The sequence below is a fragment of the Nomia melanderi genome, chromosome 5 (assembly GCF_051020985.1).
Source record: "Nomia melanderi isolate GNS246 chromosome 5, iyNomMela1, whole genome shotgun sequence".
NCBI lineage: Eukaryota > Metazoa > Arthropoda > Insecta > Hymenoptera > Halictidae > Nomia > Nomia melanderi.
In genome coordinates, this window is record NC_135003.1 from 18,327,623 (window position 1) to 19,328,793 (window position 1,001,171).

The window sequence follows — 1,001,171 nt, forward strand, 5'->3', positions numbered from 1 at the left end:
TCTGCGCATCACTCTCGAAATTCGAAACATAACAAATTGCGCGATAAATTACGACAGACCGCGTAACATTCGAGCCGCGACACCCTTCCGGCGAATCGCCTCGACGTGGAAAAGAAGAAAACGTCTACGACGGAGCGACGAGACGCGCGAGACGACGCTCGGTTCCGTTCGAGGAGAATTTTTCCGTTACATAAATAAAAGGGGGAATTACTTAACGACGAGCCACGCTTCCTAGGAAGTGAAACACGGATTCCGAGTTTCGGCTCGTTTTTCATTCGCTCCCGAACGCTTTGCGCGCGTAATTCTATGTAGGGATCTCTCGGCTCGGAAAACGTGCGCATTCGTGGAAAGCATTGTTTGCAAATGACGAACATGGCCGGGCAGGTGACACGACGCGTAGGTCAAGGCGGAAATGCTGCCACGTTTTCGATGACTTGACGCATGTGCTTTTCTGCGTCTTCGCGAGAAATCTTCGCACGTACGCGACTGTATTATCGCTCGATTAAGCGTGTGAATTGTTTCGACGATGACATAGACTTTTTGGAACTCGTCTAGATCCTTTGGTAATTGGCAAATTGAAAATCAATGCGACGCCCTTTTGGAGCTGCGGCTCGAAGACCGGCTCGGGTTCGTTTGGAGAAACGATGATTCTGCTGATTCCGGCCGAAGTCCTCGACTTTCTAGTGTGGACGAGCCTTAACCGATTACGAGGAACAACATGGTACTTTCTCGGGTCTATGTACCACTTTCTTCCACTATGCATCAATGAACAATGGGATCGTTTCAGCGGCTGTCTCGTTTTAAATGGATACCGTATCCTATTTAGGAGTCATCGAGGTGAAAATACGTCGCTGCCTGGCGAGTCTGGCGACAGTAAGGAGATGACTCCTGCGACATTCGGAGCTCCTCCGCGTTAGGATGAATTATTAACAATTTTACTATGTTACGGTACACGTAGCAACAATGGACATTAAACATACGCTACCAATGAAAAGATTGGTATCTCTTCCTGATTACGTAAACGTCTGAAAAATCAGTAAAACCGTCGAACTCGGTCAGAAACGACTTCAGTTTCTATTCCTCGAATAGAACGCGGTATACTGATTGCCGAAAGCAACGATGATTCAGGATGATACAATAATTGTCCAATGAAATAACGGACGCTGAACGAAACGCGCAGTAGTTGCATAGAGTCCCAGGAGTAGATTTCGTTCATCTCATTCCTTTAACACTAAAACTGCCGAGCACTTAATACGATTAATATGCAATTCCTATGAAAATTGCAACAATAGATTATTTCCAGTTTCTTCAGACATTCGTTATAGTACTCAAATGAAGCTATTTTCAAAATCACTTCGAATATTCAATGCTTCGAAGATGTCAACCGAGTTGCACTCTATCGTAGACAATAGGACCTCGTCACGGAAGGACCGAGAGGTCACGTGTACAAACGGAAAACACCTGACGAGCAGGGAAATCGAATGTCGCGATCGGAGATAATTATCGATTCCAATAGAAACATATCGCGGCGATTAATTAATGTCGCGGACCTCCGTGCAAGTAGGGGCCCGGTTATAAAACGGATCGCGAGAAATCGTTCGACCAGTCCGGTGGTGGTTCATCGGCTAGAACTCATCGTGTGAGTGGTGTGACAGGTGGGTGCCGATTCACGATCTCCTCCCCTCTCGCGACGACCCGTGACGTCGCTGTGCTCCGCTACCCCCTTTCTCGTTCCCCGACGTCGGAGTGTGCTTGTGGAAATCCTCAGTTAATTCAGTAATACCACTGAATCCCGTGTGTCGACGTGGTCCGCGGTTTCGCATCGAGATTTCTCGCGCAGTTCTCAACGTTTATCCAACGATCACTCGTTCGGCAGTCTCTCAAGAACACACGTAAATTTCTATTTCTCGATGGTAGTTTCAATTAGACACGATTGTACTCGATACTCGTAGATTTTCCTCCGCGTGAACGTTTAATCGTAGACCGCCCTCGCGAATTACGTTCATCAGGTTTTATCGGTCTTACAGAATAATCTATTAGTAGTCTTCTATTAAATAGTATTCTTCTAATATACTATTCTAGTATATCTACCAGTAGTCTTCAAGCGTTCCGCAGGCGAATTTAAAGAGTAATTTCATTTAAGAAGTTCATCGACCGAGCGAATATATTTGAAAAAGTAGGCAGACTTTCCCGATCGGTTCAATATTTATTCTCGGTGAAACCCGTCGACTGTCCCCACTTTGTTGTGCCTTCTATTCTTTTATCGTCGTCGGACGCGCCTCTGTCGATCGGAGGGATCAACGAGCACGCTTTTGCTTTCAGATACGGAAACATGTCTGCGGCTGGACCGGAAATAGTGACGGGAACGGTGGCAGCCGCTTCGGCCTCCGGGTTCTCGCCGACCGTGGTGTTTTTGTCGCTGCTCCTCCCTGCCGTTGTGCTCTATTACATCTACTTCCGAATTTCCAGGCGCCACTTGGTAGAGCTGGGCGAAAAACTGCCCGGCCCGCCGGCTTTGCCCATCGTTGGAAACGCTCTCGAATTGCTCGGTTCCTCGGACGGTGAGCGCCATTCGAATCTCATTTTACATTTCATTCTTAATTAATAGACTGCAGACTTCTGCGCGAATTCAAGTTTTCAACCGTTCGGCCGCGGCAAAACTTTCCGTCGACGCGTGTTTCTACGCAAGCTTGTTCGAACTATGAAAACACTGGATAGAACTGAATGAAACTGCTCTAAAATATTCACATTTATACGATATACGACTAACGGAAGACAATTGAAATAATTTTTGGTCGGCTCGCATTTGATTGCGTCGCGTGATCAAGCGAAGAATAAGAGTTAGATTATATTATATTTAATTAGAAAGTAATCATCCATTCGTCGATTACAGCGGTCTTCCAGAAAGTCTACACGAAATCGTTCGAGTACAATAACGTTGTCAGGCTATGGGTTGGACCGAAACTGGTGGTCTTCCTGACGGACCCGCGCGACGTGGAAGTGATCCTCTCTAGTCACGTGTACATCGACAAATCCGCGGAGTACAGGTTCTTCAAGCCCTGGCTTGGAAACGGTCTCCTGATCTCCACCGGTGAGTTTCCTCTAACTTTCAGGCTCTCCGCGAATTCATAGAGCTCAACCTTCGAGTGCAGACTAACGCCGTAATGATAAACGGCCGGGCAATCGGCATCATTCCACTTTCTAACCACGTTTGCCAAGCAACCATGACCAATTTCTCCGCAACGCGTCGGGTTTATCTACGAAACTCCCGAACGCGTTGAACTTCGCCCATTTTCATTCCCGAGCAGAGTAAAAGTCGATAAGGGAAATCGTTCGTGTTCGTCGCGTTCCTTGTAACTATCAAGTTTTCACGCGAAACTTAAATTTCCTCCGAGTTCGTTCGAAAAGTGAAACGCGACAGGTTCCTCGGTACTTCGTTCACTGTACATTTCAACCGTAAATAATTCTAGCAACAAAGGGGTGCCAGCCCTGCACGAGAAACGGCCGAAGGTAACAGTGACCCAATAATATTAGCGACGTTCGTTCCAGCGTTCGCGTTATCGTCGCTTTCCTGCTCGGTTCAGATGTCCTTTTTTCCTGTCCGATAGTCCACGTAACAGGGAGCGGTGGGACGCGTGCACGTAACCGCTTAAACCGGCGCGCGTGCAGACGTCGACCCATTCGCGTGAAACTTTCGTCCTGCCCGCCTAGATCGGTCGAGCCGGATCGTTCGATCGGAGGCCAGTTCTTCCAGACGAACGCGTCTCGAGCCTTATCCCGGCTCGCGAGCCAGCTGCTGGAGTCCCTTAATTAATTACGCGCCCTTTGACATTGTCCTTACTCGCTTCCTCCCCGGAGCGGTGATCGTCGCAGCTATGCGAGATGCACTCCAGAGACGGAGCAGGAAGGAAACTCTCGCCGAGTGTCTTTCTCCATATCGCCCCGCGTCGTAAACCAGCGTCGACCGGTCGCCGGACACCGGTTACATAATTGACGACCCCTCCCCTTCCCCGCAGCCGCGGCTTTTTCTATTTTCGCGGTAAACGCGTTTCCTCCTGCGTGTCTTTCCGATCGACCGGACGACGAACCGATCACTGCAGGGTTCAAACGATGCGGATGCAAGTCGGATAGTAGACGGTATCGTTAGCGCGGTTTAAGAGTTCTTAACTTAGAGACGATAGAGACTACCCTAATGAACTGTTGATGCTTAGTTAATTAAATGGGGAGATCTTCAGGTTGTCCCTTAGCGACCCATTGTCTTTTATTTTATACATTTCCTCTGTTTACTCTCGAATCGAAGTTATTCGCAATTCCTCGAACACCTTTCTTGCTTCCATAAAGTTTTTAAGGAAGGAAGAAAGTTGACGGAGTTAATTAAGAAAGACTAATGTGCCGCAACGGCCGGTAACCGCAGGAGCGAAATGGCGCGCCCACCGCAAGCTGATCGCCCCGACCTTCCACTTGAACGTGCTGAAGAGCTTCATCGACCTGTTCAACGCGAACTCGCGCGCGGTCGTCGAGAAGATGCGCAAGGAGAGCGACAACGAATTCGATGTCCACAATTACATGTCCGAGCTGACCGTCGAGATCCTCCTGGAGACCGCGATGGGCGTCTCGAAGAAGACGCAGGGCAGCAGCGGCTTCGAATACGCGATGGCCGTGATGAAGTACGTATATATATGTCCATGTGTATTTCTTCTATCCTCTTACGCAAACGTTTTCTTCCTCCGGAGAAAGTCGGTGCCCGCTAATAGTTTATAGCTGCGTGCTATACGGCGGCCGGTGTATGCCTAACGTTGCGTAACAACTGGAACACAAATGCATTTCTCGAAAGAACAGGACCATTCGACAATGCGCGACGCGGAACTTTCATAGATTCCGATATCGTTGCGCGATAGGCGGTCCGCGTTAATTACCGGTCGACCGTTATTCCAAGAGAAACTACTCGATTTCCCCGTGTTTGCCGATTTAATTCGCGATCGATCCGCAGGATGTGCGACATTCTTCATCTGCGCCACACGAAAGTCTGGCTCAGGCCCGACTGGCTGTTCAACCTGACCAAGTACGGCAAGAATCAGATAAAGCTGCTCGAGATCATCCACGGACTGACCAAGAGGGTCATACAGAAGAAGAAGGAGGACTACAAGAGCGGCAAACGTAACCTGATCGACACCAGCTCGCAGAAAGTGAGTGTAGACGTTGATCCGGTTGGGTTTATAGAAAGTATCCTCGATGGATTCGCGCCTAACGATCAATGAACGGTAACGAAATATTCTAGGACGGCAGCACGATCGCTGTGGAGGGCGTCTCCTTTGGACAGTCGACAGGCTTGAAGGACGATCTCGACGTGGACGACGACGTCGGCGAGAAGAAGAGGCAGGCTTTCCTCGACCTCCTGATGGAAGCCGGTCAAAGCGGCGTGGTGCTCAGCGAGGAAGAGGTCAAGGAGCAAGTGGACACCATTATGTTCGAGGTGAGTTCGCAAACGACGGTCGCAAAGTTGTTGGTTCCCCGGTTGGAAACTGGTAAATGAGACGACGTATCGTTCAGGGACACGACACGACCGCCGCTGGATCCAGTTTCTTCCTGTCGATGATGGGTTGCCACCCAGAGATCCAGGAGAAGGTGATCCAGGAGCTGGATGAAATCTTCGGCGACAGCGACAGGCCGGCCACCTTCCAGGACACTCTCGAGATGAAGTACCTCGAGCGTTGCCTCCTGGAGACGCTTCGCATGTACCCGCCTGTGCCAATCATCGCGCGTGAAATCAAGACGGATCTGAAATTAGGTACGTGAACGCTAGAAGGATGTTTTGCCTTTAACCTTCGAATACTCGAGCATTCGAGTATTATGCTAACGATCGACTAACCGTGGAAACTTCCGATACGAATCGTTAATGATTCCAGCATCCGGAGACTACACGATCCCAGCCGGTTGCACGGTGGTCGTCGGCACGATCAAGCTGCACCGACAGGCGCACATCTACCCGAACCCAGACGTCTTCAATCCCGACAACTTCCTGCCGGAGAACACGGCGAAACGTCATTACTACGCGTTCGTTCCGTTCTCCGCTGGGCCGCGATCCTGCGTCGGCCGTAAATACGCCATGCTGAAACTGAAGATCGTCCTGTCCACGATCCTGAGGAACTTCCGCGTCAGATCGAACATGAAGGAGTCCGATTTCAGGCTGCAGGCCGACATCATCCTGAAGAGGGCCGAGGGATTCAGGATTCAGCTCGAACCAAGGAAACCGCTAGTAGCCGCGACCGCATAAATGTTTTAGGCAAATTTTCTACGAGATATTATCATTACTATTATTATCTTATTATTATTATTATTATTATTACTACTATTATTATTATTATTATTATCGATAATTAACTTCGCGATGCGGACACCATTCGATGCGAAGCTATTATATTATAACAAATGTGATCACGTGAAAAAGAAACGAAGTGGAAGAAGGAACAGTATGAAAACAACCAATTCGCGCATTGTATGCAAATGTTGTAGGTATATGAACAATGGTTGCGCAACGTATATATAGACATATATACTTACGTTGATAGTTATCACGAGAAATAAATTATACAGCTTTTTCAGCTGTGAAATCTCAATTGTAATGTTGTTTAAGTTTTCTTCTCACGCATTACTATAGTCCGATGATTCTCTGGCGTAGCTGTGCTTCGACAAAAGCTTCTTTCGTTGCATCCATTCGTGACTTTAAAATAAGAAGCTCGAAAGTGCTCGCTTTTTCATGTTGGAGAGCTCGACGATCGACTCTCGCTGAGATGCTCAAGCTTTGGGGGCTAAGAAACCAAAGGAAAGTCGACGTTCGTTTCGACCATCGTACGACGGGAGTACGCGCGACAAGATGGCCGCTCGAGATCGCCGGAGCAAGAAGTACGATGTCCTGGAAACGTTGAAACAAGACTACAAGGAATGCTCGAGCAGTTCGAGTGGCAGGAAAAGCGAACGCATCGCGTACCCGGCGGGATTGAAGACTCTGCCGCAAGTGGACTACCACGAGATCAAGAAGGTTATGGCTGAACTGAAGGCGGCCTTGCCAGATTTAAGTCCTGCACAAGTCAGATGGTACCTATTATTGCGTGGATTTCGATGTGTCTCCGGTGATTCGATTAATCATCCGCAATGCTGTTGAGACAAACAGTCGATCTATCTGCGATTCGCTAAACAGGTTCTACACGCCGTATCATCGGGCGATTCTGCTCGAGCTCGAAGAGCGAGGCTACAAGGAAGCGGCCCGTCGAATGGCGGAATTCCTGGAGTTCGAGCAGAAAATAGCCGAGACTTCGACGGGTTCTCTGATAAGAAAGAAACAGCCGTGTTTGAGGGATCAGAAGGATCTCGTGGATCGGCTGCGAGAAGGACTGGTCGCTTTCGAGAAGGCGACGAGGAAAGGTAGGGCTGCAAACTTCCAGGCTTCTTGTCTCCGTCGAACGATTTCGTTTTCAGGCGATTACACGGACCGAGCTGTGTCGCTCTTGGACACTGCGTTGTTCTTCCAGACGAAAAATCGGGAATGCCGGTGGATAGCCGAGAGACTCTACCAGGCAGCTCTGTCGGCCGCGGAATTCGTCGAGGATGATGATCGTCAGACGATCACTCTGATTCGCTACCTGTACGGTCGATTCCTCTTTCTTGAATGTTAGTAATCAACGAATGAATTTCGAATTCAGCATTTGAATCCCTCGTTGAACCATTTTATTATCGAGTCAGCTAAATGACTCCCGGCACACGCGGAAACCTCGTCCGCAGCGAGCGCGAAGTAAAAGCTGCAGGATAGTCTCGCCTTTCGAATCAGAATACACGAATGACGAGAGGAGTCGCGAATAATTATGACTCAGTGCAGAGCCCGAGAGAAGCGTTGGCTTATCTGAACGAGGCGCGCGAGGCGTCCGCGAGGAAAACCTGGAACGCTTCGAAGAAGCTCGGAGAGAAGCAGGGTTCCATCTTCAGGGAGTGCAATGTCCTTCTGTACAAAGCTCTCCTGATTCTCGCGCGCAACGACCGGCCCGAGGATCCTGACGCAGCTCTGAAATCCTGCCTCGAAGCTTTGGAAAGGGCTACCGACGGTGAGTCTCCTCGAATCTCGGCGACTCGTCGCGTTTACAATGAAATTTCAGTCGTCTCGTAAATAACGCGATTCTTATACTTTTATTCTTCGAAATCGAGATAAGCGAAACTCCTTTAATAAGGATATTCCCTTTTACGAACGAGTCATCTACATTCTATAATGAAATTAGAACTTCGTTCATCTGGATCGTCACGATAGAATATACGGAATCGTGTAATTTATGGGGTAATCTAATGAATATAAACGCTAAATCGAATCGAATACCGTAGCTGGCACCACGGGATATCTAAACGAAACGCTGCACGAGCTCGGGAAGTGTTACATGGCGGTGAACGACGTGAAACTCGCGTTGAAGACGTTCTCGAAGCTACTGGCGCTGGCGAAGAGGCTCCCGGATCCTGAGGGCATTTGCAACGCACACATGGAACTTGCGTTTGCGTACAAGGTACTTACAAGTATACCATCGCATGAAACAAAAAGCGGAATTAGAGATTTGGAAGAGTTCGGACGAAGATTAACGGAGTACTAACTTACCGGATCCTCGAAGTTTGAGGGAACGTTTCTCCCCGATCTCGAGACGATCTCCGAAACGACACTAGACAGCCGACCGATTCGCTGCAATTCAATTAGAAGTAATGTAAATAATCGTTACTCGCCGCAGCAACTGGACGACGATGTTCACACGGAGAAACACTTACGCATGTTCCGGGAGAACGCCGAGAATTTCCATCTGTCCGAGAAACTCGCCGACGCTCGTTATTACACCGGCGAGCACTGCTTGAGTCAGGTATGCAAATAAATGAACACAAGAGAGACTCTCTATACTACGCTTGTTACAAAAGAATTTAGACTAATACAAAACAAAGTGGGAGAAAGTAAAAACGTAATCGCAACTGACGAACGCACAGGAAGCAAATACAAAAGTATAATGGCTACTCGTAACTTATCTGACTCGTGGATCAGAGACATTACCACCGATTCTCTTCCCTTGTCCAATAATTTCTCTAGAAACACTTGTACATGTCATTGTCTAAAACGCGTCGACGAAGATCCCCGGTGAAATTAACAATTCAAGTTCGATCTCGTTACGAAAAATAAAAGCTTGCATGAGAATCCGCAGCCTAACGGGCGAGGTGTATCGGTCGCGGCGTGAAGTTCGAATAATAAAATCAACGGTGCATGCCGATTGCAAACCAAAACAAAGGCAAAGAAAGCCGACGGCGGTTAGACTGCGGATTTTATGCATTCGTCCGAAGTGCCGGTGTACGAAGCGGAATACAACGTGACTTCGACTAAAATATAATATCATTTTTATTCAATTCTTGAACCTAATTAGAATCTCTGATCGAGCGTTATAATGGATATCCTTCGAACAAGTATCATTGTAAATTCATCTCTGAAAATGTATAAAGATCCGCAGTCGAGTGATATTCGTTTATTCGTGCAGGGCAAGCTGGACGTGGCTACCGTTCACTTGGAGAACGCTTTCAGGCTGTACAACGACCTTGGATTGTCCCACGAGGCCGACCGTGCCAGGTGCATCGCGGGAATATCGAAAGGTACGAACGTTCGAGCCGAACTTCCCGATCGAACCGAAACGATGCTCCCGTGTGGCTCGACGGTTCGACGAGAACGGACGTTCGAAGGAAAGGAAGCCAGGCGTTCGCCCCGCGAACGCAGCCAGCGTTCCGTGAGACCTGATTCCTTAGAAATACAGCTACTCTTTATTCTATTTTACAGATGAACAGTATTATAAATATTAGTGCGACACGAGACAATGCGTCGTGCGGTGGGGATTACAGAACTAGACTTAAACGTACAAATAGATGTAGGATTACAATCGACTCCTTCTGTCGTTCGCGGGCTTTGCCTACCGATCTTAGCGAAAGAAAAAGCTTCAATAATATCACCGGCAGAGACACAGAGATTCTGCTGCGTGCTGTTCTTCCCAGGCGAGCTCGCTCTTCGGGGAAACGGTCAGGAAATTAAAATAGAAAGAGATATCAAACGAGAGGAAAGAGGGCTCTCTGTCTTCCGTAAAAAATAAACCGCGAACAATCGTTCCGGGTGGTCACGGGTGGATCGGTCGTCACGTCGATCGTTCGCATGATTGCAACCATCGAATTCCGTTAGAACTTCGAGAAACGTTCCGAATTTGGACACGGTATGAAAAGAAGACACGATTCGATCGGTTTCGCCGTTAGGAACGGAAAAGTGTGCGCTAAACGAACTCAACGTACAACGATCGCGAAGGAAAGATTTATCACTGGCGAGAGAAACGTTCTCGAGTTTTAGTAGATTTCGCGGCCCTAACGATTCGCACGGCTCCGCGTGTCCGCAGGGCACGAGAGGATCGAGGAGTACTGGGATCTGCTTCTGCGATGCGGCGCGCAACAGCGGCAACCCACTCTGAGGATCTGCCGATGGAAAAGTCTGAGGGAGCCATTCTGGATGGAGGAGATGCACGGTAACTAGGAAACAAGCCGCTTTCCGATCGGATTTATAAAACGAGCCGCGCGATCGGCTCCACTTCACGGCGATCGTGCAGCATAATTCCGCAATGTACAACGCGATCATCGCTTCGCGGATCTTTCTTTCCATACGCGATTACTTTATGTACAGCTATCTCGTTTTACCTTGAATTTCCTTTCAGTGATGCCTTAGCTTCATGAGACTTAGTTCCTAGTAATAATACGTATATGTATATATAATACACCAACACGCTGACTGTGTTACAATGGCCACCGTTTGTTTTGTTTGATCACTGATAACAGCATTGGCATATCTGGTTCGCGAGAGACGATGAACTCGCGAGCAGACCGACACGGCCGGCGTCGTCCCCTAATGATGATGTCCTTTGATTCTGAATCGAGAACTGGCATTACATTATCCCATAAACTCGTGTGTTCGCAAATCCTTTGTACAATTTCGCGATACTCCGTGGAGTAGTATTTCTACTTTCATCGTAACTTGGTCGATTTCCAAATGAAATGATACAATTCCTGGACCAACCTCCGAACGCGAGGAGAAGCGTTTAATAATTAGGACACGAGCTTTTGGGATGACCTAATGCACAGGTCGCTGACGAGTCTTCTTCCGGTTCCAGAAGGGAAATCCGACTCGGAGGTCCGGTACGAGTCCTCGGAGGAAACGATCTCGTCGCAGACCTCCAGCGAGAACGGCCGAGCCGCGATGCGGACGTGACTGCTGATGTTTCCTTCTCGATTTACATCGATTATATTTTCCCATGCGTAACGGTTTGAGCTACTTCACGGTAAGTCCCCAAGAAATTGGACAATTTCTGGTTCAGTCGATACCCTTTTGTCAGAGCTGGGTAAAAATATTCAAATCAAACGGATTTCAATATAAATACGTCCTTGAAGGATCAGTTCAATACTTTTTGGCGTTAAAATAGTATTTAATACTATCAGGATCGACTTTCAAATGATCCTGGACTTCATGAGTATCCGATGAATGTGTAAAAATTGTCGGCATGATAAGTGGTCGTTGTGTAAATGAAGTATAATCAGAAATGGGAGAAGGGAGAGTGAGAATGTCCAGCTCTGAACTGGGCTAACAAATGATCGCGGTAACGAATCATACGCTGCAAGACTCACGAAATTCACCAAGGCTACATTGCACGCAAACAACTGTACACTCCTTAAATATATCCTAATGAAACGTACAAGAATATACAAGACTCGTATTCTGCGACCGCGCATATTCTTCTTGCGAATCATTCGTTTCGCGTGATACACAATTTCACTTGATCATTAGGCAAATTATTCGGACAGATCGTCAAATACAAATTTTCGAGGGCGCTCCATCCGACATACTCCTTTTCAAACAATTCCAATTTCATTATCAACGATTAAAATACGATCCTCCGCGGGAGAGAGAGGAACCGATTAAAAAGTGTACACGAATAAAAATTTCATCGATATAAAGTACCTAAATTTTAATTACCGGTACAACTAATATACTAAGGTAAATCCAAATACCTTTCGCGTATTATCAATATTTTAAATCGAAACACGTTTGTCTTAAATTGCTTACGGCAAAGCAACGAACAAGTGCATTGTCAGGTAACGGAAAGAAAAATGGCGATGGGAAACTTGCAAAACGAAACAGTAAACTACTTGCAACTGTCGACGATTGCATGCGTAAGGTAAACAAACTAGTATTGTTCATAAAAATCGTATAAAATTACTCTGAGCGAATCAGTGACGCATCAAGGTATGCAATGAATTCCGCGCGGCTGCCATCTTGTCGGCACGCGTATTTTTCTCGATTCTGCGTCGTTGTCTAAAAATAGACGACGGGACATTACACTCGTGTGACGGATCGTTCTTTTCCTTTTAAATTATAATAAAAAGTCCGAGGAAAGCTTCAGCTTATTCTCATCGGAATCCTCGGTCGGTATCCTTCCAATTTACATACCGACCCGAAATACCGACTGTAGTCTACGAAACGCCCTCTGTACTCTATACAACGAACTACCAATTTGATGCTTCATAGATTCCGAAAAATTCACCGATCTGTAAATTCCCGTTAACGATTCGTACAAGAGTATCCGATGTACGTAATTTTAACATGCAGAATATAACGTTTACGATATAAGAATGGACTGCACACGGTTTATAAAGATTCGATCGCGGAGAAAGTACTCTAGTCGAGGTTACGGCTCGCGCCGCCGCCATTTTGTACTTCGCGCGATATGTTCTCCAGAGTTTCTGCCTCACCGGAATTGTTTTCGCCGTCCACATCGACGACATCCTGACGCTTCTGTACCTCAGCGCTCGCTAGATCTAAAACTTCCTGCAAAATTTCGGCCGCCGCGTCCGCGGAGTCTGTCGATTGTTTTACCGGCTCCGAACTATCAATTTCCAGTACACCCGAATCACTTGTCTGAACGTCATTTGTACTTTTGTTGTTCTCCAGAATCACTATTTCGTCCGTGGACTCTCTAGAATTGTTGGATACCTTTTGCGTGCACTGGATCTCGACCTCGTCGTCGGACTCCCTCTGAGTTACCTCCTTGATGTCGTCAGAACTATCTCTACTGTTAATTTCTACAATTTCGTCGTTCTCCTCCGCTTCTACGATTTCTTCCTCGTCATGTTTCGCAGAAGAATCAAGTTTCTTGGTCTCTTCGGATTGTTTACAGCTACTTGACTTGTCCTTGTCTTCGGGTTCTTTAGAGCAACTTGACTTGTCCTTGTCTTCAGGTTCTTTAGAGCAACTTGGCTTGTCCTTCTCAGGTTCTTTAGAGCAACTTGACTTGTCCTCCTCAGATTCTTTAGAGCAACTTGTCTTGTCCTCTTCAGATTGTTTACTGTGACTTGGTTTGTCCTCGTCAGATTCTTTAGAACAACTTGACTTGTCCTTCTCCTCAGGTTCTTTAGAGCAACTTGACTTGTCCTTCTCCTCAGATTCTTTAGAGCAACTTGACTTGTCCTTCTCCTCAGATTCTTTAGAGCAACTTGACTTGTCCTTCTCCTCAGGTTCGTTAGAGCAATTTGGTTTATCCTTCTTTTCAGATTTCTCCTTCATTTTCTCCTCTTCGGATTTCTCAGATAACTTCTCTTCTCCCTCAGTCTCATTTTCTTCAGATTTCTTGGACGTCGCAGAGTCATCTTTCTTAGCAGCTTCGCTTTCTTCGGTCTTATCGGCAGAATCCAATTTGTCTTTTTCTTCGTCCTTAGTTTCATCAGTTGTCTCGGAAGATTTTGATTTATCGATGTCAGCAACATCTTCACTGCCATCTTTACTGGATTTCAGTTTGCTCGACGTGTCTTCGCTAGTTGTCTCGCTTTCTTTTTCCGTATCTACTGCTTTTTCCTTGTCGCTCTGTTTTTTGATTTCTTCCGTTTCGGTAACTGTTACCGCTTCTTCGCTTTCTTTCTCATTTTCTTTGTTTGCTTCTTGCTCTTTTTCTTTGTCTTCTTCTTCCTGGTCGTCGTCGATATTAGTGAGTGAAATGTCCTCCACAGGTTCCTCTTCTGTCGCTTCAGGGATATTTTCAACGTTGTCCTTGTCGCTTTCGCTTAGACTGATTTTACTTCGCCTACTTATACTTCGAGTGGTTCTGCTGTCTTTCTCAGTTGATTGTTCGTGATCACTGACGGCTTCTTTCGCAACAGTTTCACCATCGGCGGCCTCTTTTAATACATCTTTTTTAGGAGAGCCAGCCGTTTCTTCCGTACGAGAACTCGAATCTACTTCATTGCTAACATCCATGTTATTTTCTTTCAGTCCTGTTTCTTCTTCGTCGTCGTCCACCCTGATTGTTATAGCCTCCGATTGATCTTCGCTTTGATCATCCAGTTCCTCGCTTGTGTGCGACGGCGGTTCTACGTTAGTTCCAACGGTGACTCTCTCCAATTGTAACTTCGGCTGCTTGTAGTGGGTCAATTTATGCGTCAAAAACACAGTTTTATTTTCATAATTAACTCCGCACTCTTCACAAGAGTACGTGTCAGTGTTGCCATCACTCATTATTTTTTCGACAGTCTCAGAAAGTTCTGATTTTTGTGATGATCTCTTCACCAAAGCTGGTTTTATGGCCTTTTCTGGATTAGCGTTATTTCGAGTCGACGCGTTTCTTCTGGGCCTTTCTTCGTCTTCCTTTGTATTTGTTAAGTCAATCATTATAGTTACATCATCTGAAAACTTTAATTTTTTCTTTCTTGACCCGCCATCATCCGTGGACGATTCGTCGTTGGTGTCTGAATATTTTGCCCTCTTCTGTCTAGTCGATGGACCCTCGCGTTCCTTCGCACTGTTCAAGGCAGAATCCGACTCGGAGCTCTGATTAGATTTACGTTTATTATTCTCAACAGCTTTTCGACCACGAGTTATCTTCGATGGAACGACGCTTGTCGGTGATTCCGATTCTGTAACGTCTCTGACGTTACGTCTGGGTCTTTTATATGGCCTATCCGAGCTGTCAGTGTCTTCCGAATTCGTTGTCCGTAACGTACGTTTTTCAGCTTGCTTTCCGGCATCGCTTTCCGCATCGCTGCTTAGATTAGAAGACCTCTTTTCTTTCTTGCCTGTTACTCTGAGTTGTCTCTTGCTCTGATTATCTTCTTTGACTTTGTTAAGTTTACCTTTTTTCGGGGCTGGCTGACTCAACACATCCTTTAGAAAAACTTTACACACTTTAGTCTCTGCTGAACTCTGCGACGTCTCAGCATCTTTTGCATTGGAACGTTTGTTCTCCCAACAGACTTTACATATGCTTTGACCAGTCTTTTTAATTTTGTATGCTTCGCTGTCACTTTTAATGGTGTTTTCACATTCTTGGCAAACTTGTTCTTTTGGCTTTGCATTGACCTTATTATTTAATTTGTTGTTCACTTTATTTTTAGACCTTGTACGTGTCATTGTTGAGGAATCACTATCTGAATCCTGTGCTACTTTTAATGTTGCTCTGGCAGATTCTGTGATTGTAGTTTTACGATTTACAACAGCCGTCTTTACCTGATACAATAAAAACTATGTTTATTACCAGAAATTAAATATGAAATTTAATATGTAATGTATTATTGTATACGATATATTACAACCTGTGGAAAGTTTGAATAATCTATTTTCTTATTGATTATGTTGTCCAACTTAGATGATGTTTCTTCAGATAAATGTTTTAAATCACACAATACATCCACTGTGTATCGACAAGACAGGCATATAAATTTGTTGTTTCCTTGAAGTCTATTAACCTGTTGATGTTTAACAATTTTAATATTAAAACACTGCTAATTAATAAAAATTTAATCTATGCTAAAGCATTAAGTTTCTTACTTCATCATTGAAAACTTTTTGTATTTTATCAATAGATGCTCGCTGCAATGAATTTTCTTTGCGTAGGTCAAAAGTATATTCTTTTTTCGTCTGTAGATGACATATACCACAACACTGTTTTCCTCGACTTTGTGTTTTTGGTTTCAGACTGTTTTTGTATTTTTGTAAAAACGTGCTACACTGTTTCAGTTCATATGCACATTTATGACATATTTTAGTTGGCAACTCATCTGAAGTAGGTACCTGCAGAAATAAAATATACTATGTGATATAACTGATGTTTTTATTATTTTTTATACTAAAACATTTAATAAAATCAATTGTAAACTCTTATATAGCGTTACTAAAGTTCGAAGCAGCTTCTCCCCTACTTTGCATGCAAATAATTTTAGCTGCGAATAATATAAAATTAAACACCTACAAAAGAAAACTAAATATCGATCAAATTTAATAAGCTCCAATAAAATAAGGCTAAACGGAACAACCAATACATAATATTGTGTACACAAAGTGAAAATCATAACAAATTAGACATTGGAAAATAAACAAACTCAGATGCACCTGAAATTTTTGAGCTCCAGATGAAACAGAGGTTAGCAACAAGTATTTCAGTATTTACTATAATAAAATATTATGTTCATAGTTCTTTAATAAATAACTTATATCGCCAATAACAACGCCCGCGTTTTTTCCACGCAAACGTCGAATATTATTACACTTTGCATTTAACATAAATTAATACAAATTTGTAAGTGGAATAACATTTCTTTTATTGTAAATTGTGATGGCTAAAAAATAGTATGTAATGATTATGTACTTTTCGTGTTAATACAATTATAAGATGCAAAATTTAAACGTATCCTACTGGTAGGTTTAGTTATTTAATGTACACGACTATCGACGCACACTCGGACAAAATCCTACGAATTGAACAAGAATGGAATATAAAACTATGTAAATTCTTAATGAACGTACCTTGACCAATGAACAAATTTCAAATTGTTCGCAGAATATTTGTTTATTTTCAACTGTAATGTCTAGGAAAACACCTTCGTCGCTCGCACAGAGAAAGCAGTATTGTCTTGACATACTGAATGCATACAAATTAACCAACAAAAGTGCGAACTACTAAGAACAACTAAAGTGCATTTAATATTCGTGAAAAATTCGTAGAAAATTAAAATAAAACACAGTTAGGATATTGGCGGTTCTAAGTTAAATAACAAACACAATACAACGCATTATATTAACGGTAATCGCACACGAATCCATGATGGCGTCTGTTATATCGATATATATCGTCCGGTAAGGTATTTCTCGCATATATCGATTCGAATCGTTACGCTTTAAATATATACGTTGCTTTTTGAACCGTCCCGTCCGTTATTTTTATGTTTCACATTAAGGTGGGATAAGAATAACGTACAATTAACGTTCCGCCAGCTTGGTTGCTGTTGTATGATTTTAATCGAAATAATTTCACGACGCTATACATTCAATCGGATCGTGTAACTTTGAATCTTATCGGAAAAGGGATCTATTAAATGAACATTAATAACTTCGGCAGCCTTTCATTTATTGTTCCCCTTTAGTCCACTTCTGTAGATTCGAAAATAAATCAAGGATACTCTCTTGCTGATCACGGAACTGTTCGAAACGAGCTTTCAATTCCTGCAGAAGCAACCTACGAAACAAATACAAACGACGTCATTTCGATATATTTCCCACGGTACCGGCGACAACGTTCGACCGGCTGCACTAATCGATCACCTGAGAGACTCTATCACTTCCTTCGAAAACTCAAGACAGGTTTCCACATAATTGTTTTTAAAGTCTGCGAAACTCTTTTTAATTATCATATTCTTTTCCGTAACCTCATCCTTGATCTCGGCCACTTTCGGTTGCTCCGTTGGATCTTTGGTCCCAGTCATCGTACTAACTTGCTAAATATAAAAAACATTCAAACGTATCGACATTATTCGTTTGCATAAAACTTGCTGCTCGTAATACACAGAATCATTCATTGAGATGAAATTATATTTGTAAGAATTATATTTGTACTTTACACTGTATCAGTATATACTATGGACTTTTATTCGCGTATAGTTTACGAAAATCCTTAAAATTTAATATTTGCAAATTTTCAGATACGTCTGCAGTCTCTTTATTAGCTAACAATCTGTAATTATAATCACTGTTAGTGTTGCGTGGAGCTCGATAAAAACGACGATTGACTTAGAATGAAAATGTACATCATTGTGCGCATTCAAAAATACCGCGCAAACGAAATGCATGAAAACAACGCTTAAATGATTCAAGCAGTTCGAACAATACGTAAACAGTACGATTTATCGTATCACTATTATCACCAAAATTCTGTATAACGTATATTATGTTTATTATATAACCTTTCATATTTATCATTGTAGAGTTGCATAATAAATATTTTTCATTCGATCTGTATAATTAAAGATACATATACATATGCGCAACAGGCATAATTTAACTTAATATCATCCTTCCTATCAATCACGATAATGGAACTATTTTTATACAGACTCAATTTCTGTTATACGAATATACGTATCGTACACAATGTATTATGTGTATAGAATTCATATTATGTTAATAAACAGAGTTGTAAAAAAACAATTGTTAACATAATCTGTTCCTTCCTTCCTTTTCCCTCTTTTTATCGATCAACGTGTACATGTGGACTATAGGCATTCACACAAGTATAGAGCGAAGATGTTCCCAGCACAAAACTGTCAAATACGAGCACTGCTTGGTTTACAGTAGTCCGGCCCATGCAATCGGACGTTTCGTTAAGGTATACGCACACTATAAGCGATGCACACGAGAGCCGAGGGTCTCTCGGTGTTGTTTTGAAGAGGGGACGAATTTTGCATGATCTGGACCAGCCGGAGACCCCCGTGTAACACCGTAGACTATTACGAAGGTCGACCAAGGACGCAGTGGAACGTCACCTGTGTCGTGGATTCGGGCAGTGTCGCGATTTCTAAATTTAGCAGCGGCTTTTCTAGAAAATTATTGTTTTCGCTGATCCGGTCGGCCCGACATAGGGACTGCGGATCGAACTCCGGATCGCGTCGGTTACTGCGCGTACCTTGGCCCACGCATCGACGCGCGCATTTCACGATACAAAACAATCGACGAGGGTAGCCAACTTTTAAGGGGCTAATCCGTCGAGCAGGTGAAATGGCTTTAGGGTGCAGTCGATATGAATAGAATGGTCGCGCGACAGAGAAACGAGGATCAAAGAGGAGACAGACTGTACAAAAGGCCGGAGAACGAGAGCAAAGAGAAAACGCAGGGGTGCATGGCGGTGCTCTTAGACCCTAGGCACTTTTGTATTCGACCCACCCTTATCCTCGCGTCAATATCCCACTAAATTTTTCCGGCGACCTTCTCTTCCGTTCATTCTGTCTCTGTAAACCCTAAAACGAAATAGAGTTAAGACAGGGGTGTACAAGTGGAAAGCACCATGTATGGGGTGCACAGTTTAACCAAATAATACACTACTAGACGAAATGTTCGTGAACTTCACTGGCGGCTGTCGGATGTGTCGCGCGAAGCAGCATTCCCTTCTATATCCCGAGGTTTTGTGGCATGGATCGCAGCGCCACTAGTTGGATAATCCATTCATTCAAATTTCTGCCTATTGACTTAACGGATTGACAATGAGTACAGAATATGACGTAGCATATATCACTTGATTTCGCCACTTCGTACTCACTGGTTTCTTTACCGATAACAAAAGTAATTTGCTCTCTATAATCCTAAAGACAATTACCTTCTAAGAGTTCGGATTTAGCGGTTCCGTCCTGTCATTCGTCAGATCTAATTCGCTTAATTCCTACCGACGATGCGGTTGGATTTCTAAAATTCAACGGAAACTCCTGACCAATCAAACGCTGGACTCGTAAATGACGATCTGCACTATCGGCTTTTTACTGGGCTGCGAGCTCGCTGTCGCAGCGATGTCGCGAAGCACAGCCTCCACCGCTTCCTCCCACTCTTGATCCTTCGAGTCCGATCGGTTGAACGAGGCCGACCATTTTAAGCGTGGCATCGATACCACCGTCAACACTTTCCTAAAATTTATACCAGCTACCAGTCTGTCTTATGACCAGACTATATCTCTTCCAGGTATACCTGAGATCCGAGTGAAGCGCCGACATGTCGCCTCCAGCTTGCTCGCCGAGCCTACGAATCGCTTCAGCGAGTGGCCCGCTGAGTCTCTGCAGACTCCTCCAGGACTGAGTGTACTGCAGTCTGACCAGCTCGATGATGGTGCTGGTCAGCGCCAGGCCAGCCAGAATGTAAAGCGTGCAGAGCAGCGTGTACTTCGGCTTCTCTGCGTACGACACGAAGCGCAGCTACAATAATGTACAAACACGCGCCGCGACGGACGCAAACGGTAACGCGTGTCGCACGGTGATCGATATTCATCCGAAAAAACGGACGGGAAAAAATCACGCGTCACTGTTTACGTTCCGCCGCTGTACTTTCCGCTGAATGGGAGAACGGTGCGCGACAGGTTCGAGTCTACTCACTCGGCACCAGATCCCCGAAGCCTATGGTAGTCATCGTCACGAAGCAAAAATAAAATCCGTCGAAGAAGTCCCAGTCGTCTTCCCACAGCATAAACATTCCCGCGCCGCAGGCGAGGTACAAAAACAGGAGAGCGATCGCTGCCAGAGCTCCTGCAACGGTACACGAAACGAACCGGTGACTACTCGCCGCCGGTGCAAACGTTCGCAGCGCGCTGTATACAAACAAAACGAGCGCGATCACCGGCCGCGAGCATTCCGCTTTCAAGATCATTCGAGATTCATTGATCGCTTTATAGATCGGCGTACGTGCGAATACGATTGTACGAATATTCGAGCGGAACGTTCCTTTAACCCTTTGTGGACGAATGTCATTTTAGCGAGATTAACCCTTTCTCGAAAGTTTTTCACTAGAAATATTCAACGCTGATAAAATATAGACGATGCTTGTTGCGACTAATGTTAATAATTTCATCGATAAATTAGAACAAAACTATTTTACTTTGATATTTCACGTAGTGACGTGTTATACAAAGTTGTGTTAAACATTGAACTTTATAATTTCACTGTATCGAACCAAGGGGTGAGAGTCACCTCCCAAGTGCAAAGGTTAAATGCTCGTCTTTGGAGTACTGAGTTGCAAACGAATGACTTAATTACTTGAATAACAAGAGTGTATAGCTTTTTTTCTACTTTTTAAGCATTCGATGTAGAATTCACCTTCATATGTGAATCTTCGTCCGCAAAGGGTTAATTGAGTTTCAACGTTCGCTCGATTCCTCCCACGAAATTCTATAGCTGGGCTCACCGAGTGAACGCCTTCCGGCTAAATTTGTCGGGATACAGGGAAACGAGCAGCCGAACGGAAGCTTCGACTTCAGGGTCAGACCGATTTTAACCACCGCTCCGGCGAACAGTTTCCCCCAATCGGCTATCACGGTCAGCGTGAGAGGTATGCCGACGAAAGCGAAGAAGATGCAGAAGATCCTTCCCCAGCTGGTCGAAGGAACAACGTTCCCATACCCTAAAACACGCAATCATTCCTCTAAGCACACAGTCTTCTGAATAAACCTCGAAGAACAAGTTACCAATTGTGGTGAGAACAGTGCTCGCGAAGAAGACCGCTTGGAGAACGTTCCATCTTTCAGTAGCGATCGGCGGCAGGCTAGCCGTGGCTCGATCGTTCTGATCGATCGAATCCGCGACGAAACCCACGAGCAAGCCACCTTGCGCAGCTTCTTGGACGACTTCCTCGTAGGCGCGCAGCTTCACGCTCACCTTGAAAAATGTTTCATAGTCTTGAAAAATGTTTCATAGTCTTGAACATATAAGTTGGATCTCGACGAAAAGAGATCCACGATCGACTTACCAGAGTTTGCAAATTCGAGACGTCGGTGTTGTTCGAGATAGCGTCGACGAACGAGCGTCGGTGGCTGCACAAGTTCGCGCGCAAGCTTTCCAAGCGCGCCAACTCTGCCGGAAGCTCGATGTGCCTGAAAACCTGTTCCCAAGAAGAACGCGTAACGAAGTAATCGCAGAAGCGGTTGAAGCTGACGGTTAATTATCGTGTGTTCGACGATCTGTGAGAATCTATAGTCCCGCGGTAATTTCGATGTAATAAGAAATCTAATTGCCCAGTCCTAACGATGTAGATCACGAACGGCGTCGCGTTTGCGAAGCTCTCGAGCCTCGAGTAGGACATTAAAGTCAAGGTTTACCCTCCGATTTATTTACCGTCTATTCCGCGTTTCCACGGCGACATCAATCATCCCGCTGTCCGTGGTTGAAACCTAGCGCGCGATAAAAACGATCTCCGGAACGAATTATTCGTGGCCGAAAAGCTTACCGAATAGACTGACGGGAATCGTAACGGTCCCGCGATTGGTCCATCGCTAAAAATAAAGACGCCGATTGGAAATCCAGTCTCGTGTTGTTATCTCTATAAATATTACGCGCCGCATAAAACCCCGTAACTAAACAACTAGGAAAGTGCGAAATCGTTGGTATATACGCGCGGCACTGCCGGCTGAGCGTCGCTATTAACGTTTATTTGTAAACGTTCCAACTGCTCGAGAGATGAAGCACGTTTCGCTAACAATAAGCAACAAACACGATGTTCATCTCTGCGAGTCAGTTGCATTCCTTTGGTGACCACTTCCTCCACTTCTGATAAGAATGGTGAAGGTCAAGGAATCTGCTACATCAACCAGCGAATCCTTTTCAGTTGCTTAATAATAACATCTTTCCGGAGGAATCCTATTCTAGATCAGCTTCAGTTAAGAGCATTTATAAGTAGTCTAAAGGGAAGCTAATTAGAAAGGGGTTGCTTACGTACAAGGCTAATTCCACTCACCAAACCCCCAATCGCTGTGTAAAGCATCAGAGTGATCAGCAGGCCGACGTGTCCGGTGACTGCTTTGATTTTCCGCAGATGATCCTCATTGAAGAACTGTCTTTTCTCCAAGGGTGGTTCGTGAACGATGTCGCAAGCTTGATTAAACTGCACGGTCAACCCTGGTTTGTTGCTCGTCATTCTAGGGCCACGTTTCTCCCGGCTCACGTAACCGCCTCCGACACTCGAGCAGAACTGATGATCGGAATCGCTTGAATCCTCCGCAATCGCTCCGGTTATTTCCGTATGGGACCGTGTCGGTGCGTGCTCTTAAAACTCTGACCGGAATTCGATTTTCTCTCCACGACGTTCTCAAAGTGTACCAGTCGTTAACCCTTAGCAGTCCTACGTCAGACTCGACATTCTATTTTATTGCGACCTCTACCTTAACAATTTTTTCTATATATTTGTAGTATCACAATTGTACCACTTAAGGGTAACATTTCAATGACTCCCAAATATTGTTGAATAAATAGAGCGTCGTATTAAGCTGTAATTGATGTCGACGTGAACCTCAGAGTGAGAAACCAAGAGCACTTCGGACCGCAAAGGGTTGAAGAGTATCCATCCCCGCTTTCACCTGCAATGGAACGTCTTTGTTGATATTTGATTATATATACAAGTTGTCAAAAGACTGCACTTACCAATTCGTAATGCATCTGTTTCAATGAACATTATTGTCGCCGATGACTCCGTGTACCATTAATGCTTCTCGTTTGTTGAAATTGGAATGGTTCTGCATGCTTTCCTTTCACGTTTGAAATAATAATATTATTGTTTAAACATTATAGTGTCTGCAATGTATACAAAAGAACATATTAGAATGAAAGGATATAGAAATTCTATGTTAGTTGTTCGTTTTAGTATTAGTTTGTTGTTATTATTATTAGTTTGATGTTATTGTTCGTCGATTTGAATAATGTTTATTGTCGAAAATGAGATGATGCTGCGCGGGAGGTTTCAAATATGGCGGCATTGCGGGAAAAGTGTATAGTTGCCGATTGTGAGTATGCACGTTTCAGTTGCTGCACTGTAGATAATGCAGTATTGTGGCGGAACAGTAATTGTTCGATTCAGACGAAAGTTGCAACGATTGAAAAGATCAAAACTTAGGAGAAAAGTAGAAATGACCATTAGATAATTAGGATAAAATTCGGGGTGCTCATTGGACATTCATTGAATTGTGATAATCAACGAACCGTCATCGTAAGTGACATTGATAACCGATACTTGACAGGTTATAAAATGTTTGTCTTAGTTGCTTCAGAAATTTAATTGTGAATTAACTTTGAATATCATTGTGATAGGTAGACGAATAGAAGATGACTGAAACTATCGCATAAACGTTAAATATGTAGACAGAAGCGAATTCTAATTGTTTTGTTCTTTATTGTATTGTATAAGGGATAATTGTCTTTTTTTAAGAAAGCTATTATTTTCACCTAAATTGTTCACTTATTTCTTTAAGGTCATGACAGCAATTAAAGTTCATGGAGGAATTGATATCTTAAGACTTCCCGTTAATCAAGAAGAACACGTCTTCCCACCATGGCATATCAAATATACAAAGTCCCATATACTACACTCTAAATGCTCTAAAAGTGAAAATGGTTGCAATGGCAAAGATGATGCTTGCCAATTTTGCGTGTACGGATTATAAATTTAATTAATTTATTGATGTAATGCTATCACACGTTTATACTTTACAGAAAAATCTTATAGTTTCAGTCGTACCTTAGAACTGCCACATATGCCAGACATGGTATTTCCAAACAATATATTAACTTTAAAACATCAAGATGGGGCATACTTGCAATTCAACGCTTTGGATGCACTAAAAACTGTTTCTAATGGAAAAATTAATATTAAACTCGCTTGTGCAGATGCTTGGCAAGAATCAAGGTATGTACAATCAGAGTTCTTGATTTATTCTTAATATGTTTTCATATAAATATTGATTTGAAACAGATCGGAGACCAGTGAATATTTAGAAGAGAAAATAAAGCCATTTGATTGGACCTTTACAACCACTTACAGTGGTACTAGATCTAATTTTATACTTGAAGAAACAAATGAACGAATCGATATGGATAAATTAAGGAGAAAAGATATAATCTTGTTTTATCATGACCTTACATTATTTGAGGATGAACTTCACGATAATGGAATAGCAGTTTGTTCTGTGAAAATTGTAAGCCCACAATATTTATATACATATGTCATGTACAATCATTCCAAAAAGTATGTAATTGAAATTTTTTTAATTTAAACAGCGTGTTATGCCTAGCAGCTTCTTTATTTTGTTGAGATACTTTTTGAGAATTGATAATGTACTAATAAGAATAAATGATACTCGCATTTATCATGAATTCGGTCAAGACTATTTATTACAAGAATATACAACAAGAGAAGCCAAGGTTGCAGAATTGCGTGTAAGTATAATAATAAAATAACGATAAATTCCTTTGTCTCTATTAACTTTCTTATTGTCTTAGGTTCCGCCATACCTCTTCACTGAACCAAGTGAAATAGCACCACATTTACCCTTGACTGGGTGCCAGTATCATAAACTAATAATACTTTCAAATAAAGCTACATCAAGTACAAATAATGAATTGACTAATGAAACAGTAGCAGATGCTGATGCTGTTAGTACTAGTGTAAATGAAACAGATAATTCTGTAACTTAAAGCTGGTACATGTATCTACAGTATTGTGATCTATGATAATTAATACGAATATTTTAAAAAATAAAGATCTGCATAATTTCATGCAACACGCAACAATTTTCAAAATTGTTTCATAGTCCACTGTGCAGTTTGTTGCACTTTCCGTACAGCCGATAGCGAAAAATTGTCTTTTACCACATAATGTTAAACATACAAATAAAAAGTATACCCAATGTTTAATTGTTTAATTCTAAATAAAGGCTTTTCAATAATATAATTTGTATTTCATTAATATTTAAATAGAACTATAAAATAATGTATCACATATTCAAGGCACACTCATTTCTAAGAAATGCAAAAATATTTTTAAGATACCTTATTTTTCTCTGGTTTATCTGGGTGTTCGTCGTATCTTCTTTGTACAACAGTGGTCAACCATAAATACATCTTTGAATTATATTCTTGTTCACTTATGCGATTTACTTTGGTTGCTAAAAATTGTAACTTGGCAGTATATAAATGTTTCAAAGTGATTTCTTTCTGAGGTCTCTCATGAAAGTTGAAATCAAGCCTACAATAGCCTATTGCATGCAAATATTGACAACATTTTATTCTGCTACCGAGTAAACCATTCTTGGTCTCCATTGCCCACTTATTCTCCAAGATCTATAATACAATCAAGCAATTTAATATTTTCCCCTTCAGGTATTACATATTCCAATAAAACATTATATACTTACTGCCATATCGCGTAAACTTGTACCTGGAGGATATTTAAACTGTGGACGAGGATTAGGAAAACGTTCTGGACACTTTTCACCTTTTATACCTGGTAAATTCATCAGCCTTGCGTAATTACGATACCGTGAATCAATTTTTTGTTTCTCTATACTTTCTTCCAATAAATGTTTCTTGTTATAAACAATAATAATAACCCCTGTCCCATCATCAACTATAAATGTTCTTTAGAAATTAATATCCTTTTGCGAAGATCTATGCAGAATGAAACATCTTATTTGAATTAGTCGTATTTACCCTTATACATATAAGATCTAACATCTTCGAAGGTAGCAATCACAAATCCCAAGATTTGAATTTTCCCTATTGAAACGTACGGCATGTTCAAAGGATGAAAATTCACATATTTTCCCTTCACGTAAGGCACAAATCTGTTCAATTCCATTATTAAGAAAGGCTCAGAGACGATCGTTACTTTACCTGAAACGAGTCATTCTGTCGGATCCTGACAAATGATCCATTCATTCAACGTTTAAAGAAATAATCATTGTATAAACGTTGATATACCTTTGTAATGTTTGCGATTTCTGAAATGGACCCATTCTTCTTTTTCAGAAAGGTAGAATGGATAGTCATAATCTCCAGGGATCGAAACGAAATCTGGACTAATTTCCTTTGGCAACTTTGTCCAGTGTATTATGTCTGACGATTCTGTCGTTTCCGACGTTTCTGACGTTTCTGACGTGTCTGACATTCCTGACGTTCCCGGCGTACACATTTTTATTGTTTCTCCTGGAATTGTCAGCGATAACGATATTGTGAAATTGGCGGGAAAAACTGCACGCTTCCACACGTTACCGAGTTCAAAAGACTCGGAGCTGCTCTCAAGCCGGTGTCGTAACGAATTTCAGCGTTCAACGCCAGGGCGCGTTATTAGTGCAATTTCAAAAGTATCACGTTCGACGATACTTCAACTTTGAATCGTGACTTAAGCCGATCGCTTAATTTGAAAGTATATAGAAAACCGTTGAGGTCATTGCATTTAATCATTGCAATCTTTCATTTTCTTATTTATAACATCCAATCAGGAAAACAATTTGAAATATTTTCACATGCAGATTGAGTTATAAGGGTTGAAAGCATACAGTTAATTAGCACTCCAGATTGTTTTGTAATCTATCAGCAACTGCAACTAATATTTATAGTATTCCTAACGAAAATGAGAAATGCAACATTCCTTCGATCTTTTATTTTCCTTAGTACAAAATTCGAATGTGTGGAGAATCTAATAATTTTAGGGCAGTTCCTTTAAGATTCATTAAAATATTATAATTGGTGCAATATTGGAGCCTACAGAGTTCAAAGGGTTAAAACAGAGTGGTTCCACAGTAAATTTCCATTCACATTCCATCAATTAATAGTTTCACAAAATATCCTCTCTATCTCATCAGAAACTGTTAAAATATTTCCAGTAAAAAACTTCTGAGTAAAGGGTTAAATGTCATCAAAATGACGCAAACGATGTATCAAAGCGATCGGAACCGATTAATTGAGCTACCCGAAGTTTCCTCAAAATTTCCGAATTTCAAGACGAAGAAGAATGTCGGGAAAGTTCCTTATCGAGCTGGCGTCGTTCAGCGGTTTTTATCCGCGCAATAAATTCCCCATTTATGGTACGGCCGGGCAGTTGAACGGTCGCAGGGGCTAACAAAGCATGCTTCCGTTGAGACTGTAATTGCTGTTAGCAGTCGCACTGTAACGCCGCGAACTAACACGGACCGGGTCCCGTGCTCATTGTTCCTTTACACTCCGACTGACCTTGGGAAGGTCACGCCTGTTACACGCACCTTGCATTCCTCGAATCCCCCGCGTTCCATTCTTCGCGACCGCGACTCTGCCTCGATAAGCAATAACGTCTCATTCCCGCGAGTCGGTTACAATAAACAGCCGCCCTTTGTGGGCCGAGGCTCGCTCGATCATTACCGAGCGGTGCCGCTGTCAACCCTTCGGCCAGCGGAGCGCCGTAAATCGCTCGCGGTGGCTCGAGGACATCGGACAGCTCCGATTAGCCCGGATATCGCGAGCTTAACCCTTTGCACTCGAAAAGTTTGTCACTAGAAATATTCAATTTATTTTGATGAGATGTAGATGAGATTTTTTGAAACTAACATTGGAATAAAACAGCTTTGTTCCTGAATGTACCGATTTCTCTTTGAATTAGTCTGAAAGAACGTCTTCGCCTCGCGAAGGAATGTTAAATGTTTCTAGTGAGAATCATCCGAGTGCAAAAGGTTAACCCTTTGCACTCGAAAAGTTTGTCACTAGAAATATTCAATTTATTTTGATGAGATGTAGATGAGATTTTTTGAAACTAACATTGGAATAAAACAGCTTTGTTCCTCAATGTACCGATTGCTCTTCGAATTAGTCCGAAAGAACATCGTCTTTCGAAACGAAACGAAATCTGGACCGATTAGATTATATGAAAATACAGCGGAGGGGACGTTTCCGAGTGAAACGCTGAAAGAAGAGGCGGAAAGGGGAGAAGAAGCGAAGCGAGGCGAATCAATCGTTGATCGGCCGACGTTGTCACGGTGGCTGTGCCGTTGCGGAGGCTCGCAAAAAGGCCGGCCGGCTCCGTGACACGACAGAGGAGGAAAAAGCTCGGACACGGCCGGCGATAGTGGCGAGATCCTCTCGGTTCGATAACATTCAATTAATCCCGCAACGGAAACACGTCGGATCTATACGTAATCGGTTGTTACTCTCGGATCGCACCTGGCTCGGCAAACATCTAATTACAATGTTCCCTCTCCGTCGCTGTCACAGCGCCATCGCTCGATCTGCAATTAACGACAGAGACGAGTCGTCTCGGCCGGCCGTACGGACGGGACGCGTAACAGTCCGTTGCACGCTCGGACTCTGTTGCAAATCGGCCGCGTCCCTCCTCCTCTCCTTTTCCCCGGAATATCACCTTTCGGCGGATTATCTCGAAATTTCGCTGACCTCGGCGCACCAATAATTCCGACGGATTAAAAATAACTCGAAGGTGCGCTACATTGAACTTTGTACTCCGCTCGCTCGTCGGGCATTTCTTACGAGCTATAAAGCCACGGAGATCCGCGGAGTCCACCGAAATAAATGTTCGCGAGCACCGTTTCCGTTCCGGAAAGCACCGAATATAGTTGCGGGTTGCGTCGAACCGACGGACCTCGGTTTACGTTCGTTCGCCGGCGGGCAGAACGCGATATCCGGCGGACGGGACTTTTGCATCGCGAAAGCGGAACTCGCGCCGATCGCGAGAGGATCGTAGCTGTCGCTAGGGATCTCCACCTTGTTACGGCTAAAAGAATGAAACGCACGGGGTGGAAAAATGATCGATACAGAAAGTGGAGTTTCGCGGACTGAAATCCTGGAACTAAACGTCGGGACATTCGGAAACATTCCGAGGATCAACTACCGAGTGCCCGGAATATTAGGGAACGAGTCGTGGAATCGGTTGTCCCACCTATCGACTGCTCCTTTGACCTGTTGACCGGGTGAATCGCGTTCGCTCGTCTTTCACTCCACCTTTCGATAATCCTTTTACCTAGTTGCGTCTATCGACTGCGACTTGCGTATCGGTATAAGCTGACCGTAAATCGAGTGCGTTTCAATCGAGAACGCTCTACGTCTTCCTACAGTTTCAAATTTAACCCTTTACGGACGAATGTCGACATTTCGGTGTGATGAAATGTTCGGATTCGGAAGATTAAGGTGCAAACGAATGATTTAGTTGTTTGAACAGCAGATCGGTATATGGTTTTTTTTCTGGCTAATTGCTTAAGCGATTGATGTATCATTTAGCTTCGTCTGCTGAAGGTTCAGATCAAATCTACGAAGACAACGAAGAGTCGCGCGTTTATTTGAAAAGAGTTAGGTTGCAGTTAGGTGGGTGAAAACCTGCGCACCCTTTGCTCAGCTTTCCTGAAAAATTGTCGTTAAAAAGTTACTCATCGTACGGTCTGATATTTCTATCGAAAACAAACATTTCCGCGAGTCGAAACACATTGGCAAGTTGTCGAAATTATTGTCAAGGTTGGCGAATCGCGCGGCGAATTCTATGCAGCTTGCATTGTTCTCTAAAAACCGTGCGTCTCAAAGACTGAACCATCATCCGTCCCGCAACGCGATTCACTGGTGCCGAAGCATCGAGGAGAATATTCGCGAGAGGGTCGCAGCCATCGCTGGGCATCGCTACCTCGCACGCTACCATGATGCGTAGGTGTTTCCGGCCGGCTGAAGCACGGGCATCTGCTCGGTCTCTCTCCGCGCGCGCAAGAACGACGAAAGGGAAAGAGAAAGAGAAGCCATCCGCCCGAGAGAGAGCGACGAGGAAACGCGGCCGGAGGGGGAAGAGAGAAAGGAAAAAGAGAGAAAGAGAAGGGTATCGGGCGAGCGAGTAAGGGAGCCGGCCGGCCGGGCAAAGCGAGAAAAATAGAGTTTGCCTGGCGGGCGAGCGAGTGGAAAAGCAGGATGCGAGAGGAAGGACGCCGGATAAAGAAAGCGTAGCTGGATAGACAGAGACCGGGAAACTCTCGAGCGAGAGGAACATCACCGGCAACGAGACCGACAGAGAGAGAGAGAGCGGCGAGAAGAAGAAGAAGCAGAAGAAGAAGAAGAGAGAGAGAGGGAACACGCTCGGCCGGAAGCAGTTACTCGTGCGATGTAACGAAAATATCAGGCGTCCGTTTCGCAATCGGCCTACCCGCGTTCGTCGGGTTTAATATAGAACGCTCGCACGCCCTGTCGCGAAAACATCACGCTAGCGTCGCTAAACGCGCCCGTCCTGTTACATACATCGAAAATCACCGCGGCGATCCGCTCGAACCCGCTCCGCAGAATCGGACGCGGCGCGTACCAGTGAGCACGGTCCGCGCGTGATCAACCCCCGATCGCATCGGTGACGTGAGAACTCCGGGACGCCGACGCGTTCCTCCGTCGATCCCAACGTATCCGTCGCGGACACTAGTGGCGTGTCTCCGACGCTAGGTTCATGGACGTTTATCGTAGTTAATAACATTTGCAATCGACGTACACCAAACGATCGCAGTATCCTATACGCGCGAGATCGATCTGTAAACCTAGCATTGGACGAATCGCGAAATCGACGGTTTACCGGAAATCGGGGGTGGTGCAGACGCTGCGTCTCTGTCGCGATCGGTACTCTGTCCTCGAGCGTCTTAATCACTGGAGACGACTGGTGGATGCTACTTTACAGGTTGTCGCGGTCGCCGCTCGATCGCGGATCGGCGACGATCCCGATCCGCGTCCCTTCGGCTCGCACGGCGCTCCGTGACCTCGGTCATTCCCTAATCTCTCCGTCTCGCTCTATCGGCCGCGTTAATAAATTTCTGTGCAGCGTATCTGCGCGAGCGTGGCTTAATCTGGCCGGCTAGATCGTAAATCATATTCGTACAGCCGATGGCTCTCTCGTCGATCTCTCTCCTCGTGACCTTGCTTCCTCCGCTATCCTGACGCGATAATAAATTCATGCGGCCGATCTCCGTAAGATCTCCGGCTCTCCCTCTCCCTCTCTCTCTCTCTCTCTCTCTCTCGCCGCTCCCCCTGTCCGCCGGTCCGCCGAGAGCCGCTCCGTCGTCACCGGATATTTCGCCGATTTAATTCGCCGCTCGATAAACCTGACCAACCGTAAAAGACCGGATACCTCCGGAGGATGCGGATCCTTCGATCCGCTCCTCGAAATTTCATTAAGACTCTCTCGCCGGGCGGCTCCATTGTCGGGATTTATTCGCTCGTAACGCGAATACGCTCGGATGCGCTGCATATCGTTCCTGTCCCCGTGTCGCTTGGAAACGGACAATTGTCTCGGAGCGTTCGACGTTCGCCGGCGAACTGAAATAGATGGATCTCGCGAGGGACCGCCGGGACAACGGATGTTCGCTTCTCCCTCGAGCAATACGCCCTTACGCGCGTAAGCTACTCGTGTAACCAGCTCCCTTTACTCGCGTGACCCCTGCTCGTCTACTCGTCTAACATTCCCTCTCCGTGCTCGCGCAATATCCTCTGCTCCTGCGACTTCGTCGCGTACTTACTCGCGTTTACTCTGTTTCGTACGTTCCTCTTTGCTGCTCCGTAACGTCGCCCCGCAAATTCCCGAGTAACTCGCCTTCTGCAAATCGCTACTCCCGTCACTATCGTCCGGAATCCGGCCAGCTGCAAATTCGATAATTCTCGAATTGCACCTCGGAATACGTACAATAAAATTTTACGAACGCGTTTCGCAGAACTTCGCGTGTATAAATCGTTGCATTCGACGGTATTCCTCGTTATAAATGTTCATCTCCGATGAAGTCGAGGACGCGATTGACGTGGAGAACGATCTCTGAATTCAAGGAAAGAACGGAGGGTGAAATCGGTTAATCGGAACTGCGTGTCCTTCCGACTCGATCGATCCCCCGTTCCACCTTCCCGACACCTCCGCAAAGTCGTCCGCTCCGTTTTCGTCGGGCGATACCGCTCGTTACCTCCGCGAGCGCGGCGCAGCGCGCCGCCAATCAATAAGACGTTCGCGGAAACGACACTGGAAATATCCCGCGGCTCTCGGAATATCGCGGCCGTTCCGCGAACGTCGCCCTATCAATCTCGGTTCTTTCCCCGGCCGCGTTATTAGCTCGGATTTTTGCGTTTCCGGAACGATGCGCTTTCCGCGGACGCCTTCCACGTACAGGCTGCTTCGAGAGAGCAATCACGATCATCGCACTGCGATTCCACCACTTTTATTCGACGCAGAAGTACGCGAGAAACCGATCGCAGAAATCATTCCGATCTTGGCAGAAGTGGTAGAGCTTTTCGTTGCTGTTCGGTGCGAAGGTAAAAGTAATCTCGCGCGAGCAACAGTCTCCTCGCGATACGTGTAATCTTCGAAGTTGTAATAAAACGAGCTCGACGATTAACGAGAGTTTCGAGGCACTTCGGAGATTGCGTTCGGCCCGATTCCCCGCGGCTCGCTCTGTAATCGATAGTCGCAGCCGATAGGACACCTCCGAATCGAAACTATCGCCAGCGATACGGTCGGATCTAGGCCAGATTCGGCCGGCGCGGCGCGTCCCCTCGAACAATCGGTTCTTTGTGGTTCCTGTGTTTAAGGGAACACGATCACGATTCCTCGCGTCGGAGCGTAGAAATTCGTCGGACTGTTCGATAGTCGCGACAGCACAGCGACTCGAGTTCGAACCGGAAGATCGATTTGCTCCTCGATGCACTTGTGATTTCCCTTCTTGCAAAAAAATTCGTCTTTTGAAAAAATTCCGAGTGCAAGGGGTTACCCTTTGCACCACTTGATTCGATTTGCAAAATCAATGATATCGATATATGGAATATTGAAATAAAATAACGTTTCTTCTTAATGTACCTATGTTTCCTCGTTAATTAGTTTCAAAGAACATCGTCTGTATCTCATCGAAGAACATTGAATATTTCTAGAGAAAAGCTTTTGAGTGCAAAGGGTTAATGTACTTTTATATTCAACCTGTTGAAATCCGAAGCACGTCAGAATATTCGTATAATATAGTTGAGAAAAATATTCTCGAGTGCAAAGGGCGAAGGAGTCCGACGCGTTTTTCTCGCGGACCGCGGACCAAACGGCGCCCTTATCTCCGCGCATTTACGACTGTTCTTTCATTAACGATCCAGCGTGATTATCGGGGTGTATCGGGTAGAACGCGCGCGCCCGCCTCGGGGGATAAGCACTTTTTCGTCGGTTTTCTCTGGTGCCCCGGTCCGAGTCGTATCCCCCGCTCGGAACCGGCGCGATAAGCGGCGCGTATCGGTTCTGCGCGCGAGCTCGATTCGCGCCGTGAAATCGTCCCGTGCGCCGGCCGGTCGCGCGGACACATTGTATCGGCTCGGGAACTAGTTTCCAGCGGAAAGGGTTAAAGGACGTCACCGGTAGCGTTGACTTCTTCGAACGCGCTGGAACGAGCCGTCGCGGCCGGGCCGGGCCGGGCCGGGCCGAGCCGAGCCGATCCGGGGCGAGGCGAGGCGAGGCAAAAGCGAGCCAGGCCAATCTTCCCTCGTTGATGCGTTCGTTCGAGCGGAGAGGAAGGGATAAGTAACCGGCGGTAGCGATGGCGTCGAGCGGACGCCGATCTCGCGATCTCCTTTTTCCAACGTTTCGTTCCTGCCAGGATTTCAAACTGGACTCGACGAATATTAACACCTTGCGACCGGCAATTTTCAGTGAGATCGATTCACATCATTATATACAGAGAAACTCAGATATATTGTAATCGATTTCAAACAGATAATCAATTCGAATCAAATTGAATATTTCTTTAAATGCTCCAGTTAGCAAAGTTGCATAGCTATGTGTCTTTATTAAAATCGAGATTTCTCGTTACCAGTACGCAATGTGTTCACCAATTAACAGGGAACTCCCATCTCGATCAATTCGAATTCTCAAAACGCGAAAACGCGAAAACGCGAAATCTAGAATTCCCTTAATTCTCGACAACGACGCAATTCGTCGCGAACGATCAACGCTTCCGACGATGAACGTTCAGGAATCGAACCGGAAGCGTTCCAGATCTCCAAAACGGCGAATCATTCGCGTATTCTTTCGACGCGCGAATGCACCATCGAACGATCGCGCGATTCCGATCGAGTTGGAAGCGAGCAAAGAGGAACGAGTTGCGATCTCCGACGCGAGGGAACGACGGACCCGGCGAGTCGGTCCCATCGCTGCCCGGAGCCTCTTTATACAGCTAAATCGCTCGAAAACTTGCAACAGAGGGAATTGAATGGCCATCGCTAACCGGATGAGGCCGGTGGTGAGGGGGGAACGGGATCCATCCGCGTACCTACAGGTCTCGGCACCGAAGGTGGAGCCCGAACGGTGGGGAAGAGGCCACTTCCGGTCACGTGACAACACTGGACCAGCCAGCCTGCCACTTTGCTCTCTTCTTATTTTCGGCTCCGTCATCCCCGTCCCGCCCCTCGGCCGTCCGCCGGCGGCCCCCGCCAGCCCCCTCGCCGCGACGCTCGCGCGGCCTCACTCCTCGGCGTCGTCCTCTTTTTCTTCCTCTTCTTCTTGATTAACTCGAACCGTCACGAATCGGTCACGAACAAGTGAAACAGATGGCCAGCCGTGTTTTCTTTCCTTTCTCCTCCCCTGTCACGTTCGTTCCTCGCGCGTCCGCCTGGAATGTTCAATTTATGCGCCGACGCGCTAAACTTCCGGACCGGAAGTCGCCCCAGAGAACCTTCCTACCGTCCTTGTTCCCGCTCGCCGCGATCGTTCTCTTCGACGCCCCTGCTCGACCGTGGTCTACCTATCGGCTGCTCGCCGATTTTTCACCCCTTGACCCGTCGCCGTTCGACGTCGCCGATTGTGAATCAATGTGAACATCGCACGATTCTTTCCAGTTCGAGTGAACGGTTGGAGTTTCGGAAAGTCGATTAGATCGGTCGGTGGATTTAGCGTTGAACGTCGTGTTTCTGTCATCGATCGTTACGCTTTGAAGCAGAAGTGGACACGATGAGCTCCGAACTCTCCTTTGTTTCCAGGATTTTATTAATCCGTCGACCCAACGTCGGCGTTTGTACGTGGATCGTCGATGTCCATCGGTCGATGGAAAGGACTAACACGTCGAATCGGTATCTTTTTCCTATTCGATGGTCCCTCTCTCTCTCTCTCTCTCTCTGTTGCTCTGTCTCTATCCGGTCCCTCTAACTCGCGATCCATCCCGCTCTCCCGCGTTCGGTTACTCGCGCGTACGTGTATCCAGCCAAGATACACACGCGCGGCGTGGTTACGTGGATGTTAACCGCTCCGTGCAATTACGGCTTCCTGAAATTCAGCCGTGGCGAGGAGAGCCGCACGGCAACGTTCTCGATGTCTAACGGAAGGCGCGCGGTTCTCAGTGCGCGCGCGTGTTCACGCCGGGAGAGACTAATTGGAAGCCAACGGCTACGCGACTGCCTCGCGTGTTTTTCGGCTAGCCATGGGTCCCAGACCTCCCGCGAAATTCTTCGTCGATCTCCGAAAGGTCTGTCCGCTCCGGTGCCCTTCGAGGCCTGTCGCGATTTCGACGTCTCGCGCTGATCCGAACAGGTCGCTCCATCGGAGGACTCTTCGGACAGTTGCTCGCATTTCCTCGGAACTCGCTCGGATTAAGAGCGAACGTCCGTCGATCGGAATTCGCCGGTGAAATTCGAGCGGAGAAGTCGACTCGTGACACGACCGAGCGTTATCGTCGTTATCGCGATCGCCGGCTGTCTGGGCGGTCGATGCGTCGAGGCGGCAGGATCCCGGCTCCGCGGAGAAATCATCGAAAGGAAGGTGTGCTCGCGAGCGTTGTCAGCGCGAACGCTGCGCAACGATCCGGCGACCAATGGAAGGTTAACACACCTCGGTCCGCGTGGGAAGCGCCGTTACCGTGCAATTAAAGCCCGCGCGCGGAGTCGCGCTGCTGGCATCGGCGGGCGAGCGGCCTCGAAAGCGTTAATTATTCGAAAAATCGCGCCCCGCAGGTGTCGGGCGGTCCGACTAACGAGGAAAACGATTACCCGGCGCGCCCGCGCTCCGCTCGAACTGATAACGCTCGGAGAAACGGATAGAGGAAGCATCGATGCTCTTGGGAACGAGGATCGAGCGATGGTAAAAATGTTGCGGTTACGAACGGAAATGCGGTAGGATCTCGATTAACCAGTCGACTGTGCTCGACGAGTATATCCGTCGTCTCGAGACCGTGATAATATCGATTGTTCCAACGATTAATTACCTATTCTTTCGAATGACTCTCGGACTTTACGAAGGATGCGATAAATGTTTGATTTAAATGAATCTCTTCCTCGTGGTTGTATTATTATTATTAATATTATTATTATCATCATCACCATCATAATCATAATCATAATCATCATCGTCATAATCATCACCATCTCATCATCATCACCATATCATCATCATCATCATCGCCATCATCACCACCATCATCATCATCATCATCATCATCACCACCATCATCATCATCATCATCATCATCATCATCATCATCATCCTCATCCTCATCCTCATCACCATCCTCATCGCCATCATCATTGTTGTTATTATTATTACTATTATGTACAAACGGAAATGAAGTAGTAGATCGATGACACAGTAGAAACAAAAGGTTGTCGAGCAAGAACGCGTATTTGGTTTGAATACAATCGGCCAAAAGCGGGATACAACGATCGCGTCGCGCCTGTCGGCTAAAGTCGACGTTCCGCCGTGTATCGGGCACGTTTGGTGGCTGTCAGCTATACTCGACGATCGTACCAAAAGGGTCAACTGGTGAGGCAGTCCCCGACGTTCCCGAAAATTTCATTCCCTTTCCCGAGCTCACGTATCTCGTCGTTTGTTCAGTTTCTCGCCCGGAGGCAGAGAGAAACTCGGCATTTTTTTTTCGTTCAATTCGAGATTCGACGTTCGAATGGAAAATAAATAAAATCGCCGTCCCTTCGAAATCGAAAGCGGAATCCCCCCGCCACCTCACCGTTCAAGGGTCAATGGAACGCCGTACAAGGTTCACCGCGTCTACAAGGAAATAACATTTTATTTGAAACATTTCTCTGTACAGCATATATAATCCAAGATGTTTGACCAGAATTACTTGTTACCCCGCACCAGTCACGGGATACGCTATTTACATTCACCCCATATCTCCGAGTCGAACGGATTCACGCCGCGGAAGTAGGGACGCGGCTTAACGCCGCGCGTCCACAGGAAACATCGCTACCGGTAGCTCGCTCGCTCGCTCGTTTTCTCGATCCGCTCGAGAACGGAGGCGCGTCGATTTTCAAACTGCCGCGAGAACGTCGCCGCTCGAAAATACTTGCTCGCTCGCGCGCTGCTCGCGGCACGAAAGAACGGGAGCGCGAAGCTCGCGGCGTTCCCTCGTTCCGCGAGATCCTCTTCGACCTAACCTTGCCAACGTTCGAACGTCCTTTCGCGTGCTCCTCGCCGGACGCGAAGCGATCGAATACTCTCGAGCGGCGCGTTGCGCTTGGAGGCGACGATGCGAAGTAGTCCCCGCTTGACAGACACTGACACGGAACCACTTGACGAACATTATCGAGGGAAGCGCGCGTTCGGAGAGTCAGCTGTCGTCTCTCGATCCGCTCGCTCCTTGAGCGCATCGGAGACGGTACAGAGGGAAACGGTCGGAGCGAAACGAAGAGGAAGATACTCTACCCGTGGAATACCCGACGAGCTCTCCGGAGGATCGCAAGCTTAAACTTTCCTTCTTCGAACGGTGAAAATTTCTGAGATATCAAAGATGGTCCCTAGACGTTCCTGAAATTGGGTTTCTGTTCTGGTTACGGTAACGTGTCCCTCTCGCTCGGCGAGACACGAGCTCGTCGCGTTAGCGGATCCGCAACGAATTCTGCCAACGCTTCGGATCCGTATCTCGTCGCGCGAGAAGCGTCTCTCGTCGTGTATCCCGTGGATCGGGACCGGAGGAAAACGCTCGGAAACACGGACAATGCTTCTTTTCAGAGCATCCTCTCTCCTGTCACTCCTCTACTCCCTCGGCATCCGCGATACACCCGCCCCCCCTCCCCGCCGCCGCCACGGTCCGGACTTCCTTCGGTCTCGCTCCTCCTTTCGCCGGCGATCTTCTTCTTCCTCTTTCCCCGGTTCTCGATTCGAGATTCTCGCGCCTCCCTCCCGTGCATCGGGCCGCGCGCGCGGTTCTTCGAACGATTCGAATCGAATCGGACTCGCCGCGATCGACCGATTCAACGTCAGCCCTCTCTCTCTCTCTCTCTCACTCTCTCTCTCCCCCGTCCTCTCGCTTGGCTCCTGCTTCGATCAAACATCCTCGCCCATACGCTACACGCGAATATTCTATTTTACTCGGCGACGCAGCCATGAATAAATTAACCGTAGAAAAGTTTCCTCTTTATACAAATGTAATATACAATGTACATGTCTATAGATCTACGCGTGTACAGGGTGTTCGCGTTGCCGTCGCGGCCATCGGCCGCCGCCGCCGTGACGGCGACCGGCTTCGACGATCCTCTCTCGCGGCGCTCGGTACGCGATCGGTCGGACCGGGGGAAACCGGAACAGGAAGATTGCTCGCGCGATTTCGTCGTTTCTCGGGCGAATAAATTAACCGATTTCGCTGGCGCTTCGACCGGTCGGGATTCTGCTCCCCGAGCAGACCGAACGCGGCGCTTCCGCGGGCCGCCGCGCGACCGTCGACGCGTTCGCTTGGATACAATCGTCGAAGGACGCGTCTCGGATATTCTCCAGCGCCGAGCTTCGAAGGATCGAAAACGTGTTACAAAATGTATAAAATCTGCGCTTCGACCGGCCGCAAAAGGAAGCGTTCGAAGAGCCGGGGATCGGAACGAGACCGATCGGCCGCCGCTTGGTGGAACAATTTCGAGAGCGCGGATTCGTTGCGGAAAATGGCGGGGATTCTTCCTCTTCTGTTTTCCTGTCTCGCCGGCGCCCATTCACGAGCGACGTTGCGACGGGCAACGGTAACGCGGACACACCGTACAAGACGCACACACGCATTTATACGCGCGTATTCGTATACATACGTGCTCGTGTTTAATATACTTTAGCGTTTCTCCTATTTACCATCGTTCCCTCGCGCTCTCGCTCTTTTTCTCTCCTCCTACGCTCGAGGATCCGCTCTCTCTCTCGTCCTCCGTGTGTGTGTGCGCGGACTATTTATATATTTAATCGTGTACAGACCTATCTATACGTAAGTGGTATGTCTCTGCGTAATACGCACGCTCGCGTACCTTTCGTCAACCTCTTTCTCGCCCTCTCCCTCCATTCGCTGTTCGGCCATCCGGCAAACTCCAAGCTCTCGATCACCACGCACACCCCTTTCCCTCGAGACGCACGCAGACAGACAACCATACAGACGGACATACGGACAGACACGCGTACATACATACCGACAGACAGACAGACAGACAGACAGACAGACAGACGCACGCACGCACACACCCACGCAACCCGTCTCCCTCTCATTCGCGCGCGTCCGCGCGCATGGAAGAGAATAATAAATAATGAAAACACTCGCGACGCTCGTCGGACGCGCGAACTCGTCCGAGCCTCAACGCACGTAATAAAACCGTTTGTCTCTCTCTCTCGACTTAAATGCAACTTGCTTGTACTTGATGCGATTGATCCACTTTGCTCCCGTGTATGTGTTCGAGTGTGAATGTTCCTCTGTGTGTGTGTGTGTGTGTGTGTATGTGTGTACGCGCGTGTGCGTGTGTGTGTTGCGATCGCCCGGGCCGCTCGAGCCCGGCACCCCCCGCGGACGAGACTAGAGTGTAGCTCGGGGTCCGTTCAGAGTTCCGGGGTGACCGGGTCGAGCAGCCTCTTCTCCGGGTCCCTCGAGTCGCCGATGTCGTTCGCGATCGGATGGTGCCTGCCGGGGTTCGCCGGGTTCCCGGGGTTGTTGGGGTTGCACCTGCACCCCTGCGCGGCGTGCCGGGCGTAGCAGAGCTCGCAGAGGCTGACGCAGCCCTTGAACGGCCAGTAGCAGAGCAGGCAGGGCATCAGGAGGGTGAGGGCGCCGAGGCAGGCCCACCTGGAGGCCTTCTTGTTGCCGGTGCAGGAGCACGGCTCGTCCGCGCAGCTGCCGGCCGCCTCGCCGTCGATGCCGCCCGGCCCGCTGCCGTCCATGCAGTGGTAGAACAGGCCCTTCACGCAGCACAGGCATGACGCGTAGTCGAGGACAGTGTCCGCGGAGCAGAAGCACTTGTTGTCGCACAGCCACTTGCTGGGCAACGGGGGCGGCTCGCGGCACGACTCGCACCGGCATCTGCCGCAGAAATTGCACATGATCGACAGGCCGGCCGGGTCGTAGGTCCTGGAGGCGAGGCTGTTGGCCGGCTCCTTGGTGAACGAGACGGGCTGCTTGGTGACCGCGTTCGACACGGCCGAGCCGGTGGTCGCGGTGGACGCGGCCGCGTTCGCCCCGGCCCCGTTCGAGCCGGCGCGAAACGCTTGCCGGCTCCTGGCCGCGTGCAGTCGATGGTGGGTGCCGGCCACCGTCGATCCATCGGTCGCGCCCTTCTGCCGTTGCTGCCGCCTCTCGATCTTCGGGCATTCGGTGGCCAGCCGCTTCTCGTCGTCCAGCCGGCGCTCCTGGTTCAGGCAGCAGTGCTTGAACGGCGCCTCCACGTACTCGTTGATGGTCCGCTCGCCGTCCGGACGGGGCACGGTCAGGCTGACCTCGCCGATGGGACTCCTGGGCGGCGTGTCGGCCGCGGTGCCCGACAGCAGGCCCCCTCTGGGGCTGGCCGCCGAGTCGCTCGGCGCGTCCACGGGCCGGGGCCTGCTGCGGAAGGTACTCGAGAGGGGGCTGAGGGGCGCGGTGACCGGGACGATCCTGGGGTTCGGAGGGGTCGACGAGACGTTGGGGACGACGGTCGTCGCGGCGGTGCCGGACGGTGGCACCCGCGGCGGCGGGAACGGCCGGTTGTGGTCGTGCACGCGGATCGGCTGGACGACCTGCACCGGTCGGACGACCTGGACCGGTCGGACGGTCGAGGAATGCGCGTCTCCGTCGTCGGTGTTCGCGGCGTCGGTGCCGCTCGCGTCGAGGCCGATTCCGCTGGTTGCTTGCGAGGAGGGTGGCCGCGAGAGCGGCGGGATCGCATTGTTCTGCGACATCGGCCGACCGGGTCTCAGCCCGAGATGCTCGGCTTGGTAGCAAGCCGCTGCGTCCACGGGATGCTGGTTCCGGTGCTCCTCCTTCTTCTTCGCCTCCAGCTCTTCCTCCTCCTGCCAATGATTCGGGAAACGGACACCGGCGGCGACCACTCCTGCTGGTCCTCTTTCCCTTTCTTCTCCTTTTCGATTCGCTCCCGGCGACGCTGACGCTGGCGGGGCTGCTCCTCCGATTCGACTCGGCGACGGGGGCACTCTGCCGGCCGATCCTGTGTCAGCTCTTCTCGCTGATGGTGCTTCTGGTGACGATGGTGACGTGGAACCACGAACCAACAAAGCCGACGACGACGATGCCCGCTCGCTAGCCCATTGTTCGACGGCTCTCGGTGTACCTGGAGGACCTGTCGTATGCTGCTGATCCTGCTGTTGATGCTGTTGCTGCTGCTGCTGCTGCTGCTGCTGCTGCTGCTGCTGACGATTCGTTGACTGAGTCGGGGTAGTGAGTGTCGCCTCGTTGATCCGCACTGCCCAGCCCGCGCGAGGTGGTGGCACTCTCGACAAGGGCGTTCCATTAGCGAGGATGGTGTTCGATAATGCTCCGCGTCCGCTTCCTCTCGCCCTCGCGACACGCGCTTCATCCCCACCTGAAAATCATAAACGATACTTTAGCCGTGTGTTCCTCATCCATTCGAGTCGTTTTTAAATCAAATCGTATTGGTGTCGCGGAGAATGAATTAGTCCCTAACGCTCCGCCAGCTGTCGCGAACTTGTCCAGGTGCGTTAGGGCTCTTCGAGTCCTATGTAGAGTTTAATAATAATAGTACAATTTTTCTACGTTTATTTATAACCAAACGAAACATAGAACAAAGCGGGTATCGGACCTCCGTAGCCCAGAATGATCGAGCGAATAATAAATGTTAAACTGTCGAAAAGGTGGAGCTTCATTGTCAAAGACAGTATAATTTCGCAACGGTTCGCGAATTTGAATTGCTAAAGCTAAGACACACAGTTCCAGATGCTATCTCCGTTGCAGGGAGCTTAAATACTGCTCGGCAAACTTTTAAATATTACCAGCGCGTATGGAAATGTCATCGATCCGTTAAAGGTTAACCGTCTGTCTCTAAACATTCGACAAAAGAACGCGGGGTTCGAATGTTTCACGGTTTCAACGCGCGGTTATCGTGGAAGATATTGGCACAGTTGGTTTTCGTTTATTCGAAAGTGAACTTCGTCCAAGCAAAACGGCGCGATTCGTTAGACCGCGCGCCGGTCCCGTTCCAGAGAGAACCACCGCCAGCGCTCGGAGAGAGGTTCGGAGACTCAAAAGCGATATTCGGATCACACCTTCGCGAGCCACGAACGATGCCTAATGCGCGGTTCGCTACCTACGTGGCTTCGAGGTAGGTTCGGTCTGGCTACGTGGGCGAACCGCGATGCGAGTGGGCGCACCGCGGCCCGTGCACCGCGGTTTCTTGATTCAGTGGTCACCGGCCCACTCGAAGCGCCCACAGTTCTGGAAGAACCGAGCGTTTTGTTCGGCCGCGACCAATCGCGTCCTCTCCGCCTATCCGCCGATGCTCGCCGGATTCTTTCCGCTAGGAACTTTTCGTTCCTCTCGCGACGTCTTCGGATCTTGGACGAACGTCTAATAGTAAACGTGATCGACTCGACGCTTCGAAAACTGCGACGTCTCGTTTCGCTCGGTCGGTTTCGGAGTACGTTGGACTGCGAGACACGTTAACGCTCGGCCAATGTAAATACGCGAGAACTACGCGCGGCGGAGGAGAAGAGAAACGAGCCGATTCGCCTCGCGAACGGTCGAAACGCTCGTCGCTGGAATAATTGGAGAGCAACGCGGCACCGTAGGTAAGCCCGATGACATTAAATCTGGCTCGTAATCCGTTCAACACCGGCTCTCTCGACCCACTCTCCGAGTGCCTACAGAACTGGAAGAAACGACGTTCGTTCGCACAAGACCGATCGCGCGTCCTACACGCATCCGCTGTGTAGGTACCAGGATCGTGCGACGATGCCGGCGCCCCGACGCTTACGAAACCGAATACATTAACTTCCTGTGCTCTGCTATTCAATCTTCCCCCTTTAGGAAGCGAGACCCGCTGATTTACACCGTCTAGAACGCTGCGACCGCCGAGCGGACGACACAACGGACTCTCGAGAGCCATCCGATTAGCCGACGAAATCGTGAGACCGAGGCGAACGATCGTCGCTCACCGTCCGTTATTTAGAGTAGCCTCGTTGATCTTGACAACGCTGTTTCGAACCTGGACGTTTAACATTCCGCGTCTCCTTTCGTTCAGTCACCTTTACACCGACTCCCACGTTCTCGGATCGAACAGTTTTCCAATTTTTCCTTCGCTTTCCGTTTCCAGCGAGCGACATTTGCCGCCTGACTTGTTTACCTTCACTCCGTAACCAGTTATTTGACAGTAAACCATACGTCAAGTACACGCGACACGACTGTAAGGATCGACCGAGCCCCTAGAGCCTCGATGTCACCCGACCGCGATCGTTTGCACGAATTTACAACAATGTTTCCGCCTGTTTGCGCCTAAAGCGTCGACGCTCGCAGAGAATCGCGAGAAAAAGCAACGTTTCTTTCGCGGACCTGTAAGAAACCGTTCGCCCCCGGATTGGATATGATCCTGGGATAAATGATGCGCGGAGTCGGCGAGGATCGATGGTATGCGGGCTCGAACACATGTCAAGCCGCGGCTCTCGGGTACGCGCGCGCTCTCGCTCGCGGACGCGAGAACGCGGCGCGGGTGTGTTCGTGGCCGAACAGGCTGCCCATTCAGAGGGTGCACTCGGAGAGGAATGCGCGGCCTATCGGCGACCGACTGCCATAGGTCAGAGCTTTTAGCGGCCGTATACGGCCGAGCGTAGATAAGGGGAGCGGTTCGCGAGCTTCTCCGGCCGGTGCACGCCCGCCGAATCTCCCTGCGCTCTGCCTATCCTCGCGCGGACCTAGATATTCCTCCTTATTCCGCTGCCAACCGACACACGGCTCCATTCACCAGCGAATCCGCGTCCATCGGGACCAATGAGAACAACTGTCTCAACACATTTTTAAGAAAGAGAAGCAGGAACGATTGTTCATTTCTTCGCGTTACAATCCCTGCATTACGCCACTATCAGCCTAGTTTCACTACTAAACGGTTTCATTCGGCATCGGTTACCTTGCGGGTTACGGTTGTTTTCAAGTAGGTTCACGATCACCAGCCTTCGATTTCGATTTATGGGGCGTTGAAGAAAGTAGATTCGAATTTCCATCGAAAATAACAGAGAAACGAAAGAAAGCGCCTCGTTCGCGCGTGCAGTTCGTTTTGTCAGGGTAGCCGAGGGAAGATAAGCGGCGAGTCGAGCTCTCAGCGACTCGGATTTGCCACGCGGCTCCGTTTCTGCCTCGAAACGTCGCTAGGAACAGCCGGATGACCTGAAAATCTGCTGGCCCGAGCCGCGAGGCACGCGTACTCATCGGAGCAGCAAATTTCCTACCATGTAAACGGTTTTAACGAAGCCGGAGCCGAGTCTACGAGCCGGATAGTGGATTTCGAAGAATTTTCTAGATCGAAGGTCTTCCAAGAGCATCGATTTCGCGAGGATTACAGCGGCGAACGGTTTCGAAACGAGTCGGCGAGCTCGCGACCGCCGATAGTCGGGGACAGCGAGTCGCTCGACCGACTTGTGAATCAGCCTGTAGACGCGCGCGAAACGAGGGGAGATTCCGAGGAAGATTGCTAATCACGTAATTGTGACACGACGATCGGTTTGGCAATATCCGCGTGCCGGCGACGGCGACGATACCGTCCAATATTTCGCGTACGGTCACGTTCCGCATTCGTTCGGCGTTCCTCATTGTCTGGTCGCGCGCGGAATGACAATGAAGGGGAGCGCGTTGTTTTCCCGTGCACCGAAATCGCGACGGCCGATTGTCTCGCGCTGCGAAACGCGAGCGTGCTAGAATACGTGATCAAATTAGCGCGCGGATAAGAATTCGTCGAGTCGGCGGCGCACCGCGCGATCGAAGGAAACGTAAAGGCCACGTTTTGCACGTACGCGAATGCAAATTATTCAGAAATTCGATTAACGAGTTGCATAGGTGTCTAAACCTGGAGTTTAGTTAATGATTTTAGCACAGAAACCTGTACGATCGGACCATGGATGCACGAAACAACACCGTTTCGAAACTGCGTCCCCCGAGGAACGAGGAATAATTTTTAAGCGACGTTCCGGTAGAGATACGCTTTGATTCCCGGCGGAAACGCGCGCGATAAGGCCGGACGTGCTTCCTCGGCGCGCGTGGTTTCCGTTCGATCGAGTTATCCGGTGCCGCGGAACCAGCGATATCGTCGCCTACGGTTCTCCGGAACGCGACGTTCCCGTGACTTTACGATCAATCTCTTCGCCCCGTGAGTTTTCCCCGCGACTACGCTCGAGCATCACGCTATCGTCGACAGTTCTCGAAGGAGCTACGGTATTTCACGTTCGTGACGAGCGTTAACCGACGATAACGGCGAGGCAACCGTAAGATCGAGGTACGAATCTCCGAGTTGTTTAAATGCCAAAGTAACCGCGAGCGACCGCGTCGTTATCACGGCGGTCCACTTTTTCGCAACGAAATGTGAGGCAGATACGCCCAGTGAGACATCCTCGTCACAATTACGCTACAGTTTCGGCCCGATTGCTAATCTCGCGAAGCTTATCTCTGGACTGCGGATCTTCTGCGTTTGCAATATACGCGGCGGCCTCAACCGCGATATAGTAAACAGTTTAACCTCTTCAGGGACGAGTTGCTCGAACACGGAATGCCGCGGCACGTTTTCCAAGACGACTGCAATAAGCACTCCGAGTACGGCCGTGTTCGACAGCGCACGCGAGTGGACAACAGTGCAGGAATCCTCTAGGTCACCGGATGATTAGATACAGCGAAATTATCGAGTTCGATGCCTAACGTTAAGCTACGAATGCCTAGCGATTAAGCCGACTTTTTTTATATTTCCCAATTTCGATGAATTTCAATGGAACATACGATACTCTTGATAGTTAATCGATTCACTCGTTTCTCCGCTCGTTCTAGGTGATAAACCCTTCCTTGTACAACTCCCGAACACGCTGTACAATCATTTCCGAAGCCGAAACATTAATTTTCTCTTCTCGCATCGTCTTCCGAGCGACTCGCGTCGATCACACGGGATTTCTCCCCGTACTTCCACGGCACTGTTTCACTGTTCCGGTATTCGCGAGAAACCGGAAGCGCGCGGCGCAAGCGACGGATGGTGGACTTACTGAAAATTCATGGGACCAGCTGAAATCCAGAAAAGAAGACGGTCTCGGCCCAGTCCCGGCCAGGGTATCCTCCGGAGGCGCGTCTGCAGTTTTCCCGGAGGACGCGGGCGCGCGGCGCGCGGGATCCGCTCGCGGGTGGTTCGCGGGAGCTCGACGATGGGTCACGTCGGTCCCGGGACTCCGTCCGGCCGCGCGGGACGAACGGAACGGACGCGTATCTACGGACTTCCTCGAATTCCAGGGGGGACGACGGGTGCCGGTGGTCTCTCGCGCGCGGCCCTCTCATCGGTCTCGTTCTCCCGCTGGCGTGCTCATTTCCCGTCCGCTAATGTTTCCGGGTATCGGGACAGGACGATATCCTCCCCCTCCGGGTGTCTCTCGTTTTCGCCGGTTCGGCGTGTTGTAGCTGGTCGGGCGCGTCGGGACCCGTGACGCGCGGCTCACCACCAGACGACGGCACCGACGGCGGCTGCGAGGGGACGTCCGCTCGAGGCCGTTACACGCATCTCGCGCGCGCCGTACAACTTCCGCCGGATATCGTGCGTCTCGCTGCGCCTCCGACAACGGGACTTCCCCTCCAGCGACGCGGTGGAACACGTTCCGACGTCGGCGAGAGGGAGAGAGAAAGAGAGCGGCGAGCGCGCGCGCGGGCGGGGAGCGTCTCTGGGAATAGAGTGTCTCTCCGCTCTTCTCTCCACTCCGCTCCGCTTTGCTCCTCTTCTCTTCTGGTTTCGTCGATGCTCGCGAGTTCTCCACCACGAGCGGACGGGAAGAGGGTGAGAAACGAGGACGAGAGGACGAGGAGAGGACGAACGGAGGAAGAGAGAGAGAGACGTACGCGTGTGTATCGTAGACTCGTCGGACCAGCCAGCTCAACTACGACCGAAAGCACGGTTGCGAGAGACACGCGGCCGAACGATGAATGGAAGACGAGCGAGCGAGCGCGCGTGCGTGCGTGTGTGCGTGCGTGCGTGCGTCCGGTCGCGTTTCGGGGCGAGCCGGATCGGTTCGGATCGGATCGGGTTGACGGGCGTGCGTGCGCTCGGCGAAACGTCAAACAACAGAGCCCGAGAGAGGCGCGGCGGCTGCTGGCGAACGACTGACAACGAGCTCGCCGTCACCCGGTCGAGCCGGAAAGCCGGCTGCCGGCCGGTGGGGGTGACGGCCGCGGCCGCGATTGGCCGCGAGCGTCGCCGGCCTGCCTGGTGGGGGCCGCGACACTCATTCTGGGAGGGGAACTACGGCGCGGGGGGCGCGGAGGGCGACGTGTCGGCACCGACCGCGGGGGATGGGAAGGGAACGACCGAGAGAGCCAGTAGGACGAAACGGTGGGGGAGGGAGGGGAAAGCAGGAAGAGAGAAGGTGGGAAGGAAGCCATGAATGGCGACGGCCGGGCGAGGGGACGAGCGGAGAAAAACTGGCGTGTGTGTGCGCGCGCCCGCGAAACGGGCGGGGCGCGCGGAGGGGCGGCCGGACCGGCCCGCGGTAAGACGGAGAGGGTGCGAGCCGGCGGCCGCCCGCGAGGGACGGAGACGACGGAGGGCCGGTCGAGTTCCGTGCACGGTATGCCATCTGGCGATATCGTGGCCAACGACTCGTTCGCAACACGAAGCTTTTTATGAATGGGCGGAAGCTATCATTGAAGCTTTAGATTGAATGAAAACATTACCTATGTCGTCACACCGTGTACACCACCGGCGGCGTCGTCGCGGCGACAGTGACGCTCTTCGGACGCCTCTCTGGAGACCCGGCGCGCTCCTAGCGTTCGCATTTTTTCCACATTTTTTTTCGCTCTTTCTCTATCCGACTAGCTCTCCCTCGCTCTCCGCCTATTCCTCCGCGTTCCTCGCCGAGTCGCCGGCTTCGGGGGCGGCGACACGCGCGTCGCGCATCGCGCTCCGGGAAATTCGCGATCGAGCACCGATCCTCGCCACCGGTACGGGGATTTCAACGTAAGAATTCCAGTCTTTGCGATTTCGAGCCGTCGAGCGTCTCCGCTCGGAAGGTACCGGTGCTGGAAGCGCGAAACGGAGTCTCTGCCGATGGAGGCTGGACGGAGTATTCGTTGACGCGTGAAAGATCGAACGGAAGTCGATGGCGTAAACCGACTGGATACTCGAAGTTTCGCCGCGGCGGGGAACAAAGGTTTTTCAGAAGATCGGCTCCGAACGGCGTCGGTTCCGTTGGATCGTCGCGAATCGCTCGCAGCTAGCGATAAATAGAAGAATGAACGAGTACCGTTAACGTTTAATAGCGATGCCATTCTCGAGCCGCGGGAATCTTCGTGGCTCGTTAATTAACCGGCTCTCCCGCGTCCATCCGGCGAGCTTATTCGATCGGCGGCGCTCCTCTGCCCACGCGATCCTGCCGCGCGGACGACGGTTCCATTATTCGGGACGTGTCGGACCGATCGACCGCGACAGATGTTCCGTTAATGTCGATTCGAAGGTCGTCGGCCGAGTTTGTCCCCGTCGGACACGCTATCTTTCATTCAACGCGCCAACCAGTGGGCTGGATCGGAAAAATGCCGGTCGTTTTGTTACAACTCTTCGACCACGGAAGGTATCGGGATGAAATTTCGACTAAAATTCACTACAAAATTGCTACTCGACCATGACAATCCTGATTGTAATATATTTCACGTTTATCAAATAGTTTTTTAACTCGTTCCCAAGATTCATAGTTCAACAACCAAAATACATTAAGTAATCCTCGAACTTCCATAGAGTTAATTAACGAAAAAATCGCAGATCCACGACAGCCACTATTGAAACCGATCCAGAAAACGTTACGTAAACCAGTTGTCAGGTCACGGGAACCCGATAGCTTCGAAACTGAGTCATTCGACGCGTCGCGCATAGAAATTTCAATCGTTCCGATCGAATGTCGGCCGATGCTAATCGTAATCGATCATCTGCTCGCGTTATGCCGAGCCAGCGACTCAGCGACGGTAACAGGTGCGCGTCGGAGGAGTCAGCGACGGATCCGAAAGCGGTTCACAGCTGATTTCACTGTTCCGCCTCTGAGTTTCTAGCACGGAAGGAAAATCTGCGAAAGTCGCGCGGGATCGTCGCCGAGCGTCGCGCTCGAGCCGCTGTACCGTTTAACGCGTCGGCATGTCGCGGGGATTTCCAGCGTTATCCCAGTTTCCCGTGTTATCCTTTCCCGACAAAGACGAGCGGTATCGCCGCTGCATATTCGCGACTCCGCGTCGAATTATCCAATTATCTTACGTATCGCAATCCCTGCCGAGCAGCTCGGAAACCTCCGGGACCGGCGCAGTAATCAGCGCGTTAAAAACGGAGAACCCAGCGAAACGGACGCCGTTGATCGCCGGTCTCGAGCGGAATCGCTCTTTCTCCTCGTTTCTCGTCCGATCGTGCGAACGTTCCCGGTAAAAGGCGGCTCGCAATTCCGTAATCGCGTTCCAACTGGAAAAACGGCGACTTCCTACGCGTCGCTGCTCGACGGCAGGAGCAGCGACGAGGATCAGCTCCGAGAGAAACAGAGAGAGAGAGAGAGAGAGAGAGAGAGAGAGAGAGCGAGTGATAAAGAGAAAGGTGGGAAAGGGAAGAAAGAGAGAGCGAACCGGCGGAGAGGAATCACGACTGAATGAGCGGCGAGCGTACTCCACTATCGATACGCGAGTCGGTGTAGCGTGTTCACGGGTGTATCGTTGATTCAGCGGCGCCAGTCGCCCCGGTGCGCGTAAATGCGCGCGGCCGTACTACGATGAATCCTTTCGTTCCATTTCGTTTAGTCTTGGTGCACCTACCCAGAAACCTATCTACCTACCTACCCAGCTAGCCGACTACCTATGTACCTACCTACCTACCCACCAGCTATCTACCCATCTGCCTCGACTCTCGTCGAGGTGTTCGATCACGAGCGGAGGCCCCGGTCGTCGAGTCGACTCGACTCCGAGTCGCGTCTCTTCGCCGAGTCTCTCTTCAGCCAGCGTTCAACCGAGAACAACCAGAGAGAGAGAGAGCGAGCGACAGACAGCGGAGAGAGAGAAAAGAGAGAAGAGAGAGAGAGGAGGGTACGGATAGAAAAACGGAACGAGAGGAAGGGATGGGCCGTCTCGTTCTGCCGCGTTACACGCTTCTATATTTATCCCACTCATTAATTCTATCCTCGTCGCGCACCGTTCATTCATTCGATCCTCCGTCCCCCCTCTATCGCGTACCTGCCGCGTTCACCGTCGTCGTCGTTGCGTCCGTCTCTCTCTCGCTCCGCCGCGTACGTACGTTCATTCAGCGCCTCTCTCTCTGCCCGGCCACTTTCCACTCGTCTCTCTGCCGCCCCCTGTTCCTCGTTCTCTCCGGCATCGCGCGTCTCCGTCCGACGCGACGGGAACCCAGTCCCGTCCCGCTCTAGCCGGGTGCGCGCACCTCGTTCACCGCGCTGCGGCTCGCCTCTTTTCCTACGACGTCCTCCTCCAACCTTCCTCGTCCTCTCTCGCTCCGCTTCCTTCTCGTTCTGGTTCGTTCACTTAGTCGCGCAACTAGCCACGTCGCTCCCACTCGCTCGGCCACCCCTCCCCCGACACCGCCGACACACATATGCCAGGGGCGTACCTACCACGGGCACCCACGATTCTTCGGGAACCCAACCCCCTTCGGGATTGCTCGGAGGACTTTCTACCCTGAGTTTTATTCAGGGTGTACTCGTCTCGCTCGGAGGAACGTTCGATTCAGGCCGGAAAAGAATCGAGGAAATCAATGTTTTCGCTTTTGGAATGATTGAACGGGGTATTCGGGAGCTGTAAAGAGGGCACTTTGTCGCCTGAACGTTATTCGTTTCGTGAACATTCAGAGAAATCAGGAGGCATCGAAACGTCGACTTATTTGCGATTAATTAGACCAATAGTTAATCCTGTGTGTGTGTAATAGCTTCTAGGATGATATCGAGTATTCTGTTAGTGTGTTGGAGCCTTCCTGGTCCCAAGCAACGCAAAGAATCAGTGAAGTTAATGATCAAGGGAACGTGCCAGGTTGATTAACGCCGATACACCGACTGATACCGCGATTCCTAGTAAATTCCTAGCTTCTAACTGTTTCCCAATGAGATTGGCGTTGCGTGTCTGTATGCGACGATACTCGAGGTGTTAAGCCTTGAAACATTTGCTTTCGGTATACCGTTGTCGCTCATAGGCGGCCGTAAAATGTCAACAACAATCGTGGCAAGGCTCGCTTAGATCAAACGCAAGCGAATTCTGATTCAACGATTACATCTTCGTTAGTCGTATTACATAAACGTGATTGCTTCGGACCGGTTTGATTCAGTTGAGTTCGGTGTTCCCGTGTTTCCCGAAGGGTTAAGGGAGGCAACGCGACGCGGACACGAGAGCCGAGCGAAATCGCGGCGAGCGTTATCTAGCCGCGTGGCGGGCCTGGCCGATCGTGTGTCAACGCAGATCCTAGTTGCGTAATGCCGCACTTCCGGGTCGCGGTGTTCGCGCCGCGCCGCGCCGCGCCGCGCCGGCCACACGAAAACTAAATAGCATAGATAAACGACTGGTATCGGGTCGCGTTTCTGCTCAGCAATATCGCAGCGCAATGTTTCCTCGATGCAACGGCCGCGACAACGCGTCGACCGGCCGATATGCCGTTGAAAATTGCGTGCACCGACGCCCGCTTATCGTCCTCGAGCAACTCGACAATTACCCCGATCCGCGTGCAACGATCTCCACCGCGAGAACGAGAATGACCGTGTTCGACTTGCGTTCGCCGACTTGCGAATGCTTTATTTCCCTATGGAACGAGAAACTTTCGTTATTAGGAATAGAATAGCAACGATTATCGGCTCGTGAGCGAATAAACAAGACCAAGACTTGATTCAAAGTTCGCAAAAATTCTTGGGGTTTGCCCTTTGCTTAGCTTTTCAAGCATGGTGGGATATACTTTAACGCTCGAAAAGTTAAAGTCACTCATAGTCGTACAGTTGAATATTCCACTGAAAGTTCTTCGTCCTGGCGGTGCTATGAACTAACGGTAAACGTGAGTAAGTGAAAACTATACGAGTGGAAAGGCGTTAATAAGTTACTGTCGTGATTAAAGTTAGCGAATTGCGTGGTGAATTCTATGCAGCTCGGCTTTTCCTCTCGAAAATCGTGAGTCTCAAAGAGTTGGGGGGCTGAATTTCGCGTTTCCCTTGTTACACGCTCCTCGAACGGGTCCGTCGAGCGACGAGCAACGAACACGAGCGGCGACTTCACTGTTCGAGTCGACTTCCGAGCGACTCGACGCAGCTGGCGCTGCTCGGGGAGACTCGGTTTTCCAACGAAGGAACACGATTTCGAGGGGAACGGGGTTCGACGCGATTTCCGCGAGTTCCGGACAGGGTCTCGCGGCCTCGGGGATACGCTACTGAAGCGTAGAAAGACAACCGCGCGCAGGAACGTTAAGCGAAGCGAGCGAGAACAGCCAAGTAAACTTTGACGAGGGCTTGGCTCGCCTCCGAGCAAACATCTGTGCGCTAAGAAATTTCTATATAAAATAAATTCCGATCCGCGGCTGCGATGTCGGCCAGCCCCTTCGGACCCACGGATCGTTTACGAATAATAATAACAACATCCTGTCTCTGCCACCTTTCCGCGTCTCTCACCGGAAGCTCCGATATTACGTTTTCCGAGAATTCTTCCTCTCGGACGGCGATCGAGAAGATTCACGAGGAAAGCAGACGTTCGACCACTTGTCCCGTGATTTCCTGTCCGAGTTTCACGCTCGTCGAACGTTTACGTTTGCTATGGAATTCTACGATTACTAGTAGAAAGACATCACTCGATTCGATTTGAAACGGATCGATACTCGTCGAGTTCTTGAAACGGGTTAATCGCGGAAATGAATCGAACGCCGATGTGACTGGACGTCAACGTTCATTCAGTTGCAATTCCCGAAATACGAACGCAACGGTGCACCGGGAGTAACATCTGGCAAGAGATCGACGAGAGCGTCTCGTACGAGCTAGCACCGTCCACTATGATTTCCACGTTCCCGAAATACGAACGGTTTGAACGGTGATTTCGGCTCGGTGAATGAAGCGTGGATCGATAGTCGTTAGCTCGAGCGTCGTTAATGGGTTCAGGAACGCGTGACACGGTCGCGAGAACGAACGGCGCGGCGAGTCAGCGAACGTCAAAGCGGCCGGTTTATTTCGAGCGTTTCCGATTCCTCGGGGACCGAGGCGCGCGGAGAGCGTCGGCGTGCACATCCGCCGAAACCCAATTACACAATGATCCGTGGAGGAAAGCCGCGCGGCGATCTGCCCGCCGAGAGAAACGGCGAGCGTCCGGTTCTCCGTTCCGGCTAGCGATGGGTTATCGAATCGTTTCGAGTACGTGCAAGCGAAAAATTTGAATCGCTTCGAGTAGAACTCGATAACCTCTAACTCTCGAGTGTCTCGAACGATTTCGACATCTCAACCGGGACGACCAGCCGACTCGAGTTCAGATTCATTTGTCAAACTATGCAATATCGAAACGTATCGTTGCACAGTGTTTTCTATATTCGTTCTCCATTCGTCGCGAACTGCGCGAGTGCTCGGAAGATGACACGGTCGAAAGGTTCGAAGGCCAACACACCAATTCGAGACCTTTCGAGAGCAGCAGGACCTCGAATCCTATTCCCAGTCGCATCCGAGCACCGGTGAAAACATCGAATCGCCTCGGAACTAAGACTCGAGCTAGCTCCGGCCCGCTCCGTTTCCTCGGCGCGTCGTTCCGCGTCGAACCGGAGCGAAACGGTAAAAGTTGACGGCGACGCGGCGGCCCGCGAGAGTTGACAGCGATCCAAAATATTTTTCTTTCAACGGGCCGTGTCTGTCACGAAGCCCGTCCACGCGAGCCCCGGTAAAATTAGAGACGCGCTCCGTCAAGTTATTTTAATGAGAATTCTGCTTCCCGCTGTGTCAAGATCGCGCGATTCTAAGGCGGCGCGCGTCTGCTATAGTCGTCCGGCACAAAGCTAGCTGCTCTCTCTATATCTTTCTCTGCGCTCGCTTTGCCCCCCTGGCTACCGCCGAACGGGAACACCTATTTCGCGGCAAAGTCAAGGTTTTCTATCAATGGCGGAGGCCGGTTCACGCGAGGAACGCTCGCGCTCGGAACCGCTAGGCTAGCTTTGATCCTTGCTCTCATCCTGTCGAGGTTCCCCTGGAGTACGCCGTCCGCGAATTTCAATTGTCACCGAGACGAGAAACGAGGAGGCCGCGATGCTGTTGAGCCGACACGGTAACTTTGCTGCTCGAACGCGTTTCTGCACCCTCACGGCGAGTAGAAAAAGCCTGCAACGAGCAGACACCTCGGCGAACGTCTACTCGACCGTTCGTATCCTTCGGAGATTTAAATTTCAAATTCGACGTATCATCCGGATCGCGGCGCTGGCCCCGTTTCAGCGAACATTGAAAACAATTTCGCAAGTAACCTTTCACTAGCGCGCGTCGAGCGCCGGCGAGGAGCCCGCCGGAAACACGGCACCCGTCATTTCTCGCGTTTACATCGGAATTATTCCAATTTCTCGGCAGGCAACACGACGTCCGAGCGCGCGCGGACCCTCGAGCGGGCGGGAAGGGGGGGCATCGATGCGAACGCCGGCATTGTTAACATTGTTCCCCGTTTCCGCGAACCGGGGATCGCTTTCTCTCGGGTTTCCGAAGGTTTCCGCGACGCGGCGAGCATTCCTTCGGGCGAAGTCCCGCGGAGATTTCGCCGCGGATCGATCGGACGCGTGATACGCGGCGACGAGGGAGGCGGACGAGCCTTCTCCGTGATCGTAATTCGTGAGGGGGAGTCGCGACGCGTTTCCAGGTAATATTCTACCGCGAACGCCGGAGACTCGAGACCCGTGGAAACGGCTTTCTCGATCCTCTCCGCCAGCTTTCTGCGCGTTTCCACGTCCGCGCGTGGCCGTCTAGGCGAGAGTAAACCTGCGTTTATACCACGGCGCAGGCCTCGGTTAATCCTTTACGCTCGGAAGGCTTTATCGTTGGAACTATTCGTCGCTTCCCGACGAAATATCGCGTTGCAGGACTGACACGAAGATAGATCGCGCGCGAATTAAACCTTTAGCTGCGCCAGAATTTTCCGTCGACGCGTGCTTCTAAGAAAGCGTATCGAAACCGTGGAAACACTGAAATCAGCTAGTTGAAACCAATCTAAAATAGTCATTTATGTAATACGTGACTAACGGAAGATGTAATAGTTGAATCAGAATTCGCTTACGTCAGATCTAAGCGAGCTTCGCCGCGACTATCGTCGATAACGTTTTACGGGGGATGAGGGAACGGACGAATGTATTTCGAATTCGACGATCTCGCAGGGAAACGGATCGCCCCGCGAGGAGCGCTTCCCGTCCCAGAACGAAGGTAACGCGCTCGAAAGGTGCGAATTCTTTCCAGCATTTCGCTCAACCCCATTCACAGCATTGTCTGCGACTGGAAACGCGCCGCCGCGCGACTTCTCCCTCTCTTCGTTCGTTCCTTTTCTTTTCACAGCGTTTCTTCAACTTTCCGCCGACGCGTTTCTACAGTGAAATGCGAATGGAAACGGAAGTTGCGGCCGGAGGCTGGCATTAGCGAACGCGGTACGCCTAATCGCGTTTCGATGCGGTGTTCATTTTCGCTAGTCCACGACTGAATTAAGGTTGAAGTAATACAATGAGTTTGGCAAAAGAGATTGTCAAATATCTTGTAGAGTAAACCGTGGCGAGTTGAGTTCAGGTTCAGCAGCGAAAGACTAATAGTTAAAATCAATCTTTTGCAAAAGCCTTTCGTTTAGTCGGAAGTTATACAATTCAATAAGAACAAGATCAACTGTTGACACACTGACATATCGTCCTGTTACGCCACTTCTGTCGGCACAGTTTTCGAGACGCTCTTCGCAATCGTCGCCTTGAATCTAATCTTTCGAAGGTGAGCGGAGAAGTTTTTCATCGCAATAAATGCAATACGATCGTCTGGAAGATCTTGTATGCGCGTCATTGACTCTCCTTCCTCGTTAGTCTCCGTTCTTCTAACAGTGTCCCCCTTCGGCCTGGTCTTCGACTGCTTCTGTTTGTTCCCTTCTTTTTCCCGAGCGACAGACGACAAGCTGAACGCGAGAAATCGGAGCAACGACGAGCTTTTGCACGACACTGTACGGTTTTGGCGCGGACTGTGCGGCCGCAGCTGACGCGAAACGGAAAGAGAGCAACGACACTCGGCAGATACAATAAGGAAATGAAGAAGCATAGTTGCGTAGCCGTTTTCCAGGATGTTGCGTCTTTTTGCCGGGGCCGCGCGACAGGGAACGACGGGCCGCGCACACACGCCCCACGCGGCGAAAACGTTACGACAGATGTGTGCTCTGCCCCGGAGCCGGGCCTCCGGTTCGCCCTGACAAGCCAAACTCGTCCGCGGGATCGCTCTGTTTTGACTAGAGGCACGAGCGAGCGGCCGCGCCGCCGCGGAAAATTAATCGTCGCGTACCGGGGCTTAATACGCTCGCAAATCTCGGCCAACGGATCGGCCGTAAATCCGGCTTCGCCGCGAATTCCTCCTCCGACGGCTCTCTCGGATTATCGGACTCGGATTTCGCGATCGCCGCGAGACGAATCGATCGACGACGTTAATGCGATTCCTGATTTCGCTCGGGGACGATTCGACGCTTTTATAAAGGAAGTTTCGATGACTAGTTCGAGTGCTCGGTTTCAGCGTCGACGCGTAAATATCTGTAATGCTCGTGGATGCAGACGATGGCGATGGTCGTTCTTTAGTCTTAGTATCGTAAAGAAACAAATATTAACGATCTGAGAGTATGAAATCTTGATCGAACTCGAGAGTCAACTAATTAACAAAGAAAGGAAGAATTGTGTTAACGAACTTGTTCAGTCGAAATTCACCGATAACGAGGTGTTCCCGTTTCTAATTCGCAACGAAGGTGAAAAGACTAAGGGCATTGGACGACAGGTGAAAAGGACGCGAGGTGAACGGGATCGATCGCGTAAACGAAACGGCGCGGAAACAAGGGAGCCCCATCGGCGACGGTAGGTCGGACACTCGCCGCTTCCGGTGTTCCGTGAAACGCGTTCCCGAATGGAACGCCGGCTCGGTGGGACCTCGGTTCGGCCGGTTTCGCGGAAACGCGTTTCGGGCGGCGTTTCCCGGGAAGCAGGAAACGAGCCGGGCTCGTTTCGATCGGCCGGTTCCAGAAACGGATGGGTTCGAGTCCCGCGCCGCTCGGCTGAACGAAGATCGATCGATGCCCGCGTCCGAGAACTAACGGTGACTCGATACGGCACGGTTTTATCGTTCAACTCGGAAACCGATCCGTTTCGCCGTCCCCGGGGGAGCTCGCGTTCGTCCGGCGACGAATAATTCCGCTGGAACGCGTAACGCGATTCGTAACAGCGGATCGTAATAATAATCCGACTTTATTGCACGCGCGATCGTTAAAACGAACAAAGAGGAAAGAGGAGGAACGATATTTCCTTTAATAGTCTACCGTATAAAATAAGGGGGATAACGATGATACGGATGACCGAGATCCAGCGTCTTCCAAACAGCGTTGTTAATTAAATCTAATCCCGAACATTTTAATGCGGGCGTACGGCTTCCCGATAATTTCACAGACATAAACGATTCCTCGTCATTCCTGTCGCGACTGCGGCGACCGCGCGGTAATAATTCGCCGGAGACCGAGCATCGAACATTCCCTATTCGTTCTGCGCGCGTTTCTTCTGGATAACGGAAAATCGGAAAATCGGTATTAGAAAGGGTTTAATCGCTTGACCGTATTCGATCGGGCAGTGTTTTGTAGATACGAGCAGATACAGCGCGACGATCTCGCGAGAATGCGACGATCAAAGCCAGCCAACCGATTCCCCGGTGAGAATCTCGCAAGCCCGAGGCTTCCTTTTGGCAAAGCAGCTCGACGCCAGACAGAGAGCAGACCCCCACGAAGGAGAGACAATCGAGTTCGACGGATTTCGCAGCGGATTCTAACGAGCGAAGCCCCCGGCTAGGTAGAGATCAGGAGCGGGTGGGTCGTTTACGATGACACGGGGGCAGAAATTTCGGGGAACCCGCCGGAACGAGTAATTTCCTGACAAAGGACGGCCAGGGGACAGAGGAGACAAGACAATGGCAGCTCCGCGAGGCGTCGCCGCTCGGCCCGTGGCCCGTTCCTCGGCCGGGTTCCGCAGCCACCTTGCGTTACCTGTTCCTCGGGGTCCCCGTACCTGCAACACCAGCTCTCCCCGCGCCTGTTACCTTCGCCCGGCATCGGTTTCAAATTCGAAGCGCAATAAAATCATTCGGGACAGGGATCGGTATCGCCTCGGAAGAAAAGAAGAGAGCGCGCGACCGGCTACCGTGATTTACGACGGTGATTAACCTGACCACCCTCTCGAACGGGACCCAGGGCTCCGGCGAGGGACAATCGATCGCTTATTCGCTATCCCCGCCCTCTTCACCGATTCCGGTTATTATCGTTTCCTCCCGACGGTCCGCCGCGTCAGCCGAACTCGGAGACGCTTTCTCCGTAGATTCGAAGCCGAAGAGCTCCTCCTCGGCGACGCGTCGAAGACCGATCGGATGTCCGTGGCGAGTGTTCGTCGGCGAGTCTTGTACCACCGGTGGGTATTACAGTCGACAACAGGCTGACGCCCCGGCAGATCTCTGCGGCGAGTGCGAGCCGCTGCGAGTTGTTCTCAGGCGAAAAGAAAGGTCGATTTCAGGGAAGCTCGAGCCGTCACCGTCGGCTACTCGCGGCGCTTCTTTCCCTCGCGCGCCGCTGACGGAGGCTGAACTGCACGCGTGTCCGCGAGCTGGGAGGCAGAACGAGAGAGGAAACGCGCGTCGCGGTCCCCCCGGCACACGAGAAATGGAATGTGGACACCATATGGCCGGAATCTTAGTCCAACCACCCACTCGTCGCTCGTCCGAGAACCTCCTCGCCGCGTTCCCTCTCGCTTCCCTCGGTTGTCGTCGCGATCGCCGCGACTCCGCCGGCCTCTCCGAGGAAAGTTCGTTAGCGATTTCAGCTGTAATTGCGCGGCTCGCGGAATGGAAATTTATAGCCGGTATTACCACATTCGCGTCACGTGAAATCATTCGCCGGCCAGGAATTCTGATTGTGCGTGTTCGCAACCGAGCGAGCCGCCGATCGGACCGAGTCCTCCCGCGGGTTCGTTTGTCCACGCGATTCCTCTGCTCGAGGCCTTCCCCGAACACCGATCTCCTTCGGACGGTTGTCTCGAGACGGATTTTCGGGGACTGTTGCTTTTCAACGGGCTTCAGCCTTCGAACGTTCAACGCTGGGACACGGTGTTGGTGGGATAAGTCCGTCGCGAGTTTTACTTTCGAAAGCAGCGCTCGCGGTGAGAGAGGACAAAGTAACTCGAATAGAACTCCATTTTCGAAACCTTTGCGGACGGAGATTCTTTGGAAACAGCCGATTAAATTTCATCTTACAAAGCGTTAAATTCCCTCTTCCTCTTTCGAAACGGATTTAGCAAACGCAACGAACTAGACGCGATAGGCGAAGTATCGGAGTTTCGACAGAAAAGTTCGAAATTCCGATTTGTCTGCTCGGTGGATCTAGTTCCGATTGGAAAGCGAGCTACGCGATTGCCCAATGGAAACTCCGTAGATCCGCCGATTTGCCGCGATCGACTGTTCGCGATGAGACCATCGGGAGATTCGAAATCGACGAGAGGGAGGCGCGCGACGAAATAAAAGGGAGAAACGAGCGTGGCGGAGCCGCGCGGGGATGGATGTTATGAGTTAAAAGGCGTGCGCGCGTTAATAACGAGGAGGAAGAGGGGACAAGCCGTTCCGGAGCTCGTCCGAAAAATACGAGGCGACGCGTTGAATATTTTGCGCTGAAAACGGCTGGCTGATTATCCGAACGTGGGCCCGGAGAAATCCGGATATCAAATGCGCGGTCACGTACGCGAGTTTACGTGTTCCCGCTCGCGCGTATATATAAATACAAGCCCACGCACGGCCGACCCACACTCCGAGCCGTGTCTCGTGAAATGCCGGCCCGGCCCGGCCCGGCCCGACCCGACCCGGCCCGCCGCCGACACCGTGTTCTCTCCTCGCGTCTTTGGAAACCTATTTCGAACGCAAGCATCGCGGCTGTATCGTTTTTTCCCCTCGGCAATGGATGTTAACCCTTCGCGGTCTCCGACCGACTCTCGGTTACCACTTTCGGTTCGATACAAGTCTTCTGTACATTGACACTAAAACTACCGCATAGCTAAAAATTCCTGGTTTCTTCGTACAATTATTAAAATGATACCAGATCTAAAGCCTCCGGAGATGCACCGTTGGAGTATCTACAGGGGAATCTCAAATCTGCTCGGTGGTTTCAGCGTTAAGCTTCGTCCGACGCGTCGGTACGTGGAATATTGAAGTGAAACTTTGTTTCTTCATTTACAGACGTTTCTCGGTTAGCCAGTTCGAAAGGTCGTCGTCTACTCAGTGAAACACCGACGAAACGATTAGAAGTCTAGACGAAGCCGAGCGACTAAACTAAACCAAGACCTAACGGAAAAACCAATGGAAATAACGATGGACCACGGCAGGTCGCAAAGTTCTCCAAAGAATATAGTCGGCAAAGAGCGAGTTTACTATTATTAGAAACGATGGAAAGACCGGGTTTATCGATCGCGTCGTGCTCCTAGGGTCACCGGCGAGCCGTCCGGCGCAGCGGGGCGCGTCGAGTCGCGCGGAAAAAAGGTAGCGTCGAGCAACGATCTCGCTGGCATCGCATTCTGAATGAAACCACGTTCAGACGACCGTACGTACGTACGGATGGGCGGACGGACGGACGGACGGACGGACGGACGCACGGAGACGTGGACACATGGGCACACGGGGGGCAGCGGACGCGTACGGACAGATGGACGGTCGGGAGGGTCAACGTTCCCTTCCCTTCAAGGACGGCCAGGGAAAAGTCAAAGAACAGTCGAGGAGGCGTAGGAGAGCGGGCCGGCCGGCCGCGGACCGAAACAGAGACACGCCGGACGGAGAAAGAGGATCCGAGAGTTATTTCAGGACCACGAATTTTCACGGGAGTAATAATAGTAGACCAGGCGGAATAGATAGCTCTAGGTATTCCGCGCGCGTTTCGCCCTCGGGCCGCGCCGGGCCTTCCGTTCCCGGCGCGGCTAGTGGTGGCCGTTCGAATCCTAGTTCCGAGTCGGTTCCATCTTCCTCGAGACCGTCTCCAAGTCGAAGATCGTCGGACTTCGAGAGTTCCAAAGTTTTCCCTTGAAAGTGTCAAGAGTTTCGAACTTTCCGAGCTTCGGGAGTTTCAAAGTTTCCCCTCGAGAGTATCAAGAGTTCCGAACTCTTCGAGTTTCGAAGCTTCCGAGCGCCGCTGGCCCGCGGATCGTAGAAAAAGTGGTAAACCTCGCGGCGAGTTCTCGTCGAATTGAATGCGCGAAGATCGGGAACATTCGAGTGAACATTGACGCGAGCGCGCGAGTCCCTTCCGCGTTGTTTTACGAGCGAGAAACAGAGTCGCCGCTTGAGAACTCGTTCCTTCTATCGAGCGCGCGTTTCGATAAGTCGAAAGCGAAATAAAAGTCGCGTTAAATCTCGGGTAACCGATCGGCGACCGCGCGCGCGCTCCTTTTCCAGGTTTTATCGCGTTTGATTGGGCTTGATTTAATAACAATGCCGTTTGGAACGCGTTGTTTTACACGATATCGCGCGGGCATAAATATTCACCCTTTCATTCCTTCGTCCGCGGCTTGAACGATCGCGCGCGGCCAGTAAAATCGGATTATTATTGTTTGGAATGTTATTAGGTTACACGCGGAATGCGATGAAGGAGTTCGATCCGGTATTAATGAACGTCCATCGATCGGGAGGATCGGCCAATTACCGTTTTACGCTTGCCGCGCGCGCGTTCCGCGGCGAGTAATTTTCATTAATCTTATTTGCGGTCGCCGGGACGCGAGGCGGCGATACCGTGCCGCGTAATCGCGGAGTTGAAGAGTCAGCTTCCGGTGTCGCGACGATAACCAAATTCGATATAGATTAGGGCCTATCGCGCGATCTCTTTCCGCGCTCGTTGATCCGCGCTCGTTGATCCGCGCTCGCCGAATGTTTTCGCGCTATTCGCCTCGTAAACATCCCGCCGAATTCGACGCATTCCACGCTACGTCATCTCTCCGTGGCAACGATCGGCCGTCAGCGATTAACGCGTTAAGCGCCACGGAAATCCCGATCCGTAGACATATTCCTTCGTAGCGTTGCGCGATTATCGGCTTAGTTACGTTGTTACACATTTTCATTCGACGTCTGTTATCTTGCACGTTACGATTGTTGTCGAATAATTCGGCAGCGTCGATCGTCGGTGACTGACGCGGCGATCAACGCGTTAACAGTCCGGAGCTTCGTTTATGGACGATAGATCCTACGTTGCGAGTTTCGGCGCAGGCCTCGCGAAGTCACGTACACCGACGAGTTGATAACGGAAAAGGAATATCTCGGTTAGACTCGAAAGAATGAACAGAAGCTGCAAACAAATGATTTCACCACCGAAACAGCCATAAATCAATGCATAGTTTCCTTGTTCTCAATTATCGAAGCGTTCCACGTCTAATTTGCCAGAATCCGCAGGTTCTGTACACTTCGGAGAATCCTCGTGCGCGAAGGGTAAACCGACATTTGTATTCGTCGAATTCCACTTGGAAGCTGCGGGGCGAGCGAATCGAACGCGAAACAGGCTCCGTTGCAGCGCGGACTCGACGCGAATCAGTTTCATCGGAGAATATCTCTCCGAGCACGCGATCTACCCGCGGGAATGAAAAGCGCAGCACTGAGCCTGCCGAGCCGGGCCGCGAAACAAATGAGTTCCGCGGAGTGTGCCAATGGTGTACCTCGTGGTCCGGACCACGTGCACGGGCCAGCGGCGCACACCGGCGCGGAAAAGGAAAAGAGCGCGCGGCGGAGAGAAAGAGACGGCGGGAACAGAGAAAAGGGGGCGAGTAGGCGAGAGAGCAGAAGGAAAACGGAGCCGCGCGGCTCTCGTTCCCGGCTCGGCAGAGGTCGCGCACCTCGATTCCCGACGTGTATCGTCGTGACAGCGGCCCGGGCCGCCCCTTTATCAGGCCAATTCGTAAAACCGTTCGGGAGATAAGCGGTGCGCCGTCCCGCGCGATACGGCGAAACGTAGGGCGCCCATGTGGGTCAGAGACTGACCGAGACCGCAGAAAAACTCTTTCGAAACCGTCCTCCCGAGGTCTTCGGTTCGTTCGGCGCTTCTTTAAATGCCACTATCAACCCTTTGCGCTCGAGAGGTGACTCTCGTCGTTTCATTCGGAGCAGAATTCTCGAGTTTTACGTATAATATGAAGCTTCGTGTAACTTCGATATGTAAAATAATAGAAAAAGAGCGAAGTTCCTTCGTTTCTGCAGGTTTTCCGATTGATTAGTTTCAAAGAACGTCGCGTGTGTCGCAATGGGGAACGTGGAATATTTCTAATGAACTTCCGATTGCTAACCCTTTCGAGACGAACGTCGATGCTTCACCGAAGTGAAATTGTCATTTCCATTTGGAGCACGACCGATTCCCCGATAGCCGATCTAGCAAGCGCGATCGGGAACGGTTCGAAGCCAGCGGAACTCGTCGCGCGAGCTCCAAGGGTGGCGGGCACGCACGCTAATTACAATAATCCCGCGAGCGTCGACGATCCGACGACGAGAAAAACGTCCGTAAAGGGAGCACCGAGGGAATAATGGTCGCGGACAACGACGTAGATCGGTCCGGAGCAGCGGCTCGCCGGCGAGAAGACCGAAAAGAGAAGCATTACGAGCTGCGGCTGCTGTTCGGACGGAGGGAGGAGAGCAGAGCCGGAGGAGGGGACGGCGGGGGAGGGGCGGCCCGATCGGGCAGACCGGATATGACGCGGCGACAGCACATAACGATGATCGTAGATTGCGTTCGGTGCTTGTGCGAAAGGCAGCCGAGCAGGAGAGCGAGTTGATGAAACGATGACGAGAACAGGGGAGGGTGCGAGAGAAAAAGAGAGACGGAGAGAGAGAAGGAAACGGAGCGCGATCCGGCGGAGAGGAACAGAGAGGGAGGAAGTGAGACACGGGAAAGCGTGAGAGGAGATCAAAGACGGACGGAACGAGAGATAACGGGGTTGGCAAACACCGAGATAGCGTAGCGGCGGTGTTCTTGTGTCGCGGACGCCGCAGCGGGAGAGAGAAGGAAAATCGACGAGGAGCGCGAGGGGGCAGCGGGGAGGAAGAGAGGCTTGCTCCGGCAAGGGACGTGACCCAAGTGTTCCGAACCGATTCGATTCTTCTTCCTCGAGCGCCGTTCGGCTCCGGGATCTATAGGCTAGCCGGGAGAGAGACCGGCCGCGACCATCGCGACTCTCGGCGACCGCGGTCAACGTCTTTGCGGGACACGGTAACTCGTATCTGAAAGTACGCGACCGGGACCGTGTCAACGAATGCTTCCAGCTGCTGCAGAATGATCGAAGCTTTTGGATAGGTTCGACTGTGGCGAGAAACGGTTAGAAAGCAGAGGAACGCTTTCAAGAGTGGAGTTTTTTCGCTTTCTTAAGACACGAAGATGTCAGTGCAATTGCCAGTTAACGGCACCTAATATGGAACAGCTGATTCGAGAAGCTTGCCCAAACGAGAGAACGCGATTTTTCCAATGGAACTTGTATTACAGTCATCTGTGCTCCTTTGTTTTCTGTTATACACTGGATACGTGAATGACACATCGGGATCACGGCGTGGAAAACCGTACCATATGGAAGACATTATGGTATCGCCCCCGCATCGCGATCGCGGCGGTTCTACGGTGATTGTTTCTGCCGCGATATCTCTCTAGATTCGTAAAGGTTCGAGTTCTGCGCGGCGACAGAAGACGCCTCGATCGCGTTTCAATAACGCGCCGCGCGCGCCATTCTCGGCGAATGAAATCAATTCGAAACACTCGAGTCACGTTCCTTATTAGAGATTCGATTACGAGCACGGCTCGGGCACATCAGTGGGATAGGTCGACAGGCTTGGCGCGCTCGCGCTCGCGCGCGCGTTAGTTGAAAAGGCTCGCGATCGTTGGCACATTACGAATATCTGTTACTCAACCCGCAGCCGGATCGGCCGCGCAGACCGGAAGTCGCATGCATTTCGAAAGAGAGCGCATATGAAATTCAGAACGCGAACTTTTATGCAAGCCTCGCGGCTCCGATATGTCACGATCGACATTGAGACGCGAGGAATGCGCCGCGATCGGCGGGACCGCGGGGGACGCTCAATTCCGAGCGCGATCTTTCGAAATCTCCCTCCTCTCGCGTCGAATTCTCAAAATTCTTATCGCACCTTCTTCCATGAAGATCGCGGGTTCGATAAAAAACTAACGGAATTCCTGTAACCTGACTGCGAGCCGCGTCAATAATCGGACAAGTCGAATAAATATTTATCGATCCGAGGAACTACGATCTTTTGATAATCGACTCGTTAACTCTCCTGTTCTCGGAGTCGCAATTTCGGGCCAGGCATAGACGTTTGTTCATATAGATGGCGGAAGTTAGTGAAATTGGAATAATTAAAATCAACGGAAATCGTCACGAAACAATGCCTGAAATATTCAATTTCCGTGAGATCGACGGGTTCCGCGAGTCCAGTGTTAAAAGCGGTCGAATGCGCGGTAAATAATGCCCGGCTAAAGATAGCGCGAAGGGTTAACGAAAGCGCACAGAGAAAGTTCGCGGTGTGAATGAAAACCGTGACGCGCGCGAACAAATCGCGACAGAGGCGGACGCGAGGAGCGCAGTCGGTGTCCGCCGAGAAATTCCGCCGGCCGAGGAGGATGTTGCGGTCGCTGGATCCGCGAGCGAGGATCGAGGCGGCGTAGAAGGATGCGCGAGCGATGCGCAATCGGAATGCCTGGCCGATGAGCGAAACCGGCGCGGCGCGGCGGCGACGCATGCCGGCGGCCACTCCTTTCGCGACTCCGCGTCTTCGTATTCCTTCGATTCATTATTCCGGGCACATGTCGCTCAAGGACACGGGGTGGCTCGCGCGGAGATGATGATCCGCGTGCATTTGCAGCCCGTGTTACCACACACGCGGCCCGAGCCGAGCCGAGCCGAGCCGAGCCGTCCGAGACGGGTTACATAAGAAACGGCCGAGCGAAAACGCGCGATCTTCTGGGTTCGAGGATCGAGGAATGCGACCGAACGCGGAGCGGAATTTCACGAACGCCGGCGAGAGTTTCCGTGACCGATCGGCGCGAGGATCGGTCGAACCGACGAGTATCCCGCGATCTACGTTGCCCGGATTGTTCTCGTTCGTATCGTTCGACGATTCATTTCTGCGGATGCGCCTCGGTCGCCAATTAACGCGTCAAGCGCCGTGTCAGTCACTGGCGACCGAGGCTTCTGAATGATTAGAAAACAATCGTGACACGCAAGATAACCGACGTCGAATCAAAGCGTTTAATAACGTAACTCGGCTGATAGTGCAACGCAAACACTGCAACGCCGAATAGTCAATAATTTTTCTTGCTTTTCGCTGAAAAAGAAAAGCTCCGTGGAGGAACGCTCGAGATTTTCGTAACGCTCGACGCGTTAAATGGGACAATCGAGGTTTCGTAATTCAAGTTCAAGCGACTGTTCGAGAGGAGTCGACCGATTGCGATCCACGGACGAGAGAGGCGAAGTGCATAATATGTACAATACATTTCGGGAGTTCGCGTTGAATTCTAAAACGAACGGGAAAGGGAAACACGAACAAAGTCGGAGCGGCGATCCGATCTCCGTGTGTTCGCGCTAGCGCGAGCATCGGTCCAACAGTTACGATTGACTTTTTCTTGCGCGCGCGAGCGCACGAGCGCCTGGTATTTGCTTGCATTTCTAGATAACGCCGGCGATCGTGTCGCGGAGAGCTCGCGCTGCAGCTCGCGCAAACACGGCGCGGTGCGAACGCGTCCGAAGGAGGCCTAGCCGCTGGACGACGATAATGCCTCGTTTCTCGGTGAATGAAATGCAGATGGTACGCGCATTATCGTGTCCGCGAGACCCGGCGGAGTTACGTAAAAAAAGGCTTCTTCGTTGGAAGAAAGCGATACGTCACGCCGATTTCCTTCTGGTCCCTCTCGCGGGGAATAATCTGCTCGGGAACGGTCTCGAATATATATTTATTCGATAACGCGATATCGTGGCGGTTTTTTTTCTCCCTCTCTCTCTCTTTCTCTCTCTTTGCTCGCTCGCAGCTCCGTTTGAAAAACTTCGTATCAACCGGAGCCACGGAGAAACAGAAGCGAAGGCGACGCCGGTTTCCACCGAGACGAACGGCACTCGCGTTAGAAGAGTTTCTCGGCGGTTTCGGATCAGCTCCGAACGATCGGCAATCGAGTATCGGGCCGAGATACGATTGCTTTTCAACACAAAGACGAGAAACGTTACGGTAGGTCGGAGATCCGAGTGTCCAACATTCCGGCACCGTTGCATAATATTTGTATTTATGCTTTTTCTGCGCGGTACACGTTCTCCTCGCGCCGAACGTTCCTCGGTCCGCGCGTTTCATTCTTCGCTGGACGGAATAAAGAGACGCTGGTTTCGGTATCGTTGTTCTCGTTGTTAATCGCGGCTTACGAGACTGATTCACTGTTACTACTGAAAAGCGAGCAACATACTATGCCAGATAAACCGCAGCGCGATGAAACGCTTCATTCTTCGTAGAGAGATTCCAACGACACCGAAGTCAACAATCGGGATACGTAAAAATGTTCAGCGGTATAATATCTCGCGTAAGTGCAAGTGAAACGCGATGACTCGTGTTGTTTTGCCTCGGAGCGGCAGATACGTCGGAAACAAGCCCGGTGACTCGTCTACTCGTCGTGATCTGCGTCGAACAGCTATTCCGATGAATGACACCGTTTAATCGCGATTATTGTAATTCGCGGATAATCGACAGTCGATGCATCGACTGGCGAGCGTAAAATTTTCGAAACAGCACGTTTGATGATGATGTAAAAGTAGATCACGGTACAACAGTAAAAGTTCCACGCTTTATAACGAGCCGGAGAATTTCGTGCGAGATTTTACTCACAAAGTTGCCGGGGTTCAAAGGTCGCCAGCGTTACGATCTCTTAATTTCGTGGAGCGACGTGTGCTCGTTACGCTTCGGGAATCAGCCTCGAATGCTCCCTATTCGGGACAACGAATAAATCTCGTATTCCCGAAAGACGCGGCATTAAGACCGTTAATACAGATTTAACGGAGCATTTAGAGGAACGTATCGCGGCGAGATAATCGGGCCCGGAGCGACCGAATTCCGAGCACGTAATTAGCCGGACTAATTTCCTTTCTGGGGACGAGAGCAGCGTGTCGATGATATCGGCAGATGGTATCGGGGTTTACCGCCGGTCGTATCGTTATCGAATTGAAAAGCAAAGCGGAGATACACTCCCGGACAAAAAGGTTGAAACGATCTGCATCCCGAAATCGGTCGTCCGTGTACACCCATCGAAAGAACGCAGCGTCGTCGATCATTCTTTCAACGTACAGCGTAACGACAGTTTTAATTTCCAACGTGTGCCGTCGTCTTAGGAAAGACCGTCGGGCAATCACGACGAGGAGAAATCCGGCGCGAGTACGTATGCGTTTCCCGCGGCCAGCGCGGCACGATCGCCGAGCCACCCGATGTATATCGGTTTACCGCGCGGTGATGCCCGTAAATCATAAATCATAAATCATAAATCACGCGCTATCGTTTTTGTCCGAGAGCGTGTATCGCGGAGATATAATGAATATCGCATTGTCGCGTATCTCGGACGCGGCTCGAATTATTCAGCGCGCGGGGAATATATCGGAAAATCACGTTCCTCGTCGCCTTTTACGTCATCGGCTTCGCTCCCGTCCCTTTGCAGGAAATGACGTACGCAAACAGAATAACAAAACGCGGCCCGGCTCGCCGCGGAGCGCGAACGCTGGACGCGGGTCGCTTGCCGATACGGCAACGATCGTCCGACGTTTCGCAACGTTTTCAAAGGGAAAACCTTCCGACGCGGCTTGTTACGGGCAGGGCGTACCGAGCGCAACCGAGATCGTTTTCTGCTCGACAATAGCGGAAGAGGCACGCTTAAGATTCTTTAAAGTACACGAAACCTTCGCCGCAGTTCTATGCTACGGAAAATTCGAAAGCGAATCATACGGATCGTTAGCCGATATTCTTGCTAAACAATTATTGCCAAACAACGGTAAGCGTTTCTCGGTTAGCGCGTTAATCTTTCATCTAGTTGCCCAACGTTCTTCGAACCTTTCGAACCAAACGAATACGTTTGTCGCGTAAGACGATCACTGAAAGTTAGGATACTCGATGGTTCGTGCGTTAATTCGACTTACCGTCTATCCACGAACAGAATTCGGAGCTGATCCATTGACCGGCGCTTCCGCGATCGAGTCGCGATCGAACGAGCAGATTTCCGACGAAATTCACGAGACACCGATCGATCCGCGAGTATCGGATGAGAATTGCATCACCCGTTCGTTAACGACACTGGAAGCGACGAAAGGCAACCCGAGAAAGCAACATCGGACGACGAGGATCGATACGCGCTTCGATCGTTCTCGAGTGTTTGCGAAACCGCACCGCGACGCTGGTACATACACGGTTCACGAATACAACAGGTGATAACGATGCCAGTCTTCATTGACAGCCGCACTGTATAGACCCGCTGAATGAGAAACTTATCGATTATTGATCAATCCAGATGCAATCGAACCGAACGGCTTTCGATATCGCCGATTTCAAGGCTCCGTCGAGCGCAGATAGCGAAATCGCCTATCGATCGATTGCTTCAACTATTAAAAAGCGAATGAAAAACGCGCCCCGTATCTAGCGGTGCCGTTAGATCTAATCTCTCGAACGCGATCCGACTCCGCCGTGCTTCCAGCGTTATATCGCTGGATCGTCAATGGGATCCTCATTCATCCGGAATCGAACTTCGAGAATCGCGGACTGAACGAGACGTATGCGGTGACTCACTCGTTGGATCACGTAGCGTCCACGTAAGCCGACTAAAACAGGTGTACCCGCGCTGAATTTTTCCCTCGTAACTTCGTGCGCGAGTATACCGTATCCGCCCGATCTACATTCGTTGCTACCTCATTGAACGTATCCTTTAATGTATACCTACTGCAAGGTATTAAAGAATTCAGGTTGCATCATGCTATCGTTTCACAAAAATTCACCGGGAAAAACGGTGCGCGAAATTCTTTCCCGATCGGCCGTGCCAATTATACCGACTCAAATTTCTTTGTCTTTCCTATTTTTGCCCAACACCGGCACTGCAACGTTACGCGCGATTTATGCAAGCAAAAATAATAGTTTCTCGCGAGTGGCCGCGCTTCGGGATCTCGGTTTCTCCGGCTCTCGACGAAACTGCGGAACAGAAGATCGGGAACGCGAGCAAGCAGCAACTGGCCGCGCGTCGATCTCGCGGATCTGCGAGTCGTTCGACTCACCTACCTATGCGCCATGCGTGGAAATCATGGCTTCATTCATGCCAGACCGACCCTGACTCGCGTGCGTGTATCTGTGTCACGATACGAGCGAGCGAGCGAGCCAGCGAGCGAGCCAGCGAGCGCGCCCGTGTCGATATCTCGGCTCGAGTGCCACCGCGCGTTGCACGGCCATTACATTTTCCACGAGCGACAGATGGAAAAGTAGCCGACAGATTCAACCGCGCAAAAGGATCATTGAATCCCATAATCGAATCGAACTGTCGCCAGACGGAACCCGGAGTTGCGCGGATTAAGACCGGTGATGCACGGTTACTACGGTTACCGATCGGCTATCGCGAACCGTGCTAATTCCAGTGAAAGGTGATTAACAGTCGCCGAAGGCGTCTCGCGATCAACATTCAATGTTCGTTCTCCAAGTAGAATCTTAGGCCTTCCAATCGAACCGAAACAGAACTTTGAATTATCGCTAGACCGAACTCAGAGTTGCGTAGAATCAACGATCCACGGTTACCGCCATTACCGATCTACAATCGCGATCGAGCTGATTCCAGTGAAAGGTGATTAACAGTCGGCGAAGGCGTCCCGCGATCAACATTCGATCGTCGTTCCCGAGGTAGAATCTCGAGTCGAAATGAACAACCCGCGCTCGCAAGCCTGAACCTACGCTTCGAAGTCCCTTTCATTCGCGAGCGCGCGTTCACGAGTTAAGATTACCCAGATATCGCCGGCTATATCTAATCGACGATCGGATATCCAAGTTACGGCTCGGAATCTCGATTCCCGGTACTCTGAGTAAGAGTTTCCCGAGATAATATCGCGGCGGAGGTCTCTCTCGATTCATCGATTCGGGGTAAAGCGTCAGCGGGCGCGAGCTCGTCGAATTTCGTGGAAAGCGACTGCTCGACGAGGTCGCGAGTCACCGATTCCCCTCGAGCGATCAGTAAATCGGCCGGCTACGTTCTTACGCGACCACGAAAGGGAGAGAGAGAGGGAGAGAGAGAAAGAGAGAGAAAGAGAGACCAGAGGAAAGAGAGAGGGAGGCGAGCGCATGCGCAACAAAGTCTCCAGGTACGTCAAACCGATTGGCATTCATTCCTATTGCCGTTCGAAGCGAATGACTTCGTCTGTGGTGGTGAGCGTTCGAGTGCGCGCGTGCGCATGCGCTCGTACGAGCCTCGTACTCCGTTCCAAGAGAGAGAGAGGAGACTAGCGATGGGACCGACTCGATCGCCGTATGGAAATTTTCGAGCACCGCTCGATCTCGGAAAATTCATCGCGTCCCAGGTGCTTCAGGGTTCGGTCCTCTCGCAACCGCGATCATTCTGACATTTAACGGACTTATGAATAGACTGCGAAACCGCGTTCACGCGCCTGTCGCTTTTAGAATTCTAAGCGACCCAGCATTTATCCTAGTTTCTACGGAACACTCGTTCGTGAAACTGTCGTCGGTCCGCGGATCGAAAAGTCAGGGAAACGTCGTTCAAAGGTCACTAGCTCGCGAGAGGTCACTGGATCCTGGGATAACCGGTCGAAGATCGATCGGCGTAAGATAGAAAGGTAGACTTCGCGAAGTTTCGTTCCTCCACGAGTGGGTTTAGCCATGGAGTTAAGAGACGGACCTGAGAAGCAGCGCGAGATCCCTTTAAAAATACCGTTTTACAAAATAAATCGTTATTAGCATTTGCGCGTGTAACGTGGTCGTCGCCGCGTTTCGACACGCTGCTCCCTGGAATACCATTCACGCCCAGGCGCATTCATAAGCGGCGGTCGGAACAGGCGAATACTTTCCGCGAAACTATGGACGGGCCCGCCTACGAGGTCGCCATTCCCTTTTGCCGGCCGCGCCGGAGGAGAGCGGCGAGGATCGTCGGTGGAAAGAAACGCGGCTACGCTCGACGTGTCGGCGTCACGAGCGGAAAGGTGGCGGCCGGGGGCGACTTTCTCGCGCAACTTTCTACACCGGTAAATTTCATTCACTACTTCTCCCGAGCCCGGTGCTGCTGCTCGCGGTGTGCCGTGGCTTCGCCTCTATGAAAGCGTAGTGTGACTCAATCCGCGCGACGAGTCACGCTCCGTGGATCCTCGATCGCGGCCCCGTCCACAACGACCGCGTTCGCTCGCGGCCAGAAACGATTCGGAATCTCAACTTCCGTCTACCGTCCTAATCGCGCAACGATTAATCTTTCGCGCTCCACGGTTTCTCGCTGAAAATATTCTGTCTATTCCGACGAGTAAATCGAGGAACATCTGCTCGCCGCTCTAGAAAATTACGAGAATCAGATGCTCGGAGTCTCCGTTAGAGGACGACGGTGCTTTTCGCATTCTTGAAAAGGAATCCGACGAGTTTAGAGGAAGCGGAGCGACGGAGTCTCTTGTTTAGGGTTACGACGCGGAGTTTAGGTAATTTTGGAGCGGCGGCGAGCCCGTCCCCGGTCAGCGTTCCCGAAACGAGCGGAGAACGCACGGGACCAGCCTCCGCCTTCGGTGTCCCGTGTACCGTGTAACCCTCGAAGCCGTGAAACCTTTTGTACGCGTTTGCCCTCGACCGGTCTGCACGCGTATTAGATTCCAGTCGAGACAATGGGGAGAAACCGGAAGCAGCTACGAGCACATCGATTCACGAGAAACTGGAAGACCGGTAGGAAACGGTCGCCACTCTTTCTCCCTCCTCTCCCATTCCTCCCCCCCGAGCCCGCGGCTGCCGAGCATTTCCTATTTACTCGGAATCCTCTCGCTCGAGTAATAATTGGCCGCTGCGTAAAGCTGTGTACACACCGGGACACGTGTCCCGTGACGCCAAGGGACCAACTGCGGGATCGTGTGTCCGTCGAGGACGACTCTACGGTTTAACTTTTAACCCTTCGCTGTCTAAACTCGAAAGCTGCTAACCAATCATTTAATCGTTCCAATAACGAGAAACAGATCTCGAGTTTAACAAATTCGACCGCAGTCGATGGACCAACGATAGACCAGGGGGTTAACGAAGAACTCGTTCGACGAGCGGCACCCGAAGGTGTTCGCGCCGAGGACTCGTCAAATTCGTGAAGTTTAGACACGCTTCCCGAGTCGCGGAGCATTCGCCAGCGACTCGTCGACATCCGTCGCAGCGTGTATACACAGCTGGACTCTAGCCTTTATGAATGAGACCGGGCTCTCGGTGTTCAGCCCGATCGTACATAAAGAGTCGCTGTGTTCGCGTAAGTGGAGTGCCACTTGGCAGTGGTTCCGATAAGAGCTCGGCCGCGCGAGTCCGAGGCGTCCCGAGCATCCGGAAGCATTTCCTTCGGATAAATGGACTTCCAGTGTACTCGCGTGGCGGCGATCCTATTCGGAAATAACGCGGCGAGACGAAAGCCGTGTCGCCCGCGTTTCAGGCTGGCCGGGACGCCTCTAGCGTCTCGGTTCCTCGAAACGATCGGCCAACTATGCAGCCATTGCTCGGCGCGGAAAGCAGTAAGGCGACAGGTCTCGAGTTAGAGGTAGATCCGAGCGCTACCGACGACTACCAACGACAAACCTGCTCAGGAATCGAAGTCAACCGCTAATCCCTAGTCTCGACTAATCTGGAGTGATGTTCGCAAGTCAAACGTAAACCGAACGGACGGAAGTTCGGTTTGACCAACGGAAAAAGATAGATAAAGAGGAAAAGTGGACTCACCGTTTCGACTAGGGGGCCGTGGGGGCGCAGGATACTGGGGCGGCGTCAAGGGTGGCGGCTGCGGCGACACTCGCGCAGACGAGGAGGTCGTTGAGCCTCGGAACGCCGGTCTAAGCGTCGTCGACGTGGTAGTCGTCGTAGCCGCCGTCGCTGTCAGCGAGGACGTGGTGGCGGAGGTGGTGGTGGTGGCGATGGAGGTGGTGCCGGTGGTGGAGGTGGTTGTGGCGGTGGTGGTGGTGATGCGCTGCCGGCCGCTGTACCTCGAGGCGGTGCTGCTCGGGCTGTTGGACGGCCAGGGCGGGCGCCGCGGTGGCAGCACCGGGGGCGGCTCGTAGTCCAAGGTATCCACACTTTCGGCACTTCCGTTTCACCTGTACCCTGGCACCGCGAGCCTTCCTCCACTCTATCCGCGTGTCTCCGTAGTCTCGGTTCGAGGTTTCTATCTTTCCGTTTCACCGGTCGCTACGGTTCCCGTGTATCCCTGGCTGGAACGTCACGCACAAACTCATCCGACGACCGAACAAGGGTGCGCCTTGTGCTTCCTCGTCGCGTCGCAGGTGCCCACTAATACTTCACCGAGTCGAGGCGCTGTCAGAGCTGCCGGAGAAGAGAAACGGAGAATCGTCTCTCTCTCTCTCTGTTGGACTCTGCCGGTGGTGCGACGAAAAATAAGATGTTGTACTCCGTTGTCTGCCTCGTTTCCGTCACTGGTTCGCCGTTCGCACTGGTCACCGGTCACACAACCAACACGTAAACACTACGGTCGAGTTACGTATACGTATACGTATGTACCTTGTATATCTCTCGGAAATGCGACGAGCGACTGACGCACGGTTGGCGAAACGGAACGGGACGTAGTCGCGACGCGGAGGAACAAGAAACTCGCGAGGTTGATAATCCTGATGGTGCACGGAACTCGCGATCGGTTTCCGTGGCCGAGGAACGAAAGGCGGCACGCCAGTGCACGGTGTGGCTCGACTGCTCCCCGTGTACGAGACGAGAGTCGAGAAAAACACGAGGCACGATGCGAGACGAGACGGGAGGACGCGAGGTTAGACGAGGCGCGGCGAGGCGAGGCGAGGCAAACCGAGGGGGGCGGGACGAGGTGGGACGGGACGGACGGGACGGGACGGGATGGGACGAGACGAGACAGAAGGACAAGATCGGTGAACACACACCGCGGCTTCTTCTCGCGCACTGGCCACACACGGGGCTCTCTCTCGTCTCGTGGCAACGAATGCTGGTTGCTGCTGCTGCTGCTCTACTCCTTGCTTGCTTACTTGCTTACTTGCTTGCTTGCTTGCTTGCTTGCTTGCTTGCTTGCTTCGTTCCTACGTATCTCTCCTTCTCTCTCTCACTCTTCTTCCTTTCTCCGTTCTATGGGATGCGTACTCTTGGAGGCAGAGCGAGAAACACGTATAGTCACCGGCAGGCGCGCGAAGAGAGAGAGAGAGGGAACCAAGTATCGGGCCGCGGTAGACTCAGAGAGAAAAAGAGAGAGAGAGAGAGAGAAAGAGAGAAAAAGGCAGAGAGAAAGAGAGAGAGAGTGTGAGAGAGCACGAGAGAAAGAGAGCCGACTGAATCTCGCGTAGGCTGTCTGCCAGTAAACAGGCTCCTTCATTCACTGCTTATTTTATACGGGCGGCCCCCTATATGCTCCACAGAAATAGCCACTTCTCGGTCTGTCCTTGTCGCGCGCACATGCCACGGCCGGATATATGCCCTCGCTGGTGCCGTCGCCGTCGCCGCTGCTCTCTTCCACCGGCACACGGGTCTCCTTCTTTTTCTTTCGCCTCCTTCTCTTTCTCTGGCTCCCTCTCTCTCTCTCTGACCGCCTCCTCCTCGTTCGTGGCTCCCCTTTCTCTCGCACTCTCGCATTCGTGTCACGCGGCTCGCACCTCCGACAACAGTTCTGCCCTCCGTGGAAAAGCGACGAGTAGGAGGCACACACCGGCGTTCTCCTTCTCGCGCATCCTTCTGTTTCACTCCCGCTCTAGCCTCCTCTCGCACCCCTGCGCGAACGTGCGCGAGCGTGTGCGAGCGTGAGCGCGTTCTTCTCGTTCCTGTTCCTGTTCCTGTTCCTGTTTCCGTTCCCGCGTCCCCTTCCACGCTCGTGTAGCTTCGCCGAACAACCGGATACGGGCCGCCTCCTTTTCTCTCGCCGGCCGTTATTTTTCACGGCGAGACATACACGACGGCGACTCTCGGCACCGCGAGCTGCGCGCACCCCGAGGGAACAACAGGTGCGCGACGATGATCGGTAACCGGTGTCGATCCTTGCAGATCCTCGGCGACACCGGGCGCGCGTAACACTGACTCGCCCGTTGGCGGACGCGCAACGGGAATCCCTCGTCCTCGAACAGTGGTCCCACGCAACGGAAACAACGTCGCCGCGGACACTCGTGTCGCCGTTTCGCGATCCACGCGAAAATGCTCCGATGATTACCGACAGTCGGTGCCCCGACGACGGGCGCGCGCCGCGATATTTGCGATCGGTCGGACGCGGCACTCTCGCGGACGGATCCACCGCGTGTGTGTTTCCAGTTACGCGCGTAGCGTGCTCTCACTCGAGTTCACCGTGGTTTTCTCGAATGGATCGAGCCTCCGCCGCTCGCTTCCCCGCGATGGCTGGCGAACACAGAGAGACTGGCCGCGCGCGCGCGCGCACGACCCGCACAACACACCGACCACACTGACGACGTATACTACACACGGAGCAGATCTCTGGGTATTCGTGGCGCACGGTCTCTCTCCTCTCTCGCGTTAAACGGAAAGAGAGTCGGAACGAGTCGGCTGGAAGCAAGAAAAAAAGAGACGAAACGACGAGACAGCCGGCTGGGGGATATACGCGGGGCAGCCGGGAGGAGGAGGAGGGGGGGAGGAGGTGGAGGACGGAAGGGGGAAAGCGCGAGAGCGAGAAAAGAAACAGGAAAGAAAGGAGGGAGGAAGAAAGACGGATCGAGAGGGTGGGAGCAACGATCCTCGTGCGCGAGAGAGAGAAAGAGAGAGAGAGAGACGAAAAAGTTCAGCTGGCCTCGGCGGCCATGCCGGTGTAGATCGTGCGAGAGCAGCCCAGGCGCGTACTATCCGACCAACGGGGCCACCAGTCAATCGGTACACGCCTTCTCTTTTCTTCTCCGGTGTCCTCTTCTCCGCTGGTTTCTCGTCTTTTCCCTTTTCCCTGTTCCTCTCCGTTCGCCGTCCTCCGTTCCGGATCACCGGGGTCTGTGTTCGTCGACGTACTCCCGCACCAGGAGTCACGATCTCACCGCGCAACACGACCTCCTCTCTTCTCCGCTCTTCTTCTTCTTCTTCTTCTGCTTCTCCTCCTCGTCGATTCTAACCTCTCTCTTTCTCTCTCCCTCTGTGTTCCCCGTTGCTTCTGTTCACGTTCGGCCGTGTCCCGGTGCCGGTCGACGCTCGGATCGGCCGCGGACCATAGTATCCATCGGTTCTTGTCACTTTCGGTTGCGCACCCACGTCCAACCTCGAAAGCGACACACGTTACTTGGCACGAGCGGGTATCGCGCACATTCGAGACGGAGCGAAACGGACGCGTTCCCTGCCCGCGGACAACTTGTCTCGGGGCGAGCAGCTCGTGTCTTTTTTCAATTTTCCACGCGGCGGTGTGACTTCTCTCCTCGACGAACGGTCGGCCCCGTCCGGTCCGCTCTCTCGCGTTCCTCGGTGTGTACGCGAACGACGGAAGGACAACCGAGAGCAACGACGCGCACTCGCGATCCTTCTTCTTCCCTTTTCTATTCTGCTCGCGACGTCCGGCTGGCTTTTTTCTCTCCTTTCTCTTTTTCTTTTCTAGCGAAATACCCGTATACCGTTCGTTCTCGCAGCGGGAACGGTTCTGTCTCGTTTCGAGCCGAGACCGGCTGCGCTCGACGCTGCTGTGGCGTTCTAGACTCTCCGCTCGTTACAAACAGCGGAGCAGCGGCCTGTCGTATCCGTGGGTGGGGTGCGCGCACCGCGCATGCGCCCTCGGTCCCCGCATCGAACTTGCATATGCGCGCGTTCACTCACTCACCCACACACCGGCGCATTCACCACAGACGCCTGTTTCTCACTGCGAGGGCACGTAAATGCGCGGGTGCGGACGAGGATCGCGCGCGCGACACGAACACTATCGCAACGCCGCAACCTCACCGCCACGAAAGCACCGTGACGCCTGCGATCTCTCCGCTGCCCCCGCCGGCCCCTCGCCGGTGCCCTCCTCGGCCCTCTCCTCGCTTCGCCATCGTATACCGTACCCCGCGAGCCAGACGCGATACTTCATTCATGCTCGTATTGTGCGACCAGGGCTGCTTCTGTTCGCTCGGGACCCACGCGCTTTTCGCCAACTTTCCTCCGGACGCGTGCACACCGGGACACCCGGTGCGCGCGCGCGCGCCATTTTCTCTCTTTTCACCTTATCACGTGACCGCCTTTTCCCGCGACGACAAACGGACTCGCTTCGATTCCGAGCCGAACGATCGTTCCGATGGTAAACAACGAACGCTCCGTTTCGCTTTAACAGCTGCTGAAACCGCTGGGAAATCTCTCATCGCAGCGAACCGTTGGAAACGTTCGCGCGGAAAAGCACGCCGTACATAACCTCGAAAAGTCCAAGCTCCGAGCGACTTACCCGTGCACATAACCTCCTGTTCCCAGCACTAGTTTCGAGAAATAGTCTCCTCACCGACGTAGCAGCGATCGTCTAATATTAATCTCGAAGATGCGACCGATAAGACGCGACGAACTACCGGCGACGACGCGGCCGTTAACGATCGGCAATCGAAACTGAAAAATAGTCGAAATCCGATTTCGATTTTCCGATAGCGCGCCGGCCGCGAGTCTCGATCCCTCGAGACACGCGAGACGCGAACGATTCTGAAACGTCTCCGAACGGCCGGACGCTTTTACGCTCCGCCGTAAAGTCCCCGTGAAACAAGAGGAAATCCGGATCGTGTCGATAGTGTGTGTTTATTCGTTTTTTCCCTGAATGAACGTGGAGCAGCTCGGAAACGTTCGCCGCATAAGGTATTACCGAAGGGAAAGGAAAGCGGTCGCGGCGGAAGCGCGAAGTGAAATTTCCGTGGACGGTCGAGCGTGTCTCTATGGAGGACAGTTTTATTCATTGAAGGATAGCGACGCGAATGACGACGGGTCGCGTTCGCGTTCCCTCTTCGCTCCGCTGTTCGCGCGGCGCTTGAAAAATCTTCGTTCAGGTGATCGAACGTCGTAAAACCGATACACCCCTCTCTCTCTGTGTGTACTACGGGCTCTCCCACATGTCGGGGAGACTCGGTTCTCTTCGTAAATGTCCGCCGACTACATCCTCTTTCGTCCTCGTCCCGCGCAGCCGTTTCGCCGTGCGTTCCTCCTTGTCCACTTCGGTCGCTTCCCTCTCTGTCCGTCCCCGCGGTCCCTCTCGGTCCCTCTCGGTCGCTCTCCGTGACCCTCTCTCTGTGTACACACGTTATTTATGCGGCCGTGTGTGCGTGTTCCTCCTCCCACTCCCTGTCGTGAGCCAGACAGTGAGCATAAACCAGGCTGTCCTCGTCGCTTTCAGCCGCGCCTGCTATCTCTCTCTCGCTTTCCCCCTTTTTCTCGGCCCCTCTCTGTCCGGCCGGCACGTACACACGTGCACCGAGGCGAGCCGCACCAGTTCGGCTATTAATCGGACACGCAAGTCCTCGGAATCACGAGCGGGATATTGTCGAGATAAATCGACGAGACTCCTGCAAATAAAATTACCATAAATACGCGGTTGGTTGCATCACGTCGCGCTCTTTCCGCCCAACCGGACCGAGAGCGAGCTCTCTCGAGGCTCAGTCGCGTAGCTCGGCCCGAATCGACCGAGAGATCGCCGACAATTTCCCGCTCTCCGATGCACGATCTATGTGCGCTGCGGATCGAGAGGGTTGTTTCCTCGAACCAGTCGGTTCTCGAATAATAAATTACTCGTCTCGTGTCAAATATACCCGGACAATCGTGTATCGTCCTTTGCACTTGGATAATCGTACATTTTTACCTGAGAGCAAAGATACACGCTAGTCCCGAACCTTTAATGTCTCATTGAGACATTTAGTAATTAAACTATTCCTTTTCAGCTGGTTTAAGACACCGAACCTCGAAGCCATCACGGTGACACTCGAACGCAAGGGGTTGAAATTCGCCTGTCGACCGAAACGATGCGACGTTCCATTGAAAACTTGGAGCGGACGTGAATGTCCAAGGTACGAAGAACCCGAGCGTCGCCGCGGCGTTTCAACGGAGGCGCGAAAAAAGTTGCAAGCGAGACCCGGAAAGGGTGGGCGTGCGGTTATCGTCGGATGGTTCGAAAAACTTGCCGCGTTTCGACGCGGCAGTGGCCAGTTCGGTTGAAAAGCTCCGCTGGCGATCACGTGGTATCGGAAAAACCAGTAAATGATAGGCGCGAGCAGCAATGGGACGTGATCTAGAAACGCGACCGGCCGAACCCGTCTAATAACGCGGCGCTGTCGTTGCTGGGAATCATGCTCCCTGCGCGTGCATGCAAACAGCCGGCTGAAGAGACATTCAAGGTTTCCGTGGGACATTCGTTTATTTCGTGCCGGTTGCCGTTTATAAGCACACCTGACGCGTTCGCCGTGTACGAGAACGCTTCGCTATCGTGAGGATCCACGGATTTTCGGTAGGGCTCGCGTTTCTCGGACTCGAACCGAGAGCAACAGCCTCCTATTCCTTCGATTTCCGAATATCTTGTACTCTCGTTTCATATGTTCCTTTATTGTGTATTCTAGCAGGCGTGAAGACAGGAAGACACGGAGCACGCGAGGAAGTGTGACGGAACTAGCGAGGAAAGCGTAGAAATTGCGTGGAAAAGGTCAAGGGATGAGGAAAGGATTGGAGGGACGAGGAGTGCGAGAAGAACGAGGCCAAATGAAAGGAAGCCAAAGAGATAAGTGTATATGAATAAGTCAAGTAATTAGGACTATGTATAAATAGTAATAACATCATTCGATCTATCAGACGTGGAAAGGAATTTGGTACCTTTTCGATTACGCTTGCCTAATCATAACTCATCTCGGGTACAATTAGGTTCCGAGGGTTGCAAGGTTCATAGTAGTCCTCGAAATAAACGATAAACGTATTCGAAGGAGACACCGAAGACGATCGCGTTGCTCTGTTCACCCCGTAAACGACAGCAGCGCGAGGCAAGAAGCCCGGCGCAAACTATGCAGTTTTTGTGAAACATTACGTTACATTGTATTCGCGCGTGGATCAGATGTCTGAACGCGCGCCGGAGATAGCGCGCTCGCCTCGCATTTGAATCGTTACTTGTCCGCGTGTTTGCGGGAGAGTTACGTGACTTCGGGAAAAAAATCTGACGAGAAAGGATCGTTGAGCGGAGATGGACGAGCGTCGCTGGCGCGGCGATATGTCCGAGGCGATCCCGGCGGACGCGTAACACATAAAATTAACGCTCGCAGACCGTTTCGGAGAAAAGGGAAAAATCCAGTAAAAACGGGGAGCACGCCGTATAAGCGTGTACGACAGAAAAAACGTGGAACCGCGGAGCGTGAAAGTAAACGCGATGAATATTTCATCAATGTCCGATTTGCCAGTGATTTCCCCCCGCGGCGAAGGGGAAGCGGTTCCACCGTCATACGCGGCGGCCACCGGAAAACTCGCCTCGGAAGAAAAGTTACCGCGCGTTAAAGCGAAATCGACGGTTGATCCCGACACCGATAGATCGTTTGATGCTTCTCGAGCAACCCATTTAACCTTTTACGCTCGAAATGAAATTCAACGTAACCATTCTACCCGTCCGCGTCCCGACAACTCTAAGAAACGTTACCATTAACGTGCGTCGTTGCGTTCAACGTTACTCGAGCAAATATTCTAATTCATTTTCAAATACTCCAAACGAAATACGTTGAATTCTCTTTCCATCGGGTCGTACGTTACCGGTAATTTTTGCTTTTCACGCCGAAGAATTTCTCTGCGTCAACGATAGTTTTTCGACCTTGACTAGAGAGAGAGAGCCGCGCGTCGAACAGCGTAGGAGAGCAGTTTGGCCAAGCGCGTTCTAGAAAACGCTGAAAATTCTCGCGGCGATGAACGCGCTAACGCGCGAGTCGAGCCCGCGCTCGTCTCGCGGCCCAACGGCATTGTTGTCGGCGCGATGGAAGAAGCGACGAATTTATAATAATATAAATACACGCTCCGCGGGCGTGGCGATGCGAATCGCGTGCACCACTTCCACCGGGAGGATATCCGGTGTGGAAACGCTTCGTCCTACCGCTGCTCTCACTCTTCCGCTCGTTCTCTCTCGAGCCCTCGCCCCTCTCCGGCCGCCGCCGCCCTTCCCTCCTACGTTCGATGATCACCTTTCGCAGCGTAGTAAATAGCACGTCCCGACGTATTCTCGTCTCGGCGAGCGTAGACTCGTCCCACGATTTTCGCCACCGCATGCGGGCCCATTAACGGGCTCCGAGGAGGCCGATGGAAACGAGACTCGCATCGAGAAGCTAAATTACGGGGATGCGATCGACGAGCGTGATGGGTAGCTCGCGATTTTTGTTACTCCAACAGCCGGGCGGACGCCTTGTCCATTAACACCGTGAAATATGAGCCGTTCAATGCCCGAATCGGTTGACCAGCTCTCTTCGGTCTTTTTGCAAACTTTATTATCGAACCGCTCGATTAACCTTCTACGTTTAAGATAAATTTCTTTATTATTCCGTGCTTCGCCGCGGAATAACGAGAATTATTCTGGAGACATAGGCTAATGGCACTTCGCTAATTCGTTTGAAAGTTTCTCATTTGTAGCGCATTCGAATGTTTAGTCACCGGGCGACACCGATTCAAGTTTTGTCTAGATTCAAATAGAAATTCGGGAATCGAGATCGTTGTAGCCCGTTGTCCCGTTTTCGCAGAACCCCGCGGTTCTACCGAGTTGTTTTCTAATACGCGAAGATAGCCTGAAAATAATGACAGAGTCGAAATGCAAAGGTTTCTCGACCGTCAATTAACGGTTGACTGATTCGCCGTTTGCCGTCCGCCAGGAATTCCAAGCGGTTGTTCTTTCGCGTTGCCGGAGCCGATCGAGGACCGAGGACAAGCTCGTTCTCCTCGAACGAGAGACGGCTGGTTTCCGCCTGTCTCCGGCCGGCCGTTTTCTGCGCCATCGGTTTCAACGGTTGCAAGGGTTAATTGTCTAATTAAGTAAGGCGGTCGGTCGGTCGGACGCGCGCGCGCGCCGCGAACCATACGAGAGCATGCCGGGTACGCTAAGCAAGGCGAAAGTTACCCTCGTTTTTCGCAATTTTCTTCCCGTCGACTCGGTCGGACCTCGCGACGCACGGGGACACGACGCGGATTCGCTTCTCTCGACGCTGAACGAATCATTGCGAAACAAAGGGTCGAGGAATGTTTCTCGCTGGAAACGGTGACAAAACGGGAAACGTTGAGAAATCGATTAATCGGACAACATGCAAATCGACGTAAAGTCGAGCGAGCGAAAGAAAACGCAGAGTTTTCAATGAAATTTTAAAACCGGTCGTCTGACCGGTCGCGATGCGTTTATCGTTAAACTGGCTGTCCGTTCGAGAGTGAAACTATAGCGAGCTGTTCTCGGCAAGGTTTATCGCGAGCGGATGCCGGCCGGAGAATGACTATGCGTTCGACAGCGATCGGGGATAGTCGGTCGGGACACGTTGCTCGCTCGCGAGAAACGCTTTCGAGAGCTGCCCGATGGTTCGACTGCCAAATGGACACCTAGCTTCAGCGATCGTTCCGTCGCAGTCGCGTGAAGCCGAGACGTTCCCTCGAACACGAGCCTCCTCCTCCGCTGAAACCGTGAAATCCGCGCGGGCCCACGCTTCCGCGAATCAGCCGCCTAACCAGTCGCCTGAGAGGAATTCGAAACGACGACGGCCCTTTGAAGACTAAACCGAGAATTACGCGCGCGGACAGCGCATCTGGAATCAATGCTCGCACACCGGTTCGCGCTTATCTTCTCGGGACGGCTTTATCGTCGATCGTTCCCGTGAATTTCATTGGAAAATTATTATTTCCCCAAATTTTCACCGATCTCAGCGATGTTCCTACGTTGATTCGAAATGCCATTCGTACCCGGCATTCTTGTGATTTTCAACCTCGGAGAACGCGTGCGCGAACGGCGAAAGAAGTTCCCCGCGGGGTTCAAGTTCAATCGAAGCTAATTCCTGTCCCGATGCTGGCCCCGCAACCGCAGTTTCTTCTCACGATATCGTTTACACGGGCGCACGGGATCGCGACGCATCGCGGGAGACGTACGGGCGTGACGCAAACGGTCTCGACGGATCTAAATAGGCCGTGTTAAATCGCCACAGGCTGAGAAACACTGGTTTAGCCTATATTTAAACGCGCGGCACGCCGTGTATCTTAAGCGCGTTCATTAATGCGCTTACGTGTGTGCACGCCCGTTTAACCTTACGCCTGTTTACAGTCCTCTCGCCTGGACGATTTGTAACCTACGACATACTGAGACACATTTCTGCCTCCCGTGGCTGGCCTTGATTAAGCTGTTCCCTGGCGTCCGAGCGCGGCTACTCGGACCGTTCGTTCGTTGGCTGCGCGCTGCAACGATTCTCGTCCTGCGATCGCCCAGAGCCGCGCGATTCTATCGCAACGAATGCTCTATCTCACGCCCTAATTGCACGTCACGCGACAAAGTGATCGAGTTTCTCAAATTCTATTAAACTCTTCGAATCGGCAATTCTGCTGAAGCTTCTTCGAAATTTCTATGAGTTCGATTTGAAAGTCGCCTCGAAGATCTCGAAAGAAAAAGAAGAAACTGGAACGGTTAATTATATTCGCCTTGACTGACCGCCGACGTCGACGATCGTTGTCACGTTAATCGTCGATACCGAGGAAGATAACGAACGAGATAAAGACATTCATCGGCGACACAGAAATTCAAATTACATTTCGCTTTCGCGTCAGCGAATTTGAAAAGCAAACCGTTCGAAGCGAAGGGATCTATCCAGCAGCTGCGGAAACGTTGTTCGTCAAGGAGTTTCAATGAACATCATCATTCCGTATGGTAGCGATTACTTGCCGAAACCATTGGTAACCTTGAATTTTCGTTACGCGAACCGTCGATTTTTCGCGTTTCGTCCTCCTCTGGCGGAAACAGGACGCGCCGGTACGCTCGTATTCTTATTTCCCGCTTACTTTGTTATTCATCGATGCGTAATTAAGCCGATAATATTGTTATTGCTGTGTACGCCGACGATAACGTCGACCGTCGCCGCGACCGCGTGATTTACTCCTTGCTAAGCGAGCGGATCGCAGCCACGATCCGGAGTTTTTACGATGCCGCGCGCAGAGCGGAGCCGAGTGTGTGGACAACGATAAGCCTCGCCGTTTCGTCAAACAGTCTGACGCGTTTTATTAGGTGTACCGATTAGCGATTCAATATTCCCAGCCGCGCTGCCTGTTTGCTCGCGGGAGAACCCGAGAGGCCGACTTTGCACGCTGGCGAACGAACAGCGCCGGTTAATTGATTTTTCAACCGCGCGCACCATTGGTCCGCCGGGAAATTCGCGTCCCGGTTATCAGCCGATCGAACGCACGGAAAGAAGTTATTCTCCCCTCCCGCGGTCTCTTAATGCGATCCGATCGCGATAAACCGTGGAACGGAAATCGAATAAGGACGCTAATCAGCGCGGTCGCGCGAAGCCGTTTCCGCGGCGAGAGATAGGTCTTGATCGACCGATCGAGCCTCCCGATAAGGGGACGTCTCTTTTTTCTTTCAGATCGGCGCGATTGCGACTTCCTGAAATCGACGCGGCCGATTAAGAGTTTAATATTTCATTTCCTGAAACGAACACGCTGCAGATTAACAGCCTAATAATCTACTTCCTCGGCGGGTCGGCTTACCGGATCGCGGGCCGGGTCCGGTTGACAATGAACGGGCGAAGCGTTTCGATTGAAACACGACCGCTGCCGGAACCCCGGCCCGACGCGACACAAATTTCTGCCTAGATCCGCAGGAATCGCCGCGGCGACGTCGACGTTTCCCTGGAGCAACGGGCAACGAAGGTCGCTTTGTTCGATCTTTTCTTCGCGAGCGTCGACTCGACGAATGGAGAATCACTGGCGACCGTTGAAAAGTCAATACCGTGGAGCTAGAAAAACTTCGTCTAGGAAACGCTCGACGGACTTAATGAACACGCGAACCTTCGGGAAAACAAATTACGCAATGATTTCCATAGGCGATACGTAATCCGGTTGCAGTAGTAATCGAAGAACGCGTGCCGCCGCGTTGTACTATCGGCGAGCTGTTACGTGGCGGATCGGTTTTTTAAAACGCCGATTAATGGCGACCCGCCGCGGAATACTGTGCAGCTTCGGATCGCAGTATCGTTCTTGTAAACACGAATACGCTGTAACGCGAGATTAACGATCTCTCGTCGAAATAACTATCGCGTCTATTTGCGTCCGTGAAAAGTGCTTACCGGATCGATATAGCTGAACGCGTCGGCCGCCACGAGGATCTTAATCTTTCCGTTTTCGTATCGTACTCCCTCAGTTATATTGCTACTCGGTCGCTCGCGTTATCGGCGATCGAGAGTGTTCATTAGCAGTCGACGCGTTTGAGGACAAGTGCCATCCAGCACGTGCGGTTCACGATCGCGATCGGAAAATCGATGGGAACGATAAAAGATCGGCAGATCTTGTACCGTTTAATCCGTTGCACTCGAAGGTTCTTCGCTAAAACTGTTCGACAGTCCCCGATGAAATATAGACGCCTTTTGAAACTAGCTCGATCATACACACAAAATCGAGGACCAAAACTATTTTATCTCAATACTTCATAGCAATATTCTACACAGTTTAACATGAAATACTGTAGTCCGCGTTGAATGTTAACCCTTTGGCCACGGCAGAACTCTGTCAATCTTCCGACAGAGAACTGACTGAACCAGATCAATCCAAAATAATCAGGTTTATACAATATACGACTAACGGAAGACGTAATTGTTGAATTAGAGTCCACTCACGTCAGATCTAAGCGAGCTTCGCCGCAATTATCGCCGATAACATTTTACGGCCGCCATCGGTACGAAGGCAAATGTTCCGAGCGCCTTTGGGCGCCAACGGTAGTCAAGGGCGAATACGAACAGTATAAACACAAGTTAAACATCGAACTTCAGTTATAATTCTACTCCGTCGAATGAAGCGGCCACCGGGAGTCAGCTCGCAGCCGCGAGCGGTCGAGGGTTCAACATCCGATTCCGTTTTCCGTGGAAAAGACCTCGAACTCCGCCGAAGATCGACATCCACGACGGGTTAACGATCCGGAGCAAACAGGAGAAACAAGAGCGTTTGGAATATTCAATTTGCAGAAACGTCCGTGGCGTCTAATAACAGGCAATGAATGGACGACGTCTGCAACGATTACCTGCGGTTGAACCGCGCACGGGTGTCGGTCACGCAACGAAAGCCGCCCGGCGGGGGTCAGCAGGGGGAGGGGAGGTCCCGCGACCGGCAGGAACGAGGACTTTTTCCAGGAAAACCGCGGACATCATTCCCGTCGCCGCTTGCGAGGTCATCATTCCCATCGCTAACGCACACGCAGCCACGTGCGTCGCGTATGGACGCGCGAGGACAACCTGCAGATGCATGAATGACTCGAAATGACGTGTGTTCATTGAGCGCGGCTCGGCGTGCCGACTTGCTGCTCTCGGTTGCTCCCAGCAAGGACACGACATATTTTCTGACTCGCGTAGGAAAAGATTCGAACCGACCGATCTCGGCCAGACTTTTTTCACCCGTTCCACTTCCGGCACGTTCGCGCGACCGTTCACGGGAACGGATAGCCGCGAACATATTCTACGATGAATTCGTTGACCGAACTCTTTCCATGCGAACGGAATAATGAGAAAAGTAACGTCGAGAGTAACGAGGCGAAGAGTGACGTTCGAAAGTTCCCATTTTTGGATCTTTTCTTACGCGATGAAGGCTTTAAGGAATTTTTGTTATGACAAAATGTTTCAAAGAACATCGTCTGTATCTCATCGGAGAATGTTGAATATTTTTAGTGAGAAACTTTCGAGTGCAAAGGTTTTAAAGGATACTGTCAATCGATCGACACCGTCTATTCTTTATACATATTCAAAGGTCTTCGAGCAGAGCCTGGAACTTTTGAACGCCACTGTAGATGCAACGAAGGTAACAGAGTCGGAAATCATCGGTACAGGTTTTGGAGCACTCGAGAGCGAGTCGAAGGGAATGATAGCGATGGTGTTCGAGCACTCAACTTCCAGCACTAGTTGATACTTCATTCGTCGAAACGGACGATAGAAATATGCTAATGGAAGCTATCGCTTCGAAGAATCCGCGCGGCCGTCGAAAACCAGAAACAGGGACGCAGCGTAATTCACGCGAGGAAGTTTTCAATAATGTTGCAATGCTCGCCTCGATTGCATGGCGTGTCCACGGGATCGTGAGTTTGTCCGCGGTAACTGGTTCCGTAGTATCTTCCCCGGCGAATCCATTTTTCCGCGTTTCGTCTCTTCGCCGTGCCCGTCCGCGCATTTAAATGCGTCGCCGTCGTGGCACGTCCCTCGCGGCGTCTCTTCGCGTGTTTCGCTTCCTTTTTCCTCGTCCTCCTTCCACGGGCCGTGTCTCTCGCGTCGTTTCGACGTTCCACGGAAACAAAGCGAATCGAACAATGTTCGTTCGCGTGCCGAGCGTCCCGCGGATGTTTCCAGCCGTCAACGGAGCGCTCGTGGTTCCGCGAAACGAGAAACGCGACGATTCGACGGACCGTCGTCGGCTCGAGTGAAATTTCTTTTCGCCCGGTATCTTACTCGAGGAATGATTTTCCAGTTCCAGGCCGGAAGTTGTGTAATCCGCATGCGGGTCGAATGGCGGTCGACGCGTTGAAGTAGAGCTGCTCGCGAATTACCGTCTGCTTTCATGACGGAGTAATATTACTGGCAATCGAGGATGCGAACCATTCCGCGATCTCGAAGATCTCGCCACCTGTTCGATCGTTTCCCTTCCGTACAGTCGAACAAAGTCAAGTTTTCACACTTTAACCCTTTGCACTCCAGAAGCTCCTCTCTGAGATTTCTTAATTCGATCTAAGAAAATGTCATCTGTATCTCTTTAGAAAGTATTGAATATTTCCGGTAAAAAGCTTCTGGAGTGCAAAGGGTTGAAGTCCTCTTAACCCAAGACCCATGAGATCGATTCGGTTTAATCCGGCACTTAACTTGAACAGTCCTCCGTATTCAAGAAAAATGAGTTTCAAGTTTGTTACTGCGATGACGCGATTAGTCTGCCAAAACGCGAGGGTTTTTCGTTTCTACATATGCACCATACATGCATGGGGTTTAATTGAAAATCAAATTGTCCGTCGGACTCTCTTCTCGCAAGCGTCGATTCAGGAAAGAGGGCCGAGAACCGGCGACGAGACGCGATCGATTTGTTCGTATCGGCCGTTCGTTTGAACCCTTTAACAGAGTGGAAACCGGGCGAGTATCGATGACTCGGGAGGGCAGTGGAATCGGCGTGCAGGAGGAGGAGGAACGGCCGAAGCGGGGAGAGGGAATCGGAGGAAATGAGCGCGCGCGCACACTCGATCGCGGCCACGTAGAGGAGCGTGCGAGTGAATGCGTGTGGCGATGGCGAGCGCATCGGTAAACCGATTAAACGACTTACATAAGTGGCGGCCCGGAGGGGGCTGCAGTCCAAGACGCGCGTAGATTCGACGGGAAAAGGGCTCGACGATCGCGCGGAACGAGGGAATCCGCGGAGAACCGTTGCGAAAACACGCGCGTCGAATTCAACCGAAAATTCAACCGTTCCGCGATCGAACACTCTCGGAAATACGAGAGATTCTCGTATCGCGTCGCAGTCGGCGTCCACGTTGGTCGCCGAGTCGCGATCGTTCCGAATGGAGACTCTCGTGGAGCACAGGAGACGCTTGAAACGATGAATAACGATTCAATATGATTTATTTCGTACAACTTGATTATAAATCACTCCAGTCGAAGGCGAACCGATTGACACAAGGAAAGAAGTCGACGGACGCGCTGTGAAACGAGAGATCCCTTTTATTGGTCGACGCGTCAACCTCTTGCGCTGGACATCTTGTAATCATCGATAGTCGCATTAGGTATGCCACGTTGTGAAATACATCAGTCCACGGATAATGATTAATCGATAAAGTCAACGTACATATATACGTAAAATAGACAGAACGAAAGTTCTTCGTGCGAAACTTTGTCAAATCTCTGAATCGAATTCCAGCGCAAGGGGGTTAAGATCAATCGCAAGGTGGGCTCTCGAATTATTTTCGAAAAACGAGCCGCCTCGAGCTCGATGCGGGTTATAAGGACACGAGCGAAGGGAGCGAAGGGAGCGGCAGGAACGGAAGGGAAAGCACTAAAAAGAAAAATGCATCGGCGCTCGCTACCGATGCATTTCCTGCGGGTGTGTGCGAGCGAGCGCGAGCCCGGGAGAGCTCGTTCGCGAAACGACGAGATAGCCTTGTTTCGAGCCACGTCGCTAATTATATTTCAAATTTACCGATCTGCTGCCGGCAGAAGGAAGCGGAACAGTTATACCTACCATTAAAAAGTTAATGAGACATGGTATCTCACCGGGGAATTTTAAGTATTCCGGATTCGGCGGTCGTACTTCGCTTGCCTTCCGGTATTTCATCGCCGCCGCGCCGACCGGGGAGCTCGTTGCACGTACACGGTGTCCCGGAAAGTGGGATCGTGAGTCGGCTGAGAAAATTCACGTGTATACCGTTCGCGTGGAACACCGATGGATCGTCCGCCGCGTTCCTCGCGAGGAAACGTTTCGCGTCGAGAGATCGTTCTTGTGCCTACGCGAACATTCGATCGTTCAATTTATACAAACGACGTGTCGCGGGGGACGTCGAAAGAAATTAATATGGACAGCTTCCAAACGAAAGATTCGCTCTATCGATTTCTCTCGCGGCCGCTCACGATGTCCGTTTTCGGAGAGACCGGAAGTCGCGCGGCATTTTTAGAGAGGACAGGCTCGCGACGCTCTCCGAGCTACGAAAACAAAAACAGGAAGAAGGTTACGCTGATACACTCGCGGAGTGCGAGTGACCGGCCGGCCAGGCCTCTGGTTTTCTTGTGAAACTCGTATGTCTTTATTTTGATCGCGACAACTCGCTCGATTATCTTATACAAAGTGAGTACATATAAAAACACATCCGAGGCTCGCGTCTATATATTCATTTTCCATTTCTCTTTCTCTAAGGCGCAATAGAATTCGCTACTGTTTTCTTCTTCATTTTTTTTTTAAGTAAACATATATATATATATGTATATATATATATAATATCTCTCTCTCTCTCTCACTCTCTCTCTCTCTTTCTCTCTCGCTCTCTCTCTCTCTCTCTCTCTGTCTCGCATTCTTTCACTCTTCCCCTCTACCGCGTTTTCGCTCATTCACTCATCTTCCTTCTGCTCGAGTATCTACACCTACTTCCCTCTCCGTCCGTCCTTCGACCGGTCTCGCTCGCGCTCGCTCGCACGTGGGTTCCCGACAACGACGACGAAACCGGAAACACGTCGGAGACTTTATGCGAGACACGCATCTGCTTCCACGAAGCGATCTTGAGCGAGCGCCGACGCCGCCCGGGACGAGTTTATACGTCGCGGCTCGCACCACGTGGCGGACACCCCGGAAAATTCGTGGCGATCAACCCTTTATCGGTGCACGCGCGCGTAACCGTCGCGTCCTCCGTCGCTCGACGTCTCGCTCGACGTCTCGCTCGACGTACGACGGTTACATTCGGAAGCTTCTCCATCCTCGGTTAGCGGCACGCTCGCGAAAAACGCGCGATCGGCGACGCTGTTGGCACCGTTTCCCCGGTTTTCCGCTCGCCGGGCCGGTCAGCCGCGCGCGCGTGTACCTGCGAGCCGCGCGTGCAGGAACTCGAGACACCTGCGATCTGGGACACCGATATCACAGGTGTCGGAGGCTCGTCCTGGCTCCCTAAGCTCGTTACCCTCGAGCGACGCGCCCCGCGGAAGCTCGTTAACCCCTTGCCACGCGGTTTTCTTCGCAGCTACGCTCCACGGGCTCGCTGGCGATCAATGATTCGAGGGGACTCGCAGAAATTTCCTGTCCGTCGCGAGAACAGCTTCGCCTCCAAGGTAAAGGCATCGAAAACGGTAAAACAATCTCTCGTTTCTTCCTATGTACAATAAATAATATCGATCACAAAGATCTCGATGTGAGACCGACGCTCCACTTTTCGAATGTCTCCGCGCTTTGAAAACATTCTGATCTGAACATTCGATCTTCTCTGTTCGCAATTTCATCGAACTCTTCACTGTTCGTTTTGCGGAGCTCGTCGGTCTGGCAAACGGATGGCTCGCACGGCAAGGGGTTAAGGGTATGCACCTTTTAATTCCTCCGATCGCGCCGGGAGAAGCGCTTTGGACGTGCTAAGTTTCAGGGCATCACCCGGAAGGCAATTATTGCACTAGTGCATACACACCTTGCTCCGGAGATTCTCGTTTGAACGCGCATCGGCTCGAGGAAGCTGGAGAACAGCTCTCGCGGCAACCGTTGCTCGAACCAGTCTCGCTTCTCTCGGTTATCGTTGGACTGCCGACTATTATGCAGTTTTACGCGCTCGTGGTATCATTGGTTATCTGAAAATCGGTGCGACGAACGGCCTGACCTTCGAGAACCGATTCCCGAGAACCCTTTCGCCACTGCACGCTCGCGACTGCTTCTCTGTGAACCAGGAGTCCTTCGTTTGTGCTGACTCCTGTGTTCATGAAATTACTTCTTGTGCACTAATTGATCGAGCCTTCGCACTCGAGAGCTCTTAGCGACGATTTGACATAGCAAAGTTATGAGGTCTTCTATATAATATTAAGCTTCGAAGTATTGAAACGAAACAGCTTCGGCAGTTTTGAATGTTTCTAGCAAGACTCCCGAGTGCAAAGGGTTCGACTATCTCTCCTTTACTTCCTGTTTCATCTGTAATCGAAGCTACGCGAAACATAGGTGCTCGCAAGCGAAGCACAGATCGTTAGCAGCGCGAAGGGTCGGCGAGGATCTCGTTCGTAGGACCCGATCAGGCCTCGAACAGAGTGAACGAATGCCAGTTTCTGTAAATTGGTCCATAGAAATCTGTATTTGCATAAACATCCGCAGTCCAGTCGCCGTCGTTCAACGACGCGAGCGTCGCGGAACCGGCGGAACGGAGCATCGGTTACAATTGTAAACGAAAATCATGGAAATCGGTGTGCGTCGATCGTTGCTCGCTGAAACGCGCCGAAAAATCGAGCGCGTTCCCTAATAAAAAACAAAATTGCACCAATGTATTTCACAAACTCTCGCCGACGACGCTTACAGATTCCTGTGTCCTTTCGACCGTACACGACGACAGGATGTCGGTGAAATGAATACTCGAAACCGACAAACATGCAAGAATCATTCGCGACAGCCGATCGACTTCAAATTTCCTCGAAAATTCGTCCGCGAAGTATTCGGTTCTCTGACGTCTCCGTACAGGGTGTCCGTGAACGATCGATGCGACCGATGTTTACCGCTAAAAAATACAAGTATAAAACGTGCGAACGCAGTGGTGCGATACAGGGGGAAGTAAAAGTTTCGAAAACGCATACGAAGACCGCTTCGAGCAGTACAACTTACGAATACGTACCTTGAAGAATGCAACGACTGATCGATCATTAACGGACACGTGGCACGCGCGTTTCGCGCGACGCTGGGAAAGCTTTTATCATCGATTTTTCCTCGCCGGGGTCTACCTGTAAGCGCAGCGAAGCTCTGGAAGCTCTTTGACCGAAAGCTGTCGATTGCTCGCGCCAGTTTCTCAAGTCTGAACTGTCGCGTTTATAAAAAATAATTCCTCGATGGTGCGCCGTCGTCGTTGATCAACGTGGAGCAGCGAGCGGACTAGTGGCCGTCGATCCCTTCGTCCCGTGTGTCCGTCATCGAATTCGCCGGCGGGTCTCGCGATTCCGCAACTCCGACGACAGCTCTGCGCGGCGGGTCGATTAAAAAAATACAATTCTACGAGTCGGTCAAGACGAAGCGAGCGGTTTGGGGATTCGTTAACGACGGGAGCGCGAATGAACGGGTCACGTGTATAATCGTGGACCGTCGAGAACCCTACCGATCATCCGTGAAACCATGCGAAATCGGTCGTGCGATCGATCGAGAGGCTAACGGTGGTTCACCGGTGAAAATTAAGCACGCGAAAACGTGGCGATCGACAATGATTCGAATAAACGACGCGAGGCTTCGAGTTTCTCTGACACTTTGACTGACGCGTCACTCGGACTTCGGTGACGTTTTCTATACAAACTTCGAGACTTCTTAATGGCTTACCGAACGAATTTTCTTCGATGTATGGGATGAATCTTGACTCTACAGTATCCAGTTTACTGAGACAATCGTTTCGACGAGGCAGTCAAAGTGTCGAGCGAACAAAATGGCTCGAGCCGAGGCGCGATTAGAAATTCGTCCCGTCAGAGACGGCAGGCAGCCAAGGAAAGTGCGCCTGGACGCGGCGCGGAGTAATTTCATAAATTTTCACGCGGCAAAGAAAAACGAGCGCGCCTTCTACGCGGACGCGACGGGCAAACGGAACCGGTTCTAATCGTAGAACGCAAGGTTGCGAGTTCGCCTCGACGGAATCGAGATTCTGCGGCGGAACGCGCGAGCACGGCCGAGAGAACTCGAGGCGAGAACGAAAACTCCTCCCGCTGGAATTATCGAGCCGATCCCCTTGACCGCCCTAATTCTCTTGCATTTTCTAATAAAAAATTCTAAAAGGGCATTATATAAGACTCCTACCCGCTTACGCGTCGATTTGCACGTCGCTGAATCGACTGATCCGATGATCTCCCGGGAGAATCGTCCGTGTTTTCAATAATTTCCGAAGACTACGTACGAAACGCGCGATTTCGTTCGGTTCGATGGCTCCGGTGGCTGTGAAATATAATTCCCCGACGACGCGGTCGCCCCTAATCGAACAGGTCGGCGCACGTTCTCGGCCGCTGGCGGCGAGAACGCGGGATCGGCCGAGTCGCGCGCGTACTCGCGGGTTATTCGCCTTGGCCGAATACCCACGGAACAATGATACCGCGACTAATGCTGGTACCAATTAAAATTAGCAATCAACGCGCACCTTAATTTACCTCGGAACGAGCAGACCCGCAGAACGGATGCGCATCGACTAATTACGATGATGAAACGATCCGTATTCATTTCTCCCCGGTTCCTTTTCACGGCTTCCACGCGTGCGCCTACCGTCTCGATCGAGCAAACCGTAACGATATACAGCGGAGTCTCGTTCATCCGGGCTCCGTATTATCCGAGGTGCTTTCGGGATATCGCGACGACGGTTCAGCTGCTATCGAAACGACTCTGTTCTCTATGGAACAGTGGCAGGACGCTACGCCTGCCGATAATGGTTCACCGTTTCCGGAGCGGGACTTTCAAAAGCGTTCAAAATCTACGTAGAAAATTCAATTAAAACGTGGACGTTGGACGTCCGTATAACGCGAGGAAACCATCTATCTACGATCGAACAACGGGGAAACGTTGCACGAACGTAGAAGCGAAACGTGCAACATTGTGTCAACATGATTTTATGATTGTATCGCACGATTTCTAAACACCTACCGATTCTCTCGTATTCCCCGAGGTAGACGCGGTCCGTATCTCAGCCCGGATCACCGAGACTTCGCCGCGGTTGGAACGGAAAAGAAAAGAAAAGGAGAAGCGAAGAGAAAGAAGGGAAAAGAAACAGAGGGACGAGTGTCCGCGGTGTTCTCGGCGTCCGAATGGGTCCGTCTATCGGGTTTTCGCGAAAAAGGAAAGTCCGAAGCGTTCGTTTTTTTAGGGGGGGGGGGATCACAGGACGAAGCATGCGCGATCGTTTAGCGGATATCAAAGACAAACGACACAGAGATGAAAATCTTCGACGTATATATTACAATCCGGGGGAACGATCGACAACGATCGGACACGGATCCAACGGGGTTCGCGCGCTCGTCGATCGTGGACCAGCTCGCCGCGGTTCTGTCTCTCGGACGAATCCTCAAGGTACCCGCGCGACAGCGAGTCCTAGAGTATTTGGAAGAGCTTCTTCAGTTCGACCATCAGCTGCCAGTCCGTCTTCACCAGGTCGTCGCGGAAGTACTCCTTGCACGCGTCTATGCTCTGCCTGCTGATCTGTAACACGCCAAGAGGAACGATACAACATCCTGCGTCTGGGCCGTCCGCGCTCGGTGCGCGACCGAGAGTCGCCGCTCGATTCGATCCGATAACGGTATCGAGCTGATATCCGACACCGAACTTATAATGCATCGACACGCGAAGCATTCGAACAAAACCGCCTCGATCCTTAATCAACGCGCGCTCTCTCTTCGAACCGAGTGCTCTTGGTTCCTCGCGACGCGACCGATTCTTCCGGTAACAAGCGTTCGAACCTATCGATCGATTCACTAGCGTACGGTAGCTAGAAGATTCGAACCAGCTAAAATCCCAAGAGAAGCTCCCCAGCGTTCGTAAGACAACGCGGTTCGAAACGCGTCCAGCGAAGCAGCGCGAAACGAGTCGGTCGCGTTGCGTCCGTGGTAACCGCGAGAAACAATGACGAAATTGTACGCGCACGCCGCGCCGGTCGCAGAAATTTCGCGAACAGAGGAGGAATTGTCAGCGCGCCAGCTGACGGTGCCGGGAAGACGAGCGGCGGTCCCGCGCGCTCTTGCTCGCGCGTCGATCGCCGTCGTCCTCCTCGTCTAGGAATAATTTCCTTGAATCGGTTTTCGCGAGGACAGGCGCATGCTCGCGCACACGGTCCATTCACTAACGTAACGCTTTACAACTGTTTCCGCCCCCACTCCCGGCCGGAAGTCCCGTTTCATTCATGGATCGGTCACAATGGTGGTTTTACGCGGCTATTGAGGACGCCTGCCTCCCGCCACGCCCCTGCTGCTTCTCCCTCTCCTCCTCATCGCTCTCTCGCTCTCTCTCTCTCTCTTTCCTTCTCCTTCCCGTTCCCGTCCTCCTAGCCTTTCTCTCTCCTCCTCTCTCTCTCCGGCTCCGTCTCTCTCTTTCTCTCGCTCACGTACACTCGCACGCGTGCACACACGCGCAGAGTAACTTCACACATCTCTCCCTCTATATAATTCTTTGCCTCTCTCCTCTCTCTCTCCGTCCGACTCTCTTTTGCTCCGCGTCTCTGTCTCTCCAGGGCTGTTCTGTCCGTTTCTGCGCGCCTCGCTCCTGCTCGCTCCTCTATCTGCGCAACGTAGCACGATCATCAAAAGGTCCTTCTCATCGTCGAACCTTCGCAGACGGTTCGATGCGGCCGGCGATCGCCGGGGAGTTCGATACCTCCGATGCGAAATCTAAAGCCGAGCCCGCACGAACCGTTCATGGGGGAACGCGATTCTTTCGAGGGACTCGAGATGCAAATTTCTTTGATCCCTCTAGGGAGACGGAGCTTTGTTTCTGCGGCACTCGATCGCTGCATTTTCCAGGAAATCTCGTGCGCGATCGCTGTGCCATCGTTCACACTTTGATTGTCACGTCACCTGAATTTCCGTGACATCATTTCTTTCATAAACTTGTACATCAATTTTCTTGGTAACGCATCAAACATTTTGTTAGATGCGTGAGACGTAAGAGTAGAGTAATTGTTACGGAGAATCTCGACTTCTTAGTTTCCGCTTGATTAACACGTTGAATGCCATGGGGGCCACCGGTGACCCCCAACAAAATCGAATTACTATAGTTCCCTCGATTAAACCACGATTATTAGAGAACATTTCCATACCATAAATAATGCTAACTCATGACATTCAGCTAGATGCACCGGCAATAACAATGCAATTCAATCAAATGATTTAATATCATATTTTTCCCATTCTGTGTATTTTGCTCTATGAAATCGTGCGATATTCAACGTGTTAAGAGATCTCTCTCGATTGCATAGAAGCTTCGATTGTCCACTCGGTAGACGAAGTGTAAGGACACAGATCGATCGTCGAACAGTGGAGGAAACATTTCGGACAGCTTGGCGCCTGTGCGCACCGAGCGCAGAAAGCCTTGGGCCAAGGATTATATCCGGAGGTGTGTCCGGGGCTCTTCCCTCGGAGAAACGGAGCACGACTACCGAACTCGCCTAAAAGGCGGACCTCTTCGACCTCCGAGCATCCTCTAAACGTCCCCGAATATTCTCCCGTCGTGTCACCTAAAATTAGCCGAGCCTCGTGGCGTTCAGGTTCGAGACCTATCCGAACCCCGAAGCACGGTGCTTCGTCTTCTCCTCCTTTTTCTTTTCATCCTCGAACCACCGAATCACCTTAAATAGCTCGAATCCCAGAAAAGGGCGCATCAATTCTCCCCGAAATGAAGCGTGCCCCGCGAAATCGTCCCGCCGTCGCTCAACACTTTCGGTGTTATTGTCGACCACGCGCAACGGCTGCCAGATGTTCGACACGGCCGACTTTAACCGACAGACGAGACGCGACGATCGCCCGAGTTTCGCTCCTCCGTCGATCGCGTCTCGATCGGAACACGCGTTTCTGGGCGACGATCTTTTCACGGCAACTACGCCGTTCAACCATTGGGGACTTCCGATTATTCGAATGACAGAAGATGCACAGTTCTTTTCAGAAGTGATCGGGAGTTCGATGTATAATTGAGACTTGTCAGCTCAATCGTTCGATACAAGAAGACTTTACGAACAGAATATTATTAACTGAAAGAAACGATCGATGCTCGAAATCGCTTTGATTTTCGAGACGTATAATCGTCTCAGAAGCGAGAACACGAAGTCCTCCAATTTTTCTTTTCCGGAATTAACCCTTTGCACTCGGGAGGTGACTCTCACCACTTGATTTCCTACAGTTTTCCTACACTTCATCTCATCAGAAAATGTTGAAATATTTCTAGCGAAAAACTTGGGAGTGCAAAGGGTTAACCGTTTCCATGCAGGCCAGCGAAGATGAGCGCGGCAGAATCCGAGAAAGAAGGGAATCGAGAGAAGAAGGGAAACGCGAGAGGACTGCGGCGGGTGTTCGCGTAGTCCGCGCGGAATCGTCGCTCCACAAATCATCGTGGGAACAAGGTGATTCCGGGGAATCGATTCCACGAAGCAAACGGTAACGACGACTTCCGGTCGCAGCGCGCTGCCGCGCGGCGAACGAGCGATGCACGCGCGCTAGCCGCTTTCTCGGTGTGTACGCGCGTGCGTGAGTCGAGCGCGTGAGCGCGAGCGTTCGTGTTCGCGACCGGAAAACGCGGATAGACACCGAAATCCGGGCGGAGCGCAGCTCGGCAGAACGCGAGCCGATTAGAGATCGACCGGTGGCTGCGATTACCGTGCATTCGGATCGCTAATGAACGACTGCGATCGCCGGCCACGGTGTAATTACAATTAACGAGCGACTAGAATCGTGAGACACGATTAACCTTATTAATTATTAATAGCTCATCGGATTTAATGCGCTCGCGGTTGCCAGTGATTACGCGAGGCCGAGGGCGTGCGGCGAACGTCTCTCGTCGATCTCTTCGAGCGTTTCGTCGACGATCATCCTTCTAAACGGACCAACCGGATTCTAGTTTTTCGTTCTTCCTCTCCTCCGTTCCACTAGAAACCGTCCGTACCCGCGAATCGAACATCGAGCGGAAGTGCACGTAACTCTACCGAGAAGCTTCGTTTTCCTGCTCGGAACGATCGAAATTTCCTTGGAGCCGGTCGGCGAACGCGCCGTGACGATCCCGGGCCGATAAAGCTCGACGTTTCGTTCCAGGGAACGACGGACGATCGGGAGCACACGTTTTTCGTGACCGCGATCGATTCGTAGTCGATATCCGAAGCGGAAGACGGAAAAGAAAGAGGCGAGGCGAGGGCAACGCGAGCCGCGCCGCGGCTTCTGGAGGGGAAAGGAGAGACGGAGAGGGGAAATACGGTGAGAGAGAGAGAGAGAGAGAGGAAGAGAGAGAGGAGGAGTAGCAAGAAAGGAACGGAGGTTCTGCGAAGAGCGGAAGTCGATGGTGGACGGCTGATCGCTGCCGGATGTGCATCTTCCTTTTTCGACCAGAGTCTCGCATACTAATAAGGATCGTTTCCGTCTCGCTTGCCACTGATTTCGATGAAATTGCGAAGCTACGCGGATCGAGCGGTTCGGCCGCGGGAAGCCCCGCCGGAAAAGAAAACGAAACCGAATGTGTCGGCGATGGCCCGCTGCCGGAATTTCATCAAAGTCCCCCGGGACCACCTGTCGATCGGATTCCATCGGAGCAGCTGCCTCCTCGAACGGAACTCCGAACCCCGCTGATTCCTCGCTTTTTCCGCCTGCTTTTACTTCGCGTTTAATCCTGCTACGCCTTACGGTTCACGTCGCAGCTTTCATTGAAATTCTACCGACACACCGCTTGCGTTTCTCTTTTATTTGAATGCCGTTTGAACTTCTTGCCGGATCGGGGGAGCTTCGCAACGGGCTACTTTAATTACGCGGAGACTGAACTCGAGGTCGAGCAACTTCTCCGCGAACGGGCGCGCTCGTTTGTCAAGGTTTCTTTCGAAAATAATGTATTCGCTACGGTACTGTTCTTAGGTACATGTATATATATATTAACCCTTTGCACTCCAGAGGCGCCTCTCAGTCGCCGAACGATTTAACACGGCGAAACTGTGAAGATTGATATTTAATAGTAAACTTATAATGCATCGATGTACGAAATATTGAGAGAAAATAGTTCTCCTCCTCGATGCATGTGAGGTTTCTTAATTCGATCTAAGAAAATGTCATCTGTATCTCATTAGAAAATATTGAGCACTGAAAAACTTCTGGAGTGCAAAGGGTTAACTCTTCGTGATTGGAGATTCTTCGAAATGTACGAACCGTCAGCAGATCAAGCTTATCAATCCCTTAATTAATAGAGAAAGAGGAAACGCGCTTTCTTGTTGACTAATGAAATCATTTGCTCGAGTCTTCCAAGTATAAACGTTTCATGTCATCAAAACGTTGCACTATTTAGCAACATTCTCAGAACATACTTTTTCCTTCGAACGTCGACAGAAATTTCTCGCAACCTTCGATCCACGAGGAACGAACGAAATACTCGAGTGCAATTAATCCCGATAATAGAATCCGAACGAAAAGAGAGGCTGACGGGCTGCGAAGGCCTCGGTGACTCAAAGATCGCGCTCGAATCGCGTGTTCGCCCGTTTACAAGTTTCGCCGAGGAAATGAGATCAGCGCGTCTTCCAGCGATCGCTCGTCTCGAGAACTCGCTGCTGGAACCCGCGTCGTCCGCGCGGAACCGGCGGGAACTCACCTTGCTGATGACGAAGTCCTTCTCGTCGAAGTGGCGGCCGAACATTTTCGGCGCCTCGCCGGGAATCGGCTCGATCTTCACGCAAACCTCCTGGCCCTTCCTCGCGGACTCCACCGGCTTGTGGTTGTACTCTATGCTCGTGACCATGCCCAACTCGACGAACTGCAACAACAAGACGAAACCCGGTTGATTCCCCATGGAACACCTTCGACGAGCATCGCGCGTGCCGCGTCTTTTCCAGCTCCGCTCGAGGAATAAGGTAAAAGGATAGGCGGAGTGTCAAGAGCAGAATCGCGCCGGCGTTAATCGCGTTCCCATATGTGGAGGATGATTTACATGTAATTACACTTCCAAGGATTTTCGGCGCAGCGAGCGAACGTATCATTTCAGGCAGAAGTTAGATCATCCTTCTCGAGAATCGGCTTAGTGATGCGTCGGCTTCGTTTCGTCGGAACAACACCTGACGTTGTTAATCATCCTTTTATTTCAAGGAATGATTACCGCCTAAAACTGCCGTATCGATTCGCAGAATCAAATCGAGTCTATTCATTCGCCTTCCAGCGACTCATTGTCACTGTTGAGAATGAAGTATATTTTTAATGACGATTAAAGCAAAGACGATCGCGAGAGTGCTCGCAATGGAAAAGAAGCACGGTGAGAATCGTGCGAAGGAGGAAAGAGGAATGCAACGGAGCTGCGATCGAATAAAATTTGTCCCGCGAGCACGGTGCCGCACCGTTGCCGTCTCTCCTGCGGCCACGATCGGAGCGTGTCTCGTTGCGTGGGTATGGCTCCGCCTATGCATTCCTTTCCGCGACCGGAAGTCAAGAGAAAACCGAGTACCTGAGCATTGCGCGTCGTCAGGCCCGGCTCGGACGTATAGGTGCCGTATAATACGTTTTCGCCGTGAATGCCGGCCGAGGATCGGCGCGGACCGAGTAGGCAGACGCACGCGCGACACGTGGGCCGCTGGATCCTGTGGGCCGCGGCACATCGGACCGGCCTCTTCTTTTTCCCGGGGATCGCCACCTTTAGTCCTCGTCCATCGAGAAATCTTTCGCTCGGGGAAACGGATTTCTCTCTGCTAAAGCTCAAACGCCCATCGAGTCGTCGATAGGAACTGTTCACTTTTCTAGTCGATTCACTTTACAGTTGCTTTCCGATTCGATCGAACACTTCTGTAACCGTTGTACCACGGTCTTCGCGAAATCCCGGTCGGAGAGTGGCGAGTGGCCGGCTTTCGTTTCAGGAAACCGAACGATGCTCTTGTTTTTACTCGGAAACATTGTAACTAGCGCGATCGTTCTGTTTTCCCATTACTAAGCTAATAACAGGAACGGAGCTAGATGATTAGGATGCAAAGAAATAAATTTCATTTGATCCAACGTGATCCTTGAGATCTTATTGCCGTGGTGCAAATACTGGAACTCGCGTTGAGAGTTCCTCAAGAGTTCCATTTTGGCTGGTTTTCTCGTTTTTCAGCAACTGATACCTTAAAAGCTTTGAATACTCGAAATGAGTTTTGATTGGCAGACGCGTCTGGTTCGAGCTGAAGCGACGATCGCATAAATCCAGCGACAGTCCTTAGGATCTCGCGCGGCAACAGGGAAACCTCGAGAACGGCCGTTCGGGGGCTCGCAATTGCTGCGGGACACACCTGCAGCTGCAACAGCGCCAAGTGGGCGACAAACCCGGACGCGAGTTCGCTCGAAGACACGCATAGATTGCCGCTTGTCTTTCGAAAGGATGCCTGTAATTACGGGCAATTAGCCAGCCAGCCTGTTCACAGGACTCTGGCCTCTCTGTTCGAGGTTTTCTTGATTAAGCTAATTACGCCGATCCTCGCCAGGATGCCAGCAGTTTTCTGGAAACCGCTCGCCTCGGCTGAAAATCAAGATCGAACGGGGATATCGCCGGGCGAGCACGGGCTTCTCGGAATCCCGCCCCCGAGCCAATTGTATCAAGCTCCATTAACCGAAATGACTTTTTCGAAGAAAACGACGCGGCCCGAAGTTCCACGCTTGGATTGCGAGAACCGTAGCGAACTTCGAGCAAAACTTCGAACTTCGGTTCTCGAGTAGAAAAATATGAAAGTGAAACTTTGACGATTTTACCGTACTATAAAACTATATAATTGAATATATATTATTTTAAATGAAACTTTGTGCTGCTATAGGAAATATTCGAATGAAATTACTTTAAACATTTCCAGTGAAAAGCTTTCGAGTGCAAAGGGTTAACTCAAATAGCAAGAGACCAGTGCATAGTTTCCCTTTTCTCTATTATTCAAGCATAATACATAATTTTTCCGAATCTGGTTTTCTGTTCTTTGAAGAATCTTCGTCCTCAAAGGGTGAAATCTATGAATAACACGTTACAATATCGCGCGAAACAATCGCAAGAAAGCCATTAGCAGCCTATTCCGAAATGGATCGTCTCCCCGTTCCGAAATCCCCTGAACCCCATGAATCCCCGAGGCCGAGGCCCGGCAAAGGTGTCCGCGGTGACCGAGGACGCAGAGGGCCATGAAAGGCAGGGCTCCCCGAGGAGGAAACTTGCTCGCCGAACGGCGGAGGGCGTAAAGCCAGCCGCGCGAGAACGCGTTGCGCCGATCGATGGACAATGACCGGTCGAATATGCTTGGCCCGGCCCGAAAACCCACGCCGAAAGACCGATATGCCCACACGCGGCCGATCCTGCCCGCTCCGCGGAGGCCTCGAGAGCCTTATTCTCGTCCTCGCGGTGTCCTTCTCGCCTTCCTCTCCGCCGCGTTACTTTTATGGTGCTGCGATCGTCCGATTTTCGACACTCTCCGCCGTCCTACCGGGCGACATTACCATATGTATACATAATTGCAGCGTCTCGAGAAAGTGTTCGCCCCGTCGCCGCTCGCCGCTCCGAGCTTTCCTCCGTAACAGGCCTCCGTCGTTTGGAACGCTCCGTTCTCGCTTCTAACGACGCCTCGTCCCTGGCGATTGTCAGCATTTTACGCGGGGTTACGTAAACGATATTACGTAAATATTGTGTTATACTGTCATCCGGGTACTCGGGATGCGAGCATTCGCGCTCGAAAGTTGCTACGGATATTCCACGTCGATTCGAGCGATTAGAATACTGCGGATTCTGTCGCTTGCTTTACTGCTGTATGTCTTTCCGTTGATTTCTGTCCTGTTCTCCCATCGTTATCGATAGATTTGCGTTTAATACGATTTTTATGCAATCCTTATAAATATCGTGACGATAGATTATTTTCGGTTTCTCCAGACATTCGATACAGTACTCGAATGGACTACTGATTTTACAGAGACTACCCCAAAATTATTAGATTTTCCACACATCGAAATTATCTACTAAGGAAAATAAAAGATTGAAGGAATGTTACAGCATTTCTCATTTTCACTAGAGATGCCATAAAAGTTAGTCGCAGTTGCTGATTAATTACAAAACCATCTGGAGTGCTAACGGTTAATAGAGAAGCTTCTCGCGATTCTGCAGGACGAATAGCTGAAACCGCATCGTTCCAGCCGTGCCTTCGAATATCCGAGCGACGCGTTATCTATCTCGTACGTCGACGGACCGATACGCGGCACCGTTAGCGAACTGCGCCGCTGATTAATACCGACGTTTGTCGCCCGATATATCCGGTGATTAGCGCCGCACTTCCCGTCCGGAAGCGATCGCTCGACGGGGCGCAGAAACACATTCGCTTCCTGCGATTTAATTAGTCTCGTCAGGGAATTATATTAAGCTGCTCGCGCGGTCCGCTATAAAAAGAATCGATCGAGGGCTGCGCGCCGATCTCCGGGCGAACGATCACCGTCACTTTGACACGGACCCGTCGGATTTCTCTACTCTAATCGATCTTCCCGCGAGCCGAACGGAAATTGCATATCCACGTCAGCGTATTTCGAGTTCGGACGGTGGCAACCGGAGATCGCGGATTAAACGTCCTAAAAAGAACTCGGGACGTGTTAATCGAGGCGACGGGGCCGGCTCGGCGATCGATCAACGTCGTTCTGCCCGAAAAAAAACAGACCACGACGTTCGGAACCAATCGGTTTCCAGCGAACGCATGAAATTCGGAGTATGAAACCTTTCGAACGGAACCGCTCGCGTTCTGCCGGACGAGTCGTTCGCTTTCCAAAGTGATCCGCGATAAGAGAGGCGAATGTCGAAGTTAATCGTTCGCGCTCCAAGATTTTCAATTAGAAACGCTTCGTAGTTTTTTCGACTCGTTATTGAAACATACACGGCGCGGGTACAGGTATCTCGAGATTATCGCAGCTTTCCCGAAGAGGATCCGAGACCAAGTTTGCCTCAGTTCGAGGAGGATCTCTATATCTAATCTCGCCCAATATCTAATCTCTAATTCCTAATTTCCAATAATCTCGGGCTACATATTTACGAACTCTTTTTCAACCGTGTGCCTACATCAGCTACTAACTGACGTCAGTTCATTCAATTGCAGCTTAGCACATTGACTGCCACGTCACCCGTATTCGGGTGACATAATTTTTTACAGAAACATGGACAATTTTTGTCGAGAAGCGTTCGGCCACGAAAATCTTAAGCGTTTTCCCATAGAGTTTGTCTTTCGTAGCAAACAGAAGTAGGAATAATTACGAACTGTTTGGCGTTGCAACGTTTGCGTTATACTATTATCAACTCAGTTGCCTCGTTAAACATTTTTATTTCACATCGGTTGTCTTGTACGTTACGACTGCTTTTTAGTCGTTCAGAAGCGTCAGTCACCGGTGACTGACACGGCGCTTAACGCGTTAAACGCGCGGACGTTACGACGGAATCGCTGGTCCCGTGCGTGTGCTCCGTTGTTTACGGTCGGCAGGAAACGTGCCACGAAACGATACCGTCCCGCGGCCGGCCAACTTCTCGAGACCGTGTGCCATCATTCTGAATGGGGTCTAAGTTTAGTAAACGGACCGACGGCCGTACGGACGGGAGACCGAGGCGAGCCACGCCGAGAGGAACGTGTAAGAGTATATAGTATCGCGGTCCAACGGTAGGGAGAAGCGCGAGGACCGCGGCCGAGACAGACAGCGGTGCTCCGGCTGCGATATTCGCGACTCGTAACAGGAAAAATAGGAACGCCAGAAAGAGGCACCATGGAAGTTTCTGCCGAGCCGGCGCGCTATGGGGCGTTCGCCTCCGAACGCGGTGGAAAACATTCGCCGAACGAAATCGCGTAAAGAGACTCGTTCGGTAGAATTTCGCGTCGCTTCTGGTAACGACGGAAAGCCTGCTCTTTGACCTCTGCAATATCGTGTCAGACACGTGGCGATTTTTAATGGAATTTAGCGAGCAAATATTAGTCGACTCCTTTGTATCCAAGTGAAATATTCTTCTATTTTCATTTAATATACTTATAGCAAACTTAGAACATGCCTAGAATTTTTCTATTTTCCCGAGAAATTGTTAATGAGAAAGTCGTACTTATCATGGTTATGATATACATCATAGGATAAGGGGTCAATGTAGAAGAAATATAAAATTATGTTATAACATTTCTTAAACCTTTAATTCCTTATCAGTGCAAGCTTTGTATATTTGGAAGATCTAATAATCTTAAGGTATTAAAATATTTAATATTAGAACTGGTGCAATATTGGAGCCTACAGAGTGCAAAGGGTTAAACAACAGACCATATCCTTTCCATCGGTATGAAAAATATAAGAACAATAGAACAGCGACGTTCAACGACGAGGCTACTAGGGAAGATTTCTAACTGGACTCAGAATAAATGCTGTTCGAGACGAAAGCAATAGAAAATACTATTCCGTCATTACCGATAGCGCTAAACCATGAGTCGACTGGCAACGAGCAAAACGTTTCTTTCCGTTCTCGCGGATTATCGACGGTAAAACGAATCCAATGATCGCAGTCGAACCGCACGGCGAGCGAGCAGTTACTAATTAATAGTTTCCGATACTATTTCTCTTTATTGTTCGGAATAATTGGTAACCGCGCGAGACGCTCGCGATTCCCGTGGCAGTCGGCGCGTTAACGAGTAATTACTCTCGATCCGCGCGTCTTCCCCCGTTGCCCGCGCGCGTCGTCCTCGAGCGGCGCGATTAACCTCGATGGCGGGCCCGATATCGTCGTGATCCGCGACGGCTAAACAAGTTATCCCGATCGTATTGATCCGATCGGTTGCGCGGACGGGCAAAAAACTGATTGGCTTCGCTCGGACGCGAGCCTCGTGGGTTATCAGCTCTCCGCGCGGCTCTCGTCTCTCGTCTCGCGCAACCGGAGCACTCGGCCAGAGGATCCAGCCCGAAACCGGTTGGTCCCGATTGTTCTCGTCATTTGTTATCATTGTTTCGTACGACGGGAACGTCCTCTCGGTAATGCGGCCATTATATCCGGCGTGTTTCCCGATTCCGTGCGCGGGAAACGGTTACGGCGTAATACCCGCGACTATAATTCCCTTCGCATCCTGCTGCTGTTCCCCTCGTTCTCCCTAGTTCCTCCCACTAATTTCCTTCGATCTCTCCCTGCAGCCCCGACCAATCCCTAGGAATCCCGTTCCTCTCCGAACATTCGGGCTCGTCGGCGAAACGATTCATCCGGGATTCGTAGCTTCCGACAGAAATCTCGTTCTTAACGCTGGACGTGTTACGCCATCGATGCGTTCTTTTCGACATAAAACATAGCTACTATGACATCCGTTTAATCCTTTGCACTCGACAATATTTTTCATGAAAAATATTCATCACTCTCTGACTAAATATTAACGATATTTTTCGCAATTGATTACCTTCTATCATCTATAAATGAAGAGAGAACAATTTTACTTCGACGTTTTATGTGTTGATACATTACACAAGGTTTAATATTGAATTGAAAATTTTATAATTTTCCTGCGTCGAATCAGGTGGCGACTGTAAGCCGCCCCTCGACTGCAAAGGGTTAAACTCGAACCGAATCTGTTGAAATCCAGGAAATCCAGTTTTTGTTCCAAAATTCTCAATATGTTACACGCATCGATAATCTCAGCACCGCGCATGCTAGTTTCCAAACGCGCCACTCTACATCAAATGATTAATAAACAGAATTAGCGTGAAATCCTCGACTTTCCTGCGAAACCAGAACCGCGAGGCTCGTCTCTTCTAGTAGCTCGTCGTCGATGGAGAAGCATGATCCGCTGGAAACTCGGTTTCCATAGCGAATCGAAAGGTGTTCGCGGGAAGATAGGCGTGGATCCGCTCGCGTTCCTCGTCGCGATGGATTTCCAGGGAAGAGTAAAAAGAGCAGGAGCGAGGGTCGGTCGGTCGGTCGGTCGGGCCGAGCCGAGCCGGCTCGGGGTGTTGGCATACTCGGTAGCAGACGCGGCGCAGCGAGTAAACGCGCGAGACGGGAACCGGAAGTCTATTTTCGTGAGCCGCACCGATTTAGAAAGCTTTATAGTTTGTACGAGCCTGAGCGGCTAACAGCCAACCGTCGTCGGCGTGGCTCGCAGCTTCGGGTACGCGCGCGGACATCGAGATTCGTGCGGCGTCCCCTTTCCTTCCGTCGCGCTGCCGCGAGTGTCCCGCGCGGAAATGCCGCGGAAACGACGAAAACCGCCAGCAGGCTCGCTCTCGTGTACCCCATCGTCACACTCCAAAGCTCTACACCTTTCGACTCGCCGAAATATTCCACGATTGTTTATAACGCGCATTCGCGGCAATCGATCCGATCTCGGTTCAATCTCTATCCGCGAGAAGACGCCGGAAGAATTCCGGCCTAATCGGTGCGCCTTCTTGCCTCGTCTCGTTTAGGATACCAGCTTGCTATTCGACGCGATTGGTTGGACGCGATAAAGGACACGGTCGAGCGAGCAAAACTATAAACAGGGCGGTCAGCGAAAGCCCGTTGCCTTAGTGGCATCCCGGCAGGCATCGAGTCGTGTCCGAATAGCGCAAGCCACGACCTCCGGTGATCCGAGAGGCGGTAATTGTCGTTGGCAGTCGGTTTTGTCGCAAAAGAGACTGCAATATCGGGGCTCGTCGCAAGGTCGTTAAGCGCGAGCGAGGAACAGTCGAGGCGAGGCGGGACGAGCGTTCTCCGAGGGCTCCGAGGGGCTGAGGCTGCGGGGGTGGCGCTCGAAACGAGAGTATACGTGGGACAGCGTATCTACGGTTCGAGCGTCTAACAAGTGATAAGCGACCGGAAGGAAGCCAGAGGCGTTTCCACGAAAGTTGCAGGCGAGCCGGAAGGCCGAAAGACGGGATGTGGTTGGCGAGTAAGTGGCGTCGACGCGTCAGTGTGCGCAGCTATTCTGCCCCTTTCCAGCCTCTCCCTTCCTCGCGAGTCGTCCTCCTCTCTTTCTCCGTTGCACGCGCTCGCTCCCAAGCCCCTCCGCCGAACCCACCTCAGCCTCTAACGTTCGCCTCTCCTCTCGTTCCCTCTCTGGATCGGTCGATGTTTCTCTAAGTAGGCAGCTGGTTAACGTTGCTATCGTAGCGAACGGACGGAAAAAAGAGGAGAAATAGCTTGGCAAAGGGAGGGGCGGGAGGAAGGGAGATAAAGAGGCCGGAGGAAGACGGAGCGCGCGGGAGGGGAAAAGAAAGAAAGAAAGAGGGAAAGAGAGAAAGAGGAGGCGAAGAGGGAGCGAGAAACGCGTGCCGGCCGGATGTCGAGTTTCCAATGTCGAGTAGATCGTTTTACCCGGGCTCGCGATTAATTTCGCCAACGACGAATACCGACGGTAATCGCCGTGTCGACGAAACCGAGGCTTCCGCCGCTCCTCCGGACGAATCCGAGAGTCGCGGCCGTGTCCCGCTGCTTCCGGTCTTCGGAAGTGGATCGGAGCGACGACCGGCGACGCTCGATAACGAGCTCGAGGTCGATCGCTGGATAAGGAACTCGCGTTGCGCGCAGGATCGAGTTTCGAGGAAACGTTCCGATGAATATCGATTCGAACGATCCCTCGAGTTCTCCGCTCGTCGGATCCTCCCGGTAGGAGCGCCGCACCTCCGCGCTCGCGTGCCCTTCCTCTCCAGTTTTCGACCTTTTCTCTAATATTAGCCCGCGCGTCCGGTCGCCGGTCGGAAGGTTGTCCCGCGCCGAGATCCTCCGAAAGCTCGAAAGTTCGCTCGGTTCGGCTCTCGGCGCGCGTCCGTTCCCCGATTCGATCGGCGAATCGATTCGAGACGCTCCGGGGCCATCTCCGGACGAGAGTCGCGCGCTCCCGCGTCCGTCCCGGGCGGATATTTGCCCGTGAAACAGTTTCACGGCTGCGCGGCGTTATCGCGGCCCGATCGCGGCACTCGGCGAACAGGTATCGCGTTCCGTTCGCGTGCTCGTTAATTAGCTTCCCTCGCGGGAGAGCCGCCGCCGCCGCCGCCGCTTCCAACGATCTACCTTCTCGCCGAGACGTTTTAATTTTCTGCTCCCGATCGGCGAATTCACGGGCCGCCTCTCCGGCTGCTCCGGCGCTCGTCGGATGAAGACGGAAAATCGGGCTGGCAACGGAAGACGGAGAACGAAACGGAGACGGATGAAGCGAGAGGGGCGAACCGAGAGGGACGGAGAGCAGGATGGCGGAGGAGGAGGAAGAGGTGGAGCAGGAGGAGCAGGAGGAGCACGAGGAGGAGAGGAAGAACGTTACGAGCGGCCTTCCGCCGGAAGAGGACTCATACACCACGGAGTTTCTAGTTCCTGTCACTCGGGACGGACGGGAATGTAATTCGTGGCGGCTCGAAAATCTCCTTCGCGTTTCCTTGATATAATTATCAGCCGGTACGTCGAACCGGCGCGCACCGACCGACCGGAAGCCGCGTTTAAATCTGTAACGCCGCTAGTTCCGCTAATTATGCTCCGCGCGACCCATTATCGCGGCCGAACGGTACGCCGGCACGGTTCATTCGATATTCCACGTCGGCTTTCCTCCGATTCGCGTCTTTCGGTATTGACCTTTCGTACTCGGAAGCTTGGTCTTTGCAGTCTCTAGTCTCGTATACAATATCCAAATTTGATGACGAGATCCTTCTCGTTGGTTAATTTCGAAGAATGTGTACTCGTTAAACGATGATTCTCAGAGAAAAGCTTTCGGAAAGGTTAACGCGTTGCAAATCGGTAGCTCGTTAAATTAGTTTATCAAACGCGAGAGACTGCCATGTTCATTCGCTTATCGACGATTTATCGACAGCACGTTACTCCGTTGCTCTGGAAAAACGTGCCACGCGAGACGTGTTCGTTTGAAAATTGCCGACGACATCTTCCACGCGTGCACAGTTTCGCCGCGTCGCGCACGCCGGTCTGTGCAGAAGTGTATTACTCGAGGCGAAGTCGCTCCGGCGAGTGTCGACGCCGCGAACGGAAAAATCTCGCGAGTATAGGCTCGGATGATCGGGCGGCGAGCGGGCGAGGCAGCCAGCCGGCGGCTAGAGAAAGAGGAAATGGGATAAGACGAGGAGAACGAACGGCGGAACGGCAAGAAAACGGCAGACTAAAAGAATCCGCCGGATTTCCGCTCGACGTTAAAGCGCCTATCGAGGCCGTTGCGCAACGCGCCTAAGTACACGCCCGATAACGATGCCAACCGAGGAGATCGAAGCGAGCCCCGCCGCTACGCTTCGTTCCGACGAAATCGATGCGGATTTCAGAAAGCGAGTCTGTCCCTCCGCGAACCAGTAATTACCGTTTCGAATCTTATCCGATACACGTCGAAGACCGGCCGGTACTCGCGATCACCGATAATCTAATATAGGGTAACGCCGCTTAATATGGAACAGCTCCCGATATAGACCCGCATATTTCGAAAAATAAACAGCCTGGTATGTCGGCTACCATGGGAAACACCTAATTGGTAACGGAAAACAATCATGTTAACGGCCGGACGTCAACGAAGAATTTGGCGAACGAATTTTCTGAAAGACAATTCATATAGTGAAATTTCTTGACACAAGTGGGTGGAGAACCTTCATTTTCTCATGGTTTATCATCGGAATTCGTATAATATTACTGATCCTCTCCTAATAAGGATAAACCTTCCAAAACTCCGAAAATCGGATCGGTAAAGTTTGCTCGATCAACGACTCTCGAGGAGCTTCTCGACTGAACGTCCCCAATCGACGTCGATCATCTAGATACACGTGAAATTGGTTTCGAAGCGACTCGGAAGCACCGGTGACCGGTGGCCACGGTGGCAGTGGACGCGCCGAGCCTCTCGATTCGATTCTCGGAACGTGGCGGCGCGTCCTCGTTCCGAATCCGCACACCCGGCCAATGGAACCAGCGAAATTCGCCGGACGCTTGCGGAATCACGTAGGACGCGCGTCCGCGCCGAGTTCGCGGGTTCCTCCTTTCATAGGCGGACCTGACCTAAGCCAACCGGGTTTCGTGATATCCGACATCCGGTCCGGATCACCGTTCGCAAAGAAGGAGCCACGGCGAGGAGAGGTATCGACCGGCTCGCTTTATTCGCCGAGGCGCGCGACACGTCGAGGCCCGACCCGACCCTCGCGGTTCTTCCTTACGTAACCCGTCGCGTGCATAGTAGATTCAACGACGCGGGTCTCAACGTTTGCACTTTTTCCTGGAAAATGCCAGGATGGAGCTTCTTTCGGTTTGTATGAAAAGAGGAAAACTGAACGAAGCTCTGGTTTTGTATGAAAAGATTCTGAACGCGTCTGTACCATTGCTCGAGCGGGTAACATAAGAGGGAACGAAGAATTAACCAGTTAACTGTGTTTGACGAGTATACACTCTTAATGCTGCTAACTTTTTCAACGATGGATTATTTATGTTTTGAGACAAACATGTAATTCTTCTTCGTTTCGCTTTAGTTTTTCGTTAGGATATATTTCATTATTTGATTTTATTGCGCGCACAGTAAGAGATTTTTCAAACTACATTCCACACTTAACTGGTTAAAAGGGAAACGAATAAGCGATACTCGATTGCACGAACCGATAGGCTGATGCATTAGGCAGCGTAACCTTGCTCGAACAATTAATCGCGAAAACAAATTAACGAGCACGCTAAGGAGTCTTCGATCGGAATTCCCGTAAACATGAGATTCCGGGAACCTATCCATCAGCAGCGATAAGGAGCGTAGCGAGTCGCGAAGAGATTTCGTCGAAAGTCATGCTCGTCGGTGTTTCATTAGAGAACGATGAGTACACTCGGAGAGCTTTCGAGCGCGAGGGGTTAAAACGGACCGAGGCGCGAGGCGGTTCCGATAGCGGCGATAAAAATAGCTATCCGGCCACTTTCTACCGGTGGAATTTCCGTTGAATTTTAAGAAAGGCCAAAATGCACCGACGGAGCAGGGTAGGGCCGAAAGAACTGTGCACGCGCGCGGCACGGAGCGATACGCGCGTGGGCCAGCCAACGTGGTCGGAGCTGCTTTCTACGCGCGGGCGAGAGCTCCTCGATCGCGCGCGCAGCCGGACACACCGCGGTACCGATTTTACACGTGTCTACTATCACCCACATACGGCCCCGGCGTTATTCAATCGGATTATTTATCGCGACATTTTCATTTCGAACGCGACCGCCCGCCCGGCCCGAAAACGGTTCCGTTCGGACTACCACATGTCGACGCCTGCCTTCTCCTGCTCTCTTCCCTTTCTCGCTGGATCCTCTTTGAATCGACGCTGGAACTACCAAGGAATTGGAACGACTTGTTTAGAATGTCCCCCGACAACCAGAGAAGTACCTGTTTCTGAAACTCTGAAGCTTTCGAAGGTTTTACTTGACAATTCGCCGCAGAGGCGGCTCGTCTAAGTAGCTCTAGCGTCGACGACGCGTCTCGCGTTTACAATGTTCTCATCTCCGATGTCCCGATGTTCCTGGCGGAAAGTGCTTTCAGTGTTCTAGAGAGACGAGGCGTCTAGACGCAGACTCGCGTGCGGGATCCCCGGCGAGCCCGGAACAGGTGCACCCGACGTACCTTTTAATCGATGCTCCGTCCAGGTTCGCGAAAGCGGGAAAGAGAAGCGGTCGGACGCGACACTCCGGGACGAGTTCGCGCGAGTTTGACGATGTAATTGAACGCTGTCGAGCGGAATTGGCCGTTCCCCTCGCTCGCGGTTAACTTAACGCTTAACTTCCAATAAATCAACCGGTTCCCACGCACGAAAATCGCGGACGATCTTGCGCAAATAACGCGACCATTCGGAGGCGAACCATTTGCCTAGTAAATCATTTCGGTGGCCGAGTCCGGTCTGCCGAGGCTGGGGCCGGGAGCGCGCGTGGGCGTCTTTCACGAGAGTATACCCGGCGAATTTTTGTTTACCGGGGAATTTGCGGGCTGCTAATGGCATCGCGACGCCTACGAACCCGAGGCTAGGCAACCTGTAGCCGTTCGCGTGCTACCGCGTAAGGCGAGGCAGCAAAGAACGGCTGCCCACCAGTTTACTCCTACGAGAAAGAGAACGAGACCGATGGAACGAGCGACGCGCCGCGGCGATCGCTTCCAATTTTCCAAGAAGATTATCGAGCCACGCGAGGAAACGGACTCCGGCTCGCCCCGACGTCCGACGCGGCTAATCGCGAGAATTAACCTCGAGTCGCCGCGAACGATCGCTTCCCGAGGTTGGCAACGGATTCCCTTCGGTTTCCGTGGAACACGCGCGAATCGCGCGAGCGAGCGAGCGTTCCGCGAAAGCGAATCTCGACCAGCCTGGAATTAATGGGATCGTGAACGGCGAGCTGGACGCGTCGACAGCTCCGATTCGCCGCGGACGTCGACCGCGGGCTTGCCCTCGCGGAGAAATCTGCGCGCGGCTAATGGTCGAGCAGGGGAAAGCTTCGAATGTTTACGGCGACACTTGCTCGGTACACCCTGTATAGATTCCGCGGCGACTCCTACGCGACCGCCGCTCGTTATTATTATTTAAGCGCGGCGCGCTTCGGCCGGCGAGGGGCGGCCGGGGGAGCCGGGAACGAGCGCGCGAGGAAACGGGACGCGCGAAAAATCGGCGGCCGGAGGATATCGGTCCGGTCGGCCCGGTCACACCTACGGGAAAGAGAAAGAAACTCGAGGAAACCAGCGGCGCGGCTCTCGAGCGGTGTTATAAACGGTCGAGAGCCGCGATCGGGGGGCGATCGATCGCCGGCCAACTGGATCGCCGCTGTTTCCCGGCGAACCGACGAACGAGTTCACCTACGCGCCGCCGACAAATCGCGGGGCCCAGCAGGCTGCACGCGGCTTCGCGACCCGAGCGGCGGCGAGCCGCAGAATTCCGAGCGTGGATCGCGGTTCTTTCGTTTCACGCCGGGGGAAGTGGCAGTGCAACTCGATAACGTTCCTTTTCACTTTACGGTCGAGTACTGAACAGCTGGTACAGATCGAGGGATCGCCGATCGATCGTGAACCTCGTGGGAGGAGCGATCGAGGAGGTGGGCGGGCTAAAGCCGTCGATGGGAGGGGCGATAGGGATCGTTCGAAAAGCAGCGATGAGAATCGGTGGACGAAGCTTGCGAGAGTCGATGAAAATTGCTGACAGAGGCTGAAACAAGTGAGTGGGCGTGGCTGAACGGATCGTAGGGTGGGGCTCCAATAGGCATTAGCGGGAGGAGCTTGCGGGGACCAATCAGAATCGGCGGGCGGGGCTACGGAGGAATGATTGAAAGTGAGAAGTTTTTGTCGCATGATCAAGCAATCGAAACCGAGCTAATAATCGCGAGGCGACTGTGCTGATCGTTTGGTAAATAAAAATATTGACCTTGACTGTGGACCAATAGCTGCTCACCCGGCAGTGTGGGCGGTGCTACAGCCACTCAATTCCCAGTTCTTGCTCGCGCATGTTCGCCGTAGACTTCGATTCTGCTCGGCGAAGCGCAGCCAGTTCGTTAGTAGGGAAATCAGAAAAACAGAAGCTTGAGTCACAGGTAATACAGGTCCACCGTGCGGAGCCGAGGTCCGTAGCGCTCGTGCACGCGCAAGAAAAGGGAAATAGGTGTGCCCGACTCCGCCCACTAGTCTGCACGGCCATCCGCGGCATTAGCACTTTTCGCGTGTAACGTGCAAACGAGAAAGTCGATCGAAAAATACTCACGTCTTTGCTGGGTACGCAAAGGGGCGTTCCTTCCTTAACGATTCCAGCCTCGACCATCACGCCCATCACGATCGGGTCGCGGGAGTTGAAGATGTACTGAAACGGAGCGCATCGGTATTTTAGACGGAAACGCGACGACAACTTTCCCGAAGCGTTTCGAAACGATCACCAATGCTGTGTAGTACCTGCGGCAATATGCGAAGTTTGCACGGGAACACGGCGATGTGCTTGTTCTCGTCTCGCTTGCGTTGCTTCAGCTCTTCCCTGTACGCGGTGAACTTGTCGAACAGGTGGTAAATGATGTCCGCCTGGAAGATCTTCACTCCGAGGGAGTCGGCCAGCTCCTGGGCGTCTCTTTCGATTTTCACGTCGAAGGCGAGGATCGTTGCGTATCTGCGACGCAAAGAATCCACGGTACGTTACACGATACGTTACACGGTACGAACTAACAATATCCCCGTCCGTTGAAAGCAAACGTTTCGCCGGATAAAGGGTAGCTTCGGAAGCTTCATAGTCATTCTCGGAGTACTCACTGACTGTCGTGCTCCAACATGATGGACGCCTTCATCACATCCTTCTTGACCACGGGACCGATACGGATTCCGGCGTACTGTAACATAATAATAAGAGTAATTGGTCTTTGCCGTGCAGTTACCCTTCGTCTTCCTCCCACAATCGGTTGTATCATCGTCGAATCTTTCTACCGTAAGGTCCTTAACGTTTCTAGCGCGCCGTACACATGCAGCTATTTAATCATCGCGGACCTTCGTCGTTATTTTCCCATCGCGCGGTGCCGCGTGGCCGAGAGAAAAAGGGTGCGAAACGAAAATGGAATGCCTGGGGGGATCCTTCGTCTTTCGCGGGAGCGCGCCGTTGAAACGGGAACGCGGCGGATCGGAGCGCAACGTAGTTCCGTACTCGGAAGGAAAACAAAATATTAAGGTAAAACATAAACCACTGTCACCGTAACATAAATACATGGGGAACGGTATGCGCGCGAGCGTGTGTGTCGGATTCGCCGCGAAAATAACTAGTGACGCATGCTGTCCGGATTCGGCCGGCCCGGTGCGACGAGACGCGACACGTAGAAATAAACGCACCTACAACCGACCGATACGCTCGATCCTCGGACGGCCGGCTCGATCGCCGATTAGAAAATCGCTGCGAGATCTCGATCGTGCACGGTGACCTCGAAGTAACGCGTCGATCGCCGACGAGCGCCGCTTTCGAACAATTTTAATATGTTAGCGAAGAGTAGCGTGGCTATTGTGGATCAACGCGTCAACTGTCACGAAAATCATCAGCGTTTCGCGTAACACTTACTCCTCGCTGGAAGGCGAATGGAAACAATCGTCAAATACTCCTCATCGCGATCCTTGCATTGTACTGTTACGTTAAGCATTTTTATCCGTCAGACATCTTACGCGTGACAATTGTTTCCGAGCGATTCGGAAGCGTAGGTCGTCGTGCCATGGCAGCCGACGTTAACCCCTATTTTGTGATTACATATTATCTTGAAAGAAAATTTGTACATAAAGTGCAGTGGACGATTTCTTTGCGTTTTTTCTGAACTGCTGATAGAAACATTTTGCACGAGCTCAGTAGCGAAAGTAAATAATACGGCCAGGGGTTAACGATTGAGTCGCTCGAAGGCGAATAAATCCAGAAAAGAAACATTGAGAGAATCGGCCTTTTAGATGATTATACGCATTCCGACCTAGAGAAAACGAAGAAAGTACCGAAGAAGAACATATAAAAAAATCGACTGAACCGCATTGACTTCTGAGCGGCTCAATCGTCGCTCCGTATTTTCGCGAGGAAAGTAAAAGACGGAAGGTCCCCTCGGCAGTCGGTTAATGGATCGCCGCGCAACTACGTCGACTAATCGGCAGTTGTTAAACGCGAGAACAGCCCTTAATCCACATTCGACCCGGGATCAACATTCGAACGAATACCCTTTCGCTTGTTCCAACGATCGCTGCACGCCCGTAAATTCCCCGAGTCGTTTCTTTTCCCCCGGGGGCGAGCCTGCGCGTAAACCGTGGCTACGAGCGGGGAAATGTCCACGGGGAATTAAGGAAATTATGACACTCGTAAGTTCGTAAAAGCCGGGATCGCGGGATCGTGGTTTTAACGCGCCGGCGCGGCGCGCTCGTTCCGCGCGGGCTCGCTGTAAATATCCCGGGGGATGAATCTGTTCGTTCCGCCGGGCAACAAAGAGAAAAACTCGCTATTTACGATACGATCCGCGGGTAGTGTTTATGGTTCTGTTTACGAGATTCGACTCGGTACACTGTATTCGTACACTTTGTACCCCGTTTTACGGGAACCGGGTGCTCGGCAGGCGCCGCGAATAAAAAATCGAAACGGCGACCGAGCCGCGGCGGCGAAAAAACGAGCAACCCGCAGTCGAAAAGGGAGAAACGAGCTGCAGTTTCGTTCGATTCAACGGGCGGGTCGTTTGAATCGTTCGGGACCTCGGTTTCGATCGACTGTCGCCGATGATCGTCGTGTTGATCGTTCGTTCGAAGAAAGAACGTTCGAACGATTCGCCGAATTCGAACGACGTTTTCTCTCTACAACTCGCGAAATTCAAATTGCATCTCGTTTGTCATCTACTTTGTAGGTGGATCTACAAATCTACAAAGTAGATGACTAGACCATGGATGCGTTTCGAGTAACTCACGATGCCAGACGTCGATTTATAGGAAAACGAACTCGGAATCGTAGTTCGCAATATCGACGCGAAGGGAACAGGGAGTCGGGACAGAACCGAAGAATCGTCGCCGGGAATTTTCGGAGATAAGGCTGGTTTTTAAGACTTCCGGTTGCCCCGTCGCATTCCGATATTAGGAGGAGATACGAGCGGTCCGTGGTTTTTTACGTGGACCACCGTAACGCATCCTCCAACATGTTCCCGTCCACGTTAATGCCCCAACGTACCGGGTGACACGTGTTTCACCTTTTTTTTTCTCTTCCTCGACGGGACTTATTAAGACGATCGTACGGTTCTTTCGTCTTTAACCCCTTGCCTCGTAATACCGTGCCAGGCTATCGTTATATTCCACCGAACGGAAATTAAACGTCGTTTCTCTATCGATCGCTAAACTGTTAACAATAAAGTTCCAGCATGATTCCTTTTGTCTTTGTCGTTTCGATCATCATTCACATAGAAACATCCGATTTCGGTTGACGCTTTAAGCTTCGTTTCAAAGGAAAACATGAACATTTTTGAACGTATTTCATATCTAACTTCGAGAACAGACCCTCGAGTATCGAATACCAAAGAATTCCTGTTCGGTTCAAGCTACTCCTAAAAATCAGAAGCTTCACGCGTTACAACCCACAATTCGACGATCGTCTCGATGTCCATCCTTGCCAACGATCAACGATCGTAATCAACGATTCGTAATCGCGACTCGCGAGCGAACTCCGGCGGAGAGGAGTGAAACGAACGACCGTGCCGTTGTGAGCGAGCCTTAAGCGTGACGGTCCGGCGGAGGCAAACTCGGTGAAACTCCCGTGACCTTTACGTAACGAATGAATGAAGAGAACCGGCGCGGCGGCGATGAACGGCGGAGGGAAAAAGGAAAGAAAAACGCGAGCCAATTAGAAGGCACCGGCGCTCGATAAACGAGCCTACTCACCGAAACACACCGGGGATAGCTAGTCATGTTTCATTGATGAACGGCGAACCGGCGGCGAACCGGCGGCGTGATACCATTCGCTGGAAAAAGGTAAGAGGACGCGGCAGCGCCGGTCCGGCCGGTCGCTCGGCCGGATCAATGAAAAAGAGAGAACGGAAAAAGGGTGTAGCGTGGGAGGTGGCCGGCCAACGTGAATGAGAGAACGCTGACCGAGCCGAACGAACAATAGACCACGCGGCGCGCGGATCGAACCTCGACGCGCGTGCTGCGCGCCGAAAAAACACGGTTGGACCCGATACACGCTGTCCGAGGCTCGCGATGCGCTCTCCGTTCGACCGGATATTCTTCGGTTGTTTACAAATCGCGACACCGCCGCGCAATAGACGAGCGTAGCCGAGAAAGTGAGAACAAACGGTCGATTATACTCGAACCGATTAACCTTTCGGCTACTCATCTTTTTGAGTACCGAAACTATAGCGGAATTCTTTCTCCGTTATCGATAGCTGTGCAGGTTACAGTCTAATCTAACGCAATCGCAGTGGATAATTCGAGAGCCGCAGTTTAGCCATGTTCTACGAAAGAAAGTTGTTTCGAAAAAGGTGCGCCGAGCGCAGAGAGATTCGCGAGGATTCGGCGATAGGTTATAGCTCGGCCGGAACAGATGCTACACATCGAACGGTGCTCGCACACGGTCGCGCGTGTGTGTACGCGCGAGAAAGAGCGGGGGGGACGGAGGAAAATAGAAAAGAACAAAAAGCGGGCGGATAAAAGGGCTGGGCCGGGCGCGAAGCGGGGAAACGCGGCAGAGAAAGCGGAGGGAAAGAGACGGAGATTCCACGGAGAAAAGACGAACGACAGATGTTGCCAGCGAAAGAAATGCTGGCACAAACGGGAGAGGAAGTCGGGAGGAAGAGAGAAACGGAGGGGCCCGTGGGAGAGAGAGGGCCGCTTCCGGCATTAAAAACCGGCCGGCGGGGCACGGATCCTCTTCAGCCTCTCCTCGTAAACCGCGGAACATTTCGTAGAACGATTCGTAGACCACCCTGTATATAATGCAAGCGTATACAGATAGATGAATAATCACGCCGCTAAACGGACATTATCGCGAAAATCATCGACGGGACGGTACGCGACGGGATCGCAGGGGATTCGAGCGTCCCGATTTTGTTGGCCTGCATTTTCCACGGGAATCAACGCGCGCGATTAACGAAACGTTCATCGGAACGTTTAATAACGTCGATAGCTCGCGTGGCTACGATAGCGACAACCTACTCGAGAACCTTCGACCCTTCTCTCGTGTAGATGCTGGCGAAAAACGGCACCGTTTGTCGATATATCGTCGGGAAGGCGAGAAGATTTTCGTCCGGACGCAACAATTGCAACGATTGCAAGAATTCCTCAAAAGGAAAGGAGACGGAAGTGAAACGCATCGATATTTCTACGTGTATAACATGAAATCTTTCTTCTCCCTGGTTCGTTAACGCTGGAAACGGAACGCGTCAGTTCGACGCACATCGAATTTCATGAAGATCGTTCGCTGAACCGTTCACCTTCGAACCGGTGATTTCCGAGACCCAAACGAACCGCAATTTTTCTATAGACGATAGGATAAACTTTCGAACGAACACCCGTAAGTGTTAGGAGAAGAATCGCGGAACACGCCGATTAAGGGAAGCGACTCGCGATCGAATTAACGGTCGCGTTTCGATCTCGATTAACGCGTAATCGGAGCGGTTATTAGTCAATTGCGGAGTCTGGGTTAGACGACGTGGTTCGGTTCCGTTGCACGGTGCCTCGTGACGGCCGGACGGACGAACGAACGAACGTACAGACGGACGGATGGACGGACGGACGGACGGACGGACGGACGGGCGGAGGTGCAGCTCGCTCCTCTTCTGCAGCAGGAAAAGATGGCTCGTTTCCTCGCATTGTTTTTAACCGCGGTATATAAGCAGCTATACCGGGACATGGGAGCGGATATGCGGAGCGCGGACACGCGAGTGCACGCTCTGTCGGCCGTGTGCCGGCATCCGACGATCCTACACGCGCGTTTTCACCGCGAGAGAACCCGCTCCGACGCCACGGGGACTGCGAAGTCGGACGAACGAATCGTGCTCCGTCTGGCTCGCGAATCGCCCCGTCGAACGAGAACGAGAACGCGTCGAACGATCATAGAAATGCATTTCGACACGGTTTCGATCGAAGTAGAAGCGAAAACTAATATCGAGATGATCAATCGTCACCGCGAACGATCGTCGGCGCGTAGCGTCTACCACGTTCAACGCGTTAAACAGAACGATCGCGAACAGTCGCGGAAGATCGTCCGTCGAGCCTTGATCTGCCGATCGAACAGATGTTCGACGCGCTCCTGGAATCGGCTCGAATTCGCAACTCGCATTTTTACTGGAGACGCTAATCGTCCGCGGCTTTGAGATTCTAAACGACTTCGGACTACGTGTTCCGACTGATCAAGCGAGAAGTCTGAATCCTTAGGTTATCGAGCGAAGCGACAGAGTCCAATCAACGTGGCTCGTTTCGGAGATCTTCCCGATCCTCGGAGATGATCGCGCGCGTCGCGGATCCCAAAGCGAGTCCGGAATCGCGATCCGCCGAGCCTCGCCGGAACGTTCCGTCCAGCCGAACAAGTCCGAAACGTTAATTTGTACGTGGCCGTACTACGAAATCACGGTTGGTTAATTGCTAATCGATACGCGTGGCTCGCGGCTCGTTCCGAGAAGAATAGCGCGTGTCCCGGTTAAACTATTTATTCCGATGTTGCTCGCCTAAACAGGACGAGGACAGGAAGACGCTCGGCAGGAATCTTCAATTCGCCAACGCCATCATAATCAAGCGGATATGCGTACGTATGCGCTTCGGAGCCGAAGCGAAGCAGCTCGCTTCGTAAATACTAAGCGCTCCCCTTCGAGCAGATACCGGCCCCGCGGAATCAACGCGCCAATTAGACCGTTCGAAATCGAACGGAGCCGTGCTCCAAGGAAAACTCGCGTTTCTCGTCTTGCCTGTGGTACGCCGTTCGATCTAGGAAAGCGACTTTGCGCTTCCTGGCCGATTCGAGCTTATCGCATCCCTCCTAGCGATCTATAGTCGATCGGATCGAGTCGAGAAGCTTCGTCTGTAAGCTCGTCGATTGGTACCATCGCAATTACAATTATAATTCAGACCTTCTCAAGGCTAATTTCAATTCTTGCCGATTCTCGTATAGGAAAGTGATTAAAGTTTGTTTGGAAAGCGACTGTAGTCCTCTCGGAATCATCCTAGATGCGACAAGTGTACTCTCGAACGTTCCTTGCCTCCGTTCCCGGAACGATCCGCGATCGCGGAACGAACTGCCGACATTCTCGTACGCGTCGCACGGTGGATTTCGAGTAGCCGGTGCGACGTCGCCGTAAACGGAGGAAAGGGGACCATCCGAAAAGGAATCGCGAGCAATAAGTCCGTCGGAACGAGGCCACGGGCCGACGCGTGCTGGCCCGATCGAACGGGACCGGTGGCGTATCGATAGCTGGTCGACCTCCGCCGCCCACGCTCCGCCGAAAACAGAAAGAGAGAAGCCGATGTTCGAGGCTCGAATCGAGGGAACATTCCTGCAGCCGGTGCACGCCGCTCGTCGCTCATCCGCGTGCCGCAGCTCGACGCGCGCGACTCGCCTTAAGCTAGTCGTCCGTTTCAGAATCAAACCATCGTAGTTCTTCCATGTTGCATCTAACTTCCATCTAACTCTCGTCGATCTGTCTTTCGTCTTCATCTTCGAAAACGATGACGAGTTCGACAGCTCTGTCGAAAGGTCGCTCTCGACGCGGCGTCCTCTCGCTGGAAACGCTTTCGAGAGGGACTCGCGACTTCCCCGTAAAACGGACACCTAGTTTCACGGAGAGGAGGCCGCGCGCGGACAAGACGCCGCGGAATCGAGTCGGATCGGATACGTCCGCCCGTTCGTCGATCCGTCCGTCCACCCACGCCGCTTTTGCTCCGAGTGTGGGCAGTTTCCTGTACGTTGGTCACGTATTCCTTTTTCCAGCCCACACGCGTCCGCGCGCTCCTCTCTCTGGCTGTCCTCTCTATTCCTCTTTCCCTCTGTGTCGCCCGCGAGCGCAAGCGACTGCCCGGGGAATCCGAGAGTTCCTCTCGTTGCCACGAGCGTGTCTCATCCGACCGTGGATATCCTGGGGATGGCATTCGCGACAACTGCTCGGTCGCATAGCTTCGAAGTTCCGCTTATAGATCGAACGTGCGAGCCGTCTGCTCGAAGCGATCGGCTCCGCGAGAGCAGAGGAAACCGATCGGGAAACTTAGTTACTCCGATGCCTATCCAGCAAGCAGCTTCGCAGCCGACGATAAGGGTCGAGCCTCAACATCGAGGAACAGTCGAAGGGACGATCGTCGGAGAAACGGAGCTCCCGATCGGTTCAAGGGAAACCGAACGAAGAAGGTCCGCTGCAGAGTCCACGAAGAGGACGCTGAAGAGATAGAAAAGGAGTCCGAAGAGCCGAAGCGCGACTCTGAAGAATAGGAGGCGCAAAGAGATAGAGGACTCGCAGCCGAGAGGAAGAGAGAATCGGTGAGCGGAGGCAGGAGGAAAGAGAGAAGCGGAGGAGACGGTGGCCTCCCCTCGCCCCTCGGCCTCGCTGCTCGATAGTCAGCGTACTCCCTCCTGCGTGCCATATGTAAAAGGCATAGCCGCGCTGCCGGCGGAGTGACGGAGGGACCGAGCTTACGGCTGGCTTGCTCGCTTGCTTCGTTGCTTGCTTGCGTGCGTGCGTGCGTGCGTGCGTGCGTGCGTGCGTGAGTGCGTGTGTCGCGTATGCCAGCGATAAAACGTGACGTCACGGGCCACGTGATCGTACGATACGGTGGGGGCAGCCCATTCATAATCCGAGGAAGGACAGGCTTAAGGCCGTTTCGGACGTTACCTCGAACCGAACGACGTACCGACTTTTTTCTCGTCTCTTCCTCTTTCTTTTCTTTCTTTCTCTCTTCCTTTCCCTCGTTCCCTCCGTGCCGCCCCCCTTTCGCTCCGGCGGCCCTCGCCTCTCTGTTCGCCGCGCGCTGCTCGCCGAGCGGACCACGGTTGATGCACCGCCGACAGCTACACAGAAACCGAACGCTGTCGAACGAATGATAATGCTCGAGCAACGACGCGGCGAACTCTCCAGCCGGCCACGTCACCTTTCGGATTTCTCTCCGAGAGTTTCCTCTTTCTCTTTTCCCTTCCGCTGGAAGCATCCCGCGCGATCCGCGGCTGCTGCGTCATCCCTGATAGGATTGCTCGCGATGATTGTCCGAAAGGCAAGTTGCGCTCTGGGCCAAATTCCCAGCGAACGTCGCACAGAATCGAGTAAACCGTACGACGCAGCTCTATTTTCACTTCTCTTTACTCGTTTCTTTTCGCGAACGTCCTGTTGCATTCTTCTTGTGTATTGCGTTGCAGCGGACCACGTGTATACTTTTAGAATCGAGTCGCTTAGTCTCGGGCTACTCGGATACGCTTCCGTCGGTGCAACGTTCAAGCGAATCCACTTGCGTTCTTTCGTCGCTGCTCGTTGAAATTCCGGGAGAAAGGGCTACGGAGGAACAGTTCCCTTCGTTTCGGTAGCTGTTCGTTTTTCGAGCGAGCACTGCGTCTATTCGTCGAGGCGCTCGCTCGTCTCCCAGCCGGCGCGGAGCCCACTTATCCATCCTCTTTGCTTCGCCAATCTTTGCCAAGTGACGAAAGATCGTAGAGGAACTACCATTCATTCGCAAGGCTATCTCTCGTACAATTTAACGTGGACTATTTTCGACAGAGCTCTTTCAAAATTTCATTGTTTACCGTTTCCTCCGGATTTCCTGTTTGGCTCGGGCATCAATGACACGCCGTCGTCGTCTCGTGAAACGGCGAACATCCGACCGCTCTATACTCGTTTGCGTAAACAACGCGAATGGTCGCGCAAGACCATGCAAGACGCGCATTTGTTACCATTGCTATAAATGGAATGTCGTGCTATGGATCGCTGCGAGAACATTCGCTTTCTCGATCTTCGAACCGACGCGTACGTTCGGATTTATAACTCTCCTCCAGTTTAAATATTACAATTACATCAAGAGGAGCATCGTTGTCATCGCTGCTCGATCCTCGATGAAGCTAACTGCAATGAATAGTAAAAACGGTACGGTTCCTGTCGGACCGTGTAATCTTCGCTCGAGAATCATTTCCTTCCGCGTTTCGACGAACCCCTTAGAGCCAGGGGTACGTTTGCCAGGGTGAAAAGTCTCGCGACATAGAAGACACCCTGTGGAAGCGTACAAGGCGTGCCCACGGATGCACAACACGGCTGATAGCTCGATGGATCACAACTACAAGCACCGTATGCGACCAATGAGTCGTATCCTGCTAAACTGTTAAGAAGGAAGTGGTTCGTTGCTGCCTCTTCTCTCTCTGTTGCCCTTCCGTTCCACACCTCGCCGGTCTCTGTCCAGCGAGGCTCGTCATCTTCTCTTTTACGCATTCTCGCAGCCAGCCTCTTTCTCTCTTTCTCTCCCTCTTTCTGCTTCCTTTTCCGTCTATCTTTCTGCTGGCCGCACTATTCGCTCTCGCTGCTTCGTGGTGTTCCATCATTGAATATAAAGCGCGAAAGGTCGATCAAGGAATCGGCAACAACGGCGGCTGGAACGCTCCGTCTCCTATTAAACGCGTGGCCACACACTTTTGGGAACCTGTCCCGATGCATCGCTTTCCATTCTTGAATAGCAACTGAAAGCGTTCGAGTTACTCGACGAAGTTTCCGGACCTTGCTCGGTGCGAACATCCTAGTACAGCGTGTACGTACCGGCTCGCATACTTAGTCACATGTTGATTCCGCTAGCGTGGAATCCGAGATTTTCTCTGAGCAATTTTCACTGAGTTGAAGTATTCAATGCTGACATAATGGCTCTATTCAAACACAACTGCCAGGGAATCCCCAAATCTGGTACTACATATTTGAACTTATAATGCTGCAGTTTTCAGGCAGTCTTAGCTAAGCAAGACTACGAAGTGTTAAGTAAACATGTAACTTACCGGTATCTTGCTGGTCTTCAAGAAGTCTAACAGTGCTTCCAGTGCCCCCAAAGTTGACGCCTGCACGTACACTCCGCGTTCCGCGAGCCGAATATTGCCGAGAGCGCTGGTTAACTCTTTCGCGATCTCTTCCTTCAAGATTTCCACTTCGTCGGGCTTCTGAGCCACTTGAAGATTCAACCCTGTCGACGAAACGTATCTCATAGAAGAAACGTGTTTTATGCTATGATGTTAATGTATGTATTGTAGTTAACGTTCACTGTATCGATGGTTCACTAGTGAACAGTACACAGCAGAGAGTAGTGTTTACCTGCGATTGCTTTCTCCAAGTCTTTCGCAGCGATTTTCACTCCTTGTGCAGCTTGAACTTCTCGATGTTCGATGTAAGCGCTCTATGAATCAAAATAAATGTATTGCATCGTGAAGCGGAGAAGATGTAGAATAATAGGAATATCATCGAATGAGGAAATATAATGTGTAATTGGTTCTCTTATTTTGTAATCCGTTTCAAATGCCTTACTTTGACTCTAAGTTCCTTCAACGGTTGTGGCATTAAAAGCGAACGTATCTGAGTTACTATAGGACCATCAGTGCCGGCGACTATCATCGTTTCACCTTCCCTCAACATTCCATTGACTAGAATACAATCTATCGTGGTACCCAGACCCGGTAACGCTTTTACTTCCAAAACAGTAGCTTGAAGTTCGTCGCTGTACATAAGTCTCTTGGCTAGTGGACCTTGGCAAGCGTCCACGATTAACGATAACAAATTGCCCATACCCTCGCCTGTACCAAACAAATTTTGTTCGTGTTTCGTTATAAACTTTCCACGTTATATATCTGATAATGCACTGATATACCTGTGATGGCGCTAGTAGGAACAAGGGAGACGTAACTTCTGGAATCAGGATTTTCGTAAAACAAAGCAGCATTGAGGCCTTGCTCGGCAAACTGTACGATCACATCCTTCGAACGTTTCTCGAACTCTCGTTGCGTATTGATCGCTTGACTTTTTACAATATCTTGAATATCTTTCCGGTTCATAGTTTGCCAATCGTATAATCTATAGGTATCACATTAATGCTGTTTTATTACCAGCGCGAGTTCAATATTTCCACGTAGACTTTGAATACCTTACCTGTCTATTTTATTTAAAGCAACGATAAAGGGACATTTCTTTGATTTCAGAAGATTAATACTTTCAATAGTCTGTGGCTCTAATCCATGCATAATGTCTACTACTAATATCGCTATATCACAAAGAGAAGACCCTCTGTTTCTTAAATTACTAAAGGATTCGTGACCAGGCGTGTCTATAATTAAGAGTCCAGGTATTTTGAATACTTTGTCAGCGAACTAAAAAAGAGAATTTGTCCTTATGTTCGACTCGTCAAGTTTAGTATCAAAATAATGAATGGAAACGATAGCTTACTCCTTTAACGTGTTTCGTTGATTCCTGAATAGCTTCGATGGGTACGTTCGTTGCACCGATTTGTTGTGTGATACCTCCTGCTTCGCCGTCTTGCACGTTCGTTCTTCTCAATTTGTCGAGGATCTTCGTTTTACCTGTATCTACGTGACCCAACACGCAGACTACAGCTGCTCTGAGATTATCCAGCGACTTCTTCTTTTCCGCTTCCATCCGTCGAAGTTGTATGCGTACTTTAGCTCGTTCCTTCTTTCTCATTGCATCCGATACTTTGTCTTCCAATCCACTGTCATCCTCGCTCTCTTCGGAATCCGAGTCGGTAGCACTCTCACTCTCCGACTCACTTTCCGAAGAATCTTTCTCTCCAGCATCCTCATCTTCCTTTGTCTTGTCATCTCGAAAGATCGTCTCTTCCTCCTTGTCCGGAGATTTTTGTAAATCATCTGACTTATCTAAGAACGTATTAACATACATTGTACTTTTAAAGGAAAAACATTATAAAACATATTATAAGTGTATGTGTACACGTCATACCTTCTTCTTGTTCTGCTTCGCTACTCTCAGCATCCCATGAATCTTTAACATCCTCCGCTTTCTCTTCCGATTCTTTCATCTGCTGATCTACGATCTCTACCTCAACTTTATCTCCATCTGCCATACTATCGTCCATTTTATCGTCGTCCTTCTCGTCGATACTCACTTGTTGTTTCAACTTATTCGGTCTCAAACGAGTCCCTGAATTAATTACCTTGTTTTTTACTTTTTCATACTTTACCAGATCTTACACTATGCAGACTGTGCTCGTTTCAGGTGTGAGCCATGTCTAGCAGGAAAGTGGGAAAATTATTTTTGTTCTTACCTGGTCTGGGTTTCTTTTCTCCTACATCCGGGAAGTCCAAACCTTGAGCTTTGAACGCGTTGATCATAGCCTGCGCTCTCGCTCTGTCCTGTTTCTGTTTTGTTGTTAAAAGTTTCCCTTCCGCTTTTAATCTCTCTTTCCTTTGTTTCTCCTTAAGTTTCTTCCTTTCTTTGCGTTCCTGTTCGAGTCGTATTTGCTCCTGGCGTTGTTGCTGCCGCAACTCCTCCTGTTTCTGCCTCTCTTCCTCTTCCCGTTTTAATCTCTCTTCTACCTCTTTTAATTTCTTTAGTGCTTCTTGCATCGCAGCAATAGTCTTCTTCCCAGGACCTTTGCCTATTGCACATATCTAATTATACTAAATGTGGACACAAATTAATGTTATACCCTAAGAAATATAACTAATGCCACATTTACTGTGTCAGAGAAACAATACCGAGCTAAGCAATACCTTTGTCCTTATCTTTAATCTCCTCCTTTGCTCCTTTCTTTTTCTTCTTCTTCCCATCTTCGCCTTCGGCTGGAGCAGCGTCCGCGTCAGCAGCATCAGCAGCGTCCGCTTCAGCAGCATCCGGTACTTTTACCTCTGGCTCTTCCTTCGGTTCCTTCTTTGTTTGCTTTTTAGTTTCTTTTTTAGTTTCCTTCTTGATTTCGTTAACTGGAGGTTCTGCTTCATTTTCATTATCGTTTTCTTCTTTCTTTGTTCCATCTTCTTTTTTAGCTATTTCCTGTAAAGTACATTCCAGATTAAGTACAATAAACTGTGACCATCTGTTCAGTATGTAAAAAAGGAATAAGTATATTACATACTGCTTTCTTTGCAGCTAATTTCTTTTGCTTCTCCCTCTCTTTCTTTTCTTTCTTCTTTTGTGCAGCAGATTTTACAGTACTAACTTCAACCTCGTGGTCCATATTATTCTCTTCCAAATCTTCTGTAGTCTTCACCTCTACTTTTGTATCGATAACTTCAGCCTTTTCCTTTTTCTTACCTTTCTTCTCTTTTTTCTTCTTATCCTTATCATCATCGTCGCTTTGCTGTTCGACTGGTTCGCTTGGAACTTCTTTCTGTTGCCCAGAATACTCCAATTCCAATTTGGCCAACTCTTTTTCAATATCCTCATCACTATCATTGCGCTTTCTTCTGGCTGATAGTAATCACAAAATTATATAAATTAAAGGTATCTGTACACGAATGTCATTAGCAATCCTTAGATAATTATCACAAAATTAAAATGCACTTATGAATAAGACAAGTAGGTAAGCAATAACATAAATCAGTGTTCTATCAAACAAATTTTATTCTATTATGTAATAACAATGTTGTAATCATATATAAAATAAAAAATTGATATTTAATTTATTTAAATATTCAAGTGAAGTTAAATTCTAACGCAATGCTAAATTTTATACAAGTTATGAAATCACACCCTGTCACTCATAGTACTTTCACTGTCTGGTTCACAACTGGACAACTTTCACTTTCCACTGGTTTTGACAGTGTGACAGTAGTGCAACTGCTAAATATTTATGCAATATGACATTTGACGCGTCGATTACGTTATCAGTAATATATTTGCGTTTGACAGAAAAGAAAGTCCTGTAAACGTCACCTTGGAATTCATAAAATATGCGCTCAAAAAATGTGGTGGTATAAGAATTTTCGAGATACAATGTCGGATTTAATGATATTTCAACTTATATAAGAAGGTGGACAATTCGAACTTTCACTAGCCCGACTGCGAACACGATAGAGAAACTAAAAATACGTTTTTGGGCTCTCCGTATGCAACAGAGTAGCGGTTAAGTTAAGGTTATGTTGAAGCAGACGACGTTTCTCGGCTAAGAAGAAAAGATTAAAAGTGTCTTAAAATTAATAAAGAAACATTACGTGAATATTAAATGACACTACTGGCCTGTTGTGCCACGATCTTGTCAACGAAAAGTACCACAGTCTCCTCACCTTTCTTGCCTCTCTTCGGTTGAGCTTCCTGCATCTTGATCCGCTTTCGAGAATTTTCTTTTGTACGTTCAGTTTTTCAGCAATATTTTTACCGTTGTCCGAATGAAATCTTTTTTCCAAAACAATTATCGCTTTTAAATGCAAGCAAGCTTGAATGTGCTCCAAATAAGTCACATGAAATCTGTAAATTCTTGTTTCTCCCTTTGACCCGGTCTGCACGACTATGTGCACCATTGAACCACATACTCTAACTATTCAAGACATACGAAATCACACTCAACAATGCTATTGTTACTAGACAGTGGTAACAGCGACTCCTAACATCTAACGCAAGAAACTGGTACAAATATGGCTCTAGATAAACTGGTGTTTTTTACAGCATCCCTCTAGAGCAGGGATTTCGAACTGTCTCCCCTCAAACTAGTAACTCTCGATCAGAATTCCCCAACTACGACTATTCTAGAAGCAAAGTAGGTACTTGGCACTTAGTTGTTTACTGTGTGAGCAACTCTATATAGTGTTCAATGCACACAGGTGAAGTTGGATGAAGAGGGTAACTCCCATCGACCAATTCTGAGGGGAAAAACCCTAGAATCCAGTTCGACGACTTTATGTTATTTACATATTATATAAATTAACATTATTTGTCTTATTAATTTATAGTATTTCGGTCCATGATCCAAGAGATTTGATACATAACCATTTTATGTTTTGTAACAGTAAGATGCACTTCATTGGTGAATATACGTTGCATATTTTGCTGCCATTTTTTGTATATAAAGCAGGAAAATTTAAATAGAATGATTATTTTTCTTAGAGAAATGTCTACATAATAGGTATCATATATAATAAGAATCTAGATACCGGAACAGTTATTGTATTCACTAAGCAGAAAGGACTGATAATGATCTAAAAAAAAACGATAAGGAAAAGAGAACAGTGTGTAATAATGCATGTATATTAAACAAAATTTTCAGATATTTGTAAACAAGAAATAATTTCGCAGTACAGATAACATAATGAAGCAATGTTTGTCAGTCATAAATTCATTTAATCAGAATAGGCAGATGATAAGAAAAGAAACAGGATCTTGGTTCGATGAACGATGTGTACATGAAAATCAAGGACAAGCTTTATCATCTGAACTTTCCTACTATAAATATCAGGATAGTAACATCAGATATAAGTGATGTCTCAGCTTTATATAACAATGCTTCAGATATTTATATTACTCAGATGTTTAATTTTATTATGGCTCTAATGGGTACTTTCATTGATGCATCAACAAATATGCAGTGATGAAATAGTACATTGATAACTAATGTTGACGAATAATAACAGTAATAAATGTTATCGCATGGTAATAAGTTTAAATCCAGTCAAATTTACATTCACTTTAGAGGAGTTTTCAGTGGTTATCTAGGAAGAAATAAGTACACTGATATATTATTTTATATAAGATTATATTTTCATATCATATTTTACATAATTCGTTTAGACTTATTATTGCAAAATGCACAGTAAATAAACTATTGGCACAGTATTACTCCACTTAAATATGCATACACATAGAAGCATACAAATGTTATTACAAAATATAAAAAATATTTACACATAACATTTTCATATACTGTAAACATTCGTTATAAAAATATGTTATTGTCAGAAAATAACAGATCTACAAATTGAATTGCGACGCATCGAACGAATAATAAACGACAACTTGAAATATATTTACAAAATATACAAAAGATCTCTTAAAAATAGATCGCACTTTATCACTATATAGGTCTTTATCTCCTACATGGAACTATGAATACTACTGTTCAACTTCCGCTTGTTATTAACTTGTCTGTTGCCAATTTTCTATTCTATCATTCCATTAGTCGATTCTAGTTCTTATCTGAAAGCGAGCTGACTTCTCTGCACCGCTTCGTTGCGGCTTCCACCGCACCAATTACGGCCGACCTTAAACCGTGTTGTTCTAGGTAATGTATTGCCGTTATAGTGGACCCTAATTGAAAGTAATTTCACATTAAAAAATACCGTACCGAATTACAAACTAATAAGTACGTAAAATATTATTTTCCCAACCTGCTGGAGAAGCCACATCATCCTTAAGTTGTCCCGGATGAGTGTTGGTGTCTCTAACCATGGTACCAGCGCCAAGAACAGTCTGGGCAGCTAGCTTATAGGCAATTGGCCTCATGAGACCCATTTTAACACCACCATCAGCCAACGCCTCTATCATCATATACACCTAAACAAAACAGTCGACATAAATACTCTATACACAACAAAATAAAGCAGCGAGTTATCAGCTTCCTAGATAAACCAATTAATTATTATACATCTTCTATTGTGCTTACATAAGCGGGACCAGAGCCAGCTAAAGCGGTGACCGGGTCAATTAGGTTCTCGGTGACTTCCTCGCAGACCCCTACAGAAGAAAACAATTTTTCCGCTATTTCAGCTTCCTTATCGCCAGCGTGTTTCCCACGCGCGTACACTGTCGCCCCGCAGCCAACAAGAGCTGGTGTATTGGGCATCACCCTTATCACTGGAGTTCCTCCGGGTAAAGCCTGCGATTTAGTATTGAATATTTAGATACAACATTACTGAATTAGAGATTTCATTACTGAGAATTTACACATTACTGAGAATCAAGATTTCTAAGAATCGTTAACACAAGCATCGTTCAGTATACCTTCTCCAATACCGATATCGGAACGCCCATGGCGATTGATAGCAGAAGTTTGTTGTAATTCTTCAAGTCCGGAAGAATCATCGGCACCACTTGCGGTTTCACCGATAGAATTAGGACATCGCCGTGATCGATCACTGGTCCACTCGAGTACACAGTTTCCGATCCCATTCCCTAGAATCGCAAGAGAATTATTCAAGGACGATCCAAAAGAGCGACGTGTTCCATTGAAAAGAATGATCAGGTGGCAAACAGAATGGCCGATGTTCGGTGACACGGTAATAAACGTTTTGTATACATGACGCTAGAATTAACCGAATTATCTGTGAGATCAGAGAAGATGTACCCTAATAAGACTGTTGTTTCCCCGCATTCAAATATGTACTCTATTCTCGTCGGTGTGCATACAGCGAGGTGCGTCGTTGCATCGGTAAACCGTAAAGGTTCCAGATAAAATAAAATCCAAACATGCAACGCGCTTCATAGACTTATCGTTGGACGAAGATAAGGGAAAAATACTGTATTGGAAAATTTCCTAGCCTCCCGATAATCATCGAGGAACCGTAATCAACGGATCGGTCGGCAGTTAATCGGATGACTCAAGATCTAACCGAACGAGCCGCGACGCCTCGTCCACACCTTTTATCGGGAAATCATTTCTGTGTTAATAAGCGAATAATAAATGAATTTCGGGGCGAGATACGGTATCGCGAAAATCACAGATCGAGACTATTCCCGATGAGCCGATGATTATTAATATGCATCGTTGATCAATCGTCTCGAAAGACCGTCGATTCTATCTGAATCAACGGTTGATTCGGAATCAAGTTATTGTGATCGATCGCGCTGTCAGCAAACAATCGAGCAACTGTACATCTGTTTAGCTGGGCAAACAAAAAAATATTTGTTGTTTTGATGTTTTTTCGTGGCAAACCGTGGCGTCCCGATAACGCCCGGCGATCCGATGATTATCTTTTATCGTGTTTGTCTTGCGTGTCTGAGGAATGCAACGCTGACAAATTAATCCCGGACAATAAAACGAAGAGGGGGAGGGAAATTTTCATTCTTTTCACGGATGCAAAACCGACTCACCTTGAACGCGTCTATGCTGCTCACGTCGTTTGGTAGGCAGCTGGCCAGCATCATATCGCCCCTGCTCAATCCTGCGAAAACCCGTGTTCGCGTTAAAACGTCGGAAGACCGCTTCGACGGGGGAGTTTTTAAGATTTACACCGGTTCAGTGGGAAGTCAAGTGTTGCAACCGAGTCGAAGCTGAACGATAAAGCTATAATTGGGCCAGGAAGGCCGGGGCGCGTTGCAGAGGCGGCCATTTCGATTGAAACGACACGGACACGTAACTAGAGCCACGATACTCCCGAGGGACAACTGGCAATCTACACCTACGAACCTAACGGGCATAATTACTGTCATTATTTTTACCAGCGCGAATGAAGCCCTTGGCAAGCGCCTGCGCCATCTTGCCTCCTCCGAGAAACCCGATCTTCAGCATGTTCGTGTTCACGTTCAGAGATACCCTTTTCCTTTTCTCCTCGCCGTCCGCAAGAAGCTGGTCGCTCACTATGCGAAAGAAAACCAATTTCAGCAAAGAACAAAAAATAAAAGGACCAAGAAAAGTCATCGAGGTAAACGCAGTTTCGTATCATATTCGTCTAGGTATCTATCCGATCCATCTAATCGTGGAAAAACAATACGACCCGATAACACATATTTTGTTAGCATTCGAACGATCTTCACTGCTAACACGAAAGAACTTAGCCACGAGCGAATCGGTCGACTCCTCGAATCAACCCTTGTTGGAATCGTTAGACCGCGAATGTCCGATTTCTATTTTATTTTTATTAGAACCCACGTCAGGGCTGCGTATGCACATAAACATCCGTGAAAACCGTTTTGCACCCGATTCCGCCGAACATTTCTACTCACGGAATCGTGTAACGAACGAGGTTTCGCCGCACAGCAGGAACTAATCGACGAGAAACGCGGCGGACTGGGAAACAACGAAGCCGAAGACTAAGTGTTTCTAATCTGAGCCGAATGAATTTCTAATCTGCACGGTGCAAAGGGGAGCCGACGGTTCAGCCGCGACGTTCCCATACAATTAGCCGACTCGACTCCTCGTTCGACGGCTCATCTTCCCCGCCGGCAGATTATTTCGTTCGTTTTTTTCTCGTTTGATTTTTCCCTTCTTTCCACTGTTTTCATTTTATATAATCGTGCGCGAGATAAGATGCCCGCGTACGCGCGTCCGCGAATTGCGTGCGAGCACGCGACAAACACTGCCCGCAATAAACCGCATTTATGATTTCTCGCGGTCACCAGCGATCAATTATTCCAATGCTACGGTCAGCGTTAAGCGAAGATGACATTTCTACGGTAGTAATTCATTCGTAACTGTTTTATCGCGAGCAGAAACGGTCGCGAATGAATTTCGCGCGGCTGCAGGACGTCGAGCTGCATTTATCGCAGCATAAATGCACCGTATTTTATAATTCGTATTCAAATCGACTCGATCGTGAGGTACTGGTAGTACATTAACGGGAATCCTTAGGGCAACTTGAAATTGCAGAAAGTCGGTTGGCAGAACGAATCGGCGCGATCGATCACGCCATTTTCGTTTCGTCTGGTCGTCGGCGTGATCGCGTCGTGATCCTTTAGTAAGCGCGTGTGTAGTTAAAATTATTCCGACGAAGTAGACGATATCCACGTACACCGACGTACGCTTCTGCGAGTAATTAAACTAATGACGCGCAATCGAGAGATTCGTTTGACGTCAGAAAAATTTCGGCCCCGAGGCTGGACAACTTATCTGTATCGTTATTCATTTTTTCATACTTTCTTTAAGAAACGATGATATCTTTAATTAAACCGGGACGATAGTGTTTAACCCTTTGCGACTGTTAAACTAGAAGTAGTCCTGTTACGGATTAGAACGGAAATTATAATCGATGCGCGACTTGCTCGGATAAGCAGCGAATCGCAGCTTTCCGCGCGTTAAATAAAAAGTTCCGATCGTTAGAAGTCAAATCCTTTGATCCTGAAAGGCAGAAAACAAGGGAAGGAGAGAAATTTCCTTTGCGTTCGCATCTTATGGTTTCCGTGGCGGATTCCTTGGGGAAACTGTGATTTTCGAGGCATCGCGCGTCCTCTTGCGATTTTATCGTAGATCTTCGCGCTGCGTTCCCGCTTGTTTCTATTTAAGATGATCGCAAACTAACGTGACTATTGTGCGAGCTAAAGGGGATCGCGTGCGGAAGGTCTTGTAAGTTGATTAAGCGGAATCACGTGTCGGCTCGTTATCACGAGTCGTTTGATAACATCGCGATCCGGATTGAATGGTGGCAATATTTGTGGTGCGGTTACTCACCGTTCCGAGCGTTCAGCCGTCGCCGGACACGCCTGCTCAATTTCAGAAATTCCATTGTCTTCAGCCCCGTGGTCATTTTACTTTTGTTTTTCTTCTTTCGGCTTCTCGGAATGCGGTTGATGATTAACGATCGTAACGACAAACCTGTCACAGAAGAATATAATCGATCGGAGAACGTTCAACTTTGAGCAGGAAAGTGGTGGGCTAATTGTTAAGAAACAGGAGCAGGATATTCGTTTAACATTTATCTCATTGGTACGCGATAATCAATCTGAATTAAATGCTTGCCGTTTTACTTTTAGAAAAGAGGAAGCTATAGAAATAATATGCTCGTTTCATTAGAGACACTAAACATTCGAAGATAAAATAAAAATGTAAAAAACATTTACTAATATTCTTATTTCGTTCTATTTTGCAAAGTGGCTTCTGCTAAAGAGACATATAAAAAACAGTTAGCCCATATCTAATCGTGTTGATCTAACTTCACATTAATTTAACCGCAATGAATTTAATTTGATTATAGGTCGATCTTTATCTTAATGTTCGTTCTAATGAACACGTGTTGCGAGGATGATCGCGTGATGTTTGGTATTGATGCGCGGTAGAATTATGGAAATAGGCGGATAGAAATACAATTTATCAGACTGTCATAAACAAATGGGAATAGTACCCGTCCACCGTTTCGCTTATATAATTTGTCTCGTTTTAATCGCAGACTACGAAAGACTGTCGCGTTAATCAGAATCACTGCCTAAATCGTACAACGTAAAAACACGTGTTAGACAACAATAAACATTAAAATAATCTCCCCTGTTTCTCCATTCTCGCGTCGACAACGTTATTCGTCTGTATTTCCCAACAAATCGACACCGATAAATTTATCCGTTAATTAACGATGACATTTAATTAGAATACCATTGCAACGCAAAACAATGCCTCTCGTACGAACGCGTGGGTTTAATTATAGTCACGATCGCTCGCCAATTAAAACTGTAAAAATGTTAATTCACATAAAAGCTCGTAATCGAATAGCGGCGAATGACGCGTGAACACTCACCTAATTTACATACTGCAGCACCAAAGAAAATTCGTGTTCGTGCTCGGCGGTTTCTGATGCAACAGTGATATAGCGCGACGCCACGCCACAGCAATTGTTTCGCTCCGGATTGTGTACACCGTTTAGTAGACAACGTTTTTTCGGGCAACGCTTTATATACCGACGCCGCGCGCTGTCTCCAGTTGAAATGCGACTGACAAATTACCGTTCACCAAAGACACGCGGAAAACTACCTATTCGGCGCCGGCCAATCGCAATCCAAACACAATTGTGTCACCCCCTTATCAGATAGAAGCTCTCTGCGTGTACAGGACCACGAACGATCGACAACCAGGTGGAGAAAAATTATCTACACGCGTACCGTGTTGTTTTCCAAAAAGCACACCTCGCCGATTGCCCTGTAATTAATGAACAAGAATAAATCGTTCGAAAGTAGATCATTTCCTTTCAATTTCATTTGAACCGTACCTCTGAACTACGCTAGGTCAATAGGTGGTAAACAGGATGCATTTGTGATTAACAAATAATATACAACACACTGTCGACGCGCGTTCTCTGAATCACATCATGACGGAGTCTTCCAAATCGACCATTAAGAAAGCAAGTAGGTACGTGCGGCTGATCACGTCGGTCCTGTGCTCCTGGCTGTGACCTAAAAATGAACGCCAACGGATAATTTATCCCATTGCACTCGAAAGTTTTTTGCTAGAAATATTCAACGCTCTTTAATAAAATGTAGACGATGCTCGTTGCGACTAATATAAATAATTTAATCGATACATTAAGGGACAAAAGTAATTTACTTTGATGTTTCATATAATGGTGCGTTGTACAAAGTTCAGTATTAAACAAACTTTATAATTTTACTGTATTAAACCAAGTGGTCACTTAGGGTTAATGAACAGTCGAACATGGGGAGACTTTTCTCGTTTGTTATTGAGAAAATGCAGAAATACTCGACAATCATTGTATAAGGTTCAGTTGCACGGTTTCTGTTGTGCATAGATTTCGATTATCTAATAATATAGAAATCATTGCATTTGTACGACTTCTAATTAGAAGTTTCATACAATGCGGTTCTGAAGGAACCAATGAATGGTATTATCAAGTGTCGAGTGTATTGCAAATGTTACCTGCATAACCCGGGATACCGACTCAGCCGCAGAAAAGTGTTGCTCCAGTGGATCAAAGATGGCGCCACTTGAACCATGCAACGCTTCGTAAACTCGGGAGACTTGCATTTCATCGCAAGACAATATTATATATGCATCTTCCTTTGTTTGATTACGAAGAATCTGGCTATCGTTTTTCTATAATAAACAGTAATCAATTACTACTTACAAGCAATTAATTTTAAGGTTTACTATTGCTTTCGTGTATTTTGCCGTTAACATTAATGTTAATCAAATATTATCCGCCTCGTTCCAGTTCGACGATAGACTTTTCTTCGGGTCAGTTCTCGATAAGTAATATCGCGAAAAAATGTAAATGCACATATTTCGCGAATACCTAAAACTAAAAGCTACATATTATGTTGCGTCAAGGTTGCTTTACAATAAATACATACAAACTTATCATGGAATCGGTCCGATGAATGAAATGTTAAGCGATAAATACTTTTATCAGATCTCGAACATATCGAAGTATGCGAACACTCTCGGCAAAGAACTGTCATTCATTCCAGTAAATGTCGATTAAGACTGGAATAAATCTATCGGTGATTAGATCCAATAACCTTTTTAATATGTATATGACGCTCAACATGTTAGACTCCGTGGTTCAATGATCGTTGAATACCGTTAACCCTTAATTTACCGTGATCTCATCTATTTCTCCGTTGCATAACATAGTTACATGATTGTTAAATTATACTACAATTTTTTTATACGACGCAGCGTGTCATTATCAGAGACTGAAAAACTAGGATACGCGTGTATCACGAGTCTTCTGAACTTTGGAGCGTACCGTGAAAGTAAAATCCGCTCGAATTCATACTGTGTTGTCATCGTCGCAACATATATTACACGAGCTGAGTTGCTAAATGGAAATGAATTTTTTCTCGAAATACTCCGTGATCCATGAACTCTACTCGAAGCCGTTCGTCCGTGATTTACAGATCGTTCAATATATTCCAAAAGATACATTACACGCGTTGAGGACTCGAGGACAAGTTGAGGAAGGTCAGTCAACTGTAGATAACAACGTGCCACGTTATTTTAAAGATATAAACAAATAAAATTTTTACCACGATCGGCAGTTAAAAAAATACACGGAACTCTGAATGACTCAGTGTATTTTTCTCAGTACGATAATATTCGATATCTCGTCCTTTCTATATCGAACCTGAATATTCAAAAGATACATACATTAACATCTTATTGCATATTTGAACGGAGCCAATATAACAAACACGGATATATAAATAAAATTATATTTGCATTGTATGCAAACAAGTCGTGAAGAGGAAATGCTGGGACGTCTCAACGGACGTCTAAATTATTGCAAGTCGAGATCACGGTTTCGAACAACCTTGACGTCGATTAATCGTCGATCAAATCTCTAATTGATCCTTGAGCAGCAAAAAACATGGAAAACAATGATTGCGTAAAATCTGTCGATTGACGACTGAAGGAAAAAGTTGTTTGTCGACCGTATTGTGACTCGTAAAGGGACTCCTGGAGAGATCTGTTACTGAATTCATATCGCAAGACCGTTGCAACTGCGACGTGCTTCGTCCCATCGCTACTTTCATCTTTCGGTTCGAGTACACGTGCACTCGGATACGCTATATACTTTGGTCACTCGCGGAATCCTATGAGGTAAGGGGAATGATCCTCAACTCGATCTACGGTGGTATTAGTGATTCCCCTTACCTCGTGCGACCCCTCGCATAAAATGTCTTTTCAGTGCACGCGAAGGCGGCTAAACGTTCAAACTGGATTTTCTCGAAAACAGTTCGGAATCGTCCGTAAAGACACGTTGCCCGTCGCCCGCCTTTTTATTGTTCCGTCGAGAACACTTCTATCGGCGATCGGCCCGCGTAATCGATGATGAGCGATCGTAAGCTTAATCCAGCAGTAATCTCAGGTGCGAAAAGTTCTCAAGTCATTTGGCAGAGGAGTTCGTCGATTTCCTCGCCGGCGTTCGCTCCTCAGTTGATGACGAGCGGTCGGCGGGTCCGCACGCATCGACTGCGCAGTATTCGAATGATGTGCTTCTAAATCGGTGCATCTAAGAGAGACATATAGGAACGTTGTTTATGGTCAACAGTCGAGGAACCAAAGTTCATCGCCGAAAAATACATTTATCTAATCCAGCTGTACTGTCATACACTGATAGACACTGGAGGCAATCAGACAGTTAGCGATCAGCTTCCCCCGATTAAGATTGCTCGTTGCGAAACCGTCGTGACTTCCAGATGGAGAGCTGAAATTGAGTTCAACCATGCGTGCGCCAGGATCGTACAACTATCAATAAATCGTGACCGGGAAAGTGTCATCGAACGATTCTACTTTCATGCGGCGGCCGACGAGCTGATTTTTACGTTCTGTGATTGACAATTGTGAAAACCGTTTAACGTTCGCCGAAAAATGCCTGCTCAACTGAGCAAGTTTTTTCTGGATGCTAGCTGCAAGGAATATTGTCATCCTTGGACCGATTCCTGTGTCAGCACGACAGCCGGACTCGGTCTGCACGCTCTTCAAGAAAGCATCAGGATATACTCCACTGTATATTTAGTACGTTCGCTTATTTTTTTCTTTCTTTTTTTTCTTTTTTTCTTTTTCAGGGTAATCGAAGCTTTTTGTTTCTGTTGCATTTCTTTGGGTACTTAGACAGCTTTCACGTGGCGATACGCGTATCGCGATGCTAGGATACTTTCTTCTTATTTATGCTCTCTGTTTGTAGGTCACGCTGTTATTAAGAGGAAAGGTTCCATCTAAAAATGATATCAAAAAAACATTGGCGGGTATCCTACAATCTACAGCTTTTCTCTCGTGGAGTGCCTTTTCCTATGCTATGTTCATTTGTTCCCTGAGGTACGAAAAGTCAATGCCAATTATATAGGTATGACTTACTAACAAGATATTATGGCAAATAAATTATTTAAGATGGAATTGATTCAATCGTATCGATCAAGAATGAATCAGCGATATTTCAATGATACTTTTGTATTTTAGACGGCTGCTTGGACAATTTAACTTTCTGACTGTATCCTTTTTGCCGTCTTTTCTATCCAGTTTGACAGCTATTTTTGTCGAAAGACCATCTAGACGTACTATGTTATGTTTATATGTATCTAACATTGTGAGTAACATAGATTATCTTAATGATTTATTTAAGAATACTTAGTCTGTATCAATGCTGTATCTTATACTTGTTCTTTTTAGGCTACAGAAACGTTATTTAAAATGGGACAGGCCAGGGGATACTATTCTTCTATTTCAAATGGTGATATATATATTTTTGCTACAAGTGTGGCATTGTTACATTATTTTTACCGTTCCAAAACAAATAAACATGATTCTATGTATAAGATATTGAGGTATATATTCTACTTCTTTATTGGTTACATAACTCTAAAGCAATTTGAAGACTATTTTAAATCTTTGCTAGAATTGTTACTGGGAAATATGAAGATATCGAATATGTTGAAAACAGCAGATTGCAATCTCCAGAGTTGGAGCATTCTGCAGATGAAAATAATGCAGAGAGCATAAGGAGAAAGAATATCATAGCTAAAAAGACTCATGAAAAAAATATATTCCTAAAGTGTCTTGCAGTTTATAAGAAAATTATTGAAACTCTTAAAAATCTAGGGAAGCATGTATCTTGTCCACATCCTCATAGTTGTTTTCATTATGTATTAACGGTATGTACATACATAAAAATAACAATAAACACACTTAAGGATTTTAGAAAATACATTAATAATAATTACAATTATTTTACAGGGTGGTATGAAACTGTTTGGTTATGGGTTCAGTACTCAGTTACTGCTCAATATTGTTTTTCAATTTAAAAAGTTACGTGCAAAGCCACAGTTAATTAAATCTGTAATATTTAAGAAAGGCAACCTCAACTTGGCTGTGTTCTTAGGAGGTTTTGTAGGACTTTATAGGGTACTCAAACTTTTTTCTTTTACTTTAAAATGTTTAACGTGAAACGTAGTGTCTCATAAATGAAGTTACACGATCAAATATGTCGCAAATATTTTGCTATGAGGTACTCCTTTCTCGCGAAATTTAAGTTTGAACGTTGACCGAGTACGTATGCACTAAACTGGGTACACGCGTACCGCGTGAACTTGAGTGCAAGTGTACTGCTCGCTCTAGAGTGCACCTTTGTTTCGGCTGCTGGAGGGTTAAGAGGTAAGGGGAACGACCGCCGACTCACCGCCTACAGTGGTGGTAGTAATACGTTTCTCTTAGTTCATACCTCTCCTTCGCGAAACCACACCGTCTCAAAACGGTTGAATTCATATTCAACACGTTTTTCTTTTACTTTTTTTGCAATCAACATTATATACATTATTATAATCAGATTTTTGAAGGAGCGATGTTTTGAATACTAATGCAGTTTTTATTTCAGCTAGTTTCTTGTTCCTTAAGGAGATTTTTCCAGAAAGATTCTGCATATTATGCGTTTCCAGCTGGATTCTTAGGTGGTCTAGCATTTATGTCTTATGGTGGTAATACCATAGCTTTATACTTCATGTGGAAAGCATTACAAGTATTTACATAAATATTCTGCTTGGAACATTTAATACCTTTACTGTATCTACATCAACATATTTTGTAACATGTTGTTCTTTTCTCTTTTTCTTTTGGTAGTTACTCTGGAATGATCTTGTGGAAAAACAAATAGTACCTGAGGTGAAATGGTTTGTGATTTTCTTATACTGCTTTAGCACAGCAGTACTCTTCCATGTAGCAATTATTGAGCCACAAAATTTACGTGTGTCTTACTGGAAGTTCTTGTGTAATATTTCTGGAGATAGGTAATGAATACGCGCGTACATGTACTGATATATGCAAGCGATACGTTCTTTAACCATACTATTGCTTTTTAGGATAGCAGCTATGTCTCGGATACCGTTAGACCATTTTGGTTTAGAAAGTACTAAATATCTTGCAGAGGTGGTCGCGAAAACCAACACCAACGATAGAAGAAATTACTTGTTTTAATTTTGTATTTAGAAAAAAAAGAACTATTGGGTTTTAATTTTATGGATGTACTTTGCTGTTTATAACATGTACATTGGAAAAAAAAGACAACCAAAGAACTTTAATTACTTTTTAATTTATACTATGTAAATTATACAAATTTAATTGTGTAAAAAATTAGCTTATACGTGTGAGTATACCTGTGTTCCGTACGAGTGGTTCGAATGAATGTGATTAGGATTATCTTTTGTTGTTTTACTTAGTTAATTGGAGGTTGTTGATCGCGAGAATGCCGTTACGTAAAATTCGTGTACAGTTTCTATTCAATAAATTCTATTTAAATTGTTACAAACATGTGTAATTCCTTTCACTTCCTGTTAAACATGCTTAACGGTAAAGAAATTACACGTGGCGTATACAAAATGTTGAAAAGTCTATGTTTATTACTTTAATTTTGATACTTATAACTTAAATTTTGATATATAATTTATTACATTACAAAAATACGTTGATGAATTACACTGTTCCTTGTTCTCATGCCTTTCACGAACAGTGCCAATTAAAAATATTAAAATACAACGTATATGTAATGCATTACTTTTGTTTTTTAGCAGTCTCCAATGCTCGATTAATTATAATATCCGCATTTCTTCGTTCACGTTTCCGTTTCAAACGTTTCTTCTTCCTCAGAACGTTGTCCCAGTTAATTTGACTTTGCATTTTCAAATCGTTCGTGTTGAGAACTCCGGGAGTAATTTCAGACTCCAAACTTGAAACGTTATGAGTTGAAAGAGACTTTAGTGGTTCTAACATTTCCATGGAATCAATTTGCCATGGGAGCAAACCCACTGGACATTCAGCCCATTGATACTTAGCTAAACAAAATTTCAATATTTTCTTATTATTTTCATTACAATCCTTTTCATTGAAGAAATAAGTATTATACACTTACCAAGTGCTAATTTCCATTGATTATTTCGCACCTTTTGATCCGTTAAAAAGCTACGTATTTTATTCTGAAATTCATTTTGTTCAAGGACATTTAGTACTTCATGGCCATGCAGATTATGAACATCTTCTATTGTGAATGTTTTTTTGTTCTTGTTAGAACTTTCAGTATCAGTTGCTTGTCCTTCTACATAAACTTTAACTAAATTTAACAACAACCGTTTCTTATTCGCATCTATTTTTGGACTTACTAATTCCAGAATAGGTAATACAAATTTAATAGAGAATTCGTTTGCATTTAACAGAAGCTTCGAAACGAAATTTATATCAGTGAGAAAAGGCAATACCACGTCAGATAAATTAAACCATAGAACATACTTCAGATGTGGATAAGCATTCTCTGTTTCGTCTTTTACTTTAAGTTCGAAAGCTTTTGGTGGCAGTCTTTTATTATTTGCCTCTAGTTCATACTCCAAAGACCGAGATATACAATGAGCAACATCTAATTTCACAAAACTATAAGCTATAGAACTTATCCATAAGGAAGCTAATGACCTTTTATATTTATCTATTTCTTCATTCTCTGTTAATTTAATTAATCTTATAATTAAAGTCTCCATCACTTCTTTTTCATATAATAAGAACATAATATCTTCCCAGAATTTTATCATATCTAATGGCAAAATATCATCTTTTAACTCATTTTCTGTATTTTCTTTGTGAGTGAAGATGAGTAAAACATCTTCATTTGGTAAAAAGGCTTCTGAATTAAAGAGTTCATCACAAACCACATCCTTTGTATTGGGAATAGATTTTTTACTGAGATATCTAGAAATCTCAGATAGAAGAACCATTCTTGCAGTATCTAACTTATATTTTTTATCCTTTTTTATATTGGCAGTTGTCACTTCTGTGTAGTTATCATTATTGTTTTCTGTATCTTCTTTATCTTGTTCAGGCAAAGAAATAGCATATGAACGCAGATCTTGCAATGTTTCCCTATTAATAAAGTCAATTTGTTAACTACAATAAAATGTAAATTCATTATAAATAAAAACTGTACATACACTAATTCTGAATCTGGAATATCCTTTACGAAATTGTATCCAGCATGAATATATAAACTAACAGCAGTCCAAAGTTCGATTAAATCGCTAAATTCCTGTATCTCCTCAGTCTCTTGAGCTTCTTTCACAAGCTCATTACTGATGGCACATTCCTCTAGTCCCTTGGCTTCAGCTGCCCAATACTCTTCCTGTAAACATATTGTTAATTGAATGATACAATTCAATCCATTTAAATGTTTAATTTATACAATGATAGACATACATGTAACCATGTTAATAATATATTTATAGCTATTCTTAATACACCAATGGATGGTAATTCATGTCCATGAGCTGTATCATGTCTCAAATTCACAATCCATTCTGGTATGTTAACCTGCTTCGCAATTTGAAACAATGATGTTTGCTTTGTGTGTCCTATATTAGAGATATGATTTAAGAATCTCATTATTGTGGTTGAATACATCAAACATAAATCATTTTCATAACTAATTGGCAAATCTCCCTTATTAATCTTGGGAGCCCATTCGAGATCTCTAAGACAGACTTGCAGGATAGAAAGAGTGCAGTCTACACCTACTGGCAATTTCGGCACCCTGAAACCCATTTTATTAATACCACTAATATTTCAAAACTTTTTTGGTAAATATATATCGTTATATTACCTTGCTTGCCACGTGAGTAGAGTTTCATACGCCTTGGTTTGTTCAGTTTTGTCATTGGAATAAACTTGTTGATACACCTGATGCCATTCAGTTCTAAAAATATAGAAACATCAGGAACAAAATTCTTGTAACATAAAAATCATCGTATAATCACCAGCTAAGTGTCTATAAGAAGATCTGATTTGTGTTTTTTATATTAATCCAAGATGATTCAATGCTGCATTTTATATAAATCAAATCTTCACATAACATAACGGTTACCTATAGTTTTATGATGTACATGTACTTACAGTGAAAACCATGGAACTTGTTTCACACCTTTCTGTTTTACGGAAAGCGCCATAGCGTACCACGTGCGATCACACACTTCACTATCTCTCATTAACTATTTTAAACGTTGTGTTGATCAATTGAACACACATGCGTACACGTACAATAGAGAAGTCACCGACTTGACACTACAAAGTGAACAGAGAACAGGTTATCAAATATTTTTGAAAATATGGCGAAACAAATACGAATGGTATTAATAGACCTGAGTGGAACGTTGCATATTGATAATACAGTGATTCCTGGCGCGGTAGAAGCTTTAATCAGGTGGTTTTCCTTTATGTATTGTACAAAAGTATTTTACATCATCGTCTATGCTGTTATGGCGTCGCTTACATTGCGCCGGTTCCAATTATTGGCGCGATGCATTCATAATTCTGTAGTATTTGAATAGATCAGCATGTTATACACACGTTCATGAAATTTTCTAATGCTTCATTTCCGTTTTGATAACAATTGAAAATATGCGTGTAACTGAATTTAAGAAACAGACACCAGACCATTTAACGAATTTTAATACAGGCTCAGGAGTTCTAACATACCATTAAAATTCGTGACAAATACAACGAAAGAATCCGGAAAGTTTCTGCACAAACGATTGACGAGCCTTGGTTTCGATATTCAGAAAGAAGAGATCTTCAGTTCTTTGGCTGCCGCAAGAAAATTAATCGTTTCTAGAAAGTTGAATCCGATGTTGTTGATTGATCAAGCAGCCAATGAAGATTTCGAGGATTTAGTAAAGAACGATGAAAAGGCTAACGCTGTAGTGGTTGGATTAGCACCAGACAAATTCCATTATGATGAATTGAACAAAGCTTTTAGGTATGACCTAGTTGTCTTAGGCAGAAGGTGTCATAATTCTATTAATGTTGTTCTGAAGTTTAACTAGAAAATAATCTGTAATATTAGATTGTTGTTAGACGGTGCCCCGCTCATAGCGATTCACAAAGGCCGATATTATAAACGGCCGGATGGTTTAGCCCTGGGGCCAGGCGCATTCATTTCAGGTTTGGAATACTCTGCTAACGTCAAAGCTGAAGTTGTCGGCAAACCTAGCGCGGAATTTTTCAAAGCAGCTTTGGGAGATGTACCCCCGGAAGAAGCCGTTATGATTGGCGATGTAGGAATATCATTGTTTATATTTCTTAATCTCAAGTAAACAAGATGGCACATATTTTCATATAAATAATTGTTAAACATAGCAAGAAAATTATGGAGAAACATATGAGACATTTTAAAAATTAAAAGAATCTATGTGTGACATCTTGCTACTAGAATTTGTTTGGGGATTGTAAATATGTATGCAAATTCATGTTGATTTTGTTTATTTAGGATGTTAAAGATGATATAGCTGGAGCACAAGCAACTGGTATTAGAGGTCTTCTAGTGCAAACAGGAAAATACAGAGAAGGAGATGAAAACACAATTACACCATTGCCCACAGAAGTGTGTAAATCTTTTGTGGAAGCTGTAGAGTATATTCTTAAAACTAAGATTTAAGAATTATAATTCTGTACATGTTTACAAAGGATTGAAGGAATTATAAGGCTATTCTGTATTAAATTAGATGTTTTATTTAAATATTAATAATTCCACAATAGTGTACATGATCTGGAGTAGTTTCACAATACAGCAGTTTCAAAATAGAAAGCAGATGATAATTACAAAGAAACCATTATGGTATCATTCATGATATGAAACATGTTACATATGAACTCTTCTGTTCTATTAATATTACTGAAAAATAATTTTTTATAGCATTCTTTCTCGCATACAGGTAGATAAAACCAGAGTATGTTTTAATTTTTTAAATAAATATCATCTCATGATTAGCTGTATGTAGAAAAGTTGTAGAAAATTTTGTCTACTGTGAGGTGATAATACACTTTACAAATTATGTTTATAAATTAGAAATTATCCTTATCGAATCCAGATCTTCCTAGACAAGAGACGATATTTTCTAAAATACATATTTTCTTCTAAAAAACAGAAAAAATAATCGTTGTAAATTTGAATTGCTACTAATACGTGGCCTTAGATAATAAGTATATTACAACTACAGTATTTAGTAAGTTATTATTAAAAGCATGTTCACAGAAACAGATTCTTCTTAGTCTTGCTATTAAAGGAATTGGTGCACTGCAAGAGTTTCTTTCAGTATAAAATTTGGCACCATTCTGCGATCGTTTCTTTTTTTTATGCAAGGACTAACAAACCTTTCACTTTGAAAAAGTTCACTGTCCATTACTAAAAAGATGGGATGTATAATTAGTTTTGATTTAAAGTTATACTCACGCCTTAAAAGAGTAGTCGCAAGAGTTCTCTTTTTCATTTAAACGTAATACATTAATACTTCCATTAATGAACAATGTTATTTCTTTAGTGAGGAAGGCTCAGTTATAATTTTTATGAATACTGTATGAAATGCATGTCTTGTATCTAAAACTAACGTAATATTATCTATGTGTGAAACAGCTAAACGATAGAATGGAATCGTCACGAACCTCTCCATCGAGTTAAGCAAAGTAACAGATTCAAATCTGAAATCGCAATGAAAACAGAACGACCTTTTTTCTCTCCACGGAAACAAGGGAAATTACATAAACAATCGAGTAATCTCGCATTCGGTCGTTAACGCTTCGGGTACAATAATTAATTCGTGAATCATGCGTTGCGTTTGGCATTAGAAAAATAAAACTCGGTTAATATTTGCGAACGAACATTATAAATTTACAATGAAAATGCTGGATACTCTCCAGAAAATATTTTCTATGATTATGCATCGCAACGGTACAACTTACAATTGATATTATTTCAAAGGACCAGTACACATCAGCTCATAATTGAAATGCCCTCTACAACTTATAATCTATGATCAGGCACATGTTGATTTCCTGTCGCGATAACGAGGGTCATTCTTTTTCTATTTTTTTAAGAAAATACATATTTCAGTTAAAATGAACTAATGAAATGCGATAATAATCACTTGCTCTTTATAAAAAATATACATATAACGCTTAATTTACAAACATAAAGATATTAATCAAACTTAACTATAAAATATACAAGTTTCTTTTTGGTAGCCACATGTTCTCTTAATCAACGTTGACATTGGCTCGAGAGAAGAACTGAATCGAAGGTTTAACAAATGTGTACTCTAACTGAAGAAGAAAAACAAGCGGCAGTAAATTATATCATTACATTATGAAATTCCTATAACAAAAGCTGAATAAAAAGATAGATTTACGATACGCAGCATATTATAATGTAACAATGGAATAATCTCTAGATTTTTTTAAAAATTTGCTTCTATGTCATTCTGATAACACAAAAATTATAACATTTAGGGCCGTATCAATAAAGAACAGTATATCCTCCTTCTCCTCCTCCTCCTCCTCTTCTTCTTCTTCTTCTTTTTCTTCTTCTTTTCCTTCTTCTTCTTCTTCTTCTACTACGTTTTCACTTTCTCTCTTTTTTTTTAAATAGAAAAGTCAAGCATTTATCCCAATTTCGTAGAATTGGTGTAAAAGCTCTAGTTTTCGATACAATATTTCACTCAATTTTATTTATACAGCCCATCACCGTAATTAGGGAACATTACTTACACTCGCATTCTTATATACAATTTGTGGGATTCTAGTAGAGTGAACATTTTTAACGTAAGATCAACTACATACTCTTCTTCTGTTCTCTTTTATCTGTTAGAGATTGTCTCCTAAGGTCAAATTCTGTCGATGTAGCTATATCTGTTTTATCCGACAACTATATCATACTTATATTTTTCCTCTCTTATGAAACATCGTTATATATTTTGTAAATACAAATTTAATTAATGGAAGTTCCACTACAGACAGAATTTGACCATATCATAACGAAGACAGATATATATTTATGTATGTATATATATATATGTTATTTTTCCTATGTTATTGACAGGAAATATTGAACTGTTAATTTGGCTGTTCAAATGTAATTTGATTAATAGTAAATTGACATTTTCTTCTTCCCATAATAGTTTGCTTTTTTCTTTACGATAACAAGGCAGGCGTGTGGAGTACTATTGACAAACATTCGTTTCATTCGTTTAATAAATACATAACCGGTTTCTCTTTCTTTTATTTTAAACGAAAAATGAAATCTTACTAGTTATAAATTATGAGATACGTCTACGTGATAGTAATACAGAAAGATTTGAGAGGCATCGCGTGAACATGATGGCATTTTAACTAAACAGAATCAAGAATTTCCTGGGCCATACGGTCTGTCCCTTATTTTTGTGCTTAACCTTCTCACTGATACTTTTGAAATGGGAAGACGATAAATGGCTGACGATATAAGCATTTAATACTATACACCCAGGTACAAAAAACATATTATATCTCTAAAAGCAGACCTAACTGAAATCAGCGTTTCACCGTATTTCAGGGATGAGTTTGGCCTCAGGATATAAATATACAAACATGAGCAATTCATGCTAATACTTCCACACATTATTGCCTTTGAGCGCATGCAGTATCAAGTACTCCGTATGTTGCCTGGTTTTTACTCATCTTCCGCTGCGGTGTCCAACGAAACATCCATTGAAAATCGATTAAACATTTCATAAAGAGGAGGTAGCGTGAGATGCCACACTCTGCAACTAGTCCACATGTCTCCTGTTACTCTGAAATTGTATTTCCTCTGTATAGCAAATATACCAATCCACGTAATATATATATATATATATCACATACATATACTTACCTTACCATAGTAAAAAACCAGGCACACTTTAGAGATCCCTGTTCTGATGTACTCAGTCCTAACTATTTGACAGGCCGGTAATGAAACGTTAAGTCTGCTGAACTCTTCCAAATCAAATGTCTGACCTAACGTACAATAAAATAGAAATTTTAACGACACATATCATTATAAATAGTTGTTCAAATTGAAAAAGAAGTTTACCGTTCTTAAATCCATAGAAAGATCCAGAACCTGATCGTTGCAAAGAATTTCAACTTTTTCTTCGGCCAGCGAAGAATTATCAGCGTTTGAGTCTGTATTTGTTCTATCCCCTGCTGGGGAACCCCCGGAAACTGTATTTCCAGCACCTGCTACTGACCCTGAATCACTTCCAGCACCAAGCACCTTGTCACAAACATGTTCTGCCACCTTACGAATTTGTATAAAATCATTTGCAATTAAACGATCCCTTGAAACATAAAAATATAGGTACGTTAATAAATTGAGAACACGTTCCCCGGCGTAAATTACGTAAAAATGTAATTGTCCTGCTACATACTTCTTCAGACTCTTTACACCAGATGTGGCATGTGGAAGAAGGTAGAAAGGTATTTTAATAAATTGTGGAAGATTCTTATCCACAACGATATTCACTACCCATGCTGGTACAGTTTCATTTAATAAACCTCCTTCTGTTTCTCCTGAAGCATCTCTAACTAATAATCTGTACAAAGTTTTTCCTCCCACTTCACTAGAATGAAATAACATTTTTATCATTAATAGAACTAATGACATTACAATTTTCTGTATATAATTGATCAGTGATTAATACCTAAATATAAGAGGTGTATGACTAGGTACTGAAAAGTATGGGTTTCCTCCTCTTGTATGTATAGGACCATTACCGTCATTACCGCTACCTTCATTTTCATCGTCGGCATGCAACGGCCGCCACCAATGCTCCAGTAAAGCTTGCAGCAAAAGATTTCCATAATTAACTGAAATGGAAAATCCGATTTAAGAAGAAAGTAAACAAGGTAATATTTTTAATAGAAAGAACATTACCTTTTTGATCGACAGCATCATTTTCAGCGAGACCAGTTTCCTTTGCAGAGACCCATGCAGAAAAACAATCGTTCTCGTCTTGACCCAAATGAATGGTCAACATCTATAAGAATGAAAGCATCAACTGTTTTTTTGCATGTCACAGTTTTTTCTTCAGGTTTAAATATTACAAGAAATTACATAAATACGTACTCCTGTTTTAAGATCTACATTGAACCAATTTGGAACATACACCATTTTATTTCTTTTCTTTATTTCCTGTTCAAAGTCCACCTTTCCCAAATCTTCCACCTTGCACGCTTTTAATACATCATACAAGGCTACATTCTCTTCCGTATCTTTAGTCAGTACGTGTCTTCGATCGTTTAAAACATGACAGTGCCTTATTGCAGGTCCACCTAATATTCTTTGTGCAGGTTCCGTGTTTCGCAAAACGTTTGAAGTCACTCCGGTAGCAGAGTCACAGTAATCACCAATTCCTGAGTCTTGCCAATCTTTTGGGCTTATAGACTGTTATGAATTATGATAGTATTAATTTATTTGTAACATTCGAAAGATTTTTAATATTACAGGTACAGAATACAAAAGATTATTACCCAATTATTTATAGTAGATTCGCTAGTTGCTACCCAGATGCTAGACTGATCAGGCATCATAACCATTTTTAATATAGGTGCCTCTTCTTCGCATATAACAGTATACCTTTCAGGATAACTTAATTCAGTCATTACAACTCTTTTATCTCTACCCCCTGATATCACATGGCTGAAGGTTTCTGTTGCCTGAAAATCATTTTTTTTTTGTTTAGTTTGAATCATAGTTTTAATTGTATATTATGTTCACAAAAATTATTATATAAAAGAAAGAGACAATTACCAATAACGCCCAAACGCCCTCCGTATGTACTCTAAACGTTTGAATACACCTTTGTTGTCCTAATGACCAAAGTTTAATAGTTCCATCGGAACTAGCAGACAAACATTCACTGCCATCTCTATTTAATACTAAAGCTTTAATATTATCGGTGTGTCCACGAAGTTTCATTAGTTTAGTACAGTGCCTTGGATCCCACACTCTTAAAACTTTTTCTGTGCTACCGCTTACTATAATTGTTCCAGTCTGATTCATGGCAAGACTATATATTGAATCCTTGTTCCCACTAAGGGAAGATGCTATAAACCATAAAATTGTTACTTCAGAATTAACACAACTATAAAAAAAGAAATCATTTCATATTTTTATCTTTACTTGTTACTGTGTTGTTGCTAGCTGTAAGGGCAGTTAATGTGTTAACATCCCACAGGAAGATCAATTTATCTAAACCTGCACTAGCAACTTGTTCTCTATCTTTAGCATATGCTAGAGCTTTCACATAGTCCTTGTGTGTCCTCAATGTGGACATGCAGAAACCTTTGTGTGCATTCCATACTTTTACTGTTGTATCAGAACTAGCTGATATCACTGTAAAAAAAGAAACTTATTCTTCTGATTCATTTAAATATTATTATAAAGCATAAAGCAACTCTACTAGCATCTATACAGCTAAATGATCCTAACATCCGATAAAGAAGTAAATAGAATTTATGATTTTATAGATGTCAATAGAGTTGCTTCATATTGCAATTGTCTATTTTGATATAATGCAGTAATACATACGATTTTTACCACCACAACATAATACTATATCATTGACCCAATCTGTATGATGTTCCATGGACTGAATGTAAGGGTCCTTCATATTTTTGCAATTCCATATCCTTATAATACTATCTCTACCTGCAGAATAAAGCCTGTGTAAAGCTGGGTCATATTGTAAGGAGTTGACACCAGCTCTGTGCCTCTTTTCCACTTCATCTCTTATAACCATGGACACCTTAAAATTGAAAACCTTTGATTATAACTTTCGAAATAACCTTCGAATAATGTGAAAATTTTCATTTATCGAGTTGAAATAAACACGACACATTAAAATAACATGAAACATTTATGAGCAAGAAACAATCCAAGCACAATAATAATCGACTTCTCACTTTTATTAAGCTTACATTAATTTGCATATCAATGTGAAAGGTAAACGTCTCTTTCCTTGATACTTTTTTTTAAGCCTCCATTCTTTCCACTATTCTTGCACTACAGTAACAAACATGATTTATGTTTCCAAACAAGTAATTAGAATCAGAAGAATAATTAAGAATTATTTTCTAATTACAATTAACGTAAACAGCACCGTTTACAGGAAAAACTCGGAAATTTTGATTTCCAGAATGATCCTGTTAGATTTTCTATTTAAATACGAATGCCTACAATTGATTGAATGACATATTCATGGGCTTGGCATAAGGGTCACGATGTGAGAACAGCCGATTCGACTCGCATGGAATCATAGTTCGAAGCATAACCGACGGAAAGGAGGAAGTTCCATTGGGGGGAATAAGATATTCCGGACATGTACCTGGACTTTCTTTCGGGCGCTCTGCCCGCCCGTCTTATGAGCTGCCATTACACCGCGAACTGTTCCTCGAGCGCAATGATAACCGAGGAAAACATTCAGGTTGCACGATTATGCTGCGGCGGATCCACGTTGCGACGCGTCGCGACCATACATCAGTTTCATCGTAGATCACTTGCAAGAGCTCGCGCGACCGCGTACGGCTGCGTTTCTTATGCTCGGGAAAAATAAGTCAGCGCGCATCACGGTCGAACGTTGAACAGCTGTCAAGCGATTTCCGATGGCGGTTGTTCGTTCACGTTCATGACGAGCGAGCTACGGACAATCGGTGCTGTTCCAATGCCGGTGTCAATACGCTCGAGAACACGTTACACGTATAACGTTACATCACGTTTCTCGAGCGTCCGACAACCTTTCGACTCCATTGTTGTGATTGCAAATAGAATGCCGGGATATATCGTCGCGTGGCGTTACGTCGGTACACCGTGACTACTTTTCGCCGGCGTATCACCTTATCACGAGCCGACTACGATTCCTGCGGTGAAACGCGCGGCGACAACCGCGAATTAAATGCAAATCTACGGATTTGGAAAGTCGGTGTTTCAATAGTTCTATAGCTGACGCCTGCGACCAATAGCCGGACGAGATGCATGTTTCGTGGCTACAATAACGCCTGCATCGGCCGACCAATGAAAAATAATGAATGTGTTGCGTCTCGATGCATCCACGTATGTGCCCTTTCAGAGAACCGACCTGATTGGCGAACCGCTAATTCCCTATGAATCGAGCATGTCGATTCGACATTGAAAAATGAACGCAAGTGAAAACAACTAAATTCAATATTTAAATTACCTACGAAACGTATTATTCTACAAGAAAATACGTGATTTCTTTAATTAATCCCAATTCATGAAAGTAACGACTACTTTGAGTATAGTGAAGTATGTATGTACATCTCGGACACCCGTAAGTCAAATATATTACGACGCAACCTTGGACGGTATAATTTTTAGCAAAGAAAACGAGTTATTACACTTATTCGAATATAAGATAATTATGAAATTGTATAATTGAGTATTTTTCCTCGGTTTTTTAAGAATCAGTTCTATATTGTCGCTAAAGGTGTTCTGAAACTCATCGAAGCGCCAACTAGCGAGAATGTTCCCCACTAAATTGAATCGGAAAAGGAGCATCCGCCTCCGGTACGCCCATGAAAGAAGCGAAAGGTGTCCGCCAGTCGAGCCTCGCCATTTTCCTTGGTGGTGTGAATACTTCTTGTTTGATCGTGAGCGAAAAGACGGTGCCGTGCGGGTAAACGTGTGGATATCCTCAAAGCATTTTACGTGCGTGGCACGGTTTCTGTCATGAATCAGTCCCGAAATTTCACATCCTTGCTGAACCCGAGTTATTTGCAAAACGCGCAGCAGAATGCTGCGACTGCAAACGCAGCCGCTGCTGCAGCTGCTGCAGCCGCCGCGGTGAGCGCCGCAATTGCAAACGGTACCCAGCTAAGCTCCAATTCCACCAATTCAACGACGAACAACACCAGGAAACGTGAAGCGGAAAGTACGCATCGAGCGAGTTCATTTCATATATACAGTTCGCCTAATTAGACAGTTTTTACGCGGTGCGACGTGTCCATTTCGCTCGCTGTTGCTCATCTGTACCTTGTATACAGACCACTGAGAGAAGGGTTGTTGAACTTTCATAGAGAGTGTTTTAGGATTAAACCAACAAACTTAGCTAAGTTCAGAACGTTACATACACCATGAGTCGCTTTGGCTTCTTTTTTGGTACACTGAAGTTCTCACTGTTAAGATTTTCAGATGTAAGCTGTGTGTTTTTGGAAGCAATAACTCATTGTTCCTCAAGTGCCGTTGTTGGTATCGTTAGAGGTCATACGATAGACAGATTTAATGTTTCCAATACAATGGAATATCTCTATCAAAAAGATGTAGCTTACACCGGGAATCTTTAACGTTGACATGTCAAATTCTGTAACAAACATATTTTGTGTGTATTCTTAGCCTTAAACACTATACGTATAATAATTGTACATTGTTATTCTTTAGTGTTATTTTATCTAATGTGTAACATGAAATTTTATATCGATAAGCAATAGATACATACAAATCAGTGTGTATTTATATGTGAAATATATGTTACTCTTATTGTTTGGTGTTCCCCTTTATTAGCATTGTGTGTAGTACAATGTATTTTTATTTTGTAATTTTATCATGGATGAGTAACTCAAATATATTTTAGGTGATGGTAAGCAGGAAAAAGAGACGAAAGAGGAACGTAGGAAGAGGAGGAAAACTAGATGGGGCGGTAGTGAACATGACAAAACATTTATACCAGGCATGCCTACAGTTCTCCCAACAAACCTGACTCCTGAACAGGAGAAGGCTTACCTCTGTAAGTTCATTTTCTTACTTACTATGGTCATTGTTTTCATTGAATTGTTTTTTATATAAATATATGTTACACACACATATGTATATATATATGTGCATAAATATATATGTATATATATGGGCAGGAAATAACTTAAGAATCTTGCTTCTGCGTATAAGTTTCTGAAACCAAATTTATAAGACTATAAAAGATGTAAGTATGTATGTATTGCTGAAGTATATATAGTTGCCAGAGGTAATTCATTCGTTTAAACAATTTGAGCAAGTCACATATGGCAATAGAATTGCCAATTTTGCTGAATAATGACAACAAATTCTATTTGTTTTCAAGTATAATGTATAATCATATATACGTAACAGCAAGTTTAACAAATGAATAAAAATATTTTTGTACATTATTTGAAAAAAGAGAGATAAAAGGAACAAATGTATATATTTCATTGGAACATTTACCTCGTGGAAATTGTTAGACATAAGAAAATACTCTACACTTTTGACACATGCTTACATTATAGAATGTATATGGCTATGGCAAATTGGCAATATCTAACTGTTGGGGTTTCCGCCCCCTCTAACCCGTTGGTTTACAGTTCAGCTGCAGATCGAGGAAATCAGCAGGAAGCTACGCACTGGAGACCTTGGAATTCCGCTTAACCCTGAGGAAAGGTTTGAAAGAAACTTACATACCAAAAATGACCATTACATATCTACAATACCTATCTACTGACCATTCAGCAGCCCATAAGTACAGGGGCCTTATGATATGGCTCCAATACAATTAGTGTCGGATACTGATGTCTGTTTGAAAAGATTGGGCTTGATTTAAGCCTCCACGCAGCACAGAAGATGAATTTTGATAATATTGGTTTGCCCTAATCAATTTCTTTTACTAATTCATTTTTTTAAACACTGCTACAAAAGTAAATTTTTATATATCGAATTATTATCAATCGAAAAGCGAACCTTTCTTCTTTACGAATTCATTAGATACTCCATATTTAAATTTTTGAAAATGTATTAACTTTCAAATTGACTGCTACACATACATTATAGAGATATATACATGTACATATGCATGTACTTCAGTAAAGTTATAGTAGCAGTGTTTAACATGCAGTGGGTATTCTAGTCCATATATCTTTTAAATAGTTCTATTGTTGCACATGTAGGGAAATTTTAAGGTGTTCCTATGCAATTTATATCATTTAAGTTCATAGTAGATCAAATTAGTAGGCTTTCTATAATTGTCAGATTTCATAAATATATCTGAATATGTAATCTTAATAAAATAATGGAATTTTATGCATAGGATACCTTGATAGATGCTCCTCCTAATTAGGCTGCCGTGATTTGCACGGTATTTTAAACTTGTTCTTTATTTTCTTAATGGCTACAGGAATAACTTTATCATTAAGTAATTAAAATAGATCTCTTTTTCTTAATTACAAGCATAATGAGCAGATTTCAGGAAAATATTGAAATTGATCAAACGATAATTGCTAATATAGGCATAATATTATATAAAGATCAATCTTACGTTACTTTCAGGTCCAACCTTAAATAAATACACTTATTAATTTCTCTAATAAATTAATTTACTCCAATAGGTTTAACTTTTCTGATTTTAGCTGGAACCATTATTTTATATTATTGTGTTTCATTAGTATTATACATCATAGTAAGATATACAAGCTATTATTAACTAACCCAAAAAAATTATTTCCTAATAATCACAGGATCTATCTTAGCAGCTGACATCATACCGATATCTGCCGTGCACAAACGCGCAGTCTTCCAGTGGTTGCCTACTGATTAGACTTATATAGCAATCCTACAATTAACAATATATCATTTTTTATTCTCTGTTTTGATACCTTGGCACTGTTGGAAAGCAAACGTTATACATTTCTAGATTTATAATTCCAGTGTATCATGCAATGAAACAGAATATTTCTATTTCTGTGCAACATTACCCAAATAAATTTTAAACGGGCAAACACTTAATTATTAAACTTTGAAAATATCTTTAACAAACTGCTTGCTTCCTCTGAAACATAAAACTATTAGTCTTTGTATGTGTACATATATAAATATCGTATGTTCTATGTATGATTTACTTTTAATTTCGTTTGTATTTAATTTAATTGATGTAAAGAGTAATAATTATTTTAACTATTATGTTACGAAGAATATCCATTTCCAACATGGTCACAATGTATCTTATTTATAAGAGGCAGTAAATGTTAATCAAAGAGATGATTAAAGCCTAAATAACAATGAAAAAGTCATTCAGAGTATTGTCCCGATTTCCAACTTTCTGTTAATAATCAGCAGTTCTTTTCTCACTTAATCACACAGTCATAGTAGGATCAGGTTGCTTGTATGCTAGTACCATCTTGATGCAAGCTTTCCATTCTAATGAATTTTTTTATCTTTTTGTTTTACAGATCACCATCTCCTGAACCCATATACAGTAGTGATGGTAAACGGTTGAATACAAGAGAATATCGTACTAGACGTAAATTGGAAGAAGAGCGTCACAACCTTATTCAGAAGATTCTTAAAATTAATCCCGAATTTAAACCTCCACCAGACTACAAGTAAGGTTTATTTGAACGCAAGTAAATAAATTACCAGTAAAATTTACATAACAATGTGAATTTTTATGTCTCTAGGCCTCCGATAATACGAGTGCATGATAAAGTAATGATTCCCCAAGAAGAACATCCAGATATTAACTTTGTTGGTTTGCTTATTGGCCCACGTGGAAATACATTGAAGTGTAAGTTAATATCGTAAATACTTAATACCAGTGTTACGCGTACGTTATAATTTATTTTTGTACCACAGCAATGGAGAAGGAAACTGGAGCAAAAATTATAATTCGTGGTAAGGGTTCGGTGAAAGAAGGAAAAGTTGGAAGGAAAGATGGGCAACCTTTGCCTGGAGAGGATGAACCTCTTCATGCGTATATAACAGCGAATAATCTGGACGCCGTAAAGAAAGCTGTTGAGAGAGTACGTCCATTTGTTTCGTAGTCTTACATGGCCACTCTACACACGCATTTTTATTACATTTTTCTTTGTAACAGATTCACGAAATCATACGACAAGGTGTAGAAGTACCTGAAGGACAAAATGATTTACGACGTAATCAGCTCAGAGAGTTGGCTTTATTGAATGGGACATTGCGTGAAAATGATGGGCCCCGTTGCACTAATTGCGGAGCGTCAGATCACAAGTCATGGCTGGTTAGTATATTACCCAGATTTCTTGTCAGAAGTTCTGTTACGAGTGTACCGAATAACTTGAATACTTGAAAATCTTTGTTACCACAGTGTCCAGACAAACCGAACGTGACGAACAACATAGTATGCTCAAGCTGTGGAGGAGCAGGTCATATTGCTCGCGACTGTCGATCTAAACGACCAGGGCAAGGTGGACCAGCTGCTGCAGGAATGGGAGGAATGGGACCAGGTGGAGACAAAGCTAAAATCGATGAGGAATATATGTCTCTTATGGCAGAATTGGGCGAGGGTCCACCGCCTGATAGATCCAAAAGTGGGCAACAGCGACAACCTAACCCGAATCCTAATTATCCTGGTCTCTTTGACAGGTAAATTGTCTTGTAAAAAGGATGTATAATTCTGTTTCTACAATTCTCTAATACTTGTTTATCTTTTAGACAACAAGCTCCGCGAGCTTTAATGGCTGCGCCAGCCCATCCGCCTCCACAAATGATGCAAGGTGGACCAATGATGCCACCGCCAGGTATGGCTCCACCACCATGGAGTCAAGGAGAAGTAAACAACATGAATGGTATGAACATGCAGTGGCAACCACCAGTTAGTATGCCTCCTCCACCTGGTGTAATGCAACCGCCTCCACCACCGCCGGGTTCTACATCTCAACCGAATATCCCGCCGTTGATGCCCTGGATGGCTGGCAACAATCAACCACCACCCCCTGGACAAATGCCACCAACACAGATTCCACCACCCGGGATGGGTATTCCACCTTGGCAACAGGGACAGCAGGGACCAATGCGTCCACCTCCACCTGGAACAGCACCACCACCAGGATTCCCCGGATGGCAGCCACAACAAATGGGTGGATGGCCACCAGCCGCACCAGTTCCACCTCCTCCTCAACAACAAACACCAGCTCCACCTGGCATCGATCTCAATACTTTACCTACGTTATTGGCGCAGCCACCTCCACCGCCACCACCAACTAGTTAGTGCAAAGAAATCATCCGCTCATCTAATTAAAACTTCTTCATCCGTACAATAGAGAAATATTATCGGTCGTGTCAGTAAATAGATTGCAATGTCGGACTGAAAGCAGTTAACTATTAATCCTTGAGACGATCCAAGATTTTAAATAGTTTTTTCATCCTTCTGTGGCTTTGTATTTTATAAGCGAAAAAAAGGATACAACCAAGAATCTATTTCTCAATGTATATTCTGGACCATACAATATGTATAAGAAACAGCTTTAGGTTTGTAACGCGTTGTCATAACGTGTCAACTATACATTGTGCTCAGCAAGGAAAAAAAAGAGATCTATAGTTTTGGTTACCATTATTTTCAAACTTATCGTATGTACCTAAAGCTTTCTTATAAGTGTACATGTAAGTGATACGTCAAACGCATTTTTATAATGCCCCCCACGAAACACTATAATTTTTACTTACATACTTTTCTGATCACTTCTGTATCGTATGTTACAACTAGAATATAATTTACATGTATTGTGCGATCAGTATGCATAAAATTGTGTATACCTTAGCGAATTTGTTGCTCTGCACAAGTGTTACTGTAAACAGTTTTACGCTTCAATATATTACCCATCGCAAAATGAGAATTGTACGATAAACGTTTGACATAAAATGTATTTTTTTGTGAAATTCTGCATCCAAGTTCATGCAAATCAAACTCGTTTGTACATTATAATGGTCGCGGTTAATCGTTTAATCGATTACAGATGAAGCATGATTACAATTATTTTAATAGTTGATTCAAACACTGGATAATATAATGAAGCATTCATGAATGTATTACTTGTGCTGGCGATGAGTTGTCAATTTTAATTATTACTTAGGTTATTTATGTTAGAAGTATTTCTGCAATTGTTGTTTCACATTTATATGAAGTGTATTAAGGATTCACCAACTACCGAAACATAAGTATGATATCGCAAACGTCCAAGCGCAATAATTTTTCTTATCACTGTTTCACTAGCAAACATAAAACGAGTCACCAATACCATACCTTATAAAAAAAATCCATTCTATATGAAATAACATTAGTATTGCGTGTTACGTTTAGGATACAAGAAGATAGTTTGTGAAACTTTATGATAGCTTAATGTGTATGTTAATTACACAATAAAGGTACATACAAGTAAACATGCATTTTTTAAAAGAAATTTTCTTACACACGAGATTTGTAAAGTTTTAATTGAAATCGCATAAGTAGTATGATGGAATATATTGATTTTAATGATACAAAGTAATGATTTAAAGTAACAAATCAAAATTAATATCGGGACGTTTTATTAAAATTGAGATAGAAAGAAGAAATTTGTATGTGTTACAAATAAAAAATCTTAACGGTCTTATTTAAAGTATAGTTTTATAATTATATGTACAAAGGTGTTACACAGTGAGTGTTACAGATTCAACAGCTCCAGGTTTTATCATTTCTTTTACAATGTTATTTTTATAATACTAGAAATATGGAAAACGTGGTATAGGTTATAAATTTTTAAAGAAAGAAATGATTATCCTACAGAAGAAATGATTAACTCGGCAACGTCTGGATCTGGACAGAAAACAGACAGTTGCATTGTTACTTGAGTCCCGGACAATGCTAATCTTGCACGAGCAAGAACCTCTTTTCCACCTCTGAAAACACCGCTCAATAACAGATTATGCGCAACAGCACCCGCCTGAACACGATTGGTTCGATCCACGACATCCAAACCTAAAAATCCGGTAAGACTTTGGATAGCCCCTTCTAGACTATTTACAGAAGGATCTAGAGCAAATGTTTCTTCCAATTTAGCATATCCCTTCGCAGCAGCTGTCGCCCAAGCAGCATTGAAGTTTATTCCTCTGTTTCCAAGTCCTCGAACTTGATCAGCTAAGGTCACTTCCAAATCCTCCAACTACAAACGGATCACGAATATATTTGAATACCTACTGTTTACTATGACTGCATCAGATATAAGAAAATAATGTGTACCATATATTCGTCGTTGTAGCCTTGTTCGGCATCCGGAACACCTGTTGTAGGATCGCAATCTCGAGCCGTGAACCGCAGAGTTGTAGGAATAGTGGCGACGCTAGCGTGAACACCTTCAGGATATTTTAATACTGTATACGTTGTGCCTGGTTCATTGTACGGTAAGAGTGGACACGGAACCTCGCAGACCATCAAATAACTAAAATTACAATAAAACATTGCTTTCTCCAAAGAATATAACACTCGAATAAATATATGAAAATTTAACTACCCTTCGGGTGGTTCAACGGCTACTGTTACGTTCTCTAACAATTGATCCGACAGCGTATTTATGCAGTCGAATTGCAGAATAAGAAGTTCTGTAAACGTATGCTTGATGCACTTCACGTTATATTCCGTCTCTGATTCCGTTAACTCGAAGACAGGCGAGGATTTCAGTAGCGTCGAATTGCGGATCTCTACGGCTAATTGTGGTATCTGTGACAGTTTATCCATGAAGCTCTCCTCTCGCGTTAACCGAGGTTGCTGTTGTTTCACCGTTGCGTGAACCTCTATCTGCGGCGGTTCTTCTACCGTTTGCGCTGGAGGAATCTGCAAACGGTCGACATTTACAAAATCATCGCCAATATGAACTGATGCAACGTACGTCGAGTATGAAGTTACCTGAGAGATGTCGAACGGTTCGTCCATAGCTGTATTCATGTAATTTTTCAGAGCTCTTTCTAAACTAGGCACGGATAACAAAGGGGGCTGTATCAGAGGAAGAATAGACGGGTCGTTTTGTCGCTGCAGAATGGCGCAGTAATAAGCCGCTCGATCGCGAACTTCGTCATCGGAGTCTAATTGGCAACGAGATAATAAAACTAATACGTTTGGTAACAACGGAGGGCATGCCGCGGCAAAACGCGCCAAAGCGGTCACCGCAGCCGCACGTACACTGGCACTTTCCAGGATCACGCGATTGTAAATGAAACGAATATATCTGGATGGCTGTTTAGACGTTGGCCCCTCTTGTCCCAGTAAATGCAAGATGCGAACGGCGAGGGAATTGTGTTCGCAGTCCTCGATAAACTCGCACAGATGTGCCAGACCTGCTTCCTTTGCTTCAGCGTTGCCTTCCATAACGGCAATTATTGTATCCGCAATCGCCGCCTTATATTCGAGACCTCCTTCGTCTCTTAGCATCGCAGAGAGGAAATTCATGAGGACTACGTGCTTGCGGGGGAACTTCTGGCATAAAGCCCTGGAAAAAGAATTTCATTAAGACATAGAGAAAGCCTCCATCTTGAGCAGAAAAGTAGAAAATTCATCTATGAAAATTACCTTATGGCTTGAACGACTACCACCTTAAATTCATCTGAAATTTCGGATACGAAAGTAGCAATTTGTTTCATCAATCGGTCAACAGAACTCTCCGCTCCAGTCTTTAGAAGAGTGGTAATTGCTAATGTAGCAATCGATCTGTTCGAATCTGTGATCAAGTTATCTAAATCTAAGTTGCAGGCGGTAACCGCCGCCGGGTGGGTCATAGCAACTTTATTTAAAGTCCTGACCGCAGCAAATCTTAAAGCCGGCTTCGGTGACCCGCAGAACAATTGAAGAACGCTAATGGCAGGACCTATTTCCCTGGGTCCGCTTCTTCCAAGGTTCACCAATGCGTGCGCCGCCTCGTACACCACCATTTCTGATTTTTGACGTAAACAAGATTCAATGAATGCTAACAACTCTTCTCCTTCGTCGACTTCGTCTAGTAATTTACATGCCATTCTAATTAACATACAAGCAGCATATGGACTCTTTGGACTGGTCCTCATAAGTCTTGCAACTAGCTTAATTACTGCATGTTTATCCGATTTGCGAGCTTGATACAAAACACCCAGAGCATGGTATTGAACCATTACATTATTGGAGTTCAATGCCTCTTGGGCTTCATTTGCCCATCTGCGAGCAACATCTGCAGATACATTGGTCAGGTGCAACGAAGAAACTAAGGCTGCACTAGAGACTGCTGGAGAACGATCTACAATAGCTTGCTTCATGTAACGTTCTATAGCAGCCAACATTCCACCATCTGTGATGGTACATAGTGCTCTTATGGCTGCAGCTCTGTACAAATCTTCCTTTCCAGTCATATCTTTTGTCAGACTGGAGGTTACTATAATGACATCCTCTGCCAAAGAACTTAATTCCTTGATACCCAAATATACCAAACGTCTTAATACGACATCTTTCGATTGGAACAATTTTGTCATAGCAAAGAACGCTTCTGTGGCCTCCGTTGTTCCCAACTGCTCCCCTTGATTCAACAAGTATAATATTTTTGTGAGGATATGTGCACATTTTATTGGATTCACCGGGCTATTATTGAAAGTACGTGCTTCTTGGAGCACTGTGGTCTTCTCCAAATTCTGGAAAGGATTTCCCCCACCTAGTAATAAAAATTGACATGAGGAACAGCATAGTACAACTAACCATTCGCAAGCTATCCGCTCGAAAAGTACGCGTAACTTAAATGTATTAATATCGAACCATGCAAAAAGAAAGATTTCATTGATAAAACTCTGTATTTTATATCAAACGAACGTCTGAATCTGTTTACGAGGAACTGTCACGAGAATGTGATTTACTCGCTTAACCTCGCTAAGAAATTTACACTATACTCTAATATAAGGTACGAAAGACGCTTATTCGTAATTACCATCTTCTTCTTCCTTTTTATCACGTTTAAATGCATTCATATTTTACAAAACCACCGCCGGAATACTGGAAAATAGGGTACACGTCACCTCAACTCTTTGGCATGGGAACCATTGTAATGAACACCGTAGCGTCTACAGTGGCGAACAGTTGGAACTAAAAACCGTGTGTCTCGAACGCTATTACAATTATCTACATTACCTACGGTTGTCTAATTTTCACGAAAATTGCCTACAATCAAGGGGCTTTCGCTAGGCAATTAACATCGAGGGAATTAATTTAATTACTCGTGCTTCTTCCATTTAACAACACTTTCAATCTTGACAATATTTTCCATGAAAAATATTCATTACTTTCTGTCTAAATATTAACGATATTTTTCGCAACTAACGCAATTGATTATCTTCTATCAATTAAGAGACAGAACTATTTCACTTCGATGTTTTATGCGTTGATACATTACACAAGGTTTAATATTGAATTGAAAATTTTATAAGTTGGCTAAGGGTTAATACGTATATTTGTGCAAAAGAATTACATTTGTACAATGAAATATATACAAAATATATAAATATAAAGAACACGTGTGACTCAGGCACGTGTACAACCAGAACCATTCGAGTTACTTGCTCTTCTCGTTACTTTGTTCTTTGTACAACTTAGTTAAATCCGAGATCGAACTCTTTTCGCCACTCGACGAAGGAGGCCGACCTATCCTCAGCACGGTGTTCCTGTTCGCAGAGTTCGAGGTACCCTTTTCCTTGGATTTGGTTTCCGTCAGGACCTCGTCTTCGGAAGGCTTCATCCCGTTGCTCCATTTCGCCAACCATTCGCTGGCCACAGTCTAAACAAGAGAACAAACGTTCAAACAGCTGAGATCTCGTTATACATTATACTTTGGAAGAGAATAAAAGGACGATCGGTTCCACCTTATTCCCACTAGTTTCCTCGATAACGGGATCTTTCAATTTCCCGCCTGTCTTTTTCAATTTTTCCACTTCCCTCTGCAAGTTCCGTTCCATCTGATACTTCGCGACCGCCTGTGCCAATGGTCCTAGCTCGCCCCTCATAGCAGCGTCGAACATGGCCTGCAAAGTCGATCGTTCGAATTCAACTCGGTAAACTGTATCGCGTAAGTTCCATTTTACAGGATTAACACGATAAATGCCGCATAATATTCGTAGAGCAGATTGTTACTCACGTCTCGACGCCTCTTCGAGTCGGCGTTCCCGATCGGATCGGTTTCGGTTTGCGGGCCCAGTTCGAGCAGCACCTGAAAATCGGCGTGATTGCCGAGCCGGAAACCCACGCCGACTCTCGAATCGGTACCTGTCGCAGGGAACAGAGGAAAAGTCAAAGAAGTTAACGGCTTCTTTCGGAAAAGATCGCTTTCACGCCCGGGGATATCGCTTTCACGGGGACTCGAAGGCTGAAGGTTAATAGACGTTATCGTCGTTATCTCGGCCGTCGAGTACGTTTTAGCATGACCGCGCGAGGAGCGAAGTTAACGCGCGACCAGTGAAAGTGGTTCGCGTGTCTCGCATGGGACGATCGTGATAGCTCGCCGGCGTGTCGGCTCTATGGGAAAACGGAATCCGTGAAAAGTGTGACACGCGGACGTGACGTAATCGCGTTTACCTTTCTTTATCGGCGGTATATTGGAATAGATCAGCGAAAGTATCGTGGGCAGCTCCTCGGGGATGATCAGACTCGCGGTACCTGGAACGATCGGAATAACTTGATACACGATTCTTTGGAAAACAGTTGAGGAGTGATCGAAAGCGATGACGCAGAACTCGGATTTCACTTTCTATTTCATTCATCTCTAACTCTCTTCTAACTCGATTGCCAAGAGACACCAGGCGACTCTCCATTGACCACCACGTTCGTTATATTTGACGAACTCCTCTTCGAGGACCGAGTAATTGGCTAGTTTGATTTTAATAAGCTTACCAACTTATAATTGAATTACTCAAGCGGAAGATCGATACGTCCCCTTTTCTTAAGCATTTAGGAGTTCGGTGTATAATTCAGCTTCCTCTGTCGAAGGTTTTGAGTGTTTTCGAAAACTCTCGGATGACTATTAGCATCCACCATGCGATAATGGGAACAATGTAAGACGCTGCAAAGTGCAACCGACGGTCGTGAAAAAAGAGTCGTTGATCTGTCGCTTCTAATTAGACTATGATCAAGGACCGCGCGGACGCTGATTTCTCGAGAAGTAGGCGAAGGACGGTAATATTTGTATCACTTACGATCGTGGAGGAGCAGCAGAATACACAGCGTTACCAGAACGTCCTTCGTGCTCGACATTTTTTCCCCAGAGGCGTCTTCTCGTGCACGCGTGATCCTTATTCAGCTCTCCAAACGTTGCGTCATTCCGCATCGGCGAATCTTCTGCGATCAGAGTCGTTAATCCAATACACGAACGTTCGTTAACAACCGGCAACTACGAGCTATATACTACAACCGATTAATCGATCGAACCGACACCGATACTCCGATACACCGATCTCCGCTTGTTTCCAATAACAAAACCAACAAACTCCGATGCGAGTGTTCGGTTACGATCGGCACGTCCGCTCATCGAAACCGTCTGCGACATTCCTAGCTATTTAACGTCGTTAATCTCTACTTTCGTCAACGAGCAAACGAACACGCGAAGACTTCCAACTTTCAGATACACAACTAATCAAACGAACTGTTCATTACGATTGACAAGGAACCCGACACTTCCTATTACTCGACCCGACCGATCGCCAACGATTTCACGCGCCGATTTTGCCAACAGGAGCAGAGAACGTCGACGGGAGTAGAAACTACGACCGATGGAACGCAAAGTTTCAACCGCGATCTTCGCGTTCGCGATGGAGATCGACGTTTATATCGTAATTCTCGCGATTGGTAAGGAACTCGACACTTCCTATTACACGACCCGACCGATCGCCAACGATTTCACGCGCCGGTTTTGCCAACAGAAGCAGCGGACGTCGACGCGAGTAGAAACTGCGACCGATGGAACGCGAAGTTTCAACCGCGATCGTCGCGTTGGCCATCGAGATCGACGTTTATACGGTAATTTTCGTGATTAATAAGGAACTCGACACTTCCTATTACACGACCCGACCGATCGCCAACGATTTCACGCGCCGGTTTTGCCAACAGAAGCAGCGGACGTCGACGCGAGTAGAAACTACGACCGATGGAACGCAAAGTTTCAACCGCGATCGAGATCGTTTCTACCGTGATTCTCGCGATCGATACAGGTGGATCGCGGCTGGACACTATCAGCGGCCAGCTCGCCGGATTGTTCACCTGTGCTGAGGCAGGCTTGGGAAACTGGTGTCGGCTCGGCCAGCAGGCTCGTGTGTCTGTCGTTATACTTACATGAAAGTGAAATCTAAAGCTCCGGCTGGCAGGTAACGCGGCGTCGAGCCGGCCTACTCCGGCGAACTGAGGCTAGAATGCAACCGCGTTCCTTGGCACCGCCGGTGCGAGAAAGACCTCCGGAAAGAAGTTCTCGAGTGAAAGGAGACGTGGTTCAGGGATCGAGGTCACCGAGTCCGAACGACCGCCGATCCATCGGGGATGAACTCTCTCTCCTTTTCCTCTTCGGCCGCTCGCTCGCCGCTCTCTTTCTCTTTCTTGCGCGCGCGAATTTTGTATTTGAGTCGCTCGGAAGCCAATGTTTACCCTTTGCACTCGGATATTTCTTACTAGAAATATTTAACATTTCTTTGCGAGGCGAGGACGATGTTCTTTGAGACTAACTCGAAGAGAAATCACCAGTACATCGATGAACAAAGCTGTTTTATTCCAATGCTTCACGTATCGAGGCGTTGTACGAAGTTTAACATTAAATATCACATTCTATTTTTACTGTGTCAAATCAAGTGACTGTACCCCTCGAGTGCAAAGGGTTAAATCCAGGAAACTGTTCCATCAATTGATTCGAAAGGTTGTAGAAAGAGTTTCGAGGACGAAAGAGTTTGTAGATCAGTTTTATTCGATAATCTTCTTTCTTAGCAAGTTAGCTACGATTACAGAGTAATTGGATAATTAAAGGATTCATGCGACCGTTGCTGTTGAATTACTGCAGACTTGTTTTACGGTCGGCTCGTAATTCGATGTCTTCGCGTTTAAGCAACTTTCCAGATCTTAATTTAGATTGAAGGGGATTCGTGTTGCTAAACGTCTGCTCGTTATATGTGCGGGTTTTTAATGTGCAGTGCCACGAACATCGATTTATTCAGTTGAATATTTGATTACAGTTGCTTGACGTGAAATTTCATTATTTTATTTAAAAGAAGAATCGTGCGTCGTTGATACTTGCTTCAACTCGTTCGAACGACTTTCGTTAACACTTTGAGTGCTGAATACTCCCAGCCGAAACGTTCCGTGTGGACGGAATATTTTTTTGCTCATCTGGACATCAATGAATTCTGTTAATTCGTACAATTAATAAAGTAATTCCTCAGTTTCACTAAATGGAATAATGCTAAGAAACACGTATATTAATCATACACACTTATTATTATCACCATGTGAAATTAAAAAGATCGAAAAACGCACATGCGTGTGCATAGTCGACAACGATGACTTTCGCCGAACGCATACATGCGTCCATAGCGCTCAAAGGGTTAAGCTCCCGCAATGAGAAGCAACTTTCCGTTTGTAATCGTGTCCTCGAAAGAATCCCAAGACTTTCCTAATTCCAGCTGTTCGCCTCGGCGCTGACGCAGCCTTCGGTCGCCGAGGGTCCGGGAATCCTCGTCCACCGAAAAATTAGCCAATTTCTCGCCTGGAATGTTAGAACGGAATTTTTCAGCGTTCGAGTCCTCTTCCGATCGAACGGCCGCTCGAGGCGTGGGCAAACACGTTCGCGTGTCGTAGATCAAGTCACCGACGCGCACGGACGTTTAACCGGGGAAAATAATAACATTCGGCTCTTGAAATACAAAGGCGCGAACAACTCCGCTATTGTGTATTCCGACGAACATTAACGTTCGAGTTACACAATCCTTGTTCGAGGCGACAGCGACGAATGGCCGCGAAGAATTATTACCCGAATGAAATATCGTCTTGGAAACGTTATCTTCTCCCGCTGAAATATCGTTGAAAGGATAATTTAAACGCAACACGGCGTCAACGGTTCTTAGCTCTGCCAAGAATGAATCCGTATCCTCTCGAGAAATCGCGGTTGCTGGCCGTTTTTGTCGCTCGAAGACGTTTCTTGCGAGGTTGGTGCATCTCACGATCGCTGTTGTTATCTCATCTTCCTCGAGAATCTTCCCGATGCTCGAGATACGCGTGGATTATTAGCAATTTCATAGTTAACGCAGGATTTCGCGTCGCTCCGCTGGACGTACGCGATCGCCTTTCGCGACCGTCGGGAGATTCACCCGGAAAACACCGGGAATTATACGTTTGTTCGATCGAGCTGGAAAAGTGAAACCACGTTACCGATAAGTGTTATTTGCGATGACAACTAGAAATCTCGATTTCCTTCCTCGTGCTCGGTAGGACCGTTTAACCACTGTTTGATCGAGCAACAGCGATACGCGCGTGACGACACGGTTCGCGTACCGTCTCGAGAGTTTCACGTGTGTTTTTCGGAAGTGACTAGATTGACGATTATTTATAGACAATATAAACACTCTGTCAATTCGCGATTGCATCCTGTCAAATATCTAACCCTTCGCGAATGAGAATTCTTTAAAGTATCAAGAATCTCTCCCGTGAGAAGCTAAATTATAAATTGAAGCCAGTCCGATTATGATTAAATTACTCGTTAATTTGCGATTCTATATACGAAAATCTGTCGATAAGACATTCTCCGAAGTTCAACTTCCAAGCATCGTCCTCGAGTCCCAAGAACTTGGAGGAACGGTTAGCAGGACTTGCGAAGAAGAAATGGTCCCCGATAATGACTGCGTCGGCATTACCGTTTAGCGTGCATGAGAAAAGACGGAGTCCTGGCCGACGCTTATATAACTCTGTGAACCCGGCTCGCAAAGGTACGACTCTCGAGAGAAAAGAGTCAACGTTCTAAACGGCGACACAAACGTTTCCCTCGGAGGCGTCCGACTCGCTGTCGGTTCTCCGAGTCGCGATTCAGACGCGAGCACGGTCAACCGACGGACAACTCGACGTTCCATTGCGCGGCGAGCGTGTGCCGAAAGCCGATCGCGTCGTTACGACGAGCAACCCGAGCTTCGACCATGTAAACAACTCGAATGCTTCCTTTTTCCGGGTACATTCGAGCGGCGACCGTTCCCGCAGACGCAATTGATCGCGCAACGAGCCGAGTACGTACCTCGCGCAACCCTCTCTTTCGGGTCGCCGTCGGAATGCTTATCGGCGAGGCGCGCAACGTCTACTTCGAGCCGTTATCGCGAGTACTCGAAGTAATCGTATGCCAAAAACCGTGCGCCGCGCTCCGTGTGCCAGCGGACTATCGCGTTCCGTTGATAGAGCGTCGACGCGCTCGTCGATATCGCGCGCGTTATCAACGGTAAACCGTAAACTTCCTCGTCGCTCGAGTGCGCGCGCTAGTTTTCCTCGAGTGCACTCCTGCGGAACTTTCACGCGTGCAGTCGTAAGCTCCACAAGTGTCTGGATCCTCTAAGCTTTCAGCTACCACTGCGGCCGTGGAACTGCCTACGGACTGATGGGATCTTCCAGTGCGCGACTACGTTCGAGACAACGCGCCGTCGATGGCAGAGGAAGGAGCGACCCGTTACAGTAGCTACGAGGTTAACGCGGTTCATCGGTAAGACTCAGCGGAGCCTCGACTCTAGAACATCGTCCGTGAGAAATCTGCGACGAGAAACCAGATCGCCCGCAGAAACGGCCAATTAGCGGCGACGGATGATCGGCTGGTTGGCTCTTTAAAAGAGAAAAGGCCTCTAAAAAGTCGCGCGGAGCGAGCGGCGGCGCCGGACCGGGTGATCCAGTGAAAGACGCCGCGAGGCGGTTGAAAACGCGAGCGTCCGCGGCCACCGGAAACCGTTTCGCGGGCCGCACGCGCGCTCGGTCACCGTTGGAGGTTCCGTTTATCGAAAGCAGTCCTCCCATTACGGGGGACGATCCGCGCGTTTCGAGGTCTCCGTCGAGCCGCGTACCGCCAGCTACCGGCGGAATAGGCAGAGTCGGCGTCGCGTCGCGTCGCCGGCTGGAGAGGGGCAGTTTAGATAGCGAGTCGTTCGTTCCTCGTTCTATGCAGGTCCGCGGCGTTTGTCGTTCACCGGGAGTTGACGATCGCGCACGAAGTCGACCAGCCTCGCCACGCCACGCCGCGCCGCGCCGCGCCGTGCCGCACATGCTACACCGAGCCGCGAAGGACGCGCGGCCGCCGATTAATCGTCCTTCCCCGTCGATCCGCTCGACTTCCCGGGACACGCGAATGCCGCCTGACTCGTCATGGGACACTCTATCGGTCGAGTGAGTATTCTTCCCTGTTTTTCGTCGAGGACCGCCGCGATCGGCGATCGTTCGTCGCGGGTCGTCCAGCGATCGTCGGTCGGGAGCAGAGATAACGCGGAAAGATCCGACAGATCGATGGAAAACGGACGTTTCTTCGCGGTGACACCATCGCAACGAGCTTGCGGAAGCTTCCCGCGATCGCGGATCGGCACGAGGACGCGTTTCGATCGTCGCGGACGCTCCCAGAGGCGAAAGATCGGCGCGATGACGCGGCCGAAGCCGCCACGGCCATATGCCGTTTCGCGATCGCACTTGCCGCGCTAGCCGTAACAGGTGTTTTGTCCCGACGCGGTCGGAACGACGATGTAACCGCGGAACGTCGAGCGAGAAACGGTAAGAAAAGAAACGACAAGGTGCGCGCGGGTTCCTTCCGTTCGTCGCTTCCCGGCCGGATAGAAGAAACGGAGCGCGCGCGCGGAAAGCACAAGTGTTTTCCTCGCGCGTTTACGTGGCTTATTTTTCGTGCCCCTATGACGCGACGACTGCCGCGACAGATGTACGACGCGGAACACGAGCCGCGGGTACGAGCGATTTCGACGAGCTGCTTGCTCTCGACGGCACGCGCGATTCACGGCCGAATTCGAGACTCGGTTCTGCGTCTCGCGATGGAACTGCTCAATCGAGCCATTCCTGAATTTTGTTCTCGCAGTTATTAGAAAGGTAACAAATCATTGAGGATTTACCAAGGATTCAGTAATAGCCAAACTGACTCGTAAATTCATTGAAGTCTCGACAGCTGTACGCTCCGAGTTCCTACGGAAAGATTTCGGAAAGGCAATTCGATTGTTTGGTAGTTCTAATGTTGAACGGTGCGTATATAGGAAGGAACTCCCTGGGAGTTTCAATTGAATCCTTTCGTGAAATTCGCGAGCTCTAAGTACGTAAACAGAGGCGGTCTGTAATTATTGCGGAAACGCTTCTTTCGGAGTGGAACGGAGGAACGCGCCTCGAATAATCGAACCGTCGGAACGCTCGTTTTTTCCAAGTGCATTTAGACCGCGTGACTTCCACTCGTCTCCATCTTTCGTGGCTCGCTTCCTAAAAGTCTGCGGGCCAGCTACAAACGCAACTCTGGTATTCGCGCGACGTCCAAATGAAAAGCGAAGCGAAGGAAAATGATCGAAAGTGCGATGATCGTCGATGATCGATCGACTTTTCTATCAAATCCAGCGGCTGTTCCGCGTGCAGGAGTGCGAGATAGTAACCTTGAACGTGCGTTTCCAGTGAATGGTGTACGATGACTTTCTTGGCCCGTGGGGCCTAACTCTCATCACAGTGGTAGTCGCGCTGGCCGTCATCGCTGGCTTGCTGGTCGCCGCGTGCTTTCTGATTCCAGGATGTCTCGGATACAAGTGCGTCAAAAAACGAAGTAAGCTTCAATCTTTTACACGTGAACGCCGCTCGCGTGGCATTCGTCGGTCGCGCGGGTAATCGATCGGCGAGATCGACTGAAACATCTTTTCCAATTTCTTATGGTTTTCCCTCGTCCTTCACGGCTGTTTCGAGATCGAACCGCATCCTCTAATCAGAGGCGTTCGCGTGCCAGATAATTGATCCTCGGAGCTAGAATTAAATTCACGCGACGCGCGGCGCGAGATCGCACGCCTCGAACGCGTAATTGTTATTTATACCGACCCGACGAACGCGTAATCCACGTTTTCAGGAGTACGCGTGGAATCGGCGCCGCTCGTTTCATCGGTCCCCGACTGGCAATTCTGCGCGCCGATCGAGCGCGGAGGTGGTCAGCGATATTTTATCTTCTCGACACGTTTGCGAGCTGCGCTTATACCGCGCTTGTGCCGACGAGACGCGTGCCGGGAAAAACAATTGCGCGTTTGCACGGCTTTCGACCTTTCCCACTATCATTTAGCCGGCCGCGATTGTTGCGGCAGATACGTCTGCCGCGATATTTATGAACCAGCGACAGTCGCGTTTAGTCCGAAATTGCGATGACTCGTCGAAGCGGCGCGAAAGTTAGGAAATTCTTCCGAGGAGCTTGCGGATCGAGGTAAACGATCGTCGAGCTTAGCGGATCCTAGCTTACGTAAAACACAAAATGACAGGAGCAGCCGGATTACGCGGGTCATTGAAGGGCCTCTGCGAGCGTGAAGCGGTCGTGATCCCTATCGCTGAATTTCCTGTGTCTCGCCGTATTCGCACGTTGAGCGATCATCATCGGGACGTCTGTCAGAGTTGGGCGAAACGTCACTCGATCGCGTATCGCGATGATTGGATGCGACATCGGTTCGATGGCAAATCATCCTTTATCGTCGTCCATCGTCACTGATCCACGACCGAAATTAAGACGATTGCGAGTTTCAATTAGCGAGTTCACTGCTCATTGTTTTGCTCATAAAACGAAGGTCTTTAAGTTTCATTTGTTCATTGACATTGAAGAACGTCTACTAATAAGAAATCTACGAAAAAAAAATTTTTCTCTGTTAAATCTCAACTGATTCTCCTCGGCTACCCTATAGGTAGCAACTTGCAGCGGAAGTTGCTCGATCTTAAACCTTTGCACTCGAGAGGTGACTCCTACAATTAGTCACCACTTGAATCACGAATCTGTGAAGTACTGAAATAAAACAGCTTCCCGTTCAATCAATATATGTTTCATCGGTAAGTTTCAAAGAACGTCGTCCGTGTCTCATCGGGCAATGTGTCACTTCCAACGACAAACTTTCGAGTACAATGATACTCGATCGAATCGCATTTCGCCTGACTATGATCGCCTCAACGACAGATTCTCGCGCGTTCGACCGCGGAGCGGAGATCGGCGGTTTTCCTCCGAAAGGAAGGAAGCTTCGATTCCTGCGCCGCGAGTCGCGTGTGTGTACGTGACGCCATTGTTCTCGCGTTGCTAGCTATACAACACAGGCGCTCGTGTGTGGTTTTCTTCGTTTCCTCCGCGATGTTACGCAATTAGGTATGTCATCCCGCGGACCAGCCGCCTGCCGGCCAATAACGCCGCCATGGAAACGCCCGTCCCGAGCGCACAAAAGGATTTCGCGGGTCCCGCTGGGAACGGTCGGTGTAAACCAGTCCACGTCAACTACACGCTTTTCCTTTCAACCGCCGGCGACGCTGTTAATCGCACGGCTGCTCCTTGTCAAGCTCGCAAGCTTTCCGAAACTGAATAAACCGATTTATTCGCGGATTATTTCGGTGAAGGAGTCGCGCCGGTACACCTGGCCGTGGCGTCACTCCTCCGCGGCCGCTCGAACGCCCCGTTCAGCCGCCGCGTATGGCTCGTCTGCGGAATAATTGAACTGGGTTACGACGCGCACGTCGACGAATTTCAGCAAGAAACTCGAGGAAACGCTCCGCGCGTCCTTTACTTTCGGTCGTTACATTCGCGTCTCTTTTGTCCCGCGGGAAACTCTGTTTCTCTTTACCGTTTGGCCGCGCCAGAATTTCCCGTCGACGCGTATTTAGAAGGAAGCCCATTGGAACCATGAGAACCGAATTCAACTAACTTCAACGAATCCGGAATAGTCATATTTATATAACACGACTAACGGAAGATGCAATCGTTGGATTAGAACTCGCTTACGTCAGATAAAAGCGTGGTTCGCCGCGATTATTGCCGATAACATTTTACTTTTCTAGAATTCACTGAATTCTAAATATTCTCGATGCATAGAATGTTGGGCAACTCGTTGCTCGGACGTATTCATCGAACGAGTAGGAACGTTTTAATCGTATCAATGCTCCCTGGAATTTCTATTCCGCCGAGGCGTATGCAGCAACGTTCGCTTGAAACGCGTACGGAGATCTTCGACGATGTCTGAATCGCGATCAACCTTGGAGCTCTGATTCACCGTGTTCCTTTATCGTAACGTTTTCATCCCGTGGAACGATCGACCGCGGGTTCTCGGCGCTCCCGTTAGAGCGACGCGGATTAAACGGCATTAAAAGCCCTCGATCGCAGATGTTCCGGTAATTGGAACGCCGTAGGAAATTAGGACTCGCCTCGGTTTTTATAGACGCGTCAAGTGAAGCACGTAATTAGCGGGCGAGCTGTAGGCTGCGTCTTGCGCGGCGCGGCGCGGCGCGTAGCGGCCGTCCCACCGACTGTTTACAAATTGCGTAATCACAGGTATGAATAATTCCTTGCAGAGAGAGATGCAAAAACTGTGCCGCTGCGTGTCAAGAGCAGACAGAATGAAAACGTGAAGCTGAACGATGTCAGCTACAGGTCATGGAGATTGGGCAGCCTCTACGAAGACGGCAGCAACGGTACCGTGTCATTACATGTACGAACTGTCCGACCGTGCCACGCGATACACGCGACCTATTCGAGACAATGCATAAGCACCATCTTGAGAAGTTAACGCGTAGAGCTACCGTGCGCGCACAACCGACTTTGAACCTTTTGCGCTTCGAAGTTTTTCTCTAGAACTATTCAACATTCTTCGACGAGACGTAAACGATTTTCTTTGAAGATAATAAGAAAACGTGCATAGGTTACGAATCATTTCAATACTTCAATACTTAACACTAGAACTACGTATCTACCATACTAGAAATACGTATCTACCATAAAATGGCTGGTTTCGATTTGCTTGTTTCGTAATTACTAATACCAAGTGTTAAACGTCACGAAAATTTTAATGTTCTATGCGTGGACTTTCTAAATTTCCTGAGAAAATCATAGCAGATCTTTTGAAAATGTCAATTACTGGTTCTAACGTGAATCTGGATCGCCGCGACTCATCTCGCGAAACATTTCCGCAGGCACGAGCAACGAAAACGTTGGAGCGACACCGGGAGCGTCCTGGAGCCCCAACAATGCCCAGTTGGAGGGCGCAAATTCCTCCTCCACCTTGGTAATTTACGGTGCCGGGTAGAAATGTTAGCCGGCTTTAACGAAACGCTGCGATCCATTGTATTAATCCGTTTCGGTGCGTTGCAGAACCTGGTGCAGAAAGATAAGCAAAAGCCGGAGAAGAAACAAAGGGAGTTCCCGACGGAATTGACGCTGAGCCTGCAGTACCTGCCGCCGTTCGACGAGTCGGTCACCGGGAAGCTCGTGATCGGCATCGAGGTATCAAACGACCGGTTCGCTTTTGTCGCGCGTGTCCCGCGACCCGAATGGAAATCGAGTCGTAAATCCGAAACGAGTCCGACGCGGTTTCAATGTTCCGCGCGGTCCGTGTCCCACGCGAGGCGACGGGAAACGCGTCGGAATGCCGTCGCCTCGGATCGGACTGCGAGCACCGTGTTCACGCGTTCCTTTTCCAACTTCGCTCCGCCTCCGACCGCCGTGATTTCTACCTGAACATCTTCGGCTCTCGTTTTCATCGGCAGATAAGCCGGCTTTGTTGTTCCAGCTTAACGGTAGCGGGCAATTACGAATGTCTAATGAGACGTTGCCCGCCGCCGACAAGCTTTCGAGCAATTACGATAGAACCGTGAGGCGCGTGTAATTGGCATCCGAACGAGCGCGAAAAACTTGTCGGACTCGTACGCCGGTATAAACTGAAGGGTTTAAATGTTGTACAGGCGTTGTCCGGACTTCCTCCAAAGCAGTACAACTGCACGCTGGAGCCGTACGTGGCGCTGACCATTATCAAGCAATCGTGGAGCCACAGGAAACGGCAAAAACTCCACAGTTTCCGAACGCGAGGCGTCAGGCACACGGCCAGTCCTATTTTTAAGGAGACGTTCGTCGTCGCGAACGTAAAGTCGCACGAAGTTAAGGTAGCTGCGGCATTTTATTTCCTTCCTTTTTGGCTTTTTCTTTTATCTCACCGCGCCGTCCCGTTTCAGCGTTGCGTTTAATTCAAGGCTGCGAAACGCGTCACGTCGCCCCGGCGCAACGCGAAACGCGAAACGCGACTATCACAACGGCTATGCACATGTTCGCTCGACTGTGATATCTCATTGCACTCGAAAGCTTTACCGTTGGAAACGTTCAACCGTTTTCCGATCGGATCTCGACGTTCTTTGAAACCGACTTATCGGGAAGTCGCGAATAAATTCGGCCAACGAAGCCGTTTTATTTCGGTATTTCACGTGTCGACGCATAACACGACGCTCGATGTTAAGTAAGGAACTTTCAAATTTTCCTGTGCGATAATCCCGCGGTGCTCGCCGTAATGCGACGTCAGGGAGAACGTTCGTGCGTAGCTGCTAACGACGCGAACCGCGAGCAGAACCGCGATAGAGACTCCAATTCGAGGCGTTTTCGCGACGGAAAGAGCCGGAAGTCGCTTATCGGAAAGGTAATTCTGGTAACGAGAACGCGGCGAGGCCCGCATAAGCGCGGCGCGCGACGCGAATGCGTTTTGCGCAAGCCGGATCGCGTGTTTCGTCAGGCTGTCACGAGAATCGAATATTCTCGTCCTAGAAGCGCAATCTCCGGGATTCGATTTACCGCGGTTACGCGTTTTTTCCCCGGCAGGACTGGATCCTCGATTTCGCCGCGTACGACCACGACAGGTACGCCAACGACACGGAATTGTGTTCCCTGAGGGTATCCGTGAAAGAAGTCAAGCACATCCTGCACAGTCCGGAGATCCACATGTTCAATTTCAGAATGAAGCCGTCCAATTTGGTATCGTGATCACCGCTAGAGCTGCCGAGCGGTCGAACTGACTTTTCCGAATTGTTCCGTGGAAACTCGATTAAATCAGTTTCTTCAGTAGTTTCACGGGGAAGCTCCAATGATTTTCCCAATAGTCGCGAAAGAAGAATTCAGGAACGAGTCGATTCGACCGATTCGGTAGTTCCAATGTTAAACATTCTCTTAACCGATCCTCCACGAATCGAGGAACCCATTCACCGCTTGGTTTTTCAGGAATTTGGAAACGTTTTATTAGGTATAAGTTACTTACCCACTGCACAGAGACTGACTATAAATGTAATGAAACTGCGGGACGTCAAGTACATGCCGGCGGTGTCCAATTTAAGCCACTTCAGTAAGATATCGTACTAATCATCAGACCGCGGACGCTTATGCGAATTCCCGGTTTTATACGCGCGTTTAGGCCGAACGAAATCGAGCCAATAATTAAGCGATAAAACCGTAGTAAAGTTTTTCCCGGTGCTCGCGATACCCTCCGGTAAGATACGATTGTAAACCTGGATTATTTTAGATCCGTACGTCAGGGTGTTGATGCTGAACGCGAGGACAGGCCAGAAAATGAAAAGGAAGAAAACGAAATTCCTTTGCGCGACTTCGCAACCAGAATTCAACGAGACTCTGACGTTCGACGTGACGTACAACCAACTGGACATTGTGCAATTTCTAGTAGTGCTATGCAGCAAGGTAAGAACAGCGACAAAGTACATTTTAAGGGTTATACCGATCAACGAACATGCGCTGATACACTTGATCTCCGTAGAACTTGGCTTCGGAGATTCCTACGATCAGCGCGGAGCATCAAAGCGACAGCGAAGACTCGGTCTCTTCGATCTGCAGGACCAAGGACGTTCATATCGGCAAAGTCGCCCTAGGAAAGGGAGTCAGAGGCTCGACGGAGAGGCTGCACTGGTTTTCCGTGCTCCACAACCCCAGGAAACTCGTCACCGTGTGGCACGCGTTGAAATAACGTCGTCCTTCGAACGCGGATCCGTTTGCAAACGCGGACTTTTCAAGGGGACTTCTCGACGCTTCGCTAATCGAAATAAAATCAAGTTTTGTACATCCTTAACACTGGAACTATCGGACGCATCACAGATTTCAGAATGTTTATTTTCGAAGTATTTCAATCGCTAACACGCTTTCGCGACGGTTTGTAGAACACATTTGTCCAGAATACAATCGTTCCGATTTTGATAGGATATTCGAAGTTACGCCGATTGCTCGGTAGTTTCAGTGTCGACACGAAGACAATCGCGCACGCCGTAAATGCATAAAATGCATGAAATCCGCAGTCCGTTTTGTCGTCGCGATGAGTCTGCGAAGCTGGTCGTGCCTCTTTGTGATGGGATTCATAGACATCTAATAATAGAGATATAAAATGCGGGACGGTTAACGTTACCGAGCGTATCCTTAATTCTTTTTACAACGTCGAATTCATAAGGATCTCGAAATAATTCCGATTACCATTTTACGGCCATTTTAAAGTTCGTTTTCCGTTAATTCGAGTATCCGGGAACTAAATGATGCGATACCGTAATACGGCCCGGCTACATTTTCCTCGATTACGTGGCTTTGTCCTGCAACAAAGGACTGGGAACGGGAAGGCAACGATTTCTCGTGACCGGAAAGGATCACCGTACGAGTCCCCAAACGGTTTCAAAAATATTCCGACGATACGGGCGGCAACGTTAGCTGTCCTGCTCCGAATACCTCCGTATTTATCTTCTAATTTAAGATTATCGATGCAATCGCAGCCAAAGATTGTGAATCTAAATATTTATACGATTTCGTTGGTATGTAAAATGTTATTTAAAGTCCACGCGACTGAGCACACCGTTACGAATGCATTCGCGTGCATACGTGTTCTGTACCGTCTTATTTCATCGGTTCAAGCTATTCAGAAAGGAACTACTACCTCTTTTAAATGTATTAACTCATTACAACCCATTGCAAGTGCACTGTCAATAAATATATACGATACTATTACGTATAAACAAATCCCTGTCAAACGAAATAAGTTAATTTGAAATATTCAACTTTACAGTTTCGTTTTCAGTCCTACGTGTACCACATATGGTACGCAAATACCCATAAGAAAATATTTTCTCTAAAGACAATACGAAAATACATAAAAATAACCAAACACTCGAATACAAGTGAATATTTTATTAAAAAAATCAATACAGTTCACAAGCAAAATACAAGGGAAATCTTGGAACGCGTTAAACGTAAATTCAAATCTGGCGGGCGGGAGCGCGGCCGGCGCGAGTTGCCGCTGCGCAGACAGAGGGCGGCATGTCCGTGCCGCTCGGTCTCGTAGCAACGTCGAGGATAGGTGCCCGGCCAGCTCGCGAGCTTCAGTCTGTTTTGTGACTCGTGAGTGTGTTGTGTTCGTCCTGGTCGCGTTCAGTTTCTTCGGTTATCCTTTTTCTTTCCGTCGCGAGTTCGTGGTTGGATCGGTCGACGAGGAAGTGTGCGTACGAGTGCGTCGCCGACAACGCAGCGGGTCCACGACGAGACGGTGAGTAACCGGATTCGACTGCTCGTAAATATCCTGCACGGTTCGGGCAGCGCGCTGCGTCGCGAGCTGGAATTGTAACCTCCAAAGGCGCTCGAGGTCCTTCCACGTACAACGATACTCCTGCCGTCTATCTCCCTCCCTTTCTCCCTCGCTCTCTCTCCCTCGGACGGTCCCCGGTGTCCTGCTCGTCGAACGTGTCCCGATGTTATCGATATTCCGCCGATCGTCCCCCGAACGGGACACAGCCGGTGTCTCGCGAACCGTCCGCCCGTTCAAACAAGGACGAGGCATCGCCGGAACCGCTTCTCGCGGCAGTGTCAACCGTTTTTGAATATCAGCCAATGGCAACGCTCGAATTCTCGGTTCGTGCTCGTAACTGGCAGTCCTCGTCTAACGTTCCCGCACACCGTTCCGTTCCGTCGCACGATAATTCCCATTGAATGATGCGCGGACGTTAACGGACGACTCGGCGAACCTGTCGTTCCGCGTTGGATCGTTCGCGAACACCTTTCGGGAGGAGGTAAACAACCGGACATATTTGATCCAGCGATGCGAGAGGCGCTTAGGAGGCGAGGAGATGCTGCGCAAGGAGTCGCGTAAGTTGGAAATATCGCGGAACAAAGAAGATGGTGTCGTTTAGTAGGCTAGTCGGTACGGCTAACCGTGCACTTTGCCATTGAACCGTAGCCCCGCGTGCGAAGGTAACTTTTTCTATAGGGTGTACGCTCGCTCGACGAAGGTTCAGTGAAAAACTGCGCTCGAGTGCACCGTAGCGTGTATTATCCGGAAGTTAAACCGCTCGCGATCGGCTCGAGTCTCGCATCGGTTCGATAATATTGTCTGGCAGTGACTCTCGCGAGGATTTCCCATCGCCACGTTGAAATCCGACGCCCGTTCGCCGTGACGCGTTCATCGTTCACGTGCTCCGCTGTCAAGTCCGTCCAACAAAAGAACGGAGGAAGGTAGCGACTACCTGCCGGTCGATCCCCAACGGAATCGGGTTTGACCTGCTCTCTCCGTTGCCCACGCCACCCTCTATTCCTTTTCACCGGCGGCCAAACTGAATTTAGAGGCCAACCGTCCTCCTTTTCTTCGCGAACCTGCTATTCGAGTCTCATTGGCTATAGAGGTGAGTCTCGTGACATTTTTTCGATGAATTTTTCAACGTCTCGAGATCGCGCGTCTCGAGATCTTCGAAATGTCCGCCATTGTTACGGTTGTCTTCATTTGCGAGGGAAAATGGATGACTCGGAAATGGGAGAATGTTGATTGGATAGGTTATGATGTATATTTTAACGCTAGAACTAGCTGACGGGTCAAAATGACCCATTCCTGACTTCTTTTGTTACAATTATTGAAAAGGTACAGATTCTGTGAAATCTTTAACACGTTCTCTCGGTTGCTATAGCATTCGTTTTCATTGCGATGCAAATGACATGGATGCTATGTTGAAATTTACAAACCACGTTGTGAATTGAATTCTATGTAGCCTTAATTTTTCGAAATTATCCTGCACTGTAACCCTTGGAGTACTGCATTTGCATTTTTCTATTTTTATAAAAGTCATCATAAAAGAATTTAGAAAAGTCAGTTTAAGATTCATTAAAATATCTAATATTATTCCTGGCGCAGTATTGGAGTCTACAGAGTTCAAAGGGTTAAAGGCAATTATAAACGACTCGCGAATGTTAAGGGTTCACGTTGCATCGTATGCACTCGCTGTTTGTAAATAAATGGAGTTGGACTTCCCTCGGTGTCGCGATAACGATGTTGGGAATGAAAGAGAGATATCGATTATTCGAAGCGACGGAATCATATCGTGATTCTTTCTTGTTAAACAACAGAAGAGATAACGGTTGACGCGGCTTCTTTCAGCGTCTCGCGGCCGAAGTTACGAAAGGAGAGCGCATATTCGCCTCGGGGAGACCGAATCTCCATAAAAAAAGTACCATGTACTCGAAAGATTTCTACTAAAACATCATTAAATCGCCGCTCGATCTTCCAAGAAAGCCAGGGTCCTCGCGAAGTGGTCGAGCGTTCCGAATAGACGCCGTCCGCCATATTGTCGGGCCTCGCCGAGCCTCCGTGGACCAAGATCCTATTTGCCTCTGTGATTCATCGGGAACACGCGATTCGTTGATCCGATTACGCTTAAAATTCGAAAATAAAACTACGCAAGGATTTAACCTATTTGCATCATTCATTAAGTTTGTGTTCAGACATCAGCGGCGTTCAACCGACGGTTGGCCTGTATATCGGCAGTTTATATTGTTATATGCGGAATATTCTGCGCCGGGGATAGGAGACGTTCGTCATGCGCGGAATATTTCGCTTACACATGCGAGTGGCTTGGGAAAATGGGAAACCCGATGAATCGGTACAAAGCGGGACGAACGAAAGAGAACGCAGTATTTGATTTCTGTGGCTATACGGCGTCGAAGCGTGCGCACAAGTGTGCACCTCGTTTATTCGAGGATTCTGAATAAAGAATGGATAAAAAGTGTCCGCGCGCCTGAGCCCATTCTTGTCCGCGCGGCCATCGCGGAATCAGCGCATCCGTCCCTCGTGTTTCTCCCGCGAATTCCGCCGTTCACTTTCGCTTCCCCGGTCGAGGAAGAAGAACAGTTGCGCCGGCTATTGTGCCTAATGGGGGTCACGCGGGCCCCCGCGTATCCTTCCGCGGATTCCCCGTTCCGAGGCTGGATCGCGGTTCTTTCGCGGCGCGATAATGGTCCCCGTTGCGTACGTGCGCTTTCGCGACAATCTTGATCGAGCATTGGAGCCGAGAACAATCACGCTCGCGGCGCGATAGTTACGAAATAATCGGATGCCGTTATCGAAGCCGCGTGGGCAATTAGCGTGGCCGCGAACGCTTCGAAATCGCGAATACCTGCTCGTACGCGACGGTCCACGCGCCGAATTCCGGAGGAAACAAGTCTTACCCTTGAATCGGCCACGAAACGTACGGGGTAGTTACGGAGAAGACGCTCGTATTTCCTTTGAAACGCGTTTGAATGGAAGCTGAACGAATTGGAACGGCAGATTCGATTTCTAAGTAAACCGTAATTACTGTTTTACAAACGAATCGGCGAGAATTACAGTTACAAATGGAAAAAACGTGAATCGCAATTGCGATCGTATCAATCGTGTAAAACGGTAATTGCGAAGCTATGGTCCACAGGTGTCGGTTCTGTAGTTTTCGTGTTGTTTCTTTGTACGGTAACAGCCGATTGTTGCGATCGAACCGTTATTATCATTAATTGCTTCGTATCGGCGGTTGAGACTAGAAAACGTAGCCAGCGAAGAAAGATCGTAGAAAGTCGTGGGTCTATCGGTCGTAGATCGATCGGCGCAAACGAACTCCTTTCTTATTTAGTTTCCCCGTTGAACCAGTTCAGAAAACGATCCGTGTGTCGAAGACGGTCATTAGCGACACGTCGCGTACCCGTGATTATTGCTCTCCGGCGAGGCGAACCTAACAAAGTGAGCGACGCGCCGAGAGGACTGCTCGGGCTGCGAGTTTAAATCGCGATAATTCCAATTCAGAAAAATCCGCCGTTAAAACGTCGGGATTTATTCGCGTGTCCGGCGAAGGTCGCCTCGTCGGCCGCGTCCGAGCTCGATCGCCGGCAGGTAGCTCGGCGATCGCGTCGCTGCCGTGCAGATTATCCGAGAGAAACGGCCCGATCGCGGACCTTTCTCGGTTCTCCGCTGATAGCGGAACGCGCCGCGTGGAATTCGCTCGGCCGAGATTCGTGTCATCGGTCCGGTCCTTTGTTCCTCAAGGACCCCGCGTCGGGGCGACGGGTTGCGCTCTGATCCGTGGGACCAATCAAATTCTGTATCGATTTTCTGGCAGATAGCGGACGACGTCGCGAACGAGAAACGACCGCGATAAAGTATGCAGAACGTTTTCTCCGCGTGCCGAGTCTTTGTTTCCGTACCGTGAACGCGTCCCGCGAGGACAACGGGTTTCCAGCCGATCGGTCGGCTCCTCGATGACTCCGGATCGAATGGAATCGCTCGAACAGTCGACGAAAGATAAGGGGACGACAGAGCGCGTCGAATTCCTGGCATTTCCGTCTTCCACGGCCGGATTTCGAGGCAAGATTCGGGATCGCCGGATTAATCGGAATTCCGGTGAATCCCCCGACGCATACCGGCGATCACCGATGATTCATCCGAGCGGCAACGAACGATGCTGTGAAACACGAAAACGAAGACCGAGACACACGCCGCGCGCTGCACGGAACGGGAACGCGTCGAACCGCCGCTCCGCGTAACGACCCGTTGTTTATGGTTTTTATCTGCCAGGTTAATATAATAGACGACCGAGCGGAGCGTTGTCGCGCGTTTCATCTCGCGCTCGGTTTCCCACAGCTCTCGGCTGGTTTTCAGGCGTTGTTCGTCCTTTTTCGTTTCGGCCGACGAGCTAAACTATCCGGCACGCGGCCGTGCTTCATTGTCATGCAAATGATTTTTGCGCAATCACGAAAGAGCCGAGCGACACGGGCTCGGACGTCGAGCATGGGCACAAGCGCGTCGGGATCTGCGCGCACGTGCATGGGAAAATGGGTTCCGGAATGTCCCGACGCCTTCAACTCTTTCTCCGCGTATTCGGACCCTCTGTGTCTCGTTCCCCGATGGAAACCGTTTCGTCGTGTTTCGACGATTTTTGCCCTGTCCCCCGCAGCCAGCGGACCGCGAAACCGTTGTTGGGCTGCGGGGAAATAAACGAGCCTCGTTTCGGTTATCCTTTGTCCCGATACGGAACTGTATCAGAGAGAACGGGGCGAGTACAGGAATCCGAGAGTACGGACTGGACGCTTTGCAGCTCGGAATCGGAGTAACGAGAATAATTTGCCGAAAGCGCGCCGATTTTATCTTCGTCCGTTGGACCCTCGCGTTACTCTAACGCGGCGACAGCTGATGAATCGGCGACTGGTTTCGAAACTATCGATTCACGGGTAGCCCGGTGACTGGCGCACTCTGGAATCCAAGATCCCCGTCGATCCTTCGTGCCCTAAAGGCACTTTAATCCTTCGTGTCCCGCAGCGTGGGAAATCGTTGCTGCCTGCGCCGCGTTCCGAATGTTTCCAGCGTTTCTTCTACGAGAAACGCGTTTCACGGTGGACGCGTTCGTAGCGAGAGGGATTAATAGCATTCGATTGGTTCGAGGAATGCCCGCTCGTCTAGACTGCTAGGAGGTCGGCCGGCGATCGAGGATGGATATCAGTCGCTTCCTTTTCGATCGTTGGACGTCATCGGATTCCTCGCGATTTTCCGATCGGCCGCCCTTACCTCCGGCACGGACGCTTATGGGAACCGCGGCGGTGACCCGTCGTCGCCGTGACGCAGATACTCGTCCGCGAAACGAAGCGCTGCGTCGAATCGATGCGGGAACGCGGCGCGTTTTCAACAATAGCAGGAACTATACCGTTGCTCGGCGCGCGGTGCGGCGCGGCGCCGCGCGGAACTCCGCGAAATTCGTAGGCAAATAAGCGACGGGCAAACCGGCAATTACCCGCCGTTCCAACGCAGAAGCAGCGGCCGGCGATCGAATCGCTGTTAATTATAGACGAGATCTCCGAGCGAAAATTCGGCCTGTTCCCGCCGCTAACGACGTCGGGACAGCTTGGACCGCGTTGTTTCCCTCGACGCGGCACCGGAGGAAATTGTTTAGTCGGGACGTCGATGCAATCGTTATCAACGTTCGCCGTTTCACCTTCGGTCTAATGGAATAAAATTTCAATAAATCTCGATCGTTCCCATTGGTTGGAGCGAGTCGGATCGCCTGCTCACGCAATAGGAATATCAATCGACGGCAGTTCCGATGATGGGAAGTCAGCAGCCGGTTTCGTTCGTCGCAGACGAGTTCACCCGTCATTGGTATTCATCCGCGTTCTTCGCCCGTATCCTTATCCATCCCTTAAGAGATTGCTCGACTCGCGTTTGTCATACGCGTGTCCAACCATCCCTTGCCCTACGGCATCGTGTCAGGCTCGTGATGCAGATTTCGAGAGAATTTAACAAGTATAAGCGCGATGTCAGGATTTCGTGAAAAGGGGAAATTCCATCGCCACTCTTGGCCTTCATCGCGCTCGATCCTACAATTGAATTCTTTCGAATCGAATGTTATTTCTCTATTGTTCATTCCAACGCTTGCGAGTAAACGTAGACGTAGAGTAAGCGCAGAGTTTGTCTCGCTCTTTAATGAATTATGCAGAATGAAACGTCTCTGTCGATAGTAATCGGAAAACGAATTCCGTCCGATCGGATGAAGTTTCCGTTGCAACGTGATCGTCGGACATCGCCGGCGCACCTGTAACCTTCCAAACAATTTCCGCCTTAATTAATTCGAACGTCGCCGATCGATGGTAGCCTGAAAAAATTGAATGTCGGTCATCGGCGGGCCCACGGTGGCCATCTCGGCGGCGTGCAATTAAATGGCTCTCGGTGCGAGAGGCAGATGCGACGAACCGGGCATTCGCTTCGGCGGAACAGCGCGTCGCGACGCTGCGCTGGCTGCGCAAGGTTTGCAAACGTCGCGATAGTCGTTTAAATAAAAATAGTGGTCTGTAAATAGGCGGTCTCCTAAATACCATCGAACTATGATTGGCGCGATCGTCGTCCGCGGATCAAGACCGTCACCGTTACTATTTCGGTGTGACGAGCCGGTGGCATGAGAGAATAATGTTTATTTGGGTTAGCCGAAAAGAAGCAGAAAAACCGAGGCCCGGTGTCCCGTGCGGCTCGATAGCGGCTTAATCGTCGCGCTGCGTCCACCGCGTTCACTGCATCCGGTGCGCCCGTGTAATTAATTTCTCCGGTTAACTGCCGGCCAGCCGACAGTGACGCAAAGAGAAAGAGAGAGAGAGAGAAATGGAAGGACGTGAAATTCTGACGCTCTGGAACCGCTTAATCCTTCTGACGAGGATTATCTAAAGTACAGAACCTTCCGCAGAGTCTGCCAAATTAGATATAGAATGCTTAGATAATAGAGAATTACGTACTGATCGGAGCGCTCGCTGAGAATGTCTCGCGAATCGCTCGTCTTCGCGGAAGGACCGTGACCGTTGGACGCGCCTTTTTCTCTCGCGCGACTCACAGGTAAAAATGGACGTGATCGCGTGTTTTTTTTCCGATCGTCACGTTCCACGTTAATGAACTTTTTACGCGGGATTACTTTTACGATGCTCCTCGTCAGGCGCCTTTACGTAACGCTCGAACGAGCGAGTAATGAGATCCCGAGTCGAAGGGAACTGTTGCATCGGCGTTCGCGATTAGACGCCGCGGATTCGATGCGCTTTTAATTCGCCGGTTGTCTGAAATTGATAAACTCGAGTCCTCAACCGAGAGCGCCTCTAGAATATCCGTTGATTCTCTCGCGTTCGAAGCGTCGCATCTCGGCTCGTCGTCGCAATTATTAACGCGTTAAGCGCAGGTGCACGAGCACACCTCGTGCGCACGGCTCTGCCGTTGGAAGTGATTTAACAGCTGCAACGGGAGCTCGTTTGATCAGGTCCGAAGTAACAGCTCCGGCGCGGCGAAACTTTCGAGGCAACCGTGTCCCGCGAAGTAATCGCATCCGGGACCGTTCGACGGGAGTTCCGGTTGCACGCGTGCACCGACGAACGCGCCCTGTCCTCCCCGGCCGAGCATTTTGCTCGAGTTCACGCCCGATCCGACCGGCTCGAGGGACAATTCTCGCGTCTGCTTCCCAGGCCATTAACTAAATCCGAACTCGCGTTGCTTCTCAGCGTTCGCTTTCCCGAGTTCCGGCGGAACGGCGGCCGCTAATGAACGCCCCGCGATCGAATGAGATACGCGGATGAGAGGAAACGAGAAATTTCGAGAAATTAACGCGATACTCGGCGAATTAGCCGACTCGTTTCCAGCTCGCGCCAGACCTTTCGAAGATCATCTCGTCCGGAAGGATCCATTCGATTCGCTTGTCTCGCGCGCATTCGATCGCCGAATCCGTGAGAACGGCGGACGCTTGTGGGCCGATCTTCGCGCATCGAACGTTCGCAGAATTTTTCGCGCTCGCAACGCGTGGATACCGGTCCCGGAGACAAATGAGTTTCCACTCGACGTCGCTCCGCGGAAATTTGTTTTTCAAATCCGCGAATTACCATAAATATCCGCGGCCCGGTGATAATAATGTGCATACATTCACCTGGACAGGATGACATCTCCTCTCCGCTCGTTCGCAATTTTTCCCGAGGAGGATCCGCGAGGGTTCGAGCGAAGTCGCGACCGTTTCGGGATCTAATATTTGATCGATAGGCGGCCGGAGGTCTCCGTGTAGAAATTCGAGTACGTCGATGCATAACTGGGTCGCCGTCGGCGGGCAGGTTGGTTAGAATGCAGTTTTCAATGTAGGCAGTCATTCTGCATTCTGCATTCTGCGGCTCTATAAATAATACGCGTTTTACGGTATTATGGCGCAACGGCAGTTCCATCGAACGTTATTCGCGTGTTCGTCCTTTCCGAGAATCCCGCGAATCGCGGCGTGCGCTCGGATCTAGTCCTTCGTCATCGGCGAAGCTAACATTCTTGCTTCGTTTGAATTATATTTTGCGTCGCTCGTTCCCTTTGTTCTTTCCTCCCATCGCATTATCCTCAGCTTCGTTGTTACTGTTTGTCCCGGTGCTTCCGCGGATAAATTTGTTACCGTTATTACGATCCTCGCCGGGGAGAATGTATTTTCGGTGGAAATATCGCAGCTTTCGCCGCGTAGTCGCGTCCTCTGGAACGAGATTCGAAATTTCCATTGCAAATCGTTCTCGTTCGTCTCCGGCGCGTTTTCCCGCGAGTTTGCTCGCAAACACGTGTCCAGACGAATCGATTTTAATGAACAAACAACGAGAACGAGTGCTCGCGTAACGTCGTTAGCGGCGATAAGACGGACACCGATATCGAGAGACTTTACTATCGATCCCGTATCGACGATATCTGCCCGGGAACTCGTGTTCTGGGAACACCCAGCTAAATCGCGCTCGAGTTTCCACTCCCGAGAGGATTCCGCTCGGGAAATCCTCGAGCTTTCCTCTCGCGAGCCACCTTGGAGCCGCTGAAACGCCTCGGGAACGGTCCTCGAGCGGTTTCCTTACGCGGCTGCTCGTAACGGGCAAAAGTCGATACGTTTCAGCGTTCCTCTTTCTTTCGAGTTTCACGGCCGTTCTACGTTTTAACGAGCTTGTCCCGTCGGTGCGCCTTTGCGCGCATTTTTCTCCGTTCCTGTTATTCTATCGACATCGCGTCCGATATTTCTGGAAAACGCGAGTCACGAAGCTGTTCCGCGAGACGGCGTCGCCGCAACGGTTCGCTCGATGACGGGACGTTCGCGTTTTAACGGGAATAAACGGGTTTATAGTAATTCGAACTGCAAGGAAACTAGGCCGCTCGGTTTAATAAAGGAGAGCTCGCGGCGCGCGACGATATTCTTAAACGCTCGGCTCGGACAATAGGCGAACCTTGCGCGATAGCGATAACTTACAACACCTTGACAACGATGAATCACATTTCTCTGGTGAAACGACGGCACACTCACTCGTTACGAAAATTAATGAGCTCCCCGCGAGTCGCTCGGAACCGATAACCGTCGATAAGCTCGTTCCGATAACGTCTTTCGCCAGTTTCCTCGAAGCTGTGTCATCTTTCCGGAATTCACCCGAATCCGGACGTCTACTTTGGGGAACAGACAAATCCCCATTGTCCGTTTCGCCGATGAGTTTGCCAATGAACCGTTGCCTAATCGGACGCTTTCGTTTCCGTCTATCTGCGCGACTAGGCGTTCCGTCTGAGATCGATAGGCCGATTGTTGTCCGTATCGCTTAAGTGGTCGGTATCTTTCAGCCATTCTCTACGGTACGAAAGCTGTCGTCTATCAAGCAATTGCACCGCGTCGCGCGAATCGCTCGAAGCTCTCGTTCCCTTTCGTCCTTCGAAATAGTTTCGTTCGAAATTTCTCGCGCCACGCCGCGTCTCGTCTCGTACGATCGCGGCGAGTCTCGCGTTAAAGCAGCCGAACGAGACCAATTCCAGCGCGAAGGGAAACCGAATTCTAGGACAGAAGAAACCGTTCCGTCGGCTTTCATCTCGCACCGATGGCGAATCGACGCGGCGACCGTCGATCGTCTTTTCCGTAATTAGAAAACGCGCTGGACCTTATACAGCGGCGCATTCCGCGGCGCATTCCGCGGCGCACACGTGCACGCGTGCACGCGACCCGCGCGCGCGTCACCGTGAATGAAAAACCCGAGAAAAAGGAACGCGCGACGACGAGCACCTTATATCGATTCCGCGACTGCCCCGCTGTTTCGCGAAGAGTCGCTTTATTCCCGTAGAAGGCGGGTCTCGCCGTTTTAACTTTTTCCCCTCGTTCCTCCGGCGCGGCGTAACCCTCTCGCGATTCCATTTCCCCCGTTTCTGCCTCCGCCTCCGACCCCCTCGATTTTATAACTCCTTTAGCGCGGAGAAATTGCGTTTGCCGGGCGGCCGACGCGCGGGGCGGAGGAAAACCGGCGGACCAGTCGAATTAATCGTCGAACTTTCCAATTAGCTTGCAGATGGAAACCGTACGGTCTCTTCCTTGCTCGTCTCTGCTCGTCTTTGCTTGTCTTTGCTTGCCTTTATTCGTGTTCGACCGGCATCCCGAGGTAGCTAGCTTCCTTCGTCTCCAGCGATGCGATCGCTACAGACCACTGCCATTCATTCAGTCGTAGATCTGCGCAACTTCGAGCAACCGAGTCGCGTAGGATTCAATATCCGCGTTATTGCTTTGCGATACCTGAATTACTCTTGCAATAACGTCCACGATTGTCCTATGTGTCGCCTGGAGCTCGTCATTTTAAAGTCGCGTTTGGAGAATCGAATGAACCCCTTAATGCGAGCGTTACGATGGCTTCTTCTCCGTCGAGTGGAAACGAAGAATTTCGAACGATCCCGGAGTGTAGCGTTTACTTGGCAGTTTCCACGAGTCACCGTTGCCTCCCACGAATAATAAGGAGACGCGACAATAGATATCCGACTGGAGAATGGCCGGGCAGGGCTTTATACGTCTTCGGCATCGGTGCCTCGGACAAAAGTCTCCTATCCGGGTGTATCACAATCAAGGAGAACGTTTTGTTCGCGAGCGGAGAGGTCGAATGGATGCGCCGCGGGTGAAATAGAAGGCCGGGCGCGCACGGATCTTCGCGAAACGCGTGTTTCACCGGTTGAAACAATGAGAGACGTTCGACCGGAAGAAACGGGAAAGCACACGAGGATTCTTTTATTGCGCGATGACTCGTCGATGCGTGAAGCGACATGCAAAAATTTCTGTACCGCGAGCGCTGGCTCGTTCCGTTAGCTTCCGTGCATTCGTACACGGTTCCTTTGACCGACGGCATATCAATTTCGTTCGTTATTGCGCAACCGTTTATCCCATTTCATTCAACGCTTCTCGAACCTCCGTTCAAAATCGTACTCGTTGCGTTCTGCTATCTCGCGTCGGATTTCGCAAAGGATCGAACGAAATTGAAAGTTCTGCCCGAGATCTTTCCTTCTGCTCGAGCGTTCGGCAAGAGGAAGACGCAACCAGGAATAAACAACGCTCGTTCCGCTTCAATCGTAGGAAAACTGCTCGTTTGCTCGCGACACGTTGCTCAGTCTCCTCTCTAAAATAGAACGGAAGCGCCGCGCGAAACATCGGCACGACTAACTGGCAGGCTTGTTTACGCTCGACGCTGATTTACCCGCGCACAATGTCCGAAGAACCGCCAGCCAGACGTGTCTCGCGCGGAAGAACAATCGCCCGCGACGCGACAGACGCGACTTACGATGCGAACGCGCAGAATGTTCCTCTCGTTTCGAAATTACGCCCTTTCTCCGTCCCGTCTTCCGGTTCTCCTCCGCGGAACACGCGGAAGGCGAGGCGAAAGTGTTCGCTGGAGTCGTGGAAGCGCGTTCGAGCTTAGCTCGATTAGGGAGAAGAGAAACCGAGCTCGCGAGGAGTCGCTCGTAGATCGTTCTGTTTCTTTTCGCGATCGGAGTGAATCGTTGACGGGGAATCGTCGAATTCGCGTCGCTCGCGTAACGCGACGCGCGGATTCTCATCGCAGAAGGTAGTCATTAGCGGGACAGCCTGCAATTTCATTTCTATTAACCAAATTGAGCGTTTGTTGCTCTTCGATCGATTTAATTACCATTCGATACCGAATGGAGTTGCATCGACTTTCTCTCTCTCTCTCTCTTGCTGTCCGTCCGTCGCGCCTGCGAGCGAAGACTGCACTCTAACCGCTGTTTACACACAGCGAATATAGGTGCTTCGAACACGGAACATCATCGCTGAAATTCAAACTCGAAACTCGATCGCGCGAACTCGCCGCGATGACCGAGTTAACTGCGTTTCTCGTTCCGCGAGTTCGAATATTTCCCGATCCCGCCCGACGGATTCTTTCGCGATATATCTGCCTCGGGTTTTTCATTCGCGTCCGGTTCGACGAATAAAAGTTTCAGCCGCGACATTCGAACGTCGAACCATAAATCTGCGCGCCGCGTTCTTGCGCTTATATCAGCCGCGGCTGTAAATCACTTTTTATTTCGCGCGCCGTTCGATTGAAACGCGGACACTTTTATTTTTCGCCGGAGAATTCCTCCGAATCCACGCTTTACCGGCGGCTAATTGAAAGCGTCGTTGGATAACGCGGCTGGAACCGGGAATCGGTTACTTAATCCTTCACGACCGACAGCTGGACAATCGCCGTCTGCTATTATACAAGTCCGCTCGAAGCGACAGATTTGTCAAACTGAATTCCCCGGTTAAACGATCGATCGTTTTCATTCGGCAATCGTTTCGCGTAATTCCGAGTCGACGGTCATCGTTCCCGATGTCTACTTTTACAATTGCTACAAAAACACAGATGCTTCTTTAAGAAATGTAGCCGTTGATTCGGTAATACCCGAACTTCAGTGTAACTCAGTTAAAGTCCTAACGAACGCACGCTTATAGTTTCCAGAAGGAAAAATTCAGATGTCGGTTTAAGTGGTCGGTAGTTCTATCGTTAAAATCCAGCAGCGCTCGATCGTATTTCCCTCGAAGCCGCGTTCGCTCGCAATTGCTTCCCCGCCGGCTCGTAAATACCGCGGAGCGCGTATCGCGCGGGTCCCGTTGCATTATTTTTAATCCGAATCCTCGCAGAATGTCGGCCGCGCGTAAATTGTCGGTAAGCGTCCGCTGGAAAAACAGACGAGATTCCGATATATCGTGAAAGCTGATACGAAGGGAAGAGAGGAGAAGAAGGAGCGCGTGTGCCGCGCGCGAGTCTTCCTCTCCCGAGGTGAATAACCGTGGACAACTGCGCTCGTAAAGCGTTCAGCTCGCTCGGCTCGGCTTCGACTCAGCCCCGTGCAACGCGACGGGTCAACACTTTGACGGAAATTTTTGGGAACGACTAAGTGGACTCGCTTCCTGCGCGCCTCGCGTTCAGCCGAGGCGGAACATTGTGCCACTTTTTACTGTGAACTTGCAGGGGTTCAAAGATCGCACTGCGATGCTTGAACCCGTTGCATTCGAACATTCTCCCCTACACTCATCTAATTTCAACTGTATAAAAAAGATACTTTACGTCAATGTTTCATCGTCCAACGACATTACAGAAAATAGACGTTCATCGTCGAATTTTATAGTTCCGCTACCTTAACCCCCCGCAAACGACTGTCGACATTCCGGCGAGATGAAATGTCCATATCTATAGGACTAAGTCGCAAACGATCGAATTACTCGAACAGATCAGCACGCAATTTCATTTCTATCTATTCCTCAAGCAATCGATGTAGAATTTATCTTGATCTGCCGAAGATTTAGTACATATCGAAGGGTTAAAGCGAACAGCGACCTCGAGTGCAAAGGGCTCTGTGAAGCATCGTGCGTTCACCATGTTTCGATGCCTCGCCTCTTAATACATTAAACAAGTTTCCCCTATCAAGCATCGCGCGGAGCCGTGCGTGCGTCGGCCGACGGTCGCCTGCCGGGTGCAAAGGGTGAAACATCCCGGTTGTCGTTAACGCGCGCGTCTCCCGCGGGTCAAACGACGCCGCACGAAAAGGCCAGGAATCGCGGAATCGCGTTAACGGCTCTTCTCCTCGGCGGCTAGGTGTGTACAGGCGGCCGGGCGGCACGTATAAACCGGCGCTCCCTATTTTTAGCTAGGCCCGTGTCGGATTTCCTGTACGCTTGATACAGTGTAAACTCAGTGGCGCGTATCACTCTTCAGGGGGATGCTGTGGGCCTACGGTGGACGGGATAGGATGGATGGTGGTTGCCATGCCTACGTCTCTCCCTCGACCCCGTCGCAACCTGCGTTTCGTCTGTCTGTCTGCCCGTCGGTCCGTGCACGTTCGATACCTGTGACTGCTTTCCTTCTCCCGGCGAGCCCGATGCTGCGCTCCCCAGCCACCTTATTACCGTTTACGCTTTTATTATGGTTTCCTGGTCGTCCCGGCTGCGAGGCGCACCAGATCTTATCGCCCTCCCGCGACCCTAGAAGCGCCGGAGATTCATTCGACGAGGAAACCGGGCCGCGAGGGCGCGCGGATGATTTTTCTTACGGCCCGCGTTACTTCGTATTCTCCGCTCCTCGCTCGGGACGCATTTCCTGTTACGACGCGATAGTAAACTTAGGTTCAGACCCTACGTCGACAACTGATTAACAGATTTTTACCCGGCACTTTTACCTATTTTTACCTCGTACCTGCCCATTTTAGCTATGCTCTCTTAAGACCCAACGTGTTTTCCCAGTTACTGCCTGCGATCGGTAGTCAGAACCGTTAGTCGATTCAGGCCGAGAGCCTCCGTTTACATAAACGAGCTGAAACCTCGTGAAGCCGTTCGGACGACTAGTGTCTTTTATTTTTGGTATGGATAGTCGTCGAGTGACGTTCGTTAGATCAGTTTCGAAGCGAGCTGTTCGTAGCAATTGCTTCGTAGAACTTGAACGTTGGAGTCGTTAAATCGAGCATTACTTACGGGCCGACCTAACACGTTCCGTGAGGGTTCCGTCGCGAGGATGTCGAAGCGCGGGGGGAAAGGCGGCGTGTTTCGTCTGCGGCGACGTGCGCGTCAGCCTGCACGTTTCCCACGTCGCGCGGGGAAAATCGAGATTTCGACGATAGAGCGCAGCGTCTTTGTTTAGTCAGCCAGCTCCGTGAAATCGTGTTTCACGGCCGACGCGTGGTCACGCGCGGCGCTCACCCCAAGAATACGAAAGCTTTTTAAACGGATTTCGAAGGTACTCGGGTTCCCGGTCGGCGTCGCACCGGCGAGCAACGTTTGTAAAATATTCCTCGACTTTCGCCGAAAGGGTCCGACCGCGCGCGGGGAGAAAAAAGCGTGGCTCGCTCGAACGGCTCGCCGCGTTTCAATCGCGTCAGCCGACCCTTCGAACCGCCGCTCGATTCCTCGTGGTGCACCTTGACGCGCTTGCGTAATAATCCCCCGCGATGCCGCCGGGAAACACTTTTCTTGCTCGATAAAGATCGGCCGCCGAGTCGCGGGAAACCACCCTGTTTGCTCTGCGCCGGAACAAACGAGCCGACTTTCTCGGGGCTCGCGCGGGAGACCCGTTAGCGATCGCTTTTGTACGCGAAAACGGCTGAAATTGCTTCCCGCTGCGGGAAAGTCTACGCTGCCGGCAGCGCCGCGCGCGCTGGGGCAATGGATTTCGTCGCTGCGCTCGCATCTCGCTTCTTGCTCGCTTAAACAGACCGCTGGAAGAGTTACGGTCTGAGCAGACTTCGTTGGCTTCGTTGCTTCCTGAATTGTATGGAGTTTCCAGGAGGCTAATAGCCAAGGGGACGAACAATTAGCTGATCTAACTCTGCGCTTCATGATTCCTCCGGCAATCGTTTTCGCTGTTGTCTCCCTGCTGCAATGCCACGGATATACCCCTGTAATTGCGTCGACCCCGATCGAAGTTCACCGAGTAATGTTTACGAAATCCAATGTCGGCTGACGTGCTCCCTAAACCTAGCGTGGAACATCGAGCCTCGCTTCTCCAAACAATCCGCGCGTGGAAACGCGTCGGTCTCGCGTCGACCCGTCTAAGTCTGGGTTAGTTTACGAAGTTCAAAGTATCCGGCGCACGTCAACGGCAGCGTACAGTTGCACGGTTCGCTGGACATCGTCTCGACGAATCGAAGGAACGGTACGCAGCCATCGCGAATGTTATCGATTGGCGAGGAGCGCGTCCGACAGCGACGAAACTCTCGAAACACCGCGCGGCCGTAATCCGGTGTGTTTGTGGATTCGTGCCGTAAGACGCGAAGTTCGCGGCCGGAGATCGGCTCGGAAATAACTCCGCGGCGGGCCCGAGCGCAGCAAAAACTCCGCGGCGCGCGCGCGCGTAACTCGAGTGGGCTCTCGAGTTCGATAATTAGGTATAATCGACTGGAAATAATTGCGGCACGGTCGCCGCGAGTGGGCTCGTTGGCCGCGGCTTTGTCCGAAGATAAGTATCAATTAATGGTCGCGAGAGAATCCAACAATGCCTCTCTCCTCCGGTCTCCTCGAATTTCGACGATCTCTCGGCCTCGGCGAAAGGAAGTGCAGCCCTCGTCGCGCCGGCTGGCGAAAACACGGTAATTATTACGCCGAGCTGGGCCACCGTTTACCCGCCGCTCCACTCGAAACGCTCCTATCGTCGGGAATAACAGATTTCCGTAACGATCCGCGATCTCTCTCCTGCCTCTCGTCGATCCAAGCGTATTCTTCGAATACGAATCGCACGACTACGTTTTTTCGACCAGAATTTAGAACACTCGATCGACGTTCTGCTCTCGCAGTGATTCTTATTGCTAGCTGGATTCTGCTTACGATTTGTTGCTTTTCGCTATGATAGAGACGGATTGCATCCTGCTTTTCTAATATCGAGCGGGTCGAAACGTCGAACGTCGGGCGAGGGGACGGAGACGCGAAGGAGGATGTTCGTTTAAACGGCGCTTTCGCGAAGATAGATTGGACCGAGGCTATTTCGAGGGGAGGTTGACGGGCCGGCGCGGGTAAAAAAGTGTGACGTTAATTAAAGGCTTGACATAAATCGCGGCGAACGCCGAAATGCTTTTCCCCGCGTGTCGCGACTCGGCTCGAGCGTTTCGACGCGAGCTGCTGTATTGACTGAAACGATCAACTTTCTGAATATTGGAACGTTTTATCGTCTCGCATTGAAAATAAAGTTCTTTCCTGTCGGGTTTAGTATCGCGGAACAACAGGAATTCGGCTCACGGAACGTGGAGGGACGGAAGCTCGTACCCGCGTCTGAAAATTTTATTCGAGCTACGGGAACAAAAGACCCGCGGGCCCGGAATATCGGACACGGCAGGCGAGCGCGCGTCTCCATAAAGTTGGTGCATTTTTCAGCGTGGGACGCGCAGTCGAGGAACGCCCGGCTGCAGTATTAAACATCGTAAAACACTCTGAGTCGGCGAGAACAAGCGCCCCCGTCGCAAATAGAAGAAAGTGTACTTTCGCGGAAGATCGTGGCCTGGCGTCAGAGGTTTCAGGCGACGGTGCGGTCTTAACTGTGCGCGATAGGAGGAAATATTGCGATCGCCGATCAAAGGAGGAACACAAAGTCGGTGTTCAGTCAGAATAAACGCGAGAAGATGAAATGAAACGGATTGACGGGAACGATAACGATCCACAGGGATGACAGTCAGAAATCGAGGAAGCTTCTCGTCTCTACGTTTCCTGTAGTCTCGTCTAAATTTAACCCTTTTGTCGAATATCGACAATGAAGTAGAGTCCCAGCTTGCAGAATGATTAGATTGCTCGACGACAGATCAGTAGACGTTTCCTCGTACTGTTTAACCCGCGGACGAATGTCATTTCGCCGAGATGAAACCTTCGTGTTTGGAATAGCAGGTTGCAAACGAGTGATTGGACTGCTTCAACAGCTAGAAGTCGGTACATAGTTTCCTCGTTCTCTGTCATTTAAGCGTTCGGTATCTAATTTGGCAGAATCCGCGGGTTTCGTACACTTTGAAGAAGCCTCGCCCGAGGAAGGGTTAATTTGTAGGAGAGAAAGAGGGAAAGACACGGTGTCCCCGATCGCCTCGGTACCCGAGGCGCACCGGGCGCACGTGTAGCAAAGCAGACGGTGTTATTTAACGCTGCAGCTATTTCCAGGTGCGTGCGTCGTCGTCGGTGTCGAGTGCTACTCGGCGACGAGCTACGACGCCACTCGTGCGGCCTTTATGCCACTTAATCTCCTTTCACCCAGTCCGTCGAAACGAGTAATTTTTCAGTGGCACTCCTTTTACTGCCATTTTCGACCTCCGTTTACCGTAGCCGCGGGGATTTTCTGGTTAATTCCGCGGATCTAGAGCGGAACCCCGCTCGAAACGTTCTCCCCCGCGAAACGCGCCGCGGATCATTTTAATCGCGGCAGCCGGCCGATCCGGGCTCGGATAAATTGCACGATCCACGCGCCGGAGATCTGTTTCCCGTCTAAACACTTTGCCCGTCGATGATGGTTCACCCTTTGCACTCGAGAGGTGACTCTCAGTCATCACATGATTCGATGCAATTAATATTTCAAATTAAAGTTTGCATTGCTACAGGAAATATTTAAATAAAACACCTCTGTTGCTTAATTTATCTACGAATTATCGTTAAATTAGTTTCAAATATTATGACCTATATCTCGTCAGAAAATGTTTAATATTTCCGTTGAAAAACTTTCGAGTGCAAAAGGTTAATCCCATCTTACCAACGGTTGTCTGGGTTAGAATTCCTTTTCCTTCTAATTAATGCTTTGCACTGCAGAGGTGGATATAGCAAAGATATAACGGATGCAGTAAAATTATAGTCTTCTATGTAATATTAATCCTATAATTCATCGATACGTCGAATAACGACGCAACATCTTCGTTTCTTAATTCGCGGACGTTTTCGTTAAACAGTTTTAAAGAATGTCGTCCACATCTCACCGATTATTTATAGTCGAGACCTTTCGAGTGCAAGGAGCTAATGATCCAGGATAAAATAGCTTCGGCAATGATGCTCCTCGAATCCCTTACGGTTCAGCTTCGAAGCGACGCGTCCGGCCTCGCTCGCCGGACGAAAAGGTAGCGCAGCTGCGATCTTTATCCGGCTGACAAGAAATCGCGAACAATTTTATGGGAGCGGGAGTACGATAGAGCCAGTTAAACGGTCCGTGCAATCTTTCCGGGCGGATTAGTTGAATCGTTCTCTGTTTCCCGAAGCCCGGGCCGCGCCCGGCGCACAGTAGAGCGCGTTGTTCGCCCGAGAACAGGCTCGCATGAATCGCGGCGCGATGAAAAATGTTCCCCGATCCGCGCGATCGTTCCCGGGCATCTTGATTCGGCCGTCTAGCCGTGTAATTGCTCAATTAGTTAATTTTCTTGGCCGTTTCGTTCGCGGCCGAGCAGCCGCGCGCTGCCTTGGGATCGCCAGCTGAATCGAAGGCTGACACTTGCGGGGTTAATCGGCTAGTTAATTAATAGGACACCAGACGAAACGCGATTCCTGCTCGGTTTTCGTTCGACCGACTCATTATCGCCACGGTCGCTTCGACTGCTTCCTGCTTTTCTTTGCAATCATTAGTCTTAACCGTTTGAGTCTAAAAGTGCTACCTATCGGTTCGTAGAATCAAATAAACTTCATTCCTCTGTTCCCCTTTCAATCTTCTCGTTTCCGTCGTCACCGGCTTGGAAATGAGAAACCGGAACGTTCGTTATTTCGATTGTTTTCGCAAAAATAGGAAAGCGCCGTTCGATTTCTGAATCGAAACGAAGGAAGCGCGTTCCGAGAATCCTTACGGAACATTTCGGAATCTAGAGGTCTCCCCGCGGCGGAAATAATTTATTCGGAATCGCGCAATACAGTTTCGTACATTCTATCGCAACGAGGAATCGCGAGGATGCACCGGAATCGTATCGTGATCGCCAGTTCGCAGGCGAGATATCGGCGATGAGCAGGCGTAGAACAGGAACGAGGCGAGATAATTGAACGTTTCGTCGATGTTCGTTTGCGTAAGAGGACGGGAGTTTTTTTCCCCGGCAAGGTTGCTGGAAATCGAACGTGGATCGATGATGCGATCGGTACACGGAGCCAGACGGCGTACGCTAACCCACACGCGCTGACGCTTTCCGATCGTTGCGAAGGTTGCCCGGCTCGGGCGGAAACGCAGGTGGATATTACGCGACAAGTTGTTCATTACCGGCGAGCCGCGCGGAGGAGCGACTCGCGATTAGAAACGACCTCAAAGCGATACGCGCTCCTTATCACGGGGGACGCGTTACGACCGTGTTTACGTTGATAACACCGCTGACTCGTGCTCCCACGCGAGACACCTCGTTTCTGTTGATTCTTCGCGATTGTTTCCTCGAGTAAAGAGGTCAGATTTTACTCACCGCTTGGAACGCTCGCGGAATACAAAGCGATAACGACTCGCGATACTCCGGACAGTTCGAACCTGGGTGTATCGGAGCATTCGTCGGAATTTCCGAGGTCTTTGATTTCGACGACTGGCGAGCTAGATTTGATACGTGAAGTTTGTCATTTGATATTAAGCTTGTGCAGTGTAGCAACTACGCTCCATTCATGTGTGATCTCCCAACTTAGTCTCAGAAAATATCTTCCAAATCCCATCGGATAATCTTCAATATTTCCACTGAAAATCTTTCGACTATTTCGCGCAAAGATAACGCTGTTCCATTGTACACAGTAGTCAGCCAACAAAGTGTAGCTAGATTCTAGAGCAACGGTCACCGAGCAAACACTCGGAGTGTCCGGTTAATCCCTTGTCTCGATCGGAGCAACAGTATCAGCGTGTCGTCCCATCGTTATCGATGATCAGGCTCTTGCAACGCTAGCGGAAACGCGACGAGTTTTCTCGGAGAACAATCGACACTCTCGGCTGACAGCGTGAACGGTAGCAGGAAAATCTCGATCCGTTTGTCCGAGAGAGCTCGATCGCGCCCGACGTTCGCGTCGGCGTTGGCGTAAACACCGGTACAACATCGCAAGTAGCACAACGGAACCATTCACTGGACGGAAGGTCGGGCTCTAGCGCGAGCATCTCGTTGCAGGTTGCGTCGATTCCCTCGGGGGATTCGACGGATGCGCGAATGATCACTCCACGTCTCACTAGAAAGTAACGCGTTGCATTCCGTTACTCGGGGCTTCTCGGAACGATTTCGAGGCGAATTCAGTGTAGCTCGTTCCTTCGACGGCTCTGTAACGCTGCTTCGATCGGACGATGGGTATTAATCGTTTAAACCTTAGCAGTCCCATGTCGACTCAGTCTCGACATTCTATTTTATTGCAACCTCTACCTTTAACAATTTTTTCTACATTTATTTGTAGTACAATTGTACCATTTAAAGGTAATATTTCAGTGACTTCCAAATATTCTTGAAAAAATTAATAGAGCGCAATATTAAGCTGTAATCGAATGAACGTCGAAGTGAACCTCAAAGTGAGAAACCAAGAGCACTTCGGACCGCAGAGGGTTAATACGGTTCGCGTAGAATTCTTGCAAAAATTGGTACCGTACCACCGTAATTCGCGTTTTTTCTGTTTTCGTATCCTCGGGGATACTTTCCGAGCGAACGTGTATGTACTTATTCGTACCATTCCCTTTTCCTCGGAACGGTGCACGGGGGAACTCGTTGGTAACGATAACAATAAAGTCGAGGCTGTAAAAAGAGGCTTGGGTCCAGAGGTCGGAGGAAAATACCGTGACACCCACAGTCGTGTGTCGAGCATCCGCTTTTTCAGGTTCTCTCTCGCTTGTCGGGTCGCCTGAAATGTTTTCTCGTTTTCCTACAAGTCGGGAACTTGTTTCTGGAAATAAATATTACAAATAATCCGACGCGGTGAACGATGGCGGAGTCGTCTCGGAAGTTTCTTGAGAGATTCGACTAATCCAACAGAAAGGTTCGAGCAGTTTCCGATCAGAGAGGATTGCCCCGGGCCGGAATCCGCAGATGTAGTTTTCATTTATGATTCCGCCGGGTTCGCCGTGTCACGACGTACGTATCGTTACTTCGGCGAACTACTTTCGGTCGCCCTGGAACCGCCCAAGGGTCCGTGGCTACATCAAACACGGGAATATCCTCTCGGAAATGTTCCGACATACTTTTACCAGAACCCGATAACGGTAGTAATAAACGTAGGCGCACGAGCGTGTATTCGTAAGAGTCGAACAGGTGGATTGTATCGCGCGATGACACAGTTTCTCCTTTTTCCGTTCGCCGGCGTAGAAAATCAAATTTCTTTGGCGCGGTCCAAAGAGCTCGAGGTCGAACGGGAATTTTAGGCTCTTCTCTTGGACGGTCGTCGGAGCGAGGACGTTCGGCGGATCGTAATCGCGCTTTACTGTCGTCGGATGTCCGAACAAGCTGTAGGTTTGCTCTTCGGAAAGCACGCGATTCCGTGGCGCTTAAGGGTCGAGCGAAATTGCGTTAAACGGACCGAAGAGAAAGGATGCGCGACGTGTCTGGCGTACTGTCTGGTTTCAATTGCCCCTTGGACGACGCGATTCGGATCTTAACTAGAACTCGTACCAGACGAAATGACTGGTTTCGGTTCTTTTGTTTAGCTATTATTGATATCTTCGAAGCATTGAATATTCGAAACGATTTTGAAAATAAATAGTTTCATTTGATTATAATGAATGTCTGAGGACACTAAAAATAATCTATCGTTACAGTTTTTATAGGAATTGCATATTAATCGCATTAAATGCTCGGTAGTTCTAGTGTTAAATAAGGATAGACTGTCGATGATCCAATTCTGCTTTGGTCGAGTAGATAGTAGAATTGAAATGAGAATACAGTGTACACTTCTTGTCTCTCATTTGCGAAAGGAACGCTTGCAAATTCTCTGTCGTTTGTTATTAACGTGCAAGTGTTGTTGTTTCTTGGAGGGTTCCGCGGTGAAAGGCAGAACGACCGAAAGTTCTCTTGCGATACAGCTTGATTATCCGTTGTCCCCCGCGGTCGCGATTCACACGAACGCGTGCAAACCCGCGACCTAACGATCGGCCGCCGCGCGGTGGAACGTGCTCGCTCATAATTATTCAATAAGGATTCCCTTGGACGCAGCTGGGCAGCGGCGTCCTTCCGCGAGCTCCACGACGAGCCGGTAAACACTCGACGCTTGCCATTTTCGAGAACCCACGGCCCAGCTGTCCGTTTCTAGCAAGGTGAACAGGAAATCCGAGTAAGCGACACGGTTTCACACGCGTTGCGTCGTTCCCGATACACTTCCTCGGCGACGAGCGTCGAAAGCGAACCAGCTACACGCGCTCGCAGTTCCGCACCGTGGAAACGCGAATCGCTCGATCGAGTTTTAGTTCGAGATTCGGGTCTTCGACTTAACCCTTTGCACTCGGAAGTATTTCGCTAGATATCTTTAACATTTTCTGACTAGACAAAGACGATGTTTCTTTAAAGGAACTCAAAGAGGAATCTCAAGTGAATTGAGAAACAAAGCTTTTTTATGCCAATATTTCACACACCGACGCATTATACATACAATATCACTCTGTCCTAAGAATCTCCCTACTCGAAGCTCATCGATTTCTCTGATCCCTCTCGTCCTCTACCTAAACTCAACCCTTTGCGGACGAATAGCGTTTGACTTCATTGGAATTTGTTCTTGTTACAGGTTGCGCGGCACGCGATAAACAACCGGAAAACTTACGGTGAGTCCTATGATCCCTCGTCCGCCATTGGAACGCAGTCCAGTCGTTGCCGCGCGTCATTCGTATTCCGCGGAGGTTTCAATGTTTCGTCCGCGTTGTAACAACGTGGAATTTATTTTCATTTCGAGTCTCGGGCGCAACGCGAGGGCGGAGCGGGAAAGAGCGGACAGGAACGATGCAAGAGGGTGGAAGGGAAAGGCAGAGCAGGCTCGGGAAAACGGGTCGATAATCCGTAGGTTTATATTCCTGTGCAGTCTCCGGCCACGTCCGGTCGTAGGGAATTTATTTGTCTAGGCCCGGCCCGTAACGCTTTTACGCTCGGACAGGATCCACCGAATAATTCGCCCCGCGTTTAAATAATGTATCGCGGGGCCGGTGTTCTTCCGTCGCGACGAGCCTATATTTTCGAACGGTAACTCGGGGCTCGCCTCGGCCTAGCCCCCGCTCGGAGGCAGTAAACCGCAGGCCCGCTTTTACGGTTTTCCCCGGCGGTGTATGGCCCCCATAATAATCACTCGTATGGAAGATATTTTTCTTGACGTTACGAGTATCGCCGGATCCCCGGGGGCAAACTCGAAGTTTCCGGCCTGTCCGGCAGCTTCTATCGAGCTCCTCGCCATCCGGAGGCGTCTCGGAAGCTATGGCTTCCCGATCGCCGCGCTCCCTTCATTTTATTTCTCGCTGGGGGAGAGTCTCGCGGATTAATTGCAATCGATGCCAGATTATGCGCCGCTCGACTTCTCCTCTCTGCTTTCTTGCGACCGGGCTGCGAGTCTTTATGCGTTCATAGGGAATATTTATAAGAGTACACGCGAGATGCGTACCGTTTGAAACGATCGAAAACATAGATGTTTAACGATCCAAACGAGATCGCATCCGGAATTACCCTACTAGCTACGAGTTGTACACGCTCAGTTTCAAATGCCACGCTAGGGAATTCCATTTAAATACCACGAAAATGGAGTGGAAACTCGCGGAACGAGGCTCGAGTTTACGATCAAATGTATTCGGAAAACCGTTCCGTTCCGTTCCGTTCCGTTCCGTCTCGTTCCGTGGAGGCAGCGCCCGTAGCGTCGGTTATCTCGCTATTCGAACCCAGCTGCATCAGCCTCGCTCTAGAATTTCGTCCCGCGGCGGGTCTCTAATTTACTTATCACCGCGAGGCGGAACCGTATCGCGTTTAGCTCGTTATACCCGAGGACGGTAAACCCTGTCGGCTCGGCGCAACGGGGTAACGTCAACATTACTCTCTCTTTCCCTGTCCTCCGCTTCGTTCTCCCTCGGTCCCCTCTTTCTCTCTCTCTCTCTCTCTCGGCTCCGTCGTAATCTTTGCTCGGCAAACACTTCTCGGAGAGATACGAAGATCGCGTCTCCGATGAAAAGGAAGCTGAGTTTGGCCGGCCAGCTCACGGCTCTTTTCCCGTGGCTCTCTGAAAGGTTCACGGCGTGCCCCTCCTATGTTTGGCCTTCCATCAGCGGACAGTTCGCCCGTGCGCTGTGAAAATGAACTTCTGGCATCCTCGATTTACCCTTTGATGGGAGTACTGGCTGTATTCTGACTCAGACTGACTCCAAACTGAGAGTTTTATGGAAATTCAAATGTCTAAGAATGAGATTAGCAACGTCCTGAAAATACTTTGAATGTTTTACGTAGTTTCCCTTCGATCGATCTATAATTTAGCTTCATCTGCCGACGGTTTTCTATATTTTCTATATTCTATAAGAATCTTCGTCCGCAAGGGGACAAACTTCCAAGTTCCCTGGAAATGCACGAACGTCCATAGTCTGCTTATCGCTTTCTCGCAGCTAATTGCGATTGCTTATCGCGCTGGATCCAGTAGGATCGACGGATCTCGCAGGAAAACTGATCAGTCGGAGACTAATGGTTCTGGGTGACCTATAAGAATCTCGGAGAAGTCCATTCTCCGGGGGTTAATCCACTTCGAGCCCTTATAATTCAGCTGGGCTAATCAATATTGACGTTGGCCACGCGAGCGGGAGTTCCTTATTTTTCCGAGTGTTTCCCCAAGAGCATATCTCCCTGCGGTTCGAGTTAGCCGCGAAGAGTTAAGAGCTCGAACGAAGTCTTCGGGAAACTGGGTCGGAATCGACTCGAGCACGATAAATCGAGGGTTCACCGTGAAGTTGTTTTCCAAAGCGAATGGAACAGAAACGGAACGGTCGTTTAAGAAGCTCTCGTTTTCGAAATATTATCCCGGGACGCGGTTGGAAAATATACACGCGGGAGCCATATCGGTTCGGCTCTATTCGGTTCTCGTCTCGAGTCGCCGCGTTCCGTTTGTTGTCGTTGGCGTGCCGTTTCGCGGGGAGCCGTGCAGCGTTCGATCTATTTGTCGAAGCCCGGTAGACGCATCTACGAGTCTCCGCGGCGCGAAGTTCACGGCGTAACTCCGCTGTGCCTCGTAAAGTGCGGAAGAAACTAGACATTCTCGGAGGAGCCTCGGCTACGTGACTCTTTTGCCGATCGAGCCGAGTCCCCTTACATTCTATTACCTCGGGCTCCCTTGTTCGGGGACTCATCTTCTTCTTATTCAATCGCGAAATGGACGCTGGCTCTCCTCTAACGCGTCGCGCAAACGAAAAATCTCGTTACATTTCGGAAATATTGAACTTCGAGTAACACTAGATTCACATGTGCTTACCGAATGATCAAAGAATTCAATATCTCTGGGAATCCAGTGTTAAAAGATAATCAAGAATTGAAGTCAAATGGAGGAAACGTCAGTTGTAATATCTAACCGAACGAATTATTCGATTAAATAACTGTGAAGCGTTCGAGACTGTTACGCATGGTGGATCGAAACGCCAGCAGCGACTCAGTTGAATTTCTCGAAAATCAGGCAGCACGGAACGCATCAACGGCGCTCGCGACTGACTGATTACGCGCGCCAGCCGCGAGAATCCGAGACAGGAAAATCCATCTTCGCGGCGCGCGTGTAGCCGAGCGGAACGCTCGACAGCAGGTGTAACGCGATACCGCTTACGAACGTTTACGCGGGAAACGTGAATAATAAGTCGTGGATGCACCGGTTGCACCGGTAAACGAGAGCGAGCTGGCGCGGCGGGGATCATAAACAATGCTCAGACAATCGGGAAAGATTTACAACGAACTATGAGCACGATACGCGATCTCGATCTCGTCCGATACAGCGAGACGCGGGGGAAGACGGAAGGAACAACGAAATTTACGAACTGCGGAAAAGTTGGCGTGACAAGCGGCGCGAGCGCGGGAATCGAAAGGAACGCCGCCGTTTCGGAATCGAAGCAACGGCTGTCCGTCATTTTCCTATTAATCAGAGCGTTAACGCGGTTGCTCGGGACGGGGAAGTATGCTAATGGCGGCAGCGTCGTTGAAAAGGATATTTTCACTGGAAACTATGTTAAATCGCGGTGATGTATGGTGCCGCTGATACGAACCGGAGAAATCAATTTCTTCCATCGTGAGGCACAAAGGCGTGCGCGCGCACGCGTGCCGAAACAGCTCGATTACCGCGATAACGTTGCTTCTATTAGAAACCGGCACCGATTAATGCGCTGTTACGGCCCAATCTGGTCCAGTCCTGCAAGTTTCTCCCGCGGAGAGCGGTTCCCGTGTTACGTGTTCGACTGTTGAGGGAAAATCACCCACTTTCCCACGATTCCCTTTATTGGATTCGATCCTGCAAGATTCCGGAGTACGACTATCTCGATAGTATAAAGCAACGCGTCTGGCGGTGCAAAGAGTTTCCATCCCTTTCGGTGATTCGACAAGGACGAATCCTTAGACATTGCTTACTCGAATGTTTCCGATGGTCCTGTGTATCCTAGGTGACGAATCTCGATGACTTTGTATGCTTCATCCAAATACTAAATGATCTTGGTATCTAACGGATCCAACTGTCGACGAAAGCTCGTTCACTGTAATCGAGTTTCAAACGATATTTCGCGAGTTGATTCTCTCGGGACGACGAAAAACCACTGGACGACGCGAAAGAAACTGCGTATTGTCTCGGACGGGTGAAAAGCTGCTGGACTGGCCGTAAGGCTGCCAAGAGAATTCCCTCGACGATGGAGTTTAATGAAAGACGCGAGTCGCTTTGCCAAGTTCGGGGGTTGACGCGTTGACTGCTGGAATCTTGAGTGTTTCGCGCGCCGCCTGCTCTTTCGCGAAGTTGTATAGGAACAATTGGAACGCCGGTGACCGCCGCGATCGACGTGTTAAAGAACAGCGAGGAGCGCGAGAAATCGCTCGCAGTTGCGAGCGCGTTGCACGGTAGGGCGAGTCGATTGTTTCCTCCTCGTCTCGGTCGGTTTCTCGTAATTGCGGGAATCCTCGCGATTACCGGCAATTAATTGCACGCACGACTCCTGTCAGCGGATGCTGAATCGGTTCGGGACGGTGCCACGCGAACTCGTTACCGCTTTCGAGCGGAAAGCAGTTCGCAGCAGAAGGACCAGCCTCTAGTTTCCACGTGTCCCGGAAATCACCGGAGTTGAATTCAACTTGAACATGGATCAGGATGAAAAGTATCTGCCTGTAGGTTCAATTAATAAGCGAGCGACAGCGGTAGAAACGAAAGTTTCCGGCGCATCGCGGCGCGACGATTGATCGCGCAACAAACGCGCCGCTAAATCGAATCAATACGAACCGCTGACATCAGCGCGGAACGTAATAATGTCTAATAAAGTTCAGCGTGAGGTCGTTGAATCCTCCAATCGGGGCAGAGAGCGCGATCTCCAGCGACGGTGAATGCGTGCGACGCTGTCGTGTCAACCTGAACGCACATCTAAACGCGTGCTTTCAATCGTTTCACGTTCCAGCGATATTTCTCGCGCACGTGCTCAATCCGCCGTTAATCTTTTGACTCATAATTACGTGTTAGACGCGTGGCCAAGAATCGACACAATTTAACGAGCGTAGTATTACTCGGTTGCGTCCAATTCGAATGAAATAGTAGTCTTCTGTTATCGATTGTTATATTGGACCTAGGATATGCACGAATTATTTCTTGTGCAATAAATTATCAATGACGGAGTAGTCGTATCGACTACAGAGGATAACCGATAAATAAGAAGACAGGCAAACAAGATCTTTTCTCGCGTCTCTTTTGACATCCCCGATCCAATTGTAAGAACAGAGAGACGTCTGAAATCGATTCAGCGATCGGCTCTTTCTTTTTCTCGCGCGCTAGGTGTTCGCTGAAACTTCTTACGCGAATTCCTGCGATCGATCGATTTTCTCGGATCACCGGAAGCTAGCCAACTTCCAGCCGCCCTAGCATCGCGTCGCATAAATTTGCGGACGATTCTCGCAAGGAGACGCAATTCCCCCGATTGCGCAACAGGACCGACGTTTTTCCCCGCGAGAACCGCAACTCGAGTCGAACGAATCTGCGGTTAACGCGTTGACCGCCACGGTGGTCGCCGACCACCGGAGCTTCCGAATTGTTTGAAAACAATGACGCGTCGCATCGAAATATTTAGTTACACGAGTAACTAACTGGCGCCGTAACATTATAGCTACGATCCCGAATCCCCAGCAGTTCGTTCTAATGCCATTTGCCTTTCTCGTAAAAGAATAAATAAAATCGTAACGGTGAAAACGTGTTCACTGTGGCATCACTTTTCTCTACCCTTCGTTTCGAGTTGACCGATCCGATTAACGAGTGACTCGAATAGTCGAGAACGAGTCGATCTCGACCGTTCCTCGTTTTCCGCGAACGAAAGAAACAGTCAGCGAGCGAGCTCCGTTGATCAGCGCTCCGCCGAGGAGAAGCTTCGGTTCTTTTCACCTCTCGCGGTTATTTTAACCGCGGATAGCCGACGAAGAAGAGGCGCAGTAGCTAGTTGGATCGCGGGTCACGTTCCTCGTCTCGTCTCGTCTCGTCTGGTCTGGTCTCTTCTCTTCTCTTCTCTTCTCGACTCGGCTCGTCCCGCCTCTGACAATGCGGCTGTCTGCTCGACGGCAGCGACCGGTCCAGTGGTTCACTGCCGATACACGGCGCGTCCTATGGGGCCCCGACAGTGACGAACCGTGCGACCACCGTGTACACACCTCCGCGCGGCTCGTTTTTCCGCGGCGCTCGGGCCAGCTCGTCTCGATTCCCGATGCTCTTCTGGAATTCTTTGTTCCGCGTTCAGCCTCGGTGACGCTTCCGACGGGTCAACGAACCAGCTGCACCTACAGCTGCACGTTTGCACGGTGATAATGCTATCGATCGACCGCGCTGTCGTAGATAGCGGGATTTTTGGCCGGTTCGCATCGAGTGGCTCTGCTAGATAACGCGAACTACGTTAACGGTAGACGTAGATTAGTGGAATTGACTCTCCCAAATCCTTCTGCAGGATCTGTAAGAGCACAGCTATCGGGATTTCAATCGATTCTCAATTTCTCGGATGACTTCTCAGTCGAGCGCCCGTTAACCTCTCAACAGCTGGTAGCCAGCGTTAAGTAATGTTCTATTATCGAGTTGGTCGCTTCCGACATCCGCCGGCGCGTCCGGAGACGTCCACTCCATTAAGGAGTCGTTACATCCGTGTAAATGGCGTGTCGCGAAACACGAGAAACCTGTTAAGACCTTTGCGGGAAGTCGCCGGGGCTCGTTTATTTCCAGAAGGGAGTAGCCCGGAGGATAAGCGGGCGGCAACAAGAAATACCGAGGTTTTCCGCGCGCGCGAGAGAGGCTGTTGTAAGTACAAACCAGTGCGGGAAGAGAGGGCAGATCAAAGGCGTCGGCTAACCGAGCCGTTAGTCGCCCGACTGGCAATCGGTCTCCCCTATGGGACCTTGGCAGTGACAATCGCCTATCTCTGTTCGCAGCATGGCGGTTTCTCGAGCCGCGGCGGCAGATTTGCCGGCTCGTTACGCAACCGAACTTCGGAACTCGCGAGGCTTCTAAACGGCCTCGTTAACTCCGCCACGGATGCGCTTCAATTTCTGCCGCCTGCGTGCCTTTTCTTATTCGATTAATCGCTCGCGGAGGGAAACACCGCTCGACGCCGGCTACAAAAGGAATCGCAGGGCAACCGCTTAACCCGTCCGCATCGCGCGACGAGCTGTGCTCGCAAGTTCTCGCACCGGGTAAATCGTCTAACGAACCGATCTCGCGGAAAGATTAAACCAGCTGTCGACGATTTCAAACGGTCTCCGGAATTTTTAGAATTTCTCGGATGGGCGAACACGCGAATTAAAGCGTCGACGCGTCGATCTCGGATAGCGATCGCTCCGCAGGAGGTGGGCGATAAGAAAACCAGGGCAAAGCTGGGGGAACTGGAAGGAGCGGGATGAGGTGGAAATTGCACGTGCGCGATCGCGTGCTCGCGACCGCACGGACGTACATATGTATATCTATCGCGCGTGACAGAGCGTGAGAGAAAGACGTAACGAGCTGCACGGTGAACGAGCGACGAGCAGCTGCCCGAGGAACTTCTTCTTCCCGTTTTACTCGCATTACTTTTCCGCGAACTTCGGTCTCCTCCTCCGTTCCACCGGGAAAACGACGCAGCCGCGGCCGGCGCCTATCCCCCCTCGCCGAAAATAAAGCGTCCCGAAAGCTGCGCTCGACGAGGATTTTTTTCTCGTTCCCGCGGTGCAGCTCTCCGACGTTCAACCACTTACCCGTGTATCGGGGAGAAGTTGAGCCGAGAAAATATAACGACGACGCAGATTTTTAGAAACTTCGGGGAGCGTTCGTCGTAGTTTTCTTGTTAGCGAGGAATCGAGGTCTGATTTCAATCGGTATTTCTTTAGTTTAACGAATGGAGTTCGTTTTAACGACGTTTGTGTCGTTGTTGTACCGATGAAATTGTTTTACGATAACGTTCAAGTGTTTCAATGTTGATTTAGGAAACCGCATGAACTTTTTCCGGTCTCTAAAACTTCTCGACGTCTAGTTCTCCGTTTAGATCGTTGCTTCTGCCTGGCAATTTTCAATTGATTCCTTTGAGAAAGGTGCGCTTCCTTCGTTTGTTCGATAATCGAAACGATTTGTCGAATCCCGGATCTCTTCAGCGCAACAGCCGGGTTTACGAGAAAACGATCGACTCCGAATCTGCGCGATTGGCAATTAGCCACGCGTTTTTCGAGTGTCGGAGACGAGGATGTGTGCTCGTTATCGGCGCTGTCCATTATCTAATTAATTATACACCGGATTAATGGGGAACAGATTAATTCGCCGGGCGACGTAATTTATTTCGCATTGTCCCGTAATTGGCGGGCTGAATGAAAGAGAAAGCTTTCCCGTGAATCGCGCGAGCCAACCGATTGAAAAAGGGAATGCAAATCTGCCGCCTTACGCGTCACACCGCCGATCCTTCCATCCGGAGCGTAATTAATTATTCCTCGATGCGGTAACCGGCGACTGATGGAATAACAAAACAGCAGTAACGCGCAACAACGGAATCGTCGAACAATCGAGTCGACCGTCTTGGATTTTTGTATATAAATCATCGGAGCGCATTTGTCGATGATTCTTTTCCATTATATTTCCGTTGAACTGTCACGGAATTCATTTATTCGACTATCTCTCCGAACAATCGTGTCGTCTCGACAATCCTCGAAGAATTCCAAATCCGAGTCGACTCGTCTCGACGAATCTGGCGGTTTCAGTGTTTCCATCGTTATTTAGGCGTCGCGTCGGTTACGTCAGCGACGCTTGGAAAGGGATGCGCGTCGAAAGTCGAATCGAACGTGGGCGGGCAAAGATTACTCTCGTCTCGTAAATTACCGCGACGGTAACGCGCGCCTCGTAAAATTACGAGTTCAAGGATAGAGACGAAGGCCGCGCAACGAAGTCTCGCGCCTCGTTTCGAAAGTACTTCGCGATTATCCACCGCGATGTTCTTCGTTTTCGCGTGAACTCGTAAGTTCCCTTCCTCCGATGGATTTCGTGCGTAAGAGCCGCGTAAATGCTGCATAAAAACGTAATCTCGAAGATTCTTCACTGTCGAAACGTCAGGTTCAACGAGTAGATTCGCGAAGTGTTCAAGAATCTTCAAAACGGTTCCTCTGCTCGCTGTCTATTTCGCGAGGAATTATCTTGGCTGGAAGTCCCACCGGTTCCTCGGCTCGATTATTTGCACAATTGCTCGCGTCAGACCATCGAGCACTTTATCCCCGACAGCTCCAAATGAATTTCGCTAAGAAGTGCTTCGACGCGTCTCCGTCGGTTTCGACGTTCGAAACTCGCAGCCGAAACTGCAGTCGCAGTTCCACGGTGCCAGAAATCGCTCGAGCGGCGAATATAATCGGCCGCGTTGTTTTCGAGTCGAGTGCCACCGTCGCTTATCTACGGTACAACGAGCAGGAGGTAGATGACACGGTTTTATCGTCGACGCCGCGAAGATTGCGCGACGGCTCGATAAGGGGATATCCAAAGATCGTGATGTAAAACGGGCGTCGGTTCGCGGGATCGCGAAGCGTTCGGCTGCGTCCGGAACCGGCCGGAGTTTTTCAATTTCTCCGACGGAGAACCGTTGCCCGTTGCCTGAGGGATCGCGCCCTAACTCAAATCCGATACGCGATTACGGCACGTGATCTAATCCCGTCGTCTGAGGAAAAGTCGCGCTCCGGTCTCGCCCGGATCCGAGGCACTCGGTTAAATCGATTTCCGATCGGCCCTCTCCTCTTCCCGACGACCCTTTTCCCTTGGCGAGCGTTTTCGGGCCAACGGAACGCCGGAAAGACGCCGTGATTGAACCTCCGCAAACACAGAGGATGACCCGTTTCCTCCGGACGATCTTCCCTTCGCCGGAGCTCCATTTTCCGTCGTGAATCGGCCGCCGAGCGTACTGTGTCGTGCAGGCTTGCATAGAATCTCGGTACTCGGAATAATGGGACAGAAACGGAGCATCGATCCTGGCGCGTCGTTCGGAGGATTGTCGTCTGAACGTTTCGCGAGTGAAATGGGATCGTCTAATCGGCAGAAGGGATTCATGTACGATTCAGTGTTCTACGATATCTGCGCTTTCAAGCGAATATTTCGTATGTATGGTAGAGTCCATTTTTGAGAAAATTATGCGGTGCATAGGTAAATGGGTAACGAAGTCGCGAGACTCACAATTCCCTCAGAAAAGCAACTCACCGAATGCTCACTTCAATGACCATTCTCAATTCGACCACTCTTACATGATTCTCTCTCTCTCTCGTCTTCCGTCTCAGACAGTTTCCGTCGACCACCCAAATCTCGCGTAAACTCTCGGCGATGCGCTTTTTCTGCATTCAGAAGCGCTCGCTCGATCGCAAACACTCTTCGCTCACGCCCAAGCTTATCCAAACAACGAGGCCCACGTTAATTTATGACACCCACGTCAAACATTCGCTCCGGCGCTCTCGCTCGAGGAAAACTCCTCCCGCAATCCGTTCGAACAGACGCGAGCGGACGTAATCGTGCAACGAATTCCAAATCGACGCTTCGATGTCGAGATCGAACGGGAACACGAGGGGAACAGGCCGGTGGAAATCGTCCGAGGCAGCTACGATGATCGATGATCGGCCGGCCGTCATTAATTAGACCGTGATTCTGGCTGGACGAGCGCGCGGAGAACGGATTGCCTCGAATCGCGTGAATCGCGTGACAATGGCACGCGCGTAGGCGAAACGACGACACACGGCCCGATTCGCGGTCCGTGCCTTTCCCGTGCACACCGAAGCCGGGTCATTACGATTCTCACGCTCCCTTTACGACATTTCACCGTACGCGCCGCTGACGGCCCGGTCCGTTTTCCAGCGGCGCGCGAAACTCCCGGCGAGCACGCCGACGACGCGACTGTAAATCGCGCGCCGCGAGATTTACGCTCGTTTAAATCCCTCCGTACTTTGTCCGCCGTTGACTAATGCATCGGCTCCGCGAGCGAAAGGGGAGCGGGCCCCGTAAATCGGAATCGAAGGTGCGCGAAGTGGGACGCCGCGCTCTAAAAGATCGCGGCTTCGATGTTCGAAAATCCGCGATTATCGAGATGTTGAATTTGAAATGCCAGTAACGTAGATAGTGATACATTAAGAGTGAATTCTGTATAACATTGATACGATTCGAATAATTAGTGTGGTACTCCTTAATTGTTGTAATTACAACCCAGTTAAAAATTGACAAAAGTCACGTGAAGAGATTTCAGTCGAATCGAGTGTTTTCGGTGCTGCGCTAAAAACTCTAAGTGGGTCTATCTTCTCAGCTGTTACTCCAGTGTCGAATCCTAACTTTAAAATAGAGTAAACTAGTTAAACTAGAGTCGAATATTGAATTGGGTAAAAAGTTTCTCCAGACTTTTCAAAGGGAAGTTCAACAGGAAGTTTCACTTTACTCGATTAAACTTCGCGGAAGCATATTCGCAGGTAACTTTCGTCGTTCTTCGGGCAGCAGCGATTCAGGGTGATTCGCGTTTAAGTAGAAAACGGGATGAAGATCTTCCTAAGCGAGCGTTAGGAGAGCTAACCGAGGCATCAGTATGAAATTTAAGCTCGGTAACGAGCTTCCGGGAAGACGGTGTGTATCTTACCTTCGTGACTTTGCTGCTGGCTCACCGAAATAGCTAGCCCGCCGACAGCTTGCTAAACACAGTCAACAGGTAGACCGATAGGTAAACACGGTTCTACGGCAGAACCGTGGGACGTGCTGGCGGCTCGAAACTCAACATTCGAAGTCGAAGCTCATATTCTCCTCGCAGCTCTCGCTATTAGCCATCCTAATTGACGCGTTCGCTTCTTCGTCGGAACAGCCGATCGCTCGATTGACACTCGACCCTCCATATTTCATGAATTTTCAAACGGCTTTCGCGACTCGAAGTTGACATTTAAATTCACCTCTTAACTTCCGCTTCAACCAACTTCTCGATCGATTCGATTCGTTCTCGCGCCCGACGACAAACACCGCTCTCTTTACTTGAACTTTCTCGAACTGGACGAGTAGAATAGACCGGAGCTGCATTCGTTGCATCGGAAATGATCTTTTCGTTCCTCGTCTCTCATTCGCGACACGAAGATCCAAACATTCGTTCAGTTTCCCTTAACGTACGATTTGCTATCCGCTTCGTTCTCCTTATCAATTCTCTCCACTTTCCGTTTCATCGAAACGCTCCAGCGAGTAACCCGCTCGATTCGAGAGGTTGTCGCGCGAGAAATTTTCAGACAGCCACGCGGCCGATAACGCGAATGACTCGCGTGCCGGCGAATTGGGTTAGCCGCTTCCGGTTCCGGGGAACGGTGAAAGCCTCCACGAGTGATCTCTCGCGAGACGTTTGGTCTGGTCTAGTGCCGGCGGAGGAGGACTCGCACCGGAAGACCGTCTGCCCCGACGGTCCGCTCCGTTTTCGCGTTTCCATCCAGATCTCCGGTGCCCCGTAACAAAGTTCACGCTCCGCGAAAACTTTCCTCCGCTCGGGGATTCGCTCGTTAACGTTGCGGCCGGTATAAATACGCGGCGCGCTCGCATCGTCGTTGCGCACCGCGCATTCTCGCCTCTCTCGTTTCTACGTCTGCGTTACGTAAACACGCCGCTGCTACACCTGCCGCGTTACTTCTATATTTAGCGCGGTTATGTCAGATTATGATACCGGTATCGAGTGCTTTTTCGGGCCGATTCATTCGACTCCGCTAGGACCGTCGCTCGCACCGATACTCGCCGAACGCGATATCGGCTCGCCTTGCAGCTTCGATCAGTTTCGATCGAGTGTTTCGAGTTGAGCTGAAGTGTTTCATCTCAGTTCATTGAATTCAGTGTTGAACACAGCAAACATTATTCGGTAAATGTTCGCGTCGAGATCGATCGATTTTATCTACTATTAACGAGTACGAAAGTTTCGTTGCCACTGAAATATTCTCGAGACCTTTCCTCATTTCTCATTTCCAATCGAACGCGACTACAGAAGTTTCCGAAATCTCTCCGAAAGCGACAAACCGCGAAAACATTGTTCCGCCGCGAGACGCGTCTCGGCGATCGGCGTTGAAGGATCGTTCCCGCTTCGGAGGAAATGTTGCCTGAAAAACGGCACCAGGAAGGAGCGATCACGCGCGATCATGCGCAGATAGCTCGCCTGTCCGGAGTTAAATCGTAAACACGTCGATCTTTGTGCGACCGCGAGGCAAAAACTAATCTCGCAGCTGGTTGCGTAAGTTTATCGACGAGTAGAACCGAAGTGACTGTCCGCGGCGGTTTTCCCACACCACCTGAGAATATTCGACGTTATACGCGAAGAAAGTGGCTCGCGGTAATCTCGAGCGGCGGTCTAAAAGCGATGAATGGGATTAGCGGCGCGGAAAAATATATCTCGTGCTGGCCGCGTTCCTTTCGTCGCGCGCAACGTTTCCACGCGAACCCGACGCGCGCCCGTTTAATCTAGCATTCGACGTTTGAATGCCTTCCCGAATGCATCCCGATGCATCGGGCGATCTGCTCGCGACTAAATCCGGGCCTCCGTTGCCAGAACCAGGGGACAGTGACCGATGCATTGTCGCGTAAAGATTCCCTACATTCTCGCCGTTCGTCTATGCCAGAGGTCGATAACCTTTTTTCACCGAGTTATTTTTCCGTGGATTTACTCGGAAGATTGAACAGCTGGAATTATTATTTCTATCTATTCATTTATTCGTTGAGACTGTTGGCTATGGTTACAAGGTAGTCGAATAATCAAACAGTCATTACTGCTAATTGTCTCAGCGAGGTAGAAGAGTTACAGATTTTATATGAAAGAGTTCATCGCCAACGTCCATTGAAACCCAGAATTCATTTCTTATCTGAAGGAAGCTAACGAATCAGCGATTATCGTTGCGATGACGTCGCTCCAGGTTTCCTGCGAATCTGTTCTCCCGTAGATTCCATCGAGATTTCGTTCGAAATGTCACTCGGATGCGCCGCCGTGGAGACGAACGTTTAATTTTGGACAAGGAATCGTCAGCCGCGCGGAACCGATACTACACCCCGACGCGTTAAGCAACGTCTGACCCACTGATCCCGAGCCAGAGTCCGAAACCGTTTGTCCAGGCACGATTGTCGTGGTTTTAATCAGCGGCGTTTGTGGGGCGAGAAGTCTCGTCGCGGTGGTCGGATTAGCCTGCGACGCGAATGGAAATGTGCCAAAATTCGTGCTAATGCGGGACCGATCCGCGAACTAGGCCGCCGGGCATTATCTTTAGTAATTAAAGTCGCTGCCGCGCTCCTCGGCGTCGGCCGCGGTCGATCGGTTCGAAGTGAACGTTCGAGAGAGCGTCGTCGCGTTTACTCGCGCGAGCCTCTACTCGCAATTATTTCTCGTACATTTTATTTATAGCTCCGATTCAATTCTAGCCTCAGCTTCTGGGTCGAGTTCCAATCTCGTCCTTGCGCAATATTCCACGATAATCACGTTAACGATAATGGCACGTCGAATGTTTGAAAAATCGCACGCAACTGCAATATTCGCTGATGACTCCTCGAGCACGGGATCTAACGCCTGACACCGACAAATGATGCTTCGCGTGGCAGCTTATCGTTTTTCTATACAATTTTCCTTGAAATTAGTTCATGAAACTGTTGGATGACCTATAGGTGTCTCTGACCCCGCTTTCGTCCCTTTGCCCAGAGTTCCCACGAGACCCTGCTTCTCCATATTCTCTATATAAGGACCCCAAAGTTGCGAGACACGAGCATTCTAGAATCCGATCCCATTACGCTGCCGATCGGTACTCCGCTCCAATTCTGCCATACAAGGCTTGCGCAGATTCTTGTAACAATATTCTCGAAATATACATTTCATAAAACTCCGCTCTACTCGGCGAATACGCGTTACCCACGCGAAATCGCAGCGACATGGAACGTCGAAAACTCGCAACGCCAACGAAAATCCGTTCGTCTCCATCCGTCTCGCAAGAGGACTTCGCATCTTTCGATTCCTAGCGTCGTAGACGTTTTCGCCCGTCAGCGGAATCGTTTCCAGCGATCGCGCGTTTCGAAACTCGATTCCCGGTGACTCGATATCGACGCGGAACGAGGAATCCGCGGAAACGCGTTCACGGGCCGCTTGGTTCCGCGTCGGAGCGGCTGCTCGCGGGCTCTAGGAAAGCTGGAGCCGCCAGCCTCTCGATATATATTAGATTTCTCTGATCCTGTCCGGGAATGCAAATGCGCCGCGCCGGTGAAAACGCGGACGAAACGTAACCACTTTCTTGGGACGGCTAGAGGTGTGTTCCGGTCCGTGAAGTAATCGTACCTGTTTCGCCGTCTCCCACGTTGGCCAAGTGTCGTGGGACTCCTCGGCGGAGGTCTATCAGCGGCACGCTGCTCGATTGCGAAACGAAATTTCACCGGGTCGGTCAACGGGGACGCACACTCGTTCGCTATTTTAACGTCGCCGGGTTACGGAAATTTCGGGCGGGTTAGCCTCGCAGCTGCTCGATGATCGGTCATTCGCTCGGCTCTTCCTCGTTTAGACCCGATACACGCTATCGGGCCGCGCACAGCTCCTTGCTTGCCTTTTGTTCTCGACGGGCGAAGATAGAACGAGATCGGACCGGGATTCGGACTTGATCCGCGCTAACGGCGAACGCTTTGCCGCGGCGACGCGTCTAGAAACGAGAGCTTTCGGCGCGAAGTGAAAATACTAGACGCGCGCGGTGTTTCGATTCATCTTGTAAGCCTGCTCGATTTCAATGCGAAGGGGATTCGAGTTTTTCTCCCCGATTTCGATTACGAGGATCGTCCGGTTATTAATTCCCCGGTGGAACAAGGAGTTACATATTCATCGTGGGAGGGAGTTTCTGCTAAAGGTTAAACATTCGCCGGTGAAGAATGGTATTTATATTCATTATATTCGGTGTAAAGTATTCGCCGCGAGTTTCGCTCGTTATTATAAGGCATGAAATTAGTCCGTTGCCTCGAATTATGTATTATTCATCGTTACTTACGACCGACATTTGAATATCTACGCGAATCTACATTTTTATAGACGACGTTCCTAGGTTTAATTTGTAGCTTCTATGCTCTACGAGAGAATCGCTGGTTAGTTGGTAAGAATACTATTGTCTATAGAAATGGAACATTGCCGCGAGGATTCAATCGGGTCAAACGGAAAAGAGGAATATTAGTCTAGCTTACTTTCGCCGTAGGGCGAGTCAGGAAAATGGTTTCCCACTATCTAAACTAAACTGTTAATGTCACGTAAGAAGTCAATGTTATTCGAAACAATAGAGGACATTTGACAATTTAAATGTCATCAGGCCACCTCGCCCAGATTGACCTTAATAGGAATTTTATGACAGCTGACGAATCACGATCGAAATAGGCCCAATTATATCGGAATCGATATTCGAAGGGATCGTCGCGTAGCGGATGCGGCGATCTCGATTGGGCGCGGATCGCGAAGGCGGAAATCGATACAGTTCGAAGCATCGGACGTACCGGACAAACGCGATGCGATGCGTGCGCTCGTATTTGAAATTAATAGGCCGCTATTACTTGGCCTAGTGAATCGAGTAAACGCTCGGCTCGCTCCTATCTGGTACGACGACCTGTCTCTTGAACGAAAAGAATAGACGCCTCGGCGATGCACCATTTACCATGAGGGGCGTGCTCGTTGCGGGCATTGAGTGACGATTGGCATCGATGACATTCAAATCGAAGGTCGCCGATAGTTTCTTGTTAACTGCGCGTCCTGTCGATCAGTCTATTCAACGTTGAAAACGAAGCGATCCGCTTTTATTCGTATCTTATCTCGCGTATCAACCCTTATCACGAGACCCGTGTCGCGACCCTCCCTTTTAACCTTTAACCCTTAGCACTCCAGATGGTTTTGTAATCTAGGGTAGTTTCTTTAAGATTTATTCAAATGTCTAATATTATAACTGGTGCAATATTGGAGCCTACGGAGTTCAAAGGGTTAATTCTTTGGGATTAGGTGGATTAACCACTGTCTCACCGTTTGCTTAGCTGTTTATGCATAGTGGTGTATATTTTAACCCACCTTGGGAAATTCAAGTTACTCACAGTACAGTTTCATATTTTATTGAAAGTTCTCCGGTGCTTCGAACTAAGTTATCGAATCATTTGGCATTTTATCGTTAAGCATTTATTAGAAAGGAACAAGAATCGTAGGTTCGACCTGTCCGCACATTTACGTCGACGATTGAAAGTTGTTCATAGAAGAACGACATTTAACCTGAACTGGAAGAGATGTAATCGCATTTAGATTTGCTGTCCTCCGACTGCAATTTTCCCCGCGAGTCCGACACGATATTGCGAGTCAAGAGGTCAACTGCCGTCGCTCGACGAGTTTTATTAGATCGCCGCGGAACGGCGCTATCGTGTTTCGTTGCCCGCAAATCCAGCTTTTAACGCGTTGTCCGTTTCCGACGGACGACCGAAACACGCGTCGCGTAAAACTAATCTCGACCCTCGAAACGTAACAGAAGCTCGACGGTCGCTTTCCCATCGGCGAGAAGGGATTTTTTGAGCCGGTGCCAAGCGCGAGGGTAAAGCACACCGGGGTCTCGTACTCATTATATCCACGAGATAGCCGCGCGCCAAGTTTCACCCTTTCACGAGAGCACGGTGCCTCGGAGCGCGTCGTCCGACGGGAATCGAGCAGCGCGTGTCGCTCGAAAATTGGAAATCCTGGCTCGACCTTTCCAAGATTCGATGCTTCGTTGGAGGTTGTAGATGGGATATTGATAAAAAAGCTCATCGTCGAGATTCAACCGTCTGCACTCGAGAAATGACTCTTCGTCGCTCGATTTCACGGTAGAATTATTAAGTTCGATGTTTAATATTAAACCTCGTACACTATAATTTACATATATGAAATATTGAAGTGAAGCAGGACGCACTCCGAACATTCCCGTGCGAGTTCCCGTCGATCCCGATGCTCCAGACGCGATTTCACCAGCGGATCCTCGCGATCCTCGCGAAAGAAAGGCCGTCCGCGACTCTATAGAAGGAGCGAACCGGGCCGCGACTTTCATCGAATCGACGATACTCGATCCCGTCGAAATACCGCAGCCTCGTCCCCTAAATTTTCGAATATTTGGCTCGGCGCCAGGACAGGACAGGACAAGACAGAACAGAACAGAATAGAACGGAAGGGAACAGGACAGGCTCCCGAGGCTTCTCCCCGTCGGGGCGAGCGAGAGAGCGTCGCGGAACCCGCGACACCCGATACGTATTAATGGACAAATCTCATCAACGGTCCGTTAAAGACGCGTTTAACGATGCCACGAGCCGACAGCGGCTCGCGTTCTCCCGGCCCCGAGGCTTTGCAGCCCATAAATCCCGTCGACAACGAACCCGGCAACGCGCCCGCTAAAACGCGCCCGGTAATTGGCTCGGTATGCACGAGTACGCGCGCCTATCGACCGTCTTCCTCTTCCTTTTCCAGCTTTCGTCGCGGTCCTCGCTTTTTCGGAAGTTCCGCTCCGCGCTGTTTCCCCCGTTACTCGTCGCGATCGTTTGCGAATCAACTTTTTTCACCGCGTTAACACGTCGACCGCCGAACGAACGCCCGTCGAGACTGCCGTGCAGTCGACGCGGAGTTTTCATCGGAGTACCTCCGTTCACAGCGTTTCAATGAAACCGACTGCGAAGGTCGCGAGCAATTTTCGCGATATCCTTTGAAAACCACTGTAACGAGATTCGATATCGAATCGGAATATTCACCGACAGAACTCTATCGCGATTGGTGACCGTGAGGCTGCGAGTTACAAGACTTCTCATTGATGTACTTAAATCCCGCTGATTGGAATGCTTAAAGCTGAAACGGAGGTGGTTTAGGGAGAAAACGGGTTAACGGAAGTCGATGTATCGATTATCGGAATCCGATGAGTGGACGAAAGGAGCTCGGCGAACCGCGGATTTGTTAGGCTACGGGACCACCTTTCTTTATCTCGTCCCGTGTAACGTTGCGCTCGCGAGCCTCGGGTGCGCGGTCCGTTTCACGAGCCCGCCGACTTCTCCCTAGGGAAGTGATCCGAAGTTGCAATTAAAGCTGTCTAATAAAACTATCGCCGAGCGTTGCGCAATTTCCGGGCCGCCCGCGATGCAATTAAAAAGTCGTTAGCTGGTCGAGATCCCCGGCGATCGTAATGTATGTCGATAAAAACGGAACCGGGACTTTCGGCGCTTGCGTTCCTATTTTCGCGAGCGATCCGCGTCAACGGAAGGATCGCTTGGAAACTGCATTAGTCGAAAGTGGCGTCGTAACGCAGTTTTACCGTTGACGTCGGCGAGAGTTCCATAACAGTAGGATTATAGAGCGCGTCAACTTGACATTGAAGTTTACGAATATTATTTGGTAAACGTTTACGTTGATTCTTATTGATAGAGTCACACGAATACATACCCTAATCGTCTGTTTGAAAATTTGTAACGTCCAAGATCTAAGCGAAGGATAAGCTACGCCAATTCGTGACGCCAATCCTCCGTCGAAGATAAAGACGTATCGAGCGGCCGTAACAGACGCGAAATCTGCGCCTCGCCTCCTCTTTTTGTCGGTCCGTATATTCGAGGAAGCAACTTTTTCGTCCGCGCCGCCTCCCTCGGATCGTATCTCGGCAATTCCTGGACGCCAGCCCCGGCGACCATTAGCTGCTGACAGGGCTATAAGAAACGAGGGGTTAATATCGTGCTTTATCGATTTCGTGTCATGCTAAACTGTTCTCTGGCCGCCGGTGGAAGCCGTATCCGTGTCCCTTCTCGCAGTCGCTGTAGCACGAAACTTTTCTCGTGGTTCATGGTCGTCGTGTGAACATTGCGAACATCACCGCCGAATTCCCTCAAATATCTCGCCATCACCCTTCCCTAACATCATCATTCCTAATGTCATCGTCGTATCATGTAAAACTCGGACATTTGCTATGCAACCGAATAATTGCTACTATATAAACTCGAATGACCGAAGTACCGTTAGCATTCGGTGAATTCGAATCCGCGAGATAACACGGATAGCCGAGGTGGTCAGGAAAATCAGAAGCCCGGATAGCAAGGGGTTGCCGGCGTAAGCCCGATAAGAATGCCGCAGGCTGCACCGGTTCGGCGCAATGCTCGGAGGCGTTAGCGAGAGAAATCGAGAGAGGCGAGGTCGACATTCGAGGAATCCTCCTGGCGGGCTAGCTGGCTGTACCTGTTCGCGCATTATCTTCCGTTAACTCCCGTGCATACCGTTATCCATTCCTCGCGTTTGCAACCACCAGCTGTGCCGGTCCGGCTGGAATTCGCGTAGGTCTCGATCTCCCACGATCGCGAGCGAGAGCGCGGGCAACGCCGCACGCGCGCGCACCTTTTACTCTTACTTTCGCCCAACGACCTGCTATTTATCGCCGATCCAGCCGCGGATGGTGACACCGTTCTCCCCTCCCTCTCTTTCCCGCTTAATCCAGATTGCTTCACGACCGTCCGGTGTCCACCGATACGGCAGCAATTATGCTCCGTGCACTGATCCTTTCGCTTCCGTTTCTACACTTTTGCCTCCGACATCCAGCTTCCCAACCGATTTTTCCGATCCTCGTCTTTGCTCGTGGCCGTTGGTACCACCGAATAGATCGAAAGCATTTCGAATGTCTTCTGCAGCTATCATTGTAGGGCTATTAAAATAAAAATTAAGTCCGTAGTCAGGTTAAATATAACGGCGACTAACTGCTTTTCCAAAAAGGAAAACTCAGTCGGTGGCGTACGTGACCCAGGTCATAGTGGTCCCCTTGCTCATAAATTTGTCAATGGGCCTGGTCTATCTCTCAGACCCCAAGTATCGACGAGCAAAAGGGCGAACCGTCTACAATACGAATCGATCCAGTTTCCCTATGGCATCTTTTAACGATACACCGTTTTCTCCGTTGCAGAACATGAAGTGAGAGGACAGAGTCTCCATCAGGGATGAAATCCTGACGAGAGAGCAGAGTCTATCATCATGATGGAACCACCAGTTACGAGCAAGGTCCTACGGGCTCCTAACCTGAAGAGGGGTCAGGAGAACGTCAGGATTCAGGACAGGGTGAGTAAGCGGACGGGAGAGCCCCTCCCGGTTCTCTGGTTTCTAATTAGGTCCACTTAATAAATCGATGCGGCACATCGGTTCAACCCTGTCGCCATGGAATCGGCCGAACCGTTTCCCTCGTACTCCATTGTAGTCTGTACTTTCGCGTCTGAAATTCTGAAAGCTGTAGGATACCTGTCGGCCGACAAGAGAAGACTTACATCGGTGCCACTCGCGTTAAAGAAAGGAATGCTCTTTTACCAGCTGGCTCTTAACAAGTCTATTTCCCTTTCTTGCCGAGCACTTTTACCTCGTATCTGTCCGAAGACAATCGCCGCATAAATCATCCAGATACGCGGCGTTGCTGGTTTATCCGTCCCGACCGCGATTCCGACTAAGCCACCGCCTCGGCTTATCCAAAGTTTCGAGCGTTGTCCATTCGATCGTCGGAAATAGAAAGCGACGGGACGATCGGTCGGACGTACGCGCCGCGATACGCGGGTTCCCCGTAGCGGATCGGAAGACAATAGCCGCAGCCCGACCGTGTCGACTTCTCGACGCGCGCCGGATGCACATTATGCATCCCTGTCGATGCTGCGGTGACGTCACGCGATTCTCCTTTTTTTCGAGGACTCGGTTCCTCTATCTCTCGACGATGACGTCGAGGAGCGTCAACCGTGCGCCTTACTCGTCGGCTCATCCTACAAGCGCTGTCCTTTCTTAGACGATACACCTCGCGATCGCCGAATCTCTTGTATGTCAGCGATGCAATTGTTTGGAATGGCAGCGAGCTGTTGGAGAATAGGAAGACATTGGGGATGCACTGGTTTCCTCGATGATTAACCTCGTGCCTGCGATATCTTTCAACTGTGATCGATACCGCATCAACCCTTTGCAGAGAGCTGACGCTCGACTGCCATTTGATTCGATACATGTTGTGTAATTGAGAATTCAATATTGAATATTGTCCGTTGCAAAGGGTTGATTAACCCTCGTTCCATGTTTACCTATCCTAAAACCCGTCCTAATTATTGCGATGTTTCTGAAGCAATACAGAATTCGACGATACTGAAATGTAGTAGGTCGCTTCCACGCGTTCCCTCTCGGTGATGTTTCCCAGTCGAGGATCGGGTTTCTTATCCACGCGCGAACCGCGTCGCGCAGCGCTTGCACTTGCACCGCTTGCCAGCAGCACCGAGATTAGCTTCCTCGGCTTCGCGTTTCGCGATAAGCCCGGCTGGAAATTTTCATTCGCATTTCGACGTTGTTCCTCGAAGGACTAGTCTAACAGGATTCGTCGTTTAGATGGAAACTTTTCCAGTTGTGCTGTACGAAGATGGAGAACACTGCTTTCGGAAGCAGGACCACACCTGCTCGCACGCTTACGCGTCTGTAAACAATCTCTTTGAAAGCTTATCTTAAGCCTATAGAGATCGAGCAACTAATCTGCATATGCAATCATTTATTTACGTCGTTTTTCTTTCCGCGTTGGCCATGCGTCGATGGCCAACTCTTCCGAATTGTTGCAAACGATTGCAACCAGCCGATCGGTATCAAGTCGAAACATTTAGTAATCATGTAACACAAGAACTATGACGAAACTACGATTCTACGAAATAAGATTCTTCAGTGTTTGTCTTGAAAATATAAATGACAATACGTATTGCTTCGAATCGACGTTGATGTCATCCGTCGTTTCAATTATAAATTCGCAAGCTTGATTCGCGATGATTGATTTGATCGTGGAACAAGTGGTCGTCGATAAACATACCGTCTGCCTTACCAGTTGATCCGTGCCCGCGAAGACTATGACGACTCGCGCTCTCTGTTAGATCAGCCTAGTACTATGTCTCGCTGACCTAGCCGCGTTCACCGGGTACACGACTTGAAACCCAACTCGAATTTTACATCGCGTTGGACTTTCGTGAATTTCACGTTCTCGAATATATTAACCGAACGCTAAAGCGAAACCCAAATTCACGGTAACGTGCAAACGAACCCGAAAATTATCGGCGACTCGCGACTTTCTGCACCATCTCTATGTTTTCGCTGGAAGCGACACGATTCCAGCTCTCGACGCAGAATTTCGGTGTAGCAATCTTCGCGATTGCATTATTCTCTCGAATGCTACGTACCCTATTACCCAAGCATCAGAAAAATGTCGCGGAGCAATCCCATCGGGACGCGAGAACTCGAAAATCGCTGATTCCCCCATCGGAGAATAGCTCCCGCTAATTTACCGATGAGATTCTCGGCCGGCCGAGGTCTTAGAACTCCGGTAATTCGGTTAGCATCGATTCCCAAACAATCTCCGAGTGCTTTGCCCCGGAATATCGGAAGACCGTCCAGAATTCGGGAGCCGGATGACCGAGACCTCGGCGAAATTCATTTGCAACGCAGTCGCGGAACAGGTGAACGGGTCGCAGCTGGCGCGGGTCGTCGACCGGGTTCGACACACTTTGCCCAGACAACCCTCTGCTTTTACTTTTTCTCGAAAGGGCCAATGCCATTCTCCCGGCCGACCGCTCGCCGGAGCTTACCTTCCGCGATTACGTTGCTAATTGCGAAACGAACGAGCTTCTATCCGCTTTGAGAAGCTTTCCGGCCGGCTTCGAATTTTAAACGTTCCAATATTCGTCGATGATACGACGATCGGTTTTCCGGAACTACGTTTCGAACAATTAGAGTAAAGAGTTGTAACGCAGCTCCTCGGTTTCATGTTCTGCCTGAGACCTGATTGGCAGCCTAAATTGCTCGGAATTATTGCGTGAAATGCAGACGAACTAACAAGGTGATTTTGCGAACAAAGAATAATAGAGTCTGCTGTGAGAAACTCCTCGATCGAGAAATCGTACGCTCGTTCGTGCCGTTCGGAAATCCTCTGCGAGAAACAGCGAGCTAGGCTAGCCGGCTAGCGATAGAAGCGGAGGAGAAGAGGGAGAATCGGATGACCATCACTAGCTACGACTTCCTGTTTTGTCTAACGGTACGACACACCGGCGATTCTTCCTCGACGCTCCCAGCGGCTGATCTTTTGATCTCGCGGCGGTTCGGTCGCGAATCGATGCGGTTCATTCGACCCCGCGATGTTGGCGTGCCTCTGGGCGGGGTCGAAGCAAATAGCATTGATTTTTTCGCCGGAAGAAACTCCACGGATTGATCAATGGACATAACCCTTGCCTTATGGCACCGGCTGGGACCCGCGAATTTCTCAAACTGAACTTGAACCCTTTGCACTCGAGAGGTGACTCTCAGTCACCACTTGCTTTGATTCGCAAAATTATAAAGTCTTATATATAATATTGAACTTTGTATGATTGATATATGTTCTCTCATTAATTAGTTTTAAAGAACATTGTATCTCATCGGAGAATGTTGAATATTTTTAGTGAGTACCTATAATTTTCTTCCGATTAATTATTTAGTACTCATACGCCTGAGGAAGAATATGTATTCTTTTTTATTGGTTCTAAATACAAATGTCATAATACATTTAAGGACAAGGTTGTATAGTTTATAGTGACATGTTTCAACTCCGCCGTGACTTGGAGTGCGAAGGGTTAAGGAACAAGGTATAAATCGCGGGGGTGTCGAGCGTTTCTTTGCGACGATCGTCTCGCGATAAGCGATTCTCCGAAACGAATGGAAGTCGCGTTAGACAGCCGCGACGGACGGTCCGTAATTCCTAACGGCGGTTCTATAAACCTTTTAGGCGTTATTGCGTCTGGGGTTAATGGTTAATAAGGGGCGCGGCCCTGCTTGCCAACGGCCCTTTTACGTCCCTTCCAATATAGCGCCGAGTTTTACTACCCGCGAGCGGGCGAGCGTGCGCGCCGGCTTTTAATAGAATTGCTTCTTATCACGCGACTCTTTCCCGATGCACCGAGCGTGCGCCTCGCCTCGCCTCGCCTCGCCTTATATTTCGCGTTCTGCCGAATCGAACATCCGCGGGCTAATTCGCCGTTCGTTCATTTAACGAGTTCGATCTCGATTCGGACGAACGGTTCGCGCTTTCGACGTTGCCGTCGAAGCAGTTCGATAGAATCTGATGTTCGTATGTCACGCGCCGATACTATCGATGCATCGAGAAAGCATCTGTTAATCGTCGTCGAGCACTCGTAATCGCGAGATCAAAGTATCCACGCCGAAACTTCATCGAACCCCTTTTTAACCCTTTGCACTCTGAAAATTTGTCACTAGAAATATTCGATTTATTTTGATGAGATGTAGATGGCATTTTTTTAAACTTAACGAGGAATCTATTCGTAAAATAAGAGGAACAATATTTTATTTCCACGTTTCAAGTCTTAATGTTAAATACAATTTTACAATTCTGATGCATCAATCGAGTGGTGACTTAATTGCCGAATTCTTTCGGTACGCAGGAAAGATTCTCGTTTCGACTGGAGTCGCGTCTCTAATTTCTTTCTAGCGGCAGCCAGCGAGTGTTAACGGGTTCGATCTCTACTCAAACGAACAGTTAATGTTCCGAGTCGGTCCGCGACGCTCGCCGCTCCGACGGAATACATAATTGAGAGGCTCGGGTCTCGTCCGACGTCGAATCTTCGCGGCAGACAATTTCCGGAAGCGGAAGAGAGCCCCGGCTCCGCGCGACGGACACGGAGATCGGCGCTTGAATGAATTATTCGCTCGATCCATTTTCGTCTGCGGAGTTCACCCTCGCGAGCGATCGACCGTTCCATTCCGAACATCGGACGTTTTAATCGATATCGTATTTCCGTTGAACAACCCTCGGCATTCCAAAGGGTTTCCACTAATAAGATTCGATTTTCTGATAAGCTACCGATATTTAATGTGTTTCATACAAATTAAGGAACACGGTTGATTCGGTTCACGATATTTGAATATTTCACGTGTCGATGCGTTATACAAGGCTTAATGTTAAACTAGATTTTATAACGTTCTATCAAATTAAGTGGCGACTGGAATGCAAACGTTTAAACGTCTACACAAATCCTCGCCGAACGCGATTTCCCACGTAATTCAGTTCGTGACTCGAGGTCGATCCCAAAATTATCAGGGCGAAATGAAATCCTCTTTAATGCGTTCCAACGAAAAGAACGTCGGAATGACGCGCTCGTCGCAGCGCCGATAAACGAGTGCGTCGGTTAGTCCGTGGAAAACTTGAGCATTCTACGTACCGCTTGTTCCGTCGTAGCGAAGATAAAAACTGACAAGTTACCGATCATTCGGTATTTATGAATTCGTGCGTTACATTGTTACTTCCACTAACGAGCGTTCTTAACATCAGTCGGCTGACGAATCCGATTGTTTCCAAGTAATTGGAAGCTCCGGTGTTCGGTGGCCACCAAGGCGGTCGACTCGTTAACGACGTAAGCGCCGTCTTCGTATGCAAACGATCGCGAAATCGGCACGATTATATTCGCGCTTACATCATCGCGGGCGAACGGGCTCGCCGCGGTTTCTGCGCGGGCCCGCATCCGCGTCGATTGTAAAACACACACGGGCGGGCAACGTGACGCACCCGGCGCGACGAAAATTTTATCCGGCGCGTTACCGCCGTCGACTCCCACATTTCGCGCGGAGATTAGCGGTGACGGCCCCTTCGCTGCTTGTTAAAACAGAATAATCTGCTCGGTGGAAGCGGTGCGCGCGGAAACCGGGCGAGCCCGCGATATCGTTTTATTGTGCCGCGATAGCGAGGCTAAATAAGTGCGCGGAACTCCTCTGCGCTGCGAACTCCTGTTGCATTTCCTTCGCGATAACGCTGCGCTATTCGAGATCTACAGTTTTATGAGAAATGCGCTTTGAGAGACGGTTCGTGGAAAGCGGTGTAAACAAGAAACAATACGATAATATAATATATTCGAGGAACACGCCTGCGCATAAAACCGAAGTCGAGTCGCACTCGACATAGGCGCGCGAGGGGTTAAAACGGTGTAACGAGATCAAAGGAAAATAAAAGCCGCAATCTACCCGCGAATCTTTTCGTCCCTCCGCGACGTCGGTGATTCCAGGCGCACGGAGCCTGTGTCTAATAGGATTTCTTACAGTCGCTCGCGAAAGTGTTCTCGCGTTCTACGAGGCCCAGTTCTCGTCGCGGCCGCGGCGCGGATTTTTTGCGCCCGTGCAAATGTTAGTTCGTCGCCGTTGTTAATTTGATTTGTTTTTCGGAGCGAACCGATTCGCTCGGCTTTCGCGTTCCCGTTCATTTATTCGCGTTGCGACGAGCTAATAACCGTCCCGGCCGCGTTTTTTGCGTAGCGCGCCGAGGACTTTCGCGATCGACTGTACGCGACCCGCGCGGATTTCCTTATAGCCACCGCGAACACGCTGAAATCCGTGCTAAATTTTATTTCTATTAAAGAGCACATTTCGCCCGTATTACTCCGTCGTGCGCGCATCCGTTTACCTGCGCGGCGTAACAGTGTACAAACGATCGCCGTTCCGCTCGTCTCTGACGTAATTCTACAGGCTGTCTCAGAATCGTGTCACGATCGCCGTATTCGCGAAGCAAACAGGATTACTTAATTAGAGCGTCTTCGCACTTTTAACAGTCGTGACGTAGACGTTCTCGCGTGAGTCATCTCGAGCCTTCTGATAGTTCCAGCGTTAGCTAATGAACTAATTAACGAGCTTCCAAAATTTTTGGCGACTCATCGAAAAGCAGCGCGGAGCTCGGCGATGGTTCCGCCGGGCGTGAAGGCCGAAATCGTTTCACGGGCGTGGGTGGAAGTTTCGTATTCGCCGACCTTAACGATCGAGGACAAGTGGAGAGTGCCCACGTACCGTTCTGACATAAACAAACGCGAGAGTTCCGAGGCTGCGAGTGAATTCGATCGTCTGGAAAAATGCGGAGTCTCGAGTCGAGCGGAGACGCGCGATTCCTCGGAGAGACAGGCGAAACCTCTGGAGCGAGAGAAGAATGTTCAGGCTGCGAGTTTTCCGAAGCTGACGCTGCCGCCGCTGCGACTCTATCATGAAACGCCGAAGTGATCGATGCCCGAGAATAAAGGTGATTGGTCGGCCGCTGTCCAAGAACACTCCAGCCGGGGAAGGCGAACGCTTTTCGTCAGCGTTCGACGTCACATTAGAAACGACGCTGCTTGAACTGTGGTGGTTCAGCTGCGGAAGCTGGACCGACAGAGACGGAAACGAGGATCAACGGTGAAACGAGTAAACGAAGCAACGACCAGCTTCTATTAACGCGTATCTCTGACATGTCTCCGGTCATCTATCATCGATTAATTCAAACGAAACTTTCTAGTTCGGAGACTATTCCGTTACGCCTCTCAGACGAGAAAGCTAGCGACAACAATGGGCATCTAATTAATCAGTCATCTTCCCCATTTCGCGTCGATACGATTATAGGTATCGAAACGATAAACGAATGATTGTCAGCGGAAGACTCCTGCTCCCCAGTTGTCCCGCTAGCAGTTTTCGAAATGCATGATACTCGAGGCAGAATTCGCGAGAGAAGCTTCGTCCGCGGAAAAGCGAAAAAGAAGTAAAAATCAATTAGAGATCGCTGGCAAAGGCCTGGCGCGCGGCGTGTCGGCAGGTAAGATATAGTCGCCTGCGCTGGAGTGGGGACGCGTGATAGTCGGATGGAGGAGTAGACCGAGGAACACCTCAGTTCAGAGTCGGACGTCCACCGTCGCTGTTGTTCTTTCGACTCCTTCCGCCACGATCCCGTCGAGCCGCGATCACCGCGATTCACCGTTCGAACCGGCGGTTACGTAACACCTGCGTGCACCGCGTCCTCCGACACTCGGTTTCCCAGGGACCCCGAAAACGAAAGGTCACCGGCGCGAACGTGATTTCAAGAGTGTCGCGCGCGTCGCTCGACTTCTCCACCGGGCCGGACTGGCAGCTTCGGAGCCGACGTATCGGAAACGAGCGGAGACAGTGATTTACGCGAATGGTAACACGCGAGAGCTTCCAGGCGACAGTCGCCGTCCGTAAAGGATGAGCCAACCGGTATCCCCGGGTTTCCTGTGAAACCTCGTTCCGAAGGAAAAGAGGCACGTCGACTCATCCGGCCGCGAGGAACTTCTCCGTCGGACATATTTCTCGCTTAATGGATACGAGAGCTCATTAGCGGGACGTGGCCCGTAACCTGGAAGCGACAGGACGTCGGGCGGATGTCGGCAGCGATCTTCTCACCGGGAAGCGCACGCGATCCACCAGCTCGCCGATCGATGCGCGCGGGGCCCGGAGCGCGAGGAGGATGAGCCGATGATCGAACTTGCCCGATGAGTTTTCGGTCGTTCCGAGGATGATCGCGCGCGACACTTCCTGCCCGTCGATGGAACAGAAGCCGCTGGTCGCGTGGCGGGTCTCGGGACGCGCAGTCTCGATCGCCGTTTCGTGACCGGAAAGTCGTCGTCTCGGTGATCCGCGGCGGACGATTCGAGAGCGAAAGCGAAGACCGCGTTCCTCGGGAGATGCGGCGACCGGAGGACATCCCGTGACCGTGAAAGTGACCGGCGACACGCGAACGCGAAATTGGCCCCCGTCGAAGCACCCATCGGACATGGCTCTGACCGCGTCCAGGAACAGCTCGCCCGTGGTACGGGACAAGGAGAGCATCCCGGCCTACGACGTACGTATTCCTATGCACCGCTCTGTGCACACACGCTACGCGATTTCCCCTGCGATTATCCGCTCGCCGGAGAGCTGCCTTCTACGAGAATCTTCTCGTCGAGACGGACGTTTCTATTTGTTACGGAACGATTGTTCTAATGCTCGAATATGTATGGATTTCACGCGGCGTTCGATCTCGGCTAGGAATCACGGAACTCGAGTACAGTTGCGTTCGCTGCGTTCAATTAGTCGTGGCAGTCAGCTACGAACGATCGCGGGAGCTCTCTTGGAGATTTCGAGAAAACGTGCGATCCACGGATATTGTTGGCAGTCGGTATTCGAGTATGCGCGAGAGCTGACCTCGTCAGGGGGAATTTGTTCTTTTAATTATGCTAAACGGGTCACGCCCAATTGATCGATCGTTGGGGCAATTTCCTTGCGGTACACATCCATTATGGAATAGACGCGGTATTCGTGGACACCGCGTGCATACCGGCGACCTTCTTTCGATAGACCGATCCGAGCATTCGGGAGTCGGGGGGCAGGTGAAAAGTATTTTCAACGCGTGGCTAATTGCGCGCGTTGAATTGAACGAGCAGAGGTTGGATAATAGCAGCTTCCCATCGTTGCGAGGATTGTTTACCTGGATATCTCGGTAACGCGGTCTTCTTCCCCGATCGTTCGAAACCCGGTTCGCCATTAGCCGGCAAGTGTGCCACCGCAAAACCGTGCGCAAGAAAAGATCTAGCAGGCGGCGATACGTTTCTTGCTGCCCGACCGCCATGACGTTTCGCGTTCCCTCCGGACAATGATCCATACAAGTGGATAAACTTTCGGTGCGTTTCAATCGCGTGTCGTTGCCGGTTGCCGTGCTCGATAGTCGATCGCTGCGCAGATCGGTCGTGTGCGAACACCTCTTTCACCTGCGGATTTTCTCGCGTTACTTTTCAATCGTAAACTCCGCGAACGTTTCGAAACGAACCGGCTCGTTTCCGCGTACGATAAAACATTAACGAGCCCGGGATGCCTCGATATGCTATTGTTTTACATAAAGTTTCCGCGGCCGGAGCAGGAATTCGCGGAGCTTCTTTTCCGACGGACGGGATACTAAAGATTTCTCGCCTTTGCGGCCCGAGACGTAAAACCTGGATCGCTGTTCGTGCATCTGCATAGGGAATTACGGAACGGGAATACTTTCGTAGGTCATTCGCGGCGCTACTTTTGGTACACAATTATTATCGAGAAAAATGGAACCTTGCGTCTTATTGTTGCGTTGTAGACGCGATCTATACAAGATGAAAGAATGAACTTGAAGATACAGAGTTAGCAATTCGCAGAAACAATGATAGAATATTCGTTGTCTTAAGAATCTTAACCCCTTGAACTCTGTAGGCTCCAATATTGCACCAGTTATATTTTAATGAATCAAAGAAACTACCTTAAAATTATTAGATTTTCCACACATCTAAATTTTGTACTTAGAAGGAAAATAAAAGATCGAAGGAATATTATGGCATTTTTTATTTTCACTACAGATACCATAAAAATTAGTCGCAGTTGCTGATAAATTACAAAACCATCTGGAGTGCTAAGGGTTAACAAGCTGGAAACAAAGTAACAGCGTTTTTAAGTTCCGATGAACTTTCCTATGTACTCTATGCGCTCGTTTGCCATGAATGCATAAAGTTCACCTTCCGTTGCCGACCCTCGGCTATATTATCGCACACGTACGTGCGGGTCGTATCGTTAGCGTGTCGCAGTGTTGCACACCGCGATAGCCGCGTTCCGATCGAAACATTGTTCGGCTACGACCGATTACGTAAACGCGCGTGCTTCCGTATATCGACCGCCGATTGTTCCGTCGAAATCGATTTATGCATCCTTCGGCCGCCACCTGCGCCCGCTTTCGACCGCGAGCTAATGCTCCGCGTAACGAACAACGCGCGAGTCGATTCAACCATTCGCTGGTATATATTATACAGCTACTTTCGTTTATTTCCTCGGTTCGCGACGCAGAAGTTGCCGACGATCGTTGAAACGATTTTCCGTGGAAGAAATTCTCAAGATTCGACCGCTTGTCAGTATGTACTCAGCTTCTCATTAGGATTAACGGACAGAATTCTGCTTATCTTCGTTAGAGATGGACTTAGGAGTTGAGATTTTATTATTTTCTTGAGTCAAATCAAATGGCGGCTGAAAGACGCCTCTCGAGTGCAAAGGGTTAATTGCCCATTGTCGCGCGAGCATCGTCACGGGTCCGAAATCCGGAAGCAGAGGAAAGAATCGGGAATGAGTAATTTGGGACGAATACTCGACGACCTCGGGATAAAGAACTGGTTCGTCGGATGACCAATTAATCAGGAGCGCGCGCGATAACCCGGGAAAAAAGCGGCGTCGCCCGTTTAATTATTCTCCCGGGATGATGAAGAAAATACCGGTTCGAAAGCGCACGCTCGAACGCACTTTTCGTGTTCCACGATGCGTCAGCTCTCCCGTGCATTGTTGCCGGTGACAATCGCGTTGCTCGCATTCCGCCGGGTCGTTTATCGTTTCACGGTAACGTGGCCCGACTTCGGCCGTTCATTGCGAACGATTGATATCTCCGCAGCTTTTCAGTTGGCAGTCTTCCCTTTGATCGCGCAGGAATCACGCTCCGCCGATGTATAATCCGATTGCTCGTTGATGATTGCGATTCGAACTCGATCGGGTCGATTACTAAGAAATATATAAAACATTCAGTGTGTAGTGCTTTCTATAACATTTAGGAAAAAGCATGTTCTTCAGTTCTATTTCCCTAATCAAGCCAGTTAACATTGAAACATCCATAGAAATCCACGGTAACTCGACGAGAATCGACGATTGTACCGGAATAATTGTACCAGAAACAAAGGAGGATCCCAACTGTTCGCGTTTGCTTCAAAGCGCAACGAGCTAACGAGATAAAAGTAATATTCGGTTCGAATTGAAAGGAATCAAACGACAATTTATATGCGTTTACTTCCGTTTACCGTATTGTATGGCAAGGGGTTAATGCCAGCTCCGAGCACAGCCGCGCCCCGAACGATTCGCATCCGTTTCGCGCTCGCAGTTCCGCGTCTATTCATCCATCGCGAAAAACCCTGACGCTGCGCCTTACCGGCGGGTTCGCATTGGTCGAATCGTTATCTCGATCTCGCCGGGGAGCCATCCACCTGCATTTCCTGCGGCGGAGATCCTTCCGAAATGGAATTCAAACATCGACGAGCGCCGAGGGAGTTGCAGCATCGTCGATACTCGCTAAGATACTCAACAATCTTTCCACTGTTGGGAAGCTTTCGACCCCTTGAAAACTAGGGTTAAAACTTACAACTTGAAATTTCAAATCGTTCGCATTTTCAAGCTTCTGATTTGCAACCTTTGCAATAATGAATCGCGTGTATCACCGACGCGGAATCCACGAACACCACTGACACACTTTTCCCTCCGCGGCGCAGCGTCGAAGCAAGTTTCCATAAGGAACGGCTTCAGCGCGCAAAGTCAAAAGCACGCGGGCCGCTGGCATAGCTCTCGGTCCTCGTGCTAGTCCTTTTTCTTCGACGGGAGGCCGCGACACCACCTGCCTCGTTTCCACTCGCAGTTTATCTCTGGGTTCGTGCAACGGAACCCGTTCGCGGAACGCTGCACGCGGCTTTCGGATCTGTCGCTGCCCCAACGAACCCGCTATCGCGGCTAGAACGTGTTGCCCGCACGCAACCGCGGTCTTACCTTTGCCCGCCGAGGCGGCGAACTTTCTTGCGCCGTGGCCGACTTCGAACTTCGCGTTTCGCCCTTTCGATCTTCGATCAAGGACGCGTCGGACTTAGACGATCGTTTAATTCTCTAAAAACATGTTCGACTAAATTGAAGTTTAACTCCCCGGAAAACCTTCAACCGAAGTTTCCGCTCGCGGGAGACGCGTTGACCTTATCGATTAACATTCCAGCGACGCCTGAGCTGGGTCATCGATTACTTGATTTCATTATTTTTTCAACGGAGGTCTAAAGAAGCAGAGTTTACGTCGGCCTGCAATAACGCCCGAGCAAATTGATTCCTAATGCACGGACAGCAGGCGCTATCGTAATTTCCCAAACGACCCAGTTCCGCCTTTTATCCGACCGCCCGACGTTCCGCTACGCGATAGTTAATAGGTTCGGAAACTTAACTAACGAGATGCATTAGGCATCGGCGTCTCGGTAAATTCGGGCTGAACGTGTCGGAGGCTTCGTCTAATCTCCGATTCGGCTCGAGTTCCGGTTACTCCCGTTAGGCATTCGCGGAAAAATCTGCGAGAAAGGAAGTGCTCGATCGGATCCAGGAATAGCCGGCAACGATGTCGAAGATTAATACCGAATTATCGTCGTAAGAATATCGTTCCGTTAGCTCGTTAAAGTCAGCCTTGCAACCTACCTCGGGGACATGTGCGCATAGGTTCTCGGTAAAACGATCGGCTTGACCTCGGCGTTCAAACAATGGACAATCACGGAGATTATAATTCGAAGCACCGGTTCACGCGTTAACGGCTACGCGAGCCTTAAACGGTCTCGCGTATCGCTTGCTCTTCCGTGACGGAGCTGTACGACAAATTCCCGTTCGCGAAGAGCGAACACTAGAACCACCAGACTTCTCGCAATTATTGGAAAGACAACGGATGCATTTCCGAGGAATTATTAAAGAAATTGATATAACGATACGCAGACTGAATTGTAGATCGAAATCTCAATCGGTGCTCTCGGAGTTTCTATAGGAAAATTGCAAAGTCAGTTTGACTGGTCGATGATTTCAGTGTTAACCCCTTGGCGTGTAATATTTTACTATCGACAGTTTGTAAGAAATACAACAAAATTTTCCATTCTGCTTCAGGTGGAAGTTTCATTTGAATACATTGATAATATCAAAGTAGTTGTTTGCTTTGATCCGTGGGTAACGAACAACGTTGATTCTTGTTAAATTAGTTGAGAAATCTTCATCGCGAGTCTCACTCGTCAGTGTATGGCAAGGGGGGGGGTTAAGGAAGGTACGCAGATCGCGCGTTCCGCCGATGAAACGAATTCGAAAGGGGTACAGAGCCATCGTAACGAACGGTACTCTTCATAATAATCGGGCGCGGAGCGCAAATAGAATAAAGTGGAAGAATCGGCTTTGCCCGATTACGAGCAGATATATCCCCCCGTCCCGTGTAAGCGCTTTTCATCGGCCGACAGCGCTCGCAATTAACCCGACCGAGCCATTCTCACGACCGTAACCGTGTAAACGGTCCCCGGGAACACGTCGCGCAAAGTTCATCGAAAGACTGTTCCGACTTTCATGGCTAATTATAGTCGGCGGCCGTTCTCTCTCCGGGAAACGCGCTCGATCGCCTATCAGCCCGATAACTAATTAAGCTCGCTTCTCCGTCTGAAATCCTTATCGTTGCAGATCGATGCGCGACCGGCCGCTCGCGAGGAAAAACTCGCGGCTACCTGCAAACGTCTCAATTAACCGGAGTCCGTGGGCGATCCTGATTAACACGTTCACCGTCCGATTGAAACCAATGGGAATCTCGTGAAATCGAACCGATTTATGCGATTAAACGGGAAATAAAACGTTCCGATCCGCCGTATCCGTTACTCCTTTAACTTCGCCGCATCCTATACATCTCGATCCTTTCTACCGGAAACTTTTTACTCGAGATATTCGACATTTTTCGAGACGCGGTACTTTTTCAAAGCAACTTGAAGGAAATCACTCATCAACTAAGGAAAGCTATGGTGTTCAAATATCTCGTACACCCATGGATTATACGAAGTTGATATTTAGCATTAAACTTCGTATAATCCATGGGTATACGAGATATTTGAACACCATAGCTTACCTTAATTTACGAGTGATAGTTTGATACTTAACATTAAAACTTCATAGTTTTGTCGAATCAAATGGCAACTGAGTATCGTCTAATTAACTTCCTATGTAAATCAAGTCACAGCGATTAGTGCTTACTAAAATTGAGCTATAAACATATATTATAAAAAATGGTGCTTCCGGAATGTGGATTACACGGCGATTAAATCGTTCGGAGAGTTCTCCGAGCGTTTAAAGGCCCGGCACGCGACGCGATTCGCTCGATCGCGATTAGCGGTCGCGGATATTCATCGATGTCGCGAGATAACTCGGGGAGAACCGGTGGTTGTCGGTCGCACCGCGTAAATCTACGCGCCTGGTGTCCGTTTAACCGATACCTGCTCGCAGGGACCGGCTTCCTTTCGCGCCTGCTCGCTCGCTCGCTCGCTCGCTAGCTCGCGTTCCCTTATTCTTATTCTTCGTCGACGCGGTATAACTGTACCAGGGTGTGGCTTACACGCCGCCACGGGGAAACGGTCTCGCACGAAACTCATAATAGCCCGTTAGATCGATCTGCTATGGCAACGCTAACGCTACGTCCGCTCGAGTGTGCGTGCGAGCACGACTCGCGACCTTTATCGCCGCTCTAACCCTTCGGCCAGCGTGGACGCGTGTGCGGAAGCCCGTATAACGCGATTAAAAAAATTCCGCTTGCCAGAGATTTCACGTTTACCGATCTCGCGGTGAACTCCCCCTTCGGACACCGGTCGGACTTCCTCTGCTCGAATTAGTTTCCTTGTGAAGAATTTCAGGTTCGTAGTTATCGTTCGACAATCTTGTTCGATTGTTCGGTGAAACAATCTTTCTCTCTGTACGCGTACGTACAGTTCGAGTTCAACGCTTTAACGCTTCGACTGCCAAGTAAACACTTAGCGAAACTTCCATGCACGCCTATGTAGTAATCACTCTACTATTCGATACGTTATCTAGAAAATTCACGTGGAAGTTCACGTAAGAAACGGTGTCGTCCGAATTTGGGTGACATGGTAGACGAAGCGTTAACTGTCACCGCGAAAATATCGCTCGTCGGTTGGAAGAACCACGCGATTTCCGGTTCGCCGAAGTTCGATCCGCCGCGCGGACAAATCGAGTCTCGGGAGTTCCGCGGATAAGAACGAGGATACGCGATACTCCAATGACGTTATCTGCGATCGTTCGCTTCCATTATGTTGCTATTACCGCAAAGCGATCGCATCATCGATGCATTTCGATTCTTTTCCCAGAATAATTATGATTTTTCACGACGCGGCGCGTAGGCGTAACAGCCTCGTTACGCGGAGGAAATTAGACACGCTCCGCGAGAAAAATGATCCGGAGTAGTATTCCAACGAGCGATAGGCTGAAAGAGGACGTACTTCTGTTGAAGAGGCCTATAATAACGAGAATTTATTGTTCGCGATGCGACAAGGAGGATGCATCGTACCACTGGCCTCGCCGCAACGAACGACAGCACGCGCTGCGCGCTATAAACGAATCCTTATCCGCGAACGATCTTCCAGCGGTGCTTGTTCCGCGCCGCGCCGCGTTTCTTTTCGAACGACCTCGTCGATTCCGAGATATCGCGTTCGTCGCGTGTACTTTCCGATGATTTACGCGACACTCCCGGCGTCTGTCGATGAAAGATCCCGTTCGCCGTTGATCACGACCGCGGTGCAACGCTCTTTCTCCGAAAATGTCCTCGCCAACGGCTTTATCTTCGTCGACGTTCCTCTACCCTCGGCTAGCGTTCACGTTTCGCGCTTTTATATGAAAAACGATCGTTATTAGAATAGTTATTTCCCTCTATCGAGAAACTCGCAGCGTATAACCCTTTAAACTCTGTAGGCTCCAATATTGCACCAGGAATATTAGATATTTTAATGAATCTTAAAACTACCCTATAATGATTAGATTTCTCACACATCCAAATTTACTAAGAAGGAAAATAGAAGATCTAAAAAATGTTATAGCGTTTTTCATTTTCGCTAGGGATACTATAAAAATTAGTTGCAGGTGCTGATAGACTACAAATTACATACATTTGGAGTGCTAAGGGTTAATAGGATTAACATATGTCGGTTTCGTTGCAATTTCAGCGAGTCAATGCATAAAATGGTGCATCCATGAAAAAGTTCGCAGCGAACGAACGAGTAATTGCTCTCGAGAACGAAGAGAGCAGATCTTTCGGGAAAAGCGTGGAATATAGAACGCGAAAATTGGCCGTGACTTTTTTTACGCCGACTGCTCGCCGGCCTCGCGCCTGCCTCGCGCTTGCCCGCCTCGCCCCGTTCAACGTAGTTTCGAGGAGACTAGGCGGATGAATTATTTGAGCGACAATCTGGCGTCGCTCGCCGCGCACGTCCCAGGTTAATTAGCCTCCCTCCTCGCCGCCTGGAACGAGTTTAACGATAAATATTTATCGCGAATAGTTCCCTGTTCTGGGGCGTCCTTCCTCGAACGTCTCTTTTCGAGGACGTGCTCGAGCCCTGGTATTTTTGTCGCTCGATACGACGACCTTTGCCTTCAGAGCAGCCTCTCACCTTTCGTTGCTCGTTCACGCTGCACTGTCGTCTATTCTGCTAAACGCGTCTGACGTAATTCAATATTCAATCGTGCGCCAATCCAGGAATATCGAGGAAGCTCTTCACCAGTCGACTGTCTTCGACGAGTATACTCGTCACCTTAGAATAACTTATTCTAACCAAATAATACTAGTTTCTTCAAGGATTGGTTATCTATGCACTCAGTTATTTTTCAAAATTAAACTCCTCGGTAAACCGATTGAAGAAGATCCCTTATCGTTGCTCGCGACGTCGGAGCGAACAAAGGATGCCTTCATAGACCGGCGAGGATGTTAATTCCGAAAAAAGCATGTTAAATAACCGTGGCCGCGCTTAGACAGATAGAATCGCGGTTGTCCGGAGACGTTGCATTAAATATGTATCGCTAACGAAGATGAACGACGTCCTTCGCGGTATTCATCTGCCGTTTCGCGTATGCGCGAGCGGTATCCTCGCCGTGACTGGATTCGGTTTCTCGGTGCTCGAGACTTGGACCTCAGCCGCGTCGTCTTCGGAAAATCTTGCTTTGAAAATATCTGGGAAAACTCGAGCGCTCGTCAAACATCGACGATTCTCTCGGCGAAAGTTGCTGCTCATTTCGCGAGACACGAGGACCACGGGAAGATTCTGCGACCGTGCAAGTTAGAATTTCCATCGGCGCGATCGGCGAAACCGTTTCCATACTTCTCCGTACAGGAATGTCTTGTTATCCACCTTAACGGCGGAGAGTCGCGGAACTTCTCCCCTTATTTGGCGGTTAATCGCGCGACGAGAGAATTACTTAGTGGGCTGGACGCGAATGAACGTCGGGCAGTGCGTAAACAATATCCGTGAACGCGAGAATAATCCTACGAGAAAGTTGCGTGTCTTTGTAAACTCACTTATCGATAATCTCGACAATCCCGAAAATTTGAAGAATTTCGTCGCCGAATGCAAACTTGGGATTCTCGTCGACGTTCTCGTCGGTGATTCGAAAGTGAGCCGCGTTTCGGAGCATCCTCGATTCCGCGGCCGCCGAGAATCGATGTCCCGTACCCTTGAGGCGTGTCATCAACGCGCGAGTTCCTCGGCTCTCTTTCATTCAGACACGACGGGCCCTAACCGGTGTTACGTAAGGCTTTGGTATTATGCGAAGGAGACCTTGTCTTCCATCGTTCGCGGGTTACGTCATCTCGGGCTCTATCGCGATGCACCGACTGCTTACCGGTGCTGTCTCTACCGTGACGCCCGCATTAGTTCTCGTAAATTGCGTCTCGTACGCGCAGTTGCATTTTTCCTCCTCCTTTGCCGTTCGGCGCGCCTCTCCTTTCCTCCTCGCGAACGTTTCTTCGAGTGGTGCGTTGCTGTTGTGGAGATACGATTCAGTCAGAACCCAATGCGGTTGAGTGCAGGAGGAGAAAGAGTCAGAGAATTAATGTTTTTCAGTGTATAATTATTGTACAACGTATTCAGGATCTGTAGAAAGGGCGCTCTGGCCTAGAGACGAAGGAACGAGCGAATTCTTGAATAATTGAAAAGGATATTATTTATTCCATTAAAACTGACAAATCAGAACATAAAAAAATCGAACCGCGTTGTCTTCCGAGTGACTTATATAATTAATTCTTTGCACTCGGAAGTTTCTCATTAGAAATATTTTAACATTTCCTGATGAGATAAAGACGATATTCTGTGAAACTGACTGGAAGAGAAATCACACGTACATTGAGGAACAAAGCCATTTTATTTCAATATTTCTCAAATTGAATCATTGTACAGAGTATAATATTAAATATCAAATCTTATAGTTCTACTGTATGAAATCAAATGGTGAGTGAGTATATACAATGTCTTAGGAACTATCTAGAAATTACAATAAATTATTATTCCGATTCTTAAGTGTCCACTGCTAGGTACTAAATTCTCCAAACGTTACTTGGTAGAGTTTCACGTCGATCGCGATCGACGTAATTGCTCGCATCGTAATTTTCCGTCCTGCAGCTCCAATTTCCAAGATTTATATGGACGAACGTATATTTTTACGGCAACAATAGAATAAAGCGCACAATAAACGGCCGCAAAGCTAAGTGATACGCGGACCGGCGCACGGATACGCAACCGCGGATAACGCGCAACGCGCATTAACGCAAATGCCGTGTAATTTTCTAGAGTGAACCTCGCCTTCCACGCGCATTCCCGATTATTAGTTGCAGCACACTTCGCAACCACGTGTTCCAGTCTTTCGCTATTCTTAGCGCGCGTATAGCGTCCCATTTTAATCTTCCCAGGGAAATGCCTGGAAAAATGAGGACGACACGGAGAAATGTTGACAGTTTTCTCTTTCTTGATAGATAGGCGCTCGACGACATTGCGATCCTCCGCGTTTCTGATCTACCGCTGCCCGAGGATCGGCGGAGATTACTCGAGGATTACGCGACAGCGACGAAACGCGCACGATGGCCGATTTTCGACTAAATCGGTCAAAACTAAGTAGACACTCTTTTGTAATTCGTGTCATTTTATCTATTAAGGTTCAGCGCGTATAAACAGTAGCCTTTCCCTTTTAACCCTTTGCACTCGAGAGGTGATTCTCAGTCATATTTAATATTGAACTATGTATAATGCATCGGTGTGTGAAATATTGAGATAAAAAAGCTTTGTTTCTCAATTCACTTGAGATTTCTCTTTTTCATTTAAAAAAACATCGTCTTTGTCTAGTTAGAAAATGTTAAATATATCTAGCGAAATACTTCCGAGTGCCTTCGCAATTAATTTGGTTAATCTTACAATTCAAGATATGAATAACCATTTCTCTCTTCTGTCGGACTATCTAATAAGTTTAATATCTCCATTTCATTTGATCGTTTACCAAAATAATTGCTGAAGTAACGCTGACTTTTGTCCCACATTTCGGAATAATCGACCACCGTGCGGCGCGTCGGCAGGAAAGGCAGGCTCGGTGTCCGTATTTGGCGCGTGCCCACCTACCTCACCTCCGAGCGACGCACGCGGCCGCCTCGCTGCAACGGGCCGTGCATTTCTGCATTCTTCTCATTGTATCGATCGACGAAACCTTCCCTCCGGAGCCTGTCATTATTTCGGTCACCGAGTAACCGACTCGCGACTCTCCTCCATCCTCTCGCGTCTTACCCGTCGGTTTCCGCGTGCTCGATCCGCTTATCGCTTACCTTTACGGTTCCTTTGCCTGCCAGACACGTTTCTCGAATCTGGCTGCGAACCCTCTCGCAGTCCACTTCCGAAAGGAGCTCGCGAATCGTGGGAATAAGCGGATAGACGATTGAAAACGTCGGTGTAACTTAACCCTTGCACTCGAGGAGCGCCTTACAGTCGCCACCTGATTCGACGCAGGGAACTTTCAAATTTTCAATTCACTGTTAAACCTTGTGTAATGTATCGACACATGGAACATCGAAGTGAAATAGTTCTGTCTCTTGATCTATACAAGATAAGCAATTGTGTCGGTTGCGAAAAATATCGTTAATATTTAGTCGGAGAGTAACGAATATTTTTAATGAGAAATATTGTCGGGTGCAAAGGGTTAACCGTTCGAAATTTCGATAGTTTCTACGTTTGCTAACAGTTCGATTATTCAACGAACGTTTTGTTAAACGACTACGGTTGTTCATTCATTATGCCTAAGAAGCTTAGATTCCATTATATGCATTGTAATCCATGCTGTGGCATCTCTAAGAACAATCGCCTGAAACGCAGCACGCCAACGTAGCATTGCGAGTGCAAAGGGTTGACAGCCTATCGTCTGCTTCCGACTCGCTCGGACCGATTCACAGCCGTCGGAAGATCGCGCGAAGCTCTCGGAATCCGAGTTTTCTTCGTTTTGCTTGCTCTCGAGCAGGTGTATCGGAAAAGTCGCGATCGCAGAAAGAGATCCGTGGACGTTACGCCGGACGAGAATCGCGTCGAGGCGGTTCATCGATAACGAATCACCGTAGTGAGTTTAAGGCCGCGTGAAAACGGGTTTACGAGGCTCACGCGTTGCCCAAGCGAAACGCAGAAAATGCATGCGCGCGGGTTTGCATATGCATCCGCAGTCTTCGAACGACTTATTTATGCGTCGCGTCCTTGCGCGGAGCGTACGTCGCCGCGTGTCGCAACGAGTCTTAGCGCAATCGACGCCCAACGGGTCGCTGCTCCAACTGAAAAGGAGAATTCTCGGTGCCCGCCGGAATTCTTCCGTCCTCGAGCTGCGCGACGGGAGCGGAATGATCAACGGCGGATCTCTCTCGTCGAATTTCGTGTTCGATAAACGTACACGCGGCGTTGCAACTTCCTCCTCGTTAATGAATCGCTTTAAACAGGCCCATGCACTTTCTTGATCACAATTTCGGACCAAATATGAACGTCACAGATGAAATATCGGGTGCTACCATCGTGATCCAGATTTGTCTCGGCTAAACGGTAGCGCGAGACGATAGACTGGTCCTCCAACGTTCGCTTTCCTCCAGAAATTCCGTGTTTCGCGGAAGAACGCCTCGATTCGACGGGTCGTTCAGTCCGGGTCGAGAGAACGAGGAAACGCGCAAAAAGTCGGTTAACGCGCACCGACGCGACGACTCGGCCGTTCCCGTGCAAGGACGTCGGCTGGATCATCGCTAAATGCGTCGCAACCGGTTCCGCCCGGGGTACGCGTTGTTCGATCGTTAATCGGCTGCGAGATATCGCGAATCGCTGCCCCGGCCTAGATGTCTGCGAGCTATCAAACTCTCGAGCCGCGGACGTCCCGCGTCAAACAGGGTTAGTCTCGTTTCTATCGCCTTTGGTTCATCGAAGTCGTAGCAACAAAGATCGACGCGTAGGTTTAATACCCAGCGCTTGGAAAATTCGGTACAAGTGAAACGGCCGCGTTTCGTAAACCTAAACGGATTTGAATTTGAAAGAAGCGCCTCGAGGTTCTAACGCGGTCAAAGGTCTTCTCGCCGAGAAGCGCCGATGGAGAGTCAATCGGGATCGTGCGACGGTGTCGTCGGACGGTCCGGCGGCCGTTTTATGGCATCCGAGCGCGGTCGATCTCTTACGAAACTCGCGCGTTTAACGGCGCGTGTTCCGCGAAACGGCGGCCGGCGTTCGTTACGAAATATTCCGTACAACGACCATAGATGTACATACACAGAAATCCGTGGCACGCGCTCCCGTGCCCACATCCAGCGCGTTACGATTTCCATGGACCGGCAGGCCGACGGCGCTGGACAAGGATCTCTGGTTGCGTCGACAGGTGTAGGTCGGTACCATTAACGCTGTTGCGTTGCGTTGCGTTGCGTCGCGTTGCGTTGCGTTGCGTGCTGTGCATCGGCCTTTTCAGATCGCTTTCTAGAATAACGGCGAGCTACCTTTGTTTCGTCGCAGGGCGGAATCGAAAGCCTGGCATTCTCCGCGGACCGAAACGCACGCGATATTGGACGCTTTGGATTTCATCCGCAATCGCCTGTTTACTGGCGAGATACAGGAAGAATAGAGTAGAAGAGGAAAGGGTCCATGCGTCGTTTTTAGACCTCGTTTCAGCACTGCTCTAGAACTTGATCGTGGATTCCTCAACTTCAGCGACTCTGCGTGTTCGCCTCCTTTCGAAATGCTCCTCGAGCTCGGTCACGATCGTTGCTAAACGTGTGTCCCGTTTCTGGGCCTTGCTCGCGAACTTTTCCCTCCGAGCTCCCCAGCTCTAGGCAGCTATTTCATTGTTGCAAACTGTTGCAACTATTCCTTCCTTCGATTGGCCGTATCACCGGTAATTAAGCAATTCTGTAGCCCGAATGCGCAACCGTTTGGACACCGTTGACGGAGGACAAATCCTGCCTCCGTTCCATCGATTCTCACATTGTTCGACGACGCTCGCGACCTTGCCAGACTTTCGAATTACCTGAAATTAGTCGTTCCAATCGAGAGACTCTTGCATCGGTTTCATCGTGAACGTAACACGAATTCAGTCTGCGCAAACTTTCGTTAGTCATTCGCAACGAATCCTCTCCAATCGCGAAAAGAGCGTGCATTCCGAGGGAATAAGTGAAATTCTGGCGAATCGGTGAGAGATTCGCAACGCGTGTCGCGTCTAACGAGCGGGACGATCGTCTCGGGATTGGATCGGCCCACGGCGAATTTCAAGGCTCCTCCGAATTGAACATGGCGCAACCGGCGCAGCCGTGTCGATCAGAAATCCCAGGCCGCCGCAATAATTAAGGCCGATGGTACGCGACCGGAAAATCATTAACACGCTGATTACCGTGATAATCACCTCAATTGAAAACAGTTACAACAAAGAGGTTCATACGGAACACAAACATTTGTGTAGAATTGCAATGTTAAATATTTGATACTAAACTTTGGATAATCGATCGCTACGCGAAATATTGCGATAAAATGTTGTTCTTTAATTCACGCGTGAATCATCGTTAATTTAGTTCCATGAGACATCGTCTATATCTTTTGGAAAAACGTTGAATATTCCGAGAAACTTTCGAGTACAAAGGATTAACGTTGATTCCGTGCTTAAACACTTAGGGGATAGAAGAAAGTGGACGCCACATCGTTGACCGTCGCGTCGACGATCGCGGCAGCCCGAGGCCCGAGGCCCTGTAAATAATATCGTTCAGACGCCCACGCGAGCCGAACTAGTCGACCGCGTAACGAATCAATGTCGGACGAAGCCTGTAGCCGAGATACACGATCGTATAACTCTCGCTCCTGCCTACGCCGATCTCGATTCACCGAGGACCATATAGAAGGTATCTACGCGAAACTTCCGCCGGTATAAACCGGCCGCGTCACCGGCGGTCGTGACGCAACTGCTTCTTCCGAGTCGTCGATCCTATTTCATCGATCGTTCGGTTCCCGATTATCGCCGATCGCTCGGCGGACGCAGTATCTTTCGATTCTTCATTATAGGAAATATAATATTAAACAGTAAATTTTACAGTTTTACTTTATAAAATCAAATGGTGAGTGAGAGTCACCTCTCGAGTGCAAAGGGTTAGCATTGTTTACATCCGTGCATATGCGATCATTGCTGGATCGAGGTCAACATTATGGTAATCGCGATATCGAGGGAAAAAGTGGTACAACTCGTAAAGACACGTCGAGCCGCGTGAAAATGTTTATTGCCCGCGTATGCTTCGAAGTGCGATTAAGCTAGCTGGTAAGAGGATCGATTCGCAGATTACTCGTTCGCGTTCCGATCCGAATGTTTCGGTTTGCATGCGTGCGTACGAAACGCGAAACGGCCAATTAGGAATCGACAGAGGCCGCCCAAGTTTCCCTCGATTCCAGCGGCGCTCGACTTTCTTCGAGCCGGGCGGCGATCTTTTTACCACCGCGGATGTTACTCGCGTTGTGCAACGTAACGAGATTTTTATTAAACGTGTTTCGCTTCGTAACCTCGTTTCTAGCGCGAGCCCGGCTGCCGGGTCGCGGTTGCCTTTCCAGTTTCCTCGATTCCTTCGTTCCGTTTCTCATCCGACGCGGCTGCCCACCGAACCAACGTGGTTTCACTTTTAACCTCATCAAGGACGGATTGTTTAACGGTGGACGTACGTAATTTCGGTTTCTAATCGGTCGGACTTCGTACTTGAACTTCGCTTCTATTCATCGCGAGAACGATGAACGACCGGTAATCGTGACGCATCCTCTTCGCTTCGAAGTCAACTGAAAAGCGAGAGAGTCAAAGAAAACGTTGAACGACGATATCGAAGAACCCGCTCGGCTCTCGACGTTGCGACAGCTCTAACGCAGAAGGCCCGTTCGCTTTCGCGATCGAACGTCGACGCGGCGCATCGATCCGCGGGGAATTGGCTCAGTGGGTCGTAATTACTCGCGAATGATCGATGAAAGTTCGAGGGAGAGCGCAAGTGTCTTTTCATCCGTCCCGGCGGAGGAAAGTTCGCGCATCGGGAGCCGGCGCGCGAGCGAGCCGCTCTTTTTGGTTTCAACCGAGGCACATCGCCGCTTTCTAGCCGCGCGGCGGCGGCGCGTGTGCGGTAATCGAACGATTTACGCCGGTAATGAAACTTTTTCCCTTTGAGCAGCGGCCGCTTTCAAATCCATCGAGCTCCCTTACCCGCCGGATCGTAACTCTCCGACGCCGAGCCGTTCCGCGTTGCCGTCCACCCGGGAGAAAAGCATTTCGAATGATTTTCATGGATCAATGAAGCAACTCGGTATTAATCCGCGGGATTAGGCGAATGGTTTGCAATTTGACGGTTCGTTTCGAGCGACCTTGCCGGCGGCGAGTTTAAAAGCGGCCGTCGTGAACGGGAGCAGCTTCTAGTCCGCCTCGGGAACGTTGGATTTTCGATCGATGGGAACTGTAAGCTGCGGAGCAGGCTTTGGGAACCGATAGCAACGCCGATGCACGGCACGCGGCTCCGAGGGGAGCCGATCCTCCTTTAAATCAATCTCTCCGTGTCCATTAGCGATAACTCTGGCAGGGAAACCGCGAGCCGATCGTTCGTCGTTCCTTTCGAAAGCTAATGGTTCTCTCGTCCCTTGTTGCCCACGGTTCTTCGCGTCTCTCCACGTTATTCTACTATCTTTCTCTTCGCGTTACCGTACGACCGTTCTCGTTGCTAGAACAGCAAGGCTTCGCACCAGCCGGCGCGAGTACGCGCAGTGCATCGCGCGCGCCGCGAAGCAGCCGGCAGTGGCCTTGTCGCGAATCGCCTCGAGAACGAAAGCTCCGCGATGCTCGCCGAGGCGATAAAGAAGAGGAACGCTTAGCGTTCTCGTCGCGCGACGTTACAGATACCGATCGGGCGAGTTTCTCCGTCGATAGCCGCGCCGAAGGAACGGAAGCACGCCGCGTTAACGGGAAGCCCCAACCCCGGGCCGATGCATTTCTGATCGAACCGACGACGCCCCACCGGCGAACGGATTTTCCACGCGAGCGTGATTAAGAAACTCGCACGACCGTGCCGCGCGAATTAGCCGCTTTGAATGCTTTCTCGTTGCCGGTCGATCGCCGATCGTCACGCCGTTTCTCGCTCAATTTCCACGCGATCCGGCTCCACGGTGTCCGAACGGGAACGCCATTGTTTGCAAAGCCGGTACACTAAATAACGCTCCGCGATCCACGGTCTCTATTTACTTTGCCCCCGTCGTCGCGCCGCGGATGTGCATGCAAATCTCCCGGATGACTTTTCAGAAAGCGGAAGCAGCGTAGACCGAGGCGAATCGGATCATCCTCCGTTTCGCGGCAACGAAACGCGAATACTTGAGCGTCGACCCTTCGAATTTGAAAGATTCTCCCGTGAAAATATTCGACGTCTTTCAACGAGGCGCGCGCGATATCCCTCGGAACCAACTAACGAGCAGACACGCGTAAATTGAGGAAGAGAGTTATTCGATTTCAATATTTTACATACTGATGCACTGCGCCGAGCTTAATGTTATATACAAGAGTTTACGATGCTGCTATATCAAACCAGGTGGCGACTTATAGCTTCATCCAGTAAACCGGTCCGAAATCGTAAAGATTTGATCGGACACCATCATCGTCGCCGGGCTAAGCGTTTGATTAAAGGATTACGAGTCGCCGTAAGTGCCCGGAGACTCTAATCTCACGGTAGCAGCTTCTAAAGTTTCGGGTCGAGGAAAGTTTTCCTCTATCGCGAATCGCCGGGCAAGCTGGACACACCTATCGACTATCGTTCGAATCGATCCTCCGGGGGCTTTAAGATTGTACGTTAAAATCAACAGCGGGCGACTGCGAAACCGTTGGCTCAGAACCGCATCCGTTGAACTGGAACGGAGAACACTTAAGCGAAACACAGAGAAATCACAACTAGACGATATGCACGCCCTATATGTACTTTGGAATTCAGTTCATAACGAAGCCAAAGAAAATAATTAGCTAGAGCAGACAATCAACGCCGGTTCCGGCTCGTTTATCGATTCTATCGGACGAGGAGCGTCCCAAGGAAACTAATTAATCAGCCAGCACCTTGGATCCTGTCGTGACATATTTCTGAAACACCCTGTACGCTCTATCGAGGTCTCGGGGTTACACGCGAAACAAGGCGCGCGTGGAAACAGAAATTAGGCTCCGGCAGGCGGAATGTTTACACACGAACGCGCGATCGCTGTTCGAAAGCTTGTCTAAACTTTTTCGCGGGCTCGGTGAAACTCCACTTATCCGGGGGGGGATCGAGCTCCGCGCCGGATTAAACGACGTCGACGTCCGTCGGTCTCTTGTTATCGGAATTACCGTGAAACGGTCGTCCAGTGAAAACCGTTGGAGATCGCGGCCCGATTATTCCCGGGCCGTGTTTCACCGTGAAAACGTAAATGGAGTTTCACGGAGCGTCGTGATCGGCCGCTTCTAACGAGCCCTCGCCGGGCTTTCAGAGGGCCGACCGTGTGTAATGATCGATCTGGTTTCGATTTGTTGCAGATCAAGCTGGAACGTGTGCTCGGCGTAACCGTGTCCAGCAATGCAGCCCTGGACTGCGACGCAACCAGCGAGCTGGTCGCCTATCCTGCTGGGTGAGTCCGGGAGACCGGTCTTTTAATTTCCTTTGATCGATGCGTTCGACGTATCTCGATCCTTTTGCCGATCGGTCGTTCGCTCCTGCTCTCCCCGCCGCCTATTACGATTTTATATGTATGCAGTACCTTTTTCCGTCGGCGATCATCTCGAACTCGCGGCCGCCGGTAGCCTTCGACGGGAGGAGATCGCTCGAAAGAAAGTAGACTCGAAGCGGTACGGGCGAATTTCCTTTCGCATCGAGGCGATCGTGAACCTTGTTATTTATCCCCGAGTAATCGCCGACCTTTATCCGCGGAAAATTGATAAGAAGACGTATTCGCGTGGTCCCCTTTCTTGTCGATTCGACGGAAACACGTGGAAATTAGATAGTTTCTTCGCAAAATGAAACGAGACGCGAACCGTTGATTCGATAGTTTGCCGAGCGTTCAAAGAACGCCGGGCAATTTCCTCGGTCCGGTTGCCTCGCCGTTTGAATTATGCCTTCATCCGCGAGGCCTCTAAATCATTCGCCGAGACCAGCCTCCCGGTTATCGATTGCAAAATTACGGTAATTGCCGGGTGAGCGGCGCGAGGGGACGAGTCGGGCGCGTCCCGTATTTTGCGCTCGAAAATTCGCTGGATTTTATTTGAACTCGATCGTTCGGCGCAATTACGGGCGAGAGGCAGCGGCCGCGAGACGGTAGTTTACTTATAATGGTAACGCGAGCGTGATTTAGCGATAATCGGGAGCACCGACTACAAAGCTGCCTCTTCCCGAGGGAGGCGTAGTCCGCGTCCGTCGAGTTTGCAGCGCCGAGGCGAGACTTTTTGTCCATTCCTCGTTATATCCCGCCTGGCAGCTCGTTATCTCAACTACACGGAATGAAGTTACAAAAGATTACGATCTTCTTGTCGGAAAGGTTTTTCCGCGATTCGCCTCGGCAGTTTTAAATAGCTCGCGTCAGAACGCTCTCGCCGTCCCGCGTCGAATTTCTCCCGAGACGAACGGCATTTTTCCCCTTCGAGTACGCGTTAATCGACCTCCGCTATCTCGCGGGTAACGTGTCGGGATTTTTCGTTATCGCGTTTTAATGCGAAACAGCTTCGCTTATAATTAGAACGGCGACGGGGAGCGGGAGGAGGTTACGGCACGAATCGTATTACAAATCTGCCTAGTTAAAGGCCGGCCGATATTCGTGGGAACGACCGCGGGAAGCGACGCCGGGACTTTGCATAACGCGGCACACGGAAGCGCGGGATTATCTCGATCGACTCGCGATATTTCGATGCGGATCCGATCCGGTCGATCGGTGGAACATCGGTAGGATTTCGCTTGCTCGGTCGAGTGTCCGTTTTCTCGAAACAAGTCGACGCTTTGACCGCCTTCGGTTTTCCTATTTCGCAATTATTCGCATCTTCGAAGTGTTGGCGCGAGTCCTTTGAAATCCTTTAGAATCTTGTAAATCTTTACTCTTCAAATCCTTCTGCGGTTTGTCTTAAACCAAACCTTTCAACACTCTGACTGCCAAGTAAAGCAAAACTTCTATGCGGTCGAAACAGTTTTTTCAGAAAGTTTGCTCTAGTACCTCTCTTACAGTTCATAAATGTAACAAAACTCGGTTCGTTCGTTCCATCGCCAAGAAAATTAATGTTTCAGTTCGTATACGAAATGGTGCCCCATATGTGGGTGACGTGGCAGTCCAAGTAAGATCCCAGGAAGAATTCCTCCTTTGAGAAATTCTCGCGGGGCTTTACTCTTTTGAATGCTCGATGCCCCGAAGAATAAATACCGAGTTTCCGTTTTCGTTTATCGACGATCGACTACGATCGACCGAGATCGACTATTCCATTAGCCGACTTTCCGCGGCTGCACTAAATGTCGGCCGCAGGATGATGGCGGCCGTGAAAGAAAGTTCGGCTTCGTTAGCGCGAACGGCGCGCGCGATTCTCTCGGTCACGGATAAACGCGGACGGCACAAAAGGAGCCTCTCGCGGCTCGTTTCTCGTTCGGCCGTGTGAATGGAAGAATGGCGAAAGTGCGATCAAGAGATTATGCGCCGGTTTATCGCGTGCTCCGTACCGAGAAAAGCGTTTCGGCCGCGGCCAGACGCTTCGCGCCGCGCCGCGTCGCGTTCATCCTCCGCTCCTGGCTCTTCCTGTCTCTTCTCTTTTCTCTCGCCTCGCTCCGTCCTCGCCGATTGTCGATTGTTCGCGGATCCCGCGGGCAGACGCGAAACTTCGGACTAGAAGGGAAAGCGCAGGGCTTCCCTCCGAACTTCTCTTTGACTTCGAAACGCGATTTCGCGAGGGCACGCGAGATCCTCCGTGTCTAATCCTTATCAGGCGTCTGTCAACTCGTTGCGTGACGGCGAATCATTCCTACATATTACCATCGCATGAAATGCTGTCATTATCGACAGCTCGAATTTGTCAGGCAGACTCGACGCGCGGCAACACGGCCGCGTCGGATGCGAGCAACTATGTGCGCTACTCGAACGGAAATCGGGTCAGGAGAGAGGTGAATGGACCAAAAGATTCCGCGTCCGAGATCCGCCTCGGCCGCCGCTCTCGTATCGACGCCCTGTCGGTCCGACGCGATCGCTCGAAGAAATTTCAAGGATCAACCGAACGATCTACATCGCCGGAACGCGCGGTAAACGTTTCGGCCTTAACATTCAAACAAGACAAGTCTGCAGCCCCGGCGTTTGAACGGCTCAATTACAGTCCGCTTCGCGAAAGGGACGCGAGAGACGTTGGTCGTAACTTTGTCGCCGCAATCGTTCCCAACGGACGACACTTACCGTCGCTCGCGTCTTGGAGGCGTACACTCCGCGGAATAATTGTTTTCACTCGAGCACCGGAATCGTTCCTGCCATGCTCCAGGGGAAACAGCTTCGGAAATGAATGGTTAGGCGCGCAGTCGAGCCGCTCGCGAAGCGGACGCAACGGTAACCACTCGCGGGGATATTTTTGTGGCGCGCGGCGTTGTTACCCCCGCGCCGCTTCTACGAGATAATGCTACTTCTCGTTCCCGTAATGGAGGATAATTGCACGGGAGGTGTAACGAGCTCGCCGAGGGACCCCGGGCCGCACGCGTACGCGTGAACGAACTCGCCGGGTTCGAAAGTAGCCGTGGAACTCACGTGCTCGGTTTTCCTCGGCGCGTCCGGTTATCGCTCGGCCTGTTACTTCAGCGCGGCGCGCGCCTTATGTCATCGCTTTTGGGTGGATTCTTTAATTTCTCGGCGAACGAGCGGCCGAGCGGGCCCGCCGCGCGCGTCGATTCACGTTTTTCGCGGGACCATTCACGCGGCCGTCGAATTCATTCACCGGAAAGTATTCGAGCGGATTCTCGCCCGTTATGCAACCGCTCGCACGGGCATTCCTCGAAAGTTACGCGTGCCTCGCGATAAGACGTCTTCTCGAGGGAGTAATATCGAGGCGGTTTTCGGTTTCAGATCGTCTTCGTTTCGGCGATAGGAAACGAAGTGGATTCATTGGTCGAATAACTGAAGAGAAGCATCTTGCTTTTTATAATATAATAATCAATCAGTTTTGATTTAACAATAAGTAAACGCGGCCGTTCGGTACAATTCGTGTTCTCTCTTAATCGATTCTAATTTCATCCTGCCGCAACAGCTAATTCTCGAGGCGGATTATCGGCAGCGCGACGAATCTCGTGCGTTAAGGGTAACCGGAACGCGGCATTGTTGGCGGCGCTATGCGAATCATCCCTGCCACGAGTCGACTAATTGCGGCTCGACTAATTATCGCTCGTTCGTAACCTCGCGCCTCTTTGGTTCAACGCTCCCGACTCGGTCCCCGTTACAAGGCCCTTCTCGCGCGCCGTTACAGGCTGTCCCAGAAACTTCGCGAACGCGAACACCTTGCACACTCGTGGAAGCTCTCGACGCGTGCGTGTCGCGTCTCGTCGGTTCTAATGGTAGATCTCGCGTGTTCGGAGTAGTCTAGTTTTCTCACTGTTCGGCAGGATGATACATTCTAAAGCGGCCTGACCAGAAGATTTTGGACAAGCTGTACGGCCTTAAGCAAATCAGTCGACCGAACCTCTTAACAAGCCACTTATCTTCCTTAAAACCGGATGCCGACCCGAGTTTACGCGCAGTCTTATTCGAACACTTTCTGAGCCGGTAATTCCCTCGCTTCCTTAAAATCACCCGCCGTTTCGACCCCGATTGCGAAAGTTCCTCCGAAATATCCTACTCCTTCCTTCCAGTGAACGAGGAAACGTCTTATCGACTATCGTTCCATATCGAATCGACTGTTCACGGTACCTCGATCGCCTAATATCAAACTCGTAGAGCTGCTAGCTCTCTTCCTCGATGCATGAGAGATTTCTTAATTCAATCTAAAATGTCATCTGTATCTCATTAGAAAATATTGAATATTCCCGGTGAAAAACTTCTGGAGTGCAAAGGGTTAAATATAAAAGTTAGCTCCATCCGCTGGAAGTTTCCACAAATGGTTAAGTCAGCTACTACTAATTTTTGCGCACGTTGCTCGCTGGGCACGCTGCAGAGGTGACACGTCCGACAATGTAGAGAACGCGATTCCGAGGTTAGAAAGTGCTTGACATCGCGTGCACCGGTGTTACGAACGACGGGAGAAAAGTTCCGCTTTCCCGGTTTCTCGATCTACTCTGTTTCCCAGTTCCGCGGCTCCGGATGCCCGGAACGTAATCGAGTGGGAACGAAAGAGCGACGGACGACCGTCCGCTAATCACCGGAGAAAAGGCTGCGCGATCAACGCCGATCGCGGCTCTCCTCAAGTTTCACCTCTGCAGCGAACTCGGAGCTCGTTCCATCGCTCGCTGATTACAGTTCTGCACACGGATCCTTATTTTCTCACTTTCAGTAACCGTTGTCCGCCGTGATTTCGTCGCGAATCGCGGTGCGCGGTCTCTCTTCATCCTTTCCGTAATGGAACCGTGCGAATCCTCGCCCGGCAATCGTGTCTCGCTAACCGCTCGTTAGCTGGCTTCCTTTGACCTTGAATTTCTTAATTTATTCCGACCGTTATACGCATTAATAGCGGCGGCGGTTGTCGTCGAGGCACTGGCTATTAAGAACCGATAACGCGCAGGCGATGCAGTCGCGTCGAGTATCTAGGAGGCGTGCATCGTGACACGCTTCGCCGTGCGCGAGTCGCTGAGATCCGCGCTTCGAACCTGAGAGAATCGGGGACTCGGGAACAGTCTACGCCGTTTAACCTATTAATCCCAGAGAAATTGATGTTCGTTCACGTGGATCTTGAGAATCAGAAGTTCAGAGGTAGACAATTAAGATACCCATTAGAGCAATCGCATCGATCAAAGTCGACGGAAACGTTTATCAAATGATCTCCCCGAGACTTGAAGCTTGTCAAATTGTTCCGTAAATCTGGCGTTAACGCTGGATCTAAAGAGCGGTGTTCGATCCTAACGGTGGGAAGATCTGAATCTCAGTCGAAGCGACTCGGAGGAAAGGCTGCCGCCTGCCCGATGGATGTTGACCGAGTCGTGATCCAACGATGGCCGCGAGTCGCCTCGATCTCACGAGATCGGGCCTGATATTCGCAGGCCCCCGATTCGCCGAGCCGTTCCCGCCGCAACTTGGTTGCACGCTGCGAGCCGTTCCGCGTTATCCGATTCGTCTCGGCAGGTTGACCGGACCACTTTTTACTTGACATTCCGTAGCTGCCGAACCGGTGTTTCCGCGGCGAAAAACGGGCAGCAACCGGGCCGGCCGCGCTGAAAAGTTGCTCGCCGTCGGGATGCAATCCGGGCTGATTTCGAGGGGCGGAGCACACGCGTTTCGGAAGCCATTAGAGGCCCGGCGAGGATAAACTCCGCTTGCGCCAGAAAGTATTTGCCTAGCAAACACTAGCGCAGTTCCCGCTCCTCGCTTTTACGGGGCCGGTAGTTGCGCTTTGTCGACAAGTTTGTTTGAAATTCGCCGAGCTCGCGATGCGAGGGAGCGCGTTGCGGCCCGGCGGTATCGAGCACCCCGGCTATCTCTCTGAAAACATCTCGTGGGCGCGTTTGGACTAGGAACTTGTTCTATTCGATGGTACCGTGAGCCGCGGCGCGAGGTCGAGTGGCACACATTCGCGACCGATCCGCTCGCTCGCTCGTTCGCCCGCGAAAACCTGCCGGCGTTTCATTTCACGCTAATTACGCGATGCTCGCTCGAGCGTTCTCTCCCATCCGAGCGTCCCAAAATCGAGATTGAACTTTCCTCCAAGGCCACCGGGACGCATCCAGGTCGCCGTTTTCCTCGTCGCTTCCTCGCGGCTTTCAGCCGCTCCGATTTTATCTTGATGGCACGTGTACGTTTCGCCAACAATTTGCCCGTTTTCAATGGACCAGCGATTCGTTTGTGTCGTATTCCAACGTTCGGCTAGCGAAAGACACTCCAATCTCTCGATGAAAGAAGGTGAAAAGCTGTATACTGCTTCCAGATTCTATAACATTCCCCGGACGTGGAAAATTCGTTTGAAACGCTTCGGAAGTTGGTTCCTGCTGTTTCATAGTTCCCAACGTCGACGGCTAATTAATAATCGTGGTAAGCTGCAGTGCGCTTGTCCAAGGAAAAGCGAAAGAAACCAGCGACGCTGTGTTCGTCGAGGCGCTCTCGAAACGAAGAAAGTCGCGTATCGGTAATTAGCAGGTGCGGTCGACCGCCGGACTCCGTCGCGTGCACGAGAACCGACGCGACTATACGCGACGCGGGGCTGACATTAGCGACAGCCGGACAATCTTTTCCGGCTGGCGAACAAACGTGTTACGCGGCTCGTACGGGATGAGCAAGAAAACGAGAGTTCGATTCTCTCCGCGGACAACGGCTCGTTCCACTCTCATCCCGCGCCCTGCTGCCTTCCGTCGCGATATCTCGAACGCGACCGCGGATTCGAAACTTTCGAGCGTACAGAACGATTTTACGGGAAGCCGTAGTTCGCGAACAACCAGCAACTCCCTGCGGGGTGTATAGAAATTTGAAAGTTAGACAGGTTAGTTGGCGCAACCTAATATTTGATATTAAACTTTGTATATCCGATCAACGCGCGAAACACTGCAGCAAAAGGAACTTTGCTCGGTAATCTGCGTGCAATTCCCGTTAGGTTTCTCTCAAGTATCGTTCGTATCTTATTAAAATGTTAGATACTCTTAGCGCGCTTCTCGAGTATAAAGGATAATTATTCATTAAGCCGACATTTAAAAAATGCGCGAATATCTGCGGAACGCCTTGAAAGTCGTGTCCGAGAACGTGTAAACTCCGGCCGAACGCTCGTGGCTCGAAGGTTAACGTTTCCGTTGGAAACGATAGGCGGGTAGATCGATCGATCACAGCGAGTAGGCGGTGGGATCCTCTCTTTTCCGCCGCGAGGGTTATTCGTCACGGGAGAGGAGGTGTCGTGACCGGTCCCTGTCATCGAGATAGGGAAGATCGACGCGGTCGGCCGGCACCGTCGGCCAACTTATTAGACAGGCCGTCGACCGACCGGTTTCCATGCCCGATAATCGACCCAGTGACCTTTATACCCGCGGCGAACCCTGCCGTTCGCTTTGCACGCAACCGGCCGCGATTAGAAATCGCCTGTCCGACGATCCCGGTGCATCGCGGACGAGGACGCGTCTCTGTTATCAACGGAATGAGCGGCTTTTAGCGAAGATTGCCTCTCGAGGACTATAACTAGTCTCCCATTGTTAGAGGTTAAACAAGATTAACGGTCTAAAATCGTTCCGAACAATCCTTTTCTCGCGTCGCAACGCCGGCGAGTTTTTAACGTCGACCGGCCGCAACGTCGATCACTTTTCTAGATAACCGGCTCGCGGATTACGTCGTTTATCTAATTCTCAAGGACGAGTCACGTACACGCGATCCAGCCGTGAAAAGCGTAACGAGTCAAACATCGTTCGACGCTCGCGGATCCACGGTCACCGGTGGAATCGATCCGACGGTTATGCCCGGCTCTCACGGAAAAGTCTCGTCGGAAAAGATACGCGGAGAAAGTCCTAAAAGAAGATAAGCGCGCGGCGCTTTTGCGGCCGAGAAACGCGAGCGGAACAACGGCACGAAAGCCAAAGTCATTCGATGAAATGAACACGGAGAAAACCGCTCGAAAGCGATCGACTGGCCACTTCCGCGCGTTTCTTCGTCGCTTCGTCGGGCCCGCGAAGTTCAGGTTCTAGGACGCGGAGCAAAAACGATAGTTTCTATTCTCGCCACTCACTTTAGCTGGAATTAATAACGCCGCCGTTGCGCCGTGCTGTTGCCCACGGAGAATGTACGGTGAGTCCCGTTCGACGCTATCGCCGCGTTTCCGCTTCTGTTAAGAATAGGGGTTCAGGAACAGTTACGATATCGGTTCCGGTTCTTGAGACAATTACCGAGAGCCGAGATAGAGGCGTAATTGTTACTGGGCGTATTGGCTCTGAGCTGTATCGCTTTCGAAAATCAGAGGCTCTGCTTTCGCAGAACGAAGTATAAATAATTCGGCAGACAGGGTTCGAACGATTGAAAATTGTTGCCTGGAGTGAGCTGTTTCACACGAATGTTAACCATCAGCTGCTCGATCCGAATGACGACCTGTTATCCAACGGCGAACAGAAAATCGTGCGCGATCTCGCGTGTCTCGACTCGATTTCGCGGCTCGTGGCCAGCGTGCTAGTTTCAGTAGGTCGTAGGTACGGCGAGCGCGCCTCCTTCGCCTCCTTCGCACGGCCTCGTCGCGTCGACGAGTCTCCTCTCGTCGCGAGAGAGGTCTTCTCGCGATAAAAGGCTAAAGCCGCGTTCACAGCCGCGTTCACAGCCGCGTCGAACCCCGCCGAAGACAAGGATCGCCGGGCCCGTGTTCCACGGGCTCTTTGATCGTAGCCGCCGATCGATCTCCTCCGCGTTCCTCTTGCTCTCTTTGATCGCAGGTGCTCCGTGTTGCTCGGAAGCTGACGGGTCTCTGGTTACGTGTCTCGTTCGGTCTCGATTGGTTACGTGTAACCGTTAGAATGTTACCGCACTTCGAACTAACGACTCGCAGATTCGTTGATGAGAAGGCACGTTATGTTGCAAAAAACATCTGCTAGGAAATCTGATATAAAGTCGGTTGCCCAACTGTCAAACGCTACGGTGATTTGGACGCACCCGATGACTTTCCGAGTTCATTGTCATCGGTGGATGATTTCCCGACCCAAGCATTTTACTGTTCTCGGGACCGCAGTGTCTCTAAACCGTAGGGAAACTTGGTCGGCGTCCGCCGCAGTCCACGTTTCCCTTCCCGATTCGATGAAAAGGATCGGCGGCTGGCGTAACAATGGCTGTCGCGCGTGTTCGCCGCGCACGCAGCTGGAACGCACGTGTGCACCACCGCTCGACCGATACCGGCGCGCGTTCGTTGACCCGTTCGCGATGGACGACGTACCGGTACGTCACAGCCTCACCGGTCGTTGCGATCGAACGGAGAATTTTTTCATTTTCGACTTTTTCGTTCCCGAGCTCGCCGATACTTTCAGACTCGGAACTTACGCGAAAGAACCCTGGAATTAGTAAGATTCCACGGACGATAGTCGCCGGTAATAGCATAATAAAAGGCAATAACGATAGGTCGTTCAATAGCGACCGGAACGATCGCGATCGAGCCGCCTCACGTTCGAGCAGTTTGCAGCGCGTTCCTGTCCGACGTTTCAATTCGGATCGCACGAGTTGAACCGCTGCAGTTTGCGAATGGCTTAATCACCGGCCACGATTTCCTGATTTCCCGAATTGAACCGTGGGCGTCGCTCGAACGCCGGAAATTGCAGAGATCGGGGGGCGATGGGCGGCGTCTGCTCGCGATCTTATCACCCGTTTACCAGATTCCCCGTTACTCCCCGGTGCTCGGAGCTCGCGTTGCGCCGACGAGACCGGCCGATAAGGCGTTGAACCTCCGACGATTCGAATATTCTCTTTTGGCCGACCGAAAGCGAAGCTACCGGAAGCACGGACGTAAATGGCAGTCCGCCGGCTCGTACCCGAGAGCGTACCATTCGAGAACGCGAGCGAACCAACTGGATGGGATCGCTTCTAGGAACCTACGAACGCTACTATTAACCTTGGATCATGCTTGCGACGGATCTGCTAGCAATCTACACAATTACAATATTTCATTAAGTGCCGACCCGTATTTCTAAGACACAAAGGAAATTGAAAAATATCTCGTCGACTCGCATACACGCGTTATAGTATCAAATAGAAACGTACGACCCCTTCGAGAAGACGAGAACCGAACGACGATCCGCTTCCACGGAACCGCGGGTTGGTTCGTTCCACTCGAGGATGGATCAGCGAAGCGTCCTCGATCGAGCCGCGTCGCGCCTCCGCGTAAAGGAAGTCGCGCGTATCGGTGTATCGATCCGCGAACGATCTTCCCGGAAGTGGAAGATATAAAAATACCACGGCCGAGTGTCGCGCGCATCGAGAACGGGTCGGTCGGGGGCCGTTAATCGTTCCGCGAAGCTGCGTCCCCGTAGTCTGTCGCGCGTCTAGATTTATTCCGTTTGACCGTGTTTGCACGGTCGAGCGGGGCCCGAGTCAATAAACTCCGAAGCGTATCCAGCATCCGCGCGGCTCTCTCCGCCGCGCCGTCTTCTCGCCGATCGAGCGGAATGTCGAGAGCCAGCCGTCGAAACGGCGGATGTCTTTTGTTCGCGCGGAGCGACTCGATCGTTCGGGTCTCGCCGCGGTCTAGACTCTTTTACGCCGGTGCTCGACGTATCTCGCTCGAATACCAGGCCACCGCGTCCTCACCCCGCCGCGGAGTTGGCTGGAAACGCGTTAGAGACGTTCGGCCGACCTTCGGGCGACCTTTGCCGCTACCTCTCGCGCCGGCCGTTTTTAAACGAGACGCGCGGCGACTTCCGGCTGGCGTTCGCCGCGGCGCCGCGCTATTTTCGTTTTTTCCCCGTCCGTCGTCGAGCTTCGTCCGTTATCGGCGCACTCGATTTCACAGAGATTCCCGGGATTGGATTCGATAATTCGCTTGCTCATCGAATGATTCCCTTCTTTCACGGCTCCCGGTGATTGCGCGAGCGACGAAGACCGTCGCGAATCGCGAGCACCCGGAGCAAATGGGAATCGGCGCGACACGTTCGCGAATAATCGCGATTCCCGGGGTGTCACGGTGCTCCACGCGTTTCCCAACGACGAACCGATTCGTCACCGGCGAGTGTGACAGGTTCGAACGAGGCGGCCGGCGAACGTTCGAACCAGCGAGTCCGGTTATCTAACGGGCGCTAAGTCGAGCGACCTCGTTGCGGCCGGATTACGTAGCGTCGGTGTTTTGCTGGCGTAATATCGGGACAAATGGCAGCACGCGAAAGAAATGCCGATCCTCGGGACACCGAGTTTATTGACACGTTGCGGTTTCGCCGGACGGCGACGGATAAATCGAGCCACGTTTTGCGTTTCGCGTTTCGCGTTTCGCGTTTCGCGTTTCCCGCCACCGCAGGACACCGCGTGCCTCCGATCCCGTGTCCCTCGCCTCAGTGGTACTCACCTGGAAGCGAGCAGTTTAATTACCCGGTTAATTGATTCGTCCCGGCGCTGAGCGCGTGCACGGAAATGCGGGCAACCCGAAGCCGAGGCTACCAAACCTGATGCAACTGTTGCGCAACCTTCGGATAAGGCCGGCGCAAACTTCCCCTCTGTTCGGAGCATCCTCGACTCTTCCAGGTGCGCTGCACCGTCGAGCTGTCGGCACGTTTGCAGACGCGTCCGATTGCTCCTCTATTTGCGGAGTCCTCGTCGGACAATCGGTCGTTGTTTCGATTCAATCGCTTAGGATTCGCGTGGAAGAGCTTGTTCGTACTAACAATTTTTGGTCGTTTCAACCTCGTCCACTGAATCTGGATTATCGATTGGCTGATTCTGGCTGAGATGATACTTATATGATAGTTCTTTTTAAAAAGCGAGCCATCTCTGCTCACCTTACACGAAAATAAAACGACCCCTCGATCCAATGCTTGTTTCAAATCGAAAATCAAGAAGCGACGTCGGCGCATTAAGTCCTCCGCCAGGTTAGTTGTCCGGTTTATTCTAATCGAACGTCCCGTGTCATTTTATTCCTAGTTCCTACGAAAGAAAACGTGTTGCCCATCTTCTCTCGCAATCTTATTTAGCGATTCTAATTATAACCGTTGTCCCTTCGTTAACTACCGTTCGAGGGAAGCGGCGCTAATTAAAAGCAGTCAATGCTGTATCCGCGAACCGGTTCTCGCTGCGCCCCCCGGCCGTAATTGCTATAAGCAGATCATTATTAAACCGTTCGCGTTGTCAGAACGCGTATCTGGTTCGATTAATTGCTCGGCCGACCGGCGGCTCGTCGTCCCGCCGAAATTCCGTCGATCTGGAATCGCGGGGCCGAGGGGAGGTTGCGCCTGCAATTACTCGGCTCGCTTTCACCGGCGATCGAAGATTGAGTTATCGTTCGTTCCTCCTCGAAAGAAACTTCGATCTCGCGTGTCACGGCGATCGCCTTTATGGCCGATAATTAATATCCGATCCGTGAACCGCTCGTGGCCTCTCCACTCTTCGTTTCTCCGGGGTAATTGCTATTACGGCTAGATAAGAATCATCGTTCGCCGATTGCGCCCGTAGTTTCGTACCTTTTCAACTTTCTGCGAAGCTTGTGCCGTGAAACGGAAACGCAACTGCGATGATATTCGAAGGAACTTCAGGATTTTCGAAACGTTCCAACTACGTATGCAGGAGTGATTGAAACTGTTACTCTATTAGCACCATGCACCTATACCGATCAATGTAATTCAGCGCTGAATTCGCGGAACGCGTCGATTCGACGCATACCGAATCACACAATCATTATTTGCAACGCGTTCGCGTTGATTCACCCGATTGCATGAATACATTACCCTAATCGTCCATTTCGAAACCTCTAATTTCCAAGATCGAAGTGAACATCAATTTCTGTAGGAACACCGGAGTGAATTCTATAATAAATGTCCGTAAACCTACGCGTTTCGTGACTTCGCGAGTGATCGTTTCGCATCGATGAGGCGTGGAAGAGAGGTGAACCGACAGAAAGGAGATCGAAGAGCGTCGAGACGCTCGAGTCACGGGAGTTGCGAAAACGGGCAGGCAAAATCGATCGTCAGCGTCTCGCGGGTTTTTCCATCGGCGACGTAACGCAACGCTGCGATTATCGCGGGCAACCCGGTTGCAATCTTCGCCCCGACGCGCGCCGATTTACGTCTCGACGATTTTTTACTTCTTCTTTCGCCGCTGGAACATCGCGACGATTCGTTACGGCTGTCTTCTTGTCCTCTATCGTCTCCGGTCGAAGTACCCGTTACGGAATCGTGTCGCGAGTACTCTTCCGGTACCCGTGCTCGGCCACCGTGACACGAAACAACCTCGGAGAAAGCGTATAGTCCCGCAGAGTGCGGGTGAACCTTGTAGCCCGCATGCGCGATGAGCTTAGAACCTATTGGGTCGGTTTGGTACCGCCCCTTCGCCTCGAACAGCTGTCATTGCTCTAGAATCGATCGATTTTCCGTATCGCATTGAACATTTTTGTTAACCCTACATTATTGTTCTATGCTTATGTAAAGAGGGACCCTTAGTTGTTAACTTGAAAACAATTCAAGTTCAAATGAAGATTAGGTTGATATTTCCTTCCTCGATCGAGAAGTATCTTTACCTGACGCATTATCGACGCGATGCTTATCGAACGGGTCGAACGTTCCTTATCGCCGTTTATCTTGTCGCTTCTGCTCGACTCCTCCCCTCAGTCCTAGCTCCTCCCACGAATCACGAGCAAAAGAATCGAGTGTCGATATTTCGTGGAAACTGTGAAGTGCCAAGTTCAAGGAATAAAGGTCAGGCTATAAATCAAAGGATTTCGTTCGCGTACATTTGCCTCGAGAAGAGCGGTCTAATCGTGAAATTGTGGATTGTTACAGCTGCACCGTGGTGTTGTTCAACCCGCGGAAGAACACCCAGGCCCACGTGTTGAACGCTTGTCGCAAAACGGTGACCTCCCTGGCGCTCGCCGGCGACGGTAGACTGCTGGCGACCGGCGAATGCGGTCACATGCCGAACGTTCGTGTCTGGGACATCTCCGATCCGTACAATGCTGTGCAGATCGCCGAGTTTTCCGGGCACAAGTATGGCATCAACTGCGTGGTGAGTAGAACGCTGCTTTCCTTTCAATTAACAATTACAGCCATTAGCAACGAACGGTTTACCTGTCGAGATCCGAAACATCGGATTTTCAGTGGCAACGCTTCTCGAACATAATATTACGAAATTAGCTATCACCGAATTAACATTGTATGGATTATGCTATTCTTCGTACGTTAGGGATCGTATTATTATATCAACTCTCCACAGGCATCGAATATTCAGAAACCACTCCCTTCTAAAACAAATCGAAGCAATACTCGGTCTTGTGTTTACAGTTGCGAAAGAAATGCAAAGCAAGCGGTTCGTTCGAAGAACCAGTCATTCCTGGTTGAACGACGGAGAAAGCAACCTAGCCCGAAAAACCATGTTTCGCTCGGCGATCTGTACACGGTTGCCGGGAAATTGGCGTATACACGCGTTTCCCGCGAAAATGACAGGAACAGCGTTCCCTTGAAAAGATAGGCACGCCCGAGATAACAACTAGGTTGAGATTTTGATTTACAGCGCACCGCGCATCGGCTGCGCGGTTTCTAACTCGGGCCCCGCATACTTCTCGACTCATTACCCTTAACGAGTTTATCGAGGCTTGAACGCTCGCTGCTTCAATCTCTCGAAAAACGCTTCCATCGGATTCGATATTAACCGGCCGCGCGTTTTCATTTCCAACGCGTTCTTTGCTTTCCATGGATTTTCGTTCGCAAGACTTTGGCGAATTTCCTCGCGGAATCACACGCGAGAACGCGTCGACGACTCTTCCAGCCGCATTCCTGGGACACGAGCGACGGTGAATGTTTATGATGGAAAAAAGGGCCGCGCCCGGTGCACTCGCATCACCGTGACAAGCTTACGGCGGTTACGCCACTGCCGCTCGCATGTTAATTAAGGGCTGCGCGGCTTTTATCTGTACGGCACGCTCGCGAGAAGTCGTCGCGCCGGGTTCGAGCCGTTTCCGTGGCCGTGAAGTTTCAGCGGCTGCGAACAATACAGCGTAATTCCCTTTCTTCGCTCTCGCGCGGAACGCTCGCGCGTTTCGAAACACTTTAGCCGTGCAACGGTAACTATTTTTTTCCAGCGAACGTCGGACCTTGTGCTTTCGTTCGCTTCTCGCGAGCTTCTTAACCATTTACAGTCTCGCGTACAGTTAGACTCGACTGTACAATTTCATTGCTTCTCAATTGTTCTTGGATAAATAATTGAAAACATCCCGATTTGGGTAGCGACTTTTTAAATAGACTCCTTACGTCGGTTCCCTTAATCGTTTCCGATCGATCGTAAACTATTTCGGAGGACGCGATGATTCGTCAATTCGCTTCTTCGATTTCCGGGTAGAAGAGCGGCAGATGCAGCGAGTGTCAGATTATCGGAATTTCGCTGTATTCCGCTCCACTGACGAAACCGCGGAGGCGACGCCGAGTTCCATCGCGGAACGATCGTCTCGGTATTCGCGTCACGGTTATCCGCGTACGCGCGAGCGGCCCTCTGTTTTACAAGGCGTCGACGACAAGCCGAACCGCGTGAATACGAAACGATGTGCCCGCTGTACCCGCAACGGTACCCCGTTTATTGTTCTACCGCGTTCCCTCGATACTGCCGGAGTGCGATGATCTTTCCTCGAAGCTTCGCGCACTCGGCCCTTCCACGAGCTCGCCTTTTCGCGAATTTAGGACAGTACCGCGATCCCACGGACGATACGCGGAGCGTATGTTAACCCTTCACCGTTCAGTTGATTCGAGGAAATCGTTCGTGAAACGTAATTAAGGATTACAAGTAAGAAATGCACGCGAAGTTCAATTTCCAACGGAACTTGAAATCGATCTTGGCAGAGATCGAAGCGTTCGAAGAACGTCTCGTTGCGAAGCTTTCACCGCAACGGAACGTCGAATTCTCGCGTCGACTTCCCTTCGATCGATGCGACTCGCGTTTCCGCGAAGCGTTACTTCCGCGAGGATCCGCGCGGAGAAACGCGCGACGCGGGAGCCTGGCGTGTTCCGTTTCCGTTTCTATACGCTTTTATTCGGTTTTTTACACGGCGGCCGACTCGCCATTGTGCCCGCCGCGTTCGCCGCGGCCCGACTCGCGAGAGCAGCCCCCTCGGAACGAGGAAACGCGATGTGTTCCGCGCGAAGATAACACGCGACGGAACAGAGAAGGAGAATGGGCCGCTAACGAGATAAATGTCGGCGTATTCTGTGCGTGTCTCTGTATCTCTGCTTTTTTTCCCGCTTTTCTCTTCCCAAGGCGTTTTCTCCGAGCAACAAGTACGTGGTGTCCGTGGGCTCTCAGCACGATATGATCGTCAACGTCTGGGACTGGAGGAACAATGTTAAGGTGGCGTCGAACAAAGTCTCGAGCAAAGTGAAGGCCGTCTGCTTCGCGGAAAACGGCAATTACTTTGTTACCGTGGGCAACAGGCACGTCAAGTTTTGGTATCTCGAGTACTCGCGCAGCGCCAAGGTAATTCCTCCGATTCGGCCGACCGATCCGCTCGCTCTCGCGCGGCTTCCGATCGCGTGCGACACGTTTCTCGGCTGTTCCTCGCTCCGAGCAGCGTCGAACAGCTCGAGGAAGCGGCGAGAAGAGGGTCGCGAGAGCAACGGAGACGACGGCGAGCCACGACCGCGAAGCGGAGATGCTGATAGACGGAATTTTCTTGCGCAGTACAAGGAACCTGTGCCTTTGATGGGTCGGTCCGCCATACTGGGCGAGCAGAGGAACAACGATTTCGTGGACGTGGCCTGCGGCCGCGGGGAAATGGCGGATTCCACGTACGCGATCACCAAAACTGGCCTCCTCTGCGAGTTCAACAACAGGAGGCTGCTGGATAAATGGGTGGAGCTTCGCGTGAGTACTCTGCGGCGGTTCCCTAGGCGCCGTTTAAAGGCGACCGGCTCGCGTGATCGCGGAACAACCTGATTTCCACGCGTTCCGGGAGTCTTCCGTAGAATCGAACGTACGCGCCTAGAGCACGACTATCCTCTACCTCGGGGAAACATCTCTTTCCAGACGAGTAGCGCGAACTGCATGGCGGTAGGCGACAAGTACATCTTCATCGGATGCGCGGAGGGGATCGTCAGGTGTTTCAGCCCCAGCAGTCTGCAGTTCGTCACCACGCTGCCGAGGACGCATTACCTGGGCGTGGACGTCGCGCAGGGCTTGTCCATCAGGTACCAGAGTCCTTCGTCTCCGTCGGGTTACCCGTCCCCAGAGGCGTGTCCGTAACGACGATCGTTTTCCAGCCACATGTCCCAGCATCCCGCGAACGCGAGGTACCCGGACGCCATCGCGCTCGCGTTCGACGAGCGCAACAACAAGCTGACCTGCGTCTACAACGACCACAGCATCTACGTGTGGGACGTGCGGGACATCAGGCGGGTCGGCAAGTCGCACTCGTTCCTCTACCACTCGGCGTGCATCTGGGGCGTCGAGATGTACCCGACGGGCTCGGAGTCCGTCGACGCGATGCCGGCCGGCAGCTTCATCACCTGCTCCAGCGACGACACCATTCGCGTGTGGAACCTGGAGAAGGACGTGTCGCCGAGCGACACGCTCTACAAGCGGAACATCTACAGCAACGAGCTGCTCAAGGTCCTCTACATCGACCCCGAGCTGACCTACCTGAAAGACTTGGACCTGGCCGCGGCCGGCTCCACGGAGAAGAGCGACGCCTCGTACGACGGCCGCAACGGCGTCCGCTCGATCAGAGTCAGCCCGGACGGCAAACACCTGGCGTCCGGGGATCGGTCCGGCAACATCAGGATCCACGACCTGTCCTCCCTGGAGGAGCTCTATCTGATAGAGGCGCACGACGCGGAGGTGCTCTGCCTCGAGTACTCCAAGTTCTCCCGGTACTCCGCGGACCCGCCCAGACTGCTGGCCAGCGCCTCCAGGGACCGGCTGATACACGTGTTCAGCGTCGACCAGGGCTACAACTTCTCGCAGACGCTCGACGACCACAGTTCTTCCATTACCGCCGTCAGGTTCTTCAATCAGAGCAGCCAGAGCAATCAGATACAGATGGTGTCCTGCGGCGCCGATAAGAGTATTATTTTTAGACAGCTGCAATCGGTGAGCGTGCCTCCGTTTCTCGGGTGACCGGGGACTCTCGCGGGACGCGTCGTCTGAATCGAACGATTCGCTGCTTTCAGACGCCGGGCGGTATGCCTCAGTTCGCCAGGGGCCACAACGCTCAGGGAAAGACCACACTGTACGACATGGAGGTCGATTCCGGGCAAAAGCACGTTCTAACCGCCTGCCAAGATAGGAACATAAGGGTTTACAACGTGGCCACCGGCAAGCACAGCAAAACCTTCAAGGGATCCGTCGGGGAGGACGGGTCCCTTATCAAAGTCGTCCTAGGTAAGAAGCAGGTTGCCAGACTGCAGCGTGAAACTGGATTGTTCGACGAGACGGGGTAAAAACATTCCCCTGACAAGCACGGCGACCGATCGGCACGTGAGATTACCAGACTGCGGAACTTTATGCAAATTCGAACGCTTCGGAACGTAATCGAAACGTACAGTCGGGTTATTAGAGTGGCGCCTACGTTAGCTACCGCAGATTATGTTCTCCTCGATCGCGTCTCGTTGAACAGATCACAGATTCGCGCGTGTCGACGCGCCAGGACACTCTTGGGATCTCCATTCCGCACGCTTCGCGTTCCAGATGCATCGGGAATCTACGTAGCTACCTCGTGTACAGATAAGACGTTGTGCGTGTACGATTATTATAGCGGCGAGTGCATGGCGACCATGCTCGGCCATTCGGAGCTGGTGACCGGACTGCGCTTCAGCCCGGACTGTCGGAACCTCGTGTCCGCCAGCGGGGACGGCTGCATATTCGTGTGGCGCGTTCCTCGCGACATGGTGGTGACCATGCAGGCCCGCCTCGCTCAGCAGGCGATGCGAGCTGGAAAGTAAGTCGATCTCGAATAGACGAGAATGCGATCTCCGCGGACGCTAAATCCCAATGGTATTCGCGCAGGAGGCCGCCCCAGGTGAACGGCACGGGAATAGACGTGCAGTTGGACAACGAGACTTTCGGATCGCCGCCGCCCGAATTCCTAGATCCAAACGCGAATCCCACGCCGCAGAGCGTGGGCGTGGATTATAGGTTCAGCGTGGGCCAGCTGCCGCTTTGGGCGAAGAAGCAGATAAACACCGCGAACGCCGACGAGACGACGACCCTCGGCTCGAACCCCAGGTCCTTGGGCGTCGACCTGCCGAAGGGCAGATGGGCGCAGAGGGTGCAGCAAGGCGACGGCATAACCGTCAAGTCCGTCTACGACAGCGACGAGGTGATACCGTTCCCGCCGCCTCGCGGCGCGATCGACTCCGACGGCGGCGGCGGCGGAGGCGGCTCCAAGGACAGCTCGATTGACAGCGGGACGGAGACCAAGTGCAGCAGCGACTACCGGAGGGAGACCATCATCATCAAGAGGGTAGGTTCGAAAATAGAAAGATACCTCGAGCGACTAATTCCACCGACGTCGTCGCGTAATCGTCGCTCCGACGATCGGGTTTGTCGAGCTGTACTAAGGAGAACTGCCTAATTAATCGTCTAATCAAATAATCGCGCGACAAGCCTCTCGGCACGATTAATACGGCGCACGCTAACCCTGGATAACTCATTCTAGGACGAGGACGAGAATGTGTTCCAACCTTGTCCGGATAGTTACAGAGAACTAGCGGACGACACGAAACAGGTACTAACCAGATTCCCAGTAACCGAGTAATTACAGTAACGTTTGTTCGTGCCCCGTGAGTGTTTGTTGGTGTGCGCTTGCGAGCCGAGGGAGACCGGCAACGAGAGAGGAACAGGAGGACTGTGCTCGTTGTTCATCGTTCATGTCGTTCGATCAGCTTTCGCACACCCCGCGCGCTCGCGTCTGTCCTCTTCTCACCTATCCATTATTGTTCTTGTTTTCTCGCACGGACGATCCACTAATTAATTAACCGCGAGTATTTCTTTTCGTTGATTCTGTTTTGTTTTTGAACCGACGGCGTAGGTGATCGGTGGTAACGTGACGGTAACTAGAGGTAGCAATATCACGGAATTGACACGTCAGTCGAGGAGTCGGCATCATACCGACGACAGCAGTCTTGGCAGCTTTAAATTCGAGGTACATCTCATTGACGCCTCTGACACCGGCAGCAAACCGAACCGCCGTACAGTAACACACAGCGCAACAAGAGACACGAATAGACACGTCGAATCTGCGAACGATTCGACGCTCACACTACTCGTCTTTACGTATTATCGCTTTATTCAAATTATCTTTTTTTTTTCTCTGTTTGTTTGCCGCTTACATTTGTCGCCAACACTCGTGTTTCACTTTAACCCTAAACGTTCGGACACTGTAGACTCACGCTTGAATAACATTGCTATTCGTAACCCCGCGACGCCCGAACACTGTTCGCATTTTAAAACGCACCTGCGTCGCGTAGGATCACGAGAGCACGGAGCACGACGGCGACGTGGAGGATTACTCCGAAGGGGAGAACGGGACCACTGGTTCCGAGAAGTCCCATCACAGACTGATGTATTATCCTGCTCCGGAGGACACGATATCGAACCAGTTCACTGTGAACGCGATGGACGTGGAAGAACTCAGGAGGTTCGTACTTTCCGACCCATTCTTATTACAGACGAATGTACATCTGTGCCGTGGTACACGGAAAATGACTATCGAATGATTTCTCCGCAGATCTCAGAGGCGACAAAAGAAACCCAGGAACGGAGAGAGCGGTCGGATCAGCGAGCTGACCGCGTCCGGTAGCCAAGACGACTCGGATTCCGAAGGAGGAGCGTCTACCCCCAGCGCCGAAAGAAATCCCCTGTCCATCTTGTCGGAAGCCAGCTCGGAAGGTTTCGACCAGCTAGCGAAGCAAAGCCATCGCGAGAAGTACCTCAAGAACGCATTCGAATCTCTCAGCGGGGCTGAAGAGCCCACCAACAGAAGCCCGAAAACGACTAGCATCAGTTCACAGTTTCACGGAAGGTAATTGTCGTTGGTGAAAAAATCCGTTAGGTTTTTCTTTCCATCGTAAAACGACCACCCATGCTCCTCTCCAGACTCAGCGGCGGCGGCGCCGGCGCCGACAGCACAAGCAACAACAAGGTTCGCAACCAGGCAGTCGTGAACGCGACGAAACAGGCGAGAGGGGACGCGGACGTGACGAAGAAACGCGAAGAATTGCAGAGGAGAATAGAGGAGACCAGAAGGAAATTGCAAAGCGTAAGCCTCGTCTTTCGACGACCACCGAACTCGAGGGTGGTGTCTGACGTGTCCGTGTTTCGCGTTCCAGGTAGGGTACAAGTCCTCGTTAAAGTCCAGCCAAAGCATATCCGACTTGAGCAGCCATATACCGGAGAAGCATCATCGTTCGAACAGGCTGAGCACAGGTAACAACAAACCCGGTCAACAGACACAATACTCGAAACCGATAAATCCTTGCAAACCAATACCGAACCCAAAGCCTCCGTTAAAACCTCAACAACTCATTAACAAAGTGTCGGGTGTGGGGAATGCGCTACCTAAGCTAGATACTACTCCAATCTCCGAGAACTGCTTGTCCAAAAGTCAGACTACGTCGTGTATAAGCGACAAGACGAGACCGTCGCTTACTCGCCCGTTAACGTTGACCCTGAAAAAAACTGAAAAGTATAAGCTGTCACTGAATAAGCCGAATCAGTCGTTGCCCGAGTCGCCCGTGTGCGAGGAGCTGAAACTCCTCAAGGAACAGTGCAAGAAAAACGTCAGTCGGTTCGCGAGGTTCGCCCAGAAGAGGCGGTCGTGCAGCTATTTTATCGGTCTGAACGACAACGAGGAGGACATGGAGAACATAGCGAAGTCGTTCGAGAGCCTGCCGGCGATGAACGAGCGCAACATCGAGACCCTGAACGACGCGTTGGACGACGCCGACGACGGGAACGGGAACTTCAGCGACGACTCGTTGGAGGGCGACTTCAAGAATCCGCCCCGACGATGCGTCAGCGACTATCAGATCAACGTTCACATGGACAGCCACCACGACGGACACAGAGCTTACTCCAACTATCAGACTTTCCCGAAGCGGATACTCACCGGGTCGCAGGAGAGCATCCTGTCGGACGCGTCGGTCGAGTCGTTCTCGAAGGGAAGCGCCGAGATTCTCGATTACAGTCACTACGACAACGATCGACACTCCAGCGCGAGCTTCTTCCTGTCCCGCCGTAAAATGCAGGCAGGCCGAAGCCAGGAGAGCATCCTAACCGACGAGTCCGATTACCAGATGTTCCCGTTGCACGAGAACATGGACCACCGAAGCACCGAGAGCGTGCTGACCGACGACTCGGACTCGCTCGTCAAGTCCGCGCCCCTGGAGATGCTGTTCGACTCCCATTACAAGCGGAAGAGGCAGAACTCGGAAACCTACAGCGGCAATCCGAACAACGTTCTAGAGCCCTCGAACGACGTTCAGAATCCGGTGAACGACTCGACGGCTTGCCGAGCGGTCTTCAGATCCAAGTCCCTCCAGGACACGAGAATAAGCAAAGCGAAGAACGAGAACAATTACCCCGAGGACGGAGTGCGGCCAGCCACTTGCATCTACTACGAGTTCAATTTCAACGAGCAGGACAACGCCAACGTGGAAATGAGAATGGGAACCAAGTCGGACACTATGCCGAGGAGCAACAGCTTGAAGGTGCCAAAGGAGCCGCAGTCGATGCTGTTCCTCAACGACTTCGTAGCCCACAAGCCGCCGAAGCCGAAGCGCAACTCCGCTCGCACGCAGAGCATGCGGAACAGAGCGCGTCCCGCCTGGAACAAGTACAACGTCGACTCGCCGACCAATTCCTCTCGGCCGAAGTCGGAGTCCGACGAGTACGGGAGCCAGTCGCGAGCAGACGGCCGTTCCGCGCGGAACGACTCCGGCGGTAAAGCCGACGCGGCGAGTACCCTGGAGAACTCGAAGAGGATCGAGCAGTTCCTGCAGTCACCGGCCTATTCGTTGCAGTTCACCGACAACGCGGACCCCAAGACCAAGTTCTACAGCCTGCAGAACCGTCGCGCGGACAAGTGCATGCTGTACGAGGCCGGTGGCCCGATGGACAATTACGGTTTCGAGGCGAACGACCCGCCCCATCGGGACTGCGACACCGGCGAGGATCAAAGGGACAACTCGCACGTTTGCTGTTACGAGAACCAGATCCCGACGAAGGACACGCAAGAAACGTACGACTCGCTGGAGCCCGGCGGCGTGCCGTGCGACCTACAGACGCCCGGAATGCAAACAACCGCGAATCTACGCTCGAACGAACGCATCGACAACATGGACGTGGACCTGAGGATCACGCGGGCGATCGAGGGGACCGTGAAGCTGCTTTCGAGGGAGTTCGAGAACTTGGTCAGGCGGGAGCAGTACTTCATGAAAGAGAAATGTCTGAGGATGACGCATTGCCAAGAGGCCAGCGAGAACTTCGCGAAACTGGAGGCAGAGCGGGACAGTAGAATCGCGATGAGACGCGACATCAGGCTGCACTCCGGCGGGGAGGACAGCGACTGGGCGGACACGTCCGCGATAGACAGGTCGGTGATGGAGAGCGGCTCGTCCACGTCCGCGTCCAGCTGCACCAACTCGCCGAAGAGAATGTGGCCGCCAGCTTCGCGGTGTCAGAGCCACATGAAGTGGACGAAAACCTTGCCCACCATTAATCAGGCTATAATACCATCCAAGCATCTTTACGCAGGTACTCGAACCGCGAACAGTCGGATTCCTCGTTTTAGTTTAGCCTGTAGCTGTCTCTCTGTATACCGCATCCGTACGATCGCAGTTGTATGAAGTAGTCGTGTACAGCGGTACGATATTTTTAAGCAGCACGATTCAACCGACCAAGTGTCCCCGTTTGTTTTGTATCCTCGTTATTCGCCGCCGCGTCCACGAACGTGTGTACAGTTATCGATTAAGCGTCGTTGTACGTTCAACCGAGACGTTATTGGTTAGCCAGTTTTATTTCGGAACGGCAGCGATCATGTACTTTTCAGTTTGAACGCTTTTATTCATAAAGACACGTACATCGCTTTATGAATATTCAGTTAATTTTCTTTTGGCATGAACCGCGCGACCGACGCAGCATGTTTTGTCCTCACGATGTAGTGCGATTCCCGCTTCCCTCCCGATTTCATTGATCCTCTTACGATCCGATTTATTAACGAAACTGCTCCGTGGAAGTTGATCGAACCTGTCCACTCGAGATCGCATCGGAAACATCGCGTTCCACTCGATCTAGGAAAAGTACGATCAACTTCGACCGGGCATCGAACACACAATTTTCTTGCATTTAACGTACACATTAATTGTTTTTAATCATTTACCAAAGCGCTACAGTTAGCGATGACTCGACTGACGCATATTTCCCGTCGTCGCTAGCTAACTGTCTCACTGAGCTGCCTCGAGTGCTCGATTGGTTTGAGTGACGCGAAAGAGCTTGAGTGCCTGGAGGACTTTCGTCTTCGTGGCCACTGTTCGTCGATCGGTAATTCATTACTTGGCGCACGTCGCTTCCGCGGTAGCATGAAAAATGAAAGAAGCCCGTTTCGTTCTTGCGCTGTCGCAGTCAATGAATCGAAGCTCGCTGCTCACGATAACGCTCGAACAACAAGTGTACAGCTCATCACATGTCATTTTTTTTTCTCATTTCGTTGTACAAACTTCGGAGATGTGTTTAGCCTGTCTCGATTCACGATTAGAACGAGGTAAGTTTCACCCTGGAAAGACTAAGGACTGAGCCTCTACTTGCTGATCGAAGAGATTCTCTGTAATTATTTAGTCAAAATTGATTCCGCTCCGAAACGCTGGAAACAAATCGAGAGATATTTTCTTTCGCGAGTCGTAAACGAAGAAAACTTCGTGGAAAACAAAAAGTCTTTATTCGACTTTATTCGGCGTTTAAAGAGAACAGTAATTTAGCCGTTAGAGAAGCATCGTTCGAATAAATGGTACAGGTAAGTCGCTTATTTCCCGGCACCTCGGTCTTTCCAGGGTCGAAGGGAGCATTTCCGAGAAAAAGACAAATACACAAAAATTGACTTTTAAATTATGAGAGAACCGTAGCTTAGTGCATGTGTGTGCGTGTTGTTGTCGACAGTTGGCAGTAGTGGGGGGCGAATCTCGTCAAAAGTTTTTGACAGCGAAGAAGAGGGGGGTGGCATGCGACGTGCCTGCTCGCTGAGTGATCTTTCCGTCAGCCCGCCAAATAGGTTACTGCATGGCCCGATACAAGGTACCCTTTAATCGTGTGCCGCGGTTCTCGGGGTCGTTCCAAAAGTTCACGAACTATCGCGTCCAGTTCCGAATCGATTTCACGGTGTGTCCGGTGCACGGTTCACGCTGGAATTACTCCGACGTTGATCGTTGCCAGCGCATCTTTATTAGCTGGCGCAACGGTGCGCAAACGAGAGGAGCAATCGCTGAACCTCGTCGAGGAAGCGTTTACATTAAACTCGAAACAAAATCTGAAATCTAGCAATGATATATATCGTTCGCACAACACGATCGGCGATCGTGTTTCTTTCCGATGGTACGATTAAACTGGCACGGGAATACTGTTACTCGAATAAACGTAAACCGACGAATCAAGCGAAACTCGGGAGCGCGCGTACCGTTAAAGAGTACTCGCGGGATCGAACGATTTCGGCCGGCTTAACGGTCCGAGCGTAAACTTTCCTCGTGAATCGCTTGTTTTGGAACGACCCGCGATCACCGTAAACACTGTAATAAACGTTCAAAGTATCCGATCGTTTGATATCTCTTTTATTATACGCCGCGAGCAACGATTATCATTTTCTTCTTTTCCGCGGCGCGCATACACGCGCAACGAAATCTTTCTTAGAGATCCAATTAGTCGAAATCTCATCCGGCCGACTGGGCGCAGCGTTAACGAACGTTAATAGTTTCAGGAAAAGTAGGTAATAAGAATGCGAGCGCATCCGCGCGAAGTGGACTAGGAAACGCGAATAGCGGAAACCAGTCTCGGCACGGTTCGGCGAAGAATCATTCTTCCCATATAACCAGAAGCAGCAGCGTCGGCGTCTTGAATCAGGTATTTTTCATCTCGTCCGCGAGTCATTTTATTGCGAAACGATCGCGACCGATAGAGGGAGAGGGAAGGGAGGGACTCCCATTCACCGTTCGATCGACGATTCCGCAGAGCGATTCCGAATCGGACGTCGGAGCTGGCACCGGAAGGGGATGGAACAACCAAACCGCGAATAGCAGGATCAGCGGATTGATGAGACCGACCATCAGCTCGCAGAATAAGATCAATCATCAAATAAAGACCAGCTCCTCTTCCAACAGCAATTTACCATCGGTCCTCAGGAGGAGAGGCATGCAGGGAGCGTATTCGAGTGGTACGTCATTCGTCTCCTTTACCAACCGTCTTCTTCCTTCTCGAACCTCGTTTGCAACATCGTTTCTAACCACTCATTTTTTAGTCCCTTTCGATTAACTCTCTGCACTTACCTTTTACGTTTCCCTTTCGATACCTTTGTTGATCGTTTTACGTGAAACGGTGTAAACTCTGTTCACCGATGCTATTGAAAATAGTGTAGCAGGATAGAATTGAACACCTCGGACATAGTTCAAAAGGTTAACCTTCTCTCCTCTTATTCTTTTGCAGTAAATCTAAGTCAAGTGGGTAATCAAGAAGATTCGAGTTCGGAGGACACGTCCTCGAATGGGAACGGGGGTAAGCCTGCGCTGCCTCCCAGACCTCGAAGCATCAGTATTGATCATTCTACTGCGAAGTAAGTTCTCGAAATTGATTGGAAAGACATCGATCGGAGACAAACGTCTGACGTTTATCGCGGGATTTTTTCCAGCTTAAGTCTACCCGGCACGACAGTGAGAAGATCGGGATCGACGACTGTGATCGCCAACGGCCGCAACGGAAGCAATTCGATAGGACAGAACGCCGGGAGGATATCGACGGCCAACAGGAGTCAGCTGGATCCCAGTCCTCAGGAGCTGCCAGTCAAAGATACCGATCGTGCCATCGATGTAGCCAGTGCCGAATGTAATTATCCGCGGTCTCTTTCACGCGTTTCTTTCTTCTGTTCCATTTCCATTGTCACGTTCACGATCACCGAAGTGTAAGCATGCAAGATTGCAGTTGTCAGTTCCGTCACGACACCTGGAAACGGTGCGACGGACGATAATATTGTTCCCGTCGGCGATATTAACCTACTACTATTGTTGTTTCCTTTTTTTTTCATTTGAACGATTTCCGAGATACTGTCATCTAATGAAAGTTTTACTCTTGCAGTAGGCACGGACAAAACATTAGGTAAACTAAAGACGCCTATTGAGAATGCTGTCCTGTGAAAATAATAAGTCTTTGAGTGTATGAAAAAATTTGTAAGTGATCATGCTATGACCAAACGAAACCATTCGAACCGACTCGCCGCGGGCCGTCTAGCGCAGACTAGAGTCTAGTCTGTAGGCCGCTGTACATAAAACACGCTACACCCGGCATTCACGGTTGTCGAGGGGGACGCGACAGTCTCATCGAAATCTTTGATCGTCGCGCGTCGTTAGTGTCCCTCCCTCGCTTTACGCATTCTCATCAGTCAGAATGGAAACCGTTCATCTAGAATATACGTTCTTCCATCGCGTCTCGAGTCTGGTTCATTCGCGAAGGTGTAAATATTGTACATAAGAGCTCGAGCGTTCCGAAAGACAATTACGAAACAGACTGTTAGCTCGCCGTATAGACTTCGCGAATAGTTGCCTCATCGTTAGGACACTACCCGAGTCTCTAGGTCACGATCGCAATAGCATGGTCTCATTACGGATTTTAGAATCGATGTAACCTGCACGCTGCACGATTTTCATTCATCGATTCCCTCGTTTCTTGGACCGGATGCCACATTCTTGGACCGTGTCAGCATCCGTTAGTGTCCGCGACGCGTTGTCGAGAATGCAAGCTCAGCTGACAGGGCCGCCTCGCGCGATAGGCACTTTGGCACAGTACCTGTACAAAATTCATTCTCGACTGGACGCGTGGGCGTTCGGTAACAGGCTTGGGAATTAGTAATAAAACAGGGTTCAATGGTATAAATGATTTATTGTATCTCAAACGTTGCCAGAGTATCTACAAATGAATTTCACGGTGCGCGAAGAGTTGAATGCAGAAGTGTCCAAAGACTTCTCCTCGAGCGGCTTTGTCAGTGGAGAACGATTCAAAAGAGTCCCTACAACGCCGACAACGCGTTCCCAGCCCAGAATCAATGGTTCCCATCGCTAAAGAGACGCTTTTCTTCGGCAGTGTCGACGCAGCTGTGCAACACGATCGCGGACGACCTGACGCGGACGGCGGACAACGTGGTGCAGCTGTACAAGCGTCTAACGATAGACAAAGAGGACGAGGGGGCGAGCATCGACAGGGACACGATGCTGCGCGGCCTCCAGTCTTCCGTGAACGAGACGATGCGCACGTTGCGGCTGGTGGTCGCCGGTGGACAGGCGAGCGTCGACGGATCGTCGGCGACCGGCACCGAGAGCGTGGTCGTCAACGAGGCGACCGCCACTTTCCAAGAACTGCTCGCCGGCCAGGATCAGGGTAAGGTGGTCAACATGATGCAGCAGTACTCCGAGCTGCTGCTGACCATGATGCAGCAAAGGATGGGGGGACCGCAGTCGAGCCACACGTAAAATCCGTCCATCTGCGAGTTCTCCGGGGTGAACAACGATCGGGACACGTCCCACCGTGATGCCACCGACGCCCGCGCCCCTAACTACTAAACGTGTTTCTTCCCTTACGCGGGAGGTGCTCCTATACTCTCCTCGTCACTCCTATTGTCTTATCTCGAACCCCTCTCGGTTGGTCTCTCCAGAAGTCTGACGCGGTCAGTCGACGAGCTGAACGGGAGACGATGTCGCGCTGTAGATTTTAACGCTAGAACTGTCGAGCGACTCGAGCAACGTGTACTGCGGGCTTACTGAGGAACAGTCGTCGAGTATTAAGATGTATTTTAACGAGCGTTACGGATAGAATATTACATGATACTTGAAGACGAAGGGAAAATGCCGAAATTTCAAATGGCTCGTCAATATTAAATGCGTCCAGGTATCGTTTAATATCGTATTTGTAATACCAATGCAACGCTGCGTTGTTGAGGCTTCTCGGGACTTTTGTTGCACGCTATTAAAGCAATGTTGGATTCACCGGACGATTCATTTTCTGTAACTTCACTGTGTAACTTCTCTGCGGATGTATCGAGGAAAATACTTTTAAATTTTGTCACCTCCAGGAAGATAGTTCTCTTTTGGTCCTGAAGCGTTGACAGCCCAATCGTTCTAGCGTTAACCCTACGATCGTCGGAGAATGTCAACCGATCGTGGGGAACACAGCAGTTCCGCAAACTTGGAAATTCCTGAATGAAAATCCCTCGTTCCGAGGAACGAGTAGCTTTCGGCTCTCCGACGAGAAGTTTGAGATTGGAAAGACGAGCGTGCGCGTTCCCTTCAGCCCACGATCCGTCTGGCGAAGAAAGGCTCTGGCGGAGCTTCCGAGAATACTAGATGAGCCGAGTCGAAATCGGTAGTCGTGAATATCGTGTGTAAGTACGTGTACCGGACGGTGTTTGTAGCCAAAGTTAGCGAATATTTATCAACTGTTTCGCGGACGTTCGAACGGGCTAATTCCCAGCGATCCGACACGAACGTGGCGCCACGTTTCGGGCCGATCGTCGAACCGATCGTCGAACCGACCGGAGGGATAAGCAATGGAAAATCAGCTGCGTGAAACTCACTCGTATCTTGAGGCCATACGCCGTGAAATGCCAATTAACTAAAGACTCTTAGATTAGCTATCAGACCGAGTATACATATATATATATACATATATATATATATATTTATCGACTAATGCGCGATATTATATCATAATAGTCTTCTTGTTGTGTAACCAAAGGCTGTCTGTACCTACGGTCTAAAAGGAGCCTCCCTTCCTTCCCCCGGCGTTCGGAGAACTTCGGCACGGCGAAATTGTAATTAAGAATGAGCAGCGAGCGGTGCAAACTTGCCAGCACGAACGAGACTATATAGAATTCCTAGCCGTTAGGCGACGCGTTTAGACGAACGACGAAAGGAACTGATAGGGCTTCGCAGTAGGGCTTGTCCGGTGCGTCGCGGGTAGGGTTCGAATCGTGTGTGATTTTATATTCCCAAATCGATGCGCGAAACGGAACAACTCAGTTCCTTGCTGATTCCACTTGGTCAGATACACGCGGTAGAATAGAACTCTCCCGACCGTTGAACTATAAACTAAACGCCAAAAAAAAAGACCTGTATGGACGGATTTGAACGATAGATGCGAGGAATTCAGTTCTCTTGGACGGATCGATTCGAGTCGCAGTCGGCATTGAACTCGCAGAAACTCTGCTGCATAGCGATCGCATATTTTGTCATAGGGATTACAAATATTTTTACACCGTGATTTAACGTTGAGAGACGAAGGACAAAGAGGAAACAAATGATGCTGATCATGAAGAAGAAGAGGACGAAGAAGAAGAAGATAATGAAGAAGATAATGAAGAAGATGATGAAGAAAGGAAATAGTTCCAAAGCGTCATAAACTTTCGTTGAATCGTTGCACCGGGTTCGAAGTCGATACGCTCTTCGCTCTGCATCGAGGAATTAGAGTATTACGAACACGTATTATCGTTAATGAATTTTCACACGTGAGTCGCCAACACGTGCGCGGTTCGGTTTCTCCTTCTCCTCCAGCCCTGTCCCTCATTGTTCGAATATCGCCCTTGGTTTTCTGACATCCTCTCTCTCCGTAGAGTTATTTCGGATTGTATGTAATGTATAAAAACGTGCCATTTAGGTTTATAACGATCGATCGTCGTTCCCGCGCACTCCGTCCGCGAGAGACGTGTTCGTTGCTTCTTTAGCGTGTCGTTCATCCTCATCGATAGAAACCTTGTAACATATCTTCAGTCTCACGTTCGCGCGAATATTCGAAAGCTTGCTTCGGGTCGGTTATGATAATTTATACAGTTGCACCGGATGAAACGAGCCAGGGATCTCTCTCGCGCGATGAGACGCGAGATCGTAATATTGTAGGATTCAAACGTGAGATCGGTTGTGCTACGAGCTCGCGATTCGTCGCGCGGGAGGCTCTCCTTAGCCTTACCTTAGGAGGTACGCGACCGATTCGCGGAAATCGTTGTTTCCTTTAGAACGGTTCAGACCGGTCCGTGTTTTCCGCCTTTCTACCTGACCGTGTGACCACCTTTCTCTGTTTGTCTGTTTTTCTCAGAGGTGATTTTATTCCTGAATGATACGGGTCAACACCTTAGCCGCCCTCTTCCGAACATTTCCCGCTCAGCAGTAGAAGCAATAAGTACCTAACGTTAAAACTGTCGTGACCGCATTGTAACCTACTAGAGATTAATTTGCTTATAATCAAAAGTATCAGTTATCGCGTGTGCCTCGTTCGAGACGCACGTAGTCACGCACAGGCGTCACAACTGATACCGTTCAACCTTATCGATTCAGAGAACCGTTTCACGAAATCGAGGCCGACCGCTGGCTTCGACGGTGAAGGTGTTGATCGCGTTTTTAATATATCATTGCATACCCGTAGAGACTACGCTATTTTGTATTCGACATCAGCATTCTCGAACGCATCGATCGCCAATCCCATATTTGTCATCGTCGTTATCATCGTGTCCGCGTGTAAAATCGTGTAAGCGACCATGAACACGGAAGCCGAGAAAAGAAAAAAATATGGAATCTCGTGTTATACACCTCCTTGTATTTGCCCAAGCTTCGCGTGGTAATGAACCATTCCAAATTTCCATCGTCTCTGTCTCTCTTTCTCTCTCTATCTTATCTTATCTATCTATCTCTCTCTCAGTGTAATAATCATCAAAGACATTAATAAGATACTTCTAATCGATCGCAAAGATTATTAGTGGCTTTGTATATTGTTGTACTTCTTGTTATATTAAGTCGTATTGTTACGTAACCATACGTGTTACTCGTTTACTTAATTATGTACATATTTATTTCGAGTTTCGCAAGATGGCAAGACAGTTTTGGTAATCGTGAAACGCCAAATGTAATAATTTCGTTGTAAGAGAATTGTAACTTTTTAGCACTTTGTTTTTTGTATATTATGTTAACGATTAATAATATAATAATTCTTACAATTTAAAGTCGCCACGGAGTCGAAACGTGTTGTTAGTTTTCTTCATTGAAGAACGAAAGCTCGGTTAAAATGTATGTGTGTGTATGTGTGTGTGTGTATATATATATATATATATTATATAAATATATATATTAGAAAAATTTTATTTTCAGAAAACATTGCATCAACAAAATGATTGGAAAACTAAAAATGTTACGAAATTTTCATTCGCGTGCTGATTTCCATAAAAATATAACCGTTCTCTATACAATAGGAACACATTCCACTCACTACATATATGTATATGCATAACATGAAATATAGTTTTCAAAATACAACAATATCATTTGATTCATGGAACATTTATACGTGCGAGTTTGATTCGTGGAAGACTGTTGTTCGTAATAATTTTGCGTGGTCGTGTAAAATACTGTTTCTATATACTGTCGTTTGTCAATGATCGATGCATGGTGGTGCGGAACTAACTGAAAATACGAGTGCGGAGCTACTGATACAATAAAAAATGTGACGAATGGGCTGGTTGATTAACTCTTCATGGAGAACCATATGTACTCATATGAGATTTTTTTGGCACTACTGTTGCAAAGTCTCCCTACGCACTTATTTAGTATACAGAAAATTAGTCATCGTTCTCTAGTTCTCCGATAGCTTCGGATTTTTATCTGCCAGTTTGACGTAGCTCCTCTAGCTGCAAACGAAAATAACTTTCACATTGCACGGCGAAGAGAAGCCTTCTTCTTACGCACCTCTTTCTCATCGTCAACTTCGTCTTCGTCTTCGTCGTCGGATCCGTGAACCGAAGCAGCCGGAGTAGTGTGTCTCGAAGACGAGGGCGACGGTGGTTCGCTGATCGGTCTTGGATAACTGAATCGACCTACTCCGCCTTCTGCGTATTCCGAAGCTAATTCTGGATAGACGGTCATCAAAGCCTTTATTCTGGCTTGGCGGTAATACTGAAAGAATAATCACCACTTAACTTGCTTCCATTCGACAAACGAGAACGTAGAAACACCGATCGAAGGACACGATCCAAAGTCACTTACGATGCCAAGATTTCTCCAGTCCAGAAGATCGCTGAGACGCTCGGTTCGGTTTCTTTGAATGATACGCTGTCGCCGGCTGAGTCGCGCGAAGTCGAACATGTAATGGGCTAGTTGTTGAACGCTGTTCTCCAAACCGATGAACCGTCTATCGACAATGTAAATACCGTAACTCATCGGATCCGCTATATGGTCCTGCATGAAGCAACCAAATCCGGATAAATTCGTGGTAATGCTAGGAATGCCCATAACGGTACATTCCGCGGGTGTGTAGCCCCAGGGTTCGTAGTAGGACGGAAATACTCCTAAGTGACATCCTCTGACAAACTCTTCGTAATCGAGGCCGAATAATGGATTCGTGGGCGAGAGGAACTCTGGATGGAATACTATCTGTAATTTAGAAAAAATTGAACGGGGAATTCGTACAGTGATAGGTGCCTATGTGTGACCTTGAACAGTAATGCGTTGCATTCACCTTGACTCGATCGTGAACAGTGTTAAACAGATTGCATCTTCTGATCCCGTTTAATACCGGGTCATTCCAGTCGTCTATAACGTTGTGTGTGGTGACAGGTGGCAGACCATTTCTCTGCAAAGCGAACAAACACCTAGGCAAAGAACGAGGGCGATTAATGTTTCTTCAATCTAAAATATCGTCGTCGATTAATTCTCTAGTGCATTTACCGTTTGATTTTGATGATGTCTTCTTTTTGCAAAAGGTCTTGAGCGTCAGGCATGCGCCCGGACAAACATAATTCATACATGCGTTTTCCATTCTTTTGTTGTATGTCGTTGATCGTATCTCGTAACGCTTTAGTGACCTTTAATGAGAAGACGGAATTATAAGAACCGATGTACCATCTTCCAGTCTAACACGAAGATCATTCGACTTACCGCGTGACCACGTAAGGATTCCACATTGAAGTTATTGGTTCTTGTTGGAAAGATGAGGAAGGCGACCACTGTTGTATCGGGTCTAGATGTCTTTAGATAATGATTTAATCTGGCTAAAGCTTCAATAAATATGTCCGCGCCTTTGTTTCCAAACTCGTAACGTCCGGCAATGAAGAAGTACAGGGTCTTATCCAGATCGAAATCATAGTGACTAAAAGATACAATATCGCACAGGAAACGATGAATTAAAATTCCCCTTATTCATACGTACCCGTAGAAGTGGCCTCTAACGAACTCGTGTATCTTTTCTTTGCTAACGGCATGTAAGTTTTGGAATTCGTGTAAGGCGGCGAATTTTTTCACGTTCAGTCCGTTTGGAGTAATTATATCAGGCTTCCGTTTCAACAAGTGTTCAGCCTCGAATCCAGTTATGTCTGAGACCGTTGTGAATACGTGGGCTAAGTGAGTGGCAGCTCGTTCCATGCAATATCTATGGTAAATCTGGCGTTTCCCTGCTTCCTCGTCGACATTGAACTGTAAGAATGCACATCGAACTTCGTATTAACATTCCCAGATCAGATTCAATGGAAATATAATTGACCTTTGATCAAAGGTGATAATATTGATATGGTACCTGATCCAAATTGTTGTAAAAGTCAATCTTTCCTGCACAGAGGTATCTACCAAGCAGTGTAGCATGTGTTGTGAAAACCGTGGCTACATCCACGTGTCTGGTTCTTAAAGCAATCAAACCCACACCCGCTTGCCATTCATGGCAGTGAACAACCACGCGAGGTGGAACGTCGGAATATCCTTCGGCCGCTTTTCTGAAATATGATTCATACCGATTAGTCGATCGGAAGTGACGAAAAGTATTTAGACACCGTACAACGTGATATTTACCTGAATTCAGAAATAAACTGACAAACGAGATAGCCGAGGATAACGGCGTCATTCGCTTCTATATCAAGATGAGGAATACCAAGGTTACAGGTGTTCCACAATTCTTGTTTGTACTCATCCAACTTCCATGCTGCACTTCCAATATCAAACAGGATTATTTGAGGGTTTCCATCCACCAGCCAAGTTCCTGTTACCACCTCAATAAGAAGTCTCGTTATTCATTTCTCTTTTAATCGTTTTGTTGAAACAATCTTGGATAAAATAAGGAAGAACTGCATGGTGCACTTACTGGGGCAACTGCCCTTGAATTAATTTTGGGCTTGCACTTGGCTTTTAGCCAAACCATTATTCTTGGCACATAATAAACAATTTCAACAGATAGACGTATATCTCTACAGATACAACCAATATATTTCGAATAATCTATTCATAGGGTACTTTTTGCCATATTTCCCTTCTTAGAAATATTATGTTTTTATCGAGAAATAACTTTTTATGTTCTGCGTATGCTTACTTTGAATCCTTGGTCGCGGAGAACCTGAACAGCTAAATGCAGTGGACTATTACGTGGAAAATCTGCTTCATCAACTTCTGTACGAGCACAAGCTTCTTTGTAGGGACCAATAAGACAATATTGATCCCCCATTTCCTCTGTTGAGACAAATGCTTTGGAACGTATCACTGTATATATTCCACCAACTAAAACAAAATGATTACTTTCATTATTCCTGGAACAATAGTCTCTTAAATTGTAAATACCTTTGTTGGCTGCCTCCCATGCAACTTCAAAATTCCATCTGTTCTCATGTTGTGCAGTATATCCACGATCCATAAATTCAAGCAAGTCATTACTACTGTCTACACGATAAAATCTCCTTGAAGCACGTTCCTTTGACATTTTATTAGCTCCCCTTTAATCTATATTGTAAATTCAAATTAGCAGTTACAGAGACGGTCCTGATTTCATTTTTAAAGAACAAAAATACATAAAAGAAAATTCTCATAATTTCACATAAATTCTAAAAGTCAAAGTCCCGTATGTACACATTTATTGGCAATGATTTGAAAGTAACTTTTCTTCATTCTCAATTCATAGTGTTCCGTTTTTTCAAATACACTCCACGTTCTCCTGTGATAACTCGATAACAAGAAACCGGCGCACGAAGTTTTACAATATTTGGTAACACGATTAGCAATAAATCTATTATGTAAGCTGTATAGAAATTGCAAACTTCCATAAGCACCGATAACGTTATTTTCAACTCACTGTTCAGTCACTTTGAAATAATAAAAACCAATGAAATTCGTGACAACTCGAGACTCGGATGACTGGAACGTCGGACAGCAAAGGACACGGTTCAAATTAAAATACACCGTGAAACGCGTTGTTTCACCTTTAAACTGTATTGACAACCGTGATCGAACTGTTTCAAGATCAAGATCGATGTGATCAGAATTCAGTTCGAAGTACGTTTCCGTCGCAAGTTCGAGTCAAGTTCGACGAGGAAATATCATACTCGAAAGGAGCACGTTGCGTCTACGAGTTTATCAAAGGTCAATGACAGCGCGAACCATTACCACTTTTACTAGGTTTTGCCGGGTCTGTTGAACCACGCGACGCTCGCGATAAAAGAGAGAACACCGAAAAAACTTACTTGGAACGCGAGAAGCAAATACGAAACGGACACGACCCTTTTCGGCAGGAAGAATTCACTTACTTTTGCTCGAAATAATAGGAAAACCGTACAGACGACGAGCAAGTGGGCGGACGACAGAATCTGCGAGTTCCACGGCCAAGCTTGACTGAAGGTCACCACAAACTACGAAAGGTCACAAGGGCTCGACGGGGCCTCGAATCGGCTTCTCGGCCTACTTTGTACCCGACGGACGAATCTTCGTTGGTTCGCTGATAAACGCATTACTCAGATTTCTTTCGCAACGACAGATGGCACGAGATATCTCCTCAGGACCATGAAACGACCACTTCTTGGCTCGTGTTCAGCTTCTTCGGCGTTTCTTTCAGCCAACACGCGCGTCCCACGATTTCCGACATTCTCACTTAAATGAACAATTGATTCTACACAATTTTTCTTCCCTTCTTTTAGCAATGTCAGTTTATTCCTTTCCCTTTTCTTCTTTATTTTATACTAAAGATTCAATCTGTACTTAGGGTATATTAGTGTTACCATTATCATTGTTGCAACAATAATTTAGTAAACTCTGCATTCAGAATTTCATTGCTTTTGTATTTAGAAAAACGGAATTGTTTAATAAAGATAGATCGTTATTGATACTATAGTTATAGTTGTCGATATCATTTTTATTATAAGATGAATGAAATAGCTAATTTAAACATTTACGAATTACATCTGTACTTGGACAAGAAATTATGAGAAACACTCATAATCGTCTTCAAGTTTTTTTCAGTATATATTTATCTCAGTCTGTAATCACAATAAAATCACGTGTTATTGAGACAGACTCTTACAAAGTATTCCTAGATCTGAGAATGTTTTATTTTTAGCAACACGATATTTTATGTATTTTTAACACTTGAACGGCAATAAATCTTATTAACGCAGAACAATCTTGCAAGTATTTACATGTAGTGATATAAAGTGACCAAGTTATTATTCAAATTGCAAAACCGTTCAATTTCATAGACAATCGATCACGCACATTATGAAAATTTGAATTTAAAATTTTGTTAAATATACTCTTACAGCGGATAGCTTTTAAGCATCTGCAAGATTGACTTTTTAACTTGGTTTTTATGCTAAATAAAGACATTGGAGATTTATCAAAAATTGGGAGATAGGATAAGTTAGTTGCCATGCCAACTAATGCAGTTTAGATTAGATTTCCGCTGTTCCCTTTCCATAGCGAACGTATTCGACAGCGGTATTGTAACGTCAATTAAATAATTCCACGTATGTCCTGCAGAGGACTCAGGTATCATAGGTAAGTGCAAGTTCCTCGTCTATATGGGATAAAGTATAATCACAGACGATGTCTCTCGTCGGTGCTGAAAGAATGGTCACGACATCTTATGACAGTTTTCATGTCATTTGCAATGTTATCAACACTAAATAAATATATATTCACTCTAGATTTTCCTTCCCTTTTTTGAATTCCTTTCCTAATTTATTAAACATTCATTAAGATAATAAATTATTTTCAACCTACTAAATCGCATGTATCGTACCTTGTCTTTCGACATCATAGATTGGGGTGCCACCTATTCAGAGAACGCTGAAACATCTAGCCAAATAGTACCAGTGGATCTCCGCCAGGTGGTGCCACCGATGGTGGCTAAAGAGAGACAAGAAAACATTTATAGGAGAGAGAAGGATAGACGTAGTTCATGGGCTGCGCCATCTAGCGCAATCAAGCTGGTACTATTTGACTAGAAGCTTCAACGCTATTGTAATAGGTGGCACCACCAATCTGCAGAAACAAAGCAAGGATAGATATATAGCTACGAGAGAGAAAGATGTAGCGTATATGGTGGCTCCACCTGCCGGAGACAAGCTGATACTATTTGTGGATCTCTCAGTGGGGGTTCCAAGGGGTTTCTCATTCCGATTCTGGCAGTCACTCGCGACGGTTCGAGGGGTCTCTCGTGGGGGTCCGAGGGGTTTCTCACATTGATTCGGGAGTCTCTCACGGGGGTTCGAGGGGTTTCTCACACCAATTCCGGGGGGTCTCTCGTGAGGGTTCGAGGGGTTTCTCAAACCAATTCGGGGGGTCTCTCGTGGGGGTTACAAGGGGTTTCTCACACCGATTTCGGCAGTCACTCGCGACGGTTCAAGGGATCTCTCGCAACAATCCGAGGGGTTTCTCGTGGGGGTTCCAGGGGGTTTCTCATTCCGAATCCGGCAGTCACTCGCGACGATTCAAGGGATCTCTCACAACAATTCCGACGGTTTCTCGTGGTAGTCGGAGGGGTTATTCACAATGATTCCGGGGGTCCCTCGTAGGGGTTCCAAGGGGTTTCTCATATCGTTTCCGGCACTCACTCGCGACGGTTGAAGCGTGTCTCTCGTGTCTCTCGTGTCTCTCGTGGCGATTCCAAGGGGTTTCACACACCGATGTCGTTGATCTATTGCAGTAAAATATTCGTATTTTCAGATCTATAGTGACTCAAAGAAGGCGGAATAGTTCTCAACCTCTCATGACACAGAACTCAAACTAAAACAGGTCCCAAATTTCGAACTTTTGAGTCTTTCGCTCTCCCGAAAATAGCTCAAACGTACGAAAGGTCACATCCTACGGGACTCAAACTAAAAATGCTATGAATTTTACAGCTGCTGGATACTTAAATCCCCCAAAGATGGCTCAAAAGCTCGAAAGCTCTACTGCCACGATGCTCAAACTAAAGAAGCTCGAAAAAATGGTGTCGGACGATACTTAAATCTCCAAAAAATGGCTCAAAAGCTCGAAACCTCTATTGCCAGGAGGCTCAAACTAAAAATGCTCGAAAACTGGTCTCGTACGATACTTAAATCTCCAAAAAATGGCTCAAAAGCTCAAAATCGTTACTGTGTCGTCGCTCAAACTAAAAAAGCTGGGATTTCTCGATCTCTCGGGTCTAACACTCTCCCAAAAATAGCTCAAAAGCTCAAAATCTTTACTGCGTCGTCGCTCAAACTAAAAAAGCTCGGATTTCCCGATCTCTAGGTTCTAACACTCTCCCAAAAATGGCTCAAAAGCTCAAAATCTTTACTGTATCGTCGCTCAAACTAAAAAAGCTCGGATTTCCCGATCTCTAGGTTCTAACACTCTCCCAAAAATGGCTCAAAAGCTCAAAATCTTTACTGTGTCGTCGCTCAAACTAAAAAAGCTCGAATTCTAGATCTCTTGGGTCTAACACTCTCCCGAAAATGGCTCAAAAGCTCAAAATCTTCACTGCGTCGTCGCTCAAACTAAAAAAGCTCGGATTTCCCGATCTCTAGGTTCTAACACTGTCCCAAAAATGGCTCAAAAGCTCAAAATCTTTACTGTATCGTCGCTCAAACTAAAAAAGCTCGGATTTCCCGATCTCTAGGTTCTAACACTCTCCCAAAAATGGCTCAAAAGCTCAAAATCTTTACTGTGTCGTCGCTCAAACTAAAAAAGCTCGAATTCTAGATCTCTTGGGTCTAACACTCTCCCGAAAATGGCTCAAAAGCTCAAAATCTTCACTGCGTCGTCGCTCAAACTAAAAAAGCTCGGATTTCCCGATCTCTAGGTTCTAACACTGTCCCAAAAATGGCTCAAAAGCTCAAAATCTTTACTGTGTCGTCGCTCAAACTAAAAAAGCTCGAATTCTAGATCTCTTGGGTCTAACACTCTCCCAAAAATGGCTCAAAAGCTCAAAATCTTTACTGTGTCGTCGCTCAAACTAAAAAAGCTCGAATTCTAGATCTCTTGGGTCTAACACTCTCCCGAAAATGGCTCAAAAGCTCAAAATCTTCACTGCGTCGTCGCTCAAACTAAAAAAGCTCGGATTTCCCGATCTCTAGGTTCTAACACTGTCCCAAAAATGGCTCAAAAGCTCAAAATCTTTACTGTGTCATCGCTCAAACTAAAAAAGCTCGAATTCTAGATCTCTTGGGTCTAACACTCTCCCAAAAATGGCTCAAAAGCTCAAAATCTTTACTGTGTCGTCGCTCAAACTAAAAAAGCTCGAATTCTAGATCTCTTGGGTCTAACACTCTCCCGAAAATGGCTCAAAAGCTCAAAATCTTTACTGTGTCGTCGCTCAAACTAAAAAAGCTCGAATTCTAGATCTCTTGGGTCTAACACTCTCCCGAAAATGGCTCAAAAGCTCAAAATCTTTACTGCCACGGGGCTCAAACTAAAAAAGCTCTCGGTTTAGATCGTTGGGGTATGTGGCCCTCCCGAAATTAGTGCTTTTTTAGTTTGAGTCTTGTGGAAGTAAAGATTTTGAGCTTTTGAGCCATTTTCGGGAGACCTAAATATCAAGTGAGACCTATTTTCGAGCTTTTTTAGTTTGAGCCTCGTGGTAGTAAAGATTTTGAGCTTTTGAGCCATGTTTTGGAGACCTAAATATCAAGTGAGGCCTATTTTCGAGCTTTTTTAGTTTGAGCCTCGTGGTAGTAGAGCTTTCGAGCTTTTGAGCCATTTTTTGGAGAGTTAAGTATCGTACGGTAATGGGTTTTCAAGCATTTTTAGTTTGAGCCAAGTGGCATTACAGTTTTCGTGGTTTTGTGTAGTTTTCAGTAGAGTAATGGATTCGAAACCTGTAAATTTCGGATCTCTTTTAGTTTGAGTCCTTTGGCATAATACCTTCCGAACTGTTGAACCATTTTTGTGAGAGTTAAACGTCGCAGAGATCTTAAACTACGAGCTTCTTTATTTGAAACTCGTTGTATATGAGCTCTCCAGGTCATCTGTCATTTTAGGGAGGGCAAAAGATTCTAACATACCTAATATCCGAGCTCTTTCCGTTTGAGCCGAATGGCATGAGAACAAGCGGCCTTTGTGTCGAGGGAGTAACCCCTACAACTACCGCGAGAGACGTCCGGAATTGGTGTGAGCGATCCCTCGAACCGTGGAGGTGACTGTAGGAGACAGTGTGAGAAACTCCTTGGAATTCCCGCGGGAGAACCGCGTAATCGGTATGAGAAACCCCTTGGAACCCCCACGAAAGACCCACGGAATCGGTGTGAGGAACCTCCGAAACCGTCGCGAAAGACCCTCGGAATTGGTGTGAGAAACCCCTCGAACCCCCACTAGAGACCCCTTGAACCGTCGCGAGAGAGCCCCGGAATCGGTGTGAGAAAAGCCTTAGAACCCCCACGAGAGACCCCCGGAACCGGTGTGAGAAACCCCTTTGACCGTCGCGAAAGACCCCCGGAATCGGTGTGAGAAACCCTTTGAAACGTCACGAGAGACCCCCCGAATCGGTGTGAGAAACCCCTCGCACCCCCACGAGAGACCCCCCGATATCGGTGTGAGAAACCCCTCAAACCCCCACGAGAGAACCCTTGAACCGTCGCGAGTGACTGCCCGAATCGAAATGAGAAACATGTTGGAACCCCCACGAGAGACCCCCGGAATCATTACGAGAAACCCCTCGAACCCCCACGAGAGACCGCTTGATCCGTCGCGAATGACTGCTGAAATCGAAATGAGAAGCCCCTTACCATCTCCGAGAGAGACCTACTGTACTGGCGTGAGAAACCCTTGTTGTGACTATACGCGCCACCTATCCTAGAATCTCTGAAACTTCTACCCAAATCACCTTGTTACCGGCGTGTGGAGCCACCTATTGCAGTAGCGTTGAAACTTCTAGTCAAATAGTACCAGTTTGACTTCACTAGATGGCGCAGCTAATCAACTACGTCTGTCCTTCTCTGTCCCATGAATCTGTCCTTGTCTCTCCTCAGCACCATCCGTGGTACCACCTGGCGGAGACATACTGGTACTATTTGGCTAGAAGTTTCAGCATCTTCCTGATAGGTGGCGCAATAGGTTTACCAATTTGTTGGTAATGTAGATCGTAGAATTTCTTATTTATGTTTGTTATTCTCGAATGAAACTCTCAAACATGAAGTTGTTTGATCAATTGGTAAACAGCAATTGAACCTAAATACGTTTCGGATTACTTCTTATGGTGAAATATATTCTCCCCGCCACTTGGTATGCGAGTGAAGTTCGTAACCTCAAAGTCGCGCGTATCTATCGTCGGTAGTGGTCTGAGCAGATTGTTTCTCGTAGCCGGTAAGAAAGGATGATTAGGCTGTGGGTCTATTCTTACAGCTTGTCTGATTTCTATATAACAGGTGATTATGGGAATTTGAAGGCGCCATTTGTTGGACGGTATTATTCAAATAATCGTGGAGTTGTGATTATTAGAGTACACACGTGAAATATCTGTAAATATGGCGGTAAGTATTATTTATTACAAATATTATCTATCTTTAATATCTTAATCTGTAACTGTCTGTAATGTGTCGTGGACGGTGCATGCGTTGTTACCACCGGCTAACCTATAAAACTTGAACCTATATTCTTGAATAATAATACATTTAGTAAGTTAATTTCTCAAATCACGTTTTTGTGAAAGAAAATATCCTGATCTAATTGCCGCATAATTTTTTGGTTGAGGCTTTTCGTATTCCTAGTATAAAAGCAAAATGTGTTACTATGGTAACCAATTGTTTAATCTATTGTCCTATGGATACGCTTCTTATGTAGTATATAAATGGATGATACTGTGCCATGTTAATATTGATGTATACTTATTCCAGGCTGTCGCAGCTGCAAAGGTTCAGGAAGTTCGTGAGATCACTAGAATAGAAAGAATTGGAGCTCATTCTCACATCAGAGGTTTAGGCTTAGACGATAGCTTAGAACCACGCCATGTAATTTATTTTCTTCTTATACATTCATAGAGTAATCAAAAAAATTCATGGTTAATAAAATATGATTGCTTAGGTGTCACAAGGTATGGTTGGCCAGCTGATGGCCCGTCGTGCGGCTGGTGTTGTCTTGGAAATGATCAAAGATGGAAAAATAGCAGGCCGTGCCATATTGTTGGCAGGTCAACCTGGCACTGGTAAAACTGCCATTGCTATGGCAATGGCTCAGGCTTTAGGAATGGACACTCCGTTCACTTCAATGGCAGGTTCTGAAATATACTCTTTGGAAATGAGTAAAACAGAAGCTTTGACTCAGGCTATTAGGAAATCGATCGGTGTCAGGATTAAGGAAGAAACAGAAATTATAGAAGGAGAGGTAGTTGAAATTCAGGTAGACAGGCCTGCCACAGGGGTCGGTGCCAAAGTTGGTAAACTAACACTGAAAACGACAGAGATGGAAACGATCTATGACCTGGGAAATAAAATGATCGACAGTTTAATGAAAGAAAAAGTTAGTAACTTCGTATCACATTTGTTCGTGAGATGTGTAATAAAATTCTGAAATTATTTAATGATTCTAGGTGCAAGCTGGTGACGTGATAACCATCGATAAAGCTACGGGAAAGATCAATAGATTAGGCAGATCGTTTACCAGAGCTCGCGACTACGATGCGACCGGATCGCAGACGCGCTTCGTGCAGTGTCCCGAAGGCGAATTGCAGAAACGTAAAGAAGTAGTACACACTGTCACATTGCACGAAGTTGACGTGATAAACAGCAGGACCCACGGATTCCTGGCATTGTTCTCTGGCGACACCGGCGAAATTAAATCAGAAGTACGAGATCAAATAAATGCGAAAGTTGCAGAGTGGCGCGAGGAAGGAAAGGCGGAAATCGTTCCCGGCGTTTTGTTCATCGACGAGGTTCACATGCTGGACATCGAATGCTTCTCCTTTCTCAATCGGGCACTGGAGAACGAAATGGCACCTGTCGTTATTATGGCTACAAATAGAGGTACACAAAGAACAGCGCCTCTGTTCAAATTCTGTTCTTACCTCTTCCTTGATTTTACCACAGATACCATATAGTTTTAAGGGGAGATAGACATTATATTTAAGTGTTCACAACTGTTTGTTAAAACGAAAGATTAATTTGGACATTGTACAGGTATTACAAGAATCAGAGGGACAAACTACAAAAGTCCTCATGGTATACCCATCGATTTGCTAGACCGTATGATCATCGTGCCAACGAGTCCATATCAGGAGAAGGAACTGAAAGAAATTTTGAAGATCAGATGCGAGGAGGAAGACTGTGAAATGGCTGAGGATGCTTTGACAGTGTTGACGAGAATCGCGCTTGAAACGTCGCTCAGATATGCGATTCAGCTGATAACTACAGCTTCCCTCGTCAGCCGTCGAAGGAAGAGCACCGAAGTAAATATAAAAAATCTGCAGCACCGTTAACGCGAACATAACCGAAAATCTGTACTTTCAGGTGAATATCGACGACGTGAAGCGCGTTTATTCGCTGTTTCTAGACGAAAATAGGTCTGCACAGTTCTTGAAAGAATATCAGGACGACTTTATGTTTAACGAAATACGTGAGTAGATCGACGAACCTATCAGGAATTTTAATTTTCTACGTTACTGATTCGCACCTTTGTTTCAGCGGAGGAAGCTATGGAGATATCGTAACAATAGATAAATAATTAAAAAATACAGTTCCACGCCGATGCTGCTCAATAAACATTGATAATTTTCGATTCGACGATTTTGCGAAGTGCCTCTCCGATGCACGAGCCAGGTTACTCGGCCAAGCGTCGACCGAGCGGATTCAATTTAGACGCGGTTTCAGAAACGATGCTATATATTTCGAATTAAATACAAAGAAAACTTAACAAAATACCGCCTGTATGCTGACTACAATTTGGTCTCGCAACATTTGATTTTGTTCGACGTTGTTACAGCCGTTAATAAATTTCTAACGATGGAAACAGTTGACTGACGTGTTAATCGGTTAACGGAGGTATATAGATCAGTTTTTGGCGTAAAGTTTCCATAACCGTGCAACACGCGCAGCTCTCCAAGAAAATCCGTTTCAGATTTCCGTTGCATTTCAGGTAACCCTACGACTTACGAAATATTCTCTCTCTCTCTCTCTCTTTCTCTCTCTCTCTCGTTCGTTCACACTCTCGCATTCTCTTTCCCGTGCAGCACAGCGTAGCATTAACAAATTAGTCGCCTCGTCGATGATAGATCCACACTCCAACGGTATTCGTCGTTTCATTTGCGACGGAAGTCACTATGCGAAGCAGAGGAAGATAACCATGCGCGCGTCTCGTGGTCGCCGATCCCTTACGTTTTCTTCTCTTGCGCCTTCTTATCTGGAAAATAGAACATGCTCGCGTGTTACAGCGGTTCTACGTCGTACATCAACGTTCGCGGGATGCTAATGAACCGTTCAACGGTGTTCATCGCTTCCGTGCAGACGCGCCTCCTTTTATTTCGCTTACTCGTGATCAGCTTCACGCCACCTTCCGGCTTGAACGACGATTGAGCCTTCTTGTCCTTCGAAAGAACTCCCAGACCGTACACCACTTTGTAGACGGGAAGGGGAATCACCGTGGAGGAAACTGGCACCATCACTGGAACACGAATCAACGTCGCAGAAACTTATAAAAATATTCGATAAAAAGAAGCGATTACGATAAAGCTACCGAATGAAAATCTTTAGCGACGTAAGTAACCAGACAATGGTACATTAACCCTTTGTGGAAGAACGTCATTTCGACGAGATGAAGTTTTCATATTTGGAAGTCTAAGTCGTAAACAAATGATTTAATTAATGGAATCGCAAGAGCGAATAATCTATAAAACGAAAATTCTCGCGATCGCGCGAAACAAGTAAGGCGTTCCTCGAAATTCGCTCGAGCGAATTCAAGCATCGCAAAACAATGGGCCGAGCACGATGCTTTCGAATACGCGAGCTTGTCCGCGCGCACGTGCGCCGAGCGTTTCGGTGTGCGGCGAACTGCACGCGAACGAAAGTAGATACGATTCGAAGCGAACCGATATCGCGGTCTATCAAACGTTCACCCGCGTCAGAGCTAACGAGGAATATTTGCTTATCGCTCTTAATCGAATATCGATTCATTAAACAGTCGACGTCGGCGTCCGCCGGCTGTTTAATTATTGGCTCTCGACGGGCCGTTGCCAGTCGGGATGGAAATCGGGAGAAAATCGGGTCGCGAAAATCTCCGTTGTTCCGAGCGTCACGCGTCTCTCGATTGAATCCTGCGTCGACGGATAACGATCGTTGATATAATGTCACTTCGCAACCGAATCAGCGATACCGGTGCTCCGCGGAACGATAATTGTTTTCACGAGGATTTCGCGTTCGAACACGTGACCGAAGCGATATTGCGTCCTTCTGTCCCGTCGAATCGGATACCCTGTTCGATGCGAGTGCATCGAAGCTTGTGAAAGCTAGATTACTATTAGATTCTCTACATTTTTATCAGACTTCGCGTCAGTATGCAGAGACTCGTGATTTTAAATGCTTCGGTAGGTTTCGATTGCCAATATACATCATTGTCATTGGTACGATCGTATCGTTGGGACCAGTGTTTAGGTGAAACCTTTTCAGAATACATCAAAATCCTCGCAATCAACTCGGTATTTATTCTATAAGGACAAGGCCGAACATAAAATTGTTTTCAAATGAGACTCCACGCATATAATAAATGGAGAAAAGGTCACGAGTTTCTCATTTGTAAATACGTATTGTAATGCAGAGGGTTGCGTTGACAAACCGATTGTTACGTCAGGTCCTGCTTGTTAGTCTTCAGCGAGATGGAAACTTCAACGGCAAACGATAGCTACTTTTTTCGCACGAGCGTACTCGTCGACGGGTAACCGCTTAAAAGGTTCCCGATTGTTTTCACGCGGTGTAACGTGCACACGCAATCGGCCAACCGTTGGATTTCAGCCGGCTCGGCACGCGATACACCGGGTTGCGTAACGTTGCGCCCGAAAACGTCAACGGGGAAGCGAGTATGCAAATCGAGAACGAAACGTTCCACGCAAGCAGACCGCGGTCTACCCGAGTGTCGTTCCCGTTAGTGAGCCGAAAGGTCGCCGCGCGTGCACGGTGAACGCGTCCAGACGTTTCCGATCGCGCGGCCATTCCGTCAACTGGAATGTCGCTGAGAACGCTATCCGGTTGGTATTTACTCGAATTAATTATCATACCGGCGGGCGAATCGGACAACCGACGCACCCTGGAATGCGCGTGCATGCCGACGGCTGAAAGGGTCGATTTTCATTGAAATTTTCCTCCGATTCCCACCCGATCCTCCGAGCGATTACCGAGAACGTCCATTTTATTTCTCTTTCGAAATTTCGGTAAACGTTCTTATACCTTCTATGAAGAGATTTAACCCTTTTCACGTTAGTTCATTCAATGACAGCTCAATTTGACGCTCTATTTATTCAAGAATATTTGGGAGTCACAAATGTTACCTTTAAATGGTACAACTGTGAGACTACGAATATATAGAAAAGATTGTTAAAAGGTAGAGGTTGCATAAGATAGAATGTCGAGTCCGACATAGGACTGCTAAGGGTTGTCAGTTTCACTGCTGAGATTAAGACTCAACGAGAAACGATGTTACTCGGAAGTCCCAGCGAGATACTCCTAACGAACAGTGTTAAGAAGGATCGTCCGGCGATGGAGAAAATGACATTCGATGATCGTCCATCGATTCCCAGTAATTTACAAGGCGATTTCAAGTTGGCGACTGCCTCTGAATATTCGGAACCGCCCGTTCGAGTTGCCGCCGTCGTTTGAGGCGCGAAGCAGCTTTATCTCCTCTCGCGGAATAGGGTGTGCATAGACGCGGTGATCAACAAAGACTGTTTACGAGAGTATCTCCGCGGGGTAACGAGCGGTATACAACGTCTAATTAACGAGGAGTGGTTTAACGACGACCGGGGCACCCGACGCGACGTTCGAGGCGACTCGATAGCAGAAAATACGCTTGTCGCGGATTGGAAACCATTAAGGCCGTCGGCGTGTATCGACACGCGATCGCCGCTGGTATTTTACAAAGCGGAAAGGGTACTGGCGAGAATCGACAAGCGTATCTACCGATACGAGATCGCGGCGGCGAGCCGCGCGGATAAATCCTTTCGAATCGCATGCTCGCGTGACGACTGCACTTTGTGCAACGCCACTTCGCTGCAACCCGGCCCCTCCCTTGCCGGCGTTCCTGGCGCAACGTCACAGCCAAGGACAGTCCGCGAGGATTCCGGCCGACGTCCTCGTCGCGGATCGTTCGCGCATGGCCGTCGTCCTCTCCTAGCAGCTTTCCTCGCGCGCCCCTTTTCCGACTCCCTCGGGGACTGGCCGAAGTTAACCCTTTGCACTCGGGAGGCGACTCGCGGTCGCCGTTTCGTTCAATGCAGGAAAATTACAAAGTTCGATGTTCAAAGTTTGTTAAGGGGTTACGTGGAATAAAAAATACACGCGTAGAGTATGTCAGAGTAATGGTTATATTTATATAGAGATGTTAAGCGGCGAAGAAACTATTGGTAGAACTCGGTGCTTACAAGACGGGCGCACAGTTAGAACTAGCTAAGAAAACAACTGCCACGACAGTACACGCGTCTATACCTGGAGTACTCGCAGGCCCCAGACCCTAATTAACCAGTAACCGCAAAGGATGTGGCTTTTCCAAGAAACGGTATGAGCATGGTCAATGCTTTAACTTCAACAATATTACAGTTCGTTTAACGTAATTATCCATGAAACGTTAAAATAGAATAGTTCTACTCCTTAGTTTCTATATTATTCATATCAATATCAATTATAAAACGTATCATTGATATTTCATTAGGAAGCGAGGAATATATCTAGCGGAATTTTCGAGTGCAAAGGGTTAATCCCTTCGATGTCGGGCATTCTAACGTTCGCCTCTTCCGCTGAGACCTACCCAGCATCCCTTTCAGAGACGCTAATTCAGATGAAAGGTGCAAGTCCAGAAGCTGGTAACCTTGCAAAAGGGAAACGAGCAAGGAGAAACAATCCGAAGAAAGAAGACAGTCAGTCTTTTGAACAAAACAACGCCTACACACGACACTCTGTCTAATTCTGTATAAGTTTGCGTGAAATAAAGTGAAGTAAATCAATTCTGTCGAGTTTCCTCCCTCGAAACGCTCTTTCCAGAGTCATCTCGATGATAGTTCGTAGGATTCACAGTTCCGCTTTTCCGGATCCCGATCATTACGGTCGGATAGCAGATTCGAGCGGAAGATACGCGATTCCGGTACCGATATACAAAGTAGCAGAGCCGGGAACGGGTTTGCTGGCCCGCGATCGGGAGACCCGAGAGTTCTGAGTCTACTTTACGCGCGAAACACGGAGTAACGACAATCATGCGCACCTAACAAGGTAGCTGCGCTGCTAAATACCGAGCTACGCCGTTGCACGGAGCGAGAGATTCATATTGAGCGAAAGGGTTGCATTCCGAAGCTAACAAACCTATAAAGAGAGTCGCGTCGTTGGAACTGTGACACTTCCTCGATACGACCGTGTTTGGATGTTCACTAGAGAACCATTGGCGGTGCAACAACATTGCGAACTAGTATGGAAATCCTGGTAGATTGTTGAGAAGTGGCATAATCGGAATGCTGGTCTAATTGAACGGCTTTCAACTTCTCTCGGTTGGTTTTCGACGCTAATCTGCTATTCGCTGATACGGTTGCACAAGATGGCCAATTGAAATTTCAAATAATAGCACGTCCCGATCAATGAAAACTCTGCACCGGCCGATCCGACGAGGGGCTAGTTTTTTATCCGTGTCACGACGATTCCAATACTCCCACGGAATTTTAATACCGCATTACCGACGATCGAGCCCCTCGACGCTATTAAGAAGCCGATAACTCGATGCCGCTAATCACCCGATAACTCGACGTTACCGGTGGCTCGGTAACTCGATTTTCCTAACAGCCTAATCGCGAGGCCTCGGCAGCCTTAGACCCGATGCGCACTATCGGTCAGGCCTCGCTTCGATCAAATGCTCAGCTGTTCGACAGCATCGCGACCGACATTCGTGTCGCATATTCTTGGCGCCGACATTGTCCATCTCCCTTAAGGAAAGTTCAACTGCTTTCGTGTAACTTCGTTTTCGTTTTACAAAGACCATTCTGCGTTTCGTGAAATATTGCAACCATGGCAATTACTGTCGAAAGAAACGCTGATCGCGCTATGAATCTCGATTCGATCTCGATTCGATCTTGTTACACGTTCGTTCATCAAAAAGACAAGGCAAGAGAAGAATGTTCAGCGTGCAGACAGATTGTATCGTGCCGTATCGCGACAACGACGCGCAAGCGAAATTTCGAATGCAAATCAATGACACCTTGATTAGTATTCCCGCTTTGTTCCTCGCCATCTGCACCGGTACCGCCGATTCCAAAGGCCCGGAATATTATCTGGGATATTAATATCTAGCACAGGCATAGCGAAAGCCTCGCAGGAATCGATTCGCCGTTATTAATATTAATATTCGCGGGAAAATTGATTATCGGGGCAACTCGTTTCTAGACCGAGGTAAACGAAAGACCCGAAGCTCGCACGATGTCGACATAGGTGCTTCTGAAGTTCCGCGAACTTTAATCTCGGAGATGATCCGAAACTTCCGAGATTAAGTCCGCGTACGAAAATTGATACCGGCCTGTCCCGGAACTGTTCTTTCGCCTACCTCCGTGCCATCCACGCAATGTTCCTTTAACGTGTTATCCATTCATTCCTCTCCGCACCTGTCTCCGTCCCCTTAAAATCTCCGAAATGCTATTTTCCTAAAATTGCTTCGTACGCCTCGTTCTTCCCGTATTTAACGCTGGAAGTCTGTAGGTTTTCTTACTTCGCAATTATTCTTATCGATGATCACGTATTAATTATTGACCTCGAAGGTATCAACTATCCGAAACGGACTTGAAAATAGTAACGAATATCCGAGAAACCCGAGGAAAATCTATTGTAACGATTCTGAGTGAAGATTAGGCATCGGTCATCCTAAATGTTCGATAGTTTTAGCGCTAACAAGGTTACCCGAAGGAAGACGCGAGCGACGATTGAAATCTCGAACGCTGCCGATCGGTTCCAGCCTGGGCAACGCAACAAAGTGAACCGGCACGGAAGGTACACGGTGTAATCGAGCGAACGAGCTCGATAATTTACAACGCGTAACCCGGGACGGGATGCATAACGCGGTGCGACAAAACAAGCCATTAAAATTCGATCGCTCGGCTCGCGGACACGCCAGCCTCGACGGCAAAAACTGCGCCTCGTTCGATCGTAAATTAGAAGATGCCGCCGCTGCCACGCGCGCCCGCGGACGCGTAAACGTTGCGCGTAAATTAACCGGCATCCCGTTTTCACGTCCCGTCCATGATCTTTCTTGCGCCGGAGTCCCCCGAGACGGCGGAGAGAGCAGTTTGTCAGCGTGTCTCGAAGAACTGGGACCGATCCAACAGTAAACGCTCCCGTAACGTGTCCTCGAGCTGCTTCTTTTTTTCAGAGCTGATCCAGGAAGAAATTATACACGGCGATTAGCTCTTTCAGCGACGCGACTCCGAAGAAGAAAACGACTCGAGCTGCACGGAATTCGCTGCGACACACAATTCGTTAATCTTAATCACGACAATCTCGACAGCTTACTAATGCGTTTCGACTTGTGTAAATGCTTGTTTTCACTTATTTACGCATTTACCGTTAATTTATAACATCGCCGACTGGACGGAGAACTTTCAGCGGAATATTCAGCTGCACGACCGTGAGCAACTTCAACTTTCCGAGGCGGGATAAAATATACACGAGCATGCATAAGCAAACGGGACAGTTTTTCCGCTTGAAACGAAATAAGGGTTAACGCTTGAATTTTACAATTGTTAGTCTACAATTATGATGTACTCATTTGCGTGGGTGTGAGAAAAGTTGCTTGGGAACTCGAGAGATTTGCTCTTCGAATTTTCACGAAATACCGTGAACTGGGCGCTCTAATTACCGAGGAGCTACGATGTTAATAGGAGCGAGAGCAGCGTCGACGTATGATTCGCTCGGGATGGCAGCCTCGCTATAATCGAAGCCCACGCTGCTCGCGAACTGACGTCATCTTCCCGTTATTCCCACCTGTCAAACGTCGCCTCGAGGAAATTCGGGCTTTTCGAGATCGCCCTTTATTTGGTCAAGTGCGGCTGCGTCCTCGGCGCGACGGACGGCAGGGGCGAGACGAGTCCTCGTTAGGCTACACGCTGGCAAAAAATTATTCTTATGTTCCGCACGAATTTCTCGAACCCTTAGCAACCTTTACAATATCATTTTTAAAGTTCTCTGCATTCGGAGTTACCACCGTCTAATTAGAAGCTTCAATATTACGCAATGTCTAGCATGAAGTCACTAGTTCTAGCATGAAGTCAGAGGTTCATACGATGATTCGAAGTACTGTACACTCGAACAGCCTCCAACGGCGCAGAAAAGTTAACGTCCAACCCAACAGCGTCGTGAGTTACGCGCGAAAGAATTCTCTCCGTCGTGTCTTGCCAATGGACGAACAACCGCGACAAACTTTTCCCGGCTCGTTTCAGAAACGCATCTACGAAGCTCCGTCGCCGTTATTCGCGAGTTCGATTATCTTTTCGCGAATGTCGGCGTTCGCGAATGATCGTCTACTTTCTATTTCTCGTTGGGTGGTTGGTCCGGCACTGGCCAAGATAAACAAGGCCCAAGAAACAGCCGCGCGGATTAGTCATCGGGACTTATGTCACGAGCCAGAACAGTTTACCGTATTCGAGAAAATCCGCTGGCAGCCGTATCGGTTTTGCTATTCGTCACCGTAAACCGTAACTGTGCCAGTCGTCGCAGTCAGCTTTGCCATCGCGAAGTAAAAGGGAAGAGCTACTACGAGTCCTTGAGTCGAGAAAATTACTTCGTTACAGGCTTCCTGTACGGCGCCGAATCGCAGAAACGTGTTTGTCGATTTTGCTAAGGTTTCGCAACGACTCGGACTGTCTCTTAAAAATATTCTAACCTCGAGGACGCTCGCAATGAACCTTTCGCCTTACGATGTCGCGTGGGTTTCGCGGTGAAGGTTTCGAGCGGAATTTAGCAAATGCGAATGTCGCTCGGATCTTTTCAGTTTAACCAGTTAACTGTGTTTGACGAGTATACATCTTAAAACTCTTAATGGTGCTAACTTTTTCAACGATGGATTATTTAGTTTTTTAGGATACATTTCAAGTGCATTTGGCCTGCGTTTAACGAGTATACACTGCGTTATTTCATTTTATTGCGCGCACAACGAGAGATTTTTCAAACGAAGTTCCACACTTAACTGGTTAAATGAAATATGGATTTCTCGACGATCGTCGTGGTCTCGAGTAACCGTAGGAGCAGAGTGATGATAAACTTCGTTCCTTCTAATGAATTATTAACCGTGAAGTAATGGTAACGAGTGTAGCTGAAGAGGAACACCGAGAGTTCAATTTTCTTTAGCTCAATGCATCGTCGTGAGAACGCTTCCCGAAGGAAACGAAAACGATCGTCGACATTCCAATCGCTCCTCGACGGAAAAGCCAGCCGGCTAACGGGTTAACGTTTCCCGACAAGGATGAAAACTCGGCGAATGGGTCTCGACGGCGATTCACCGGCGCAACGATTACGGTGAAAGTTTTTCTGCGGAGATCCACGCGCGACCAAGACCTCGATCTCCGGCGAGATCGGAGAAAGAGAAACTGAAACTTTCGATTCTTTTCGAGAGGCGGCCGCCGGCCGCTCGTTATCTCGCTCGAAGATTCACGCGCGCGTGATCGGAGAGCGCCGCCTCGAAAAACGAAGGTCTCGCTGTAAAAACCTGCCGGAAGTTTTTCGAGAACGAAAGTGATTTAACTTCGATTACCGGTTTCTTCGAAAGCGTTCACGTTTTTTCCGAATCCGTGCGTTTACACGGCCGTGGAACAACCGAGAAAGATCGATCGGGCAAACGGCGACAGCGATGTCGATAGACGATACGGAGGACTGTTCTAGAAACTGTGAATACAGAAAGCGACGCGAGTGGAAAACGCTTGCCGCGGAGCAAGTGGAAAACGAAGGACCGAGAAAAGGGGAGCAGCAACTAAGTAATGCATAGATTAACGCTGCAGTGCCTTATAAGCTCTGATTCCGAAGCTGCGAGCGGATTCGCGGAGTACTCCTGAGAAATTAGTTCAACGCTCTGCACACAGGGTGTCCTAAGAATCGCGGAGAATTAAATATCCTTCGCGAAACGTCTGGAGCAGTTTCGCGGCGAGTCTCGCGATCAAAGCTAAGCCGGAATGTTATATACCAATACTTACTGTACACGATCCAGTAATTGGCAACAAGGTAGAGGTGAACAAATTAGGCGACCAATGTTTCTTAGTGGAAACAGAAGAGAAAAGAAAATTGGAAACTGATCGAATAACAGGAATCGATGGGAAGTCGATCGAACGGAAGGGAACGCAGAGTAACGAATCAAATTTGAAAACTGGCCGTTCGGCTGGCACGGTTAGCGTTAATCGCGATTGCGCCGTAATTACCGGGACACCCTCTATTTCCAGAGCGGCGGCTGGTCCGACGAGAGCGCCTCGAATAAGAGGCATTTCACGTGTCAGAGCGCGCGCCGGCGAAAAACGGGGGCAAACAGAGGTTCGAAGGGACACGGGAGCTATTGTCTCCCTAGCGGACGAGCGAATGTAATAAACCGAAAGCCGAATGAAGCGTAAACCGTGAATGATCGCCGGCGACGCCGAGCCCGCGCGCGACTTACGCGGCCCGTAAATGAAAAACGCGGACGCTCGAGATTCCAGCGAAAGACTACGCCTGGAAAACGCGGTGTCCGTCGCCGGTAAAAAATTTATGCACGCGCTGACACACTTTCGTAAGAGCGCCACGACTAACCTTACCGCGGGCGCAATTTTCCTGTTTAAGAGAATTCGTTCGGATGAGTGCGAACTGATTCCACGCCGCCGGTTTGTGTTCATTAAAGTCCATTAAAGTTTATATTTCTTGCCCAGTAACGACGGGTCAGACTATCAGCGAGGATTTATAGAACTATCCAACGAAAACTGATGTTCTTTACTGTTATCGATAATAATTGTCAATATTCCACCTGCAAAATGTGCTTACGACGAAAAGAAAGTTTCTCGTTTCTCGCGGCTATTGGTAAAATCAGAAGAAAGTCGTAAGGCAAGGGGTTAAACTCGTCGATCGCTGATCCCTTTCTCGTAATCGAATTGATTTTATTCGCTACGTATTCGCGTGACGATTACGTGTTCGACGGAAGGTTAACGAGAGCCCGAACAAATGCAACGCGTGGAAACGTAAATTCGTGTAATTTCTCGGAGCCCGTTAAAAGCCGCTAGCCGCGCGGAAAAATGAGAAAAACTCACCCGGCTCGAACACGTTGTCCTGGTTGCGTTTGTAGATGGTCGGCTTGGCCTCCGAGACCGCGATCGCGATCGTCGCGGCCAAAAGGACGAGCAGGATCCCCGAAAATCGCGACATCGTTCGTTGGGAACGGGCAGACTCTGTTCTCGCCGGTCGGAGGCTGGAACGTCGCGACGCCGGTTGTCTCTTGACGATGTTTGGCCCGGCACTACGCGCGGCAAAGGCTAAAGAGGTGAAAACACTTGCCACGAGTGGGGAAAGCCGCGGATAAACAACGGAATTGCCGCTCGCCGCCGCCGACGCCGCCGCCACGGACCTTCGGATTTCCAACGCGACCCGCGAATGGATCGCACGCGAGGAACGACCGGTGTTTTCCCAATTTTTCCCCCACTTCCGCGAGCCCCTCTACCTGCGTGATCCTTTGACCGTAGGTTACTGAACTACGGATTAAACGATTACCTCGAATCGTTGCCCCCCAACGTTTTTCGAAAGTTCTTCGATGAGATGTGGACGTTCTTTGAAAGTCGCCGATGAAAAAAGATGCGTTAAGGAACAAAGTTCACACATATGATTAAATGCAGCTTGACCCTTTGCACTCGGGAGGTGACTCAGTCACCACTCGATTTGGTACATTAGAGTTATAAACTTAAATGTTTAATAGTAAACTTTGTAACCTTGTGCGAAGTATTAGAAGATTACGTCTCTTCGGAAGACGTTCAATGTTTCGAGTGCAAAGGGTTAATATTATATATAAGACTCTATAACATTGCTACATCAAGTGTCCGAGTCACCTCTCGAATGCAGAGGTCTAATAAAATTCTGCTTTTCATTGATATCTTCGATTATCTCGTCAAAGTTATGAAAGCAGCAAACTCTACTTCTCCCAATGAATCGGAAATAATTACGACATCTATTTCCACGATTCCAGAAACGTTTCCCTCGGCTTTCCCAGGTTTTCTCGCAAAGCGGAGCCATTCGGTGGCAGGCGGTAGCTCGGAAAATTGAAATACAAAGGCGACGAATGGCGGCAGGAGTTCTTATCTGAGCCCGTTCGGACTGGAACATCGGTCGCGCGGATCAAGGAGAAGGCAATCTCACGCGTCGCGTAATACGGAGCACGTTTTACGAGCGCGATTCCACGGCGAACGTTCTTGCCCGGCCGTTCCCGAGGTTTTTTCGACGATAAAAGGACACGCGTAAGGTGAATCACGGGAACGAACACGAAGACACACCCACGACACACCGACGGCCGAGAGACAGGTAGCCTCTCTCGCGAGGAACGAAGGCGCGCTGGCGGAATCGCGAAGGCGCGTCAAGGATTTATATTAATCATTCCCGCCGTTCGTCATCTCGCGAGCCGCCTCGCGGATTCTTGGCTAACGACCACGAAACACGAGCAAAACTCGCCGGCTGGAGGTTGCGCCGTGGAAAAATCGCGCGATTCTCCGTCCTCTGCCCGCTCCCTCACGGCCGCGGCGAGGAAATTCGCTGGAACGCGACTAATTGCTTTCCTCCGAGTGTTTTGTAAACTTCGAATCGCGCCTCGCGCGCGACGTCGAAACGGCAAACGGTCATTGAATTATTTATCCGGCGAATCGGCTCCCTTTTTGAATACGAACGAATTCGATCGTTAACGCGAGTAATCTGTTGACTCGCTATGTTTAAAAGAAACGTTCTCGTTAGTTTATCACCGCGAAATCACGGAAATTCCTTTAGCGAATTAGTTGAAAGATAACGCATTTTATATACTCGATAAACGATTGCAATGTTCCCATGATTTTCCATTTAAAGGGACACGTTCAAAGTCGATGTACAGCTGTCGCGTCGCTTTCCTCTGCTTTTTGTTTCACGGGATCGGCCGATTTGGTTAACGAGAGGCTGAATTTGATAGAGACCAGCCCTGCCGCGCTGCGAGTGTCCGCCGCGAAGGGTTCTGTAATAGCGGAACCTGTTCCCTCGAGGAAAACCGCGAAAAAGAAAGCGAACGGCCGGACAGGGGTGGGGTGGGACAGGAAACTCGACGATGCAGCGTTGATTACGGTCGGCTCGCTCGGTTCGGGAGTCGCCGGGCGTGATAGGAACGACCGGCCTGTCGGCCTAACAATGGAAACTGGGTTAAAAAGTGAAAGGATCCTGAGATTGGAGGAGGAACGACCGTGGCTTCTATTCGGCTCTCGCGCTATTCGCTGTTCGTTATCCGCGCGACGGGAGCGACGGGAGCGACGGGTCCCGGAAACCCGTCACGATCCCCGGGACGATATTCGAATCGGTTTCCCATCGCTGCCCGATCCGAATCGACGCCGGCCGTTTAGCAGATTCTTTCGCGCGTGAGAATAAACGACCAGGGAACGACGAGCGAATAGAATCCAGTTAGCTGTCTGTACTTCGTTCTCTATTGCAATGTAAATTCGCCTGTAATTCAATTGAAGAATAAATTGAAGAATAAAAATATAGAACTCTTCTCATTTAATTCAACTCTAGAACAGATAAATCAGAGTGACCTGATTTCTTTTCGCGGTTGTAGAAGAGACACGCTTCTGAGAAGTTCCTAAAGATTCGCCAGTACGGAAACTGATTTGTAAGTCAACTGAAGTCTCGATGAATGCGCTCTTAGGGTTTCTATAGAAAAGTTTGAAAATCCAATTTGATTGCTCGGCAGTTTCTGTGTTAAAGTCGAAATAAAATGCTCCATTTCTCCGTTCTAACTGGGAGAAGAGGAAATTCATAGGACCGTATTAAAATCCGATCTTCAAAATAGATAAACGTCTTCCGATCGTAATGTACACCGCAGGAATTTTGAAACTGCGTGGGAATCGAAACTATACGGTCGCGAAAGGTTTAACCCTTTGAACCTTCGGCTTCCCGTTTCCCTTAATTAACCGGCACATCGGTTTCCCTTTCGTTTCCCAGTTTCCTCGGTTTCCGGCGCAACGACGCGTATCGACGAGAGCCGTCGCGACTCTTGTTTCGAGACTTGTAACGCGTCGCTTCGTTTCTCGCGCGAGATCTTGATCCGAGCGGTTAACTAGCCGTATTACGCCGAGAGAAACACGGTTCACTCTGCGGTATTCGACTCGATCAGGCCCGGTTATGTTCGCGACAAAAAAACCGATCGAACTATGTGTTCTCTGGCTGCATATCGCCGCCTTGCCGTTTCCACGTCGAGAAGTGTGAAACGATTTTGCGAATAAATACCAATTAAATGCTTCGAAGATATCAATAATAACGAAACAAGAAAACAGGAACTTTTCGACTGTAGTTCTAGTGTTAACTACACTCCTTCGTATGTACTTTCATACATTATTTTCGTTAGATCTCAAGGATATTTATGATGTAATAGCTCTTTTAAAAAAGTGGGCCATCTCTGCTCGACCGAGCGCAGAGGGGCGCGGTGAATTATGCACAAACTTCCGGGGAAATAAGTAAATATTGAACCCGCGCTCCCACGAACTGCCTAACCGTATCGATTCAAGGAAAATTGAGAAAGCTTCTGTGTCGCCGGAAGGGAGCTAATACGAGCGGCGAGCCATCAGTCTAGCCGCGGACTGGCCCGGATACGAGATATGTGCCTAGGGAAGTTCGCAAGCATGCATCATCGGTATTTTTCTCGGCCCGTTCCCGGCGGCGGCGGCGGCGGCGGCGGCGGTGCACGCCAGTTCGAGCTACTTCGCGAGTACTTTATTCGAAAGTCAAAGGAAAATTGCACGGAACAATACACCCGCGGAACAATGCCGTCAACCAGCGATGAATATTCCGTATTCTCTCCGCCGCGAACTTCCCGGCAACTTTCGCGTGCGAACCGTCCAATTGGCTCGCACGTTATTTGCATGGCTTTCGAAAAATTTCGCGAAATCCTGCTCCTCCGAATTCGTGAAATATCGCCGGATCTTCGATAACTCTTTGATCCTGTCTTCTACGATCTACGCCTCGGGAAACTCGCGCCGCGGCGACGCATTGGCTATGCATCGCACTGCATTCTCGACTACCAGTCATCTTGCGAGAGTGTTTAACCAGTTAACTGTGGAATTTAGTTGGAAAAGCCTCTCGTTCTGCGCGCAATAAAATAAAATGGAGCGTGTACTCGTCGAACGCAGGGCGAATGCACGTAGAATATATTCTATTCGAAAGATCAAAGCGAAATAAAGGAGAATAACATATGTCACATCTGTATCGTGTCAAGCTTTACGTCAAACACAGTTCACTGGTTAACTAATTTCATCATAGCGCCACTTGAATTTATCATTTCTGGTGTTCTAAATACTTGTATCTAAACGTTGCTATCAAGTAACTAACAAGAACTCAAATTACGAATGAAAAATGCCGATTGCAATTCTGTTCTGCCTTCTCCTGTGACGTCACCCTAATTCCTTTTGTCCAATTATTTCCTCGAACTGCAGAAACGTGAGAATTGTTAGTGCCGCTATAATTGTGCTATCACGTATCCACAACAGAATCGATGCTGCCCGTTTGTTCTCGAGTTCCAGCTTCTCCGAAAGTTGGTAGGCGTTATCTCGAAAAACGACCGAAAGTTCCGTGACCCGTCGCGTCGGGTGTACCAGGCCGAATGCGGACTGAAATTGCGAACGACAATGCCCGAGATACATGGGTCCGAGGCGGAGGCATACACGATGACACATCCGGCTCTTGCAGCGCATAATCCGGCTGTTTCCTCGTGCCAGCTTGTGTTCTTGTATCGGTCGAGATACACGAGCCGAAATTATTCCGTCCACCCTCGGCCCGACCGCGCCGGAGTGTCAGCGACGGATCAGAAGAGTGTACGTGACAGAAACGTCCGGAAGGACCAGCCGAATGATCTGTAAAACCGTGACGTCACGCGTTCCTCCGCGGACAGAGGTTCCAGTGAAACAGAAGGGAAAATTGCAGCGTTCTCGGTCATCTGGAAGAAAAATATAATTTCTCATGAAAATGCTAATGCATCTGTATAGAAGACGTGTACGATTTCGATGGTTATAAAAGGAAAAGCCTGAAGTTAGTCGCTTTGATCTGCAGTTCCAGTGTTAATTTTCACTTACAGCGAGTTCACGGGCGAAAGTTTGTTTCAACAAGCTTTCGCGACCCGCGCGAGTTAACAACGGTAATTCGAACGAGCCGTTCCTGGTAGCTTATCCGTCGCTTGTGCCCGACTTTCGCGGGAAAGTCATTTCAGCGGAGTAATTTTTCGTGGAAAAGCAAAACGCGAAACGCGACCGCCTGACGGCGAAGCACCGTTCCGCGGGAAAGTTCGATTACAAATTGAACGTTGCTCGTTAAACCGTGGCTGCGATGTGAACGGGAAAATGCAACTGGGTTTGGAAAGTTTAGCGTAGCTCGCCGGGAAACGGGGCGGAAAGTTAGTTTTTCTTTTCGTAATTCTATGCAAACAGTTCCTTGATGCTTAACCGAACGTACTCTATCTTGCGCGGAGAAAATTCAATTTCCTTCGCGTGTATTTGTACAGGGAATTGTGATTCGTTTCTTGAATGTTATTCAGATTTTATTAAACCCATTCGTTGCATAAAATAGAACATTGAAACTATGATTGCTAGTGAAACACTGCTAATAAATTCTAATCGCGAAAAGACGAACGCGATTAGGTACAAACGAGAACGATTCTGTTCGAAGAACAAACGAAGAAAATGGAAAACTTCTTCCTTGTTTGAGTTATCAGAGAAACTTCATAAAATGTCGTGTATTTGTAAGAAAGAAAAACGTTTTGCTTCCTCGGTGACCTGCCCCTTTTCGAGCCTCGAGGGTGTTAACGGAAGAAGCGGAATCGATCGGAGCGGACGGGACGAGTGATTCATTAAGTACATCAACGTACAAATGATGCGCGCGTTGCCCGTGGATGCACACGCGAAAATCATCCCGGCGAGGGCTCCCTTTGTGCTCGAACGAGAGGAACGCGCTCAGCCCGGCCTCTATTTACGAGCAGGATACAGAGAGGCGACCCGGCACACCGAACTTTATCGTCGCAATCACCCTCGCTCGCGGAAACTTCCAACTGCACGCTCGTTTCGGAAATCTTCGAGCTTCTGCGCCCGGCTTCCGATCGAATCGAACGGAATCGTTTTATTCTAGTCACTTGTTTGCCGTAGGATGCCCTGTTACATTCGAGAAAGGTCTCGAATTGGAGTTAACCAAAGCGCAACCTCAATTCTCTTGAATCCAAATTGAATATTATATTTGTCATCGACTGCTATGCTTTAAATTAAACGTGGATATAGATGGACGAATATGGGATGCCCCTTTCAGTCGCCACTGGATTCGATTCAATAAAATGATAAAATTACAGACTCAATATTAAATTTTATATAGTGTATCAATACATGGAACATCGAAATAAAATAGTTTTGTCACTTAATTTATACAAGGTATTTCTTTATGTCAGTTGTAAGAAGCATCATTGATATCTTATCAGAGAATAATGAATATTTGTTGAGAAAAATATTCTCGAGTGCAAAGGGTTAAAGAATTAGTATCTACTGATTCACTAATGACTAATCTGCTCGACGATCAATGCTACAAAGCTGCGACTCGTCGGAAATTCGCGGATTTCCGAGGAATCCGTATTAAGCCCGCTGTTCCTTATCAACGCTATAGACGCCGCACCCGGAAGATTCCCTTAACGCGCGTTATCAGCTACGTTGGGTGCCGCTTAAATTAGCTCATCGTTCGGTATTAACGCTTATAAGGGTTCGGTTGTTTTCCACGACGATCCGCTGGAACGCCCTCCACTCAGCACCCTGCCACACCTGTTTGACGCTCAACGACCGTCTATTTATCAATTCCTGATTCATCAATTCCCTCTCGGCAGCCGGTCGTTCTTAATTAATTCAATTTCGCCGCGCCAACGAACAGGATCGCTAGACCGAGGCTCTCGCGCGTTCGCGGCGGGCGTGAACGCGTGAGATATTAAAACGCCGACGGTTCTAGAGGGACCCGAGCCCGCTATTGTTTTAATTTCAATTCGTTCCGATCCCTGACGGACGAAGTTCCGAGGAAACTTTAGATTTTTCGGGAGGATTCGCCGCTGTCGCTGACAAGCTGCGACCGTTTCCGCGCCGGGAAATTAATCCGATCTTCTTAGAGCAGCGCGCAGCGAAGCGAAAGGCGCAACAACGAAATTTCCGCGCGCGGAGAGGAGGGTTGAAAGAAGTAGTCGCGACAAATATCGAAAAGACAAGTTTCCGCGCAGTAATTCCCGCAACCGTGAACGAATCCCGGAGCAAAGAGCCTCGAAGATTGCGCGACTCGGGATAAAAGCTTCGCAGCGGGGGCTACCGAGATTTCTCGGCCGAGGGAGTCGCGCGATCGCATTTTGCTAAAGATTTCATCTCGGTCTCCCCGAGAGCGAGTTGCAATCGCGCGGCGGCCAGATCCGAGATTAGACGAGCGCGGGAAAAGGAAATAACGGTTGACGCGGTTCCAGGTGAAATTCGTTATTCTCAGGATCGGGAAACCGTCGGGTCGCGTGAAGCCTGTCGCTAGACGTTTCGGCGCGTTCGCGTAACAATGTCGAGCGTCGCGCGATAGGAACGTGCCCTCTATTTTCGGCTCCACTCTTTCCGTTAAATTTCGCGAAAGCGATACCCGCTGCAGCTCTTACAAAATGGGATGCGCGAACTTGGATCTCTACGAGGGAAGACGCTGCATCGAGGAAGATTGTCCGGACGGGTGAGAGTCTACAGAGAAGATGCACGCGAAAGTAGAAAAATCGCGAACATCCGATGTCCCTCTATCCGCCATGAAGGCCGACGGGTCGAGTTTCAGCACGTCCGCGTAACAAACAAGCATCGCGCGATAAAAACCTGCCCCTTATTTCCGCATCCGCGTTTTCCATTAACTTTGACGGAAGTAATACTCGTTAGAACTTCTACAGAATGGAATCTGGAGCTTTGATTTCTATGCGCGAAGGAGAGGCGTGATTATTCGAACCGGCGCGAATGAAAATCTACAGAGATCCACGCGAAGGTAAAAGAATCGCGGAGCGACGTCCTATCCGCCATGAAAGCCGACGCGTCGAGTTTCAGCGCACTCGGATCCCTTGCCCCGAGACGCGTGCACACACGTGCGATACACGCGTGCACGCGTGACGGGGTGCAGTAGGTCGACGCGGAAGCGGAAACAACGGAAACAAGGCAGATACGAGGGCCGATACGAATGATACGAAATTGATTCGGCCGGCGCGGCGCGGAGCGGAGCGGCGCGGAGCACGAGCTGCCCAGCGGTTTGACCTTTATCGACGAGTATCCCCGAGCGCACCCTCGGAACGGTATATCACGATCGGCATTTTCCCGCGGAACGGCCAATCGAACCGGACGAGCGGAAGAAACACCGGAGAAATATTAGGTACCTCGTTACCGTTCGACAGACCTATTCCTCCCACTGTTTTCCCACTTGTCCCGGTTCCCGTCCCCCCTCCCGCGCTCGCTCGCTCGCTCGGTTCCACGGTCTTTTCTATTAGAGAATGGCCGAGGTGTATCAACGTTGCCCTACAATTCCTATCTGCGAGCCATCGAGACAAATTGAACGGGAACAATGATAGCTCGACATCCGGGAGCTAACAACGTCACCGCTGCGAGCGTGCAACTGGCCGAAACTCCTTTCGCTCGACGATTTCCAGGGCGAACTCGTCGAGTCGTACGTTTCCTCTCTACTCGACTGTCGTGTTAACCCCTTGCCGAACAATGACGAACGAGACTCGTTACCCACGGATCAAAGCAAACAACTATTTCCCTGTTATCATTGCGTTATCTTCGAATAAAATTTCCACTTGAAGTAGAATGGACAATTTAAAAGTAAATAGGCAAGGGCTTAACGCTTGGAGGACGAAGATGCAAACGAAGAATGTAATGATCCAAGTAACGAGAGATCCATGCATGGTTCTCTTTTTCCCTAGTGATAGTATGGATGTTCGATAGCGTCTGCAGTGTTCGTGACTTCATCGACGTCAGCGTGATTACAGTCCACTGCATTTTGATCGGAAGTTTCGAGTTACGAGTTCCGGTAATCGCGAAATAAGAATTCCGGGATGGGTCGTTTCCAACCGTCTGGGTAGTGAAAGAGTTGCCGAAACTCCCGTTGCTATAACTCGCGTTATACAGCCACTCTGTTTTAGTTACTTAGTTCTGTTCCGACTCTACCTACGGTTTTCTCCGGTTTCGAAACTTCCGACCCCGACTCGTAATATTTAAGCGCAATTATCGCGTCGTAAACCAGCTGGCAGTAACGACACAGGGTGCCCAGACGAAACCGCGCGACGCTGTCACGAATCGGGCCGATAGCGATCGATATTCGCGCGTTTTACGAGCAGAGTGCACCATTAGCCGGCGGAACCAACGCGCTCCATTTGATCAAGATCTGGAAATTGATTCGATTCGTTTACCGTCGCTGGAATCCGGTTACGGCGAAAGACGCAGGGAAAATAAAGCCGCGAGTCGTGTCCTGCTCTTCGAGTAAATCACGGCTGTCGCTCGGCTCGCTCCGTAACCCCTCGCCCTATCGTTCCGTTCCCGATTATAATCGAAGCGACTGTTACACTTTGTCGTGGATAGTTCGCCGAAAAGAAAACAAAAATTCTAGGCGAATATTCGCGTTTGCTGTTAAGTGAATTCTAAGATTGCTATCGCGAGACTTGATGTTTTATGGTTTCTTCGTAAACAGAAATTTATTTCACCTCGGTTTATTCACTTTGACTTGACACGACATTATAAGGCGACGGTTTAATCCGAACTGCAGGGGCGACGGCATCGTGCAGCGTCAACGTCGGCGTCCTCGGACGTTTACGGGTGGAAAGCATTCGGAATATCAGGGACTCGGCCCCGAAGGAATCCGTCGACGAGCTAGACGACGCTCGATTCCGGCTAGTGCTTTGTCTCCCTGCGGCGCTAGACCAGGGTCGGCAACCTTTTCCTAGCCGAGACCCATTTCTCCGTAGATTTCCTCGAAAGATTCTACAAACGGCTGCGAAGATCGAGCCGTAAATAAAAATTTGTTTCCTCCCGTCTTCTCGGTCGGTCGCGCGAATTGATTTCGCGGATGCAAACGCCGAGGATCATCGGGTATTACGAGCGAAAGAACCAATTTCATCGTTCGGCGAACAACGAACGAGCTCCGAAAGGAGCGGCCAAGACGACGCGCGAATCCGCGTTCGGAATCGTCGGGTCGTTCTCGCGTAATCGACGGGGCAGATATCGGAAGAATCGAGAACGGGGAACCTCTCGATTCGCTCGCGCAAGGAAACGCTCGGGAAACCGTGTCGCTCGTGCAACGAGCCAATAAAAACTTTGAATATCGACTCGGCTATTTTCCGTGCTCGAGCGGCGAGAGAGCAACGAACGATGGGCCGACAGGCGTCAACCTCCGTCGGCGGCGATCTTCGACGTGCCGCGGATAAAAGGAAGCCGGCCGACGACGTCGCGTTTCACGGGACACCGGCTCGAATCGAGATAAAACCGCGTCGCCGGTGAATATCCAGCGCGAAACGCTAATTGCGAGGAATTCGTCGATATCCCGGTCCTTTCGCGCGGAACTAACCGGCACGAACGAACGCGGAACACGCGCGCGCTCGCTCGCTGTGGTTTCATCTGCCGAATTGCCTGTCGATTATGCGGAGAATTAATAATTGGTCCCGCGGCCGCGCTCGAGATAACGCCAACCGCTTCTCGCTTTCGTTCGGGTGATCAAAGTCGCCGCGATAACGGCGACGTCTGCGTTCGACGTCCGATATTCGAGAAGTAGATAAAAAGAAAGAGATGGAGAAGCGCATTCATGGAAATTATGATGTTCTCGAAACAATATTTCATGCGTATCTTTTCTTGTCAACTAACGTACACGTCGAACGAGTGCAGACTTAGATCTTAGAGAAAGAAAATGTTTGCTCAGATTATTCAGCTTCGAATAAAGGCGTGAATTGCACAAGTTGGAAAGGTTCCCTCGCTAGTGTCGAAAGCAACATAGGCCGATATTGATATTTTATCGGGTGTTCAAGGGAACGATTCGGGGATTGCCTGTAACAGCTCCATCGAAACCACTGGAAAACAAGGATTACCTCGGATCGTATTCCAGCGCGAGATAAAAGCCGAATCCGATCGTAATTCGGACGGAAGGTCGTCAACGGAAATCGAATGGCCGAACGCAGGGTCGCGGTCGAAAGCTCCCGCGAGCTTCGACCAGTGACGGCGACTCGTAAAGCGGTGCACCGCTCTGAATTACCGGCAGTTTCGAGGCACAATGGTCGATATGCTCGTTCAGAGATCGGTTTAAGCCGCAAGGTAAGCCAGAAGGAAATCCCCGTGTCCCAAAGCCGAACTTATCTCGTGTTCCGTCGATTTCCCCGATCAGGGTGGAAGCTACTTACTCTGCGTCGCTCGGGAGAGCCTTCGGTTATTCAACTAGTCAGTTTTTATCTCGTTTTCGATTCTAATTTGCTATTCGTCGATCGGGGCACACATAAGTGATCGAAACTATTAACAAAGTAGTCGAAGTCGAGCTTAAGTTCAGCCGAATTCGAACCTTTCGGTTGATTCCATCAGCGCGATGACTCGGTTAACGGGTTAGTGGAGTAAGAATGGTATTAACCGGGCGATTTACGATTCCAGAAATAATTCCCTTTGCACGTCGGCCGCGTGCGAGCCAATCGTTTATGGGTCGTCCACCTTTGAAATCTAGCGGCCACGTGACTGCGTGCCAGCACCCCGAGCCGCGCTCGATATCCACCATTCCTCACGGATTTTACACGAATGTGCACTCAGTCGAGCACAATGGACACCCCGGTGACTAAGCCGCGTTTCCGGGATGCGGGAGAAATCTTCTATTCTCTCCCCTCGGCGTTCGCGCCGGCTCTCTCGCCCCCCGTTCGTTCACCGGCCGACAACCGCGTGATTAATCAACGGTTCGTCGCCGAAAATCCCCGGGCCTAATTTTTCAATCGCGGAAGGGATGGTTTTAATCCGTTACCTGGGAACAAGGAGTGCACTCGTCGAGTCGCCGATGTTCTCGTTCCTTATCGGTGAACACCTTGAATTGCAGGAAATGAAGCGAAGAAGGTACAATGTTCGCAAGAACGTGTAACGTAACGAAATAGCGCAATGTTGTAATTCGAACTTCGCTCGTCGAGACGAAATCGGAAAACGAGCGACGTGATTTCTATTTCTACGTAGAAACCACCGTGTCCTATATATAAATCATTCGATTCCTGTTCGAAACTATCAGCCTTCCCGTTTCCTTGCGTCCACTCGACCACCGATGGTCGGGAAAATCAGCCGTCTAAAGGGTTAATCCGCTTCCTTCCGTTTTCCCGGTGAATCTTGTCCTCTTCCGGTTGGCCGGCCACGAAAAGGCAACCTCGAGTCTTCGAATCTAGTTTATCTGCCCCGTGGAACGAAGCGGTCGAGAACTGGCCGGGGCACCCCCGCTATATTATTCTCTCAGCGGTGAAATCGATATCTGTCCGGTAAGAATTAGAACGGCCGGGCCCCGAATGCGAACCGCTCTCGTCGCCGCTCGTTTCAAGTCGGGAACGCAACACCCGTCCGTCCGTCCGTCCGTCGTAGCGCGTCGGTTCGCCCGTACACGAATAATTTACCGTTAATCCAGGACGTTATTTAACTCGGCGGTCCGGGTGTGGTAACGCAAATTTCTCGTATTCAGGTTGCGACCGCAGTGCGGACCACCTTTATCGGCCGTGCCATCTGACCTGCATACGCGCATAATTTTTCGCGGCCGGGCCCGGAAACGATTTATCCCCCGGTCACGACGCTGCCTGGATCTCTTCGGATCCGCAGCTTTAAAGGCTTCGTCGCGTTTTCTGTATCTCGCGGCTCCCTTAAAGCGTTGATCGTTTAAACTACCAACGACGAGGGATTAATCCTTTGAGCAGGCGCGATGGTGGCTCTAGGATTAATCGTCTGAAAGTGCCAGCCTATTCGCAGAGAAATTAAGCTTACCTATTCGGTTTTCTTTTGATTACTTCTTTTCACTTGCTTGGCACTTTTTTTATTCGAAGTTAGTGAAACGTAATACGGCTTTCGGGTTGAAACGATGGGGTTGGAGCTGGCCTTAGATCTAGGAAACGGGTAGCTTTAGATGTCTCGAAGATCAACGTTGAGCGATAAATTCAGAGATTCACAGACGTATAAAGAGATAAAAGTCTTCTTCCGCGAAGGTAAAGACCGAAATTCATTCGAGCGCGCTTAATTTTCTACGTACGTTGCTACCTAATTTAACGTACGCTGCGCAACGCTCGTTATCCCTCCGAGTATCTTTTCACAGGCTAGCAGACGCAAGCTTCGATCGCCCCTAAAATCGTAGCTCTGGTAACGCGCGTTGTCCGACAACGGCTGGCTCTGCGCTTTACGTAATCTACTGGACGACAAGGAATACGAACAAGGAAACACATACGCGAAGTGATACATTATACTAACGGGAAACTAAAAGCTCGACGATCAAAAGCAAATTTCATCATTTCTGTTCGCTCGCGAAGGGAACAAAGTTTTCTACGTTAATTCTGAAAAGAGCCCAGTCTGTCCCGTTTGCGAGACGGAAGAACTTTGCGTCTCTGTTCTTTCAGGACCACTGCAATCAAACTTCGCGGATCGGGAAAAGCCGAGGACGCGAGAGCACGCGCTAAACGCGGGAAATTCGCGGAGAGCCGGTTAGTCGGCCAATGAAAATTGCATGAAAGGCACCGGCGACGGGGACTGTTGCTCTCCGAAGGGGTTTCCGCGCGTTGGTTCGTCGTCGGCCGCAGGAGAACGGCACGAGCGAGGCAACGGCACACGGAAGAGGCGACGCGGCAGATTTGCCGGCGAGTGGCAGCACGCGTGCGCGCGATTACGCGTATCCCTGACAAATAACCGAACACAGCCATTCCGGCGTCCCCTAGGAGCGCTCGAAGGGCTCGCGAGGGGGCGATTCGACGGAGAGAAAGCTGCCGGCGAACGAGGACGACGAATCGAAGGCGCGACAGAGACGAAAAGAGAGAGAAAGAGGAAGGCAACGAAGGGTGCCGTAAGAAGGGTGTACTACCCTTGCGAGAGCCGAGTCTTACCGCGTTAATTGCAAGTACTTCCCTCGGGGTACCGCAACGGGTATACAGTTCCACCCACCTTGCAGGTTCCACCCCATCCAGTAGGGTTTAAGGGTACGCAGGGATGATTCGCGCACCCCTTTTTCCCTTTTCATGCTCACCCGGCTCCTTTCATTCCTCGCCAGTGGTTAAAATATTAGGATATCCCCGAGGTCTCGTGCGTTCGTGTTAGGGCTATCGCGCGCGAGCCTTCTTCTCTCTCTCCGCTCTCGAACTCTCGGCGTCGTCAACCGCTCGACGAGACGCTGCCCCAGCCGATTCGACTACTCGAAAACTCTGCTCAACCCCTCGGCGGCCTTGCCTCTCGCACACGACCGAACGGAACGGGCCGAGATTCGAATCAAAGGCGCGCTGCTGCCGCTGCCGCTGCTCTTGTCGCGAGGTTTCTGCGGTCGCGATCACCGCGCGTAGACAAACGAGCGGCTCTCCGTCGCGTTCCGCCGCCTTCTCAAACCCGTTCGAACGCTTTGGGGATTGCGCGGCTGGCGGCAACCAACCACCGACGCGCCAGACTACACCTTGCGTTTAGCCTGCGGAAGATGAACGTTTCAGCGCTTTGTGGGCGAGCTCCGCACAGTCGCGTCAACGATTTCTTCAATCGTTTCTCAAAGGTGCTTCTAAAGCCAAGATTGTAGAGTCGTTTTACACGCGGCTTGTCACGCGTCGCTGAAGTAACCGCTGTACGTTTCGGCGCGACTGCTAGATCACTCGATGGCTAAACTGAGGAATACGCGGGGATGATCGATCAGTATTCATCTTTTCTCGCCCAATTCTCCACCGCTTAGATATTTAAGAGACCCGTCGAGACCCTCGCGAGACTTACGGACAACCGCATTGCGGACCTCCGCGAGAAACTTCCTGCCAGTGGTTCGAATCAGTTGACGTCGAAGTTTATCAAAATACACGTATTTTCCACCAACGCGGCGAACGTTCCGAAGGATCGTCCGCCTCCGCGAATGTGAATTCGCCGCGTCCCGGCACGACGGGCGGACATTCTAATTCCCAGAGAACACGGCGAAAGTAATTTTGCCGTCGTTCCTCGCGTTACGACCGCTTTTTTCCTTCTTGGCAAGACGCGCGGGCAAGCGACGCGCAAAACGGACGGGATAAGGGAGAGAACGAAGAAAGAAGGGTGGCTTCCGTGGGGAAACGGGGGGCCAGATGCGAGATACCGGAATGTAGAACGTACTAAATTACTTTCATCTCGAGTGCTCGTGTTTTTCTTCCGTGCGTTCGCGGCTTGTCACGCCCGCACGCCTCTAATTATCGAGTTATTACAAAACGAGCGTAATTGCGACAGACCGAAACGATCGCGGAACCTGAGCCGTGGCCCGTAAAACCAGACGGGAACCGCGTCTCGTTCGGTATCGGGGAGTAGTAATTGTCACGGAGCGGCACCTGGGCTTCTCCGTCGCAGGGATAAAAATAAGATCGCGCGGCTCCTCTCCCAGGCCGGGAAAAACTTATCTCGCTCCTTACTTTTCAAGTTAACGAGCGGGCGCGACGCAGGGATTAAACGTCGGCGAGTTCCTCTCGCGCCCCGCCGGCTACGCTCCCTTTGACTCGCCTCCCTCGGAACAAACTGCGATCAAATTTATCCGGAAAAATTACGACGAGGTCCAGGTAACCGTTCCAACCTCATGGATCTTCGCGAAAACCCGGTCGGAAAGCGCCGAGCGGCGCGAACGCGTTCCTTTTAACTCGAGAATCCAATTACGCTTTTCTCATTTCTTGGGAAAAGATGCTGAAGCGGTCGCGACATTGTTTTATTTTTAAATGGATGTTACAGGAAATGGAAAGTAATTAAAAGTGACTGAAACCGGTGAAAGGTAACGAAACATTGCGAAACGAGAAGACAAGCGAGGTGTAATTGCTCTTTCGTCGGCGTTCGAATTTCATAGCTCGCCGTTTGAAATCCATTCTTTAGCGGCGTCTATTCGGCCTTGAGTCTCTTAAATCACGAACCTACGACGGCTAAACTGAACTTTCCGCGAGGAAAGTCGGGGAATTTACGTGCAACGGTCGGGTTTAGTCGGACAAGACGAATCATCTCGTCTCTTACGAGAAACGACCGCTGAACTCGTATTTCCTTATAGCTCTGCTACCGTGGCCCAAGCTTGTTTCACCCCTTACACCGCGGAGGCACTTCAAAGCACCACTTTCGTTAATACGTTGCTCTGGAGAGGCGACTCTCGGTCGCCGCTTGATTCGATACAGTAAAATCATATTACATATTCAATATTAACGCTGAGTTCACAGAACGCGTCAATTCGACACATATTGAATGTTATCGATCAGTCGTAATATCTGATTTCTGTAAATATTCATGAAATAAATAATACTCTTCAGTTATTCGAGGATTCACTGGTTTCTTCGCGTTTTCTAGGCCAGAAAGACCCTCTAGCATCTGAATATGCATCGTACAATCATCTCACTCGACTAAGATGCTAAGAAATAAGTGAGAACTATAATCGACGACGGAAAGGGTCGAAGTCGCGGATCTCCGTCGGATTCAATTGGAAAGCCAGCAAGTTGTCTCCGAGGCGACGCCGCGGCAACGGTCGGCCCCCGTTATTCGAGGCGGAATCACGGCTGTATAATTTATTTGCAAACTCGCCGCGTCGAACTTGGTACTTAAAGGAACCGGCCACGCTGTACCGCGGCCCCGTGGGAGCAGCCTAGCAGACCCTCGTGATTTACCGCGCTCCGGGGTCCATGTACGGAATACACATTTAATAGAGATCGCATTTACGGCTGCATAAATCAAAGCGCGGCGCGAACATCGGCCGAACGTCGACCCGTCCTCGTCGATGTATTTCATTCGACCGCACGTGTCCGCGCGCGACCGACGCGTCGCGCCGCGTAATGTTGCCGTCCGCCCAGTTCGCCGGCCACCGACGGTCACTCCATTTCACGTCCCGCCGACGATACTCGGCCAATGTGCCCTTTAACCCTTCGACACCGGCGGTCGGACTTGTTTTCACCCAGATTTTCAGAGACTCCGTTCACCTTCTCGGCTCTCCGTTGGGTAGACCGAGGCGAATCGGATCGAACGAACATTCCCTTTCATCGATGTTGAGTGCTCTTCGCTTGATTCGATCTGCCAGTCGATTATATTGGATTTGACGGGAGCAGTATACGTCGCGGAAGCGTGTTCGACGAAATGTCCACGAAACCCGGTAAGAGTTTGTACGATTCTTGGTATCCACGAGAAGCCGTGAAAGGTGAAATCGATTGGACGCCTCCTTTCACGATTACCGAAAAGATACTTGTACTTACGTGGCTCTTCCGTTTCCACGTTGCCACCGGGCTGGTCGGCGACGTCTCAAAGGTGCGAAATCATCGTATTTTCGCAGACGTCTAGGCTCTCTCGGCTTTCCACGGATGAAACTCCTTCGGCGAGAGAAAGGTCGAGCGGCGGGCGGCGGCGGGCGGCGGCGGCCGGGGCGTGGGCGGTTGCAGGCAACCTTTGACAAAAACGTCGTTTGCTCCCGAGAAAGAAATATTAGGGAAAAATGTAAAGTAACGGCAGTTTGAGGAACGCGGAAGAGCGAAGGGGCCGGAGAGAAATAGATGGACAAGCAAAAAGCCGATGAGAAAAGAAGCGTCAAAGCGGCAGGTGGATGAAAAAGGGTGCAAGGCGGAGGCCGGGGGCGGGCCGGAGGGCAGAGGAGGGAAAAGAAGGCTGCCAGAGAATAGGATGAGGGGTGCGTCAAGTGTCTGCTGCTGTTCTGGCCTGTGTTAACACTTCACGCCTCCCTTTTACGTATTACCATCCCCACTTGGGAAGTTTCGCATGAACTTGGACGGTCCGTGAGTCATAAAATACAGCCGCAACTGCTCTTACGCGATACGCCGCGGCCCGTTCAAATGAAAAAAGTTCGGAGCCCCTGAAAATCGCGGGGCGAGCGTTTCTTGGCCGCGAATCAAATTGCCCCCCGTACGCGGGCCGCGTCCCGTTCCATGGCCGTTTAACGCGACTCGTTAACGCTTTACGGCACGGCGGACACGATTTCCGAGGAGTTTCTTGCGAACCGATCGTACCGGTATCTCGGGGCGAACGATCGTTTCGGCTGTTCGCGAGAAACACGTTACTCCTTTCGATGCAATATTATACATTCGACGCCGCGGGGAAACGATATGAAACGTCTGCAAACTTTCGGTTTGCTTTGAACGCCCCTCAAGCGTGATTGCAATGTCGGAGTAAAAGTTCGGAATTAAACTAGAATGAAATTGACACGGATGGTTCGCTCATCGTCGATGAAATTCCAAGTCAACAACAGGTTTGCGGGTGCTTGCGCACTTTGCTCCATCGTTGATAGAGAGAAATCGATGGTGGTTGATTGAAATGTTGAAAATTTAAAATTTCGATCGAAAGCACGTCGGAATCGATCTCGAGCAAAGTTCACTCGAGGTCGACTATTGAGAATCAGCGAGCGATAGGTGACGTGGACGGGTTCGATCGCGGGGCGGGATCGAGCGCGTTATTAAACTCGCGCAGACTGCAAGCTCCACGTTTTACGCGGCGAACAATGTAGATTCCGGGACTTGGCATCCCGTAGGATGCGCTTCAGACTGCATTCGGTTTCCGGCCTCCGTTCCCGGCGAGTATATTGCACGGGTGCGCGAACGGCGATGGCGCGGAGCGGCGGCCGTCGTCTGCGGTGCGGTGAATAGGCTCAGGCGAAGTGCCAACCTCGAACTTTGTTTACTCGTTCCACCGCGCGCAACTTGCGTCCTGCTCGATAGGGCGGTCGACGCGAGCTGAACCCACGAGTGGACCGAGCGTCTCCCTTCCGCCGCGGGTGCAACACGTTGCGTCCGTCGCGCTCCGCTGGCCCCGAGTGTTCGCTTGCGCGAAAAAAATCGCTGAGAACCCCACCGCAACTTCTAGGGAAACGCGTCGTTGGCCCGAGTTTCTGGGCCGGCGGTGCGTCTTTCCTTCGCTCGAAGGACACACTTTTCTGTTAGAAAACGTGTTGGCAGTAGAACGTGGGTCTATCATCGAGTATCAAACATTTATCGTACAGTTGATTCTAAAACGTAGCATCCAATCTTCTCCAATACTCGAATCTTCATTCCAGCTTCCTAGAAAAGTCGACGTTCGTTCGGATCTTGGAAATTGCAGAATTCGATGGTACAAGTTCTCGGATGAAATCTGAAATTCCAGCACGCTCCGAATTTCTCCTCCGTTCGTCCGAGTTATCCAGCGTTGAATCGAAGCTGACGGTCGAGGTTCCATTACGGACAATTTCTCTATGGAGATTCTGGCCGCAACTTTTTTCCACTCTGGCATTCTCCCGACGAAAGCTCGGATCCCGAGGCGTGAGAGAGCCGTGCACGGCGAGCGGAGGGGCGCCCGCCGAGTTCGCTGCGCGTATCTCGTCCAGCGAGCGCGGCATCGATCCGCCGGACTTCGGCGTTGGAAGTCGAGGAAGTTTAGTCGCGGTGGCACGGCGCGCGGATGGTCGGGCGAGGATCCTTCAAAGGATCGTGAATGGCGAACAGCGAAAGCCCTGACGCTAACTGGAAAGCCGTTGACGCGCGGCAACGCGAGAGATACCGGCCGCGTTGCGACCGGCCCACGCCGCGCAGCCAGACGCGAATGAATGCCGGCACCGGACAGTGATTTCAATGAGCGAATCTCCCGGAATAATGTAAACACCGGCGCGAGCCGAACACCATCAACCGGGAGCAATGGATGTGCCCGATCCGCGTGTAGGGGTTGCGTGCGCGGTCTCTGCAGGGTGCATCGACCTTTAAACCCTACAGATTTAACGAGCGCCGCGCGTTTACTCGCGTTTACTCTCGCTCCTCGATCTCGGCCGGGTTTCTCGCGTCCTCGACCGACTACGATCCCATCGGAGTTTTATCAGTGGACCGTACCCGGCGCGGAGATCAGTGCAAATACGCGCTGAAAACTAGCCGCTTCAAAGTCCGCCAGTTCAGCGACAAACGCCAGGAATCGGTATAATTCGGGCTTCGCGCGGCGGAGCTTGACGCGCGTTCGACTTCTAACAACGTGTCGGACTCGTGCAGACGATTTTCGATTACTCGATTCTATTCGAATGGAATATTACTCTTGTCGATTAATTTACTTCGGATGAACCATTGGCCTAGCGTATGTATAGAATGTTCTTTCTTTCAGTATGTTATTAATGAGAACGTAGGACTGATCATGGCAGAGAAATAAAGCACGAGACAAGGAAGAAGTCTGTTGTTGCTTCTAAATGGCAATGACGATACGCAAACCTAGAAACACGCGAGACCGAGCTCGAGTTTTCTCGATTCGAAGAGGACGCAGCGATATTTCAAGTCTGCGGGGGTGAACGAACTGCCGCTAGGTTGGGTGGGAATGACAAGCGTTTCAGATAGCGCGGCAGAGATCGAGTGGTCGTTCGGGGGTTTAAGTTCGGCTTTAGATTTCGCCAGGAACGCGGCTCAACGTTTTCAACTCGACTCGAGGGATGGATAGGGGCGCGCGTCGGAGAGCGCGACGAGACGAGACGAGACGAGACGAGACGAGACGAGACCAGACGAGACGAGACCAGACGACACGAGACAAGGCGAACCGGTTAAATCAAAGTTAATCGATCGGCGCGTTCCGCTTCGAATTCGAGACGGATCGATCGTCGAGCCGGGCCAGCATCTTTTTTTTCACCGCGAATGGTTTATCGGTCGGTGATTTATTGGCCTCAGCGGTCTCCGCGGTTTCTACGATTCTCCCGAATTTATAGCGATTACGCGCAGCCGTGTGCTGCGGAAGACAGGACAGAGACTACGGGACAGCCAATTAATCGGGCTGCGCCGCAGCCCGGCGCGCACTGCTCCGGATTGTCCAGACGAAAGAAACAAACTCTGGAACCCGATACGACGATAATCGAGTCGATGGAGTTAGACTGCGAATCCTTATGCAAATTCGAAGATTTAGGAATTAGGAGCAAGGAATATCGTGAACCACTGCGAAAATCACGAGACTCCGGAAATTTCAGGAACTGATAAGACACAGTTACAGAAATGTATGAATAAAATAGCTTCGTTCGTGACTTCTCGCTAAGTTAGCTTCAAGAAATGTCATCAGTGTCTCGCCAGAGAACTCTAGCGAAAAACTTTCCGAGCACGGGGGTTAATCTGATACCAAAGTTGCCGTGTCTTTAGACAGCGCGTACAGCAGACGATGCTTCCAATCTTTTGCCTTCAACGGTAAATTTTCTATTTTCGAACGATGCGCGTCGTCGAAATCCCAGGGGAAGTCCACCAATAAGTTACCTTTAGGTTCGAGTCCCACGCCACCCACGCGAAAATCGCCGTACGCCGGTGAAATAGCGCTGGCCGAGAAAAGAGCGCATCGCTAATGCAGTCGATAAAGAACCACCCATTCGTCGCCGCCTCCTTTCCTCGCGCGAGTCGCCGTGGATGAAAGGCGAGCCGACCGTTAATTCACGTACAATTAACCAATTTTCTATTTCGACTCGCGGGACGACTATCAATCGGTCCGCGCGCGCGCTCGATACCGCCGTCGCCTCGGAAAGAATGTTAATGGATTTCCGGCGTGAACAGCGTCGCTCGGCTTTTCGCGGTGTTTCCGAAGGGCGAAGGGAGATTAATCGACTTCACGGCTGAGCGAACGTCGCGCGACTCGACAATCGACGGCCGAAAAATCTTTGGAAATCGGTGCGCATTTTTGGCGAGCCCGATATCCGGCTTCGAAAGAGATACCTTGAACCCCTTGTCCTTACTAAAATATTATACAAACTCAGTAGCGAAGGTGAATAGAACGCCAAGGGGTTAACGATTGCCAACGTAAAAGTAACACCCGATCTGTACTCGAAAATAGCAAACAACATTTCGATTCGCGAAATCCTGAATTCTCATTGCGCTGTCATAGCACAAAGGGGTTAAACTCGTCGACTCTACTCAAAGAGAGGGAGAGAGAGAGCTGTAGTTCCGTGAGCCAACGGAATAGAGCATCCCGAAGTGTCTATTTGCTCGGTCGGCCTCGACAATCGGATTTCGAGATACCGATACCGAGCGCACCGGAACGGCGCGAGCGTCGTAAAACTGCTTTTACGATTGCGCGCGAAAGAAAGACCGATCGGCGGGTTTACTATCGTCGAATCGATGGAAAAGGGGGATTCGAAAATATCGAGTGCTGCCACGGCGGGAGAGAGAAGAAAAAAAGAATAAATAGGCGGCGGGTCTCGAGTGTCGGTCGGTCAGAACTGGCTCGTAAGAAGCCATCCCCCAGGAGCTTTCCGGTGTCAGACGCTTCCTGTGTTCCTATCTGCCTCTATATACCTATCGATCCTCGGCCTGCACCCTCCTCTTTGTGCCATCCGACTGTCGTCCCTCTCTTTCCGTCTCCCTTTCGACCTCCTCCTCCATCCAGGCTCGATCTATATTGCATTCGTGCCCTTCTGCGCGAGATGTCCTCGCCCGTAGCTCGCGCCGTAACGCTCAGGGTAATTTTCCTTGCATATTTATACGCGCGTCTATCGAGAAAACTGCCTCCGTTAAACGCCTCTCCTCTCCCCCGCCCTCCTCGGCGCATTCAGCTTTCCCTCTCTTCATCTTTTTCCCTCGCGCAGGCTTTTCCTTTCTCTTTTTGCTCGGGGTTAATCGCGTTTAATAGATTCTCGTTCACCGGGAGTTCGATGCTCCGCGAGCGTCTCGCTCGAGCAACAGCGAGAGGCTGATTTAGGCCTGATACACGCTGTCGGACAGCTCTCGGTCGGCTGTTCGTTGAATGGAATATTCTTCGACTGTTTACGACGCGTGTCTTCGTACTGGGAATCAAACTTCGATCTTCGTTAATGCGCATTAGGCGAAATGCACGGCGGCGATTGTTTTGAAAGAATGGAGACGCTAAGTTTTCCTATCCTTCCTCCCGCGAGACAAAAGAACTTTGTGTCCATTCTTCCGGAAGAATCGCAGCTGCGATATTTTAGCGCAAAACGCTCGCGTACGGTCCTAGTCGGGAACGCCTTAGATTTTTATTCGGCCGTTCGGCTCGTTAAAGGAGGACGCTGCCTTTTCTTCGTTCGGTTAAACGTCTCGCGCGGCTTTCGCGGCAGGGACTCGCTGCTCCTCGTCGAACGACAATCGTTATTCGTTTGTCATGCATATTTAATCGGTGTTATTCGCCTCTAAAAGCCTGGGGTCCAGCACCCCGGCGTTAGAATGATTCGAGCTCGACTGCGGAATAGAAATTCGTTCAAGGACGCGCGTGGGGACACGCGTCGGCTGAAAATTTCAGCGTACAGGGGTGCAGGGGATGACGATGCCCTCTTTCGTCAATAATTAATCCGCTGAATGATTAATCGGCATCCGGACGTCCAAACCGTCTGACTTAACCTGTCTGATTCGGTGCTGAATAATTCATGGCGTCGACGTAAGTTCGGAGTTCGCCTCGATCGCAATATTCGACGCTGCCCTAACCGCGCACAGCTTTAACCGCTTCCCTTCCCACGAATTTACATACCAAGATTAGAATCTTCGCCGCTCATTCCAGCGGTCGATCCGTCCTCGCGGGCGAATTCTTCTCGACAAACTATTCGCATCCCCGAGGAAGATGCGCGACGACTTTCAGCGCCTCGGCCGAAACCTTCGGCGAAGACGTTAACGCGTCGACTTTAGCCTTTGAAAGCGAGGTAATTTCCGGGTGCGACGCCGCGCAGCCGAGCCCGCCTCGAATCTCCCGAGCTTCCCATGTTCGACGGTCGGAGAGAGAATCCCGAGGACGCGAATCCCTTTTGAATTCGAGTCATCGATCGCGAGAGAGATTTCAATCGGCGAGCTCGAAACGCGGAGCGTGAAGGGCGGCTGGCTGGAAAGAGGATCCGCGATCGATTCGAAGCGTGCTCCTCTCACCCCAGACGCGAACCGCGAGCAGCCACCCTGGTACCGACGAGGACGCAGAGTCTTTGGCTTACCACGAGCGACGGAGTCCCCCGGCCTCCGGCGGCGGCAGCGATGGGTTCGATCGATCGATCATTCCCGGCGGGTCTCGGGGGTGAGCCCCGCGGCCGTGAATCTCTCTTCGCGAGGAAAGACGGAGGGCCTAGGACGGGAGAGATTTCGGCGATTGGACGGTCCGAGCGGTTCGGAGGTCGGTTTGTTCGGTCGAAGGGCCTCGAGGCCGACCCTACGCACCGGCTCGACTCGGTTCGGCGCTGCCGGCGCTGTCGGCGGTTCGGCGACGGGAAGGGGTGGCCGAAGGGGTGGCGGCGGGTGTGGAGGTGCGCGCGCAAGCTACCCCCGTCGGTGGACTGGCGTGTAACACGTAATCGAACTGGGAGCGCCGCGGTTCGTCGTCAGCTCCGTGATCCGCGAACGACAGGGCTGAATCTTGGACGAAAACCGAGCGAACGGGTAAACGGGGGGGACACGACCGCCGGGTACCGAGAGGAACACGCGAACGGCGTTCCGCGACGCGATCGAACGGCGAGCGAGAAAACCGGGATCCTCCTCGGGACTGTCCGGTGAAAGGAGGAACGTCGCATCCGAGTCGCTCCGACTGATACGGTGACGTATCGCTGGTGGTGTTGGTGTGCCAGTGGTTGGTGGTGGTCGGTGCACGAGTGCGCGAGGGTGTAGGTGCCACGGGGGACGTGGAGGCGATCGTACTTTGCCCGTCCGATGGAACCGAGGGGACGGGTTCCGGCCTCGAGCGAGACTCGGTGAATTCGAGTCGAGTCGGGGAGTAGGAGACTCGGCGCCGAGCGAAACAGGGTGTGTTACCGACGGGCCTAGCGTCCGAGTGCGGGCGTAGGGTGGACGAGCGCGAGAGGGTGCACTGGTAGCGGTAGGAGGGTAAACCGCAGCGCGTTCGCTGCCAGGGACGCGCGTGTGCTCCGCCTGGGGAGAGCCCGAGTGCTCGGTCGGTGTCGGACGACAGGCGAAACTCGGCGACGACGAGGACGACGAGGAGGACGACGACGACGACGACGACGGAGTCGCAATGGCGCCGAGTGCGGCTCCGTCGAGGAGTCGGCTGCTCTTCGCCGGCGGTTCCGCGACGTTCACGTGAGCAGCCCACCACCCCCCATGCTACTCGAGCCGCCGCCGCCGCCGCCGTCGCCGTCCGTGCCTAGTCCTAGAGCCGATCGCGCTAGCCTCCTCCTCCTCCTCCGCCTCCTCCTCCTCGGCCAGGTGGGCCGCTCTAACCGGGATCGCGCCGCGAACACCATGACAAGGACCCGCGGGAGGCAGCCGTCGCGGAAGATCGAGGACCGGTCGTGTCACTGACACCGAGACTCGGGTACGGTGGTGCGTGCATGTGGCTGTGCGAGTGCGGCCGCGGAGTGCGCGAGTTTCCAGGTGATCCGTTCGATCGTGCGCTCGTATCCTCGAACACGTCCCCCCGCCCCCCTCGGTGGCCGACGGCTCTAGGGACCCGTGGCCGTCGCCCCGCGATCGCGCCGCCGGTGACCGTCATGCCGCGGAGACGCCAGTGACACGTCCGCCCACGGGACGAACCATTCGCAACTGGCCATCGCCAAGAACCAACGCGAAACAGGACACGAGCAGGAGAGAGCACCGCGAACCGAGCGGAGAGAGCAGCTCGCCGACAGACCGGACAGGCCAGACGAACGGGAGCAGGCGCCGCGCAGGGGGTGGGGGCGGCTCGCGAGAGGAGGCGGAAGGCGGAACGCGGAAGCCCGAAGGCCGAAGGCCGAAGGCGGAAGAAGCCGAGAGGCGGACGCCGGAAGCAAGCCGGAAGCAAGCCGGAAGCAAGCCGGAAGCAAGCCGGAAGGAAGCCGGAAGGGGTTCGTCGCCGGCAAACCTGTTCTCCTAGGATAATCCGGCAACCTGGCGGACCAGGAGGAAGGCGGCTTGGCGGCGATGCAGGGCAAGGAGAGCCCCGTCGGGTCCAACACCCAGGAGACCCATCAGTATGTCGGCCCTTATCGACTGGAGAAAACCTTGGGCAAAGGGCAGACCGGTGCGTCCTCGCCAGATTTACTTTTCGTTAGGAACAACGCCGATTCCGCCAACTCGCGCACTCCCGACGTGTTTCCGTTCCGCCGCCTCGGCGTGGGCTCGCCGACGCGGGGCCGGCCGGAACCGGACACCTTGAACTACTTAGAACGCGTGACGAAACGTTCGAATCGACCCGAATCTATTGCCTCGAGTCACGAGCTATTGTCGTCCCCGTTATTTATTAATACCGTACACACGAGAACCCCTTTGTCACGCCGCAGGCATCTACGAAAAAATAGGTTGACCGAATGCGCTCAAAGACTATCGGCCGAAGCAAATGGGAAACTAGCCGGCCGCTTTCGAACAAGCGAATCACCGATACCCGCTTACGTCGCGCTGTTTCTCGCATTTTTAACGCGGCCTTCGCGAATCGCTGCTGCACGCTCGCGCTTAAATCTTTGAATACGTATTCGAAACGCGGAATCTCGCTGTAAACGGTTCACGCGTTGTATCAAAGTTTAGGGTTGAAAGGAATGGGTACTCGTTAGTTAACTCCATTAGGAAATACCGAGCGTTTCCAGTGAAAGATTTACGGAATGCAAAGGGTTCAAGGAATTATATTACAATAGCTGCGTTGCCATCGCGATTTTACCTCGGATAAGAATCCCCGAGAAAGCCATTTCACCTTTCAACTCCGACTTATGTATTCGGAAGCTGTTTCGAGAGGGTTAAATGGTCTGCAGCCTGAAATCTTGGAAGCGGAAGAATTGAAGATCGTCGCTAATCGTCGTAGAAAGAATGGAAGGAGAGCCAATTCCCTCGCGCAATTTCATGCAATTCCAGCGATTAGTCGGCTAGGGTAAAATCCGCTGGAATATTATCCGAGCTTGTATATACTTCAAGATAGTAAAAGTCTTGTGAAACTTGACGTTGCCGATAACTCCACTAGAAGAAGAACTTGTCAAATTTTAGAATAATTGAAACGATGAACTCCGACAGCTCCGAACGATATTAACGCGTAATTGAACATTTCTATCGCGTTAATGGGGCCGCGCCGCTCAAATGCAATTACTATTTGCAATTCGCAACGCGAACGAATCTCTGACGAGACGATTGAATCGTCACGCGTCGCGATAATCGTTCGTTCGCGTTGAAAAGGATCCGTCGAGTTCCCAAGACGAAACGTTCCTCGCCGCTAATGCTCCGTAAATACGCGGGTAATCGAGTTTTCCCGAATACCATCGATCGCTCGCGGCGCAGCAAGATTTCGACACACGCTGCGTCTTTTCGTCACGTCTCGTCAACGTTGTCCGTTAGAGACGTTTCGTTCCATTCGAATTTCGAGAAACCTTCACCGATTTCATACTAAATTCCACAGCATTATTTTTTTCTAGTTTCTTGAACTCTTCTTTCGTCGTTACTATTACTTAATATTATTCAAAGCCCATGTACCCTGAGAACCAACACTAGAACTACCTAGCATTAATCTAATTCAGCTTTCGTATTGATAAATGAATGTCTTCATTTCCCAGAGAAACATCCGTTACTTTTTCAATAACTGTGAAAAAAGAATTTCAGGAACAGTTCTAATCCATTCGGTGGTTCCAGTGGTAATATCGAAGCACGTGGTCGAAGCGTTCTCAGGCCAAATGTTATTTGCCAGCGAGACTTAAAGGCTTAAACGCGCAGAGCCGCGGTGCAAGATGACTCTTACCGGTAATTAAAAGCCGCGAATATGAAAATCGATTCCCGTGCTGGGAGGTTCCGGGGGAACGAAGTAAATCCGTTGGTTCCAGTGGAGTCTCTTTCCGCAGACCCGAATTAGCTAGGATCCCGAAGCCCAGAGTCGTTCTCGCCGTCTTAAAAGTATCCCGGACTCCTCTGAAAAGAAGAAAATAACCGAGAAAGGGGCCACCTGAAAAACGGGGTCGTTGAGGAAACTAAAAGCGTCGAATCACCGTTCGAAACCACTCAATCCTTGTGTAGTGAAATTTCATCGTTCCAGTTTCTATCGTCTCGATGCCACAGCTTCCCTCGCAGCCCCGCTGAACACCCTATTACAGGGTAATTCAGTGTGCGTCTCGATCTCGTTTAAACTGTCAATTCTCTACACGCTCAATTGATTCCAGTGATACACAAACCTCGCGCAGAAGTCGAACAGGTCAAACTGACTGACGAACGACGTAAACGGTTCTTTTAGAAAAAAGCTTGCCATCTCACCTCGATCTAGCTCGAAGATAGAAACCACCCTGATACGTTTCTGTTGGTAAATCCATCGAAATTTCCGTCCCTCCAACTGAAACACACCAATTATACAAGTAAATCATTTATTAACATTGACTCATAATTAGTAATTCTCCAACATCTTTTTATGAACCTTGTCAGCATTAACCTTTTGAACTCTGTAGGCTCCAATATCGCACCAGTTATAATACTAAATATTTTAATGAATCTCGTACTAAGAAGGAAAATAAATGATCGAAGAAATGTTATAACATTTCTATAAAAATTAGTTACAGTTGCTGATAGATTACAAAACCATCTGGAGTGCTAAGGGTTAAGATCTACGATCAAACGCATCGACTGAACCCTGGAACTACCCAGCAATAAGGGTGACTTACTTCCAACCTTTATCAAAACCAGAATACATCTATTGAGTCTCGAAGGGTGTCCCAATTCTGAGTCTGTGCGAATACACGGATCTAACTGAAAATCTTCCGCGAAAACGCGTTCGTAATTGAAACACTCGCAAAGTAAAAACACCGAACTGGGTCAATTCGACTCGTCCGGCAGTTTCAGTGTTAATCGTTGCAGAGAAACGGGTGTCCTGGTGCCCGCCGCGGAGAGACACGAGATTTTCGTGCGTGTTTCCGCGGCGGTTCCGAGAGAACAACGCTCGCGGAGCCGCGTTACGCGTCGTTTGATCTTGAACAGTCCCCGGAAAGTGGTCGGCTGGGGAGCCCTCGAGTACAGCGATTCGATTGCATTCGAGGGAAAGTGCAACGCGGCCGTGCACGCTATACAATTTTCTTAGGCGGGTCGAAAGGGCGGCGGGGACGGCTCGGGGTTTTCACGCGCCGTCGCGCCGCCCGCTCCGACGCGTTTCCCCGCTGCCCCGAAAGCGGACAGACCCACCGAGGAAAGAATACGCCTTTCATTCGGCCCGCATACACCGTTTTCCGCGTTTTTAAAGCAACCACCGCGACCCTCCACGGAAACCGACTGCGACGCGAGCGAACCAGCGAGCCCCAAGATGCGAAAGTCGGCTAGCAGGGTGTGACGCGCGCGACGAATCGATACGATCGAACGGCCCGCGATTATATTAGCTTCGCGAGACGCCTCTTTCGATCGGACCTTCCACTATAACGCTGGACACTTTGTTCATCGATGAGTTTCGATCGCTTTTGCATCTTGAAACTTTTCAGTGTGCCTCCTCGGCAACTTCCTTCGAAACGCTTGAAGATAGTCCTCTTATTGAGATCTTAGAACAGTTGTGCAAACTTTTTCTAATATGAACGTTTGTTCAACGATTAGGAAGCACTACTAGCGAGACGTTTTGCTAGGAATGTTACCGAAAATGTACACTGAGGCAAATGAGTTAACTCTGCACTCGAGAGGTGACTCTCGCTCACCACGTGATTCATACAGTAAACTATAAAATTTGATATTTAATATTATACTCCGTATAATGCATCAATTTGAGAAATATTGAAATAAAATAGCTTTGTTCTCGTCAGAAAATGTTAAAATATTTCTAGAGTGCAAAGGATTAATACCAGAAACATCGGGAGAAAATAGCGACAGTCTCAATAAGTTCAATCGGCTAATTTCGAGGATATTCGTATAAAAACGAGATTAACCTGTCAACCGAGTGTCCGACCATAACTCGCGTTTATAGCGAGTTGGAACAGTATTGGCTCGGACTGTTCGCGATTGCTTTACGATATAACGACGCATCGATACGCGATCTAGATCCGCCGGTGATTCGTTATACATGGAAATAACATGCTCGTTTAGAAAACGCGTGTAATTCAGCGTTCAGGAATAACGCGAGGAAATAAAGATCTCGTGATCGGGGTACGTTAACGTTGTTACGATCGGCTGCACGTGAACGCTAGATAACTTTTTGAGGCTCGTTCGCTCCGGGCCGATGGAACGAAAAGAGCGACGAGTAAATTCGTTTTCCCCGGTTAACAGGTGAAACGACCGGCAGGCCTCGTTCGAGCAAACATTCCAAGTTTCCTTCTTCCTCGCGTCACGGCCATTGTTGTTCGACTCGGAGCGAAAACAAACACTTATCTTTTTCAATGTAGCGAATAACAATGGATGAACGAGTGCTGTTCCGTTTACGTTGCCTCGCGACTATATCTGAAACGCGGAAAAACACGGGTCGTCGCGACTGTTGCCGTCCACCGATACGAGTGCACTCGATGTCGCGTTTTTTTAAACGGCGACGGGAGGAGCTTCGTGCAAGGAATTCACGACGGCAAATCGTTGATTTGAGATTTGAAATTTGTAATTCCATTCGTGGGAACGCTCACGAGCGATGGGTGCGTTGGCAAACTGCCTTGAACACAGGAATCACCGAATAAGTCGAAATTAGCCATTTCTAAATTCTTTTAAAATAATTGAAGAGGTAGCGAAAGCTTCTTAAGAAGTGAATAATGAAGTTAATTTTCTAATAGCCAAATTCGATTATAAATCGATTGAGACGTCGGTAGATGGTTGGCTATTTTCGGAGTTTCCATAGTAAAATTAGAAAGTCCAATTTGGCAGCGCCGCAGTTCTAGCGTCAAGGTTTAATCTCGCTGAGACGAATCCTCGCGAACGGCTCCAGCTGTGATAATCGGAATTCCCGGTTTAAATCTATCGCGGGATAAGAACGGATTCGCCGAAAATAAAATCGGACGACCCCTGTGAAATTCACGAGGTTCGTCGTTCTTTTCTGGGAGCCCCTGCGAACGAAGATCTTATATTCGAGAATAAACTTTCCGGGGAAGGTGAATCGAAGCGAAAGTTCCTTCACGGTTCGTTCCACCTCCGCGTTATGCTTTTAACGGGACGTCATTCGCGTGCGTTTACAAAAAGCTTCGACTTCGAAGATGGTATCTCTTGCTCGAAGCAAGTTCAAAAGGAAATTTCCATCCGATGAATGAACGGAAGCCAACGGAGCGAGGACTTTGCAGGGAAATTTCGATCGATCGAATTAACTGAAATCAATGGAGCAAAGACTCCTTTCAATTGTACAAACAACTGAACTCCGTTGCGCAACAATATTCGGGTCAACGACCAATCGCGTTTATATCGTCGTATCTTTTCCGAACGCCTCGTTCTCGTTACCGTTCGCGATTTCTGTTGCGCGTTCGCCCGAATCAAGAAAATTCGCGAAGCGAACGTTGCCTGGCGGCGGCTCCGAGCGCTAACAAGCTTGTCCGCCGGGATGCATACGGATGCAGACGCGGATGCAAATGCGCATGCAAATCCAGCCGCGCGGACGCGTTTTCCTAAAGGCTCCGAATCCTCGTGAACGGGGAGTCCCCGGTTGTTCCGCGGAATTTCGAGTGAAACGCGAACCGACCGAAAAATCTGCGCGATTTGCCATGGGGTGGGTCTCTTTGGAATTTTGCCAGCCACCCTCCTCGCCCACGCAGACGGCTCAACCTACTTCGTCTGCCAAAGATCCTTGGAAGATCGCGCGCCCCTATTTTCCAGTCCACGTCGAAACAACGCGGCGAAAAATTGGACTCGACCAGTCTCTCGGTTGGCTACCGTTTCCCACGGATCTCTTGGGCAACGGACGTCCCGACAGTCGCCACAAGAGAAATAACAACCACATCTATGCAAACCGAAATACCAAAGGGTCTTGTTTGGACTTTCGTTTCGTCATCTCGGTCATCCGGATCGAACAGGCGATTCGGAAAGTTCGCAGGAGATTTCATAGTCGTCTTTTCTAACGATTATCTCGATGACCGCGTCGCGCGATCTTCGTTCTGCTGATCTCTCGGAACAGAATTGCGCTTCCGTTGCTGCGAACTGTAGAATTTTCCTGTGTCGAATCAAGCGGTGACCGATCGTCGGCTCTCGAGTGCGAATGGATAATAAAACTAGAGTGGATTCTCGTTGACGATAATTTAACGACGAGGACCGGACAGCCGGGATGTCCCGTGGACCGCGGAATTCGAGGGGATTCGATGAAGCGCGCAATCCGCAAAATATCGCGGTATAATTCGATTCCGGTGACGAACACGGCCGCAGCCGTGTCGGACGCTGCCATGTCGCATACGAAAAAGGGATTTTCGTAAATGCATTTGCATACTGACGCGGGTCGTCGACCGAACGAAACGCCGACTCGCGAAGGCCAGTTGTTTCCACGGTGCCGCGCGGAAATCGCGAACATGTTCGTTAATAATAGCAATCGGTCTTCGTCCTCTGGGAATCAATTACTGTACAGGAGGCAACGACCGATGAGACATTCCTGACCAACATTTTCTATCTTGCGTAAGCAGAGTGACATTACCTTCACTTGTGTTCGTACCTGAAATTCTACGACGGTGTAACGTGTAGGAAACCGAGGAAATTTTGGTTCGAAGTTGATTCGATTTCCATAATAACTATGAAGACTGCTAAAGATTTAACGCTAGAACTACGTAACAGTCAAAACTGGTTTCGATTTGTTTCGCAGTTATTAATACCTTAAAAGGCATTGAATATTTGAAATGCTTTTGGAAATAAATAGTTTCACTCGAGTGCTATGATGAATATCCAAAGAAACTGAAAATAATCTATTACAATTTTTATAGAGATTACAACGCGTAACGGGAATATTAAATAAACAAGCCGAGATTAGATTAACCTCGTTCTCTGTATCGAATCGAGTGGGTCCGCCTTCGAAAAGGGAGCGCGCAAAGGAATCGCGCGATCTTCGATCTCCTTTTTCCCCTCGAATTTCGTCTGGTCGTGATTCGACGCGATTGCGAGTCCGCGTTAATTAAGTTGATTGAAAGGCCGTTCCCGATCCCAACGAAACGCAGTCGATAATCGTCACGCGATGCACGCACGGCGCCCCGCGTTGGATTGCCAGCCCGGTCCCTTGAAAAATCCAGCGGCGCGATAACGAGCGGGAACGAATGATCGATGGTCTGACACAGATTCGTCGAGTCAATTCTGAATTGCCCTGAACGTTCGCGTATATCAGTCTTCATTGCATGTTATACAAATTATGTTTCGCTAGATCCTACGTGAGGAAAGCTGAGGTTCAAAGGTCTCAAAGCTTTAAGCCTTCTACACACGTTGTAGTCGACCTTGAGAATTACTCGAGTAATACTATATTCGACTGACAATAACGAATAAATAATTAATCGTTGCTTATCTCGCATTCCTGATTCTTACACACATAATGTTGTTCGTTATATTATTATGCAATATCACTCGAATAACTTTGCAACACTAATCGCAGTGTACATACAATTCGAAAAAAGAACGAGCCGTGCGTAATTACCGCCTCAGGGAATACAACGGAGTTCCCCCGAACGTAACGCGATTAAAACCGCTAATCGCCTGTCTCTTTCCGCGCGGAGATCGCCGCGGCAATTATATTATCGTCTGTCCGATCCCCGTATTTGAACTTAGAATTAATTAAATCGGATTGGAATTAAGACGCAAATCGAGTGGAAACGGCGCCCTCGTGTCTTCTTTGTGCACGGGAAACCGATTACGGGGTTGATTCGATTTCATATTCGAACACGGCTACGTACCTCGGGCCTGTCCGTTAAACGCCGATCAATATCGAGCCCTTAACGTCCAATGTTCCGTCGACGAGCAATCCTACGCTAATTATTTCTACTTCAGCGTTCGGGGCTGTTTTCAACAGTGTCTAAATTGCGTTCGACGATCGAATAATCGCGAGGATCGTCCTTGATGCCGTCGTTTCTTCCTTCGCTCGTCTCCCGGCGAATTGAATTGCCACGAGAGGTAACGGGAACGACGGGACCGAAGGACGGACGATACCGTCGTTCGCATTCGCAAGTGGAAAATCGGATCAATGGTCAGACACGTCGGAGACGCGCTCAATCACGCAGACGTGCGCGATTCTTTGAAATCTCTCTTCTAGAATAATTCCTTTTAAATTCACTTAGTTCCGCGCGAAGAACACTCGCCCCGCTTCCATTGTGCCCGCCATTGTGCCGTGATTTCCGCCGGCACCTGCAATTATAATAACGATAATCCGTCTTAGCCGCGCGTACAGTTCTCGGACTTATCGGGGGGAAGACGAAAAGTAGATTTACGCTCGCGAACGGTTGAAAGTTTATCCGCGAAAGTTGATTCGGATTTCGGGAAAACGCGAGTCGTTTCTAAGCGCGTTCGAGAACGTTCGAATGGTAATTTCTGTCGGAATGATTTGTCGGGGGCACGGGTCGTTAGGGTGGACCCCGTGGCACTGCGCTCGAAATGTAAACTCGCGATAGATTGATTTCCACGGGGGGAATGTCTGCCGTCGATGCCGGTAAATCGTGCGTGATGCAAGTCGTTAGGGAAAGTGCACTTTAGCGTCCTACAGTGGCGCTAATGTGATTCCCGTACCCCGATTTGTCGGGAGTCACAGCCAGTCGGCACCGGTCGCGGACACTTTCGTCAACGAAATTCCCCTGTATCGATTATTTCGTAATTATGCTGCTAGCGATCTCTTCCCTTCCCTCGTCGCGTGGATTCCGTTAACGATAGAATCGCTAACTCGGTGGAAGTTGCGCGATTGGCTAATAATAATGTGCGTCTCGTGCTTGGGAAGATCAATTTCATACATAATACTTAACGCTTCAAGACGAAGACGCTTCAAGTACACGAAACTGGCAAGATACGAGGCTAAATTATACATCGAACGCTTGAGCAATAGAGAAAGGGGGAACTACACTGATCTCTTGCTATTCTTGCTATTCAAGTAATTAAATCGTTTGTTTTCAACTCAGTATTAACACTAGGTTTACGGGCATTTATTGTACATATCATTCTATTATTCCTAAAAGAATCGATGCTCGTTTATTTAGATCGTGGAAACTGGAGATTCGATAGTAGGTAATTGGAGTACACGTCAGTGTGACCGCATCAATCAAAATCGGCGTAAACGTTTACAAAATAATATTTCTGAAATCCAATATGCGTCAATTTCACGCGTTCCGTGAACCTAGTGTTAATTTCGAAAGAGTTAACGGTTAATCCTTTTCAAATACCCAGTGCTTAATAGTTTTCTAATACTTGGAGCTTAATGCTTTCTTAATACCGAACACTTAATGCTTTCCTGATACTCCGGTGAAACGTCTAACCCCCAGAAACCAAGGGGAAGAGTCCCTTAAGTCCCAAACGCAGAGAACGCGCGGCGAATAATCGATGGCGGTAACAGATGTTCCAGCCGGCACCGTGCAATAAGAATCTCCAGAACCGGAACGATCGATCCGGCGAGCTGTTGTACAATTTTTACCGCAATTTCCGCGTGGCCGTCGGTCGCCGCGTTTAGCATTCGCCGACTCTCAGCGAAATTCCCGTCTATTAGCGTCGAATGCCGGCGTAACGAACGCACCGGTGTGTGTTTACCAGGGAACAAAGGAGAACCGTCTCGAGCGTTATGAAATGCTCAATAAATTGGAAGAGGAATAGTAATCGCCGGGAAAATCGTGAAAGCGGACTCGCGGAAAGGGCATTCGATTAATTAATTGACGAAGGGCGGCCGATTCTTCCGCGCCATCGACGCTGCAACGACCGCCCGATTCTTTTATCATCTTCCTTCCTTCCTTCCCATCTTCTTTCTCTCCGCCCTTCGCCGTTTCAAGTCCGGCCGTCTGCTCGCCGGCACAAAAGGAAGGACGAATCCGCGGCGGACGCTTTTAAACGGATAAAAGAGCCCTTGCTGTATGATTTTCCCCGCGACTAAGCTCGATTGAGCAATTTCAATGTCAAACATTCCCGCGAAATGAACGGAGGAATGCTTCGTTTGCTGTAAGCACGCGTCGACTCTCGTAGGAAGTCGCATTATACGCTGATTCTAAGTAAGATCTCTTTGATATCGTTAACCGTTGGACTTTTCCCCGGTGAATCGTCAACGATAAAGCAGTTTCATCGAGCACAGTTGTAAAGGAGATCCTAAGAACACGGCTTAAAAAGACGCGAATTCACTGAACAACATTCTGTTGCAACGGTGCGTCAACATCGCGATTCTACCTTCGATGGAGACCTTCGAAAGAAGCTTCTTCAACTCCGACACCTTTTCGAGTGTCGTCTCGCAAGGGTTAAGCCAATTTAGGCGGTCCCATAAATTCCGGTTCTTCACGGCCGCCGCCTCTCCGTTTCGTGCTCTCCGATCAGTCCCGTCATATTTCCTGGTTTCGCTCGTCGTTGCGAACGGCCCCCGCGGCGACCTTAAATCTCAACCTTCGGGGAACGGATCGCCGCGGCGCGCGGAAGGCTTTTCCCTTCGGCTCTCGAGGATTTATCGAAGATCGCGGTGAAGGGAACGCTTCGCTTGCAAATTAGCGGCAGGCTAGAGAAAACATGTTTCTGGGGCCAAGGGAGCTTATCGGGTTGCTCGATGGAAGCAAAGTCTCTTTCGAAAACGCGGTTCCTGATTCGAAGACTGCAGCGATCCTGCTTCGAGAAACTGATCTATTAAACGGCGCGTCTTAATCTCCTTTCGCGTGCGTGTGCGTGTCTCGTTGTTCTCGGGGAGCTGTTTATAGAGACGAGGGTGTAAGAAGGCTCGAGCAATCTCCCGAGTCGAGACGAATCCCCTGCGACTTTTGATTAAAATTTACCGGCCCCGCGTTCCACGGGCGAAAGAATTGAAGCTGGGCTGGACGGAAAGCGACGTTCTTTCTCGTGGAACAGACGGAAAGCCGAGCCCGTAACTGAACACGTCTCCTCGCCTTTGCCCTCGTAACTTCGCGTTCTATAGCTCTCGTTCCTTATAACTGTCGTCGCGGCGATCCCTCGATGCGAGGAAGAAATATAACACTGTGGGAGCGTGATGGTTAAATTATACCCGTGTCAGGATTATATTAAAAGAGGATATTCATTTAAAAACTCGCTGAATCGAATACAGGAGACGAGGAAGCGGCCAATTTCGAGACACACCACTGTTTCCGCGACAATATTATCTTACGATCTCTGATTTATAGATTGCCCTATATTGCTGGAGGAGCGTCAACGTCGAGGAACGCTCGACCGACCACGCGCAATCCTCGGTTCATAGAAAACTGCAATGCATTGTCAGCGACTCGCGAAATGACAGTGACGAGCAATTTCTTTGTTCGGTCCATTCGATTCGTTTAATTCATTTAATTCATTTAATTCATTTAATTCACTTAATTCGTTCAATTGATTCAACTCACTCAATTCGTTTCATTCTTCTTCCCTATGAACCGATCGAAATGCGAAGCGTCTCTTACGCGACAAAACAGAGCGCCTTTAATTTCCCATGGAAACAGAGGCTGCCCGAGAATACCGCGTCGGAACGCGGTGAAAGCGGAATATTCGAGCGACAAAGCAGTTACGAATCCGCTCGTTCGGCCTCTCGGACTCTCCGCGGGGCGCCGCGGCAACACGCTCGTTCGTGGACACTTTTGGCCGCTCGTCGAGCACGGGCACGGACGCGGTTTGAAAAGGAAACATTAAGCACGCCGGCGTGCGCGCGCGACACGAGCCACTCGACGCTCCTGGCGAGTATTTAATATCATAGTATGTATCCCCGGGCTGAAAAACTGATTTCACGAACGAGAGCGTGCTCGCGGATTAATTATGCGCCCCGCGGAACAGTCCCGGCCTCCGTCACCGTCGCGTCGCGGCCGTTTGATATCTCGAGTGGGTAAATACGCGGAGAAACACCGGTAATTGAGGACTCGAAAACGTTCCGAACCGGCCCCGGCGAGTTTTCGCTTCACTTGAAACGCGCGCGCGTTCACCCCGCCCCGTTTTTCTCCTGCTCGGTCCCGAAACTACGCGCGTCCCGTTCCTGCGCTCTCCGTTTTCTCCGGTTTACACCCGAGTATTCGGTCTCCGAATACTCGGGAATGAAAGACGAAATGTTTCCTGGGACGTCGACTGTTCGTCAAAGGGGAAATTCCTTTAACTCTTTTACAAGTGCTCTGTCGTTAACGATAGAACTACCGAACATTTCGAATCAGATTATTATTTTTTTATGAGAACCATGAAACTGCAGTTCTTCAACGAAATAACGCGAAAATGAGTAAACAAACAGGAAAACTAAAACTCAGCGCAAAATAAGAAAGAAACGCTACGAAACTTCATGGTGCCTCTAATTTCGAGTCCAGCCGATTTACCGACGCAGGAAGCGGCGCGATAGAGTGGGTTTCCCGTCGTTTAAAGCGAACGAGATAAAACTGGGGGATCGTAAAGCGAAAATTGGCATTCGAGCAGAGCTATCGTGTTACCGGGCCGTAGTCCGCGGTATCGTGTTCCGCGATGGCAACGATCGCGACACGCCAACGCCGCGACGCGATGTTACTTACATACCGGACACGACTTTGCCCCAGATTACGCGAGGAACGGCAGGATATTCCAGGATCCAGCCTAAATACGCCGCATCGGCGAAGTTTCCGTGCCTCGTTCCGGGAATCGCGTTCCGCTTGCCGTTTATCGCGCGACGCCGATGCGCGCCGATGAATGGAGCCGCGCGCGCGGACGTAACGCTCTTTTCCGGACTGCTTTCCCGTCGTTTCGCAGATAACGCGGGACGAGCGAGAGCGACGGCGGTTGAAACGCACCGAAAACTCCGGATTCTCTTGAGACGAATATGTTCGTCAGAGAACATTCGAACCGTCTGCGTGCGTTCGCGGTTGCCGAGCATCGAATGGCGGGGTTACCTTATGAAAGCGAAAAGAGAAAGGACTGTCGGGTGCGACGAAAAAGGGGACAGCGACGGAAACGCGGTTCACTGTGGAAAACGAAGCGAGCGAGGTTCAATTGTCGGCGTTCTTCTTTTTTTCGTGTCTCTTTATCATTGAATTTATCGCGCTGTGCTAGTAAATTGATTGCGTATTGCGTGAATTCACATTGAGAGGTATAATATTGTACCGATAGATTCTACAAAACATCCGCAATAACGTGTCTCACACGCGTCGAGCGTCGAGCGGTCGAAAGGTTTCGTTGTTGCCAGCGATTCCTCGCGAATAATCGTTTCGTATTTCGCGCGGCCGGCTCCGTTTCCACGCGATTTTCGTTTAACCCGATCTGCCAAGATATCCGACACGTTTCTCGTGTACACCCATCGCTCGCGAACGGGATACCGTTTCGTGCGAGGCACTCTTTTCACGGGATGGAAGCATATTCTTTTATTTCGCAACGTTCAACGTACTCTCGTTAGATCATCTTCGAATATAGTTCCATCTTCAGCAGATGCCGAGCAGATATCAAGCGCTCATTATTCAAATATCCAATGTAAATTATCATTAAGTTAGTTTCAAGAAACATCTACATCTCATCGGAAAGTACTGAATATTTCCAACGAAAAACTAATCCAAAGGATTAAGATACAAAGTCCTTACCTCGGCAGAGAAAGACGCGACGCGTGAAAATCTTCGATCGTGTTCGTTCCATCCACAACTGGTTGGAAGCTCGTTGTATCGAATTCGCGAGGATTCGATGGGATTACGTTCGCGAGGTCGCCGAGCCTCGGCGCAGGGCTCCGGTCGGCCCAATGTTGTCGGAAAGTTTCCGCGACTCGCCGAGTGTGTGTAGGCAACTCGAAACCACTCAGGCGAAACCGCCGCGTTTGCCTGTCGAAGTATCGCGGTGTGTACACTTCCCGGCGTCCCCGAAGAGTGACTCAGGCCTCGGGAAAGGATCTTCGGCAGCTTAAACATGTCCCAGGTCGTGTAACGCGTCCATTTTCTTTATCCCCCCCGGCCTCGACCTCGTCCGCTTTCCCTTGTCCTTCCGCCCACCCAGTCGTCGCTCTTGTTCCCGATCTGTCGCGAAAGTTTCTTCGGCGTGTCGACGAAGTCCCGCCGCGTCGCAAAGATAACAATGAAATTACGAACTTGTTCTTTCCCCGGGCAACTCGAACCTTCATCCGAATATGTCGATATCCGAACAGCATCGCGTCCCTTCTTCGTTGCTCCAAATGCATTCCAGACTCCTGTAAACGGTAAATCGTTAATGTTTCATAAATATCGCACAGAGCGTTAACCCCTTGCCGTACAATGACGAGCGAGACTCGCGATGAAGATTACTAAACTAATTTAACAACTAATTTAACAACTATTTTTAAGTTATCGAAGGAATAGCTGTATCGATCGCAGACGAGAAATAAATCGTGCAGGGGGTTAACGCACGAGCAAGAGAATTTAGGTAACGGAAATGTTTCGGGACTACGGGAATTCTTTACGGTAAAATCATAGATGAAAAGGCGGAACGCAGCTAGAAGAATGGAAGCGCGGAACGTGCCGCGAAAGCATGAAAAATAGATCAAAGAGATCGAGCCCGCCCGACGCGGTATCCATTCACGCGCGAAATAAAAGAAACGATCGAGGGGGCGCGGCACGTTGCTAGGTCCGTTAGCGGATTACGAAATTTGATAACGTTCGAGTTAGTCTAACCCGAATGCGAGGAATTCCTGTTCGCGCAAGGAGTTCCAATTACCGCGACCCCATTCGCCGTGCGTTCAGCTTTCCTCCGGCGAGATTGTCTGACCGAAACCGACCGTACACCACTCCGCTCGCAGTGATTCAACGTTCCTCTGTTCCGGCGCGAGGCCGGGACGTCGCACAGTGAAACGTCGACGTTTCCTTCGCTAGAAATCAATTTCAAGTCCTTCGTTTGTTTAAGGAACGGAGAGTCTGCTAACAGCGAATGAAATGAGTTTCTTAAACGATACGAATGTTAAGAGCGCTGACCCTTAATTGTTCCCAGTAATCCTATGGAAAATAATGATCAATTCCTTCGTGACACCGTCAGAGAACGTTCCATTACCAATCAGTTTATCCTGATTTATCGAAACGCTACTTCCGACTAGAGAACCGAAGATCTTGCCCAGCGAACATCGCGTCGAAACGGTCGAAAGCGAACGGAACGAGTCGGTGGCTGGTTCGCTTCGATCGGTCCGCGTGAAATTACCTCGTCGCAAGAACAATACTCCCGAGGAAAGGTAAAAAGCCCGTTGCACGGGACGAGTGGTCGCAGACGAACAAAACATCCGCTTCCCGTTTTAACGATGCCTCTAATAGTAGCGCAATGCTGCATTCGTCTGGACGTAAGCTCCCAGTCGGAGGCGGGCTACTTTGTCCGTGGTCCAGCCTGTGGTCGGCTCTTTCTGTATAGCAACCACCGCGGTAGGCGTAAATGAAACGGTAAAGTCGAAAGTCGAGCATTGACAGATTCAATCTTTACGCTGCAGGATTGGTCAAGCTTGGGGTGCACTGCGTGTTGGGCAAGAAGGTGGCTATCAAGATCATCAACAGGGAGAAGCTGTCGGAATCGGTGCTGATGAAGGTAGAGCGGGAGATCGCGATTATGAAGCTGATCGACCATCCTCACGTGCTCGGCCTGTCGGACGTGTACGAGAACAAAAAATACCTGTGAGTATCCCGCGGGGAGCGCGCGCAGGCGGAGACGCGAATCCGTCGCGGAAATTTCACGGGCGAGTCGGGGATCTCGAGGAAATCTCGCGTCCCGCTCGAGGATTCATAGGCCTCTGGAAAGTCGTTGAACTTTAATTCGAAATGTCTGTTCGGAAAGAGGTACGCGCGTCGAGCTATGCGGGAAACGAACGACGAATGAGAGAGAGAGAGAGGGAGAGAGAGGAGAGTGGCGTGGTCTACACGGTAGACAAAAGTGTTTCAGCCACGGGACCCATTACTCACGGCGACGGACGGGCGGATGCACGCCTGGAAAAATACGAATGCGCGCCGACTGAAATTGCACTTTTTCGTTTCAGATACCTTGTTCTGGAACACGTCTCGGGCGGGGAGCTTTTCGACTATTTAGTGAAAAAGGGTAGACTAACGCCGAAGGAAGCGAGGAGATTTTTTCGACAGATCATTTCCGCGTTAGATTTTTGTCATAGTCATAGTATATGGTGAGTACATTCCGTACACCTGCGAGACTCGTTGAAATTCAGGGAGGAGCAGACGAGACGCGTGTCCCTCCCGTTTGCGACGAGCGTTCGGGTGGATATTAGGTGAAACGAATCATTTCGATTCTCTAAGACCTCCGAGAAATTGAATTTTCGCGTGAAGATTCGGTGAAGCGTCGGTAGAAAGCAAGTACGCCCGGATTTATTTAGATTTCATTTCGCGTCGCGAATGCCGCCCCGCGCGTCGTTTAACGTCGCGGAAACTTTAGACGGACGAGAATGAAACGAACTACTTACGAGTTCTTAGGGAGACGCTCGATCCATCAAGTTTACCCGTAGCGTCCCTGCCGGCCCTCGCGGAATCCATCGATGGAATATCGAATTTCGCAAACATTCAACGTTTCCATCGATTTCGACTAATGAAATTACGCGGACGTGTTTTCCGATCGTCTATTCATAACCCTTCGCGGACAAAAAATCTTTTAACTACACAAATCTTGCAACGTATCGAGCTAAATTGTACATGGAATGTTTAAACAATAGAAAAAGAAACAATTAAATCATTCGTTTGCAACTCAGTATTCCAAACCAGAAAATTTCATCAAAACGTCAACGTTCGTCCGCGAAGGGTTAAATCTCCGAATTCAAAACTCCGAACGAACCAACGTCAAGTTTTCTAGGAACAACAGCCCCAATCGCGAAACAAGCGTCTATAAACCCAGAGTTAATTCAGGCCGAGCGAGCATCGGTTCACCGTGAAAAATGCGCGGGGCGCGACCGGTCACCGTTGCCGAATTCCTTCCGGTTAATTTCGCGCGGCGTTAAACGACTCGATAACGGCGGCGAGAGAAAAACGGGCCGCGCAGAAACGAGGGGTTCCCGAGGCCGCACGGCAGCCTGCCAATCGGGGAGGCCTACCCCAATCGAATAAATACAGGAACGGACCTAATTTCGCGCGAGGGACACCGCGAAACATTGGCTGCGATCGATCCTCCATTGAAATTAGCCGGCCCAGGCCCGGCTCGCTTAATCGAATCGCGCCCGCCGCTTTCCTGTTCCAGTCATAGAGACTTGAAGCCTGAAAATTTGTTACTGGACGAGAAGAATAACATTAAGATCGCGGACTTTGGGATGGCGTCGTTGCAGCCGGCCGGCTCCATGCTGGAAACCAGCTGCGGCTCCCCTCATTACGCCTGCCCCGAAGTCATTCGGGTAAGAGTTAGAGCTGATACGCGCTATCGGTCCGCTCGGCATTCTCTCCGTACCTACCGCTTTCGATGAACGAAGATAGAGCCGGGACACGCGCAATGTAAACAACTGAAGGACATTCGATCGAATAGATGAAACAGAGACCTGGCCGATAGCGTGTATCGAGACAGCCGAACAGTTCGCAGTCGGTGAAAAATTTCATCCCAGATCCTCTGGTAAGACCCAATCGTTCTCGCGCGGAGTGAAATTGCAGTCGACCGAGTAAGATTTCGCTGAGAAATCACGCGAGTCGAGAAACTGAAATTCTTGAACTGTTCTTTCTCGGTATTTCCGAAAGTATCTATAACCGGTAAAGAACAGGTGCAGCTAGTAACAGTTAATTAGCGAGGCTAATTCGATTCTCCGGGAGTGTTTGAAAAATCGGAACCGATACGATAACTGTTTTCAACCCCCGACCGGGACACCCAGGGCGAAGGAATGATTCTTTCCCGTTCCCGCTGCGAGCCGAATCCCCGTGCGCCCCGGGGATTTAATTAAGGTGGGAAGGGTCGAAAAATGCAAAATAATTGGTGGTCGTTAGGGGGAGAAGTACGACGGCAGGAAGGCGGACGTCTGGTCGTGCGGGGTGATACTGTACGCGCTTCTGGTGGGCGCGTTGCCGTTCGACGACGACAATTTGAGAAAGCTGCTGGAGAAGGTGAAGCGGGGCGTGTTTTACATTCCGCACTTCGTGCCGCCCGAGTGCCAGAATCTGCTCAAGGGGATGATCGAGGTCGATCCGGACAAAAGGTTAACGGTAAGGTCTAATCCTCGTGATCGGTTCACTGGGCCAGGCCGCCGTTCGAACGTCGGGTTCGCCTTGAACGCTGGCCACGCCCACGTAACCACGTAACCGCGTGGCGCGCGGTGATCGATTATTCGAAAAAGTCGGAGGAGAACCAATGTTCCTCGGAGAATGACTTTCTCGGTAGATAATGGAATGGAATACAGGTGAATCAGTTGCCAATTTACGAAAGAATTCCTCGTTGATTGTCGTCCGTTTTCGTTCGGGAATCGGCAATCGCGCGCCGCGAGCTCCGCAGCGATACGCGTTGGCGCCAATAAACTCGAATCGTCGACTTCCACAGCTGGCGGAAATAAACAGGCACGTGTGGGTGACAGCGGCGGGCAAGGGCGAGCTGGAGCTGGAGCTGTCGATGATGGACGTGGTGCAGACGCACGTTATTCCGTCCGTGGAGGCGATCGATCCGGACGTGTTGCAGGCGATCGCGAGCCTGGGCTGCTTCAAGGAAAGGGACAAGCTTATCCAGGAGCTGCTCAGCCCGAAGTAAGACATCCGCCGCGATCCGAACGGACGAAAAGTCTCGTCCCCGGGAAACGAGGGACGAGCTCCCAGGAAAACGGAGCCAAATCGAAAACCATCTCCGTTGCGCCTCGTGTACCCCGGAGATTGAATGTTCCTTTTCGAACGCGTGTAATACCTGACGCGCCTGAATTATTAGCATAAATCTACAAATTATTAGCACATTCACTTTCACGACAGTCACCGATCAGAGCTCTCAAATCAATTGAAAACGATCGCAAGGAAACTGACGTGAAATCAGTACCAAATCAATATCGACTCATCGATAATTAATTCTAATACCCTTTACCTTTATCGAACAAACGAATAATCAACGTTACACGAAACGCTGAAGGTTCCCGTAGCAGTGAACGCGTCAACGATAGTTTCATCGAGCACGGTAGCGAATGAAACATGGGACAAGGGGCAACTCCCTTTGCCGTTCGAAATAGGTCGAAGGCTGGTCTCTCCGGGGAGACGTTAACGGATAACGCGAGGTCCGAGGCCCGAAATACGAGGTGCCAGGCGAAAGCCGGGAATCCGGTCACGAAGTCGGGAAGGCGGCGTCTTCCCGCAGGAAGAAGTTCTAGTCGCGATTAATCGAGGACCTTGACCCGGACCAGATTCCCGGCAGGTTTCCTTTATAGCTTCCCTCACGCGCACGGTTTCTTTCTGCCAACCTAGCCACAACACGGAGAAAGTGATATACTTCCTGCTGCTCGAGAGAAAACGGAGGAGACCGGCGTGCGAGGACGAGCTGGAGGTGATGAGGGGCGGCATGAGAGGATCGGCGAGCCAACTGGAGGCGGACCCGCCGCGGAAGCGGGTGGACACGTGTCGGGTGAACGGCAGCACGGCCCTCAATCTCGGCGAGATCAGCCACGGTTCCCCTCTGACCCCTCGGAGGCAGTCCAGGTGAGTTCACGGGCCGAGTCGCTCGGACCGCGAACGTTTCCCCTCGAGGAATCGAGGTCTCCTCGACGATCGACGCACGCTCGGTCAATCGACGCGAGCTTCGAATCGCGTGACCGTTGTTCTTTATCCGGACGCGTCGTCTCGCGTCGCGTGCGCGATATCGCGCGTGTCCCCTGCCCTTTCTCCACGCTTCCCCGCGGCAATTCCACGCGGCCGATTACGTCGATTGCGATCGCGTCTCGAGTTTCGCCCGGTGGAACCGATCGATGGGACTCGGAAGCGAAACAAGATCCGAGACGAGCCGCGACGCGAAGCGGTTTCCGGGTGTCGTCGATTCGATGATGGCCCTTCACTTTCGAGACAGAGAAGGAACAACTCGTGACTTATTAACGCGTTCCGTGCCGGACTTTTTCGATACATTCCCTTCGTGAACCGTACACGCCAGACACTTTACGAAGACGTTGGCACGAAAGGGGTGTTAATTAACATACGTTAGACAATAAGTCAATGAAGTTCATTTTTAAGTAACCACGGCACGGAACGCTTCACCAACAGTCGAAGATCACTTCTCGCGATTTCTTCCCTTGTTCGAGGACTCCTCTAGATCGTCTAAATTACATTGATACACTTTTTAAATGTAATTAAGGATCGAAGTCGGTCGAAGACGATTTGAACGATTCGATTACGCGTTGCAGCACGAGGCACCACGCTCGCCGCTCGCCGAGCACAGGATGCCACACGCACGCGTCGCACTCGCACGCGTCCACGCCGGGCAGCTCGCCGCTCCATGGCTCGAACGCGGTCGCGGGTCTGCTGAGTCCTCACAGAGCTCCTCCGAGCTCGCACGTTGGCCAAACCGGAAGTCCTCACAGGCTGTCGGCGGTGACGAGCTCCGCGGGCAACGGGAACACCGCGAACCCTGCAGTCGCGGCACCTGTCCCGGCCCTGCCCAGCGTGGGAATCGAGATAAACGACGTTCAACAAGGTGAGCCTAAATATATAATAAAAAATCTTTTAAAAGTACAATATGAAACAATCGAAAAATTTAAGTAAAGTGGTCCGATTAGGGTTAAATACTGAGTCCCCGAGACAGAGTTTTATCTTCGAAACTTCGGAGGCCAATCTTAAAGACTGAGTCTTCGAACCTTCAATCCTCAAGCTTAACCCTTTGCGGACGAATGTCGACATTTCGGCGAGATGAAATGTCCGTAAGTGATACGTAGTCCCCTCTCGTTCTATTATTTAACCAATCGATATATAATTCAGCTTGATCTGCCGAGGGGTTTGTAAATGTCAAAGAATCTTCGTCCGCAAAGGGACGAATTACCTCCGGAGAAAGCTATTAACGAGAATTTACTTGAACTCCGAACTCGAAACGAGCGGTCGCGAAGGATTCGGAGGAACCGAGCGAACCGAATATCGGTTGCGTAAGACGCGAAGATAGGGGTCCCGGTCGCGGACAGCGGGGAGCTGTTGGACGTAAAAAGAGACGTCGCGACGGGCCGTCGCTTCCACGATAATGGAATTTATCCCCCGACGAGACAATAGCTCCGATGAAAACGCGAACTTCGTATCGAGCTCGCCGCAGGCGACGCGATCGCTCGATAGCATCCGGTTTGCGTCCTCGGTGGCTGTCTTTTGTTCCAGCCGGCCGGCGATCGCTAGTCCGAATGCCGCGACTTTCGTACAGGAAAGCAAGATTAGCATCGCGATACGGCTGTGTACAGCCCTGCAATCGATTCTGCTAAAAACAAAGGAAATTTTCAATGATTTCCCCGCGGTTATTACGGATGTTATTGATGCATCGTTGACGTACATTGATGACAGCCACATCTCTAGATGGATCGGAAGTTGCGAGTAGGATATCCAAGAAAAACTTAAAGCGAAACTCTTTCGCTGTTATTCCGCCGGATAATCTACTATTCGGATCTGCTTTTCGGACTTTGTCCCGGTCGTTCGCGAGCTCGAGAGTACTCCCGTTCCCCGTTCGAAATCCAATTACCGGCAGTTGCATAATTCAGTCGAAATCAACCGCTTTACCCTTCGACGCGGGCCGCTGGTACGATGGATGACGCGTGAATAGCAGTCGATACGTTAGAACATTGTTGAAATATTCTATCGTCACGCGGTAATTGCGTTAGTTACTAACAGCTGAGCGTTGCGGACTCTCAATGAGATTCCATTGTGACACGAGTTTTCCGAACGAACGCAATTATCCGCGATTACTTCAGCGTCCAGAATGATCGCGCGCATCTCCGTTATCCGTGGACCGATCGAACGCGTAATCACGGGAACAGCCTCCAGCAGTTCGTTGCCTGTCTCGGCTTAATAAGCATCGGTCTAATTTCGTCGCGCGTCCACTAAGATTGTACAGAGTATAATGCGATCAGAGGAAGAAGCTGGACTAATATCGAAAAAGGAGCCTTAACGATTCGTAAACGTGAAATTCTACTGCATCGATGCGTCACCGTCGAAATAAACATGCACTAATTAAAGAACAGAGAATTCACCGTCGAAATTCTGGCGACAGTGAGCGCGTTAACGCGAAGAATCGTCGCGAACGAGTGTTTTCCACCGACCGGTCGTCCATCGAGCTCCCTGGGCGGATTCGCAGGTGTCCGGAGTGCATTTAGACGCGCGAGCAAAGAGGAACTCGCCGCTACGGGCAATCGGAGCCCTCGTCGATGTCTGAGCACCCGGTTTTTTGTCCGGGCCGAGAGAGACTGCCGTTTAAAAATGCAAGTGACCTCCGTACTCGTGTAACGAGCACACACCGCGCGCAGGATCGTCGTTAAAGCCACGCGTTCGACCCCCCTCGATCTTCTCTCCGGCTTTCTTCCTGGGGCCGTCCTCGCTGGAGAAGTTTGCGGAACGGAAACAACGGGAGGAACGTTTCTTTATCCGAGACAAAGGCGCAGCCCCCTTTTCTTCGTTGCCTCGCGCGCGACAAACGAAGCCGACGTCGCGTTCGGGACCAGCGATCGGCGAACCGTTTGATCGACGACGCAGATGCGAACTGACACGTCGAGCGGCGGCCAACGCCGGAAGAGGAACGAATTGAAACGGGAGGATGTATTCGCTGCGACGGGGCTGCTCGTTTCGATTCGAGTCACGCGAGAGCTATTCGCATGCACACGGGTTTTCACGTTGCTTCTCGACGCAACTATCGAGCTCTTCAACTCGCTTCGTTCGTTCCGGAAAAAATACCGTTTTGCCCGCGCGCGAGGATATTGAAAAAGTCTAGACAAAGTTGATGCTGCGAGTGGAGCGAGGGTTCAAAGTTTCTGTTCCGAATACTATTCACCAAATAATTCCTTCGACGCACTATAATTTCATTTTAAACGAAAACAATTCGTGAAACTTCCGTTTATATTAAATGTTACTTAATCCAGTCGACTGCTGGAACTCGCGAAACGTTTAGAAAAAATCCGCTTCCGCAGCCAGCCTTTCGTTCTCGCTTGTCGCCGAGAGGTTCCTCAAAAGCACGTTTGTGCCGCCTCGTTTCGAGTCGAATTGATCGCCACGTCCGATGCACGATGTCGCGTAAATTAACCGGCGCCGTCCGCTTCCCTGTGCGAACGCTCGATCATCGTTGATCGGTTGCAACGAGGCGGAAACCGCAACAATTATCGAGTGACCGTCGCAGTCGAAGCGGCGCAGCTGTTGCCGCGGTACCGATAAGAGACGCTCGATTTCGCAGTAGTAGCGGTCGGCGTTACACCGCCGGGATCGCCGCACACGGGGGCCGGGTCCGGCGCCCATCACTGGAGATCGAGACTGACCACCATCAAGAATTCGTTCCTGGGCAGCCCACGGTTCCATCGTCGCAAATTGCTCACGAGCACCGAAGAGGTACGTGTCCTTCGCTCGCCACTGATACAATTACGGGGAAGTAACCTAATTTCGACCGGCTCCTAAATTGGATCACAGCTCTTTTTCTACAGTCGCGTAGATTTCGACGATGTCCTCCGCCGTGAAACTGTAGAATGTGAAACCGCTGTGCAATAAGTAATGACTTTAGTCCGATGCATTTTTCATTTTTACGCCGGCCAACGTGATTCGACTTCGTACTCCCGTAATTCGCGTTACTGTTATTTCAATGGGTTCGTTCACCCTAGCTTCGGATAAGAATTTCATTTAGCTTTTTGTAGACTGTAGTTGTTCAATTGAATTTACGTGTGAACGAGACAATGTGATTGATAACGAAGGTACACCTCACGCCGGACTCCTCGCCGGAGCTGACGAAGAAATCGTGGTTCGGCAGCTTGATGACCACGGAGAAGGACGAAACGTTCACCGTTCTCGTGAAGGGGAAAGTGTTGGCCAGCGTGAAAGCCGACTTGATCCACGCTTTTTTATCGGTGAGTGACGAGACCCGTCTGGCGAGCGAGTTCCCGCGAGCAAACGGAAGGTTCCCTGTTGCAGATAGCGGAGCTGTCCCACAGCGTTAGTTCGCCCATGTCGTTCCGTGTGGAGTACAAGAGAGGAGGCACGGCGCCGGCGATGTTCCAGAGACAAGTCCGCTTTCAAGTCGACATCAGTGCCATATCGAAGCAGCAGAACGAACCGCTGTTCGCCATCACCTTCACTCTCCTCAGCGGTAAGTTGTACAGCGAACGATCATCGCCGAGAGGAACGGTCAACGATCAGCCACCGATAGCTGATGTCGCGAGATCGATAGAATCGAACGACTAATCCAACGATTGAATATTAACCTTTGCAGACGAATATCGACGATTTCGGCAACATGAAACGTATATTTGGAAAACTAAGTCGTAGACAAATGATGTAATTACTCGGACAGCAAGAGATCAGCATGTAGTTTCTATTTTCGCTATTATTCAAGCAATTAATATATAATTCAGCTTCATCTGCCGAAGGTTTTACACATTTCAGAGAATCTTCGTCCGCAAAGGGTTAAATTTCATCATCCGATCACTTGAAATCGAGCGGCGGCTGAGTCACCGCTCGACTGCAAAGTGTTAATCGCGTAAAGCTTGTTCATTTTCGAGTTTCCCGAGGAAGGGGGAAGTCGAGGAGCGCGTGTAGCTTCCGATGCACAGGGACACGCGCGTCGGAACGAGGAAGGGTCGAGGGGACGCAAACCGCGGAGGACGGAGGATGTATCGCGAGGCGGCTGTCTACGGAGGTGTACGGCGGCCGGTGGCCGGCGTCAGGCATCTGGCAGCCGTCCAAGCGCAACTAGATCGATGTTACCTTCGCGGAAGCGGAGGTTCGCGTCTTGTCCGCTTGTACGCGCGCCTATATCATTTCGGCCGTGTTTCGCTTTCACGGGCTGTCGCTCGTCCGCGCTCCGCTCGATTTACGGCGCGCGTTCGCCCGCCGACAGCTCTAACGACCGAATATTTCAGCCGCCGCGTCGCGCGAGCGCCGGGACGAGAGAGACGAGAGAACGACTCGCCCAATTAAAAGCAATTATGTACTCGCCGTTGTTCAGGAGGAGAGCCCTGAGAGGAATGCGGGGCTAACTGGTCGGCTTTCGTCTCCTCGCATCCCGTTTTCGATGCTCGATGCTTCGAATGTCGTTTCATATTCGTCATCGAATAGCGGACCAAGCAGTCCTGCATTCCTCGGCCATCGAGCGATGACCCTATGGTTCTGTTGGATGACTCGACGTCGATCAGAACAGCCCAGGGACAGCAGAGGGTCTTTCGCTATAATCGTTTATAGTTTCGATTGTTACGAATTCGTGTCGAAGAATAACTAATTAGCGCCAGAAAGACGAGGATTCCTCAGGCCAGCCGAGCGATCTCCCTGCAGCACTAACACGGACGGTCCGTTTCGTTTGGGTCTGTTTGCAGGCAACATCCGTCGGTTCAGGAGAGTCTGCGAGCACATTCAGTCGCAGGTCTGCACGCGGAACGTCGGGTTAAGCCTCGGCGGGCAGAGCAGGGCGGCGCCGCCGAGCCCGCGCGCCTCGCGGAAGTTCGCCACGGAGATGAGCGAGAGCTCCAGCTGCGGCAGCGACACCAGCGAACGACTCTTCCTCAGCCCGCACCCAGCTACCAGACAGGTAGTCTGTTTTAACAAGGTAGCGCATCATCTCTTTCCTCGTAGATCTCATTACCAACCGGCGGAATCGTAACTTCGCGGAGGCTGCGCACGGAAAGGTGACGGAAACTCTGGTCTCATCGTTGTCACGCGATCTTTCGCTCGCCACGCGTGCCTGCCACCGATTTCACCGCACCATTCTCATTCTCGCAACGCGTACCGCCCGTCGCAGCTAACCTGGCACTCTCGGTTCCGGTACACGATTCGCTGAAACGATCGCGCACGCTAATCTGGTCGCGCTACTGTCTCCGCCCCTATGACGTCACGAGAGACAAGTTCGCTGCAACGGACGGTACACACCTACATAGACACACGGCACGCGTAGAAGAGCACGCGAACGCTTCGCGCAGCGCATCCTCAAAGACATGCCGAAAGAACTCCATTTGCCAGTAGCCTGAGTGCGATCTAGCCAGTAGAGCAATCTTGTTGAGCAGGCTTCTCATCCCAATCACTCTACTCCACAGTAGTCACGCGCTGAGCTATTAGGTCATCCCACAAGTAATGTCATTTCTTATCATGTTTCGTAAGATACTTTCTAACGTTGAATTTAACCAATCGAAAAATCGGAGAAGGTGATGGGCAACGACGATCGATACGTCGAAGATTAAATGTAAACGTAAGTATATTGAATCTTTACACTAGAAGTCCCCGTAAAAGAAACGACATTACTCACGAGATGACCCGATACCGTGTCTCGCACTTTTCAAGCGTGGTTTTTGTCAGCACCATTAGAGAACGTATAGATTGTTTCCGTTGTTGAATCGAGTCGTCTTAACGAATTACCTTGCTCCGCCCGTGTCGCAATAGGTCACCGGGAGCCGAGCATCGCTCGTCCTCGAACGATCCCCGCCGTCTCCCCGTTACAACCTCTCTCCGCTCGTTTTCCAGATCGACTCGGACCTCGAATCGGACACGTCCGTGTTCGACGTGAAGTCGCCGACCCGCGAGAACGGGCGCAGGAGCTCCACGTCGACGAACAACAACAACCCGTTGCCGGGCGACACGACGCCGACGCCCGGCAGCCCGACGAAGGCGGTGCGCAGCAACTCGGAGAGCCAGAACACGCCGGAGAAGAAGTGCGTGACCACGATGAGCGGCAACAACATAGCGTGATACTATCAGAACTTTCGCTTCGAGTTTCGGTCCAGCCTGAAGAATCTGTGGGACAGCGCCCAGAGATTCTGGTGAACCTGTCGACAACCCGCCGCCTCTGCCTCCGCATTCGTATCCGCAGCCGCAGCCGCATTCGCATTCGCAATCGCATTCGCATCCGCCGCCCTCGCGTTACCGGAGCAAACGATCTTAGGCGAGAACGAGTGAAACTGTCCCGATCCACAGAGCCAGATCTGACGGGAGGAGTCGGTAGCCGAGCAACTGGAAGGCCAACGCTGCAACACGCGAAAGAGTACAGCGATGGAAACCGGAGAACGACTAGGGAGAAGGTATCCCGCGAACGAAGAAAAGAGAATCGGCAGTGCTATTCGAGATGTGCCGGGCATCCAGAGAGAAGAAGAATGATATCGGAACGCGGTGCAATCGCGCGTTCCGGAAGGCTTGTTCGGCATCCTCGGAGCAAGCGAGACCGCCGACGAGACCGGTAGACGAGATTCGCGAGGACGGACGCGTCGGGATCCGAGATGTCCGCGCGAAGATCACCGAGGGAGGAGAGCCAGTGCCGCTTCCCGCGTCCCGTCCGCCAGTGATCGCGCTCGATTGCCGCGTGTCCACGCAATAGTGAAGTGCAATAGTGACCGTGTGTCGGTGTGCATCGGACCGCGTCGTTGTAAGAGTGTTTCACTTGGTACGTATTTATTATCCTGTCGCGTATCGACGCGATTAGCCAATTTCGTTCTCGTCGCGTACACGATCGACCGAGGCAAAACGCCGGAGATGTTCAATGAAAATTGCATTCGCGTGCACCGGCGTTCGCTCGGACCTGTGTACTTATGTAGATGTTACGCTCGCCCCGTCGGAGGAGTCTCGACTGTCCGTGCCGTGAAGACGCTGCTTCGAGTATTGTTTCGTTCGGTCCTTGACGCGCGCGGCAAAGAGTTTCGCTCGCCTCGAGTTCCATCGGGACCAGTTTTCGATTAACCTCTCCGCGAATTCTCGCTTCTTATCCGGGGGATTTCCTTTGTTATGGGCACCGATCGATCCCGTAATCGGCCGATCCGTCGAGCCACTTTGTTGAGTATGCGTTAAGTTTCTTCATGCACGCGTCTCCCCGATTATTCCCGTCGTTTCGGAGATCGACGGCAAGGTGGAACGTCGGTTGTCCGAAAGCGGACCGCGACGAGTACGTCGGCCGTTAGCCGAGCCGGTTAACTTCGCGATACGAACAGTAGAGAAAAGTAGAAGAAAGTGATGCAATAGCAATACATTCACTTTGAAAATTCCGCTTTCAATGGAGAATCAAATAAACGTTATAGAATGTTACAAGTGTAATTATTACAGGTAACTATAAGCTAACGAGCATGTGGAATGCATAAAATAGTATATTCTCCAAGTAATCTCCCTTGTTACCGCAATCGTTGCATAGCCAAAAGAATTTTTCTTATTCCGTGGTAAATACTAAACCCAATAATAAGGAAGCTTGTTTTAAAGTATATGAAAAGTTAGTAATCGATCGAACGGTTTGAAAAATGCAAGTAGCTCGAATCGGATCGTAAATCCGATTGCAATTCGACGACGATCATACACGCGAACGTTATCTCCTCGCGTTTCCGAGATTCGTTTCGAGAAACGAACAATTTTATCGCGGCGTGACCTCGAATCTCGAATAACCGACGTTCCACCGCGATCACCGAGCAGCCGGACATGCCTTACGCGCGAGCACGCGCCGAACTCGTTTTCAAGCCGCCTTAAGCCAATGGTACACGATCGGTCAGCGACAAAATGTCGCATCGACGGCGATTCCTTTGGATGAATAGAGACGCCAAGTTCTGTTGTCCTTCTTTTCGTGAAACGAAAGGGTGTCGCGTCTTTGTTCCCCCAAAAGGATCGCCGCTGCGACAGTTTCTCGCGAACCGATCGCGTGCGTTTGGCCTGAATCGAACAGGTAGACGCGAACAAACGTCGGCCACGCGCAACTCGCATACCTTTCTGCGCGCAGCTTTCCGACAGGGGGTGAGAATGGACAATCCGAGGCAATTCAGCGAATTAACGTTTCTTCAGCGACCCTATTTTTACACCCTCCCCGCGACAAGGATCAAACACTTTCCCCGCGTATTGGGTGCTTAACCCTTTGCCCTATGATCTCTTCTCAACTCTGATCGACACGACTACTTCGTCGTTAATAATTTATTGGAAAAAGATAAAATATCGAGGCATTTCCCATGTTTATATTTGCTTTCAAATGTAACAATTGATTACTGGAGAACAATATTTACTCTGACTTGGAACGAACCGAGTAATATTTATGATTGTTAAGTCACATTGAAAATCCTCACCGCTTGTCGAACGCGTTGTTATACGGCAAGGGGTTAAAGGACACGCGCAGCTTTACGGTACACGCGGCATTTTCCGTTTTCACCCTCGCGACCCGACATTTCCCCACGTACAGGGAGAACGGCGCTTTTGAATCACCGATTTCGTCGCGACGTTGGATGTCCTCGTTCCATTTCAGAAAATTCCCCGTTGAATTAAACGCTTCCCGAAGTCTTAGCGGAATCGGTTATTCGAAAGCGTCGTCCAGTTCCCGCGAAACGAAACGATCGGACTCTGATAGGTGACTTTCGTTAGGTCCGGCGTTCGCGTCCCGAGTCTCGGACCAAAGGGATCTTCGACCTTATCGTGGCGACCGGGCCCGAAGTCTAATTCTCGGCTCTACACGGTAGAAACACAGGGGGAAAGAACGAGACGACGACTAGCCGACGAGAAAATGCGAGCGAGTTGTAAAAGCGAAACGACGGAACGCGAGTAAAATGAAAACGAGAGAGAAAGAGATGAAAATTCGCTTGCGGCGTAACGATCGCGAGAGATTTATTTTTTGCACGCGGATAAACATTTCGAAAGACTAATATATAAATATATACATATATATGTATACATTCATACATATATATATATATATGAATATATGAATATAAAAATACGAATATAGATATATAAACGAGAGGAGGAGAGAACAGATATATAATACACGCGTACACGTATAAGTAGGTAGGTTTCAGCAACGAGCGACGCGTTGCGTTGCCGCGCGTACGGCTTCTTGTCTGCTTCTTGCGCGAACTTAACAGGGAAAAGTGTGAGGGGAAGGGGAAAAGAAAGAGAAAGAGAGAGAGAGAGAGAGAGTCAGAGAGGGAAGGAAAGATCGAATCGTTGGCAGAGAACGATCGGATCTAGCGTTTCCAATCGCACTGTAGAAGGATAAGCGATGAACAGAGTATATACTTATCGTACACGTTCTCCTCCGACAGACACCCCGAACAGACATATCGCGAAAACTGTCCCGGCTTCTTAGTGGAACGACGAAAAGACGCATCGTAACCGCAACTACTAGCAACCTTTTTTAACCGAAAGACTCGTCGTAGACCTAACCGAAGTCGAATCCTGCCGACCGTAAGAATCCTCGCGGATCGAAACGAACTTTCGTGAAACGAAACCGACGTCACGCAACTCGAGAACGTCGTAGCAGGCGTGTAGTCGATCGTTCGCGTTTCCTTTCCTTCGTTTTTCGTTTCCCCTTTTCCCGGTCGTCTCGACCGAACAGCCGATCGGCGGTTCTCGGACTAGATAAAGAATTTGCCGCGAGAACGAACGTAATTCTCTCGGCCCGATCTCGCGTCGTTCCCGCGAGAGTTCTCGGCAGTGCACACCCGCGACGGGTGGTGTATCAGTAGCCTTCGACAACGAAATCAGTGTTCGCGAAGAAAGCGATCCTCGGCTTTTCTTCGGTTCCGTGTCACGCGACGCGCGCCTCTCGGGCTCCGGCGACTTCCAGTCGGAGACGCTGGCCGCCATTGCGGCGGCCTCTCGTTCGGGCCGGTGGCACGCGAGCGTACAAATGGCGGACGTCGTTTCGCGCGGACACGGACGATCGCTGCACACGAGCGTTGGTTCTTCGCGTCATTTAGCGCGGAAAGTCCAAGGAAAACGAGCGCGTACCTAATACTAGTGTATCGATACTAGAGATTTTTAATATTAACGAACAGCGGACGAATTAACGTTACATCGTAATGATGTCGTCTTTCAATATCATCAGCAATATGGATGACTGCTATTATGACTAGTTACACAAGGGAAATTGTTCTTAAATCGTATACTACAGGATAAGAGTAGGTAAAGGAAGTTTTTCAGTTTTGGCACTTACAGTGTTCTCTGCAATAACTCTTTAACTCGAAACATACGTTTCCGTAGCAGGCAACTTCCGTTTAAATTTGACGTCCGTCATTTCAACGCTCGCGTGCTCCTAGCCTTGGTCGTCGAGGAAATTTCTTACCGGCTGGCTAGACGTAGGCGAAAGGATTCGATCCTTCGGTGTGTTCGCTCGAATCATAAATCGCGATGATGATGGTCCCCCGATGCCTCTCGCTTTAATACGCGACACGCACGGTTCCGATTCGATTCTCTCCGATCAGACACGGCAGAACCGAGTGACCGAGAGCCAGATAGGCGAACGACACGTTTCGACAAACAGTCGTCCATAAACAGGAATTCGCGTAAACGTTCGCGACTCTGTTCTCGAGAAGTTGGCATCGCGTCCCGCGATTTCCAGGGAACGAAGGCGAAACGGATGAAGCCTGATTTACTCGCGAGTAAAGCTCGGACAGCGTCGGGCTTACAGGGTAACTTGAAAGGGATCCAGATAAGTCGATCGATTCGATCGAACGGACGAATTAACCCTTCACATTCCGAAGATACTGGAAGGTACCGTTTTCCTCGGATCGCTGCGTACGAATCGACCGAATACGTTGAAATTCTTGTAGTGAATCGGGGCTTAAATCGTGTCCGCTAGGAAAGTTATCCCAACGTTTCGCCATCGCTGCAGTTGGCTTCGATTCGCTACAACCTTCCAGGCCGTGAAAGCATCGAACCTACGCTGCTGAAATTCTCGTTCCAATCCGATTCCGTTTCGCTCGATCGAGCTCGATTCGACGTTCCAGTGTACGCGTTCGTGTCTCGGCGATAATAAGAAAACTCGCGTGAGCGGTTAGCGTGCACGTTGCTCGAATAGTCGTCGAATATCTAGAATATCGATAGGCGGTAAGAAATTAGGAGAACGCGGTTCAGGACTGAGAAGGTTAAACGAGGAGGCGCGCTGATCTAGTTGACTATTTTCCGATGGCGTGACACGCGTGGACGAAGGAATCGCTGGTTCTCGGTACTCGATCGAGCGCGAGCCGTGCGCGTGAATTGAAAAGGGAGACGGACGAAACGGTCGGGCAATGTTTAGAAAGTTACTCGTGTCCGCGCCGACTAGATATCCCGTAATTTGTACCGGAGCTAATTCCATTAAGAAGCTTGCAAGTAGTGTGTAAGAGTCGTTGGCGCCGACGTCAGCACCCAGCCGCGCGTAGAGTTCATAGGGAGATAGTGACGAAGGAACAGGGAAACGGGGGATAAACGCGAAACCGTTTGTCGTGCGTTTCGCCAACTAAATTGCTAACTAAGCGGAGGATCGTGCGACTGCTCGCGTGCGAGATACGAGAGAAGGGGAGAGGGGAGAAGGGGGCGAAGAGGGGCGTGAAGGGGACAGAGCGAACGCGGACGAGCGTAAAAAAAAAAATTGAGAAACTTGTTAGATAGTCGAAACGAATCTTTAGTACCGTACGCGACATATACATAACACACACCACTACCTTATAAATTGACATTAGTCGTAAGCTTGCGGTTATCTATTTACTAATTGCGGATAAATATAAAATTACTCGTACGACGTAAGTAGTAGGACTCGATCGAACTTGGGGGAGGGAGGGAGGATAAGAGGGTAAAGGGATCGTGGAAAACGGATGGCAGAGGGAGAGAAAGGGAGAGAGAGAAAGAGAGGGAGTGAGAGTGAGAGAGAATGAAGGACGAGGACGCGAGAAGAAACAAATTACCGGCCATACTAAGCTAGGATTTTATATCGTGCGAATTTAAAGGTGAAGAGATATACTAAAGTAACTTCGGTGAATACTCGAGTGAATGGATCACGGTGTGCCCGACGAGTATCGGATACACCTCGGGATACCGCTTTCTGTCTCCTGTTTTTCCGTTCGAATTCTCGCGCGCATACAGCTAAGCTCTACGGACGATCAACAATACTCGCTATCCCTCACGCGTCTCCGATTTATTTTTCGACTCGCTTTTGCGTGATCCGCGAGCCTCCGGTCGCGCGCTCGCGGCGTTTGAAAACGGTCGCGGATAAGGGAGTGGACTTTCGTCGATGAGATTCTCGAAGAGACGAACCAGTCGAAAGGGATCGAACGGCGGTCGCGCGACCGGAGACTGCGCGAGTGTGCTTTCCCGGCGAACAGAGACGAGTTTGCGAGCGGAAGCTGCAACGGTGTCCCTTCGGCCGGGCATAGAACCGTAGGATTACACAGATTCCCGACACCGTATCCTTAAGGCGTTAAGCTAGGCAGATAGAGGAGATTTTTATACAATTTATAAGGCGATTTGCAATCGATTGATTTATCGCACGTTTACTTGTTGACGTTTCGTTGTATAGACACTGGCACTGGCACAGGCACAGGCGCGACGCCCTCGAGCACGCGAGCGGCAGCTTCGCTCGAGGAATCCAATTAGCGGGATTAAAACGTTGTGCAACGCATCTTAATACCGTTATCGTTTTCTCGACGATCGATCGGTTCGACCGATTCCCTCGTTCGAGAGAAGTTCGAGCTTCAACGGGGCGACCGGCTACTCGACGGGAAGCAACGATCGGTACCGACTCGTTCTTCGCGTTCGACGGACATGGGCCGCGAGCCCGATCGATCGATCCGACGGAGATTCGACGGAAAACCGACGCTGTCTCCGCGAACCGCGCGGATACGACTTCCATCCGAAAAGAGCCAGCCCGCGGTAATAATAGCCCCATTATCCGTGGCGGCATTAAGAAGACTTTCAAAGATCCGAAGAAAGCTCTCGTTTTCCGAGCGAATCTCCCGTGTCGCGCTCGTTCCAACGTGTTCCGCCGCAGCTGGACGAGCGATCGATCGCTATCGCGTTTCTGGCGAGTCGTCCGACCATCCTGTCGACGATTTTCTTCGCGCCAGCCGAACCGAGGCCGCGAGAATCGAGGAGAAGATTGGCCACGTACTTGCTTACTTCCTTCGTCATCGCCTATTCCATCGACTATTCCGATCACGAACGACGCTCGGTTTGACGAGCCAGCGTGACCCGCGGTGTCCGCCGCCGCCGCTCCAGAACCGAGCTAATTACCGTTGGCTAACGTCGTTTCCGCGCCCTGTGCGCACTGGCCAGAATCTCTGGCAACCCCCCTCGGGCTCGGCAACTGCTCCAATTAGTCGTTCGCTCCGACGCGAACGAAACACCTCGTCCCCGTAACGATCAGCCACCCCGCCTTCGAATTTACTTATCGACTCGGTCGCTTCCCACCCAGCTGGAGCAACATTCTATCTTGAACGCGACGCTTCGATCAAAACCGTTTCGCGCCCCATCCCTTCGCTCAGCGAAACTGGGACGTCTTCGAATTCTCGGTGCTCTTTAGTTTCTTCGCCGACGCCTTTCCTACACGCTTCCTCCGCGGACATTTCGCTCGGGACTTTCGGATCGCTTCGAAAGAGCTTCAATTTTTTCGTACGAGAGAACGAAGCAGGATCATGAGAATCGCTTCGGTATCACCGGGATCAGATGCTGGCGAATCCAGCGATACGATCGGATAGCGAAAGAATCGCGTAGGAGTACATCAAGAGACGGAGGCACCTCTTTCCAGGTTGCATAGCTCTACCAAGCGGAATCGAAATTTGCACCACGCGTGTGCGAGCGGAAAGAAGTTGGTTTAACGCCGCTCGCTGTTCTACAGAAACCAGCGTTGGTCTACGATTAAGATCTACGCTTTCCTCGTCGCATGGAGAAGAAAATATTCGGCTAGCAATATTTCCCTCAACTTCTACCGATGTTCCCTAGTCTCAGGATTAACACGTTGGTGTTGACTCGCAACTTTAATTGCTCTGGTAGATAGAAAACTTAATTTACTTATGGATAGTTTGGGTAACTTGCAAAATTTCAAGGGTTTCACCAGATGGGCGGAAAAAGAAATTTCAGCGCCGACGTCAACGTGTTAAACCTGTACCGTTCTTCGCTGCGGTGAAAATTAGAATCTGTTCTGAAGCTATGCGTGAACCTCTCGTAAACCCAAGGCTCCGATTCCACCGAGGCGACACGAGGAAACGCGTCGCCTCGAGCAGCACGCCACGCGGAAACCTCTTCGGTCAAGGATAAGTTTCGATGATTCCAATTACGCTGTTGATTGTTCCAAGTTACAAGAGAAACTTGTTAAAAGTTCGACCCACGATTCCTAACTCAAACACGAACCGCCGGAAAGCCGTGCGGTCGAGAAACCGCTGCTTAATTGTAGCGGATGATTAACATTCCTGTTCGAAATTCCTGTTCGCGTCAGGGGAAAGTAAGTAGTACCACCGATATAAACTTCATTTCATAGGATCTCCATGAGAATTGGTATCCTCGCGTTTCCGGGGCTGCTGAATCGAAATATTCCGTTGAAAATACAAAATCCAAAGCAGCGAATCTAATAGCACATCCACGATACACAGCTGAACATCATTTCTAAGTTGGCGTCCGTGAAAATCGGTTGCTCCCGCATCGTTCACGGAAATTCCGTGATCGAACCGTCGAATTTAACGCGATCGCGTTGATTCCAAAGGTTTCGGGGTCGCTTCGGCGATCGGATCGCGCGCACCGATGCACGCAGCGTACACGCGTACGCGTATACACAGGTAGGCACGCCCGAGGAAGAGGCTTTGAAGATCGTTCGGTGAAAATCTGTTGAATTTCGAAATGTACACGGGGGATCCGCGCGAGTCGTGTCTCGCGCGAGCGAGCTTTGATTCCGAGTATCGATTAAGTGTATTTCGTGTGAAATATTTCACTGCGCTCTAATCCCCGCGACGGGAGCGGACGTTGAACAAGTTCGAAGTTGTCACTCCGAATTGGAGTTTCTCGAAAACAGTTCGGAAGCGCCGGGGAGCCGATCGTCCCCCGCGCTTCGGAGACCGGCCGAACACCGGCGTAAGTGTCGAGCGCGCCCGAATCGGGATTCGAGCGCGCGAACGTTGTTGAGTCTTTTCGAGTGTCGCAACCGTTTTTCTAGTTGTACGAGACGCGAGCCACTTCGAACGATGATCGCGGCTGAATTATTTGGCAATTTCTGAGGGGACGGAGAGAAAAAGAACGGTCGCCGTCGCGAATTATAATCCGCGAGCGAACGAGCCCCGTTACCGGCCGGGCGCTCGGCCGGTAACGACGAGCCCGGCAGCCGGCACTCTCGAGTGAAACAGTTCATATCAAAGATACATAATCAATATACCAGTTAATACTTTGCGGTCCGTACCTCACTCGAAGCCGTTGCGCTCCTCTTCCGTTTCGCTTTCTTCGAATGTTCTCGATGGATTTCTGGTTTCGATGTTCTTCTCGTTTCCTGTAGACGGTAGAGACACCGAGATCCAGAGCGGTACCGGTTGAAACGATTCGTTTCTATGCTTCTCTGCGATCACGGACGCGCGCATTCCACGAGCGATGCAAAAACCTGTCGACGGAGCGCAAAGTGTTACGGGATCCCAGGCGTACAGCGATTCGATTCACCAGTCGCGCGCGTTGTATGTACCGAGTATTTAGTAACGTCCATGACAACTGACAATAACGGCTGTGAGTCCGATAACGTTTTTCTCCCGAGAAGTAATCCACGTTGTAACTTGTCAGACCTGTCCGCGAGTGGAGTCTTTTACGCGATACTGTCCTAACCTCCTCTGTACGCGCGCTTTTCGGTATCCCCGACGGAAACGGACCGCTCTTCCGGGGCGATCCGCACGGACACTGCTTTCCGATCGATTCGAATCTTCGTTACGCGAAGACCATGGGAGGGGAATCATTTCGAACGTCAGCGTTTCACCCATGCACACCGTGCATTGTCGCGGTACAGATTTACTCAGCGCCGATCAACTACGATAACGCGTAGAACGCTTTGGACCGATTGTTGCAAACCGTTTCGCTATACTCGCCTGTGCAAAGTTCAGTTCGATTCGAACTCCCGGTGAAAACTGATTCTACGGGACTCCATGGTACTTCGGTTTCGAGACGATACGTGTCGAGATTCGTTAACCCCCTCGACACTCGATATCCTGTTCCTCGGGAATTTCATTGAATTCGTCGCAGAAGCAGGATATCGACTCGATTGCGACGCTACACGGGTATTCCTTTTGTCGGAGACGTTTCGCGTACTTTGGAACCGTTGCCCGATCAGTTTCCACCGGGAAGTCGGAAGAAGAAGCGATCTTGCCGGTCGATATTACCGGTGTATGCATACTACAGCAATGACTTATGTATCTACTTACCGCGTGCAGCCGATCACGACGAAGTTATGGAACACTTGTCGCTTAATTTGCAAATAAAGAATACGACCGGTGCAGATAGTTACGTCGACTCGGGTGTCACTGATCTTTCACTTACCGGGGACGAGGGAAATTCGCGGGTCGCGCAAACTAACGCAGATCACGGAACGACACGTGCGTACACTACTAGAGTCAACGGAACACTAACTGCTTCGAATAGCCGGTAAAATGGAAACATACATTGCACTAGAGTCCTTCCTGTAACGAGAAAAAAAAAGTAGGTATCACTCGACCGACGTAACTGTGAACGAAAAGTCCTGCTACGCCACTTCTCAGAAAAAACGAACGTTTGATCGTGAAGTCGACTGACCGGAAGAAGAGCCTAACTTGAACTGCGCAGTTGAGCTTTGAAATTGTTCTGTTGGTCGTATTTGAGATATCGATAAAGAAGAATCGCAAACTCGCAAGCAATTGATTTCACAGTGAACTAAATTCTATAATAATTAATGATAACGATAACAATGACATAAAACGAAGAGCTTAAAAACAATGCTAAAACGGGAATAAAATATCGCGGGAACAAAGGCAATGAAATAATAAAGATGTTGACGTTCAAGGTTACTCGGCGACCAGAAATGCGTAACTTCACGATGAACCGTTCATTCGAATTTGACGATTTCGACGGGATTGGCCGTTCGCACTAAATTCGATGCACTTGCAATGAACTATTTTTTTACGAAAGAATAAGACGGAGAAAAGATCCTGCCCTAAAACCCCCTGATTCCGCGTAGCGATAAAGTTAGCCACCTTTCTTTAAGCGTATCTTTTCGATTTTTCGAACCACGGCAACGGTGTACGCGTATTGTGATTCGAGTCTCACGGACCCACGAACGAATCAAGCGATCTTCTTTTCCGGCGACTTTGAATAAACTTTATTTTGAAACGAAAGAAAGAAATGGAAAAAAGAGGAAAAAAAACGAGAACAGTCGTTACGTCGACAGATAACAACTGACACTGATCGCGATCGTTTCGTTCAATTACGCATTACCGAGTAATTTCAGTAATTCGAATTACTATTTGTATAGGTTACTTGAAGCGAGCTACAAATACAGTGTACAGTTATTGTACTAACGATTACTACTGGTACTTGTCACGCAATGACTATGAATTATTCTGTATTATTATAAAATATATCGATAGTTTTCAAGGCAAACGAATAAACATGAAAACGGTGGGGAGATAAAAATTGTAACATATTTGTTGATGGCCAATATCAAATATGTATAAAAGTAATAATAATGCAACATTACTAATAAACAAATATTACTAAGGGTTTTGTCAATTTAATACCCACGATACGACGTACCGTGAACACCTACTAACTCGGGAAAAAGATTGATTGCATCGTGAAATTCATGATTCAACGGAGAACACGAGCAACGTGTGTATAAAATCATGAATATTCGTTGTTCATTCGAATGTTGACAACGTATACAGACATCGATCAACTATACATGGCTATTTATATGTATTTACGTTCAAACCAGCCGTATCAGGATGCCGCGTAAACATTGACTGTGATTTGTAGGTCGATCTATTAAATAATTAAATAGTTAAAGAATGCCGAAGCGTGCGTGTCCATTCGAGGATGATTTACCACCGCAGTTAAAAGTACATGTAGGCGAAAAACAAGTCGATAATGGTGTTTGCCGAGAGGAACGAATGAAAACTGTTTACGGTACGGAGGTTATAAGAACGAACGCGCAAAAAATTCTTTCTCAAACTTATCCTTTCGTTGTTTGTTTCGTGCAGGTAAAACGATGGATCTATTAAAAGAAGGTGTTAAATCACTGTCTCGTAAATTGAATTCCTCTATGGATATGAATTCGATGGATATGCAATCGTCAACGGCATCATCTGCATGTAAAACGAAACAGGAACGTAATTCAAAACAAATGGTACTGAACAGTAAGTTAGAACTGTTAGGAACGAATAAAGCCATCAAGGTAAGTCACTTATTTGCTAACTTTATGTATTCTCTGTTTCTTCTCATTCTTTGTTATATCCTCTTCCAATTAATAATTTTTATTTGCAATATTATTTATAGGATGTTCGTCCGAAGTATGATCTTTGTGGATGCACACGAGTAATAGATCAAAGCATGCTTAATAAATGTTCTTATTGCGATCAAGTTTTATGCAATTCTTGTCTGTTTGAGTGCATCACTTGCTTGGAACTCTTTTGTCAGAATTGTTCCTTACCTGTGTAAGTGACTCTAATACTCAATATTCCTACATTAAATCAATAGTTGTAATATGACAAGAGTTCATTTCTATTCGTTACATTCCAGGTACGATTATGAGGAACGAAACAAGTGTCTTAACTGTTATAAATGAAATTAAAATACATGTTTTTATAGTCTGTATTTATACTTTAAATTATTTCTTCTAAATAGTTTTATACGATTAAAATAAGAAAACTGAAACTGCCTGGTTTTATATTAAGAATAGGAAAAAACCAATTATCTTATATTTCTTGTATAATAAAAAGAATATTTTACAAAGAACACAATACCTTAATTTCCAATCCTATCCACTTTTCAAAAATTTTTAATGTTACTTAATGAACACAAAACTACGATTACACTGATATTAGTAGAGAAATGATCATTATGTATAGTGACACTAATAGGGGAAACAAAAGACTGTTGATTTTATTCCATATGGAATCCTATCGAATCGAAATTTCACTAAATTATATCCGACTAAATTAAATCTCGATGAATCTAGAACGATCTTAAAAATCAATATTTGCTTTGTTTATGTTATACATTTTGTCCTTGCGAACGAGTAAGATGATCATTTAAAAAAATAAACATGTCAGTTCGAAGTAGTGATCTTCACGTGGGTCGTTTTGAAACTCGGACAGCAAGTCGTCTTTAGAAAGGACGGAAAAATCGTGACACGAAAAATATAGATAAATGTTGAATCTGTAAAATTTATACATTTTTTCAACATTAGATCGTCATAATCTCTTCATTTACGCAATATTTGTTCGTGTAGTGTCAAGATCGGTAATTGATTTACGATAAAAAATTTATAAACATCATATATATTACAATTTTTTATTATTTTCTCCGTAGTTTAGATATCAATATGATGAAACGAAAGAGACCATCAAAAGTACCGTTACAAGCTATTGAAAACAAAAATGTTAACAATGCCGACACAACTGACAACATGGTAAGATATAAAAATACATATTACTTGACAAGTGGACGATTTCGGTGGTTAGAAATGTAATGGAAATTATTTATTTTCAGTCCATTAGAAAGAACAAAAAATGTAAATTATCACAGCAATACCAAAAACAAAGTACAAAACGAATATTAGAACTAAAAGATACAAAGAAATCTCAGCAAAATTCTGAAAATTTGAATGTGCCTTCGAAACAGAATGAGGAAATGTATGATTACCGAATTGAACAATTAAATTTAATCTCAAAACAACTCTTACATTGCCCAACACTTACACAAGATGAATTAAGAATACTGTTTACGAAATACAAGTATGATGGTCATTATAAACCAAATAAAAGTTTGCCTCCATTTGAAAGCCTTTCAAAGAACAAATGGGACACACTTAACAATATAAATTGCAGTTTACAAACACAGCAGAGCTTAGAATGTAATTCATACGAACAACAAGAAATTAATTCAGAAAAAACGATCAATAGAAGTGATGATAAATACCACTGTATTCAATCAAGTTGTATAGACATTAAAAACTATAATCATACACTTACAGATTGTGATACACAATCATTCGGTAACAGAAACATATTCAACAATACACAAAACATTGATGAATCAAGATCAAACTTTTGCATTAATGAAATATCCAATATACAAGGAGATTATTTTCCAAGAAATATGGCAAATACAGAAAATATTTATCCAGAAGAACAACGTAGTTACCAATATGAAAATTTTGTAGACATCACTGAGAATTCACAGCAGAGTGAAAACTATCCTCCAATACATTTTGATGCACCACAGAATCCAAATATGTATACTGATTTTCATGTACAAAAGTGGGATAACAGTATGTCTTTAACAGAAGGAAATAATAATTATCAAGTAAGTCAAAGTGAACATTTAATTCATGTTCCTGAAATCATTAAGTTGGAATGGTATTACAGTACAAAAAATGCAGAAGAACAAAATATTTTCAATACAAGTGTCCATGAAACTGTATACCCTGTGATGAATAATGATTATGATACTATTAATAATAGTACCCACATTAAACAGAATTTTTATGCTAACTCTTCACATTTATCTTCTGTATCAGATAATTCTATTCCCGACATAAATTCACTTCTTTCATCTTCTACAAGTATTGTTGATTAATATATTTAAGGCATCTTAGTATTGTAACTATTTAACATTTGTAATTTGAGTTTATATCAAATTCGTATTTTGTATTGAGCTTTTATTCTTTTAAGGTTTTCACAAAAGGTGAAAAATGATAATATTAATTAAAATAAGTTTATCATATCTGTCTGTATAAAATATTTACTATACATTAATATACAGCTTTATAGTAAAGATGTGGCACAAAAAATATAAGTATATACATAAATTTAATCTTTTCTTTTAGCAAACTTTAAAAATATTTTAATATACATTTTTAATACAAAACAAATGAACATGTGTATGTAAAAGGTGCTGTACACAATTACATGTTTTAGTTTATAAATATATTAGTTAACATTCTCATAAAAATTATCTTCTAACTGTAAAATTATTTATGACAGATAAAAAGTGCAGCTGATCATGATTATGAAAACAGATTTGTCAGTCTATAATTTTTACTTGTAAATACCGCATAATATAATATACTTAAAATTTTGAACTAGAATTTAGGTAAATATAAAATATCTGCTATTATGTACTTATAAAAAGTATGTTTTTCAACATAAAAATGTATATTCTGTTGCGGTAAACTGTCAGTGTGTTTTAAGTCTTGTACATATATTTGAACCAAACCATGGTCCCTCATAAACTTTTTATCAGAATAACAATATTTATGATACTTTCTTTTGTATTTAAATATAACAAGGCATTCTCATTTTTATAAATTAGTGACTGCATTCTTAGCGTAAAATGCATTAAGTAAAAAAGGTATTGTAAAAGAAAATATTATCAGACATGTCTTTCTAAATAACTATAAACATAAATATCACAATACTAATAATGTAATTCACGTAGAAAGGGATGGATTATTAATGTATGCAAGTACCATTCTTCTGTTTCATAACACCCCTGTATCTTTTATCTTCAATGTTAGAAAAATTCTGTTTTTAAACATGTTAATTTTGTTACGATTTAAATCATCGCATTATTAGCGAAGAATGTACGTCTGTATAAGTTAAAAATAAAAAAAAATATATTCTTACAAATTATAAAGGAGTTATGTTTGTATGGTCCTTTACGGTTTTGCGATAACCGGAAAAATCCGATACTAAATCAATTTCGTCTATATCCTCACCGAGAAGTCGACCCTCAATGTCGTCTTTTGATCTTCCGAATAACCTGTAATTGAATTTTTGTATAAAAGAAGTCATTAAAATAATTGAACGACAGTTAAAATAATGTTAGATGGATTAAAATATACATTACCTTGTTTAACACAAAAGTTGTTATTAGAAGTAATATATTTTTCTAGATTGTATTAGCTACGAAATTAATAGCTGAATTAGTTACAGCCCACTTTACACATCAATACTACTTGAAGCTACTGGAAGCAAATTAAAGCAAATACACTGTTAAAATAAAGAAAATAAAGAAAATACTGTAAACAAGGAGAACTTTTTTTACAATATGTTGAGAAATATATAAACTGCATCTTCATAACTATTGCTGTAGCATTATGAAGTTTGAAAAAAAATGTCAAATCAACACATATATGTGAACGAAAATAAATATTGCATAAACATGCAAAAGAGTATACAAACCAATAATCAGGGAAAGCTTTCTTCGAGGATGAGGTAGTACGTCTAGCGCAGAATGTATCCATTAAAAAATTGTCAGTATTTATTTACAAAATCTCTTCATACAATAATTGAAACAGTTGTACAATACTAATAAGAGTACCCGTCTTTTCTTTAATATCACAGTACCTATTTACATTTAGTACAATATTTACAATTTGTTAAGATTCAAAACACTATTGCATAAATCTTTCCTGCAAATTACTTACAATTCTTAAACAGTTGTACTACATTTTAACATATTCTCTCTCTGATTCAATTTTTTTTATTCAGTCTTGTTATTTAGTATATTTATATTACATTACGAATATTACTTGTGCAGAGTAATTTTAAGTTCACAGCCTGTTTTATTTGCCCGCGAGACATTCTAATTTTTTATAGTCATAGAAATATGCTCTTTAAATTGTTAATTACATTACAATTAAGTTAGTACTTTTATATACAATTTTTGATTAGCGACTTTAACGACTTTATACCGGCCTTTGTTAGTACACTACAGTATTAAAAATGCAAATAAAGAAAAAAAAACAAGCGTGAAAGGTCAAAGAAAGCCGACACCTTATTATTATATAGTTACAATTAAAGAGATAACAACGTTCTTTGGTGTTACAATCATTTTACTGTAACTCCGTCAAGCAGTGGGATTATTACAGTTTCGCACGTACTTTGAAAGCATAGTAGTCGTATGTGCATACCTGGACAACGTCGAGGTAGATCTATGCATAATCGGCATTACTGAATCGTCCAAACCACGGTGAAGTGATATCGCGTCCAGATCTATCATTCTTGCCGTGGTGTGGGCGCGTACCGCTGTTAAATATTCGGCGGTTTCTAAACTAGCTTTTGTTGGTTTACGATACCTAGAAACAGATCAGAAAATATTGATTTATTTTTCCCTATTTCCATCAAGTATTCGCTTCCATTCGACACTTACAATTTTAACAGTAAAGAACTTCCAACTACAGACACGGAACTTAAAGCCATGGCCGCTGAAGACATCCAGGGTTGTAAAAAGAATCCAAAAGAACTAAATATTCCAGCCGCTATAGGGATACCTAATAAATTGTAAATACTGGCGAAAAGGAAATTCAGCCTTATTCGACGAACCGTTTTCCTCGACAGATCCAGGCATGCAATGACATCCAGAAGATCGTTCTGTGGAAATTCGAATACGTCAGGACACTAGAGTTTGTGGACAGATTGTCTGGAAAAGAAACTGCTATAACTCACTCGCATGAGAACTACATCAGCAGCTTCTACGGCAACGTCTGTACCGGAAGCTATCGCGATACCAACATCCGATTGCGCAAGAGCAGGACTATCGTTGACGCCATCCCCTACCATGGCGACTCTCCAGCCTTGGTCTTGCAGTCGTTGAATTTTTGCAACCTTGTGCGAAGGTAACACTTCCGCGAATACCCTGGTGATACCAACCTGAATATTTACAGTTAACGTTGAAACTTTGCGGGAGAGAATGAATAAATTTCCACACTTTCATGTACTCACCTGTCTAGCGATAGAAGCAGCAGTCTTCCTGTTATCCCCTGTTAAAAGTATCACTTCTAAACCCATTTTCTTCAGTGTATAAATTGCTAAATGTGCTTCCGGCTTGACCGTGTCAGCCACGCTGATCATTGCTACTAAGACATTATTCACTGCAGCTAAAACTGCCGTGTGACCCAAGTCTTCCTCGCCGGTCATTCGCATGTCCACCTCTGGAGGTATATTTACAGCGTTCCGTCGCATCCACTCTCTATTGCCAATGCATATCTCATACGCATCTTCGGTGTTGACTTTATCACCGTGGGAGTCAGGACTCAGCAATAGTTCCAAGTTCAGATTTTGCCTTTCTTGACTGGCGCTGGCGATTGTCACGGCGTCAATCGACACGTCGTTCAAATTGTACGTTCCGGAAGACAACTTCTTAGCATGATTCGTATAGTTAACGATTTTCTCGGACTTCATAGCCTCGGCCAAAGTGCTTTCTATGTGGGACACTTTGCACTTGAGACCGCACCCAGCGACCGCTTGAAAATTCGAACACTTTCCGGTTGACTCGGAACCGACAGTCCCTTTCACGTAACGGACGATTGCTGAAAGAAGCGTAACGGTACAATAGCGATCTCTTTTAATCGTACGAAGACATCGAAATCATTTTTTAAAGGAAGCTTACCAGATGCGATTGGGTGCTCGCTGTTAGTCTCCGCCGTGCAAATGATAACTAAAAATTTCGCTAAAGAACAGACTTTCTCATCTACAAACAGACCTATTTTTGTCACCATTGGCACTCCGTGCGTTATCGTGCCCGTTTTGTCAAACACGATGCACTTGACTTTGTGCGCATTTTCCAAGGGTTCGGCACCTTTGATCAAAATCCCGTTCAGCGCTCCGACTCCGGTACCGACCATAACGGCGGTCGGTGTGGCCAGACCTAACGCGCATGGACAGGCGATCGCTAACACGGACAGGGCGCTCCGGAAAGCGTACTGAAATATAATCTCTTCTCTGTTCATGCCGTGTTTATTGATCTGATCGTTGTGCGAAATCGGCAATTTGTCTATATTTACATGCCCTACTATTATCCAAATAATTAAAGTCACTATGGACACGACGATCACCATGGGAATGAAGTATCCTGCAATCTTATCGGCTAAGTGCTGAATAGGCGCTTTATTCGTTTGCGCTTCTTCGACTAAACGAACGATTTGTGCGAGCGTCGTGTGCTCGCCCGTATGCGTCGCGGTGATCAATAACGGACCGTTCTGATTGATCGAGCCACCGATCACCACCGAGCCCTTCTTTTTCGGTACCGGCATACTTTCTCCGGTGATCAGACTCTCGTCGCACGTCGAATGTCCCGAGAGCACCCTACCATCCACCGGTACCTTAGCACCTTGAAATACTTTTAACACGTCCCCACGCTGCACCAGATCTATATTGATCAATCGTTCGGACAGTATTTCATTGTTGGGACCTAAAGTGACTAAGACTGCGTCCGTTGCTTTCAGGGACAATAACTTTGACAATGCTTCTGAGGTCTTGCCCTGAAAGAGTTGTACACCTTTGTTATTCTACTTGCAATTGGAACCGTGCGAGGCGATCCAAGAAACATGATTTTCTGAAAACTGTTCGCACCTTTGCAACGTGCTCCAGCCATCTTCCTAAACTGATGAAGACCAGCAACATCGGCGGAGTGTCGAAAAACGTTAAAGGACTAACGTGCGCTTGCATTATCATGGCCGCAGCGAGCACCGCCACCGAGTACAAGTAAGATATCGTGGTGGTCATCGAAATCAGGACGTCCATGTTTGTCGAGCCATGTTTCAGAGCTTTGTACGCTTGGACGTAAAAGTGCCAACCGCCAAAGAACTGCGAGTATCATTCCAATTAACAAACGAATGCTCAAAGCTACATGGAAGGATGTTGACAATTACCTGCACCGGTGTAGAAAATATAAAAAGTAGTAAGTTCTCCCAGGAGAGACCAGGTACCACGCAGCACATGTCCTCGTGCGACTTCTCGCCAACGGACATAACCACCATGAAGTACGTCATGGCCAGCATGCACGGTATGCCGAATATCAGAGACACCAAGAATGCCGTTCGCCATTTCTTTATCTCTTCTCTATGAAAACAAACAGAACATAATTATATAATTATATCACACTCGATTCTATTGTTTCCCAAGCTTCAGTTAACACGGGTTACCGTGCATACCTCTGATCCAAATAGTCTCGGTTCTCCTTGTCTTTATTGCTAATTACCGTCGCGGTGAAGCCTAACTGGTTGATGCATTCGACGATGTCCCTGAGGCCAATTCTCTCCACGTCGAACTTGAATTTGCCTCGCTGAGTGGCCAACGCGACCGCGGCCGAATGAACGCCAGCCAGCTTCTTCACGGTCGATTCTATTTTATTGACGCACGACGCGCACGTCATCCCTGCGATCTGATCATCGGATAATTAAATTTCGTACAAACAGATTAAATTTCATCGCGCTTCCTCTCGGCGAAAGACCCTTACTTTCAGTTCTATCTCTCCCTCCCCGCTCCCCGGCTCCTCGATCAGCGTGGTGGGGAAGCCCAACTCGGATATGCTGGAGGCGATGTCGACCGCCCTTATTTTATCCGGGTCATACGTGATCTCCGCCTTGGCGGCCATCAGTGCCACCAAGATGCTGTTCACGCCGTACAACTTTTTACAATGTTTCTCTATGGCAGCAACACAGGAAGCGCAGGTCATTCCCTTTAGAAAATGAATCGATACTCGGCGTCAAAGCGTGAACGCATTGTCAACCGCGAGACGCGATACACGGAAACTCGAGGACGCGTGTTTTGTGTGTCGTACACGCATTCGAGATTCGACGATCAAATCGGACCGTGAACAGTCGTGAATTAACGCGTTGTCCGCCGCAACTTAGTCCTTCACAACGAAGACTTGACATTGTTAGAATTACGTTCAAGCAACTCGCAAGTCAGCAGCGCTCGACGTGTCAACAACTTTATCAACGCTGTTTACGGTTCACGAATGCATTGGAAAATTATTCAAAAAGGTAAACGCAGCCAAGCGCAGTGGAATCTTTCTGTAGAATCGAAGGACGATTCTTTTGTGTTTAATGGAAACCATTTGTCTTATCGCTGTGTCTACTTTTTTGACCCGTTGACAACTCGTGGTATACGTGATCGATACGTTCAAGCAATCTATTTAAATAGACCGACCATTTTACTTCCTTGTAACGATTCTCGCGGCCAGTCGGTTTGGGAAATTACATAACGCCTACGTGCATCGAAGAACAAAGAATTCTGGCTCGACGAATCGCACGGTTAATACGATTAATTGCCGACACGGGATATTTACCGTGATATGCAGGTAACATTTGGCTACTTGGGACTCTATTTTCACGTCTCCAGCGCCGTTCATTTGCGGCGCGACCTCTCCGTTCGCTACATTATTGTTCTTCGACGGCGTGTCCAGCTTGGTTTCAAGGACCCTGCCGTTTACTTCCTTCACGAACGCGTTGAAGCCCATGTCTTCTATGGATTCAGCTATTTGCTCCGCCGTTAGATCGTTCCCGTTGTAGACTACCTTCGCTTCCTTGTCTTCTAGACTAACGTTCACCTCGCTTATCCCTGGCTTCTCCGATAAAACACCTGCAAGGGAATACGACTGGTTAACGATTTTATTTCATAAAACGGACAGCCAGAAACTCTGTCTCTCAACTACGGAATATGAATGTCGACTTATCAAGCCTAGCTCAGTCAACGTAATTGCAGCTTATCGCTATCAAATATTCTCGCAACCGAACAAAACAAAACCAGTCTTATTGCAAGTGTTGCGTGGCCAAAAGACTCGCCACGTGCTAAGCAAAATAATAATAAGACTGATTTTAAACATGAAAAGCTAGTCAATGAACCGGTAAAACCTGAAAAAATTCGAAGAATTCGACAGAACAGGTTTGCCCGATGAGCGGCTCATTCATCATTGAAAGGGAATTGCCCGTACCCGTAATGGTCTTCACGCAGGACATGCAAGTCATGCCGTCGACGTGTATGCTGCAAGCGCTGACCGACGGTTCCAGCTGGTCGGCTCGCAGGTCGGCCTCCTTCGAAGGGTCAGCCTGGTCTTTCGATAGCGACGCGACGAACCCCATGTCCTCTATGGCTTCGAGCAGTTCGGCGGGAGTAATCTCGTCTGGCTTGTAGTCGATGTAGGCGGTCTTCTCCTCCAGCAGGACTTTCACGGCGAGGACCTCGGGTCGGCCGGCCACCGTTCCCTCGATGTTCTTCACGCAACTCTGACACCGCATACCCTCGATATTGACCCTCACCGTCGCGGCATTCGAGGAATCTTCAATATCCCCGGAGCGGGGCACGCGGACCGAATGCGTCGTGCCTTCGAAGTCGGCGTCGTCGTCATCGCCATCCCTGCGCATTGTGCGTCCATCATCTGGTTAATCGTTACGATTTATCTTTATTACGCGAACGAACACGATGTCCGCGAGCGAGCGGCGATAAAGAGTAAGCTTGAAATTGGACTTCTGATTAACGCTGGAACTACTAGGTAGTTAACCCTTTCAATACCACCGGCGATTGTCATCGGCGCACGGCAGTAATTGTCTTTCAGTGTCATCGTGTTTTAACCCTTTTAGTGCCGGGCGAAAAACGGGTGCCTGTGCGAAGATAACCGGACGAATTTATTAAGATTTGGGGAGAAGCTCGTAAAAACCAAACTAAAAATGATATTTACATAATTCAAAACAAAATGTATATTATTATCGATATATCGTCGTCCGACACTGAAAGGGTTAAACTATACAGTTCTCGTTTGTTCTCCGAGGAAGACGAACGAAATCTCTCGATCAGAGCTGCAGGGAGAATTCGAGAGAAAGGGTTGAACTTCTCCAAGTTCCTCCGCTTCTTTTCTAACGAAGCAAGAGATCAGGCTGATTTCGAGCCACTCGGTAGTTCCAGCGTTAATCACCGTTCTTTCAGTTCGCGATTACGTGGCTCGATCATTTGTACTCTAACGAGTTCGAGAAGTTTCGATCCTCTTTGAAATTTCTAACCGGAAACCACGAATATTGGGAACGTTGTTTCGCTCTCCGTGTATTGTCCGCGACGAGCGCGAATGGTTATCGGTAGTTTCCTATAAAAGAAAAAAATAGCTCATTATCGGGCAAGGTTTCGAGCCTCGGCGAGCCGTTATCGCGAAAGTGGCGGCGAATAATCGTGGAAACGCGTTTACTTCCTGCTGCGTTCGTCTGTTCGTCGGCTCGAATGTTAACGAACGCTGTAAATTCGCAGTATCCAAACGAATTTCGAATATGTAATCAGCTGCAACGCAGAGCTGCGCAAACAACCAAGATTGCGACCTTCCTCTCTCATCGCCCATCAATCTCAACTGTTCTTTTCGTTTTATCGCGAGAATATTGTTCGGTTCATAGGAATTATATACGTAGATCCAATTAATAGATTCCAACAACACTCGAGGCGACTCGCTTCAACGTTGATCGCGATCATTATAATTATCATCGGCCGACAACGAACTAAAGGGCTGCTTCACGAGCTTTTCTGTATCTTTATGTTGTTTGTTCGAGTAATTCAATCATCTGTTTGCGATTTAGTGTCGACATTCGTCCGCAGAAGGTCGTTAAGATACACTTGTTTCGCGTTCAAATTGAATCGGAGCGTTATCGCGGCCGAAGATGGCCCAACCGAAGCTTACCAGAAATCCTCCATCTCCTCGTGAGATTTCTCTATCAAGAGCTGCCTGCTTTCGTCCGCCATTCTCGAGTACATCGCGATGCAACGTCGACTGTTCCAAGATGAAAACTCTTTCGGACGTGTTTCCGTCACGATTGCAGAAAAACCGGCAATAATTCGATTGCGAAACCGACGGACGTATCGCTATCCAGTCCGATGACGCGAAATTCGTTTTAATCGGTCGTTCCGAGATAGAAACGTCTAGGAACGCTGCGCGATATTCGAATCTATTTACAAGGAAGCTTATCGACCCCGGGAGTTACGATAAACTAAATCCCTCATTTTCTTCGAGGGTCCTTTCATCCCCTAAAACTGACGTTGGACACGAACAAAGAATAACCGTGTATTAGACTGGACTTACTCCACTTACGCGAAGTTTCATAATTTTCTGCAATTCTGGTTCGATAGGTTTCCTCGTTAGCGGATTTCCTATTGCTGAGAACGTCAGAGGAAATATTTCTGATCGAGAAGATGCGTCAGAGTTCAATTCAAGCGACTAAAGTTTCCTTATCTCTTGTTTCAATTATTGGTATTTTAAGAATATTAAGTGAGTGATTTTGAAACTAGTTTCACTCGAGTATAACGAACATCCGAAGAAACCGAGAAAAATCGATTACCATTTCCATAAGGATTACACGGAGCATGAATTTTCTCGATTCGTTTTCTGGACCGAACCGCATTGGCTTCCGAGCGACTCGCGTGTCGACCGTATTAATTGCTCGGCAGTTCTAGCGTTAAAGTATCATTCCGATCGTGAGAAGATCACGGAACCGGCAAGTACAGTCATCCAGGAAGTCCCCGGCGATTTCTGTCTGAATGTTTCTGTGAATGACGTCGCGAGAACGGCCGAAACGTACGTGGGGCGATGACGCGAAACGAAAGGAGGCTCGTTCGCGTGTTTATCGGGCACGTTTCGGCGAGAAAAATCTCGACTTCACGGGTACTCGATTCACCGTGACGATTCCGGCGTTCCGTGACCGCGTCGGATCACGTTCCTCGAAAGCGAAGCGGTTCCGGTGATTCGTGAACGCGAGCCGCGCGGCCGTGTGCTCGACTCGAATTGATATCAGCGGCCGACTGATAACTCATGTAATCGCGTATCGGTTCGCGGTTGCTGCTCGGTTCTCTTGCTCACGGCACCTAAACCGATACCCTAACAGCCGTTGCACACGCAGCTGGATTTTTCGTTGCGCGAGTCGCTTCGCTTCGCGCTCGACTCTCGGAGTCAATTTTCTAGACTCGATCCACCCTGTATCTAAATCTTCCACTCGAAATTCATCCTCTCGCAAATGAAATCGAGTGCTACATACATTTTACTGAAAAAACACCAACGGTTCATTAGTTCGTAAGAAATGAAAAAGATCGCCGGAGATCTTCCGGAGAAACCGGACGCGCGGCGGGAGAAAAGGAGATTCGAGAATCGACTCGTCACACTTTCTGCCTGCGGCACTTTCGCGGAGATTCACGTGCCGCGGTCCTACGCGTCAATTCGTTAGAATTTCTACCGGGTTCTTGCTTGGAAATTCGGTGGACGCGCTGAGCGTGTAAACCGGAGAGGACACGTCCGAAGACGTCTACGCGGCGAGGAGAACGCGACAGAGCTGCGAGCGAAAGCTCGTCCAACCCGTCCGACCCAACCGGACCAAAAATTCTTTTCCAGCTGCACCGAAACTCGGTCGAATCGTTCGTCGGGGCAACTCGGTTACTTTCGACGGATCCTTGAATCGCGTTCAGAAGCAAGCTACTAACCCGATCAGCTTCCTGCCCTCGTCCTCGGCGACCTCGCGAGCCCGCGACCAGGAAGAGAATCCTCCTCGGATGCTGAGCAAAGTGCGGCCCGCGGATTTCGCTCGGTGCACCAGCGGCACGGCGTACCTTGTAATCCTAGTCCGATCCATTATCAGCCAGGTATCTAGACGCTTGTGAGCCGAATTACTCAACACCGATTCGTTATCGCGTAATCGAGGACGGTGACGAGGACGATGATGCCGGAACCAACCAACGGAGGAAAATAGACGACGCGAGCACGACTTATCCGCGGAGTGCCACTCGTTATCGAATCCTCGAAGCAGAGTCAACTGTCTGGTTGAAGGCTTAAGGCATTTTCGAGGGAAACAAAGTCTACCGTTTGTTTCGCCTGGTGCCTCGTGTCTCCGATTAATTCCTGCAACTTTGCATCACATGGCAAACACAGGAACGACACGATCGCTCGGTGCTCAGCGTTCGTTTCTAGCTGCCTCTGTTCGATCTCGGAGCTACTCGATGGACGAGAGGATACTTCGATGATACGTCGATTTATCGTGATGCTTGGAGTCGACGGAGCTTCTCGGTCCTCTCTTGTTGCAACCGTTTATCGAGAGTGTCTTGGTCTATTAGGTTGTCACGTATGAAACGTCCGATTTTTGGGATCGGCTTGAAACGAACGGAAATCCTTTAGCGATCGATGCTTTCCATCGAGATAATCGTAGATTTCTTCTGCTTGGTAGTCTAGTTGCTACAACTCTAAGGCGTTGTTACCTTGAGCGCTCGAGGAGCAGATTAGAATTCACCGAACATACTGAAATTGTGTTCCGTTTCAGCGTGCAGTTGAACGGCTGCCGGCAGCGGCACTTTCACAAAAATGAAACGAGCGACGCGAGGATTTTATTCATCGATAATAGTATCGCGGCTAGATTGCACCGGCTCGGATTAATTCGAAAGTATCGTGGGAAGAGACACGCGTCTCGTTGTAACCGTTCTTTCGTCTCGCGATCGATCCAACTTTTCGTCCCGGTTCGTGCTGCGGAAATCTTGGTCCTTCGTAGCGAAGATAAACGGGAACACCGATTAATCAGAATTCTTGGATCGCGCTGGTATCGACTTACTCGGATTATTAAGCGTTCTCACTGAACATCATCAGTGAGCTTACGTATTGTAATTGCTTTCAAGGAATTCTTCACTATCTTCACTATCCTGCCTCTTTCCCTTCGGTTTTCGAGTAAATCACTTTCAATATGAATTTGTTTAACGATAACCGAACAATCGGTAGCGCGACGCGCGCGGGAGAACGGCGAACGCGAGAACGGGACGTGTTCAACAGGTAGAAACTGTCGCGGGAACCGGCGTTTCGACGGAACTATTTAGATACACCTGAGAGAATGGTCTCGCCGTGTATCACGTGGACGAGAGAGAAAGGAGTGCTCCAGTTCCATATACAGGGTGGGTCGTCTAACACCGGAACCTAAAATATCTCCGTCGTTTTCGGAGCGAACGAATTTACGCGAAAAACTTCGCTTCGGAGAGTCTCTAACTCCGCGACGAGGAAAGTTCAACGGAAATCTCGGGAAACGGAGCCATCGCGACAAAGTGGCATCATTATCGTAACGTTTGTTCCATTGTACGCAACATCTGTTATTTTGTAACGTTGCCTGTGTCATTAAACGCAACAAGATACATCCTAAGCCGTAATTTCGGATGACTCACCTCCTGCGAGGCGCGCGATTTCAACGGTAAATCACGACTACCGTCGAGGAAAGAATGGGAAAAATGGTAAAATCGATTATTAACGCGAAGTTTCCGTGTTTCTGGTGTCTATCCAACACCCGGGACTTGGTGCGATGTGTTAAATCCAAAAACCTGTAACGTTATGCGCGATCACGTTGCCACGAGCACGGCGAAACCGATCGAACGAAACTCCAACGGGTTTCTCGACGAATCGGTGTCCAGAAATTGTGAATCTGTTTGAAAGATCTCGTCCACTCTTCGGAGTCGAGTCAACGATAATTCTAGAGAATGAACTTACCCAAAATTCCGAATAGGAGTCAGACGTGTGTAATTCCAAGCGGAGTAAAACGTCCGCACGACGTTACGAACGGGCATCGCGTCGTAAAGTTTGATGATACGTTCGAACCGTGCGTAATTACTTGTGGTAATTACATTCGTACAGTCTCCGCTACAAGTTCGACCATGGAAATTTCACTCGTCGAGCAGCTGACCGTTTTACCCTGCACACCCCCAACGCGACTAACGGCTGATTCGAAGAATCTTGAAAAGATTCTCGCGCGTTTCCGATTTGCTCTTCGAATATATTCGATCGAGGACGTTAATTTTCAGGAGAAACGTTCACATTGTTCTTCGAGTATACCGAAATCGTTCGCGTAGACGCGTATAGAATATACGGGAACCCATTGATGATTTTCGCGAGCAAACTCGTTAGGAAGGCGGGCAGGAATCGCACTGAAACGAAAACCGGAGGAAGCGCGGTTCAGAAGGAGCGATTCGAAGCGAGCGAACAATCGGCGGAGATCGAATTTCGAAAATCGATCTAGCTTTTGTTTGCATTAGAAAATAACGCCGCCGCGAACGTCGAGCCAATGTATTTTGAAACACGATAAGCCAATAACATCCTGCCCGTTCCCGTTCTTTTCTCGGCGCGCCGATTCGCAATTACGATCGTGCATTTACTAAGTTCAATCGAGCCGCGCGTTAAGGCGTGTACGTTAACACTAAAACTACCGAGCACTTCAATCGACTTTTGAAAATTTCGCTATAGAAACTCCAAGAGTGTATCTTTTCAGACTTTAATTGATTTACAATTTGCGTAGTGCTGAATGAATTTCTTTAATAATTTCTCAGAGAAACATTTGTTACCTTTCTAATAATTGCGAAAAGAAGACATCAGGCATGGGTCATTTGACCCCTCTGGTAGTTTTAGTGTTAATTGCAGAGGCATATACGAGCATTCCCTTACGGCTGCTGGCACTGCACTCTGAAAACCCAATGTTCTATTCCGCCATGTAAACCCGATGACGTTCGAAACGAGAATGAATAAACGGCAAATTGAAATTTCGCAGTTACACTGCGCGCGACCTTCGTTGATTACCGATAACCATGTCAATTATAAAGACGATAACAATACCGGGGATACTAAGGCATTTGACTCCTCCATTGAAAGTGCATCGCTACGTTCGGCTGAAGTTAATTCCGGACTGTCTCGCTGTGGAAGAGCCTTTACTTGTAGATAAGGAATTACTAATGTTATAGTACATTGTAATATGATCGTTATACGTTGCCGTGTATTATAAAACATCAGTTAATGTCGATAAGACGCGGCGGACGCTCACCACGGCAGAGTTTAATCGGTATAGCTGTAATTTTAGATTCTAGATATCAAGCTTTCTCAATCATTTTCTAATGTTCATTGAAGAGTAAACAGCTCCAAGCAGAGTTTCAATTTGATTGTAAGATTAAAAATAAATTAATATTCTGAATGTTATTGTTTGATTGATGAAAGCTTATTGTTCTTGCTATCGATGATAATGTTTGAAACAATCACTCACCCATCTTCTGTTGCTGCTGTTTCTACTCTTGTTTTTATTGGCCTGTCCCTTTGTCCTGAAATACAAATGTTTTATAAGTATGTATGTAATATGAATAGACTGTTGAAAATATATCTGTTGTAAGTAAACTGCATATGTTTACGTAAATTAACATTCCTTCATATAAGTTTATAACAGAAGTGCAGCAAAGTGTAAATTTCTTTAATTATTTTGTTTTCATATTAGGATATGTAGCCTTCACGGATTGCATGTTGATCACATGCCATAAATGTATAAACATGCGCAATCAAATTATAATACGTAGATCTTATTCAAGAAAATACCAAGTACCCGCATTTGTTTCTCCTCCTTGGCAGTTACCTTCTAACAGTTCCTTTGTGTTGGTCACTTCCATTGTTCACTATAACATAAAAATACAAATATGATGTGCTTATATATAAGCATATGATGCGACATATTACAGCAAAGTTTTGCTAGTTACTATTTATATATTTTAAGAAATTAAAGTATGTCATATGTTATTGTTATGTTTCTAGAAAACTAATAGAAAACTGAATAATGGACTATGGTAAATCACTACTGGAATGTTCATGAATCCTAATGTTCAATTTTGTCTAAAATCATGTAAAGAATGTACAAAATATAGTGTTTATTAATCAAAGTCTTTGCAAATACAAAGAATTAGATCAGAAATTTATATTATTCATTCGCGATATTAATATGTTATGAATATGTTATTCGTTCGAAAAAAAAAAATACAGTAGAGAAAGTAAATACATACCAATCACAAATAAATTCCAGTATTTTCATTAATGTGAATAATTTAACAAAAGTTTTGATTTGTTAACGATGGATTTACACGTACCACGTACCATCGAAAAGAGTACATCACTTGTAAAAACTTTTGCACTCATAGATCACAATAATAATTCTCGAGATACACTTTGCTCCGAATTGGTCAAACAAGAAATACACGTACAAACATCGAAAGCGAAAAGAAGCTTCCAAGGCATAAAATTAGGTTAAGAACTTTCTCTGTTTTATATCTCGAGTATCCTTATCAAGGACGCTTAACATCTCGATCACAGAGATAATGTTGTATTAAACTTTTTAATTTGTAATTTTTAGATAAGTCAGAACAGGGAGTCGAAAACCCAAACGGAAACAGTCGGAGTAGGGTAATGAAGAACTGTATACGCGCATGTCGGTGCGATAACGACGGAACAATAGATTTCTGTTCGCATTCGTAACACTCTGAATCACTCGCTGGCACTTTATTAGGACACTTTAGTAAGATGAATAAATTTTGAAGGTTTATGTGAACTCTGGGATGCGCGAAGTAAAATTGAAAACTAACATCGAAAAGTTACAAGTATTTTAGTTCCTACTGTCTTTACGCGTCATTATATTTTGCCACGCAGTGATGGTACAAATAAATTTATAAAACTTAAATTTATCGAACAAAAGGAGTTTTGATAAAATTCAATTTTGTACTGAAATACCAATGAGAAATGTAAAATGTGATTAAGTCCGCTGAGTACTACTGCGCAAGAAGTTTCCAAAACATCCCGCAGATTGGTTGATTTGTGTTACGCTTTCGACCAATAAATTTCGAAATTTAACATCATATCTATGAATCTGATTTGACAGAAAATTTGTTTACTTTTATTTAGCAGCTGTTATCTATGCTAATAAAATAGATATTGAATTGCTGTGAATTTTATAGAAGACTAATTATATATATTTCCGTTGTACTCTGTTAATGAAGTAATAAAAATTTATTAAACTAAGTTGTTCGCCAATTTAATTTAACGTAAGTTGTAATAAAAATTCATATATATATATATATATACATTAAATTATGAATGAAATAATAGGTGAAACAATAATTTAAAGAAAATTTAAATAAAATTACTTTATAAAACATATTATGTACTTTACTCCGTTCAAATGTATAGATTAACCAAAAAGGAGACTGAATTATCAAAGTCTTACGGTGTTACCTCGCAAAAATTACTGTTGATAACTATTCAGGTACACGTGTTGAAGTATAATTTCTTGGCTTTTAAGTTTCTCTGAAGCCAAAAGTACAAATTTCTGTGCGCTTATGTAAGATTCATTTCTCTTAAATAAAACTCAACATGTCTAAAAAAATTAATTTTATAAACTTTAAGTTTACTTGCATCTTTTTTATTTAATTCTAGGATATCTATACCTTTATCATTAAATATGTTATTTATACTACTTATTTGTAAATTACTGTGTCTGCTTATTCTTTTACCTATTTTATTGATAACATGGAAAAGAATGTATACAAAAATGAGAGCAGAGAGATCGCCAAAAGAAACTGTTGTTGGAATTTTTCATCCATATTGTAATGCAGGAGGTGGCGGTGAAAGAGTACTTTGGGCTGCAGTTAATGCCATACAAACTAAGTATATAAGATTTGTATAAACCAGTTAAATATATATATATATATGAATATGTATATATAATTTTACATATATTTTATAATTTGTATCAAATGTTTATTAGTGTAATTTCAAATCTTCCATCTTCCAGATATCCAGATGTACACATAATAATTTACACTGGAGATCTTGATGCTGATCCAGAACAAATTATCAATAAAACAGAGAAAATATTTAATTTTAAGATTGAGCGTAAAATTCAATTTATATATTTGCACAAACGCAAATGGGTAGAAGCACTAATGTATCCGTACTTTACCCTTTTGGGTCAAAGCTTAGGATCAGTTTGGTTGGGTATTGAAGCTTTAAATAATTTTGTACCAGGTACATAATTATTCTTTGTATAAAATATTTCAAATATCTTTAAAGAATACACATAAAATGTAATTTCAGATATTTATATTGACACAATGGGCTATGCATTTACATATCCATTATTTAGGTACATTGGTGGATGTAGAGTAGCAACATATACTCATTATCCTACAATTTCAACTGATATGTTGAAGCATGTTTATAGAAGAATTATCTCCCATAATAATAGACGGATTATAGCTAGAAATCCATTTCTATCTGCAGCCAAAATTGCTTACTATAAATTGTTTGCACTTGTAAGTAGTTTCAAATTAGAAAACACTTTTGCTTTGGTATCATGATTATTGGCAATTGCTTTAGATTTATGGTTGGGCTGGTAGCTGCGCAGAAATTGTCATGGTAAATTCCTCTTGGACCGAAGAACATATTAATACAATTTGGAAGTGCCCATTAAAAACTCATAGGATTTATCCACCATGTGATGTGAAGCATTTAACAGAACTAAAACTTCTTAATGATGAAGAGAAGGGTGACATTATACGAATAGTTTCAGTTGCACAATTTAGGCCAGAGAAAAATCATCCATTAATGTTGAGGGCAATGTATGAACTTAGATCTATTGTTAAAGAAGAAGTTTGGGACAAGGTAAATTTGATAACATTTCATTAGATATTGGAAATGATTGTAATATATGTTACATTAATATTCTGGAACCTGTCCAGGTTCGATTAATTCTTATTGGTTCTTGTCGAAACGCGGATGATGAAGTATGTGTTAAAGACATGCAGGATTTATCTAAATATTTTGCATTAGATGAAAACGTGGAGTTTAAATTAAATGTTCCGTATTCGGATCTTGTATCAGAACTTCAAAAGGCAACAATAGGGATACATACTATGTGGAATGAACATTTCGGTATTAGCGTAGTCGAGAGTATGGCAGCAGGATTAATAGTTGTAGCTCATGCTTCCGGAGGTCCAAGGTAAAATTTTATTAAAGGAAAAGGACTAAATGCTAAAAATGCTATCAAATGAACAGAATTAAATTGTCCTGATACGATTATTAATAATTATAGAGCCGATATAATTGAAACACAACCAGGATCACAAAATGGTTTTTTGGCAGAAGAGGCAGAAGAGTATGCAACAATAATGGCATACATCATCAATATGCATCCAGAAGACAGAAATACTATTCAAATGGCTGCTAGGTAATATTAACTTAATAATAAAATTTTGATGTTTATAATCATTATTACGAAACTGTTACAGGGCATCTGTAAGCAGATTTTCAGACGAAGTATTTGAAAGAGAATTTTTACGAACGATAGAACCATTTTTTAGACCAAAACAGGAATAAAATGAATTAAAAATTAATTTTTCTAAAATGTATTTCTTAATTGTATCATATTATCATGGAAACTTGTAAATGTAAATAATTAATCTAAGTTTTATATATTAAAAATCATGATATAACTACTTCGAATGATAGAATAAAACAACATTCATGTTACACAACCTTAAGCTGCTGCTTATATTTTCAAAAACAATAAAAATAACAGAATACATCATAAATCTTATTATGCTTACACATGTGCTTTCTATTTAAAAAACACTCATTATAATATAAAGTATATAATCCTGATCTACTATGCAGTTACAGATTTATAACCACAACCTTTACATTCTAAAATATAAGAAATATTATCTCCAACTTCTTTTTCACTTAATTGAAAATGAAAGTTATAATTTTTTAACATTATTTCCACCACTTTCATAGCAGTCTCAGTATGAGAAGTCAGTTTTTGGCGCCCTAGGTTAATTTTAGATGTCCCACTTGCTAGAGCCATGAAAATTATTAACTAAAATACATAATAAAAAATATAAAATTATATATTCAGAACATTTCGACAATAATTACTTTATAGAATGAAATACCTGATCCTGTGCATGTTCATCAACACAAGATCCTGACAAGATTGCATTTAAAATTTCATTAGCTGCCTGTACACCTGGAGCAATTTGTTGTTGACGACCAGAACCCAATCCAGAACCACCAAAACAGTAGTTAGTAGTGGTCAGGCACTGTAAACTAATATCAATAATGTTTGGTTATCAAATATAACTTGTAACATTACATTTCTTTATAACATTTTAATGTCTCACTTAATGGCAGACCCATTTCCATATGCTGTAGTTGTATCCTTCTTAGAGACCCGTATATCTAGCTGTTGATCATTAATATTGTATTGTCTCAAACCTTTAAGTAGAACTTCTTTTGCATCCTGTGCCATTTTATATGCTTCCTATAAAAAAATCAGTATTTACACAAGATTTAAATTATTACCAACATAAAACTATTAGGAAAATGTTGTATATACTTTAATAGGAACAACACCAGCAACATGTGAATCTCCATGTATCATAGTAGGTACACCAGGATTCATTAATGTAACAGCATTTAGAACACGACCAGATGGTACATATACATGTACTTCTCCACCACCTTTTGGATAATAACCCCTCCATTGATCATTATAAAGTTAATATTCTCAAAGGAATCATGTAATCCATACCTTGTGTTAAATATAATCAGAAATTTTCTTTATAACATGTTAGATATACATACCTTTTTACACATACGCAGTTAATATCAACTCCAAAATTATGAAGCAATGGTGTAAACACATTTGTAAGATAATCTATGTGGGGCCCCATGGGGACATTTGTACCACCTTTAAGTATTAATTTAACATTTTGTCCTGGTGGGAAAAAAAGAGCACAGGGTACTGCTACTTGAACCAATAGGCCAATACAACCAGCAGTTCCTATATCTACCATAAATGTACGTCTTCTGTCCATATTTAATTGATTAGGTTTAAATTCTAAACAAGTTGATCCTATATGGGCTCCTTGAACTTCTGCATTACACATACTTTGTAATAATTCAACACCTTTAATAATAATATTATATTAGAAATCATTATAACAATAAAAGTTACTGTTGTGCTGAATTTTACAGAATTATATATATTATAAATCAATAAAATAATCACTTAATTGTATGTACCTTTTAAATGTTGAGCAGCAAGTCCAGGTTTAGGACGTCCTGCTCGTATATTGTCAATCTTAACTGGGATTTTGTATAATGCACTTAGAGTCAAGGCTATCCTTAATACTTGTCCGCCCTGTATAAAAAAATATAAAATTGATCTTATGTCAGTACATTGTGTTTACGATTCATTGACCTCTTAACCAAACAAAAAGAAATTTTGTATTAAATAGTATTAGAAAACGTACACCTTCGCCTAAGCTTCCATCAATTTGTATTTGAGACATCATTGTACGAATAGATTGATCAAATATGTAAGAAGAAATTCGTAGTATCGTGTACAAACGCCATTGACACTTGAAAGCCACTTTTTATATAGTCACTTGAAGTCTAGTCAGGTCAATGCACGTTTCCCATTCTTTTCTACCCTGTCTACGACTCCACCCTTATCAGCCGGCATCCCCCAACAACCCCGATAGCAGCCAGTAATGCCAAAGAGGGGATGAAAGTAACTAATTCACCTTAATTTCCCTATCTGGCTACACTGGTCACTTCAAACTTTCTAGTAATATCTAGATTTGTAAGTGCACACAAAATATCACCAAACCATGTGTTTGTTTATGCATGTAGCTATTTCTTTTCATACATAAACAATTCACAACTATACAAGTACTATGTGTTATGTATAATATTATTTAAAATGCACTTCATTTATTACATTTTCTTATTTGATTAAAAGCAGTATTAAAGTACAGAAATATATAATAATAAAATCACAAGATACTAACTGTTTTCTGACTTTTATTATAAATACATGTTTTCATATAACTGAAAAATTCATATTCAAGATAATACCACTTGACATCGTATGTGAGTGAAAACAATATTTCGATTTTTTTAAATACAGTATGTTTCCATTTGTATTACAAAGCAATAAACATTCACTCATTTTTTTGTTTGATTGTACAGTATTTAAAAATTTTAATAAAATTAGCTACACTTTGTTCACACGAATTTTAACAATTTCTTTGGTTTACAATTGTCCTTTGGAAATGACAATTTCTTTTAAATAATATGTTAACACTTAATCTTTCTAATAAATCTTCACATATACCATTCTAGATAACCAATTCTAATCTTTTGTTCTATTTCACAGTACAGTTAATAATAATATTTTGTATTCATTAAGAGTTTTATTTAAATGCTTTTTTATCATTTTCAAAAGAATATAAAAAATAGATATATAAATGAATTAATATGAACACATATAGTACACCTTACTTTTTAAATATATAATTACATTAAAAAATTAAATGGTCCATAGAACATGTTACATTACTCTTCTTTGAAATGTATTATTGTTTCAGCACTTAAATGAAATCTTTTTCTGTATTCTTCTTATTTACAGGAAAAATAAGTAAAACTAATGACATTGTCTGTTACATTAAAATTTATATTTTCTCATTTTATTTTGGCATATTAAGAAAGAATGTTCATTAGAATTAACTTTTGACAACATAGAGTCATATGTAATACTGGTTAAGGTATGTTAATGAGAAAATGATGAGAATCAATGATTTTTCATGCTAATTAGTTGGCTTCAATATTCATTTAAATACACCTCTGGATAATGATTGGATGTTCAATATCACTCTAAGATATGTAATTTGAATTGTTTTCTGCTATTTGTTCTAACAACAGAATAAAGTAAAATTTAATGAAAGTTTAAAGCATATATGCAGCTTATGACTAGTGTAAACTGGCTAAGGATGCAGAGATACATTAACAATTTTCCTTTTTTAAGACAATCATTACTCCAAAGTAACAAGCACTAAACACTAATTCCGTGTGTAGTTTAAAAATTAGGCATTTCGTATAGAGTAAGAACGTAATGTCTTCACATTTTTACTATCAATATTTTTCGTATCAATATTATACAATTAGATTGCATTTCTTCAACACAAATTATTTTACAATAAATTCGAAGTATTTTTGTTCCATGTTTAACGTGTTTTGAACACTATGAGATTGCCACAGAATCTAACATATAAGAAAAACTGGATAATAAATTTTTGAAGATAACTTTTTAATTTTAAAATGCTCGAGACAATTTCCCTACTATTTAATAATAATTGCCACGATTGAAAACTACCTTAGTAAAAAATTCTATCACAAATTGTGGCTTTGAAATGTTAATCTTATCTTTAATTGTATATAATACTATGTACCTTAAACTATTTTACACATAATTATACTTTCACAGCTGACATTTTTTGTTTTTTTTTTTCAAACAGTTTGTCTGAAGCATTCATAATTATATCATTAACCTTTTGCGCTCTTAATTGTATTTATCGAGAACATATACATAGTATGTAATTTATTTTTCATATTTCTTTCATCATTTTTTGTTTATAAATACTAATTAAATTTAAATCGATTTTAATTTATTTTGTGTTACTTATATGAAAGTAACCACTGTTCTTTCAATTGTATATATTTTACACATCTATACATATCTACTTATTATAAAACTAAAACTTGTATGCCAATATTTAACAAATATTGGAGAAGTTAATCGAAGAAAAGTTAATGAAAAGCATACCGAAACACAATCGGAGTCACAAAAGATTAAACAGTTTAAATGAGTTGAGATAAATGCGCTGTTGCATCTTTTACTCGATTGACATATTGTAGAAACATCCGATACGAGACTACTCTATTTACATTCATTTATAGTTTTTCCCTAAACAATACATAATTTAAATACAGTCTCACGACAGAACATACAAGTTACTTTAGTTTTGGTAAATTTAAAGAATCAAGATTCATTCACCATTCTGATGATCCTAATTAGTGTTATCATGTTCCATAATTTATTCTCTAGTTATTTTTTTAATTTTTCATTTATACTCGCGTATGATCGTTTTTCTCGCTCTTCAAACATATTTGTAGGACACACGCGTAAACGTGTAATATAGCGATATTCTATTCGTTTGATACGAATTACGATGGACATTGTATCACATTAACTTTAACGTTAGTAAAATACAATTTCCTGTTTTAATTTTCATTCAATTCTTTTGCACATCACTCATATGCTTTATATAGCTACGAAACATCCAGTTTCAAATGAAATTTTCGTCGGTCTTTATAAGACATACACGATACAATTAAAAAAAAACAAAAAAAGAAAAAGATGAAATTTCACATTTGATGCAACTAATATATCCAAAATCGATTCGATCTTCGAATTTAGAATACTGCAATGAATTGTGTACTTAACACATTTCATTCAAGTTATCGATATATGATACAAAAGAGATATTTGACAATTCGTCGTACGACGTAAATACATCAGTATTTGTACTTTCTATTTTAATTTCTAATTTCAAATTTAAGTTACACTTCCTTTATTGCTCGGTTGACGGATAAACACTGAACTTCTAATCCAGCACCTAGAATATAACACAATAAAGTTTTTACTACGTTCCTTTTAGTTTTTTAGTTATACTTCTAATGGCAACTGTAGACTCACTTTAAGGCCTCGATACTGCCACTTAACGTCTCTTGTTCCCATGGCGTCGACCGAACTTACGGTTTTTTCTATAAACATGAAAGGAATGCTCGTTTGTGATAGTGCTAAAGAAATACGAAAATCTATCTTTTAGATAGCTTTAATGATAGCAGAATGTTCATAAAATAATATGTAATATATTATTGTAAAACTATACCTAATTTTACTTGGTGAAGGAACTGGAGCGTGTTCGGCGATAACAGGTAATACAGAAGTGAATTTATCAGTTGGACGTAAAAGGCGCGCCGTACGAGAGGACAATCTCCATATCAGTCTTTGTTTGTGAGGAGTTTGCTCTTGAGCATTGTATTTGCTCAATATAGCACCTACAGCCTCGTGTGTAGAGAAAAAACTTGTGTCTGAAATCTATAAACAAATATAACATATAGCATGCACAAAAGTATTTTAAAAAAACTGAATTACTTATTATTATCAATATTTCAACATTACCTTACATATTTTCTGAAGTTCTACAGCAAATTCTAAGAGTCTAAGCAGTTGACATCGTGGTGTTGCAGTCGTATTGATAGTAGAGGAACTAGGTACAGTGATTGTGGACTTAGAAGCATCTGCATTAGTATCCAACCAATTAACTGCATTATCTAAATATGTGCAAAGTAAAACAAGTGCCACTTCCGATGGCCTTACACTTGCACAATTACCGTCACAAGCAACCATCTCTAACCTGAGAAGAAGCTCAGATTCCTGAAATAATGTACACAGTAAATTTACATTGTTACTGTTTTACTTTAATACGATATATAATAAATAAAATATACTAAAACATATATCTTACTGTAACGATACTGTTGTACATATCTCCTAAACCAAATTGTAATGCAACTGCATGAAACATGGCATTGAATAATCGAAGAAAAGTCAAGGAAGTAATGGGTTGTGTACCAGGTGCCCATTCTAGTTTGTTCCGTATTACTTCTGACATACGCTTAAGATCACCACCCGTGCATTTGCATTGGGAAATAGAGACTAAGTGATCAGCATCTAAGGACTGTGCTAATTGAACAGCAGCTATGTGAAAAGCAGATACACTGATGCAAGCCATATGTTTTGGCCTTGCTTTCATCTTTGTTAAGAAGCGGTCCATGAGGTTGATGGCAATAAAAAACACATCTGATGGTAGATCATACCATACTTTCAAACATCTCAGAACATGAGCTGATCCGTCACGAGCTCCGATTGTTATTTCATCATTCTGAAAGAAAAGAATAATCATTTATGCGAACACTGTATATAAATATACCTATTTGTACAACTTTTAAACTTACCTGTGTTATATTGGGTAACTGAAGATTAGGTTGATACTTTACTTCAAGGACCAAAGCTTCTTGCAGTTGTTCAAGTAGCGGGTGGATTGCATCCGGTACAGGCAAGCCCGATGTGTCCATTCCTGCGATGTGTGACCAACAGCTAACTACAGCAACAATCAAATAATAATATTGTACAAAAAATGTGTAGTGTGGCTGATGTAGGTGTCACACAACAAGAATGGCGCAGCTGGCTAGCCTTGTATCTGTAAAAATAAAATAACACCAATATGTAAAAAAATTACTCAAAACATTTTCATTGTCACTGAATTATTATATGTAACTTAAGTTATGAATTCAATTTAATATTGTGAATAAACATAATAAAAAAAATATATAATAATAATAATAATACGATGAATTAATGTTAACATATGAGGTGACATATTTTTTAATTAAAGTATGAAATAATTATTTCACTTGACAGCAAAATAGTAATTATTGCGTAAATATTTAAACGTACAAGTAATATTTAAGAAATACAAATGATTTGTTCCCCATAGTTCTATTTCCTTTTATGATCTGGGGCGTACGTGTTTACATCCACGCGCCTTCAAGCGGTCTAACCGACGGTTTCGAAGAACATACTAGAAAACTGATTCATTCGAATTACGAAAGAGTAATATAAAAGAACGGATAACCTCGTTAAATTAAACTTGGAACAAGATTTTGGTATTTTTAATATTTACGTGTTGTTTCATCAGATCGAAGTATTTGGCAATGAGTCATCACACACAATTAAAAAATTTGAAGTCTTATTGTATATGTATTTGAAGAATAATTTATTTTTCAAAGGTGTACGTGCACGTTAATGGTAAACGATTTAAAAAGGCAATAATAATACTAATAACATTGGAATGATTTATATAAATGAATTTTAACGACAAAAATAATGCTAATAATATATATAAACATCATTACCATCAACATTATCTGTGATGAAAATATAAAATATTTAAAAACACGAAAGGATGGATGGCATTGAATTAAAAGGTAATTTTAAATTCCACAGAAACACGCACACCGACAACGGCACATATATAGCTACACAAAGCCATTGAACGGCTGATGCAACGAACTGTCAAAATCAAGGATATGAGTAAGATTCGCTTTGTTTACCTTGAAACACTTGTAAAAGTTCGTCACGCGATGAAATCATATTAAAATATTAAATAACGTTTGTTGCGTCAAATTAATCTTTATATGACAAAAAGGAAAAATTTAATAATGTGCTCGACGCGAGAGTTTAAAGGGCTACTATTTTTAAAGAATTTCAGTCGGTCACAGAGACGTGAATTCATCGCAATTATTAGTAAACAGCTTTGTGAATTTATGAAAAATTCAATACCATGTCACAAATAATAAAATCAATATTTTTCATACAATAATTCGAAATCGTCGAGGAGAAAAATCTCAAAGGAATTTGACGCGAACAAATAAGAGAGCGTTTACATTTCGAAGGTGATTAACCGATTGATTATTGTTGGCGGGAAGCTCTCGTAAGATATACTACTATTTCTGTCTAATGACGAGTTGTGATACGTACTATTTACTCGAAGGAACACGCTCGCGTGGGATCACTGAACTATGAAAAAACTACACACACGTCTTTCTTCCTTTGTTTACGTAAGAGCAAAACAGTTCCCATGAGGAACAAACGTACGCTCTCCGAGCGCGTGCTCGAACGATACTGTGAATCACATCTGCTTCGCAAATCGTCACGGGTGAGCAACACACGAACTAACGGTCACGGCAACGAACGAAGTCCGACGAAGTCCGACGAATTTCGTCGAGAAACATTTTCCTACGTTAACGCGAAACTCAACAACAAACATTTTGTATGCATAAAACACAACCATTTGTGTAATTTCAGTCTGATTCCTTTGTAATTTGTATGTACTATTTCTATAAAAAATCTGATTTCATCACACCCCTTTACTACGTGAACTGTTAGAACAATCATAACAATTCCACTTGCAGATTCTTAAAACCACAAACATTTATATAAAAAAACTTAAAGTAATTTTGAAGAAACACTTTGTATAAATTAAATGTTATATATTCCATGAGATCGGTTCACAGAGCTCCTTGAATTTGAATACTAAACAAAGTGTGAAACAAAGTTGACTTTGTTTTGATTTCAATGAATGGTAAATTATCAAATACACAGGTACCTTGTTGACAAAGCCCCGTTGAAAAATTACAATTCATTTTGCGTGTTACCATTGTTTGCAAGAAAATGTATGCCAATATTAAGATAATTGTATCTTCAAGTGCGAAACTTGATATAACAATGCTGGGAAACATCGAACGTAGGATAATATTATAAATAGGAATAATGAAAAGAAAGAAAAATTGATGTAATTTGATCTGTCTTTGGGATAAGCGTCTTGCTCGAGGTCCTGGTATTTTAACAAGTGTAAAACAATTGGAAATGTATTCGCTCTACCGTTCTGATCGTACCACCATTTTGTTTTAGGTGGGTATTCGAATGTGTTTAGCAACAATGTACTGTGAAATATGTAAATTACAAGTGAAAAACGTACCCGGATGCGTCCGAAACGCTTTCACGTGAATGGATCACCCAATCTTGGCTTTTTTATCGTATTTGTCGGTATAGAGAGGAAATAGACCCGCAGACGAACTACTGGGTTTGACAGTTGTTTTAACAATAAGAAATGGCGGAACTACGTACGTTCAGCTGATCATTACGCGTCAACGCACGCTCATGCGTAATAAAAATAGATCCTTCGCGACTGTAAACATTTATTTTTCCAACAAAATTTTAACTTATCGGTACTGTAAAAAAATTTCTCTCATTTGAGATAACATTGGCATACATTATAAGAAATTATATGAATAATATCATTTTTTGTAATTTAACGTCAACTATAAGTTGTAACGATAACCTCAGGATTTAACGGCGGAAATAGACTTGATATCAATACACGAGTTTCAATATTTTCGATTTTATTCAAAATTCAGTATAGATACTTACATATTATATATTTTTTATGACAATATAAACACGATTATTAACGTGGCAGCTGTGCTTCTTTTATTTCTTCCTCGTACTTTCAACAAATTTTTACATATAATTTATTAACATTTATCATTACAGTCAATATCACACGAGCTGAGATAATGTGATTAGAATTAAGAATTAAAAACTTTCTCCAGTTAAAATCGTTTAAATTTAATAGTCCATGAAGTATTTAAAGAATTCATTTGCTTTTAATGGATTTTTAATGTGTTCAGTCATACGAGATATCTGAAGAATATGTATGTTTGCTGTAATACTAGTATTTCAATAGCTTTTTCTGTTTATGAAAATCATTTTTACAAAATAACATTATACTAAGAGTATACGTTGTTTCACATAAAATTAATTTAAATTATATTAAAAATAGCACGTTTTGTGTTACAGAACATTTTTCTATATATAAAATCTTATGTCTAACATTATTTAAATTTTCAACAATTGTTTTCATTAGGCAACTTTTTATCTGACTTAATTTTTTCCAGCTGCTCTTCTTCTAATGCTTTCACAGCTGATTCCAAAGTAAACAGATGCTCGTCATATACATTTGGTGCTATTATTCGCATTGCTGAGGCTAATTTATATAAATATTCTGTATTAGCTCCACTAGGACCATGTGATACAAGTATTTGTTTTGCTATTGTAGATACATCTTCTACACCTGCATAATTTGGATTATCCTGTCCGCCTATGTAAATTGTAATATAAAATGATGTATCATCTGTACTTAATGGTATCAATGTTGTACGTTCTAAGTTGTCCTGATAAGCATTATTTGCTAATGAATGAACTCCAATGTTTTCTATTGAATAAGACGGGTAAAAAAGAACACTTTTCCTTTCATAACCACCTTTTTCTCTGTAATCTAAATGCTTGACAACTTTATTAACATCTTGGGATGATATTTTATATGCAATACCCCATACTTCATCGTTAGCATTATTGGAAGCAATTAATGTAACAACTCGACCAGGCTGAAAAAAAATCAGGTACAATGATATGAATACGTACAAACTTGAGAAAAGTGAAGTCATAAAAATCAGAAATTTAATATATTTTAATATAAAAATAATTTTACACATACTCTGCTAGGTACTCCTCTATGATCTGTACTTTTCTGATAAAATCTCCTTTTATATCCTTTGATGTGTCCAACCAATGTTTTTTCATAAGGAAAATCCGCTTTCCATACAAGTGAACCATAACCAAATACCCACATTATAACTTATCTCATTAAACAATAATTAGCTTGACGATTCACTCGACTTTTAATTTAAAACGATGCTCGTTAATAAATTGGGGTCGTTAAAGGAACGCATTGCACCAGTTCTGAAAGTGTCTTGCGTTAAATTCACATCATGCTGTCCATCGCAACTTAAAAAATATACACCGTTCATACAAAACAAAGTACCTATCTGTACTTGTTTTCCGCATGCTAAATTTTCGAATGATTACAGTATCTAATAATTTTAAATAAACTTATAATTCCTTAAATATATAAAATCATCATGATAGAGTTAGTGTTCAGTGTTCATACAATTCAGAGTTTCATAGTGGAATGATCGGTAATTCAGAACATCTGACAGCGAGTCCCATGAGTTTGCAATATCTACCCTATACCTCATTTGTGCTCATTTGTAAAATTAGGTATGAACAAGGTAACTTCTCGCGAGGGGAATGTCACTAGAGTGGCCGCCAAATTTCAATTAAATCTTTTCCACGAACTTTACTTACCAAGATTTATTTAATTCTACGTAATTTTATATTAATTTGACTTTTTGCGTATTCTCTGACTTGTAAACACGAAGAAGGTTAGCCCGCGAATGGCTTGCGACGTCTTTCACGTTTAAATGTGGTCTGATGTAAAGGTCGTGTTACACATAAGTGCATGCGCGTAACAAAATTTAAATCCGATCATCATGTGGACGTCCTAATGATACAATAGTTGTTTATATGTATTATTTGTGATATAATATGATAGTTGTTTATTATAGTGATCGATGAATTAAATTTCATTAGTACATCCCAAAATGATTTCGAAATTTTTATGTACCGATGTATTAGCTATTTACTGTAGTCGAAATTTCATTTTTGTAGGTTAGTACAATGTATATTATAAAATTTATTAATAATTTCTTTTTAATTTTTACATAATTTTTTCTTTCTATTTACAGGTATAGGTTGTGCCTTACATATTTTTAACACTAGTACTTTCAAATTAGAAAAGAAAATAGATAGTCTTTATCCATATAATATTCATGGGATTGTAGGAGGTCCTAATGATAAGTTAGCTGTATTTGGAGCTAACTATTTTTGTACCTACACTGTTCATACAAAGGAAAAAACATTAGAGTAAGTATATTAAGTATAATATATTAAATATAGTAATGCAACTGTTATTTCATCAATATATTTATTTTAGAATTAAGGAAGACACTAAGAAAATATGTCTTAAGGATTGGATAATAGCATCAAAATGGTTTGCCCATTGTGGAATCGATTATTTAGCTATTTTATTAGCTCATAACAATATATACATATACAATACCTCCAATGAACACTATGAAGAAACATGGTGTGAAGAGAAATGTATTCTGTATCCTTATTTAGACATTCTTAAGTAATAACTTTATAGCATAAACTTAACATTATTCAAAATAGATATGCTGGTCACATGTTGATAAAGTCTAACAAGGATTTGGTAGTTTTTAGTGGAACAGTTTTTCAAGAGATATTAATATGGCAAGTAAACCATGCTTCTTGTTCAATGGAAACTGTACCAATTTTACATCGTTTACAGGGACATAATGTTAGTACTTTATTCTTTAAGAATATTAGCTCTTATGAATTTTTTTTATAAATTTTCTCAGATTTGTATTTAAGATATGAATTAAATCTTTCTTCAGGGTGTCATTTTTTCAGTTATATATGATCCATTTACAAACCTCATTTGTTCTACATCCGATGATAGAACAATCAGATTGTGGACAGTAAATTGCGATGACAATGAAGATAAAGATGATCTGGACTGGAAACAAGTAAAAATAAACTTAACACGAACAATGTTTGGTCATACGGCAAGAGTATGGAGATCCATTATTAGAAATGGAACTGTAATAACAATAGGTGAAGTGAGTAATGCTATACATGTGATATTATCAACTGTGCAATGCATTTTAATATTTATGATTTAAGGATTCTCTTATATGCATGTGGTCATTAGAAGGTGAATTGCTGAACAAAATTTGTGCTCATCATGGAGCTGCTATATGGAGTATAGACATATCGGATGATAATAAATATATTTTTACTGGAGGAGCTGATGGTGCAGTCCATACATGGTCCCTTGTTAATAGTTACATTCAAAGGGTAATAATGTTACCCAAAAATTTGTCATGTATTTCCCCAAAGTATGTTCGTTATTTATATAACAGCAATTTTTCAATTTTCAATGAAGATGGGAATCTCTTTGTTATGAATAAGTTGCACAGTGATCCAATAGAATCATTGTATCTAGAAAAGTATAGTACATACTGTATTATGGAAGTATCTTTATGTCGATCTTATATTTGCTTTGCATCGAGAGATGGATACGTAACACTATACAAAGGTAAAAACAGTTATTTGATTACATTACATATTACTGAAATTATATTAATTACTCGATCGATTGATAACATACTTTTAGTAGCTGATAGTGCAAATGATACGAAATTGGTACGGATTCTCGAAGAAAAACTAATGGATTCTCAAATATTTTCTATTCAGTGGCTGGAAAATAATAAAATAATAGCATGTGGATCAAATGGAATATTAAAAATATTTGTCTTCAGCATGGAAGGTATATATAAATGCATAATGTAACCATGTTTCAAAATGAATTTAATCTTGTTATTTTTTGCATGTAGGATCTATGACTATAGAAACAACATGTATTCTACCATCAAGTCGGGAACGGTGGTTGACAGCTGCAACACTTTATGAAGGATTATTAATATGTGGTGATAGAAGCGGAAATATGCACATTTTCAAACTTGAGGCCCCTATTTTACCTAAAGGAACAAATATAACAGAAACGAACAATAAACCTATTCAAACTTTCACTAAAGTTCATGGAAAAATTGGTATTCAAAACTTTCTAATCTTAGGTTCAAAATTGGTATCAACAGGTCGTGACGGAATGTTAAAATTTTATGAACTAAACAAGCATGAAAATACAGAAGTATTGCGTTCTCTGCACAAAGAAAAAATGCCAATGGATTGGATTAGCGGCAGCTTAAAAATTGCAAATGATATTCTTATATTAGGTTTTAAAGAGGTATATAAATATTTCAAAAGAAAGAATACTCTTATTGAATCAATGTACCTTATTTCTTTTAACGATTATTTGCAGGTGGAATTTTTGATGTACAGCATGTTCCACCGTAGAACAATAGCAAGAATTCCTTGTGGTGGAGGGCACAGATCGTGGGACTGCATGTTATTAAATGAATCAGTTATGTTCCTCTATATTCGTAATAAACGAGTACATGTTTTTGAATTTCCATTACACTCTATGAAATCACCAGTTTTATTAGTAAGTAACTAATGATCGGTTTATAACATTTAGATTACTAAATTTTATACTGACATTCTTTTATTATGAAATTTTTAGAATGGTTTTCATACAAAAGAAGTGTATTGTATCGAACCTATATTAAAACTTGATGAAGAAAATGTTTTGATATCTGGCGGAGAGGACGGTAGTCTACGTGTTTCGACCATTTCAAATATATCTATAAAAAATAATTTCACTTTTCGAACGTTAGGCATTTTTAATGGTCATATCTCCAATATAAAAGCTATTGTTTCTTTAAATTTTCAAACGGGTCATTTATGTAATAAAAGCATTATCTTTTCGGTGGGTGGAAGAGCTCAAATGAAAATATGGGAGATTAGTATAAAAACTGGTGAAACATTAACAGACTCAGATATTTCTTGTTCTGATGTTGCATCTCATATGCTGTACGGATCTGATCAAATTCGAAGGAAACAGTGGCAAGAATCTAATCAGTTTTACATTATTCAACCTGAAACTCGGTATATGGATATTGCAATATATCGTGATACACAAAACTTACATCGCATACTGCTGTTTCTTGCTTGCGCGGATGGATTTGTCAGGTAAATTGTTCATAGTGCGTTTAATAATTCTTAATATGGTAAATACGAGTTCTTTTTTAAATTTAATTTGCAGGATATTTTTGTACAATATCAGTACAAGACACATATCGTTAAAAGTGCATGCAAAGATCGTTGACCGTTGCATAACGAAAATAATTATTTTGACATACGAAGGAAAAATAATTGCATTAACAATGTCAACTGACGGCGTTGGTCGTTTCATTGATTTTACGGATGTGGTTTCAACAGTATTGGAAGAAAAAATGCAAATTGAAGACAGAGAATTAAAAAACTGTACGGATATGTGTTTTGCAAAATTGAATTTACATCAATCTGGAATTAATTCATACGACATGAAGATAATTCAGAAGAACGAGTATTTGCTAGCAACTGGTGGCGACGATAATTTATTCAATCTTATACATTTTAAAATCTGCACGTCTTCTGATAATAAACAATTACAAATTTTATTATCATCAGAATGGAATACCTCAAACGCGCATTTTGCACAAATTACAGGTGCGTTTACAAAGTTTATTCTCTCACCTAAACGAATCATTAATTCTATCTTTTGTTTGTCTCAGGTATACGGTTCCACAAAGAAAATAAAATATTCAGTGTTGGACTGGACCAACAAATTAATATATACAATTACAATTTTAACAAAAACATTTTATCAGTGGACATATTGGAAACAATTTTCACCTCCGTGGCAGACGTAAAAGGCTTGACTGCTTGGACTACACCAAAGTACATATGCTTTTCTTATAATAAATCTACTTTTCTTTCAAATAAATTACTTTCTTTTAACTACTAATATTATAATAATATTGCAGGGGTGAATCAAAGATCTGTGCTTATGGTAAAGGTTTCGAAGTCCTGCTTTGTGAATAATAAAGAACTGTAAAATATGTATTATAGCATTGTTTAAAAAAAATTTAATAAAATAATCCATATACACAAATATTTATATCTAAATATTATTTTCCCTATCCCGTACTGTGTAAGCAACGACTTACCCAACGAGGAAGAAGCGCCATCTGTCGGGCGATGCACAGTACTAATTGACTAACAGTTTGAGACACTTCACGCTAGATGGCGTGCAACATTCTCGTCGAATAGCTCCTCAGTCCTGATGCTTCACGCGTACGTACCAGGGACTGATGAGATGCTTTTTCCAAGGAGGTGGCACGAGAGAGACTATCTCTGTCCTTGTCGCACAGTAGCTCTGTCCTTGTCTTACACATTGCGGGGATAGGGAAAAGCTTCGGAAATGCCCCACCGCTAGATGGCGATACTGTCGCTCGCAGAAAAATTTTCCATTTTCTTGCAAAACGATATATGTATACATAAGCGAAAGTGTACATTAACGAACCAATGAGTATAGGTTGTTTAGTCAAGGCTAATACTAACTGTTGCTAGTAGGTTAGAATAAGATAGACATAAACTGCAATCTGCAGTGACTTTTAGTTTTAGTGTAATATAACCATGTAACGTAATCTTTTGCAAAACGTACACTGTATAAACATAGCATGTAATTAGTTAAATAAGCTTGTATGAACTCGGCTGTTGGGCCGGCAACGGCTCAAAGCGTAACAAATTTAAAAAAAGAAGAAAATCTTCCATCCTTGTCGCACAGTCATTACGTGAATTAAATCCGTGGTTTACGTGGGTCTATACCATTAGCATTCTTATCGCTAGATTACGAGATGTCGACTGTCGATTCGAATGGAAAGTTTTTAAACAATCCTAACTGTAGCACCATCTCCAACGGAAGTCTCGGTTTTCAATTATAGCGCCACCGTACAGTTAAGCCCTCGTTTCCACAGAACGTTAAGTGCGCATCATAGGGGCGATATTGCCGATCATAAAGCGTAATATTTTATATTAAAAAAGATGTCATCTAATTTCGTACAATTGGGGAACACGATGCAAATTATGCCTCTTATTTTTGAGAAAGTAAATAAAGCTGTTAGCACCACTGAGATGCAACCGACATCTCTGGGTTTCCTTAAGTCGTGAATGCTACAGGGCGTTAAGAGCAGAACTTATAAGATGTTCGGTCTATCCTATATCTCGTTTGTGACCCAACATTGTTTGGTTTCCTTTCGAAAATGGCCGCAGTTTTAGATGAAGTCGGCAAATCTGCCGAAAAATTGGTAGACGAGGAGAAGGACGAAATCATCGACGAAGAGGACGAAACTGGTGCGTTAGAGGCGTCGAAGAAGAAAAAAAAGAAGAAGAAGAAGAAGAAAGCTGGTACGTTATTGGGTTTACTGAATGGGTGTATCCTCGTCGTTTCGAGAGTAAGGTTCATCGCATGCCGTGGCTTAGTTTTCGAGAGTCATCCTTCTAAATAATCCCATCAGTGTTGAATATTTTACGACGCCACGTTTCCAAATTTTGTTCTTTGGTAGATTAATGGAATTTTAAGTCATGATGGGGTAACTGTTCAATGGAATAAGTAAATCTGAAATTCGCTGAGATCGGCACAATGTGGAAGTTACTTTGCGCCTCCCGTACTTCCTGTTACCGTTTATTTTCGAAAGATTTCTCTGAATATTCTTTCTTCGCGTAATCCTTACAATACTGCTACTGTTATGCATACTTCGTTTATTGTATCTTTTTCATCAGATTATTGCAAATTCCGTCAATTATATAATATTACCCGGAAATGAACGTATGAAATATTTATAGGCTTTAAAACATGCACATACTAAATTGTTTATTCATGAATGGAATGTTACACAGTAGACAATGATAGACAAATTAAAAAGATTACAAACATTATTACAATAAATGGCTATTGTTAGCTTGTAACACAATACCGTAATGCTTATGTTGTCGCGTAGGAGCTGGTGAAGCTAGTGCAGATGTTCCGGAAGGAGAAGATGATAAAGCAAAGGAAAATATTACAGCTGGAGAAGGTACATTTAATTTGAAAATTAATCCGTAATGTAATTGGTAGAGAATACAATCTGGAATTGACAATATTTTTATAGAAGCTACTGCAGAGACAGCAGAGAATGATGGGGATGGAGATGAAATTAAAAAGAAGAAGAAGAAGCGTAAGCCACGTGGGAAAGGAGGAGTTAAGCAGCAAACGGATCCTCCGACTGTGCCTGTGTCAGAGTTATTCCCTGATGGGAATTTCCCCATAGGTCAGATAATGGAACATCCTCCTGCTGCAGGGGTAGACGATAGAATGGCAAAAGAACGTTTCTCCAGTGAGGAAGCACGTACTTTTGATAGAATGAATAATGATATTTATAACGAAGCTAGACAAGCAGCTGAAGCTCATAGGCAGACAAGAAAGCATATTATGAATTGGGTAGGTTCTAACTACTATAAGTTAAACGTATAATTAAATATTCTATCTCATCATCACTTACATAAAAAACATGTTGTTTTGTCTGCAGATAAAGCCTGGAATGACAATGATAGAGATCTGTAATGAGCTGGAAAACACAGCTAGAAAGTTGATAGGAGAGGATGGTCTGAAAGCTGGATTAGCTTTCCCCACTGGTTGCTCTAGAAATCACTGTGCGGCTCACTACACCCCGAACGCTGGTGATCCAACTGTCCTCGAATACGATGATGTTACCAAGATCGATTTTGGTACACACATTAATGGACGGATCATTGATTGTGCATTTACCGTGACGTTCAATCCGAAATATGATAAGCTCATCGAAGCTGTTCGCGACGCAACAAATACAGGAATCATGGCTGCCGGGATTGACGTTCAACTTTGCGATGTCGGTGCTGCGATTCAAGAGGTCATGGAGTCGTACGAGATCGAATTGGGTGGGAAAACTTATCCGGTACGATCATTATATCCTTCCTTCCATAATCTGCTTCTTATCATTGTAAATGAAATTGATGTTATTGATCTGAATGTAATCAACAGATAAAGTCCATTAGAAATCTGAATGGACATTCAATTGCTCCGTATCGTATCCATTCTGGGAAAACTGTACCGATAGTTCGAGGTGGCGAGGCAACCAGAATGGAGGAAAATGAATTCTACGCAATTGAAACCTTCGGGTCTACTGGAAAGGGGATCGTACACGACGACTTGGATTGCTCTCATTACATGAAGAGTTTCGATGCTGGTTTCGTTCCATTGAGATTACAGTGCAGCAAGTCCCTGCTTAACACAATTAATAAGCATTTCGGTACGTATCGATCAAAGTCTTGAGGGTTCACAGGAGAAGAGTAGATTCATTTATGTTATTTATTTTTGTACGTGTTTCCATTGTAGGTACTTTGGCTTTCTGTAAACGATGGCTGGACCGGGTTGGGTGTACCAAGTACCAAATGGCGTTGAAAGATCTGTGCGACAAAGGTGCAGTCGACGCTTACCCACCGTTAGTTGACGTGAAGGGATGTTACACTGCTCAATTTGAGCACACCTTGGTCTTACGTCCAACGTGTAAAGAAGTCATCTCACGCGGGGATGACTATTAAAAAGTATCTGTTGTGAAATCGCGTTGCATATACTCACACCTTCGGTCTAGGAATGTACAAGTTGGTCTGTGTAAAATCACTAACGATAAATGTTTATGATTAATAACGCGAACTTCAATTATATCACCTAATGTTACTTCATTCTCGGTTCCCTTTGCCTATGTATAATTAACGGTCTTCTCTGCAACGCATCGTTGCTCCCATTAACACGCCTGTTTCTCTTCACCCTGATTTATTCACCATTATAATACGAATTAGCATCAACGTCTCAACACTCTTCTCTGAACTTGTTGTTTATTCCCCATGGATAAGCGAAGATGAAAAAAGATACTATCGATGTTGAATAAAATATATTTGATACTTCAATCATACCGTTGCGATAATAGTCCTAAACATGATTAGTTCGCGTACGCCATTAGGCAGAATTTCTGTGTCTAAGGCTTGAAACTCGCGAGTATTTCTCACGCTGTGTAAAATATTCGAATGCACTTCACTATACGGGCAATTTTACACGCATCTGTGCACATAGGGTGAATCACCTAAGATTATAACGTAAAATAATACCTCGGTTGTTTGTAGTGAGATTTCAAAGGGGTCAGAGATTTTAAAGTCATTTATAATTTTTCAAATGTAATAACGATCCCTTCGCGTAGCATATTTCTCCCTGTAAATTTTGTTACCATTGATAGCAACAATGATATTTTAAATATTAATAAGGTTAGGTAAGAAACAAATGAAAGTAAATGATCAGTGACTGTCGAGCACACTACACAAAGTGTGTGAAACGCTCGTATCCACGTTCCTGGTTCGTACAGTTTAATGTTACGATAATAAACGTGCTTTTATTACGCTCCAGAAGTAACAGGATTGAATACACTTTGACGCGTTGTAATCAATAGAGGAATCACTAGACTCGAATCAACGATCATGTTTCTAGAGTACTTTGATCGCTGTCGATCGAAACAGTATCTGCGTAACAATATATGATCTATTACTTTTCTGAACTATGAACACTGTAGTGTAATAAATGTTGCTACGTCGCGTATCAAACGCCTTTAACTTTTCTGCCAGGGGCGAAAGGTTCCGGCCGTTCGATCATCAAACCATTTGATATTCGTCATTCGTGAACCCAGTAAAATAAAGGTCTTAAGGGAAATGTTAACGCTATACACGTGTTATTATAACATTAAACTTTACTAGAGTTCCTTGTCTATAAATTGCCATCTAAATCTGTGAATTTCAATTCCTCCATTGAATTCGTTTAACTCCAGGATCAAAGAGTAATCGTAGAATGATCCAAAACGGCTAAACCCTTTCGCCCTCTGCTATGCAGCTATACAATCATATGGTCCCGGGGATGTTCTGATTCTACTATTCTGTCTGTCCGACAGTCGTCTGTATTCTACATTCAGGTCTAATTTTCCGTACAAATTTAGGCACGACGATAAGCTAACATTCGACATTTAGACTTTCGCGATATTTGTCTTAACTTATGTAATTTAATCTCTATACTATTCACGAGTGTTTTGTTCCTTTAACCCTACAACTACCAGACGGGTCAAAATGACCAATTGCAGATTTCTCGTTCCGCGGTTATACTAAACGTGTCGCAACGGTGCTTTCGTTAGGAAACAATTAAACGAATTCCCGTATATCTTGGTCGATGCGTTGTGGGTCTTTTGTGTTATTTTGTCAGAGGAAATTAGAAACCAGTCACTTTGACTGCTAGGTAGCGGCTACGAGTGTCGGTGACACTAAAATGGTAATTCGTCTCTGCACTAGAACGTCCTGAAACAGTCCAATACATAACAAAATATCGAATCGGCTCGACCGGCACGATCCCCGGTCGGGCCGACCGCTTTTTCCCGTGAAGGCGATCTAGTAAGGCCTGCTCGTCGGAAATCTCAGCGTCTCGTTTCCCCATCGTTCAGTCGAAACTTTGAGGACGCGGTGCGCGATGGATGTTGCTCGAGGGATGTCGTCTCGACCGCGATTTCTCGGATTCAACGCGTTCGCGAGCTCTGTGCCGACTGCTGTCGATGGAACAAACGCTACGAGCTTCTCTTTCGATCACCGCGAGATACACAATTTAAAGCTTTTTCATTGACAACGCACCATATACTTTATCCACGTTCGATATCAGACGAATCGTTTCCCACGACCTATTCGTTAAGCGATATACGTACTCCTCGATTGTCGTCGAAAGATTTAACGCTGCGCAACGCGATGACAATGTTACCGAAGGAAACGTCGCCTTTGCAAAGCGTACAAAGCAAGCAGCCGCTAATTAGCGGCGGGTAAGGCAGCCGACGGAAACCGGACAAGCCGGCTCCGGCAGTGCCAGATGCCAGCTCGCATCGTGCGAAGACAAAACCGCCTGAAATGCTGGCGCCGAGGTCGATCCCACGACGGAGATCCATTCTGAACATCGGACAGCGTCGTTCAATCTCCTAGCCATCGTGAAAATTAGCAGCCGCTCCTTAATCGCGTCTTCGCGACGCTCGCAAGCCTATTTGTTCGCCACACCCAATTTCTCGCTCGCTGAAAGCTACGACACTCGTTCCATCGACAGTGCAGCGTACGCGGTAACAATCGTTTCGGTGTACAGGTGGTTCCCGCGGGAGCGGTACGCTCCTAACAGGCAAGACGATCCACTCGATCCGGCCGCCGCTCGGAGGATGATTCGACAGTCATTCTGTTCCGCGGCGAAGCGTTCTCCGACAACTTTGGAAGAGTAAGGCAATTTGTCTACGTTGAAGAGAAGAGACGACGCGCGCGGTCAGGCTGCGGTTACAGTGCGCACGTTCTTCGACGAACTGGCGTCCTGACGAATCCAACGCGCCAGATTAATCAAACGTGTGTACGAATTCTTTGTCCATCGCAACGCCAGTTTATCTAGACTCTTATCCACTGTAACCTCAGCCTTAAGGCCAAATACACACGAGCGGTCTGCTTGAAAACCTCGCGCATGCGACTGTTTTGATAGAACGGGGAAAGTTCTCTTAGACCCGATACACACTGTCGACGTTCGATCACCATCATCTCGGTTATTATTAAATACTCTTCAATCGCTTAGAATCTACCCGATATCGGTCCAATCTCTATCCTTGATCATCGACAACGGACAAGGATGCTCAGCGAAGCTACAGTGTGCATCGGGCCTTACTCTTTCCCCGTGAGACAGAACTTTGCTTCCCTCTAATTCGAAACGATCTTGGCTGCGTTCGCGCGCGAACCACTGCGCTGCGCGCATTCGGTCTAAACGGAGCCGCCGAACGGATGAGTCGTCGCGACCGGCCGCGGGTAAACGATCGTTCTCTCCCGGGGCGACGTTCCCGCTTCCGTCGACGCGGCCGCGTTGTATAATCCTCTGTTATTATTTAATCGATTCTTATCGGATTACGCATACGTATATGTACATGTCGGTCGAGTTACACGGAACGCGACGCGACGCGACGCGACGCGAGGCGACGAAAGAGTCGTCCCGCCCCCGTCGCGGGCACGCAGCAGGCAACCCCGATCAATCGCGTCCTCTCTCGCTCTACGCCGCTGGCGCAGACCGCAACGGTGCCCGCTTATCGCGTTACACGATCGACCTTTTGTCTCTGCGTTTCTTCTCGTCTCTCCTCGCTCGATTCACTGAGAGTCTGTGCGCGGTCTCAGCTTCGCCCTCGCCGTCGCCAGAAGGTTGCTCGGTGGCTCCATCGTCTGCTGCGACTGCTCCAGCTGCAAATCGATTATTCGGTTAACGAAACTACGCCGAAAGGCCCTACGTCTTGTACCTCAGATACTCGAGGCACTTTGGAGTTTAGGAAACTGGACTAACCCCTTAGCTGGACACACTTGGGACATGAAACCTGCAGCTTCGCGATTTATATCACAGCTGATTAAAGCTCTATCGTTAACAATTCGCTATCAGATAAAAGTCCGCTCATTTTAATGTCTCTGAATTCTTTTACAATTCAGTGGATTTTTCGATATTTCCTGATTTCTGTCGTTTCTTTGTTCTCGCGTTGGCTTCACAGCGACTCATTAGAAAGATAGCGGACGCATAATTTAGCCCTTTGCACTCGGAAGTTTTGACTAGAAATATTTCAACATTTTCCGACGAGATGTAATCGATACTTTGTGAAACTAAGTCGACGAGAAATCACGTACATTGAGGAACAAAGCTATTTTATTTGAATATTTCTCAAAATGATATATGATATTAAATATCAAATTTTATAGTTTTACTGTATGAAATCAAGTGGTGAGAGTGACCTGTCGAGTGCAAAGGGTTAGTAACGCGCGAACTGAATTGCAAGTTGGTCAGAGATTGTCCTCGATAAGGGGTTAGGACAGGTGAAATCTTCGGAGGGCGATGAAACTGACCGCCATCTCGATGTGTTTCGCCCTCTGCTCGATGGCCCTCTGCAGCGCGGTTCTGGGATCGTCCTTGTAATTCTCCTCCCGGTTCCTCTCGGCTTCTCTCCTCGAGGCAGCCTCCCTCTGCTTCTCGAGCGCTCGTTGCAGCTCGCTCTTCTGATTCAGCACGTTCCGGCCCCTGGAAGAAAGTGAAAACCGATGCGGTCAGGTAATCTCGCCGGTCGTGAAAATTCGCGGGGAAGGGAAAAACAGGCGCGAACGATCGGCCGGCGAGCGGTTCACCGGTAAAAATTGATGGCAATGAGTCACCGGAGAGAGGAGCGACTCGTGCTCCGCCGGCAGGAAACGATTTTCTCGGCGATAGGCGTGCGAAGCGAGTCGCGCGAGTTTCCCGTTAGACACTCCGTCGCGCGATTTGCTTAAAAACGGGTTCGAACGCCGCGTTACGTAGCCGATGACGTTCCGCTTCTGTTACTCTTGTTTCGACTCTATTGGTACCCTGCGATTTTCCGTGGTCCTTCATAAACGTGCGGGTTTCGAGACATTTATCGTAACTTTCCGAAAAGTAAAGATACACCTTTGCATTCTCTTTGGTTTTATTCTAACATCTGCGTAGCAAGCGAAGCCGAAATATCGAAAGCCGAATCAGAAACGGGCGATTTTGACTCGTTTGGTAGTTTCAGCGTTAAACTAAAAAAAGTCCGTAACGATGGGAGCCGATAAATTTCTCTCGGAATTGTCCAGCAATCTTCTTTCCGTCTCGAATGGACAAACAAGTGTAATATCACACGTAAACCTACACTTTCTGATTGAACAGCAGCTCTCTGCGAAGATCCTTATGGTTATTGGAGGTGAGGTAGGGATTGTACGGTTTTCTCGGCAAGATCAAGCCGTCCGGTCCCATGTGCGGAGCAGGTGGCGGCGGAGGCGGTACACCCAACACCGGTGCCATGTTTCTCCCTGCAAAAATATAGTCTGCCATTAGCGACGCCGCCGATTCCCCAGCACTTTCGCTCGCGCATCAATAATTCTATCGAACGGGGACGGGGCAGGAGTACATTTTCTAGACACGTTTCACGCACTCCGCATATTTTACGGCGTACTCGTCATTGTTACATTCGGAACAGACATACGGTCGCGCCACGTGTTTCACGTGTTTCACGCGCTGAACTCTACGATGACGTGTCAGAGGCGTTACTTCATTTCGCTACGATCTTCGGGTGCACGCCAGATTGTAAGCAAATTCGCATTTCCTCGGAATTGAAATAATTCGGTGGAACCAACTGGACATTTATATTCTACCGAAATTTTACTACAATCGGTGGCCAGCCATCCGAGGTATCGAAATAAAACTATTCAATGATATTTCGTAAATAACTAGATAACAATAAACAACTATAATGGTTAAGCGAAATTCATCAGAGTTCACCGCAGCCGCGCTTAACGTGTTCATTAACATTAGAACTGCCGAGTAACTAGCGCGATTAACGTGCAATCCCTATGAAAAATCTAACGTCATTTCGTACGTCCGATGCTTTCAAGGTATTAATAGTTGCGAGGCAAAGAAATCGAAACCGCGTCGATTTCGAGCGGCGCGCAGTTCCAGTATTAATTTCACACTCGCTTCTTCACTCGCATCGCGTTTTTTATTCACCCTCGAACGTGGCGATCCTCGCCCTGACGGAACCCTCCTCGCACATCGCGGCGATTCGCACTGAAGCATTTCCGGCCGGCCCGTATCAAACAGCCGACTCCTATATAGTTTTGCGCGGGGCTTCGCGTACCCGCTAATCGGATAGAGTACGCCGGTACCTGGAGAACCGGGAGACCCTATGCGCCTTCCTATTCTCAAGGTGATGGAAACAATGCGGTTATTTCATTGGTTCATCCTCTAGAACGTACTTGGCCAAACTGCGGCTTTCTCTCTTTTTCTCTCTTTCTGTTTAGTCAAGACCGAAAAACTATCGTTAAATGACGAGCGAGACTCGCGATGAAGATTTCTAGACTAATTTAACCCTTTGCGGTCCGAAGTGCTCTTGATTTCTCACTCTGAGGTTCACGTCGACGTTAGTTCATTCAATGACAGCTCAATGCGACGCTCTATTTATTTATTCAAGAATATTTGAGAGTCATATGTCAACCCTCGAAAAGTTAAAGTTACTCATGGTCGAATGATTAGTAGTCGAACGTTTCACTTAAAGTTTCTCTTCCAGTCGGCGATGCTCCGAACTAACGATAAACGCGTTAATCAGTGTGAACAAGTGAAAAATCGAGACTGTTGCGATCTTTCGTGCAGGGTTGTTTTCCTCTCGAAAATCTCGCCCCAAAGAGTTCAATCGCGGAGGCGTTAAATTTACTGTCGACAAATTGAATTTTAAAGCGACAGCTCCGAGTACAAGCTTCCCATTAGAAGATAATCAATTAGTCCCGACAGAGAGTTAACGGTTCGTGCACTCTGGAGATTTTTCAATCGGCCCCGGCGAACTTGGACCTGAAAGGTCAGAGGAGCGTCGACGGAAACCGCGGCGCTCCGCGGCGCTCCGCGACGTCTCCCGCGAGACTGGCTAAGAGAAAAAACGACGTCGCGGTGACGCGGAGTTGCGCAATTAGCGCGCGCCTTCTTCTCTTCCCCTGTTCGCTGGTCGCGTGGGTGGCGGCCCGGAGGATCTCCCTCGCGTGACCTATCGACACGTAGAAGAATCGCCGACGCCGAGAAAAGAGGTCGCGAAAGTGAGTCACCGTTTCGTTGCGTGCCACAGCCGAGGCCCGACAATAACACAGCGTTAGAAATAGAATCGACAATGAAGCCATCTATGGATTCGACTGGATAAAATTAGAATCAATTAAAATCGAGAACGGATCTGAATCTCCTTGGAAATATTTATGGAACGAGTTAACGCGGTTGTTCGTCGCGTTCGTCGATTGTCTTAGTTCGATCAGATCTGGATATCCAGTTGGTCGAAAGACGCGAAAGACGCCGTTCGAAGCGCAACGGTTTCACGCGGAGAAACGATTAGGGACTGTTAGAAACATCGAGCAGCGTGATTACCCGCTTCGCGTGTTTCCCATTCCCAAGTGGAACTGTTAACGAGAGACTGCAAAACGTTCCGCGTCACGCGAGTCGGCTGCTGCAGCCCAGAAACTCGATAATCCGAGTTCTAGCGACAACTACCCTCTAAACTCTGGGTCAAGGTTCGAAGCTTGGCACGGATCGTTTCCTCTCAGCGAGTCGCCGCGTGCTCCACCGTCTATTCGATTCGCTTCGGGGCATTCCAGGCTTTTTAATCCGGCCGTACGATCCCAAGAATCTCGAACATCTGGAGCATTCCACCTGGGTCATCGCCGAAATCTTCCGAGAGCAACGTCGTCTCGATTCTGACGTCGTCTGGCGTTTCAACCCCTTGCGTCCTGTATCTTCTCGAGCTCGCATTAACCAGTTAACTGCGTTCGACGAGTACACGCTCCATATTTTTATTTTATCGCGCGCAGAACGAGAGGTTTTTCCAACTAAATTCCACAGTTAACTGGTTAAGAATATCGGTCGATCAAAAATCGAATTCTAAAGACTGACCAATTAATCGAACGATTACTTCGATAGATACGCACTGACGATGAAAACAGATATTATGATTTTAATACGCAACGGGAACGATAAATCGAGGAGTTAACGAGCTGTCGCGTCCGCGCGGTCGTCGTCGATAGCCAGTTGTTCGTTAAGAAACGGCAGGGGAGAGGAGAGAACGGGGGCGAAAGTTTCGCGAGAAAAGGGAAATGGATCGTATCCGCGTGGCTAAATTTTTACGAGCGAAAAGTGAATTTCACGGGCGTGCGAGCCGGCGATGCGCGACGAAAACGCTGGCTGCGTCCCGTAACGAGGGGATCTTTCGCGGATCCGCGGAATTAGCCACGAGCGACACCGCGGAGAAACAGGCACGAGCGTTCGTACGTGTCCGGCGAGAGTCACGAAACGAAAGTAAACAGCTAAACAATCTTGGAGCCCGATCGATCGTGGAATGGATTTTCTATTCCCAACTTAACCCTTTGCGGTCCGAACTGCTCTTGGTTGCTCTTTGAAGTTTCTTTAGAGACAGATTTACCAGGAGCGTAAAGAACAGCTGGGAAACACTGTTCCAAAAAGGCGCGTCCCCGATTTCCAATGATTTTCGATGATCTGCCGCGATTTCGATGGAGAACGACCAGAGGATCGGTGGATTAAGGGATGATCGAACGCTTTCGGTTTCCATTAGAAGCGCGCGTATCGAATGGACATACCGATGGGATCGAGCCAACGGCCAATTAAGATCGAAAGATGTACGAGAGCGACTCGCGGCGAAAGTAATCGGGGTTACTCGTCCGATACACTAATATCGACCCAGTTTCTCTGATCATTCTCCATTCCCGTTTTTCTTTTCTTAACGGCTAGTGTCGCGTGACTACGAGACCGGCTCGTTAGGCGTATTATACTCGATGGACGGAGCTACGATTTTTTAATTGGAGATCGATACTTTTTAGAAACCTCGCTGCGGTTTCATCCCCGCTTTAACTCTTGAATTTTCTCTTTTAGACAATCGGATACACGGCTCCGATAATCGACGAGCAGAACAATCGAATCAAATAGCGAATCTTGCGATTGGTCGTTACCCCGTTAGCGTCGACAGTAATTATTCCATTAGGATCGACATTAACCCCTTGCCGTACAACGACGAATGAGGCTCGCGATGAAGATTTCCAAACTAATTTAACAAGAATCAATGTTGTTGCAGAATGGACAATTTTGCTGTGTTTCTTACGAATTGTCGATAGCAAAATATTACACGAGCTTAGTATTGTTAGTACTTAGTACACGATTGCTCTTATTCCAGGCATCATCATAGTTGTCGCAACGATGACTGTCGGGGACTCGAATGAAGAGAAGAAACGGTGTCACTCGCACAAGAAGACACTATACTGAAGTAGCAATCGACGCGTTAAGGATAACACCGCCGCGGCGAGGGTGGCTCGCGATGGAAATCGTAAAGCGAGGGGTTGAAGTAGCTCCAGGACATAAAGGGTTGATCTGTCTCTCGAGTGCGCCTCGACGGCGTCGGGGGATGGGAATATCAAACGAGGAACGGGGAAGAACTGGGCCGATCGATTCATCGCGCGCGATCCTTTCCCTCGAAATTCCATGTCCGTCCGATTTCAGCTGACGTTTCGTCTCGCGTTTCATTAGATGTTCTTCCTCGACCGCCAACGGCTCTTCCCGTTTCAATGAGAATGTCGCTGCGTTTAACGCGTTAAGCGCCATGTCAGTCACCGGTGACTGACGCTTCCGAATGACTAGAAAACAATCGTAACGTACGAGACAACCGATGTCGAATGAAGACATTTAATAACCTAACAAAGTTGTTGATAGAGCACTGCAAGGATTGTAACGTCAAGTAATTAATCATTGTTTCTGCTTTTCTTTGCTACGACAGAAAAACTCTATGGGAAGGATGTTCAATCGCTCTCGTGTCAGCGAAAATCGTAACGCACGGCGTTAGGAATTATTTTGATTTTGCGAAGACGATCTAGCAGTGCATTTTGCTCACGAATTCCCGACGGATTCCCGACGGATAGGAGATTAGCGTGGTAAACGAGGACGGACCGATCGGACCTACATTCCTCGGGCCAGCTATCAAGCGGTCTCCCAACGGTGGACGGGGAATCTCCCGCGGGCGGAGGGGGAAGAATGGGACGAGGAGCGGGGTGAAAATAAAAATGTACGCGGACCCGGTCAGGATGTAATTTTGAGGCAGATGTGCGGCCACGGGAGAGGGAGATCATTGCACTCCGCGAACCAAGCGGCAGCTGAAGTAGCGTGAGAAAATGCGGCGACCGCTCCGACAGATGATAATGACCGAAGGGCAGAGCCAGGGCCGTAACGATTTGCCGGATTTAACGGGAACCACCAGGAAATCCCGGTTTCCCTAATCTCCTCGCCGATTCCCTGTTATCCGAAACAATCGGAAGTTATCGAGAATTTATAACCGTTAACGCCAGAGATTTATTCTGTGTTTCATTCTATCGTTCCTAGAAGAATACACGTTCGTCGATACGGATCGCGGAAATTAGCGTTTCAAGAAGAATTCTGCGTATTCGCGAAATTGCACCGATGAAAGTCGAGTGAAATCGTTACGAAATAACGTCGGAAACATCGAATACATCCGCGAATCCGGTGTCGAGTTTCGCGAACCGCGAGAGTGTTTGCGATCCCACTAACCGAATGAAACGAATTCACGCGGCAAGGTGTCCCACTGGTGCAGCGCGATTGGCATTCAGGGTGCATCGTGGGGTGGCGCGCGACAATAACGCGCAGGCGGCGTCCTTTTCAATCGGCCGCGGGAGATTCGGTCAATGAAAGCAAAGCGCACCGACTGGCCGTCATCTAATGCGCCGCCTTTTATCGCCGGTTAGGGCTCTTTAGCGGAGGATCATCGCGGGCCGCGATGAGAATAAAAAAGAATCGCGGAGAACACGGGACAGGGAGAGGAAGAGAGATACATCGATGCGTGACTCACCGTTCGTTAAACCGTCGCAGCTGCCCGTGTCGCTCTTCTGACCGTTAGCGATCACCTGAAACACGTACACGCTTGATTAACGGAGGCTACGCGGCAGTCATCGATGCCTGAAAATTCCCAATTCCTCCGGCGTCTGGTTTCGAGCCAGTTACGCGCCGATTTGCCGACGATCCATCGATCGTCGATAAAACGATGCTTCGCGGGGACGACTCATTCGAGAATTCCATGGAACTTCTCTGGTGTCATGAATCGCAGTGAGTCAATGCGTTTCGTCAGTCGGTAATATTAACCCTTTGCACTCGAGAGGTGACTCTCAGTCACCGCTTGATTTGACACAGTAGAACTATAAAATTTGATATTTAATATTGAACTGTGTATAATGCCTCGATACGAGAAACATTGGAATAAAACAGCTTTGTTCCACAATGCACTGGTGATTTCTCTTCGAATTAGTCTCGAAGAGCATCGTCTTCGCCTTGTAAAGAAATGGTAAATATTTCTAGTAAGAAACATCCGAGTGCAAAGGGTTAACACATTGAACGCCCACATGGAAATCTGCAGTGCACAGTTCAACTGAACGAAGTTCGATTTAAAGTGAAACTTTTCTTTGGAACTCCGTTCGAAATGCTACGACAGTTCTCGATCAACCTAATATTCTACGGAATGTGTAATCTCAAATGAATGACGTAAGTGTTTATTCGTAAGTTACGAATAAACGAGACCGAAGAGACAAACGCAAACGACTCGATCGAGCGGTCGCGCACGATGATTCGATAAAAAGCGTTAGAGGATACGTACGAACGGATGTGAACTAATGAATTCGAGTGAACCGACGCGGAGTGTCATCGAGTCGTTACACGGCCGAATAGAAGCAACCGCCGGCCCATTCGCGAAGGCAAAATGAATGGCGGAGCGGTTTCTGTGCCCCGAAGGAAGAATCGAAAGTCCGATCCCAGACGCATTATACCGTTTCCCTCGTGACTCGTCATCGATGATTTCACCGCGATACCACCGCGGTCGTGCAGATATCGGCGACCGGCCGCTGCATCGCGTCGCGTCGTGCCGTGCCAACGAATGCAATGTCAACGACGAACGCGGAATAATAAATAATTAAAATGTACGCCGCGCGTTTCTCTTTTCGCGTTCTTGCGGTTTCGAATTCGCTGATGCTCGCTTTTTCCTAAGAAACTGAATGTCAGACGAATGCGACGTTAATCACGACAGTGGCATAATAAATAATCACTTGTGACTTTGATTGACGGTAACAGATGTTTATGCTTTATTCGATTTCTGATTTGAATTAGAATAAGTGCAGAACGAATGTTAATCACGACGAGAGAGCGACGAATATTTAAAACCGTCGCGCGTTTCTCTTTGTACGTTTCCGTGGTTTTAATTCACTGGAAAAGAGAGGAAAAAATATCCAGCGGAGGATGCCAGAACAGACAAGTTTCGGAGCGATTTGAATATTTTTTCCTTTGGTCCACGATATATACACATGGCCCAGTTATCGCGGCAACTTCCGCCCTCGATATCAACGGTCGATAGCGAGGAAAAATTGTACTCGCGTGCTGGCAGCTCGAAGCGAATGATCATCCTGCGATTTTCGTTGGAACGACAGTGAAAAGAAACAAGGCGAAACTACCTTCATTTACATTATTGCATTATTAAACCATGGAGCTCGGTTTGTCAAGACTTGCACGTCACGCGAGTGCAGATTTATTTCTCGGTGTCTCTAGGAACGATGATCTATTTTTCAAAGTGTACGATCGTGCGAGATTAACCCTTTGCACTCCAAAGTTTTTAATAATATTATTTTATTTATATAAAATTAATGCGAAAACATACATGAATTAAGAAGGAAAATTATTTTATCTCAATATCCCATATGTTGATGCATCTTGCAAAGTTTAATATTGTAAGACTTTATAATTTTGCAAATCAAGTCAAGTGGTGACTGAGTCACCCCTCGAGCAAAGGGTTAAATGCAACTCTCCAAACATGATCATTACTGATTGTCGTTACACTACAGGAAGTGTTATAAAAACCATGATACTTTCGAAAATGATAAAAACTCGTACACATCCGTATAGTTTCGTTGGCTTCCACGGCGATAAGAGAACGAATCTGTTCCTGGTATTGCGAAACGATCGAAATATCCGAGAACCAGGTTCCACGGTTGGAACAATTAATCCGTTGTCGTGAAATTACGCTCGAGTATCGTTCGTTCTGATTTGCAGCTTTTCCCCGTATCTAATAGATCCATAAAATCCGAGCGACCGCAGATTCTTTATATCCGTCCGCGCCGCGATGGAGTCGTTTACATAAGTATCGGACGTTCGATTAATGTTTACGATACCGCTAACGAGCGACGTTACCCGCCGGAAGCCCGGCAAAAACGGGGGGGGGGGGGGACGAGGGGGGAAAAAGCTGCACACGACTCTGTCGCGCGTGCTGGCTGAAACACAGATAGAGGAGAGTGAAAGCGGGCGAAAGTACAATGAACGAGCGCGGCGCAATCGGCAGTTTCATCAGAATTAAATGTTGTAACGTAACCGACGTTTGATCGACTCTTCAGATGTTACCGATGGAAACCTAAATTCCCGCCTATTAAGCGGGCCGAACCCGTTACGACGGGTTGTTACGACGAATCGGAAGTTCCGCGCGGTTTTCCGTTCGACGTAACCGCTCGTAACTGGCGACGAATCTTATATAAATCTTTTTTATTTATGTCATGTAGATGGTCGTAGGTTTGATTCGACGTCTCCGGCGAATAGAATGATCGTCGTTTCATGGGAACGTTTAGAAAAGGGAGTAGATGTAACCGAGAAAATTTGAATGATAAACGTTCATACGAATATAGAGAGAATAAGTTATAGAATAGATTGATAAGATTCCAGTTGATCACTAGACCAGGGATTTTCATTTTCAAAATCGAATAATTTTAGGGTAGTTTCTTTAAGATTCATTAAAATATTTAATATTATTCCTGCAATATTGGAGCCTACAGAGTTCAAAGGGTTAAAAGACCGAGCGATACACGATTCTACGAAGAGAATGCACGAATTAGAATCAACGCGCAACGCTAGCGATAAAGGAACGACACACGAGCCGGCAGAGAAGAATAAAGGCGAGCCGATAGGTACAAGTGCAACGTTTTCAAAGTCCGCCGAAAGGAGCTCGAGGTCCAAAAGAGATTAGCCCCGTGCATAATGAACCGCGAGTAACGAGCCCCGGGGGGTAGGCGGCGTTGCTTTTACCCCAGTTTCTCTTTTTTCTCTCGCGATGCACCGTCGGCGGGCGTTGTTTCGCGCGGGCAGGCAGCTGAAAACAACGGGGGCCGAAGAAACGGCCGGCGAGAAGGAGCCGCCGCCTCGCAGCCGACGTTACGTGACCGGGTTTATGTAGGGCACAGCCGTGTCTTTTGTCACGATCGGGCTTTGAAGCACGGCCTGCGAAAGAACACTGGCCGGCAGGTGGAGGAAAACCGCGGACGTAACAGGTTTTCGCGAACCGTTCGGGGGCCGATCGTTGTCTCGAGCCGCGCGAGAGGATCTCTCGAACGCCCACTCGACCGCGTCCTACGGCGTCGGAGCTTTCGTCTCGCGGTGCCGAGGCGCCTTTCATTTCGTGTCACGATGGAAGCCTCGGTAATCGCGACGACGGAATTTTAACAGACACCGATAAAGAAAACTCGAGAGATTTATAAATAGAGGGACACGTGTTCGAGGAATCTGTAGGAAACTGATCGCTTTTGATCGGCTAGCGAAAGATTGCAGAACAGTTCTCCCTAGAACGTCATAGAAAAGACAAAAGCACATTTTCATCGAGTTTCTCTATTCGGTAAACGAGCAAACGTCTTTTCGCCGGAACGTTTGTCGGAACCGTTTTACTAATATTCACGCAGCGACCCGATCAATAAATCATCGAGCGCTCGTAAATCAAACTTCACTGAAACTCATAAAACGCCGGTGCCCTCTAAATATGCGAGAGCTGGAAGAAGCTACAGGAACGCGGAAAAGAATCGCAACGCTTGCATTCCCAGTCGCATTCCGCAGGTTCGTCTCGGTCCGCGACTCCCGAAGCTTCGGGAGCAAGAAAAGGAGCGAACGCGGCGACGCGCGGAACGAGAGAGGAAGCGGAATAGAGACGCAGCTCCCGATGTCCAGGGCGGAGGAGCTAATTGCTCGTCCGCGGCCGCGTGAACGGGCGCGTAACGCTCGAGGAGCGTTCCTCGGCCGCGGCGGATGGCTCCCCTCTGTCTTCTCCCCCGACTGTTTACGTGCACGTAGCTTGGCGTCGGTTAAACGAGTTACGATGATCGGCTTTAGCCGGAGGGGGTCCGGAGTCCGGAAGGAAGTGGAAAATATTAACCGGTGTCCGCGGAACAGGGGCAGTCCCCTGTCGCCGGTGGTTCTTTCGCATTGTGATCGATGGAAACGCTCCCAGAGCAAGGGGGCGACCGCGCCGCGTGTCGGTGCCCTCCTCTTGCCTCCGCTTCCGCCTTTTTTCCCTCTTACTTCAACCCTTTCCGTTATTAAACGCGCCTACCGCCGTGCCACCCAAAGTTTTCGCGTTGCGAGAATTGTAGCAGTGGGTTGTTTTCGGTTTCTTTGGACATACGTTGTGATATTGATTGAAATTATTTGTTCAACACTAGAATTACCAGTCGAAATGACTGGTTTTGATCTTTTTCTTCCGCAATTATTGATATCTTAAAGGCATTGAATATTCAAAATTATCTTGGAAATCAATAGTTTCACTTGACTACTGTAATGAATGTCTGAAGAAACTGAAAATAATGGGGATTATATATTAATCGTATTAAATAAACGGTAGTTCTACTGTTAAGGAATCATTTCGAATATTCGATGCTTCGGAGACAATAATCGAGGAAGAAAGGAGCCGAATCGTTTCGGCTGATACGGTAGTTCTAGCGTTAATCTCGGTTTCGTTGGTTTCGGTTTGTATTTACTGATCGGATAAGCGACACGGGGGGAGTGAAGTGAATGATAATGCTGTAAGCAGAACGCAGAAGGTAGTATTCGAGAAGTCTATACCAGCACAGCAATAATTCGAGACAATTAAAAGTCGGGAAGGTGGTTGGAAGTAAGTTAAATGAAGTTAATAACTGAAGGCACTAGGAATAGAAAGGCGACGATTCGGGATGCCGAAAGTAGCAAGGGCGACAGTCCGAGATAGCCGAAATAAAAAGGAAACCATTCGAGATAACTAAGCGAGGAAGAGGCTAATTCGAAATAATTAATAGAAAAACGGCGAGAGTTCGTGATAGCTGAAATAGAAAGGCGACGATCTAAATAAAATAACGTACAAAATAACTGCGAGCCGACTCGGTTACTACTTCCATCGCTGCGGAATACGAATTCTGAAATACAACGCAGAAAAGTAACCGATCCGTTACAATAACACGGTCTCTCGCTTAAAAACCGATCGGCTCGGCGTGCTGCGATCGAACGATTCGCGCGATACGATACCATCGAATCAACGAACGCCAAAGAACGATTAACCACCGGTTCGACTGTCCCGTGGAACGCAGTCAGGCCACTTAGAACTCCGCTGGTAACCAGAGGGTTAAGAAATCCGCGGATAGAAAAGCGAGAAGCGGACGGGCAGCCTAGAATTATTTCGAGGGGCATCGATTCTTTCGAGATTACAGGCGAGTTTTCTTTCTCTCTCCCTCTCCGCGCGGAGCGCGATTCATTTTCCCCCTCGGTGTTTTCCGCTTCTGTTCCGCTCTCCGGCCGTTGATATTGCGAGCGCCCCGCGCGATTCAAAGGTCACCGACTCCGGGAGAGCACGCTCGAAAATCAACCGGAGAAAAGCTTCCCGTGTAAGCGATCAAAACCGGAGGGACAGAGAGGGACGGCGCGCGCGGGCGCGCCTTTTCCACCGGAAACAATAGGCTCGCCGAAGAATCCGCGCGCCTCGGGACCTCTCCACGGCGGATAATATATTCGAGCGTTGAAGAGGCTGCGGGGGAAGTCGATGCGAATGACGACAATTATGCGACACTCGCTTTCGAACGGCTATCCCGAAGTTGCCGGCGTTTCTTGCGCGGGGGTTAGAGGTCGAGCGCGTGACACTCGCCCGGCAGTTTTGTAGCTCGGAGCGCAGGCTTTGGGGCCTGTGTCGCGAGCGTGTTCGTTTCGAGCGGTATTAGAGATAATTAGTTCGTAGAAAGGAAAGGAGTTCTTGATTGCGAGTCCACGCGTGAAGGAAGCTTCGGGCTTGATAGGAAGATAACGTTTAACGTTCAGTTAAGTAACAATCATCGTAGTTCTATACAGTTGGATTAATCTTCCTGGTGAAAGAGAAACTCAGAAGTCGAGATTCCTCGCAGAGACCGTTCTCCGAACCTTCCCGCATCTCGTGGATCCATTAAAATTCATTTCGTCCAACGTGTTACCGAACAGCGAGGTAATCGAAGCATTGAGAAAAATAATCTCGATTCCTAGAGTCTTCCGAAGCGCCCGAAGTCTTCGGCAGTGGTAGCCAATTTATCCGTCACCCTCGTAAATCCCGGGGAAAAAGGAAACTCCGCGCAGTCTCTCGTTATCCGGACAATTCAATTATTTCTTTGCAACTTTCTACGGCAGACGTGAAAGTTCGATGTCGTTAAACCGATGACATTCGTCCCGAAAGGGTTAACAGAACCGAACGAGGAGGGACACGCGACAGAGACCGAAGCTGTTCGATCGGTTGAAAGTCACACGGTAGCAGCGCGGATCCTAACGAGCCATAATTCCGTTCAGCTTCGACAGGTTACAGGATAAAACTTAATTCTCCGGGCGCTTTCACCCGAAGCTTCCGAGCCGAATGCGAAAGACCGCGCGCGCGTTCGACGATTGTGTTTCACGCGGACACGCTGGAAACTCGTTCTCCTTCGGCCGTTGTCCCTCGCGGCCATCAACCGCCTCTTAATTGGAACTATTTATTGCTTCGACGATCCGATGGGAATAACGGCTCCGCTGCTGTCGCGCGGGGAAACCGCAAAAACCGGCCGGAAAGTGTGCTGCGATTTGCGTGCGCGATGCCGCATTGTTTACTGCTCCGCAGCGGCCCGTTACGAGCGTCGCGCTGCGATGCCGACCTATTGACCCTTCGCGTGCCGCCGACCTCTAATAACCCGCGGTAATTTCGTTGCAAATAAGACGCGAACGGTGTCGCTGGGTTTAAAAAATCCGAGAAAACTGCGAGAAATCGTCCATGTTTCGGTAAATCGGGCACGCTGACGTTGAAGCGTTAGCACTCGAAATGTCGAGCAGTAGTTTCTGGAATTTTTCGGTAGAAATCCTAAGAGTTCGTTCGTTGAAGTTTCAGATTATATGTAAGATCGACTAATATTTCAGTTTGTTTATCGCTGAATCTACTTCTTCAGTTGTCTCGGAGAAGCACCCATTACTTATGCATCGCGTTCGAGCAAGGAAGACAATTGTAACGGGACTCGGACGATTAGCAGGTTGCAACGGGCCCGACGGAGTGCCAGGGCCAGCGGATTTTTCAATGAAACGACCGGTGCTCGCTGGGGTGCGCGTTAGTCCCGGGATGCAGCGCGGAGCGCACGCACCGCTGCATCTCGAATCGCAAAACGGCTTGACGAACGCGGCCGCGTTCACATGCCCGAGTGCTCCGGGACGCGCGGACGTTACAGCGAGCTTCAGATCGATCTGTTTCTCTCGTGTTTCGAACTCGAACAGAAACGCTTCGCCGCGCGTCCCACGGATGACGTATCTTTTTCGAAACGCGTCGAAGAACAGTCGCGATGACGCGTTGCTTGTCGATTCTGGGAAATTGCCGATGAACGGAGAACGTTTCGGAAGGCAAAGTTTGAAAGGAATGTTTCTCGTCGTTAAAATAATCACTGATATTTATTATATTATAGACGTGATTTTTAATCGAAACACGGCCAAAAAATTGCGAGGAATTTCGTGTACGCGACGGTTTGCTGCACCGTATCTCCACGCGAAAACAATACCGGCGTCCGAGACTCGCGTTCTCGTCGAAGTTCACGCGATCAAAGGTTCCCGACGACAGGTATCAACCTGCCAGCAACGTGTCACTATTTGCACCCAAGTTGCGCAACTTCTCGCTAGACCGTGTCACGATTGCGATGCAATTTCGAGCGGCGTCTCCTCGCTACTCCGAAACGTTGCAACCGCGTGTTGTGCGTACTTCGAGGGAACGGTCGAATCGTTTCCGTCTTCTATTCACGAAAGTAAGTACAATGGGAGCTGCAGTTCGCCGAAAGAATTGCCGGAAGCTGCTCCAACTTGATACTCCGATTGCTGGGATAGTGGAAAACACTTTTCGAACCGCGAGGGACGGGAGAAGACAATGTTTTCCGACGAAAGGGAGCGCGTCAGCTGCGCGCGGTAATGAAAGTATCGAAAATATTCGATCGATAAGACGTCGCAGCCACGATTTTATAATTAGACCAAGGATTTTCGCTAGCTCGCGAAGGCCTCCGATAAACGAGCACTGTAAAGTCGCGAAAAGAATCATTAAAATGTAGGATCCTTTAGAAATTCCTGCGGTTTCTTAGTCCGAGGTGCTTAAGATTCACCGGGCTCGTCTCTAAAACCGCGGATTTCCATGAACATTCATGAACTACTTCTAAAAGGAACCCGTTTACAATTGTCTCGTTTGTTCTCTAGTCACGATGACTCACGCTTTTATCCGCGAACTTCAGCAATAACGAAAAAGAAGTTTCGAGACATCTGGCGAACCCGCGACGGGACCGCGCTAGCGAATCTAGCGTTTCCTGCATTAGGAACTATTCAATTATGGAAGTACGTGCACTTTCAAGAAAACAAATAACGGGGCAGTGTATGTTTCGAACGAAACCAGTCGCTGCATGAATATTAAAATGAACGCGAAGAAAGACCCGATGAAATAAAATTCTACTTAATTTTCCGCTTCATAAACCGGCGTTTGTAATTCCGGATTTGCATAGACATCCGCCGTCTATGAACCGCACGACTAAAAAAGAACTCTATACGCGAAGAGCGCGCAAAATTATTAAAAATTCAGAACGCCGGACTTTATCAGCGTTAATAATGCCCAGCCAGCTTTCTTTTCTCCGCACTAGTTCAGGAAAATCTGTTTGTCTATCGATGTATTTCAGCTTCTAACTGGACTCGTGTGTTCGTGGCGCGTAAAATTGTCCAATCCATTTTAACGAATTGTATCTTTTACAATGATTGAAAAGATAACAGATTACAAATGTAGAAGCTACTGAGGTTTCTATAGACGGATTCAGTAGTCCTAGTGTTAACACGCACTGAAACGTGCGTGACTCTAGAGCAACACCTTGTTTCCTTCGCAATCTATTAATGGTCTCTATCTCGATGAGTCAAACGACATTAGATACTCGTTAACACTATAACTACCGAGCATTTACTGCGATTAATATGCAATCTCTATAAAAATTGTAACAGATTATTTTCAGTTTCTTCGGAGATTCATCATTGCATTCGAATGAAACCATTTACTTTTAAGATCGTTTCGAATATTCACTGCTTTTACGATATAATTGCCAGGCGAACAAATCGAAACCGGTGATATCGACTGGCACGGTAGTCTCAATGTTAACAAGGTTTCAAAAAAATCTGGACAGCTTTAACCGCCATTTGTCAACCGCTGACACGTTTAATCAATGCCTCCTTTCCCCAATTTCTTCCCCGAATAACTCCATTTTCCCTGAATAAATCGCGAAGAATCGATATTCACATCGACGTCCATGCGTTCTGCTCGACCCGTTGTGGTCTCATCGCTCCAACATCATCGTCATTCTCGTCACCGACGCACAACGGACACCTCTGCCGCGTTACCGAACACGTCTCGATCGCGAAGAATCGCGCGCAGGCCCGATACACACTGCTGGCTCGCTTAATATTCTTTTCCTGCCTTTTGTGTTCGACGAACGAAGACAGAACGAGATCGAACCGGAATCTATAATGCGAACAGCTGCATTATAAACAATCGAAGAACATTCGATCGGTCAAAACGGTTAGCTACGTTCGTCGAATCTTTCAAGATTTCGTTGCCGAAGCGCCTCATCGGTTCCGAATGTTTACATTTAAAATAAAATTCGTTATTATCTGGCTCGTTACTGTAAAGTGAAAATTCTTTCGGCAAACATTTCAACGATACTTCAAGGATCTACTTGTACAAGGATTTAGCGATTCACAGACTTCGATCGAAGCTACACCTGTAACAGCGAAGTAACGTACATTCCACGATGATCGCTTGATTTTCAGTTTAAAGGGACATTTCCACAATCGATGTACAACTATCGTATTCTGTAACTTCTCGTTTTGCGGAGTTAACCGAGAGTCAACGTCAGTCTTGACGAAAATTTTACACTAAATTCGACGAGTCGAAATATTCTATAGTTTTCGTGAACACGAACGAAATATTATTTTTCCGTTATCAATCGTTAACCTTTGCATCGAACATAGCAACAGGAAGTTCCACCGAGCACAGCTGGGAAAGAGATTACAGGACAAGGGGTGAACCGATTCGGTGAACGCCTGGCTCACCTGACCGATAGCGTGTATCGGTCCTAACTCCGTCGCTTATCGGTCAAACGCGCGCGAACCGACCAACGAAAACTCTGCGTGCGTGTGTTTGTGTGTACCTGGAGATTATCGGAAGAGAGGATCGAGCTGAGACGGAAATTCGGCGCGTTTCTTCGTTTCACAGTGTTACGGCGCGTCGCGAGCGCGATCCGGTGCGTACAGAACTCGGGGCACTTGCCGCTCGCTCGAGCGCACCACGCGAACTGACAGCACGACAGCGCGGAGACACCGTCAACGGAGGAGAGGGCCGTGCGGAGGGAGACAGAGAGACAGAGGGACAGAGAGAGAGAAACAGAGAGAGAGAGAAAGGAGAGCTGGTGCTCCTCTCTCGAGGCTTTTAACCATTTGCATCGAGTAACGACATAAAGAATATTGCATTATTGTTGAACTTTCTTTTCTTTCATTGGACCCGATACGACTAATGCCTGGAAACCAGTGGATCGGCTCAGATGTATAAAGTTATAATAATAAAGTAAACGCTGGTAATAGTAATGGCAGTAATAATAACGGCAGTGGTAGTAATAACAGTAACAACGCTAAATGATGACGGCGATGATGGTAATGCTGATTATTTCTAATTACGAATAATTACGAATAATCCGCGTAAGAAAATGTTGTTTATTTGACGACTGCTATCGATGAGAGCAGTTCGGTTTGGCTGTTTGTACCGATTATAGTGTCGAGTCAGGCTCGCGATGAAAAGCTTGTAAATTGATGGGGGCCATAAAAGTGTAAACGAAAAGAAAGCGGTTAATTAATAGATGTACATATATATGTATGTGCGTAGGTTGGATTCTAATTAGCAATTATTAGTAGAGCGAATATATTTTCCGTGTCTTTGGTACATATTCCGCGTGGCAGAGGGTTGAAGAGCACTGCGGAATTGAATGGTTGCACAGTGAAAGTGCGAGCCGACTTTCGGTCCACCGTGTGCATGGAATAATGAACGGTTTTATTGTATGTCCAAGTCCTAATTGAGTTGATTAGCGGCGACGTTCCATCTCGATCTCACAGACACAATGAACCGTTACCGTATCAGCTGCTATCAAGCTGACTGCATAATTGCATCTCCGTTGTGTTCTTATTGAATACAAAATAAATACCAACGACCGAATGTATTCGATGATTTACTCGTCACTTGTGTAACACTAGAATTACCGAATGAATCGAAACGATAAAATTCCTCCAATTGATCCTCTCATCGGCCGAATCGATCGATTCCGCTTTTCAAATTTTTGAAATTTTATCAACGCAATCGATTGACTCTTAACTTTGTATATTTTATTTATCGAACGCATTTGTTTGTGTTCAGTGGCGCGAAATACAGAAAATTCTGTTTGCCACGCGAACAATAGAATGATGATAAAGATTGCTTCAAGGTCATGCAGCTCGGCAGTTCTAATGAGCGCTAATGAGAATACCACGAATAGAATAGTCTATCGAGTGTGACACATGTGTGGAGGAGGGAACGGCAAACTAACGATCGTCGGAGCAGTTTGTTTTGTTTGGTAATCGCTACTACGTTTCGACGCAATTGAAGAAGATGAAACGGAGCACTGAAGAGCGGGTGCCCGGATCACCGACGAATTCCTTGACGCGAGCCGTCGCGTCTGACTAATCTCCCGACCGATTAGTCATTGTCCAACGACGCACCTCGGACGAGGAACGCGTCGAGAACCTAATGCTGACAGAAATTCACCGGTTTGAAATAAAAATTTGCATCGGTTGGAGGTCGAAATCTCCATCAATTGTTCGATCAAACGCGATTTTAATGAACTGACTGGTTAGAATTTGAAATTCCGATCAGTTAACCGGTCAAACATCGAAACCTCGATCGATTGATCAGTCGAAAGTTAAACTAACCGTTCAATAGCAAAGTAGATCAAGGTGCGACCGGGAAGAACGACTACTGAACTCCACGGAGCCGGTCCCGCGCGACAATATGGTAGCTGTCGCGCGTTTGTCTCGCATTCTTCGTCACCGCCGACCATTTACATCCCGAACGTTTAATTCTACAACTCGTTCGAATTCAAACGAACCAGTTAAACGTACAAAAGATAGATAGACGATCCTAACGAATCTCTAACATCGACGCGAAAACGTTTCGCGTTCAACGAGGCTCCTTTTCCGCGATTTTCATCGCGCTCGTGATTAACACATATCCTATCAGTTACCATTCACCAACGCCGCAATTAATTGGAGCATCCGACACGAGCAAACCGTAACAACTCATCGGCAGCAACGATATTCGAGCGTGGAAACAATTACAGGATGCGATATCAGTGAAACGAGTAAGTAGCTTTCCACTATCATATCGCTCGCGTGACACAAAAACCGAACGCATTAACGTCTAGCCCGCAGCGAAGACGTTATTATCATGTTAACTCGGCGGAGCTTTCTTCCATGACACTGAAGAACTTGAAAAACGCTGTTTACGGGCGTTTCTGTTTTTCGTTGTACACAAGCCTATCTGCAGCTATAAATCAACACTCCGTATCGCGCTCCAAACTCTTGTCGCATCAACACAATGTTCCACGCTTATGTAACAAGAGAACTTTGCCTCGTTAAATTTACACGAATAAATAAAGAAATAAATGGTGGTGAATAGAGGTCGTCGGTATAGGTTGCTTCAAGGGGCTCGAATAAATTCCCCACAGGACACGGCTCAAACCCGAAAGCAGATTCGCCGTAACATTCCGAGCCGTGAAAGCATCGAATCTACGAAACAAATGAATGATCTCCACGGGTGTTGCGCATTTCGGGGCAGGCTCGCGGAATTGGCCGTAGGAAATTAATCGGAACCGAGGCGCGCACGCTATGTTCGAGCGTAAGGAAGTTGCCGAAGGGAAACGATTGCGCGCCGAGGACGCGCTGCGTTTCGAGCGTTATCAAGCCGCGGGATCGCCGATCCGCTCGACGTTAACGGACAGACGGTTTCGGAATATCGAGGCTCGCCAGATCGGAATCGAGACAGGACGCGGGGAATCGCGGCCGTAACCGAAACCTCGATCCTTCCCAGGGGAAAAGCGATCCGCGATCGAAAGCACCTGCGCGGATCGGCGCACTTTCACTCTCCTCGCGATCCAGAGGGGACCGGCGCGCCGCGGCCGGTCCCGATCAGTCGTTACGATCATGCAAATCACCGGAAGTGCGCGGTACGGTTAAACTTGCGGCGCACGCCGGCTAATACCGTTGAAAAAAGAGGCAGGAACAGAGCAACACTCGGCTAACGGAACAATCGGCTTTTTCTGCCGTTCAGTTGCGGTTCTTGCGCCGATCGGGCCGTTTGCTTTTTGACCGTGTTAAAGGTCTCGCGAATGAAATTTGGCCTTTCGTCGATGCCCAACTTTCCGCGAATCAAAACTTCTTCGGAGTCACTTTCGCGAGCCAAGATTAACAGCAGCCTTGTTCCCAGTTCTTTTCTCTTGCTTCTATTTTTACGTGCGTCTATACGGAATATTTTTATAAGCAGCCGATGGTCAAGCGGAAAAAGAAGCTCAAGGTGGAAGGATGCGGTCAACTGACGAAGGCTGGGCCGATCGTTTCCTAGACGCCGCGACGTCGTTGACGAAATCGCCTTAAAACGCAATCGAGAAGAAAGAAGGATCAAAGTTCGGAGCAGAAACCGCGGATTTACAAAGGAACGAGAAGAATCCGCGAGCGGACTGCGAAACGGGTCGAAGAATTCGAAGGCTCGCGACGCTTTGATTTCTCGTTGCGCGCCGGCACCGGCGAACAAATTATAGATCCACAATGGAAATAGCTGAGGAGCACCGGCCGGACCAGTTCCTCGCGAAACGGCCCGCTAATTACAGGCATTATTGTTTCCATAAGGCATTGTCGCAACGACTCGTTGCGCGGCTATATATTTCGGTTCTAATTACCCGCGTTCAAATTTCTCCTGCTGACACGCCGAGTGCCACGAAAGCGTGCCTCGGCTGTTCCCTCTCACCTCCTCCCTCCGTCTCTTTCTCTCTCGTTCCTCGCTCCTCTCTCCTCCGCAGTCTTTCTCTTTCCTTCATCTCACGCCTCTCCTTTCCTCTTTCCTCCGCGGTCTTTCTCTTTCTTTCTCTCTCTCGCTCTGTCTCTCCCACTCGACGCAGGCGATCGGAGCACCTTGCACTCGCTTGATCGCCGTGAACTCTCCCGTTCGCCGTTCGAACAAGCCGGCCGGGCCGCTGAATTATCGCGCAGCCGAAAATCATCGCCGCGGAATTACGGTCCCAATAAATCCGCCCGAGTAGCTGTACTCCGCCGCTTTTCCCGCGACCGAGGAGCAGGTCGCGGTGTTCGGCGGCACGAGAGACGTTTATCGTTTCTCGAGAGACGTTCCATATTCCTCGCTTGTTAATTCCAGCTATGTGGAACGCGGTGCTTGGGTATCAAAGACGATCGTTCGTCGAACTGATCGGCCATCTGTATGCCGACCTTCGCGCAGGCTCTAATTCTCGGGGTTTTTTTCGATGGATGGAACCATGGGAAATAGTGTTTGTCTAATTGGTACTATGAGATGCAATTTTGCAAATCTCGTGTGAATAAGTAAAGAAGTGATCGCATCAGCAGAATCGAGGTTTATATCCAAATTGGAATGTAGAGCATGAACTGTTTGATTCAAATGTGAATTCAAATTTCTAGTAATAAAATCCCCTTAGTTTCCATTCGCAACATCTGAAAATTCCAAAACACCGATCAAGGGACGCATTCGATCGAGAACACTTTCCCAGGGCAATTAACGATCCACCCGACATCTTCCCGAAGGAAGATTTTCTGGAAAAAGCACGAATCCTCGTAGGATAGTCCCCGTTTCTTCCGTGAGAGAAGAGATCGGGCAGATTCGGTTTCGCTTTTGCCGATTCTCAGGGAGCCAAGAAAACAAAGGTGCGCGCGGACGGCGAGCACGCTCGCTTTCTAAACGGTTGAACGAACCCGGGGCCGGGAGCACCTTGAGAACATATCCGAGCGGGTTCTGGTTCGATCGGCCGGAACCACCTCGGGGGAAACGGTCTGGGAGACAAATTATTTGGCGATGCCGGAAGCGAGTGCATCGATCGGCTGCACCGCCGCTCCGCGCCGCGCCGCGCCGCGTCGCTCTGCTCTCTTTAGCTTCCACGCGCGCGCTTTTCAATCCGTCTTGATTTCCGGTCTGTCGCGCTCCGGTAGCTGCGCCTCGGAGATCGATCCGATCCAATCTTCCAGCCTCGGACCGTTTTCGGAGCGAGCGCCCCGCTCGCCGTTTACCGCGTGTCCCGGGTGTCCGATTAAGATCGACCGGCGACCAGTTTGTCTCTCAATCCCGCCGCAAACGAATCGCGCGATATCCTTATCGCGCTCCGCGCAACTTTCCTCTTACTCTTTCCCTCGTCTTTTTCCGGTCAGAATATTACTCCAGGTTTTTCGGCGTGAATTTATGGCGGCCGGCTGCGATTCTCGATCGACCCCTTCGAAGCTAATAAAACCTGTATATTTAAATTAGCCGCGGTGCCCGAAGATTAATGGTCGCGCGTAAATTGTCCGTGCAGCGTTTTGGATTACTTGTTTCATCAGAGGAGTTGGCTCGTTGATCGCCACACGGAACGTTCGATTCATTGTAGGTCGCTAATCTTTCGTCGAATCAACAACCATATTTATGTAGAATCGTTTGTTACAGTGTTACGTGGACCGCAGTTTTGTAATCGTTTTGCGACGTTAAAGAATGGTGTTGGAAAAATATGGTTTTGTGATCTTCGTAGACCGAGTTTACTTTATTGGATGTCTCATTGTGAATATTAATGCTCAGAGGTTCGTTGCTGCTTATCGACGGCGCTCGAAGTATCGGTAAAAGGTCTGATATTTTAAAGAATGATTCGTTTCCTAATTAGGAATGAAAATGAATGTCAAATGGAAGGTCGCCGAAGCGTAGAGGCGGAGATTCGCCGAGCGAGGCTCGCAACTTTTCAATTAGCCGCAATTTCCGGATCGTCGGGATCGATCGGCGCCGCGCTCCGTCAAGCAGCCACCTGTATCGACGCGACGCACTCATCTCGATTACAGTCTGCGCAAACTATCGAGTAACCTCGCGCCGTTCGACGTTGCGCATCGTTAAATCCAGCTGACAACAACTTTCACTAAAAAATTTCAGAGCATCCAGCCGAGTATCGAATCCTTTCTTTTCGACGCGAGAGATCTTTCCTCTTTTTCGTTCGGTTCCTCCCTGATTCTCTGTTATTCGCTTCTAACGCGTTCGTTTCGCGTGATGAACCAGTAGCTAGACTAAGGATCATTTTTCTTATGCATTTTCGAGGTGCAACGTTGCACAGAACATATACAATACGAACAAATGTACGAGGCATCCAACATTTTCCCTAGGAAAACCCATTCTCTAACACAATTTTATTCTTCCAACGACATTCGTAAAATCTGGAATTTGCGTTGAGATCTGCCGTCTACTAATGGCAGCGTTGATAACGATAATGACAAAGGAACTTGTGGACAGTTTCGCGCAGTTTTGATTTACGAAGTCAGTTTTAGTTTTCCACGAAAAAAGAGGGAGAAAAGGCTCGCGGAACAGAATCGCGCGAACAAACGGCGATAAAATCGCGGCAACGGATCTATCTACGCGGAAAGGCGATAAAACGACAATCTCGGAATCTGGAATTTCTAATTTCCCGTCGCTCCTTCTCGCCTTTTTCTCCCTGCGACAGGGAACTTTCGACTGGCCGCTCGCGCGTGGAGATCAACGCCTCCGTCTTTCAAGAATCGTTTCCCAACTGCGACCGAACGGAGCAAAAAACGCCGTGCCCGATGATTTACTCCGCTAACTCTATTATTCACGGTATCGTTTTCCCCTGATTAATTACTACGTCTGATGATTCAATCGGGAGACGACGAAACGCTGCAATTAACGCTGCGCCAAGTCACGACACTTATACTCTATCCACCTCGAAATAAGGAATAACAATTCAAATTATCGAGAGAACAATTAGTTAACACTGGAACTGTCGATCAGTCGAATTGGATTTTCGAATTTGTCTAAACTTCACCGAAAGTAAGCGATCGTTATAAAAGAATCGTCGGAAAGCTAGTTTTTAGTCCTCTTACCGGACCCATTGTCGTAGCATCGATTTTCGCGGAAAGAACAGTTCCATTCTTTTTTCGATATTCCCCGATACCAGCTGGAGTTGTCCCGTAGTTAGATAATCATCCTATCGATACCGAAACTTCGGTGTTCGACTCTGTCCAGCCTATTTCCTGGAAAGATAGAATCCCGCCGACTGACAGAGTTCGAATGGCGGACTTGAATAGACCGGCGCGGCATTGTTGGCCAACCAAAGCCCCGTAGGCCGCGATTCATTCAGCTTCTGCGCGCTGCCTCTTCGACTGCGCGGCTAGTAATTATTGGCAGATTAATTCCGACAACGAGCCGAGCCCGACGGACCGAACAGGCGTATTTAAAGAACCGTTTCATCGGGTCGCCGCGTTCGCCGACGTGTCACGGGCGTCGGTGCGAGTTCTAATCCACCGTTCGATCTGTTTTCTCGGTTTTTACCTTGAGATTTTTCGTTCGAGATACTCGTTTGCGGAAAGACCAACGATTACCAGCTGTACATGTCTTAACAACCGTTTGTCTACGATCAATGATCGATTGATAGTCGGAGATTTCCCAATGCACTTTCGAATAATGCCGATTATTACCTTCGGCAAGTCATTAGGCGTAATCTGATCGAATAACTTCTCTTCGATTAATATTAAAATATTTTAATATTAGAACATTAAGATAGTATTTCTAATGTTACCAACTTGTCGAGATTCCACAGCACTTAGAAACGACTGCGAGAGAACTGACGTCGAATAAACATATTTCGCAACAGAAGTAATTAGATAACAGAGTAAGAAATGTGTTATTGAATTCACTCGATATTCTCAGTCAACCTGTTCAAGCTTCGTCCTCTGAAAACATGCGTCGATCGTTAGTCGAGGTATTACTGTACATTATACTCCAAGGAAAAAGAGCAACTCGTAAAAAAAGAAGAAGAACCAGGTCGAAGCAGGTGAACCGGGTCGCGGTCCGAAGTTTGCGGTCGCTAAACTAAATTCATTCGAAACCGGGCCGAACAGATATCCGCGAACCGCATCGAAATTAGGTCGAATCGGGTCAAATCCATTCGGGCGGTCGGTTTATAATACGTCGGATCAAACCGGATTAGAGAGACGGCCGCTAAAAGCTGTGAAAATTAAGCGAAACCTTTAAAATATAAAATGCACGTTCATGGACACGATCGATTAAGTAGTAGCTGCGATCGAGAAACGAATAAAATATCGAATGGAAATGCGATGATTGGCGACCGGTGCGACAAGTATCCGCTGCGCAGTGATCCGGACTGCCGGATTAGGAGGAAGAAATACTGAAATGGCTTTGTCGCTCATTAGAATACTATTTTCCTACAACTAATTTACCTATAATACTCGACTGTACGATATAGTATTACTATTAGTGAAATATCTACAAATAAACAAAAATCCCTAGTTCACTCTACGTCTAGGTTCACTCCGAAGACGAACAACAGATAACAGAACAGATTTCCAGCTAGATTCTCATTTTGCGCAACACTGCTGAAACCAACTGCGTCACGGAATCCTGTATATTCGTTATGATAAATTACCATCATCCAACAATGGCTGCACGGCTGCGGGCACACCGAGTTTCGGTGTCTTCCGGCAGCACGCATCAAGGGAAACCTAATCTTTCCCATCGTTTATCGAGACGCGAAGATCGGTGTTTGGCCGATTTCGGATTGCACGGCGTTCACCGGAGATTGCGTACTCCAGGGGGCAACCGGCCTTGACGAGAACGTTGAATAATTAATCGGAGACAGGCCGTTAGAAGTTGACGGCCGTTGCCGATTTCCAGACTGATCTGCGATACCTAGATCCGCTGCTGATCGATTCAGCTAGGAAACATTCGAGGGAAAAGTCTGTTGCAGCTGCCAGAGTCGACTGTTCTTTCCATGAAACGTCCACTTTGCGAGTTCGACGAGGTGTAGGGAACGGAATCTGATGTCGGCTAGTGTGGGCGAGAGCCCACTGCTGCGGAATGTTTCGTCATTTGCCTGATGAACAATGAAATTCGCTTTTCTAGGAAGTAACATATGAATAGGTGCTTGAAGGCCTTTTTACGTGGTTGTTTGAAAGGACTGGTACAAGATTATCGATGGAATAAAGATACTTTCTTGCGGTATTTGGTAAGTTCGATGCAATATTAAATGATGGCGAACTGCTGTCCATGTTTTCTGCTCGTGAAAGCCCTACATCGACATTTCCGAGCCAGCCCGGTTCTTATCAGCAATTAGAAAGTGTCCGAGCAGTTTTCAAACTCGATTAATCTGTTTAGTGATTTCAGCCATCGCTTCGACCGTTTGTTCACCCAGAAAGAAATTCCACCCGCTCGTAAAGGCGTAATCCGTGCACCGCCGCACGGTTTTACGACTTCGGCGTTCACGTTGGCGCAAGATTGTTACGACGCCGTTGTAGAAAGTGAATAATTCGTTGTCGGTGTGTTTTCGATTCAGTTCGCGCAACGGAGACGAACGAAAGGGGTGCAAAGGCGTGCCAGTCGCGGTGAACGCATTTGCAAAACACCCGGTGCATGCACGCGCGCAGGGGAAAAAAGGGTTCAAACGAGATTTCGCGCATTACTGTTCCGTATCGAGATCACGCAAGATCGCAAACAAATTTCATAATAATCCCGACTTGTTTATCGAGTTAACGTTCGCGAGATCGCGTCGAGCACTCTCGAGCCGGCCGTCGCTGCTTTGCTCTCATCCGTTCGTTTATTTGCCTCGCCTACCTCGGAATGCATGCACATAAATTAATCGTGTGCGTGTCTCAACAAACACGTCGATCGGCAAAAAAAACGCGTAATTGACGCGGAGAACTACGCGGATCGCGAGCTCCGCGCGACACGGTCACTTTCCACGGACCATTCAATTATTTTAATTGAAGCTTCTACGGTGAAAATGTTATTTACTCTTCTCGCAATATCTTTCGAATCTATTTATATCGTCGGACTTTTCTCGCTTACACCTGACGAGAGAAGTTTGCACGTCACTGTAAGAGATCCGTGACGAGTTTAACCCGTGAAACGAACTCAAAGGGGTTAAATGGAAACGCGTTTTCGAGACCCGATCCGCGTTGTATCCGTTGGAAATGACTCGGCCGCGCCGGCAACCTTACGATAACCTCACCTACGGAATCTAGTTCCGAACGCGGTACAACCAGTTTGTCGGTTAATTAATGCTGCGAAACTGGTAGTCCTGCGCTTTCGAAGTGTACCAGGCATTTATTCCGCCTGTTCCGCCGTCGCGTCTGTGCACGCGAGACGCCGCGGACTGGCAGTTTTCTATTTTTTAACCCCGGCAAATAACGCCGACCCAGTCATTTCCAATGCTTTTTCCGGCAATATTTTACTCATGAAAGTGACACGTCATTCTTTCGCATCGACCTTTAAGCCACGAACAACGATAAATCATTTTCTTTCCAGCGCTCCGTGAGAAAGTCATTTATTTCGAATGTTCGATAACTGTGCCGAACCGTTAAGATACACTCTACAAAATGGAATAACAGATAACTTGCACGTTAAATTCTTACTAGAAGAAGCTAGAACCGTGCGCGGATCCTCTATTATTTAAAGAATCAAGTTACTCTTTGTTATCAATTCTGGATAGCTCGGTGTCCGCAGGACAGTCTACTTCGTCAAAGGGTTAATGAAACATCGCCCGAAAGCGTGCGGCACGAGCGAACTCCACCGCCTTGAATTCGCAATAAAATGGGAAACGAGGAGGTTCCCTCGGCGCGGCACTGTTTCAAACTCGTCGGAAGTAATTATTGTCAAATTAATCTTGGCAATGGCTCGCCGCGGCGCGTATTCAGCCACCCGGTAGTCGGCGCAAAAGTGCACTCGCCATTGTTTCGGCCGGTTCGTAGACAGCCGGCACCCGACGACGGTATTCTGAAACTTGCCTCTCCTCTCTTTCCCTCTCGCGCTCCCTCTTTGTCCTTTCCCCTCCCTCTTTCCCTGTTGCCCTTTGCGGACCTTACTCTTCCGCGAGATTCTCCGCCTTCTTCTTCCCTTTGTATTCTTCAATATTCCACGGCGCTAGTTCTCTTGAATAATAACTGCATTTTTCACGGTTACCGTCTTCACCTTCTTTTATCTCGAGCACTCGAGACCGCGTTCCGCGTTTTCCTTATGATTCCCGACGTCCGACGTATTGCCGCGTTTCTTCCGTGACCCGAGCGCCGTTCCCACTTTACTCGGAGAGAATCGAAGCTGTCCTTTGTTTTATTCTTCAGCTCTTCATCCTAAGATGTTTCTTAACGCCGGATTTATGGACGTTTATTTAGAAACGTTGATCTGTGGCTTTCTTTGGAAACTGCAGGGAATTGGCATAGTTGTGTCAATCGAAATAGACAAACTTGTACCGAATAATAACATTTGATTTCAGTTTTAGTTCGGTGATGATTCAATAGAAATTAGAAGAGGGGATTAACGATTTGGAGGGGACAGTACTATTACTACGTTGTATTTTTTACACATTATTGAACAAATTCTCAGCGAAAGGAAAGAATCGCAAATAAAACGACACGCGTGCAACGTTACGTTTCAGTCGATTCATGCAAGAAACGTAACATCGTTTCCCCTGACGCGATAATAACAAATTCCGTGCACGGTAATTAATACCGGCGGCTAATCATTAGGCCCGAGTTCCATAACCACTGTTCTTATCCCCTATTAGCGATTCATCGTTGTTTTCGTGCCGAATTTTCGCCTGCCGGAATCACGGTTATTATTTTCTCGTTTGACGGGCTTCGACTACCGTGATTGCGATCGTCCAGCGAAACTCCGATTCGCGAGGCGGACTATTGCGAACGTCGCGAGATCGCAGCGAGAAAATATTGTAACGACTGTTTACCTATCGTAAATTAGCGTGACTGTTAAGAACCACCGCGAGACGCGATATCGCGTCGGAGACTTGGGAACCGTGGCGACGTTACGAAATGCAAAATCCGTCGGCGTTGCAGCGAGCAACGTCGCGTAATAAAACGTAACGACGGATGAAAAGCGATCCGCCGCGTTTTCCATTCGACGTTACGAATGTCCGTTCGATAACGTTCGGTGCCGATGACCTCGCTCTCGATTCTCATTGACGAATCGTGAGAATTTCACTTTTCCCGCGTCGCGATCCTTTGTATCTTTTCCTCTTTCTGGACGCGCCGTTCTGTAGATGAACGATACGCGAACCTCGCGAATTAAATTCTAACAACGGTTAAACGTGTTTTTGATGAACAACTTAATGACCGGGTATGACTGTTTGTCTCGTCGGTTTCACCTTTTCCTTCTGTCAACACTCAAACATTCGGGATCCTGCGATCTCATTGTAATTTATTTGTAGCTTTCTGCACTCCCTCGTAATAACGGTGTTTATTTAATTAATCCTGCGAATTCGTTGGTACGTAATTCGTGTGCGACATTAAGATACTAAAGAATATCTTTTGAAAACTCTTCGACTATCGATCTCTTATTTTCTACTTTCTTTTAATCAATCATTAATAAGTAGTAGTAAAGATTCCCAAGTTGATTCAATAGAAACCAATACCAATTATCGATCGAGACAGAAGACTGATTCGCTATCATCGAAGCACCTTGATTGAAAGTTTCTTCGCGTTCTAGCAAATGCTTCGCAGCAAAATGAAAATCTTAAAGGGTTAACGGTACACCGATCAGACTTTCCAGCGCGCTCGACTCACGATTCCGATTCCTCTGATCCGCGGCGATCTCGCGTGAAGGTAAAGATAGCCTGTACCGTAAGCGTGTACACCGACTCTTGTTATTTAGCATTTTGAAACGTAGTTGCGTCGTTTCATCTGTAGAAAGCTCTTCGTCACGCGACGAAGCTACCGGGGACCTAGGAACCATCGTCCTCGTCTCGGTCCTCGGCGACGTCGCGCTCGGAATAATAAATCATTGCCGTATAAACCCGGCCTCGTCCGCTTTTCCACGACTTTCAGATCCACGAGCTGTTTGCCGTTTGATTACAGCGCGATAACCGCGCGAACGCGAACCGGCGGGAAGGAAAACGGAGAGTGAAAGATTAACCCTTTAACGAATTCGTAGATTTTCCAAACTCCGACGAAATTTATAGTTTGTATCGATCTATTACGGAAGAGTGTCCAATGGAATGCGAAGAAAGGTAGTCAAAATAAGTGCGGATAAATCAACGGTAGGATTTTTAACGAGTTTTCGGAATTTATCTTACGATTGCTTTCACAACAAACGAACGTAATGATTGCGTTTGCTAATCTCTGTTCGAAATATTCATCTCGAATATGATGCAATACTATGAGATGAGGGATTAAAACTTCTCCGACCTAATCCCGGCTATAATGACTCGACTATCTTTTATCGGGGCAGGGAAATCGCTGCGAAGTCGTTGGTTTCTGGAATCGAGGGACTCGTCATCTCGTAAATTTGTCCCCTGTCCGAAGAACAATCGCTGCTTTGATCAGCATTATCCGACAGGTCCTCCTTTCGTCCGTTGATTCGATAAATCAGTAAAGTTACGAACGTGCAACAGTGAGATCTCGAAATCCATAATTAGATTTCATTTAAACAGCTGACAGAATTATTCATTCATTCGATAATGTTCCTCCGAGAGAATAAAAACATTGTCAATGCATTAGATATCGAGATTTGCATCTTCATTCGTCACGTCAGTAGAGTAGCAATTAGTCAAAATTCTTAGTTTAATGAACACGGGATATCAACATTGACTTAACCTAGTTCCAAACACCTGCCGCGAATTACCAATCATCGGTTCCGCATAAAAATTCAATGAAACCCGTGCCTATTATGCGGCTTTCCATAAATTACGGGGTCATTTCCATAGGAATCGCTCCTTAAATCGTATTTTAAATCGCACTAGACCGAACCAGGTTCGTTCTTTCGCCGCGTACACGCTTCGCCATTCGCGCCGAAAAAAACAGCGAATGTAAATAAATTACCGCATTAACAAGCACGCTCCGGGTACCAGGAAACGTTCTCCGATACATCTCGCGATCGTTACCTTTTACAGGAAGCTTGTTCGATCGGACGAATGACCCGGGTAACGAGCGGACCGTTCCGCCACGGAGGGCAGAGAGGAACAGAAAATTCAGGAAAAACGGAGAAGGAGCAGGTGCGATCGCCATTGTTCGGTGTGAACAGTGTCGCGCCGACGAAGAAGAAGAAGAAGAAGAAGAAGAAGAAGAGGAAGAAGAAGCAGCAACGTGTGCGTTTTACTTTCTAAGAGTACAACGGTCGGGCACATTGTAATATTTCGTGCGGCGCAGAGAAAGACCCGCAACGGCGCATTTAAGACGCAAGAACCGTTTAATGCGGAATCAGCCCGCCATGGAAAATGTCACGCGCCGCAACCCGGCGATCTCGCGAGCGCGGACGACCACGACCCGCAAGAGTTTTCCTCGGGAAAGCAAAGCGTCTGTGCGTCGCACGGTCTATGGTGGCTGAGATGAGTATCTTAGATGCTGGAATAGATAACGATGAGAATTCGACCTACAGTCATTTGTCCTAACGATCCCGCGATCTTGGGAGATCGTTTGATGACTGCACTGGGAAACGTGGGTCTGATTGGTCAATCCCTATCTGATTTGCAACGCAAATTTGCTATTCGTCGATACGGTTACGCGTGTCCAATCAAAGCTGTAAGGAAAACAGATAGCGGAAGAGCCCTCTTGACCCTGGCCTTCTCGAAACATCAGGATGATTCAGTGATGTTTAGCGTAGCTGGCACTCGAATGACTCAGTAGGCAAGGTTCAAATGACCGAAAGTCAGCGGTGCTATGATATGCAAGTTGTTCTGTAGGAATGTGCGTCTTTAACATCAACCGAAATGATGTGCTGGAAGATTCATTCCTTTCATTAATACGTAACAAACGTGAAATCTTGTGCTTTACGTGGCATTGCCGATTTATGCTCGCTACATTCTAGTCTGTCACTTTCCTCCGTTTCCCCGGAAGCCTCGTAAACGTGATTTGTCTAGAGGTTCTGTCGGATGGAACGTCGCGGGAAGAAATTTACGGAACAAGCTAATACGGCAGGCCGATAGATTCGGCGGCGAAAGTGAAAACGGGCGTGTTCGAGGGAATTCCGATCGGAATGCCTCGCGGACGGATACGCGACAAAAGGAGAAAGTTCATTCAACGTACGGGTGAATGAGGAACGACGCCGCGAAATTACAGTCCGCAGGAGGAGGAGGCGGTGTAAACGCTTGCTCGCTCGGCGGCGGCTCGCGTTTCGCAATTTATCGACGGCCACGCGTAACGATTTTCGTTATGAAATCGCCAAGAATTTCGTGTTCGCGTTCCGGGGGGAGCCGCGTGGGCGCGGCACGCGGCACCGGCACGCGATTACGAACGGTCGCAGGCGTTCCTTCACTGTTCGAGAAGATCGTCGGCGTTTCAACCCCTAACACGTTCACAGTTGAACAGGAGCTTATCGAAATCACGTTCGAGTGGTTTCCTTAAAGAAATGGGAACGGGCTAAGATTTTTTGCAGTGATTGCTCCTTTAATCCTCTCGGACCTTATGGATGGAAGGAAATTGTGTTCGTTTATAGAAAGTCGAGCGACGAGGTTCAATGCCTCTAGTTTCAATTGCGAACGATTGATCGCGTTTTTCGACTGTTCAAGAGGATGACCGGTGTTTTGGTTAATGTCTAAGTCGCTGCCAGCCGAATGGTACCTTATCGAAATCCTCTCGACATAGTTTCTTTAACGAAACAGAAACTGATCGAATTTACTCGGTTTATTCGTGGATAGAAATTTCTAACACGGAGTTTCGGTATCTCGAGCAATCAATATTCCACGCGGCAGCAAGAAAAGAGGGTTAAACAAACAGCTAATCGAAATTTTCTCTTACTTAAAGCCAATCTGCCCATGCACGAGCGAGCGTAACCGCAGCAAAACAGGTAACACGCGTTGCAACCGGTGTATTCGCGCCTGTCCCGCGTCGCGAACGACGCGAAAACGTGAAATTTCAAGGGCGCGTCGTCGCCAGAGCTAATAAACGCGCTATCGCCTGTGTGCCTTTTGTCTTACGTAAAGAAGGATCAGTGTTTTTATCACGGAACACGCCGCGACCGTGAAATATTCGCCTCGTCACGAGCGATCGCGGGGAGATCGGCGAAGATATTTCGTTCGGTGCACGGGAACACCCGTTATCCCAACGCTCTGGTATTCGAACCAACCATTATCGGAACACGGCCGTGTTCTTGCTCGATATTCCGCGATGGTCGATGTTCGCATTAATTGCCCGCGGTGTTTCTAACTTATGCGCCCGGACTTTACGCGTTTCCGGGGGCTACGACTCGTGGAACACCAGAACTTCCATTTCAACGCGAAACACAATGGAAATGCAACTTTGGTTTCGCCAAAGGAGAACGTTCTAACGAGAACGACGCTACCTCTGTTTCAATCTCGCCTCGATAAACAATATTCGCTTTATTTCTTGTTAGCGAGCGACCGTCTATTTCCTGCGAAACAGGTTCGAATGCCGCATTATAATTATAATTTATTTATTTATTACAAGAGACGGGGGAACGTTATTGAAAACGATAAAACTGGAATAGTTTCACTATCGCGGCACGGAACGAAGCGAAACGGGCTGGTAAAAACCGAACGAAATAAATCGAGTAGAGGAAAATCGATTGAAATTGGCGAGCGTCGGCGCTTCTAAGATTCTGGCTAATTTACCGGGCAATAAAAATTACGGGGAGAATCAATTAAACGCGCGGCGGAGGCGAAAGGAACCAGCTATGAAGATTATATTCCTAAAAATAGTATTCCGACGCGATCCTGAAGTGTTCGCCGCTCCGGGAACAGGTTTAAGGTGATGCGAAGAGCAAGAAGAAAGTGAGCCCGCAGGAATATTCGCTCGAAAACCGTACGATTCGGCCTGGCCAGCTGAATCGGAAGTCGCAGGACTTTCTTCTTCGGCAGGTCCGTGGAACGGCGTACCTCGTCGATCGAAATTTCGATGAAAAATTCACGAAGAAACACGACTTCGCCGCTTTCCGTCCACGCGAGGAATTTCTAACACCGGCCAGCGGACTAGACGCCGCTCGCCGAACAGATGCTACAGAAATACACCGGTCACGGCTAGACGACGATTGTTACCCCTGCGCCAGCCAGAGACTACGATTACTGACAAACAGAAACCACACACACCTCGTATTTTTGCATATTTCGCGAAATTAACGAGTGAAAGTGATGGTTCGAGCCACGTGTCTGTTTCACTCGCGTCTGCGGAAATGTATGCGAAACACTGTGCCAAGAGTGCATTATTCAGAGGACAGTTGTAGTATAAACGTGTACGTACCTACTCGACAAGGATGAATATTATTAATTTATTCCTTTCGCCGTAAACTGCCCTTCGCAACGATGTAAATCGAAAACGGTCACAGTCGCGTCTAACACGTTCGAGAGAACTGCATAAAATCCGCACGCTGCTAGATCCTCGAGCGAGCCAACAAACACGGACCCTCTGTTTTTCGAAGAAACAACGAACCACCTTCGGGTATCTCGACCGCGAATGAAATTAATCGATCCGAGGAGCGTTAACGCTGAAAACTACACACTCTGTTCGCCGTGCGCGATGTATCCGTCGCAGGCCAGGCGCGATCGGAGCAAGCGAAAAAATAATCAACCCGGTAAACGGCTACTCACCGGTCGATCGATGAGTCCACGGATGCACGAGGAAGACGGGTCTACCACGGGGAAGAGACGTTTTCGTCGGTGCGACGTGGAGGAAGCGGCGAGGCAGGGCCGCGGAGAAAAATGTTGAAAGCACGAGCGTAAACATCGAACTGAAGCTGCCAGGCAGGCTGCACCGAGAGGCAACACACCAACCTAGGCCCGACCTTAATAGGCTGCTTTCACACCGAATGCTGCGCGCACACCCGATCTCCTCCGGGGTAGATGGCTTTCAGGATAGAGTTCGGCGGAATGTAATCCGGCTACCGAATCGCGAATTCTTATGCGTTTGCGGGACATTCAAGAATCCAACGGAATGCAGCAGGTACAAAGACAATACGCGAAGTATCCAAAGTAGTGGTTTTCATAACGCAAGCCGTGGAGAATGACTTTCTTAACGATCCGGATTTCTGTAAAGATGTTCTAGCGATAATTTATTTTTCTATACTACAGCTGCTAGACGTCTTCGACTATTCCTGATTGTTTTCGATTATTATAAGATTTATACGTCGATGATCCTCCTAGCTGTTACTCGATAGGACAAGGATATTCGACGTGCACAGTATCCTATTTCTCAAGTGTCGAACGCGACCGAACCCAGGATTAATGGACTCGTTATCTTATTAGCGATCGGAGAAAATCCTCGTAGGAGGATTAGGACTCGCTCGGACCTTGAGCGGCCACGGATTCGATCGGTAAACCGATCCATCCGTAGCTGGTAATTAAAATCTGTTCGCCCGCTGGTAATTGGCGAAAACGGCGATCAAATATTTATCGGGTGGTCTTTCGCGGCCGTGTTCACGGAGTTGGTAGTTACCCGGGACCCGAAATAGCTGGTTCCTCGTCAATATTTTAACGTAGCCGGTCAATGGCCCCGGTCCCTCTGATGCAAGCGTGTATTCGCAGCTAATTTCCCTGAAGATCTTTACTGCACTTCCGTCATGGTCGCATTGTACGAGCTATTTGCAGTCGGTCAAGACGCGCGGACGGATCTCGCCGCGATGGAAACGCGGACGGGACAACCCTTCGACTATTACGATCCTTTTGTTTCTACACGCTAATTAAACTCTGCTCGAGCTAGAACCACGCGGAGATTGTTCCTATATTAAAGCCTTCATCCAACCTCGGACTAAATAAACATCTCGAATGTTCTTGGCAGATCGATATCTCAGAATTCTAACGATTCCAGTGTGATTCCGTATCTCATCGGAAAATGTGAAATAATTAATATTGCAAAGGGTTGATGATCCACGGTTAGAGGGTTTATTCCGTAGGACAGGGTGGTTTCCATCGATGATCGAATTCTTACAAGGGCGATAGAATAAGAATCGAGAATTCGACGCGGTAGCTTGTTCGGCGGACAACGGAAACGAGGATAAAAGGACTCCGGATCGAACGGAGGAAACCGGTGAATCGTCCGGCTCGGTGTGAATGCGACTTAAATCGAATTCCGCACAAAGGAAGGCATTCGATGGAAAAGAACCTGCAACGGGCCCGGAGCCCGCATCTCTTCCAGGCCCGAACCTAATTCATCTTAGGGCCCCGCGGCCGACACAATCGCGCCGGATTTCACAGCGAATAAGGGCTCTTCCGAGAATTTCGGAACGGAAGCACCTTTCCACGGCAGGCTCGCAGGCCGTGCGCTCCGCCGGGTGTCCCTACGGGCGCGTTTCCATTGCTCAGAATTTCCATCTCGATTCGGACCCTGTCAACCTGTTAATCGCGCGACTTCTCGATCGCTAATACCCCCGTACAGCCAATTATAGTTAAGTAAAGCGGACGGGGAGTGAGTCATTCGGCAATAAACGTGAATACGATGTAATTTATTTGATTGCATGTACCGGGTGTCTCGCGACTAACTAAATGTTTCCTTCGATGTTCGTTCAAACCGAGATATTCTTCGTCTAGAATTGTTTCTCTTGGAATTTTACAATATTTCGGATCTGCAGCGGTCGTTTTTAGAATCCGGTAACTCTAACACAATCTTCGGTACCTCGAGAACAGCTGAGACTCTTTTGTTCGAATGTTTTTAGCTTCTAAAGTCCCTAGGGAACTTCCAAGAAAAATTGTTACACCGCTTACAGTTGGATGAAGGTTCGAGCGATAACAGATGTTGAAGATATTCAACTGGAACACCCTATATAGGCTGAATTAAACACGGGGATGATTGGATAAATTAAACGAGAGGACGAGCAGCGGATCAACAGATGCGGGTGAATACGAGAGACGAGTTAATCCGTCTTCGCCGATTAACAGGTTCGCCGGGAAGAGCACTTTCGATAAATGATTTAGCGAGAATATTCCCGTAAAAATGCTACGTAATTGTGAGCACGATTTAATCCGACGGAGTCGACGAGAGAGAAGTAAAAGTGATGATCCCAACGACGCCAAGGACGATTCAGCCGAGCGATTTTTAATCATAGTTCGAGATGACGCTGGACCGAGGAAATCGTCGCGGACCCGCCATCCGCGTCGAGTCTCAAATGACTCTCTCCTTCGCTGATTTATAGTGCGTCTAACGGCGCCGCGTGAAATCTCCCAGTTTAATCCGTTGGTCGCAATTTTGCAGAAAGGCTGGTAAGAGTACGTTGGAAAAGAGACGCCCCTTTTCCTCTACCGAACGTGACTGACTGAAAGCTTCGACGGTCGCCATCTTGGATTAATCAATTTCGAATTGTTTCATGGAGAAACGTTTTTCAGTTGCTCACCGCTGAGATTATAGATCTTGAAGAACGTAAGAATGATTAGCAATCGTGTGCAAGAAATAATTGCACGAAGTTTTACAATGAAACTTCCAAACCACTAAGTGTACTTCTGCAGGGTCACATGAAGGTCAAGCCACTGTTTACACTCCAAAGGAAAATGCATCGCCTCGTTAAAGAATATCGATGATTTTCTACTAGTATCTACCATTTTCTAGCGAACTACTCTTTCATTGACTAATTTGTTGCTCCAAGAGGCCACACAGTACTTAGCCTCTTAAATGAAGCCTGGCCCAGAGATGTACATTTAACGAGTCTTACTTCCACTGTTTTCAAAGGGCTTGGGAAACGGAAATCGCTAAATAAATCAACTATTCCGGTGAATATTTATGCGTGTCAATCGTTCGGATTGCCGCGAGGTTCCAGTGCTAAAAGAAGCAGTCGGCTATAAAACGAGGCTCGGCCAACCGAAGCTAAAGACGATTTACCGGCCGATAATCGAATATCCACGTTAAAAAGGAAGAGTCGCGACTTACCTCGTGCTCGTGACGGCCAGACGAAGGCACTTTATCGGAGAGTTCCTTGAAGAAGTTCTCGGCGCTCGTGCCGCTCCGAAGGTCAGGCCGTTCGGCTGTATCAGCTCCCTTGCCGCTATCGTCCCGAACGGAATCGGACGACGCACTTTCCCGGCCGGTCGAGGAATCCCCTTTCTCCTTTTTCCGAGCCTGCCGGTCCTTCTCAAGGATCTCCGGCTCGCTAAAACACTTCTCGAAACTCGAGCCGCGCTGCAGGATCGTTGGCGAGTTCGGTGTCGATTTCGAAAATTCGAGCTCGGCTTTCAAACCGTTGCCGCCCTTGTCGAATATTCGCGGCGGGTCCTGGTCGCGGAACGTCCTGCGCTGTCCCTTCGCTATCTCGCACATTTTTCCTTTTCCTCTTCGTTTTTCTCTCGTCTGCGTCAACGGGAGTCCGACGGGTTCCTCATTCTACCGTCTCCTCACGGTAATTGCGTCGCTGGGATTCTTCTCGAGAACCTTTAACATCACATGTCATCAAACCTTACTTGTTACGCCCTCGGTAAATTATTGACAACGGTTATTGTCTTTACGTTACATCCGTGCCAATTAGTTCGGAATACGGAACGCAGTTTCTGCTACGCGTCGCGGTGAAAAACGTTGGGAAAATGATATTGTAATGAGACGAGACTCGCTGGGGGATTACTCGGCAGTTCAAATTGGGCCAATCACGACCACGCTATCGGTAATGGGATTACGCGTTCGATTCCGCACGGAAAACGTGGGTATGGCGAGAACGCGAGTGGGAAAAACTGTCGGCAAGAACGTTTCGTAAGATCCGGAACGTCTTGGGTCGACGAAACCGTCATTGGTCTCGTTGACACGGCAGATACTAACCGGTTTCGAGCAAGTGTTTTTCCTAAGGACAGGGCCAGCCTTGTTTCGCAACGCACAATACTTCCGTGAGGTAGAGAGACGCGAACGGTACTACATATCTCGCCAAGGGCCAAACGACTCATGCGTCATACGGAAGGACATCTGTTGCCCTTTTTCCACGACCCCTAACGTACCCTTCCTCTCGTTCTCAGTCTCTTTTTCATCCCCTTTTTGTCGGCGAATTTACTTTCCGTTGTTTCCATGCCTGCGCATGGGATTTCCATGTCTCGTCGTTCCAATTTCAAACGAAAATTCTGTCGTGCCCGTAACGGAAGAGAATTCATCGAAACGATTGGTTAGGTTAGCTTCGAATCAAACGTAACGGATGTTCCTCGTATCGACTACAGTTAAAACGGTCGTGCGTCGATCGATCGCAAACTGCTCAACGGTAGGAATTATTCCATACGTCCGCGAGATGGCAGAAATTTTTACACAACTGTGTACATGTGCTTACGTGATAACCATATAAATTCCGTATTTTTATGGTAATTCATTTTCATCCGGAGAGCCTAATGTTAAATGAAATTTCATTTAGCTCGTGATTGATTTTAGTCGAATTAATGTTCACGTGTTAGAATTTATGGATAAGTTTTGTACGTTAAGAATGTGTGAGCGGAAACGATGTTAAAGACGCAACATCCTATATATGTAGGATGTTTATCTGTGCTTAAAGGAATGTTATCGCTAAAACCAAAGATCCGGTAAATGGTTGCGCGATATGATTCAGGCTTATTGCTTTTTACGCAGGATTTAAGATTATTTCTGTACTCGGATTTAAGAAAATCCGTACACCTGTTCATTTATAAAAATGTGTGTATTATAAAAAGCTGTAATCTGTGACAAAGTTGCAGAGTAATTTTACTTAATAAAATATGGTCGTAAAACGATAACGTTAAAACCTTTTTTGCCATTTGTGTTGCCATTTCAAATGCAAAAATATCGAGGTATATATAATTAGAAATACAACCGTAACCGGTTCTGTTTTTTACCGAGTCGAAACTACTGCATACAAATAAGGCTAGGAGTAATTGCAAGTCCATTTACTCTAAAAAATATTAAGAAAGTTATCAGCGTCATTAGACGCCGAAGCAACGAAAGCACTTAATTTACGCAGTTAATTGCGTCACTCGCGAAGGATTTATGTCGCTGAATATACTTTTGATGCACGCAGAGCTGTCCGAAAAACAATTTCGATTTAGTACAAAATATTCAAACATATCTGTGATTTCAACTGAAAAAATGTTATTTTCATTGTTTAACCACTTTTAAAATACTTTTAACTTACTTTTCTCCTTAACCCCATCGGTACGAACGCATGCATGCGAAATCCGTGTTGCATAATGGATTACTAGCGCCATCGAACAGTAAGCCCTCTAAAGTACGTAACCAGACGATATATCGAATTATCAAGGCTCGGACGGGTCGGATGATATTGAAATAACCGGTAGTGCTGGCTTTAACACTGCCGTGGACTCGTTCCCTTTGTGACCCCTTGTATCAAAAAGCAAAGTTCACTGCAACAAAAATGATGCAAGCTAATTTGTGGAACTTGGTCACCACTTCTGTCAGAGTAAGTTTCAAAGAACGTTACGTGCCAATAAATCCCATCATAGATGTATCATTGTCTCGTACTTTGCCATTCATTTTGGAGTCTATTTCGTAACATTTTGAAGGACAAACGGTTTTGTTCCATATTATCTCGAACTAGCTGGCGAATCGTCTCTTCCGTTCTTTCTTGGTTTTAACAAGATCTTGATTAATCGGTTCGACAATTCAAAGTAACTCCTTAAATTCATTGTTACGTGTAAAAGCAGGATTCTTTTAATGCATTGGTTATGTCACCTACACTTTCATCCTTCATTCAGATGTATGTGATATATATGCGATATAGAAAGAGTGGAAAGAATAGCCAATCGATACATCTTCGAATAAAGATATTTTCACATTCACCTTTCTCGTTTTTAGCCAGCATGCGTTAAGCGTGTTATACCAGGCTTGACAGCTGCACAGCAACGTAGATATGCTAGTACGATAGATGCAGACCTTGTAGTGATAGGTGGAGGTCCTGGTGGATATGTGGCATCAATTAAAGCTGCTCAGTTAGGAATGAAGACTGTTTGTGTAGAGAAGGATGAAACACTTGGTGGAACTTGTCTAAATGTTGGATGCATTCCATCGAAATCTCTTTTAAATAATTCACATTATTATCATATGGCACATGGTGGAGATTTGACAAATCGTGGTATTATTGGTATGTCTTCTTAGTATTTCTATAGTAACACTAAGTTATTATCATCATTGTCAATGATACTAATTTCCACTTTTTTATTGCAGTGGAAAATGTTAAACTTAATCTTGAGAAGCTCATGGAACAAAAGCGTAATGTAGTAAAAGCTTTAACCGGTGGTATTGCCGGTCTCTTTAAAAAAAACAAGGTTGAGTGGGTTAAGGGTCATGGAAAGATTACCGGTCAAAATCAAGTGACTGCCCTTAATACAGATGGTTCAGTTGCAAGCACAATTAATACTAAAAACATTATAATCGCAACAGGCAGTGAAGTCACTCCATTCCCTGGTATAGAAATTGATGAAAAACAAGTTGTGTCTTCCACTGGTGCTCTGTCGCTGAATGAAGTGCCTAAGAGACTCATTGTCATTGGTGCTGGTGTTATCGGACTGGAATTAGGCTCTGTTTGGCAAAGGTACTTTGTAAAAGTATCTTAATTTAATTATTTGTCTAGTTGTGGTGTTTCTAAGCATTGCTTTTGTTATTTACTGCAGGTTGGGTTCGCAAGTAACCGCTGTTGAATTTTTACCGTCCATTGGCGGAGCGGGTATCGACGGCGAAGTCAGTCAGTCGCTGCAAAAGATTTTAGCCAAGCAGGGCTTGAATTTCAAGTTAGGCACCAAAGTTACTGCTGCCACGAGGAAGGGTAGCGAGATCGTAGTTTCTGTGGAGGACGCAAAAGATCCCAGCAAGAAGGAGGACGTCCCGTGCGATGTCCTTTTAGTTTGTGTCGGCAGGAGGCCGTACACTCAGAATTTAGGGCTCGAGGATATGGGAATTGAGAGGGACGAGAAGGGCAGGATCCCTGTAAATAGCAGATTCCAAACAGTTGTACCTTCGTGAGTCAAGTTGCCTTGTAAAACGCGATAACGTTCTTTCACGATATTGAAAATCACATAATTTTCATTTAGCATATTCGCCATTGGAGACTGTATTCATGGACCGATGTTGGCGCATAAAGCCGAAGACGAGGGTGTTATCACGGTCGAAGGCATCGCCGGAGGTAGTTGTCATCGGATGACAAATGTTTCTGCGACTACAGATTTATCTGGATCGTTCTTAATTATGGAAATGTAATATTCCGTTTTAGGTGCCGTACATATCGATTATAATTGCGTGCCCAGCGTAATATACACGCACCCAGAGGTTGGCTGGGTCGGAAAGTCGGAAGAAGACTTAAAGAAGGAAGGTATCGCGTATAAAGTTGGCAAATTCCCACACTTGGCTAATTCCAGGGCGAAGACGAATCTGGATACAGAGGGCTTCGTCAAAGTTTTAGCCGACAATACTACAGATAAGATACTAGGGGTTCACATGATCGGTTCGGTAGCTGGTGAACTTATCAACGAGGCTGTTCTCGCTATGGAATACGGAGCAAGCGCAGAAGATGTTGCGAGAACGTGTCACGCGCACCCGGTAAGTCCGCGAATCAGCTTTGACCGCGTACCAAGCGTGCAGAATATTTTACTCATGGTGTTACTTTTAACAGACATGCGCCGAAGCATTGAAAGAAGCGCATTTGGCTGCGTATTTCGGAAAGCCCATCAACTTCTAAATAATTTATGAAAAACACGATCACTGCTTCATACTTCGACTCGCCGTAGCCTTTGATCTAGTCTACGCTCCGTCACGTCGCGCTACACGGCTAGCGCATAGGTATCACTATCGTTTAAACGTATAAGGAAAAAATGTAAATAAAACTGTAAAAGAGTTTATGAAAATATCGTCCCTTTTATATTAGTTTACCCCTGTTTCTTGTCTATTGTATTTATTATATGAATAAATTCATAACCCGTTATGTAAACGATGAGAACACTGCTTTCCACCCGAAAACCATGGTCCACCGATACATCACCGAAATCATTCTAGCCTCGAGATAATTTTTTTCTCGTCGCGTTATCAAACTTCCCTCGATTTCGTACAGATGTTCCAAAAGTATTCTCGGACCGTTACTTAACAAACCTAAACGAGACGACGACGAACCAAATACACAATAAACTGTATCCATCTTAAAACTCACCAATGTTTTACCATTTTCTATTGGCGAGTTCCATACCGACCCCGTCGATTCAACGATCCCGACGAAAAGCGTCTCGAAATTTGCCCGATTGGGGGCGGTCCACGGTGGGCACGGTCCTGGGCAACACGTGACCGGCGCAGGAGCGGCGGCGTTGCCGGCAGTCGGCCGCGGCTCGTCGTAGCCATCGGCAACGTTGCCCGCCGCGCCAGCAGACAAGACAGAGAAAGAGCGCCGTAAGGGTGGCACTTGTGCAGCAACACACACCCAATGTTTGTGTTTTCGAATTTTTCGTGATACCAAGAGAGAGTGGTTCGTGGCCGTTTGGCAAGGCATGTAGCGCCGTCGTCGGGCCCCTCGAGATGTGGACCACCACGAAAACAACCAAATACGGCGTCGGTGAGTTCCCCGTAGGCGTTTCGCACGTTCCCTTCTACGTTGGTTAACGCGCGCGGCTCGCCATCGACCCCGCGGACCTGTCAAACACCGTCCTCGCTGTCCCATCGTTCCGCGCGATCCCACCGCGGCCGATCGCGGATCGCGAGAAGATCCGCGTTGACAGACGGCGCCAGCCAGCATCGTGCTACCGACGACCGGCGCGAACGCCGGTGCCTCGCCGCGTACACCGGAAATCCTTGTGTCAATGATTTTAACGACCGTCTTGAGATGCCTCGCTCGACCGCACGCCGCTTAATACGCTCGGGCTGTGTGATGCTGCCGCCGGAGAGACATCGACGTGAACGTCTCTTCGGCGCGGGCCTGTGTGCGAACACGACCGTGTGCGCATTAGTGTTGACGCGCGTCCACAACGGCTCCTACTCGGAACCATCCACCAGCTTTATCTCACCGATTTTCTCTAGAGAACGATACGCGATATTCGGTATCGGTACGACACCGTAACATCATCCGTGTTATCGCTTTGTCGCCTGTGAAACTCGAGACAATGAACCGAGCACACCGTGCTCACTGACGTCCGCCAAATGCAGGTCACACCGGGAGTCATCCACCTGTAATGTTTGGGGATTCCCTCCGCTGAAAGGCGTGTTGCCGGTTACCCTTCTAGTATTTTCTTACCGCGAAAACGTTCGATTGATTAGCAGTATATCGTTTGAATATTTTCATGGTGATCGTAAAGGTTGCGAACGCTGGTACGTTACCATTTCGCGGACGAAATTAGCGAAAGAGAAGGTGGTGAACGGTTTCCAGTGTGATCCGTCTGTACACGCCGGTATTTGGCGTGCGTGCGTGCGTGCGTGCGTGCGTGCGTGCGTGCCTGCTGGCGGCTGCGTGTGTCAGGTCTCTCCCATTCATACATTGATCGTGCGTGCACGAGCACAGCCACCGAGAGGGCTCCCATAAAAAGTGAACTACGCCGGGCCGACTTTGCCATTAGCAAAGAGATCTCTGGTCTCGCGCCGTCGGACGCTACCCGTATCCGTGCACGCGCCTGCACCTCGTACAATTCGAAACAAATATTGTCACGTGACCTTCCACGGAGCCCCGTCCGTCCATCGACCCTCGCAGAATTCTATTCTTCGTTTATGCTAGTCATCCGCCTATTATCGGGACAATCAAATGCTCGAGACACTTTCGATTCATCGCGGAACTTTTCCGTAAGTTGCCATTATTATTTCCTGTCTCGGTTTTCCTCCTTGTCCGCCCGGAATTTTCCGAGGAATTTTGAACGGCCGTTTCGGTGGGAGCCATTTTCTTTCGGTACAACTGGAGTCGTGACAATTCGTTATCTTAACTTATTATCGACTAATGACGCGTTATCTTTTTCTACTTTTCCCTCCCGTGCTCTTTATGGGAAATAAATCAGTGCTATCATTGTTTGGAACGTCTTCTATGGTCTGTTTGAGGTTCCATTTGGAAACGTTCGTAATTTTTTCGAAATATCAATTTCGAAATATTGACAGCAACCGGTGACGTCGTTCCACTCCGATTTTACGATCTCAAGGGACGTCTGGCGAACATTATCATGAAATGTTCAAATGGAAAGAACGCGTTTCCCGATAAATTCAATTGGAAATGTCCGATTAAACGGCCTAATGAATTCGTACGTGTGATTCGACACTGGTGTTGACGCGCTGTCAGCTGTTCCTTGTTCTCTCTCGTTCTCTCGTGCTCTCTCTCCTCCGCCGTCGTGTATCCTTGAATTACATCCGTTTCAATCTGTTTTATCTGGCCACTACAAGCGTATCCTCTGCTCGAACATCAATTTCCCTGTCTCGTTGATTATTTTTACCGGAAACCGGATGTCCATCGTCCAACGGGCTGACTTTTCGGTGCTTATTGTCTCCCTTATGAGGTGGCGGAAACTCTCTTATTCGGATCGTGTTTTATTGGCCGGTCGTCGCGCTCTGTATGCTATCGGTGTGCGTCTACGAGTGAAACTGTTTACTTAGCCTTACCTTCGGATCCATATGGGGATCTATAGTTCGACGAATGATTGATTAAAGACTCGTTAACGATCCAGAAACGCTGATTCACTTTGTCGTTTAACGCGCCGATTGCCACGGGAATCGCGAACGATTTACGTATCGATTTACGTAGCCAGGCTAAATGGGGACAATTGTCAATCCTCTTTCGCATGGGACACCAAATTCGATAATGAATTCTTGAGTACCAAAATGAGAAAACTACGCACCGAATACTTATTGTTTACGTAATCGAATTCTTTGATCGTGTCTGATTGCGTTACACTATTCAGTTATTATCTCTATTAGATAGCTCCTATTAGGTAGACATTAATCATCTTACGTATTGTGATCATTTTCAAGCGTTAATCGTAACGCAACACCGACCGGTTATTCGATGTCTGTTTCACTGAAATTTATTGAGTGTTCCTTTATGACTGCAATGAACGTGACTGTTCAGTTATTCGAAAATTCGCTTATCCGAGCGATCTGTGCCTCTTAATTAATTTGGATACACCAGTTTCTATCGCATTACGTGACTCGAGTGACCGAATAGCTTTTTCCATTACCAACATCCACGTGAATAATGACGATCCGGCGAGAGTTATATTCTAACAGATCCGTATCGTAGGTCAAAAGCTTTTAGCGTATAATTGGTATTATCGATTATATACTATACACTGTGAACAAATAGTTGCTTCTACTGGAAGATCGTTAACAATGAGATTACTGACCGCTGGAATTGGCCACTAGACAAACCAGCCAACGGATTAGAAAACATTTGTCTCGAATGAAGTAACGATCTTCAAGATTTTCACTGAATCTCTTTCTCATTTAGCTGCAGAAGCTTTCGACGCTAAAATTTCATTCGATTTGAAACCCCGTCGACGCGGCACTCCGAGGGGCAGAGGGTTAACAGACGATAACGGAAATTAAATTATTGATCGTCGTAACATCCAGTGCGTGTCGTGTTCGCCGATTCTTATCGTTATCCTTCACCATGAAAGAAGAGAATCGATTATCAATCGAATATCGTGTTCGCTCCCGAAGTTCGGGGCGGAACGCAATTTTCCTTGTTGGGTCGGAGCAAGGAGGAAATTGTGGGAATGTTTACCTACGATTCAACGCCGGAACCAACCAGTTCGCTAGAATTAATTCTACCTTTACAATGATTGAGAATTTCGTAGTCGTTTCTATGAGAAACTACCGTGGATTCGGATTTAGTAGTACGCGAACTGAATTACAAATCGATGGAAATCAATCTCTGAAATCCTCGACTTTTGAATTTTTCAAGTTCTCGCATTTCCAAAGAGCTACAGACGCTTGGCGTTAAAAGTCACGATGGTAAACCGATCGGTTCGGAACATGGAAAACCGCGCGATCGGCCTTCGTCTCCGTCTTCGAATGATCTCGTGTTCCCGCGATTAATTGCCTACGTCGTTGAATTCCAAACGTGTGCGTTACAGTTCGCACACTCCTTGTGAAATTTCCTTGACCTCGTTCCGCATATTTCGTGCATTTCAGCTTTCCATCGAACTGACACGCTAACTTCCTTAATTAACAAAAAACATAGAATCTGCGAGTGATCGTCATGCGTTGCAAATTTCCTGCAGGCATCGTGCACTTCCTTGTTTAACGCGCAAGCATCGAATTTGCATAAGCTGCTACAGATTCGTGGAAAATGGAGTATTCGATTCTTAATGTATTTCAACCATTTCTAATTTGTTTTAATACGAAGCGTCTGCAGCTTGACAGTACGAATGAAATCACGTAATTTGACCTCGGCAGCTAATGGCTGAAGCATTTTACTGCAGGAAATTCAGGAAGATCGCGAACGGTAGAACGATTCTTCCGTGATGCCGTAGAATACTCGGCGGGCCAGCCGGTAGACGAGACGCTGAGATCCGCAATCTACCGAGACAGATTTTGCCTTGCAAATTGCCCTCGCTGCTATTACCTCCGATCGTTAATCGCGCCAGAAAATGGTCTCGTCGCTGGAACTACAAAGTACCTAATATCACCGATCCGCAATTTTCTTTAAAAACGTTGACGTTGCATTCCTCGAGACTTCGCCCAACTTTCAGCAGCGATAACGATAATTACAGTACAGTCTTTGTCGCGTTGTCGCGATGACGGTGAAATCAATGTCCAAAGTGACTACTACAGAAACGTGCAGCTAGTCTTAGTTGCTTAAACTTCCATAAATTCACCAACAATGTTATTCGTGTCAGTAGATAATCGAATCCCACGAAATGAACTGCTCAAAGTCATACCGATTAATATTACTTTATTCGACAGTGAATTATCCCAAATAAACCCGCGAGTCTCTTTCATTTCGCTTCGTTTAAGGAGAGATCTTTGAAATCAACTCGCACGGTGAACTGATTAAAGGATCGTTTACTCGGAGCAACAGTCCCGAGTTCTTTCAGACTAGCGCAGCAGCTCGTTCGACAGCGCGATCGCGAGGCCTTCGTTGATAATGGAACTTGTTCCCGGTGACTATTTCTCGGCCGCGCCGTCCCTTTTCACCTCGATGGCGAAATTGCGTGCAATTATGCCCCGAGAACTGGTTGAAAGTGTGCTCGGAAAGAGTCTCGCGGCGGTGTCGGCGGCGTTTATGCTTCTTTTCCGGCGACACCTCGTAATGGAGGCCGGTGGGCCATTAAAGGGACCATTCCGCGCGACGGCGACGGCCGCGCTCGCGAATGAATCCCGCCTCTGCCGGATTCGCCGCGATTCCCAAGAATCATTGTGCCGTCTCTATCCCTTTATCCGCTCTTTATCCCGGTCTTCCTTTAACGCGGGATCGTTAACGCCGCCAGTGGCGAGCGTATTTCATCGGTGTTTCCCTAAGCTGAACGTATCGTTTCGCTCGTACTATAATTCTCGCTTCTTCCGAGAATTTCCTTCTTTAATATTAACCGAGACCTATAAAGCAAACCTCTAAAAATCGCAAGACTATAAACCACTTGAACATCCAGCCTCTTATAATTCAACGATGCGAGGAACGCGATCGAATAGTCTTGTTCCCTTACGTACCATTTCTATTCAACTTTCAACGAATATCGCGTACTCCGTCAGAAAACGCGAAATTAGATCATTCCGGAGAAGAGTTTGCAAAGGGTTAATTTGGAGCAGAGCATCGCCTCTCCGGTAGCTACCGTGAGACAGATCGCGTTCACCGAAACGGGCACAGTAGATTTCACACGACGCCACGCGGAATGGATCGGCAGCGCGAACGGAGGCACGGATAACGTGTCAATCGAGCAATTTCGGTGCGGCCGACCCGTGTCCGCGGCCCCGTTCAGCCATAATCTTCCAATCGCGCTATCTCTCGCGTTATCTCGCTCACTGTCCTGCTTCGTTCCCGCCTGTGTTCTTTCTATCGCCGATTAACAGTCCGCGATTAGCCGTCGGCGTTCGCCCGAGCGAGAAACCGTTCCTGAACCGGGAATTTCGTCAGCGTGCCCACGCTTCTGTTTTTCTCGGCTGCAATTGCCGTGGAACTGTCGTGGGCAGCCGCCACCGGCCGTACTGTCTGCTTCGCTGAAGGTTCGGCCCTCCTCCGGCGGTCGGGTCGTGACATTTGTTAAACGGGTCCGGGGATTAAGTCGTGGAAATCAATGCGGGGCCAGTTGCAAAATTAATCCGTTCCGCCGGGACGACGGGGCTCGTTTCGACGAGGAGTTTGTCGGTTTCGCTTCGAATTTCGCGGAGTAGCTTCAGTCGTACGACGGAGCATTGTTTTATTCATTCGGAAGTTCACACTTTCTTCCGTTACACTTGTAAAGCTCCTAAAGCCGCGATTGAAATTCACGCGCACGATCAAAACAACGGAACGACTTGAGAATTTCAATATCGCGCTGTTTACTTCGAATTCGGTTTACAAGGTCGACGCGAAACTGCGTGTCGCGCATGTTGGACTCGGTGACACGCGACCACGCCGATAGTTTATTTATAACGTACGGTAACTTTTATTTTAAGCGCACCGCAGTCCCCTGGAAATTCGCCTGTATCGGATCCAGCGGAATCGGCGGTGCTCTTCGGTTGAAAAATTCGTCCCGAAATTTCGCTCCGTTTCCATAGAGCCCGTTCGCCGTGCGAGGATCAGCCGTCGCGTCGGGTCCCGTTCGTTCCAAGAACAAAGGGGGATTTTATTAGACCCGGTTATCAGGCGTTTTATTCGACTCCTTATTTCGCGATGGAATTCTGCTAGGGGATTGTACCTACCCCGGATACCCGCGACTCAAAGGAACCGGTGGAAACGCGGCCGGGTCGACGTCTCGCCGCCCGTTAAAATATTCACCGGGTATTTCGGATTCCGTCCCGTGAATTTCGGCGTAAAGACGTCCCAGGAAATATGCATGTTCAGCCAGCAGGATTTAAATCGGGGCAACGGTCGTCGGACTCGAGTTCCGCGCTGTCGAAATTCTTCGAATATCGAGGAGTTCTCGTACACCGATGAAAATGATTTGCAACCTATGCTCCATTCTTGCTCTGTGCTTGTTGAAACACCTACGAACAACGAGGCGCACACGGCCGAACGCGCAGTGAGAAAGCATTACAATCGCGAGCACGTGACTTGCTAAAGGAAACCCATCGCACGGTCATCAAGCCGCAAAGTGGGAATGAAAATAATGACAATAACAACAGATTATTATTATTATACGTAATTATTAGTTCCTGCTTTGCGGTTTGATGACCATGCGACGGGGTTTCTTTATCGTGTCACATGCACTTCTATTACCGATGTAACACTCCTCTCGCTATCACCTTCGCTTTATGCAAAGTACAACTACCTTCGCTCAAAATTTTCAAGTAATTGACGTTAACTCTATTTAGACTCGAAAATCAATATTCACGATTACAAACCAAATATTGTGTTGTACGATTGTTACCATTTCTTATCGTTACTACCATAATCGTCATCACCCGTTTCTATCTACTAATTCCTTTTCTCTATGTATTGTAATTATGACCAGTAACCAATGCAATTTTCTCATTCAACGGCATCGAAGCAACGAAAACATCAACTCGGAAACTTCCCCCGACGTTCCACGCCATTGGCGTATTCTTCCGAAAGTCCAGTCGTATAGGTTCGAAGCGCAGCGCAGCGTCGCGTCGCGCTAATAACCGTTACGTAAAATCGGCGCGATTCTGTCTCGGGGAAAACGGTAACGGAGTTGCAGACGACTCGAAAACTTTCGGCGGACGATTCGTTCGTAGACGGACGCGGCAGCGGCGGCGAAACAAGTTTGCGATTCCTGGAACCGAGCAATTTCGCGGACCTCTTATCGAATCCCCGCACGGCGCTGCGCGGCCGAGATCCTCTGCCAAAAGTTTGACGACCCAGTTTCTGCCGTCGCCGTCGAGGCTCTTTCTTCCCGCGGATCCTTGAGATTGTTTCTAGCCGCGCGATTCCGAGAGAAAGAGGAAGAGAGGGGACCTCAGCACCGCGATGGAACGCGCGGCGCGTCTCTTTCTCGCAGGAAGCTGAATCGAAGTCCCCGTTGCCATTCATTTCAAATGCTAATCCAATGAACTCGTTCGAGACACAAATTACAGGCCGTGACCGGCACATTTCCCAGCCGAAAAAACGAGTTACACAACGCGCGTGCGATCATCGCGAGTTTCCAGCCTGCTTTAATGGTTAGCAGTAAAACTAAAAGTGGGCACGAATTAAAAGTTAAACAGCGAAGGGGCAGATCGTTTATACGAACGACGGCGGACGGAACTTACAGCGACTTAATGTTATTCTTCCGCGGCAAGGACGAACGGCGTTAGAAATAATTAACGTCTCGCCGTCGTAGCTTTTTGTACAATTATCTGGCTGCTTGCGTCGATGAATCTTTTTGTTCGACGTCGATACGATTTTCTAAATGGAGTGAGTCAGGAATGACGAGGCGTGCTTTCTTATTGCGGACTTAGTGCTGGAGCTGATAACTGGCCGATGAAGCGTTGTGAATTATCTTCAAGGACGTTCATTCTATCGACACGTTTTCTTTCAAGGTACGATCCTCCTCGCAATTTCGCAATCTACGGATTCTTAAATTCCCAATCGATCGATTTACGCAATAAAGTCGAATAACTCGAAACTGTGCGCAGCTGAAACGTCAGTTCTGACATTCTCGAATTCCACGAGTGGCGCTAAACCAAATGAAAACTAAATTCCCAGTCGATCAGTCGGCTTCCCGTGGAAAAAATAAAATTCACCGGAGTTTCCTCCGCAAAGCGAAGGCTCGGAACAATTTGTTCGAACTCGAGCCACCCTCCGATTAGTTTTCCCGGACCGTTCGAAGCGATTCAGTGGCCCGTGGAAATCGTATACCTGGCCCGGCCTGCGAAATTATCGTCCTGGAAAATCTCGAAGGGCCGTAGAAGAGGGGGAGAGAGCTCCATCCTCGACTCTCCTCTCGCGCGATCGCGATCGTGATCCCCCTTCGAATTGAAATCCGCCGGGTCGAGGAACGGCCTCCTTCGCCTATCGATTCCCTCCGACTTTCGCGCCGCTCGCTTTATCAGCGCGCTACCTTTCCTGCGAGGATCGCGGAGGATCTTCACCCGGCCTCGGGTTCAAAGTTCGGCCCTCGGGGTTCAGATACGATCGAACGCTAGGTAAACAGGTACTTCGCTCGAGAGAATTAGCGGCATGGTCTTCTCGAAACTTTCGGCGAAGTTTAAGGTGCTCGCGAGCTCGGCAAACCGTTTTTCCCGTTAACATCCTCGATAGACAAAATGGAATATCGAGTACCCGTCTTCGGGGTCCAAGTTTCCGGGGGATTTTGATTTCATTAGTTGACGATGAATTTTAACCCCTTGGCGTACTGTTTACTTTCGTTACTAAGCTCGTGTGATACTTTACTATCGACAATTCGTAAGAGATATAACAGAATTTCCCATTACACTTCAGGTGTCTTACTCTAGTTCGTCGGAAGCCGATGCGGTTAAGTCGGTGTTTCGATATTTCCTGATTTTCGTCAATTTTCATGGGTTCGATCTTTGTAAGGGATGAAATAATGTGTTTCCAATAAAGAGACGAGACTGGATAGAATATTAGCCTGGAAGTCTCGATTATTTCCCTGTCCCGAGCTGAATAAAATTCAATGTAGACGCGTGGAAACGGGGAAAATGTATTTCTCCAGTGTCCACGGGCTGGTGGCGGCTGAAAGGAGGGTGGCCCGGCGCCGGTAATACGTTCCGACGGAAACACGAGGGGCGAGGGCGACGTTCGATCCGCGGCAGGCGGCGGGATGATTTCAGATGTCATTGTTTACGGTTTCTTCGGGGTCCTTCCCCGCTTTTGTAGCCCGCCACCCCACTGAGCCGTTGCAGCAGCAGCCCCTGCTGCCGTCGTTAAGCCCGCCGAACATTTTCACGCGGTCGACTACGCTCCGCTTGCCTCCGCTGCTACACAGCACAGGAAAATATCACGGCTTATCCTTATTTATCGATTTCCCGATTATTCGGATCGATCGGCTGCTGTACGAAATTATTCATGGAACGAGAGCAGAGACAGAATAAAGAGACAGGATTTATAACATATCTTTTGGTGTTCGTAGATGACATATTTATATTTATATTTTGCAATCCCTTTGAATTTGTGAATACGACTTTCCGAAAGAAGTTACAGAGCTGAAATTGCTCGTCGCTCCAGACGCAAAACACGAAACCGAATTTTCGATAGATTCAGCTCTCCTCTGCACGCTTCTGTGTCATACTTTCAGTTGGATTAAATGAAATTCACGTCCGAAGGGGTTGAAACCCCATGCTTTCAAAGCTACCCCCGAAGCCAATAAATTCTCGGATAACAGCGAGCATTCCCTCGAAAAATTCTTGATGAAACTATGGGGACAAGTTCGACCTGTTCGCCGGCTGCAATATTTCCGCATCGATCACATTATATCTCGAGATCTCGCCGCCGGAATACCTCCGGAATAATTCCGTCGGAATTTCCGAGAGCGGTCGCGTGACCGTCGCTTATCCGCATAGCTGCGAGTTGTATTTTCGAAGTCGACGTTGTATTTTTCAACGGGAGCGGTGTCTTTATCGCGATCGCGCAACACTGTACGCAAGGAACAGTCGATAAGAGCCGCTCATTTGCTTCGTATCAACGTCTGATCTCGTTTACTTATTCATTTATGCGCTCACGCACGCACGCACGCGCGCGCTCGTCGAGATCCACTCGAGTTTCTCACCCTCTCGGTATTTTCCTTCGTTTTTTTCCCCGCTTTTCCTTTCAACGCGTTTTTACCCATCTGTCGGCGAGCTTCTGAAGGTTTCTTGCATAGAACTACGTTAAAGCGCGTTTTCTTTAACCCCACGTTCACGGAACGCGTCAACTTCACGCATATCGAACCTCATGAATGTTCTTTAGTGAACGTTTTCACAGATTCCCAATTACTCTTCCACGTGGATCGTAATTATCCATCTTCAAGCTTCCGATTTCGGTTTCAATGACCGAACGTTAGACAGAACATTTCCCAGTTCTCCTTTGCTGGGCTTAACCGTCGGCTTTCAGCAAACCGAACAATCGGCAAGCTGCAAGCACACAACCGAACGCCTTCCGAACACCTGGAAAACGCGAGTAGCCTGCTGAGCTTCGGCGATCGCATAAGAATTCAGCCCGACAGGTGAATACAGAGTACACACTCGCGCAGCTCTAGTTTCTATTATCCTCTATTTACCTCGTCCCGTCCCGGTTCCTGTTGTTCTTGGTGTTAACCGGCGTCAACCAATATTGATCACCGGCCGGCCACTCGCCGCTTAGGGAGGGCCGGACCGCAGACGTTGTGCTCTTCCAGCCACCCTCCCTCGTGTCCCACCCCGCCGCTTCGATCGCCGTCGCCGACGTTCGTCCCATCCGCCCCTGCGTTTCCTTCTTTCTCCCGTCCTCGACGGCCGTTCCTTCGCCTTGGGAAACTGTGTCAGAATTCACGGTTCGTTCGGTAGAATCCACGGGTGGTCGGCCGTTGATGGAATTACCGGTGAAAGTGCAGTTCGGCAGCTTTTTCCCATTTTAGATGATTTCATTCTGGACCTTTTCTTATGCTTCGACTTATCAGTCATGCGGAGCTGGTCTAGATTTAATCCCAAATGTCTCTGTCAGAGTACTAGTAGAAAATATTGGGGCAGCTGGGCGTGTACCCGTTACTGACAAGAGGAGGTCGCGGAGCGTTGCAATGTCATTACCTCGTTCTGGTGGATTCTTTGACCCTTTGACGCAGTGAAACTGTACAATCTATTTAATGTTGCACTTTGTATAATACCTCGATACGTGAAATATTGGAATAAAAAAACCTCCTCAAAAACTGTTGAATATTTCTAGCGAGAAACTTCCGAGTGCAAAGTGTCAATGAATAGATTGCACGTCATAAATACGTATCTCTGCAGGGGTTGACACCCTTACGTAACCGTGGAACGACGAGCAATTACTGTCCAAAAGTTCCCATCGGAGAGAGAAAAATTAGTCGTGTTAAATCAGAATCGCGCGAGAAGCGTTCGTGTAACAACGGAATCGGGTGTACCTGTTTCCATGCCCGCGGGAGAGACATCGGTTCCTACGTGTCCGCACCGTGCAGAATGCCCCATGGTCCCCCATCGCGAGTGTTTTGCACGACGGGGAATGAGGGAGGTTATCGATTTAATTCCCCGGGAAAACTCGCGGGCCGGCTCGAGGGGAAAAACCCCGATGGGGAGAGGAGCTTCGCCTTTGTTCGGCCCTGTCGGAGCCGACAGAAGCGTGCGTGCGTGCGTGCGTGCGTGCGTGCGTGCGTGTGTGCGCGTGGCTCGAAAAACCCTCTCGGTTCCCCGTGACGCGCGCTGGATTGCCAATCGGGAAAGCTCGCGGCGCGTCCCGATGCTTTTCCCGTGTGAAAACGTCTCCGGTTTTCCGCGATCCATCGCCAGTTAGCGACCTTCCTCGGGCCAGACGAATGAATAAGCAAGAGGATAACTGACGGCGACGGATCACGATGGAGTCGGCCAGTCGCGGATATTGAATCTTTCATCGGATCCTCTCGTCCCGTGCTTCCCGCGGGCTGTCGCTGAATTTTCCCGCGGATAGCTGACTAATGGGCGGCGCGAGAAAGCGATAGGAATTGTCCGCGCGTGGAGGCACGAAACGCGGCTCGCCACGTGCCGCTCCGCTTTGATCCCGTACGCGTCGGAATCCCGGGAATCGATAGTCGTCCTCTCACGCGACCTGCAGTCCCGCGTTTCGTTGATTTCGCCGATTAGACACGCTCAACCGAGAACTGGTTTGTCGACGTTAATTCGTTGGAAATTGAGCTTTCGAATCTTAACGGTCGAATTCGGATTTCATCGAATTTTCTGGTTCCTTTTGCTTTCGTTTAATGTAATTCCTTTGGCTGTGCGATCGTTGGTTGGCATTGTTACAGTGGAGGCATAGGGGATCGAGATAAACCGTAGTTCGTTGAACGAGCATCGAAAAAGAAGCAGCGCGTGTCGCGGCGGCCTCGCGACTCCATATGAACTTCCGACGGCCTGTATTTCTAATTGTGTCGAACGCTGTATCGGCAAAGGGTAATGCACGGCTAAATACGGACCGCAGATTCGTCGCGTTCGAAATAACCGGCGGCGGCTTCCGTTTTGTATAGATACAGCGTTCTCTATTCGCATCCTTATTCTACGCTGTAATTTTGCTTATAACGAAACGAAGCTCTCTTTCTCTGTTAAACCTCTATTCCCCGACGGAAGTGATAACCGTACATCTTCATTTCCATATACCAAATCATTCCTCCTATTTGATAAGTTATTCAGAGTCGAGGACGGGACGAAAGGTGTTTCAGGTCGATAATTAAACGGAATCCGAGCTGAATAGGATTCAAACTGCTCGTCAATCTATTGAAATCATAGTTCTTTGAAGTTTCAACCTTCCTTTTCAATTTCCTCTTTTTCCAATACTCCGAGCAGATTGCTTTCAGGTAAAGTGTTCTAACGCGCGAATCGCGCTTCCGAGGATTTATCGAATGCTAGCGAATCAAAGACCCTCGCGGAAGCTTCCACTTCCATAAAGATGTTCACGAGCTACAGGTATCAGCCAAGCAAGACCTATTTAATTTCTCAAAGGGACACCTGCGTTTTCAATAATCGCCACGCAGGAAACCGGGAATAAATGATGTTGAGCTGTTAATGGATCCGCGGGAGTGTCCGCGGGGAACGAAGCGGTCGCCGGGGCCTGGTCTGGAAATTAACGAATATCCAGCTCGCGGTATCAACGCGCATTGTTCTGGCGTAATGGTGGTGGGCGAATAAACGCGTAACACACATTCCGCGGCCGGCTGTGCGTGTTTCCACGCGGAGAGGAGAGGAGAGGAGAGGAAAGGGCTCGCGCTCATTCAGATGCGTCTCGCGTGCGTTTCTCCGCCGCGTCGGAGGACCGGAAGCTGGCTCGTCGTGCGTGCATCGTCACGCGTATCCGGTGCCCCGGAGTTCGTTTATCGAGCCCTGACACTTCCACGAAAGGACTCGTTTCGATCCTCCTCCTTCCTCTCCGCCTCTGGCTGTTCCTCCTTCTTCCGAGACTCACCCCTGCAGCCGCGAATTTCGTTACCAGGATTTCTGGCACGTCTGGCTTTCCGAGGAATGCTCTCCGAATCGTCTCCGATGTTGTACAGTCCGACGACGAAGGAGAGCTTGGAATCTTAACCCTTTCCGAATACTTCGCCGGCCACGGTGGAGCGAAGATCAATTTCGAAAGGAGCAATTTCGCGAGTTTCTGTAGGTTTTCTCGAGAGTTCCGTTTCGTCGGCAGCTTGCGAGTCTGTCGGGGAGTAACGGAAGACTCTTTCGTTAAAGACGATACTTACGGCGTCTTGCTAACCGTCGTTCCGTTTGGAGTCATAATATTTGCGAAGCGCCGGGCTTCGTGGAAAATAGACAAGCGTGTCTGGTCCAGCGATCGACGCTTCTAACGGGGTTTAGATTAAGAGACTTAAGTTAGAAGACTGCAAAGAGATTTGTCCGGTTCTAAATCGACGAATGATTTCCCGCAGCTGTTTACAACTGGCGAGGGGAAACGCGGTATGGCCTCCCATTGGAGATCGGCGAGACGGTGCAGATATTGGAGGAATGCGCGGGTAAGGTCAATTCAGTTTTTCCTTAAGAAACACTACCATTTCGTCGATGGTTTAGCGATAATGTCTTAAGTGTAGTTGAATACTTCGGCAACAGTGGTCGAAGTATAGTTGACTAGTAACTTTGATGCTTCCACAGCCAAAAGTTGTTTGAGGCTTCAAACGTCCTTTGACCCCCGAAGAAGTCAGCCGCAACGTTGACGAAACGTCGGGCTATAATTCCTTCCGGACCCGAAAGCCTCAAACAACTTACAGTCGAATACCCGTCGGCGATCTAGGATCAAACAAATCGATGACAATCGTTCGCAGGATGGTACAGAGGTTTCTCGACGAAGAACCGCGCGGTGAAGGGCATCTTCCCCAGCTCGTTCATCCACCTGAAGCCCTGCAAGATCGAGAACGAAGGACTGTTCGAGTCGGTGATACCCTTAGAGGATCCAGTGGTCCGCGAAGTCACCTTGGTGCTACGGGAATGGGGCGGCATTTGGAAACGGCTCTACGTGGTGAGTCGCAACCTCCTCCGACAACGAGCTTCTTCCTCCCTCTTCCTGTCCCCCTTCATCTATTTTCTCTGTCGGCTACAATGCAAAACCGTCCGGCCGTCGACGTCTGGCTGCGGCTCTTTTCCGCAACGACGGACAAATGAATGGCTCTCGTCGTTTCGCGACATACTTTTTCCCTCGTTGCGAAAAATGCACTGCTAAGGGTAGCCGGGAGGCGGGGCCGGGACAAGGGTCTCGTTTCAACGGTGAATATTTAACGAACGGAGTCTGCCGCGCGATTATACGCCGCCGGAACAAACGGCGGACCGGCTTCGCACGCGAACGAGCTCTTCAAAGTCACGAGTTCCTTGTTATTTAGAGACCGGGCTGGGACGAACGGTGTTCCGGTTCGATTATCGAGTATTTTTCGAAACTCCGCGGGGGCCTCGGAAACGGATAGAGGATGTCTTTAAATGGATTCGTTCAAACTGCAGACTATTGGAATTACAGAAGTTCTTTGAAGCCTCAGCCTTCTTTTTCAATCTCCTATTTTTCCGATAGTTCGAGTAGATTGCTTTCGGGTGAAATGTTCCAACGCGTGAATCGTGCTTCGAGGATTTATCGAATATCAGCGAATCGAAGGCTCGCGCGGAAGCTGCCACTTTCGTTTAGAAAAATATTCACAAGCCACAGGTGCGTTAAAAGTTCGCAGTCTATTCGTAAATGGCACTCGGGAAACTATGGAACGAAAATTAACTGAAATTCTTAAGCACCTTGCATTGAACTTGGTCCCGTGCCCACCAAGACGACAATTAACGAGCAAGAGACGAAAATCATGGCATTGCGGGGCTCGCGTAGCGCTCCCTTTGACCGGGTAAATTGCGTTTGGGGGAAAACGAAGGCTTTGATGTCGAGAGTATCGATCCCCGAGCCCGATCGAGCGAACGACGCGTCTGACCGGTAAGTGGACACCGAGGACCGATCGTTCCCTGCGACGTAAACTCCATTAACCTCGCGTCGAGGAGAATCGATCCCTTCTGAAGATGGCACTTTTCGAACTTCGCCCCTTTGAGCACGTCCTTTTCAAGAAGAATCGAAAATCAACGAGAATAGGCGGAGTCCGATTCGAATTGTCGAAGGGAATTCGTTTAATCCGTTATCTGTGCATTTGAGAGTTCATTTCCAGAGTGTTTGTTCCCTTTCTGATGAAGGCTTCTTGTCTGTCGTCAACATTTCGAGAATGATCGCTAACGAAAATCTTCTCAAAGATGATAGTCAAAAAGATACGATGATAATTGTCGACTAATCTTCGCAAACATGAAACTAGATAATTTTACGAACTATTTGATCGATCATGTGCAACTGTTCGTGTATCGGAAACTGTAACTTACCTGTCAAAGTTTAAAAGAAGAAAGTGTGACGCCTCACGAGCAGAGAAACGTTCGTTTCATCTTGATAAGATATCTTTTCCCCCGGATCAATACTTCCGAGGATGAACCCCATGTTTCTAAAAGAATCCCGCCCTATCGACCGTAGGTGTAACGCAATTTTCACCGTATCCTGTGCGTTTCGGAAGCTAATCTAGACCTTCTCCTGTTACCCGGTCGTATCCAGGAGCGGGAGAACTACAAATTCATCACGCTGAGAAAGGTGATGCGAGAGTTGCTGGAATGGCGGCGGCAACTTCTGGCCGGCACTTTGACGACCGATCAGACGCGGGAGCTAAAGCTGCGGATCATCAGCAAAGTGGACTGGGGAAATCGGTAAGTTCCAATTTAGAACGATAGTAAATTTCATTGCAGCACTGTCTACACGCTATGTGCTTTCCACGCGTCCAATAAAGTAGACTAAAATTGAACTGCGGAAAGCTGCGAGATTTAAAACCGATGCGGCAAGCGCCGACAATATGGCGGCCACTGAGGCGCTAAGGTCTATAAACACACGAATATTTATAGTCTACAAGATAAACCACGGATAATAATCTTATTATCGAATAGTTCGTAAACTAAAGCGCTTCTAGCGAGCCTCAGGAATTATACAAATATTAAAAAATCCCTCCGCTCTCTGAAATACTCGCCTAACCTGCAACACCGACAAGATGGCGGCTGCGACCGCCAGTCGAACCGCATAGATCAGTTGCTTGAACTTAACGAGAGTATTGCAATGCGTATTCGAATAATTGCACTATCAAAATCGACTTAAACTGTTACTAAATAATGTTTACATTCGATATCCGTCACACTGACGGGTTCCGTAAATCTACATAGCGTTAAGCAAAAGAGGTTTTCGGAACCTCGTGCAAATACTTGTTACATGCAGCCTCGGACGATTGTTTCTCCTTCGAACACGTCCCAGACAAGCTAAACGGTTGGACACCCGTGGTATAGATCCCTCATTTCGGTTTGCTAATTGATGCGCCGAACGGCCGGGGGACGACTCGATAGAACAGTGCCGTGTCTCGCCGATCTCGACGGTTTTATTTGATGAAATTTATTGAACGATTACGGGCTTCCTCCTGTATAGTCGGCCGGTTGTAATTGAACTGACGCCGACAAAAGACCGCAGCGGGGGTTCACCACGAATTGAGACTCGTGTGTAGAACAGCGACGCGTCCCATTAGAAAGAGTATAACTTTATTCTATAGTTGAACCGTTCCGTTGTCTTTCTCTTCGCTGCCCGCTTACAGTCTAAACGTTTGCACGTGGTTTGGCAGTCTTCGCTTCGTTTTGACTACGCACGCCGCGACCCTTTACAAATGAGCACTCGTTTCTTCGAACGTGTTGCAACAGGGCGTCTAGGCTCTAAAATAAATCGGTAATCCTACTGGAAAGGCACGTTGCGAATAATTGCTAAATCTATTATATATCATATCTCTCTCTCTCTCTCTTTCACTCTCTCTCTCTCTCTCACTCTCTCTCTCTCTCACTCTCTCACGTTCGCCTTAATCTAAGTCTATCTTAATATATCACTTGAAACGCGACTAATAGTAATAGTATACACGGTGACTCGCGCGATTCGTATTTCCCAATGAACTGATTCGAATGCTAAGAATATTAGTAAATTCTCCGTCTTGCGTTTTTATAATACTATTGGTTCTTTACAAACAGATTTGCCTTGTTCGTGCGAACGGATTTGGACAAACACGCGAGTCACCGTAACTAGGAGAAAAAGAACTACCAAGTAGTCAAAGAGTTATTATTGTCAATTGTATACTTAGCGGCAGCATAGTGTATCGTTCTCGCGAGCAATTTGAGAGAACACGAGACGTGAGCAAAAGAAAACACGCGGCTAGCTGCGTTATTGTTAGACTGCGGATTTTTGTGCAACTTTTAACAGAATTCGTTCAATTACAGAATGAAATATTCAAAGTATGGTACTCTCTATGTTATCCCTTACGGGAAATCATTTTCTAAGGTCATTCTGTCTTTCCAATTAGATTTTCAAACACTCGAACCCGCACAAAAACCCACGGTCTACTTATTATGCTTCGTTGTCGGCGATCACCACCGATCACCTTCGAAACTTAATCTCGCGACACCAGTTAAATGAAACGTTACCCTCGCCACGTGGCAAATAATATTCAATCGTAACGAAAAAATAGAATATTAACGTAACCATCTACAACTATTCGTAATGAACGCGCAGCCTTAATCTTGCGAGAACGTTCGGGTCCAACGTCCCGCGGACATCAATACACGTGTCCATTTTCTTTATACAATTTTCCTTCCTCACGGGTAAGTAGAAACGGCGCACTGCCGTTTCCCCTAGCATTCACAGATTCTCCGCTACCTCCAATTTAAATGTCAATCTTATCTCGAATATTCAATGAAAAATATAACCGCGAAGCGACCGTACGCGGGACGAATCGTCTGAAAATATAATCTTGAATATCCTCGTTTACTTCAAAGACACAAAGAAATTCTCAAGGGAAAATACGTCTCGCTTGAAGTAGTTAACATGGCTGACATTGCAACGAAGATATTTTTCATCTTTTCCATATTCTTTCCCTTACAAATTTTACTTTCAGACGATTCATCCCAGGTACATATATATTTATATATACTCTAACGTTTCCTCGCTCTATGGATAATTGCACCAATATGGATAATTGCGCGTGGCACTTTAGCGTTTGGATAATTAAATAAATCCGTACTGTGATATCGAAAGAAGACAGGGGGAAAAATAAGAAAGAAAAAAAAAGAGAAAATCTTGAGATTCTTTCGTCGCCAAGAATACAACCCTGCTACGAGATTCAACGTATCGCCACTATCAGTTACGTTACGATCTACGACGGCTCTTTCAGCCGTTTGATTATTTGTATTGCTACAAAAGATATGTCACCATTATTTCCAAAGAATTTTCGGAAGCACTGAGTATAACCACGCTCTTTTCGTACGAGCCGTACGAAATTGAATATAATCCACCCCTCGGGTATGAATTTCGCTGGGAGTAATTGACGCACCGCGAAAATTATGTCGTTCGACCACGATCGTGGCAAATCATTTCTAAAGGAATGCTACTCGCGTTGAATCGCTCACGGATTGCAGGCGACGCGATCTATAGCTATGAGGCTGAAAAATAATTGCGTCGACGGAAACCTTCATCTTAACGCCTTTTGTACGATCAAATAGAAACTTGTAACATTAATCAAATTAACCGAATTGCAACTTCCTGATCCAATGAAATCATTAATACAGTAGTTAACATCCTATTTTTTCAGAGTTTCGCTAAAACAGTAAATTCATATAAAAATCCGCAGTACACAGTTTCTATTTGTACAAGAGGCTTCTCATAGGTGAATGTCTGCTCGCCATAATTTAACAGCGCGTGTCGATTACATTGCATAGTTGTTCGATTGTCTATAACATTGGTTGGCACCGGGAACAGCGTTCGTCGCGGCGATGTTTCTGGAATCGTCTACAAAGCTGTTCTCAATTTTGTCCCTCAACATTAGAACTACCAGATCGATTTCTTCACAATCATCGAAGCTAAAACGTTTTCCTCAACAGTGCTTTCTTCAACTTAGACGCATTAAACTTAAATATACTATCTCTCGACGTTCGCGATCAGAAAAATACCATCTTCTTGTTTCCACAGAAAGATTGCAGGACAAAATGTCTTAATACACGAAACTTAACGAACAGAAACATGATTCTCATCGAAGCGAAAGGCGGTCGAAGGTCACCAGCGCAAAGGGTCAACAGCTCGGTAGTTCCAGTGTCGATCACCGCGAGTCGATGTCTGTGGCAAGCATCCCGTCGTCCGACGAGTTTATTATTCCCCGGTGACGAACGATTCATCGCCGCGCGGCCCGTTCCCGGCACGGAAACCTGTCACGCGAGGCCGAGGGGCTCCACCACCCCCCGGCGTTTATCACAATAGAGAAGAAAGAAAAGAGAGGACAGTGGTCGGAAAGAGGCGGCGCGGGGCACGGGGCGCGGCGGGATTAGATCTCGGTGTCCTTCGCGTATTTCTCGATCTCCGGGTAGATGGGCGACATCTCGAGGGTGCTGGGCGCCGACGGCACCGACGTCGGCGACGCCTCGCTCGTCGAGCCGAGGTGCATTTGACGGTACAGCTCGTCGAGGACCTCCTTGAACATCATCACGTTCATGTTCTGGCCGAGCAGATGGAGCAGCAGGAAGTCTCCGACCTGAAATTTGTTTGTTTACGTTATCACGCTCGCTGGACTGCAGGCTTACGTACAGTTAGGTGTCTGTTTACGGGTAAAGTTGTCGCGAGTTCACTTTTAAAGGTTTCTCACTGGTGGAGGGATGCTTTGGAAAGTGACTCGAGATAGTGTTGCTCGTAAATGGACGCTTTAGGGATGTAATTGTGGAGTAGACTTTTCTTTACAAGATTCTGATCAGAATAAAAGATAAAGGGCAATTAGAAACTAGATAAATGATTCACTGATCCAAAGTTAGCTCCATCTTTATCTATACCAACCCAGCAATGACATGGTTTCAATAGTAATGCATTTGATTTCGGAAGGGTTGTCACATATCAACCTTTATAGATGACACTTCGTTAGCAGAACATTAATTTCGAAGTCCCAACAACTCCATAGACAACTCAGCTGTGTCTCGATCGGTGTTAAGAGTGTTTAATAACCAACCACAAGCATTGCCTACCTGTGTTTTCCTGATGAGCGCGCTGACAGCCGATGGCGTAGCGAACTTGAACCGTTTCTTAAGGATAGTTTCCCTGGTGCTGGGCAAGAGGACCACGGCCATGCTGTAAAGCATCGCTACGCCGGATAGCACCGCAAGAAGGATGAACCAGAACCACAGGAATATGTAGATTTTCTCATTGAGGATGTTCAAAGCCAGGACACATAGGGCGTCCAGTTTCTGGATGGTGCCGGAAGCTCCGAATTTGTGGAAGGTGCACTTGGTCACGCGAGGGAAGATTTCCACCATGGGGTCGGTGCGTTGCTCTTGATTCATGTTGCTGAACTTCAACACGTCCGTGCCGTACGACAGGAACGCGCCGCCGAGGAACGTGTCCACGAAGAATATGTTGCCGACCTGGAACAACGATCAACGTTCGAAATCAAACTAGAAACTTGTATTCACAGTGGAAATTCACCTGCCATTATATTCAGCGATATGTACGAATGTCATTCGATCCTTTTCATCCAACGTAATCGCCTAGACCAGTGAAAACAAGGATTCTTATAGAAGCTATCGAAAGCCAAATTAAATCTCGAACCTCATTCAAATTTCTCTTGACTTATAATCTCTTTCACAATTATGCTCGATAAGAACAGAGTTCGATACAATGATTGTACAATGATTTCAGAAGCCAAAACATTCATTTTCTCGCTGTTTCTTCGACTCGATCGAATTCACTCGAAGATTTCCATCGCGAGCCCGTCGTAGAGCGAACGGAAAGCGGAGAACTTACCACGTTGACAAAGTTGAGCGCCTCGCAGAAGAAGTAGCCCGCCGCGTAGGTGTTGTGCAGGTGCATCGTGTCGGTGATGTACTTGACCAGCCGCTGGGACTTCGCCTTGCGCTCGAGCTTGTTGTCGAGCATCGCTCCCCTCATGCCCTCGGATATCATGCGGATCTTGCCCTCCTCCCACTGCTTCCATATCCAGTGCGGTATGTAGAACAGTATCCCTTGGAAGAACAGCATGAACGGGACCCACTGATAATACGAATGGTACCTCTTCTCGCCGACGTCGGTGCCGAGCCCGGGGTGCGCCACGTGGCTGCCGATCGGCTTGCCGTTGTTCTGGGGCAGCGAGAACGTGTACGTGATCCAGCAGTACGTGTTGATCACGTTCTCCGGCACCCCTACGTCGCTCAGACAGTTTATCGGGTCGCCTGTTAAACGAAATGTCGTTTATTCCGAGTGATCGCCGCCGATTAACCCCCCGTGCACTCGAAAGTTCTTCGGCGGAACCGGCCAACATTTTCCGACGAGACGCGGACGACGCTTAACCCCTCGCGCTCCGAGCAATTTCTGATTCGACCTCTCGGCAACTCCGACTCGTTTCTGCTGTGGGCTACCAGCTACTCCGCGAGATCGTGTTTTATCATTGGGAGTTACAATATAACGAATACAACACGAGAAACCATTTATAGGAAGGAAAATTGTTTCTGTAAAAGAGCCTCCTTTTGCACTGGCAAGTATTTCGAAACATTTTCCAACTAGGCGAAGATGATATTTTTTGAAACTCAAAGAGAAATCACAAGTAAATTGAGAAACAGAAATTTTATCATTTTACTTCGTCGAATCAGGTGCCTGAGAGTCACCTCTCGAGTGCAAAGGGTTAATATTGAATATTAAACTTGAAATATATGTAAAAATAAATGCTTATAGTTTTGCTGCATCGAAACAACCGACTGAGAGTCGCTTTTCGAGTGCAAAGGGTCAACCCAATATATTCTTGTACCGTAATTTGTAGTTGCAAATTGGCTGGATGCCCTTTTGACATTCGATATTACGGAGAACATTGAAGGGCAACATTGCCCGAGGGTACAGTTTCAATGAAACGAGCTAGATATTATCGTGGATGTTTGTCCTTTGAAGCTTTTTCCGCGGGCTTCAGTTTCCTCTTCCTGGGTCGCGGCAAGGGGGTAAGCGATCGGCTCGCGATGCGATACAAATTGACCTGGTTGGACAACGACCGAGCGCATTATCGGCTCGATTACGGGCGCAATTACGCGGCAAATTATGCAACCAGCCATTCGAGAAGATCGCGGGACGATGTCTCGCGAAGCTGGGCAACACGTGTCTCGACGGCCGACCAGTCTGTTCGAGCGTTTCGTTGCGGATGTCTCCGCAACGAGATCTACAGTGGGTCGAGAATGCGTTGCACACGGTCGACTTACTCGTGATTATTGACCATGTAGATTAGAAATGATGATAGTCGTTACGAACAACAGATCTGACGAATAATAAAGGATCAAGGATGATCAGTATTAAGTTTTCAACGAAAGAATAGATAATTAGATTATCTTGACTCTTCTGATTACAATACTTTCGATCGTTCCTTAGGTAGATAGCTAAGTCGCACTTTATTCTATTTCTTCTAGAAAACTAGAGAGTCTGGAGAATTACTCGAACTGCTGAGATAATGTTCAAAAGATTCAATGTTCGTGAAATTGACGGGTTACGTAAATAGCGTTAAATTTAGTCCAACTCCGCTCGAAATTCTCGTACGAAGACACTCAAACGAATGAGTCACGCGATACCCGAGGACCAGTGTAATCGCAAGGCCTGAACGTGTTGAACAGTTGCAAACGATCGCACATTACAGTTAACGATAAAGCTGCCCTCGCATCTTCCACGAGCAATCTCGCAGCGAGCAGATGCGGCGTCCTCGAAACGAGACACCGGCGTTGTTTTAATCGCGACCGTCTGCGCCCTGCGCCTCGCGTTTATGCAATCGCCGATGATCTTCGACCCAGATGACGGCCGGTCTAAGAGGATCGTCTTTCCAGAGTTAATTCTGCCCGATGGAAATCAACAATTATTCGGCCGGAGGAGATAATTTCGCCCGAGGACGCTCGGTATACGGAAACCTGCCGTTGCATAATGTATCGGGAGGTCGCGTTGCGTGCTCGCCGATAAAAATACTCGCGCGCCCTAGCCTGTGTTCACCGATAAGGGGGCTCTGCGGCTGGCGGACACGATAACACGAACTTGAGAGATTGTCTTCGCTCGGTTCGAACTAATCGTTATGGAAATCAACTTGTAATCGAGTTAGCGTTCGTTAGCGCCTTCGCTGACACGGTGGCCACCGGTGACCGGCATTTCCGGATTCCAAGCAATCGCCGTGTAGCGTGATTGACGAGTGTTTGGAGATAAGGGGAACAGCTGTTTCAAGTAGCTGTTAATTGCAAGAAAAAGTCGAAGTTTCTCGAGGAATTTCGAGTGAAATGTTTCCAACGAATAGTTTACGATTGATGGAATGAAATGTTTAATGACCCAAGTGACTAGGCAATAAAGTAACGCAACGATTGCGAGGAAAATGAATGGATGTGACATGGGATACGAATAGGGAAAGATTGTAAAAATAAAGAGGCAAGAATGTTTTCCACCGACTCACCCTTACAGAGAACGAAATGAGAAAGAGTAATACTTCAGAGAAAGTAATCAATCGTTTTTCGATTACGATACGATCACGGCGCGTCTTACGTTATTAGAGCGTACAGTGTCCCATTGTCTGCGAGCGTATCCGCGTGCCAATACCTAATATGCGGCCTCGGAATCGATGTGTCGCGGATTAATGTTCCATTCTTGGTGCAGGGTCGCTGTCAACGCGAAAATAATGGCGATGCGCGACTTAAAGGTCGATGTTTAGTCATTTTCATAGGAGGAAAATACGCTGCTTCCTTCATTTTCCAGCAACCGAAGAGAACAGACTCTGATACACTTGTGATTCAGTTAACAGAATTTCTACCAAATGAAATTGGACTTCCTTTCTCAGACTTTCTAAACGAGAGCTTCCCGAAATCGGCAGAATTCAAGCGTCGACTGTCGTTTAACTGACAATCAATGCTGTAATTAATTAAATCATCGGATTCGGACTGTAACATTCACGAATTTGCAAACATATCAGTTCCTCCATTGACACAAATGATTTCGGTGAGACAAACGGCCGAGACGAGACAAAGTTTCGCGCGTTCTTCGCATTCTTCGTGCAACACAAGTTTCTCTCGCATTAGTTGCTACCCTCAGCGCGAAACCGCGAGGAACTGTACGTGCCAGTTCCCGAAGAACTGCCAATAATTCCGCAGTTCCCGGGGATGTCGCAGAAATCCGAGCAAACCCTAAAGTTCCCCGGCGGGAGGCGCAACACGGCGAGAATCGCTGTTCGAAAGTTCGACGATGGCTGCTGCTTACCTATGAGGTTATTGGCAGACACGATGATGCAACAGGCGAAGAGAATCGCGGAGGTGACTCGGTAATGAGCCCTGAAGACCATGTTATCGATTATCGCCTTGTCCACGAGGTATCGTACCTTGACGAACCCGGCCACAGCCGACACCAAGCCGAACACCGCCATCTTGTTCCTCGGTCACGTTGCTGTCCACCTGAAAGCAAACCGAGAAAGACGATTAACAGCTGAATTATGGAAGATTTTCTGTAAAAATCCACGAACACGTCTGCTAAGAATGACCGTGTATTAGATCTGGTGATTTATTTCTTCGAAACAGTTAGTAACAATAAATTTTTGAAGATATTAGGCGTCGTTGAGCACTGTAACATCTGTAACGCGCGAGACGCGTTTCAGAGTACAGAAAGTTGGAGAAGCATTTTCAACTGGTAAAAATGTACAACTTTTGAAACGAACAGTAGCTTTATTATAAATACTCGTGACTCTTTTGTGTGCGTATCACCCGAGAATCACAAGGCTCGCGATCATCGGCCAGCCGGAAGACGTAGATCGCGGACCGATCTAAGCCGACGCGTGCCTCTATTCGCATAGATGATAGCGGTGATTAGAACAATTAGCTAGATGAATTAACGGCCGTGTCTCGATGGGAAAACAGTTTCCCGTTCTCTAAAGCTGGGTGTTCATTCGAGAGTAAAGCTATCGCGAGTTACTCTCGCGAGGATGATACTCGAGTGAATACTGCATCGAAAGGGGCGATGACTTTATCACTCTCAACGTAATATTCAGTTCTAGCAAATGCTCTTGAGACTACTGTTATATCCACTTCGAAATGGACGCTTAGCTCAATGCGGCGACTGCAATCGTAGTCACCAATGAGCTTTCAAATTACTTTCAAGCAATTGCCATGGCAAAATTAATATCGAACAAGAATATCTAGAACTGTAATTAACCCTTAGCACTCCAGGTTGTTTTGTAATCAGCAGCTGCAACTAATTTGTATAGTATTCAAAGCGAAAATGAGAAATGCTGTAACATTTCTTTGATCTTTTATTCTCCTTAGAAAATTTGGATGTGCTGAAAATCGAATAATTTTAGGGTGGTTCCTCTAAGATTGATTAAAATATTTAATATAAAGAGTTAACTAGATCACATCGTAACGAACAATAACGATACCGAATAATCAATGTTTCTATTCGTTCCACGAAAGATCGAAAGACGCAAGATGTTCGAGGTCCTTATTGTTTTTCCATCGAAATTCCCAGCGCGAGTCCGCCGCGATGTCACGGGGCAATAGGTTAACGGTTCGCTCTGAATCCCACGCGCGATCGCGATCGATACCGGAGCGTTCTCGCCGATATCGGCGAGTACTTTGCATTCTTCTCGAGTAACTCGGTTACACGGTGAGTCAACGCACCCGGCCGGCGAGACGTTTCTCGGCTCGCGTGACTCCTAACGAGTGGCTGCCCGTATCTCGGGCTTTTCATCGGTCCGATTCGCGTCGCCTCGGACCGCGAACACCCTGTCGCGGCAATTACCGGTAATAACGAGCCTGGCAAATTTCACCGCGCGATCGACAGCGACCGCCGCCCGCGCGTTGTCAGTCCGCGTTCGCGTCGCTGTCGATCGGCGCTCGCGATTTCGCACCTACCGCCGCGCTGCCGGATGCCAACGGTGAATTAACGCCGAGACTACCGAGCAAATTCACTGCCTTTTATTCCCCCGTGGGAATTATAGGAGCGCGTTTATCGGCAACTCGATTGGCTTGCATCTTAACGCGTTCTGCTCCGGTGTATACGCTCGATTCAACGCATTTCCAGCGAAACACTTTCCTCGGCAATGCTTCCTTTAACCCCAACCTCTACGTGTTTTAACAATTTTTTCTATATTTATTTGTAGTACAATTGTGCCATTTGAAGGTAACATTTCAATGACTCCCAGATATTCTTGAATAAATAAATAGAGCCTCACATTAAGCTATAATTGAATGAACTAACGTCGACGTGAACCTCAAAGTGAGAAACCAAGGGCACTTCGGACCGCAAAGGGTTAACTTATCAAATAAACCTACGATACTCTAGAAAAGCTTAGGCATATCGTTTGAAGATCTCTTCAATAAAAAACCACCGTCGAAAAACGATCGCTCGCGTGTTACCGAATCAAAGGTGATCGCAGCAGTGTGCTGGTCGACACGAAATTCGATTAGAATCTTCGTTCTGTATTCCGCGTGGCGCAGAGATAAATGCGAAAACATCCGCAGTCTATTTGTGTCTTTCGAAGCAATGTTTCTACAGCTAATGCGGAAATAATTGACCAAGTTAATTCTATAGTCTTTTCTCGAGAATTCTGCTTCGCCGCCGTACTTCTAGTCGGGACAACTAATCAGACTAATTCATTTGTACGTCCACCGTTAACCCGTGTCCCTATCATCTTTGTGTCAACGATATTTTTCCGGCCTTGACGCAGAAGAGCCACAGATTGGCCAACTATGTCATAAAGCAGTGAGTCAAGATTTTCAAAACGAAAGGAGACAAGCGCGAGGGATCGAGGCAGCGTGGAGTCGACAAAACGCGATTGGGATCGGCCAAGTTCCGCGTTTCCGGCCGGTCGAGGAGAGCCTCTTCCGCGGAACACGGGGCAACCTTGCACAGCCGGAAGCGGCAGATGTACGGAGGATCGATATAGAGCTCTGGCCTGCCTCCTCTCCTCTGTTCGCCTCGCTCGAACTCTCCGCTGTACACCGACACGCTCTTCAGCCCGTCGATTGTTCTCACGAGGAAACAAAAGCGCGGCCAAGAACGGCCGGGCGGATTTTTCGTGCCGCGTCGACGCACCGAAAACGCTCGCGCGACGGTTTTGTCGGCTCGCAGAAGCCCAACGACAGAAATCCCATTCAGTGGGAGCGGCGTGTATGTACTACCCTCGCGACTCGGCAACCCCGAACGAGACGGCGTGGCTCGTTCCGACGCTTTTCGAGTGCACGCGAGTCGCTCGCGGGTCAAAGCGACTACCTTCTCAAAGCTTTTCAGACCTTAGCGTGTTCAGTTACTTATGTGTGTAGCTTTGTCGAACGTTTCTAGTCCTCCTTTTGGCGGAGTTGATCGGTTCGCTAGATGCATTCGTTATTTTCTATCGTACAATCGACTGCGAATGAATTAGCTTTCAAGTGGAATGTTTGATGCTTCGAATCACAGATAACGTCTCGACGCTGAGATACTGCAGTCGAAATTTCTATTCCACTCCAACGTTTCTAACGGGACTCTTGTCTGGTAAACGTTGAATCTTTGAAAAATGCGAAGAGACATCGCGATTGTCGCTATCCGAGCCCCTCTTACTTACGAATCGGAGGCAATGGAATCTTCAGAGGTCAGAACGATCGCTGGTGACCCGCGTCGAGCGCAGAAGCCCCGAAACATATTGCACGGTCAACATAGGATCGGTGTACCGCCCTCTCGTCCGCGTTCCCAGCAATCCTCTCGCGTCCGCTGTCCAGCCCCGATATTTCCGAACGTTTTATCGCGCGGACTCGAGAAGCTCGCTCGCCGAGAGAGCGTACCATCGAGCACGATCTCGCGAGCCGAACTGGCCGAGCTGTAGGTCGTTAAAAGTTTATTAGTTAATTAATCGAGAGCAGCGGAGGCGCGTGCCGGCGCGGAGGGTCAATTTCTAAGCACGCCGGGTTGCCAGCGGCGGAGCGCGTGCCAGAAAACCTCTATCCTGCCGTTCCATTGTACGAACGGGGATGCTGGAAGATTCCTGCGGCAGCTGTGACTGTAAAGTCAAACCGTTTTCCAATGATACTCGCGTTTATCGCTGAGTTACGTGGCACTCGGAATCAGAATTCATATTTCTTTCTTTTTGCTTTCGGTCCTTGGAAAGAAGACGTCCGCGTTTAGAGAGTTCCAACGATTGTGCAGCACGCGACGCGATAATGGCTAGCTTGTAACGTTAGAAGCTGACTGCACTTGGATTTCGCAGCGTCTTTTCATCCCCTTTACTCCTGGTTCTCGGAGGAAGACATTAGAGCGCGTTTAAGGGGTGGATTCCACCGATTTTGCAGCACGTGACGCGATAACGAGCCGGCTTCGCAATGTTCTTATTCCTTTTACCTCTGTTTCCCGGGAAAAGACACTGGAACACGTTTAGAGGATCAATTTCATAGCAACTATATTCTCCGCACTTCTGTCTCTCGCGAGGAGAGATTCCGGCGCGTTTCGGGGGTGGACTTCACTGAATTCACACGCGCGACGCGATAATGGCCGGACTGTAACGTCACGAGTCGACTGCAGCTGGATTTCGCAGTGTCTTTTCATTCTTTTGACGTTCGGTCGGCGTCGAACCTCGCGTGTAATTTCAAGCCCTACGTGTCTGCGGTGCGCGGTCGCGTCGACGCGACGGATGATTTAAAACGATCTATGTATAATTTCTGCTGAAACCGCGTCCGCCGGCAACGTTTCGCAACTGGCCGTGCTCGAATCGCTCTCCCTCCACCGTTGTTCCTCGATCTAGCTCTTTATTCACGCTATCGCGGCCGGGTAACGTTATGCTCCGTTTCCACTGCACCTTGGGTATCGGCTGTATCATTTAACACCGACGCGGATTATTCGTGGCAGCCGTTAACCGTTTCGCTGACACGCCGATGCTTCGAACGTTGCTGTCTCTCGCGGCTTATACGCTTCAACTTTCTTTCTGTCGATTTTTCTTTAATATTCGGTCTCTTAGACGTCACCTTCGTACCGTGAATTAAAATAATCCCGCAGGAGTTTCATCTTTTCAAAGTATAAGAATATTATCTATCGTCAGTTATCGACCAATGAAACTTCAACTGCGACACCTTTAATTGGAAAATACGAGCAAAGAGTTGAACTTTAAAAGAAAAATCAACGCGGAACAGTGAAACGATTCTCGGTATCGCATCAGACGCGATCGACCCATTAACAAGAGTGAATAATCAAAATCCTCGCGATCATAAATAATGCAAAAGAATGTTTAAAACGCGATCGCTCAAGGATCGCGAGCGATCGCGCGCTGTTGGGTCTCGCGGAGAGCGTTTCTCGAGGTATTTAGCCTGGTGCCGAGTGACTCTGATTTTCCGTGGCAACGGTCTCGCGATTCCTCGGCTCGGCTTCCTCGAAACGCGCTCTCGAGCGTGTGCGCTCGGGCCAAACCAGTTGCCCGGCCGCTTCTCGTGAAACGAGAGAGGACAGAGAAGAGGGAGCGGACACGCTGACGACACGAGGAAAGACTTCTTTCTACCGTGAACTTCCCAGACGATTGGCCGGACGGTTATTGGAACGATTCATTAGACCCCATAAAGAACGACCGTTACGCTTAATTCGCCGTTTCGAACACGCTGTTCACACTCCCTTTTTTCGACCAGCGGCACAAGTGGAAGAATCATTTCCTCTAATCCTCGAGGAACAGCTCTGTCGAGGATACATCAGTTTATTCTGGGATTAAATATTCAAAACTCGACATTAACCCTTTGTCTTGATTCCCTCGGCACGGGTCATTACGAAAGCTATTTTATTGCGAGAGTCGCAGGCAGCAGAAGTTCCATTCCTCTTAGCCACCGTACGCAGACAGCCTTCGAAGATTTAGTTCTTCCCCCCTTAATTGAATCCAGAAACAGACTCTTAATTAGAGTTTACACTTGCCCTGACTTCGAGGATTAAGTGTACCCTGTAGAATCCATTCTGCAAGGAGAATTCTTTGTCCAAGACGCTTTAAGGACATTTACCGTACACTGTCGTATTGTTCCTAAAACAGGAATTTGCTTACGCAGATCTTGGGAATTAGAGCTCTTTCTTATTCAAGGATCTTCGGCGAAACACGAATGTTCTCAACTTCTGTTTTCTGGATTTAACTTTATTCTCATCGAATTCAATGTTGATCGCACTGGCGCGTTCCGCAAATTGAATGTCCAAGTGAAACGGGACCCGGCGGAAAACGTTGCGGATCGGTTCGCCTAGGAAATATCATCGCGAAGTAATACCTCTCGGTGGCCAGCGTTGATCAGAGCCGGCTCCCGTCCGCGCCGGTAATCGGCGGGTATCGAGTTCCGATTTTAAGTCGCGGACCGGAATCCGCGCCGACCGCGGGACCACGGCCCCTTTCGCGACCGCGACCGGCGCCGATCTTCCCCGCGTGAATCGTTGCTATCGGGTTACGGATATCGAGAACAGGTCTGCGGCTCGCGTGAGACGGCGACTCGGTCGGTTCCCTTATTCGGCGGGGCATCGCGTTCCGTTGTTCGCCTCGTGGGATTTTTCGTTTCTCGCGGCGACCGGAAGAATCACCGCTTGCCCTCTCATTTATCTCGCAGCTCTGTCCACGGGCGATATCTTCTCGCGTCTGCTTCGAATTGAAAAAGCGAGCTGAACCGAACGAGGCAAACGAATCGCAGAAACTACGGGAATACGCGTAAAAGTAAGATAATAGTTCATTCAAGGCTTGCGGCTTGGATTTATCAGCAACGCGGAGACTTTTCAATAGTTCTGACTCACGGGACACTCGAAAGATACGGGTAGAAAGTATCAGGTTCAATGATATTCAACGCAACCTTGAATCATCGAGTAGCGCACTTTCTGTTCTTCAGGTTCCAAGGCGACCGCAGCGCCGACTCGAATCTTCTCTTATAAAATCGACGAGGATGCATTTGCCGAGATCCCGGTTCGCTCGTACTCTGGTGCGGGTCTATCCGGATCGACGTACTTATTCATTCCTCCGAGAATTATCCGTGACCCATCCGGCAGTTCTAGCGTTAACGTCTCTATTCAGGAATTGCTTCGTTAATGCCGTGAAACGTTCCGCGAACGAGCGCAACGCTGCAAATCTCCGCGATCTTTCCGAATCAAGCGAGCCGACGCTATCCTCGTCCTCCGCGAACGAGTCTGCTGGACTGCCGTGAAATATACGCGAGCAAACCGCAGAGGCGAATCGATAATTACAGCCGCCCCGTGATTTACGCGTCTATACGGTCCAGCTAATGAAGGATAATGTCGACTGCAAACTAAACCGTTAAGTACCCGCGAGATTTACGCGTTCTCTCCGGTTTACACGCCGCCGGAGTGTCGCGCTCCGAGAACACGGGCTTCGAAATTTCAATTCCGACGAACGACTTGCTCGCATGGTTGTTTCTCGTCGATGTCCGTGTAATTTCATCCCGAGTTCATCAGGCGTCGAGCATTCCCGCGCCATGACGTACGCGATGATGCAAAAATCGATTCGCGGAAAGGATCTTGTCTCGCTTTTAAAGATCAAGCCGGCGCGTTTCTTTCCTGTTGGCTCGGCGATCCGTGTCTCGAATAGAAATCGATTTGCCTTTTATAGTTCTTTCGATCGGATTCTTCGGTATTTTAAACATATTTTCTACAGCTTCCGAAGCGAAGCAGGATTAGATCTCTTGGCGTCTGGTTCGGATATTCTGGAATTCGTTCCGGTTTTTACTCGGAATTTTATACGAACCAGTTTCTGCGATTAAATAATCTCGGAGCTTGATTCCAAATAGTTCGCCGTAAGGTTTCTTGTACAGTGCGCGGACCATTAGGCAACCGCCTGTTAAACGTGTCGAAATCGCGCACAATCGATCGGATTTCTCCGTTTGCAGTGAAAAAGCTACGGGGGACGTGAACGGTGCGCGTTCTTGACCCGAATGCGAGCTTCGGCCCACAGTTTCGTTTCCACGAAGGATGGTGGACAGGCTTTCAGCATTTCCAATAACGTAACGTTATTCGCTTTAATACTATCGTATTAGCAGAATCCACAGTTACCAACGAATTAATTAATTACTCGAATAACAGAAGATCAACGCACAGTTTTCCCTTTCTCCAGTTTTTCAAAGTCCGACGCATAATTTAGCTTCCTTCGTCGTGGGGTCTAAACGCTTGAAAAAATCCTAGCTCCGCAAACAACGCAACGAACGCTTCATTCTCCTCTGTTCCCCGCGTTTTTTCTTCCTTTCCCAGCATCGCTCGCCCCGACAATTTCCCTACAACCCTCGCGCCGGTTCTCACGCGACCGGAACGCTTGCAGTGTGGATAATCCTTTAAACTGCGCTCCCAAGGTTGAAGCGATTGAACGAAAACAATGGATGTATGGACGGGCGCGAGAGCAATGACAGGAGAATGTTTTTTCATGGTTGCGTTTCACGGAAGAAGGGCGAATCGCGGTAAGAGCGAACATTTCGCTGTTTCTTCTGTATGTCGGAGCTGGGCGTGCATACTTAGCGACAAGATGGCGGGTCGCTGCGCTGGAACGGCAGAGTGGATCGACAGATCGCGGAACTGTGCATCGAATTTAATACTGAATATCAAAATTTCTAATTTTCCCATGTTGAATCAAAGGATCTATATCAAATAATTTTAACGTACACTAACGTACCGATCATCATTTCGCTAACATCCTTTTTTCTATTACCTAGTACACGGTTTAAAGGAAATACGACCTTGCTCCGCCGACTAAAACTACTCGATTTTCCCACACGAACACGTTCCAAACGAGTCTCGCGTAATCTCGCGTGGAAGAGTGAAAAAGTCTCCGGGTTAAAGGCGGCCAACGTGGGCGTAATTTATGCACGTTCGGGCTCCGAATCGATTTCAGCCGCATTCACAGTTTCCTCGCACTCGGACGCGGCCCAAGTTCCCCGACTACGGAATCGTCGTACTCCGATAGAACCGGCGAACAGAATAGAAAACGACAGGCGAACTGCACGCAACTGTCAGGATCACGAGCGTTTCTCAAAGTAAGGTGAATCCTCCGGTCGATCGACGTCGATCGTCGTTCATTTAATAAATTTCACGCTTCTTAACGATACTCTCCCGAGAAACGTGATAAATATCTATACAATTGTCGTTTGAAACAACAAAGACTCTATTATCCTTGAAATGGCAGACTTTCCAGACCTAGCTCCGCCGAGAGGACGCGATTTCGCGTCGCCAGCCGCGAGCGCGTTCGAATCCAGCTCCCCCAGTCGCCGGGACTTTTCATTCCGCTGATTTGCAGCCGAATTGGCAATTCCTGCCGCGCGTAAACGCGAAACGCCGCGAAAGAGATTCGCCAGCGAGTTAGCGGGGCTGCGACTATAGAGTTCCAACGGCAGCTAGCTGCCGCGATCGGTCAACGGGGCAACGGTATTATGAAACAGGCCGAAATGCCATTCGGCCGAGCAACGTTTCCGCGAGCCGCACGATTCCGCCTGGTAATTTATTCCACGCGGCGCGTACACGCTCGCCCCGCAAGAAAACTTTATTAAACGTTGATCGAGGTTCCGGAGGGTCGGCCCGGAGGCCTGCCTCGGCGAGCTCATGCATTTTCATGAACCCCCGCGCGAGCCCGGGCTGCGCACGATCGTTGACCTTGATTAATTAGATTCCGTGGGCCGGGTATACGCGCAGCGAAATTAGCTGACCTTATGCCTGCCATGATATCCGACACGCGATGATAATGGATATTCCCGTGCGCTTCCTGGCGTGTCCTGCCTTTCGCTTTCGCGGGGGATACGACGCCTTTCGAAGCTGCCTCGCTCGGTTCGCGAGGAATACGGCTAACGTGGGAGAGTTGCGAGCAAAACATCGGGGATAAGGGAATACCTCGTGGCAGATAATTAATCATCAAGAAACTTCCGATTTTTGCGGAGCATCTTTCTTGCTGAGAAAAACACAGCTCCCTCGTGGAACAGTAGCTCTTTCGCGAAGAGGACGATCCCTCGTTAAACGAGCGGCGACCTTAATTACAAAAAACGTGTTCTCGCAGAGGGAAACTGCGCAGCCCTTCAAAGTTTTTCACGAGAAACCTTCGCGCTGTGGAACGCTGTACACCGTAGCGGGATCCATTGAATCGAGTCGCGGCTAGCACGCGCGCCCACGCATTTTCGAAACCGGTTCCCGTCGCAGCGAAGCCTCGTCCAAGAAAATCTCGTTGCACGTTTTGGACCGCGAGCGCCGGTGAACTTTGCACCGCGGTGTCCGGCCGCGGCCTACACGCGTCTCGTGGCCGGTCGCAGTGCGTTGACCCCGTCGCGCGATCACGGGCTCCAGCGGCGAAACGAATCGTTATCAGCTGTAGTATCGGGATAATCGAACGAGTTAACGGTGTTCCGCGGGGACACCGGCGAGTGGACGTTTCTCTCGAGCGAATCGCGATAGGTTATCGCGTCGAATTTGATACTTTGATCCACTGGAATTCCAATTGGAAAATTCGAATTCGAGTTCTGATCTTGAAAATATCGAGTTGCTTTGAAACTGGGATTCGAACGGCTATCGCTGACAGTGTCCCCCAGCGCGCAGCCGTGGGACACCCGGTAGAAACGAGATTTACAGTTAGGCGTGTTACGTTCGCGGTAACCGCACGCCTGGGGATATCCAAGACGATCTCCTCTTATCGAAAACTTCGTCGGCGCGACCGATCGATCGTGTTTCATCTTTACCACTGGATTAACCGATCTCCTCCTCGGGGAACACGAATAAAGAAGTTACTTTTACGCCGGATCAGCATCGCTATTCGCGGCTGCGGCACGTTCTAACGTGCTTTTCGCGAATTCCACGATCAGCTCGCGTTCATACTTCGGTCTATATTCTGCAGATCTATCGGCGAGTATCGGCTTGCGGTGGGGCGATAAAAAAATTACAGTTCGCGCGTACAACAGATCTTTCCCAAGCACTTTTAGATAGAGCCTGCAACTACTTGGCAGCTGCTGCTAAGAGTGTTATCGCACCGTGATTTCCTCTTTTTATTTCACCTTATCGACACCAGTGTATCTCGGCAATCCCCGAAGCGTCGTTTCCGGGGGCGGCAGCTGGTACCTTCACGGCGCGGAAACGCGGCCGTGTCGCGAGAAGAACGACACGACAAAATGGGAACGGGCGAAGCCATCCCCGATACAACGCGGGCTTTACGGCGACACGGGAAAACTCTCTCGGTCGTGAAATTATTCGGTAAACACGCGGAACGCCGTCTGGAGAACAAACTTCGCACGGTATTGCTTTTCCGTGCTGGATACTTTTCCCCGCGCCGGTTTCTCGTTTTCCCGACGATACCTCCGTCGTCGATGTACCGCGTCCCCGACTTCTTAAATTTCCCGTCCCGCAGGGAACGGGTTCCCCGGGGACGGCTGCAGTTTCCGGAACACGCGAGGCTACGATGTCGCCGGCGACACGAACAGCGGCGGCTTCGTTTCGATGTACCGGCATAAATATGGAATTCGCTAATCAAATTAATCGAGGCTTCCACCGTGGCCGCAGGAACGCCGTGAATTATTTCATGTATTTTCTTACGACTTTCCTCTCGACGTTAGCTTTCATAAAGTCGATCTCCAGGAAGTGTAATTCGCCTCTAAAGAATTTTAAAAGACAAAACGCATCGACTAACCTCGCGAAAGTCAGTACTTGGCAGAATCTTTTCGTAATTTTCATTTAAATATCAATCCAACGCGTCGAATACCGGACGATTCGGCTCTCTCGCCGCGGCCGATAGAAATTTCGAAAGCGCCGCGCCCGGAGACTTGAATGCCACGCGATTTCGAGCGCGATGGCGGCCAGTAGAGATCTCGCGTTAACGCGTTGTCCGCGTCACCGATGCACGAAGCGTCCAAATTGCTTGAAACAATTGCAACCAGGAAACTGATGTCGAATGAAAATATTCAGTTGCATCGGTAGCTAAGCAATGATGTAACTCGAGAGCTATGACACTAAATCAATGATTAATTCCAACGCTATCCACGTCCGTTACGGAAAGATAAGGAATACAAAAGGAATATATAATGAATCGATTTAAAAATAAAATTAAGATTTTCATGACGGCCAACATGTTAACAACGGAGCCGCGTTATCGGCGAGTGAAGGGCACGCCAGCCTCGTCGTCGAGTGAAAGGTGAATGCTGGCGCGATTTTCTGGCGAGCCGCGCGGAAAAAGACGCGGGCCGGCGCTCAATTACAAAAGACGTTTCACGCGATCGACGGAATAATGGTGCTCCCCGGTGGCGCCGCGCGGTAATCGCTTAGATATCAGCGAAACACGGGTTTCTCACGGTATTATGCGTTTACCCGCGGCGGACGCTATTGTCTGAGCCCGAGAACAGCGAACAGTTTAATAGAATTTAGCGACTAAACTGCGGAAGTCCATGGAAATCCGCTGTTTTACGCGGAAACATAAAGAAGGCGGGACTGAACGAGTCTTTTCTTCCTCCAATGACGCTTTTAGCGAATCAACCCTTTGGCACATCATTTTCTTTGTGCACACTCGACTAATTATATCCAGTCTCCTGAGATGATTAATCCTTTTAAATTTCGAGGTGTTGGCACTTTTGATCTGACGTGTTTTACAGTCGCTATACTATTCAATATAAATGTGAATGTTCCTTTGCCACTCCACATTTTATCAAAAACAAGTGTTATGTTTCGACATAATGGTGGTGAAGATATCAGTGAACACGTCAAGCGACAAAGTACATCGGAACAATTGTAATTTCCGGTTGATTTCAACGTTCCTGAGTCACTCGCCGTTCATCGCAGTTCAGTTTCAAACGTCACTTAGACACTCGAATTAAAGAATAAGGAAAAAAGGGAACGAAGGACGACCTTTTCGTAACGTTTCCAGATAAAAGGTCAGGTTTAACCACATCCGATGGAATTGCGAAAGTACGAAGGTCCTTCGAATTGCGAAGAACGTCCACGCCGCGTTTCACGAGTCACGCTAAATCCGGTCAAAAACGAAGCAAAGACGCGCGCGGCATTGGAGATAACGCGCGAAACGCCGGTGGCGTTCGACTGCAGAACTGTTCTTTTACGACACGAGCGAGCCGCGTCGCGTAAACGCTCGCATGTGCGTCGCGAGCTTCTCAATTTAGAATCGTGGGACTTCGATCTTAACAACTCCAATTTCCTAGAACTCTAGCCACCTTCCACGCATTTGTCCTTCACGCCATTCGAATGCGCAATGTTCCCCGGGAATTTGAACCTCCTACCACTCGAATTTCGAATACTCTTCACGAATTTTAACTTCCCACCAAGCTAACCGTGAATATTCACGAACTAACCACCATACCGTTCAATTCTTTTCCAAATATTTAAAGTAACGTTATCAGAAATCAAGAGAAAACTTCTTTCTCTGATTTCTTAATCCTAGTTGCATACTTCAAGTATCAGTAAGTAGATCAATGTTGCGACTCGGTTGAAAAAATTAATGGTAACTCATTAATCCGCAACGGAATCCGCACTAGGACGAATATTCTATTGCAATCGAACGCAGCGATCTGCATGGAAACGAGCCGAGGTAGAAAAAATGAGAATGGAAATGAATCGGAGGAGTAATCGTCGAGCACAGAGGGAGAGTTTAAGTGGCGTTCCCAGGTTAACGGGTTAAGCAGGGCTTCCATTTAATTAGTATTGTGAAACGAGTGATTTCGGCCAGGTCGAAATCGTGGGCATCGGGCGCGGCCCGGATCGAAGGTTCGCTCGGTCGGTCCTCGCCGGGATTTCCATTCCGGACAAACCAGTTCCAGGACTGGCCGCGTAAAACGTGTAGCCGTGCCTTTAACGCTGCTCTCCGCGCGTGACGCGTTTCGAACGGGGTTAACAGCTCCTCCGCTGGCTGCGGGGACGAGCTGCCCACATACTATCTCTTATTTAACAAGTTTTTTCCAATTATTTCTCGCTTCGGGTCGCAGTTATCGCGGGGCAGTGGGTCAGAATGGGGTATACAAACGAAAACCTACCGTTCCTTGTTAGAAAATTGAAGATTGTCGACCATACTGTGCAAGAAAACCATTAAATCTACTTAGCGCACAGAATAAATATTCAAAAAACGACTGTATTGTCTTAAGATACCCTGTGGAGGATTATACAACTCGCTAAAATGAAGCTAGAACCTTTTCGAGACCGTGCAGAGTCCTCCATATTGTAAATCCCTCTGCACCAGCCGGTTCCATTAGATACATTTCATTTCGCCAAGAAGAACAGGATGATCGAAGACGAGACACGATTTAGGAAACGCAGAACAATATGGCCGACTGTCCTCTATTCTCCATTGTTCTTGGCCCCCGGGATTAAAGAATCGCGAGAAGAAGCGGAGCTCGCCGTCTCTCTCCTGCCTGCTGTCTCTGGAGAAACGTTTCTCGAGACGAGACCTCTCCCCGTGGCCTGCGGGTCAATTTCATCTTAAACGCGCTTGAGGACGTTCGCTCGGTGACGAACTTCTAAGGCACCATCCACAGTACCGGCTCGAGCGATATTCTTTCGTCGCGCGTTCTCTTCGGTGAGCAAGCCTCGAACGAGATCGAATCGGAGTACCGAGTACGACTGTATCGTACTATCGGGCTCCGACGTAAGCGAATAATATTTGATCGAACCGAGAACGGATCGAGGACTGACCGACAATGTGGACCAAGCCTAAGCCGTCTGAACGGAACACGCGATAAACCGATGCGCGGCGGCCCACGCTCCTACGTGCAACGCTTATCCTCCTCGAGACGATTTTATGGAAACCGCCATTATCTCCGACAAACTTTCGGTTGAGCGTGGCTGAACTGGGATCTCCTAGACACACAGTGGCCCGCCGCCAGTTCCTCGAACCTACAGATAACGCGCTTTGTGTACAGGGTGTCCTAAAGTACCCCGAATGGCTGGGGACCCGTGGATTTACCCGTGGGACCCGCTAGTCGGAAATCTAATACGGAGAATTCTCGGGAAATCCATGGAACTCTAGTGAACTACATTAACCCTTTGAACTCTAGGCTCCAGTATTGCGCCAGTTGTAATATTAAATATTTTAATGAATCTTGAAGAAACTACCCTAACATTATTCGATTTTCTACTTTTGTACTAAGAAGGAAAATAAAAGATCGAAGAAATGTTATAGCATTTATACATTACCGCACATGTAGCGGTAAGTTCAATTGAAGATAATGGAGGAGGTCGTTATAGTTCTTTTTAGACGGTCGCCTAACTGTTAATTGGCAATGATCGATTACTTTGCGTTCATCGATTTCTTAAGACGTTTCTGAAGAAGCAGTGAGTAAGAATTGGACGTTCTTCGACTGTCGTTTGAGTGCTAGCCTTATCCACTACCTGGACAACTTTACGACCACCCTACTACTCCCTAAAGTCTACAACAGGATATTTCGTGGGATCTTATGCTCACATTACTCGTTGCTCGGATATTTTGCAAACGCTGTCCTTTCCAAGGGAATATTGCAACCACCGAACTAACGGACAGGAATAGGTGAACATTTCCAAGGGAAAATCGAGAACTTTGGGACACCGTATAGCTATGGACCTTTGCGCAACAACGCGAGGCCTCCTTTCTTATCGCGTCGTTATCAAGCCGGTTGAAACCTGGCAGCAAAGAACTCGAAGGACCGTTGCGCCTCTGATCCTGCGGCCAAGCTGCTTTCCTACTCCCGATAACGTTCATCGCCGGAAAGTTCACGTCCTGTCCATCGATTTTACTTTCGAGATTATCCTGAACCGCTGCTCCCATCTGCGCCGCTCATTCGCCAAAGTGGTTAACCCCATAAAGTGGAGAATAGAAAATTTGAACCCCTTGCCTTATTGAATTTTCTAGGTGCATGTGTTACTGTATCGTTAATATAATTAACACCGTAAAAGGAAACTTTCCATGCTCTTTCCATGTCTAGATTTAGCGGAAACCATACAAACTGTTAACAAGTACAATGTTTAAACTTAACACGACTTAACGACATTTATATTTATTAAACCATCTTAGAAATCGTCTCATCTGACACGATATTGTAACCCATTTGCAAAGTGGAACATTGCTCCACCATAAATGTTTCAGTTGCATCAAAATAAAAATGCTCCACAACGTATAAAAAAGTGAAACTCATAAAATGTATCTTCCCTTCTTTGTGATATTCAAATTACATAACGGTGGCGCGCATGTATGCGCTTGTAATGCAAATGGGTTAATTGAATCACGCGCAAAAACCATTTGTCTTTTAATACGAACATTTGAATAAATTAAAAACGCGAAGCTGGCCGCTTTGGCTTGCAACTTATCTCCGAATGGAAACGATCGTGGAACAACGCGACCGGCTGTTACGAACAATGGAAAGTTTTGGGGGGTAGCTTAGGGCTAATTCCTAGTCCTCTTGGTATTTATGGTTTCGCGCTGGCGAATGCCTCCCGTTAAACGGCCTCCGCAATCTACGGTTTATCGTAGCACGAGTATAAGCTGTGCTTAAACGATAACCTTAATGATGGTGTTCCACTGATAAACGCGAGCCCGAATTAATTGAATTAAGTCGATGATCGCTGGACTCTGTTTTACATTTAACACCAACGGTGCAGCCCTATCTGACGCTAACCTCGACACCCACTTCCGTGTTTCGATAAACATTCCATTTTTTCCTTCTCCTCGTTAACCTATTTCATTATCGTGTTTTGCTTCAGTGTTCTTTTCGGCTGTGTCCAGGCTTTATCTTCCTTCTAGTTTCTACCAGTTTCGATTCTCTATTTCAATAGTTACATGTAGTTTTGTAACCTGTTCATCGTGATATAAAGGTTATGTACACAGCTGCGAATTAACCCTTAGCATTCCAGATGGTTTTGTAATCTATCAGCAACTGCGACTAATTTTTATGGTATCCCTAGTGAAAATGAAAAATGCTATAACATTCCTTCGATCTTTTTTTTTCGTTATCAGAAATTTGAATTTGTGGAAAATCTAATAATTTTAGGGTAGTTTCTTTGATTCGTTGAAATATTTGATATTATAAAGTAAGGTGGAAATAATTATGATGGCAGAGATTAAAGTCCAGATATGTAAGCTTCAATGTCCAAGGAGCTCTACCCATAAATAGGTGAAATAAAATTAATGTCGTTAATAATTATACCATTAATGTTGTACAACGTAGCGCCCGATAATCCATGGCTAAGTCGCAATATGCACGACGCCTTATTCCCGCTAGGATTCTCGATCGATAGATCGGCAATTTCTCAAGAACCCGATCGCAGCGAATATGCAATTAATCGGTCGAAAAGGCTAGCAATTGAGGTCGATTGACCACGGCCTTAATAAAACGCGCACACTCGCGTGCCGTGGCAGTTAACGATTCGTTAAAGAAACCGTAGGTTTTCCCGCGCAAAGGATAGGCCTGCTTTCTTCCCAGAGGTTAAGGCAGTTTCGACCGAAATCGGTGTACCGACGCCGGTACGAACGTAAACAGAAGATTAGAGCGTCGCGTATCGCGTGTCACTCGGCATCTCTGGTCACTCTGATTACATTGTCAACGAACGGTTTCCAAGCATTTTTCGATACACGCAAGAGCACCACGATTCACGTCGAAGAAAGTCGGTCAACTATTGGAGGTTATCGCGACTCGGACACGCATATGGCGAATCCGCATGTACCATCGAATACATTATCCCTCGAAGCGTCGAAGGTACGAAAAAATCGGTTTCCATCGAAACACCGAATCGTACGAGAAGCAAACAAATGAATTTGGAAAAACGAAACTACGGAGATGTTCGTACCTTCGGTGGAAAAGATTAAAAGTACCCGTAGCGATCGACCGATCGCGATCGCGCTCACCCGGAAGTAAAATCGTAGATAAATAATCGTTCGCGATTTTACTGAACAATACCTTTCTCGAGATCAGCGTCGGCCGAAGTCTGGCTAGGTAAAACCCGTTTCCGAAATCCACGGAGGAACCCAAGCTAGATTCGCACGATTCTGTGGTCGTTTCGTTTCCCCACGGGCCAATCGCGCGGGAACCACGCGCTTATTGGTCGATCGGCTTTTTTCCTGTTGGTCGGCGAGAGAGGCTGGCTCGCTTGGGTTTCCTCGAAATCTCTTTCTCGCTGGACGGAGAGACCTGTCCCGACACGCTCTCTTTTTCTCTAGCTCCTCTTCGGTTTCTTTTCGTCGGTCCACCGAGATCCCTTTCGCCACCTCACAACTTTCGCCTCACCTTTTCCGAGCGTCGAGCTCTCGCGATCGCGGCCCGGCGATCGATCCCCAAAACGGATCTCGATTCGACTCGCTCGAAACGCTCGAGAATCGAAGGAGGAGAGGGGAAGGATAACAACGATGAACGCCGCGCGTCGTTGCGCACTGGACTTGCCTCCCTCTTTCTCTCGGCCCGGCAACTTTTGTCTCACGAGGGGATCACGCGGAAAAGGAACGTGCTCGTTTTTATACGGAGAGAGACGAATCGGCGAGGGTCCGGATGAGGCCGCACAACGCACCGTCGGGGCCCGGCGTTCGAACAGCGACTGAACCGAGAGTCAGGGACTCGTTCCGGGCCCCACCACTCCCCGCCATCTTGTGCTCCGCGTTGACCGAGGCGCGGCGAGCGTGGGGGGCAACTCTATCAGGTGCGTATAGCTGCCTGCCAAGGGAAATCAACGCCGTCACCACCATTTCGTCCGATTCGTCTGCGATCCTCGACACTTTTCCTTCGCAAACCTCCGATTGTCTCACAGGTTCGTTTCCTTTCAAACTTCCTTCCTTACGACCATGGCGGCCATGTTTATTTTTCACGTGTCACAGGGATCTTGTGGCATTATTCTTTTCATTTCTTCCGTCGATTAATTTTGATTTTTCTCCGATAAAAATTGCCGGTTACGAAGCAGTAACATAACCTTGAAATATTAATCCGTCAAGCGTATGGTATAGCGAGAATAATGTAATGGTACTTTGAACCTTATGCAACGTGGCAATTGGTTTCGATAAAAATCCAACGACGCTGCGTCTTGACGATTCACTCGATTAATCTCCGAATTGCTGGATTCAGTTTAATGATCAGGTTGTTTGCGAAATGGCTGCTGCGAGCAGGAATCCGCCGGCACAGTTCAGCGATCAGAAATAAAGAAAGCGAGAACAAAGGAGCAACGTCTTTTCTTTTTGTTTCCGTTTCTTCGACCCATGCACGCCTTGCCAGAAGGAAATGAAATGTAAGTCCACGTTTCCCCTGGCTGGACGAGTGACTCTCTGTCGCCCGGTACGTCAGTTTAACCCCTTTAATTTAACAATAGTTAGCACGTCAGCCGACTTCGGGCGACACCATTGTTTGCATAAACTTAAACATTAATTTCCTTGGTGACGAACGAACCGAATTCCATTAGATGCACGAGATACCAGAAAGATAGAACAATCGTTATGAAGAATATTGCCTTAGTTTCGATACATAAATACACTGCATTCCTCTCCTAAAAATGTTCCATATTTTCAGAAATCCTCGCGCAGAAAGGGTAAACGATTAACCAAACCGAGCCTAACGAGCAGAGTCCCGAAGAAAATCGTAGGACAAGGAGTTAAGAGGTTGCAAGGTCCCGAGGCGGTATTGTCCTCGAGTCGGTTCATTCGAGCCCGAATTTTTCAATCGTATCGCGTGTCCGTGGAGAGAAACCACCGGCCAACACAGCAGCATCATCGAATGGAGAGGAGCGGACGCGTCTTTCTCTCCGCTGGTAGGAGCTCAAGGTTTTCAGCTCGGTGAATACGCGGTAACCATGCCGGGAACCTGTTCCCCCTGCGAGAGAAGGCTCACTTCGGCTCTTTAAAGCCTCTCCGTCCCGCCCCCCTCGCCTATGCTCGCTCACCTCTTCACCCGCTCTCGTCTCCATCTTTGATTTTCGACTTCCATACAAGGGCTAAGGTCTCGACCAGAAAACCCGAACATTTCCCGTCCGTACCTGGCTAATGGTCTCCCGTCCTCTCGTCTATCGGAGTCGCTCCCTGCTTCCTGTCCGGCAAAGGTCAAGTCCAGACTGCCAGACGACGTCTCCACTGTCGCGTCTGTGCGCCGGGAAATAACTAACAGACTCGACGATCGTCGAGAATACCCATTTGCCTAGGTATTTCCAAGTAGATGGCACGCAGACTGTGGAAACTAGAGGGTCTGCCGTCCTCCAGACTCGTTCGACTTCGTTCCTCCGGAGGAAACGATTCGCCTGGTCATCGGATTCTCGTTTATCCCGCCGGTCGATCTATGCACGCGTGTCCGTCTGTCCGTCTGGTTCCTCTTCAGGGCGGGTTAACGACCCACATAACCGGGTCTAACGAATCCCTGAAATAACATGGCGGTGCAAGTCGCATTGCGCGGCTAACGGTGCCACGGTAATGACCCTGCAGTATTCCGGCCATTCGTTCGCCGAAACGATCGGCCCCGCCGAATGAAAAGTAGACGGATTTCACGCGGACGCGCGGACAAATAACCAACTGCTCGTGTCAGCGCTGAACATTGAAAGCATTCGGAGAACTCGTTTGTTCCTGCGTTTCGAACGACTCGACCGCTTCCAATTTTCCAGGAGAAAAGTTCTACCGTTTCGACATCGAGTTTCGCGAGTTCCTTCCTCGCACGACTCATATTTTGCCGTGTTTTCCGAGGCCGCGTTAATGGGCGTGCCTCGCGAAATCTAACTTCAATTTGCATTTAGATTGCGAGATTGTCCGTGATTGCGCCGCGAGCTTCCTGGCGCTTTCGCGTTTCTAAAGCCAGAACTTTCCTTTTTCCCGTTGTACGATATTCGGAGTTCAGTCGGACTCAGAATTTGTATCACGAACATCGAGTAATTCATTAATTTCTCGCACTTTTCATTCGGAATAAACTCGAATGGCCTACCGATATTTCCCTTCTGGTCTCAGCTGAACGTTCACGAGGTTAGCGCCTAGAAACCGGCAACGATCGGAGGGAATCGAAGGGACGAGCGGGGTTTCGAAGAGGCAGCGAGAAGCCGGTGGAAGAGGTGTCTTAACGGTTGATAAATCGTGTTCCATTGATTTAATTAACAGGTGGCGGGCGGGGATGGTTAACTCGGTTCCATGGTTAGCCGCGTATCGGGCAAGCGGGGCAACATTTATTACCGGCGCGTCGCCGTAATTATTATTATTTCTAATGAGCGTGCCTCGCGGCCCCGGCTCGCGTGCACTGCCCTCGGCCCGGCCGTCTCTTCCTTTCTCTCGTCCTTTCTCTCCCTCTTTCTCCTGTCCCGTCTCCTTCGCCGAGGGTTTCGCTTCCTCGTTCGTGTAACGCGGTGGTGCGGGATGAAACTCCCGGCTGCATAACCGCGGCGAGTCGGGTTCAGGGTTTCCCAATCCTTCGGCTCATCGCTGGCCAACCTCTCGGGCTCGCTTCTGCTTCACGAGCAGATTATCATTCGGGCTGCGTGTAACAAGGGTTTAAGCTTCTCATCGTTTCTTGCTTTTCTTCGTCTATTCTAGGATATCCGAGTATGCGGCGGTGCGCTACAGTATTCGAATGAAACGATTCGTTTCCAAGATCGTTACGAATATTCGATGCTATTAAGATATCGATAATTGCGAATCGAAACCGATGGAATGGTGGTTCTAGTGTTAACACTTAGCCAACCGAATGGGCAGTTCATCTTTTCTTTTGTTATTTAGTAAGTCTTGACGTGGGATTATTTGCAACTCATCAAATACGGTTCTTGTTTTACAAAACATAGTTTCTAACCAAATTCACTGAATGAATTCAATTGAAGATAATGGAGAAGGTTGTAGTTATAGTTCTTTCTAGGCGGCTAAGTGTTAAAAGGAAGGAAGCGTTGTTCGAAGGTTCGAGTGGCAAGCTACCAAGTGACTCGACTGCCAAGTGTTGGCAGCAACCCGTCGCTGTCGGTAGTTCCATGTCCGAATGGGGAGCGTTCCGAAGAGGTTCCCGAAGGTTGGGAAACGCTGCCGCTGTTCCCCGTAAGGTAGTCCCTTTCTTTCTGGCGGCGTTGTTGTACTCGGAGCCAGGGCTGTACGATCTCGGGGTAGCCGGAAAGGGGAGAAACCAGCCTAGACAGTAGGGGGCGTATTCCATAGTACTCGCGGCTATCGACACCGCCGCTGCTGCTGCCTCGCTCAAAGAAATTTAATGAATGGCGGCGAATATCGGACTTAATAATCGTATACCTAGTAATTGAACACCGTACCGCGTGGACTGTTCTTTCTACCTCTGTTTCGAATAGACGTTGCTGTCGATATTTCAAACTACTGGGTTGCATCCGCGTTTCCTCGTTTTCACAATTTCGTTTTGAAAGTACCTACTTCTGCGGTGATCTTTACATTACTCCAAAATTATTATATTCGTTGCTAGGTATAATATTCAAGGAGAATTCATTTCGAGATCTCGAGAAGATCCATACGCAACGGATACACGGTCGAAATGGCCACGATCGAGGGGTCAATCCCAAAAGTTTCCTTATCTTATCATAAGGAATCTGTTTACCATTTTCTTACCGTTTCCCAATAACGCGAGCGCGCTCGTCACCGGCAACGAAAGAGACCGGAGCCCGAAATCTGAAAACTCGAAGAGCGTCGCGATTCGTTTCCACGTTCCGCGTCGCTGGACGCTTACTCCCAGCGTCGATTCAGCGAGGAGCATCGCGGCGCAGCCGACGAAACACGAAGAGCAGCGAGTCACGGTCCGCCCGTTGCGTCGACGGTAGGGAAAAACTGAAAGGTTCGCGGCTAATCGCGCTTAATCGCTCGTCATTTGATCTAATTGAGATCGTGGGGGCTCGGCGATTCGGCCCTGACATCTATTACTAGCCGCGCGTCCTCCGGTCTAGCATGCACATTCGAATTGCATCTGCGCTCCGGGAGTGCAGCGAGACGGGTCCACGCCGAAGCTGTCGCGCAACCGCTCGAGCGCCACGAAAACCCGCGAGGAAACTGAATGACGCTTTCCATATCTGACATATTTCCTAGGATTCTGAAATCATAAAACTCTTCTAGAATTCTTCCGAATTCTTCTAGCATTCGAATGAGACTATGTTCAAGATCGCTTCGAATATTCGACGCTTTCAAAATATCAATAATGCGAGCCAAACGAGTCGAAACCGATTTTCGTTAATAGGCCCATCCACATGAAATTTCTCACTGAATCAGCTCTGAGAACTTTTCCCCCACGGAGAGTCAAAGGTAGCAAGCTCTGTCCTCGAGTGATCCGGCAGAGCTCTCGCCGGTGGACGAGGGAATACGTGCAGAGTCGGTGCATACCCTCCGGCGAGCGAGACTCGCTCGTCTTCCCACGAACCCTACGCTCCGCGTACGCCGAGTCTCGTTACTCGTTCCGGGATCAGGAAACACTCCTATTAAGGCCGTTTTACAGGATCCCGCGAATCCACGGAACCGCGGACGAGCTTGCTCGAGCTTTTCAACGAGCGCCGGACACGGTGTCACGGCGATCTCGCGGCTCGCGAATTTCCGGCTGCTCTCTTCGTTCTATTCGAGTTTTCTGCTGGTCTATTTTCGGACGGAGATTGACGAGGACGTGGTCTCGCCGATTTCAAATGCGAATTTATTAACCGGTTAACCGTCTCGTGTTTCACGAGTGCACCGTCTCGTCGCGAGCGTCTGCAGTTTGTATATTCGAGCGTGCCCGACGATTCGACGTTTCAATAGTCGCTATATAAATATTCCAACGCGGCTGACAATTTATGTCGTTCAACGTGTATATACCTGTTGAACACGCGCGCTTCCCGGCGAAATAAAGCGACAAGTGGACTGATTTTTTCCAAGCTCGCGGCGTCTTCGCGAGCGTTTATGCTCGAAGAATTAGCCGGTTAACAAGTTAAAGCACCACTCCCATTAAAACGCTACCATAAGCGAAATTCGCTTGTACTTCTATTTTGTAATTTCATTTATTTTCGGCCGCCGGAGGCGGTGGCCTTTGAACGCGCTCTAGAGTGCTCCTTAATTAAACTGCTGCTGTGAATGAAATACGCGTACATCTTTTTTATTTTACAGTTTAATCTAATTAATCCCCGCTCCAGGTAGGTGGCGGCGGAACGATTTTCCGCGAGTTCAATGGCGAACCAGCTCCGTCGTTAATATACACTGTTAAGCGGATTTTTACTCCGCGCGTTTCACCGGAAATGAATGGCGTGGCGCGCAATTCGGACGCCTGATGAGGAGGCCCGAAAAATCGACTATTCGCCTAACGAACATTAACACTTTGACTGCCAAGTAAAAACTCCCGATTTATGTAACATTGGAATCGAAACGGAAAATATCCATTGCCGTTGAAAAACCTTCGTAATATCCCCATAAATCAAAGAAAATATAATCACCATGTGCTCAGCTCTATACCTACGACTTTTCGTCGGAAGCATTCGTTAGTATTATCGATAATTTCGAAGTTATCGAGTTTCGTCCAGAAAACGGCCCATCGGCGGTCTGTCGACCGACTGCGCGGTCGCCGTGTTAATATTCAATGCATCTTTTGTTAATCGTGGCGTGCCTCATTGACTGTCATGGACTGATTGTAGCGAAGGTTGAACAAGACTAATACGCGCTTGTCGGCCCGTAAAGGCTCCGTGAATTCTGATTTGCGCGGTCATAGACGCTATTGCGAACTGTAACGCGTGTATCGATTATCCTCGGGTCGCAAATAAAAACTTTCGTTGAACTAAATTAAAGCATCAGCCGGAAGCAATCGACGTAATATGGAAATAGATTTCACCGATCGCCGAACAGAGCTGAAAAATCTTCAGCGCTCGCCGTAAGCTTCAAAGTTCCGTGAAGTTTAAATTACTGTATTTCGCGCGACCGTTAACGAAGGGAACAATTGATTTCGCTTTTCCAATGTCCTAAAATACGGGTTCGCCCGAAGTTTCTCCAACCGACTAACAAACCGATCGATCGCGAGTTTCGAAAACAGAAACAGGAGTGCGGAACTCTCGGCAACGCCCCGGGGTTGCAAGCTTTGGAAGTCGATTAGAAATAATCCTTTCACTGTTATCTAACGTTCGTGTTGCTTAACGATGTTTCATCGAGAAATTAGCATCGTTGAACCCGTTGCGCCGAAAACGAATGTGATCTTCGAACAATTACTACGGTGGAAATGACTGTTATTCATTCAGCGGCAGGCGAACCGAGCTACGATTGAATTGGAATCCGAAAAGAACCCACTCCTGCGGTTTCGCCGAAAAAATTGGATCAATTCGGCCGGCCGGTAGTTTGGAGCTACCGAATGATTACAGAGAATGCGCCTCGCAGCTGAAAAGCCTACGGCCACAAAAACTGACTTCGCCCGAGCCGGGGAATTTTTCTTTCTGCGCTCGTAAATTTCCCCGATCGCTCGGGGGATGTTCCGGGGAAGATTAGCTCGCGCCCGGGGCGTGCTTCAGCCGCGTTTAATCATTTCCAGTTGTCTCATTAGGACTGCGATCCCGATCTGAATGATTCACGCTCGAACTTCGTGAAACTTTCTCGCTCGGTTCGCTTCGCACCGTTCGAACTTGGTTCGTTTGTCGCCTCGCGTGACACTTCTCCGCGAAAGGGTTTAATAAATCCTCATCTTTTCCTATTTTCGAATTCACCGATCGCTACCCTTCATGAATATTTAATGGCGAGTTCTAACGCGAGTATCGAATATTAAACAGAGAGACTATACGTGAAAATGCTGTTCGAGCTTCTTCCATTATCTAACAAAGCCAACTCTTTCGAAACAATTATATTACCAGAGTTTCATGGACATTTTTAACCCTTTGCACTCGGAAGTTTTTCACTAGAAATACTTCAACATTTTCTGGTGAGATAAAGACATTTTGCGATCGCCCACTTTTCGCTTATCAACGAATTACCTTTCATTCTGTTCATCTTTTCTTGAAGCGAGATTATTTGCTGTTCATCGAATACGGTTCTCGTTTTTACAAGACACAGCTCCTAACCGAATTCATTGACTGAGTTCAATTGACGATAATTGAGGAGGTTGCAGTTATAGTTGTTTTCAGGCGGTCGCCTAAGTGTCAAACGCAGAATCGGGTATATTCGCGTTACGAACAGTCAACGTACCCAAAGGACCAGATAAGCAACGAGGCGTGCAGAATGAAGTTTCATAATAGGCAAATGCGGTCCGCATTGTTCGCGCAGGTTGCGGACTCGGCCGAAGTTTCCGCGAGAGCGTTTTACCGTTTTACCGTTTCCCGTGCACGGAGCAGTGTCGGGTTTTCGCGATAGACCTGGTAATCGGCTTATCGAAGAAAAGCCGCGACTGGATCGGCTCTGCCTTTTCTACCGGGCCTCTCATTGTTAACCATCTAACTTTCGGATCGGTTAAATTGGTTACCAATATTCCTCCAGTCGATATCCGCGGGCTCGGCGCAACAGTTACAAAGAAAAACTTTCCCCGTCCGGGCTGAATAGCTTGTCGGATTATTCCGAGCAAATTGAAAGTTCCGTCTGGCGTCGCGTCGCCGTTGCTCTCGTTTCCCATCGTCCAAAGTGTTCGATATCGAGAAAAGCGGTTCGGTAAATCGACTGGCCGAGGGGAATCCGTCGTTGAACCACGAGCCGCGAACAAACCATTGAAAACTCACCGCCGTTGCCGATTCGAGTGCTTTCCAATTGAAATCTCCGAAATTCCCTATGTTTTCTAACGTGTCGCCACTCGACAGTCGAAGAGAAGTCTGTTGATTCTCACAGACGAAGATGCGATGCATAAAGATACCTAATAGAGAGTCTCCTTTGAAAACATTGACATTCGCGCGAATGGTTGTTTATTCGTCGATCTTATGCTTTCTTCAGCTACCTACCGTTACCTCGAGAGTTTCGAATCGCAAGGAAACCGCGAGGCTTTCAATAACAAGAGAAGAAACTTCGAAATCACAAAACGAACGGAGAGTTTGGAATTCCGGAGGCTCGAAGCGTTCCTAGATTTCGATCTTGCAGCGCTCGGAGCTGCCCGTGGCCAGCTAGGAGCGTCGGAGAGCAAAGCGACACGAAGTTCTAGCAGCGTTCGAAACACTGAATTTTAAACAGCGCTGCCCTTCCTCGTTTTACGAGGATGCGGACGGTGGTCTCGCGGCGAGCCGAACCCGGTCGCCGGCACAGGGAATTTATCCGATATCTTTGGAATGGGACATAGGTCCCAACCGAGCGAGGGCGCGCGAGCGAGCGAGCGAGCGAGCGAGTCGGCGAGCGAGCGAGTCGGCGAGCGAGCACGCCGGACATTGCCTGTACCTGTCTCCACGCATCGAACTCTGCCTGCTCACCTGCATTCCATCAACTGGGGCCCGAGGGGGGACCTTCTCGGGATTCTCAGGACCGTACCGCGTGGCTGGCCCGCGGATCCTTACTTTCAGAGCCTTTCGGAAAAATAATGCCCCTTCTGCGTTCCCTCGGACGCGAAACGAAAGGCTCGCGATATTCGAGTCGCGAGGAAGCTCTTTGGAGACTTGGAAATATTCTTCCTCGGAACTCGATGGAGGATTTTTGGGCCTGCTGTAGCAAGAAATTATGGTTTAAGAACAGTAAATCACAAACGAATGATTGAATTACTCAAAGAGGCCAGCGCGAAGTTTCTTTTCTTTCTATTGATTATGCAATTGATAGATAATTTAGCTACATCTGCTGACGATATTCCATATTTCAAAGAATCTTCGTCCGCAAAGGGTTAATCTCCCATTGATCGACAAGCAGAATTCTAGAGTTGCAAGGAACTTGTTACCAGTCTGCGCGTTCCCGTTCGTCCGAGTAATATTCCGAAGCTGCCGATAAATCGGGGAGCAAGGTTAACGCAGCGAAATAACCTCCTATTTGATCCGAGTGCCGCGGCTCACGGCCGTGAAAGCGCGGAGCCCGCGTCGGTCCAGTTTTAAATGCGCGAAACGTGTTCCGAGGTCCGCTCGGGAGGGTAAATTGGATACAGCCGTGCGGAACCGCGAGGGCGTAGGACGATGCACCGAATCACCGCGATCGGTGACGCGGCCGCCGCTCCGTGAACAAGAATACCGGGCTCGAGGGGCGAGAGGGCAAAGCTCGCTCCAGTGCCACTTAATTCGACCGATCCAGCCGAAATCCGCTCGAAATTCACGATACCCGGCGCGCCACTTCACTCGAGAAAGGTTAATTACCGGCCGACAGCCGTCGATTCCACTGTTCGTGGGAATTTCCTTCGGATTACGGCTGGCTGGCTGGCCGGAATCGATTTTTCATCCGGCGATGATGGAATAACCGAAATCTAACCCTTCGAAGTCTTCCAGTGGAAACATTCTATCGCGTTACGATGTATCGTTATACGATTAACCGATGGAATCGATTAAAGACTGCACGGGAAACAGGAATTCGTTTAGGTGGTCACCTTAACTCGACGATTAATCCGAAAAAATTCAAGCTTCGCCGGGCTCCGGCCGATTCCCACGCGGAGGAGTCCGCTCGTTCGTTCCGCAGGTTTTTGCCTCGCGAAACGAAAGTAATCCCGTCGGGCACGCGTCGCCGCGATGCTTTCACGGTTTAACGTCTCGCGTAGACGGAGCGCAGCGGCGTCGAAGCGTATAAACAAATTCGTCGGGTTTTTCTGCTGTTCCCGGTTTTCTTTCGGTCGTCGCGTAATATAATGTAACGGATATTTCGAGCGATGGAAAACGTTAGACCGAAACTCTTTCCCATAGAAAACTACGTTAGATATAAAACTTCCGAGTACAGGAGAATAAGAAAACTATGGATCCTTTATTGTTTACATCATTGAATTCCCCGATTGAAACTTTCGAGCGTAGATGTGTAAATCCGATACGGGTAATGGTACACTGGTTCTCAAAGTGTTAAGTTACGATGTAGAGTGATATTTATATAACCGCGAAATAATAACGCGCGCGATTTATTGTTGCCGGCGAGCCTCGATTTGCATAAGCGATGCATACATCGCGCGCGAACACGGGTAAGGCGGCCGAGAGGGGGGGTATCCTGTAACTGGATTACCGTAATCGGTTAAACGCAGGGAAACTCCGATAAGTGTATTACTTATCCGGCCGGATCCACGACTTTGTCGGGGCTGATGGGAGTTTCACTCGATTTTAGGTAGACGCCCGCTACTTGCATATTCCACGCGGCACGTATTCCCTAAGTTACAAAGGTTCTTGAACTTCCACGTTGGCCCTGTTCGCCGCGACGACCGCTCCACGTATCTTCTTCGCTTATCGGTACGCTTGTCCCACGAAATATACGTCTCGCAGCGTTTTCCATTCGCCCGTGCATTCGCCGCTTTCATACGGTGCAAGTGGTTCCTGGGAAAGTAGTTTTGGGGTTCGTTCGATGCAACCTCGGTCTTGCGCTTCGAAGAGCGACGAAAAGAATTAGACGGATAGAAGGAAATATAATTCGGCAGCCTGTTCCAATTTCCTTTCGCGTACCATCGTTTTAAGACTAGGTTTACGAAACGCAAATTGACGCATGTTGGATTTTAGAAATATTATTTTGTAAATGTTTACGCCGATTTTGATTGATGCGATCGCATTGACATGTACCCCAATTTCCACGATCTAAATAAACGAGCATCGATTCTTTTAGGAATAATAGAATGAAGTGTGCAATAAGTGCCCGTAAACCTAGTGTTAATTAGCACGAGAGTACAGAACAAAAGAAATGCTCGTACAATTTCTTGCTCATTGCCCAGAAGAAAAGAACAATCGGCGAGTGAAGAATAGCTGTGATTCCATGCGCCTGGTTACTTCATCTTCGACCAACGAAATCGCCCCAAATATGGCGACTCCGAAATGGTGGCCGCGGCAGCCATCTTGATTCCCGAATAGATCTCGAGCTGTAGTTCGAAGCATTTCAATCTCCGTGAAACTCTTCGATTATCTGCGCCAGCTGATACGAGAGACGAATAGCGTCGAGCATAGATAAACGAGCGAGAACTAGGGAAATTGAGGCGCGTGCGTAAAACGCGAGAAACGCCGGCCGCGTGGCTGCATTCCTGGGAGGTGAAGGGGCCACGCGAAGGCCCGGTCCAACAGCCGGCCCTGCAGGGCCCCAATGCGTTCGAGAACACGTCGGCCCTATGGCATGCGGTCGACCAGGGTCATGGGAAGTTAACAGTAGAACCGCCGAGCTGTTCGATTGATTAGTTTCGACTTTTAATAGAAACTATGAGACCGCTTTCGTTCAGATTTCTCGCCGACTTGTGCGTTGATTTGCGCGTTACTCCATTAACGCATTTTCATGCGAATATTCAACGTTCTCTGAAATATTACGCATCGTCGACTCATTTTGTCCTACATTAACACATAACCGTACATAACCTACATAACCGTATTTCATGAATTGCAAGTAATCCCGCTTCAAGACTTACTAAATAACAAAAGAAAAGATACACAGAATAAAAGGCAATACGATGCTAAGTGAAAAATGGGAGATCCCCATTTGGTTGGCTGTGTTAAGATACACTTCGTGTACAACGAAGACACTCGCGTTGGCAATCCTGAATACTACATAGTGCTACTCGGCATGAAATGTCCTGCTTCTCAGATACTTGGATAGTCCGTTCGTCGCGTGATGTCATAGGCGTCCGTTTTTTTCGTGGAAATAGCATTATTAATAGGATCTGCATGTCAGCTAACGAGGCACAGCTTTTTACTGGTTTTAACATGGTTCTCCGCTTTGAGGCTCCTTGCATATACCGTTGAATGCTATTCGTTAATTTAATTCACTGGAAATATCCGCCGCATCACGCGAATCCGTGTATCGTTAGCGTCTACAATTTCCTTGGCTGTTCGATCGTCGAGACTGTCCAACCCACTTTTCCTTTGGTAGCAAGCGATATCGTCGGAGCTACAAATAACTCTTTGACTTCTAACAAGCAATCGGTTCTTTCTCTTCAGCTTTTGTTCAACGATATTTCCCAGCCCAAGAATCGCACGAGAATCCACTGCGGTGGAGTTAACCGCTTGCCTACAAGCCTCAAACGGTGTTCGAATGTTTGAGCAACGCGAAATTAAGCGTTTCGCAGCGCGACGTTGCGCAACGAGGCGACTCGTTCCGAATACAGTGTTCTTTCCGCGAAAGGAGAAACGCGTCTCTGTTCGCCGGCCGGATGATTCAATGCAAACACCACGATATTTGTACAACTGAGTTCTACCGTGCTAGTGAACTCTCCGCTGTCGAACATTTCAAGAATTTCCTCGTCTACAATTATGCTAAGCTGCTGCGAGTAAAGGCAGCGTTCAACGGAAACATTTTCCCAGCGTTTCGTCATCGTTGCAATCGAGGCGTGCACGTGGAACAATGGTCTACGTCAACTAATGCATGTGTTACGGATTAACGATTGCTATCCTAGAAAGCGCAATCACTGACTGTTATCCTAGAAAATTCGGATAAGAATCAGAATAGCTGATTCGATAACCCTTTGCACTCGGAAGTATTTCGTTGGAAATACTTAGCACTTTCTAACTAGACGAAGATGATATTGTTTGAAATGAACTCAAAGAGAAATCCCAAGTAAATTGAGAAAAGTTATTTTATTTCAATATTCCACATATTGATGCATCGCGCAAAGCTTAATATTATATGTAAGACTTTATAATTTTAGATCAAATCAAGTGGTGACTGAGAGTCACCTCTCGAGTGCAAAGGGTTAAAAATGAGACACCAGCCTTTACCAGGAGATTCCTCGGTAATCTATAATTCCGCCGCATCCTTCACCCATGATACGCTTACAATTGATCGCATCGTTTCGGAAATGTTTCAGGAAACTGGGCCTGGACCTGGTGCCGCGTCAGGGCGCCCATATGGTGGACCCGGATACCATGTCCGTGGTGGAGCTGTATCACGTGGTAATTAGCAGCGCGCCGCGGCGGGCACGCGAAAATAGGTTCGAGGAACGTTGTTCGATGGCACTTTAGTCCGGGCCATCAACCGCTGACTCCGCAATCCGCGGAAAAAAGGGGGAACCCCGGCGAAGAGGCATCCAATATGTCGGGCGAAATGGCCGCGGCAAAGAGAAAGAGGGAAAGGGCAACTATAGAACGCGATCGCTTGGGCGCATAGTTCGCCGGACGCGTATCGGGCTCATTGAAATTCTAGTCGGAGTGCTGACCATTTCGAGTGCTCCGCAGGAATTGAAATGAAGCCGGCGGCCAAGAGTCGGCATTCGACGCACGTGCACGCGACATGAAATTTTTAACGTCCCATTGTACATTCAGGGCTTCTATATTTGCGACTCGTTTTTCTGGGATTCTAATTCGCCGGGTGGGCTGGGAGAAGGAGGCGACACCTCTCGCGGAATACGAGTCGATCGTCCTGTGATCTCGTATTCCGAATCGCAGCGTGTTCCGCTTGGAATTCTCGCCGGGATACGCGCCGCCGCCATCTTGGATGCCAGCCTCCCGCGGCTCCGCGGGAAACACGGGGAACCGTGTCACTGGGTTGTTTTCGAGAAAGAACGACTTTAACGAACCGAGGGTATCGGAAGTGATCCGAACCCTAACTGTAGATTCTACTAGCGGGGAACATTACAACCGAGCAGTCCAATCGATATTTCGAAATGTTGCCAAGGAAAGACAGTTAACCCTTTGCACTCGAGAGGCGCCTTTCAGTCGCCGTTTGATGCGACGAAATGATAAAATTGAAAATTCAATATTAAATTTTCTATAATGTATCAACACACGGAACATCGAAATAAAATAGTTCTGTCACTCGATTTATACAAGGTATCTCTCTGTGTTAGTTGCAAGAGATATCATTGATATTCCATCGGAGAACAATGAACATTCGTCGAGAAAAATATTCCCGAGTGCAAAGGGATTTCAATTTCCTCCGATTACTTAACCGTACTCCGCCCTTCCGCAGCTTCGAAAGCTCCGGAAACGTGAAATATCTAGCAGTCCGTCGATCGAACGTACGTTTGATCGATCCGATTCGGTTCGCAGCACGTCCAGAGCGCGGAGAACTCCCAGGGCGCGTCCGCGAGGGGCACTCTCAGACGGAAGGAGCACAGAAAGGTGCTCACCCACCACCTGTACTTCTACATGAGGGACTTTGGGCACACGGTGGGCGATGACACCGAGATCTACTTCTCCCTGTACGACGCGAAGCGGAGCCAATACCTGAGCGAGCGTTTCCTGGTGCGGATAGTGAAGGAGGGCTTCTCGAGCTTCGTCGAGAAGGTGAACAGCAACTGCACGATATTCACCGACCTCGGGAACGCGGACCTGAGCAGGGACCTCTACATGGTGGCACACGTGATGCGGTGCGGCAGGATGCTGTACTCCGACTCCGGCAAGAACAAAACGGGCACCGCGACCTACAGGAGGCCGCACGGGGTTGGCGTGCTGTCCCTGGCCGAGGCCACGCAGGATCACACCGAGGAACTCGAGCTGTCGTTCAAGGTAAAGCCTGGCCGATTTCGCGTCGAAGAGAATCCCTAGATTCAACGATATCCTAGTCACTGTCGAGTCAGTCGGTTTTCACTGGTTTTAAACTTAGCTAAATTAGCCGCCTATTCCTTCCATTGCCACTCTCGCGGTTGGCCACTTGGTTCGTAATACGTTACGAGGAAGAAAGAAGACATTCGTTTTCCTTATCTCCTCGTTGAGATCTTCACGAGTCTAACGCGATATCGCGTGTCAAGAGGTTAACGCTCGACGAAATTCGGCGACTCAGTTTCCAGAGTTTGTCCCAGGGAACACGCTGTCGTCCTTGAACCGTCCATCCCCTGGGAGCCCAGGTACAACAGGAGGCCGGCCGTGTTCCCCTTTCGGCGGAAGATTTATGACGTTCCTCGGGAAACTCGCCGAGTCTACGCAAATTGTATTCCGTTTGTTCTCCGGTTTACGATGTCTCGCGGATGCTTTACGATCCGCTTCCTCTGCTGGGGGTCAGGTATCGCGGCCGCCATTTTGGAATCCGATGCGTCGAATCGCGAACGACAGCTTTTAATTCGTTTCAGGTGGAACGTTCAACGCTGCACCGAATGTCCTGGATGCCTTCTCGTTTCCTTCTTTTTCACTCTATTATTTAGGACGTTGTCCTGGAATATTCTAATATCGATCAGTGAAACGATAAAAGACCTACTCTCCGAACCTCCGGGGGAGATTCATTTCAGAAGCGTCACCTCGACGCGCGAGCGCTTAAACGAGATGAACCGGATAACCGGAGAATTTTTCTTGCGATTAGCGCGAACGGTGGCTGGATCCAGACAGGCATTCCCCGTCTGGAGAAACGCCCCGCGTAATTAACGCTGAAGATACGATCTTGAACTGTAGAGCATTGTTTGCTCGCTCGCAGGTGTACCAAGGCGAGGAGAAGGACTTCCACCAGCTGCACGAGCAGATTATCCGCAACAACAAGTGTTCCCCGCTTCCCGGCCAGCCGAATTACGGCATCGTGGTCATGATGCGGGTCCTCCACGGCGAGTTGTCCCAAGTGAGGCTGGAGAATCCCCTGCTCTTCAAGAATATCTGCCTGACGAAGAAGCTCGGCTTCTCGGACGTCATCATGCCGGGCGACGTGCGGAACGACTTGTACCTGAAACTGGGCCGCGGAGAGTTCGAGCGGGGCGGCAAGTCCACGGGGAAGAACATCGAGGTGTGTATCGGTCGTACGACGGATCGGAATCGAATCGGTTTCTCGAGCAAAGTTTTCTCGTTCACCGATCACGAGATAAATTAACACTAGGTTTACGGAACGCGTAAATCTGACGCAGATTGAATTTTATAAACATTATTTGGTAAATGTTTCGATCGGTCTTCGTTGATCCAATTACACGAATATGAATCCTGATTGTCTATTTCTACATCTACAATTTCCAAAATCTAAATGAACGAATATTAACTTCCTCAGGAACAATAGAATAAACTGTACAATAAATGCCCGTAAACCTAGTGTTAATTAACACGAGATAAATTAACACTGCTGGAACTAGTCCAGTGCTCGGTCGTAACGTTAGATCGCTCGGTGCGCGTTATTCATTTGGATTGTTTCGGAGTTCGACGTACATAATTTAGTACCTTAGTTTGTCGAACGATTAAACCTGACGCGAATACGAGGACTGTTCTCACCGCTTGCTCGACGGAAACGTTTAGGTGACCATCTTGGTGCTGGACGTGCACGGGCAACCCTTGGAGGACTGTTTGTTCGGGGCCGCCGGAATGGAGGGTAGTTCGGAATACCAAAGCTTAGTCATATACCATCACAATAGTCCGGCGTGGGCGGAGACCGTTCGACTGGCCATACCGATTGACAAATTCTACGGGAGTCACGTCCGCTTCGAGTTCCGGCATTGTTCGAGTAAGTTTTTCCAAAGATTTTCGATAGATCAAGTATAAGAGATCGACGTTGTCGAACCGTCTAATGGAATTTCCTGGCGCGTTTCAGCACGCGAGAAGAACGACAAGAAGTTATTCTCGTTCGCCTTCGTCCGCCTGATGGAACCCGGAGGCGCCACTCTTCAGGACGGGCCTCACGACCTGTACATTTACAAGTGCGAAGACCGGACGAAGTTGGACTCGTTGAGCTACCTTTCGCTGCCCAGCTGCGCTCGAGAACCGAATGCAACAGGTTTCGATTCGTCCTCTATTCAGACTCGTTTTGTCTATTGTCCGTCGTCGGGAATGCGTACTCGCGGAAAGTCAATGATCGCTCTTTGAATCTTCGAGATGGACGAGGAAGGATCGGTTTAACCCTTTCCGGTCCGAAGTGCTCTTGGTTTCTCACTTCGAGGTTCACGTTAGTTCATTCGATTACTGCTCAATATGACGCTCTATTTATTCAAGAATATTTGGAAGTCACTGAAATGTTACCTTTAAACGGTACAATTGCGATACTGCAAATAAATATAGAAAAAATTGTTAAAGGTAGAGATTGCAATAAAATAGAAAGTCGAGTCTGACTCGACATAGGCCTGCTAAGGGTTAATCGCTTCAACGAGCTTCGCGTGTTCTCCAGGTACGCCAGCGTTCTCCAGGTCGCCGAAGGAAAGCGTCCTCGTCCACACGTTGCTGTGCAGCACGAAGCTCACGCAGAACGTCGATCTGCTGAGCCTGCTCCAGTGGAAGGCGCACCCGGAGCGGATATCGGACGCGCTGGGTCGCGTGCTGCGGCTGAACGGCGAGGAACTCGTGAAATTCCTGCAGGACATCTTGGACGCGTTGTTCTCCATGTTCCACACGGAGTACGGGAACTCGACGACCCACTCCGGCCTGGTGTTCCAAGTGTTGGTCTCTGTGTTCAGCCTGCTGGAGGACTCCAAGTTCGAGCACTTCAAGCCGGTAATGGACGCGTACATTTCCGGTCACTTCGCGGCGGCGCTGGTGTACAAAGGTCTCCTGAGCAGCGTGCAGCACTGCGCGGACTGGGCAGCGAGGAGCACCGCCGACAAACAGGAGCCGATCAACAAGTGCTTCCGTTCGCTGGAGTACATCTTCAAGTTCATCATACAGAGCAGACTGTTGTTCGCCAGGGCGACGGCGGGCGAGCTCGAGGACAGCTTCAAGCGGGACATTTCTCTGGTGTTCGCCTCGTTCAAAATGATGCTGGGCCTGCCCTACAATCTGGTGCTCAACTCCCAGATAGCTCTCCATTACTCGATCTCCGCGGTGTTCGAACAGTTGACCGCCGTACTGCCGGTACTGGAAGTAGCCAAGCTGGCGTGCACCTTGCTGGACGCCGGGTTCTCCAATCCGCCGTTGCAGCTGACCCAGGCTAAGCTGATGGCCATCAAGAATCTCACCACCTCGGCGTTGTTCCGCGAGGACGACGAGAGCAGGAACCTCTTGCTAGTCACCATGTGTAGACATCTGAAGATCCATCTGATAAGGCGCGAGGAGCTGCGAACCTGCACCGAAATCCTCGGCGAGATCCTCAGCTTCCTCCACAAGAGAGGCCGAGACACCAACAAGGTGAACAACTGCATCCACCACGACGTGGAGACTCTGTGCTTGTCCATTCTGGACGAGCTGATCAAGACCATCCTCATCGTGATCAACGCTAACGGCACCGTTCTGGGCTGCCTGGTCGCGTGCCTGATAGGCCTGCTCCAGTTGCTGGACGAATATCATTACGCCCGACTCTGGGAGGAGCTGACTCACACCGGAGAACGGAGGCCGCTCAAGGACTTTCTGGTGGCTGTGTTCATGGTTCTCCGTGACCTGGTGCGACTCGAGGTGTTCCCGCCCGACTGGTTGGTGATCAGGATGCAAGCGAACAACGTGATCCTCAAGTCTCTGCAGGAACTGGCGCAACCGCTGGCTTTCCGGTTTCTGCACGGCAGCTTCGACTCGCAGCTCTGGTCCACGTATTTCAATCTCGCTGTAGCGTACCTGACCCAGCCGTCCCTTCAGCTGGAACAGTTCTCCGAGGTGAAGAGGGAGAAGATCGTCGAGAAGTACGGGGACATGAGGGTGCTGATGGGATTCCAAATACTCTCCATGTGGTCTCATCTCGGCGACCGGAAGCTGGAGTTCATTCCTGGCATGGTGGGCCCTTTCCTAGAGGTCACCTTAGTACCTGAGAGCGAGCTGAGGAAGGCCACGTTGCACATTTTCTTCGACATGATGGAGTGCGAGCAGAGAGCGCGCGGCAGCTTCAGGTCCGTCGAGTCGGAGCTCATCGACAAGTTGGACATCTTGATCAGCGAGAACAAGGGGGATGACGAGTACAGGCAGCTCTTTAACACCATGTAAGTTCCGATTAGAGAATTCTTTGGGTTTCGTGCACGATTCGTTGCATAATGTTAAATGTACCTCGCATAAACCTCGAGGTTTTATAAGTCCCTTAACCTCGAAGATAACTTTAAACTCTTGTCCAATTTCACGCTGCTTTAGGGAGCATCTTAGCGCCGTGTAAGTGAACCACCTAAGAATTCGATCTGAATCGAACCTCTCGCCTTGATTGTGGAAGATTACCTATTGGCACGATCATTTTTGTAAACAGATTACTGGACAGAGTGCAGTCCGAGGACCCAGCGTGGAAGGAGAGCGGTACAGCCTTCATCACGTCGATCACGAGACTGTTGGAGAGACTCTTAGACTACAGGAGCGTCATCCAGGGTGACGAGAACAGAGACAAACGGATGTCGTGTACCGTTAATTTATTGGTGAGCTTGAAAGTCGCTGTCACGTTGTTTAATATAATCAACAGGAATATTAATTATGAACCACAGTCTACACACGCGTGATACAATTTGAACGCGATAATCACGTTAGATGAATAGTTAAACTATTATATATATACACACACATCCGTCGGTTAGACGCATCGGCTAGTCGTCTCTCAGTGTTATTCTCGCTTCAGATCCAACGTGGATCGTATTCTTATAACACAACTACAATCATGGGTATCTCCCTGTTTCTCCTGCAGAACTTCTACAAAAACGAGTTCAACCGGAAGGAGATGTACCTGCGGTACATCTACAAGCTCCACGACCTGCACCTGGCGGCTGAGAATTACACGGAAGCGGGATTCACGATGAAGCTGTACGCCGATCAGCTCGGCTGGAGCTCGACGATACTGCCCTCGGACCACACGCATCCTCAGCAGCCCGAGTGGCAGAGAAAAGAGGTCCTCTACCACGAGATCATCCATTATCTGGACCGGGGCAAGTGCTGGGAGAAAGGCATTCCCCTGTGCAAGGAACTGGCGGTGCTCTACGAGACTAGACTGTACGACTACGCGAAACTCAGTCACGTGCTGAAGACGCAGGCCAAGTTCCTGGACAATATATTGACGCAACTTCGGCCGGAGCCCGAGTACTTTCGCGTCGGGTTCTACGGCCTCAGTTTTCCTCTCTTCGTTAGGGTGAGAATACACACGTTCACTTTTCCTTTCGTCGTTAGTCTCTGTTCGCTGTTCGAATCGTTCGAAAATATAAACAATCAAAATTTCACTTGGAGAATTCCAATTGCGTTTCGCGTTTGTCGCGTGGAACTGAGACGAAAAGTAAATGTTCTAATGTTAGGTTTGACAATTGAATAATTCTGTATCGAAGACGCTTCTCGAGAAAGCAAGAATAGCAGTTAAGAGACGATTCGATTGCCTTCGCTTTCAAGACACCTCGGGCCTCGCGAGACGTTATTAAATGAAACGCGTCGCTCTGAATGGGCCAACCTGCGTATTAGCCCTCGCCACCCCGGGAGGCGTCTGAATACCGTGTTCCTCCTAAGGGTGGCGAACCGGTGAAAGGCTCGTTATAAAGTCAGCGCCTCGCTCGCGGAGAGGCGCACTCGTTAGGACAACCCTTGCCACGTCATTAACGTGGCACGTCGGTGCTCCGCGTAATTACCTTTGCCTCCCGTGTTGCAGAATAAGCTTTTCATCTATCGCGGTCTAGAGTACGAGCGCATAGGGGCATTCACGCAGCGGCTGCAGACCGAGTTTCCGAGCGCACAAATTTTAATGAAGAACTCTCCGCCGGACGAGAGTATCTTAACGTCCGAGGGACAATGTAAGTTCGTCGATTCCTCCACCTGAATATTCCGCCTCTCGTTCTCCGCCTCAATCGGACGTGCACCTTTCAGACATACAAATCTGCAACGTGAAGCCCATCCCCGAGGAGAGCAGCCTGGCCTGTCGCGGAGCGGAGGTTCCCGAGCGGATCGTCGCGTTCTACCTCGTCAACGACGTGCGCAAGTTCCTGTTCGACCGGCCGCTGCACAGGGGCCCCGTCGACCGCGAGAACGAGTTCAAGTCGCTGTGGATCGAGAGGACCACGCTGACCACCGAGGCCAAGCTGCCGGGCATCCTCAGGTGGTTCGAGGTCATCGAGAAGAGGTCCGAGCTGCTCGCGCCTGTACAGTACGCCTGCGAGACCATGCAGAGCGTGGAGAGAGAACTCAGGAGACTTGTCGCGCAATACACGGCCGAGCCCCATCGGAACATCAACCCGTTCAGCATGAGACTGCAGGGTATCATCGACGCGAACGTGATGGGCGGCATCACCAAGTACCAAGAAGCTTTCCTCACGCCGGAGTTCGCCAGACAGAACCCAGACATGGTGCCCCACGTGAATAGGCTGAAGTCGTTGATCCTGGACCAGATGAGCGTGCTCGAGGCTGGACTGAATCTGCACGGACAAATCGCCCCCGCCGGGGTGCTGCCGCTTCACAACAGACTTCACGAGAGGTTTACGCAGCTGAAGCAGGGCCTGGGAACGCTGGCCAGGCAACGGACTATTCATCAGGACAGCATCGTCAAGTAATTAGATCTGTTCCCTGTGAATAAATACTCTAGTCACGCTGAAGCTAATCTTCCTACGTCGAAAGATCTCTTTCGGTTGCTTCGATGTTTCTCGATACTCGAGCACAGAGCTTGAAGCTTGTTCCCTGCTTTTACAGTTCGCCCTTGCCACCGTTACCGGTCAACGAGAAGCAACGACCGGCCACGCTGGAGACTGCCGGGTCTAGATCCTCTCACGCGGAAAGCGACGGTCTACCGGAAGACGAGGGTTTCTACACGAAAGTGGACGGCGGCCCGCCACCGATTCCTCAACGCGAAGTGCGACCGCGTTCCGTTGGCTATGGCACCACTCCGCCCAGGCCCACGCATCAAAGAACTCTGAGCAAACCCTTGAGCCCCAAGCTGCCGCTGAGACACTCTCTGCCGACGCCGACGGATGGCGTCGATCAGACCGGCTTGAGGACTTCTTGGAGCGAGCCTGGCCCCGAACCTGCGCCACCCCTTCCCCCAAGAGGTTGCAGTAAGTTTTTATACAGCACAGGGTAACAACAGATTAACGATATTTCATTTTTATCATACGTTTGCGAGTCAGTCCTCGCGCAATTTTTGTTTGTCGAATAGATTAATCATTTGATCAATATGGTATTGTATTGTTGATCATACGATTACATTATGTTGGGTTAATTGAGCGCCCGCTGACTGGCAACCCGACGTACACATAGTTTCCACGAACGCCTAGAAGTGGAGAGCAATTAGTGTTTCCAAGATGCACGGGTTGCCTGCTACGGGCGTTCGAGTGTTGAATTTTTCAAAGGAAGAGCAATGAGTGGAGAGACGTGTATTTGTTCCTATTGCGTCCATTATCTTGTGCTGGCGTGTTTTCAAGCCTCCCATATACGTAAACTTGAAACAGAATGTTTTTACTCCCCTTTCAGCACCGGACAAACGAGATTCGAACAGCAATACCGTTGTGCCACCGGCGCCGCCTAAACGTTTAGCATACAAACGCAACACAGAGTGGAGCACCGATGACGACTCGGAAGCGCAGAACGAACCGAATGACCTACGCGACAGCGGCATATCCACGGCCAGCCTGCTGGACTTCCAGTCACACTTGACCAACCTGAACAACCTTGGTTATGAGGACTTCGAGCCGCGGACAAGGTGCAACGATATCATGAACATATCACCACCGTCGGTGATCAACGCTCTGAACGCTTCAGGCAATTTCTCGAGTGGAACGTTTCAGGGATCGCACTCTCTTCCTGGTCAAGAGGTAATCGCGAGTAGCCGATCCGTCGATAGCATAGAACAACAGTTTGTTGTTGGTCGTTTGTACGACACTGAATTTTCAGGTGAGCCCGCCGCCGATTCCACCTAAGGCACATCAGGACACTCCGTCAGCGCCGTCTACCCTGGAACGAGTGTCCAACCGGGTCCAGGTGCACGCCCATTCCGAAAACTACTCGGTGCCGAAGATGCAAACGTTGTCCGTGGCGTCCGACACAGAGAGCACTGTGTAGCAACGATGAATCTCCTAGTCCTTTAGCGCGGTTTAATTTTGTGATGTGCGCGTGCCACGAGTCGAGCAGACCCGACTGTAGAATCGTAGATAGTTGACCGGAACGGCTCCGAGGATTCTCACGCGACTGCTGCCAATCTCATTGGATTCGCGGAGCGAGGTCTCTGACATTTGCACATCATTCATATACGTTATTATACACGTAAGAGAATCCTGTAATAATCCAAATGAAAAAGAAAAGAAAAACGTCTCTTGAAACTGTGTAATTCGGCATGGATCGCACACTCATCTGTGTATAATGTACCTTGGTAGAAAATCGATATTGAGTATTAAGACGCTGGAGGCGAGCCTGCAGCCACGTTTCCAGGTTCACGTCACGTCGTACGGGATAGGCGTGAGTAATCTGTATTCGGAGTCGATCGACTAACCGCTTAAGGTAATGCGAAAGAGACTACGGCATTTCTCGCGATAATTATTCGTGCGGGAATGCTCCGCCGGTTTTCTTCACTGTCGCGTATACTCGAAGAAAGTCAAATACTTTTTGCAACGGACGCTTGTGTTTGTTCGGTTGAACGTTCTGTTGCCACGGGTGCTGACGTGCTCGGCGAAACTATACGCAGAAGCTTCTTTTATCTCACAACCGACTTTCGAGCGAAGAATATATTCGATTCAGAGTTCGTCCGACCTGGCGACTTGTTCAAACGGAAACGTGGCTTAAAATTCACGGATGGTTCTAGTCGAACGCGATTGAACGGGGAGCATCTGACAGTAGTCTCGGCGTCGACGCGAATAGTACACTGACTTTACGTTAAAGACGACGATCTTCCGAACATTTACCTAACTATATATATTTTGTAATTTATTTATATTTTCGATGAGAATAAAGGTAATTTTTATCAACGAGACTCTGCTGCAGACTCGTGCGAACACTTTGCATCGTCTCTGTGTCCCCTCGGTCGCATCCGTGCGAGAAGCTGATCGGATCCCGGGATTCCCCGACTTTCCTCCGAGAGACGCGAGAGAGTATCGAGAAATCGCGACAGTCCGAATGGAAGGATATATATAAATTATGTATTTTGTCACATTCTTTTCGTATAAATATATACAAAACTATGAAAATTGCGCCGCACGATTGTACGCTTCTTCCATGGCATGTATAAAAACATTGTAAAAATCTGTTTCTTCGTAAAAAAAAAAGAAAGATGAAAGATAGACGAGAGGAAAGATAATAGAGTCTAAATGTAAAATGGAAGTGGAGTGTAAACATTGCACAATACTGAGTTAAGAAAACTATGATACTAGAGAAATAGAGGGACAGATAAAGAGAGAAAGAGAGCGATGTTAATTACACGAGTAATGAAATGAACTAGAGATCATCAGTGGTCTTCCAAGCTATCGCGGAAGAGTCGCCTCCGAATATGGAGGTTGTAATCACACGAAACGAAATATCGACAAGCGTATGTATATAGATACGAACAGGCACTCACACATACATACTAATCGATATGGCTAATTTCGTAAGTACAGTCATGGCCGCTCTTAAAATATACCTTGGAGAATTAGCGACTCCAAGAATTATATATATATATATATTTATATATATATAATCATTTCAATTTTAAGCTAATAGTACGTTATATTACTTTGTACGGTATTTGTTTGTAGCACGGAGCCTCGTCACACCGACGTTTCCGCATTAGTATCCTTCCTGAAACAGCAAAAATCGCATCAAGTCACCAACTGCGTACGAATAGCGGTAAACTGAATTTTCTAAACATTTAATTCAACAACGAAGACACGTATGACAGCTATTATCTAAACGCTTACCTCTTCACTGATCGTTTTCATTTCCAAGAGCAAGCGTAAATTACAGAGAAGATAGAGTTAACGACAAGATTCGAACGACAGTAGAATTTCGAAGCACCTTCACGGTATGTAAAAGGTTAAAACTTACTCGGTCTCTGTGATTGTTTGCTCGTATTGCTGCTGTTGCTGCTGCTGCTGTCTGAGCGCAGCCAGTTCGTTGCTGTGCTGTAGATCGTGGGTCAACGAGCTGGACAATATCCTACCGCTCATTGGTAAAATGTACTCTGGCGCGTCCTCCAGCACCGTCGGGGTGATCTTCCCTCGCTTCAGGCTACCGTATCTCTCCGAACCGCTGAGATTGTCGTGCTGAGACCCGTGCAAGCTCTGGCCTCGTTTCAGGCTGCCGTATCTCTCCGAGCCGCTGAGGTTCTCGTGAGTCGAGTTCTGCGAGTGATGGCTCATACTGGACGCGAGAATCCGAGAAGCGATCGGCAGCATGTACGGCGTGGGAGACACCGTGTGGTCTTCCTCCGCCGTGTAAGGGAACAAATATTTCTCGCCGAGATGGTGAAGCTTTTCCTCCCCCTCGGAATAATTTTCATCCGGCTGACTCTTTTGCGGCGAATTGATCTCAGGGTAAGGCAGCGGATTCGGGCTGGACGTTTTATTCGAGGCCATCTCGTTGTCCGATATGGTGCCCCCTGACCACTGACTTCCGCGTACGTCAATTACTACGAACGAAATTCGTTGGTTTTTAATCACATCTCTCTTTCCCTCTGTCCAGCATGCTGAACCAATTTCTCTTCTATCCGTCTCGAACGGCTACAGTCGATACATGATTCTATCGTCGCGACGACACTCACCGTTTGACGACAAGTATGCCTCTGGCAACTGGGAACTCCACCTAGGCGCATAGATGGGCTTAATGTTCGGGAAGAGTTCCGTGTTTGAGCAAAGTATGTTCAAGTGTTCGGCGGGGTTGGCGTGGATATTGGGCAAGTAACTGTGCGCGACAGGTTGCTGCGTCGATACTCCCATGTTTCTGTGGGACCTCGACGTCACGTCCTCCTCGTCGGAGCTGTGAGAGCTCGCGAGATCCAAGCTCCTTCCGCCACCTTCCGCCTGAGACCCGTCTGAGTCTGATTCAGAGTCTCGCCGCTGATTTCGTGTTTCTGGCGGCTCTAGAAGTTCATTCCGGTTCGTAGAGAATTCTTCGGGATAGTGGTTTATAAGTACGCGAGTTTGATCAAGGAATACCTTGTCTGGAGTGCAATGCTGACCGATGACTCCTGGACGACATATACGGATCTCTGTCGCTATTATAATTACTCGTGGACGTTGACGTGTGCCTTAAATGAGTGTCGCTACGATAGGGACTGGACCCAGTCTTATTTGTACTTCGCGAAGTTGTACTACTCGTTGAAACTCCCACGTGAACCCTTCTGCACACCGACTCTGCTCCGCTGTACGTCGACGCATACGCCAGTGCGGACCGCTGTAACATTATTCGTTGTGCAACCATTTCTTACCTAATTCATACAACGCTAATCTCGTAACTATAATTGTTGTCTACACACCGAGTGACCGTTCACGTTTTGACTGCTGCTACCGTTTGCCACGCTACCTTCCAGCAGAGGCGTCTTCTTCCCGATGCACCTCAACAGGCTCAGGTACAAATTCCTTCGTACTCTGCCGTTGATGAAGCAGTAACCGATCAAACTGAACGCCGCGTGAACCACTACGGCTATGCTGAGTAAGTAAGATAAAGTCGGCGAGTTCTCGGACGCGTTCAGCACCGTCAGGGTCCAAGTCGAGCCGAGCAAAGGCAACGAGGCCACGGACAGCCAGAGTAGCGTCCTCAAGTTTCCAAAGCCCATGATGTGTTCCTTCAACGTGAAAGCTGCCCTTATGGACATGATGAGAATACAAAAGTTGACGAACACTGCTAAACAAACGGGCCCGATCAGGGACCAAATTACTGTTTCGTAAATGGACAACCAACAGCTGAAACAAACAGAAAAAAATCTCGTTTAAAAACGGCGACAAAGTGAACATTTGAAACTGTTTCTAGTAATTTACATACAAATAGAAGTTCCCGTATTGGTCAGCTCTAACGCCAATCGTTAGTCCGACGATGATGGCGGGAGCACCGTAACCCATTGTGTAATAAAACCTCATCTGGCCATGATTCACGTCTCTCATCTCGGTGAGCATTCGGTACAGATGAATCGAGTCGACCAGGGTCCACGAGAACGTGCTCAGCCAGGCGTAGTGTAAACCAATTGCCGTCAATTTGCATGGGAACTCGTTCGAGACTAGAGAACTTCTGGCTTTGAGCGCGATCAGGTAGAGTACTTCGGCGAAGAAGACGCACATCACCAGATTTTTGTGAATGCTGTTCGAATTGGTCCCGCCGCCTCTTATCAAAGAGAGAATCAGCAAGGCGGATAACAATAAAGGCAATGCGAGCATGAACGCGCTGTAACTGGTTACGTCCTCTAACAAAGACGGTTCAGGGACGTATTCCAGGTCGAGGACGTCGGTTAATATCGCGAACGTGGACAGCTGTAAACAGGAGCAGTTCACTACCGTGCCGAAGGACAGGGAATCGTCTTCGACCTCCGTGGTACAGCCCATTCGACTCCATTCGCCCTCTCTGAAACGTGGAAATCAGTTCAGGAATGGTCTTCGTTTTCAACTTCTATTGGAAATTATCTGTTTCAACGCGAACACGTACCCCCTAGCCGTGCTCCAATGCACACACTGTGGATTAGTTCTGGTCTTAAGATCGTCTTTCTCGCTAAGCCATAAACTTATTTGGACAGGAGTCTGCAGAGGTATACCGGTCAAGGATTCATAGCCATCTTCAGTGGGAACTAATACGGATACCGTTATAACCGGTGAACCGACAGCCACTTCGACTCCCCACCTCACAGACACCGAATCGTCGAATCTGTAAACATTTCCGAGTCTGGGAAACCACGTTTCATAGCCTCTTTCGAGATACCATATCGAACTTGCAAAATAAATAGTGTAAAATATAGTTTAGGAAAAAAAGTCGAGTGGACCAAGTTAGATGTACCTCTGGGGCAGAAGGGCTCCCAATTGTTTATATTGCACGTAACTGAACACAGCCTTCCGATTGACTAAACTTTTCTTGACATTCAGTTCTCCTTGCGCTAACGACTTGATTCCCAGCACGCTTAAGGGCACTCGTATCTTGGAATGCGGATCGAATCTACCCGGATCCGCCATGTAATTATTGTACTTTGGGAAAGTAATCGACGGGCCGAAATGAGCGGGCGTGGACAGAAACGCGGAAGTGTCCGGGATTACGACTTTTTGGTCCGCCTCTGTCGGTCTAATAGTAGAAGCCGACGGATCCTCTTTGTACTCTGCTGTTTCGTAACCGAACAAGCTCTCTGAAGTCACCACGTCCAAGCCCAACACTGATAAACACAATAAAAAAGAAAATTAGACAAACATACTAGTGCTAGGGTCTAACAAGAGCGCTACACATTATGACTATCTTTGAAACTGTACTCACCCACGTTAGAGTCGACGACCTCGAAAGGGTTAGTGAAAGTGTCGTGCTGAGAAGCGGTCAGAGTCTTCAAGTAGTTCGCCATTGCTTCCAGAACCTTGTCAGGAGTGTCGCCACTGAGGACCTCGATTCTCTCCCATTTGTCCAAGTACTTGGACATCAAAACGCCACTGGCAATTCCGATTAGATGAGACACGTAATCCTTATCCTGACTGTGAGTCAAGTTCAGTCCGACCAGACTTTCCTCGTATCTCAACAACGCGACGAGCAAAGACTCAGCGATCAGCAGATCCGCGCCGTACATATGCTTGGTTACGTTCACCGCCCTGTGCACGTCCTTCGCAACCTTGACAGCCACGTATGTGTTAAGCGTTAGATCCTTAGCCTCTAGCGCGGCTAACTGATGCCTCTGCTCGATGAAAGCTTCAGAAGTGCAGTTGAAAAGATCAGGCTCCTGCCAGCCGCCTAATGCGTCGTCGCAGGACCTAGAAGTCTTTCCCTCGGCAGTGTCGGGACAGTCCTCCACGGCAGTCATTCCGAACTTGGTCCTAGGCCACCAGAGACCCTCCGCGTAGGATCTAGGGCAGCCATCGTAGACCACCTCGCAACCTCGAAGAGTAACTTCGGCGTACGGATTGGGACAAGCGGTACACGATCGTCCAATCACTCCAATCCGACACCTGCATTGTCCTGTCTCCGTGTCACAGCGAGGACCGAAGCTCCCAGTGGCGTAGCACTCGCAGGGAATGCATTCCTTCTTGCCTGCAAATGTAAAATTGAAAATAAAAGATCGTTGACCTGGTAGCTTATCAGGACATCGGAGTTGGACTTCCAATCCACTATCCACCTGGTTGATTCTTTACTTTCTACGTACCCGACGGCTGATAATGGTTCTCCTTGCAGTAACATTCGCCGGTAGTCTTATTACACGCCGGGTCATAGCCTTTGGACTCGTCGCAGCGACAAGGTCCGCAAACCGGCGATCCCCACCAGGTGGCAGGGCAGGGTTGATCGGCCTTAACTTCGCAATACTCTCCGGAGTACTCGGGGGAGCTGCACTCGCACTTGTACCCTCTGCGAGTGGTATGGTCCTCGATGCACGCGCCGGTGTTGTTGCAAGGATTGAGGTCGCACACACGCTCGCAGTCGCGACCGACACGGCCGGCCGCGCAAACGCATTCGCTGGCCTGCCACTTCGCCTCGCAGATCGATGCCTCCGGGCAGTCGACGTTGCACTCGTCCTCGGAGCTGCAACCGGTCGCGACGTTCTCCTGCACGGTTGGTCGCTGGAGCACGCTCTGATTGGTACCGATGCGAATGTCCTGAAGACAACCGTCGAAGAACGGCAGCTCGCTGTTCATGGCCTGCTCCGGTCCGCCTACCAAGATCCTGCCCACGTAGAGCCCTTGCAGCTTGGCCGGCAACGCGGACGACATGGGTCTGTTCCTGTAGTCGATGTCGAGGGACACCTGGCCGCTCTGCCACACGATGTCTATCCGATGCCATTCCCCGTCCGCCACGCTGTTCCACGTCTGAATGATGTCCGCGCCGTCCAGCAGGGCGACCAGCTTCTCGTCGCGAATCTCGAAGAGCGCGGAGCTGTTCTGCCCGATCTGCACGTTCATCACGAACGCCTGCTTCGCCCTGGTCCTCAGGCTGAGCGCCGTTAACCAGGGGAGCTGTATGGGCCTCAGCAGAGGGTTAAAGCTCAGCATGCCATCCCCGTGGAAACTCCAAGGCTTGCCGACCTCGTCGGCGCAGGTAGGTCCCGCGAAATTCTCCTCGCATTCGCAGATGAATCCCGACCAGATCTCCTTGCACTTGCCGTTGTTCTTGCAAGGCGTCGATGCACAGAACGTGGCTTTCTCCGGGCAGCCGGGGTTGGTGCCGTTGTCCGCCACGAACGAATTCAAATCTATGAACGTATGGTCGATGAACAGGTCGCTGATGCAACCGACGAAGTCTTTGTTCCTGATCTGGAAACTAGAGGGTATGGCGGGCAAACCGCCGAGTTGCAGGGGTCCCGTAAGGTCCAAGAACCTATGACAGGTTTCGGTGACGATACTGCACCGATCCTCGAGCACCTGCTCGCTCCTGCCGGCGCAGGACCATTTCGAACCTAGTCGGTCGCCGTATTCCAGCGCTAGAGCTACGTCGCAATTGTCCAGAGAAACGGTGACGCTCTTGTTTATGTAGGAGACTTCCACCTCGTGCCACTGGCCGTCGGAAATTCCGCCTGGTATGCTCGCGCCGGCTCTGGTGATCTCGTCGCCCAGGGAAAAGCTGAATTGTATCTGCGAGTCCACGATCTCTAAAGCTATGAAGTCGTGTCTCTCGTTGTACCGACCATTGTAGAGCAGAAGCCCGTTCGCTGCCTCGGTAGCGAACCTCAGTCTGATGTGCAGCCTGTGTCTTTGCTTGAGAGAGGCGAAGGTGAGGAACGTCGCCGGGCCGAAGCTGCGCGCCTTCAGCTCGCAGAGCGGCGTCACGCTCTCTAAAGTTGTCACCGGGCAGCCCTCGCAAGTGAACCCGCCGGTAGTTTTGATGATGCATTGCGAACCGCCCTTGCAAATCCCGGGCGCGCACGAGTCTTCCTCGAACGAGATTTCGCAGTTCTCTCCCGCGTACTCGGAGCTGCAGGAACAAGCGTAGCCTCCTTCCTTCCGGTAACAGGTGCCGCCGTTCAGGCAGGGATTCGAGTAGCACAGATTCACTTCCGTGTCGCATAGGTAGGACTCTTTGCTTCCGGTGAAGCCCGCCGCGCAGCGACACGCGAACGTCGTCACCGGATATATCGGTCTGAAGAGTACGGTGTCGCTGCTGGCGAACCCTGAAGCGTTGCCGAACTTCAGCACCGTCAGGCACTCCTCGAAATTCAAGCAGGGCTCTCTGACGCAGAGATTGTCGTCGAAAGGCAACACCGTCACCGTAGCCAACCTCGCCAGTATACCCCTGTTCAAGTAGACCCGCTCCTGGAGGAACTGCGGACTGTAAAACTCGTCCGTCACGCCTGGCTCGACCCTCCGCGCGGAGAAGCTCACGTTCAGGATCTTCCCATGAACGTTCGCGTCCTCCTGCACGCTGAACAGGAATATATTCTCCCTGGGACAGGGTATGATCGCGGCTAAACCGTCCAGAAAATAGCCTAACAGGGGGCTGAGGAAAGCTTCGGCGGTCATGTCGTCCAATCTCACGGTGATGGAGTTCAGGAGCATTTTGTCGGTGATCAACCGCACGGAGAGAGTCATGGTAGCCTTGACCTCGTTGATCCCATCCGTGACGGACACCTCCATGGTGGCTACGCGGGGTACGTTCGTGTTCAGCTGCGGGGATAATCGGATCTCGCCTGTAGTGCGGTTCAAGTCGATTAGGTTCGCGTTGTTGCCGGCTAGAATCGTGTAGGTCAGCTTGTCGGTCACGTCCGCGTCCACGGCTGGTATTTTACCGATCGGAATGGTGGGGAAAAAGTCCTTGAAGTTGTTGAAGATGATCTGGAAGTCTTTCAATACCGGTGCGTTGTCGTTCACATCGGTGACAAGGATCTGCACTAGCGCGTCCGACCTCAACGGAGGCGACGCTGCGCGTATTACAAGCTCGAACTTCTTCTCGTGCGACTCGTAGTCTAATTCCTTGAGGGTGATCAGTTCTGCGCGATCAGCACCTGGCCTGATATTCAGAGCGAAACTGTTCGAGTCCTCCCCACCGATAACGGAGTACTGTACCACGGCGTTGGGTCCCTCGTCTGGGTCATGAGCGTAGATTTCACCGACGGTCGATCCAATCGGAGAATTCTCCGCTATGTAAAGAACTATCTTGTCGTTCTCGAAAGCTGGCGGTGAATCGTTCACGTCCTCGATCTTTATCACCACCGGTACCACGGAAGATAGAGACGGCGAACCACGGTCCATGGCCACTGCTTTCAGAGTGTACCTCGCGACGGACTCTCTGTCCAACGGTTTCGCTGTCCTCACTACACCGGTGGTCGAATCCACCGCGAACGCTTCGTCGCCATCGTCCTCCAACGCGTATCGGACCTAAAAACAACGCACATTAATGGTTGACGAATTTAGAGAGTAATTTAAATGACAAAACCAATTGCAGCGCTTGCGGAAAATATCAGTGTTTACTCTCAAGCGTAATAGCTGCGCAATTTGTAGATGAGATTTTTCTGTAGATTTTTCTAGTGTAAAATTTACAACATCATTTCCCCGGAGATACCGACTAAACAGCAAAATATTCATGGTCATGAATTATAAGGCGCCAACGTCACCCCAGTCTTCCGCTTCATTCCACTTCAAGTCCACTCGAGACGTAGCATATTACAGAGGTCACTCGAGAACAAAGAAGCCAAGCTGAACAATGCCCCTTAAAGTCCCTTACCCTTCCATTGAGATCCGTATCTGCATCGGTGGCAGAAACCCTAAGCACACTGGTGCCGACCAGAACGTCTTCCGGGACGGACCCTTGATATTGTGGCGCCTCAAAGACAGGAGCGTTGTCGTTCACGTCGGTGACTGATATCTCGACGTCGGTGGTGTCCGAGAGGGGCGGCACGCCGCCGTCCCTCGCTGTGACGGTCAGCAAATATGCGGGGACGAGTTCGCGATCGAGCGGACGGGTGGTGGTTATGGCTCCCGTTTGGGGGTTGATGGTGAACTCCGAAGCGCCCTGATCGCCGCTGTCCGTGTCCAAGCTGTAAGTAACCTGAGCGTTCTTCCCGACGTCGGAGTCAGTGGCGCTGACCACCAGAACCGTGGTGCCTATCGGAGCATCCTCGAAAACGGAGACAGAGTAGGGCGCGTTTTCGAAGACCGGCGAGAAATTGTTCGCGTCCGAGATGTTCACGTAAACCAAAGCTGTGTCTGTCCTGCCGCCACTGTCGGAGGCGGTCACAGTCAACACGAATCTCTTCTCCTGCTTATAATCGAGCGGTTGGGCCACGGTGATCAGGCCACGGCCGTTCTGAGACGCGATCGAGAAACGCCCCCTAGTATTGCCCGCGGTGATCTCGTAATGGATCCTGGCGTCTTCATCGGGGTCGGTCGCCGTCACCGAAGTGACTGGAGTACCCGGAGGGTCGTCTTCCGAGACGACTGCTTCGTAATTCTTCGAGTCGAAGTAGGGATCGTTGTCGTTCACGTCGGTCACCGTGATTATCACGCTGGCGGTCGCCGTTTTCGGCACTTCCCCGGAATCCGCTGCTACGATCGTGAACTGGTACCTAAATGAGAGAAAGCGAACCTTGAGCTGGCAGATATTAACTCGGGAAACTATTACGCAACTTCTCTTCTGCCGAAATTTATTTAGGTCTATGTTATCTAATCCCTCGGAGCCTGCTACACAAATTGGAAGCTAAATGTAATTATCTAATTACTTGACATTAGTCGTAATCGAGCAACAAGGACCCTCTACCTGGAGCATTGTTCGCGATCCAGCTGCTTCGTCGTATAGATCCAGCCGCTGTCAGTGTTGACGGTGATCGGGAAGTTCTCCGTAGAAGCCCCAGAAAAGTCTCTAGCCCCGATGGTATACTTGATCTGCGCGTTAGCGCCCTCGTCCGCGTCGTACGCCTGTATCCTGAGCATCGAGTAGCCGACAGGCACGTTCTCGGACACGGACTCTTGGAAGTGGCTGGTGTAAAACCTAGGCGCGTTGTCGTTAACGTCTTTCACGTGCACCAGTAGCTGCGTGGTGTTGGACCTGGCCGGCGAACCGCCGTCCTGCGCCCGAATCACGATCTTGTAGCTCCTGGTGGACTCGTAGTCCAAAGGTTTCACCAGAGCCACGTCGCCGCTCATCGAGTCGATCGAGAACGTGTTCTGCGTATTCCCACCGATGATAGCGTACCGAACAGCCGCGTTGTTCCCGGCGTCAGCGTCGGTCGCCCTGATCCTAGCTATCACGGGGTTCGCCGTGTAGTCCAGGTCCTCGGGGATCCAAACGGAGTACGTGCGCTCGGTGAACTGAGGATAGTTGTCGTTATCGTCGAGAACCCGCACCACTAAAGTCGCGTTCGTCGTTTTCCTCGCGGACGGCGGCGTCGCCTGATCCGACACGCTGAGGATCACCGTGTACACCTCCATCTTCTCTCTGTCCAGGGGTGTGCGCGTGGTCACCACTCCCGACCTGGGGTCTATTCGAAAGGTTAAAGCGTCGTCGCCGTTGGCAACGCCATTCCCGCTGCTGATGGACAGAATGGAGTACTCGACTTCGGCGTTCCTGCCGGCGTCTTGGTCCGTGGCTTTCACGGTGACCACGGTGGAGCCGACCGGCACACCTTCTCTGACGGACGCGTCGTACTCCCGCCACTCGAAGCTGGGCGCGTGATCGTTCGCGTCCAGCACGTTCACTTGCAGGGTGGTGGTGCCTGTCCTAGGGGGGAAAGTGTCGTCCACGGCGAGCACTCGGAAGTAGTGCACGTCCACGCTCTCTCTGTCCAGCCTGGCCCGCGTGGTCACTCTACCGGTGACCGGGTCCAGGAACAGCAGGGACTGCGACCGAGCATCCAGCAAGGAGCTCATCGAGTAGCGAACTGCTCCGCCCTCGGGGTCCCTGGCGCGGACAGACGTCACGTAGACGCCAGGCTCCTTTTCCTCCTCGATGGCCCCCGTGTACAAGTGCTGCTCGAAGTAAGGCGACTGGTTCGTCAGCTCTCGCCTGACTCGCCTGCCCAGGTCCGTGTCGTCCAACTGCCGGTGATGGAACACGATCTTCAAACGGTGCTCGGCGTCCGTGAGCCGCGACTCCATGCCACACCTCAGGTTCATCGAGACCGAGATCTTCCATAGGGGATCCACCAAACATTGCTCCGTCGCCGAGACCAAGTCCCCCGCCGCGCCCTCGATCAGGAACCTGGGGTCCGCGACTCCGCCCCATCTGATCTCGCACTCCTTCAAGGCCGTCTGCGGGAGGAAGTCACGCAACGCGGCGACCAGCTGCGACGCGCGGAGGCAGACCTCGGTGAACCTGTTGCCGTAACGAGAACCGCTTATCAGTGCTAAATGTTAATGGATCGATTCAAATAAACTAGCGAAAGCGCCGTTGGGAGAGACGGCTCGTACTAATTATATTCGGGCGTTATCTTCCTATTCCGAGCTTGTTAGAGAGAAAACTGACATCGGTTTCATCGGTTACACGAAATAGGAAATGATGTTCCCGATATTATTGTCCTTCGTTCGACGTCGCCCACAATTGTATATCTTTCGAACGACTTCGAAGTTCAACTATACAAACATAAACATCCATCGAGATGTAGACGATCCATGTAGATTTCGCGGAATACATTTTCTTTGAACGACGCGACTAAGGAACATTTGCTTAACATCTCTACTCCAACTAGCTCGACAGCCTGAGATTAAACGAATGATCACCTCTCGACGCTGGGCATAGCGTACGAAGCCAGCGTCTCCGCCATCCATCCCCTGGTCGCCGACAGATCCCGGTTCTCTCCTCCGCATCCAGTAATGAGGATCCTCAGAGGCAAGCTGAAATAGTCGATCGCCGGCCTGCCGAGCCTGGAGCTGGTCGAGTCTACGTACAAAGTGAACAGCCGCGGATACTGCAAGCCGTCGCAGCTCAGCGGACGGGCCAGGGTCACGCGGCCGGTGTGAGGGTGGACCTTGAGGAGTTTCCTCGCGAACCAGGCGGTCCTCTCGTTCGAGACCTGGTACTTCCGGCGACCGCCCAGCTGCGGCACCCCGGCCTCGAACACCAACGTGCCGGTCGGCGTGCTCGACGACAGCACCGCCAGATAGGCGTCGCTCAGGGTCCAGAAGGTCGCGAGGATCGGCAGGATCCATTTCCACCTAGCCATTGCCACCCTCTTACTGCTCGCGATCCTTCTCTAGTCCTTCTCCCCGCGGGAACCAGCGTTCCATCCTTGTTAGGTCTCCAGAGCTGCCGCTGCGGGATTCAACTCGCCGCCATCTTGCGCTCCATCTGCCAACAGATTCAAGACAACCGTAGCAGCATTGTGTTCGCTTGAAAAATTTCTTACGCGTTGCACGCCGGGGAAAATGTTCAGTTGCGAGCTGGATTTCGTGGGAGAACATGGGGTACTCTTGTTTAATCTTCGGGAATTGTTCTATAACTTCGATTGCGTCGACCCTTTGCACTCGGAAGTTTTGTCCGCGGATATTCATCGGTTTCGAACGAAATATAAATATAAATGATATAAATATAAATTTTTCCATAGAAGAATGCACTTTTGTACCTCTGTGCTACGATGGATTGTCGGTGCGTTGATTATTAATGATTTTACTTTGAAGGATCAATACGTAACGATATAACGAGCGAGAGAAGTTGTATTCTTCGAGACCTCGGGCTTCTGTTCGCGTGGAAGACAATGAAGCCACGCGATTTGCCGCGAAGGTTATGCCAATTAAATGCATAACTCGTTAAGTAACGAGCCCTTCACGAAGAAAGCGCGTTTCCTGTTCGGACGAGAGAGCCGATGCGATGGCGGCCGCGAAGAACAACGCGTTCGTTAGCGTCGTCGCGAAGTAAATCGCTCAGAAAACGCGGCGGCGCCGGCAGCAGGCAGCAGGCATCCCCGTTTTCTTGCGCAGAAAATCTTTCCACGCAAGAGTGTGAGAATGTGATACCCGGCGTGAAACGTGGGAACAACGATTTCCGTTCGTTTCACCCTCTTTGTTCGTACATTCGTTCCTTTCTTGCACGGTGAATTCGTTGACCCTGTCTCCGTTCACCGTGCAAATTAACACCGGCTCGACGAAAGTCCAATTTTCTACCGTTTTCACGGTTTCTATAGTAACCGGCGGATCGTTCCGACGAAGAGTTAATTGGGCCAAATAAACACTGCAGAGAGTATCAGGCTTGAACGTTCCATCGAGTGACTTAACGATAAATTTGTCTAGAAATTCGAAAAGTGGAATTGATCAATTTGTTCGCACGAAATTGTTCGAGGCAGGACTGTTGCCTGCGGGATAGATCCGGCCGCCGGTGAATGTCATTTCGAATATTCGCAGACGTGGTAACATACATATTAAGCCACGGAACAGTTATTACTCGCAGAAGATATAGTTAACGAACCCATATTTGTTAGCGACGGCAATATAATATATATTAAAACGTTTTTGCCAGTCCGAGCAGATTACGCAGCGACCGGTACAAGATTGTTTAATAGGCATCTTAAATCCGACGATTAATATCCGAGAAACTTGACAATAAATTCTCCACTTTCATCAAGGAATTATGATCGCGAGAGAACGAGTGGGCCTCGGGAATGCAACGTAATAACTTCTTCCTTAATTCCCGCTCGGGGATAAATTAATGGCCCTTTTTGCCGATAAGCGGCGATATCGGGGAGCCTATTGATAGTCTTCCGGGTAGAAAAGTGCCAAGAATCGTCCTGAATGAATCACCTAGAGCAGATTCACGAGCGAGTAACTTCGTTAGCCGTGGTTTTACGACGCCCAATACCGAGCGAGCGCCCGAGGAGACGGAAAACAAAGAGAAGGAGGAAGTCCCGCGAACGAAAACCAGCTGAAGAACTCGTAGGAAACGACGGGATTAACGGGCCGACCGCTTTCATTTCAGCAACTATTTTTCTACTAAAGGATAGCAGCTTGAAACACTCAAAAACGGAATTAAATCTCTTAAAAACTTAGAGGTCAGGATAGTTTGTAAACGACACGAGAAAGGAGTGTCTCAGTGGTTATTCGAGGCAAACAATTTTGCTTTGACTTCCTATCGGTTCTTATTAGTTCGCAGCGTTCCTACGTCGATACAATGCCGAAAAAACTGAGCGGCGGATGACGGGGCATTAGACAGAAGTTGACGGAGGAACGTTCAAGAAATCAGTAACGTATGATGTAGTGAAGCGGAGAAATGTCGACGGAGAAAATCACGACGAGACGTTCCGATCGATCCAACTGGATATAATGGATCGGCATTCTCGCATCCGTTTTAGGGGAGGAAATCGTTACTTCATCCATTGCGCACCAATGGCTGACTCACCTAGGGACCCGACACTTGCTTCTCGTGCGTCTAACGAACGCGACTTCCCGTTGTTTTGTTTCTCAACTATAGGACACGTGTCCCACCCCTCTGAGTAAAAACAAGACGCGCATTTACCGCGATCAACGCTGGATCGCTGAAAAATAGTAACGCAAAAATCGCTTAGGAGCGAAAAGAACATAAATAATTGCCGGTACGAGGATGAATAAGGAAATGAGCGGCAACGTTAAGAACCGCGTTAACTGTACACGGAAACGATCGCAGTTTAGTCTAACTGTTACACGCTTCCTATTCGCGTCCCTTATTGTCGGGAACGTCGCGTTCTCGCGGCTTTTTTCCATCGACAGCGCGCGCTATGGCACGCTTTTCCCTAGCCTGTCCTTGAATCGCTCGGCGGTGTCGAATGTGGAACGAACAGACGCGACGATTCTTTATTTTCCGCGACTCGAATCAAAGAGACAACTCTGTAGAACTGCAGTGCTCTTAAATTTCAATGGTGCAAGATAACAGACGATTCACTGTCGCGAAAGACGATTTCCAATCGAATTTCGTTACGATTGAATCATCGTTACCGAATGGTCTGCGATTAGATTAGAGTTCACTCGACCCTGCCGACGAGTGGTTTATTTGAACGCGCGAATCCGCAACCACGCCGCTGTTTGCATATTCAGCGCCGGAGAGAAGTGGAAAAAAGGGAGAGAAGGTGGTCGTTAAAAGAAATCGTTGCGCCGCGGAGCGTCGGCCGTAGGAATGCCGATCGCTGGTCGGGTTCAACCCTTTCAGGACGAGTGTTGTACTCTTGGTTATCTTAATGTTATATATTGAGAACCGAAGAATTTCATTCCGTACGGTAAAAGATCAGTCAAGATCGTCAGAATGTAGTTTGATTATTTTCTAAAATACAAGGGTTTGCTATGTAATTCAGCGTTTCAAAGATAAGCGTTCTAACGCTTGCAAACGTCCACAGGGGATCGTCTCGAGAGGGGCGACGATTATAGACGCAGCGTGAAAGTATTACGACTGTCGAACAGCGTAGAGGTGTGTACTCGAATGACCACAGGATGAAGAGGTGTAACGCGAAGAGACGCGACCACGGTTTTTCTCTGCCGAGCGCGAGCCGCGAGATTGCACGTTTCGCGATGTCCTTAACGATGGAGCTGAAAGCATTCCGCGGCACTTCGAATCTAGGACGAAAGGTTCGAATCCTTTCAAGTACCATTTCATTCTTCGGACCTCTTAAAAGTCTCGAACAGATTCGACGGGAGATCGATCAAGACATTAATCTTTTCAAGACTTTCGAAGGAACGCGTTCGAGACCTGTCGAATCATTCGAGGATTCCAAGGCCTATCGAATCAGTCAAACGTCGAGTCGAATGTTCGCGCCATGGGAGCACTCGGAATGGTTGCGATTCGATCGCCCATCGCTGGTCCGAGGCGGCTCCCAAAGGAAGAACGCCGGTCTGGTCGGTTAGGCGCGTTCGTTCAGCCGATCGCTCGCTCGCTCGCTGCTCGCCGTTCGAAGCAGGTCCTTAACGGCGACGAGTGGAAAACGCGTTTAGGAATAACGCGGCGTAATACGTGGACGCGCTCGTCCGCAATGAGTATCTTCCCGTCCCGTTTGTTTTATTGCGTTAGGGGATCGCCGGGTGGTTCTCGGTCCCCGAGATCGCGGGACTAGTTGACCGTAGCCGGAGCACGGGATAGGGCCCCTCTTCTTCTCTTCTTCTCTTCTTCTCTTCTTCTCTTCTTCTGTCTCCCTCCCCTCTTCCCTCTTCCCTCTTTCCTCGTTCCACTGGCCGGTCCCCTCGATTCTCCAGCCCCGGAGGCTAGCCGATCCGGTTTGACCAATCCAAACGGACGGCGGATCGGCACGAACCAATCGAACCGGGCTCCTCGCCTGGCCGGAGTCGGCAGACAACGGCCGAGAGACCGGCTACTCGCCTCCGGAGAACAAAATAACCCGACAGGAAAGAAAAAGAACGGAAAAAGGAGAGAAGCGAGGTGATGGCCACGGACGACGGTGTTTAAACGCGCAGGGACGCCGAGCGGATCCTCGCGACGCGTCCGTGTGACCTTTACCTTCGGGCCCAAGGTACTCCGGCCCTCTTTGCGGTACGAGCCTGGATCGTTGCGCGAGAACCGGGCTGAATATTCATGCGAGAATGCCTGCGGAATTTCATTTCATATGTTGCTCCGATAATGAATGGAATATTTGAATTAGGTAATAAGCTGGAGAAAGTTTGATGCGATCATGATTGATGAGGGCGATTCTAAGCTGCCGTGGCACTTGTGCGTTTCTTTCTACGCGTTCCGCAGCTTCGTTCACTTTGGTTCTTTTGATTCCTGCGATTGCCGTGCAGTTGCTAGTCGACTCCTTGTCCTCTTATTTCTTTCTCAACCGCGATCGACTGCTGTAGCGTTCAAAAATATTCAGTAGTATTTCTACTGGTTAAATCTTGTTGGAAACAATCCGAATAATTTTTTCAAAAGGACGACGATTCCAACGAGAAGCCGCAGCAACGGAAACTACGCGACGTCGTGGCGTAGCAAGAAAGTCTATCTATCCTCCTTATCCTCTTGATAATCGTTAACCTGTTAATTAAGAGAGACGACTCGTCATGTCCGTCGTGTTCGACTTCGCCTTTCTTCATCGTCAGCCGTGAAATCGTCTAGAAAACAGCGGCGGTATGTGTTCTCCGCCGGTGGATGACGCGCGCCACGATCCTCGGCTGCCCGATAATTAAATCGGACGTTGCGCGAGGCTAGACTCCGAAACGGAAAGTGTGCGCGTTAATGAACAATGCTTTCGGGAAAGAAGAGGGGCCGCGGTAAAAAGTTAAGTGAGCGGAAGGCTCGGCCATCGGGCGCTCGCTTTCTTCGTCGATCCGCGAGCGGCGCGACGCCTCCGAAGGGATCCACGAGCGTGATCTTTCCAGCGAAAAACGAAATTATAGAGTGGCCTGCAGACCGGGGGAAAAACGTGCGAATCATCCAAACAATCGAGCAGCCGGCTGCACCATGAGTCGCGGAAATAAAACGGTTTCTGCGGATGAATCTCTACAGCGAACTCTGAAATAGTCTGGACCTGCGTTTATTCCATTTGTTTTATGTTATGTTGATGCGATTCTGCTTATATAGGATTCCATCTGTCCACTTGTGAATCCATTTATCCAGGATTCTATCCATCTAGCAATTCACTTATCTACCATTCTATCTATCTAGGCTTCTACCGGTCCAGGATTCCATCTGTCTAGAATTCCATTTATGCAGTTACACGCGAGGCAGGTGTCCACAGCTAATTAGCGAGCCCAGGCAGCTACGATATAATATCATTCAAGCAGAACATCGAATCGCCTGAAAATCGATAATTATATCGAGCCACACCCTCTTTCAGTAAAAACCCTTTTTCCTTCTGTGACAGTTGAACGAGTGGAACCGAAGAGAAACGCGAGTATAATTACTGCTGCGCTATTATTGCTCCTGTTTCACTGTCAATTTCCGGCGCAAGTGAAAGCAAACCCGATCGGATGGTACAGAGAAAAAGGCGAGAATCATGGTTCTAATCGCGGTCCGTCGGTCTCATCCGTTGGAGAAGTAGATTTCGTTCTCGAACGGCCGAGCGCATTCTAGCGTCGGTATTCCGCGGCCGGTGCACGCACACGCGGCTTTTGTATTCCATGCTCGTTTCCCGCTCACACGTCGCCGACTCTGAAATTCCGGTGAATCGTCCAGTGGAAAATGCGCGATACATCGATAGCGATCTTCTCGCCGGGCGGATACCTGCCCCTCGGATAGCCGCGCGTTATGTGATTACACGGAATTAACCTGTTGCCCTGTGATTTCTTTTACAACCCCGCTCGGCGGAATCACTTTGTCATTAAGAATTTATTAGAAACATCAAAATTTCATGCTCCTCCGTGTCCGTGTGCACTTCGAAGCGTGATAATTGCGATAACGGAGAAACGGTATTTCATTCCATCTCGAAGAAATTCAGTGAAATTGATCTTTCTCGACTTCCGTTTCGATGTAAGTGACTTTTACTCGCGACAGTCAATTTAATGAACGTTCTACTGCAACCGATAGCAATTTAAACAAAAAGATATAACAACCTTCGTTCGAGGTGTTGCTCGCGAGCCAGACAGGATGTCGTACGAGCAAACGGTTAATTTTCGCCTATCGTTCCCCATTATCGGTCGAAACGAATGGAATCCCCGTGCGGTTTCGGGCCGCCATTTTTTGCCGCCTGTCTCCACGTCCTGAAAAATGGCGGCTTCGACGTTACCCCCGGCCGAGCGTGTTCGATGGAAATCCTTAATGCGGATCAACGGGGGAAGTGGGCGAGGGGGAGTTTATTTGCATAGATATTAAAGAGGAGAAACGGTTCCGTTTATGCGTGAAAAAATAAAGTAGGACGGTTTACGACGCCCGAGCTGTCGCTCGCGACTGTGCCTCCGATCCGCACGGGTTTATTGCCGGTCGATTACATTATTAAAACTCGGGAAGGGCTGCGAATCGAGGCTCGAAATTCTTCTTCCGATAAATCGGAGTAATGAATGGGAGACTGCGAAGGCGTAACAATCTTCATCTCGGATACGATATCCGCGTCTGTATCGCCGGACGCGAATAAACGGTGGAAATAAATAAACGGACGGTGACCAAATATCCTCGATCAAAATGGCCGCGGCACGTTTCGACGAGGATCGACTTGATAAAATAATTCTACAATTTTATTGCGTTTATTCGAAGCTTTCGAAGGAGTGAGATTCTTTCTCCGGTGAGTTATGAACAGTAAAACAGTTCCGTCGGATGTAATTATGAAAGAAATTATCGTGCAAGGGGTTCGAGAAAAGGGAACAGCTAATGTAATAAAGAAAAGGAGAGGATGTACAGTAAAATACAAGCCTTGTCGTCTCACAGTGTAGCTATGGCCATTTTGTATAATTGCAAATGCACGTAACTACGATGATGAACAAGAACCCGCTATCAATTTCACCTCGGCGGTAGCTCACTGCTACACGAAATTAATACAACACACACGTTTTATGATACCGCCCAATACTCGAGGGCCGAGTCGCTTAAAACTCACGAGGCAGGCTGGTATCGAGCCTACAGCTAGTTTCAGCGAACAACTATTAATTACACGAAAGGGAGGACGATCGTTGCCTTTCCAGTGAGTGGCTCCGGAATTCGAACCCACCAATTACGAGGCTGAACCTGTCCGGTAACGATACGGGATTTCGGAGTTGGTCAAGTGGTCCTCGGCACGTAGATTACTGGTCGAAAAGTCCGCCGCTACCGGCAGGACTAGTCGCGATAACCGATCGATCGGTGCTACCTGTTATCTGACGAACCAGTCGACCTCGGGACCGATCGGGCACCGAGCCGTGGCGTCAACAGTCTTCGAGTCCTTCTAATAAAGACATAAAACAGCGTTCGCCGGCGTTTCTGGGGATCGTCGATTTAATTCAGTGTTGATGTCGCGTCATCGTATGCTAATGTCCAAAAATGGTCATTCGTGGACCACTTCTTTTCTTTTATCGTTTTTAAGTAGTATTCCGTTCATTCATGGACGGTTCTGAACTGAATCATCTTTAGTCTCTAATGTTGCATTCATAGCTGCCTATACAGAGTATTAGATTAGCTTTAATATAATTATTCAACTTCTGTTAAGGTATTCATCTTGCTCCAAGTAAGCGCTATATGCATGAAATTGGCAGTCTGTTCGCAAGGTTTGTCGAGAGTAAAAGCCGACAGCGCCAAACCTGACAGAGGACTATCAAAGGTATTGCCATATGTTCGCCTAATCGATAACATTACATCTTCTTCGCCGTACGCAGGCAAATCGTGTGTACGTTACGCGACATCGTTAATGCTCGTCACCGGGCCATAATCGTGCCTCGAATCCTCCGTAATGATCCTTTAACGCGACGATAATCTTCGCACAGTCCGAGTAAATACTGACGCAGCGAAAACCTTTGAGTCTCGTTGATCCGTAAACCGAAGCCACGCGAAGAAACCACTTTTATACGCGGACTTCACGCATTCCCGATCGTCCCCGCGTATTAAAGATTAAGGATACACGGTTTGAGACTCTCGGGGCGCCTTGGGGTTTGAAATATGAACGACCGGAACGCGCCCTTTTTCTTTCTACTCGTAATTTTCCTTCTCGTAAGAACTTCCGCGGAAGTTGGTCGGAAAAATCGTTCGACATCCGATGATTCAATGGCTGATAGCTCAATATTTGCTAATTCGATATTCAACAGTTCAATAGTTTATAGTTGAATACCATTAATAGTTCAATACCGAGTAACCCAACATGTCTACCAAAGGAAACACCTGAAAGTACAACTCTCCAGGAATCAATTTCAGAAAAGCTTTCGCTCCTTCGTCCTCTCGCCGATTAAAAGAATCATCGGTCGTTCGATAATTCGTTCCCGTGAAGACCAGGTAGCGATCTTAATCGTCTGCGGGATAGCCGGAATGGCCGTCGAGTGTCGAATAAATTACGCTACGCGGAAGAATTCCAGAGGACCAACGCATAGCGTATCATTATCATAATCGTCTTTGCGATCGGCCGTCGGCTGGCCGCGAGGTTTTCGAGGCAGAACAGCCGCATCCCTTACGCGGATCGTCGTTCGCGTCGCCTCGCGGTTCTCGGCCCTCGCTCGTGAAGGTCGCTCGAAATTAGGGAGGAATGATTTTCTGAGAAAGAGGAGAAGAAGAAACGAGAAGAGCAAGAACGAAGGAACAGGCGGCGTCGGCCGCGGGAGAGTCCCTGATAGCCCGAAGGTGTATCCGACTCGAGCCACGAGGCTGAAGAGATCCTCTCCTCCGCTCGCGGTTCTCTTTTTGGACGTCGGGTGGTTCGTTCATCTGCTCGCTTGACGAATGAAACACGCGAGAGACGCCGCGCCGGCAGCGCGCACCTATTACTACACGGCTGGTGTCGTACACGGTTCTCCAGCGTTGCTCAAGGTTGCTGCCGCGGCCGGCTACAAGATCACGGCGCTGGGAACCCGCTCGAGTTTCTTCTCGCGACTTTTTTAATTAAGCGATCCGAGAGGCGGACATTAAAACGCCGGCTGCTGAACCCAGCACGGTGTAATTGTGATCGCGCCTGCCCGATCTCGCCGATTGTAAATTCTATTTGCAGCGTGCCATCGGCGACGATGAAATGGCAGTAACAATAATTGGAATAGCATCAGCCGCATGGACGTTCCGCTACGCTCGTCGTTATCATTTATGTACGCTGTAATCAATTGTATAAGCTACCTACTGGGATCGCTCCAACCGCGGACGTTAAAATCAATCCTCGTGAGAAGTTAGGGCCTTAAGTACCCTTAGACATCAGTTTTTCGTGATCCTCGACGGCGTTATCCTTGTATCCAACACGATTTCTTTCCACCTCTCGCGTTCCCCTTGGGAGATTTCTCCCGTAGACGGACACTGCGTCTGGAATCCTCTACAAATAGATTATCGAGCAGCTTAATCTCGCCATCCATCCCCTCGATTTACCGTTCCACGGAGGAAACCGATTAAAACAATCTGCCCGTCAGTTTCAAGTTAACTGTACATGCGTCTCACGGCCATCTAGCATTCTTCCAGAGGATGCGCCCGGCGCTTTCTCGTTTTGCATTCGTTCTTCCGCCGAGTCGAGCTTTCTTACGGCCAATCTCGTTCGTATCGTTTCTCTACAATACAAGCGGTAGCAGCTGACTCCTCGCGTTCGAGCTCGGACATGTTGGCTACCCACGAACTGAGAACTGCCCAGGGACAAGAAGCGCGAGCACTCGCGATGTTAGCTTGAGTGGTTACTATGGCAACAGCGACGCCTCGGTTTTAACAGATTCTTATCACTAGAGCCCGGCTCGCTTTCTTTTCCATTCGCGGAGTGCTTTTCCAAATCCGAAACTTCTGTCGCTCGTTATACAAGCAATTACGTTACCGTGCTTTCTAAGTTGATGTTGCAGAACGCCCGTTCTTTATTACGTCCGCCGTATTCCATGCGTTCGTTTCCTAGGATCGAATCGTTCCTCTTCTTAATTGCAACACTCGGGTCCCTATCGCAATTATACAATGTCCACTACACTGCAATCGCCAGCACAGTGTCCATCGGCGAGCCACGTCTGCCGTTACGCGGGCACCGATCGCGACCTGAATGAACGGCGTTCGTCGTTTTTGCACGCAAACTCGAATCTCGCACGATGATTCATCGGCGCGAGGTATCCGCGCGTTTTCGCGACTGCTCGTTCAATCGGGTTTCACGCTTTCGGTTTCTTTCCGGGGGACCACGACGCACAGGACTTTCTACCGCGATGACTCCGCGTGGCCGCGCCGCAGACGCGGCTTTTCCGGCGAATAACGATGAACTCTCGGGGTTTCGCGAGTTACAATAACAACCGTTACCGCTGCACGAGAAACTACGTTCGCGTAACGGTGAGCGGTATTATCGGAAAAAGGAGAGGCGCGTAGATGGGCACTGTCTATCCAGGAATACGCTATAGTGCGGTATGCTTCATTGATTTCTCAGCGACTGTCGGTCATCGCCGGCTCCCAGCGAGCGATGACACGACCGCGCTTCTTCGAAAGGAAGTCTTTGCCCTGATTGAGTCGCGTCACGGAACAGGATCGAACGGATTAGAAAATTCTCGTTAATGGTTTTATCGTTAAGCCTGATTGAGACCCTTTTTCAACGGTTATCTCTGGAGCCAGAATAGTCCTCTAGACTCGCAGTTTGCGGAACTATTTTCGAAAATCGCAGATTCGATTCGAAGCTGCTTCTGTCGCTGAATGAAAAACATGATCAATTGAATCGTTCCCATCTACAACGAACAAAATATCCGTAGGAAGAAAATATGATTCCACTTTACCGTGACACTGAAATCGTATCGCAATGATACAACAACGGTTTATCGGTGAAAATGGAATCGAATTATATCGTAGAATGACAGGGGGGACCTCATCTTCGGTGTTAAGTGGACGCGAAGGTGGAAACATCGCTCGATAAATAACTCCATCTCAGCGAGGAAAGGGACGATAAAAATTTTTACGAGAAGCATACACGGTATCCCGTAAAGATAAATCGTCGTCGAGGGTCTAATGAATTTTTCAATCTCCCGAAGCTCGACAGGGTCGCGAGTGTATCGAACCGGTAGCGTAACGTCCCGAGTCCGTAGCTTCCGTTACCTCGGTCCCTTTCGAAAAATCGAAAAAGGGCCCCGGCACAGCGGTTTCCGTAGGAGCCGCGCGACGAACAGAGATGCTGGTCGCAGATAAAAGTCCTACACGGGTGGAACGTTCAATTTTCTGAAACCTGTTTCCCACAGTGCGCCTCCGCTCCCTCGAACGGGTTTCGTTAGGCGCATGCATTTCACGCTCGTATGCTCGCTCGGGCGTCTTTAAAGCCCGTAAATTAACGTTCCCGTTCTTACGATCGCGGCTGCGCGGTCGCCCGCGGAATCTGAAAATTCGTTAAGTATCTTAATTAAAAACCGTCGCGGAACACGACCATGTCCGGGGACCATTCGCGTTTCATTTCTTAATCCCGGTGCCGCGCTCGAAGGAATACCGGGTCTCGGGCCGGACGATTACCGATACCGTCCTTGAAATTCTCATTTCACCGTGTTCCGTCCAATTAGCGATAGCTGATTGCCGGCCAAGGACTTTCAGCGGTTAATGTTACTCGATCTTCCATAACGAACATGACAGAAAACGGTTCATACGTGGACTGAGATTAACGATTGATTCAGTAATACTTTCATAGTTACAGAATTGGGTCACAATTGCATTATACTCGAGAAAACTGTCGCGTCTAACAACCCCTAATGAAAAATGCATACACAGCACTCGAGCGACCAACTAGCCTATCTGGGTTACACGATTACAATTAGATCAATGAATGCTTCTTTCCGGACACAAAGTCAAACTGACTGTCCCCTATCTCTTTATAGAAAGTAGAACAGCATATTTATCAAAGTTCCGATTGACTTGTATCTCTGTGTATCGCGAAACCAATCATTTTAAAAGAAGAACTAAGGAATGGGTCAATGTTCAATATTGAAAACAGCTCGTGTTATACTAGCAATTTCACGGAGCCCGTAAAAGTCGTTTCGTCTAACGATCCCCGGCCGGACAACGATTTATATGAGCGGCGGGGGTTGAAGAACCGATAAGCGCGCGTGTGTTATATGGAACGTGAAATCGGTAGCTAGCTTCCGCATGTACGTCGCTGGTCGACTCGATGTTGCAGTCTTCACGTATTTTAATCGAGTCGAGTAGACGACCCGGCGACTCCGCGCGCGGCACGATACTCCTCCTCCTCCTCCTCCTCCTCTTCGACCTCCTGCGGAAGAGGGGTGCGCGCAAAGAGAAAAGTCATCCTTCTCTCTCCCTGTTCACCCTCTCTCGCAATCAGGGGTGAGTGACTCACGTTCCGCAGCTTCGACGCCGACAGTCGTCGGGGAACGCTTACCCTCGAAATATTGATTCGCCGGCTCGAGGGAAACTAGCTGCCGCCGGCTAACACCCCACGCGCGCATCGCCGTATCTAACATTTTTTTCTCCGAACCGTGTTCCACTCTTCTGGCTTCTTATTCGCCTTATTTTCGGGTCTTCCGCTCGTATTACACCCCTTTTCCCTCCCGTCGATCAACTAGGATCTCCGATCCATCCATTTCGCAGCAGGTCGAAATGCAACGAACAACTCCTTTTTCTAACGACATTGTAAGCATTTGTACCTCTGTAATCCTTTCAAGCTTTTAGTCTTCCGCTCGCGTTACACCCTTTATAGACCCCTCGATCAGCTAGGATTCTCGAATGATCGGAAGAATGCGGGATATATTCATGACCGCGGATCTTCGTGCAAATTCGAATGTTGAAAAATCTAATTGGAAAAGTACAATTACGGTAGGAAATACTTTCTTCTAGAAGATATTCTAGAAAGTGATATAAATTGGATATTACATTTGTTCGTATCGTATGCACTCTGTGCGATTTTACACTTATAAATTTGCCACTGGCGATGAACAGTTATTTTTTAATTGGAACTTAACAGCTCGTGCTTGGGCAGTCGTTAACGGGCCAAACACGTTCGTAAATTATTTCGCGCGGAAACGCGAGGGCCCTCCGTTGACAAAACGAAAAATACCGTGCACGGAATGAATTATTACCTAGTCACGTGAAATGTCAGGAATGCTCCTCTCCTATAGAAACGGGGAGGACGCGTACACGCAGCTTTTCTAGTTTCTCTCTTCCGGTCGGGCGATGAATGCACGAAACCACCGAGGCTGCTCTTTACGGGACAAATATACGAGCGACTTTCTTGGGTTTCTCGCAAGTGGCCCTGTAAGCGATACTCTTCTTAAACGAAAACCGCAGGAATGGCTTTACGCTGGGAAAAACGGCTCGCAGACCTTTTTTTCTCCGAGATACTTTCATTCACGAGCCTAAAAGCCTACCGGCCTTTAAGACTGATCTGCGAACATAACCTTAGTTTCCAAAATATTCTTAAAAAACCAATGTTCCTGATACGGCGAAAATAATTGCTGAATATTGTTCTTGAAAACATAATATACATAGTACGCAGAAGCAATCTCATTTCCTCTGACTGTTTCCAGTGAAACGCGTGAACCACGATGACTTGAAATAAAACGTTAACAAATTGGACGCAGTTCGGGGCAAGTATAATTAACCCGGAAGCCATTTTGAAACAAGTGGAATGACACTTGCCCCTGTAAGAAGACTATTCGTCATTTCTTCGAGGAAATCAGTTTTCGTCTAATCTCAAGTTCAGGCAGCAATAAACACGTTAATCCTGACTAATGAAACCGCGGCTGAACGATACCAATGAACGCTTTTATTCGATCAGGTCGCTGTTCCATCAAAAGTCACTATATTTATCACTATATTCCGCCGCCAGTGCGTGCGTAGCTTTCTCGCAACGGGGTGGCTCGAATTCTGTGCACGGTTCGTAAGAATCGAGAAAAAAGTCGAGGGGAAGAAAAACGCGGTTATTTCTCGGTGGGTAAACGCAAAGTCCGGGAAGATAGATCGCAGCAAGGACTCATTACACGCCGTGTTCTCCTTCTAATTAAATCAGATGTTTTTCCCGTGAGAAAACAGCGAGTCGCGGCCGCCGTTGAAAAATCGAGGGAAGACGAGAACGCGACACACGCGAAAGGGTCACTCACCGTCCCGCCAAGGTCGTCGGCTGAGATTTGTCACATCGCGAGTCACACCCAGCTTCTCGAATTAATCCTTGGTGGATCCTTCGGTTATCTGTTTATTCCCGTGATCGTGCGATAACCACTGGCTCGTCACAAGGGAATGCCGCGGATCGAAGGGACGCGTATAGACACAAGCGCACACGCGAATACCACCACGGCGTGTCCACCGGGAACGACGTGCACGCAGTTCAGCTGCCCTCGGCAGCGTCGCGACTACTACGAACCAGTCCATGCACGCACGAACCAGTCTTACGTGCGAGCGTAGTAGAGGGCGACTACCTGCGACCGTGTATCTCGACATTGACTCCGAGCGACGATCGAACCAATACGATCTCCGCTTTGGAAACCGATACACTCGATTCACGCATTTCTCGATCCCTTTCTTTCTCGCGAAACTCCCCCGCTACTCCGCGCGAACCGAACGATTTTCCGAAAATATTCCTGTTACCTTCCGATCGCCCCGGCTGCCACCCGTAATGTATGTACGTTGTACGTGCATCGAGTGTCCGTTCGGTCACGTGAGCTTCTCTGTTTTAGTAACTTTTCCTACATTTTCTTATCTCTATTGTAATACATGAATAATAGCCCTCTGCATTTTTTTGGTTCTGTAACTCTTTTTCCATATCAAAGGGCCACTACTGGATAAACTATTGTTGTCCTTATTGTTTTTGAAAATATTTTGTGCATACTGTGATTCGATAGAAATATTATTCCTAACGTTCGCCTGATTTAAAGACGCGAGAAGTAGTATTTGTTTTACGATTGTCCTGCGGAGACCAGTTCTAATGGGAGCCCCTACGCAAAAGTCTACGAAAGTCAAAGTATAATTTTTGTTTGCTTTTAACGATGCATTCACAGTTAGAATAATGTATCAAAGAATTACTTCGAAAGCAGTTAAATTGAACACGAAGTATGGACTGCTTTCTGTGCACTGGATGTAATAGCCCTCTACGCTAATTATCGTTAAATTAGTTGCACTGTCCTATGATCGTTCTATTATTGATTGCAAGATAAAACTGTCATGGGAAATTTATTATACTTCACTGCATCGACAAAAAAGAATCAAAGACGTCAAACGTTACAACACTCTCAGTTACTTTCGAAAAATGAACACGTTCTACGAGACTGTCGATATCTTCACTCGTTGCCAGTAACTGATGTGGGGTTTGAACAATAATCATTTTTGGACCTCGTGAAAGATGAAATTCGCACACATACGGTAAAAAAAATTCAAGTAAATCGAAGAACACAAGCACACACCTTGCTTCAATCGGCAGCGTCGGCGACTGTTGCAAACTCTCTCCTGCACGTGCAAGAACGTCACAACACATCTAAAGAAATCGTGTGTATGTAACAATCCGACAGCGGTCGACCTTTTATTGCTGGTATTTCCTGTTACACCATATGCAGGTAATACGATGTCTCGTTCAATTTCTTCGTGCTCTATTCTAATAAATCCTTGCCAGATATCCGTACTGTAAAATATAACGTAAAAAGCGATTTCGACTGGAAATTTTTGAATTAAATTAAAGCAACATTAAGTCGGCGCTACTTTTTGTTTGAACGCCATCTGTGTGATACCATTCGGGAATAGTACTGCAGATGGCACCACTCGGTTGGCGGATGATTTTCTTCGTGTTTTGTCCGGCATATTTTAATCTGATTTTAGCGAGGTCGAAATACCGCTGCAATTGTATTCAATTGTTTGTCGTCAATTATGTATGACACATTCAACAAAGTCAAGGTGAGAAGTTTATTAATAATTCCAACCGCATTTGAATCCAGTTACGATCGTTTAATTGTCTCGTAAAAAGTTCATTTCCGAATCGTAAATGAAACAGTACACTGTATAAGGTACTATATTTTATGGGCATCTGAACATTTATTATGTTTATGAGATAATGTTATTTAAAAATAGATATCCGAAATGGATACTGAGCGAAATGAAACTAAAGAGCAACCTTGTGATAAACTGGGTGCCGACGATGTGTGGAAGGACTTCAATTGTCCAAAATACGTTTCTCGTATTTGCCCTAAAACTAATAAATTGCCTGCGAAAATATTTGATTTTATCAAACCACCCGAAACTGATTTAAATTACACTTTGCAAAAATTGGATGAACTTATATTGGATCCTGTAACAAAGGACAGTTCACCGCGCATTTGCAGGCTCTTGTATCAATATTTTCATCAAACTGGAGATAATGGTTATGTATCCTTCCGTGGATAAATTTTTTAATTTAAAACATTGAATTTCTAATGGTAAATTCATTTTCTATGAATATATACGTCTATAGGTACTTGTCATTTTTTTAATAATTTAAGAAAGTTTCCTTAAAAGTATTTCTAGAAAATAAAAGATTTGCCAAAAATAATGAGGATATTAGAGTTTTTGACTCAAAATGTTAAATCATTTAAAGACTATAAACCACATCTTGATCAAATGTTGGATCTTTGTCAGTTACCACCTTTGTTAGACAAATCTTCTGAAGTTTTATTAAACAATAATATATTGGAACAATATTTTACGTTACTGGGACATTTACTTATTGTTTTGCCACATAAGGAACAAGTGTTGAAGGTTTATAAAGCGCTTCATTGCTTGTTATTAAAAAGAGATGCCTCAAATGTAACAGCAATTAAAATTAAACACTGTCATAAAGTTGTAGAAAAGTCAGAACTGCCATTGAAAGTAGTCAAATCATTGCAATCTTCCCTACCAGAAATGTATGAAAAAATTTTAGAATTGGTTTTTCTACTCTCTTCTATTTCTTACACATGCTGTAAGTACTAAAAATAAAACAAAAGTAAAAAAATATGGTCATTAAAATTCTTCTATATTATTCATTAAAGCTCATAAAATGTTGAAAGTTGGTGTACTCAATATAATACTTGTTAGAATGGATCTTCCTTATGCAACACAATTACGTTGCACACGTCCACCCGATTCATTATTAACAAGAACTGAATATCCTGAGGACACAACCCTTTTAATAATGAACACTTTGTGGAATTTAATGAAATCCATTCTTCCTCCTAAAATAGTGCCTGCTACATTGAAGACAGCATTATCTTGTGCACATTGTGCATTATGGTAAAGTCTTCAAAAAATGTAATATAATAGTGCTAATTGCTTAATACACATTTTCAAGTAGACTAGTAATATAAATTTAATTTAAATTATACAGGGGTTTATCTTATACATTTGAGAAACAAATATTCTACAGCAGATATCAAAATATCAGCATAAAAATCAGGAATGAAATTGCAGTCATTATTCTTTCAATCTTACTTACTTTTCCTTCTTGGAATTTTATTAGTAGTGGCATAGCAGATAAAGTTATTAAGTTCTTAATAGCTGTGGAAACTGGTTCTGTAAGAGTATTTTCAGAAACAATAGAATTTGGCAGAACCAATGAAGATTTGTTCTTTCAAAAAATTTTATTTCTAATTGTCATGCATATGTCTCAAATTGATGCATGTATTTCTGTAATTATTTCATTAACTTTTAATCCATACTATATTGTAAAAAATAGCTATTTCTTGGTGTCCTTTTCGTATAGTTGATGGTACATAGAAAGTTAATGAAAACAATACTTCAACTTGTAAATCCTGATATTCAGCATTCAAAAATTACTTGGAGTGCATCTCAATTTTGGAACTTATGGGTGTATGCTATTAATTCTGTGTCTGTGTTAGCACCTAAAATGCCAAAAGATTTTGTAACATATAATGGCACAATTAGGTATTTGAAGTTTAATAAGGAAAATAATTAAAATTTTCATCTATTCATACTATAAAATATTCTAATATTTTCGTAGATTATTGATGTTAATAGATTGGAGTTTAACTACACAGTTTGATATAGATACTGTAACACATTGTATGAGAACAGTCTGTTCAATTGTTTTAAGTGACAATACTTTCTTATTAGAAAATCTTAGAGAGCACGGAACAACAGTATCATTAATTAGTAATTAGTAATTTAAATTTATACTAACTTCTATTTATAATTATTTGCACATTACATAATAATCTTATTTTAACACCTTATAGAATTGATTAATTATATTTTAACTTTTCGTAAAATTGCAATGAAGGAACAAAGAATTTTAACACTAGTGTTAATTTCAATTGAGAGGCTTTTAAAGAAGCAAACCTTTTATCAAGAAATGTATGGAGATCAAAGTATTGCATTTGTTTTGGAACTTCTTTTCAGATGTCTGTATCAAAAAGATACAGAAATTCAGGTAGATCAATGGTATGTTCATTCACATTATTGCATATAGGATTTTTTTAAATTATTATGCTATAAAGGGTTTTGGTAGCCTTTTGGTAGCATTAGGTTCATACATTTGGGAGTGTATAGTGTCTTGCCCTCCAAATCTTGAGAAATTTATGGAAACTGGAGCAGTCTATGTTATACTTGATATCATTGAAATTGTCCCATACCCATCTCAGTGTCTGTTTCTTAATATTTTAACTGATATGTGTGACAATTTTTTCTGTGGGCCTTATTTATGTACTTGGAGAGGAATTAACAAGAAAACAGGATTAATGTCCTTGTTAGCAACAATATGGAGGGAAGAAGAAATCCGGCTTGAAGTTAAAAGATGTCCAGATGGTTCTGTCATAGGCAAATTACAACTTTATATCATTTCTTGTTAACAAAATTAGATTTCTACAGGTAATTAAGCAGGGATTAAATAGATAATATTAAACAAAGTATTTATTTGTTCATCAGATGAGGAATCTCCTTCTATGGGCAAGAAACAATGGGTAGAAACTTTTCAAACAAAGTTGTTTGGACACGTTAGTCCAGCAATAAATGACATGATTGGTTCAGTTAGAGCAAAAATATATAGTATTAGGAAAATTATTGAAAGGGATAATGAAAGATATGAAATGGCCAAGAAACATTACAAAATATTATATTTTGACCTTCCAATAGAGGACAGAGTGAGTGTTTTCTAGGCAGTTTGTTGAAACATGATTATTACATAACAAGGATACTTTTTCAGATCACAATATCTGCCATAGATTTGTATTTTAAATTGAAGTTAGGTCAAGTATGGGTAGAACTTGATATGTACTTTGAACAAATTGGTATCACTCCACTTGGTATGGATGGACAGGCAATATTTTTGATGACACAAAGATATCATTCATGGGGAATATTGTTGAAAGAAAGACAGAACAAAATAATCCAATCCATAAAAAGGGATGAAGATATACAAGAAAAAGATGAATATGCTAGAATTCGAGATTCTAAGTTAATTCTGTCCTTGAATGCATTTGATGAATTAGATTATATATATAGAACAACGAATAGAGAATATATGATAAAGAAAAAGAATGAACAAACAGATCAAGTCCATTCAGCTCTGAATTTTCAATCAAAGAAAAATCACGAACACAATCACAGAACGTTTATGGCTAAAGTCCATTTCACCGTAAATATGAATTATTAATGATCAAACGTAAAAATTTCAATTATCCTTCTTTAAACATTTTTTACAGGCAATATTTGATCAATACGTCACATTCAGAAATCTAACGTCCGATTCAAATTTTGGCCAAATGAAGGTTCTTCCTGTTTCGCCTTGCGAATCTCATATTTTCGACGAAACAGATTCTTCTGAAATTACATCTTTGTCAAGCGATAAATTTTCCAAACTAGAAGAATTCAACCAAGAAATATAGTCGAAACAAACTAAATTCATTCTTTATCCTATTTCGTAAACGTAGAAGCCTACATTACCGGTAAAAATAATAAACTTATTTATTTATCTTACGTCGAGGATATAAATTTAAATAAAATTCTAATTTATCCTATGTATTACTAGTTGAACAAACGCGACACGTCAGCTTCATTAACACTTTATTACGATTATTAACTTATTTCTCGAAATATCTACGCAAGATGTTAATGTAAATGAAAGTGTATTGAAAAGAAAGTAATTTAATGCTGTTTCGAATGATTCGCTTTTCGATCGATATAACAAAATATCCCGATTGTACTTTTCAGTAAATTCTATGAAAAACGTTGTCTTATTTGAAATATATTCAAAGCGTACACCGTGTCAGCAGTGATTTGATTGGCTCGGTGGTTATCTTGAGTCGAGATTCTTTCAATCATCTAGATAACCTAACGGAAACTCCCCCAGGAGAGCGGCCGAGGAACAACGCGACGGGGGCGATGAGCCAGTGAGAGCCAACATGCCGTTCCCGCCGCAAGCGATCGTTGTCGTCGTTCTCGCCCGTCCGGTACCGGTTTAAAGACGCGTCGGAACAAAGTTCTCCTTGTTGCGTGCAGTTCGTGGTTCGGTATCGTGAAACAAAACCGAAAATTGGTCGCGCGTACCACGTTGAAATTCTTGCCGCCACTCGAATCGTTTTGTGGTGACGTTTGTGAACACCTTGGCTGAACTTTCTTGCTTACTCTTGTGAAAGAAAGAAACTCGTTAACCCGTTTCCGGTCGATTCGGATTTTCCTATACATCCATTCCGTTCCTCTTGTTTTTCGTCGGCGGCATCGTGTTTCTTTGACAATCTGTGCGTCTTTGCCTATCGTTCCCGTTCCATCCCGTCTCTCTACGTCGTTTCTCCGTGCCCCCCTCTTCCCGATCATCTTTCCGTCATCGTCTTGCGAGTCGCGCGCGAGGCAGACGAGATACGATACGAACGGCCGCGCACGGATTTATATATTCCGTGTACCGCAGCTACGAGAGTTTAGCAACTACGTAAATATGGCGTGTGAACGGTGGTGCTTTAACCGTGGCTGTGACGGAGCTATCCGAGGATGGCCTTGCGTCCTGTTGCTGCTGGCATTCTACGTGTTCCAACCGAGCATCGCGGCCAACGAGTTCAGTGAGTCTTTTCTCGAATCAACTTGTTGCACCCTGGACGCGTTCCCTAACGCCGCGACACGGTCTCAGGGATGCCTCTCTTTTTCTCCCTTTCTCTCTCCCTTTTTTACTCTTTTTCTCTCTTGCTCTCTCACTCTCTCTCTCTTTTTCTCCCTTTTTCTCCCTTTTTCTCCCTTTTTCTCCCTTTTTCTCCTGGCCTTTCTACGGAAAAAGACTGTGACGAACGCGTGACAGAGAGACATGGTGCCAACGGATCAAAAGAAAATGGTCAGGCAAGACGAAAAGGGGAAGGAAGAGAGAAGAAGTTCATTGTCGAAAGACCAAGCGAGAGAGAAACGTGCGCCTCTTCTGACTCTTCTCTTCTATAGCGTGACCATCTTTTTTCACTTTCTCGTACCGTGAACTATAACATTTTTATTTTTCTAAAAATATCTGCTTTCCATAGACATTCCAATCCAAGTGGTATTTCAATACGCGAACGGTTAAACCGTTCTAACTCTTTCCGTTTTATGAATTTCATCTCGAGAATTATCGAGATGCTCAGTCTACGTGAAATTAGCTTCGATTCATCGAAAGTTCAGAGGGTTCCTCTTGAACCCTCGAACGAGTCTCCTATCTCTGTTCGAAAAAGGACATTGTATATTTAAAGATGCTCGGTAATTTACGCTGGTAAAAGCCTATCTCCTCAGCGATATCTTAATGGATTATCATTCGGACCGGTTACAGAAGTGCCTTCTTACGATGTCATCTTAACCAGTTGGTTTGTTTTATTCAACTTCTGTTCAAACTGGTATCTCCCTTCTCCTTCTCTCTTCTGTGTCTCGAACTTTCCTGTTTACGTCACACCTGCAAATCTCGCCCGATAAACATAATCGGTTTTAGCATATTAGCTGTATTTGAAAACGCAAATGTATCCGTTGGCATCGGTTATACAGAGTGGTTTATCGCAATGGTACCGTCGAACGAGCGTCGACAATTTTCCGAAGTCTCGTTTCTAATTTGATATTGCGCGAAAAATACAAGCTAGGTTATGTACAACATTTCTCGAGACACGCGTGGTAGGTGGTCCGCCTTGACTGTTCGCGTTGTCCCGGTTAATTTGTACCTTATAGAAAAGATATTGTTTTCGTAAATCGGTTCGTAGGCGTGGGTTCCCGAGGCAGATCGAAACTACGAGCTCGCGACACGTTATTCCTTCCCGTTTGTCATTCCATGTTTAGCGTTCGATCGCTGGCGTCGCTGATTTTTCGAAGTCGTTAACCTTTCCCGGCTTACGTTCGCCCTCCCCCCTTCCGGCTATCGAGAAAATACGAGCGTCCGATCCTTTTCTCGGAATACGTCGCGATACTTTCTATTTCAACAGGAACGCGTGCTTTTACGAGAGCTGTATCGCCACGAGGAGGCCCCTAGTGGGGAGGATTTCGATTTAGCGACAATAATAATAACAACCGTAGCAAGTGCAACCATTCACTTGTGTTGGCACGCGTTCACGCGATCCAGTCATCGAGGAGGGATAAGCTCCTCTGTTCGACATTATTCAGTCTCTGTTATATGGCCGATTTTACGAACCCCGATGCTCGCACGAGCGCAAATAAACACGAAAGAAAAGCATAATAATCGATCTGTTTGCTTTTCTTGCGCCATATTTGTGCGCGTGTATCCGAAAGACGCATGGAGTTCCCGAGATGACGGATCGAGAGATCACCATCGGGTGGCTCGTTATATTTTTAAACGATTTCTTTCGTCCTCGGGCTTTCGACGAAGAAAATACCTATAGCTATTACGCTGTTTATGCGGACTGGCCAGGTTTCGTTTATCTCGCGTTCCGCTCGATCTCCGAGACGGTTAATGCGTCGTAACGCGAGTACCGCATTCGAACAATCTTTTTCTCGTTGTTTTCGTTAGGGAGTCGAATCGTGCACTGGGATTCCTCGTTGTCGCGCACTGCGATAGGACGCAATTGCTGCTCGAGCTAGAAATTAAGTTACCATGGTATTACTTTTTTCGCGGTAATTATGATTGCGGTTCGATTCGTTTTCTAAGGCCGTGTCATAATTGCTCGGCATTATCGCCTTCGCCTCGTCGCAAAGGAAGCCTGAATAGAGTGACGCATAGCACAATAATGTTCAAGGTCGTTCCTCCTCCGACCACGAAAGAAGATAAAGGGCCTCCTACGTGTTCGGAGGGGCAACCTTGGACAGTATTCGGCGGATAGTCGAATTCAGAGCCAGTTTTATATATCACGAATCATCTTTGTAAAATGCTAACGCAACTGGTTTTCTCTTAAGATAGGATTATAAACGAAAACTGAGTTCAACGGACGCGGCTTGGTTCGTTGGCGAAGGACGAGGAGGATATGATCGAATTAAATGGAATTTCCAGAGCGATCACGACATGATCCAATGTTAAACGAAAAAGTGCGTCACCGTGACACGTATAACGGCTCCGTCGTTGTTTATCCTTCGACGGCTGTCGCATCTTATTAAATGATGCATGACTAATTATCACGAGATCGTACGAAGCATTCAATTACGGACACGGGATCGAAAAAAACAAATACACACGTGTGCGACGCCGCGCACGATACACGAAACAGAACGGAATAGCAATTAACAAATTACGCAACAGATCCTGCGGCTCGCCGGCGCAACGAGAAATGCTCAAAGTTTCTACGCCAATTTATGCCCCTAAAACTTCCAATAAAGAGAAACGAAATTCAACGCGAGAGCCGGACACCCGGGGTTTCCACGTGTTGCGCGCCATTAAGCTCGCCGCGGCCTCGATTTTTCTGGATCAGAGAAGTCCATCAAACCGCGCCGCGTGCAGCGACGTTAAACTTTACAGGATCAACGTTACGCGTTCGCATTTTACTCGATTTAACTCGGACGCGACGCTTTCCCGAGCTTCCGTGCTGAAACGATCGGCATCACCTTCGCGTGACTTCGCCATTTTCAGATCTAACGCATTGCAGTCTAGTTGACTTTCCAAAATTTCTCTATAGAAACCCCAAGAGAGCATCAGTCGAGACTTCGATCACTCGTAACTTGGTTTGCGTATTACTGGAACAATCTCTTTAGAAATTTCTTGGAGAAGGATCTATTATTTGTTCCATAATTTTAACCCATCCGGTAGTTCTGGTGTTAGACACTGCAACTATGTACGAAATCATTGCTTTATTCTTGTTTTAGTAGTTTCTGTGGATATTCATGTTTCGCTTTTTCTTGAGAAGCATTCAGGATTTCGAATGGAACGCATCGTTGATCGGTAGAATGGCGTTACGCGGAAAGTACTATCGGAGTGTTAGCATAGGAGCCACGTAATGGGCGCCACAGGCGCCGACCACGCTACCTTTCTTTCTTCGTATTTTCCCTTGAATGACACGTCATTTTCCGCAAGAATCATTTTCTTCCTCGCTCGGACCGCGAATCGTACAGGAGCACCGCGAAAACAGGAAAAATTGGGAAAGCACTCAGCAGGGATCGCATTAAAATACCATTAGTCATACGACCTCGCGTTCCCAGCGAGTCGAACCTTGGGTTTTTCACGTTCGATGGGATTGTTATTCACGGTTTTAAGCCTGATCCCCACTGCCACCTCTAATGCTCTCTTGTTTCCACGCCACACCGCTGGTACTTAACATTTTTTAGCGAATTCTTTCCTACAAGTGAATTCAACGAACTTCGGAGATTAGAAAATAAATTCAGTGTACCCTTAATCGCAACGAAGCGTCGTTTAGAGAAGAAATCTCCGCGAGAACGCGTGCTTCGTCCTGTTTCTTTTGAACAGCCTGTATCAACGAGGCACGTCCACGAAAGCCTGAATCGATTCGATAGTTAGCGGTAACGACCATATTTCGAAACGTTTTTTTTCTCACGCGAGTGAACAAGGAATACGGTGCTCGTCTGCTGACTCGGACTAGAAAAAAAATCGATGGACGGTTCTATAGGTATGAAGAGGGTAAAAGGGAGAGAGGAGGTCAAGCTACTGTTGCGTACGTGCTTTTCAGTAATAACGTGTCCCCATTCAAGCGTCGCAACGCTTACGTCCTGTTGCGCCGGAAAGGTCAATGAATGTCCAAAGCTGCGATCCATGGTTCCTGCGTTGCAAGATGGCTGCAAACTCTTAATACATCCTGATCAAAGTATCGGGAAGCTGTCACTGAAAAGCGCGAACAGTTTCATCGGCGAACAAAGTTAGGGTTCCCAAAGATAGTGGACATTTTAACTATTGGTACAACTGCATATTCGATTCGATGATGCATCATTGATACACTCTGGTCCTGTTTTACATTTTGCTCTAAGGATGCAAACGTAATACCTGCTTCGACTAAGGGATTACGATTTATGCCCATTACAAAAACAGTGTCTATGTCGACACTGCAGGTATTACGAGACAGCGAACAGCGATAGGTAGCTAACTGCAGCAAATGTGATCGGATGGTTACCGTGGAGGCGGGGGACCATCTGCATAATATTTTTCACAACGCTAGGATCCGGGGAACGGATCGAAAAGTAACGTAAACTGGATCGTGACGGAGCGGACGGTGTGGTAACCGGCGTCGCATCGGATCGTATCGGTTCACACGTTCCTGAAACGATGCACGATCGGTCGGTTGCCCCATCGGTCCATTTCGATTTCTCCCTTTCGTGCCCTGCAGAGCCGAAAGTGCAGATGAAATGCAAGCCCTATCTATTCTCTCGAAAGCGTCTAATAGAAAAGAAACTCCGATACCGGAGTCAGTAAATTTCACTTAAGGCAGCGAGTGCGCGTTGAACTTGATTCTATTTCTGCTCAAGAGCGTGGAACAAGTGTGCTCCAGGAAAGAAACGCGTAGGGTCGCGAGTTTCGTTTCGAGTGGGCTTTCGCGAACAATAAGCGCGCTCGTTAGGCGGCACGATCCCGGTCCCAGCAGTCCCAGTCGAGGCAGGGACCACTCGCTCGGAACAAGTCGAAACAAGTCGAAACCGTCCGCGACAATGGGCTGCGAAGCGCGAGGCACTCCGTGAGCCTCACACCTCCGATAGGAAAACCGGGATTGCGCTTTCCAAGCGTGTCCCTCCTGCCATTCGACCGCGACGCGATTGTTCGATTCAAGGCTGCGCGGGGCCAATTAAGCGACAATGAAGGAGCTTCCCCCTCGGTGCGCGTCACCCCTTATCGCGCGACCAGTTTGTTGCGAATAGACGGCGGATTTTACGCGTTTACGGGAAACTCGAGAGCGCGGAGCATACTGGAGATATATATAGGAATTTCACCCTTTGCACTCGATAGTTTTTCAAGTATTCAGCATTTCCTCGTGAGAAATGATCTAGCGAGAAAAGATACAAGTTATTTGAAATTAAACGAATAATCGTAACAGAGATGTCGAAATGTTCGTTTCGACGACTCGAAGCGAAGGATCCGTGGTAAAGAATTTTAAGCAGCCTGTCGCGAAGTAACTTTTTTATTACCGTCTGTTTTCGAGTTAACGGCCTGATAGACTTGAATATAAAGTTCGATGGCGCCGAGGCACTTCCGGTGCTGGGATACTCTTCGCGTAATGAAACAACGACCGAGCAACAGGAAACACGCGTATCGGTATTGATTATTTTCCGTTTCTTTAAAGATAGTCAGGAGGAAATAAGCACTTTGAACGTGGTACGTGATAAATGTTCCTTCCAGAGAGCAACCTACGATAGTTTTGCTTTCAAATGGATATCTAGCGTCAAACTGTTACAAGTTATTATCGCGAGTAGAATATCTTAGAATATTTGTTTCTCGGGAGTGAATAATAGACATTAGGTCTGAGCGACAATTAGATCAAAACTCTCCTTCGCTTTACATGAAAAATGTAGAGATCTTTCCGATCCGATCGAAACTCCTTTTGAGGCTTCAATTTGACAGCAATAGGTTTCATTTCTATTTTATTCGTGTACGATTCTCCTTTTCGTCTATGTACCGCGTTACACACCTGGCGTGTAATTCGTTTAGGCTGACAGTCAGGAAGGTTCAACGTTCGCCTCGAATTAGTCCTTCGGATTGACGCCTGCGCTATTTCCGTCTGGCACGGACTAAAAATAGGGAACATCTGTACTTGTTGGCACTAGGCGCGCTTGTATTCTTACGTCCACCGGCGAATGGTGGCCAACTCCTTAGCCCAGATCCCGTTCCCGTAATCCTCGCCGCCTTCGAACAAACGACCCCATTCAGATCCCTGTCTGTTCGACTGCACCTTGGAAAAACCATCCGAAACAGGCTCGAGAAAGCTCGAAGAAGCAACTGAGACGCAGCTCGCATCCTTCCCCATTTCTCTGAAATTAATATCGAACCGAAGCGGATCGAAATTAATCTCTAGCAGCGGATTGCTGCCTCATGGTATTTTAGTAAATAAGATAGACACCGCGCTGATAATTCTATTTACTGCCACAAGATAAAGAAAAGATCTTATACAATACCGGGGCGAGTGAAATAAATATTCTCATTCGCTGGTCAGGGCTGCGAGATTGTCCAAATTGCAGTATTTCCATTCGGAGTTCAGTCTCACACTATTTTCAACAGAAAAAATAATGTAAAAATTGTCATACTCCTTTGCGAAGACAATGGATTTCAGATTCCAGTTTTCTCAAGATGAATTCTAATCTCTTTAATGAAGCTTCGAGATCGGAGAGAAAATGAGAAAGATTTGACACTTCGATTAAAACCCCGGAGAATATTCACGGCAGCACGAGCGTTATTCGAACGAATGCCGTTCGAAATACCGTGCTCTAGTTTCCGCGATATAAAATTGAATTCGCGAGATCGCTTCCGCGCGTGTCTGTGTGTTGTCTTAGTCGGAGGTTCTGCAGACGCTGTTTACGTTCCGTCGCGGATTTGTATGTTCAACCAGTCAATGTTTTCTGGTTACGATAATATACTCGCCGCGTGGCGGGAAACCTGTTGATCCGAGGGAAAAAAGGGGCGATATCGATCGTTTTTCTTCGCTCATTCGTGCGGGAATAAGTTCCTCTCCCGCGACATTCAGACGGTCAACAATTAACAGTAGAATTGCCAACGAAACGATCCGTTTCAGAATGTTCGTTTCACAATTGTTGAAACTGCAGAGACGCATTTGAGAGAAATTGGAAAGTACACTCGTGTATCGTAAAATAAAACTATAAATAACCCACTCGAATTGCTCAATATTTCTACTATCAAGATCGTGATTGGATAACCGAAGACGCGCCTTCGTCGATATTAAAGAACGACTCGTTTGCCTCTGGAAATTCTTGACCTTGGCCGTCGCTGATAAGCCTAATCAGTTTCTCGCGCGGGTGCGGGCGACGTAGCTCGACGCCATGTTCTCTAATGAAACAAGAGTATCTCTCGATTAATAAGGGAGATGATAAAAGACAGAGTAAATGCAATGCAGTCGAATTCAAGGTTGGTTGCAGCATGGTTCGAACTATTGAAATTTTTCTAAAATTCAAACGAGACAGGATATTTTGGATCAATTTCACGACAAAAATTTAACGAACCTTTGAACTTTCGACTCGCCGACAGTGAATTCCCACGTTATAAAACGATGCCACGGTTAATCAAAGCACCGAGCACCTAATATTATTCGCTAGAGGCTAATCTTATCTCGCTACCGCTGTGTAATACAAATTCTCCGCATAAATAAACAGCTGACGCGCGATTCGAGCAGGAACACGCTGACGCCTCGTTGTTTACAGTTTCTTTGATAGTCCAGCATCCGGATCCCTTTACACTAAATAAACCCCGGTCTCGATGGTTCGTTCCGTGTACTCTGCCCTCTATCACCCCGTCCCATCGACGAGTACAGATAAAAATTGATTCGAAAGAATGCCTCGCCACGAAGGAAGACGAGTCTCCCTTCGAACATTCGCAACCTAACAATAGAATAAATTACACAATTGTTTCTCTAAAAAAAGAACAAAACGACGTTCAAATCACCTTGCTCACGAACTCTCGAGACATGGAACTATATAAGGATACGAAATTGTTCATAATTTCGATCGTCACTTTATTCCAAAGTCTCCGTACTCCCTCGAGCAGCTAAAGATCCGATTAGTTCGAGCAAACACGTTGAACGTCTAACCGAATCGTTCACCAATCGCCTGTGAACGAATGATTGTTGCCGTTGAACGGGTAAATCAATTGGCTACGATCGGCACAAATCATCCGCCAGCCATGGTACACTTGCCGCGGTGTCTTCTTTCGCGATCGGTACAGTGTTCCAGTGAGTAGCGTAACACAGAGCGCTCGTATCGAGAGAACACGAAGATGCGTACCACGCGGCCGCACGTATCCGGTTTCTGCGACGTATATCGCGTTCAATATACCTGTAAAGGCCTCTACACATCGCGGTACGCGTCGACACCAGGTTTCATGGAACCAACCAAGCTTCGGCTTGGCTCGATTCTCTTTAATTTATCGTACGACACCTACTCTTTTGGAAACGTCTTCGCTTCCAACTCCAATCCTAGCTTCGAGGAAAGTATCGAATCGAAAGCACATTAAGCCTACATTTAGAGTCTCGGGAATCCGAACCATTGGCCTATTTTGTGATTGGAAACGCTCGAAATTCAGATAAAAGGATAGATAGAGATGAAATCTGATCGATCAAACTCGCATTTCTCAGCCTAATTATCGCGCAATCTCCCAACAATATTTTGAGATGTGTACCGAGAAAGCCAGGTATCGACATATGTATCAGCAACGCGTATCATAATGTGTATAAGCCTTAACACGCGACATAATCCTATATCGTGTTCCCCTGGGGCTATCGGTGCAACGCACGTTACGAATACCCGCAACAGACGCGCCACGGAGGCCTGGCCTCTTAAGCCGCTTCCTTTGGTAAGTCTACACCTTCGCCACATGCCGTCGTCGTCGTCGTCGTCGTCGACGGAGAAAACCCCGGGACAGTCTCGTTTCTCGTTCCCCAACTCGGAGAAACACGAACTTCGGTCGACGCGTGTTTAGCGGTTTACGCGTTAGACGTAGAAGTTAATTCGGGGCCGTCTCCTGTGATCGATTACAAATTATTCTTACATTCCAATGTTGCTCTCATTTTATCCTCTGATCTCCCATTTTCGTTCAGAGATGAAACAGAGTCATGGTTTCGCTGCAACTGACCACGCGCGACGCGAAATTACGTCTTCTTCTTCAGCTATTAGCTGCCTCCAGACGTAAAACGATATCCTCGCTAATGTACGGCGTGTCTCTGAAGTAGTCGAGTGAGTTAGAGCTGTTGGACCGTACGTTGAGTTGTGCTTAATGATGGGAACAAGTTGTAACGGGAGAAAACTAAGTGGATTCAGAATCGAGGCTACTGGCTGGTCCCTAAATACTTGGAGCGTTCCAATTGAAATAATGAAAGATGAAAATTATAGTTCTCTGCTAAGTCGGTGTTCGTATAAATCCGACGAAACTTAATCTTTTCGGTAATCCATTGGGCAAACTAAATTCTGTCGCATTTATAAGACGCAACAAAGTTAATAAAAATATTATGAGAAACCGTAACTTCTCGATGTTCTCGACTTTGACGAACACTGTCTCGCAATGAACGCGTCCAGCAGGGTGGCAACGTTCCCGACGAAGAATCCGCCCGCGCCACCCACGCTCCGTTTTATACGGCGATTAAAGTCTCTTCCTTTCGCGGATGGCCCTCCTGATTGCGCTTGATTGGACCGTGTCTTGCACACCGGTCGCCATTCCTCTAGACGTGCACACGCGAATTATAGGTCAACCACATTGTGGATAAGCGTCTCTCTCTCCCTCTCTCGTATTAAGTGTCTCGGCTTAGGCTGCGGTTGCATTGAATGCGTTTTCTAACGAGCTGTTCTAGTGAATCTAATGAATTTGAAAAGCTTTATGCACCAATCAGCGTTATCTCCTCGAATTCTATTCATTTTAGAAGCTTTTTAAAGATCTTTAATCCTTAAACGTTATTTGCAGCTACAAAGCTGTAAATTCTCATGAACCTTACTTCTACTCGAATTCGAACATTCGTGTACTTATTCGATTACTTCGAAATCTGAATTTGTCTATATATTCATAGATGATTACGTCGAGTTATCAAGTTCGTTCGAATACAGAATTACAGTGTAACCGCAGCTTTAATCCCGCAACTCTCTCGCGAGAGAGTCGGGCGCGAGATTTGTTGTGACCGAAGCGTGTCCCGGCGTTAACCCCGTTTCATGCGTAATTAAGCGGCTAGCGAAATTGATTAATCGTCCGACGATAATTCCCAACGACGTTGCCTATTGTTTTGTCTGACTCATTCCGCTGTTAATCAATCGTGAGAATTCGAAGGAATTTCGCGTTCGTGTTTGGAAGTGGAAGATCGATAAGTAACTTGTAACAGTGAAGGAACAGCGAATAAATCGAAGACAGTTTGAAATGTTTTAGGCTTTCTTCGTAACGATCGTGTGCCCGGAGTCCTGGGGAAATTGAATGAACCGAACAGTTGCGTTTAGCTCTAAGTGGGTAAGATAAGAAGATTAGGGCGCAGCGGTCTCTGCTCCCATAGGGACGGCAACAAAGTCCAGGTATACGTATCGCAAAGTAAAGAAACTTCGCCAGAGATAATAAAGAGAAGCGAGTTATTAAGGACTAAGAACACGGAGACCGTTGGCTAAGATACCAGGTAAAAAGAGCTAGGTAAAACCGTTGACTGATAAACAATCTAGCGAAACATTTGGAACAAGGCTAGCTTTGTATAGAAATCCACCATTTTCTTTTGCTCGACGAACAACGCGTGCAGCAGCTTTCAAATTTCCCGTACAGTTCAGATCGACGGGTACTATGCTAGAACGTTTCTTATGTCTTGACTCTACAAGCATGTACTATTTTACAATCTCCCGCAAAACAGTTGCCATAATTCGAATACCCGCGGTGAGCTACGATCAGCGCGAACAGTCGGACATTTCTAAGCGTGTCTACTTCGTTTCTACTATTCCACCGTGTAACGGACATTAACGGATAAGCAAAGGGTAACTGTAATCCACCGCGATAGAGATATTACCCGCGTCACGACAGCAGATACACGACCAGATACCCGCACCCCTTGTTAAACCTGCGGTGATCAGGATTCGAGGGTCACGCGTCGCCGTCGTTCGCGAACGGGCCGCTCATTTTTATGCAAATCCAAAGTTTTTAACCAGTTCACCGCGGAATTTACCCATAAAATCTCCAGTGGGATACGTAATAAAATCAACCGACGACAAGTATACGCGTCAAACGCTAGGCACATAAATCTAACAAATTCAAACAAAAAACTATGCCGGAATAAAGACATTCGAACTTAAAAAAATTAAATTACCAAATTCTTAATGAACCCCGTTGAGAATAAAAGACAACTACCCGAGTCGTTTTCCGTAGCCCAAAAGTTCGACGTACGATTCACTTTTCCATGGAAGAGGTGAACGCCCAAAGCCGGGAAACGCAGGTAAAATTGAATTTCATTTCCTGCGTTAGCACATCGTTGCCCAATCGGCAGCGTTTCTCGTGCGTCAGCTGAAGCGGCCGTGGGAGCGCACCGTGGAAATCTACGAATGCATGGAATTCCACGGCGCGTTCGGAAGTTTCGTATTTCGTATCGACGGGGGGGAATCGAAGTAGCATCGACGAGCAGCGTCGCGAAATTTCCAGTTCGTTGCACTCCGTCGATTGGCCGGCCGAGCTGGAAGATGGTCAACTTAGGTGGGATTGATCGGTCGTGCACACGCGTACGTCTGCTCGGCCGTAGGTGGACGAGCCAGGGACCGGGGAAATGCTTGACTTGCCGTTGAACGTGCTGGGGCTTCTCTCACCGGAAGCTCTCATCGGCCTGCGCCCGCGAGCCCTTCCGCTTTTGCGTGGAGATATTCTAATGAAGCGGATCGTTCGATCGGTCACGCTTCCCGGTCTTTATCTTCGGCAGACATCTCTTCTTTTCGTTTCTCTTTTCTTTTGCTCGTTTCCTCTTTTAGCACCGAGTGCCGCAGTATTCGTTTTTCGAAGGATTCTGATTACGAAAGTGAAATGAAAACGTGCACGTGTTCTTTTTCTTCTTCAAATACTGAGAACCGTTCGTTTCTCAATTACAGTCACAATGTTTTATCAGTATTGCTTATACAACTTTGATGAAAGTTTTGCATCACCCTTGCGATAAGCAAAACTGCAACAGAACCGATTTGTCAAACATCTGACAAATGTAATAACTATCTGGAATTGCTGTCGATTTAAAATCTGAAAGAAAGTTGCCGCCCCTGCGATCAACGTCGGAGTTCGGTTCGGTTCGGCTTGGCTCGGGTCGTTTGTCTGGCCGGCGTAAGTAAGCCGGCGCCAAATAATTCAGAAGATAATTCCTATCGAGCGAAATACGCGTAGCGCTTCTTACTGCTAACCCCGATACGGATTATTGACTTAATTCTCCGGGGACGCGAGCGCATTGCGTTTAACGAACTGCCTCGCTATATCCTATTAAAGACAACGGTTCGTCGGGCCAGTCACTCGCGGCAACAGCTTGTTTGAGCTGCGATCGAATTCATCGCTCCGGTTATTAATCTATTTCTACGTGGACGATACGATGCGCCTGCCGCCAATTTCATCGAACAACGATCATTGAAACTCGCTGCAGTTTTAGTGTTCTATGTTAGCGTTTCTTCCAATGTATACATTCCAATACCATTCAATATGTCACAACGAAAATCTGAATTTCATTTATCTTTAAAACACTTCTTCTGAGCTCTAAGTAGAATTTTAAAGAGGATAATCGTTATTACGATTTGTTTAGTTACAGAAACAAGAGATCGAATTCAGCTCGAAAACAGCTTGCGAATCGAAGACGCGCGTTTTAGTTGTTTTGCGGGATGGTTTCGGCCGGTTGGGAGCAAGATACGTCCACACGCGCGAACGGGACAGCATCATCGGAAAGAAAACACGCGATAAAAATGTGCGCTCGTAAATGGAAGGTTAAACCAAGGCTGCGAACGCGCATACGTTCGTGTTCTCGATAAAGATTACGCGTTCTATATGCGTGACACACATTCCGATACGTTCGTCGTAAGCTCCCTTGCTCGGCGATCAGTGCAGAACGTGAGCTGCAGCCTCTGATACGCACGTTTCTGACAACGGTGTTGCCTAAATCGCAACCTGCGGATGCTCCATTAAATCTCGTCGTTTTGTTTAGTTCAATCGCCTTTTGCCGTCTGTGGTTCATATTTAGTCCGTTCTGCATTCGAAAGAATTATAAAGAGTTTCTGTTATCGAAGTGGGAGAAAGTTATTTCTTTATCATCATTGCTATCAATAGTAAAAACCCGTTACACTTTGAATCGCTCGTTCCCCAAGTTGAAAATGAAGAAAGAACTTATATAATTGCGACAACGGTTGCGCAGTGTCAAAAAGGCCCAGCATTCGTCGCACGAAAGTCAATCCGTCCTTGAGCGATTGAAAAACTTGTTCCACTTTCGACGAAATGTCGCTTTTTCCTCGTGTTGATTCGGTCGCGGCTGCGTTCAGGTTCCGACAACGAGATTCTGGAGCCCGGTCGTGGCGTGCGTCGCGTCGCGTCGCGTCGCGTCGCGTCTCGTCGCGTCGCCGTGGGCCGACAAACGTCGAACAAGCGTCAACGTGTCACCCCATCGACCTCGTTAATAGCAAAAGGCCTTTCAGCGAACGATTGACCGAATGGGATTGCGTACCTTGCAATACACGCTGCTTGCTTCAATAGGACGGGTCGTTTCCATTGGGCCGGGTGTGCGACAGTGGAACCGTATCAGCGGGAGAAGGAAGTTCGTATTAGTCGGTCGCGAAGCACAACGTGCCATCGTTATGCTTCTCACCTTGTAACCCCTTTCATTTGGTCAACAAAATAATGGAGGAGTTAATAAGCGCTTTATGCGTTTAATAGGTGCGTACCCCTACAAACAGAAGCAAAATACGATAGGTTTCTTTTCATGCAATGGTTTCTAAGCACTTGGAAAGTTTTGAATTTGTAGACCTTATTCTCATCACACTATACTAATGCCGTCATATTTTTGTACATTTCTCTGTTCAGTAATTTATTTATGCGATGACAAACATATACGTGCAAAGTTTCATACAGAATCGTTCGAAATCCGCGTGAAATGAGAATTCCGCTGCCGACAAAATGGCCGGCGGCCGAGGGTTAGCGCGAGGCCCTCGCAAGACGCTGGCGAGTCTAATTTCTGTTTCAGCTTTAAATTCAATTTCAATTCATCGCTAGATTAATTCTGTGTTAGAAGATGATTTTCGCAATTGAGCGAGATTTCGATTGATTTCTTGCCTCTCGGAATAGATCTCCGGAGTCGTTTCGATCTGTTTATCGACAACGCCGCTTTCACGGCAACCACCGTGACCAATTGTTCTCGTTTACCGGAAAATCGGCGATCCCGGTATTACCATTCTTTTTGGTCGATGGCGCGGCTCTTTCTCTCGGCCTACTATCGACACCGAAGAATCGATCCCGAGCAAGAAACGGATATATCGAGGACGGCAGCGAGTGTAAAATTTCAATAAGAGCGAAATGCTAGAAAGCGGTAGTCCTTAACACATTCACTGCCATGAGAATTTTCAGCGTTCTGTGCAATATTACTTATTCTTTCGTAACAATGACGAATCTTATTTGATCATATTCTTTGCCAGCAGAAAATCCCCGAGTTTATTTTTATTTTCAATTCAGTTTGCTTTACATTGTCTTTTGCATCTTTGCATCTCATTGCATATCCAAGAAAATGCAATTTGTTCGACATGTCGCTAAGAGAATTAATTTCTGAACTTATATACAACATTACGTTATCCGAATTCGGGTTAAAGTGTTAACGAAGAGTCTGCGATAGTTCTTAAATAAGTCCATTACCCTTGCAAAATTTATTTCGATCTTATCGTCTTACAATCTCGATATCCACGTGAACACGTGAAAATCGTGATGCCCGTATACAATTAAATTACCAACGAGTCCTGGAGATCGCCAAGTGGACAACGGCGACAGACAATTCCGACGACCCTCGGGACCAATTAGCGTTAATTGAGTACCTGTTAAAGCGATTACTGGTCCGCGTTGAATTTCGTTTGTGGCTCGGCGACATTTTCATTCCTTGTGCGCGCGGCGTCGTACGTCAACCTCTCTCTTATCGCAATCTAACTCGTACCGAGATAACGGAGATTATGGGTACACCTGTTAGGGGGAAATGATTCATAAATAATAACTGCACCGTATACCTTTCGTTAGGTTCTGTTGTAACGTAAGAAACGGTGCAAGATTCAAGATTTAAAGTAATCGATTAAAGTAATAGATTTCGCTTTACTTTGAAGTTATCCAATTAGAACTGTCAGTCAATCTGTTAAAATATTAATGTATAAATTCATCAATTTATCATTCGGAACATTCATTTACAGGGAAATCTATTTTCTGGTAATATGCAACGACTTCGTCGCGAACGGTTACTGGTCCCCGCGAACACTTTCGCCCGCAGTTGCGTCAACGGATGAATTAGCCGGCATCGAACCGGAAACTTTGTTTAATTTCCCGCCGGATACTTAATCCGCTTATTAGCGAGAGGAATCCCCATTATTTCGAACTGGTGAATCATGGAGAAATGATCGGCGCCCGATTGCGGAGGGAAACGCTGGAATTCCACGCAGAAAATCGGCGAGGTTTCACCTCGAATTCCTTCTGTATTTTCAGTTTTCATTACGACGATGCCGATGAAACGCTCCGGCGTCCCCTTTGCGTTTAATCACCTCGCGCTAGGCGCGGCTTTCGATCGAAGCGCACGCGATTCCTTGCGTAAAAATCAATTAAACCACCGGTACGTAACATTCCTTCATCTTCGAGGCTTCTTCGTTTACTCCAACGATCGAAGGAATCCTCAGCAGCTTCTGAACGTTCACCGAAGTTCATCGAAACCTCTGTTCAAAATATCGAATGTCTAAGAAAGAATCCGGTTCTTTCATTCTCAACTTATCACGATTCTCCAAAGATAAAATCATTTTTTATAAAAATCTCTGCTTAACCCTCGTGTCTTCGCACAGCTTTGACAAATCTCAGTTTTATCGATGATAAAGCGTTTATCGTTAATACGATGAATGTTAATTATATTATCGAAAGGTAAGATTCCATCGTACGCTTCGGCGATGAAATCCGCAAGACAACAAAGTGCGAAAAACGGAGCGAACCGACTGGAGCAACGAGCAGCACGTTTGTCGTCGCGACGAACGTGCCGCGAGACGCGCGAGGAATGCCGGCGAACTGGAACGAATTCGGTTGCCGCGCGTTCACTTATCTCGGCCGAGTTTCGCGCGCAGGTTGCACGGGTTCCCCGATTAACGGTTATCAGTGGAAATGCACGACCGGGCCAGATACCCGGCGACTGCATAATTCATGCTCGCATACCGAGGTGAATTGCGACGAACAATCCCACGTCATGCCTCGTAATACTAATAATAGGCCCCGGTCAGGTCCGGCAATCGATTCCGTCAGGAAACCGCGCCGTGATTCAGACCCGGCTACTTTTCTGGCAGCATTTCGTCATGCGGACTTTTACATCTGATGATGCAAAGACCAGCCTTTGCGAACGCAGGCTCACCGATAGACAATTCAGAATTTATGTGCGCGCGCGACCGTTTAATTATTCCATGAGTAATGTCGTTTTCTATCTGGCACCGTGAGACCTATTTTAATACCATTCTGGAAATGGCATTGCAACGTTCGTTTATAACTGTGAGAAGGCTGTGCGCAACAACGGTTGATACGTCCATAATTAAAATAGCAATTCAAGCATTAGTCTTTTATATCGGAAATTAGCATTGAGTGTATTACCTGTGCGACAGCTTAACGGTATGAATTATTCATTGTGCTTTTTTAGAGCATTTAGAGAACACGGTTCAAAGGGAAATATTTCTAATATCGATGCTGTATTATATAGAAGAACGATTTTAGCGTTTTCCATATGGTCCGAGATAAATCGTTAAGGGAAAACGCATGTTGGAGGGAACTGGTTCCCGTGTTTTTCTTCGTGCAGCGTACTGGCGGGGAACAATGGTCGCTTTCACCGAAAACCACGACACTCGAGTCCCGAGAACTGCATTCACGGGGTCTTTGGCCCTTTCTTCGTCCTCTCTCCTGCGGCTCCTCGTAGTCTTCCCTTTTCCTTCGATTGGTATATCCCATCTGTTGTTATTCGAACAATCAGATTATTCGTTGGCCATTTCTTACTCTAATCTTTCAAAAGTAAAACTGTGGAACGTGTTACTTAATCGAATGTTTCCGTCGTCCCACGTAAGAGTCTACAATTATAAATACCGATAGTCTCTTGTTTCTTCAATTTGCAACTTCGATGCCATTATTCCTGTCATTATCGTTGTTCGAGAGTTTCTATTTCGCAGCAAGTCTTCGCCGTAGCAATTATTCGCGTCTATTCATCCGAAGGTCCAGGAGAATGCGTCGATCTTTCCGTCGCCAATTGACACGATGGACGTGTCCGTGGTCCTATCGTTAAGCTGCTCGCTGGCCTGAAAATCCTTGCGGCGTATCGACGCGTTCCGACCGCGATTCGTGTCGTTTTTTTCACCGGTTTCTACGAATTCGTTTATGCGCTCTCTAACGAGCTCGGCTCCTACCCCTTTTTCCTTTAGTGAATCGTTAACGCCGGTGATGATCGCGGTTCCCAGAGAAAGTACGAAACCAGAGGTCGGTGTTGCGTTTAAAAAGAATTCGTGTTTTATCGCGCCAGCCAAGAATCTCTTCTTAAAACCATATTGGATTTTCAACGTGTTTTTGCCAATGGTATAAAGAATGACAATAAAATTGCACTTTCGATGCACATAAAATGATTGCCCAAGGAAGAATATATTTCCATATTTCGAGAGAACAGAATAAGATCGTACACTTGTTCAAAAATATCTTAATCGCGAATTTCTGTTATTTCCTTCGGCGTTCCGCGGAATATAATTTTGCTCTTTATTTATTCCGTTCACGTGGCACGAGAAATCGAGCTCGCAACGCATGCCTGTATAATAACAAATATTAAAAAGTGATATTTCCCGTTTTTTCATCGACCTTGCATTGCTTAATGTGTTTTTAAGCGTCCGATGGCTCACTTGCACACCGCGGCCTCTCGATACCGCGGAAAATTCCTTGGCTCATCATCTTATTCGTGCCAGGCACGAAATAAATGGCGCGCGAACTGTACGCTCTTTTATTATCAAGCCATTTTCGAAGTTCCGACATTTACATTGCTTTCAGGTATATGTAATTCGGTCGTTCGATTTACTTGCAACCGAACTCATTCGTGCTACAACTAAACGCAACGATAAAATCCATTATTCAATAGATATCGCAACCAAGTACCGAGCCTAACAATAAAACTTAATCAAGGCTATTACCGAGTAAGCCTAATCTTAAATCTAACGATAACTCCAACGATAAAATGCATTACATAATGAAGATCGCCTCGCTGCCTTAAACTTAGTAACAGAAACCAACGACAAAACCTGTTACTCACCGAGTATCGCGGTCCATGCTAAGCCTAATCCTGAACCTACCAATAAAACACATCGATAAAATCGAGCCCAATTATCTCGTTGTCCACTAACGGCCAGAAGCAAACGATTTTCCCCCGCTCCGCACGTAAGAACACGCGTAAACGTCCGTTCCGTTCGTTTTCTCGATTCATCGTGGACTTATCAGTGGGCCGAAACACCGGGAATTTGCATAGGAAAGTCGACCGTTCAGTTCACTTTTTAGCCCGGCATCGAGAACCGTGACGTCGGACCTAGAATCCGAGAGGCGAGCTCTCCGCGGAGCGGTGCAGCACCGACGAAACGCTTTCCCTCAAGAAAGTAAACACGTTGCACCGCCTCTGACCCTCGCCTCGGTGAAATCGTTCTTGATCCCGCGGATTCCCGAGGTCGTGACCTCCCGCGTGCCAGAACCAACCCGAAATTGACCCCTTTGCGAGTGGAAGCCTCGCTATCGCGGACGCGTCGTCTTGGTTAATACTTTACCGAAATACAATTTTGCAAACGAACAAGCGTATGTACTTTCTCGTTCATTGCGTGAAATATTCCAGGCGGAAATGGGTTGCGGGAAGCGGAAGCAGAAACTTCGCGCTTCGAAATGAGTGCAGGAAGAATGTTGTCCGAGTTTTTCTATTGCAATTCAGTGACCTTTCATTTGCTGGATCAGTGTGTAGATACAACCGTGTTTTCATCGAGCAATCGTAATTATTTATACATTCCTTCGAAGATGAAAACTTCTGTTATCAAGTACTTCGCCAGACAGAGTTTACTTTGAAATTATTAGCTTCCTTAATTCGTTCCAATGATAATCCTTTGAACTCTGTAGGCTCCAATATCAATTATGATATTAAATATTTTAATGAGTCTTAAATAAACTACCCTAAAATTCTTCGATTTTCCACACATCCGAATTTTGTGCTAAGGAAAATAAAAGATCGAAGAAATATGGAATACTCTAAAAATTAGTTGCAGTTGCTGATAGATTACAAAACCATCTGGAGTGCTAACGGTTAATTTGGGAAAACTGCTTCGAACGCAAGCGATTCAAGTAAATCGACTGTAGTGCCAGCTGGTGACGTCAAACTTTTCGACACACTTGTCTCGCTCGATCGTGGAATAGGCATTTGAGAAACAAACGTGAATGCCCCCGCTGTTTGAATCTCCCTGTACAGGTCTAAGAAGCAGCAGACCACATGCTTGTCGAAACGTTCCAGCGCTATTTCCGTAGTCGTAAATCGCTCCCTTATGCCTGTACCGTCGCGGAGTGACGAGTACGTCGACGGACGTGCGGACGTCACGGGCGACGCGTTTTAAACGACACTCGGCAGGAGCGCCGGCAATTATGTTCGACAACGCGAACGAATCGTCGCGCTCGACGGACCTTTTATGCGGCGCGAGACGAGCCGCGGCTACACGTGCCCGGTGTTACGATGCCGATCGAGCACGCGCGCGATCGAACCTACCCGTCTGCGCTCCGGGAAATCCTCAAAGTCATAGCCTATCGCACACGTGACCCGCCTGATAATCGTCAGTTTCGTTAGAAAGTTCCTCTATCGCGCCGCTCCTCTTTTAATATTTTCTCAGCCGAAAACGACTTGTTATTTGAAGCTGTGTGTCTCTTGCTGGCAGCAGATCGAATGAGCGTTGCTTCAACCGGACGTTTGTTCAACTTTTTCCTTTGGTATCGAGAGTTAACTGATATCTTGAGATTTTTAGCAACATTCGAAGATTCATAAGATGGAATCAGATTTGACCAGAACCTAACGTTTCTAAAATCCAATTTGCGTCAGTTTGACGCGTTCCGTGAACCTAGCGTTAATAATCGACTAAAATACCGAGTACTAATAATAGAAATAGTACTCCATTTCAACTACAAACATAATCATATTTTCTAAGTCCCTATTGCTAAGGAAGGTTTTCGATGCATAAACGTTAGCTATAATCGATACAGATATATTTCTATCTAGAGTCAGTCAGAAACGCAGCCATACAGTACACAGCTCTCGAAGTACCAGGCCGAAACATAAATATAAATGAACGCTGTCAGTCGCATCCCTAGTTGCATTGTTAAGTGGGCGACGGGCTTGAAGGTACGTTCACAGACCGTCGCTAGACGTTCCTGTGGCTCGCGGGGGACGACAAACACGACACCGGAAGAAAAATCCGATAAAACGGCTACACGCTCGCTCGCTCGCTTGCTCGCCCGCTCGGCCGTGCTCCGTTCTGAACGTTTTCCCACGTGTCATTGAACCGTTACGTTCACACACGCGAACCGGGACCACAATGGGCCACGACCTTTTCCACCGTGATTCACGCGCCGACACGTGGAAACTGTTACGGGCTCGCCAAGCAAAATACGCTACTCCATAAAATAAATCCCATACGTTCGAGCATTTTACCAGTATAAATGCACTGCATAGAATCGGAATAAATTCGAGCGCGACTATTTACTTCTAAAATCGTTTCGGATTGTTTTAAGGTATCGATTATCGCGGTGTTGTATTATATTAACCCTTAGCACTCCAGATGGTTCTGTAATCTATCGGCAACTAATTTTTATAGTACCCCTAATGAAAATGAAGAATGCTATAACATTTCTTAGATCCTTTATTTTGCTTCTTCGTGCAAAATTTGGATGTGTGAAAAATCGAATAATTGTAGAGTAACAACCACTCCTTTGAGTGGGATTCTTGACCTGGTTTTGAAACTGGACGTACGGATTGAAGCGAAACAGTTTACCAAACGTTAATTTCGTTTCTATCCTTCGAGTGAAGTTGAATATTCTTCTCGACTTCCCTCTAAACGTTTCCGTAATTAACAGGTTTTAGATGAGAACAAGGAGCCGAATGCAAAGCAGAGTTTTCCATACCGAGCAGAGGCTTTTAAAAAAGGAAAAAAAACGCACGCACGCACGCACGCACGCACGCACACACTTATCACGGAAGAAACAAACGTAACAAGCGGAAACCTTCGGTGGATCGTTGCATTCTCCTCGATACACGTTTCCACGTTCCCCGGAGAACAATGAGCGCGTTGTGCCGCGTTTAATCTACCCGCGGGAAAACGTCCGAAGCGAGGGACCAGGAAAAACATGGCGAACTCGCGGCAGCGAGGGAAAAGGGAGCCGTGCGTGTTCCTTCTATGGCTCGATATTCTTAACGAATCTGATATAGTTATCTGGCGAGTTAACGCTAACCGTACCGTGAACCGGTCAAATGACCGGTTTTACGGTTTCATTAAACATTCTGCCTTTTCTCCTGGTCGTTTAACTTTATGTAAATTCCTATATTGCCCAATTAATCGGTTCCCCAATTTTTCCCTTTTCTTTTCGTTCTATTTCCGCTAAGATAATTTTCCCATCGAACGCGTTTATTTTGTAACCAGTTATCGGATCGGTTACGGTAAGCATCGGTATATATGCAAAGTGCCTGCGCGGTTAGTGTTAACCGCTTCATCGCGAATAGTACACACAGCTGCCACGAACGTTTTAAATTACCGGAGAAGTTAGAACCGTCCGAATAAAGGAAAAATACTCTACGATTTGTGTCGCGAACACGAAAGATTCGTTTCGTTTAACGAATTCGTCGGATCGAACGAGTATCCTTCGGTTAGTGGAAATCCGCCATTACCTGGCGGAGCGACCGGCACTGCTAATACAAAGCCGGCCACTCTGTGTAACCTGTTTTAAGAGAGAACGTTCGGTCAGTTCTACCTGGGGCGCCAGCAGCAGCTAAGATCGCAGAATCCGAACCGTGTGGAATTCGTGTGTCGTTGAAAAAATCCTTTCTTCGCGGAATCGGGGATACATCGTGGATTCTGAACACTCGGACTTTGCTACTTAACGATTTAATATCAAATCAATCTTTCCATCGCAAACGTTTCCGTTTAGATCTAGCATTTTACATGTTTTTGCCGCTGGGATCCATTTTTCTCTAATAAAATTTCTAATGAAAAGAGATTCGATTGTTTCCATCGTGTCTCTGGTACTTCACTTTGCTTCGCGTTCGCGTGAGAAATTCAAATTGAACGGTGAAAAAGCAAGCCGAACGAATAGAACGCGTCAACGGCTAAACCACAGTCGCAGTTTAGAGCGTTCGTGAAGGAATTCTCGTAAACCGCGCGGGGAACGTTCGACGGTAGGGAATTTTACGAGTTTAAAGAACCTCTCGGAGCTCGAAATTCACCTTGAACGGTACTTCGGAATCGGCCGATCGAAACGCGCGTCCTTGCGTTTGAAAAAGACGGGCCGCGGCCGTTGTAAATCGAGACGAGCGAAAGACGCGAACGCAGCCGGATTTATACGCGTTCGCAGCGCGAATCTCTTTCGACCGATTCCAGGAACGTTGGATGCGCTTTAATTACGATATCCGATCGTTTCGCGGAAGTCGTTTCTTTTTCCTGCACCACGTGACTTGTACAGGAGCTTACTAATCGTTACCGTCCCTCGAACAAGAATGGATTCTTCGAGAGATTCGAGTACCATTCGAAATCAAAAGTGCGATTTATATTGCGTTAAGCTCTGCGCATTAATTTCTTCTAACAAAGCTTCGTTTCTTTGCTTAACTCTCTAACAATACAATGCACAGGGCAAGGGGTTAGCATCGAAAACCGTGAAAGGAAGTCGTTAAAGCGAAGGAAACTCGCGAAGGAAGGCAGTTCCTATTACGTGGGACGCCGCGTCGCTCCACTTCCGGATGTTAAGTTTTTACGTAACGTCCGACCGCTCTTATCTCTATTGACAACGTAATTGTACTCTTGCCGTCGTGTCACGCCGGTTTACGATACACCTGTCGGCTTTTTTCCTGCCGTGTGAACGATCTTCCGCCGATGATACGCTCGTTCGATCTTTCCGTCGATTCGAGCCAACGATTTACAAGCGTTCTTTCATCCTGCAGGCCAACGGAAAAACGATCTCTCTAGTCGATCCTCTAACGTTTGCTCGAGTAACGATGATAAAGTGAACCGTTAAGTACCTTTCGATGAATTTTCAGATCTAAACAGTGTCTAACGAAGGAAATTCGGCCGGTTTTATCGAACATTGTAATTCTGCTCGCGTGGAAGAATCGTTCGATTTCGCAACGCACTGGATGTACGAGTGGGCAAGGTGGTCGATCCCGATCGTGAAAAATCGAGCACAGGAACGCGCGTCGGTTTCGTAACCGTTCGAAGGTCCGTCGCGTCGAATGGGACCGACGGCAAGGGGTGGCGGACCGATTTCAATTCCGAGACCGCATTCCTCGATCCCCTTGCCTGTCCAAGGACGCTCGTCACGCGGAATCGTAAACGGTTCGGCTCTCGTCGCGGATTCGCGTGTCCGCCCACGATTCGCGCTGACATCTGGATCGTGGGATTAACCCTTGGCAGTCCTAGTCTGACTCGACATTCTATTTTATTGCAACCTCTACCTTTTAACAATTTTTTCTATATTTATTCGTAGTATCACAATTGTACCATTTAAAGGTAACATTTCAATGACTCCCAAGTATTCTTGAATAAATAAATAGAGCGTCATATTAAGCTGTAATTGAATGAACCAACGTCGACGTGAACCTCAAAGCGAGAAACCAAGGGCACTTCGGACCGCAAAGAGTTAACGCGTTCACTGCGAGCAGAATTTCGAGCGTTTTCTATAGCGATACTCCTTCCTAACAAAGCGAACGCTGTTCGAAGCGAACATTAGCGTTCGTCGATGCTTCTGTTCTGTCACCTTCAATTTCGAACCTTTTCCCTCCTAATTATACGCTCGAGACCACTGTGCGGCGGGGAACCGGCCAGAAACACCGCGACCCGCCGGTCCGCGATGAGAAAACCAGTTTTTAAAACGTGACTCACGATTGTCCCGTATCATACGCGACACCCCGTAAAAATAGCTCTCTCTCCCATCGCCCGGCCGGGGAGAACTCGTTCCTGAACGCGTCTCTCCCGGCTGCATCGCGGACCAACCGGAGGCCGTCGCCGGAAAAAACGATTCGCATCCGCGAGCACGCGATTTGCATACGCTGGAAAACTCGGGATCGCGTTCCTCTCGTGCCTCGTATTCTCCTCTGTTCTTTTCCTCCCTCGTCTCCCATTCGTTTCCTTCGTTTTAGCCGTTCAACGCTGTAACAGCGTTGATTGTCGGGAACGAGCTACCACCTGTGTCAGTCTTCGAGTCTACGTTACGGCGAGATTAACCCTTTGCGCTCCGAAGTTTCTCGCTAGAAATATTTCAACATTCTCTGATGAGATGAACACAATATTTTGTAAAACCAACTCGACGAGAAATTCACGCGAATCGATGGCAAAGCGATTTTACCTCAATATTTCTCAGATTGATGGGTTCTATGAAATATAATATTAAATATCAAACTTTATAGCTTCACTGTAGGAAATCAAGTGGCAAAGGGTTAATACTAACGTGTCCGTTACTAGGATTTTCCAAATTTTTCTAGTTTTCTAGATCGATTCAATTGAAATATCAGATTGGAATGATGTTGTTTATTCCGTTCTACCAGAGATAGGTATTACAAATAATTCCTAACGATTGCTGTATTATCCGGTTACTCGCGTTGCTAAATATTTCCGAGAGACGCGGCACTGACAGTGTTAATCATTCATCGAGCTCTCGGAGTCTATTCATTCACGGAGGAGCTATATATCCCTATGCGCCACGCGTATTATCGCGTTGCCAGCATTAGCATACCCGTTGCACGTCGAACTGCACCGTCTGCTTGGTTTCTCCTTTTCTCGAGTAATGGGCGTCGCTCGTTCGGACTTACTTTCCTCGAACACAATGCAACTTAAAAACGAGACGATAGACGATGCATTTCCATATCGTCTGGCTCGTACGAACACGATTCGATGAAATACAAGAATCGCTTCTCGAATGAACACGCGAGATCGAAGAACAAGTATATCGATTTGTTAAAGTATTTCAAATCGATCCACTTATCATGAAAGCGTTTTGCTCGCCAGATTGGTCATTCTGAAATTTGTATCACGTTCGGTACACGTGAGAAAAAACGTGACTTGTCTTGTTCCGTTGCATCGCAAGTGTTCCGACGGATTCGTCGCACTCGAAATTGAAAAGGAAGCGCGACGAACAACGTTCGAGCAACATCGCGATGCGCTTTGAACCTATCGCTGCTGGATTCCCCGAGCGAAACGTCTATCCACTGCCAAGGACTTTTCGACGTGGATCGCTCGGCGTCTGGAATGCGTTATCTGCATACAATAAAAAGTGCACCTTCTGTTTGCGATCGCAAGCCGCGGAACAATCGCTCGAAGGTATTTTTAAGCGGAGATAATGTCGGTGTCTGCGTCTCGAGAATATTCCTTTTCGTCGCGGAGTCTACTCGGAACTCACTCGCCGCGAGATAATACATGTATCCGTTCATCGAATGACCGATGATCGACGAATCGCCGTTCTATATTGCAGAATGAAACAGGAATGCATCGGTTGTGGCTCGACGATACTCAGAACTGGCTGCACCAAAGAGATCTGTAATCGAGACACATGCATGAATGTTAAGAACTTATAAACGATACTGTAATTCAGGAAAATGAAGTTCAATGCGAAGGATGAGGTACAGACTCGATTTAGGAAACGAAGAGTATTGATTAGAAAATAGAGATTAAGCACAGAATGTTTCGAAATTAGTTTCAAATTAGCTGAATATGCGAATATCCATGAAATTATCTCTTTGCGCTCGCAGTCGCCGATTAATTTGACACAGCAAAATTATAGAGTTTGATATTTAATACTAAACTTTGTACAATGTATCGACACGTGGAATATTAAAATAAGTTAAGTCAGTTTGAAATAATGTCGTTGGTATTTCATTAGAAAATGTTGAGTGTTTCTAATGAAAAGCTTCTGGAGCGCAAAGGGTTAAAGGTGTCACAGGTGTCGCGTTCGATCAGAAATATTCCAAACAAAAGAATCGCCTAATGAAAGAACCATCGCGTTTCCCGACGTTCAGTTTCATTTGTCCGAACAAAGATCGCTGGGACCGATATCGGAGCGTCGAATCGCGTGTCTACTGACGGCGAGCAGCGCTCTCCTCCGCGTCTAATTACACGAATAGGATAATAAACTGTAATTGCGCGTCGGCATTACTTTTTTCGAGCCGTATGTAACCAGCCGACCGCGACATGTCGGGTGAAACCTTTCCTTATCGAACCGGTCGATCTTCCGAGTCTGTCAGGAGTACGTATCTTTATTAATTTATTGTTCCCATAGCGCTGCACGTGACTGTTGCACGTATTACTTTTTTGCAGACGGAACTACGTCTGCCGAGGGTTTCCAGTGCATGTTTTCGATGCATTCTGTCGATCCGCCTTTATCGAAATGTTCCACTATTCCATTACCATGTGTACGAATTATTCGTAACAGAGCTTCGATCGATAAACGAATAATTCAAATGTTCGTTCCAAGAATAATAGGATCATCGTGAACTCTAAAGTGTATCGCTGTCTACCGACAATGATAGTGCCGAGATTATCGTGTCGAATAAATGTTCAACGATACAAATTACGCAACAGCGTGTAACACAAGAATTCTAATAGCAAATAATTAACCCCTTGGCCTGTGATCTCTTTCTGAACTCCGATCGATACGGCTACTTCGTAATTAATAATTTCTTAGAAAAAGAGAAAAATTCTAAGCATACGTTATGCCTATATTTCCTTAAGTATAATAATTGATTACGGAGGAATAATGTTTACTTTGAATTCGAATGATCTGAGTAATATGTATATTTGTCGAATCACGTTGAAAACCTTCACCGCGAGTTTCGCTCGTTGTTGTAGGACAAGAGGTTAACAATTAATAATTAATCATTGTTTCTATCCGTCTTCGCAACGGGAGACTAAGCGATTAACGAAATTCTCGCAGCAGTCGACCGGTTAATCGCGTTTCCGTTGAAATCCGCGAGGTCAACGGTTCCCTCGCTATGCAAAAATGAATTGCAAAACTCTGCAGAAGGAAATTATGTTGCACGTTTCGTAGATAGTCGACTTCGACAATTAATTTACTATGCGCGCATCGATAAGAAGTGGAAACGATACGTCACGAGCAGACGCGTTTCTGCCGATTCATATTCAGTAGCTCCGGCGTTGAACGACCTATCGCAATAGATTCCACTCGCAGGAAGATTTTTCTTTTCTTCTTCCTTCTCTTCTTTTTGCAGAAAAAACAGCTCACTCGACGATTTATCAGTGTACACGGCGTATACGGTGGGAGGTTCGGAGCGATCCGCGAACAGCAGAGTCATCGAGAACGATGAAGGAAAAACGGGGTCGTTGCGACACAGCGATTCGTTATCGCGTCGCGACAAATTTGACCGTTAATGGTAGCAAAACGATTGCTAAACTTCCCGCGTCACGGCGAGTTTCACGCCGGTTTGCGAAACGCCGGGAAATCTCGTCTTCCGGTTCCACCGATTCGTCCCGGCTGTCGATTTCGCGTCTCGGCCCTGCGAAAAGCTCTCGTAAAGCGCGGAAGACCTTTTAAACGACAAACGATAGTTTCTGCTGTAAACAGCGACGATCCTTTAGTTTCCGAAAGCAATTAATTCAATTGCCTACTAGAAACGGGACAAAATTTCTAACTTACGGAAGAGAATAAGGAATTCGGTTTTAATTTTACTTTGGATTTTTTATACATATCTAAAATGTTACACGAACGTAGGATTAGCAATTAAACGATAGACTAAGAAAACAAACAAAATGCCTCGAAAATGTCGAACTTCCAGCCGCGATCGGTCCAGTTTGCTCAGTCCCACGCGCTGGAAGGCGGCCGAAGGTCCTGATTCTAATGAACGTCGTCTCGGAGGACGCGCTGGCTCTCGTTCGTCCGTTTCGCGAGGCGAACGATGGCGGCCGCCGCGGCCCCGCGGAGAAAATATTGTTTCGGGCGGAAAAGGATGGTTACGGGCTGGATGAACGTTGAACGAGGGTCGACTGAATTGTCGGCGGGGAGGGGCAACGATCGGCGGGATAGCTGGACGTTTAATCGAGCCGGCTCTCTCGGCCTTTCGGTCCATGAAAATTTACACTGACGTCAAGCTTCGTGCATTCTCGAGTATCTGTCGGATCGCCAATTATTGCTTTATCCGGTCCCGCTGGCGGCGGCGGCAGCGGCGGCCAGACTCGTGCAGGAGATCGCCTTCGCGTCCTACTCTATTGCACACGTGTTGTCCTCCGTTTTGCTACCACTTTCGTGGAACTAGTTTATCGCCGTAGCTAGGTTTCGCGCGGAACGGCTCGGAGTACTTCTAACTACGAGTAGTATGTAGGTGTAATTAGGATACTTTGTCGGGAGGAATGTGCGCATATTCAAGTTTTTCCCTTCGTCAATGACTCGCTTGAGCTTTAAGTCGGAGGTTTTATGTACATAGTTTGGTCCGAGTCGGGAACTTTCGAGTATCCTATTTACATTCGAATACTTTGATCTCTCGGCAACCGGTTTCTAGGGGATGCTAAACGATTCTTGCGAGTTCGTTAGGCAAGTCTGAGCGTTGCTGAAGAATCGGTTAGGTAGCAAATTCCTAGGGGTTGGACAGGCTCGAATAGAGACTGTCGGAAGAGGATTGAAACGATTGAACGAGCTTGATCGTTGGAATGGAGGCATTGCCTCGCTTTGCTTTGGTACGAGCGTGTTCGATACGTATTAGGAAAGCAAGATTGAATCTGAAGACTGAGCGAGGATCACTCGATCTAAAGCTCAGTGAAATCGTTACCGAGTCGAGTCGCGTGTCGCGAGTGCGTTGTTTCGGTAGCGTACGCTCGTCACCGGTTAATGGGGAAACATGGGCATCGATGGCTAAAATTGATCTGATCTGGGCCACTAACTGGACGGTTGACGCAGGCCCGCGCAGCGATACGAACGCGCGACCCCTTTCATCAACGGCAGACGGTCCAGTACGCGCTCCATAAATTGACTTGGATCGTCGCTCGACGAGCGCCCGCGTTGAATTATCGTCGCGAGGGAAATTCGCGGCGCTCCGCCACTTGCCGTCTTGCCGTCTTGCGTCTGCGATCGAAATAACCCCGGCCGACCAAACAAATTATTTCTGCCGATCGTGTTCCATCTTGTCGTCGATACTTCTTTATCTTTTAGCAATGACAACGCCACGAAAATCTTAAGCGTTTTCCCATAGAGTTTGTCTTTTGTAGCAAAGAAAAGTAGGAATAAAAGTAGGAATTCGTTTGAATATCATGTCGTTCGAGAAGTCTGTCTTACTCTAATATTCTAATGTTCGCAGATGGGTACCATTACTACGAGCTGGACGACTCGAAAGGTCATTCGTCCGCCGAGTATGGACCGATCGAGTTCTCCTATGTGTCGAACAATCAGGAGCCAGTGCTGGACAGGGTGCGTCGGGCAGCGGACGACAAGTCACCCGTGATGGCGCAACAATCATCCCTGGAGCAGATGTTGCAACAACCATTGCCGCCGTCCGAGCTGCCGTACCAGCAGTCGGAGCAGCCTGCGACCCAATCCGAGTCACAGCAACAGCAGCAGAAACAACTTCAACAGCAGCAGCCGCAGCAGCAACAACAGCAGCAACTACAGCAGCAGCAACAGCAACAACAGTCGCAAGTAACTGCGAGTACGTCGAACGCGCCAGCGAACGTCTCGTATTCGACGGACACCGGCGAGTCGTCGACGGTCTCGTCTGCCCCGACGACTTCCAAGGCTAAACAGGACGCGTCTACCATCGTCTTCGTCCGGCCGTTCAGCTACCCCACTAAGCCGAATAACAAGGGCGTGGAGGCAGTAAGCTTTTAGAGATGTTGCTCGATACATTCGTTAACCCTTAGCAGTCCCATGTCGAGACTCGACATTCTATTCTTTTACCTTCCATTAATTTTGGTTTTTTACGTAGGTTACACCGAGTCTCAAGCCGGTTACTCCGGTGAATTCGCGGCTCAGCAACGTGCCGAATAAAAGCGTGCCGTCGACGGCTGAGACCATGTCCGACACCACGGACGAGAAGGAGGATTCCGACGGTAATATCGGTGACATCTCGATCGGGAAGTTCTCCGACTTCACCAACAAGACTCTGAGCCAGCATAACATCACGAAAATGGTGAACGACACGCATCAATATTACAACAGCACGTTCTTCTTCGACAAGGAGGTGGGGAAGAAGTACTGGGTGGACATGGACAATCATCCGGATCTGAAAGTTAACGTCTTGCTGAGCCAGAGCCATCGTCGGGCCACGGTAAATTCTTCTGTCTTCCAAAGAACCTCGAAAAGTAGAATTGAACTTCTCCTGTAAGCCAATCTGTATATTGACATCGAGCTGATTTTTCAACAGAAATTACATTCAAATTTCTTCGATGAATATACAGTTGCCTTCTCCATTCAGAAAATCTGTTTAAGATGCGTTAGGGCTTGCAACAGTCTTGGTCAGGAGCGAAGTCCCGAGACAAGGGGATAACGTATGCTGCATTAACCCTTAGCAGTCCTATGTCGAGTCAGACTCGACATTCTATTTGCAACCTCTGCCTGTTTTGACAATTTTTTCTATATTTATTTGTAGTATCACAATTGTACCATTTAAAGGTAGCATTTCAATGACTCCCAAGTATTCTTGAATAAATAAATAGAGCGTCATATTAAGCTGTAATTGAATGAACTAACGTCGACGTGAACCTCAAAGCGAGAAACCAAGAGCACTTCGGACCGCAAAGAGTTAAACGTGTGATTCTTCTTTGCAGACGGTCAAGCTGAAATTCGACTTCCCGTTCTACGGTCACAAAGTGCGCAACATCACCATCGCCACCGGTGGCTTCCTGTACACCGGCGAATACGTTCACAGCTGGCTGGCCGCGACACAGTACATTGCACCCCTGATGGCGAATTTCGATACGCGTCTGTCGAATGATAGTTACGTTAAATACGCTGACAACGGTGAGTCACGCCGATTGTGGACACCAACCCGTAGATTTCTACACTTGACGAATAAATGTCTAATCCACTATAACGTTCAATTGTAGGAACGGCGTTCACGGTCGAGTGGGAAAAGGTGATCCTACAGGACAAACCAGAGGCCGGGGCATTCACATTCCAAGTGACCCTCCATCAAAACGGCGACATCGTTTTCGTTTACTCGGTGATTCCTTTGATGATCGGAATGATCGAAGACACCTCGCATCCTGTTAAAGTTGGACTCAGTGACGCTTACATTATGGATAGAATAGTGTTCTGTAAGTACAACAGACCTGGTCTGGTCTTCGCGTTGCCAAAGTATTCAAAAATGATCCAGGACGGAATCTGAGGAACACTGGTACTTTGCACAGATTCAGCTGAGCGTCTGTCTCCCGCTGTTGAAACTCTGTAAAAATATTTTCAAGTGTACCACTGCGAAAAGTGTACTTCGAACGATCGAGTCCTTCGATTCATCCCGTTTTCTTCAGTTGTTCGCAGAAAGACAATCTACGAGTACCATCGCGTGAACTTCAACCGGCAGGACATAAAGAGTTGGACGGTGATCTACCTGAACGCTTTGCCCACCTGCTTGGAGATGGACAACTGTAAAGACTGCTTGACGAAACTGAAAGACTTCAACTGCAAATGGTGTTCCGCGCTGAACCAATGCAGCACGGGAATGTTCAGGTCACGACAGGATTGGTTGTTGAAAGGTTGCGACGTCAGGAAGATCAAGGAGGTCGATAATTGTCCATTGCCGATCACGTACAAGGAGGAACCCGTGGAAGAATTCAATCACGTTTTGCGCATGCACCCGGAGGAGACCGTCACTGTCAGTGAGATGAACGTGGAGCAAGGGAGACACGAGTCGAGTCCCTTAGAGCGTTGTAAGACAAATTCACTTTCTAAACGACGTAACGCCGAATTCATTTCATTGTCATTGCCTTGTACCAACGCGCAACTAGTCTTGCTCTGATTCGTTTGAAAATTATATGTTCACGAACGTTCATCGTACCCAAGAACAATTCCTGATCAGTGATTAATTGTTTTGTTTTTTTATTTTTAGCCCGGAATAACAACATGAACATGGGAGTGTCTGGAATAATCGGAATTCTAATGGTGGTCGGTTTAGTCGTAGGCATGGTGGGCTGGGCTGCATACGCTTACCGTAACCCTCATAGCGCGTCCGGGCAAATATTAATTAGGGTAAGGATTCACCTGAATAACTTTTGCATCGAGAGAAATAATAAATACAATGTTTTATTGACTCTCGAATTGATTCGTTATCTAGTATCGACCAAGCCAGTGGAGTTGGCGAAGAGGAGAAGCACGTTATACGGCTGCAACGATTCACATGTGATCGAACGATGTACGTGAAGCACAGTCAGCAGTTAGTACAGAACTGTCGGACCAAATTTCCTACTAAATGTAAAACTGTACCGAGTTTTTACGTTCAAGACCGTTTGTCTAGAATGACGCAGCCGTCGCACCTGTTGATTGCCATATCAGAACGTGTACGATCCACTTTATTGACGTTAGAAGAACAAGTATTTTTTAACTTGTCACATTGTTCCCGAATTAATGGCAATTAATCTGCTAGCGGCGGAGTTACGAAAATGAAAAGAAAAGCAAACTTTTTGAAACAAGTTTCATCGTTTGAGCGAGCTCGACAACAAAAGACCATTCAGAGACAAAATTTTGCAGTTTTGTAAAGTAACAATGCGCTAAACTTGTCCATCCTGATTATTTTTTATGAGTCTCTTAAGGGTATCGCTTGTTCCGCCTAGGTAGAAAGCCAGCCTTGTCGGTTCTACCGTGTTCTTTCGACGTAATATTCTTTATCTCGGTTGATCGCAATAAAGGAAGCATTTAATACAAATTTAGCTTACAATGAATATTCAGAATACCGTCCTTAAGGTGGTGACTGCTGTTGATAACGTATCGACAAATATCCCTGATATCCCCGTTGCATAAAAACTCACTGATTGGTTACGTTATTCGGACAAGATATAAATTATCGACAAAGGGTAACTGTGACTCTAACACGTTAACCTGATGAAATAAGTGTTAGCTGTCCGAGGCAATGCATCCTGGAATAAATTGTTATGAAAACAAAGAAGAGAATGGAAAAATTATCAATGGTGATACAGTCGAATACAACATACAGCTTTATTCGTAAATATGTCAGAACATTCGGAAAAACGATGGTAGGAAAACTGCACTTAAGTGAGTGTATAAAGCGTATTATTTCAAGAAAAAAATTAATCAGGTTGTACAGTTTACGACGGTTCGTCCTATAAAAATGCGTAGAAGTGATCCTACATTTTCTTTCGGATAAACGTTGCCCGTGAAATACCAAACTGATCTCCGCAACACATACTTTCTCGTAAGATTTTCCTTAAGTCGTTGCATCGTGACGTTTGAGAGTAACGACGAAACGTTTTCAGAGCGAATGATGAAATGCATAAGAAAAGAAAAAAGGAAAGAAAAAATAGACGAAAGAACACCGGTATTATTTCGTTGACCCCTGTCGAAGTAAACCGTGTCTGTGTCGTCGAGGAAATGGGCTAGGAGATTCTCAGCCCAAATATCGAGCGTTTATGTGATTTTAGTATCATGTGGTATACCTTGTTATTGTTTAAGAATTCTTTTTTTTATCGTTATATAAACCGCAGTAATTGTTTATATATATAATATATATAAACTCCGCGACATGAGAGAGCAATGTGTTAACGAAATCAACAAACTAAGTTGATGAGAAATCATCGAACGACCAAGTTCCGATCTAGCCTGTTGAAACTACAGTTCGATTAGTACGCAAAGCCAGAACAATGGAAAACTTTCGGTTGAATTGACGGAAATCGTTAAGAAATACATTCTCATGTAATAAATCTGTCAGATTTTCATTATCAGTACATTCCAAAATGTGGAATTCCATTGAATGTGGAATATCAGTTGCAATATATTCGTGTGTCTATGAACTGTAGTTTCATTCTATATATAGATACATACATATATTATATTCTACATGTATATATGTGTGTGTGTGTATATATATATAGTATATATAGTATATATTTTATGAAAATTTTTTCAAAACATGAGCACCTTAAACTGTAACATGCATGAGAAGGCAACAATGAAAAACTCATATGTATCGATATTATTAGGTCACCAGTGTATATAGTAGTGCCTTAAAGCAATATAATTTTTATGTAATTGTAAGTGTAATTAATGTCTTGAAAAGGTGCCTTTGATCGACTTTTTGATCCATTTATTGGCGATAGAAATATATTGGATAAATATTTTCTACTAAATATCTGGAATTTCAAATGTATAAAAGTTCTAAATTCTAAGCGATAAGAAAGATGATTTTGTGTTTATTGTAAACAGCGACGACTACAAATTAGACGATTTTTAGACTAATATGTATTTGTGTGGCAGCTAATTTTTATATTTGTAACGATATAGAATCGAATGATTTTTCTAACAATATTCGAAAACATCATCTCCGTACCATGAAATTATCTAGGGAGAAGGAAACAATTATAAACATCACGGTTAATTTTTCTTACATAATTGTGTACGATTTAACTCATAGTTTGTGATAATAAATATTACAATTATTACAGTAGAAGCGTATTTTTATCTTTTGAAATTAAATTTCTAGTAGCAATTCATACCCCCCGCTATTTTTTATTTCGTCTCGTTTGCCTTTTTATTCAGATACTTCGTTAGACCATCGGTCGATAATTAGGAAATCCCCCTACACGGGCAAAGTTTCAATGCCGAAGTCGTAATCCGTAAAGATAGTTACAAAACTCAAAAATATTGAATGATTTTTCTGAAAGTAGCTGCAGAATTTCGCAATATGTAATATACATTGGTATAAGAAGCTAGAAAAATGACGACAGAGATTTTTCCTCTATAAGACTGTATTCCCTATCAATGCCGATAGTACGACCGTACTTTACATGTGCACAATGGCAGCCCTTACGAAAACCATACAAATTTCAAAAAGTGTAAATAATGTGATGAAGTTACTAACAAATTTAACTCTAGCGCCAAATGTTAATTCAATTGCTTCTCCGCTGTACATTCGAAGGTTCGTCATATATTTTTATGTTAATCTCTTGATTATTATAAGTTTTTCAATATATTTAAGGTTACACATTTCGAAGTGCGTTTAGTTGTTTAGCAAATGATACGTTAATTTCTTCAATTTTATTCAAATTGATTCTAAACTAGTTGCTTTATTTTAAAACGTTCCGTGTTTTAAAAGCGATTTAAAAGTGTTTAAAAGCTGAACGATGTAGGTTATATTTATGAATCGCGTCTTCTTTTGTAACGTTTTAAAGGTAACATTTATATTGTACGGAATAAAATGATTTCATGAAATTCTAGGGTACCTACTTTCCAATTTGCTTTCATTCATACTACAACCAAACGAAACGATTTAATGGAATTTTTTGATGATAAGGAGAATTGGGGAAAGGACCAGATTAAAGTAGGACGTTCTTGGAGAATAGATGAATTAAGATTAAAAAGTAATGAGGATCTGCATAAGTTATGGCAAGTAACTTATAAAATACAATTATAAGTAGATGGCCATGATTACATTCACATTTAAATGATTTAGGTTTGTATTGTTAAAAGAACGAAATATGCTATTAACAATGGAAGAAGCGTATAAGGATTTAGTGGAATATTTTCCCAATCCCGAAAGGATTGATAAAGTTAAAAATAGTATGTATAACTTGGAGACGGTAGTTCGTGAAAGAAATCAGGCGTATCATATGCTTGAAACTGGAGAAAGTGGAGAACGACCATCAAAAATAGTATATAGTCAAATAGGTATATCTTGTTTACTTAGAATAATATGCTATAAAATGCAAGAGTTTCATTGCAATCTCTTTATTTGGATTCCATTTTATAGGCTTACGGTACGTGTATTGCATGACACAACACAAAATACCAAAATGTATAAATAGAGGATGGCAGAAGAGGTACCAATTTGGTTTCAGGAGTGCTGCAGTATGCAAGTTCATACGACTTTACAGAGAAAAATGTTGGAATGAGAAACGTAGAGCACGGAAGTTTGTATCATTTCATACTTTGTCATATAACTTGGGTATTTTATTACGGTTTAATTACGTTTTAATTGAAAATAATGTTTAAAATTATTTAAATTACAGTCGTCAATTTAGGGCTGTGGTTGGTTTGGCGCGAGTATTCCCTAATCTGGACTGGGAGGCTGTACGAGAAAAATATCCTTTAGCCGATATTGAAAAAGCTAAACGTATGAGAAAAGCAATAGGTCATTATATACCCGAATAAATGCATTTCTCTTTAGCACTATGATTGCATTCAACTTTAGTATAAGTAGATTTAAAGTACATAAAATAAGTATTTCTTTTATTGCATAAAATGTATCTTATAGTTTGCAGAAGATTATGAACGTTTCTGAAAATCATTACCTTTCATTAATCATTCTTCTTCTTTGTATCTTATTTTATATTGTATCTATGTCCCCTTAAGCTATTATCAGCTGTTCATATTAATTCCATGTTGTTTAAATACTTTTTAAAAATGTCTATAAAGCGATAAACGTTATAAAAAAAATACATAACGAGTGTACATAATAGATAAATATTTAAAAATTAAGGAACTATAATGTACATTGTTGTTAAAAGATTGTAAAATTAAATGTATGGAATTCGTAGCATTAAAAGAAAAATAAGAAATAAAATCTTTATACATTATTTAAAATTTAATGAAAATGAAAATATACACATAATAACGTATACTACGATAGGAAAGAACGATGCAACATCTTCGCTATTATTCTGTCGACTAGTCAAAATTTTATTTTTATTTGTTTTTTTTTTGCAATTTTGAAGATCATGTATGCCGATGCCAACATTGTGCAAAAATTCCATTTTTAAGCCCGCTAGAAACTAACACAAGAAACTGATTATGTTTTTCATTTTTCTTTTTATCGTGTAACAACAAGTCACACAAATCTCATGTTACAACTACGCAAATTAGTAAGTGTTGTTAATTTGATATTTTAACGTATAAATGCTTTATCACAATTAGACATAACTACATAGAACGATGCATACGATATTGCAGTTTTATTCACAGTGATTTACAAACTGCATCGAATCATGTAGTACTGGTAACGCAAAATATAATCTTAAAAAAAGGACATACAGATTCATTTGAACCGTACAAATTAATTCACGCGAAAAACGAAATCTCTTTGGTGCATGAAATCGCTTTTTTTCTTTTTCACCTGGAAACGTACAATTGATATTTAAAAAGAATAAAAATTTCGTTTACCGTAATAAAACTATCCTGCGTTAAGATTTCTTGATACACTTCAACATTTTTCAATATATCGAATTATTAAATAAAAGCACCTTAAGATATGATATAATTATATTCCGCAATTAATTGATTTCATATCTGTACAATTGAGAACAATATATATATATTTAATTATTTTCAGTCGAAAATAATATATATACATATATATATATTATTATTATCATCATCATCATCATTATCAATATTATTATAACTAAAATTGATAATTTTAAAGCGAGAGAGCATACGCTTATAGAAAGAAAGAGATTAAAAATAAAGTTAGAAAGCTATGTCGTCGATTTATAATTAGTATTATCATCGGTATTATGCTATAAGGAATGTTAACTATACGTCGCACAATTATTTCGAAAGCAATATATAGAATATTCTTTTCTTGTCAAAGCTGCTCTATACCTTGCTGCCAGTTTATTAGAATCTTTTTTTTTTCTTCTCAGAATAAATCACTCGATATCAATGGTGCATTCTCGATTGCGGATTAATTCTTCTTATATATGTGAATAATATAGACATCCATATAACCGGTACAATGATCTTACTCGCTCACCGTTATATTACAATCCAGCGTCAACGATATATTACCAAGGTTGTTTACGTTATTAAAAAGATATTGCACCTTTTTAGTGGATTAGCACATCGATATTAGAGGTACTGCTAAATATCTGTATTTGTGTATAATTCTCGCGCGTTCACCACTCCTTACTGATACGGAGGAACATGAGATCGATCTCAAGGGTAGCTGAACATTCGTCGCATCGATGCTTAATGAATTACTTTAGCCGTTGCAGTTGTTTTATTGTATCGCTATATACCGGTGCTTCCGAGAACCGGAGCGCCAACATTTATGTCTCATCTCATTCTATTACTGAATATGACGATGCCGTAACTATTGTCTATTAATACACCTTAACGATAATTAATCAATTTCCAAGGGTAGTAAATATCGCCATGCAAGTTCTAGCTCTTTACTAGCATCCGAGCAACGCCGGTGGAGTTTGTCTTCTGGTGGAAGCGTTACCATAGGAAACTCTCCCTAAAAATATACAGATCAATTCTACTTCCATTAATTTAGTGTAGCGAATCCACGATATAATTGTCATTTCCTTCGAGTTATGTTCTACACTCGCTTGCTGTACACGTTATTATTTGTTAAATTGCAACGTACCAAACTCGCGTCGGCCCACAGCGTTTCCAAAATTTCCCTGAAGGTGCACAATTCCGTATAGTTTGTGAAATATATCACCCAATCGCCGCTGCTTTCGTGAACTTCTCGACACGAGAACTCCTTTATGTGAAAAGATAAGAAATCAGTGCATCGGGATCACGCAACGTCGAGGTTCGGTCGACTGCTTACCAGTATACACCAAGATTGTTGCGTCACAGGTACTCTGAAGGCTGTAAGGTCTTCGACAGAGGCACAGGAGAGGGTTTGTCCGCGTTGCTTACCAGGAAATACTTCTTTCATAGCAACCAAGTGTTTGGTAGTCGTGATAAGGCTACACGGCATTGGTTCTCGTTTCTCCGACGCGTCGAACAATCCCGACGCGCTCTGAACAAAACTTTGCAGCCACTCGGAAGCGACGTATTCGTCTGGGGCAGCAAATTGGAAGGCTTTGTTCGGTTTCAGGAGGATTTCGAAGGTGTGCGGTCGATGGGAATTCGGGATTCTTCGACACCCTTGACAGAGACCACCCTTCAATGGAATCGCTCGTTTGGGAAGCCGTTGATTCGCGTCCGTGAACATGTAAACGACGCCACCTTTAAGAACAAAGTAGCCAGCTTCCCACGGATTGGTCGGCGCGTTGGGATGAAGCTGCTGGTACGTGTGCGGTCTGTACATCAGATCGCCTTCCTTCGTCGGTCCGCAAGGTGTGCTCGGAGGTGACATGTATTCGTCCTCCATGTATATCAGATTGTAATGTTCTATTTTCTCATCCTGAAACGTTCGACAGTCACGTACGATGTCTAATCGCAACGTCTCCATTGAACAAGTTGATTTTATCACTCACCGGATGCACAGCAGTGTCGCAGAGTATCGAGTGTCTCAAAATGTGCATGTCCTCGTAACTCAATTCTTTGACTGCCGGGAGCCGGGGTTTCATCGGAGACCTTCTCATAGCCATCTCCAAATAGGCTATCAGTTCCGACGTGGTCTGAGAGCTTCCCGTGGAGAACAGATACTGCATCTCGTAATCGGCATTGGACAACAATATCGTTTGTGCATTTGGCCCGATCTGGAAAACCATTTGTCACAGGCAAAAACAACTCTCCAAAGAAGATGATCGTTTGAACGTAACTTACCATAATCACGTCTAATTCGTTATAAGGAATAACGAACTGATTGCTGTAAGTATGGTCCGGCTTCGAACCGGTCAAGTACAATGTTTTGTCGGTGAGTAAAGCGATCATCGGTTTATTATCGCCATTCGTCATGTACGAGCTCCGAACCTTGTACACTTTGTACAGTTCCTCGGTCTTGTCTCGGTAAATGTGCTTCTTGAAGAGCTCCCGCAGCTTCAGGCTGACTTTCTCTCCGCTGAACTCCTGCTTCTCCGCCGCCACGTTCTCTTGTATCTCTCGGTCGAGATTATCGTTGAAATCCTTGAACGAATCGTAGCTGGTTTTCACGCCTTTGATGTACAACGGGTTAGCTTTCGGTGACTTTTTGCTCCTCTTTATCTCGAATTTCCTTTCGGTGATGGACTTCAAGAATCTATTCAGCAACGAAGTTTTCGACGAGGCTTGCCTCAAAGGCGGGGGCGCTAATTTATTACTACTTTCTCCGGTTAATATAGAGGTCATGTTACGTTTCTTCGAGGGCGAAGCTAAGTGCCTACTGTTCCGACGCTCATCCGAATCGGACGTGACGACGCTATCTACATGGGACCAATCGCTGGAAGAAGGATACTTTTTTGAGTTAGAAGAATAAGGCATTTGAACTTTCGACGGAGGATCCTCGACTATATTCCCGTAGGCTTTCTCCACTATGTACGCCTCCTGCGCTTCGTTATCCTCCAGTTCGATCTCCATCTTCGGTAATAACGACTTCCCAGGGTCCTCTTGACCTTCCGGTACACCGCGCTCCGAGATCGACAATCCGCAAGCGCACTTACAGTGGCTCTGGCACAACGACTCCGCGCACGTTTTGCCCGACATCTTTTTCTCGTTGTCGCTGTCGAAAACACTCGACGACGAAGAGTACGAATAATAGTCGGAATGCGCGTTTCTGCTGTTGACGGTTTTCTGGACGTACGGCGAATCACCGTGGCCGCACCAGCTGTATCTTCCTTTCTGCGCGTTCTTCTTCTGAACCGAGCTAGGTGTCAGAAAGCTCATGGAAAAGTCGGCGTAGTTCTCATCGTCCTCCAGCTTCATGGTCTTCAGAATATCTTCGTGGAAGCTGACGCGTTTCTTACTTTCTCCGCGTTTCTTCTTGCGCTGTCTACGTTGCACCAGAGCTTCCGAGCTGGAAGAGGATAAAATACTAGCGTCCGCCATGTTGATGGTATTCAGAATACCGTAGGGTGCTTCCATATTCTCGCAATCGGAAATGGTCATACTAAGCTCTAAGAGGTTCGTGTCGTTATTGATCACATACGAATTTCGGGGATCAAGGTTTCTCTTGAAACTGTAACTACCGTCGCTGTAGTAAGTGCTCCTTTTATTTATCTCCTTGACCCCATTGTCAATTTTGTTATTTGTTGTTTTATCTAACTTGGATTCGTCTAGACTCTTGCTATAAAAATCATAATCCTTCAGAGTGTCCAGACTGGAACAATTAAGCTCGTTATCGTCAAGTTCCCTAGTTAAGTTTTGATTGGCTATATCGCTCTTCGTCACTGTTGCAGTTTGAAATTTATTGACCAATCCAGGTGACTGTGTCGGCGTTTTTCCGTCCTCGCTGGAATCACTGGAGCTAAAGTTCTTATTGTCCTCCATACGATTATTTATCATTGTCTTGTACCTGTTGTTTCGGTACTTCGGAATTTCTTCCAAATTAAAATCTTCCTGAAAACGTGAAACGCTATTATATGAAATGAATGTTGATCGTTCCGAGTGGATTACACTTGAAAAGTTTACCTCTTTGTAACTGCTGGCGTCGGTCTCATTCGCAAGATCCATATCGCTGTCAAAAGCAACTCCACTGTCACCGGGAGAAGCTAGACTCGAAGATACGCTGGACGATCTAAGATGTAACGATAAAATGGTTCCAGAAGAGTTTACGCTCATAGGCCGCTGAGGCATATAATTACAAGTGTCCAGATATGTTACATCCTGTGCAGTAAATAATTTTTAAGTTCAAACGAATCCCTCCTCGCCTCTAATCTGTTTCATTTACGTTTCAGGTGTATAAAATACTCGATAAAAAGCAGAATGCATAAACAAATGAATTGTAGTTCTTTAATAAACATAAGTACAAACATCAAAGATTTTCCATGAATAAATAAAGAAGGTGATACAGGATAAATGAAAAATAGGTGCACACACAAGCGATAACTTATTGCCCCTTAATTCATATAAACAGATTCAACTCGGCATGCAACTCCTGCTAAGTGACAGACATTATTTATCATCGAGATAATTGTAACCAGGGGGTGATACTAATATCAATACGAGGGATATAAAGTAAAAACTACAAAAACAGATGAATATAAAATGCCGACGACCACACGTCGATATCGTCATTGGCTTTTATTGTAGCTGCATAAGACCAAAAAAGAAAAGACTAGTTGTCTGTTGCGTACAATGTGACTATCACTGCTTTCCAAACAGGCTGCATTAAATGCATCTTGTCAAAGTACACCAATGGAATGGATAGAAATCTTACATAAAATATAGAAATTTGAAAAAAGAATTTTCTTAAAAATCAACAAAAAAATGATACACCTTGAAACTTGGTAAATATTCGTAATTGTTTCTATAAAATACGTACCAATTGTAACGTGAAGGATACATTCTCTAGACCTGCAAGAAGATTAACTAACTGGTTGGTCTTATCTGCATCTCGTACAAGTGCATGTGGAAAGTACTGCTTTTTCAATGTTTTCGTATCTCGTAACAAACAAGCTAAATAACTTTCAAAGCTGCCTTCGCTAAGCGTGTGGTAAAGCCATGCTCGACCTATAACATATCGAACCTTTAATAACCGATGCGTAAATATATTAAAAACATATGCTAGAGTGGGCCTTCGGAAGGTCGGTATTCATTCTGTTAATCGAACAAACCTTTCCCAATGGAAGTTAGGACACCTTGAAGAGCGTGTATCACTACAACGGTATCTTGATGACTAAGTTCACGAGCGGTTCCCCAATATCCATGTCGTTCTATACGTAGTCCATGGCGCAAGGCTCGATCTAACCAGTAGACCAACCAAGAATCTCCATCCAAGACTACTGTTCTATATATACTCTGAGCATATACCTAATTGGAACAGAATAAAGCTTCTTTTATTTTCCATAGACATCGTTAAATTCAAAGATCTTTTGAGAAGAATTACGCGTCGCAAAGATTCTGGGACAATATTTAGATATTCGATAGGATAAAATTTAAAATAAATTTTTACTGGAATTTACTTAACGGTTAATAAATGAAATTTTTACACGTGACCAACAATTCCACAACTTTCCGCTGTCATCGTAAATAGTGCATAGGCGACACGATAAACAAAGATTAAACAAACTGCGTGTAACAACGCGGACAGGATCGCGCATTTAACCAGACGAGACGGAGAAAGTAATATCCACGGATTATCCCACGAACAAGATAAGTGCAGCAGTCGCGATGACACGAAGCGGATTCATCGATCCACATGGATCCCGAACAGCGGAATACCAAATGTTACAGTGGTGTGACAGGTGCAGAAATGAGCAGGCAAAAGATGCACAACTACGCGGACGGCGCAAGGTGCAACGTTAAAGTTGCTGGGAGATACCAGAACCAGTGATGACGGCAGGAGCACATGTATTTACGTCTCGCCTACAAAAATACGAGGAAGACAATAAAACAGCGTCAAGCAGCGTCAAACCGACACGCTAGGCGTTCATGGCTGTGTGCATCTTCGATTTCAGCTGTTCCGTCACGGTTAAGTATTCTCAGAAACTCGTTCCTTTTTTCTGGATCTCTAGCGAAGAGAGGACACGAAGGCAACATTTTCCTCGGGATAAACGACGATCACGATCGAAAGTAATTGGGTCGGAGAGATTGTGTCGGATCGCGGTGTAACTTTAAATCCGCGATACGAAAGTGCATATAGCCGCATGTCTCTGTGTGCGTCTGCTGTCTGTCTCTCTCTCTCTCTCTCTTTCTCTCTCTCTTTCTCTCTATGTACGTGCACGTATATACGTATACGTATACAATATATGACGTATGGCCTTGATACGTCGTCCCTGTGCCTCGAGCAGACAGCCACTTACCAATTTGACAGCTTTCGTCAGTTCCTGAAGTATTCTTCCTTTGGACAGTACCTTGTCGGTACAAAGGTCCATGTCTTCCTGACTCGGCATGGCAATCTTTTTAATCTTACATTGTTCTTATCGCACGATAACACGAATTTCCGAGAAGAAGATGCGAAATTACCAAAGATAGGGAAAGACCGGACGCGGCTCCGTCGCGACGTCGGTGGAGTCGCACTGGCACATTCGCCGGGTGGACTCATTGATTTTACTTGCGCGCAGGCGGCGCGGCAATATCAAACTCCCCTTTTTAATCGGTCTCCCCCTTTGTGTCTCTGTATTATTCGCTGGACGTTTGTCTCTCTCCCGTTAAGTGGTCTCAATCTTCCCACGATAATGAAACGAGAAAACAAATAAGCTCTCGCGTAGCCGAATAACGAATGAATCGCGACAGGAATTTTCTTTGCCGAACATTCGCACCGTTTCACTCATCCGTTTCTAAGATATCGACGAAGCATTCTCTCGGGCAGGTTCCGTCGTTGCACGAAGCACATGAGTCATAAGGGACAGAACCTAACCGTCAGACGTACGGGAACTATAAGGGAACAACTTTCTTTGGTGATTCTCAAGTGACCAATGAAATAACCGTGAATGTATAATAGAAAGAAAGAGCTTTGATTCAAATGAATTGAGAAAAGAAATATTCGCTTTCCTTACTGCGCGAAGGTACTACTATCCTACGAAGGTACTTTACTATGGAACCTAAACGTCCCGAGTCCAATAGCGTATGCGCAATCGATCCCCTTAAATAGATCACGCTACGTATCATTATTCAATTGGTAATCCCAAGACACGATCGTGAAATCACGGATAGTTAAGCATTAGATCTTTGCAGGATATACCGGTCGTTCTATCGAGAGGTTATGTATATAAATTTGTTGTCCGTTGTGCCGTTACTTTGAACAATGCGTGATGGCGGCGCTATTCTTCCGGTCCGATGCAAGCGCAACTACCGCAAAGGTACTGTGCGATCAGATCGTTTACGCAACCCGAAGAAAGTTGTACGGAACAGATGTCCGATTGAATAATGCCCGTTAATTCTGAGCATTGTTCTAACATGAAATTGACTTCTGCGAAAGCAACGCGATCGTAAGTAGAAACTGTAGATTTAAATGACGACGTAGTCAACGGGACTTCGAAATTCTAAATCCTGTTACGCCAGCACTTAAACATACCTGTATCTCTCGAATGCTGCTACTCGAAGATATCAGTTGGTCAGATTAAGAAAAACTAATATAATTTTGTCATTGTAACTTACCTACCATACTACATGGCGGTGTCCAGTAAAATGACAGATAACTGACAGCGATTTATCGGAGAAACGAGTAAAACATTTTTTCGCGTTCCGATAAACGGTAGAATTTTAATAGATTAATGCAATCTGTCATAAAAGGTCAAAGGTGTACGCGTAGCTATCGTTTGGTTATCGTTTGGTTATCGTAGTGTGTAATAATATCAGTAGTTTTTCACGTGTTGCGTACGTATATCTTGCGTTATTCTCTCGATGCGAATTTTTGATATTTTTACCAGGTCAATTTTTGACCAGAACATTATTTCACTTGATTAATCAATGGTATATCAATAACCGTATGTTGTGTACGATATAAAATTGATCAGGAAAATCACGTTATTTTTGTTAATCGGAAAACTGAAGTATGGCGAAGAATGATAAATTACGTGCGATGCGATACAGTGATTATATAAACGTTGAGAATTTAACGGAGAGGAAGGTTCAGAAGAGAAAGTACCTTATAGAATTATAAAATTTATAAGGTAAATAGATCTGATTTTCTTTCATTTCTGAAGAATGAGAGGGCGCTGTAGTCGCGTTTCACATTGGCGTTTGTAGTTTCCTAATTTATCGATAGGTGCTAACACCACCGACAACAGACAGGGAAGACTCGACTAAATTATGTAGATTTTCGATAGCTGATTTCGAGGAAACCTTACCAACTGATCTATCTGTGGTCGATAAAAAAGTTCCTCCGCTGAGAAAAAACAGTAGAGTATTTAGTGAAATATTTAATAAATATTTCATTAATAAGAGAGAATAGTCGTTTCCGATCTATGAAAAAGTCGTTAAGATAATAATTTTTGAAAATGTGACTCGCGTACCCTGGAATGGTGGCGCCACATAGTCTCCGCCAAATGAACTGTCTCTGTCCTTTTCACTGGCAATATAACCATCCTAGTCTTTTCTTCTTGAAGTTGGTGGCGGCACATCTACACTCAGTTTTCCAAGTAGATGGCGAATATAGAGCAAGACGCATTTTAAGATCAATGTTGAAACTGATTTAAATACCTTGTTTCATAAATATTATTAATAAAGATATATATATATATATATATATATATTTTTTTTTGAAGAATTAGCGTGTAAAAATGACAACTATTACAATATCGGCAGTTCGAACGCGAACAAGTATACTCGATAAGTCATTGAGTAAAGGAAAAGGAGAGGTTAGCCTGAGTTGTTTTGCACTTTTGTTTTCGGAACTCGTACAGTACTGTCAAAATAGAGTTTACACCGTACCAGAATTACAAAACAAGTACGTAACTGAACAGACCAATTAAAACATTACTTGTAATTCGAACGTCTTTATATTCATTTTTAGATTAGCGGAAATTGGCGCAGAAGTTGGACACAGAATTACAGATCTTTTAGTTATTCGGGAGAAAGGAGGAAAACGTGAGATAAAATTGTTGAATATTCTGTTATTTATTAAAAGCACAGTCTGGAAATCGTTATTTGGTCGTGAAGCTGACAAATTAGAACATGCGAATGACGATGAGCGGACTTACTATATTATAGAGAAAGAAGCATTAGTAAATAAATTCATATCGGTACCAAAAGATAAAGGAAGTTTAAACTGTGCTTCTTTTATTGCTGGAATTGTTGAAGCCATTCTTTGCGACTGTGGTTTTGTGAGTGTAAAGAATTGTTAACATTAATGTTTCAGAATTTTAATATAGAATGAACATACCTTAGATTTCTGAAAATAATTTTATGAACGAACTTAACATAATTGTTTATTTTAATATATCATTAAATACGATATATGTTAAGAATATTTTCATTTTTATATGTAGCCAGCAAAGGTGACTGCACATTGGCATAAGGGAACTACATACATGGTTAAGTTCGATGATGCAGTAGTTGCTCGTGATAAGCAATTAGAAGATCGATGAATATAAGTAAAAGTGTAAGAAAAGTTGTATAAGTAATATTTGAAAGAAATTCATTATTATAATTCTACATTAACAAATACACTAATAAATAATGAATTTAAGATTAAGCATTTTTTATATTCTTTACATAAATTTATTGTGTCTATCGGCATAAGCTATTTGTCCAGTTCTATACTGATGTTCTATCTTGTTCTGTAACAATCAACTTTATTATTTTCGTACCTTGTACGTGTTTCAACGTTAACATTAAAAGTTTACTAATTTACCTTGTAATTCTTAGCAATCAAATAAAATATGCCTATAGCTGCTAGAGTTCCACCTATACCCACTACAAGGCATCTACCATTTATCGCTGAATGATATTCATTGGCAATTCTCATGATACCAAATCTATGTATTCCATGATCCATCTATACATTTAAGACAGAGGTAATGTATATAATTATACATTGAATATAGAATATAAATAATTACTCCATACTGTACATCTACGAAATGTGGACACGCGTTACAACAAATAATAAGAAATGTCATCACAAACTATTATATCTTACATAATTCTAACATCTTTGAAGGCATAGGAACGTATCAGCATAAAGTTTGTGACTTTAATAATGTTTAAGTAGGAAGTAACAAATTAAATGTAAATTCTCTATGTACGTTCCCTTGTACTTCGAAATCGTAAATCAGTAAACCAGGTTAAACCATGAAAGATACGTACCAAAAGTTCTTGTTTTATCGGATTATGAATCTGTTTTAAATAATCCTCACGTAATACTTTTCTCCTTGCATTTCTATATTCTATTACTTCCATTTGTTTTTTACTGACATCGAAACTGTCTATTGTATTTCGAGACATTTTTCCCTCAATAGATTAATAAACAATGTACAAAGATTAAGTCACAAAATAACTTTGTAGTAGCGAAACGTCTATTGAGGTCTTCGAATTTCTACGTCTATGGAGACTTAAAAATCAAGGTTCCACCATAGACGTAGAAATTCATAGAAGTGAAACTGTCTGTTAGAAACTTTAATGCCACGTCCCCAATTGGAAGACCTTAAAGTAGAGAAACACAGTTACCAGACGATACGGTTGTTTTGTTTACGAACGATATTTTCATCGTTTCCTATCGTTAGATAGAATAAAATAAGAAGGACGAAGTGCATATGAAATATCTAAAATGTTTCAGAGTTCAAATACTGATACTTGGCAATATTTAACGATCAGAATGAACGATTCAACGTCAAATGATATTGCTATTAAAGATTATATTATAAATACGAAAATGTCATTTCGCTTCGAAAACTCGTTACATTGCATTATGCGCGCAACGATTAAATTCAGCTAGAGATTTTTCTAGAATTATTACTTCGATATCATAATTCGAAAGTTAACATAATTCTTGTAAAGTGTTTTCTCACTTTATTTAGACTACATCATACTTTAATCTCATTAAGGAGTAGGATTAATCTTAGAGTCACAAAATACACATGCATAGAAAATTCGGTTTGAAACGTACAACTTCATGAAATTATTGTTATCGAAATTTTCAATTTATACCATAAATTATATTTATATTTCAAATCAAACAGATTACATAATTAGTCTGTACATTAAACGAAAAAATGAGAAAGATGCAAACAAATGATACTGTTGAAATTCTTTTATAAGAACAATGATTTCCGTGAAAAATTCTGTTATTTGAGAATGACACGGATGCTTTTCCTGCTCGTTTTACTCGCTCGCTCTTCATATTGGAATGCATTCGTCGTATGATTAAAGTGGAATCCTCAGATATCAAAATGCAACATCAGCGCAGTAATCGTAGCTTCGAATAGTTACGCCTTTACAAACTTCACAATTCTCAATTGTTCAAATTTCTCCGTAACACTGTTCTACATTTGCATATTTCAGTATTAATAATACAACTTTCCACGGACATGGAAATCATTTTTCAGATTTTACGCGACATTTATCGGAGTGTACGTATCAACGAATCACAAAACCGCCATTATGGTTTTATGCAAATTAGGAAATTTCAAATATCTCATTTTGAGAAGGCCGTATAAAATGTCTAGAAATGCAGAACAATATCGTAATTCGAGGAATTGCGGTACAAAACAATTGATCGAAGTATGTAAAATAAGGAAAATATAAAAATGAAAGATTAGAACGCAATTGACAATATATGTATAAAACCACTGATTATGATAAAATCGGACTGTTTGTGTGCATATGCATACATTTCAAACACGCACCGATAAACGCTTATCAAAATCACATGACAACTGCAACGGATGATCGCATACAAATCGAATTACACACAAACTCATAAGAATAAATCTGTAGAACGCATGTGAATAGATAACAATTATAGACGATATCCTACTCTGTCAGTGTCCCCCAATTCGTCGAATTCGTTTGATCGAAGCATCGTTAATAAATTAACGTTACAGGCATAATGCAACTTTGGCAACATAACAAAGAGATTGTATGTACTATATTTAAGTGATTATTAACTGGCACGGCACAGCGATTCGCTAGGGATTTTCTGTATGGTTTTGATTGGTTACACGTAACCGTATTCACGAATTCCAAATTAATATCGAAAATAAGACGAGAGAAAATTCAAGCAGACCAATGCGACCTTTCGGAGCTTTTCTCGTAAACAACGCAGAGTTCGATCATTAACAGATCATCTTTTTATGCATGGACAAATGTTCGTATGTTTATCAATGAACTGGTAATAATCGACATATTATTATAGTACTTATTATTTACCTAGGCATCTGTCTTTCTCTTTGGTATTTCTTTGTTGGAATCTATAGTGACTATAACGGAAGTTGAGAGACGCTGTGGTGTCCAATTAATGTCCAGCAGCAAGTAACGATGAATCACGTAGTAGAAGGGAGGGTATAGAATATAGGGAAGAGGCAGCGTCTCGTTAGTTCAAAGCGACACGATACGCATAATAGCTTCTGTTTTATTTATAAGGAATCTCCAATACTAAGTCTCCGTGTTTGGTAAGACACCCAAAAATATTCTAATTACTAACGATCGTTGTATCGACATTTCGAATCTAACGGTATCTTTTGTTCCTTAATTTTCATTTTTCTCACTTGACGTATTCATCGGGTCGCGAGAATCATCGTTCAAAATGTCCCGTTGCTTTGTTATACATGTTGATAACCTTCGAGTTTATTTTTCCTGGATACATTTGCTTTTCTCTCAAGGAGACGCGATCTTCCTTCGTTTGAATGAATCATTGATTTCTACTTCAAATATATCAAGATATTCTGTTATTCGAGGAAATATGTTTACATGCTACGACTTTAAACTGTCATTGTTAACCACTGTTAAACGGTTTGAAAGTTTCTAAATCTAATAAAAGTGAATCTTTCATATTCATTTTGTTTTACCTACGGTGACTTCGGACAGGTTGATCGACATTTTCCTTTCTTAACGAACGTTGAGCACATTCTATAGCAAAAATGAAAATCGATACAATCTCTTTGTTCGATGATCCCCCTCGGATACATACGTTAACGCGAAATATTAGTTTCAATGTCGTCACTATTAACATAATCTTTTGCGTCTTTTGTTTTTACGCGTAGAATACAGCAATACTTGAAAATATGTTCCGTTTTTCGTCATTATTACTTGTGTAATTTAAATAATAAAATGTCTTGCATCCTTTTGTTGTTACGCGTACGAATTTTTGCTCGTTAATAATGTCCTTGGTATTTCTTAAGAATACGGTATAATATATAATTTTTTAACATTAATTTCATATTACATTACGAAAATATGAAAACAATCGTATCATTTAAAAAGAATTGAAACAAGGAACAAAAGAACCTGTTTTTTTAAACAAAATATATTTCAACAATAATAAATAAAGTTAATATTTTGTACTTTCTTTCAGATAAAATATAGAACCATGAAAATCTTATTATTCTTAATTGTGGCAATATTTACCACAGCACAAGCTGTTTCCTTCTTCGAAGTTGTCAAAGAAGAATGGGTGTCATTTAAGGTACATAAATCATTTGCACAATGATCATATTTAACGTTTGCGTTTATTTGTGTGAAACACTAAAAAATTTTATGTTCTTACGTATATCAGTAACGTGAAGCAATTAAATATTACTATAGGTTAGCCTTATACACATTATGGATAATGTAAAATTGTAATAATCTCTAATTATAGATTTATGAATTTCTTATTATTATGTTTTTAAGTAAAAAATACTTCATATTATTTATTTACAGACAGAACATTCGAAAGAGTATAAGTCTGATATCGAAGAAAAGTTTAGAATGAAGATATTCATGGATAACAAACATAAAATTGCAAAACATAATACTAATTATGAAAAAAAACAAGTTGGCTATAAATTGAAGATGAACAAATATGGAGATATGGTAAAGAATATTTATATAGCTTATGCATATATATATATATATATATTTATTTCATTTTTTACATTTTCCAATATTATATTTTTAGCTTCATCATGAATTTATAAATGTATTAAATGGTTTTAACAAATCCGTAAATACTATAACTCGACCATCTTATACTGGAGCTATGTTTGTTGAACCAGCAAATGTTCAACTACCAGAATCTGTAGATTGGAGAGAGAGTGGAGCTGTTACTCCAATTAAAGATCAGGGGCACTGTGGTTCATGTTGGGCATTCTCATCGGTAAAGTATATTATTAACAGTATCTAATTAAATTTATTTAACATATTATTGTTACTAAATTAATTTTTTTACCTGGTATGAAATTTTGATTGTAGGTTGGAGCTCTGGAAGGACAACATTTCCGTACTAAAGGAGTTCTGACTTCTTTAAGTGAACAAAATTTAATTGATTGCAGTGGAAAATATGGTAACAATGGATGTCAAGGTGGAATGACGGACGCATCGTTCCAATATATTAAAGAAAATCATGGTATCGATACGGAAGAAAGTTATCCATACGAAGCGATAAATGATAAGTGCAGGTAACAGTAATGTATAATGATACAATCTGCCTAAAGGAAATTTTTATTAAAAGAGCAATATTGTATTAAAATTATTTTCTTGATTATAGATACAATCCGAGGAACAGCGGTGCCGATGATATTGGTTTCGTAGACGTTCCCGCAAACGATGAAGCTAAACTCAAAGCAGCTGTTGCTACTGTAGGACCAATTTCTGTTGCTATTGATGCTTCTCACGAAACATTCCAGTTTTATTCTGAAGGTTGGTTGGGAATAATTATAAACATTGTTTTAATGTATCGTGTATTGCTTGGAAACATAACAATTACAAATTACGGTTTTAAATTAAGTTCATTGAAGGTATTTATACTACGCATTGTATTCAAATTACAGGAATTTATTATGAACCAAATTGTTCTTCGGAAGACTTGGATCACGCAGTATTAGTAATAGGTTATGGAACTGATGAAGATGGTAAAGATTATTGGTTGGTAAAGAACAGTTGGGGAACAACATGGGGTGACAACGGTTACATTAAAATGGCTAGGAATGAACGGAACAACTGCGGCATCGCAACTGCTGCTAGTTATCCCCTTGTTGGATCTCAATGATGATATAACACCGTAAATACCTTTAAGGATAAAAAAAAACGTTTTAAGGAACGAAATCAAATAAGTTAAATCACACATGATATACTTTCCATTCATTTGTGGTAACATACATTTCAATATACTGTATATAAGTGTATATTTGTACATTGACAAAATAAAATATATATATTTTACAAAGATATAAATTATTTATATTGATAAACCTCGTAATTCGCTGAAACGAAGAAGTTTACAAACACAGAAATTACCGACTGTTACTAATGTATTTTTAAAAGCAACATGGATACCGTTAGATCATGATATGAAAGCCGTCAACGATCGGATGTGGAGCATTAAGGCATTAATATGCATCTATTATAAAATATAATACTACGATAATTAAATTAATTTTCAGTAAACAGATTGTAATTACGTGTATCAATACTGTGCAAGTTTTATTTCATTAACGAAAATTTGATTGTGTATTGTAAATATAACCTACAAATTTTGTATACCTGTCGACATCAACGTCATGCATTTGACAATTTAAGTGTAAACGAGTATGTTAACATATTTCATGCGAGAACATGTGTTCCAAATATAACACATTTATCAAAATATATGTTTAAATAAGTTACGTTACAAAATATTATACATGGATTTGAACATTTCTATTTACATTAAGTACAGACTTTTATTTCTTAAAGAAGATATTTCATTAATACATGTAATTTAAGGAAAGTTTATTAATTATTCATTAAACACGCCTGTAATCATTTTATTTCATTTAAACCAAAATTAACTTTAATTAGAAAATTATATTACTATGGTGTTAGTAATTCAATTTTTATAATGGAAAATATTTCTTATTTTTTCTAGCTTATCAGAAAACAATGGGAGAATTAAATGTTTGCTTTCAAATAGATACAGATAATCGAGAAAACTTTCCATCCGTAACTGCCTTTCAGTCTTTCAAAAAGCAAAGAGATGCATTTTATGAAATATTTAGATTGTGGGAAGAAAATCATACAGTACCAGGATGGACATTTCAGATAGCTCTAGGAAGTAAAATACGAAGTATGTTGACTTTGCACAATGATGCTATAAATTATTATCATTTTGCAAGATTGTTTAAATCTCAACTTTTAATTTCATGTGTACATAAAAGACTACAGGTAGGTATAAATATTCCCCTAATTTATGACAAATATGTACTTTTATTCTATTGTTTCACCTTTTCCTTTTTAGTTGGAGGAAGAAGATGCTGAAAGTATAAGTTTTTTAAAAGCTTTAAAACATGTAAATCCACAAAAGCTGAATCAACTTCAAAAACGTTTAGTAACTCCACAACCCTCCAAAAATCAAGTCATGGAACCATCTTTTCCAGGAGTTCAAGAATTTTTCAAAGACTTCATATTGTTTGCTTTTAATCCAATTTTTTATGTTCATTTAGAAAACTGTTTGATTCATGAAATAATGGAATTAAACGATACCCAGTTCAGTGGGAGTGAAATAGAAGATTCAGGTATTGATATGTTTTATAGAGTAACTGGTTAGATGCTTCTTTATACTTGGATGTTTTTTAATATTTAAATATTATTTATTTATAATAGAAACAATGGTCGATGAACAAACACAACAAAATTTTAGCACCTGTTTATTCAGTTTACGACTTCTTGCAAAAATCTTAGGACTTATTATGTCTATACCTTATAAATCAGAATCAAGTAACTTTCAAGATTTAATAGCTACTCAGGTAGAAATAAGAAGTAAGGTAAGTTATACATTTAATGTATAGTTAAGTCTGATATATCTATACTATTAGCACCTGAAACTAATGTTACACTCTTTTTTCAGATGTTACCAACGATACATCTACATCTCTGCCTTCAAAATGCAATAGCATCAGGAAGATTATCATTAACTGTGCCCTGGGTAGCAAAATATTTGGCTATGATGGATACTGTGACCCTTCGATTACCATATTATAAACATGTATTAGAGCTATTGTATTACATATACAAAGCTGTAAACAATCAGGATTCTAAGGCACCGGATACTACCATTCCTAGGCAAACGGCGATACTCTTGAAGTCTACTTTAAGTTGGTTATTTGATCTACCAAAATTTCCAAAGGATTTCTATCCTTCGTGGCAAAAGGCATGCAAAATCAAAGAATTAAAAAATTTGGAGCAGCTTGATAAACATTATGTGCAAAAATATGTATTGTTAGGAGAATCGATAGATCCTGTGGCATCCAGCAAATGCAATTTGGACAAGTTAAATATCATTAATGACAACACTATACGTATATGCTGCCCTACAATTGGACAAGTACCAATACCGAACACCAAAATGAATTCGAACAATTGCAATTCGAATAAGCACATTACTCCCGTTTCCAGTCAATTACTGAAATCTACTAAAAGCACAGGTGTAAGAAACTTAGAGGTAAGCTTATGAATTATACGAAAATTTGATGAACGATATTACATTGTGAACATATCATTTTAGTTACAACTAGAGAAAGCATTTTTTCACGGACAACCAGCGTCTACCTGGAAAACTGTTGATTTTGTATCGGAAAGGGTCGCCTCGGTTTGCATTAAACATATATGTAATACTCTACTGACGTCCTCCAGAGAAGCAAACTTGAACAACTTTGGGAAAATATTGAAGAAAAAGCAAAGCGAAAGACAATCGGAAAAGGAAGAAGAAACATTGTTCAATAATATTTCCCATTTCAAGGTCATTTGTAAATTCTTTTATAAATTTCTCTTGCATTCGATATATTATTTTAATCACAATCATATAACACTAACAGGCGTCCGTACTGGGTGAAATGAATATGTTAGCTGCAAATATGTCCAAGGAACTGAAGGATCAATGCGAATTATCTATACCGACAATTTGCGAGACGCGTGTTGTTAAATCTATAGAATCTTTGTTGGCAGAAGACTCTCAAACGTCGGTTAAAGAAATTTGTGTGAAAATCGCAACGAGACTGGCTACTGAGCGTATACATCAGTGGATACAATCTTATATAGTGGATTCATTATTTTTAAAAGACATGGAATTGGAATTAAATAGATTTTTCAAGAATAGTTCACCATTGCATACTGTTCAAGAGAAAAAACATAATCCGAATGCTATCAGTCCAACTACTATCATGGACGACTTAAGAGTACGTATATATAATACGTGTATTTGAAATATTTTCTGATTAAGCTAAAAATCAAAGGATACTTTCGTTCATTGAAATTGTTTAGGAGATTATGTGGGATATACTCGATAATGCTGGAGTATCTTACATAACGATGACCTCAATCACAACGATATTAGACAACCTTTATCAAACGTTGACCGAAAGGGCCGACCTTTTAGCTGGTCCTGAGAAAATTTTGTATTTTCTCAGTTTAGATTTTGCTCTGTTGCTAGGTACAGATTTACCAGTTATCCAGTTATCGATTTTTCTATCCGCGAAGATAATATATCAGGGTTCTTTTACATTTACAGCTGCTTATCGGAGTGATCTGTTCACCGAGAAGGTTCAAGACAAATTCATTAAAGTGTGGTCGATGAGTCGTTGGAAGGCCTTAGAATCGGATTCTCCTATATACAGAATGTTTAGTCCGCGGAATGTTATGCTATTGGCGCAACCAGAAAAAGATTACGTATGGCCATTTTTCGGAAAATTTATTAAGAGATTAATGGCAAAGGACATTCTAGACATCGACAGTTTCAGCGATCAGTGTGTAGCGTTGTTTAGACAAGACTGGCCCGCGGTAAATATTTTTTAGGTGCTCCTACTAAGTGCGTATTTAAAACAAAAAAATCTATAAATAATTGTAGATGAACTCTCCGACGAGAAAATTACTGGTTATCTCCAGTTAACGAGCTTCATCGATTTAAACGTTTAACTTAATCGATTAATTGATCGAGTAATAAAGTCATATAAATCATTGGAAGAATGATATGAAAAATGAAAATATTTATACTTTTCTGTTTGCTTGTAGCCTATATTGAAACATCTGTCGAGTTGCTTAACGGAAGCCATGGTGGATTTCAAAGCATCGGACGAAACGGCAGAGAAAATGAAATACTTACTTGGATGGATCGCCGAGACGTACCACGAGATAGAATTACCAAATGACTATAGTCCTATAGACTGATCTTTCTCGTTTCTTAACCTGTTAACTAGGAAAAACAAATTAATTCGACATTTCTATTGATCTATGTTTCCTTCGTTTCCTTCGATTGTTTTTCATTTCTTTATGTTTTTCTATATATTTCTCAAAAAACTTTTCAGCTTAGTTCCATTGTAATAACAACAACGGTATAAATTAGGTTGTATCAAGGTACATGCGTTACAACTTCATGTGTATCATGTGATACGATGGGGGTTTTCGTGGTCAAAGTATCAGCTGGTTAACAGGTTGACTCGTTCAAAAGTTACAGGCTCTCGCGAGTCTGGTGTCATACAGCTCCTCTTATCGAGGTTTTCAGGTGTAAGAAGTCTAGCCCTTTTAGAAAAATTCTCTTAACGTTTCGTTAACATTATATGTTAGGCACGATCGACGTCTCGAATGACACACCAATAAATACTGTCAATGATAGCAAAATGGTGGGATTATTTTTCCGGGAGACTGTGTCTTATACCAAAAGCTTCAACACTAGGAACTATAGGTTGACATACTGTATGTGTAATATAATTGTTGTGATATGCATGTAAATTTCTGTAAATTAACTAACTTAATGACGGGAAAGACGCGTGTCCGATGCGTCGCCACTTGAGAATTGCTCTTACGCTATATTACGTAATTGTAAGCTGACAAAAGGAATTGTAATTTTATCGAGAATCGTTCGTTCCAACGTGTCTGGGAATATTGGCAAGAACCAGGAATAAACGAGCGATGACAATTGGGACGACGAACATGCCACCGATTTTGTATTTCAACTGTGCACAAATCAACAAAAACAGCAAAAGTCTCTACTCGCTGGTAGATCTGAAGTTGTTCTCTGTATGTAAAATTAACACTTGGATTTTATTCCATCGAATACATATTTTATAGCTAAGAATTAGACTTTAATTTTCTATAATTTCGCAAAGATTTCTTTTTCAAACGATCTACCTGATTTCCCTCGTAATCGTTCTCGATTTCCTATCCCAACGCGATTGTAAATACGTATGAACATATTAAAAACTACCTTTCGCGAAACGGTTAATTATCTCATGCTCAGCCGATGAACGATGTTTCGAGAAACTATAAAATGCAACGAAATCGTCGACAGTTTCGCTATTTTCGTTAGAATCGTTTCCATTTCAGGACATTTTCGTTCAGAATTGTTGCATTAAAATATCAAAACTTATTTAAAACTGACATTCGACACGCGCGTAGTAATCGATTTATCGAACAGTATGGTTACGCGGTTTACCTTTTGCTTTATTCTAAAGAAATAAAGGACTGCAGCTATATGTGAACAGATTTATGCTTCAATTTGTTTATTTAAGTCAGATATTTCACGGTAACGGTTAATATATCGATAAATAAGTCTTCTCGATAATCGATTGTCCGAGATTCATTATTTCGCCCGCAAACGACTCCATTATTTTCAAATGGACAGCGTTTTAAACGAGTCCTAAATAATTCAAATCTATCTAATGAAATTTGTCTGGTTATCTATATTCGTTCAGTTCTAGCATTAATATCCACGAACGAGCGATGAACAGATAACAGACAATTGAATAAAAATAATACATCGCAACAGAACAGAGCGATCGTTGGTCCAACGCGTTCGAGAACGAAGCGTTCCGGAATTCGCACGCGACCGACTAACAGTTCGCATTTCGAAATGTCCCTACCCGTTCGTTCGCGATATTTCCGGCGTGGACAAAGGACCAACGTTCTATAGCGTGACGAAATCTTTACGTACCGTTCAAAATCGGACGTTACACGCCCCCGGAGAGTTTCGGCGAATCAGAAAGAATTGGTTCCTCTCGGTACCTAATTGTTCGGGTACATGCGCGGTTCGAAGTGCGCGAGCGACTTAAGCGCGAACAAATTTCACTCGCAGTTTGGCGGCGTCGCTCGACCAGTTCGCATGTACACCGTTCCTTTTTCGTGGTATTCCGACGAACGGAAGTGTACACGATCACGCGTGAAGCTTCCCTCTTAATTTCTTCTTCGCGCTCGGTTCCTATGTTGGCCATGTATCCGCATTCCGCGTAACGAGACGAGGCGTACACCTCGTTCCGAATTCTCGCACCGCATTTCAAATGAACACCGTTGAACTATTTCCAAGGTTCCGACTGCCATCGGCGCGACGGAACATTTCGTCGACGAAACGGTTCCGTGGTTCACGCGTGGCCAATCGGATCGTTCGAACGCTGCTCCCGGACAGATATTGAGATATCGGTGCGTCGGACAACGAACGATTCCCGTTTGACGGTGCGTTTTCAATTTCCGTGCTAATCGTCGACTTTCCGATCGCGAACGAGACGGCGCGAGTAATCGATCGCGGCGATAATCTCGAGCGAATCGAACGGGTGGTCGATCGGGCCGAGATGGGAGAGCGAGTAGTCGACCGACCGGTAATCTCGAGCGTGTGAGGCGAGCGGCAACCGCGTATTTCGTCGCGAGCGTTCGTGGGAGGGGTTCGAGGGATACGGAAACGAAAGCGATCGTGCATACGTACCGCGCGTTAGCTTCGCTCGTCAGATCGATCGTTGGAGCGAGAACGAGGAGGAGAACAAGAGCGATAGCCGAGCAGCGGTTGCTAGGACAGGAGGGGGGGCCGGAGCACGCTGTCGCGAGGATGTTCGCGGCGTGTGCGGTGCACGCGAGGAACGGGGCACGACGGTTCCCTTCGCAGCTCCCCTTTCTTCAGGGGCGCGGTTTCGTTCGCGGTCCCGTGCGTCGATCCATCGCTTGAGCAGCACCACGGTCTTCGAATACTCGTCGCTCCCGTCTTCTCGCCTCGAGCACGTGTTCGCCGGCACGTGGCGGACGCTTCGCCGAATCTGACATGCCTCGCGGCGTCGTTCCGCGATCCCTTCTTCCGAATATTCCTCGACGAGCCGAACCTCTCCTTTCGTGAGGTGAGTATCCTTTTCTTTCTCGTTCGTTCGTACTTTTATCCTCGATATCCTCGCACTCTCGTTACACTGTCGCGTGCTCGCGGCGGGACCCGTTGGAAACGCGACTAACCTAGAGAGACACTCGCGTTTAAACTCCTATACGAACGATCGAACGCGTATCCGCGGGATGGAAAACTCATTCATCTCGGCGTTCGTGGTACTATAATATTTACCTTCGAGAAATATACCTCGCAGCGATCGACTCTTCGATAAGGAATATCGCGATAAATTGGCGGGAACTATCGGAGAAAAATACGCGGGAGTCCCGGATGAAACCGCACCGCGTTCGTTAACAAACGTTGTTCCGGTTTGGAGAGGCAGCACGCGCGATACACCGAGTCGAGCTAATCCAGAGTTAATTGGACGAGGATATCGGCTTGCGTCGACTCGCTCGTCGAACGGCAGAGACGTTGGAACGGAAGAAAAGGTACTTTCCAGCGCGTATCGCGCCGCGAGGAAATTCGTTAACCTTCCTCGACGCGTTATCCGTTTCGCGTGTGATTCGCTGGGACGGTAGCGCACGCTTTCCGCTGGTAAACGCCGGGCAAACCGTGAATCGAGGCATTAGCGGACCATTAACGGGCAGAAAAGAGGTATCGGGTATCAGTCGGCAGGCGGCACCGGTACCGGCAGTTCGTTTGTGACGGCTTACCGAGCGTTCTCGTGAATCGAGCTGGAAACCGAGGCGATAAGGTCACTATATTTAACGAGTGCCGAATCCATGCGCAAAACCAGATAGAAAAATATACAACGACCGGCCAGTTTGTCGATCGCTCGACTTATTTGCGAGCCGTGCTCGGCCGACGTGGTTCCCCCGGAAAAATCACCGTCCCTCTTTCGACTGTTCTTACTTCTGAGCGGCGAGACACGCGGCGGACCGTGTTCGGACGATAACTTTGATCGTGAAACGGTGTCGTTGATACTCGAACGTAGCTGCGGCTCGAAACAAACTAGAAGTCGCGTGTCCGTTGGGGGATCGAGATCCACGTTCAATGTTGCAGAGTCACGCGAATTCGCTCGATCGGTGAATCGATCGGAATTTCTGCGTGCCGAGGAGGACGCGACAAACGCGAAAACCCGGCGAAACGTTCGACGTTCCCTTCGACGCGACAATTAACCGTGGAATTTGCTTGGCTAACGGTGATTACGCGACAGCTGGAAATGTAGTGCATTACTCGGAATTTGCGTCGAAGGGGGTGGGCGGGGGAGGCCGCAATTTGCGGTCGCTGGTGCCGGGCGCCATTTTGATTCGCCTCTTTACAGGAAATTACCGGACCTGTTTCAATTTGCCTTTCCGGGGCGCGGCGGCGCGACGCGGCAAATGAAATTATTTTCCAGGTGTCACAGCTCGAAAGAATATTGCTCTCGTTCCGTTCCGTTCCGTTCCGTTCCGTTCCGTTCCGTTCTCTCGCGCTGTTCGTGGTTATTTACGATACACCTTTAAAGGCGTACCTTTCAATCGGCTGGCCGCGTTTCCCGACTCGCCCTGTTTTCGCGGAACGATTTCGGAGCGAGTTAGAAACGATTTAGGAACGATTCGGAAAGGAGCACGCCTCGCTGCCGTAACTCACTTAAGAAACGCTTCGACTCGTTTGCGCTCGCAGATGCTTGTGTAGCGAAGAAATGGAGACGCTTTACACGGGAGCGATCCATGGGTACCCCCAACCGAACGGCGGCCTCGCTAATGGAATTTCCACGGGAATCGGCAGCTCGTTCGATCAGGACGGCGTTTTGAGTCTCATCGTCGTTCTGGGCGGAAGCTTGTCCCTCGTCGCGCTGGTCTTCGCCTTCATTACCTACAGGTAAGTGGAGACAAGTCCATTAGCTCGACTAATGAGCGCGCGCCCGCGTTCCGACGCCACGCGAAGCGACGCCACGCGAAGCGAAGCGGAGGCTCCCTCCGTCTTAAACAGTTTTAAGGATCGAGGATTAAATACTCGATTCGAGGGGAGGCCAATCGATTACTTTCAACGAGAATCCCTTCGCCTCGTCACTCTTCTTCTCGTTTATCCGTAATTAACGGCCCCGATTCAACGGTAGATCCAAACGCTTCCAATTTCGCGCCGAGGGAGCAAATTATTGCCGGCAATTTCTTGCCCCTTCAAAGAGATTCATCACCGATATATCGGACCGCGCGGAATTTAATATTTCGCGTTCACTTTCCCAGAGAGGCAAACAGAGGGAGAACGTTACTGACGCGATTACCCGGAACTCGCTGCTTTTTCAATTTCCGAACTCGATCGATCCGTCGGAGGAACGCAAAGGAGCTGGCATATAACTGTTTTTCTAGGAAAATCTGTATAATCACCGTGATACCGTCACCGGACAATTCGCGAGGACGACGACTCGAAATTCGAGGGAAACGGTTTCTTTCCGGGCAGTGTCAGTCGTCGCCGCATCGATATCCCCGAAACTACGCGCGTCGCCCACTGGATACCCTCGCGAAGTTCAATATAAGTTATTAGTTTCCGATCGATTCAACTCCCCGCACCCCCGGCGCGAGGTCTTCGCGATATTCCGCAATAACGAACGGTCGAACCGGTGACGGTGGAAACTTTCTAACGCCGAGCTCTTCGCCGGAAATTGGGGGAAATGGAAAAGCACGGCTTCTCTCTATCTTCGTCGCGTTGGTCAACGCTGCTCGCCGCGTTCCCGGCGTGGGATAGAAATCCGAAGGGAGCTCTCGGCTATCGCGACTGTCGCCGCGTAATCGAACCAATCGGTAACCGCGGAAAGTCGAGAGAACCGCAAAAATCTCTTCCCTTCTCTGTTTCTCGAGGAGAGAAACCGCGAAGAAACCTTCCCTAAACCGCGCCAGGTCCGTTTCGAATCCAGTCGCGGGCGGCCGCGATAATAAAACGACTTTTCGCTTCGTTTCGCGTTTCCGTGGTTCGAGGAATTTTTACTCTACACAGAAATAACACGGATCGCTTTCCTTTCCGCGAAGAGGAAATCAATTTTCCTCCGAGTACTCGGAAGAAGACGGGTCCACTTTTTTCTCCCTGAAACGCTGCCGCGGTTTCCATTTTCCTCGGATGACGTCTCGTAATGCGATAACGAATCGTTTCCGTCTCTCGTCTAACGCGGGGCTCATTTTTAACGCGGCTTACCACCTAGACGGATGCGCCCACATTTACTTATGTAAGAAACGCGGCGAGGGTGGGATCGGTCCGAGCGTAGGACGATCCGAGAGTCCGAGGATCGATCGAAAGCTGTTCGATCTCGGTCTAATTTCGTCTCGCTTTGGTCAGGTTACGTTTCGCCTGTTCGTGTTTGCCACAGGATGCTTGTTCGCCGTGCTTTGCTCGGAAACTTCTGTAACGTTCACCGTTCGCGAGAGTGTAATTTCTCCTCGTCGCGTCGACGGTCCTGTCGGCAAAAACTATCGAGCACGGCGAGCACTCTTCGGTCGTTCTTACGTAAAGGCTAGTCTGCTCGACGAGAAAAAGGATATCGCCCGCAGGATATTAAAGGTCGCGGGCGTATTGTAGACATGGAAAAGTTCCGCGCGAATTTCCCTCTAAATCGATTTTTGATCAAATTATTCGACGAGAAGGCGAATCCTCCATCTTTCGTTAACTGCTGGATTTTCTACCGAGCCAGCGCGCAACGCGGAATCGAGGAGGATCGCGCCTTGCACGGGAAATGCGATTAACTTTCTCCCAGACGCGGCGGCGCGGCGATTGTCGCGCAAACTTTTCGATACGAGACAATTCGGTGCTTCGAAAGAAATTCCTGAAAACTTTCGGAACTTCTGCGTTAATGACTATTAAGCGAAGCATTCGGAAAGTTCTCGGCGTTCGAGTCCCGTTTAAACGAAGAATACAACGCAACGACTCTCGTGACGATCGACTCCTCGGAATTTCATCGAGCTATATCGAGCGGCGGCAAAGTTATAGACGTTTGATCGGCGTCGACCTAACCGTTCCGCTGTCCACTGTGATCAATCGCAATTACCGAACAATTCCGAGCGCAACGTTCGACGAGGAAGTTGCCGCTGCAAGTCTCTGATGCGCGCAAGGCTCGTGTAACGATAAAAACGATCGACGAAAGCAAACGCGTCGTCGATATCGTTGAGCGCGCCGCGGCGCCGCGGCGCCGGGTGGTCGGGGCGCGGAACAATCGCGAGTTAATGAGCTGCCCGCGATTCGTAACCGTTCAATTGACCTCTTTACAAATATCGAAACGATTCGATTGCGCCCGCCGCACGGCAACTTTACCGTTTAACCCGCACCGTTTTTCCCCACTTATTTTTTTATACAATTCGATGGTTATTAACGGCCATTATCGCATTCCGCCGTGTCCCGTTGGATCGAATACATTACCCGATAATCCGTCTGTCTCGAACGCGGGATCGTTTAAACCACGCGAGAAAACGTAAGGTGGAAAGTTCTCCCGAAAAAGCCCGTGACGTCCCGGTAGCTCGCGCATCGTCGTCGCCATGAATGTTTGACGCGCTTCTGTAAATTGCTTGGCCTCGGAACGTCGCCGAAGATGGGTTTGAATTATTATCCGGGATCCGCGAAGCCCGGAACTTTGAATTATTGATTCGCAGGGGCGGGGGCTCGTCGCGCGCGTTGTTCCGTATTTCATGATTTTTCGCGGCTTCGAGCAAGGTCGCGGATCAAGGTACCGGTTGTTCGGTTAACGTCGGCGAAACATCGGCGCCCCGCAGCCACGGGCAGCCGACGCCGCGGACGGGCTTGTAGCTCGGGCGCCACTCTGGATCGCCGGTTTCTCGCCGATTTCAGCGTTAAGGAATTTTCCGACAAGCGTGAGTTATGGTCGCAGGTAGGCGGCAACTCCGCGCCACGCTGTTCGGCGTCACGGTAATCTATCATGAATAATATAATTGACTAATGCCACGGCGAAGCGAGCAACTCGAATTTCGAGACAAGCCGGCGAGAAAGTTCTTATCGTTCCCGAAGCGTCGAGCAGCTGAACTTTCCAACTAGGACCGATCGCTTTTCGTCTACGTCTTATCCCGTCGGGGTTCTTAATTAATACTCGCTCGATACGTCGGCCGGAACAAGATCGAGATTACCTTTTCGTCCCTGCGCTTTCCTTTCGTACAGTTTAGTTTCGTTTCCTCCTTTTCTTTCCGTCGAAACAGCCAATTCAATTAGGGGCGCCAGGTGCGTCGGAGCAACGTTCGTTTACCGTCGACGTCTTTGAATCGAGTTCCCATTAACCGAGCCTCCGGCCGCGGATGATAGCGATTGGTCGAACGAGGCTGATAATGCGGCAAATGTCTGATCGACCAGCCACATAATTCATACCGGTGCATTATTCCGCGTGGCCAGGCGCAATCCTCTTGATCGGCCGCTCAGCTGGCACGTCCGACGCGAAAGACCGTCCATTCTCTTCCATCCGCCTCGGCCCGGCCGAGCCTATTAGAGCCGGCCCGTGGTTACCAATTACCCGCATTTTACGCGCCAGGCCAGGCTACACTCCCGAATCGGATAAGATGCAAAGTTAATCGACGCGCCGGGGCTATCGAGCAGCGCGGTCGACCGTTTTCTATTTTACTCGAAAAACATCGAAATCTGTCCGCTCGTAAATTTCCTCGGGAGAGCGCCTCCTCGATAGTCGTCGAAGAAGAAAGGAGAAACGGGTCGTCTCGAGCTCGGTAGTTTCAGCGCCGAGTCGAGTCCAATATCGGCCAAAGTTGAAAAGTATTCGAGAGTACTCGCCGAAGAAAAGAAACTTTTGCTCCGAGTAGCTTTCGCAAATGACGCGAAAACAGTTCTGCCGGGTGTAAAGGTTCGGAGCCCGATACTCGGCCAGACAAGGTTAGTCTCCGTCGTTCGCGTGGCTCCAGTCCGAACGGTTCGCGTGTCTCGAGTGGAAAATCAGCGAACGACGCGGCCCGGACCGGCGTTCCGCGCGGATCGCGACAAGTCGGAGAAATCACGCTATCTCTCTCCTTTCGGCGGTCGGCAGGCGACCCGGTCCTCTATCGAAGGAGAAACGCGGACGCGTGATCGGCCGATCGGCGTCGACGAGCAAAAAGAATCGCTTCGCGCGGATCAGCTCCGGGATTACCCTCGGATTACGTTTCAATTAGTCGAGGCGTTAGGGGGACAAGAGCCGTGAGCCGAGAGGCGCGCGCGGTATGTGGGTCGCGTTAGGTGGATTATTTTCGAATCCCAAGGAAAACCGTTCCGCCGCGCGACTCGAAAAACTTGACAAACTTGACAAACGCGACGAGGCAGCGGCGAGAAAGAGAAATAGAGACAGGGAGCCCGAGTCGAGTGTACTTTATCACGCTGCACGCGTCATAGAAATCTGGAACGCGAGCCGAGGGGAAACCGAGCGAAAAGAAATTTCGGTTTCGTTCCTTCTCCTCCCGGATCGTCGGCCGTCGTTTCCTCCTGTCGTTGATCCGCCCGGTCCAAGTGGCGTTCCGATTTTTTGCCGAGTCGCGGAACGCCCTCAAAGATATCCGCTTTCGTCGAGGCCGGCGCGAACGATTCCTGCCCGGGGTTAACGAAGGCTTCCCGCGGATTACGTTAAACGTATTAATGCCGTGTAACGGTGATACTTTTTTCCTTTGAAACGAATCGATAGCCAGCGGACACGGTCGCCTGGTCGAACCGAGATGCGCCGCGGCTCGTTTCGAGCAGGACGCGCCAGGTTTATTCGGCCTCGGAGACCACCTATGGTCAACGGCCATCGACGATCATCCACGAGAGCGTCCGCGGCGAGTGGCGAAATACGGCCCGAGGATCCCCGAGGATGGCCAGAAAAATCGTGGCTGGCCAAGACAGTTTCGAGTGGACCGAGACACTCGAGGCGAGCGGAGGAGTCGGATGTGGCCGAAGGCGACACGGCGAGGAGCTCCAAAGAGCTCTAGCTAATTTTCGGTTCCGTTTCTATTGTTCCGGCGAAAGGGATCGATCGAACGACTTTTGCTCACGGTTCGTCGAAGATCGACGAATTCAATCGGTCCACGCCTAGCGTAACGCGACGGTACGTTCGACGAAAAGATCCGTCGAGCGACGCTTCGAGGATAGAGCGATTCGACGGAGACGAAAGGGGCAGCAGAGAGAGAGAGAGAGAGAGAGGGAGACGGGGGCGGGGGCGGGCCGGTCTGCAATTAAGCGCATTCTGTAGAGTAGCGTAGAGCGTGTCGGCCTCGGTCGGGAGGCGTAAATAGTGAGGCTCGTTTAACTTGATTTTCGCGTTATCTTTAACGAGGTTAAAGTTGCTGCGACGCTCCATGGTCCGGCCAATGTCGTTACGCTCCCGTTACACCCGATAGATACCGGTCTCGGCAGAGCTTACATAAAATTCGATTCGTTTCCTCCGAGCGTGTTTAGCGAAGTATCCGATATCGCCTATCGTCGGGCGCGTCTGGAGCTTCGGCTCGTAAATAACCGAGAATCCACGGCCGCCGCGTTTATCCGATTCCTCTCCGCTCGCAGTTTCCCAGGGTCGATCGAAAAATTGAAACTTTCGAATCGCGGACGTACCTGCGCAAATTACGAGGTTAACCGGCCTGAATTCGATATAATGGAACGGAACGGAACGGAACGGAACGCAACGAAACGAAACGAAACGAAACGAAATGGAATAGAATCGAATGGAACGGAATGGAATGGAATCATCGGTACCGCGATACGCGCGATTTAATTGGCTCGATGATAGATTCCCGTGCCGTGGCAATTACTACGTTACGTTAATTTCTCTCTGTTTCCGTGGCGACGATACCGCCGCGCGGGCGCACCATCCGAATCAACCCATCTATATTACTTACACGATTAATACGGTCGCGGCGAAATGAACGTCCCGTCATCCATCTTGCATTAATTCGACGAACCGCTGGTATTTCGAACAAACATTCGGATCTATCGTGGCGCGTCGCATTCGCTACAGCATCGATCGTCTCTCGATATCCGTTACGGATGTTCCGCGATGCTCGGCTGCAAGTCGACCGATGATTAGACGAACGTTCTCGCTCGGCCTGCCGTTTCCTCCGCTTTAAAGCGAGAAGCGAAGAGCGGCGCGTCTCGGGACTCGATACCCAGATTTCCTCGCGTGTCTTCTCCTCGTTGAATGTCGTCGAAATAGAACGCGGTGCGGGATCTACAAAAGGTTCCGCGGAAGCCAACGGAACCGTGCATCCGTTCGCCTGTAAAAAGAAGAACGCTGGAGACACGTATATACACGCGGCTTTCGTGTCGTTACACAGGGCATCTTCGCTGGAAGATGCACAACAGCCGAGGGAAACTTTTACAAATGCGTTCCTTCGCGTTATGAAACTTGGAAGGGTTTCTCGGAAAGAAGTAAACAAGTTAAACCAGCAAATTTCTCGTAAACAACGGAGCACGGGAATAAATATGCTAACGCCGAGGAAAACGCGAACGGACGAGGAAGAACGGAAGAGCACGATATTTTAGTGCCACGAGGAGATAATAAATCGGTTTCGGAAGGAGATTAAAATCAGCTGGCAAGATTAACGATTCCGACAAGCGTATTTCTCGCGGCGTGCTGGCATTGTTTTCGGCGTGCGTTAGCTTCGCGGGGAAGCGGGACATTTCCGTAATTCTTCCCCGGAAATGAGATTCGCGTTAACCGGCTGCGAGACGGTGTTATTATATGGGAAGCGACGGAGATTACGGCGGTCACTTTTTCTTGGAGAACGTTACGCGGAACAAAGTAAATTCCAGTTTCAACCGTCCACCTCTAAAGTCCTCTCACTTCCCGGCGTGGAGCACGACGGGCCGCAGTGGAACAGGCGTACAACTCCGTCCTGCCTCCGAAAGAGCAAATGCACTGCCGTCTCGGCTAGCTCACATCGACGCGACACTTTCGTTCGCGCGAAGACAGCGAGAACAAGTAATTCCCTAAGAAATCTAAATCGCTTAATATTGCCGCAACCGTTGTCCGGACTCGCGGGCAACGCCGGAAACTTCTAATTGTATTTCCCTCCGCGTTCTCTTCTCCGTCATCCGATTACGCGCCGCGCCGCGTCGGTCAATTTGTACGTCTGGTTGCCTTTGGAAAAGGCCCGCTCGACGGACTTTCCGACGGTCGAATCCGTCAGCGAGATTCGAGACAGAGCTGGATGCGAAATTCCGACTGGTTTGTTTCTCATAAATAAACGAGCAGCCGGCTTCGTTTAACGCGTTCGTTCCACGAGCGGCCACCGGTGATCTTCCAGACTGCTTCGATAAAATTATCCCATTGCCGCGATAAGAACGTCGATGCCGAGAACGAATCAATTCTTTCGATCCGGATCTGTCAGGTCCGTGGTCGTTCGTCGTAGATTACCGAGAAATTGAAACGGCCCCGCCGTCGCGATTAATCAACGAAGAAGATTTGATAGCGATAGGTGGATCCAGCCGCGAACAATAGTAAGAGAATTACGGTTATTATACGCGGACACGTACACGTCTAGCTATACAGGTATGCGGATACGAGCGCCTCCTCGGAAAATGGTAATTGGTCCCTGTCCGCCGGCTCGTAATACCGACGCGCGTATATTACTCGGCTGCCCGTTGGCGCGTAGCTGCCGCGTACCCGTCCCCGAATTCAATTCGCGCGCCAACTATGCGACGACGAGCGAGCACGATGAACGATCTCGCCGAGTTTTCCATCGAGTCGACGTTTCTCCGCCGCGAACGTCCCGGGCCGACAGCTCGTCCGATCAGCGGCTGACCGGCTCTACTGGCGGAGCGACTCGACTCGCCCGTTCGACCGCCACAAATCGTTTCCCGATACCATCGATCGCTCCTTTTTTTCATTAATTCGTCACGTTCTCGCGGATACAACGCGGAACGGCGGAAACGAAGGTTCGGCCGTCGAGGGTAACGACTCGATACGACTTTCGAGATCGGTCGCGTTCGCGGGTTCGAGGAGCCGGAGGTCTCGCGGCCCGGTTTATCCCCGATTATCCCCGTGTTCGAGGATTAGCTGCTCGCGCGAGATTCGTGGCGTGTAATTAATACATCGGTAGAATTTCCGGGCCGTGGCAACTCGACGTTTATTTGACGTTCCACGGGAAATGAACGCGCCATTGTTGTATCGCAGACGCGGCCGCAGCCATTAGACGCCATCGCGAAACGGCCTTTGAACTGCACGCGCGTCGCACAGCACGGCATTCCGTCCCATCCCGTCCCGTCTCTGGTGCTGCCGTCGTTTGCCGAACGCGAGAATAACCGTACGTTATCCTCGCCGAACGATTCCTTTGCTCGGTCTTTCGAATTACCTCCCGCCGAGCTGTTCGCATCGATGCCTGTCGTTTAGATTCCCTTTTCCCTTTTTTCCTCCTCGCCGTCAAAAGCCGTTAATTATGGCGCGTTAATTGCGTCTCTTTTCGGTAAAAGCCTGGCATCTTTTGCGCCTTTTTTTAAGATACCTCACCCTCTCCGCAAATCGATACTTCTCCGGGCCGCGTGCATACGCGCGCAGCTACGTGTACGCGCGTCGCACGTACACGCGGTCGGTTCCACAGCGTTTCCAAAGCCGACAGCGACGGATTAAACATTCGAACCGGTTCCAGCGGTGCGGAAACGCGGATAAAAATTTCGTACGCGTCGCGCTTCGGCTTCGATCCGTAGACACGTAGATCCGCGTTGGTGAACCAACCGAGCGCGATGCGCAGCGTATCGATGGAATCGACCGATCAAACGGAAACGCTTCGATTTAAATTCGTGTTTGCTCCGACCACGCGTCCCGTCGCCTCGCGCCGCCTCGCGCCGCCTCGCGCCGCCTCGCGTCGCGTAACGCGCTTTCCGATTCTTTGTCGGTCGTTTTTCGTTTTTAATCGCGCGACAGTGCGATCGCGCGTTCCCGCTCACTTCAACGCGATCCGCGCTGCCCCGGGCACTCGGAGATTACGGCGCGTCGCGGTCTGAAATCAATAATTTAATTCGGTGGGAAGACGAGGTCGCGAGACGCGTTCCGCATAATGAAAGCACTGCGGGTACGACGCATACCTCCGTATAATTCCCGGAGAATTCCTATTTGAACTTAATTCGGGAAATTGAATGCAGGCCGGCTGACCCGAGTCGGTCCGCGCCGAGGGACCGGCCGAGAATTTCCCGCCGCGGATCGCAAACGAGTCCGCTTCGCCGGGAACAAGGATGAACTTTCGGCGTGCTCGTTAAATTCGCCGCGCGGATCGATGATTATTTTAAAGGCGGGTCGGAATGGTTGCCGACCCGTCGCCGAACCGCTGCCTACGCGTTGCGAGCGAATCCGTTCGGGAAGCTTCCCGAATCCAACCACGCGCCACCGAAATCCGTCGTCTCCGACGTCTGAAACGTTGCGACAACAGGTATCCACGAGGTGTCGCGTAACTGCTGGCACAACCGGACGAGGGCTGATTCTGTGTCAACAAGTAGATCGATCGTATCGAATCAAAGTTGATCACTCGGGACTTCGTTTTCGAAACTCTCGCTGAAAAGGAGCGTGCCCCGTGAATGATTAGCCGCGTTAACATTGTACGCTCGCGCCGAGACTTTCGGGGGGCAGCGACCGAGTTGAATTTCCATTCTCCCACGGTAAGTTTGCTCTTTAATGATCGTGACGCAGCGGCGGCAGATAATTACCCGCCGTTCCAACGATACGCTGGCCCGCGACGGGACCACCTCCGCATTAGATTCGAGTTGGCGCCGCGTTGGAAATGAAAACCAGCCTCCGGGCTTCGCGTCCGGAAAGTTGCGACGGAACGGTAACGACTACCGCTTTGACCGTCGCGTTACCCACGTTCGCAACTTTTCCGTATAGATTTCGAAATGAATTTTCTCCCCGAGCTATCGAACGAATCGGGTTTTCTTGGATTTAGGAGTCGCGAGAAACTCGAGAGAGAGACGGATCGCAAACGACTTTTCAGTTTCCGTTTAGCAGGGAAAATTACTTTGACCGTTGAAAAAGTTTCCTTTCGATTTTCGTGGCCCGAGTTCGGTCGTCTTCGTAAATCTCTCCGCTCCGTACCTCGTTCCCGTTGTTAAAGCCTTAATTCCCTCGACGGTCGGATGCAGTGCACTTCCGTTGCTTCCACGAGAGTCAAAGAAGGAAGAGAGAGAGAGAGAGAGAGTAATGGCTTGAAAAACCTCGGGGGGAAAGATCGTGGCTTCGCGATATCCTTTCACGGTGTCGCGGCTTCGCGATTTTTGTTCCTGAATAAAGTAAGAGGCTTACCGGGAGAGGGGCCGGGGCTCCCTTCAATCATACAGCGGGGATCTTAACGATCCCCTGGAAGCCGCGAGGATCTCGTATTCTGCACGCGCGCGATACGTTTCCCTTCCTCGCGCCGACATCGAATTATTTCGATTAACCTCGCGAAACTTCTGATAGGCTAAACTCTGCGCGGATCGAATACGCGTCGAGGAGCGTAGGAACGAGGAGAAGAAGAGAAAGGGACGGGAGAAAGGAAATGCGGAATCTCGACTCGCGTCGAGGTTTCCAGCGAATAGGTGGAAATGGGAAAAAGCGCGTGGTTATTAAAAGGCGAAACTCCGCTCGTTGAAAGGATCGCGAGGGAGGAGGCGCGCCGCGTTATCGAGGCTGAAAAGCTGAACAGCTGAACAGCTGAAAACCGGGATCGCTGAATTAACGAGCGGGCCGGGCTAGGTTATCGTTAGGTAAACGGAGCCCTTTAGCGGCCGAGTTTCTTGGCTGAAATAACTCGGATACGCGCCAAATCTCGGATCTAATCCCGGTCTCGCCCGCGCGAAATCCGGATCTTTAGTGGCTGTTCCGGCGGCGCGCGTTACGAGTTTCCTTATTTGCTGACTGGTGCTTTCCGGCTGGCCCTCGTTCCTCTAACGAGCACTCGTTTCGTACCGTGCCCGCAATTTCGACGGATTTCGCGGCGGCGCATCGATTTTTCCGGCGCGCCGCGCGTTCTTTTTCCCAGCGGGAACACAGTCGAACCCGGGGATACGGTTTTCAGCGGCGACGTTTAACCGTTGATAGCGTCTCTCGCCGACGCAACGTTGATCGATGGGAAATTCGATGACGTCGCATCAGTCCGTGCATTACCTCGACCCCTTTTCCCTCGCACAATACTTGGGCGATATTCGATCCCGCCGTGGCCCGACTCGATCTATTTAGGAAGAGCTGCCGGATGCTCCGGCCAACGTTCCAAGATCTATACGCTCGAGCGGGGTGCGGTATACGCGGCGGACGCGTATGTCGGTCAGCGTTATCGTCGGATGATCCCGTTGCCGGTCAAGGCTGGCGCGACCGTTCCGACGCTCGCGGAACTTCGCAGCTTCCGACCCGCTCGGAAACGATAGCGACGATAAGATCGATGTCGAGTCCAAATATTTACTACGCGGCTAATGCGATCCGCTTCCAGCTCGCGAGTGGCTGCCAGCCAGGTTCTCGCGGCGAAAAATGCCTCGGCGAAGGTCGGGCCGCGCTCGTTTTCCGGGCATAAAACGTTGTCATCGGTCGCCGGCTCCGTCGAAGGTTAACGCGGCGTGTCAACCCGCGTTCTTCTTCGTTTGCCGTCCGCAAACTTTACCCGCGCCGTCATTCTCCTAATGGATTTCCAGCTCTCCCGCCCTCCGTCCCTCTCTCCGGTTCTCTCTCCGCTTGGCCGGCAACCGACGTCGACTCAAAAACCACTTTGTCTTTCCGCTATTGTTTTCCCTCGTCCGATGGACGCGCACTCGTGCCCCGGCCGATCCCGTCTCGGCGCGCGCGTGCACGTGCACGGGAAAAAGCTTTTGCCCTCGGTCCGACGAGAAATCGAAACCGAGCGCGAATAATCAACCCTATCCGGTTTAATCAGCGCGGCATCGAGTTTCGAATTTATCGATGAAAACCGTTCGCCGGGAAACGGACTCGCACTGTTGCGCGAAATTGGAGTTGTAAATGCGGGCATCATGGTTCGAGCAATTAACACGGTAAACGGTCAATCGTTTAAAACCCGATGCATCCCGCCGCGAGTCGACGTTATCGAAATTCGCGCGCTTCCGTTCGCTCTCTTTTTCCTGGCTCGGTTTCTCGGTTTCTCGGTTTCTCGGTTTCTCCGATTTCGATCCTAGCTCCTTCTCCAATTCCTTTCGCGCTCGGCTGCGATTCGCTCGTTATCGCCGCGCAACGAAGCGCGCGACTCGTTGGGACGAAAGCGAATCGAAAAGTTTCTGACCGGTCATTAATCAGGGAACACGGACCGTCGAGTTCGATGGTTCTCGTGACGTCGAAATACCTCGCATCGCGGTTCACCGCTGTTCGACGCGTCGCGCTCGACCAGCTGTCGGCGCCACCGAGATTTCAAGAGTCTCGATAGCCAAGATAGTTCGAGGCAGAATCGACGATGCTCCGTTTAACTCGTCACGGTCGCCCGTAATCGTTTCGGAAGATTCTCGGGCCGCTCGTTCTCGACGAGGCTCGAGAGGCGAGGCGATTAGAAGCATTTAAACGCGCGCCAACCGGGACGCTGGCGATTCGAAGGAAATAAGAAATCGTTCGACGCTTTGTTCGGTAACGACGGTCTGCTCGAACAGAAAACATTACAAGATAACTTACAAGAAAACATTTCGACTGGAATGCCGTGCTTTGAAAATTGCATTTCGATCATTTTCCTCGTTAGTTCGAACACGCGCGTGTTCGTTCTCGCGCAGAAATCGAGGAACATTTAAATGGCAGCGTGATCCGATTAATCGAACGAACGTTAATCGCGGTTAAATCCGGCGTGTAGATTCGAAAGCACGCGTAATCCACGCGCGCTCGGTGGACCGATGTCGCGTGTATCTAATTTCGCTGGGTGTTCCGCGCGACGGAAGCCCGAGGAAGGTGCGACGCTTACCTCGAACGAACGAGGCTCACGGTTGGCTCACGGTTGGCTTACGGTTGGTTCGTTTCTCGAGACTGCGTAGACGTAAGCGGCTTAGGGGGGCCCTTTCTCCGTGGCGTGCCAGCCTCTCGGCCGAGATACTCGCGTTCCTCGTCCCCTTAATGTCGGCCCGTCCCGGCTATCAGGCGTCCTTTTAATATCACCGCGAGAAATTGCGCTCGCCCGACAGCTTTATTCCGGCCGTCTCTCGTTCTTTCCTAATTAAGAGCCGCTCGATTCAGGGCCGAGAGATAGCGCCGGTGATTTCGGCGCGTCCGCAGCTTCTGTGCGAGCATCGCGACGCCTCTCGCGATACGAGCAGCCGGAATGAAAGGGTACTCGTCGCTCTCGTTCGCGAGCTGGAATTAGCGGACGAATCAATGACCGACCTCGGCGAAACGTTCGCGAGAGATCTCGTTCGCGCGTCTCGAATTGATCTTCTCCCGGTAAGTTCCACTTAGTCCTCTTTCATCGTTTATTCGTCCGCGGAGCGGGAGACGACGAGCGCCTAACCGTGCTTCCCCCCGAGCAACGTGTACCGCGGACTAAAGTAAATACGATATAAATATAAATCGAATGTTCCTTTGTTCGTTGACCGTTCGGTCGTTTCGTTCCCCGGTCAATGTATGCTATGCCTCGAATCCCATCCGCTCTCCGAGGCGAGATCGTAAAACTCTACTTATCTTTAGTGGCCTTATCTCGAGCGTACGCTAACCGTGCATGTATCCCGCTCGCCGGGCAAAAATAACCGAGGGAAAACTCTACGGGGGAGTTGGCCGTTTTCCCAAAAGTTTCGCCTTCTCGTCAGTTTCTCCCCGGGTCTTCCGGTCGACGTACCGTCGCGCGAGAGCGGCCTAAGTGCTCGGCCCGCGGGAATCGGATGGGAAAGCCGCGAGGGGACGAACGGAAAAAATGGAATTTCGACGTCGGTCGATAAGCTGTCGAGTGTTTGATGGATCGAGCAAGCGCGGCGGACGCGGGTAAACCGCCGCTGACGCTTACAAAGCGAGGGAGGGGGGAGACAGGGCCGAAAAGAAGGGGTTTGACAGCCAATTCGCGATAAAATCGCGCGCAGCTCCGGGTCGAAGGTTCGCGCGCGCTCCGAAATCGGTCGGACCGACGGAAGAACACCGGGGTGGGACGGGAACCGAATCGGCCGAAAGCCGGTGGAGAACGTACGTCCCCGCGAATCGCTCGTTCGACAATTTTCGCGCGTTTGATTTCCCACGGGGGAGCCCGCCTCTCGCGATTCGCTTCTCATCGATTCCGCTCTCCGGCCCGCTGTCTACGCTCCGCTCCGTCTCTGCGTCCCGTGCGTGAACCAGTGGTTCTTAATCGTGTCGACATCGCGCCGAGTTCCCGTGTCCTCGCAAGTTCTCCTTTACCGCGATTAGGCGACGAACCTAACGGTTCGACTCGCTCGATCGCTCGAAGCTGCCGTCTCCGTGGAATATCCGTGGGACGTATCGTTTCTCGATCAGTTCTCGTAAACCGAGAAATTCTATACGTTTGAAAGGCTCGAAGGAAATACGTTCCGAAAGCCTTCTATTACGATCGTTGAAAAGATAACCGATGCTTCTTCGAGATTGCTAGAGAAATCGATTTACCGGTTACGCGGGCCGAATCAATTAAAATTTCAATAGCGGATTCTATAGGAAGATTGAAAAAACTGGATTCGTCTGCTCGGTAGTCGCAGCGTCGAGGCTTAGCCTTCGATCGGTCGCACGCGTCGAGCACTGGGAATCGTGGAAATCCGGACTGCGTTCGTATTTCCGTTATCGTTGCGTCGTTATCTAGAGAACTATCCGTTTCGGGAGGAGTCGCGGAATCTGACTCTTATCTTTTTAGTAAGACGAGACTGAGGCACCTTTATGACTGATCGGAAGCAAAGCCGCTCGACGGACGAAGCCGAAATCGCGTCTGTTCCCCGTGGAAGAACCACTGACGAACGAGCACGGTGCCGCAGTGTCCTGGGAACACTTTGTACGGCTCGTAAAGCGTCTCGCGATTGAATTAGGCCTCTCGCATCGATGTCTCGAGGAAAACGGCCTTTGAACGCGACACACGAGTACGCCGGTATCGGGTGACCTCTCGCCGTATTTACCTCCTGCGACGGGCGACAACCAGTCAAAACAAAGCGCGAGCACCCGGGCTCGCGCGCGTCTCCTCGCGGTTCCGAGAAGCCGAGCGAAACACGTTCTTCCTATTAGAACGCGTTTCGTTCGGAGGCGTCGATCGTTCTCGAGTAACGCTTAAAGCGACGGTAATCGTCGGCGACGCGTTAAATCCAGTGTCCCTCTGGGCACTTCCGAGCCGCAGTTCCGCGAAACGCGAGTCCCCTGAAATTCGAAACTAATTTCCGCCAGCACGCCTCCGCGCGAAGTGGATTTCGCGTAAGTGACTGTCGCGATGATACGCTTTCGTCCGGGTGCTTCTCTCGGCAATAAGCTTCGGAATTTCAGCGGGGAGATTGGCCTCGCGCCGCATACGGGCGAAAATGTACGACGCGGCACGGCGCGAAAGCCGCATTGCATATTCGAAATGGCATATAAGATTACGCCCTCGCCGATCCCTCGCCGTAACCGTGCCTCTCCCGACGGAATCGCTCGCAACGCCTCGAGATACTTCGCTGCCGGCCTCCCGTATCTCTCCTCGCGCTCTCGCTCTCTTTCGGTTGAAAGATTTTTCGATTTCCCGGCGCCTTTCAGCGCGCGCCGCGATAAAAGAGCCGGCTACTCGAGATCTTATCCGCGCGGGTCGCGAAAGGCGCCGATCACAGCCGCGTTTGCTTCGTTTACGGACGATCGTTCGGCTTTCATCGTCGCCGGGAAGGGAAAACGATCGATTATCGAGGGTGCCGTAAATTTATCCACGCGTCGGTGCGGACGGATTTCGCCGTAAGGGTCGTTCGAGAGACCGAGAATACCGGGAGTCGCGAGCGGCATCGTTACGCGCGTAATCCTATCCGACAGAAGTTAAGCGCGAGCAACGCTAACGAGACGGATTCTTCTCGGGCGAGTCGTTAAAAACGCGGACCGACGGTTGGACCGCCGTTGAACCGAAACGACGGAATTTTTCCGTCTTCGTTCGACGGCCGCGACTTTTCCCGCGTGGTTGAACGAGGCGGCCGCAAACTCCCCTTCGTTACGCCTGGCCCAACGCAAACGCAACGGGAAGAAATGAGTTGACTCGTATCGAGCCGGGCCGCCCGTGAAAATAACAGAAACGGTTGGGCAAACGTTTGTCTTGTTTGACCCCGTTCCCGTTGCACTCGTTTTTCCGCATTCCCGCGGTTCGAGCAGCTGGCGCGCCGCGTGTTCCCACTGAAATTTGCATGACCCCGTGTTTGCGAACGGGCAACTCGAATCGATTACAGGTTCCGGTAAATAGTCGGTGCCGCGTCGAAACTCGAAACCTTTACGGCAACGTTTCGCGGCCGAAGGAAGGGCGCGTTGCCAGCTCCGGCCGGGCAACCTTGCTCCCGAGAGTAAATCAGTTCCACCGTGTACGCGCGTTTCCAACTTTGTTGTCGGTCGAGGCCTGTCGAATCGTTTCGCGATCCTGTTCCCGGATGTCGGATCGCGAACTTTCGTTCGAACGTTTGTTCGCTGATCGGCGGTCCTGGGCCGAGTCGCTTCGTGCTCCCGATATCGCATCGAAGCTGCTCGGCGCAGCGCTAAACGATACGCGGACGAGTCGGGTGTGCATCCATGCGCGTGCATCGATACCCGTGACGCTCTGTCGGTTGTCTGGCATCCAATCTGCATAATGTCCTCCGCCGCGAGGCGGGGGCCGCAGCGCCACGCGTGCAGATGCGACAGATACCCAGGATGCTCCGTCAACCCGTGCAACCGGCAAATGAAATTTGCCTAACTCGCGGGAACCAAGCAACGTGGCAGCGTGACTCGTCACGTTGATACGTCGCGCTACGCTTTATCGTCGGTCGAGCACGCCCCAGAGAAAAACGATTCGAATCGACGATAGATAGAATCGATGCTAGAGGATTGTTGATTAAACCGCTTTTGCAGTTCCGATCCGGCGAGAGAATAGAGTCGAGTAGGGTGTATAGGGGATGAGAGTCCCGATTTTCGTATAAATCATTTAACCTTTGCCAACAACGATTCGGAGATGTCCTTTTTTATTTTTCCCAAATCGTAGCTATCGTGCTTCGCTTCTCGCTGTTCTTTCACCGACGTTGTTATCGTCTAACAAGTTACAGTACTCGTATACTAATTCTCAGGAGACTGTACAGTTTCGTGAGAATTAGCCGGTGCGCGATGCGGATTAATAATGCAGACGGGAAATACGGGACTGCCGGGAGCGCGTAACGCGCGGCTCGGGACCAATTTCGAGCGTTCCCGATTTCGTCGACCGCACGAAGACGCTCCGCCGGAGATTCGTGGACGTGCCCGCGTTTCGACGAGTCACGGTGACAACGCGTCGCGTGTCGCGTGCCGAATTCGTTCGACGCGACGCGACGTTCATCCACGCGGCAACATGATCGATCGAAGGTCAAGGATAAGTACGTTATTCTCATTTCCCATCGATCTTTCCTTCCCTCGCGTCCGCTGAATTCGCACAGCGCCGTCCAAGGGCAGCGGTCAGCGGAATCGGAGCTGGAAAACTGCCGACGGCCGGCTCTCCAATGCTTTTTGGCAGCGACGCGTTTCTCGTCGAGACTCCGCGTTCGCCGTTTAACTTCGTCGCGAGACGAAACGTAAACCGGAGTGAAACACGATCGCGAAGCGTGTTTAAACTCGCGTCGGAACCGACGGATCGCGTCGCCGAGCGGATAATTACTCCGCTCGAATCTTCGCGTAGCCGGTTTGACGAGGAGGCGTTCGAGATCACCGGACGAGCGAGAGTTCTCGCGATAAAGATCGCGGGAGAAAGGTCTTCCTCGACCGCCGGCGAACTTTCAGCGGAAGGGAAGACCTCCTCCTCGAGAAGCTCGTTGAAATCCCGGACGCGAACGCGGCGAGCGTAATTCCGTGTAATTTTCGAGCTGGCCGACGAGCCCGTTAGACGCGGGGAACACGCGGAGGAACGCGATCGACCGCGTCGAATTATCGGATACGCAGAGTCGGACCGGCTGTGAAAAATCTGCTATCCTCCGGTGGTTTCGCAACTTTCGTTGCACCCCTCCGTTCGCCCGGCATACGTATTATATTATACTTGCAAATATACGGGTGTAACGGTACGGCGTGCACAGCGAGCGCATTAATTGGGGCATAGACGACAAGAGCCGGGGCACAGAGGGATCGCGGGACGGAAAGATTAAAGAGATTCGGATTATTAAACGCGATGCAGCTGCGCGCGCGTCGCCTCCGAATTCCTGCATGGATTTCGCGAAACAAACGCTCGGACGGCTGCCAAGTGTGTCGGATTTTCTATGTCCAAGCGTGCGACATTCGGCTCGATTCCGCGCGGAGATGGTCCTCGCGCCTCGTCCGTGCAGCCCTTCGAGCACCGATCGCCGACGAAACCGTCCTGCGCGCGAGACGAATACACGATTCGTTCGCTGGCGATCTCCGTTGGAAACCTCGGTTCAACGGAGACTCGTTCGAGGCAGGTCGGAAGAAACGGAGATCGGAGAGGAGGCGCTCGCCGACGTTGAAGCGAAACGGAACGCGCCACTCGGGGGTTCGTTCGACTTTTCGGATTCTCCGCGGAGAGGCTCACGTTTTACGGGCCACTAATGAGAGCGGAAGGAGATCGTCGCGCGGCTATAAGAGGATATATTTACGCGTCGACGTCGAGGACGGATCTCGTTTTTCGCGGAGCGCTCTCGTTAAACGTAAAAAGACGTCTCTCTGAGGCAGGGCATGTTTCAGCGTCGTTAACGATTACTCGCGCGTGCACGGCGTCGAGCGCGCGAGATAAGCCGCGGAGGCTTGTCACGGAAATTCGGGGAAAATAGCCGTCGGCCGGGAAGATTCGCAGGGCTCGACCCGGCTCCGAGTACTATTTCACCGTCTATCGATCCCTTCGGTATTAATTTCTGCAAAAAACGTTCGGATGCAGGCGCCGCCGCCGGCCCGAGCCATTAATCGGGCGGCTTAACGCCTTTGGATTCATGGGAGGCGATCGCGCGTTATCGTCCCCGAATTTCGCCCACCTCCGGCCAACGGAGAGGCTCGGGATTCGACCGTTCGCGGAGAACTTTTCTATAACTTTCTCGTCGACGCTTCGAGCGGTTAAACGGAGGATCCGAGCAACGGAATTATTCGGCGACGCGCGACGGGGAGGCTGTTCGAATCGAACCGGTAACGGCAGCGGTAAAAGTGTTATTGCTACCGGAACAGAACGTAAAAGCGGACGCGCCGTGCGGTTTAACGCGCTTTTAAGCGAACATCGCGGAGCGGCGGGGTCGTCGAAAGAGAAGCAAATATAGGGAACGTTCTCCCCGAGACTGAACGCGACGGATTACGTTTACGCGCATACAATGATCCCTATTATCCGGGGCTGTTACCGTTGATGCTGCCGCCGCCTGCGCATTTCTCTATACCCGTGCCGTGCTGCCGGCTTAATTACGGTCCAGTTAATAATGAATTTACTGACTCCTCCTACGGGAACAAAGTTACTAAACGCGAATCAATTCTCGTGTACTTTAGCGCTAAAAGCTGCGGGGAAACTTGCCCCGAAAAAGCGCTCGCAAATCCGCGAATCCTCCCGGGAGCGAAACGATGGTCCCGTCTGCTCCCGACGGATTCGCCGGTTCCAGGACGATCGCGGGAGACTCTTTCATCGACTCGCCGTTTCATTTTCGACTCGAATCGGGGACGACGCACGCAACGCGTGCATCTTCGCCGGAGATCGATCGAATCTTCGGTTAAGATTTTGCCGGCACGCTCTCGAAGGCTCTCGAGATCTGGCCCCGTTCGGCCGCATTGTTAAACCGACCAGCTCGTGACCCAATTAATCCTAGATCCGCCAATCCATCCCGGATTCTGACCGCTGCGGGCCGATCCTGATCGCGTCTCGATGGTATTCCTCGACGATCTCGTTCAGATTTATTATTGCCATCGCTTCAGGGTCAAGGTCCAGTTGGCGCGGACTTTTTCCGTCGATCTGCGTCGGTCCAGAGGCGTAGAATCGCGCTGCGACGTTCTCTACGCGTCGTACGTCGAGGCAAAATAATAAAGAGTATATTCGATGAAGGTAAACGAAGGACGTTCGAGCGTTCGATCAGCTGTGAAACGAAAGCGCGAGCGAGGAAATGTTTGGCGAGCGCGTAAATCGAATATCTTTGCGCGTTACATTCGAAGCCGTTATTCTTCCCTGGCCATCGTGCCGCGCGTGACACGCCGTAATGCTGTAAATGTAATTAAATTCCGAACCCCGGACAAATAAAAAGCAATCGAGGGGTCGGTACGGTGTTCGTTCGCGCGGCCGGCCGTTGAATGTAATTGAAATAGCCGGTGGAGCAAGGGACGACGGGTTTTTAAATATTCATCGACGAGCCGTCTTTAATTCCAGAGACGCGAGCCGTAATCGCGGCGCAACCGTGTGACGGTAATTCAACAGCGGAAATAATTCGTTCGACGCTTCGAACGAAATGATGCATAGGATCGTAATTGAGATACAGCGACCGCGTAAGCGAAACAACATAAAAGGAAATGAAAGATGGTATTGCGCGAGAAAAACGCAATATAGAGGGAAAACGGATCGGAACGTGAATTCAATTGAAAAACAGGTTAATGAAATATAAACATAAATATGAGAGCGGACGCAGGGGAGCGTTGATCGTAACGAAATTCCTCTGGAAATACAGGCTGTGAAATGCGGCTCGGAAAAGTATAGACGCGCGTAAATTACAATTACAATGACCGGCCGGCGCGCACCGCCGGGGAATTTATCGCGAACGAGCTTCGATAGAAGAATTCGAGCGACAGAGAAATCGTTACGCGACGCGCGGGATAAAACACCGGAGAAATCGTTCGCGTCTGCGTCCGATCGCGTCCGACGAATTTCGCGAAGCTCCTGCTCGTCTACCTTGCGAGTACGCTTGCCGATTCGAACGTGGAAGGGACGGAGAAGAACAGGTAGAACAGCCAGAGAAAAAGAACTTCGCGAACACGGGTCCCTTTCTCGGGAATCGGAGAAACTTTCCGATAACCTGTCGAGATCGCTCGATCCCGTCGAACGCGAAAAAGAAGATAATTATAATCGTCCCTGATATAAGCGCCAGTTTCTCTCGGAACAGGAAACCGGACTCGAGAAACACTCTCTTCTCTCGCGCCGCGAGCCAACGCCGATGCAGCTCGACGAATCGGTTCGACGGTACCAGAAAATAGCGAAACCTCTTCTCGGTTTCGAGTTACGGAGCCCGGAACGCCGAAAGGTTCAAGAGAAACGATGATAATTAGTTTCCGGCGAACGAGGAACTCGCCGGCCAGTTGGAAAAGTTGGCCATCTCCGAGGACGCGAGCGGAATCCCGGAGCGTAGGTCGTAAGGGACGGAAGCGGTTTCGCGAAATTTCCCGTAACTCGCGATTTAATAAGATGTTTCGGGGAGAGGGGGACGGGGAGGTTTCGAGAGACGACTCGGTTCGGATTTTCCGTGAATTCGAAGCGGGTAAAGAATAACGCCGGGAGCTTTCGACCGTGCGCGGAACCGAGCTGTGTGCCGGTTCGAAAAGCTTGTCCGTTTCGATCCGCGTCGGGTCTTTTCAACCTCGATGGCTATCCGACCGTGCTCGCGCAATATCCGGCGAAGACGGAGTCGACGAGACGCGACGCGACGCGACGCGACGCGACACGCCGACGGAAAGTAGAAGGGAAGACCGTGGACTTTGCTCGATCGATTCGTCTTTCCAGTGGCCGCGTGCATCGATTTTATTAAAACCGCTGTCGGTTTTCGGCCCGGTGAATGGGCGACTAGTCGAATGCCCGAGAAACGTCCGCGAGAACCCGCGTCCCTCGGGATCGAACTCGCACGCGTGCAGCTGCACCTGCACGTTCTCGAATGCTCCTCTCGCTCGCGTTCCGTCGCGAATAGAAAGCGCCGAGGAAATTCTACGGTCCCGGTTTCGGTCGGAATAATAAGCTAGCCATTTCGCGGGACCCGCGAAATCGAGGGACTCCTTTGAAGCGGAAAATGCCGCGCGTTCCTCCTCCAAAGGACGGAAAACACGGTTCGTAACCGTGCGCGCAACAATCGCGAACAGAGGTGTTGCGTCCGCGACAGATAACTACCCGAGGCCGCGATAAAATAAACAGTTAGCGCGGTCGTTCGACGCGACGCGACGCGACGCGACACAGCGAAATTAATTACGGCGATGGCGGGTTTTAAGGAGCACGCGTTCAAATTCCAACCTGACGGTCCTCGTCATTTCTATAGAAGCCCCCGTGACGCTGCTACGAAACTCCCACGCGACTCCTACGCGACTCCGCATCCCCCATTCTCAAAGGTTCGAGACGATTTTTCTCGTCGCGCGATACCTCGCGCCCGTGAATATCGCTTCTTCTCGAATTTCCATGGTTGTTCGGTCCTCGAGATGCTCGAGCGTTCTCGACGCGAGAGACAGCTCGCAGCTGCCGGGAAACCGAAAGGTCGGGGTAGGCGTTACACGGTACCGGAAATTTGTTTACGGGTTCCGGTGGAATCGCGCGACGAAGAAGGGAACGCGCCTCGACGGTTCGCCGGCTAGAAACGGAAAGCGTTTCCCGATCGTCCCGGCCGCGGTTTTGGGCCGGATAACGAACTCTCGACGCGCACCGTGTTTCGCTGGAACTCGACGAATCCGTGTCGGGAACCGTCGGCATTATTACGCGCGCTTTTCAGACTTCTAATTACGAGTGTACAGCCGGAGAAAGAGCGGAAAAGTGGAGAGGGAAAGAGAGAGAAGAGAAGAGGGACGAGCCAGGTCGAGGCGTTCGGTATTATTTCCCGACGCGGGTACGCGAGCTGAAAGTTAAACGAATCTTAACGCGCCGGAAGCAGCTACCAGCTGCGCTGGAAACGGAAGACAACGATTGTTTCGCGACTCGCCTCGAGAATACAGTATAATAGACTCGAACCTTCAACTTTTCGTTACGGGATCATCCGCTTTATACGCGCGACCGTGCCGCGACACGGACGCGTACGGAATTCCACGGAAACGTTCAATCCTCTTCTTGCCGGGTACCGACGCTGGAATCCCCGAACAGTCGAATTCTCTCGGACGCGTCGCGAACGCTCCTCCAGATTTCGATGAATTCCACTGCGTTCGGGAGTAAATCGCTTGCTTTCGACAATTACGAAAGGTGAAATTCCAGTTGGCTTTCGACGTTGGCGTCTAGTAGTTTGAACTTCGTAGGTCGCCTTCGATTCGCGATAAGGAGGGCACGGGAAATCGAGCGAGGAGAACAGTAATGGGACGAGGAGGCACGACGGACGACGGAGCACGAGCGACGAGCACGGGTCGAAAGGGCGAAAGGGCGAGCTGTGCATTATTCGAGTCGGAGACGGCCAGAAGTGTTTGCCAATTATTTGATACGATCGAGGTGGTCCGTAACTTCATTGGGGCCTGGACGTAAACGATGCGTGTCACGCGATTCAATTACCGGAGCCGGTACGCTCGCGGAGCTGCTCCTAGACGCGCCACGAAGGAGAAGACCGGCTTCTCCGGCCTGCTCGACGGCGAATTTGCTCGGCCGTTTCACCTGCCGCGAGCTCGCCGGAGGACGACGCGGGTCGGCCGAGTTTACGATACTTTGCCGACTTCTCCCCGTCGTCGCGGAGATTACGGAGGAAATCGTTTACCGAAGGCAACCTTTCTCCTCCGATTCGGTGAAATATTTCGCCTCGCGGGCGACTCGCAATCAAACTTTCATCTCCGGGATCGTTCGCGGATTTTCGGTCGCGACGTTGCGATGTACACTTGGCGAAATTGGCCGAGCAGATCCGAAGAGAAAGACAGACTCGCGTGGGAAAGGAAATTGTCCGAGACCCGGGGAAATTCTCGCGAAAATCGATTCCGCCGGGACGGCTGCGACAGCGGGGCGGACGGAAACGAAAGGAGCGAAAAAATGCTCGATAGCTAAAAGGCTAATTAAATGAATCGAGACGGTCGTCTTCGGGCGTAACAAAGGCCACCGTTGGTTTATCGTTTCCACTCGCGGAAACGGCCGCCGTTCGTTTTCATTTCCTCGCCGTATTGTCTTTCTCCGAGCTATAGATCGCGTCGCATTGTTACGGCCGGCGACGTCAAAGTAAATTTTTCATTGGAAACGCCGCTATTGTGTCCTCCCGCCCCCGAGAAATAATATTACGGACTCGTTATCTCGGATCGTCGAGGAACGATTTCTCCCGGAGAACGGAGACCTTTCGAGCGAACGACTCCCGGCGACGCGAAACGCGACGAGATCCCCGTGACGCGTGCCGGCTTCATGAAATTCTTATGCATGCGGCAGGCTCGCGGAAATCTACGTCAGGGAGCTTAATATCTCCCATCAATGTATTCCATTGAAATTTTCATCCGTTCTATTTTTAATGGGCAAACGTTGGCGGCGTCTAGCCGGCCGGTTTCCGCGTCGCGACGGCCTTTAAAACGGTTCCGCGCGCTCGTCTTTAATCCTCGGACGCCGGAAGGTCGGACAGCGCTAGGAAAAGCCGAGTCGAGCCGTTTCCGAGCCACTTTCAGTTTACTTATCCAAACGTCGAACGACTAATTTCCCTCATTTCCGTTCGAACGGCCTGCCGCCGCGCTATAAGCGCGACGAAGAAGAGCGCAGCTCGAAATCGCGTCGTTTTCATCGGCGAATCGCGCGCGAAGAGATTCAAAGTTCCTCCCACCGAGAGCTTACCTAGCTGCTCGCCTAGAGAAAAGAGAATCTCGTTCGGCGTGACGCGCGACCGGCCAGCGACGCCGTCCCGTGAAATATTTCCATAAAAGTATTAAAGAAATTTCCATAAAATCTCGTATGTGTTCGTTCGGAGGTGGCCAGGAAGCAAGGAACGGATTTACCGTGTTCGACGGCGGCGGTCAAAACTCCATTTTCTTAATATTGCAACTTCAAACGATATTTATGCGATTCGACAGAGAAATATCACACATTACCATATCAAAGCAGATAATAAAATGCTCCGATTCATCGGAGCACGCGGAACAAGAGGAGCAAAACTTGCCTCCGCAAATACGTTGTTAGGGCGCAACGTAACGCGGAGATTCGCTCGTTTCGCCGGGAAACGTCGCGACGATAACTCGATTCGCGAGAACTCGTTGATCCGGGGAGAAACGCGGGTCCTCGGTCGCTAACGAGTCGACTTCCTCTTCGCGAGGCCGCGCAGCTTTTACGCGATCCGATACGAAGCCGAAGCAGGCTTTGGAATCGAGTTGTTTCATCTCGCGCGCGCTCGAATCTCTTCGAAGTGAATCGAACGTTTGGCGATAAGCCATCTTACGTTGTCGCGAGCTCGATGGAATCCTCGCGTGAGCCGCGCAACTGGGAAATCTTGGCGCGGCATTCGCGGAACGTCGCGTCGCTTTATTATTCTCCTATTCCGAGCGTTCGAGTTCTCGTTACCCTCGTTACGGTTCCACGGATTTTCCGTGTTCCTCCGCTCTCCGGGTTCGTTAGCCGTTCGACGAGGACGCCGCCGTTGTTATTATTAACGCGTCGAGTCCTCGTAACGTTCGCCGAAATATCAGCAACGAGGGGCGAATCAGCGATTCGCGGAGCGTCCGAAGGAAGCGGCAGGGGAGCAAAGATATCGCGGGGATTCGAGCCCGACCGACGGGCTCCGTTCGATGGCCGAGATCGAGCAGCGAAAAAGTATAAATTACCCGAAGGTTTCCGCCTCGTTCCGTCCCATGAAGCTCGGATCGGACCGCGCTGGGGCGAGACTCGTTGAAATTCATGCGGTCACTACGCGCTCCCTCTTTTATTCGTTCCGACGGCGCATCACGTTGTTGCCTCGTAACATCCCCGAGGCGCTCCTCGCCGTTAACCACCTTCTCTCACCGGTTTCGTTTTCCTTTCCCTTTCCCTCGAAACAGGGGTCCCGGCCGGTGTACCGTTATTCCGGACGTGTTTGGTTAATTGCTTCCTTCGCCCCTTATCGGCAACGGTCACGTCCGTCGCAGGAAGAAACCTCGAGCTTTTTCGGGAAACTCGATCTCACGAATCCGGAGATAACTCGTTTACGATTTCCCGGGGCCCAGAATCTTTCGCGCGACTGACTCCTAATCGAGTCTATTCGTCATCGTCCTTAACAATTATCGCGTAATAAATCGAAACGAACGCTCCCGTCGCGGAAGGCTTAGGAAAAATGACGGACGACTGGGGGAGATCCCCTGCTCGGGGTCGAATCGTAGCATCGGCGAGTTTTCTCACGCTTCCGATGGACTCCGTCGATGAAATTATTTATCTCGTTCCTTCTCTTCGATAATTTCTGTACCGGGGAAACTTATTTACCGGAAACGGGATACGTATCGTATTACGTTCATAGATAATTCCCGTGGGAAGGAAAAGGCGGAAGCAGACGCTTTCGCTCCAAGTTCCCCCGATTCGCGATCCCGAATGCAAATTCACGATTCACGATGAAAATGTTCGCGGTCCGCCGAAGTTTCCCAGTCCGCTCGACGTTGCCGAGAGCTCTCCTTCTCTCTTCTCGAATGAAAAACTTTGAAGAGATAGTCCGCGAACGATTCATCGACGTTTCTATAAATCGGAAAGGAGAGTGTTGGAAACAGGCGATCTCTCGACGACCTCCGCAACGAGAAATTTCGTTTCGACGCGATTCTTCGGGCTCCGTGGAACGAAGTAGCGATGTAGAATTACTTTCCAATATTTCCGGGAATAGCGACGCATAATCGTTTCCTTCCATGGACTGCGAAGAATCGTGCTGCAGGAAAATGAGGCGTCCATCGTCACCGAGTTCCGAACGCGGCGAAACGCGGTGCGACGCGATTGCATCGTCGCGTTACTTGTTGCGTCGCCGACTGGATTTACCGTGATATTATTCCGCGAGGTTCGAAATCGCGACGGAAGCGACGGCAGGGGAAAATTAATTAGACGCGGCGACCGTGGCTATTTTCGTCGGTGTTAATCATCGCGGAAATGCACCCGGCGAATGGAGCGAACGGACGGAACGGAGTCGAGCGCGGCCCCATTGTCCCCGCGGCCGTGATCGCGACTCCGCTGTCACAAAAGGACCGGCCTGTCCCAGATTTCGAAGAAATCGCAATTGTAACGCGGCTCGTATTCATCGGCCTTTCACGGGAGCGGGATTTTTGTCCGGCGTTTTCTTTTCAGCCCGCCGGAGCGTTGGAGCTGGCATCGTTGCGTCGAAAGACTCGCCTATCGCCGCGGAACCGGCGTTAACGAGACACCGAAATTAACGCCGCTTTGAACGGCGACAATAACGCTCGGCGCAGTTCGCTTATTCTTTCCGGCCAGCAGCGCCGCGCGCCCCTTCAAAGGCGCAACGCTTATAAAGGAATCTCGAGGTTCTCCGCGAGAAAACTCGATCGTTCTCGCGCGGAACGGAAAAAACCGAACAGCTCGACGAGAGATAACGTCGGGAAAGAAAGGAGGGTCAGCTGGCAAGTTTTCAGGCTGGAAAGTTTGCGAAACCTTGGGTCCACCGTCGCGACGCGTCCCCGGGGCGCGATTTAGATTAAAACGCGCGATACTCGCACGACCTCGCCTGTGGAGGCGACCAAAAAACTCGACCATTCGCCTAACGAGAATCGAAGGTTATCAGTTTTTTGCCGGGCAGCGTTAAAATTTCAATGTTGTCGTTGCGAAACTTCGCAGTCCGTTTAGAATGCAAAACGAATATAACCTATGCTCGTGTACTTGACGAGTTTTCTCCGAAGCGTTTCTTTGCGTCGCTTCTACTTTTCAAGTTCTCGAGGGTCGTCCAGAAAACGGGCGTTCGGCTGCGTCTACCGTTCGCAACCTCCTCGTCGTCGTTGAAGCACCTTCAACCCCGTGCTCTCGTTTCCGCGTCAAGGAAAATCTCGTTGATTCTAATTTCTGTTATCCGTCCCGCCTGCGTCTCCCCTCTTCGTTGAAACGAATTTTCGTATCGCGAATATCCAGAGGATTACGCGAGGAATAAGCTCGGGGCGCGTTTTTAATTCTCCGTTAACCGATAACGGACCGAATCGAAATAGGACGAACGCGAGGAGCACGCCGAAACGTATCTGATCGAAAAACGACTTACTCGGGCTCGACCCGGCACGGATTTGGTGGTTTCCGAGCCACCGCGACGCCCGCTCCGAGCAATCTCTCGTTTTCCGCGCCGCGATTCTTCGGGGGCAGGGGGGAACCTGTTCGATCCTCGCCGAAGAGCGACGCGTTCGTCGATAATTCGGGCTCGCGAACTTCCGGCGCGACTCGGCGAGTTCTCGGTCGCTTATCGTTCGCCTTCGAATCAACGGGACACACTCGAACCGGAAACTTTGGAGCTGCACGGGTATAAATGGGGCGACGATGTCCCGGCGAGTTGACCCGGAATCGAATCAGCGCGCCTTTCGAACGACAAAGTTTCGATATCACGACGGGAACCCGGCCGAATCAGACCCGACCGAGACTCCGACCGAGACTCCGACCGAGACTCCGACCGCAACAACTTCCCTCCGATCGGCGCGGCGCGGCGACCTCCCGGATCGCGTGCGATCGATCCGAGTAATTTTCTTCGGCCTTCCGCCGCCGGCTATTGTGGCCGATGGACAGAAGGCAATCAGGAAATCCCCGGGATCTCTCCCTTGAAAACGCTAATGAAAATGTCTTCGATCGTCCGGACGCGACCGACGTTATTAACCGAAAGGAGTTGCGGGAACCAAGCTGGATCTAGAGACTTTCTCGTTTTCTACGTTTTTCCGGATCAAGCTTTTCGCGTGTTTATACGTTATCCAACTCCGGTGCGATTTTTGTTCGCGATTTATCGAGAAACAGAGTTAAGAAGATACACGATATCGAAGAGGAGGAATCGCTTTCGGTAATAACTTTGAACAACGAAAACACCGAAACCGCGGGTTCAGCGAGTAGCGGTAGGGTTAAAGAAGCGCTGAAAGCCGGATGCGAAAGCGAAACCACCGAGCGCCGGAGCTTTTTGCCTGGGAGCGAGGTCGACGAGCATCTCGATTGTTCTCGCCGCGTCGCGAGGGCGGTCTCGAATGACGGTCTCGATTCGGAATTGCTGCCGGATCGATCGGTCTTCGAGATCGCGAGGGAAAGGGCTCTCGAAAGAAGAGAAACGAAAAGACGGAATTCGAGACGTTGATCGAGCGATCGATCGAATTACACGAGTTTCCTCTATAAGGGAAGCCGAGGGCTTAATCGCGGTCCGGTGTTCTTACGGCGAAATTATTCTAGAGCATCCGGCGCTCGTCACCCTCTAACGACTCGCTTCGAGGGTGCTTCGGCGATTCGAGAACTCCTTCGGCGTCGCGCTCGTCGAAATCAACGCCAATACCGGTTAATCGCTGGACTCTCCGTCGCGGCGAATTCTTCGAGACTCCCGTTTCGTTTCGTTTCGTTTCGTTTCGTTTCGTTTCGTTTCGTTTCGTTTCGTTTCGTTCGGTAATGGAAAGTAACGATTCGAATCGTATTCGGGAGCAGATGCGAGTTACTCGGACGATACAAATAGAGTGGTCGCGTCGTTCCGACCAATCGCGAGAACGAGCCGGCACAGAGACGCGAGACTCTTCGAAATCAATTTGCTTCCGAGGTTCGACCGGACCCGGAGGAACGCGAAATTTCTCTCGAAACGGAGCAACGAAGGGATAATCCCCCGCCGCGATCTCGATCGCGATCGCTTCTCTCGGATCAGGTCCACCGTTCAAAGTTCGCTCGGATGAATTATTCACGAGTCGCAACGAGAAATCGTCGACGGACTTCTCGGGAGGTCGAACCCTCGAGCAGGGAGGATCTTAAAGGTTCCCGAAGTCGGCGAGATTTCGCCGGATACGAATATTTTTTCCCGACGACGGTCTCCCGGCGGCCGAGGCAGGGCCGCGTTTTCCCCGGAAATGTACGATGAAAGGTTCTCCCGTTGCGATTAAAAGAACGAACATTTTGTCGAATATTCGTTTCAGCGGGACTCGGTTTCGGAAACGGTCGCCGTGGGGGTCCCATTGCGGCGCGATGCTCCGCCTCCGGTAAATACCGGTTCGTTAAAGCGAAAATTCCGAGTGAAATTTCGGAAAACGTTCCGCGGGAATATCGCGAGAAATTCCCGGTCGTTTGGCCGCTGGAAATCCGGTAATCGTAACGAAACGCGGAGCATTTTTCCGAAGAAACTAGCGCACGTACCCGCGCGAACGAGCCCGCTCCCGGAAAACACGGCCAGCGAAGTGCGTCTGGCCATAAACAATCCACTTCCCCTGGCTCTCTTTCGCTGTTTCTCGCTGCTCTCCGAGCGAATTGAAATTTATCAAACGTTATCGCTTGAAACGTCCGCGCGAATGTCCCAACTTTCGTTCGCGTATCGGAAAAGCCAGCTATCCCGCGATCTTCCACGCGTTGACGCTTTCCCGACGCACCGCGCGCGGAAAGCTCGGTATTTTTCGGTACAGTTGAGTTTTCTTAGCCCCCTTTAATAGAGAAGCTTGTCTGCCGCATTTCGGCGACGCGACGCGATTCTCGAATAATGATCCATTTGCAAGGGAGCGCGCGAGCGCAACGAGATTCGCGACACCGCTTTCACGGTTCATATTTGTGCATATTTGGCTCTCCGAAGACGCGTCTGTCCGCGTCGCTAACCGTCTTTGCGAATTGTCGCTCGTTTTTTCACGCGCGTTGCATTCGTTCCGCGCGTCATTATCGATATTACCGTTGCGAAACGAACTTTTCGCACGGAATTTATTCGTCGCGAACATAGCTGCTCTCCGCCCTTCGGAATTCCACGCGAATATCAAGCGCCCGGCTCCGCTCGACGAGTGATAAATTTCGAAGGGAGGGGAAGCGGAAAGGTAAAGGTAAAGATAAAGACGAAGGTAAAGGCAGAGGGAAACGAGCTCGTATCCTTTTTCGTTTGCAAAGGTTATTTCGAGCGCGGTCTGTTTGTGAAATCCGGTGACGCGCGCGACTCGTAGTCGTCGGGAATATCGACAAGCTCGACGTCGATTCGAATTCCACGCGGATATGGGTTTCGCGTAGGAGGAATTTTAATAAAAGGCCGCGGATCGCTGCTTATCGTCCGATCCGAGCGAGGAACCGCGCGGCCTCGCTCTCTCTCTCTCTCTCTCTCTCTCTCTTTCCTGTCGATGCTTCTTCTCTGCGAGGGCGACGCGGCCTTCCTATCCTTTTGATCATCGCGTCGGCTTCATCGACATGGGAAATGAGTCCTTTCATTCGATCAAACTTCAAAGGGGAGCACGAGCTTCGCACCGGTAACTACTCGCCGACACCGAAATCGTCGACCGAAATCGTCGCGACTCGCGAGTCGGTCACTCGTGCGATTCCGCCGAAAACGATACCGGGAAGCGAAGCGAAGCTCGATTGAAATCGGTTCAACCGAAACAACCGACTCGAGTAGCCGCGTCAGCGATAGTTTAGCGTAGCCGAAGCTACGGGACCCGACCTGCAACGGAGAAACGCAACGACTTTCGGCAAATATTCTCTACGAAGAACTCCCTCCTTCAAATATTCATAAACGTCGCTCGTCTCTCTGTCCGGGAGTTTTCTCGGCTCTCTCGAGTGTCTTGTTTTGCTCGGGCTCGCCAGGAATTCCGCGTAATTCGGTTACAGAGCGCGCACCGCGAGCCGCGAGCATCCTATCAACGTCTTCCTCGATACCACGGATTCCCTGAAAATTCCGATTCGAAAGTTTCCGTTCGGCTGTTCGACTGTTCGACGCTAGTTTCAATGTTATTTTACAAATGAGCGGAATAGCTATCGATAACGGATCGTCGACCGTTAACGATTCGTTCGCGGAAAAATACGAAAACGTCGGACGAGAAGCTCTCGTCCCCTGTTATTTCGGGTAGGAAAGCGCCTGCCGCGTTTCGTGAAACGGCTCGGTCGAACAAACAAAGGGGAAGGTGGGCTGCGGGTACAGTTTCACCTTGACCAAGCTCGACCATCCCGCGTGATTTATGAATTATTCATTCCCGACGAATTACTCGCGGAGCCATTCGTGCGAACCTTTCCCCTACTTTTCCATCCATCGACTATCGTGCGCGTTGCGCGTTGCTTCACGCCTAAAACCGGCCGCATTCTCGCCCCGAATTTCCTGCGGTAACGGGTTGCCACCGATCCATCGCCCGTAACGCGATTAATTCCGGAATATTGTTACATCTCGCTTAAAATATCGCCGCGAACGTAAACCGTGCTACTTGGAGCTCCCCGTTTAAACGCCGATCGAATCAATCGGTTTACGGAGCTACGGTAGCAACGGTTCTCGCAAAGAAACGCGAGCCGAGAATTTCTCGTTCGGAACAGAAGCAACTTTCGCGAAGCTTACTTTTCGAAAAGGCTCTTCGAAGATGCGAATCGCGCTAATTAGCGCTCCGCCGCGACACCGTTACCCGATTTCGGGCCACGACAAATGTCACGGAGAGAACTCGTCGTGTTTCAGCCTGTTCTCGGACTTGAGGAGCCTGGCGGGCACGACCCTTATGAATCTGTTGGCAGCCCTCTTCATGGTTCAACTGCTCTTCATCGTTGGAGTGGGCGGCGTTCAGGTAAGTTTCGACAGGTTACGTTTCCCCCGCGGACTCGCGCCACTCGACCCACTCGACCCGAACACTCCGGCGAGCCGCGAGCCGAATTCGCAATTCTTCTCCACCGGAAGCAAACAAACGAACTGTCTCGCTGCAGGAATCCGCTCGCATTCCTCCCTCCGACCGAGAAACTCTTAAACCCGTCGCGCGTGACCCGTAGTTCGTTTAGCTCTTTACGTTTTCCCCATTCCTCGACCGCGACGAACCGCGTTCGGGTTTTCCCCTCGAAACGCGGCGTTCGTTGAATCTGATAATAATCGGCTGGGCGTTAAATACCGTAAGAAGATTGTCGCGGGAAGTTGCGACGATCGCGGACCGACGAGACGCGGCGCGGTTCGAGCACGATCGCTCGAACCCTGTTTAATTAAGTCGCGCCGCGTCGAAGTTCTGCTCGCGGGAACCTCTTATCCGACGTGCCGGCCGTAACCTGTGGATCCTCGCGGAAGCAATTCCAAAGTTTCGCGCGAGCTTCCCCGCGGTAACTGATCAGAGGCTACGGATAACCACCTTCGCCGGAGAGGATCGGACGAACGAATCAACGAATAATTCGTCTTCCCTCGTTTCGCGAGCTCTTTCTCTCGTAACAGCGAGACTTTCCATCTCCGGGAAGTTGAACTTTTTATCGGAACGTTTCACGGAGAACCTCTCCGAGACGCTCGTTCGAATGTTTCATCGTGGTTCGCGTAATACGCGATACGGCGGAGCACGGTTGTTCTTTCCGATTACGTTCTCGTTGCTCGCGAAACTTTCCTTTAGCCGTAATCTCGTTAGTTACCCGGATTAAACAACGCATCGCGTCCGTTCGATCGGAATGCGTCGCGTCGCCTATCGGCTTCCGAGCAGGTGTGCTCGCACTCGTCGACGCTGAGCCTAACCGAGCGCGGGGGATTTCGCGGACTTGCTCGCTGTCTTCTCCGTCGACGTTGAAACGCGTCACGCGGGGATTCCGACGCGGCTATCTCAGTCCGCTCCCGATCCGCGTTGCAAGGCGCTTTCGTGAAAACGATTATTCTCGAGCGTTGGTAATTGACTGGAAATTAAGAGCAGATAATAGAAAAATAACGCTGGGTTAGCCTGCGAAATCTTTCCAGACGACGCGAATCCCACGAAAATCATTCTCGCGAGATAGGATTTTCCGTGAAAAGCGGCTGGTTAACGGTGAAAATGATAGAGAATTACAATTCGATTCGAACCGTATCTAACCCGCTCGAGCAGGCACTAAGAATTATAGCTTTCCCAAGATAAAGTATCGTGGTTTTTATCAGGTTAGCTTTCCAAGCCGTCGAGGAACTTTTTCCTGGGAGTTTCTTTGCGGCTGGAACACGGCGCGGAAACTTTCGATCAAGTTTGCCGAGTTTCGGCGCAAGTCGGCGTTTCGAAAACTTCGGAGATTCGTTTCGTTTCGTTTCGTTTCGTTTCATTCCGTTGATTTCACTTGCGCTTTTAGTCGGAGCGCTCGAACGCGAGGGTTCCTAATTACCGTAGATTCGGCCAAGGACTAATTAAAAATGAAGCAAACGTTAACGAACCGTTCGATTAAAAGGACCGGGAAAGGACACTTTCGGCAGAGCGGACGAGTCTGGAAACGAGCCTGGAAAAACCTGCATCTCCAGGAATATCCGCGTTGCAGTTTCTTCTCTTTCGTGAACTCCGAGCAACTGGTAAACGATCAAATACTGCCGAATGGTAGCCCGTATCCGGAAAGATCGACCGAGAAGTCGTTAAAGGATCGTTCGTCTTTCGAGAGGGGAGCGCGCGGAGTTTTCAAACTCGAGCGGACTCGAGCAAACATTACCGATGAAACAACGCCAGTTCCGCCGGGTTTCCTCGTAAATAATGCATGCTCCCCGAAGCAAGTTTTCCGCCAGCCTCGGACAGCTTCGCGGATTTATATCGGGCATCGGGGCCAAAGTTTTTTCGTTCGCGCGCTTTCCTCGCCTAACAATGTTCCCCGATGCACTCCTACTTATCCTCCTTCCCGCGAAGTTCGCCGATCCTGTAACGCTGCGTTCGTCCGTGGGAACAATGGATGCTCGAGTCCATTCTCCGTCGGAGCTTTCTCGTCGAAAAAGCTGACGCGAATCTGCGAATTCACCGATGCGCGAAGACGAGCATCTATTCCCACGTTTGAATTCCAACGGAATCCGACGGTTTCCGTACGCGTACTCGCGGGCGACAGAGCGAGGACCGCGCCGGTAACGAATTCTCGAAAATACGGGGACCGTTTCGATCTACTTTGGCCAGAGTTCGCAGGTGGTCGTCCTCTCGGCGGGAGCTCGTTTATTCCGGCAACGTACGCGCCGTCGTTGCGGTCGACGTTGTAGTCGTCGCCGCAGCGATCGAACGCGAAACTCGGCGACGGAGGTGCAAGCGTCGTTATCGCTCGCCTCGATCCTCGGGGGACGCGGCGCGATGCTCGCGTCGTCGAGGCGCGTCGTTCGTCTTCGCCTCGCGCGAGGGGCGAAAGAAGGCCGAGGCTCCGGGGAGAATGAAAGCGCGTAGCTGCTGGGGCGTGGACGAGGAAGATTAATGCCGAGTTACGGCGCGAAGTTACGAGGAGCGCGAGCTCGAATCTTCCACGCGTCGTTTACCGAGCCTTATCTTCGCGCATTCGAGCCGTGTAATAATATCCGATCCACGACCCTCGTAAACAGAACCAGCTGCCCTTAACTCGCCTCGGCGATACGTCGCGTGCGCTCGAACGGCGGCTCGTTCCTCCCGTCGGTCAGTTGCGGCACAGACTAATCGTTTCTCGACGCTACGGTTTCTTACAGGGCGTTGCCTCGAACGCGACGCAAACAAGCTTGAAACAACGGTTACGAGATACGGGCCGCGCGATAGAGATCGGTAAAATACTCGTACGTCGCGGAGCTTGCCGAAGTTGGTATCGCGTTGCATCGCAGCGGCGCGGTTTACGATCCCCGTCTGCTTAGCATTCCGTGTCCAGCTTACGCGAACTTCCGGAACGGGCCCTTTATCTCCGCGCGATGTCTCTCCGTAAAGTGCCGCGATAAAAATCGTCGCGCTACTTTCGGCCGTAACTGGCGCCGCCGCCATTAGAGTTTCCTCGGTGTTGCGGCTGTAAGCTCGGGGAAAGAATGTTTGTCGAGAGCGGCGCAGCTGAAGCCCTCGGCTGTTAATCAGTTCTAAGCGACGATCGAGCACTCGCCGCGTCGGGGGAGACAGGAGACGTTGATAGGGCAACGCTTTAATAGGAATATTCTCGCGATTACTCTTCGCCGTGAGCCCCCCGCGGAGCGTTATCTCGCCGGCGATCCTCGGGGCGGAACAGGGAACCGAGGCTGGGTCATCTTTCTCTCGAAACAACGGGCCAACACCCCGGGAGATAATCCGAGATGCGTTGCATCCTCGCCTTTATTACTCTATTTTGCAATTCTAATCGGAAGACGGTAATAATCCGTTTGCATTGCACAGTGGCGCGGCCTTGAATCGAATGGGTGCGACAATTATCGAGAAACCGTTCGGTCGAGGTCGGTGTTGCTTTCGAAAACGCGTGCGGAGCGTCTCGACGAGCTTCGCCGGAGATTTTCCGCGTCGCGTCTCATCGCGGCGCTGAATTATTCCGGCAGCCAGCTCTCGTTCAACGCGACATCCGGAAATGGATGAAAACCTGAATATTTCCCGACCCCCGAGAGTTGCTCGCAGCTCGAAAAATTCTGGCCGAGTTACCGGAGATGACTCGTGCATTTTTCAATTGTACATCTCGGGGACGCGCCGAGACGCCCGCGATCGAGCCTACTCTCGCCTCGGGTCGCGCCCTTCGATTATTTCTCTGGAGTCGAGCGCGGTTAATTCGATTCAATTAGAGGCACTCTCGCCGCTCCGGATTTGCCCGGTGGCTCGGACGCGTAATTCGCGTTGCCAGGAATAATTAGCGTTTTCCGCCGGTCCCGTTCCGTGTTCGCTGGCCGATCGCTTTATTTACGAGCGATGTCGAGCGAGACATTTTACGGGAATCGCGCTTCTGTAATTAAATCTTCCTAATCGATTTTCATTGGCTTCCTTCCGACCGACGGGGACAAACGATCCGTTCCGGGACAATTGCTCGTTCGGTTTGGTCCGCTCGTTCTCGAATATCCCGAAATCTCTCTCGATGCTCGCCGATTCTCCGATGATTATCCGCATTTTCGGATCACGAGCATTTTCGAAGCGACCAATGATTTTCGTTCGACGAATTCACGCCACTGCGTCAACGACAACGCCCCGAAGACGAACAAGAAGCTCGCTTCTTCCCAGCGAACAGCTAATCGCGAAACGCTAGGCGAGGCACGGCTGCGTCGCTCCGTTGTTCGCTTAACCTCCGCGGAGTAATAACAGCACGGTTTACCTTGAGCTATCGACAAAGTTCCGCGGAAGGATTAATAAGGGAGTTAGCCGGGGAACTGTTCGACAAAGAAAACGGACGAGCTTCGAGATAAAAGCAGACCGAGACTGAGAAACGCGAAGACACTTGCCAAACGAACGAGACAACGTCTTGGAATTTCGTAGTTCGCCTCCGAAGTCGGAGTCCGCCCGAAATCTCGTTTCCGAAGAGGTTTTTCCTCCGAGCGATCGCTTCTCGACGATCCTCGAGCAGCGTTTCGATTCGAAGCGACTCCTGGTCAATTGAGATCCAGCATTGTCGCTCCGCTGCTTCGTCGAACTAATAACTCAGGGAAGAAACGTCGAATATATCCGAGCGCGTTTACGGCGCGAGCCAATATTTGCCGAGCCGTGTCTCGCGACGCGCGACCCTTTCGGGACGGGGTCGTTAGGTACCTCGGAGACGCGCCAAGTGCTTTCCCACGTCACGGCAACTCCTTTCTCGCTATTGTCCCGGGCAAACGTCCGAAACCCGATCGCCGGTTCGCGTCTCCTTCGATATTTCCCGCATTTTCCTCGGCGAGGAAACGGTTCGGCGCGAGAGGGGGAACTCGTAATCGGCAATTAGCGGCGAGTTAAAAGACGCAAAGTCACCCGGTCGATCGGTAATCGACGCCAACGGTCGCGTTTCGTTCGTTTTCCCTGGACAAATTGGAACCGAAATTGAAATTGCAATTTAAATCCACGGTAAACGGCAGAAATAAAAGGAGAATATTTTGAAACGGATTAAACGAAATCCCAGGCCGCGTTTATCGACTCGTCGCGCGGCGGCTCGTTTCGGAACAAAGGAAAAGCAGCTTACCCGAAAAAACTCTGTGTAATGTACGCGCAACGATAAAAGAATCGTTAACCGTTTTGTTCAACGGTTCGCAGTTTGTTTCCTTTAAAGCGGACCTTTCTCCGCCGGTTTTCGCGCGGCCCGCCGAATCCTTTCGAATGAGAAAACTTCCGCGTCTCCTTCGGCCGTTCCGCGAAAAACTGTGCGCGCGACAGCTGCCGGACAGATTAAGTCGCCGGACGCGTGCGGATAACGGCTCGACCGTTCCGCGTTTCTCCCGCCGGCGGTTATTCCGCGCGGTCCTTCGGGGCCGACGAATCGCCGTCCAAAGTTATTTCTCGATACAGTCGCGCCGGTGACGACGGCAATTAGAATCCCGATGGAAAATCGTCGAGCTCCGCCGGCGTAACGCGGTTATCGAGGAATTTATTAACAGATTCCCGGCGGAGGAACGTCGGGAACGCTGTTTACGGTTGAATAATGTAACGGTGAAAAAGGGAGATTCGATTTGGCCGGGTATCGAGTCCTCGGCCCGTGGCCGGCGAATTCCGTATTCGTCGAGAGGAGGTTCGCGGTGGTGGGCTTCGTGCGCGGTCCCGTGATCGCGAAACGAACGAGGACAAAGGAGACCGCCCCTCGATATTCGTCTCTGGTAATTTATCTCTTTCCGGTTTTTCCGAAAATCGCTCGGTTTCCTCGCATCGCGCCCGATCGGCTTTATTTACGCGAAACCGGTCTCGAATGGATTTCCCCCTCGTTCCTCCTCGGCGACCGCCGTCCGCTTCATAGGCGTTAATCGGCCGGCGAGCTCCGAAACTCTCGGAAAACCTGCCGCGGAAGAAGCGCCGTTCCGCCGGAAGTTGTTGGAGCGTTCGCCGATGCCGCGCCGGCGGAAATACACGACCGTGCGATTTCAATTAATTCGGAGAAACGGCATTTGAACCTCGGTCGAGACAACACCGAAGCGCGAGCGGAACAGCTTACGAGGCGACGATACGGGGGAAGTTGTTCCGGTAATTCTCCGTTGCCGATCCGGAAGGCGGGCTATCTGGCAACGCGCGGGGGAACGGGCCTCTTTCCGGAGGGATTACGAGCCGACTGCTCGTTCCTTTCTCGCCCCCGCTCTCGCGCCGCGTAATTTCGGCCGGTCCGCAGCGTTGTTCACCGCTCGTCGAACGGACTAATCCGCTCGGACGTTCCGATTCGAATCCGAAGAGCTTTAACGAGGCTCCAGCCGGCCGCGAGGATTAGCCCGATATCGCCGGATCGCCGATTTCTCTTCTCCGACAGCCATTCTTTCTCTGGCCGCGATCCTCGCGGAGTTTCTTATCCATAGCTCGTGGAAAAAGGGTCGATTTCAGGGAAGAAACGAGCGTATCGCGCGAGAACCGAAAGGTAAAAACCCTTTTGAAATCGGTCCGGACGAAAAGCTCGACAGGTCGCAACGATAGCGCAGGGGCAAGAAGCGTCGAGGATCGCGGCCCGAAAGCGTAAGTTCGCGGAAACAAGCGGCGGTGTCGGGGAGAGCGCGCATCGATTACGGCTCGAGGCGACACATCCGAGCTCGCAAGAAAATTAAAGAACCTGCGAGAGACTCGTGACCCAAATTATGCTTCAACTTTCTTAATCGAAGGTCTACCCGCGGCTCCGCGTATCCGCCCGCTCGATTATTCCGGCCCGATCGCGAAACAATCGCGCGGCGACCGAAGTAAAAACCCGTATATATGGTGGAACGATAACACCGGAGGATAATTGTTTTACAATGCGATAATTTGCAAGAATTTGCAATAATTTGCAATAATTTGCACGAATTTGCAAGAATCTACAAGAATCTCCATGGTAAACGGGAGCGTTCGATCGGCCGGGGCACGAGAGCGATTACTCGAAATTGCTCGGCGCGATCGGCGCGCTGCTACTTGCCCCGCCTCGATCGCTTTGAATTTCAAATCGATAGCTCTCGACGGTCGCGGCGGCGGCGACTTCTTGCCGGAGTCGTTCGCTAAACGGGCCGTGCACGGGTAACCGTTATTCGACTGTTCCAGACTCGGCTATCATTATTTCCTCGGGCGAGTTCCGTCGGCCGACCGTACGTAAACGCATAGTTCCTCGGAGCGTCGCGCCCTCGATTTCAGTTCGCAGCGTTCGAAAGTTTCGCGACACCGTTGAAACGCTCTTCCGGAACGACCTACCGAGTCCCAGAAATTTCGACCTCCGCGGTTACCGTGAAACTCGAATTACTCCGACTCGCTCCAAGTCGCCCGCGGCTCTGGAACTTTTCTGCTCGACTTCTCGATTACTCTCGCATTCCATAAATCCCGAGACGCGGTCTCGGAAACTTTGATCGGCCGTCTCCGCGACCTTTTCTTCTCGAACGAAGAGCCGAACCGCTTTTTCCTTCGATTCGCTCGAGAGACGAACGCCGCAACTGCGCCACGGATCGAACGTCGCGGAACAACGAGAATTAGAGGACACGCGTCGCGAAATGCTCAGAGTCTTTTGGTATCTCGCCTCTCAACGGTAATCCGCGTCTTCGCTGAAAACGGTAGCTCACGCTCGTAAACGGGAGACGCGCTCGAATAACGTACAGGCGATCCCGCGTCCAACGGAAGGCCGTCCCTCCGGAGAGCTGAGCAATATGATTTTCTCCGTCCCCGCTGCTCGTATATTTTTGCGTAATCGCGGTCGTTTGGGAAACGTGTGGGTCTCGAGGTGGCGGTAGGTCCGCCATCGAATTCGCATCGAATTCGCGTCGATCCGAAGCAGCTTCTCCACAATAGTCGCGCGGTCGACGCCTGCGACGAGGATAATCCCGGGCTTCGAAAGAATTCTCTGTCCGTTCGAACTTTCGAAGGCCTGCCATTTCCATTCGACGGTGCAGCGTGCGACCGAACGCGAGAAAATATCGGTGAAAGCGCGTACCGATCTTCGGGTATGTCGACTCGTAGCCGCGGCCTTATCGAGTCTCGCCGACGCTGCTCGCAGCACGGTATCGAGCGGGGACCGATAATGGATAACGATGAATAACGAGCGCCGGTAATCGAGCACGCCGACAACTACCATCGGCCGTCGAACGGTCGAAGAATGAACGGCTCGCGTCGCGATCGATCGACTCCGTATCTCGCCCGTCCGTGATTTACAGTCCTCGGCGAATTTCATTTGCGATCGGGGAACCCGGAAAGTCGGAGGAGCGCGATGGGACCGAGGGACTTTAACAAACTCGTTTAAACCGTGCCCATGGCGGAAACCGAACCTGCGCGAAACCGGTGCGTGTCCAGTCGACGAAACAGAGAAACCTAGCCGTCCTCGAGCAACGATCAGGCTCGTGGACCTCGAAGGACCGTTTAGCCGCCGATAAACGCGTAGCGCGAACGATGCTCGCGCGCCTCCAGCCGAGACGGAGGAAGGCGTTCGATTAAAAATCACCGATGAGGCATTCCTCGAGCGACTTCGGAGGCGTCGCGACTCGGCAACCGAGCATCTGGAATGCCGATCGCTCTGGAATTTCATTGCTGGGACGCGACGCTGGAAATAAGTCGGCAACGCGGAGCTACGGGAATATGGACGACGGTCCTTCGAGCGTAGAAAAGAAGGCGACGCGTTGCATTGCAAGATGCCCGCGATAGAACCGCCGCGCTCGGGAAGCGATATCGCGCGGACAAGCGGCGAACGTTGACTACCGACCGATCCCGGTTTAATTAGAGGCGGACTCGGGTTTCCCCGTTTCCAGCGAGACACTTCCTAGTTCCGAATGCTCGATCGATAGGGCACGATTAGATGCTCGGAACGCGCGATACGTGCCGCTCAGTTAACCGCAACGAAGGCACGCCTCGAGGCGGACGTAAAAGAACAGGAGAGAAAATGGAATATTCGTTCGAGCGCAGGACTCGGAGCTGTGCATTTCCCTCGGGCTGAGCCTGCAGTACCTTCGCATGACGGTGGTTTGCTGGCTGGCTGCGATGTGCCATCACCTGTACGCCACCGTGGCGTCGATCCCGCGCCGCGACGATCCCCCGACCTACCTCAAGTACAGCCTGTTCGCCTGGGGAGCGCCGTTCCTGAACCTCGGCCTCTCGGTCTTCCTGCAGATCCGCGAGGCGGCCGACATCTGGAACGTCTCGGACTTGACGCCCTTCAACTGCTGGTAACTCTCTCTCTCTCTCTGTGTCTCTCTCTAAACGCCGAATTCGAATTCTTCGCGTTCCTTCCCGTTTTCCCTGCGCGACACGAACGTCGATTCCTCGAAAGAGCGGATGACGCGGATAAGACGTTACGGAGAATACGGACGAGATTATCTCGCAGCTGCTCCGGAGGCAATATTTTTCGAGGCTCGTCCTTTTATCTCGCGTCCTCGTTTCCCTCGTCTATAAAACTTGCTAATTTCGACGTTGTTCGTGGTTGCAGGTTTCTAGGGAAGAAGGCGACGATTTACGCGTACGGGTTGCCGATGGTGTTGCTGCTGCTGTCCGCCGGCTACTATCTGATCAAAGCTGCCATCGTGTCCAGGTATCTCTCGTTAGCTCGTTAATCGACTTTCGCTCCTACCGTTTCGGGAGCGGGAAAGAAGGATAAGTTGAGAAAGAAACGACGGAAATCGTGGTATCGTTTCGCTCAGGTACACCTGTAGCATGCAGCTGGAGATCAAGCAGCGCGAGAAAATGAAGAGAAGGAGAGCGTTGCAGCTGATATTGTTTCTGAAAGTCAGCATGATAGTGGGTCTGGTGGCTGGCTGCGGAGTCGCGTCCAGGGTATGGAAAGTCCCCTTCCTGTGGGCCGTCTTCTGCACAGGGCATTCTCTGCAGGTGAGATTCAAAGAACCTTCGAATCGCAGGAATATTTTAGGAGACTCGACATTAGGAGAGTCGAGTTCCCCATCGGGAGCCGTATGAAAAGTCGCGAAACCAACGAACGACAGCGTTCGAATGGACGGGGGCAGATAGCGGCGAAGAGAAATGGCTCGGCCGTTTTATCGTTGCAGAAAAAGCGGCAGCGATCGTATCGTTGCGCGAGCATGAAACCCGTGTTCGTTATATTCGAGAGGCCGCTGGTGTCCGCTGGAAAACGCGTATCAACCCTTCCGCGGTAATTGCGAGCGTGTCGGCCCCGTTATCGAGAGTCGCGTTCGTCCGGGTGGGAACGACGCGTGTTCGGCTCGGAAATTGAGGCGAGACCGAATCGCGCGGCGAATGCGCCCGGAACCCGTCGGCGAGCGCGCTGATTTCGTTCGATCTGTTTCATGTCTGGCCGGAGCAGGGCCTGGCCGTGGCGCTGTCCGTCGCGTGCAACTGCAGGGTCCTGAAGGTCTACGCCAGGAAATCTTACAGGCAGCCGAAGCAGCAGGTAAATCTTCCGAGCGCGTAGGCGACCGAATCTAACTCCCTCCGGAATTGCCGGTTGTTCCGCTTGGATGGCGACGAGAGGAACCTTTGCAATTTACCTTTGCGATTCGCCCCTTTGTAATCCCTGTTCGAGCCGCTCGAACGAAAAAGGAACGCGACCGACACTCGAAGGAAACGCTTGGTTTTTCAGATCGCGCGGTCGAGCAGCAGCATGCAGCTGCTGGCACCTGCCCCGGACCCGGTCTAGATCGAGCCGAGCCGAGGCGCGAGCCGAAGCGCCGCTGTCAGACGAACGAAACCACCATATCCAAGGATTTCCCGTGAAACCTCCGAATCCCCCGCGGGCCCGACAACGACACGGCCGAATTCACGCTGGCGAATCGATTCGAACTGCCGCAATCGTCTCTCGATCTCCAACGTTCTCCGCGTTCCTCGCGTTCCCAGAGCGGTGCACTCGACTCGAGTATCGTCTGGCGAAGCGCGGTGGCCGATTCGAAGGACGCGATATAACCGGCAAGAGGAAAACGCGTCGCTACGGATGGAGAGGGAAACGTCTGCACGCGCGGAAGAAGGAGGGTATCCTACGAAGCGCGGGCTTTCGAGCGTTTCGCTGGAGGATCGGAGAAGACGAATTTCATCCCGGACGAAGGAACAACCTTAGGGTAGTTGCGATTTATTCGAGGTTCGCCTGCCATCTCGAACGATCGGTTACACCGCGCAACGAGAGCACGAAATTTCTGATCGTCGCCGCTTCAACATATCGTCACCGATATCACGAGCCTTGTATTTTCTACGCGTCGAGTGCCACGCGGCCGAGAGCATATCCGCGACTCGCTCGAACCCGCCGATCGCGAACGAAAGGCGCGATGATCGCTGTGCGCCGTTCGACGTATCGGTGATTCGGTCCCCGAACGCTCGTCGGTCGTCGGCGATCGAACGAACGCGCCAACGCCGATCACGATTCTCCAGGCTCGTATTATTTTCCAGGAGGGAACCGTGAGCCGAGCCAGGAATAGGAGCAGGGAATATCGATCGATCGCGAAAGGAATCCAGCCGCTTCGTATTTGCGCGCGTTCCCCGCGGTTTTGCGGCTGACATTCCCCCACGATGCAATTAACGCTCGGTAATGATCTATTCGATCGCATTAGCACGCGTAACCACCGGCACTCCGTAAATGTAAGCGCATGTAACTACGACGAAATAATAAATATTTTGAAGTCCTGTAACAAAAGTCTATCCCCTCTCTCTCTCTCTCTCTCTCTCTCTTCTCCGAAGCGAACGAGGAACACACGAATCGGAACCGGCCGGGCCGTCGATATTCGTTCCTTGCGCCGTAATCGAATTTCCCGACTGGATCGCGGAATCAGTGGATTTACACGAGGTCACACCGGCGTTGCGGCAATAATCGCGCCGATTGCACGAAACGGGGGAGCGTTCCCAGAGGTAACGAACAAACGGTTCCGAATGATCGTCGAAACGTTATCGGCCGGGCTCAGCCGACGAAATATCGAGCCGCGAAACTGGGACGCCTATCGGAATAGATAAATAAGCGGCCGACAACCGAGCGACAACCGAGTAAAAACAGCCGCGTAATACTAAACACGGTGGGGAAGAGGGTAGCAACGGCCGGAGAACAAGCGGAGGCGGCCGAAGAAAATGTCCAGCTGGACGCGTAATTATTGGAAAAGCCAATCCGATTTAATACTCTGGCAATACGTTGCACGGGATTGCGAGACTTGGTCGAACGACTCGCTTAGCTGGATCGCGATAACGCTCGATCGAACTTCCGCGACAACTACCACGGGCTCCCCCGTTCGATTTTACAGCATTTTCCAAATCTCGCCGGTTACCGGAAGCTTTCGAACGTCGCGACGCTCCTCGATCGTTCGCGACGTACTCGAGTGCGGCCGCGAAGCGAGAAAATAGACGAAGGAACTCGAGACTCGCAACCGATGCGACCGTCCTTCGACCGATTCTGGGACCAACGGCCGTGACATTCGATTATCGAGAAGCATCGGGACGGCTGGCGCGGACCGACTAGCCGCACCCGTATTCTCTCTGCTCGGGAACGGCCCCTTTTATCGGCCGAACGCTGGAAAAACGCGATTCAGCCTGCTTAAATACATGTTCGCGCTCTCCTTTGGGTTCGTCCTGCGACCAATAAACGCGATACAAAGAGACTAGACTTTCGAAGGCAGCAAGTTGGCGCGCCATCCGTACGGAGGTCTCCTCTGAAAGTAACTCGAATCGTTGACGTCGTTACGTCGCGGCCCAGCCGGCCGCAACGAAATTCCTTCTTGGCCGCGTTATTACTTAAAAGTTTCTTCTTAGCGGTCGTTGCCCTGCATTCGGAATCGAGGCGACGTCGCGGACCTCCGCGGCGAGAATTCGAAATGAACATCGGTGACGAATGGAACATCTGTTCCAGAGAAGCTCGTCGGGAAAACACGTCCGCGGCCATCGCGGATCGATCCGTTCGCGTTCGCGAGGGAACCGATAACGACGCGTTCCTCTCGAAAATTCAAACGAGAACAAACGGAGGAGAAATCGAGCTCTGTAATCAGACCTAGACCGTCTCCAACTTTCGAGCGAAAGAAAACATTGCTCCTGGAAACGTCTTCCAATTTCATCAGCGAACGACTCGTCTCGCGTAACCGAGAAGCACCGATGATTCCGATCCAACGGAAATCGATCAGGAAAAACAGAGGAATCTTTGCTCTTCGGAAGAAACGCTTCGAGAACTGCTCCTTTCCGTTCACCGACCAAGTCCGACAAGTCCAGCTACAAACGACCGTTTCAACGTTCGACTCGAGGGAGGAGTTTTGGCTCCGAAGCAAGCGGTTGCGCTTCGCGAACCCTCGCCAGCGCTCGATTCGCCTTGTCCGCCGTTATCGTTCCGTCGCACAAAGGGGGTGCGAGCGCACAGACCCATTGCGGCTGTCTCCCGCGAGATCCGCTGCACGGAACATTAAGTCGTTTGTTCCAGGTTCTCGTGGCACTCGAACCTGTCGCCTCGCATCGCGTCGCATTATCATCGGCTATTATTCTCCCCGTAATAGGTCAACGGAGAACGCTCGCCGAAAGAATCTCGATACGAGCTGGAATACCTAATTTCCGAAACGTCAGATCGGTGTCGCATCCAAGGGGAATCGTGGAAAGTTTATTACTCTACCGAAACGCAAAATTTCGGTTGTATATCGGCTAAAGTAAGAAAGAATCGTTTGAAAAGCTTTCTCGTCTGGTCGAACGTTTCCGTCGGATTCGAAAATTGCGCCCTCCGGCGAACTGGAAGCGACATCTATGACGAACGCGGCGAAGCCATTGGAGGAACGTTACCGACGATCGATAACCCGAGAAGAGACTCGCGATCCTAAAGTCGGCTGCATCAAACAATAACACATCTGGTACAGAATTGATTCTTTATTGCGATAACGATTTGTTGTCCCTCTTATCGGTTGCGCACACGTTCCTGTTCACCCTCGAAGGAAGTAAGAAGAGAAAAGAAAATGAACAAGTTGCGTTTCTCGTAAGAACATTAGACAAAGAATATAAAATTTGAGGAAAATCGATGTCTTATGTATTACACCTTACATTGGTCGCTAAAATGTTTTCGAGCCTCGCGAGACACGTATGTTGCAACGCACAAAGAATACCAACATTCGCTCCTCATTCGAATTCTGTTACTCCAACTACTACTCGCAATCGCTCGTTACTCCGCTACTACGCTCTCTCTCTCTCTCTCTCTCTCTCTCTCTCTCTCTCTCTCTCTCTCTCTCTCTCTCTCTCTGGTCTATATATGCATCGAAAGTCTCTAATTCCCGTTGGACGCGCGTCCGCGTAAAACTTACCATTCCTGTGTATCACGGAGAAAGTATTTACTTACTCGAGGTTACTTAAATTTCGTTCCCCTCGGCGAACGGTGTGCTCTTCGACGACCCTTAGATATCTCCGCGAGAGCGAAACGCACAACGCACTTCGATCAACCAATTTCTCGATCGTTTTATTTCCCTTTTCCATTATTAAAATACAAATTGATTCGGATTCCAATCGAAATGATCGCATCTCGAGAAATTGCATCGTTGAAACCGTGTAATCCTTCACCCATAAACGGTTAGCGCTAAAATGTTGCCTCTTACCGAAATACTCGCATGCGCGCGATCATGTTTTTTCTCCTCTGAATGTTGCGAGACTCTCTCGGAATCGTAGGTGAAATGAAATGGTAAAACGCATCGGTGAAATTATAGCAGCGTCGATCGTTGCGAACTATTCGCGATATGGATGTCGAGTACAACGCAAGAACTGAGCCAAAAACGTCTAACAGTACATTTACATAGGACGAATCGTATGAAAATCTTTATCCAAAAACTGTACAAGCATGCGCGCGTCTACGCGTTAATACACGTTCACATTTTTAACAGTCTACATAATATTGGTCTACCGATTAATTTCTACACCTCTATCGAGAGCTAGACTGCTTTAGTGTAAAAACAAAACGAGAACGGAAAGGAACGAAGAAAGAACGAAAATAAAAGAGAAACAAATTGAACGATGTTCCATGAAAATCTCGGACTTGTAGAATAAGAGAGGAAATAGTCGTTTTCACCTAATCAACAACACACAATTGTTTAGCCTTTACAAACAAGAATGAATACAATTTAAATTGCAAGTATGTCGTAAAAATTCTAACATCGAACATCGTAGGCGCATTTCGATTTACGGATGATAATCGTTTGGATGATTATGGATAAGATCGAATAAGTTCAACACACTGATTCTCTCCTACGACGGGATTGGACTTTCTAACGACGAAGAACGTCGTAAAAGTTCATCCGTTTGATTCGTTAGGGAAAAACACGTCTGGGGCTAGCTTCATAAATGTATATCTTATGTAAGATGGTGCTCGCACTGACACACGCCACGTTCCCATTCTTCGCGCTGCTACTGGAGATAATATCAATTGCCACACACGAAGCTTAACCTTAACTATATACACGCGTATCGCATTTGATTTTAATCTCTTGTCGAAGCTTTAGTAGTGTCCTTTCAATGTTATCGAGAAACAAAAAAGAAAAAGGAAAAAGGAAAAAAGAAAAAAGAAAAAAGAAAAAAGAAAAAAGAAAAAAAGAAAAAGAGAGAGAAAGAGAGAAAAAAAGAAAAAAAAATACATGGAATGGCAAATCCCATCGTTTTTCTCGTGATAGAATATAATTAATCATCATAATTATCAGAAGAACGTATGATTCTTGGTTAAAATCAATTTCTTTTCCATTACTTTTTTTTTTTGTTTTTCTTCGTCAACTCTTGTTTACAAAATTCCGTATTCTCCCAACATCCGATTAAATTAAAAGTTTCTCCAATACGCAATTTAAAAATGTCTGTGTACGAAGACATGTGTAGAGAATATCGTGCCGGGAATGCTACACCCCCGTTCACATACGCTAAAAACACTGTGAGCACGATCGAAACAACTCGCCTCTCTTGATTGCACACATTTCTCAATATTCTTTGCGTTCGATGATTAGATTTATCATTCCACTTCTTTGTGTTTCATTAAGAAATGAAAATCTTTTAACCATAGTGCATTGCATTATATAATCTATCTGTACACTCACAACCGTTCAAATACACAATAATATCAACATATTTAATATTGGACCATTATGAACAAAAGAGATGCTTAATGGATAGATTTACAGATCACAGAATATCAACGTGTGTCGCGAAATTCTATAGCGAAAAATACATATGCACACGTCTATCTTACAATAATTTCTTCTTCTTCTTCTTCCTCTTTTTTTTTTTCTTTCATTTTGCACAAAAAAATAGAAACGAAGCTCATTTCGTTCAAGTGTTAGTTAAAAAATGTAAAAAGAAATTGAAAAATTAAAAATGATGTATATATAGGTATATATATATATATATATATACGTGGTGTGTGTATACATATATATATATATATATATATCGGTTAATAGCGTTACGCAAGGAAGGAGACAATAGACTTATCACGCTAAGACGCGTTTCTCAGAAATTTTATTTCTGTATTCCATGAAAAAAGAGAAATTGTTTCACCATAATTCTCATATATTCCACTTCATTCAGTCATTATTTATATAAGATAAGGTATTACAGTAATTTGCTATGTACGAATTAATTTCAGCTACTTCCATATCAGATCTGAATTGAAGACAATATTTGTAAACTCCGACCTCAGCTCTGATTTGAAAACAACCTGTCTCTATATAAGTCCATATTAAATATATTTTACAATAATATTATCATTGTACATGAACAACGTATGCTCTACACCTCGCTTGCTATCGCCAACTAACCAGTGCAACGAGAATTCCCCTCGATCGTAGTAAAACGGAATTAAAAATAATTACTTTATGGTACAATCAATACCATCGAATACATAATGAAATATGTATTTAATCTGGCAACGAATCCACATCGCAAACACAACGTTTCAGTGCTCCATCTTCGAAGTAAGAGAAGAGAAATGAAAGCTCGCGTGCGCTGATCAGCACGACGATTGGCAAGTAGGTGTCAATTTGTTAAAATAGACGAGGGGACTGGATTTGTAACCCCAATGTGTGCGCCGCCCTGGTACCTGCTGCAGTAAAAATGAATATTTTATATACATAGTCCTTCGTCTACAGAGACGAGATGTAACAACTACATTTCAATTATACGATCTACGATTCGACACTTGTCGCCACGATTTAGGCAAATTATATTACACGTGTATTCTCTTTTCCCGCCTCTCGAACAAAAATCATGATACACACGGAGAAACTATCGTACAAAGATATCGCGCTTTCTAACGATAAACGAATCGTAAATAATCATGATATCGTACTACTCGATCTACGACAATTAGGTGTCGGTTAATGTTGTTGCAATCGAATGAGCAGTTAAGACACGCGTCAAGTGATACGAATTTTCCATTAACCGAAATTTCTCACCCTCCTCTAGTCGACTATACTGATCTAATAAGATCTTAAGCGGCATTAATAAACGATCAAAGAAACAATTGTAAAAGAATGCTTACATGAAGTTGGTAAACAGGCGAAAGGAGGTTATTCCTTATTTTCCTCGGTAGTAGTGGTGTTAGAGGGATTTTGAGAATCTGAAGAAGACGAGGGTGGTGCTTCTGCTGCTGTGTCTGTCGCATCTTGACTCGAATCTGAGCTATCCTTTATGTCTTCTTCCTTCTTCTCTTCGCTAACACTAGTATTTTTAGTATCTTCTGTGTAATGTTCTGTTTCTTCTGTTATTTTTTCTTCTTTAAAATTAGATTCCTGTGTCTTTTCAGTGGTTTCTTTGCTCTCCGCTTTTGTAGCATTCTTATCCTCGTTGTCTATTAATTTTTCTGTTTCCTCCTTGTTCTCATCCACATCCATTTTCATGGATTCCTCTTCAGAATGCTTCTCTCCCTTGTTATTTGCTGCTTCTTCGTCTGTGTTGTTTTCATTGTTTTTCTCTTGTCGTTTAGGACGCCCGCGTCCACGACCGGTACTTTTCGTTGAGGTGTCCCTCTTTTCCTTTTTAGGTGGAGACGGTACAGGTGTCGACGAAACCAGACCTCGCGCTGAACTACGAGTACGCCTTCTTCCTTCCACTTCTCCAACATGTAAGTCCTGTAACGGTAACAGCAGAGTAAATTATCGATTCCACTTTAATCGTTTATTCGATCGTTGCTCTGCGTCGATATAAACAAAAGATTTTTTATTCTCGAAAAGAACCGAATTTAACTCTAAACGAATTTGCGTCCATATACCGTTATATGTAGATTAATATATACTATAAGTATATTACAGTGCGCTACTATAATAGTACAACAGTGATGAAAACAATGATAATAAAGATCATGCTAATCAGTTAAGAAACAAAGGTTGACGATTCATAATTGGCGGTCGTGTAACGTATTTGTAGTGAACGCTCCCCACCAAAGATTCAAGTGACTCCCCCCAATCCCTCGACGCTCCTTCAATCCCCACTCCCGGTACTCTTGCTCACGTAGCAGTAGGAATCACCAAGGAGGTTAAATGGAGGGAAATAACCACGCAAAGGGTTGAACTTTGATTTTTACGCTTAACATGACCGAATCTTCGATAAAGACATCGTCTTACGATGTAAAGGAGTAAAGGGGTAAAAAAGTAAACAAGTAAAGGAACGAAAAAAAATAAAAAAAACATAGAAATAAATGAAATAAATGAAATAAATGAAATAAATGAAATAAATGAAAAAGAATGGTACCTTTGTAAGTCGTTCGCCTTCCTGAGCCGTCCTTTCCAGTGTGGAAAGTCTTTTCGTGCCTCCTCGTTTGTTTTTCGCCGGAGTAGGTTTCTCTTCTGAAGAATGGTCCTGGAAATATTTCATCGTTGCGTTTCATTCGGTTCGAATAAAAGCGAACGCGCCGATGAAAATTTCAAAGGTTCGGCCCGAATCGCAATTGTAAATCGAGAAATCGAGAAATCGAGAAATCGTGGTCGACGGCACAAAAAATCGAGACGATACCGCGATCGTTTTAAGGATTACGATTGCCTACGGGGAAAAAACGCAGAAACGCAAACGATAATTACGCGCGCGATAAGATTATCAAGGACCGTTGAACTACAGGGGATACACGCTAAGTTTGTTTAAGTTTCCCGCCATTTTGCCAAGTCGATACGCATTTCTGGCGTCGTAGCCCCGAACGATGTTCTCGAGCGAAGCCGTATTTTCGTGGAGAACCGCGTGGAACACGATCTTCCGATCGGGACACGTTTCCCGCCTTTTTCGCTAGAACTCTATTGCCACTGAGCAGCAACTCTCTCCTCGTCACAAGAGTCACAAATAAAAAACATCCACCATCTTTGCCAATGAAGGACAAACGGCGCAGCTTTGAAAAATCACCGAGTCCGTGGCCACGCGCAATAAGGCACCATTGTCCTATGATCGTACGAGCTCGTATCTCGCATAATCACTCCTCGAACAAGGTTCGTCCGTCGCAGTACGCGTTATCATATCGAATTTTCGAGAGAACGAGCGTCTCCTCGTATTCGAGGAGAGCACACGCCGCCTTAGCATGAAAACTCGGCTTGACGAACATGTTTCTCATGTTCCTGTCCGCTTACCTTCGACACATCCTCGATATTGTTATCGTTCTTGTTCTCCGCCTTAATATCGGACATTTCCCCGCGATCGAATCACTCAAAAACACTGGAAAAACCGCGATTTCTCGGCAAGAATTCGTGCTGAGCCCGGTCGCACTGTTTATACGATAAGCAAAGATGGCGGTTAGCGTGGGTCACGTGACAGATCGTCAAACGTAGAGCGGGAGTTCAGAGCGCCGCCTCGCGATTAACTCGCTAATTCGACACGTAGCGACGCAACGTAAACGCGAGCAATCTTTTGAATTCTATCCTTTCATTTACACCACTTTACGTTACACCCTACCGATACTCTCGATCGCTAGGCCGCCAAAGTTCCCTTATCCGATACATTCCCTCTCCCGCCTGCTCGAGAAAATTCACCGCTACGGCTAATTCCATTCAATCGTCTCTAGGCTAATCCTTCGATTCTCCCTCGAACCGTTCAAGCGTTCGGCTACACCATTTCCGGTGTCACGATTAAAAAACGACACGCAAAGCGTGCCTCTGTTTATTCACCGTCAGTATCTTTTGCGATACGGAATACTTTTTCATTGATTACTTACCTCTACGCTTAAAACAAGAGAAACGTTGTGACTCGTTTAATTTCAAGTATTATAGTCGACCATTTAATGGACGCAGAAATTCCATCTCTCCTCCTCATACATGTTTCGAGCATCACTAAATCTTAACATCAATATAAATTGGTTTTTCAAAGGAAAATAATGTCATTGTTCTATTTTAGTTTAAAGTAAAATGCATCGGATATGTACAATATTTCAAATCAATAGTTTTTCAATTCAATTCCATATCATTCCATATCATTTCAAGAGAAATTACCGAAATGAAGAACTTTCCTTACGTCAAGGCACGTTAGTTGAATATTGACCACTGAAGAACATTGTACAGCAGATTTTTTTGTACAAACTTTCCACACATTTTCATACATTATGTTGTTTACTAATTGTTTGTTTCGATACTTTCAGTCGTCACTGTCTGTACTCGAAATCACAAACAGTATATATCGGCACAGCGAATGTTTTAACTAATTCCAACATATGTGTCCTCTCGATCTCGACATCGATTTAATGAGTCGGCATTCTTCTAAACCAAAATCTTGCTCTGAAATCATCACTACACGTCAAGAATGCGGGAGCAGTTGGCGAATGCACAATCAATCTCACTGGACCATTGTGTCCTAAGGACAGTAATTGTTTCCTAGACGCATTTCGAGAATTCCACGCGCATAACGATGTTGTTGCTTCATCGGGAAACATTACATAATCTTCGGTGTGATTAAAAATAGCTTGTGCTTTGTGTTCTTGTTTGCCTATCAAAAGGTAGCAATTAATTATCATAAACATAATACGTAATAAAAGGATCTAGACATGTACTTTGTACTATGCATATCTTACATATACTTAGGGATCGGCCTTTTACCTGTAGTTCCAGCACCTGTATACGCTATCAAACATCTGCTAGTCGATAACTCCCATAATTTTATCAGGGAATCTTTTCCCGATGACAGTAAATACTGAAACCCATAGATAGAAAATTACAAAATTCTCCATTGAAATACTATACTTAAATTAGCTCTATAATAAAAACAAAATGTATATAGTTTGTTTGTCACGAACCTTTCCGTTTCTCGTAAATGTTACTGAACATACTTCGTAACCGTCGTGCGCCTTCACGAACGTGTTTATACATCGATTCGACACACCGTCCCATAATTTTATACTTCCATCTTTACCGGCGGACGCGTACGTTTTCGCGTCCGGAGAGTACTTGATGCTGGTTATTCCAGCAGTGTGTTGATGGTTGGGTATACTACAGACAAAACACTGTGCCGTGTTAACATCGTATAATCTTACAACTGGATGATTAGTTCCAACGACTAGGAAGTCACCAGTTGGATGAAAAGATAAGCATCGTATTTGATCTGCATCTGTAATAGTTCTAAATGCTTTTTTAACACTGGCTTTGCTGAAATCAAACAGCTTTATGGAAAAATCTCTACTGCCAGATACAAGGATAGGTTCCCTCGGATGAAACTCTAGGCAAGTAACTTCTTCTAAATGGTCGTACAACGTTCTTATGACTGGGTGACCACCCGTCTGATCGCCGGGTGCCATTTCATCCGGAGCTGACTTGGCCAACATTCTATCAACATCCAGAATTTTAATAGATGCATCCACTGAACCGGTAGCTATCAGTTGACCATCCGCAGAGAATGCTCCTGCTCTGCAATTTCCTTTGTGCGATGTAACATAAGCAGTCTCATATTGTGCTGGTTCTGGAGCTTGTGTTTGAGCTTCTGTTTCAAATTCCAAGTCTAAACCAGGCCCCAAAGTATTATCAAAAGTCGATGAAAATGTAGATATGTTAGTTGTATCTTTCTTCGAACGGTCAGGTTCATGGGCCAATCCAATTAACATTAAGTGAAGTAAACGATCCGATGGTGGACACGGAGGTTCTGCTTGAATTATGTTTGACAGTTGTACGGCTAATGTTTGATGTCCATCATAAAATAATTGGCTGAAAAAATTTCATATATCCTATTAGCATTGTTTAATTTCTGTTTAAAAGAATTATATAAACCCAACTGTACATAAAGCAGCATTATATAGGTCGAAACAGTGCAAGTAATTATTTCCAATATATTTAAGAAATAATAATCGATATGCATGTGTAGAAGGAAGGAAAAATATGTAACCTGATCATAAGCCTGTAGAGTAATTCCCTGCTTTTTATAATATTCTTTGGGTCCACCTCAGGTTCCTTCATTTCGTTGAAATTCTATATTTTACGAAGGGGCACGCAACTCGACCGTTTCCGGTAGAACGCACTAAATCGTTGTCTAAACGCCCATCAATCGATGCCTCTGATTTTTGAGGTTATAAATCGTTGTTGTTAACTGATTTCGATAATTGATTTTACCATTTAATTTCTATACGATTTACTTAATTGGCTTGTTAATTTGCTTACAGAAAGATCCCTACCAATAGGAACAGATCATAGCAAGCAGAAAATCAACGGGAAATCACATACAGTAACTGTCAGAATGACCGACGTGCACGAGTGTTCAGGGACCAGTCCGGATTTTTTGAAAGAGAGAAACGCGCTTAGAGCAAAACGTAAGAAGCTGTTGCCCTCTGACTATTCTGTTAAAAAGAGACAACCTTTTAGTCTATTGAGGAAACGAGACAAAGATATATTTGTAACTAATAAAACGAATTTTAAGGTAATAATTATTACGAGATTATAACCTTGTCTTTTGTCAATGTCAATAGTGACGAAAATTTAAACTTGATCGTTAAATAGTACGTTCTATTATTTTATATTATATAGTATTTTCAAAATCATTATATTCGTAACTCGGTCAGGTCAATTGTATACGTTTATACTTTTCCCACCAATGTGAATGATCTGTTTGTAATATTTTAATTAGCTTTTATATTTTCTTCACAATACAAGGCACAATTGAAGATATGTGAAAAACTTCTTAATGATGGTGATTGTGAAGTGATCATTCATGGCCTTGGTGCAGCTGTGCGTAGAGCTTGCAATTTAGCTTTACAGTTAAAGGAGATTCATTACGGCGGAATCGAGTTTGACATCAAGACTTCTACTATACCTATCATTGGTGCATAAGTAGTTTTAACTTTTGGCAATGTTATATTTTGAATTTCTCACAATAACAATATTTTATATAATTGCAGACGATTTTGAACCCATTCATGATAGCGCTGATTATGAAACAATTAATAGAAATAATTCTGCCATACATATTCGTGTGTTCAGAAAGTTCTCAATAGGTAATCTGAAGTATCAAGAGTAACAAAACAAATTTTAAGAATATTTAATCTGTTATTATGATAAAATTACAAATAATAAACAAAAGATAACAATATGATAAATGAGAAAGTGAAATAATTGTAAGTTCAATGTCTACAAAATGATATTTTCCTTGAACGAGCTAGTACATTGGTTGGGCTTAACAATTTTTGAAATATGGATAAATTTAGTTTCATTGACAATTTTTACAATGTTATTGGCCCTCAAACTCGATGACAATTATTTCCTAGGTCAGTCAGGATGGTGGATAGTATTTTCACCTCTTTTTATAGCAGATGGATTAAACACTTATTTTTGTGCAATCATTTTTATGAGAATGCATATGGAGGGAACTATTAAGGCTGCTATTCTAAGAGCATTACAAAGCCTTTCGTCGCTACTGTTGATATTTGCTTTCAAATATCTTCTATGTAAAAAACTAACAGGACAAAGCACTTTCGAATACTCAGAAATTATGAGCCCTATATTCGTGCTTTTGCAATTAATTGCAGTTAGAGCATGTCAAGTAAATTAATACCTATGAATTGCAAACTATAGAATTTACAATAATAATAGCAAATAGAACAGAAAAATCGACTAAAAATAACTTTCATTTTTCTTTCTTGCGCTTATTGTACAATCTTTTTATTATCTTCATTAAATTCTTATCAAGTACACTGTTTTTATAGAATATGTAAACATTTAAAATTAAGTTTCAAGTACAAACATCAGAATGTAAATATCAAATTGTAATAAAGGATGATTTATATTAAGGATGGTGCTTTTTAATGTTTACTGCCATCTCTCATCTACATTTAATAGTATACAGTTAGTATTGAATGTATTTTTAACTTGGAAGCATTCATAATTTAACGTGGAAGTTTCTTGGACTGTTTTGAATACTACATGTGTTCTGTCGTCTTAACTTTCAGATCAATACTCTGAAACTTCAATAAATTAGATGTTTGAAATGTCATGGTACTTCAATAGATGTAACACAGTAACCGTGTCATGTCATTTTCTCGCTGTTGTAAATTTATGAATCAATAGTACGATATAAATCTAAATCTAAATATACATTTAACATTAGTCGTACTAAAAATTTTTCATTAATGACACTATATATTTAAAAAAAGTGATATTTTAAGGTAAATATGAATCATTATTATTACCATTATTATAGTGGTTTATCGAATAAATTTTTTGAAAATTTTTGAAGCTTTCAAAAAAAAGAAGTCATACTTTTATCTAATTTTGTAATGTGAAAATCGAACGAGGTAAAAAAGATAAGTAACTTTTATATAGATAGATAGGAGAAAAAAATTTAATGTTTTACGTCTAAAAAAAAAATCGTATTTTATAAATATAGAGTTGTAACTTTTAAATGGTAAGACGATACATATATACGTGTCTACAATAAGGTAATAATAAACAACGAAACCGGATTAATTCGATATATTTAGTACTGCTCTATTTAAATTCTAAAGATAAACAATCGACGGCCGTAAAGCTTAGGATGGTCTGAATTCTCCCTCCAATCCTCTTTGTGTAAAATCAATATTTCTAGTAGGAGGGTAAGAGAAAGGGACGGGACCGAGGGTGTCCGCGACACCCGGAGGAGGGATGCGAGTCCGGCTACACTATAGATAAAGCCTGTTGCTGCTGCCACATTTCAAAGCTCGTCCTCGCAATTACTTGATCGGTTACAATTAAAGAAACGTCGATTGTCTGTCGTAGTCCAAAGGATCAGAATAAGCCTTAGTGATGTGCTGTGGACATCAATCTAGAGATTATGGATAGGCTGACTAATAATTGGACTCATGGTCAGTTTCTTTATGTCACAATTCTTCCTTGCATTATTATACAGAGCATTTTTCTATTGTAATTTAAAAATGTACAGCAATAATACTCGATATTAATAAATACCAATGAATTCTATAATTGCTGTACATACTACATTGTACATTATAGTAACTTAATATCGGTATAAGTATTTAATTTAATCAATTCAGTAATTAATTTATTAGATTTTGTATCTGTGAAATGAATGAAAATCAATGCATTCAAGTACACCCTACTTTCAATCATTTTTGTTCGTAAGAGATAACGGTGTTTTTCCTTTTTTAATAGGTATGAATGAAACGTCATCAACACCGATACCTGGACAGAACTGTGTCTCAAATTCATCAACATCTTCAGTTTTAGAAAAATTTCTAGTCATCGCTCCGTCACTGGTTTCTGTAAACCAAGAACTGAAATGGATTTTTCTTTTACACACATATGGTTTTGCGTGTCTCTTTTTTGTACTTGCATTTTATACATTTTTATCTATTCTACATTTAAGGTACTGTAAGAGAGATGCCTCTTATGAAAAATATATTACGGGTTACGAAGATTCTGTTTCTTTTTCCAGGTCTCTTATATCAAGCCGGCCTTTCATGTCAACAATTAATATGTTTTTATGCATACTTGGGGCTTCAAGAGCAACTTGCCTCTTCATAGATCCGTACAATCTTAAGGATATCATGCCAAAAATCATTGGATCCATAGTATGGGACATTGGATTCCCTTGTATAACATCTGCCTTCAGTCTTATACAGTTGGCTTTCCTACAGTTAACTCAAGTAATTCTAATAATGCCCAAATTTGAACGTTATAAAAAATAAGTTTAATATACAATTTAATAAAGTTTCAGCTTAAATTTGGACCACAAAACATACAAAAAGAATCTTGTGTAAGCTTAATCATAACAGGACACTTTTTCTTCGTGATTGCTAGTGACATTGCTCTCACTTCCCCAAATTGTTATGTTGTAATTTATGTAGTTCAGTCTGTGTTTCTTATTTGGAGTATTCTTCTATATCTGACATTCTTACACGCCGGGTATAAAATACTTCAGTGGTTGGAAACTGTGCCAAGTAGTATGTTGGTAAGAGACAATTCCAATAACCATCAGAAAGGTTTGTTTTTGCAAATCAGCCTTAACGTTTTATAAAGAAATTTTTAAATTACAATCTAATTCAAGGTGGTTAATATTCTTTAAGGTATCATGCAATTGGCAATGTTAGCGCCTTACAATAATTTAGCGTCGTATGTTGCTCCTGCTTTGGTGCCTACTTTACTCAATCCTAAAGTTAAAAATATAGAAGAATCAGAACCCGCAACATTCGTCATTGAACCGGAGAAAAGTTGTCAAGGTAACGAACATACCGGAATACACGAATACTCGTTAGACCGTCTGAATGAAATGATAATTTTGAATATTACAGATCAACTTGCGAAACCATCTCAAAAAGAGGAGCAATTTCAAGTAGAATCTGACAAATTTTACAAGAGTCCACTGCGTCAGATTGAAAAGCCGACACCTGTGTCAACGGTGCCAGAAGTGTACGTCAGACCTCCGACACCAACGCCGTCGGCAGCTAATTTACCAATAATAACGGTGTCCAGTCCGAGTCGTAAAAGCTCTATAGGCAGCAGGCGAAGTAGCGACGCGTCCAGATCGTCTCGCAGGAACTCGGAGTGCAGCGTTAGATTTATGAACGATGAAGATGGTTTTGCGTCAGAGTGTCGCCGAAATTCTGACTTTAGTCCGAAATATTCGCCCGATATCGATCGAAGACGATCCCCGGACAGAATGTCCAGAAGACATTCCGAAAACGTCACGCCTTTGGGAAGTGTCAAAGATCTGAGACGGTGTTCTGATTTTTCGCACGAGAAAAACAGGAGTTCTCAGTTCGCGGCTAAACTGAAACGGAACAGCGATTTCGGGAATAGAACACCCAGAAGAATGTTGCCGCCGAACGAACATTACAAACTATCCAAAGTTGTGGACTTGAGTCCCGCAGGTAAACGGAATGTAAACGTAGATTTAGAAATAATAGTATCAATGAAATATCGTGCGAATCGTGTATAATTCATTTCCGTTGTCGTTCAGGCTCGAGGCGCAATTCGGACATTAGCGGAATCATCTCGAAAGCTGAACTACGCCGGAATTCGGACACTTCTTTTCGGCGTAATTCCGAAATGATTCAAATCAAGCCGTTAAACTTGAATCGCCGAAGCAGTGAAATGAGTATTAGAACTTTGAGTAGAAGTCCTACGCACGGTCGCAATATAGTTCCTGAGAAAATTGAGGTACAAGAAAAGTCCGAATCAGACTCAGATCAGCCTGATTGTAGCGAGAAAGCAGCTCTGATGACGGACAAAAGTAAGGACAAAGTGGATGATTCGAAAGGGCGTAAGAAAAATTTATCTTGGAAAAACGAGAAGGGAAAAGAAGATGCCGAAGATATAACCGTTGAAACGAATTTGCTTCCTGAAAATACTACAACCGACGCGAAACTTACGGTACCTTTAGATCTTTTATTAATACCGATATCAAATTATTCTTACAATATATGTAAATGTTCCCTTTCAGAGTAGCGACTTCACACTTCATTCGATATTAAATCACATCGCGTACGTAAACAGATCTAAATCTGATATACCTTTGCATATATTAGAAGCGAATACTGCAGCAGCTAGAAGATCACAAATTCGAAAAGTATTAAATGTCACATATATAACTGCAATTTTAGGAATTATTTTATGCATTACAGACATTGCACGTATTTTTGGCCCATATGGTAATTTAATGTACAATAGTATAATTAAACTGTTCTTCGTGCATGGTTTTTTTTTTTTTTATATGAAAATATGAAATAAATTACGTAAAAATTGCGAGCATCGCACTCGTTGCTCTGGCCGTGAAGTTATTAACAAAAGTTATTCTTGATTTACGTATTTTCAGGACTTTTAGCTGAGAGAGTGAAATATGGCACACAACCGGTTATAACACAGTATCCGAAACCTTGGCCATGGTTCGTGTATCAAACTTTATGCAGGGGTATAGAATTGACGATGGGTTGGGCAATGGCAAGTATTACTAAACAACCGTCGGTAAGTCCACGGCACCAGTACCTAAGCGGTTATCCTAATTATAATGTACATCTGAAACGAGGTAATAATCCTTATATATGAAGCAATATATCAGCAAGCAGTGGATCAATGAACTGAAATATCAACCTAAAGATTTTTAAAACTTTATCTTTTACTTTTGTTTCTACTTCGAAACACATAATAATATAATCGTGATATTCTTTGATATTTATCAATATTTTTGTACGTCCTACAGTTTGACGACTAAATGTCACATATTAAGAATCTCTGAAAAAAAAAAAAAAAATGATGCAATGTTATCCGCAGTAGACAATTCAGAAGCATTTCCCATTTCTCTTATCCTCTGTGATGCTACAATTATTATTTTTTTTTTTTTATTGTTCACCATCGGTTAAACAGTATAACAGAGTTACAGTGTAATAATAATAATCATATTGACAAACAGAAAATGTTATTCAACTGAATATAGCAATAGATCAACATGTTATTCCATAAAAAAAAGACATGTTCTAGCTCTGATAGGATATACATATATAAAAATATATATACAATACATACGTATCATGTTTTTAAAGGAGCTTTATACAAAAGATATTCTTCTAAAGAATATATTTTGATTGAAAACTATTTCCATTCCTGAAATTAGATTTAGATTAGTTTCGAAAAGTATTATTTTAATAATAATTTAGATTTCTCACTTCTTTACCAAATTCTTATATAGAACAATACGTTAAACCTAAAGCAAAAGTGTTTTCACACTGTAATAGTAGTAGCGAATCTTTAAAAGAAAAAACTACTATTTCCTACTGAAAAAAACCTGAAGTCTGTACATACATAAAAAAAGACAATGTAGCACTATGTAGATAAATCACTCGCAAGTAAGATATTTTTACTCTACATCTACTGCACCAATTAATAATTAGTAGTAATAATACCAGTTCAACATTGAAGTGCCCTACTATTAAATGTTTAACAAAAGTTCTTGATAACTCATATATAATGAACCTATTTACAAATGCAAGTTTTAACAGTGTTGTGATTCTATATGTGATACACAATTTACTCGTAGAATAGGGAGATCCTTTTTATGTCTATACAAGTATCGATTAAGAAGATACTACTTCATGAACCAAGAGACTGGCCAGTTTGAATTATTTATTATTGCAAAGATACAGTAGTTCATTTATTCTTTTCGAGAGTATACATCAATCCTTTTAGGGCAATTGTTATTAAGGTGTATCTTGAATTTATGTTTTGTTAATATTTTTAGTAATAATTTCCTTCCATAATTTCCCATTATTTGTCAAGTTTGTTTCGTGTTGAAGTAAACTATAGAGCTAGAAGAGAAACTATGTATACAAGTACTTATGCAAGCATGAAGGATCTCGTTAATTGTTTATTTAAAACTACAATAACTCTTAGTATGTAATATGTCGTCAATGTTCAATGTGCCAAATACTTGTGTTACCTACATTAAATGTTTATAAAAATCGACTCACGTGAAGTAGTCTTATATTCATATAAATGAATATTTATATACAAGCTAAATGTACATACGATAACAAATGGTATCATTTAAATGAAACTGATACATACTGTTCAAAATGGTGCATAATAAATCACTATTTTTATTGACAAAAATCCGATTATTATAATACCTGTGCTATTCTTATAAAGTTCAGTGCAACTATCGTAAAAAAATTTGAAACAATTTACAAAAACATTATTTTGTAAGATATATATTTCAAAATGTTTATGTAATGCAATACGCTACGCGCGATCGTACACCTAAATACAAATTATTAATAATTAAACTATACAGATGATAATACTGAAATTGCAATACGATAAAATAAGAAGTCGACATATTTGATTATGTTAAGTATCACGTCGTACTGTAAACAATTTTGGGTTTTAGTTAAAAGTAACATCAGCCTACCCAAAAATAATAGTTTTATGGGAATCGCTTAAATTTCATTTCCGTCGGTATACTATTATTCATTTCCAAAACATGTATTGTTGTTAGTATCAACTATGTATCTAGATAATGATTGTAATATCATAATACAGCATTGTATGGATGTGTGTTTATTGTTTTCTCACGTTACGACATTGTCATTTAATGAACATTCAACTGGTAATAAACAGATAATAAAACCGATGTCGAAAGAAACAATATGTAAACAACAGTGAACGGTCGCAAATCAATAAACACCTTTCTTGTCATGATTCTGATGATACTTTCTTTTTCAATCATTCTATTTCCCCTCTTCTTTTCCTTATAAGCTAGAGTTTCATTAATTACATCTAACACCAATCTCCCAAATTATAATATTAACAATCACATATATCATGCGCATTACATTGCACGTGATACACGTAGGTATGTGGGAGTAAACACGTGTTGCGTAACAGGCGACGATCATCCACAACGTGGCGTGTGTCGACACCGGTTGCGACACAATACCTACCGTCCGTTGCTGGGAACTTGGCACTCGTGACGTCATAGGGCCGGATACAGTCGCTCCGAGAAATCCAATTGAGAGTCCGGAAACGACTCTTCGCGGTGTTCGTCGCGCGACCCGATTGGCGTGCGCCTACGAATCTGACCACTCGGACGAGAGTGCCAGGTTAGCTGCAACGGACGATATACTGTTGTGCTTAGTTTTTAAGCTATGAATGGGATGCATCTGGAAGAAAGAAAGAGCGATTGGGGGTGAACTTTAAGTGCATGGAAGTTGAGCGGTAGGGCGGTATCACAGGATAAGCGAACAGAGCATAAACGAGAATAGAATACGGTAGTTTAAACAAGTCCTCGGTGAACATACGGTAGATACTTGTTTTATTCGTTAATTATTTAGTTCAATAAACTCTTGTTAATATTAAGGCCTACCACGGTGTCCCAAATCCTACATGTACAATAATAATTTTAACCTTGATAATCAAAGTAGTCTATTTCAGGTTCTGGCACCTTTATATTCGGCTGTGTTTCCATTTTTTGATTCTTTTTGGCGGGCAGTGATAATATCGTCCTAACAACGAAAACAAACAGAATGATTAATAAACAGAGACACGGCGAAATCTCCGTTATTGTGAAAAATCTAAAGAAATTCATATCTAGAACACTTACTTTACGGATCCATCGACTTTTGAAGTGTTCAACATCGGACCTGGAACTTTTCTCTGACCATTTTTTCGTTGTACAATTTCTAATAAACTGTAGCTCGGCAACCAGCACTGTAACAAAATTAATTAAATAAAAAATATAAGGAATTATGAAAAATTTTATATTACTATGAAAAAGAAGTATCACCTTGTCCTTTACAGCAGTAGCAACAACGTTTCTCTTAGGCTCTTGATCGTACGCTTGACTTTCGCAACCAAAATACTCACAAGATTCGTGAATGAAATGACGTTTATCTTTATTCATACTTTCAAACGAATAACTACGTGATTTCTGTTTCGAAGTCTTTGCTAGTTGAACCAATTCAGTCAGCTTCTCGTGAACCATCTGACAAAAATGTGGATCTTTCTTAGCCCATTGTTTCATGAAATCGCTGTATCTAGGCATTAATTTTCCGCTTAAATCCGGGTTTACAATTTGCAAGCCTAACGCTAATCTTTTATTTCGTTCGATTAATCTGCACTCGTCGTTACATTCCAAAGTTTTCAACTGATTCTGTTTTTTCGCTCCTTGACCGAACACTTCCTCCAAATTAACTGAATGACCTAGTTGCATGTCAGCCATTTTACTAGCTAGTATGCTACTCGCTATTCTTTGATATTCTTTAGAATTTTCTGCACAAGCACGGGACGTTGTTCTATGCCCACATTGACATGTTACCTGCACAGAATATATTAACTGTTACAACATTTGATACAACAAAACCATCGAAATCGGTACCATTAGAGTATATCCTTTACCGAGAAAATATAATTCGGACATTCACCTTTACCATTTCCTTGCACGGTGTATCTAGACATTTACCGTCGTGACACGGGGCAGCGCAGACATGTCCACACATTTCTCTCGGTGTAGTACACGGCTGAGTACATTGTTGTCCAGGTCTCTCGCATGGTCCAGGATGACAAATAGTGATACACTTGTGCCGTCCGCAAGAAATAGGTTTATTACATGGCAAACCGCATGAAATTTCATCGACGTAACACGGCACAGCTTTACGAAGTTCATGTTTACCATGACACCACCTCTGAGTGAGAACGGTACAAGGGGGACACGTAGACTCATTGTGGCAATTATGGAACACTTCGTGTCCACAGGGATGCTGACGAGAACAAGGTCTGTCGCAAATAGGTCTCCTAGTACCGCAAGGAACCGGAGGATATATTACAGCAGCTCCACATTCGCAATATAATTCTTCAAAGCTACTACGCCAACAAGGTTGACACCGTCCTATACGAACATAATATATCTCAAATATGATTAAACAGAGAATAACAATTTCGAATTAACAAGTTATATATCGTTATTATAAGTTGTATAATATTAAGCCCTATTATAATAGAAAACAATACCTTTATGACAAGTTTGTTCACATTTATGTTTGCCACAGCTTAAAGTTTTAGAACACATCAAAGGACAAATATGTTCTACTTCTATGCAGCACAACTGATTACACTTATGCTTGCCGCAAGACCTTTTCTTTGTGCACCGTTTTTCACATCGAGCATCGTCGGCTTTCGATACTAAGTCTTTACAAGCAATTTCTCTATCCATGTTTCCGCAACGACACTTAACATCTGTGGTCAAATCGCAAACAGGGCAATCTCCTTCGTGACATTTGGCTTTGCAGGTGTGAGGATTATCTATGAAAAATACATATGTATATATATTTATTTTTTATATTCCGTCAAATACCAGTGTTACTTCAGTTTCAAAGAGTACTTACTAGGTTGACCACATTTCAGATTTTTAGAACATATTTTATCGCAAACTGGAATTGGGTCTAAACAAGTTTGTCTTTCTTCTGTCAACGGTGTCTGTCCACAACAACAGGTTGTAACTTTCTCCGGGTTCAAACTACAAGGTTCACAGGCATCCAGATGACACAGCTTTGCGCAAGTGTGATTACCACAGTCTAATAGTTTACCGCAAATATTTCCACAAGAATACGTAAGCGAAACATTATTCTGACAAATTATCTCCCTCTTGTTTTTACCGCAATAACACTCTGAAATAAAATTTATATTAATTCCATGTTTCGCATGGTGATTATATTAAAATTAGACGCAAAGATGTTATTATTGTACATCGATTTCGTACTTTGTTCAATTGTCTTCTCGCAACTTGGGCATTCTCCGTGATGACATTTGTTTTCACATTTATGAGTGCCGCAATTTAGATCCTTATCGCATGTAGCATCGCACAACAATAACTTGTGTGTGCTACATTGTACTGTTTGCGATGTTTTACCACAGCCGCAATACCTTGTTACCATTGCTACGCATTGGGGACAAGATCCAGGATGACACAGAAGAGTACATTTGTGGGGACAAGTATTTTTCGATAACGTTCTACCGCAGACTTCTCCGCAAGAATGTGCAACGTCTCTACGATTCCATTCAGGGGTTTTTGTCTTTCCACAAAAACAGAAGTAATCGTCAGGAATTGTTAAGCTTACATTCTGACATGCTGGACATCTCCAACCGTTATCTAAAAAGATACAGTTATTTATAATTCTAAGCAAATACAATGTTAACGCATTCATAATACTTTCACTTACCTGCTTGCGAAGATTTTGCCCATTTTTTAACACACTTCAAATGTAGAACATGATAACAATTAGAACATGACCAAATGTAATCATTCTGTCTGATAGATTCGCAACATACTAAACATTCTAATTGTCCCCTGTTTAACTGATCTGTCAATCTTTCCCTTTGACTTGCATCGTCATCTGGATTAAAGAATAAGATATATATATATATATATATATATATATATATATATATATATATATATATATACACCATGAGATAAATATAGCTAGCTGAAAAATGGTATAATTTGTTTAATTTAAATGATATACATACCAAGTGGGCTCTTTTTATTTTGTACTCGTTTCTGAATACTATTCTTTTCATTAATTTCTCTTTTATTCCTCCAATTCTCATTTGCCTTCTCTTTATTATCAAACGTATTACTTCTGTTTCTATCCTTCTCCTTGAATGTTTCAGTTTTATCTCCTTTCTTAGGTTCTCTGAACCCATTACGTCCCTGATAATTATATCCTCTGTCTTTAGTTTCCTTTATTCCTACTGTAGCCTCTTCGCTAAAACCTTGTCTAGTTTCATTAGAATCTTTACGATTGCACGCGTGTTCATTTCTATCCTGTTTATCTTCTGAGCCATAATTCTGCCAACTTTCATTGTACCCCTGATAATTGTGTCTTCTTTCTCTATAACTATAATCTTCCTTGTTATATCTAGCATTGTACGGATATTTTCTTGTATTTTTATGGTAAGTATATAATGGCTTTGATCCTGAATCGTAATAAGTAAATTCTTTATCTTGATTATTAGACTGCTTTATGCCATTAGACTGTAAGTTATTGTCTTTGGTAACAACACTTCTTCTATCTTTATTCTCAGTTGATGATTTTCTACTTTTATACAAATTTGTATTCATGCTTGAGCATGGTTCTTCCTCGTTTAAATTTACTAAATCTTGTGTATCCGGTTGCAATTTATCAGAGTAATGCTTATTAGTATAATATTTATTACCCTGAAATTTATAAGAACTTCTGCCTCTCTGATGATAAGAGCTTGTATACCGATTTTTTTTGTAAAATTGATCTTGTTGCCCCTCTTTAACCTTATAATTTATATTCTTTTTACTCTCATGCTTTTGTTCACATTTATTTAAATTATCGATAGGATACTTATCAACATTTGGTGCTTTTCCTGTAACCTTTGCGTCTTTGGTACAACAATCCATGTGGTTATTCGAAGAAATAACATCCATATGTTGCAATTCTTCTTTCTTATTGATTACTTTAGAATTACTTGGTATAAATTCTTGGGCCGTAGCATGTAAATTTGACCCTTTTGTTACGACAGACCTAACATCTTTCGTACCTTTTACATAATTATGCTTAATGTTACTTGTGTTTGTGTTATAATCGCTACTCCAATAATCGACAGTAGGTACAAAGCAATTTTGTGGTTTAACATTCTTGGGGAAATGTTTCACGTTAGTCTGAGTCTGAGAGTTGTCTATGGTATTCCTCAAATGCTCCTGATAACTATTACTTGTAGACAAGACAGTGGGCATAACATTTGCATTTGAATGATACAAAGTATTCGGACAATTTTGTTGGTACATAGAATCATTTTGTACATAAAATTCATGATTTTCTCTTCTATAATCACTATTTACATTATTAGGAAAAAACGTCCAGCTTCCTGTTGTGGAAGCAGGAACATTTTGATCAGAGTACAAATAATAATGCTGATCATCTGGTTCAGAATACGAACCATCCCAGGTGGCCATAATTTTTTCGGTTTTGCACGTATCTTTTAAAATAACTTTCACCGTATGTGAAAATAACTGAAAACGTTGTTGTTACCCGTTACTATTCTGCCGTTTCTTAAACGATTAATAAGCAATTCAACCGAAAATATGGTTACCTCGTTTCCAGACGAATAATTATACGTAGTGCTTTTCTAAATTTGCGAATACAAAACATTCGTAAATTTGTACAAGATAACGAAATGGGATAAGCAAGAATGATACTGGATATTGTACAATGAGCAAGAATTACAAACACTTTTTACTAGAGACTCAACAAGCACAACTCAAAAACTGTCTGTTAGGTGTGCTAACTTAGCACGAGACGATTCGCACTTGTGATTTGAACGATTTCAAACAAACGTTTAATTAGAATTATAAATTTAAGCAATCAGTTGGTATTATAATGCAAATACTATTTGAAAGCGTATTAGAAGTATAATTTCATAATGAACTTTAAACAAAATACAATATTAAACCGTCAATCGAATTCTCAACAAACGACTTTAAAACTTGGTTATCGAATGTAAAAGAAAACGATTGCTTAATCCTATCTGTATCGAATAGATGGCACTTTTTTCCGTAAAAAGACCATCCGATACGTTTCAGCACAGATTGAATCTCTCCGTACAGAGACAGACGTTACATGTTACAAGAATTGTAATTGTCCAGCCCTCGAAGAGTCCTCGGGACTCTCGTACCATTTTGACGTCGTGTTCGACATTACCGATAATCCCTTTTGAGGTTTACTGACCATAATATTTTAAGTGCCATTTGATTTGTTAACTTGTATTAACAGTTAATACATTCCTAAATTAATAGTTTTACGATAAGTCAACTTTTGCCCCTGTCGGTATGGAAGCATTCTTGATATTACCACGACCGCCCTTCACGGTCGTTAAGGAAGGAACTGTGGTGTCGCAACAAGCATTTTTTACAACGTTGGTATTTCAAGCAGTAGGCGGGAAATGTTGTGTTCAACGTCTCTACCGGCACAGACATTCCGTCGTAGTGAAAAAGTGTAATACCGAAGGAAAGAAAAATGTGTTTTTCATTAATTTATTCGTATTTACTTATACTCCGTTGGTAACATCGAAAGCGACAAAGGAGCATTAACCACCGAGTTATGTAACCATCGAGTTGCGTGACAAAAATTGACATTGGTTGTCCATTCTATCTTGTCTCTCGTCGATGGTTTTAGTCACGTTTCATAACCTTCTGTGCATGTATACAATAATATAAACAATGATCGAAGATTGTATGTTACAAACTTATAAATAATCTATATTTTGTAGATTTTTCTTATAATTGTACATCGTAAAATTACACCGCTGCAGCTTCATTGTGACAGCTGTTGTAATTTTATTTTTACTTGTAAATTTGACGTTTACAGTGTATTTCTTATGATGTAAGTTTAACGCGTTACTGTATTTTTAAAATATATTTAATAAAAACTGTATATTCTTTTATATAAACTTCTGTTTTTCTTAAAATTTTTCACGTGAAAACCAAACTTTCAGTGAGATAAAATTATTTATAATCCTTTAGGTGGATCTCAATTTAATAGTATTATATATCGGTGCTAATAATTTTTCTAGCTAAAGTATGTCAACCGAAGAAGCGACTCGCAACACAACATTACAGGCTGTAGAGGAAAATAATCAGTCTGTAACCAGTACATCGCAACATGTTGGAAATAGCAGAGAGCCAAATAATGTCAGACCTCAGGAACAAAGTAGCAGGCAAAATAATCTTCAAAGAATACAACAAAGAAAACAACAAATGTTGAATTTGCCACAAATGAAAAAGATTTTAAAAATTGCAACATACAGTGCATGTAAAGTTGAAGATTGCAAATGCATAGGCTGGAAAAATCCTCAACTATTAATCAAATCTCCTAAAACCGACTCTCAACAACCCATTATAAATTTTTTTGATCCATGCAAAAGTTGCACTCATGTTTTGGAAAATCATGTTTCTCATTTAACCAATCAGTCTGAAGAGGAAATCAACAAATTATTGTGTATGGTTATCGATGCTGATAATATTTTCTTAGGGTTACAGAAAGAAGAAGACCCTGACACAAAGAAAGTGTATTTTTACTTATACAAACTCTTAAGGAAATGCATACAGTCTATGACAAAACCTACAATAGAAGGTCCGTTAGGGCAACCACCGTTTGAAAGACCTAGCATAGCAAAAGCAGTAATGAACTTTGTAGCGTACAAATACGGGCATTTGCCGCAAAGGGACATGCAAGCTATGTGCGATATGGCAAAAATGTTTCTGCATTGTTTGAACCATTGGAACTTTGACCCGCTCAGTGCTCGAAGGGGTACAATTAGCGTGGAAGATGCTCCTGCTTATAAAATTAACCACACGCGTTGGTTAGTTTTTTGCCATATACCAGCATTCTGTGACTCTTTGCCCCATTATGACACATCCTTAGTGTTTGGTAGAACGTTTGTTCAAGCCATCTTTAAACCAGTTTCCAGACAATTGCTAGATAAATGTCATAGCGAACGAGATAAACTGGCACCAGAAAAGAGAGTAATAGTATTAACACATTTTCCTAAGTACATATGAATTTTCTCTCCTTTTGTATTTTCTCTGTTATTTCATTCTTCAATTTATAAACTATCTACTCTTTACTCTCAGATTTCTCTCAATGCTGGAAGCAGAGATTTATTCTGATAATTCGCCCATCTGGGATCCTGACTTTAAGCAAGTGCCTCCCACTTATTTGCAAACCGCATTAGAATCAAAAGCAAATCAGGGAAGAAGAACCGGCGAATTCGAGAAAGTTACCGTTGCTCCGAATGAGAAGGATAACTATACGACAATTAACATAAGTCCCGGCATGAAGAAGATTCATGAGAAAAGGTCACATTCCGAAGGGCGTTCAGACGTGAAAAGAAGAAAAAATGAAGAAATTTTCGAAGATTTGCCAGAAGAAACTGTCGCTGAAATTGTAGCGACCATTAACGATCCCAATTATATGTGTGGACCGGATGCTGTCTTTCCACCGAATGTTCCGCGAGATGAAACTGCTAAGATCGAAGAGAGCAGAAAAATTATTGAATTTCACGTTGTTGGGAACAGTTTGACGCAGCCAGTGTCCAAGCAAACGATGCTTTGGCTAATTGGACTGCACAATGTATTCAGTCATCAGTTGCCTAGAATGCCGAAAGAATACATATCCCAATTGGTTTTCGATCCGTAAGTATGACAAATGTTAAGAAGACATTCCCCCGCTAGTTCGATGGAATGTAAAATACGAATATGCCGATTTTAGGAAACATAAAACACTGGCTCTAATAAAAGATGGTCGGCCGATCGGTGGTATCTGTTTCCGAATGTTTCCTACACAGGGATTCACGGAAATAGTGTTTTGCGCTGTTACGAGTCAAGAACAAGTCAAAGGCTATGGTACACATTTAATGAACATGCTTAAAGATTATCACATAAAGAATAATATATTACATTTCCTCACTTTCGCTGACGAATTTGCGATTGGATATTTCAAGAAGCAAGGGTTCAGCAAAGATATTAAGATACCGCGGTCGATGCATCAAGGATATATCAAGGACTACGAAGGTGCCACATTAATGCACTGCGAGTTAAACGCTAAAATTGTGTACACCGAGTTCACAGCCGTTATAAGGAAACAGAAAGAGATTATAAAAAAGTTGATTCATCAAAGACAGCAAGAAATCCAAAAGGTTCATCCCGGTTTAACGTGTTTCAAGGAAGGCGTCAGAGGTATTCCCGTGGAATCTATTCCCGGTATTCGGGAAACTGGTTGGAAAAGTTACGCTCAAACGAGGACGAGAGGGGTAGCCAAAGGAACTCAGGGGCCAGAACCAATGGAAGCATGCTTGGATATTACCGATTCTTTATACAACGCTTTAAAGAATGTGTTGAATAGCGTGAAAAATCATAGCACTGCGTGGCCATTTTTAAAACCTGTCGACAAGAACGATGTGCCAGATTATTACGATCACATTAAATATCCAATGGGTAAGTAGAATGAAAATATACATTCTAACCGCACACGTGGGATCATTAAAAGAAAACCTGGCATACTTGATTTTGATTTTCAGATCTCAAAACCATGACTGATCGGTTGAAGGCACGATATTACGTAACAAGAAGATTATTTATTGCGGATATGACACGAATTTTCACAAACTGTCGTTTATACAACAGCCCTGATACAGAATATTATCGATGCGCTAATGCTTTAGAAAAATATTTTCAAACAAGAATGAAAGAAATTGGCCTTTGGGATAAGTGAAATTTGTTACATATGGAAAAAATAATATATATATATATATATATTATCTAAGATGTAATTGTTTCTCGTATGTGCGTTTACTTGTAAATATATAGAACTTTCTGAACTGTACTTCGGTCTAGATTAATAGAAAAAGGAAAAATATTTATTTATCTATATGTACGTGGCAGTATTTGCTTTTACATAAGATTACAGTTCATAAAATTGAATACTTTTAGTCATATTTGATTCTCTATATTTTGCACTTTAAGGAACTGTTGAAAATAGGATATACAGCAAATTAAGACTAAAGTAGGTACTTAATTTCACGGCCTAATTATAAGCATTACCCGAACAGTTAATTAAGAAATGTAATACACCGATTATAATGAGGCTTTTGCCCAGTGGTTATTCTTTGGAACAGTGAATTCTTAAAATGCGTTAATTCTGGGAGTCCTGGCAAGCCGAAACTTCTGTTTTCTGTAAATATAGAAGCGATGTAATCCGAGCGAAATAAATTTTAAAATAAAGCGAATATTGATATATATATATATATATATATATATATTCTGTTTTACATCTACAAGGCGTTTACATGTTCTTATTAAATTGGAGAAGAATCTTTAATAATGTTAAAGTTTACTAATGTGTACGCGTAAATACACAACATGCACAGAAAAAACTATAATTAGGTTTGAAGTAGTAATGGACTTTGTTAAAAAAAAAAAAGAATATATACAAATTTGTTATATCAATTCATTCTATAAATACATGCAAGTTTTATAATTACCGAATAAATTAATGAACAGTATAGAGCCTATCTGTCTGAACATGGAACTTGGAAATAGAAAAACCGATGTAACATTCAATTTTATATACCGAGTAAAATCTTTTGTTCTCTTCTACACGTTTATGTAATTTCTTATAATAAGTTTCATTCTGCAATTTGAACAAATTAAATTCACGTTCAGTGAACTTTCAAGCTAGTTTTCACTTTCTATAATAAGTGATCCTGCTTATTACTGGATCTTAAATATAAGTGAAGAATACCACTATGCGTATTGCACTTGTTAAAAGAATCTCATAGAACCGAAGAGACAAGGAAATACTTTTATGCTCTACTTCATACGAACTCTGTGTCTAATTGGCATACATTAGAAACCAATTAAACTCTCTTATAAGGTATTCATCTTAGGTTCTGTATTAGCTGCAATATTAGTACAGTTATATGGCTTTTATAAATTTGCTTCAATAATTAATAGAATCATAATTGTCCAACTTTTTTTCGTCTAGAGTACATTATAGGAATATAACAAATGCGAGAGATAGGGAAATAATTTTGTTACGTATATGAAAAATTGACAAGAAGAATGACTAAAAATTACAGAAATAGAAGAATGAGAACAATAGCAAGACCAAACTGTATTATCTCGAGTATACATCAGCTTACCCAGCTGCAAGCAACTGTTTAAAGTATATAGGCAGGAACGTGCAGAGGTAGAATAAGAGGGGGAGTCAATATAAAGCAGCTCCATTCTTTCACAGAAACGATATTGGTGAAGTCAACGCTCTGTTGAGATAGTGCAAAATCTAGTCCCATAAAAAGCATTACTGGTTATTTTCAATAAATAATTAGACTTAATTCTTTTTACAAGCAAGACAAGTTAAACTATTAAATTTTACAATGTGTGACGACGACGTAGCAGCATTAGTAGTTGACAATGGATCTGGAATGTGCAAAGCAGGATTCGCAGGGGACGATGCTCCACGTGCAGTGTTTCCTTCCATTGTTGGAAGACCACGATACCAGGTAAACAAAAATCTGTAAATTCTCGGTTTTTATTTATAAAAGTTTATAAAAGTTTTCAAAAGTCTTTGAAAATTTGTCACCATCGAGACTTTAGTATAACAGCATTAAGTAAACAAACACATGGTGATAAGTAAAATATTAAATTTTAATAACCTGCTTTAAAATTTGTGATATAAATGTAATGTGTGCACAATGTATACGCATAAATCGTATATATATATATATATATATGTATATAATATATATAAATGTTTCTATTAATATACGTGTACGTACATAGTTACATATAAAAAAATTGCACAGGGTATCATGGTTGGTATGGGACAAAAGGACAGTTATGTGGGAGACGAAGCTCAAAGTAAACGCGGCGTTTTAACAGTAAAGTATCCGATCGAACATGGTATTGTAACGAATTGGGATGATATGGAAAAAATATGGCACCACACGTTTTACAACGAACTAAGAATCGCTCCCGAAGAACATCCTGTTCTTTTGACGGAGGCCCCGTTGAATCCCAAAGCTAATCGAGAAAAGATGACACAAATCATGTTCGAAACGTTTAATTCTCCAGCCATGTACGTTGCTATACAAGCGGTTTTGTCGCTTTACGCTTCAGGACGCACGACCGGCATTGTGTTAGATAGCGGCGATGGAGTTTCGCATACAGTGCCGATTTACGAGGGTACGCTGTCTTATCGAACACATTTCTTAACATTCATTCGTCTCTTTCGTTTCAACGATGCAACTTTATTTCAAAATTTCTTCCCATATTATGCGATACGAACGGCACGAACGCGAGAAGATTTCTCTGTGATCGTCGTCGAAAAGATTTTTCGATTCGTCCCAGTTTTAAAAGATTTCGTCGTAAGCGCACAAGGCGGCAAGTTGAAAAATACGCCGTTCGCAATCGAGAAACACAATTGACATATGACATCGAACCGTTTCAAAGGAAAGAGATACATATATCACTGAAATGTTTTTACCAAATTTAGGGTACGCGTTGCCGCATGCGATTTTACGCATGGACTTGGCTGGTCGCGATTTAACGGATTACCTGATGAAGATTTTAACCGAAAGAGGGTATTCTTTCACAACGACAGCGGAGCGTGAAATCGTCCGAGACATTAAAGAAAAATTATGTTACGTGGCCTTAGATTTTCAGCAAGAAATGGCCACGGCTGCTGGCTCGAGCGCTCTAGAGAAGAGCTACGAATTACCGGACGGTCAGGTACGAGAGTCGAATCGATATTCGATTTTCTTCTAGCGACGAACCAATGAAATCTCGGAATATTCCGACACGAATTAACGACATTCTAACGCGATACACGAGTATCAGTAGGCAGAACATTCGAAAAAGTTCGAGGTTCCGTTCGCGAGGCGTTGAAAATAATTGGATTTTATTTTAGGTGATCACGATCGGTAACGAACGTTTCCGGTGTCCAGAAGCGATGTTCCAGCCGAGCTTCTTGGGCATGGAGTCCTGTGGAATACACGAGACAACGTACAATTCGATCATGAAATGCGACGTCGATATACGTAAAGATCTGTACGCGAACTCGGTGCTGTCAGGCGGCACCACTATGTATCCAGGTATAGCGGACAGGATGCAAAAGGAAATAACGGCATTGGCGCCGTCCACGATGAAGATTAAGATAATCGCGCCCCCGGAAAGGAAGTATTCGGTCTGGATCGGTGGCTCGATCTTGGCCAGTTTGAGCACCTTCCAGCAAATGTGGATCTCGAAGCAAGAGTACGACGAATCGGGCCCGTCCATCGTGCATAGAAAGTGTTTCTAATTCCCAGTTCTCTTCCATCTTTCCCTATCGAACGATACACTATATATTATCAGCCGGATTTAAAAAGAATCTCGATACTTCGTACGAAATAATCTTATTTATTCAATATCTCTTATTCCTAAAATCTAACTCGTATCACGTACAGAACGTTTCCTCGATACGGCTGGATCTGTTAGCTTCGCGACAATAATAATCGGTACACGAGTACACTCGCGCACGTCGAGTGTTTCTACGTTGTCACATCGTCGATCAGTCAACGTTGTTCATCGTAATCGATCCCCCATTTGTAAATTCGATACTTTTCGAAACTTTGTTGCGTCTCGAGATGTGTACTCGTCTACAACGTACTCTGTGTTCTATAGAAAACATAGTATTCGAAAGGAAATCCCCTATTTCTCGCGTTTGATCCGCCAGTTACGAAACGTCCTGTACGCACAGTATCGATAATATATGTATTATATATTAGGTAAATTAATAAATATATCTTACATATATTATATCCCGATTCCGTTAGATTGAAAACATATACACATTTATTTATACTTGTGTACGTGCGTTACGTGAACGCAGGTACCTACATGCTCGCATACACACTCAGAGGTATACAACGTACAAACGTATACTCATATACATACATATGTATACAGATCTTGAAGATTACAATTCGTAGGCATTCAAAATCTCATCGACTCGAAATTTATTGAAATATTCCCGAATACGTGTGCGCGTGTACGCGCGCGCGCGTGTGTGTGTGTGTGTGTGTGTGTGTGTGTGTGTGTATCGTACCAGGGCGTCGAGTCAATTGGAATTATACCGTAAACATTAGAAATGTGTTTGTTTCTTCTATAGAAAATAATATCTATGGAATCGATCGAGTATAATTTCAAATCAAAGCACAACACACTCGCACGGTCGTTCAAGTGAAAACACGTATCATTTTCCAGTTTCACTGTCTACTCGAAAAAAAGCTTCTAAACTCGAATAAACTATGCAAACTATCGTGTCACTGTCCCACGTTGTATTTTCAGATGTTTACAGGCGACGCAAGATACGTCTGCTTCGGCTCTTTTTCGGTATAAAAAAAATATGACCGCTTAATGCATGTACGTACGTACGTATGTATGTATGAATGCATGTACGTATGTACATCGGTAGTGTTTGTCGATATAAATGAAACAGAAACGCAAAACTAACATTTAATTGGAAAGATGTTCCTTTATTTACAAATTATAATCACTATATTTACCGTGTCTCAACGTCGAGCATTTCAGTTCATGAAATTCTGATACTTCTCATGGACGGTTAAATCGAGTACCTCGTCAGTTGTCATGTAGTATAAAAGAAAATAATACAACTAAACGTAGATGTATAATAGAGATTAGTACCTTCGTCGAAGTATGTTGAAACAATCAGAATTAAATGCAACGGCAAAATTTACAAGAATAACCGAACATGAAAGGTAAAAATGTGTGTTCATCTCGAATATTTGTAACGGCTAAAAGCTTTCGGAATTATGTGTACAGAAAGATGTTGAGATGAAACTAACACTCCTGAAGATGTTCGTCGAGTCGTTGGAAACGAAAAGATTCGAAAGATCGATACAATTATTCCTCGACACGATACGATTAACGGGTAAACGGTGTTAATATTTGAATAAAAAGGAATTACAAAAATTTATTCAACTTTTATCTGCCGCTTTTAACTTTCTTAACTGAACGTCGTAACCCCTTTTCCTTCATAATATTTAATATATAAAAGAATAAAATTACAAATAATATATATATATATATATATATATAATCTCCTATATAAGTGGTTTATGTCATCATGGCCGACATACGTAAGTTATATCGTCTACATTATTTGTTACTTATTTATCGAGAGCTATGCGTTCCCTTAACTGTAATACTTATCTTTAAGACATTCGAACCATTGCATTAGCCAAATTTGTTGCACAGCAGTCGGCTGAACTCGTAATCTGAACCTAATAATACTTAGAATCAGAGATAAAAAAATATATAGCGATTCAAGTCTCAAATTACCACAATCTAAAATATCATCGTATGATCAATTTTTACGTTTCATCCGTTATACAATAATACATTTCTTTATATAATAATACCATTTTTACAACACCGGATCCATTTTTTGCACCTATCAACCAAATGCACAAAATTTACATTTAACCGTGACATAATTATCTGACAATTTCGAATACGAACATTCTAATATTATGTTTTCCCAATCCGGAGACACCTCCTTTGTAACAAGTTCTTTCGATGCATTTTCAATATTTTAGGAAGACAATGGTTATGTTTATGAATGTTTTTAAACCTACCATAGATAATTACACAGTTTATGTTTATTATACTACAAAAATGGTCCACAGAGGGTGCAACATAGCTGAGATAATTTACCGGATGGACGCACGAGATACTTATCGGAATACATCGCAATGTACTTGAACGGTTCAAGATCGTGTCGAATCAAATTTACTTGACCGCGTCTAACGTGTGTGTCTTTAACGAGAGAAATTGTCTACCGCGCGCGATATATTTCAAGTTCGAAGGTTACCCTAAACTCCTTTAACGTTAAATAAGATTGAAAAGAATTCGATTCGATTCGATTCGATATGGTCTTGAACGTTTTAGGATCTACTCTATAAACTACATGTTTTCACCGTTCCAAGAGTATTCTAGTCCTTAACAATAAATATGAAATACAATAAATACATTTGTACCATTGGTACTTTTTGGAAATAGTTACGGGACAATTCCATAGGTACGAATTTTTTCTTCAGTATCAATTCGAGACCAAAGAAAAGGGGCTACGAAGAATCTGTGAGATTGTATTGTTCGCTAGCACACAGTGTGTCGTTGCAACAAATTTTATCGAATTCCCGTCTACGGCGTGTGTTTCTAGGTTGCCGATTCAATTAAAATTCTTTTAAATTAACTGCGAAATAATACGTCTGATCCGACCGGAGCATGTAAGTTGATTATTACAATTTGTACAATTCCGAATGAGATTTCAGATATAAATAATAAATATTAATTAAAATCAAATAAATGAATAACGCTTTTATCAAATTGCGACAATACATATAGTTTTATGAATAAAATGATTCCCACTGATTTCAACAAATCACAAATCAGTATTTTCTTCTTTTTTTTTTCATATATATATATATATGTATATCTCAGCAGTGAATAAACAACTTCACCGACCGAATATGTAGAAAATAAAAAGATAATAGGTACTCCTATCAATTATAGGCATCTTTCCTGAATTATATTTTAAAAAAAGTAATAAAAATATCTTTGGTGCCCCTATTTCACGTAGTATAAAGAATATGATATTAGAAAAAAGAAAAACGGAAGTATAAGGGAGCAAGTCTATAACAAAGATTAAAAATTATAAGACAAAGGTAGTCAAGTCCATTGTCGTAAAAGTTTATCTCCTAGTAGATTTTCTTCTACCCGTCGATCGTTTTGGTCGCCGACTAGTTGATCGCGGCATGTTCGACCAAGGTAAAGAAAATTCGCTGCAATGAAAGATGAATCGTTAATTAACGTGTATCGATAGCTGCGCGAACTTTTATTATTAATACGTTTCTATTTACCTTGGAGTAAAACTAGGTATAGGAGCACCAAATGCAGTAACAGGTAATTGGGCATCCACTTGAAGACTTTGTATGTGCTCCATGTCAGGCCATAACGACGACACAGCCTCTTCTTCGATCGTGGAGGGACAGGGCCCCGTGTGATTGGTATTGTAACACGTGGCTTGATGATTTTGTCGTTCCTGTCTCTGTTTCAGCTTTTCGATATGCCTCTGTTCTCTGGAAGAAATAATTACGGGAAAATGTACTACGATATATCGTCGATACACGGATAATTCGGACAAAAGAACAATTAAATGCGCATTTCGTTTTAATTAGAATAGTCAACGTACCTTATCCTTTGTACATCCCATCTTTTTCTTCTTCGTTCGTCGTTTTCCAATTTTAAATGCCTCTTGTTGAAAATTTCGTCGTCTAAGTTTTCAGTCCCTTCCATCGTATAACAACTCGTATATATTTTCACTCTCCAATTGGGAACTTCCAAAGAGGTATCACTTTCCATTGGACTAGGTTCTTTCAAACTTAACGTATAATTAGGATCTCCAACAGCTGTATAATAATGCTCTTCCGTTGTAAGAAACGACTGCTTCTTTGCCAATAGCTTGCCCTTCCTATCACCTTTTCTGGTTGTTTCGTGAGTTAATACCTTATCCTGTACCGTCGAAGACGTATCATTGCTAATTGTAGATGAACACGAAACTCCTCTTTTCCTTTTGTTTCCACCGGACAACGATATTGGATCTGATCTTCTTTTCTTTCTTTCTTCCCATTCTAATCTAATATCACTACCAGTTTCTATTTTTGCTTCAAGTTTTCCTTGATTATCATTTGGTTCTTGTTTAACAGTAGTAATTCCACCACTAGTATTCAAACGTATTTTAAAGCTTTCATTATACTGAGAATTATTGTTCTCCGCCTGTACGTTCCTATGAATCTCACTGGTCGATGGCACATTCACAGAATTAATGCTCGGAGGAGAACAAGCTCCAATATGCTCCGATGTAATGGAATTTTCATTGTTTTCCGATCTCAATTTTTGTAAGTTCACACGTCTGTCCATACGCTCTAAACGTAGTTTAAGCTATAACATAAATATTCACTTATTAGTGAAATCAAGTAGAACCGTGGCAGCATTGGACGTCGCATTATCCTGCCTTGTAATAGATAAAAAAACTATATATGCGTATATATATATATATCGAAACGTGTTTCAACGATGAAATATTGCACGCAGTAAAACTATAGTTTCTACTGAAAGTCAACCATTCGATCGCATTTCGAAAAAATGTAACTACAACTGAACCTATCACGGCAGAATCGTAGAAGAATCGACGAGCTAAATCCGCTCCCTTATTCGACTGGCTAACGTGAGTGATCAAAGATAAACAATCGCACGAGTTATGTAGTATTCGACTGAACATCTTTATTTACTGTCAACAGACGACAAGTTGATCGAGTTCTGGTTTCTTTTCGAATTCCGGGCATTATTGCGTCCACAATTTGTCACAGGTATCCATAATAACGTGAAACAGCAATGAAAACAACACGTCCGAATAATTCAAAATAAAATTCTTTCACAGAATCCGTTCCCGTAAAAAATCTTCCATTTTCCATTGTGCGAAGGTGCCGTCATTGCCAAAGCAGATTGCGCGCGAGAATCGAACAGAAACGTGTAACATGCTTCGCATTTCGAAGGTACGATTCTTTCCGAAACAGCGCCATCCCGCGGCAACGTAACGGCTGACCTTCACGATTGGTTGGCCAATGACAGAGAGACAGATTCAAGAACCGGGAAAATGGAATCGAAAGCAAGAGGGGCATATACAACCCTGACGTACCTACATACTTACTCGCGTACCGAGCTCGGGCGCGGGTGTTTTCGAATACACGTTTCGCGAAACGAATGTTTCATTTCGATGTGAACGAAATCGAGAAAGAAAAAATGGGAAACAACAGAAACGAATCGAACCGCACATGATTTTAAACGATAAAACTTGAAGGTTTGCACTATTAAGGAAAAAGAGCTAGATAGCTAGATGATAGATAGATAGATAGATAGATAGATAGATAGATAGATAGATAGACAGAAAGAGAGAGAGAGAGAGAGAGAGAGAGAGAGAGAAAAAGAGAGGAAGAGAGAGAGAGAGAGAGAGGAAGAGAAAAAGAGAGGAAAAGAGAGAGAGAGAGAGAGAGAGAGGAAGAGAAAAAGAGAGGAAGAGAGAGAGAGAGAGTACCGTTTCGTTCTCTTGTCGAAGCGCAGCTAAAAGTTTATCCTTGGTAACGATTTGTTCGGATTGTTGTTGGATCAAATCGAGATGAAGAAGCAACAGTTCTTTGAGGTGTTTCACCTCTGTCAAGTCATTTTGACGCGGTTCGTTGCCTCGAAGAGGGCTGACACCGAGAGCGGAGGTGGCAGTGGCAGCTACCGGAGCTCCGCCGTCTGTCATGCTGGCGTACATGTGATCGAAATCACAAGGGAAACTGAGTATCCCGGCGGCCGGTTTACCGTTCTCGTCAACGTTTTGGAATTCATTACGGGAACAATTATTGTTCTGACCGAGAATGGAATTAGCAGCAGTGCTGGTCGTCGACACCGTGCTACTCCGAACGCCGCTGGTGGCCGACGTGGTGGACAAATGTTCGTTCATCGCCGCAACCATGTTGTCGTCGTCCTCCTCGTTGTCCTCGTCCTCGTCTCCCTCGTAACAAGAAGTGGCGGCAGAAACAGCCGTGGTCGTTTGATCGTCGTGCTCGATGATAGTGAAGATGGTAGTGGTAGTATCGGTAGCGTTGGTAGTGGTGGTGGTGAGATTAACGATTGGCGCCTCGATACACGTCCCCGGGTACGGGTCCTGAAACTCCGTTTCACACAACTCCGTTTCGTCGGTCGAGTCCCTTTGATCCTGTATCTCCTCGAGATTGTCCGGCGTTTTCAAGTCAGAGTTTACGTCGTGGTACTCCACGCTGTCGACGACGCCCCCGGCGGTCAAGCCGATAACACAGACACCGCTATTACTACCGCTGTCACCGTCACCGCAACTACCACCGAAACAGGCGGTACCACCATTACCACTATCACTACCAAAAACACTGCCGGAAATGCTAATACTAGAAGCACTAGTACCAGTTCCAGTAGCGGCATCAAGAGTAGTAGCGTTCCTAGTATCACCAGCGAGAACAACTATGGAAGAGGCAGTGCTGCCAGCAGCGCCGCTCTCATTCCCCTTCCTGTTCTCGTGCTTGTACGCGTGAACGTTCTCCTTCTTATTCTGACCGTTCACGAGCTTTGAGGCCGAGCCACTCGACATCTTCCCTCTCTACCACCCTCGTCGTGGCTTCCCTCTTCTTCATTTGTGGCCGCCTCGAGCGTACCACGCGCCCGCACCGCGCACATTAAGCGTCTTGACAATGTCCTCACCGACGATGCCCTCTTCTCACCGCTGCTCTGTTATCCTCCTCGCATATCATTACTTTAGCGGCTGATCCTCGCGCGGCGCGTTTCACTTTATAACCACTTTGATTCGCCGAAACCTCCTTCCTCGACTTTTTCCTCTCTAAACACTCCTCGAAACGTACCTGCCACTGGCAGTACACGACACACGAGGCGCCTCTCGTCCAAATTCGTGCTCGTGCTCGTGCTCGTGCTTATGCTTGTGCTTGTCTCTTGTCTTGTCTTGTGTTTACTCTGACGGACGATGCGAGCCGCGCACGGCGTTTCTCTGCTTCCAGCATCGGCCGCTCCCGACATCTACCGATCGCCACCGAGAACCTCCTCTCGTTCTCCCAGGCTTCCCCATCGATCAGCTCGTTCGCATCGACGAACGTCAATGAATGCGAGTCCAGCTTTTCCATGTCTCCCCTGTCCTCCCAATTTTCTCTCGGTTTTTCTCTTTCTCTTTCTCTTTCTCTTTCGCCTCGTTTTCCCTTTCTCCTTTCTCGGTCAACCGCCGCTTCGCCTGTCCCTTTGCTTTGCATTTCCTGTCCCTTTGCTCGCGACGCGTCGCTTACTTGTCGCGATAATGAATAAACGAGCGCATGCGCTCCGCATTCGCGCCTCCATTTCTACTACGGTAGTGTTTCGAGCATTTCGACGATAAACTCGTTCGGATACAGAAAATATTCGAAATCGCCGAGGCTTCCGAGCTTCGCCACGATCGCACGAGAAAACAATAACGATAACGATTATACCAGCGACATTGACAAAGATTAAACGTCAATAATGTTTCCGACGTTAATCTCCGTTTTGTTCTATTATCTGTTCTCTGGCTCGCCATGCTTAGTCGGAGGACAATTGCATCGAAGAACGAAGACAACCTTAAAAACACATTACAGTAGCACGATAATCGGAAACACCGACGACGAGTAACAATAAGTGCGTCCGATGTATTATTTGGCACTGGCTTCGCCAATTACGCGATAATTTTAGAAAATTTTCGATAATGTAGGAACGCGTCATTGAAAACTATTTATTTTTGAATCTTTATTTTCGTATCGTGTGCGCGGGCGTGCACTCGATACCGCGCACTTTTAACGAGTAATACGAAATTATGTAAACGATCGCAGTTTCGCAGTTGGTAAATCTGTTCTCGGCGCAACAGAAATTTCTTGTATTTTCATATAACGTTTCAACCAATATCAGAGAAAGAGAGAAAGAGAGAGAGAGAGAGAGAGAGAGAGAGAGAGAGAGAGAGAGAGAGAGAGAGAGAGAGAGAGGAGAGCCAATAATTACGTACTCGACGAGAAATATAAAATACGGCAATTCTATGTTTCCGGTTCCTCGACGCGTTGGCACTTCGTTGTGAATAATATCACATAAAACTTTTATTTTCATCATTTGTATATTGGCATCAAAAGTCAAAGTCTATAATGCGTTACACATTCTCGCAATGTTCTATGAGAAAACTGTGACGCCGATGAATTATGCGACAGTGTTTTAAATAATTGTAGTAATGATCGTGAACGATGAACACCTAACACGCGTCTAACTGGTAATAAAAATGAGAAACTTTGAGCGTACGGGTTTGATGGGATACTCCATTAAATCCTACAGATATGTATAATCCATCTGTCACAGAAAAAAGAAACTAGATGTACGTATAGGGTGTTGCGTATAAAAGAAGAAGCTAACACTAAATGCTATAATTGTACCGCGATAAACTTATACGATCTAAATCGATGAACGGCAATCCGATGCGCAATTACAAAATTAATATTTTGTTACGTTTTCTATTCGATTCGCAACTGAATCGCTGTTTCTGCGACATAAAACGGTATATAGAATATATATATATATATATATATATATATATATATATATATATATATATATATATATATATATATCTCTATGTTTGTGTGTGTGTGTGTGGGGATAAACTTTGACCACATCAGTTTTGATTTGAAATTCGACGAAAGTCGAACGTGCGCCTGAGAGAGTTCGTCGGTTGTGCCAAAGTTGAACGAAATGAAAATGATCAAGGAAATTTCACGTATTCGACGAAAGAACTTTTCGACGCGCAACTCGAAAAACTAAAGCTCGTTGGTCGTATGGCGGCCGTATGGTATTATTACGTCTATTCTTTATAATTTGCAACAGCATTTCGGCGTGCCCCGTAACTACAGCTGCTTACTACACCTGCTCACTACCACCTGCTTACGGATATCGAGAATATCCGTATCACCGGATAATTAACTGATTTTTACTCGTTTACACGGTTCATCGACTGCAAACACCAACAAATACGTTACCAATACAAGAGAGATCTCACGGTTCTCCGAATAGCATTTACATACGACGATGTGCTCTGTAATATCGTTCGTTGGCTTCGTTTGAAAAGTGTGATCCAAATGGTGGTTGTAACGGATTTTTCAAATTCTTTCGTCCGACAATCGTGTGGTTGTTCTGAAAGGTAGATTCATCAAGAAACAATCACATGCCCAAAAAACATTACATGGTTTTCGTAGAATTTAGTGGCACACCGTAAAAAAGATATGTCCGTCTATCAATCAAGTCGGTATTAAAAATCTACCTATATTTGAGTATTGTTCGGATCCAAGGATGTATACACGGTGAACAAAAAGTTGCATCGTCGAGCCGTGTGTCTTACGACGACTCGACGACGCCCTCCTTTTCTTAAACTATGTATACGGTTGTTTCAACACGGTTGCGAGTCACCGTTTACATTACATTAATTAAATACCTAATAAATATAACAACAACGGTTTACAGTATTTAAATGTTAACTAATTACATGCATACATAAATATGATTCGCTACGGTATACGACGCTACTTTACGTATTCTTCTCTATGTACAATTGTTTTGGTGTTTTCCATTTTTTTTTTCTCTCTTTTTTTCCTTTTTGTTCGATTTCGATAAAATTTCCCTCTCAACACGCGTAACAAAATATGCTCGTACAAATTGAAACGTTCGTAACAAAGATAAACTCTAAAAATTGTTCGTCGAGGACAACACTCGTTCGAAAATAGTGACATCTTTCTTCAGAATGAATCTCACACGAGTTCTAAAAGTTTCGAAGTTATCGAGTTCGATGGATTTTCGTCCATATCGGCGGTTTTTGTATTCGTAAATATGTATGCCAATTGCGTGTGCGAACGTAAGCGAACGTACGTGAAAGAGTACAGTTTTGCAACCAGCTGAACTTTTGCGAACGAAACACAACTTTTCGAATAGACGACAACAAAGTACGTAGAATTACTTATCAAGTACTGTAGAATTTTGTACAATGTTACTGCAATGCGAACATCGTATTCTTCTTATGACTAGAGTTATAATGTTTCGTACGAACACAGTTAAGAACAATATCGCGCTCCTCGAGTACTGTTGCGTCTAGGAAACGTAAAACGGAATAATTATCGATTCATCCCTATCGTTCTCGATTATTCGCGGTAGTCCAAGGATATTTCTATACGTTTATCCAACATCTGTGTGTTTTATCAATCGTTTTTCATTCAAAATATTTTTCTTTCTCTCTTCAAGGATATGTATATACGTATAATATTATTTCTGAATGTATATACATATGTATACAACTTTATTAAGCGTTCGTCTTTGTAAAGTTGAGCCGTGTTTAATCTTCTAGACCTAAAGGTATGCGGTTTCCGAATGACTCCATCGAAAGCGTACAATGTCAACGAAACGAGAAGTTTTCAAGGGAAACGACGAGAGTACACTCGCTCGACTAATAAAAAAGAAAATAGCGTAACGCGCAACAGTGAGAGAGTCTGTTGTTCGTGACCCTGTATATGTATATATTCCCTGTCTGTCACGATAAGTTCACTGTGCCGGTAACAAATAGGAACTAGATTTAAGTTTACTTAAAAATCAAACTCCTTGAAAAGTATGCGCGCATCTTGACAGCATCTACGATATAGAGAGAATAATTGCGTTAACCCGTTCGATTCGTCAAAGTATTAAAAATAGAAATCGTTAGATCGTTTGTTAACCAATGTTTCATCTAAAAGTTCATTTAATACTCGGAATTTCTTACTAAAACGCGTAATGGCAATGCGTGAATTGTAATAGACGTTGCTACACACTCCTGTTGCAGTGAAATCACGGATTCCTCCAAGAAATTCGCATCTGCGCTCGATTCATTCGTCTACAGCCTACAGCCTACAGCCTACAGCCTACAGCCTACAGCCTACAGCCTACAGCCTACAGTCTACAGTCTACAGTCTACAGTCTACGACGACGACGGCGGCGAAGACGACGACGACGACGACGACGACGACGGCGAAAACGTTCCTCTCGAAACAAGTAGTTGCATAATTCGATTTCCGAAGCGCAACGGCAACACGCACGAGCCTCTTACTGGTAGGATATTTGCCGGAACATGCTACTGATCTCCTCCATCGTCTTGTTCTTCGTTTCGGGCACTTTCTTGTAAATGAAGAAGCAGAAGAATGCTTGCAGCGCGGCGAAAATAATGAATACGTAAGCACCTAACGCCTCCTGCATCGGTAGGAACCCGATACTGACGATGAAATTCGCCGTCCAATTAACCGCGATGGCGACGGACGTCGCCGCGGGTCTCGCCGACTGATTGAACAGTTCCGACACCAAGAACCAAGGAATACTTCCCGGTCCGGTAGCGAACAGGACTACGAACATGATCACCAACACGATCGAAAGGTAAGCTGCCGCGCGAGACGAATCCTGAAAACATAAACAACCGTGTTCATTCTTCTCTTCTTCCATTCGAGATTTTCGCAGTACGGCGACGCGACATCGAGAGTGTACTTACAGCGAACGCGAGGCAAATCGCCAACAAAGCGGTATCGATGAACATTCCGGTGAAACCGATCATAAGCAGCGTTTTCCTTCCGGCTTTCTCGACCAGTATCAACGAGATGAAAGTCATGATAACGTTCATCGCACCGACGCCCATCGTCGCATTCTGTGCCGCGTTCTTGTCCAACTGCGCCATCGTAAAGATCTTCGTCGAGAAGAACATGACGGCGTTTATGCCGGACAATTGTTGCGCAAACATCACCATAATCGCGATGAACAGTGGGATCCTAAGTGCAGAATTTACGAACAATTCTTTCAGCGTGACCTTTGGCACCATCTTCACCGACTCGTACTCCGCCCTCATTTCGTCCATCTCGTCGTGAACTTCGATCGTGCCGCGTAGCCAGGACAAAGCTGCAACACGCAACGGACATTTCGTTACAGACATCGATAGCCGTCTCGGTCTAATAAATCTAACGGAGAATGATTCATTGTTTGCTTCGATTAATCGTATGTATTAATCGCGCGTATCGTTTTCTATTTCCGCTCAACGGGAAAGAATGTTTCTCGCGCTCCACTTACGATTCGAAGGTAATACATACACAGAGTGAGAAAATCAAGTAAACGGGTGAAGATGAGAATCGATCGTACCTCTTTGCGCTTCCATGTCCTTTCCTTTGCTGAGCAACAAGTATTTCGGACTCTCGGGGCACAACGGAAGCGTACATACTTGGAAGATCGCGGGGACGATCGTCAAGCACATAAGAAGGGGCCATTGGTCGGACGTGCCCAGAACTTGTTCGAGTCCCAGGATCTGCGATACCAGAATAGACATGGTGATAACCAATTGATAAACCGTACCAACGGCTCCTCGCAGATGAATGGGCGAAATCTCGGCTAGATACATGGGTGCTAGACCGGCGTTCAATCCAGCGTTGATACCGATTAAGAATCTTCCGATGATTATCATCTCGTAGCTCTTCGCCGACTTGGCGCAGCCCTCGAAAATTACTGTGAGGAGGACCAGCACGTTGTTCAGTAAGAGACCACCCTTTCTACCGAAACGATCGGCTATTGAACCCACCAGAGAACCGCCGATCATCCCGCCGACGCAGAATATCGACACTGCTATCGACCAAATCATCGTTACGTCCGATTGTTTCGTCGGCTCACCGGTACGATTCATTTTCAGGTTACTGATCCAGTCCTCGATAAGCTACGAACATATCGCAAACCGACAAACGTTACACCACCACCATACTTCTTCCAAATGGCAATTTACGCGTTGTATCATCTTCGGAAATATCTCTACTTTACAGATTCGAGTGCTATTTAATATTTAATATTTAATAGACACCGTTATCTCAATGACGCGGCAAACCGTGTAAACCGGCAGACCCGGGAGTCTTTCGAACAAACGCGCGATGCATGCACGCGTACGTATGCAGATGTACGCGCATAGCTACCTATGCAGCGTACCATGTACACGCGAGTCAAACTATCGCGGACGCGATACAGAAAGATTCAATTTCCAATCAACCATTATCATTCCGTGCGACGAGAAACCGACCGATAATGACCGTGAAACCTCGAAACGTGACATTTCAGGAGATTTTCATTCGTTTCGAAACACAACTGGGCAGCGTGTTTGTAAACATGCTCCACGCGACAGCTCCGAGTAATATATTTTCATGGAAAACTGTCCGATACCTTGCATATATAATAACAGTTACATAAGCAATTATTATTACATAATTGTAATTAACGGTGTCATCCGCTATTACACAAAGTACGCGTGTATGCACGCGACGCCAATATCGAATCGCGGACGAGTTTCAAGCGTGAAATTCGTCCGTGAACGCGATAACGCGAAGGTACGGTCAATGACGCAAGTCAGATTATCGGGCCATGCATCGTCGATACCGCGAGAATAATTATCACGAATTCGATGGAATCGGGATAGCCGTAGCGAACGAACGCGCGACAGACGACGCGTCAGCGAGCGAATACGTGCAAGGAAAACGTTCAAAGAAACGCTGACAATACGTCTCGCCGAGAATACCTGCTGAGGTGCGTTGACGACTCCAGTGTTGTACCCATGTTGGAAGGATGATCCGAGCGCAGCAGCCGCTATGGCGAATGCTAACCGTCCGTTCAGGCCCTGCAATCAATCGACATACGAAGCGTTCTTAATACCGCCAAATATCCAAACATCCAAACGTCCAAACGTCCAAACGTCCAAACGTCCAAACGTCGAACAGACTTTCGACCCGACACAAAGACACACCCTTCTTTCGATTATTCGAGCGATACGCTAATTACCAAATACCGATAGACGCGATAACGATTAAAACTATAACTCGTCGCGCATCACTCGGTGAAACGAGTAATGCTCCGAAATAATTCATTAATTATTTCCGATATCGAGACGGCGAGGATTCGACTAGAGTTGTCCTCGATCAATAAATTAAAACGAAAGAACTTGTTGCGACACACTTTTTTGCCGCGAAACGCTCGGTATTCTTCCGTCCTGAATATTCCGAGTCGCGGTACGTAACGATAAAATTTCACACCAGCCATTTACATAAAGTTCAGAATAAAATTGCAAGACCGTTGGACTAAGACTCGGTGAACGCGTAATAAAACGAGCCGGTAAAAAACACATTAACTTATCACGTTACTCCGATCGTCCGAGTAGGAAAAAAACGATTAGTTTGTCGGATCGGGTAACGCACTCGTAATCGATCGTTTACGCGACAAAGGGAAATTCGTTCGGCCCTTACCGCTCTTCTCAAGTAAGGAACCTCCAAATCGATCGTCTTTAGAGTCATCGAGATATCGAAGCCGCTTCGGTGATTCGTACAGGATCGTATCCGACCAACCGATCGATCGATCGATCGAACAATTCAATTGAAACGGATGAAAGGCGGTCGAAGGTGGAACTTTTCTAGAAAATCTCGACGTCCTCGGTGCTTTCGAACACGTGTCAAAGACTACTCTGCGGGTCGGTACCCCCGCCACGCATTTTTATACCGCTTCAGCCCAGAACGTACGTACACAACCAAGCCAGTCACACGATACGACACACGGTCCGACTGCAACGAAGACTTTGCGAACCAGTGCTTCTCAAAGCCGTATCTGTCGATCGTTTCTCCGTTTTCTATCCTGCTGAACATTCAAAAATCTACGAATCTGCGAATCTATTGGTCTGCGCATAATCGGAAATATCGAGAAAACGAACGTTTCAAATGCTTTCATCGCGCGTTACCATTTCACGGATACTCGCATCGCCTACCAAATAAATATATAGATACTTGCGAGCAACGATGATACTCGTTAATAGCGCAGAGGACGAGTATAGCCACGTAATTACAGATGACGCGAACATAATGTGCGATTCAATGTACGCGGAAAGACGGTAAGATTATGTGGAATGACTATGTATAGAGGCGCGCAACATTGTGTCGATTCCAGCAACAGATTCTCTCGGCAACGGTGGCAGGCGGCGTTCTCGAGGAGGCTCGTGTCATCGAGCACTGCGATTTAATTTTCGCGGAGAACGATGTCTGGGTTCCGTGCGTCCCAGCGCGTAACGGTGTTCTTCAAAATGAAAAGGTCGCGCCGCGCCGCGGCTGGTCGGACTCGGACGAATCGGTGCGAAAGTGAAACCGAGCGAGTGGAGAACATCTACGGAACAACCTCTGACAAACATATCAATCTCACGCGATCTTTTGCTTTTCATGAATATTCGTATTACGAAACGCATTAGGCGCCTGCCTCTCGTATCCATGCGGTAGCATCGCTACGCGACACGCCGATTCTTTCGTCGCGGTCTCTAACCGACTTACTCCTATTCGGAACCTAGCCAACATTCCATCGCTGAGACTCCGAAAATTTAGAAACCCGAGTGCGAAACACAAACACGCGACGAACTTTTCCCCGAAGCTCGCGACCCACCCGGTCAAAAATCTATGACGCGCTTTCTTCGATCGCGATTCATTCGTCGAGAGTAGTACCGGCGCGCGCGACCTCTCGAGAAACTAATCGAGTCATTAGGAAAATTCTATTTCCCGCTCCTCGTGCCGATCGTTTTCTCTCGATACATTTCCTGGTTGCAATTATACCGTGAAAAAACCTATCATTATCGTCGATCGTGGTCGATCATAGTCGATCGATCGTCCATCCACCGCCTTTGATTTGTAGAAACTCTTAATCGCGGGAAAAAAGCGTGACTCGTCCTCTCTTGGGAAACGATCGAATACATCGAGGTTGAAATTCAAGAAAGCGATACCGCGCGTCGTTTCACGAATGCGAAAGAAATTGCTTCGTAAGCGTGTTTCTCGTGATACCGACAGGCTGAAAAGCGCGAGGATTGCGTGCACGCGTGCACGAGCGCACGAGCGCACGCTCGCGAGGATACGGGCTCGGAGGATTCTTTCGTTGATTCCAGAATGCCGAGCTGTCGCTAACATCCCGACGAGTCGTCGTTACTCGCGGCGGATACTTGTGCTAACGAAATTCCAATTCGCCAGGTGACGTCAGAACGGTCATTCCGAAATGTTACGCCGTCACGCGGTGCGGTCGGAGAGTAAAGGTACCAAAAGAGACGAAAAGAGACGAAAAGAGACGGAAAGAGACGGAAAGAGACGGGAGGAGAGGAGGCGAGAAGAAACGAAATGAGACGCACGGGGAAATTTCCCGCTGTTCGCAGCTCCGAGCCGCTCCGATTGGCCGAGCCAGAGGTGTGTCGATCGTCGACGGCACCGATTGGCTCGCGGCGTCGAGCCTCTCCTAACGAGCCTCGTGGCAAGTCGAAGCGTCCTAATTATAGCGACACACGCGCGAACGCCAACACATTTTATTCAACGTTTCAACGTACGATAAGCGGAATCAATTATGTCTCGGACGATTCGTTCAAATTCCCCTAAACTGATTTTGCAATACTCGTATCGAATTATTTCGGTAAGGATCTCACGCGATTCACCGAGCAGCCTTCGTATCGCATCGTTCGGCCGATATAAACTGGCAATACAGATAGAACGGAAGAATAATGGAAAAGAGAGAAAAGAGAGAAAAGAGAAAAGAAAAAAGAAAAAAGAAAAAACGAGACGTATTAGGACACACCGATGACATTTCTTTTCCAAGTTATCGGTAGACGTTGATATCGGCATTATCGGTATGCGTGTCAATTATACTTATGCTGATGTAAACGATGTACAACATAGTATTTTTCTACTAAAAATAGTTTCGCCACAGTTGATAGCACGAGACACAGACACAGAGGCGTACGGACGCTTTTATCTCTCGCTCTATAGAATTCGCCACTTCTATCTTCAACCTTCGGTCGAATCTATTTGCGATCTCGGGATGAACTTCGGCAGCTGTTTTGATTTTAACGCGCGCCTTCGACTTTCTCGATGAATTCGCGTTGCCGAAAGAACTCTAGGTTCATTGAATTTCCCGCGATTCCGCGGTGCTCGTCTCGAGGAAAACCGTTTCGCGAAGTCGCACGCGTTACGCGCTCGACGAACGTTCATCGCACCGGCGTTTCTCTATCCAACGCCTCCGACATAACAGATATTTTTCCGATGGAAAATAACGGTGCTGCGAAAATCTCTCCGCGCCGCGTAGCACCTCGAAATAAAAGTAGCTTCGAACGGTACGCCAGACACGCCGCGCCTCCTAAGCGGCTTGACATCTTTTCGAGACTGAAAGTCATCCCGTTTCGACGTAATCTTCAACCTTGCGAAATAAAAATCCCAATAATCTCATTTCACCGAGCAACCTGCTGTAATTTATATTCATCTGCTTGTACGTTTAATATGCACGATACCGAAAACAATGAGTATTTATCGACTTGCGTCACTCTCCCCGGCTGACACACGGGGTCTGTTACGGTGTTTCCGAAAAGCGATTCGGAATGCTACAGGGAATGCTACAGCGAATGCTACAGCGAATGCTACAGCGAATGCTACAGACGGTTCATCGAGCAGCGATAGAAGAATCGCGACTACACCACTGCACGCGTGGGTTGCAATGCAGATAGAAAGCGAGAAGAGACTTGTCAATGATTCGAAAATATTCCATTCACGGTTCGCTGCGCGCCCAACGTTACGCGTACTTTTCAATTCTAGATCAATTAACCACGCAAATGTTAGTTACCGTTAACGATTATCCAATCGTAAATGAAATAGACCGCTGATCGAGCTCCTTCTGTACAACGCACTTGGATTTTAGATGTTTCTGGGAAAGTTTCTCCTTGTCGCGGGCATACTCTATGCGTCCTCGTTTAGGTTAGCAGTTTAAAGTAAAGTCAAGTAAAAGACGTTCGTCTCGCCTGATCGAAGCGATCGATTTAAAGCGGATCGCTCTATGGAACCACGCGACAAGCGAACGAGGGCCATTTGTAGGCCACGAGTTGGGCCCGGTTCGCCATCCCTTTCTCTTCTTTCTGCAGCTGTGAATTTCGTAAGCGATCGCATACTCTCGAACACTTCGATCGTGTGCACGTACAAGCGCATCCGCACGATTGGACGCATGCCGAGCATATTGCCGTTTTTATCCTCTTCGATAGGAAATCTTTAGATGTTCTCCGCGCGAATAGATACAGAGCTGTGCGGTATTAAGGATACTAGCGAGATCCGGTTACATTATGCACGGAAAAATCGGAAAGACCGCGACAATGTTGTCTATGACTGGTATGACACAAATAATCCAATGTCGTTCGATTAATGCAACTTTGACCCCAGCGCAACGCAAGGCTTGACATTGTTTCGGATTAGTGTCATCGTGTCTCGTCAAGTTCCCTTTCACTTTCGACAGCGGAAAGGAATTTTACCGGTAATTTGCAAGGTGATATCGAACGCGTTACGGTGAAACCTCAACGTCGATCATGTAACTAAATCGCCAACGTTCTCGTTATTAAACCGCATTATTCAAGATCGCCACACATCTTCCTTCGCTCGAACACATTCGCGACGCATTTGCGAACACGAAAGAGCAGAATAAATGAAAAAAGGCAGAATACACGTTTCACCTCTCGAGGAAAATCAACAAGTAGCTGCCGAAATGTTGCTATTTCCCATAGGTGCGCTCTCGCGAGCCACTTGGCATAAAAAAACCCTATAAAGGGTTAAGCTAGGCGATCGGTCCAGGTATTTGTCCAGGTATTTGATCCAGGTAAATAGTTTTAAAATTTAGTCGAATCGAGATTCCTCCGTTTCGTAGACGGTTCTTCGGTAAGTCGAGACGCGGCAGGTAAGAACCACAGGAAATAATTAACAGATTTGTGTATCGAGTGTCAATTAGAAGACCGATACAAAGCTTCCTCTGTTTGGATATCCACGACGACACGAATCCTAGCATTGTATGTTAGTAGCGTTCGCGTGCTAATAATATTTGCACACTATTCAGAACCGCTCGGAATAAGTACAATAGAGTTAATTCGAGGAATAATTTCGGAGAACGCTTCACGGTTTCCGAATGAAAATTGGAAACTATCCGGATTTGAAAATACAAATCGTCGAATGTAATAATCCTGTTTCGTAGCAGGAAAAATGCCGATTTACCCATTAGGATAACTCGTAACAATTCTGAGAACTGGCAAATTGAATTTCGATCGCGAATCGATGCCGATTTCCATTTGATATCTATAAACGCAGAGTGGAAATAGGTTGGTGCCGGAGCTGTATTTACCTGTAACCAGCTACTTTCGCTCATGGTGAATCGGTGGATCCAGCGTGTCGGTTCACGTTCAATGAAACACTGTTTTCGGTTCGCGCGATTGATCGGACGTACCAATGCTCATAGACGAATGTAATCGAACGGACGCGAGACAGAGCAAATGGAGAACGAGAGGAAGATATCGGGGAGACCAACCACCGAATTGTTCCGTATCACGATCGCGTTTGTGAGCTACTGAGACGATATTCGTGCGAGCGGGACGAAAGCCGATTTTCGAAACCAGTCCGTATCTCCCTCTCCTCTTTGTTCCTCGTTACTCGGTACTCACTCCAGCTCGCTTACTGGGACCCCCGAACGAATCTCATTGGCCGACAGACACCACCACAGAGCCTATGCCTCTAAGCAGTCCTGCATTTCTCCCGACAACAAGTCCGAAGAAAGGAATCGACGCTGGGAACTGTCTGCCTCGCGATCAGACTCGCGACAACCTTATTCTTTGCCCTTCCTCGCTGCGAGTTTTGCTTCCTGTATCGCGAAAGGTACATCGTTCCCGTTTCCCGTTGCTCTGTCTCTGCGCGCGGTTACAACTGCTCTACCATTTCACTGCCATTTCTCTACCGGCCGATCAAATCTGCCCGATTTCTCGCATCGATCCGATCGAATTATTCGCTTTTCGGATTTTCCCAAATGTCTGGCAAAACCACGGACGAATATTCTTATCGCGCGTTAACTCGTCAATGTAACGCGTCCTTTCCAGCAGATAATGTGACAAACACGATGTCGCCGCGTCTCGATTTCATCGATCTTGAACCGTGTGGTACCGCCGAACGAGTTTGTATTTCATCCGTCGCATATTAAGAGGATACCCTCGTTGAGGTCATTTCAAAGCTATTATACATTCGTTTCGATCACGCCTATATACGAAATATGTATAATCGAATTCAAGGAGAACTCAGAACGAACGATTCGTGATCAAGCGTTTCCCGCGTACTGTCGCGTGTCGAAAATCTTTGCAATCGACAGTGCCGAGAATTGAAACGCGTTATTTCCTACGACAATTAGAGACATTAACGAAGGGAGATTAATCGGAGCTAGCAATGCTTGGTTGCAACGGTACGGAAATCGGCGGAGAAACCGATACACGCGAACCAAAACCTTTTTAACCTGTCGCTCTGCTAACTTCGGTTCTTCGCAATTATTTTTATCCAAACTAAACGCTATCGTCAAAAAATTCTTCTCGATCGTTCTCTCTCGACACGCGCTTGTCGAGCGAGAAACACTTTGAACTCGAACGGTTCAAGTTTCCAGACGTGCACATAAATTCACGGTGAGTAAAAACATCTCTTTCTTTTTCTCGTTTCTGTCTTTCTTCTTTCTCTCTTTCTTTTCTTGTTTAGACAAAAAATGTTTCGTTTTAGAGGTACATTTTTACCTGTTGGCCGTTACCAGTCGGTACCGTCTCAAACAAGAACATAGAACCGGACGTAGCCTGTTAACGGTAATGTTAGGCTTCGCGTACAGTAATTTTACAATTAAGAGTATTGAAGCAGAATAGTCGTCCGTTCCGCGTATCCTCGGTGTATCTCTCAAACGACGCACTAGCTTTATCCCCCGGACTCTTGGTTAGAGAATGTAACTGATACGGCGCAGCGACCACCGTCCATGATCAATCCTTCTGGACACCGAGGTTTCGAGCAAGACGATAAGCACGCTCGCTTCGAAAAATATTTTTAGCTACTTATTTCCCTCGCTTCGTTCTACTCTCGCGTGACTAGTGCTCCCGTCCTACATTTTGTTTCCGTTCGAATATCGTTCAGTTTTCGACACCGGCGATTAGCGATAGCGAACCACCGATTTCGCAAAGAAACCAAAATCTCGTTGATCGCCCGGCGAACAGGACAGTACGTGTACGGGGAAAATAGCATCTACGCAGAGACTACGAGAATCAAGTAAGTTGCCTTGGTTTCGGCGGTGCTTTCGGTTGAAACTAACGAAAAGTAAACTAACGCGACTGCGAGGATCGCCCGTACACATGTGTTTCGCGATGAAAAATCGTCGCTGGTCGAATCGCGATGTACCGGACAAATCGTAGGCGTCGCAGGGGAGTATCGCGGTGAGCGTAACTCGCTCGGACATAGAAGAAAATCCAAGAGAACAGCCACCGCGACCTTTTATCCGCCGACTCTTTTTCCTTCGAACCTTTACTTTTTACAGACACGATCCCGGCAAGCGACTTTTTTTTTTTTATCGGTGGACTTTCGACGCGGTTACGGTTTAAATGTAATCGTAGATTAGATTCGTTTTCGTTTGGTAGCAACGTCTGTGTGTATTCGTCCGTGGCGAACTCGCGAGTCGCGATCGAGGGTTTCAGTCGCGTCACGAGACGCGGAGCGACGTCGAGTGCCTCTCGATGCTTTAGCGGACGCAACGACGATTGTTCAAAAGTCGCCCGACGAGTTCATTCGTCTTCCCCAGCCGCGACAAATCGTAATTGCACTATCGCGGGAAGCTCGATGAAATGGAACTGCGATAAGCGTCGCGACCCGTTTCCATCCCTTCGATGCAGTTATAGTGTTATTGTACGCTATTTTATTCGACGATTACAACTAAAACGCAAGGCGGACGCTCCACGCCTCGGGCGTTAATAGGTGTTTGCCTTGAAATTCACGGTTTGAAATTTGACTCGGAACATCTCGTATACTTACCAACCGCTTATCCTCCGTGGTAGACTGCGTGTAAAAAAAAGCAAACACGTACAGTGGAAAGATAAGACGGACTGATAATATTTGTAAATGTATTTCTGTGAATTTTGGTTACCTTCTGCGCCTGAGTTAGAGCGGTCGGCGTCGTAGCCTGCTCCTGAATTTCATTGTCCGGCTAAAGTAAAAGCGTTAGTTGAAGCGATTAAAACGTGATTAGATTCTTTTAGTTTCTCGATCGCACACGATACCTTGTCTTCCGTAGCTGCCATCGTGCGCGCTGCTTGAAAAATTAACCATCGATTACACACAATTCGCCTTACATGACGTGTTATATTCGCTTTAAAAATGCGATTCGTGACTCAAGTATTCCCGAGTATTTTATTGGAAATGTTGCGCTGGAATTGGAGATTCGCGTTCCCGGAAAAAAAGATAATCTACATTTTTCGTACACCTATGTACGAATCGAGGAAACATTGCAACCCAAAGAGCAACCTCGTAAACCGCAACTGCAAGCGTGAGCAAACCTCCGCCGAACTCCGATCGTGATCGGTAGAGGAAGGACGAGCGAGGTCGTTGAAACGCATTCTTCTAACGTAATACGTCATTTTATTTTCGCAATCAACAGTGATCTTGACTAGGTTTAACGACAATGAATCAAACGCGATCCGATCGATCCTACCGATCTTTCCGAGTAATCTTAATCCACTTGACCAGTATTATATACCGAAACACGAGAGTACTTGTAATGTCGAAATAACCATGAAAAAGAGCAAATGAGAGATAGTAATTATGATAATCAGTAAAATGTTCGCGGGAAGGTTATCGGCAAACCTACCGAACTTCACGCGTGTACGCGTACGAAGTTTCTACTAATATTTCTGCTCGCGATCGATGCGAACAACATAATATCTTTATTTGTTAGATCGGGAAATTATTTTATTTTAATAAAATATAAAATATTACGAGTATTCGACTACTCCAACAGCTTCCACCCCTCGATGAACGTTTCGCAACGGTAATCGTAGTTACACTACAGTTTTCAAATCTGACAAAGTCTATAGCTAACTTTCTCTACGTGGGAGTCACTTGGACGATCGCAAACATGGATGCTCATATGATTTTTTGTTACTCGATCATGCGAAGACATCAGCGGTTAATCGATCAATGTGAAACTTCGTGTAAGTAGGCAATGTCTTCAATTACCTATACAACAGCTGTCCGAAGGAAAACAAAACGATCAGGAAAAATTCCAAATGTGTATCGATATATGTAAACATACCATATGCTGCCCGTGCCAACAGCAACAACGACGACAACAAATCGAGAAAAAGAAAAGCATAGATTCTGCATGAAAAGCGAAAATCTGGCGACACGTGCGTGTTTACCTGCACCGATTATTTGGCCTCTCGTCAGCCGTCTCGCACAGCGGACACGCAATATCTATACCAACAATAGCAATAATTGTTTCAACTGACATTCACGCGAAACGTTTAATTCACTGTCGACGGAACTATTAGATAACCGTACGTTTACCCCGACTCCGGTCTCAGAATATTTATCTCGCCGTACATTAATATTGTTCACTGGCACACAACTAACCACAGCTCCGAAACATGTTTGTCGAGAGGAAAAAAAGAACACTTGGAAACTACCGACAATCCATCAAGAGAACAGTCAGAAGCAACGTCCAACGATCGCACTCGTAATTTTCGTCGTTAGTTTCGAGCGGTTTCTCACAGAAAAAATCAAAAGCAAACAATTCTGTTTCGACATCGAACCTCAGCCTTCGACTTATGGCTGTAACCCGGTGTCGAGGATTGTATAACAACTGTCATTATTAACGCACACGTATGATCGGTCTATACGATCCTAATACGCTTATCCAACGACTCGGATTTCCAAAGAAATTTGTAGAGAGACAAAGGAACCGGAACCGTGACCGCGACCGCGACCGCGAACGCGCGTGAATGGAAGACGGGGCTCGATCAGCAGAATTCTACGTATATACTCACCGACGATTACCTGAACGAAGAAAACGCGGGCTCGACTCTCTATTCTGAGAATGCGGGTTCGATTCTCGTACGCTTATACCCTCTGGATACGCGAACGACCTTCCCTACAAGCTGCCCCCTAGATTTTCAAGCGCAAGCGCGAAAATTCACCGACCCTTGCTTACACCTCTCATTGCAATCCGGTACCTGCGATTGCTTCATCTCGGATTCCTACCACAGGATTCTGCGAATCGATCCCGCGTTTTCTGAAAACAATCACGACGATTCATCTGACGAAACGAATTCGTTGCATTGCTTCCGCCAAGTTTCGCGTGTCCCGCGTGTTTCGCGTGTTTCGCGTGTTTCGCGTGTTTCGCGTGTTTCTACTCGACCCAACCCAACCCGACCCGAGGAAACGTTCACATGTCACGTTTAACATATTTACAAATTTTTTACTCGATCCGAAACTAAACGGTACACGAACTGCGTCCGAAACGATTGAAACGCGTTCCATCGCGCAGGTGTTGGAACTCGTCGTTCTGTACGAACCCAACCGCAAAACTTTCAAAGTCGATTGAATTTTCATGTTTCCGTTGAATAAGAAAACTTGGCTTTCACAACGATCACAGAATTAAAGACTCGATTCGCGCGAGAGATACGGTGTACTTTTCATATGTGCTGCTCGAAATCTTCACAGACAGGACCGATATACATTCGAATCGACCTTTGACCGTTGACACGTAATTCTTGTCGCTTGACAAGTAATTAACCTCAAACGTTATCCGTATTTTAATATTGTGCAATACTCTTACATTTATGGCGATTCTATGGTTCGTATCTGTACGAATCGTATTCCACGAGGTCCAAGATTTACGTAATATATCCATTAAAGATATACTATATGTATATGTTTCTATAAATATATGTTGCGATCAATTTGAAGATGGGCTCTTTCACGCGCACACTAAATCGTCTATGCTTTATGTCTATGATCGATTACATGCTTCTTTTATTCGACGCGTTTAAAATGTTGCAAACATTTACTACATATCTCTCGGTACGTAAAAAATAATGTGAAATGACGCTCCTTAACTGGGTATACGTGAATCCGCGTCCGGTAGGAGGCATACTGATTCCTGGTTTCGGCTCTTTTTGACGAGCCTGCGCCTCTACAGATTCTTATATGGGACAAACGTTTATGTACCGCTAGATCGATATCAATTGTACTTTTATAGGACATATTTCCAGGGTACATCAAACCGAGACATATCATTCCGAATTCACTCGACGCTCGCGACGTCGATAATAGATTTTTAGCAATACGTTAACCGATAGGAAAACACCGATGATGGAAAGTTTTCTAATAATTGTTAAAACACCGATGTTGCTTACAAACAATTGGTATACATATGCGAACTGAAAACGATAAGGAAAACTCGTTGGGAAAATGTTGGAAACGTGTACTGCCCGTTGCTAGGAGTTTTCTTGACTCCGTTAGTTACAAACAATACGATTTCGAGTGCTTTAGAAAATACAAAAACATTTCACGTCAAGTATTTTAAATCGAATTTTTATTGTAAACATCTACCTGAAAAGAGTCGGTGAGAAAAATTGACGAGAAAAGTGTAATCCGTTTCATCATCGGGTAAATTCAACTGTACCGTGCAAGTTTCCTAACCTCTTTTCAATCGTGCAAATAACCGACGATAATGCGAATTCTAGAAGAAAGGATGGCTGCGATGCATATTCGATTGTTCATCGTTTACCGGTCTATTTAAGTAGAAAGAAAAATAAATCAGATATACATGCAAGCAACTTTGAAAACGCACTTGACTATCTTATCTCAGGTAAGGAAATGGCGCTGTAGCTTGGGCAACGGACGATGGCTTTACGCTCGATGCACAACCTATGTACGCAACGTCACTGCTCGGCAGATGGCGAGCCCCCAACAACAATCAGTCTCTCTCGTTCCTTTTTTTTCTCCTCTATTACTCTTTTAATGTCGCAACATGCAAACATGTTCGAATTTGGATTCCATACTTTGTTCGTTCGACGAAACATTACAGAACGAATTCATTTCAATTAAAGTGACGTGAAATCTCAACGGACTGAGCAAAGGTATAAACACAATTTAATATTAATTATTAGAAAGTTACGTGGTTTTATCATTTCATTGGAAAATATTCATTTATCCAAGAAAAGTAGAAAGTTTATAAGCCGTGAACGATTTATGAGTATTAAAATGTTGGAAGCCTTCGAAAAGTACACGAGCGTAAAAACTCAAAGTCATTTCCCTTGGCGCGCTGACGTCGTAAAACAATTATTTACATTTCAAATTATGTTACATTGCTTCGCAGCAATGGCGTCCGTCGGGCCTCAGATTTAAAAATATTCGATTCTGAACTCTAACCTTCGAATGCATATTGTAATTATACAATTAAATATATGTACAAATAATTTCATTACCTTGTATCTACATATTCGAAAGGAATATCCAGTTCAGCGTTCCGGTATGGAAGGTATGAATTTTAAACGATCAGAAAACGTGACACGTGACACGTGACACGTAGGATATATATGTATCTACCTATACACGTACACATGGTACTTGGGTATGCGATGGACGTGTAGTGAGTTCAATTCACTGCTGACGCACTAGTGTATTATAATTAATCCCCGTACTGTAATATTAATGAATACTTTCGTCTAAACTTTGATTCTCGATACGCGTAAACGCTGGTATTAACGTTTTATGCGCGATTAGAAATTTACATTAGTCATTTGGAAGAAATAAAATAACCTCTCCAATTTATTCTGACGTGTCATTCGTGATACGACATCGAATAAACAACCAGAAGTTGCTTATCTTTTTCCACGAACAATCTCTAATTCTTCCTATATTTCATTTTTGAATTCGATCTACCGTAATTTTCATGTCCGATTGCGTCAGACAGAATTACACATCTCGAGAATCGAAAGAATACCGACAGGTGACGCGCCTTATGCGTGACACGCCTTCCAGTTCAACCAATCATCGGTTAGGTTAGCAAGTGTTCTCAATTGTTACCGCCGTACCGTAACTATCTCGATGGCTATTCGAATTCGATCATTTGTTTCCAATCGATTCGCGTTTTTCGTGAAGACGGCCAAGCGAAGATGTAGGTTGAAGCAAAGGAATCAGCGAGAGTAAGTGTAAGTTCGTTGATTAATCTTATTACAATACCACTGCACGATCCTATCATGAGCATCGCTGCGAGGGTCAATAAGACTACGTACACGCGAAACTGCTTATCTGGAAACGCGCTTTACGATATTTGGGAATGTATGAGGGGAAAATCCACCTGTTGACGATTACGTATAGTTGACAGTTTGGACATTCGATAGAGTATAAACTGAGAACCGTTCAAGAATCGGATCAAGCAACGAACATGCAATGATACGTATTTATTTATTTATATTTACGAATCTTTTTGTAGACCCCTTCTTTTATTTCGCACACCACTTGTTTATTCATACCGTTTGCCGTGGTTATTTTTACAGAACGTTACGTATTTGAGCACACACAGGGTTGTCCCGTATCTTTAAGAGATATACTACTCGGTAAGTATTTACATACATGTACATATGTATTTGTTTGAGGGTTAGGCAAAATAGCGAAGCAGATAAGCTTCTCTTTTTAATCGTACGTTATTTACGTTTGTTTACGATGTAACGAAAACGTCACGAAATACAAAATGACTATTACTATAATTATATTCTACTCGTTACCAGACAACTTTTCGAATTTCATATTGTATTCAAATATTCCTCGTTAAAAAATGCGTGACGATAGAAGAGGCGACGTATTGGAATTTCGTGAAGGATATATTCGTAACGATTACATTGCATCCGAAAGTTGATAACGGTACTCGTTTAAATGTACAACTAGTGCCTATCATAGCGTAGAATCTAAGTATCGTTTAATTATCCGATAGGTACTAAGGGCATATTAATTGAATGCTTAGAATTCCATTAACTAGGGTCAAATACGTGTGTACGTGCGGTAGTCGAGAACACGTCTTGCGTCACTCGAAGGAACTGTAAATTGTCCGACCAGGAAAGCATGCATTACCGAAGGCGATACAATATCTCTGAAGGATCGATCAATGATCCGAGGTGTGCAAGGTCAAGAATCGCTATTTCAAAGAATCGTTTGTGGCCATTTCCATAGATCGATAGGCAAACTGATCAAAATTCACTTCTAGAACAGCAGTTCGTCAATATTTGTCGAATAAAATGTAACATTCGTAAATTGTTATTATTCATCCCTAGTTCGATCTACACGGATGACCGTGATCGGTAGATCGCGCGTGAATTTCCCGCATGAAACGAAAGAGGAGTTTCTCGTAGAAAACCTTCCCTTCCCGACGCGTTTGTCGTTGTACTGTATGCAACATACCGACTCATTTGATTCGCGTCATTCAACAGTAACAAACATTGTATACCGAGTTATCGCAGCCCACTAAAAATAAAGTGTTTTCTGTCATACTCATATTTCTACTGTCGGTGAGACAAATACACGTAATAAGTCTCGCATAAACAGCAGGCTGCCAAACCGAATTAGAAGAAATCGAAAGACCGTGATTCAGCTGTGCATCGTCACAGTTGATTCTTGTATGTGTACCCAACCAGCGATTATGATTAAAATGGGTGTACAGGTTCGTCAGTTTACGCCATCGGCTCTGCACGCGGACAGATTTGTTGTTTGAATGTGTTGAAATAGTGCCTCGAGGGAATACTTTGCGCGTATTTCAATACGCGGCCAAATTAGTTCAATGGCATACGAAAGTACTGAATGGTACTCACTTTACGTGCCGAGACGGGTATAGTGGTTTCCCTGGTGTAAATTGGGACATCTAGATCACTGACACTGCTACTGATACTTGGTGCTCTAGAATCGGATCGACCACCGAGAGGAACGGAAAGATGCGTCGGCCTAAGTGGATGAGATTCCGCGATGAAACCCTCTCCGAAATCCTCATCGTCTCGATCCATCTGTAGTAACAACACCAATAAAAAAAAGTGCACACTCGATAAATCTCTTTAGTTGTTGTTGTTGTTGTTGTTGTTGTTGTTGTTGGTTTTTTAAAACGGGAATCGTAGTAAGAGACATTGGGTTACGATTGCTAACGAATCTTAAGAATATATACACGTATGCACCTACTTAGCCAAGTACATACGTATACGCATGCCCACATATATAGAAACGACAATGTTTCTTTGTAACGATCGAAACGAACCGATAAAGATGACAATTGTCAATTACGTATTGTAGATATTGCACGTAAAATTAGCACGAGAATGTGACAGCAGTACGCTTTCCCTATCAATTATTTGGCACGCGATCAAGGCTAGTGACTGGATGACAAACTCCCCACCCGGCCAAAAACTTTGTCCTACGATCATTCAAAAAAACCAACACCAAAACTTATGTCCGAAGCATGGTAATAGTTTGCCGCGCGTTCGACGAACATTTACAAGTAATTTGCATATAGCTCCTCGAGCCGATTCGAATGCGAAACGCGATGTAAAAGAATATCCGATTGAAAACTATAGGTACAATCCGTAATTAACAGTGAATTGCATGTTCGGATCGTTACGTCGATATTACGTGCAAGCGATCGACGACGAAACGACAGAAGTTGTTCGAAACCGTGCGATGCTTGTTCGAATTGACGGTTGAAAAGTGCCGAGGAAAAAGCAAATAATTCGCTCTAAGATAGAACAAAGTGAAATATCGGTTCGCTCGAGCCAATAATATCGCCCGTGAAAAATCAGGACACTGTACTGTTTGCGTCAACCTGGCACCTAAAGTTTCTTACGAGTAAAACATAATTTCTTTTCCTTTGCTTTTCTTTGGTTAATTACCTCGTGCTCGAACGAAGCAGTAGTAGCGGTAGGAGAAACAGAGGTAAGAGAAGAGTTCGGTAACGGATGGTATCCGAACGGGGGTGTCTACACCAACTCGGAGCAACTCGCCGATTACGAAAGTAGAAGACGTGGAAACGTGTGTCACCGATCAGTTCAGGCGATGCAGGCACGACGGTATCAACAGGGAGAAAGAAAAAGAAATATTGAAGATCGAAGAACACCCGTACAGCCGGGGCGTGCTCTTGAGACTGAGCTAGAGGACGCATCTCATCGCGACGTCGTCGTCGTCGTCGTCGTCGCCGTCGCCGTCGCCGTCGCAGTCGCAGTCGCAGTCGCCGTCGCCGTCGCCGTCGCCGTCGCCGTCGCCGTCGCCGTAGACAAGACGTAGCCGTCGGCCTCCGGCTGGATTTAATTTTAACGCGTACGTCGTTAGACGAGCCTCCGAGAGCTTCCTCTAACAACGAACACAAACACGTTAATGTATCCCACCTCTTTTCCCCGTTCGACTCCTTCTCGCTATCTCTTGTGTTTCTGCATCAATTGATTCCCACTAAACTTCGCAATTGATTTCACTTGACCCGACGGTGCATCCTACCGGCAGTGTACACCGATCGGACTCGCAACGATTGAAATATCTTCGAAACGCAGTTTGAATTTTCATTCGTTCCTCCGTGCTTCCGAAATCACTAGGAAACCGCGGTCGCAATCTTACATCCCGTAACAACTTTCCTTGTATTTCTTCCTCCTCCATAGTTCTTCGTTCGTACGTGTTCTTCCTCTTCTTCCTTCTCTTCCGCTTTCAGCCTACCAAATTACATCCTATTATTAGTTGAGTTCAATAACAACTTTTACACGCAACATACGCACGGGTCTGTAGTGTTTCATTCTACCACCAACCGATTTACCTTTCTCTTACATTAACATTTTCTTCTGTTACACGCGACAAATGTAGCGTTATTGTTATTACTTTATGGTATGATTAAAAAGAGAAGAATTCGCCATCCAACGGACTAATTGCAGGTTGAACTTCCTCCTTTCTGCTTGTAATTATTTCGGATTACGGAACATGTTGTACATTTGTTGCACTGAAATCAATACAATTTTCTTTTTTTACGCATAAAACATACGTGTCATTCGAAGGATTATAATGATTATCGGTTTTTTGAAGGACTTCCTTTAAATTGAAGCAGTTTCCTTGAAATTCGTACCAGTTATATTTCATTGATAGCATTATTTTATATCTTACATACACATTATAGCATGTTACTGTCGAAACAATTTGGTACATATTAAGCTTGCAATATAGTTTGCTTACTACATAATCGATCTATATGGTAATGTCTTTGTAGATGGTACTGTTAATGACGAATTGCTAAAAAAAGATGCGCACACTAACGAAACGTTAACTATGTGACGAGTAAAATAGAATTTTATCGATTAGCAAATAGGTGCTTGAAAATTTTAAGATTCAAAAATTGCTCTATAATGAAATCAAATACATACATATATACTTCGATTGAAATGCCTGAAAAGAAATGTTTCTTTTATTCCGAATGTTGAAGATTCAAATTAATTACCGTTTTGCAAAGGTTACCTGTTATTATTCTTCTATGAGTTTCAAACTCCACAGTAGGTCGTATAATAAACGTTTTTTCTTTTCATACAAAATTTCCTTTTTAAATGTTTGAATTCGTGATTAGTTTTCTGCTACGCGCTTCAGTGTGGTTAAACTTCTTAGCGCCATCTGATTACCGTTTCAGACAACGTTCGTACAGTACGACAGATAGAGATGGTAATCATGCTCAGATTTTCTTTGGAGCTGCGTATCGCGTCTACATGAAATTTAGCTCTGTCTACGCAATATTATGATATAAACAGAGAGAAACCGTGTCAGAAACACTATCTGCTTATAAAGATTTTCTTTCTTGTCGCTTCGTTTCGACGACAGCTTTCCAGTGAATAACAATGGTTGTCTTGACCTGTATTCTAGGTTACGCGCACAAGGTAGTCATCTAACAAGATCAATTTAAATAGATTTCTTAACGTTAATAGATCAAAATTCATTAATTCGACTAGACGTTATTCTATATACACATACGCATATATTATCTGTTTAGTTACCACGAAAATTTAAACGTCGTGGCTTGTTAGACAGTTTACGTATTCATGTAAAAGGAGGATCTGGAGGTTCTGGACTTCCTCGTTATGGTGGAATAGGTGGAGCAGGAGGAAATGTATTTGTTGTATCGGAAGAGGGATTAACTTTGCAGAAAGTTAAATCTAAGATGAAAAAGGAAGTCCTGAAAGCTGCACCCGGTAATCCAAGTACATGGAGAGGAATTATCGGTCAACCTGGAATGGATTTGAATATATCTGTTCCAGTTGGTATTACCGTTTACAATGAAAATAATGTCAAACTTGGTAATGTATGTTTATATTCTCTTTCTATTGAACTTCATAGTTTCAATTACGGACCACAAGTTTTATCCATGTATACATATAGGTATATATATGTGGTTAATAATGTAGGTGAAGTAAATTCAGATGGAGCGAAACTTCTGGTTGCAAAGGGTGGTACAGGAGGTTGCGAAAGTACAGGGTACTGTGGTCTCAAGGGTGAAAATCGATCCATAATTCTGGATCTGAAATTAATTGCAGATGTTGGTTTAGTTGGGTTTCCTAATGCAGGAAAAAGTACATTTTTAAATGTAGTTTCCAAAGCAAAACCAAAAATTGCTAGCTATCCATGTAAGTTTTATTTATTTCAAATTCTATTGTCATCTTATGTTTAGAGATCATTTTTTTTCACAGTCACAACGATAAAACCACAAATAGGTACCATAAGCTACAAAGATTACAGGCAAATATCGATCGCAGATTTGCCTGGTTTAATCGAAGGTGCTCATATTAATAAAGGAATGGGTCATAGATTTTTGAAACATGTAGAGAGAACAAAATTGTTACTGTTTATTGTGGATATTCAGGGATTTCAGTTATCCTATAAACATACACATAGGACTTGTTTGGAAACTGTACTGCTCTTGAACAAAGAAATTGAGCTTTACAAGCCAGATTTATTAGAAAGACCTTCGATGCTATTAGTAAATAAAATGGACACAAAAGATTCAAATAAAATGTTCGATGAAATCAAATCAAAGTTAAAGAATTTATCAGAGATTGTATCAGAATTCGATGAATCTATGCAACCAGAGAAAGTTTTACAATTTGATGATATTTTACCAACATCTTTAATTTCAATGAATGCAAACGAAATAAACGAAATTAAAGATAACATAAGAGGTATTATTGATAAATATGAAGAAGAAAAATGTAATGCAGACAGTGGTCGTTCAAATGAAGATGACCTATTAATAAAATTAGAAAGGAAAATACAACGATATACACCTACACTTGTATAATACTTACATAAATCTCTATATAGAGTAATAATTTTATTAAGACATTACATGCTTTCTTATTAAATTGTTTAAATGAGTTTCTCTCTTATTTTTACCCACTTGCACTTTATGTTTGCTGCTGTTACTTTGTCTACCCAATTTTCTCCTAATGGAGCTTTCTCTGCTAGAGCCACTTTATCAATGTCACTTTCATTCTCAATAATATCTGTATCCGTCATCCATTTTTCCATTCCATTCCATGCAATCATTATTCCATTATCTGTGCATAATTCAGGTGGCGTTCTTACGAAATTAAAACCTGATTCTGTACTTACAATATTTAATGCTTTAGCTAAAAAATCATTGCACGCCATACCCCCTGATACAACCTGGTTAATAAAATAACAATTAAATATTATATACAATTTAATTGATTTAATACATTTAAACGTACCAATGTTCGTTTCTCTTGAGGAAATAATGACATTTCATCTATAAATTTCATTGCCCTTTGAGTTTTCCGACATATATGTGTTATGGCAGCTAACTGAAATGCTGCACATAAATTATATGCATCAGGTATTATCATATCTGCAATTATGCCATGTTTTTTTTCTTCTTTTTCAATGTAAGTTGTACATTTAGTATATAGTCCAGCAAAACTAAAATTACAATCACAATACCGATACATCGAAGGATGAAATTCAAATTGGTTAATATCTGATGCTTTACGTGCTGCAGTTTCTATAGCTAAGCCTCCACTAAGAGTACTAAATTCTGGAATATTTTTCAATTTGAGTCTTCGAGCAATCTGCGAATGTAAATTTATCTCAAATTATAGCAACTAGAGAAAACTTTTATTTAAATTTACAATAATACAACATGAAAAGAGAAGATATCATTCTTTTTACCTTATCAAAAGTTTCTCCAGGTGGATTGTCAAGAGTGGTTCCAAGTAAATAAAATTTATTTGTATTTTCTACAATTGCAAGTAAACAATGACCCCCAGAAACCAATAGAACAAGATAAGGAAAATCGACCTAAACATAAAAAGTTTAATTTTACTTTATACCTGTTTATTAAAATTCATGTAATAAGTACTGATATTTATCAACAGACCTTCTCTTTCATTCGTACTGTCAAAGCATGAGCTTCCATATGATGTATAGGTATAAAAGGTTTCTTGGCAATTTTTGCTAAATGCTTTCCAAACTTTATTCCAACAGTAAGTGACAAATGTAGACCAGGTTTTGTAGTTGTAGCCACTGCACTAACGTCTCTTAACTTCAAATTTGCAGATCTCAATGCATCTTCGCAGACTTTAGTAATATTATTTACATGCAATGAACGAGCAATTGTAGGAACTATTCCCCCATAACTAGCAGTATAAAATAACTATTAGAAAATAATTTTTATCAATGATATAATCAATTTTATTAACAATCATTTCAATTCCGATTACTTTAAATGAGTATGATGTTGAGAATTAATAGCTTCACCTAATACAGCCCCCGTGCTATCAACAATTCCACAACCTGTATCGTCACAACTGGATTCTATTCCTAAGATTATAGCTGGTTTATCGTGTAAAAACATTTTTAATAAATTTGAATTTCTTCCATAAGGACATGTTAAAGCATTCAGATTCAACGAATGTTTCAACAAACATTTATAATGTAACACGTGCATATTCCGAATCATTGTCTCTTTAAGTAGGCCTTTGAAACATATCTTTAATTACAATATGTGTATATTTAAATAATCAATGGTATAAATATTAAGTCAAATTAATATTAATTTAAAGTCTTAAGTGCTGTCACCGCAAAGAATTGACATTACGATAAAGCTTCAACATTCCTTTTGGGAATCCGTTTTTCAACGCATCGCACACGGAGTAGCCTTCCATGCTGTAGCGTTGAAATTCAATCAACAGCATATGCGCATGCGTACGAAAGTTTCCTTTTCTCCCTTTCTCTCTCCCTCTCTAAATCAAAATATAAAACTATTTCATTTAGTTATTACCCAGATTTAATCTATATAAAACAGTATTTTAATAATATTATTTGTTCGGTTAAAATTCGATTCCACATGGCATTTATACCTTAAATGCTATTTAGATTTAAATGTAAGTATCCACGTGCTGTACGCGTTTGTTCTTACCAAGTCATATTAGGCGTTCTTACACGAAGAAAGAGTAAGGGATACTATTTTCCTTTATTTAAATCAACATTAAGTTTATATTATTAAAAATAGTAATGCTGTTAGTCGTCATGTAAATAAAATAAATAAAGTTCTCTATAATATATGGTATTTTTTATTACATTGTACAATAATTACACAATATGATGGCAAGAATGAAATGCGAAAAACTGTTTTCAAACGAAACTGAAGAAAAACATGAACATTTAGAATCGAGAGAAGTTTTTGAGAATTCGATAAATAAAAACGATATATCGAAGTATTTTATCGATGCGACCCACGCAAAGCTTACTGTCTCGTAGCCATCACAGACTGCGGACTTTCACTCAAGTATCAAGGATTGCATGTAGAATGTCGGAACAGTAAGAGATTTCCCTTCTACTATTTTGAGATATGAATATTCTTGTTATTACTTTAATCTTCCTACATCAGTGAGGATATTTTTTATGACTGCATATTCGTATTTCTCCTTAAATAACCCTTGATTATCTTAATAAGAGTGGAGGTTAGAGTAACCATCGTTTCTGTTAATGACGTACTTATATTGTGTCTTATAAAACATCATTCATTACACTATTTTTTCCTACGTTTGTAAATTATTACACTTATATTTCATAGAATGTACATTTGTGAGAAATAAGTACCGAATGTAATACCATTCTTACTTACAACATGCGCTGTATACTATTTTTTAACCCATTTACATCATTCAGTCAAACACCAGTAGAATTACATTTGGCACGAATGTTTATAAACAGATCGTTAAACTTCCTGTTTATGCTCTAAGCAAGATTAAAATATTTTTATTTAACAAAATTATTACTTTTCCTTTTTGAAATGTCTCAATGTTTATTACTGTAGCGATGATACTTTACTGGATGAAGACCTTGGAGATGACGAATACGATCTAGGCAAGGATGAGGAAGAGGCCCTATTGGCAGATGATTATGAATTGGAGATGGTGAGCATTTTGCTGCAGCATTATTTTGTTATTAAATGAAAAATTGCACATCACTGTATGTCATGAACTATCGTACAATAGTATTCCATATTAAAAGTTAATAATAAGTCTTTTAAAACTTTTATTTAAGAATGAAGAATATTAAAGATTAATTAATCCATTTATGCTTATAAAATTACTTGTTTTAACTATAGAATTATTATCGAAAACTTATTTTGCGAATTACGACAGATTTAAAACTATATTAACTTCTTTTTATTACATCAAAGCGAAAAGATTATTTAATGTAAATGGGTTAAATTTAATGTAATTTATATTCGTATTGTCCATGTACAATACATTTCAGCGTCCAAGATGGGAATTCAGCACTATTAAGTTTATTCCATCAATAGTGTCTTCTTTGTATTGTATGTGATAGCTATAATAGGCCAAAAATTACCATATGTATTTTTTTTATTGAGAAAATCAGTCAATCATTTTTTTTATATATAATGAATTGTATATACATACATACATACATATATATATATATACATGTATATATATATATGTATATAATTCCATTAAATACATGCCTCATGTTAAAGCGTTCAAAAGAAGTGTACAAGTAAAGGAATTGTCAAACAAATTGTTTGTGTTCCTTCGCAGACATACGTATAATCTAAGTCCTGAAAATTATTCAAATTACATGATTGTAATTTGTTTAATGTAAAATTAAAAGGAAAATGCGCATAAATCAAAAGCTATCATTGCACAAGCAAGAATTTCATACTGTGATTTTGCTTTATTATGATATAAAGAAAATGCTAAAATACAATGCGGAAATGATCTGTGGAATATGTAGGATAAGTAATACATTTGATCAAAATTACAGTAGGGAAAATGAAATATAAGTAATTATAATTTTTCTGTAACATTTATTTTGATACTTTAAAGTATATATAATATTTATAATGGCAGACAATGTCTGAGTTTATTATTTTCTATATTTTAATTGTATTTGTCATTGTAAATCAAGTTTCTCATATGGTAATCTCGGGAAATTTTAATTCAGAACAATTTTTTAATTTTCTATATTATCTGATCATTTAAAGTCAAATTTATAGAAATGTATCTGTATGATTTTCCTTTTCCCTGCCAATTGCAAAAGACAATTTAATTATTTATCTCTGTAATCGGTATTAAAGTTAATTGTAAATAACAAACTGGTATTATACAATTTTGTGAAAGTATTTACATTATTTCAAAAAATTATAGTTATAGACGTTATAAGTTCTGTAATTTAAAATCTATGTATTTATCTATCACGATTGTTTCAAATAGTGTACTTAGGTACAACAATCTGTAGCAGAAAAATGTTTTAATGAAACTCGAATGAATGTTTTGAAGAAATATTAAATTTTAGAAACATTATTAAACTGTAGCATTATATTAAAATAAAAGCTAGAATTTTGACGAGTAACAATTGTGCTGTTACAATTATGATGTAGTCATTGTATAAGGTTATACGTTACAATAAACTATAAGTGAGTTACCTTTTAAACAATAATACACGCGATCGGAATTTATCAATAAAGATTAGTGCATTACGAAGTCCTTTATTAAAACATTCAACTGTTATGTACAGATGTTTTAAAATCTGTACTGATAAAGTGGTATTGTAACAAATATTAATATTGTTTATGTTTTGATAGATAATTGTACCAATTTTCGTAGTATGTAAGATCGTATATACATATATATATATATATATATATTTTATATATATATATATATATATATTTTATATATATATATATTATATATATATATATATATATACACATATATTCTCATTTTCATAATAAACAGCAATATGAAATATTATGGTACTGAGAACTTTTAATTTATTTTTCTATCAGAATTAGACTGTTTAAGTATATGAAAGATTATGACAACAAAGAATCTTTAACTGTGACACGAATGTATACAATTAATAAAAAGATAGTAGACTATTATATATCATATTGCTGTTATGGAGAGTTATATTACATGTATAATATACTTTTATAATGTTTCTGATTATTGTTAAGTATAAGCTAAGATATTCAGAAGCTGTTCACTCAAAAAAGAGTACTTTATCATCTGAATTAAGTATTGATTGTTACATATATCTCAGATAATTAACTACACATATATACCTCCATTCGGTGTTCGCTTGCACAAAGCAGAATCATGTTTAACGGTGAACTTTAGCGAAATACTTGCGATTACATTTGGTTAGACAAATTTTATAAATGGAAAGGCAACAGAAACTTGAGAATTCAGTATTGCGATATTATGTTTAAACATCATACAACACATGTTCGTTTTCTTCATAAAGAAATCATTTCCAAGCATTCATATTCATATTCGTATTCATATTCATACTCATATTCATATTCATATGCATATTCATATATACACATATCACCTTATCTACCAGCCAATATGTTATTTAAAAGTAGATTGTAACGACTACGGCTAAATGTCATATTTTCATTACAAATATTTGGCAATTTAATTCCCTGAGCAGCAGAATAGCTATAAGGGAGAAGAGGAGACAGATGATGTACTGGACTTAGGAGTTACCGACGCACTCGACGACTTAGATGGTGAAGATGAAAATATAGAATTTAGTAGAAGCAAGACGAGTAGAAGTAATGACAATGACTTTTACGAAGATGGAGATCGACTAGAAGTTCAATCGAAATATTACGAGCGAGATGAAATTAACGAGTACAAAAATGATCAACCGCGTCAACAAGATGAACGTTCAGCAGGCGACAATATTAATACTTCTACTAATATTGGCAAAGGAGATTTGCGAGAAAAGTTACAGAAAAATGCAAAAATCTACGCAGCGACTGGACAAGGTTTCGAGGATGATGAATGCGAAGAGGCCAAGGAAAGAAGGAATAGATTCCAAAACGAGAGAACCATAGTTTCTCCAAAAATGAATAGCAACATACCGGACACTTTGGAAAATGTTGTAACATCTGAACCATCGAAGTTAGTGTGCAGAGGCCGTGGAAGAGGTCGAAGTACAAGAGGAAGCCGTGGAGGAAGATTTAATACGCAGAATTCTGGGAATTTTAATCCAAGGTACTTGTGAACGATTCTCCTATTCTTATCTTTTCTCTTTCTTTTTCTTTTCTTCTCTTCTCATTTATTTCTTTCTCTTCTGCCACACAATTTATTTCTTTCTCTTTTAATACTTGTGAAATGTTATGTTAGATTTAACAACGTGCGCAATATGAATTTCGATAATCAAGCACCAGTGTGCAGACCGCCGTTACTCGAAGCCAGACCACCTTTTCTTCTCGGAGTACCCAACAACGTACAAAATCAGCAGATAATCTATCAACAACCAAATTCTCAAGTACAACCTTTCCAGCATTATTCACCAAATGGTTCACTCCAAGGCCCTACACATTTTGTAGATAGTAGACCGCAGTTCAACCCTAATCAATTTCAAGGTCAAGTAGGCCCTCGAATAATCGGGCCAAGGTTAGATTATGGACCTCGAGGTAATTTGCCAGGATCGTTGCAAGGACCAGCTTACAACCACCCACCGAATCAACCACCGTACGGGCAAATCCAACCGGGCCCTTTCCAAAACTCCAGCGTCCTGATACAAGACAATCAAACTCGTCTGATGCAAAATAATCAAGCTCCGCTGCTGCAAGGGAATCCAGGAGGGCCGTTGCTTGGAAATCTAAATCCACTGGTATCTGTCGCTTCGGTGCCGTTGTTGCAAGCAAATCAGAATCAGACGTTACCGCTGCAAGGGTTTCCACGACAACCTTCCCAGGGGCCACCCATTAATCATCCTAACGTACAAATATCCAATCCGGCACCTTTCGAGAACAGACCAAGTTTTCAAGAAACACAATTTGAGAACCGACCTGTTTACGATTCGAGGTCCGGCTATTCCGATCAAGTACCTACCAGCCAATTTAATACTAACACGTTACCGGTTCCGCAACAACCTGCTTCCAATGTACCCAATGTACCTTTACCTCCAGGCCACAAGATTTTAATCAATCCTCACTTTCGAGGTGCCGTTCAATCGACCAATGATGGTAAGTTGTTCAAAGTAGTTGTTCATCTTTCGTTAATATGTATAGATAACATATTACAGTAAAGATGCGCACGGTTTCTTATTTTAACGACTAATACTTTTCTAATATGTGAAGCAGCAAGACTGGTATGGGATTCTGCTCAACAACAGCAACAAACACCTTTGTCATCACAAATTCCTACTAGTCAGTTTTCACAACCCATATCGTCTTATCAAAATCAGAGTTCGTATAATCAGACTCAACAAGGGCCGCCGCATTATCAACAAAATTATCAACAAAATAAGAGTGACGTATGTATCCGGAAGCGTTCAACTGTGCGACTATCAATTTCCAACAGAATGCTAAATAACCGATGTGAATTGTTCCGTGTAGGATCCTTACGCGTACTTCTCAGACGTTTGGCAAGAAAACAAGCCCCAAAAGAGTAGTCAGAGTGGAACTCTCGGTAAACAGTATTCCACTGAAAGTAATTACACGCGAGAGAGTAATTACGAGGCCAGTTCGAAATATAAATCGGGTCAGTGGGATCAGAAAGACAGTTACCAGGAGGTAAATAAAACACGTACGATCGATTACAATAGAAACTTGCTTGCTTACCAATCAAACGATTTATTTCTTACAAAATAACGCAATAGGATCATAGAGGAGCCCATCAGAATTATCGCGAGAGAGACTTGCCGTCTAAAACTAGAAGCGATTACGTTCAAAAGAATAGGCCACCGCCCTCGAATACATACCGGGAGAGCTACGAGCAAAACCATGCACAAAAATCGCCTAGTAACAGACCTCCTATGAATACTTTAGTCAAAACTAGATTACCCCAAAAAAGAATTTCTGATCCGGTAGATCGATCTTTACGCGATCTAAGTCCAAAACGCACGAAAGCTAACAACAATAGGAATCTTCATGAAGTGCGAACAGTGGATACATTGAATACTACGAGTAACGAAAAGAAGGTACATAGATTTGCATTTTATCATATTCCTTTGATCCCTTCAACTATTATATCTTACGATCTTTGATAAATTCAATATGCCAGGACGAAGAGAGTGATCCAGAGATGGAAGAGTATAGAAAGAAAATGGAGGAACAAAAGCGGCTTAGGGAAAAGATTTTACGCGAGAAGGAGAATAGGCGGAAAATGGCTGCAATGGAGAAACAAAATGAAGAAGCTAAAAACGAAAGTAACACATGTACGTATGTTTAGTATTTTTCCAAATATCGATTTCCTAACAACCGTGGAAACTTTAAAACGTATATGCTTATATACTTACTTTCGACACCAAAATATTCAGTATTTTAGAGCTGTACGAATACTGTTATTATCTTTCATGGAATTTGCAACGCCTATTAATAACACTAAAGTATTATATACAACATATGTACAAAGAGGAAATATATGTGCATATACGCTTAACATGAAATGGTTTTGCAGCAAGCGAAAGCGCACAGGATGCAAAGTCGGTGTCAGTACTTATGGGAGTGGTAAAAGATGTTTCCACGAACAAAGGTCATATCGGTATTGGCAGAGGACGAGGTCGTCCTATCAATACACAAGCTACAGAGGTACAACACTAAAAATATTGTATTTTTTCCGATACTAGAGATACGGAACACTTGAAATACAATCGAAGTACAATTTTTTAAAGTATGTAATTTTGTAAATCTTTGAATAAGATAAAGAAATCTTCGTTTCTACTAATTTTTGTTTCGCTTCGAAACATTATAAGCAATATATGCTTATTGCACTGATGAAAAATGTAACCGGTAGGTTTGTTATACCTGTTAAAGTTTTTTTTATTTATATTATACTAGTATAATATTCACTATTCGAGTATATTGTATATATAAATACATTGATATGTTTGCAATTGTATACGCATATCTGTCAAAGATTATTAGCGCACATTACAATTTAAATCATTTCTTCTTTACCTAATCACCATGTGCTGTTGCATTTTTTTACACGCTGTTAAGAAATATATCAATTTTAAATATTTATTATTATCAGCAGAATGAAAAAAATATACGAATTTCAAATAAAATAAGGATAAATAAATTATATATACATATATATATATATATCTATATATATATATATATACATTTAGTAGATTTTACTGTATATTTTTTACTCATGTTTCAATAAAATGTATTTTTTAAGTACTTTTTGTTCCTTTTCATTTCCTCCAAATTTGTTGTCATTTTCGTAAAGCTATTTTTATTAAAAATACTTCAACAACCATGCATTACACGATAATATTCTCGAAACACGTGACGTATCGACGAATTGTTATTAGAATAATAAACGATACTTTCAACCATTGGTATTTCTCATAACTGGAATATGGTTCTGTGACTCAACTGACTTGATCTTAATTGTTTTTCTTATAGGCGGCAGAGAAATCGTGTGTGCGAATTGTCAGAACGATACAAACTGTACAACCCAGTGACTCGATAGATTCTACAAAGGATAATAACTCTGGACATACAGTTGGCCAAACCAGTGATACTACAAAAACTTTGAATGCGCAGTCTGGAACGCGACGAGTCGTAATACAAAAGTCGTTATCGAATACCCACAAGATTGCAACCACTATACAGAAGACTGTATCGAATCTACAGAAAGGTCAACTGGTATTACAAAGTAAAGTAAATAATCCAGTACAGGGTACAACTCAAAAAATTCTACAAACTCAGTCAGATCTGTCGAAGAAATTGACAATCGTTGGACAGAAGATTGGCAATAATCCACAGAGAATCGTTAAACAAAAACCATCTACAGGTCTACAGAAAACTATCATCAGCGTACAAGAAGTAACGAATGTCAATGCGCAAAAGGTTGTTGTCAATACTCAAAGCAATCAAAGAGTTGTACTTCAAAAGACACCAATTCAACAAAAGAAATTACCAGAAATAAAGACGAATACTGTGAAAGTAGAGAATTTAGCAGCAAGTACATCCGAGACACAAATTAGGCGTATGTGTCAAGGGATTGGAACAATTGAGGTGACTATTTCATTATTTTTCCATAAGAACATTTATTGCCAATTTTACTATGATCTTGTAATAAATCTATCCATCGTTTTGGTTTTTAATAAATATATTCTATCTTCTCATTTCATAATTATTTGTGTATGTTATTCGTGTTGTAGAGCATTCAAATGGGTGAACGTAGCGCTACGATTGTGTTTAAGACGCAGTCCGCTGCCATGGTGTTTCATAAAAAATACCAACGCAAAATGATAGATCTCTCACTGATAACCGTTCGCCTTGTACCACAAACAAGCGGAACTAAAACCACGGCTATTGTGAAAGTTTCTTAAAGGATATACTAGCTAAGCCAACCTTGTATCTCAAATACCAAAAAATGCATAGTATAGTTACATTTGTGTTTAAAAATAATATTTCACGATTTAATTGAAGCAGCCTGCGTATAATTCAGTGTGCATTTCATATTTTACATACTTATCTAGGATAAGGTATATATGCATCATACATAAATACACACACACGTACACACACCCCGCCTACTACCTACCTACCTACTTACCTACCTACCTATCTATCTATCTACCTACCTGCCTACCTACCTACCTACCTACCTACATACCTACCTACATACGTACATACGTACATACATACATACATACACACATGCATAAAAAAATATATACATACATACACACACGCACACATACATAAAATCGAAAAAGCGACTATATATAATTATGCAAAGATTAGAAAAAAAACAACATATTTTTGGCTGCAGATGAATTGTATAATATATCTTCGTGAACGAAGGTAAAATGTCCTAGCAACTTAATTTGTACATATGTCAAATGCAGTGTATATTTCATATGAAAATACATGTGGTAGATCCAACGTGCTGTGCATTTAAAAGCTACTGTTTACTATATATCGTATAATATATACAGCTGGTGAATTTATAATTTTGAACGCAAAAAAAGAGCATACATGTCAATAAATAAACTGCGAATTACGCAAATTATAGATCTAGAGTACTATATATTAATATATAATTAAATATTAAAAATGATTATATCCGTGACAGACAAGTCTGTCAATAATTATACGTCTATATTGTTACGGTAAATTACATTTAATATGCAATATTGAAACAAGTACTTAAAAATCACTTTACACAGAAAATTTTATATAATGAATTCTGAAATCGACAAGAAATGTCAATAATATTATTATTTATTATTACGTTCTTTGAATTTTAGTCAGTTTCATAGTTATTCTGTTCTGTGATTGTAAGTAAAATACACGAATAATAATCTAAATGAATGTCCCCTTATCTGTTTGTTTGTTCCGGGTAAGTGCTGGTAAGTAAGTTATGCGACCCATTAGTTACGCTTCTTGCCGTACGATGAGGCTGTCAGCAAACAAACGTTACATGACAATCAACTTCCATGATTTCGCATTTTTGCAATCCCTCGCATAAAATGAATTCATTTTGATGCACGAATAACAAGCGTTATACTTGATTTTTTACTGTTATGTTATATAGTAGGAGTAAGAGCTCGCAATCTCCATAGTAACTTTCCCCTCAAGGAAAGTTACACCCTTGATACCTAATTTTTACCTGTTTCCATTGAACACCATTAGGTACATACATAGAACTGCTCGCATAGGTACACAGTCTCGGCAGCTCTTGGTTAGGTAGTGGGGAATCATTGAGGCGAGTTTGATTCAATGTTACTACATAATTTCCCAGAATTTTTATCATTTTTTAATATCAAAATCATAATATAGAAATTTCCCTCATTTTTCACGTGTTAATATTTTTTCATTTCAGTTTAATTTCAATGTTAAGTACACGCATGCGCACTAAAAATTGGTTTTGGAAAATGATCAGAGTTCGCCAATGTAAAAGTCCTCTGTGATAACATTATTTCATGCTGAAGTGTGTATGTACTCTATCAATTTGGCATTCTGAGTGAAAGGAAAGTTGTTTTCTAACGTACTAACTACGTGCCGATGTTAATATGGCTTCGGCTAAACTTGAATGGAGTAAATATGTGGATGAACAAGAAAAATTGTCTGCAAAGGTAATAATTTCGTCTCGTATATAAGTTATGTATAGCATACAAATATACATATACATATGTATGCCCGGCTTAACCTCACACTGCTTTGTTTATGCATGTTTCTCACTGGACCCAACATTTAATTAATAGACTAAGATTTTGAACACTGTACATGTAAATGAAGTTTTCCCTTTTGTTGTGGTATACATTGAGATATTAATGCTTTATCGAACTGCAAAAAATCATTTTTCGTTCTAATTGATAATCATTAACAGGTATCTAACTTAAACATAGAAAAACAACCTGCAGAAAATGTACAAAGTAATACAGAGACCAAGAATGAAGATGGAACAGAAGAACAGATCTCGCCAGCAGAGAAATCATTGTTACAAAAAGTCATACGTAAGGGTTTAGTAGTAACAACAAAGGACATAGAAATTCAAAGGAAGGACCCATCTTCACCTTTATACAGTGTCAAAAGTTTTGAAGCTCTCCATCTGTTAATATTTTTAATTTATAACTTTTTCATATTTTAAATTCTTTATAAAGAAGTTATATTGTATGATATACATTACAGTAAACCAGCTTTGTTAAAAGGAGTGTACGCAATGGGATTTAATGCACCATCAAAAATTCAAGAAACCGCATTACCTACCTTACTTGCAGATCCGTAAGTTTCTTCATATTATATCGTGTAAATGGTATTTTATAACACATCTAAAACTACTACAAATTTGAATGATTAATCTACAGGCCTCAAAATATGATTGCTCAGTCACAATCTGGAACTGGCAAAACAGCAGCATTTGTATTAGCAATGTTGAGCAGAGTAGACACAACTAAGAATTATCCTCAAGTACTTTGTTTATCGCCAACATACGAGTTAGCAATACAAACAGGAGAAGTAGCAGCAAAAATGTCTGCATTTTGCAATGAAATAAAAATTAAATATGCAGTTAGAGGAGAAGAAAGTAATATATATATTCTGGATTACTTTCCTTTTTTAAGAATACGATGTGCCTGTAAAGAGTAGACACTTATTCTAATTGATATTTATTTCAGTAAGTCGTGGATCAAAAATTACAGAACACATTATCATAGGAACACCGGGAAAAGTTTTAGATTGGGCAGTTAAATTTAAATTTTTTAGCTTGAGCGAAATATCGGTATTTGTTTTAGACGAAGCAGATGTAATGATTGCTACACAAGGCCATCAAGATCAGTGTATTCGCATTCACAAGTAAGTCAAGTCAAGTAAAAAATAACTGATTTCTCAATATTGTATGCATTTACATATTACATACTGTATTTGCACAGGCAACTTCCACGCAAATGTCAAATGATGTTCTTTTCTGCTACTTATGAACCAGAAGTAATGAAATTTGCAGAAATTATTGTTAATAATCCCTTGATAATTCGATTGTTGAAAGAAGAAGAAAGTTTAGATAACATTGAACAATATTACGTAAAGTGTAAAGACTTGGATGAAAAATATGCAGCTATTACTAATATCTATGGTGTGATAACAATAGGTCAAGCGATCATTTTCTGTCATGTAAGTTATTTCAAATTACATTCACATTGAAATGTTCCTTGTTTACAATGTGTTATACCTATTTGTAGACTAGAAAAACAGCAAATTGGTTAGCCGAAAAAATGACAAAGGATGGTCATGCGGTAGCTGTCTTATCTGGTGAATTAACAGTAGAACAAAGAATATCTGTTTTGGATCGATTTAGAGCTGGCCTCGAAAAAGTTCTCATCACAACGAACGTCTTAGCTAGAGGTAATCATGCATATAAAATAGATTTGAATGTCATCATCTATGGATTGAACAATTGTAATTGTTTAAAAACATGTTACTCGTAGGTATCGACGTTGAACAAGTAACAATAGTAGTCAATTTTGATCTACCTATGGATCAAAATCGACAAGCGGACTGCGAAACGTATTTGCATAGAATTGGCAGAACGGGACGATTCGGTAAATCTGGAATCGCCATTAATTTGGTAGATTCGCCACACGCAATGGCAATATGCAAAGATATCGAGGCACATTTTGGCAAAAAGATATGTTATCTTAACGCGGAAGACGCGGATGAAATTGAAAAGATTGGAGCCTAGATTAGCGCGTAAGACATACAATTATGCTTTTTATTAAATATTTGTAGACCTTTGAAATATGCGTAATACTTCCAAAAAGAATAGATGATCGTATTCCTAATGTATTAGTTCTTTGTATTCCTGTTGCAATGATACATATTACTGATAAATTTCATGATTATATTTTCAATTGTGATGACTTTATACTATCAATTTATACTATCAACACTTCATTGATATATAGCACTTGGATCAGATACATCACAGAATTTTAAAAATATCGAAAATAAAGAAATAGTTTTGCATATTACATAACAAAATAACTTTTATAGGAAAGAGATATACATAATAAGATGATTGTCTTAATTTAATTATAATTTTTATATTGAAAGACAACTTGCTTCGCATGATATTCCTTCGATTGAAATAATTACACGATATAGGAAAAATGATAAATGTACTAAATAGTACATTTTGTATGCTCGACTATCTTATATAGATAGATTGTAACAGAATATTCAAACTCAGTTTATGAAATGAATGCGAACAGTGCCAGAGGGAAAGGTAAATATACAGTTATACTGAAATAAGATTGATTCTAATTTCATTTTTGTATGTGGCAAGGTAACGAATATCGTACATCCTAAACATGTCAAATATGATGGTATGTTATTCGCACTTTAGTTTTATCGACTTTTTCCTGGCAACACTGTCTCTTTACTAAACCTTGTAAAGATTTTATATTAATATTTTCTAATAGAGGGAGGTATATCTCTGTCAGCGATTAACAATTATGACATGATTTAAACATATTTTTATTCAGACTAAAAAATGGAAAATAAATTGTAACATTTAAAAAAATTACGAGAACTTGCTTTTCTACCCTATTCTCAATACGTATGTTTGGTACACACTTGCATTCTCTTTCATTCACGCAGACGGAGTTTTTTTCCTTTTCTGAATAAAAAAAAACTCAAGAACCACTTTGCTTTTACATCTTAATGACAAATTGTTCACGGCATAACGGTAAATCGATTCGATTAACATCTAACACGGCGAAAATACGTGCTTTATCGCGTTAAAAACAAATCTTTAAATTTCATATTTAAATTTCGTTCATTTAATTATCCAGAACTGGAGAAAGCTGTAATATTTTTTCCACGTACAACATTCGTATAAACTGTAAAAGTAAATTTACATGTTTCTTTTAAATACGTGTGCTTTCGGTAGAACGATAATATATTTATAAATGCAACGCAAAGGAAGATGATTATGGAATAAATATTACAACGTGTAGACAACTAATTTGTTTCCTGTCTGTCTCTGTATCTTTCATTTCTAAGTATAACTCTACTAAACACATTCGACCTTCTGATTACATAATTGGAAAGTGTAATTGTGTATTTTACAACTCTAATCGCCATGTACAACATGAAAGTTCACCTTGTGATTAATTTGCGGTATTGGCCAAATATTAATGACAATATGAAAGTCAGTCTTTCTGTGAGATTTCACTTTTTACATGCCCATACCTCCCATTCCACCCATACCTCCCATTCCTCCCATACCACCGCCCATTGGCATCTGAGGTTCTTCTTTAGGCAACTCTGTGACTACTGCTTCCGCGGTTGTAAGCAACGATGCAACACCCGCAGCATCGGTAAGCGCTGTACGTACTACTTTAGTTGGATCAATGATTCCTTTCTCAATCATATCAACATACTCGTCATTCAAAGCGTCGTAGCCTAAATTACTTTCACTGACTTTCGCGACTACCACACTCGCATCAACACCAGCATTTTGAGCAATTTGTAAACATGGCATACGTAAGGCGTTCGCTACTATTTTTATTCCCGTCTCTTGATCGCTGTTTGACGATTTAAGAGCTTTTAAAGCTGGTATGCATCTTAGAAGGGCAGTTCCACCTTTAAAATGAAAATATTAATAATAAGTAACGAGTAGCAATGTTCAGTAGTTTAAAAAGACATTTCAAGGAAGAATTCTATTTACCTCCTGGAACAATGCCTTCTTCAACAGCAGCACGGGTAGCATTAAGAGCATCGTGAACTCGATCCTTCTTTTCATTAACTTCTACTTCGCTACTGCCACCAACTCTCAAAACTGCAACTCCTGATGCTAATCTTGCCAGTCGTTCCTGCAGTTTCTCTTTCTCATATTCTGAAGTTGTATTTGCAATTTGATCTCTAAGTACATCTGCTCTATGATCAACGTCGCTCTTTTTCCCTTTGCCTTTAAGGAAGAGTGTATCATCCTTCGTTATTACTACTTCTCCTACTTCACCCAAATCACACGACTGTACATTCTCTATTTTCACAAGATTTGCGTCATCTCCGAAAACAATGCCTCCGGTCAAAATTGCCATATCTTGAAGTGTTGCTTTTCTATTGTCTCCGAACCCGGGAGCCTTAACCGCAGCCACCTGTAGGCCAATTTTTAATCTGTTGACGACAAGAGTCGATAAAGCTTCGCCATCAACATCTTCGGCAATGATGACTAGTGGTTTTCGCTGTGAATTTGCTAATTCCAAGGCAGGAATTATAGATTGTACAGACGATATCTTTTTCTCGCTGAAGAGCAAAAGTGCATCTTGAAATTCAACTTTTGCTCCTTTACTACTATTTATAAAGTATGGAGATATGTAGCCCCTATCGAACTTCATTCCTTCTATAACCTCAAGTTCATCGTGCAGGGTTTTACCATCCTTTACTGTAATAACACCTTCCTTTCCAACTTTTTTCATTGCATCAGAAATAAGGTTACCAATGGCTTTGTCTCCATTAGCCGAGATAGTTGCAACTTGAGCAATTTCCTCCGGTGTAGTGACCGGCTTACTTAAAGCCTTCAATTCATCTTTAACTTTATCAACTGCTAACATAACACCTGTAATATAATAGAGACGATTCAGAAGGAATTACATTACTTAATAACTAAAAGTAAATTAATTTTAAAAACTTGTAGTCTAAACATTATTGCAACTTTATGTAAAATTATTATATTTATATTATTTTACCTCTTCTGATTTCTACAGGATTTGCACCTTTGCTAATTTTTTCAAAACCTTCCTTAGCGATAGCTCTTGCTAACACTGTAGCTGTGGTGGTACCATCGCCTGCTTCTTCATTTGTGTTATTTGCTACGTCTTGTACCAATTTTGCTCCAATGTTTTGAAATTTATCCTTCAGCTCTACTCCCTTAGCTACGGTAACACCATCTTTGGTAATCTTTGGACTACCCCAACTTTGTTCCAAAATAACATTACGGCCCTTAGGACCCATTGTTACGGCAACAGCATCTGCTAAAATGTCTACGCCTTGTAACATAAGCGCTCTAACTTCTGATCCAAAACGTACATCTTTGGCATAGGTACGAGTTTGTAATTGACGCAAAGCAGCACCACGCAACACAGTTGGTAATCTGTGCATCTGAAAAAAATAAACAAAAACTGTTACATTTCATTTACTTATTTATTTTTATAATTTTTTAACACACGATTTAAAAGTTTAAGTACTTGCATAAAATTCGTAAAAATAACATTTTATGAAAATGGTACACTTTTAAGTAATAATAAAATCATTTAATTATTCTACATACATATGAAATTAGTTGGTTTTCATAATAACAATAACTTAAAATAATGAAAACGCAAGATAAACGTAACATTACATCTTGAAAATAAATATGGTTATGTAAACTACGCGTGAAGGACGACTAACAGTCTTCAATGAATACTACTTGTATTTTGTAATATTTTCTATTATTTCAAAATGAATTACACGATTCGTTTTATTTTCTGTATAATTAATTTCTAATTATTTGAAATTACAACATACCATACGCATTAATCCGACCGGCCAACTTAGTAGGAAAAAACGAAAGACAACAAATAACGTTATTAAATTTATAAAACAAAAATATAGTACAAGAGACTTAGAATATTCAGATATTGAAAACTTTTGATATTTTTATCGCGAATTCGTTATCTTTAAGTATCTTTTCAAGTATTTTTAGTTTTTCACGTATACATTTGGATTTATTAAAAACATATAAACATAATGAAAATTGCTTTAATATTGAAATAAATTAGGTAAATCGGACAAAAAAATAAGCGATAAGATAGATATTGCACTAATGAAATTGAAATACTATTTAGCCGGCTAATGGCATCAACAAAGCTATATTGTATTTCGTGTAAAATGAAGAGTAATAGTTTGGTTAAAATACATTTACCTTTATATAATGAAATAGCAAAAGTCGTTGGTTAAGAAATAGCAACTGCAAAAGTAATTGAAAATCGTCGCAGCGTGACCGCACGTTGTCTCGCCAAGAGAATGAGATTTTGTGAAAGAGCTTGCGCTACCGCATGGAATAGTTCCCCCTCCCCTTTAGTGCTTATTCTAACCCAACCTTTACCTATTCTATCAGAAAACGTGCGAAAATTCCTGTTAGACTTAAATAAAATACAATACGGATGAAATCTAATCTCTGTAATTTACTTGTTTTCATTCGTTTAGCAGTATTTCATTTATAGATATCATCGATACGTTGCTTACTTTTCGTGGGATTTTAAGCTTCTAGAATGTACTGGAACGTGTATGATGCAATCGTCCGGCAACCACCAATCACACTTTGTTCTCCGTGCAGTGTTTCTCAATCTTCAGATCGTCAGTTATCTATAATAAATAACATTTTTCCTATTACTATTTTCAAATTATCGTTACATTTTTATTATAAATTATTCGTAAACTACTATAAAAACTAGTCATAAACAAGATTAAGTAATACGTTTTTCGTGTTTTTCTTTTTCTATTCTTTTCTTTTTTTTTCTTTTTTTCTTTTTTTTTTGTATAAACGAGTCAAATTCACAGTACAGTATTCCACTCGATCAACAGTTAAATTGTAAACAAATGTATTATTTAGCTTTATCTTAATCTGCATGGAACTTTATATCAACACTTATATCAAAGGTTGTCATGTCTTAATTTTAATATTAAACATTTTGCAAAGAATTTTAATATATAATATTGATATCCTGCAATTCGTATATGTGACTATTTGTTGCACACTTTTTAATCATCATCGACATTTTCTATGTCATTTTTCGGTGCCGGCCGGGGCTATTTTTTTTTAATACTCTTGTAAATTAATCACTATATAACATGATTTTATAATAAAGAAACAACATACTGATTGTTTCGAGTAATATTTCTTTTCTATTTGATATTGCGAATTGTATAGTTTTATTTAAGAATACAAGTATCAAACATTTCTAATCTTGCCACGTGGTCAAAGACCTAAAAGCACTATCTAGCGGCCGTCACGTGTATTTGAGTCCACAGTTACGTAATTCAGGTATATGAGGTTCTCATACAACTGGCAAAATCAATGAACGTTTGGTGGGGTAAAGAAAGATAGAGGGGAGACTGGAAATTTCGAGAAAATCCAAGCGGTTTGCTGAGCTTCGCTACAAGGGTTATACAACGTGCTCGATCGTGCTTGCCGGCTGTATTCTTTCAAGGTGGAACAACTTTGATAACGTCTTATATTAAGAATGGTAAGTCTGAATAACTTGTAACGACTTAAACACTCTAAACACTTGCTCATATTATATTACGCGTTAGCAAGTTACATTTATTTATACACCTCTCAAGATAACCTTCAAAATAATAATTTCAATAGATAAACTTTATATAGAACAAATTGTATAACACGATCAGCAAATTTAATGAATGAAACAGACACAAAATTTTAATATGTTACTGTTTTGTTTCACTCGACAACTCAAAAAAGTGCCAATTTTTATGTACTTCGTCGCATGGCCGGCATAGTGTTTTTTTATGTTAACCAAAAGAAAACAAATGATCGTGAAACTATCTGAAACAAACGAATATCCATACAAATCAATTTTCTCATTTATTTGTCTAATTCGCGGTGATTTCCGTTATAACTGTTAAAAGCTAATTTTGAGGAGGTTGTATCATATCATATTATGAATTTATATTTGAGTATTAGTTTATCATTTGCATGTTTGTAATATCTATGTAAAGGTTTCCTGAAAGTTTGGTATAAAAAAAAACTGTTTCTAAAAATTGCATCATGCATTGTCTTGAAGTAATTATTTAATTATCTTTGAAATGTTATTTTTAATAGGGAAATCTATAGAGAATCTATAAAATATACTTTTTAATTTATCTCTTTCAGGCGGCAACTAGTGCTATTAAAAGGCTTGTACCCCTCTTTGATAGAGTTCTAATACAAAGAGCTGAAGCTGTCACTAAAACAAAAGGTGGTATTGTTTTACCCGAGAAAGCTCAGGCAAAAGTTTTACAAGGTACAGTAGTGGCAATAGGACCTGGACAACGAAACGAGGTACACGAAAATATTTGATTTCCAAATGAATAAATGTTTAATATCGATTAACTGATAATAGTAATTATTTCGAGTTTTATTTCAGAATGGTCAACACATTCCTTTAAGTATCAAAGTCGGCGATGTGGTTTTATTACCAGAATATGGAGGAACTAAAGTAGAACTTGAAGATAATAAAGAATTCCATTTATTCCGTGAGTCAGATATATTGGCAAAGTTAGAAGTTTAAGTTTTTATTAGTTGTAATGTTAAAATTTTTCAAATACTGTACACTGTGCTTTGGAAAATTTAAGAGTAATAAAGCAGCAACATACATATATACGTATATACTAGTTAATCTCATATGTAGTACACTGTTCATTACTACACCATAAATTTACATATTCTTTGAAAGGTCTGATGTTAATATAAGTATCATAACGTCATACATTCTAAAAATATAAATTTATTCATTATGTTTATGTAATTATCATTTCGTATATTTTGGTTTATTAAATTTTCACATGATCTTAATAATTTGTACCATTAAGGAAGTACAGAATAAATCTTGTTAATGTTGTAAGAGCAAAGAATAATAATCTATATTTACATTCATGTTTTATATGTAAGAGAAACTTGTATGTTAGTAGCAAATAAACTGGTTTTATAATTTTCAATATAAACTCTAATTATTTTATGATTTTTATTTTAATTTAATACTTTTCTTTACACTAGCTTTAATACCCGATATTTCTCCCGCGTAACGAGTGATTTCCTTTCTCACTTCTCTCACCTAGAACATAAAACATTGTTGTGTCTTTGAGGCATTCTGAAGAAAAAAGGTATGTTAGATATACACGAATACTTACCGCTCCCTTCCTGCGAATTTTGGCTTTACGATACTTATTCCTATGTTTTACTCTAGGATTGCGTTGGTCCTTCCTGCGATGTGGCGTTAAACCTTTATTTTTTGCTATTTGATACGTAATTCCCCTCTTTCCTTCACTTTCCATCAATAAACCATCCATGTTAGTACCTTCTATTTCTTTTTCGTCCTCAATAGACGCATTATTTTCTGTATCTTCTACTTTATTTATAGACACGTTATCGTCCGAATGTTCTTCTTCATCAAGAAATTCTTTACTTTCCATTTCATATTCAGATTCTAACAAACGTTTATTTCTAACTTCTACTTTCGTCGGTTTTTTTAAATGATCTAATTTTTCTTTAAAATGATTAGATATTTTCTTTTTATCTATGCTTATTTTCGAACCATCAGACACATTATATAATGGTTTTCCTTGTTCTTTAGCTTTGAGTATTTCTTTGATTTCTTGAATTAGATTTTCTTGTCCTGACTCTAACTGATTCAGCAATTGACTATACTGTGCTAAACGTTTTATAACAGGATGAGAAGTCACAGGTAGTCTTTTTGCTTTTAACATCAAATAAAATGATATATTAATGCAATAGTTCAATAAAACATCATATTTTGTCTTTACAAAGGATACTGCAGGACAATTATTAAGTATATTGGATTTAGCTAACTTCAGAAATGGTGCTAATACATCTCTTACCTCTGTCATGCGATCTAAATCATAAATAATAAATAGAATGTATACCAAGAATATATTAAATTTGCAAAGAATTATATATATATACGATTATAATCAAATATGCAATACCTTTATAGTCATTTACAAGTGCTATAAATTCAGGACTTTCTTTTTCCATTATTGCTTGTTTTTGTCTTTTACTAAGTTTACTAAGATCAGTCTTTACAAATTGCTCTGCATTTTCTTGAATTTCTTCGTTTTTAGCCTTTGTCGTTTGTATAAAATCTAATCCAAAATCAGCATCATCTAACTGTTCTGCCAATCTTTTTTGAATGTTCTTAGCTTCTTCTTCTTCCATTTCAGCATCGGCTAAATCTTTTTGACTGGTCGTGGCATAATCAGGATCTACATAATCTGTAGAGTAATAAGCTTTCTTTTTTTTACCCCAAGCTTTTTCATTTGGTAAGTCAAAATCTTCTTGTAACCCTTCGATATCGGATACCATTGAATCTGCTTCTTCCTCATCTTCCGTATCATCTTGATCTTTCTCATTTTTATTTTGCAATCCATAAACTTCGTAATCACTATCATAGTCTTCAGAAGGGCGATTATTTCGAACCTTCTGAAGTAATTTTCGTTCATTTTCTGAATATTCATCTTCAGAATCTGTGACTTCGTTCATATTTATATCCTCTAAATTATCCATTTCTTCATTCATTTCGATTGTTTTTGTTCTATTAAAACATTGTGAAAGTAAAAGCATGGAATACAATAATGTTACTGTGCAATTAAAATTTGCAATCTTTATCAATATATAACTTAAACATATAATAGCTTAAAATCATAAGTAATTTATGTATTATATCAAACAATTATCTTACCTTTTTCTACTTTTCATTTTGAAATTTATCTTTAAAGCATTAAAATTAACACGCGAGAACTTGAATTTACCTAACCTCACAGATCCATCAAATACACATACATAATTTGTACGCGCATACTCCGCGTGTATTTCGCTAGGGATTTTGTTTATGATTTTGATCGGTTAAGTGTAACATATTGATCAATAGCAAATTAATATCGAAAATGAGACGAGAAAAGAAGAAAGCTGACCAATGAGACCCACATTCCTTTCAGGGCTCTTCTCGTAAATAACAGTATAGAATTGAAATTATAAATTTTGTATTTTTCTATCGAGTAGCTGATTGTACAATCACGCGTAATATATGAATTCGCTGAAAAATAAGTGAAAGCTTTCTAGAATTTAGATAAATAAATTTAAAAGTTATATTTTTTTATAACGAGTAGTCCACCAATCTAGATCTATTACTGTTTGCATATTGGTATTGCGATTCGACGAACGAACTTGTACAGATTTTTGTTATGCATAAGTAACCTCACATTAACTGATACCAAGCCTAGGGAAAAGAAATATTGAAACTGTTGAAACGAGTACATTTCTTCATTTGTATCTATTACTTAAATAAAGAGAAAATGGTATTTTTAACTGCGCAGTTATTCACAAAATGTCGAGGTCCAGATGAATTTTGGCGAAAACGACAAATATTTAAACTCGCTGCCGTAAGTCATTTTATTCTGAACAATTGAAATATTTAAAGAACACCTTAAGAGTATTTCAAGAGTATTTCAAAAGAATATTTCAATTTTCAGCATTACATCGGCAGGAGAAGAAATTGTTATAGCATAACCATAAGAAATGTGCACAGAGCATTATTAAAATCTACTGCAGGGAGGGAACTTAAAAAACATGATATGAAAGAGGTAAAAAATATTATTGTATTTATTTGTTAAAATATCACATGGTTGATTAAAAAATTGTTTGTAGCTTTGGGAGACTAGAATAGATGCTGCTGCTCAGGAACATGGTAGTAATTTAAATATATTGAGGGAAGGATTGACTAGGTGTAATATTTTACTTAATCGCAAGTCTATGGCAAATTTAGCTGTATGGGAACCAAGGACATTTAAATGTTTATCTGACATTGCCTGTGCAAAAGTAAAGCTGGCAGGAGATCGTTCCGTAACTTACAAGCCTATGCCTGCAAGCATTCTATCTTCAGGATTGATTGACAAATAAAAAATAATCTTTCATTGTAACATTTATTATGCTATAGATGATTAAATATTTACAAGAAATATATATTCTTAAAAAGAAGAACAGAACAAAATATCATTGATTTTAGTATAATATTTCACTGCAATATTCATGACATTGATATTTCTATATTCAACAAGAAAGTAAACTTTTTTTTATATCTCATAAAATATACAGTTTTAACTTGCATTTATAATTATTGAACAATACTTTTCTGTAATAAGGAATATCAATCTTATTGTTTAGCATTAACAATTTGTACAAAGTCAGGTTTCAAGGATGCTCCTCCAACTAAAAATCCATCAATGTCTTTCTCTTTTGCTAAATCTTTTGCATTTTCTGCTGTTACCGATCCTCCATAAATAATCCTAACATTTTCAGCGACTGCAGGATTTATGTTAGTAGAAAACCATTGCCTTAGTTTATCGTGTACTTCCTGAGCTTGTTGAGGAGTCGCAGTTTTACCAGTTCCAATGGCCCACACTGGTTCATAGGCCACAACTACATTATCCCAAGATTTGATTTTATCCGCAATAGCTTTAGTTTGCCTGAAGACTACTTCCTCCGTTTTTCCAGCTTCACGTTCTTCTAATTTTTCTCCAATACATGCGATTACCTATGTATCAAGATCACTTTCATTAGTTTCTTTGATTACATTTGACTGAAACTTTATTAAAAAATAATTATTTATACAGAAAAATTTTGTTCACCTTCAAGCCAGCTTCTAAGGCATGAGCCACTTTGTCTGCAATTAATTCATCTGTTTCACCAAAGACATTTCTGCGTTCTGAATGACCAAGAATTACCCAAGGAATTCCATTATCTAATAACATAGCAGGACTGATTTCTCCGGTAAATGCTCCTTTTGCTACCTTGTATGTATTTTGGCCACTGATGTTAACATTAGCAGGTAATATACTTTTTGCATATGTTAAGTATATCGACGGTACTCCAACAACAACCTCTGTTCAAATAATATTGTCGACAATATTATTATAAAATCTTAGTTGCTTAATGCTTCCAAATATGTAATGTACCAATATTTGATTATATGTTAGAATTATAAAAAACTATGTAATCCTTTTTAATACCATAAGAGACATTTGAAAGTTAAATTATACGGATTGTTATAACGGAGTGGAAAAAACATACCAACATTTGGATCGAGCGGCCCAGTTTTTAAAAAAGCGACGATATTGTCTATTTCACTTTTGGTACCATTCATTTTCCAATTACCACCGACAAAAAATTTGCGACCCATGGCTGTATTATGTATTAATCCACGCACACTATCGATCAAAAGAAAATTACAATCTTTCACAGAGCCTGGAAGAAATTTGAAAAATACTTTACTGACCTTCAAGAGAACGGAAGGTGAATATGCTCACGTTTCCCCAACCTCTTTTCGCCAAACCCCACTATTTTCGATTACCCCCCACCATCGACCGGTTCTACTGTTCTACTCGCAGAATTATTTAAAACGTAAATCTTTTGTAAAGTATATTTCCCTCTGTAGTTTGTTTAAATAAATTTGTTCATTATTTTACAGTTGTATGTAAATTTTCAAAACATTTTTAAAAGTTGAAACATATTTAGTTTTCATTTGTCCCAGCCTTAAAATGTATTCTGAATGTAATATACAATTTCGATTGGAACCATGATAAATGTTACTATCTTAACAAGTAAAATCGATAACAGGCATGAACATTTTTAAAAATATAATAATGAGAATACAGTAGAGATACGAGTAGATGATATGACTATCACTTTTAATTGGAATCGTATTTTTGTGTATTTTACTTAAAAAATGCGTAACACGGAAGAGGATAAAAATCTTTTCAATTGTATTACTAAAAATCTTTATGTTTATCGGTTCAGTTTACTTATAAGAGCATAACAGTCATCGATGACTTTTGTTCAGATTTATCACAGATAAGTAACGATTCTATTTGGTGCAAAATGAACCAATGGAAGGTTCGTCATGTGACAAAAAATGACGCCATTGTTCTGACTTGTTTATTCTGAATTTGAACAATCAATGACGAAAGATTGACACTTATTGAATTAACGTTCATTTCGAAGTAAGATTTTGATTTATTGACGGTAAGTGACAATAAAAGTGATACTTACACTTTACAATGTTATTTTATCTTAAAATACCATAGTGTAAAAAACTATGTATACGTAAAAATTACCACATTGTAAACAGTGTTTTAACTTGAATGAATTAACTATTAAGAATGTTGTGAAAAAACTATTGTTTCAGAGGTTATAAGATAATTCGTTAATATGCCTAATGTTTTTTTTATAAATAGTTTGTTTCTTGATTGCGTATAAACAAAATATATAATTTACCTACAATATTTAAGAAATTCCTTATTCATGGGAGTCATATGAAATATCTTGACAAGATTGTGTTTAGAAAAATTAATAGTTATTCTTTTAATTGCAATCTTTATACTATATAACATTATGAAGTTGTATGAGAAATCTTTGGATTTTCCTTCATGATGATAAGTTGTCAATTATTTCATAACAAAGTTAATATTTCTGATGTTTTTCTATATTAATGCTTTAAAACGTTTACATATAATAATATCCATTATAATTACAATATTGTAATGCAGTGATTCGAAATATGTTTCAACTATCTGTTTTAGACGTGGACAAATTTATACATACATTTGTTCAAAATTTAGGTTTAAGAATTGAATCTCCTGTTTGTAAAAATCACACAAAAATTACATTTATAAAGTATGTCAACAGAGCTTGTAAAATTAAACATCGGTTACTATGCACTATAGAGAAAATGAGAGAAATTAATGTACAAGAAAATTTAGATTTGTCTAATGAAAGAAATGTACAATGTTTTATAGAAAAACATATAAACTTTTTTGATAAACCGACTTCTTTAAATAACAGACAGATATTAACTTCACACTTAAAACATATAAATACAAAAATACTTCAAAAAGTTGAGACAAAAAGAAGAAATATCGAAAATATAAAAAGAGTGGAAGTTAAAGTATTAAATAACAATGTATCTTATAAAAAGAAAGTAAAAACTAATTTAAGAAATAAGTTTTGTGGATTAAAGAAGAATCTGTCCCCTACATTAAGCAGGGAAAAGCATGTTAATCTACAAATATGTAAAAGAAGAAAATGTAAGAGTACAGCTATAACTGAAAATTCTGATATATTCTTTTATGATACAACTAAGCTGAAAAGTTGCAATAGTATTATCGATTCAAATGCAAAGTTGTATAATCAGAAAGATTCGATTAATCACAGTTTGACGAAAAGTGTAATAGACATAGCTAAAAAGGAAATAGAAATGGCAGAGAAAATTTTATGGTTTCATACAAAAGATGTAGAGTTTATTAAGAAGAAATTACATGTTTTCTTATATATTGCAAAGGTTATATGATTCTATAAATTGTGTTCACATCAGACGTATAAAATACTTTTTAATTGTTGCTTCATTTACTTTAACATTTATTATATAGAATGAAAATTACGTTGGTAATATGAACAATCGGATGAAATACAATCAACTTCTTTGTCATCATTCAATTTTATGTTTGATTGAACCAAGCAAAAAAGCTTTTGTCTCAATTGAAGATGATTTAATGATTGTTATTAAAAAACATCTATCGCAAGGATATAAATATCAATTTGAATTTCAGAGGTATTTAAATCTAATAGAAAGCACATGTGCATTTAGCAATGCTAACATTGAAGTTATTAATTTTAATATATATTTCTAACAGAGGTTCACAAAATTGTTTCACTGCTTTACTTGTCTTAAGTCAGTGGGCCAGCATTTTGGTACAACATTTGAATACAACAATGATACAGACAATTTGTGGTATATTGAGATGCGATGTACACGAAATATTAGTTTTGCATAGTCCATAAGAAAAATGATCATAAACATCTTAATTGAAATGTAATGTCACTGCTTAATAAAGAAATATCATCACAGTATTTTTATATTATAGAAGATTGAATGTTTACATCTGAAACCACAATTTATCATACAATGTTAAATAATTTTAAATTATAGGGGTTCAATTAATCTTAATAAATCTGTCTACTAGAATTAACATCTATTCTTATGTCTTCTTCATATTAATTATGTGTCTTAAGAAACGTATATAATTGGACAGATGAAATAAAAAAAAATGGTAAGCGAGGAAGCAGTGGAATTTAACAAGAAGTCACAGCCAATCTTCAAGAATCCAATTTTTCAGCAAAAATTCCGGCCAACAAGTACCACTGGAAAGAAAAGAACTTGGCGTTCTTTAAAACAGGTCTTGGCTCAGGAACGTGCTTTACCATGGCCCATGGAAGTAGTACACTGTACGAATTGTTTCTAAATAATTCAGTAATTAATGTATACAGCAAATTCATACTATTCGAACAACTGAAGAGTTAAAAGAAATGTAGAAAGTTATATGTATATATATATATATATATACATATATATACTATACTATACTATAATTAGTCTATGTTAGTAATTGAAATTGGTAGAGAGAATACACACGTTGTACTTAAATCCTGAGTAAAAGTGTTATGGTTAATCGATACAAATTCCAGATAGTTCTATCAATGCACCGCCAAGCTTTAGACCAGCAAAAAAATATTCCGATATTTCTGGGTTACCGGTAAGTATTAATCTTTCTCGGTTATAAAATGAATGCGATTAGAAAGTTAAGGTACAAATTAGAATTACTTCACAGGCACGATATACAGATCCACAAACGAAGCTTTATTATGCAACTGCTGAAGAATTCGCAACGGTCCGAAGTTTACCGATGGATATAACTGCTGGGTATCTAGCATTACGCGGCGCTTCTAGCATTGTCGGTTAAATGAATTTGTTACAATTATTTTAAATGAATAGACACAATGTACAATTCTGCAAATTCTTTATGTGTACAGTAAATATAAACAAAAACATGCTTAGTTCATAAAGTCAAACTGAAGTTTGAAACTTTGGTCTTTGCTCCAATTGTTCATAATCAATTATTATGTAAGCTTACTTATAGATTACTTACTTTTCAAATTATATATATTTTTTTTTTTGTAACGGGATTCCCTGAAATAAATACAGCTGCACAAATAATTTAAATCATTTTCATTATTTCATCTCCTTCATCTTTTACACAAGTAATCGTTATTAAAAAAAAAGCTTGTCCATTATAACTTAGTACATGAACTACAGACTAAAAGATTGGAGAATTTTTAAAAAGTATATTACTGTTCATTCCTTTGACCACTGTATTCTTTTCCTGTTTACAGTTCCTTGCACACCTTATCGATTTCTTTGCTACTGCATCACGGGCCGTCAGCAAGTTTGCAAAACTTATTTGCAATTGAAAATACAAATAGCATGGCCTACTGAAATATCGCCTGGTGGTGCACTATTCTTAGGTCGCCCTTTTTTTATTTTTAACGTTTTTTGAATGAAGATTAGTTTAAAGTGGCATTAAAATTTGTTCACTCGATCAGATCAGATCAGGTAAATCTTCATCGTCGCTATCAATTCCTTCGCCTTCTTCTCCTATATCCTCAGAATTATCATCAAAGTACGGCTTACTGCCTCCCGAGCCACCCAAGCCACCCATTTGTCTCATCATCTGCAAGCATTAACGGAGAGCGAAATATAAATTACAAGGAATATTTCTATTTTGTACGGTTAACTGGAATAAAACTAAAAATTTTCATACTTCTTCCAAGTTGTTACTTCCTCCCATGCCACTCTCGTCGTCGCTATCATCTTCATCCTTCCATTTATTGAAGTCGCTCTTTAACCAATGAGCTTTTGTCTTTTCCTTTGTTAATCTTGGCCAATACGGGCCTTCTTCTTTTTTAGTAAGAACTAACTCGAAAGTCCTTCCTCTCAAGTTTTTAACTGTTTTGTTTGGAAGAATTTCATTATAGAGATTAATTGTAAGTTCATGCATTTTCTTTTCCGTTCCGCCGACTCCCTTAAAATATATCATTTCTGGTTCAATTTCAATAACTGGATCTTTACAGTCTTCTAAGCAGATGGTTACATATAAAATATCTCTTCTCTGAGCCCACATAACAGGTGGAGGAGGCAATCTGAGGAAGAAACAGAAACGCTAAAGTAATCGATGGGTAATAATTTTCTTGTGAAATCGACGATTAAAAGGTTAATTTGGAGGAATCCGAGTATAATTGGCGTAAGGTTGAAAGGAGTTCCTGTGAAATTTCATATATTATTTGCATCGGCTAGATATTTTTACAGACGATAGATATTCTCGTTGTAACACGTGACGAGATATCGGGTATTAGAGTTTTCTTTAAGGTGCAAATATCGGTGAATAGCCTCGAACGATTGTTTTAGTCGACTTGGTAAACGAAACGGAATTCTCTAGGATAAACGATCGAACGAGCAGACACAGATTCTACAGAGGATAACGCGGTAAAGGTAAAGTGTGTGCTTGTAAAGGTTAGAAATAAAGTTCTATGGTTTCCGAGCAAAACCACTAGTCATTACAGATAAAAGTACACACCATTGGTGGTTGACAATGGAAGAAAGTAAGAGTAATCGAGCCTCGACGAATGCACCTCGAGAAATAACATGAAATCGAAAGGCATTCTTTTTGTCGGAAATATCGGTAAATAGTTGCTTAGAAATACAAGCTATTAAAAGTTTATGGAAGCCAGTTTGATCGAGAGCGATATACTGGAAAGGGTAGAACATGGGAGGATGTTTACTGTCGATTATGAATTATACGTCGAAGATAAACCGGGGAAACGTGCTAAATTGCCGAGAGAGCAAAATCCAAGGAAATTTGTTAGGATTCTTTTCTAGAAATTTCGAGAATCAATAAAGTCGTTTCACAACATGGCGGTGTTTCGAGCCACGGGGCGGCATTTCAGCAATTTCAGTAAATATCTACTGGTTTGTTCGTTGTAACAGAGAAGGGATGAAATTTAGGAGTCGAGGAATAAACCCGGAGTAATTCTTCTGTATATTTCGATATACTTACTGGCCTTCTTGAGTCATATTTCGAGAGCTTCGTTCCGCGAGAAGCACACAAACACAGAGCACTCACGTATCGCGCCGTAGACCTCTGATTCGATAGTGTTTCGAGATTCAATTGTCGACCAAACAAGATGGCGATTGGTTGTTTTCATTGCTATCGACTCGTCCCGTTTCCGGAATCGAACATTTAAACGTTCAATTTACGCGCCCTTCGGACTCGACGAATATTCGACAACCTTTCAACTTTCGAGCGTGTTTGGACTTTGCGGTACGATCGCCGCGAATGCTTTAACACCCAAGTGTACCAGTGTCCGTGCATGGATCGTTTCAACGTCCGAGATTAGTTTGAAATACCCTTTCTTTTTCCAACAACGATCGCGGTTGGCCGATTCGTTTAAATTTATAGCGATCGCCGATCAAAGTGTTTTCCGAAAACATCGTTCGCGGAACTCTGCATAGTCGTAACGGAGTGCGACGTACCTGCACACTCGCACGCATACTTGTACAGGATAAAACAAACGGAATCACGGTGCTTCCGCGATCTCTCTCTTTCATCCGTATAACTTTGTCGCGCGGTTTCGAGAATCTTTTGTACAGTGATTTTCACATTTCTCGCGAATGAAACCCTTTTCGGCGCGTGTCGTTTTTACCATTACCTTTGGAGGGTAACGCGTACACGACAATTCGGATAGGATCGACGAAGAAGTCATTCGATGAAATCATTGTGTTCCCCGGATCGGCGAAAGGGGCAAGAGGGCGAAAGAGAGGGGGAAAAAAGAGGGCGAAAAGAGAGAGCCTCCGCGTTAGATTGTAGGTCAGCACGGCAAACGGGGATAAGCCAACTCGGGAGGGGAAATGGACGGCCAAGGGGGTAGGGGAACGCGAATTGGAAGGGGAAAGGGAAGGGAAGGGAAGAAAGAAGGAAAGAAGGAAAGAAGGAAAGAAGGAAAGAAAGAAGGAGAGAGAGAGAGACGGAGAGAGACGGAGGGGAAGTCTGTCTCTGTTGTCGTAACCCTGGTCGTAAACTAACAGGACATACACACGGTGCATCAGTCTCTTTCTTTCGCAGGTTCGATTCGTCCCATCCCGTCCCGTCACGTCAGATCCCTAGCCGTTCGAGCCAGGTGCAGTCCGGTTCCATCGCGTCCCAACGTTCCGTCCCGCAACGTCTGTCAGTGGTGCGCTCGGCTCTTTCGACGCGAGATATCCGCAGGCTCTTCCGGTTTGCCGTGAAGACCGGAAATTTTGAAAGTTCGCTGCTCCGCCGAGATTCCGTTCCGCGCGTCGGTTTCGCGTTCGTCTCGAGCGACGAGCTGTCGGGCAAAATCGCGACAGGATCGCGACGTATGTGCGTGCGTGCGCGCGTTCGCGGTAAACGCGCTCGATGGATATCGCGAGGAGCCGTGGCCAAAATAACGGCGATCGACGATCGCCGATCGAGCTGTGAGTTTACGCGTCCTGTGCAACTCGTCGCGTCGGATTAACGCCATGTCGTCCAGTTCGCTCTTTTACAAGGATAAGTACGCGGTGAGTAGAAACAGAAACGGTCCTCGGCTTTCGAATCCGTGCTTTTCCTTCCCTTGCTCGCGCTCTCCGCGCTCTCCGATCGAGATCGATCGATGCTTTCGCGGTGCTTTCGGCGCGTCGCGCGGCAAATCCTCCCCGTGCGCTCTTTTCTCTCATTTTTCCGAGAAATTTGACCAGCGGCCAATTAACGAGTAACGCGCGCACGTGCACGCATCTAAATATTTTGAGGGATTTCGTAGGCTTTCTCGATCGCGCGTCGCCGACTTTGGACTCCGAGCACTCCGAAATGTCGAAGCGAATACGTATTTACGATCTACCGTTCTCGACGCGGAGTCGTCGAACAACGCGAAACGTGGGACCGGTCTTCGATTTTTCCGATCGTCGAGCGATACACCGAACTGCAACGTTATTCGGTTCGTTGGCTCGTTTCTGCGATCGTGAAATGGCCGGATCTAGGTCGAATAAATCGCGATAGAAAAAGATAACAAGCGCGAGGCGTGCACGATGGATGATGCGTCGATGACGCGTCGTCGGCTTACCTCGCTTCGCTCCACCTTGTTGTTCGACAATTATCCCGGAATGACTGCGTAGTTATAGATGGACAATGACTGCGTTTCGCGTGTCCGATGAAAACCGATCATCGCGCGAGCGTTACGGCGGAGTAGAAAAGGAGATGAGATTCGTTACAAGGTTTTCCTTGCTACCTTTTCATCGTCTCGGATCGGTTCGGTTGTTTTAGGTTGTCGGATCCGCAATGCCATTGTCTCTCTCTCTCTCTCTCTCTCTGTACGTACTCCTCTCTATCCGAAGAAGGCGCGATTCCCCGCGAACAGGTTGTTTCCATTCTGAAATCATCCGAGCGTGCCGATAGATATCATCTCCGACTCGCGAAGGAAAATAAATCCGAGAGTCCGAGCGGATCACTCGGTTTCTCTTTTTTTCCCGGATTTTCTCGTGGCATTTGCACGGAAACGCGGCGCGCGGCACGCAGCCGCGTTTTCGATCGTGCGAACGCGATTTCGCGGTGGGAAATTACATCGGTTCGTTCCACCTTCGAAGAGCGCCTCGAGGTCGCGAGAAACGCGGTTGGTTCGACGCGACGAACGAGATCGGCGAACGGCATTGAGGTTTATTTACCGAGCCAACGCGAAGTCGCGTCGCCGAGTTATTCTGTTCTCGATCCGAACGGTTCTTATCTCGAGCGCCGATACGCGCCAACTGAAAAATGAAAAATCCATTTACCGTCGCGTTATCGCGCCGGATGGGTGATCGTTGCGCGATCGATTCGTCACCGCGACCACCGCGTGCGTCCGTGCCTCGTTCTTTCGAAGCAGGGAGAAATCGCCGCGACGATGCCCGTGTCCATGGTTCGGTTACTCGAATCTCGTCGGTCCGCGGTAACATTCCTAACGAGCGGCGGCGGCATTTCCTGGGATCGAGATACGAGCGGGTACGAACGAGCAGGAACGCGCCGGGAAGGGAACGATAGCCTGGATTCGAGTAATCTTCGCCGATAGAGATAACAATACTGGGAAAAGGTGGACGCGAAAAGCCGAACGGTACTCGGCTCCGTTCTTGCATCGTCTCGAGATCACGGTATAAACTTTTCTATTCCGTTACGTAATTATCGATGGAGTCGGAGTGAGAAGAAGAGAATGGGGAAAGGGGAATGGCCAATGGGGAAGAGATAAAGGAAAACGAACGGAGGATCGACGCGATCGAGAAGGAAGGCTGGAGGAGTGGAGGATTCGAGGAGCGGAGAGCGGCGACAGGTTGTTGGGTGTAACGCGTTTGTATATTACGCTTCGCAACACGTGCAAACGCCGCCGTTCCATGCGATATTCCGCAGAATATTTACAGAGAGCATTCGAGAAGGCTCATTGTCATCGGAGTTCGTTTCGTTTCGTTTCGTTTCGTTTCGACCCACCGGTCGGTCGGCAGAGGAACCCTCGGGGGTGAAAGTGTTACGTCACGAACACGCATCTTATTATGCCGGCCAACCGGCCGATTCGCGCAACACCGGCGAATAGCGAGCAAAAGATTTGGCGCTCTAAACCCCTCACTTGGTCCTGCGGGATCGTATCCGGCGCGATTACCGTGGACGCGTGGCGCAGCCTGCGCGCGCTTTTCCCTTTCGTTTCGACTTTGACGTATTCGGGTTACGTCCACCGCGAGAGTTACGCGCACCGAAACTCTTCGAGGTCGACGAGTCCGACGAAGGAAAGATAAGGAAACCGTAAGGAAACGGTGTCGGGACGAAATCGTTCCAAGTAAACGCGAGTGGAAGTCGGCGCGGCGACTCGTGTCGCGTTACGCCGTTCGTAGTTGGAGCGCGTCGCGAAAGAGTCTCGTTCCGGTTGACGAGTCGTTTCCGGTTCACTCTCGTCGCCGTATCGTTACCAGACCCTGTTACGCGACGAACTCGTATCGATTCGTACGCGATACGCGTATCGCCGTTGATTATACGCGTACCTACGGTTCCGAAGGTACCTGCCTAACGTGAGTCGCGCGAAACGCCTCAAAGATGTCGAAGAAACCTATGCCCCGAGAGAGCGAACCAATTAGAATCGAAGTAAACTCTTCGGAGTTTAGAAGATACAGATACGCCGGCGAGATACCCTCGTGGATCGTAGATGAAGAATGTTCGTTTGTTGGGAAAATATCGGGAGTCGTCGATCCGTTGCTCGCCAACGACGTTAATGCTCGAAGAAACGCGCGAAGACTGTTTCGCGAAGGAATTCCGCGACACACCCGTAGTAAAATATCGCGCGTAACCGGTAACGTACGCGCGGTCTCTGCAGCCTATCATTAAACGGAACGATCGGTCTTCCCCGGTTCCGTGCCCGGTTGACCAATGGTCGATCAACGGTTCACCGGTGGTTCAGCAACGCGAATCGCACCAACCGAGAAAGGAAAACGCGAAGAGAAATCCTCGAAAGGTTTTTCGATTCTCGCGCATCGATAAACTTCCGCTCTGGGAGAAGAGGATGTCCTCGTTTAGCCAACGATCGATCGGTGCTCCTTCGGAAATGGAATTTCAGCTGCGAACGCGTGGGAATAGTAACATTTGCTAATCGCGAGACACGATGCGGCAGTTTCTTTTTGTTCGTTCGGAGATGAACTTTCCGGGTGTCGTCCAGCTGGAACAACAGCCACTCGCCGGATCGTGCGTCGTTCTAACGAGTGGGCGCGTTTACGAGCGGCGTTGCATTAGTTTAGCGCGTTTCTTCGGCATTTCTTCGCCGTTTGTTCGGCTGCCGCGCAACCTCTCGAAGAGAAAGTAAGTGCAGCCGTAACGGTTAAGTCAAAATCGACGCTGTTAAAGGAATTACCGTTCGAACATCTTTTCTCCAATGTTCAGGCGTGTTTTGTTTCGGTTTGTTTCGGTTTGTTTCGGTTTGTTTCGCCGTTCGATTCGGAGCTCGGCGAGTCCGACAAATACAGCGACGCGTACGGCGACGTCGATTTAGGGGAAACCGGTTACCGATAACTCATCTTATCGAGACTCACCGCCTACGTCTCTACGGTTCTCGATCTTTTCGACCAAGCACTCGTTCTTTTTACCGCGACGCGTCACAGATTCGTCAACGAGATTGGTATTTCCGATCGGCGTACAATGACTAGGATGTTTCGCAATTTTCGCCCGAAGAGAGCGTCGCGCGTCGGATAACGTAACGGATCATCCGATAAGAAAAGAACACCACTGAAATGAGTGTACATCGCGCGTATATCATCAGTCGAAGATTTCACGCGAACTTTGAACCACGTTCTCGGTTTTCGGTTCTCCCGTTTCCGTCTATCGCGACACCGGAACAGTTTCGCGTTCAGTCGAACGGTTCACGCTCCGAGAGCTTCGAGAAGCACCGTCGAGTGTGTCGAGTCGCGAATCCGAAAGTGCGACGCGATTTCGATATTAAAGTTACGCAAGACTGGTATGCGCTCGAATAACAACTGGACAGCGGGAGCACGATGCGTCCGAAATGTCACTGGTTTTTCCTCCGCGTCCGTTCGAAACGTTCGATATGTTCGAAGAGTTCGAAATGTTCGAAAGCCTTTCGGAATACCGCTCCTCCGACCGTAAGTATCCTACCCGACAAGAGTACTCGTAGCTCGAAGCGATTCACGCACCGGCGAAAAGAACGGCGATAACGAAAGGCCGTCGTTCGGTGGTATCTCGTCGGATTCAGTGGCCTCGCCGAAAGAAACGTTCCGGATCGGAGAATCGCGTAACTTGGAATTCCTCGGTAATACCCATTACCGGTACACCTCTTCTTCTTTCTCTGACCGTTTGCTCCGCCGTTCGCTCCGCCGTTGGCGATTCTCTTTTACGGATCGTTCGACTTACGTACCTTTCGTACCGTCCGTGTCGTTCCGCGAACAGCTCTTCCATGAAAGTTGTCGGCCAAAGGATCGAGCAGCACCGATTCAACCGCGGTCTCGATATCCCCCGTGAAAGATCGAAATTCGCGCGAGTCGTCCGAACGGTGGTGCGACCACGGGCTCACTGCCTTACTCGCGCGAATCGATACTCGCGAGATCGAGATCGCGCGTTAAGCTGGAATCGATCGAGGAGACGTAATCTCGGCGTCGACGGGTTGGAGCGCGCGCGATAAAAACGGAGACAGCCGTATTTTCTATAACGGGTAGTGGGTCAACGAGGTAACAGGCCGTCCATGGCTGGAGGCAAGGTTCGATACCGGATAAGCGTGCACCGTACTTCCGCCGGCACGACTCCCCCTCTCTCTCTCTCTCTCTCTCTCTCTTTCTTCCTCTTGCCAGCTCTTTCCACCTCTTTCTTTCTGCCCGTTTCTATTTACCTCGTCCTCTCTCCCTCTCTGTTCGCAGCGACGAGCGGTGTTACGCATTTCATTCACCTCGACTCGACTACCGGTGGAAAGGCTTCGCGGCTCTTCGACCGCTCTGCCTCTCCGCGCGTCTGGTTCGTCGTCGCGTCGCCTTTGGGAAACCTACCGAGACGGAAGCGATCCGTCAAACGTACCTTTACAGATTAGAATCCTTCTTTTCGATCGCGAGCACCGCGCGCAGACTTTTAAACTGCCCGAACGTTGCATCACCGGTGACGCGTGTCGGACGAACGAAATGCATCGAACGCGTAGGACTCGCGGAACTCGTAGAGCGCGCACACGCGGCACTTTCCTTCCCAGCGATTCGATACTCGCCTGGAATAGTTCGGTTTTATCGGTATCGCCGGTAGTTACGTAAAGAAATAGGGGACTGTACGCGCGGCTGAGAATTCGCAACAGCTTTCGCAAAGGTAAACGCGATAAGTAGCCCGCAGACGAGATGCTCGTTATCGCTGAACGGTCGTATTTTATATTACCCAGACGACAAATTCAAAGATACCGAAATTCCTGATGCGATTCCCGAAAACCGCTCGATTCTCCGTGGCATCTTCGATGAAATCGGCGCGGCCGAGAAAGCGTACTTTTGAAAGCTCTCGTACCGTTCTCTCGGTACGGGCCGACTGGTTAGACGATGCGATTATTCGTGAAAGTGGATCGGCGCGACTCAAAATCGAGCGAAACTCGATCGTTTCGGCTTCGTTTTTGCGATCTCCGAAACCCTGCGCGCCGACGCTCCGGTTCGCTCGTATATTCGTTGAGGCGACTTACCGATAGTTCACCCGGAAGTTGACCGTTGATCGACGGTCCCTTCGGGACTCGATAATTTCGGTGGGACGAGCGAGCCTCTCTCGCGATCGACCGGGCTTAACCGGTCGCGAGAAGTTGCGCGCTCGAGCAAACTCGAGTTTCAGAAACAGTCTCCGCGGCGGTGTGCGGTGTGGCACAGTTACGCGCGAGTCTCTAACGACGTTGCAGTCACCGGAGGAGCCGCACGTGGTGTACACCGTCTTACTCGGTAACGCGAGTGCCGTTCGCTCGACCAAGCTAAATATAATTCGGAAACAAAACGAACAGCCTCCCGCCTAGAAACGCGTTTGTCGCTCAAACTATCCGTTTCTGGTCGCATTCGTGTTCGCTCGCGCGTTCCTGTTCGCACTCGCACTCGCGGTCGTAGCGTAGTCGTTACGGGACGTTGCGTTTTAAACGCGCATTACGTTTCCGATCCGCGAAAATCGCAGTCCTCTCTCTCTCTCTCTCTCTCTCTCTGGCGCGCGCGCAACAGTGAGCGCGCAACAGTACTCTTTCGGAGGTGTGTGCTCGACGTTACTCGTCGTTCCGATTCGAGGATCATTACAAATTGTCCACGTGTTCTCGACGAAGCGGCTGCTGGACCCACCTAACCAAGACCTTCCTCCGCTTCACGGTCGAACGTTTCCTTCGAGAAAGAAAGAAAGACTTTAAACCGCGGAGTCGGATTCGCACGCTAGGGAACAACGACGAGCGTCCAAGAAATATTCGGCAGAGGAGGACGATGGAGAGTCGTTTGGTCCATCTTTTATTCCGCCAGTGGACGAGGATGGATCGACCGGAGGCGCTGTCGCGTCGAGAGAATTCGAGATACGAAACTCCTGCGAAGACGAAAGCGAGGAATTAAGCGGCGCTTAACCGTTTCGCGGGAAAGATTTATGGTCTATCGTCGAAACGGTACCGATAACGCGATGAAATTTTCACGCGAACCAGTCGCGGCTTATTTTTGTCGACTCCGAGCTGCGGGACGCGTACGGTGCACCGTTTGCTCGGTTGTGCAACACGTGTGTACGCAACATAATACGGATATAATTGTTTGACGGTGTTGTATAATACGGCTTCCAGCGCGAATCCAGTCGCGGCTGAAACGTCGCCGGGAGCATCACGGTTCGCGGAGCGTCGCTCGGCCGTTTTTCATCCGGTTCGCGAGTCACGCTTTTGTCGATCTTTGCGCGAGCCGCTCCGGCGATCAACCTTGAAACGGTAACGCGGTTTCGTTCGCGGTTCGCGACGCGCTGCGATCGACGCAACGACGGGCCGTTTCCACGGTTAGTCCGCGTACGTTCGATCGATCGTCCGATCGTCCGTTCGTTCCGGATCGCCTTTCCGTCGCACGCGAACGTCGGGACGAGCAGCGAGTCCGTCGAGTCGTCGAACGCCGCGCGAGAACCTCGTTGGAAGCTCGTTGGAAGCTCGCGAGAGACGGTGGATCGGCGTGGGCGTGGATCTAGTCGGCGGACGAGTCGCCGACGTCGTTGCGACGGCGCACGGACGGCGCACGAACAGCTGGCCCAACGCGGACCGTGACCAGCCGAACGTGGAAACCCGATAAATCGCGAGAGCAGCGCGCAAACGTTCACCGACAGCCACAGGTGCATCGCGGGACCGAGAGTCTAGAGACTATTTCGAAGCCGTTCGTTCCTCCGTTTCGCGAATAGTGCTCGGACTCTGATCGATTCACTCGTCCGTAGCCCGATCAACGCTCGCTTCTGAACGCGCTGCGGGCACGTCCCACCTCTCGCGGCAGATTCCGAGCGGAACGCGGCACGCGTGCCGCGAATGTTCGCCGGTGCGATGCGGTGAGCGGAAAAACGGAACAACGGGAAATCGGGAAAACGGAACGATGGAGGAAGTGAGGCACGCGTGGGCTTCTTTGAAATCGGTGAGGAAACTGTCGCCGTCGTACGCCAGCAGCGACAATTCGACGACGGTCTGGTACGATGCCCCGGCGCCGGTGATAGTGCACTGTCGCGAGTTCTCCGACGAAGCCGACGTCGAGAACCGTGAACGGATCGACCAAGGGACCGCGTTGCCCGCTACGGCCGACGGACAGGAGATTTCGACCGGTCCCTCGAGAGATCGGGACGATGACGCCTCGCGGGCCAGCGAGCAGTGGGAGGTACGGCACAGGAATACCGTCGAATTAACCGCGGTCGCCTCCGTGAAGACCGACGAGGACGGGCTGCCGACCATCAGCTTCAGCTTCTTGCACGCCAACGAGAAACTCGGAACGAAACGCTCCGACGCGGAGACGGACTCGTCGTTCTACGACTTGCCGAGGAATTCGCACGTTCGCGACGAAACCGAGGTCGAAATCGAAACCGAAACCGAGACCGAAACCGAAATCGTGAAAGTCGTAGAAAGTCGAGGCGAGACAGAGGCGACGCGCGACACTAATGAAATTCGTGCCACGATGGAAACGGAATTCGACGGAGGATCGGCGAAAGGGCCGACGGCTCTCGACGACGCCGTCGATCGATCGGTCGCGTCGGAGAAATCCGAGGATCGGAACGATCCCGCGAAACTGTCGCGCGGATCCTTGAAATCCGGACGAAAGAGCTACGGGGTAGCGACGGACAACGACGAATCCGCCGAATACGAGGAATACGACGCCGGAATCGCCTCGATGTCCGGCTCTTACTCGGATCCCGAATGTTCCAACGACGTTCTTTCCACCGCGTCTCGCCGACTCGAACGTTCCAAGGTAGCCGATCTCGAAGTTGGCCGACGTTCGGAAGGAAAGAATCGGTCTCGCGCTGTGCCGCGTTCGCCCGAAAACCTGGCCAAAATCTACATCTTTGTTAGCGAAACGTCAACGCGTTAGCCGTTGGAAGAATACCAGTTGCGCGGGCTGTTTCACCCTAAAAGATAGGAGCTTCGCGAGCCGATTTAGAGTACAACGTTAAGCGAATAACGTCGTACAGACGCGCGACCTCGTTTCTCGATGATCAGGGAGTTGTCGTTGATCAAAGTCGTACGTCCACCGGAATAAAATAAGACTCGTCGAAGAAGAATCCCTGAGCGGCATCTATGTCGAAAATTGTTCGAAAGTACGATTCCAAACGATCGTTTAGAGTGTTCGCGGCACTAAATTCCAAAGTAGCACCTTAAATTCCGACTATATCGCACCTTCATTATTCCGTGGATTAGAAACTTTCGCTTTTTCTATTTTGGCCACGTCTCCGGGCGAACGAAGCGCTGCGCGGCGTCGTCCTGCTCTCGTACACGTCGCGCGTCCAGTTGCAGAGACATCGGTTGGGGAAAGCGTGGAGCAAAATGAAGAGTTGGCTGCGCGACGAGACCACGAGGATCAACGAGGTGGTGAACAAGCACGCGAGATTGCAGGCCGTCGGTGCGCTCGCGGCGACGACGGAGGCCGGGGAGCGAGCGTCCTACGACCTGACCAGCGCGACCACCAGGGAAACCGGCTCGATCACCAGGGTCGAGGAGTTCGGCCTGGCCTCCGTGGCCGAGGAGGCCGCGACTCCCGACCCGGAGACCGGATCCGACGCGAGAAAACCGAGGAAATCCTGGAGACCGAGGAGACCGAGGAGACAGAGAAAACCGGCGGTCGGCTCGGACGATCCGCTCGACGACGACGAGACGCTCGCGCCGGTCTCCCTCGCCGCGTACAGGTTCTGCTCCGACACGGAGAACGACGAGGCGGACGAGACCAGGGATCGCGCTCGAAAAGTTGGCCCGATTAAGAGGAGAATGCTGGGGTCAATCAGGGGGTTAATGGCCTCCACTCATCTGCTTCACGTTCACGAGACCGAAGAGGTATATCGTCGTGCTCGTCGTCGTCGTCGTCGTCGTCGTCGTCGTCGTTCTATTATCGTTTCGCTCTTAATTCCTCTCGTTCGGAGCTCCGCCGCGAGTAGGAAATCGCGCAAAGGTCTCTCCGGTCCGACTCGACTTGACTCGATACGATCGCGACGCGAGATACATCGCTAAGGTCGCGAACAGCCCTTGGCGGTCTTTTTCCACGCTCGCCGCGCGTATAAGGATATCTGGACACGTGTGCGCCGCTCGGGCACAGGGGACTACGCGCGGACGGTAAACGTAAATACTGGCTGAGGCAACACGATCGAACCATGGAAAGTGTGGGAAAGTTGGGCGGAGAAAATAACCGACTTTGTTTCGCGTGCGCTCGACTCGCGAACCGATGCGTCTTCTCGGCGTTCGCGAGACACCTACACTCGCCGACAAAACTCCAAGATACCCCAGAAAATGGTACGTATCGTTTCGTACTCTGCGCGGAGGTGTTCGTTTCTCTCGCCGGTGGATCGTCGTCGTTTGCCTTGGAACCTCTTCTCCGGCCGAGTGTCGGGTTAACGTTTTTCCAGGGTGTCTCGTAGTTTTGTCGCGGAGTGTAGCTTTGCACTTTGCTCTCGGCTGGCGATCGCGGTGATCTCGCGTACGTGACGCGGTAACCTACCGATTTCTTGCTCGGCGACTGCACGCGGGCTGCACGCGACTCGTAGGAAACCGCTATTCGCGGAGCAAGAGTAGACCACGATCGCGTATCCGAGGGATAAATCGTTATTATTATATCGAAAGCGCGTACAGTTTTCGCGGCTCCGTAGAAAGCGCGGCGATCCGCGAACGAGCCGCGCGGATTCAGGCTACGTCGCCGTCGCCGTCGCCGTCGCCGGCGCGTTCGTTTTCTCCGACGAGTGGACGACTAGACCAGCCGTCGAAAGGTACGGGATAATCGTAGAAATCGCTAAGGACGCGGACAGAATTGACCGTAGAAACGAAAGCGGTGGCAACTCGGAACGTTACCCCTCCGGTGATAGTATCCTCGACCTCCGCGATTTCACCGCGTCGCGTGAACCCGACTCGAGGAAGTCGGGGAAGTCGTGCGAGTCGTGCGAGTCGTGCGAGTCGTGCGAGCGTCGAGGAAGGTAAAAGGGAAAGGAAGAGCCGGCCGTTCTATCCCGACGCCGGTTTCCGAGTCCGTCTACTTTCGTCGCATCCGAATCGTCGCGTTTCTCGAATTTCGCGCGGTTCCGAACTTCCGAATAACTCGCATCGAAACGCGTCGCGGCGAGTTTCGCGAGAACGGGCACCACCTGTTGCGCGCCATTTACCGGTCTATTATACCGTAATACGAGCTGCGACAAGGTGCGACGCGACGCGACGCGACGCGACGATTAACCTTTAGCTCGGGATGCTTTCGACATTCTCGCTATTTTAACGCGCCAGTCCTCTCGGTGTCGAATATTATATACACCAGCTTCCTGTCGACCGTTCGGACTCTGAAATTCAAATAAACGAATAAAGTTCGACGCGGTCTTGTGGCAATTGGTCGTGCCTGTAAATGTCACGGACGCGGACGTTAAGCGGTCGATACGATTCATTCCCGTGAATCCAGTTTCGTCGAAGGCGAATCGGTACCAGCCGATCAACGTTCCAAGTTCGAACGAGCCGGGGACCGTGAAAGTCGGGCATCTTCGGAAACGCAGATTATTTCCGTCGCGAACTACAATCTCTTTTATCCGCTTTCGTAATCGCCAGCGTCGTAAACAAGATTTTTTCCTTCGAGGTGCGCGCGCGTGTCCGTATCGTTTATCTGGCCGCGCTTAATCGCGATACGCGCCGATCGACGTCGCGACGAAAATTCTTTCTTCTCGATGGAAATTCGAAACAACTCGTTTTCGCGTTCTCGAGGATTATTCGTTCGGACGCGAAACCCAGAAGCGAGCGATCGGTTTCGCCTATCGGAAACCGGTCGAATTGGAATTTTACGAACGTCGGCCGAAAGGTTGGTTCGCGCGTAACACACCGACAACCGTAAATGACATTTTGGCGTAACGCGCAGGAAAATCCAGATCGCGAAAAGTAAAAACACACGATTTTTCGGCCACAGCTGACCGGTTTCTTTACCAAGAAGACCGGTTTCCATTTTCGCGTAGCGCGCAACGCGTATTTACAATGAATGTTTAAAGTAGCGATGCCCACCGGTCACTCGATGGTATAACCTTTAATTAGCACCGAGCCAAACGAATCGAAAGAAATTTGCTTATGGTGTTCCACTCTGGACTCGAACAGTTTCTAAAGGTACTTTCTATCGTCTCTCGAGCGTCGTTTCAGTGCCAGCCAACTCGGTTGGAACTTATTCTTAGCTAACTTTAGGTTTCTACCGATCTCGACTACTCGTCCAAGAAGCGAGAAACCTTCGTTCCTCTTATCGAGGTTATCGGTCGTTGTTCGTTCTCCGGTTTTCTTCACTTTCGAGTTGCACGGTTCGAACGTTCCGGCGCGCGAGCAACTCGGCTCGGAATTGATCGCATTTTCTCGCAACTTTCGAGTCGAACGAAAGAAACGGCAGCATCACGCTCGAGGAAACGCTTCCACCGGTCGAAACGACCGCGTCATCGTGAGAAACGGTGGATATCGTCTCGACTCGGTTTCGGTAGACGGTCGATTCGGTCGGCGGCTGGTCTCTCCGTTCGGGGAAGGTAACGCAAATTACTGCCGACGAATGAATTTCATTGCCGACCATATGCCCGTAGAATCGAATATTTTACGCGGGAAAGTAAGGTTGGATCGCTTATCGTTCCTTTCTCCGGTCACGGGCGAGCTCGACGGTCGGGGGCTTCGAAAAACGTTTGATTTTCCTCGCCTCGGCTCGGTCAAGAACACGCCGTAAATCGACTAATCCGTCCTCGTAAATCCGCCAAGTTCGTTCGAGCCGGCTCGATCGAACGAACCGACCGGAGAGAGATATCGATGCGCGGGTGAAACGGAAGCTTATCCGTCGTAAATTTCGCGTTTCCTCCGGTTCGAGAGGCGGTGCGTCTCGAGGAAGAGGCGAAAGAAATCCCGATAATTCAGCCGCGAGACACTGGAAACACGTTGCATCCGTGAGCTACGATGCGTGGTTACCGCTATCCTCCGCGTTCCCCTCGAGTACCACGATTATTCAACCGTAGAACGAGCCACGGCCTGTCCGAGAGACTTTCTTGTCGAAACTAGACGAAGAGAAAGATGAAACGCGACCATCGGAGACTATCGACACGTACCGCTTTCTGCTTCCAGGGAGGACAAGGCGGCTTCGAGGACGTCCGAAGGTACGTCAAGCAGGGCGGTGATTTCTGCAAGGAGCTAGCGGCGATACTCCACGAAAGGTAACGCCCCGCTCTCTTCTCGCCTTTCCGAATCTCCCTAGAATCTATGCCGTTTATCTAGAAGTCGCGCGCGCATTTCGTTTCAGAGCGGAGTTGGAAGCAACCTACGCCAAAGGGCTCTCCAAGCTGAGCAGCAAGTTGACGAAAGCGTGCGCGAAAGATCAAGGTACGTCGCGACCGCTTCGAAACCGCTTCGAAACCGCTTCGAATAATCGCCTCCTAATTACAATGGGTTTCGCAACGCAGGTGGAAACAGCAGCGGAGGTGTCAACGAGGCATGGAGATGCGTCGGCGAGGAAATGGAGGCTGCCGCGGAAGCTCACAGGGTATGGAGCATCACGCTCGGCGAGCAGCTCGCCAAACCGATCCGTGTAAGTTCCAGCTCCGTTTCGATTACCAAACGGGAAAGAGAGAGAGAGAGAGGAGCGCGCGGCAGCGATGTCGCGAAAGATTCTCCTCGAAGGCTACGAAATTGCAAATTTCGACGAAGAGGCGTTAACGAGGCGTTCTCGCCTGTTTCTCGTAGGTAGGAGTGGCGGAGGCTCAAGGACGCTCGAGGAAGTCCATCGAGAATTCCGTGGACAAGGCTGGAAAATCGTTGCACGAATGGCGCAACATCGCCGCGAAAAGTAAAAAGCAGAGTTTCGCTTGCGCGCGAGAAAACGAGAGGTTGCAGGACCTCGCGAGGCTGCAATCGATCAGCCAGAGCCAGCAGAGCAACAACAACAAGTCGAGCCATCATCATCATCATCACATGACGGAGAAAGAAGCGAGCAAGCTCGAGGCGAGGAGGAGAAAGGCCGAGGACTCGTCCCGTAGGGCAGACACGGAGTTTTACACGGTGAGCGTGAGAGCCGAGAGAGCCAGGCTCGAGTACGAAAGCACGGTGAGAAAGGGAGTGAAGCAGCTCGAGCTTCTCGAGGAAGAGCGCTCGAGCGCGCTCAAGGACCTCGCGAACGTTTACTTGGCGCACCTGCAAGCGCTCGCTCCTCGGCTACAGCAGGTAACGTTTCGTCCACCTTCCAGCGGCGCGACGTTTCTTCGCGCGTTTCGCGTTTCGCCTTTCGCGTTTCGCCTTTCGCATTTCGCACTTCGCATTTCGCATTTTCCAGAGCGCCGACCGCCTGGCGGCGTCTGCGCGTAACTGCAACATATCTCACGACATCGAGACTCTGAAGAATCTGATACGTCGAGTCGAGAGCAACGACGCGTGCAATTCCGAGCAACTGCTGCCGGACTTTTACGCCGAGCACGTTACTCTCGCGATGAACAGGGAGCGTCGGAAGCAGGCGTTGGTCAGGGTTCTCCATCTGATCAGGCAAGACTTGGAACGAGAGAGACGCGGAAGGGAGGGTCTGGAAACGCTTCACAGAGCTTTCGTCGCGACGCCCGCGTTCGCCGCGGACGAGAGCACGCAAAACGTTACGGAGAAACTGCACCACGTGAGTATTCGGTTCCCTCATATTTTCCTTTGATTTTCCGCTCTTAACCGTTCCGATCGTTCTCGTCAGATGCGCTCCATGCTGTTGTACTTGGAGGCAGCGAGGTATAAGGTCGGAGGAACGCTGGCCGAAGTCGAAGGCAGCAAGCGGGGCAAGCATCCCTTGGCGGAATACATTCTAGTGTCGAGGGACAAGCAGGGATTGCAGCAAAGCGTCCTTAAGGTGAACCCGCGAGTCCGCGAGCTGTACATCTCTGACCATTCGGCCAATTGTTCGTCTCGATCCGATATCGATTTCGCGTTTCAGGTTCCTTCTTGGGCAAAGAACGAATCGTTTGAGTTTCAAGACGACCAGCACGACCAGCACGACCAACACGACCAACGCGAGCAACACGAGATAGACGTTCGCCTCGCGAAGGATCACGAAGCCGAGAGTCGCGACTGGGCCGATCGAACGGCCGGCGACGGCAACTCCGAGAATCCACCCGACGAAGACGACTTTAGCGACTTCGACGAGTTCAGCAGCAATTCCGAGGACAACAACAATCAAGAGGACGTTGCCGAGACTACCGGGAAACCCAACGACACCGAGCAGTGCAGGGCAATATATCAGTATTCGGCGAATCTGAACGACGAGCTCAGCTTGAGCCCCGGCGATCTGATAACGGTGCATCAGAAGCAACCGGACGGCTGGTGGATAGGGGAATGTAGAGGACGCACTGGAATATTTCCAGCCACTTACGTACAAGTTATTCATTGATCGGGGATCGCGATTTTTCGGAAACGATTTCGAGAGCGGATTTCCAGCGAATTCTCGAATCTCCGATTTCGACGAAATACGCTCTCACGAACGAATAAGGTCAGCTCGATCGAGAATCTACCAAAGCACACTCCAATGTCGAGTCCGACGCGTTTCGTCGAACGTCGATCTTGACTGGTTAGAATAACGCTTTTCACTTTACTTTTATTCCTCGTCGAACCGTCGCGTCACCTTCAATTCCTCGGTTCTTCGATCGACCGAAAAATCGACCGCTGCGGAAATACGCGTCTTTATAGATATCTAATCAAAGTGCCAACGAGAAGCATGCCCAACGACCATGCCGAACGCACAGCCGGACCGTCCGAAGATAACTTTAATATACATTTAGTGTACCTATACATACATATGTATTCGATGCGACAGTGAATTCATGAAATAATTTAGTCTAATCTAGTAATCTAGTAATTTAGTAATTTAGTAATTTAGTAATTCAGTAATTTAGTAAGGCTTTTAATTTATCATTCGTTTATAGTATTAATAGGACCTAGGGAATCGCGATAACGATACAGCGCCACTTTTACGTTCGAGTATACAGTTGGTTCGAGTCACTATGCTATAATACACTTACATACATACGAGACGTAATATCACGTACGTGTATAGAATTAGCGTGTCGTTAGCATACGCGTCTATAGATATATTACCGTCACGTGTAAATACGCAAACCGTTTTAGTAACCGAATCTACATTGTAAATACCGTTCGGCGGTAATTTATCGTCCAAGCGTAGCACCTATGCAACGACCGTACAATGTAAAAAGCATTTATTTATAAACGAATAATACACGTACTGTGTTCTTTTAACGATAACTATCTATAATCAGTCGTACAGATCGTTTTTGTTATCCTCCTCCACTTGAATCATTATTTCCTCGATCTTCCGATTATCGCTCACTGGAAAAAGTATACACGACGTTTTTTAACCGATAGCGGGCAAGAACATTCCAATAGTTTCCGCGATTCGACTTACCGCAGAATGGCACGGAATCGGACGTGGCGACGAAAAAGGTTCCACGTTCGGCGTAATTTATCGCGTTTATACCCATTTCCGTGCAAACGCTTTTCGTACAAAGTTCCGTCGTTATCGTCGTTAAGCTTCGGTACGTCAGATCCCAATGATGCGCCCAGAAAGTACAATTCCGTTTCACGTCGGCAATCAAAGATTCCGTCAGATAGACGTACGAACGTCCATGGCTGCATATGGACTTGCCGATCACTGAAAACGATTCCTTACCTTATAGAGACGAATATATACCGTGCTTCGTTCGTGCTTACCTCGGATAGGAATCGGCAGGTATCGATAAAGAGAACTGTCCATTTTTAGGCAGCCTGGCTGACTCTTGCCGCCGTTCGGATAAAAGTCAACGTGACCTGATATCAACGGGATAACTCGCGAAATGTCTTTCGTTTCGAAGGAAAGGCGCGATAAGAACGCATAAGGATAGACTTGCGACACGAACCTATAGGATCCGGTAAACCCAATCCAATCTCGGAGAGCAGTCTGCCGTTGGTGTGTATGATATCCACGAATGGCGCGTCAGACTTGTCAAGCTTCACGGAGGAATCCGCGTTCTTGAAGCAAGGTTGCGCAGGATCGAGCCCCGTTATCCTCTTCACCGTCCATTTGCTGCCTCTGCTTTTTAATTCCTTCGCGGCGAATCCACAAATATGCGCCCCAAGGCTGTGACCCACCAAATGTAAACCTCCCCGATGATCGTCGCTTCGAACGGTTGTCGCGTTCTCTATGTGCTCTAAAAATCTTCACCAAACGATCACGCGGATACGTTTCGGTCAGACACGTTTCTATAGTTATCGAAAACAAAGCTATATTAGACTTTTGGTAAACCTTGCAATTTGATATCCCACCACGCGTGTATTAACCGCGGCTTTGTAATAATTCCAAGTGTTACCTCCGCTGCTCCAATCTACAACTACAACGTTCACATCGTTCTGCAAAATATCACTTATTCGTATGTATTTCGGTCACCGCGTACACACTGTGTGTTTCCTTGAACATTTCAATCCGATAAACTCGGTAGACAAACACTTTTCCTCTTACCCATTGAAGAAACGATTTCTCCATATCGGTGATCCACGATTCCTGGCCATGCGATAAAAATCCGTGCACTATCAGGACCGTTTCGCGTTCAATTCGAAAATCTGTCCACTCTAGACCAAATTGCTTTCCGATCATCACCTGGACGCGTTGCGGCTGATCCCTCGACGACAGCAAGAACTGGACGTTCAGAGGATTGCTCCCGTTCGGTTTACTCATAAAAAACCACTCTAAAGCAGTTGCAAATGTTTTACCCAATCCAAAACAATCGACTTGATTCGATTTAGATTCCACAGGAGAATCGACAAGACTGGAAGACGTGGAAAGAGTATAAGTAAATTCCGACAAATTGCTCGAACGGCTACCCAATGACCTGTCAACTGTCGACTTTTCGTTTGCATTCGTATACGCGTTTCCATCGGCTAGCAGATTACACGTTGCGGTAAGGAGGCTCAGTTTCGCCAACACCGTTACAACAGACTTCATTTTTCGTATTGCAAAGACCGAAATATCGTCGGACCACGCAGGCTAACAACTTTACACTTTCGATCAAACGACAGACGTTTGCCTACGGATGAAAAAAAGAGAAACAGCTTGAGTCCGTGACCTACCGATAACAACACGAATTACATCAGCAATTTCAAATGGAATTTTTCAGCTTTTTTCCAACGCGCGTCGAGCATTGCTGTTTTCATTCCGATCGTTTCATACTCGAATAGAACGGTTTAAAGATCCTTGAACCGGTAATAATTATTCGAATACCAACGACGAAAGATCAACGTTGCATAATCTAAAATTGTAGATTGTATAATATTCCGATTGAAAGAAAAATAACAGTTTCTTCCTGACTGCTAACAATCAACTCGATATATTTTTGTATACAATATATACGCAACGATACGATGTATCTTTATATACTTGTTACCGTTCTATATCATTCGTACACAGCATACGAGTGTAATATAAACTGTTTATATTGCTTTATTCGCGCAGTACAAATGTTTCCGTCAAACCTACACTTCGAATCTAACGCAGGTTATATATTCAATTTTTGCTTCTTTCGCTTCCGTTTCTTCTCTTTCGATTTTTTCTGCGGGAACAGAATAACGGATCAGTTTCTTGTCGGGTATTATTATTGGTCGCCGATATAAATAATCTACAATCTCTTACCATTGTTTGTTCAAAGTTGACTTGATTGGCCGCGTTTGCGCTTCCTCCTTGGAAACCGCTAAAATCTACCATTTTGTAATCAAACATTTTCGACGGCATCAAACCCTTTTTATCCAACTCTTTCATCGTGCGCTGCCTGTCCCCTTTCTTTCTGACACTGGAGGCAAACGGAGAAAAAGATTTATATGATATTTAATGGTCAAAGAACGATCACGGTTTTCTACGTTGCAATACGACATCGCGTTGTTCTCACCGCATAGATTTAACCGCGTCCGCATCTGCTTTCGCTTCGTCTTGAATCCCCGCTAAACGTTCTTGCACCTTCCGCTCCTCTATCAAAGGTGTCTCGTCTTTAGATTCTTCTTTGGACTTGTCGATTCTTTTTGTTTGCAACAACGGAGCTGGCGTTAACAAGTTATCGTTGGTTTTTCCTCGAATGTCGTCCTCTTTGTTAATATTCGAGTCTCGCATCCTCTTCCGCCCCTGATGTTGAGACAGAGGAACCGGGGGTTTCTTCTTCGAAGATTTCGTCGCGGTCCCCTCGGCCGGAATCTGAGAAACTTGTTTGAAATGTTCGTAAACTCTACTTCTGCTTTCCGCGATCTCCTCTTCTTGTTTCTTCTGTTCCATCAATCGATTTTCCTCTTCTCGCTGTTGCCTCTCTCTTTCTCGCGCTTCTTCCTGCGCGACCATAGGTATCACGCGTTTATACCGTTCGAATGGACTGATGAAAACGAATTTCTTTTTAATATGTCGTTGCTGGTCTCTGGTCGTTTCCTCGTCCTGAAATAAGAAGCGATTAGTTTGTCGTTTACTCCGAATAAATCGCGTCTATCGTTTTCGTTCGTTACCTCGGACGCGACAGGACTGTCGAACACTGTGACCGTGTGGTTCACCATTACATTTCCTACCGATGTTTCCGGTGGCGCGTTCTTGTCCAACAGACACGGTAAATCGGCTCTCGCCTCGGTGCCGCTCGGTATATCATGGGGCGAATGCATCCAAGCTTCCGAGTTCGTAATCTGATTCCTCTGCGACAATCTTTGCCTGAGATCCTCGAGAACCGGCTTGATGAGCGGCTGTTCTCTAGCCTTCAATACGATTTTGTGCAACTTTAACAGATGTTGTCGAACCAAAGGAGGTATAGGATTACAACACGCCAGAATTCCTTGCATTTCTCGCGGTAACGTTTCCACTATATTCAAAAGCATGTGATTCGGTAAAACGTAAGCGGTGCTATCGTCCTCCTCTCTGGCGACCGTGTCCCTCCACTTGTGAATTTCCCGCAAAGCGTACAGCTGTTTATTGTTGAACATTTTTTGACTTTTCCTGTACAAACTCATGCAACTTTCTTCCGTCCAGACAGGTTTCACGTAAGTTTTCCTGCATATGTCCGTACTTCTATCGTGCACCGCTTTCAAAATGTTCGTTTGGCCGTTGGCAAGGTCCACCAAAGCGTTTCTCAATATATCCTTTATGTACAACAGATAATGCGTGTCCTCCCTGGCATATTTTTGAAGTTCTTCGGGTAAAGGTCTTATTCGCCAATCGGCCAGCTGGAAATGCTTATTCGGATCTATATTACAGTAGCGCTTCAACAAGTAGGCTAAACTCAAATACGGCAGATTGAGTTGCTTCGCGGCTTGATGCGTGTCAAACATGTTGACCACGTACAAAGACAAATCTCGTTGGAGCCACTGAATATCTAAATCCGCGCCGTGAAATACCTTTAGAATCGTCGGCTTCGTGAAGATTTCGTTCAATTCGTCTAATTCGGATCGCAACGACAACGTGTCGATTATGTAATCGGTGTCTCCCGTCGATATTTGCATCAGACAAGTTATCCCTTGGAAACTTCTATAAGAATGATGCTCCAAGTCGACGGCAATTTCCTTGTACCGTTTCAAATCGTTTATCAGCATCGTCAGATCGGACGGACGTTCGATCATTATCAAAGGTGTTTCCTCCAAAGATTTATACATCTTCGGCTCCGATTTCTGTAGTTGACCAGCCTTCGGAGTAAACAAGTCCAATTCGTACCCGTACGGATGATTAAAAGCTTCTCCGTTCTCGCCTTCTTCCAGGTAGATCGCCAACGGCTTTAAAGAGTTTGGTTTATCTTTAATTCTGGGACACCAAGGTTTCGAGGTGTTATCAATTTTGTCCTTGAACATTAATTGCGGTCTCTGAACGTTCCTTCCGGCGAGCAATCGAACGGATTGCGCGTTTTCGGAGTCTTGCTGGAGACGCGAGGGTTGCTTGTTCCAGCTACCGTTGATCGTTTTCTGTCTGGTCTGCGTTACCACGAACTCCACCTCGGACGCTTTAGAGACGCCGGATTCTTCGTCCATCAACGAGTTCTGCGAGAATTAAGAATTAAACAAAGTTGCCGGGTAAAAGGCACGCGAGGTCGCGCGCTACCTTGACAAATCTTACCGCTCTGTCCAAAAATATATCATTGGATTCCAATAAAAGGTCGAATTTCTCCTCCGCGTCGAGATTCGAAATGTTACCCTTGATACCAGCCATTCCAAAGGTATTCTGCATAGCGGTCACCAATAATTGGACATTTCGATCTTTGGCGGTAAGGAAACTGGTAAAGCAGGAGTAGTAATGAAAATTTGAGCCTATCGGTAAAGCATTGGCAGCTTTGATTCCAGCCCGTATAGCGTCGAACGCATCCTGAAATAGAATCGCATATTACCACGCGTCCGGCGAACCCGACGCGATAGAAATTCTGGCCAGGTGTATACCTGAACGTAATCGTCGAAATTCGAGTAACCAGGTACGCAGTGGTTAGCTGCTCGGTGGAGCACGGTTTCTTGCGATTCACCGTCGAACGGTGTCTGACAATCGCCGTTCCAATCTTCCGTAGGATCCATGATCGGTCGCGCGCAGTGTCACTTTCACCGAAGAACAATTGATTAGCCGTCACGAGGAGAACGCATCGCGCGAGATCCTATTCTTCTACGTTCCTCTAGCAGAACGTAACCTAACTTTTCACGCTGATGCGCGACGCGACGTATCCGCGCCCGATGGCGAGAGCACGTTCGAGATACAGAAACGCGAACCGACCGCGTAGGAAACGATCGTCCAGCGATCCTATCGGGCGACTTCAGCGAGCAACTTCAGAGTTGAACGGTAATAGGTCACTCGTCGAGTCGCGAAATTTCGACGACCGCGGGGCGGTTTGTTGGATTTTCGTCGGAAAAGGGAATCGGATCGATCGGGAAAAATTGGACACGTAACTGGGGATATTCGACGTGGAATCGGAAGAACATCGATGCGAACGCGACGCATCGAGAGTGTCGGTATTTCAGAACGGTAGAGAGAAAAGTACGTGTCGCGTGCACAGTCTGCAGATATCCGAAGTCCGTGACGTTGTTGCGCGCATCGTAGAAGGTGAGGTCGAAAGATGTCGCTAGAGGCGGTACAATCTCTATCCGTTCCCCGTTCTCGGCGTTCAAGTCCAAAATTAGTAAATAAAGATGGTGGAAGCGCGTGAGCTGTGTGCCGTATCGTCGCGCGAAAAATGTCTGGTAAAATGAAGTGCAAACGGAGAAGGTTCGCGATCTCTGAGAAAAATTCGAACGTTAGAAAGACTTAGCGCGCGACCGGACCGAGAGCAGAGACTACGAAAACAGTGTAAATAGTGCTATTCCCAGTATAGTTTTGTTCCCGGGAGCGAGTAGCAGCCGCAAAAAGAGGATAATTTGGCTCCAGAGTTCACCGTAAGGTACAAATTCTCGCTATTTTTAGATTGAATCCGAGCGTCGATTCTGAATGAGAGCGTCGGTTCGTGGGATCCGCTGGTACGTTCTCCGAGAACGAACGTTTACCCTTTCGCGAAACACGGTATCGGACCGTTGTCGATTTTCTTTCGTGGGCGTATTCTGTTACTCGATAATACGCGAAACCGAGCAACGACTCGTCCCGATTGCCTCGAAACCGTTCCGTTCCTTTCCGTTCGATTCCGTCGTGTTCCGTTCCGTTCCGCTCCGCTCCGTTCCATTCCATTCCGCTCTCCGTTCGGTTCAGTTCTGTTCCGTTCCGTTCAGTTCCGTCCGATTCCATTCAATCCCGTTCCGTTCCGTTTCGAACAGAACAGAACCGAACCGAACCGAACTAAATCGAACTGCATCGAACGGAGTCGAATAGTAGAGATTCGATGGGAATCCCTCGATCGAGCAACTCGGAGACGAGTTCGATTTCCTGCTCGATCAAGGGTACTATCCTCGCGGATGGTGCTCGAGACGATTAGCGGCGGATGTCCCGAAGATCCCTTCGAAATATCAGAATGCTATTTTTATCGATAGGAACCTACATACCGTGGTACGCGGTTCAGTCGCAAACGGTGCACCGATACGCGTACGCGCACTCCGACACGCATTTTCTCTAACCCAATTGATCGGAGGATCGTTCGACGTCGAGCCGTTTAATTTCCCTGTTCCATCTAAACCGTCTTCCCCGTCGTCCCGAATTTCCCCGAGAAATTCTAATCGGAGAGGATCGTACTTTTTTGGTGGATGTTTCTCAGGGTTGTTCCGCTAATCGGAGCCCATTCGCAAAGTTGGTCTTTGTCGGCAGCATGCGTACGTCCCGTACGAAATAGCGGGCATGTGCGACGCAAAAGTATATATATATACATATATATATATATATATATATATATATATATATATATATATACGTATAGACGGATACATATGCAGTTATAGATAGGCCGTCGTCTTGGTCGAGACGCGAACGATATAGAAACTGCCTCTCGAAGCACAGGTCTCGTTCGCCACTATGCGGATTACGTTCGAGATATTTCGCGAGCACGCGTCGAAGACTTTGAACGCGTTTTCTTTCCTCGATTCCGCACCGTTTCGAAATCGGTTGCGACATCGGTTCTCGCGAGCGACGATAACGATCGGCGAGGCGTCGCGCGTCAGTCCCGTTTTTTCGTTTCCGTTTGTAGCGCGTTCAACGTAACACCGCGAAACATCTCCCGGCCGAAATAGCACGCATGTCCGGATGCTCGCGGACGCGAACGCGATCGCGGATGATATTCGCCGAGAGCGTGGTCTATTAATTCCTCGTGACTCAAACTTTTGTCGCGAGAAATCGCGATCCACGCGTACAATCACCCGCGCTCCGCGCATACAAGTTCATTCATGTATGCAACACGGGTCGCGTCGCGTGGACGAATAATAAGGGTTTTAATAATAACGCGTGAATCAGCATCGCGGGATACCATAGAAGCCGTCGCGGAGGACGTCGAGCTCGACGACAACCTTCCCTTCCCTTCGTTTCGCTTCGCTTTCGCTCGAATCCTCGATTTCTTCGATTTCTTCGATTTCTTCGATTTCTTTCGTTCGATCGAGTTCGCACCGCTCGCCGGAAAGCAGAGGCGAACGACACGCGTTGAACGTCGATCGTCGTTAATAATACGGACGCGCGCAAGTAAATTTATCTTGGCAGATTTTTGGAAGAGACGCTGCCAAACGGCGCCTTCCCATGCATCGACCCGATAGATCGCGCTTCCTCCTCTCGCGCGTTTAACCGCTTCGGCCTCGTCCGATCCGGAACCGAATCGACCGCGGCTTCGCGTGGGACTGAGAATCGCCGGAATCGCGGCAAATGTTCGTCGAGCGTTCGATCGCGCCGGCCAACCTCGAAACCGCGCCTCTTCTTCTTCTTCTTCTACTTTTCGTTTCCTACATGAATTTCAGACGCGCCTAAAAATACCGTGAAAAACGATGGCAAGGGTCGTCGACGCGCTATCGCTTTCTTCAAAATGCTTTTCCGCGCTACTATTTTCGACGAACGAACAAGCCGGAGCGAGTTCGAAACGACATCGTCGCGAACAACGAGGAATATTCTATCGGATCGAGAGCCTGTATCGGGCCCAACCAAGACCCGCCGCGTTCTTGGTACCACCGCCGTGTCCGAATCGTTCGCCGAGCGAACCGACTTCCGAAATGGAAGTCATTAGGACAACAGCCCTGAAGCCAGCTCTGCCCACGCGTTGCGACGGGTCTACGCGCCCGCTAAAAATATCGAAACGTACCGATCGAGTATCGAGAACGAGAGCGAGAACGAGACCGAGAACGGGACCGAGGAAGAGAGAGAGAGAGAGAGATGGAAGCGAGGGTGTAGCAGCGTACGCGCACGTGTTCCGTTCCAAAGTCGTTCGCGAGATCGGCGCACGACCATGACAAACGCCCTCCCGCAAAATTCTTCTCGTTTTCGTTGGTTATCGTGGCGCTAAACCGCTGCCGATAATAGATCTCGCAAAGCTGGCCGTCCGCTTTCAGGCAAATTGGCAACCTTCTCGCTTCGCGCCATTTTCTTTGGTCGCGGTCATTCGATTTCGCTCTAGCCGTGCCAACATCTCGGAAACTCGGAAGCATCGTCGAAAGTAGCAGGCGGTGTAAGAGTAACTTTGGAAACGCGAATGTTTCTTCGATAGCGACGTTTCGCAAGGTTTCCCGCGAGGCTGTTGTCTTTGCTCGAGTCGCGTCTCCCCCGGTCTCTCCTCTTCTCCTCTCCTCTCCTCTCCTCTCGTCTCGTCTCGTCTCGTCTCGTCTCGTCTAATCTCGACTCGTCCTGCCTCGTCGTGCTACGGTCGAGCTTAAATCGGATTGTAGCGTTTTGGCATGCTCAACGGAATTCACTCCGAAAAATAATTCGAGAGCGTCGGCCTAGGCCTAGACGGGACGTTGGTAAACGAAATCTGGCTTCTTCCGACCTTTCGACGCGTTTGTCGCTCGCGAATTTACGGAGATCGCTGGAACCCGAAACGAACGGGCAACCGGTCGTTATCCTAATCGCGAAGCATTAATAGCCGCCTCTCGAGACCGTTTCTTTGGCGAACAACCTTTCTGCCGAAAGCGAACGCGATTCGGTCTCGGTTAGTTCCATAGAGCGTTTCGTCGAGGAGGCGGCGAGCAACCCCGGAGTCGTTCATCGGCGGGAGCGACGTACACTCGCGTACACTCGCGTACACCGACGTACACCGACGTCTCGTACCGAAAATAAACTCGCCGCATTTCACCTCTCCGTCGTTCGTTCGCCGGCGGACCGCGAGCTCGATAACGATGGCCCGTCGTTGGCTGCCGTTATTCGCGATCGCGAGCACGAGGACTCGAGGGGGCGCCGATCGAGCTCTCGAGGTCGAAATCGAATTCGCTAGAGAAGAAAGGAGATCGCCGCGCGTCATCGTTTCCCTCCTACGCGCGAATAACTCGCGGACGATCTGATTCCTTTTGTTCCTCTCGTTCTCCGCGCGGCCACCGCTAACGCGACATGAAAGGCTAAAGCTCTCTTCGAATGATCGAGCTATAGCGAAACCCTTTCTTTTCAGAGAAAATTCCGGAAAAATGGTTGTCGGCGAGGCGAGCATACACAACATAATGGGCGGCATGGAGAGCACGGGCGGGGTGCGTCTTCACAATCACAAACGGAAATTGAAGCAGAGGTACGTCGTCGACCGGGCAAGATCGAAAACCGACGAACAACGGTGCGAACGCCGCGAACGCCGCGAACCGACAAGGAACAAGGACAAAGTATTTCGATGGTTGCGAGCAACGATCGATCCTCGCTCGATCGCTCGCGAATCTCGAGACTGCCGCCGCCGCGTTCGCTGAAAATACCGTTGGCGAAAATTACCGCGACGCGGAGACACGGAGACGCGGATACGCGGATACGCGTTCGAGGCATCGCACCCCCAACGTGTTCCGTTTGTTTTCTTTCATTCAGGTTCGACATCATCAAGAAGCTCGGCCAAGGTACTTACGGTAAAGTTCAGCTAGGCATAAATAAAGAGACCGGTCAAGAAGTGGCGATTAAGACGATCAAGAAATGCAAAATTGAAACAGAGGCCGATCTCATCAGGATACGAAGGGAAATCCAGATAATGTCGAGCGTGCAACACCCGAACATTATTCACATTTACGAAGGTGAGTCCGAAATAAGAATCTCTCTCGAGCGAGCGACCTAAACGCCTATCTTTTTCCAGTGTTCGAGAACAGGGAGAAAATGGTGCTGGTGATGGAGTACGCGGCCGGCGGCGAACTTTACGATTACCTGAGCGAACGCAAAGTCTTGTCGGAGCACGAGGCGCGCAGGATATTCCGGCAGATAGCGACCGCGGTTTTTTATTGTCACAAACACAAAATTTGTCACAGAGATCTCAAGCTGGAGAACATATTGTTGGATCAAGTGGGGAACGCGAAGATAGCGGACTTTGGACTGTCGAACGTGTTCGACGAGCAGAGGCTGCTGAACACGTTCTGCGGCAGTCCGCTCTACGCCAGCCCGGAGATCGTCAAGGGCACTCCTTATCACGGACCCGAGGTCGACTGCTGGAGCTTGGGCGTCCTCCTCTACACGTTGGTCTACGGTGCCATGCCGTTCGATGGCTCAAACTTTAAACGACTAGTCAAACAGATCTCGCAGTCGGATTACTTTGAACCGAAAAAGCCGTCGCGTGAGTTTCATCCTCTCCTTTCTCTGTCGCGCACCGCCTCGTTTCTCGAGCGCTTTCCTAATCGTCGCCGTTCCTTTCGTTTCGTTTCTTTTCGTTTCGTTGCAGCTGCCTCTCCTCTCATCAAAGATATGCTGACGGTGATGCCCGGCAAGCGAGCCGACATAGAGAAAATTTGCACTCATTGGTGGGTAAACGAGGGCTACGAGCAAAACTGTCTGGACATCGCGGAAGAGTTGGCCGCCCAGACGCCCGTGCGACTCGATCTGTTGCTCTCCCTGGTGCCTCAGTCGGCCAGCGCGGAGAAGCTGGTGGTAGGCGACGACCCGCAAGCGGCCGGGGACGTCGGAAATAACGTGTCTTCCGAGACTCTGGTACCCACCAGGTGCCATTCCGTCGGCAGCTTGATGGAGCTGGATCGAAACAATTCCGATAGGAGGATAAGGGAACTGCTCTTGCTGGAGGACGAGCAGATGGTTGCCGCGCCGTCCACCGGCGACGCGAAACGAAAGCTCGAAACGACGCCGTCGATGGACGAAACGGCTGCCGCCGGTGTCAAGAGGAAGGAACGATCCAGGAGGAAGGAAAGGACCGAGGAGAGAGAACCTAGAACGTACAGATCGGGATCCAGGTAACTCGCGACGCGAATCGTCCGTCCTTTCTTCTTCGATCTTTCTTCTTCGATCTTTCTTCTTCCATCGACGTTTTATCGTTCCTCTTTCGTTACTTTCAGGCATCATTCGGCTCCGATTCCAAACTCGATCACGGAAGAAGCTATGGAAGTGGATCCGGTGGTTCACACGAGCGACATCGTCGACCCGAACGCATCGGACTCGGCGGCCGGTTGCTTGGAGTTGATCGAAGAGTGCAACGAAAGGTCGCCCAGCAAGGAACGAAGCAAAACGCCGATACCACCGCCACCGGTACAATCGCAGAACCGGGAAGAACCGATCGCGGACGCGTCCATGGATACCGCGAAATCGGCCGACCGCGACGAGAAATTATCGCGAAACGAGGCTGACGAGTCCTTCGAAGGATTCCAGGAGACATCGGAGATCAACCAGCCCTCCGACGCCGAACAGAACTTGCCCGCGACATCCGAGGATCGTCCCAAAGGCGTTTCAAAGCCCCAAACCGTCAAATCCGAGACGATCGCTGATCTAGGAAGCGACGACTCTGTCAGTTTAGAGGCGACGCAACGAGAGTTCAAGAAACTCAAAGAAAAGGCGCTCTCTCTCGACTCGGAACTCTCCGGAGAAGCCCGGGAGGTTCCGGCGAAAACGTTCGAGAGAAGGCGTTCCAAGATATTCGAAACCGCGGAAAAGTTCAACCAAATGGCATCGAGCGTGGAAACCGAGAAGCCGAAAAAGATCTTCATACCTGGCGTGAACGTGGGCGGCGCGAAACGCGTGTTCGAGAGGAAAGCCAGTCTGTCCTCTATCGGCGCTCCACCTCCGGCGAAGCACAGCGCGTCCAAAATTATCATCGACGTGCCGACGGACAAAAAGGCGGAAAAATCCGTCGAGCAGCCGAAACTTCCTCGAGAGACTCGCAGCGACGAGCCGCTACGACAACAACATCAGCATCAGCAGCAGCAGCAGCAGCAGCAGCAGCAGCAGCAGCAGCAGCAGCAGCAGCAGGAGCAGGAGGAGGAGAAGAAGAGGGACGAGGCGAAAAAACGAGCCGTCGACATAATAACCGGCGCGATTGGAAAGCCTCCCATGCAGAGAAGAGTAAACGGATCGCCGCCGGCTTCGCCGTCGGGAACCGGCCAGGAACCGAGGAAGCTTCCGTTGAAGATACCCGTCGGAGCAAACGACATGCGGACCGCCACCGTGTCGGTCTCCACGCCCGTCGACACCAACTTCGCGTTCGAGGTCAAGTCGTCGGAGGCGGACAAGAAGCGAGCATCGGTAACGATCGTAGTCTCGGTTGCTCTTCGATGTTCTTTTCCTTTCCATCTTGTTCGTTTTGCATCTCGTTCGTTTCTAGATCTCGAACGTCGCAACAACGTCCAGCGACATCGCGGATAACGATTCTCAACCGGAGGAGCCGAGAATGTCCAGCAAAATGGAGATAACTCTGAAGAGCGCGACTCTGCCGAGGCCGCGAAAGACGAGCAAAGCCGAGATCTCGTTGTCGGGAACAAAGTCGTCGGAACCGGCGGCGTTCAGATCCGAGGTGGAAGCGAAGATCGACGCGTTCCACCCGCAGAAGCTGCGAACGCAAAGATCCGAGGTGGCCTTCCCCGTCGCGGCCGCGATCCCGCAGCCGAACCGAAGCGCGAGCCTCGAGCCCGAGTTCAGACCGATGAACGTCGCTCCCAAGGAGAGGATAATACCGATACAGGCCAGTCGAAACGATTCTACCCGTTGTTCCCCTCGTTTTCTCCGTAGCGAGAACGGTTCGGGCGTAACGCTTCCGATCGATTACAGGTCGAAGGCGACGGCGAGCGGTCGTTGCAACGCTCGTCGGCGAGCCCGCCAACGTCGCCGACGTCTCCTCCGTCGATGCCCGCCGCGCCCAAGCCACCGATGCCGCAAAGATCGATCTCTCAACGGTCGGGATCGCTGTCCCGCCAGTCCACCGCTGATTCGGACACCGACAGCGCTCTGGGCTCGACCGTCGGTCCGGAACCGATCAGGAAGAGTCCCAGAGAGTACATAATTCCTATCGCGGTCGAGGGCGGTGGTTACGTCACGCCGAGATCGGGCAGCGTGGAGCCGGAAAGCAAGGCCGGCACGCCGACGAGCGCCAACACGTCCAGGTCCAGGTTCGGCAGACCCCGAAGAATGAGCTCTCTGCTGTCGGACGCCAGCGAGGACGAGTCCGCGTTCTCCACGTTGCAGAGGTGAGTGCGCGCAGCGTTGTGCTTTCGAACGAGAGAATCGCGACCGACCGAGGCACGCGCGTTTCCAGAGACAGCGAGGACCTCCTGCAGAGGCACATGCATCGACTGAGAAGCTCCCGGCCGTCGAGGCAACCCCCGGAACACGCGGACAGCTTGTCTTCCGGCGAGGACGACGACGACGACGGGTTCGAGCTGCTCACAGCCGAGAATCTCTTCTCCACGCTGCTCTCCAGAGTGCGGAGCTTGACGCAGAGACTGAACGTGGACGATAACCGAAACGCCGGCTTCCCCAGTTCCCGGCTGTTCGGCAGGCTGGGACCGAACACGTCGCAAGCCTTTTGGGGTCTGAACAAGCCGTTATCGAGGTAATTGGTCAACGTTCCTCCTTACTTTGTCGCGTCGCGCGCGATCACGGGCATTTCGGGGGCATTTCACATTTTACCGAGATTCTAACGAGATTTTAACGAGATTTTACGGACATTTCACGAAAACGACTCGTCTCGGAGTTCTAATGAATGAACGATTCGACGCTTATTTGCGCAAGCTACCAGACGTATGTCGAAACGAGGACTGTGACTACGTGAGTCCAATTGTTACAACAACTTTAGAACAATGTAGCGTGTATCCCGATTATTTTAGAAGGTAGTGAAACACATTACGATCAATTCGCCTCGCACGATCGGTTTCTTTGCTGTCGCGTCGGGGCGCGCGATGCAACCGCGAACGAAACACGCTTCTAGAATCCAAGCGGCCAGTCCGTGACGCGGGATCCGATCGGGATCCGGCCGGACTGCGTCCTTTTCGAGGCAAGGGGAATCACAGGAATTTCATTTGTTACGAGCGCAGGCGGTTGACGGAGTCCCAGTTCAGGCATTCGCTGAGCCGCGACGGCGACGCGTTCTTAAGGAAAGAGTCCGTCGACTCGACGAGTCCTGGAAGCCCGAACAACGGCCCGAGATCGCACAGTACTCCCACGAGGGAGACCGTCTTCGATATCGGCAACAACACCTTGCCAAGAGGTAAGAGAGTGCCGTAACATTCTTCTACGAATCGAACGCGAAACGGTCGCATTCGCGATTGCGGTCCGATGTCAAAATTCTCGATTCGTTCGTTTCGCGACTTTGCGCGATAGATCGAGTCGTCGGCTGTCCACGCTTTCTCGCCGAGAGGGCAAAGTCGCGAGACGACCGAGCAATCCTGGATGGTATTCGGTATGCATTTCCCAGTACCAGCCGCAGCTGTTGTCGAGTCGTTGATAGACAGAGCACATATTTTTCTTGACTTTTACCGATTTGCCTCGCCTCGCCTCGCCACGCCACGCCTCGCCTCTTCTCTTCTCTTCTCTTCTCTTCTCTTCTATTTCTCCGCCTCTCTGTCTCTCGTCCACCAGAGCCTGTCTCTCCTTCGACTCTCCGTCCTTTCCCCTCTTCGTCGACGTGATATTTTGATATCTTTCGGTTTTTTGATTGCCTGAACATGTTTTTGCAACTTTTTCTACTAACCCGATTTAGAGTAGACGAACAAGTAGGGTTCATGTTTGGCACAGGTGGGTAAACGTTCGGGTGATTTCGAATCGAGCGTAGTCGACCGTCGGGTCTCGGTCTCGGGGGTAGGTCTCGAGTCTTTTCGTGCAGGCGTCTTTGCCGGTGCTGCCGACGCGCCGACGGGGAGATCGGACCTACCTTTTCCGAGACGGATCTACTCTTCCGAGCGCATGTCTTGCACGTTCTCCCTCGCAGATACAGTATACCATATAATATACACCTGCCTGTTGTGTACAATTTCTTTCGAATCTTCATTTTCGAGTAACCGATTCGGCCCGATTGCACTTTGAACCGTACACGCGCGCACCGGTCGCGCCCAGCCAGGGAATTTCGCGTCGGGGCCGTTTCTTAGGAATCGTTTCCTAAGAAATCGCGATGCTCTGCCAGCAAGGGTTTCCATCGATTAAAATTACTCACAGACGTAACTCACACTTTGCCTGACATAGAACCCCTCGTAATACACACGTAATCTGCAGTAGTAGCGAGTTGCGATGTTGCTGTTTATTTCTATATTTGTACTTATACGTATACGTATATATATATACATACACATACACATACACATACACATACACGTGTACATACGCATTTCCAGATGCGTGTATACACAGAAATACAAGACGGTGTAGGTACCACCGTAACGCGATACACGATACGATCGATATCGCGTAACGCGATAGACGATATACATTTGTATGTGTATAATATATATATATATATGTATATGTATATATATACACAGACACGTATATGTATATTATCCTATTAACACGAGAGCAGCCGTAATTCGTTCGTCTTCCATAATCGATGAAATGTACTTGTACTAAAGTTTCTGGCATGATTGCGCACGTATCCATGTACGCGCACCGACACACGAGGGAATTTCGGTTCTATACTATCCAAGAGACAGAATCCATCTTGAATCAACAACATTCATGCATCTACTTCACGTCTATCGCCGACTCTTCAACCAGCGATCAAAGGAATAATTGTTTGCCACCGGCGATCGATCTTTCGCGGATTCTATCGATAGACGCAGAGAAGAAGGGAGGAACGGCGGTGTCGCGTCCCAGCCGGCACACGGCTCCGCCGTTCCTCCTCTTTGGCTGGAGAAACGAACGATCGGGAAAAATCTATTCGAAAAGAAACGATCCCGGTGGTACATCCGTGTTGTAGCAGGTGGTAATTGACGGTCTTTTCTGACGGTTGTTGCAGCGACCGTGCGAGTGACTCTACGTAGGCGGGCAGACGGTAATCCCCAGTAGACAAACCAAGTTAGGTACTATTCTACACTTTCTATCAAGCGAACGCGACACTATTCCCGTCGCTTCCGTCGATCGATTGGCCACGTTCGACGAATCGCAGCCGCATCGCGCGAGAACCGACTGTCCTACCATCCTGCGATCCTACGACTCTACGATTCACCGCGAAATCGTTCGCGTCATCCGGTTCGCGGAATCGTCGACGACAACACACTCGACAGCGAACCTCCACCACTTCCTCTTCCGTTACGATCTTCCGTTGTACGATCTTCCGTCGAAACGGTCGGGATCGAGGGACACGTTCGAGACACAGGCGCGAGAAATTCAAAGCCGGACACGTCGAGCGTATTATTCGCACGCGTCCTTCGATCCGACCACGCGAGAATTCCTTTACGCGATTCACCGTTCGCCGTTCCAGTTTCCGCGTTCGTCCGAGAACGGCTCGCGCTCTCGACTGAAAAATTTGCTGCGTGCGAAAACTACCGGAACAGAGACAAACGAGGCGACAGCCGATATACGCGTTCGAACGAATCGCGCTGAATCCGATGTTATCGAGGTGACGAGACTCGTCGTAATCGTATCCGTAATCGTAGTCGTCGTCCTCGTTGTCATCGTGTTTCCAAAAGATACTAAAAAAACCTGCATAACAAAGAAATTTTTACACTCGTTTAGAATGGAGGTATCTCGACAAATCGTGTATACCGCAAGGCGAATGGAGAGAGAGCTAACCCTTGTTTGAGATGGCTGATATTTGTTGTGTTTTCAAGAGTTTAAATAACAGCGTTTTATTACTTCACGTTGTCTCAGCATGCTTTGATAATGCTACTATTATTGTATTTAATATTGTACACTGCATTACTACCGACTTAAGTTGACACATTTGATGCGTTGTGATTTAGAGACCTAAGACGCCGAGTATTCGTATCGATGTAACTCCCGCGAGCGCGAAGGTCGGATTCCCGGGCGAAGAAGAGACCGGAAACGAACCTTCGCGCGCGCGCGTACCGTTTCTGTTCGACCGAACTGCTTTCACCGAACCTATAATAACTTACTCGGTACGCGTATACCAAATCATTTTTCGCTGCATGCGATCGTTCAACGAGGATGCGAGTTTGCGCCCGACGAGATACGTCGCATAGTCGCATCGTCGCGTTAGACGAACACGTGTATACGCGAACGGTCGTCGGGACGACCCCTGGCAAGATCGCAAAATCGATTGTCCGCGGAACCGTGGTGCAGAGTCTCGGATCCACCTGGAAAATTTCGTTCTCGATCTCGCTGTGTCGTGGCGACGACCACATGTACGTGTGTTTGTGTGTATGCGTGTGTATGTCCCGTTCACTATTCGACGATGCGATTAGACTTTTAGATAGACTTCGGAAAAGGAGGAACGCCGCGCCGCGGTAGCGACCGGTGTTTGTCCCGAATGTGCCAGACGCGACGACCCATCGCCGACGCCTCTCTCCGCGCGTCGCGCGCTCGCGCGCTCGCGCGACATGTCCTTGTCCCCGCCGCGAGGTTTCGCGGCTTTTCCACGGGTTCTCTCTCCACGGGTTCGATCGTCGTGTCCCCCTTCCGATCGCGGGGAGCGAGCGCGCGCTAAACGAGAGAGAGAGAGAGAGAGAGTGGGAAGAGGTCGGCGAGAGTCCCTCGAGGCCTCGAGGATTTCGTCGGAGAAATTTATTTATTAATTTTCCGAGAGATTTTATATAAGAAGAGAAGGCAACGCGCGTTACATGTATGTAGAAATAAAGGAGTGTAAATACCGAGAGGATAAGGAGAGTGTTTTGTCCGAGAGTATCGGATCCCGAAACGGCGCGTCCACACATTCCCGTCCCGATCAAACACGCCAGACTGTTCCTGTGTGTGGAATTTGCGTAGACGTTATCTCACTCTTTTTCCAGATAAAGTAGACCGCGAAGACGCGGAGCCGGAGCCGGCACGAGTCAGAAAAGAAACGCGGGAATCGCTGGAGCGTAGCTTCACGCCGAGCTTGGCGAAGCGGCTGAGCAGATCCTTCATCGAGCAAACCAGGCGATCCCTGCCTTACGAGAAGCGATACCGACGCTCGCCCGGCAGAGAGACCACGCCGACCGCGTTCCTGGACGCGCCCGAGGCGGCCGTCTCCGACCGGACCGAGTACAAGGAGCATCGCCTCCCGGCCAGTCGGACCGGCGTGCGGCGCTCCAACAGTCTGCTGGAGCCGGGCGCCAGCAGGGACGCGTACCGCTCGGCCCCGTCGCCGGTCCCGGTGCCGAGGCGCAGCGTCAGCCTGTTCGACGACGACCTGGACCTAGACCTAGACCTCCGCCTGGAGCTGGAGCGAGCTCGCGACCGCGATCCGGACCGCGACTCGGACCTCGAGGAGGCCGGCAGGCTCCCCGCGCCGCCCGTCGCCAAGCGCAAGGAGAACGCGACCGCGGCGAGCGCGGCGAGCGCGGCCAGCGCGGCCAGCGCGGCCAGCGCGGCCAGCGCGCCGCCCGCCGGAAAGCTGCCGCGCAGGGAGAACTTCCAGTCGTACAGGGCGGACAAGATTCAAGAGGAGACGGTCGACGACCGGTCCGAGCTGGAGCGCGTCGACAGCTACGCGACCGACAACGGCTCCGTCTCGGACTGCGCCTCCGGACAGTCCGGCAACCCGCCGGACGCCGCGTCCAGCGTCTCCACGAAATCGTACGACACCTCGCCCACCACCGAATCCTCCTCGAACGCGCTCGACTACAGGCCCTTCTCCTTCTCGTACGCCGGCAAGTCGGACCGCTCGAGGAGCTTCGAGAACAGGCTGCTCGCCGCCGAGAATCTCATCAAGGAGTCGAAACTGCGCAACCTGGGCGCCAACAAGTTCGACCCGAACCTCAGCTCCAACTACCGGGACACCGACAAGTGCGAGAAACAGTCGTTGATTTCCATCGGCGAAACGACCGGCTGCTCGGCGGCGAACCCGAGCAAACGGAGGAGTTGCATACCGAGCCTGCGGCTGCGCTCCGGCTCGCTGTCCAGGGATCCGACCTCGTCCGTGGATCGCCGCAAGTCGTTCGCGGACACTCGCGACCTCGGCTGCGCCGCCGCGCGAGCTCTCACCCCGGAAAAGTCTATTCTCAGCAAAATCTTCAGATCCGCCGGCAACCGGCCGGACAAGGAGGCGGACCAGAAGGAGAAGGACAAGTCGCAAAAGTCGAAGCAGCACAGGATATCGCGGTTTCTGCGACCCGACTTCTTCGACACGCCGAGGGAGGAGAGCAAGTACGCCAAGGAGAAGGAGGAACGGAAAGCGGCGGAGAACGAGAGGCGCAAGTCGCGCTTCATGCGTCGAAAGACCGAGAACAAGGGGCTCGAGGCGACCGCCGTTCAACAGGAGAGCCGAGAGAAGGAGCTGAAGAACGAGATCAACGCCCTGAGGAAGGATCATCGCTCGGCGGACGCTGCGCAGGAGAAGCTGGATAGGGAGGCGGAGGCGGCAGCGCTGCTGCCGCTGCCCAACGAGCATCCGGACGCTGGCCAACGGAAAGTCGAGAGGTACGGTTCGCGCAACAGCTTCTTGCACTCGCTCGAGAAGAAGCTGGAAAGGCTCCGATCGAGCGAAGAGGCGACCGCCACTCTGACCTCGACCCCGACGCAAACTCCGACGGAAAGCCCGACGCAGACTCCGACGCAGTCCCCGACTCCCGTCAGCACTCCGGTCACCACTCCGATCACCACTCCGACCAAACTGTTGGCGAACGGAGGAATCCCCGTAGAATCGCGCGAACGCTCCGCTCCGCCGGGCGAGCATCGCTCGTCCCTAGAGTCGGGTTCCCTCCAGAAAGCGGTCAGCGTGGAAGACGTGACCGCGAGCAAACCTGCCGGACGACCGTCTTCCAAGAGCAAAGTATCGACCGTGCTGGGATTGTTCAGAACCGCGGACGCGTCGAAACAGACGACGGCCGCGAACCGCGGCCAGACCGCGATCCTGAGCAGGCTGAAGAAGAGCCCTCCGCAGTCCGCGAAAGGGGACGCGGCGGCTTCCGGCGAGGACGCGTCCTGCGCGAACGGTACCAGCGGCAACGGCAACGGCAACGGCAACGGCAGCAGGATACCTACCAAACTGACCAAGACCGAGCCCAAGCCGACCAAGAAACCGATCGGAGACGGCAAGAAGCTCGCCGCCGAGAAACTCGGATCCGACGTCGAGTCGCCGAAGCGATCTCCGCCAAAGGAGAAAGTCCCGATCGCGAAAGAGAAGAGGGAGAAGAGCGAAAAGGATCCGAAAAGTTCGAAATCGGCCGACCGAGAGTCCGCGGACGCGACTCGCGGCAAGTCGAACGGCGAAGTGAAGCGGGCCGAGGAGCCCGCCGACAGGAGGACGGACATTCCTCGCGAAGAACCCGCGAGCGGCGGCACGATCGACAAGAAACAGCTCAAGACCAGGAAGAATCGATCGCTGGCGGAGGCCGGATCGGCCGACGACGCCGACAGAAAGACCGCGCGAAAGACGAGCAAGGGTTCCGAGACCGGAGAGAACGCGGACGGCGACGGAACTAAAAAGAAAAAGGTGACGCGAACGGTGAAGAAGCTCGCGAAGAAACCGTCCTCCGACGGTGCCGATGGCGCCGACGGCACCGACGACAAACCGGACGAGTCGGGGAAATCCGCGAAACCCCGAACTAAAAAGAAACCGGCCTCCGCCGGCGAATCGTGCTCGGAATCGGCCGTCGCCGCCAAGACCCCTCCGAAATCGAAGGAGAACGGCGTCGAGGTCCAAACGAACGGCAAGTCCTCCGCGCGCTCCAGTCTCGCCGACTCCGTCAAGCTCTCGTCCAAGTCCGATTCCCAGGAATCCGAACACGCCGGGAAGACCATCGGCAAGCCGTGCTCGTCCGCCTCGACGGCCGCGACCACTCCACCGAAGAGACCGAGCGTCGGTAACCTCGGAGCGGAGGAGTCGTCGCCGAACGGTCACCAACCGAAACCGAATCAAGAATTTCAACGCGCGAACAGGAGTAACTTGAAGCTCGACCTGTCCAAGATACCTCAGCACTCGTTCAGAAACACCACGCCGAAGAAGGAGTCGCCGAAATCCGCCTCGCCGGTCGTTTCTGCCGGGGAATCTCAAGATCTTCCCGACAAACTGATGGAATGTCTGTCGAAAGTGACGCATCGCGCTTCCATCACCGGAAACAAGATCGTGATCGACAAACCGCTGCGCGCCAAGGACGTCGCAGAGTTGAAGAGGGAGGTGACCGAGTGCGCCAAGATCCTCGAGAGTCACGCGGAGGTCGACGACCGGGAACCGACGAAAACGCACCACCGGACGGAGTCGCTGGAAAAGAAAGACGAGGAGAAGCGAATCGTCGCGACCTCGACGGCCGCGCCCGTGCAACCGATCGCTCTGGATTCCTCGCACTCGAACGAATCCAAAGAGTCCAAAGAACCCAAAGAACCCAAAGAACCCAAAGAACCCAAAGAACCCAAAGAATCGACCGAGTCGAAGGCGTCGCCGATGGATTACGCGAGCGAACCGTTCTCGCCGGTCGAAGAGCCCGAGAGCTTCGATTCTTGGTCGGTGAGCTCGGCCGAGCTGAATCACGCTCGAACAGAGGTGCACTCGCCGACGTCCCCGTCGCTCGCTTCGTACGGGAGGACCGATAATTCGGAATCGGTGATCGATCGGATCCGCAGACGGAGCTTTTATTCGCGATTCAACGACAGACGGAGACCGTCGCTGACCGCGCCGCCGCCGGGCCTGGGGCTGTCGGCGAGCGGCGCGTCGTTGCCGCGAAAGTACAGCTTCAGCGGGCACAGGGAGCTTCGGGACCGCGGCAAGTACGGGGCCGCCGGCGCGTACGGCCTCGGGCCGGTCCAGTCGATCGGGTCCAGGCACGGGGATCAACACCGCACCAGGAGCTTCGACCTGTACGCCGACGACGCGGTCGCCGCCACCGTCGCCGCCACCGTCGCCGCGCGAAACCGATCCCTCGAGAGGCCGAGGTACTCCGACGCGGCGGCCGCCTCCTCGTACGCCCCGTCCTCCTCCTCCTCGTCGACGTCGCCGTTCCCGATGGCCCCGTACCCGTACATCGGCGCCGATTCGAGGTCCTCGATCGATCACCTGCCGCCCCTGTCCTCCTCGTACGACCCGCTCCGGCGATACATCAGGTCCCCGACCTTCGACCTCTCCAGCTCCCGGGCGAGATACCACAGCGCGGACTTTGCGATCGACGCGGAGCTCGCGAGCTTCCGCAGTCCGTTCTCCGAGGCGACGGTCGAGAGCCACGCGCCGATCGGCTGCTACGGCTCCTCGAGCCTGCCGAGAAAGTACGGGAGTTCCTCGACGGAACCGAAGACGATCGAGTATTACGAGGAACTGTTGGCTCCGACCGGTTCCGCCGATTTCTCCCAGCGAATCGGCGGCAGATCGCCGACCGCCGGCGAACATTCCGTCAGATGCGAGAACGGTTACTACAACGGAGGGTTCTACGCGAACGGCTCGAACGGCTCGACCGGCTCGACCGGCTCGACCGGCTCGAGCAGCTTATCGACGCGCAAACCTTACCACCCAGCCGCGGAGAACGCGACCGACGACGCGGACCTCGAGGAACCGCGAGAGGAGCAAGACCGCCGATTCGCCGAACGGACGAGGTAACTCTTCATCTTTCCTATCGCTTGTCGAACTCTGGAGAACGAGCGCTCTCCCTTGTGTTTCCAGGAGCAGGAGCGGAAGCGGCACCGCCAAAGAACCACCCACCGACCGATCCAACGAAGCCAGTCGCTTACCGTCAGCTTCCGTGGAAACGGCGATCGTCGATCGCGAAGGGGGCTAATTCCAGCGATGGGATTGCCACAGCTTGCTCTCAGCGCAACTCGATCGACGCTCGCACCACGGCGAAACGGAGACGAGTCGCCGCGGCCGGCAACGATCGTTCCTCTCGTTCCTTCTCGAAATCTAGTCCCAAAACTTTTTGCTGGCGTGCTAAAAACACGCGCGTGTAACTCTTGTTTTCTTCTTCTATCAGTTTTCCCTCATCTTTTTCTTTCTTTCTCTCTCTCCCTCCCTCCCGCCCTTCCTTCCTTCCTTCCTCTCTTTTTTTTTTATTTACCATTGTTGCTACTATTACCGTTGTCATCGTCATCGTCATCGTCATCGTCATCGTCATCGTCATCGTCATCGTCATTGTCACTGTCATCGCATTGCCGCGCGATCTACGAAGAAAGGTGTGCGTTGCGAGTGGAGCACCGTGAACCGTTCCTCTTCGAGAGACGCGTCTCTCGCGTATCCTCTGTTTGTAATTACAAGCAATTTAGTTGCAGTATACAATTAATAGCGATACAATTGAAACTATTGGCAGCTTAGGGCAGCGCTCGTTTGGCCTCGCGACTCGCGCGGTCTCGTTGAAAGCTTCCTCGAACTCGGTCCGCGCAAAGGTTCGAGTGTTTTGAACCGCTTCGCGCCATTGCCGAGAGAGCCTCTTCCCTCCCTTCGAAGAGCCTAGAAATACTCGACTGATCGGCCACAGTCTTCCGCTTGTTGTGTATGCGTTTTCTATTCATATACGTATCTTTAAATAAACCTCATCGATACTCGAAATGCTACGGGTGCGATACGTCGTCCGACTAATTCTCTCTCTCTCTCTCTCTCCCCCCCCTCTCGGATATGCGGTGCGCTCGACGTTCGCGTGTTTCGCGAACGAGCTCCGTTGGTGAAATTATCGTGGTAATTGCCGTTCGTCTCCGCGATGCGATGAATCCCGCAAAGTTGCGATTCTACGCGGAGAGATACGAAAAGGAGAACAAGCATTCGACACTGGTAGAAAAGTTCGTGGCTGTCGGCCGCGCGCAGCCACCGACCGGCAAGTTTTACGCGAAACACGACGCGCTTCTGCCGTCCGAGGTTCGTCGGGAATACGTCGATCTGGTTAGGAAGCGCGACGTCCTGCTGCCGAAAGATCTTTACCCGTCCGGGCCACCGACGCTGAATCACCGGTACGGCTGGTTCGCGGACCCCTTGCTACCACCGAGCAACGATCCGAGGTTGCGGTTCCCCAGAACACGGACGGATTTCATTGCCACCGAACTCGAGATTCGTTTCGTTCACCGGGGACTGCCGATCGAGAGGTTCACCGGAATACCGTTCAGAGTTTAGCCGTATTCGAGGCTATTTAGACGCTACGACGAGAGGGAAAGACTCGATCCCACGGAAAATTCAATATCGATGTTGTGCGTTCACCGTTCCCTGGCAACGAACGCGCGAGCGCGCGCGCGCGCGCCAGTTCCTGTTCGAGAGGCTACGATTCTCGGAGCACGCCTCGGCGTTTGGTTCGCGTTTCCGTCCGGATCGTCCTGGAAAGGTTGGAGAGCATCGTTTCGTCGATTCGCCGACATAGCTCGAACGGGTTCGCGATTCCCGGCACAGTCGACGCGCGCGAACGAGCCCTCAAAACTGGCATGACACCGTCCCAGGATCGGTGTTGACCCGACCGCACAGCACTGTCCGTCGTCACGATGGCGGGAAAAGGTTTCCTCGTAAGGGTGCGACTGGACCTGCACGCCGTACGTACCGAATCGCGCAGGAAATTCGATGGAAATTCGATGGAAATTCGATGGAAATTCGATGAACTGTTTCAGATTACGTGTCCCGGGGTATGGCTGTGCCCTAGCGGTAAAGTGGCGCTGCGGATAACCAGCCTCGGCTCCACCCTAGAATCCCACAGAGTATCTCCGATTTTTCCACTATTATTTCACAACGAGTTTCACTTTGAGAAAACTTTCACACGGCTGGCTGCTTTGACAGAGCTGCAGCAGCATTTCGAGCGAGAAATCGTTCGCGCGGAATTGATCCAATGGCTTGGTCCGTGCAACCGAGTCGTCGTGTTAGCCACCTTCGAAACCGATCTGGCGGATCTGCTGTACCCGGTGTCCCGCTGTAAACGTTTACCACCCGGTGTAGACGTGGACCTGCTCATGGATCCGATGAAACCGTTTCCCGTTAGTACGAACGAACGAGTCTCGACGATCTCTCTCTGGTCCCTCCTTTTCTTTCTCTTTGCTCTTTCTTCGCTTCTCTCCCTGTTGCCCCTCGGATTATCGAGACTCGTTCCGTTTTTCTCCGTTTTTCTCCGTTTTTCTCCGTTTTTCTCCGTTTCGTAAGTTCCGCGTGTTTCTCGCCTCTTTCAATTCGATTTCCACCGCTAATCGATCGCACCGTATACCGATACGGTGGGGATGACACTTTAGGGTATTATAGCGCCCAAGATCGAAATCTCGACGAGAACCGTGATAGAGGAAGTTCTCGGCTGCTGGTCGGACGAGACTCGCAACGCCGATTCGAAAACGATCGACCACGAGGTAACGCATTCGCGACGATTCGCATATCGGTAGAATATTCCTGGAATTGGTCGAGCGAACTGTTTCGCGATCGTTTCAGCGTATGCCGCCCGCTCAGAGAAGAGGACCCGCGAGAACCGTCATCAGACAAAGAAGAGTCTGCCATAATCGGAAGCAGCCGCGAACCGAGATCTCCGAGGCGTGAGTATAGATCGGTCTCGCGTCCCCGTATCGCGCGAATCTCTGATCCTCGAAAACCTTTTCAGTCCGAGATGCCGGTGCACGCGATCGGACCTCCTGCCAGTCCGCGGCCCGAACCAACAGCCACGAGTAGTCGGTCACTGTTGCCGAGCAACGCGAGAACGTTACGCATCGTTGCGCGACGTTCACGATGCTCCACCGTCGAGAGGCCACCGAGCAATCTCCGCTGTTACTCGCGACAACGATCGCGTCAAAGACGACTGCCCAATTTGTTCGACGTACCAGTGTTACTTCGCCTGTAAACACCATCGCGATCACGACTACAATTGCGAGCGGTAAAGCGGCGCCGAACAATCGGAAACCTAAGGTTAAGGCTTCTTCTCGTAGAGTATCCTCGAGAGCTCGATGCGCACGCGAAACAGACCGATTTCACAGTCGGGAATAACAACCTCTGTAAAATCGTCTCGTTCGTTGGTAACGTTTGTTCGATCGGGTTCGTCAAAGGGGTGATATCGACGTGTGAAACTTTACTCCAAAAGAGAATTTTAATAAATCGGTCAAATTGAAAATACTCGAGTATCGATTAGATTTTCCCTTTGAAAGGCTGCGAACAACTTCCGAAATAGACGGTTTACCATTACTAATCTGTTTTTATGTACAGTTTCCGTCCTAAATGATACAAAGGTGTCCCAGAAATCTTCGTGCCGCGAAAGGCTACCGATTTCTTCAGCAGTGCCGGGCTCCTTAGATGTATACCTCGAGCCTGTGGCGTCCACGCCTTCAACGTAACATTTTCGTTCTCGTGAGGCGTGATTGCGATCCAACCTGAATCGAGTCGAAACGAAACGAAACGAAACGAAACGAAACGAAACGACGAGTTTAAATGTGAACCTTCGTAGAGGGCTATCTACTCGAAAGAAATTACCTATACTCGACAATATAACGTCGGCTACGGATTCGTTTCTGTCGATTCCGGTCACTTTCAGTTCCTTCCCCTCTAATTTAGGCCACACCTCCAATCGTTTGGGATCGTTGATAGGTACCGCGAAAGCTTTGGTTGTCAGCAATTCTTCGTAAACCTCGTCGGCATCCTTCGTGTAACATATCGTTATAGGTAGATTTCTACTCGTGAACAGCGTACACCTGTTTTCCAAAAGAAAAGGAAATGGAAAAGAAAAAGACAAACGTCAGGCATCGCGTCGACGCAACGGGGCATAGTAAGAAATAACGATCGATTCACCGAACGTAAATATCTGCAAATATCAAATCCAATCTTCCCATGCCGGCTACGAATACGGTATCTCCCTGCCTGAGCATGAACGTTCTCGGCGTTATTATGTGTTCGGATAAAGTCAACGCCAGCTCTTCGATTGTCAGCAGATCTAGTATTTGATCCGACTGAATGGTACCCGGTGTGTCGTAACACCAACGACTCTGCGCGTACTCTGGTTTCGTCTCGTCGAAACTCAACTCCCGTTCCATAAGTTTGTTCGCTCTTTCCGAAAAAGGATCCAGCGCGTCCAATTGTAGCGCGAAATCGCGGAACGTTCTACCGACATTCTCTGCGAACAAGTATTCGCGTGACATTCCAAACATTCACCCATCTTATACATTAGACAGAATAGGAAATTCCCCTTACCTTTTAACGTCACGTACTTCATATTCCTCGTTTCCCGATACTTGGAAATATTGTATTTCGTTTCTAAATGTGCCTGCTTTTGCTCCGCTAGAAGCCGTTTCACGCGTAACCATACTTTATTCGGTACTGGATTCAAAATAGGGAATTTCAATAAATTCAACGTCGTTCCTGGCCAAGCTGATATGGTAGCGCGTTGTATCAGATCCGTAGCTTGTACTTTACAATAATCCGACTTTAAAAGCGTATTAAACATCGTACTTTTGCCAACATTTGTGCATCCAATCAAGTAAACGTCTCCTAAAATTTCATGTACTTCCAATCATTGCGGATTCGAATCAACGAAAATCTGAAAAGAACATCGACAACGTACCTTTGTGCCGCCATATATATTGCAACTTATTTATCAGACTCTCTATACCGTAACCAGTTTTCGCAGACGCGAGCGCAACGTGCGTTACCTGTTCCTTCTTTATACCAGTTGCGTTGATCACGCTATTCAATAACTGCTGTTTAGTATTCTCAAAAAAGTCTTGGCTGTCCCTAGGAAGTAAGTCGACTTTATTTCCGACTAGAAAGATAGGTGTAAAAGGATGCAAGACGCTTTTTAGATCGGGCCATATACTGCAAGGAAAATCTGTCAAGTCAATCATCAAGATCACCGCGCATTTCTTCCTCTTTATAACGCTCAACAGTCTCGGATAATCGTGTATCGATACCTTTACGTGCAAGGCGGCGTTATAAATATTTAAGAAGTGGCACCTCTGACAAACCGTAAGTTTCAAAGTTTTCTTGCTACCGTTCAAAAACAATTCTGACGGTAAATATCCAGGGATCTCGGGATCCCGGCAATGCAATAGGGCTCCGCATCCTCCGCAAGGAACAGAACTGGGTTTGGTCGATGGATTCGGTGTTCCGTATCTTTTGTGCATTTCACTGTCCATTAAGGTATCGTCGAATTGAGCAAAGTCTGTCATCCAAGTTGACGGTACCTTCCACAACTCTCCGTTTGGCAACGATTTATCAGATTTCTCCTCCTCTATGTCGTTGAAATCCAATTTGCCATTCTTGTCGAACGAAGCCATACGATTCAAATATTTGTCGTATACATCTTTCCACTTTTGATTCAACGAATTCGATGGTTCGTCGTCCTCTATAGTTTCCGTTAAAGTGTCAACAGTTTTATAAGAGTCTATTCTGGTATGCGGCATATACGCGCATGTCTCCTCTTTTTCTTCTATTCTCTCATTAGCGTTGCTCTCGCCTTCATTTCGAATCGCCTTCGTTAATAATACGCTGGAAACAGGATCTTCGAAAGAAGTTTTAACTCTCGAATATTTCTGGCGCATTAATTCCTTCGTCTGTATTACTTTTCTCACGGCATATGGATTTTTCACATTTTCGAGATCCAAGTAGTCGGAATACAATAGTTTTGATCGCAACGCTAAAACTTTCTTATCTACAACTGCTTCTTGAGAATAACATAATTTCGAAGTGCACAACATTTCGCGTGTACGTAAACGTGACAAGAAAATTCCAATTCTCGTGATATGCATGATGCGAGCGCGAAAATTACTTAACAAAAATGATGTTTTACAAAAACGTCTCCACACCTAACCTATTAACGGCTAAACGACACTAAACGAATCATGCATATCTATTTTATCGGTGACAGATTCGGCAACCAGTCGGATTCCAATGTGCGAACATTCTTGGCGTACAGTAGCTCTGCATTTTCACATCGACATCGACATCGAGGAATGATAATTTTATAATACATATATTAAACTGTCGATTATCCACGCCTACATAACCTGTACTCGATGTTTGTATACGAGTTACAAAGAAAACATACGCGTGACGTTGGAAGAGATTGGAATCGATAACATCGAGACTATCGATAAAGTACTGTTGACGGATTATTTATAACTCTATCGTTTACAAGATGTAAGAAATGTATTTATTTATATACGCACGAGCATACGCACGCACGCACGCACGTGGATCGACCTTGTGTGCGCACGTAAACACAATATAAAACTACCTACATCGAGCAATAGAAATAATTGAGAGGTTGGGACGATTTCATTTCGATTTATTAACGCGACGAATCTATCGAAAAAATTGCCATGACATTGAAGAAAATCGATGATTGTACATGTTCGAGCGACTATTCGTATTCTCGAATGGACTAAACGCCTACTCGTAAATAGCTTGCGTAGCAGGCAACGAACCATCTATACTCGGTCGATGTCGTTACATAATTGAAATCAACGAAAAAATAGAAGAAAGGAAATATAATTGGCGAGTCGAAATTCGTTTCTCGAAGGGGCTGAAAACGGAAGGGAGGAAGACCGTGGTCGGGTGAGAAAGGTGTTAGATGTAAGTGCGTGGTAAATTCCACGTCGGTCGATGTGGAATTCCACGAAAATCGGTCAGGGCTGAATACCTGAGCTTCGGCACGTACACCGTCCCTTTACTCTCGATAGTTTTGTTTTTAATGCTTCTCGAACAGTTAACCTCTGTGCTACGCGACTAGGTCGACGCAGCGAAAATTCGCTCAAAGATGCGCACATTCTTGCCAGCGTATCGCGTGATTCTCGATGGACGAAAGAAATTTACGAAATTCCGTGTGGAATTATTTGCTCGGGAACATTTCGAGAATTATCATTGGATGGTACACGCCATCGTATTTGGATACCGTTGTCGGGAAACTTGACAAAGATGGCGTTGCGTTCTCGCCGTTTACGTGCAGGTTCGTACGATCGAACAACGAACCGCTCTCGGCCGGCAGACCACACGGTTTGCTTCGAAGAAAATGAGACGAATCGCGAATGCCCGTGGATTCGATAGGGTTTGGTCGGAGCTGCGCGGCGTATAGGCTCGTTACGATCGAAGTAGTTCTCCGGTTCGGGGAAAAAAGCGTAAAAGCAGTTGTCAACAATGTATGTAGATACGTAAGTATACCTACACACGATTAACGCGTATATCGAGGTCGTCGAGTTCGACTCGATCGACGATGACGCGGGCGCGCGTGCGCCAGCTCCGCGCAGACCTCGTGTGATTTATTTGGTGGGTGTGCACGATTTCCTTGCAACGTTAGAACGTAAAAAGAAGCCTGGATCGTGTTTTTCTCGAAAGCGAAAGTTTCCTCGTCGAATGATCCCACGCGATCGACGCGTCTGTACTTTTCGAAATACCGAATTGTTCCTTTTTTTCAGAAACACGCAAGTATCGCGCAGCCTGTATCGACGGAAGCGAAGCATTTCCAAGAGTCGTTAGGGCTCCGAGTTTGCCATCCTTTCGGACGGGAAAAAGCAGTGTCGAGGAAACGAGGATGGAAACCATCGCGTTAGGCGACTGGGCGAGGAGTCGGACACGCGTATCGAAAGGACGGTCGCTATTAGAGCGGTTATTCCGGCGATCGGAAGAGAAAAGAACGTTTTCGCGGCAATAATGGAAGAGAGCAAGTTGCGTGACGGTGTCGCGCGCGATGCGTCAATCGAGGAAAGGTTGCGGTTGGTCGGAATACCGTCAACTCTGTTGGCAGCTACCGATAAAAGTAAACGCAACGATCGCATTCGGATCGCCGGTGTACGATCGAGCCAAATGATTCCGCGTGAAACATTACCAAATCGAATTGGACCCGAAAATACACGCGTGTAGTTCTCGAGTGTCTCGTACACGAATGTAATTGCATAGAATTGCTGAATCGGGCGAAAGCATTCCTCCATCGAGGCCCGATCGTTCGAACATTGGTCGAAAAAGCTCGCTCGGAAGAGGCTGGATTATCAATTTTGTCGCGGTTCGAAGCAGCGCGAAACGATCCGTCGGGCACGCGTGTCGTAACTGTAGCCACTTGTAAGCGTGTATGCATGTACGTACGTACGTACGCGCGTATATACGTTGACCCTACGCGAAAGCTATCGTCCGTTGTTCGAAAGCCGGTTCGGATCGGGGCGGACGGCGCAGAGGCAAGAGGGGTCTTCCGGTGTGTGCGTTGGCGACGCGACGGAATCGGTGCGCGCGTGTGGCGGTTTCGAGCAATCGCGGATCGGAGCCGAAAACACGCTCGATTCCGAGCACTCGGAGCCGCGTTCCGTCCGCGAGCCATCTTTCAAAGAACCGATCATAGACGTCCGTGTATATTCGTATCCAGAGGCGCAGACAAGCGAGTAGCCGTAGGTCTCCCGCTGTTCGCCGTTCGCCGTTCGCCGTTCGCCGTTCGCCGATCAACAGCCAACGGTGGAGGGAGGCTTCCAAGTTCGAACGAATCGTACGCTCGTCTCGAGACGTTCTCCAGAACCTTGCGACGAAAACAGCACGCTCGTTTCGCGCGGTCGCGGGAACACTCTGTCGAGTCGGAACGAACGAAACTTCGGAATCTCCGGTAGAATCCGAACGTGTAGTATTTCCGCGAACAATGGAGGCGATGTTTCGGAGCAGAAATCGGTCGTATCGGGTCGTTGCCCTTGATACGAGTGAAAATTGCCAAGATAAAGCCGCGTTGTCGAGGTGGACTGGCCGACGATTCGCGATTTCGCGATCATCGGCACAGTTTTCATAGGTTTATCCCGTTCCGAAACGAGCTGATGCAATCTCATGGGCGCGCAAACTCTACTCGAATCGTGGAAACCGAGATGACGCAAACTACATCGGTCCGACTGCAAGCCGATTAGTAGTTACGCTAATAGCGCGAGTCGGAGGATACGTAAATTCGAGTGGTTCGAAAGGAAGCGTCGCAACTGCGCGAACAGATCGGTAAATAGAAAAGAAACCGGAGAAAATAACGAGCTGGCACGTTTACCAAACGGTTTCGCAAACTCGTTTCTAACGCGCGTAAATCGTCTTCCTCTGGTCGTGTATACAAAGTTATTATACGCTTAGGCGGCGCACCTCGGCTGCGCCAGTAAACCACGCGTAATCGCCCCACCTTCGTACGATAGGCGCGCACACGCCTAACGCGCGCGTACGTCTACAAACTGCGAACGGTTGCTCGTCGGTGTTTTCTAACGTCGTTAGTTGTCTGAAATGTTTCAAATTTCCTGCGACGAATAGCGCCGCGCCGCATCGAGATATCGTTCGTTCCTCGCTGGCACGTTTTACTTGGTTAACCTCGTTACGCCGCGCTTTTGCGCGCTCGCCGAGGCCTTTCGCCGCCGCCGCGCCGCGCCGCGCGAAACGGTGATCAACGTCTTTGTTTACCCGCGACAGGACCGAGCAGCCGATCTACCGGAACTACGTCCGGAAATAGATACGCGAATACGCTTGCGGTCATCGTCGAATAGTTCTAGAATAGATCGGATAGAAGCAACGACGCTGGTATCGATATCGTCGCGTCGAGCGTTGCTCCCGAATCGGTAAAACCTGAGGAAAACTCGAGGAAACAAACGTCTCTCGCTAGCGACAAGTTTATTTCTGGATCGAGTGCTCCGAGGGTACGTCTACGAGGATACGGGAGGGTAGTAGTTTCAACGGACTACCTTCGCCGATCGCTCGTGTTTGCTCGTAGAAGAGATTACGCGCGGTTCCGATAACCGTAGGACCGAACAAAACAAACAAATAGGCCGAATCGAATTGACGAAAAATACCGTTGAGAGAGCGGTCGATATCGTTCGATCGCGTACCGGGTACGTGGGTATGCACGTATACCTACCTGCCTACGCGAGGATACATACATATGTAATGCACGTATACGCGGCTATGGAATACGTACACGTTGATCGAGCGTCACCGAGCGTCTCCGAGCACCGCCGAGTGTCATCGACTCTTCGAGCTTTCAATGAGAATATCTCGGGAGAAGTTTTACGCTCTACATCGCGAATAACGCGAATAGACGCATCGGGGCAAAACGGAAACGATAGGATAGCGAATCGAGTCGGTAATCCGGTAATATCGAATCGATATCGATACGCGATGAAACGCGTGCCGCGGTTACGAAACTCGCGGCGCAAATAGAAGAGAGTTTTTCCGTTTCCTCGAATAACTTTCCAACAAGGCGCGTGAAATGGTCGTTTTCGTCCGCGAAACGGGTCCAAATCGCTTGTTATACGTCTGGCATGCATCCCGCGCCTAACATATCGTTATAAATATCTTTCGCGTTAGCTCCCGTTCTCGCCGAACGCGAATCGCTCGAAAGCGATTCCATGTTCGCTACCGCCGCGACTTGGCTCGATCGGATTCTATCTTCGGTGGTTGCGAGGCGATTGCAATTTTTACGACACGCCGACGCCCCTTTAAATATACGTAAACCGCGCGCAATGCCTATGTACATGTAACAGATTCACCGTAGCAGCCGTGAACGAAGAATCGCGCGCGAACCGAGATCCACCGGAAACAGGGATGTATCTCCGATATCGGTCGCGCTGAAAGCGAGTGCAAACGATCTACGCGTTACGACGCGGTCGGATCGTTTCGATGGTGTCCTTGCTCGTATCCGGACCAGCGAATCGACATATTCGCGCAGACACACTTTCTACTCCTAACGGGTGACGAACGGATGACGAACGGATGACGAACGGATGACGAACGAGTAACGGTACTCGGAGTGTACGCGCGACTCGAAATGGAACGATGGATTACCTGTGCGATCTCGTCGATAAGAAATCCGATACAGCGATAGCAACGAAGCGCCGATGACGCGTTCGAACGCAACCGATAACTAATTTATGTGGTAACTTGTTCGCGCAAACGCGAGGGTTTATTTTTCCTTTCTTTCCAGCGCGTCTTCGGTGGGACACGGCTACGTCCAAGGATTCCAAGCGTCAGAAATGATAGGACGCGCGCCATCCTTCCTTCCGGGTCACGCAAGTTCATTGGCTCTTCTTTTTCTGGCCCGATCGGTCCCCCCGCGTCTGTGCTCGAAAACGTTTCTCGACCGTGCTCCTCTCGGCTGCGACGACGAATCCTCCGTTACAGAGGCGCCGGTGTACCGTGTTTGTTTCGCCAGGAATACTCGGTTTTTCCGATGGCCGCGAGTTGCAGTATACTCGAACGCGTAGCTCCGTTTCGCATCGGAGCAGTGACAATTCCCATGGAAAAAAGGGCGAATCGTAGGCGCTTCGTGGATCTAGGGCAGTCGTAAATCAGTCTCGGATCAGTCCCGCATCAGTCCCGCGGCATCTTAACGGCATTCTTGCGATCGCGATCGTAATCGCCTCGGTACGCAAAACACGCCAATCGGCTTTCTACGTAACAGTGCGAAATATACGTTACCGTAAATACGATTCCTTCGCTTAAATCTCCTTAGCGCCCCGTACTATTTCTTACAAGCGCGAATGGACAAGTTTTACGACGCGAGCAATTACACGGGCGCTCGTCGAAAACGAAAGCTACTTGAACATTTCGGAAAGCTGGAGACGATGTCCGCGCCACGTTTCCCTTTCCAACGATTTTACGACGACTCGTCGACCCTATGAGAAATTTACCGCGACCGACCGGAGAGACGGTTTCCTTTCGACATCTTTTCGACATCTGTTCGAGACACGGAAGAAAAAGAATACGACTCTTCCGCGCGTTATTCGCATACACGGCATCGCACGGTGTAGCTCTCGTAATCCTCGTTACGAATAAACCAGCAAACTGGTAGCACGTTAGTGCCGAAAATGTAATTCGCAGCTATGGAAGTGCGCGAGTTCGAAGGCGTCCGCTTGCTAATTCGAAAGCTCCATTGCACCCGGTTCAACGAGAAAACTTATAAATAGGTACATATAGCTATATAGGTACGATTTCTCGAACGATTGGCCCGCTGTTTCCCCGACACGATCGTTGGAAAGACGAGCAAAGGGAAAACGAGAAAGAAACATGGTTGTCGAAACGGAGCCACCGTCCGCCGATTACGCGTCACCGAAAACCTCCGTAGCGCTTCCCTTTCGATTTCTTCTGAAAACTGAAAAGCTAAATCTTGTCCTTGATGCGGAACGCATGCGCGCGATGCATTCATTGGCGCACCCACTTCTCGCCCGGGAAAATACTCTTAACGGCATCCAGAAATAAGCGCATGGTGGACAAATTCTGGAGAGGTCGGTGCACGTCGGTCGATGACCCCGAGCAATTTGCTCGTTGGTACTCGCGCGATTCGTTTCGATCGCGAGCGGAGCCACGGCTTATCTCTCCGTCATCCCGGAAAGAACGAGTGCTGCGACGAGGAACGCGGCGAACGACGAACGCTGAAAACAACCTCGAGAATAATGTTTTCGAGTGTACGGCTGCTCGGGGTGTCCGCTCGCGTCATTCGACCGTTGGGCGATTCGGCGAGGCGCGAGGCGCGAGGCGGCGCGAGGCGGCGCGAGGCGGCGACGAGCGGCGACAAGCGGCGACGCTCGCTTATCAAACGAATCCTTCTCTCTTTCGCGGAACGACCGTGTACTTACACGAGCGTTTAGAAGCACGTGGTGTCACGTTTCTCGTTCGATACCGGAATACACGCGACACTCGAATACCGCACATATTTACTGTTACGATACAGACCGATAACGTTCGTTTCGCTCCGCAAATTACGATGTAAACATTGTTCGCGCCGCCTCGTTCCAATAGCTTGTACGATCACTCGTTCTATCATTAGTCCGAGGCTTCGAAACGAATAATAGGACGCACAGTTGCGGCAGATGCAGCTCGGAAACAGTCGGTGACACATTCGGGCTCGTAATTGCGGGGCACATTGCATTTATGAGCATGCTCGATTTAAATAGAACCAGACGCGAGATGGAATAGAAAGAAAAAGATGCGTCGCGCACCGTCGCGTACACACACACCGCCCCGTCCGACAACCGGCATCCTTCGGACGGGTTTAGAACATTCGGAGCAGAAACGTCTTTCTAATATCGGTCTAATCGGAAGAAAACCGCGCAGGATCCAAGGCCTCTCGCGACATTCTCGCGAAATTCTCGCGAAATTCTCGCGGAATTCTCGCGGAATTCTCGCGGAATTCTCGCGGAATTCCCGCGGAATTCTCGCGCGCGATAAAAGAAACGACCGAAGCTGGCCATCGCTCGGAAGACCTTGAGCAAGGAGAAACTTTTGCGCGTCGTACTATTTGATCTTGAACCGTGCAGCCACGTGCGGCGTCGTGTATAGCGTGAATTTCTGCGCTACACGCGTATACGTGCACACGTACATGCATACCCAGCTATACTCTACACGCGTCCATTCAATTTTCGAGTAGGATTATTCTAGCTACGCGGACGTATAACTGTTGATACGATAATCGCCAGTCAATTTCGTACGCAGACTCCGTTTCGAACGTATCGCTTCTTCTCGTTCCACCTCGCCATCGTATTCCAAAGTTCAAATCGTTTTCGATCCTCATTTTTGTTTGTCGCGCGTACAGTTGACCGGTATGCTCGGTGACTCGCGTACACTCCTTTTCTTTTCCGTGATAAGAAACACGCGTCTTTAACGACTCGTGGAGCGGGGAGATCGAGTCGGCCGATATCACGGTTCGACGAGTCACCGTTTCTACGTTTCCACGTTTCCACGTTTCCACGTTTTCAGGCAACCGAAAACCAACGTAATTCTAGCTAACTCCTGAAGATTACAAGACAGTAACGAAATGGAGTAATCAAGTGTTTCGTTTACGTTAATATTCTTGACTCTCGAGGGCTGGTTAGGTCGATGCTCGTAAAGGGTCTACGGATGCGTTGGGGTTGCATCGAGAAATAAGGTAGACGAGGACTAGGACGCTTTTCCTGTTGACGTTCCTAGGGAGCATTCTTCTAATCTTCAACGATTCCCGCGATATCGCCTTTGTCGAAATTGTTGGAAAAATCTGTACTATAGGAAAGAGATAAACGTTATTGCGCCGCGTTTTCGACGATTGCGCGATTATGCGATTATGCGATTAGACGATTTTAGATAAGCTCGGATCCCGAACATAGAACAAGACCGTAAGCCCTTGTTGCGCGTTCCCCTCCATCTTTTCCCTTGGACACCTGCTTTCTCGGCAGACGGGGCCCAATGCGCAGGTATACCCTAAACGATTGCGGGCATATACGCACCCCTTCGTTTAACCGTCCGACGGTGGGTCACGACGGTTGAGTCTATTCTCGATTGTTCTATTTTTCAAGTTGAGTTCCAGAGAAGGAGATGCATCGGCCGAATTCATAGACACCAGAAACTGTACGAACCAAACGGGAAGGAATGCCTCGAAAGTGGAAGAAAGTTACGCGAATCGGTAGCTATCGCGAGTGGGTGTTGGTTCGACCGTCACGATTCCGTGATCGACCGATCATCCAGCGCCGCGCCGCGCGTAAAAACCGGTTTGCGCTTGTTGTTTTCTTCCAACGAGCGTTGTCCTTAGAATTGTTGACTATCGCGGCAACTATCGCGGCAACTATCGCGGCAATAACAAAGTCGTATCAGGACGCATTTTGATGAAATTACGGGGACCGATTTCGCGAGAAAACAAGATACCGCTTACTCTCTTTCCTCGATTGCGAAACCGGTGAAGTTTCAGTGACATCTGATGCGATAACGCGATACCTTGCTTCTCGCAGAACGCGAACATTGTTAGGTGCAGTGGCCGCCCGTTCGATTATCGCACCGATGATGCAATCTCGATAACAATAACGGGCATCCTATAAATTATGCGCGCGTTTACGATTACGATCGTACGCTCGAGTAGGCTCGAGTAGGCTCGAGTACGCTCGAGTACGCGTGCATTTCCCATTGGAAAAGAATCGTCCGAGCCCTCGAGAATCGGTAGTTGGAGAAAAACACCGAACGAACCTAAACTGTCATCCGTGTGCAGCGGTCTACGATCGATTCGTTGCGCCGTCTCGCTCGCGTTACCATCGTAGCTATGCACGGCTATGCATGCACGCGTACAGGGAGACGGGCAGAGACGGGTATCGAGAAGATTCGATGAAAGCACGCGTAGCGGAACAGGGACATCACGCCGGAGGCACGCATATGTAGGTAAACAATCGACCGAGTCCCGCCTTACGTAATAATAATACGGCTAATAAACTTACGACGCAATACCGTAGCGATTATGCGGGCAACAAGTTCACGCGATGTCGGACGGTTGAAAACAAGCCTCGATGGCCGACGCGAGTCTGCGCGTAGCGCGAGAATTACGTTTCAGGCTCTTTCTCTCGGGGATCCGCGTGCCCGAGCGTATGCATGCACGCGTAAGTCAGAAATATATTATGTACCTAAGCGTGTGTGTCGCCGAGGCGAGCACAGAAGCTAAATCGACGCGCGATATTCTTTCCTCTTCGTTCCTCTCGGCGTGTTCGTTTCTCCTGTTCATTCGCCGTGGCGTCCGTGTGTCGCCGCGTGCGCGACACGCCACACGCACACCGACTCGTTCTCCCGGCTCGATCCGTCTTCTGCGTCGCGTGATGTTGTACGTGGCCGGTGGCCATTGTGCGCGCGCATCTATTCCGAAAACAACGCACGGCACAACTGCCGGCGTCATTTCCCGTATATTTATCCGACTCGGTGCTCCTCGAACGGGATATAAATGCTAGCAGATGTAAACATCTCTAGTATCAGAGCAGCGGACCGAGTCGGCAAACGCGCGTTCTTTGAAATTTTTCCGAAAATCTGGACAAACTACCGCGTACGAACTAACGTACGCCCCGAAGATGGCGCTTTTATCGGAGAGCTAATTCCAACTTACCGGAACGCTGCCAGTGACTCTCACGCGCTTCTGGAACGGCTCCTCGAGCTTCTGCTCGCGGAATTGGAAGAATCGCGAAGCAAACTCTGAGAAAGGGGCAACCGATCTATTCTATGTAGCTGCTTGAACGCGATTCTTCGCCGGGATAGAAATCGCGACGAATCGATCGATAGATTTCGCCGGTAGAGAAGAGTTTGCAAGACGGACGAAGGTTGCGTCATATAATTGGTCGACCGTCGAATATCGAATATCGAGTATCGGGCATCGGGCATCGGGCATCGGGCATCGAACACGGCCAGCACAGTCTCCCCGCTCGGAGAGCCTCTGACCGCGGGCTACGTGACGGGTGGACGGGAGGTAGGGAGGCTGGTAGAGTACCTACTTACCGCGTTGTCAGAGGGCGTCGACAAAGTCGGCTGATCCTACGTGGAAGCGGCCGAACGGGACGAAACGGGCGCACGAGGTGGCGAGTGTGTTGGCGCGAGTGGGGATCGGAGGGGCGAGAGCGGAGCTCTAAACACCGTCGGCCGGGGGAATCGTCTACGAGCCGCGCAGCACGGAAACCGTCGGTGGGGATGTTGGTAAGCGGAACGACCATCTTGCGAGATTCAGTCGGAAACCAACTGCCGAGCAGTAAGGGAAGGTAAACGAAGAGAACCGATGCGTTAGTCGAAGGATTTTTAATGCGCTTCCGAGCCCGGATACCGCTACCCGCGAGTACAACGGAGCACCGAGCAGCGTCGCGAGATTTTCGCGAACGGAGAAGAAGGCCCGGTTTAACCGGCGAACAAACTCCGAGGAGAGGAGAGGAATCGAAGGAGGAGCGGACGTAGGCGAGGTTTGTCGGCTGTCGACGAATCGGGAAATTCACTTTTTCCGATCAGAGATTCGCCCACTGTGGAGGAACGCAATCGGATCGAAGGTAGTCGGAAGAGAAGTTGATCGGTTGATACACCGTGTGGTCGGGGCGCGCGCCAACACCAACGAGACCAGGACCACCGCCGAGCTGGTTGGAACGGAACGGAACGGAACGACACGGAGCGGAGCGAAGCGGAAAGGAAAGCTGCGTGCGAAGGAAAAGCAACGGCAACGAGAAAAGTGTGCAGTGTCAAAGTCTGTGATAGTATTTATTCGAATCATACGAGCTACACGACGCGCGCGCGCGCGCGTATCATCGACTACACAACAGCGTCTTCTGTCGTTCGAAGAAACCGTCGGAGCGAACAGGCCGGAGAAGAGTAGATAGCCTTTATATATTTATTTATATCTGTGATACCGACACTGATATACATCGATCTATCCCGGGAGAGTACGCGTCGGTAGGAGGAGAGGCACCGAATATTCGAGGGAACCGTAAACCCGCGGAGAAATAGGCATATTCGAGAGCAGACGAATAATAGAGAGGAACAGAGAGGAATAGAGAGGAACAGAGAGGAACAGAGAGAAGAATACAGGAAAGAGGAGGAGGGCAGATACGAACAGAGAGAAACACGCCTTATCATCGAACGGAGAGAGGCGTGTGTGTTGCGTGTGCGTGTGCAGAAGCGATCGCCGAACCGAGTGCTCGCCTGGAACGAAGATTTATATCAGTATCTCTTAGTGTATATAGATGTTTTTGTATATACGACTGACTCTTTTTTACAATTATTGATACCGAGTTAAGGGAACGTTCCATCGTTGTTCGACGATAAAGAAGATATAGAAGATATAGAAGATAAAGGAGTCGCGGGAGAAGAGAAATTTGGAACTCTCTGGACATTGCACCGTGCGATTGTTGCGGGCAAAAATGGTGGAAAAAATTTTGGAGGAGAGAGAGGACGGATGTGCGGAGGTTGCAAGAGGTAGGAAGATGTTTTCTTTTTATTTCGAAATCGAGCCTCCGATTCGTTTCGCTCGACCGCTCGAATCTCGTTCTCGCGTACCGGCACGATTCTCGAAACCAGTCGAACCTTTTTTATTTCGACTTTCGCGACGATTTCGTCGCGCTCATCCTTTTCTAGCCGTACGTATCGATAAGTAAGCTCGTCGCGCGTATCGTCGACGTGTACGCTTACTTATGTAAGTGCTTATTTACGTATCGATGGAGAATCGACGCGTGGATGGTAGGAAAAAATGTCGCCTCGCGTTGCGTCGCCTCGTCGAACGAACGAACGAACGAACGAACGAACGAACGAACGACCGACCGACCGACCGAAACGTCCAAAGAGATGGAAAAACCTGCTGCGAGAACGTTCCGTTCAAAGTCGCTCGACGAAAGAACTTTCTCGAAGTCGGTACTACTCGACAACCGTCCTGTCGGTTGCCGAAGCCTCCGTGCACGCCTCGGGTGCAGTCGTTTCGGTGTACGCGCATACTTGGCTACGTGGAATTGCGTCGATTAACCCGTTTGCCCTATCGTTTCCTTCGCAATTGCGCTCGATCGCACTGCTCGACGATTTACTCGACAATTCACCGCAACACGAGGAAAATTGGATCGATCGGTTATTCCGCGTTCGCTCCAAAAAGCGCGACGATCGATAACGGCAAAGCGAGATTTTATTTCTATCGAAACGAGTCGAGTCGCATTTCTTCGAACAGATTTTTCTCCGAGTACGAACAAACGGAGCAGTCGCGCGACTGCGTTCTCGAGAAACATTTGAGAAATCGGCGTCGACGATTCTCGTTTGCTCGCGTTCCAACGGCTACTTTCCTCGACGTTGACACCGGTTTCCGAGTCGAAAGGACTCGTTCCCCGAGAAACGATATTTTCCAACGTTCGTTCTCCTCCGCGATGCGCCGCCGCGATGCCTCGTTATTTTCGTTATTTTTCGAGGGTCAAACTGGGTTAGTCGGACCGCGTTCGAGTTCGACGGTAAGGGCAATCCAACAAAGAACGAACGTTGAGCGGACTGGGGTGGCGCGGCGGCAAGGGATCGACCGATGGGAAGAGCGGCTGATGCGATGGGGATCGCCGAGGTGAGCGTCGCCAGGCGCGAAGGGAAGGGAAGGGAAGGGAAGGGAAAGGAAAGGAAAGGAAAGGGTCCTTGCGCGCCGTAGATCCGTTGCCCCCTCCGTTAAAGGGAAGGGTTTATTTTCAAGGACAAAGGGTTCCGCGCGCTCTCGCAGCACATTTTCTACCCAACTGTAGAGTTATGTAAGCGGAACACGCGAAATATCGGTGGAAATATCGTTGCGTCGCAAATGCGAATCGTCTTACGGTGGTACGATCGTTGATACACTATACTAGAGTATACCGAGCATCCCGAACGCGGAAGAACAAGCAACTCCGAATTGTTGGTTGGGCGCGGAAAAGGAATCGAAATCGGGATCGATGGCCAACGAAAGCACTGCCTCCGAACTGCCGCTTGTCGGCGGTTACACCGGCTTTTGCGGATGCAGCGACATTATCGTACACGCGTATCTCGCGTAAGATGGCGGCGTTCCTTTTCCGTGCCAGTCATTGAACTCTCGCGATCGCAGCCGGGTCTGCGTTCCTCGCTGCCGATCTGGCGACGCATCGCCGGTAAGGTGCCGAGTCAGCCGAACGCCGTATCCAAATAATCGAATCGAATCGAATCGGATCGGATCGGATCGAGTCGCATGGAAATATACGAGTATAGAAATTTTGTACACGCCGCTGGAAGCCGGCTCGCGTCGGCCGAAAGTTCGTTACGAGCGCTGTTCGAATTGTTCTATTCTTGAAACTCGTCCGATTCGTTAGACTCGAATGATCGCTTCTGCGCGCACACGTTTTTGCTTTCGGCCGAATAAAACGAACAAGAATCGATTCTAACGACACAAGAACCGAACGAACGTACGATACCGTGTTGCGTAATAAGGACGTCTCTAGTGGCTGAACGATAAAAGCATCTAATTTTAAATGCAACCGATTCGAAAGAACGGTAACGTTAACGGCTAAGACGGCTAAGACGGCTAAGACGGCTACGACGACGCCGGACAATTCACGTTCGGGTCTCGGTTAGGAGCGTACCGATAGGAATAATGGAAGGAACGATAGAAACCGTAAACCGAGAAATCGAAATCGAAATGGAAAATTCGATCGACGATCGAAAGCGCGCGACGGCCACCGAACGAGCACGCGCGGTAGATCGCGCTTCGGAGAAAGGAATCGAGCGCGCGCGATGCGTTATCCGCGAACGATAAGGTGAATATTATCGATAAGCGCGAAAGCAACTTGGACCGGCAATCACCGATGACTAACGTCCGCGCGTTGTCGATCGAAAGGACGATTCGCGTTTTTCTTCCTCTTCGTTCTTCTTGTTCGGACACCGAACGGTCGATCGAGATTCCTCGTGTACGAGCATCGAACGATCCTTCGAGACGTAGATTAATCCTATTCGACGGTTGTTTCAGAAGATCCGAGCTGCATCAGCAGAGATACCGTGAATACATCTGGGGAATCCATGAGCGCCGTGCACGCTCGACAAGAAGAAGCCAGGCGCAAAAGACGCAAGAAGAAGCGTTCTGGATCCTCTTTGATGTCTTCCTGTTTCCAAGGTAACGCGTCGCCGGTATCTTTCTTAAAGCATCTTTCGATAAAGATACCCGAGAATCCTGTCGCGTTTCGTTCGTTGTTCAGAAAGGCTAGAGCCGGCGTTGCGTATGGTCAGCGCGCGCATCCAACTACTCCGTGTGTCATCCGTGCCTCGATGACTCGCGTTTCGCTCTTGGATCTGACCTTGTACAAGTTCAGAACGTTCTAGAAACTCGGATGCGCGCCGCTGCGAAGAGACCGTATTCGAAATGGAACGAAATCGATTGGGCCTCGGTTAGGTGGAAACGATCGAGAAACACGTGCTGGTATGCGAGCGATTGGCTCGAAAGACGCGCTTCCCACTCGTTTACCGGTAAACCACCGCGCCGATCGAGTTCACTGCCTCACGGTTACGTCACCGTACCGGGATCGATTTGTAAAGGAGTTTCGCGTTCGAGAAGTTTCCACTGCTGTGTACTCTCGCGGCAAATCGAGTATCCGTATACCTTGAAATCTAGGCCACGGGATACCTCGTCGATTGGATAGACACCCCGGATCGAATCGAATCGAATCGAATGCTTCTAGATAAACGTATAAATAGTCGTCGCGTACATCGAAGGACTCGCCGGATAACGTACGATATTCCGTCGGCGCCCGGCAACTCGCGTAACGCAAACTTCGTATTTCGTCGAGTCGATGAATTTCCGAGTTGGCGCGGCCACACGACTTTCGAGTCGCGCCAACTCGACCGATTATTGTCTTTTCTCGTCAACGTAAAACGGTTCAATGTTTCTCGGAAATAACATTTAAATAGAAATCCCTGCCTCGCGCGCGATTGCCGATTCGCGATTGCCGATTCGCGATTCGCGATTCGCGATGTATTCCGCATTCTCCAGGAACTCGGACTCTCCTCGCGGTCCTCGCGGTCCTCGCGACAACGACATTTTAGTTTAAATATAGTAATTGCGCGACAGACGGCGTCATTTTCCGACGTCGTCGCCGCTCCCGAATTAATCCCGTGCCAATTTTACGTTCCGCGATACACAGACTATTGCGACTATCGCCGCGACGACCAAGTAGAAGCGCTCTCGCGTTTGTCTGGTTTCGATTGTCGAGCGTTCGCCGGTGTTGCCAAGCAGAATCGTATCTGCTCGGTCTCGCCTCGTGTGGCGAGAGAGGAAACAGTCCTCGGAAAGAGAGGCGGTTGGTCGGATCAGCGGTAGATAGATATACGGGTTCGGGAACGCGAAAAGAGAGAGAGAGAGAGAGAGAGAGGAAGAGTAGTAGGGTTGATGGCAACGGTGCGGCGGCGCAATAGTTGCAGCGTTCTCTGGCGAACGAACCGAATCGAATCCTACTCTACCGAACTGAAATCGAATGGAATCGAATGGAATCGAATCGAATCGAATCGAATCGAATCGACAGAATGCGAGGCGCGAACCAACGGACAAGATTTCCAAGCATTACTTGTGCGTGACCTTAGCATTGACTGCGTTACACCGAGCAAACGCAACTCGGTTGGTCGATGCTTCGCTTACCTCGATAGCGTCGACGAATCAAGATCGCTGACGCATATCCGCGCGCGGTGCGGTGTATTTAAACGAGAAATCTCAATTGGAAATCGAACATTGAAAACTAGTAGTTTCTCGAAATCTAAACGCTAATTATAAACGTTTCCATCTTTCAGAACTGTACAAGTTGACCGGTGAAGTTCTCGGAGAGGGTGCTTACGCCTCGGTACAGACTTGCAGGTCTCTGTACACGGATCTCGAGTACGCCGTGAAGATAATCGACAAAATACCGGGTCACGCGCGTACACGCGTATTTAAAGAGGTCGAAACCTTCCACCATTGCCAGGGACATCCAAATATTATTCAAATGATCGAATTCTTCGAGGACGAAGAGAAATTTTATCTCGTATTCGAGAAAGTTAACGGAGGTCAATTGTTGAGCCGCATTCAAGAAAGGATTCATTTCAGTGAACGAGAAGCGAGTCAAATAGTCAAGGAGATAGCCAGCGCGTTAAACTTCCTTCACAAGAAAGGTGGGTAACGCGCGAAATAAAAAATGCAACCGAGTCGACAGAGAAATTCTGTTTGTTTCCTCCAGGAATCGCTCATAGGGACCTGAAGCCGGAAAACATATTATGCGTGTACCCGGACCAGCTGACACCGATCAAAGTCTGCGACTTTGATCTCGGTTCGGGTATCAAGTTCAACAACTCGCTGTCCAGTCCTGTGGCCACGCCACAGCTTCTGACACCGGTGGGAAGTGCCGATTTCATGGCTCCGGAGGTCGTCGAAGCTTTCATCGGCGAAGCCAATTATTACGACAAACGTTGCGATCTTTGGAGTCTCGGGGTGATCATGTACATCCTTCTGTGCGGATACCCGCCGTTCTACGGGAATTGCGGTACCGACTGCGGCTGGGAGAGAGGAGAGAATTGTCAAGCTTGCCAGGAGATGCTCTTCACCAGTATTCAGGAGGGCAGGTACGAATTCCCGGACAGCGAATGGAGATGCATTTCCGAAGACGCGAAAGATCTGATCAGAGGCCTACTCGTCAAGAAAGCCCACCAAAGGTTGAGCGCCGAATCCATTCTGAAACATCCGTGGATCAATCCCGGCCCTACCTCGGTCGAGAACACCGAGAAATCTCTCACCACTCCTCACATTATCAGGTTCGTAGGAGAGACCCACCCGTGTCTTCGCTACACGCGCGTCATCCGAATAGAAGAAGAAATATTCTAGCAAGCCTATTTATTTGCAGGAGGAATAATTCAGCGAGGGAACTATCGACTTTTGCCGAATCGGCAATGGCTGTGAATCGTGTGGTACTTCAACACTTCTCCGTAAATCTAGAGGAACTGACGGAGAACAGAGAGCCGAGATTATCGACTTCGTCGACCGACGAGGATAATCATCCTTACGGGCACATGTCCGATTCGAGCAGCGAGTTGTCCGAACACAGCAAACTGTGCGCGACTCATTCTTCCGGCGAGTTCGAAGGGAACAACGCGCCTCAAGACTGTTGCTCGGTCCGTTCGAGCATCGATCTGTCCGACCCGAAAACCATCGGCAAGAATCGTCTGATCGGCAAAGAATCTTCGCTGCATCGGCTGTTCGGATTGTCGCCGCCCAGCGAGAGTCGATTGATGCAGCGACGTTTGAAAGCACGCTCGGACCTGCTCGTACGGCAAACCAACAAAGCGATTATCGCCTCTCCGAGTGGCTGAGTGCGCACGCCCTTCCATCTCTGCGCGGTAACGCGTCTCCTTTCTTGGTAGCGTTGTACATTCGTATTTACACGTCTCTGCCCGCGTACAAGAATACGAAAGAACGCGTCTGCAGCAGCAATGTTATCTATCGCGACGGTTTGCCAACGATAACGATACGATTAAACGCGCGCGACTCTAGACGATTTGGCTGGTTTAACGACTCGCGAGGACAATGATTCCACCCCCGAGCAATCTCTCGTCGTCGTCCAAGTCGACCACGACCACGATATTTCGGGTTACATTGCTTTCATGCGCGCTCTCTGCACCCTTCGAATTTTCCAAAACACTCGTTTCGCTTACCGTATATGTCCGTCTCGTTCGGTTATTCCGGGAAATCGTATTCAGCAAAAATGCACGGACGAGAATCCTTGGATAGATCACACCGCGATACGAACAGTCGCGTCTCCTACGCGCGTTCAGCTTCAATTTCGAGTTCGAGTACCAATTATTTGCCGTTGATAACACGGATATAGAGATATCCGAAGAAATACTTCCAGTGCATGTCTTCGCGTTGCATTTTCGTTTCCCGTGTGCATCGAGTCTACTCGTTCGCGACGATTCGCCGACGCAGCAGGCGTCTCACGTGCCTCTTTAAACTCGAAACGACAGTTTCACGATATACATATATATATATATATATATATTTCGTTCGGTTTCGTGAAACCTGTATTCGCGTCCTCGCGACGGTTTCACTCTCTTTTGTTTTAACAACTCTGGATTTCCGACTGCCGCGGCAGTCGGATCGTCGACGTGTTTCTCTTTCTTTTCTCCTTATCGCGGTTTAATGTACGCGGTCAATGGCAACGCGCGTCGTTCTCGAATCAGAGATACCGAATGGGAACGACGAATGAGCCAAACGCGCGTTCTTTGGTGCATGTTACGAATAGTTTGCTCAGTAGGATTCTAAGGATCGTAGTAGACGGTAAGTTCGAATTTGTTTTCGCGAATATCAATATATATATATATATATATATATATATATATATATATATATATATATATATATATATATATATATATATACATATATATCTCCAAGAAAGGAAGAAAAGAAGAATGGAACGAAGGAACGAGTTTTGCCAAGAAAGAGAGAGAGAGAGAGAGAGGGAGAGAGGAAGAGAGAGAGAGAGAGGGGGGGGGGAGAAAACGGAGTTGTATCAGATGAGAGGCCTGAGGGAGGTAGGGAGGAGGGGTGTGTGCGTCTGTGCGCGACTGTGTGCGTGTGTTTGAGTGTGTTTTGGGGGCGGACGGGGCGAGATGGAGTGGATAATTACGGCCATTTTTTTTGTAAATGTCTTTTAAGTATCTTTGTAGAAAAAAGAAAAAGGTTTAGCGCGTAAGGAAGATAAAAGATTAGTTTAAAGAAAAAAACGGGACGAGGAGAAAAGCAAAAAAAAATGACTAAAGAAAAAGTGTACCTGCGTCGTAAGAATGATGCGAGTGCGAAAGCATAGGAAAAGAGGGGGCTCTCGAAGCTAGACGAACAGGGACGAAGGAAGGAGCAAAGAGAAAAGAGAAAAGAGAAAAGAGACGAGAGGAGGGGACGCGTTTCGAGGGGAAAAACGAAAGTTTGATCGGTGAACCTAGATTATACGAATCTATCGATTAATTAATTACCGTTACGTATTTTTGTAGAGCTCTATCGACGAAAAGTCGTTTGATCGTCTACCCGCCCGCAGTCGCAACCGAACGTTTCGAGCGGTCGCTGTACCGACACGGTCGCCTTTCATCGCGAACCCATCAACGATCATCGACGCGCATCCGATTCAACGAACAATTGCTCGAACGACTCCGTTCTTTCTTGTCGTCGACAACTTCCTAAATCATGATTTTCCAAATCGATCGATCTCTCGCGTCCCGCTCGTCGTTGGTTCGCGCTGCGAGGCGGGCAACTTTTTACTCAGGGCAGTTGAAGAACGAGCTGCGTAAATTCGATAGACGTATCGCACGTTTATCGCACGTTTATCGCACGTTTATCGCGTTCGGAGAAACCTAAGATGGTTAGAGATAGAATTTATAATGTTGTAAGCGGTGTTGTACAATACATGGCGGGTTCGAGAAAGCGATAAAACGAGGAAAACCAGAAAAACGAGAAAAACTGAGAAAACGAGAAGGAAAAAAAACTAAGAAAACGAAAGAAAACGCAGGAAAAAAACGAGAAATAAAAAGAAGAGAAAAAGGAAAGGAAAAAATAACAGCAGGACGAAAGAGCCGAGAGAGAGAGGGAGTTGTTCTCTTCCTTGTTTCGACGCGTGTTGTATATCCCGAAGAGGTTTGTCCTCGCGTGTCGGTCGCGTTCAACGCTCACGCTTCGTCGTTCCATCGAACCGCGTGTCGAACAGAGAAAGAAATAACTTAAAAGTAAAGATTCGTCCGAGCCCTCGGAACAGAGATATTCGGAGATCGTTGAAACCAGCCGCTTCTTTTCAAATTCTAATGCTCCCGAAGAAGAGTAGTACCGAGAAATTTGTGTGTGTCGCACACTTACGACGTAGAAACTAAAAAAAAAAAAAAAAGTATCGACGCGTTACGCGCGTGCTCTTTTACCGGATAGAAGCGCAAAGAAACTTAACAACAATATGTACCAGCGTATTTACGGGTCTCGTTTTTGTAAGACCAAAGATAATACAACGATACAGGATGAGATTTCGCTCTGATCGAGAGACGATCCTTCGGTTCCTTGTATTTCTCTATCGCTTTCTAGTTTCTTTCTTTGTTTCTTTCGTGAAAACGCTCGAGACGAGGAGGAGATTAAGCGGCGAATCAACGCGAACCAACGCGAACCAACGCGAACCGTCCCGAGGCTCTCGACCTCTCGTCCTCTCATCCGTAAATATTGACAAGGTACGGATAATCTGGCGAAACAATTACACCGAGTAATTCTATTCGACATTGGAAGCGACGATTCGACGATATTTCAAAAACACATTCGGATCGATTTGCATCGCGTGCCATTTTCTCGGAAATTTCCGTTCGAAATGTCGAAATGTCGACAGCTCGAACTCCGTACAAGCGTATACGCACGATTTCAGCCGAATCTGCAAAATCTGAAAATCTATCGTAGCACCGACTAAGGATAGAACTGGTATATACTTAAGGGCGAACAATTAGAGAAGCATCGTCGTTACGTAACAAGGAAATCCACGGCCATAACAATAGTTGTTTAATCGTAATGTCCGCGTACGCGCCTTTGAACGCGTATCCGAACCAGAGACGAATCGAGCGGCGAACGGTCACGAAAACCGATCCGAACAGAGGGGGACAGAGTGCGTCTACGAATACGCGTGGAAAGAAACGAACATCTTTGCGATAGATTTATAAGGTTTCGAGGTTTCTATGCACGGAACCATACAACTCGTTTGCATTCTTTTCCAAGACGACACACCGTCGCGAACATGTATTTTCTTTGGCCAGCAGAATTCTCGATCGTTATTGTACGGATAAATGCCATGCGCTCGCGAAAATGCTCGAAATTGGAACGAAAGAGGGAGACACGGCTCGCGACTCCCCTTCCCCTTTTTTCATCGATATACAAGAAAAAGAGACGACAAGTTTAAAGGAACAAATAAAAGAGCGTGCGCCACTATTCGATGCCGTTATTCTTCTGTTTTTCTGTTTTCGCTTTGCCGCCTGACTCGAATCGCCGATCGATCGCGCGCGGTGTATCCGAACAACTCGCGAACCGATTGCCAAGAAGAGCGATGCTTTTCCTTCTTTTCGAAAGTAGGGAAGAATCGGTTACCAGGCTGAACAGCTGAAAAGAAACCAAGTGTGCGCGTATTTGGTTCGACCGGCGTCACTCTAAATCTAATTACACATTTCCGAGTATGAAATAGAAGCGTGTCCGAAAACTGTCTGTGCCTCTTGTAAGGTATGTTTTTGTTGCGATTCGGTACCGTGATAAACGACAAGGGAACGTAATTGAAAATTGCGATAAGATCGAGAACATGGAGCGGCGGGGCATCATTGTTCTCGTGTAACAAGTCCAGCGCGAGTCTTACGAGAACTGTGTAAGCTTCCTAATAAAATAGCATTTAATTGAGACGTTTTGAAGCAATAGATGCGCACATGTTATTCGTGTATTTCGTTGTCGTTGCTACGTAGACGTTGCCATTTCCGTTTCATTCCTTTCCTTTCCTTTTCGCATCGAGGGCAAATCCAGATGACATTGTATTTATTTTTGGCGTGGTCGGAAATGATCGATCAAATATACGCCATCCTCTTACGAAGAGTGTCACGCCGTTGACGCGGTACTACGTCGCGCTACGTCGCACTTGACAGCTACTCCCGTTTCCCCGTTTCCCCGTTTCCCCGTTTCCCCGACGTTTTTAGGCACGTTCCAAAGACACGACAAACGGTCGACCGAACCGACGCCGAATGGACCGAGTGTACCGAATTCACCGAAGTAGTTCTCGCGATTCAAACTCGCCGACGATCAACGGACTAGCGGAAAAGCCACCGTTCAAGCTTTGTTTCTCCAGGAATCGGCTTCTCGGCAAGTCGTACATTCGTTCCCACGAAATGACAGGGGACTCGATGGCGCCAAACTTCTACCCGAACGAGTATGATCCTCCCAGAAGCGACGACCTTGAAAAACTTGCACCTCTGGAGAGGGGAAACCTCGAGGATAATGGTTATCCCTGTCATCTGTTGACCAGTCACGCGTAATCTTATCTTGCTACTTACATGTATAATGCGCACTGTGTCGCGATAGTCGGAATTTCGGAAACACGTTGGTTTTTCTCGATTATTCGCAGGTATGGCTGGTGGTACGAACGAGGAATACGGCCGGAGGATCCCCCATTCAACTATCGCAAGACAATTTCGGAATTGGTGCCTTTTCGGATGAAACTGTACGGCGAAGATGACAAGCTTCGACGTTCGAAACGTTAATGTTCGAATGCTCGATTCGAGCAGGTAGTTTAGCATCTGGAAAATACGCAAGTTGCAATGGTAACCGTGCGCCTCTCGTGTATCGTGCCAAGACGCTGCTGTCTCTTGGCGAGAATAAAATTCTTGGAACGAAATGCTAGGAAAGTTTTCTTTCGAACCCATTTCCTCCTCCTTTTCGCAACGTTTCCCAACGAAATATCATTTCCAGATGTTCCTTCGACGAAACAGAAGAGGACGGGACACCTATGTAGTCCATCTTGGGACAGGATAGATTCGATTCGATTGAATTTACCTTGGAATGGTGGCGCTCGCGCGCTTTCGATCTCTCGGTTTCCCGCCATCTCGGAACCCTCGAGAGCGAACCAATCGAGAGTCGAGACCGAAGGAATGCTCGAATCGCAGCGTACGGTTCGAGCAACTGGAACCCTTAGCTACGATTGTTTTCCGTGCGTGCGACCACTGACCATTGGAAAAAGGGCATCGCGACGGATTCCGCCAAAAATGAATTCTCGCGTGGTGGAGCGCGCACGGTTCGGCGGAGATTGTCTCGAAAATTCCGAGGAATTCTCACCATCCGAAAGGTAAATTTCCTTGCTCGTCTCTTTTCTTCTTTTAAGAGGAATTTACCGACTACCGCGTACCAGGCTTTTACCTGTTGCACAACTCGATGCAGGTGCATAGTATTGCGCGTACAGGTGAGGTTAAGAACCTTTACCAGTGTTGCGACTAGGAATTTTCACTCGATCTCCATTGCGGAGACACACTTTGCATCGTTTAATCGGTGCAATCGAAACCAACCTATTCCATAGAAACAAACTTACTCGAAAAACGTTATTTCGGATTTCGAAAGGTAACCATCTCGTCCCTTTCATTCGGACTATCAATCAGTCCAGTCGATCGAAAACGCTCTTTTCATTCTATTCTCGATTACGTCTTTCGAGAAAACGAACCGCTCGCGGTCCCATCTTCTTCTAGATTCCCTGCTGGCTACTCTGGTTGGAAGTACATTTCATTTATTCTCTGTATTTTCACCGCGATCCGGCCGACATTCGTTTCTACAGTTGTATTTTCTCATTTTATTACTTTCTCTATTACTACTATTATCGCTACTAATATTATTATTGTCATTTCCATGGAAGCATAACTGTTCTACGTTTATCTTTGTTCTAGTAAGAAACTACGATTGGACGATAGTTGCAACAACAACTCGAAGAATATTACAAACGACGAGCCCAAGAGCAACGAAAGGTGGTCGTATTCGGGAGATGGGACTCTCGCTGAACCAGAAATCTTAGCGGATATGGGTGTTAGCATGCTGGAAGATGAAGCATCCTGCGACAGTACAGAGATGTCCGAATCCCTCCGACATACCACCTCGCCAGCTATAATATCTCATACCGATAAACATTGCGAAAAACTAAATAATTATGAAAGCGAACAAACTATTTATAGAGGTGCCAACTTTAAAGCCACTGGAATCGATAGGTTTGTGACTCTATTATTCTCCTTGGACGAATCCGTTAGATTCTACCATAGATTTCTTTGCAACTTTGGAACCTCTTTTTAGACTGGAACAAGATTCGTACGTATTGGACGAACCAGCCGCTTATTCGACCGTTGGAAACGAATCTGGCTACTCCTCTAGGATGGAAATAAACAATTTTATGGACACGAAAGAAAGTTTTAGCCAAAACAGTTTAAACGCATCTTCCGAAAGAAGTAGCCTCGAACAGTTCTACCTGTCTAGAAGAAAAAGAAAACTCTCTATCGTCGGCGAGGACAAATTTAACAAGTTATCGGACGAAATGATTTTAATGATACTGAAATGGCTTCCTAAAAAGTGCCTGGTATGCTTTTCAGACAAGAAACGGGGTTCACTTGCCCTTTTTCTTATAATATAATATATAATACGATCGAATTCACGATGCTTAATCTTTCAGGTGCGTTCCATGTTAGTGTGTAAACGGTGGTGCCAAATAGCTCGAGACGAAGCATTATGGAGTAGATTGGATTTAGGTGGTAAAGTGCTCAGCGAAGGTACGTTGGGGCACATATTACCACGGGGCGTTCAAATACTTCGACTTGCTCAAGCAGAAATCGCGGATCCGGTGTTCCTTGAAAACAGCCAAGTTTTCACGGACGGTTATATTAGCAAACTGCAATATTTAGATCTCTCGATGGCTGTCATTCCTCCAAATGGACTGGCTATGTTATTAGCCAAATGTAAATACCTGAAAAAATTATCGCTAGAAAAATGTATAGTGAACAGATCGTGTTGTAAAGCTATTAGCGAAAATAGTGATCTAGAAATTTTGAATTTGACAATGTGCGAGGGTATGGACGTCGAATGCATCAAGGATTTAATGAAACTTCGACAGTAAGGAAACCAATTTCTCATTACGCGTTGCCGATAAATTTCAGCTTACTTGAGCTGTTTATTGGTATTTTTAGCTTGAGTGCTGTCAATATGTCTTGGTGTAACTTGGACATGGAATCTATGACGTTACTTTGTAAATCCCTACCACCGTCTGTTACGCGTTTAAATATAGCTGGATGTAGGAAAACAATGACCGACGACAGTAAGTTGAATTTTCTATAAAACCTTACCTTCGGTAGACCTTGCGATCTCTTTACGATACATTTTTACTAACGTTGCTCGTTCCTTTCAGATGTTAAAGACTTAGTGAGAAGTTGTCCGGATATGGTGGAGTTAGATTTGAGCGATTGTACGATGCTCGCGATGAACACTGTTCGTAGCTTGTTAGATTTAACGAAAATAGAACATTTATCATTGAGTCGGTGTTATGGTATACTTCCGCATAGATACTTAACGTTAGCGTACATGCCGTCTTTGTTATATTTGGATGTATTCGGTTTAATGTCGGAAGAAAAATTGAAAACTTTACAAGTTACCTGTGGTGAAACTCAGCTCAACAAGTTCCTATATAGCTCTGTCGCTAGACCGACGGTCGGCGTACGGAGAACAAGCATTTGGGGACTTCGTGTCAGGGATTAAAAATATTTACGTTCTCCTCCGTCGTAAATGTATCCTCCTCATATCGATGAAGAACGAGTCAAAACCAAAGTGAAACTGAAATGTACGTAATGTAATTGTGCCTCTTTCTTTCTTTCTTTCTTTCTTTCTTTCTTTCTTTCTTTCTTTCTTTCTTTCTTTCTTTCTTTCTTTCTTTCTTTCTTTCTTTCTTCCTTTCTTTCTTCCTTTCTTTCTTCCTTCAATCGAGAGAACGACTCTCCTCGTAGAATACCTTTTCTCGTCCTTTATCGAGTTAAGGGCGTCGTTAGCTTTCGTTGGCCTTGCATCCAACTATACCGAAGGGAGAGGTATGCTCAAGCGACATAGAACTCTGATGCTGTTAACAGTGTTGCGAGATCGGTGCTTTCGCTCCGACCAAATTATACAGTCCGGATGAATTGTTTGTATGTACTTGGTTGTTGGACCGAATCGAAATGTATCTCTAACGAATAGCGAGATTTTCGTTACGTAGCTACGTTACAATGAACATGTCGAATATGTATCGTTATTCGCAACGAAACGAACCTTTATTTTTCCAGAATCTTTCATACCATTTCGAAGAATACTTATATTCTAACATTGTAAAAAGCAGAAACTTTAACACTGTTGATTAGAAACATACGAGTACACGAATGGTAATGTTTCCTTATCATCTATCTGTTAACCAAACAATAAAGTCGAAGCGTTTAACGAATAACAGTAACAAAAATGGTATCTTTATTGAACCTTTTCAGAATACAGTAAGTCTGAAATACTATACAATCGCTTCAGTATTCGTTCGCGTACGACTATATAGAAATAATAAAATCATCCAGTAATTACAACTGATGTCTCGATTAGCTTGGAACTTTGCAGCTTACAATCTGTCGTTAAAATTTGTATATTTTGTCGGATTCGCAGCACATCTACGAGAGAACGAGAAATAAAATGGTACTTGCAAGCCTCCTGTCCCTTGGAAGTTTAATCCGAAATTCTTAATGTTTTTATCTTTTATTTCGATCAGGCTATAATTGAAGGCTTGTACATGTATACATTTACGATAAAACACACGCGCGCACACGCACCCGGACAATAGGGGCGGGGAGGAGGGGAGGGATGTAATTGAAAGTTTAATCAACCTAGAAATGTTGACATTTCTAATAAATGCGCTATTCCTTTACAGCATTTATACACTAGAGTTTCGCTTAGGCGACGAGAACTGTGCAATTAAATTCGTTTTCTCAACAGCATCATTTGTACCTTTTTCACTTGCACTTAGTACTAATTGGTTTTTTAGTAAAATATGGTTTGCAATTATTCACGCGACTATGTCGATTAGGCGGTTGCAACTGAAGGTCCTGGTGCGGGTTCGATCGCAATGTTGGACCTTTCCATTTGCACAGCATCCTTTTCCGTGGCATAAATTGATTTTGCTTCTTGTCTTTCTTGTTCGCTTTGCCATTGAACCTACGGAAAAACATACATACGCGATATCATTAAACCTACGGAAAAAGAAATGATTCTGTTCGACGAAAGAAAGAGCAGTACCTTTTGCTTGTGTTGCATGATAGCTTCTGTACACCTATCTATGACCATTTGTTCGGTGAGTACTCCATCCTCGGAAGCGTACGCTGCCGCTTGCCACGCAACTCCCAGTTTCGCCAACTCCCTTCCAGACATCCCTTCGGTCATCCCGGCTAATCTAGTGCAAAGCGCGCCATAGTCGAACTGCGCCAGTTTCAGCCTTTTGTTGCCCTCGATTGCCGGTTGAAGAACAAATTTATCAAAGTAGAGACGAACCAGACGTTCGCGCTCTTCCCGCCCTGGCAAACGGAATTCTACCATTTCATCCAGTCTGTCGTTGACAGCCCAATCGAATTGCTCGGGAGTATTCGAAGCGAGAACCAACATGAATTTGTTGCTCTGCTCCCCAGTCCTATAGAGAAACGCGTTCAGCATCGCTCTCAGGTCCTCCGAAATATGTTCGCTGGAACGTTTCCTCAAGAACGCGTCAGCCTCGTCGATGAAAAGCAGCAGACCTCTTCTAGAGGTTACGGCCCAATCGAAAACTTTGTGAATCGCAGTGACACCGTCTCGACCCAACGGTGCCAGGTCCCCGCCAGTTACGATCGCATAGTCCATGCCGGAGTGTTCCGCCAATTTCTTTGCGAACATAGTTTTACCGGTTCCGGGTGGGCCGTGCATTAGAATATTTCGATACATTCCGCGATTTCGTTTGGTATTTTTCGTAGCTATAGCGATGTCGCGCAACCTTTCCTCGAGTTTCGGAGCCAACACGACGCCGGATAGCGCGTCCGTCTGCTTAGTTTTGAGTTTCTTCGCTGCCTCGACAGGATGTCGTAACGTGTCTAGTATCGTGAATCTGGAAGTTTCTCGAACCAACGATGGTTTCCCCAGGCGCGACTCGATGTACTTTGCTGCCACGCTCGTCGATCCTTTCGCGGTATACACGCCAAACGCCAGCAAAGACAAGCCGCCAGCGGCAGCTAGAATCTTGTCCCAGTCCTGTAGAAGAGCCGTAGCGCCCGAACCTAATACCGAACCGGCAGTCCTGAAACATTTAATGCGCGCATTCTAATGCCGTCTATCGTCGGTACAGCCTTTCTACTTACTTTATAGATTCCAAGACGGTGATTCTTTTCTCGGATGCCTTCAATCTGATCTGTTCCAGATTCAAATCTTGATTCTCTCTGTCAATTTTTGCTTTGGCCTTCAATTCGGCGTCCAATTTCCTCATTTCATTTTTGTGTCTCAAATCCATTTCGTGTTCTATGGTAGCTTTCCTCATCGCTTCTTGTTTGGCTACGGATTCCTCTTGCCTCCTTAGATTTTCGTCGTTCATCCTCTGTTGCTGTATCAGCTGATCGTCGTATCGTCTTCTCGCCAGCTGATCTTGGTACTGAGCTCGCATCTCGTGTTGCCTGGTTTCCTCTTGTAGAGTTTTCCTCCTCTCCTCTCCCTCGATTCGCTTCTGATCCGTTCTCAGCTGTTCTATGCTAGCCTCGTATTTCTTCAATTCGGTTTGCATTTCGACCTGCTTGGTTGCTTCTTGTAATTTGGACAGTTCCAGCGCTTCTTTGGCATGTTCTGAAGAAACGAAAAGTTTGTCAAAATTCCAGGGGTCCGAGTTCGAAGGAACGGCAAAGCGATAAATTCGAAAGAAATAGGTTATACGATATTGTTATTCGGATTAAAGGAATCGCGAGACTTTGCGTGTCGCACCGGACGAACACGAGGACGAGATTCCTAACCCGTGTAACAAGTTTTTTTCTTACGTAATCTTGCATGGCAATTCGATGAAAGGGAGAAACTGAAAAATCAATCGTACATACTCGATCTTTCGAGCTCTTTAGCGGCTGCAGCTGCTCTTTCCAAAGCACTCGAATCGAATCGGTAAGCATCCATTTGAGACTTTCCGATCGGTACGCGGGAGCCGTCGCCATCGCCAGGAGGATTCGCCGATGCCGGCACTTGCACGAATTGCGAAAAGTCTTGAGGTTGGGAATTACGGTATCCGAAAAGCCACGACATAATTCGATCTGATCGTAAACGAACGCTACCGGCAAAAGGAACCTTTGTCTTTCCTCCGTTTTATCTCTGGTTACCACGAGGAGCTCTCACGTGCGTTAGCAACGTGAACACTGAAACGAATGGACACTAGACCGCACTTCTTTGCATCATCCGACGAGTATCGACACGAACCCCGAATCCGTACGTATGTACGTGCATTTATGCAGCCGAGTCCAATCGGGCAACTTTTCGACTCGCGCTACTGGAGCAACGTTCGCGTACTGCGCGCGAGTAAACGAATATAGGACCGACGAACCGTCCGTTGCAACGAAACAATGAAAATTAGCCGAATTTTCATTTCGAACCGTTCAAGTCCGCGCTTCGCGCCGCCGACCGACGAACCGCGAGAAACATTTCGAACGGCTAACGAAACGTTTCGATTCTATCGTTTGCTCGACGAATATACGTGGTAGGTGTATATCCTGGTACCGGCGAGAAAAGGCACAGGTTCGTCGAATAAACGAGTATGCGAACGAAAAGGAGAGAAAGGGTAGCAACGAAAGAATCGAACGGTGGCGCCTCGAACGGTTCGAATGCGAGGCGCGAGTAAACGCGCGAGTAAACGCGCGAGTACCGACCATTCAAACCGTCTACGCGACTGTGCGTTGCGTAGTAATCTTTTCTGCGATAAAGGGTAACAACACGCGATGCGTGCCGCCGTAAGTAATCGCAACGATACTACACGTATACCTATCGTACCGTATACACTGTACAATAGATTTTCCGAGCGAAAATAATTGGCCGGCCCGATCTCCGATGAAACCGCTCCAACCTCGTGACTTTCAAACGGTTAGAGTGGGGTGAACAACTATTTCGACCATCGGTATCCGTGCAATTGCGAAACGCATTGAAATACTTTTGCATCGAAACAACGCAATAGCCGATTAAAATGAAAAGACAAAGATAGTTTTTTGCAACGGTTATTTCGAGCGACAGATGAAACCGTGTTGGGTCGTCCGTCCGACCATCTGACATTTACATTGTTCATCGTAACGAACTTTGAACGGACGCGTTCAAGGTGAAAAGGAAAACGACACGCTCGACGATGTACCCTAGAGCCGAGATCTCTAGAGCAGAAATGCGTGCCATCGAAATGGTCTTTTCGTAATACGCTTGGTTAAGGAGCAGAAAACTATGTGGCACACAGTTTGGACCACTGAACTCGAGAAGAACGAGTAGCGCGACAGTCGTGTAAGAAATACCGTTAGCGTTGTAAAACGCGCGAGTCTTCGAAGGCCGAGCCTCGAACGAACGCGCGAAGATGAAGAACTTGGAGGGTTTTGAAGTTTCCTACGCTCGATGAAAGTAGTCGAGAGGAACTGGGAAAATCAAAGTACGGATAATACGTACCCACGGTGTGCCTTCCTCCGCGCCTCTTTGTCCTCCACGCAACGTCGTAACGTTTCGATACGGGAGAGTACGGTACGAGCAGGAAAGTAGAAAAGCAGAGCATCGAATACGTGGAATCGTGTCGATTCGATGTGTAACATGATATATCCCCCGTTTATTTCGCATACGTACACGTACAGGCGTATACTTGGTAGAAATACAAAAAGCGCGTGCTCGATAGAGATGCACGCGCGTAGAAAGAACCGTCGATCTAAACGAGACGAGTAAAAATATGGACGGTAACGTAACAAACGGCATATTATTGTAGGAAGTTTGATCGTAGTCGTCTGGATCCACGGCCCACGAGAGCACGGACACTGTGCGCCAGCCACTTTCTGCCCGTTCTCGTGCCTCGTTGCAGTTGGTGTTTCCCATTCCGCGAGACCTCGTGGCACGAGTCTAATGGAAATCGTACAGGAGATAACGATGCAGCGACTGTGGGAGCTGAAGCTTGCGAACGATTTTGGGTAATTTGGTGCCGCACAACTTTCGAACTATCAACCTAGCTTGATGGGTGAGAGGCAACGGAGTTCTGGCCGCCTCCATGACCATGGCTTTCTGCGCGTCCGTCAGGCTGCTCGACCTACGGATCATGCAGGGGTCGAAGCTTTCCGCAGCTTCGAGCAACGCCTTGAGCAGCCGCGGCTTGTCCGCGGTGTTCTGCAGGGAGTTGAGTATTCCGTGCGGGTCGCGGAACTGCGTCTTGATGACGACTCGCGCCCCGTACTTGAGCAGAAGGGCGACCACCTGCACCGACGGGTTCTCGTTCGAGGCCACGTACTCCGCGAGGACCGGGCGCAGCGCCGGCCCCTCGTCGCTGCGTATCACCAGGTTCGGGTCCGCGCCCCGTTCCAGCAGCATCGACAGGATCTCCAGCCGGTTTGGAATGTTGTCCGCGCAAGCGACGTGCAGCGGGGAACCGATGATCGGCGAAGTCGCGTTCACGTCAGCACCTAAATCCGACGTGTTTCGAGCGTGTTTTAACGACGCCGGTGGCAAAGTGCCCGCGGAGGACCGATATCGGTCCTTTCGAAAGAATAGGAAGGCAAGCGCTCACCCGATTGCAACAGCATTTGGACGATCGAGGGGTCCCCCTTCAGGATGGCCAAATCGAGAGCCGTGGGCTTCTGATACTCGGGCCCGAGATCGAGCCGAGCTCCTTGCTTCAGGAGCAGATCGATCACCGTTGGATCCCCGCCGAGAATCGCGTAGTGCAGAACCGTCCGGTAATCGTGCCTCGCGTCCGCCATCGAATTCACGTCTGCGCCGTAGCTCAGCAGGAGCAGCACCGAGGTGATACCCTGGCGAACGTTCTCCGCTGGTAAGTGCATCGCTCCGTCGCCGCGACGATCGTCGCCTTACCTGCGGTAGCCTCGCGGCCTTCATCAGCGGCGTCAGTCCCGCGCGGTCCCTCGTGTTCGGCTGCGCCCCGAAAGCCAGCAGCAGTTCCATGCATTGCAGGTCCAACGGCGAAACCAGATTGATCTCCGATCCGAAGAAGTATCGCTTGTTCGGGTTCGCGCCGGCCTCCAGCAAAATCCTCGCCACTTGGACGTGCCGATTTTTCAGCGCGAGACGCAGCGGTTCGTCGCACATGGTGGTCCTGCGTACGCATCGTTAATCGACATTCTCTTTCGCTCTTCCGTTCGGCGTTCGAACGGCTCTCTTCCGTCACCGGTAACAAAGACACGCGGCAGTGAGACGAGAGAAGGAGAAGCCAGGGAAACGAGGCGGCCGAGGAAAAGCCGCCGAACGAGATCGAACGGAAGAGAAGAGAGTTGCTCGCTAGACAGATAGGAATCGCGTACCTCGGGAAGAGCTCTCCGGTGTCCGGTCGGTGGTCGATCTTGGCGCCGTGGTCGAGCAACAGCTTGACCAGATCCACGTAGCCGTGCTCGGCTGCGAGATGCAGCGCCGAGTATCCGCATTCGTCGGTCGCGTCGATGTCCGCGCCGCGCACCAGCAACAACTGAGCCGCTTCCGTGTACCTCTGCCACACCGCGTAATGCAACGGCCTCAAACCCTGAGTGACGGCCTCGTTCGCCTTTGCCCCGCATGCCAGGAGAATTCGAATTTCGTCGAGCGGTTGCAAACGTATTATGGAATCGGCTAGTTCCCGTTGCAGCGGACTCGCGACGCATTCGGTAGGCATCTACAGCCGCCATCGGCGGAAATCAAACAGAGACATTTCGATTATTCGTCTTCTTTCCGTTCGTTCCTCCTCTTTCCTCCCACGTCCGCCTGTTTCTGCCTCCTCGCTCTCCTCCTTACTCCGTTTTACTCCTATTCGATCATCGTTAAAAACGGAGCGCGCGAGATCCACGTTTCATTTCGGGTCGAACCGAGTTTGCCGTTCGACCGTCGCGCGCATCGCATCGCATCGCATCGCATCGCATCGCATCGCATCGCATCGCATCGCATCGCATCGCACGGACGCTGTACGCGACGTTCGATCGAACAATCGAGATCTCGATTGAAACAAGTCGAAACTCTGCCAAGGAAGCGACACAAATTTAGCGATGATAACGGAACTTTCGCTCGATCGGAACAACCGATTCGACGATCTCCGCGTTACGCGTTCGCAAACGATCTTTGCTCTCTCGCGATCTCGCGCGATCCTACCTTTCCTCGCTCGACCGACCAGCCGATTTTTCATCGAAGACAACAAAATCTAGCTCATAGGTATCAAAGTGTCTCGCGACTACTGCCAAGATTGTATCTCCGTAAAGGTTTCGTTCGGTCTCGGTTCGCTTCGCTTCGTTTCGCTTTGTTCCACTTGGGTCCGATTCGATTTCATCTCGCGCAAAGATCCGACCAAGGCATCGCGAACGTTTCTTCCTCGCTGTAAAGATTCGTCGAAGAAAGGAGGTTCCGCGCGCGAAGCTTCCCACGGCTCTCGAACGTTACGTTTTAATTGTAAATGCTCGACGTTTCCCGACACGCGTACCCCATTGAACGTTGTTTACTCACAGCAAATAATCTGCGATGCTCCAGCATATAGAACCGGTTGCGTTACAAACTGTCTTCTCGGTCGGAAAGTCGGTCCTATTTAAAGCTTCGAACGGTGATTCCGCCCGAAAATAACACAAAGGGAACGCGCGAGAGCGTGCGCGTCGAATCACTCGCTTGCGACAACTGCGCAAAATTTTCGGTTCGCGGAGCTTTCGAAGCAACCAGGTTTGCGCGCACTTTTGTTCGCGTCAAGATCGGAAACGCGACTCCGCGTTGCCCGCGGCGTAGCTTTTACTCGGGACGCTCGCTTTCCACCGCGACCTCTTCGGAATCGCCTCGATCGCCTAACGGTCCCGACGCGCGCTCGTTTCATCGCGTCGTCGTTGCAACCGCTCCGCCCCGTTCTATTCTTTTCACCGCGACGATCGGCCGGCAAACGAGCACGCGCGATGCGCCATGGATCCCGAAATTTCAAACGCGTCTCTTCTCGCGCCGCGTGGGGTTGTCGTAGGTTGTTCTCGTGGGTTGCGTAGACGCGAGCCGCTGCGGTCCGCCGTGTCACGATCACACGGAATTCGTCATCTTTCCCCGGAATCCTCTACCCTCGCCGGAAAATAGCGCGCACGCCAATTTATCGTCTCCGCCAACGCGAAAGACCCGTGCGCAGTCGAAAGAAACACGGTTGGTTGCATTCGTTGAAAAGAATGTTTTCGCCAAGCGGTCTACACCGGCGACACGCGACACGCGACTCGCGACTCGCGACTCGCGACTCGCGCGACGGAGAATCGTTGGTTCTTGAAAGGATTTCGACGCACGATCATCATTTTTGGAAGTACTTTTATTAAGAAATACTTTGCACTTATTAAATGCCTTATACTCTTAACTCACTTTAATTATAATAATTATTGTTATAGCATTGTCCTATTTTTCTACTTTGAAGCATGCTTCGCTAACACACGTTACACGATCCTAAAATTATAAGCAATTTTTTCCTTAACGTACAGCTTATACGTAAATGAAACAACAATACTTTAATTTCACGAAGCCGACAAGTGCTGAGTTTTTCATGGAAATCTTCGCAACCTACGAAAAATTCTGTACAGAAGTGCATGTATTTTGCAATTCGAAAGTTGGAACGCGCGTATTGCCGTTCCTATAACGTTGATTACCGAATTACCTCGCGCAAGAAATTCCCTTGATATCCTGGATACAAGACTGTACGATCGTAAGCTTTCTCTCCCTCTCTCTCTCTCTTTCTCTTTCTCTCTCTGTCTCTCTCTCTCTCTCTCTCTCTCTCTCTCTCTCTCTCTCTCTCTCTCTCTCTCTCTCTCTCTCTCTCTCTCTCTCTCTCTCTCTCGAAAGATCGGATCGGTAATCGCTGAAACGATGCCGCATCGTCCGCGTTTACCTACACCTCGCATCTTCCGTCGTCCTCTCGCGCCTTTTCTCTGCATTTCTTCCCTTCCGTTCGTCCTCCTCCTCCACCCGTACTACCTTTATTCTCTTCTGCTCTCGCTCCACTCGTCTATTTCTACTTCGTACCGCGTCTGCGCTCCGCCTTCTTCCTCGAATCATGATGAAAATGTAAAAATAATGAGGATAAGAAAAAGAAACAGAAACGCAAATCGATACATTGTTCTTTTTCTTTGCCTCGTTCGATCGGTGATACGGCTCTGTCTCTCAGCGACTGTGATCGCGATCAACGCGCGTTCGCGATGCGCGATCGGAACGAACGACTCGCTTCGCGGGGCTTCGCGCGATATATCATTTGTCTATCTTTTGCCGCTAATCGCTTATTTATTCGTCTACCTGCAACGTATAGACATGTCTTCGTACACGCGTTTCGACCGTGCGTGCGCATCTCGCGTGTATCGCATCGTGCGATGCCGTCAAGTCGTTCGAATGGAAAAAAGTCTCGGTAAGGATCTCTCGTTTACGCTTTCGATTCGAACGAGTACAGAAAGACAGCTCTTGCGCGACGCGATATCGTGTACATCGTACATCGTACATCATACATCATACATACATACATGCATACATACACACATACATACATACATACATACATACATACATACATACATACGTGTGTGGATGTGTCCTCGTCTCTTGGTCGTGTGCGCGTGCGGTCTCTGCCGTGCGTGCGTGCGTGCGTGTCTCTCTGTGTCTCTCTGTGTCTCTGTCCATGTGTGTCCGTGTTATTGCCGTGTGGCTCTGTGCGTATATACGCGAGAGTACACACGCGTGTGTACAGACACGTATACACGAGGCTTATAGGTACACGCGACGCGCCGTAACGGTTACGCTCGATTGATTAGTCTTAAGGAACCTACGCTTAGAAAATTGGACTTTTTATAGGTTTGTGATTTTGTCAAAAAATATCTGTAGAACGTTCTTCACGGTTCGGATTCGATCAAGGAATCGATCGATCGGTCGGTCGGTTGCGTCGATAACGGAGCCTGCCTGAATGGAGAAATTTTTCAAAATTCCAGCCGCTGCAACACTCGCCATCCCTCCCCTCCAACTTCTCGCACCGTTTATAAGAGTCCGTTTATAAACGCGCGCGCGCGCACATTCCGAAAGCACGTTCGAATACGTTCAAGTAAAATTTCTCTCAGTTTCGCAATATATCATCGGGGAATTTGAAGAATTCGATAAATCACACGGTACAGTGGACAAATGAAAAACCGATCGATCGCCTTCCTTGTCGTTCGCAGGACATTGATCTCGGTAACTGTAAAAAGAAATCTTAATTATAGTGATCGATCGATCGTCGCAATAAGTATAATCGCAAAATTCTATCTACAAATAATAATACCACCTTAAAAGAGTAGTCCGAAGCGATAACCTAATTAAATATAACATAAACTGCCTCAAAATGGCTACGATCTATGCGTTCCTAAGAAAACGTCTATGATAATAATAGTCGTCAAGTGTCGTCCATGCTTCTTTGATTGTTGTTTAGTTTAGTTTAGTTTAGTTTAGTTTACTTTACTTTACTTTACTTTATTTTATTTTATTTTATTTTATTTTATTTTAGTTTATTTTAGTTTAGTTTAGTTTAGTTTAGTTTAGTTTAGTTTACTTTATTTTATTTTATTTTATTTTATTTTATTTTATTTTAGTTTAGTTTACTTTACTTTACTTTACTTTACTTTACTTTACTTTACTTTATTTTAGTTTACTTTATTTTACTTTATTTTACTTTATTTTAACTTTACTTTAACTTTAACTTTAACTTTAACTTTAACTTTAACTTTAACTTTACTTTAGTTTAGTTTAGTTTAGTTACATATTTTAAGGGCATTATAATTCACGTGAGTATGACACGGATTTCCACTAAAAATATTTGTTACATACGCTGAGCATTACTGACTTAAGCACTGTTCTAAGTTCACGTAAAATGTACTGTTATTATTAGAAAACTAATTATTCTTCATTGGTTTGAAATACTGGTTTTTAATAGATCTGTATAAAACCTTTGTCAACTGGAACTTTTTGAACGATGATTCACGCGATACGAACTTTTTAAGCAACAATGCTGTACACACCGATGAAAACGCCAAGAACCTCGCCGCTCGCTTACTCGTTATTTCTTCCGGATCGCGCGACCGAACGATACAACCAAGCTTTAGAGCATTATTCGCGATCTCGATGATCGAGCAAGACAAGTAAGGAAGAGCTTCGAAGAAACAGGATTTAGCATCATCGCGGAAAGAATAAAGGAAGAGCGTTACCGATCGGGGAAAGAGTGTCGATACAGGGTAGAAAATGAAACTGCGGATTCCCAGAAATTCGCGCGAACGAGCTGGAGGAGGAGAGATTAGGACTCGCATCGTACCGCGAGAAATCATTGGTTCATCAAGTTGCCTAACCTAATTTAGTCGTTCCTTTACACGGTATCCAGTATATTGTCGAGTATAAATAAAGTGAGGATTTATCACGAGGCCAGAATAAAAGGCAAATATGTTCTAAATGGTAGGAAATCGTCTATACAACGTTTTACATCGATCGCGCCCATTATTCCTTTCTTCCTTCTCCTCTTCTCTCTCTCTTCTCCTTTCCCATTTCTCTGTCGCCTCCTCATCCCTTTCTTCCTTCTTTTCTTTCGTTTATTTATCTGGCACTCTTCCCCATTTTAGGCTGTTTCACAATTACGGTAATTTATTTTGCTGGATTATTGCATTGCATGGAAAAATATGGCTTTATCCGAATGCTATTTAACAAAGGCAATACACTGTACGGTTACGTTACATTTGTGTTGCTGTATTCTCCGTTTCTGTCTCTGTCCCTGTCTGCTCTGTTTTCTGTTTCCTGTTTCCTGTTTCCTGTTCTCGTGTTCGTGTTCGTGTTCGTGTTCGTGTTCGTGTTCGTGTTCGTGTTCGTTTTCGTTTTCGTTTTGTCCGCCGCAAAAGTGTACCCACGATAGAATGCTCGCCCAACGATTCGTGTTGTTGCTAGACGCATGTTCCCAACAACCCTTCTTAATCGCTACCGTAATAATTTAGGAACATGATTTCTAGTAAAAATATGAATCGATCGCGAGGCGTTGCGCGTCTTTTGTTTTCCGCGCGTGAGCGCGTTCCGATATACTTGGAAAAGTATAGAATCTTTCGGAAAAGGCAAAACCAGGATTCACAAAACTATCGAAACATCTGTATTTGCTCGGTTTTCTGAAAACGCTTTTCTATTCGATTTTCACGCTCGATTACAAGTTGCATGCTAACGCGTGAAAAGCATTCAGCTATACGTCGTCAAGTTTTTCGACAAGTCCAGATTTGTTCGGTAACGAGTACGGAGCATCTAGTCACCGACGATATATACATACTTGCGTGTGTGTGTGCGTGTGTGTGTGTGTGGTCGAGTGTGTCGTATGATGCGTGAGTACACGTGTCGTGTTAATTCCGTGTCAGTGTCCGATTGTGTGTACGTGCATCGCGTGTGTCCGTGCGTGCGCGCCTTCATACATATACATATATGTATATACGTACGGATGAATGTTTATACATTAATCATATATACATAGGTGAATACGTTGGAACGCGAGCACATGTATAAAGGCAGAAAGAAGACTCCTACCACGACAAGGTGCCTACAAAAATATCGGTGTAATAAATTCAGATTTACATTACAAGATTCGACGTGGTTGCGAGTCAGCCGTGTGTGACCAGTCTTGAACGTAGTGACTAAAGTTCGTTCATGGACAAAGCCTACGATCTCGCGACAATTGTAACAAGCATTTCTCAGCCGTAAACTTCTATTCTAACGTCTTGTTTGATTTCGCGTCAAATCAAAGGAAACAATACCTCGCGCGAACAACGTACGAATATTCTATTTGATGTGACCAAAGATAGCGAAAAGTAGATCTCCTAGCAACAATGAACTGTATATCCACAGGTTGGATGTCAAAGATCAACTGAATTGGTACATATGACCGACGTGTTTACACATGTACTTGTATATGTTTTATGCACCCCTAGACCCTTGCTAGCTCGTTGCGTGCTCCGTCTGTTTCTCTGTTTCTCTGTTTCTCTGTTTCTCTGTTTCTCTGTTTCTCGTTTCCCTTTTCCCCTTTCCTCCGTGACCATCATCCCCGTTCGTTCGTCTCTGTTCTGCGTGTCGTGTGTCGTGTGTCCCGCCCGCTTCACTCTCGTGTATCCGTCAGTGCATGTGTGTATCGCTATGTATATAAATACGTAATAAAAAAGAATCTATCCTACGGATACGTATTATCAAAAGATTTTCGAGCGATCGTAAAAATATGGTTCGCGTGACGCGTTCAATCTTTTCTATGAACCGTGGTATGTAAACCTGTTGTAGCAATCTGTGTATAGGACTCAAAAAAATACCTCTTACGCTATCCATGTACGCAAGGTGTATGTGTCACTAAGTAGAAGAACGGAACACGGCCCAAAACTGAACCGTACGAGTGGCCTTCGTCCGCCGCATCGACAGGTGTCACACAGATTTCTTCTCTTTGCTTGTACCGCGACAGGAAAGAAAATCAACGAAAATCCCCAGAAAAACTACTCGATCGAATCAAACGACACGATAAGAGAAATCATTTCGTCGGTGGAACGATAGAAAACCTCGAAATCCTCCATAATCTCTCGAGTCCCGAGAACCGCGCGCGCGCGCGCGCGCGCAATACGTCGCGACAAGTTTCTTCTGCTTCGCTTTCCGTTAGTTTCCTTTTGTCTAGATGCTGCGTCCGAAAGCTCGCGTATGGTGCTGCTTATGTACACGGAGTCGAGCTGTTCTAGACTAAAATCGTACCTATCGTGTACGATACGTACACATTGTCAATTATTCTCTATTAAATTACTATCTTTTGTAAATGCAATAAATGTATGGAGAATAGAATAATTCGGCGGAAACGCGCATTCGCGATGGACACGCGTCACCGCCACAAGTGAATGATCGAGCGAAAAACGGATAACTCAGTGTGAGTCGATAAGCATGGGAAGAATGACAGTCTGGAACAGCTCCGATACGGCAATAAAAAATTTGTTCGATTCAACTCAAGTCTAAAAACTCGCTACTTCTCGTATAGCACTACGGTAGGCTGGAGTTTAGGCTCTCTGGCAAACGATAATTCATCATATGATACGGCGGACTCGCCGGACTGCCTGGCTGACTATTCATGCCAAGATTACTTGAACCGCGACCGCGTTTTCGCCTTTGCAATATACCTTTTCTGACCATGTAGAATCGAATCGTACTTATCGGAATTTTGTATTTTTCCGAAGCAACTTGAAACGTCATACCGCGTGCCACCATATCCGAAGCTTGTTTCAACTCTTCTTCCGAACGTCTTTGTCGTCTCTGGTAGCCTGGAAATCGAACGAACAAACGTATCGTCGCGTGTTCCTGTTCGAAATAACTAGAAAAGTAGTATTAGTTTATCACCTTCGATCGCAGGAAACGGGCTGCTCGGGTTACAATTACTGCTCGGTACCATACTAATCGAATATGGTTTTACATCCTGTTGCTGAGTAAACTGTTCGTCCGGTTCCATCTTTACCATCCCCTGGGTTTCGGTCAGAGTTGCCTCGCAAGCGCTCAGCGCTTTCTCCAAATGCTGCAATGCCTCGCTGTGCTCCATGTTCATGAAATTTGAAGAATTTGGGTTTTGTGAAACCGGAGTAGTAGTATGCGATGTTGCGCTCGTCGTACTGGATGCGGCGATCGACGGAGTTTCGAGGAAATTAGCATTCGAAGCTCCGTCGTCGGACTGAGTTTCCTCTACTTTGAAATTAGACCCATCCTGCTGTGTGGTTGTAGACGGAGCAACGGATGTATTCGAGTCGCATTGCTGGGAGCCACTTTCGCTCAAAGTATTATCGTTCCCTTGAGTGGACAAACCACGAATCTACGACCAAATATATCGTCGTACATTTTCTCAACTTATTTCACCGTTAACGAGTAAAGCTAATAATAGCAATCGTTTACTTATTACCTGTAATACTTCGGCAGCCTGCATTAATTTTCCTAGCTGCTGTTGCTCCACGTACACTTCTCCACGATACATGAACTCTACCAAAGCTTGAAGTTCCCACATTCTCATATCCCTCAAGAAGATGATGGGATGAGTGCACGGTATCTCCAGTAGCAAACGTTCCAAATAATCGCTACAGGCTGACAATACCACCTTGTGACATTTTATCGAGCCTCCGTCGCAAGCCAAAGTGACATCGACGAATTGCTCTGAACTCAACAATTTAGGGAATGCGCTATGCATATTCGATTGATGAGAATTCCAGGAAACGCAAAACTGTTGACGATCCCCGCCAGGATAATTACCCGGGGTATTCAAGATACTTCCACTCTCCATTATGGTACCTTCTTAGAATAATCTTCCTGTCAATGTTAATAAGCAATTCGATTATATTTTATTCGTACTAAAACCGTATATTCTGCTGAAATAAGCTATTCCAAGTAAAACCACCAAAACCTATCGCATCTATTGCCGGTTTTCTCTTGAATATAGAATTTCAGACGTTACTCCTTTGGTAACTTTTCTCAAACCTTCACGTTAACGTATGTTACAAAGTAGACTTACACGACGATAAAAGTAGTATTTCTTTTTCTTTTTCTAAATCACCAAAAATAATACTAAAATCATTTCGACCCGATTAGAATGTAATTCCTCGTTTCTTTTCACCTAGTATTATCAACTGTAGATTCATCACATTTACTAGTATCGATTACCACAACAACAATCAACATTCCGCTTCAAAACCTACAATGAAATATTTATATTACGCGCGCTTCTAGGACAATTAAATCTAATGTTCCCCGATGCGACTCGTATATATTCTTCTCTGCACGTCCACGTACGAGCTTGGCGAATCGTATCAATAAAGAATGCCATCCATTTTATTTTCTATTCGGAATAAGTATGAATTCTCCCAATAATGATCACAATCATACGTATATATACGTATATATACGTATATATATGTACACATATATATATATCTGGTCATGATATATGCGCATACATATATATCATGACCAGAAAAAAAGTAATGAACACAAACAAACCTAACAAAGGAAAGTAGGAAAAGTTAATGAAATATATAGTATTCTATTAATGAAATGTGCAATTATTCCATTCAAATTGTGCACAACACGATCAAAATAATTTCAAGTAAACAATTTATTCGCGAATTCGAGGAGAATTTATCGTGCATATGAAATATAAAAGATCTATCCGAATGCAATACACAAATTAACGATATAATGCAGTCAACAGTGGTTACGAAGAGAAATACTCGCGTTAAAAGAACTTTAACAGAAATTCGTGGCACTATCCGAGAGGAAATATGTAACAAAACAAATCTGTCGTTGATAATATTTCAGTAAATTCTTTGAGAAAAAAAGAGTTCAAACATGAACTCCAGTTACGCGGCGTTTATCGTAATCACGTGTTCAAAGCATACTAGCCGACAGGTTAACCAAAAAATGTACGATGTAGATGGAGAAATATAAAATTTTGTTCCATATAGAAAAATGGTGAAATCTTTGTGGGAGACGCTGTCGGCGTGAGTGCCATCACCCCCCAGGAACGCCTTGAACACAAGTTTAGTCTTTCTTCTTAGTTTACAAATCCGAATCTTATAAACTTCAAGACTCTGGGAATAAAAAATAGAAGGAATTTTCGAGTAAATGGTTTCACTCACGAATTTTCAGCTTTGTCGACTCCTCTCAGATTTTCGCGTCGCTTTCGGGAAGAATCCCTTAAGAAAACATTCATCCGCCGAGATTTGCACTAGCTAGGGGAGCTCGAACAGAAGGGTGGGGGTAGTAAGGCTGGGGGTAGCTTAGTGGAACACTAGCGCACCTCTTGTCTTTCCTGAAAACTCTTACAAACGCTAAACTCCCGAACGCGTATCAAACTGTTCTCTACCGCATTTGCCAGTACACACATCCGCCTACTTCTATATACGTATACCTGGCGCATTCAATGGAAGTGTGCGCTCGCATACGTGTATCCGTTGCTTCTATACATTTTTCTCTTTCAGGCATCTACAGTCAACGCTGTTTCGACTAAACTTTTAAAAGGCTCCCATAGCTTTCACTAAATAGCCAACGGTTTTCACACAAATCTCTCTGTCGTGTGTGAAATTTCTACAGTACGGTTCGACGTTTTGTTCAGAATTTCAGCAGACCTTGTTCACCGTGTAACGTTCACGACAACGTTTCCTGCGTTCGTTTCATTGGTAAACAGTTTCACTGGACATTTTCGAAAATATACTCAAACCAATTACAAAGTGTTCGATGAAATTCAATGTACGCCTAGTTTCATGAAAACACGCCAAAACGTAGAATTTAAATTAAATGCGATCTCCTCGATTTAAGAATGGAACAAGCCACAACAAAACCACGTGACTGTTTTTCAAAAACGCGACAGTATTAGACAATATTTACAACAGCAGAGACAAAAGTGCTTTTAAGTTCATTTCAAAAGAAACGTATTCAATGGAGATGCAAGAAATGAATAGGGTGCTCGGTTTGAACAATTTTAAAAAAAGAATTGTTTCGTGTTCAGACGTATTATAAGTTTGTACACTCCTTATCGACGCACACGGGTCCAATAAGAGTTCTGTCACGTGACTGGCGTACCGTCGGTACGTCATTTTATAACTTACGTTGTTCGAAAATTCAACGGAAATAACAGATTTTACGTGTCGTTTGTCACAAATATTTCTTCTCCTCTACATATGTGTTCGTTTATAGTCACGACAAATCAACAAAATGCCAATGAAAAGAATTTTAAGAAATATCACGCGATCGAAAGTTTCCTTCTCGATCGCATTTCGTCTCTTTATTTTTCAAATTATTGAACAATCGAAATTATGAACATTTAAATCGTAATTAAGTAGTCGTCGGTAAGTAGGAAATAAAGCAACTCTCCGGTAAAGTATTAGATTGTATTTGCAACCAATGGAATATATGTTACAATTTAGTAACTTTTATCCGTGCTTTGGGATTGGTGTAACAAAGTAAAACTTTCGTTCTCAGCGCCATCACAGAAAAAACATTCATTTTATAGATAAATACTGTCGCAAAGACTCCGTCGTTTTCGACAAACACGTAATGCGATAACAAAATATTCAATAAGAGACGAGCCCTATCCATTTTTTAGCCGACAACTATTTTTCCCGCCTATTTCATGATCGTTGTGCTACTCGAGTTAATATCAAAAAAGAAATTTACGTGGAAAAATAGACACGTTATGTTACTCACTCGAAGCAGTGTATTCGAATTCATTTCAAGCAGTAATTACAAATATCCTCTCGTGTCAAGAAAAAATAAACCAATAAGAAATTAGTCACGTGACAAGCAAAGTCGCCCTTATTGTTTTGCACGTCCTATGCAGGTGTAACGAGTATACTTGGTAAATAGAAATTACGAGCATGAATTCTGATTCTTTTCTAGAATAATGTTCCAAAATCGTTCATTTGCCCATCAAGGTTTTAAGTTTGTACGGATTAACGCAGACCATATATGTACCATATAATAGTTCTCACTCGTAATGTAAGTACGAATATTGATCAAGTGTTTACATATTACTCAAGAAGGTGTAAAATATATTAGTTTTCGTAAAATTCCAAGTATGTCGAAAATAACTGGATACGATACGCATGATGACGGGCCAGGTTTTGTTGGTATCAGATTTTGTCAAGAATGCAATAATATGTTGTATCCTAAAGAAGACAAAGAAAACAAAGTACTAATGTATGCTGTAAGTATGATCGATGAATACCATTTCGCTTTCGGAAATATTTCAATCCTTGATACATGTTTCAGTGCAGAAATTGTGATTTTAAGCAATTGGCTGACAGTAATTGTATATACGTGAACAAAATTATGCATGAAATTGAGTAAGTATCTTTAATGCTAATACAATAGATCTTTGTTTACTGTCATTGTAAATAAAAATGACAAATTTACAATATTTTCACCAATTCAATTTTTATTGAAAATTCTTTTTTTTTCAGTGAACTAACACATATCGTAGCAGACGTAATATCTGATCCCACTTTACCAAGAACAGAAGAACATCCGTGTCCTAAATGTAATCACAGAGAAGCTGTATTTTTCCAAGCACAAACGAGACGAGCAGAAGAAGAAATGAGGTTATATTATGTGTGTACTAATCAGCATTGTTCTCATAGATGGACAGAATAAAATTTAACAATATTTTTCTCTCAGTATTTTGATATACATTGTAATTAAATATTTGAAATACCTTTAAAAATTAAATTTCAATATACTTTTCCCCTCCTTCGATATATGCATATTTACGTGAAAAAGTAAAAACATCTTTTCGATTTAATTAACAGTAAGTGTAGTTGCATACGTCAGTCGAGAATTTACAAATGCAAACAAGTTTCATAAATTTGTATTTCGTAAGTACATAATCATAGAGGGCTAATGAACCAATCGAATCGCTGAACAGTGTGGTCGAATCGTTTGGTTTGTTAAAACAGAAAATCTTTTCTATTCTTAAAACTTAACTTATCTTGCTGAAATTTCTCGTTTATTAATCGAATATCGGATATCTACGAAATGTATAACCTTCGCATCACTACTTTTGTTTGATTGTGTATGTGAACGCATTTCACGAAGTCGGTGTCGTTTCTAACCAACATCTAGGTACTTCAAGTTATTTTCACTAGAAAAACGAATGTACGCCACTTCCATCGTTACGTTTAAAAAGATTTTTCAGTTCGTCAAAAACGACAGTAGCGTTAGTAAGAAATAGCCGTGTTATGTCTCAGAATGTGTTTTCCTTCTAATAATATCAATAGAACGTTCATTTGAGGACGTTACATTTGATTAATGGGTGCATCGCATGCGACGAAGATTACAGAAAAAATGGAGAAGTATGAGGAATCTATTTACTGATCTTGATCGTTATCTGCATTTAAGGTCAATTCAAAGCTATCCGTTTCCGAATATTATTTCAGATCTCAAAATTCCAACAAACAAGGAAATTTGGTGGCTCAATCGCATGCAAGTAGCAGTGCAAGACCACTGTCAATTGAAGGCCCTTCAAACACAAATAATACCGATATGCAAATGTTAACGGCAACGTCAAATCAACCCAGACAGCCAAGAAATTTGCAGGGTTTATTGAGATATGCTATGGAAGCAACAAATTCTCAAGATTCTCTTAATAGTACTCAATTGAATCCAATGGACAAAGAAGTGGGTATAATATTTATAAATTGTTAGATACCGCGCGTATAATTTCAATATATTACATTCACATGTAATTACAGAGACAACAATTTTTAAGAGAGGCAATTTCTTCTTTGTCGTGTAATGTTATAGAAGAATTACAGAAAAGCATTAAAACTTTATCCAATGTTGTTGACCTTCGTCCAGACGATGATACTTCGCAACAAGAAGCTGCTTTAGAAAGAATCTCAGATTATGTGGATAATATAGATGTTGCGAATGATTTCTATAAAATTGGAGGTTTCTCAATTTTTGGTCCATGTTTAAATTCTCCACATAGCAGCATCAGATGGAGAGCAGCAGATGTAATAGCTGAATTAGCTCAGAATAATCCCTTTTGCCAAGACAAATTTTTAGAAACTGGTTTATTTCCTGTATTGTTGAATATGGTAGACACAGATCCTGCGGAAACTGCCAGGATCAAAGCTTTGTATGCTGTATCTTGTAAGTACAGGTCTCGTTCACTTAAATAGGAGCTACATATGTTTCCTCGTGGAACTCGCTAAAAATGTGAATTTTAAATATATAGGCATAGTTCGTGAACATCCACTGTCCCTGAAATACATGGATATAAATGATGGATACTCTGTACTTTTGAGAGCTATGCAAAGTTCCGTGAAAAAGCTACAGATTAAATCTACTTTCCTTCTATGTTCTCTTTGTAATGAGGAAAATATGAATGATCTGAAACTTATGCTAATTAATATGGGTTTAGTAGAACAAGCAACTGGGTCATTAGCCACCAGTGAACTACTTCCAGAAATTAGGTATTGTATTTTTTCTCCACTTTCTTTGCATAATTTAATGGATCACAATACGGTATTTATCATTTTAGGGACCAGTTGTTGAATATTCTCGATGGTTTGACCAAAAATGATTTTCTCCCAGCCTTAAATGAATGTAGGCGTCCAGAACTTCGTTTACAGTCCACACTGAAACGTGCTATAAAGGATCTAGAACAGGAAGAGAATCTGGATCAGGTAGAGGTGTGCTACCGGTTATTAAACAAATTATTCCCCGAACATGATACAAGTCAAGAGAGATAATCGGTGTTCAATGATATTGGAAATTTCTTTTTATGTGTATTAAGTTTGTACATTACTGGATATTGGTGTTAATAAAGAAACTTAAATATATTTTATATATTATGTATCGCATATTTTAATTTGCGCAGTAACAATTGTCACTATTGTAAATGAAATCCAAGATTTGATGTATAAGAAAATTGCTTTTAAAGAACCTGTACTGTAAATCAATTGAAATACTGTTAATTTGTAAAACAATAAACAAAATCATTTATTGCAGTTACAGCGCTACGCGTTATTTCTATACAATATAATAAACATACATACGTTTCTCTGTAATTGTAATTTTGCATGAAAAATATCATATGTACTGAAAATGTAAATGCGGAACAGTGAAAATTACGAAATACGTTATGTGAACTTCACCGTAGCATTGTTACTTAAATTTAAATGTACTATTTCTGTCACGATAGTAACAGAAGTTTTCTCAAAATGTCACATCGCAACTGATACTATATGTATTTTTTATAACGATGTTACATAAGAACGAACGTGTATCAAGTAAAACTATTGAAAATTATTAATCGTACATTAATTGTTAAACTTGAGAAAAATGTACGAATTCATTTGTGTTAATTAATCTGAAAAGTATTTGTAATACACGTGTAAGGTGACAAGCGTGTACAGTTTTGGTGCACGTACCTTCATGCTGTGATTTAAAAGTTTATATCAAATACAAAAATCAGTAGACATGGCCGATGAAAAACTGAAAAATCAAGTAGAGGATCAAGAATTAAATGACCTATTAGACAGTAAGTAATTAATCTGTTTAGTAAAGCATAATTAAATTAATGTATTACAGGAGTTTTATAACCTTAACATGATCCTGTTGGGACAAATATTTTTCTCTGATTGATATTTTTAGTGAAACTTGAGTTCAATTCATTTGATTTCTTTATCGGAATTATAAAAATGATTAATCAATTATTTTTTGTTACCTCGCAAACGTTTGTTGACGATTTACAAAATAATTTCTTTGTTATGTAATCCACACAAACATTCTTTTGGACGAACAAACGAAATTAGAACATTGTTAACATTACATATTATGCATTGTTTAATGCTACAGATATTTGTGGTGTTCATTTAGTTTATAATATTACAGGTGCTTTAAAAGATTTCACTAAAGACCAAAATGTAGATAAAACAGACGACAAAAAGGAATCTTTAGAAGTCACAACAGAGAAAAACTCTTTTGAATCGTTAGAAGATGCTTGGACTGCAGACTTTATCGAAGAAGCTGCTGATCAGTTTGAGAAGAATCTGCAAAATTTAATGAAAAACGGTAAAGGCTTCTGAAATGTTTCAACAAGATGTTAGTCTAATATTTTTTATTAGGATCGGATGGTGAATTGGGTGCTTCTTTTCAAAAAATGGCACAAACAATTGCAAGTGTAATATCAGATGAAGGTAACACCGACAAAGATAGCACCGGTACAGACTTTGAAACTGCTATTGCTCGAGCATTAAACGACCTATCTGCAACATCCGAATCATTACAAGTATTTATAATGCAATATAAATATCACTTTACCTTAATTCATTGTATTTCAAAGAACAGTACCTTATAAAACCGTTACACTATAGAATGAAGCTGACTTGTCCGAAATGCTTGGACAAGCATCTTTGGATGATGGACCCGGTGCTATTCTACCGATCATGCAAGGAATGCTGCAACACTTGTTGTCGAAGGAAATTCTGTACCCATCATTGAAAGAATTGGTCGATAAATATCCCGAGTGGTTAGAAGGGAAGAAAGCAACATTGTCATCTAATGATCTACACAAATTCACTAAGCAATTGGAATTAATGCAACAGGTGAGCAACGAAAACATTTTCGTAGAAAAGACTGATAACGTTACTATCGTATTCGTGCATTTTACGCATTTGGTAGGTATGTACTGAACTAGAAAAGGAAAAAGACGAAGACACCGAAGAACTGAAGAAAAAACGTTTGGAAACTGTAATATCGCTTATGCAAGAAGTGCTAGGGTACGGACAGTTACCCGAAGAGCTTATAGGAGAACAAACAATGCCTTTTCAAGTTGATGCCGAAGGGGATCCTGTCATTCCAGCGTTACTTCGTGGCATGGATTCACCGCAAAATTGTCGATTAATGTAAACGAATTTTCATCATTATTTCTCGCGAAAGGAAAATGGAGATATCGAATGAACATATAGCAGGGCTTACAACTTAATAATATTTGAAACATGTACATTCTATTTGTACGTATAGTCGATAAGTGGTAAACTATTTAATAGGCTTATTATTCTTGATAATGACATTATCAGGAAGGAATCGTGTCTGTAAATAAATAAAAACACGTGTACGTGTGTCTGTAAGTTTTAGAATTTGTACATGTATATATATACATATTATGTATATATATATAGATGTTGATATACGTACAAAGTTAATACGGTGGTATTACGTTTAAACCCGAATTTTGTAATTGTATGTTTTAACCTGTGGGAAATAACATTCCATTGTTTTAAATGGTATTTTAATACATCACGATTTCCGCAATAACTAAATTCTATCGATCCAAGGAATCAATATAATATTTCTATTTGATGTTCGATCATTGAACGGGTGTTTACATCTTCTCTCTATTCGTAGACAGCTTTGTGTTACATGGGAACCACAACGATAGACTTGCCGTTGTAAGACTATTGCTTAGACATATTTAAAATTTGAACGACAATCGATGCTTTTGAATGCACATGTTGCTAATTTATAGAGGAGAGAGCGCCTCCACTCCTGGTAAGACTTTTCCTTCGAGGAGTTCCAAGCTGGCACCGCCCCCGGTGCTTACATGGCTTACTTTATCCTCGGTTTTCCATTTAGCAGCACACGTGGCTGTATCACCACCTCCAATTATGGTAATAGCACCCCGCGATGTAGCATTAACAACATCATCCATGAGGCCCTTTGTACCTTTGCTGAACTGTTCAAATTCAAAAACACCTGCTGGGCCATTCCACACAATAGTTTTCGCTCTTTTAATCGGTTCTGCGAATTGTATTGTACATCAGTATACACTCGGGCATTTATTTTTCATGCTACTAGATTGCATTCTATAAGATAAATACAAGATTGAAAGGAAAAAAGGATAAGCGTCCATACTACGTACCGCTAAATAATTCTCGTGATTTTGGTCCAACATCGAGACCCATCCAACCGTCCGGTATGCCGTTTTCTAAATCCGCTGAGCCGACAGCAGCATTTTCCGCGAATTTATCCGCAGTAATAAAATCGACTGGCAGATGTATTTGAACTTTGTTCTTCTCAGCCTTTGACAATAGGTCGTTGACTATTTTTGCACCTTCTTCGTCGAATAACGAATTGCCTATCTAACTTGAAAAATATTATACGCTGAAGTTGACGTTTAAATTGACGCACAAATCAATGCGTAGTTGATTCGATTATTGAATATCAGGAAAAGAAAGGGAAAAAATATTGTTGTATGACATTCACCTTCATATTTTTTGATACTTTTAAGAAAGTATACGCCATTCCACCTCCAATAATCATTTCATTAACTTTATCTAGCATATTATTTATCAATTGTATTTTATCAGCAACTTTCGCGCCTCCTAGTATAGCCAAAAATGGCCTTTCAGGATTATCTAACGCTTTAGCGAAGTAGTCCAATTCTTTCTTCAAAAGAAAACCACTAGCTCTCGTTTCATATCCCTCTCCCATCATCGAACTGTGAGCTCGATGCGCAGTACCGAACGCATCGTTGACATAAATGTCTCCAAGTTTTCTTAAGGACTTTCTAAATTCCAAGACTTTTTCTTTATCCGCTTTAATCTGCAAGAAAAAGAGTACTATCGAATAGAGTACGATCGAATGGACGAAAGAAAGGAAGAAGGTAGTGGAAAGCTCGTACTTTACTTCCATCGGGTCCCACTCCTTTCCCTTCCTCTTCTACGTGGAACCTTAAATTTTCTAGCAAGATGATGGTTCCAGGCGCAGGGTTGGCGCAAGCAGCTTCCACCTCCGATCCGATGCAATCGTTCAGAAACAAAACCTCTTTTCCAAGTAACGACTTTAATTCTTCGGCGACTGGTTTTAAAGTGTATTTCATATCCGGTTTACCGTCCGGACGTCCCAAATGTGACATTAATACAACGGACTTTGCATTTTTCTCGAGGGCGTATTTAACGGTATCCAACGCGGCTACGATTCGTTGGTTATTAGTTATTTTACCATCCTTTAACGGCACATTGAAGTCTACCCTGTAACGTGACCGAGTAAATTTGTAAAACAATCGGTAAAACAAATACTATCGTCTTTGTAGAATAATGAAAAATTGTTTGACCGGCTTCCGATAGTTTTCGGTGTAACTCGGTTGACGCATCGAGGTTACGTCTCGAAATGCGAGGTTTCGTGCGAAGATTTGTGGTTGTTTGAACGCAGAGTTCAAAGAGTGGTTGAAACGAAATTGAGGAAAGTACGATTAAAGAATAGACGTGTACCGTATCAGAATCCGTTTGCCCGTCAGATCCACTTTGTCGATGCTGAGCTTATTCAATGCCATAACTTTGCGAGTGAAATGTGAAATTGGCTTTGAAATAATTCTCGCTTGAACGTTCAATGTTTCGACGATGTATCGAAAGTTGGATAACCTCCGTTCGGTAGCACAAGTTGCGACAAAAGTCTCGACTACCTTTCGGGACGTTTTATCACCGGAACACTTTGAGTCGACAAAGTCAAAGCAAGGTCGACGAATGTAGCGACCTCCTACGAGTATTCGAGCCGCGCGCATCGAACGTGGATTAACCGTTTCGAATGTGGTTACTATAGTACATGTACGCGCTAGTTGGTCATTGCGTTGTTTTATTCTGAAAAAAGTGTCGAGTTATTATATGTGCAGCTTCTATCAACGGATACAGAACTACTCGTCTTTCTACACCTTTCTCGTTATTCCGATTTTCCTCGATGTACAGATACCGTGCGATGTTCCCGGTAAAGTCCGCGAGCAGTCCGGAGTCGAACCTAGGAAACCTGGACCAGGCGAAGATACTCGACGGAAATTTGTTTAGTTTAGTAATTTCTATCATTTCGCCGCACACGAGCAAACAAACCAATTGTACGCGATGTTTGTTCTTTGTTATCCAGAGAGAGCCTGTTCCAGTCGAAGCAATCGCGTTGCCAATCGTAACTGAGATTCATGAACGATTCCTGTTTCGATTCGAACATTCTGGAACGTCGCGATTGAAACGAATGATTCTCCAACTGGAATGTCACCGTCGCTTCCGGTTCATCCGTCTTTGCACGCGTAATCCGATGCACGTTACGCGATTACGCGTGAAAAGTCAGACTGGAAGTCTCCGCGAGTCGGAGAGGAAGCAGCGGTGTTCGAGAGAAGAAGATAAAGGGTAGACTATGGAGACTGGAAGAAGATCGTTCCGTTGGAATGCGCCATTGCCAAAGTAGAAATATGGTTGGGACTCGCAGACATGGAATATTCGATCAACGTCTGGTATTCCGGTATTTCATCTGACCGATGCTATTCTCGAGTCTGGCATAGTAACACAATCGTGCCGTCGACCGTTTATCCGATTCTAAAATGAAGGTAAAACAGGAGGCAGAGAGCAGTGGCACGCATGAAAATAGAACGAGAACGAACCTTCTGTAATTAGGAGAAATATTGTATTTCCATGTATCGTCGGTTCTCGCGTTCGAATCTATCGAATTCAGGATGAAGCGATCGCTTCTCGCGAGTGTGCTCCGGGCGTTTCGATCGGAACGCGTCTGCATCGAAAATCAGGAGCAAAGGGAAAAACGAAGAACTCGTACGAAATGTTGACCAGGCTCGAAAGTTGCGACACCGTCGACCTGTAAAAATTGTACGCGTGAAATGGCCGAGCACGCTTTAACCGACGCCGCGGCGTACCGAAATAACACCAGTTTGCTGAACGCGAAGGCGGGATACGCGAAATATAGCTATGTATATTTTCTCGTGCAGAATTTCAAGACAATCGCACTTTTAGAACTCGAGTTTAATCGGCCAACTAGAATTTTTGGTTCTTGTAGTTTAGTTTCCTATATAGGTGGTGGTGGCGTTTCGCTCGAACTCGCGGACCAGTTTTTCTTCCTGACAATGAGAAAAAGTTTAGTTTAATGCGATTCGCTAAAATAATCCAACCGTCGTTATCGAGTCGATCATTGTCATCGAAGAGAAACATTCGACGCGAGCAGTAGTAGAGTAGAGCAGAGGACGCGAGGCGCTAAGCACTTGGGGATAATCGAATGGGTGGACACGCTACAACGCGATAGGTGAGAGAGCCCAAGGTCTGGCGTTCGCGATCGGTTCGGTTCAAGTCAGGCCGACCACCGGTCAGCGGAGGGAGAGAGGATCGGAAAGAGAAGGAGGCGGTGAAAGAAAAGGAACAACACGATACTCGAGTCAGTCCAATGCCAGTGGAACGCGACGACTCGCGTTCGGGCTTTGGCTTTGGCTCTGGCTCTGACTCTGACTCTGACTCGTCCGAGAGAAGTTCGTTAACCAACTCTCCTCTGTGTTCGTCCCTGGACTTTGCGGCAAAATTCTCTTTGATCATCGTTTATCGTGTTCTGTATGGGAGGGGCCGTCGAACTCTCCACGATACAATATTATCGATTCTCTCCGGTTTATCGAGACGTTTGCGTTTGCTCGCATCTTGTGCTTAATTTCGATCGACGCGTCGATTCACCACCGTCACCGCCGCCGTTGTCACCATCACCATCATCGCCGCCACCGCCGCCACCGCCGCCGCCGCCACCGCCACCGCCACCGCCACCGCCGCTACCATCGTCGTCGTAGTCATTCTGCTCTGCGTCATCTTCGTGTAACCACCTTTCCACTCGGCACGATCTTTCATTGCCTTTATTTATCGCCCAGTCCCTCTCTCGTTCGGAGCCATGAAATGGTACGTGATCATTATTTCTTTCGAGACGATTCAAACTCTTTTACCCGTTCGCTATCTCCTCCCTTTTCGCTCTCTCCTTCTCTATACACTCTTCCCGATCTTTCAGTTGGCCAGTCAGTTTGTTTCAAAGTGTGCTCCTCCCTTGCGATGGCTAACTTTGACTAGTTTCATTTCCCTTGCGCATATTCGTCGATTTCCCGCAAGCGGAGCATGCTAAAGTGTGCAAATACATTTAAGTAATCACCCCGGAGAAAGCGCGTGAACCTGCGCACGCGTTCGTCCCGTCTGATATTTTTTCGCACCTTATTCTCGTGTCCTTGCTTTCGCGCGTGTTTCGAAGACACAGTGCAATTACGAGAAATTCCAATGAATGGAGAGTTTTCCGAATTGTTCGTTGATTCATAGGTGGTTGACAAAGAACGACAAAACCGCCTCGAAAAGTACCTTGGCGCGGAGAAAGATGCTACTCGGCGTATTATACACACATACGGAGTGGGGTCGTTTAAAAATAGATGTTTAAACTTAAATTGTATAGTACATATACGTATAAATTTATTTTCTTTTCAACAGGGTAAGGTCCCGTACAAAAGCAAAATTACCAACAAACAGTCGTAAAACGGTAGAAATGCAATGGTTACTATAATAACAATCGCAATCGCAATCGCAATCTTATGTTTAGCTGCACATATCCATTCATATTATCTCGGCACACGTTACCAGTCACAACTTCTTTTTCTGGGTGAAGGTTGTGCATCCAAGAAAAAATCTAAATGGTCCGTATATTCGTTGCAGTATAAAGTCTGCCTCCTCCAAATTGAAGTGGCTATTCTTGGGTACTCTACAGAAACTTTGATACTTTGATAGATGCGAAAGATGAAAATAATAACTCGGTTGCCACTCCATTACATTCGATGCGGATTAATGTATCTTTCTAAAAGCGTTTTATACTTTGTTAGAGTATTGTCGGTAACTACATAATACCAGCACATTCTAAATGCGTTCCAACTGTACACACAGTGTCCACTTAATGTGTTTCAAGAAACCGATCCTCTACGATACATTATTAATAATGTTGTCGATGCAAATTGAACAATTCGATCTAATACAAATTTCAAAGTCATTCGCTCCATTCATCTTTTCTAATATGAAAAAGTAATGAGATGTGGTTAAACGCAATCTCTTAACACATAACATAACATAACATAACATAACATAACATAACATAACATAACATAACATAACATAACATAACATAACATAACATAACATAACATAACATAACATAACATAACGTAAAGTAACGTAACATAACACTTTAAGAAACTCAGTCTCATATAGATAATTGTTTAAATACTCATAGATTTTAAGATAGTCGAAATTTATAAATGTACAACTATTAAGGAACGGATAAGTACCGCCTCAACAAAATCTTTCGGAAAATTTGATCGACAACGCCAATCTATTGTACAAATAATTATTAAAGTTGCCCACTACTTTGCAACAATACATTTTGAAAAGTTTTCAACGTATTCCATGTCACGCGCGATATTCGAAATCACGTCGCACATCGATGCGGCGCAACGAAACCCAACTTATCGCTAGGCGTTTCATTTAGGAAACTGAAATTTATCTTTTTCATACTTTCTACTATTACTCGATACTTTAACGACGACGACGACGACCACGATGATGATGATGATGATGATGATGATGATGATGATGAGGACGATAATAATAATAAATATGTTAATTCTAAACGATACAACACAAACATTGACATGTATTTTCCTAATGAATACTAACATTTAATTTAAACGAAAATTTCATAATGTAATAGTCTATTATTTCCTTATAACATATAACAGTAAAGTCGCATAGAACAATTAAACGTTACATGTAATTTTGTAGTTTATAATTTAATACAATAACGATAATAAGGTGTAATGAACCAGTATGATACTTAATATTTTCGGTATACACTATACTAAATACATTCTTATGTATTAACATAGAACAAAATATTAAAACCAACTGAAGAAAATTACAACTATATAATAAATGTAAAACTACTAATGCGTATACCGAGTACTATGCAAAATTGAGTTTATTCGACAGACAATTGTATCATTTAATTCGGTTTACTTTATTTGACTATAATGATTAATAACAATTAATTGCAACTATTATTAATCTTCATTCTTAACTTTTATTATTGATTATTATCACTAATTATTATTTATTGCACAACACATTAACAAATGTACTGTACACATTGTATTATTAAACATCTTAAAAATTGAACATTGGTGTTGTCTTATTAAATATATAAATATATATATAACATAGTAATGTTTGCTTCACTCTTACAAATTAACATCAAAATTATTAGATATATTTTCAAGTCTTTATTCGTACCTTCTACATAGACTACTTAGTATATTCAAAATTAATGAAACTTACAAATAAATATACATATTCGCTGGGACAAACGAATCGTGCACAATATCAAAGTTATGTCCATATAAATATATTATATGTTTATATTATACAAATATAATTACATATAATTGAATGCCACAATGATATACATATATCGCAAGGTAAATAGAACAAGCAAATAGTTCATGTAAACGAACACACTTTGTTCCTTTGAACATACAAATTTGTTGGCATTGTGAATAATACTTGGCAAAATTTACACTTCTATATTGTATATATTTTATATTATATTTTCTGTACCTTCTGGAAATAAAAATATTCTTGTTCGTAAAGAGTTATAAGCAATACAATGAAGACTAAGGATCTAATTTCGAATGGTAAACGTAACACGAAACTTTGTACGTTTCCGGAGCTCGATACCGTGGTTTTTCGCAGCAATATAAGAACATAACCTTAATTCGCTAAGAAAATTCAATCGGGCCTCTATTCGTGAACCGTTTCACTTTCTAAAAAGTCATGAATGTTTCTATGATACTTTTAAACGATACGCTAGAACTGAAAAGGGTAAAAAGTAAAAGGTATCACGAAATTAAGGACTCGGATAACCGCTACAATCTACGATAGATGAACACGTGTGACGTAGCTACGCTGAATATGCGTATACCGTGCGAAGCAAAGTTCGCCAAGTGAAATGTTGCAATAAACGGGAACATTCGGAACATTTCATACGCGACAATAAGGGAGAAAAGAAAGGACGGTGTTAAAGGGAAAAAAGAAATACATATGAAAAGATGTTGCGGTGTTTACACCGCGAATCGATTAAACCTTGAAATATTCGAAAGAATAGTTGGAACAGAGAGGACGATAGAGACAGACATCGATCGAGCATTCAGGTCGCTATCTTGCGGCGTTTACAAGCATTACGAGTGTAGTTATACAAAATCGAAAAATGGCTGTTCTATCGGTGTTTCACGGGAAATAGTACGTACCTAGAGCTCTTACAGACGTATCGAATACATCTTCTTTGTCGCGAACAAAGTGATTGGAAAGATAAAATGAGGAGTGAGACTAGAAAGAAAGAAAAAGTAAAATAGCGAACGGTCGAATTAAGCCGCGGCAGAGAGAAACATAAGAGAACGGTGGGGTGGGGTGGGGTGGAACAGTGGGAGAGGGTGAGAAAGGAAAAGGAGAGAAAGAAAGATGGAAGGGTGAAGCGAAGATAGAGTTAGCGGGAAGGGGAAGAAATAGTGATAGCAAGTATCGAAGGAAAAGGAGACAAGGAGAGAGATGCGAATGGAAAGTGCGCAATCGTGAAAAGACTTGTACACTGACTGGAGAAACTTTGGATTTCGAGGAAACACCGTCGAGGATTAATAGTTCATCGTTAATAGAATATCATCGTTAGTAAAAAAGATATATTATTGAGTCTGGATCGATGGGTGGTGTGCGGGCGAGGATTCAGAATGAGCCTCTCGATGCAATGAAATGTTACGTACAACTACAACTGCAACCGCAACTACGACCAACAACCAAATCAAAAGAATAGAACTATTATTTTCTTTAGCCGTGATCCCTCCCTTTTGTTGGTTTCTTTGCACGACTCGGATTCATTCGGTTATGTTCGTAATGATTCTCACGCGAGTTCACGCGACTCGGCAACTTTTAGCTGCAGGAATCGTTTGAAAGTTTCGAGGGTGTGATTATCGAGGAAGAATCCGCGAATGATTCGCGAAAAGGAAAAAGAAAGTCAAATGTGACGGGTGACGGCTCGAACGCAGCCGCATGACGGATAGAACGGTTGATCGTCGTTCCCTATGTATCCACTGTATCCTTCGCTCGCACGCAATCATGGCTGCCTAACACAGGGCGCACAGTATCGACCAATTTTCTACTGCAATTTTGCTTTAGGTTAAAAACCTAACCTATCACAGTTTCAGGGCGTGTCGTTTGTCTTGCGTTGACAGCTACAAAGTTCGTTGTATCAAGCCATTCCTTACTGTCTGTATTAACGTCACATCAATACATTTCAATTCTACTTCCGCCCTTTTACTTATTTCCATTCGATTATATGTTATGATTTCTCGCGTTCCAAAGAGAGGCCAACGGAGGCCTAAACGATTCAGCATGCAACAAATTTCACGTATCTTAAACCACTCGAACGTAAGGGATCTTACGTTCTTTCTTTTCTTTTGTTTGTTTTTTAGGCATCCCGATCATTCGACCAATTTGCTGCCGAGGAATGTAGGCGACGAAAGTACGGATCAGAACAATAACATAACTATGACGAGCGAGGATCTGCTACAGCCTGGCCATGTGGTCAAAGAACGCTGGAAAGTCGTGAGTCATTTGATATTGTCCTTTAAATGCTGCCTCTATTCTTATCGAATGTCTTTCCTCGTATTCGTTTCCATTTAACCGATCATTCCTGCATCGCAGATTAGAAAAATAGGAGGTGGAGGATTCGGGGAAATTTACGAAGGTATAGATTTAATGACAAAGGAGCAAGTCGCGTTAAAAGTGGAGTCTGCTCGTCAGCCGAAGCAGGTCCTTAAAATGGAAGTCGCCGTATTGAAGAAACTCCAGGGTTCGCAAACATTTCGCACCATCGGATATAGAGAGAGAATATTCCAGTTAATATTTACACCTGTTACAGGTATGGAACACGTGTGCAGATTTATCGGTTGCGGTCGAAACGAACGTTTCAATTATGTCGTGATGCAATTGCAAGGGAAAAATTTGGCTGAATTGCGTCGTGCCCAGCCGAGAGGTGCGTTTTCATTGTCCACCACCCTTCGTTTAGGACTTCAAATTCTTCAAGCAATAGAAAGTATACATCAAGTAGGTTTTCTTCACAGAGACATTAAACCGGTAAGCATAGTTTTGTTATAATATCTTTCTCTTTGCCAGGGATCATTCTATGCTTTCAATGCATCGAACGGCCAAAGTGATTTTCATTTAGAACAGTACCAATGGTGCCAACTTTTCTAAATTACTTGTTTTCAGCGGAAAGAGACAGGTTCTTTTTGACTTTCCGTGTGGCCAGTTTTCATGGAATTAGAAAATCTGTGTTTAGTAAAAATGAATTTGTAACAGTAACAAAGTCCAGAACTAGATTTACGCGATCGCCTAATTTTCAATGGTGGCTTTCTGAAGGGATTACTTTTGTTTCCAGTCGAATTTCTCAATCGGACGGCTTCCAAATAACTCGAGACTGGTATACATGCTAGACTTTGGACTATCTCGTCAGTTTACAACTGCCACCGGTGAAGTTCGGCCGCCTCGCGGTGCAGCAGGATTCAGAGGAACCGTCCGTTACGCGTCCGTGAATGCACACAAAAATAAAGAAATGGGCAGACACGATGATCTGTGGTCACTGTTTTATATGTTGGTGGAATTTGTTAATGGACAACTTCCATGGCGAAAAATAAAGGATAAAGAACAAGTATACCTACAAGTTACAGAATAGTTTTTAGTCAGTCTTTTCATAATGGGTAACATGTCTGACTTTTCGTCCTATAGGTGGGTCTCATGAAAGAGAAGTACGATCACTATTCACTCTTGAAACACCTTCCATCCGACTTTCGAGGTTTCCTGGTACACATTCAGGTACCGCTTTACCTTTGGCAACTCTCCGACTTGCGACGCTCTGAAATTTCAATTCTATTTACCGGTCGCGAACTAAAACAATGTTTCAGAGTTTGGAATACGCGGATAAACCAGACTACGAGATGCTAGCGGGATTATTCGAGCGTTGTATGAAACGCAGGGGTGTAAAAACGAACGATCCCTACGACTGGGAGAGACCGATGATGATGGTCAATGACAGTTTACCAACTACCAGATCTTTACCCGCGGTGACCGTGCCACCCGTATTAACTACAGCGACTACTGTCAATCAACCACCGCCTGCATCGAACGTCGACACGAACAATCAAGAGAACGTCGAACCTGACAACAGGAAAGAATTAGACGTAAGACGCGATAACGCAGCCAGCGAACTGGACCGATTCTCGGGTCTTTCTGGCATAGAGATTGCGTACGCTGGACGTATTGTAACGCGTTTCGAGCAGTCGGTACTGCTATTCCGTACTACCGTTTTCCTTCTTTTCCCAGATACAATTCGATTACGAAAGCATATGCAGAAGAAACAAACAACGCGGCGTCGAAGGATCTTCGGTACCGTTCACCTCAGCTATCAGCAATCACGGCCGGGATAAGAATTGTAACGCTACGATACCCACGATCGACAATGCCCATCAACAAACCAGGCAGCAAACTGTTCTTCCGCCAACGACTCATGGTCTTTATTACTTTCTATCAATCAAACGTTTCCCTTCGTTTCCTCTACGTCCTCTATATGTTGGTAGGTTCACCCAAAAAACGGCGTGCAGTTTCAATGGCTGCCGAACCCCAAACAGGAGTGGTAGCGGTCGAGAAACCCGTGGACAACGAAGGAGACGCATTAATGGCATCCGCTCGTTCCGCTTCGGAGGTTACTCGGAATAAAATTAGCGCAAAGCTGCCAGCACCGTTGAGAAAATCGCAAAGCGGAGCATTCGTTCGAGTTCGGGTGAGGCCTGCAACCGAACCAACAACCGAAGAGCCGCCGAGTCCTCGAGTGCAAACCGAAGTCGATGCATCTTATTGTTCCTATGATGTTACTAATCCGAAATACGTCGGCAATCAAAGTCCCGTATGTGTCGCAAACCTATATTGGCTGGATCAGAGTTTCGTTCCGCGAGTTTCTTTCGAAGGATATTTTCAAAGGATCGTCCTTCGATGCGACAGGTGACGGAACAAAGGGAGCCACTGAAAAGGGAGCTGCGTAGAAGAACAGACGGTCGACAGCAGACACGAGCGAGCCGTGCCACGATAAGGGAACACTCCATCACGCAGTTTGCACAGATAGACGACGACAACGTGTCCGCGTTGCAACAAGTAACGAAAGGCGGTGGCGGATTGACGCTGGCCTCCCAATGGAAGTCGCAATTCGACGATTCCGAGGAGACCGACAACGAATGGAAAGGAGAGAATTTGCAAAGTCCCGAACATAAAGGGACCGCGTTGCCAGCTATAGTTCCGCAGGTAAATCTGAACATTTAGCGTAATAAAGAGAGAGAGAGAGAGAGAGAGAGAGAGGGAGAGAGAGAGAGAGAGAGAGAGGGAGAGAGAGAGGGGGAGAGAGAGAGAGAGAGAGAGGGGGAGAGAGAGAGAGGGAGAGAGAGAGGGAGAGAGAGAGAGGGAGAGAGAGAGGGAGAGAGAGAGAGAGAGTTCCTTCGGGAATCCTTTAGATCGAACGTCGCGTGTAACTACGATAGACGCGATACATTAGGCGGTAATAGATTAGTAAGATGGAAATTGCGCAACTCACGGATGATGTATGTTTGATATTCTAGCCGCATCTCGCCAGTATCGATGTCCCCGTTTGATGCAGCCGTTATCTGCCACAGAATCGAATCGACCCTTTATGTACCACCATTACAAGCTTGACGCGCTATAATGTCTCTATATTCTTTCTCGATGTTCGTGTTGTCTGTTTTCTCTTTTCTCGATCTGTGAAATCGTGATTTGTCGAGTAAATGAACTTACGATTGTTCCTCGATCGCCTCTGAAAGCTGGAAAATGTTGCATTACGAAAACTCGACGAGGCGCGTATGCCCATAGACGATTGGTTTCCTTCGTATAGTTGATAGACGTAACGCATGCACCATGTAAAGGGATAAAACGATGAGAAATGCAGAGTCGGAAGAGTTATGTGCCTGCTTTTGTTAATCAAGTTCCTCGCTGCTGTTCTCTTTTTTCCTTCCGTTTGATTTGTCCAGCAATTACTTCTACGCCAGACACGCCAGAATACCGTGCACGGTTCTGTTTCTATCGAATTGTTCTATACAGTCGACAGCTGTCAGCGATGCTGTGACTACCGCATCTTCAGTGCCTGCGTCTATCGATGCGAAAACAGCGGTGGTTCAGTCGGCCACGTCGGTTGTATCTCATCAGCATTCGGTGATACCTTCCGCCCTGTCTCGAATCAGCGAAGACTCGCCGAAGCCTTCGGTTCCTCATCGATGCCTGAATATCGCCGGCATCGAGAAATATCCGGATCTTCAGGGAGCACTTCCAAGCGCTTGGAGCGTTCCCGCATTGGCGCCGCATGTCCGTGCTCATCTCGAAGCACCGTTGGTTCGTAGATTCTCGACTTCTCTGTAACGTGTCCCCGTTACGATGTATCCCCGTTCTGAAGGAATCCGATCTCGTCGACAGGTTCAACAGGCGGCGTTCGACGATCTGTTGTACGAGGTCGACGTAATGAGAAACATTGCCACGCGTTACGACGAGCCGAGAGAGAGCCCCCCACCTCGAAGAGCGAGCGTACCGGCAGTTGCTTTCTCGCCCCCTAACACGATGCCCAGTACACCCGGGGGCGAAGAAGAGGAGGGAGCGGTGGCTGGAAGGCTAGAGATCAGGGTCGTGGATGCAACGGCTGGTGCTACCGTCGTGCAAACGATCGCCGACAGAGAACCGATACAAAGTAAGTGTCGAGATGATTTGGTACGTTTACGTGTTCGTGTGCCCGTTTAACTTTTCCGCCTGCTTCTCGCCTCGTTTGCATCGTTCTTATCGTTCGCATCGACCATACTTTTGTCCATCTAGCCGAAATAAACAAGCTTTTCAGCAATCGCAGACTTCGATTCGCAACCATTTTTCTTCGTTCAAAGTGTTCTATCGGCAACGAAGAAAACAGTTTTGTGATTCGACAGGAAAAATGGCAAACGGTACAGTGGATAGTCCAGCTGGCCCTAATCCAGGATCGGAAGAGTCGTCGGTATATGACGATGCTGTTGAGAATCGGCCACCTGCCGATGCTGTCGCGCATAAGGATAACAATACCACCACTGTCTCAGCCGCTCTATCGAATATAGTCGCCACTCGTGAATATAAGGACAATAAAGAAAAGGAAGCTCCATGTAGGATTTATAACACTGTCAGTAAAATACCGGTCCCGGTTAAAAGTCCCAGATGTTCGCTATCAGAGTCCACTCCAGAAATGAATACTCCGAACAGCAGGACTTGCGTGGGAAACGAAATCGAAAAGTCGTCCACACCCGCGGCTATAACCAGGGAAAAAGATGCTAGTTAGTAAGACTTTTTTTTCGACTAAACCGTAACCGTACGATTCTCTTTGAAATAACGTTCCGTTCTCTCGAGCTGTTTCGCAAATTCTCTTACTTTCGAGCATTTCGATGAAATTCAGAGTTCGGTAACCGAAACAAAGCAGCTTCTCTTTCGACACACTCGACATTTCGAATCGCACACAGTGTAGCGTCAACTTTTCGAAGAGGAAGGTTTCTCTTCCAACGCTCTGTTCGTCGATGCGATTGTCACTGAAACACGAGAGTATCAGTGAAACGAGGCAATGAAATTTCATATCACCGTACAAAGGAATTTCATTGGTTTCAGCATCGATCGAATTGCTGTGGAAACAATTGCACCGCGTCTTGCGCGTTTCTTTTATCTTTAGAAATAACATACAATATATATATATACATATATACGTATATATTGAGAAATTTCCAAGCACAGTCCAACACAGCAGGCCATTCGGTGAACTTTTCGTTTTCTTTTCCGATTCGTGTACGATTCTGGTTCAGGGAAAAGTGTACAACACAGTATCCTTGTGCTTTTAACCGATAAGCAAAAGAAAAGTGCAAAAACGCAAAAAAAAGTAAAGAAAGTCGCAACAGTGCGTACACGTAGAAAGCAAGAGAGCGAGAACGAAAGTAAAGTATAAAGTAAAGTAAAGTAAAGTAAAGTAAAGTAAAGTAAATTAAAGTAAATTAAAGTAAAGTAAAGTAAAGTAAAGTAAAGTAAAGTAAAGTAAAGTAAAGTAAAGTAAAGTAAAGTAAAGTAGAGTAAAGTAAAAAAGGAAAGTAAAGTAAAGTAAAGTAAAGTAAAGTAAAGTAAAGTAAAGTAATGTAAAGCAAAGCAAAGCAAAGCAAAGTAAAGCAAAGCAAAGTAATGTAAAGGAAGAGAGATAAAAGAAAGAAAGGTGAGAAACGTAAAAAGAGGAGAAGGAAATGGAAAGGAAGGTCTCCGTTTGGTTAACCGTATTTGTTTCGGAAGCTCATTTGTCGCAAATAATATCGCAGGTATAGCTTCATAGCGATACTAACATTGGCAAATTTTAGCTATCAAAGGCAAACCCTTGACAGCGCACTGGGAGGCCCGGGAACTACGACGCTGCGCAACGTTGCCCGACGCGCGACCGATCTTTTCACCTTTAACGTCGGCTAACTCAACGGAAGACGAGAATTTAACCGGATGCACTCCTGCGTTACGTCGCCGAAGGCAAAGCGAGAAATACGTGACGGATGCTAGTCAACTAAATTTGCGATTCCAAAGACCACAGCGCAGAGTCAGGCCGAATTCCGAAATACTGTCTCGATTTTCTCCCAGAGGAGTACCTTCGCACCTACTAGGTGAAGCTGCCAAACAAACGGAAGAGAGTAGCGACAACGATTCCGATAGCAGTGGTCCAGCACCGAATACTCAGCCTCCGCCGCCACCTCCCACATCCTTGCCACCTCACGTTGCAGAGAATAACGCCAGGTACGGTTTTCCCCCTGTTTTCTATCGCAATCTGTGATTCTCTTATCTTCTCTTCTCTTCTCTTTTCTCCGCGAGAGACGCGTGTTCGGTGTTGGCGCACCGCCCCGTGTCCCCCGTGCATCGTTATTCACCGATCTATCGTTCCTGTCGCAGATGCCGCAGATTTCGACCTATACCAGATGCAACAATTGTTAGCCGAGAGTCGTGAGATACAACGTTCGCGAATCAGAAAATCGGCCGTTTCTTTGTATTTGTATTCGTATTTGTATCGAAGTCAGCAGAACTTTGCAGTCTGCTTCTTGAATCGTGCGAAGCACATCTTTCTTTTCACGTGTGCGCAAGTCGTGCGCAAGGAAGCATGATTTTGTCAATTGGAATGTATGCTGTAAAATAATCGAGTCGAGAGAAAGAAGCTTTCCTCGGGAAAGGAAACGATCGAAGAAAGAGACCCGGTTCGCGAGAATTCGAGTTGCTTCTCTCGACGAACAAGCAATTCCGATTGTTCGCGAGACCGTCTGAATACGTCTGAATACGTCTAAGCACGTCTGAGCACGTCTGAGCGTTTCAAGGAAATCGACGCAACTCGAGACGCACCGTCGTCGGGGTGTGTACGTTACGTTAATCTGTCTCTCGTTGTCAGTCCATCCGTGTGTTGAGCGCATTATTTATTTTCGATGCAAAAGTCTATCGCTAAAGGCGGTTATGTGAATTGGTGGTGCTTCAAAGATTATACTTCCTAGTCTTTAAATGCGTCCGATGATATAAGAAATATTAACGACTATATGTAAATGATGCACGTTACCAAGTTACAACGTAATAACGGCGTTTTCAAGAGATATCGAGAAAGACGGCGAGAACGCATTCTTCCTCTACACTTTTCTTTCTATCTCTCTCGTCCCTCTGTCCGTAGAACACTAGAATATCGTTTCTTCTGATTTCGCGAAGCGTCCAATTTCTTTCGAGGTCCGCGCGTGCACCTCTGCTCTCGTCGCAAACGTGTTCTCGATTAGCGAGCTCAGTTTCCTCTTTTGCAAATTTCACTCTGGTCAGGGATCCGATGGATAAGCTGGAAAATCGTTCGAGAACTTGTTCTAGTGCCTTCTGTTCGGTATTTTCTCAGATTGCGTTCCGACACGCGCGATTCGCGTGCTCGTTGGAACCATAAACGTTCGCATTCGCGCGTTTACTGTACGTACACACGTGTCTCTGCCTGTGTGTCCGGAGGAACAAGATTTCTTTGAAAAACCACCAACCTACTAGGAGGGAGGGGGAGGTTCATCGAAAACGATCACGAGAGAATTCGATTCACGGCCAAGGAAACGGTTAGCATCGTGTGTGTGTGTGTGTGTGTGTATGTGTGTGTGTGAGCGCGCGCGCGTGCCCGCGTGCGTGCGTGCGTGCGTGCGTGCGTGTCTCTCTGTGTATCGACGAATCGTTCGCTGAACATCTCTGCGGGAGGATGAATTCGGCTCGGAACCACGCGACAGACATGCAAGTAAACAGAGTACTCGAAAAAGCTACAGTTAGATTATATATAGTAGAATTACGCGTATTTGTCTTGCACTTCCCGGTAACGTGATTTTTCCAGACAGTTACGAATTCGCAGTGGAAAGGAATCTAGTGATGCATCAAACTAGTCAAGTAGAGTCCTCTAGTATTCTATTACCGAAACCAAATTCGCGCATAGAGTTATACATATATTGTACTTGTACAAAGTAGTTAAGGGTTTATTTTGTGCAATGGTCGATAGAAAACGTTAACGATACGATGAGAAATAGCTTTAAGTTGAAATTGCGAAAAATTGCGAACATTCATTTGCGTCGTAATATCGTGTACTATACACGCAAACGAAAGGATACCGAGTTACGAACACGCGATAGAAACTATTGACTGATCCGAGTCTCTATACGAGGGGGTATGAATCTATGTATATGTACATGTACGTATACTCTTCTGTACGTATGTTGTTACGATTTGGACGGTGCGCAATCGGTTCTCGAGTCCCGCGAGATTGCGATCGCAAAGTTTGCTCTGCGACATAATACAGAAATAATAATGCAACGACATTAAGGCGCAAGCGAGTCAACTCTGTATAAATCAGTAATGGATCTGTAATCAAAGATCAAATGTATGTTCGAATGTAAACAAACACGCATAATACAGCTCATTGGACGTATCCCTTTATTATTTAATTTTCTAATGGAAAACGCGCGTAGAATACTTGTACGAATATCGTTACTTTGGCTACTTACTACTACTTACTTACACGCACCTTCATGGAAATAAACAGAAAGTTTCTTTTCTTTTCTTTTCTTTCCGACAAATTCAAGAGGTGAACATTTTTAACGAGCGATTCGTTGAGAATTATTCTGTGAATCGCATCCGAAATATTTACTTGTCATTAGCTCGTATCTCTCTTAACGCTAGCAACACGAATCTTGCGTCGAAACGGTTGAGCGCGCGCGTATGCGCATATCCGCTGCAGTCTACAATAGTCCACAACGGTCTATAATGCTCTCTGTAACGGTCTATAATGGTAGGTACCAAATGGATATTCGATTACGTAATTGGCAACGCTAACGTACCCACTGTGCAGCCCTCGCGTCAGTTACATCGACCGCCAAGCTAAAAGTGCAGCGCCACCTTCTTAGGCAATATCGGATTTTCACGTTTTCATATTCGTTTTGCTACTCGTTTCAGTGGGAACATTGTTGCACATTACCTATTATTACCGCATGAAATATCGGAGCATACCAATCAGATAATTCGATTATTCTGCTTCTCTCGAATCGTCATTCAACTGCGTATTGATCCGCTGTGCTGGTGCAATTGTCGTTCAAATACCTGTCTTTAGGAAGAGTATTGAAAACAGTGTACGTAAGTCCGCCGTCATGTAAATACCATTTAACATTTCATGTTACGAGTGAATCGAGCTACGAATTCCGATATGCGATACATTAACCCTTTGCACTCCGAAGGTAAAATTGTAAAATTGTAAAATTTCCTATTTAACATCGAGTCTTGAGTAATCTGTCGATACGTGAGATGCGAAAATAAATACCATTGTTCCCTTTCTTTGTTAATTCTGCGATTAGATTTCTCGTTAAGTTAGTTGAAAAAAATCTCATCTATATCTCATAAAAATAAATTGAATATTTCTCGTGAGAAATTTTTCGAGTGTAAAGGGTTAAAGCATTCTAACCTCTTCGATCGATCGAGTTTTATCAAACATCACATACGACCACGACCTCTGCAGTGGGCGAACTGTTTGCTTTAAAACTACCGAGAGAAGAAAAAGGATACCGCATTCGTCGATATTATTCCATTTTACAACAAATTTATGAAATATCTCCATGTCGCATTGTAATTTCAGAAAATGTGGATGTTTTATATGAGAAGTTTCGGCAGATACGTACAAGTACCAATAGCGTGTGTAATCGGTTTCATCGGTTACCACATAGAGGGATTAATTTCTGATCGTTATACACCTGCAACGGCACCGATACAACAACAACGCGACGATAGATTATTGGAAGACATCGAGTCCACGTCTAGCAAGAAAGCACATCGCCCGTTAGAAGTCAATCTACCCCCTTCCTTATCCATGTAGTATCAGTTTAATGCTACACGTTATATTTTGTATTTTACAGTTTATAGGTTATAGTTGATATTTTATATTGAATTTGAGGCATAGCTCGATGCAAGAAACTATGAAAAATTTCTTAGAACCATGTACGGGTTTCATAAAATATTTACAATTCTAGAATGTCTATGAGTTCCCGCGAAAAGTTGCTTCTGCTCTTTTCTTACGTCGATACGCCAAATTTATATATAACATTATGACGATAGATTTCTCCTGGTTCCAATATACTATTGGGAAAGTTTTCCTGTAATAGTTTATATAGGATAATTACATGTAGACCTTCTTAAGCGTATCAAACTCAAAGTAAAATATCTTACATGATTTACAGCATCCGGATAATCCTGTGTTTCTAGGCAAAATGCTCCATGCTTAAAATATTCGGCTTTATCTTTTCCTTGTACACCGGTACTTCCTTCGGCGGGAAGGAAATTGGCCGTATAAAATTGTACACCAGGCTGATTAGAATAAACCTCCAAATATCTTCCAGAAGTAGGGTGTAAGACTTTAGCGACAAACTTGTTCTTGTCCGCAAAGATATCGCCGGTGAGGCAAAAATTCGTGTCGTAACCACCACCTGGCACTCTATCGATCGCATCTTTCAGCACTGTTAGGTTTCTCAAATCCATTACAGTGTTCTCCACTGATCTTATTTCACCCGTAGGAATGCCCTCCGTGTCGGTGACTGTCCAACGATCCGAATTTAACATGACCTCGTGTTTATACAGTTCAGTCGCGCCACCCTTCTAAAAGGCATAACGAAACTTTTGAAAATATGCTATAGAATTGAACCTGTCGAGCATTCACGAGAAGCCAAAAATCAAAGAAATATCAACGGGATTTGATTGTTTTCGATCGTTGAACGCGAATAATCCCTCGATAAAATCCTTGATCGTGACTGATCGTGGCCGATCGAGATTCGACTGTACCGTTATCTGCCAGTGTGAATCGAGCTCGACAGGTACAGATTAATAAACGAATGTAATACAAGTGCTTCTTTACGCACATGACCAGCTAGATTGAAGTAACTATGATTAGCCAAATTGATTGGGGTAGCTTTGGTAACGAAAACTTTCATGTCGATGCATAATTCCCCGTGAACGGTCAGCCTGAAGCTGACCGAAGCTATAGCAGCACCAGGAAAACCTTGGTCTCCGTCCTCGCTCAAAAGAGACAAGACGAGCCGATCGTTCCGAATCGTAGCGTTCCAGATTTTTGAACTCCAACCCTTAGAGCCACCGTGAAGAGTGTTTTGACCGTTGTTTGCCGACACATGATATTTCTTCCCGTTCAAAGTAAACGCTGCCTTGCCAATACGGTTCGCGACTCGTCCTATCGTTGCACCGAAATACGGATTTTTCGTAGATGAGTATCCTGCGAGAAGACGCAACATTTTCCAATCGTTGAAAGGATCAAGGAAACACGCGGAACTAGAAGAAAATTTATACCTTCCACTGTGTCGAAGCCTAGAACAACGTCCGCTACGTTACCCTGTTTATCCGGTGTTCTGATGGACGTTATCGTTGCACCATATGTTATAATATCCACTTCTTGGCTCGCATTGTTTCGCAGCGTATATTTTTCGATATTTTGTCCGTTCAAAGATCCCCATTCGGCGACCGTTATTAGTTGTTGCCCGTTCGAATCCATCATGATCGATCTAAATCAATACGAAACGAAGAAAACCTGTGGTCAGATTGTGTCGTTGTATCGTTGATTTTAACAAATCATCCGCTGTGCTCTCCGCCTGCCTCTCGTGTGTCGACTGTCACAGTTGACGAGATAAAATTCTATCGTGGCAAGGGGAAGCGTCCAGTCGCGCGATCTTCTATACCAAGAACGACGCCTCGTTCTCGTGCGATTATCTACGCGACCGCTCGCATCGAACCAGTATGGACATTGTTTGCAGTTTTATTATCGGTTTTATCCGTTTCTCATTTATGTCTCTATGTACATCTGTTTTTCAGTTGTCAATCGCCGCGTATAATCGAATGAACCCATCGTGTATGTATATATCTATCGAACCGAGTCTCTACGCAAACTTGAATATCTTAAACGCCTCATCGTTTACGCGCGTTCCTTTTCGTTAAATGAATCAAGCTTACCCGAATACATGGAGAAGGATTACTGTTTTCAAATGAGAAAATCGCATATTGTCGAGATACTCAGGCTCGGGAAACCTCTAAATAAACGTTTGCGTCCGTTCGTTCCTTCTCTCCTTTCCTTTATACCGTCTCTCGTCGATGTACGCGTTGGCAAAGAAGCAATTATACGTATGTACGTGTACGCACTTGTGTCCATCGAAATGACCTTCGCAACTCACCGAGTAGATAGATATTTTCATACGGGAAACATGAAAGAATTAAACACAGACGGTAAAAAGATCAATTTATTGAAATACATCGTTACCCGTTATTCGAATACATATGCTTTCGACAAAGAAGAAGGAAGAATTTATTCAACTTTCATTATCATTTGAACAAAATAAATACTTACTTTGTACATCGATGACGTCACGCTCATAATTTCAACGAATGCCCAATCATTTGAACACTGGGTTTAGAATGATAAGAATCCTCCTAAATTGAACGCATTAATACTTTTCTGTGAAATATATAACAGAAAGATGGTAACATTTGAGTTAACATACTCGATAAATGAAATAAAAGAAATAAAACAAGGGTGCCCACGGGCACTCTAGCGATACCCCCCTGGCGAAAAATTATCTAATCTATACCTACTTGTATTTGTCGTACCGAGTAATAGAATCGCTCGCAATTTGCCAGTCTCGGGCAGCTCCTTGAGTAAACATAGTGGGGGATCGCTGTTTTCGGGCGAGCGGAGGACGTAAATTAGACACGACTCGGACACCACAGACTAGGCGTAGAATAGACATTGCAATCTCATGGAACTCGGGGTGTCGCATCTTCCGAATTACCGACTGTGTCGAAGTCGGAAGTTTCGTTCTCTGCCCTCTATGCCTAGAGAACGGTGAATAGGACAACTACGCCGAACAAAATGATCAAAGTCGATACGACAGGCAACCCCGAGAGCACGCGATTCAATTTTCTTTTGCACGTTACGCGTCTATCCTATACTTGTTGTCTGTGCTTAGACGAAAGAGATCGAATTGTCACACGTCAGAGGTTGTTCTGTTCGAAACACGATTGAATTATGATCGTGCGATCGATTATTCGTTCTTTCGATTCTGTGGAAACTTTGTCAAGTTGTTTCTAATCTTTACGGGTTGAAATTCGTTCGTCTCATCTTTTCGAAAACGAACATTTCCGACGGTGTTTAGAAAGAAGAGCTAAATATGGAGTATGCTGACAATCAACAGATGAATCAATCATATTTCAGTATGAGTACGTAGCTGAACAAATTCCAATCGTAACATATAACCTAAAAACGAACGTTTCTCGAACGAAACTATGTTGTCTTTTCCAATTTCTATTTAAACGTAATTTCATTGTTTCAGTATTTGTCTATTTGCCTGTATTTTATTAACAGTTTTCGTGTTCACCTTACAAATGGAAGTAAAAATGTTACTTTCGACATTGTGCATCGTAGATTGTCATTGAACGGTTCATTTGAAATGTACAATAGTATGAAATATTTTCATTTACATTTAATGATATCTTGAAAATTTCCCTAGTATGGAGTACTGTTGCGTCTGTCGGATGGTATATAGTTGCTGTCGTATTTTCCCTTTGGTACGCTTCGCCATACATACGAGAGAAGTATACGAGTTGGAAAAGGAGAAGGGAGGAGCAAGAGTATGCTGCAAAATATCATAAAAGTAAACAAATCAAATGAAGAAATACGAACAAGCGAAGTAGCGCATAGAAAAATAATGGTATACTTTCGACGCATTTAGATCCTGATCTATTGCAAGAAAGATTAGTCGGTTTCGAAGCTTCGAGAGAAAAGATGCAACAAGAGTACTACCAAAAATCCATGCTAGCGCAAGAAAACAAAAAGGCGGCGAATAGTTTGTCAAGATCGTCGAAAGGAGGTAAATGCACGGCGAAATTGTATTTTTCTCGAATTAGAAGAGAAAAAGGTAAATCTTATTCGTTACAGATTATCCATTGATGGGGCACAACTCCCGTAGATATTGCCCACCGGTGCGTAGTTGCTGCGGAAAAGATCGGTGCGGATAATTCTGAATACAAAGTAACGGATACGACGGTATATAAAATGTTCTTTTTCCTTACGTATGCGCGTATTCAACGTGTGTCTCGCATCAGTCGCGTTTGTTTTGCAAGGAAATATTGCAAAAGTAACCATATTCGAATGATATATTTACCAGTTACTCGACACTCGAAATTCGTTTGATACACGATCGAAAGATTGTAAATGGGAGGATTAAATCTCTATAGATTAAAGAATTCTGTATTTGGTATTCGATAGAATTCAGTTATTTCCCTGATTCCGGTAATCTTTGCTTTCCCCCTCGCACGAAAGACGCTATAGACGCTTCGAGAGATCGAGGAGAATGGAATTTTGTCGGCGAATCTTCGATTGAAACGAGTTGGAGCTTTCAACGTAATGTTTTTTTTATTAATAATCGTTACTCGTATATTGTGTAACGCTTTCGTATATCTTATACGCCTTATACATACGTGTATGTAGTACTTGACAATAATGATCCTTATTCTGTATTAATTATCTACAGTTGTGCGCGCGAGTCTGCGTGTTGCGTACGTTGCTGTTTCATATTTATTGATTTTGTTCGCATTCTTTCGACGTTCTTTGCGACGATACGCTCGTATTGGACAACAATTCGCATTTGTTCCGTAATAAATAAGTTATTGCCTACAAAAACGTTTCCGGATAAACGTTCGTTCCCCTCTTTATGCGTTTTATTTACAAAATGTAAAGAAGATTTAAGCTAAATCATCACTCGTCAGCCTTCGGGTTCCGATTCAGACTTAGGAGCTAAAATATGCAATCAAGGTGGTTTCAACTTATTCAATTGGGATATTCGAATCCCTTTGTCAACGCGGATTATTCGTTTTCTTCCTTTAAAAGTTAATGATATGATGCGATCAATGTTTCGCTGCTGTAAAATATATACCGACGCTTTCCTACGATACGATGAAATTTTTGCATCGACCGACAGAATGTTGGATTCGTACTCGTATCGATACGAACATGTAGTCTCCCTCTCTCTCTCTCTCGCCTCGAGAGACTTGGCCATATCGTTGATTATTATTTCTACCACCATCATCGCCATCGTCATCATCATCATTACTATTGTTGTTGTTGTTGTTGTTGTTGTTGTTGTTGCCGTTGTTATAATTATCATTATAATAATTATTATTACTATTTTTATCATTATTATTATTATTAGTAGTATTATTACTATCATTATTATTATTATTATTATTACTACTACTATTGGCAAGCAGCAGGTCCGATGAACGCGTTTGCGAAATCATTTCCGTATGCTTCGTTGAACCGAGTTTGGGACCGAGTTTATCGTTCAATTGATGCCTACCTAGACAAATCGGTCGGGGATTACATATAATTTGGCTATATCGCGAACGGAAGAATAGCGACGCTTCTCGTGATAAACGCACCGTGTACATGGTGTTTCGATTCTCGTTGGGTGGTTCAGCGACAGACGCACGGTAGTCAACGAATGAGAGCGAGTACAAGAAGAAACGGACAAACGTAGGAACGATTCAGCCCGATGGTAATCGAGATTACCGATTAGAGCTATGCCGGCGAGAGGTAGGAAATGGGTTCAGATGGAACGATGGAACACGGGTTCGGTACGAGATTGTTGCGTTACGGTTGATGCTAGCCGACAGAAACCAAGAATGAAGCTACGGGAAAGTTTCCCGGTAAATTTTCGTTCGACTTGCGGGCACGACGCGTTATACATATATATATGATACAACAAACTGCGAGCCATCGCAACAATCGCGCGAGATTGGAAAACTATAAAAATAACGTATTACTTTGTTTCTCTCGCAAATTGTTAGGATGGTTCGACGTGAAGTGAATGTCCGTTTTCTCGCATAACGAAGATACCGTCGACTCTCGTTCTCGAACGAATTCTCTCCGGTACCCCCAAGTAACTTGGTTCTTACTGTATCGATCGTGTTCTCTCATACCACGGGAAATTTCAATTCTGATTCTATTTACAGAGCCGAGGATGTGTTCTCTCTTCCAGAGACGCGAGCCTACGTGTCTAGAACGGCGGTCGTTTCTCTTAGCAAACTTGTCGAGTGAAATTTGGCAAACTCGGCGTACCTATACACAGTCGAGATATAGACAGCTTCGTCTCCCTCAGCCTTTCCTATGCGGAGACAGTTCTGGATACCGTAACCATAAACGTTACTTAAAATACGGGTTCTACGTGCCTATGATCTTTTGACTCGAGTTCTAATCTAAACACGCTACAAAAAACGAGAACCTTTTTATCGGTTAGTCGAGTTTTTCGCTTCTCGCTTCTCGCTTCTCGCCTCTCGCCTGTCTGGATGGATTACATTCGTGCAGCTACTTACACACGCTACGAGTCGATCAATTTCACTTACGAACTCTGTCTCGAGCAGCTGATTTACAGCAAGGTTTATCTTTACCTTTTACATTCCTCTACGTTTAAAGTCCGACGAAATTTATCATAATATTCGGCAGTATTCTCGGTGATCTCCGGCGGTCTTTTCAATTGATAATAGACCTTTCACCGTTACCTCTATGTACTAGGGCAGTTTTGCTTACTCTTCTTTTTCCATTCATCGAAACGTTCAAATGTTCAACTAATTACAAGGGACTTGAGCGATCATCAGTGCGAGTTTCCTTCCTCCCAGTGGAAAGGCTTGTCTCGAGTGCCTACGCGGCCGTATTCTCGACGACGACGATCAACTTTCAATCGGAGCCGAACGAAGGGAGAGTCTCGCCATTGAGCAGTTGGAGATTTGGTTGGCGATCGTCGTCGACGTTACGCGCGACGCACGATGCCCTTTTCGGCAGAATCAACAAATCACAGACCAGAAGCGTTGTAACATGCGACGCGACGGGGGCAATCGGAAAACGCGGATCAATATTATTACGGTCTCGTCTGGCTGAACAAGAAAATTCTGTTATCGACGTCAACTTTCTTTCAGTTTCTTTCAGTTCAGGAACGTTTGTGTCGTTAAAAGTAAAACACTTGTACGGAACATCGCGGCGAGAATTTCGAATCTTTCTAAAATAAATGCCGCGCCGGATCCAACTGTTCACGAGTGTATAGTAATTGGAAAGTTTACAGCTCAAATTAGAAATTATCATCTACTCGCTCCACGAAGAACAATCTATACAGATATACCGTTTTCATATGTGCGCATTTACGCTTCTCACGCTATAATTCGTATTTATTTATTTATTTATTTATTCATTTATTTATTCATTTATTTATTCACTTATTTATTCACTTATTTACTTATTTAATCATTTAGACAACGTTCGTTTTCGCTCGCTCATCTATGTATGTATTTTCTCGTTTCGTATTCAACGAAAACAACGGTGAGATCGTATCGAGGGTAAGGTAAAGACAAAAATGTAGTATAAAAAGTGTCGACGAAACGACCAGTGAAACGTTGATATTTCTGGAGCGGGCGATGTCACCTTCGCGCACGCTGGTAATTGCATACGCTACTTTGAAAACAAGGAAACGCAGTCTCCGAAATGCCATTGAAGGACACGACTCGAGACGCGGAGAAGCAAACGACAGGGCAAGAGAATCGAGCGACCTACGTCGCGGACACATGACCGGTTCGTTAAGCAATTGGTTCGTACGTTCGCAACGATAGTCGAGAGTCAACGATATGGTTGTTCCGTTAATCGTCGTGGAGATCCGTCGATCGACTACATTCCGCAGGAGGAGCGTTCGGATTGTTACCTCCTACAAATACGTTGCTCAACTTATTGTACCTTTGACTTCCGGAACTGCTGACCGTATTCGAACCCGTGGAATTGTGTTGGGAGTAACCACCGATTCTGTTGAAGCTAGGCACTTTGTCTGTCGAGAGATAAACACGGTTTGACAAGAGATCAGTGTGATCGATCGCCACGCGATCAAGGACAATAGCAATGCGACACTAACCTTTCCCTCGATTATGCCTCCCCCTTTCTTGCGAGCCGATACTTCCGGGTTGCCTCGTAGGAATACAAGAGTAATTACTCTCACCGCTGCTGTACGTTGGCGAAGAATTTCTAGTATTTCTTCTGCGCGGACTTCTGCCACTTCTGCTTCGAGATCCGGATCTACCGTGAAGGCAGTTTGCCGACGTCGCGGCGAACTGGTCGTTGTACTCGAGCGTGTTGCCGTAAAGGCAGCTCGATTCGGAACAGGAGCAACAAATATCCGAATGCGCGTTCGAATCGCACGACTTTCTGTCCCATTCCTCGGTTTCGGGTGAATTTTGATAGAGGTTCTCGTTCGGATAGGACTCTTCGTCGTGTCGCCGATACATGTTTTCGTTTACAATCGACTGCTCGGAACGAGAATCGGTACGATTCACGCGACAGTACGCGCTGGAATCGTAATCTTCCAACGGTGAATCGTTTCGTTGCCCGTACACGATCGAACCACTCTCGTATTCGTTTTCTTGGTTATTACTTTTGTACTCGTACCGTTCGAATCCCTGCGGAAGAGCAGGCAATGCCGGTGGATTAGTCTGAGGAGGTAAACTCGTGTATCGGCTTTGCGGATGAACATTATTCGTCTCTGGAATGGATCCGTCCAATAACTGCTGCTGCTGCTGCGACTGATGGTGACTCGAACTGTTCCATACTAATCCCGAGCCGTTCGCGTTGTTTGCTGTTCTGATCGGTGGACTCGGCGGACTTTGAGAATTCCCTGACCCGGGGCCAGAGCCGCAACCGGATCCCGACCCGGACGCGGATCCGGAACCCGAGTTCGAGTTCAGACCCAAGCCCAGCCCTAATGCTAATCCGGAACCTGTCATCGATTCTAAATCGTTTTGTCTGTCGATGCTCCTTTTCCCGAGGTGAGGGCTGAACGCCGTTTGATACGGTTGTTGCTGTTGTTGCTGCTGCTGTTGCTGCTGCTGCTGCTGCTGATAGTGATGTTGGTACTGATGAGGAAGTTGTTGCTGTTGCTGCTGCTGTTGCTGTTGATGGTGATGGTGATGGTGATGATGATGATGATACTGGTATTGGTGCTGGTGTTGATGAGGATGCGAGTGCGCTCTGGCGGAACCGAGCGATCCTTCGAAGGAGGGCGGATGATCTCGAGAAGGCGGTAGCATGTCGTACCAATTCGTCGGCTGATTCTCGTTTGGTAGTGGCATTCTGAACTGATGAGTCCGTCGGTGCGATTCCGTGTTGTCCTCCCCGTTGTAAATGCTGCTCGCGTTGTCGCTGCACGGCGAAACCGTTGATTTGTTACGATCCAGATTCGAATCCAAGCTAGAGTAATCCGGCTTCAAACACGAATCGCTCGAGTTCGACTTTCGACCGCTGGTTTCAACCGATTCCGGGCTACGAGTTGGCATGCAAAGCGTGGTCGTGGCGTACGGTTCTGGCGGAGCTTGCAACTGTTTCCTCGTGTTGTAAAACGTCGTTAAATTCACTTCGGCGTATTCCGAGCCTGTCATTCCAACGATCCCCGGTGGTAGGCCGATTTGATTCTGGTTGCTGAGAAGCTTCGTTTCGCAGTCTTTATCGGTGGCCGAAGCCTGCAGAGTATTGCTGGGTCTCCAACCGCGTTCCAGCCACAGAGTGTCCTTGTTCAACTGGCAAATGTCGTTGGCTGTGCCGACGGGGACGTTCAAATGGCCGAGCTGTTTGCTCATCGCCTGCCTCCTTCGAATGTAAAAGATCCCGAGGAAAGCAGCGATAACGGTCAGCACCACCGTAATCATCAGAACTAAAAACCAAGTTTCGCTAATAACGGAAGCACTTCTCTGACTCGGATCCGTTCGCGGTGGTAGCTGTGTCAACTGTCCTGGATCCATGTTCAGAACAGTCGGATTGGAAAATGGGCCGAGTCCCGCACGAGTTAATCCCGCGACGCGGGCGGTGTAAAGACCTCCGGTCGTTAAACTGTTAATAATTACCGAAGTCGTGGATGCGTTTAAAGACATCTGACCCAAAATCTTGTTGCTGTTGTTGCTCTTGATTTGAATCTGAAACGAACGCATTCGTCAAGAATCTACGGAGACGCTCGCGGAGCCTAGCTTTCGAAGGAACGAACATTCACCTTGTACCCTATTAATTGCCCGTTTTGCGTGTTCTTCGGCGGTGGCGACCAACGAACGAAAGCCGATGTCACGTTTATCATGCCAACGTGAACGTTTTCGGGCGCGCCGGACGGCATGTCCTCCAATGTCGTGGCCAATTTCACGTTGCTGGGTCTGCCTTCGATAGTTTTGAAGAATGGAACCAGAAAGAACTCGTATCGCGTGTACTTGTTCAAGTTTGTTAAAACGTGGCTGGTCGCTCCAGCGTTCAGTACCGTTACCATCTGATACTCTGGTTTATCGGAAACCTCCCGGTATCGTATGTACAGACCTTCGACCAAGTCTGCAGCGCCGAGTATCTGTGGAACATTCACGTATATATATATATATATACATATATATCTCCGTATGAATCGCACACCGACAACTACGCACTTACATCCCATATGATCTTGACGCTGGTGCTGTTCAGAGGCTGAACTTCTTTCAAGTAGAGAATCTCACTGTTCAAACGATCTCTCGCGCGTATTAGTTCAGTTTGGGGAATTATCCGTTGTTGATCGTGACTGCTGGTCCGTGCAACGTCCGAAAGAGGTCCGGGAAGTGAAATACCTTGACCGTTTCTAGCACGGACAAGGAACACGTAATTGGTGTCAGGCTTCAGGTTCGTTACCTGGAGAAAAAGAGGGGGAGAGAGACGAGAGAGAGAGAGAGAGAGAGAGAGAGAGAGAGAGAGAGAGAGAGAGAGAGAGAGAGAGAGAGAGAGAGAGTGAGAGAGGTGGGGGTTGGGGTTGGGGTTCGGGGTAGGAGATTGAAAGAGAAAGGATGAGAGTGAAAGAGAGTGAAAAAGAGTGACAGAGTGACAGAAAGAGAGAGAAAGAGAGAGAAAGAAAGAAAGATGAAAAGGTAACTAGATGCGACCAAATCCGAACGTTACGCGCATCCGATGCGCGCAGATATACAATAATTGTATCCTTACGGTATAGATATCGTTGGTCACATCCGTGGCGGCAACCACCCAGCCGGTCTTTGGATTCGTAGCAAAGTATTCGACGGTGTAATCGATGATCTTGCCGACGCCCTCGTGACCCGGGCTCCATGTAAGCGTAACCGCGTTGCTAGTCGTGTTCACTATTCTCGGTTTGCTCGGAGATTCGGGCAAAGCCGACGCGTCCGACCCAACACCGACGTCACGGTAACTCGCCCCTGCACTGACCGTCAAACTTGCGGACCACGACGTATTGCCAAACTCGGAAGAGGCAACGCAACTGTATACGCCGGTGTCGCTCGCCTGAAGATTCTTTATCAAGAGAGTACCATTTCCCGCGATCGTAAACCTTTCCCCGGCGTCGTGTCGCACAGGTTCTTTGTTCTTGAACCAGTGTATCTTTGGAGGCGGTCTACCGACTGCGCGACACACCATCGCAGCATCGCTCTTTGGGGGCAACGTTTGATTCAGCGCTCCCAACTCGATGATGGGTGGCGGGGTTTCTTCGATCGATGTGACCTGTTACGACGAATAAAACATTATCACGCCAGGTCCTTCGAGCAAAGTATTCTACTTTCACGCGTGCAACAGAGACGATGGTACCTGGAGGAAAACTGTCGCTGTACTCGCCCCAGCTTGACTGATTGCGCTGCAGACATAATGTCCTTCGTCTTTCGCCGAGACTCCCATAATATACAGATTACCGTCGCCTGTGATTCTATAACGACCTTGATATTCGTTTCCCGGAAACATGAGCTCTTGGGAACCCTCGCGAGTCCAAAATATCGAGGGCTTCGGAGCGCCGCGTGCCGCGCAAGAAAACGACACGTTCGAACCGATGTTGACCGCTTCGTCCTTTGGAAAATTAGTAAAGACCGGCCTCGCTGCAAAAGAAGAACGAACGAATTGAATCGACGCGAACTTCTTAACGCGTACAAACAACTATTCTATAAATATAGTCACTACACTCACAGTGTACCGTCAGATATGCACTCGCCGATATCGCTCCGACACCGTTCTCAGCATCGCAAATATACGTGCCCTGATCCAGCGATGTTACTTTCTCGATTCGCAAGCTCTTGTCGTCCGAAATGTGTGCTCGACCAATCGGCATTTTTCCATCGTTTCGCCTCCAAAGTATCTCGGGCGGAGGATCGCCGCCAACGCGGCAAGCGAATTCGGCCGTTTGATCCGTCAAGATGGTTTGATTGGCGGGAGTTGCCAGAAAATACGGCTTCACTAAGGACATGGAAACAAGTGGAAACAAGTGAAAACAAGCAACGACGTGTCCGTTTTATTGTCGCAGTTGTGCAAAATTTGCATTACCATGAACTGTTAACGTTGCCACTGCAGACTCCTTCACGCCCACCATATTTTCGGCAACGCACTGATACTTTCCTTGGTCCGTCTGTCTGACATCGGAGATCATCAAATTTCCGCCATCGACCAAAGTGATTCTGCACGAGAAAGCGACGGTCGATGAATGCAGGCGTTTTGCAAGTGCAGCAGAAATGCGAGATGCGGAGGAGAGATGCGGAACCAAGTAGGGTGGAGCGAAGCGAAGTAATTTAACACGATTTTCAAAGAATTTATCGACAGCTTCATGCTATTTTCTTCAAGTAGAATATACTATATTCTTGTTCCTTGGTTCCCCTCCTTTCCAGTGAATCCGCAACGAAATGTAAAATTGAACGATTCTATGAAAAAAAGATAGCGGTGAGACTGCGATACCGTTTAGTAGCATCCAAGTCTATCATGTGACCATTTCTTTTCCAATGCAATGTTGGTTCTGGATGTCCACGAGGTGGCCCGCACTCCAATAAAGCGGTTTCTCCAGCCGCAACTCTAGTGTTTTGCGGTTCTGCGCGGAATTCATCCCTCAACACTGCAACAAACAGATCCATTTCCTGATTACCGACAAATCGGCGAACCTTTATATTTCGGATACATTTGCGAGGTGCGTGTAAACGATACACGTATGTATATAGCTACACACTTGTGTATACATGGATGCCCACCTTTCTCGAGGACCGGGAATCGGTTAAACCGAGAAGACGGTACTTGTTCGGAACAGAGAAACTACGTTTAATGTTGGAAGAAGACTTATGGAAGTGTTAAATGGCAATCGGCGGCACGCAAATCGAAACTATTTCATCGGCGATATCTATTTCGAAATAAAAACAACTACCCGTAACAGAAGCATTATCGCGTATTATAGTACCATAGGATGCTACAGGATAACAAAATTCCAAATGATTCAAGAAGGAAGCGAAATGTTCAAGTAATGAATTGTACAGACACGATTCTCTTCCTCCCTTTGATCGTCTCGGTCAGTCTCTCCAGTCGAATGATGATGAGTCATACGACTTGGGCAGTGTATCGGTTAAACCGTTCCGCTCTGTTTGCTCATCGTTAGCGCCGTACAAACAGTTCTACGTCCGAGCGGTACAGTTTGAACAGCTTCCCTCTTTTCTTATTCGAAACAAATTCGAACAGTGGGAGGGGTTCTCATCTTATGCACATTTATGAACGGCCATTGTTCGACAAGGATAAAGTCGAGGTGAAACTTTAAATCTGCGTCGTTCTTCTAATAAAAGAAACGTTTTCCATTTCTGATAAAATTTACGTTACTAAATGCCATCGAAATACATTCGAGAGACGATACCACACGGTTGTTGGTCCATCGAGGGAAGAAACGTTCGAGCGCTTGCTTGCTTGTTTATTTATTTATTTGCTTATTTATTCGTTTATTTATTTGCTCATAAAGTGGACAAGGCGGAGAGGGTGGAGAGGGTGGAGAGGGGGCGGGGCATCGCACGAGAGCGACAGAAAGCGAGGGGAGTTGGGTGATTGTAAAAGAGAAAAAGATATGAAGGGAGAGGAAGAGGGGTGAAGTTGGTGCGTAGTCAAACAAGCTCCAATTAACGGACGCTAGATCTGGAGCGAAAGAATTGAAGGGTTCTTGGATCTCCCGTCTCGCCCCTTTCGCCTTTTTCACCATTCTCACCCCAGTCGGCCTTCTAACCCCCAGGCTTTTTCGCGAGCCGCAGGAACCAACTAATGAGAGCAGCAGGCGCGCGTACCCTTCGTCGTGCCACGCGTGTATAGACGAAACAAACGGCTATGCCCGTTAGACCGTGCGGGAGTAGCACCATCTGTGCGAGACGAGTCCTTCGAAACGAGGTAACCTCTCGCCCCAAGATGGATAAAGCGCTGACGAGTCACAAGAATGGTTCGAGAGGCAGAGAGAGAGAGAGGCAGAGAGAGAGGCAGAGAGAGAGATGTAAGATGAGTCCGTTGTCGGGAAGGAATCAATTATTCTGCGCGATTATAGACACACACGCGTGTCTCTTCTAACGAATCTATCGATATTTCGCTGAAAAGCATTCGACGAACGTAACTTGTTCATCGGGACTGTATCGGAAGTCAAAGTATTTCGAATAAACTGCTCCTGAAATTGCGCCGTGTCTTTCGTTGGCGCAAAAGCGTGTACATACGTTCGAATCTTTAACGAAATTGCAATTAGATCGCGCGCGTATTCCCATGATTCTCGTCGAATCGATTTTATGCGGTATTCGTAAAAGGAAAATGCGTACGAGTGCGCGAGCGCGCATGTGCGCGGGTCAAGGGTAGGGATGGAGATGCACAGATAAATAGATGGATGGATAAATAGATAAGGACGAGGAAGAGGGACAGAGAGAAAGAGAATTGCAAGTCTGGCGTCAGAGTTCTCTCAGTACCATATTCGATATAATTAAAGTGCATAAATAAACACAATGGTACAAGGACCGGTTAGAAAGGGCGAGAAGCAGTGGCAGTGGTGGCAATGCCCATGTAGAAGGGATACTTGCTCGGTAGGTAAGAGCATTGAATGCAAATACTCGCAGAGAGATATCTCCGTATGAGTGCAAGTTAGCATGCTCGCGTGTTTGCACGCTTGGTTGCTCGATACCTTGCCGCGAGTTTTAGCCGAGGTGACCGCTGCCTTATACATGTACACTTGTGTGTGCGCACGCTAGTATGGTACGGACAGCATATCCGTATACGGCTGGTCGATCGCGAATCGCCATACCAAGGTAGGCGTAAAAGTAGGCGCGCATACATACCCATATACTAGATACGTTTATCGGCTGACTCTCCAATTTCTATCCAGATCATCGTCGTACTCGATCAAATTTTCAAACTTTTTATTCTTTGTTACTGCAAACGCGTGTCCAGTTTACACTTGACGCGATGAAACAGCGACAATCGAATCAATGTTTCCCCGATGCGACGAGAATAGTATCGAAATATTAACAAATAAATTGCCGTTGGAATTCGTCCAAATGTTGGAGTTTCCATTTGCGGTTACGGGAAAGCTAATCTTTCAATCTTTCTTCTAATTCGTTGAAGCGTATTTTCGAAAAACTACACCAATTTGTATTTTGACGGCAACTCGACGATGACTATACGTGTTAAGCGTGTCAACGAACGTAAGAATTCAACTGGAGACATTGAACGCGAATGTAGCACGTGTGCCGCTTCGCTTCGACATGCTGATCCATCGTTGACACCAACAGTCGGAAAGAACGTGAAAAACGACTCGGTACGCGTTACCTGCGTCTACCAACAGCTCAATTCGGCAACTATTCGTCGAAGAAATTCCATCGAGGTGACGCGATGCATCGATTAAAATATCTCATTGAACCTGCGCGTGATTACCCGAAAAAACTTGTTTCCCTCGTCAAATGATTTTCAGGTTGTACAAGAATTTAGCATTAGACAAATGATAAATAAAAGAATGAAGAATAAGTAATAAAGAGGAGAGACTCCTTCAACTTGGTTTATTCTCTGTAGAGATTGCGTTACTCGCGCTGTAGTTAGTCTTAACGATTTTGAGTCGGCAACGCGATAAGTTTATCCTGAGCGGTCCAGGCGGTTGAGAGAAGCCGTGTGTCGCAGGAATTGTCGGCGCACCGGAGTCGCTGCGACGCGCCAGTCTGGTCCGGTATGCCCACGGATTCGATATAAATAGACGCGGCGTGCAACGTTCGTTCCCCCGTGCGACTATTCGATAGATAACCAGCGTCGATAGATGTTCCAAGTTCTTCTTTGGTTAAACGGCCCAAAACGTATCGTCTGTGTACGTGTCACGCGACACTCGATACGTAAACGCCGAACAAACCAGCAGATACGCGTATACCAATTTTCCTGCTGCTCCACATTCGTCTTTCGATCTTGCGAATCTAACGTACCGACGGATTTCTTTAGCTTACTATTTTACTATTCCCGTTATTCGTCTCTGTCAGTTTACCGGCCTGGCACGCGCTTGCTTCCAATTATCAAGCCGGTCGCTAACGAATATCAACGGTATACAAGCGCACGATCTTGCGCCGTCGCACCAACATTTATAGAATCCCACAGGAAAATGTAAACGACAAATTTTCACATCGAACAATTTCGTTTCTCTCGCGTTCGTCCAGTCCCCTGCATGATACATTTAAACCGAACGAACAACGTTCCGTAACTGGCTTTTATCGGCTCGATCCCCGACACAGACATTTTCGTCTGTCGAAAAGCCTTTTCTTCTCGAATAAGTTGTACGTTTCGACGTTTGGGAAAACGCGAGTACGATGATTCTTAACGTGCGTATTTTCAAATACAATTCCGTGTTTAGTACGTGGTGCCACGGATTCTAGAGGACACGCAATTTCGGCAATGCATCTCGGTGAAAAAAGTCGAATAAGATATGATACGCGATCAAAGAAATCCGATGGGTATGGAGACCGCGAGAGGACCGGGGAGGGTGGAAAGTGATTCTCCGCCGGGTTTAGGCAACGTTGCGAGGGTACTCGATTACTCAATTAAAGCGTAGTGTCGGTAGGCGTGGCAGCTGGACGTACTCACGCACATATATCACCAAGGAACATCTCGCACCACCAGATTTCTATGCAGTATATATTTACACGAGACAAACAAATAAATGAATTTTCATCGAAAACTAGTCTTCGAATACGCGAGAATAAGTTGAGTGGAAAACCGTTTGACCCGTGAAAAATGACGGGTCGTGTCGGACAGAGAAGCGGGCGCAACGGAATTTCAAACAATCAAAAAAGGAAACGCGAATGTGATTTCGGCCACGGCGGACGTCCGATATCTACTTATCGTTGCTCGTAAGTTGCATCTCGAGATAAACGTTTGTGCGCGTCACAGTCCTCGGACTATGCCTTGCAAAGTTGGCTGTCCACGCCGGAAATACCTACTACACTACTGGGACTGAATGAAGTCGTTGTTTCGATAGCATTTGCTCGCTTCTCGCGAGACGATGCGGCGGCGGCGGCGGCGGCGGCCAGACTCGCCGAAAGAGTTTCGTTTCGAAACGAATAAATTTACTCCTCTCTGGCCAACGTGGAATCGCTTCGTTTCCAAAACATAAACCTTTCCTAGATAGAATCATTTCTTAAACATCTTTTCTCCTATATCTTACTCCTCGAGAATATTTTCCAACGACTCGACGCATTCTTCGTTTTTCATGTTACTTGCGAGGAACCGCATAAGAAAGCGTATGGATACGGAAGCAGGGTCAAGGTATGTACGTGCAAATATAATGCTCCAAAGATCCTTTCCGCTTTGGCCTTATGTGGCCCGGCTGCGAGCGGCAAAAATCATTGGAGCATTGTTTACGATACGAGGAGGCCTGATTCTTTTGAATTTAATGGGAACAAAGGCTGTTTGAATCTTGTCATAAGTAGTAAGTAAGCGGTCGATTAAACATTGGACGTAAGCAGCGAGGTTATTGTTTCTTTTCCTTGAGATACCATTCATCCGGAACAATGCCGCCTTAAATAATAACCCACATAGATACTCTTCGACATTTGTGGCCGATGTAAAATAACGTTTTGCGTTACAGTTTTCATTTCGTTGCAGCCAAAGGGAGCGAGAGTGTTACCTTTCGATTACTTGAAAAGTACAGTACGTATTGTCAAAACTATACGACGTACAACGTAACGGATTAGTTGCGCGTTGTATCGCATTATATCGCATTATATCGCGCAACCAGCAAAATGGCCACTCACCGACTCTATGATTTTCTCTGTAAACGAAATAAACGGAAACGTTTACCGTGTCGGCGCTACCTATCAGCGAATCCGTCGATATAGAGCGTCGTAGTCCTCCACAGGGATTAAAAGCTACACCGCCTACTCTCTCTTTCTCTTTCTCCCTCTCTCTGCACGCCCCCAACCCCTCTCACACTGTGCGTGCGTGCGTGCATGCGTGCGTGCGAGCGCACCCATCCCCTTTTGCTTGTCCCGACCGCCTCCTCTCGCTGTATCTTTCTCCTTTGTACATCTCCCGCTCCGTTTGCTCGTCTAACCCTCCAGCTCCCATTTTCTTCCTCTCTTTTCCCCTAAAAGCCATGCGAAGTAACCCTGGCACAGCACACTGGTACTATGCCGTCCAGCTAATCGATACGCGGCGGATGGAGCGAACGAGGGACCCGAATAGGTTCCCAGATAGCAGAGGGTTGAAAGCAAACGATGGATAGGTGTTATTTTGTCGTGGCGAGAATCGAAGAAAAGAGAGACGAGGGAGAATCGGTCGCCGAACAGTTTCAATCGGTCGATTCGTTTCTATTGGGACTGTAGATTCTCCTAAATTTCAACTTATCCCACTATAGCCTAGAACCTGCGTTCTTTCGGATCATTCGAATCTTTCTCTTCTTCCCTTTTAACCGAACGTGTATTTTCAAATACTCTTATCCTTTTCGTATTTCCTTCTTTCGTGTCCCTATGAATTCCCAGCAAGTTTAGTTCCGTAAAAGTTGAACATACGGCGAGCCTGTAGCACAAGGCCTTATTCATAGCGAAGGACGGCCATAACTGCCGTTTATACCTACCGCCATTGCTATCGCCATCTTAACTGTTGAGTATCACGGTACATGCGACAAAGATTAACAAAGCAGGGAAGATCGCTGGTTCTGTGTAACATGTACGACAAGTAGAAACGTGTGTGAAAAGTAAAATAAATTTTTTTACAAGATATCACGGAATCACGCGATCATATTCGCGCGATGCCCTTCATTGCTCGTCAATCGTCGTATGTACTTGTTAATGAACAGAATCTATGTCGTTACACATCATTTCTACATGTATGCGAATAGAAGCGAAAACAAGTCGTCACGAATGAAGCACAATCGAATTCGAATAATCTAGAATAGGTGGCGGATTAAGATTAGGCGGGAAAAAGGAAAGAAAAGTACTTCACTGTCCCTTTAGATAATTCATTTTCAAGCATTATGCTTGAAATCGGTCAAAGCTGTTCTTCGTGGGGCCGGTGTAAATGATTTGTCCGAGAAACCACCCGTAATTCATCGGGAAAGGAGGTTGCATCCGATGCAAACTACATTTTATAAGAAATGCCGCTTTATAATAAAACAGATATGTTCGCTGTATGCACATTACGGTAAGCTATCCTGCATCGCATCGCACACAACACAGAACGCTGTTTGCCAAGTATACATACGTTCGATGTAGATACAGCTTCGTATCGATTTCTATTCTCCTTCTCTTCTTCTCGCTACCTCTCGCTCACTCCTTTCGTATACGTATGCTCTACCGCACTACCACTACCGCTACTACCATCATCACCACCACCACCACCACCACCACGACCACCGCTAGAATAGGCACATAAAAGTGCGAGCGTGCGTGCCTGCGTGCTTGCTAGCGCACATGTGTGCTTACGTATATGTACGAGCGAGTGAACGTGTATTTACATTGCTTCGATTGAAAAATTAGAATCTCGATCCAAAAATGAATAACGTTTCTTTTGTCTGTTTCATATTCTGTTCACCTTTCTCGAAAATGTGCATTCATTTTCGGACCAAATTTCTTATCGTTTAATCGGCATTTTTCCCGTCCCCCCTTTGAGAATAAATGTCTGTGTCGTTTCTTTCATATCGGCATCGAATGCGAAGCTTTTTCTTTTTTTTGAAAATCCTATGTCTCGAAAAAATACCAAAGATAAGCTAGACTGAAGAAAGGACTATGATAATATCTATACGCGATCCGTGGAAACAGTATGTTTTTAGACCCATGAATATCGTGTGTTCTTATATTTCAACATCTCCAAGGCCAACAGCTTTGGTGCACAATCCGTTTTATCGTTTCATTACAATCATTTTACTTTTTACAGCTCAATTTCGCACAGAGTACTAAAATTTCTAGAGGAAAGTTGTATCACTGGTTTAGCGATTGAAATATAAGATGAAGACGAAGATATGTATAAATACAAGTGTACTTGTACGTTTTCCTTCGGAAATATTCATCGGTTAATGATACGCGTGTAGCGATATATTTGATTTACCGGCCTATTGCTCGTATTTAACTGACGATACAGGTACAGTACGTTACCGACGAGAACCCAGCCGGCCTGTGACTGAAAAGTGAAGAGGGGCAAGGGGAAACGACCACTCGCGGCGCTCGGCGCTCGGCATAGTAATGGCGGAACTAGTTTCGGCACGTCTTTGTTACTGGCCGAGCCGCGAGCCGAGGTGGAGCGTGCGACCGAATCCCCTTGCCTCTCTTCACTTTTGAGCTGCAGGCCGGCTGGGTTCGCCTCAGTAACGCACTGTACTTGCAGCTATCGCGTTATGTCGTCTGAAAGCAATGGTACGCCTGCCTTTCGGTTTCTACCGACCACAACTAATTCTAATTTTCTTTCTCGGAGGTAGAGACAGAGTTCGGTCTGGTTCTTTTCGTTGCGGCGAGCACATCGAGCAGGCTCGATTAATCCAAGTACCTGCATAAATATTAATTACACTCGAGCCAAGTACACAAGTATACGGTATAGAAGTTGGTCTCGGGAAACGGTTAGGCGTTGCGAGCCCAACGTCGGCATCGTACCAGATCAATGGAAACATATAAACAAGTTAGAGTAGAGAAATAGAGAAACGGAGAACGTACCTGCGACAGTGAGAGTGGCGTTTTGACTCGAAACGGAACCAGCTTGATTTCTCGCGACACACCAATAAACTCCACCGTCCTGTTCCTTTTTTCCATGCATTACCCTCAAGAAAAATAAAGATCCCGTAGGAAGTAGAACACGATGAGACTTTGCATCTCCTGGCGATGTTTGAACCAATTCACCGTCTTTGTACCACTCGATCACTGGTTGAGGTTTACCTTCCGCCTTGCAATTCAACGTTACAGGTTCGTTTTTCGCCACAGTTATGTCCGACGGATGTTCCGTTATGCGCGGTGATCTCAATTGCCCTGAAACAAGAATTTTGTTTGCATCTAGTATACGAAAAATCATTCGAATAATTCTTTCTAATCCGCCTTTTCTTAGCAATCGTACTCCGGTCGAGTCGAGAAACGTATATAGGTAATTTTATTGAAATTTCCTGTTTCCTCGTTTAGATGCACAACAGTTCTCGAGGTTGCGACACGATGGTAATTGCTTCGAGATTATCGCTGTTACTGTACGTCGACGATGCTAGCGCTCGCGCGAGTAACTAACAATAAGTTTCGATCTTTATATTCGTACCTATCGGGCAAAGGTATTACAACCATGTCGACATAGCAGTGGTCATTCTGAAATGGAAGCTATATAGGTACCTATACACATATCTACACATGACCGACAAACCAAGCCACGTACCTACATACATGGGAGTCTACGATCGCTTTGCGTGCTTTGTAAATTCTATTCCTGCGGAGCGTCCGAAGCGAGGGCACTCGGGAAATGTTTCGCATCTGTAAGAACGTTTACCCGAATGCCATAACCCACAGGTACATGGACAAGTACCTTGCGCATACAAGTATACACGTCTACGCGTACGAACCAGTGTGAATGCGAGTGAACCTGTGCGAACGTGTATACGACAGGTGGACAAATATCCGTCACTCTGTATAAAATTCAATATTCGTGTAATACACAAGTACTTGTGTATTTCCATGGTTTCATACAGTTGCTAAACACGCATGTCCCATCATTTTCCGGATGCTTTTCACAGGTTCGAATAATCGCCAACGCAAAATCAATATTCCAGAACGAATCAACGCGACCGGGCGTAAGACATCCGAGCTTCAACGATCCAAGCACGGCTGAGTCCAAATGCATGAAGAAACACCGAACGTTTCGTATGCCGGCATGCCAAGTAGAGGAAAATCACCCGAAACAATTTATTTAAATTAGAAAGAATCGAAAGAGAATAGAAAGAAGAGAAGGCATGGACTTAAGAACTTAAGAACGTTCAGATACGGTTGAAAATGTGGATACGAGCAACCACGGAATTGGTACGCCCAAAACAGTTTTTATATCGATAATATTCTCCATACGTGCACAGGGATTCTCGAAATATAGAGACGGTCGTTCGTAAAACGCGCGAGCACGCACGCGCGAGCACCGACACGCTTTCCTTTTGTATTCTTGCCTCGGTACTCGGAAACAATAGACGCTGCGGCTAAATTAAAATCGCCTCCGGAGTTTTCATATTTCGCTGTTGAACAGAGTCGTAGGCAAGCGAACGCGCGAGGACGAACGCGCAGCTTTTGCGTTCGGTAGGCCCGAGGCACCTCGTTTCATTTCAGTTCCAACTCCTCCGAATCAAGCTATCCGGGCAACCTGTGCATTGCCAACTCTTCCCCATTCTCGTTTCTTTTGTATTCCAACGTATCTACCGTGTGTGTGTGTGTGTGTGTGTGTGTGTGTCTCGTTCCATTTGATCCTCCGTTCTTAAGCTTTGCGCCCATTCGTCCTCGTATTAAACTTTGCTGCTTTCGATTACCTTCCTCCTCCGCTTCAACATTTCACTTGATCTAAATTTCATCGAACGCGAGCAACGTCCGCATAGTACTCTACCGATTCAAATACATGCGACACGGTGTGCCAAAAAAGTAGATTGTGCGCGCGCAACGCGCGTTTCTATGCTAGCGAAACGGAGAGCCAGAGAAAGATTATTCTTTTAAACGGACGCACTGTCGACTTTGCAAATAATAAATGGGAACAGGAAGATAATGTACGACGTTTAAAGCGTAGAGTGCTCGAATGCACGATGACTTGGCATACGGTTTCACGGCTGCGACGCGAGTATTGATTTGCCGCTGTTACTTTGGTTCTGTTAGTTCTGCCGGTTTCGTTGCCTTTAGTTCGGTTCCATCGGTTCTACCGCACTTTCTTACTTTCTTTCCTTTTCCGTTCTCTCCCCCCCCCTCGCTGTTCTCGAAATCATTTCCCTTTTTCCACTATTCTTCTTCTATTCCGCTTCACCGCTTCACCGTTTCGTACCCTCCTCTTTAAGAGGTTAATTTGCTTCTTCCTATTTCTTCCCCCTTCTCGGGTAAAATCGTTCTTGGAAAATATAACGACTAAAAACAATATCCTCGTACCTCAAGAATCTGCAAGCAAGAGCGCACGAGTCGAAGGAATGGGAAACGAATGTAAAGGACAAGGGAGAAGAACAGAATATGGCTTCACGAGTACACATTATCTACTACCAAATTGCATTTGGCACATCTCCAAAAGCACACCACAGCAAACCATCGCGAGAATTGTCCTATTTTGAAATCATTCTCACTATGTGGACTAGCATTTTTACTGGCTCGTTCCGCCTAAAATCGACTGCATCCTTGTATCGTATTGTATATCCTTATAGTACACATTTCGTTTATTCCAACTGTAAGCATCGATTTTGACTCGTCAATGTTTTCACGGTGAACGACGAAAACGTTTGCTGCAGCCAATTGTGATTCGAGAAATATGCGTAGGTATGCCTTGGTTGTAAATACGTGTCGAAATCTAACGAAACGCGGGTATAGAAGGGAAAAGAAAGAGAAAGCCCAGGGGAGAATGAAGGAAACAAATAATAGAGAAAGAAGGGGAAGGAGAGAACGGCCGAGAAGAGGGGAGAGGGGCAGGGAGTGAGAAAGGGTGTGCGGGGGGGTGGCCGAGGGGAGCGGAGAGGGAAGGAGAAACAGTTTCATTACTTTCTTTCCCTAAGAAGGATATTCTTTCGAGAGGGGAAACCAGAAGACGAAACGGGAATAACCATTGAATTCCTTAAGACGTGGGGGAAACCTAAGACGCACAGAACCTTGGAACCAAGTTCAGCCGACACACCCTCTTCGAGTTCTTTGCAAGCAGAGTCATCTAAGCTTGTACGAAAAAGAAACGACAGAAAATTGTAGGATAAAGGATAAAGGAGAAAGAAAGAAAGAAAGAAAGAACAGCAATGTTCCGAAAGTAGAGAAGACAGCGCAGCTCGGAAAGAATCGATCATCTGTTTCTATTCTCGATTCTACTCGGTTTCTATTTGCTTATACTTGTTTTTCCCCTTTTCTCCGATTTATATGACTTTACTAAAAATAGCCATGCCTAATGGGCAGAACTTTATCGTATACTCCTATAGCCAGCCCCGCTACAAACTCACTGTTCCTCTGTCTCTCGACCTCGGAAGAAATTGTCTTGCGAACCGGGGCTATCGATCGTCCAGTTTCTCCCTCGCGAGTATCGTGCGCACGGGCCGTCGTCTGTCGATACGATACGATACGATACGATACGATACGATACGATACGTTTTCGACACAACGCGCAGTTACATTTTTCAAGGAAAAAACAAAAGCAAATGAACCAATGTAATCTGACGAAAAAAAGCGATTTATCGAGCCCACGTTTAAACTATTCCTATCGCGTAATTGTACAACTACCATATTTTCAGATATCCCTTCAGCATATTATAATGTTGCGGCATTGCGTCTCAAATCGCGCAGTATTTGCAACTGTTCTTTTAAAGAATACATCAAAGGTTCGATAATTAATCTCGAGATTGCAAAGAGTCTGTTTGAAATCGCTACAACATCAACAATTCATTCGGGTGTCCTACAATCCGGATATTTTTTGCAACTGTTGATTCTTTAACTCCCTACATTGTTTATAAACCAACGTTCTCAACACTTTCAGTGACAAGTGTAATATTTCACTTGTTGCGACATACGGCAAAGTTACAGGAATGGGAGGATTAGAGATTTTTCGATTAGAACGCAGCGATGCTTCGAGTTTGCGGAGTAGTGTATATTCGAAAAATGGCCTTTCTTTCTTGTATTCGACGCATGTACAAGACAAATAGGAAAATGGTCCCCATTACAGAAAGTGCTGACCATTTCTACAAGTCGTAGCCCCCGTGCAAGGTTGTATGTTTTCCGTTACCGAGAGAACTCGGACTTGCGGCACTGAAAGTGTTCAATTAGTTCCCCATAGTAAGCTGATATATTTTATTTTGGGCCAAGATACGCTTCTAGTGGGAAGATGTTAACAAAAGTGTTTCTCGCAAAGAAATTCATTTCTAGTACTGCTGTACGTTTACCTCTAATTTCTCCTAATGGATATCGAATGAATAGAAATAGAGAGAGCCTGGAGTGTACGACTCGAGGTTCGATTCGCGTCTAGTGGTTTTATTCGAATAAAATGAATTACAACGATGAATGATTCATTTTCGCCCAGTGTCGAGTTACTTTATGTGAAACTGAAAAAACGATAATACTCTTTGTACAAGATCGCAGTGCGTTGTACATGTACATATGTATTTGAATCAGAAGAATTATATGAAAATATGTTTTAAACGAATCAAGGAAAAAGTATTTACTCGTATGTGGCAGGCTACTTGTCATGGCGGTAAATCAACTCGAAAAGCTTTTTGATCGATAGAAATTCAGTGAACGAACAAACTGACAGCAAACAATGAATACACAGATTTTAGTTTTGTGCAATGGCGTATAAATAATACTCGAACACGAGTACCGTATACATCTGTACATGTGTAATGTGTGTGCGTGCGTGTGCGTGCGTGTGCGTGTGTCGCGACCGCACGCTCGGGTATCTATACGAATGTAATGTGTAACGTATCGTAATAGAGACAAACTATCCTTGCCACGCACCACTATGCAGCCTAACGTAATTTCGTCCAACGTTGGTGAAACTCCGTCATCTTTGCAACTTTCCAACTACGAAAATAGTACAACCACCGATATCTGTTCTATACAGTTCAATCGCGTGTCTTGCGAGCGGTAATTGGTCAAGTATACGTCGAACAAAATAATTCGAGTCTACGTTCAAAGCAAAGACATGGTTGTACAAAGTTATTTGAAATTCCAACCCGAAAAGAATCCAAAAGAAACGTCAAGGTATCGATCGTTTTCTCGCAATCTCGCAAAAATATGCGTACCGCTTCACTTTCAGCGTTGCTCCAACTCTCCCTGGTAACATGTACATACATACGATAACGACACTATCCGCGCGGTAGCGATGCGCTCAAAACTATTCGACGAAGCGTTCGTTAATCAACAGTGATCGAACAATCGACAAATTGCAAGAAATATTACCAATCGCGCAAACCTTCCATACAGAATCAAAGAGAACTTGCTCGCGCATATATCGCTGTGCGGTGCAAGCGAAACGACCAAATTGCAACGCGTACGCGTCTGCTCGTCAAGATTAAACGAAATATTGCTATAGAACGCAGCAACGATATCGCTCCATTCGGCGAGTCTACAGATCGCGTTTCTCTTGAAACGTTAACGCGATATCTGCATTTCCCGACGGAAATGTCTTCACCGTAACCTTCCTTCTCCGAAAGACTTGCCCGTTACAACGATTGCTGCGTGAAAAACACTGCATATAACACGCTGCATGGAAAAACATTTATTCGTTCGTGTTACGCGTTGGTCCACGTGGCATCCACACCGGCATGCGATTTAAACGTTCCGATCGTCGGTATTGGATCGATGGAACGTCAAAGTTGCAGCACACGAATCGAAATGTTCGAAATGTACGCATCCAATCGATGGTACACACAAGGAAAACAACACTCGCGTCTCTTCCATTTCTCCCGTTTCTCGCTGGATCCCGTTAAACATCCTCGAAACGAATACAAAACTTTCCGCAGAACCAACAACAATTCTATTTACGTTCGCAGAGACCGCGCACATCCTCGAACGAACGAAAATACCGAGCGATTTATTTCAATCGTTACGTATTCCTATCAGAATCTTGTTTTCCCGTGCACACGATTACACTCTTCTCGTCGAGGGAAGTTTCGTTCGTCGCGTGCAAAGAGATACGCGAGGGAAGAAACGGAGGCAACGGATCGAAAGGAGAAGGCAGAGACGCGGTGCAGCAGAATAGAAGGGACGAGAGGAAACGGAAAAATATTTGTTAATCGTCTCGCGGAATAGGCATATCGATTCCCTAGCGGTTAATACACGTATTCGCGGATCTGTACACGGAAACGAGATACCGCAATGGAAGAGTCGCTCGAGTATTTCTAATGGATTCGCCTTCCATGAACCACGAGTGCACCAATCCGATGAAACCGAACAGCGATAAAATAAGCATCGGTCGGCGATGGGCTGAGAAATCGACACGCTGCCCGCTTACTTTGGTGCCGGTCAGAGTCTCTTTTCTCCATAAACTCGTCGCATTTCGGGAGAATGTTCGATCGAGTGACACTCGTCGAAAAGGAGCAAACGACATCGAAGAGCGTTCGTTCGACTTACCATGAACCGTAAGGGCGAATACTGCTATCGCGATCAAGTTTCTTAGCCACTCGTTGCGCATCTTTTCTCTCGGTGTCCACAAATGTTGGGATGTCGTGAATCACGAACGAGGCCCTTTGTAGTTGTTTGCAAATTCAGTGCTATCGCATGCTGTCCTCGTAGTTGATGGAAAGCTGCGAACGAATTCGGAAAATAGTTCCGCGGGCAAACGGAACGAGAGAGGGGTGTAGTGTGTGTGCGTGTGGCGTGTGTGCGCGCTCGTGCGTGTAGGTACGTACGTTGAGTACCGTGTGCGTATCAAAGATGGTGACTGGGGGGGGAGTGACAGACAGAGGGACAGAGAAGGAAAGAGGCGCCGAACCGACGCACTCAATGTTGACGAGGTTAAACCGGTAAGAGATAGCACCCGCGAGAAGATTCCACTTTCGAGTTTCGAGCACAAAGTAGCTTTCCGGGCAAGAGGCGTATCTTTTCGGATGACACTCGCGCGCGCTTCATTTCCATGACATTACAACACGTTACCACTGAAATACGTGTGCGCGTGTACGTACGAAGAAAGCTGCTGACGCTCACCCGCACCCGCGTCCACATCCACGTCCACATCATATCGTAAACCCACCCACGCGAACGTGCGACGTATTCCCCATCACGCGTGTGTTCGTGAGCTCGGTATCCGCGACGCACGTATACGCGATACGTGTCGACTTTCAGTATATTCTAGCGTGCAGAGCAACGCAACGTTATGCCACTGACCACCGACCAATCGCCACCGATCCCATTCTTATCGGACAAAACGAACGACCGCTTTCGTACGACGAACTTCTGACATCGACGAGCCGAGTGCGCGCGCGCTCGCACGCACGCTCGCGCATGCAAAACCACCTACACGTATTCCAAACTATACGTGCGCTCTTCTGTTAACCTACACAACGGCGTACACAGCGGCGTAACAGCGGCGTAACAGCGGCGTAACAGCGGCGTACACAACGGCGTGCACACCGGATCACGGCACGTATGCACGCACTGCACGCGTCAAACGACAAGGCGGAACCACCAACCGCGCGCACTGCACTTCGTTCTTCTAGTACACTTTCATCCTCTTTGGGAACGGGTACTGCTACTCTAATTTTTTCATCGATCCGAGCCGCGCGTCCTCATTGCTACCTCATTACCGACCAACGTACACGCCAACACCAACTTTCAACGCGAACTTTCCATTTGATTCTTCTATTGCCTGGAGTCGCTGTTCCGACGACTCGTTCCGTGTCTTCGAACGTCGCCGTTTCTTCCGAAATCGATCTCTGCGTGACCGACCGTTGAGCTGTACGCCGTTTCTATGTTTCTTAAACGACGCTCACTCTTTTCCTTTATCGTGCTATTTGCCATCTTTTATCGGTGAGCGCACTTTGACTATACAAACAGGATTATTATATGCGCGGCTGCACTAGACGTAAAAAAAATCAAACTCCAAGAATCGCATAATTTCTCACCACAAAACACAACCGACCGCGACGATCGAGTCACGACTGAGGGTGCAGCGAGTTCTGTAACATCGCGCAGCCCTTCGGCTGTCTTCGAGCGTTCCCGTTCGTTTTCGGTTTCCCTTCGGCTTTTGGCTGTCCTCTCTCGGTACTCGCCGCTGGTCGCTCGTTTCTCTCGTATCTCGTATCTCGTTCCTCGTTTCTCGTTCCTCGTTTCTCGTTTCTCGTTTCTCGTTTCTCGTTTCTCGTTTCTCGTTTCTCGTTTCTCGTTCCTCGTTTCTCGTTTCTCGTTTCTCGTTTCTCATTTCTCATTTCTCGTTTCTCGTTTCTCGTTTCCCGTTTCTCATTCCCAGTTCCGCGTTCCGTGTTCCTCGTCCCGCGTTCCACTGCTTGAAGAGTCTCTTTGTCTGCTGTTCTCGATGGACAAAGATAGAACCAGATTGAATCGGAATCGGACCGAGAGCGAATCGAAACCAAACTACGTAATGGTATGTATCGAGTTTCACGCGATCGTCGTGGATTTCTTGAAAGAAAATTTTATTATAATGCATCGATATAATGCTTTACGATATTACTGATTCAACTGCATTCGCATAAATTGACATGTCGAGTTACGTCATAGTTTGCGTTACGACTAGCACCTGTTTTGAATTTGCAGGCAACTACATTCGGAACTTTGTACTGGCTTTCTTTGATTTCAACGTTTTTCGTAAAGTACTGTAGGTAGACGAAATCTGTAAACACAACCACGGATGCTTCGACGCCTTTTGGCGCGTCTAGCTAGCTGGTAGAGATCGCTACTCGTTCAGCCGTCGATCTTGTAGATCATACCTGTACATCCATGTGCTTTTGCGCCCATTTTTCTAGATAGGTACGTACAAGCCGCGTTTATAAATAGTCAGTTGAAATTGAAATTGTCGAACGACGAGCTTTCGTTGTCATTTCGTTCGAATTTTCCAACAACTGATCGGTCGTTTCCGATACATCGTGCGGATAGAACAAATCAAATTTCTTTCATTCGTCGATAACAAGTTGGCGTTCCATCCTAGATACGTACTGCTATTCGTATACAATAGATTTTGACAATTGAGCACGATATACATAGAATTCAACCGATGACGTGTAATTAAAGTAAAGTACACAACTATTTGACAGATATTCCAGTCATACAAATAAAGTGTACACTTACGTATTTACACATCATGTCAAATGTATACACGTTTTAAGAATGCGCCAAGATCTTATCGACGCGTACGGCTGGGGAGATATTCGATACTCGGATGTAGTATCAATCAGTGCATTAACAATCTTATCGAGTCTTTTACAATACATTAACGTATGTCAAATCAAATTTATGTTAAATGGAAACCGTTGTTGCAATCAGTTTGGACAATGCGTACGAAACGGTAATAACAGCACGGATGAAGTAGTAGGAATAAAGGAAAACTGCAATCGCCTGCACCCTTTGATACCGGAAATTAATTCACTGATCAAACAATCGTAAACTTCCTTTCGAAAATAACCGGAAACTAGACGGAAGTAAATATATTGCTTGGTAACGTGTATATTTATGGTAGAAGCACAGTTCAACGACAAAACTGTTTCAATGCCAAATTAATAATGATAGTCAAATCTTTTTTCCCATTTTCAGAATTCGATACACGCATTCTTACATATCGTACGAACGGATACACGAATTAGTCGATTAAACAAATTTTTCTGCATTTCTGTATTCTTATTAATGCTTCTTCTTACAACGAGCCAACCGAGCCACGCAGGTATTTACACTACCTTGTCGAAATTTCAAGTTTTACGTCTTTCAGCGTCCGTTTAATTAAGCTTTAATTACGCGTGAAAACGCGCGGTACTCGATATCAGTCGAGTGCTCGGTGTGTAACAAATAATCGAGGAGATCCAACAATATCTGGTGACGTGGTCTGTTAAAAAAAGCACCGATAGTTTCATGAATGTTTAGGACGGGCCGTCTCCGTAGCACATACCTACGACACAATAGCATTTGCATGTTTATTTGTCGATCGATGGCTCCTAGAGTCGAGTGGGTATTATGGAGAATGCAAAAACCATATCAATTCCACCGATACTAAAGTGTATCCTGCGTTGTTCGGGAGAAGAAAGGACTGCGAGTCTAATCGGTCAACCTTTATTTTCGCTCATCTCATTTCCGATATTTATTTGCTATTCGTCAATACGGTTACACGCAACCAATCGAAACTATGAACACGACACAAAAGCAGAGAAAAGCAGCTTTCTTGTGCCTGTGTCGCCCCGGGGCCTCCGTCTCCTCTTTGTGTTCTCCTGAACAACGTTGAGAATGAGCAGGTACATACACACAGCACGATACTAAGGTAGTATTCCGAGAAAATGCGAATAAAAGGAAGAGAAAATCAAAGACAACTTGCTTCAATACAAGCAAAATCAAACCCTTGACTTCTGGATGTGTGGCCAAATAAATTTCATTTTCACATCTAACGGCTGTCTTTCTTAAATTTAACTTTCCTTTTTGGTACGTAGTTAAGGCGCCGAGGTCATAATTTCGCATACCACGAGCTGGATCTTTCGGATGAAAAGCATGGTACACTTCTGGAAACTGATCCATGTTTACTTTCAATTTCAGAGATTTTACAACTATAGCATTTCACTTCATTTAACCTCGTAGGTATGCGTTATGTTGACTGGTAACCAACAAATTTGACAAATTGCTCTGTTTTGTTTCCGGCATTGGTTAATTGCCGTAACATTGTATCGACGAGAGTAGCGTTGATACAACATGGCGGTATCGCCGAAAATCTATCTGAGAACCTTTACGGTTGAATATGTTGCTGTTTCGATTCCTCGAGAAAGGAACAAGATATCTCTATTCCATATCTAACCACAATTTTCGAAGGAATCTGCGAACCGATTGGTCGCAACTTTCCTTCGTAGGTAAAGACCAATGATCAAAATGTAAATGAAACGTCAGGGAAAAGATGCGTGAGACGCAAGAACGAGTGGTTACGGCTGGAAGGTGGGGGGAATAAGAAGAAGAAGAAGAAGAAGAAGAAGAAGACCGCTTGTTTTCCTTAGCATAGAGTGAGACGTGATTGTCAAAGAGAAAAATTCAAAGAAAGGAAAATAAGCTGGAACACGTGAACTGCAGTTAGTGTATCCGCCGAACAGCATTGTCTTCGATGCGAGAGCAGCTCTTGTCGCAACGATCCACAAGAAATGTTCGAAATTTTCAAAGTTCAATTTAAAGGGTATTCGAGAATTCTATTCTCGTGAACAATGACACGATCCGCACGGATCGAATTGCATCGGAGATTCCACGGTGCATACATGATTACGAAAAGTGTTGCAATAATGTTACTTTATCTTACCCGGTTGTCGGTACAGTACGCATACAACGACACAGACTCGAGAGAAAAATTTGTACGAAACTGTTGTTTTGGTGATTCCCATGACATAGCCGAATATCGGTGCGACTCATTCAGAGATTCAAACGTTACATGGTCGGCAAAATCGAACGATACGTTCGACAACCTGTTCGGAACACCATGTTGTATGATCTGCGTCGAAAGTGAGTATCACACGATACAACTGTGTCTCATTTACTCTGTGACTCACCAAGAGGAATACCTATTGCGACTCGCGACTAACTTTCAAATATTGCAGTTGCAATGTACGGCTGCAAAATTCAACGTCTCGTCAACTACTCTAGTTTCGAGATCAAACAATTTCTTCAATATTTTCTTATTATTCTCTTTAATATTACCATACGCCTCGCATCTCGCGCAATACAATCTCGAAGATGATACCTGGAAAATGTATTCCCCACCATAGTAAATCGCATTCCGTCTTGCGACTGATCCAACGGAATAACGATGTGTATTGTAACAATCGATTGCATTCGAACGATACGTTGAAGTCAGAATGACTGTTGATTCTTTAGTTTGGTCAAAAATACCGATGATCGTTCAATATATTTCAGGAGGATTCGAAGAGGAAGTTGGATTGGAACAATCGAGACACGAACAAGAGTCGTCGAGCGTTGCAGCAGAACCGAGTAAAAATCGTTCTTGTTTCGAGTCGTGTACCTTTTCAAATGACGGAATAATTCGCGTTTGGGAAGAAAGAAAGCGGACAGGAAATATCAGCGTCGACGATATCGCAATCAATGTGGGTAGCGGCGACGAGAACGACGACGAGGACGACGATTACTATCGTCGGGACAACGACACAAACAAAAACGATACGCGTCGATGGCATTGCGATAGCGTGTTCACTTCGTTAAACTTCTGGGGTGCCAATATTGTGGTATTCGCAAATACGATATACATTGTTCCGTACGCGATAGTAGTGATCGTTTATTTCCTCGTGCCGGGCTTGGGCGCGCGAGCGTACGACAAAGCTGTAATGTGTTATAATATTACGCAAATTCTTTTGAATGGAATTCTCATTAGTATGGGATCCTGCATTCTATGCCACGTGCCGTTACATCCGGATGTTTACACGTTCGTAGGATTATCTCTAATGTTTCTAACGATATCCTCGACATGTTGGCTTTTCGTCATTTGTATCGACATGACGTTGACGATCACGAGATTTCGTTGGGCGTCGCAGATCGATTCGAATCATCATCATCGAGAGAAAATGAAATTTTTCACGTACGCCGGCTGGACGTTGGGAGGATCGTTGCTGCCAACGGCATTGGCTTGCATTGCAGAATTATCTCCGATATTGGCTGAATCGTCTTCGATCAGACCGAATTTCAAAAAATTTCAACAACGCCCAAACTTGTCCGTGATACTGTACGTTACTACTTTTCCGATTTTAACCTGCTTCGCGAACACTATCCTCTTTTGCTATACGTCGTACAGGATGTGCATGATACAAAAGTCGACAAAGTTGGCGACTGAGAATAGTACGACGTATAATGGGACGTTCAAAGTGAGTAAGGCCAGGAAACGATACTTTCTTTTCCTCAGGCTCTATCTATTGATGGATGCACCGTGGATTACGAACGCGTTAGCCGCCGCGTTTACCGATCTTTGGCTGTTGAAATTTTTACGAATGATCCAACCGATTCTCATGCTGTTGGCAATTTTACCTCCGCATACGATAACACGCGTTTGCGGTTGTTGTAATCGCAGTCGTAATCGAGATCGCAGTCGCGATCGCGATTGCCAACTTCGGGAAGCGATCCCTGCTTCGAGGATCGTCGAAACTCCTTGAAAACTACTCGAGTTCGTTGTTCATCCGTCGTTTATGGTCAAGAGTAACAAGTTGGTTGTTTCACATAAATGTCAGGATATTGCCGGTATTCTACCACTTGGACACATGTACGTATAACGATTTGCTAGTTTACAAGATACCTCCGTTCTGTAAATAATGCAGAATACCGGCCGATGCGAAATGAGCGACACGAATGCATTGTAATTTTATCGAGTGTATAGCGGTCATTCCAGACAAACGTTATAAACGTTTCAAAGAACAATCAGGATACGTTCGGTGCGATTGGGCACGCATTTGTAATAGTTTTTGCAGATTAAAACTGGCGTCCGTACGATACTCGTGTATCGACGTCCAAACTACGTGTATACAAACTGTCGAAGGAACCGATGCTCTTTATACCTGGAAAGGAATCCCTACTCTCTCGTATAACCTGATTGCAGGGGCAGTTTACCGTCCTTGAATAACCTCCGGTGATCCAAAGAATATGGCTTACTCGGAACCTTGTCCAATTTCACGTACACAACCGTATGCAACCTACCTATTCGATCGCATCGTAGTCGTGGACACGATAAACTTACGCAAATCGGCCGCTCGGTTCCGAACGATTCCTTGAAGCGCTCCTAGAGTTACCCGACCCACACATGGAACGAAATACACGAACAATACACCGATAACACGATAAATCTCCGTTGCGATCACCGCACTTACTGCAACGCCTAGATTTCGTTACCGAATGGCGCAATGATACCAATTATTAGCTTACATTAATATTAGCTATCCCGTAATCCTGCTTTTGTAAACTGAACGCGACCTATCATATTCCCTCCCGAGTAGTTTTGTCACCTTGTGACACACCGAGACTAAGCTAATCCGATCACATTTTTCATCGTAATCCATCTATAGTTTTTCATATCATATGATTTCGATAATTCTATCGTATTTATCGAAATACATGCTTCTACGAATTTCAATATGCGTGTGCGTCACCTTCTTTACTTAATAAGTGCACGAATAAGAAAATTTGTCGGTAATATTGGAATAAGGACAACTTACGCGTATCATACGTGAGATTTCACGGTACTCGTCTATGCTCGTTCAGTAAGAACAGAACATGAATGAACTCTGAAAATAAAAGTCGGTCCAGTCAGTAGTATTTCCGAATGTACGTATGTACACGAGGGGACGAAGAAAAGGTTGTTACATATTCGCAAACGCTACACGAATCCAAACACTCGAGGCTGTGTGCGGATCGCACTGTCGATGTCACCTCTAACAACAATTATTATTTCACGATACCTTGACGACTTGGACGAGTTTTCCTTAAATTTCTTAAGGAGGAGCAACCAAACATCGTTCTGTAACATTTCTATGCGATACGCCGAAATTATCCGTGGTTCTACTCATGTATTTCTGCATTGCGACAACGATTCTGGTGTAAATGTGCGCTCAAGTGTGTGTTGTAGGAACAGTGGGGCGTATCTATGTATCATTATGGAAAAGACGGGGGTGGGGTCAACTTGGACCAACCGGTATAAAATACACGCTACCAGAAAGGTAGGCAGACACGCAGTTATTAAAGACGCACCGCATCGTCATTCAAGCATCGAGCATCATGGATCTCAAAGTAATTTCACATTTATTTAGTAATCTGTCAGTCTGTTGCGAAAGTAAAGAGAAGGCGGTAAAAAGAAAAAGCAGAACCATTTAACCAATCGATGTTATTCGTTTGTTTGAATCTGTACAGATTATCTGTTGTCTGGTGGGTCTCCTAAGTGTCGCCCGCGCGGGAATCATCAGCCCAGCAGCAGCTACGGTGACAGCAGCAATTCCGACGCCAGCCGCGGCCACCGTCGTTAGAACTGAAAATTACGATCCGCATCCACAGTATAGTTTCAGTTACAGCGTAGCCGATGGCTTAACAGGTATTGTTCCTTAGTTTTCGGTAGTGACTTTGCCATTCGAATGTGTCTATCGATAATAAGTATAGAATAGCGAATGAACTCGTGTCGCAAACGTTCAAGGTGACAACAAAGCCCAAGAAGAGACTCGTAACGGCGACGTAGTTCAAGGCAGTTACAGTTTAATCGAACCGGACGGTTCGCGTCGAGTGGTGTCGTATGCCGCCGACCCTATCAACGGATTTAATGCTGTCGTCCAGAAGGATCCCAGTATTACGGTGAAAACCGCGGTTGCCGCTGCACCAATCGCATCTGTCGCACCTATCGGAGCAGCCTTGCGACCCGTCCTCGCACGACCAGCATCCGTAATAGCTGCAACCGCGCCGGCTGCCGCCGCTGCCGTCGCTGTTCGCCCACAGGTTCGTTGTCACGTATCGTACATCTACTGCAGATTACAGAACAGTTTCATCAACTTTGTTGCTGTTTGTACAGTTGTTGGCGGCAGAACCAGCCGTAGCCACCACGAATCTAGTAGCAGCCAACGCCGGGCTACTAGGTCTCGGCGTCGGACTCGGAGGACTAGCAGTGAGACAAGGATCGTTATACGGTACGCAGGCTCTGCTTGCAGGTGCTGCTTACGGCACTGGAGGCCTCGTTAAAGTACACTAACCGACAGAACGCGAAGCAAATTTACTCGGCTGGGCTCCCCATGTTTTCTCTGTTTCACTATGCTGATTCACTTTGCTCCCTTTTCATTTTCGCATAATCGACCTTGGAACGCAACCGGAAATTTGCCCCGCAACGGTTCTACTCCGATTCCTCCCGTCCGCGATTTATTCTTCTGCGTCCTCCCCCCACACCCCTCCTACTTCTCCACAACTTTCTTTTCGCTCTTACTCTCGTGTCCGTTCTTCTCGTTCCCTTAACGCGTCTTTTCGTTCTTTATCAACGAATGAATTTCCATCGCAGTCCCGCTCGCTGATAATCACTGCGATTCCGTCACAGAATCTGTTCACAGTATCGATGTCGAATATCTGATTTTCTTTCGTAAAGATCTCCGATTATCGTGTATTGCTAAATAATAGTGTAACGCCCCGCACCGTTCGCCGCGAATAACGATCACTCCGCGGTTCGAGAAAATCAACAGACGGATCGCGTCGATCGAACAAATACCGGTTATCGGTTTTCCCACGGGGAACCTTCCCAGATTTTTGGTCTTCCAGGTGTGTACTTTCATTGACGAGCAACGGATTCGCGGTGCACATTTCGCTATCTTATGGACGAGCAAAGTTGAAACTGTTACAGACGAGAGTAGGTACATGTATAAAATCAGTTTACCATGTAGGTAAAATTACACTTGCGTATGCATTCTGTGACACGTGATACTCGTAAGATGCTGCATTTCCTATATAGAGCGATGAAAATTAACGCTAGTGCATAAGGAAACGTTACATTTTGTACAATCGTCGCTTTACTATTTGCTCGTAAGCAAATGTCCGCCGGATGCGAAACGTCCAAGTATTTGATAGAAGGGAATACCAACGAGAGGTGAACGTTACATGTTTCTCATCGGTTTACTTCCCGTCACGTGGATTCACTTAAAGGCACTGCGCGTTTCTAGGAAAGCTACGATTTTTCAAGTAGCGTTATGGGTGAAAAGGAAATAAATCATTTATTTAGCAAACGCCCAACCGAGTGTAATCTTTACGCGAACCCATACCGAATACTATCATTATCCCGCCCCGGCTGAACTTGCGATTCCAATCGACAGTGGAAACAAGGAGGAAAATAGTAAAATCTTTTCCCTCGACCGGTGTTGCAGAAGCGACCGAAACGCATCGTCGTAGAATAAACGGGAAAAAGGCAGTACCGTTTACGTCGATACTTCGCAAAATTGTACACTGTATACTCGAAAACTATGGACTCGGAGTGTTTTCCCGCTCAAGAACCATACTTTGGAAATACTGTGGACATTCTTGACATTTGTCCAGTAAGGGTTTCTCGTCGAGCGATTTCCACGCTCCACAACAATTCAAGAGAGAATTGGGTTTAGAACTTGGGTTTAGTCGAGTCGTTGTCAGTTGCACAAAATGAATACATCTCGTTTTCACAGAATTGCAGTTGCTATTTATTGCGGATGAAACCCTTCGAACGATTTAAAAGAGATATCGCGAGGAATTTGCGTATACGTTACACTCTGACACATCAAACAAAATTTCTCGATATTCGAACTTGTCGCACTCGGTCATTCCTTTTCTCATAGTACGTCAATGTAAATACAACACTTGATGTCGCCAATTCGAAACTCGTTCTTCGCTGTCAAGAAAAGCAACACGTACCACGTGTTTGAATCACATTAAGACAAACATTATACAAAACAGCTACAATTCAGGACGGAAATTAGAACATGAAAGATTCGATCGTACCTACTGAAAAAGAAATGCAATATCTTCTGTGCATCGATATACTCGAACAACCATTCGTAAAAAATAATATAGAAAGAATGAAGACTTGCGATGCGAATTGACGATTGAGATTGAGACTGAGATTACGGAACAGTTCTCTAGCAAATAACTTTAAGGAAAATACAACTATACTACAAGTCCGCCGCAAACTGCTACAGGATGAACAAGGGAAACTAGCGTCGTTTCTAGTCGCCGCTAAAAGCGAGACGTTAAACGAAATTAACTTGGGTGCACCTCGATTCACCAATTTTATGTGAAACGTACCCAATTTCATATCCGCATACGTACAAGTTGTAGTAGTATGAGGAAAATTCGAAATTGTCTTTCAATCCCATCGCTTCGCATCGCATCACATCGCATCGCATCGCATCACATCGCATCGCATTCACTGTACCTTCGGCAGGTCGGCGTTACAATTCAAATGACTTGTATTCAAATAGTTTTACGTAAAATTGAACTGAGGACAATAAAGAAAAATAATCGATGAAACATGTATGAACAAGAATTCCTCAATGTTTATTAAAATATCACTGTTTGATCAAATTTTTGAACTTTTCAGGGCCTGAGAAACGAGCGCGATAGCCGTGAAAAGAATGTACAGAAAAATATAAAAGTATCGTTGAAACGCAATGAAAAACTTGGATCGGTATTTGACCGAGAGACCGGAGCATTTGCTGTGATAACGATACGACTAACCGGAAACTGACATTAAACTCTTCGTATCGATCAGGTTAGTATGATTTCTGCTGCACTTTTGCTACTCGAATATTCTTCAGCCGATTTCAAAAAGAGCAATGTAACTATAGTTAAGTACATGCGTATACGTTACACGATCTAAGCACCCTCCATTTACGTTCAGCGTGAACATTTCTATTCCAATTGTAATTGCAATTATTTAAAAGAAACCAATCCAGGTACAATAAAGTTACAATTATGTACAAATTAGTTGTGTATATAAACATATATGCATTTATGTCTACATATGTATAAATATACTTGCGCATATACGTCTCACTCTCTGAATCTCTCACTCTCACTCTCACTCTCACTCTCTCTCTCTCTGTCTCTCGTACCCTTCCACTGGCTCATCCGCCATGACTGATTGTGCGAGCCCGAGCGTGCACGCGCATCGTGTATTTTTGTGAAGAATATTACGAATATGAATAAACATAAAAATATGCACGAAAAGAGGAATCAGAATTAAGAATGAGAATGAAAACGAGAACGAGAACGAGAACGAAAATGAGAGAATGAAAATGAGAATGTGAATGAAAATGATGACAATGATAATGAAAATGAGAATGAGAATGAAAATGAGAATGGAAATGAGAATGAAAATAAGAATGAGACTGAGAATGACAATGCACTTATCCTATATCACATTTGTAATGCGTAAACCAACGCCCTTCTACCTCTTTTCTCTCCATTCTCTCTTTATTCCTCTATTTTCTCTATTCTCTGTATTCTCCTAAACGTTCCGCCGGCATCATTCCTTTCATTCTATTTTCCTTCCTTGAACAAAAGTATGAAACATGTATCACAATTTTCTAGAAGAAAAGAAGGATACATGGCGATATTCTGGCAAGATAATCACGAGCACATGAAAATGTGTAGCAGGCAAACTTTGTAGTCACGTTGAAAGAGTGAAATTCTTCACGGTACACCGCAGAGGACCGGTCGGTATTCGGGCTTCTCAATCGATAGCATTTATCTTTGTATCCGTGTCGTCGGTATCTATCGTCGGTGGGCCTGATACCAGCATCTTTTCCTTCAAGTACTGGTAGTTTTTCAGTCGAGATACAGCGTAATCCTGCAACGGACGGAACATTGTTCGAAACATTGTCGAATCGATTTGCCGAAGAACAAGAAGGGCAAAGGCGAGAAACCGGCCTACCCAATATCCAAATGGAATTTCGGAGAGTTTGGCGTTGACGATGCTCCATAAGCTCCAAAACAAGTGACTCGCCAAAGAGAATATTTTGATCTCCGTCATAATTCGTTCCTCTTCCAATGTCCCTTCTTTGCCAACCGTCTTTAAATAACTTTTTACGAAGTTGAGCTGTCGAAGAAAGGATAACGTTAAATCGAAGAAATGACATTGAACGGAAGATAATTGACCGAACGATACGTAAAAAGACAAGTGGTGTATACGTATCATAAGAGTACGCATGTACGTGTACATATGCAAATACATACATATGGAGATACACGAGCGCGCGAGGACGCTCGTGAACGCTCGTCAGCTCGAGTTGTCGCGAGTTGTCGCTGGCACGCACGTGTACATGTACGTTTACTAAGAATACTCGAAACGGTACTCGACATGAAACAAGAATTCATACCAAAATACGCGTTTCGCGGGCAGAGAGCTAACGTGTCCAAAGAAAATGTACGTATGTATATGCGAGTATGTACTTGAGGGAATGTATAGAAAAACCGCGAAAATGGCGCGTAATTAGCGCATAGATTTAGCGGAGCGAAAAATCGTCTGAATTCTCTAATCGGAATAAATACGCGTTCGTAGGGACATTCTAATTCGGATTCGAAAGCGGACATTTAATTGCGGTGAATGAAGTGTCTTAACTGGAAATAACGCGGTTTTACCACCCATAAGACACACTGTACATTTATGGATCGACTATCGAGAGTGCGTGTAGAAGTACTCTAGAGTCGTAGATGCGCAGGTACGGGACTGATGTTGCAAAGGTGGGTGGTGGTGGCACCGGTCGTTCTGGTTCCACAACGTACGAGACAGGTGCGAGACAGGTGCGAAACAGGATCCATCATCGCACTGGCAGATCGATATGCCGCCCAATATTCCGATTAGCAGATCGCAGGCATCAGCCTTGTCTCACCGAATCGTGGTCCTGTGAAACTAATATATACACACGCAGCAGACGCCAACCTGTCCTCGATCAGCACTCGAAGACTCTCGAATTCGCTCGACCGAGTATGTACAGTTACGCGTATTCCTCTTTGCGCATTTCTCATGATTCTACGTCTCGCGCAGTAACGGTATATCACTTACGGACGGTTTGGAGGTGCGAACAACGGGTACCCGTGTATGCAACAATTCGTGTATATCGAAGCGTGCCCCGCTATAACCACGAGAAGGAGGCAAGTCGAAAGGACCGGGGCGTTGCGACTCTTGTAGGACATTTCGGATCTATCGGGGCGAACAGCTCAGAGATTTCTCTGCTAGTGCGAAACGATCCGATCGCGATCCAAATTAGATTTTCAATGTTCTTACCAATATTCGTTCGTTACACGTTATCCGAACGTTACGGAATCGAATGACACATACTCGTGAAACTGTACTCGTCACAGTAGCTCGTGCATTTACCACAGCATAGAGAGGAATCTTTGCACGCTTTCCGAACCAACGTGTCCTGCAAGAGAAACGTCTCTCGTCCTCGCGTTGCACCAACTCTCGCACAAAACGGATAAAATTCACTTGAAAAGAATTCATTCGATTAAAAAGGAAAAGATCACCGTGACGTATTTCACAGGATACCTTTCCATCGATACCGTGTGTGTCACTGGAATCATTTTTAAGACGGATGATGTTTAATTTTTCAACACACGAATCGAATGTGTTGGTCAATGAGAAATGATGTCAAGGATTTCGTTCGACTCTTAACGAAACGCCCGTCCCTTTAGTCTGTTTGGCGAAACATCTTGTTACTGAAATTTCGTTAATTTCGTTAATTTCGTTAATTTCGCGACGGTCGGAACAGGATTTGTAATCGTAATCGTAACCGTTGTCGTTGTCGTTGTCGTTATCTTGATCTTTATCATCATCATTATCATTATCATTGTCATTGTCATTGTCATTGTCATTATCGTTACCGTTATCGTTATTATTAGCATTAGAGTTAGCGTTTATGGTTGCGATACAAATCGCACATTCGTTTCGTTCGATCGTGTTCGAAACGCACAATCAAGTTCTTTCGAAAAAACCGAATGAATCGAACAGAGAATTATAGGACGAAACAATCTCAGAGATACGTATATGTATGTGTACACGCATACTCATCCAATGCACATTTATAGATGTGTGGATACACGCGTCCGTATGCATGGACACACGCGTACACATATCGGAGGATAGTAAAACGGAACGCGTCTTACCCGTCCATTCGAATGTTTAGTAATGTTTTGGGAATCGGAGTCGCACGTCTCCGACACATACCTTTTGTTCTTTCGTAGGTCCGGATCCTGTGCGTTCGTGGAAGAAGGGGTATTCCGCCGCCGTGTAATCGTATTGCCATTCGATGAAGTGATTCGCTATATCGAATCCGCGGTAGTTGTAAGAACAGTATTCAAAGTCGATAAGAACCAGTTCCGGTTTTCGCGTGTTTTGTCTCAAGAGTATGTTACCTTCCTGCATGTCGTTGTGACAGAAAACGACCGGATACTTTTGCCGCGATGCCAGAGATCTGGAAATGTAGAGACTGTTATCAGCCTGTTATCGGATTACGTACTCTGCGCGAACGCTACTTCAACATTAACGTTCACCCCGTTTACAGTCCTATACGATCGAGATTCCAAGACTCGATTGCGCGCATTCTTTCTCTCACCTGAACCATTTAATCTCGTGATCTAGATCAATCGAGCGTATCGCGTTTACGCTCTTTGCGTGTCGGACGTCTATATCTTCAAGGTTCTCGAGAATATCGGATGTCGTGTCCAACCATTTCGCCATAGTATCCCAAAGCCAGGTTGGCTCTTTGCTTATGGGAACTTGCATCATATGAATCTGGCCCATTTTCTCGCCTATCATGGAACTCAACGTTGGGTCTGCCAATTCCTTGGTGAGCAACGGTCTAGCGGGTATGTACTCCTCGATACGACCGCCGGGGAATATGCCATGTAATTTCGGGCCGAGCCGCCTTTCCGACAACAACGTGAAAATCACCGATTCCGTGATCAGCCCCTCCAACGCTCTCTCCCCGTGTACTTGTCCGTACAGTCGTAGCAGGACTTGTCGCGGCTCTCCGCGAATCGGAACGGCTCCGTTCGGCAGCTGAACGCTGTACAGCCAATTGCTCAGGCCACCACTGTAAAATCAAATTCGGTTACATAAGTACTCGTGTTTGCGCGCGTCGCGCGTCCTCGCCGCGTTCTCGTCGCGTTCTCGTCGCGTTCTCGTCGCGTTCTCGCCACGTGCTCGAAATATTTTTACGCGAGCGAGGTCGCCGTCGTCTCGTTACACCGACTCTTCTACTCACCTGATACGTTTCAGTGCAATGTTCTCCGCGGTAACGTGTTTCCAAACTCCGTGGAGATAATCGCGACATATACGCGCTGCCATTTCCCGCATCTCCGGATTCTCTTCAGACATCTAACGTACAGAACGTAAACCAATGTTACTAGAGAGTATCGTCGGTCGACAAGACGTCGCGAATTTCATTCTCGATACGAAATCAAACAGATTCTGGATTTCAGCGAAATTCATCGAAACTCTAATACAAACGCAATCTCGAACTAGGAACAAATCAATCTAGAAATTATCATCGATCCTTCCTACGAATAAGTTGTTTGGTTTGTTCCCAGTCGTACTCGCACAAATAGATGATATTATTTCTATGGCATGCCAACGTTCTCTTACCAACCAACAGAATCAAAATAACAAACAGTTTACGATATTCGATAATTCCAGAGAACTCGACAGTTGCTGCCCTCGTTCGAATCGAACACCTTCCGACGCCGGGGTCAAATGCAGTTGCACCCCTTGTTCCTGCCGCGAAGCGCATACAACAGCTTTATGGTAGAAAGTTATACGAACAAACGTTGATCGACGAACGTTACATCCGACGTGGTTTCGTTGACCGCAGATGCGAGGAGTGTCGAACACAACCGTAAAATATACAGCTGCAACGAAGCGTTTCTATCTTTCGCCTTTATCCATTATCCTAACGCTGTCTGTTTCTCCCGTTCCGCGTGGGCGGATTACCTTTCAACGTGGACTACGATGACGCGCATCGCATTTCGTATCGACTATTCGAAACAAGACGAAAACACGAATATCTCCTACGGAACGTAGACCGACCTAAACGCTTGTATTCGCGACGCACATCGAACGCACCCAGAGCGAGAAGCGCCGCCTCGTTGGCTCGTTTTCTTACTCCCCCGAGAGACTTGCGCGAAAGTAACGATCGATATTTCGTTCGGTGCATTATGATCGTTCGCGATCGGTTTCTCAACGCTTCCTCGTGTAAATCCATGCTCGATATCGTCCTCTCGGAAGACCGGCGCTCCTCTCGATTTCTTCAACTCAATTTCTCCATTCGTAATCTAAATTTCTTTCGCCCTCTACATACCCGTGAAACATGAAAAATATACACTCGGAAATTCATTTATCCCACGATTCGCGACAAGTTTCCGATTCGGTTCGAGTTGGTCTCGTTTCAGCGATAAGCGATGCGTATCCATCGATTTCAACTTTGCCAACTTTCCCGCTTCGCGTTTACGCGGTACGCGATACGCGTTGTGTCACGGTCGCTGTTGCATCGCTGGCCTCGTCTCGTTTCATTTCGTTTCGTTTCGTTTCGTTTCGCGACGTCGCGCTACGCCCCGCTTTGCCTCCTGACAAACATTGTAAAACCTTTCCCCGCATAAGAGCGCTATATTTTCAATCTTATTCGAAATGCGAATCATTTTCTACCATTAGAATAGAATTGTCCTATACCAACGTGTACCGTGTAACGTGTAACGTGTAACGAATAGATCCGTCCGCGTGGAAACAACCGCGACAATTCTCACGACAATCGACATTTTCGAATATCTCGCTAACGAACGCCTTCCATTCGAGTTCGTGTCGGTCATACGCTACGGAAGAAAACAGTCTACACGCGGTTCTCTCTTTTCAACTTTCATCCATTCTTTTACTATTGCGAGATAGGGAATGCGCGATAAATTCAGAGATTCCGATGAGAGCCCAAGTTCCAAGATAAGGGTACTTATCGTTTAGCGAACATAACGCCCCACAACTGCCGCGGCGATACGTTTTTACTCGGTGCTGTTCGTCTTTAGCTCCTTACGCGGAACAGTATGGCATTTTCTACGAACAGTGCACGAGCTTTTACATCTCGCATTAAGGTGTAGCGACAAAACGCACAGCTACTGTCCTTAATGGATGCACAATCATTCCCCGAACGAAATTTACCTATTATACTTTCATAATAGGTAAATAGAGCCAACAATCATCATGCGTCGTTATCATTGTCGTTACAACAGAATCATACACCAGACTCACTCTGCTGAGAAACAGATAACCGACAGAGTAACTGCTGTTGCTTCTTCTCTTTATACAACTCGCTCTTCCGCTCTTTCTATTTAAACGAAAAATTCAATTTTACTTCCGTTCAATTGTTCCCGATCGAAAAGTATCTCTCGCAAACGTGGACTATTCTTCGAAATCTCTATATTCGAATATTCAACATTTCTGATCACGCATATACAACTTGTACACGCGTTAATGCTTTTCCGAGCTATGCTGGATTAGATTTCGAATTTACAATTAAACTGAACAGTATCAATTGCTTTCTCGACCAACTTACAGATTAGAATCGAGAATCGATTAGTTACCAACTCAAAATCGTTCGAGGTGTCGTGGCTATATCTGATTGGGGGATTTCAGGTCTGCGTAGTTTCAAATATTTTCCTCCGTTTTAACAGGTATTTTACCGACATTTCGCTAAACTACGTAACATGTTTGCACGTTTGTACGTTTGCACGCTTGCACGTATAAACGTATTATATCCTCTCGCGCGAAGTCGTGACACAAAAGCTAAATGACACATGGCAAGGGAACGAGATAAGCGTTGAATAAAACATTATCTTAATTCGACGGAAAAATAAGGATGAATCATTATGAACTGTACAACTTGACATACCTTGTTTCCCAAGCCCATCTTTACGCTTGCTATGTTGCTCGGTAGCGGAATATTATATAGCACCGACTTCTCTGCTCTCTTGCAGAGTACCCTTCTCAAACTGAGCAGCGCAAAGGATTCAACAGTCGTGTCAATCTCACTCGCTGCTGTCTGTCCGTCTGTACGGCTGCCTGGTTTCTCTTTTTTTATTAGTCTCGACGTTCGAACCAGATTTATAAATCCGATTTCCCCTTGTTCCGGAAACGTGAAAGGTTAAAATTACAGTTTTCTACCAATCGCGTGCACCGAACTTTCCTCCTTTTCGAGGTGTGGAGTTGCCGATCAATGGAAATTCACAGGCGATCAAACGAATCGATTCGATCACCGTTATTTCTTATGTCAGGATTATCTTATCGATTATCGATATTCGAGCATCCGTTTAACAACGTTGTTTTGAAAACTTCAAATTTTCAACGAAGCCTAATCAACGATTATTATCACTGTTAAATGCAAGAATAATTCTTTCACCTGCTCACTGCAAGCACAAATATGCGATCTGAGAATTCCAAGATACTTCTTCTCACCAACGATATTATATTCTTTCTACCCAAACAGATTTCCTCCTTGTCTGTTCTTTTTTTACACGACTCTCGGTATATACGAATTTCTGGAAGCACAGCTACAAGACGCAGATGCTAATCAAATGTACGCGTACGCAGTTAGTGCATCTGTACAAATTAACACGGATTATGCCAAGCAAGCAACTACAAAAACAGATGCGACACGTTACGAGAGTCGACCAATGAGCCTTCGACTTCTTCCCTACCCTGGTACTCTAGCGACGATAGCGCCACCACTATCATTTCGGATATACTACTCGAGTACCTACTTGACAGTAAGTAAGCAAGAATGCTGTTGTCCTCGACATTGGTTTTCGCGCGTGCGCCTAAGCTTGTGTGTCCCATCCGTGATCAAGGAAAAACCATGGCATATTTGTTATATTTCAGTTTTCCAATTTTTCCATCAATTTAGTGTAACATTTGTACACTGTATAAATAACAGTCCATGGAAATACAGAAAAGAGCAGATCCATTAATAAATTAACGATTCAACGAATTTCAATTGTTTTCGTTCGCTTCATGCTTGAAATCTTTTAAAAATTCTTTGTTGCGCAACACGGAATCGTGAAGCACGCTAATAAAATACAGTTAACGATAAACTAATACAAAAAAGAATTTAATATATTTACAGTACAGTACAGTATCGTACATCGAAATGATCGAAAACACGTTACGATCGTATTACGTCGTAAAATGTGTTTATTTCAATACCCATACTTTTCGTTAAGACTCGTCTTTCCATCTCCCTTTTGTCCTTGCGGAGGAGTCCACATGGAGTAATTTTCGGCATAAACATCTTGATCGCAAGATACAACTTTTTTACGCATTTGCCCATCTCTTTTCATTGCCCCTATTCCTTCCCCTTTTCGTTTCTTATTTTCTCCCTTAAACTCATTTCTATCGAGTGTAGAAATAGCATCGTAATCTGTAGCAGCAGCAGCAGCAGCAGCAGCAGCAGCAGCAGCAGCACCAGCAGCACCAGCAACAGCCCCAACTTTCCTGTTATCGTTATCGACGGTGTTGGCAGCAGAGGCAGGAGTACGAGTATCAATGGTAGTAGCGGCAGTAACGGTAACAGCAGCAGATTCGTCCTTCTTCTCGTCTTCGCTGTCGGATTCTTCTTCGGATTCGGCTTCCATTTCTTTTTCGGTCGTCATCCGCGGCACCAATCGATTCTTATTTTTCTTCGACGACGTACTGTCTGGTTTTTCTTGCTAAACGCGAATAACAAATTAACATTACGAACGTAAATAAGACATAGAAAAACCAATAAATTTACCTTTCTACGCTCAAGTACGGAACGTTGGATTTTACTCGCTTTCGACATCTCTTGTAAATTTGTTTTAACGCGATTAGACACTGGATCTATCATTGTTGTTGTTGTCGTCGTCGTCGTCGTCGTCGTCGTCGTTGTTACATCTTGTTGAATAAGAGCCGGTAAATTTGCCGGTCGTGTCAGATTTAATAATTTAATTACATCCGCTTCTTCTTTGCGAAGAGACTGTAATTCTAATTTCATTTTGGCAATGTCGTTTCTGGACAACGTCGACGAATTCAAACTCGACATAAAAGCATCCAACGCGTCTTCTTCCGGTGTTTCCTTTCTAGTATTATTTTCATGTTGCCAATTTTTAATCGAGTCCGTTAAATACGAGATGCGCTTTACAACTTTTGTATGCCTCTCCAGCTGAAATGAAAAGAAACAATACGAGCAGTGTATAGCGTGAAAACAAAATATATATATATAGCTATTCAATCACTTGCTTACCAAGGAATCATATGTTTCCACCTTTTCTTCTAATTTACCAGCCAGACGCATTCTTTGTTCACGTTTCCTTTCTATGGATCCTGTTCGATCCAAAAAGTTGTCCTCGTCCGAATCATAGTAGTCTTCGGCTTCCCAATTTCTTGTTTTTCTCTTCCTAGCTTCTGCAAGGAAAGACAACGAGAAATGTTAAGAAAATAAACTGGAAAAGAAAATTATAAATTTCGTACCTACCGTGATGCGATTGTCTCAATAATCCATATTTATCCAAAATTTTACAGGCTTCGAGGGCGCATTGTACAACAGCTTCTTTCTTTTTCCCTTTGACGAGAGCCTCCACTTTCAAAGATCGACCAACAATGTCTTCTATGGGTAGACTACGATTTATATATATATATACATGTATAAAGGCAAACGGGAAAAACATTAAATACGTGCAACTGTAGCTTAGGTAGTTTTCATGGTTTGGACATTATTTCACCGAAATAAGGCTACTTACTCTACCCAACAGAGGAATCTACCGGGTCCTTTATCCTCAGTTTTATATTGTAAATCGTAACCTTCTCTCTCGTACCATCCTCTTAATGTTTTCTTAGGATCATCCAAAACTAAATCATCGTCGCCGATAGAAGCATAAGGATTTTCTTGTACATCCGTTTCTTCGTTGGCATCCTCACCCATACCCCAATCGATACCATCGTTCTCGTTATCTTCTTTAGACATGCTCAGATTTTCATGGGACCGTGATTTTTCCAATTCTAACATTCTCATCTCCTAAAATATTCTTATCGGTTAGAAATATTATCGAGCAGTAAATGCTATGGTCTTTATTTAACAAAATTTAATATACCTTCAGTTCCGATACCGTATACAAAGATTCTTCTTCTACGTCGTCCAACGGGGCTTGCAAAATGAATTTTCTTTGGCTACATCCAAATCTAAGCATATGGCCTCCTCTTACTCTTACGTAAACATTAGATTTTATGCGATTTCCATTCCAAAAAGTACCATGAGTACTGCCAAGATCGTAAATGTAAAGACCTTTGGAATTTTCATTGTCATCTTTCTTTCTGTACTGTAGAACCGCATGATATCTAGAAACAGTTGGATGCGCCAAAGATATGTGGCATAATGGTAAGCGCCCGACAACATGAAAACTTTGTTCCTCAAGCGAAATTGTCTCTACGATGACTCCAGATTTCAATACCTCTAGTTTGTAATTTTTCTCTGGCTTTCCTCCCCACGATGGTTCCACGTAAGGAAAGGGCAGATCCTTTTCATCGGTACAAGGTGTGGATGATTTAAGATGTTTATCTTGACATTTTGAACGCTGAGGATCAGTTGTCGTGATAGGTTTCTTAAATATGGAATCAGTGGTATTGCTATCTGGGATTTTCAATGGATCACAGAAGATGTGACTAGAATTTTCTTCGTCTTGCGGTTGTTTCTTTACATTTTCATCGCTCGAATGAGTTTCCGTCAATTTGTCATCTTTTGCTGCGTGCACCAATTTTTGGTTGTTTGCGTTGCTTTCCATATTTAATTCATCGACACAGCGGGAGAAATGTTCGGTAATTGTAACATATAATATTCCATGTATCCTTAAAGATGTGGCATTTACTAAAATCACTTCAACTCTTGATACCGCTGCGTGTTTCTTCGACTTGTTTCCCTTTACTTATCAATCGTGTAATGTATAAAAACAAACCTTTAAGGTAGACCAGTATAGGCAGGAAACAGTACATGGAAAAATGTGTCATTCAAGCCCTCTAGTGGCCAGTGCTACATCTTTTTTTTTAGTAACATTTTTCATAGTAACATTATAGGTACAAAGTTAACGGACAAGATTCCGAGTTTACAACAGCTCATAAAACAGCTAATGCAAAGCCAAGGGCATATTATGCATGTGTAAAGACGGTTGCAGTTCGGCAGGGAATTTTTGAAGCTTTTCAGTATACCTGTAATGTGTAAGACAAGGACAAAGAATTACTCTCACGAGACACCTCCTTGAAAAAGCATCTCATCGATTCCTGGTACGTACGCGCGAAGCATCAGGGCAAAGGAGGTATTCGAAACTGCGCCATCTAGCGGTAACAGTTAAGAACTAAAGGCATCATGTCGATAGAGAAGAAATATATGAAATCAGCGGCGAATATATTATCAATTAAGCTATTAAGAATGAATTGTTAACCTTTGCAATGTGAGATTGTAGACTGGACCTTCCCCTACTTTTTTATGCACCACTGAAGGAACTTTGCACCGCGTTAATTATTTATTAATTATTTACCGACAAGACGTAAGAAGATAAAGTAGAATTTTTTACAGAGGCCCAGCAAAGGATGAAGATCTTCACATAATACGCTTAAATTGTGAACATTTATGATTGTAGCATTTAGAGTAAACTGCCCAGAACATGCAGTAAGATTGTGACCAACATTCGAATAGTAATTAATAACTAATTAGCGATTATCCAGTGAGTTTACTGCGTCGGTAAGAATGACGTTTGGTGGCGTCATCTAGCGGCCGAGAATTTCCTAAGCTTATTCCTATACCTGTAATGTGTAAGACAAGGACAGAGATTCACTCTCACGTGATACCTCCCTGAAAAAGCATCTCATCGGTTCCTGGTACGTACGCGCGAAGCATCAGGACAAAGGAGGTATCCGAGGGTGCGCCATCTAACGGCAACAGTTGAGAACTAAAGGAGTTATATCGATAGAGAAGAAAACTGCGTAATCAGTCGGTAAGTCATTATCAACAAAACTACTACGAATAAATTGTTTACCTTTGTAATTTGAGATTCTGGAATGGACATTCCCCTAGTTGCTAATGCAAACACTGATGTAATTTTGTATTCCGTTAATTATTTCTTAATTATATCCCGCGAAGACGTCAGAAGGTAAAGTAGAATGATTTACAGGGGCCCAGCAAAGAATGAAGTTGTTGACATAATACGCTTAAATTGTGAACATTTCTGATTGTAGCATTTAGAGTAAACTGTCCAGAATATGCAGTAAGATTGTGAAGAACATGCGAATAGTAATGAATAACCAATTATCCTGTGAGTTTGGTGCGTCGGTAAGAATGTTGATTGGTGTTGGCATCTATCGACCGATACTTGGAAGTAATTGTGCATAAGTTTGGGCGTTCTCCCGATAGATGGCGCCACACATTGTGACGGAATTGAGTGCACCTTTCCGAAAATGGCTAATAACTTGTGAATTCCTGCTGGAATCTTGTTGAAACTGCTACAGAATATTCCCTCGGGTGTACCCTAATTTCTGCGATGATGAATATTTATTGTATTATTGTATTATTGTATAGTTGTACGATTTGAAAGAATAAAAGGAATTTTACTTTGACTTTTGCTTTTAATTTTACTTTTACCAAGTCACGTATTTTCATGTTTGCTCAATTCCAGGAATGTAATAATCGTTTGTCCTGTGCGACCTTTATTAGGGATGCTTGGATACCGTGGGTGTTTGGGATAATGCTTGGTAATCGGATTAGAAGACGGCCCGATAAAGTTTGGTGGAATAACCGCAGGTAAGAAAGGCTGTATGGGGTAGCGACTATGAGTGTAAACTTGCTCGTATGAGCGATAAAATGTTTTGGTACTTTTAGTAGCATTTGACCGTGAATCACTGTTGGCGAAGGAGCTGACTCTTTTCTCGTAATTTTGACATTGAGTCGCGTTTGTGGTTTTTGGTGGATTCATTCGGTCTGGTGGAAGAGTGGTTGAGTTTTATCGAATTGTGCATGTTGTGGAACTGGAAGTGCGATGGAATGGTTTATATTATGCGAGAGTGGTCGGTGGCTCGAGGCTTGGGTGAAGCAATGTTTGTAAGATGCGAGATGTGTAAAGTGGGGACAGCGAATGTGTCATAAAAGAAGAGTTGAAAAGAGGGGAAAAAGGGGAAAAAAACAAGAATGGCAGGGAAAAGAAATGGGGGAAAAAAGTGGAAAAAATGAAAAGAAATGCTTAAAAATGAAAGAAAATGTAAGAAATGTAAAAAATGAAAAAAAAAAATGGGAAAAATGAAAGAAGTGTAAAAAAATGTGCAAAAAGGGTTAAGAAGATGTAAAAGAAATGGGAGAAAATTTGCAAAAATTGTAAAAAATGGGGAAGAAAGTGGGAAAAAAAGTCCAAAAAAGGGCACAGAAATGTAAAAGAAATGGAAAAAATATGAAGAAGGGGTGAAAAAAATGTAAAAAAACTTATAAAAAACTGGAAAGAAATGTAAAAAAAATGTAAAAAAAATGCAAAAAAGTGCAAAAAATGTCCAAAAAATGAAAAAAAAATTTGCAAAGAAAGGTAAAAAAAATGCAAAAAAATGTAAAAAAATGTGAAGAAAAAGGTAAAAAAAGTGTCCAAAAAAAATGTGTAAAGAATGTGTAAAAAATGTGTAAAAAATGTAAAAAAAATGGGAAAAAATGTCAAAAAAAAGTAAGAAAAAAGTAAAAAAATTTTTAAAAAATGAAAAAAAGGAAAAAAAAATGGAAAAAAGAGATGAAAAAAAAGTGGAAAAAAAGGGAAGAAGTGGAAACAAATGGGAAAAACTGAGAGAAAAGGAGAAAAAAAAATGTGTGTGGGGGTAAAGGGAGAGAAAAAAAAAGGGAGGCTTAAATATCTAGTTTGTTGCGGAGTTTTCATTGTAAATGAATTTAGATGTGTCCAACAGTGGGATCCGTATAAGTGGTGTAAGCATTTACTGATTCGGCGTCCATAGAAAGAAGCTTACATAGATGGATATTTATTTGTAGGTTTTTTTTTTTGTTTTTTTTTTTTTCCCTGTCTATACGTGCGAAAGGAGATTGTGGTGATGTTGGAGAAGTGAATTAGCTCCACTGTCTAAGTTTGTAAGATGGTTCAGAGACGACACAAAATGTATCGAAAATGCTTGATGAAACCTTTACCTGTTTCGTTTGAAAACTGTTTCCGTAAAAAAAAAAAAAAGTAACGTGGAAGTATATTTGTTGTGAGTATTCAATCATCATCATCATCATCATCATCATATCATCATAATTGTAATTTTTTTTTTTTTTTTTTGATATGTACGAAAGGGAACCGTGGTGACGAAGGGAATTAGCTCCACTGTGGAAGTTTGTAAGAATTTTGGGAGATAAATATAGCGGAAAGGCGCTCGGAGGCCATACTTTGTGCCAACGAAGAATTTCCTGAAAAAAAAAATAACTTGTAGACATGTTTGTCGGTAATATTCAATCATTGTATATGAATCATCATCATCATCATTATCGTCATCATCATTATTGCAATTATAATTTTTTTTTTTTTTTTTTTTTTTTTTTAAGTACCAGCGGCGTGTATCTTTTATTTTGGGCTATATCTCCCTTTCTGTAGGGTGGATTTGGATGATGTTTGGAGACATTGTAGTGTGAGATTGGACGCACATTTTGAATGTTTCTCGAAGACCCTATCTTTACCGGTTTCTGAAATATCCTCACTTGAAGGCAAAATATGGTATCTCTGTATCTCCATTTCTAGTGGATGGATTTTGATGAAATTTGTATCGATTACAGATCTCGATATTTGAAGGGAAATGTGTGGAGTACAAGATTGCGAACCCAATATTTTTGGGAATATTTATAAAAATTGTAATTTTGAATTTTGTCTCCAGTTTGGATGAAATTTGTATATGTTTTAGATGTCTGAAATGGAAGTATTTTTTTTTTTTTTTTTTTTTTTTTTTTTTTTTTTTGACGGATCTGAATGCAATTTGGACCGATCAGACATCTCGATGTTGGAAGGGAAATATTCCGGAGACAATATTCTGAATCCAATATTTCTGTAGGAAATATTATAAATTGAAAGTTTTGAGCGAAAGTGTCTAATCTCGATGAAATTTGGATAAGTTTTGGACCTCGAAAATGCAATAATTTGGAGTCCATGTATGACCTGTTTGAATGTCATATTTTCTGACATATTGAAGATAAAAGTGTGGGGGTTATGTGTGGAACATTTCAGGGTTATGCTTGCATATTTTGGGTGTGAGCAAGGGTCATTTCTGTATGTTTCGAGTATTTTGAAGGTTATGCCTCAATGTTTGTAGTGTTCCTAAGGGTTATGCCTCCATATTTGTAGTGTTTCCAAGGGTTATGCCTGAATATGACCTGTATTATTTGGTTAGGTCTTGGTTAGGTCTTGGTTAGGTCTTGGTTAGGTCTTGGTTAGGTCTTGGTTAGGTCTTGGTTAGGTCTTGGTTAGGTCTTGGTTAGGTCTTGGTTAGGTTAAAGGAGGATACCACTGGATTACCCGAGTAGCGGTGAAAAGTGGTCGGAAGAAGAGCGACTTCGAGCGGACATCGAATACATAAGGACTGGGAAAGTGACGGAGAAGAGCAAAAAGAAGAAGAAGAAGAAGGACACTTTGCCTACCGACGAAGAAATTCGAGAAGACATAGTTTGTATGAGTACCGCAGACTTGGCAGCGAGGGTCATAGAGCTGCAGGACCAAATACACTATGTGTCGGAACACTCGAGTAACCTAAAGGGAACGTTTGTGCGGTCGTTGCGACTGTGCGCGAAGATTACGAAGCACATGGCCATGGAAATGCACTCCCGGTTTCAAGGGCCTGCGGACGTGATGCAGCTTCGGACGGAAAATGCCAGGCTGCTGACGCAGATGACTGAACAAGACAAGACTGTTTACGATCTGAAAGCAACGATAGAGTCGCTTCGAGCCGAGCTGGCAAGATCAAGAGAAGGTACGGCGAAAAGTCAGGCTCTAGAGTCTCGCGCTAGAGCCGCGATGACGGAAGTCGAGGAAGCTAAGCAGAGCGCCGTGTTCGACTTGAAGGTGGAACTGCAGTCGATGGAACACCGGATAATGGATCAAATGAGGGGATCAATGGAGACGTTCTTCAAGGAAAATCTCCAGAGGCTGGGACTCTCGGAGAGGAAAGGTGAAACCTCGACCTCGAGTGGGAGGATTCTCGAGTCGAAGAAGAGCAAAAAGGACGACAGTAACATGGCCTCATTAAGACGTAGACTCTTGGAGGCCCAGGCGCGGTTAAGGGAGTCATCCCCTATCAAGGCGGGAGGCAAGGCCCTTACCTTTGCTGATTGCGTGAGAGGCAAGAGTAAAAGGAAGGAATCTACCGACGCGGGAAGCAGCCGGATGATTACATCTACTCCACTGGGGTCGGATTTGGAGGACACAGTGGATAGATTATCGGATTGGACGGCTGTTTCAAAGAAGAAGACACGGGAGAAGAAGAAGAAGAAGTCGAAGGTCGTCTCGGCAACCTCCTCGGATGGAGAGGCCCTGACGTCTGGATCGGAAAGGAAGAGGAGTCGTAAACAGAAGAAGAAGACAAAGAAGGTAAAACTGGGGAGAGTACCGGTTACATCCGCGGTTACCTTGAATATACTGGAAGCAGGGAAGATCTCGATGTCGGAGGCGATAGCCCTAGCCCGGCAGAAGGTCGACCTCGGGACTATTGGAATTAAACCTGGGGAGATTAGGTTAAAAAGAGCCGTGACAGGAGGAGCCGTCCTTGAAATTCTGGGCGAGAATTGTAAGGAAAAGGCGGTAGAATTGGCGGGAAAGCTGAAAACAGCTTTCGAGGAAAGGCCGGAACTGAAGGTGGGACTGCCGCAGAAGTGCTGCGAGCTTCGTCTCCGCCGGATAGACGAATCGATTACCAGAGCGGAAATCGCGGCCGCGATCGCCACTACCGGGGATTGCGACGTCGACGATGTTAGGGTAGGAGAGATTCGTTTCCCGACGAATGGACTAGGTGCCGCATGGGTGAGGTGCCCCATCGGTGCCGGAAAGAAGGTTTTGAAGGAAGAAAGGCTGGCGATCGGGTGGTCGTCGGTGTTGATAACGGCTCTGGAAGCTCGACCACTGCAATGCTTCAAATGCTTGGAGTTTGGGCATGTTCGGTCCAAGTGTCCCTCGACCGAGGAGAAAGCTCCGGTGTGCTTCAAGTGCGGAGGGGAGGATCATCTGATCGGGGCATGCCCCGAAGAGAAACATAAGTGCCCGGTGTGCAACCGGAAGGGTTTCGACTCGGAGCATCGAATGGGAAGTCAGGTGTGCAAGGCCCTTGAGATGAGTAAGAAAAGGGGAGGGGATAAGGCGGAGATACCTCCGCGTCCAACGAAGGATCCCCCCGAGAAGACTACAAAACCGGTGGAACAGCCTGCACCGGCATCAAAGAAGAAAGTTGCCTCGCCGTCGGCAGCGTTCAAGAGGCCGCAAGTCGTGCCCGAGAGGTTAGTAAAGAAGAAGAAGAAGGGACATTCGGACGCCGGGAAGAAAACGGCGACTTCCTCGAGGCCGACGATACCCCGTACAGAGATGGACTTGTCAACTAGCGGAGAAACTACTTTTGAAATGGAGCAAGAGTTGTAGAGAGATCTACAATTTTTTGTGGTGAGGGGGAGGGGGGGATCAATAAGCCTCGGCTTGCTATCCCCACCTTCCCAACCAGTTTCAACAGAGAGGAGGGGTATAAAGGGGTACATGTCGCCGTTTTCCCGACATGTACCTCGGAATACAATAAACGAGTTACGATTAACGGGACGAAATTTGAGTCTGGCGGGGTTTAGTGGGAGTACCGGAAGCATCGAAGGCGCCGGGCCCCGTCGCTAAAGGACTCCGCGATGGAAAACAGTGGGGTTTAGCCGGTACAAATCCGGCACTGTTCCCGGCTGGATGGCCGGGTTCGTCTTTTTGAAGATTCCCCACTTTAAAAAAAAAAAAAAAAAAGGTCTTGGTTAGGTCTTGGTTAGGTCTTGGTTAGGTCTTGGTTAGGTCTTGGTTAGGTCTTGGTTAGGTCTTGGTTAGGTCTTGGTTAGGTCTTGGTTAGGTCTTGGTTAGGTCTTGGTTAGGTCTTGGTTAGGTCTTGGTTAGGTCTTGGTTAGGTGGGGGCCTGAGGGAAGTAGGGTTCATCCAATTGAGATTTCGGTCCTCTTGGATGGATTCTGCTTCCTGAAATTCCTCTCACTCCACCTCCTCGCGGTGGTCCCTGGGTACTTCCCCCTTCTGGGGATGCTAACGGGGTGAGGGGTCACCAGAGGAAGTAACTCCCGTGATGTGTCAGGCTGTACCGGTAGGTTCAACCATGCCGGGGAGGCTGACACGGAGGAGCGAAACCACCTCTGGTGGGGACTGGAAACATGGTCGCGACTTTTGGCAAACCTTTTTTAATAAACAACTTATGGCTGACAAAAAGAATAAAATTAAAGGCTACGGTGCAGGGGGCGTCGGAACCCCCAGTACCGGTGCGGGTAAGAGTGTACGAGCAGGCTCCCCCGCATCGTTAACCTACGACTGCGGGCCTGCCGGGGTTGGCCACAATGCCCCGGAGGCGGAAATGACGAGTTGTGAGCAACCACCGACACGGCATGTCCCCGGACGACGATCTTCGGATACAACGAGACCCAGGAGGGAAAGCTCTTTCGACGAACCGGTGGCGGGGCCATCCGGTTACACCTGGAGGGGGTCACCAGGTCGCAGGAGCTTCGAATGTAGTCTTCAGGAGGAGTTGGAGGATGTCAGCTTCGCCTCCACTGCCTCGGGCATGAATATACCCGGACGAACGATTAGACACGTGAACGTTCAAGGAGTAGAGGGACCGGACCAACTGGTGGGGTACATCGACGAGCACCGTTGGAAAGTGCGCACTCCGCAGGGCGAAGTGCGCACCGTCGACAACCGGAAGATGCCCTGGAAGAAGGACGCGGCTCATTTGGCTGCAGAGAGGTTTACACGCCTATCGCTCGAGGGGGCTCACGGCGAACCTCACGCTTTGGCTCCATTGGAAGACTACGACGACTATCTTCGTCAAATGAAGGAGGAGTGGAAACTCCAGCACAAGGACGACCGACAGCGGAGGGACGAATCCGTTTGTACCATCTCGTCGACGGATACCGGCGGAGGACGCAAAAGGAGGATCCCACTGGATTACCCGAGTAGCGGTGAAAAGTGGTCGGAAGAAGAGCGACTTCGAGCGGACATCGAATACATAAGGACTGGGAAAGTGACGGAGAAGAGCAAGAAGAAGAAGAAGAAGAAGGACACTTTGCCTACCGACGAAGAAATTCGAGAAGACATAGTTTGTATGAGTACCGCAGACTTGGCAGCGAGGGTCATAGAGCTGCAGGACCAAATACACTATGTGTCGGAACACTCGAGTAATCTAAAGGGAACGTTTGTGCGGTCGTTGCGACTGTGCGCGAAGATTACGAAGCACATGGCCATGGAAATGCACTCCCGCTTTCAAGGGCCTGCGGACGTGATGCAGCTTCGGACGGAAAATGCCAGGCTGCTGACGCAGATGACTGAACAAGACAAGACTGTTTACGATTTGAAAGCAACGATAGAGTCGCTTCGAGCCGAGTTGGCAAGATCAAGAGAAGGTACGGCGAAAAGTCAGGCTCTAGAGTCTCGCGCTAGAGCCGCGATGACGGAAGTCGAGGAAGCTAAGCAGAGCGCCGTGTTCGACTTGAAGGTGGAATTGCAGTCGATGGAACACCGGATAATGGATCAAATGAGGGGATCAATGGAGACGTTCTTCAAGGAAAATCTCCAGAGGCTGGGACTCTCGGAGAGGAAAGGGGAAACCTCGACCTCGAGTGGTAGGATTCTCGAGTCCAAGAAGAGCAAAAAGGACGACAGTAACATGGCCTCATTAAGACGTAGACTCTTGGAGGCCCAGGCGCGGTTAAGGGAGTCATCCCCGATCAAGGCGGGAGGCAAGGCCCTTACCTTTGCCGATTGCGTAAGAGGGAAAAGTAAAAGGAAGGAATCTACCGACGCGGGAAGCAGCCGGATGATTACATCTACTCCACTGGGGTCGGATTTGGAGGACACAGTGGATAGATTATCGGATTGGACGGCTGTTTCAAAGAAGAAGACACGGGAGAAGAAGAAGAAGAAGTCGAAGGTCGTCTCGGCAACCTCCTCGGATGGAGAGGCCCTGACGTCTGGATCGGAAAGGAAGAGGAGTCGTAAACAGAAGAAGAAGACAAAGAAAGTAAAACTGGGGAGAGTACCGGTTACATCCGCGGTTACCTTGAATATACTGGAAGCAGGGAAGATCTCGATGTCGGAGGCGATAGCCCTAGCCCGGCAGAAGGTCGACCTCGGGACTATTGGAATTAAACCTGGGGAGATTAGGTTAAAAAGAGCCGTGACAGGAGGAGCCGTCCTTGAAATTCTGGGCGAGAATTGTAAGGAAAAGGCGGTAGAATTGGCGGGAAAGCTGAAAACAGCTTTCGAGGAAAGGCCGGAACTGAAGGTGGGACTGCCGCAGAAGTGCTGCGAGCTGCGTCTCCGCCGAATCGACGAATCGATTACCAGAGCTGAAATCGCGGCCGCGATCGCCACTACCGGGGATTGCGACGTCGACGATGTTAGGGTAGGAGAGATTCGTTTCCCGACGAATGGACTAGGTGCCGCATGGGTGAGGTGCCCCATCGGTGCCGGAAAGAAGGTTTTGAAGGAAGAAAGGCTGGCGATCGGGTGGTCGTCGGTGTTGGTGACGGCGCTGGAAGCCCGACCACTGCAATGCTTCAAATGCCTGGAGTTTGGGCACGTTCGGTCCAAGTGTCCTTCGACCGAGGAGAAAGCTCCGGTGTGCTTCAAATGCGGAGGGGAGGACCATCTGATCGGGGCATGCCCCGAAGAGAAACATAAGTGCCCGGTGTGCAACCGGAAGGGTTTCGACGCGGAGCATCGAATGGGAAGTCAGATGTGCAAGGCCCTTGAGATGAGTAAGAAAAGGGGAGGGGACAAGGCGGAGATACCTCCGCGTCCATCCAAGGATCCCCCCGAGAAGACTTCAAAACCGGTGGAACAGCCTGCACCGGCATCTCAGAAGAAAGTTGCCTCGCCGTCGGCAGCGTTCAAGAGGCCGCAAGTCGTGCCCGAGAGGTTAGTAAAGAAGAAGAAGAAGGGCCATTCGGACGCCGGGAAGAAAACGGCGACTTCCTCGAGGCCGACGATACCTCGTACAGAGATGGACTTGTCAACTAGTGGAGAAACTACTTTCGAAATGGAGCAAGAGTTGTAGAGAGATCTGCAATTTCTTGTGGTGAGGGGGAGGGGGGGATCAATAAGCCTCGGCTTGCTATCCCCACCTTCCCAACCAGTTTCAACAGAGAGGAGGGGTATGAAGGGGTACATGTCGCTGTTTTCCCGACATGTACCTCGGAATACAATAAACGAGTTACGATTAACGGGACGAAATTTGAGTCTGGCGGGGTTTAGTGGGAGCCGGAAGCATCGAAGGCGCCGGGCCCCGTCGCTAAAGGACTCCGCGACGGAAAACAGTGGGGTTTAGCCGGTACAAATCCGGCACTGTTCCCGGCTGGATGGCCGGGTTCGTCTTTTTGAAGATTCCCCACTTTAAAAAAAAAAAAAAAAAAAAAAAAAAAAAAAAAAAAAAAGGTCTTGGTTAGGTCTTGGTTAGGTCTTGGTTAGGTCTTGGTTAGGTCTTGGTTAGGTCTTGGTTAGGTCTTGGTTAGGTCGGGGGCCTGAGGGAAGTAGGGTTCATCCAATTGAGATTTCGGTCCTCTTGGATGGATTCTGCTTCCTGAAATTCCTCTCACTCCACCTCCTCGCGGTGGTCCCTGGGTACTTCCCCCTTCTGGGGATGCTAACGGGGTGAGGGGTCACCAGAGGAAGTAACTCCCGTGATGTGTCAGGCTGTACCGGTAGGTTCAACCATGCCGGGGAGGCTGACACGGAGGAGCGAAACCACCTCTGGTGGGGACTGGAAACATGGTCGCGACTTTTGGCAAACCTTTTTTAATAAACAACTTATGGCTGACAAAAAGAATAAAATTAAAGGCTACGGTGCAGGGGGCGTCGGAACCCCCAGTACCGGTGCGGGTAAGAGTGTACGAGCAGGCTCCCCCGCATCGTTAACCTACGACTGCGGGCCTGCCGGGGTTGGCCACAATGCCCCGGAGGCGGAAATGACGAGTTGTGAGCAACCACCGACACGGCATGTCCCCGGACGACGATCTTCGGATACAACGAGACCCAGGAGGGAAAGCTCTTTCGACGAACCGGTGGCGGGGCCATCCGGTTACACCTGGAGGGGGTCACCAGGTCGCAGGAGCTTCGAATGTAGTCTTCAGGAGGAGTTGGAGGATGTCAGCTTCGCCTCCACTGCCTCGGGCATGAATATACCCGGACGAACGATTAGACACGTGAACGTTCAAGGAGTAGAGGGACCGGACCAACTGGTGGGGTACATCGACGAGCACCGTTGGAAAGTGCGCACTCCGCAGGGCGAAGTGCGCACCGTCGACAACCGGAAGATGCCCTGGAAGAAGGACGCGGCTCATTTGGCTGCAGAGAGGTTTACACGCCTATCGCTCGAGGGGGCTCACGGCGAACCTCACGCTTTGGCTCCATTGGAAGACTACGACGACTATCTTCGTCAAATGAAGGAGGAGTGGAAACTCCAGCACAAGGACGACCGACAGCGGAGGGACGAATCCGTTTGTACCATCTCGTCGACGGATACCGGCGGAGGACGCAAAAGGAGGATCCCACTGGATTACCCGAGTAGCGGTGAAAAGTGGTCGGAAGAAGAGCGACTTCGAGCGGACATCGAATACATAAGGACTGGGAAAGTGACGGAGAAGAGCAAGAAGAAGAAGAAGAAGAAGGACACTTTGCCTACCGACGAAGAAATTCGAGAAGACATAGTTTGTATGAGTACCGCAGACTTGGCAGCGAGGGTCATAGAGCTGCAGGACCAAATACACTATGTGTCGGAACACTCGAGTAATCTAAAGGGAACGTTTGTGCGGTCGTTGCGACTGTGCGCGAAGATTACGAAGCACATGGCCATGGAAATGCACTCCCGCTTTCAAGGGCCTGCGGACGTGATGCAGCTTCGGACGGAAAATGCCAGGCTGCTGACGCAGATGACTGAACAAGACAAGACTGTTTACGATTTGAAAGCAACGATAGAGTCGCTTCGAGCCGAGTTGGCAAGATCAAGAGAAGGTACGGCGAAAAGTCAGGCTCTAGAGTCTCGCGCTAGAGCCGCGATGACGGAAGTCGAGGAAGCTAAGCAGAGCGCCGTGTTCGACTTGAAGGTGGAATTGCAGTCGATGGAACACCGGATAATGGATCAAATGAGGGGATCAATGGAGACGTTCTTCAAGGAAAATCTCCAGAGGCTGGGACTCTCGGAGAGGAAAGGGGAAACCTCGACCTCGAGTGGTAGGATTCTCGAGTCCAAGAAGAGCAAAAAGGACGACAGTAACATGGCCTCATTAAGACGTAGACTCTTGGAGGCCCAGGCGCGGTTAAGGGAGTCATCCCCGATCAAGGCGGGAGGCAAGGCCCTTACCTTTGCCGATTGCGTAAGAGGGAAAAGTAAAAGGAAGGAATCTACCGACGCGGGAAGCAGCCGGATGATTACATCTACTCCACTGGGGTCGGATTTGGAGGACACAGTGGATAGATTATCGGATTGGACGGCTGTTTCAAAGAAGAAGACACGGGAGAAGAAGAAGAAGAAGTCGAAGAAGGTCGTCTCGGCAACCTCCTCGGATGGAGAGGCCCCGACGTCTGGATCGGAAAGGAAGAGGAGTCGTAAACAGAAGAAGAAGACAAAGAAGGTAAAACTGGGGAGAGTACCGGTTACATCCGCGGTTACCTTGAATATACTGGAAGAAGGGAAGATCTCGATGTCGGAGGCGATAGCCCTAGCCCGGCAGAAGGTCGACCTCGGGACTATTGGAATTAAACCTGGGGAGATTAGGTTAAAAAGAGCCGTGACAGGAGGAGCCGTCCTTGAAATTCTGGGCGAGAATTGTAAGGAAAAGGCGGTAGAATTGGCGGGAAAGCTGAAAACAGCTTTCTCGGAAAGGCCGGAACTGAAGGTGGGACTGCCGCAGAAGTGCTGCGAGCTGCGTCTCCGCCGAATCGACGAATCGATTACCAGAGCTGAAATCGCGGCCGCGATCGCCACTACCGGCGATTGCGACGTCGACGATGTTAGGGTAGGAGAGATTCGTTTCCCGACGAATGGACTAGGTGCCGCATGGGTGAGGTGCCCCATCGGTGCCGGAAAGAAGGTTTTGAAGGAAGAAAGGCTGGCGATCGGGTGGTCGTCGGTGCTGGTAACGGCTCTGGAAGCTCGACCACTGCAATGCTTCAAATGCTTGGAGTTTGGGCATGTCCGGTCCAAGCGTCCCTCGACCGAGGAGAAAGCTCCGGTGTGCTTCAAGTGCGGAGGAGAGGATCATCTGATCGGGGCATGCCCCGAAGAGAAACATAAGTGCCCGGTGTGCAACCGGAAGGGTTTCGACTCGGAGCATCGAATGGGTAGTCAGATGTGCAAGGCCCTCGAGATGAGTAAGAAAAGGGGAGGGGATAAGGCGGAGATACCTCCGCGTCCATCCAAGGATCCCCCCGAGAAGACTACAAAACCGGTGGAACAGCCTGCACCGGCATCTCAGAAGAAAGTTGCCTCGCCGTCGGCAGCGTTCAAGAGGCCGCAAGTCGTGCCCGAGAGGTTAGTAAAGAAGAAGAAGAAGGGCCATTCGGACGCCGGGAAGAAAACGGCGACTTCCTCGAGGCCGACGATACCACCCCGCACAGAGATGGACTTGTCAACTAGTGGAGAAACTACTTTTGAAATGGAGCAAGAGTTGTAGAGAGATCTACAATTTCTTGTGGGGAGGGGGAGGGGGGGATCAATAAGCCTCGGCTTGCTATCCCCACCTCCCAACCAGTTTCAACAGAGAGGAGGGGTATAAAGGGATACATGTCGCTGTTTTCCCGACATGTATCTCGGACTACAATAAACGAGTTACGATTAACGGGACGAAATTTGAGTCTGGCGGGGTTTAGTGGGAGTACCGGAAGCATCGAAGGCGCCGGGCCCCGTCGCTAAAGGATTCCGCGATGGAAAACAGTGGGGTTTAGCCGGTACAAATCCGGCACTGTTCCCGGCTGGATGGCCGGGTTCGTCTTTTTGAAGATTCCCCACTTTAAAAAAAAAAAAAAAAAAGGTCTTGGTTAGGTCTTGGTTAGGTCTTGGTTAGGTCTTGGTTAGGTCTTGGTTAGGTCTTGGTTAGGTCTTGGTTAGGTCTTGGTTAGGTCTTGGTTAGGTCTTGGTTAGGTGGGGGCCTGAGGGAAGTAGGGCTCATCCAATTGCGATCTCGATCCTCTTGGATGGGTTCTGCTTCCTGAAACTCCTCTCACTCCACCTCCTCGTGGTGGTCCCTGGGTACTTCCCCCTTCTGGGGATGCCAACGGGGTGAGGGGTCTCCAGAGGAAGTAGCTTCGATGATGCGTCAGGCTGTACTGGCTCAGGCTCAGCCATGCCAGGGTGGCTGACGCGGAGGGGTGAAACCACCTCTGGAGGGGACGGGGTTCTTTTTATACCAACTATGGCGAAAACTTAAACTAAACATGAATAGACAAACACAAGGAAATAAGTTTACGGTGCAGGGGGTCGGATCCCCCAGTACCGGCGCGGATAGGAGATCTCGACCGGGCTCCGCCGCGTCGTTATCATACGACCGGGGATCGTCAGGGGTGGGCCGCTGCGCCCCTGGCGATGCACATGCAAGCAGTGTGCCAATCGACGTGCCGGGAACGTCAGCCCGGGCTGACAACCTCACCGATACGCGCCGCGTAACGCGATCTTCCACGCGGCTGAGGGAGGGACCGGTCTCCCTCAGAGAAATAACGCACGCCATGTCGCCCACGTCGTCGTACGACAGGGACATGGCGAGTCTCCTGGGTGGCTGCGATTCGAGGCGGAGTTCGTTTAGCGCCGCCTCGGTCGCCTCGGTGGGGTCATCCGTGTCAACGGATAGGGTGCGAAAGCGGGCGTCCGGGGATACCACCTCCGGAGAAGATGGCGATAGCCCGTCATCTATCCGGGGCGGGGCCTCGCGAGTCAAGCCCGCGACAAAGCGACCTCGGCCAACGGACACCGCGACCGAGGATGCGATGAGGGCCGAGATGAGAGCCATGGCTACGGCCGACCTCGCGGCCCGACACGCAGAGATGCAGGCCGTTATCATCCGGGCTACGGAGGTTTCGCGCAACCTAAAAGGGACGATTGTGCGCGATATAAGGACGGCCAGTATGGGAGCAGCACTCGCAGCTGAGGAGCTCCACGTGCGAAGCATCGGCGGACCGGACATGACGCGGGTTATGGCCGAAAACGCACGGCTCGCGGCGCGAAATAAGGAGTTGGAGGCTTCGTATAGAAGCCTCCAGATGACGGTGGATCGCATCACGTCTCGGCCGACGACAGCAGCGACGAGCAGGGTGAGTCATCCACCTACAACCGTGGCGTTGCGGCGGTCCACCGCCGAAGTGGAACGAACCGCGGGTACCCTCGTTACCGCAAACGAGGGACCGCGGCGGTCCCCTAAGATCCCCGTGGAGGGTGGGAATCGCGATGCCTTGGAGAGGCGCATCGCGCGGTTGGAGCGTCTCCTCACTAGGGCCACGGAGGCGGTTAGAGTCGACCGTATGCCGCCTCCCAATACTCCCCCTCCACGGGGAAAGGGAAGACCAGCGCCTCCGAGACGCCAGATGTTTACATCTGGCGCCTCGGACAGTGATAGCGTGGCACCGCGTGCGGGGGTGCGGCACAGGGCCGTGGAACCCCGCAAGACTTCGGAGGGAGCCACCCGTACTCGCGACGGGCGGACTTATAGTTCTGTTTTGGCGGGGAGAGGGGCGCAGGGGAGGTGCCTCCCAGCGCCTCCTCCCCCACCCGTAAAGAGCAAGACCGGCGACTGGGTGGAGGTCGTCGGTCGGAAGAGGAGGCGGATGCGCCTCGAGAGGGATCGCCCCGCCCCTTCTGGACGGGTCCCCTCGAGGGCTGCTCCGAGGACGGCCTCGGCGACAGCCTCGCGTCCGCCTCCTCTTCGGGAGGGAACCCGGGCGATGCCCGCAATCGGAGCACGGCAGAAACCGGCAGCCCGGTTAGCGAGGCCCCCCCGAACGGCGGCGATCACGATCACTATCGCACCGGGGGCGGAGACGACCTATGAGCAGGTCCTCACAAAGGCTCGGCAGGAGATAAATCTCCAAGATTTAGGAATCGAGGACGGTCGGCTCCGCCCGAAGCGCGCCGCGACGGGGGGCCTCATTTTTGAGGTCGTTGGTGGCGACGGTAGAGAGAAGGCGAAGGCCCTGGCCGAGAAATTGACCGGGCTATACGACCAGTCAGGGCCGGTGAAAATTGGGCTGCCGGTCAAATACGGCGAGCTCCGGGTTGCGGGGTTGGACGACTCCGTGCGGCCCGCGGACATCGTGGCGGCCGTAGCGCGCGTGGGAGGATGCCGCGCGGACGAGGTGCGCGTGGGGGAGATTCGCTCCCCCCCGCGTAGCCTCGGCTCCGCTTGGGTCAGGTGTCCCCTCTCGGCGGCCCGCAAGGTCGCCGAGGGCGGGCGCCTCCAGGTGGGGTGGTCCGCGGCCTCGGTTAGGCCACTAGAGACCCGGCCGCTGCAGTGCTACCGCTGCCTCGCGTTTGGTCACGTGAGGTTGCGGTGCACTGCCGCGGCTGATAGGGGCAACCTATGTTTTAGATGTGGCTCCGCGGACCATCGCGCGGTGTCCTGTAAGGAGGCACCTACGTGTCTCCTCTGTAAGGACAGGGGTCTTGAGGCCGGCCACCGAATGGGTGGGCCGGCGTGTGCGGCCGCACACGGCACGGGCAAGTCCCGGTCCGCGCAGCGGCGGCGCCGGAAGAGGGAGCGTGCGGCAGCGGCCGCACCACCCTCAGCAGAGGCCGGTAGCGCCGGCGCTACAGGCGGAACCAGTGTGGGCCCTTCTGGCCCCACTGTAGTTGATAGTCCGGCGCCGTCGACTGCGCCGCCCGGTACTTCCCAGTCCGCGGGCGGCACGGAGTCGTCGGGGACGGGAACGGGCACGGGCCCCACAGGGCCCCAATCCCAGGGGGAGAGCGTAGCGGTGGAGGCAATGCAGTTGGTGGATATAGATCCAACAATTGCCGCCTCCACCGCTACGCTCGTAGCAGAGGGGGAAGGTCCGGAGGGGGCCATGGAGGTCGATAATTCGTAGTCCTCCAGACCAATCTGGGCCGCTCCAAAAGGGCACAGGACCTCTTGGTCCAGCACCTGATGGAGCACCGGGTGGGGCTGTCGGTCGCAGCGGAGCCATACGTGGTGCCCAACCACCCTCTTTGGGTGGGGGACGCTGCCGGCTCCGTTGCGATCACGTGGCAGTGCCTCCCCGGTTTCCCCCCCTGCTCCTTTCTGGGGCGGGGTACGGGATTCGCGGGGGTCCTGTGGGGCAACATCGCGGTGGTGGGGGTCTATATCTCCCCCAGCCGTAGCCGACAGGAATTCGATGAATTCCTGGGAGGACTCGGGGACTTTGTCCTGCGACAGGGTCCCCGGGCGGTTCTCGTCCTGGGGGACTTTAACGCCCATGCGACAGCATGGGGTTCCCCCAGGACGGATCCGAGGGGGTCGGCGCTGCTGGAGTGGGCGGCTGGGTTGAACCTGGTGTGCCTAAACACCGGTTCGGAGAGCACGTTCGTGTCGTCGAGGGGGGAGTCTGTGGTGGACCTCACCTGGGCTTCCCCCTCGGCGGCGCGGCGGGTCTCCGACTGGCGGGTCCTCGGGGAGGTGGAGACCCTGTCTGACCACGTTTACGTGTTCATGCAGGTGGACTCTGCCTCTCGCGGGGGGGCATGCCTGGTTGGACCCAGACGCTCACGCGGGGGTGGACCCCCACCACCGCGATGGAAATGGGGGGATATCGATGAGGACCTTTTCAACGCCGCGGCTCAGGTCGTGGCTTGGGCCTCACCGAACAGCGGCCTCCCGCTGGCTGACCCGGTGAACCGCATTGCTTGGGAGCTCCGGCGGGGCATGGTAGCGATTTGCGACGCGTCCATGCCCCGTGCGGGGCCTCCCAGACCCTATGCAAGGGCCTATTGGTGGTCGGCGGAGATCGGGCGGTTGCGTGTTTGCTGCAACCGACTCCGCCGGCGGTTCACCAGGGCCAGAAAGCGGGGGCTAGAGCATGGGCGTGTCGCGGAGGCATACCGGGCGTACGCAGACGCCCGGCTTGCCCTGCGGCACGCTATCGGGAGAGCCAAGTCCCGTGCCTGGGAAGAGCTCCTCGGTGCCGTGCACGGGGATCCGTGGGGTCGGGCGTACAGAATCGTCTTGGGGAGGCTCAGGCCCTGGGCCCCCCCAACGACGGAAACGTTGGACGTCCGGACGTTAAACACCATAGTCCGGACCTTATTCCCACGGGGGGATGGTGCGCCCGATCTCGGCCCCGTGGACCGCTTTATAACGTCGGCATTGGCCGGCGCGCGTTCGCGGGCATCCGGCTTCGATCCGGGTGCCGGGGGGTGGTCGCGCGGGCTCGAAATCGACAACGAGGAGCTCGGGAGGGCGGTTAAACGCATGAGTGCCAAGAAGGTCGCGCCTGGGCCGGACGGATTGCCCGGGCGCGCCTGGGGCGCGGCGATGGGGGTCCTCGCCCCGCGGGTCAGGCGGTTGTTCAACAGCTGCCTGGCCCGCGGGGACTACCCGCGGGAATGGAAGGAGGCCCGGCTGATCCTCATAGCTAAGCCTGGGAGGCCTGCCGGAATGCCCTCGGCCTATAGGCCGATTTGCTTGCTCGACGAGGTGGGAAAGCTGTTTGAAAGAATAGTAAATTCCCGCCTCGTCGACCACCTGTCCCTTCGTGCGCCGGGACTGGATGGGGCCCAGTTCGGGTTCCGGAGGGGGCGTGGCACGCTCGATGCTATCGGGCGTGTGCGCTCCTTCTCCGAGAGCTGGACCGGCCGGGGGGGCGTGGTGCTGGCGGTGTCGATCGACATCGACAACGCCTTCAACACGCTTCCCTGGTGTAAGATACAGGAGGGACTGGAGTATCTCCGGGTTCCCCTGTATCTGAGGAAGGTAATCTCGGCGTATCTCCGGGATAGGTGGATCTTATTCACGGATAGGGACGGCAGGTCTCACAGGAGATCAATCGACCGCGGGGTGCCCCAGGGATCCGTCCTGGGGCCCACTTTATGGAACATCGCGTACGATGTAGTTTTGAGGGATCCCCTCCCGCCGAACACGGAGGTGGTCTGCTACGCAGACGACACACTTTTGCTGGTCGGCGGGACGGGATTCGCGTCGGTCAGCCGGGCCGCGGAAGTGGCGGCGTCGGCGTTATTGCGCTCTATCCGCGGGTTGGGCCTGCGGGTTTCGCCCACTAAGACGGAGGCGATGTGGATGTACCACCGGTCCCGTCTGGGCGGCCCGCCGCCCGACTCGCGGATAATGGTGGGGGGGGCTCCGGTCCGGGTCGGGAACCAGATGAAATATCTGGGACTCGTCCTGGACAGCCACTGGCGGTTCGGGCCCCATTTCGCTCGGCTGTTCCCCCGGGCTTGGGGGGTGACTTGCGCCCTGGCGCGGTTACTCCCCAACCTCGGGGGTGCGGGTGGGCGAGTGCGGCGGCTGTACGCGGGGGTGGTGCGCAGTATCGTCCTGTACGGCGCGCCCATCTTTGCCGGCGACCTGGTGGCGGATAAGTCTACCCTGCTCCTTATGGGCAGGCTGCACAGGCTGTCCGCCATCAGGATCGTAAGGGGATACCGCACCCTCTCGGGTGCAGCGGCGGCGGTCCTGGCGGGGTTCCCGCCCTTTGACCTTCAGGCCATCGCTCTGCGAGATATTTATCTCCGGGCGAGGTCTGGGGGCGGGGGCGTGGGCACCGCCGGGGAATGGGACCCGGACACCCTGGGGTCCGTATGGAACCCCAGGGACCAGGTCTGGCGGCGCGTGTGGGAGCGCTGGCGACTCCGTCTTTTAGACGAGGAGTTGGCCTCTCACCGCGTCGTTGGGGCTGTCTTGCCGAGCTGGGAGGCTTGGCGGGACAGTGGTGGAGTGCCACTCACCTTCCGCGTGACACAGGTGCTGTCCGGGCATGGCTGCTTCGGGGAGTACCTGTGCCGCATCAAGCGGGAGCGCGATGCCCGATGCCGGCACTGCGACGGGGACCAGGACACGGCGCAGCACACGCTGGAATTTTGTCCAGCGTGGGCTTCCGAGCGTCGGGTCCTGGTCCGCGCCATCGGGCGGGACCTCTCTCCAGCGGGGCTCATCAGGGCCCTGCTGGAGGGGGGTCAAAAACGGGGGGCCGTCGTCTCCTTCTGCGAGCACGTGATGCTGCAGAAGGAGGCGGCGGAGAGGGAGAGGGAGCGCGACTCCCATCCCTCTCGACTGGGTGGGGGGAGGGGTCGGCGGCGCCGCCGGGCGAGAAGTCCGGGACCGCCGGCTCCCCCACTTTAAGATTCTGGCCGCCGGGCCCGGGGTTCTTGACCCACGGAACCGGTGTGCCAGAGGGCCCAAGTCGTCTCTAGTTGGGGCTAGAGGCGACTCTTGCACGGGCCCTGGGGAGGGAAGGGCGCAGTCGGAGTGTTCACGCTGCGTCCCGTGATCCGCGGGGGTCTTGATCGCGTTTTCGTGCATGATGTGTTTCCATGCTGTTAGTGTTGCGTAATACTAGCGTGTCGTGTTGGCTTATACTGGGCCGGGGGGTGACACTGAGGGTAAATGTTTGGTTCCGGTGTACCCCCTGTTATGGCCGAGGCTGGAACACCCCTGGAGCTTTAGTGAGTAAGAATCTCACACTACCCCTCGCCAGCCCCAATGGTGAGGGGTGCCTGATGCAGGTTATCCAGGGTTAAAAAAAAAAAAAAAAAAAAAGGTCTTGGTTAGGTTAGGTCTTGGTTAGGTCTTGGTTAGGTCTTGGTTAGGTCTTGGTTAGGTCTTGGTTAGGTCTTGGTTAGGTCTTGGTTAGGTCTTGGTTAGGTCTTGGTTAGGTCTTGGTTAGGTCTTGGTTAGGTCTTGGTTAGGTCGGGGGCCTGAGGGAAGTAGGGTTCATCCAATTGAGATTTCGGTCCTCTTGGATGGATTCTGCTTCCTGAAATTCCTCTCACTCCACCTCCTCGCGGTGGTCCCTGGGTACTTCCCCCTTCTGGGGATGCTAACGGGGTGAGGGGTCACCAGAGGAAGTAACTCCCGTGATGTGTCAGGCTGTACCGGTAGGTTCAACCATGCCGGGGAGGCTGACACGGAGGAGCGAAACCACCTCTGGTGGGGACTGGAAACATGGTCGCGACTTTTGGCAAACCTTTTTTTAATAAACAACTTATGGCTGACAAAAAGAATAAAATTAAAGGCTACGGTGCAGGGGGCGTCGGAACCCCCAGTACCGGTGCGGGTAAGAGTGTACGAGCAGGCTCCCCCGCATCGTTAACCTACGACTGCGGGCCTGCCGGGGTTGGCCACAATGCCCCGGAGGCGGAAATGACGAGTTGTGAGCAACCACCGACAAGGCATGTCCCCGGACGACGATCTTCGGATACGAGACCCAGGAGGGAAAGCTCCTTCGACGAACCGGTGGCGGGGCCATCCGGTTACACCTGGAGGGGGTCACCAGGTCGCAGGAGCTTCGAATGTAGTCTTCAGGAGGAGTTGGAGGATGTCAGCTTCGCCTCCACTGCCTCGGGCATGAATATACCCGGACGAACGATTAGACACGTGAATGTTCAAGGAGTAGAAGGACCGGACCAACTGGTGGGGTACATCGACGAGCACCGTTGGAAAGTGCGCACCCCGCAAGGCGAAGTGCGCACCGTCGACAACCGGAAGATGCCCTGGAAGAAGGACGCAGCTCATTTGGCTGCAGAGAGGTTTACACGCCTATCGCTCGAGGGGGCTCACGGCGAACCTCACGCTTTGGCTCCATTGGAAGACTACGACGACTATCTTCGTCAAATGAAGGAGGAGTGGAAACTCCAGCACAAGGACGACCGACAGCGGAGGGACGAATCCGTTTGTACCATCTCGTCGACGGATACCGGCGGAGGACGCAAAAGGAGGATACCACTGGATTACCCGAGTAGCGGTGAAAAGTGGTCGGAAGAAGAGCGACTTCGAGCGGATATCGAATACATAAGGACTGGGAAAGTGACGGAGAAGAGCAAAAAGAAGAAGAAGAAGAAGGACACTTTGCCTACCGACGAAGAAATTCGAGAAGACATAGTTTGTATGAGTACCGCAGACTTGGCAGCGAGGGTCATAGAGCTGCAGGACCAAATACACTATGTGTCGGAACACTCGAGTAACCTAAAGGGAACGTTTGTGCGGTCGTTGCGACTGTGCGCGAAGATTACGAAGCACATGGCCATGGAAATGCACTCCCGGTTTCAAGGGCCTGCGGACGTGATGCAGCTTCGGACGGAAAATGCCAGGCTGCTGACGCAGATGACTGAACAAGACAAGACTGTTTACGATCTGAAAGCAACGATAGAGTCGCTTCGAGCCGAGCTGGCAAGATCAAGAGAAGGTACGGCGAAAAGTCAGGCTCTAGAGTCTCGCGCTAGAGCCGCGATGACGGAAGTCGAGGAAGCTAAGCAGAGCGCCGTGTTCGACTTGAAGGTGGAACTGCAGTCGATGGAACACCGGATAATGGATCAAATGAGGGGATCAATGGAGACGTTCTTCAAGGAAAATCTCCAGAGGCTGGGACTCTCGGAGAGGAAAGGGGAAACCTCGACCTCGAGTGGGAGGATTCTCGAGTCGAAGAAGAGCAAAAAGGACGATAGTAACATGGCCTCGTTAAGACGTAGACTCTTGGAGGCCCAGGCGCGGTTAAGGGAGTCATCCCCGATCAAGGCGGGAGGCAAGGCCCTTACCTTTGCTGATTGCGTGAGAGGCAAAAGTAAAAGGAAGGAATCTACCGATGCGGGAAGCAGCCGGATGATTACATCTACTCCACTGGGGTCGGATTTGGAAGACACAGTGGATAGATTATCGGATTGGACGGCTGTTTCAAAGAAGAAGACACGGGAGAAGAAGAAGAAGAAGTCGAAGAAGATCGTCTCGGCAACCTCCTCGGATGGAGAGGCCCCGACGTCTGGATCGGAAAGGAAGAGGAGTCGTAAACAGAAGAAGAAGACAAAGAAGGTAAAACTGGGGAGAGTACCGGTTACATCCGCGGTTACCTTGAATATACTGGAAGAAGGGAAGATCTCGATGTCGGAGGCGATAGCCCTAGCCCGGCAGAAGGTCGACCTCGGGACTATTGGAATTAAACCTGGGGAGATTAGGTTAAAAAGAGCCGTGACAGGAGGAGCCGTCCTTGAAATTCTGGGCGAGAATTGTAAGGAAAAGGCGGTAGAATTGGCGGGAAAGCTGAAAACAGCTTTCTCGGAAAGGCCGGAACTGAAGGTGGGACTGCCGCAGAAGTGCTGCGAGCTGCGTCTCCGCCGAATCGACGAATCAATTACCAGAGCTGAAATCGCGGCCGCGATCGCCACTACCGGCGATTGCGACGTCGACGATGTTAGGGTAGGAGAGATTCGTTTCCCGACGAATGGACTAGGTGCCGCATGGGTGAGGTGTCCCATCGGCGCCGGAAAGAAGGTTTTGAAGGAAGAAAGGCTAGCGATCGGATGGTCGTCGGTGTTGGTGACGGCGCTGGAAGCCCGTCCATTGCAATGCTTCAAGTGCTTGGAGTTTGGGCACGTTCGGTCCAAGTGTCCCTCGACCGAGGAGAAAGCTCCCGTGTGCTTCAAGTGCGGAGGAGAGGATCATCTGATCGGGGCATGCCCCGAAGAGAAACATAAGTGCCCGGTGTGCAACCGGAAGGGTTTCGACTCGGAGCATCGAATGGGTAGTCAGATGTGCAAGGCCCTCGAGATGAGTAAGAAAAGGGGAGGGGATAAGGCGGAGATACCTCCGCGTCCATCCAAGGATCCTCCCGAGAAGACTACAAAACCGGTGGAACAGCCTGCACCGGCATCTCAGAAGAAAGTTGCCTCGCCGTCGGCAGCGTTCAAGAGGCCGCAAGTCGTGCCCGAGAGGTTAGTAAAGAAGAAGAAGAAGGGCCATTCGGACGCCGGGAAGAAAACGGCGACTTCCTCGAGGCCGACGATACCCCGCACAGAGATGGACTTGTCAACTAGTGGAGAAACTACTTTTGAAATGGAGCAAGAGTTGTAGAGAGATCTGCAATTTCTTGTGGTGAGGGGGAGGGGGGGATCAATAAGCCTCGGCTTGCTATCCCCACCTTCCCAACCAGCTTCAACAGAGAGGAGGGGTATAAAGGGGTACATGTCGCTGTTTTCCCGACATGTACCTCGGAATACAATAAACGAGTTACGATTAACGGGACGAAATTTGAGTCTGGCGGGGTTTAGTGGGAGTACCGGAAGCATCGAAGGCGCCGGGCCCCGTCGCTAAAGGACTCCGCGATGGAAAACAGTGGGGTTTAGCCGGTACAAATCCGGCACTGTTCCCGGCTGGATGGCCGGGTTCGTCTTTTTGAAGATTCCCCACTTTAAAAAAAAAAAAAAAAAAAAAAAAAGGTCTTGGTTAGGTCTTGGTTAGGTCTTGGTTAGGTCTTGGTTAGGTCTTGGTTAGGTCTTGGTTAGGTCTTGGTTAGGTCTTGGTTAGGTTAGGTCTTGGTTAGGTCTTGGTTAGGTCTTGGTTAGGTCTTGGTTAGGTCTTGGTTAGGTCTTGGTTAGGTCTTGGTTAGGTCTTGGTTAGGTCTTGGTTAGGTCTTGGTTAGGTCTTGGTTAGGTCTTGGTTAGGTCTTGGTTAGGTCTTGGTTAGGTCTTGGTTAGGTCTTGGTTAGGTGGGGGCCTGAGGGAAGTAGGGTTCATCCAATTGAGATTTCGGTCCTCTTGGATGGATTCTGCTTCCTGAAATTCCTCTCACTCCACCTCCTCGCGGTGGTCCCTGGGTACTTCCCCCTTCTGGGGATGCTAACGGGGTGAGGGGTCACCAGAGGAAGTAACTCCCGTGATGTGTCAGGCTGTACCGGTAGGTTCAACCATGCCGGGGAGGCTGACACGGAGGAGCGAAACCACCTCTGGTGGGGACTGGAAACATGGTCGCGACTTTTGGCAAACCTTTTTTAATAAACAACTTATGGCTGACAAAAAGAATAAAATTAAAGGCTACGGTGCAGGGGGCGTCGGAACCCCCAGTACCGGTGCGGGTAAGAGTGTACGAGCAGGCTCCCCCGCATCGTTAACCTACGACTGCGGGCCTGCCGGGGTTGGCCACAATGCCCCGGAGGCGGAAATGACGAGTTGTGAGCAACCACCGACACGGCATGTCCCCGGACGACGATCTCCGGATACAACGAGACCCAGGAGGGAAAGCTCTTTCGACGAACCGGTGGCGGGGCCATCCGGTTACACCTGGAGGGGGTCACCAGGTCGCAGGAGCTTCGAATGTAGTCTTCAGGAGGAGTTGGAGGATGTCAGCTTCGCCTCCACTGCCTCGGGCATGAATATACCCGGACGAACGATTAGACACGTGAACGTTCAAGGAGTAGAGGGACCGGACCAACTGGTGGGGTACATCGACGAGCACCGTTGGAAAGTGCGCACTCCGCAGGGCGAAGTGCGCACCGTCGACAACCGGAAGATGCCCTGGAAGAAGGACGCGGCTCATTTGGCTGCAGAGAGGTTTACACGCCTATCGCTCGAGGGGGCTCACGGCGAACCTCACGCTTTGGCTCCATTGGAAGACTACGACGACTATCTTCGTCAAATGAAGGAGGAGTGGAAACTCCAGCACAAGGACGACCGACAGCGGAGGGACGAATCCGTTTGTACCATCTCGTCGACGGATACCGGCGGAGGACGCAAAAGGAGGATCCCACTGGATTACCCGAGTAGCGGTGAAAAGTGGTCGGAAGAAGAGCGACTTCGAGCGGACATCGAATACATAAGGACTGGGAAAGTGACGGAGAAGAGCAAGAAGAAGAAGAAGAAGAAGGACACTTTGCCTACCGACGAAGAAATTCGAGAAGACATAGTTTGTATGAGTACCGCAGACTTGGCAGCGAGGGTCATAGAGCTGCAGGACCAAATACACTATGTGTCGGAACACTCGAGTAATCTAAAGGGAACGTTTGTGCGGTCGTTGCGACTGTGCGCGAAGATTACGAAGCACATGGCCATGGAAATGCACTCCCGCTTTCAAGGGCCTGCGGACGTGATGCAGCTTCGGACGGAAAATGCCAGGCTGCTGACGCAGATGACCGAACAAGACAAGACTGTTTACGATCTGAAAGCAACGATAGAGTCGCTTCGAGCCGAGCTGGCAAGATCAAGAGAAGGTACGGCGAAAAGTCAGGCTCTAGAGTCTCGCGCTAGAGCCGCGATGACGGAAGTCGAGGAAGCTAAGCAGAGCGCCGTGTTCGACTTGAAGGTGGAACTGCAGTCGATGGAACACCGGATAATGGATCAAATGAGGGGATCAATGGAGACGTTCTTCAAGGAAAATCTCCAGAGGCTGGGACTCTCGGAGAGGAAAGGGGAAACCTCGACCTCGAGTGGTAGGATTCTCGAGTCCAAGAAGAGCAAAAAGGACGACAGTAACATGGCCTCGTTAAGACGTAGACTCTTGGAGGCCCAGGCGCGGTTAAGGGAGTCATCCCCGATCAAGGCGGGAGGCAAGGCCCTTACCTTTGCTGATTGCGCGAGAGGCAAAAGTAAAAGGAAGGAATCTACCGATGCGGGAAGCAGCCGGATGATTACATCTACTCCACTGGGGTCGGATTTGGAAGACACAGTGGATAGATTATCGGATTGGACGGCTGTTTCAAAGAAGAAGACACGGGAGAAGAAGAAGAAGAAGTCGAAGAAGGTCGTCTCGGCAACCTCCTCGGATGGAGAGGCCCCGACGTCTGGATCGGAAAGGAAGAGGAGTCGTAAACAGAAGAAGAAGACAAAGAAGGTAAAACTGGGGAGAGTACCGGTTACATCCGCGGTTACCTTGAATATACTGGAAGCAGGGAAGATCTCGATGTCGGAGGCGATAGCCCTAGCCCGGCAGAAGGTCGACCTCGGGACTATTGGAATTAAACCTGGGGAGATTAGGTTAAAAAGAGCCGTGACAGGAGGAGCCGTCCTTGAAATTCTGGGCGAGAATTGTAAGGAAAAGGCGGTAGAATTGGCGGGAAAGCTGAAAACAGCTTTCGAGGAAAGGCCGGAACTGAAGGTGGGACTGCCGCAGAAGTGCTGCGAGCTGCGTCTCCGCCGAATCGACGAATCGATTACCAGAGCTGAAATCGCGGCCGCGATCGCCACTACCGGGGATTGCGACGTCGACGATGTTAGGGTAGGAGAGATTCGTTTCCCGACGAATGGACTAGGTGCCGCATGGGTGAGGTGCCCCATCGGTGCCGGAAAGAAGGTTTTGAAGGAAGAAAGGCTGGCGATCGGGTGGTCGTCGGTGTTGGTGACGGCGCTGGAAGCCCGACCACTGCAATGCTTCAAATGCCTGGAGTTTGGGCACGTTCGGTCCAAGTGTCCCTCGACCGAGGAGAAAGCTCCGGTGTGCTTCAAGTGCGGAGGGGAGGACCATCTGATCGGGGCATGCCCCGAAGAGAAACATAAGTGCCCGGTGTGCAACCGGAAGGGTTTCGACGCGGAGCATCGAATGGGAAGTCAGATGTGCAAGGCCCTTGAGATGAGTAAGAAAAGGGGAGGGGACAAGGCGGAGATACCTCCGCGTCCATCCAAGGATCCCCCCGAGAAGACTTCAAAACCGGTGGAACAGCCTGCACCGGCATCTCAGAAGAAAGTTGCCTCGCCGTCGGCAGCGTTCAAGAGGCCGCAAGTCGTGCCCGAGAGGTTAGTAAAGAAGAAGAAGAAGGGCCATTCGGACGCCGGGAAGAAAACGGCGACTTCCTCGAGGCCGACGATACCTCGTACAGAGATGGACTTGTCAACTAGTGGAGAAACTACTTTCGAAATGGAGCAAGAGTTGTAGAGAGATCTGCAATTTCTTGTGGTGAGGGGGAGGGGGGGATCAATAAGCCTCGGCTTGCTATCCCCACCTTCCCAACCAGTTTCAACAGAGAGGAGGGGTATAAAGGGATACATGTCGCTGTTTTCCCGACATGTATCTCGGACTACAATAAACGAGTTACGATTAACGGGACGAAATTTGAGTCTGGCGGGGTTTAGTGGGAGTACCGGAAGCATCGAAGGCGCCGGGCCCCGTCGCTAAAGGATTCCGCGATGGAAAACAGTGGGGTTTAGCCGGTACAAATCCGGCACTGTTCCCGGCTGGATGGCCGGGTTCGTCTTTTTGAAGATTCCCCACTTTAAAAAAAAAAAAAAAAAAAAAAAAAAAAAAAAAGGTCTTGGTTAGGTCTTGGTTAGGTCTTGGTTAGGTCTTGGTTAGGTTAGGTCATGGTTAGGTCTTGGTTAGGTCTTGGTTAGGTCTTGGTTAGGTCTTGGTTAGGTCTTGGTTAGGTCTTGGTTAGGTCTTGGTTAGGTCTTGGTTAGGTCCACCTGGAGGGGGTCACCAGGTCGCAGGAGCTTCGAATGTAGTCTTCAGGAGGAGTTGGAGGATGTCAGCTTCGCCTCCACTGCCTCGGGCATGAATATACCCGGACGAACGATTAGACACGTGAACGTTCAAGGAGTAGAGGGACCGGACCAACTGGTGGGGTACATCGACGAGCACCGTTGGAAAGTGCGCACTCCGCAGGGCGAAGTGCGCACCGTCGACAACCGGAAGATGCCCTGGAAGAAGGACGCGGCTCATTTGGCTGCAGAGAGGTTTACACGCCTATCGCTCGAGGGGGCTCACGGCGAACCTCACGCTTTGGCTCCATTGGAAGACTACGACGACTATCTTCGTCAAATGAAGGAGGAGTGGAAACTCCAGCACAAGGACGACCGACAGCGGAGGGACGAATCCGTTTGTACCATCTCGTCGACGGATACCGGCGGAGGACGCAAAAGGAGGATCCCACTGGATTACCCGAGTAGCGGTGAAAAGTGGTCGGAAGAAGAGCGACTTCGAGCGGACATCGAATACATAAGGACTGGGAAAGTGACGGAGAAGAGCAAGAAGAAGAAGAAGAAGAAGGACACTTTGCCTACCGACGAAGAAATTCGAGAAGACATAGTTTGTATGAGTACCGCAGACTTGGCAGCGAGGGTCATAGAGCTGCAGGACCAAATACACTATGTGTCGGAACACTCGAGTAATCTAAAGGGAACGTTTGTGCGGTCGTTGCGACTGTGCGCGAAGATTACGAAGCACATGGCCATGGAAATGCACTCCCGCTTTCAAGGGCCTGCGGACGTGATGCAGCTTCGGACGGAAAATGCCAGGCTGCTGACGCAGATGACTGAACAAGACAAGACTGTTTACGATTTGAAAGCAACGATAGAGTCGCTTCGAGCCGAGTTGGCAAGATCAAGAGAAGGTACGGCGAAAAGTCAGGCTCTAGAGTCTCGCGCTAGAGCCGCGATGACGGAAGTCGAGGAAGCTAAGCAGAGCGCCGTGTTCGACTTGAAGGTGGAATTGCAGTCGATGGAACACCGGATAATGGATCAAATGAGGGGATCAATGGAGACGTTCTTCAAGGAAAATCTCCAGAGGCTGGGACTCTCGGAGAGGAAAGGGGAAACCTCGACCTCGAGTGGTAGGATTCTCGAGTCCAAGAAGAGCAAAAAGGACGACAGTAACATGGCCTCATTAAGACGTAGACTCTTGGAGGCCCAGGCGCGGTTAAGGGAGTCATCCCCGATCAAGGCGGGAGGCAAGGCCCTTACCTTTGCCGATTGCGTAAGAGGGAAAAGTAAAAGGAAGGAATCTACCGACGCGGGAAGCAGCCGGATGATTACATCTACTCCACTGGGGTCGGATTTGGAGGACACAGTGGATAGATTATCGGATTGGACGGCTGTTTCAAAGAAGAAGACACGGGAGAAGAAGAAGAAGAAGTCGAAGGTCGTCTCGGCAACCTCCTCGGATGGAGAGGCCCTGACGTCTGGATCGGAAAGGAAGAGGAGTCGTAAACAGAAGAAGAAGACAAAGAAGGTAAAACTGGGGAGAGTACCGGTTACATCCGCGGTTACCTTGAATATACTGGAAGCAGGGAAGATCTCGATGTCGGAGGCGATAGCCCTAGCCCGGCAGAAGGTCGACCTCGGGACTATTGGAATTAAACCTGGGGAGATTAGGTTAAAAAGAGCCGTGACAGGAGGAGCCGTCCTTGAAATTCTGGGCGAGAATTGTAAGGAAAAGGCGGTAGAATTGGCGGGAAAGCTGAAAACAGCTTTCGAGGAAAGGCCGGAACTGAAGGTGGGACTGCCGCAGAAGTGCTGCGAGCTGCGTCTCCGCCGAATCGACGAATCGATTACCAGAGCTGAAATCGCGGCCGCGATCGCCACTACCGGGGATTGCGACGTCGACGATGTTAGGGTAGGAGAGATTCGTTTCCCGACGAATGGACTAGGTGCCGCATGGGTGAGGTGCCCCATCGGTGCCGGAAAGAAGGTTTTGAAGGAAGAAAGGCTGGCGATCGGGTGGTCGTCGGTGTTGGTGACGGCGCTGGAAGCCCGACCACTGCAATGCTTCAAATGCCTGGAGTTTGGGCACGTTCGGTCCAAGTGTCCTTCGTCCGAGGAGAAAGCTCCGGTGTGCTTCAAATGCGGAGGGGAGGACCATCTGATCGGGGCATGCCCCGAAGAGAAACATAAGTGCCCGGTGTGCAACCGGAAGGGTTTCGACGCGGAGCATCGAATGGGAAGTCAGATGTGCAAGGCCCTTGAGATGAGTAAGAAAAGGGGAGGGGACAAGGCGGAGATACCTCCGCGTCCATCCAAGGATCCCCCCGAGAAGACTTCAAAACCGGTGGAACAGCCTGCACCGGCATCTCAGAAGAAAGTTGCCTCGCCGTCGGCAGCGTTCAAGAGGCCGCAAGTCGTGCCCGAGAGGTTAGTAAAGAAGAAGAAGAAGGGCCATTCGGACGCCGGGAAGAAAACGGCGACTTCCTCGAGGCCGACGATACCTCGTACAGAGATGGACTTGTCAACTAGTGGAGAAACTACTTTCGAAATGGAGCAAGAGTTGTAGAGAGATCTGCAATTTCTTGTGGTGAGGGGGAGGGGGGGATCAATAAGCCTCGGCTTGCTATCCCCACCTTCCCAACCAGTTTCAACAGAGAGGAGGGGTATGAAGGGGTACATGTCGCTGTTTTCCCGACATGTACCTCGGAATACAATAAACGAGTTACGATTAACGGGACGAAATTTGAGTCTGGCGGGGTTTAGTGGGAGTACCGGAAGCATCGAAGGCGCCGGGCCCCGTCGCTAAAGGACTCCGCGACGGAAAACAGTGGGGTTTAGCCGGTACAAATCCGGCACTGTTCCCGGCTGGATGGCCGGGTTCGTCTTTTTGAAGATTCCCCACTTTAAAAAAAAAAAAAAAAAAAAAAAAAAAAAAAAAAAAGGTCTTGGTTAGGTCTTGGTTAGGTCTTGGTTAGGTCTTGGTTAGGTCTTGGTTGGGTTAGGTCTTGGTTAGGTCTTGGTTAGGTCTTGGTTAGGTCTTGGTTAGGTTAGGTCTTGGTTAGGTCTTGGTTAGGTCTTGGTTAGGTCTTGGTTAGGTCTTGGTTAGGTCTTGGTTAGGTCTTGGTTAGGTCTTGGTTAGGTCTTGGTTAGGTCTTGGTCTTGGTTAGGTCTTGGTTAGGTCTTGGTTAGGTCTTGGTTAGGTCTTGGTTAGGTCTTGGTTAGGTCTTGGTTAGGTCTTGGTTAGGTCTTGGTTAGGTCTTGGTTAGGTCTTGGTTAGGTTAGGTCTTGGTTAGGTCTTGGTTAGGTCTTGGTTAGGTCTTGGTTAGGTCTTGGTTAGGTCTTGGTTAGGTCTTGGTTAGGTCTTGGTTAGGTCTTGGTTAGGTCTTGGTTAGGTCTTGGTTAGGTCTTGGTTAGGTCTTGGTTAGGTCTTGGTTAGGTCTTGGTTAGGTCTTGGTTAGGTCTTGGTTAGGTCTTGGTTAGGTCTTGGTTAGGTCTTGGTTAGGTCTTGGTTAGGTCTTGGTTAGGTCTTGGTTAGGTCTTGGTTAGGTCTTGGTTAGGTCTTGGTTAGGTCTTGGTTAGGTCTTGGTTAGGTCTTGGTTAGGTCGGGGGCCTGAGGGAAGTAGGGTTCATCCAATTGAGATTTCGGTCCTCTTGGATGGATTCTGCTTCCTGAAATTCCTCTCACTCCACCTCCTCGCGGTGGTCCCTGGGTACTTCCCCCTTCTGGGGATGCTAACGGGGTGAGGGGTCACCAGAGGAAGTAACTCCCGTGATGTGTCAGGCTGTACCGGTAGGTTCAACCATGCCGGGGAGGCTGACACGGAGGAGCGAAACCACCTCTGGTGGGGACTGGAAACATGGTCGCGACTTTTGGCAAACCTTTTTTAATAAACAACTTATGGCTGACAAAAAGAATAAAATTAAAGGCTACGGTGCAGGGGGCGTCGGAACCCCCAGTACCGGTGCGGGTAAGAGTGTACGAGCAGGCTCCCCCGCATCGTTAACCTACGACTGCGGGCCTGCCGGGGTTGGCCACAATGCCCCGGAGGCGGAAATGACGAGTTGTGAGCAACCACCGACAAGGCATGTCCCCGGACGACGATCTTCGGACACGAGACCCAGGAGGGAAAGCTCCTTCGACGAACCGGTGGCGGGGCCATCCGGTTACACCTGGAGGGGGTCACCAGGTCGCAGGAGCTTCGAATGTAGTCTTCAGGAGGAGTTGGAGGATGTCAGCTTCGCCTCCACTGCCTCGGGCATGAATATACCCGGACGAACGATTAGACACGTGAACGTTCAAGGAGTAGAGGGACCGGACCAACTGGTGGGGTACATCGACGAGCACCGTTGGAAAGTGCGCACCCCGCAAGGCGAAGTGCGCACCGTCGACAATCGGAAGATGCCCTGGAAGAAGGACGCGGCTCATTTGGCTGCAGAGAGGTTTACACGCCTATCGCTCGAGGGGGCTCACGGCGAACCTCACGCTTTGGCTCCATTGGAAGACTACGACGACTATCTTCGTCAAATGAAGGAGGAGTGGAAACTCCAGCACAAGGACGACCGACAGCGGAGGGACGAATCCGTTTGTACCATCTCGTCGACGGATACCGGCGGAGGACGCAAAAGGAGGATACCACTGGATTACCCGAGTAGCGGCGAAAAGTGGTCGGAAGAAGAGCGACTTCGAGCGGACATCGAATACATAAGGACTGGGAAAGTGACGGAGAAGAGCAAAAAGAAGAAGAAGAAGAAGGACACTTTGCCTACCGACGAAGAAATTCGAGAAGACATAGTTTGTATGAGTACCGCAGACTTGGCAGCGAGGGTCATAGAGCTGCAGGACCAAATACACTATGTGTCGGAACACTCGAGTAACCTAAAGGGAACGTTTGTGCGGTCGTTGCGACTGTGCGCGAAGATTACGAAGCACATGGCCATGGAAATGCACTCCCGGTTTCAAGGGCCTGCGGACGTGATGCAGCTTCGGACGGAAAATGCCAGGCTGCTGACGCAGATGACTGAACAAGACAAGACTGTTTACGATCTGAAAGCAACGATAGAGTCGCTTCGAGCCGAGCTGGCAAGATCAAGAGAAGGTACGGCGAAAAGTCAGGCTCTAGAGTCTCGCGCTAGAGCCGCGATGACGGAAGTCGAGGAAGCTAAGCAGAGCGCCGTGTTCGACTTGAAGGTGGAACTGCAGTCGATGGAACACCGGATAATGGATCAAATGAGGGGATCAATGGAGACGTTCTTCAAGGAAAATCTCCAGAGGCTGGGACTCTCGGAGAGGAAAGGGGAAACCTCGACCTCGAGTGGGAGGATTCTCGAGTCGAAGAAGAGCAAAAAGGACGATAGTAACATGGCCTCGTTAAGACGTAGACTCTTGGAGGCCCAGGCGCGGTTAAGGGAGTCATCCCCGATCAAGGCGGGAGGCAAGGCCCTTACCTTTGCTGATTGCGTGAGAGGCAAAAGTAAAAGGAAGGAATCTACCGACGCGGGAAGCAGCCGGATGATTACATCTACTCCACTGGGGTCGGATTTGGAAGACACAGTGGATAGATTATCGGATTGGACGGCTGTTTCAAAGAAGAGGACACGGGAGAAGAAGAAGAAGAAGTCGAAGAAGGTCGTCTCGGCAACCTCCTCGGATGGAGAGGCCCCGACGTCTGGATCGGAAAGGAAGAGGAGTCGTAAACAGAAGAAGAAGACAAAGAAGGTAAAACTGGGGAGAGTACCGGTTACATCCGCGGTTACTTTGAATATACTGGAAGAAGGGAAGATCTCGATGTCGGAGGCGATAGCCCTAGCCCGGCAGAAGGTCGACCTCGGGACTATTGGAATTAAACCTGGGGAGATTAGGTTAAAAAGAGCCGTGACAGGAGGAGCCGTCCTTGAAATTCTGGGCGAGAATTGTAAGGAAAAGGCGGTAGAATTGGCGGGAAAGCTGAAAACAGCTTTCGAGGAAAGGCCGGAACTGAAGGTGGGACTGCCGCAGAAGTGCTGCGAGCTTCGTCTCCGCCGGATAGACGAATCGATTACCAGGGCGGAAATCGCGGCCGCGATCGCCACTACCGGGGATTGCGACGTCGACGATGTTAGGGTAGGAGAGATTCGTTTCCCGACGAATGGACTAGGTGCCGCCTGGGTGAGGTGTCCCATCGGTGCCGGAAAGAAGGTTTTGAAGGAAGAAAGGCTGGCGATCGGGTGGTCGTCGGTGTTGATAACGGCTCTGGAAGCTCGACCACTGCAATGCTTCAAATGCTTGGAGTTTGGGCATGTTCGGTCCAAGTGTCCCTCGACCGAGGAGAAAGCTCCGGTGTGCTTCAAGTGCGGAGGAGAGGATCATCTGATCGGGGCATGCCCCGAAGAGAAGCATAAGTGCCCGGTGTGCAACCGGAAGGGTTTCGACTCGGAACATCGAATGGGAAGTCAGATGTGCAAGGCCCTTGAGATGAGTAAGAAAAGGGGAGGGGATAAGGCGGAGATACCTCCGCGTCCATCCAAGGATCCCCCCGAGAAGACTACAAAACCGGTGGAACAGCCTGCACCGGCATCAAAGAAGAAAGTTGCCTCGCCGTCGGCAGCGTTCAAGAGGCCGCAAGTCGTGCCCGAGAGGTTAGTAAAGAAGAAGAAGAAGGGCCATCCGGACGCCGGGAAGAAAACGGCGACTTCCTCGAGGCCGACGATACCCCGCACAGAGATGGACTTGTCAACTAGTGGAGAAACTACTTTTGAAATGGAGCAAGAGTTGTAGAGAGATCTACAATTTCTTGTGGGGAGGGGGAGGGGGGGATGAATAAGCCTCGGCTTGCTATCCCCACCTTCCAACCAGTTTCAACAGAGAGGAGGGGTATAAAGGGATACATGTCGCTGTTTTCCCGACATGTATCTCGGACTACAATAAACGAGTTACGATTAACGGGACGAAATTTGAGTCTGGCGGGGTTTAGTGGGAGTACCGGAAGCATCGAAGGCGCCGGGCCCCGTCGCTAAAGGATTCCGCGATGGAAAACAGTGGGGTTTAGCCGGTACAAATCCGGCACTGTTCCCGGCTGGATGGCCGGGTTCGTCTTTTTGAAGATTCCCCACTTTAAAAAAAAAAAAAAAAAAAAAAAAAAAAAAAAAAGGTCTTGGTTAGGTCTTGGTTAGGTCTTGGTTAGGTCTTGGTTAGGTCTTGGTTAGGTCTTGGTTAGGTCTTGGTTAGGTCTTGGTTAGGTCTTGGTTAGGTCTTGGTTAGGTCTTGGTTAGGTCTTGGTTAGGTCTTGGTTAGGTCTTGGTTAGGTCTTGGTTAGGTCTTGGTTAGGTCTTGGTTAGGTCTTGGTTAGGTCTTGGTTAGGTGGGGGCCTGAGGGAAGTAGGGTTCATCCAATTGAGATTTCGGTCCTCTTGGATGGATTCTGCTTCCTGAAATTCCTCTCACTCCACCTCCTCGCGGTGGTCCCTGGGTACTTCCCCCTTCTGGGGATGCTAACGGGGTGAGGGGTCACCAGAGGAAGTAACTCCCGTGATGTGTCAGGCTGTACCGGTAGGTTCAACCATGCCGGGGAGGCTGACACGGAGGAGCGAAACCACCTCTGGTGGGGACTGGAAACATGGTCGCGACTTTTGGCAAACCTTTTTTAATAAACAACTTATGGCTGACAAGAAGAATAAAATTAAAGGCTACGGTGCAGGGGGCGTCGGAACCCCCAGTACCGGTGCGGGTAAGAGTGTACGAGCAGGCTCCCCCGCATCGTTAACCTACGACTGCGGGCCTGCCGGGGTTGGCCACAATGCCCCGGAGGCGGAAATGACGAGTTGTGAGCAACCACCGACAAGGCATGTCCCCGGACGACGATCTTCGGATACGAGACCCAGGAGGGAAAGCTCCTTCGACGAACCGGTGGCGGGGCCATCCGGTTACACCTGGAGGGGGTCACCAGGTCGCAGGAGCTTCGAATGTAGTCTTCAGGAGGAGTTGGAGGATGTCAGCTTCGCCTCCACTGCCTCGGGCATGAATATACCCGGACGAACGATTAGACACGTGAATGTTCAAGGAGTAGAGGGACCGGACCAACTGGTGGGGTACATCGACGAGCACCGTTGGAAAGTGCGCACCCCGCAAGGCGAAGTGCGCACCGTCGACAACCGGAAGATGCCCTGGAAGAAGGACGCGGCTCATTTGGCTGCAGAGAGGTTTACACGCCTATCGCTCGAGGGGGCTCACGGCGAACCTCACGCTTTGGCTCCATTGGAAGACTACGACGACTATCTTCGTCAAATGAAGGAGGAGTGGAAACTCCAGCACAAGGACGACCGACAGCGGAGGGACGAATCCGTTTGTACCATCTCGTCGACGGATACCGGCGGAGGACGCAAAAGGAGGATACCACTGGATTACCCGAGTAGCGGTGAAAAGTGGTCGGAAGAAGAGCGACTTCGAGCGGACATCGAATACATAAGGACTGGGAAAGTGACGGAGAAGAGCAAAAAGAAGAAGAAGAAGAAGGACACTTTGCCTACCGACGAAGAAATTCGGGAAGACATAGTTTGTATGAGTACCGCAGACTTGGCAGCGAGGGTCATAGAGCTGCAGGACCAAATACACTATGTGTCGGAACACTCGAGTAACCTAAAGGGAACGTTTGTGCGGTCGTTGCGACTGTGCGCGAAGATTACGAAGCACATGGCCATGGAAATGCACTCCCGGTTTCAAGGGCCTGCGGACGTGATGCAGCTTCGGACGGAAAATGCCAGGCTGCTGACGCAGATGACTGAACAAGACAAGACTGTTTACGATCTGAAAGCAACGATAGAGTCGCTTCGAGCCGAGCTGGCAAGATCAAGAGAAGGTACGGCGAAAAGTCAGGCTCTAGAGTCTCGCGCTAGAGCCGCGATGACGGAAGTCGAGGAAGCTAAGCAGAGCGCCGTGTTCGACTTGAAGGTGGAATTGCAGTCGATGGAACACCGGATAATGGATCAAATGAGGGGATCAATGGAGACGTTCTTCAAGGAAAATCTCCAGAGGCTGGGACTCTCGGAGAGGAAAGGGGAAACCTCGACCTCGAGTGGTAGGATTCTCGAGTCCAAGAAGAGCAAAAAGGACGACAGTAACATGGCCTCATTAAGACGTAGACTCTTGGAGGCCCAGGCGCGGTTAAGGGAGTCATCCCCGATCAAGGCGGGAGGCAAGGCCCTTACCTTTGCCGATTGCGTAAGAGGGAAAAGTAAAAGGAAGGAATCTACCGACGCGGGAAGCAGCCGGATGATTACATCTACTCCACTGGGGTCGGATTTGGAGGACACAGTGGATAGATTATCGGATTGGACGGCTGTTTCAAAGAAGAAGACACGGGAGAAGAAGAAGAAGAAGTCGAAGGTCGTCTCGGCAACCTCCTCGGATGGAGAGGCCCTGACGTCTGGATCGGAAAGGAAGAGGAGTCGTAAACAGAAGAAGAAGACAAAGAAGGTAAAACTGGGGAGAGTACCGGTTACATCCGCGGTTACCTTGAATATACTGGAAGCAGGGAAGATCTCGATGTCGGAGGCGATAGCCCTAGCCCGGCAGAAGGTCGACCTCGGGACTATTGGAATTAAACCTGGGGAGATTAGGTTAAAAAGAGCCGTGACAGGAGGAGCCGTCCTTGAAATTCTGGGCGAGAATTGTAAGGAAAAGGCGGTAGAATTGGCGGGAAAGCTGAAAACAGCTTTCGAGGAAAGGCCGGAACTGAAGGTGGGACTGCCGCAGAAGTGCTGCGAGCTGCGTCTCCGCCGAATCGACGAATCGATTACCAGAGCTGAAATCGCGGCCGCGATCGCCACTACCGGGGATTGCGACGTCGACGATGTTAGGGTAGGAGAGATTCGTTTCCCGACGAATGGACTAGGTGCCGCATGGGTGAGGTGCCCCATCGGTGCCGGAAAGAAGGTTTTGAAGGAAGAAAGGCTGGCGATCGGGTGGTCGTCGGTGTTGGTGACGGCGCTGGAAGCCCGACCACTGCAATGCTTCAAATGCTTGGAGTTTGGGCACGTTCGGTCCAAGTGTCCTTCGACCGAGGAGAAAGCTCCGGTGTGCTTCAAGTGCGGAGGGGAGGACCATCTGATCGGGGCATGCCCCGAAGAGAAACATAAGTGCCCGGTGTGCAACCGGAAGGGTTTCGACGCGGAGCATCGAATGGGAAGTCAGATGTGCAAGGCCCTTGAGATGAGTAAGAAAAGGGGAGGGGACAAGGCGGAGATACCTCCGCGTCCATCCAAGGATCCCCCCGAGAAGACTTCAAAACCGGTGGAACAGCCTGCACCGGCATCTCAGAAGAAAGTTGCCTCGCCGTCGGCAGCGTTCAAGAGGCCGCAAGTCGTGCCCGAGAGGTTAGTAAAGAAGAAGAAGAAGGGCCATTCGGACGCCGGGAAGAAAACGGCGACTTCCTCGAGGCCGACGATACCTCGTACAGAGATGGACTTGTCAACTAGTGGAGAAACTACTTTCGAAATGGAGCAAGAGTTGTAGAGAGATCTGCAATTTCTTGTGGTGAGGGGGAGGGGGGGATCAATAAGCCTCGGCTTGCTATCCCCACCTTCCCAACCAGTTTCAACAGAGAGGAGGGGTATGAAGGGGTACATGTCGCTGTTTTCCCGACATGTACCTCGGAATACAATAAACGAGTTACGATTAACGGGACGAAATTTGAGTCTGGCGGGGTTTAGTGGGAGTACCGGAAGCATCGAAGGCGCCGGGCCCCGTCGCTAAAGGACTCCGCGACGGAAAACAGTGGGGTTTAGCCGGTACAAATCCGGCACTGTTCCCGGCTGGATGGCCGGGTTCGTCTTTTTGAAGATTCCCCACTTTAAAAAAAAAAAAAAAAAAAAAAAAAAAAAAGGTCTTGGTTAGGTCTTGGTTAGGTCTTGGTTAGGTCTTGGTTAGGTCTTGGTTAGGTCTTGGTTAGGTCTTGGTTAGGTCTTGGTTAGGTCTTGGTTAGGTCTTGGTTAGGTCTTGGTTAGGTCTTGGTTAGGTCTTGGTTAGGTCTTGGTTAGGTCTTGGTTAGGTCTTGGTTAGGTCTTGGTTAGGTCTTGGTTAGGTCTTGGTTAGGTCTTGGTTAGGTCTTGGTTAGGTCTTGGTTAGGTCTTGGTTAGGTCTTGGTTAGGTCTTGGTTAGGTCTTGGTTAGGTCTTGGTTAGGTCTTGGTTAGGTCTTGGTTAGGTCTTGGTTAGGTCTTGGTTAGGTCTTGGTTAGGTCTTGGTTAGGTCTTGGTTAGGTCTTGGTTAGGTCTTGGTTAGGTCTTGGTTAGGTCTTGGTTAGGTCTTGGTTAGGTCTTGGTTAGGTCTTGGTTAGGTCTTGGTTAGGTCTTGGTTAGGTCTTGGTTAGGTCTTGGTTAGGTCTTGGTTAGGTCTTGGTTAGGTCTTGGTTAGGTCTTGGTTAGGTCTTGGTTAGGTCTTGGTTAGGTCTTGGTTAGGTCTTGGTTAGGTCTTGGTTAGGTCTTGGTTAGGTCTTGGTTAGGTCTTGGTTAGGTCTTGGTTAGGTCTTGGTTAGGTCTTGGTTAGGTCTTGGTTAGGTCTTGGTTAGGTCTTGGTTAGGTCTTGGTTAGGTCTTGGTTAGGTCTTGGTTAGGTCTTGGTTAGGTCTTGGTTAGGTCTTGGTTAGGTCTTGGTTAGGTCTTGGTTAGGTCTTGGTTAGGTCTTGGTTAGGTCTTGGTTAGGTCTTGGTTAGGTCTTGGTTAGGTCTTGGTTAGGTCTTGGTTAGGTCTTGGTTAGGTCTTGGTTAGGTCTTGGTTAGGTCTTGGTTAGGTCTTGGTTAGGTCTTGGTTAGGTCTTGGTTAGGTCTTGGTTAGGTCTTGGTTAGGTCTTGGTTAGGTCTTGGTTAGGTCTTGGTTAGGTCTTGGTTAGGTCTTGGTTAGGTCTTGGTTAGGTCTTGGTTAGGTCTTGGTTAGGTCTTGGTTAGGTCTTGGTTAGGTCTTGGTTAGGTCTTGGTTAGGTCTTGGTTAGGTCTTGGTTAGGTCTTGGTTAGGTCTTGGTTAGGTCTTGGTTAGGTCTTGGTTAGGTCTTGGTTAGGTCTTGGTTAGGTCTTGGTTAGGTCTTGGTTAGGTCTTGGTTAGGTCTTGGTTAGGTCTTGGTTAGGTCTTGGTTAGGTCTTGGTTAGGTCTTGGTTAGGTCTTGGTTAGGTCTTGGTTAGGTCTTGGTTAGGTTAGGTCTTGGTTAGGTCTTGGTTAGGTCTTGGTTAGGTCTTGGTTAGGTCTTGGTTAGGTCTTGGTTAGGTCTTGGTTAGGTCTTGGTTAGGTCTTGGTTAGGTCTTGGTTAGGTCTTGGTTAGGTCTTGGTTAGGTTAGGTCTTGGTTAGGTCTTGGTTAGGTCTTGGTTAGGTCTTGGTTAGGTCTTGGTTAGGTCTTGGTTAGGTCTTGGTTAGGTCTTGGTTAGGTCTTGGTTAGGTCTTGGTTAGGTCTTGGTTAGGTCTTGGTTAGGTCTTTGGTTAGGTCTTGGTTAGGTCTTGGTTAGGTCTTGGTTAGGTCTTGGTTAGGTCTTGGTTAGGTCTTGGTTAGGTCTTGGTTAGGTCTTGGTTAGGTCTTGGTTAGGTCTTGGTTAGGTCTTGGTTAGGTCTTGGTTAGGTCTTGGTTAGGTCTTGGTTAGGTCTTGGTTAGGTCTTGGTTAGGTCTTGGTTAGGTCTTGGTTAGGTCTTGGTTAGGTCTTGGTTAGGTCTTGGTTAGGTCTTGGTTAGGTCTTGGTTAGGTCTTGGTTAGGTCTTGGTTAGGTCTTGGTTAGGTCTTGGTTAGGTCTTGGTTAGGTCTTGGTTAGGTCTTGGTTAGGTCTTGGTTAGGTCTTGGTTAGGTCTTGGTTAGGTCTTGGTTAGGTCTTGGTTAGGTCTTGGTTAGGTCTTGGTTAGGTCTTGGTTAGGTCTTGGTTAGGTTAGGTCTTGGTTAGGTCTTGGTTAGGTCTTGGTTAGGTCTTGGTTAGGTCTTGGTTAGGTCTTGGTTAGGTCTTGGTTAGGTCTTGGTTAGGTCTTGGTTAGGTCTTGGTTAGGTCTTGGTTAGGTCTTGGTTAGGTCTTGGTTAGGTCTTGGTTAGGTCTTGGTTAGGTCTTGGTTAGGTCTTGGTTAGGTCTTGGTTAGGTCTTGGTTAGGTTAGGTCTTGGTTAGGTCTTGGTTAGGTCTTGGTTAGGTCTTGGTTAGGTCTTGGTTAGGTCTTGGTTAGGTCTTGGTTAGGTCTTGGTTAGGTCTTGGTTAGGTCTTGGTTAGGTCTTGGTTAGGTCTTGGTTAGGTCTTGGTTAGGTCTTGGTTAGGTCTTGGTTAGGTCTTGGTTAGGTCTTGGTTAGGTCTTGGTTAGGTCTTGGTTAGGTCTTGGTTAGGTCTTGGTTAGGTCTTGGTTAGGTCTTGGTTAGGTCTTGGTTAGGTCTTGGTTAGGTCTTGGTTAGGTCTTGGTTAGGTCTTGGTTAGGTCTTGGTTAGGTCTTGGTTAGGTCTTGGTTAGGTCTTGGTTAGGTCTTGGTTAGGTCTTGGTTAGGTCTTGGTTAGGTCTTGGTTAGGTCTTGGTTAGGTCTTGGTTAGGTCTTGGTTAGGTCTTGGTTAGGTCTTGGTTAGGTCTTGGTTAGGTCTTGGTTAGGTCTTGGTTAGGTCTTGGTTAGGTCTTGGTTAGGTCTTGGTTAGGTCTTGGTTAGGTCTTGGTTAGGTCTTGGTTAGGTCTTGGTTAGGTCTTGGTTAGGTCTTGGTTAGGTCTTGGTTAGGTCTTGGTTAGGTCTTGGTTAGGTCTTGGTTAGGTCTTGGTTAGGTCTTGGTTAGGTCTTGGTTAGGTCTTGGTTAGGTCTTGGTTAGGTCTTGGTTAGGTCTTGGTTAGGTCTTGGTTAGGTCTTGGTTAGGTCTTGGTTAGGTCTTGGTTAGGTCTTGGTTAGGTCTTGGTTAGGTCTTGGTTAGGTCTTGGTTAGGTTAGGTCTTGGTTAGGTCTTGGTTAGGTCTTGGTTAGGTCTTGGTTAGGTCTTGGTTAGGTCTTGGTTAGGTCTTGGTTAGGTCTTGGTTAGGTCTTGGTTAGGTCTTGGTTAGGTCTTGGTTAGGTCTTGGTTAGGTCTTGGTTAGGTCTTGGTTAGGTCTTGGTTAGGTCTTGGTTAGGTCTTGGTTAGGTCTTGGTTAGGTCTTGGTTAGGTCTTGGTTAGGTCTTGGTTAGGTCTTGGTTAGGTCTTGGTTAGGTCTTGGTTAGGTCTTGGTTAGGTCTTGGTTAGGTCTTGGTTAGGTCTTGGTTAGGTCTTGGTTAGGTCTTGGTTAGGTCTTGGTTAGGTCTTGGTTAGGTCTTGGTTAGGTCTTGGTTAGGTCTTGGTTAGGTCTTGGTTAGGTCTTGGTTAGGTCTTGGTTAGGTCTTGGTTAGGTCTTGGTTAGGTCTTGGTTAGGTCTTGGTTAGGTCTTGGTTAGGTCTTGGTTAGGTCTTGGTTAGGTCTTGGTTAGGTCTTGGTTAGGTCTTGGTTAGGTCTTGGTTAGGTCTTGGTTAGGTCTTGGTTAGGTCTTGGTTAGGTCTTGGTTAGGTCTTGGTTAGGTCTTGGTTAGGTCTTGGTTAGGTCTTGGTTAGGTCTTGGTTAGGTCTTGGTTAGGTCTTGGTTAGGTCTTGGTTAGGTCTTGGTTAGGTCTTGGTTAGGTCTTGGTTAGGTCTTGGTTAGGTCTTGGTTAGGTCTTGGTTAGGTCTTGGTTAGGTCTTGGTTAGGTCTTGGTTAGGTCTTGGTTAGGTCTTGGTTAGGTCTTGGTTAGGTCTTGGTTAGGTCTTGGTTAGGTCTTGGTTAGGTCTTGGTTAGGTCTTGGTTAGGTCTTGGTTAGGTCTTGGTTAGGTCTTGGTTAGGTCTTGGTTAGGTCTTGGTTAGGTCTTGGTTAGGTCTTGGTTAGGTCTTGGTTAGGTCTTGGTTAGGTCTTGGTTAGGTCTTGGTTAGGTCTTGGTTAGGTCTTGGTTAGGTCTTGGTTAGGTCTTGGTTAGGTCTTGGTTAGGTCTTGGTTAGGTCTTGGTTAGGTCTTGGTTAGGTCTTGGTTAGGTCTTGGTTAGGTCTTGGTTAGGTCTTGGTTAGGTCTTGGTTAGGTCTTGGTTAGGTCTTGGTTAGGTCTTGGTTAGGTCTTGGTTAGGTCTTGGTTAGGTCTTGGTTAGGTCTTGGTTAGGTCTTGGTTAGGTCTTGGTTAGGTCTTGGTTAGGTCTTGGTTAGGTCTTGGTTAGGTCTTGGTTAGGTCTTGGTTAGGTCTTGGTTAGGTCTTGGTTAGGTCTTGGTTAGGTCTTGGTTAGGTCTTGGTTAGGTCTTGGTTAGGTCTTGGTTAGGTCTTGGTTAGGTCTTGGTTAGGTCTTGGTTAGGTCTTGGTTAGGTCTTGGTTAGGTCTTGGTTAGGTCTTGGTTAGGTCTTGGTTAGGTCTTGGTTAGGTCTTGGTTAGGTCTTGGTTAGGTCTTGGTTAGGTCTTGGTTAGGTCTTGGTTAGGTCTTGGTTAGGTCTTGGTTAGGTCTTGGTTAGGTCTTGGTTAGGTCTTGGTTAGGTCTTGGTTAGGTCTTGGTTAGGTCTTGGTTAGGTCTTGGTTAGGTCTTGGTTAGGTCTTGGTTAGGTCTTGGTTAGGTCTTGGTTAGGTCTTGGTTAGGTCTTGGTTAGGTCTTGGTTAGGTCTTGGTTAGGTCTTGGTTAGGTCTTGGTTAGGTCTTGGTTAGGTCTTGGTTAGGTCTTGGTTAGGTCTTGGTTAGGTCTTGGTTAGGTCTTGGTTAGGTCTTGGTTAGGTCTTGGTTAGGTCTTGGTTAGGTCTTGGTTAGGTCTTGGTTAGGTCTTGGTTAGGTCTTGGTTAGGTCTTGGTTAGGTCTTGGTTAGGTCTTGGTTAGGTCTTGGTTAGGTCTTGGTTAGGTCTTGGTTAGGTCTTGGTTAGGTCTTGGTTAGGTCTTGGTTAGGTCTTGGTTAGGTCTTGGTTAGGTCTTGGTTAGGTCTTGGTTAGGTCTTGGTTAGGTCTTGGTTAGGTCTTGGTTAGGTCTTGGTTAGGTCTTGGTTAGGTCTTGGTTAGGTCTTGGTTAGGTCTTGGTTAGGTCTTGGTTAGGTCTTGGTTAGGTCTTGGTTAGGTCTTGGTTAGGTCTTGGTTAGGTCTTGGTTAGGTCTTGGTTAGGTCTTGGTTAGGTCTTGGTTAGGTCTTGGTTAGGTCTTGGTTAGGTCTTGGTTAGGTCTTGGTTAGGTCTTGGTTAGGTCTTGGTTAGGTCTTGGTTAGGTCTTGGTTAGGTCTTGGTTAGGTCTTGGTTAGGTCTTGGTTAGGTCTTGGTTAGGTCTTGGTTAGGTCTTGGTTAGGTCTTGGTTAGGTCTTGGTTAGGTCTTGGTTAGGTCTTGGTTAGGTCTTGGTTAGGTCTTGGTTAGGTCTTGGTTAGGTCTTGGTTAGGTCTTGGTTAGGTCTTGGTTAGGTCTTGGTTAGGTCTTGGTTAGGTCTTGGTTAGGTCTTGGTTAGGTCTTGGTTAGGTCTTGGTTAGGTCTTGGTTAGGTCTTGGTTAGGTCTTGGTTAGGTCTTGGTTAGGTCTTGGTTAGGTCTTGGTTAGGTCTTGGTTAGGTCTTGGTTAGGTCTTGGTTAGGTCTTGGTTAGGTCTTGGTTAGGTCTTGGTTAGGTCTTGGTTAGGTCTTGGTTAGGTCTTGGTTAGGTCTTGGTTAGGTCTTGGTTAGGTCTTGGTTAGGTCTTGGTTAGGTCTTGGTTAGGTCTTGGTTAGGTCTTGGTTAGGTCTTGGTTAGGTCTTGGTTAGGTCTTGGTTAGGTCTTGGTTAGGTCTTGGTTAGGTCTTGGTTAGGTCTTGGTTAGGTCTTGGTTAGGTCTTGGTTAGGTCTTGGTTAGGTCTTGGTTAGGTCTTGGTTAGGTCTTGGTTAGGTCTTGGTTAGGTCTTGGTTAGGTCTTGGTTAGGTCTTGGTTAGGTCTTGGTTAGGTCTTGGTTAGGTCTTGGTTAGGTCTTGGTTAGGTCTTGGTTAGGTCTTGGTTAGGTCTTGGTTAGGTCTTGGTTAGGTCTTGGTTAGGTCTTGGTTAGGTCTTGGTTAGGTCTTGGTTAGGTCTTGGTTAGGTCTTGGTTAGGTCTTGGTTAGGTCTTGGTTAGGTCTTGGTTAGGTCTTGGTTAGGTCTTGGTTAGGTCTTGGTTAGGTCTTGGTTAGGTCTTGGTTAGGTCTTGGTTAGGTCTTGGTTAGGTCTTGGTTAGGTCTTGGTTAGGTCTTGGTTAGGTCTTGGTTAGGTCTTGGTTAGGTCTTGGTTAGGTCTTGGTTAGGTCTTGGTTAGGTCTTGGTTAGGTCTTGGTTAGGTCTTGGTTAGGTCTTGGTTAGGTCTTGGTTAGGTCTTGGTTAGGTCTTGGTTAGGTCTTGGTTAGGTCTTGGTTAGGTCTTGGTTAGGTCTTGGTTAGGTCTTGGTTAGGTCTTGGTTAGGTTTGGTTAGGTCTTGGTTAGGTCTTGGTTAGGTCTTGGTTAGGTCTTGGTTAGGTCTTGGTTAGGTCTTGGTTAGGTCTTGGTTAGGTCTTGGTTAGGTCTTGGTTAGGTCTTGGTTAGGTCTTGGTTAGGTCTTGGTTAGGTCTTGGTTAGGTCTTGGTTAGGTCTTGGTTAGGTCTTGGTTAGGTCTTGGTTAGGTCTTGGTTAGGTCTTGGTTAGGTCTTGGTTAGGTCTTGGTTAGGTCTTGGTTAGGTCTTGGTTAGGTCTTGGTTAGGTCTTGGTTAGGTCTTGGTTAGGTCTTGGTTAGGTCTTGGTTAGGTCTTGGTTAGGTCTTGGTTAGGTCTTGGTTAGGTCTTGGTTAGGTCTTGGTTAGGTCTTGGTTAGGTCTTGGTTAGGTCTTGGTTAGGTCTTGGTTAGGTCTTGGTTAGGTCTTGGTTAGGTCTTGGTTAGGTCTTGGTTAGGTCTTGGTTAGGTCTTGGTTAGGTCTTGGTTAGGTCTTGGTTAGGTCTTGGTTAGGTCTTGGTTAGGTCTTGGTTAGGTCTTGGTTAGGTCTTGGTTAGGTCTTGGTTAGGTCTTGGTTAGGTCTTGGTTAGGTCTTGGTTAGGTCTTGGTTAGGTCTTGGTTAGGTCTTGGTTAGGTCTTGGTTAGGTCTTGGTTAGGTCTTGGTTAGGTCTTGGTTAGGTCTTGGTTAGGTCTTGGTTAGGTCTTGGTTAGGTCTTGGTTAGGTCTTGGTTAGGTCTTGGTTAGGTCTTGGTTAGGTCTTGGTTAGGTCTTGGTTAGGTCTTGGTTAGGTCTTGGTTAGGTCTTGGTTAGGTCTTGGTTAGGTCTTGGTTAGGTCTTGGTTAGGTCTTGGTTAGGTCTTGGTTAGGTCTTGGTTAGGTCTTGGTTAGGTCTTGGTTAGGTCTTGGTTAGGTCTTGGTTAGGTCTTGGTTAGGTCTTGGTTAGGTCTTGGTTAGGTCTTGGTTAGGTCTTGGTTAGGTCTTGGTTAGGTCTTGGTTAGGTCTTGGTTAGGTCTTGGTTAGGTCTTGGTTAGGTCTTGGTTAGGTCTTGGTTAGGTCTTGGTTAGGTCTTGGTTAGGTCTTGGTTAGGTCTTGGTTAGGTCTTGGTTAGGTCTTGGTTAGGTCTTGGTTAGGTCTTGGTTAGGTCTTGGTTAGGTCTTGGTTAGGTCTTGGTTAGGTCTTGGTTAGGTCTTGGTTAGGTCTTGGTTAGGTCTTGGTTAGGTCTTGGTTAGGTCTTGGTTAGGTCTTGGTTAGGTCTTGGTTAGGTCTTGGTTAGGTCTTGGTTAGGTCTTGGTTAGGTCTTGGTTAGGTCTTGGTTAGGTCTTGGTTAGGTCTTGGTTAGGTCTTGGTTAGGTCTTGGTTAGGTCTTGGTTAGGTCTTGGTTAGGTCTTGGTTAGGTCTTGGTTAGGTCTTGGTTAGGTCTTGGTTAGGTCTTGGTTAGGTCTTGGTTAGGTCTTGGTTAGGTCTTGGTTAGGTCTTGGTTAGGTCTTGGTTAGGTCTTGGTTAGGTCTTGGTTAGGTCTTGGTTAGGTCTTGGTTAGGTCTTGGTTAGGTCTTGGTTAGGTCTTGGTTAGGTCTTGGTTAGGTCTTGGTTAGGTCTTGGTTAGGTCTTGGTTAGGTCTTGGTTAGGTCTTGGTTAGGTCTTGGTTAGGTCTTGGTTAGGTCTTGGTTAGGTCTTGGTTAGGTCTTGGTTAGGTCTTGGTTAGGTCTTGGTTAGGTCTTGGTTAGGTCTTGGTTAGGTCTTGGTTAGGTCTTGGTTAGGTCTTGGTTAGGTCTTGGTTAGGTCTTGGTTAGGTCTTGGTTAGGTCTTGGTTAGGTCTTGGTTAGGTCTTGGTTAGGTCTTGGTTAGGTCTTGGTTAGGTCTTGGTTAGGTCTTGGTTAGGTCTTGGTTAGGTCTTGGTTAGGTCTTGGTTAGGTCTTGGTTAGGTCTTGGTTAGGTCTTGGTTAGGTCTTGGTTAGGTCTTGGTTAGGTCTTGGTTAGGTCTTGGTTAGGTCTTGGTTAGGTCTTGGTTAGGTCTTGGTTAGGTCTTGGTTAGGTCTTGGTTAGGTCTTGGTTAGGTCTTGGTTAGGTCTTGGTTAGGTCTTGGTTAGGTCTTGGTTAGGTCTTGGTTAGGTCTTGGTTAGGTCTTGGTTAGGTCTTGGTTAGGTCTTGGTTAGGTCTTGGTTAGGTCTTGGTTAGGTCTTGGTTAGGTCTTGGTTAGGTCTTGGTTAGGTCTTGGTTAGGTCTTGGTTAGGTCTTGGTTAGGTCTTGGTTAGGTCTTGGTTAGGTCTTGGTTAGGTCTTGGTTAGGTCTTGGTTAGGTCTTGGTTAGGTCTTGGTTAGGTCTTGGTTAGGTCTTGGTTAGGTCTTGGTTAGGTCTTGGTTAGGTCTTGGTTAGGTCTTGGTTAGGTCTTGGTTAGGTCTTGGTTAGGTCTTGGTTAGGTCTTGGTTAGGTCTTGGTTAGGTCTTGGTTAGGTCTTGGTTAGGTCTTGGTTAGGTCTTGGTTAGGTCTTGGTTAGGTCTTGGTTAGGTCTTGGTTAGGTCTTGGTTAGGTCTTGGTTAGGTCTTGGTTAGGTCTTGGTTAGGTCTTGGTTAGGTCTTGGTTAGGTCTTGGTTAGGTCTTGGTTAGGTCTTGGTTAGGTCTTGGTTAGGTCTTGGTTAGGTCTTGGTTAGGTCTTGGTTAGGTCTTGGTTAGGTCTTGGTTAGGTCTTGGTTAGGTCTTGGTTAGGTCTTGGTTAGGTCTTGGTTAGGTCTTGGTTAGGTCTTGGTTAGGTCTTGGTTAGGTCTTGGTTAGGTCTTGGTTAGGTCTTGGTTAGGTCTTGGTTAGGTCTTGGTTAGGTCTTGGTTAGGTCTTGGTTAGGTCTTGGTTAGGTCTTGGTTAGGTCTTGGTTAGGTCTTGGTTAGGTCTTGGTTAGGTCTTGGTTAGGTCTTGGTTAGGTCTTGGTTAGGTCTTGGTTAGGTCTTGGTTAGGTCTTGGTTAGGTCTTGGTTAGGTCTTGGTTAGGTCTTGGTTAGGTCTTGGTTAGGTCTTGGTTAGGTCTTGGTTAGGTCTTGGTTAGGTCTTGGTTAGGTCTTGGTTAGGTCTTGGTTAGGTCTTGGTTAGGTCTTGGTTAGGTCTTGGTTAGGTCTTGGTTAGGTCTTGGTTAGGTCTTGGTTAGGTCTTGGTTAGGTCTTGGTTAGGTCTTGGTTAGGTCTTGGTTAGGTCTTGGTTAGGTCTTGGTTAGGTCTTGGTTAGGTCTTGGTTAGGTCTTGGTTAGGTCTTGGTTAGGTCTTGGTTAGGTCTTGGTTAGGTCTTGGTTAGGTCTTGGTTAGGTCTTGGTTAGGTCTTGGTTAGGTCTTGGTTAGGTCTTGGTTAGGTCTTGGTTAGGTCTTGGTTAGGTCTTGGTTAGGTCTTGGTTAGGTCTTGGTTAGGTCTTGGTTAGGTCTTGGTTAGGTCTTGGTTAGGTCTTGGTTAGGTCTTGGTTAGGTCTTGGTTAGGTCTTGGTTAGGTCTTGGTTAGGTCTTGGTTAGGTCTTGGTTAGGTCTTGGTTAGGTCTTGGTTAGGTCTTGGTTAGGTCTTGGTTAGGTCTTGGTTAGGTCTTGGTTAGGTCTTGGTTAGGTCTTGGTTAGGTCTTGGTTAGGTCTTGGTTAGGTCTTGGTTAGGTCTTGGTTAGGTCTTGGTTAGGTCTTGGTTAGGTCTTGGTTAGGTCTTGGTTAGGTCTTGGTTAGGTCTTGGTTAGGTCTTGGTTAGGTCTTGGTTAGGTCTTGGTTAGGTCTTGGTTAGGTCTTGGTTAGGTCTTGGTTAGGTCTTGGTTAGGTCTTGGTTAGGTCTTGGTTAGGTCTTGGTTAGGTCTTGGTTAGGTCTTGGTTAGGTCTTGGTTAGGTCTTGGTTAGGTCTTGGTTAGGTCTTGGTTAGGTCTTGGTTAGGTCTTGGTTAGGTCTTGGTTAGGTCTTGGTTAGGTCTTGGTTAGGTCTTGGTTAGGTCTTGGTTAGGTCTTGGTTAGGTCTTGGTTAGGTCTTGGTTAGGTCTTGGTTAGGTCTTGGTTAGGTCTTGGTTAGGTCTTGGTTAGGTCTTGGTTAGGTCTTGGTTAGGTCTTGGTTAGGTCTTGGTTAGGTCTTGGTTAGGTCTTGGTTAGGTCTTGGTTAGGTCTTGGTTAGGTCTTGGTTAGGTCTTGGTTAGGTCTTGGTTAGGTCTTGGTTAGGTCTTGGTTAGGTCTTGGTTAGGTCTTGGTTAGGTCTTGGTTAGGTCTTGGTTAGGTCTTGGTTAGGTCTTGGTTAGGTCTTGGTTAGGTCTTGGTTAGGTCTTGGTTAGGTCTTGGTTAGGTCTTGGTTAGGTCTTGGTTAGGTCTTGGTTAGGTCTTGGTTAGGTCTTGGTTAGGTCTTGGTTAGGTCTTGGTTAGGTCTTGGTTAGGTCTTGGTTAGGTCTTGGTTAGGTCTTGGTTAGGTCTTGGTTAGGTCTTGGTTAGGTCTTGGTTAGGTCTTGGTTAGGTCTTGGTTAGGTCTTGGTTAGGTCTTGGTTAGGTCTTGGTTAGGTCTTGGTTAGGTCTTGGTTAGGTCTTGGTTAGGTCTTGGTTAGGTCTTGGTTAGGTCTTGGTTAGGTCTTGGTTAGGTCTTGGTTAGGTCTTGGTTAGGTCTTGGTTAGGTCTTGGTTAGGTCTTGGTTAGGTCTTGGTTAGGTCTTGGTTAGGTCTTGGTTAGGTCTTGGTTAGGTCTTGGTTAGGTCTTGGTTAGGTCTTGGTTAGGTCTTGGTTAGGTCTTGGTTAGGTCTTGGTTAGGTCTTGGTTAGGTCTTGGTTAGGTCTTGGTTAGGTCTTGGTTAGGTCTTGGTTAGGTCTTGGTTAGGTCTTGGTTAGGTCTTGGTTAGGTCTTGGTTAGGTCTTGGTTAGGTCTTGGTTAGGTCTTGGTTAGGTCTTGGTTAGGTCTTGGTTAGGTCTTGGTTAGGTCTTGGTTAGGTCTTGGTTAGGTCTTGGTTAGGTCTTGGTTAGGTCTTGGTTAGGTCTTGGTTAGGTCTTGGTTAGGTCTTGGTTAGGTCTTGGTTAGGTCTTGGTTAGGTCTTGGTTAGGTCTTGGTTAGGTCTTGGTTAGGTCTTGGTTAGGTCTTGGTTAGGTCTTGGTTAGGTCTTGGTTAGGTCTTGGTTAGGTCTTGGTTAGGTCTTGGTTAGGTCTTGGTTAGGTCTTGGTTAGGTCTTGGTTAGGTCTTGGTTAGGTCTTGGTTAGGTCTTGGTTAGGTCTTGGTTAGGTCTTGGTTAGGTCTTGGTTAGGTCTTGGTTAGGTCTTGGTTAGGTCTTGGTTAGGTCTTGGTTAGGTCTTGGTTAGGTCTTGGTTAGGTCTTGGTTAGGTCTTGGTTAGGTCTTGGTTAGGTCTTGGTTAGGTCTTGGTTAGGTCTTGGTTAGGTCTTGGTTAGGTCTTGGTTAGGTCTTGGTTAGGTCTTGGTTAGGTCTTGGTTAGGTCTTGGTTAGGTCTTGGTTAGGTCTTGGTTAGGTCTTGGTTAGGTCTTGGTTAGGTCTTGGTTAGGTCTTGGTTAGGTCTTGGTTAGGTCTTGGTTAGGTCTTGGTTAGGTCTTGGTTAGGTCTTGGTTAGGTCTTGGTTAGGTCTTGGTTAGGTCTTGGTTAGGTCTTGGTTAGGTCTTGGTTAGGTCTTGGTTAGGTCTTGGTTAGGTCTTGGTTAGGTCTTGGTTAGGTCTTGGTTAGGTCTTGGTTAGGTCTTGGTTAGGTCTTGGTTAGGTCTTGGTTAGGTCTTGGTTAGGTCTTGGTTAGGTCTTGGTTAGGTCTTGGTTAGGTCTTGGTTAGGTCTTGGTTAGGTCTTGGTTAGGTCTTGGTTAGGTCTTGGTTAGGTCTTGGTTAGGTCTTGGTTAGGTCTTGGTTAGGTCTTGGTTAGGTCTTGGTTAGGTCTTGGTTAGGTCTTGGTTAGGTCTTGGTTAGGTCTTGGTTAGGTCTTGGTTAGGTCTTGGTTAGGTCTTGGTTAGGTCTTGGTTAGGTCTTGGTTAGGTCTTGGTTAGGTCTTGGTTAGGTCTTGGTTAGGTCTTGGTTAGGTCTTGGTTAGGTCTTGGTTAGGTCTTGGTTAGGTCTTGGTTAGGTCTTGGTTAGGTCTTGGTTAGGTCTTGGTTAGGTCTTGGTTAGGTCTTGGTTAGGTCTTGGTTAGGTCTTGGTTAGGTCTTGGTTAGGTCTTGGTTAGGTCTTGGTTAGGTCTTGGTTAGGTCTTGGTTAGGTCTTGGTTAGGTCTTGGTTAGGTCTTGGTTAGGTCTTGGTTAGGTCTTGGTTAGGTCTTGGTTAGGTCTTGGTTAGGTCTTGGTTAGGTCTTGGTTAGGTCTTGGTTAGGTCTTGGTTAGGTCTTGGTTAGGTCTTGGTTAGGTCTTGGTTAGGTCTTGGTTAGGTCTTGGTTAGGTCTTGGTTAGGTCTTGGTTAGGTCTTGGTTAGGTCTTGGTTAGGTCTTGGTTAGGTCTTGGTTAGGTCTTGGTTAGGTCTTGGTTAGGTCTTGGTTAGGTCTTGGTTAGGTCTTGGTTAGGTCTTGGTTAGGTCTTGGTTAGGTCTTGGTTAGGTCTTGGTTAGGTCTTGGTTAGGTCTTGGTTAGGTCTTGGTTAGGTCTTGGTTAGGTCTTGGTTAGGTCTTGGTTAGGTCTTGGTTAGGTCTTGGTTAGGTCTTGGTTAGGTCTTGGTTAGGTCTTGGTTAGGTCTTGGTTAGGTCTTGGTTAGGTCTTGGTTAGGTCTTGGTTAGGTCTTGGTTAGGTCTTGGTTAGGTCTTGGTTAGGTCTTGGTTAGGTCTTGGTTAGGTCTTGGTTAGGTCTTGGTTAGGTCTTGGTTAGGTCTTGGTTAGGTCTTGGTTAGGTCTTGGTTAGGTCTTGGTTAGGTCTTGGTTAGGTCTTGGTTAGGTCTTGGTTAGGTCTTGGTTAGGTCTTGGTTAGGTCTTGGTTAGGTCTTGGTTAGGTCTTGGTTAGGTCTTGGTTAGGTCTTGGTTAGGTCTTGGTTAGGTCTTGGTTAGGTCTTGGTTAGGTCTTGGTTAGGTCTTGGTTAGGTCTTGGTTAGGTCTTGGTTAGGTCTTGGTTAGGTCTTGGTTAGGTCTTGGTTAGGTCTTGGTTAGGTCTTGGTTAGGTCTTGGTTAGGTCTTGGTTAGGTCTTGGTTAGGTCTTGGTTAGGTCTTGGTTAGGTCTTGGTTAGGTCTTGGTTAGGTCTTGGTTAGGTCTTGGTTAGGTCTTGGTTAGGTCTTGGTTAGGTCTTGGTTAGGTCTTGGTTAGGTCTTGGTTAGGTCTTGGTTAGGTCTTGGTTAGGTCTTGGTTAGGTCTTGGTTAGGTCTTGGTTAGGTCTTGGTTAGGTCTTGGTTAGGTCTTGGTTAGGTCTTGGTTAGGTCTTGGTTAGGTCTTGGTTAGGTCTTGGTTAGGTCTTGGTTAGGTCTTGGTTAGGTCTTGGTTAGGTCTTGGTTAGGTCTTGGTTAGGTCTTGGTTAGGTCTTGGTTAGGTCTTGGTTAGGTCTTGGTTAGGTCTTGGTTAGGTCTTGGTTAGGTCTTGGTTAGGTCTTGGTTAGGTCTTGGTTAGGTCTTGGTTAGGTCTTGGTTAGGTCTTGGTTAGGTCTTGGTTAGGTCTTGGTTAGGTCTTGGTTAGGTCTTGGTTAGGTCTTGGTTAGGTCTTGGTTAGGTCTTGGTTAGGTCTTGGTTAGGTCTTGGTTAGGTCTTGGTTAGGTCTTGGTTAGGTCTTGGTTAGGTCTTGGTTAGGTCTTGGTTAGGTCTTGGTTAGGTCTTGGTTAGGTCTTGGTTAGGTCTTGGTTAGGTCTTGGTTAGGTCTTGGTTAGGTCTTGGTTAGGTCTTGGTTAGGTCTTGGTTAGGTCTTGGTTAGGTCTTGGTTAGGTCTTGGTTAGGTCTTGGTTAGGTCTTGGTTAGGTCTTGGTTAGGTCTTGGTTAGGTCTTGGTTAGGTCTTGGTTAGGTCTTGGTTAGGTCTTGGTTAGGTCTTGGTTAGGTCTTGGTTAGGTCTTGGTTAGGTCTTGGTTAGGTCTTGGTTAGGTCTTGGTTAGGTCTTGGTTAGGTCTTGGTTAGGTCTTGGTTAGGTCTTGGTTAGGTCTTGGTTAGGTCTTGGTTAGGTCTTGGTTAGGTCTTGGTTAGGTCTTGGTTAGGTCTTGGTTAGGTCTTGGTTAGGTCTTGGTTAGGTCTTGGTTAGGTCTTGGTTAGGTCTTGGTTAGGTCTTGGTTAGGTCTTGGTTAGGTCTTGGTTAGGTCTTGGTTAGGTCTTGGTTAGGTCTTGGTTAGGTCTTGGTTAGGTCTTGGTTAGGTCTTGGTTAGGTCTTGGTTAGGTCTTGGTTAGGTCTTGGTTAGGTCTTGGTTAGGTCTTGGTTAGGTCTTGGTTAGGTCTTGGTTAGGTCTTGGTTAGGTCTTGGTTAGGTCTTGGTTAGGTCTTGGTTAGGTCTTGGTTAGGTCTTGGTTAGGTCTTGGTTAGGTCTTGGTTAGGTCTTGGTTAGGTCTTGGTTAGGTCTTGGTTAGGTCTTGGTTAGGTCTTGGTTAGGTCTTGGTTAGGTCTTGGTTAGGTCTTGGTTAGGTCTTGGTTAGGTCTTGGTTAGGTCTTGGTTAGGTCTTGGTTAGGTCTTGGTTAGGTCTTGGTTAGGTCTTGGTTAGGTCTTGGTTAGGTCTTGGTTAGGTCTTGGTTAGGTCTTGGTTAGGTCTTGGTTAGGTCTTGGTTAGGTCTTGGTTAGGTCTTGGTTAGGTCTTGGTTAGGTCTTGGTTAGGTCTTGGTTAGGTCTTGGTTAGGTCTTGGTTAGGTCTTGGTTAGGTCTTGGTTAGGTCTTGGTTAGGTCTTGGTTAGGTCTTGGTTAGGTCTTGGTTAGGTCTTGGTTAGGTCTTGGTTAGGTCTTGGTTAGGTCTTGGTTAGGTCTTGGTTAGGTCTTGGTTAGGTCTTGGTTAGGTCTTGGTTAGGTCTTGGTTAGGTCTTGGTTAGGTCTTGGTTAGGTCTTGGTTAGGTCTTGGTTAGGTCTTGGTTAGGTCTTGGTTAGGTCTTGGTTAGGTCTTGGTTAGGTCTTGGTTAGGTCTTGGTTAGGTCTTGGTTAGGTCTTGGTTAGGTCTTGGTTAGGTCTTGGTTAGGTCTTGGTTAGGTCTTGGTTAGGTCTTGGTTAGGTCTTGGTTAGGTCTTGGTTAGGTCTTGGTTAGGTCTTGGTTAGGTCTTGGTTAGGTCTTGGTTAGGTCTTGGTTAGGTCTTGGTTAGGTCTTGGTTAGGTCTTGGTTAGGTCTTGGTTAGGTCTTGGTTAGGTCTTGGTTAGGTCTTGGTTAGGTCTTGGTTAGGTCTTGGTTAGGTCTTGGTTAGGTCTTGGTTAGGTCTTGGTTAGGTCTTGGTTAGGTCTTGGTTAGGTCTTGGTTAGGTCTTGGTTAGGTCTTGGTTAGGTCTTGGTTAGGTCTTGGTTAGGTCTTGGTTAGGTCTTGGTTAGGTCTTGGTTAGGTCTTGGTTAGGTCTTGGTTAGGTCTTGGTTAGGTCTTGGTTAGGTCTTGGTTAGGTCTTGGTTAGGTCTTGGTTAGGTCTTGGTTAGGTCTTGGTTAGGTCTTGGTTAGGTCTTGGTTAGGTCTTGGTTAGGTCTTGGTTAGGTCTTGGTTAGGTCTTGGTTAGGTCTTGGTTAGGTCTTGGTTAGGTCTTGGTTAGGTCTTGGTTAGGTCTTGGTTAGGTCTTGGTTAGGTCTTGGTTAGGTCTTGGTTAGGTCTTGGTTAGGTCTTGGTTAGGTCTTGGTTAGGTCTTGGTTAGGTCTTGGTTAGGTCTTGGTTAGGTCTTGGTTAGGTCTTGGTTAGGTCTTGGTTAGGTCTTGGTTAGGTCTTGGTTAGGTCTTGGTTAGGTCTTGGTTAGGTCTTGGTTAGGTCTTGGTTAGGTCTTGGTTAGGTCTTGGTTAGGTCTTGGTTAGGTCTTGGTTAGGTCTTGGTTAGGTCTTGGTTAGGTCTTGGTTAGGTCTTGGTTAGGTCTTGGTTAGGTCTTGGTTAGGTCTTGGTTAGGTCTTGGTTAGGTCTTGGTTAGGTCTTGGTTAGGTCTTGGTTAGGTCTTGGTTAGGTCTTGGTTAGGTCTTGGTTAGGTCTTGGTTAGGTCTTGGTTAGGTCTTGGTTAGGTCTTGGTTAGGTCTTGGTTAGGTCTTGGTTAGGTCTTGGTTAGGTCTTGGTTAGGTCTTGGTTAGGTCTTGGTTAGGTCTTGGTTAGGTCTTGGTTAGGTCTTGGTTAGGTCTTGGTTAGGTCTTGGTTAGGTCTTGGTTAGGTCTTGGTTAGGTCTTGGTTAGGTCTTGGTTAGGTCTTGGTTAGGTCTTGGTTAGGTCTTGGTTAGGTCTTGGTTAGGTCTTGGTTAGGTCTTGGTTAGGTCTTGGTTAGGTCTTGGTTAGGTCTTGGTTAGGTCTTGGTTAGGTCTTGGTTAGGTCTTGGTTAGGTCTTGGTTAGGTCTTGGTTAGGTCTTGGTTAGGTCTTGGTTAGGTCTTGGTTAGGTCTTGGTTAGGTCTTGGTTAGGTCTTGGTTAGGTCTTGGTTAGGTCTTGGTTAGGTCTTGGTTAGGTCTTGGTTAGGTCTTGGTTAGGTCTTGGTTAGGTCTTGGTTAGGTCTTGGTTAGGTCTTGGTTAGGTCTTGGTTAGGTCTTGGTTAGGTCTTGGTTAGGTCTTGGTTAGGTCTTGGTTAGGTCTTGGTTAGGTCTTGGTTAGGTCTTGGTTAGGTCTTGGTTAGGTCTTGGTTAGGTCTTGGTTAGGTCTTGGTTAGGTCTTGGTTAGGTCTTGGTTAGGTCTTGGTTAGGTCTTGGTTAGGTCTTGGTTAGGTCTTGGTTAGGTCTTGGTTAGGTCTTGGTTAGGTCTTGGTTAGGTCTTGGTTAGGTCTTGGTTAGGTCTTGGTTAGGTCTTGGTTAGGTCTTGGTTAGGTCTTGGTTAGGTCTTGGTTAGGTCTTGGTTAGGTCTTGGTTAGGTCTTGGTTAGGTCTTGGTTAGGTCTTGGTTAGGTCTTGGTTAGGTCTTGGTTAGGTCTTGGTTAGGTCTTGGTTAGGTCTTGGTTAGGTCTTGGTTAGGTCTTGGTTAGGTCTTGGTTAGGTCTTGGTTAGGTCTTGGTTAGGTCTTGGTTAGGTCTTGGTTAGGTCTTGGTTAGGTCTTGGTTAGGTCTTGGTTAGGTCTTGGTTAGGTCTTGGTTAGGTCTTGGTTAGGTCTTGGTTAGGTCTTGGTTAGGTCTTGGTTAGGTCTTGGTTAGGTCTTGGTTAGGTCTTGGTTAGGTCTTGGTTAGGTCTTGGTTAGGTCTTGGTTAGGTCTTGGTTAGGTCTTGGTTAGGTCTTGGTTAGGTCTTGGTTAGGTCTTGGTTAGGTCTTGGTTAGGTCTTGGTTAGGTCTTGGTTAGGTCTTGGTTAGGTCTTGGTTAGGTCTTGGTTAGGTCTTGGTTAGGTCTTGGTTAGGTCTTGGTTAGGTCTTGGTTAGGTCTTGGTTAGGTCTTGGTTAGGTCTTGGTTAGGTCTTGGTTAGGTCTTGGTTAGGTCTTGGTTAGGTCTTGGTTAGGTCTTGGTTAGGTCTTGGTTAGGTCTTGGTTAGGTCTTGGTTAGGTCTTGGTTAGGTCTTGGTTAGGTCTTGGTTAGGTCTTGGTTAGGTCTTGGTTAGGTCTTGGTTAGGTCTTGGTTAGGTCTTGGTTAGGTCTTGGTTAGGTCTTGGTTAGGTCTTGGTTAGGTCTTGGTTAGGTCTTGGTTAGGTCTTGGTTAGGTCTTGGTTAGGTCTTGGTTAGGTCTTGGTTAGGTCTTGGTTAGGTCTTGGTTAGGTCTTGGTTAGGTCTTGGTTAGGTCTTGGTTAGGTCTTGGTTAGGTCTTGGTTAGGTCTTGGTTAGGTCTTGGTTAGGTCTTGGTTAGGTCTTGGTTAGGTCTTGGTTAGGTCTTGGTTAGGTCTTGGTTAGGTCTTGGTTAGGTCTTGGTTAGGTCTTGGTTAGGTCTTGGTTAGGTCTTGGTTAGGTCTTGGTTAGGTCTTGGTTAGGTCTTGGTTAGGTCTTGGTTAGGTCTTGGTTAGGTCTTGGTTAGGTCTTGGTTAGGTCTTGGTTAGGTCTTGGTTAGGTCTTGGTTAGGTCTTGGTTAGGTCTTGGTTAGGTCTTGGTTAGGTCTTGGTTAGGTCTTGGTTAGGTCTTGGTTAGGTCTTGGTTAGGTCTTGGTTAGGTCTTGGTTAGGTCTTGGTTAGGTCTTGGTTAGGTCTTGGTTAGGTCTTGGTTAGGTCTTGGTTAGGTCTTGGTTAGGTCTTGGTTAGGTCTTGGTTAGGTCTTGGTTAGGTCTTGGTTAGGTCTTGGTTAGGTCTTGGTTAGGTCTTGGTTAGGTCTTGGTTAGGTCTTGGTTAGGTCTTGGTTAGGTCTTGGTTAGGTCTTGGTTAGGTCTTGGTTAGGTCTTGGTTAGGTCTTGGTTAGGTCTTGGTTAGGTCTTGGTTAGGTCTTGGTTAGGTCTTGGTTAGGTCTTGGTTAGGTCTTGGTTAGGTCTTGGTTAGGTCTTGGTTAGGTCTTGGTTAGGTCTTGGTTAGGTCTTGGTTAGGTCTTGGTTAGGTCTTGGTTAGGTCTTGGTTAGGTCTTGGTTAGGTCTTGGTTAGGTCTTGGTTAGGTCTTGGTTAGGTCTTGGTTAGGTCTTGGTTAGGTCTTGGTTAGGTCTTGGTTAGGTCTTGGTTAGGTCTTGGTTAGGTCTTGGTTAGGTCTTGGTTAGGTCTTGGTTAGGTCTTGGTTAGGTCTTGGTTAGGTCTTGGTTAGGTCTTGGTTAGGTCTTGGTTAGGTCTTGGTTAGGTCTTGGTTAGGTCTTGGTTAGGTCTTGGTTAGGTCTTGGTTAGGTCTTGGTTAGGTCTTGGTTAGGTCTTGGTTAGGTCTTGGTTAGGTCTTGGTTAGGTCTTGGTTAGGTCTTGGTTAGGTCTTGGTTAGGTCTTGGTTAGGTCTTGGTTAGGTCTTGGTTAGGTCTTGGTTAGGTCTTGGTTAGGTCTTGGTTAGGTCTTGGTTAGGTCTTGGTTAGGTCTTGGTTAGGTCTTGGTTAGGTCTTGGTTAGGTCTTGGTTAGGTCTTGGTTAGGTCTTGGTTAGGTCTTGGTTAGGTCTTGGTTAGGTCTTGGTTAGGTCTTGGTTAGGTCTTGGTTAGGTCTTGGTTAGGTCTTGGTTAGGTCTTGGTTAGGTCTTGGTTAGGTCTTGGTTAGGTCTTGGTTAGGTCTTGGTTAGGTCTTGGTTAGGTCTTGGTTAGGTCTTGGTTAGGTCTTGGTTAGGTCTTGGTTAGGTCTTGGTTAGGTCTTGGTTAGGTCTTGGTTAGGTCTTGGTTAGGTCTTGGTTAGGTCTTGGTTAGGTCTTGGTTAGGTCTTGGTTAGGTCTTGGTTAGGTCTTGGTTAGGTCTTGGTTAGGTCTTGGTTAGGTCTTGGTTAGGTCTTGGTTAGGTCTTGGTTAGGTCTTGGTTAGGTCTTGGTTAGGTCTTGGTTAGGTCTTGGTTAGGTCTTGGTTAGGTCTTGGTTAGGTCTTGGTTAGGTCTTGGTTAGGTCTTGGTTAGGTCTTGGTTAGGTCTTGGTTAGGTCTTGGTTAGGTCTTGGTTAGGTCTTGGTTAGGTCTTGGTTAGGTCTTGGTTAGGTCTTGGTTAGGTCTTGGTTAGGTCTTGGTTAGGTCTTGGTTAGGTCTTGGTTAGGTCTTGGTTAGGTCTTGGTTAGGTCTTGGTTAGGTCTTGGTTAGGTCTTGGTTAGGTCTTGGTTAGGTCTTGGTTAGGTCTTGGTTAGGTCTTGGTTAGGTCTTGGTTAGGTCTTGGTTAGGTCTTGGTTAGGTCTTGGTTAGGTCTTGGTTAGGTCTTGGTTAGGTCTTGGTTAGGTCTTGGTTAGGTCTTGGTTAGGTCTTGGTTAGGTCTTGGTTAGGTCTTGGTTAGGTCTTGGTTAGGTCTTGGTTAGGTCTTGGTTAGGTCTTGGTTAGGTCTTGGTTAGGTCTTGGTTAGGTCTTGGTTAGGTCTTGGTTAGGTCTTGGTTAGGTCTTGGTTAGGTCTTGGTTAGGTCTTGGTTAGGTCTTGGTTAGGTCTTGGTTAGGTCTTGGTTAGGTCTTGGTTAGGTCTTGGTTAGGTCTTGGTTAGGTCTTGGTTAGGTCTTGGTTAGGTCTTGGTTAGGTCTTGGTTAGGTCTTGGTTAGGTCTTGGTTAGGTCTTGGTTAGGTCTTGGTTAGGTCTTGGTTAGGTCTTGGTTAGGTCTTGGTTAGGTCTTGGTTAGGTCTTGGTTAGGTCTTGGTTAGGTCTTGGTTAGGTCTTGGTTAGGTCTTGGTTAGGTCTTGGTTAGGTCTTGGTTAGGTCTTGGTTAGGTCTTGGTTGGTTAGGTCTTGGTTAGGTCTTGGTTAGGTCTTGGTTAGGTCTTGGTTAGGTCTTGGTTAGGTCTTGGTTAGGTCTTGGTTAGGTCTTGGTTAGGTCTTGGTTAGGTCTTGGTTAGGTCTTGGTTAGGTCTTGGTTAGGTCTTGGTTAGGTCTTGGTTAGGTCTTGGTTAGGTCTTGGTTAGGTCTTGGTTAGGTCTTGGTTAGGTCTTGGTTAGGTCTTGGTTAGGTCTTGGTTAGGTCTTGGTTAGGTCTTGGTTAGGTCTTGGTTAGGTCTTGGTTAGGTCTTGGTTAGGTCTTGGTTAGGTCTTGGTTAGGTCTTGGTTAGGTCTTGGTTAGGTCTTGGTTAGGTCTTGGTTAGGTCTTGGTTAGGTCTTGGTTAGGTCTTGGTTAGGTCTTGGTTAGGTCTTGGTTAGGTCTTGGTTAGGTCTTGGTTAGGTCTTGGTTAGGTCTTGGTTAGGTCTTGGTTAGGTCTTGGTTAGGTCTTGGTTAGGTCTTGGTTAGGTCTTGGTTAGGTCTTGGTTAGGTCTTGGTTAGGTCTTGGTTAGGTCTTGGTTAGGTCTTGGTTAGGTCTTGGTTAGGTCTTGGTTAGGTCTTGGTTAGGTCTTGGTTAGGTCTTGGTTAGGTCTTGGTTAGGTCTTGGTTAGGTCTTGGTTAGGTCTTGGTTAGGTCTTGGTTAGGTCTTGGTTAGGTCTTGGTTAGGTCTTGGTTAGGTCTTGGTTAGGTCTTGGTTAGGTCTTGGTTAGGTCTTGGTTAGGTCTTGGTTAGGTCTTGGTTAGGTCTTGGTTAGGTCTTGGTTAGGTCTTGGTTAGGTCTTGGTTAGGTCTTGGTTAGGTCTTGGTTAGGTCTTGGTTAGGTCTTGGTTAGGTCTTGGTTAGGTCTTGGTTAGGTCTTGGTTAGGTCTTGGTTAGGTCTTGGTTAGGTCTTGGTTAGGTCTTGGTTAGGTCTTGGTTAGGTCTTGGTTAGGTCTTGGTTAGGTCTTGGTTAGGTCTTGGTTAGGTCTTGGTTAGGTCTTGGTTAGGTCTTGGTTAGGTCTTGGTTAGGTCTTGGTTAGGTCTTGGTTAGGTCTTGGTTAGGTCTTGGTTAGGTCTTGGTTAGGTCTTGGTTAGGTCTTGGTTAGGTCTTGGTTAGGTCTTGGTTAGGTCTTGGTTAGGTCTTGGTTAGGTCTTGGTTAGGTCTTGGTTAGGTCTTGGTTAGGTCTTGGTTAGGTCTTGGTTAGGTCTTGGTTAGGTCTTGGTTAGGTCTTGGTTAGGTCTTGGTTAGGTCTTGGTTAGGTCTTGGTTAGGTCTTGGTTAGGTCTTGGTTAGGTCTTGGTTAGGTCTTGGTTAGGTCTTGGTTAGGTCTTGGTTAGGTCTTGGTTAGGTCTTGGTTAGGTCTTGGTTAGGTCTTGGTTAGGTCTTGGTTAGGTCTTGGTTAGGTCTTGGTTAGGTCTTGGTTAGGTCTTGGTTAGGTCTTGGTTAGGTCTTGGTTAGGTCTTGGTTAGGTCTTGGTTAGGTCTTGGTTAGGTCTTGGTTAGGTCTTGGTTAGGTCTTGGTTAGGTCTTGGTTAGGTCTTGGTTAGGTCTTGGTTAGGTCTTGGTTAGGTCTTGGTTAGGTCTTGGTTAGGTCTTGGTTAGGTCTTGGTTAGGTCTTGGTTAGGTCTTGGTTAGGTCTTGGTTAGGTCTTGGTTAGGTCTTGGTTAGGTCTTGGTTAGGTCTTGGTTAGGTCTTGGTTAGGTCTTGGTTAGGTCTTGGTTAGGTCTTGGTTAGGTCTTGGTTAGGTCTTGGTTAGGTCTTGGTTAGGTCTTGGTTAGGTCTTGGTTAGGTCTTGGTTAGGTCTTGGTTAGGTCTTGGTTAGGTCTTGGTTAGGTCTTGGTTAGGTCTTGGTTAGGTCTTGGTTAGGTCTTGGTTAGGTCTTGGTTAGGTCTTGGTTAGGTCTTGGTTAGGTCTTGGTTAGGTCTTGGTTAGGTCTTGGTTAGGTCTTGGTTAGGTCTTGGTTAGGTCTTGGTTAGGTCTTGGTTAGGTCTTGGTTAGGTCTTGGTTAGGTCTTGGTTAGGTCTTGGTTAGGTCTTGGTTAGGTCTTGGTTAGGTCTTGGTTAGGTCTTGGTTAGGTCTTGGTTAGGTCTTGGTTAGGTCTTGGTTAGGTCTTGGTTAGGTCTTGGTTAGGTCTTGGTTAGGTCTTGGTTAGGTCTTGGTTAGGTCTTGGTTAGGTCTTGGTTAGGTCTTGGTTAGGTCTTGGTTAGGTCTTGGTTAGGTCTTGGTTAGGTCTTGGTTAGGTCTTGGTTAGGTCTTGGTTAGGTCTTGGTTAGGTCTTGGTTAGGTCTTGGTTAGGTCTTGGTTAGGTCTTGGTTAGGTCTTGGTTAGGTCTTGGTTAGGTCTTGGTTAGGTCTTGGTTAGGTCTTGGTTAGGTCTTGGTTAGGTCTTGGTTAGGTCTTGGTTAGGTCTTGGTTAGGTCTTGGTTAGGTCTTGGTTAGGTCTTGGTTAGGTCTTGGTTAGGTCTTGGTTAGGTCTTGGTTAGGTCTTGGTTAGGTCTTGGTTAGGTCTTGGTTAGGTCTTGGTTAGGTCTTGGTTAGGTCTTGGTTAGGTCTTGGTTAGGTCTTGGTTAGGTCTTGGTTAGGTCTTGGTTAGGTCTTGGTTAGGTCTTGGTTAGGTCTTGGTTAGGTCTTGGTTAGGTCTTGGTTAGGTCTTGGTTAGGTCTTGGTTAGGTCTTGGTTAGGTCTTGGTTAGGTCTTGGTTAGGTCTTGGTTAGGTCTTGGTTAGGTCTTGGTTAGGTCTTGGTTAGGTCTTGGTTAGGTCTTGGTTAGGTCTTGGTTAGGTCTTGGTTAGGTCTTGGTTAGGTCTTGGTTAGGTCTTGGTTAGGTCTTGGTTAGGTCTTGGTTAGGTCTTGGTTAGGTCTTGGTTAGGTCTTGGTTAGGTCTTGGTTAGGTCTTGGTTAGGTCTTGGTTAGGTCTTGGTTAGGTCTTGGTTAGGTCTTGGTTAGGTCTTGGTTAGGTCTTGGTTAGGTCTTGGTTAGGTCTTGGTTAGGTCTTGGTTAGGTCTTGGTTAGGTCTTGGTTAGGTCTTGGTTAGGTCTTGGTTAGGTCTTGGTTAGGTCTTGGTTAGGTCTTGGTTAGGTCTTGGTTAGGTCTTGGTTAGGTCTTGGTTAGGTCTTGGTTAGGTCTTGGTTAGGTCTTGGTTAGGTCTTGGTTAGGTCTTGGTTAGGTCTTGGTTAGGTCTTGGTTAGGTCTTGGTTAGGTCTTGGTTAGGTCTTGGTTAGGTCTTGGTTAGGTCTTGGTTAGGTCTTGGTTAGGTCTTGGTTAGGTCTTGGTTAGGTCTTGGTTAGGTCTTGGTTAGGTCTTGGTTAGGTCTTGGTTAGGTCTTGGTTAGGTCTTGGTTAGGTCTTGGTTAGGTCTTGGTTAGGTCTTGGTTAGGTCTTGGTTAGGTCTTGGTTAGGTCTTGGTTAGGTCTTGGTTAGGTCTTGGTTAGGTCTTGGTTAGGTCTTGGTTAGGTCTTGGTTAGGTCTTGGTTAGGTCTTGGTTAGGTCTTGGTTAGGTCTT

At 46.8% G+C, this 1,001,171-nt stretch overlaps 91 protein-coding genes and 2 long non-coding RNA genes across 234 annotated transcripts; 50 read left to right on the top strand and 43 right to left on the bottom strand.

Annotated features, from left to right (window-relative positions):
• The first annotated feature begins 1,485 nt into the window (after positions 1–1,485).
• Positions 1,486–6,617, top strand: Cyp4g15 (Cytochrome P450 4g15). The gene is made up of 8 exons (XM_031971270.2): positions 1,486–1,655; positions 2,323–2,561; positions 2,894–3,091; positions 4,415–4,667; positions 4,991–5,186; positions 5,279–5,473; positions 5,551–5,788; positions 5,907–6,617. Exons 2-8 carry the CDS (start codon positions 2,333–2,335, stop codon positions 6,272–6,274), a joined length of 1,677 nt encoding a protein of 558 aa, XP_031827130.1. The 5' UTR covers positions 1,486–1,655; positions 2,323–2,332; the 3' UTR covers positions 6,275–6,617.
• Positions 6,618–6,758: 141 nt separating this feature from the next.
• Positions 6,759–13,146, top strand: LOC116424677 (uncharacterized). Its single transcript, XM_031971394.2, has 8 exons — positions 6,759–7,095; positions 7,199–7,422; positions 7,477–7,668; positions 7,869–8,096; positions 8,368–8,543; positions 8,760–8,885; positions 9,546–9,657; positions 10,440–13,146. Exons 1-8 carry the CDS (start codon positions 6,875–6,877, stop codon positions 10,571–10,573), a joined length of 1,413 nt encoding a protein of 470 aa, XP_031827254.2. The 5' UTR covers positions 6,759–6,874; the 3' UTR covers positions 10,574–13,146.
• LOC116424632 (uncharacterized) lies at positions 8,912–19,822 on the bottom strand. Of its 4 annotated transcripts, XM_076367996.1 has the most exons (7): positions 19,448–19,822; positions 19,289–19,362; positions 17,675–17,847; positions 16,880–17,588; positions 15,905–16,147; positions 15,670–15,822; positions 8,912–15,598 (listed from the first exon to the last, which is right to left on the bottom strand). In XM_076367996.1, exons 4-7 carry the CDS (start codon positions 16,991–16,993, stop codon positions 12,767–12,769), a joined length of 3,342 nt encoding a protein of 1,113 aa, XP_076224111.1. In that variant the 5' UTR covers positions 16,994–17,588; positions 17,675–17,847; positions 19,289–19,362; positions 19,448–19,822; the 3' UTR covers positions 8,912–12,766. The 4 variants fall into 4 exon arrangements, with proteins under 4 accessions (XP_076224111.1, XP_076224110.1, XP_076224113.1 ...); XM_076367995.1 differs by lacking the exons at positions 19,289–19,362; positions 19,448–19,822 and adding an exon at positions 18,745–19,281; XM_076367998.1 differs by lacking the exons at positions 19,289–19,362; positions 19,448–19,822 and adding an exon at positions 18,745–19,280 and having other exon boundaries at positions 8,912–15,583.
• A 651-nt stretch (positions 19,823–20,473) lies between these two features.
• LOC116424634 (TWiK family of potassium channels protein 7) lies at positions 20,474–23,662 on the bottom strand. Its single transcript, XM_031971271.2, has 6 exons — positions 23,515–23,662; positions 22,832–23,450; positions 21,848–21,979; positions 21,567–21,756; positions 21,287–21,502; positions 20,474–20,631 (listed from the first exon to the last, which is right to left on the bottom strand). Exons 2-6 carry the CDS (start codon positions 23,009–23,011, stop codon positions 20,474–20,476), a joined length of 876 nt encoding a protein of 291 aa, XP_031827131.1. The 5' UTR covers positions 23,012–23,450; positions 23,515–23,662.
• A 218-nt stretch (positions 23,663–23,880) lies between these two features.
• Positions 23,881–25,816, top strand: LOC116424569 (TIP41-like protein). Its single transcript, XM_031971135.2, has 6 exons — positions 23,881–24,076; positions 24,339–24,517; positions 24,593–24,772; positions 24,839–25,061; positions 25,144–25,302; positions 25,366–25,816. The coding sequence occupies exons 2-6, from the start codon at positions 24,342–24,344 to the stop codon at positions 25,558–25,560; spliced, it is 933 nt and encodes a 310-aa protein (XP_031826995.1). The 5' UTR covers positions 23,881–24,076; positions 24,339–24,341; the 3' UTR covers positions 25,561–25,816.
• Positions 25,795–27,347, bottom strand: LOC116424572 (uncharacterized). Its single transcript, XM_031971136.2, has 4 exons — positions 26,845–27,347; positions 26,575–26,757; positions 26,280–26,491; positions 25,795–26,205 (listed from the first exon to the last, which is right to left on the bottom strand). The coding sequence occupies exons 1-4, from the start codon at positions 27,053–27,055 to the stop codon at positions 25,906–25,908; spliced, it is 906 nt and encodes a 301-aa protein (XP_031826996.2). The 5' UTR covers positions 27,056–27,347; the 3' UTR covers positions 25,795–25,905.
• A 10,512-nt stretch (positions 27,348–37,859) lies between these two features.
• sty (sprouty signaling antagonist) lies at positions 37,860–75,797 on the bottom strand (the record flags this gene model as incomplete). The annotated part of the gene is made up of 2 exons (XM_031971396.2): positions 37,860–42,618; positions 75,431–75,797. Coding segments are annotated over 2 exons (2,340 nt in total), but the record flags the coding sequence as incomplete, so codon positions are not given.
• Positions 75,798–97,409: 21,612 nt separating this feature from the next.
• On the bottom strand, positions 97,410–133,011 carry eIF5B (eukaryotic translation initiation factor 5B). 2 transcript variants are annotated; one of them, XM_076368019.1, is made up of 16 exons: positions 132,751–133,011; positions 131,601–131,935; positions 131,242–131,518; positions 130,794–131,126; positions 130,469–130,669; positions 129,938–130,386; positions 129,644–129,861; positions 129,366–129,568; positions 129,026–129,291; positions 128,816–128,897; positions 128,506–128,687; positions 118,335–118,411; positions 117,987–118,194; positions 117,802–117,897; positions 102,794–102,955; positions 97,410–97,672 (listed from the first exon to the last, which is right to left on the bottom strand). In XM_076368019.1, exons 1-16 carry the CDS (start codon positions 132,782–132,784, stop codon positions 97,565–97,567), a joined length of 3,231 nt encoding a protein of 1,076 aa, XP_076224134.1. In that variant the 5' UTR covers positions 132,785–133,011; the 3' UTR covers positions 97,410–97,564. The 2 variants fall into 2 exon arrangements, with proteins under 2 accessions (XP_076224134.1, XP_076224135.1); XM_076368020.1 differs by lacking the exons at positions 97,410–97,672; positions 102,794–102,955 and adding an exon at positions 117,466–117,569.
• A 1,216-nt stretch (positions 133,012–134,227) lies between these two features.
• Positions 134,228–140,079, bottom strand: LOC116424696 (pyrroline-5-carboxylate reductase 2). 3 transcript variants are annotated; one of them, XM_031971431.2, is made up of 8 exons: positions 139,897–140,079; positions 138,840–138,983; positions 136,895–137,032; positions 136,547–136,617; positions 135,458–135,628; positions 135,120–135,332; positions 134,845–135,010; positions 134,240–134,764 (listed from the first exon to the last, which is right to left on the bottom strand). In XM_031971431.2, exons 2-8 carry the CDS (start codon positions 138,913–138,915, stop codon positions 134,643–134,645), a joined length of 957 nt encoding a protein of 318 aa, XP_031827291.2. In that variant the 5' UTR covers positions 138,916–138,983; positions 139,897–140,079; the 3' UTR covers positions 134,240–134,642. The 3 variants fall into 3 exon arrangements, with proteins under 3 accessions (XP_076224136.1, XP_031827292.2, XP_031827291.2); XM_031971432.2 differs by lacking the exons at positions 138,840–138,983; positions 139,897–140,079 and adding an exon at positions 137,399–137,781 and having other exon boundaries at positions 134,232–134,764; XM_076368021.1 differs by lacking the exons at positions 136,547–136,617; positions 136,895–137,032; positions 138,840–138,983; positions 139,897–140,079 and adding an exon at positions 135,801–135,917 and having other exon boundaries at positions 134,228–134,764.
• Positions 140,080–140,160: 81 nt separating this feature from the next.
• On the bottom strand, positions 140,161–142,157 carry LOC143174559 (uncharacterized). The gene is made up of 4 exons (XR_012998701.1): positions 141,712–142,157; positions 141,030–141,206; positions 140,365–140,548; positions 140,161–140,294 (listed from the first exon to the last, which is right to left on the bottom strand). It is a non-coding gene; the product is annotated as an uncharacterized LOC143174559 (long non-coding RNA).
• Positions 142,158–142,641: 484 nt separating this feature from the next.
• Positions 142,642–146,356, top strand: LOC116424695 (transmembrane protein 135). Its single transcript, XM_031971430.2, has 9 exons — positions 142,642–143,633; positions 143,803–143,933; positions 144,075–144,201; positions 144,285–144,439; positions 144,511–144,766; positions 144,849–145,016; positions 145,486–145,626; positions 145,728–145,894; positions 145,967–146,356. The coding sequence occupies exons 1-9, from the start codon at positions 143,487–143,489 to the stop codon at positions 146,079–146,081; spliced, it is 1,407 nt and encodes a 468-aa protein (XP_031827290.1). The 5' UTR covers positions 142,642–143,486; the 3' UTR covers positions 146,082–146,356.
• Positions 146,177–149,181, bottom strand: LOC116424694 (uncharacterized). Its single transcript, XM_031971429.2, has 6 exons — positions 149,031–149,181; positions 148,741–148,833; positions 148,338–148,671; positions 148,076–148,263; positions 147,013–148,007; positions 146,177–146,935 (listed from the first exon to the last, which is right to left on the bottom strand). Exons 1-6 carry the CDS (start codon positions 149,120–149,122, stop codon positions 146,655–146,657), a joined length of 1,983 nt encoding a protein of 660 aa, XP_031827289.1. The 5' UTR covers positions 149,123–149,181; the 3' UTR covers positions 146,177–146,654.
• Positions 149,059–150,818, top strand: LOC116424697 (haloacid dehalogenase-like hydrolase domain-containing protein 2). Its single transcript, XM_031971433.2, has 4 exons — positions 149,059–149,337; positions 149,593–149,892; positions 149,980–150,190; positions 150,403–150,818. Exons 1-4 carry the CDS (start codon positions 149,243–149,245, stop codon positions 150,568–150,570), a joined length of 774 nt encoding a protein of 257 aa, XP_031827293.1. The 5' UTR covers positions 149,059–149,242; the 3' UTR covers positions 150,571–150,818.
• Positions 150,622–157,952, bottom strand: LOC116424693 (WD repeat-containing protein 48). Of its 3 annotated transcripts, XM_031971428.2 has the most exons (13): positions 157,067–157,217; positions 156,903–156,987; positions 156,514–156,730; positions 156,106–156,318; positions 155,734–156,029; positions 155,454–155,639; positions 155,050–155,367; positions 154,858–154,960; positions 154,625–154,790; positions 154,352–154,543; positions 154,015–154,261; positions 153,814–153,938; positions 150,622–153,733 (listed from the first exon to the last, which is right to left on the bottom strand). In XM_031971428.2, the coding sequence occupies exons 2-12, from the start codon at positions 156,912–156,914 to the stop codon at positions 153,876–153,878; spliced, it is 2,013 nt and encodes a 670-aa protein (XP_031827288.1). In that variant the 5' UTR covers positions 156,915–156,987; positions 157,067–157,217; the 3' UTR covers positions 150,622–153,733; positions 153,814–153,875. The 3 variants fall into 3 exon arrangements, with proteins under 3 accessions (XP_031827288.1, XP_031827286.1, XP_031827285.1); XM_031971426.2 differs by lacking the exons at positions 156,903–156,987; positions 157,067–157,217 and adding an exon at positions 157,310–157,952 and having other exon boundaries at positions 153,819–153,938; XM_031971425.2 differs by lacking the exons at positions 156,903–156,987; positions 157,067–157,217 and adding an exon at positions 157,310–157,952.
• A 538-nt stretch (positions 157,953–158,490) lies between these two features.
• SF1 (splicing factor 1) lies at positions 158,491–165,132 on the top strand. Its single transcript, XM_031971221.2, has 9 exons — positions 158,491–158,872; positions 159,572–159,724; positions 160,314–160,389; positions 162,171–162,323; positions 162,399–162,505; positions 162,574–162,740; positions 162,815–162,973; positions 163,061–163,338; positions 163,408–165,132. The coding sequence occupies exons 1-9, from the start codon at positions 158,671–158,673 to the stop codon at positions 163,961–163,963; spliced, it is 1,851 nt and encodes a 616-aa protein (XP_031827081.1). The 5' UTR covers positions 158,491–158,670; the 3' UTR covers positions 163,964–165,132.
• Positions 165,133–165,341: 209 nt separating this feature from the next.
• Positions 165,342–168,817, bottom strand: gammaCOP (coat protein (coatomer) gamma). 2 transcript variants are annotated; one of them, XM_031971220.2, is made up of 6 exons: positions 168,669–168,817; positions 167,294–168,398; positions 166,634–167,213; positions 166,242–166,561; positions 165,971–166,169; positions 165,342–165,893 (listed from the first exon to the last, which is right to left on the bottom strand). In XM_031971220.2, exons 1-6 carry the CDS (start codon positions 168,706–168,708, stop codon positions 165,507–165,509), a joined length of 2,631 nt encoding a protein of 876 aa, XP_031827080.1. In that variant the 5' UTR covers positions 168,709–168,817; the 3' UTR covers positions 165,342–165,506. The 2 variants fall into 2 exon arrangements, with proteins under 2 accessions (XP_031827080.1, XP_076223749.1); XM_076367634.1 differs by having other exon boundaries at positions 166,242–167,213.
• Positions 168,818–169,175: 358 nt separating this feature from the next.
• snsl (snustorr snarlik) lies at positions 169,176–180,079 on the bottom strand. Of its 4 annotated transcripts, none has more exons than XM_076367648.1 (7): positions 179,548–180,079; positions 172,055–173,468; positions 170,923–171,064; positions 170,306–170,386; positions 169,869–169,996; positions 169,597–169,755; positions 169,176–169,511 (listed from the first exon to the last, which is right to left on the bottom strand). In XM_076367648.1, exons 3-7 carry the CDS (start codon positions 170,978–170,980, stop codon positions 169,290–169,292), a joined length of 648 nt encoding a protein of 215 aa, XP_076223763.1. In that variant the 5' UTR covers positions 170,981–171,064; positions 172,055–173,468; positions 179,548–180,079; the 3' UTR covers positions 169,176–169,289. The 4 variants fall into 4 exon arrangements, with proteins under 4 accessions (XP_076223763.1, XP_076223762.1, XP_076223764.1 ...); XM_076367647.1 differs by lacking the exon at positions 179,548–180,079 and adding an exon at positions 177,358–177,494; XM_076367649.1 differs by lacking the exon at positions 179,548–180,079 and adding an exon at positions 173,733–174,792.
• Syt20 (synaptotagmin 20) lies at positions 175,217–184,727 on the top strand. Of its 4 annotated transcripts, none has more exons than XM_031971246.2 (10): positions 175,217–175,439; positions 177,377–177,521; positions 180,272–180,391; positions 180,890–180,981; positions 181,068–181,199; positions 181,658–181,855; positions 182,559–182,711; positions 182,955–183,075; positions 183,253–183,425; positions 183,502–184,727. In XM_031971246.2, exons 2-10 carry the CDS (start codon positions 177,380–177,382, stop codon positions 183,706–183,708), a joined length of 1,338 nt encoding a protein of 445 aa, XP_031827106.1. In that variant the 5' UTR covers positions 175,217–175,439; positions 177,377–177,379; the 3' UTR covers positions 183,709–184,727. The 4 variants fall into 4 exon arrangements, with proteins under 4 accessions (XP_031827106.1, XP_031827105.1, XP_031827108.1 ...); XM_031971245.2 differs by lacking the exon at positions 175,217–175,439 and adding an exon at positions 175,887–176,110; XM_031971248.2 differs by lacking the exon at positions 175,217–175,439 and adding an exon at positions 176,334–176,485.
• Positions 184,728–185,054: 327 nt separating this feature from the next.
• On the top strand, positions 185,055–289,729 carry Wdr62 (WD repeat domain 62). 3 transcript variants are annotated; one of them, XM_031971385.2, is made up of 24 exons: positions 185,056–185,262; positions 208,943–208,979; positions 229,771–229,922; positions 257,301–257,392; positions 271,327–271,549; positions 273,788–274,003; positions 274,208–274,390; positions 274,553–274,713; positions 274,786–275,614; positions 275,695–275,905; positions 276,212–276,461; positions 276,530–276,986; positions 277,182–277,250; positions 277,554–277,667; positions 277,993–278,162; positions 278,253–278,546; positions 278,621–278,783; positions 278,854–281,278; positions 283,482–283,630; positions 283,739–283,940; positions 284,210–284,336; positions 284,412–284,605; positions 284,855–284,875; positions 285,857–289,729. In XM_031971385.2, exons 3-24 carry the CDS (start codon positions 229,839–229,841, stop codon positions 286,240–286,242), a joined length of 7,020 nt encoding a protein of 2,339 aa, XP_031827245.2. In that variant the 5' UTR covers positions 185,056–185,262; positions 208,943–208,979; positions 229,771–229,838; the 3' UTR covers positions 286,243–289,729. The 3 variants fall into 3 exon arrangements, with proteins under 3 accessions (XP_031827246.2, XP_031827245.2, XP_031827247.2); XM_031971387.2 differs by lacking the exon at positions 185,056–185,262 and adding an exon at positions 185,643–185,858; XM_031971386.2 differs by lacking the exon at positions 208,943–208,979 and having other exon boundaries at positions 185,055–185,262.
• A 144-nt stretch (positions 289,730–289,873) lies between these two features.
• Positions 289,874–294,616, bottom strand: GlyS (glycogen [starch] synthase). 2 transcript variants are annotated; one of them, XM_031971389.2, is made up of 12 exons: positions 294,306–294,614; positions 293,347–293,505; positions 293,102–293,286; positions 292,588–292,784; positions 292,319–292,511; positions 291,956–292,218; positions 291,685–291,895; positions 291,475–291,611; positions 291,266–291,398; positions 290,794–291,180; positions 290,497–290,703; positions 289,874–290,438 (listed from the first exon to the last, which is right to left on the bottom strand). In XM_031971389.2, exons 2-12 carry the CDS (start codon positions 293,483–293,485, stop codon positions 290,409–290,411), a joined length of 2,082 nt encoding a protein of 693 aa, XP_031827249.1. In that variant the 5' UTR covers positions 293,486–293,505; positions 294,306–294,614; the 3' UTR covers positions 289,874–290,408. The 2 variants fall into 2 exon arrangements, with proteins under 2 accessions (XP_031827249.1, XP_031827248.1); XM_031971388.2 differs by having other exon boundaries at positions 289,874–290,703; positions 294,306–294,616.
• A 5,680-nt stretch (positions 294,617–300,296) lies between these two features.
• rept (RuvB-like helicase 2 rept) lies at positions 300,297–302,959 on the top strand. The gene is made up of 8 exons (XM_031971295.2): positions 300,297–300,315; positions 300,378–300,482; positions 300,846–300,959; positions 301,033–301,467; positions 301,538–301,970; positions 302,124–302,392; positions 302,454–302,559; positions 302,628–302,959. Exons 2-8 carry the CDS (start codon positions 300,477–300,479, stop codon positions 302,651–302,653), a joined length of 1,389 nt encoding a protein of 462 aa, XP_031827155.1. The 5' UTR covers positions 300,297–300,315; positions 300,378–300,476; the 3' UTR covers positions 302,654–302,959.
• Positions 302,809–375,719, bottom strand: LOC116424642 (uncharacterized). 4 transcript variants are annotated; one of them, XM_031971303.2, is made up of 8 exons: positions 375,568–375,709; positions 353,481–353,578; positions 341,153–341,734; positions 330,796–330,983; positions 314,660–318,324; positions 313,430–313,635; positions 303,472–303,603; positions 302,809–303,342 (listed from the first exon to the last, which is right to left on the bottom strand). In XM_031971303.2, the coding sequence occupies exons 6-8, from the start codon at positions 313,542–313,544 to the stop codon at positions 303,314–303,316; spliced, it is 276 nt and encodes a 91-aa protein (XP_031827163.2). In that variant the 5' UTR covers positions 313,545–313,635; positions 314,660–318,324; positions 330,796–330,983; positions 341,153–341,734; positions 353,481–353,578; positions 375,568–375,709; the 3' UTR covers positions 302,809–303,313. The 4 variants fall into 4 exon arrangements, with proteins under 4 accessions (XP_031827163.2, XP_076224031.1, XP_076224030.1 ...); XM_076367916.1 differs by lacking the exons at positions 313,430–313,635; positions 314,660–318,324; positions 330,796–330,983 and having other exon boundaries at positions 341,153–341,319; positions 341,659–341,734; XM_076367915.1 differs by lacking the exons at positions 313,430–313,635; positions 314,660–318,324; positions 330,796–330,983 and having other exon boundaries at positions 341,153–341,319; positions 341,659–341,734; positions 352,986–353,578.
• sff (BRSK family serine/threonine-protein kinase sugar-free frosting) lies at positions 337,788–371,008 on the top strand. 7 transcript variants are annotated; one of them, XR_012998685.1, is made up of 14 exons: positions 337,788–339,460; positions 354,836–355,016; positions 355,376–355,516; positions 356,575–356,725; positions 357,303–357,518; positions 357,850–358,049; positions 358,749–358,979; positions 359,675–359,964; positions 362,680–362,831; positions 363,188–363,340; positions 363,405–363,579; positions 364,802–365,031; positions 365,940–366,852; positions 368,793–371,008. XR_012998685.1 is itself a non-coding variant. In XM_076367914.1 (14 exons), the coding sequence occupies exons 1-13, from the start codon at positions 339,361–339,363 to the stop codon at positions 365,657–365,659; spliced, it is 2,256 nt and encodes a 751-aa protein (XP_076224029.1). In that variant the 5' UTR covers positions 337,788–339,360; the 3' UTR covers positions 365,660–365,667; positions 365,940–366,062. The 7 variants fall into 7 exon arrangements, 6 of the variants coding, with proteins under 6 accessions (XP_076224029.1, XP_031827153.1, XP_031827149.1 ...); XM_076367914.1 differs by lacking the exon at positions 368,793–371,008 and adding an exon at positions 365,624–365,667 and having other exon boundaries at positions 365,940–366,062; XM_031971293.2 differs by lacking the exon at positions 368,793–371,008 and adding an exon at positions 365,624–365,667 and having other exon boundaries at positions 364,802–365,013; positions 365,940–366,061.
• A 2,305-nt stretch (positions 375,720–378,024) lies between the features above and the next one.
• LOC116424641 (uncharacterized) lies at positions 378,025–379,079 on the top strand. The gene is made up of 4 exons (XM_031971298.1): positions 378,025–378,302; positions 378,377–378,570; positions 378,672–378,829; positions 378,915–379,079. Exons 1-4 carry the CDS (start codon positions 378,185–378,187, stop codon positions 378,958–378,960), a joined length of 516 nt encoding a protein of 171 aa, XP_031827158.1. The 5' UTR covers positions 378,025–378,184; the 3' UTR covers positions 378,961–379,079.
• A 150-nt stretch (positions 379,080–379,229) lies between these two features.
• On the top strand, positions 379,230–381,389 carry LOC116424640 (uncharacterized). Of its 2 annotated transcripts, none has more exons than XM_031971297.2 (3): positions 379,230–379,637; positions 379,712–379,806; positions 379,887–381,389. In XM_031971297.2, the coding sequence occupies exons 2-3, from the start codon at positions 379,720–379,722 to the stop codon at positions 380,973–380,975; spliced, it is 1,176 nt and encodes a 391-aa protein (XP_031827157.2). In that variant the 5' UTR covers positions 379,230–379,637; positions 379,712–379,719; the 3' UTR covers positions 380,976–381,389. The 2 variants fall into 2 exon arrangements, with proteins under 2 accessions (XP_031827157.2, XP_031827156.2); XM_031971296.2 differs by having other exon boundaries at positions 379,235–379,637; positions 379,707–379,806.
• On the bottom strand, positions 381,114–396,190 carry ATP7 (copper-transporting ATPase 1). Of its 12 annotated transcripts, none has more exons than XM_076367911.1 (15): positions 396,062–396,190; positions 395,527–395,596; positions 395,197–395,251; positions 388,119–388,540; positions 387,474–387,766; positions 386,640–386,861; positions 386,335–386,564; positions 386,053–386,242; positions 385,754–385,987; positions 384,792–385,662; positions 384,125–384,711; positions 383,849–384,052; positions 383,553–383,773; positions 383,314–383,478; positions 381,114–382,160 (listed from the first exon to the last, which is right to left on the bottom strand). In XM_076367911.1, exons 2-15 carry the CDS (start codon positions 395,588–395,590, stop codon positions 382,028–382,030), a joined length of 3,891 nt encoding a protein of 1,296 aa, XP_076224026.1. In that variant the 5' UTR covers positions 395,591–395,596; positions 396,062–396,190; the 3' UTR covers positions 381,114–382,027. The 12 variants fall into 12 exon arrangements, with proteins under 12 accessions (XP_076224026.1, XP_076224025.1, XP_031827136.2 ...); XM_076367910.1 differs by having other exon boundaries at positions 395,978–396,128; XM_031971276.2 differs by lacking the exon at positions 396,062–396,190 and adding an exon at positions 391,628–392,290 and having other exon boundaries at positions 395,527–395,561.
• A 668-nt stretch (positions 396,191–396,858) lies between these two features.
• On the top strand, positions 396,859–399,564 carry Alg11 (ALG11 alpha-1,2-mannosyltransferase). The gene is made up of 9 exons (XM_031971067.2): positions 396,859–397,009; positions 397,155–397,305; positions 397,401–397,631; positions 397,759–397,991; positions 398,061–398,278; positions 398,343–398,627; positions 398,705–398,964; positions 399,058–399,192; positions 399,254–399,564. Coding segments are annotated over exons 2-9 (1,452 nt in total). The 5' UTR covers positions 396,859–397,009; positions 397,155–397,303; the 3' UTR covers positions 399,342–399,564.
• Positions 399,486–401,604, bottom strand: Rtca (RNA 3'-terminal phosphate cyclase). Its single transcript, XM_031971068.2, has 7 exons — positions 401,282–401,604; positions 401,052–401,169; positions 400,611–400,935; positions 400,363–400,504; positions 400,148–400,287; positions 399,920–400,073; positions 399,486–399,843 (listed from the first exon to the last, which is right to left on the bottom strand). Exons 1-7 carry the CDS (start codon positions 401,321–401,323, stop codon positions 399,631–399,633), a joined length of 1,134 nt encoding a protein of 377 aa, XP_031826928.1. The 5' UTR covers positions 401,324–401,604; the 3' UTR covers positions 399,486–399,630.
• Positions 401,605–402,465: 861 nt separating this feature from the next.
• CycG (cyclin G) lies at positions 402,466–408,624 on the bottom strand. 4 transcript variants are annotated; one of them, XM_031971226.2, is made up of 7 exons: positions 408,479–408,624; positions 405,894–406,138; positions 405,404–405,820; positions 405,058–405,312; positions 404,765–404,973; positions 404,569–404,636; positions 402,466–404,488 (listed from the first exon to the last, which is right to left on the bottom strand). In XM_031971226.2, the coding sequence occupies exons 2-6, from the start codon at positions 406,011–406,013 to the stop codon at positions 404,591–404,593; spliced, it is 1,047 nt and encodes a 348-aa protein (XP_031827086.1). In that variant the 5' UTR covers positions 406,014–406,138; positions 408,479–408,624; the 3' UTR covers positions 402,466–404,488; positions 404,569–404,590. The 4 variants fall into 4 exon arrangements, with proteins under 4 accessions (XP_031827086.1, XP_076223755.1, XP_076223756.1 ...); XM_076367640.1 differs by having other exon boundaries at positions 404,569–404,672; XM_076367641.1 differs by lacking the exon at positions 408,479–408,624 and adding an exon at positions 407,479–407,647 and having other exon boundaries at positions 404,569–404,672.
• Positions 408,625–408,885: 261 nt separating this feature from the next.
• LOC116424616 (putative glutathione-specific gamma-glutamylcyclotransferase 2) lies at positions 408,886–410,852 on the bottom strand. 2 transcript variants are annotated; one of them, XM_031971230.2, is made up of 3 exons: positions 410,707–410,852; positions 410,057–410,301; positions 408,886–409,946 (listed from the first exon to the last, which is right to left on the bottom strand). In XM_031971230.2, exons 2-3 carry the CDS (start codon positions 410,189–410,191, stop codon positions 409,407–409,409), a joined length of 675 nt encoding a protein of 224 aa, XP_031827090.1. In that variant the 5' UTR covers positions 410,192–410,301; positions 410,707–410,852; the 3' UTR covers positions 408,886–409,406. The 2 variants fall into 2 exon arrangements, with proteins under 2 accessions (XP_031827090.1, XP_031827089.1); XM_031971229.2 differs by lacking the exon at positions 410,707–410,852 and adding an exon at positions 410,384–410,591.
• Positions 410,634–415,098, top strand: LOC116424613 (tRNA (34-2'-O)-methyltransferase regulator WDR6). Of its 3 annotated transcripts, none has more exons than XM_031971222.2 (13): positions 410,635–411,069; positions 411,147–411,324; positions 411,395–411,568; positions 411,634–411,781; positions 411,879–412,103; positions 412,168–412,582; positions 412,661–412,813; positions 412,881–413,290; positions 413,366–413,548; positions 413,627–414,135; positions 414,209–414,654; positions 414,720–414,885; positions 414,972–415,098. In XM_031971222.2, the coding sequence occupies exons 1-13, from the start codon at positions 411,003–411,005 to the stop codon at positions 415,027–415,029; spliced, it is 3,132 nt and encodes a 1,043-aa protein (XP_031827082.1). In that variant the 5' UTR covers positions 410,635–411,002; the 3' UTR covers positions 415,030–415,098. The 3 variants fall into 3 exon arrangements, with proteins under 3 accessions (XP_076223754.1, XP_031827082.1, XP_031827084.1); XM_031971224.2 differs by having other exon boundaries at positions 412,664–412,813; XM_076367639.1 differs by having other exon boundaries at positions 410,634–411,069; positions 412,168–412,813.
• Positions 415,099–416,116: 1,018 nt separating this feature from the next.
• und (methionyl aminopeptidase und) lies at positions 416,117–418,971 on the top strand. The gene is made up of 6 exons (XM_031971309.2): positions 416,117–416,394; positions 416,988–417,062; positions 417,138–417,466; positions 417,555–417,959; positions 418,046–418,313; positions 418,400–418,971. The coding sequence occupies exons 1-6, from the start codon at positions 416,250–416,252 to the stop codon at positions 418,603–418,605; spliced, it is 1,428 nt and encodes a 475-aa protein (XP_031827169.1). The 5' UTR covers positions 416,117–416,249; the 3' UTR covers positions 418,606–418,971.
• Positions 418,972–419,420: 449 nt separating this feature from the next.
• Positions 419,421–463,444, bottom strand: LOC116424650 (uncharacterized). 3 transcript variants are annotated; one of them, XM_031971315.2, is made up of 6 exons: positions 463,338–463,444; positions 461,138–461,635; positions 429,516–429,570; positions 423,774–423,933; positions 422,980–423,151; positions 419,421–422,331 (listed from the first exon to the last, which is right to left on the bottom strand). In XM_031971315.2, the coding sequence occupies exons 2-6, from the start codon at positions 461,522–461,524 to the stop codon at positions 422,242–422,244; spliced, it is 864 nt and encodes a 287-aa protein (XP_031827175.1). In that variant the 5' UTR covers positions 461,525–461,635; positions 463,338–463,444; the 3' UTR covers positions 419,421–422,241. The 3 variants fall into 3 exon arrangements, with proteins under 3 accessions (XP_031827175.1, XP_031827174.1, XP_031827176.1); XM_031971314.2 differs by lacking the exon at positions 463,338–463,444 and adding an exon at positions 462,014–462,179; XM_031971316.2 differs by lacking the exon at positions 463,338–463,444 and adding an exon at positions 461,710–461,909.
• Position 463,445: 1 nt separating this feature from the next.
• Positions 463,446–466,142, top strand: LOC116424645 (dihydrolipoyl dehydrogenase, mitochondrial). Its single transcript, XM_031971308.2, has 7 exons — positions 463,446–463,622; positions 464,018–464,303; positions 464,387–464,753; positions 464,833–465,177; positions 465,250–465,341; positions 465,429–465,754; positions 465,828–466,142. Exons 1-7 carry the CDS (start codon positions 463,578–463,580, stop codon positions 465,891–465,893), a joined length of 1,527 nt encoding a protein of 508 aa, XP_031827168.1. The 5' UTR covers positions 463,446–463,577; the 3' UTR covers positions 465,894–466,142.
• A 384-nt stretch (positions 466,143–466,526) lies between these two features.
• Positions 466,527–533,991, top strand: spg (dedicator of cytokinesis spg). 4 transcript variants are annotated; one of them, XM_031971304.2, is made up of 18 exons: positions 466,527–466,754; positions 480,790–480,873; positions 481,180–481,373; positions 482,967–483,115; positions 523,142–523,226; positions 524,322–524,780; positions 525,679–525,978; positions 526,476–526,680; positions 526,768–526,950; positions 527,338–529,069; positions 529,215–529,232; positions 529,324–529,486; positions 529,750–530,187; positions 530,692–530,833; positions 530,907–531,582; positions 531,723–532,084; positions 532,500–532,840; positions 532,920–533,991. In XM_031971304.2, exons 1-18 carry the CDS (start codon positions 466,718–466,720, stop codon positions 533,085–533,087), a joined length of 5,736 nt encoding a protein of 1,911 aa, XP_031827164.1. In that variant the 5' UTR covers positions 466,527–466,717; the 3' UTR covers positions 533,088–533,991. The 4 variants fall into 4 exon arrangements, with proteins under 4 accessions (XP_031827164.1, XP_031827165.1, XP_031827166.1 ...); XM_031971305.2 differs by having other exon boundaries at positions 531,723–532,078; XM_031971306.2 differs by lacking the exon at positions 529,215–529,232.
• Positions 483,127–509,992, bottom strand: Inx3 (innexin 3). 4 transcript variants are annotated; one of them, XM_031971310.2, is made up of 5 exons: positions 509,306–509,992; positions 491,715–491,905; positions 488,262–488,686; positions 487,487–487,882; positions 483,127–487,005 (listed from the first exon to the last, which is right to left on the bottom strand). In XM_031971310.2, the coding sequence occupies exons 2-5, from the start codon at positions 491,875–491,877 to the stop codon at positions 486,799–486,801; spliced, it is 1,191 nt and encodes a 396-aa protein (XP_031827170.1). In that variant the 5' UTR covers positions 491,878–491,905; positions 509,306–509,992; the 3' UTR covers positions 483,127–486,798. The 4 variants fall into 4 exon arrangements, with proteins under 4 accessions (XP_031827170.1, XP_031827173.1, XP_031827171.1 ...); XM_031971313.2 differs by lacking the exon at positions 509,306–509,992 and adding an exon at positions 504,282–504,465; XM_031971311.2 differs by lacking the exon at positions 509,306–509,992 and adding an exon at positions 495,816–496,509.
• Positions 533,992–534,129: 138 nt separating the features above from the next.
• Positions 534,130–560,830, bottom strand: stan (protocadherin-like wing polarity protein stan). Of its 3 annotated transcripts, none has more exons than XM_031971065.2 (14): positions 560,603–560,830; positions 545,807–546,374; positions 543,849–545,402; positions 542,817–543,657; positions 539,311–542,470; positions 538,440–539,198; positions 537,975–538,341; positions 537,630–537,845; positions 536,976–537,548; positions 536,470–536,896; positions 536,150–536,387; positions 535,756–536,073; positions 535,041–535,623; positions 534,130–534,794 (listed from the first exon to the last, which is right to left on the bottom strand). In XM_031971065.2, the coding sequence occupies exons 2-14, from the start codon at positions 546,247–546,249 to the stop codon at positions 534,764–534,766; spliced, it is 9,510 nt and encodes a 3,169-aa protein (XP_031826925.2). In that variant the 5' UTR covers positions 546,250–546,374; positions 560,603–560,830; the 3' UTR covers positions 534,130–534,763. The 3 variants fall into 3 exon arrangements, with proteins under 3 accessions (XP_031826925.2, XP_076224019.1, XP_076224020.1); XM_076367904.1 differs by lacking the exon at positions 560,603–560,830 and adding an exon at positions 555,687–555,742; XM_076367905.1 differs by lacking the exon at positions 560,603–560,830 and adding an exon at positions 546,649–546,760.
• A 1,431-nt stretch (positions 560,831–562,261) lies between these two features.
• LOC116424600 (cilia- and flagella-associated protein 69) lies at positions 562,262–564,301 on the top strand. The gene is made up of 5 exons (XM_031971203.2): positions 562,262–562,382; positions 562,557–562,850; positions 562,989–563,421; positions 563,492–563,732; positions 563,827–564,301. Exons 1-5 carry the CDS (start codon positions 562,356–562,358, stop codon positions 564,203–564,205), a joined length of 1,374 nt encoding a protein of 457 aa, XP_031827063.2. The 5' UTR covers positions 562,262–562,355; the 3' UTR covers positions 564,206–564,301.
• A 386-nt stretch (positions 564,302–564,687) lies between these two features.
• On the top strand, positions 564,688–566,341 carry LOC116424681 (cilia- and flagella-associated protein 69; the record flags this gene model as incomplete). Its single annotated transcript, XM_031971398.2, has 5 exons — positions 564,688–564,899; positions 564,967–565,262; positions 565,383–565,597; positions 565,660–566,091; positions 566,159–566,341. Coding segments are annotated over 5 exons (1,338 nt in total), but the record flags the coding sequence as incomplete, so codon positions are not given.
• Positions 566,342–566,819: 478 nt separating this feature from the next.
• Positions 566,820–602,575, top strand: l(1)G0289 (plexin domain containing lethal (1) G0289). Its single transcript, XM_031971231.2, has 8 exons — positions 566,820–567,508; positions 597,263–597,777; positions 597,887–598,228; positions 598,728–598,920; positions 599,007–599,216; positions 599,427–599,825; positions 600,005–600,144; positions 600,230–602,575. The coding sequence occupies exons 1-8, from the start codon at positions 567,388–567,390 to the stop codon at positions 600,296–600,298; spliced, it is 1,989 nt and encodes a 662-aa protein (XP_031827091.1). The 5' UTR covers positions 566,820–567,387; the 3' UTR covers positions 600,299–602,575.
• A 150-nt stretch (positions 602,576–602,725) lies between these two features.
• Positions 602,726–604,687, top strand: mRpL47 (mitochondrial ribosomal protein L47). Of its 2 annotated transcripts, none has more exons than XM_031971233.2 (5): positions 602,726–603,043; positions 603,343–603,510; positions 603,578–603,792; positions 603,875–604,034; positions 604,134–604,687. In XM_031971233.2, exons 1-5 carry the CDS (start codon positions 602,913–602,915, stop codon positions 604,273–604,275), a joined length of 816 nt encoding a protein of 271 aa, XP_031827093.1. In that variant the 5' UTR covers positions 602,726–602,912; the 3' UTR covers positions 604,276–604,687. The 2 variants fall into 2 exon arrangements, with proteins under 2 accessions (XP_031827093.1, XP_076224088.1); XM_076367973.1 differs by lacking the exon at positions 602,726–603,043 and adding an exon at positions 603,060–603,250.
• Positions 604,688–605,058: 371 nt separating this feature from the next.
• prd1 (pleckstrin homology domain-containing protein pruning defect 1) lies at positions 605,059–613,501 on the bottom strand. 5 transcript variants are annotated; one of them, XM_031971366.2, is made up of 9 exons: positions 613,043–613,501; positions 610,554–610,749; positions 610,262–610,449; positions 609,409–609,603; positions 607,630–609,336; positions 607,338–607,562; positions 606,683–607,264; positions 606,494–606,613; positions 605,059–606,361 (listed from the first exon to the last, which is right to left on the bottom strand). In XM_031971366.2, the coding sequence occupies exons 1-9, from the start codon at positions 613,043–613,045 to the stop codon at positions 606,245–606,247; spliced, it is 3,333 nt and encodes a 1,110-aa protein (XP_031827226.1). In that variant the 5' UTR covers positions 613,046–613,501; the 3' UTR covers positions 605,059–606,244. The 5 variants fall into 5 exon arrangements, with proteins under 5 accessions (XP_031827226.1, XP_031827223.1, XP_031827224.1 ...); XM_031971363.2 differs by lacking the exon at positions 613,043–613,501 and adding an exon at positions 611,742–611,998; XM_031971364.2 differs by lacking the exon at positions 613,043–613,501 and adding an exon at positions 611,089–611,233.
• Positions 612,298–615,076, top strand: LOC116424669 (trafficking protein particle complex subunit 31). Of its 4 annotated transcripts, XM_031971381.2 has the most exons (5): positions 612,616–612,869; positions 613,435–613,553; positions 614,148–614,329; positions 614,396–614,705; positions 614,871–615,076. In XM_031971381.2, the coding sequence occupies exons 3-5, from the start codon at positions 614,163–614,165 to the stop codon at positions 614,967–614,969; spliced, it is 576 nt and encodes a 191-aa protein (XP_031827241.1). In that variant the 5' UTR covers positions 612,616–612,869; positions 613,435–613,553; positions 614,148–614,162; the 3' UTR covers positions 614,970–615,076. The 4 variants fall into 4 exon arrangements, with proteins under 4 accessions (XP_076224091.1, XP_031827240.1, XP_031827241.1 ...); XM_076367976.1 differs by lacking the exons at positions 613,435–613,553; positions 614,148–614,329 and adding an exon at positions 612,298–612,465; XM_031971380.2 differs by lacking the exon at positions 613,435–613,553 and having other exon boundaries at positions 612,610–612,869.
• Positions 615,003–616,012, bottom strand: ND-B15 (NADH dehydrogenase (ubiquinone) B15 subunit). The gene is made up of 3 exons (XM_031971383.2): positions 615,691–616,012; positions 615,236–615,379; positions 615,003–615,161 (listed from the first exon to the last, which is right to left on the bottom strand). The coding sequence occupies exons 1-3, from the start codon at positions 615,826–615,828 to the stop codon at positions 615,093–615,095; spliced, it is 351 nt and encodes a 116-aa protein (XP_031827243.1). The 5' UTR covers positions 615,829–616,012; the 3' UTR covers positions 615,003–615,092.
• Positions 616,013–617,825: 1,813 nt separating this feature from the next.
• Positions 617,826–620,754, top strand: CtsL1 (cathepsin L). 2 transcript variants are annotated; one of them, XM_031971372.2, is made up of 7 exons: positions 617,826–617,993; positions 618,896–619,006; positions 619,243–619,395; positions 619,481–619,678; positions 619,774–619,979; positions 620,069–620,220; positions 620,352–620,754. In XM_031971372.2, exons 2-7 carry the CDS (start codon positions 618,911–618,913, stop codon positions 620,567–620,569), a joined length of 1,023 nt encoding a protein of 340 aa, XP_031827232.2. In that variant the 5' UTR covers positions 617,826–617,993; positions 618,896–618,910; the 3' UTR covers positions 620,570–620,754. The 2 variants fall into 2 exon arrangements, with proteins under 2 accessions (XP_031827232.2, XP_031827233.2); XM_031971373.2 differs by having other exon boundaries at positions 617,912–618,055.
• Positions 620,755–620,831: 77 nt separating this feature from the next.
• Positions 620,832–625,632, top strand: dlt (codanin-1 like protein dlt). Of its 5 annotated transcripts, none has more exons than XM_031971368.2 (10): positions 620,832–621,232; positions 621,428–621,723; positions 621,797–622,073; positions 622,162–622,322; positions 622,406–622,999; positions 623,063–623,296; positions 623,373–623,732; positions 623,818–623,986; positions 624,065–624,333; positions 624,565–625,632. In XM_031971368.2, exons 2-10 carry the CDS (start codon positions 621,442–621,444, stop codon positions 624,718–624,720), a joined length of 2,502 nt encoding a protein of 833 aa, XP_031827228.2. In that variant the 5' UTR covers positions 620,832–621,232; positions 621,428–621,441; the 3' UTR covers positions 624,721–625,632. The 5 variants fall into 5 exon arrangements, with proteins under 5 accessions (XP_031827228.2, XP_031827229.2, XP_031827230.2 ...); XM_031971369.2 differs by having other exon boundaries at positions 620,832–621,181; XM_031971370.2 differs by having other exon boundaries at positions 620,842–620,906.
• Positions 625,633–626,633: 1,001 nt separating this feature from the next.
• LOC116424668 (adhesion G protein-coupled receptor E3) lies at positions 626,634–673,866 on the top strand. Of its 5 annotated transcripts, none has more exons than XM_031971377.2 (9): positions 626,634–627,647; positions 627,882–628,113; positions 629,291–629,488; positions 662,000–662,105; positions 671,187–671,446; positions 671,707–671,808; positions 671,918–672,104; positions 672,556–672,642; positions 672,832–673,866. In XM_031971377.2, the coding sequence occupies exons 3-9, from the start codon at positions 629,310–629,312 to the stop codon at positions 672,886–672,888; spliced, it is 978 nt and encodes a 325-aa protein (XP_031827237.1). In that variant the 5' UTR covers positions 626,634–627,647; positions 627,882–628,113; positions 629,291–629,309; the 3' UTR covers positions 672,889–673,866. The 5 variants fall into 5 exon arrangements, with proteins under 5 accessions (XP_031827237.1, XP_031827238.1, XP_031827234.1 ...); XM_031971378.2 differs by having other exon boundaries at positions 626,634–626,997; XM_031971374.2 differs by lacking the exon at positions 627,882–628,113.
• Positions 673,867–677,169: 3,303 nt separating this feature from the next.
• LOC116424596 (uncharacterized) lies at positions 677,170–681,957 on the bottom strand. Its single transcript, XM_031971198.2, has 4 exons — positions 681,764–681,957; positions 680,904–681,011; positions 679,696–680,284; positions 677,170–679,257 (listed from the first exon to the last, which is right to left on the bottom strand). Exons 1-3 carry the CDS (start codon positions 681,818–681,820, stop codon positions 679,724–679,726), a joined length of 726 nt encoding a protein of 241 aa, XP_031827058.1. The 5' UTR covers positions 681,821–681,957; the 3' UTR covers positions 677,170–679,257; positions 679,696–679,723.
• A 525-nt stretch (positions 681,958–682,482) lies between these two features.
• Positions 682,483–684,645, bottom strand: CstF50 (cleavage stimulation factor subunit 1 Cst50). 2 transcript variants are annotated; one of them, XM_031971197.2, is made up of 4 exons: positions 684,495–684,645; positions 683,416–684,316; positions 683,219–683,312; positions 682,483–683,108 (listed from the first exon to the last, which is right to left on the bottom strand). In XM_031971197.2, the coding sequence occupies exons 1-4, from the start codon at positions 684,563–684,565 to the stop codon at positions 682,864–682,866; spliced, it is 1,311 nt and encodes a 436-aa protein (XP_031827057.1). In that variant the 5' UTR covers positions 684,566–684,645; the 3' UTR covers positions 682,483–682,863. The 2 variants fall into 2 exon arrangements, with proteins under 2 accessions (XP_031827057.1, XP_076224177.1); XM_076368062.1 differs by having other exon boundaries at positions 682,915–683,108; positions 683,194–683,312.
• A 197-nt stretch (positions 684,646–684,842) lies between these two features.
• Rpp20 (ribonuclease P protein subunit p20) lies at positions 684,843–685,650 on the top strand. The gene is made up of 3 exons (XM_031971200.2): positions 684,843–685,022; positions 685,256–685,424; positions 685,501–685,650. The coding sequence occupies exons 1-3, from the start codon at positions 684,843–684,845 to the stop codon at positions 685,617–685,619; spliced, it is 468 nt and encodes a 155-aa protein (XP_031827060.1). The 3' UTR covers positions 685,620–685,650.
• An 86-nt stretch (positions 685,651–685,736) lies between these two features.
• Positions 685,737–686,392, top strand: LOC116424599 (transmembrane protein 203). The gene has a single exon (XM_031971201.2). The coding sequence runs from the start codon at positions 685,737–685,739 to the stop codon at positions 686,148–686,150; it is 414 nt and encodes a 137-aa protein (XP_031827061.1). The 3' UTR covers positions 686,151–686,392.
• A 477-nt stretch (positions 686,393–686,869) lies between these two features.
• LOC116424682 (uncharacterized) lies at positions 686,870–692,633 on the top strand. 6 transcript variants are annotated; one of them, XM_076368059.1, is made up of 9 exons: positions 686,879–687,438; positions 687,746–687,959; positions 688,029–688,239; positions 688,311–688,575; positions 688,660–688,812; positions 688,885–689,463; positions 689,553–689,965; positions 690,036–690,243; positions 690,408–692,633. In XM_076368059.1, the coding sequence occupies exons 1-9, from the start codon at positions 687,408–687,410 to the stop codon at positions 690,635–690,637; spliced, it is 2,304 nt and encodes a 767-aa protein (XP_076224174.1). In that variant the 5' UTR covers positions 686,879–687,407; the 3' UTR covers positions 690,638–692,633. The 6 variants fall into 6 exon arrangements, with proteins under 6 accessions (XP_076224173.1, XP_076224176.1, XP_076224172.1 ...); XM_076368058.1 differs by having other exon boundaries at positions 686,870–687,438; positions 687,815–688,239; positions 688,305–688,575; XM_076368057.1 differs by having other exon boundaries at positions 686,874–687,438; positions 688,660–689,463.
• Positions 692,634–693,371: 738 nt separating this feature from the next.
• Positions 693,372–698,940, bottom strand: stc (nuclear transcription factor, X-box binding stc). 2 transcript variants are annotated; one of them, XM_031971237.2, is made up of 10 exons: positions 698,207–698,940; positions 696,611–698,126; positions 696,301–696,474; positions 695,841–696,230; positions 695,467–695,748; positions 695,093–695,383; positions 694,507–694,970; positions 693,870–694,400; positions 693,687–693,793; positions 693,372–693,588 (listed from the first exon to the last, which is right to left on the bottom strand). In XM_031971237.2, exons 2-10 carry the CDS (start codon positions 698,067–698,069, stop codon positions 693,486–693,488), a joined length of 3,801 nt encoding a protein of 1,266 aa, XP_031827097.2. In that variant the 5' UTR covers positions 698,070–698,126; positions 698,207–698,940; the 3' UTR covers positions 693,372–693,485. The 2 variants fall into 2 exon arrangements, with proteins under 2 accessions (XP_031827097.2, XP_031827096.2); XM_031971236.2 differs by having other exon boundaries at positions 696,611–698,940.
• Positions 698,941–699,262: 322 nt separating this feature from the next.
• Gcn5 (Gcn5 acetyltransferase) lies at positions 699,263–703,238 on the top strand. Its single transcript, XM_031971137.2, has 5 exons — positions 699,263–699,495; positions 699,686–700,663; positions 700,746–701,306; positions 701,383–702,107; positions 702,191–703,238. Exons 2-5 carry the CDS (start codon positions 699,693–699,695, stop codon positions 702,382–702,384), a joined length of 2,451 nt encoding a protein of 816 aa, XP_031826997.1. The 5' UTR covers positions 699,263–699,495; positions 699,686–699,692; the 3' UTR covers positions 702,385–703,238.
• A 416-nt stretch (positions 703,239–703,654) lies between these two features.
• Positions 703,655–707,555, top strand: LOC143174536 (actin, clone 403). The gene is made up of 4 exons (XM_076367820.1): positions 703,655–704,173; positions 704,477–704,855; positions 705,166–705,401; positions 705,580–707,555. The coding sequence occupies exons 1-4, from the start codon at positions 704,048–704,050 to the stop codon at positions 705,967–705,969; spliced, it is 1,131 nt and encodes a 376-aa protein (XP_076223935.1). The 5' UTR covers positions 703,655–704,047; the 3' UTR covers positions 705,970–707,555.
• A 756-nt stretch (positions 707,556–708,311) lies between these two features.
• LOC116434152 (male-specific lethal 1 homolog) lies at positions 708,312–713,610 on the bottom strand. Its single transcript, XM_076367815.1, has 4 exons — positions 711,826–713,610; positions 709,924–710,672; positions 709,592–709,810; positions 708,312–709,513 (listed from the first exon to the last, which is right to left on the bottom strand). The coding sequence occupies exons 1-4, from the start codon at positions 712,897–712,899 to the stop codon at positions 709,423–709,425; spliced, it is 2,133 nt and encodes a 710-aa protein (XP_076223930.1). The 5' UTR covers positions 712,900–713,610; the 3' UTR covers positions 708,312–709,422.
• Positions 713,611–715,602: 1,992 nt separating this feature from the next.
• Positions 715,603–736,907, bottom strand: LOC116424583 (solute carrier family 2, facilitated glucose transporter member 1). 6 transcript variants are annotated; one of them, XM_031971170.2, is made up of 9 exons: positions 731,034–731,350; positions 730,243–730,487; positions 728,479–728,507; positions 728,346–728,405; positions 728,234–728,257; positions 719,908–720,006; positions 718,497–719,061; positions 717,859–718,259; positions 715,603–717,770 (listed from the first exon to the last, which is right to left on the bottom strand). In XM_031971170.2, exons 3-9 carry the CDS (start codon positions 728,497–728,499, stop codon positions 717,423–717,425), a joined length of 1,518 nt encoding a protein of 505 aa, XP_031827030.1. In that variant the 5' UTR covers positions 728,500–728,507; positions 730,243–730,487; positions 731,034–731,350; the 3' UTR covers positions 715,603–717,422. The 6 variants fall into 6 exon arrangements, with proteins under 6 accessions (XP_031827030.1, XP_031827031.1, XP_031827029.1 ...); XM_031971171.2 differs by lacking the exon at positions 730,243–730,487; XM_031971169.2 differs by lacking the exons at positions 728,234–728,257; positions 728,346–728,405; positions 728,479–728,507; positions 730,243–730,487; positions 731,034–731,350 and adding exons at positions 735,067–735,255; positions 736,621–736,907.
• LOC116424590 (GTP-binding protein 10 homolog) lies at positions 732,809–739,626 on the top strand. 6 transcript variants are annotated; one of them, XM_031971189.2, is made up of 5 exons: positions 732,809–733,413; positions 733,762–733,821; positions 738,249–738,552; positions 738,661–738,879; positions 738,943–739,626. In XM_031971189.2, exons 3-5 carry the CDS (start codon positions 738,417–738,419, stop codon positions 739,548–739,550), a joined length of 963 nt encoding a protein of 320 aa, XP_031827049.1. In that variant the 5' UTR covers positions 732,809–733,413; positions 733,762–733,821; positions 738,249–738,416; the 3' UTR covers positions 739,551–739,626. The 6 variants fall into 6 exon arrangements, with proteins under 6 accessions (XP_031827049.1, XP_031827050.1, XP_031827052.1 ...); XM_031971190.2 differs by having other exon boundaries at positions 732,809–733,407; XM_031971192.2 differs by lacking the exon at positions 733,762–733,821 and having other exon boundaries at positions 732,809–733,407.
• Tcs4 (Threonyl-carbamoyl synthesis 4) lies at positions 739,619–741,459 on the bottom strand. Its single transcript, XM_031971177.2, has 5 exons — positions 740,992–741,459; positions 740,649–740,907; positions 740,441–740,569; positions 739,984–740,340; positions 739,619–739,918 (listed from the first exon to the last, which is right to left on the bottom strand). Exons 1-5 carry the CDS (start codon positions 741,228–741,230, stop codon positions 739,619–739,621), a joined length of 1,284 nt encoding a protein of 427 aa, XP_031827037.1. The 5' UTR covers positions 741,231–741,459.
• A 45-nt stretch (positions 741,460–741,504) lies between these two features.
• Positions 741,505–750,677, top strand: LOC116424580 (uncharacterized). Of its 4 annotated transcripts, none has more exons than XM_031971164.2 (11): positions 741,505–741,654; positions 742,590–742,689; positions 745,244–745,812; positions 745,945–746,792; positions 746,907–747,082; positions 747,165–747,341; positions 747,428–747,748; positions 747,832–747,985; positions 748,228–748,358; positions 749,187–749,801; positions 749,948–750,677. In XM_031971164.2, exons 2-11 carry the CDS (start codon positions 742,687–742,689, stop codon positions 750,116–750,118), a joined length of 3,165 nt encoding a protein of 1,054 aa, XP_031827024.1. In that variant the 5' UTR covers positions 741,505–741,654; positions 742,590–742,686; the 3' UTR covers positions 750,119–750,677. The 4 variants fall into 4 exon arrangements, with proteins under 4 accessions (XP_031827024.1, XP_031827023.1, XP_031827021.1 ...); XM_031971163.2 differs by lacking the exon at positions 741,505–741,654 and adding an exon at positions 741,852–742,090 and having other exon boundaries at positions 745,247–745,812; XM_031971161.2 differs by lacking the exon at positions 741,505–741,654 and adding an exon at positions 741,871–742,090.
• Positions 750,678–751,365: 688 nt separating this feature from the next.
• On the top strand, positions 751,366–754,744 carry Dbp80 (putative ATP-dependent RNA helicase Dbp80). Of its 2 annotated transcripts, XM_031971176.2 has the most exons (10): positions 751,366–751,500; positions 751,618–751,870; positions 752,125–752,348; positions 752,427–752,519; positions 752,603–752,820; positions 752,912–753,089; positions 753,167–753,404; positions 753,473–753,635; positions 753,719–753,980; positions 754,284–754,744. In XM_031971176.2, exons 2-9 carry the CDS (start codon positions 751,808–751,810, stop codon positions 753,970–753,972), a joined length of 1,431 nt encoding a protein of 476 aa, XP_031827036.1. In that variant the 5' UTR covers positions 751,366–751,500; positions 751,618–751,807; the 3' UTR covers positions 753,973–753,980; positions 754,284–754,744. The 2 variants fall into 2 exon arrangements, with proteins under 2 accessions (XP_031827036.1, XP_031827035.1); XM_031971175.2 differs by having other exon boundaries at positions 753,719–754,744.
• A 6-nt stretch (positions 754,745–754,750) lies between these two features.
• LOC116424582 (heat shock protein 60A) lies at positions 754,751–759,307 on the bottom strand. Of its 2 annotated transcripts, XM_031971166.2 has the most exons (5): positions 759,157–759,307; positions 758,523–758,642; positions 756,983–757,394; positions 755,962–756,852; positions 754,751–755,876 (listed from the first exon to the last, which is right to left on the bottom strand). In XM_031971166.2, exons 3-5 carry the CDS (start codon positions 757,392–757,394, stop codon positions 755,470–755,472), a joined length of 1,710 nt encoding a protein of 569 aa, XP_031827026.1. In that variant the 5' UTR covers positions 758,523–758,642; positions 759,157–759,307; the 3' UTR covers positions 754,751–755,469. The 2 variants fall into 2 exon arrangements, with proteins under 2 accessions (XP_031827026.1, XP_031827025.1); XM_031971165.2 differs by lacking the exons at positions 758,523–758,642; positions 759,157–759,307 and adding an exon at positions 758,200–758,485.
• Positions 759,308–759,357: 50 nt separating this feature from the next.
• Positions 759,358–760,680, top strand: LOC116424594 (10 kDa heat shock protein, mitochondrial). The gene is made up of 3 exons (XM_031971196.2): positions 759,358–759,523; positions 760,171–760,338; positions 760,424–760,680. Exons 1-3 carry the CDS (start codon positions 759,521–759,523, stop codon positions 760,565–760,567), a joined length of 315 nt encoding a protein of 104 aa, XP_031827056.1. The 5' UTR covers positions 759,358–759,520; the 3' UTR covers positions 760,568–760,680.
• Positions 760,681–760,790: 110 nt separating this feature from the next.
• On the bottom strand, positions 760,791–763,016 carry Sas10 (UTP3 small subunit processome component Sas10). Its single transcript, XM_031971174.2, has 4 exons — positions 762,755–763,016; positions 762,003–762,607; positions 761,187–761,908; positions 760,791–761,110 (listed from the first exon to the last, which is right to left on the bottom strand). The coding sequence occupies exons 1-4, from the start codon at positions 762,769–762,771 to the stop codon at positions 761,021–761,023; spliced, it is 1,434 nt and encodes a 477-aa protein (XP_031827034.1). The 5' UTR covers positions 762,772–763,016; the 3' UTR covers positions 760,791–761,020.
• Positions 763,017–763,217: 201 nt separating this feature from the next.
• On the top strand, positions 763,218–768,220 carry mRpL20 (mitochondrial ribosomal protein L20). 3 transcript variants are annotated; one of them, XM_031971195.2, is made up of 4 exons: positions 763,218–763,454; positions 763,545–763,655; positions 763,720–766,092; positions 768,056–768,220. In XM_031971195.2, exons 1-3 carry the CDS (start codon positions 763,368–763,370, stop codon positions 763,969–763,971), a joined length of 450 nt encoding a protein of 149 aa, XP_031827055.2. In that variant the 5' UTR covers positions 763,218–763,367; the 3' UTR covers positions 763,972–766,092; positions 768,056–768,220. The 3 variants fall into 3 exon arrangements, with proteins under 3 accessions (XP_031827055.2, XP_076223941.1, XP_076223942.1); XM_076367826.1 differs by having other exon boundaries at positions 768,090–768,220; XM_076367827.1 differs by having other exon boundaries at positions 768,159–768,220.
• On the bottom strand, positions 763,976–765,272 carry Tpi (triose phosphate isomerase). Its single transcript, XM_031971194.2, has 3 exons — positions 765,142–765,272; positions 764,700–764,953; positions 763,976–764,605 (listed from the first exon to the last, which is right to left on the bottom strand). Exons 1-3 carry the CDS (start codon positions 765,248–765,250, stop codon positions 764,225–764,227), a joined length of 744 nt encoding a protein of 247 aa, XP_031827054.1. The 5' UTR covers positions 765,251–765,272; the 3' UTR covers positions 763,976–764,224.
• LOC143174162 (INO80 complex subunit C) lies at positions 765,962–768,885 on the top strand. 3 transcript variants are annotated; one of them, XM_076367830.1, is made up of 5 exons: positions 765,962–766,092; positions 768,159–768,176; positions 768,243–768,351; positions 768,592–768,659; positions 768,735–768,885. In XM_076367830.1, the coding sequence occupies exons 2-5, from the start codon at positions 768,174–768,176 to the stop codon at positions 768,864–768,866; spliced, it is 312 nt and encodes a 103-aa protein (XP_076223945.1). In that variant the 5' UTR covers positions 765,962–766,092; positions 768,159–768,173; the 3' UTR covers positions 768,867–768,885. The 3 variants fall into 3 exon arrangements, with proteins under 3 accessions (XP_076223945.1, XP_076223944.1, XP_076223943.1); XM_076367829.1 differs by having other exon boundaries at positions 766,065–766,092; positions 768,056–768,176; XM_076367828.1 differs by lacking the exon at positions 765,962–766,092 and having other exon boundaries at positions 768,170–768,351.
• LOC116424588 (uncharacterized) lies at positions 766,099–768,049 on the top strand. Of its 3 annotated transcripts, none has more exons than XM_031971179.2 (4): positions 766,099–766,257; positions 766,689–767,407; positions 767,496–767,677; positions 767,760–768,049. In XM_031971179.2, the coding sequence occupies exons 2-4, from the start codon at positions 766,799–766,801 to the stop codon at positions 767,905–767,907; spliced, it is 939 nt and encodes a 312-aa protein (XP_031827039.1). In that variant the 5' UTR covers positions 766,099–766,257; positions 766,689–766,798; the 3' UTR covers positions 767,908–768,049. The 3 variants fall into 3 exon arrangements, with proteins under 3 accessions (XP_031827039.1, XP_031827040.1, XP_031827038.1); XM_031971180.2 differs by having other exon boundaries at positions 766,756–767,407; XM_031971178.2 differs by having other exon boundaries at positions 766,099–767,407.
• A 232-nt stretch (positions 768,886–769,117) lies between the features above and the next one.
• p23 (cytosolic prostaglandin E synthase) lies at positions 769,118–771,184 on the bottom strand. Its single transcript, XM_031971261.2, has 3 exons — positions 771,018–771,184; positions 769,725–770,103; positions 769,118–769,634 (listed from the first exon to the last, which is right to left on the bottom strand). The coding sequence occupies exons 1-3, from the start codon at positions 771,032–771,034 to the stop codon at positions 769,503–769,505; spliced, it is 528 nt and encodes a 175-aa protein (XP_031827121.1). The 5' UTR covers positions 771,035–771,184; the 3' UTR covers positions 769,118–769,502.
• Positions 771,185–772,046: 862 nt separating this feature from the next.
• Nost (Nostrin) lies at positions 772,047–788,220 on the top strand. Of its 4 annotated transcripts, XM_031971249.2 has the most exons (9): positions 779,116–780,916; positions 781,453–781,992; positions 785,257–785,345; positions 785,432–785,511; positions 785,592–785,716; positions 785,872–786,348; positions 786,458–786,787; positions 786,857–787,009; positions 787,094–788,220. In XM_031971249.2, the coding sequence occupies exons 1-9, from the start codon at positions 780,056–780,058 to the stop codon at positions 787,544–787,546; spliced, it is 3,108 nt and encodes a 1,035-aa protein (XP_031827109.2). In that variant the 5' UTR covers positions 779,116–780,055; the 3' UTR covers positions 787,547–788,220. The 4 variants fall into 4 exon arrangements, with proteins under 4 accessions (XP_031827112.1, XP_031827109.2, XP_076223928.1 ...); XM_031971252.2 differs by lacking the exons at positions 779,116–780,916; positions 781,453–781,992 and adding an exon at positions 772,047–772,540; XM_076367813.1 differs by lacking the exon at positions 781,453–781,992 and having other exon boundaries at positions 779,116–780,331.
• A 132-nt stretch (positions 788,221–788,352) lies between these two features.
• On the bottom strand, positions 788,353–790,341 carry LOC116424628 (phospholipase A1). Of its 2 annotated transcripts, none has more exons than XM_031971260.2 (6): positions 789,665–790,341; positions 789,452–789,555; positions 789,066–789,364; positions 788,881–788,976; positions 788,576–788,821; positions 788,353–788,499 (listed from the first exon to the last, which is right to left on the bottom strand). In XM_031971260.2, exons 1-6 carry the CDS (start codon positions 790,145–790,147, stop codon positions 788,426–788,428), a joined length of 1,302 nt encoding a protein of 433 aa, XP_031827120.2. In that variant the 5' UTR covers positions 790,148–790,341; the 3' UTR covers positions 788,353–788,425. The 2 variants fall into 2 exon arrangements, with proteins under 2 accessions (XP_031827120.2, XP_031827119.2); XM_031971259.2 differs by having other exon boundaries at positions 788,576–788,839.
• A 276-nt stretch (positions 790,342–790,617) lies between these two features.
• Positions 790,618–794,197, bottom strand: Rrp6 (exosome component Rrp6). The gene is made up of 6 exons (XM_031971254.2): positions 793,585–794,197; positions 793,268–793,513; positions 791,683–793,191; positions 791,085–791,614; positions 790,832–790,988; positions 790,618–790,751 (listed from the first exon to the last, which is right to left on the bottom strand). The coding sequence occupies exons 1-6, from the start codon at positions 793,711–793,713 to the stop codon at positions 790,698–790,700; spliced, it is 2,625 nt and encodes an 874-aa protein (XP_031827114.1). The 5' UTR covers positions 793,714–794,197; the 3' UTR covers positions 790,618–790,697.
• A 217-nt stretch (positions 794,198–794,414) lies between these two features.
• Nuak1 (Nuak family kinase 1) lies at positions 794,415–811,915 on the top strand. 3 transcript variants are annotated; one of them, XM_076367806.1, is made up of 13 exons: positions 794,415–794,562; positions 798,183–798,296; positions 798,578–798,777; positions 798,837–799,307; positions 799,413–799,935; positions 800,038–801,217; positions 801,297–801,653; positions 801,740–802,155; positions 802,224–802,520; positions 802,700–802,735; positions 803,002–803,174; positions 806,866–811,579; positions 811,647–811,915. In XM_076367806.1, the coding sequence occupies exons 2-13, from the start codon at positions 798,199–798,201 to the stop codon at positions 811,759–811,761; spliced, it is 8,580 nt and encodes a 2,859-aa protein (XP_076223921.1). In that variant the 5' UTR covers positions 794,415–794,562; positions 798,183–798,198; the 3' UTR covers positions 811,762–811,915. The 3 variants fall into 3 exon arrangements, with proteins under 3 accessions (XP_076223921.1, XP_076223920.1, XP_076223923.1); XM_076367805.1 differs by having other exon boundaries at positions 794,418–794,567; XM_076367808.1 differs by lacking the exon at positions 802,700–802,735 and having other exon boundaries at positions 794,418–794,567.
• Positions 811,916–813,092: 1,177 nt separating this feature from the next.
• LOC116424627 (spermatogenesis associated 6-like protein) lies at positions 813,093–814,801 on the top strand. 4 transcript variants are annotated; one of them, XM_076367822.1, is made up of 5 exons: positions 813,349–813,487; positions 813,563–813,922; positions 814,172–814,282; positions 814,362–814,462; positions 814,528–814,801. In XM_076367822.1, exons 1-5 carry the CDS (start codon positions 813,440–813,442, stop codon positions 814,799–814,801), a joined length of 894 nt encoding a protein of 297 aa, XP_076223937.1. In that variant the 5' UTR covers positions 813,349–813,439. The 4 variants fall into 4 exon arrangements, with proteins under 4 accessions (XP_076223940.1, XP_076223939.1, XP_076223937.1 ...); XM_076367823.1 differs by having other exon boundaries at positions 814,380–814,462; XM_076367825.1 differs by having other exon boundaries at positions 813,093–813,487; positions 814,380–814,642.
• A 218-nt stretch (positions 814,802–815,019) lies between these two features.
• LOC116424626 (nitric oxide-associated protein 1) lies at positions 815,020–818,739 on the bottom strand. Of its 2 annotated transcripts, XM_031971255.2 has the most exons (5): positions 816,472–818,739; positions 816,102–816,398; positions 815,703–816,024; positions 815,388–815,605; positions 815,103–815,287 (listed from the first exon to the last, which is right to left on the bottom strand). In XM_031971255.2, the coding sequence occupies exons 1-5, from the start codon at positions 817,652–817,654 to the stop codon at positions 815,103–815,105; spliced, it is 2,205 nt and encodes a 734-aa protein (XP_031827115.2). In that variant the 5' UTR covers positions 817,655–818,739. The 2 variants fall into 2 exon arrangements, with proteins under 2 accessions (XP_076223929.1, XP_031827115.2); XM_076367814.1 differs by having other exon boundaries at positions 815,020–815,605.
• LOC143174537 (uncharacterized) lies at positions 818,639–824,559 on the top strand. Its single transcript, XR_012998637.1, has 3 exons — positions 818,639–819,055; positions 819,320–820,859; positions 822,820–824,559. It is a non-coding gene; the product is annotated as an uncharacterized LOC143174537 (long non-coding RNA).
• Positions 824,560–829,410: 4,851 nt separating this feature from the next.
• Positions 829,411–836,495, top strand: LOC116424568 (MAP kinase-interacting serine/threonine-protein kinase 1). Of its 2 annotated transcripts, none has more exons than XM_031971133.2 (5): positions 829,411–829,562; positions 832,075–832,218; positions 833,883–834,239; positions 834,305–834,875; positions 834,965–836,495. In XM_031971133.2, exons 1-5 carry the CDS (start codon positions 829,508–829,510, stop codon positions 835,428–835,430), a joined length of 1,593 nt encoding a protein of 530 aa, XP_031826993.1. In that variant the 5' UTR covers positions 829,411–829,507; the 3' UTR covers positions 835,431–836,495. The 2 variants fall into 2 exon arrangements, with proteins under 2 accessions (XP_031826993.1, XP_031826994.1); XM_031971134.2 differs by having other exon boundaries at positions 832,078–832,218.
• A 4,342-nt stretch (positions 836,496–840,837) lies between these two features.
• On the top strand, positions 840,838–844,079 carry Skp2 (S-phase kinase-associated protein 2). Of its 3 annotated transcripts, none has more exons than XM_031971406.2 (6): positions 840,838–840,946; positions 841,536–841,850; positions 841,933–842,212; positions 842,306–842,742; positions 842,817–842,944; positions 843,035–844,079. In XM_031971406.2, exons 1-6 carry the CDS (start codon positions 840,867–840,869, stop codon positions 843,379–843,381), a joined length of 1,587 nt encoding a protein of 528 aa, XP_031827266.1. In that variant the 5' UTR covers positions 840,838–840,866; the 3' UTR covers positions 843,382–844,079. The 3 variants fall into 3 exon arrangements, with proteins under 3 accessions (XP_031827266.1, XP_076223931.1, XP_031827265.1); XM_076367816.1 differs by lacking the exon at positions 840,838–840,946 and adding an exon at positions 840,955–841,060 and having other exon boundaries at positions 843,035–844,077; XM_031971405.2 differs by lacking the exon at positions 840,838–840,946 and adding an exon at positions 841,067–841,215 and having other exon boundaries at positions 843,035–844,077.
• A 14-nt stretch (positions 844,080–844,093) lies between these two features.
• bor (ATPase family AAA domain containing bor) lies at positions 844,094–848,465 on the bottom strand. 2 transcript variants are annotated; one of them, XM_031971403.2, is made up of 4 exons: positions 848,320–848,465; positions 846,012–846,486; positions 844,927–845,950; positions 844,094–844,845 (listed from the first exon to the last, which is right to left on the bottom strand). In XM_031971403.2, exons 1-4 carry the CDS (start codon positions 848,420–848,422, stop codon positions 844,714–844,716), a joined length of 1,734 nt encoding a protein of 577 aa, XP_031827263.1. In that variant the 5' UTR covers positions 848,423–848,465; the 3' UTR covers positions 844,094–844,713. The 2 variants fall into 2 exon arrangements, with proteins under 2 accessions (XP_031827263.1, XP_031827262.1); XM_031971402.2 differs by lacking the exon at positions 848,320–848,465 and adding an exon at positions 846,732–848,279.
• On the bottom strand, positions 848,454–851,827 carry LOC116424685 (ankyrin repeat and SOCS box protein 16). The gene is made up of 5 exons (XM_031971404.2): positions 851,329–851,827; positions 850,167–850,510; positions 849,721–849,961; positions 849,416–849,659; positions 848,454–849,311 (listed from the first exon to the last, which is right to left on the bottom strand). Exons 1-5 carry the CDS (start codon positions 851,353–851,355, stop codon positions 848,758–848,760), a joined length of 1,410 nt encoding a protein of 469 aa, XP_031827264.1. The 5' UTR covers positions 851,356–851,827; the 3' UTR covers positions 848,454–848,757.
• Positions 851,828–852,127: 300 nt separating this feature from the next.
• On the bottom strand, positions 852,128–861,184 carry LOC116424687 (uncharacterized). 4 transcript variants are annotated; one of them, XM_031971409.2, is made up of 5 exons: positions 860,496–861,184; positions 859,373–859,552; positions 858,770–859,170; positions 858,220–858,682; positions 852,128–858,143 (listed from the first exon to the last, which is right to left on the bottom strand). In XM_031971409.2, exons 3-5 carry the CDS (start codon positions 859,142–859,144, stop codon positions 857,866–857,868), a joined length of 1,116 nt encoding a protein of 371 aa, XP_031827269.1. In that variant the 5' UTR covers positions 859,145–859,170; positions 859,373–859,552; positions 860,496–861,184; the 3' UTR covers positions 852,128–857,865. The 4 variants fall into 4 exon arrangements, with proteins under 4 accessions (XP_031827269.1, XP_076223936.1, XP_031827268.1 ...); XM_076367821.1 differs by lacking the exon at positions 860,496–861,184 and adding an exon at positions 860,092–860,485; XM_031971408.2 differs by lacking the exon at positions 860,496–861,184 and adding an exon at positions 859,858–860,485.
• A 680-nt stretch (positions 861,185–861,864) lies between these two features.
• RpII15 (RNA polymerase II subunit RpII15) lies at positions 861,865–863,043 on the top strand. Of its 3 annotated transcripts, XM_031971360.2 has the most exons (5): positions 861,867–862,213; positions 862,290–862,353; positions 862,432–862,561; positions 862,627–862,700; positions 862,818–863,043. In XM_031971360.2, exons 3-5 carry the CDS (start codon positions 862,433–862,435, stop codon positions 863,005–863,007), a joined length of 393 nt encoding a protein of 130 aa, XP_031827220.1. In that variant the 5' UTR covers positions 861,867–862,213; positions 862,290–862,353; position 862,432; the 3' UTR covers positions 863,008–863,043. The 3 variants fall into 3 exon arrangements, with proteins under 3 accessions (XP_031827219.1, XP_031827220.1, XP_031827218.1); XM_031971359.2 differs by having other exon boundaries at positions 861,865–862,353; positions 862,414–862,561; XM_031971358.2 differs by having other exon boundaries at positions 861,868–862,353.
• Positions 863,044–863,230: 187 nt separating this feature from the next.
• On the top strand, positions 863,231–865,206 carry LOC116424658 (hsp70-binding protein 1). Its single transcript, XM_031971339.2, has 5 exons — positions 863,231–863,705; positions 863,790–864,030; positions 864,105–864,507; positions 864,593–864,830; positions 864,899–865,206. Exons 1-5 carry the CDS (start codon positions 863,662–863,664, stop codon positions 865,107–865,109), a joined length of 1,137 nt encoding a protein of 378 aa, XP_031827199.1. The 5' UTR covers positions 863,231–863,661; the 3' UTR covers positions 865,110–865,206.
• A 280-nt stretch (positions 865,207–865,486) lies between these two features.
• Pex19 (peroxisomal biogenesis factor 19) lies at positions 865,487–867,478 on the top strand. Its single transcript, XM_031971352.2, has 5 exons — positions 865,487–865,900; positions 866,254–866,433; positions 866,487–866,650; positions 866,736–866,966; positions 867,043–867,478. Exons 1-5 carry the CDS (start codon positions 865,840–865,842, stop codon positions 867,268–867,270), a joined length of 864 nt encoding a protein of 287 aa, XP_031827212.1. The 5' UTR covers positions 865,487–865,839; the 3' UTR covers positions 867,271–867,478.
• A 214-nt stretch (positions 867,479–867,692) lies between these two features.
• Positions 867,693–869,897, bottom strand: Pgk (phosphoglycerate kinase). Its single transcript, XM_031971334.2, has 5 exons — positions 869,634–869,897; positions 869,045–869,393; positions 868,627–868,965; positions 868,283–868,502; positions 867,693–868,161 (listed from the first exon to the last, which is right to left on the bottom strand). The coding sequence occupies exons 1-5, from the start codon at positions 869,693–869,695 to the stop codon at positions 867,884–867,886; spliced, it is 1,248 nt and encodes a 415-aa protein (XP_031827194.1). The 5' UTR covers positions 869,696–869,897; the 3' UTR covers positions 867,693–867,883.
• Positions 869,898–871,663: 1,766 nt separating this feature from the next.
• On the top strand, positions 871,664–885,291 carry Asator (tau-tubulin kinase asator). 4 transcript variants are annotated; one of them, XR_012998636.1, is made up of 16 exons: positions 871,664–872,069; positions 876,713–876,845; positions 876,945–877,092; positions 877,162–877,376; positions 877,681–877,950; positions 878,028–878,114; positions 878,204–878,479; positions 878,622–878,808; positions 878,876–879,201; positions 879,297–879,593; positions 880,401–880,688; positions 880,770–881,037; positions 881,267–881,641; positions 882,695–883,115; positions 883,269–884,610; positions 884,704–885,291. XR_012998636.1 is itself a non-coding variant. In XM_076367810.1 (15 exons), the coding sequence occupies exons 1-15, from the start codon at positions 872,062–872,064 to the stop codon at positions 883,321–883,323; spliced, it is 3,354 nt and encodes a 1,117-aa protein (XP_076223925.1). In that variant the 5' UTR covers positions 871,664–872,061; the 3' UTR covers positions 883,324–885,291. The 4 variants fall into 4 exon arrangements, 3 of the variants coding, with proteins under 3 accessions (XP_076223925.1, XP_076223926.1, XP_076223927.1); XM_076367810.1 differs by having other exon boundaries at positions 883,269–885,291; XM_076367811.1 differs by having other exon boundaries at positions 878,900–879,201; positions 883,269–885,291.
• A 1,422-nt stretch (positions 885,292–886,713) lies between these two features.
• Positions 886,714–889,663, bottom strand: LOC116424659 (galactose mutarotase). Of its 10 annotated transcripts, none has more exons than XM_031971341.2 (7): positions 889,497–889,662; positions 889,252–889,359; positions 888,861–889,065; positions 888,204–888,415; positions 887,762–888,129; positions 887,076–887,501; positions 886,714–887,002 (listed from the first exon to the last, which is right to left on the bottom strand). In XM_031971341.2, the coding sequence occupies exons 3-7, from the start codon at positions 888,905–888,907 to the stop codon at positions 886,922–886,924; spliced, it is 1,134 nt and encodes a 377-aa protein (XP_031827201.1). In that variant the 5' UTR covers positions 888,908–889,065; positions 889,252–889,359; positions 889,497–889,662; the 3' UTR covers positions 886,714–886,921. The 10 variants fall into 10 exon arrangements, with proteins under 10 accessions (XP_031827201.1, XP_031827202.1, XP_031827203.1 ...); XM_031971342.2 differs by having other exon boundaries at positions 888,861–889,073; XM_031971343.2 differs by having other exon boundaries at positions 889,252–889,334; positions 889,497–889,648.
• A 173-nt stretch (positions 889,664–889,836) lies between these two features.
• Positions 889,837–891,160, top strand: LOC116424662 (uncharacterized). Its single transcript, XM_031971357.2, has 4 exons — positions 889,837–890,120; positions 890,411–890,554; positions 890,633–890,770; positions 890,839–891,160. The coding sequence occupies exons 1-4, from the start codon at positions 890,072–890,074 to the stop codon at positions 890,916–890,918; spliced, it is 411 nt and encodes a 136-aa protein (XP_031827217.1). The 5' UTR covers positions 889,837–890,071; the 3' UTR covers positions 890,919–891,160.
• A 136-nt stretch (positions 891,161–891,296) lies between these two features.
• Positions 891,297–916,054, bottom strand: LOC116424651 (roundabout homolog 2). Of its 3 annotated transcripts, XM_031971318.2 has the most exons (12): positions 914,750–916,054; positions 914,472–914,644; positions 907,884–908,192; positions 899,671–899,824; positions 899,266–899,396; positions 898,912–899,178; positions 898,543–898,823; positions 897,931–898,458; positions 897,391–897,624; positions 896,972–897,310; positions 894,851–896,897; positions 891,297–894,766 (listed from the first exon to the last, which is right to left on the bottom strand). In XM_031971318.2, the coding sequence occupies exons 2-12, from the start codon at positions 914,530–914,532 to the stop codon at positions 894,585–894,587; spliced, it is 4,533 nt and encodes a 1,510-aa protein (XP_031827178.2). In that variant the 5' UTR covers positions 914,533–914,644; positions 914,750–916,054; the 3' UTR covers positions 891,297–894,584. The 3 variants fall into 3 exon arrangements, with proteins under 3 accessions (XP_031827178.2, XP_031827177.2, XP_076223924.1); XM_031971317.2 differs by having other exon boundaries at positions 914,472–916,054; XM_076367809.1 differs by lacking the exons at positions 914,472–914,644; positions 914,750–916,054 and adding an exon at positions 906,442–907,719 and having other exon boundaries at positions 907,884–908,020.
• A 190-nt stretch (positions 916,055–916,244) lies between these two features.
• On the top strand, positions 916,245–926,715 carry CPR5 (cuticular protein 5). Of its 3 annotated transcripts, none has more exons than XM_031971353.2 (5): positions 916,245–916,440; positions 922,929–923,106; positions 923,206–923,501; positions 923,575–923,689; positions 924,905–926,715. In XM_031971353.2, the coding sequence occupies exons 1-5, from the start codon at positions 916,372–916,374 to the stop codon at positions 925,060–925,062; spliced, it is 816 nt and encodes a 271-aa protein (XP_031827213.1). In that variant the 5' UTR covers positions 916,245–916,371; the 3' UTR covers positions 925,063–926,715. The 3 variants fall into 3 exon arrangements, with proteins under 3 accessions (XP_031827213.1, XP_031827215.1, XP_031827214.1); XM_031971354.2 differs by lacking the exon at positions 916,245–916,440 and adding an exon at positions 922,677–922,808; XM_031971355.2 differs by having other exon boundaries at positions 923,575–925,019.
• LOC116424655 (uncharacterized) lies at positions 919,005–921,291 on the top strand. Its single transcript, XM_031971333.2, has 2 exons — positions 919,005–919,529; positions 919,941–921,291. Exons 1-2 carry the CDS (start codon positions 919,238–919,240, stop codon positions 921,182–921,184), a joined length of 1,536 nt encoding a protein of 511 aa, XP_031827193.1. The 5' UTR covers positions 919,005–919,237; the 3' UTR covers positions 921,185–921,291.
• LOC116424657 (choline/ethanolamine kinase) lies at positions 925,187–934,269 on the bottom strand. Of its 7 annotated transcripts, none has more exons than XR_004234520.2 (7): positions 933,443–934,267; positions 930,776–930,888; positions 930,125–930,604; positions 929,737–929,983; positions 927,442–927,606; positions 927,142–927,357; positions 925,187–927,059 (listed from the first exon to the last, which is right to left on the bottom strand). XR_004234520.2 is itself a non-coding variant. In XM_031971336.2 (7 exons), the coding sequence occupies exons 3-7, from the start codon at positions 930,886–930,888 to the stop codon at positions 927,241–927,243; spliced, it is 1,122 nt and encodes a 373-aa protein (XP_031827196.1). In that variant the 5' UTR covers positions 931,333–931,418; positions 931,501–931,608; the 3' UTR covers positions 925,187–927,240. The 7 variants fall into 7 exon arrangements, 6 of the variants coding, with proteins under 6 accessions (XP_031827196.1, XP_031827195.1, XP_031827197.1 ...); XM_031971336.2 differs by lacking the exon at positions 933,443–934,267 and adding exons at positions 931,333–931,418; positions 931,501–931,608 and having other exon boundaries at positions 925,187–927,357; XM_031971335.2 differs by having other exon boundaries at positions 925,187–927,357.
• A 369-nt stretch (positions 934,270–934,638) lies between these two features.
• LOC116424654 (kanadaptin) lies at positions 934,639–937,542 on the bottom strand. The gene is made up of 6 exons (XM_031971331.2): positions 936,657–937,542; positions 936,306–936,580; positions 936,041–936,183; positions 935,810–935,970; positions 935,321–935,728; positions 934,639–935,255 (listed from the first exon to the last, which is right to left on the bottom strand). The coding sequence occupies exons 1-6, from the start codon at positions 937,341–937,343 to the stop codon at positions 934,746–934,748; spliced, it is 2,184 nt and encodes a 727-aa protein (XP_031827191.2). The 5' UTR covers positions 937,344–937,542; the 3' UTR covers positions 934,639–934,745.
• Between the last annotated feature and the right edge of the window lie 63,629 nt (positions 937,543–1,001,171).

What these genes read in the sequence shown, in the direction of transcription:
- Cyp4g15 (XM_031971270.2), top strand. Translation starts at nt 2,333, where the DNA reads ATGTCTGCGGCTGGACCGGAAATAGTGACGGGAACGGTGGCAGCCGCT. An exon ending in TACGCGATGGCCGTGATGAA is followed by an intron (nt 4,668 to 4,990) that starts GTACGTATATAT and finishes ATCGATCCGCAG; the next exon opens with GATGTGCGACATTCTTCATC. An exon ending in TGGACACCATTATGTTCGAG is followed by an intron (nt 5,474 to 5,550) that starts GTGAGTTCGCAA and finishes CGTATCGTTCAG; the next exon opens with GGACACGACACGACCGCCGC.
- LOC116424677 (XM_031971394.2), top strand. Translation starts at nt 6,875, where the DNA reads ATGGCCGCTCGAGATCGCCGGAGCAAGAAGTACGATGTCCTGGAAACG. An exon ending in TCGATTCCTCTTTCTTGAAT is followed by an intron (nt 7,669 to 7,868) that starts GTTAGTAATCAA and finishes ATTATGACTCAG; the next exon opens with TGCAGAGCCCGAGAGAAGCG. An exon ending in CATCGCGGGAATATCGAAAG is followed by an intron (nt 9,658 to 10,439) that starts GTACGAACGTTC and finishes GCGTGTCCGCAG; the next exon opens with GGCACGAGAGGATCGAGGAG.
- LOC116424632 (XM_076367996.1), bottom strand. Translation starts at nt 16,993, where the DNA reads ATGTCAAGACAATACTGCTTTCTCTGTGCGAGCGACGAAGGTGTTTTC. An exon ending in AAAAAGTTTTCAATGATGAA is followed by an intron (nt 15,823 to 15,904) that starts GTAAGAAACTTA and finishes AAACATCAACAG; the next exon opens with GTTAATAGACTTCAAGGAAA. An exon ending in ATTATTCAAACTTTCCACAG is followed by an intron (nt 15,599 to 15,669) that starts GTTGTAATATAT and finishes TAATAAACATAG; the next exon opens with TTTTTATTGTATCAGGTAAA.
- LOC116424634 (XM_031971271.2), bottom strand. Translation starts at nt 23,011, where the DNA reads ATGACGAGCAACAAACCAGGGTTGACCGTGCAGTTTAATCAAGCTTGC. An exon ending in ACACAGCGATTGGGGGTTTG is followed by an intron (nt 21,980 to 22,831) that starts GTGAGTGGAATT and finishes TCTTGGGAACAG; the next exon opens with GTTTTCAGGCACATCGAGCT. An exon ending in AGCCGGAAGGCGTTCACTCG is followed by an intron (nt 20,632 to 21,286) that starts GTGAGCCCAGCT and finishes GTACCGTTGCAG; the next exon opens with GAGCTCTGGCAGCGATCGCT.
- LOC116424569 (XM_031971135.2), top strand. Translation starts at nt 24,342, where the DNA reads ATGACAGCAATTAAAGTTCATGGAGGAATTGATATCTTAAGACTTCCC. An exon ending in GATGCTTGCCAATTTTGCGT is followed by an intron (nt 24,518 to 24,592) that starts GTACGGATTATA and finishes AAAATCTTATAG; the next exon opens with TTTCAGTCGTACCTTAGAAC. An exon ending in CCAAGGTTGCAGAATTGCGT is followed by an intron (nt 25,303 to 25,365) that starts GTAAGTATAATA and finishes TTATTGTCTTAG; the next exon opens with GTTCCGCCATACCTCTTCAC.
- LOC116424572 (XM_031971136.2), bottom strand. Translation starts at nt 27,055, where the DNA reads ATGTGTACGCCGGGAACGTCAGGAATGTCAGACACGTCAGAAACGTCA. An exon ending in AAATCGCAAACATTACAAAG is followed by an intron (nt 26,758 to 26,844) that starts GTATATCAACGT and finishes GACTCGTTTCAG; the next exon opens with GTAAAGTAACGATCGTCTCT. An exon ending in CAAGTTTACGCGATATGGCA is followed by an intron (nt 26,206 to 26,279) that starts GTAAGTATATAA and finishes ATTGTATTATAG; the next exon opens with ATCTTGGAGAATAAGTGGGC.
- eIF5B (XM_076368019.1), bottom strand. Translation starts at nt 132,784, where the DNA reads ATGCAGGAAGCTCAACCGAAGAGAGGCAAGAAAG. An exon ending in AATTAGCTGCAAAGAAAGCA is followed by an intron (nt 131,519 to 131,600) that starts GTATGTAATATA and finishes TGTACTTTACAG; the next exon opens with GAAATAGCTAAAAAAGAAGA. An exon ending in ATGTTGGAGCACGACAGTCA is followed by an intron (nt 118,195 to 118,334) that starts GTGAGTACTCCG and finishes TTTGCGTCGCAG; the next exon opens with ATACGCAACGATCCTCGCCT.
- LOC116424696 (XM_031971431.2), bottom strand. Translation starts at nt 138,915, where the DNA reads ATGACCACGGGGCTGAAGACAATGGAATTTCTGAAATTGAGCAGGCGT. An exon ending in CGATATCGGTATTGGAGAAG is followed by an intron (nt 135,333 to 135,457) that starts GTATACTGAACG and finishes ACTAAATCGCAG; the next exon opens with GCTTTACCCGGAGGAACTCC. An exon ending in TGATGTGGCTTCTCCAGCAG is followed by an intron (nt 134,765 to 134,844) that starts GTTGGGAAAATA and finishes ACTTTCAATTAG; the next exon opens with GGTCCACTATAACGGCAATA.
- LOC116424695 (XM_031971430.2), top strand. Translation starts at nt 143,487, where the DNA reads ATGCCTGCTCAACTGAGCAAGTTTTTTCTGGATGCTAGCTGCAAGGAA. An exon ending in TCTATGTATAAGATATTGAG is followed by an intron (nt 144,440 to 144,510) that starts GTATATATTCTA and finishes AATCTTTGCTAG; the next exon opens with AATTGTTACTGGGAAATATG. An exon ending in TGTAATATTTCTGGAGATAG is followed by an intron (nt 145,895 to 145,966) that starts GTAATGAATACG and finishes ATTGCTTTTTAG; the next exon opens with GATAGCAGCTATGTCTCGGA.
- LOC116424694 (XM_031971429.2), bottom strand. Translation starts at nt 149,122, where the DNA reads ATGAGAGATAGTGAAGTGTGTGATCGCACGTGGTACGCTATGGCGCTT. An exon ending in CAAGTTCCATGGTTTTCACT is followed by an intron (nt 148,834 to 149,030) that starts GTAAGTACATGT and finishes CTATATTTTTAG; the next exon opens with AACTGAATGGCATCAGGTGT. An exon ending in ATTCCAGATTCAGAATTAGT is followed by an intron (nt 148,008 to 148,075) that starts GTATGTACAGTT and finishes CTTTATTAATAG; the next exon opens with GGAAACATTGCAAGATCTGC.
- LOC116424697 (XM_031971433.2), top strand. Translation starts at nt 149,243, where the DNA reads ATGGCGAAACAAATACGAATGGTATTAATAGACCTGAGTGGAACGTTG. An exon ending in GCGGTAGAAGCTTTAATCAG is followed by an intron (nt 149,338 to 149,592) that starts GTGGTTTTCCTT and finishes ATTTTAATACAG; the next exon opens with GCTCAGGAGTTCTAACATAC. An exon ending in AAGCCGTTATGATTGGCGAT is followed by an intron (nt 150,191 to 150,402) that starts GTAGGAATATCA and finishes TTGTTTATTTAG; the next exon opens with GATGTTAAAGATGATATAGC.
- LOC116424693 (XM_031971426.2), bottom strand. Translation starts at nt 157,357, where the DNA reads ATGGCAGCTCATAAGACGGGCGGGCAGAGCGCCCGAAAGAAAGTCCAG. An exon ending in AGGGCGTTTGGGCGTTATTG is followed by an intron (nt 155,640 to 155,733) that starts GTAATTGTCTCT and finishes AATGATTTTCAG; the next exon opens with GCAACAGAAACCTTCAGCCA. An exon ending in CATACACCTCTTATATTTAG is followed by an intron (nt 154,544 to 154,624) that starts GTATTAATCACT and finishes ATTTCATTCTAG; the next exon opens with TGAAGTGGGAGGAAAAACTT.
- SF1 (XM_031971221.2), top strand. Translation starts at nt 158,671, where the DNA reads ATGAATCAGTCCCGAAATTTCACATCCTTGCTGAACCCGAGTTATTTG. An exon ending in CAGATCACAAGTCATGGCTG is followed by an intron (nt 162,974 to 163,060) that starts GTTAGTATATTA and finishes TTGTTACCACAG; the next exon opens with TGTCCAGACAAACCGAACGT. An exon ending in TATCCTGGTCTCTTTGACAG is followed by an intron (nt 163,339 to 163,407) that starts GTAAATTGTCTT and finishes TTTATCTTTTAG; the next exon opens with ACAACAAGCTCCGCGAGCTT.
- gammaCOP (XM_076367634.1), bottom strand. Translation starts at nt 168,708, where the DNA reads ATGAATGCATTTAAACGTGATAAAAAGGAAGAAGAAGATG. An exon ending in GCCGTTGAACCACCCGAAGG is followed by an intron (nt 166,170 to 166,241) that starts GTAGTTAAATTT and finishes TTGTAATTTTAG; the next exon opens with TTATTTGATGGTCTGCGAGG. An exon ending in GCTACAACGACGAATATATG is followed by an intron (nt 165,894 to 165,970) that starts GTACACATTATT and finishes ATCCGTTTGTAG; the next exon opens with TTGGAGGATTTGGAAGTGAC.
- snsl (XM_076367648.1), bottom strand. Translation starts at nt 170,980, where the DNA reads ATGTCGAGCACGAAGGACGTTCTGGTAACGCTGTGTATTCTGCTGCTC. An exon ending in TCTGCTGCTCCTCCACGATC is followed by an intron (nt 170,387 to 170,922) that starts GTAAGTGATACA and finishes CGATCGTTCCAG; the next exon opens with GTACCGCGAGTCTGATCATC. An exon ending in ACTCGAAGAGGCGTCGAGAC is followed by an intron (nt 169,756 to 169,868) that starts GTGAGTAACAAT and finishes TCGACTTTGCAG; the next exon opens with GCCATGTTCGACGCTGCTAT.
- Syt20 (XM_031971246.2), top strand. Translation starts at nt 177,380, where the DNA reads ATGGTGTACGATGACTTTCTTGGCCCGTGGGGCCTAACTCTCATCACA. An exon ending in CAAATTCCTCCTCCACCTTG is followed by an intron (nt 180,982 to 181,067) that starts GTAATTTACGGT and finishes GGTGCGTTGCAG; the next exon opens with AACCTGGTGCAGAAAGATAA. An exon ending in GTCCAATTTAAGCCACTTCA is followed by an intron (nt 183,076 to 183,252) that starts GTAAGATATCGT and finishes GGATTATTTTAG; the next exon opens with ATCCGTACGTCAGGGTGTTG.
- Wdr62 (XM_031971386.2), top strand. Translation starts at nt 229,839, where the DNA reads ATGATGGAACCACCAGTTACGAGCAAGGTCCTACGGGCTCCTAACCTG. An exon ending in AGACCATCATCATCAAGAGG is followed by an intron (nt 276,987 to 277,181) that starts GTAGGTTCGAAA and finishes AACTCATTCTAG; the next exon opens with GACGAGGACGAGAATGTGTT. An exon ending in AGTTCACAGTTTCACGGAAG is followed by an intron (nt 278,547 to 278,620) that starts GTAATTGTCGTT and finishes GCTCCTCTCCAG; the next exon opens with ACTCAGCGGCGGCGGCGCCG.
- GlyS (XM_031971388.2), bottom strand. Translation starts at nt 293,485, where the DNA reads ATGTCAAAGGAACGTGCTTCAAGGAGATTTTATCGTGTAGACAGTAGT. An exon ending in GTTAGAGGCCACTTCTACGG is followed by an intron (nt 291,896 to 291,955) that starts GTACGTATGAAT and finishes TGTATCTTTTAG; the next exon opens with TCACTATGATTTCGATCTGG. An exon ending in AATCCTTACGTGGTCACGCG is followed by an intron (nt 291,612 to 291,684) that starts GTAAGTCGAATG and finishes TTCTCATTAAAG; the next exon opens with GTCACTAAAGCGTTACGAGA.
- rept (XM_031971295.2), top strand. An exon ending in TATTATGGCTACAAATAGAG is followed by an intron (nt 301,971 to 302,123) that starts GTACACAAAGAA and finishes GACATTGTACAG; the next exon opens with GTATTACAAGAATCAGAGGG. An exon ending in GTCGAAGGAAGAGCACCGAA is followed by an intron (nt 302,393 to 302,453) that starts GTAAATATAAAA and finishes CTGTACTTTCAG; the next exon opens with GTGAATATCGACGACGTGAA.
- sff (XM_031971289.2), top strand. Translation starts at nt 339,361, where the DNA reads ATGCAGGGCAAGGAGAGCCCCGTCGGGTCCAACACCCAGGAGACCCAT. An exon ending in TGTCATAGTCATAGTATATG is followed by an intron (nt 355,517 to 356,574) that starts GTGAGTACATTC and finishes TTCCTGTTCCAG; the next exon opens with TCATAGAGACTTGAAGCCTG. An exon ending in CAGGAGCTGCTCAGCCCGAA is followed by an intron (nt 358,050 to 358,748) that starts GTAAGACATCCG and finishes CTGCCAACCTAG; the next exon opens with CCACAACACGGAGAAAGTGA.
- LOC116424642 (XM_076367915.1), bottom strand. Translation starts at nt 353,037, where the DNA reads ATGGAACGAACACGATCGAAGATTTTCACGCGTCGCGTCTTTCTCTGC. An exon ending in TATCTTCGAGCTAGATCGAG is followed by an intron (nt 341,320 to 341,658) that starts GTGAGATGGCAA and finishes TCTTCTTTTCAG; the next exon opens with AGGAGTCCGGGATACTTTTA. An exon ending in TGGCGTGAAGCTGATCACGA is followed by an intron (nt 303,343 to 303,471) that starts GTAAGCGAAATA and finishes TCTATTTTCCAG; the next exon opens with ATAAGAAGGCGCAAGAGAAG.
- LOC116424641 (XM_031971298.1), top strand. Translation starts at nt 378,185, where the DNA reads ATGCCGAAGCGTGCGTGTCCATTCGAGGATGATTTACCACCGCAGTTA. An exon ending in ACGAATGAAAACTGTTTACG is followed by an intron (nt 378,303 to 378,376) that starts GTACGGAGGTTA and finishes TGTTTCGTGCAG; the next exon opens with GTAAAACGATGGATCTATTA. An exon ending in GAACGAATAAAGCCATCAAG is followed by an intron (nt 378,571 to 378,671) that starts GTAAGTCACTTA and finishes TATTATTTATAG; the next exon opens with GATGTTCGTCCGAAGTATGA.
- LOC116424640 (XM_031971297.2), top strand. Translation starts at nt 379,720, where the DNA reads ATGATGAAACGAAAGAGACCATCAAAAGTACCGTTACAAGCTATTGAA. An exon ending in CCGACACAACTGACAACATG is followed by an intron (nt 379,807 to 379,886) that starts GTAAGATATAAA and finishes ATTTATTTTCAG; the next exon opens with TCCATTAGAAAGAACAAAAA.
- ATP7 (XM_031971272.2), bottom strand. Translation starts at nt 394,542, where the DNA reads ATGCCTGATGTCTTCTTTTCGCAATTATTAGAAAG. An exon ending in CTGCGTGAAGACCATTACGG is followed by an intron (nt 387,767 to 388,118) that starts GTACGGGCAATT and finishes ATTCCCTTGCAG; the next exon opens with GTGTTTTATCGGAGAAGCCA. An exon ending in CGAGCACCCAATCGCATCTG is followed by an intron (nt 384,712 to 384,791) that starts GTAAGCTTCCTT and finishes CGCTTCTTTCAG; the next exon opens with CAATCGTCCGTTACGTGAAA.
- Alg11 (XM_031971067.2), top strand. An exon ending in TTTAAATAATTTTGTACCAG is followed by an intron (nt 397,992 to 398,060) that starts GTACATAATTAT and finishes ATGTAATTTCAG; the next exon opens with ATATTTATATTGACACAATG. An exon ending in AAGAAGAAGTTTGGGACAAG is followed by an intron (nt 398,628 to 398,704) that starts GTAAATTTGATA and finishes GAACCTGTCCAG; the next exon opens with GTTCGATTAATTCTTATTGG.
- Rtca (XM_031971068.2), bottom strand. Translation starts at nt 401,323, where the DNA reads ATGATGTCTCAAATACAAATTGATGGAAGCTTAGGCGAAGGT. An exon ending in TGCTGCTCAACATTTAAAAG is followed by an intron (nt 400,936 to 401,051) that starts GTACATACAATT and finishes TTATTATTAAAG; the next exon opens with GTGTTGAATTATTACAAAGT. An exon ending in ATGAACATGCACAGGATCAG is followed by an intron (nt 399,844 to 399,919) that starts GTATTTCATTCT and finishes TATGTATTTTAG; the next exon opens with TTAATAATTTTCATGGCTCT.
- CycG (XM_076367640.1), bottom strand. Translation starts at nt 406,013, where the DNA reads ATGGACACATCGGGCTTGCCTGTACCGGATGCAATCCACCCGCTACTT. An exon ending in TGTACAACAGTATCGTTACA is followed by an intron (nt 405,313 to 405,403) that starts GTAAGATATATG and finishes ACATTATTTCAG; the next exon opens with GAATCTGAGCTTCTTCTCAG. An exon ending in AACTTCAGAAAATATGTAAG is followed by an intron (nt 404,974 to 405,057) that starts GTAATGTTGAAA and finishes ATTTGTTTATAG; the next exon opens with ATTTCAGACACAAGTTTTTT.
- LOC116424616 (XM_031971230.2), bottom strand. Translation starts at nt 410,191, where the DNA reads ATGTGGGTATTTGGTTATGGTTCACTTGTATGGAAAGCGGATTTTCCT. An exon ending in ATAGAGGAGTACCTAGCAGA is followed by an intron (nt 409,947 to 410,056) that starts GTATGTGTAAAA and finishes ATTTTTTTTCAG; the next exon opens with CCTGGTCGAGTTGTTACATT.
- LOC116424613 (XM_076367639.1), top strand. Translation starts at nt 411,003, where the DNA reads ATGATTTCGAAATTTTTATGTACCGATGTATTAGCTATTTACTGTAGT. An exon ending in TGTGAAGAGAAATGTATTCT is followed by an intron (nt 411,569 to 411,633) that starts GTATCCTTATTT and finishes TATTCAAAATAG; the next exon opens with ATATGCTGGTCACATGTTGA. An exon ending in CTGTAATAACAATAGGTGAA is followed by an intron (nt 412,104 to 412,167) that starts GTGAGTAATGCT and finishes TTATGATTTAAG; the next exon opens with GATTCTCTTATATGCATGTG.
- und (XM_031971309.2), top strand. Translation starts at nt 416,250, where the DNA reads ATGGCCGCAGTTTTAGATGAAGTCGGCAAATCTGCCGAAAAATTGGTA. An exon ending in GAAGAAGAAGAAGAAAGCTG is followed by an intron (nt 416,395 to 416,987) that starts GTACGTTATTGG and finishes GTTGTCGCGTAG; the next exon opens with GAGCTGGTGAAGCTAGTGCA. An exon ending in TGGGTGGGAAAACTTATCCG is followed by an intron (nt 417,960 to 418,045) that starts GTACGATCATTA and finishes TGTAATCAACAG; the next exon opens with ATAAAGTCCATTAGAAATCT.
- LOC116424650 (XM_031971315.2), bottom strand. Translation starts at nt 461,524, where the DNA reads ATGTGCGAGATAGCGAAGGGACAGCGCAGGACGTTCCGCGACCAGGAC. An exon ending in CTGCTGTTCAATCAGAAAGT is followed by an intron (nt 423,152 to 423,773) that starts GTAGGTTTACGT and finishes ACTTTCTTCCAG; the next exon opens with GGGCCGGAACGTGCTGAATC. An exon ending in CGAAACACATCGAGATGGCG is followed by an intron (nt 422,332 to 422,979) that starts GTCAGTTTCATC and finishes ATCGATTTGCAG; the next exon opens with CTGGAGCAGTCGCAGCAGAC.
- LOC116424645 (XM_031971308.2), top strand. Translation starts at nt 463,578, where the DNA reads ATGATGCAAGCTAATTTGTGGAACTTGGTCACCACTTCTGTCAGA. An exon ending in TTCCAAACAGTTGTACCTTC is followed by an intron (nt 465,178 to 465,249) that starts GTGAGTCAAGTT and finishes ATTTTCATTTAG; the next exon opens with CATATTCGCCATTGGAGACT. An exon ending in GAACGTGTCACGCGCACCCG is followed by an intron (nt 465,755 to 465,827) that starts GTAAGTCCGCGA and finishes TACTTTTAACAG; the next exon opens with ACATGCGCCGAAGCATTGAA.
- spg (XM_031971304.2), top strand. Translation starts at nt 466,718, where the DNA reads ATGTGGACCACCACGAAAACAACCAAATACGGCGTCG. An exon ending in GATATTGGAGGAATGCGCGG is followed by an intron (nt 480,874 to 481,179) that starts GTAAGGTCAATT and finishes AATCGTTCGCAG; the next exon opens with GATGGTACAGAGGTTTCTCG. An exon ending in CTTAACGTCCGAGGGACAAT is followed by an intron (nt 530,834 to 530,906) that starts GTAAGTTCGTCG and finishes TGCACCTTTCAG; the next exon opens with ACATACAAATCTGCAACGTG.
- Inx3 (XM_031971310.2), bottom strand. Translation starts at nt 491,877, where the DNA reads ATGGCGGTGTTCGGCTTGGTGTCGGCTGTGGCCGGGTTCGTCAAGGTA. An exon ending in GTCTGCCAATAACCTCATAG is followed by an intron (nt 488,687 to 491,714) that starts GTAAGCAGCAGC and finishes TTCGTTTAACAG; the next exon opens with GCGACCCGATAAACTGTCTG. An exon ending in CGCTCATCAGGAAAACACAG is followed by an intron (nt 487,006 to 487,486) that starts GTAGGCAATGCT and finishes AACAAATTTCAG; the next exon opens with GTCGGAGACTTCCTGCTGCT.
- stan (XM_031971065.2), bottom strand. Translation starts at nt 546,249, where the DNA reads ATGGCTAGGTGGAAATGGATCCTGCCGATCCTCGCGACCTTCTGGACC. An exon ending in ATACGGATCTCAATGGAAGG is followed by an intron (nt 542,471 to 542,816) that starts GTAAGGGACTTT and finishes CGTTGTTTTTAG; the next exon opens with GTCCGATACGCGTTGGAGGA. An exon ending in CAAACAATCACAGAGACCGA is followed by an intron (nt 534,795 to 535,040) that starts GTAAGTTTTAAC and finishes TTGCTGTTTCAG; the next exon opens with GAAGGATACTAATGCGGAAA.
- LOC116424600 (XM_031971203.2), top strand. Translation starts at nt 562,356, where the DNA reads ATGTATGACACATTCAACAAAGTCAAG. An exon ending in TTCTATTTCTTACACATGCT is followed by an intron (nt 563,422 to 563,491) that starts GTAAGTACTAAA and finishes TATTCATTAAAG; the next exon opens with CTCATAAAATGTTGAAAGTT. An exon ending in TGTGCACATTGTGCATTATG is followed by an intron (nt 563,733 to 563,826) that starts GTAAAGTCTTCA and finishes TAAATTATACAG; the next exon opens with GGGTTTATCTTATACATTTG.
- mRpL47 (XM_031971233.2), top strand. Translation starts at nt 602,913, where the DNA reads ATGTGCACAATGGCAGCCCTTACGAAAACCATACAAATTTCAAAAAGT. An exon ending in AATAGTATATAGTCAAATAG is followed by an intron (nt 603,793 to 603,874) that starts GTATATCTTGTT and finishes TCCATTTTATAG; the next exon opens with GCTTACGGTACGTGTATTGC. An exon ending in GAGAAACGTAGAGCACGGAA is followed by an intron (nt 604,035 to 604,133) that starts GTTTGTATCATT and finishes TTTAAATTACAG; the next exon opens with TCGTCAATTTAGGGCTGTGG.
- prd1 (XM_031971362.2), bottom strand. Translation starts at nt 611,039, where the DNA reads ATGCGCGATCCTGTCCGCGTTGTTACACGCAGTTTGTTTAATCTTTGT. An exon ending in ACGAATTAGACGTGATTATG is followed by an intron (nt 607,563 to 607,629) that starts GTAAGTTACGTT and finishes ATGGTTTTCCAG; the next exon opens with ATCGGGCCAAATGCACAAAC. An exon ending in GCGACACTGCTGTGCATCCG is followed by an intron (nt 607,265 to 607,337) that starts GTGAGTGATAAA and finishes CGAACGTTTCAG; the next exon opens with GATGAGAAAATAGAACATTA.
- LOC116424669 (XM_031971380.2), top strand. Translation starts at nt 614,163, where the DNA reads ATGACAACTATTACAATATCGGCAGTTCGAACGCGAACAAGTATACTC. An exon ending in GTACCAGAATTACAAAACAA is followed by an intron (nt 614,330 to 614,395) that starts GTACGTAACTGA and finishes ATTCATTTTTAG; the next exon opens with ATTAGCGGAAATTGGCGCAG. An exon ending in TTCTTTGCGACTGTGGTTTT is followed by an intron (nt 614,706 to 614,870) that starts GTGAGTGTAAAG and finishes TTTTATATGTAG; the next exon opens with CCAGCAAAGGTGACTGCACA.
- ND-B15 (XM_031971383.2), bottom strand. Translation starts at nt 615,828, where the DNA reads ATGTCTCGAAATACAATAGACAGTTTCGATGTCAGTAAAAAACAAATG. An exon ending in CGATAAAACAAGAACTTTTG is followed by an intron (nt 615,380 to 615,690) that starts GTACGTATCTTT and finishes TTAAATGTATAG; the next exon opens with ATGGATCATGGAATACATAG. An exon ending in TGATTGCTAAGAATTACAAG is followed by an intron (nt 615,162 to 615,235) that starts GTAAATTAGTAA and finishes TGATTGTTACAG; the next exon opens with AACAAGATAGAACATCAGTA.
- CtsL1 (XM_031971372.2), top strand. Translation starts at nt 618,911, where the DNA reads ATGAAAATCTTATTATTCTTAATTGTGGCAATATTTACCACAGCACAA. An exon ending in CATGTTGGGCATTCTCATCG is followed by an intron (nt 619,679 to 619,773) that starts GTAAAGTATATT and finishes TTTTGATTGTAG; the next exon opens with GTTGGAGCTCTGGAAGGACA. An exon ending in GCGATAAATGATAAGTGCAG is followed by an intron (nt 619,980 to 620,068) that starts GTAACAGTAATG and finishes TCTTGATTATAG; the next exon opens with ATACAATCCGAGGAACAGCG.
- dlt (XM_031971368.2), top strand. Translation starts at nt 621,442, where the DNA reads ATGGGAGAATTAAATGTTTGCTTTCAAATAGATACAGATAATCGAGAA. An exon ending in AGGTAGAAATAAGAAGTAAG is followed by an intron (nt 622,323 to 622,405) that starts GTAAGTTATACA and finishes CTCTTTTTTCAG; the next exon opens with ATGTTACCAACGATACATCT. An exon ending in AGATTTTGCTCTGTTGCTAG is followed by an intron (nt 623,987 to 624,064) that starts GTACAGATTTAC and finishes TTACATTTACAG; the next exon opens with CTGCTTATCGGAGTGATCTG.
- LOC116424668 (XM_031971377.2), top strand. Translation starts at nt 629,310, where the DNA reads ATGGAGACGCTTTACACGGGAGCGATCCATGGGTACCCCCAACCGAAC. An exon ending in GCACAGGGCATTCTCTGCAG is followed by an intron (nt 672,105 to 672,555) that starts GTGAGATTCAAA and finishes TGGCCGGAGCAG; the next exon opens with GGCCTGGCCGTGGCGCTGTC. An exon ending in ACAGGCAGCCGAAGCAGCAG is followed by an intron (nt 672,643 to 672,831) that starts GTAAATCTTCCG and finishes TTGGTTTTTCAG; the next exon opens with ATCGCGCGGTCGAGCAGCAG.
- LOC116424596 (XM_031971198.2), bottom strand. Translation starts at nt 681,820, where the DNA reads ATGTCCGATATTAAGGCGGAGAACAAGAACGATAACAATATCGAGGAT. An exon ending in ATATCGAGGATGTGTCGAAG is followed by an intron (nt 681,012 to 681,763) that starts GTAAGCGGACAG and finishes AAATATTTCCAG; the next exon opens with GACCATTCTTCAGAAGAGAA. An exon ending in AAGGCGAACGACTTACAAAG is followed by an intron (nt 680,285 to 680,903) that starts GTACCATTCTTT and finishes TTACCGTTACAG; the next exon opens with GACTTACATGTTGGAGAAGT.
- CstF50 (XM_031971197.2), bottom strand. Translation starts at nt 684,565, where the DNA reads ATGAAGGAACCTGAGGTGGACCCAAAGAATATTATAAAAAGCAGGGAA. An exon ending in CATTTACGAGAAACGGAAAG is followed by an intron (nt 683,313 to 683,415) that starts GTTCGTGACAAA and finishes TATGGGTTTCAG; the next exon opens with TATTTACTGTCATCGGGAAA. An exon ending in TACAGGTGCTGGAACTACAG is followed by an intron (nt 683,109 to 683,218) that starts GTAAAAGGCCGA and finishes ACCTTTTGATAG; the next exon opens with GCAAACAAGAACACAAAGCA.
- Rpp20 (XM_031971200.2), top strand. Translation starts at nt 684,843, where the DNA reads ATGACCGACGTGCACGAGTGTTCAGGGACCAGTCCGGATTTTTTGAAA. An exon ending in CTAATAAAACGAATTTTAAG is followed by an intron (nt 685,023 to 685,255) that starts GTAATAATTATT and finishes TCACAATACAAG; the next exon opens with GCACAATTGAAGATATGTGA. An exon ending in TTCTACTATACCTATCATTG is followed by an intron (nt 685,425 to 685,500) that starts GTGCATAAGTAG and finishes ATATAATTGCAG; the next exon opens with ACGATTTTGAACCCATTCAT.
- LOC116424599 (XM_031971201.2), top strand. Translation starts at nt 685,737, where the DNA reads ATGATATTTTCCTTGAACGAGCTAGTACATTGGTTGGGCTTAACAATT.
- LOC116424682 (XM_076368056.1), top strand. Translation starts at nt 687,408, where the DNA reads ATGGATAGGCTGACTAATAATTGGACTCATG. An exon ending in TGTGGACTTGAGTCCCGCAG is followed by an intron (nt 689,464 to 689,552) that starts GTAAACGGAATG and finishes GTTGTCGTTCAG; the next exon opens with GCTCGAGGCGCAATTCGGAC. An exon ending in ACGTATTTTTGGCCCATATG is followed by an intron (nt 690,244 to 690,407) that starts GTAATTTAATGT and finishes ACGTATTTTCAG; the next exon opens with GACTTTTAGCTGAGAGAGTG.
- stc (XM_031971237.2), bottom strand. Translation starts at nt 698,069, where the DNA reads ATGGCCACCTGGGATGGTTCGTATTCTGAACCAGATGATCAGCATTAT. An exon ending in CGAGAAGACAATTGAACAAA is followed by an intron (nt 695,749 to 695,840) that starts GTACGAAATCGA and finishes ATTTTATTTCAG; the next exon opens with AGTGTTATTGCGGTAAAAAC. An exon ending in AAAGTCGATGGATCCGTAAA is followed by an intron (nt 693,589 to 693,686) that starts GTAAGTGTTCTA and finishes TTTCGTTGTTAG; the next exon opens with GACGATATTATCACTGCCCG.
- Gcn5 (XM_031971137.2), top strand. Translation starts at nt 699,693, where the DNA reads ATGTCAACCGAAGAAGCGACTCGCAACACAACATTACAGGCTGTAGAG. An exon ending in GTATTAACACATTTTCCTAA is followed by an intron (nt 700,664 to 700,745) that starts GTACATATGAAT and finishes CTTTACTCTCAG; the next exon opens with ATTTCTCTCAATGCTGGAAG. An exon ending in TCACATTAAATATCCAATGG is followed by an intron (nt 702,108 to 702,190) that starts GTAAGTAGAATG and finishes TTTGATTTTCAG; the next exon opens with ATCTCAAAACCATGACTGAT.
- LOC143174536 (XM_076367820.1), top strand. Translation starts at nt 704,048, where the DNA reads ATGTGTGACGACGACGTAGCAGCATTAGTAGTTGACAATGGATCTGGA. An exon ending in TTGGAAGACCACGATACCAG is followed by an intron (nt 704,174 to 704,476) that starts GTAAACAAAAAT and finishes AAAATTGCACAG; the next exon opens with GGTATCATGGTTGGTATGGG. An exon ending in ACGAATTACCGGACGGTCAG is followed by an intron (nt 705,402 to 705,579) that starts GTACGAGAGTCG and finishes ATTTTATTTTAG; the next exon opens with GTGATCACGATCGGTAACGA.
- LOC116434152 (XM_076367815.1), bottom strand. Translation starts at nt 712,899, where the DNA reads ATGTCGAGTGGCTCGGCCTCAAAGCTCGTGAACGGTCAGAATAAGAAG. An exon ending in TGGGATGTACAAAGGATAAG is followed by an intron (nt 709,811 to 709,923) that starts GTACGTTGACTA and finishes TATTTCTTCCAG; the next exon opens with AGAACAGAGGCATATCGAAA. An exon ending in ATACCTAGTTTTACTCCAAG is followed by an intron (nt 709,514 to 709,591) that starts GTAAATAGAAAC and finishes CTTTCATTGCAG; the next exon opens with CGAATTTTCTTTACCTTGGT.
- LOC116424583 (XM_031971169.2), bottom strand. Translation starts at nt 735,255, where the DNA reads ATGGATCGAGACGATGAGGATTTCGGAGAGGGTTTCATCGCGGAATCT. An exon ending in TACCCGTCTCGGCACGTAAA is followed by an intron (nt 720,007 to 735,066) that starts GTGAGTACCATT and finishes GATTGATTGCAG; the next exon opens with GGCCTGAACGGACGGTTAGC. An exon ending in CGATTTGCCTCGCGTTCGCT is followed by an intron (nt 717,771 to 717,858) that starts GTAAGTACACTC and finishes TTATGTTTTCAG; the next exon opens with GATTCGTCTCGCGCGGCAGC.
- LOC116424590 (XM_076367817.1), top strand. Translation starts at nt 738,097, where the DNA reads ATGGTTGTCTTGACCTGTATTCTAGGTTACGCGCACAAG. An exon ending in TTCTAGGTTACGCGCACAAG is followed by an intron (nt 738,136 to 738,248) that starts GTAGTCATCTAA and finishes TTATCTGTTTAG; the next exon opens with TTACCACGAAAATTTAAACG. An exon ending in AAAAATTGCTAGCTATCCAT is followed by an intron (nt 738,880 to 738,942) that starts GTAAGTTTTATT and finishes TTTTTTTCACAG; the next exon opens with TCACAACGATAAAACCACAA.
- Tcs4 (XM_031971177.2), bottom strand. Translation starts at nt 741,230, where the DNA reads ATGATTCGGAATATGCACGTGTTACATTATAAATGTTTGTTGAAACAT. An exon ending in CTGGAGAAACTTTTGATAAG is followed by an intron (nt 740,341 to 740,440) that starts GTAAAAAGAATG and finishes TTACATTCGCAG; the next exon opens with ATTGCTCGAAGACTCAAATT. An exon ending in CTCAAGAGAAACGAACATTG is followed by an intron (nt 739,919 to 739,983) that starts GTACGTTTAAAT and finishes TTTATTAACCAG; the next exon opens with GTTGTATCAGGGGGTATGGC.
- LOC116424580 (XM_031971161.2), top strand. Translation starts at nt 741,999, where the DNA reads ATGCGACCCACGCAAAGCTTACTGTCTCGTAGCCATCACAGACTGCGG. An exon ending in ATGATTATGAATTGGAGATG is followed by an intron (nt 742,690 to 745,243) that starts GTGAGCATTTTG and finishes TTCCCTGAGCAG; the next exon opens with CAGAATAGCTATAAGGGAGA. An exon ending in TAAAAACGAAAGTAACACAT is followed by an intron (nt 747,986 to 748,227) that starts GTACGTATGTTT and finishes ATGGTTTTGCAG; the next exon opens with CAAGCGAAAGCGCACAGGAT.
- Dbp80 (XM_031971175.2), top strand. Translation starts at nt 751,808, where the DNA reads ATGGCTTCGGCTAAACTTGAATGGAGTAAATATGTGGATGAACAAGAA. An exon ending in AGTTTTGAAGCTCTCCATCT is followed by an intron (nt 752,349 to 752,426) that starts GTTAATATTTTT and finishes TATACATTACAG; the next exon opens with TAAACCAGCTTTGTTAAAAG. An exon ending in CAGTGTATTCGCATTCACAA is followed by an intron (nt 753,090 to 753,166) that starts GTAAGTCAAGTC and finishes GTATTTGCACAG; the next exon opens with GCAACTTCCACGCAAATGTC.
- LOC116424582 (XM_031971166.2), bottom strand. Translation starts at nt 757,394, where the DNA reads ATGCACAGATTACCAACTGTGTTGCGTGGTGCTGCTTTGCGTCAATTA. An exon ending in TCCTGTAGAAATCAGAAGAG is followed by an intron (nt 756,853 to 756,982) that starts GTAAAATAATAT and finishes ATTATATTACAG; the next exon opens with GTGTTATGTTAGCAGTTGAT. An exon ending in AGAAGGCATTGTTCCAGGAG is followed by an intron (nt 755,877 to 755,961) that starts GTAAATAGAATT and finishes TTCATTTTAAAG; the next exon opens with GTGGAACTGCCCTTCTAAGA.
- LOC116424594 (XM_031971196.2), top strand. An exon ending in GACCTGGACAACGAAACGAG is followed by an intron (nt 760,339 to 760,423) that starts GTACACGAAAAT and finishes GTTTTATTTCAG; the next exon opens with AATGGTCAACACATTCCTTT.
- Sas10 (XM_031971174.2), bottom strand. An exon ending in ACTTGTAAATGACTATAAAG is followed by an intron (nt 761,909 to 762,002) that starts GTATTGCATATT and finishes TTTATGATTTAG; the next exon opens with ATCGCATGACAGAGGTAAGA. An exon ending in AAATTCGCAGGAAGGGAGCG is followed by an intron (nt 761,111 to 761,186) that starts GTAAGTATTCGT and finishes TTTATGTTCTAG; the next exon opens with GTGAGAGAAGTGAGAAAGGA.
- mRpL20 (XM_031971195.2), top strand. Translation starts at nt 763,368, where the DNA reads ATGGTATTTTTAACTGCGCAGTTATTCACAAAATGTCGAGGTCCAGAT. An exon ending in AAATATTTAAACTCGCTGCC is followed by an intron (nt 763,455 to 763,544) that starts GTAAGTCATTTT and finishes TTCAATTTTCAG; the next exon opens with CATTACATCGGCAGGAGAAG. An exon ending in AAAAACATGATATGAAAGAG is followed by an intron (nt 763,656 to 763,719) that starts GTAAAAAATATT and finishes AATTGTTTGTAG; the next exon opens with CTTTGGGAGACTAGAATAGA.
- Tpi (XM_031971194.2), bottom strand. Translation starts at nt 765,250, where the DNA reads ATGGGTCGCAAATTTTTTGTCGGTGGTAATTGGAAAATGAATGGTACC. An exon ending in GCCGCTCGATCCAAATGTTG is followed by an intron (nt 764,954 to 765,141) that starts GTATGTTTTTTC and finishes TTATTTGAACAG; the next exon opens with AGGTTGTTGTTGGAGTACCG. An exon ending in CCTTAGAAGCTGGCTTGAAG is followed by an intron (nt 764,606 to 764,699) that starts GTGAACAAAATT and finishes CTTGATACATAG; the next exon opens with GTAATCGCATGTATTGGAGA.
- LOC116424588 (XM_031971178.2), top strand. Translation starts at nt 766,628, where the DNA reads ATGTTTCAACTATCTGTTTTAGACGTGGACAAATTTATACATACATTT. An exon ending in TTTTCTTATATATTGCAAAG is followed by an intron (nt 767,408 to 767,495) that starts GTTATATGATTC and finishes TTTATTATATAG; the next exon opens with AATGAAAATTACGTTGGTAA. An exon ending in TATCAATTTGAATTTCAGAG is followed by an intron (nt 767,678 to 767,759) that starts GTATTTAAATCT and finishes TATTTCTAACAG; the next exon opens with AGGTTCACAAAATTGTTTCA.
- LOC143174162 (XM_076367828.1), top strand. Translation starts at nt 768,174, where the DNA reads ATGGTAAGCGAGGAAGCAGTGGAATTTAACAAGAAGTCACAGCCAATC. An exon ending in GCCCATGGAAGTAGTACACT is followed by an intron (nt 768,352 to 768,591) that starts GTACGAATTGTT and finishes TACAAATTCCAG; the next exon opens with ATAGTTCTATCAATGCACCG. An exon ending in CCGATATTTCTGGGTTACCG is followed by an intron (nt 768,660 to 768,734) that starts GTAAGTATTAAT and finishes ATTACTTCACAG; the next exon opens with GCACGATATACAGATCCACA.
- p23 (XM_031971261.2), bottom strand. An exon ending in GAAGTAACAACTTGGAAGAA is followed by an intron (nt 769,635 to 769,724) that starts GTATGAAAATTT and finishes TAATGCTTGCAG; the next exon opens with ATGATGAGACAAATGGGTGG.
- Nost (XM_031971249.2), top strand. Translation starts at nt 780,056, where the DNA reads ATGGAGGAAGTGAGGCACGCGTGGGCTTCTTTGAAATCGGTGAGGAAA. An exon ending in AGCGTGCGCGAAAGATCAAG is followed by an intron (nt 785,512 to 785,591) that starts GTACGTCGCGAC and finishes TTCGCAACGCAG; the next exon opens with GTGGAAACAGCAGCGGAGGT. An exon ending in TGCAGCAAAGCGTCCTTAAG is followed by an intron (nt 787,010 to 787,093) that starts GTGAACCCGCGA and finishes TTCGCGTTTCAG; the next exon opens with GTTCCTTCTTGGGCAAAGAA.
- LOC116424628 (XM_031971259.2), bottom strand. Translation starts at nt 790,147, where the DNA reads ATGAAGTCTGTTGTAACGGTGTTGGCGAAACTGAGCCTCCTTACCGCA. An exon ending in GTGGGATATCAAATTGCAAG is followed by an intron (nt 789,365 to 789,451) that starts GTTTACCAAAAG and finishes CGTTTGGTGAAG; the next exon opens with ATTTTTAGAGCACATAGAGA. An exon ending in GGGTTTACCGGATCCTATAG is followed by an intron (nt 788,977 to 789,065) that starts GTTCGTGTCGCA and finishes CGTTGATATCAG; the next exon opens with GTCACGTTGACTTTTATCCG.
- Rrp6 (XM_031971254.2), bottom strand. Translation starts at nt 793,713, where the DNA reads ATGGATCCTACGGAAGATTGGAACGGCGATTGTCAGACACCGTTCGAC. An exon ending in ACAGTCCTGTCGCGTCCGAG is followed by an intron (nt 791,615 to 791,682) that starts GTAACGAACGAA and finishes TTCTTATTTCAG; the next exon opens with GACGAGGAAACGACCAGAGA. An exon ending in GACGCGGTTAAATCTATGCG is followed by an intron (nt 790,989 to 791,084) that starts GTGAGAACAACG and finishes GTTTGCCTCCAG; the next exon opens with TGTCAGAAAGAAAGGGGACA.
- Nuak1 (XM_076367806.1), top strand. Translation starts at nt 798,199, where the DNA reads ATGGTTGTCGGCGAGGCGAGCATACACAACATAATGGGCGGCATGGAG. An exon ending in CATTATTCACATTTACGAAG is followed by an intron (nt 798,778 to 798,836) that starts GTGAGTCCGAAA and finishes ATCTTTTTCCAG; the next exon opens with TGTTCGAGAACAGGGAGAAA. An exon ending in ACGTACAGATCGGGATCCAG is followed by an intron (nt 799,936 to 800,037) that starts GTAACTCGCGAC and finishes CGTTACTTTCAG; the next exon opens with GCATCATTCGGCTCCGATTC.
- LOC116424627 (XM_076367822.1), top strand. Translation starts at nt 813,440, where the DNA reads ATGGCGGGAAAAGGTTTCCTCGTAAGGGTGCGACTGGACCTGCACGCC. An exon ending in ATCCGATGAAACCGTTTCCC is followed by an intron (nt 813,923 to 814,171) that starts GTTAGTACGAAC and finishes ATGACACTTTAG; the next exon opens with GGTATTATAGCGCCCAAGAT. An exon ending in CGAACCGAGATCTCCGAGGC is followed by an intron (nt 814,463 to 814,527) that starts GTGAGTATAGAT and finishes AAACCTTTTCAG; the next exon opens with TCCGAGATGCCGGTGCACGC.
- LOC116424626 (XM_076367814.1), bottom strand. Translation starts at nt 817,654, where the DNA reads ATGCATATCACGAGAATTGGAATTTTCTTGTCACGTTTACGTACACGC. An exon ending in ATATATATGGCGGCACAAAG is followed by an intron (nt 816,399 to 816,471) that starts GTACGTTGTCGA and finishes ATGAAATTTTAG; the next exon opens with GAGACGTTTACTTGATTGGA. An exon ending in TTTGCAGATATTTACGTTCG is followed by an intron (nt 815,606 to 815,702) that starts GTGAATCGATCG and finishes TTTGGAAAACAG; the next exon opens with GTGTACGCTGTTCACGAGTA.
- LOC116424568 (XM_031971133.2), top strand. Translation starts at nt 829,508, where the DNA reads ATGGTGGAAAAAATTTTGGAGGAGAGAGAGGACGGATGTGCGGAGGTT. An exon ending in ATGTGCGGAGGTTGCAAGAG is followed by an intron (nt 829,563 to 832,074) that starts GTAGGAAGATGT and finishes CGGTTGTTTCAG; the next exon opens with AAGATCCGAGCTGCATCAGC. An exon ending in GATGTCTTCCTGTTTCCAAG is followed by an intron (nt 832,219 to 833,882) that starts GTAACGCGTCGC and finishes TCCATCTTTCAG; the next exon opens with AACTGTACAAGTTGACCGGT.
- Skp2 (XM_031971406.2), top strand. Translation starts at nt 840,867, where the DNA reads ATGAATTCTCGCGTGGTGGAGCGCGCACGGTTCGGCGGAGATTGTCTC. An exon ending in GAATTCTCACCATCCGAAAG is followed by an intron (nt 840,947 to 841,535) that starts GTAAATTTCCTT and finishes TCTTTGTTCTAG; the next exon opens with TAAGAAACTACGATTGGACG. An exon ending in AAAGCCACTGGAATCGATAG is followed by an intron (nt 841,851 to 841,932) that starts GTTTGTGACTCT and finishes ACCTCTTTTTAG; the next exon opens with ACTGGAACAAGATTCGTACG.
- bor (XM_031971402.2), bottom strand. Translation starts at nt 846,930, where the DNA reads ATGTCGTGGCTTTTCGGATACCGTAATTCCCAACCTCAAGACTTTTCG. An exon ending in TAAAGAGCTCGAAAGATCGA is followed by an intron (nt 846,487 to 846,731) that starts GTATGTACGATT and finishes TCGTTTCTTCAG; the next exon opens with AACATGCCAAAGAAGCGCTG. An exon ending in ACCGTCTTGGAATCTATAAA is followed by an intron (nt 845,951 to 846,011) that starts GTAAGTAGAAAG and finishes TAAATGTTTCAG; the next exon opens with GACTGCCGGTTCGGTATTAG.
- LOC116424685 (XM_031971404.2), bottom strand. Translation starts at nt 851,355, where the DNA reads ATGCTGGAGCATCGCAGATTATTTGCT. An exon ending in AGCATCGCAGATTATTTGCT is followed by an intron (nt 850,511 to 851,328) that starts GTGAGTAAACAA and finishes TGGCGGCTGTAG; the next exon opens with ATGCCTACCGAATGCGTCGC. An exon ending in ACCGGAGAGCTCTTCCCGAG is followed by an intron (nt 849,962 to 850,166) that starts GTACGCGATTCC and finishes ATGCGTACGCAG; the next exon opens with GACCACCATGTGCGACGAAC.
- LOC116424687 (XM_031971409.2), bottom strand. Translation starts at nt 859,144, where the DNA reads ATGGAGAGTGGAAGTATCTTGAATACCCCGGGTAATTATCCTGGCGGG. An exon ending in AGGCTGCCGAAGTATTACAG is followed by an intron (nt 858,683 to 858,769) that starts GTAATAAGTAAA and finishes ATTTGGTCGTAG; the next exon opens with ATTCGTGGTTTGTCCACTCA. An exon ending in CCCGTTTCCTGCGATCGAAG is followed by an intron (nt 858,144 to 858,219) that starts GTGATAAACTAA and finishes TTCGATTTCCAG; the next exon opens with GCTACCAGAGACGACAAAGA.
- RpII15 (XM_031971359.2), top strand. Translation starts at nt 862,433, where the DNA reads ATGTCGAAAATAACTGGATACGATACGCATGATGACGGGCCAGGTTTT. An exon ending in ACAAAGTACTAATGTATGCT is followed by an intron (nt 862,562 to 862,626) that starts GTAAGTATGATC and finishes TACATGTTTCAG; the next exon opens with TGCAGAAATTGTGATTTTAA. An exon ending in AAAATTATGCATGAAATTGA is followed by an intron (nt 862,701 to 862,817) that starts GTAAGTATCTTT and finishes TTTTTTTTTCAG; the next exon opens with TGAACTAACACATATCGTAG.
- LOC116424658 (XM_031971339.2), top strand. Translation starts at nt 863,662, where the DNA reads ATGGGTGCATCGCATGCGACGAAGATTACAGAAAAAATGGAGAA. An exon ending in TGAATCCAATGGACAAAGAA is followed by an intron (nt 864,031 to 864,104) that starts GTGGGTATAATA and finishes ATGTAATTACAG; the next exon opens with AGACAACAATTTTTAAGAGA. An exon ending in AGCTTTGTATGCTGTATCTT is followed by an intron (nt 864,508 to 864,592) that starts GTAAGTACAGGT and finishes TTAAATATATAG; the next exon opens with GCATAGTTCGTGAACATCCA.
- Pex19 (XM_031971352.2), top strand. Translation starts at nt 865,840, where the DNA reads ATGGCCGATGAAAAACTGAAAAATCAAGTAGAGGATCAAGAATTAAAT. An exon ending in ATTAAATGACCTATTAGACA is followed by an intron (nt 865,901 to 866,253) that starts GTAAGTAATTAA and finishes ATAATATTACAG; the next exon opens with GTGCTTTAAAAGATTTCACT. An exon ending in CAACATCCGAATCATTACAA is followed by an intron (nt 866,651 to 866,735) that starts GTATTTATAATG and finishes GTTACACTATAG; the next exon opens with AATGAAGCTGACTTGTCCGA.
- Pgk (XM_031971334.2), bottom strand. Translation starts at nt 869,695, where the DNA reads ATGGCATTGAATAAGCTCAGCATCGACAAAGTGGATCTGACGGGCAAA. An exon ending in TGGGACCCGATGGAAGTAAA is followed by an intron (nt 868,966 to 869,044) that starts GTACGAGCTTTC and finishes TTTTTCTTGCAG; the next exon opens with ATTAAAGCGGATAAAGAAAA. An exon ending in ATCACGAGAATTATTTAGCG is followed by an intron (nt 868,162 to 868,282) that starts GTACGTAGTATG and finishes TACAATTCGCAG; the next exon opens with AACCGATTAAAAGAGCGAAA.
- Asator (XM_076367810.1), top strand. An exon ending in TGCCAGCTATAGTTCCGCAG is followed by an intron (nt 879,594 to 880,400) that starts GTAAATCTGAAC and finishes TGTTCTATACAG; the next exon opens with TCGACAGCTGTCAGCGATGC. An exon ending in CGACAGAGAACCGATACAAA is followed by an intron (nt 881,038 to 881,266) that starts GTAAGTGTCGAG and finishes GTGATTCGACAG; the next exon opens with GAAAAATGGCAAACGGTACA.
- LOC116424659 (XM_031971341.2), bottom strand. Translation starts at nt 888,907, where the DNA reads ATGCGATTTTCTCATTTGAAAACAGTAATCCTTCTCCATGTATTCGG. An exon ending in ATCCTTCTCCATGTATTCGG is followed by an intron (nt 888,416 to 888,860) that starts GTAAGCTTGATT and finishes GTATTGATTTAG; the next exon opens with ATCGATCATGATGGATTCGA. An exon ending in AGGCTTCGACACAGTGGAAG is followed by an intron (nt 888,130 to 888,203) that starts GTATAAATTTTC and finishes GTCTTCTCGCAG; the next exon opens with GATACTCATCTACGAAAAAT.
- LOC116424662 (XM_031971357.2), top strand. Translation starts at nt 890,072, where the DNA reads ATGGAGTATGCTGACAATCAACAGATGAATCAATCATATTTCAGTATG. An exon ending in TCAATCATATTTCAGTATGA is followed by an intron (nt 890,121 to 890,410) that starts GTACGTAGCTGA and finishes AAATTTCCCTAG; the next exon opens with TATGGAGTACTGTTGCGTCT. An exon ending in TGCTGCAAAATATCATAAAA is followed by an intron (nt 890,555 to 890,632) that starts GTAAACAAATCA and finishes CGACGCATTTAG; the next exon opens with ATCCTGATCTATTGCAAGAA.
- LOC116424651 (XM_031971318.2), bottom strand. Translation starts at nt 914,532, where the DNA reads ATGCGCAACGAGTGGCTAAGAAACTTGATCGCGATAGCAGTATTCGCC. An exon ending in ATTCGCCCTTACGGTTCATG is followed by an intron (nt 908,193 to 914,471) that starts GTAAGTCGAACG and finishes TTCTTGTTTCAG; the next exon opens with GGCAATTGAGATCACCGCGC. An exon ending in CAGCGACAGTTTTCCTCCAG is followed by an intron (nt 898,459 to 898,542) that starts GTACCATCGTCT and finishes TCGTCGTAACAG; the next exon opens with GTCACATCGATCGAAGAAAC.
- CPR5 (XM_031971353.2), top strand. Translation starts at nt 916,372, where the DNA reads ATGGACAAAGATAGAACCAGATTGAATCGGAATCGGACCGAGAGCGAA. An exon ending in CGAAACCAAACTACGTAATG is followed by an intron (nt 916,441 to 922,928) that starts GTATGTATCGAG and finishes GAATCTGTACAG; the next exon opens with ATTATCTGTTGTCTGGTGGG. An exon ending in CCGTCGCTGTTCGCCCACAG is followed by an intron (nt 923,502 to 923,574) that starts GTTCGTTGTCAC and finishes CTGTTTGTACAG; the next exon opens with TTGTTGGCGGCAGAACCAGC.
- LOC116424655 (XM_031971333.2), top strand. Translation starts at nt 919,238, where the DNA reads ATGACACGATCCGCACGGATCGAATTGCATCGGAGATTCCACGGTGCA. An exon ending in TTGTATGATCTGCGTCGAAA is followed by an intron (nt 919,530 to 919,940) that starts GTGAGTATCACA and finishes AATATATTTCAG; the next exon opens with GAGGATTCGAAGAGGAAGTT.
- LOC116424657 (XM_031971335.2), bottom strand. An exon ending in ATTGCACTGAAACGTATCAG is followed by an intron (nt 930,605 to 930,775) that starts GTGAGTAGAAGA and finishes TTGATTTTACAG; the next exon opens with TGGTGGCCTGAGCAATTGGC. An exon ending in GACCTACGAAAGAACAAAAG is followed by an intron (nt 927,607 to 929,736) that starts GTATGTGTCGGA and finishes TTTCTTCGACAG; the next exon opens with CTCAACTTCGTAAAAAGTTA.
- LOC116424654 (XM_031971331.2), bottom strand. Translation starts at nt 937,343, where the DNA reads ATGGAAAGCAACGCAAACAACCAAAAATTGGTGCACGCAGCAAAAGAT. An exon ending in AGATTCCTCTGTTGGGTAGA is followed by an intron (nt 936,184 to 936,305) that starts GTAAGTAGCCTT and finishes TATAAATCGTAG; the next exon opens with TCTACCCATAGAAGACATTG. An exon ending in CCGTACTTGAGCGTAGAAAG is followed by an intron (nt 935,256 to 935,320) that starts GTAAATTTATTG and finishes ATTCGCGTTTAG; the next exon opens with CAAGAAAAACCAGACAGTAC.